At 39.0% G+C, this 1,017,964-nt stretch overlaps 4 protein-coding genes across 7 annotated transcripts; 3 read left to right on the plus strand and 1 right to left on the minus strand.

Moving 5' to 3' along the window:
* Positions 1-18,326: 18,326 nt before the first annotated feature.
* On the minus strand, positions 18,327-55,809 carry DYNC2I1 (dynein 2 intermediate chain 1). The gene is made up of 24 exons (XM_076331907.1): positions 55,751-55,809; positions 51,375-51,428; positions 49,356-49,788; positions 48,728-48,780; positions 47,803-48,129; positions 46,041-46,099; positions 44,165-44,222; positions 40,895-40,972; positions 39,503-39,698; positions 37,734-37,836; positions 34,831-34,960; positions 34,185-34,296; positions 33,161-33,255; positions 32,707-32,836; positions 31,637-31,809; positions 30,909-31,071; positions 25,819-25,932; positions 24,881-24,942; positions 23,748-23,799; positions 22,405-22,465; positions 22,055-22,151; positions 21,668-21,799; positions 19,901-20,124; positions 18,327-18,793 (listed from the first exon to the last, which is right to left on the minus strand). The coding sequence occupies exons 1-24, from the start codon at positions 55,763-55,765 to the stop codon at positions 18,622-18,624; spliced, it is 3,093 nt and encodes a 1,030-aa protein (XP_076188022.1). The 5' UTR covers positions 55,766-55,809; the 3' UTR covers positions 18,327-18,621.
* Positions 55,810-62,674: 6,865 nt separating this feature from the next.
* On the plus strand, positions 62,675-156,452 carry ESYT2 (extended synaptotagmin 2). 3 transcript variants are annotated; one of them, XM_076331908.1, is made up of 24 exons: positions 62,675-63,190; positions 94,682-94,723; positions 95,658-95,792; positions 97,659-97,735; positions 103,650-103,722; positions 104,537-104,626; positions 124,131-124,186; positions 129,143-129,263; positions 129,880-130,056; positions 130,467-130,549; positions 131,870-131,918; positions 132,589-132,678; positions 133,286-133,381; positions 136,299-136,400; positions 140,877-140,939; positions 142,938-143,012; positions 144,876-144,962; positions 145,827-145,976; positions 147,034-147,422; positions 149,702-149,800; positions 150,419-150,550; positions 151,964-152,069; positions 153,049-153,098; positions 153,225-156,452. In XM_076331908.1, the coding sequence occupies exons 1-24, from the start codon at positions 62,834-62,836 to the stop codon at positions 153,268-153,270; spliced, it is 2,745 nt and encodes a 914-aa protein (XP_076188023.1). In that variant the 5' UTR covers positions 62,675-62,833; the 3' UTR covers positions 153,271-156,452. The 3 variants fall into 3 exon arrangements, with proteins under 3 accessions (XP_076188023.1, XP_076188024.1, XP_076188025.1); XM_076331909.1 differs by lacking the exon at positions 136,299-136,400; XM_076331910.1 differs by lacking the exons at positions 136,299-136,400; positions 140,877-140,939.
* Positions 156,453-166,247: 9,795 nt separating this feature from the next.
* On the plus strand, positions 166,248-220,010 carry NCAPG2 (non-SMC condensin II complex subunit G2). Its single transcript, XM_076332364.1, has 30 exons — positions 166,248-166,392; positions 167,122-167,216; positions 170,544-170,735; positions 171,662-171,776; positions 172,292-172,449; positions 173,375-173,509; positions 183,199-183,293; positions 184,159-184,228; positions 184,929-185,015; positions 187,559-187,654; positions 192,475-192,600; positions 193,510-193,689; positions 194,759-194,911; positions 198,292-198,514; positions 199,743-199,876; positions 200,927-201,100; positions 202,886-202,956; positions 203,229-203,382; positions 203,561-203,737; positions 204,224-204,337; positions 204,447-204,549; positions 205,167-205,169; positions 205,639-205,679; positions 207,203-207,302; positions 207,966-208,150; positions 208,916-209,059; positions 210,953-211,056; positions 214,205-214,302; positions 214,686-214,788; positions 219,781-220,010. Exons 2-30 carry the CDS (start codon positions 167,142-167,144, stop codon positions 219,830-219,832), a joined length of 3,462 nt encoding a protein of 1,153 aa, XP_076188479.1. The 5' UTR covers positions 166,248-166,392; positions 167,122-167,141; the 3' UTR covers positions 219,833-220,010.
* A 16,985-nt stretch (positions 220,011-236,995) lies between these two features.
* On the plus strand, positions 236,996-927,372 carry PTPRN2 (protein tyrosine phosphatase receptor type N2). 2 transcript variants are annotated; one of them, XM_076331912.1, is made up of 23 exons: positions 236,996-237,128; positions 311,294-311,344; positions 413,130-413,243; positions 482,144-482,261; positions 487,227-487,389; positions 502,648-503,107; positions 510,383-510,637; positions 511,993-512,033; positions 513,816-514,189; positions 536,147-536,233; positions 552,096-552,175; positions 681,509-681,573; positions 817,815-818,027; positions 838,704-838,898; positions 862,642-862,789; positions 870,921-870,994; positions 879,227-879,304; positions 891,747-891,866; positions 893,006-893,172; positions 898,786-898,839; positions 900,923-900,987; positions 917,311-917,384; positions 922,803-927,372. In XM_076331912.1, exons 1-23 carry the CDS (start codon positions 237,011-237,013, stop codon positions 922,872-922,874), a joined length of 3,186 nt encoding a protein of 1,061 aa, XP_076188027.1. In that variant the 5' UTR covers positions 236,996-237,010; the 3' UTR covers positions 922,875-927,372. The 2 variants fall into 2 exon arrangements, with proteins under 2 accessions (XP_076188027.1, XP_076188028.1); XM_076331913.1 differs by lacking the exon at positions 817,815-818,027.
* Positions 927,373-1,017,964: the final 90,592 nt, after the last annotated feature.

Below are 1,017,964 nucleotides of genomic sequence, written 5' to 3' on the forward strand. Positions count from 1 at the left end.
TCAAATTCTCCTCCTAAGTCCTGACCCCTTCCTGTTCTATCCTAGATGGCAGACAAATGGTACTTACTTTGCTCTATTTAGTTATTTGGAGGAGCACTGCATTACAAAGTGCATGCATTATAAAGTGAACAGTAATTTTTCACTTATCAAAATATCAGTAACATAGATTTTAGAATATTACCCTTTATTTAATAATATTACCACTTATGCATGCATTTTTTCCTTTATTTATAGTAAGATCTTCAGACACAGCCCATATAATAGGCATTAATCTCCGGGATTGAGTTCACCTTGGCATACAATCTCTCCCCTCTGGTTATGATGCTCAGAGGAAAGTCCTGTACGCCTCAGTCTTTGGCATATAGGTAGAAAAGGCTGGTGCAGGGATGAGGTGGGTAAAGGAGAGAAGATCTCAAAATTCAGCCCTCCTAAGTGATACCATAAATCAAATACTATTTTTTCCTATTTTAGCACTGCTTGGGTTTGCAGGAGGGTGAGGGGTGCGTGGTGTCCCCCACCAAGCTTTGGGCCAAAGTGACTGCAGCTACTGGTGTTGAGCTGATGCCAGTGGACACTACGATCACTGTGATTCCTTCTCTTAGCAAACCTACAGCTATAATCTCCTTGTTTCAAATGCCAGACAGCTTTCACCATGAGATAGGTGCAGCCAAGACATGACACAGCAGCATTTTAGGTGCAAAAGTAAGTTTAATTAAAAGCTTTGAAAGCGACACTTGAAGAGAAACCAGAAGGAGTGAGTTGCATAGGTCCAGTAGAAAATACTGTTAGGTGACTTGTTGGTACCTTAACAGGTCTGCACACCTCTCGTGATCTTCTAAGCACCGGTGGCACTTTTAAAATGGCACAAAACTCACTGAAATGCTTTTGAAACTCCTACCTGCTTTCACTTACCCATCTCTTGTGCTTACCCATGCTCAAAGAAAATGCTTTCTCTGCCCCTCTCCAATTTATCACAAATTTTCTCGGTCCCAAGGTCATTAAATGAAAACTAGTTGTCCTAAATATTGAATTATAAACCTGTTCTGCTGGCTCTGTTGTGAGCTGCTGCTCCAGAGTGGCACTCAGCGCTCTTGCTAAAACAGAAATAGATGGCAATAATCCAATGAAAGTCACTGCAGAAGGCATCGCAGGAGCTGGCACCCATCTGCTCCCAGAGCACGGCTCCTCTGCCAGCAGGCATCGTGGTGGCCCCAGTGCCCTCCACTGCTTCGAAACACCTCCATTCTCAAACATTTGAAAAACATATAATGAACATTAATGTGTAAGTACTGTCAACCAGCTTCCTTCCACCTCAAGATTAGCTTGCACAGTATTGAAAATATTTTGAGGTAATTTTACCGTAAAAACATATTTAATTAGTTCAGCCATTTTGGTGTGTCAGTTTCAGCACAATTAATTGCTCTCCATTACTCATGACAGTGACACAATTTTTGGAGATAAAAGGTTCCCAATCACAGTTTATCAGGTAGGCAAGTGCAATCAAAGAGCAGCTGTCATCAGGAAAAATGAAGCACAAAGACTGCCCGGCTGGGAATGCAAATGAAGAAAGCCACACTTATGAAATACAGGCACCATCATATCAGACCATGAAATAGCCCCTCTCCACCTGTGTGTGCTGCTTCTCCCGCAGTGCTCAACCTGCAGAGGCTGGGAGGAAGACATCAGTGTGAGAGGAGCTTTCCTGCACGTGGCTCTTTCCCTGTGTGCTCTCTGATTATTGAACTGTTACTGGCCCCAGAAGCTAAGGACAGGTTTGCTGTGAGAGCAGATACAGGATAAAAGCATTCTTTAGCAATCTTGAAGTTAAAAGCAGGTCACAAGAGTACCAGGATAAGCCAGACCTGATGCATTGAATAGACGGTGCCCATTTCTTTGCTGAAGTCTCCCTCCTGACATTGCCCACGTGTGTGCAGGGAAGCAGTGCTCTTCAGCTTCCTCTGAGCTGCCTCCTTTTGTCCCTTCTTGTCTCCTTTCCAAGCACTTGCTGGGCACAGACTCTGTCTCTTACACCTTTGCAATAGTTGAGCCTGAGAAACTGCCCTCCACCCATAAGGACACACCCCCCCCACACGGTATGCACTTTTCCCACAATTCCAGCTTTCCCCTCACTGCATACTTACATATCATCTTTCCAGGAACCTTAATAGCTGGGACATACAAGCGCAAGCTATTTTTATGAGGGACTGTTAATTAGTCTTTCTTTACTCTTGATATCACAAGAAATGAATTGGATCCAAGCACACCCCCATGTGCCAGTTTTGATTTTCATTTCTTTAGTGCCTGTCGGGACTCAGGTTTTCCTGTGAAGGTTCATGTTCCCCCCCATTGAACTTGTTCATTATGTTTTTTACTGGAATATTTATCTTCCTCCACTCATGTCAGCTTTCTTTGACTGCTCCTATCTTCAGTAAGTGTCCATCTCCTCATAAAGACTACACATTTACTCTTTGATTATGGCTTTTCCCCTCTCTCACAGATAGAAAGCTGAGATGATTACCTCCGTTTGGCCGCTCTCTTTGCCCAAATAAACCTGGTCAACGAAAATGAAATGAAAATGCCTGTGACTGTCTCTTGTCCCTGAAAATCCCGCGGGGATACAGAAGAAAGGACGGTAAGGGAATTGGGGTCCAGTTAATACAAAAGGTATTTCCACCCCCTCCTCAGAAAGGGCACTACCCCGCAAAGCCTCACATCCTTTCCAGCAGCACAGACGTGCAGGCAAAGCTAGCATGGTCCGTCATCCAAGGATGCTCAGGTGGGTAATGTAATACCAGCGGGTACGTCTGTGCAGATTGAGCGGAGAAAGGTCAGCAAGATCTGCAGAACTGATAAGCCATTGGATTGTGGCACTTCATTACATTTTTACAGCTATCCCAATGCTTTTGATATTTTATTAGCATTTTAATAAATGGAAATGATGCAAACACAGGCAAATTCACAGGTGTTAGGCAGGACTTTTTTATCTGCACTCTTTTCTAGAACTAGCCCTTAATCCTGTGTCATCTATGTGATATCCATAACGTACGTATCTCCTGAGGCTGTAAGACTGAGCTGGCAACAGCAAGTCTTTTGCATGAGGTACGTATTGCTTACTATTTCCATTCAAGCTTGAAGTATCACAGCAGGAGCTTGCCTGTGGTAGAGCAGCAGCCTGTGCCAGCCTTCACTCAGCGCTGCTGGGCATTATTTAGGAGAAAATGAACAGGAGTATATTGTGAACTTCAAACAAAATTCATGTTCAGGCTTTGTTCAATGGCCCAGATGCAAAAGGCTACCACCATTGCTAGCCCATAGCTAAAGTTTCAGGCATGAGGCACAGCTAAATCATAGCAGATCTGAGGTGGGACATAGCTCTCATTCCAGAGCTGGGTGCTTGTGAGCTTGTGTGGATGCCTAAAAGTTAGATACCTGTAACCTCAGGGCAAAGCAAAAAGCTACTTAGGGCCCTAAAAGGTCAGCAGAGACTACGTGATATCAAACCCCAGGTGGAATGAAGGTGGGACTCAGATTCCAAATCTTTTTTTTTCTCCTAACATTTAGTAGGACTGGCTCTGTCTCTGGTTCCTAATGCATTGCAAAGTAAATCAGTGTCACAGCTAAACCTCAGAGAAACGAACGATCGCATGTGCTTTGCACAGCAAAAAAGCTTCCAGTTTCTGCTCCAACCTGCCTGCTTTCCACGCCAGCCTGTTACCCGAGGATTGCACCCTGTCATTCATCCTTCTATCATCACCACTTATTTCAAGATAAACAAGTGTCACTTTGGTGAACGGCACAATCCTTATCTTCATTACTTTTCTAACCACTGCCAACTGAATGTATCAGACTGTTACAGAGCTATCATTTATCGTACTATTACTCTTCTCTTAAGCTTTTTTTCAGCGATCTCGGCACAAATCTTTGTAGCCAATGTTTTTAGACTGAGCTCTAGTAAAATGCTGGAGATTTCAAGGTTTTGCAAACACTGCCTCTGCCAGACGTTATTTCTTTTTTTAGGAACTTATTCTCTTTAAGACTAAAACTGTATTTTACCACCTAATTTCAGGCAGATGTGATCATCCACCACCCTCTTCTTACTGGAATAAAGGGTGTTGTATTAGAGTGTGTCTTGTAGTAATTGCTAATGTCTCCATGGCTGGCATGTATTATTAGTTACATTATATCAGTGCTAAGAAGATTGTGAGATACTGTGTTTGGGGATGAGAAAGTGGCAGAAAACTGAAAATCTCAAAGAATTATTGGGCATCAACACTCTAATATTTAGAAAATTCTGGGTTTGCTAGTGATTCATAGTGAGACATGGACGTGTTATCTTTACAGTTGAGTATTGAAAAATACTGATGGCCTGTTACAGAATTCAGCAGCGGGCTGAAAGCACCAGCTTTTCATCGGGATGAAAAAACCAGAAATTGTCCATGTGCCATTTGCAAATCAGAATGGCAACTTCAGAAAGGGATTGCTTTATTTCTCCCTTTTTATATTGTCAGAAAGTATTTGCCTCACAAATATTGCATCATCCAAATTCTCAGGAACATTTTTACTGGTTTTGGACAAATTAAATTATTCATCTATTTATTTTTACTGAGGTCAGAGTAATAGGAATTGAAATAACCAAGATCCAAAATAGTGAGAGGATTGATTATTGTTACTGTAGCTCTATGGAAGAAGAGGACAGACCATATCTTAGAGGGTTGTTGGCCTCGTTTAGACAGACTGCTTGTGAGGATGCTTGGAGGATGCTGTGGAAAGACGACTGCCAGGTTTGGGCCAGCCTGACAGGTGGGATGCTGGTCACAACGTGCTGGTGCAGGGAGGTGGCCAAGGGAGTGAAAGGTGGGAAAAAGCCAAAAAAGGAGGCAAAACTGTGAGCATAAACAAAGAAAACTGCTGTCCAGTTGAGAGAATAATAGATACCAGCCCATAATGATATGCGGAGGAATTAGGCAGAAGAGCTGAATCCTGCCAAGCCCAGCACCCAGCTCCTCTCAGAGCTCATGTCCTTTCAAGGCCACCAACAATCATAGGTCCTGATCTGTCAGTGCCTTGCACCTTGTCTCATCCCTTGCATTCATGCAGAACTAGAGGAAGAGAGACTGGTAGAATTTTATGCTTATTTTCCACAGGTGCAATACTTAAATTTCTGGTGTACATCATTGCAGCAGCATAGCGGTATTGCTCTAACACCTGTGCTTAATTATTTTCACAGGCTCACAACTGGATGGTCATCGTGGAAAACTGGATTCAGTCAGCAGGGATGACTGCACTGTTCTATATAAAGTCTTTTAAGGCAGCTGTTTCCATGGTGTTTAAGCATTAAATACAGTAAGTGAGATTCCAGCAGCTCCTTGCAAGGCTGCTGGGCAGTCACTGCAGTTAGCGGTTGAAAACATATGAAGACTTTCATTCAGATGATGCTCAAAACTTCTTTATAAGGCAAATGGAAAACAAATGCTAGCAAATCCATGATGTTTTCATGCATGATCCAGCACTACAGTCTGTTTAGTCTATTTTAGACTACAGTCTGTTTAGTCAATACACATTTCACTAACCTCCAAAACTCCCTGTGGGCAACTTTTTACTTTTGGATATATCTGCCTATCCTTTAAGCAACCTGCATAAAGTATTTCCCCTTTCTTTCCTTCCTTCCATTGATGATTTTATTCTATGTTAGAAGCATTTTTTAACAAAATGTTAAGTGATGTTATTGCTACTATTGCAAATTGATACATGTGCTATAATGCAAACAGCCTGTGGGACAATCGCTGTGCTTTTGACTACATTTTAAAGGCGTCACAGTGATTGTGATTTTAAAGGCCTTACAGTGATTGTTAAGCAGGCCATTATGGATGTTCAAGTTTTTAAAATGTATTGATTTAAATTATGTATGTTAATGCACCTATCAACATTACAAATGTAGTTTGCAGCAAACTACTTATAATATATGAATGATAAGCCATAAATAATAAATATAGCTGTAAATTAAATTACTTGATTATGCTGCAAAGATGCACTCTAATTTGGAACAGAAAATTACTTTGAAGTGATTTCAGCAGCTGATAATGCTTTTAGAGTAGCAGAGCGTTATGAGCCATAGTCTTCTTTAAGTCAAGCATCAAACTTTCTGACGGATTTTACCTGCTAACCTGGTTTGTTGGGTATTGCTATGCCCTGAATGCAATGGATGTGACAGACTGACAAAATAACGAGTGAAGACATTTGTTAACCAAAATGTGGAAGCGCTTTAAATCAAAGACATGACTGCTCTTCTGATAGAAAGTGAACAACCTTGGGTTGGGTATCAGCGAGAGCTAAGCTCTTAGAAGGGCCTTAATTCTGAGAGACAACAGAGACCCATTGTCTCTAAAGGACTTACAGATACCTTGGAATTTTTGAACATGCACAAAGAAATAATGGTATTATAGAAAACCACCCTATAGCAGAATTTAATATGAGGCTCTGAAATACAAGCTGAGCAGAAATGCAATGCTTAAGCACTACTCCCATCATGTCTTACATTGCTGGTATAGTAGATTAGATTCTGGATGAATTTCAATAGATAGAATAACCAAAAATAACTTACCAAACATGGACTTCTGTACCCAAAAGCTGCTTTGATAGTTTGCATGTACCTAAATGGAAAGGGATGAGGTTGTGGGAAAGTACTGGAGAGCTTGATTCAAGGAGCAGTGAGCCTTTTCTGTGTGTCCCAAGTGAAGTACTGCACCTGCCTCAAAATCAGAGGGTGAAAACCTGGGATTGTTAAGGCACATGGTAACTACTCAAGGCTTACCTGGAGCTCAGGGCAGTGGTAGCACAGCTGTATATCCGTAAGGAGACTCCTTCTCAAACCTTCTTGGCCCTAAGGACTCCCTAGATACTTGCTGGGACATGTAGATCCCTTGGGGATTGTTACACAATGTGATAGTGGTTTTTCTAGTTTGTGAGCTTCTCCTTTAGAGTCACCATTAACACACACTAGGGAAGGGCAAAACAGCAATGATTCATCTGGGCTGGATGAGCAATCAGATTTCTCGTTACAAAGTGACGAGACACTAATAAACAAAACATAAAAATCCCACTTTAAGTCTAAGAACTGTGGGTATTTCTAGTTGTTTGGTGCATTTATTTTTTTTTATAATCCAGTATCTCTAAATGTCCCAGCTATTACAACTGGGGTTTGGGGGCCACCTTTTCCTTCTGAATTCTGCCGCTAGAACCAAACTTGTACATTTGTTGCTCTGAAGCCAACTACTAGGTACTTTGGGTGTAGGTTGGGTTTTTTTCCCCCTTTACTCTAGTAAATGCAAATGCTGGAAGATGGTGTGATCATGTATCACAAGATGTTGAAGCATTCAACAGTGTTTCGAGTAAATGGGACTTGTTTGTTTGATCTATCAGCATGATACTAAAAGTCATTCAAGAGCAAGATTTGGGTTTTTTAATTATATTTTGATTTCTCCTCTGCAGGATCTCCTTGGGCATCATTGGTTCTACAAAGGAACAAATCAGAAATTTGGAAAGCTTCATCAGTTAACCATTTGTGGGTTCTAGTTTGGGCAGTTAAGAGCAAATAGGCAAGATGCAGAAATGTCTGGTGTGAGAGGAGGGAATGTGCAGCATGAACTTATCCTCTCCATATAGCACTGGCTTGCCTTCCTGCTCCTTCCTCCTCACCAGCATGTGGGTGAGCTCCCCAGCTTCATGCCCATCCTCCTTCAGTGGCCGCTCCCCAGGGTTCTTCTACCCCATGAGGAGTGTAAGGAGGAGAAAGTCACTGCGATCCTGATCCCTTTCTACAGCAACACAGGCACCTTTCCTCTCGCTACCTCCTGCCATGCCATACGGAAGCTTTGGTCTTCACCTTCGCCATGGGATGAAAGAGATTAAGGAGGCAGAATGGATGCCTTAGGATACAACCTGTAGGTGTATCCCTGTTATACCGTTGGGGTCTTCATCTGCTTTCTCAGCAGCTATTGCAATTATATCACAGACACTGGTGGCCCCAGAAGCCAACCTGGCGTCCTGATATTCTCCTCAAAAAAGTAGTGGTATTTCAGGTAGCATTTTCAGAGGAGAACTTTGCCAGATGTCTGAACGGAGGTGTTCAGTCTCAACACTCCCAAGGTGCAGTCCACAGGTCACTGGTTAAAGTGTTTTCCCGTGCGATTCTTATGCAAACACCCCAAATCTGTGTTCATTTTTTATTCTGCTTCTGGCACCGCTTCCCTCCCCGTCATGCCCCGCAAAATCCATGTTTATTAATGCAGTCTGTCAGACTAATGATGGGGGTGAGGAAAATGAAGATTTCAAATCCACATTCACACAAAGGAAGGCATTTATGAAATATATGTACCTACTAATTTTGCCTCGCTGTTTCATTTCATTTGAATCATGTCACTTTTACTAGAAACTTTTCACAACCGTTCTTGGAGATCAGACATTCAGATCCTCTGGGAGAGCGTGTTCTAAGTCTCTCAGCTGCTGAATGATGCAAGTTATAGAAATATTGCAAATGACTCTAGTATCAACAGCCAGAGCTGTATAAGCATGACATTGCAGATTTTCCCTATGTCAGCTCTCAGCCTTTTAGATGCCCTATGGCCCATTTGCTATATATACCTATAGTACCTGCCCACGGGGATGGTATCAGCTTCAGCACAAGCTGGCTGAAAAGCAGAGCAGTGAACAGTTGCGTAGCCTTTTCTGAGGCAGTGCCAATTGCTCTACACTGCAATATTACATATTTTATCTCTAAGAAATGTGGTGCAGATAAACTACTAAAACAATGTTTCAGAAACTCTGGTTTCAGCAGCTTTCTGTGACGAAATTTTTATTGTGGAACTGGTGTCTTGCCTCTGTTGTTTGAGATCTGGAGGTAAATTATTGTGCTGGTTTTGGCTGGGATAGAGTTAATTTTCTTCATATATGAAGCTCATATGGGGCTGTGTTTTGGATTTGTGCTGAAAACAGTGTTGATAACACAGGGATGTTTTAGTTACTGCTGAGCAGTGCTTACACAGAGTCAAGGCCTTTTCTGCTCCTCACCCTACCCCACCAGTGAGGAGGCTGGGGGTGCACAAGAAGTTGGGAGGGGACACAGCCGGGACAGCTGACCCCAACTGACCAAAGGGATATTCCACAGCATATGACGTCATGCTCAGCATATAAAGCTGGGGGAAGAAGAAGGAAGGGGGGGGACATTTGGAGTGATGGCGTTTGTCTTCCCAAGTCACCGTTACGCGTGATGGAGCCCTGCTTTCCTGGAGATGGCTGAACACCTGCCTGCCCATGGGAAGGAGTGAATGAAATCCTTGTTTTGCTTTGCTTGCACACGCAGCTTTTGCTTTACCTGTTAAACTGTCTTTATCTCAACCCACGAGTTTTCTCACTTTTACTCTTCTGATTCTCTCCCCCATCCTGCCAGGGGGGAGTGAGCGAGCGGTTGTGTGGGGCTGAGTTGCCGGCTGGGGCTAAATCACAACAATTATATTGTTATAATGAAACCCCTACTCTGTCAGACTGATGATGGCTTGGGGAGAGTAGATTTCAGATCCATGTTGACATAGATGAAGACATTTATGAGATTTACAGTGACTAATATTGCCTCAGTCTCTCTTCATTTCATTTGAATCATGTCAATTGTACTGTGCCACAAAAACTCCAAGAAATGCCATGGAGGAACATTTTCTCCCTCTTTGAAATACATCACTCTAAAGACCATTATCTTGGGACATTCCAGGAACCAGAGAACACTGAATCCTAAATCTGGCTTGTTTTGCTGTTACACATAAGTGACACCTCTTGCCTGGCAGAGACACCAGTAGTGCCTGGCCCTGGCCCAGGATTGAGGTCCCTTGGGTAAGGGCAAGCTTGACTGTGAGAGGAGGTAATGGCCACACAGCAGGTGGTGTCTATGTTTACAAAGCAGCTTTTTAACCTAAATCTAAGCAGCTTTGTAATCTAAATTAGATCTCTAAATTACCCAAATCTAGATATCAGGTGTCTAAGTTTTAGATACAGAGAAATATATATACAAGTTTATATTATTTAATTAGCATTTATATTTAAAACTTCCATTAATATTTCCCATATTCCCTTCTCACGTCAATATTTTACTAGTGTATTTGAAAGTGTGCTTTAAAAACAAGATAACTATACTTTGTCTTTGGTTCTTTCTTAGGAATTGAATGATGTCACTGTTTTCCATGTCCTTTTGACTTCAAAAATCAATATTGATCAATACTGATCAACAAATTGTGTTTTTTTCCTACAATTGCCTACAAACTGGTTAAGAGCCAGTTTAATCCAATAGCTGTCAGCTGCTAATGTGTTACACCTGACTTATTCTGATAGTCTAATTTCCACCTGAAAAGATTCAAAATGGTAATATTATGGATAGAACAAATATTATTTACATTAAAAAGATGCCTACTGAGGCATGATTAAGAAAAGGAGAATTACTGTCTTCTATAAAGTCAAAGATAATGTGTTCCTTTCTAAATAATCACAGCTTTTCCACTGCATTATGCAGAGGACTCATTCCCCCCACAGACTCTACAAGCCTCCTATAACTAGCTCAGTCTTGGACATCCATTTGGTTTTATTTTTGCACTTTGAAATGGAACGTCTCTCTGGAGACACTGAAAACCAAAACACTAAAAGGACACACACGCTTATTGTTGTCAAAACGATAAATCTTTCTAACTGTCAGTCAAGCAGTCAGCACCTAAGACAGAGAGAGTCCATCCTTTCATAGATGAGGCTTATTGGATATATGTACAGCTACTCCTACGGCATTAGGAGTCACAAGAACCTGGAGTTTGTCTGTCCCTGAGCTGTGTGCGGATTTGGATCCTGTAACTTCGAGTTCACAAGCCCAAAGTTTCCACTGGATCACAAAGCATTTGTTCTTTGCCAGGTTCTTTGTCTAAGGATGGTAACCCCTCCACTCGCTTCAGCAGTCACTTGTCCTGCCCCAGCTGCAACGTTCCTTTCTGCTCTGCTTTGGAGAACTTCAATCTCAAAATGAAAGCTACCTTTCTCATTTCTCTGGGGGGATCAAACTGGTTGACCTACCACATCACTAGCCTTATTCTATGCCAAAATACGGATTCCTTATTTTAAAAAGTGATCACTTTAAGAGTAATGACGTATTCCATTACTGACCTTTACTGGAGTCAAATAGGCTACATCTACATTGTACAAGGGCTGAGGCTCCCAGGCTCTGTTTGAGGCTAATTTCAACACACATCTACTTTCCTTACCTAAACAAGTGTCCTTGGAGCAGGGTCTGACTCAATTTAATGGTATTCCCAGATGTGACTATTACAGAAAACACCTTTGTAGTTGAAAGTGAGACAACATTTGAGCCTAAATCGTGCTCTAAATGCAACTCACCTCAACATACAAACGATGAATATTTGGAAGAGTTTCTCTATGAGGAGTCATTAATAGACAGAGACAGTATGGGAAATAATAATTTCCCTATTTATTTCCCAGCTAAAGTTTCCCTTTTCAGATAATACAAGATCTAGGACATAGTTAATGAACTGATTAGCCAGTAGGCTTAAAACAGAAGTATTTATTTACACAGTGTAATTATTCAGTGGAATAGATTGCCACAAAATTTTTGGAGGCCAAAATAAAAATAGGTTTTAAAAGCTATTGGATGAATTAATGGGAAAAAATGCCTCTCTTTCTCTTAAACACTGTGATCTGCTACCATCTGAGTCAGAAAATTCCTATGCCACAGATTGCCAGAAGCTTGGAAGACATACCATACTTGGAAGAAAAGTATCATTGCATGCTCCCTGTGTTACTCTGTATTTCTTTCTTCAGCATTTGCTGTTGGCCCATGTGGATGGGATAAGATCGCCCTGTTGTCTGAATATGGCTATTTTCATGTATGGATAGATTTTTTAGAAAGACCTTAAACTTCAGGGATCAGTAAAGACACTAAAGAAGTGAAGTTTTTTGTTTTTAAAGACATGGATGCAAGGATATGAAATGCGGTATATTGTGAAATCCTTACCTTTGTAAAATATGAAAAGAATGCAAATCGGAGCTTAAACAAATGTAAACTACTCTTAATGTCTTTGAAGATTGTGGATAGGTAGTTTTCAGTTGTATCTGTACAGCATGGACCCCATGCAGCCACGACATAATTAGTATTTGCTTAATGAATTGACCTTGCTGAACTGCCAAAATGCTAAGTATTGAGCAAGTAAACTAAAAGCCTAAGGAAACTTAGGGAATCTACAGTAATGTACTGTCTTTCTGTAACCTCGGTTCTGTGTTCCAACCCCAACAACCCCAGTGAAGGAATTTCATTATACTCAATGTGAGTGTCATCATTTCGGATGAATTAATCTTTAAATGAAGCCGTTTGACACTGTCTTATAATGTGAAAAATAGTTGGATATCTAAAGTAACCTCAGTAATCATTAATTTTCTAAATGAAGGTTAGAAGGGCAGTTTCGGATCCATTTTTTTCTTTATCCTACTTTTCTGGTATTAATCAGCCTGTCCTTTGGCTCAACTGCATGGGCATTAAGAGTATCGTGTTACCATTGCAAATAAATGCAGCAATCAAGAAGAAATATTTTTTCCACCTACATCATATAAGCTCTGTGAGACAAAGACTCTTTTCTCGGTCACTTATTTCAACAGTGCAATAGAACTTGACTCCCAAATGGTTGTCAAAAATTATTCTAGATGAGGAAAGTTGATTACGTTTTTCTCTTAATTCTTTGCCCTTAAGATATGGCATTTGAAATCTGCAGTACTGAGTGCAGCCATGGTAATTCACATCTTTATGTAACTCATTGTAAGTGTTCACTGTTTGACTGCTATTTAAAAATGATAGCAAATACCCAATTATGAGCTATCCATTCTCTAAGCCTCTGGAAGAGTTTCTCCATGTCTCTAAACAACTCTATTTTACCCAGCTCTCCGTTCTTCTGTCTCCAAGAAGGACCAAGTGGATTAAAAATGTGGCTTTTAAAATATGTGTCTAACCAGCGGTTGTGTTATGTCTTTTTTTCTATAACTGAGAGAAAAAACATTGCAGTTTGAGTTAGAGGCAAGTTATGAAATCCCTGATGTGCAACAACTGCGGTCTAGACGAGTTGAATGGTTTTGCCTGGCCACAAGACAGACAACGTAAAAGAGGAATAGCAGTGAAATTATCAGCTGGTGAAGCAGAACTGTTAGCTAAGAGGAAAGACCTCTTAAAGAACACTGTAGCCATATCAAGGCTTGACTAAAAAACCTAATAATATATTGTAACTGCTTTTTATTTATTGTATTAAACCTATTCAGCAGCAACAGATTGTCTGACCTGTGCATGGGATTAGTTTCCAATGAAGCTGTTATATTTCAGACTCCTACAAGCAAAAACCACTTGACATCTGGGAGAAAAGGGCAACAAATCTATTATAAAATTTAATTAATCCAATAGAAGTAAGGGTTCAACTAAAGGTGAAAAATAATCATGTTATAAATGTCAATGGGTAGTATAGGCTATTACAATATTACTTCACTCCTGCTTTTACTAGGGTATCATCGCTGTTTTCAATTGGGTTGCACCAATGTGAAACTGGAAAACAGCGCTTAGGCTGCTTTAATTTATAATAGGATATAAATTATTTGGAGCTGAAATTCCATCAGTTTAATGGCACAGTGTCAAAAAGTTTAAGCTACATCCATGAAAAATATACATCTTTCTAACTATGTACAAGTGTCAGTGCTTTTATTTGAGTCTGTATTTGACAGTATGTCAATAACCAATGAGAAGAAAAAGGCACAGATTTCCTTGCGCTCAAAATCAAGCCCAGCAATGCTACCAAACAATCGGACTCTAGTCTACCTCCCTAAATCTGGTCTGATGCCCTCATGCCAGTTTAAGGTCAGTTTAACTCAGGACCACATTGCACTAAGCCACTGAGATTGATATCCACATTTTGTGAAGAAAATGTGTTTCTGATTACAAATGGAAAATGTGTACACAATGCAGCTCCTGGAGTGTCTGAACTAGCATCGTCACAGAGGACAAGAAGGCACAATTAAACCTGTATTTCACATGTTCCCTTCTTGTCCCAAAAGCAGATTTGATGGAAAGCAGGACACACTGAGCCGGCCTTGTCTCGCTGCAAATGCTCAGGCGCACCAAGGTTACACCGAATGGCAGCCAGGTAAGAGCAGCAGTGGATAACCTCTTCCCTGCCTGGCCAGGGAGGGCCAGTGCTCCCCATAACATGGGAAATTTTGAGAGGGATAGAAATCGAATCCAGATCTCGTACACCACTAGACTTCCTCATGCCTCATACTCACATAAGTATCCTAACAACACAGGTATGTGATAGTTTTCAGGATTTAGCATAAACCACGTTGCATCCAGAAGAGAGAAGGATCTCCAGAGTGCAGAGCTGGCACCTCAGTAAGGAGGCAGGGTGGCCAGGTCTGGCCACTGTTAGCAGCTGGAAATCGATCTCACACATACCTGAATTCTCCTCATTTTGTGCCATTCAATTCATTCTGAGCATTTTACTGGATTTAGAAATTACTTTCTTCAAGACTTATTCAAAGAATTTTTTCCACCTAAAACACCTTAAACTATTGAAAATAGATGGAGCGCTTTTACCTCTCTCAAGTCGCAGTTGTTAGCATCAAACCAATATTAATGTTGACCATCCAAGAGAAAACAACATAGTTTCTGAAAGCAAACTGAGAGAAAAGGGGGGGGGGCAGCAGGGGGACAACCAGTGCCTATAAATACATGTATATAAATACAGGAAAAATAAAGATCTGCAGCGAGAAATTTAATTCCTGTTACTTTTCACAGCCTGTATAGGAGAAATGCAAGATATACATGGAAACATTTCTGTTGATTTCAGTTGGCTTCAATTCGGTCTATGAGGTATAAAGAAATTATTTCATTATGGACTGGTTCACTATTGCACGCTGTCAGAGAAAGTCTGCATTGCTACTGCCAATGCAGTATCTGCTGTAGAGGTAAAAAATCTCCAGCTTCCAGTGCCAGCTATCAAAACACTTTAAACCGTTCAAGATCTCAGGTGATCTGATTAAGGGACATCTTTTCATCCCCAGTAGAGTGGTCTTGGTACCAGCGGCCGCAGAACATAAGAAGGAAAGGCTGAATGAATCACAGTGTTTGTAGGGAAAGGCTGTGGAAAATACTGCAAGGAGGAAAGGAAGCATCTCCTTCCTCCCAGCCATAGTCAACAGCTATTTGCATAATTGCATTTGGTGACTTCTTTAAAAATAGCTAATGCTGGGCATGGCTGATCTAAATAAAAAAATTATTAGTTTTACCACTAAGAGTATATGTAAACACTTCCCCCTTCATGCTAAGCTTTTGCAAAACATAATCAGAAGTGTAATTTCAATAATTGATATGATTGTCTTTTGCTTGGCTTGGTTTGTTGTCACTCTATTTCCATCTGTAAAATCCCATGGGATGTAACCATTACTGTGTCAAGTGAACTTTGCTTTGCTTTTAACAGCTTAAAGAATGGCAAATGCTGTGAACTACACTGCAATTGCTGAAGCATCAGACACTGACAATGTATTTTTCTTTCCCTTTGTGAAGAGGACATGGTTGGTAACTGGAAGGCTCGGGTGAGGATATTTTCAGTATCTCCTCACAGCAGCAAGCAGGTACCCCATTTATTAAATTTCAGAACAGTCTGAATAATGTCCAGCTTCGAGGACTGGGCAGCCCACATCTCTGCTCCACCTTTCGTGCCAATGATTAGCACGTGAAAGGTGAGCAGGAAAACTCTGCAGTGATGCTAAGAGGCTCTGAGCAAAAAACCAGTCCGAAATATAATCCATACTTAAATAGCTCCAGTGGGATATTTCATGTAGCATTAAAAAAAGGATAAATAATCCCACATGCTACTCAGTTTTCACAGAGCGGCACCTAAATCACCACTTCCTATGTTGTAACATCAAGATGTAGGCCCTCCTATAGCCATTTGAATAATGCATGAAAAGGCCTACATCAGAAATTAGGGTAAGAGATTTTCTAATGATATACTTTCCTTAACCTTCAGGAACTGCTAGTAAAAGTGAAGTTAGCTGATTTATTTTCAGGGGAGCTGTAAATGGAATTGCCGTCTTCCTTCTCACAGCCGAGGAGGCTCAGAAACACACAGACAAATGAGCATTTGTCTATAAATAGAATCCTGATAAGTCTGATTGAAAATTAAGCTAGCAATGAAAAAATATGGCTCATTAGCTGTTTTCCTTTCCCGGTATCTTCATAACTTTTCCTGGTTTGCACGTCACCAAGCATGCCACTGATAGCCAAATTCTGGTCACTTCCTAAGTGAATTTTACAGATAGGCCTATTCCAACAGTCCGTGTAATCCAACGACACTTTAGTATTTGCTTTAGTCCAACCAATTTCTACACCTAGAACAAACCTAGATGGGCTTTCTAACTCCATCAGGAAAAAAACATCTGTCGTTAAAAAGGATAACTATTTTTGATTTAACTGTGTTCTGCTAAAAATATTCCAGCTAGTAGAATATTCCCTCATTGCTATGGAAGCTACAATGCTCCTCTATCCTTCAACATGTCTTAACTAAATGACAGCAATGATTAATTAAGGCAAAATTGCATTGGGTAGGATGGTCACCTTCAGTAAAATTAAAAAGAAATGTTCTGGTACAAAAGAAGAATCATGCTATTCCTGTTCTCCCAAGCTCTCCTGCAAATATAGGCTGACAGGTTAATAAAAGCATTTCTAAACAGTTGTAAGAAATCAGCCATCTGATTCAAGAATTCTGTTCCTCGGTTAACTTGTTATTCAGCTACCGAAAACTGCATTTTCCCATCTGTGAGATGACAAAAACCAATGAAAACAGTATTAATATTTATGGTCTAAATAGAAAAGGCTTTCAAAGCACATTCATAAAGTGGAAAATAAAAGCAGAAGTTTATTCAAAACTTTCTGGCATTTTGCATATTTAAAATTTTTCAGCCTTGCTGCCAGGATTTGTTGGCTTAAGAGCAAGAGGTTATATTTTATAAAAACTCTATTAACATGGGTGGATAGTGATTCAACTTTTACATAATTTGAACGGTAAGTTTCTATTATATGGGTCAGTTAATTTTGACTACAGTTCATTCGGTTAAGAATACGGATTCCAAAATTGCCCACAGGTGGGAAAAAAAAAGATATTATTGGGGCGATTTTAAATGTTCCATGATAGTAGTGTTCACCTCCTATATAAAGAACATTCAGTAGAATATGTGTGCATATGCACACATATCAGAGCTACCCGTAAAAATGATAGGGATATGAAAATAATTGGGAATTAACAGTGAACTTTTTTCTATGGAACTAGGATAGTGAAAATGGTCTCTGAAATATGCATCCCTCCAAGAGTTCATCAGGCTCTCTGGATTGCAGTCGCTGCTTTTGAGGAAAGGATAACGTGCAATGGACTACAACAAATTCATTCCCAAAGTGGTGTATGTTGTTTATAGAAGGCACTCATTTTTTACTGCTGTGACTTGGCTCCATCATGTGGCCACTTTGAGTTTGCTCAATTTAAGTAACAATTTACACAGAAAAATGTTTGCAACAAATTAATTAGAATTTACAAATTGTTTCAGTCTACTTTAGAAGGAGATGGTACGTATCTTAAATATATGTTCACTATATTCTGAACACATTGTCTTCCAATTATCCTTTTCTTCCCTGAATCTGTGCTCGTTTAATCATGGTTTTCCTCATGATCTTTAAATCAGAAGTTGTTAGGCTACAAAGGTTAAAGACATTTTCTGCTGTTGGTCTTGGTCCAAACTTTACCAAGAGTGTACAAAAATTAGAATAATATTACAGACAGCTATCCTCTTCCTCACTACAAGAGCTTTGGGAATGATTTGCAGGACTAAACAGCTCAGTATTTTCTGTTTTACATCAGAAATCCCAAAGAATTTAGAATTTCAGTAAATCTCACAAGCATATTGTTTACATAGTTTGATCCAAACAGGTAGTGTACATATCAGGACCACTCGAGTTAGTCAGGTATTCCTTTTGCAAAGTTTCAGGGTCAAAACCAGAAGTAAGATATCATGCGATGTAAATTTGTATTCTGATATGTTTGCATAATGTTTTTAGGTGGATGTAAGAAAGTTTTACCAAGTCTCAGTGTGTAAAAGGCCCAGAGGTAGAAGTCTCCATACATTCAGGTTGTTTATACAGAGGCACAACTTTACGCTCACCAGACAAAGGATTGCTATCGTTTACTTCAGAGCAGAATAATGAGAAACAGCAGCGTAATTTATAGGAATATATTTTTAGTATTTTTTTGAAAATATATACATCTAGAGTACTTTCAGTAATGAAATACAGTTCATCATCTTTTTGAATACAATAATGCTAAATTTGGTTCTGCCATTTTTGTGATAAAATATATGGTTTCAGCTGAAATACTGTACTGCTATTCTTTAAAATATATACAAGTTATATACAAATACAAAATTACATTACAAATCTTTTAATTGCAGTCAGAAATAATCTAAATATTTTGCAATAGTTTGTACACCCAGACAGGTGTACTGTTTCTAAAAAGACTGCAATAAAAGCAAATGTAGTTTTTCAGATTCCTCAGGCTGAGGTAATGCCCACTTCTTCTTTACATATTGAATGTCTATCTGTCCAGATTCTTTGGCCAGCACAATGCCTAACAGTCCGTTTGTTTTTTCTGGTTCTCCCAGTAGAGCCATAGTTACAACACTGAAATCAAAAGAACGGGGGAATGTTTTTAATTGAGGCAAAATTAAGAGAAATAGGTGTTTTCAAGCGTGTTTTTAGCAGGTTACTTAGAGTAAACTCAATGATTCCTTTTTTCTGCTCATCACAACGTGATATTCCTCACTATTTCAAGTCCCGGTATGTTCTTTAGCTTTTCACCAGTTGCAATCATTTAATGTAAACATAACAGGCAATTCTTCCCCTGTTCACAGATTCCATCATCAATTTCTAATCATGACTTAAAAATTATTTCAAGCTTGTAAAAATGAACTATTTTTATGGTATTTTCCAGTACAGTGTAGCAACTTTAAAAATTATACTATTTTCTCCCAAAACTAGCAGCACTTTGCTATAGTTTACAAGGCTACAAGGAAAACTTCTAGTTAGAGGGATATTCACCAAGATTAACTTAAGCCTAGGGAAGACAGAGTCTCCCAGCAGGGCTCCCATCAGGAAGGAAAGAGAATCCTCAAGACTATAATTCAGAAAGGCTAAATTAAACTCCTTTTCTGCATCAATCTACAGGATACCCAGATCTCTACACGGACTACAGGAACAGCACTGTGAGTCTTGGTGAATACGTGCTAGCCAAAAATATTCCTGTTTACTCTGTGACAATAAACACAATATATTTCTTTATGTTGGTAACCATACTATATATAGGCATTTAAAAATGTTGTCCAACATCTTGTCTATTTTAGGGGTTGATCCTATTCCAGCAAAGCTATCTTTGAACTTAAGCAGTCCAGCGATTTTAGTGGGAACAAAATTTTTCTCTTCATGTAAACAGCAACTGCTCCATGTACAGATATCTGTCCCAACTGATAACACTATACCTAATTTTGATTTATACTAACATTATTTCTCCTTTATCCAACTGTATAAAATAATAATTAAATAAGTATAAACTAAAATTTAGCTCGCTGTAGTCTCTTTCCACACCTCCAACAGTTTAAAAAATACAGTTAGAAAAGCAAATTCTAATGAACATTTAATGTCAAGCAGAAAACCCCATCCAAACTCTAATCAAAATGAAGACGATAATAATATTAATATGTTGTTAAAAATAGAGTAATGTAATGTACTTACTTCTCTGATGGAATAGTCTGCTTTGCCACAGGCAACAAATCATTTTCCAGAAGATCCCAAATGTAAATATTAGATGATGCATCCAGGACAAAAAACACAGCGGGTCTTGTTAAGGCCCACTTCAGGGCAATAATTGGTTGGCCATTTGTGCTGTCGTTCCACTGCATGAGGGGATACTCTGATGTCATTTGGTGTAATCTAATACTTCCGTCTGAACAGCCAACCTATATCATAGTCAAAAAGAAAATATTTCCTGGGAATGAAATAAACTAAGCAGGATAAAAACTGCAATTCAGTTCTTGAGAATATCAAGCATATAAATAAAATTAGTTCTCTGACTCAAGTGGCACATCTCTCATATCTCACTCTATGGACTATCCAGATTTTAACTTTTAATGTAATTTTGAGTTCAAAAGCAGTAGCTTTGTACTGAGCATACAAGAGTAATCTAATCCACTAATCCTAGGATGAAGTCCTCATTTCCTATTTTAAAAAAGGTTCTCAAACTATCAACTTCACTAATACTATGACCCAGCACAACTTGACAGTAGTCTGAATCGGGGCGAGGTCAGAGCCTAGAGACCAATTCAGACAGCTACTCAGTGACACATGTAATCTGTAAAACCAAGAATAGCTTTCAGTAGGACAGGCTGTGCTTAACAGTTTAATGATATTAAAATGATTCATAATGAACAACTAAATTCAAAGACAGGCAGATATCACTGCTTCCAGATATTTTCTTATAACCTTTGTCTTGCTTAATATAACATTTACAGGTTTGCTCTAATCCAGGTACAAAAGAAACTATTCTATGAAAACAGAAAATAACATTCTTATGACCCTGGGCCACCTCTACATCAGGAAGCCTTCCTAGAATTTTCAAATTATGATGACTTTTTACAGTGACTCTGCAAATTGTGCTCACATTTAAAAGGACTCTGCAGATACAAACTTGTAGAAGTCAGTATCACTCTAAATAAACGCATTTGGGAAAAAGAACATCCATACTGGTAAAAGAAAGTTCTGACTGTGCAGTGGTGACACAAAATACGTACACTGTAGCCAAACACATTAATTTTATACCTTAGGCAATCCTAATGAAGTCATGTAAATCATGCAAATTTAGAAAGAAAGGATTTTTAAGAGAGGATCAAGTACAAATACACGCAAGGATAAGGAGATGGAAAATCCTACCAAAGTTAGGTTCAACTTGCATTGAATAAATCTCCACAAGGGAGACAAATAAAAACAGTGGGTGTGTCTCAACATGAACTGCTGAGGACAGATTTGAACACACCTGACCACATGGTACACTGCCAGGCACACCCCAAGGGTATGCCTGATGTGGAGAGGAAAGGAAAGCAGGGAATGCCCAGAGCTGCCCCACAGACCTTTATTTCACAGCAATACAGATATTTTGTCTCCAAAATGATTATGTCACTAAGAGATGTACGATAAGAGTGAGAAACAGCTGAGGCTTCATTAACAGCAGAAGACCTGCTTGCAATGCTGAATTTCAGTAAAAAGAAAGAGTAAGTTATAAGGCTGAAGTGAGACTGCCATTTGTTTCTGTGAGCCAGACAGTCGGCCTTTTACATAAGTAAAGTTCGAACATCAGAACACAAAATTTATTGTCACCCTTCACGGCAGATTGGAATTAGTGAGGTAAATCAACTATCACATCTAGTTAAATACATCAGATTAGAAATCCTCCCTCAGCAAGTAATTAAAAAATGAAACTTGTATTACATTAAAATGTTTTCATACCAAAAATAGTGGCTTTCCAAAAGGGAAGAAATCAATTGCGTTGATGCTTATTGATCTCAGTCCGCTCTCCTGGGGTCTGAATAGCTTTGGAAGAACTTTTAAATCATGTCTCGTACCATGGCCTACCAGCCCCTACAAACAATATAAAGAAAATGAATTGAACAAAACAAAATTTGCATTATCAATATTACAAGAAAAAGTTAAATAATTCACAGAGCTGCTACCTTAAAAGATCCTTAATAGCTCACAAATTTTAATAGCTAACAGATTTTAATAGTAGTCTCAAGTTATAAATTTTATATACAGTCTACTGGTAAAATTCCAAGTAAATGGGGCAGCTTCCAAAACAAAAAATAACAATGAGATGAATTTCAGCACATTACTCACAATGTTTGTTCCAACAATGAAATGATTAGGATTAGAAGACAGAAATTTAATATTCAGCGTCTGGGGCATTCTCTGGCGCACATCCTTTGGGAAAAGGCTAGGAAAAACATAAAGGTAAAAGATGACCTAAATACAGGTAGTTGTCTCCTACAGCTATGCAAGTACATACAGAAACTCTTGATCTAAAATGTCTATGACTAGCTCTAGGAAGAAGTGTATGTTAAAAACCCCCCGAACGACTAATGAAAATATTGTTAAATGTATCTTACATAACAGCAAATTAATAAAGTATAGGAAAAATTAGCTTTGTGAGATACACATGTAAAATCTAAATGTCCCTGTTTTCTTACCTGTTATTCAATTCCATAGTAGAGCTATGTACTAACTTCACTTTCCCTCCAGGAATTAAACCTAAAATTATATAAAATAATTATTTAAACTGATTTAAGCACTTTGCATTAGGAAAGTGCTATCATCAAATAAAAACCTAAGCTAATAAGTAAAAGGATACTTCATAATTAAATTGTTTATTGTAGATACAGCTTTTGATATGTAAAAATCTTACATCATTTAGAACTATTTACTTCAGAATTCAAATCTGAAGAGTTGTAATCTTTGACAGAAAACACAGAAAGAGGACAGAGAAAGGGAAACATGATTATATGTTTGTTTTAGTTTTACAGTATGCATATAACATCCTGTAATATCACTCTATAAAACCCAATTCTATCAATGGTGAAAATGCACATTTATGTCGTTTGGATCTTTGACAATGAATTATAGTAATGAGAGACTGTAATAATGTTTCCATAAAGTTGGTCTATGTTACTTGTTAGTAGAGAATAACATAAATAATTCAAATCCTTCAAACACAAGAATTTTTTGAAGAGGAAAAAAATGAATGCTGGTGGCAGTAAAACTGTGTCAACACACGACCATAGCTTTAAAAGGTACCTGTCCACAGACATAATACCCACCTTTAGTAGCTTAATATAGCCAGACATTGCACATGAGCTTATAAATTAGAAAATTGATCAAAAATTCTAGTTTGTTAGCATTACTTCATTGTTTATACATGTATTTTAAAATGTATCAGGATTTTAATCACAGCCTTTTCCAGTTAGGTAAGTATGTAAGTCTAAATTTGTTCAAAGAACAAAAAAGGTAATTTTCTTTATAACTTCATTACATTCACACAATTCAAAAAGGGCTGAATAGACTTTGTTCTTTACTTTTTTCATGGAAACTTTTTTCTCACACTAAATTAAGTACCTTACCCAAAAGAGACCTTTCAGGACAATTATCAAAATGGAGATATAGGCAACAACAAAAGCAGATTGGTTAAAACTAAAGAAAGAACAGGAGGACCGAGAAGGACATAAAATCTCATATTCTTTGGAAAAAAGCTGTTGAGGACACAGAAATCTGCTTTGACATTATAAGAAATGTGGTTGTCTGTGATAGCAATTACCAATACAGAATTAGCAGATGAGATTCAGATAGCAGTGAAAATAACTCATGATACCTAACCAATAACCCCAAATATCACATATATGTCCTATTCAGAATGAATCTTTTCTTCAGTAATTTTGCCTTCTTCTAAACTATTTTTTGTCATCACTGACTCTTCCTCTCTAACTTCATAATCTCAAAACTCAAGCACCTTATTCTACCTCTAATGTACAGTACTCACCTAAATCAGCTTGTGAACCAGCTAAATCCACTTTTTGTAATTCAACAACTACCTGAAAAGTCAATATTTAACATTAAAAAGCAATAAATATTTACCAGACTTCAAAGTTTTTTAACTAGTTGTAATAATGTATGACATAACTCTAAAGGAACGTTTAAATAGGTAGGTCTAACATTACAATGATTACAGGTAGATTCTCTATCCCCTGTTAACGTCTGCAATGCTAAAAATAGCTTCACATGCCTGCTGGATGTTCCCCGCTGGAAAGCAGAATATGGGAAGTCACATTCTACACTTAATCGCTAGTTGGCATCTTGCTGGTTTGGTCGATCACAAAAAACCCCCCACCCTAAACCCCAAAATAAGGAATTGTAATACATTTCCTGTGCTTTTCACTCTTCATGAAATAGAAAGGATAGATCATTTGGCCTGAATCTGTTGCTGCTAAAGTTACTTAGAGCTTTAAGGGACTTAATTAGTGATACTGAAGGGAAATACTTTTATCCCCTTATTATTCACTGAGCCATTCAGTTCCTCAGGCAAGATCAATTCAGTTGCAAACAACAGGTTCAGCAGCTGGGCCAAAGCTGCAGCAGAAAAAGACTGAAAACATCTGATAAAAGAAGAGTTGTCAGAACAGTAATTAAGAGCAACAGATCTGGTGCTTACCTGCCTGTCATATTTTAGGCAGGGTAATCTTATCCATAGATTTTCACATTTTGCCTCTTAAACATTTATTTTATATGAACTATGAATGTCATTTCCCACATCATTCAGTACAGTCTCTGGCACCACTGTGATTCAAATAAAATAAAGTAGGTGGGTGAAAGAGGACCGAGGTCTATTATTCAATTAATAGAAATATGTGAACATATTCCCACGAAGCAGAACTACTGATTGCCTGTTTTCATGAATTCATGTACCTGTTACTAGTTCTGCCTAAGGATAATATCATGGCATTAGGGAGTCAGGTCAAAAATTTTGAGAAGAATTCCAACAGAATGGCTAGTGTTGCCGTACTTTTCAGGGAGGAAATTCTCATCAGAAATCCTGGATTTGGGTTGCTATATTTGAAGAAGTATTTTATTATTCCAACACATAATACTCTCTCTTTTCATACATACATTACTCACCCACATATTGAGGATTCCATTTTCATCCATTGAAGCTATCTGAAATGGGGGGCCTGACATTTCTATGGAAGGAATAGTAACGATTTATATTCATACGCTGACCTTCATCCTGAACAATATCAAAGGATTTGTAACACTTCCTAGGTTAATACATTCTCTGAAACTTTTATGAACCTCTCAGCTCCATAAAAAGGGGAAGTGCCCGAATTCTACCAAAGAAGAAAAAGGCATGAAACTTGTATGTTCAGTTTGTCCTACCAGATAGGCAGATGTTCTCTGTTTTCATCTTTTGAAATGTCTGGATTCTGCATGGACTTTGGAACAGAACAGAAAGTGCAACAGATGAAATCTTGTAAAACGTGCAATATGCAGCACATTTCTTTGGACTACTATGGATTTCAAAGTGAAAATCTGCAATGGAAGTAATAATGTCTCCTCTAGCACACTACCTAAGAATTTGGGGGCATGAGGATTAAAGTTTCTTTGCAAAGGTTGGTCATAAAAAAATTAGGCAAAAGGCCCAGGAAGAACCATGAAGTACAGTCACATATTTTAAGTGCTTTCAGATATAACCAAGTTGCTCCACTTTTTTAGGTAGGGTTTTTTTTGGACATTATAGGAGCACTAAGATTTCTCTAAAGGCGTTTTTTGAGTGATAACTTGTTTTATCATGGAAGAACAAAATATTATCTTGAAAACAGACATTATAACAAGCATGCACCCACATCTGATGTGAAACTGCACTGAATGAACATTACATAAAAATGAGAGCAGAAAATAAACAGGAATGTTGTATGTAATTGATACTACAATTGATACTACACAGACAAGAGGCAGAATAGAATGATAAACTGGATTTTGGCTACGATATATTTGTTTCACTAGATACCTAAAGAAAGACTCAGATGTATCAATGCTTTGAAGATCAGCTTACATACCCTCCTGATAAGAGAGGCTTGAGAGCCCATAATTCTGATCAGTGTAGAGAGAGGTTGAGACAGGTTCCACTGCTAGTATAGAAGAGGTGTGGTTTACTGAGTTCAGAATACCATCTGTAATTAAGGATAATGAAAGGTAAACACTATATTATTTTCAACACAAACAACAACAAACCCCTAATCACTTTTCAGCTTATGGGAGAATGATGGTTACAAAGAAAGAATGGCAAATAATAACTTCATAAAGAATTACTTTGTAAAAGTCTCAAATACAATGCTGCAAACTGTTTCCTAAATTAACAAAATTACCATGAAAAGAATTATGTTAATTTCAAGCTCCATAAACAATAGAGGTAGAAGTAAATCACTGCTTACTATAGAAAAGACAAAATTGAAGAAAAATTACTGTTACAGAGTATTATTTAATAGAAAGTAACTATGCTGAAACAAACAATTCACCACAAGAAAATATGTATTTACCCTATTGCTGTTTACAAACAGAGAAGGATTGGTGGGAGATGTGGTGGTCGGAGGCCGTCTTGGGCTTAGCGACCATGAAATGGTAGAATTCTCCATTCTTGGTGAAGTAAGGAGGGGGGGCAGCAAAACCACAACCATGGACTTCTGGAGGGCGGACTTTGGCCTGTTCAAGACGTTGGTTGAGAGAGTCCCTTGGGAGACAGTCCTGAAGGGCAAAGGGGTCCAGGAAGGCTGGACGTTCTTCAAGAAGGAAGTCTTAAAGGCACAGGAGCAGGCTGTCCCTGTACGCCATAAGAAGAACGGGCAGGGAAGACGACCGGCCTGGCTGAACGGGGAGCTCTTGCTGGGACTCAGGAAAAAAAGGAGAGTTTACCGCTTGTGGAAGAAGGGGTAGGCGACTCAAGAAGAGTACAGGGATCTCGTTAGGTCGTGCAGAGAAGAAATGAGAAAGGCAAAAGCCCAGCTAGAACGCAATCTGGCCGCTGTCGTTAAAGACAACAAAAAAAGCTTTTACAAATATATTAATGACAAGAAGAGAGCCAAGGAAAATCTCCATCCTTTATTGGATGCGGGGGGGAACATTGTCACTGAGGATGAGGAAAAGGCTGAGGTACTCAATGCCTTCTTTGCCTCAGTCTTTAACAGGCAGACCAGTTATCCTCAGGGTACTTGGCCCCCCGAGCTGGAAGACAGGGACGGCGAGCAGGATAAACCCCCCATAATCCAAGAGGAAGCAGTCAATGACCTGCTATGCCACCTGGACACTCACAAGTCTATGGGGCCGGAGGGGATCCACCCGAGAGTGCTGAGGGATCTGGCGGAGGAGCTCGCCAAGCCACTCTCCATCATTTATCAGCAGTCCTGGTTAACGGGGGAGGTCCCGGACGACTGGAGGCTTGCCAATGTGACGCCCATCTACAAGAAGGGCTGGAAGGAGGATCTGGGGAACTACAGGCCTGTCAGCCTGACCTCGGTGCCGGGGAAGATGATGGAACGGTTCATCTTGAGGGCGCTCACAAGGCATGAGCGGGACAACCAGGGGATCAGGCCCAGCCAGCACGGGTTCATGAGAGGCAGGTCCTGCTTGACCAACCTGATCTCCTTCTATGACCAGGTGACCCGCCTAGTGGATGAGGGAAAGGCTGTGGATGTGGTCTACCTGGACTTCAGTAAGGCCTTTGACACCGTCTCCCACAGCATTCTCCTAGAGAAGCTGGCGGCTCACGGCTTAGACAGGTGTACTCTGTGCTGGGTCAAAAACTGGCTGGACGGCCGGGCCCAGAGAGTTGTGGTGAATGGAGTTACATCCAGTTGGCGGCCGGTCACAAGCGGTGTTCCCCAGGGCTCAGTTTTGGGGACGGTCTTGTTCAATATCTTTATCGATGATCTGGATGAGGGGATTGAGTGCACCCTCAGTAAGTTTGCAGACGACACCAAGTTGGGCAGGAGTGTTGATCTGCTCGAGGGTAGGAAGGCTCTGCAGAGGGACCTGGACAGGCTGGATCGATGGGCCCAGGCCAATTGTGTGAGGTTCAACAAGGCCAAGTGCCGGGTCCTGCACTTGGGCCACAACAACCCCATGCAGCGCTACAGGTTTGGGGAAGAGTGGCTGGAAAGCTGCCTGTCGGAAAAGGACCTGGGGGTGCTGGTCGACAGCCGGCTGAACATGAGCCGGCAGTGTGCCCAGGCGGCCAAGAAGGCCAATGGCATCCTGGCCTGTATCAGCAATAGTGTGGCCAGCAGGAGTAGGGAAGTGATCGTGCCCCTGTACTCGGCACTGGTGAGGCCACACCTCGAATACTGTGTTCGGTTTTGGGCCCCTCACTACAAGAAGGACGTTGAGGTGCTGGAGCATGTCCAGAGAAGGGCAACGAGGCTGGTGAGGGGTCTGGAGAACAAGTCTTATGAGGAGCGGCTGAGGGAACTGGGGTTGTTCAGCCTGGAGAAAAGGAGGCTGAGGGGAGACCTCATCGCTCTCTACAACTACCTGAAAGGAGGTTGTAGCGAGGTGGGGGTCGGTCTCTTCTCCCAAGTAACTAGTGATAGGACGAGAGGAAATGGCCTCAAGTTGCGCCAGGGGAGGTTTAGATTGGACGTGAGGAAAAATGTCTTTCCTGAAAGAGTGGTTAAACATTGGACCAGGCTGCCCAGGGAAGTGGTTGAGTCACCATCCCTGGAGGTATTTAAAAGACATGTAGATGAGGCGCTTAGGGACATGGTTTAGTGGGCACGGTGGTGTTGGGTTGACGGTTGGACTTGATGATCTTAGAGGTCTTTTCCAACCTTAATGATTCTATGATTCTATTCTATGATTCTACCCTTCAATAACATTTTAAAGTAAAGGTATATTTAGAGCAATTTCAATATGCACTCTTTGTCAGATACTCTTGATTTCTGGACTTGCTCTGTGCACTGAACTTAATCTCATTTAAGACTAAAGGCATAAAGCTTCGTAAGTATACAGCATTAAAAAGTGCTTGCTTATATAAGCAACTACATGAAACTGTATACATACATTTGGCTACCAGCCCATTGTGCAACACAAAACCAAGCATCTTTGATCTACTAAAAAAAAATAAAAGTCTATCAACAACCAACTAATGTTTACTTTAACATGGCTACTGCAATTAGATACACTTGTGAACAAAAGAGGATTTTGTGCATGTGTGGTGGATTTTTAGAAAAATAATAATACCTCAGTGTAAGTTACATGGTAGCACCTGCACACAAAATAAGGAAAAATACATGAAAGAGGACTTATTTTGCAGTAATGAAATTATTTTAAAAAATATTGCTATGTGTTGTTTTTCACTCTAGGGTACAATACAGTGCCAAGAAAAATGGCACCAATTTATAATTAAGATTGAGACAAAACGAGGGTCAACCTGCTGGTATGTACACCACATTCCCAACCTCTCAACATACAACTACATACACTGAAAACTTCAATAAGATTAATGACTTGCTCCTCCATTTACATTTGCAATGACAAACATTTGTAATAGGCATAAAGATCCATTCATTTCCATCAGATTCACAGAATTGTAAGAATCTCCTACACCAATTCAAATGCAGAGTGAAGTACTTTGGATTGCGTCTTCTAGTATGTCAGTAATATGCCCTAAATAAACTTCTGTAACTTTTGAATTTGTCATCCATGGATTATAAGAAAATTTACAAAAGCCTATGTTATTTTGATCATACACTAAGGGATCAGAAGTCTAGAAAAAAAGAGAAATGCAATGACAAGAAAATGTCAAAGGATGAAAGGAGGTCACTCACAAGCACTTTTGAAAAGTAAACTTTCTTCTGGCTTCCCAATACATGGGCAACACTAATTTAGGCCATATCTAAACAATGCAACAAATTAATTCCACATTATTTTTTGTAGCTGTGCTTCTCTGCCATTAAGAACCTGGAAGGAGCATGCTATAGCTCCCAACTGGCCCCAGTGCTAGCGATTTTGCTCATGTGACAAGCTGGATGACAGAAAAATGTATGTCCACATTTTGCTCCAACATGCAACTGATACATTTCTAGAGATATCAAACCAGAGAGCTTTTGGGTCCCAAAGTTTAGTCACAGCTTCAGAATCCCTTCAACAAAAGACTAGAAGTAACTGACTGCTGACTATGGAAGTTAGAATTCAACTTACTCCATTATATAGATCGCCTCTGACATTTAGCCTTCATACACTACTTGTTTCAAATGATGTGATCCCCAAAATTATTCATATATGCTGAACCAATAGTATCAGAAAGACAGTTGTATATATAATGAAAATATTAGAAATTCCTAGATCTTACATTACAACAATTGATAAATTGGCAATAAAAAAACCCACAAGCCTGACTCAACTTTTAGTGTATCTAGATAGAATCCAGAAGTGATAGTGTTACCTAAGTGGAATTTTAGAAATGCATAAGGGTGAGATTCAGACCAAAGATTAAGACACTTAAAATGGTATCTACATATAAGACAGCTGTATAATATCTGTAAGTGAACTAAATCTAATCAAAACAATCAATCCAGCTAACCATACAGAGATATCTACATGAGGATGAGATGAATAGCTCTCTAGATTCCAGAGTAGCACTGCACTGATTCTAACAGAGGTTATGCATGTATACACTTGGATACCTATCTTGCATGCAACCTTATAGAAACATGAAGACTATGGGGACAATTTGTACAGATTGCGAACTTTAAATGACGCTTGAAAAACTGTGGTTTAGAGTTTTAAATTACTTTGATTTTTTTAAAATACATCTTAATATGTGTGTTTAATGTAGGTTATATTAAGGGAGATAAGATGATGAAAATTGACTAAGTTAATGATTTCAGATGAGGTAGTAGTTGAGCAGTCCATTTTAATATTACAATGCTCCTTAGGTTCTATGTCTGGTCCACCTCTCTGTTCTCACTGCTTGATACATATCGAGCTGGCTTACATTTCTTTACAGCTATTACTGATCAGCAATTTTTACTAGACTAAATATAACCTCTGAACTGGCTAAACTAGACTACTGAGAAAGAGCGTTCTTAGCAGAATTAGTAGTGGAATTGTTTCACTGCCTATAAATGACTAATCAGAATGCATAGATACTAACCAGTGGAAAATGTTGGAACTCTAAATGTCCAGTCAGTTTCACTGATCGTCATATGAGGGTGCATTCTTGAGTCTTCTCGAAGATCCCACACCAACAATGAACCATCTATTGTTCCAGCAAAAACTAATGTTGTTTTATTGGGACTAAAGCAGCAACATTTCACCTGTTAAGCAGTAAAAATATGCATGGTTGGTATTACGATAAAGGCCAATGATTTGATAAGCCTGAAATATGTTTGTTCTCCCTAGGCACACAAATCCAGAAAAGACAGATTACAGGTGTTTGCGGCAGAAGGACAATTTATTTAAAATGGAAGTAGGATACAAGACTTTCAGTAGGCCTTCCCTTTTCAAGACAATTGTTGTGTAATCTGCATCTACTGCCAGAAAGCTGAAGGGGGTGATTCAACTGCATGATAGTGATGGGTAGAGAGAAGTCCTGACAACATCTGAACCAGCTGCTTTACTTCCATTCACTCTTCAACCACGAAATGGAGTCAAAATTAAAAAAAAACCAAAAAATAAAACCCCCAACACTATGACCATCACTACGTTCTAGTACTGGAGCACAAAATGGAATGAGAGTAGTGTTTTGCTCAGTAGGCTCAAACGTGTATCTCAAAAGATAACATATCTTGCAGCAAGACAAGAAAACAAAATACACATGATAAAGCCATTTATTCAATGTGCAACTATACAATGTTATTAAAACATGTTATTAAAACATACCTCTGAGTCACATGTTAAAACTTTCTGAGGACTGGAGGGCTGCCAGATGTTCCAAATGCATATGATGCTCTTTCTGTTCAGTAAAACACCACCTGCCTTTTCAGGTAATCCATGAACAGAAAGTAGCAACTGCCTCTGAACTTGAGAGACATAGAGGCAGGATATTTTTCGGTCTAAACCATTAAAAAAAAATCAAGAAAGAAAAGAAATAAATAAAAAAGTAAACTCACTGCAGATGAAAAAAGCATATTTAGCTGCTATAAGCAACAACCAAAGAAGCTAAGACGTAATTATGAAGAATATTTCTATTAACAGTGGGTGGCTTTTGATGCTATACAAGAAAAAAGGAGGAACTAGAGAAGGAATCAAAAAAATCAGAAGTAGAAAGCAAAAAGGAAGAGAGCCAGGAAGTTAATAGAATAATTATTCTGGGCATAAGCAAGCCAATCTGATCTGACATCAGTATATACACTGAAAATTAAGGTAAGTCTCAAACAGGAAACAGCCCAGGCCAGGCTCTTTCTGCTGCATCTCATGTGTTCATGAGATAGAATACATATGGTTTTATGTTACAATAGGTCTTCCTAACATCATTACAGATGTTTTATTTTTCATTTTTCTTCTCATCTGAACATCTACGGTTTATATGGGGAAGATATAACTGCAGTTCAAATATATCAGGCTATATTATCCCTGTTCAATAACCTTGCTTTATTTGCAGCTTTGGCTCCACTGTCAGCATAAAGAGCCTAAACGAAATGACACCTCTTGGGATGGCCTTTCAACAACAGGGGCAAGAAATTACATCCAGGGCACCCCTACATCATGCTAATCACTGGTGATATTTCTGGTTTCACAGCAGCTACGATGCTTTGACGTTCCCTATGTGAAACCAATCTGCACAGAGTTAGAGCAAGATTAGCACAATTAAAAGAAAAGTGGGCTTTACATCATCTATATATCCTGATATGTGCTGTTTGCACTTCAGTCATGACAAAGAGAATGGTATTTTTCATAAGGAAGAAGAGTTCACACTGTATACTAAAAGGTGTAGAATAAAATTCCCTTACCATGGAGGAATGGCTGATTAGTATTTAACTGGAAACAGCTATCACTAATAGACAGACTGGTTTGTCGAGATCTTAGTTTCCACCTGGGTTGTGTTGCAACTTGATCTTCCTCTAGCAAAACAGCAATCACCTTTCAAACATAATTACATTTATAGAAATAAAAGGGTCATCTTATCTTTCAGCTTTGCTATTTGTAGCTTTCTAAAGTATGTGGATTAATTTAATAAACCGTTATCAACTCTCTTGTTAATTTTATATTTTTGCGAATATGACTTTACAGACCTAAAAGTTGCACAGCTCTGGTTCCATTCCTTTGCAGAGAGATGAATCTCACTGATAATGAGTATTATTTAAGTAATGTATTTAAATTAGTCAGAACAAGTACTGTAAGTGAACTACCCCACTATATACTGATGCACACAACTCATAAGGGATATTAAGTACATAAGTGTACCTGGCAAGCAGACTGGAGGAAATTTGCTAATCTTTGTGAATCAATTTTAGGCGTTAGAGTTCCATTCACTGACATATCCTGGCTGTTTATGGGACCTAAGAAAAAACAAAACCCAAAACCAAACTTGAAGCTTCAAAAGGGAATCAATTAAGAAAACCATAAGAACAATGTAATTTTTAAGCAAAAGGAGAGTGGCAGGAATCGACTTCTCTTCAGCAGAAATAACAGTACTGAAGAACAAGATTTGATGGGGAATCATATCTGCTGCCAACAGAAACGGCAATCCAGAAGGAAGAAACTATTTCTGCCACTATTTCTCCACCCCCTTGTCCAGGTTTCGGCAGGGATAGAGTTAATTTCCTTCCTAGTAGCTGGTACAGTGCTGTGTTTTGGATTTAGGACAAGAACAATGTTGATAACACACCGATGTTTTAGTTGTTGCTAGGTAGTGCTTACACTAGTCAAGGACTTTTCAGTTTCCCGTGCTCTACCGACTGAGAAGGCTGGAGGTGCACAGGAAGCTGGGAGGGGGCACAGCCAAACTGGCCAAAGGGACATTCCATACCATGTGACGTCATGCTCAGTACATAAACTGGGGAAAGCTGGCCGGGGGGGCCGCTGCTCGGGGACTGGCTGGGCATCGGTCAGTGGGTGGTGAGCAACTGCACTGTGCATCACTTGCTTTGTGTATTACTAGTATTACTACTACTACATTATTATTATTATTATTTTATTTCAATTATTAAACTGTTTTTATCTCAACCCACGAGTTTTCTCACTTTCACTCTTCCAATTCTCTCCCCCATCCCACCGGGGGTGGGGGGGAGTGAGTGAGCGGCTGTGTGGTGCTCAGTTGCCAACTGAGGTTAAACCACAACACCCCTCCACAAGGGGATTCAGAGTGCCTATAGCAGTTTGCTATCGATACAGCCTGACACATTACAATTTCTGACAATTAACGGGTTCAAAAGAGAAAGTTTATATGCATACATCCATAAATGAGTAAGATTAAAATGTTCTTCACCTCCAGCTACAAGGGCACTTTCTCCTGGATGCTGTGTCCATTTCTCCAACGTCTCAACTTCCTCAGTCTGAATGTCTCTCTCAAGATTGTCCTCGTTACACTGAACATATGCCTAAAGTAGAAAGATAAAGTGATCAATAGGTCACACAGCTAAGAATGACAGCACATAACTGAATAGAACTTAAAACAGTCATTTTAAAACTGATGTGCTCAACCTCTTCTGTTTGTAAATTCAGACCTAAGCATACTGACACAGATAGTGTCACTATTTTGTGCATGTGCATTTCACCACATTTCGCACAAGAGTGCTAGACCTACTGCAGAAATACAGAATGTCTTACATTACACATAAACACTAAACCCAGCATACCTAGGACAGTGAGCCACAAACATATAGAAAGTCCTTTAGAATATGGGGAAGGAACATGCGAGAGTCCTCTCCTAACACAGAAAGGAAATGGCCTGTCTGGCCAAAAACTTTCGATATCATTGCTTTACGGTAATTAAGGCTTAGAGATGAAAAATATTCATTTATTACTTTACTGTCCTATTAGCTTTAGTAACTTTCTTTTGTAAGGAAAATTATTTTCCACAGCAAGAATCAGCACTTTCAGGATTTAAATATTATTACATATTTGTTACCTACCTGCTTAGTGTTCATTTTACCAAAATTCCTGATATACATGTCATACTCATTTACAGGAGGCAAATCCAGTAAAGAAAAACTAACTGAGAAGTCCAGATCAATTAGTGGCAGAAGTTCTGAACTCCGTTTTCTTTAGAATGAATTACAAAAGAGAAACAAAAAAAAAAGGTTAACACCAAGTGTTTGGTATTCCAAAAAAAAAACAACTTGATTTTGTACAGTATCAGAGATCTAACAATCCATTGATCTATGCAAATTGAAGCTGTACCAACATTAACTGGTAGATAAAAATATATCAATAGAAGTACATATAATACTGTTATGAATTCTCATTTAATGTTACACTGAGATAATTATCAGATTTGAAAATGCAATACTGGTTGCAAGTGGCAAATTTATGTGGTTTATTATAAAACAAACCCAAACTTTCAAAGCCTAGCACCACCATCTTGCCTAAGTATTCAAAAGCTGTTCTGTGAGGTAATAGATGAATGTCATTTTCTCCCTATAGTTAGGATGGTGGCTAATTGTCCTAAACTAATTTTATTAACTTACATCACCTGTATGTGTACATGCTTTATAAAGATCATCTATAATATCCTGGTTTTGTTAGACTTATTCAAATGTATTTTGAATTACCTCCATTGATAATAGACTGCCTGAATTTGTACCTCTTTATATCACCAGGGAAACAAATAAAAACAGCAGCAGTCCTAAAATGTATTTTAAATACATACATGAAATGAATTTATTGCTGATTCCTAACCTTTGGACGTGAATACTGACCTCTTCCCCAAAAAGTAGGCCGCCAAAAACCATCAGTTACTGGACTATTGCACTTGATCTAAATTGTATGAAAATGAGTACTCAGGACTGAGGTAGACTATGTGTTTTTCCACTTGTATTTTTTGTTTAGAATAAGATTAGCACATTGTACAGTATTTGAGATACCTGAATCTCTTTGTCCTATGAAATGCCAAATCTTTACATCTTCCTAAATTCCCTTTCTGGAACAACAAAAAAAAAAACTCAACTGCCTTATCCACCTTCCCTCAATCCTTTTACTTTCTGCCTACCTCAATTATTACTTTTTTCATCTTTGCTCCCAAATAAAACTATATTTTGATTTTTTATTTTTGTGATGTTGGTTATTATCATCAACTACAAAGAGATTCCTACCACTCCACTTGTATGGATGTGTGGATAATGAAAACACGGTTAATCTTTGTCACAGTTTACACAACTATCTATCTACTCGAATGTCATACAACTGTTAAGATTTTATTTTAAGAGTTAACTGCTTGAATTACATACAGATGTCCGTTTACAAGTTAATTCTGTGCTCTTGCTATCGCACAGATTTCTTGGCAACGAGAAAATTTTTTGTCATCTTTCCCCTTTCTCTCTCTTACACTTTCAGACTTTTTTAATATACTTAATATAAATACAGCCCAGATGTAATTATGGGTCTGTAGCAATTCCATATCTAAACAGTCTTCTAGATGCATATTCTAGCTGCAATTTCTTCTCAGTAAGATAGTCTTTGAAAAGGGAAAAAACTAGAGCAACATGAGTTGGAATTGCTCCTCAAATATTTTAGGCTAGATTTTTCTTTATGCATAGGGACAATTTTCACATCTCCTTTTTGCTACTTAATGACATCTATTGCATTTTCTTATCCACGTTTTTATTTTTACTTCTATTTCCTAATACACCACCTCTTCACAAACATTGTGGCACAGATTGCTGAGATCTAATTCAAATGCATGAAAGTTGTTTCCTCGTAACAAATCTTAACGATACACGCAGACAAATCCTTACAATAAACTAATAAGACTCATATTAATACTTACAACTCCAAAGGGCCACAGCTCATTTATGGGATGCTTTCAGTCTATTTACTGGTAGCAATATATTATCACAGCATTAAATTCCACAAACCCTTTCTCTTTCCATGAAAATGCTAGTTATCTTCACAGGCTATATATGTTGTTAGCATGTACACAAAGTTATATACATAGCCATAATCAGTCATAGTACATAATCAGTAGAGGCTGACAAACATTTCTGAAGGCAGTTCTTCAGAGAGATGCCTTCCTGAATTTCCTAATCTGTCTCCACTGTCTAGAGAGGAAGCCTAGACAATGAACTTGTGTAAAATTTGGGCATATCAATTCAGGCAAGGTGAATTAGACAGCCTAGACAATAAAATCTCCCTTATGTGAAGATTAGCCACTGATGTACAGCCACGAAGCAGTGGAATCTAGTATTATCAATAAAATTTAATATTCTTGCTTTATGCATCCAATTGATGTAACAGAAAATTGGAGATATATACAGTGCTTCAGATAAATCTGGAGCTTCTGGCAAGTTCAAGAAACAGGCATCAATTTGTTTCTTTAATACAGAGCTGTCTTAGATGTCTCAAATCTAGATCAATTTTAGATGAGTAATAACATGTTTTTACACCAACTGGTGTTATCCCTAAAAGGGAACATGCTATTTTGGCAACAGTATGTACCATATAGAATCTTGATTATTTCAAGAAATTACAGTTCTGCAGAGCCCTGAGAGCAGCTAAAAGGCTTGCTCTTCAGTACTGTAAGTCAATATCTAATTAAGTGACTGAAGAATCATACAAAGAAATTACAATCCTGGCAACTCATTCTGTAATAAAATGATACATGTAAACTGATATATAGATAAATTTCTGCTATAAAATGACATGTAGCAAAGCCTGTAAATTATATTTACTTAAGAACTAATTACTGTTAGCTTACAAAATAATATTTAACTCTAAAAGCCTCAAGTTTTTAAACTTCGCATACTTCAAATATAATGAAAAAAATTACATCTCACACAGTGAGTTGCCATTTTGTGTGGATTATTGAAAATACACTTACTTCTGCTTACTAGCCATACTTCGGCTACTTTGTCGTTGGTTTGCCATTTGAAAATCCATGAATATTCCACAAAAAGAGTTTCTGACAGAAGGGTATTGCCTTTCTGTGATATTATAAAACATTGTTAGTGTTATAATTCACACTTTATAGTGCATTAAAATGTAAAGCATTAAGTCTAAAAAGCAACAGATTTATTACGACACAGCTGCTAAAAGTTACCAGTTTGAACATTACACAACGTGCTCTAGCACAGTTATCAGTACAATAAGCTTCTTAACTTCAGTAATGGGCCAGCATTTTTCCCTTATTATGCTCCTTTACCAATCAATTCAAAATGACTGACGACTGTAATTCTTATTTTAGAAGATTATGATGCAGAAAGTGCCTCTTTCTTTCTTCTGCGATCAGCAGGTCCCTTGCTCCCCTGTGTACAGTAAAACGCTCTATGACCAATTCTAAAAATTGTACCAAATTCACGCAGACTACACTATCTGCATGCTACACCTCTAAATAAGAATTCATCGCTACAGCTAGTGGAGAACCTCATCAACACAAGCTTAACTGATGCACTTGGATGAATAAGCAAAACATTGAAAACTGTTGCTTTAAAAGCCACAGTTAATGGAACAACTACAATATCTGATGTCATGTCGATTTTACTCCCTTTCCTGGCTAGGTAGTAGCTAATCGACCTTAATCTCCAACTTCCAGTCAGGACCAATGGTGTTTCACTTCCTCAGAGGAAGACTGCCTTTTTAGATAATACTTGTAAAATGCTTTTAAACTTCTAAAAATCATTACCAGAATGATCAACAACCATTTTAACCAAATGAGATCAAAACTTCATCAAAAAAGTGTTGTGTATTCTTCAATAAAGCACTGCGTGCTACAATTCAGAATTTAAAAATCTGATTCTGTATTAGAATTCCATCCTGTTAGATCTATAGCATTAATGGAATTCTTTTATTAATTCCATATTGTTCGTTAGAAAAATAATAATAATTGCATAAATCTTCTGCATGAAGAAATTCATATTACAGTATACTGATTCTGACTTGCAATGACTACTTAACCGAATATCTATTGATACTGTAAAGACTAACAGAAACTCCATGCTATTCTTCCATGACTGTACTAACTTTGTACAAACTAGAGTAAAAAGCTGTTTAAGATTCTTTTGCACAATGAGTCTGTGCTGCCGTTCACACAAGTGGAGAGTGCAAAGGGGAACCACAGCTGTAGTTAGTTAAATAAGTTAAATAAGTAGATCTGGCACTCACAGGTATCAGATCGGAATACAAGACAACAATTCCATAGTCACATTTCAGAAAAAAACTGCATTTTAAAAGTGATATAGAACTATATATTTAAGTAGTATCTGTATTTCTCTCGCCTTTCCACCCAGAGCAGTGGCTTCAACTTTGCTTAAAAGAAAAAGGCAAATTAATGTCACCGGAAGACCCAAACTGTTCCAGCACTCCTCCAGTTTTCAAAATCCAGACTCTCATATCCTCCTCTTACCCAAAATAAGACATATTAAATGTCAGTCTGTAAATTTTTATACTTCACATTTTAAATGATTGGTAATGCCTCTGAATCATTCTCTAGCAATGTGAAAGTTACAGTACTTGCCCACAAACCTAACTGACTCATCCAGGGGACCAGATTTCTGCCTTTAGGCAGACTTCTAGAAAAGTGGCCTGTTTACTCCTAAGTTGTATGTGTTATTCATACATTTAATAAAAAAAGACAGGTGTCTAGTCACATACCCATGATTGGTTCCTTTTTTTCATTTTCAATTTTCTTTGGCAGTGAAGTACAAATTCTATCATTTTCTGCACTAATTGCTCTTTGAATTTCTTCAATTTCTGATGTTCTGGAAAATGGAATCTCTCTTAGGTTTTCTTCTCCATCTCTTTCTTCACCACTTTTGTCTTCATCATCATCAAAATCATCCTCATAATCCTTTAAAAGTAACAGGACTTTCAATAACTAATAAACATGGATTATAGACATGTTTTTCAAGACCTTTTTAAGAAATTATAAAATGCTGTCAAAATAAAAATAAAATTCTCATACAGATGGCTATAAACCCTCCGACTGAAAGGCATTTTAAAATAACTGATAGAAAGAAAATGGCATGTCTTGATTGTGCTGTAATTTTAATCAAGAGAAGGCAATCCCACAGTGTTGTTCTTCAGTGCCCAAAAAGATTCCTTTTAAAAAAAAAAATATTCTAAAGTAGGAACTACAAGTATAGGTGAATTATGTGTTCCTTAAAGAAATAAAATGACAGTGTTCAGTGGCATAAATGCTTCACAGATGTATAAAGTTGTTTATTTGATAGTTTTAATTCAAGCTGCCCTTCAATGGCAGGCTCAAATTTACTAAACTGCCGCACTATCTGTTTGCAAGTCCATACATAAGGCTCATACTTTAATAATTCTCTTAACTAAGACAAATCATCTCGTGCTAAAAAAATCACCTAACACAAATGATATGAACAAGTCTTAAACGTGCTCATTTCTCTCCACTGAATGGCAAAGGGCTACTATAGTGCATGTCTCAACAGTGGATATCACTCCTAACGTAAGTGAAGATGAATTCTAGCTTCGCTGAACAAAGAAGTAGCTGGTTCAGCTAGCAATGAAAGCATATTCAACACACTCTTCTATCTTAATAACTTTAAACAAAAAGAGAGCTAAAAGTAAGAGAGTTCAATTAAACAAATTAGTGAAGGGACTGCTGTGTGTCAATACTTTTTTCTACAATATTTTTGTAATGAAAAACAATGAGGCTTTCCTTTCCTCCTGAAATTGATTATTTGCTCCCATTATTTAAAAAATTCAGCATTTTTCACAGAAAATCATTTAAATAATTGAAATCCGGGAAGGCAGAAAGAGCATCTTGGGAAGACCTCAACTCAAAAGCAAAATTGGTTCCCAACTCCTGATGAAAACTAAGTAAATATATAGCAGAGTTTCTACATAACATTTTAGTTACTTATTATCTGCTGTTAGCCAAATTAAGGTCACTGTCACCAAAAAAGAGGATGTAAAAACCATGTAACAGCCTGTAATTTTTATTTCTGTGAATAAAGTTAATCACTATTTTGATACTTGAGAACTATTTCAAAAGGACAATTGTATGCTTTTACTTACTTCAAAATCATCTTCATAATTTGCTGAAAAGTGATCAAATCCTGTGTCTGAATTATACATGCATGTATCTTTCATTTCCTAAATGAGAAAAATAAATGAAACTCTTAAATAATCTTACAAAAAAATTAAATCTTTATCTGCCAAATCTTAGCATAAAGGTACATGAATAGTTGTTCTTCTCAGATATTTCTACATTTTCAAGCAAACATACAACAAATTCAGTTTAGAAATATAAATAAAAGTATATTAACAAGTGATAATTACTGACTTAAAATAAGACAAAACGGAATTTAACCCTATCTTGGGAAGACCAACTGTTTTACCACTAGTATTTTTACTGGGAAAGACATAAAAACTGCTGTGTTGCCTATAATTTCAATAGTATACAGTAGCTCTTATGATGGTATAACAACAAAATAAGACAGTTCTACTTTTTCAAGGATTAGACAAAATTATCCCTATACCTAGGTTATACTGGGGGACTCAATCTGTTAACAAAATAGTGCAGATGTTGGAACCAGGAAAACAGAGACATGGATACAACTGGAAAATAAGATATTTTTATACATAAATAATGTTGTTAACATTGAATCCTCTACTGTATTTACATGGGATAAGATTTATGGCATCCCTGAAATAACTTCAAGAAATTGCCTTTCTCTAGCTTACTGAACTTGATTAAAATAACGCCATTTAATTACCCCAACATGTACCTCAAACAAACACAAAGCTTAAAATGACACACACTGATCTATCCAGTCTTTAGTCAGCCTTTTCCTTCAATAGCCTCCTCAAACTCATAGACTAAATTATCCACGTGTAAGGGATTTCAGCAGATTTCAAAATGGAAATAAATGTGAGGTTTTATGAAAATTATCCAGCATAACAGCACACCTATTACCTGCTTCTACATTTACAACCAAAGGATAGCAGTTGGTTGTCAAACACCAAGTTAGGCACACTTTTGATCCTTTCATGACTCTTCAAGAGCTAGAGCCACCTAGTTTTCACAGCATGTAGTACTTTCAAAAGTATTAAGGACATTATATAGCAGTAAACAGCTTCTATGGATACCTTACTTTTCAGAGTCATCAGACTCCTAGAACTAGGACTACAGTACTCCAGTCTTTCTGGTTGCTGCTTTCTGTCATTTCTCAGATCAATCTTTGGATCAAGAATAAATTATATTAGTCAGGTTGTCCATCCAGGCAAAACTGGCCAAAACTGGGCAAAATTTCCCCAATTCGTTCTGCCTGTAAGGTTGCAGGTACCCAGCAGTAACTAATTCATATAGAATTTTTTTAAAATCCTTATTCCATTTAGTCAAAGGCACACGTAGTAATACACCCATAAAGACGGTTATAGACTTTATTACCTTACTATAATCATTTCTGAATATGCCTATAAAGCTGTCATTTTTATTAATAACACAGAGATGTTTATAACATTGCATCTGTTACACATATAGTTTTTACACACTAAAAACCTCTACCTGTCAGTAGTCGTCAAAATCTTACCGGCCTCATAAGAACCTCCTATATTCTCATAGGAAATCAGAATCATCCTATCACAGCTAGGTTCCTACTTTAAAGAATATATGGAGAATATATTGTCAATAAAAACCAGAATTAGGAAGTCATGTTGGAATACCTGAGTGACTGTAGCATATGGCGTAACAAATGTATGAAGAAATTCAACAGCATAAAGTGCAAACCCATGGAATTTGATTGAATTATACCTGTTGAGTCAGGTCTTAAGTAGGGATCTCACCCTCCTAGGTTGCCTTCTATTGCCAATGAAGACAGAGAAGATAATGGAAAAGGAGACCAAATATAAAAGGACTGAACTGCCTATTTCTCTCCACAAACTACAAGAGAAATTTAGGTCCTCACCACAGACAATTCACACCAAAAGGTGAGCTGAATCTGGGCCTTAAAGATTAGCATCAATGCCAGCTGCTACCTGGAACCTCAGCTGTTGGAATCAATAGAGGAAGAGAACAGTTTGAACATATTAGTTGATCCAGGATGACTGTTGGCCACAGTGGTAAGAGCTGTGCAGACTAAATCTAAGAATATGTCAGAAAGTTTCTTCTTTCAGGAACAGATAAGTATTTATGTCATGTACTGTACTACACAAGGCAGTGGTGAAAATTCACATTCAGTACTGTGTTCAACTCTGGTCTCCCATATTCAAGAAAAATTAATGCAAATTGAAACAGACAAAGAGACAGCTGCTAGAATGATGAGAAGAATGAAGAATTTGGCTTGCATAGGTCAGCAAAATTAAGTCAGAGAAGAGACAAACATGCTTTCTATAAGCTCATTAGGGGAAGAAAACCCTAAAAAAATATTTGAGCTAAACGCTAGCACTAAAGCAAGAATAATGGAAAGGTATTGGAAATTAGAAGAAAAGAATAACAGAGGTCTTAGAACATCCTTGAAAGAGAAGTATTTCTGGCATAAAAACAGCCAGGTTTTAATAGAAGTTAGTATGGTTTTGAAAGATACATGGCTGAAAGATAAATGAAAGATATATGGCTGCCCATAACATGAGAATATGGAAAAGGTTCTCTTCATTAGGTACTATTACTTCTTCCTAGATCAGGACCATAATCCTACAACATTCCAAAACAGAATTTGGATTTTGGGGGATGGTCACAAACAGTTGAAAATATGACAAAATATTTTAAAACTTTTTATGGTAAAGTTAGGCTGTATCTGCACAAACTGGTCCAAATGAACCCAAGTCTCTACAGCTTGCACTTCAGACTTGCTGAAAACTTGGTTCTGTCTGCACCTGTCCATTTAAACATATAAAAATACTTTCCTGTTTCTTACGGCAACTGTTCTAAGAGACGGATATGAATTACATTGCTAGCTGCATTTTACTTGGCTTACACTACATATTATTTGCTTTTGTCAGCTGTTTATAGAAAGAAATAATACACTTTAGGTATGTGTAGGTGATTTGTAGATTATTTGTATTACACATCTGAACTCTTCCACTTATTGAGAGTTATTTTTTCAAGCATAGAAGATACTGAAATACAGTTGAATAGACGGCTACCTTCAATGCTTAGCAAATTTATACAGAATAAACCAATTTTCTAATGCTGTATCCAGAAAGAGAGGTTAGGAGATACCTGGAGACCAATACACATAAATCTTATCTTATCTTAGAATGGCATCATATTGAAATACATATTGTAATTGTTATTAATCCCAAGAAAAACGCAACATTTTAAGTACCAAAACCAAGTATTTTTACCTCTTGTCTTGTGTCCCCTTCCTCTTTTTCAATGAGTTTTCCTTTATCTTTTACAGTCCTATTGAAAAAGAGAACATCAATTTTATTGATTAACTCAGAAGAAAGCACTAATTTTGTTTTGGTTTTGTTTTTGGGGGTGGGTGTGTGTTTTAGAAAAAATAGATCTTTTATCCTGAAAAGGAAAAAGTAGTTGAAAATTTCCAACAAACTGAAATATTTCTACAAAAACTTTTATAGATCTCCATTTGTGATACGAAATGATAATGAAACAGCCAAGCGATTAATCAGCTAAGAACTACAAAAACCTTGTCCAAATTTAATGCCTATAATTGCATAAAAATGGAAGAAAAATTAAGGAGAAAAAACCTATTAAACCAACACATCTATTAGTTGTATTAATATCTGCAGCAAACTGGAGGTCAAGATCAGGTTGGTGTAATGTGCTCTAAAGCTATAAATCATAGACTGACATTCAAACCTGGTCTTTCATTCAGGGGTTTTATTTATGAGGACAATACAGTCAGGGTCAGAGAGCAGGAGAAAATCAACAACCAGCTCTGCTCCTTAACAATCTATTTGATTATTTTATAAGTAGAGTATCAGACTTCAAGAAGAGAATGTTCTGACTTCTTAAGCAAGAGGGTGTTCATATATACTGCTGTTGGGACTGACGAACATAAGAAAAGGCAACAATAAAAATAAAAATTTGGCTGGATCCTCCCATAACCAATCAGAATGATTCAACGTTGACAGTGCTTGAGGCTGAACCCGGATTTTGGGACATCCCAATAAACCATACTGCCTTCCTTGCCATTCAGAAATGGCTAACTCCTCTTCCCCAGCTATGCACAAGCAATGACTCCCCCACAACACCCCATCAGCAACAGCTTCAAAATAGAACCTGTATATTCAGCACTGCTTGACACAGTTGAGTGCTGCTGCTAGGAAGCATCCCAACATACGTATTCTGAAATATTTCATTTTTTCCTTTTGTACAGGAATACGCTTCCACAATGACACATTCACTACGACTGAAGTGATCTGTTCCATGCTTAAGAAACAGTAGTAATACTTAGCCAATAGTGGTAGTGACTTCACTATCTCTGTCAGTGTCCCCAGAAGCCAGCATGCCAGTCTTCTATTTAGCTAGGAAGCTAAACTAGGGTTTAAGAATGAGAATTGTGACTGACAACATACCCAGAGAGTTATACTTCAGAATATCGTATAGGGATTTCACATGGCTGAAGCATTAAAGAATGCAAAGAGAACTAGAATATATAGAGAACTTCTGTAAGATTTTATATTTGCTAGTAATAAAACTTAGAAATATCATCCCGAAATTTTACTGATCCTACTGAGGATGATCTGGACCTTTCCCTTTCACATACAACAGTAAACTTGCTATATATATATCTCTAATGTTTTAGATACCATCCAGAGTAGGAACTAAGTAGAGATATTCAAATTAAAATAAACAATATAAGAGAGTCCTATGTAGTTCATCATGAACCTTACATGTGTCCACGTGATTGCACAGTGAATTTCCAGGTGGTACAATACAGCATTTCTGTCTCCCAAACTAAGTGCCCAGATTAATATACATGTAGTTTGCAAGGATTGCAAAATATCTCTTGCTATCCTGGGGTAGAAAAAAAAAATGGAATACAAATACATACATTTTTATATTAATCCTCTTAGAGGCAAAACACAGACTTTTTTTTTTTTAATTGCTATAGTATTGTACAAAGGGCCTATGAAAAAAATTATATTCACCCTAGATATTTGAGATCAAGAATTCATGCTTATTTGTTTTGGTGGTGACTGAATCTTAGTAGATACCATACAGTATATAATTATTTTAAATCTCTGAATTTACCTCACACGCTGATGGCTCATTTCTTCTTGAATCCTCTCCTCCTTTTTGTATTCACTGTTCTATAAAAGAAGTCACAATATTCGTGTGTCAGAAATGCTGGGAGGAAATATGTATATGAACCTGTATTAGTAATAGTGATATTAAACAGTAAGAAATTAATTAATTCTAATGAATTATTTCAATGACACATACTATTTTTTATCAGTCATTGCTTGTAAGAAGTTCTGTGTACTAACTAACGTCAGAATAATCTCCTCCTTACAGATATGGTAAGCAAAGAAAATAAACACCCATAAAAGATATGCTATGCACATAATATGAGCTTCTCCTGAAAATATTAAATACTCGGGACTGAAGTTTGTCTACATCCCCTTCTGCATTGAATTTCAGAAAGGAAACAACAAGGGATCTTGAGTCTTCTCCTTTGCTTAACAAAACCTTATAATGCTTTACCAGAGTAAATTCTGACTTTTTATAGGATATGTTCACGTTAGTATGTTAGTAACAATGGTTAAAAAATGCTCTGGGCCCAGTGTATACTGCTTAAATTGTAAGCCCAGAGCACTTTCCTAAATAACTCCTAGGCGTGGCTGAAAAACTGATAGGGACTAAGGGCTGACCTCAGTAGGCTGTGGCCAGCCTGTTTCAAAGAATGAGATTTTAACAATATGGACTGCAACAATTCACACCAGTTGGACCCAGGGACAGAGAACAGTCTCAGGCACTTTTAATTCCCAGTATGGGGACCTGACTCTTAAATTCTGTATTATGAAGGTTTGCTTAAGTTTGGAAATGTATTCAATAGGTTCTTTAACATAAAGGTGCTTTTTTCTATCCATGAACATCAGAAAAAGAAACATAACTCTGAGACAGAAGCATCAGCATCAGTGCGTATATTCTGTAACAGCTACTTGAGTAAATTTCCAAGGAAGTCAAACCTTGAGCAAGCTCCTGATAGACTTTTGAATTCTGCTGCAGAAAGTCAGTTACAGGAATCACTTGTGGTGGGCCCCTACACTGAAGATGCCTAGTATTTTCCCTAGAAAATGTATTTCTGAACTTTTCTTTGAGAAGCTTGTACATCTTCACTCTTTAGGCAGCAGAAGAAACTACCCTAGACCATCTGAATGGTTCTATGTTCCATAAAACTTACCTGATTTTAAGACTTACAAATTACTATATATTTCTTCTCTCATTCTTGTAGAATGAATACTTGTATTATAAAAAAACAGTAAAAAATGTCAAAGTTTTGATTAAGTCTCTAGGATATAACACCATATTAAAGATATTCTATGGCTTCAGAAGTAGAGGCAAAACCCATAAATATAAGGGATCTATACTCACGTGCCTACTTGTGAGTTACATGTCCATGCCCCCTTTATAGGCAACATCGAAAATAGCTTCTGTTAAAATCATATTTTTTTTCTATAAAGGCAGCCAATACATTTTAATGGACCTCTAGCCTAATCTCATCTCCACTTCAAAGTGTTAGTAAAAATTTCAAAAGTCATAGCAATAGAGTTTTATGAATAAAAGACGTTTCTAACGTATAGACAAGTTTCTAGTTTAAATTTCATGGAAGGAATCAGCTCTGGGTTAGGATACTTAAATGCAGATGTAGTATTTTAATCTACCAATTTAGCCTCAAATTTCAGAAACAGTTGACTTACAATCCTAGTATTTTTATTATTCACCTTACCAATGATGATATATCAACAAAGCGAGTTACAAGGTAATGTTTTAAAGTCTTAACAAAACTAACCCTTAGATCATGCTTCTTTCTTTCATTTTCTCTACTTTTTACTCTCTCATTAGCTTCTGCTGGTTGCCCTTCTCTGTCTCCATGGGAAGACCCCTCTTTAGATCTCTTTGATTTATGTTTTTCTTCCTCTTCCTTTTCATAACGTTTATGACTTCTCTCTTTTGAAAGCCTCTCTTTTCCTGGCCTAACAGAATATTCTTTTTTTACTCTGTGTCTTCTTTCTCCCTCTTTATCCAACTCTTGATCTTTCTGTAACTTGTGTACACGTTCACCTTCTTCAACTTTGTAGGCTAAAAATTTGTCAATGCTCTTTTTGGTATCAGGATCCTGGAAAGAGAAAAATAACATTAAAGAGTTAGAAAGTTCTCCAAGACTGTTTTATCCTCACAGGTCCATGCATTTTTGACCATTAGAATGATGTATTTGTAAGTACCTAATCTCCTTCTGCCACATGGATTTTCCAGCCATTTTTTTTAAATCTCCTACGATGGCAAGTTTCAAATTATCGTATCACTTGAGATTCTGATATTTCTTCTGGGACATCATGTACTTTGCTACAGAAAATTCTTTGGATTATGTATTGTTCACACAAAAATTTAATTCTTTGTTTACTAGGTGGTCTAACATAAAACAGGATGTATACTTACCAATATCCTTGTAATAAAGGCATAAACAGCAGATGGAAAATTTTGATGTAGTTGTACAAAAATAAAGCACTGTTTGCTATGCAAATTTTATTTTACTTTTACTTTAAAAAAAGAATGAAGTATGTCCTTAAAATAGTGTGTTTTGTACACTTGTGAGGACCTTACTATCTATGCATCTCTTGGATTTCTTGGGAACTGGAGTCCGATCCAGTTCTTTATTATTCTACAATTTTGTCTTATTCCATTATGAAACACGTCATTCCTTTCCCTTCCTTTACCTTCTTTTCTGTATGTCTTCTTTCTCGCTCTTCAATGCTTGTTTTCTCCTCCTCTAGAAAATATATGTATAAATTAATGAACAAATTTTATTATACTCAAACTCTGTACATAATTAACTCTAGCAAGTAGAAAATAGTATTTCAGTGACATGGGTTTTCTAAAACATAAGAGCTTTCTAAAAGTAACGCAATACTCTCTTGAAAGTCTCTCTCCAAAACTGGTTACTCCTTTTTCTTTCCTAATGAATCTCTTTGTTCTCAGTCGTCTTCTGTAATGGTAAGAGTAATGACACATGCTACTAACTTCAGCAATCACCCTGCAACTTGGGGATTCAAATGGATCACTAGAGAATGTCTAGGCAGGAAGGCACCTACTCTCTTCAGGTCAGCTGACCAACAAAAACAGTGACATTCGCCCTCTCTTCAGAGGAAGGGAAACAAGCATGAAAATTTTTAAAAGCACCAAAATAAAACTAGGTTACCACAAGATTCCATAAAGATATACATTTCAGTAGGTACTCACACCTGCCTGTCTTTATCCTCTATGTACAGATGGGGTATGGTTTCAGAGTATTTCTATCTAAATATCAAATATTTCAAAGTACAACAGCAACCCAAAGCAACTTACCCAAATGATGCCTGCTTTCTCTTCTTCTGTGATGTTCTTTATCTCTTCCTTCATATGATTTCAGATTATTTTGTATATCTGTTTGCTTTATCTCATGTCTTTTATGTTTTTTGTCTCTTTCTCTATCGCTCTCCCTGTCTTTATCTTTTGGTACCCTGTATCTTTCCTTCTCCAGACTTGACTCTTGAAGCTTATCCTTGTATCTCTCTCGGTCTCCTTCTCTCTGGTGCTCTTTTCCCCTTTCTCGCTCTCTCATTTTATCCCTGTCTCTGTCACCAGATTTAAATCTCTCTCGCTCTCTCGTTCTTTCCTTGCTTTTCCCTCTGTCTTTGCGTTCATGTTTATGAGTGTCTGTGTCATAAACAGACTTCTCTTTCTGCAGTTTCTTTTCTCTGTGCTTTTGGTCTTCATTTTGACTATCTGGTTGTGATGCCTGAAATAAAAAAAAAAATTAAAAATCTATTATTATAATTCAGCAATCTATTTTGATATAGTATATTCATGTGAAAAAAAATAATGGATTGCTAACTATGAATTTAATTTCCCAAACTGTATTAAAATGCTGATCTATTTCTAGGCTTACTTTGTAAAATTACTAACATTATGTCTGTACATATTGTAAAAAGAACTAATAAATGAAATAAATAATAAGCTGCATTTTCAATGTATTTGAAAAGAATTTGGTAAAAAAAAAGAAAATTTACTGTGGAACCATGCATTCTGTTTAGAGCTAGGTTGAAAAATTAACTAAGCATCTTAAAGCTGTTAGCTCATGTAGACAGAAACTGTGCCATCTTGTAAAATATGTTACAGATATAAACAATAATGATAGATAACTGGGCATCCTGCAGCTGCCTTTAGAAGAGAAGATTAGCTTTTACTTGAACAGAAAGCAGCATATAAAAACTGTGAAAGAAAGTTTTTGTCCTAGATCCCCTGAGGATGCAACTATTCTTATATTTTTTTAAAGTCATAAGAGACTATATATTCCTGAAGTAAGTAGCACAACTCCCACTGATTTCGCTACATCCATGATTTCAGCTATTTACTCAATGCAGAACAAACAGAACTTGCTTTGATTATAGTCAATGAGTAAAGTGAATTAAACTTTATCCATCTGTTTCACAGAAATGAAAGTCCAACCACACCACTTCTGTTGGAACCAAAGCATTTCAACTCAAATTTGTTTGCTTTAGCCCACGTGGAATTAGTGGAAATGTTACCAAATGTCTGAAAAATACAAAGCACTTATACTGTAGCACTGGCACTGAAATAACAGGGAGCTTTGAAATGTAATTGATAGAAACCTAGGTAATAGATTAACAAGTAGGATGCTTTAGTTTATCAAAAAACTAATGAAGATCTGCACAAGACATAGAAAAGAAGATACATATTAGAAAACAGCTTTTAAAAAAATATAGCACAAAACTAATATGAGTATCAGTGGTGTAACTGACTGGAGCCTGAATGCCTATTTGACAAGTGGATAAAGTAATTAACCAGTTTAAAAGTGCGTGACAAACATGATAGATGATGGTAACAAATACAATACATAATATAAATGTAGGAAAGTGAATCAGTATGTATAAAGCAGAGCTGTAACTTGGATTTGGGTGGCCAGCAAATCAGACCCCATTGTGTGCTGTGTGATTACCATAACAATGGTATTTTTTCCATTTACCTAATTAAGAAATCTGTAGAGTAATCTTATATGACTTGTGTAGCTAGAAACAGTTGAGTGGGCCAGCCTCTGGACACACTTGGACTAGACAGATTCCAGAACAGTCAGTTGTGGCAAGGAAGTTAGCAGCCACACATTAAAGATCTGTACTGTCTGTATTCAGTGATGCAGATTTGAAGTGTCTGATGTACCAAAAAGCTTTAAAGACCTATTATAGATCCCACAAGGCAGAGTGGTTAGTAGAACAAACAGTCAACCCTTTATGTTTAGACTGTCAATAAATTCCACTGCTGTAAGGTAACTTAACATCAAAACTAGTAGAAATAAAACAAAATCACCCTAAGATGTTTTCTAAGTTCTTCTGATTTCCAAGTATCTTCTTTGGTTCTTCTCTAGAACAGAAAAGACAGCAAAAGACTGAGTAAATAATTTGCAGAGAGAAGTAAATCATTTAACAACGAATAGTTTTTCAAAGGAAAGGATCAAGGTATATATGGCAAGTACCACTGAATTTTGTAATGTAAACATTAATTTGATTTAGCTCTAATGCATATACTTACAGCACACCTGATCTGACTGGACCTGGAAGAGGCCTGAAGCTCAGACTTCTACTGGGTTATCCAGCTCTGCACACACACGGTAACCAATTTTGAGGGCAGTGCCTATGGTGGGTAACAGTGCGGCCCTTCAAAGACGACTTAAAATTGGTCTTCCAATGATAGACCAAACTGGTACACACAGTCAGGCCACTTTTGGAAAGTTATCAATGTCATTAGGTTCAATCTCCTGCTCTGTTAGATCTAACTTCAAAGTCCTGGTCAGGGACTTATTTAGGTGAGGTTTTAATATGTCTGAAGTCGGAGGTTTTCTGGGCAACCTGGTTCTTGGGTTTGACCATGCAATTAAAAATGTTTTCCTTATACCGAGTCATAATTTCCCTTGCTGATAGTTAGGGCCACTACCTTCTGTCCTCTCACTGTACATCTCAGAGAAGAATTTGGCTCCATCTGTTCCACAGATCCTCTTTAGATACTTGAAGACAGCAGTTAGATCCCCTCTTAGTTTTCTTTTCTCTAGCCTGAACAGCTCCTTAGCCTCCTTCCCACATACATCAGGGCTCCAGCCCCATAGACATCTCAGTGCCTCACTCTAGAATCTCTTTAGTACTGGGGGCCTTAAAACCAGACATAGTACTGCAGACAGGGCCTCACAAGTGCTGAGCAAAGGAGAATAGTCTTCCCTACACCTGCTAGCTATGGTCTTCATGATACACGTAACCAGTATGTGGCTGACCATATCCAGTATGTGGTTAACCATAACCACCTGAAGAGCACCCTGATGACTTACGTTCAAGTTTCTGTCCACCAGGACCCCCAGATCCTTTTTCTGCAGAACCACTCACAGAACCCATTCACATGGCAAACAGTAAATACAGTGTTTTCCCCTTAGACAGATCATTTGAGCTGCCCCAAACTCAGCTGTAAGAACATTTCAGGGGATAAATAACATGGGCAAGCAATGAATCTAAAAATACCATGACAAATGTAATCTTTTTTTTTTTTTCATCAGCAGGGATCTGACACAGCCACAACACATTTTTGTTAGATTTTTAAACACTAAAAGTTAAAAATAGATTACTGTGCATTTGAAGTGAACCAAGGAAGCTTCTGGTTTAGTAATTGCATGCATCTCAAAAAATGCTGGCACTATTTTTCAATCAACTGTCACTTAATATTTTAAAATGGTTCAGACTACATGCGTAAGTTGACTGCCATATGAAATATTTGTATGTAGCATTGAAGAAAAAAGTAAAAAGATAATGAAAATAATCAGAGTATACATGGAGATTGTTTCACTAGGCTTCTCCCTAGTTAAACAGGTTATATTTCTTCTATCCTCATTTGCAGAGTTACTGCCCTTAACTGCCTGGCTGCTGCTAAATAGATTAAACTAAAAAAATCATATTGCTTGAGATCATTAAAGCAAATGAGGAATTTTAATCTATTGAAAATTTTTAACTAGTTCATTGAAGGATGATGGCTATAATCAAAGTGTCATTACCAGGCTACACTTATTCTCAAATTTAGACTTGGTAAAATTTACTGAAGATCAAGAAAATAATCACTGATAAATATTTGAATGATGAGCTGCACTGGTGGAAGAAAATAAACATATGGTGCCCATTTTTTGCTAATTGATTATATGGAAGCAGCATTTTAGCAGTATAATTTTTTTATTATTCTACATGAAAAAAATCGTGCCTTCTCAAACTTAGATTTTATAGAAGATTGTAGTGGACTGGTAAGCTTCATCTAAAGTTGATCAGAAGTACCAAGGTGGCAGCCTTTGTAACAAAAAGAAAATGCCCTTTAAGTTTTATTTTCTTCTGATCCTTAAAAAAGGCAAGGGAAGCACAAATATTTACTACTGCAGAAAGTCAGATGAGAAAGTAAAACCAAACGTGATCATTTTCTTGAGTGGAGTTTTAACAAAGCCTAAGAAACTCAACAGAACTTGTGTGAGGGTAAGATGGAAGGAAGGATATGGATGGGAAGAGAACAGAGTGCTGTATTATAGTCTCAAATAGTAACCTATTTAAAATCCCTAATATATATGATTATGTTTTGGTTTTAGACAATATTTAGGTACGTATCAGCAAACAAAGAAAGAATGTTAATGATGTTAATAGCCTAAAACCTGTATAACCAATAAACAGTATCAGATAAGGTAGTTTGAGATTTATTTCAAAGCTGAGGCAAAAAGCACGCAGCAAACATTTAGAGATGATTCTCTAGTGCCCAAAAAGGTGCATCTGCCACTTTCCTGGCGTCTGCAGTTTTCATGTCCCCACCACCACTAGAATCTGTTGCTTTTATATAAGATTTTCCACTTAATTCTCTGCTTTTGCAGGAGACTAACAAACAAATAGAAAGAGAGAGATCTTTTATAAAGCTTAAAGAAACTTAATACCTTTGAGACCACTGTCCCTCTGTATGTAGAGGAATCATTGTACACACAAAAAGAAATGTTTAAAACAAACTTTAAAAGGATTTATTGAAGTTTCTCACCCGTCTGCTAATTTAGAAGTCCTTATATACTCACTTAAATCCAGATTAAGATTAGTTATTTAAACCACACTGGGGTTTAACTTAATTCATCCCCCTGAGAGCATGGGGAGCTCAGCAGCTGACATAAAAAGCCACAGATTTACTGAACTCAAAAAGTGCTATGAAGATTTTTAACATTTAAGAATCTGTCCTTTAAACTAAACAATAAGTATGTTGCCTAATGAAGTTAGTGGAATAAGAGACCTCGCTACTTTAGATAAACTCTTCAAAAGACATCGAGGGGTTTCTTCACTCACAACCTAGAAAGATTGGAGGTTTTCAGGACTTAATATTAAGTTTGTAACTAAGTTAAGAACTCAGTTAACTATGATTCTAAAGAAAAAGAAACAGAAAAACAGTAAAATGTCTGTAGTTTTTAAGCCAGAGAAAAGCACTTTATTTTTGACATATAAGTATTTATCTTTCTTATTTCCAATATGAGTTGCCTACTTGAGAGCCCTCAAATAGGTAAACAGAACGAGTGATAGACTTGATTCACTAGAATAGAAGCGGCAAAAGGAGGCTTTCTCATACAGTGTGGCTGTTAGTACAACTGCCTCCAGGTCTTTGGCAGTCTTATACCAATGCACCTGAAAAATTTTAGATCAGTTTAACTTTCCATCACAATTAACTAACTCTCCTCTTTTCAGTAAAGGGGTTATTGGTGTACCACAGTTACTAAAATGATATCTGAACGGAAGTTTTGAGAGTGGTCCTAACATACTACTTCACATACCCTGCCCAGCCACTCTATTTCTTACTCCATTTTCTATTCAGCATGACCACAAATTAATTAGCTGTAAAATCCACATTCGCACAACAGTAATAAAAGTGATTTGATACTTCTGCTTTTTCAAGTGAATATGTAATACAATAATTGATGTTAACATGTCCATGTGGTTTTGTTTCCTTCATTTTGGAGCTCTACAAACTTTTTATAATTTAAAACTATCATGCAAAAGTTATGTGGGTTCCTCAAGAAGTAAACCCCAACAATTAGTGGTTACAGGAGTATCAATTATTAAACATACTTCATCTACAATCTGAAACATGAACAGCTTTGGATATTTTCATAAACCACCTATCCTCTTCTGCAGAAAGATCTGTAGCTGCTACGGTCTCATCCTTCTGCGAGAGGAGTAAGGACTTCCTCACTCCGCCACTTGGGTGGGTTTCACCGGCGTGCTGACAAAACAAGGAGACTTGACTTGTCCAAGGAGTGCCGTGGCCGTTCTCGGGGCCAGCAGAAGCAGCACTAGGGCCGTTTCCTGCCTTCGCCCCCACAGACGCCCTGGCTTATTCAACACCAGGGGACACGAGTGGCGGCAGGGAGACGCGGCCGGGTGAGGGGAAGACTTCGGCAGGCGCCAGGGCACCTAAGGCATAAAGGGCCGGGAGCAGGGGGAGGTCGAGCAGAACAAGCCGGGCCGGGCGGCGGCCGGGTCCCGCTGCCACCGCTCCCGGCACCTCCTCAGGGCTTTCCTGGAGGAGAGAAAGGGACGAGGCGGGACGGCCCCTCGCACGGTGTCCGCAGGAGTCGGGCCTGGGCGGCGCCGGCAGGCTCGCCGGCTCCCCGGAGCCCCGACCGCTTCCCAGCGGCCCCTCACCTTGTCACCCTCCATGCCGGGGGCAGGCGGGGCGCCGCGTCCCGTCGCCACCGGCCGCCTCCGAGCGAGCAGGAAACCACGGCAGCTGCGTCCGAGCCCGCCTAGCAACAGGCGGCGAGGGGGAAGCAGCCGATCGGCCGAGCGACGGATGAGTGCCGGGGCCCGCCGCGAGAACGGGAGGCTGCTGCTGCCGCCGCACAGGATTGTGGGAAGGGGAGAGGGCGCCCGGCAGTGACGGGGGACGTTTCATGGCATAGCTCGCTCCACTGCGGCGCGGCAGGATGGCGTCTGGCCATCTCCAGCCCTTTCTTAGCGAGAAGCGGCAGTTCGGGATGCCTACGTGGCTACGGGAAGGTTTTCCTCCTCGAGCCGGTGCCCAGCTGGGTTTCCTCAGGTGGAGGGGCCCCGGGGAGGGCTCGGACCTGCTGCGCACCACCCTGTGAGGTGGCGACAGGGCGCTCACCCAGGCAGCCTTTAAAGCACCCTTGTTTTCCTGTTCGCTGCTGACCTTTCATAGGCTAAGTATACCATGAAACCATTCCTTATCGTAGCTGATTCACTTTTAGTAAAGTCATGCACGATTACTGTGGAAAAAAACCGTTAAGGATAAGGGTGATATGCTTAACTTAATCTGTCGTTTACCCGGATGTTAGGTAGAGGCAGGTATGAAGAATACCTGTAGAAATAAAAATGTTAATAATATTCTCACAGTAACAAATACCGGAGCTGTTTTCTGCAACAAAGACCAAGTGGCAGCTTACCAAACACACGTGAAACAAACGACGTAAACGATGATTGCCTGCAGGAAAGGTGTGTGCTACTTTCACAGCAAATATTTACAACCTATTAATGTGCGATTTAAAAGAACGGGTGAAAATTCCTCTAGGCACTTTTAACTTTGTTGCCTATTTTTTCTTTTTAAGAGTAAAAAAAAAAAAAAACAATGTAACTGTTACTGCTAATATTAATGTTTGTAGAAAACTGACTACTGGGGGGGGGGGGGGGAGGTAAAGGAAGAGGCATTTTTGCAGTTGAGAAACATTCTTGCCATAGCTCAACAGGAGTTTGTCACACTGACTTAAAGGAGATAAAATTTAACCCCTTATACTTGACCTTAAATAGTCAATTGACAAATACATACAAAGCCTCGATATAGTTGCCTCTGATTCATGTTTCCAGGATAAATTAAAAATGCTGTAAAAGTTGCCTCACTGTCCGGACAATGAAATATTTTCCTTTATCATGTAGCAGAAAAGCAGAGGCAAATTAAGCAAGCGAGTAAGAGAGAAAAAAAAAACCAACTTGATATTTTATTAAAACCAAACAATAAACCACCATTAACTGTAAGTATGACCTTTAAGGGCTAAATTATATCCACTAAATATAAGCATCTATGGATACTAAACTATTTATAAACATTCTTATGAATTATTTAGCTGTCTTTGGCAGAGCAATAATAATCTATAAGCATTTTATATCTTCCCTGAACAAATAAAAATGCACTTAGAAGCCATCTTGGATTAACTCAAAGAGCTCTTCAGCCAAAGTGGTGACAGTGTTGTAAACACATGGAACTAGGCATCTGCTTAGTAAAGGATACTCTACAGAAATGCTGTCCTACATACAGAGGCTGAAGGACAAAAACTAACTTCAAGTACTCTAATTGAATTTTGTTTTTAACAACAATATAGCAAATACATACAACTAAAACTAAAAAATGTGACAGTGATACCAAAGACTGGACAGAAGAAAAAGCTTTTTTTCAAGTTCCGGTCCTACCATCTACTCTTTAGAATATGCATATGATTTCTTACAAAAAAAAAAAAAAAAAATCAGTTTTGGCTGCCAATAGCTTTTTCTTACCCCTATTAGAGTATACTAGTCAGGCAGCTTTATGGCAAGAGAAAAATTACAGATGTGGGAAGGCACCACTAGAGGGTTTGGAAAGAACTTTTCAAACCTTAAAGCCAGGGATCAAACTGAAGTTTAACTGCTACATGAGAACACAAGCTGGAATAACACCTTTGGAATAACAGAACTAAAAGTTGTGCATGTTTAAGTATTTCCACCATGTATTAAAATAAACTACAGTTTCTCACCAATGTAGCGGAAAAAATGAATACATCAGTAGTTTTACTGTTCTTGTAAAAATGGGTGTTACAATCATGTGAATACAGGCAATAAAATGGCACATATCTGTTGTATTACTAGACAGCATAAAAGGATGCCCTAGCTTTTCTTGGAAGGAAGAGTGTTGTAAACAAGGCTTTTGGTAGCCCTGGGAATTTTAATACAATTTTAGCTTCTACATGCTTTTCTCTTGTCTGGCTTGGTACACATTTCTTCTTCTTCACCTGCACTGTTATCTGAAAAACAGGAATATAAAATAACTCAGCTTTTTACATTCTGTAGTAATAAGCTATTTTTTGTCTTTGGATGTTCCTCTAATCCTGTGAAGCAATATTGCATTTTTCTTCACGTCTGTATGGAATGACACACCACAGCATTACACCAAAAAATTATGGAAATATCAACTTTCATAGGGACAACATGGCAACCTTCCACCATGCTTAAAAATGATGATTCTTTTATTACTTAAAAAAAAAATAATGCTTTTTTTGTATGAAGGAAGAGACTTGTTAGCATCTAGGCTTTGTAGCTGTATTTTTTGCCTTTTTTTAACCAATTTCTGCTGAGGCCTTATGAAGATGAGAAGAAAACTCAAATATTACTATCAATGGAAGTGCATAAATGACCTCTTGCAAAGTGTTCAAAATGCTTATGTTAGTCAGTCCTCCAGGTTCATAAATAGAAACAGCAAAAATGTGGATCTCTGAAGTAAACTTTGTGCCTTCAGTTTTGGACTATAAATTGTAAGAATCCCATTAGGGGAAAAAAAAAGATTATGATTATTGTGAAAACTTACTAAGAAACACATTTTAGTGGGAAGTATTTCTGTCTTCAGGAACAATAAATATTTGAGGATCTTATCATGAGAGTACAATTTATGCATTCAGTGAAACTGAAGCCAGATTGAGTGATACCAGGGATCAGGCATGTACAGTTTTGTTCCAGAAGCTCTGTATAGTGAACAGGTATGGTAGAGTCTTCTGACTCTTCTTTGTGCTGTATACTAGATAATTTGAAGCAGGCAGAAAATATTTGTGCTATATGCTAGATAATCTGAAGCAGGTTGAGGCAGCTGGATAAAATCAAACACAGAAGTAGTCAGTATTCCATCATGAGAATTTACTAGGATGAAACTTCTTGTAAACTGTGCTTCCATTAATAATTACAAATTTTTTAGGAAAAAACTCCTGAGTAAACATTCTCAGATTTCTACTCAATAAAGATTTCTATTTGATAGTTAAAAACCTGTAGAGCAAAGCATCAGACTGAAATAATGCTGTTGGGTAAAATAAGGTATAATATCAAATATTGTCCTTCAGGGAAGATTAACTGTTACTGAAAATGGTCAAGAAGCAACAATTACATTGCTTCCAAAACATGTTTTCTTGTGTGAAATCCAAAGAAGTTGGGGAAACTTTTCTTTTTCACCATATAAACTGAATTTTGCCAATTTTTCTCATCCTCAAAAATCCAGATGTATAAATAAGATCTTCTGGAAAGTTATTCTGAAGAACAGTGCTGGTACATACTGGAAAAAAAGCATCATGGCAAACTGATGTGATGCAAGGTAAAGATAAACATAGGAGGACACTACTTTGACTCCAATGGAAGCTACTGAGTTTGAAAAAGCAAAAAAAGAATCCAATAAAAAGGAGAAACAAACGCATATGGCTAAGAGTGGGTATAAAGGAATATTGCAAGCAAAAAGTATTAATTAAAAATCTAAGAAGGCAACAGACCTACAAGGCAGGATATGAAAAGAGTAAATATTATCTAAATGAGATAAATATAATCAGCTCTGTAGCTGGTACTAGAGGATACTTAAGAAAAAAACAGAGTAATCTCTGTGCCATAAGTGAGTATCTTCAAGAGTTCCTGATGCACTGAAGACTGCTATCGTAAGTATTAAAAAATAGGATCAGGAAATACATGAATTAACAATTCCAAGATTCTCGAGCAAATTATTAAACAATTTATCAGCACCAAAAAGATTAGAATAAACAAATAACTTGTGTTTATCCAGAACATTTTATGAAAAACTTTCTAATACAGTAACTGGCCCTAATTTATCCCCTAGCAGCAGAGTTTGTATCTTGATTTTAACAAGACTCTCTTGTCCCTATTATAATAGTGGCATGCTAATTTCATACCACCCAGTTTCTTCATCAAAATACGGTGTGGGGCCAAGTTAGTTATCTGCAGAAGTTCTAAGAAGCCAGCGGTGACCTCTTTATCAGAATGTTCTATTGATGTTACAGATAAATGCTATCAAATGAATGCTACAAGAGCTTGTTTCGGTTTTCTTATTTGATTGGCACAGTATCACCCACCTTTAGTTCTGATAAAACAAACTTCCGTATCAACTAATGAATTAATTACTCTGCCCAGGATCAGTGCTAGGCTGCCAAGCCTACAATTATGTGTTTGTCATCCTAAATGTTACTACAAGATTAATTATTTTTCTGATGTGCTTCTCCAGTGTATTAATACCGACTGTACAGGGTACTCTACAAATTCTACATCCAGCTCATTTGCAGAATACACACTGAGACATAAAGGAGAGCAGAATAAGATGCAGCATATGGTAAAGTGTTAGTTGGCAAACCTCATGTTAATTCAATCACTTTCTTTTTTCTCGTTTTGAATTTTCATTCTGGTTTGTGGTACAGTTGTCTTCTGCTTCAGACACTGTGAAGCCAGATAGGGAAGTAAAATGGAGCAACGGAGTCCAAGACTGAGAACAAAGGGCTTGAAAAAATGAGAAAATATTAACAGTATTGGTTGTAATGGAGGGAGCCAAGATAAAACATGGCCATTTGTCCTAGGTGTTACTGAAACTCAGAAGCGAGGAGTTAACGAGAAAGTCTATATAAGCAAACTAAGTAATTAGAAGAGGAATACAATAAATGCAAAAAATCACCCACATTTACTGTAGTTTGATATTATTGATATCCAAAGGGGTCACAGAGTCATACTTGATACCCCCAGTTTAAGGTAACAAACTTTTATAGGGTCTTATACTGCCCTTCAGTCCGCTCATGGTTACAGCCTGTAGGTGTTTTGAGTTCTCTAGAAGTCAAGACTCAAAGTAAGTAAATTGTCATTTCAAAGCTTGGATTACCATATAGTTGTAAATTGTTGATTTTGTTACTCCTTTTTGTATCATTTGGTCATTCTGAATTTTCATCCTGACTAACCTAGTTATACAGGCAGAGGACACACACCGTCAATGGTAAAGAGGGAGTGAAAAAGAGCGACGTGAGTCTACAGCCAGAAATGTTTTTTTGCTTAGAGTGGTTCATTGTGTCTGATTGCAGGCTTGGAGGGAATTTGGAAAGATGATACAACAGAACGGCACATTCAGTTGTCAAGATATGGATTCTTTTTCCAATTCTGCTGTGCAGTACTGAGCAAACAACTTTTCCTTTTGTGCCGTTGCCTTTCTGACTTTTTATTTCTCTGGATAATTGAGATGAGGTTGCCTTCACTTCTTAAGGAAATGAAGCTTATGCAGCTTTCCTATTTGTCCATTTGTATGTGTTTTCATAACTGCTCGGCCAATTCTCCCCTTTTCCCTGCCTGCAAATACTATCCTCATAAAGTCCTAAAATTTTGTGAAAACTGGCAGCTGAAGAGCAGAGAAAGGACCCTCATTCCCACTAAGCGAAAGGTTGGCTATTTAAAGCCAAAAGAAAAAAACCTCCTGGTAAATGCTGAGTTTAATCAGCAAGTGCATACCAACAAACTGATTAGCACACCACTAAGGACAAGCAACAGCTGCCTCTTCCAAAACTGGTGGTTACATAAAAATTACTGAAGAGATAATGGAATGGTAGGAGGAATGATGTGGGAACCAGGTGTTACTGTGAGAAAGGGATACAGGACGCAAGTCTGTAGAAAATCAGTTCAGTTCCACGGATCAGGACTCGTGTAATCCCACGAGCCTGGATCGTGGGTGCCATCCTAGGTACTCCCTCACATTAACAAGATGACAGAGGGGTCAGCTTTATCTGAGGATGTGTGAGCAAAGCTTCAGGAACACCTGTTCTAAGGAGCGGAGTGACTGGCCTCTGGTTCCTCCGACCTATTGATCAGTCAGTCCTTTAATAATATCGGTCAACAAAGAAAAATACGAAGCTTGTTACCGAAGGGTGTAACAGGTAGAAACCATTCAACCGCATAGGTGACTAAGGGGAGCGGGGAGATGGTGCGGTTTGCCCGTGAGGAAGCACACGCTAGCACGTTCGCGGCCCCTAACGCCTTGGCAAGCGGGTTCTGCTTCGTGCCACCCAGCAAGAGCCTGTTTCCTTGTTACGACTCCCTCTTCCCGCGGCACGTTGCCCCCCTCGTTCCTGAGAGGCCGGTGGCCGTTACGGGCGGGCGCTTGGGCTGGCTGCCCCCAGGCGAAGGCGGGCGGGGGATCCGAGGCGACGGGGGTCCCGGCGGCAGGAAGGAGAGCTCAGCGAGAGGCGGCGACGATCTCCTCCTGGCTCGGATCCCGTCGCGCAGGGCGAACCCGCGCTTCCTAGGACAGGCCTGGAAGGGAAGGATGAGAGAGAGTAACGCCGGCTCCGGCCCGGCAGAGGTGAAGGGGCCGCGGGACGCCCGGCTGCCCGGGGCGGGGGGAGGCGGCGGAGCAGCGAGGGCGTTCGTCTGGCCCGCCGGGCGCCAATAGCGGCGGGCGGGGACGAGGCGCCTCCTCGCGGTGGCACAACCCCCCCCCCCGCTGCACCACCCTCCCCGCGGCGACGGCGGTTTGGGCCGGGCCGCCCCGAACCCGGAAGCGGGCGGCGGTTGGTGTCGGTGCGCGGCGAGCGGGGCCGGGCGCAGGATGCGAGGCGCCGCCGCCGCCCTGCCCCCCTGCCCGCTCGCAGCCAGCGCCCGAGGAGGAGGAGGAGGAGCAGCAGCAGCGGGAGGAACGGCAGCAGTAGTAGGAACCGCCGCTGCCATAGCATGAGCGGGGCCGCGGCTAAGCAGTCCCCCGGCGCGGGGTCCGCCACGGATCCCGCCGCCGCGGAGAAGGCGGCGGCTGGGGACTCGGTGCCGGAGCCGCCGCCGCCGCTGCTGAGCGTGGACGTGACGGGTTTGGTGTCGCAGTTTGCGAGGAGCTTCGTGCTGATCTTCCCTGTGTATGTGCTGGGCTACCTGGGGCTGAGCTTCAGCTGGGTCCTCATCGCCCTGTGCGGGCTCTTCTGGATCCGCAGGCACCGCGGCGGCAAGACCTCCCGCCTGGGCCGGGCGCTGGCCTTCCTGGAGGACGAGGAGGAGGCGGTGCGGCTCAGCGTCTCCTCCGCAGATCTGCCTGCGTGGGTGAGTGGCCAACACCCTTCGGCGCTGCCGAGGGAGCGCCCCTGCCCGGCGGGCAGCGCAGCCGCCGGGCGGGCTGGGGGCCTGTCACCTCCCGGGGAGCTGCGTGACGCCCACCCCCGGGGCGGCCCCCTCCTCCCCGGGCTGCGGGGGAAGAGGCTCGCTACAGGCCGGAGCCCCAGAGCCGGCCTGGCGGGAGGGAGGGGCGGAGGAGACGGCATCTCCCGTGCCCCTATGCTACTCGTCCCGGTTTGCCAGCCTCTTTCGAGACGTGGCGTCCAGCGGCGGGAGCGGCGTTGTCGGACGTGGGCAGGCGGAGGGACCCTCTCTCCGCCGGGGTGGCCTGTCCCCGCGACCCGCCCGCCCGCCACGGCGCGGCCACCTGGTCCGTTAGCACCCGCGGCAGCTGAGGCGGCCGCGGCCGCGTCTGCCGTGTGGTGACAGCCCCGCGGCGCTGCCGTGCAGCACTGAACGTGTCCTGGCTGGGGTTTCCCTCGCAGAAATAAACTTTACTCCAGGGTTTGGGTTTTTTTTCCCCTCAGATGCCAGTGACGCACAGGTCTTGGATGTAGCGAGGGCTCTATGGCGCACAGATCCCGCGACTTGGGCAAGAACCTTTTCTTAAAAAGTTGAGATTAGAGGCAGACAAAATCGGTATCTTAACGGTTTTACGGTTTTCAGTAAAGCGTTACTTAATAGGGAGTGACAGAAAAATGAGGTGGTGTTTCTGGCTGGTTTCAGGGTTGTGACGTGAGGACTAAGGTAAAGGGGCTTTGGTGGCCTTATTTGTGTATTGCTGTGGTTGGTTTTAAAAGGTCTCTTCAAAAGTGGAGTCTTCCTTTGAAAGTTTCAGGCTTTCTAATAAGTTTTTAGAACTACCTTTTTTTTTTTTTCTTTTTCTTTTTTTTTAGCTGAAACTCATATTCAACGTTGAATACTTTTTCTTTGTAATTTTTACTTTGGAGGATTAACAATTTTTTAAATACGGCTGACAGCCAGCCACCTGACAGTGTCAGTGTTCATCCAGGCCTCTGCACGTCCTGGTCCGCCCCGGTGATCTGCTGTGCAGAGCTTGCTGCTCTCTTAGTCCCCATAGCTGAAGTCTTCTGAAGGTTTCTGCTAAATCCTTCCGTGTGATTTCCTTGTTGACTGCTCTCCGCTCCTCAGTAATAGCCGTCCACATCTCTGCTAGGTGTTCTTTGCAGTGACTGTGCATTGAGCGGTGTTGCGATCAGTATCCACGTAGCTGTTTCATGTGATCAAATTGTTGTACCTGATGTGACCTGTCCCAGCTCTACTAAGGAAGTTACGGCAGTTCCAGACAGCTGGAGAGAATATAGTGTGTAGGTGTGAAATGGGAGGCTTTTTCACTCCTGTTTCTTCGTATCTTTTACCCAAATTCTAGTGGAAGATCGTGGTACACTGGGGACAGTGTTTAAAAGAGATGAGGTGGTTTTACTGCTTGAAGCTGAGATGTGAGTCTTAATGTTAATAGCTCTTATGTTAGCTCTGTGTTGGGTCCGTCGTCCCCCCCCCCCCCCCGTAATCATGCAGCCATATAATGGAAGTGTTCTGGTTTGATGCATTTAAAATGAATTAATTGAAGCTAGATTTGTTGTGGAGGGTTGTATATAGTAACTATCTGCTGGTAACTAAGCAGTAGATATTCAAGCTTAGTGCTGTGTGTAAATTTATTTTAAGTCACAGTTTGTTACCTTTGATAAAATGGCAATTAATTCACGTGTGGAGTTGTCCAAGTAACTAAAGATTTAGAAAGGGGACTCTTGACTGAAGTCAGAGGCAAAAAATCATAGAGAGGAATGAGTGCTGGCTGCAAACACCTGCATATCCTATGGTATTATGAGAAAGCAACTGATCAATATGCAGGGTTTCCCCAAAAGTGTGACCTTCTGATACATTAGTTGGCAGACGTATTGTAAATCACTGTAGGGTTTTTTTGTGTTGTCCCCCCCCCCCCTCCCCCCATTTAGTCGTGTTCTTAAATTTTAAAGATCTTGGTTCTTTTCTTTCTGCTGACACATGCTATATTCTGGAAGTATCATGCTTCCAAATAAATGCAGCTTCCAGATGAAATGCAATCTGGAAAACAGAGGTCCTCTGAGGTGAACTGAAGGCCCACTTAAATCAAAAGTGGTCTTCGATGTCTGCTGTCATAGTCATTAAGCTTTATATGAGTCTTTTTGCTGCCTCTGTAATTTGTCTTGCAAAACTGCTATTCTCCTTCCTTCTGCTTTATGTGTGTTGTCTTGGAGATTCATTGATTTCGATCATATTTCACATAAGAGCTACTGGATGGTATATGGAGCCTGACATCTCTTTAATAGGTATCGAGTTTATCCATCTCAACGTGAACTCCAAACTGGAGTGTGTTCCCTTGGTTTCTGGTCAGGGAAATAAACTTTAAATTACTTGAGTAGGACAGCGCTGTGTTTTAAATATAGGAAATTTTTTACTCTTGTGGGACTGAAACTGAGATGTAATAAACCATTTTTCAACTAAAATTATGTAACGTTCCAAACATTTACTTGACATGCGGTATCTTTCTGGGCTCTTGATTGGAAAAGGACTTTATCTGAGCAGCAGTGTATGTAAGGTGTGGTTTCCTACCTTGGGATTGATTGCTGCTTTAGCAATTCATGTTAAGTATTCAGTAATACTGCATTGAGTTAGTTATTTTTAAGAAAGTGGTTATTGCAGGAGTAATGAATTAAGATTTTTCTGCTGGCAATATGCTCAGTTACGACTTGAAAGTGATACTGTTGTGCTATCACACTGCTGTCGCACTAAAGTTTATAATGTTAATTATTCATTCCCTAAATTAGATTTACTTCTCCCATAAGGAGGTGGTTATACAATGGAAATATTCTGTATTGTGCATGTAAAATGAATTAATTCAACATGAATACAAGTTATGTTATTTAAAATGTCAACACTGAATTACTTAGAAGAAATATGTATGTACTAAAAAATATTTCATTTACTGTCTTGAAAGAATAAGATCTGTACTCATAGACTTGCTAACATGTAGTTACAGCTCTGCTGCATGTTTGGAAGATGTCACTGATTATATGGGGTGGGAGGGAGCAGAGGTGGGTGCTTTTCCAAGTCATTTAAAACTAGGCAGCAGAATTTACAACGAGAAAGGATTGGAGATCAAAATGGTCTTTAAATAAAGTCAACATTTCCCCTTTCTTAGCAACATTTTTATACACTAGATGTATTTTATACTGGAATGAATGTCATTAAGATGCAAACATATATAAGGAAAGTGGCAATTTAAGTATCACTACTTAGAGGACAGAAGGTAGGAAACCAGGACTCTCAATTTTTAAAGGCCAGGTATCATGTTGCCTTTTATTTTTAAAACAGTAATGGAATTTCATAAGCTAAGTGGTGTAACAAATTTACTTTGCTCTTTCTCAGAACAACCCAAAAAGTTGATCTAATTTTGCCAATGTGGGGTTTTTAGTTGCTTAATGTGACTTTTATAACATGCCAACGTGTCATGTTCAGCATCTTTTTGGATAAGTGAAACTTTGACTCCTGTTTTCTTCAACATGCAGGTAAAAAGCCATGCTGAATTTTTTTCCCCAGATTAATTGTAAATTTGGTCTGGTACCAGGAGCTGTATCTGTGTGCAGTCTGTCAGCAATCAGCAGGAGACCAAAATAGGAGTAAATCTTAGCATTTTAAAATAATTGATTCTGAAAACAGATTTAGACAATTTTCTTTGTATCCCTAACCATTTATTATACAGAAACTGAACTACTGTACATCATTGTAGTAAAAGTAATGCCATACTAAAATGTTAATTACAAGTCTGCTGTAGCATTTTGGGTCCTACAGACTCGCTTGAGTTTCTGCTCTAGTTCGGAGTGATTTTTAGGGTTTTGGTTTTGCTTTGTTTTCTCATCTACTTAAGGTAAAAGGAAAAATCTGCCTAAATAGGTGTCTAGTCACCTTTTTAACTAAACTGATTTACAGTCCTATTGTAAAGAAATCTGGTAGATTTTCTTTCTCTTGGGAAGCTGTATGAAATTCTTGCAGATGGCGAATATAGTGAATTACCATTGAACTGCTATACCACTGCTACACCTATAGGGAGGAGATAATGTCAGCATGTAGCCTTTTTACCAGATGCTGAGGTATAGCTACAATAATCAGTAAAATAATTATCAACCCATGTTTTGCTGAGTGTTTTTGCAATAGTGATGGTCAATAAAGCATGACTTCAATGGTAGTTGCATATTTCTAAGTTGAATGTTGTACTGAATGTTGAACAAACTGCTAGTGTTTAAGGGATGAGGAACCATTCTGAGTAAAAGCAGACTTCAGAACACGTGTCTGAAAAAGGAAATCGTGATTTATAAGTATGAAATTATTTGTATTTAGTCTCATGTGTTAGAATAAGATATGCATGCATACTTTTTTTTTCCCGAAGCCCCTCCGTGAGCTTCTTGTCAAATAAGCCAATTATGTGGTTAGAGCAACAAAGACTTTGGTATTTACTGATATTAGGAAGGCAGACCCAGTACGTTTGTGGAAGAAAAATGGTTAGGTAGCTCTAACTGCAGGGTCACATCCTGTACTGAGCGACATCTGCAGAGAAGGTTGAAGTGGTTACGCTCTTATGTGTATTTGATATGAAGATTTCTTAATGCTGTAGAATCAAATGTGCTAACTGGATTTTTAGATTGATAGTTCAGGACAGGAATCTCCAAACAATCCCTGCTGATGGGTGTTAAGTATGTACTCGGTAAACCTGATAAACAAGTGGATTTCTGCAATGCAATGTTTGTTTTTAATTGCCACAGAACAAAAAAGATCTTCCTCTTAACTTCTAATTATACCTTTGGTTAATGCTGTTATTACTGTAGCTGTAGGAATTGTGGGTGGTTTTTTATACAACATACTAAAATACGAAAAGGAAGGCTGTGAGGCGTTGTGACACATTCTTCTGATCCTTTCTGCAAATGTTAGTTGAGCATGTTAGATTGAATTTACTGAGGAATGATTTATAAGAAAAATTACTTCCATGTACAGCTACTTAATGCGAAGCTGGATCTAATCAGTTTATATGGTTAGTACTGCAGATGGCCATATACTCTAGGCTGCCAGCCTGCATCTGGAAAGTATGAAGGGGTGTGAGTAAGAATAGAATAATAACTTCTGAGTACTTAAGAAGGACATGGACTTCAGTTGTTCTGCCTATTTTTTTTTTTTTTTTAAACTGCCTTCTGTTCTAGGTGCCTCATAGTGTATGTATTAATACATATGTGTATTGTGGGTTGTGTGTTTTTCTGTGGTTAGGTGGGTTTGTTTGTTTGTTTGTTTGTTTGTTTGTAAGGAAGAAGTTTAATTTGGTTCAGTATTACTTCTTGTAGTTAAGGTAACCTGGTGACTTTCTAAGAGTATGCCAGAGTTAAGAGACATGTGAATGATGGTTTTAGGAATGGAGAACAAGAGGGGAAAAAAGGCATTTATGTTGGACATTTGATCATATCTTCCTGTTTCTCAAATAAAGTTTTCAAATTTATTGTGTTAAAACGATGCTGAGATGATGTCTGTCACATAACGTGTTCTCTCACGTAGTAACGTGGTAAGCGTCACTATGTGATTCATATGTAAAGGTCCTTTTCCAGAATATTTATAGTAGAAAGCCACGTGATGAATGATGTTTATGAACATGATATCAAACTACTAAAGAAAAACATTAACCTGAAAGTATTAGTATGCTTCTTGAACTGTTTTTAGGTGCCACAGGCCTTCTAAATATGTATCTATAATACATTCTTTTTTCATACAACAAATTGATATTACATAACAGTTATTACTGACTTTTGGGACTACTGTAAATGTGTTCTTTAAATGTGCTTTAAAAAGCTAGCAGGGGCCAGCTTCTAAGTTTTATGTACCAAGCTTGACAGGCCAGCAGAATTTCGAATGTAGTGTATGTAGAGCTGCTTTTGCATGTTCAGGGGAAATACTGTACCACTTCAAAGAAGAAAATTAAATCCTTATCTTTGGCTGGTGTTTGTGAACACTTAGTGAAAATAAAGGATATACAGAGATGGAGTATTCAACATAGAATCAAATGTAAATAAGACCAGTGGGGAAATAGTATTTTGATAAGACGAAGGGAGAGTTTTTATTTTAAACAACTGTTTGAATTAAGTAAATTATGAAACTGAACTATTTAGGGAGGTTTGGCATTTTATCATTTGTATAACTTTTGGATCATATGGCACTTTGATATTTTCTGGGTAAGATTTGTTTCAGTTGCATAAGGAGAGAGTTCTGTAAAGTTTAGAAAGAAAATGCTGCATGGGGAATAAGAGGGAAGAATCAAATCAGGAATTTGCTAAAAGTCACCATGTGTGAAATGGTGGAAGCCAGTTGCCAGCTTGATGTGTTTGACAGAGTTTGTAGTTGTCCAAGATGGCATGAACTGACCCCAGACCCTTCTTCAGTCCCATCTGCCATGGACTAAATGCTTTTCTCATTTTTGCAGGAAAAGAAAGAGAGATCTGGACAGCACTTGCATTTCTTAGACAGTCTTAATACCTTTTTTGAGGAAGCCTTAACTTCTCACTGGATGAGACTAAAGTTCTGTTGGGGCAAGTAGGAAAAGCTGATAGTGTAATTGAAGATGTGTGTGTATTTTTTGAAAATAAAGAACCAGCTTAAATTTGTTTTCTTTCTGGCACTTGCCACCTTCTCTGTGTTTTGACTTCACAGATGTTTTTCCTTTTATTATGTGTTTAATGTAAGTTTTGTGACTTTTCTTAGCTGGCAATCAAAGAATAAGTCACAAATGGATCGTTGTCACGCCTGGAAAGTGAGGTTATACAGACTTGCCATGTCAGCTAATGGAGTAACTGATAGCAATAGTAGGTTTCTTCTCCATTGACTAGAATTAGTCTAGATTAAGCTTGCTTTATAAGGAATTTTCATTACAAAGGTGAGGTTTGAGATTCCTGAATCCTTTCCTGACTTTGGGGGCATGTGTTCAACAAGTATGCTGGCCTTGCTAAGTCCATTCCATTTACCTCAGCTTCTCAAGATACTTTGTTTTGATCCCTTGTTCCCTAACATAGTCCTGTATAGCCTCCATCTTTATGTCAGGGTTCAGGTGAGGAGCTGTGTCCCATCTCCCCTTGAATCCCATTGGTGTGGTGCCTGGGAAAGGGAGGAAGAGGAGTGCTCCTCAGCCTTCTTGCAGTCATTTGATCCCCATCCCCAACCTACTTCTGTTTTTTTATTCCCAATAGCTTCTACCAAGCTTCATGTACCAGTCTTTGTTAGACTGGGGGAGTTCTTATTCTCTTTGCAGTTTAAATGGTGCAGCCTATTTTTTGTTTGTTTGTTTTGTTCTCTGTATGTGCTTCCTGTGATATTGTTGGAAGTTAGAGGAGCAGTGAGAATTTTAAAGCTTCTTCCTAATAACGGTTCCTTATTCATAAGAATATGTATAAATAGCATCCCTAAATTTTATTCGTAGGCTTTTCTCTGCATTCAAATATGCTTATTGCAGAGAGAATCAGGGGGTTTAGTAGTTAAAGAGAATGATTCTGCCGTTTCAAAACAAAGTAAATGTGCACTCCTGACAAAAGGGGTGTTCTACATCCAGTTGCATTTTCCCATTGCTTTCTTGTGCCAGCATTAGAATTTACTTGGCCACCTAATTGTAAGTTTTTTGCCAGGTTTAGCATTCTGCGGGATCAGTTCCTTGAGTTAGTTTACTGTGCAACCATACAAGTGCTAGTGCCTACAAAAAGGAGGTTATGGAAGCCTGTGGTCAGGTGTAAAGTGGAATGGAACAATAACCTGCATGAAGAGGACCTTCTTAGAAAGAAGTGGCAAATAACACTGCTGAGGTGTCTTTGTGGGGAAGCAAAGTTTGAACTTGAACAGTTTATAATGTCAAGTTGTTTTATAACATTTCAACAGACTTGTTAACATGCTTAATCATCAAGCATATAAACTCTCAGTACTTTGATCCAGCTTAGAAGTTGGCCCTGTTTTTAGTGCGTGGTTGGATCAGATGAGCTCCAGAGGTCCCTTCCAACCTGAATTATTCTATGATTTTTGGTTTTGTTTTAAGTCGTCATTTAAATTAGCTTTCATTCTCTAATTGTGCCTTACAAATGGTAATAAACCTTTTCTGCATAAAATACTGGTATTTGCTTAACTATTAAGCGTACTAGGAAGAAGAAAAAAAAAGGCTATCTTTAGAGAGGTGTTTTGTGGGAGGTAGTGAGACTTCTTAAATCGTTCAGATGCCTGTCAGCTAAATAGCTAGTATTAAAATTCTGTGCAGCAAATTGCTAAAACACACAATTTTTCAAATGGAACTCCTGTTATATAAATAACCTTTGGAAGAGGAGCGTTCCCGTACAGTGAGTCATTGTGCAAGGTTTTGTCTGCTACACCCTGATGTGACTACAAAATTCTCCTTAGGAATTGAAAATTTGAAAGAGGGCTAATGGTTTTCAGCTGAAGCAGTCTAGAATTATGTACCGTGAAGTTGTTACTAGAAATACGAAACTAGTTTTACTTGGCTGAAAATAACTGTCATATGACAGACAAGCATTGCATTGTCATTTGGCTGTCCTTATCATATAGCAGCATGGGTCAAGTTTACATTAGTTCAATTGAAAGCACTTTCACCTAAGAGATTTATATTTGTGATGTAAATTGCATACCCTTTTGCAACTGTTTTAACGAAGACTTTAATTGAGAGAGTCTAGTACAGACTAGCACTGTTGTTTTCATAACCTTTGTTTGCATTCCTTTGGTTAGATACTGACTTACATGAATTATCCAAACTGACTGAAATAGTTTCCTTCAGGAATATTTTGAAAGATGTAACACCAAATGCAAAATTAAGTGTATTGACAATCCATTGTCTTGTATTCCATCACTGCCTACCTTAAAAGGAAGGTGGGAAGAAAGCGGGCGAATCTCTAAAAAGGCAGTGTCTTCCTGTTTCATTTGTAAAAGTAACCACAAGATATGTTGAAGCATGAAGGTAGCTAGAAAACCTTAATTGTTCTGATTTGAATTCATTGTGCAGTATTATGATCCACACTTCTGCTCTTAAAGTTTGTGAGTATTCATTTTTAAAATAGCTTACTAAAAAAAAAAATGGATTGTGGGGTGGAAAACATCGGGGGGGTAACTCAAATGGAACTTATCAGCTCAGGAAGCTCATAGTTTGCTTTATATTTAAGCATTATTACTGCTTCTTTGTAATACATGGTTCTTCATGCCTTATTTTAGGTCTGCATAGCTTGATATAAAAAAAAAAGTGTCTGTGCTTTCTCAGGTGCCCTTCTTCACATAGCATATTCTGTACCCTGTTAACTTGATCAGCTTTGAAAAACAATAGTGAATAAGTTTACAACTTTATATCCAAAAACTCGACAGGAACACTTGTGGCATTCTTCTGCAGGGAAGAGTATTATAAGACATGCTCTGAGCTGTTAGGTTTTTTGCAGGCTTATAGGGCAAACTCTCAGGACTTGCTGGTAGTTAGCAAGTTTGATCTGTCTGCATGTTTTAAGCAGACTGTTAATGTAGTGAATGTATGATGTTTCAAATGAGGAAATGTCTTTTCTTAATTTGTTAATGTTTCCTAGTACAGTAGGCTTGCTGGTCCAGAATTTTGAAAAATTGTAATTTGTGTTGTGGCAAGGCACTTCCCTCCTCCCCACCTTCTATTGATTCATCTTGTTAGTTGTTGAACTAGAATGTTAAATTCTCTTGTATGTGTGGCTAGGAAGTTGTCTTAGTCTAGTAATCAATTTTATGATGCAGACTAAATTTATATTTTGAAATGCTGTGTTCCTCACCCAATGACTTCCTCCTAAAATACTTGAACTAGAAAAAGAATGCTTTTCCACCCACCCACCCTCTGCCGCCAGTTAAATGTCAAGTAGCAGCCAGGAAATGATAAGAGAGTGTTTCACAGGGGGGAACAAAAAAACAAGCGTTCAGTCATTTGACTTGTATGTGTTGTAAGAATATTCAATAGTGATTGATGAATTAGTTTAAATTGTAGTAATTGCTTGTTCTCTATTTGTTCATGATAGTCTTTATTTTGGTTTATATTTTAGGGAAAATATTTGGGCTTTTGAAAGTGTTGGCTTTTTGGGTTTTTTTCTTTTTAGGGTGTGTTAGGTATGAGTACTGTGGTGATATCAATGTGCCTAAACTGTCCATGTTCCTTTGATAAAATCAGTTTTCTTATTTCTGTCTTGTTCAAATAAGTCTTTATCATGAGAATTAATTTTCTACTGTATCTGGCTATGTACAAAGCTTTTTAAAAAGTTGCATATAATATGTACTTGTGTTGTTTTTAGGTCTTAACATAGATGTATGATAGCAGAAAACATTTGCTGACAAAGAACATTTGCCAACAATTGTTTTTTTCAGTTCCGTTGTGTTTTGAAAATGTTGCAATTATAGTCTGAAGTTTCTTTCCTGTATGTGTCCGATCTTTCATGAGTTCTCTACAGTGAATAACAAAAATGTTACCAATCTGTTCATGTTGATTTATCAAAAAAAAACCCAATGAAGTTTTGGGCTTTTTTTTTCCTTTTTAGTTCATTAGAGTAATCCATTACACACAGAGCCATAGTAACAGCCTGAAAATAGATTTGACTTAAAAAAAAAATCACTTTTTTTACAAATGAATTTCTCATGTAAGAAAACAAACTTTAATTTTACTGTATGAAAGATGAGGAACTACGAATGTTCTTTTAAAACAGTAATTCAGGGTTAAGTGATTTGTTCAGCACACACACGTTGTTATTGGTGTACCTGCTTCCTTTATATTTTTTGGTTTTCTGGCATAGCTAGGAAGGAGGTCTGTTGTACTAGTAGCACCGTAACAATACTTCTGACAAAGCAGTCAGTGGAAGTACAAGTGCCTATACCTGAAATTAGGTATTTTTCCTCTTTTTTAATTTTTTTTTTTTTTTTTTTTCCCCTGGTGCTTATACCTCTGTTGGGTTTGGGGAGAGGGGTCTGCACAGTGTTGTTCTGGATATTACACAGGAGTGGGAGGGAATTGTGGTGGGCAGTTCTTGTTTGGGAATAAGTGATGATAGGACCATTAAGGCCTAATGGACAATTTTTGAAGATGTTCAAACATTTACCTGGGAAATGGGTATATGGGATACTGGGGGACAGTATGTGTTGGTTCTGGCTGAAGACATCCAAACTCATTTGAAGTGAAGATGTAGAATATTTGGCAGGTATTGTCTAAAACTTAGAGTAAGAATTCGAGGCATTTGTGCCTGAAGTGAAACACTGCTAAAGGCATGGAAGTGATTGTAGCTTTTACTTACAGTTGCTTTAAAGCATTTATCCTTCACTTAATAACATGGATTCACATCTGTGTCCTCAGGGTGCAAGCTGAAAAACTATAGAATATCATTTAAGCTTCAATTTATTGAAAAGCAATGGAAATGTATCACTTGCCAGAGCGAGGAGATTAGTTCATCAGTGTTCCTAAAATTAACGGGGTTTAAGCTCTGACAAATCACTTTGGAATTTCCTCTACTGTAAAGATCTGATTCTTGATTCCCGTGTAACACAAGCTTCTAGTTTAGATGTAACCTGTGAGAACTTATAAGGTCATTTGCTTTCTTGCTTGAGACTTGCGGTGCTTGGGGAAATGGTTTTTCTTTTTGTCAATCCCAGTTGTCTTGTGGATTTTCATTTGTTCTAGTTTCTTCTTCCAACAATCAAAGTGATGAGCTCCAGCTCTGCTTTCTGCTGCTGTGATTGTTTGCATTGCCAGGCACATGGAAAAAGCGTTCCTGTCTGTCATACTTGGTGAACGCAGTGTATAAGTAAAGCTGTTACATTGTGATCTCCCACTAAGTGAAATGGAAAAAACCTCTGATTTGGAGCAGCTCAGATTAGTCAATGATGTGGGATTTGCGATGTCACTACTTTAACAGAAAGTAACTATCTGAGCTCCTGAGGATAAAGGAGAATATTGAGAATGAGACATTGAAATACCTATCTCAGACTGTTTTAATTTTTTCCAACATAGTTTACAAGTTGACTTTTGATTGCAGACTTTTCCATAGGCAAATAGATCTTCAACTATTTAGTTAAAACAAAAGTCTTCAATTTATTTAGTTAAAAAAAAAAGTGTCATAGATGAATGTTAAGCTTGCTGTTTGATGTCCTAACAATTTTTCAAATACATTGAGCAGAGTCAGGATTGTATCAGATGCAGCAAATCATATATGGCAACAAGAATGGTGGATATGATTTCAACATCCCTTTGATAATGAAATTAAATAAAATCCTTGCTTTTTTCCGCAGAGGCTAGTTGTACATGGAAAAGCCTTTATCAAATTCTTGAAAACACTTTTTTCCGCTGGAATGATATAGTTGCAAATTAACTGCTATTTATGCAGATCTCTGAAAATAACTGTGGCATTTTACTCAGGGGGTTTGATTTCATTTTAACTGTCATCACTGCATTCTTCTAAACTCAAGTGATGTCTTTTGCAAGAAAGCTATTACATGTTATTAAGAGCTGCGTACAGATCTTAGACTGCTGAAAATATGTTAGTTGTACTGGGCCAGGATTCAGACCTAAAACAACACAATCAACAGTAAAAGCCATAAAAAAATAATCTATTGCCAATTAGCACACACAATGAAGTTTGCTGTAGCAAACTGAAATGTAGATTCATCCTACTGGACTCGGGCACCTCATTTCAGAGATGTGTCTTTCTGCCATCTGTCTTTAGTCAATGGGAAGGGATGAGCTTATTTTTTTGCAAGGGGTCCCTTTTCTCTGTATAATAAGAAACTAAAGTAATGAGGTCATAACTTCACTGCTACTTTTTACATGCCTAAATTTAGCAAGGAATAATGTGGGCCATAGCTGTTAGATTTTAATTAATACATGTAGTAAATAGTCTCTTATAGAACTTCTAAAAAAATTATTAGCACTGTGCAGCAGCATCTGTTGTAAAACCTGCTGAGAGTTTAGGAGCTAACAGTGACTTGGCTGCATATATTACTCCCTGCATGCGCACAAACATTAACCTCTCCAAGAGAAGTGCAGGCTAAGGAAGGTTCTGCTTACAAGCAATCAAATAAAGTGGCATAGTTATTCTGGCATTGCCATGTGAAACTGTATTTTAGGGAATTGATCGACTAGGTGGTTGATTATTCGCAGTTCAGGCAGTTGTCTTTAATTGACAGAGATTTCTTTCCACTCGTAGAATTAATACTCGGTTTGTTTTTAGGCACAAGGTGTTTGGTTTCCACTTAGAGCTAGAATTTGCTGAACCTAGATTTAGACATATACGTCTGAATTAATTTATGATCAATACAGACATCTTCAGAGGACTCTGACCATAGGAAAAATGTTTCAAGATGTCAGATATATCTCTCCAGAGGCCCTTATTTCTCTCTATTAATGATAAAGCAGGTATAGAGTGACTAAATTATTCTTGGACGTGTAAAAGATAGAATTTTGAAAATCAGAGAAGAAAAATTCAGCAATTGCAATTGCTTACTCATCACCAATATATGAATCTTTAAAATGGAAACCTTTGAAATTGCTGTGAAGCCGTATACAGGCAAAAAGGGTTGCTGAGATGTAAAAAGAGTCTTCCTGTTGTCGTAAACTGCAACCAAGACCTATTGGGTATGATCTGATTATCTCTGTTGCAGCTATACACTGTGCAGATATCCAAAGTGGGATAGTAGGTGTGGATTAAAATGCAGAAATGGTGAGCTTAAGAATCAGTTAGAAGCAACTCAGTCTTTAAAGACTCTATTGTGTGCTTAATGTTATGATTCAACTGTAGGCAGTATGCTTATAAAGTGACTTACTAGTGCTGTCATTAATTAGTAGTATTGATTTATGATGGCTATTTTTACTGCTAAATTTGGAAGTAGAAGAATATAGACCATTTGTAATGGTTGAGTTTGGGGTAAAGAATATTCAAGAGATCCCTGAATGTGCTTGGGTTATCTTTAACATTGATGATAATCAGTGATATGAGAGAAGAGGTGACAGCTCTGTGCTGCATTTATAAAAGGAAAAGTGTATCCAGCTCTTCTTTCTTCACTCTTGCTACCTCTCCATCCTGTCTATCAAATACCCAACAATTCTGGTAGTCTAACACTGGAACATTCCTCCTCTGTGTCCAAGAAAATACCGAATCTTAATCACTCAGCGGCTTGCTACCCATCATTTGTTTGAAGGGCAGTAACTGCCTTTATACAAGGGCTAGTTTCAGTTGTGGGTAAACATCTTCATGCGAGCACTTGCTGAGCATAAGCAATGGCTCTGTATATAGAAACAAGTTTTTGTGGTTCAGGTCAGCAACTATGCACACTTGATTTGGCATGCTACCTGGAAGTACATTGATGGTATTATTGAAAATCTTTGGTATATACTCAAGATGGTAGTTTTTCCACAGTTTACTTTCCACTTAAGGGCTGGTTTTGTAATTGCTTATGTAAAAACTACAGTATATTCTTTCAAAAAATATAGGAACTCCTCTCTAAACAAATGCAAATAAAATAAGTGAATTTACATTAAAAGCAGAGAAATTAGAATGGAGTATCATTTAAGACATATATGGCCAAACGTTAAACTTCCCAAACAACAGAGGAAGGCAGGTTCTTTAGTTTCCAGTATTGTTTTAAAAAATAGCTTAGTGTAGAAAGAGGATTTTATGTTTTTTAGAGTTTATGATGGCTTTCTTTTGCTGTTTTTTTGAGATGGAAAAACTCCAGATTTCCTACGTGTAGCGGTATTTTTTTTTTCCCTTGGCTTTGTTGATTTGTAAAGAGTTGCATAGACGGACAAGTGACTGAACAAATGTTGCTATGTACACAAGTCAAAGGATCAATAGGACTGTCAAATATCTAGGCGTGTTAGCTAAAATATTGCAACATAGAATCATAGAATCATTAAGGTTGGGAAAGACCTCTAAGATCATCGAGTCCAACCATCAACCCAACACCACCATGACCACTAAACCATGTCCCTAAGCGCCTCATCTACACGTCTTTTAAATACGTCCAGGGATGGGGACTCAACCACTTCCCTGGGCAGCCTGGTCCAATGTTTAACCACGCTTTCAGGAAAGACATTTTTCCTCATGTCCAATCTAAACCTCCCCTGGCGCAACTTGAGGCCATTTCCTCTCGTCCTATCACTAGTTACTTGGGAGAAGAGACCAACACCCACCTCGCTACAACCTCCTTTCAGGTAGTTGTAGAGAGCGATGAGGTCTCCCCTCAGCCTCCTTTTCTGCAGGCTAAACAACCCCATTTCCCTCAGCCGCTCCTCATAAGACTTGTTCTCCAGACCCCTCACCAGCCTCGTTGCCCTTCTTTGGACACGCTCCAGCACCTCAACGTCCTTCTTGTAGTGAGGGGCCCAAAACTGAACACAGTATTCGAGGTGTGGCCTCACCAGTGCCGAGTACAGGGGCACGATCACTTCCCTACTCCTGCTGGCCACACTATTTCTGATACAGGCCAGGATGCCATTGGCCTTCTTGGCCGCCTGGGCACACTGCCGGCTCATGTTCAGCCGGCTGTCGACCAGCACCCCTAGGTCCTTTTCCGCCAGGCAGCTTTCCAGCCACTCTTCCCCATGCCTGTAGCGCTGCATGGGGTTGTTGTGGCCAAAGTGCAGGACCTGGCACTTGGCCTTGTTGAATCTCAGACAGTTGGCCTGGGCCCATCGATCCAGCCTGTCCAGGTCCCTCTGCAGAGCCTTCCTACCCTCGAGCAGATCAACACTCCCACCCAACTTGGTGTCCTCTGCAAACTTACTGAGGGTGCACTCGATCCCCTCATCCAGATCATCGATAAAGATATTGAACAAGACCGGCCCCAAAACTGAGCCCTGGGGAACACCGCTCGTGACCAGCCGCCAACTGGATTTAATTCCATTCACCACCACATGTGGTAGTGTGTTGGAGAAAAGGTACTGCAAGCCCTTCAGTACTCATTTACTTATTTGCTTCAGTTCCACTTGAGGGGCTTCATTCTCCTATTTGCTAAGTGTGGACTTTATTATGTTGCAAACTCAGAGGTGCCTGCCAGGCAGTATTCATCTGTTTGTGAATGGTCATAAATCTTGCAGTGCTGTGGATGGTGTATTTTGGTATTGAGTTCACCTTCTGATGAAAATTATTGTACAGTTCTAAAGAGACACTGCAAGCATACTTTGTCCTCCTACTTGTTCTGTGTGTAGTCTAGAACAGCAACTCCGGTAAGTGTGAAATTCTGTTTATTTCAATTTTTTTACTATTTTTAATGAAAATTGAGTTCATCAGTGTCAATTTTAAGTCTCAGTGCTGGGCTGTCAATCTATTTTTAATGTTGTATTTGTCTTAGGCACTGTATCCACATTCCAGGCCAAAACTGTGTATGTTGTGTCCAGCTGCTGAAGGATTCTTCCTCTGAGCCTACTGAATTTATAGGAGTTTGGCAGCTGACTTTACTTGGACCAGGATTTTACCCACTTTTCTAATTCCAGAATAAAAAAAATAAAACTTTGCATTTATATATGAAAAACTCCTGCTTCTGACCTTCCCACAATATTTTTCTGTTGGTGACTGTGTGGCTGACAGAAAGCATTGGTCTTGCAGGAGATTTGCAACTTGCTGGATGTTCTACTGTACAGATGCCGTATGTGTCATTCCAGTAGCATAAGCATGCATGTTTTCCTCAGAGGATGCGGTTTCAGTAATGTCCTTTCCTTCTGCAGGTTTGATTTAAGTACACTTACTCTGCTTTTCTAAAATAGCTTCTTGGATAAGAGGTGCTAATCTCAGTCATGGAACAGATATTCCAGCTGAAAGACAGGCCATCGAAACAGGTCCACAATTTGGATGTATACAGGAATTACAAGCTGTGGGCGCAGATTGAAAACATGCTTGTAAAACCTTTTCAATATATAATGAAAATACCTTTTCTACTTCAAAACAGAGTGATATTACTGGGTGGGGATTTGGTGGGGATTTTTATTTGTGTTGAACATTATCTTCTGTCATTTGATGAAGATTTTTTTCCTCTAAAGTATCTTTTGTTGCTAACACGTAGGGTCAAAGTAGTAAGACTGATATTTAAGGATGAGGATAATAGTTAATTTAGTTGGGAGGCAGTCTGGGTTTTGGTTCCACCTTGTAACTCAAACATACAATGTAGCATACCTAAGTTTAGAAACTTGGTTTAGCAGGGAGCGCTTCAGTGTCTTTCCTTAGTAATCCAGCCTACCAAAAACATACTAGAGCTGCCCTTCCTGGACTGTACTGAGGAATGGTAGCAAACTCCATGGTTTTAAGGTGGAGTTTATAAACAGAAATAGGATAATGATGCCTGCAATTGCAGAGGATTGGAATTCAGTGGTCAGAGTGTTTTCTAGTTATGTATTTCACTGGTCTCATATTTTCAGCACGATCCTGCGTGAGGGCCTGTGTGAACCTCATGAGGTTCAACAAGGCCAAGGGCAAGGTCCTGCACCTGGGTCGGGGCAAGCCCTGGTATCAATACAGGCTGGGGGATGAAGGGATTGAGAGCAGCCCTGCCGAGAAGGACTTGGGGGTACTGGTGGATGAAAAGCTGGACATGAGCCAGCAATGTGCGCTCACAGCCCAGAAGGCCAACCGTATCCTGGGCTGCATCAAAAGCAGCGTGGCCAGCAGGTCGAGGGAGGTGATTCTGCCCCTCTACTCTGCTCTGGGGAGACCCCACCTGGAGTACTGTGTCCAGCTCTGGAGCCCTCAGCATAAGAAAGACACGGACCTGTTGGAGCGGGTCCAGAAGAGGGCCATGAAAATGATGAGGAGGATGGAACACCTCTCCTCTGAAGAAAGGCTGAGAGAGTTGGGGTTGTTCAGCCTAGAGAAGAGAAGGCTTTGGGGAGACCTTATTGCAGCCTATCAGTACTTCAAGGGGGCTTCTAAAAAAGATGGCGGCAAACTTTTTAGCAGGGCCTGTTGCAACAGGACAAGGGGGAATGGCTTTAAACTAAAAGGGGGGTAGATTTAGACTAGCTATAAGGAGGACATTTTTTACGCTGAGGGTGGTGAAGCACTGGCACAGGTTTCCCAGGGAGGTGGTGGATGCCCCATCCCTGGAAACATTCAAGGTCAGGTTGGACGGGACTCCGAGCAACCTGATGTAGTTGAAGATGTCCCTGCCCATGGCAGGGGGGTTGGACGAGATGACCTTTAGAGGTCCCTTCCAACCCAAACTATTCTATGATTCTAGGATAAGGGCTGCCCTAAAAATCCAGAGTATCAGTGTTGCCTTAAGTAAACTTACCTGATACGAGGGAATTTTTAAAATGGAATACATTTTTTGTGTTTTTTGTGTGTGTGTGTGTGTTTTGTTTTGTTTTGTTTTTGCAAGGGGCTGAGCATTTTTGGGGTAGAAGGGGTGAAGGAGGGTGACAACAGGTGCTAAGAGTTACAGCCAGCCTTTGCAGAGGCTGAGAGGATATTCAAAGAAGGATAACTCCATAGTACTACTTTGTTTTTTCTTTCCCTTAGACACCACTTCTGGTTGCTGTGTTAGCTGGACCTTTGATCTCTAGTGCAGAAGTTCCTATGTTATGTGTTGCCAATGAAATGTGTGATATATTTTGAGTATCTTTTTCTAACAAATAACACTATACTGTATTGTGTGCTGAAATAGAGTCTATTGGGGGGGACACAATTTGTTTTAGAGAGGATAGAGAACAAATGTTATGAATCTTAGAAATTTTAGTGTGCACCTGATTATTAGAAATACTGAGCTTTGTATGAGAACCTGGTTAAATGCTTGAATGGAAGAGCCAGAAAGAGTTACACATGTAAGCTGTTTGTCATCTGATACCTGATGCTATGGGGTTAACTAGGGCTTTCCTCCCCACCATTTGTTAACACTATGTTAACTAAGACCCAAATTAAACATTACCACTCTTTGATTTCACATTATTAGAATGTTCTACTTTCTGTTACTTTCTCGGCAGAGTTTTATAGTTTCAGAGAGAGTTTATCACTGAATATTTACAGGTTCAACAAAACTGCTGGACAGTCTGTCTATATACTTTCTGGATTTCATATAGTAAGTTTCTAGTGTTTCAGATAGAAATGATACAGGGGGATTTTAAAATGCCTGTTATATCTTGAATGATTTCTGATTATGTTTAAAAAATGTTTTAATACTAAGAATAAACTCTGGCTGGATAGTACTGGATGCAGTGCAGTATATAGAAGTTACACACTTTTGCTGGTGTTAGGAGTCAGATTCAGTCAAAACATGAGAGTGCATATATGTTCTTTTAGTGTAAGAACTAAGTAATAAGCACATAAGAGCTAAATAATGAGCATATTTTACAGACTTGTTTGACTTCTTAGGATGCAGGTTAACTCAGCTTGAATTTGCATGCTCTGATACTGTATTTTAGCTTGAATACCACAAAAAAATCAAGTTCTCCCTTTTGCTCTTTTGTATTTTCAAACACAAATTTGCAGGTTGCTCACCCCCAAACCAATAAAAAGTAAGTGAATGATATTTGTCTTGTCGGAGTTCACATAGATTTGTTTCAAATGTATTGTGAGTTATAGGTTACCTTAAAAAAAAAAAAAGGAAAGCAAAGAAAAAGGTTAACCTATAAAATTTGGGGTTCAGTAGATGGAGATTTTTCATGCTAAAATGTGCGCATTGAGCCATAGGAGATCATTTTACTCTTCAGTAATTAGCTGCTGGTAAGCCAGTTAAAGACAGGAAAGGACATTTAATCTGCCTGAGAAAGAGGACAGGCAGTCCTGCAGAAGGTGGCCAGTACTTCTTGAACACTTACCTTTCTTGAAAATTCATGTCCACTTTAGTCTATACAGAATGCCTGCCTGGTTCCCTTAGAGAGATTAGCTGCGTAATCTAGCAAGTGCTAACAGGAATAAGATCTCCCTGATGAAGGAACCTTAGTCCTAGTGAATCAGAGCTCCTGACTACAGGGCTTAGTAAAGCGGGTAGTGGGTCAGTGAAGTGAAAGGAAAAGAAACCTTCAATGTTTTTGTCTAGACAGCAACAACAAGGGTGGCTGACAATTTGGTGCAGAGCCCAGCACTTCTTTTCATAGCTGTAGACAATTCAAAGGGATAGTAAGTTGTGCTGCGATGCTGGTTGTATAAGCTATTTTGAAAGCTAATATTTAGCAATCCAGAGAGGAAAACTTCTCTTCTGTTGACCATCAAGAGAACAAGACTCTCTGGCATGCAGAGGAACATGTCTGGATTCTCGAGGGAACTGAAAAGGAATTTGTTATACAGGCTTAAAAATACAAAGGATGTCATGTTTTTGAAATGTGACAAATAGAAAATAAGGTGCTAACGCCGTTATAAAATTTTTAAAACCTGAAAGCTCGAATTTAACGTTATTAAGACTTTATTTGGGAAAGGAGGAGAAGGAGTGAAATTACTTTTGAGAATAAAAGTGTAAAGTTGATAACATGCCAAAAAGTAGTACTGTGCAACATTTTTCAAGTGGTAAAATTCAGTGAGTCCTTACAGCTATGGTTCATGCTATGCCTTTCCACAGTTTAAACATTTAAAATACGGGTCTCTGCATTCAGTAATGATTGCAGCGCTTGTGGGAATTTGGAGATCTGGTAATGTGGGCTGTCATGAAATGTTTTATTTTGTAAACATTGGTTGTACTAAGTGTCTATAACCTGGTGCGACAGCAAGACTTTAATCGGTATAAATCCAGTTCTTGATATTTCGCTTGTGTAGAGTGTTATGCTATTCAGGTTTTTTTTTTTTCTCCCTAACTCTGCTTGTCCTGGCCTTTCATTGGACATCAGCATTTAAAATATAATTGTTATTCCTGTGAATGCCCACTGAAGGTGAGATTGGAAAACGGCATCCTGCTGTCCTAACAGTTAGTAATGAATTCTGGTCTTCTGAATAAGGAAGTAGTGTAGATAACAGCACTATTGTAGATGTGGGTAGTAAGCGATCAAAATGTTAAACCTAAATTCTTATGTTGCCTCACTTTAAGAAGTGCTCAACATCACTTCTCTTCCAGCTGACAATTTAGAAGAATGGTAAATGGTTGGATGAAGAATGCCTTGAAATATTTCTGTTAGGAGTCTTCCAATCCCTGTAAACTTGAAGATTGCTATCTTTCAGTGAGTTTTTATTCTTGATGGGTTCTGAATGATGGATATGAACTCAAATGGTGTAATTTAAGGATTGGCTTTTGGCAGGTCTGCCAGCCAGCAGGTACTAGTCAGGTGCCAGGAAAATGCAAATACAGGTGACTTGTTAGGTCTCAGTGGACCTGTATGCTGAATGTAATGATGGTTTTAGTCCTTGCATTGCTTCATGATTCATGTGATTTCATGAGTGCTTTTAAATATAAATCCCTTTATATGAAATATAAAGGATTTTTTATTATTGTGTTAGAGATTTTTAAAATTAAAATAAAAAGCCTAGCCATCAAACTGTGCGAAGCATAACTTCATTTCTTCAGTCTATGTATTTATCGTGATGAATTTTCTTTTCTTGTAGAGAAAGATTAAGGCAAGATTAATCTTTTTATTTAGTGAAATTTAGTTCTAAAGGTTCTATTTCTTGTTTGGAGTAACTTGTTTTGAGTCTCCTAGGAACACTTCTTGTCAAATTTGGCATATTGCGCCACATTGCTGAAGTTACTTGTTGGAAATCTCCCACCCTGGGAAGCAGAGATCTTGTTTTAGACATGGTCCAGAAACCTTCATTAAATTCTAGAGAAAAAATACTATAGGTGTGAAAAATATGTCTCTCTCTGTGTCAGGATATCAGTCTTATGTCGGACGTTCTGCATGTGGATCTTGCAGAAAGTGGAAACCATTAAGGTTCCTGCAACTTAATGCCCTATATACCTTCTACTTTTTTTTTTTTACTGTCTTGTCCCAGTCCAAACTGATCACTGAAAACTTAAAATTCTTTTCCAGCTGGAAAGTAGAAAAGAAGTGTGAGTACAACGATTCAGGAAAAATTACAAGGTCTTCTTCAACTGCAGTGAGAATAAAGCAGTTTGGTTACAGAGTTGACTTCATCTATGTATTGAAGCGTGAGTTATGATATATAGTACTAGTATACTAATTCTGAAATTAGGCTGCGCTAGAAGATGAATCTGCAGTAGAAGACTGAAGGCTTAAAGGTTTCTGTTTAGAAAAAGGTAACAGACGAGCAAGGGAAAGCTACGTGGTTTCCTCTAGCAGACATAGTTTCTGTGTTTAGGATAGATTCTGCATCCAGATATGACAGAAACTCATGCCAATGTATTTCCAGATGTTTGGAAGGAAATTGTGTAACCATTAGTGGTAAAGCAAGGGATTTTTGTTTCATGTGTTGTTCTTCAGGTGATTAACTTCCAGAAGCATCCTGGCTTAAAGATGCTCAGTTTTTAATTTCTAGGCTGAACAGCTTTTCTTGAGTTGGGGTTGCAAAGGCTGAGTGTCAGGCTAGAAGTAAGATTTGCCGGTTCCCTTACTTACTAGCAAACTACTGTTCTGTCATTCTTCCAGCGCAGCTGTTTATAATGCCTTTCCCGGAGGACTTTGTTATGGCAAGCTGCTGCTAAGTAGGAGGTTTCTGGGTAACTTTGTATTGCAGCATGCTTGCTCCATCTCTGCAAAAATAGCAGCACTTAGGCAAATTTTATCTAGTTTTCATACTGGTGAGTCAAATTGCTGAAAAGTAATGCAGTTCTTGACGAGCCTCGCTGTCAGTATGAGTGAAGCATATTTAACAGATGTTGAAGTGAAAGATATGCATGGAGAAAATGAAACTGTTGTGCTTTGTAATGTCTCAGCATCCTTCATTTCTGAATTGCATGACTGGCTTCTGAGCTGCCGTTTCAGTTGTATCAGAGCTCTAGAGCCTCTTTTAGTCAGGGCTTTTCTTTTGCAGATACAGCATTATTTTGCATTGCCAAAACCATTGTTTGCCATAGAGGGTAGGGGGAATGTCCAGGTGAGAATATTCTGGTGGTATTGTAAGGCTGCAGAGGGATGGATTCTGAATCCACAGCTGCCACAACTTTAAGCTGATCAGATTTTTGCTAGGCTGCTAGCAAAAATTGGACTATTGTTAATTTTCTAAATGCTGTTCCAGTGAATTCTGTAATGAGAAGGAAAACAGAGGAACAACTTTCTCAATTACAGTCTTATATATGTATTTTATATATTTATATTTCTTTTTAAATCTAAGCAAAGTAGCATCTTTGTATTATTTAAATGAGAAACATAGGTACATTTATAGTCATTGGTAAAACTTTAAAAAGCATTAAGTATTTTGAATTTAATTTTATGTTTTAATTGTAGCACAGCAGAATGGATGGATGTGAGATCCCTCTGTGTAGTTTGGGCTTTAGTTAAGTTCAACTGTGTGTATGGGTAGCGGTGGCTCTTACAGTGCTCTACCATTTGCAGTGTTTCATGAAGACCTGTTTTATGCTAGTTTAACCTGACTTTACAAAAAACTGCCTGTGTGCTGCTAGTCATTTTCCTTGTCTCCCAGGTATGATATCTACAAATGTATGTTAGGAAATACATCCTTCAGGACATACCAGGATGCTGAAGTATCCTGTGTATGTGAGCTACTGTTTATTCCAGGTTTGAACTGGTCAGTAAATCAGGCCTTTCTTTAGACTTTAAGAAGGGGAGAGGAACAGAGGTAACAGAAGGCTGCAATGAAATAAAACTTTCTATACCATATAAAGAATCTCAGTTTTGTTACTTGAGGTATATTGATTTTATTATAGTAGCTTTCCTGTGTTAGTATTGAAATCTGGAGGTGTTGAAAAGCCATTTGTTTCAGACTTCCTATGAGTGCCAACTTGTTTTGTGTTCAATTGCCGTGTTGTTGAAAGAATTATTTTTCACCTTGATGTTCACACTGACTCTGAAGCAGATAGTTTGTGAGGCAGTGGAGAATACAGTAGAGATCACACTGGAAAACTTGTGCTGAATAGCTGTCTATAATTTGCTGTGGCAGCTCTTAGGACTTGCTGAACTGATAGTGGCAGTTCACATGGGATGACAATGTTTGTGCTGGTAGAATGTTTTAGGAACATTCGGTGGGATACCAAGTATGTGTTTCTAATACCAGTCTGGTCTCATAGGTGCAAATCTGACTCCAAGGGCATGTAATTCCTTGGGTTTTTTTTTTTTTTTTAAAGGTTTATTTTGTTTTCCAATGTGTTGTCCAAGCAATTCAATGGCTTATGTTCCAGTTTATAAATAAATACAATCCTTAACCTTGCCTGGCATTACAACTGTTTTTTCCGTTTAGATATGTTTCCACTTTTTCCAAAATTTCCATTTTACTTTCAGGTTTTATAGTGATCAGAGAGTCATGGCAATAACTCTAGGGCCCTTCCCCACCTCCTTTGTCTCTGTATCTTTCTTACTCTGTGTGTGTGTGTGTGTTTTTTTGTTTTGTTTTGTTTTCCTCCCCTCAATTTTCTGATGCTTATTTTTTGTTTTGTTTATAGAAATTACTATAAAAACCTGTACTGCTTATTTACCTAGCTTTTAATTTTAGGTTAGTCATACTGATTTATGCGGGTCCTTCTAACTACCACTTTGTGAAGTACCCTGTGGGCTTTGATAGTTAGTGTATTCGACAAAACTGATCTTCTATATTCAGCCTGCTTCCGGATCTTCCAGATGTTTCTGTTGAAAGACATTACATATGCAATACACCCCTAATGATTCTCAGTAAAACTGTTTCAAGAGTCCTTGTTTAATCCCCATACTGAAAACATACAGCGTTTGTAATACTGCATACGAATTTTGCTGTGCAAAGGCTAATCATTTTAATATATGTAAGACTGCAAACACAAAATCCATGCCAAAGCGTGCTAAACAGAAACAGAATCAGATTACCAAAAAATAATGGAAGTAGCAGTTGTTTGTTAATGTAGTAGCAAGTGCCTGTGGTTAATTGCAGCATTTTTGAGGAACCCTAATTATTAACAATTTAACCTTCTCTTTCAGGAATACTGAATCCTGCAGTTCTGCAACAGTAAATATTTAGTGTGTTTTTCCTTGTAATTCAGAAGATATGGGAACTACAGTATTTCTGGGGTTGGAGAAGTTCGGAAAATTGCTAGGATAACCCTGGAGGTGGATTATTGGAGTAACAGGAGACAGCCTGGCTACTCTGCTTTCCCTTCCAGCCCACCCCTTCTTTACCTCCTATTAGAAAGGAGCGGCTGTCCCCCCAGTCTGTGTTTGAGGGTAAGCCTCATCAGGCTGTGTCGAGTAGCAGAAGACTCTGCACCAATTCCTCTGTGGAAAGGAACAAATACTTCACCTACTGCTGCTCCTGGTTTTCTCCAGAGGGAGAGAGGGGATTGCTGGCTGGACTACATGGGATTAAGCCATTAGCCCTGCTCAGCTCTGTTGTACCTAAAATGTCTTTAGGCCAGCCTGCTTTACCTACTGGAAAACACTGGTGTGAATGGCTGTTAAATTGAGCTTGAATACTGCTCTATGATTGTTGTGGTTTAACCCCAGTTGGCAGCTAAACACCACACAGCTGCTCGCTTGCCCTTACCCCTGCCCGAAGTGGGATGGGGGAGAGAATTGGGGGAAAAAAAGTAAAACCCATGGGTTGAGATAAAGACAGTTTAATAGCACAGAAAAGGAAGGGAAAATAATAATAATGATAAAAGAATATACAAGACAAGTGGTGCACAATGCCATTGCTCACCACCTGCCGACCGATACCCAGCCAGTCCCTGAGCAGCGGCCCCCCCGGCCAGCTTTCCCCCAGTTTCTGTACTGAGCATGACGTCACATGGTATGGAATGTCCCTTTGGCCAGTTTGGCTGTGCCCCCTCCCAGCTTCTTGCTGGCAGGGTGTGGGAAGCTGAAAAGTCCTTGACTAGTGTAAGCACTGCTTAGCAACAACTAAAACATCGGTGTGTTATCAACTTTGTTCTGGTCCTAAATCCAAAACACAGCACTGTACCAGCTACTAGGAAGAAAATTAACTCCATCCCAGCTGAAACCAGGACAATGACACTCTTTATTCTATTCATGCTGGGATTCTTGTTAATTCTTTTACTAAATTTCTCTGGCCTTTTTGAGTTACAAGTGCCATGAGTTTAGACAAATTAATCTGGCAGTTATAATTCAAAGGATAATTTAATTTTAGTGTGTTTCTTTTTTGCCACACCACCTATCTTTTAGGCTTAGTAGTTAAATAACTGCTTATGCGGTGCGTTCAGAAGGTGATTTAGAGTGCCTAAGTTGGGCTTCTGTTCTGAATTTCCTTCTGTGGGATGCTCTCCCTCTCCACTGATGATGCATGAAGAGACTGTGAAGGCTAATTGCGATACCCTTTTATATTTTTTACATTTAAGCTAGACAAATGTGCTTTTAATAGAGAGGAGGATTTTTGTATGTAATTTTAGCTTTCCAAAGTAGGCAGAAGGGATCGATATCTAATATAAGAGATATTTGTGAAATAACTGGAAAACTGTTAAAGAATACTTAATTACATTGTAACTATATCAAGAAACTTGGTTATATTGTGTGACCTTATAATTAAACAAAAAGTTAACTGGTATAGTTTCAGGTTCTTATCTGGAGTAATTAAACAGTGCAAATAGAAGGAACTAGACATAAGCTAAGTCATGCTGACTCAGACAAGTATCTGTTAAACGTAGCTATTATTTTTGATGGAGTCTAAAACTGAATTCTTACCTTTAATCCTTGGGGGGGAATAGAAGGGGAAAAAAGCCAATACACAGTGGTGTGGAGGTTTTATTTGGTTTGGGTTTTTCTGGTTGTTTGTTTCTTTTTTTTTTTTAATCTAAACTGCTTTTATTGCTGCCTTTTCTTACTTTGCTGTAATACACAATTCATGAAAAAGTGATTGGTTTGTAGCAAAAAAAGTTTTCACTGTATGGAATACTCTGGTCAATAGCAGTAGTTTTGTACTTTCAATGTAGGTGCCATTTTTGTTGTTTCAGTTCATATAAATAATACTTAGGACCTATGTACTGTATTAATCATAATCATTAAATAGAAGTTAAATATAACAAGGGTTGACTGATAAATAGCTTTAAGGATGGAGAAGGCTACAAAGATAATTTTAAAATGAAGTGTTTTACAGTGAGAGGATTGGTGAATAATAACTACTGTGCAATTTATATTTTAAAGTAGATTATTAATAGCTGTAACTTGTGCTGAGAGCAATTCACCGTTACTTTCAGAAGGGTGTTGTAACTTCATTCTTTCTGATTTTTCTTGTCAGTGTTTACTTTTAGTGATGTTTCTGTAGATATGTGAAACCTCCCTTATGTGAACAAAGGATTATATTTAAGGCAGCAATATTATTATTTGTGCTTTGAAACTCATTTGATATAATTTGCTGATTACTGTTTGACTTTTCAAAATTTCCCACAAATCCTAAGTCCGTGGGGTGTGAGTTTAATTGTTACTGTCCTTTGTCTAGCCTTCTTTCCTTAGAAAGATGCAGATGACCATCTGGGCAGAAAACTGAGTTAATTTAGCCAACATGAAGAGTGTATATAGAGAGTTTGAATAATAAAATAATTGTGGGTAATAAATGTTTCTGCTGTTATTATGGAAATAGGAACTTGTTGGTGGTTTTCCTTTGTCCCTGTTTTGTTTTATTATCTTCCAGGATAGAACAAGGAACTGTATTCTTTGGGCTCTTTCTGGTATTTTATTGATGATTACAAAAAATAATGTGTTTGAATTGAGTTTTTGACAGTGCAGGATATGAGCACATCAGAAATAGGAAGTAAACGTGAGAGTTCTTTAGAGCTGAGCACAAGCAGTTGTGTGAGAAAGCTAAATCATATATTTTTTTTATGTGCAGAAACGCATCTTTTGAGCACTTCCAAGTATTTTGCAATATAACTTTTAATATTAGAACATTCCTGGAACATGCAGTATCATAATGTTTTTGGTGTTGAACATGGTTGTTAGGGTATTTCTTGCAACAGTTCTCTCTAGTTATACTTTCCTTTGAATAATAAATAACTACGCCAAGTGGTTGAAATGAGACAGTGCTTACTAAACCTGCATGAGCAATTTAATAACGGAAACCAAGTGGAAAACGCTTTTAGTCTTTGGCTGTCTTTGCTGAAACCTTGACTTCTGTCTCCTTCTGTCATGCTTGTCTAATAGATTTTGTACAGGAGTTAACAGATTTTGCACATCTGTTAGTCTGATTCCTGCTTCTGTTTCTGGCCATAAAATGTTTGTGCAGTTGCCTCAATACTCTTGTGTCAGTCCTGACTGATCCAGAGTACCAACTTCCATCCCATAGGCTTTCCCCAGTTGTCTTTGCCTAAGATTGTGTTTGATATCAAAACCTCTTAAAGTAAAATATAACGTTGCCATTAATATTGCAGTCTCGTATAGCAAGCTAAAAATGTATGGAATTAGTACATTGGTAAATGTTTATGCCTTGTTTTCAGGCTACCTGGTTGTGGAGCATCTAAAGATTAAATAAAGCTCAACTTTTGATTCAAGCTTAGCTGGATTAAAAATTTCAGAGTCTTGAAGATGGAAGATTGTATTCTCTTCTCTCTGTTTTTGATGTCAGAATAGACACTGAATACAACTGAATTACGTTAAAAGTGGAGCAAGTAGAAAAGCAAGGATGGAAAAGGGGCGAGAAACAGGAATGGAAGATGTAATTCGTTGTATTATTTTTTGCCTATTAACACATGCAACTGTAGAAGTAAACTAGGCTTATATAATTAAGGAGTTGACCTAGTACTAACTCAAATAACGGTAGGAGCATGATAGGTGTGGCACACTAAAGGACAAGTAATTATTGTATCTGTGGAAAAATTAAGAACCGTGTCCTGTTAAGCAAGGTCTTAATAAAGACTGTACAGTAGATAAAATTCAAAATTAATAAATTAGTGTATATGGCTAGATATTAGGTTGGGAAACAAGCAAGAGGCTACATATACTATCTCAAGTGATTCTGCATAATTTGGGACTGAATGTGAGGGGTGCTTGGATGGGTGCAAGAGAGAGATGCTACCTGTTTTGTTCCAGTCAGATGTATTGAATGTCAGCTGTGTGCATAGCTCAGGGAACGTAGCCTATGTCTTGGGGAGTTTATACCCTAAATCTGGGAAGTTGGATCACTCTATGAAGAAAGATGAATTTCATCTGGGCTGAGATTATGTTTAGGATGGGAAGTCTTTCTCAGTCTATCATGGCTCTCCTGTTGCTGTCAACTGGATACTTGTACAAGAGACTAAAAGTGAATTGTGAACATGGTAACTCTGTTATGTCTTGCATTACTCGCAGTAGACAGGTTTGCTTTTGGTATTTCCATGAATTTTCTTTTCCTCATCTGTGTGTTTAATTTGTTGTTTCTTTTTAGTTTAGTTTGTTGCTATTCATTCCAATGATGGTTGTTCATGTTCTCCCCTGTGTGGAACAGCTCTTGAGTTCCCATCCTGTGAACATCACTGATCACTCTCCTAAGCAAATCAGAATGAAATATTTATGTTGATCCAATATCATGCTTAAGAGATAAGTAATTATTGAGAATTGGCACATTTTCTGTCTGCAGATTCAGAAGGCAAATACTTTAGGAGAAAAATTAAAATGTTATTTATTAGCATTAGGTTTAACATAGCGCTCGTTCTTTTTGTTCCTTTAACTTTTTGACCACTGGAAGCAACTTGAGAACCCCCCAAGACAAAAATTGAGTGTAAGCTCTGTTCAGCTATAAATTCATGTACATACAGTAACTGCTTGTGTTGTTGCAAATGCAAAAAAATTAAGTAATTTTTGTTTTTAAGAAAGCAAAAAAACCCCCATCCAACCCTCTAAATACAGACTTCTGACATTCTACCCACCATAATTCTCTAGGAAATTAATTCTAAATAAATAAAATATAATAATATGGTTCTAAAACTGCTCCATCCATTATTAATAATTCTATTCTTTGAACTCACTAAGTAAAATAAATCCTATTGAATGTTTTTGTTACAGTCAAGCAGACATCGTCATTCTTGTGCCACTTGTAATGGTTTTGATAGATATGTGATATACTTGAAAAAAGTAATTTGAAAAAGATGCCAAGAGCCTCTCTTTTGACAGTGGAAGACAGCAATATTTGTAATTCTTTAAGAATCTGTAAAAATGTATGGCTTACCTTAGTTATGGACCTGGGAATATTGAGAGAGAAACAGACTGGAGAAATAACTGACAATATTGATTACGCTGTAGGGCCAATCCTCCAGCATAGCTAAAACATGGATGCTTAGATGAAATTAAGGACTGCTCTGAATATATTCAAGAATATGATAATGCTGATTGTTAATGCAAGAACTTAATAAAAACTAGACAAAGAAATCATTAACGGGCCTTGCTTTCAAATCCAACTTGTTGAAAATACAGTTAAAAAGTATGTATTTAACTGGCTGTTCACATTTGGGATATATGCATGATAAAAATAACCAGTAGGCACTGCTGTTAAAACCAGTGGTGCAATCTGTTATGCTATGAAGAGATTAAGACTTCACAATTCAGTTAAGTAGAGACATAGCTTCATGAAAGTCAGTATATGTAGGTCACAGTTTTTTAGTGTGTTCAAAGGCTCTTTGTGTTTCAGAAGTGTGATCTGCATCTCGCTGTAGGAAGCTGTTCTTTTCTAAAGAAATGTTTGTTAACTCTGCTTCTCCTGAACTGCTTCAAGTTTTTCTGTCTCTCTCTCTCTCTCTCTCTCTCTTTTTTTTTTTTTTTTGTGTGTGTGTGTGTTAAGATGTAAAGCTACTAACCGTGCTCTCCTTCTGTGTCTGGAAAACCGCGTCTGTTCTTCCAGCATTTAATTGTTGTTTTCCTGTTGTGATGGGTACTTTCCATCCCACGTATATACCGTCATCCTTCTGTCTCTTACCGATTTCTGCAGTTGTTTAAGGAAAGAAACCACTAGAAATGTCTTTTGAAGGGCTTTTGGCAAAACTTAAATCCATATTCCTGAGCTTCAGCTTCACTGATTAAATATTTCTAGCCATCATTTACTGATATTGCAAAAGATCTGGCATGAATGAAAGGAAGTAGAAGTGCAGTCAGGACTCTGGCAGTCATGTGTGTCATGTTAAAAACCCCTGAAACATAAGAGGTAAATTTGGTTGACACTAGCTGTGTCAGCTGTGCTTATTATTTTTTTTTCTTAGTTTGTTTATGGTGTTAAAGCAATACTTTATTCTAGATGCCATCATTAAATATATGCTTGTAGCTATCTATTCTAATATTCTTTCAAGAATGTTAACTGCTTAATATGTTGTTCACTGTATACATTGCTCATAGGGAGATTCCTAAGCTTTCCTGTATTATAGATGGACGTGATTAACTAAAAAGTGTTTTGTATTTGTATTAATTTTTTTGTTTGGTGGTTTGGTTTTTTTTAGGTCCATTTTCCAGACACAGAGAGGGCAGAATGGCTCAACAAGGTAAGGGTAGTCATTAGCATTGCTTCCAAATGGGAAGGGGGAGGAGGGAAATCTGAGATTAAAAAAAACGGTGAGGCAAGAGTCTGAGAACAGAGTAGTTTTAACTTTTTGTGCTCTTTATACACTTGAAGCTTCTGGTCGTTGATCCAGTTAGTCATGAGAAAGATTAAAACTATTTTCATGGTCTTGAAATTGTGAGTTTTGGAGAATGACTTTAAGTGGCATTAAAATAATGACAGCTATAATTGTGTGGAAGTCATAGCAGCTGTAAATACAGTCTTTTATGTTCTACTTGTCTGGAATACTTTCCAGTTACTGTAGATTCCTGACCTACAATCTAAAAATAAATCAATTTTGCAGTTTTGATTTGTATGTGTGATAATCTAAGATATAGATCTATGTAGCTTGGGTTTTTTAAAAATATCTTTCATTCAAAGAGCACAGAAGAACATGAGTTAATTAGAAAATAGAAAAATAAACAATATAGAATTTTCAGCTATGACAGTAAAATACTCTATTTTTTACATCTATAAACCTTATGCATGTACTTAAGAAATGCACTTGACCCATTTTTTCTTGTTCCTCTCTACATGCAAATAAACTTAACCCTCTTCACCCTTCTCCCCAACATTCAGCATCAGTGCTGAATGCATATGCATTCGTGGGATAAAAGAAGAAAATTCTCAGTGTTGTTTTTCTCCTCCTCCAGTGCTTCAGATTTGAGCAAATGTATAAAACACACAAACTGAGAATTCCGGAAAGCTTTCCTGTATGTAAAAAGGAACCAGTTCTTATGTCTGTAATGAACTGTATAGAAAACTTGTGCATTTAAAACTTTGTACAAAATTTCTTACATATGCCTTAAAGAATATTTTTTAGTTATGTGTAAAGTTGTGTTCCATGTAGATTTTTTTTTTTTTCCTCCCCCCCCTAGACTGTAAAACAGATGTGGCCTTTTATTTGCCAGTTTATTGAGAAACTCTTTCGGGAGACCATAGAGCCAGCAGTAAGAGGAGCAAACAACCACCTCAGTACCTTCAGTTTTACAAAGATTGATATCGGTCATCAGGTCAGTGTCTGGTGAAGTTTTTCTAAGAGGCTCTTGTCTTACATACCGTTTTCATGTAGCGTGTTTAAATCTACACAAAAATATTTCTCGGTGACACTTGGTGGTAAGCCTGATTCTGGTTTCTGTTGTTACATTAAAATAAAAACGTGTGGCTTGTTTAGCAGAGACTTCATTTTTATTTTTTTATTTTTTTCCTGGGGTCTCTGCTTCAGAAATTTGCCTGAGAATTGGGGAAGACTCAAAGTATAGTAACTCCTAGTCATGTAAAGAGCTCATAGCAACATGATTTTAATACTCTTCATGTAATGCTTTACATTACGTGAGCAGGGACCGTTACCCTTTTCTTGTCAGATGATCCAAGTGCAATTACCTTTCTTGTAAAAGATGAACTTTTAATCATGTTATATACGGAGTCCAATGACAAGGCTGCTGGCTCAGCTTTCCAAAGGACTGCACGTAACATAGTATCAAGGAGCAGATAGGTGTTTACTTTCTGTTTGGTCCCATGAAAGAAGGGGTCATAATACATAGCTCTTACATGCCTGCAAAAGAGCCTGTTTGACCAGTCCAAGCTAAGAATAAGTTACCTCTGCTTGCGATAAGTTCGGCACTAGTTACTCTTACTGCATCAACCAGAACTTTACTTCTGTTGAGATGTAGCTTAACAGCTTTTTTGTGAAGCTGTCTTTTGTGTTCCTCTTGCTTGTCATAAATGGGATTTTAAGTAAGGATTTAAAAATCTCCCCCCCTTCTCCTCTGAATGTTAGGAAAACTGAAGTTAAGTTTCAGGTGTGATAGAGGGGAATTATTTTTCTCTCTTTGTGACTCTATTTCATGTATATTACAGTTCATTATACTTTACTGCACCTTTTGTGTGGTGGGTTTTTTTGGTGGTTTTTTTTTTTTTAAAGTTGTAAATCCTTTTACACAGAGGCTCTGTCCTGCCCTAGATACACCTGTATTACAGACTGTAGAATAGCATTCCTTTTAAGCCATACTAATTTTAAGTAGGGTTTAAATTAGCTTTCACACCTCTCTATGCTTCTGCAGCTGGACTGTTATCTCGGACATGAGAAACAGCTATTCTTACTTTGTATTGCAGCCTTGATTGAGTTGCATCGTGTGAGCTGCACAGGCCCAAACAGTGGGAATCTGACAGCAGTGAGCTTTCCATTTTATTTAGATTACTAAACAGGTGTAAATAGAAATACGGCAATTTTTCCAGAAAGGAAAACCTCAAAATGTGACAGGAGGTGGTGCTAAGTAAGGTCATCCTCTCCCACCTAGTATTTGATGAACATTTGAGTCTTGGGAGTGTTTGATATGTGTTGTTTCTGTATGAGAAAGAGGGAGGGAAAGCGTGAGCACAGGGTTGAGAGAGAGAGAGAGCACAGAGTAGCTGACACAACTTTTTGTGGGGATTATGGATTATTTTCCATCCATTCCAACTAAATTCCACTTAAGGCAACTATATTTTTGTGAATTAAATTTAGCTTGTTGTATTGCACAGAAAAGAATGCTTTGTCTGGGAGTGTTAGACATGTACTAGTACAGAGAAATAAGACGTTTGTTGAGGGGGGAGGGAAAGCTTGATATTAAATCTCTGGTAAATCTTGAAATCTAGTGGTCTAAACCCAGGGTAATTGCCAGAAGGGTTGTGGTTGAGTGGATCCTAGTAAGGTAATTTTTACCCTTGAAATTTTGAGCTAAATTGATAGCTTTGCTTCACACCTTTTACTAATGTTTACAGTAAATTCTTAACTTCAGGCATGAATGTGCATATATTCACCTTTATTTCGAAGTTAAGAGTTTAATATGGTATAGTTCAGCAGAAGGATCCAACTTTTACTTCCTTCATTGTTTCAGCCTCTGCGGATAAATGGTGTAAAAGTGTACACTGAAAATGTGGACAAAAGGCAGATCATTTTGGATCTTCAAATCAGGTAAACGTTATTATCATATTACGATGGTGCCCATGCTTTACAATATGTGCTTTGTTTGATTTGGCAGTTATGTTGGCCTGAAAGGAGAAGAATTGCTTCATTATGCAAATGTAGTTAGTTCTAATTGTGTATGAATGGAGGAAGGAACTGTATGCTGTAAATAGCATTTATCTGAGGGAAATAGTATATCAAGTCAGTGTGACTGCATCATTAAAGTAATGTTGGTTAATAAAAAAATACTTTCCAAAGCTAAAGCGCTATCTTTGACTTTTTTTTCTAATGTATTAAAACTTTTCCATGAAGTTTAGTCTTGTCTAAAATTTAGGATATAAGAAGTTTGGGTTTTTTTGCTTTTCTCAGTTACTTAGATTTTTTATAAACACAGTATTAGAAAAAGAGAATGATAGCTATCGAAGTACTTGTGCTCATACCACTAACTGAAGTAAATCTATGTATTATATAATGCCAGAGCGACTGTGCTCCGCTGCTTCAGGTTTCTTTGCCCTTTCATCATGACCCCTTTTATACAGGTTTATAAATAGATCTATCCAACATTTGCCAAAGTCTTTCTCAACACAATCTGCAGTTATAGAGTTTTTTGAAAGTTCAGTCAGTGAACCCAGCAATGGTTTTATATTTGACCATCATAGATATGTGTTACAGTGACTACTTTTGCCTGTTTGTAGCTTGTGGAAAGGCCAGATTTGTCAGTCACTGACGATCCAGCGAAGAGCAGCCTTCTGGGTTTCTTGCTGCTTCCCTGGCAGTAACCAGAAGGGTAATCGGGCCTCTTGGCTTTTCTTTTTCAGAGTCACTTCCAAAGTTTGATCTTGGTTATTCTTAATTTTGAATTATTTATCTAAATCTCAGCTATGTTGAAGACTCTGCTGCTTTGTCAAAGCTGGGCCCCAGAGTGATAAGAGAAGATGCTGCTGCATCCTTTCCTGGGTTTCAGAGCGGGGCGAGGACTACGTCTGTGAGCAGGGCCCAATCTTTATTGAATTGAATCACTTCATTTCTGTAGGAAAAAGACAGCTATCCAAATCAGGGATTGGTGTTGCTGGACAAAATACAGCAGGATTGTCTTGAGAGCTTGTTTCACTGGATGGATGCTGTTAGCCCTAATGGAGAAATTTCCTTCAGTTTTCTCTTTGTTGCCACTTTTGATAGCAGCTGTGAGAACAGCCTCACCTCTTCAGACTTAAGCCCTCAGGAAAACAGACTTACCTGACCACTGTGGACACTGTGCAAAGAAATTTTTTTGAGAAGCTTTTTTTGAGGCATTTGAGGGACCAAGTCTCCCAAGACCACTTCTTCCCTTTAAAGCAGAATTATTCCTACAGGAGGAGAGGGTAAATCTAGTGTTTCTTTTTTTTTTTCTTTTTTTTTTTTTTTTTTTTCCTCCTGCTCATCTTCATGAGGTAGGTTGGGACAGATAAACGTAAAAAGGACAATAGGTTTGTACAAAAATTTCAGAAATAATATCCTATTACCTAGACCCGAAGGAAATCTTTACCCATATGTCTCATTGCATTACATTGCAACCTACTTAGAGAAGTGATAACAGCTGGAGTAGAATCCTATCTAAAAGGCTGAAATAAATTCCTTGAAGTGGTTTAAATAACAATAATAGTGCTGAGTCAGCTAGGTGCCCATTTACCCCAACAGCCTGTCCCTACTGCCAGTGGCATAGGTTTCCAGGAAGAAAATGGAAACAGGAGAGCTGTGGAGTGACTATCATAGCTTCTAGCAATTAAGGCTTAGACAAAACCACCATCAAAGGAAGTCCTGTGTCATACTGAAGACTTGTCCTTGACACCTTCTCATTGGGAAAGGGCTCTTTTTCAAAGGCTTTTGCTTATGCAAGTTTAAGACAGATGGCACCCCAGTATCAATTGTTACTGTTAGATTTTTTTTTTTTAAATTTTTTTTTTTTGTATGTTCTCTAAGGGTCCATCACTGGGATTGTTTTCAGTAGTAACAGGAAGGAAGAATAAGAGTCTCTGTAATAAATGTTCTTGGCATGTTTAGATACAAAGTTATGTACAGATACCAACGCTAAAGTATTTCTTAGGGAATCAACTTCAGTTCCGGTTTTGCAAGATTATAAAGAACAGCCATACTGCTGGAGAAAAGTCTGTCTTTCAGAGTATTTATCACTGTAGATTTTAATCTCCAGTTAAATTAGTTTGTTCTAATTTTAATTTATTTTTAACTTTAAAGTTAGGAGCTTTCTATAAACCCTTCATTCCCTAAACACAGTTGAGAAGGAAAACAATCTCTCTAAGCATTCGTAAGAATAGCTGTATGAAGCCAAGCCCTGTGGGGGGATGTGGCAGGGGGGAGGGAAGGAAAGATTTGATTTTATTTATATTTGTAATTTTTTTTTTTTTTTTTAGTACATTCATTCTCTTAATAATCTCCTTTTATCCTGCAGTTTCACCATTGTGGCTTCCTTTAGCCCTTTCTACTGTCAGTTGTTTGTGACGGGGTGTATGTATTTGCTTTGGACCTTCCATATAGTACTTTTAAGTAGTTTCAGTGTGTCTCCAAATCACTTCTTTAGTATTTTTTGCATCTTCCTTGAGGTTTTATTTGGTTTTTGCTTTTAAGTTTAATTGCAAAAGGAGTGTGTCTTCATTTAGTTTTTATTGTTTCTGCAAGGATATCGGGTGCATTATGATCATTGCTTCAGAGTGTTTTTGAAACAGGTCCTATGCATTGCTCAGGATCCAATTAAGAACTTTACTCTTGTAAGCAGCTCGACTAGCTAATCCACAAAGCAGTAATTGGAAAATGTATTTGAAGATTCAATTTCAGGACCACGTTTGCAAAGGGAACACTTTACCTTTCTCTTACTAACTGTGAGCTTTCTGTTAAAAAAATTGTCAAAACTCATGTTACAATTTAAAAGTCTAGTTTCTGGTGACAAAGATGTGTGAGGGAAAAATTTTAACTACTTAAGCGAATGAAGATAAAGTCTAAATAAATTTTTAATAAATAGAAATCTTACATTTGCTAAAGTGCATGGATGTAGTAAACACTTGGGGAAAATTAAAGGTTATGGATCAACAGAAAACAAGATAAACTCTGTCAAATTAAATATGAACTGTCGTAAAGAAAGCCAAAAAAGATGGAGAGATTGAGGAAATATTTGTTAACGGCATACAACTGAGTTTTTTTCACTGTCTCATGACACAAAAAATAAAGGCACTAAAAGAAAGTTTTAGGCTGCAGATTTAAACACATGAAAATATTTTTTTTTCATGTGGTATACTTGAATGGAGAAACTCGCTACCATTGTGCTGGCAGAAGACATGTCAAAATGGGGTCAAAAGACCTTGTAAAGACTTTCTAAAAAATAATGAAGGTAGTCCAAAGTACAGAATTGGAGATCATTGTAATCTGGGAAATATGTTTGTCCTATTCTTTGTTTGTTTGTTTTCCTTCTGGGTATCTTCTGTGGGCTACAATGACCACATATAGGATACTGTGCTTCTCATCTGATTCAGTACAGCTGCTGTTATATTCTTACAAGACCGTCCTCATTAAACTGTAATCTATCTCAGTGATCTGTACATTACAGGGGTCATAAATATTTCTGGGATATTATGATCTGAATGTATAGAATTTACTTACTAAATGAGCCTTCAAGTTGTGTGTTATGTTACAGTGGAATTCCGTACAGCATCGACTGTTAATGGACCCAGCCAAATATCTTAGGGGATAAAACCATGTTTAACTTTATTATAAGGTTAAAAGTTGTTGACTTATTACCCTCAAATGCAGTTTGTTACTATTTTTACTTCAGTTTGTCATCGTGTTATTATGGATTTTCAAACAAGCATACTGCATCCCAGTCTTCATAACACAAATAGTTCTGATGCTACAGAGTGCCCAGGTTGAGGTTTCAGTTGCAGGTTTTAATTGACGTTGCTTCTCTGTGTCATGTTGTTATGCAATTATGTGTGTGTGTGTATTTTTATATATATACACACACACTATCTCTCTATAGGTAAAAATAGAAATTACATAGTTTTAAATTGTGTATTAAAAATTATGTACCTATTTTTAAACTGTACAGTCACACTACATTCTTTCCAGGGAAAGCAATGGTCACCTTCCTTTCACATAGACCCCTGTCATGTTGTTGTCTTCCAGTTCCCCAAACTGGTCATTATACCAAAATCATTTTGCATAGTGTTACCTTTTGAATAGTTCAAAATAAATTCCAATGTTGGATGTTTACAAGAATGTCTTGGTACTATTGTTTATTTGTTTAAGGGATTGATAAGATTTGCATTTGCTTGAAATCCCATAGACAGCACCATCACACACAGAGCACAGGAGGCTACAGATGATTTGAATAATGGATATCCTGAATGCAGCAACTCTCACCTTCATTTTCTTTTGATAGTACCTTGTGGCCATCGGTTGTCGGGGGGAGGGGGCAGGGGTCCTGCTGTTCTGCTCTTACTGTGAGAGTAACGTATTTTATCTTGACTTGATCCTAAAATGGCCCCATGAGGAGAGCAACTCCATTTTCTTCATAATTTCCCAGATGTTTCTGTAAGAAGATTCCATCAGACTCAAACACAGCTGAACAGTTTTTCACTGTACAGGCTAGGTCTGAGGAACCTAATGTGATGAAGGCTGGGCTCTACTGCAGAATCTGGAATAGGATGCCCTGTAGAGGAAACAGATTTTTCCCCATCCCAGCAGTGTCTGGCTTTGTTTAAGCTGCCTTATCTCCTCCCCACTTAGTTCCTTTTTCCATTTTCTTTAACTGGGCAGTCTGTTCAGAAAGCTCTTCAGATTTCACTTGTCCTTTCATTATAATCCATATCTTCTTAGCCAGTCTCCTTGTCCAGCCAATCTCTCCCTAGCTATAGCTTGGTATTCAGTCTGTTGGTTTTTGGTTTTAGCTCTCATTCTGTAGAATCATTGACCAATTCCCTTGCTAAATCAGAGTCTCAAGCTTTCTTCCTAAATTCCTTGTTGAGTCTCAGAATTAATTTGTTTTCAGACCCAATGTGGCTCACAGCAGCAGCAGTTCTTGGAAAAGATCTGCTCAACTCTGCTGGTACATGTTTGACCTGCATTGAGCTTTAGGAAAAGCAGCTGCTAAAATCTGAGTCTGAAGTTGTGTGCAAATAATCTTTTGGCCTTGTAGTGTGGGCAAAATAGATGGGGCTTTTTTTACTGTCTTCTACAAATCTGTCTCTGAGATACAGGGCAGCACCTGCAAAATTTCAAGCCCTTGACCTTGCATCCCCCAAAATAGGATGCAAGAACTGCTCAGGGAAAAACTGACACCATTTTTAATATATTATTTTCTAATTTGCTTCCTGTCTCTTTTCTCCCTTCAGAAAGGGCTCAACTGTTTTTGGCTTAAACCTTGTTTAGTGGATCATCCAGCTCAGCATGCCCAGCTTATTAAACTTCTAAATATGACTGTTTTTGCAAGTCTCTGAATATTTCAGACAACTTTGATTTTTAGCAAAATAACAGTCTCTTGTCTAGTGCTTCTCATGATTATATTAGATGAGAGTGGATTTGGGTACATGTACTATCAATGAGACCTATGTAGAGCTTTCCTGAATTGGAGTATGAATTCTGTGTCCGTTATGTCCCAAAAGTAAGGCTACTTGCTTGTTTTCTCTTATGTATGCTTCTGGAGATGATAACATACCTCTGTATTAATTTGAGTGATTTTGGTGACAGTCATGATGTTTTGAAGGGGTTGTAATTTTTTTAACAGTCTTGACTTTGTTATATGTTGTAATGTTTTAACATGCTTTTTTTGTGTATAGACTGAGATACAAAATATATTGTCATGACAGTGCAAACAGAACTAACAGTGTATTGTAGTTTAGTCCATAAAAATGAAATGTATACTTTCTTTTTGTTTTAGTTTTGTTGGAAACTGTGAGATTGATTTGGAGATCAAGAGATACTTCTGCAGAGCTGGTGTGAAAAGTATACAGGTGAAATTAATTTTTTTTCTTTTGATTTTGGTATCAAGTCATCACTGAATCGTTATTTACTGATGAAATAGTTTATAAGAAAGAACCAGTAATTGTGTAGTTTTGTTGCTTACTATTTTTTTTCTCAGTTGCATAATATTGATATTGCATAATAATTTCAGAAACATGACTTAGCTGAAAGGGTAAATTCCTTTCAGTTGTAGAACTGTTTTAAATATATAACATTTTCTACTGGAAAAGATGGAGATAATTTCACATCAGGCCAATGCTCATGTGATGTGTAGGTTCATAAAGGGAACATGGAGCTTAAAATTTTGTTTTATTTAATATTTCAGTGTTAAATGCAATTATTAGTTTAGATGCAATTATTAGTAGTAGCCTTGCGATACTGTTTCTCAAGTTTCCTCAACTTTCTGATGAGAGATCTCTCTCTCTAATGAGGAAAAATAGTATGCTCTGTGTGTGTGTGTGCGCCTGTCTGTCTTGACATACCTATAAGCATTTACCTATATACTGTTTTGTGCCACATTTGTTTACATTGAGCTGTATAAATAATGTACTTCATATTTTTAGCAAAATTACCACTAACATGATATAGCATCATGTTGATGAATGTAATGAATTTGTAAGTCCAACTATTTAGTGCCTGTGTTAAATTTTTTGGGTTTGGATGACATGTAAAGCTATATATGTAAAATTCTTCCATAATCAAGAATTTAATGAATTAGAAGTGTGAGCATTGCCAGTGAATAAATTTTATTTAAAACCTGAACTAAAGTCAATTCCATTGCCCGTTTTTCCTTCCCTTCCACAGATCCATGGCACTATGAGGGTTATCCTGGAACCACTAATTGGAGACATGCCCCTAATTGGAGCACTATCCCTTTTTTTCCTTAGGAAACCTGTAAGTACTTTTATCTCTGTTTCTACTCCTTTTAGAGTGCTGATGACAGTAGTCAGAAAACGATGGAGCAAGAATGAAGCAGCAAAAGGAAAGAATTTGGGAAATTGCTACCATTTGGTTGAACTTTCCCAGAAAAACAGTGGACAAATTTTATGAATATTAGAAGAAACCAAGATGAATAATAATTACCTTGGAATTATGAAGTGTGTTTTGTCAAAGCTGTCAAATTTTTCTTACAAGTCTTTTGGATAAGGGAAGAGCAATAGATACCATCTAGGTTGTTTGTAAAAAAGCTTTTGTTGCTGTTTCTCATGATAGTCTGCAGGTGAGCATGGTCTAAGTTAAAATTCCACAAGATCTGTGCAAAGTTGTTTTGAAAACCATGCTGGTGTTAGCACAAATTAAAATCAGAATGGGTGTATTGAGATTATTGACTACAATGATTGAAGTTTTTTTCCTAGATAGCAGGTGGGCAATTTCCATTACAATTACCAATGACCCAAGTATGAGAATGGATGAAGCACAGAGTGAGATGGAATTGGAATTCAAAATGATCATGACAGTAGTAGAAGTTGGAGGGGGAGAGGGTGTCACGTAATTCGATTGGAATATGTGCTACGCCAAAGTGCACATTTGGGCAGGAATAATAGTGAAACAAAGGTAAGCCAACAAGGTCTTGCTGGTATGAAAATGATATAGCTAGACTGGCATGCGTAAACAAGAGGAGTTTTAGGTACAGCACTTCAACAAAGATACTGACCAGTTGGAGAGTGTCCAAAGTAGGAAGGTGAGAACAAACTTGACTCTCAAGGACAGACCAAAAGAATGCAAATTGTTTAGTTTAGAGAAGACTGAGGAGAACATGTTCTTCAAAAATGTGAGAGGCTCTTACAGAAAAAAAACACGCAATCTATTCTGCATATCCATGGCAGATAGGATAACAAATAATGGCAGCAAGGAAGATTCAGGCTGGACAAGGGGGATGAGGGAAGGCCTGAATGGTAGTGAAGTGCTGCAGTAGGCTGCCTGGAGACACTGTGAATCTCTGTCACTGATGTCTCTTAAGAACAGATTGGACCTGCATCCATTAGGATTGACGTAAGTATAGCTCTTCCAGAACCATTCACACAGACAGGCTCTTGAGGTTGTATCCAACCTAGTGAGTCTTGTAGAAGGTGAGATCCTGGGCATTCTAACTGGCATTACCTAGAAGGTTGACCATGACTTAATAAGAGTCAAAATACTTCTTAGTAATTAAAAAAGGTTTTAATTTTAAATGATATAATTATGTACAAACTGAAATTACTTTCAAGCTATTATAGCATTTGTATAGGATTCTACTCTGTTTTGCCACCTTTTTTGTAGAAGTAACTGATTTCTTTATCTAAATGAAACTGTGATATACTTCAGAAATCTTTCCTAGGGTTCCCTGTTCTTTAATACCCAAACAACAACGAAAGTGGCTGGGGATTTTTTGGTTTAGCCAATATCAATTTGTATCATGGAGTCTGGCACCAAAATGATGTGCATTCTTGCAGGATTCAGTAACATTGTAGTCATTCCAGGCATATTTAAATTCACTTGAATTAAGAGAAATAAAGAGAATGAAGCTTAGCTCACTGAAGAGGAAGAAAACTTCTGCATGTGAGTAATTCGAAGAAAATGAGTTAAGGAAAGTTTTCTGAGGCCACAAACTTTTCTGAATTGTGGCCTATCACAAATTACCTGATAGTTACTTTTATGAGAAGCTGTGTTTTATATGGCTGTCTTGCCTTTTCATGCTAAACTTAAATCTTTTTAAAATACAGTAAGTGCAAAGTTTGAAACTAATATGGTTAATATGGTTTTTGAAAGCTGGGAACCTGGGTGGTGTAGTCATACAATTTCAGTTCAACACTTTCCTCTACATTAAAATGATAGATGTATGTCATTGAAGTTTGCGCTATCATAAGGCACTATATATAGTGGATTGTTGCACCTTGGAGTGATTGTTTCACTTCAAAAGCTGTAGTCTGAATCTTGCAGTTAAGATTGGTAAGCACCAGTTATGTCTGTTGGTAACATACAGTCAAAGCTGTATGGTGCAGCATTGGTAGAAGAATAGAGGATAGATAGCAAATGTAATTTTCGGTGTCTGAAAATGAATAACAGATACTCTACAGTTTAATTGAATTAAATCTTATAAAATATGACAGTAATTCTAGTCTAGGTTTTACTACTTCCAGCAAATTTCTGTTTTAATCTACAGATGCATCAAGAAATGTTCACAGATGTTGCAAACTCCATACAACAACCTTATTTTAGAAAAATATAAAGAAGAACATAATACACATCGCACACTTGTTGGCGGATAATTCTTTGATGTTGTATATGTGTGTGTAAGGCAGTTTCAGCGATTTGAAGTTTGATACTGCTTTTAATAAGTATCAGTAAGAGCTTCATAGAAAATGTGAACATCATGGAAATTCTTATGCTACACAGATTTCTTTAAAGAAATTAATTGTTTCCATCTCTTACTTGGAAATATATTTTCCATTGGAAGCTTTTGTTTCTTGGATATGTTCTAAGTAAACAGCAAAACTTGTGTTGTCAAGATTTAACAGTTTCAGACTATGCTAGGTCATAAATTACAAGTATATGGGTTTAGGCACTTTGAAACAGCCTCAGATGATTATCTTGGTTTCCTCAGCAGTCTGCAACTCTAAAAAGTTGATCTAGTTTTCAAGGTTTGGAGGGTGGGAGTGAATTCTTTACTTCAACAGCTTTAGAAGGTATATTGTTATTTTATTGAATGAAATCACATTCTTGTAACACAATTCTTTTGAACAAATGTCCTGTGATAAATTTTAGCTAACTTGTTGAAAAGATAGATTTGTATGGGTGTTTAGGTATGGCCTAGGAAAAACTTACGGTGTCACTTGCGTCATTTATGTGGCTTGTTTCATCTGTCTAGAGAAACCGTGTGTGCTTGGGTAGAGGGGATGTAGACTTAAATCTTAGTAAAACATGCAAGAATTTGGAAGTATTTTGTGGATAATTTAGTGAGTTTTTTTTGTAAAAGTGAAATAGTTCGTGCAAAACTGATGAAACATCATTGCTCTTGTTTGGAAAGGGTTGGGGAAGTACACTGGGATGAACCAAATTTGGATTTCCACAGATTTCTTTGAAGCGAGTCTAAACATTGGGGGATGTCTGCTTAAGTTTCGTCTCATTTTTTACCCTCTGGCTGAGCAGTATGAGTGTAGGGCATCTGTTAAAGTTCTTGTTTATACTAACAAACTAAGCAGGGCCATGACAAGGGTTGAACACTGCCTTATGGTAGTCTGCACTGTGTAATTGTTAGCGTACTCTCTGATATTATTTTGCTATTTAGCGCTCTCCCAAACAATTTCCAGACTCAGTACAGTGCCCAGCTCATTACAGGGACCATCCAATAAACAAGTTAAATGCAAACACTCTGTTTTAGAGGAACAGGGAGAAGAGTTTTGCTGTGTGGACACAGGCTTTACATTTTTTTTCTACGGGAATGACCTTTCCTGATGTTGTAGATGTGGTTCGTGTCGTCTCTCTGTTTGGTTTTGTATTCGCTGCGGAAGAAACCAGCGTACAGTTCTTCTGCAGAAGCCATTCTGACACACTCGGTGCCAGAGCCATGGCCTGATGCAGTATGTCTGGACTGCTTTCCTGGGGTACCTCCTGCAGCTACTGCTTCTTTGTTGCTTTCTAGGGGAGAGGTGGGAAAGCTGGCAGGGGATAGGGAGGGAGAGATCAGCAGCAGGCATGCTGTAAGCGGGTCCTGGCACTTCCTCTATTTCCCACTCTCAGCATTGTGCTCTGGTAGCATTTGTCTGAACCTTTCATTTCTGGTACTCCCAGACACCTCTCCAGTCAGCTTTTAGCTCCAGTACCTGTGCCCAGTCCTTTCTGTCCCTTATCCACACTAAGTGCTGTGCATTTGCTAAGTGCTTAACTTAGACAACTTGGACCTGAGGTAGTAAACTGACAATATATCCAGTGAAACACCTCTCATTTGTGGTCAGTAGCTTTCTGAACATGTCACTTTGGGAACGACTTTGTCCAGAGTAATTTTGTCTTTACTCCTACCCCCATGCCACTTTACTAGGGGTCTGGTTGACTTAATGGCACAAAAAAGGATGGGAAGTAGACTGGAGTATGAAAATTAAAAAGTCAACCCCTCCCCAAAAGTATTCAGTTACAAAAATATTAAAAGTATTTTTCACCCTCCTTTCATTCAAAAACTAAGCTAGTGGTCAAGGTCCAAGCAAACTTAAGGGTAGATTGTTCAAAAAATGTATCGTTGGATCAAGTTATTCCATAATTTTGACAGTTGTAGAGGCATGTTTAGTTTTTTCCAAGCAGACTTTTCTCCCCACTGCAGTGTGTCTTCTTGGTGTTTATTTTTCTAACTTCTGTAGAAAAATGTAAAATAATGCTTATTATCACAATAACCAAATTCTGTCCTCTTACTAGAGAGCAAGTGGCTGCAGCCAAGGAAAGCTTTTCTTCAATATTTTTGTTAGAAGAGAAGAGAAATTAGTTGGCAGCTAGCATTAGATTTTGTTCTCATACTTTCCAGTCTAAAGTAACTGGCAACAATTCCTCTTGCTCTGTATCATCTGTTTGCTGGACTTAATGACTATATAAGGCAACGCTGCCTAAATTAATAGTTCCGAACATACTTGTTTAATGAGTTTACCAGTCTCTCATTTGTGAGTAGTACATGAACTTTTTGATGCTGCAAGAGTTCTTACTTTGTATGAAACTTTTAAAATACTGTATTTTGTTGTTATTATTGTGAAGAAAGTACTATACTGTTTCATCAGCTTATAAAATATGTCCAAATATGTAATATATTTCGAGAGAAATATGTGCATTCTAATGTTTTTGAAGTAGTCTTTTAAACCTCTGAGCTTCAATGCTAGAGAGAAGTTAGTACTGTGCAAATAGTCAGGATTCGTAAGGTTTTTTGCATTACTTATTATGTTAATGTTATGTATATTTACCATATATTCTGCTTCTCTAAGTGTAGTTATCTTTTACTTTTAGAACAAAATATTATGTAGTTAATTATTTTGATTTTTGGTTCAGTTATAGACATGTATATGGCTTATAGCTGTACTGCAAATTGGTAATTTTCAAAAGCTTGTTTAGGCATACTTAATATTGAAGGTGTGTCCTAACCCAACCCTTTTCTCTTTTTAAAAAAAAACAAACAACAAAACAGATACATGAAAATACCAATATTATTGTTCTAAAAAAAACACAGCTGGAAAACAGGATGCCTTCCAGGAAAAGTGGGCAACTCTTCCAAAGCTCTGATTCTTATATTCACACTTTAGCCCTCCAATTGCTGACTTGAGCACTGATCTCCCTCTACTCCCTTTACAGATTGGGTCTGTCCAGTAGTTTTGATTTATTTAATATTGATTTAGTTTCATTTAATATTGGCTGCCTTTGGAAAATTCAGTGCTGGATGTAATTTTCAAAATTATCAATACTGATGAAAATTAGACTCAGAAGGAGTGCTTGCACCAAGAATGTGCCCTAGTGAAATGGCTGGAAAAAACATGAAGTGGTTATGTAGAATGCAGAAGAATGTTGTTTTGGTTTGCTTTCAGTTGATCAAAAATGCCTTCATACCGTATGAGACTGTCAGTATCTTCGCTTCAAAACTTTTTAACATCTTTTAAAGGGGTTTGTGCAACACCTGGATAAATTCTGAAGCGTAGGTACTGCTATAATATTTAAGAATTAGTCTTGTTGCTTATAAAGTCAAAGTGATTTGCACTGTTACTTTGTATACTTATAATTTGCTATAACCTAAATTTTGTTGATTTTTATTTTGATAGTTTATGGAATGTTTTAAGGGCCATCACAGTTGGTGCTTGCACAATACCATATTCTTCTCTCCCTGTGCCCTCCCACTCAGTGTTACTGTCTCTCTTATACTGGGGTTGAAACTTCTGGTCCTGAAGGAAGCTGGTTAAGGGACATAAGCTGGCAGAATATTAAACACAACAAGAAGTGACTAGTTTCCTGTCCTTCAGATGTATTTTAGCATCTTGAGCTGGCTCACTAAGGAGTCAGGAGAGTGTCAGTACTAGTGTGAGGGTGTGAACAGAAATGCAAGACTGGTAGAAGGGTAGAAAGCAGTAGAAAGTAGAGGGAATCGGCTTGAACTGTAGCTTTGAGTAGTTGACACTATGGAGAATAGCAAGGTGGACTGGATTTTTGTAAGACCAACTGTGATCCTTCTTCTGGTCACCTTAACTCAAAAACTTGCCTGCTCTGTCTCTTACCCCACAACTAATACATTTTATCTCTGTAGCAATGGTCTCACTTAAATCTTTAGACAGTTATCACTGTAAAACTTACTACTGTTAAACACAGTTCCTGTGCAGAGATATGCTGCGTTTCCTATAGCAATGATGAAAAACGGTGTGATTTCTACTTTCTGTAGTATTGTATAGGCAAGCCTTGTTTGAGAGGCTGAGTTTATGATATGTTTACTGGGGAAATACAGTGGATAATGTTACTTATTAAATTATTATAATAATGTTTGCACTTTAGCATTGTAGTGGTAATGGGCTGCGCTCTACTAGTAGACAAGTTGTACTGAATTTCTAATGACTACTCACAAGTAACAGAAGAGAGCATGTTAGTCCCCTGCTTATAATAAATTTCTGATAAGAAACACAACTTATCTCATGGAATTGTATCATCGTGCCCTGTAGCAGACCTTAAATTTGTCCTGCAGAAATCTTATACTTCCATAACTTGATTAGCAGGAAGTTGTTCATCAGCATTTTAAAATACTTTGTGGCTTCTCTTCTGAGAATTAGTAGTGCTTATGGCAGCCAAATCAAGCCACGAGGTTGGCAGTGTTCAGAGGCTGCCTTTTGTGCTGCTATGAATTTCAGTAATGGCCCTGTATATTCTACATTCCAGTACATTCTTTTCCCTTTGTAAAGGCATCTAGGATATTGAGAACAAATATGTAAAAATGCTCATCACCTTTTAGCCTACTTTTTCTTATAGGCTGCAGGGATATATATGTTTGGTTTTTTTTTTTAAACTCTTTCAGTGTAACACAGAAGAAATCACAAAAGAATAAATTGTGAATATCATAAGAGAAATTAATTTTGGTGCAGAACTGAAGGCAGTAGTCAGTCCCACTTGCGTGCCATACAGCCAGTATAATTCCGTGACTGAACAGAATAGAAAAAAAGAACTGAGCTGTTACTGTCTCTCTTGAGAAGAGTAAAAGCTCAGTTACATGATTAACTTTTAAAAATGTCTCCTACTTGTCTGTTACCTTCAGTGGTGTGTTGTACCAGGAAGTTTTAAAGGATCCCTGCTTGCTGGACTTGTTTTTTTTCTATTGCACATAACAATAAATGGAAGTGTAAGTCACACCTTTACAATATTCTGTTTCTTGCATTCTAACCAAAGGTGAATAAGTCTGTCCTATCAATTCTGTCTAATTTGTATTCCTCATTTTTCCTCTTAGTTAAAATCCCAACTTCACAGGCTGTTGATCTTCACAGAGTTTTAGGAAGATTGTTCTATTACTGTTTGTTTAAACATATATGAACATCAGAATTATTCTTGTCTCTACTACTTATGCATACTGACACTTGTTCTGTGTTGCATCTAATTTATTCAGGGATTTATCAAACTCATTAATGTAGTAACAGATTGAAGTAGAGCTTTATATGTTTACTGTGACATCTGTCTGCATGGCTATTTCCCCAACAGTGAATTTGGATAATGTGTGTTTATTCATTTGCATTATTTTGCTTTGTCAACACTAGGATACACACTTTGCACATTAGATGCTTTTGACCTTTTTCATAGTCTCTTGATACAGAAAAAGCAGCATGGTAATTAGCAAATTCTTTTGTTTTGTTTTCCAATTCTCTTTACCATCACTTTTCCAGATGATTAATAAGCATTGCACATAACCAACTCTCTCCCTCTCTTACGTATAAAGAATATATGGGAACTTTCCATTTCTGTTTTCTGCAAGACTTGGAGATGTCCAATCGGGGCATCTTTTGGAAACTTTCCACTTTTCATGATGCTTCTGCCACTGTGTTATGTAGGTGAATTCCAGTGTTTGTGGGTTTGAGGGCTTTTTTTTAAGCATACTTGACAGTCTCAAATACTCCAAATAAAAGATGAAGGAAGGAAATAGCAAACACAGGAAAACTCAATAAATATTTAGAAGTCATAGCTTATGGTGGGATTTCCACCATATAACATGATATGCAATATGATTCTACATGATATCCGGTCTTGGTTGAATGTTTAACAAATTCCAAAATTACATTACCCTGTGATGAGACTTTAAGTCAGCGAGGGTTTTGAGGTACCCCAAAACACTTCTAATCACTGGGTTTTCTTAAAATGCAAAATAATAGAGTAGGTTTTAAAACAGATCTCAACTCTAGTATTTGAGTCAAAGTCAACTAGTAAAGTTTGAAAAATAGTTTTGAATATTTTTGCATGTGGAGTCCTTGCCCCCTTGCAAGAAAGGCTAGGAGGAGGTGTTACATCAGTGCCCCTGCTGCATTGCTGCTCGCACTGTCTCCCCCTCACTCTAAACGCTTCTCTGCTCAGTAGGTTCAGCTGCTCTCGGGAGAGATGTAATTTCTGGCTCTTAACTAGATGGTGCCCCGATCGGACATCCAGTAGTCCAGTACGGAGCAACCAGCAGCCTTTCATACCTTCATCTCCCCTGCCTACTGTGGACAGCTCACTGTGAACACAGCATATAAGTAGTCCTTTGTGTGTGTTAGTAGTTCCAAACTGTATTTAACTGTGCGTCCAGACTCCTGTGTCTGCCTCATCAGATCACAGCTCTCTGGCTACCTTTATCACTAGCTCAGGGCCTAAACCAGGAAGCCTAAGGCAGCCCATGAGCACGAGCTTTGGACCAAGTCTGTATTTGAATGGAGACGTGTTTTTTTAGTGGAATAGCAGGTGCAATAACAGAGTCACTGTACCCTATGAGTACAAAGACGTCTAATCAAATTTTAGCTATGAACAATGTTGGACAATCACTGATTCCCCACATAAAGATTTTATGTTCCTCTCCCTTTCCTCCAACTTACATAACAAAATGTTTACAGGAATAAGAAGGATTTGTGTCTTGGTATGAGTGCACTTTAGCATGTGTTGCATTAGTTCTCAGTACAGAGCCTTGATAAGACACAAATTTCTTGGTTTTCAGGGAGAAAGCATAACTTGTTTTCACTGCTCTGAGCAGAGGAAGAACTGAAAGAGCTTTGAGTAACACGGCACACATACTGCTTCATCGGAAAGTGTAACTGGTGTCTGAAATCTTGCTCTAGGCCAGTAAGCTGGCTGTTAACAGTCTCTGCAAGGCATATCACCTCTCTCGGTTGCGATGTGTTGTGGAAAGACACCACATCGTTTCTGGCTTCTGCCAGAGTTTCACTCGGTGACAAATCCTGAACGCAGTCTTTCCAGTGCCCTGTTAGTTCTGCCGCAGAGAACCAGCTGGCATTCCCTGAATTTAGCTAAACTTAGAGAATTATGCATTGCTGAAAGTGGTGACAGAGAAGGAAATGATATTGTTGAGCTATTTTGGAGATTTATAGGCCAAAACTTGTTTTTTAAGTATGGAATTTTATATGCAGTGCTTCAAAAAATGATTCATCAACTGGTAGTCTTTTGCTTGCTCCCTTTTTCTCCATAGGGCTCTTCAGTTTGCTAGGGTGGTGGCATTGCTTTAACTTACTGTCAGAACCACAAGTTTAGGGGTTCTTTCTCCTCTCCAGCAAGTCATGATATGGTAATGCCCAAAATGTAGAATGAAAATCTTTGTTATTTGACTGGACCGTGACTGGAGGGGCTCCCTCTTGTGTATCGAGCAATGTGTAGATTTGACTACTTTCTTCTCTCTCTACTGTGAGTTTGTCTGCTCTCAGTGCTATTTCCATACTACTGCCAAGTATAAGCTTTTTTGCCTGAACTTGGTGTTGCTTTTTGGAAAACTCTTCTTTTCTTAGGTTACAGAAGGTGTATCTTATGCTGAAGTCTGATTAAGTTTGGAAGCCGAAAGTGCAGACTGGAAACAACCTTACTGAGAGGAATGTGGGAGGTGGGGGGGAAGAACACCAAAGCCAAAAAAGCATGAAAAGAAAAAAGCATCTGTCACTAATATATGTAGACTAAGATTAGAGAGTGTGCTACTGCAGCGATATCGGTGTGCTTTGTTACTGCTGGGCTCTTCCGGTAGAACTGGACAGGAGGCACTGTGATGGGCAAATGTAGCAAATCTTGTCTGCAAGGAGAACCTACCTTCAAAGCCCAAGTAGTTAAAGCTTGATTTATGCCAGGGGCTTGAAGGCTGGTATTCGTTCCAAAACATTTCATGGCTTAAGATTTACTTGCAGAGCTCTTCTAATAATCCTGTAAATGCTTAGCCTTAGTAATGTTTTTTAATTTCTTAGCTCCAACTTGGAATTGAAAAGGATTTGTCTTTTACATTTCTGAAATTGACCTCTTTGTTATTTTTCCTGTACAATAGAAGGAATAGAAGTTTCCAATATTATATGTACTAATTGCATTTCTTGTCTAAATGGCCACTCTTAGTAGCACTATTTTTTTCAGTTTCTTTGTGTAATTATTTTTTACATGCTTCATGGTCTAAGGACTGATGACAGAATTAATTGGTAGCGTTTTTGAGAAGAGGTGTGTAATAATCAAAGTATTGATAGTGAGCTTGTACCGTAGGCACTGTATGTGTTTCATATGCTGTGTTGCAACCTTTTGAAGTGCTTTTTGGTCACATAAATTGAAAATCTTTCAGTTCTCAGTGGTGCCTCATAGGTTGTTCTTTGTTTTGTTTAGGGTTGTGGCAGTTAATACAGAAACCACTATGATATGTTTCAGTCTAGCGTAGGAGATGTTTCTCAATGCTGAATTTCAACATGCATTATGTTGCTCAATTCATTTACTTTGGTTAAGTCTATTTAGGAGAACACACAGGACTTTGCCGTGTTAACTGCTGTATGTAATATACTAAACAAAGCATGAAAAAATCAAAAGGAAATGCAAATATTTTCTCATTTTCTATTTATTCTGAAAACATCAGTATGTAAAACTGTTAAATATGGGATGCAGGTATGAACACCTTAGGACCATTTTTTTGAGGTATTTACGGTGTGTATTTGCCTTCTAATTTGCCTATGAATAATGAAAAAAGGAATAAATCGTGTAATAAACTGGGTTCTTTGTCTTAAAACAGTATAAAATTACTTATTCCAGAGCCTTGGTAGCCTACATAGATTTTTAAAGTATGACATAATGTAATGTCAAAACTTGCAATTAGAACATGAGAACCAGTCTGAAAGCACAAGTTGCGATTAGTCTTAGCAGCTCCTACCAAGCTACTTGTATGTTACATAACTTAAACGTTTGTGGATTTGCAGGATTGAGGAAGTAGTACAAAACTGAGGTTATTCATGTTAAGTTGGACTTTTCATCCCAGTTTAATTATTTATTTCTTAACTTTTTTCAGAGTTAAGATGAGCATGAGATTTGAGAACATATGCTAATAATTTGCACCATTAACTTTCAAAGAAGAATACACTGAAATTACCTTCAATTGTCTTAAATATGTTCTGTGTGTTCTAGCTCATAGTCTGTTATTGTAAAACTGTACAAGTAAAACTTACCTACCAATGTAAAATAACCCGTTTTACAACAAATTATTTCTAACAGTTTTTCTTTGCATTTGGAAATTAAAACCCTGATAGTTTTAAATTGATATTTATATAGAAAAGAAATCATAACACCTTAAAAAAAAAAAAAAACAAAACAAAACCAACAACAAAACAACAAGACTGTTCAGTGTACTGTATGAGTTTTAGGTAAGATCTTATCCACTTCTGGAAGGTATTACTGCCACTTAGCCTTGCTAACATTCTGTAAATAGATGTGCCTTAGCAAACTGAGCCTCCCACTTACCTGAAGAGAATCTTTTCCATCCAGTTGTTAACTGTGCATTCCCTTGCTGAAAATGTTAATTGCAAAACTGTTTTCCTAACGTCTGTGTTCATCTCTCGTGCACAACTTCTTGTAAGTGCTTGGCTGACAGCCTGATCTATAATTGATAGAGGCATTGTATGCTAATGGAAGATAAATTTGGAGGATGAAAGGCAGAGCTTTTGTGTAAACACTGTCTCTTGAGCAAACTGGACGAGTGGTTTTAACCTTCTTTTTGTCTGTTTGAAAATGAGCCTGATAACCTAAGTCTCTCAAAAGCATTTTCTAAAAATCAGTGTTTTCAGAAGTATAGGAAACTTTCACATGTACTAGTTGAACTCTCAGTATGTTTATTAGACTATGAATACATAGTCAAATAACAGTGTGGTAAGTGATGATGTGAATTCCACAGCACATCAGTTCCTCCATATTATGTGCTCAAGTACGTACTTTTTCTTGTATAAGGTAGGTTAGCCTTTTCTCACTAAAACAATCCTGCTAGTACTCTAGTGGAAAGTGGGCAAAACTAGTTTTAAATGAGAGATCTTTGAAAAAGACATTGAATACAAAATGGTACTGGAGCCAATGATACCTTCATGCTTTCACCTGAAGAATGATGAAAGTCACCAATCTCTGTACCGGGCTCTGTACAACTACTAATGGTAGTATTTTTCACTTTAGATTCTGTCCGTCTGGTTTCAAATAATAACAAATAATGACAAATGTATATGAACAAGTAGATGGCTTAGGCTGAATTTAGTTATCCCTACACATGCATCTAGTGTGATTCTCTGTAGAGGAGACACACCTGAAACAGGACCTCTGACCTTCTGGAGATACTACTGGATAGGATTCTCCCATGATGGGGAAAGCCGGAAGTTTTCCCGGCATAAGGAAGATGACTCCTACCCCACCTGCAGATTTGCAACTATGGAACAGATTGTATGGACCAGTGTAGCAGAGGAGGGCCTGGGAGCATCCGAGCCAGCAGAGCCTGGGCTACACTGAAGCACCAGGAGGAAGTGGCAAGTGAGCAACTCCCTGCTGCAGGGGACGGAGGCCCCCATCTGCCATTCTGACCTGTTGTCTCAGGAGGTTTGCTGCTTGCCTGGGTCTCAGATTCAGGATGTTGTTGACTGTTAAATCTTGTCTGGCCCTCAGACTATTACCCACTGCTGCTCTTCCATGTGGGCACCAACACCACTTCCAGGGGAGATCTGGAAAACATCAAGTGTGACTGCATGGCTCTGGGGACGAGTCAAGGGCACAGGGGCCCAAGCGGTGATCTCAATCCTGCTGGTAAGGGAGAAGGGACAAGAATGTGACTGGGAGTAGTCAGGAAGGATTTATGAATAGGAAATCATGGTTAACTAAGCGATAGCCCTCTATGATAAGAAGGCTGGCTTGGTGGATGAGGGGAGAGCAATGGATGCTGCTTATCTTAGCATCAAAAGCTTTACTGAAGTTATCTTCTGCAACATCCTCATAGGTAAATTGCTGAAGTACAGACTAGATAAGTGGAGAATGAGCTTGACTGAAAAGTGGCTGAACTCTTAGGGCTCAGTGGGTTGTGGTCAGTGACATGAAGTCTAGCTAGAGGACAGTCAGTAGTGGTATACCCCAGGGGTAAATATGGGAGCCAACACATCTTCATGGCTGTCCTGGATGGTGGGACAGAGTGCACCCTCAGCAAGTTAGTTTGCTTAAAACTGGAAGGATTGGTCGATGCACCAGATAGTTATGCTACTATTCAGAGGGACCTTGACAAGCTGGAGAAATGTGCCAAAAGGAATCTCATGAAGTTCAACAAAAGGAAGTGCAAAGTCCTGTGCCAGGGAAGGAATAACTATGTACCAGGACAGGCTGGGGGCTGACTGGCTGGAAAGCAGCTTTGCAGAGAAAGATCTGGGGTGTCCTGGTGGACAAAAAGGTGAACAGAAGTCAGCAATGTGTCCTGATGGCAAAGAAAGCCAACGGCGCCCTGGGCTGCATTAGGAAGTGCATTGTCAGTACGTTGAGGGAGGTGATCCTTCCTCTCTACACAGCACTGGTGAGGCACATCTGGAGTGCTGAGTCCAGTGCCGGTCTCCCCAGTACAAGAGACATGGACATGCTGGAGCGAGTCCAGTGAAGAGCCACAAGGATGATGAAGGGACTGGAGCATCTTTCATATGAGGAGAGGCTGCAAGAGCTGGGCTTGTTTTGCCTGGAAAAGAGAAGGTTCGGGGGGATCTTGCCTATAAATACCTGATGGGGCAAGTAAAGACCATGGAGACAGACTCTTCTCAATGGTTTCCAGTGACAGGACAAGAGGCAATGGGCACAAATTGAAATACAATAAATTCCTTTTAAACATAAAGAATTCTTTTTTTTTTTTTTTTTTTTTTTTTTTTTTAACTGCAAGGGTGACTGAACACTGGAGCAGGTTGCCTGGAGAGGTTGTGGAGTCTCTGCCTGTGGAGATGCTCAAAACCCAACTGGACACAGCCCTGAGCAACCTGCTTTAGCTGATTCTGCTTTGAGCAGGGGTGTTGGACTGGATGATCTCCAGAGATGTTTTCCAACCCCAGCTATTCTGTTTCTGTATCCTAATGGATCTCAAATGGAACTAGATGCCTGTGTGTGGTTAGTCAAAACACTATTTTTACTCTGAGATTTTAATTTTTACTCCCGGCATTCATCCCAATTGTGTTGACTTCAGAACTTCCTAAAAATTAATAAAAGTTTAAAAAAAACAAACAAACTTGAAATGCCACTAAGTTTTAGAAGAAAAAATTTGGATTGATATTGTATAACCAATTGCTGAAAGTAACCATGTGCTCACGATATCGGAGCCTGTAATCGTTTTATGGATGTTGAAGAAAACTGAGTGAAGTAGCACAGAGCCTCCCTTCAGATTGGCAAAGACAGTTTTTTGTATGTGTCTTCTGACAGAAAGGTCTATATTCCTATCTCAGAACCAAAATCATGTGTTTCTTGAGCAGAGGGTAAAAATGCTTTGGGGTATTTTGTGCAATGGAAACCAAAGCCTGGCTGTAAATTTTTCAGTTTCACAGTTGAGGGAAATCTCCACTTACGCAGAAATCAAGTGTGCTGTACATGACGTTAAGGGAAAAGTAAACTCAATTTGAAAAGTTTTCTGAAGGTGCTCATATCTAGAGCATTGTCTCACATTTTACCATTGCATTCATAATTTAGTTGGTGTTGTGTACCAGTTATTCAGGTAATTTATTGCACATTCATCCAGGGTTTGTATCACTTCATAAGTGGAAAACTAAAACCAAGCCTGTCAATATTTATTGCATATTTTAGAATGACTGTTGTTACAAGTAGCAAGAATATGATCTGCTTCATCATTATGAAATGTGCTTTAATTATTAATTTTTACCATGTTGTTCACTTAATGCTTTTGAGTGTTGTAAAAGCCCTTGTATATTTCAGAAAAAAATGCCATTCTGAGATGATGACACATTCTATGTTTTGAAGTTATTTTATAATGAGAGCAAATATCAATGTCACAGATACGAATAATTGCAGAGTAGCCATCTAACATTAATTGTTTCTACCATGTAAAAGAGCAAAGAGACCATAACTGTTTACCTTGTGTTTATAAAAGTTAGGATTTTAGAGGTATTCCAGCCTTTGGGTAAGGACACTTTTTCATTAAAATTTCTAGAGTCCAAAAATCAGTTATTTTATCACAGAACTTACTTTTGGAAAGCTATCTATTTCCACCTGTTTATGCAACTTGGTCACTAGAGCTACTATTACATTTGGAGAATATCTTTCCTAATAACATTATTTTGTTTACGTCCAATGTTGTGTGCATCTGGAAACATGAACTTGGAAATTCAGATTTATATGAAATAGTATCTGATGCTGTGTTTCATTTTGTCCTGCAAGATAATTTTAATACACATAATGAAGTAAATAAACGACTAAGAGGATGTCTTTGGAACACACTAGTTACAAAGACAAAATACCTTAATTGCGAAATGTAATTACCAGTAGACAAATAAAATTTTTCATTTTTAATTTATCCAGTGCTGCATTTCACCAATGATGAAAAGGCTAAAACAGAAGTGATACCAGCAACTAATGCAAGAAGTATTTTATCTTTGTTTCTTTATGCCCTAAACTGCAAAAAAAAATTATTGCTATTTAGTAAAAAGTTCAAAATTCTGTTACTTTTTTTCCTCCTCCGACATATTATTTTCAGCATCTGTTTGGGATATCGTGCTGAAAAGTAAATCAAAAGGAAAAATTAACTTTCTGATGAAACTTTCAAAATACAGTTTTAGAAATCTCTTAAAAATAAACCTAAGTTTTCACAGTAGCATCAATTCTTCAATATCTTACTAGAAAGCTCCTGTTATTTCTAAAGCCACAGAATTAAGCTTATAGGAAACACCTTACTCAGTTCAGCAGAGTGTCTCAAGCTTTACATTTCAGTTCTCTGTACTGCTGCTATTTTACTGTGGATACTTTGGGAAAGTGTTTTTTAAGGGTAGGAGCAGAACAATAAAAATGTTGGTTGGTTTTTTTTTTTTCTGGTATCATAGTTTCATCATTATTGTACCTGAGATATTTAATATAATTCCTGGGCAAAAATCACTATATGAAATGGATGGATAAAGGGAATACTCTGTAATTGTCAAGGGGAAAAGGGAGGATGCAAAGGCATAATTAAACATAATAAAATACATACAACTGGCAGAAATGTATTGTTTACTGCATTTTAGCTCACACAACATAACGGTATGTGAAGTAAGAAAATGAATTGAATAGAGCTAAACCATGAAGTTTAGCTGTTGTTCTGAGGGCTCTTCTCTTCTGTCTGATGCTGTAATGACGGAATGAAAATTTGTTTTGACTTTCTTTCATTCTTTCAGAGTCTGGGAAACATGAATATCCTGAAGGGTTTAGAAAATTGCATTTAGAGGAAGCAAACATAAACTGTAATGATCTGTATAAATTTATACTTACTTTGTTCTAAGTGTGTTGGTTTCTAAATGTTGAAATATGGCAGATCTCCATTGGATTCCTTTTAGTTGATGGAGGTAGAGAGAAAGCTTCTTTGAATCATCCACTGGAGTTTAAGTTAGATACTTATACTAGAGTCCCTATTTCTGTTTCTCTCCTGACTGTATGGCGATACAGGAGTGCAATATGGGAAAAGAAGGAGGCTAAGAAGAATCTTGCAGAAACTTTCTGAATGGGTATCAGCAGGGCAAGTGCTACATTTTAAGCATTCTATTGAAGTCTGTAGGTTTATTCACCCTTCTCAATGGCATAGTTAGGAAGACACTAATCTTACTCCCTGGATGGGACCAAATGTTTGTGTTCTGTTGTAAAATGCTCACAGACTCGTAGAATAGTTGAGGTTGGCAGGGACCTCTGGAAGTCATCTGGTCCAACTCCTCTCCTCAAGCAGGGCCACCTAGAACTGGTTGCCCAGGACCATGTCCAGATGGCTTTTGAGTATCTCCAAGGAATGGAGACTCCACAACCTCTCTGGGCAATGTGCTCCAGCACTCAGTCACCCTCACAGTAAAAAAGTGTTTCCTGATGTTCAGAGAGAACCTCCTGTGTTTCAGTTTGTGCCCATTGCCTCTGGTCCTGTCACTGGGCACCACTGAGAAGAGCCTGGTTCTCTCTTCTTTGCACCCTCCCTTCAGGTATTTATAGACATTAATAAAATCTCCCCGAGCCTTCTCTTCTCTGGGCTAAACAGCCCCAGCTCTATCAGCCTTTATTATAGGAGAGATGCTCCGGTTCCTAAATCATCTTCATGGTCCTATGGTCCTTTGTTGGACTCTCTCCAGTATGTCCATGTGCTGAGGAATCCAGTACTGGACCGAGCATTCCAGGTGTGGCCTCACCAGTGCTGAGTAGAGGGGAAGGATCACCTCCCTCAGCGTGCTGGCAATGTTTTGCCTAATGCAGCCCAGGATACCATTAGCCTTCTTTGTGGCATGTTGCTGGCTTGTGTAGATTCTTGCAGTACATCCCAGGATATGTCTTGCCTTTTGTTTTGGAATATTCAGTTATTAAATCTTACTACCTTTTCTGTTGAAGAAAGGATAATGATTTTTTTTTTTCTGCTTAATTGTTTGTTACAGGTAGGCTAGGTGCTTCATAGATAACATTGTTGAAATGTTTGGCCACCATTACAAAAGTATATTAAGTAACAGTGCTCCTTATGTAAGTAAATGTATTATGTGTTATCTTTAGTTGAAGTATTCACAAAGGAAAACACTAATTTAACTATTAATAGATCCTTTATAAAGAATAGTATGTGCTGGGTTTTTTAATAGAAAATGAACGTAGGGTGATTCTTCTTGCCTGTTTGTGGAAAGATGCAACATAGGTTCTTGTAGAGATTTTTTGTTTTGTGTCAGCATTTAACTGAACCACCACAATTAGTTTCTTAACTGAGGAAGCTCAAAATCCTTTTAACTTTTTTCATGCAGTTATCCTTAGATTGGGTTAGTTGGATTTGGAAGCACGGTGGTAGTTGGGTGTGTTTGGATTTGTTTGTTGCTTATATTCAGTTAACTTCTATGCAGTTAATTGAAAGTTTTTCCTGAGAAGGGGGATAAGGAAACTCAGTTCTATTAGTTTTGTTATCTAGAATGAGAAGATTATAGGATTGAAAAGGACATTAGAAATCAGTTGTTAATGCCAGCAGCCCTGAAACAGAATAATGTACCTTTATAGCATTTGTATGTCTAATATTCTGTAAAGATTTTCAGTGAAGGAAGTACATATAATCTAGCAATGAGTTATTCCTATTAATTATTTCTGAGGATTTTTCTCACTTTGATACCTAATTCTGTTGATACCTTTCTTCTTTACTGCATCAGTGGTAGAATGAATTTGTCTCTTTGTCATTGAAAACAGCCTCCTCTGTGTTTGCAAGCTGTTGTCACGTCCTCCTTCCACCTTCTTAATCCCAATCCTTCATTCTTTCCGTTGGTCATGTCTTCTAGATCTCTTATTTTCCTGGTCTCAAATGGGATTCTTCATCAGCTTATTATACTTTGCAAATTCATGTTGGGGTGACTGTTCATCTATAACAGTTCTACGGTGAATATTAAAATATTTCTCCAGAAAATAGGACCACATTTCATTATCTGATATTGGTTGTATGTAGTAGATATTATGTACGTGTATATATTAGGGTGTGCTTGTGTGTATTTATGTGTATGTGTGGAAGGGTGGGTAAGAGGATGGTGAGTTGTTTTTATAACTCTGTTTTAAAAACCATGGCTAAAAATTATTTAGCATGGAAGAGGTTTTGGTTTTCTGTTTAAGAAAATCCTGGAAACTGGTTATTAACCCTCCCCTGATCAGAATCTATAGTGATCAGGTTTATTTATTCAGTGTTGTGAATTCTAAGTCGCTTTTCTTTTTTTTTCTTTTTTTTTCTTTTTTTTTCCCCCCTTTTCTCTGTAATTCACAGCTTTTGGAAATTAACTGGACTGGACTGACCAATCTTCTGGATGTTCCGGGACTGAAGTGAGTATACGTAAAGCAGTGTTTGATATTCCTCCACCCCAGTAAACCCCAGAAAATCTGAAGACCATCAGCTAAACAATTTTAGGTTAAATGACTCTGAGCAGTTATCTCTTAATTTAGAATTATATGAAATTGTTCAATATATAGGAGGTAGTGATTTCACTACAAATGAAAGTACATCAAAAGTATATCTAGTAGGTCTTGTTAAAGACATTTTGAAAAGATCAATTTTAATCTGCTTTTTTTAGTGTTCTCAACCTTTCCAGATTTCCAGAATCTCGTGAATTTCCCATCTGCCCTCTCCTAGGACAGCAGAAAAAGAGCCTTATTTTTCACACCAGTGGGTTCACAGCATCTTGGCTTATGGTTTTATATGCTGATACATCTCTATTTGCTTGTGTAAAGGTAGTTAGAAATACCTTAAGACAGTAATTAAATTAAATAAACTTTCGAATTTCTTCAAGTACTTACTTTTAAAGCTTTCAGTTTGTTATGTGAAGATCAAATGGAGTAGCAAAAATATTGACCATATATAGCTAGAAAAAATGCTTGGCTTATTCAGAGCTTTTCAAAATAGTACGTAATAAAACCCCAAAGAAAAAAGCAGAAGCAGAGGTGAAAACCAAGCTGTTTTGAATCATTGCAGTCCTGATAAGGTTAAATCCATGAATATATTCATAATTATCAAGTTGTAATAGTTACCCAGGGGCTTTTTAATATTGAGACGAGGGCTAAGGGGATAATGGTGGATCTGCTACACATTTGGATTTTGTGACTAGTCCTTTTATTGGATCCCGTACTCTCAAGAGTTGGCTGACTCCAGAATTATTTTTACTGTTTAAAAACAAGAGTTTGAATTTAGGTATTAAATTAATCCTTTAGTGCTCAGATGCGTGACTGAAATGGATTTTGCTTTACGTAGACATGTGAAGCCATTGCATGGAATCCCAGTTGAACAGTTTGAAATTAGAACTTGCATTAAGTAGGTTAATGGCTGCAAGAATTGCTTATGTTTCAAGCCAGCTTAAGACTGCCTCTGAGGAAAAAGGTTTTCTTGAAGAGAGAGAAAATGGCTTCCAAAGTACAGCTCCTGAGTAATAATTTGCTATTTTGATATAACACTAATAAATTTATGTTTAGTACATAAGCTTACTAGGCTCTTGAGATTCATATCATGCTACATATTTGCCTGACTGCAAACACAAAACCTCAAATGTAAACAAGATCTCCCTAAGTATCTCAAGTTTATGGTTTCCAGAGCAACCAAGCTTGGCCACATATGCATATAATGGTGCCATCTAGATGTGGTATAGTTTCTATAGTAACTGTAACTGAGGTGAGTCATGCTCTGCCTTGCCAAGAGATTTCTTCAGTGCTGTATTTGTTTTTCTTATCTGTATAGATAGATTGTATATTTTGGTATGACAGCTTGACATATTGTAGTTGTTATGAACAATGATGAACAAGAGATTGCTGCTGCCATAGGTGCCTTTTTTGTCCTACGACTGTTGGCTGCACACTAAACTACTTATTTGTACTCTGTTTGCAAATGTCTTCTGCTAAATGAATTTCTGCATTTGCTGCTGGAAGCTTCCCTGTCAGCTGTTAACAACTTCCATTGTGCTTTGTACATGACTCGACAAGGAGAAGGACACAAAAGTAATTCATATTCCATCATTAGTATAGCTTACGGAGGAGCGGAATTAAAATCTTTATGTGAGGAGGAGCCAGGCTGTGAGAATACTCAAGTGCTGTCAGGAGGGAATGTGGATGATGGGAAGATGAATCCTGTTATGGTTGCTTGAGATACAGTAAAAATACTCTATGCAGTCAGAGATGTGCTGTCTCTGCAGTATGAATAAAGACGACGCAGCAAAAATACATAGCTGCTTAGTCTGTCACTAAAAATTAAGTAGAGCTAAATAGAGAGCAATACAACAGAGTAGGTAACTGCCACTTATTTTTCTGCAATGAAATTGAGCTTTTTAAGACATTTACTATAATAAACTATCTGAAGCATTTCACGCTTCTCTCATTTTTGTGAACTGAAAAAATAATTGTATTTAGAATCAGTGACTTCAAGTTTTACAGTCTTAAGCTGTTTATCAATGATGCATCAACGTAAGGGTTTAAATTGATAGATCTTTCTCTGTTGCTTGATCAGTGATCTGTCTCTGTTTTCCATAGATTAGACCGCTTAGTTTAAGTAACAAAAGAATAAAAAAGATTGTCATTTTTGCCTTGTATTCATGAAGAATACTTTCCAGCTGGGAGCATCCCAATTGGCTAATATTTGGTTAGATAAGTTTTAAACAGCTTGAAAGTGTCATGTTGTTTTAGAATTCATTTAATTCATTACTTAGTTATGATCTTTGGTATTCTTTTTCAGTGCCCTGCTTTTAAAGATGGGTTATCTGCTACCTCCTCTGAGTCTAGTTTCTCTGTGTAAAATTCTGTGAAATTCCATTAATGCTGGTTCATTTTTCATATTCATTTCCAAATGTTTCAGTGAAATTCAAGCACTTATGTTGGAATAATACTGTGAGACTGACCTTTGGAATCACAGAGTTGGGGTTTGGTCCTAGCATGAAGGATTGCAAATACTTCAAGTGACTGGGCTCTGTTGTGCTTCAGGCTGTTTCTTTCTCTTATTTCAGAAGATCTCCTGTAGCTCCATTTGAACATGAATCAGTCTCTGAACCTTTCGCTAGTCTAGGATAGGTTTATTTATGCCTATAGCTTATTTTGTAATGTATGTGATCTTAACTAAATAGAGAAGAGCACGATAACCTTTCTTTCAAGGCAGCTCTGGTACCGTTGCCTCTCTTGCTCTGCTCGTTTGCTTTCTCTGACCTAGGTCAGTTAGTTTTCTCCATTAATCATCTGTTCTTAAGGCATGCACTTTACTGAGCATAAAGGGAGAGCTTTCTCTTCTTGCCAGGTAGAGACGCTAACAAAAGCATGAACAAAACAAACTTACCTGATCTCTTTACTGGAGATTTGTCATCAAACTAGTATTTTGAAAAGTGCTATTGTTGCTTGTGTAGTTGCCATCACCTCAGCTTTTTTTTTTTTTTTTTCCTTTTAATGTTAAGACTGTTTGAGATGTTTATCTTAAATTTTTAAGTCAACTCTAACAAAATGGGTTCTATTTTCTTGGCTCATTTTAGAGAAAGTTTAGCATACATAAGTTGAAAACTTGATGTTTAGCAAAACGGAACTGAAAAAGTTTGAAAAGCAACATGTTACAATGATGACTAAAGGAAGCTACTTATTTTCAAATAACATAATTATCTTCTTGTAGTAGTTGCCTTAAGAATTACTGAAACTATAAATTTGTAGGGTTCAGTGTTCATGTAGAATGAAAATCTTTGTGAATATGATTGGATAAGCTCTGCAAGAAAGGAAGGGGAGTGAAGACTCCTCTTTAGGACAGACGTGAATTGACTCACAGAAGTTGAGAAGAAACTTCTCCTCTGAGCATTTCCTCTTAACGTTGTCCACTGTTGCTTCGTTCAGAGAATAAACAGAGGTCTGCATAGACCTGTCCATTGATCTTGATGCAGCCTTGAGTTTCTTCTGTTCCTATTGTACTGGATGCCATTAAAAAGTCAGCCATGTTCTATCATGTATCATAGTTCATCTGGATTTACAGTGGAAGTGGGCAGCCAAGGGGATGCAGGCTATACAGGTTGCAAATCTCTGGCATGAAAGATCGATGTGAATTTGAAATGAGCCAGATTGTATTTAATGGGTTAATTCTGTTACCCATCTCTACCATAATACGTTTATTGCTCACCACAAAATTTTCTTCCCAAATGAAGATGTAATACATATTACATTTCACTGCAGCTTTTGTGTTTTTATAAATATGGTAGCTGCTGAGTCAGAGCTACTCCCAACTGCAGATTCCGTCTTAGAAAAAACTTCACAAGGTGATTAAACACAAGTGCTTCATCTGAAAAATGTTCTAAGGAATCAAACACTACCTGCATCTTAATTTCATAAAGACTGTAAAAGGAGAATCATAAAGTGTGTTTAGGAGGAAAAAACGTTCATCTCTGAAGCAGCTCCACCAGCTTTAGCGAGAGTGCACCTGCAGTTCAGAATATCTGAAGCATTTTTATAATTTTCTCTCTGAACCTTTGTACATACCCCTGAAATCTTCCTGGATACTTGTCTTCCATGGTGAATTGTACCTCTCCAGTTCTGCCTTTTTGCCAGTGTAGGCAATGTGTGTAACCAATGGTGTTGGTCTGACAAGGTACTGATTTGTTGTCAGTTCAGACCCAAACTGGGCAAACTCGTAGCTTAGGAAATCTTCTTCTTTTCTGTGTGTGTGTGTGATGGGGTTGGGTTTTTTTAAATGATTCATTACCAGTGTGATTGTACTGCCACTCCCTTTTTGCCAGAACAAAACCTGTTTTGCTTCCTTAGGCTATATTTTACTCGGCCACAAGCATGTTTTCTTTGTGTTTCTGCTTTAAATGACAGTCCTCCCAGCTCAAGAGGACAACTTGTTTCATAACGCTACAGGAATGGTTAGCCAAACTTTCAGGGACAGTTAAATCATTATTGAAATACAAAAGTAGATTAACAGTTAACATCTGCTTGGTTATATGCAATGCAGGCAAGAAAACTTATGTAACAACCTTTTACCCTGGGTGGCTTTAAAAGGCGGGGGTGAGGGGGGGATCTTGGCGGTGGCAGGGAAATGAGAACTTTATATTCATCTCTGTGGTTTCTGCTGTTCAGTGTCAGCTGCTTCCACCTGGTGGCCATTTTGGCAAGAATCCTTTATTTAAAAAAGTGTTTAAAAAACAGATGTGTCTTCTACCTCCCCCGAAAAGGCAAATGTTTTCTCCATTTAGGTTGTTAAGCAGCAAAAAGAGTGTATTAGTGTGACATAACGTGTTTAATTGTCATGAAGTAACTGAGGATTATTTTCTCCAACAGTGGCTTATCAGATACAATAATACTGGATATAATATCCAACTACCTGGTCCTTCCAAATAGAATTACAGTCCCCCTTGTCAGTGAAGTGCAGATTGCTCAGTTGCGGTTTCCTATACCAAAGGTAAGTATGTTTCTGTTAATACTAATGATTTGGCATTTAGTTTTTTCTGTAGTAGTAACTGTTAAAGGTACGCACATCTGTGTGAATTTCTAAATATAGTTATTGCAGTAGTACAAGTTGTCGTGAATCCAGTCACTTATAATAGTTGATTTAATTTATAAATAATTTCTATGGAGTTAATGTTTCATAATAAAGCCAAGAAGGATTTTTTTTGTTTTGCTAGAATCTTAAACATACTATTTGTTAAAATATAGTTCAACTGTATAGACTAAAAATTAAGTAGTACATGATTTGTATTATCACTGCAAATTATTGTTAGTGTTCTTCACTTGAAAGTTGTTACTACTTATTGCTATTCACTTCCAGTAGCATGGCATTTCTTGATATAACTGGCATGTTTCTGATTGTTGATGACAGTTTTTCTTTTCAGTAATCTCTTGAGTGCTAGGTCTGCTGTGTATGTGGATCATCATTGATATCCCTTCATTTACAGTGTGTCCAAACTAAGTTTCATGTTAAGGAAATGGCAATGGAAATTATAAGACAGACACTGCATAAATTGTGATGACATGGAGGCTTTCAGATTACTACATAAACTCATCTTTTTCTTTTTCAGGGTGTTCTAAGGATACACTTTATTGAAGCTCAGGACCTGGAGGGGAAAGATACTTACCTAAAAGGGATTGTCAAGGGAAAGTCAGATCCTTATGGAATCATCCGTGTGGGCAACCAGATTTTCCAAAGCAAGGTCATCAAAGAAAATCTCAATCCAAAATGGAATGAAGTTTATGAGGTATAATAAATAAAAATACCTTGTTGTGCATTCTGTAAAGTTGTCTTCTAAAGTTTCTTTTGTTAAAGAAGGTACTCTAGGGGCTTCCTTGAGGAGCTTCTTGATGTCTCCCTCTAAAAGGCCGAAGTTCTGTAACAAAACAGAAATTCTCCATTGACGTATATACTACTTTTGTCTAGAGTAAGAATCAGTAATTCTGAAAAGTAGTCTAGTCTCTTAAAGCCAACATTAGCAAATTGCATCTGAAAAGCTCTTATACTTGCTCTACTCATTAAATTGCATCTTTTTTAAAGCATATTGATATGTTTTAATACACAAAGGCACTGCAGTTCAATGTTTTACTGTTACTATGCCATTTAACAAAGCTAGTTAGTTTTGCCATTGACAGTGCCATCTTACTGTACTTCTAGGCCTTAGTATATGAACATCCAGGACAGGAGCTAGAGATTGAGCTCTTTGATGAAGATCCAGATAAAGATGACTTCCTGGGAAGGTAAATGTTATGGACGATATGCTTGTAGGTATTGAAAAGAGATGAAATATTTTGATGTAATCTTTTTTTTCTTTTTGCATTTTATTGCAGTTGTAGTTCTGCTATATTACTATATGTATAAATTGATTATCTTTTCAAAATGGTGGCAGTAAGTAGTTCCCTAATTACTTCATATATGTAAATATGTGTATATAAAAATGTGCTTGTTGTGTACATACGCATCTATATGTTTATATATTTTTTTAAAAAATAAGGTAAGTATTGTGGGTACCCAGAAAAAAAAAGGGTTGTGGGGTTTTGTTTGTTTGTTTTTTTAGGAATTGTACCCTACCTGCTTTAATGTTCATAAGCTAGCACTAAGTCTTAATTATTTCTTCAGACAAAGTTAATATAGCTTTATAACCGTGTATCTTCTTCATCTTCATCATTTTTAAATGGCTAGCTCACAGTTTATTTTTCTCTAAGAGCTGATCTTAACTATTTGGTTAAAGAAAAAATTTTGCTGTAATGCTTTTGCAAACATTACTCACTCTTAGATTCTATAGGCCTACCTTTAGTGTTTACCCATAAACATTTCAGGGTTTTAGTCAGCTTCTTTCTCCAGTAATTTGTCACCTTTATTTCTTGCAGAGTTTGGAGCTTCCCATTGTTGCTTTCCATACAGAGTAGAACTCCCTTATCTTTGCAGCTCCTTCTCTCTTAACAGGAGCAACAGTACCTACTTCTCTTCTCATTAAAATAAAGAAGTAGGTAGTACAAAGGCTTCTTTTCTTTGCACTTCCCTAATCTTACACTGAAGTGGTGGGGGGGGAAAGTGGCATAATGTGTACATCAGTACTAATAAAATACAAAGCCACGACAAATGTTCATGCACTGGCATGCAGTTGTCTGCCCTGTTTAATTTTTAGCAGATTCCCTGGTACATTTTTAGCTTGTGTGAACTAGCACTCTCCCAGACAATGCCAAAGCATGAATTTGGTCATAGCATCTGTCCAGGGGCTATTTCCAGTGGGTAGTTTGGATGTGGTCACTGTTTTGAGAGTTTGTTCATACGTATGTGAGCCATATTGTGCCAGTTGCCCTCGTAGATAGAAAATGGGCTCTAGTATAGGCATATTTTCTGTTATCTTGCATTCATCTTTGTTCAGACATTTCATTCCCTACTTCTTCCTCTCTTAGGGGCTAAAAGAATAGTATTCTGCTCTTTTGATCTCAGTGGAAGCCTGGATACTCAGCAAGCACAGGGTGGGGTTAGAGTTCTGTATTAGATTTTTTGCTTCTTGGCTAAAATACAGAATTTTTTTTTTTTCTTTTTTCTAGTTTGATGATAGATTTAATTGAAGTTGAAAAGGAGCGTCTTCTAGATGAGGTAAGTGTTCATTAAGTTTTGGGTTAAAAAACCCCATCTGTTGCATATGTAGTTGTTCTTGTAATTTTTTTTTTCCCTGGGGATAGTTCCTGTATGTGCATGAATAACCTTAATGCTATAAGAGTAGATTCCCTGACAATCAATACAGTGGTTTAAGGGATATCTGAATTGGTGAGATCTGAAGAATACTGCCATTCTTCTGTCTTCGGGTTTTAAGATTACTGGTATGTAAATGCAAAAAACAGTAACTTATATATTTGGTGAGAGCTTTTTCTTGCAGGATAATAGTTAATTGCCTGGTTTAACTATTATTAGACCTAGCAGACTAATTTTTGTCCTATATGTAAGAGAGATTTTATAGTAATGTTACACAGGGTTTGTATTTCCAGAACGTCTTTACAGAACTTAAAGAATTCTCTTGATATTTTAAAAATACTTTTACTGTACAACAGAGAGGTTTGCGTGGCTGTTTTTGTTATTCTGTGTTGTAATATTTAGTGTGAAATAGGACATTTTAAACAATGAATCAGATCTTTTCTGGTTATGCAGACTTCAGCTCTACGAGTTTTCTAGTAGAGCTTGGCATTTCCTAAATGTTCTGAAGAGCCAATTGCAATCATGTGTGTGTTTGGTGTCAGATTTATTTCACATTACTTTGCTTAACTTTTAGTGGTTTACTTTGGATGAAGTGTCCAAAGGAAAATTGCATTTAAAACTGGAATGGCTCACATTGATGCCAACTGCTGAAAATCTAGACAAGGTATTAAAGGAACACATTACTTTTATCCTGATCTTAATTGTTGTGGGGTGTTTTTTGTTGTGTTGCGGGTGGTTTTTTTTTTTTTTTTTAAGTTATTTATGTAAGTTATGTTAAGTATGTTAAGTAATTTAATTAAGCTAAATATGTAAGTATGTAAGTAATTTAGTTCTCTAGCTGTTGTGAATTTGGATAAGCCTGTAACTTTATTCCAAGCTGTTTGTCTTTAGAAATCTCAAACCAGTCATAGCTGTCAGTGTACTCTTCTGGCATGGGATTTTAAAATGCTTTTGTCGTCCTCTTCTTTTCTTTTAATGTCGTGGTTTGAGAATATCAGCTAACATTTCATTAGCCTGGGAAATAAAGCTGGATATGATATTATAATCTGTCCAATCTAAAAAAAAATAATTCGGAAATGGGGTGCAAATTTCCATGAAAATGGGTTTGAAATATCTATGAGAGTCTCGAAAACTTACTTCCTATGTTTCATAGTGTGCGTTTGTGAATGTTTGCATTTTGGGAGATGTTTTTAAAATATTTTTCAGGAATGGTACAGAAATAATAGTATTATTTGATTTTCAGAAAGGCTTACAGTATGTTTTTGGTTTAGGTGCTAACAAGCATTAGAGCTGATAAAGACCAAGCCAATGATGGGCTTTCTTCTGCATTGCTTATTCTCTATTTGGACTCAGCAAGAAACCTGCCTGTAAGTTATATTCTGATGGATACCCTTTTGTCATGGGTATCTCTTGTGTACTTCCAGCATGTCTTGCTTGGTAGTATGGCACACTGCTTTACTAACGCACATTATGCCATGTTTTCTATACTTGTTTCAAAACGTGTAATGTAAGGTCCACATTTCTAGCAGTATAGTATTACAGATATATATTTAATAAAACATTACTCTTTAATCAGTGTGATTTTTCTTTAAAGAATGCTCCTTTCCTGGACTTGAAAGGCTGCATGTTTTTATTACATTGTGTTTTCCATAAATAGTATGGGATTGGCATGAGGAATTTTAAGGAACTAACTGGGAAAAGGCCCACTTCCTTGAGTTCAGGTAAACTTGCTTGCTTTGGTTTAGGGTATCTGTGGTAGATTTGAAGGTACTGAAGTCTTCATCATGAAATTAATACTGTGCAGTTGATGTTACAGTGGCAGAATACTTGTATGCGATTTCTGTCAGGTTGTCATTTGAAGTATTGTTTATTTGCTTGTGCAAAACATAAAAACAAAAAAATTAATGGTTCTCTCATTATATGGATTATACTATGGGACTGTGAAATAGCTTGTTTATGACAAGCACATGCTGGTAGTTTATTTCAGGTTAGTTCCGTTCCTGGTTGAAAATGATAGCAGTAATAAAGTAAACCCTACCATAAATAGATATGTGAAGCATAACACTGAGTTTTGCTGTTTTTCAGCATTGCTGTTAGATGAGAAATTCTGGAAGTGATGACTAAAATACTGATCAGAGAATAAAGTTTTCAAGCCTCAGATTTTTTTGCATGCATTTTGCAAATTTGTCCACTCATCTTAAATTTAAGCTAAAATGCTGCTTCAGAGTGGTAACAAATGAAAGCTTAGTAGCCTAAACAATTTACATCACTGCCTAGTGGTTTTATGTCTGTTCCAGGGTGTATAGAGCAGTGTTTGCAAGTAGTATTTATAGGTTATTTTAAAAGCTAAAAAGATGTAGCTCATTTGGAATAGAGCCCTGCATTATCTTTTTAACCTCACTGCATTGAATTCAGGGGAACTCTGTAACTTAACAGAAAAAGAGTAGAATTACTCTACTACAGAGTAAGCGGAAATAGAATAGAATTATGGTGTGCTTAACATCAGTTTCAGAATACTGCAACACACAGAAAAAGTCTGTCTGCCATCTGTTTTGTGCACTAGATTAAATTGAACCCATTTCTGTATTTTCTTGTTTGACTACTGGATTTTACTCAAACTGTTACAAGTTTAATATATCTGTTAAAATGCACTAAAGCCTCTTTCTTAAAATGAATAGTTTAAAGTTCTCTTATCCACAATTTCCAATTTGTTTCCATGCAACTCTGCTTCTGTATATTAGATTAGCTTCTCCAGCAAATACTCAGAGGCTTTGTCATAAGTTTAGTTTTTCCCTTCCTGTTTCAAAAAAACCATTCTGTAACATTGTCTCCCTCCTTCAGAAACATTAGGCTGCAAGTCTTGAGTTCTACCTGCTTTTGGGGACAGTATTTTAATTTCAGTGTCTTAATCAGTACTTCTAATCAGTAGATCTCTAACTGTAGGGCACAGAAAGGGGAAGTTCCTTGCACAAAGCTGACCAGTTAGGAAATTTGGGAACAGGATCTCAAATTTCTTATTGCTGTGTCTGATGTTCTGTCTACAGTACAAGATTGCCTGGGTGGGTTGAGAATAAGGATGGTCATAGTGTGGGACCTGTTTAACTCTTTTTTTTTTTTTTTTTTCCCCCTTGCTCTGCCAGCCCAGAAAAGCAGTTGCTACAAATTACTCAGTATTTAACTTCAAGTCATTTTCTTTCCAGAAATGAGTTATAAAGAATATGATAGAAAGTAACATTGAACACTTGAAAATTCCATTTACAAGTTTGCAACAATAAAATAATACAATACTGTGTTAAATTCAAGTTGTCCAAAACCAGATACAAAAAGACTTCACAGTTAGGTGGGGGGAAAAATATCATGGGAAGACTTCTTCATGCAGGAGAACTGAAAAGATTCCTATAGATTGTGTAAAGATAATGCTTAGATAATGTCATGGAGCTGCTAGACAAACTGCAGTGAATTACAGCGAATACAGCTTTTTTATGTCCATTTGATTCTAATATGGAACAACACTTACAAGACTAAACATGAAAGTCTGCTGGCTCCTCATGTTGTGTTCATATTCATTGATGGGGGTCATGTAGTGTAATAGCAAAATTAATCACACTTTTGGATTGCTTGTGTTTATGGGGAACAAAAAGTTCAAAGAGAATGAAGTGTTAAAATTACACTGAACCTTATTAATAGTTTTGAAGACTTTTGTCCACAGCTTTAATGTTACAGCTGAAATATTTTCTAGATGAATAAGTACTTTTTGTTACCTTCAAAATGAATTTCTTAAGTTAATGCTTATCACTGGTACATTTTAGATCTTGTTATCAGCCTTGTTTTGTTTGAGTTATAGTGGATAATTCCCAGCACAGGCATTTCTTTTGCACAGATGCATCATGGTTGTGGGCTTCTGAGACACTGGGATGATTTATCTGAAATATGTTTCAAGTGAAATAGAAACAGTGTAGAAGGCTGGTCTCTAAATTTACTTAGTTGGATCTGACATATAAATCTGAACTACCAAGAGTAAACTTGGAAAGTGGGTTAATATATTTGAGTAATTAATAAAAAATAAATATAAAAAAAAAATTCACCTTGCTGCACTACAGAAAGTAATTTAATAGATGAAACTACTTGTAATGACAAATATTTACTTACTTTTTGTTATCTGCTGTTTTCTCTGGAATCCTTTGACTGTTTTCCTTAACTTTTTTATGTAGTAAAGCTGCTTATGCATTCATTCTGCCACAATCCCATCACTCTGCTTTCTCCTTCCATTTCCATCTTCCTAAGAGTATCTACGAGGGAAACTTTGGGTGTGGATACTTAAAAGAGAGGAGAGCATCGGGACTAGTCTTTTGTGAAAACACTACCTCACTCTATAGAGCACTATTTGTGAGTTCTCTGGTATTATTTGTATTGTACCTTTTATCTGCCAGAGTGTGGATTAGTGCTACTAAAGCCACTCACTCTAGTGGAATGAGAGCATGCAATTTGTTTTGCTGCATGGTTTCAGCAAGTGTGCATTGTTTTTTGTGCTATTTTTATTGCATTTTAAAGGCTACTTAAATTTCATTGATCAGCATATCATTGGGTAAGTAATTAACTTGTTATGATAAAAACCCAAGATAAGTTGTTGTAAAAGCTCTTACATTTAACTTAAATTGCTGATTCATTGAGAAATAAAATGCATACTATACTAGCACACTGTGTGCTGGTGAATTGTTGGCTTCTATTGCAAAGAAATTAAACTAATTAATATTACAACCAACATCCCTGTAGTTTCTTTAAAAGGTGATGCACTCAATGTTTGTAAGAACGTGCAACCGCTCCACACTGGGTCAAGTATTGCTTTAAAAATGGGTGTGGTTCTTTGTGCTCCCCAAAATATAAATTCCCTTGTAAATTCTATTTCACTCCATGATGCTCCTTGTTTTGCAAATTCCCAAGCTCCTTTTCTTTTTTTCAAATTAGTCTGTAGTCAGGAAAATCCACACTAGGGAGAACCACCAATTAATATTTTTTGCTTGAATTTAATGTTACAAGATCATTACGAACTAACGAGCCTCTGAATATGTTACACTTAAATCTGTAAACACAACGTTGGTATCTTCAAAAAGAATGAGAATCTGTTGAGAATAAGAACTCTTTTGCCAGAGAGAGGTGGGTATGCCATTGTAGATTGTGCAGAAAAATTTGTTGCTGGCTGGCTAATTGTGGCTCTTGTCATACACCTTGATTTAAAAACACCTTCCCCCCACCCCCTCCAAATCCCAACAAAACCCTTTTCTATGGTCCTTTCAGTTAGTTTCTGTGTAGAAGTTAATTTTAAAGTATCAAAAAAGTTACATCCATTACCAAATCTTGTTAAAATTTAATGAATAAGAAATGCAGTTCATAAGCTATGGTTCAGTTATCTTGGAATTAAAACTGATAAGTAGTTGCTGTTTCTTTTAGTTATAAAAATACTAGATACATCCTAAAAATAATAATAATTAAAAAAAAAATCAAAATGCTTGATAAAGAGTGTAGCCCTGATGTTTTTGTTGATCTTAGGGTCTTTGCATTAGGACATGTTGTCTACATATAACAGCATCTATTCAGACATTGGACAAAACTTTCCAAATCCCCAAAGCGATTTGTGAGTTAGTATGGAACAGCAACCATTTTAAGATAGCCAGGACTGGATTTCCTTCAACAGGAGTGTTAACTGCCTTGTTCTGCAGTTGCATGGGTGCTAGTCTTGCAGCAAGCAAGAGGATGAGATTTATGGCTGGAGGCCAGGAGAGAGGAGAGGAGAGGACTGTAGTAGCCCAGAGATAACAACAGGCTTCAGCAGTCATAAAACTGCATCTTGTTTTCAGGGCATCTTTAAACACGAGGTATTATGCAAACACTCACACCTGTAAGTTCAGATATCTAACTGACATGTAACATGAGTTACGGGGGGGGGGAGGGGGGAGTGTTAAAAAGGGGGCTCACTTTATGTAGGGAGAGGAAAATCCAATGCCCTGAGTGCTCTTTGTTCCTTTCTAGACAGTTTTACTGACTAGGTTAATCTATTAACCTAGATTCATGACACCTAATTCAGACATGTACCCATCTAAATCTGATTTATCTGAAGTTAAGGAGTATGAATAGTGTTCTTAGTATAATTTCCAAAAGTGAGTAACACTAGTTTTAGGATACGTTATCATTAGTTCACAACAATTTTTCTTTCAGCTTGGTGTTTATATAACATATAAATTATCCATATTTTAAATCAGCTCTTACAGATCAGTGACTGTCTTCTGCTTATCAATTGAGGATGCACTCACAGATTTAGACACTTCTAAAGCCCCATTTTAACCACAAGCAAGACTTAGTGAGTCGACAGAAGTAATGAGTTGTACTCCAAAGCATATTGAATTAGGATCTGGCTTAAAAACAAAACAGCTTGTTAGTTGCAGTGTAATTTATGGGTTTGTTATTAGGATTTACTGCAAATATCACTGGCTGTTACAGAATGCTAGCCTGAAATCTGATTTATTTCACTGTGTCAGTTATCAGTATAGTTCTTGGATACCTGTCCCCTTTTCCTATAACTGCAGAGACACTCAGAACCATAGCAAGACAATTTTGTCACCCAAGGCAAGACCTTTTCTTGGCTTTTTATATTGAATACTCCCTTTTCTTCTCCTAGTCTCCTCCCGCCCAGCCTTTCAGCCACCATCCTCATGGACCTGCAGCTCCTTCCCTTGAAACCTGAAGTCTGGCTTAAACATATTTGCCCCAGCTGATGTCCCTCTTGGCCTATCCTTGCTATGATTCCAGAGGAATTGAGACATGTTCAATATCCAGGAATCATTGGTTGCCTGCCTTTATAATTGATCACATAGGTTTGTTTTTGACTTTTAAAATTCTTTGAAATAATATTATAGGGGGAAAAAAAGATGTGTACTGAATATGCAGGTGCAAATGTGAAGGACAGAGGGCCAGTAAGTTGAGGGGCAGTTTAGGATTCAAAATGATCTTGATGAATTGCAGATATGATCTGGAAAAATAAGGTACTTTTCCATAGAGGACAGTCATTGCACACATATAAATATGGGATGGAAATAGTTGTCTGATGGATAGCTCTACAGAAACAGATCTGTAGTCGTGCTGTATCATGCTGTTATGAAAGACAAACACCATGCTGTATATAGCAAGAGGAGTGTAGCCTGTAAGATGTATGGACTAATCCTTCTGTTCTACTTAGCCATTACTAAGGCCCTGATTTTGGCCGCAGCAAAGTAAGATCTGGAGGACACCAGTTATGATAATGAGAAAGCCAGTACACGTGACTAGCAGAGGAAGAGTAACTGGGATGAATTTAGCCTTAGGAAATAAAGATGGGGATGGAAATGATACAAGGCTGCTGCAAACAAAGTGCCTTTGTCATGTTTGTCAGAAAACAAGAAACAGTGCTTAAACTCCAGCAAGGAACATACCTGTTGGGCATTAAAAAAATTTCTGATGAAAAGGATGGTTAAACATTAGGATTGATATGTCTAGGAATATTGTGCAGTGTCTATCTTTGAAGGTCTTTAAGTACAATAGTAAGTCCCTAACGTATCAGATAAATAGCTGTGGAAGATTCCATAATTTTATTTTAAGAAAAATAATGATTAAAAAAATGCCACAAACCAGCCAAACCTTATTTCTGTTTTTCTCCAGTTTCATCATATTGTATATTCATTCTGAAATAGAAATTTTAAAGCTGAATGCCAGGAATCTCGTCATACGTATTGGCCAACTTCAGGATATGACATTCCAAAAGAAAATGTAAAAAAGTATTTCTGCACAAAGGTTAAATCTCTCTTCAAATTTTGGTCACTTCTGGATTTGAATTTCAGGAAGGCATTTCTTTTGGCAGAGTGTTAATAATATTGGTTCCTGTTCATAAATCAGCATGATTAAAAAGGCCATTATGCAATTTTTTTTTGTTGCCACACACTATAGCTTTTAAAGCAGAATTCTCCCTTGAAACAAAAATTTGTGCTTAAAGAAAAAGCCAGCCATAAGTATACTAACGAAGTCTCTTTCATTTCAAAATTGTATTTCCTGAAATTATTTCTTATGAGTTGAATGCAAATTTTCTGTAACATTTTTGTACTTTACATGTGTCACTTCAAGAACAACATATTACTCTTAAAAAAAAAATTAAAAATTTGCTTAATTAATGGAAAGTAGCAAGAGGTTTTGTCCTGCTAAATCAGTTCAAATTCCTATTGTTAGTGTATTTGCATGTCTTCATTCAACTGAGTAAATTAGTAGGCCTTCATTCTAGTTGACATGCAGTGTTTGTATCATTCATCTGCTGAAGAGGCTCAAATGACTTAGATTTTTGTAATGATCTAAGTCCTATCAATATTTAGCATAGTAATTTCTCCCGTAAAAGGACTCCTTCACATAATTACTTGATATATCATCAGAGAAGCTTCTATGTTGTGAAAATATACTTAACCAAACTTAAAAAAGGTTCTTTCAGAAGGCAGTCCATAGGACATCAGGCATTCAATAAAACCTATTTTGTGAAGTTTCTTCATTATGGTAAAAAAAACCTGGTGAGGCAAATATAAGTAGACTGAAAGTGAGTGTATTAGTTTTAAAGCAGAATACAAACATTCAGAGAGGACAAGAGGGGGGAAAAAAAGTTTTGTCAGACTTTTGTTGTTGTCGTGGTAGTTCCTTCCTTGTTTTGTTTGAAAGATTTTTTTGGGGTTTTTTAGGTTGTTTTTTTCCCCGCTTTGCCCTGTGTTGTCATGTCATAATTAATTAACCTAGTGAAATTGCTTCATTGCATGACTTATTAACCCTTCCTATGTTCATTCTCTCCTCACTTAAAAGCATAATCCATTAGAATTTAACCCTGATGGCTTGAAGAAGGCTGCTGTTCAGAAAGCCCTAAAGGTAAAATTAATATAGTTGTCCATTTAAGGTCACAAAAGTAATTGGAAATGCACAAATGCCTGCAACACTTCTCTTCCAACAGTGGATGGAATTTCTGTTGCCGGATATATATTTAGTGCAATTCCGTTTTACTTAAATTTAGTTTCAAGAAGCGGTAAAGACATTGGTGAAATACTTTGGTCTGTGGTAATTTGAATTTTAGATCAGTTGAGTGGAGTATAGACTGCTTTAGAAGACTGGGGGAAAAAATAGTCCTGAGAACTAATTTGAAGTAGTAACTAAAGAACAAAGCTGACATGAAAGCTAAAACATCTTTGACATACTGAGTGATACTTCATTGGTCAACTCTGAATGACTAACCAATAAAATCAATCTCTGACATGTTTTGAAATAATCTTGTTCCTGCTAGATGTTTTTAGAAGGCTTTACAACTTTTATATAAATGCTAAACAAATTTAGCCCAGCTTTTTGATATGGAAGACATAGAGTTGAGAGGCAAACTTGGAAGGCATAAGCCAAGTTCTCAGCTGGAGGAACTTGGACAAGAGGCAGTTTCTAATAGACTGTCAACAGCAAATCTGTCAGTGGCAGGTGTTAGAGGTGCGTTATATGTGTGTGTACATATTGCTACCTATTTAGCATGAATTAAAAATATTTATATTTACATATCAGCATAAGCAACAGGGTCTTTTTGTCAACTTCTGTAGTTTTATCATTTTATAAAGAAAAGGGAGTTTCAGGCACCTTTTTGTGGACAAAGAAAAAATGAAAAAAATTTCACCTACCATTTTTAAACACCATCAGTTGGAGCATAATCTGACTTTCTTTCTGTTCCTTAAACCTGTGTATTCTGTTGTCTTTGAGAGCTAAATATTTTCCATTAGAAATCATGAAAAAAAGAAATGCGGCATTCATCCAAGAAAGGAGTGCTTTCTTAACTTTTTTTCTAAAGGAAAATATGGTTATAAGCAGTGTGTCACATTAAAGTCAAGTAATATTAGTGGAAGTATGATGTCCAAAATGTAAGTTCAGATCCAAAAATACCTAAAACATGCACATTCTTAATTTAAGAATATAAAATATTTTAATCACTTGGTTGTAATTGTGACCTTACATGCATTAAGTAGATTTTAACTAACTTTATGTTTACATACCTGATCTGTACAATTTCCTACATGGTAGAATTCAAAGTATATTATTAACCGTGTATACTATATTTTCTAGGCCTTTTAAACTGCGTTAACATCTGCTTGAGATGATTAACTTTCATGTCTAACTTTTCTTTCTGACTTAAATTTTTGTTAGGTTAATTTATTGTGAAAGAAACATGTAGTTGGGAATGTTCCTTTGTGTAGATAATTTGTTTCTAAACTGATGTTTATTTTCAGTTTGTTGTAATGCTAAACACCTGGTGAGCAAGGCTCAGATATGGCAGATGGTTGATTCTCTAATAAAGAGTATTTGGTAAACTGTAGAAATATACATCAGGTACCTTATAGTGCATCTTCTTTCTCCCCAGACTGAAAAGGGGGGAATATCAATGTTCTGATATTACATCCAATTTAATAATACTACTGTAATGTAAATAAAGTAAGCTTCCTGAGTTTGTGCCTTCTCCATATCTCCCATCTGCATGCAATATTCATTTTGCGGTTTTAACTATGCTTCATTAGCTTTGGGGGTTGTAATGCTCATTAAAAGATAAGAATTTGTACCGTACCAATTTCATTTGAAGAAAACGGAAAGGAGACTAAAACTCCTCATTTGTAGCATTTTGCTTCAGCATATTTAGGGTAGTTGGGATGCCTTCATGTTAATGTGTTCACGAGTTGCGAGCCAGTCTGCCATTGAAGCCTGTTGAATAAAATACTGAGAATAATAGATAAGCATATAGTAGAATGCATATGAGTTGTTTTTTTAAGATGCAAACATAAAAGTTTCAGAGGAGAGAGGTTTTGCTTTGTACTGAAGGCAAAGTTTTTGCTTTTTCTTTACCAGTCAGGAAAGAAAATAAACAGCAATCCCAATCCACTTGTTTTGCTGTCAGTTGGACACAAGGCACAGGAAAGTAAGGTAAGTTCCTACTCTTCATACTTGGCTCTGTCTACAAACATTTGGTGGCTCTGTGTGCTTGGCATTGGCTATCGAGCCATTGAGTGTATCCACTGCCTTAAAAGTTACCACCAGAACTGAAATTCCAACAAGAAGCCAAGGACTGAATGGGAGCTTACTCAATTTAAACTGTTTGTGAGTAGACACCAGATTTTTAGCTATTTGTAGATGTCCTTCCACAGTAGATTCTGATCTGCAACTGGGATTCCTACAGTAGTGATTATATAAATAACAGTGTGGGTAAAGAGCAGGCTTCAAAATACTGATCAAGATTTGAAAATTTACAGAATCACAGAGTTATGGAAATGCCCAGGTCGAAAGGGACCATCTGCTTAAACCTTCTGTTTAAAGTAGGGCCCTAGATTAGCCAAAGCACTGTGTAGTTCTCAGGAGCTCGTAGTTTAGCCAGGCTACTTTGTTTTTATGTCTGCTGCTTTTTCTGCTTTGAGGTATGGACCACTTCTGTGGTTTCAGAAGGCTGTCCTCTAGCACTCCTGAGCTCCTCTGCCCTCCAAGGTAGACACTCATGGAATCCCTTCTAACAGTTCCTAGAGCAAGTTGAAATCTGCTTTTCTGAAGTCCAAGGCTTTTATTCTGTTACTTGTTTTCCTCATGCCCCTTAGGATCTTAAGCTCTGTGATCTTACAGTCACTGTAGCCAAGGCTGCTGTTGATAGTCACACGTGCAAACCAATATTCCTCATTTGTAAGTAGTAGATTCAGAAGAACACCACTCCTAGTCATCACATCCAATGATTGAGAACAACTGTAACGCAACAGTGTGTGTTTTTCTAGCACAAACTCTTAAACTGCTTGTGCACCACTGTGCTACTTTCCTAGAAAACATTAGAGTAGTTGAAGCTCTCAGAACCTGGTTCTGCAGACCTGAGACAGCTTTGAGTCATCTGAAGAAGGCGTCATCCATCTCTTTTTCTTAATCGGGTGGTCTGTAACAGATGCCTGTCATGAGGTTGATCTTGATGGTGATCCGTCTGATTTTGACCCAAGGCATTCAATGTACCTGGCATCTTGCCCATAACTAACATCTGTGCATTCAAACAGCTCTTTAAAATAAAATAGCAACAGTGAAGTGATACCTAGATAGGTAGATATATGTAATATGGGTGTGTTGTGGTTTTGTTTTGGTTTTGTTTTTTTTTAAAGTAAAAGTGTCAGTGAGCCAAAAGGAGAGGACATGTAATTTGGCTTCTTCATATCCTGTCCAAAATTGTCACAAAGCCTAAATCAGATCTTATATACAGTCTTAATTTTGATACCTATTAGAGAATGGAGATAGAAATTCAAGTCCTTTGTTCCTGGAGATAGCTTATTTTGTAAGCGCTTTTTTCTCCACCCCCCCCACCCCCCCCCCGCCCCCATTAATGGCTTGCTGAAAGTAGTGAGATTTGGCAGTGAAATCTTCCACATGGCTACTTGGTGATTAGAAGGAAAAATATTAGTTTCTAGGAGTTTCATTGAGCTGGTTCAACCCTTATAGAGAAGTATGAGAAGAGAGAGAATGTGCCAGTCTGAAGATCCTGCATTTGTTCATAGACTGGTGTGAAGTAAAGGGTCTTTAGCAGGAGTTTTACTTTGCATACAGCAACTTTAATGCAAAACATATTCTACTGCATGTCCTGTGTATAATTTTATATGTTATATTATATATGCCTTGGGTAGATCCCACTTGGCCTTTGTTTAAATATGTCAGGTTTCAGACATTAATTTTCCAAAGCCAAAATGAAAAATGTACTCAACTCTTGACACCGGCTTCATTAGATGGAAATGTTTTGTAATTTGTATGCTTCCTGTGCTCTAACTTCAGATTCGATACAAGACCAATGAACCAGTATGGGAGGAAAACTTTACTTTCTTTGTACACAATCCCAAAAGACAAGATCTTGAAGTTGAGGTATGTTGTCTCACTCTCTTTAGATACCTTTCTTTTCTAAGACATTTCAGTAGAAACATTCAGACATTACAGGTTGTTATGAAATGAGACTGAATATATTGTGAACACCATTAAAATTATACTTAAGGTGGTTTTTAAGACCAGGCTATGAAATGTTTATTTGCATTTACTACTAAAAGGAAGAAAGATTATAACCAATCTCTCACCAGAAGAATATAGTTGATGGTTGTCTTACTTAAGAAAAGAAAAAAAAAAGGGGGGAAAAAAACCATTTTTGATACCTGTTTCATAGAATCATTAAGGTTGGAAAAGACCTCTAAGATCATCGAGTCCAACCGTCAACCGTCCAACCGTTTCGAACCTTAACAGTCTTAGCTGCTAGCAGAAATTGCTGTTATGTATGGCTGATATGTTTCCTCTCTCATCCCAAGGACGTTTTTGCTTTATCTGAATACTGTATCCCTTTACACTGCTGATATGTCATTTACATAGTTCAAAGAGACTAAAGTGTAAATGAGTACTGTCCTAGTTACTATTCCTCTAACAGTTGTGGGAGTTCATTTTCACACAGACTGTTTGGAAACCATGTAGTTATTTTGATCAAGGGTCACGTAGATGTGATGGTTAGTTTTCTGTCTTGCTTTTGCTGGAGAAGATAGGGATGAAGAAACTAGTCATTGAGTATATTTGCTATTTCCTTCTGCAGTGTAAAGTAATCTTATGATCAGGGAAATTTGGTTTAAGAACAAACTACATTCAATATTGTTTGTTTTTTTTGTTTTTAAATAAAACTATTTCTTTTTCTTTCTCTCAATTCTAACAAAGCAGATGATACAAAATTACTTAGCTTCTGTGTTCCTTCAGGTGAGGGATGAACAGCACCAGTGTTCTTTGGGGAACTTCAAACTGCCTTTAAGCCAGTTGCTGGAGAGTGAAGATTTAACTATGCATCAGCGGTTCCACCTGAGCAACTCCGGTCCAAACAGCACTATAAACATGAAGATTGCACTCAGGGTACTCTAAAACTTTTCCCATTGTAAATGTCTGAAAGCATACTTAAGACTATCATGACTTCTGGTCTTCTAGCTTTATGAAGAAGATAGTACATTTCCTTGGGTGTCACAATGCCAGGTGTCCTTAGTTGTGGCAGTGCTATCAAGTACACAAAGATAACCTCTAATTTAAATACATTCTATTTCAAAAACAGAAAATTCTCCAAACAAAACAGTAATCGGCTGCATTAATTAAGACTGAGATTCCCTGTGGTTTTAGGTTCGGAAATCATGTTTGCAATTTAAATTCCTTCAAGTCTCTTATCATTCAGTAGGCTACAGATCAGTGAAATCACCCTTATCTTATAGAAATGGAACTGAGGTCATGATGGTTTAAAAAGAATAATGTTTATAGGGAAAGGAATTATATTCATAGTACTGGAAAAATTCAGACCAGCTTTCAAGCACATTGGAGTTTTGAAGACAAAACTTGCATACCTGAGATCTGGTTTGTCTTTTTCCCCAGCTAAATTAGTTGGTTTAATAGAGTAGTGTATCTCTTTGCAAACACTGTCAGACTTCTGTTAACTTCTGTTATTTGTTCTTTTCTAAAGCACTTTCTTGCTTACTTGTCATTAGTAAATGAAAATAACCTATAAAAGAGAAAGTAAGGCAATGAGTGAGAAGAACTTGTGATGTAGGATTAAATTTCAAAAGATTAGAAGAAAAAAATTATAGAATAGCTTTCCAGGTGGCTAGAGCTGCAAAGTAAATAGCACTTGCACCAGAAGCGCGTAGAGTATGGGAAGGGAATAATGAGGAGAATAAATCTAAATGAATGGAGAATTTCACATTGTTTTATAGTTACTGCATTTGCCACAAAGAAGATGAGGCTGTGTTTTGCTGTGCAAAAGGTTTCCTATTGTAGACTGAATGAGTATAAGTGTGAATATTTTTGGTCCTGCATTAGAGTCTGAACTTAACAACTTGTCACCAACCAGTACTCTTGTAGAAACAAATTTGTTCCTGTTTTTTATACTGGAAAACAGTCATATTATATGTATTTTTACTGTATCTAGGTCCTTTCTCTTGAAAAGCAAGCAAGATCTCCAGATCATCAACACTCGGCCCAAGTAAAAAGGCCATCTCTTTCCAAAGATGCAAGAAAATCATCTTTTAAGCCTCACGTTCCTCTCTCACCACCACCTGATTCAAACAAACCTGTTCCAGCTTCCCCAGCGACTGATAGTGATAAAAAGACTGATACAGCTGAAAAAAGTCAGCCTCCCAATGCCAGCCCTCAGTGGCCAACAGATCTCAGCCGAAGTTCCTCCAGTCTTCATGCCTCTAACTTCTCTTACTCTCCCAGCCACCTCTCGGTCAAAGAACCCACTCCTAGCATAGCCTCAGACATATCGCTGCCTATCGCCACACAGGAGCTACGGCAAAGACTACGACAGCTTGAAAAGTATGGTGTTAATTACTTGGTTTTGCAGTATATCTAAGTTGATTTATAAAAAAATGTCATCAGTGCAGCCAAAGAAAGAGTGCTTAGTTTGCATTTCAGTAATATTTTTTCCTCTTGCAGTTTGAGCCTGGCATTTGAAAATCAAGTCATTGTGATTTTCTGCTTCCTCCCAGTACCTCAGTTAGACAGATTCTGCAATTAGAAGTTACCTTACCATTGCGATGATCTGCAACGTAAAGTCCACCTTGTTCTCATAGCTACACTGTGTAGTGCTAAAAAGAGTGGGATGGCAAGAGGGAAGGATATTTTTCAATACAACATTAATCACTTTCATGGCAATAGTTGCCTGTTTCACCACTGAATCCTATTAGCATTAATATTAAGCCAATTAAGCTGAATATAGCTGGTCTTTTTAAATTACTCAGTTTATAATAAAGAATGTTAAATGAATAGTCAGTTACTATTCAATTAATGAGGATTGCTGGAGCCATGCTTTCTTAAATTCTCTAATTTTTTTTTACTTGCCTCAATGGGCAGCTATACTTACCAGTACAGATAGCTGAGCAGCCTATTCTGCTCTGAATAGGAGAATGGAAACCATTAATTCCCTATTCATGTAGCTTCTCTGTGAATCTAAGTAGGAAGGTTTTAATTTTTTATTTGTAAGGGATTGAACCAATTCATCTTTTTCTCTATCAGAGGTCATAGAATCAACAGAGTAATATAGGTTGGAAGAAACCGCTGGAGTTCAGTCAGCCCTCTGCTCAAAGCAAATCCCGCTTCAAAGTTAGGTCAGGTTTCCTGGGCCTTGTCCAAACAAGTTTTGAATAGCTCCAAGGATGGAGATTCTATAAACTTTCTCAGCAGTTCCGGTGTTTAATCACTCCACTGTGAAAATGTTTTTTCCTTATTTCCAATTGGAATTTATCTTGCTGCAACTTGACTGCGGCCTCTTGTTCTTTTACTGTGCACATCCACGAGGAGTCTGACTCAGTCTTCTCTATAATGTCTGTTTTAAGTAATGAAAGACTGCAATTGAATCTGCTATTGGCCTTCTCTTCCATTTATACAAACCCATTTCCTTCACCATCTGCTTATGTGCTCCAGACCCCCATTTATCTTTATGGTCCTCTGCTGTCTTGTCTTCAGTTTATCAGTCTCTCTTCTGGCCCAAAACTGGGTTAGACTTCGTTAATTATGGTAAATGTTGAAATACTACTCCTTATTTAATACACAAATTTCATACTTTCTCATTTGATAAGAGTGGTAAAGCTATGGCTAAGGAGGTCCTTTATTGCAGGCCCCATGTTCTTCAGTGCTCTGATTTTTTTTTTTTTTTTTTTTTATTTTAACTCAGAAAATACTGAATTGAAATGCTTCATTCTAGTTTTTAAAGTGAATGACTTGGGAATTTTAATGGAACATTCTGCAATCGCTTTGTAGTAGCTATTCACAAAAGAGGCACGCCTCTCCCTTAAGGTTAAGATACCCTTCAGGTGGTTGAGAAATGCCAAGCATGCCATATACTGTCCTGTGTGAAACGGAAAATACTCATAGTCAGTTTACACAAACTAAAATAGGCATTTTATAGACATGAGGGAACTCATGCAAATATTGGCCATTCTTTAAAACAGAAATTCTTAATCATGGTGCTTGCTTTTTATTTAAGCATGACCTGTATTTGTAAGTGTAAATTGATTCTAATACTATTTTCAATGTGGCATGAGCTACAGAAAAGTAAAATGGCTGTGTTTATACTGTGATTTGAGCTTTTAAGGCAGTAAGTGTGTTTAAAGTATCACTATTTTAAGCCAAGAATATTTATATTTCTACATTAGAGAATTTAGAAAAGAATGAGCTGGTCTTCTTATTGGTTCCTGGCCATAGGTAAGAGTGGCCCATCACTGAGGTTTTCATTGCAGTTTGCACCATTAAGCTTTCCAATTTCCTAGATACTGTTTTCATGTTTTTTTTAGGGTAAGCATGTTCTTTACTGATCATGGTTTTCAAAGTACTGAAGAGCAGCTGATCTCTAAACTGACAAGAATACCTAGATTATTTTGGAGAGTAGAGCTGTTGGAAAAGGAACTGAAGTACAAGAAACTGATGAAGATATGCTCACATGCTAACGTGTGCTCTCTTCTTTCACATTGGTCTAGTGAAAAGTTAAATGGATAATACGTGATTTCTGGGAAAACTACTCAGCATATATTTCAGTTAGGTCTTACTTTAAATATGTGTTTTAAAAACTAAGCATAGTGTTCTACTTTTTCCTGCAGTGGAACAACTCTGGGGCAGTCTCCATTAGGACAGATTCAGCTAACAATTCGTCATAGTTCACAAAGAAACAAACTGATTGTGGTAGTGCATTCCTGCAGGTGAGCATAAAATACCAAATTTCATTTCTGCACATATTTCTTTGTAAACTTTGTCATATCTTGACTTAGCCTCTTAATTTGGTTGTCTGGATGATCTTTGTTATTTTTAAAATAACATACTGATTGTAATTATGTGTAAATAAAAAACTATACAGAGCTATACTCAGAATCAGTAAAAAATTTGTTGAAGATTTTGCTGTGATTTTGTATTTGTCTTTTATGCCCCTGTCAGATTTTAAATGAAAACGGCATGTAGATTTTTATCAGCAGTGTCTGAAAGCTGTCTCTAAGAGACCGAATTTTTCATGGAATGACAAAACCGCATGATTTTTGGAAAGCCATATCTAAACTTTGAATTGGGATTTAAGAAACATCGTATTCCCACCTCTGCTGTCTGCTCAACATTTATCTGATCTTGTACAAGTCACTGCTTGGCATTTTTTTAGTTTTTCTTACCACTGCTATTAGCTATGTGCTGTATCCTGCACATCATACTTTGTACAGGATATCCCACAACTGATTCGTGTACTAAATTAAGTGATAGTAATGTAGACACTTATATTCAGCAATGTCTCGTTTATTTTCTAAGTGTTTTTCCTTGTTTTTCACTGGTCACAGAAATCTAATAGCGTTTTCAGAAGAAGGATCCGATCCATATGTGCGAATGTATTTATTGCCTGATAAGAGACGATCAGGAAGAAGAAAAACGCATGTATCAAAGAAGACATTAAACCCAGTGTTTGATCAAATGTATGTTCTAAACTACATGTAGTAGTTTTATATCATGTAATTACAAAGCTGTCAAATGAAGGTTTCTCAGCTTACCCGAATGGATGAGCTGTTGAAACTCCTAGTTGTCACCACCAGACTTGGTCATACCTTTCTCTTGTGCTGTAATAGCTCTTCCCATCCTTCTATTCCCTGTTATCACTATAGCCCTTCTTACTCTGTTACCAGCCACATCTCTCTTATTTTCTGCCTTATCCTATGTCAGTTACATCTCCTTTGTGCTGGTAGCTAAGAAGCAGTGTGCACTCTTCTGGCAGGTGGCCAGAACATGAGTGCCTTTTAGCTGGCCGATGCTGTTGGTATCCCTTCCTGCCAGGAAGCATGTCGATTCTGACTGGCCGATTGCCTGGCTGATAGATGCTGCCTCCTCGGTAGGACTAGCCAGCCAATGTCTACGCATGATCAGCTTGCTCAGTCAGTCTACTTGGTGGCACTTCTCAGCATCCAGGGAGTCGGGAAGTTTCCTCGTAGGTTATATCCTGGCCCATAGGTTGGAAGCTGTGCAAGCTTGTGCAACATTACATTGCATAAAAATCCTTATCTTTGCACTGTTTTTTGATGGTAGTTTCCCTTACGCATGTATCCCTTCTTTCCCCACCCATCGCTTATCAATAAAGAAGACCTTTCTCCACAGACAGAAACTTAATTTGGGGAAAATAACACCTCAGTCCATTCTGTCCAAGGGAAATCTGTAAATCATTAGTTAGAGGCTCTGGTAGGTTTTCCTGGTACTGCAGCTCTGTCCTGTTTATTCCAGGTAATAGATTTGTTTTACTGTGCCTTTCCAAGTAAAACGTATTGCAAAGCAATAAAGCTGTTTAAGAACTGTAGTGACAAATAGATGTAGATTGTGGTATAATCTTGCCCTCATTTTCTGTAAGATTCAGATCTAGCAAACAAAATGTGTTCTTCCTTAAAAGTTGATAGGTTGCCTTGGTGTGCCAGGAAAGAAAAGGAGCTCTGATTCTAGAGAACTGAGGATCAGTAAGACTGACCAGTCTTTCCCTTTTGGAGAATAGTGATACTGAGCTGTCAAGGTAGTAGGATTCCTCATTCTCTTCTCTGTAGAGTCAGCGGTTGACCCTTTCCTTGTTTTGTTTGGTTTGTTTTTTGTTTGTTTTGTTTTGTTCTACCAGTGGCTTCTAGAGACCAAAAGTAACAGAAGTCTCAAACATTTGATGTTTATATTGATCATAGTATTGAAGAAAAATTTTAGGGAAAACCTTGGGATTTTTCTCTTTATTTATCTCAGACCTCATTTTCTGTTTGGGGAGGGGGGTGGTTTGGTTATGATTTGAATTGTTGTTTAGCTGTAGGAACTGAACTTGCACTTCAGGTACAAAATTCTCTCTAAAACATCACTTTGCTTGTCAGATTTGATTTCAGTGTTTCCCTGCCTGAAGTACAGAGAAGAACACTAGATGTAGCAGTGAAGAACAGTGGTGGTTTCTTATCCAAAGATAAAGGCCTGCTTGGCAAAGTAAGTTGACAACAAGCAAATTCTGTTAATACAGCTTGTTATTATATAAGACTAAAATCCTCTTGTGATATGAGCTTGTTAGTGTTGACTGAAGCACCTGATTCAGGTATGAAGCTTTTAAAAAATTATAGATGGCTTAGATGACAAGCTTCAGTAAGGGAGGGAACAAGCTGCAGAGACAGACATCAAAAGATGAGGCAGTAATCTCTCTAGAGAATGGTAAGTTCTGAGGCTCACAGTAACAAAAGAAACGTGCATGTCAGACTTATTAATCATACAGTCAGAGAAAGAAAATAACTAGTAGAAAACAGGTGATATCTCAGAAAATGTTCAGACAAAACTAGAAGGACAAGCAAGAGTACTTAGAGAAGCACACAGAACAAATGTATGTTTAGTAATTAAAATTCCAGATCGTAAAATCCATGAGAAAGAACTGCTACTGGAGACGTTCCCAATGCCAAAACCGCTATTGTGTTTACAACTTCACTGTTCTACAGGCACTCATTAAATCACTCTATTTCCTACACATGTGATTTGGAGCATGCAAAAAGGAATAGTAAATTCCTACACCCTTGCAAATTGCCATGTTTGAGCTCTGTAAAGAGGATGAAAGATACCAGAATCGTGGTCAGTTCATGGTGAACGGTGTTCTTAATTTTCCTGTTTACCAGGAAGGCTGTTAGCATAAACACATCAGCTGATTGCCATTGCCAAGATATGCCATGTTCAGAATTTAAGCCTGTGAGGTGCTCTGGGACCATATCACTAAAGGGTATAGAATTTTAGGTCAAAAACAGCAACTTGAAACTTTACTACAAGTCGGGCAGATAGCAGATAGCTATGATGACAAGGATGTAAAATATATTGTTTATTAATGGTATTACTTATACTGTAGTTTACAGGATTGTCAGATTTGATCTTTAAGACATAGAATGAAAGGCACACATAATGCATTGATTGCTAATTTACCTGTTCACAGTTATTAATACCTCTGGCATCTGAAGAACTTGCTAAAGGCTGGACCCAGTGGTAAGTATAATATTTCCTTTATTAATAATAATACTACATACTAGTAACTGGTGTGTTAAGAATAGTTTTAATAATACATGCTAAATGTAAAAAAAAAAAAAAATCCTTTGTTTTTTTCATTTTCAGGTATGATTTAACAGAAGACGGTACAAGGCCACATGGTGCAAGTTAGGCCCATGGATACTGGGAATTCCCCATGCATACTTTTGCTGACCTTTATATATTTTTAAAGCGTTGTTCTCACAGATCTACCAATATTATTTTTATAGCTTTACTGATTTAGTTCTTAGACACATCCCAAATAATTTTATAACACTTGGTCATTTTATGTAGACATAGCCTTTCTCATTGTTAAACTTTGTATTTTAATTTGCTAAACAATTTTATGTATTACTGTAATGTGCAATAGTACAGTAAAGTAACCTTTTGTGTTTAAATTGATCTTTATGACGGCTGTACCTGTTAGAAAGTGAAAAGATTACGTTCTGCTGTTTTCCTGCCTTGTTTTATATCTCACCAAGGTATACCGTACCATGTAAATATATACTATTTTTTTATAATTCTTTCATGCTGGTTTGAATTCAGAAGAAAATTAGATAAAGGATATAGATATTTTCTTCTAAATGCATGTTAATTTCTTCAGATGAATCTCTTTTGTCTTTGCAGCACAATGGTCTTAATCATTTTGTGATATTCTTCAAAAACAAACTGCAGAAAAACATTTTTACTTGATTGTGTTTCTGGCCCAGTGTGGCTAGCTTAAATGTACAAAACATTAACGTTTTAATATTTATATATAAATGTATTATTGGAAAATCATGCTATAGAATATTATAAACAAAAATGAAAATTCTATAAATATTGTATAAATAGAGGTCCATGAATCACAGTTTCTAAATCTGAGTTTTCATTTAATGGAGTAAACATGACAAACAGTACAGTTTCATTATACAGGTTCACTTAGATTTTGTTATTTATTCCTGTACTCTACAGTACTAGACATGGGACCTTTTGAAGTTATGAGGACATGGATTTTTCTGTATTATAAACAAAAAATCTCTAACCACTTAGAACTGTCCTTACTGCCTTGTTTCACTGATTTAAAAGGTATACAAATCAGCTTGCGATATAAGTTCATATAGTAGGCATACGTACAAGACGTTATTTTTATTATACAATACTGTGCTAAATAGTATATTATGCTATACCTTCTGTAATACTAAAATGGAAAACCAATAGGTAAGAAAGTGTGAAACTGAGTTGAAACTGACTGTCTTTACAGTTGCTTCATTGCTACTTAGTGTGTTTGGTGCATGAAAAAAATGCACTTCCGTGGTCCACCCAGGTTTCTTGAGAAATAATGGCATTCTACTGAGGCATTGCCATAGTCTGCTGCAAGACTACAGCAGTGATACAATTAGCACAAACTGATAAAAGCAGACAGTTGAGAGTTGGAGGGAGAGTATCAGCCTAAAGAGCTGAGCTCATAACTCTAATTTTATGAATTACGGGGAATTTTTTTAGTATTCAGAACTGATTTTTCTTTTTCTGGTAGGTTTTCTCAGACTGTTATAAAAATGTGCATTAAGAATCCAAGAGAACCGTTCAGCTCTTTCAGAGCCAACGCCCTCATTCTTGGATAAGTATGCAATTAGACAGACAAAGTATATTATTTAGCTAGGATTCTAGAAAGATCTCTCAGCCAAGAAAGAATTTTAAAGAATATTTAAAAAAATAATAAACGCCTGAAATTAGCTTTATTGTAAGATTACTGACAAAACCTTAATTCTAGATGTAGAATATGCCTACATTACTAGATGTACCAAAGTGCCTACCATAGATGTAGCTTTTTGTCTTTTTCAAGTTTAAGAATTGACTCATTTCAGTTTGTCTAAATTCAGTTTAACATGAACATTTGTCACGGATGTGTGTGACGCGCACATACACCTCTATACAGTGACGGCCTTCTTATTGCCACATTTTATACAAGACAATTTTAGCAAACAAACTTACATTGTAAATTTTGCTGCTGTAACTTTCTGATGGGCTGGGCAATAGAGAGAGGTTCTTTGTAAGAAAACATTTCCATTTGAAGGCTTCACTCTATATTGGAATGTATGAGTATCTATATATATATACACACACACTCATCTGTTCATATAAAATGTAATATATTATGAAATATATATTTTCTTCGCTAGTTCTCCATTAAAATGTTAAGAATGGAAAGAGAGAATTACTGTTAATGCCATGAAAATGCAGAAAGCGAAAGCTGATCTAAATAAAGGAGGTTTAAGTGCAGCAGTTCAGCATAATTCTCTTTTGCCTTGGTTCAGCCCGAGGCAGAAGGACTTCTGCCTTACATCTTGGCCAGTGACTCCCCAGAGTTTGATCCTTAGCCAACAAATGGGCTGTTAGACTGATTCGGTGTTTCAAGTCTTAAGTGAAGTCTGGGGACAGATGTTAGAAGACTCTGTACTTAAACAAAAAAAGTGCACATTTTGTCTTCTGGAGTCTCGAGGGGGGGAAGAAATTCTGTGTTTGGGTAAATGTGAGATGATAGCACAAAGTGAGTAACTGAACAAAGTACATAGGGCAAGTCTCCAAAATAGCTTACAACCTAAAATTAGGGATAGGCTCTTAAGAGACCCCAGTTCCCGTTTAGGAATCTAAAATTAAGAGATTGAATTGTCATTGTAATTCAGTAACTTTAATTCCCATTGACTGTAATCAGTCCTGGATGCCAAAGTCTTTAGAAATGTTCTCCTGAGTGAATTTGGATCAGAATATGGCTGCCTAGATGAGACTGGTTCTTTTGATAGTGGAAACAAACCTCTGTATCATAGTTACCAAATTCTGATTGTTCCGTTTATGTGGAAGTAGGAAGGATGAACGTCATTTTTCCTCCGGGCAAAAATTGCACCTCATTATCAAGTCAATGTATTCAATATCAGCTAATAGCTTTTCATGTAGTTCTTGTTTATCCTGTGCCTTAAAATATGAACATATGAAGGTGTTTAAGAAATGGCTAAAAATAAGCTGTGTTGTCTGTATGTACCAACACATTCTCTACTGTTGAAACTGTTTTTAGAATTACTCTGCTTCACTGACAGGAAAACCGGCTTTCTTAATTATAGCAGTGGTATAACCCAAACTCAAATCAGCATGCGTATCACTAGGATTTGGATTAAAAGAATTTTCATTTTCTGTCTTGAATCCTTTATCAGAGCTGCAGCAAATGGTGAGAGTTGAAATGAGAACAAAGGGTAATCAATTCTGTACGGATTGCCTTTTTTGCTCATGTAATTCTACATTATGATGCATGTATTTATTCAATAAATGGTTCATATGGAAGTCAGTGTGTTGCTTCCCTCTACACACACACACTCCCTTTTCCCCTCTTTGCATGTCCCTGTCCTAATTAGTAATATGATGAGGTGAATTTTTAAAATAGTCATGTATGCTGACTACTCTAGCCTAGGTAGCCTGGCTGTAAGGTGTGTAGGCAGATTTTTGAGTTTTACATGAGAGAGAGTGGAGTGAGAAGTACAGGATACTTCACTGGGGGATTCCTTGCTTGTTGGTCTGGAACAGATTCACACATAAGAATTAGTAGGTCCTGCGTTCAACTTAAGTGTCTAAATTTTTTTCTCTTAAAATGATCGGTTGAACAAATGTCACGATTCTAGCACTTACTCATCAATTGTCATGAATTATGTTTTCAAAAGGACCTAGAACTGCATGTAATTGCCTTAGATTTAGAACCAGCAGATTTCTACGTGTGGCAATCTTCCCTGTCCTTCCACCTGCTTGTTAAGGCAGATATTGATAGAAAATACAACTACGTACTGCATAAATAAGAAAAGGGGTATTGGATCCTCTATCTAATACAGAAAAACCACCACAGAAATTATGCTGTTTGCATTAAACATTAATTCTTAATGAATTATAATACCATAATTAATTATGATACCTCTTCCCTTAAACAGCTACAACTTGTCTGAATTCTTAATAGTCAGCCAGTTTTCATCAGGCATAAATAAAAGTTGCAGAAGTTCATCACCCAGTCACTATTGCATTTAGAAGGGACCCCACTGGATAATCTTTATTGATACTAACTACAAAATTATGTTCAGGTTTTTGGTTTTTTTTTTTCTAGGGGAGATATCTTCCTTTTTTAGCAGAATAAAGGGCTTCTGCTAATCAATGGGAAGGCAGCTAAAGCCAAGTAAAAGCATGCCCATCTTCATAACTCCCTCATGGCAAGGTGTTTCTTTATGGCACGCTTCCTGACAGTGCCAGTACTGACCAGGTGTCTGCATTTTCCAGGCTTGGATCAAAATCAAACCTTCCATTCAGTCCTGCAAGACAGGTGGTAACTGGATCAGCACCTGCAAGAGAATGCTGCCTATGTATTCACAAGATCCTGTCAGAGAGCAGAAATAATTGTGCAAGACACTGCTCCAGATGGATTTGGTATTTATTTGATGGGCTCAGCCAAGCCTAGCCTTTTTCTTAATATTTGCTGTACTGTTTGAACTGTTTTGGGCCATCATTTAGTTCATCCAGTCTCCATCTAAGAGCACTGGTAATACAGTTACCAATATGGTTATTTTAGGTATTTTCTCAGCTAAGAGCTGAATACAAAATTGGTTTCCTATGAGGTTTCTGTTTTAATCAGTTTGTTTGTTTATATTCTCCTCCAAACAAACTCTGAACGTTGGATGGTACCTTTCGTATTTGGTAGAAAGAACCAAAACTTCAGATGGTCCCAGACCTATTTGTGGCTGTAGCTGGTTGCTGAAGGAGTCTGACTATTTAATCACAAATGGTGTTTTTATACATCTTAAAGTGTCTAACTTTATCATTGTATGCTCTCCTACTGATTTCTAAGGCTGTCAGGCTCTCAACAATATTCTCAGTCACCTTCTGAAATACATTATTTGAAAAATGCAAAGCAGCTAAAGTAAAAAAATCTACTGGTATTTCTTTCAGTGTTATGCAGTGAATTTAGCTGCCAGACTAGATGGTAGCTCTGGGAGAAAAGCTCTCTAATCTGTATTCATGCGGTAGAGGTGATGCTCTCTGTTCTCACCGTCTGCAGGGAATATTGCTTGCCAGTCACCTACAGTGGAATCCAATTTGAGCAGACTACCGCATATCTATTTCCTCAGTTGCTACCAAAGTGAAGCCAACCTGTCTTCCCCTGTTGTTTGTTTGAGTCCCTCAGCAGCCGTAAACTTTATCGCAACGGAATTAAGGGCTAATAGTGACCGTTCTTCCCCTTAAGATCCGTATAGAAAGAGGTTCAAGGACAGACAAAGCTAGTCAGGAGTCCAACCTTTCACACCCGGGCTGTGGTAGGGGTGGTTCTTGGCTTGGGGTCAGCGGGGTCCGTTCCTGCCAGGACTTGATAATCCAACTGCCCTCAGAGCTGGGCGTGTAGCACCTCGGCCTGAGTGCAAGAAATGACATACAGAAGAAAGTTGTGAAGTCCCAGCACCCTGGCTGTCCTGTGATTTCATTCATCAGGTGCGTAGTGAGAATCTGTTGTGTAACTGGCAATTTTATTTATTTATTTATTTTCTAAGCACAGTAGTTCCTTTCAGCAGGAGGTTGAACTCAATGACCTGCTGAGGTCCCTTCCAACCTGAATTCTTCTATGACTCTTGAGTACTTTTTTTTAGTGTTAAAATAAGGTCAGTAAACGTACTGGAGCTCTTGTGCAATCTTGGGTGCGTGCAGTAGGTCTTCCCAGGCATTTTGCCGCCTGGCCCCAAGCTCTCGGAGAGGGACATGTAGCAACTCTGGCTCAGCAAAAAAAGGGGGCACGTAGCAGGAAGTTGCAAGCTTTGTTAAGTCAGAATGCAAAAATCGTGTAGTAATTAAAAATACAACTTGAGTTGTAATGTAGATAATGCTAGCAAAGTCATAACTGTCTGTAGGTACTGAATGAAGTCATTAATTTTACTGGATAGCTGGGATGAGATCCCTAAAACAAAAAATGGTGCACGCATTTAATGGTGGTTGTTTCCAGCACAGAATTTCAAATAAGTTTTTTTTATTCTTCAGCTGGATTTGCAAGCTAATGTGTTATTCTACAAACTTGCAGAGACTGACAACTGGAACTTACCAAGCATTTCACAAAGATTAGTAATTTAATAAAGACTATTCTGCAAGACAGTTCCATGCAGACCTCAACATAGGAGAAATACTTCAACTGATAGGCTGAAGTCCCTGATGTATTTTGCATGGTTTTTCATTGCTATCTGGAAGTTTAGTTGAAGTTACCACGTTGCAATGTTTTCAGCCTAGAAATGATAAGACCCTTTACCTGTTTTTGGCATGAATCGTGAGATGTTCTCTGAGCTAAAGTAAGTATGATAACCACTGAAAGGGTGCTCTACTGTAACTTTCAGCTCAGAGCCCAGCTGGATGAATTTGACAAACTGTGACAACAGCATCCAAACGAAGAACGCGGATTGTCTCTAGACCTGTCCTTCATACAGGTGGTGAAAATGAAATGAAAGGTAATGAAAATGAGTTAATGGAAATGGCTGGTGGTGACTCGTAGATGGTATTTGTAGCAATGCTGGTTCTTCGTGTTTTATTAGGTAAACCATTAATGTGCATGTAAAACAAGTTGGATTTCAAGGTTTAAAATGCTAAGATGAGCTTTCTGAAAAGAAATGTAAATCTTAGAGTTTTAGGCAACTTTGTTCTAGGTCACTTTTTTTTTTAATTTAATATGCTTTTTCAAGTTCAGATTATTGGAAATGTAAAAAATGCTTCATTTTTAACATTTTTTATAAAGCATTTTAGTTTTGCTTATCTTGTCTTTCACAATGAGACTTGAAAGTTTTTGGATTTATACTCATTACTACACAATTTTTGTTTTCTGAAGACACCGTTCTCTTCCACTAGATGGTGGTGCAGACCCTGTTCTGAAAGGCCTTTTTTGCTGCCCGTGCACTTCGTTTCTTTTAGAATAATGAAGTGGTTTGGATTCTAGGCATCTTTGGGAGTGGAGCCTGAAAGTCATCCTAGCTTAAAAGCAGTGAAAAACAGGCATGGTCCCCACTGCACTCTGCTCTCCCCCTTTGCTCTGAGGCACAGGTGATACGAAAAGAATTGAGTTTCATAACGGGGGTTGTTAATATCTGGATTCAATTTGCCAAAATGTTTTTGTAAAAGCATTTAGTCATGAGGCACTGGGAAATAAAACAACTTGATTTTATTGAGGAAACATGAAGCTTCTCCTGGAAGATTAAGGTTCTAAGTTCACCATAAATTTAGCATGCCTCTGTTAGCAATTCGCTGTAGGTGCTTCTGCCTTAGGTACCTGGCCTAGACAATGAGATTTGATTATAGAACTCCCTCGAGTTGCTGGCACAACTTTAATAAGATTAAGTGCAAAAACTTGAAATTAATCAGAGGCAGGCAGAAGTGAAATTACAGTTTAAGACACGGAAAAGGGCCTTGACCAGCACATTTTTGAAACATCATCATGCTTTAAGTATTTATTTCTACTGTTGATTCAAGCATGAGGCTAGAAACTCAGGATATCTAACAACAGTGAAATCCATCATGGAGCAGTACAATAAACACGGGGGGGGAAAGGGGCAAAGACCAAATTCTACTAGAAAAAAAATCTTACAAAACAATTTTCCTTTGTTTAAGGACATGATCAGAAAATATTTGCCAAATCACATTGTCACCAGGTCTTGTGATACTGTTTGATGCACAGAACAGAATAATCGACAGGTATGTCTAAACAGTGAATGTGTGAGCACTTCCAAGTGCCTGACTCCAAACGTATCCCCCCAGCCTGATACTGCACGGAGCAAGTGCTACACTCGCTCAGTTCCCTGTTTGTTAGTTTTGCATGAAAGAAGCTGGACCATGCAAGAAAAGCACGGTGGGCTTTGGTTAGGTTCCTGGTCTGGATCAGGAACACGGGGAACACCCGTGTCTCAGCCTTGACAAAGCCAGCACTGATGTGGGCGACAAGTAAATGCTGATATATTCTCCAGCCAACGTAAAGTAGTCTGTCATTTGTTTGTATGCATGTACATACACATATATATATATAAAAAAACTAATATGGATGAGCAAATCATGTCCATTCTGATATTTATATAGTATTTTCATGTCCATTCTGATATTTATATAGTATTTTCATGTTTCATACTAGACAGATGGAACAGAGGTGGTGTCACATCTAGATGATGCATGTTTATCACAATGAAACCTCTAAGAGCACTTGTAAAATTAATAATAACAGTAGTTTTGTACTTTAGAAACAATTCTTCTCTTTATCCATGAAGTCTAAAATAGAATGAGAGCTGAAAGGAGACAGAACACTTACAAGACCTGTAAATCTCTAATAATTCAGAATGTTAAATTTAATAGGGTTAAAGTAATCTAGACATGGCAGATGTAACTGGAATGTTTTACCTCTGAAACAAATTAACTGACAAACTAGTATTGTACATTTACTCATTGATACATAATCTTCTGAAAGATGTTAATGACTTCATATTAGAAAGTGTTTGCTCTAGTTATCATGAAAAGTGATACTCTATATTTACAGTGGGATGGATTTAGCTATGCAAATTTTGTTGTTGTAATTTCTTTTTGTGAGCATTGCATAGCATTTCAGAAATCTTCCAATTTTCACGGGACTAATAGCAGAGTAAAATTACTGTGATTTGTAACACTGCCCATAAGGAAAGAGGGATAACACTAAGAGCATAATAATAAAGCAAATAATGATAAATAACTACTTTACAATAAACCGTAATAATAAACCAAAATAAATAAAGTTGCACTGTTTTCATGCCTTAAATCCACCTTGGTGTGAATAACCTGCAAGACACCCAGCAGTACCGGGGAGCTCCCACGGGGCGGCGGTTCAGTTCTTCAACAGCATCTACAGCGACTCGAGGGATCGGCTCTTCAGGAAAGCTTTCGCATTCCCTCTGCCCATTTTATTTCCTTATTTTTGTTCGAGTTAACAAGGATCATTTTTTTTCTTCTGTAGTGAATGGGGTTTTTTCCACTTAGTCTCTTAAACTCCAGAATTGTTTCGTGTTAGTATTAATAATTTAAGGGAAATAAGCAGTTTCACGGTCTAATCACACCACCATTGAAAACTGACAGTTGCCTCTGAATAAAGATGGCGTGATTGGCAGTATTACCTTCGGGCAAGGGGAGATCTGAAGAAGTGGAAGAGTGTGAAACTTCATCTCTCTCCCATGCTGTTCGGATTATTTATCAAAGTATGTGAAGATCAAAAAAAATCAAGGGAAATGAATGCATGTAAATTATTAACAGCCTGCCTCAGAGGATGAGCAGATTTTGTGGATACTGTATTAACTGTAACAAATTTTATAATATATTCAAATGAAAAGAAATAGGAGTAACAATTCTAACATGTTAGCAGATAACGTGTACAATAATCTCATCAGAAACTATTATCTAGAAAGTAACATTGTAAATATGAAAAAAAAATGTCAAGAAAGCATCTGACATTCAGGGAATTACTTGTTTATTTTTTACAAGTATTTATAATGAATCATACAGGTTAAAATAGAATACTTGCTATAGTCCAACCTACCATGTTCTTGTGAGAGACATTTGTAATTGAGATCTCTTACACAGGCCACCAACAAGAATAAAGACTAGTTTATGAAGCGGTAGCACAAAGGCAAATCTTTATTTGCTGTTGCTCAGCAACCATGTGTGGAAGGCCCATTTTTCATTTTTGCCTTAACTTGACTTGACAGGAAAATGATAATAAATATGAGATTATTATCACAGGGTATAGATTATTTTGAACAGATGAACAGATATGTCAAAAAGAGGCATGTAATTTGGTACTCTTGAAAGGGAGAACATTAGAGAAACTGAAAATAGAGCTGTAGCTTCATTACTACCTTGCAGTTCATGCAGAATTCTTGAAAAAACCTACTAAATGCTATTCTGCCTCTCTGGTTTCTCTATGTGGCCCTTTAAAATGAATCATTTGGTGTTACTCAGTCTTTTGTTATCTGTGTCAACTTTTAGTTTCAATACTATGAAAAAATCATTCCATGGTTGCTATGCAACACAAATTATAAGCGAAAATATGTTTTAGTTCATTTGCTAAATGGATATGTGCCCGACTAAATAAACAGTAACCAGGTGACTAATGTAGCATCTAATTAAAAGACTAATCAAGGTATTAATGAAATATTCAGTCCGCACGAGACGTGATAAATAAATCCATCAGTTCGGATCTAAAAAGGCAAAGATTTTTAATATATGCAGAAAGGGTAGACATTAGTACAATGTATAAATGTCAGTTTTCATACTTTTTAATTTGCTTTTACTATTCTACAAGTATGATGATTGCTCATACAACTTATTTCAAGCAAACTGTTCCACAGGCTCCTTGCACTTAGCTGAATACCTAACTTAAGAAATAGTCAGTTCCATAGGATCTGAAACAACGCTAATTCTTCATCCTTCTTTACTGTAGAGCAGCAAAATGCTCCCTTCTTTTGGTAGTCTGCTTCTGGAAGTCAACGCCTGCCGGCTGTCACAGTGTGGGGATTAGGGTTGGAGGACAGATGCTGTTTCAAGTGACCGTCCAGGGATCCGTCTCTCCTGGGACCCTTCTCTGTGGTTGCCGGCAGGTGGGTGTTGGTAATTCGCTGGGTTGCCCTTTCCACACTTCAAAGGAGACAGGCCTTTGTCTAGATGGAAATACGATGCGGGGAGGTATGTGTGTGTTTGGCCTCAGGTGGAGACAAGGAGTGGCACTGAGCTGCCGGTGTGCAGTTATGTTGCTCGAGAAGATGAGTTTTTTGGCTGCCGACTCCTTCTGCCATATTGTCCCTGCCTTGGGTACGCGACCATCTCAATTACAACTTGTAAGTAATGTAACCCGTTCTCCTACACTGCCTACAGTACTTGCTCTCTGGCACATATTTCTTTTAAAATCCACTTATTTCAGAAGTTTCACGTGCACTCAGTTGATGATTCAGGAATTGAAACAGTTTTTATCTTTGTTTTCAGTAACGTTAGTCATCTGTTACGTACATTTTTTAAGCAATACAGAATAGCATTATTTATATGGGATAAGCATATAATAAACTATTTTTCATCCTATAGTCTTCAAACTGTATAAAAAACAGGTAAATAGTTTACTCAAAAACTTTAAAAACATAAACCAGGAAAAGTCTGTAAGTCAAATATATATGGCAGAAAGTGTGACAAGTCTTAATTTTGAATATAAACTGATAATGTGAGAGGTAGGATGATTAAAGAAGATTCTATGTTAAAAATAAAAATATTAGCAGAAGACATAAATACTACTTTTTAAAAAGTATTTAATTTTTACATATAATACTAAATAAAATCTGAATTACATCATGTTCTTAAAAATTACAATCCAGAAAAGTCCAATCAGATGTGAGAACATTTAGGGAAATTGTTGGTTTTCTGTTTGCATAGTAAAGCAGCATATGCTGTACTGCTATTGCAGACTGAAAGTAAACGGTTTCAGTCAAGCACCTACCTCTTCTGAACAGCTAACAACACTGAGAAATATTGAGAAATATTATGCTACTGCAAATGCAAAATTGAAAGATATAAATTAAGCCCTTAACAAGACATAGCGACTGTTTTTGGTTTGCAGAAGAGCTCAAACAAATGGAACTGGGAATATTACAACATTTGAAAGCTGCTTAATTCAAGGAACCGAGTCCAACTATTTCCGAACGCTGCAAAATAAGTTTGAGAAGAAAGAGAAAGGAGCTATTTCCTATGTATTAAAAAAATCCTTAGTTATCAAAGTGTAAATATCATCTGGCCTACATAGTCTCCTATGAATTCTCGAGAGTAGCCTGTTTAGCTCTTCATCGCTTTGGACGAAGAGTGCATAATGCATGTACTGTTCACCACGACTAAGATTAAATGTGTAGCTGTCAACACCAGCAACAAAAACATTCTTGGAGAAGAAAGTCACCAGTGTAATCAAATGGATGATGCAGGCTTTGCGAGCTAGCAGAAATGTTTTTGTAAGAATAGTACGTCCGCGTTATCCAAGATGCATGGAAAAAGGCATACTGTTTCTTAAGCCTCTACATGAATTTAACTAAACATGTCTCATCCCCATTTCAAGGCATTGAGACTTAAGAGGTAGCTACAGGCAGGTAACAGTAAGCCGGTATGTAGATTTACTCCTTGTCAGCCACCTCTGAGTAACTGATTGGATGCTTCTCCAGGGAAAGATGTGTAAGCAAACCAGCCTTTATTACAAAGCGAAAGCAGCAGAGTAGCATTTCAGTGTAGCCAAATTTAAAGCCGAGAAGCACAGCCTGCACCGAGCTCCTTAGGAACGCCCGGGCTGCAGCTGTCCAGCCGTGCCATCATTGGGCCTGTCCTCCCCAGGGAGATTTACTACCCAGCGCGTCTCCTCCATCCCAACTCCCCCGGTCCGGCAGCGGCAGCCTGTTCTTCAGCCCCTTCCTCCATAAAAGGCGGCCCGGGGGATGGGGACAGCGGTGGCCTTGGCTGCAGGTCGTAGTGAGGAACCGAAGTCACCCAGGCGAACAGGCGGCACCTGACCGACAACAGCTTCCCCCCTTCGAACAAACAGGAAGCGCTAGAAGGCCGACACGTGGATTTCCAACGCGGTCCCGTGTAGGGGGTGCCGACCTAAGCCCCGCGTTCCCGGCTACACGCAGCCGGCGCCCGGGGCCGCCAGGCCCCGCCGGCTAACGGCCACGGCCGCGCGCGGGAGAGCGGGGCCCAGCCCTGCGGCGCGCGCCAGCGCCCCGGCCGGCCCGCCCTCAGTGGTGCTGCGCGCCGGGGGGGGTGCAGGAGTCGTGCTCTCGCGAGACGGGAGCTCCGCGGCGCGCGCCCGCCCGCCCGCCCGCGCTCAACGGCCGCCGCGGGAGAATTCGAAAGAGCCGGCAGCGCGCGCGGCGGCAGGGCCAGGCCTCGGCGCTGCGCGAGTGAGCGCGGACAGCGCGGGGACGGCCGGGAGCGGGGCGGAGGGGAGGGCTGTGCTGTGCTGTGCTCTCCCGTCCCGCCTCTGAGCGGCACCCGGGGTGGGCGCCTCTTCCGGCGGCGGGGCATTCGTGCGGACGGGTTTTTCCGTGGGCAGCGCTACGGAGGGGCGCGGGCTCCTCTGCGCGTCAGGCCGGGCGATCGCCGTTTTTGTTTCCCTCCTGTGCAGGCAGCTCCGCGTTATTGGAAACGTAACCCGTAGGTCTATGAGGATTTCTTTCCGAGGGAGCGCTAGGTAAGCGGCCCGTCTGTCTTACCACTTCCTCGTCTGTCGGGGGCGTACGGCGGCCGGTGGGGCCGGGCCGTGCCGGGCCGTGCCGCGGGCCTGGCGCCAGCCCGGCAAGCGGCCAGCCCCTGCCTGATCCGGGACAGTGCCCTGGACCGGCACCCGCCCCGTTCTGTGAGGTGGCTTCACAGACAGCAATGGCCGTGTAAGGCAGCCTCCCAACTGGTAGGGATGGGCAAAGCGCGTCAGGAATCACCTAGGATGGAGGGAATGCTTAGGAGCGTAAATTAAGCTCTTGGTGTCGAAAAGTGGCCTTGCCCGTTTCCCGTAGTCTTCACTTGGCAAGAGAGAAAAGGAGGGAATATTTTGCTGCCCATCAGTACTTCTCATACGAGTAAACGCTGTCGTCGGGAATGATGGCTAGCTAAACAGGGGGTATGTGCTGGATACACTGTTCTTTTTAAAAATAAAAGCATCCATAAAAAAGTCCTTCTTTTTTAAAACTTGTTTAGTAAAAAGAGGACTAAAAAGAATGCATGCAAATACTGCAGCGTAGTGCTGTTATGACTCTAAATGCTGATTCAGGTAACTGTGAAGTATGTTGGAGGGGGAAACATCTTTTATTTATAACTATGTGGATGAAGACTGTAAGTTCATACGTTCTTCACTGAGACCAAAAATGATCTTATTTTGAGATACAGTATTTTCTCTAACTTTTTTTCTGTTTTGTTTATAAAGCAAGGAAAAACAAGACCACAATGAAACGCGAAGCGTTTTTACAAGTTGTGTCTAAAGAGTCAGTTGAAGACTTCTTGCGTTATACTCAGAATCCTGTAAGTAAGCCATGATACGCGTGCATTGCTAATAAAATCTTGTCTGTTATCGGTGCAGAAATTTTGTGATGTAGGGACAGAAACTGTTTCTCTGGTACCTGCAGATGTGCTAGAATAATTGCTGTAGAAAATAAGTTCAAATGGCGCTCAAAGGAACATAGCTGAAAAAGTTGTAGAATCTGAAATTTTGCTATTTATAAACCAACTAATTTTTTAACATTTGGTTGTTGCATACACAGTTTACATTTTTTTTAAAATAAATTATTAGTATTGTGGTAATACTATAAAAAAGTACTCATTTGATGCTGATGAAGTACTGTTTTTTTAAATTTCAACCTATGAAAGAGTTTAGTGCTATGTAATGAATACGAGCTAATATACAAACATAGCAGAGGCATGTTTCACTAGTATTTGTTCATTCATTTGATAGTTTAGGCTGTCCACTTATTCTTTAGTCCGTGTGTAATTGTACTTGGTAGCTCTTTTTATCACTGAATGTCTTAGAGATGTGATAGATTACTGTCTCTAAATGCAGTGTGGAGAGAAGTGGGAGGAACAGCAAAACAAATCCACTGAAATCTACTAATTAAAAGTTAATTCTCACATTGTGTATGTGATAGTACATAGTAATCAGAAATAATAATTTGCATTGTGGTGTTTTCCACAAAGCTTCAATCTGTCTGGTATTAAGACATACACGATTTCTCCTAAACATCTTTTGCTAGCCTTAATAAATGGTATTGTCAGGTTAGTTTCTGAAGCTTTTAATCAGTATTTTCCTAATATTACCTCTATCAGGTTAAGGTAGGTGGATCAGTTGATGTTTATGTCCACAGAGGCACGAACTAATTTACTGATGTAGCAGATGTATTAAAGCTATGGTTTCTATGACAGGGATCATGTTCTGTGTAATAAGCTTAGGAATGTGTCTCCCAAACATCACCGAATCTCTTTTTCCAAGAAATTTGCTAGGTTTTTCATTTGCACTCCTGTATGTAATTATAGATGACAACTTTATTAACAGATTGCCTTTCCTTGAAGTCTCCTTTCCATTTTTCCCCAAATCTAAACACTTTAACAAGAAAGTATTCTGTTTAGGATAACGTACGGTACTTGCAGTGTTTCCTTTTCAATTAATTTGGTCGTGTTGTTTCTGCCATCTTCATCCAGTAATCTATCTTAACATATCTTGGTCTGTTTGGATTAAAAATTGTTTTTTCATCCTTTTATTTTTCATCACCAATTCACAAGAGTTGTCTTGCAGCAGTTTTCAGCTGTTGACAATATCTCTGGAAACTGTATATCACTGGCTATAATGAGTATAATGATTAAAACTGTCTTCATGCCTTCATAACATAAGGGAACGTGAATATCCAGATTAGTTTTTGCTTGTCCAAGAGACCTGAGTTATTTTATTTATTTCCTTTTGAAACCTTCAGTGATGAAGGGTGTTTGACCATGTCTTATCTTAGGATGAGGATTCTCGCTTTAGGGTCTCCCTTGAATAATTCTTCACTGCTTTTCTGGAGGAGGCTGTGGTAGTGTATTCTGTCCTTTAGAAGTGGATGTATAAATGTAGAAAGAAGAAGAAAGCGTGGTTAGAGCCTCACTGCTTTCCTTAGTTTTCATATTATATTTATGCTCTGCTTTTTCTACCTATTTTGTGCTCTAGCCTCAGAATTTGCCTTTTTAACTTTAAAAAAAAGTTCTGCTCTTAGCATCACTGCTTCTTCCAATGTCTCTCATTTCTACGCCCCCTTACCCGTCTTTAATTTTCCTTTTCCCTTCTTCTCAATGTTTTGTTTCATTCACATCATCTAAGATTCCAGGAGTTTACTAATTTTCCTTCAAGATTTGCCTTGGGCTTTTCACTTTTCTTTCTTTGTAATCTTTTAAAAATATTACTGTATTGTGGTGCTGTTCATTGAAGTCTTTGTCAGGTGCTGTTAAATTTTTCCACTAAATCCTGTTCCAATTCAAGAAAATACATTATTTCTTAGACAGGAAAATAGGAATCATGGATATGACTATAATTCAATGACATCCTTTTCCCTGATAGGTTTTGGAATCATTCTATCTCATATAATCCCAAAGAAAGATCAGAATGCTCTGGTCTTACTATGAATTCATTCTTTTTGCTCAAAACAGTACATCTTAATATCCTGGTTTTTGGGTTCGTTTGAAGTAGAGGGCTGCAGAACTCCCTGTGTGACCTTTGGTTTATTGTATTTGTTTCCAGCCATAGAATAGAATAGAAAGTCTGATATAAATATGTAACAGGATCTTTCTTCTCATACCCTTCTGGGAACCTTTTAATACTTACTGCTGCTTCTTTCATTATTTTCTATTTTTCTTTTTCCTTTCAACTTTTTTTTTTCTTTTTGATTCCTGTTTTTTAGCATATCTGCAAACTAAAAATATTTTTATTTCAAGATCATGGACATTCTCCCTCTTTCCTCTGAAGTGTTTTTAATCTGGTAGACAGTATTCAGTATTGCAAATTACAGCTCAAAAATTATCTGCACTTCCTCTTGGCTGCGTCTGTTTTTTCTTCTCATCTTTTCTCTGCATATTCCCTTTCCTAGCAGGTTGCCTACCCTTCTTTGACGCTAACAGGCTCTTTGCGTCTCTGAGGTAAATTCTTCTAGCAAGGTTCTTCTGAGGAAATAGTTTAGATCAGTCTCTTAGTGAAGTCTTTTATAGAGACTGGGAGTCGCTTCCCATTCAGCAGAGCTTAAGAGGGAAGTATAGAGTTAATGTGCTCAGGAGTTAGGTTTGATAGGAGGGGCTTTAAAATAGTGCAATGTACAGAGCGCTGTTCTATGCAGATTGTACTCCAAAACCTGTAGTGCTCTCCCTGTGGCTGTACTGACTGTTACATTTCTAGTCCTTGTGTAAGGATTTTCTTTTAACAGCCATCATCAATCTATATTTAAGATAGCAAAGATATGATCAGGGACTTTAATTCTGTGCAGTTGTGAGCTTCTTAGCTAAGGGTATGGAATTGTCTCCATTGGGAACGAAGTATTTAGAACACGAGAGACAGAAGTTGATGTTACGGGGACGTGATTTATGTTCAGTAGTGTTGCTATCAAGGGCTAAAGACTTTAGTCTTAAAAGAAGCACTCTTGTTTCACAATAAAGAGTTAAGCAGCAGGAATTTCTCGTGCTATTTTTTAAAGAAATACAACTTCTAGAAGGTTCTATAACTGCAGAGGAATGGAAATTAATCCTTAATGTAAAAAATGTTAATTTTAGGAAATATGATAATGAAATATAAGCCACTTCACTATGTGGAATTGTGTGATATCTTCTGACTATTCTCAGAAAAATACATTTGATCCTTTCGACTTGAATGAACTACTTCAAGAATTGCCAAAAAAGCAAAAAGAAGTACTATGGGAGAGACTGACGCAACTATTGACAGAAACTTTGATGGAGAACCCTGTGGAAACATGGCAGAGGATTGAAGATGAGAAAAGTAATGATGACATGGAAGTTGAGATAGTTCCACAAATGGTAAAAATCTTGTAAAATAAAAATATGATGCGTATTTCATATTTTCTGAGAAATGAAATATTTTCACAGCATCTGAAAACATGCAAGGGTTATCAAACAAGGTCAGTTCCAAACATCATCTCCCTGCTCCGTTCTTAATTGACTTCTTAACTATCATGCTTGGGTTAAGCTGAACTTATGATTGGTCTATACTGTAAAAGATTAGACCTGCTGATAATTTTAATTATGAAAGATTGGACTTAGTTTTTTCACTAAAGTTGAGTGGGCTTTTTGTGTGTCTTATTTCAGTAAACAAATGTTGATCTCTCAGATGTTCCTTGAGTATCTGGCATATACTATAAGAAATTCACTACCTGTTATGTCATTTCATTGAATGCAGATCATGAAATCTAGATTTGAACGCCCCTCCCACAAATTTAGCTTATGCAGAATTTCTCTGAGTCAGACCCTCATATACTGCCTTCTGCGCTGTAGTCCATGTAGTCTTGAGAATAGCGGGGGGAAAAGGTTATTTAATTTTGGAAAGAAAAAAGAAGTGCAGTGGGGAAATCATTAGGGAGACCTAGAGGCTTGTAGAAAATCCATCATACGTACAGAGGCCTACAGAATCAGGTACCTGGGTCTAAAGTCACCAGACGTCCACGTTTTTGGGTTGCACGAGACCCTGCTAGTTAGGGTCGTCTTAGTTCCGAAATGGATGTGTGTTTGAGTGGTTTTGTTGCAGATGAAGTTTTAATGGTGGAATGGATACACATGTACAGTCGCTGAATTATCTACTAGCTGGAGCTGAAAGGCATTTTCAAACTTTTTGAAATGGATGCACTTTAAAAGCTACGCTTTTGCCTTTCCTTATTTGATAGGTCATAATTATCTTCTGAGTATAAAATAAACCATAGAATTGTTTCCTTGACATTGCTTTCTTTCAGAAACAAACTGTAGCTGTGATCCAAGGAGTGACAGCTGTAGTTGCTGCTTCCATACCTGCAGTGGATGAGCCTGTAAAATACAAAGCTCTTCTAGAATGTGTTTTTATATTAAATGGTACGTACTTATCTGTTATAGAATACAGCTTTATACTGTTTTTTTAACAGATGAGTATACTAGGCTTTTTGTTTGACCTGACTGGCCTATGGAACAGAATTTACAGGAGAAAAGTTGGTACTGATGTGAGTTCTTATTTATGAGACAAAATTAAGGGAGCATTTACTTAAAAATCAGTTACACAGTCTAAAAGTTTGAACTTAAGTAGTTTTCCTTCTCCCAACTGTTCACCCAATGATAGGTAACTCTCCTTATTCTGCAGCTTATGGTATTTTTAAGGCAAAACTTAAGATCATTGTTAACTTTGGATCATTGTTACTGATCCAAAAACTTGGCCAAAACTGTAGAGTTAACAAAGCTGCCTAAATACCCACAGTGAGAAAAAGCCATTAAGATGTGTAAATGTGGCAAGAGCTGGTTCACACTGTGAGGTATAGTTAGTGTACTAACAGACTAATGTTTCATAGGAATAACTTGGTTCAGTGCAGTAAATAATTACTTTATTACTGTTGTAGGTATTCTTCCTGCATTACCTGAATGTGAAAAAATCCTACAGGGCGCTATCCAACGTGTGTGTGAAATGTGGTGGGAGAAAGGACTGGAAGGGAAGGAGCAGCTAGGGAAGAGTCTGTTTATCATTCTGCTAAGAAAAAGCCTGAATAAAGCTGCTACGGTATGCTGAAGCTATATTGACTTTTAGATTAATACTGAATATTCCAAGAAAGATTATCCCTCCAAAATACCTTTTATTTCAGGTTAACTTGTTTTCCATGTCCTAGTGCTTCTCAATTAATGAAACATAGGATACATGTTGGTTACAAAGTGTCTTTTTGGTGTCCCTTGCAGAAGCAACATATTAAAATGTTGCCTTCTCTAGAACAAACTTTAAAGATTTTTGGCATCAATTTCACAAGGGAACTGCTTTCCCCCACCTTTTTTCCTCCACCTTTTTTCCCCACTTTTTTTTTTTTGCTCCCCCCCCGCCTTCCTTCCCCCCCCTTTTCTTTATTTATTTTTATTCTTTTTTTTTATTTCTTCACTCATTTGTAAGTCCAGTGACTAAGGTTTAAATAGCAATTAACTCATTTAGTTAATTCAGGTTTTAAGGACTATGTTCAGCTACTCATAGAGACTTCTTATGTGGAAGCTTCTTTTTCTGTTACTCTGTATCTATCTACAAATCTTTTTTTTTAACCTGAGTTATTTAGAGTATTGTGGCATACATCTTTTGCACTAACCCAATAAATATCTCCTTTACTTATTTCTTTCTTTTCTTTTTCATTGTTAACGGCTTTCATTGTATAAAGTTTCAAAAGTGGAATAATACAGTTTTCATCTATTTTGCATGAAATAGCGGCTTTCTTTCTGTACTTGAGCATGTCTTCAGTTGTCGGAAGTCAGTACTTCTGCAGTTACACGTATTTTCGTAATTTTCCAAATGATGTGGTGAAAGTCAATTAATGTTCAAAATTTTACAATCTGAAAATCTTCCGTCTGTATCAATGCATTTCAAATTCATTATTTAAAATCCTTTAAATGCTTCTTCACATTAAAGCTATACCTACTTCACTATAATGTGGGCTTTTTTTTCCTGTCAGGGTGCAGATGTAGTTCGTCTATGGAATCTACATCAGACATTACTTTGTTTTGATTATGATTCAGAGGAAAGTAATGAAATCAAGGACTTGTTGCTTCAGTGTTTTATGAGTGTAAAACACATTAAAAAAGAAGAGGTAAGCAAACTTTTATCTTACTGTAATTTTATGTGAGTGGGCTTTGGTTACTTTTAATGGTTTTGCATTAAACCTTTTTTTACAGTACAATAGGTAGCAATACAAGACAAATCAGCTCTGACTCCAAGCTATAAACTGTTGATATTTATGTTTCATTTAGAAAACCCTTTATTCCTATTTCTGACTTAAATATAAAAGTGTATGTCTAAATCATCACTCCAGCTCTTGTATCCTGAGGTAATAAGAACCAAGTGCTTTGCCTCCAGTGCATGTCCCTCAATACTTAAAACCATTCCCTGGTACGCTTCTCTTCTTTTATAGCAGTTTTTATTTTATTAGAGACAGATAACTGTAGCAAAATAATTTCCCTTCTGAATGATTCCATTTAGAAGACTGCACTGCTATAGTCTGTGTTAAAAGTAGCATAAGAAGCAGCCAACTTTACAGCAAAATGAGAATTATTTTATTTGACTACCTATATTTCGCTCAGTCAAGAATTGCTGTATTGTAGCTTTTAGCGTGCACCAAGATAGTAGTATCCAAGCTTTTTTTCTGGTTAGGTGACAAGACATTGGCTCCTAAGTTCTAACTCCTCCTTGCCTGTTTAAAATACATAATGTTCCCTTTCATGGAATATATGAACTTCTGTCAAAAAATGAGCTCTGAGGTTGCTGCATAATTGTGGTACTAGGGGCATATGGGATTTTAAAAATGGTGGTAGGGTGTGAATTGGGTGAAATGTTTGATAGACCAGGTTTTGGATACCTGACACTAAGTTTGGGGGGGTTTTTTGTTACTTACACATTGTGTTTTAAGATGTCTTAATTTTGACTAAAATTGGGATGTACTAAGGCAATTGAGAGGAGGGAAAGGAAGGAGAGAAAACATGGGTGGAAAGAGAGAAGACAGGTAGGACTTTATTGACTGATTTTGTATTTGGTTTTATGTCCTTGGTATATTTCATTTTAGGTCATTTTTTGTCCTCTTGAAAAAGCGTGTACCTTTATGCGTTCTTTGTCACAGTACCTAAAATGCCTTAGCTGTATTTAATTCTGTATTAATCATTTTCTTCTGTTTTATTGAATCCACTGCATCACCTCAGTATTTCATATTCATGTAGGCACAGTAAATAATTGGGAATTATATATGTAAAATGAAACGGCTCTCTAGGCTTCAGAAGCAACTTCTTGTAGTTAATTTTTTCTTCCACATCTTGTGAGATTTTAAATATAACATGTTAATTACTACATATAAGGTTTTCTAAAGAAAGTTTGTACCTTGAATCTTTGGGTGAAACACAGCCTTCAGTATGAAACTTTTTTTTTAATTTTTGGGGAAAAAAGCGGTAATAATCAGACTTGGTTCCGAATCTTTCTCCTGGCATATCAAAACACATCCCCTTTGCGCCGCAAGAATGTGGAAGTTTGGTCACACTTTGCACATTTACTTTTCTGCCCAAGCTTTTGCTCTTCCTTCCTCCTCATGATTTCTGGTCTCTTGACATTTTGTCACGTTTTCTTTTTTGTATGCCTATCTTTTTCTAGGTAGATATAGAGAGAGCCTTGCTGCACTCTTTGCTCTGGCATATGATCATTAGTGGTTTAAATCCTTAATCCTGAATCCTTAGCTTTATGGCTAGAAGGATTGACTGAAAGTAGCAGCTCCCAGCTGGGAGTTGAATTTGCATTCTGTTAGTCCATCCATTCCTTTCTGATAAAGGTGGAAGATCTAAACCTCTGTTCACAAATACAGACTCTTATTGATTATGTCCAATCTTCTCATCAGTTCTTTCCACTGAATTACTAGTGTTGCCTGCCAGGCACCAATTCTGAGTGCTGAAAACTTTGAGTGGGCTTGGGGAGCTTTCTTAATTTCAGATAATACCTTTTTAATATTATTGAGGTCTGTTTATTAGCCTAAACCTATTTACAAAAAGCTACAAAGGCTGTCAGTGCAGCTGACAAGTCCATAATCACTGTTGCCAGATTCAGTTCTGGACCTGACCTGTTTATTAGATTATGATAGTGGGTAGAACTTGATAGGGTATCTCCCTTTTCAGGGCTTCCAGGACCTGAAAGAGCTTTAGGCTCTTCATCTTCAAGCCTGATAAGCTCTCACATGTAATCAAGGATGCTTCGGCCATTCTCAGACTTTTTGTTAATTTTAATCTGTACCTATTTAGGAATGTTCTGGGTTTGGTTTTGTTTTTGTTTTTTTTCCCCCAAAAAAAAAGTTTAACATGGGAGGGAGAGGAAATAATAGTTGCTCCTCCTAATTCTTCTTCTGATTATTCATAAGTAAGTAATGTTGCTGAGCATTAATGTTAGAGTTTGAAGTTGGAAGGGACCTCTGGAGATCACCTAGTCCAACACCCTCGCACAAAGCCAAGTAAGCTAGAGCAGGTTGCTCAGGGCTGTGTCCAGTTGGGTTTTGAATATCTCCAAGGATGGAGATTCCACAACCTCTCTGGGCAACCTGCTCCAGTGTTTAATCACCCCTACAGGGAAAATAAAATTAAAATAAAATTCAGAAAATATTCCTTACCTTTAAGAGGCATTTCTTGTATTTCAATTTGTGCCCATTGCCTTTTGTCCTCTCCCTGGAAACCACTGAGAAGAGTCTGTCTCCATGGCCTCTACTTCCCCCATCAGATATTTATATACATTGATAAGATCCCCCTGTGCCTTCTCTTTTTTGGGCTAAACAAGTCCAGCTCTTGCAGCCTCTCCTCATATGACAGATGCTTCAGTCCTTTAATCATCTTTGTGGTCCTTTGTTGGACTTGCTCCAGCATGTCCATATCTCTGTTGTGCTGGGGAGCCCAGCACTGGACTCAGCACTCCAGATGTGCCTCACCAGTGCTGTGCAGAGGGGAAGGATCACCTCCCCCAGCCTGCTGACAATGCTTTTCCTAGTGCAGCCGAGTATGCAGTTGGCCTTCTTTGCTGTAAGGGCACGTTGCTGATTTCTGTTCAATTTGTCAACCCCAGGACCTTTTCTACAAAGCTGCTTTCCAGCTGATCAGCCCCCAGCGTGTCCTAGAGCATGGGGTTATTCTTTTCCAGATGCAGGACTTTGCATTTCCCTTTGTTGAACTTCATGAGATTCCTGTTAGCACATTTCTCCAGCTTGTCAAGGTGCCTCTGAACAGCAGCACAACTATCTGGTGTATCTACAACTCCTCCTGATGTGTCTGCAAAATTGCATGTACTCTTGACTCATCATCTAGGTCATTAATGAAGATGTTAAACAGTGTTGGCTCCAGTATTTACCTCTGGGGTACACCACTACTGACTTGTTGACAGCTGGGCTTCATGTTCTGACCTAATGCTCAAACATTTGCAGAAGAGTGTGTGTCAACTTCTGAAAATGCTACTGCATTGTTGTCCCACTTTTCAAGAAGGTTAAGAAGGAAGACCCTGGTAATTACAGGCCTGTCAGTCTCACTACAGTGCCTGGTAAAATTATGGAGAAGGTTATCCTGGGAGTTATTGAAAAACATTTGAGAGACAATGTACTCATTGGTCATAGTCAACACAGGTTCATGAGGGGAAAGTCCTGCTTACCTAACTTAATTTCCTTTTATGACAAGGTCACCCATCTAGTTGACCAAGGAAAGCGAGTAGATGTGTTTTGTTTTGGTTTTTTTTTATTTTAGCAAAGCTTTTGCTACTGCCTCTCACAATATCCTTCTGGACAAAATGTCCAGCACACAGCTAGATGAGTCCATAGTACATTGGGTGAGCAATTGGCTGATGGGTCGGGCTCAAAGGGTTATAGTAAATGGAGTTACATCAGGCTGGTGGCCAGTCACCAGTGGGCTTCCCCAGGGCTCAATTTTAGGGCCAGTGCTCTTTAATGTTTTTATAAATGATCTGGATGTAGGATTCAAATGTACATTAAGTAAGTTTGCTGGTGATACTAAACTAGGAGGAGCTGTGGACTCCCTTGAGGGTAGAGAGGCCTTACAGAGAGATCTGGATAGACTGGAGAGCTGGGCAATCACGAACCATATGAAATTTAACAAGAGCAAGTGCCGGATTCTGCAACTGGGATGGGGTAATCCTGCTTATACATACAAACTGGGGGACGAGAGGCTGGAAAGCAGCCCCACGGAAAGACATCTGGGAGTTTGGGTTGATGGCAAGTTGAATATGAGTCAACAATGTGCCCTGGCACCCAAAAGGGACAACCATGTCCTGGGGTGCATCAAGCACAGCATAGCTAGCTGGTCGAGGGAGGTGATTGCCCCATTCTACACTGCACTGGTGCAGCCCCACCTCGAGCACTGTGTGCGGTTTTGGGCACCTCAATATAAGAACGACATCAAACTATTAGAGTGTATCCAGAGGAGGGCGACCAAGATGGTGAAAGTTCTTGAGGGCAAGACTTATGAGGAGCAGCTGAGGTCACTTGGTTTGTTCAGCTTTGAGAAGAGAAGGCTGAGGAGTGACCTCATCGCAGTCTACAACTTCCTCGGGGAGGGCAGTGGAAGGGGAGGTGCTGATGATCCTTATGGGTCCCTTCCAACCTGAGATATTCTGTGATTCTAAGTTACAGGTTTTTTTCTGTCCTCCTCTTCCATTTGGAAAATGTCTTGCTAACCTTAGTGCTATATTTGAGTATTGCTACAGTCAGGGAAACTTTTTGTATCATCCGACAAAGCTTTTTCAGTCAGTGCAGTATTCTGCTATCACTTAGTTCACCCTTGCAATTTCTTCAGTGATCTGTCTAATGGGAGTCTATTTGGGTAGGAAGTGAACTCTCTTATGCCTCTGTTAACCTGGCAAGTTGTTGTGGGTTGACCTTGGCTAACCATCAGGTGCCCACCAAGCAAAACAGACTTGACTTGGGGGAATTAATTTAATTTACTGCCAATTAACAACAGAGTAGATAATGAGAAATAAGAACAATCTTAAAACACCTTCCCTCCACCCCTCCCTTCTTCCCAGGCTCAACTTCACTTTGGACTTCTCTACCTCCTACCCCCGAGCGGCCCAGGAGGATGGGGAATGGGGGCTGAGGTCAGTTCATCACACGTTGTCTCTGCTGCTCCTTCCTCCTCATGCTCTTCCCCTGTTCCAGTGTGAGGTCCCACCCATGGGAGATAGTCCTTCATGAAATTCTCCAGCATGGGTCCTTCCCACGGGCTGCAGTTCATGAACTGCTCCAGCATGGATCCTCTCCATGGGGTGCAGTCCTTCAGGAATGGACTTCTCCAGCGTGGATCCCCTTTGGGGCCACATGTCTTGCCAGAAGACCTGTTCCAGCACGAGCTCTTCAGGGGGTCACAGCTTTCTTCAAGGCACATCCACCTCCTCTGGTGTGGGGTCCTCCACGGGCTGCAGGGTGGATATCTGCTCCACTGTGGACCTCCGTGGGCTGCAGGGTGGCAAACTGTGTCACCATGGTCTTCACCACAGGCTGCAGGGGCCTGCCCTGGTGCCTCCTCCCCCTCCTTCACTGACCTTCGTGTCTGCAGAGTTGTTTCTCTCACATATTCTCACTCTTCCGGCTGCTGTTGCTCAGCAGTTTTTACCCCTTCTTAAATATATCCCAGAGGAGCTACCAACCGTGGCTGATTGGCTCAGCCTTGGCCAGCGGCGGGTCCGTCTTGGAGCTGGCTGGCACTGGCTCTATCCGACAGGGGGGAAGCTTCTAGCAGCTTCTCACAGAAGCCACCCCTTTAGCCCCCCTGCTACCAAAACCTTGCCATGTAAACCCAATACATAAGGCACTTTACATCCTTGGGGAAACTAGTTCAAAAATTCTGGAAAGACCCCAAGATAGGGTTCAGTTAAATTAGGTGTCTGAAACCAATTTTGACATCTACATAGGAGCCTAATATGTACAGGTCCTGGGAAGGATTTAGTTGCTTAAGTATAAGTGAATGACCTGTGCTATGTTAAATGGCCTAAGTTGCTTCAGACAGCCACATGGGGCTGGCACACAAAACACAGGATCTGTCATAGATATCTGCCTTCTGGAAAACCGTCCGAGTGTTAAAAATTGCTCTATGCTTAGGTAGTGGCATACTGCCCCTAGTCAATGGAGTCAACAGAACAATTCAGCTTCATAAAGCAGTTATTAAACAGCTGATCACCTGAATCACTCTCTAGGCAATTAACATTCTAGGGAATTAAACATCCAAATTTAGATGTCTCAGTTTGTGAGCTGAAACACAACTTCAATATGTGAACTGCCAGTACAGATGCAGAATGATAACTGTCTGGGATTTTTCTAGCTCTGCAGACAGGATATTAAATGTCTTGAAATTCACAGTATTCAAACCATTTTCCTGTTGCTGTAAAACTATTGTGCTTCTGTTGCAAGTCCTTCTGTTTTGGGATTTTGCATCCTGATGGAGTTCAGTTTCAGTGACAACCTGCGTCATGTGTGTTCTCTAGTTTCCCTGCCTGGCTCATGTCGTTAATGGTAGGTTTCTTGTAGGTAGGTAGGTAGGTAGGTCTTGTAGGTAGGTCTTGTAGGTAGGTTCAACATGTCCCTAGTATCTCTGCTGGACCTTTTTCTTACATTCTGTGTCTATTTCTAAAATGCTAATAGTCATACCAAACATCAACATGATGTATGAATTGCCTTGAGATGAAACTGAGCTCCTATATATCAGGGCTAATATTCCCTTTATTGCCTGCAGGCTTGTTCTACAGTTCCTAAGAAAAGTATACCTGATACTTTTTAGAGTACGTCCCAGAGTGTAGCTCCGTAGCAGCTTAAGCTGATGTAACTCCAGGTTGCAATGATCCTGTGTTGCCATGGGCTAGCATTCCTATTTTCCTCTCCGCAGTATGAATGCTCAAGCAGCTACGTCATGGGTTGATTCAAGGAGGTAGCGGATCAGGTTTTTTCCTAGTAAGATTATTTTTCAGCCAGATTAACTACCTGGATTGATCATATGCAAGGATGATCATATGATCATATGATCATATGCAAGGATGAAGGGAAGGGTCAGGAATGTGGTATCCTGGTTCTAGATCAGATTAAACTGATACAGAATTGCACATTTATGCCTAACTGCAAGATCAGGGAGTTCAGTTTTTCTGCCTTCCCAGACTGTGCTAATCAACACAGAGTAATGTTTCTCAGAGGCTTATTTTCAGGCTGCATTAGTGGAGTGATCCTCTGAATTTATATCTCTGTGTGATTTATGAAAACGTTCTTGTTCAGGTGGGGTTTCCAGTCAAACAGCTGGAGAGCCCTGCAGAGCATGTATTATTATGTTTTAGAGGTAGGCCTGTTTTCCTCTCTTCCTTGCTAACCTTCTGTGTGTATACAACTGACAAAGTCAAGTGTACTATGTCCACAAGCACAGCAGTACAAGATGCTCAACATTCTGTTAATGCATTAACCCCAAAGATGACAAGTTTGCAATCTTAATCACCTATCACCAGTTTACCTCTCATGATACTGAGAATGTTGATAACAGTAATCATTTCAGATCCATCGATCACAAGCAGCAGATTAAATTAGAGGCACTTACTATCATTTTCAGGACCACGGTCAATCTGTTGAAATCTAAGGCAAAAAAGAATTGGTTGAACTGCTGAAAGCTACTTTGTGACTTTTCTTCATCTGTCTTGCTGCTGGGATTGTAGAAGATGAGATGAATTTGAGTTTGGCCTCATCTTTGCCGTGTTGAGGCAGGAGCTGTAGGTCAAGACTCCTTTGACCTTTTGGTTTGTCAGGGATGTTGATGGAAGAGTGCACCACTGGGACTCCAATTTATGTATTATACCACCAAAGCTAGAGATAAGTGACTTTTTTAATTAATTTTTTTTCTTTCTTGGTAGAAGAAGCTCTCATTGACAACAGGAAGGATTCCATCAGACCTGTAGACAAGGATCTTGACATTGTATTTAGCCTTTAGGTCTTGATTTTTATGATCTTCTGGATTACTTCTTGACCTGAAGGCATTTAAGCTATCAGTTCCACTAAAGGGCAGTTTCTGCCTATATGCTTCCTTCCCTCTACCCCTATTCTATGATATTCCAGCTCAAAGTGTGTCTGGCATTATCAGCCTTATTTTCTCTATTTTGTCATAGGTCTGAACATAAATGTTGGCCCAGCTTTCGACGGAAGTGCCTTTGAACTTCTGCTAATCATTCGGTGCACCTTTGAACTTCTGCCAGTGTGCTCTTTACTATTACACTTCCTTATTAATTTTCCTGATTTATTTTTGGCTAGAAAGCTGACAGGTACAAAGGACCCTTACAACTGGATGGCTCACCCTTATGTATGATCAAACTTTTCAAAGTCTCAGAAGCTGGATGCCTTCACTTCATCTGTAAGATGAGCCAGAGTGAGGCTGTCTGTACAGATACTGTGTGAGGTTCTAATTCCATGCGCAGATCTTACTGATTCTGGAAGAGCAAGGGCTTATTTCCTCCATCCACAGCCTTCCACTGCCTTTTCTTGCAAAAATTCTGTTGCTCATCAGGTTTGTCATCACCATTTCTTTCTTGCTAAAATGGAAGAAAACTAATTCAGGAAAAAAGCCGTATGATTTTTTTCTGTTTTCATGAATAAAAGCAGCTCCAGGAGGTTTGCAATATTACCTTTCATGAGGCAATAGAAAAGGAATTGTCCTTGCTAATCAGAACATTTATTTTCCTCAGTGGCCCAGCTGTTCTCTGTGGCTTTGTCCAAAAATGTTTCCATATCCAATGCTGACAGAGTTGTCATGCTATTTTATTTGTACCTTCACCGTCATTACAGTGTCGTCCTGGAATGACATTGCATGTGACAGAGCTCTGATGACGTGGCCTTGATGAGGGTCCTGAGTTGCACAGTCCCTTATCATTATAGAATACTACTTGAAGTCACCCCAAAACAGAATGGACATTGGAAAAAATGCAGGCAGATATGTAATCCACATGTTCATTTGTTCTGTGTTTTCTCTTCAGTATAGAATCATAGAATCATTAAGGTTAGAAAAGACCTCTAAGGTCATCGAGTCCAACCGTCAACCCAACACCACCATGCCCACTAAACCATGTCCCTAAGCGCCTCATCTACACGTCTTTTAAATACCTCCAGGGATGGGGACTCCACCACTTCCCTGGGCAGCCTGGTCCAATGTTTCACCACTCTTTCAGTAAAGACATTTTTCCTCACGTCCAATCTAAACCTCCCCTGGCGCAACTTGAGGCCATTTCCTCTCGTCCCATCGCTAGTTACTTGGGAGAAGAGACGGACCCCCACCTCGCTACAACCTCCTTTCAGGTAGTTGTAGAGAGTGATAAGGTCTCCCCTCAGCCTCCTCTTCTCCAGGCTAAACAACCCCATTTCCCTCAGACGCTCCTCATAAGACTTGTTCTCCAGACCCCTCACCAGCCTCGTTGCCCTTCTCTGGACACGCTCCAGCACCTCGACATCCTTCTTGTAGTGAGGGGTCCAAAACTGAACACAGTATTCGAGGTGCGGCCTCACCAGTGCCGAGTACAGGGGCACAATCACTTCCCTATAAATAAAAGTAATGCTTGAATTCTGTTTAAAAATTAAGACTCTTACTTTTTTTTCCTGCAACAATCTCATCTATGTTTTTTAAAATTAAAGGTATAATTTCTTTTGATGTTTAAACTCTGTATTTACTGATTTTTGAGGTGGCTTTTAAATTGGGTATTTCTCAGGGTTTGACTTCCCTTTTTTTTCCTCTTTTCCTTTCCCAATAGGGAAGAAGATTCTTGAGCTTTTTGTTCAGCTGGAATGTAAACTTCATTAAAATGATACATGGAACTGTTAAAAACCAATTACAATTTTTTCCCAGGTATGCATCACAGTTAGAGTTCTTAATGATCGTTAAGAGCTTGGCTAAGTTCTTGTTTGTCTCACACTCTGAAATACCTAGTATATTGATAAAATATATCAGAATCCAGACACCTTCAAATCTGCTGAATATAGCTACTGTATTGTTTCAGCAACTTGATTTAATAGTTGCTCTGCACGTGCTTATGTCTACAATTATAGGTGTAATAAAATGCTTATTTAGCATTAGCTAAAGCGAATGACTTTCATATAAACTCTGCTGCATTACTTGCAGTGTTTGTGTGAGACTTTCAGGTCCATTTCTGCTTCTGTAACATATTTTTATTTTTTTCTATGAGCAACCTCTAATTTTAATTTGGTAAGATTCTGTATAGAGACATTCTAATAAGAAGTGACTTGCAGGATCATAGCCTGAGAGCTTGACTGATGGATGAAAAACTTGGATTTTTTTTCCTTTGATTATTTAGTGAAATATTACAGAGGTAATTCTTGATATTAAAATCAGAGGCTTTCTAATGCTTTCAGTTAGAATAATGTATACCTGTACACCTTTATAAAGAATTTAAGGCATTCATTGTGAGACAAATGATAAAATATCTGTGCTAATGTTTTGACTTTCCCACTGTAAGAGATATTTCCTGTGTTTTTTAATAATGCTTGGGTTAATTAATTAACAATTAACTTTGTTTTTCTGTAATTATCAGTGTAGACTTTCAAGATATTTGCTTCTTCTAAAAATAATGTTGATGCACAGAATTAGGAATAATATTGGTACTTATCAAAAACTTCATGTTGTAACCTTTATGAATTGTACATAGATATGGTTAGGATGCTTGCTTGAAAGTGTTTCCCATATGTTAATACAGATCCCTGATGGAATACATTTCAGAAGTTTACTTCAGGGCCTGGAAGAAAGTGTCAGGAGAATTCTTAGAGGTAATACTATGCTTGAAATTTCATTTGGATAGTTTTGAATTTTAAGATGGAGAAGATACATGACTTTTCAACCTCAGAAAGGTTCCTAAGCAAGCCTTAAGGAATTGTTTCCCTAAGGAAAGGGCCTCTTCAGCATTGTCAAGGAGTAAGAGCATGTCATGCTTTGAATGTTTGCCCACTGCAATCAGCTTGGTTGCATTTAAACACCTTTAATTCTGCTGCTGAAATATGGATTCATGCAACTATGCATATATGCAGTGGTTTTTGTAAACACACTAGCTATCTGAGTTATGGAAGCTGTTATTCAGTATGTGTAAGTCTATATATTTGATAGCTTAAATATTTATCTAGTTTTTGTGGATTTCCATGGAGATGATCAAAAGCATAATTATAGCATCACAACAATGCTACAGCCAAAATTCTGATACCAAATAGTTCTTATTTACCATGTGGAGGTGCTTTTGAATTCCAAACTCGGTTCTAAGAATTGGATTAATTGTATATTCTGAAAATCAGTTTAAGCAGACAGAGGCCCCTGGCATGGAAAAATCTGGGCCTAGCAGAAGCCAAGTAAGAAATAATATCAAAGACTATTTTCAGTTCTTTGTTTTAGAGAAAAATATAAGTTGCTGCACAGCCTACAGTACTTATTATTGTTTTATTGTGTGTTAACAGTAGCATGCATGTGTTTTTACTGTAGATACTTGAACATAACTGCATTCAGGATTTCATGCATCATGGAATTCATCTTCCCAGAAGTTCTTCTGTTCATTCTAAAGTTAGAGAGGTAAGTTCCTGTAAAGCATGACATGGACTAGTAGCATCAAAATCAGATCAGTTACTATAAAGTAGAAAATTTCCGTTTTGTACTAAAATACTATACAAGGTCTGGCTGGAACAGAATTGCCGTTCTTCATAGCAGCCCATATGGTGCCGTGTTTTGGATTTGCTGACTAAAACAGCGTTGATAACACACCAATGTTCTGGCTGTTGCTGAGCAGTACTTGCATGGTGTCAAGGCTTTCTCTTCCCCACTCTGTTTCCCTAGCGGGTGGGCTGGGGATGAGCGAGAAGTCAGGAGAGGGTACGGCCAAGACAGCTGACCCAAACTGACTAAAGGGATATTACATGCCATATAACATCATGCTCAGCAATAAAAACTGAGGGAAAGTGGATTTTGGGGAGATAGCCATTGCTTGGAGACTGTCTGGGCATTGGTCTACTTGTGGGAGGTGGTGAGTGATAGCATTTGCATCACTTGTTTTGAGTTTTTTTGTCCTCTTTCCTTCACTTATTAAACTGTCTTTATTTCAACCCATGAGTTTTCTTGCTTTTCTCTTCCAATTCTCTTCCCTACCCCACTGGCAGGGGAGTGAGTGAGTGGCTGTGTGGTGCTTAGCTCGTGACTGGGGCCAACCCACCACAAATACTTATGTAAAAAAGAGCATATTCTGAGAAACAATATTTGAACAAATTTTAGGAGGAACCTGCTTATAGTGTTGCACCAGATTTGTCTTTGGTGCTCAGAAGCAGAAATATAAGGGGATCTTCCAGAGTGCCAGAAATAGTTTTTGCTGTCTGTTGTCTAAGTTTTTCTTTACCTAGAGAATTGACCTTTCCATAGCCAATCACAGGGACGAAAAGTCATAAGCCTCTTGAGGCAAATTTAGTAGATGGGTCTGCAATTAAACTTGTTTTTTCTTTTTGTTATATATGGAGGTTTTGTAGATATGTTTATAGGGACAAGCCTTGATTCAGTTACGGATTGTAGTTGTCTGTGGCTTTTATTCATGAGCAAAACATCTGAAGCAGAATGAGAAGTGCACAAAACTTTTTAAGACGAGGCATTTGTATTTGATCTATGTCCCTTCACCTCCCATGCTTTCCCCCAAATATATAGATGCTGGAGTGTATAGTGTGTGCAATATATAGCTTGATATACCAGTATACAATCCTATATTTTTTTGTTTGGTTGGTTTGGTTTTTTTGGATTTTGTTTTGTTTTTAATCAAATGTAAATAAATTCTCATATCTGTAGTGGACTCCCTTGTCCTCTGATTCCTGATTGATGGAGTAGGCTTTTGACAGGGCATCTCATGTTTTTCAGCCTCAGAAGCTTATGATCTTGAAAGAGGACAGTGATGTAAATAAATCTGTCTTTGAGTTGTGAGGGGAGTGGATCTCAGAATAAATTTGAATGATGCAGTTTTTTTCAGTATGCAAGAATTTGATTTAAAATGGTCCTTTAGAATCCAGAAGTTCCTGTAGCAATTAGGAGAGTAACCAACTACAGTCATTCACTTGAGCAAAGTTTGGGCTATTTTATTGAAAGAGTGAGGGGGGAGGGAAAAGCAACACATACAACTCTCCCTTCTGAATTCAAAGTTCTGATTATAAAACCTATGTCCATGTTCTAATGAAATCTGTTACAAAACAGTACAGATTTGCCATTAATCCTGGGTTAGATCCATCGTTCTTATGTAATAAGAAATAAGAGCTACATAGTCTCTTATAAATTATATCATGTCTTTACTTCAGTATATTTCAAAACTAGAGAAAAGGGATTCTTCCATGATAGCATTGTTTCTGTAGATGCTATTCACAGGCTTCCCTGTCTAGCTGTAGCTGTGAATATCTGAAGTACTCAGGTATTGAGTTGAGGGTCAACTTCTTTTCAAACTGTCCAGTGTTTTGGGTGGAGGAATTACTTCCTATCAAGTTACATGATGTCCTTTCTCATATTCTGCTCTGGTCTTCTACTTTCCTTTTTTGTTTGCATAGTTCAGATACAAAAATAAAAGGGGCTTTAGGTAACAAAGCACAATTCTGAGTCAAAAGGAGTGCTGATACTTGCTTTTCATCAGTGTGTACAAAATGTATTATGTTTGTAGATTTGTATTTGGATAACTCCAGTTATCAAATAATGTTCCTTTGTTCTTAACGGAGAAATGGGTTATTTGTCTGTAGTTGATAATGACATGGTTTCAAAGTTTTTCTGCTAGTTACTTTAAAAATAGAGTTTTTTACTGTTACAAAATATGACTGGTTGCTGTGAAACTGACTCTTTAGCCATGGTTTTATTTCTCAGTTGTAGATCTTTATATAGATTTACTGAATCTATAAAGTTATAAAATGTTATATTTATTAGATCTATTTTTTTATGATTTTTGAGACTTTAAAATAAAATATAGGGTCAATTAATATGTCTATTAGTATGGAAAACTCTTTGGTCTTATATAAATGATGAAATGAGATAACTCCTGCACGCTTCTTGAATGTAGAAAGTACTGTTAAAAATGGTTTTGGGATTGGTTTGTTTGTTTTTCTCAGATGCTGAGTTATTTTCATAAACAAAGTAAAGTTCGTCAAGGAGTTGAAGAAATGCTCTATAGATTGTATCAACCTATCCTTTGGAGAGCACTGAAGGTAACAATAGAATATAGGACTATCTTTCTCCAACTACTAAATTGTGGATCCCTCCCACGTGTTCTGTTTTTCATAATTGCTTTTAAAATAAAATGGCTATGGAAAAAAAAAATCAGTGTGTTTAGCATCTCAGCTGTAGCAGAGTAGCTTTGCAAGTTGTAATTAGGCATAGTTTGCACAACAATACTCTAATTTGTTAATATAATTACTTCCATACTTCAGTTTTGTTTACAGGTACACAGAGTGCTTTCCAGGATTGCAGTAGACAGTGAGACTAACACTAATTTTGGTCTTCTCATCATCTTCTCAGTTTGGGAATTTTGTGTAATCTTGTATTCTGTTTTCCAAGTTCTTTATGGAATGATCAGTGCTTTATTGATCAAAGCCAGAAACGTTCAGAGGATGATTTAATCTCACCTTCTGATTAATTACCAGCCTTAGAATACAGCTCAATTAATTTATTAGAGTATTATTTTAGGAAACCTTTTATTCTAGTTTGATTGTATGCACAGACATTCATGCTATATATGTGCTTTTAATCAAGCATTCAGAATGAAATTTCTGACTTCTAGTACTTTTAACGTAAGTGGGTATGTCTTCCTGTGGATTGCACGCACAGACTAAAGGGTACCTATTGCAGTTTACCTACTCAGTTACACTCTACAATTAAGATGAGCCAAGCTTCCTTCTTTGTGAACAGCTTTTATTTTGTCTGAGATTATGAAATTCCTTCAGTGAGAGCATACACATCCCATTTGTTACAGCCAAATTAAGTGCTGTTTAACATTTACTGGTTTCATTTACCGATTGGTCATACAGCATCTTCTCTAGCCATGAAAGAAGTATTTAAAAACTCTTAAAATTGAAAGTATTTAAAAACAACTTAAAAAGTTGTTTAAAATGGATTTTATGAGTTACAGGAAGGAGTTGAGAGCTGTTTGGTTTCAATAGAACCTTGTGGTAGAAGTGGGAAGGTGGACAGACTCATCGCTAGACCAGTATCTTGTTTGGTCTTACATTAAGGATTGGATCCCATCCCTTTATAATTAATATAAACAAGAATCCTTCTGGGTGAAACGTGTTCTCAGTGCAAGAGAGTAATAGCTACAAAGCATGGCTTTCTTTAATTTCTACATTTCTGTCTCTGAAAAGAATAGGGTTTTTAATTGATTTTTCATAGCATAGCAAAATTCCTGACTAGTGTCTCAGAAACAATTTCAGAGTGGTTAGCAAAACATGGTATTCCATTCTTAAGGGAGTTGCTATCTGTAAATGGAGGATAGTAATTCACTTTCCAAAGCCCAGGATTCAACTCAAATATAAGATCAGAGTACTTCGGAAGAACATTCTGTCAAACCTTACTAAATCTGCATAGATTTGTTTGGAGAAATGTAACAGAAAGGTTTGGCTTGAGGAAAAAAGGTTAATTACTGATTTGCAGCAAGACAAAAGGAGAAATCAGGAATTCCTGATTCCAGAAGTGGTTCAAATTTTTAACAGCTGCTATTTGTAATTTTCACATCACTAATGGTTCCATTGCTAGAACAAATCTGAATTTTAGGAAGTTTTTTGGGGTGTTTTTTAGTTGGTTGGGGGTTTTTGTTGATTTTGGGGGGTTTTTTTGGTTTTGTTTTTATCTTGACAGCTTCTACATATGTAGTTAAGCACTTCAAGCTTAGATGTTAACAGGCATATCAAATAGGTCATGGAGAATTTGTTTTAATACAGCAAAATAGTCCAACTGTTGTGAAAGTAGATTTCAGAATAGTGAAGGGAGGATTGTAAAAAATTGAATGCAGCAATTATGTGAATCACGTAATGATTCAGTGCAAGGAAAGATTCTGAATTCCAAATGATACAGTACCATATTTGTGATTGGTGAAAGAAAATGTGTGACTGAACATCAAAATTTGGCAATTTATTTTTGGATAGGCCACTGTCTTGCTGTGTTACTTTTGTATAGTTAATTTTTCTTTTGCATATAATACTGCTGAAGTATTTGGCATTTTTAAGATAACTGTTGCTGTGACTCAGAATCACCGGTAGTTTAAGATACAGAACTAAGAAGGGAAGCTTATAATTGTCCTTACTGGTATGGATTCTGCTCCAAAGTTTGAAATGTCAGTTTAATTTTAGATAACCAGTTTGATGCTCCTATTTTAGCCACCATACAAATTTAATATAGTGAAGAACAAATCTTGTTCTAGAATACTGGTTACAAAGCAGAAAGGGAACTCATAGAAGGACCTCTTTACCCCTCCTTCTTGCAGAAAGGGAAAATACTTCAGTTGTAAGAATACAAAGGATTCCAGAACCGTGCGTGTTGAAACTACTTGATTTCACCTCTAAAATCTTTAAACTGAGAATGCATATTTGTAATGCATAGTTCTCTGTTTCTTCTTTAATTGCTTGTTTTGCAAATACTTAGACCACACAAGCTTCCCTTGTGGCTTTTACCTACACATATTTTATAGGTCTTTATGCAACTTTAAGTTTTTGTCATATAAGCCCTTATGTAACTTCCTCATCTTTTTTCATGTCTTTATTATGAAAAGTAAGTCTCATGCAAACATAGCAGAGACAGTTGTGCAGTAATTGGTTATTAGTATAAGAAGCTATATAAATATGAAAATATGGATATTTATTGTGAGATAAGTAGTGATTAAGCTATTTCTTATCAAGCTCAAAAAGTCAAGAACCACTCCTCCAGGAATTCAAGCTGTTGAAGGAAGTCATTCCTTTAAAGTAGTGTGTTTGGGTTTGGGTTTTTTTTATCATCCCACACACTGGGGAAAAACAGTGTTTTAAATAATTGGAAGTGAATTCCAGGACCTGTAAGCCCAGATGAAACTTAAAAGAAAGCTCTGAAAATTAACTGAACAAAAAATTAAAATATTGTTTAAAAAGGTTCTGAAAGTTCCTCAGAACAGTACAGGCATAAAGGTAAAGAAACATTAGTCATTTAAATAACTGCAGGCTCCTCTGGCATGGAAAAGTCAGTGTGGAATAAAACAGGATATGAATCTGAAGTCCTAGGTTCTACCTCTGTGAAGACATTTACTCTGTTACGAGCTTGAATATACAAATACCTTTGGGATAAATTCCAATTAATCAAAGGCAGGAATTTAAACTGCAGGTACTCAGTTCAGAATTCAAGTGAGCTTAATGGAATTCAGTGTAATGCACTTAAAAAGTTTATGAAAATTAACTTTCTGGAATGGCCATGGTAGAGAAGGTTTAGGTTATTGCACAAAAACATACTTGAATTAATTTTCACATGAAATATTAGTGCAGAAGAGCTATTTCACCCTGAATTCACATATGCATTGTTATGCATTAATTCTTCAATATAGACAAGCTCAAAGTTAAAGGATTTTCTACAGCTTTGTAGGATTGAATTAATAATTATAATCTTTTCACTTTTAGACTGTTTGTATTATCCATGATAAATAAAGTAAAACACAAGTCCCTAACTGAAGAATGTATATATGGGCTTTATTTGCCTTCATAGTATTAAATTTGGAATTGCTATTAATTTTGTTGGCTTGAATTTGGAATTTTTTGGTTCTACCCAGAGATGCAACCTACCATATGAGGATCGGTCTGGAAGGGAAATAGAAAATAAATTGTAAATGAAGTAATTGTTGCTCATTTCTTTTGTGTTTTTCTGGGTTTTTTTGCCATTAGTTTATTTAGTTCTAAATATTACATGGTTATCCTTGTTTTTCCTGCCTTTGCTCTGAATGTCTCTTATGACAAAGGAAGAAGAAAATTGGATGATTAGAATAGTCAGGAGGTTCCCTGAACTATCTCTTATCTTGCTGTTAAAATTAAGCCTACTTCGCTTGTTTTATTAGACTGTATATCTGTAGTCTCATATATATACACACATTTGTTTGTTTTAACTTGGACTCAAAATCTGAACAAAATTCTTCCTTCCCTCTTCCTTCCAAGAGAAGTGAGCACAGGCTGTTATCATAGTACTGCTGTCTTTGATAAATAAAATGTAGTCTGATGGTTAGATTTCAGGTTTCTCCCTGAGATACCTTGAATTTCATCTTTTCTTCATTTCATTGCCTGCTCTCTTTTTCTATCCTTTTAAGAGTCCACAGAGCCAATTATTTTTCACTGACTGAGTGTCTAAATATACACTTTTTTCTTTTTTCTTTACATTTGGCGTTCTACAACCAGCGAAACATATAGTGTAACACACTGAAAACTATTACAAATGGTAAAATGTCTGAGGGTTATGAGGCTTGCCTTAGATTTTTTGATGAGCTGCATGGAGCTCACAACATGGTCCTGTTACTTCTGTGCATAGATGCAGAACTGAATATGTTTATGTTGGACTAAGTTACTCTCCAGGCTTGCTGATACTTAGTTTCTAAATACTGTTTTCTTGAAGAAATAGGCGTGAGCTTTTCAATTAAATCTGCTTGAATTCAAGATGCTTGTATTCTGAAGAGGAGCTTTAAGGTGACCAAGAGATATCCCAACTGCTTTTAATTTATTCAGCATTACAGAGAGCAGAAGGGCTCTGACTGTGACTCTTCAGGGTCATTGAAGTCAATATGCCTTGAAAGCTGATTGTACTAATAACTGAGGTTTTACTGAATGGGCAGAAATATAAGGTAAAAAAAAATAAAAGTCATGTTACTGTAAGTTCTTCCATAGATTTAAAAATTCATCTCTTCCATCTACTTAATTAACAATACTAACTCGCTAGAAGTGTTTGGAGAGCAGTATTTGACAGGATATGCCTTTTGATATTGAAAGTCGGTATTTACTGAAAACAATTTTTTCTTCCTTCATTGTAACAGGCCAGAAACTCAGAAGTTCGATCAAATGCAGCATTTTTGTTCGTTGATGCTTTTCCTGTTCGTGATCCCAGTTTTAACACTGAAGAGATGGACAGCGAAATTCAGAAACAGTTTGAAGAACTTTTCGTAAGTTTTAATGAAACTAAAATGTTAAAAATGAAACTTTCATCAAAACTAACTCAAAAATAAGCTGCTGATGCAATTAAAATTTTTGAAATTTCAGGATAGTATTCATAGGGAAATACAGGCCTGTGATGCAGAAAATACAAAAATAAACTAATACTTTAAATTTCTGTAGTATGTTGACAACAGATGGCATGCACCTTTTTCAGCTCTGGAAAGGAAATATTTGGGATTGTTATTCATTAATTTGTAAATGAAAGATGCTTTTGAAAGACTAGATGCATGAGTAATGGATCTTGATCCTTACTTAACCTAGTATTGGTGAAGAGAGCTTCACATTTAATATGTAAGCCTTCAATGGAAGTTTAGTACTGTATTACTAAATACTTCTGAAATGAAGTATAATGGAGATAAGAACCTAAAAAACTCTTTACCAGTCTAGATGGGTGAGAATGGGCATAGTATTTTCATTAAGAAAATGTTGGGGAAATCCTCAGTATGGTCTTTAAAAATGTAAACATCAGATAATTGAATGAATTTCAAAGTTTTTATATTGTTGCATAGGAACAGTGGACAGTGTAAACTCATGTAAATAGAGGTCTAAATACTCTTAATTAAGTCACAGAGGCAAGACTTCATGTGAGCTATTTTTTAAAAAACTATTTGAAAAGTCCAATTTTAAAAAATTGCCCAATATTCGTCTTAATTTTGCTTCTGATTTAAATTTCCTAGTTTGCTTCATAATAAAATGCATTGAGGGAATATTAATATTACATTTCTTTCATAGTGTGACTATTTGCATAATGATTAAAAGGTAATGGAATGCTATTTGTTTATGATAGGTTAATGTCAAACAGCAGTAGAGTCACAATAATGCATATACTCACATTATTATTCTTCTGTTTGTTTTAGAGTCTCTTAGAAGATCCTCATCCAGTTGTCCGCTCTACAGGGATACTCGGAGTTACTCAGATAACATCCAAATACTGGGAGATGATTCCTCCAACAATTCTTGCTGATCTTTTAAAAAAACTAACTGGAGAGCTGGCATGTGATATAACATCTGCTGATGTTCGATGCTCTGTTTTTAAAGTAAATCTTTTTTTCTAAATTTAAAATTATGATTGTCATTTTTATATTTTACTTGATGCACAGGTTTCTAGTATAGGCCACTTTAAGTCAAGGAAATTACTTATTCCCCAAAATGACTTATACAGTAAAGTTCCTAATACACGCAAGTTTTGCACACGTTTTATAAAAGGCACACATTTGGAATGAACAAATGCCTTTTAAAATAGTGACTGTTTGGCTTTGTGACTCTCAACCACTTTGCATTTCTAGTCTTATATACATTGTTTGGACCTGATAATTTAGTTATTTTAGCTATTAGAAGTTATGCTTAGACTTGAAAATGTATGCAGGCAGGTTCCAGTATGTTTCTATGTCACTGGTTTTAACCCATCCCTAGACATGCACAATTATGTTATGATTTTGTGCCCTTTGTACGCTTTGTGTTTCTGAGGTTTGGATGAATATAATTACATACTGTTTCTCTGGGAATGCCAGCCTCCCATGCATTGTTCAGTATGTTAGGATTAGTTCATCTACATCTTTCTGGCATCTGGTAAATAACTAATAGCTTGGACAGAAAAATTAACTCCCTAAGCAGTATTTTCACTTAAAAATTTTGTGTGTGTGTCAATTCAGCCTTAGTTTGGAGCTATCTTCATGTTAATCCTCACTTGCTCCACTACAGCTGCAAGGGGGTCTATACTGGAGAAGCAGAAAGTGTGGATTTAAAAATGAGTTGGCAAAAAAAGAGGTATTTTTAATCTAAAATCAGCAGAGTTTAGGGAGCTGATATTGCTACCCCAAAAAGTACTTGACACTGTGCCCTCAGGTAGAAGGCAAGACTGTGGCCTCAGTGTGTAGATCTGAAGCTGCTTCACCTGAAATGAGTTCACTGTTCACTGGAAATTTGAAATAACCGTAGCAATTTGTACTAAAGAATATTACAGGAAAAATATGCACGCACAGTGTCTGTCCCTACTTAATTTAACCTTAGAAGTGTCATGGTCCGGTTCAACAATTTTTAGCTACATCTTTTTGCAAATCTACTCTTTAAATTATTTTTTTTTAGCATAATCTTTTTTTCTTGCAGTGCCTACCGATAATTTTGGACAACAAACTAAGTCATCCATTACTGGAACAGCTCCTGCCAGCAGTCAAACACAGTCTTCATGACAATTCAGAGAAAGTACGAGTGGCTTTTGTTGATATGCTGCTGAAAGTTAAGGCTACTAAGGCTGCTAAGGTAGGATAAGTAACACTTGATAAGTAGTAAGAAGGAGGTAAAATCAAGGCATTTATTTAAAAAAAAAAAGTACCTTTTGAGACTACTGCAGTATACCTAAAAGGAAAAAAAATCATGCTTAATGTAGTAATACTCTTAATTTCAGTTTTTCCCCTCTTCATATGTTTAAGCATATATCCAGACTTGTGGATTCTGTCGCTGTTAGTCACGTCTGTTCATTTTAAAGGTTTTGATCCAAATGTAGGTAGCAGTATAGAAGTACTTCTTTCCAGTGATTTTGTGAATTCTACTGAAATCATGGTGTCCATGAAAAATCTTTTAAAATAAATAAATAAAGAAATTGTAACTAGTCCTGGTGAGCTTTCAGCCTTCCATAGCTGCTGTTTGCAGAAAAATTAACTACATGAGGTAGTACTGTGTCTGGATACTACTATGGCAGAGATTTTATAGACATGCTGGAAAGTTAGCTTTTTAGCTGAGTCAAGTACACTCTTCTCCTTTTCCTCTCCCCCATGTTTTTGACTAGTTCGGGATGATAGTAGGTCCGGTGGTGTCTCTGTGCTTGCCTCCTTTTTTCAGCGGCTGCTGGCGTCACAAACGCTCAGCAGACCTTTTTCTCAGCATGTTTCTGTCTTCCCTGCCCTCTCGTGGGCATGCCAGGGCAGAGCAGTCGGTACCACCACACTTCCAGCTGGCTAGCTCAAGTCAGGACTCTCTCACCTTCTAAATGCTTAATGTCTTTACCAAATTGCTTTTTTACTTTTATTTACCTATTTTTATAATTTCTATTTGTCTTTTGTGGCTATATCCTTCAGGATTTTGGTATCTTTTTATAGTGATTTTGAACGAGCTTTGTGTTCTGCTGTGGACTCTTATTTAGGGTGATACCGTCCAGCCTTGGGCATTATAGCATCTTTGAGCACTTTCTTCACTCTCTGCTGTTTTCTTTTAATCATGTTTTGTCTCTTGCTAAGCCTAATTATTAGGATATGCTTATCTTGTGCTAGGCACATACACTATCTGAAGTCAGAGGTATGTATCTCTGTTGTTCAGGAGAGAATTAAATAAATACTTGGTTTGTCAGATTTTTAAGGCTTCAGCGCTCAAGGAACATATCTATCCCTAACACGAGAATTACCTACTTGCCAAATGTGTGCATTCCAGCTTTGATGACAGGACCTCAAAGACATACATGGAGATTAGACCACCTCAGTGCCTTCCAAATTCCCCAAAATATGCTCAGAAGACAAGATAAATGGGAGGCAGTTTCGGAATTGAGAGCTTTTGGCTTCTTGCACACAGGTTCAGGATGAGGATTACAATAATGCAACAGCAGGTTTGGTACTTCCATTATACATACGTCAAAGCATTGATTAGGCAAGTCCACAGAAGATGTGAAATGGAGACAAACACTGCAAGTACAAGGTCATTCAGACTGTCAGCACAAAAAGTTTCCAGCAGGGTACTAGTAATGTTTGCAGATCTCCCGAGATTAACAATGTGCAGCTGTACCTTTACTTAGACAATTGATTCTGGTTGTTAAGATTATTGGAGATAACTGGAGGAGGCAATTCAGAGTTATAAATAAGTGGTAGTACTCTAAAAGATGCTTTTTTTCCTGAAGTTTCTGCTTCAGCAGGTTCTAAAGCCAGGCTTTACCAGGTCAAACTGAGGTAGAACGGCAGACATATCCCTGTGACACTGGACCTCAAACTGATGATGCCTATGTGTTAGGAGATGTATCACCTGGTTCACAGAGTCAGCAGAAACAACAGATCATGGAAGTGTTGTTCTGAAAGTGTTGGACTCTGAAATCTTAATCATGATTTCTGTCGTATTCTTGTGTTATTATTTATTATTCTAAAAATACTCAACAAGCATGTTCCCCTAATAATCTGGTTACGTGTCATTTTTATAATCTTCTTATGTATTTTTTAACATTCATTTCTACATCACTGTAACCTCACAAGCACTTGGCACTTCTTCTTGTGCTGAGTTTTAACTCTTCATAAGATATGATATACAAGTATGATTTAAAGGACGGGCACCTACGGTCATGATTTGATCCGTTAATATCGGTTATCTGTATAGTAAAATACAACCAAGCTTTTTTTAACTTGTATTCAATATCAACAATGCTTTAAATCTATTTTTTTAATGTTGTTACTTTGTGTACAGTCTTTTAAAAACAAAGTATTCCTGCTGCTGTTAAATGTATAAAAAATTCTTGTTTGAAAGTTACTTGTCATTCAGTATAAAAGTTCAAGCAAACAATCTTTTTGGCTTTCCTGAATTATTCTGAATTTGCTGCCATTAAAGACAGAGAAAAAGATAATTCTCAACTTCAGGGATTTTTTTTAGGTATTAATTTGTTCTTTAGGCATAATGGATATCTTCCATCCACTCTGTGCTTTATTTTTATGTAGTAAAAGATTCATATCTCCTAAAGGAAGGATCAGGTTTACATAAAAGAAAAAAAAAATTCCTGGTAAGTGTTAGATGTTTTGTCAGTAACTTCCTATTTATTTAAAAACTGTAATACGTATCTCTGGTAAGTCCTGGGATTACTTTAATGCTTACTCCAAGGACCTTCTTTTTATGGTAATTCTAGTAGAGATGCCCATAGTTTGAAATCACAGGGGAATTAGCTGCTGCAAATATTTCTAGTCAAGAATAAAATAATATTTTCCAATGCCAAGAAACCCTATTTTTTGGGGAGGTTTGTTGGGTTTTTTTAATCTGAAAGTGCACAGCATAATTAATGCAAGATCTTTTCACAAAAATTACAAACGTGCGTAGTATTACTGCTGGCATAACAAGCTGTTTATTCTTTCATAGCTTTCGAATACTGTGTTACAGGGAAGGTAGAGCTCTGCTAACGATGGGATGCCCTTATGGTTTGGGATGGTTTTGGAAAGGACCTTGTTCTATACAGGTTTTTAGGGCGTGTACCATACTTGTAGGTAGTTTGGTCCTACTTTGTCCTATGATGAGAATATGAAACCTGGCACATAATGACAAATCATTATATTTTGTGGTGATATCCTTGTAGAGTAAAGAATTCTTCCGTATACCTATGGAATTGTATTAGCATTGCAGGTATATTGAGCTGGAATTGCTTGAACCAGAATTTTACCGGTCGATCAGACATACCGGGAGATTTAGAGGTGTGTCAGAACAGTAAAGTAGCATTGTTGCAGCAATATGTGACCTCAAGTAAATGCTGGTATTTTGGTAAAAATTGAAAATGCTCATGCTTTTCTGGTAAATGCTATTTATATTTGTTGAGAGTTTTGATGTGGACAACATTTAATAAAGGTGATTGGTTTTTCCTCTTTATTTTTTTAACTCCTTTAATATCTTTTTCTCGCTTTAAAAAGTTCTGGAAAATCTGTCCCATGGAGCATCTTCTGACTCGTCTGGAAGTTGATTCACGGCCTGTGTCACGACGCATTGTGAATCTCTTATTCAACTCTTTCTTTCCTATTAACCAACCTGAGGAGGTGTGGTGTGAGCGCTGTGTTACCCTAATCCAGATGAATTCAGCAGCAGCTAGAAAGTTCTATCAATATGCTTATGAATATACTGCCCCCACCAATATAGGTAAAGTACAAAATCTTATGAGTCTTTGGAAATACTAGTATCACACCATGTAATTGCTTTTTAAATTTTTTCTCTAACAGTGGTACGTTGTTGCTAGATCCTTTGTTTATAGTATAATACTAATTTGTAGTTTCTGAAATTCTTGACACCAGCAATGAACCCTGGTGACAACAGTCATAAGCTTTTTCAACAATGAAGAGACCAAAGCTTTTCGTTTCTGCTCTTACATGCCGTACTATACTCTCTAGCTGGTGTTATCTGGTCTCTCTTCTCGCCTTTCTTGTCATATGTACCTTAAAACTATCTAAGTTGATACTTATTTATCATGCAGAAATAATGAAATAAAATACCGTGGTGTCTCAGGTGATTTGAGATCTTTATGTGGAAGATTCTATAGAAGCTGAAAAACATTTGTGTCTGATAATCTGATTATCTGGTATTTGTAGATCAGTAGTATTTTCAAGTTGCTCAGAGAAAATCTAAAAAGCCCTCCTTCCTATTAAAAGCTTCAGAAACTTTCAGTGAAAAGGGTGTGTACTGCACAGAGTATAGCTGCTTTTTATAAAAGTGCTATTGAACCAAGTAAAATCAGGAAAATTTTATTTCAGAGGAGTTCTGATACTATAAAAACAAAGTAGTCAGCATGGAGTGACTTGGGTAAAATACCCAAGCTGTTGCCCCTTGACTGATTACCTTGGTAACGTAGTTTTGAGATAACATGTGCCAGTGTATTTCAGCTAGTCATAGTTTTACCAGAGTGGACATAACCCTTTCACTTTTGTCTAGAGATGAGCTCCTCATTAAGGAGTGCAATGGTTAGGCTACTTCATCTTTCATAAATAATTGGAATTGACATTGGAGGGGATGTATTACTGAACATAGGTCATTAAATTAATAGCTCTGCAAGATGAATGTAGGAGCTGTGGGAGCTTCCTCTGATCCTGATTTGATAAGGTGGTGGTTGTTTGGTTTTTTTGAATAAACTTTTTTAACAATAAAATTATAGAACCTGGTGATAATGTGGCCATTTCTTCTTCATACTTGAGGATATAAAACATTTTCACATTTCTTCCATTTCCAGGAAATTTTATCTTTTCTTCCTAGTTATTTCTGGTTCTGTTGCCTGCTTTTCAGACTGGTTTCCCAGCATTACACCTAGAAGCATTTACTAGCAACATTCTTAACAAGTAGTAAATGTCTAATTTATTCTTATTATATTTAAATGTAGCTAAATTGATGCTTACTATTCGGCGCTGCTTGAATGCCTGCATCCGGAAAGCAATGAAAGAGACTCTTCATGATAGCAATGCTGATGATGCTGATGCTGATGATGCTGATGAAAGTGAAAAGGAGAATACAAGTGTAAGAAAGTCCACTTTATGATAAGTTCTGGTAACTTTTTTTCTGTGGTGCTTAATTTGAGACACAGGCAGTTAATGATATGACAGAAATTAAAGGAAAGCACTTGGGCATCTGTGGAATTAGAAGGGGAGAACTGCCATATTGGTGTTTTCATGCCCTGCAATAGCAGAAATTTGGTGAAGTAGCTAGAATAAGATAGAAGAAATATGAAGCATATTTTAAATGAATACTTGCCTAATTCCAGTACTAATTATAAATTGGTTTGGTTCTGTGTTGTGGTTTAACCTCAGTCGGCAACTGAGCATCACACAGCTGCTCGCTCACTCCCCTCCCCAGTGGGATGGGGGAGAGAGTCAGAAGAGTAAAAGTGAGAAAACTCGTGGGTTGAGATAAAAACAGTTTAATAATTGAAATAAAATAAAATACTACTACTAATAGTAATAATAATAATAGAAGAATATACAAAGCAAGTGATGCACAGAGCAATTGCTCACCACCCACCGACCGATGCCCAGCCAGTCCCCGAGCAGCGGCCCCCCCGGCCAGCTTTCCCCCAGTTTCTGTACTGAGCATGACGTCACATGGTATGGAATATCCCTTTGGCCAGTTTGGGTCAGCTGTCCTGGCTGTGCCCCCTCCCAGCTTCTTGTGCACCTCCAGCCTTCTCAGTCGGTAGAGCATGGGAAACTGAAAAGTCCTTGACTGGTGTAAGCATTACCTAGCAACAACTAAAACATCGGTGTGTTATCAACATTATTCTCATACTAAATCCAAAACACAGCACTGTACCAGCTACTAGGAAGGAAATTAAGTCTATCCCAGCTGAAACCAGGACATTCTGCAATTAAATTATTCAAAAAATTAATGTCGCAAGATGACTCAAGTTATATATATAGAGTAAAGGGTGAATTGTGGAGTTCATGTTCTACAACAAACAACGCCTTTGTGAAATTAATAGAAGGATTTTCAGGTTTTTTTGAAACCTTATTTTAACCTAAATTTATATTTGAGAATATAATAGGTAATATCATCTAAGAGTTTGTATTTCAGGTGTTGAATAATGTGTTGTCAATAAATGATGTGGCCAGCATGGCAAGTTTATTGGAGATTACTGTAATTCTCTGGAGAAGTATTCACAAAGCACTAGATCACAATGAAGATGCCAAAGATTATGCTATCAGAAAATTTGCTTCTGTACTTCCTGAATATTTCAAAGTATTTAAGGTAAAGAAAGCCTAGATTTTCCTGTAAGTGCTTAGTATTTTCTTCAGATGCTTTCATGTGTTAAGTGTTTTATCTATTTTTGTGGCATTAAGTATTCTTTTTCATTGTTGCTATAAATCATAAACAATAGCAAGTTTCTTGGAATTCCACAGATGGGTAGAAGCTATTCTCCAATTGCAATATCTGACTGATGAACCATTATCTAAATAGTCAACACAGAAATAGTTACACAATAAATTGCTCTCCTTGTAATGTTTTTATAGGATTCCATTCTTTTGAATATTTTTGGAACTTTTGGAAACCAGTAACTGAAAGTATGCCATTGCAGAATAAATACTCAGTGTAGATGAGAGTCCATGTGGTTTTCTACCTGCTCCCCCCGCAACCCTTCCACCACCACCACTTCTTATTATGATCCAGCTGCTGGAACAGACAGCTGAAGCAGCTGAGGCTCCTTTTTCATTTTCTTGTGTTTGGTTTCTGGTAATTTGATTCTACTCTCTAATGATCTTTTGCTGCACTAATTTATTGTTTGGGTTTGATATAAACAATTAATTAAAATCAGTAATTTTCATATTTTCAGTCTCCTTGATCTGTTTAATTGTTCTAGTGTTGTTCTTCAGGTTCCTATCTTTTGATAGTGGCTAATAGTATCTGCTGTGCCTTATAGTGCATTTGGAAGGATTATCTACTGGTTGTCTTTTTTTTTGTTGTTTATGGCTTTTATGCTGAAGTATATTGAGTTATGCTGGCTGTTATACTTAACAACATTCAAGTTTGCTTTAGATAATCAGGGAGTGGAAAGCAATTCATTGCTATATAATATTCTGCAGCACAGATATACCAAATGGTCCCTCTACCCTGAAAGCATTTGGAAGTTGTCAAAGACATTCCAAATCTTTTTTGGTAGAGGATGTACCATCCCTCCTGAAAGGTTCTGGTGAGCAGACAAGATATCCAGCTTTAGCAAGCAACCTCTTTGACTTTGATATTCTTACAGTGAGTAAGCAGCTTGGATCTAAAAAGACCTGTCATCAGAGGCTTAGTTTCTAAAAGACTACAGATTGAAGCAGCATGTCTCTTTCCTGAAAAGCTACAAATATATTTTTAAATGTTCTTTTAAAAATCATCTTTAAAAGGTTTTAGCTCTTCAAATGTCTTAAGTAGGTAATAATTTCATTTGATTGTATTCATGAAGCTTCGACATACAGATATATTGTTTTTGAAGAGTCTTTCACATAGATTGGTTTCTATATAATCCGAGTGAGACTGTGTCATGGTCTAGACCTTGTATGACGATGTGTTGTAACGACTTGTAGTGCATTTTACATTACCATTGTTATATAAGCACCCTTTCCTTTAGAGTATTTTTTGTAAATTTCTGATGTGAATGAATATTCATTTAAGGCACTAGTTACTTGAGAGGAGTTAGTGTCATGATTGTGCAATTAAATATTAGCTTCTACTAGAAAAAATGTGAGCTAGAGCTGTTATTTCTTTTGCAATAGTTATTAATCTAATAGACCCATAATTATTCATGGTAGTTGTTCTGGCAGTTTGTCAGAAAGCTGAATGATAAGATAATTGATAATTGACCTCTGAGAATAGGAATCTGAAGTTTCAGATTGCAAGCCACATGTTGTTATGAGCTTCTTTCAGTTCCATTTCTAGTGAAAAAAGGGAAATCCTTAATTTGAGATAATTTAATCATACTTTTTCAGTACTCTCTTTAGTTTTGTGTGCATCTGTACATGTACATCATATAGTGTACTTTTTTTATCCTAGGATGAGCGTTGCATGACTCCATTGGTTATTCTGGCATCCTTTATGCCCCCTGCTGCTATTCCTACATTCAGGTACTATTTTTAAATCCAAACTATGAATGACAAGAAATCTCTTGTTGACTGTATTTGTTAATTTTTCACAACTTGACATATTAAATGCCCATTTGGATACATTAATCCACTAAATAAATTCAGTAAGTTAGTAAAATCTCTGAGGTGCAAATATGCCTTTGAGCCATTGGTGAATCTTTTTTGGTATTATACTGGTTGATTTTTTTTGAATTTTTTCTGCACTGGATGTAAAGCTAATGGCATCTCTTATTTTTTGTTTGTTTTCTTTTAAGCTGTGGTGTGATCTCCAGACTCAGAAATATTGACAATGGAGCTGACCAAAGCAAATATTCTACCCTGATAGACTGCATCTGTCGCTGGGGTCAAGTGGGACATATTATGGAATTAGTCTGTGACTGGTTGTCTGACACACTAACCCCAAGAAAGGTCTGCATAAGCGTACGTCAAAGAATTAAGGAATTGCTAGATTACATAAAGGCATCGTGTTTGGTTTTTTTTTTTAACAGAAGCAGCCTCTTTAATGCCATGTTATTCTGCTTTGGAATTAGTTGTAAATTAAGATACTGACAGTATTGTAACGGTTTTGTGCTTTCTTCTCATTTAGAGTATTAAAACATCTGAACGACGAGTACGTATCCATGTAACACATGAATCGAAGCCAGAATTAGCAATTGATTACATTGAATATTTATTGACTAATCCTGTTAATCGTGGTTGCCTACTCTCTGTTCCTAAAAAGAAACTGCAGAAGCTTTTGAAAATTCTCGGTGCTGCAAAGGTAGTATTCTCCTTACCATAAACAGTGCTTATAAAAGTGCTTAACATCATATATTGCCTGAATCAAATTAAAGGCCCGCAAGAATAAATAAATAAGAGTCATGATCCCTTTTTCCCCTCTGTAAAAAGGTTTTCCTTTTGATTTGTACTTCAAACAAATACTCAAAACTAGAAGTGTATTAGTTCAGAATTGTTTATAAATGACAGATTGTAACCAGCTGGTCATTTTTAGGTGTCTCAAAATTTTTGTGATCTAGTGTTGAGCATTTTTAAGGGACCTGACTTTTGGAATGTACATGGAAGGAATAGTCTGCAAATCAGATATGGCATTGCAAAATGAAAGTAATTGAAAGTATGCCTGTTGTTTTTTTGGGGTTGGGGGAGAGGTTTGTGGGTTTTTTTTTCAATCTTTTGTTTAAAGCTGTTGAGAAAAGAAATATTTGAAAGGATGTTCTGGAAAATATAAATGTACACCTTGATATTTCAGGAGGTTCTTGGCTCAATTCTGAAAGCAAATGATGGAGGTTCTGGTAGCTGCAATCAAGCAACTGGCCTAAGAGCCTTCAGCCTGTTTTGCAGGTTGAGTATTCATCTTCAGAACAAGGTATCATTATACCTTTTCAGTATAAGCTGGAGTTACAGCTGACAGTATAAGGAAATTCCAGAAGAATTGGAAAGACAATTGGTAAACTTCTTCTAATTTTTTTTTCCAGTTTTCTGAAGAAGGAAAAGATTACCTCTCACTTCTGGAGGAGACAGGTGCTTGGATAGAAAGTCAAGTTGTACCTTTTATGCTAGCAAGTGATCAAGAGGATGGCATTTCAAAATACAGTAATGTTTCTGAATTAATTATCCAGGTTAGAGGTCTCTTATAACATAAATCAAACTGCTACCAATCTGAAAAGCCGTATATGTAGCAATTGTATACTGACAAACATAGTGCACTGGAGATTTTGGAGCCCAGCAAGTGAATGAGCTAATGAAATACAGTCCTGATTGTTCTGAGGTTACAGTTTTGTGCTTTTGCTATTCCTTTGATTGCTTAAAATCCCACACTTTTTTTTTAAATTGCTTTGAGATTAGTTATAAACTTTATATTTTATAAATATAAAAATATAATTGCGCAAACCCTAGCAATTAAATCAAGTAGTTGGAGTCAACAATACCTTGTTCTTATCTAGACTTTTTTCACCTACCAGTGCATAATATATATTCTCATCTTATCTGTTGAAGTGAAGATGGAACATGTTTTATGTTTCACACTTGTGAAAATGCCCACTCAAGAAGTTTCTAGCAGAGCAGGCGATGTAACCTGGGTGTCCCAAATTTTAGGTTTCTAACAAGTAATTCTTGTCCTCAGTCTCTCATCCCCCATATTAAATAAAGGTAACGCTTATGCTGTTTTATGGAAAGTGCATTAACATAAAGTTAAGATTGTCACTGAATCTCAGTTCTGAAAAGGAGAAGGAAATTAGTTGCTGAAAACAAGAGTATAGTTACGTGGTATGCTAGCACTTAACAGCCTGTTCTTCTGTAGCGTAGAAGGTCCCGGAAATGACATAGAATCACTGCAGCTGCATACATTGTGTTGAATAGCACAATAGAGGATGACTTCGAGGACCAGGAAGGTGGAGTAATGATGAGAGAGGATTTAGATCTAGTCATGTTTTCTTGCTTGCTTTCTTCCTTCCTTTCTTTCCTTTCTGCTTTCCCAAAAGAAATAGGTAAAATTATACCCTGAGGAATTCAGTATGCTTCATTCTAGTGCTGAGTCCCATAGAACATGTCTTTGGAAGTCAGCAGAGAGTCAGGGTGTGAGTTACCTGGGAATTTAATAATGAGGAGGTCAGTCTTGTACTAAATCCTGCTGCTGCAGCCAAATGGCTCTTTGAAAGATATAAAGAGATAGGAAACTCAAACGAGTGTTGTATTTGTTCATGGTACAGGTTTCTTGTGTGTTTTACACGCTATTGTCTTCTCTCTGAATGAAAAATTTGGTATGCATATCATAAATCTTTTATGGCTATTTTTCAAAAGTTTGGAGGCACAGAACTCAACCTTATAGAAAGACAAGACACAAAATAGGGAATCTTTACCAGCATTACCAGAATGTTTACTATCCATTTCCTAGGTTTGAGTACAAAATTAAAAGGAAACTTTATCAATAAGCAATAAGATAGGCAGTTGTCACCTGTAAACCCATCTGACATGTTACTTGACTAGCCAATAATGAAACACAATGATCTTTACTAGTAGATCTTAAAGTTCATTTGTATCATTATTTCCAGAGAAGAAACTGAGGTGTAAAGACTGAGGTGACTTGACTGGAAGTCAAGAAAAGAATCCAGGCCTCTTGCATCTCCTGTAATAAGCCACATGCTTGTTAAGCAGCTCCTATTCACTTCTCACTTTGTATACTGTTTTTTATTGGAATGAGGTATTGATTGTGATGTTTAATTGTTTGGAGTCTATATTTGGTAACAATGCTGGCATTAAAAGCGGACCTAGTTTGTCTCAAAATATCCATGTAATATACAATAATTACAGTTGCTTCTTTAATACTGTTGTATATGAGAGGGGACCGGGGTGTCTCTTTTTTCACTTACATTTCTCTATCACTTTCCCTGTGACATATCCCATTCTTTCCCATTTCACCCTTCCTTCTCTGCTTAGCCTGTTACTCAGTTTTGCACTTGCTGTTATGGGCAGGGATTCACTGGGGGACCGTTCTCTTTAGGCCACTGATTTGTTGAGAGGGGCTGGTAGGCCCTCTGACACACACTCCAGTGTCATCACTGCCAGTGTCCCTTACCCCTTATCTTCATTCGCCTTCACAGAAAGCATTTGATTATATAAGGGGGGGTGTGTGGTTAGTTTTGAATTGTCTCCTGTTGCATTCCCCTCACATATCACTTAACCCAAGGTGGATTTTAGCATTGAGCTATGGGTCCTTTCAGATTTTGGTCAAGTGAAAGATTTGGACTAACTTTAGTGACAGTCAGTGTCCTTGAACACCCCAGCTCGTGTATACATAGACTGGTTAAAAATTCTCTACTCTGTCTATACATTAGTATTATAATCTGTTTAGTATGTAACGTGTATGTCTCTAGAGAAAAGCTCTTTTTGTATGCTGTTTTTAATTTTGCTATTCAATATAGGTAGAGTTGTCATGTTCTGCCTCAGTAAGTGTTAGGTATCAATGCCTCTGATCTGAGCCTGAGTAAAAAAGATAGAGTATTTACTGCCTTTTGAGAAACTATGTTTACTGGAGGAAAGGGCAATGGAAGCATTTGGAGAACTGTTTGGAACTCCTGCTTTTCAAAGGTTGCGAACTGAGTAACTCCAAGTAGATGCACCAGCTTTCAAGGCAACTTGGCTAAGATTTCATGGTTTTGTTACTTTTAGGTTTTACTGAACCGTTACTTTATATAAATTTTGTTTCTCGTATACTTTTGCATCTCTTTTCTAGGCCTACCTGACGGTGTGTAAAGATGTCATAATGGTTGGCCTTGGAAATCTCACGTTTCAAGCACACCTTTTAGATATGGCTCTTTCAGTTATACAAACAGGTACAATATTTTATACTAACATCAACATCTCCATATATACTTGGCTGACTTTTCTTATATTAGCAGAACTGTTGCTTTTAGCATTTTGGAGTCTGTTTCTCAAAAAATGGTGTTTACTGCTTATGCTAGCTAGTACCAATAATATGGTCAAAAGTCACAGCAGCTTTTCAGAAAACTGAAAACAAGCAGAGAACCAACCCAGAACCATGTCACTGTTGATAACTAGTGTGTTCTTCCTTGCTCTTAGATTCCAGTTATTACTATATAATTCAGGGGTTTTTATATAAAAATATCTCTCTATATGTATCTCTCTCTATATATATTTCACTATGCCTTAGGAGGCAACATTGTAGCTCTATTTAAATTTGGCTCACATTTGGAAAGTTAATGTCTACAGTACAGACAGAATTAGAGTTCAGTTCCTGAAGAAATCTACAATTTTAATCCCTATACTTCAAGTATTGGAAGGAACACTGGACTTATACTTAAAATATTGATTGAACTGTATGAAAATTTCAGCTAAGGATGCTCAGAAGCTAAATATATCATCTACACTTGTAAACTATAGCTCTTTAGGTTGTATAACTGAGTTTCATTCTAAGCTTGTACCTGAAGAATATCTCATTACAATTTTTACATTGTGGTATTTATCTCTTTCTCTAGAAAGAGCTGGCTTTTGTGCTCCAGTGTTACTGTATGCTCTAAAAGAAATTATTGAAGCTTCTTTAACGCAGAATACTGAGACAGATGAAGTGGCAAATCTTTTCCATGCTGTACAGACCGTCTTCCAGAACGTTTTAGAATGTGTGGCACGTAGACTCAAGACACAGCAGGAAGAAGGGATTCAGGTATCATCTTACACTTGCAATTAGTACCTAATGTGTAGATGAATCCATACTTTTTATGAAAATGTGTTATACTTAGACACTTTGAGGTTGTTATTCGAGTCGACATCTGATTAAATTTTCAGTTAAGTTTTCTAAGTTTCCTCCTTACCAATGTTTTTTTTATCCATTGTTGGTCTCATCATGACACAAAAACTAGTAAATTGGAGAGCAATGCGTTCTGTTACCAATGATCCTGAACTACCCTAGTACTCATAGGTTACTACTCTTATCTGCAATTAAATGAACTTTCTCAATCCAGAGCAAAGAATTTGATTATATATATTATGATCTTGGGACGGAGGAGAAATTGTCGTTACTTTATTTATTTCTTTCAGCCTGAATTGTATCAGCTTCAAAATATGTACGATGTCCTAAAGTTCTTCAGAACCTCCTGTCTTCACAGAAAAGTTAGCTTCTTGTATTTTATAGCAGAGACTAGATAGTAGCGAGATGGGTGGATCACTCTGGAAAATTTGATGGTCTGCTTTTCAGGACTTCTGAAAAACATTCAGTTCTTTTTTGTTACAACCATTGTTTTGTTTGTTTCTCTCAAATTTATGAGTAGACTTCCCAAACATGTTGCTGATTTCCCCTCTGACCAGGTGATTAGAATACCTCAATAGCTTTCAAGGTGTGATCTGCGCTTCTTCACAGAGAAGCTTGCTGAAATATTTCAATTATAGTCAAGCAATCTGAAAAAACTGATCTGTTTTTCTTTGGGTTTAGTTGATTCACTCTATTCAAATACCTCTTGGAGAATTCGTGCATGCGGTCCAGTGCTGGCATTCATCTTGCCCAGCAGTTCACCAAGGTGTACTCTCTACTCTCCTGGCCGCAATAGTAGCAGAGATAAATCATGTGTTACAGAAGGTAAAGTTAATACTGACTTTTTTTTTTTCTTCACTTCCTGCTTTTTAAACGTCATGTTGGAACAATCGAGCTACGTTCAGAAAGTGTGATCTTTGTACTGCAGATCAAGATTTTGTGTGTGTTGGCATAGAACAAACAGGGAATCTTATTTGCCATAATTTAATATTACGGTGCATCTCTCAGATTTATGAATACAGCTGCGTAAGAACAGAGTTGTCCTGACACCTAGTTCACTATCTGCCTCTGACAGAAGAATTTAGAAATTTGGCAGAGTTGGAGATTAATGACATGGTTTTTGAGATGTTCTCTATGTATTTGTACTGGGTCTGGCTGGGAAGGAGTTAACTTTCTTCACAGCGGTCCCTATGGTGCTGTGGTTTGCATTTGTGGCTAAAACAGTGTTGAGGGCACACCAGTTAGTTTTGGCTGTTGCTGAACAGCGCTTGCAGAGTGTCAAGGCTTTCTCTCTTCCCTTCACCCCCTGCCCTAAAAAAGAGTAAGCAGGCTTCGAGTGGGCAAGAGGTTGAGAGGGGACACAGCCGAGACAGTTAACCCAAACTGACCAAAGGCATATTCCATACCATACAACGTTGTGCTCGGCAATAAAAGCTCAGGGAAGGGAGGTTGTTCCAGACCTACCTCACTTTGTCTCACCCAGCATTAGGGAACTTAAGAAGTGAACTACTGATCTCTGAAAGATTCCAGTGCCCTATTCTTGGAACTGTCCCATAAGGTTCTGTAATCCTGTTCCAAAGCAGGCTGATGTCTCGCTTGGCACTGATCACTTATGCATTCAATACAGATCCATTTTCATAGATCTTTTTTTTTTGTTCCGCTGGTTTTTGTTTAGAGGATTTCCAAATATCTGATTTCAGTTTCTTTGGAAAGTAAAGAAAGAAGCTCTAATACTGAAAAGAATATATAGACAGAGGTTATTGTATGTGCTAAAAGTCCAAGGAACCATTACTGTCCTTGAAGGAGAAGGGTAACGTTCCCAACACATGTTCCTAATGCATGTAGTGTTAGGAGCAAATATGGCTAGAAAGATTGAAAGCTTTGAGAACTAACAAGGAAAAGCAGAGGTTCTTTAGCAGAAACTGTACTCTTACTGTGGTTGCTAGATATGTCAGAGCAATAAATGGTTGCCAGAAAGTACCGAGTACAACAGAGCTGCTTCTAAGATTCTGTGTTACAGAAGGAACTGAAACAATACCAGAGATTTACCTGCAAATATTAATGTATCAGCTTGAGGGGCTGTAGGATGAGAGCGTGCTCTTTACAGGTGCTGCAGAGTAAAAGTTCATGGTCTTGAATGATACTGCAGATTCATACTCCTAGATTATGAATGTTCAGTGCAGCAAGTCATCTGAGCTGGGGTTTTCCCTGCCCCCAGGTTACTGCACTGGTAAATAAAAATTCAGTTCTGACTAAATACTTGCCATGCTATTCAGAACTTGATACCAAAAAGAGCTGACACAGGGAATCAGGAAATCGCTGTCCCCTAACTTATTTTTAGAAATCATGTGTGCACACTTAAACTTGGAGACACAAAGGATACTCATCTGTGTTTCATAGGCAGTGCCTTTATAAATAGTGACCAATAATGTAGTTAAATGAAACCTCTGTTCAGAACAACTGTGGAGAATATTTGCCTTGGTACAAATACTGTTTATTTGTTTTAGTTTTAGCCTTTCTAATTTAAATTTGTTTTGTTTATTTGGACACAACACAATTGGATTAAGGCTATTGAAGGAATGCAACATGAATGTTTCTTCTAATTATTTAAGGATAGGTCTTGGTTAGCGTAATTATTGCAATACGGATTTGCTTCGATGTTTTCTGCATACGTATATTTCTTGATCTACAGTAGTTGTTGACATTTTTCTTTTTTAGGCTTCCAGTGAAAAGGACTTAACTATACCAAAGACTATTGCAGACCTTCCTCCTCTTTCAAGCAGTTTAATGGCCATAATTATGAAGTCAGTTAATGTTGTCAGGTAAATGTTTCTACATTAATATGTCCAAGGTTGTTGCTAATGTAGAGCAGCTTATATGTTGTCAATAAAGTTTTAATTTCTAAACTCAAATAAATTTTGAGGAACTAGATGCTTACTAAATTTACCTGCACTACTTTATAATCCCTTTCCCTTGATACATTGCTTGTAGGTATTGACTGGGGGGTTGGTTCCATTTTTTTACTACTTCTAAGGGCACTTCTTATTTACAAGACTAGTAATTTACTAATTCATCTAAATTAGTTCTTTAATCCCACATCTTGGCTTGCTTTTTTCATAAGATACTTATAAACATTAGTCCCCTCAATATAGAGGTATTTAGATGAGATAAAATATTTACCAGAAGTAGCATTAATCCTTTAATTGAACATCTGCAATGAGGTGACAAATGTACTATAGCTGTATTAAAATCACAAAATTCAAAATAGTTTTAAAATATCTGAGTCCTAAAAGCCCCCAAATGTAGGGTTACATCTTTTTTTTTGTTGTTTAAGACTTAAACTGTTTTTTTTTAATTTGCTGTATTTAGTGGGTACCCTGAATATCTTCTAAAATTGTCACAAGTGAATTTCATTATCTTCCTGTGCTTAGTTTATTCATATTCAATTTTTATTTACATGACTATAAACACCAGAGTTATTTTGAATGATCAAGGGGCTAATGTGTATTCCTTAGAATTCCTTAGAAGTCCTATCATTCTCCATGACTTATCACAACTAACTCCTATTCTTAACTTCCTCATCTGACAGGCATTGAATATCCCTGTCTCTGCTGTCATGAGATTTTTTTTTTCTTCTCAATTGTTCTCTAGTTCTAGTTGAACCTGCAAAACAAAGGACTCCGGGAGTCCAGAAATAGGTTTCCTAATCCAAATCTTGTTCTTCTGTGAGGCAGCAGCTGTCTGTCAAGGTGCTCTCTTTTAGTGAAACACAATTATTTTACACACCTCTTTTGAAAAGAGGGGCAAAAATTCAATTAATTCCTCTGAAACTTTTTCTTGTAGTGGTCAAGGAGAATCTTGTCCATTCTTGACAGAGAAAACTGCTAGTTTGGACCAGACTGTTTCTATGAGTACTTTGATAAACATGTGTCTATCTTCTAGTATTTATCTTTTTGGTGCAAAGAAGATCTAAGTCAGGAGATAATTTACATCTGGTTCCACTGGTGCCTGAGGACTGAGACTGCTTTTAAGGCTGTTTTCTTTTATTCATCTGTATTGATAGGCCATAATCAGAGTCCAGTAGTAAATCATTCAATATCTCAGAAATTATCATCTTTCCACACCAATTCGAAAGCCTTTGACAATACAGAATCTGATGGGAGCTTCTGTTCTGTGAACACGCAATCATCTTGCACCAGGTTCTGCAGCATCTATTATATTTTCAGTTACTAATTACTCAATCTCTAGCACTGAATTTCAGTGCCCATACCAGTGATAATACTGAGTGACTTGGCAATATCTGACCAATTGTGTGAGTACCCTTTCCTTTAGCAGGGAACTATCTGTGTAGGAACCAATTACTCATCTCTCTTACTATACGTGTTTGTAAATAGCTTCTTGTTCTGTTCTATTTTAGCTTTGCCTGCAGGCTCATGTGATCCTTGTTGAGAGGGAGGTGGGGAGAGGCACCTGCATTGAGTCTGCAGTGAGTCTTATTACAGGTTAATAAAATTACAGTGTTCCTTCGTGGAACTAAAGAGTGTGCTTACTGACCTAAACAGTGATAACAATAAAGTCAAAACTCTGATCGGAATACTGTCAGTTAGCAATTTAAAAGCAATATGAAATGGAATCCATACTTGGTTAGATTAGTCCACAATGATATAATAAAACTAATGCAATGCATGAGTGACTTCCTAATACTTATTTCAGAACCCATAGAGGTTTCATCTTTCTCAGCTCTTTGAAGCAATATTTGAGCTTCTACAAAGCTTATTTACTGAATCACTAGTGGAGGTTGGTTCCTTTCTTAACTGCATACTTCATTTCGATATCTTAGCACAATAAAAGCCCGAAGAACAATTAAGTTTGGAACTGGGTATTTATGATGTTCAATTTTGGTAACAGATAATAATATTACCAAAGGTCTTTTGAAATATTTTAGGGAAAGTTATTGTAACATCTACTGCTCTCAGTTTCCCCTTTAGTTCTTCACAGAGCATTTAGTTTTGTGCTCTGAGGAGTATGAGGATTATAGATCTTGTCCATCTCCTGCTTTATCCCTCTTGTTCTTTTATTTTTCTGTGTTTTTGAGAATTGCTTCTGAGTTAAATTTATTATTTTTACCATTAACACTATAATGACTAATTAGTGGTTTCATTCTGTAGTATCGCCTTATTCCATACTGCAGTTTAGTTTGACTGATAGACCTCTTACTTCACACCCTTGTTTCATTTTTCTTAACTTAATATATGTCCCAAAACACCCCTAAAGTTTGCTGGTAATACTATAATCTCTTGCTAAAAGCGAGTCTCTTAAAATACGTATAGAGTTAGTATTTATCTCAGATTTTACAATAAACGGTTATTTTGATTCTATTAGTCCATCCCATACTTTCAATATCTAAACTGTAGTTTGGAAGTGTTTCGGGGCTATATTTAGTTATAAACGTTCTTCACTGTTTGGTAATTGGAAACCCATAATTTTTATGAGATATGCATTTTAGACCAAAGTGATAATTAAAGTCCAGTTTCTAATCAGGCTACAAGTAGTAATAGTTTTAATGGCATGAGGAGTTACTAACAAACTGTTGGAGTCATACAACATATTTTTTTAAACTTCAGTAGAAACTGAAGTTAGAAATTTCAATACAAATTCCGTGAGTTAGATTCCAGTAGAACCAGTAGTTTTTTCACAGATTGACTTTCCCAAAATAGTCCACGAGCTCTTCATTTCTCTTAACAGTTACTTATTCTGTGTACAAACTTCTTTATTTTTTTCCCAAGCAATTTACCATTCTGCTAACTCAGGTATTCTCACTTCCAGAAGCAGCATGCAGTCTTCAATTGCCCAACAACCACTGCTTTGTCCTGCATGGTAACTTTGAAGCTATAGTGGCAGGGTAGCATCATCACAAACTTGTTGTGTTCAGTTCTATTTTGAAAGAAACATGATTTATTTTTTCTTTAGGTCATTTTTAAATGAATTAATGGAATGCATTATCTCTGAAGAAGTTGAAGGGATTTTTAGTCTAACAGCTACTGTCTGCATTGTGATTATAATTAACGGTCAGTCAAACCATTTTTGTCCATTTTTTTTTTTCTTTTTTTTATGTGCTACATTTTGAAATCTGAGTTCTTGATAATTTACCATTTTTCTACAGGATTTAAGGTTATATCGCTTGTAAGTTATGTTTTTAAGCTTTGGACTTTCAATCTTTGTGTAGTGAGTTTAAAAATACAACTGTCTGCTAATTCATAGGGTCCATCACTATATTCTGATTTGCTGAAATACAGAGTGATTAATCCAGGATGGTGAAAATCTAATTTAATATCTAATCTTTCATTAAACAATCTTTTATGTTAAAAAATATTTGATGAAAATATGCAGGGTTTTTTTTGATAAATCATTATTTTTGTGCAACTTTTCAACATAATCTTATTTCAAACAGGTAAGCACAAAACTTCACTTCTAAAGGATATTGCACCTGCCATTCAAAGGAAGCTGATAACATGCAAGGATGCTGCCACAGAAGAATATAGCAGCACTGGAAGGTAAATGTGCTGTGGGAAATGAACACTAACCTCTCCTATACCCTCTCTGCAATAATTGGCTGTGTTTTGTACTTACATAATACAGTTAGAGCATTCTGAATGATTGCAAGGTTTAAAATAGCGGGTAAAAAAACTTGTGAGGTATTGAGCCCAGCACATATTAAATTTCCTGCCCATACATTTGCTGTGATTGCAATCCTTACATATTTAGTTTGGTTTCTTGCATTTAATTTGAATGTGTTATGACTTGATCCTGTATATTGCAGGATTCAGTTCTGAAATTCAGTTCTATTAGCAGCAGATGTAGAACAAAGCAAGTAGTCTATTTACTATTTCTTATTACTAGAAGATTTTTCTTTCACATTTTGGTATTAGGCATATGAATCCATACCTATGCAGATGGTAAAAATTTAACTGAATATAACAATGACTTTAAGACCTTTCCATAGGTGATTTTATTTTGCTCTTTTTTGGGATTTTGGTGTCATATCTGGTTGACTTTTGGATTTTTTGGGATAAGTTTCTTGAAGGTGATTGGCTACATTGTATTTGCAATCATTTATTTCAGACCTGCCTATAGATAGACAATCATGATGAATGCTTTAGCCTTAAGTGTCTCAAACTTGCTTAAGTCTAAAAATTTGTTAGCATTTGATTTCTGCCTAGTTAATGAACTGCCTCTGGAATTAGAAAACATGCAAAGTAGATATTAAAAAGCACAAACATAGAATATGAAGAAAACAGACTATGGTTATGAACATTCATCCAAAAATACTGAGAAAGTTATTAATGCACCACAGCGGCCAATCTGAAGATGCAGAGGCCCTTGCAATCTTTAACTCTTCAAATTGATGATCCTTACTATTCAGTCAAACAATGGATGTAGAGTAGACAGACTTTACATTAAAAAACAAAACAAAACAAAACCACTTCATTTTACTCAACAGTTTCTTGCATGGCCCTTCAGACCTAAGCACACTTCCACAGCACGCTCTTCTGGTGGATCACTAGCCTGAGGCGTGTTGTTCTCTGGCATTGTAATGACTAGACATAGACCTTTGGCGGCTGTGCTATGACTGAATTGGTGTCACTGGTTTAAAGCCAATACTAAAGTTATGAGATGCTACTGTATGAAAAATAAGATAGTTTGTCAAGGAGGCCGCATGGGCTATATCCCTTTCCTATTATGATACTTCAAATCCTTAGAGTTTGCACTTGAGTTGTATCAAGAAGCGCAACAGGTACACTAAGTGTTCTGGCAGTGGCAGAACTTTTAGAGGGCTGTGCAGTAAATGTCCATTTGGAATTGGTTCAGAAGTGCAGAAGGTAAATTGTATTTTTCCAGGAAAAAAAAAAAAAAGCCTGATATTCAGGACAATACAATAGAGTAGCTGTGTTGTTGCTGACAAAAGATGCATTCATTCATTTAAATCTGCTATTATATCGGAGCCAAGAAGGTATTATGTAACTCTCTCTAAAGAGTCATATAATCTTAAGAACTAGACCAGAAAGTTTTATGATACATACGAGCCACTTCAGTTATGTACCATCAAAAATGAGATTTCTTTTAAAAAAAAAAAAAGAAGGGAAAAAAAATCAAAACCAGCGCACCCTTCACTTCCATTTCCTGTCTGGCATAAATAAATAGAAAACAGAAATGTTGCTGTCAAGACTTTGGGTGGTTTCCACAGAGGAAGGTGTGCTCATGTAACATAAAATTGATAAAGAACCAAAAAATATCTTATTTAAAAAAAAAATCACTACATAATTGGACTTCTAAAACTCAGAGTGACTCTGCTTCCTGGGTAATTGTTTTAATTAGTTGCTCGGCTGTGAACAAATTTCTTTTGATTGGGACCTAGCTTAGAAACAAAATCAAACAAAAGTAAACAAAAAAACATTTTTTTTTCCCCATGAAATCATTTAACGTTGGGTTGCCAAGTGTTCTACTAGGATATTTTTAAAAATAATAATAATAATGATCTGGAAAAGAAAAGTGAGCAGCAGAGTGTCATGATTCAGTTTGCTCCTTTTAATCAGGACAGTAGAAAAGGCTGAGAAATTAAAGCAAATCTTAACATGATTAAATAAATAGGCACGTTAAAATGAATAATTGCTGCCACTTGAGTGCACTACTGACTATAATTCCAGTAAGAACACAGATTAATTGCTTTATGAATCTATATGATAATCTCTGCCCAGTGAACAGGGACAAATCAACCTAGAAGTTGGGGCAGATGAAGAGCATAAGATGCTACACAGTGTTTTAATTTCATGATATATGAATGGCTACCTTTGTATAATACAAAACCAGGAGATAGTTGCAGATAAAATTAAAAGATTAGGAATATGAACATGATGATGGGAAGTACTTTTAACAAGAATCAGAATTGCAATATGATAACAAAATTCAGAAGCTATCACACAGCTTTGCAGAATTTGGGAGGATTCATATTTGTACAGGTATGTTGGGGATTTTTTTATCTCCAGAAGGGTAAAAGAATTCATGCTGAAAAAAGGTTAGGAGGAAGTTCTTCACTGATTAGGTTTTGCTTGACTCATTTAAAGCGTGTTTGCACTTCCTCAGCTAGACATAATGTTGGACCAGGCCGGGCCTCTAGTGTCTTCTGACATGCCATTTGTAGTGCTCTGGTACTAGTGTGCTGACGTATAACTGAAGTGTCATTATATACGGTCTGAAATGCGCCCTGTTGTTTGTAAACTATTTTATCGTCCTACTCTGCTTACCAAACCACAAGATTTTAGTTACAGTATGCTGCAAGCTAGATCTCTGATCATTACTTTGAGCACAATCTTATAACACACAGTGCTGCACTTATGTGTGCTAAAATATATCACTGCTTTTTTAACTCATACTTAATAGTATTATTACTTTTTGCTTCTGAATGCATTATCTCATAATAACTCCTTGAGGGATTATTTTATTTAATACCCAGGTATAACAGGAAATAGTGACATTCTTTAATTTCCCAGGAGACTTGGCATTCTGTGCCAGCATCTTAAATGTAGACTTAGAAGTAATCTATTACATATTAGCAAAGAAAGAAAAAAGTAAAAATGCTGTCTGGTGTCGTAATTAAAGTGCTGCCCTTAAACAAACTAATTCAGAAGCAAAACTTTTCATTGTAATTTAGTCTTCCCTCTTCAGCTGAGTTAGCAGTTTAAGATGGCCCTGTGGGTCTATTATTCTAAAAATGCTGTTCAGTGCACTTAAAAATTCTGGACAACATATTGTATATTGAGAGAATTTCCTCAAGAGTAACGGCACACACATTAGTTTAGTTTATAAAATGCAAATATTTATGCCTAGCAAAAAAAATGTGAATAAAGCTGTCAATGCAGTGATTTGGAGGCTAGAGAAAAATGTTCCATGCTCTGTAAAAACAAATGTGCTATGGAATAACACCTTTGACTTAATATTTTCTATTTACTTTAATTAGCATTTTGATATACGGGTATTAGAATTTAAATTTAGCTAATGGCTCTGCTGAAAGATATTTCTTTAGTATTATCATTTAGCTAGCTTCCCAAACTCTTTACTGCACTCTCATTGCATCTGTAAATAACGATTCTTGAATTGTTTTGCAATATAACTTTGTGTGTGATTTGCCTGACGCCTATCTAAAAGTTCACTAGAAAGGTACCTGGTAGAACTGACTTAAATTTGTCTGTCTGGGGAGGCGTACAGTTATTCTGAATGACGGCTTATTGTCCAACGTGCCGCTGGTACATGGGCCAATGTTACAGATCTATTGTTTTATTAGCCTTAAATTCTAACAAAGTAAAATTTATACAAAGTAGCGTTGTGTCTGAAACCACAGTACTTCACTAATTATACTAATTTTATAGTACATTATAATACTAGCTTGTTTTGACAGTTGAGTTCCATCACGGCTTAAAGGATATAGCACTATAAAGAGGAGCATGTGACACACCCGCGGCGGTCTGAATTCAGGGAGCCCTAACATCCAGTATACTGCCATGAAAATGCAGAGTTGCCTCTTGTATTTCAGGTCTTGGTGTCTCTTAATGGATGCCCTAACTCATCGTAATTAATGACTAACTAACCTTGCTTATTTGGAGCATCAGTCTAGGACTATAATAATAAAAATATGGAGAAAAAAATGCTTGAGAAATACAGGTGACAGAATCTTTTACGAAAGATTCCTTCACAAAAACGTGAAGGATAAAGTTTATAGTAGTTAATGGTGAAATAATGTTTTGGACAGAAGACCAAAGTGCCCATTTTTGTCTTTTGAGGATATCTTAGAGCAGCGTTAGAAGAAGTTGTGTGAGAACGCAACTACGAAGGCTGGGTGAGTGACTGTGTCAGGGAATGCAGAAAATGAAAAGGGCCTGCCAAATGGAAATTTCAGAGCTGACCTTTGGGATTGTTTAGGGAGTAATGTGAGTCAAGAGAGTCAGAAAGGGACTAAGATGGGTGTATCTGCAGCCGAAGGAGGCAGCCGCTAATAAGGATAAGATAGAAAGCTCGGGCTTGGAAAAAAATTGCCACAGGGTGAGGAGAAAAATTATGAAGACGGAAGAACAAGGGCGAAAGGAAGAAAAGTAAAAGAATGAAAAGTGGCTTTAGTATGAACTATCATCAGTAAAGGATTTGACTATCTATGTTTGAAAAAAGATTAAAAATGCTGTGAAGAAAACGACTGGGTTCTTTAAATAGCTGATGAAATATTAGAAAACGTGCTCGAATTGACAGAGTAATTTAAACTGGCTTGCTGTAGATTACACTATATCTAGAGATGATCAGCAGAAAAATGGAAAAGTTGAAAGAAAAAAATGCAGCTATTTCAAAATTAATTTGTAAAGGCATATTTAATACTTAAACTAATATGGAGTAACTGGTCAAAGAAATCATGCAGTAGCTATACTCTGAGAATCAAATAGTCGAGGATTGATTTAGCATTGAGCATATCTAATCCTGTTACGCATTGTTTTATGCCGTTTCAGAATCGTCTGTGAATCATCTCTGAAAATTTTGGATGAATTTTTGAATCCTTGACCATGCGGAGGCTTTTGTCATGAAAATTAAAGGAAGGAAGATGTATTGTTTTTTAAAAAAGATTATCTTGTAAACTTATTAAGAGTTAAAGCTTGTTTTCTGTTATTCTGTACATTTGAAGCAGGCAAAATGTATAAAAGTGTGTATAGAAATCAGGTAATAGTAAAGATTTTTCAAACAGCTATAAAGAGGTTATTCTGTATAAAAATGTCTTATTTTGGGGGGAATGTAAAATCAGTATCTGTTTTTATAAAACAAACAATAATTGTATCTTATATACTTTGAGATTGAGGTAGCACGTAACCTCAGTCTCTGGGAAGACTATAGAGCATATTCCTGGAGGTTATGGAAATGAATTTCATTTCAAGACACGTGAAGGACAAACTGGTGATTGAGAATAGCCGTCATGAATTCACCGGGGGCAAACTCTGCCTAACCAACCTGATTTCCCTCCCTTTCGTGGAAGAAGAGAGAGCAGAGAATGTCATCTTTCCTGTCCTTAGCAAAGACTTTTACACAGGCTTATATAGTATCCTTATGGCCAAATTGGGGAGAGGTGGACCAGATGGGTGGACTTAGAAGGCGGGTGGGAAACTGGCTGGACCATCAGACTTGAAGAATAATGATGCTACAAAGTCAGACTGAAAGCTGGTTACTAGTGGCATTCCTCAGGGCAGATACTGTTGCCAATACTGCTTAACATTTTTATTAAAAGCTTGGGCGATGGGATGAAATGCAACCTCAGTCTGCTGGCAGATGGCACCAACTTGGGAGCAATGGTTGATACACCAAGGGTAGGGTTGTCCCAGTCAGTGGGATCCTGACAAGCTGGACTTAAGGATCAACAAATCTCACGATGTTCAACAAAGACACACGCTCTTCTACCCATAATGGACTAATCCTGCATACCAGCGTAGGCAAGTGCAGAGGGGCGATCTTAACGCTGTCTTCACCCACCTGGATGAGGATTAAGTCCTGGATGAGGACTTTTCTCAGAGGTACACATGAAGAGAATATGAGGCAACAGAAGCAACTTGCAGCAAGAGAAATTCTTATTGCACATGAGAAAAAGAATTTTCATCATGAGAGTGAATTGAAACTGGAAATGGAACAGGAAGAGGTTGCTCAGAAAGGCTGTGGAACGTCCGTCCTTGGAGCTGTGCAGAACTTGACTGACAAGGCCCTGACCATCGTGTCATAATTTTGAAGTTAGCCCTGCTTGAGCTGGGGATTGGACCAGATTATCTCCCGAGCTTCCTCCCAGCTTGAATATTCATGAGATTAGGTGACAAGTGTACTGAAGGGGAAATGCCCTAGCTATTAAACTTACACCTGATTAATACATAGGTTATATTGTTTTATATTTAGCTATTTTTATAAATTAATACTAATGATGCAGATAATGCAGACATATAAGCCACTTATTTAATTTTCTTAATGCAACCAGATGCTCTCCTAAGACTAGTAATAGAATGCTGATTGCAGAATGTTATTTTGCCTTAACTGAGACATCTGTAAATTAGATGTCTAAGCTCATGGTGTGGTTTAACCCCAGCCCTCGACTGAGCACCACACAGCTGCTCACTCACTCCCCCCACCCCCAGTGGGACGGGGGAAGAATTGTAAGGGTAAAAGTGAGAAAGAAACTCGTGGGTTGAGATAAAACTGGTTTAATAATTAAAAAGAAATAATAATTTTTAAAAATTGTAAGGCAAAGAGGAAAAAAAAAAACAGGGGAACATAAAACCCAAGAAAGACAAGTGATGCAAATGAAAACCATTGCTCACCACCAGCCGACCCATGTCCAGCCAGTCCCTGAGCAGCGGCCCCCCGGCCAACCTTCCCCCAGCTTTATATGCTGAGTATGACGTCATGTGATGTGGAATATCCCTTTGGTCAGTTGGGGTCAGCTGTCCCAGCTGTGTCCCCTCCCAACCTCTTGTGCACCCCCAGCCTGCTCGCTGGTGGGGTGGGGTGAGAAGCAGAAAAGGCCTTGACTCTGTGTAAGCACTGCTCAGCAGTAACTAAAACATCCCTGTGTTATCAACACTGTTTTCAGCACAAATCCAAAACATAGCCCCATATGAACTATTGTGAAGAAAATTAACTCTACCCCAGGCAAAACCAGCACAGCTCATAATGCTGTATTTTTGTCTGTTTTAGAAGGAGGTCTAACAGGAATCCCCAGAAAATGATTCAGCCACAGAGTAAAAGTAGCATAGTGTGACCAGCTGAGACCTGGATGTCTAACACTTACCTACAGTTAAGTGAAGTGATTCTCACTGCGCGTCTATGCAAATGGCTTATTGAAGTCTCCCATGTTACTGAGTGGCACTGAAACGGAAATTAACAAATTTAGCCAAATTAAGACAGACTCCTCATTCTTGATTAAGATTTGTGCACAGTGCTGTACCCCTATCTATCTAAACAGGCATCTACTGTGCTGTTTTTCTTTCTGTGGCAAGACATTTTAAGATTTTCTTCTAGTATCCACCCTGTCAAGTGCAATGAACTACCTTCATCCTGCTTTACATCAAATTCATACTTGACCGTAGCGCATGAAACTTCCCTACTGGATAAAAGATTATTTAGCTGGAATGTTGATATTTAAAAGTGATCAAATTCTTAATAAGCAACTCTCAGGCTTTGCGACAGGAAAAGTCAGTATGTGCACAGATTCGCAAATTCCAGAAGATTTACCTTACCCACAACAGTAGCCAGAGCCAAAAAGACTAATGCTGCCACAGCAGGTATCTGTAGATCTGCCAACTGTTTATCTATCAACATCTTTAGAAAAACTGTGTTCCTTGGCCTCCATCCTTCTACATCTGTTAACAGGCAGGTGTTCCAGTAATGACCTTTTAAATCTTTTGATTATACAAATTACTTAATGAATATGTAAATCGCAGTTTCTTTTTTCTGCTTCTCAGTCTTTCAGTATTTGCTCATATTATTAGATTAGAAGAGAGTCCAAATTTACTGCCTTGTTTTTCCTGAGTGTATAATATTGCTTTTTCAGTTTTCACTTTTCATGGAATACTTGTTACAGATGTAATATCCCTGAGCCTGAAAGAAATAAAGGTAATACCAACATGAGAAATACACAGATTTCTTCTGAAGAGCTCAGAGGTGATATCACAGGGAAAGGTAAGAAAATTTAAAGATAAACCTTCGTCCTCCTGGTGGCTGGTACTCAAGTTGTTCTCAAAGAGCGTTGAAATAATTTTGCATTAGTTGTGCAGCCAGCGTATAGATTTCAGCTCAATTTCTAGTCCAGGTCTACTATAACTGCTGTAACAGATGAAAAAACATTGGCTTTCTGCAACGCAAATAATGACGTCCTTAGGATGCCCGGAGCCAAGTCAGTGCTTTCTCCTTGGGTCTTTGTGGCAAATTTCACAAAAATATAAGAGTTCTAGGTGTTACTTGCTGTTCTCGTTGCAAACTAAGTCTTGCCAAAATGTTAAACCTTTACGTTGCCCTTCTGTTTCGAAGATATAAATAAATAGTATGTTTCTTAAGCTGAGTTATCTTTTGGAAACCTGTAAAACAGATTTGTTTCATCTTATTAATCGAAAGTGCTGTTGAAGTGCTACTGGGGGAGAGGGGTTGGTCTTTGTTTTTTGTCATGGAATAATCTTAGTATTCAGCCAGCCGCGCTATCCAAACTGTACATCTGACAACTTCCCATAATTTTAAGACAGACCCTTTGAGATCTGTTCAGCTTTTTCAAGAAGTAGAACTTGACTTTGATTAATAAAGTTGCTTGAAATATGAACAAGATAACCCCATTCTAAGGCATTCCTTTGAGCAACTTGCATTGGCAGTCACCGTTAATGTACAACTGCCCGAAGAACAAATTTTCTAGTCACAGTTGTACCTGTAAGTGACATGCCTATAGGTCTCCCCTTCATGTATATATATTCAGTATAAATATTACTGAAGAAAGCAATAGCTTTAAACTATTGCAGTAATCTTCTGTGTTTTAACTTTATTTGTGGGGACTTGGTCCCTTTTTTGATGATGATGTTCATTTGCTCTGTTGTCTGGCTGGGAAACAAGCCAGCAGTCCAGCAGTCTTCCATCTATCACAGCTTCAAATTATGAGCTAAAGAAAAACCAGGAGAAGCTCTCAAGCTTCTTCCTTAGCAAATAAATGTCTTCAGGTATGGATCCAAGCACACAGACTTGCCAAGGAAAGGAAAAAAATCCGCCTTGCACCTGCTGTTTACTCCCATGATAGCTGCAACTCACTTTGCATTTAAACTCACATGTGCTGCTGCTGTCAAGCGCTTTGAGGTCTTCTGACTTACGGAAGGAAATCGGAGAGACTGACTGTGATAAAGTCTTTCACCTCACTTGATGAATGCTTAGGGAAGAATACTTGTGATAATGACTGCGAGGTGAAATCACGAGACACCCCAGCTACCTTGTAGTATCATTTGCTGCTCTGCTCCAGTGAACCAGGACCGTTGTACAGTGTCCTGCCGTGTCTGTGCTAGGAGTACCTCTAGAGGTAGCTGCCCATTTCAGACAGAAGAGGCTGGCTTAGTACTTACGTCTTGACAATTAGCTGGTCAAGGGCAGCTTTCAGGAACAGCTGCAAAACTTTCCACAGGCAGCCAGCAGTTCTTCAGTTTCATTAAGCCATTGCAAATAGGCACAGATCTTGCCTAATCTACTTCAGATAAGACTTCTTAGTCCTGGGCTCTGTGTAGCTGTATTGCTGCTTGTCTGAGCATGACCCTAGGCTTGAAAAAGCTCTGTAATTTTAGCTTTAATTTGCTCAGCAATCATTGGGGTTTTTTTCACTGGGTTAGGTTGTTCGGCATAGATGTGTCCTTAGTCTTCTCTAACAGCAGTGGGTCATTTGTCTCTGTCCAGTTCCACATCATGGAAAAGAAAAGCTGCAGAAATTATATGCATCAGTACTGAGGAAACTTGAGCAGTGGAAATTCACTTTCTGCTCTATCTGTGAGCATTTTTTGAAAACAGTATCGTGGTAGGAGTTCTGTTACTATGATTTCCTTACTGCTTATGACTCCAGGAAGTAGAAGCTGTTACTGACCTTTTTCTCCTGTGCCTTTTTTTTTTTTAACCAAAGGACCACCTTCTTTTCAGCAAAATAACTTGGTTCTCAAACACATGACTTTACACTTATTTATTTCATGGTGCTTACATTACTTCAGACTTCACACTACTAAATTATTCCTATATAAAATTCTAGTCCTTTGTTTGATATTGCTGTCAACTTTGTCCCAGTTTCAAATATATGTTCAAATTTCATTAGTCTATGCTTATTTTTTCTACTGTCATTAATGAAAATATTAAATAAGGTGCCGTTCCAAAACATCATTAGTAATTCCTTTTCTGCTTAATCTGTTTTCCTCTTCCGTTCAATTAGTTCCTCCTATCTTACCATGCCTATAATAATCCTTGTCTGGGTTAATAATTTTTTTATATGCTGCAGTAACAGATGCATTGCTGTAAAGCCTTACATTTTAAGTAGGGACATTTTAGCAGTTCTTGCTGGAAAGGTGCGTGAATCCTGTACAGCCATATGCCTGCGTCAAAGGACATATAGGATAGAGCCAGCCCAGCCTCCTTTTGGGTTCTTTGCAACGTGTAATGACTCATGCTTCCTGCCTTTGGGGGCAATTATTAAACACATATAAACTGTTTGTGCTAGCTCAGCTTCCATGTGAATAAAGAATATTGATTTGGCAGGTTTTTTCTTTTGTTTCTTAATGTAACAGTCCTTACCTACCAATTGCCTAAAATGGTACCTGAGTACCAGCTTAATAGCAAGAAATGTCGGCTTCGTGCACTGACCTTTCTGAAATCTTGCCATGACTATTAAAAAAAGGCAGGTATTAGCAACTTTATTTTCTCAGAATAACATCTAAAGGAAAAATACAGCACCTGTAAGAGGCTACGAGTCCAATTAGACCAGTCTAAAAGAGTACTTAAAAAAACCCAAACCAAACCAGAAAAAAAGGTGAAGCTAGTTCCTGCTCTAGGCTATTTAATGACAGCGTGACTGAAGTTCTCCCACCACTCTGCTGAAGGAAAAGCTCTTTTTACTGAGGGAGCTCATTTTACTGATCATAATGGCAAAAGCTCTGTCCTTTCTTACACCGTTCTCTAAGATTGGACACTACTAATACACAGTATAAAGAAAAAAAATTTACTCTCAGTATTTTCCTAGTTCCACACAAAGAGAAGTTCTAAGGCTTGTCCTTTATTTAAAAGCGGTCCTTTATTAAAAGTGACCATCCTTCATGACAAAAAGAGTTACCTTTCTCTCATCCTCTGTCCCCAGATTCCCTCTCATGGACCATTGCTCCTGATCTGCAGGATGGCTGTTTTCACGTGGCTGTCCACCCACTACATGTAAAACACTTGTTTTACAGTGAAAACTGTTTCCTATCAAGTGCCTTAGCCAGTCACCAGGCTTAGCAGATGAATTTGCCCACGTACAAGAGCTGCTAGGGGAATGCGCAGTTTGATGACTACAACAGCCTATCTTCTTCAGATGTTTCAATGCACACTGGATTCCTGCAACAATATTCAAACTCAAGGATAGTAGCAAAACCATCTGAGACTTATACTGCATGGTGTACTATACATCTATGACCCAAGAATCTGATTTTTAAATGAAAAAAAAGTAAAGGTGGGGTTACTAACTTTCAGTGCTTATCTGATTTTTTTTTTTTTACTTTTTCAGATGTCTTCTATTGTCAGAACTTAAAAAGTTAAGGTTATGTTAAGACTGGAAAAGAAGAAATGTAGAACTAGTCCATCTGCAATGAAGCTGAGAACAGTTTGATGCAAGAAAATGAGAGAACTTATCAAGGGATCTGATTACAGCCTCCTGATTCCCTGATCTGATCTACGCTGGAATCGACACCAATATTTGGCTCCTGAGCCATCCACCACAGGTCAGCCAGCCTCTGGGGAATTCTTATCTTCCCAGTTAAGATCATAGAGCCTTAAACTGCCTGAGCAGCACGTAGAGATCAGGGAAATCCAGCTCACGGTTTTTAATTTATCAGTGTATCATGATCCATTGATTGAATGCTTAAAAGCAGACTTGTTTGAATGTGATCTAACATTAGAAAGCACTCTGTGCTATTTGATGAAAGACTCTCCTGTGCAGTTAGCACATGTGAAGAGGTGTGATGCTATTGGCTCTGGAAATACGTTGACTTTGTGGAAAAATCTATATATGGAAACAGTTTCATGTTTTTGAAATTATGGTGAGGGGGAAGAGGAGAATTCTTTTTTCACAAACCTATTGTGAAGACATTCTTCATCCCTTTAGCTCTCAACCTTCCTGTTGCAGTTCCAGTTTAGGACAGCTCTTTTACCTCTAATTTTATGCCACTTTTTCACCATGTTACTCCTTTTTTCATCGGTAATATAGGAGATTTAATGATAGAATACTAAATATCCATCATAAACCTCAAAGCCGGAACCTTGTTCATCTGTCTCATGAATCATCTGGAGAAATTCCCCTTTCACAAGGTGGAACTTCCACTCCTGTCAGTGGATCCTGACAGTGGGGCCCAGGCCAGGCCCAGGATCTAGATAGCTCCTAGTGAACTTGACAACCCCAGGTCTGACTGCCCTCCCTAGTCCTCGCTATGCTACTCCTGTGTGGCTGCTATCGCTCAGCCACCCTCGTCCCATCATTCAATGGGTGGGATGCCGGCATAGTATCTTTGCTTTCCCCCGTTCCCTTTTTTTTATTTTTTACAGGCCAGGGCCTGCCGACCTCATCATAATTTTCTCACACTGAAGAGGCTAGCTGTAGGTTAGGATGGCATAAGGAGATATGAATTTTTCAATAGTAAGATTTTTGCTATAGTGGCCTGCTTTTTGAAAGCTGGTAGTCATTCCTTGGCTTTACCAAGAGCAGTGCATCCACATTTATTAACACTGTCGCATAAGAAAATAATTCTCTATGACTCAACCCACTTAGTTGTATACAGTAGAAGCTCTATTATACAGAGCAGAAAAGTTCATGGAAAATGCTCAGCCTAGGAGGAAGATTCCCTTGAGAAGTCAAGTAAGTGTTTTTGTTTGGTCTTTGATGCTCTATTGGAACACTCTGAACTACAACAGAGAGCAAAGGGAAGGCTTTTTAAAGTAGTGATTCAGAACAGAAAAAGAGCATCCTGTCTCTTCTATCGCTCAATTTTTAATAGTTTCACCAAAACCTATGACTATTCTTAACATCATCTTGTACTTACAAAGACACATAATGTAATTTCAGTGTAGTCCAAACAATATTCCTTTCCCCAGCTGTCATTACCATGAGCTTTCCCTACTTTTTTTTTTTTTTTTCCCCCTGGTCACAGCATATCCCTCAGTAACCTTCCTTTAAAAGAAACACATCATAGGCAATGGTCCAAGCAATCTTGCACTCTGAGATATCAGAATGCCTTGAGACTATGTACTTGATTTCCTTTTTATCTTTTTGCTATTCAAAATAACCCATGTCAATAAGCATTAAGCTATAAAACTGAAGTGAAAATGATCCGAGCTCAGTTGTTCTTCCTCCATTCTGAGTTGCTATCAAATATATTGTTCAATTCTAGATTTTCTCCCAGTATATTTCTCAATGACACTCCAAGTTTATAGTCATACAACAGCTATAGCAAATATTCTAGCCTCTAGGTCACCGCCAGGTTTGCCTCTGTCTGTAACAGTAATAGAGAGGACAACAACATTTTCCAGACAGAACACAGAGGATGAGTGTAACCCAAAAGCATATTATGTCTTCAGCAATAAGCAGCCAAAGAGAGAGACATGCTGGAGAAGAGGTGGAGAGGAGCACAAGTGGCTTCTTGACTGTTTGCTGTCCCGCACTTCTCTCACCACCACAGCAACAGGCTGGAAAATGCAAGCATCCGCACTTCACGCTTTGTGAAACCAGATCCTCCCCAGAATGTAACACAGGAAAGCATGGTTCAAGAATACTAGAGCTGAAAAGTCAGGCACTCAAAAGCCAGGAAGTATCAAAATGAAGATGTGCATGGCTTTAACCTCACCTTTGATTATGTGTCGAGTGACAGGATATCTTTAATTACATTAAGACAAGTTCCTTATTCCACACAAACTGTTCCCTACTCAGTGCTCGGTCTGTATCTGGTCTATGGATGATTCAAAACCCTTGCTGTTGATAACAGCAAATATTCAGTGCTTTTTCTCCACTCATTGTTCAACATATAGCTCTACACTTAATCTGCTGCATGCTATTCACACCCAGCTCTGAGGACAAAACCGTCAACTTCCACAATGGCGTTACTATGGTACTATTCACTGCAGTCCCAGAATTTCACAATGATTCATGTATCTTTCCAACTCCCCGTAGGTTTTCTTATCGCCATTTTACAAACGTACAGTGAGACTAAGTTAAAAACTTTCTATGAATTTTGGGAACTCAGTGTGAGATGTCACATTGTATAGCACTTGTCACCTCAAAGCCCCTGTCTCCAGCTGCAGTTGTGGGTGCTTAGCACCTGAATCAGACTTCAGGTTCCTAAGTCAGACACAGAAAGTGAGGGACACGTAACCAGAGTGCCCCAGAGGCTTTAATCAACTACTGGGCCTATTCTTTCAGAATGACAAAGTGCAGTAATATCATTCATCCTTTAATTTAGCACAAGAGGAGTGGCTATCTCAGGGGATTAGTTATCGATTGTAAAATCCATTCACCAAGTGTCAAATTTTACAGATTAGCAAAGATGAATAAAACCAGATTTTTTAACTGTTTCTGAACTCTCTCCCATTAAAAGCACCCAACTAATTTAAAAATTTGGCTCCCCATTGACATTTCAAATAAATTTTGATCAATGGCAACCAAATCTAATTACTCATTGCACACCTAGGGGTTTCAACCTGGTTTTCGAAGAGCAAGAACCCATTCGCAAAAAACATTTACTAATGTCTAATCATTTAATCTGGATATACCATCTTGCTATGCTCAGACGGCAAGTTTTCAGTGACTTCAAGACAGGCAAGTCACAGTTTAGCCTCTATGTTGATCTGAGATGATGGTGGGCGTTAGCAAGAAATCAAGCCTTTCTCAGTTAAAAGGGGCCAGCTCTAGTGCACGTCAGTGACCTGTGCTTGTTCTCATAGAGGCCATCCCTCTCCCAGTGAAGCCCAGTTCCCTTTCATAGCCTGACACTAGATATAAAGATGTCAGAAGTGGCCTCAGAGTTTGGATTCATCAGTTATTGTATCCCCGTCTTGAGACACCGGAGGTCTGTTCTTCACAGGTTGTGAACATCCATACATTGTTACTCCCAGGTTGCTTCATGCCACCTTTTCCTTCTCTTCTACCAGTTTTACATCAAACACAGCTTCAGCACCCTGTTTAATGTAGGTATCACCATAAGTGGTATTTGAACAAGTCAGCTAGAATTTTAAATGAATCTCGAACAAATTTGGGTTCAATCCAGACCTGCAAATGCCTATCTTTACAGAAGCTGCTCTCTCCAGCATCTCTAGCAAACCAGCAGAAGCGATTATGGAAGTTTTCCTCACAAGCCCAAACCACCATGCACAGTGAAGTGGCTGGTCTGGTACCAAGGGTTCCTACAGCCTTAGAAGTCAGCTCAAAACACACTGCCCTAAGCACTTATATACACAGGCGTTTAGGTCTTCGGTTAATGTAAGTCACATTTATGGTTTTCAGTTAATATAAGTCACATCTCCTGCTATTCTCACAGGTAATTTTCTCTAGCTGCATTTCATCTCTTAGGCCCTGAACACTCCATTTTAGGCTCCTGTCCAACTGTTCTTTCCAGCAACACATGAAAATCATTATTCAGTTACAGCATAGGGAATAAAAGACCAGCTCACAGCTTACCAGTCATAACTAAAATCAACCTACTTTTTTTTCCTTTCCTGTTTTAAACTCTATCAATCAGTCATACAGTTGCACAGTTCTCAAGGATTTTTCTTTCTGGCTCCATGTTGAACTCCTGTTCCTCAGTGACGTAGAAATATGTAGAGTAAAACTTTTAGCATGCTCCAGAGTAAAGACATTTTCTAATACAATTTTGGAAACAAGAAGAAAAGCTTTAAATTAGCTGAAATCAACAGTACATGAAAACATTATTCCTAGATACAACTGAATTGCTGTGATATTAATAAAATTAATCCTACCACACTCTTCCATCAAGCAATCTGACATCTTCTAGACCCTGCAAATATTTATTTTCATGCTGAACTGAGTTCAGTATGAATTCATTTAAAAATCTCATAGGCTCTGCTAGTTTTATAGGTATGAAATAACTAATACTGAAAATGAGCAATTTCTGTATTGAATGCTAAAATCCTTTCAAGTACTTTTACTTATACTATGAAATGTTCAATAATTGAGAAAGACAGACCACAACCACTGCTGATATGACCTGGGGCTACACCTTTGTACACCGTTAAAGATTTCTCCCTTTAGGAACTCTCTATTCCTTTAATAAACTTAGTCCCTGAATGTAGAATACAACCACCAACTCGAAATTTAAGTGAGTATTTGTACTGCTATGGAGAGAGTTATATGACTTTAGCTCTCAGTAATCCAGACTTCTGTATAGCTTCTCATCCTCTAAACACTCTTAGTGTCTCAGGCACTGGATGGCTTTTTAGACATATTGCTTATCACTATTGCAGGATAAAGTCCTTCATTCTTAACTGCTTTAAAATATTAACTATTTTAATTCTATGTTTTAGAAAATGTGTACATGGAATAACTGATATGTTTTCTCTTAATGAAAGGGTTGAATATACAGAGCTACATAACAACGCATGTACTTTTTCAACATACATAAATAAAAGAAACTACTTGTAAGTGCATAGTGCAAAATTTCTGTTAACTTTTTTGATAGTTTTTAATCCCAAGAGCTATTGCAGCCTCTACAATACAGTTGCAATAACCCTCTCCCCTGTAATTTAAAAAGTCTTGTCACTTGAAACTTTCCATCAACAATAGTGAATAAATATAATCAAAAATATTCCAGGATATGAATGTGTGAACAGTTCTGCAGTCGCTGTTTGAAGAGTGTCTTTGCCAGATCCTCCTGAGGAGGGTCCAGTGCTCGTCAGCCTCCTAAAACAGAGTTTATGGCTCCTCACACCAGCAATATGCAAAGCAGCAATCAGTACTGTTCCTCTTGTAACCATGGTACTCCAAGGTGTGCCTCTAGAGATGGTTTTTCTAGCCTTATTTTTCACAGTCTTCTGAAAGAAGTCCTCAAATCACAAGCAAGGTGCAGGAGGATTACTGCTGCTCAACCGGCTCCTTCTGCCCTCAAAAAAGCGTGATGAAGGTTACATGTGCAGCACTGAGCCTCCAAAAGACTCCCTTTGTGTCTGTATATACATCTACAGGCTTTGAATATTTTGCCTATGTCCTCTAGAGCCAGAAAATGTAAATAATAAAATAGTCTAAATTCTGTCTTGTCTGGGCATGGATATAGCACAAACCTCTCTATCTCTTTCTCTCCTCTTTTGTCCCTATCCCCCTCCAATACATCTTAAAGCTCTGCCAAGATATCTAGGTAATCTTAGATAAACTGCCTGATAGATATTGTTCCCTGTGGATTTTGGACCCATTAACAGGACAAATGATCTGCAATTAATGTGCTCAGAAGCCTTGATTTGGAGAGGGGGGGCACGGGGGGGACAGGGGGATGAGAGGAAGAGAGAAGATGAAGAAGGTAATTTTCATGCTTTTTTTTTTTCTTAAGGGCATGTTTGCCTGTGCAGGTAGACTGTATTTAGCATAGCTGGAACTGACCTTTTGTTCAGGCTCTTCTTTATACTTGGAAAAACTGACAAATAGCTCTGTGATCCTTAGACGAAGCATGCAGTTCTATCCTGTACAAATATACATATACAATTTCTACAATCATGCAGGTGTACCTATGCTTGTATTTATAACTCCCATCTGTAATTAAAAAACAGACCTGCAAAGGCTTACAAACATGACCTCAGTAACTAAGTACACAGTAAAACTCAGATGCTACCTTTGTGTTTTATAGTCATATACTTAGCCTTTAACTATCACGTACTACTTTAATCCTGTTCACAACATTTTACTCATATCACTTAATTACTTATAAGTATATAACTATTAAGAGTATTTTTATGCCTAAATTATTCTTTGGCAATGTTCTACTTTAACTGAATCCCATGTTTATCTTCTTTTTTACGCATCCCCCCCAACTTTTGGTTCACATAATTTTGGCACCTTTTCTTCTTACATCTCTAAAAATTTTATCATTAACTCAATTCCCATCTTATTAATTCATTACTCCTACTATTTCATTCTAAACAGTATTAAATCAACAAAATAAATCCTATACTCATCTTCTTGCCTCCTCTATGCTAAACTACTTCTGCCCACCGATGCCTTTTCTAGCAGGGCTGTTTGCTTTTAATATAATCTTGAATGGCCCAGTGAAACTGAGAGAGAGAGGGAGGCTGACCTTATGTCCAATGGTTAGATCATGTCTTTGAATCAACCAGAGCAAAAATTTGAACCTTTAAAATCTCAGCCCATGCAGGTGTCCTGGCTACCCGGCAATTAGCCATTTTGGGATCATTTCTGGCCCTTTCTGGATCTTTTTCTGGCACTTACTAATGGGGTTTTGATTAAAACATGTATATTTCTCATGAAAAACCTTAAGGCAGACAACACAGCATTTTCAAACAGAAAAGTCTTTCCTTGAAAAACTCCTGTTCAGCTCTGGTTACCATGGATAAGGATGTAAATCTTTCATATGTATAAAACCATCTAGATTACCCAGCTCTTCTTTCACTTTGCCTAGCATGTTTGTCACACCTATATGGGTATCATATAAAGACTCAGCTCCAGCAATTAAGGACATGCTAAAATTCAATACGTTATTCACTGTGCTGAAATTTTCAGATCTATAATTTCCAATGTCATTCTTCCAAACAGCCTCACATTCACCTCCAGACACATTAGCAATGGAGAGCTGATATTCTACCCTCTTAGTGTCCAGTCAGTATCTTTACTAGTTTAGAAACCCTTACCAAAAAGGTTTAAATATGCCCTTACAGAAGTAACTTACTGATACCCTCTTCTATTCCTTTTTCAAAACTATCAAGTCCTAAAGTTTTGTTAGAGCCCCACAACATCCCTGACTTCAAGAATGGAGTCTCACTTTTCTAGTCTTTCTAGTAATTTTCACAAATGACTTATATCCTTTAGGATTTCTTTGTCCACAGTTCAGAAACTTATTGAAAACATGATAATAAAAACCACAATCAAAACAACCTCACAAGGTTGGTAGACCTAAACATTGATGCTTAATTTATTATACAAACTATTAAAAACCTTGGCACTGAGAAATGTCTTGAGAAAACGACTGTGAACCAGCAAGTAACCTGCATGTGTCACAACATGTTATTTACACTGTCATTCTGTTATTCATCACACAGACTCAAGTCTTGCAGTTTTTACACATCATTAACAAAATGCATTATACCTAATACCATTGGCTTCAACCTGCCTGTTCCTGGGGCTTTCAGACAGATCTGTGTATCTTTGCTAGGTGCAGCCTACTATAAAACTGTAAACCACAACCAGGTAGGGAATGCTTTACACTTTCCAGTCCTGAGAATTGCTACTTGAATTATCTGCAAATGCCCACTTCACCTACCAATTGACTCTTTACTCTTTCCTTGACACCTTACTCTTGTCTTTACTAACCTTGTGTACTGAAGGATTTCTTCCTGTCTTCGATGAATGCCCTTTCTCTCTTGATTTTTCTCATTGCTTCATACACATTTGAACAAATGTCATTATTGTCCTAATCCTCTGCACGGAGTGGCTATGAGAATTTTAATTTCCTTTTAAAATCTGCATAGTATTTGATCATAAATTCACAGGAGCTATGCAAATCATTCGTTGCAGAGCTGAAATGACTTCCAGTAATACCACTGCTATTTTGTATTTTGACAAACAACTTGTTCTCTCGCTGTGCCTGCCATTTGCCCCTTTCTTTCCTTCAGTTGCTTTGCAGTTCTTCGCTAATTCAGATGACCTTTTTCCTTGTTCCGACTACTAGCTTTTAAAGCCAGATGGTTTGCATAACCCATGAGAATATACTAATTTATGTTTCAGCACTTTCATTTCTTATCTTGTCCTTTCCATAGAATGCTTTTCCCTCCTTTTTTGTTTCTCCCCTTCCTATGCTCAGATTTCTTTCAGAGTCATCAAAATTGATTTTCCTGAGTTAAAGGGACCTTTGGGTTAGTGAAACCACCCCCCCACAAGATGTAAGCAACCATGTAACAGACCTCATGGACAGAGACGCTTGAAAAGACCATCCAACCCTTTTGCAAACTCCGGGCCAGCGAACACCACCTAGTATCAATATATTTTTTTGAAATTTCTGTTTTCTGAATCAAATATTGCCCTTTTTTTGCATCTGAGTCTCCAACCTTAACCACACAGGAAAGGAGGCGATTTTGCACCAGCTCTGGAAACCATGAGTCCTTTTCCCTGGCACAGAGGCTCACACTTTTCCCCCAGAGCAAAACTGGGAGAACAATAGAAGTCTGCAACTGTGCTTCAGGGCACCAAGAGCCGTAAGTGCCCCGTGTGCCCCCACCCAGTCCCCCTGCCCAGAGCCTGGGGCACAGCTCCGACCTGGGCCCCCAGGCTTGGCTGACCATCCCACGGCAGGTCCCAGCTGGTCCCAACATGGTGACTGGACTCCTTGTGTCCACCCTGGTCTGGACGTGTTGGCATTGTTCTCTCTGCCCCTCTTTGAGGTGAGCAAGGAGGAGCAGCTGCGCTTTTCCAGGGTTAGTTTGTTCTGTGGGCTTTCATTATTTAATTTTCTGGCCTATGGCAAAGCCACTTCATGTGTTACAACTTTTACTCCTTTTAAATACCTTGAGTGTGAGTCTGTCATGACTGTTCCTGGTTAAAGCCAGGGATGAAGCATGTCAGGGAGTATAGTTAGAGCTGTTTACCTCAAGTATGAAGAGGATTGGCAGAGTCTGAAACTTCAGGGAGGAATAAAGCAGATGTTGGGGTGACGGAGTGGGTTGGGACCAGCCATCACTCGCCATGGCACAGATCTGGCTGTCCCATTCAAAAACACATCCCCTGTCAGGAGGCATGGCAGCTGCGCTGTTTTACCTCAGTGACTGTGACTGCTGTGTTAAAGCTAAATACTGTTCTACCGAGTTTGTGAGAAAATGAGAGCCTGTGAACGAGGAGGGAGTCAATGGGTTCATGCCTGAGACTCCTGATCCCTCCTGGCAGCCCAGACTGAGCGCTCCCACTCACGTGGAGTGAATCGGGGACAGGAGGTGGAGGATAAACACGTCACCGGTGCGGACGTCTCCCAGGCAAACATGCACACCTCAGCTGTGGGAGGTGTTTACCTGAGGGCTCGTAAAATCCTTCAGGATGGCAAGTAATTTTATGTGGAAAAAATGGCAGTAAATAAACCACTGCTGAGGAGGCCACAGGGAGAGCCCACCCAGCTAGCGTGTTTTTCGGGACAAAACTTTGACAGGGGCTGAATTGGTTTTACATACAGGTGTGTGGAATAAGCACATTTAATAACTCCCTTCCCATTCTCAGCCATCTTTATGGGTGATTCAAGCGAACAGCCTTTCTGGCGGGAAGGCTCCCTCCTGTCCCTCGCCCGGCGGCGCAGGGGTCGGACAGTGCCCAGAGGCTCGCGGCCCGCCTGAGGCGGAGCCTCCGTCAGGGCCAGTGACGGTTTAGGGGCCGGGGGACAACCCCTGCCCTCACCCCGCCGGAGTGGGGGTCCGCTACCCCGCGATCCCGACAAGGAGGACAGGGCCGTCCACCGCGGCCGGGCGGGCGGGGAGCGGGAAGCGGGGAGCAGGGAGGCGGCGCCGTGGAGCGGGAGCGAGCTGCCCCCCCGCGCCTGCCGGGCGGGCGGGCCGGGCCGGGCCGGGGCGGGGCGGGGCCGGCTCGGGGGCGGGCAGGCGGCGCTGGTCGCTGTCCTGGGTGTTGAATCCGCTGCGGCTGCCGCTCACCGGAGCCGGGGAGCGGCTGCGGGAAGCAAAGGGCGGGCGGGCGGGAGGCATGGAGTGAGGGCTGGCGGCGGCGGGCAGGGGAGCGGGACAGCCGCCTGCGATGGGCCAGGCATGATGGGGGCGCTCGGCTCCGTCCTCCCGCTGCTGCTGCCGCCGCTGCTGCAGGTCCTCGCCGCCGCCCCGCGCAGCCAACCGTCCTCCGCCGGAGCCGCCGCCGAGGCGCGGATCGGTGAGTGGGGCGAGGGGCGGGAGGCGTGGGGCTGACGGGGAGCGGGGCCGCGCCGTCCCCTCGCTCCCTCCGCTGCTGCCCGGGAGCTTCCTCAGAGGCAGCTCGACAGGCCCCCGGCGGCCGCGCCGGCACGGCTGCCGGTGAGGGGCCCGTCCTCCGGCCCCTCGCGACCGGCTCCCGCTAAGGGGCCCTGTCCTCTGGTCCCTCACAACAGGCTCCCGCTGAGGGGCCCCGTCCTCCGGCTTCTTACGGCACGGCTGCCCGCTGAGGGTCCCTGTCCTCCGGCCCGTCACCACCTGCTCCCGGCCCCTCACACCTCCCGGGTCCTGCCTCTCCCCGCCGGTCCCTGGTCACCCCGAGGCTGGCCCAGGGCCCCAGCGGCGTGTCCCGGCGGGATCTCTGGGGACACCGCCGAGGAGCCCGTCTCACCAAGTCTCCCCACATGCTGAAAACTTCCACCGAGACAATCAAGAGGCCCCTAAAGTCGAGGTCTGCCAGTGGGGAGTCACCAAAAATGCATCCAGCCTCCACATATTTAACCCTCCTCCCAGTTTAGTGGATTGAGCCCAATAAACTGCCCTCATATTTGGAAACCACAGGAAATCCCCAGGCCACAAACCACCAGATGCAGCCCAGCCTTCACTGGTGTCCACCCCTAACTCATTCTGCTGGAGGTGAAGTCAGCACTGGCTCCTGGTTAAGGCTGGTTTAGAGGTGTCTAAAAATACCCAGTGCTGCCCAGTGAAGACCATTAAACAGCTTCCTCCTGTTGAGACATTCTCCAGCAAACCCCTTCCTCTTTTAGAAGATACCGTCTGCAATAAGCATCCCCACCTGCTAAAATGACCCACACTAACACAAAGGGAATCCTGAAAACAAACTCTGTGTGTTTCAGATCAATGCTCTTCTCCTCTGCCACTCTCTCGGCAGTCTTCTTGCATTGAGGCACTGATGACTGTATGCTCACCAGAATTTTCTCCAATGATATCAACTAATACAGTCAGTCTCATTTCACTTATAGTATCTTTCCGAAACTTGCTTTAAATCAAGAAGGTCATAACTTGGACAATTTTGTATTTTTTCCCAGTTTAATACCTACCTAGAGTGGTTGTGGAGATCAGAGCGTGAAAGCTAAACTAGCTGTCCCTAAGAAATCTTTTTCTAAGACAAAAAATGTAATGACTTTAAGAAACAAAGGAAGCCTCACACAGAAGTATCAGTGCAGTCTTCCTCATGTACATTCTGTTTATTAAGCAGGTATTAAAATCAACTGACCATGTTTTTAATGAGGCTTCAGTCAAGTGGCAATAAAAAATGAGCTATTAAATGCTTGTTATAGTGAAGGTAGTGATGCAAGGTTTTAAGGAGAAACGGTTTGGACTGGATATATCCCTCCCTCCTCTCTCCTGGTTGCTATAGATATAGACTGTTTCTCCTAATCTGCTGAGGAGAAAGCTTGCATAAAAATATTGAAAGTAATAGCTGTAATTTTTACCTTTAATAATGCAATAGGCTATACATTGTGCCTTCAAACTAGTCAGATTTTGATTCTCTCTCCCTAAACATAAACTGCAAATCAGTCTGGGTCACAAAATATTTTTCAGCGTGTTGTAGCTACAAAACAATGTTTGTGTGTTTGTCACTTCCCTGTAGCTTCCCTGTGCTTCTGCCTCAGCAAGGATGCCTGCCTGACAGTTAAGGCTGTGCTTGTGTGGAAGGGAATGGGGGAAGAGCAGGCTTGATTTTACATAGTGAATCCAGTGGTCTGCAAGGTATAATTCAGAGATATTTCAATAGCAGTAAAGCAAGTTAAGCCTTTCTACTTCTTCCTGGGATAGGGAACTAACTGATATCTCATGGATCTCTGTGAAAGATGGGAAAGGATTTATTGTGTTTGACAAGATGCAGGAAAATGTTTGCATTGCTGGAAGTGAAACAGTTTTATCTGTCTTTTCCCTTAGAGTTCCTTTATTTCTTTTATTGGCCAGTATTTCAGATCTCATTAATCTTGAGTTCAAACTATTTATTATAATAGAATCTGTTCAATTTTAGACTAGAATTTTTAGACAGAATCAGGAGATGCAACTGTGATTTTACAAGGTATCTGAGTTTTGGGATTTGTGGTTATAGGTGGAAGATACTAATTTGGTTTCTTCTTGTGCACAGTCCCATCTTCTTTAATTGAAAATTGAACACAGGTGCATCATGAAACCTCTATAATATGTGCTGGAAACTGCCTTAAAAGCCATGTAATTATAGAAACAGTTTTTTGTTAATTTGTTCCTATTAAGTGTTTCAGAAAGTCTTCCTAAAAGCTGGTTCAGAAGTAGAAGTTCATGACCTTTACCATTTCATAGGATGTTTTAATCCAATTTCATTCTTTTCCTCTTTTTTTTGGTCAACTTTTGTCTATGCTTTCCAATATAGTAATCACCTCCAAATTGTGACCTGTTTATTTTGCAACATACTTACAAACTTGTTTAAGAAATTGGAAGTTTTAAAGTTACGGTTAAATAAGGTATAATATTTGAATTTGTGCTGCTTCTGCCTATATAATTCATGAGGCTTTGTAGATTGTTCCTGTGAGAAGGTGTTTTTATAAGATGCTATTTTCAACAAAAGCACATATTCTTCCATTTCTCGACACTTATAGTAGCATTTTAAATGTGAACCAATGAGGAAAAGTATAACCCTTCCCCTCTCTCTGTCTCTTGCCCAGGTTTAGCCCAGGAGAGAGATTTGTATATTTTCTGCAGAAAAAAATCAGCTGAGTACATAGAAGTGTTCATTAGTCTTTGATGAAACACTGGGGCTGGGAGTTTAATATTCTAAATAAATCTTTATTTGTTTATAAGACACAGTCCATTTAAGATTCTGGAACTTCTTTTTAAGTGTTTTACAAAGTACTCATCTGTGAACAATATTTCCTGATCATGTTTGCTAAATTCCTCAGATTTGGGTTATTCTGCTCCTGTAGCGATGGTTGTATGGATTTTTTTTCAATGAGACATTTTCTTATTAGCAAATAATTATGCTGAGGAAGCAGTTAAACTTAAAATGCCTTCCAATAAACACTAAGCAGTTAGTTACTTCAGTAAAAATTGCAGCTCCAACAATTAAAGTATTTTCATGCAGTTGTACAGCTTTTTAAGTAGACTAATCTATTCAGGAAGTTGCAGTGGTATTTTATTTTCGTATTAGATAGGCTGGGTGAGGTAGACAACTTGGGAACAAAGTAAACTGTGAGCATTCTTAATCACATTATTTCATTAATCCTAAAATACCGATACTTTACAGCAGAAGTCATCCTCATATGTATTAGAAAAGAGAGTGTGTGCTTGCTGCAGTGCCTTCACATTGACCTCTAATGTGTAAAATGATGCTTATAACCTTCAGTGAATATGAGTATAATTTTGCAATATAATTTGATCTGTGCTGTGTGCAATCCCATTTTTCAGTCTGTATTTTCTTCTTAAATGAGTACATTCATATGCTGTGGAAATTTCTGGAAGCACTTGTTCCATACACCGTGTAAAAGTTCTCTCAAAGTTGTATTCAAATCACCATATGCAAAATTTTTGCAAGTCTGTGAATTTAGTTTTTAACTAACTAACAAAAAGACAAGTTGATCACATTTCAGCTTATAAACATGGAATATTCTTCTAAACCTGTAGCTGTGAGTTTCTGACACACGCAGTGAGCAAAGATAGTGTGTTACATTTCACTAGGGTTTAAATGTAATGGAGGATAGAAACTTTACTCAAAGACTTTTAAAAAATGTTGCATATTAATTGTAGGACTTTCACAAAGTATGATGTGCATGTTTAAGAGCTGAAAAAAAATTATTTTAAACATGGGTTAGGAGTTTTGAGTGATTAAAGTTGATCAGAAGTAAGAAATTACAAGAGCAGGGACTTCAGTCACCATTGGTGGAAAGCATTTCTCCAGTGTTGATTCTTAAACTACAAGAGAATGAAATAAAGAGTAGGACAGATGAAAAAATACAATTTTTTTGGCTTTTCAGTCAGTGCTTCAAATACCATCCAAAGGAAGTAGTAACAGAAAGCTTTTGTCTATGGGTGTTTCATGGGGAATAGCAAGAAAGTATATCTTGGTTTAGTTCTTGTTGGATAGATGTTACCATAACAAAATTAACATAAATGTTGTTCTCAGCCATCATTGTCAACTGTCTTGGGGATCCATGAGGACTGAAAATTTCCTTCTTTTGGCAATTCTGAGCTGAGCTGAAGCTCACCAAAGTCAATGTCAACCTTCCCGTTGACTTCAGTAGCATTTGGATCAAAATGCTGGTTGAGGCTTGTAGCAGACTGGCTGAGAAAGTAGGAGAATTACAGTGTTACCATCTGTTCAGTAGATAAAATTGCCTGACTTTCCAGTTACATTAATTTGGAACTTCTCATAGGCACTCAGGTATTTTGATATCATGTTGATTTGATATAATTATTCATGATGGAGTGTTATGATATAATGCTAGCAAATAAAAATATCAACAAAATAATTTAATTAAGACAATGCTATGTGCTCAGAACGTGAAAGATTCAGTGTAGGAAGCTGTACATTTTCCTTCGTCAAAAGTATGTTTGTATATTCTAGAAATGTTTCTTAAATAATCAGTTATGTTAGAAAGCAACTTGAAAGTAGCTTGGTATCAAGGCATGTCTATCTGTTAGTTCCATTGAATTAAAGGTAAGAATATGCATTAATGTTTTTGGCATCATGCTATGACTGTTCTACAATATCTTTTTACTATCTGACTTGTTTTTGTTGAAAGTTTCAAGTGGACAGGAAGTGAATTATTTCTCTATCAGTAAAAGGAAGTCATTGCAGGGTGCTCTAAAGGTTGTTCATAGGATGGGATTTCTAGGGAGATTTTCTTTTTGTTTGGTTTACTGATTGAGAGAAAACAGACAAGTTTTTTGAAATAAAAGCTCATTTCTGCTTCCTACCTGAGTGTACCCCAACATTTCTCTATATTTGGTGAAATAAAAGAGAATATTTCTACTTGCCTTCCTTCTTTATTTGCTACCAATGAATAATACCGGTCCCCAAAACTTCATCATACCACACCATCATCATACCATGCCTTCAGTCAGCCTACTGAGAGGAAATTAGGTTACTCCTAGTTGTTAGATCCTGGAATATTTGGGCAGTTCTGCTAAAATAGCAAAGGGTAGTTCATGTTGACACACTAATGATAAATAGCCAGTTGCCTGTGTACTTTGTTACAGTGAACAACAATGCTTATAAACGTCAGTGTGGAGAGACTGCCATTAGTAACAAAAGGGCAACTGCAGTCCCTGAAGGTAGTGGAGCCCACTGATAAGCAGGGAGTTGAGGTCTCCTTCATTGATCAGATTTCCATTGGCTGGAAAGAGAGCATAAGAACACGAGCTCAGATGTAGGTGATTACTGCCAGTCATATGTATCCAAATCCGTAAGATGACCTGTGGAAGCCAAAAGGCAGTGTATATTCCAACTTCCTGAAAACAATACATATTTTGGCCTCATCCCACTTACAGTGTAGCCTAGAATTTAGATAAAATCTCTGAAGTTATTCTTACAAAATCAGTATATATAATGTCTTGCTAAAATCTGTGTTGGTGTTTACAGGCAGATTTAGGAGGGCATTCAATAAAGACTGGAGGAAAGATCAATCTGGTTTTGGTGATAAAATTGGCAAAGGAGGGAAAGTATCCAAGAGGCAAAGTCCACTGCTAGTCTCTGTCAAAGACAGGATGCTGAGTTGGATGTCAATTTGGTTCGGCTCAGCATGGTCATTATTAATAAATCTAGGAAGGCAGTAAGTAATATTGTTGCTGGTCAGAGTTTTATGTTCGCAAATGAAGAATAAGCAGGTGAAGATGCAGATGAGGAAGAGCATGTTTGCAGGGAAACAGTCAGAAGATTCATTTATTAATTCATTCATTTAGGCCAAAGCTGTGGCAAAAATGAAGTCAGGAAATGCATGTAGACTATGAGAAACTGCTCTGGGAATAGAAATGATTTATTTCTCTTAATGTAACGGGTGGGATTCATCTAACTAAACGTAATTATTTGAGCTAATCACTCTAGGCTCCTTTTAACCCATATCTAGTTTATAAATTTCAATTAATTTTACCCAACTGTACATATCTAACATAGGTCGGATAAATGTTTCTCTAAATGCAGCTATTGCTTTCAACTTAGTATTGTCTTAATGTTTCCCAGACTAGGGTGAGTATCTGGCTGTAAATATCTATGTGGCAGGTACTGCACCTTAGCTATACAAAAATCAGATGCTCAGGTTAAACTTGGGGAGAGGCAAGCACATTTGGAAAGTGATTCACCTGTCTCTCCCCACTGAAGTGAGAGTAACAAAGTAGCTTAAACTAAAGTTAGGTTGATTGAGGATCACCTACTACATTACTTCAAAACCACAGGCATGCTTTTGAGATATATAGGTCTTGCAAGTAAGCAGTTTAGGAAGGTCCTGTGAGTAGTCAGGCAGGTTTGTCACATAAGGGACTGAAACAAGTGAGGTGGCTGAAAGATATTAGTAGTCCTGGAAAAAATTTCTCTGAGAAAATCAACCTCTGGTAATTGCAAACAAATGAAGGTGACCTCTGCATGACACAGAGAAGAAATGGGCATAATGGAATGAGCAAGTGAAGGGAAAAAAGCAGGTAAATGAACAGGAGGTCTGCAGGTAAGATAGACAAATGGAAGGGGGATCTGGTATGGGAGAGGTGAAGGAAGGGGACCATGAAGACTTACTAGTTTTGAACAGTCAAGAGAAAGCAGGAAGGGCATGGAGGTTAATGTGTACACAGGATTACTGAGTTTTCTTATGTGAGTTTTAGGGGCTTTACTTGTGAGGGAGGGTGGAAGGGCTCTATTTTTATCTCAACCATTTCATGGCATCAATACACTATAGTATTCCCAATAACAATATGCCATGCAGAACAGCTGTGCTCATCAAAAAATCAGGGAACTTTTTGCTGAAAAGATTAGAGGGGCTTAACTTTATAGAATTTATTCCTTTTGAGAAGGAATTTTTGAGAAGTAAAGTAGCTTAGTAAATTACTGCATCTTACTGTGTTTTTTCCTATAGTTTCTTTCAGTGAAACACAGTTAAATACTAAACATAGTTTGTTGATGCACAGTCTCTCTGAACAGAGAGTTAGCACTTAACATTGCGTACCTATTTTGCTTCAAACTAATCCGTTGATAAAACACACTATTTTAACATGTAAAATTCAGTAACTGGAAGTTTTATGGGAAGTACAGCTGGTTGTAGTGGGTGTGAGGTCTTTTCTTTCAGTCATAGCTTAACAGTGTGCAATGATGGTTACATAAGCTTGAAATCATAGCCAACAAGTACAAGGTCATGCACAGAGATATATGTGCCTCCCAAAATGTAAATACTTCCAGATGTCCTCATAATAAACAATGCAACTGAGACCAAACACACACTACATATTATAATAAACTTATGAAGTTCAACAAAAGTCAGGAAATATCCGGATACATGTAAAACCCCCATTTTTACTCCCTCCCCCCCCCAATTAATCTTTGATCTCTCAAGTTTGAACCTCAATAAATTCTACTCTCATTATTCTGCAGGAGAGGATTACCTGTCTGTTTGTTCCTGTCCTAAAAGGGCTAAAGGTATTATAACCTTCTCTTGTTAACTTTCTGCTCTGCACCAGGAGGGCTATCTTTTCTCTACAACTTTTTTAGTTGGTTAATACAATTCAGTTAAACTCAGGGCAGTTGTTTCAGACAACAGCTTCACTTCACCTGGAAGGTCATGCCTCATCTTCAGGCCTGAGGAAGAGTTTGTGTGTTAAGAAATTGACTATGTTTTTTCAACTATTAACAGGCTGCAGCTTTGCAGTATAGAATGTTTGGCAATAACAAAAGCTTATGGTATTCCTGCCAGTGGCTGCTTGATCTTGCCTTTGTAAAGGGTATTGGTTTGGCTGAAGCAAAAAAAAACTGGATCTAAATCACAGCCCTGCTCACAAGCAGTGAAAACAGTGTTGGTATTAGTGCTGGTATCCACGAAATGGCAACAGGGGGATGTGTTTGAGGATAGGATTAGTTTATGCCACTATTGCCCCAGAGCTCTCCATGGCATGGAACTTTGACTTGTGTCCTTATGAAAGATAGTCTCCTATTAACCTGACCTCTCTTACAGAATTGATTTGTAAGTTAGACATGAAATTCTATTTACTCTTCAGTGCTGAATTAAAAATGTGGCATCAAAGATTATAACCCTTGATTAATGCAGATAAATCACCACCAAAGAATGTGAATGTCTATTCTATTTTTTAAAGAATGTATATATTATGGTGTATTTCTCTTGGCAAAATGATTTGTTATAATTTTAGCTTAGATTGTGGAATACTTTATATACTTGCTGTTTATATTTCAGCTTTATTTGATATCTGATATGATAGATGTTAGGCTACCAAATATCTTCAGTGAGCTATTACTCATAAAATCTTTCCTTTTCTAGATTTTATCACAGCTCAGTATTCTCAGTATGTAGTCGGTGCAATGCCTTACTTACACTAGCAAAATATATACCCAACTTCTTCTGTGACCTGGCCTCACCTCTCATCCCAGCTTTTCAGTTAAACACTGTTTCTTACTTTCATGGTACGACCCTGTGGATTACAGCAACTCCTTCTATTTGTTGAAGGCTGTAGTCACCAGTGACTATCCCACTTCTTACTTATGTCCTAAAGGAAGAAAAAAAGGAGGGGAAAAGGGAAATTTGGGAATTATACATCTGTCATGACTTTCTGGAAATAGTGGGTATTAATGAAAACAAGATACCAAGGTAAATATCATCAAGCATTTAGGTAGGTGAACACATCTTGGAGTTAGTGACACGGTTGGCAGAGATACCCCCCCAATTCTTCAGCACAGGGTATTCCTTTTAGATTTTTTATTTTTGTTTGATCTATATTTAAGAAATGTCTGTTTTTTTTCTTTTTTACCCTTGAAATCTGGGGTCAGATTCTGCAATTTTCCCTTTCCTCAATTATGAAGTGAAATTTCGAAGTTGTTAAAATGTTCTTGCTATACTACCTATCTGGAGGTTTATTTTGGTTAACTAGGTCAGTTCATAATGACAATTTACCAACATACATTACATGCAGGGGATGGTTTCCCAGGACAAAGGGCAGCTGTAAAAATTGCATATTCAAAATAAATGCAATAATAGTAAAAACAGAAATTTTGAAGGAAAAAACAAAGTTAACTGATGCTATCTGGTGAATGTCCATCTTAAAAGCTGCAGAAGAATAAAACAATCATGTTCTTTGGGAGCAATCACTCACACTTAAACAGTATAAAATTTATAATGCTATAATCAAATAGCATTTAAAAGGCAGAATGGGAAGGTTGTTTTAGTACTATATCTGGCTGGTTTTATGCTGCCCAACAAGACAAAGACCTACAGTTGAGGGCTTTTTTTTTTTTCTGTCCATTTGCTTTTGTTTCTCTGAGTAACACCTGCTCTAAAGAGTTTATAATCTGAAAGTAAATAACTGAGAAGGGAGGAGGAAATGGACACAGCACACAGGCTTGAGAATAAACAGCTGTCAAATGGCTGACATTTTAGAAAGTAGAACACACAGCTTTTATGAAGGATCTGATTCAGTTTGAATGAAGGAGCTGATCACACCCGGTTGTCAAACTTTCCCAATTAAAGAATTACTTGAGAGAATTTTAGAACAGTACTTTATCATCTTCAGATTATGGAACTATTTTCATAGTTTAGCAGGTAGGGAAGAGCTCTGACATGATCAGCTACCCAGTGACAGGGTGGCTACGCAGGTTGTTAAAAGCAGCATGGTTGTGCTTCTTTCTCTTAACTTGCAGTTTAGGGAGGTTCATGCCAGAGAGACTAAATTAAATAGTGGTGCATGTAAAGGGGGGGATGAGCCTCACCTAAGCCTCTGCATGAAGCTGCCAGCATCTGAATTTGGGTGTACCTATGTTTGGCCACCTAACGCTCCTTTAACAATGTGGGCTTCTTGTCATTCATTATCTTTCTTTTTGTCCATCCAGTATTAGAATAATATTAACTTGCTTTCACATGGAAGTTCATCACTGCACAAGGAGACTCTGTTATCAACAGAAGTATATAAAATACAGCCTTTTATGAATAGCTTCACCAGTTTTCCTGAAGTTGTTTTTGTGTTTGGTGTAAATAAGAACGGTTGCAGGTTCAGTTCCTTCTGATGTCACTCATATTAGTCCAGGGTTCCTGGATTTAAGGCATCAAATATTTGAATAGGGCTTGCCTAGAGCTGGTTTTATAGAATATGTTTAGCTCTATTTAAGACAGAGTATTAGCAAATAAATATTTGAACATTTTCTTTCTAGTCAATTTCCCATTGTCTCTGTTGCAGTCTGGAAGATAGGCTTGGCTCAGGAGAGCCCATGTTTTCCTGCTACTTGGCAAAGGTACTCTGCTTAACTCTTCTCAATTGAGAGAATTATTCTTGCCGAAGGATGGGCTTTGGTGGTTTGGTGATGCATCATCTTGCAACCCTGATCCTGTAGCATGAGGTGTGAGCATTACTTTATTTGGGATTGTCACTCCCAGGAAAACAGAGGGTGTAGTGTTCTGTAGTTTGCCAGCCACACCTGAGTCACTCCTCAGTGTTAGACAATGTTCATGTACAAAGGAAAAGAAAGCAAGCATTCTACTCTATGCAGAGCTCAGTAAAGCAACTATTATATAAAGAAATAGGTGCAGAAAAAGATCACATAACATCCTTATACCTGTAATCCTGGTTTGGCTTCACCAGACTGTCAGATTAGCCTAATTGTCAGAATGCTTAATGAAATTTCCCAGAGACAGATTATTTTTGGTCAGCTTTCATCCTCCAAAATGGGTACTGACTTGAGGTGAAGAATCTACCTTTCTCCTGTGGTTTCTGTTGAGTGAAGACTCATTCATACCTGGGATTTTTTTCCACTTTCCAGTCCCTTCAGCTCTTGTCAGCTGTGCTAACAGAACTCTGTTTGATCAGCTTCACCATTGCCATGTAACCTTTGGAAAGTCCTTCCCAGTGGTGCAGATGTCAACTAAATACCAGTTTGTAAAAAAAACCAACCTCAAACCATTTGCAGACTGCAGATATGACACTTCCTGAATACATGTTAGATAAAATACATAACTTTCTTATAAGGGTTCAGAATTTAATTATACAAATGTGCATAAATGAAAGCAATGAATGCTGATAGAGATCAGATATGATGGCAAACACAAAAAAAGAAAAAAAAGGGGGAGAGAGAGTGTTAGGAATAAATAGCCTTTAAATGTGGCAAGCTGGAATTTAGCATACTATAATAATATCTGTTATGTTGGAGTCAGTGTACAACATCACTTTTCCCTAGTCTTTGCATGTAAAAAATCAGGGAACTGTCAGCTTTGTTGGAAATAGATTAATTTCATTATATAGTTTCTTAACACTAGTTCGTTCCACAGTATTTTACATTATATTTATTCATAATCTATTTTTAGTCACATTTCATTTGTGAATAATGTATATCAGGTATTACGATGATAGTTTTTTCATGTCATAAATCACAGGAGAGCTGTTTCTATAATAGTTTATTACCTGAAAGCTATGATTAAGTCTGTCTGTTTAATTTTGGTTCCCATTACCAATGCAAATACTTAGGCATGTGCCTCACTATAGGTATGTGCTATTGTCACTTAGTAAATGGGACTGTTCTCCCCTTTTGCTTTCAGCGTGGGAAAAAATAGGTCACAGCAGTTTTGAATATACCTTGTATTTTTGTAGAATCAGGACTTTTATTTCACTCATTTCTTTGGTAATTGAGCACTGTAACGACATCAAAATTTCACACACTAGAAAAGTTTGTAATAACAAACTTCATAGTACTGTCACCTGTGTACGTTTTTAGGGTTACTTAAAGAATTTTTGTCATTTCCAAATAAGATAATTAGAAGAGGTTTTTTAAAATGAAACTAGATAGGAATTCCTCAAATTACTTTGAATCTGCTATTTGGAGTGCCTTCTGCAATAATAATACTTTGTGTGTTTCATTTACTTTTTAAAAATTGATATGGCACACCACTTTAGGATGAGTTAGAAGCTTTGGTTTTCATTCTCCTCCGATGAGTAGGTATCTGGTGACATCTGGGAAGGACTGTAGAAACCTACATTTGAGATGATGCAAATTAACTGAACATTTTTCTGAAACCAGATTGGTGCCAAAAATCCACTAACTGATGCTTTACAACTGCATGAAAACTGAAAGAGGTTGTTCCTCCTTTTCCAAAGATGATCCCCAGTATGCATACTGCCAACTCTCCTCCAGAAGAATGACTTTAACTCTGGACCTTAGAGATCAGCGAGAGAACACCAGATATCATAGAGCAAATAAATATAAATTCCTGTTATAATCCCCAGGTGCCTCATGAATGATTTTTGTATTCACTCTGCAATTTCTCAGTTCATATATTATCTATGTGTAGTTATTCTCCATATGTGAGTAACTGGAAATAGATTTTTATTCTTGGTCTCATCTCAGGAGGTGCAAACTTATATCTGCAAATATATCTTTTTGCAAATCTAAGCTTTTTTTTTTTTTTAAATGAAGATGATATGTTGCTATAAGATAAAAAATTATTAGGAATTTTCCCTTAGAGGCAATTGAGAATTCTCTCCTCAGAAGAGAGACTACTGGGTGGCTAAGGGGAAAGAAAGTAGGACAGACCACAGCAAGTGAGAAGTCATTATGGAAGTAGCTAAAAACTTTAGTTCACCTTTTCCGTTGCATTCTTACCCATGCTGAATATAAACTTGATTCTTCTGAAGAGCTTGTCTGTGCTTTTTAACTTGACCTAGAACTCTCTTAAGACTCTTTAAATTTAAAGGGCTTATTAGGAAGACGTTACTGTAGCAACAGTAAAGTAATATTTTTCAGATTTCATAAAAAGCTTTAGTGTCCTTTTTGACTGAATCTTTTCCAGATTTCACAGTAAGAATTTCTTTCAATGTCATATATGGTGTTTGTGGAATGAGTTATCAAAAAATAGTCAAGTGGTGCAAAGAGGAAAAGGATGATTTCAGATAGTGACTTTTGTTTTTAAGAATCTTACCTACAATAATATTTTGCCATTCCATTATATGAGGCTTTAAAATATTAATAGAGTCATGATTCCCTCTTTCTGTGCATCTGCTGAGGGACACATCTCTGTTGGTGGATCAGCTCTCCAGGCTGGTGTGAAGCCTGACAGGTCTGAGGGTTGTCTTGATAGTGGCGGATGATTGGCAAATGGGAAGGCCATACCAAGGTGAGTGTCATGGTGTATTTCCCCATTCTTACCCTCTTTCACTCAGCAACTGCTGCTGATCACTGTCAGAGACAGATTCTGGTCTAATCTGATATGGCACTTTATATGGTTTGCTCCTAAGAAACTTTTGACTAGAGCAAACTGAGTAAGCACAGCTAGCATTCCCCTGAATAATGCCTATGTTTCCCTATAGACTGATGGGGACAAGAGACTCGCAGTCCTGAGGATGTTCTGACTAACAACAGAACAATTCTGAAGTGGACAAATATTCTAGATGCAGATATACACAAACTTTCCTCAAAAGAAAAAAAACTTATAGTCACAGTAATTGTGAATCAAAAATTATGCTAGTATTTGCTCATTAGGCCCTGAAACACTAGTATTTTATAAGAAACAAAGTGGATTTTTGCTAGTAAACTGCTAATACAGTGCTAAGCATTTCTTGCCACTGTGGGCAGAAAATACACTAGGTTAAATGTTTTTTTTTTAGACTTGTGTTCCAGCCAGAAGCCTCTAGTCTATATTAAAGTGCTCCCGCTGGGTTCCCATAGCCATGGAAAGTATATAACTGACTTTGGTAGCAGAAAAAACCCATGCCTTTGCATTATACTTCGGATTTCAGTACAGATGAGAAAGTGTGAATGGAAAGATATTACATCAAGACAGAAAGCACATTTCAAGTATTATGGGCTTTTGAGCTGGATCATTCTACCCACCTAAGCAATACAATCACTTCAGCGTTCTCCCTGTTGCAGAAGGCAGCAATTTAAGACTGCATAGCAGTTCTGTATGGTAGCATGTGAAAGCTATTGAAATCAAGTTACATGGACTTTTGAGTAAGTGAATCTAAGAGGGATTTGGGTATGCCCTTCAGCTAATTTCTTTGCTCTTGGCATTGGAAAGGAACAGGACTAAGATTTGTTTTATTTCTTGTTTTAAAGACTTGTTTTCAATAGTCAGTTACCCTTCTGTCTCATTTTGGAGCAATGGTCCAGTACTGTTCTAGAAGGATGTGTGCCATTCGTAGAATTGTGGTTTCTGTAACACTTGTGTAATGCGGAGGTTTTACGTGAGCGCTGGTGAGATCCATCACTATTCAGTTTATGAGAATTTGTGAGCTACTAATCTGTGGTATAGAGAACTATATATATAATTAACAGAAGAAAATGGATTTTTTTTCCTCAAATGTGTGTGAAATAATAAAAGTGCACCATCGTGCATGACATTTGTGTGAGAGGGAAGATTAAATTGCAAGCAAGCTGAATTTAAAGGGAAAATAGCTCTATAGTGCACTCAGAAAATATGTAATTGAATAAAGTAAAAGGAGGTGCAATAGGCATGTATTTTACTGATTTATCATGATCTTATACGAGATTGGTGGATATTGTAACCTCAGCTGAACCCATTTTTTCATTGCCTTGGTTTACTTTCACAAATGAACAAAGTCTTTAAAAATAGTCAGGTGTGGAGACAAGCAAACAAAAGATGATAATATTGATGAAAAAGGCAATACAGCTTCAGGAAGATCCATTAATATTTTGTAACCTTGAAGTCACTCAGTTTAAAGAAGCATAACTTTTGAAGGCTTCTTTAAAGGAAGAAGGTGAGAGTTTTTAACTAAAATCATAGAATCATAGAATAGTTTGGGTTGGAAGGGACCTCTAAAGGTCATCTAGTCCAACCCCCCTGCCGTGGGCAGGGACATCTCCAACTACATCAGGTTGCTCAGAGCCCCGTCCAACCTGACCTGGAATGTTTCCAGGGATGGGGCATCCACCACCTCTCTGGGCAACCTGTGCCAGTGTCTCACCACCCTCAGCATAAAAAATTTCTTCCTTATATCTAGTCTAAATCTACCCCGCTTTAGTTTAAAGCCATTCCCCCTTGTCCTGTTCCAACAGGCCCTGCTAAAAAGTTTGTCCCCATCTTTTTTATAAGCCCCTGTCGTGGTTTAACCTCAGCTGGCAACTAAGCACCACACAGCCGCTCACTCAGTCCCCCCCACTGGGATGGGGGAGAGAATCAGAAGAGTAAAAGTGAGAAAACTCATGGGTTGAGATAAAGACAGTTTAATAGGTAAAGCAAAAGCTGCGCATGCAAGCAAAGCAAAACAAGGAATTCATTCACTACTTCCCATCGGCAGGCAGGTTTTCAGCCATCTCCAGGAAAGCAGGGCTCCATCACGTGTAACGGTGCCTTGGGAAGACAAACGCCATCACTCCAAACATCCCCCCCTTCCTTCTTCTTCCCCCAGCTTTATATACTGAGCATGACGTCACATGGTATGGAATATCCCTTTGGCCAGTTTGGGTCAGCTGTCCCGGCTGTGTCCCCTCCCAGCTTCTTGTGCACCTCCAGCCTTCTCAGTTGGTAGAGCATGGGAAGCTGAAAAGTCCTTGACTATTGTAAGCATTACCTAGCAACAACTAAAACATTGGTGTGTTATCAACATTGTTCTCACCCTAAATCCAAAACACAGCACTGTACCAGCTACTAGGAAGGAAATTAACTCTATCCCTGCCGAAACCAGTACTGATAGGCTGCAATAAGGTCTCCCCAAAGCCTTCTCTTCTCCAGGCTGAACAACCCCAACTCTCTCAGCCTTTCTTCAGAGGAGAGGTGTTCCATCCCCCTCATCATTTTTGTGACCCTCCTCTGGACCTGCTCCAACAGGTCCGTGTCTTTCTTATGCTGAGGGCTCCAGAGCTGGACGCGGTACTCCAGGTGGGGTCTCCCCAGAGCAGAGTAGAGGGGCAGAACCACCTCCCTTGACCTGCTGGCCACGCTTCTTTTGATGCAGCCCAGGATACGATTGGCCTTCTGGGCTGCGAGCGCACAGTGCTGGCTCCTGTCCAGCTTTTCATCCACCAGTACCCCCAAGTCCTTCTCGGCAGGGCTGCTCTCAGTCCCTTCATCCCCCAGCCTGTATTGATACCGGGGCTTGCCCCGACCCAGGTGCAGGACCTTGCCCTTGGCCTTGTTGAACCTCATGAGGTTCACACAGGCCCACTTCTCGAGCTTGTCCAGGTCCCTCTGGATGGCATCCTGTCCCTCTGGTGTGTCAACTGCACCACTCAGCTTGGTGTCATCTGCAAACTTGCTGAGGGTGCCCTCGATCCCACTGTCTGTGTCTATTGATGAAGATATTAAACAGTACTGGTCCCAATACGGACCCCTGCGGGACGCCACTCGTCACCAATCTCCATCTGGACATTGAGCCGTTGACCACTACCCTCTGGATGTGACCATCTAACCAATTCCTCACCCACCAGACAGTCCACCCATCAAATCCATACCTCTCCAGTTTAGAGAGAAGGATGTTGTGGGGGACCGTGTCAAAGGCCTTACAGAGGTCCAGATAGACGACATCTGTAGCCCTTCCCATGTCCACTGATGTAGTCCCTCCATCATAGAAGGCCACTAGGTTAGTCAGGCAGGACTTGCCCTTGGTGAAGCCGTGCTGGCTGTCTCGAATCACCTCCCTGTCCTCCATGTGCCTTAGCATAGCTTCCAGGAGGATCTGTTCCATGATCTTCCCAGGCACAGAGGTGAGACTGACTGGCCTGTAGTTCCCCGGGTCTTCCTTTTTTCCCTTTTTAAAAATGGGGGTTATGTTTCCCCTTTTCCAGTCAGTGGGAACTTCACTGGACTGCCACGACTTCTCAAATACGATGGATAGTGGCTTAACAACTTCATCCACCAGTTCCTTCAGGACCCGCGGATGGATCTTATCAGGTCCCATGGACATGTGCACCTTCAGGTGCCTTCGATGGTCTCGAACCTGATGTTCTCCCACAGTGGGTGGCTCTTCATTCTCCCGGTCCCCGCCTTTGCCTTCTGCGGCTTGGGCGGTGAGGCTTGAGCACTTGCCGGTGAAGGCTGAGGCAAAAAAGTCATTGACTACCTCCGCCTTCTCCATGTCCCAGGTAACCAGGTCTCCCGTTTCATTCTGGAGAGGGCCCACATTTTCCCTCATCTTCCTTTTATCCCCGACGTACCTATAGAATCTTTTCTTGTTGCCCTTGACGTCTCTGGCCAGATTTATTTCTATCAGGGCTTTAGCTTTCCTAACCCGATCCCTGGCTGCTCGGACAATTTCTCTGTATTCCTCCCAGGCTACCTGTCCTTGCTTCCACCCTCTGTAGGCTTCCTTTTTGTGTTTGAGTTTGTCCGGGAGCTCCTTGTTCATCCATGCAGGCCTCCTGGCGTCTTTGCCTGACTTCCTCTTTGTTGGGATGCATCGCTCCTGAGCTTGGAGGAGGAGATCCTTGAATATTAACCAGCTTTCTTGGGCCCCTCTTCCCTCCAGGGCTTTGTCCCATGGCACTCTACCAAGCAGATCCCTGAAGAGACCAAAGTCTGCTCTCCTGAAGTCCAGGGGAGTGAGCTTGCTGTGCGCCCTCCTCGCTGCCCTAAGGATCTTGAACTCCACCATTTCGTGGTCACTATAGCCCAGGCTGCCCTTGAGCTTCACATTCCCCACCAGCCCCTCCTTGTTGGTGAGAACAAGGTGCAGCATAGCACCTCTCCTTGTTGGCTCCTCTACCACTTGGAGAAGGAAGTTATCATCGACGCATTCCAGGAACCTCCCGGATTGCTTATGCCCTGCCATGTTGTCCATCCAACAGATGTCGGGGTGGTTGAAGTCCCCCATGAGGACCAGGGCTTGTGAGCGTGAGGCTGCTCCTATCTGTCTATAGAGGGCCTCATCCGTTTGGTCTTCCTGGTCAGGTGGCCTGTAGCAGACCCCCACCGTAATGTCACCTGTCCCTGCCTTCCCTTTAATTCTGACCCATAAGCTCTCGGTCGGCTCCTCATCCATCCCCAGGCAGAGCTCCACGCACTCCAGCTGGTCATTGACATAGAGGGCGACACCCCCCTCCCCGTCTCCCCTGCCTGTTCTTCCTAAAAAGCCTGTATCCCTCCATCCCAACACTCCAATCATAGGAGCCATCCCACCACGTCTCCATGATGCCAATAAGGTCGTAGCCCTGCAGGCGTGCGCACGTCTCTAACTGCTCTTGTTTATTCCCCATGCTACATGTGTTTGCAAATGAAGCATCTTTGTTCCTTGTAATAGTACTTCTAGTTATCTGAATATGCAGTTTAAAACAGAACAGTTCCTTGAATCTTCCAGCTATCAGAACAGGTTTGTTCTTCTAAAATAAGCCTATAAATATATATTTATCACTTTCTTTAAAATAAATATAATGCAGGAGAATAAATACATTTAACTCTTCACCAACAATTACTACAGTGACAGAGAGGGGCTGTTTTTTCTCATCTTTGGCTGTTGTATATAGGTCATTTGAGCAATGATTGTGAGTTTTTGCTTGAAGAGTAAGAGATCTCAAATTGCTCCCAAGTGCAAAATGGCTACTAGATACCGTATAGCTGCTATTTTTAACTTCTTGAGCGTTTAGTTTTGTGTGATTATTGAATTAAAAATCTAAGTTCAGTACAGATACTAAAGTTATGTTTTACAGGAGCCAACAGAACAAGGAAATAAACAATATTTTGGGATGGTTCTGCCTCTATACTTTTTTTTTTTCTTTCACTCCTTAATTGCAGCAGAGAGTGTTCCTTGAAGAGGTTTTATTTTCTCTGTTCAACTTATAGAATTTTTTTCTTATGGGACCTTCTCATATTTCAACATTTGTTTTTGCTTGATATCAGGACAAAAATGAATAATGAGGATATTTTAATGGAATAAAACATTTTTAAAAAGATTATTTTTGGAGAAGGCAAAATACTGAAACATTAAAACTTTTTTTTTTTAAGGTACCACTGAACTTTGTCAGCCTGAACTGCCAGGTTTGTCAGCCTGAGAGCAGAGAGAAGGTTTTGCTACTCCTGATGCTAGAATTTGTATCTTCAGATCCTCGTATGCCCACGATGGGCAGGAGGGAAATTGCTGAGCTACTGCTGTGCATCAGAGGCCCCAGTCTTGTCACTGCGTCAAGCTGCCTTGTTCAACTCATCGATGAGGCATTGCCACACTTTAGAAGGAGGATTTGAAACACCTGAAATCAAAGTCCCACCATTCATATCTGGCTCAGATGCATTGCAGTGTTAAATTGACCCCAAATTAAATATTTTGATTCAATTACCTGGAATACTTTTTTACAGTTTATCCAGTGAAGTGTTTCATTAGAAGTATCCTGTAGAACCTTGTTTTTCTGAAAAGTACATTATCAATTGAAAGACCTGTTGACAGTCACCAAACAGCTTTAGTTTATATAAGGATCAGAATGTTCAGAGAAGTTAGTTGGTTGTTTTAAAAAAAACAAACTAAAGCAATCTTTTAATTTTGCTTACATAAGAGCAGAATGTGAGTGGAATTGTCATGGAAGTGGTATTTCTAAGCTTTTACTTCTCCTTCTTGAGGTATCAGCTGCCTGGTCTGTTTTTTTATAGCAGGAAAAAATGTCTGTTTTCCAACTGTCTTCAAAGAATATGCTGGTTTCAATAAAATTGGTGTGTTTTTATATACTTTGAAAAGCTCTAGCTTTTTCAAAGATCACAAAATGTGTAGATATCTGTCCTCTGGAGGGAATCACAGCAAAAATGTGTTCTGCTCAATTTTTCAATTATTTCCTAATCACAGACAGACTGGAAATTATACCTATTGACAAACACTATGAGAAATAGCAACAAATTCTTTTTGAGCTCTAGCAATTTTGTACTTTCTCAGCAATTAGACTGTATTAGATTAGATATTTAAAATAAATATTTATTTTGTTTAAATATCCTTTTGGTAAGAAACATTTCAACATTATTTTATTGAGAAAACTTTTGCAGGATAGTTAGTCGTGGGGTGTGGGATTCATCTCACTTCAGGTGTCTGTAGTTGGGTCAGTCACTCTGTGGCCCACATGCTCATTGAAGAGAAAAAGGCAATTATGGGATGTAATTGATCTGACCTATTTTACGTGTCTGCTTCAGAATGAGATGAATTGTACTCCAGGAACATTTGGCTAAACTGACTAGATTTCCATCAACTGCAGAAGCAGCATGGTGTGAACAGAGGCTGCATTACAGACAGAGAAGTGTAGAGGAGTGTAAACTCCCATCCAGACTTTCTAATGTATCTCCATGAACTTTTTAAACCTGAGATTTGCATCTTACCTTCAAATGGGATAGTTTCCAAATCCTCTAAGAGTACTTTTTCATGCTAAAGATTATCATCTTTAGCAGTGCCTTTGTTGTGCCTAAAAACCACATCGCATAAAAGGCAAATATATTCTCTGGTAAAGTTTTGAAAACTTAGAGAACCATAGTAATAGGAACTCCGTAGAATGATAGCGTGGTCTTCCCTCTCTTGAAGTACATTTTAGCTCTACAGCAATGGAGTATATTATAGTTAGGGATTAGATGATATTTTTGAAAAATCAATTCTTTTGAATTTTTTAAGTAATCTTCTTGATTTGTTTATAGATTTTTATTGTTTGAAATAAGCAATTAAAATATAAGAATTTCCCAGGTAAATTCTAAGTAATCATTAACTCTAAATTGAAAAGATGCAGTTAAATTCCAGTTTGTTTCTAATCTCAAAAAATTGTTGGCCATGAAAAATAATCATGCAAATGTACCAGCACAGACACACTTGACTGAAAATACATTCCTTCCTTCTTGTTCTACAGTATAACAGACTTCATGATTTTTGGTGATTATTTGCTTCACGATGCTTTGCTCATATTCAGCATATTCTTTTATTTTCTCAGAGTACTAACTTGTCTTGGTACTGTGAAAAGTGCAGAGATACTTTTTAGGGATTTTTCTTTCACCTGTGTTCATTAGAAAACAAACCTTGTCTTTACATCTGATGTAGACTACTTTATATATAGAAATACTGCTGTTTTTTCAAATTTCTGTAATGAACTATATAGTGCTTATTTATTTTGTGTTGCCATTCAGTGTGTTGGGACTTTTAAAGACCTTTGAAAAGATGTACTTCCAGCCTGAAGGGGTTGACGAATTAGGTAGACAATATAATAAATGCAAGGCTTTAGAAGTTGCATAAATGAATAGTAATATAAAGATGGTTAACAATATGCTGTTTACATTAACTGATTTTGAAGTTCTGACAGTGAATGCTTTTCTGTAGTAAGAAGAAAGATTTTTTAGCTCATTGGACTAAGAGTGATATGTAGTTATTGTGTGCTGGCAACCCAACTGCACTAGGCTAGAGGGGTTGAAAAGTTGTCTGTAGATATGGGTAAGGACTGAGAATTGGTTACACACAGGGACATCTTCTGTGATGGCCATGACAGTCATGAAGGACTGCGTTTTAAGCTAAGCATTAATAAATAAAGCAGAAGCTGTATCTTTGTTCAGAAAGGGAACTCCAAATATATTAGCAGCATGAAGGGAAACAGTGAACAAGAATAGAAGAAGTTGGAGGACTCAAGTTGTTTGAGAGTTGAAAGAGGAGAGGGTGACAGGAGAGGAGAGGAATATTAGGAAGCAGATTTTGAAGGGCTTTGAATGTCAAGTGGTCATAGAACAGGATTTGATTTCTATTTCCTGATATGTGACATTAGGCAAATCATGACATTTCTCTATTTTTTATGAGCAGAAAATGTGGATAATGCTTGCATACCAAGTAGAGAACTGTGGTGACAACTCTGGTCTTGGTGCAATATAAATGAGATATTTATACTAATTTAAAAAATTCTTGAATGAACATGGTGATATAAAAGCATCAGATTTACAATTTCCTTGACCTTACACTATATTTTTTAGTAGTACCCATTAACATATTTTGCTGCAATCAAGATTTCTGCAGAGCTTGATTTCTGTATACAAAGCTTTTTATTTATGGAAAGCAAGTTTCTGCGAGGTGATTTTCTTTCTAATCTCTAGCCTTATTGAATAGTTAATGAGGAAGAGTGCTTCTTTTTGGACTTCATGATCCTAAGCTTTTTCTTAAAATACATAGATAGGAGATTATACTGTATCACTAACTGTTAAATTTAGTGTCCCTATTCATTACATAAGAGAAACACGAAATAATATTGTCAGCTGCAGGAGCAATCCTTGCATCAATCGATGTATTGATTTTATTTTCCAAATAAGATCTTGCCACATAAGATATGCTTATAGTGGTACATTTTGTAAAAGCAAAATACAGTACAGTAGAGAAACTACATCGTTCTGGAGGAAACACTTGGTTTTACGTAGACCATTTTTATGTCAAATGAGGAATTTGTAATGATTCAGGTTTGCCAAAGGCAGGAGAAAATCAACTGTTTTCTTGATAAATTGCATAAAACCAATAGTTTACATATGGTCAGTCAACCTCCAGAATACAGCATTGAAAGAGGAAAATATTCAAACAGCTTAGGAAAACAATGAACTTTAATGATGCCCTTCTTACCTGTTTCTCATGTGCCATTTTGCATTGCTCTTAGGTACACTTTTTGAATTTATTTGGAAGATATGCTCACAGTTACATGAAATTCAAATTTGTACCACAGATAGATAGAGCCCATATATTGAAGGTGCATGGAGGAGTTTCAGCAAGAGGTTGCTGTTCCTTTTGTTGAACAATAATAGCTGGATTTGAAAATAGCAAAGAATTAATCTTTTTGAAGTTTGAGAACGGTTGTGAGGTCCCTGATGATTTCACTCAGTACTATCTCTAAGGATTCCCGTTTACCATGTCCAGCTGGTTAAAGTACTGTCTCATGCTGGTAGATGATGACTAGACCTGGATTTTACACACTTTCACTGCCCCACTGGATTTCAGTGGGGTAATACACTGCGGTTTAAAGTTATTGTTTCTTAATAAAGAGTAGGTAATACAGAACATAGCATTGTATGTATTCAGCAACACAGTCAGAGGTAAGTACATTTGAGTAGTTTTCTGATCTGAACACTAGTGTCCTACAGATCAAGCTCAAAGCCTATATCCTTGTTTACAAGACACTGACTAGCCAGATTCCTGATCCTCTAATAGTCCAAGATACCTAATGGTTCCATCAGAGATGTAGGATGAGGGCTGCTGATAAAAACGCTGCTTCTCAGAGACAAATCTTGTCTGCACAGTGGAGGGGGGTTTCTGAGTAGTTTTAGACTTACACAACAAACCTGAAGCAAGACTGAGAACCGACTGAGAACCATCTGAGACCTGTGTCACATATACTCATTATGTAGGGTGAACTTTTTTATATTCTGTCCGTTAATACAGATACACAGTACGTATGCTCATAATTTGTAAAAGACAAATAAGCAACCCTGCTCCAAAACGAATACCACTGGAAGTGAATGAGCAAGACCAGGAGAAATTCACAAAGAAAGAGAGAAACAGAGAGAAAACTTTTTCCAAAAGTTACGTATTAGTCATGTTACTTGACATGCACTGGAAAACAGTTGGACATGACAGCAATCCAAAAGCACATAATGATACAAAGTTCTTCATAAAAATAGGATGGAGCTCACGTTTCAAGATGGTAATAATTTCATTGACATTTGAAAATAACTTACTTTATCTTTTCTAAATATAACATTTTGTGCAAAATGAGTGAGAGATCTGGGGAAAACCTATATCTGAATGAATCAATTTGTGGGAGTGTTGGTGGCTTAGGTAAATTAAAATGTAAATAATTTTTCTTTCTGTTCTTATTTTGTTGTGTCTCTCATCTGTAGTAAACTACTTGCTGTTAATATTCCTGGTATTTTTATTAAAATTATACTTACTATTGATTATGACCCAAAACTTATTTATAAGATCCAATGCAATAAAACTCTTCTCTATATTTGTGCAAAAAGTAGATTTTGAAAGATGGGGGTTTGGACTGAGGAGAATTTGGAGAGTTTCCTTGATGGCAACTTTAGAGTTCTGTTAAAAGAAGGAAGTTGTTAAATTTGTCAAGAAAAAAACCCATAATGAGTGGCGGAAAATGAAAGCTGAAGCTGAATAAATTAATGCTAAAAGATGAGTATTTTTTAATCACTGGGATGACAAGCCATTGAACTGATTCAAATGGGGCATATGATGCAATACTTTTACTCAAACAGAAATTGTGGACGGATTGTGGCAACCACCTGATGATACTTGATGACATTCTCTGATGTTTTTAATGTAAAATGTGCTCACCATGATCTTTTCTGACCTTGAAATCTGTCAGTCACACTTCTGTTTATCTATCTCATACGTTAGAGTGCATTACATTACTGTGAAATGTATTCTGTATAGATTTTTGCTTCTTCACTGTTCCTGTACTGTTCATGCAGTGTGAATGGTGGTACCTATTAATTCCACAGTAAAATAATTTTATGGTGGTTTTATGATTAAAACAAAGCAATTTTTACTTATTCTAAATAATGGGGTCTAAGAAAATCTGGCCAATATTACCAGCATACAAAGAGAAGTTTATCAGCTTCAGTTAAAATCTATTTGATTGCAAAGTGTTGTTTTCTTTTAATGTATTTTGTAATGGGTTGACCTGTAGGGAGTTGGTATGGATTACTGTTTTGTATTCATAATTTTTACATTGATTGCTTGTAGTCATATAAGTAAGGGTATCTAAATGTTACTTACTATTTCTGTACAAATTGCAGAATGGAGGTCTGCATTCTATAATGAGTGCTAAACAGAAAATACTTTTTTTTTCCCTTTATACTATTTTTAAATTGATGTTTGAGGACTTGCTCCTAAAACACTCAAGTCAATAGGAACAAGGTCAAATCCTGAGGTAGTAAACCAGAGAAATAATTTCTTAAATAAACTGTCATCAGACTTCTTCCTAGTTCTTGCTTTTCATCTGGGCAAGTCTTGGAGAAGAGTGGATTCTTCCAAGGACAGCTTTTCCCTTGAGGACAGTGGTTTTCGTCTCCACCAGAACTTTAAACACTCTGCTAAAATCTTTCATTGTTGTTCTGTCTTAGTAATGTAGCAGCATTTCAAGCGGAGTTTCAACAAAACAAAAACAGTATGAGTTATTTATTATCAGGATAGTACTAAGATGAGAGCATCTAGTTGTTTTATGTTGAAAAACAGAAAGAAGGAGCATTGCTTTGTAGCACTCTCTTACGTGTCACTCGTAGTGCTCAGTCTAAGTTGCTATATTTTGGGATAGACAGTGAAATCCTCAACATGTAACAATTTTCCGTGTCCGCGTGTGTGTGTATATATATGTATATGTTATTAATACTGAAATCTAGTCCAGGGTTCTCATGCATTTATGTACTGGTTCAGTAGCGCTCACAGCTACTCACTGTTTTCTTAAATACTCACTGTGTTACAGATGCATGCACACTGAAGTCTTCTTCGGAGTTCTCTGTTGTGATTCACCACCAGTATTAGAAAGCATTAGAGCCACCACTGGATTCTTCTGCACTTGTCTGTTTAGTTCCCTCTGCAGTGTTTGTGGTCGAATAATCCAAATATGGCTGGCTGATTTTATGGTAACTGGGAATGAAGTTACACATAGAAAAATCTGACTAATCTGAATTTAAAATATAGCAGTAACAGCTTTTGACCCCAAAGCACTGAATTAATTTTTATTCTTTTGATGGAAAAGGGTTCATTACTCTTTTTGGCCTGGTATTTTGCCGCAGTGCAGCTTTCTATGCCTTCTTCTGCAGCTTTTTCTGGTGTGTTTCTCACTGAAGAAATAGACTGAGTCCTGTGACTTCAGGTCGGTACAGGATCACGCCCCGGTGGGCACTGTAACACTGGCTCATATAGACTCTTTAGTCTTCTTATTTATTGCCAAAATCTACATCAAAGAAAAGGAAGCCAGCAGGTGTTCCACATATAGCACAGAGAGAAATGTATTTGAGCTTCTGTCTTTTAGCTTTCTGGAACTGCTGCAGAGATTTTAGGGAATAAGCAGAGGCTGAAATATGGTCATCTTTCAAAAATGAACAGAAAGTTTATTCAGACACTACTTTGTCCACTACCCCTCTAATATTTTTTATGATTAGACAATAGAATTTTCTTATTTTTAGAAATGGCATCTAATGGCTCACCTCCTGCTGTTGTGTTTAAGTTTCATACAAATGACAGGAAAAATAACTGGTAGACAATACAGTAATAGTAAAAACAATAGCCATGACCATAGAAACACGAAAGGATCCCACCTCCCTTTGGTTTGTTTGAATTAGAATCTTATACGTAACAACAAAAGTATACCTAGGGGAAAAAAAAAGTGTGTTTTTTAAGACATTTTCCTTGAAAATAGATGTGCTGTGCTGTCAAGACAAATGGGATATGAGTCATTAGGAGGTGTGGTCTAATTTACATGCAGCTCATGTCATGTTTTTCAAGAATAGATTAAATGCTTTTCAGTAGCACTAAACTTTTCTTGTTGACAGCAGGAGCAATTGTGGTTTGCATAATAAAACTGGCAATATAAAACAATTTCACCATATTTTGCTTCCATTTTACAATGCAGGAATTTGTGTAACTGAAAATGTCAATAAGGAGATAAATTACTGGCTTTCACAGTGAAAAAATAATAGTATGATTTTCTCATGGCAAAAGATACAGCAGGTATCTGTGAAAAGTAAGACAAGAACAGCTATTTTTGAAGGAGCAGAGGTTTCTTTTATTCCATATTCTTGCACATATTTTTCCTAGCTATTGAAATGTTAAAAATTTTTTTTCCTAGCTATTGAAGTAATGAAGCTACTAAAATATTTCTGTCCTTTCAAAATTATTAAGAGATAGCTGTGATAGTTAGGGGGTACTTCAAAATAGTGTGCTGTTCTAGCACTTTGTCCTAAAGAAATGCGTGTCCTTATAGACTGAGAGTCTTAATGTATGGCCAGCTTCAGCTTGTTTGAGATAATGGTGCATAAGTGTCACAGCTGTTTTGCTAAATGACAAGAAATGTTGAAAATGAGCCAGAAAATGTTTAGACAGTGAAAGCAGCAAAGAAAGAATATATTCAGTGATCACTAAAGGCAGCTGCTAGCTGATATCTAGAAGTGCATGACTGAAGCTACAGAGAATGCTATTATATGTCTGGTGACAAATAGTATAGCTATTGGTGATGACCCACTTTGGCATCCAAATACTGACCTACCTCTGTTACTCTTGGTCAGACAACTTGCTTGTTGTTTTCTGGGAAGGATTTTTTATATCAGCTAGTAAGACTGATTCTTTCTTTTCTTTTTAAATATTTCTTTTATTAAATTTTACCAGCAACATAAGAAATGTCAACATTTAGAAATGATTGCATGCCTTTTAAAAGGTCTTATGTTTTAGAAACCTGATGGACACACCTCAGTGTGTCACACTTCTCAGAGTGCTTTGTGCAATACAGAATTATGAAGCCAGCTTCACTGGCAACTGTGTATTGATTCTGGATCTGAGAATTACTGAAATAGTGAGGGAATTGTCTCACTAGCAATGAGGTGATTCAAGACATGGGAAATTTCCCTTTAGAATCATGGGGTAGTTTTACTGAAATTTTATCTGACATAACGTACTGTCACAGTTCAACAATGAAGGCTAGAAACATGATTTAGGGCAGATTAGTCTAGGAAAAAAGAGAAAACAAGAATGTTTTTTAAAGTCTGAATTATGGAAAACCAAAATTATGGAGCATATATGTATGCTTCTATCTATATAATTATGGACACTTGAAAACTTTCCCTATCTAGCGGTTCTAGTCAACACTAGTGAATTAAATCCAAATTCTTACAAGATGTGCTTACCTATATCCAGAATAGAACTACCCTGGTGATGCATCTACCTGTGATGGAAAGCCCACGTTCTTGACAGGGGTGCCACTCATTTCTAGAGGAGAGGTTTCTGGTTCTAGTAGTCAAAAATTTGGGTAACTTAACATCACTCAAGACTACATCACCTTATGTAGAACACAAGATTACTGCAGATGCAAACCTAAGATTTAAAGGCAGGGCATTGTTAGACTAGAATCCTCTACCTACATTTGAGATAGAAAACTGCTTTAACTGAAGCGTAATAAAAGGCAGTGTGGCTAGAACATAAATTATTGGTGACTGAATTGTGACAAATTTATGTTGACCTGAAATTAAATTGTTTGATTTTTAAAGATGCTTTGTTAGATTTGTTTTTAGGAACAAATGCAAACATTTCATAAGTAAGAACAAAAGAAAAGTTGAAATGAAGAGCTGGACTACCAAGGGGATTTAGGCATAATTTCCAAAATGGTAGAGATGGTGCCTTCTGCCTCTCAGCAGGCTACTCAGCTGGTCCATTTTATTCTGAGCTCTAAAGATACTCAAAGATGAGTTGGTCCTGTTGAAGCTGTCCCATTCTGTATAAAAGTAATTAGGTATTAAGCAGGCCATAGGGACAGTTGGTGGTTTGGGTTGTCCACAGAAACTGGGGTGCAGGTCTTTTGTCTCAATGATGCTGCAAGGGCATTTTTGCTCAAATTCCTCACATTGTCTTTGATAGACCTAAATACTAAGGTGCAGCATAGCAGAAAGCACCAACCACATTGTGCTTTCTCCAGCAGGACTATTAGCAAAATTCAGCTCAAATTACTGAACTAGAGTTGGACTTACGAAGCTGAGATTGCCTTGAAGTTATATCTTCGGTGAATTAATCTTCAGTGAAAAAATTCACTAGGTCTAGTATTTAAGAACAAGTTTATTTTTTTTTTTTTTTTTTCACTTTTAAATCGAGTACGAAATCCCTGCTTTTCATGCAGACGCTATTTCTGCCATGCAGCACTAGGATGAGATTCTAGGCGTAAGGCCTAAGACTACTACTCAGATAAGACAGTGACAGTTCATTTTGTCCAGGAGGGAGAATTACAAGCAGCTATCATTACTAGAGGCAGATATTTCCATTTGTCACAGTAATAGTAACTATTTTTAATTGCTGACAGTTAACAGTTTCCTGGAAAATGGAAACACCTATAGCCAGTAATTACAGCCTCTTCTCACCCTTCAGCCCTGGAGGATTCTAGTCCCTGCCAACAACTACGAAATCTGGCATTCCTGGACCGTGCTGCATATTAGGTTAAATCTAAGTAGCTGTCAGGAAGGGGAGATATCATGCCCAAGACAGACAACCAAAAATTTTGAGAATTGCTGCTTTGCGCAGTCCTGGAGGCATAGATTGGAACGAGCTGTCAAATACAATTTTTCACAGACTATTTTTGAGTTTATATAACAAGGTGGAACCTACCTGCAGAACAGGATGAAGAAAGAGAAGATTAAAAGAGACATCGAGCTCTACTGGCTGAACTCTAGGACAGCAAGAAAAAAGCTGAATGAGATTTTTTATACACTTAGCTGAAAAGTCTGTATCTAGTTATTATACAGGCTGGAATAGTAAATGTCTGAGCTTTTGGGTTGGTTTTTTTTTTTTCCTTTTTCCAAAGCTTTATATGATAAAGTCAGAATCCTAATAATGGATTATTTCAGGTGGCCCTTAAGAACAAATTGCATCTTCTGCAGATACACACAGTTCACTGATGAGCTGGTAGCATGGACATATCAATTTGAGTATGATGATGACCAAGCTTGACGTTTAAGTAGATTTGCTTTATATTAAAGAGCAGGAATTTAATTGTATGAAAGTAACATATGCATTTTTTTCCAGTAAGTATGGCTTTTTTAGCTTCCGAGCAATATTTTGCTACTGTTACAGATCTACACTCATGCTTAGTTGCAATGCTAATAGTGGTTTACCATCCCTGGAAAACAGATGTCAATTTTCTAAGTGCAAAGAGCGCAGAAAGAGATACAAATGAAGGAGGCAAATAGGTGTACAGTGCCTAGCTGGAGGGGTTATATCAGGTTGAATGATCCCTGAAAATATACTGAAATAATTTAATACGTGGCAGTCTGAATCAGTGATTTGTAAGAGATGACAGATGTAGCCAGAAACACCTTGCTAGCTGAGGACTGAACATAGTGTTTCTGACCATCTGAAAGTGTTCTTATAAACGTCAACTACAGGCTATGTTTTCCTTCTGCTGCATATCTTTGTTCAGACAGTATGTACCTGTCAATTATTCTGATTTGGGTAAAATTACAAGTATCCATGTGCAATGTGGTTTCCTCTGCCTTCCTCTTCCTACAGGAAACATGCTCTTAATTAAATATTTCCTGTGTTCTTGGAGTGAGGGGTAGTGATAAGATGTAGAAAGCTAGAATTAGGAGTTCAGACTATCCGTTCTCTTTGTTTTGCTCAAGGAAGGACTTTACTAGGTGGATTTTGATGCAGATTTATGTTGATTTTGGTTTTGTTTGTTGTAGTTTTTTAAAGAATAGAAAAAAATGCAAAATACAGTCTGTTGAGGTGTGAGACCTAATACAAAAGCAATGTGAGACAGACTGTTTTGCATAGATTTTAGAATCTTACTTGACTGGCTAAAATCCCAAAAAAGTCTCCTGTGATTTAGTTTTAGCTAGTTGGCAGATGTTGAATGATCTCAGCAAATGTCTTTGTTGCTGTTCTGTAGTAAATATGTAGCAGGCTGACTGTTTATAATCTCTATAATAGGGCATTTGTCAGTCTTTCTTTATTACCTGTAAAATGGATTAGGAGAATAGTAAGATTGCACTGGTTGTCTTAGGAACCTAAGAGAGTTAGATGCCCATCCTCATTGGGGATTTTAATGAAAAATGTGTCTTCAGTGATTATTTTAAAAATATCAAGTCTACTGGCTCTGCTTCAGCCTTCTCTATTTCTCCTCATCCAACTAGATCATAGTACTCTCACAGTTTCCACCCTTTCTAAAATTACCGGGAAATTACATTCATCTTTGGACAGAAAGTGCCAAGCATCTTTCTTACTAGACCCAATTTATGATTTAAAGTCTGTTCTCAGTGATGCAGTAGTAATGAAGATGCAGATCTGGCTGGGCAGATAGAAAAGGTTTATTTTTCCACAGATGTGTGTTTTTCCATCTCTTATCTTTGCATGTTTTTTCTTTTCAAGCTTTATTAGAAATGAGTTGAAAAGATCAACACTGACACATGTGAAGTGTCTGTCATTCCAGACTGGGAACCATTTCTAGCTTCCTTGTTGTGGAAGCACAACACTGTTCAGCTGAAAAAAGCCTTCAAATAAGTCCAGTCAAATATAAAGCAGTTGCATGAGAAAATGTACTTTTTAATGAATTGATTTTAAAACATCACATAGCAACTGGGAAAAACCATACAATTTAAAATGAAAAAGAAAACCTACACAACAAAGAGCCATGAGGCATATCTGATCAGTTAAAATGTACATGTGTTGTGTTGGACCTAAAGTGTATACATGTAAAAAAAGTGTATACAGTAAAAATAAAGAACCTGATAGACCAGTGTAGATAAATCACATAGTTAATGGTAAAAGACACCCCCAAGATTCAGGTATTTATTTCATCAATGTGAATGAATCATCCTGTGGTTCTCTTTTGGAATCCAAAAGAGTTTGTCTTTCTTACCCACTGCTGCTAATAGGAAAAAATTGTGTGTGAGTTCATTTATATGGTATAGTAAGAGAACAGAAGACAGTCAAAATAATTTGTTAGAATGAATATAGTCTATTTTGCTCAGGAAACAGATAGCTCACAGTGAAACACCAGAGCAAAACCAGTGCTAAGACTGTCACGCGAGAAAGGACACCCTGATTAACTGTTTATCTGAAGAGGTATTCACAGTTTCAGCTCTTCCAAAGTAGCAGCTAAATATTATTGCTGATACATTGGTTCAGTGTTGTCTGGGAACACAGAAGATGGCTGACAGCCAATATGGAGTAGAAAGTAAAACTGTTTTATTTACTGAGGTATTAAGGAGACTTCAGCAATCATTGTTAATGCTTTGGATGATACCCAAGGCAGAAGACAGGAGTCCTGTTGGCCCAGGAGTATAAGGAAGCTTACTGAAAAATAGGAAGATTAATTAAAAGGCTACTTATCTTATATAGCAGAACTTGAGCAAAAGGCTAGAGCATCAGATAGAAGTTCAGCAGCCTTTTTCTGAGAGGTTCTTTTTTTCTGAGAGGTTCTGACTTCTTTTGGAATAAGACAGCATAGGATCGGGCTCAAACCTGTATATTTATACTTTAAAAATAGACAGGAACTTTTAAGTATGTTTGAATAGTTGTATAAAAATCAGTTCAAAATAGCCCTAAAAGACAAATATATCACAGACATATCTCCAACTTGGTCAACATTTTTATTATAGTTCAAGGTAAGTAAGACTTGATGAAAGGCAGGTAAAGGTTGTATCTGTAATAAAATGTGAGTGGCTGGAGGGTTTTGTCAGTAATTTTCCACTTAAAAAAAAAAAACCAACTGCAAAAGTAGTCAAGTTAGTGACCGAAACTCAGGTGAAAATCTTGGGAATCCCATACCTTTTCTGGGCAGCCTGGAATGCTTGGAGACTTTGAGGGAAAAGATAAGATTTATAGCTTTTAGGTGCCCTAAAGTTGCACAGGTCATTTAAACGATTTGTGCAAAACATTTATGTGTGAAAGCTGGATGGCAGGCAGCTCATGAAAACAATTTTGTTGCTAGTTCTCTTGATGAATACTTCTCTGAAGTGCTTCTGTACCACAGGGAAATCATATACCACTAATTTAACTTAAGGATGGTTCGAGGTGGATGAAATGAGCCCCATCCTTCCAGTAAAACTGGACTGGTTTAAAGTTTCATTTGGTTTTACCCAGGTCCCACAGAAATCTCTGAAATATGTTTATATTCTATTTAAATTAGTTGCCATCCACTTCAGTAAACAGAGCTCTACAAAATTCCTTTAGCTTACAGAGGTTCAAAACCAATAAATGCTACATGGTAAATTCTGAGATCTTTACAAAATAAATGTGTGTGAGGACTATGCTAGTCCTCACAGAACACAGTAATATCCACACTGCAAATTCCCAAAGGAACTTTCATCATACTCCTTTATTATTTTTAAGAACATTTTTGCTTGCTTTCCAGATGCTGTCATTCTGTTGCTTCTATTATATTACATTTGTTTTTCTGTTCAGTATTTCAGCAATGCTACCAGTTACAGATTTACTTGAAGGGATGAAGGAACTCTATAACCTCTACTAAATCTAGCCATTTCCATGTGATACCCATGTTGTGGTGGGCTGACCCTGGCTGGATACCAGGTGCCCACCAAAGCTGCTCTATCACTCCCCTCCTCAGCTGGACAGGGGAGAGAAAATATAACAAAAGGCTCGTGGGTCAAGATAAGGACAGGGAGAGATCACTCACCAATTACTGTCATGGGCAAAACAGACTCAACTTGGGGGAATTAGTTTCATTTCTTACCAATCAAATCAGAGTAGGATCATGAGAAATAAATCTTAAAACACCTTCCACCCACCCCTCCCTTCTTCCCGGGCTTAACTTTACTCCTGAATTCTCTACCTCCTCCACCTCAATGGCACAGGGGACAGGGAACGGGGGTTGTAGTCAGTTCATCACACGTTGTCTCTGCCACTCCTTCCTCCTCAGGGGGAGGACTCCTCACACTCTTCCCCTGCTCCAGTGTGGGGTCCCTCCCATGGGAGACAGTCCTCCATGAACTTCTCCAACATGAGTCCTTCCCACGGGCTGCAGCTCTTCATGAACTGCTCCAGCATGGGTCCCTTCCACGGGACACAGTCCTTCAGGAACAGACTTTTCCAGTGTGGGTAACCCCCATGGTCACAAGTCCTGCCAGCAAACTTGCTCCAGCGTGGGCTTCCCACGGGGTCACAGCCTCCTTTGGGCATCGACCTGCTCCGGCGTGGGGTCCTCCAGGGGCTGCACGTGGTTATCTGCTCCACTGTTGACCTCCATGGGCTGCAGGGGGACAGCCTTCCTCACCATGATCTTCACCACAGGCTGCAGGGTAATCTCTGCTCTGGGGCCTGGAGCTCCTCCTCCCTCTGCTTCTTCACTGACCTTGGTGTCTGCAGGATTGTTTCTCTCACATATTCTCACTCCTCTCTCTGGCTACAATTGCTGTTGTGCAGTTTTTCTCCCCCCTTCTTAAATATGCTATCACAGAGGCGCTAGCACCGTCGCTGATCAGCTCAACCTTGGCCAGCAGCAGGTCCGTCTTGGAGTTGACTGGCACTGGCTCTGTCTGACAAGGGGGAAACTTCTAGCAGCTTCTCACAGAAGCCACCCCTTTAGCCCCCCCGCTACCAAAACCTTGCCACGCAAACCCAATACACATATACAGATATGCAGCTTCCTCATTCAGATGGGCTGCATTTGTTCCTGAAGCTGAAAGGAATATTGTTCTCATATGTTGCTCTATTTCCTTTAAAAGTTTAATTTACACTAAAGGAAAACAGAAGTTTTTACCTGCAGTTTTTAATGTGGGTATTAGCTGTGATTTAGACTATTCTCCATATTTAGAGATATTAGAAGGTTAACTGGCAACTTTCTGCTAAGTTGCACGATATAGTTGCATACTATTGGCAGTTGGACTAGGTGATCATTGTCAGTCCCTTCCACTGAAATATTCTGTTCTATTCTATTCTGTTCTATTCTATTCTTATTGACTGCTGAACGTCTATTTCCAGAATGCTATAATCAACTTTAAGTAATGCAAATTTTAGAAGGACTGGTCAGAAAACGAAGAGAAAGAGCAAGCTCAGAACAGCAACAATACAATGAGGAGTGTGAAGGTAGAGGGAAAATAGTAGGATTGAAAACAATCTAGTAAAAAAAAGAAAGATTGTGATGATATTGGAAAAAAATTAGAAATATTTATAAGTATTTAAGAAGAGAAGAGAAATGTTGATGTATATTACCACATTTCATTAAAAATGATAAGGACTATTTTTGCCTATGTGTTACTTCCTGAAAAAAGTTTCCCTTTTTCTTTTTTAACAGTAGTAATATTACTGACACATTTCCTTCAGCTACACGAGATGCCATTTATTCGTAGCTGGAGGGCATAGTCATTTATTTTCTTTGACCATACTGCTCTATATGCAAGCTATCTCCTGAGCAAAATAAACAAGCTATTCTCAATCCACTAAAAATTAGCAAGGTATTTAATATTAAAACAGTTGTGGAAGTGAAGTAGGTGTCAAAAGAAGTGCCTTTCTATGACTGCAGTGAGAAGAAAGGAGCAATATAGCAGAAACTAAGGGTTAGCAGTAATTATCTGCTAATGATGAAATCCTGTGCAAAACCTGCAAGTGAATGGAGTTACAGAATCATCAATAAATAGGAAAGGTCTTCTGTAGCTCATTAAATAAAAAACTAAAAAGGAACTGAGAAACTGGTTCTCAAATATGTGGCAAAACATAGTGATTACAGTCTACACTAATAAACCAAATGTCTGACCCATTGTCTGACCCACAGTGACAGACTATAGACTTAAAACAGAATTTATTAATTTCTGTAATTCACACAAACTGCCATTCTCATTTTTGAAAGTAGCACAGATTGATCACTGCATTGTGGAACAAATCCAATATAAAATCAAACCCTGAATAATTCATAACAGTGCTTGTAAGCCTATATTAAAAAACTCTTCAAATACATAAGTCCTCCAAAGCCCAGAGAAAAGTAATGAGTTTATATTTGTCTTATTTGTGCAATGTAGACATATTCTTCAGTGTATAGTGAGAGACTATTCATGATTTGAAATCACAGAAATGACTTTTTTAAATACAAAATTGCTGAATCTCTATCTTTTTTACAACTTTCTTGTGAACTTTTTCCTGATTTTATCATAATGCTTGATTAAGACCAATGGTATTCCAGGTGGTTTCCTATTGTTATTGGCATATGTAGATTGAAAAAGACTGTTTAAATGAAAACTTTACCAAATCCACAAAAAAACCCCAATATAAGCAGAAGTATCTCCTCCTCCCACTAAATCTATGGTATCTAGATCTCATTCTAGAATGGGGAGTCTAGCTATATGGTAAGTTTCTAGTTATCTTACTGTCCAAATACAAAGAGCACAATGAAAAAAGGACATAATACTAATTGTACTGGTCAGATTAGCAGTACAGTTCTGATCCAGAATATATTTCACCAGTCGTTATCAGAAATGCACATCTGCCATTATGCTGATGAAATAAAACTATGTGAAGATGGCAGCATGAGCCATGATTCTCTTCATAATTGTCATCATGTGGTTTGCAGGTGATATCCATGGCTATTTATTTAAGACCTATTGAAAATATGAACCTTTTAGCAATAGATTTTATATTTTTCTCTGCCCTTGGAAAAAAATTACTTATTGTTCTGTCTTCTATTCTCTCCGCCACCTCCCACCCACAGTCAGTACAATTCTCCCATATTAAAAACTTCGAGAAGCTAATTCATCATAGTGATAAGGCTACTAATTCTCATGATGAACTTGGCTCTGTGCTTTGCTGTGAATTATTGACAAAATTAGGGGAATTTAGGAATGCTGCTTAGTTCTGCCCTGCTGAATTCTGAAGAACACAAAAAGCAATAAGAATATTAACAGTAACCCTGTTCCACTCCCCCAGGCCTGCTCCTGCTAATGAGACCCTCAAAATTTTGCTGCTGGTCTATCAAAATTTCTCCCAGTTCCTTCTCCCCTTATTGTATTCAGAAAACAATATATAATTTCTGCCTGGAGCTGACAAAGATGAGGAAACCCTTTCGGTGGGGATATTAAGGGTTGCCCTCCCTCGCCTTCCTTTGGTCTGTATTTAATATGCAGAACCTGGTACAAAGTTGAAGTATCAGAATAAGGAGGAAGAAAAAGGGTGGAAGATGAAAAGAAGATATTGCATTCTCTGTTACTTTTGCTTATCAAGAAAACCTCTAATTTATCACCTGCTTTATTCATTGCTCTGAAAAATAGATTAAGGCTTTCAATTAACATCCCCTTTGAATGTAATAATAATTCTGGTGTTAAAGATTAGATTTCCGTGATCATAAGACTAACTTTTTCTAAACTGGATCCCAATTGACTTTAGAAATTCCAGAAAACCTTAAATTTCTCATGTCATGTGTCACCCTATTGTTGAGTTCTGGAAGTTTGCTGCACTGCGCACATATATTTAATGTCTATTTTATGGTAATACATCTTATGAGCCAAAATGTAATACAGGCTGCTTAAATCCATTATTCAAAACTTACATTTCTGTCACTGCAGTAGATTTGTGGTGAGTAATTCCAGTATTTTGGAAAGTAGCCATCAGCTGAATGACTCAGAACAAAGGGTTTTACACAAATGCAGATCGTAACAGTATAAATTCTTTCATAAAAAGATTGAATCATTGACAGTAAATGTTCTCAATAAAGACATATTCCAAGGGCCCAATTAACAGGGTTTTTTTTAATGCAACCTTTGTGTCGTGAAAGAAAGAAATTCTGTTAAAAAATAAAGTTACAGGTACTTTCTAATTTAATCTCATTTTTGCATAAGTATTCTGCTTTCTCCGTAATAAACTTATGGAGAAGAATAATGTATTACTCTACATGAAAGGACAAGATGGGCTTTAGAGAACCATTGAAGCTTTCAGGTGAAGAAAACAGTTAGATGCTTGCATCTAATGTTTTCATTTTTACTTGCAATGTCTTTGATAAAAAATTAGATAAGAACAACAGAAGGGTATGGCAATGAAATAGCTTTTGCAACAAAACAAGTTGGTGACTGTTCAGTCTTTTGAAGGGCTGTTAAAAGGAAATAGGAGATGATGAAATAGAACTGAAATGGTGAAAATATGGAAAAATGTAGGAAGTAAGAGACAAAACAGTATTTCTAAAAGTATTAAAAGACTGAACAGTTCTTTCCAAGTCCAGATCTCATAGTACATCTTCAGATTTTAATTATAAGAGGAGTGCAGGTGGATAGAAAATAACTTTTAAGTAGTAGTAAAGAAAGGTGACAACTGAAGCAGACCAGGATTTTTCTAGTTTATATTTGTGTTCAATTATTTGTCTCTGTGGAGTCAATAGAATTAAACCAAGAAGAAGTAGTAAAGAAACTGGAGAAAAACTGGAAAGGCATGTTTTCAATTCAAGAACAGTAACTGTAGCTTTGAAGAAGAAAGCCTTTTTAGAAAAGGCATGTGAAAGAAGGAAAGCACTAGAAAGTGCTAAAAAGGAAATTGCTAGACTCTTGGGAGATGCCTATTAATAAAGGAAAGCGATTATAATCTCCATATTTCCTGAAAGAAAGCTAAGAGCGAAAAGATAAAAAAAAAATTGATAGTATGATTACAAAGCCAAAACCTACTTCTATCATAAAAGGTAAGATTGATACACAGCATCGAAATAAAGTAGTTATGAACAATAATGAAAGAAGCAAGAGCTGTTTGAATGTATTTGTCTCTCAGATGATAAAAGCCAAGTGCTATTTCAGCAGGACTAAAAGTCTGAATGAAAAATGGCTCAGAAAGAATCTGCCAGGGAACAGCAAAGGCAGTCTGCTCCCTAAAGGACAGTGAGCCAGAAGCTGAGGATGGTAACAAGGCTGGCAGAGGCAGCAGCCTCACTGACAAGGACCCAGTCCCACTGCACCTGAGCAAGGCAAGCAGGGCAGATCTGGTGACCTTAGCCAGGTTTAGCTGAGAGTCCAGGCCACTGAGCAAGCTCATAGTGATGAGAAAGGCCTGAGACCAGGCTGGGATATTAAGTCTGAAGGTCTGGGTCAGGGTCTGGATCAATAGGGTGCATGCCCAGGCATCGATATGGTGGCAACACAGCTGCAGTGCAGTTCAGGCTAGGGCCCAGGGTCTCAGCTTAACAGCAGCTCCCAAGAGACAGGGTGGGGAGCCCCCACTTCCAGCTCTTTTTTCATAACAGCTCCTATCAGTGAGCTGGCCTTGAGCTGCCTTGCTTCTAGGAGGAGAGGAGAGAACTCAGAGCCCTGAGAGCATCACAGTAAAATGGTGGTTTGCATAAGGAAGAACTCACATACAAAATACTTGATTTGCGTGTCTAGAAGAGGATTAGGTGAAGGATAAAATCAGAATATAATAAGGCAACACGTGATTTTTTTAATGTGTGGCAGAAGAGAGAGATAACAGACGTAAGACAAGGAAAACCATTCCCCCAGAAAAGTTACAGAAGAAAGAAATGAGGTGAAAGGGACGACATGAGGTAAAGGAACATGTTGTTTAAGGAACAACTGATGTTTTCAAAATGAGAGAACCGAAACCAGAGAAATATGAAAGGACTGAGAATGAGAATAGCATAGGAAATGTGGAACTTATATCTGAATTATGCAAGAAAAGGCATCAAAAATGTTGAGGACCAGACCCAAAGAAGAACTTGGTCACTGTTAGGACCACCTGTGCCAGCAATGCATTTAAATTAAGTGTTTGGCTAAGCAATTTTGGTTTAGGCAACAGAGTTTTCTGAACAAGGAACAGGAAGAGTTAAGCACCTGATAGAAATGGGGCTTTTAAGAGCATGGGCACCAAGACTGGAAATACACAGCAGTAATTGGGAGTGGAGAAGAAGCTACAGCCTAAACTCTCTCTCTTGTCTGGATTTGGGCACCTGTCTCAAAGTTGTAGTTTAACTTCCATGTAGTTGAGACTGTAGGTCTTCACCTTTTTACTTTGACACTTATACTGTGAAGGTGAATTAAATAGACACCTCTCAAAATATTTTTGTTAAGGGGTTTGTTAAAGCTGTCTTCTGAAACTCACACTGCCAACCCTTGTCAGAGAGAGCCCGCCACACTGAAGAGATGACTAAGTGATTTTTGAGTGATTTCTCCATTTTCAGAGAATGTCATTACGTCTTCAGGCTAAGAAAGGACAGAGAAAGCTACATTCCCAGGGAAGAATATAATTGCTTTGGGAAAAAAAATCTTCAGTGAAATGTACCCATCAAGAGGTCTACTTCTGTTACATTTCCAGACTAAAAAAATCCAACTGTCACCCAAACTGCATCATACTCTAGGAGCATGAAGTTACGTCTTTGTTAATAAACTAATCATGGACAGAATTTGGGCCTGAGCACAGATATATGATCATCCATACTGCTGAATTTCTAGCATGGTAATGTCCATGGCAGAGTTTGGAGTATTAAATAAGCACTTTTCCAGATAATACCCAGGCAAGGACTGGGGATATATTATGGGCCAAAGACCACTGCAAAGAGGCAGGTAGGATGCAGCTGTTCTGTTTTGGAGGGCAAGGATATAGGAGTAGAGTGAGAGAAGTCAGCCCAATGGAAGTGAGCCATGTTGTGCTAATCAATACCAGGGTCAGAGAACTGTTGCTGGCCCATTTCATTTATTTTTAGAAGCATCCTGAAAGAACGAGTACCAGCATCCCAGAGTTACCTTGACATTTGAAGTTATGTGTCAAGGAATCATAAGACTGGCTAGCGAGCTTGTACAGGCATCAGCTTTAGTTGTGGTCAGGTAAGTAGCTCCTCAATTTAAAAACAGTCCTTTAAACCGTGCTTCATGTCAGTGATTACCTGCTGTCTGTATTGAGTCAGAGTTGCAGAATGTGAAAGCTTATAGGAGTAAGATAAGGAGTTTCAAAGTTAAAAGCCCAGTTCTCAATGACTGCTAATGATTGCTGAGAAGTCTAATCCTTTGGGTCTCTTTGCAAATCCTATCTGAAAATAAAAATTGGACGAAGTGTGGGATTTATTGGTTCTGACTAAAAAAAAGAATAATAGCAGCAAGTTTTCAGACAAGCTGCAGACTGGAATAACAGAAGTGATATGAATTTTCTAACAAGACTTGTCAGTTCCCCTGTCCTTATTAAGAAGAACAGAACATCTGCAAATGGGGCAGACATGATCTTGAAAATAAGTCCTGAATCAATCAATCCAACAAAGAACAATCTGTACACATGATTTTCGTTTTGGCAAATCATCAAACAGCTATTAACTGGAAAGCTAAATGGGGTCAGCAATGAAAGCCTGGCTGTAAGATAATAAAATCATAAAAGCATTATAATATGCATTACTTAAATATGAATAGTCAAGGCACATTTGAATTATGTGTGGCAGGATTCAGCTACAGATTAAGACACCTATGTTTAGATGTCTCCATATAGGTGTCTATACATTAATTAGTTATCTATCTAAGCTCCCATTATGGTCAATATAATCTGTGAAGTCTAGAGAGCTTTTCAGCTGATCAAATGTGGGTAGTTAAGTTATAGTGAGCCGAATAGCTATTGGCTTTTGTGTCTACTGGTCACCTATCACAGCTACTTCATTCTTTGTGAAGAATATGCCTTTAGTCAAATTCGTCACAGGAAACTTCTGCAATGTTTGCATTACAAACAAAGAGTTTAGGATTATTTCCAAAATACCTTGGTCATTCTGTTGACTATTTCTTCAAATTAAAATATATATCCCTTCACTGCAATATCTGTATCCAGCTAAACTTCCATAACCATATGCTACAGAGAAATAATACCTGGAACTGAATATCACGTGGAACTTCTGTATCTATTTTTGGCTTCTATTTACTTCTGTGTAACCTTGGTCCTGTTTTTAACTGCAGAACATCACTACCTGCCAGTGAACCTGATAAGAGCTGTTCTAGGCCACACTCAGGATCCATACAGCCCCATACACTCTCTTTGCCCGTTGCCTGTAGCATTTACCTAAAAGAATACAAAAGAATAAGGCAAACATATAGTCACATTTCTCTGGTATACTTTGCCAGCCTTCAGAAATTTTCAGCTCAGGGAGTCCTAAATTAAAGATTGTATCACATTCTTGGGCACTAATTTCTAGAGTTTTATGAGTCATTTTGAAAAAAAGCGTGCTTATTGTGGTTGAAGGGATGGTGAACTTAGTTCTTCCTATTTACTCTTTCCATGCTACTTATGAATTTTTAAGCCTTCTGTCTTACTCCCTCCCTCAGCTGGGGAACAAGCTGAATCCTTTAGCTTTTTTTTCTGGATTTATTTATTTGACCATAACTGAGGACAGAGATAATGTTTTCATGGAACCTTGTATCATAAGTCTAAGATCTTGTTCCCTGGTCATAATAGTTAGTTAGAAGGAGAAATGAGTTCCTATTCATCTAACCTCTATGTTGGCAAACACCATTTACATCCTAAGTGTTGTTAATCTAATCTTAGGTTGCACTAATGCCAAATAAACTTCATAGGAAGCAGGTTAATAAAAGCAATTTTCCACAATAATTGTGGTTCTACCTTTTGGACTTTGCAAAATTGAGAAATATTTTGTAATCATACCTTTTCAAGGGAGAGGAAAATTAAGGATAACAAAGGTTCTCTAAATCAATAGGAAACAGATGTGGTTCCCTAGAAAACTCTTACATTCAAGTTTCTTTACTATTTTGTTCATAATGTTAAAGTAAATCAGCTCTAAAATAAATAGTACCGTGGGGCAGAGGATATCAATGAACTACCTGAGTTTGGAGGGCAGTTCTACCCAAGTACAATTTTATAGGCATCAAGAGGAGTAGAAAATTTCAACTTGTTTCAATAGTAGCAAGAAACCTGCAGTTTATTTGTCCTATAGCAATATATACTCCACTATGTATTTTCCTTTTTAAGACTATTTATACAAATTGAGAATGTTACTCTATGGTTTAGTTTTGGTTTTTGCTTAATTTCTATATTAGAGTAATAACAAAAGAGCAGTTGTTCATGAGATTACACATAGATACTAATCCTAACTAAAAAGCGATCAATGGGATATACTTTGAAAAATTAAATTAGAAATTAATGAAATGAGAAGATGCTGTTGCCTGAACTAGTGTGGTTCTAAAATCTCCAAATTATGCTGATAATTGGAAAAATTAGGAAACAGTAAGTGTGTGCTGTTCCAGTAGAATTATATTAATCGCTGTACCTCGGAAAAGCCTGACACAGACAGAATGGTTGAGGTAAAAGAGCTCGTATAACTTGTGAGGCTTTTGGATGGAAGTGAATGGGAATATAGCTGTGGCAAAATTTTGATCATAAATAAGCTAGCTTTTTAAGCGTAAAGAAACAATATCAGCATGAAAGTTATATTTTGCTTTGGAGATGCTAATTTTCTTTGTTCCATTATGTTTATGATAGTAGTTATTAATATGAATAATAAATTGTCAATAGTATTAATTGAAACTCGATTATAATTTTATGTTTATATTAAAAAATGTGACAAAATCTAGAAAAGTTTTAGACTAAAAATGTCAATCCTTTCCTTTTTTGATTGATTTGCCAGAATTTTTTACTTCTCTTTCCACTGTATGTTAGGCTTAATTCATCTTATTTTGCACATAGCCTGGAGCAAGGCTGGCAGTTTTGAAAATAAAGGTTTTAACTATGACGATATATACCAGTTGCTTCTGAAGTGAGGTCATCTGGGATTTTTTACCTCTCATTTTGAGCTCTGGATGAAGTTTGATCACCACAGAGAGCATCGCTATGGCAGGATGCCAGATGCTCTCTGTCCTCCTTACCTGTCCCATCCCAAAAGATTCAGCTTTCTGCCTCTGCGCTGTTACCTTTCAGCATCACAGGGCCTGAATTACTACTTTGATTTTCATTCTGCATAAAGTATGTTGTGATAGAATTCAGCCAGTAATATTTGTTTCCACTGAGCTACAATAGTAACCGTGCATTAGAGCTTAAGGAAAAAACTGCATTAATTACAAAGTAGTATAAATTTTATATTGAGAGACTTTTTTTCAAAGTGGAGATACATCACAGTGACAAGTAAGAGCAGCTGAGATGTAGTACTGTGGAATAACTGATTACTTACTGGCAGACAGAGCAGTGATTTACTGGTGAGAAAAATTCCTCCTCTGTTCCTCCGACAATCACCAATAAATTACTGTGTCTTTTCCCTAACTTTAAATATTTACAAGCAGTCCAGGAGAAAAATGTATTCTTCATTCTCTGTACATAGTTTCTGTGTCTTGTATTATCACTTACTAAAGGTATTATGACACAGTGCTATTTAGTATCTCTCAGAATCCACAGCTTTAAGACATCTCTGTCTTCTGTTCAGCTATATTACAAACAAGGTGACATGTTTCTGTTTCCTTTTAAATATGTCCTGTGGGTGTGTTAAATTTAGTTGTTGAATTTAATGGAAACCCAGAGATGAGTTAAACCCCTGACCTCCTGCAGCAAGCAGTTATCATTCATCTTGCAGTTTTGTGAATGTCACATTTGGTTACTGGCCCGCTTTTAAAGCAAACTGCTCTGGACTCTTCACTGATATGAATCAGAGTGGACAAAAAGTAATTTCTACTATCTAAACCCCGGAATTCTAGAGGTTTATAAATGTCCTAATACTGCCACTCTAACTTGATTACTCAGGTTTCTGGATTTGGAATAATTTTTAATTTTGACAGAAACCATGTGACCGTTTTAAAATTTAATTTAGCATTGTAGTCAAATTTGAGGCCTAGGTTGTAATTCATTCTGTCATTCCGTTTCATGCAATGCTTGTTCCTCTAATCTTGAATTCTTTTGTATGTTGCTGTAGTTTTTCCATGTCTGGTTACTTTTCCCATTGCTCATACATCTTTTAGTCTTTACATTGTAGAATGCCATTCAAATACAGTTTTTAAAACATGATCTATTTTTCTGTGAAATGATTTTTAATAAGCGTTTCCAAATAGAAATGGGGATAGAGACATGCCATAATATGTTAGGAATTTAGAAATTTCATTCTAATAAATACAAAATTAGAAATGATGTGACATCTTAAAAGATTTGAATAGTCACAGCAACTCAGTATTGCAAAAATTGGAAAAAATATGAGGTGCTTCCTAAAATCAGGATCCATTTTTTGTGTACTCTAGATCATGTTTTACAGCTTTCTTCTATAATCTTGAGCGGTGGAAGTTTATTGTCAAAACCCTATTTTATTTTATTTTATTTTATTTTATTTTATTTTATTGCTGGCAATAAAATCTGATGGGTGGGCTGCACTAGTAATCATTTTTTTGTCCTACCTAAACACCCTTGGATAACTGTGATTTTTGCCTGATTTCTATGGTGTATATAGGTGTTTCCAGAGACTGAAAGAAGGCATAGATAACATTCTACAACTTAAGAAAAAAAAATTAGAGGGAAAGCTTTTAATATTTTGGAACAGATATCTGTCTTATATCAAATTTGTGCATTCGCACAGAAGGGCTAAAAGTTAGTGTAACTTAGAAGATTTTTCTCTCTCAAAAAGTTTTCAGCTGTGAAACTTTTGACAAATTACTGTTTGAGCCAGGGAGTGTGCAGGGATTGCTAGACAATCTTTTTAAGAAACTGCAAGCCAGATTTGTCCTCACTTATTTCAGCAAAATTAATATTACTTTACAGAATATATGTATGTTGGCTTTAACGTGAATGCCTATGTGCTTTATATGTAGTAGCAAACTTGACAAAACTACACAGAGTAATGAAAATGCATGGGATTAGGTTTGTTTGATTACCCTTTTTGGACTGTCACTGTCCTGAAAGAGTAACAATGGCAGCTAAACTTATTCTAGACAAATATATCTGCTGCAAAGAATGACCTTGATTTGGAAATGATAGTTCATTCAGCATTCCTTGCTAGCAATAATTAAGCAAAAGAACTGGTTTGGAATAAGGGATCTTTCCATGGGAGCTAAGATCAGCCTGTGGCAAGCAGCAGGAACGCACAGGGCTTTCAGTAGAGATAAAGTAATTTGGAAGGAATACAGGTGCTGAGTTGGGTTTCAGTTTAGGTTTGGCCACAACCTCCAGTCAAGGACTTGGAATAGTACATCTGAATACTCTTCCTGCAGAATTCCAAGGTTTTTATAGGAAGTGGACTACAGAATAAAATAGTACTTTTCGATTCTGGCAACAATATAATAAGTATTAACAGTGTAGTTCCATGCGCATTTTAAGCTAGCACAAAGTTACCCTGCTGCCAAACAAGCTGTCCTGCTCATCTGCCTTGTGCTGAGCTGGCAATCATTTCCTGCTCCCACTATGCTGCCCTCGTACTCCCCCTTTCCTCTGCAGGTCGGGAGAACTAATCCCAGGTAGAACTAGCCAGAGGTGAAAGAGGCAGGAATGAATAGTCAGGGCTGTGATCAAGCCACTCTATGCCAGTATTAAGTGCTCAGGGAACTGTTATTTTCCAGAGTTGCTTTCCTTCTATCTCTGCAGATAATTATGTCCTCTTCTTCCCAAGACAGAGCCACGGTAAAATCTCCTCAAGGCTACTCATCATCAACCAGCTACTGTATTCTAGTGTCACAGAAAGATTTGCTTCAGGACAGGTATTTTTTCTTAGAAAATGAAAGTAGCTGGAGCTGGTAATGTGTTGCAAATGACTCAATTAACTTGTCAGGTGTCAGAAGTTCAAGATGGTTGTCAGATCTAGTCACAGTGAAATTTCTACCAGCTATGAGGATTTTCTGGCAACTGTGTGTTTTTAAAATCCTTAATTACATATTCTTATTGTCTAAAACTATCAGGATTATTTTTATTTTGTCCTCTGTCCTTTTATCTTTTTTTACTGCTTTATCCTGGTTAGGTTGCTGTGGTTTCTCACATCTACAAGGCTGTTTTCAGATATTTGTCAGATCAACAAATTGTTAGGATTTGTTAAAATTAACTCATAAAATTCATAAAACTAATTCAAATACTGTTTTTGACTAAAAGAAGGCAGAATGAAGAGAACAATCTAGCAAGCAGCACCAAGATTTTAGCAGAGGCTTATTTTACTTTAGCCCAGTGCCTACACCTAAGGGGCTTTAACAACACGGTATTTGACTTCAGAAGCAGGGACGCAGGGAAAATGGCAACACTACTCTGGCAGGAGAAAACTAAGAAAAACGGTGTTAAAGCAGCCTCCTAGTGAGAAACATTGAGTAAATGAACTTGGATATCTTCTAAAAGCATTTTTGTGTTGAAAGTGGAGCCATATACTCCTGATGAATCATGCTGCATCTGTAGTATATCCACGTCCCAGTGTGTCACATCAATAGGGGGATTCAAAGAGAATGACAAGTAAAAGCAAGGAGTAACAGTGTGATGGAATGTAAGTAACATTAGAGCATCTCTTTTTTTCCAACATGCTATTTAAGAGGTCTGTGCTTTGATGTATAATACAAAAGGGCACTAGTGGAGTGAAATGTGAAGGATGGGTAGGCGTTGGTGATGTGCAAAATAGCAAGCTTGCTTTTAAATGGTTTGGCAAAGACCTAGCTGTGAAAAGTAAGGCACTGTTGACAACCTGGAATCCCCCTAAGTGTGATGTCCCTTCTCCTTGAGTAGTCTTAAAATTGAAATAGTGATATGCTTTTAGTTATGTGCATTTGCCTTCTTGTTATTGAAAATGTTAGGAAAATTTTTATTAAGTTATATAAGGAAAAGCTGAAGGAATGCTTTCAACTTGAAAATTATGTTTCCATTTTTAAATAATGAAGGTATTTTATTTGCATATGTACCCATTTTAAATAAAAGAGGATAAATAAATAAATAAGGAGTATTTACTGTGATTTTGTTTTATTCTTGTTGCAACATTTTGTGACAAACCAGGTTAATGTCTTTGCTGATGATCTCTTGCACTTCCTGGCATGTAGCTTTCATGTTGTTTTAGCTTAAATTCTTGTATATAGTTTATAACTTCAGGCAGAAATTTTTTTTAATACATACATACCATCGTGTGCTACTCAGTATTTTTAAAATGAAAGTACTAAACTGCTCTTCTACCCCAATTTGTGGGATAAGTATCCTGATGTAGTTAGAAATCTGATTAAACTTTTAAATAGAAGGAAATGTTTTGTTATGTTTTGATCTGGAAGTGTTCTTCGCGCTTTTATCTCCCAAATGGAATAACACAATGAACCGCCCAAGTGTAACTGCACACCACCTTTGCAGAAATAACAGTCCTTGCAGAAGGAAAGCCTGAAATCTGTTAAAGTAGTATGAGGGGAAAGAATGGACTCCTGGAAATAAATTCCCAGCTCAAGGTCAGCTTGATGCAGTGCCAGTCTTGCAATCTTCTACTGCCTTTAAGAAAGCATATAGTCCTGTAGGTTAAGTGGTAAAGGCCTCTTCTACAGAGCAGACAGCTGCTGATGCACAGGATTTGCTACAGTTGCAGATAATAAGATTTTTTTTCCTTTAAAACAAAAGAGTAAAGAAAACACATCCCCAAAATATGAAAATATTACTTCTTAGAGTTTTTCTGCATGTGCACACATAAACAAGATAACCTGAATTATTAAAAGTGTGAATTTAAAGGGAATTTGTTGTGCCACATTTATTATACACCCACTCTGTGTGGGCACTCAGAAGTAAAGTGATTTTCTTTGAGTTCAGCTTAACTGGTGAGTTAGCTTTTTTCACAGAATCACAGAATAGTTGAGGTTGGCAGGGACCTCTGGAAGTCATCATGTCCAACCCACCTGCTCAGGCAGGGCCACCTAGAACCCAGGACCATGTCCAGTTGGCTTTTGAGTACCTCTAAGAGGGGGAGACGCCACAACCTCTCTGGGCAACCTGTGCCAGTGCTGCCATCCTCAGTAAAAAAGTGTTTCCCGTGTTTCAGTTTGTGCCCATTGCCTCCTGTCCTGTCACCGGGCACCACTGAGAAGAGCCCATCTCTGTCTTCTTTACACCCTCCCTTCAGATGTTTGTACACATTGATGAGATCCCCCTGAGCCTTCTCTTCTCCAGGCTGAGCAGTCCCAGCTCTCTCAGCCTTTCCTCATAGGAGACATGCTCCAGTCCCTTAATCATCTTAGTGGCCCTTTGTTGGAGTCTCTCCAGTATGTCCATATGCTGAGGAACCCAGTACTCCAGGTTTGGCCTCACCAGTGCTGAGCAGGGGGAAAGGATCACCCCTTCAACCTGCTGGCAACACTCCTCGAATGTAGCCCAGGATACCATTAGCCTTCTTTGTGGCAAGTTTATTATATGTGGCCAAGTCTTTGGCTGTAGCATTTGGCACTTTAAGCTGGAAACACCTGTTTTAAATTGCTCCCTTTGCACACATACACCATGATAGTTTTTAAATAATGTACTGAGAGACCATTTTTCCACAGATCTCTCTCAATCAATCTCTATTCAGCGAATAAGTCTTTATTTAAGATTACGTGGTCACATCTACCACACTTTAGCTTTCAGAAGTTTGATTTAATGAATACCTGGAACTTAAATTTACAGAAATGCTAATGTATAATTAAGGTGTATATTCTCTGAGGCATGCTTGGAAGGGGCTCACTGTTACTGGGTTTTTCTCTGTATTAGAACTCTTACATGTTACTTTAATGGAAATAATGATATGTTCTTCAAAAGGCTTCCTTTGTTCAAGTCCAACACCTCATTCTTTTCTGGCTTTGGGATTAGCCATCTGGTCTTCAGCCAAGTGCTGACTTCAGCCAGGCTGTGAGAACAGTAGGAGAATATGCCATTCATATCTGAACTGAAACAATTGCCGTTACCCGCATTGCTGATAATTCAGTGCAATTTATCTCTCTGGCTTTCCCAGATTGGTGTTCAGTAATATAATGTGGGGGGCTGAGATGTGTGGGCTCTGTAGGGCCTATGATCCTTTGGGTTCATTGTGCGAGGAAGCATCATTTCAGGTACTTCTATTTATCCCTGTAACCATGAACATCTGAGGAGACTACCCTTTCCTGTACTGCAGAGTAGCCCAATGGGATGAGCCTGGATGCATTTTCCTTGTTAGTGGAGCAGAAGAGGTTATTTGTCAGGGCAGTGGATGCTGTCTCAGAAATGCCCTGGCCTGAAGCCTGGTGGTTACAAAGTTGAGGCAGCTGACTAGCAGACAGCTTTTTTTACTAGTGTCTTAATTACTCTTCTTTTGTAAAAGAGTCACTAAAACGTGAGCTGTTGTTTGTGAGGTCTTTATTATTGAAGAAAATTGTCCTTACTGCTGACTTGTACATATTTATACAAATGTAGATGTTTTCTCTCCTAAAAGGAGGAGTGGATAGTCTTTGCAGAAGACATTGGTATACAGTCTACCATCACGTTATTGTCCAAGAAATGCAAGTGTAGGAGTCACAGGTGATTGTTCTGGTTACTTTGAATGGTGCCGTGACAACTCTGGGGCTTGCTGGTAGACAAAATTTCTTCCCTAATCCAACCAGACTGTCTATAATGTATTCAGCCCATACCTACTCCATTTCCTCTGTGCTCCGTCTTTTTGGGAGTTAACTATCTGTGGTAATTTAAATATTTTGAGTATTGTTCTCCACTTACTAGGGTGACTGGTGAAGGTTTATTTAGGGTGTAAATATTTTAAATAGCCTTGGATTCATTAAGCATTTCTTTCTCTAGCAGTAGCAGAGAACTTATCTCTTTATTTATAGAATAATTTTTGCTCTTGGCATGGAAAACTAATTGAATCTATGGTATTTATCTTCTTGCACACTAGAAAACTATACAGATTAATTAAATCAAGGTGAGCTTTAAATATTTCATTTACAAAAAAGACAACACTAGAAACTTTTTTCTTTCAAAACAGTCTCCTTTCATGCCAAGATGACTGGAAAATGTATAGTGCAAATTCAGTTTAAACATAGAAGCCTATGATAAGGCATTTTCTGATTTGTTCTCAAAGTATCTGTATTATTTGTCATCCTCAATGTTTTGTTTCTGCTATTCTTAGCATGTGGCTTTGTTTCATTCAAGTAGTATATTGTCTGGGAGGACTATTCAGGAGCAAACTGTACAAGGTAATGAAAATCTCTTTTATTTTAGAAATCAAACTTTGCATGAGAAAAATTCTAAGGTGCAAGGAATGCCCAATACAAAATTGCTTGCATTTTGGTTATGTATTTATGAAGAAAAGAATTGCTAGAAGGGTGAGTTCAGGTAAAAACTTCCATTTTTCTATTGTGTGTTTACCTCCATTTGCATAGATGTGTGCCATGGAATGCAACCAGTGTGCCAGAAAGTCTGAAGGTAATATAGCTGTAGGATGGAGACAAGACCATCAATACAGGTTTTTAACTGATAGTAAACTGAGTTTTGTCTATTTTTTTTCATTCACTAAGAATTAAAAGCAAATTCATTTTGTAAGCATTTCTTAAAAATCATAAAATAATCTGCTGTAGAGCACTTGAGCTTCTTACACATTGACAGTTTGATTCTTGGTTTCAAATTTCTGGGGGCTTATGCCTCTTCCAAAGCACTGAATAATACACTTACTTTAATTTAGCACTCCTCCAGACTCCATTTTTTTATCTGCTAATTTTGACTTTAGTACAATCTTTCCTACTTTGGCTTCTGATCACTTGGACACAGTTATTACAGGGAAGTTAAACATCAAATGTTTGTGTTCTGCTTTTTCTGTAAAGCAAGGTTCTCTCACGGTCTGTTTTGTTTTCTGTATTATGTCTGTCACCTTTAATTTGGTCACACTGTGTTTTCTGTTCCATTTCTTGTTTGTCGAGTGTCAGGAACTTGGCCTTTTTATCCTAGTGCGGATCTGTGCTGCTGATTAATAGTGCAAGTGGCTAAAAATAGGTGGAGATGAAGTAAGTTGCGTTTGCTGATAGTAAATTTTTATGCGTTTTATCCAGTGTTCTCAAATGTAATTCTAATCGGGTAACAAAATGACCACTAATACAAAATGAATGAACTGTTACATTGTTTTCTTAAAATCATCCTCTGCAGAATGAGAATTTCTTGTGTGTATAGTGGGGAAGGCACAAACACGTTAATCAGTTTAAATGTTATCCACTGTTATTTTTCTGCCATCAAGTGAGAGGTGCATGCTGAGGGAGGCTGTTGTGAGTATTGTGAAGGGCACCAGTTGCGAACACCTTTTATTCCTTTTCCAAAGTGGAAAACTTGCTTGCTTCTCTAATAAAATATAATGATTTTTAGTTTCATTTGCAATTCTGAATTCTATTGAGCAAATGTATGTCTAATGAAGACACCAGTCGTTATTTTGTTGCTTAGCTGCAAATATACATTCTGATAATTATTTGTGTTTTTTCTAAATCCATATGTAAATTGTAATTATTCTTGCAATGAAGTTTACAGTTATGGTTGTCATTAACTATCATGTGGAAAGCTGAATACAAGCAACTGCAGGCAACTATCATACCCCTTGGCATTTTTCTTCACCACTACTACAGTTAGATGCATTGTGTTGTTTTGTAGGATAAATTGTCTCTCCAAAAAGTGATAGACCTCTAGTGCACAATTATAAATATTACATGTTATGTTTTATATGTAAACTGCCAGTATTAATTAATCCTCGGACGTATTGAAAAGATTCTGCTCACATAACACTTGTGAAGCAATGCAGAAGCAAACAGAGCACTTTTATAGAAGAGCAGGTGGCACAGGTTATGTAGTGAGTATAAAAAGTTTTGGTTCTTGCCCCTTTTTATCACATGCTAATACATTTCCAAAAGTTACATCTCTAGGGCTTAAAGTCTGCAAATTTTGTTCTTCCCAGAAGATTCATGTGCTTGGGAAAACTGTGGCAAGTACTTTCAAATGTTTTAATTAGATGTATACGTTCATGTATTTGCCCACTGGAAAGGAAAACTCAGAAATTTTGCAGTAGATCAAAAAGCAGTAAAACTCTAATATATGAACCATAGCGTTTGTGTTTTCCTTTGGATACACATTACTGCTTGGATAAATGAAATAATAAAATTCTTTTTTTAAAACACTCAAGTTGAAAGTATTGTTCGGTGCATAAAGGAAGAAAATTTCATTAGCATGAAAAATGCTGTCAGTTGGGTATAATCTGGGCATGTTTGCATAACTTTCCTCATATGAACACAAAATGTCCTACCCTACCTAAATCTCCTTGGCATTTAGATCCCGGAAGTCTACCTCTGACTCTGTTGAAAGTACAAATTGCTGTTCAAAGGTAGAAAGATTAAGTACACTGAAACCTGAATTCCAGCCTAGCCTAAATTCCAGTATTTGAATCTTTTACACTTTAGAACTTATTTTATGACTGAGGAATAAGAAAATAATATTATCTTCACTTTACTGATGATCTAATTGGACTGTAATGAAGATGGTAATGCTTTCCGGCCTGTAAAGCAGTTTATCTTCTGCTGATGGCTTAAAAAAAAAAATTGTTTAACTATTATATGTGAGAAAGGTAATGTACTGGGAAGGTAAGAGAAAAACAGGGAAGCATTTTGGTCTAACAGTGTTGTATCAGATATTAGGAACCAGAAGGCCTAATGCATTAAAATAGAAGAAGAAAAAAACAGTGACCCACTCCTATATTAAAAAAAAAAAAATTAAAAAACCCAACAACAACAACTTTACCAAGTGTCAGGCTAGACACTTTTTCTGTTCTGCTGGAGTATTTTGTGCCATCTGTCTAGGCTGTAAGGTCTTTAAGGCAAAAAGAGATACACAAGTGGCACATAGACCACTGCTAGGACTGTCAATTGCTTACTTTTCACAACATCTGGCACACATTATATAACACATTTTCTTCTGCCTGTTAAAAGTAGATAATATTTATTTACCTGCCTGTCACAAGGGCTTTGAATAGCCTCATGGAAGCCAAAAGAATAAATGAGCTCTGAAGGGGAATTGATACTTCTCAGACATCACAGTCCAGATACAGCCTCTAACTCTAGGTTTTTAAATAGCGTGTTGCCTCACACTGGAAAGGTTTTCTGATGCTCCCTCCCTGAACATCTGCTGATGGCCAGTTTCAGAGCCAGAAACCAGGTCTGGACAGAGCTCCCCTGATGCAAATGGCCAGCCTGATGTTCTTAAAATTTGCATGCTATTGTGGGACGCATTAAGTTTCACACTGGTGATTTTATTGTACTATCGGTGCCACCTCAGTTGACCAAATGGCAGCTGTCATAAAAGGGAAAGAAAAACATTCCATCTTCTGTTGCCTGTGTTTCCTTCTGCTGAGCTGAGGAGATATAAAAGAGCCCTTGGAGTATGGAAATTGAAAATGTCTCGGCTGGAAATGGTCAACAGTGCTGCCTTCTACTGAGCAGAAGAACAGGAAACAAAATGGGAGCAAAAAGTTCACTGTGCAGGAGTAGCATATACAGAGTTAAGCTTGAACTGGGTCACATAACAGGAATTTATTCTTTGTTCCTTTCTCATTAAAAATGAAACTTCTTCAGTTAGTTGTCATAAATTAGTCATCCACCAATGTTTGAGGTATAGGCCCCAAGTGAACTAGCCTACTACAGTAAAGTGCAATTCAGATCCTGTGTAGCCTTTCTTTGTGACCTGGGCAAATGATCTTGGATGTGGTCTCTGTTTCTTTGTGCTTGGATTCCAGCTGCTGCAACTAGTTATGGAGGGCTCATACGTTGCTGTTCCCTATAAGGACCTTACTGTGGAAAGTAACCTGCTGGTGCTGTTCCTTACATCTTTCTGACTGCGTGAAACATCCAGATCCTATCTAGCCATATTTATCTGCATGAAGCTGCAGAAGTTATAAAGTCATCTCACTGTGTTTCAGCATATGTTGAAAAACGAAATACTGTCAAACTCCTACAGTACTTGAAATAGACTTGAAATAGCCTTACATTTTTGCTCCTTCACACTTTTTCTGTAGAGATCATTCAGGGATTCATATGCAGTGGGGCACAGAAATAGAGAATGAATCTCTCACTTGTCGAACTAAAAATTAACCTTCTGAACAAAGATAGTGTTAGATAACTAGAATCTCTAGTTTCATGCCTACTTTCTGTGTTACACAGTACTAGCGCTTCTTATTGTTCTGTGCAGAATGCATAATTCAATAAGTGATACCCAAGTTTATGTTTTGAAAAGAGAAATATCTAGAAATTTTGTATGGATGAGATCTCATAGTTTTTTAAGCTTGATTACTACCAGCATAGACGATGGTCTGAAAATATGCTATTTGTTATTCTATCATACCTATTCAGTGTGTCCGGCAATGAATTTTTACGTTCTGATCAGTAGTATAAATCTGCAGAATAACGTTCTTGGAGCGAGTTGCAACAAGTGGGAGTTTGCCATTAATTTTAAGCTGGCAAAATTTCACTGCTGTGTGTACAGTTAAAACAACTTTAGAGATGGGAGAAATACTGAATATCAGTGCCTCATCATAAACAATTATGAAGCCATCCATCCTGGTTTGAGGGTGGTGGGTGCTGCCCTGCTTGAATTTTGTAGTTTCATTATTTTATCTTTTGTGTGTACATATGTGTGTGTGCGTGTGTGCGTGCTTGATGACAGTCTTCTCTGCAGACTGGTTTATTACCCCATGATTTTACAGTGATTAAATAGTAATGCAAGGAAGATTGAAGTGTTAATTTCCTTTTTCCTACCGTTTTTAAGCAGCCAGCATAAAATAAGGTAAACCCCATTAAAACAATTTCAGCTCTAATATTGACTGCAGAAATACAGGATGAGATTCTACCTTCTCATTGAGATGACAGAAGAAAAAAACCCAACAAGCTAAAGTTTCTAAGTCATTGCCTTACTTCCACAGATGAACATTTTTAAGGTGGCAAATGAACGTTTCTAGAATAAAAAATCTTAGTGCTTCCAGAGGTGCTGTTTTGTTAGTTTTCTAAACTGCCTTTTAAATACTGTATAGGTATACATAACATACACAACAAAAAAAATATAATCCCAAATACATAGGCTAGAGACAGACCTGTGAGGAATGTTCTGGATTTTTTCATGTATGCAATGATTATTTAAAACCATTCCTGGCTATGTTCAGTGGATGATTTTTGTGCTGCAGCTGTCTTGCTGAATATTCATTATGAAATGCTTGTATTTAAAAATAAACCCATTAGATTTGTTTTCATCACACAAACTTGTCTTTCACTGTGTGCCAGTGACCTGGCATGGTGACTGCATCTCTGAGCCTTAGGTCTCCGTGGAAAATCTTCGTGTTTTAGTCTTCTTTTTCTAAGAATATTCACCAATATTTAGATAATTTCAAGTATTTTTAGGAATGGATCCTAAAAACGTAATGCAAAGTTATTTAGCTGTTTCCTACCTTCTCCTTTAAAAGCCAAGGTGGGCCTACTTTCTCTTGTGCTAGGCCTCCACCTCTACCATAATACTTCCAGGCAAAATTGTGTGCTTTTCAGTGTGGAGTTATTTCTGATTCACAGAGTTGCTTATAAATAACAGAAGGCATTCTGTGCAACTAAAGCAAAATATAGGGAAGGGAAAGCATATTTTTCTTTCTTTTTCAAGTAGAAAGAAAGGTTAATTCACTCTTCTGCTCCTGGTTTAGTTGAGGAAGAGTATCTCTTTTGTAATGCAGCAAGAGCACTTTTACAGTCTGCTTTAACCTCTATTCCTGTCCTGAACATTTAGGATCCAGACTTGTTATTTCAAAAATCAGTGAAGTTTTGTCAGTGCCTATACCAGGAACGAGATTATTCCCTTGGCGACTGTTGCACGCTATATTGTGGAAGTGTGACCACCTGCAACACTGGAAAATGAGGCACGTAGGAACAGGCAAGCCAAGTTTACAATGCCAACAGAACTAGTATCAAGTAGAGACATTCAACAAACCTTAAAAGCTCATGAAGAAGTTAAATAGAGTGTACAGTGCCTCCTTTTTAGTTCTTCCTTCCTCTTGAGTCCTTTTATCCTCTGAATCTGTATTTTTCAAAGGTACTCAGATGGTTGAGTCTCAACAAAATTACCAGTTTTGAAGAACTAGACTTTTGGGTTTTGACATCTCAAAGAAGACAGTAGAGGGGTCTCATCTCGGGTAGTTGTAGTGCTTGGACCGTTGACATTTACCTCTAAGATCACTACAGAGAAACCTGCAAGACCAATTGACAGAAATAGGACTTTTATGGCATGGCTCACCTAAATTATTTTAGAAGACAAGGCTGTATTCTGTTGCCTAAAGAAGGGCACCTTGTGTTGTTTCAGGTGCTGTGGGTATTCTGCCTAACCTACAGACAGGACTGAATCTTCCACAAGTCCTGCACCACATCTCTCAGTGCTGTGTGGGTATCTTAGTCTGTGGTATCTTGGATGGCACTAGATGCCAATGTTTTGGTAACAAATTTCATCCCTATTTTAGAATAATAATAATAATAATAATAATAGCAATAATAGTAATTCTTACATATATAATACATGTATAATTTATACCTGTTTAATAGATGTATATTCAAACGTGTAATAGATCTATATCTGTAGTTTTCAAAGACAAACGTTGATTCTGTTTTGCAAAGGGGATAACACTGACTGAAAGTGGGAGAACTAACGTAGCAGTTAGTAAGATTAGCAGTCATCTTTGATCTGTAATTGCAACTGTGTGGTTAGTGGTTTTTATCTGCCATGCCTCCTGCTGATACAGGTGGTACACACTCAGGAGTTTCTCAAGTGAAAACATAATGTACACTATTCTTCTTATAAAAAGGGAAAGTAGAAACTAAGCAGAAAATAACAAGAAACAAAAGCAAAGTACTTTTAGCTTCCCTTCATCATAAAGGAAAAAACACACAGGAGAAAAATAGCTTCCATATTTTTAGGCATTTGTGAGTCACCTTAAATCTCTTAGGATATTTTAGTAAAAATTATATTTAAAAAGCTTTTATGAAGTAATGAACTAGTAAGTTTTTCCTTCTGATATATTTCACTTACTTTTTTTTTTTAAAACTTCTTCAGGGTATAGAATCAGTTATCCATCTGGGAATGTAAATGTTGTGAAGTGAGCTATGTGGACTGTAAAGGAAAGAAGGCTGGGTAATCTTTTCTGAGGCTGGCTGTTAGCATTCTGTAGTTACACACTAGACTAGTAGTAGCAATAAAGGTGTTCACACATCTGGAAAGGTAGTGGCTGGGGGGATAATCCATAGCCTAAACTCACTGTCCTGCCCATAAGGTCCTTATTGGTAAGCTGTACAGTCTGTAAGATTAGGCAGGCTATGGAGGTGTGGTGGCGATCTCGGAAGAGAACAGTTTAGAGCAAAGTAATAGTGTTGTCAAAGAACAATGACAAGGAAATCACATCCCTAGAGAAGGTTTTATTGACAGTGCAGGTAAAGGCTTGGGAGTTCTGGAGTGATAAAAGGCTCTAGTACCCAGCTGCTGTTTTGAAAGTGTGCAAACACTTTCATATCTCTTTGTAAATAAAGCATTACAACTAAAAGCAACAGTAAATGTGTACTAATTATATTTTATATGTGTGTTCTACCTGTAACCCAGAGTTACATAAATTGTATGCTATTATATCATCAGATGTCAATGGACAGAGCTGCTGAGTATAAGGAAAGTAAAGATTTTCTGGGAGGTAGGGAGGATGCAGGTATGTTCACATACTGTAAGCCACGAGCAGCCCTCTTCCATTCCATCACAGTTGCGCCCTGTCCTTATGCTCTGTTTAAATTGGGAAGATGAAGGGCTGGGTTACTCTGATGTAACACTCCAGCAGACTTGGGCCACTCTGAGGACTGTTTTTTCATTGAACTTACACACATCAACTTCATGGTTTTAGTTATGTAAAATTGTTAAAACTGTTTGTGGTGATTACACAGAAAGTGGTGCAAAGCATTTTTTGTTTTAGTTGTTCTGACATTACATTAATAGCTAAAGGGAAGTTGAATTGATAGACAAAACCTCTTAGCTGTAAAAATCCTGAGGCTATCCTGAACCAAGTTCCAGCCAAGAGTCTGCCAGTGCATGTTTTTCAACAGCAGAATAACAATACAGCTCATATTCTATGAACTCCAATTTTTTTTTCCATGTGCCCTCCAGTGAAAACGTTCCAGGAAATTATACAAAAGGAAGAGAACTGTAGATACAGTGATTGTTGTTCTGGTCCTTGACCTGATACTTTTCAACTGTCTACAAGAAACTGAAGCCACCTTCTCAAAAAGGCTAGTACTTGATGAGAATTGATAGTTAAGCTTTATTCTCAGCAGAGCTAAAGGAAAAGAAGTAGCTGTGTATTGTTTCCTTGTACAGACTAGTGTGTAATAACACATCACTCTTCCATGTTTTGCATTTTTTGACATACCTTTTATGAAACAATTTCAGAGCTTTCAGACATTCTTGTTGCAATCTCATGTTGGTTTGAAAGAACACTTCAAAAGAGGTTGCACTGCAAAAAAAAAAAAATCATTTACTCATTTGGGCATGATTTTAGTATTCTTGTTCTTGTACTTCTGCTGCATGGTGTATAGTTTGTAGAACAGAGGATAAAGGTCACAAACCTTTGTTTTGTTTGGGTGATTTATTTGTTGGTTTTTTGGTGCTTTTTTTTTTTAAGTCTTATCATTAGAATTTTTTGTAAACACTATATTGATGTACAAAACATTGCATACACATTGTTCTTTGCTGTCTGCAGAGCATTAAATTCAGAAACAACACAAGATTAGATTTGTAAGATATTTATCAAATAGAAAGTCTCCAAGAATACTTTTAAAGATTATGGTTTAGTGATTTGGCTGAAGTTCAAATCCTGAAGGAAAAAAAAATATTTTTTTGAATAATACTGGTTCATTAAAATAATTTAAGAATTCTTAAGAAGGCTCCCATATGAGGTGCCAGACTGATTCTAAACCTCATTGAATATCATGTCTCTCAGAATTATGCAAATGCCAGTCAACTTACAGTCAACTGTAGACTGAAGACTCATGTCTGGAACTTCATGAAATATTATCATCAAGCATTTTTGGAGGAAAAAGAATAAAATCCAGTCTTGAATTAATGGAACTTTGGAGTAGGCTTGCAAACTATCAATGGGATTATTGTAAAACAAATTCTGTTCTCAGGATGCCTGCAAGAAATGAGAGAGCCTCCTTCTGCTGAACTCTCTGAAATCCCAAGGCAGCACTCCTGTAAAGTCAGTGTAACATGCTATCAGAAAAACTCAGGTCTGTTCTTATCTCTGCCACTGGCTTATCTCTGTACTTTGGACTTTTTATCACTTTTAACTCATCATGCATTACAGACATTTCTGTGAAGGTTATTCTCCTTCACTTCCTTTCTCAGACTCTCTTATTTTCTCCCATTTCCTCTTTTCTTGTACATTCTTTTTCTTCACGTATTGCATAGCGAAGTGTTTACTATTTCCTCTGTAAAACTGTGGTTCTCTCTCCAGTGTTTTATTCTAAATTTCTACCTTTTACTGTTTCCAAGTTTCTAAGTTTCCTCATCCATCTTCATTCTCTATATTAAAAAAAAAAAAAAAGAAGCCTCTGAAGTAAATTTTGGTAATCCCTTTGTGAAGTTAATATGCCCCTTTTTTTTTGTTGGGTAGGCTCTGGCCTAACTATCGTTACTAGTGAGAGGCTGGATTCAGCAGGCACAGCCAGCTCCGGAGTTCAGAGCAGCTTTGTGGGGCAGTGGAGGAAGCTGGGAGGACATGCTGTTATGATGAGATGTGTAGAAATTTAGTGAAGTACCTGCATATTTTTGTGGGATATGTTGCCTTCTGCATGGAATTTATTTTCAGCAAAGATGATTTGGAGACTTTGAGTGATGCTAAAGAAATGCAAATGTCCTTGACTTCAGTCTTCGGCATAAGTTTATATGGGAACACGAAAAATATGCAACACTAGCATTCACTTGTTCTCAGAAGTAGATTGTTATCCTCAGGTAGATCATGACACTGTACAACTCCAGTGTGCTACACATAACATGAATTGTGACTGCAGTGTGATCACGCTGACTGCAGTTCCTGCTCATCCAAAAGGAATATGATAGAGGATGGACAGAAGATTCAGATGTATTTTTTCCTTCCTTTATATATGCCTTATTTTCCCTTTCATTAAAATCAAACTGTTACATAAGTCAAACTCACAGTAGAAAGAAGCAATCTGAGATGAGACTTGAAGAACATCTATCACTTCATTAGAAGTATCTGTATAACAAGTCAAGAAAGAATGACAGATAGTGCTCCTGAAGCCATACAGAAATTGGTACAACTTGTCACCTGAGGCTTGGAGGTCTCCTTTCCTGCCTGATACTTGGCCACTTCAGGGTTCTAACTATAATTCGTATTTCCTGCCATACTTTTCAGTCCCCTGCCACCACCCCACCCTGCTTCTCAGGGAATATAAACTCAAAAGCTCATGTATCGTAGAGTTCAGTGGCAGGCAAGGAGCTGTTTCACATTATCTGCTGAAATCCCTGCACTTTTTGAGAAGAGGTAGAGGGCACTGGCTTTACGTAAATCGCCATTAAAAAACACTCTTCAGGAAATGCTTGTTTGCATTGTACTGAATGCTTCCCAGTACCTTTATGCAGCTACTTCCTTTTCTTTAAGGTTCAAAACATTCCTGTGAAATGTGAAGTTAAATAAAGGCATACAAAGGTTATTTGTATTACAATGATCATTAGCACTCCAAACTTGACCAGATCTTTGTTTTGCCAACCACTTATAAACATATGATAACAATCATAAATTTTAGCATTTAACTAGACAAGACACACAAAATACAGAGGGAAAGTCGTGGTGAAATGATTTGCCCAGGCCAGCAGCAAAAATCAGGGCCAAGACCAGAATTCCAGTCTGCTGGATTGTAGTCTGGTAACCTTGCTAGTAGGTCTGGTTTATAAGTAGCTTGGTATCTCCTCTTTATGATACTCAGATATTCAGGGGACATGCAACATCAACTGTTTGTTAACATCTTTTTCTTATCTGTTCAATAAAAGTTCTAAAAATTTTCCTCCTACTGCACAAGTTTCGCACAGACCTTGGAGGTTGTTATTTACAGGGGAAAAATAACAAAGATGATAAACGTGAACAGAAGAGTAGGCATTTGGGCCCTAAGTCACAAAGCTGCTCAGGCACTTCAATTCCATCAAAGTCAGTAGGAGTTAGATGCTAAGTTAATGAGAGCTGGTGACTGGCTATGCTATAGTAATGACACTTGGCTACTCTTAATGGTGAAAGGCACCCATGTAAACTCCTGAAGGCATCCAGGCTTCAGATTTTTTTTGCTAAATAAATGAGTTTTCTCAAGGGCAGTTTTTCCTTGTTGTTTAAAGGAGTTTAACAGTTAGATGAACTTCTAGAATCTGGGAGGTTTAGTTTTCTAATGGTCTTTTTTTTCTAGAGAGAGAAAAACTGTCTTTTGTATACTTTTTAGGAAGGAACCAGAATATGAATTCTGTTGCTACTCCGCATGCATCAAATTTGTCATGTTTCAGAATTATCTCTAATTTTCTTGGCTTCCTCCCCAAATTACTTTAATCATTAGTCTTTTTCTTAACTACTTCTCTGATATGTATCATTATGATGCCTGCCTCTCAGCAGCTAGCCTGGGGGAAAAAGCCATCTCACTGGCATCACGGGGTAGGCAGAGCTACTTCACGGAGACAACGGCATAATGTGTCTGGGACAGCTGGCTCTAATGCCAGCCTCAGATACATCAGGGTGAGTCAGGAGTAATTAGAGCACAATTAGTGGTCAAAATCAGGACCATTCACTCACAGTTCCAGATTTTCTTTGAAATCGGTGTAATTTCACAAAAGTAAGTAGAAGTAGATCATTTTACTCTGTAATGAATTGAAACTACCATCTGGAATGAATTTTGAATCAATACAGGACACATTTAATTCTTTATCAGCATAACAAAGTATTGTCCTAAGTCTGCCCCTCAACGTCAATCCCAGACAAGAAAGTGGAGTGATGCCTATGTACACTGTTACATACGCTACAAGTCCAACAGGACTTGAACAAAGCCACATGGTGCTGCACATTGATTATATATCAAGAGATAATTTGTATTGATTGGAACAGCTGAGTTCTTGGTAGCTTTAAAAAAATTTCTAGTACATAAACATTTACAAGATTCTTTCATTTTTCTGTGGAAAGGGAAAAGTTTTAGGCATCTTCACTAAGTACTGTTAACTTTGATGTGCTACCAGTATCCTTGTATGACCTATTTCTCATAACTCTGTCCCATACTAGAGAATGCTGCAGCTTCATTCGCAATTCAAATTCCCAGGGTAAATTATATAGATAAATCTTGGTGCCACAGTCCATTGAATTTTACCTAATATTATTATTTTTCTTTCAAGAACTTTAAGAGGCTATGACTTTCTGCATTGACTTTCATTATTTTTCTCCAACACGTGAATAATTAATGTGGATTACTCTGGACTGTTTAAACTCTTTATTAAAGAAATTACCAAGTGTATATAATAGTGTCTCTTTCATGAGATGAACTTAGGTGATTTCAGCACTCTAAATAAACATTATAATGTGATTCAAAATTGCACATGTTGTGGTTTAATCCGGCAGGCAGCTAAACACCACACAGCTGTTTGCTCACTCCCCCCCGCCCTCGGTGGGATGGAGGAGAGAATCGGGGAAAAAAGGTAAAATTCATAGGTTGAGATAAAGACAGTGTAACAGGACAGAAAAGGAAGGGAAAATAATAATAATAATAATAATAATAATAATGATAAAAGAATATACAAAACAAGTGATGCACAATGCAATTGCTCACCACCTGCTGACCGATGCCCAGCCAGTCCCCGAGCAGTGGTCATCTCTCCCCCGGCCAACTCCCCCCAGTTTATGTACTGAGCATGACGTCCCATGGTATGGAATATCCCTTTGGCCAGTTGGGGTCAGCTGTCCTGGCTGTGCCCCCTCCCGGCTTCTCGCTGGCAGGGTGTGGGAAGCTGAAAAGTCCTTGACTAGCGTAAGCACTGCTTAGCAACAACTAAAACATCGGTGTGTTACCAACATTGTTCTCATCCTAAATCCAAAACACAGCACTGTACCAGCTACTGGGAAGAAAATTAACTCTACCCAGCCAAAACGAGGACAGCACGATAAAGATACGAAGCTGTTTTTCCAAAGAGACTCCCAATGATAACAATTTTAAGTGGTTTCAATATCTGCAGGCCTGTCCTTGTTTTGGCAGAGATAGAGTTAATTTTCTTCCTAGTAGCTGGTACAGTGCTGTGTTTTGGATTTAGGGTGAGAACAATGTTGATAACACACCAATGTTTTAGTTGTTGCTAAGCAGTGCTTACACTAGTCAAGGACCTTTCAGCTTCCCATGCTCTACCGACTGAGAAGGCTGGAGGTGCACAAGAAGCTGGGAGGGGGCACAGCCAGGACAGCTGACCCAAACTGGCCAGAGGGACATTCCATACCATGGGACGTCATGCTCAGTACATAAACTGGGGAAAGCTGGCTGGCAGGGCCGCTGCTCGGGGACTGGCTGGGCATCGGTCAGTGGGTGGTGAGCAATTGTACTGTGCATCACTTGCTTTGTGTATTATTATTATTACATTATTATTATTATTGTTGCTATTATTTTATTTCAATTATTAAACTTTTAATCTCAACCCACGAGTTTTTCTCACTTCTACTCTTCCAATTCTCTCCCCCATCCCACCGGGGGGGTGGGGAGTGAGCGAGTGGCTGTGTGGTGCTCAGTTGCCAACTGAGGTTAAACCATGACAAGGCCTCAGTATGAATATGCAGAAATAAACAGGTTTGGAGTACTTGTTGGGTCCTGTCTCCCTGTTTGGAGCTCATCTGTTAAGTTTAGCTCCCAAACCTATGTGTGCTGTTGTCTAGATTAGAATTACTTTCCTGCAGTAAATGACTGTGGACTATCCCCTTGCACTTCAGACTCCACTGAGTTATATGATTCTTTTTTTCCTTCCCAAGTTGTTTTTGCCAAGTCCACATGATAATTTACCCAGCTCAAATTAACTGTGCAATAGAGATGGAACAAAAAGGAGAGTGATTTTCTAAGAAGAATGAGGAAGGGAAAAAAAAGAAGGGATCATATGTGAGAGGTAGTGGCCATACTACAGCTGTGGGCACAGGCATCATCAGTTAAAAGATGCTGTACTATTTTCTAAATAAAACAGAACAGAAAAGCCAGTCAGGCTTTCTTCCTCTTCCAAAGAGGTCATCTGCAAAAAATTGTTTCTGCCTTTGAAGTCTTCTCAAGACAGTGTTGGGAGAGGTGCATTACCCCTGAATATTGGGTAATTAATTACTTTTGGAGGCAATATAACTGGATGAGAATTGTTGTGAATTCCAGTTATGTTTTTTCAAGCACCAAGCAGATACTCATTAAGATTTTCTGACAAATAATGAAGACAAAATTTTGATGCTTGTTAGAGGAAAATAATAAACATATCTCTTTTCCTTTCTTTGATTATGAGAATAATGGGAGTGCAACTTTATAGAACTATTTTTTAAAAAACTGTCACTGAATGTGCATCTTTGAATGAGACCGGTTAGCTTCAGATGATGGGACATGAGCTTCTTTATCACGTAAGTGTTTTGGAAAATTTTATCTGAAAGAACTATCTTCCAAAGCACATAACCCCCAGACAGGTGGTTCCTATTTCGTCTAGTTAATGGTTCATTACTTCTTTGACCCAGCTTGTCTTAACCCTGACTGTGAAGAAGGCTAGAATTATGTTATAATTAGGACCTAGAATTCATTCCATTCTGCAATTTTGTAAAACAAGTATCCAGGAATAGACTGACAGTTACTGATGGGTAAAACGAGGTTGACAGATATAATGATGACAGTAGTTCTTTCACAGAATAAATATGACAGAGGCCGCTGAACTGCAGTGTTTGCTGGTCTGTGTGCGAGAATACCAAGGAAGGCTTTGCTGATAACATCATACTCTGCTGTATGTAAGCCTCAGTTTTTAATATCTTACGGCTATGAGAAATACTAGAAGGCCTTGCTGCCCACAGATTTTGTGGGGAAGGATATTGTACAGGCAATAGCAGGGGAAATATTTCAGGCTGCTTGTTGATGTATTTAAACAGGTGTCCTAGGTACTTGCCCATACTGTGCCCCACACCCTATTAACTCTATCCCAGCCAAAACCAGGACAACAGCAAAGTGGAATTATTCATTTAGAGTCAATGGTGTTCAGCCCTCAAATTCACTGCTAAGAGCAAAAAAAGTTTTGCTTAGGTCACAGTTGCGATTTTAGTGGGTGTTGGGTGATTTCAGTTTACTGCCCAGTAAGGAAATTAATTTTAGCAACTGGTGACCAGTAGAAGGTATTGAATTGAAGTTATTAAAGGCCTAGTCTGGATCTTAATGATATTTTTTATACAGCTTGTGAGCACTTCAGTTCACATTTTCTAATTTTGAAGGAATGAATCATACATTTTATATTGTAGAGATCCTAATTTTGTCCCAGTATGGGATATCAGCATGGCAAAGATCTTTTGTTTGGGGCTGAGTTACTTGAACAAAATCACATTTGACCCACCCTGCCACAGTTAACGGTGTGGGTAAAAGATTTTGGTCTTGATCCTAAGAAGTAATAATTTTAATGTTAGGTTTTAAATGATCTTCTATTTGTTCTCCAATAATGGGTTTATCTGCAAATTTTTTATTTAAATGGAGAGCATGTTAGTGTTCAATGTAACTAAGTATTAGTGGAGCTACTTGTTTGCCAGAAGTATTATATCTGTGCTCCCCATTTGCCAAAATTATCTGAGCTAGTGTTGGTCTCTGCTAAAGAGACAGAGTTGGGAAATGTAGCATTGAGAGAATTGTAATTTTTCAGGGGACAAAATGCAAGTTCTTTTAATATTCACTGTGAAAAATTGACAAAAAGGCACACCAAAACACACATTACCTGTATCAGCCCATGAAATGCCATGTTCTTTCTGAGCCCTGGGCAAATGGAAATGGTGTTTTGGAGCTTTTCCAGTGATGGCCTTTCCCTGTCTCTTTGCCTCATGAACTATTATTACTGCTCACATCTTCAATTATTCTTAGTAGTGACCCTTCCTCAGTGCTCCCCAGAAGAAAAGCCCTACATCATTGCAATCATGGCATTAGTAATCAGATAAGTTAATAACATTTTCACCACAAAGCAATTCCTTTCTTTAGTGGTGGACAGGCTCAGGACTAATTACATGCAAAAGAAAAGATGCAATAATTATTTTTTTTCTAAATGCAGAAAGGACAAAGTACCCCTCTTACACAGTGAGCAATAGTATTGTACATCACATAATTTTTGTACTATTTTGCCTATTTAGTACGTCAAGCCATACATGTTGAAGGGCAAGTGATATAAAGAAGGTAACTGAAGCACTAATATATACTGTCATTGAGGCTTCAGAGGCAAATCTTGGCTATAAGTTTAGTAATGCCATTTTCCTTTTTTGAATGAAAACTCTATTCCATGGTGAATTATTCTGGCTAGGCTCATATTTCAAGAGACAAATTCAGTCTGTATGAAGAATGATTGAACGAAGGAGTAATTCTGAGATGAGGAAGTGTTAACACCATATGGTAGCACTTATGGGAAATTTTTCCTTACTTTTCTTTGGAAACTTTTCATGTAAGAGATTGCACAGTCCTCCATTTAACCACTGCAGGGCTTTCTTTTGTCATTTTTATGACTGTTAATTTGGATTGCAATAAGGTCTGGATTCCTCACCAGAGATCAATGCTTCATTGTATTAGGCTTTGTACATGCACACAATGGGAAAAAAAAAACCCTGCTCTCAAGAGTTTACAGTATTACAAAAACATCAGGCACTTATTACATTCAAAAGGTGGAGTAAAGGAAGAAAATACAGGCTCAGTACTTACTATGCTGTCATATATTTTTCTCACTTTCTCTTTTGGGAGAAAGAGCTCCTGTAGTATTTACGTGCTCCTTTAATATTATTTTGGGTCAAACTGATTTACTTTTCTTTCATAGTTAAACTACTGTTTTAAGCAGTTGATAAACCATCACAGGTTCTAAAGTCTTGATAAAATGCCTTTCTCAATGAAGAACATTCAATATCCTAAGAACTCAAGGAGAAAGAGAGAACATGGCTGAACCTATTCCACTCCTGAAAAGCTCTGAATAGAGAGAGCAAGACAGAGAAAATTCTACCCCTCTCTTACCTCCTGTCTCTTTACCTCTCTCCTAGTCAACACACCAGAAGGGAGGTAGATGAGGAATGGTTGAGTGTGCTAGACGAAGGGAAGTGGAGGGCACCTGTGGAAAAGGGTGAGACTGGGGATCCAGAAATTGCCAGCAATCAATAATGATAAAAAGGCGACAGACATTCTGTTTACCTGCGTGAGTGAAAGGAGAGGGCATGGGTAGGAAGGGTAGTGCTTGAGTACGGCATGCATGTGCTTGGGAGGGACAGAAAGGGGCGACTGCATTCTGGTGGTGGAACAATGGTTTCTTGGAGAGTAGAAGAGAATGGGTAGGAGTTAGAAAAAATACTTCTCAGAACAAGAATGGAGAAGTTTGGAACAGAAAAAAAGCAAAGAAAAAAGGGGATAAAAATGAAAATTTAAAAACTAGGGCTAGGGAATATTCAAATTTATTATCAAAGTGAATGCTAAAATAAAACTAAAGAAACAGTAGTTGATTTTTCACATGCAATTCATAGGTTTTGAGTAATACTCACATTACACATGTATGTACACCTATGGCACCTATGTAAACACAGAGTAGGGAAACTGAGAGGAACTCAGCTTAAAACCCGTGATCAGCTTAAAGTACATTTTTCCCAGCCATATGTGTAATTTTGTGTAGTTCTAGACTTGTTAGGTATACCTATATGGCAGACAGATGAGGATGTGTTGGATAGATCACAGCTTTAGCAGACCAAACAAAATTTTCTCTCACCTCTATTAGTGAGAAGAATGTGTCTCTCTCAATCAGATGACTTCTCCATTCAGTTTTCTGCCTGAAAACTATGTTTGACTCTTCCTACCAATCAGTTCATGTTATCATTCCTTATTGCTGTTGTGCACTATCTTGATTTTTTCCAGTTAGCTAGAGCTATCCCAGTTGTGTGAGCTGAGCACTTTTAAAATGTCATTCTTGGACCATATTTCTTAATTTTACTCCAGGAGAATAAACATATTTAGAGTCATTCACAGGTGATGTTAGAGACCCAACGAGGCCCATCAGGCATGCCCAGTGTTGGCATACCCAGGTGTTTCCTTTTTTGTTTCTCTCATTAGAAGTGTTTAGCAGTACTTACCCTTCAAGGTCTCCTTACCAGGTAACAACTAAATCTGAAAGAAGCAGATGAATGTGGAGTGAGCTTTCATTCTAGACTATTAAAAATGCTAATGATCACTGGCATATTTTGATTAAAGAAACCCATACTGCCTAAAACCTTGTGATGAGGTGAGGTTGGTATGGTCTCTAAATGTGAAGAGACACTAGTTGGTCGCATGGCAATTGAATGAAGAGCATGAAAGGAAGAGGCAGAGAACCCTCAACAACAGGAAGGATTTAGGAGGTTTGTATTTTTCCAATTTCTGATTGATAAGTATAGGAAAAACTTAGTTGTTCTTGCCTATTATTTGTTTTCTTGTTTTGATGGTCATAAGACAGTTTTTGATAAAGAGGGGCTGTGGCCTGTTTTATCTTAGTTAATAAAAATGCTTACAGATTTTGGGCATTCTTAGATGAAATGTTTAATGTAAAATCATCATGGGTTGGTTAACTGGGGGGAAAAGACAGATAAACACAACAAAATCTGTCTGATCAGTGGATTTTTAAAAATTATTTTCCTGATAAATGAATTACTACAGCTGTTTCTAGATGAAGTTCAAGTGATTTCAGCTGGCACCTTGACAGTCATAACCTTCAGAGGCACCTCTTATAAATCTAAACAAACAGGATATTCCAGTGTGCTTTAAGCTTTCCTATTTTGTCTTTAGGAAAGCAGAACTGCTGTATACCTGATGAAATGAGGAAGGGAGTAGTTTCATTAGTGTCTCATGAGAAGAATAGCTTGAAGAAGAGATTTAAACTTCTAGATTCTGTACTTGCAACAGCATTTTGTGATTATGTTGTGCTGATGGTCTGAGAAACAGTACTGGAGATGTAGGGTAGAGGGAGAAGAAAGGGAGGTAGAAGATTTGAGAGGCCCTATGGAATCTACTTTCCTAGCTAGTAAACAAAGAGTATACCATGTAGATGGGTTGTAATATATAGCATAGATACCTGCCCTTATTTTAAGCAGTCAGAAAGTAAAAAACATCAAGAAAATGTGTGTATATATGAGTGGGTTCAATACAAATGGTCCTCGTACCTGATACAACTTAATTGAATTGGAGGCTACTAAAGTCTGTGTTTGGAAGAAGGGATAAAGTTAGGTATTTATTTATTTATTATTCTTGACCTCTCTCTGAGAGACCTACTTACCTTGGTGTATGGAAGTTCACTGTATTGGTTTATATTACACAGTCAGCCTGGGCTTTTCTGACCTGTAGTGAGCTTTACTCATGTAAACTCTTCTGGAATTCACTATGGTAAATTATTAAGAAGATAGTTTGTAAGTGTGTGATTTATGTCAGTAGAAGTTAATGGACATATACCACACCTTTGCAAACCTTTACATTTAAGAATGTGAAAAAAATATATAGTTATCCAAATACGTGGGATAATCCTTACTGCTATGCTAACCGGATTTTAAATAGCTCCAATGTGTGTCAGGGAATATCTCTATATTACGAGATGCACAGCATAGACTTGTGTGCCTTGGTTACATGGGGAGAGGATGATCAACTGAACTTCTTGTGGGTGCTGGTGCACCTGTGCACAAGTCATTGCTCCAACCTTCTTTGTCACTACTGAGATGTGGGGACCATACAAGTGTTAGCGAAGAGGTGAATCTTTAATGCAAGTTAAGTAAGAAGCCTGTGTTTAAATTCTAGATTAAGCAAAACAATATATGTGTACCTCTTCAGTTTTAGTCTCTGTCAGCTGGTTGAATAAGTTATATGGAGAATTTGTTATTTCAGGGCTGCCGTATGAAGCAAGATTGGGGTTTTTGTGGGGTTTGAAGGTATTGCATCAGCAGTTTATGTGTTTTGGCAAATGATCTCTGGTAGGGGGATTGGTTGATAGAAAATGAAATGTAATTTTGATCCCATAAGGCATGAACTGAACTAAGTGCTTTTTGGAGACAGTACTGCTTCACTCCTCAGTGGTGACTTATTACCACCGTTACTATTAGTAGGTAGATGATATTTAAAATGAAATATGATGCTGCTTAATGTCCCATCAAATAACAACAAAAGATAAATTAGTAGTTAAATTAGCGTATTGACTGGTTGGGTGAAATATGCCTAGCAATCAACTCTAGCAACAAGTAACTTGAAACAAAATATTTTTCAAGGAGTTTTGGAGGTCCTGGTCTATTTTAGAGTAATCATAGATGGATATAGTTTGCCATGCATTGACTTTATTAATTTGCTCTCCAAGACATGTTTCCAAGGCTAATTGCACCAGATGCCTTGCTGCAGTGAGCATCAAATAACCAACAATTATTAAAAGAGAAACTAAAACATGATAAAATCAATTTTCTTTTGTGCTTTTCATCGAAAATATATTAGGTGGTAAAGCAAAACGTATCGAGCAAAATCAGAGTGCATTTCAATCAGAGTTCTGTATGGAGGTAGCCTGGCTGTTTATTTCTTTGTACCTGAACATACTCATTTTGTTCATCTTGTATCTGGATTTTTCTGCTTCTGAGAATATTGGTATGTTATAGGATGGCCTACCTCTAGCAGGTGGCCATGGGCAGCAGGTGGCTGTGATCCCAGCTCCCAGGTGTTTCAAAATCAGCTGGGTCTGGGTGAACCAGTCACTATTTCTATGTGCGACTCCACTAGAAACATTCCTGGTTGAAACTTCTCATCTGACACCTTTTGGATCTACAGCACAGCCACTGCAGTATGGGAAATCAACTACAAAACTGCCTGTCTTCTCTCCATCACAGGACACCTCCTACAGCCTTTCATTGGACATGGCCATTTTAGGTTTCTGGTTTTAACCCTTTTGATCTCTCAGGAAAACAAGGCAGAGAGATTTAACCAGGGATTTTTCCTAACCATAAAAATTTTTCTTTTAGAAGAGATATACTTTAATATTTCTGTTTTCAGAAATCTGAAGTTACCTTTCATTTGTCTAGTTTATATTAGCACTTGAAGTCTTGAAAGACTGTTGTTTTTTTTTTTTCTGCAAGCATTCCTTTTTTTGAAGTGATCATTACTATGCTTTTAATTAGAGCTGTTCTTGTGCTGTATACCCTGTGCTAATGTATTTTGGCCACTGCCTGTCATCATTCTTGTCTTTTGTTCTTTATGAGTCAATACAAAGTTAAGGCATCTTTCTGCTTTGCTGGGTCAGCACCAAGGCTGCAACCAGATTTCTTTAGTGAGTTCTCAGACACTTTCAGGTCAAACGGCTGTTCCAGTAGACTTGTCTGGGGGAAAATTATACATATCACAAAAGATATGTCACAAACCAGGGTTTGTGGGTTGTGTAGACACACACTGTTCTGCCATACTCTGCTTGAAGAAGCCTTTCCTGGTCTGAAACTTCCTCTAACTTTCAAAAGCTACCAAATGTATATCCACAGTTTATTGGTGCATAGGTAAAAGGATGAGAGAACACTTTTATCGGTGTGCATATCGTAGGCTTTCATTATCTGCTTAAGGTTATGTGTATGTGGTCATTGCAGGCAGGTGTGGGATAGATAGAAGGGGCTCTGCTGATGGTCCAAATGACTTGAATTCATGTAGATGTGCTTGCTTAGCTCAGACCTAGCACTGTGCTAATAAATCCTGCTGAGAAACACAGTGTATTAGTTCAGGCTTAATGATGTGCTAATACAGTTACCTGCTAAAAGGCTATGCAGGCATACGTAAGTCACCCTATCCCCTTGAACTTTCTTTTAGCAGGGCTAGGACTCGGGTCTTGAGCCTTGCGGGTTTTTTTTTATAAGAATAGCCTACTTAATCCATTTGACTCTCTGATGAATAGAGATGCTTGTACTCTCTGTTTCCACAGAGATAGGCACAGCTGGGGAGAGAGGATTTGCTCCTGTCTTTAGATGCAGTGACATTCCTGGCTGTTTTTTGATGCATAGTGTGAAGATGTTCAAGACCGCTTAATTTCTATAACTCCCTGTGTCCATTTATAAACTTAAGGTACTTCCCAGAGAGGCTTAATTGTGACAATATGGCAGTTTCTGTATTCAAAATACAGTCTCATTCCTTAGAGTTTATCCAGTCCTAGCTTTTCATCTTTTTCAGAAAACATAATAAGGAAACTACTGGTTGGATTAACAGAGTGCATGCCCTTAACAATAACATGGTATTTCACGCTACTTCTGTACTTGGTCCTTGTGCCCATCCCCCAGTGTGGAGTGACCAGAGCAGAGGTGTATCCTGCTCACTTCTCTGCTGCCCTCACGAATATCAGCAGGAGTTCATTTTATTCGAAGATAAAGGAGCTAATAACTAGTGTCCCATTACCTGGTTAGGTGATACTAGCAATGGGAACAGAATACTTTACTTCATCCGTGAAGATGTGGATAAGCTGGGATTGCCAACCTGGATGCAGTTTCTAGGGTGAGGTGTGGGGCTGGCATAGCAGGGGCCCATAAAGCAGCATGTTCTGGTACAAATTTCCTGCTTTAAATGGAAAAAAAACCCCTAGGATATTTTTCGTCGACCTGTACTGATTTGTCAGCTGTCTGCGGAGGTATCACAGTGTTGGTATGGATGTCTTAATTTTTGAGCCTTTCTCCAAAGAGTTAGTGCTCTTGAGGATCTAGACATGGTCTGTGGTTGCAGTTACTAAATCCAAGCCTAATTTGAGCAATTTATACCTGATTCCTAGGCTTGTCTCATCACAGTAGAAATATCTTGAGGAAACTCCTGATTTCTTGGTGTATATTTTTGTAGTGTATTGCAGCATTACTGTGCTGTGGTATAACAACATATTCAAAATTGAGAGAACATAAAGTTTATCAAATTACTAAATGAGAGACAATGCATGGAGAAAACTGAACCCTCAGTAGAGGAATGAGGGGGAAGAAAAACATCAAAGGTTATTCTGGACATAACCAGTTAGTAAGATGTGCTGTCTGACCAGACCTGTTTCCATGTTCTTGAATTTCTGTACTGCCCAATTTAGACTCCTAAGGCCAACCAAATGTCTGACTCCTGCTGAGCATTTAATAGCCTGAGAGGTCTTCAGTCTGCACTAATCATCCACAGTTTGAAACCTGCATTAATTTTTGCCTTTCTATTGTGTTTTTAGGCTGCCTGTTTGAGGGTGACCTTTGCAAATCTTTTGAAATCTGTGTAAATGGTAAGTCTTGAACATTTTGTTTGCTGACTACTCTGTCCTCTGCTGTGTAATTGCTATGTGTTTGATTCAGTAAGCCAAATCTATATGTGAATGAGAAGGAGAGGAAGGGGGGGGGGGGGAAGAGCACCAGGTATGACTATTCTGCTCAGCAGTTAGGGGAAATTTAATAGATTTAAAAAAATATATGAATATTCTCTCAGCCTTGAACGACATAATCTCCTTTTATGAGAAATAGGTTGTAACTAAATTAAACACGCTGAAATATACTAAAATAAATGTCGTAATACAGGGTGAAAATAACTGTTTTGTTATTTTCAGGTTGTTCATCTTTTTAGAAGATGATGTTGAGTAATTATCAGTCTTGTTTTCTTCAAAACGTTGTTATTTGTTATAATAAGAAGCTCTCAAAGAAAGACTACCATTGTTCTTGATTATTCTGCTTCCTTTTTCTATGATTTTACTTGAACTATGCAAAAGCAGCTTTCTTCTGCTCTCCTTCAGAATTTCCTTTCAGTAAGTCAAAAAAGCCAGTTCAAATGTATGAATGAGTCTAATGGAATAGTAAGAATGACTTTTCTGAGAATAGTCAGATTGTTAATGTGCTATATGAAATCATTTAAGTCCTGGTGAAGGATGGACCATGTTTAGAGAGAGATCTTTTGAAGCAATTACTGTTGTAAAATATGTAGATTCATAATTAGGGATTTTTTTTTTAAATTAAGTATTATATATGAAATTTTTCTTCATGAATGTATGGCATAAGGAAGAAGTAGTTTTTTCCATCAAACATGGGAGCCAATAATATGGGTCTGTTAATAGATGAACTTTTATTAATATCCTAATTTAACAAACATTTAAGATGAAATGAGATTAAATTCCCAGTATTGTTGAATGTCAGACATATGCATGCAGGGGAGGGAATAAAAGACAGAAATATGGTTGAGGAGTTAAGAGGAACTAAAATAGGTAGAAGGTTAGAAACAGTTCCTTTATTAACATCTCCAAAGATAATTATTGAGTAAAATTGTTATTTGAAATGTTCCAATAATATGCAAAAATTCTGCATTGACAACTTGCATGATTGACACCAGGAAGGGTAGTGGCAGTCTTCTACAGTGGTGCATTTTGCTGACTACCAATGATCTTCAGTGCCTAGCTGTAGTCTTCCCCAATGCAAGTATATTTAATTGGGTTTTATGATAGGTCACCACTATATGTGGCAGATGGTGTAGAATGGGAGTTTATGCAACAGATGATAGTAAGGAAGTGTATGTACTTTAACTGACAGCAAAAAGTCTTCAATAAAGATGTTCCTATAAAGGTTTCTTTATAGCTTCTTGCTCTACCTTCTTAATTGAAGATGCAGTTTTTAAAAACTCAACATGACTTTCACTAGAGTGCAAAATTAAACTATGGAAATTGTGTCTTTGAATGGACCTCTTCTGTAGATCTACTCTTACCTTGGCATAAGTGTAACTTAAAGAAAGGTCAGTAATGAATAAGCCAGTTTGATCAATGATATTTCCTAATGACTGATCTTAATTAAAAACAACACATTCAGGGATTCTGTCGATGTGTTTAGGGTCACTGCAAAGTATTTAATTTGTTTTGCCCTAACTGGGCAAATGTTGTCTAGAGTGGATTTTAAACACTGCCCTTGATGCAAGTAAAAATACACCGTTCTTGGGAAAATTAATAGAATCTTTGGAAGATCATACTTTGAAGTAATGAAATACCATCAGAATTTACTTTTTTTTATGTATCAGAAAAGGGCTGCTTGTTTCTGAGCAGTCCTTCCCATTTTTCCTGTCCAAACTATGTCTAGTTCAACTGTATCTCTGAAGTTCTTCAGAAATCCTGATATATTAAAATGTGAGTGTTTTGCTGGATTGAAAGCTCAGGAACTTAAGTCTGTGTAGGTCACTATGCTCAGGAGCAGAGCTTACTTTGTGTATTGCAAGGTCATGGAAAGGTTTGCCTCCTTTGCTGTCACACAAGTGCATATTTCTGAAGTACAGCGTGAATGTGGGTAAGAAAAAGCGGCTACTTTTGGGTAGTATCTTTGAAGCATCTGTGACCTGTAGATCTGAGTCTAACTCCTACAGGAAGGCTGATAATTTTGATCTTTCTCTTGGGCTCCAGCAAAGGTAGCTAAACTGACCGCGTTTTCAAAAATGAAACTGGGTTTGCCTATTGAAGACGTAAGTCACAGTCTTTGCTATCTCATGTCATGTCATCAGCTGGAGACTTCAAGTACTTGTCATGCATCAGACTTGTAAAAGGATAACTAAAACACCAATAGCTGAGCTGTTTCATGCTGTTCTATAACTTCAAAATAAATGAGAAGGAAAGAATAGTATTTTTAAGAAGAGAATTTTAAGTGCCTGAAGGATTTTGATAAAAGTTCATTTGTATGAATAAAAAAGAGATGTTAAAATAAGCTTCTATTATTGTTAAAAGCAATGTAATCCAGTTGTAAGATCTGGTATAAACAGCATAACTGTATCAGTTGCATCACTTACATCTGTTTAGGTCGTATGCCATTTTCATAGGGCAAAGAACCTGCTGTAATAATGCTTGGTGACTTTTCTGCCACTTTCCCTCATCATATAAAGGTCCCTCTTGGCTTCAGTGATGGGTTCTCACTTATGTTTGTTTAATAACTCCAGCAGCATTCATGCAATATTAATTTATTTCCATAAACCTTTTATCAGTTTCCTGAGCTGCACTGACTCATCAAGTGGTTAAAAAGGAATATATTTTCATGTTTATTTTAATGGCATAAGGATAAGCCAGGCAAAAGGACAGAGTTACTTTTCCTGGACTCTTCCTTTACAAAGCCAGAACTTTGCGGGGTAAAGTCCCTTAGGTGTCATTTATTTTACTCTGGTAAATCATTATCTCTATTTTACAGTTGGAGGAACTGATATTTTCACCCATCTAAAATGCTTTGCTTGAAGCTTGAAAGTTTGCAGCTAAAAAACTTGATATGAAAGGTGAATATGCTTATGAGCTGCAGACCCTAATAGAAAATAATCTGGCATTCTATTAGCTTGGAAATGCTTGCTCCCCAATAAGTGCTGATAAGCTGCTACAGATGCCAAATAACAATGTTAAACAAGGTATATAGAACGGAAAAGAATAATACAAGGAATAGGATTTGAAATGAGGGTATGTGTAGCTGTGGGTAAAGAGGGATATGGCATTTACATGTTCACATAAGCAAATGAGTTTGCCTGTGTGTGTATTTTTATTTTCTTAACTGTTATGCCTAGAATGTGTTTGTATGGAAAGAAAAAGAAGCATCAAGAAGGAATTTTTAGACGATCTCTGAGACAGAGATCCTTCACTTATCCTTGGACACTCCTTGTATTTATATATTAAACCTAGTACAGTTGGATAAGTGGGAATATGTCAAGTTCTGTTTTGCATTTTAAGTGATAAGTAAAGCAGTTCATGTAAAACATCAGCTCACATAGCTTTCTCCTTGGAAGGTTTAAACAAACTGGCTCCTGAAAGCAGCAAAGCAAAGACTAGTTCTTATCCATATGAAATCACACAATTGAATTCTGGTAGTGCCACTGGGAAAGACACCATGTGGTGTAGATAAAAGCATTCATTTCAAAATAACCATCCCTTATTGTCCTCGCTCCTCCCTTTATTAAACTGTTTGAACTGCTCATTTAGAAGGATGACATTCTTTCCTTTAGGTTTAATCTCCAGATATTTTGCTTCAGAAAGAAGCTTTGTACTGTGTTTTATCCATGTGTGGGTACCATGATATCTTTGCTCCTTATCAAGAGAGCCTTTGTAAATCAGGGCAGTTTTATTTATGAAAGATGTTGTGGCTGCAAGCCTCCTTCCCGCATGAAATCATAACAAGGTTCATGCAGACAAGATGAGATTGTAGAAAACAGCTCTGTGAGGCCAACCAAAAAAGTTAATTAAATACAGTCATTGGCGCAGTGTGCATCATTAAGTCAAGTCTCACTGACAACCACTAAACCTCTCCTAGGAAGACACGGTCTAATGTCTGCAGTAGTGTTTGAAGATGCTGTGCTTCTGAAAGGCTGTATAAACAGCTATACACAGCTGAATCAATATTGCTTTATGTATGCAAACTGTGCTTGTTAGGAGGGACTTAGGTTAGTACGGTGTGTCAAAGGCGTCCAAGCGTTGCAGTACAAAGTCATGAGCCTTTCCAAGTTTGAATGTCTCCAGATAGTTCAGAATATTAATGTACTTTCTTCCTCAGCTACAGAGCTCCTTGAACATTTGGAATATAAGTGATTGCATGTGCTGGTGATGAGCCATAAATGGTAAACATGTGCTACAGATGATAAGGGAGAGGAGTCGGATCCCTGAAATGGTTTCTTGAACTTAATGTGTTACGCTTTGAGGTTTTCCAGATCATTGCCTAGTAGGATGGAATTACAGAGGGAGATGCACCTCAGCGTTGTTTAGCTAACAGATGTCTGCAGCTACATCTGCATTTGCAAGGCACTGCTCTTACAAAAGCGATCGAATTTTTATCAAATGACATTGTAAATCTGTGCCTAAGCTTTCCGAAGCTTTTCAGTCAGCATCAGCACTTGTTATAACTAAATTCAGACTTCTGAGGAGTAACGCTAAGTGGTACCTCTACATACTGCTGCTTTATTGTGTATACAGAGAATTTCTGTGCTTTCCAAGGATGTGGGAATTCTTCACAAATAACTGAAGTCCTAATACCACCCTATGAGGTAAACCTGATGATGTCATTTCTAACCTGAATTCTGAGGTAAATGGGAATACATGTATGTTTGGAGGGAAAAAAAAAAATCCGATCAATTATTTAAATGTAAGGATTTACTTTCAATGGTTCTTCCATACCAGTTCAAGGAGATCATGGGATTTTTTTTGTCAGAAACTCAATTTTTTTAAAATGTGCTTTGAATAAGTATGTCAGAATCTGGTGTGATACTCAAGGAGTAAACTAAAATCTACCATTGTATAATGGTATCCTGAAAACCCACATCTTCAGAAGTATTTACACACTTCATTCAACTGAAATCAAGGGTGAGTTAACACATTAAATACTCCTGAGAATCTGTGATTGTGAGGATGGTGCCTTAGTTATTAGGAATATCTTGCATTTCTTAAAGTGTTCATACACACCTTTTGAAATAATTACGTGGAAATAAACACCAAGATTAAAATTTCCTCACTTTTTTCCCCACGCTTGTTCTCCCTTAGGTTATGTGTCAGAGCCATGTAATAGGAGCAAGTAGATGATATAGAGTTTGTTTGGGAGGAAGACTCTGGTTTCCCTTTAGCCTGTGTACTCCCTCATGTTAGCTTTCACTTCCCCTTGTCTTATGAAGCTCTAAAGACACCGGTATTAATGACAGTGTCAGAGCTCCTCAGGATTACTGAGCGGAAGAGATGTTGCAACACAACTTCTGTTATGAATGGAGATAACACAACAAAAGGGAGCAGGTGATGCTGAGTGGAGGAATTTGAAGATTTGCTCTACTCCACCCCACCATGCTGCTGCTTTGCAAATAAATTGTACCAGTTCAGTTTCTAAACTAGGGGGGGGTCTGGTTTGCTACTGAGTATACACAGCATTCACTAACAGAAATGCTTTCAAAATTGATGCCGAATGTTTCTGAGCTATTTGAGGTAAAACCACTGTGAAAAAATAACATTTTAGTTTTACCACAAGGTTAAAAATGCCAGTACAGTGATGACTTCATCTGCTTTACATTGCAATAGAGTGTGGTGCTTTTTTTTCTCTTTGAAGAAAAGGTCCGTCTATCTTCCGAACTATCTATTTGTGTCTTGTGTTTGTCTCGGTGTGGTGTTAAAATAGCTACCTGTGTGATAGTCGGGTAGAAGTGCCTAGTACAACTGGCATCAAAACTCAAGTAGTGATCAAAGGTGAAGTTATAATCTTCTTCACAGGAAAAGATGCTCAGCATGATAATGCAACTATGGTTATCCACCATCCCAGCTGTCACTAAAAGCTTTATTGTGTTTTTTTTTTGTGGAGAATCTCAAGTTGTAGCTCCTGTAGGGCATCACTCAGACTTCACTGAGAGCCTGCTGTCCAGCACCAAGTGAGAGGCAAGTATGTGCAACCATAGAATTACCCCTAGCCGTAGGTAATCCTTTATATTTCTATGTCCTGTGCTAGTAAATAAGTCTTGAAGCTGCTGAATGTTGCACAGTTATTTCACGTGGACAGACCTCCTTTTTTTTTCTTACAGCTCGGGCAAGAACGCTCTTGTGTCGTCATATGGAAACTTTTGTTTCTATCTTAGTGTTGTGACTTGTGGTAGTGTATTTTCTTGCCCCAAATACCAGCATTGGGGTTTCACAGAACCAGGGCAAGAACTGCAAGTAAAATTGCTTAACCAGTGTATGTCTGAGTGATTTTGGGGGGATTGTAGGTTGGGGGAGGGGGGCAGGAGGGGCCTAGATCATTGGAGAGTAAACAATTATCTAGCATCTCTCTCTCTTTTACCCAAATTGTGTACTTGTGGTGATAATGTGGATGAGTGTCCAAAATCTAATGTAATGATCTGATATTAAGCAGGACTAAAGTTCTGGAATTTTTTTTATTTGCATTTTTTTTTAATATTCAGTATTTCTCCATTGAATATTTCAGTTGATATGAAGTCTTCACTCTTACAATGTGTGTTTGTTAGGAAAAAAACAACTAAATCCTATTTGTCTGCTGCTTTTTGGAACTTGTACTAGGCAGGATACATACAATTCAGGTAACTTTGAAAATGTATGTTACACTAGCATATTAAATGTTTCCTGAAAATGTATTTGGGTATTTGAGATACTGTCTGTATCATGTATCTTATTAGTGTGTGGTGGACCCCTTCATTAACTCTTTTTGGGTAAGCTATGTAGCAGCTGATGGCACATTTGTTGGACATGTTCAGAGATGTTCCCTATTTCATTATTTTATTACACTCTCACACACACACAAATTGTAACATTTGAGAGACCATGGAAAAGTACAGCCCGTTTGAAAAAAGGCATTAGGGAGTCTCAGTAAAATTTGTGCCTGATGAATCATGAAATACAAGAGCCTGAAAAGGACAGCATGGTCTGTAGAGAAGAAGAGAACACCAAGGGATAATGTTCTGGCAATGAGGTGGAAAGCAAATGAATCCTGATTTGGAGTGCCACTGCAGCAGTGTGCCTCTGCTGAAAATCCATCATACTTTCTCCCTTCCTTGTGTCAAGGGGCATTTGGAAGTGTTATGGTTTACTTTGTGATTAAGATGTTTGGATTGTGGCTTTTGAAAAAATAGCATGAGACACAGTTTTTTTTCTTTAAATTGTTCACCTCTACTAAAAAAAAAAACAAAAAACCCAAAACCCCTGCATAAACATACTTATGAAAAAAGAATAGCAATAAAAATTGTCAAAGTAAAGGAGACATTAAATCGGTGAGTTGGCAGTGACAGCTACACAGCCGTATTGCAATTATTGGGCAACTCCAGATTTGAATGAGATTATTTTTTTTGTTTGTTTTTTGTTCTGGTGTTAAAAGGATATCTTCTACTTATCATGTTGATTACTTACGTATGTGTAATTCCAAAAATGAAGTGCATAACTTTGGATCTACTTGATAACTCTGGATTTCACCTAATCTCTGTTAGATGTGAAACTGTGATATTTGCCTTTGTCCCCCTGAATATCAATAAGTGAATACTGTCTCAGTGCAGCAGTAGTTAACTGGGTCAAACAGCTCAATTATTATCATTAATTATCAAGGTACTTTGGTAATTAACAGAGGCATTGATGGGAATGTCTAAAAGAGGATAGACTAGAAAACTTTGAACAAATTTCCTGCCTGAGAAAATTATATGCTTTTTTTTAATAATCATGCCGCTTGTATCTTTCTTTTTGAAAATTTCAGTAATCTTGTCTAACAGTACATATGCTAAAAATACGGGATCATGAATTAGACTCAGGTCCCCTGAGTCGGAGGACTACGAGTGCGGGAGCAGTGACTTTCCATTTGTGGACACTGAAATTGTAAAGGACCAGCTGTATCAGCTGAATGTTCACAAGTCCATGGGGCCTGATGGGATTCACCCCAGAGTTCTGACAGAGCTAGCGGATGTTATGGCAGGACCCCTCTCGATCATCTGCCAAGGGTCTCGGGAGTCTGGGGAGGTCCCTGCTGACTGGAAGCTAGCCAGTGTTATTCCAGTCTACAAGAAGGGCTTGAGGGAAGACCCAGGGAACTACAGACCTGTTAGTCTAACCTCGGTTCCTGGACAAATTATGGAGAAGATTATACTGGGTACTGTTGAAAGGCATTTAAAGAATAATGCAATCATCAGGCACAGTCAACAGGAGTTCACAAAGGGAAAGTCCTGTTTAACTAATTTGATATCCTTCTATGATAAGGTCACCTGCCTAGTGGATGAAGGGAAGGTAGTGGATGTAGTTTTTCTGGATATTGGTAAGGCTTTTGATACTGTCCCTCACAGCATCCTTCCAGACAAGTTGCCCAACTGTGGGATGAGCAGGTTCACAGCACGCTGCGTGAAGAACTGGCTGAGGGGCAGAGCTCAAAGTGCTGTAGTGAATGGGGCTACCTCTGGCTGGTGACTGGTCACCAGTAGTGTTCCTCATTCCTCAGGGCTCAATTCTAGGGCTGGTCCTGTTCAATGTATTTATCAACGATCTGGATGCAGGAGTTGAATGTACCATTAGCAAGTTTGCTGATGATACCAAACCGGGAGGTGCTGTTGACTCTCTTGAGGGACAGGAGGCCTTGCAGAGGGATCTAGATAGACTGGAGCATTGATCAATAATTAATGGGATGAAATTTAACAAGTCCAAGTGCTGGATTCTGCACCTAGGATGGAGTAACACTGGGCACAAGTATAAACTGTGAGAGGAGTGGCTGGAGAGCAGCCCTGCAGAAAGGGATCTGGGAGTGCTGGTCGGCAGCAGGCTCAGTGTGAGTCAGCAGCGTGCCCTGGCAGCCAAGAGGGCAAACCGCATCCTGGGGTGCAAACACTGTATAACCAGCCAGTCAAAAGAGGTGATTATCCTGCTGTATTCAGCATTGGTGCAGCCTCACCTTGAGTACTGTGTGCAGTTCTGGGCACCACAATTTAAGAAGGATGTGAAGGTCCTTGAATGCATCCAGAGGAGGGCAACAGAGCTGGTGAAAGGGCTGGAAGGAATGTCCTATGAGGAACGGCTAAGGACTTCGGGCTTGTCTAGTTTGGAGAAAAGGAGGCTGAGGGGCGACCTCATTGCTCTCCACAGCTTCCTGAGGAGGGGAAGTGGAGAGGGAGGTGCTGATCTCTTCTCCCTGGCATCCCATGATAGGACGCGTGGGAATGGTTCAAAGCTGTGCCAGGGGAGGTTTAGAGTGGACATTAGGAAGCATTTCTTTACCGAGAGGGTGGTCAAACAGTGGAACAGGCTTCCTAGAGAGGTGGTCGATGCCCCAAGCCTGGCAGTAATTAAGAGGCATTTGGACAGTGCCCTTAAGTGGTCAGGCAGTTGGACTAGATGATCATTGTAGGTCTCTTCCAACTGAAATAGTCTATTCTATTCTATATATTTTCAAAATGTACCAATTAATGAATGGCCATTAACGAATGACTCTTGACTATTCATTCTGCATTTTCTTGGGTGCGTGGGAGGCAAAGCTGTATGTTTCTTAAACATCTCCTGAATAACATCCTTTTGGATGTTTCTTTCCAGTTACAAGTTTCTCCATGCTTAAGAAGCCATATCTTTTTTTCTTCTTTCTTTTTCCTTCAAAAGTTCTGTCAAAAATCCTTCTCCCTGTTTGCTGGTCAGACTGTGCATTGGTTGACTACTGTTGCATTACAATAATCATTTGATGAACACCTTTTTGTTGCTGACTTCATAGCATTTGACAAGCACAAATAGGTTTTTGACTCTCAATCTGCCTTTGGAAAGTAAACATAATAGGGAAAAAAAAAATTATGGTTTGCAGTGGGGAATGTTGTGGTCCTGGCTAAGTAACTTCTCAGAGAATATGAGAGAACTGAGTAGCAAAACCTTATGACTTGCATCACCTGAAAGCATATCTGCCTCAGCAGAGCAAAACTCACGTTACAGATTCTGCAAGACATCATAGTGACTTAATTGTCTGAAGATAGCTTGTCTGTGGAAAATATATTCAGTAATAAATAACATCCATGATGTCATGTAAGAACTAGCTAGGGAGGAGGGAATTGCTTTAATCTATAATATTCTAAATATGAGATGCATGTTCATGAAAAATAAATATATAATATATGAAAATAACTTTCAGTGTCTGACTGTTCTGAACAGATTAATTGAACAGATACAACATTTGTTTTTATTTTTAAATAGAGAATGTAGTTTTATCCCAAGTTGTGTACCTAGTACTGGAAGTCCTTAATTTGGGCTAGATTGGGTCCAAAGTAGAACATTCATCCGAAGAAAACTAGAAAATATATAACTTTTCTTTATTTTAATGCTTAGACTAAATGCTCTGTAATAAAGAACAGTGCCAGGCTTCTTTGTTCTATATCCTCATTTAATAAATAAGAACAATCTAAAAGTGAACTAATCGTAGTACTGTTGATTAACAGGTAAGGGCCTGTTAATGACAAGTCATTCTCCATTGTAAGCCGTTGGAAGCCTTTAATTTAAACAGTTTTCTTTCATGCCTTACAAACTCCATGGTAACAGCAACAAAAGTTGTGCTAGAGGTAGACGGAACAATAAATATGTTTTATGGTCCCAAACTATTTATCATAATTTAGTCCTTTACTTAAATAGCTTTGGCTGCTGCTCTGTGTATTTTGAGAAATATTTGGTTGCTTTTGCTGCTGTGTCAGTGTGTTCCTCTATTGGCCCTAAGGTAGGATCAGCATGATTCAAGAAGGTTGGTAACTACAGTGGATGTTAAGGGAGAGTAGGGGAATGCAACATTTAATGTTTGGTGTCTAAACTCCTCAAGGAAAGATGTCTATCAAAAAGAAAGTATTTTGTTTTTTAATGTAATGCAGCAAATATTTGAGTTAATATTGAATTTGCAATATTATGATAAGGTTGAAAATGTGTATGTAATTTATTCTATTTAATCTTAGCCCTTTTAAGATTGTATTTAGTCTTTCAACTGCATTATCTCCCTGACTCTTTCGAAGACTAGACTATACCATCATAGTTTTTTTCCTGGAAGTAACAGTATGATTGTGAACAGTTGCACACTATGTATTTTTTCAATGGCAAGAATGTATTTTGTTAGCTTTCTCTATCTGTTATTGAGCTGTAATTGATTCTTTCTCTATGGTGAACTCTAATAGATGAGAAAGAGGTGTATTATCCAGCCAGAAACTATATAATGTGCTGGTGGGGAAAAAATATTGAGGATAGAGTTGAAAACTAGTGAGACCTTCCTTCAGATTTTTTTCTTTGTCCTGTAGTCCTCTCTTTTGAGTCTACATCATGCTGCTCTATCTCTATTCCTGTAATATTCAGATAAAAGGGTATTAGGTGTAGATTGACAGTTAGATGGATGGACACTTGGATGGTATGATTGCCAATAGTTTCACAGCTTGTTGGACACTTATAGAAGACAACCTGCAATACTCAGTCACAGTGGAAGCAGTTTAAATGGATGGCTGACTTCCAAAATTAAATCAATTCATTTCCTTTGGAGGTGGAGTGGTTTTTGGAGTGGGGGTGGAGTGGTGGCCTTTTGTTTTGTTTTTAAAATTTAATTAATTTTCTAGCTTTAAGGAATAAACCTGACTGTCTCTTGTGTTTATTGTGACATAAAAAAAAAAAACCCAAATGTTTCCAAATTATAATAGTCTCCTGTTAGTCTTCTGATTTTCATCTCTCTCTCTAGGATGTTGTTTCACTTCCCTTCAATGTTTAACTTTCAAGTCTGAGATGTAAAGGTTTACTAGACTTCTACAATAATTAAGAGTTCCTACTTCTCTTTACTGACAGCCTGCCTTCATTTTAATGGAATCTTGCTGATGGCTTATGCTGGGTAATTTAATGGAACAAACTGTTCTTTCACTGACAGTAGCTATTAGAAAAGTTTCCTCTTTAATTTGTACCTGTAAGTTTGATTGCTTACATGTGTTTGGTGAATGACTGCATTCTAAATATTTGATTCTTAAATGAGGTAATAGCTCTTTTTTTTTTTTTTACCCTTTCACTTATTTTTTTCCTTAGTTCAAAAATTTCTGTGAATAATGGTTGGATAAAAATGGGCCAATATGTTCAACAAAACATGAGATAATGTAGCGCTGATACACAGTTAAGAAATATTAGTCCTATTCCATGTCTCAAAATTTTTATTTGCCTCAATTTTGTTATGGTAAATTTAACTTTAGATGCCAAAGTTCCATTCAATGTTTATGTTAAAAATGTTTGAAATTGAGTTTAATACTAAAATTTCCTTTTCTTTTAGTAGATTAGTCACTGTTTTAAATAGTCACTGCCTTTGCCTTGAAAGCCCGAGGAGTAGTCTTTCTGCTCCTCCAGTTAGAGCTCAGCCATACAAACATTTGAGTCAGAAATTATTATAACTGAAGAAATTAAAACCTCTGAAAAGTTTGGGCAAAAGAGAATCCCTGGTTTAGCATTGTTTCGTTGGAGAGTTGAGTGCTCAGTGGCAAAGGGTTGACGGGCATTTTTAACATTGCAACACAAATTATAAATCCATGTTCACTAAAAAGTTAATCAGCCAGTTAGTGCCCATTTCACATCCCTAGATGTAATGCATTGACAATTAGAAGTCACTCCTTCTTGCTGGGTTTTACTTAAAATCATCTAAAAAGATTTATACTAGCCCTCAACAGTGGTGTGGGTTGTTTTGTTTTTTTTTCTCTAATGAATTAGGTCATTGGGTAAAATTATTTTTTTATTTCATGAAATATTACTCTCCACAAATGATGCCAAAAAAAGATTTATGGGTTTCAATGTATTTTGTTGGCATGGTAATTGAAAATAAGTTATGACCAGAATAGAGGTTAACAACATATTTTAGAATGGAAGACATCTGCAGCTTCAAAAAGGTTATTTCACGTCAAAAATCTGTGGAAAGAATCAATCCACCACAAAGATCCTTTTTCTATACCCCAGATGTCTCTTGGCCAACACACATTAAGTAAAACTCTAAGTTCTGGAGACACCATACTTTCTGCGATGGCTTGTGAAGTTAAAGGGATTGTTCCTTCCTGCTTTGCTTAAACAAGTACCCCACAAATGCAGATCAGCTTGTTCAAATAATACCTTATGATTTCTCCCCAGTTATGGGGAGAATGACTACATTATTTCATCATAGACCAAAGGAAATGATAATTCAGAATTCTAGGGCTAAGGGTTTTTCATCATACATTTAATTTGCGTACAGTAGTACATGAGTAAATATTTCCCTTTCTTAATCTGAAAGTCTCTACATTAGATACAAATGGGAAATGGGCGTTTGTTAATTAAGCTGCAGTAAGTGCAAATTTCAGTGCCATTACACGCTGCTTTTTTAGAAACCATGACAATGACATTAAGCATTTGCTAAACAAAATCTGCTCCTGCATGTCATGCAGTTTGCATCCTGTTTACTATTAAGAAGTTGTTGGCAAAGGCAGAAGACATTTTGTTAAAAACAATAAATAAACAGTAATTTCTTGGTCTGAAATCAGCTGTTTTCAAAAGTGTATGTTTAGACAGAAAAAGAATAGGAGGCATAAATATCTTTTTTTCCTACCTGTTCATGCCTATTCTTTTATGAGCTGGTGCTTGTACATCAGCTTGTACATGATTTTATGGAGTTGCGGCTCTCCTTATTATGTGAACCTGCATCTTCAAGCAGAGAAATACTTTCTAACCATGCAAAAATACAAATCTGTTCCATCCTCACAAGGAAGGCTTTACAAGGAGCCATTTATAAAGGTCTCCTGCGGGACATGGGGGACCATGATTTCAGGTCCCTGTCTTCCTCACAGAGGTGGAAATGTTAGTTCTTGCTCCCAGAAGAGTGACCTGGGATAACCTCTGTGCTCCCCATGGCAGCTGGTTGCCTTGCAGTAACACGGGGAGGAATCATTCAGCCAGGAGAAGAGTAGGAACGGGTTTGGTCCTGTTGCATGGAGTTTGGGATGTTCACTTGGATGTCAGTACATATACTACAGAGAAAAATTTTGGATTAAAAAAATAAAATCCAGAGCTAATACCAAATCCCAAGGTTGAAAATTCTACAAAAGTAATTGGCTATGAACTGCCTCTTGTTTTCAAAGTGCTACAGAACTTAGTCCCATCCTCAGTTCATATCTCATAGACTGTTCTTTATGTTGTTTCAACTATGCAGGAATTGCTCTGCAGTCTGTGAACCCCAAACTGATTTTTTTTTTTTTGCTGGAAAAAATAGCACATTACGGCTGTATAATCAATGACATAGTCTAAAACCACTCCATTAAAGGAGAAAAAAATGCAAACAATGTAAGAAAACTCATCTATATCTGTCGCATAAAGAGATGATTATGATGTGAGGTTTTCTTGATGGAAAATACAAATTAATGCAGGTCGTTGACTTTAAAAAGCATTATCCTTTGCTAGACAAGGAGACTTTGTAGGCAGTCTAACATAATCGCAGAGGAGCAGAGCCATATGTCACTGCAGCAGGGTTGTCCTTTGGCTTGAATACAACGAGCATGTGAAAGATTTTATTGCTTTGGCTGTTAATAATGGTCATCATCAAGATGAAACGGAATTATCTACAATATCAGTGTGGGAGATACTGCAGTTCAAGTAACAACAATTTTATGGGGGCACAGACTGATTTATTTCTACTTGTTTACTGTCTGTGCCTGTGAGCCATGCTGGCTGCACGGCTGGCTCCGTGCTCTGCAGAGGTCTGTGAGCGTTGTGCACCGAGTGGCTAACTCTCCCCCTGTGAGCAGCTTCTTGGAAACATCTTACACAATTGCACTTGAAGAAACTGTGAATAGTATTGATTAGTGGCCATTTTTACGGAAGATGGAAGAGAATCTGAGTGGGATTTTAATAACTCATAACTTCATCTTTTGCTCTTAACAATATCTGAATCAACTTCAGACTGAACTGAAGAATGCAGCTTTTTCTGGCAAGGCTGAGAAGATGATGATGAGATATTCTGACTTCAGCTGCTCCTTACAGCAGCTTTGGTGCAGGGGACAGGGTCAGCAAAAGTAGTCGTTTGCTCTTCTTTCAGCTGGGTCGCAGTAAGCTCTGCTCTCGAGCTCCTCAGCTCAGTGTTGTTTTTCCACCTCTGGCCACGCTGTCCTCACTATATTGGAGCAGAGTCTGACTGTGACCTGACACCTGTACTCCTACTGCCATAGGCTGGGATGCCCTGTGTGAGCAGCGTTTTCGTGCTTGAGGGAAGGGAAGCTGATTTTTTTTTCAAATCAAGTGTGGGGATACTGAAAGGACACTGAATGGGGGAAGAGAGATGCTTCAGGACTGTGGAGGGAGCCTGGAGGCATGTAAGAGGGAGGAAAAAGTCAGGGAATCCCAAAGGTGGTAAAAGGCTGGAGACACCTTGGCTCCCCCCAGCCCTCCTTCCCATACACACCCTCACCCTGCCTACACACCCTCACCCTGCCTTCCCAGGGTGTCACCAAAAGTGAAATTCAGTTTTGCCTCCATGGCTGAGGGATCTCCTAGGCAATGAAAGGAGCCTCAGAGTCGGGTGAGAAGACATGACTGGGTATTTTTCTGAAAAGGACACCTATAGAGAAAGCATGATGGTGGAGAGGTGTGGAGCCAGTGCAAATAACTTTTATTTTGCTTCATCTGCACTGGGATAAAGAAGCCATTTCTGTTGGGCCAGGCTCTCGGATTAACTTGCAAATTGTCTTCTGCAGCAGTGAGTTGGGTCAAAAGCACAGGGATTGTTTAGCCTACCAGATCTCTACAGAGAAACCTTGGACGTTGTTTCCATTGACACTCTTATACCTCCACTTCCATCCCCAAATCTGATACTAACCCAAATTATGACTAATCTCAAATACTTGTTCTTTAAAGTCAAAAGAGCCCTCCACACATCTCACTGTGCTAGGTGTTGCCTTCTGAGTCAGGGTATATTAGTAGCTTAGGGGTTTTTAAAAGCTTGTATGAACCTGAGAGATGTGTAATGTTTTGGTAAAGCTACACCTCATCAGCAATTTCAAAGAGAAAACAGTAAAAAAAATAGTACTTAATGAAGGTTATTGTATATATTCAGAAATAACATATAAATGTGATTTTACTGTAGGCATGCTTTGACTTTTATATTTTATATTTGAATCAATCCATAATTTAGTATAGTTTAAAAAAAAGCAAATATTATTTTATTTTCATCTTTTAAAAAGATGAAATATAGCAAATATTTTGTTTTCATCTTTTTAAAAGAATATTTACTTTTAAAAGGGGAAACTTGCCTTTTTTATGGGGGAAAAGTACAGCACTCTTGGGAACAATAATTTATAGAGTTGGTCCCTAATTTTATTCCATGAGTCCCTGTTTGCTCCTTTGCATCAAAAGTGCTTGTGTGAGGAAAGGGCTAAAAGTCTTGGTTTACTTGAGGAATGAGTTAGCTTCAGTGCCAGAGGTCTGGAAGATCATATCCAAGATGGAGACACATAATGAAAGAAAACTTCTTTTCCTGAATCTTCCATATCCTTTTGAGGCCTTATTCTCAGAGAACATGAAGTATGAAATGATAGTAAATTAAATGCTTTGTCTAAAGTGAGAGCTTATGAAAGACTGTCAGAAAAGGCCGTAAGGCCAGAACACTTCTTGTTCTGTAGGTGTTGTGAGAGTTCAGCTGTTTGGCTTTTTGTTTGTTTGTTTTCCCTAGTCAGTCAAAAAAGCAAAAATTCTGTAATGGGCTGATGTGAATGTTTGTATTTTAATAACTCTCACCTGGTATTTCTGAGCAGGCGAGAGTCTGTTTGCCACCAGTGTTGAATAAAGCCAGTAGGCAGGCATAGTGGCTTAAGGTGTCTGGCTGTCTCTATTAATCACCATGCCTGTTTAAACAGGCTTAGTCTGTTTTCATTGTCTTGCCCTAACCAGCAGTGGTTCAACAGTAACTGGAAGAATTGCTAATCTCTAAATCCCATTATCATTTGTTTCGCCTGATGCGTTTGCTAGGTTGCTAAGGTAGGATGAAAGGTGCTAGCAATGTTAGAGCCATAAGCTGGACAGGCTCGACTGACAGCCCCATGATGTCAGGGTTATGATTGAAACTACTGCAAAGAGAAGCATAACTGGAGCAATATAATCTGTGGTTCTGCAAAAAATACCATTACTGAAGTAGTAATGTGATCTGTCATGGGTTGATGCCAATGTGGCATGTGGAGTTGTGGATGGGAGCCATAATGGCAGCTCCATCAATGTTATGGGAAATTCTGAATGAATGGGTAAAGCCAGATGCCAAGTTCTACTCCAGAACTACCTAATAGCCTTCTTTGTGTCCATTGTTATTTCAGTGGCAGACAACGTGAAACTGGTAAGCAAGAATGTTACAGAGGTAAATTCACTACTCTGACAAGTTTTAGTCTCTTAAAGATACTTCCTTACTCTGAGGTGAACTTGAGTAACAATAATGTGGTTTAGAAGTAGCTTTTAGTACTGGATTTCAAATACTTGATTTATGTTCTCTTTTTGTTCCTGTGAGATAATTGAATTATCAGATGCAGTGGCATTATGTATGATAGAAAGGAAATCCAAAGAAATTTTCTTGCCTGAGATTAGTCTGAGAGCTAGAAATGCTATTTAATTTGCCATATATTCAGCCATGTACCTTTCCATGTTAAAATCAGTTGTCAGAGAATGGAAGAGAACCAGGGAAATTGGTGTGCAGTAACAAGGAGTAATAACATAATGGGGTGTGGAAAGCTGGTGGATTCAGGACTGGTTTTGGTAATAGGCAATAGAGGTAGCAAAGAATTTCATAGCTGCAGAAGATTCTGAGAATTTGATAGAGCTGGCAGATACCAAAAAGACGAAAGAACAAAAATATCAAGACTTAGAAAAGTAATTACAGACGGCAAAGTTTTGTAGTATTTATGTGAACACTTGTAACTTTGCAAATCTTTGCTGTTTAGAAAGATTCAGCATCAGCCGCAAGTGGCAGCAGTGACTGATAACTTACCATTTGTTTAAAAATATTTGGGTTCTCTTAGTAAGGCCACTGTTATGTCAGGAAGAAGTTTAGAAGTTTTCTAATGTCTTAGAAGTAACTTGTTGACATGCAATTTTTTTTCTTTGCGGCATGCCACCTGTCTTACAACATTATGTTGCTTACAGGTACATGTAAAATATGGTCAAATGTGATGTGCAAAAAGTCTTAAAGAAAATTGGTATCGAGGTGTTCTCCTACTATACGAAAGAAAAGATAAAATTATGTTTGTGTTATCTATACCTGTGATATAGTTTCTACAGGTTTTGAAAACTGACGTGCTTAAAATAAGCTGTTACCGGAACAGTAATCAGATAATATGGTCTTGGGCATGGCCTCAGCAGATACAGCTTTCTCAAGTCTGCCTTGTGTGTGCTGTTGTGGCCAGGATGCCCATTCCAAATACTAAGCCTCTTTTGAGACTCTTGGCTGCTCTCCCCAGCTTCCAGACGCTCCTTCCCCATCCTCCCTGGCGTCTTCACAAGCAAAAGCAGGCAGTCTGACTGTTTGCATGAGTCTCTGCCTTTTTCCTTTCCCTTCTCTGGTCAGAAATATTGCTAATGTGAAAATAGCACTTGCTCTTTTCTGTTCCCTGACTGTTGTGGCTGGATCGTCTGGCTCAGTGTCTGTGGCTGCTGGCAAGGATGACGTGGGTTCCCTTTTCTACTTTGTACTCCACGAGGGTTGTGTCCTGTGTGGGCTGTGCAGTCCAGCGGTCATTAGGATGGAGAGGGTTGCCTGTTGGGCTGGATTTGGGCTAGACACACCTTATGAAAACCTGTCCGGCCCTTGGTGTGTGCCTCTTGCTTTCATCCCAGGAATACCCTGGGTCCAGCTGAAGTAATCTTGATGCATTCAGGAAGACCTGGGTATATGCCAGAAACGGTGTCCCCATTTTTGCTCCAGGGAAGATCCTTCTCTCCTCCTGACCAAGTAGAGGCCCAGACTCGCAGTCCATCATGGGGTATGGTAGTCTGATTGCCAGGTGGGCCAGAATTTGTGTTGGGGGTCTTGTGGCTGGAGGCATGAATTTGGCTAGTGAAGTTCCTCCAGGTTGTGCCTGAGGCTGTGCCGCTGGTGGGAGGCGTCTCACAGCCACGGGTGATCGTTGCCAGGCTGGCAGTGTGGCTTTGTGAAATCCTCCTGTGGCTGGAGATGTGCCCACAGCATGAGGCCGTTGTAGCTGCATGGATATTTCTCCAGGCCCTTTCAGGTAAGAACAGAGCAAAAGTGGTATTTTTCTTTTTTTTTTTTTTAAAAACCTGAAATAAAAAACCTCCAAAAAAGACTTTTGCTGAATGTGCTTTAGGAGCATAATTTGGACCATAACTCTACTGATAATCAGTCAATCATTATGTCCCTTTTGGGCGACAGTTCTGATCCTTCTTCCCTTCTCCTGTATGTACACAGGTCTATTTTGCTGTAATAATCACAGATACAGAAATAAGGAAGGTTCCATTTTCAGACAGTCCAGGGGTATGCAGTATTCACGTTCAAGGGTATGGCTTTAACAAACTAATTTATTTTTAAAGGAGAAATTACAGCAGTATTCGCTATCTGGAAAATGTACAGCTAAAATGACTTATTTTCTAATAAATATATATAGCATAGTGGTTATCTTGTATGTGATGAGAGTACTGTCTGGGGAGTAGTTGCAGCAGCAGAGCTATCCTGTTTGCTTTGCAGTTCTCTGACCTGCTTATTAGATGACGTTCTTATTAAACAGATGAATTTATATGAGAGCTGTTTAGGGGGACTGTTGTTGTTAAGGGTCTGTCAGCACTTTTGTTTTAAATGTTTTATGAGTATATGCAAACTGTATTTTAAGCAGCTGCTCATCCTTGGTCAGTAATAGGCAGAATACAGCCTTATATGATCAAAATGTTATGTTTTATTTGCAATTTTATGAGAAATAGTTGCAAATAAAAGTAGGGAAAACCTAAAACACTGTACTTCTCAATTATGCATCATTTTACAGTTTATATTTTTCTGGGGAGTAGTAGAGGGGAAATGAAATGTTTCAGCAAAATGCAATGTTTTGCATTATGACGATTATTTAGTGGGTTTTTATTTCATATTTTTTTATTATAAGAGGACTACTCTTGTTGAAAGGGAATTGGTGTAGCAGTACTGTTGTATTGGAAAAAAAAAACCATTTAATTTTGAGGGAAAATTCTTAACTTCCCATGAAATTTAAAATAGCAAACAGTCTGTTCTCCCCCAGAATGAATTGCTCTCTCCTCCTGTTCCCTTTCGTTAGTCCCTCCTTGAGTTCTGACCATTTATTTTCTTGCATTAATGCAGCTCTGTCTTTTGACTCCTCATCAACCTCTCTCTCTTGTACCCTGCTGAGGCAGGCATCCTTCAGAAGCAAGTGCAAGAGTGGATCATACAGAAGCCACAGCTAAGTATCCAAATATGCCCTGTGAGTGTCATTGAAGGGTGATGACAGGTAGGGCTGATCAGAAAGCTGAATTCATAGTCTGGCTGTTGTGGTAAATCCTGAAATTTCACAAGGAAAGAGAATTTTGAAACTCAAATTTTAAAAACGCAACGAACCAGCCCCCTCTCCCCACGACTAATACAGCATCTTGGTTCAGTTATTCAAGAGAAGACTGACAACTTCTCCTTTATTACTTTTTTTTTTTAATAGAAAAGCAACCTGTTAGAAGGCTGTGGAGCTGAGCTCTTAAAACTAGGATTGCTACAGCATAATGACAGTTTAACTAGCCTTAAGTGTTACGCTTCTATGGTAGCTTGAGCAAATGGTAGCTGGTAAATCCTTTTATTATATGATGTGGTTGGCAGTTACACATGCAGTATAGCTAGGGAAGCCTCTCAGTAATGCTTATACACCTTAGAAACTCTGTAGACAGTTTCATCTTAGTACTGATGTGTATTTATTGGTGAGTCAGCATGAATAGGTGTAAATTACTTTGATATAACGTTGTGCTGACCCTGCTTATATCATAGTTGAGCAGATGGCATGGAAAACATTTTGTACTTATGGCAGAGAAAGGCTACAAGACTGAAAAGTAAACTTTAGGGTGAGCTCACTGTTAACATCACTGGATGAATTGGCTGGAGAACAGCCCGGGCATTGCAACAGTGCAGCACCTTTCCTCGGGAGCAGCAAGTCCTGCAGAAGGCACCAGCTTACGGGCAAAGAACTGCCTTGCCAAAAGATTTGGAAAAACTGACAGTGAGCTGTGACTGGTATGTAACAGTGCGAGGAGATTGTTAATTACCTCCCTGTCAGTCAGTCATAAGTGCAAAAGCAGGAGTGGATTCAGGAGGGTTACAGGTCATTTTGGGCTTGCTCTTTTTTACCACTATTTTCCTTTTGTCTGCATACAGTTGGATTCGGGAAAGCCAGGGAATGTGCTGCTGAGCCGGGGAGGTTTGTTCATTTTGATGCTCTGGTGTGGTAATTGGGTTTTCAGGTTTTGGGGTAAGGATTCAAGTTGTTGCTTTTTGTTAGCAGTGTGCAGTGCTAGAGATCAAAATGTGGTTCTTCGACTAGCAGTCAGTTGCTAGGAGAGCAAAAATGTAATACAGAAATGGGTAATTTAATTCATAGTAGCACAAGTGTGTAATGGGTCAGGTTTCTGGAGTGCCTGTATATGTTTATCAAAAAATTGTTCAGGTGTATGTCAGCACAAAGTAGTACCAGGTATATGTCATATAAATCAGCAGAAATAGAGAGTGTGTCATAATCATTAGAGACCCAACTCAATCACATACAGAACTGCAGGAGAATATTTACTGCTAAGGCTATGGGAATTGTAACCCCAGCTTATACATGCTCATTTATGGCTGTATCTAGCTCTTTATCTTAGATGTTATAGTGGAAGTCCACAAGGAAATAATACTATTGAATTCACAGAAGTTTTGATTGAGCAAGAAATCAGTTCACGCCCTCTGCAACCACAGATTGAGATGCCTAGTGATGAGCCTTCAACTATACTATGAATGGGGAAAGAGTTCCATAGGGATAAAATACTCTGTGTCATAACATATAGGTACAAAGGACTGGGTTAAGGAGTGTAACCTATATAATATTTATTCTTTTTTAGGTGCTTGAGCTTGCACATACAATTTTTAGGTGCAATGTTGCGTTTCTGAGTGATGCTTTGAAAAGCAACAGCAGTCGGATTACTATTTATATAGTAAATGCTTTAATTTGCAATGCTTGCTCTTTCAGCAGAATAACACTTTTGAACTAAATGTAAATGCCTCACAGGTATTGTTTCCATCTTAGTTCCTGACTTGCTTCATAAATGTCCGTACATTTGTGGATTATAAATCAGTTAATCACCTAAGTATGTGGTTTCTGTTTACTGGAGAAGATGGGAAGGGGCATATTAATAAATGAAAACAGAGCTGTGTGGATCTCAAAATTCCTTAGTTTGCTGCTGAAAACACCTGTTGGAAAGGCAATTGTCACAGCTGCACAGTCTGTCTAAAAGTGGAGATGTTTTAAATATTGGTTTGGTTTGTAGCTGTTACTGGTTCACAATAAAAAAAGTGACACAGTAGCTGTGGAAATATGCCTTTCATGTGTCGTATATTGTCGATTTCTGATGCCATTGATTATGTAGTTTGAAAGACTTCTATGCAAATATCTTTCAGGCGATCTCACAGTGAAATAAAATGGATCTGTACACACAAAAATACAACATGATCTGTTGGATGTGGCACAGACTAACAGATGAACAGATTTATATATATTAGATATACATATATATAATGTATAAATGTATATATATAATATATATAAAATATGTATAATATATATAATATGTATAAATATAGATAATGTGTAAATATATACATTAAATACTTTTATTTAGATTTCTTGGTGTTCAGTTATATCCCTTTGGCCAGTTTGGGTCAGCTGTCCTGGCTGTGCCCCCTCCCAGCTTCTTGTGCACCTCCAGCCTTCTCAGTCGGTAGAGCATGGGAAGCTGAAAAGTCCTTGACTATTGTAAGCATTACCTAGCAACAACTAAAACATCGGTGTGTTATCAACATTGTTCTCACCCTAAATCCAAAACACAGCACTGTACCAGCTACTAGGAAGGAAATTAACTCTATCCCTGCTGAAACCAGGACAAGTTAGTGATGCAGTTTCCTTTCTGGAACTTGAATCTCCTTGACCTTATAATGGCTGTTCTGATTTGGGACAAATCTGCAGTAGTAACTGTAAAAATGAGTCCTCTTTTGCAGTGATTTGGCAATGTTTTTCTTCTCATTGTTCTCTTACCATCTAGACCTTAATGAGAAGTATGGCACTAATGACTGCTGAATGCTGCTCCAGATGTTCAGAGGCTCATAGTATGAAGCAAAAACAACTTCAAAAGCATGTCCTGCTGTAAATTTTTTATGAGAAATAGTGTACAGTGTTAGAAATTGATGTGGCATGGGATTATTGTATTGCATATGAAGAAGAAAACTGTAGAGCAGAAGGGAGGAAGTAGGTTGCACTTTTAGCATGAGTACCTTTATGAAGTCTGTTAAATACCTTTACTGAAATAAACATATTAGATCAATCCATCTGAATCCATCCATCTTAGTTTGAAATGAAGAATGAATTGTGCTAAGGATACAGCTACTTTTATGACAAATTCAGATGTTCATTGATTTTTTTTTTTTCTTAATGGGGAAGTTACTAATGATTTTCATAGAAGCATGTAAATGATGAATTGCCTGTCCATTTTATTTTATAAGAGGCACAAAAATTGACCTGAGGAAATAATACACAGTGCATGTGTGAAGGGGAAAGCTTTTTGTGAAGAAATTTCAGCAGACTCAGTTTAAGCACTTTGCCAGAATTCGGGAATACTGTGCTATGTCCACTAATGTCTGACTTTCCTTTAAATTTTACTATTTAGCTTTGCAAAGTAAACACACCAAGTTATGTCTGCAACACATGAAACTTTTTATTTTAATTTGTTTTGTAACAGAATGAGCATACAGGTCTTGAATCTGGAACCTGGACCCGCATAGTGTTGTGGTGTTGGACTTGACCTAAGTAGGCCTTCTCAGAGGTGAATTTTAGGGTGCAGTTTGCTATGGTTAAGCCAACCAGACCACCATCAGGGTGATTCCCATGTCTTCTCCCTCCCCAGCCACAAGCACCCACTGCTTTCCTTGTGCCAGAACTGGGTATTTCTCTGGTTGCAGAGCCCTTGTTTCAGATCTGCTTGGGTTTCAGAAAATATTCCTGGTGGATAAGTAACATGTCTGCATAATTACGCGAGGGACGGAGACAGGCATCCATAGCATCCTGTTGGGGGAGAGGGAACTGCTGTGTTTGCTGTCAGCAATTTTGACTTACCTATGATGCAAAGCAGCTTCCTTATTAGCTCAATTCGAGAACCAGAATTATTTTTTCTGCACTTCATGGGCATTTCTGTTTGTCTGGCCCTCGCTGCATATGGCTCTGTGCCATAGCCTCTGCTCCTATGATTCTGCAACCTAATTTGAAATAATGGAGTTTAATGAACTTACTTGTCATCTGCCTTGTGGTCCATGCATTGCTAGGGGAAGTGTGGTTTTTGAAGTAGTCTATTTTTCCCCTTCAGAAACTAAATAGTATAAATGAATAGAGGGTTAAAATCAAATTAATTTAATTCTAGCTTTTTCAGAGGGTGTGATTAAGAGAGACTTGAGCAATAAATCAAGTCTTTACCATCTTTTATTAAATGGGTTTGAGTCAGTAACCTGAAACAGAGTTTTAGTTGGGAACATGTGGAAAAGCACACCCTTATCTGTAGTAATGATGTATTTTAACTGGATTGCAGATTCTACACAGAGTAAGCTTGTCCTTTTAATAATAGCATTAGGGAATAAATAGTTGTGCTGTTAAAAAATAATAAGTCTAGCTATTTCCAATAAAAGGCGTGTTTTTCTAAACCTGATTTTATAAATTGAAACAGAATGCATAAAAATAAGCTCTGTTATGCAAGAGTTGAGCTTTTTGTTTACAAACAAGGTATTGGGTTAAACTGTATCTGTTGTGAGAGAATGTGGATATTTAATATTTGCTAGAAATAGATTTTTTTTTTTTTTTAAAGATTTGGATTTAGGTATCCAAAATGGAAGATACCTGCAATTCTTTTGAAATTCTTTACCTGGTAAGTCTTCCCAGTTCTAGAAGAAGACAAAACAATGTGTGCTATCCATGTAACAAGTGTTGGACTTGTGGCAATCCTTTGAAGGCTTTATGGGGCTTCCAGTCTCTAAAAGCACATCCTGATTTTAAAGAGATAATCCAAAAGTGTGATTAAATTACGTAATCATTTTGGTGTGGTTGACTCACTGTAAGGTGTGCTGTGTAGGAGGTATGCAGCTACTTAGCTGAATACTTTCATCTTGCGCTGAATAGGCTTGTAAAGGTGCAAGTTCAGGTTCAGAACTGGAACTCATAGGAAATGCAGCTCATCTGGAGTTCGAGCAAAGAAATGGCCCTGAAACTTTGGTGAAACTTCAGTAGTGTTGGAATAGGTAAACATATATTTTTAAACTGGTTTTTAAGTTTTCATTTGGATTCATAAGAAAGTTTCTGGGGCAGCTGATCAGAAAGGGTTCAGGCTACTTTGTAGAGTTCAGCTGAGTGCCTCATTCTGGGAATGAAAAGATAAATCAGTCTCTGTCCAGGCCTTCGCTGACCTCGCTGCTACCCACAACTGTATTCCAGCTGGGATTTTGACATACTATATGTAGGGGTTGGATGGTGCTCATCAGATCACTTTAACAATTCTAGCGTATGGCAAAGGTCTTTAAGCTCCAATACGATGATATTATGAAAAACTCAAAGTCTGGGTGTCCCGGTGTGGGAAGTGCCCAGCTATGCAATGTCTCAAACTCTCAATGTCTTCGGTAGGCTCTGGATCTCTTCATAATAGTATAAGACACCACTGCCAAAAAATAAATGTTAAATCTTGACAAGTATTTACAGGCCTGTAGTCATTAGGCTTCTTTGGAATTACTTGTGGTTTTCTGAAATTAACCTTGTCATAACTCAATAAAGAAATAAAAAAAAATCTTGCCAGTAATGCAGGGGGCAGCAATGCCAAGGCACAACCTTTCTGGAGTAAAGGGTCAGCATTTTCAGTCCTTGATATTTTTTTTTTTTTTTCTTCTTTTGGGGGGTGTGCTTCCTGGCAACAGAAAAGTGCAGGTGTACAATATCATAATTACATTTAGCAAGCTTTGCATATTGAATGACCAGCTGTGAGAAATTAGGAGGGAAAAAAGAAACCAAAAAACCCAAAACTCAACATATATATATATATATAAACGTATATGTATGTGTATATATAAAAAAGAAGAAATTTTCATTAAGGTACAGAAGCTCAGATTAAAAAAATCCTACTTCTTGATTTTTTCCTTCCTTTTTCAATGAATTAAGCTCCCATATTGTAGCTTTTTTCTTCCCAAAAGTATAGCAAAAAGCTCACGTTTATGCATAACTCAAGAGAGCAGGGATGACACTGAGTCAGAGCTTAGCTCTGCTTTATCGATAATAGAGCTAACAGTTAAGAGCAAACCTACAGAACGTAATTGCAAATCCTTTAACTAAGCAGCATGCTAAATATCTGCAATGGAATTGGCACCTAAATTAAAGTTAAGCATTAGTTTAAGTTCTCAGAAAGCAAATTAGGAAGCTAACTGGATCTGTAATTGCAACAGAGATTGTAATGAACACAGAGCTGGACTTGGGAATTCATTTGGTTTTTTAATTCAATAGTAAGCAATTGTAAACATGTACTCTTTGCTGGGTAAAAAAACTGGCTGGACGGCCGGGCCCAGAGAGTTGTGGTGAATGGAGTTACATCCAGTTGGCGGCTGGTCACGAGCGGTGTTCCCCAGGGCTCAGTTTTGGGGCCGGTCTTGTTCAATATCTTTATCGATGATCTGGATGAGGGGATCGAGTGCACCCTCAGTAAGTTTGCAGAGGACACCAAGTTGGGCAGGAGTGTTGATCTGCTGAAGGGTAGGAAGGCTCTGCAGAGGGACCTGGACAGGCTGGATCGATGGGCCCAGGCCAATTGTATGAGGTTCAACAAGGCCAAGTGCCGGGTCCTGCACTTGGGCCACAACAACCCCATGCAGCGCTACAGGCTTGGGGAAGAGTGGCTGGAAAGCTGCCTCACCGAAAAGGACCTGGGGGTGCTGGTCGACAGCCGGCTGAACATGAGCCGGCAGTGTGCCCAGGCGGCCAAGAAGGCCAATGGCATCCTGGCCTGTATCAGCAATAGTGTGGCCAGCAGGAGTAGGGAAGTGATCGTGCCCCTGTACTCGGCACTGGTGAGGCCGCACCTCGAATACTGTGTTCAGTTTTGGGCCCCTCACTGCAAGAAGGATGTTGAGGTGCTGGAGCGTGTCCAGAGAAGGGCAACGAGGCTGGTGAGGGGTCTGGAGAACAAGTCTTATGAGGAGCGGCTGAGGGAACTGGGGTTGTTTAGCCTGGAGAAAAGGAGGCTGAGGGGAGACCTCATCGCTCTCTACAACTCCTTGAAAGGAGGTTGTAGCGAGGTGGGTGTCGGTCTCTTCTCCCAAGTAACTAGCAATAGGATGAGAGGAAATGGCCTCAAGTTGCGGCAGGGGAGGTTTAGATTGGATGTTAAGAAAAATTTCTTCACCGAAAGGGTTGTCAAGCATTGGACCAGGCTGCCCAGGGAAGTGGTTGAGTCCCCATCCCTGGAGGTATTTAAAAGACGAGTAGATGCGGCACTTAAGGACAAGGTTTAGTGGTCATGGTGGTGTTGGGTTGATGGTTGGACTCTGTGATCACAGAGGTCTTTTCCAACCTTAATGATTCTATGAATTTGCAGGTATGGTATGTGTGTATGTAAATGAGTAATCAACATATTTTGCACATCTTGCACACTTGCATGTTTTCACTATTTATATAGCTACAGTAGCAAGGAGTTCTAGTCATGTAGTAGATGCAGTACAAACAGAAGAGAAATGAGCTTCCTTGCCTGCTTCCAGTGGACATAGAAAACAAAAGGAGACAGACAGGGACTGTGAGGATGTGGAAAGTATATACAAAACTAAACAACAATAATCTAATATTCAGTGTACTGAATACCTCGAATATATAATTGTATATACCTGAATATACAATTGTTAAAATCAGAATGCTGGTCTATACAGCTTTTGTTGATTTTTCTTAATTTCTGCTTCTTTAATATATTTAAATTAAATATGTTCATTTAATTAACTTAAATGAAAATACTAATTACAATATTTGAATATATTTATGAAGTTAAATATATTTTTCCAGTTGTGCAGAATATAATTATCCTCTCATGCTCTGTGCTCTGTTTTGACTTCCAAGATCTCTCATGAAGGGAAACAAAACCTATCTGTAATGTTACTGTTATTAAGGGAATAATAATTCCTTAAGAGGTTTAAGGGCATGAATCTGATATAACTATCAGAAGAAAATCTAGCTGTGGTATAAGTTTGTTAACAGACAAACATGTACGTCTATATTTTTTTTTTTAAATAATGGCATAAAGCCAAAAGATTTTGAAGTAGAGCTAGCAAAGAAGGTAGGAATATGGCTTGATTGATTTGGCCTTGTTCTCATCCAGAGTTGACCAGTTTTGAATTAGTCATGAACTGGATTTTAAATTAGGGTTCAGCTTTATTCAGTTTTACAAATGATTAGAAAGAAATCTATAATTTCTTTCCGAAAAATATATAATTGCAAATGACACAAGGAGTGGGCAGAAGGGCATGGCTGCTTTTGTGCTTCCAAGCAAAAAGTTTTGGTACACCCAAATGTAAAGATGTACTTCTAGAAGGGGGGAATGTGTGCTGTGCAAAACAGGGGAGGACAGTCTCCCAAGCAGTTCCTCAGTAATGGATATAGGTGGAAAACAGCGTGATATAGGTTTTTAGTCTGGTATCATGGCAAAAAACATTATAATTCATGATGTGAGAACAAAGAGTAACCTGGGGACATGGGGGGATTGGGTTTGATTTAACTTTCATCAAGTCTAATGGTAAGACCACTATGAGAATGTTGCATAAAACTGTCATGCTAGTGTTTAAAATTATTGTCAAAAATTGGAATGGAGACAGAAAAGAGTAGCTGAAATGATTTTAGGTTTGAGAAAATGTTAAGGCACGTGAGACTCAATGTGTTCGATTTCTCAAAGAATATTGTGAGATTGCATGACTGCTGTGTGATAGTATTTTAATGCTCAGCAAATACCATGCACTACTAGGACCTCTTCAAAGCAAGACAGTCTTAATGTGAACTGGTAGGCAAAACCTGAAAGTAGGTAAATAGATTATTTGTCGCTTGTCTGCAAATAAGCCTGATTGTCTCTTTTTTCTTTTTTTTAAATGTATTTTTATTTGAATGTGCTTTTCTGCAGCATTAGGTAGTTGATATGAACAGAGGAATGAAGCTGAAGGCTGAGAGGCATGAACAGTTTGGTTAATTGGCCAAATGATCTCTTCTGGCCTGAACTCAGGCTGTTGAATATTTATAAAGCAATGGAACAGTTTGGGTCACTTGCTATATCAGTGCATAGGAGCACACACAGACTGCAGTTCAGGAATAAAGGTTTCTGTAAATGCACTAAAAGACATTTGGAGTATAATTTGGGAACCAGAGAAATCATGCTCTGCGCTGTTTCTGGCTTGTTTCTGAACTACATGCTACTGTGGGGACACAGCTTGTCATGATGGAGTTCAAGCCATCACTAACATTTTTAACACGGCCTTAGTCAGATTTGACCACCTCAGATCTAAATAACCCAATTCCTAGGGCGAGAATTGTTGTATTAATCATAGCCTTGCCATTACTAGCAGAGCTGCACTTTATAATAACAGTGGTGGGGGAGGATTTTCATTAAAATGTCCTGAGCAGAGAAGGTTTGAGAGAGACTGAGATAATTTTATCCTGGTCACTTTCTAAATTAATTCTTACTTCACTGCTTGCTTTTTAGGGAACATTTCTTTCATGGCCAACAATCTAGTGCCTCACTTCTGGATGCATTCTAGTCAGGCTTCTTACTTAATCTTTTCTGCTTAAATTTTGTCTCAGAATAATTTATGGGATTACTTCAGCTTTCTTAGGGCAATCTGACATTCAAATTTGAAAAACATCTCTAACATTTAACAAAGTAGGTGTCTGTGTGTTTTAACTTCCTTTGCAAAACTAGTGATTGGCTTTTGAAATTTTTCATTAGATCTAATGGGTGAACTGTGCTCTCTTTTTTCCTTTGGGTACTGTATATGGATTTACATTTATGGTTGTACTGCAAATTTGTGATAAGTACTTGGACTGTTCTGATGATGACAGTTACTTCAATTTACTGTTTAAATTAGTGAGAGTTGACTAGGGAGTGAGAGACAGAAAGAGAGCCTCTAAGTTTATAAGGTTTGATCCAATGCTTATTGAAGTTAAAACCTACCCAAAGCACTATGAAATAACCCAGTGTATTTTTGGGATTGGTTTGTCATCTTCTTTGGCCCAAAGCAGGATTGTGGTCAGTATGTTCATATCAGCATATGGGAGGCCAAAGGATGAAGTCAGGAGAAAGCTCTTCCTCAGAGATATGTGGAGGGGGATTCATCAGGCTTAACCTTAGATATTTGCAGTTTGGATGTCAGTCTCTGAGCTGGTTGCCCAAAGTTTCCTATATAGCTGAGAGTAAAATGGGCATTTTTAGGTGAAGACTGATCTAACATGCTTTAGATCTTTTCTGTAAGAGGAGATGAACTGTTCCCTTGGCTATATCTCTGCAAAAGAAGTGGATAGGATGACTAGGTCTGCTCTGTACATGAGACCTACTTTTAACCACGTGAATCCCATCCATGCTGTCTTGGATAATGGCCAGTGTCTGGTACTGCCAGGCAAAACAAAAGAACTGGCAGGTACAAAGTACCTAATGCAGTCAGCACTCCCCAGGATAACCGCTGTCCCCTTCCTTTGATTGTCTGAAAGTGAAATTGAAAACCTACCCACTGTGAAGGAAACTTGTTCTAATTAGGTAAAGCCAAGGACCAGTCATGTTGGGCAGGTCAACAGCAAAACACGGTGTGGCCTCGGCCAAGGAATCTGATGCCACAAGAAGCCAAGGAGGATAGACTTTTGCCTGCACTAGTAGCTGTCGCCTTGCACCCTTCCTATCTCAAACCATGGTTGATTAGACATGCCAACAGTTTAAAAAGTGTCAGCAGGAACACCCACAAATATGGTCTAAGATCTTATTAACTTCTAGGGGCAGCACAATAATTACTAAGCTACAGACTGCACTGAGTGAAGACAGACTTTCCCTTTTGCTAAAGCCATTGTATAGAAAAGATGACAAGATTTGCAGAGCTAGAAAAAGAGGACAAGAGGGAACAGGATTGTACTCTCGTGGTTATGCTGTGATTGAGTCCTGTTCCCAAGATTATGTCAAATTTTCACTGAATAGCTACTTAATGTACAATGCATTAACAATCTTGGGAGCAGAAGCTGGAAATTATAATTGCGCTCTCTCCAGTCGAATATCCTATTAGGATGCAGAGTCATGCTCTTCCTTTTGCTCTCTTTCCGGCTCCATGCAGCTTTTCTATTCATTGGCATGGCTTCAGCAAAAAGGAGAGTTGTCCCAGCCCTTCTTAAAGCCTAATAGCTAGGGACTATCCTGTGACATGGCAAATAAGGGAGTGAACCCTCTTCAGCCTGAAGAACTTAGATTTCTCATTTCCTGAGCAGAAGTGCTAGTCAGTATATATGTGTGTATATTTTTTATATATATTTTTATTATATTATATATGTGTGTGTGTGTTTTTTATCTATATATGCATAAACGTAAATCCCTCACAGTTCCTACTAGCCAAGAGCTGCTTTTTAGAAAGATACTGAGTATACCCTCACTTCGTGTTTGGGTCCAGTTGGTGCTCTCAACGCACTGAGTACACTGGGCTCCTGGCTTGTCCAGAGGCACTTCCAGTTTGTTAACAAGAACGATGGGAGTGGGGATCATATTTTTTTAAAGCAGGAAAATACAGGGCTTTACTGGTATTTTCTGGGCATTGGCTGGACTTTCAGTTGCAGTCTGGCTCCCGGTGACTTAGTATTGAGGATTTATGCTAGCACACAGAAGCAGAACTGCAAGCACTCATAGAGTTCTTAGGTCAATCAGGGCGATACTTGTGCTGCGTTTATGTAAAGATGTATGTTGTGATTTTGATTATCTGGTTATTCCTATTGGGGTACGCTGTGATTCCCTCCCTGCCAAGATACAGAAAATAAATTTTATGCCTTTTTTTCTAGCATGCCCATGGGACGTGACTGTTTGGTTTGAGCATTGCTGGTACGCTGCAAGTCACTATTGTATTTTGGGATCTTAAGTATTTTGCAGCCTTTTGAAAGGTTTGGTTTTGTATCCCAGATTTGGACTGGAGTACGTGATTTTGGATCTATAGTGAGAATATTGTAAATAGTGATAGTGATGTGTAATACTGATTTCATTTTTTTTTTTAACTGAATGCAGGTTAAGAACAATTTAACAATTAACATAGTCCCCCTAAGAAGGAATGGCTTAGACTGTATGGTGGTAGGCTTTATTTATCCTGAGGTTATCAATATCTTTTGCAATGCACTTTACGTTTTAACATAAATACAACTAGATTTTTTTTTTCTGCTACTCTGTCCTGCCTCACACACAAGTACACAGTGCATCAGGTGATACTCTTTAAATGAACTATGTAAAGCTACATATATTTTCCTTTTAGTGACAACACACAATGTTTGTATGATGAAGTTTTCATTTGTTCCCAGGTGACTGTTACTGATCTAAAGTAAGTCTGAGGACACTTGATGGAACAAGGAGCTGTGTTCCACATACCATGCTAAAATTTATTCCTGAGCAGAGCAGTGCCTTATTTTGGGATTGCTTGGCAGACCGATTTGGATATTGGTGAATGTATATAGCTGATTCAAAAGTCTTTTCTTAGTTAAAGGGCAGCAATTAAGACACCTAGTAGCACATTTGTTTATGAATCATTGGGCTTTATCATCACTAAATACACTGGCATCAGTATCGTGGGAATTGCAGCTACTTGTAAGTGGGTTTGTTGAAAATTTGTTGTGCAAATACTGAAGTATTTTGTGGAAAGCTGTTTGATATTTCTGGCTGGCCGAAATCATCTCATATTTTGTAAGTGGCTGGATTTAACCTTAAGTACTGCAACAATTATCTGTAGAACTTGCTGTCATAACTCTCCATAGGTGTTTACCACAGCATTAACCAAAGCTGCTGTTTATTTTTGGTTTTTTCCTTCCCTCAACTACAATCTCCTACCCTTTTTCAGGGACTATAAAGTACTATTTCTAGTACCGCTGCTGCGGTTCATAAAATGCAACTTTATAAAACATTTCCCTTTGCCTTATCAGTAGTAATTAATAGAACGTCAGACTCCATTAAGTTCTGGGTTTATTGATTTAGATGAATGAGGTCTACTTTGTATTTTAAGGTGTCACTTTAGTTTCAGTTTGACACACCCCCCTCCAATACTTTGTACATTAGTAGTGCTCTTCCATCAGTGGTCTGAAAACACCTAAGAAACTGTATTACATGAAGGTCCAAATCATTGCTAGCCTCTCCTAGAATTTCAGCAAGCTTTCCGGGGTAAATCCAAGCAGGAGAGAACTGAGCTCTGCCACTTGTTTTCTTCTACTGAGAACCTGCTTCTCTGCCACATAAACACAAGAATTTTCTTGCCTATGAAATAGAGAAGTAAAGCAAAAATAGCCCTCACAACGAGAAAAACCTAAACTCTGTTACTGGAACAGTTCCATTAAAACTTGGTTGGCACTGTATTGGGATCTCTTCAGAAATCTCTGCCAGATCATGTTTAAAAAAAAAAAAAAAAAAAAAATCACTTCTAATGAATCTTTAGGCATTGCATTTTCTCCTTCATTTGCTGTAGTTGATAACGCTTTGGCTTGTAAACCACCTGAGAATGTGGCTGCTTTGAAGCCACTGAACACAAAACCACAATCTTGCACTTGGGACTTGAGTACAAGGCCAGGTGAGGCCATAAAATCTGGAATTGTACCAGGCTAAGATAGAGCCAGCTCTTGTATCTCAGGGATTGCAGGTGACCTTATACCTACACCCCTTAGGAAGGTGAGTGTAAGTAGTCACGGGTTATATTCATCTCCTAATAGAAGATAAATGGAAGCTCAACTACCCGCAGTTCAGTGACAGTTGTCATTTTAGCCAACACTAGAACTGGGAGCTGGTTGAGTGACACCCTGCAGCTGGGATTGATGAGCCAGTGTGTGTGGCTGGCTGTAATAAATTTGCATCCTTTTGCAGATATTTTACACAAGAAATGAGGGAAATCTTCTTTTAGTTTACTAAATTATAGTAAGGAATTGAAGTATGTGCTCAATAGTGGGTAACACACAAGGCTGTTTCTACATACAGTGGGAATATCTCTCAGATCTTAAGCTATATTTATGTATTAATTCAATTACTCGCTCTTTAAATTTTACATGAGCTTAATGTACTTACAAGTTAATTGAAAACGTATTGCCAAGTTGTCTTAAGTTACACTGGGGACAGTTAAATTATAAGTTGAGTTCTTCTTGTTAAAGGTGATCAGAACATCTTTTCTGACACAACCCGCCCCCTATATTTTCAGCTAGATTAGTTCTGTTACAAAGAACCTGTTTTCTACAAAAGGGTGCTCCATTAAAAAAACAACTGGCTAGGTTGTCAGCCAACAGAATAGGTTTCCGTTAAAAAAAAAAAAAGCAAGCCAGAAGTGGGATTCCAATTTATGCTGCTGCTGTTGATTGATATGCTTGTAACTGAAATATGATACATAGGAATATAATACTTCTGATAGAAAAAATGTAGTTGGAAGGTGGTTCAGTATGAGAACTTTTATCCAGCTAGCTGAAAAAAAATGAAGATCCAGAAGAAAGAACAAAAAACTTCTAGGCCAACTGATGTATTCTCTCAGATGTGGGGCATTTCTAGAAAACATTCAATTTAGCATCATTTGAATTTAGCATTTCACAGTCAGACTTCGCTTAATCTGGTTGTCATCAGAAGAGTAATGGGCCACTACAATTTGGATGCTTCCTGGCTGCAACAGTAGGAGCTTTGTTAAGAGCTTTTTTTTTTGCTATCATTCTTGTTGGCAAGCTGGGCTTTTCTGTTGGGATAAAGTTTCTCATGCTCAGCACAGCCAGCGTTTTACATGCGGTAGTCACTTTCATCAGGAATGAGCGTCATGGGCACTACTATTCAGGTACCAAATAGCAGTAATTTGAACATAGGTTTGTGTGCACGTCAGATGTCTTCAAGATTCTGTTGGGAAAAAAATACTTGTATACTGATGAATATTATGTATATTTTCTGTTACTTATTTCAGCTTGAGAATGAACGGTCTTAAATGTAGTTATGCAAATATTGCTGACCAAGTTACTTTCCTGAGAAAAAGGCTGGTTGCACAGCAGAGTGTGTCAAGTATACTTTACCCAAAGAGCTTTTATAAGCTCTGTAGGCTTACTTACGAGTAAGCTAAACAATGTGATATCAACCAGCAACTAACTGGGCTTCAGAGACCTAAACCGGAAATATTAAACTTTTTTCAGATACTGAATTTTTACACAAGGATTATTTTGTTTATTACTCCTGTTCTGCTGTATGTTTTACTTTATCTTGTATATAAAGCTTTCATTTTATATGTTTTAATTATTCTTAAAACTTTGATGTTTATTTTTTTCACTTTTTTTTTTTCCTTAGCTGGAATATCAATAAATTCACAAATGAGTTATTACTTGGTATTACATTTAATATCCCAGAAAGCATGCATATATCTCTTGTGATATTACCAACTTGTCAAATGTGCAAAGACTGCCTGATATGATTACTGTTATTAGTAAAGACCATAATATGAAATTGCGTGGACAAACACACAGTTTCCAAAGGGAAACCATTTAAATTGATGTTCAACATCCAGTATTTCAGTTACATTATGTATTTGCTGATAGCCAGCTTTCACATATTGACATACATTTTTATTTAACTTTACCTGGAAATGTCAGGAGGAGAGTTAAGGGAAAACAGAAGAGAGATTTTAATTAATATTGCTCACGGTGGGATGCAAGCATTGTTTCAGTTTCAAATTAGAGCCGTGCTCACTCAGGCATGCACTGTTAATATGTTATAATTAAGGACTTGTAGAGCAAGGAAAAATTAATGGACAGCATCTCTAATAATGATGCTGTACTGCACTCCTGAGTTGCATTACAGCAGAGGGAATCAATATGGCCTCAAGGTTCATCTATCGTTTGCCTTTGCTTCAGATTGCTCTCTCTGTCTGTGTGAGTGTGTATGATTAAAAGTCACCAAAGGCCAGAAGTTATAAAAGGTATAGAGAATTTCTGTGTGTGTATAGTCATTAAATAATCAAAAGGTGCTTTTAAAAGTCGAGATATGCTTTCGTTTGGTATTTTGCTGTAATAGGAAATTTACCACATTTATAAAGCTGTTGCCGTCTTATATCCCCAGGTATAATAACAGACTAAAATATTCCCCACAAAAGCCTTACTCTCTTAAAGAATGCTGAGCATTATAATTTCATAGGTAGACAGCTGGAAGAAATATTGGTTGTGAAAACTATTGATATGAGGAGGACTAGTTTTATCACTTTTGCCACTCCCCTTGGTCTATCATAAGTCAAAATCAAACTGTTACTTCACAGGTATATATGTAAAATTGTAATCATTAGCTACGTTACAGAAATAATAAAAATTTACTGTAGAGAAAATAATTCAGGTAAGGGACATTTCATGGAAGTCATAGAAATGTATTTATAAGCATGATAATTGTAACAACAAGAGGGTTCCACTTTGACTTGCTTGTCATACAGAAGATTATTTCAATCTTTGATCTCTTGGGTTTTGTTCAAATTTTTAAAATAACAGCTAACCGACTGGAAACATTTCTTCTTGTTTAAAAAGCTTCCTGTGAGAAGTATGCTCATGTTCTCTTTGCATTATGGATGTGAGCATGGCATTGCTGCTATGAAGGTGGGAAACTAAGTTTTGTATTTGGTTTGAGTTATCAACTGAGTATCTGAAATTGCTGCATCCAGATGGCTAGTAGCTCCTTCTCCATCTACTTGTGAAAAGAGATTGTCAGACCTTGTTTTGGTGATGATTCATCCCTGACTGATAGTTTTACATAATTATATGATTCTCTGCCTAACATGAACCTGATATTTTGTGTTGTGGAGTAAACACATCTTTCATGAAAAAAAATATAGTTCTTATAAACTTGCAGTTTAATTTCCACCCAAGGATTTCCAAACATTTTATAAACTTAAATACATTAGGACTCGTAACAATATCTCTTTTAAGGGAGGAAAAAAAAAAAAATCATGGAAAATGTAGCATTAAAAAACCACAAACAAAAACCCCAGAAAACTAATGGGCAAAATAAACTTGCTATGGAGTGAATTTATAGAACTTTCACTTCTAATGATCAGTTTTATGTATATAAAAAAAGAGGGTTAAAAATTTTTTTGCATGGCATTAGAGATGCATGGATTCCTTCTCACACCAATATAGTCTTAATCCTGTAAGTGGACCTATCTGAGTTCTAATGACTAGATTCAACTAGCATGTCAGGCCTAAAAGTTGTCATTTGATACGTCTGAAATAATCTGAGACACCCCTATTAAGCCATGTCAAAGCAGAATGAGATTCTTGCTGTTGGGTGTTCCTTAGCCATTTTGTATGGTGGTTACATGCAATAAAATGTGACTTTTTTTTGGGGGGGGGATGGGGGTGGGGGCGGGGGGACACGACACTTTTCTGGAAATAACAACTTTATGCACAACATATATCTTCATTGCAAGGTATCAAGTTCTCAGTTATTCTGAGAGAGTTGGCATAGTGCAAACACAATCCAAGTATCTGTTGACACTGTTTCTCTTCCACCTCACTCTACACAAAAGACACACCATGATAAAGCTGCCTCTTAAGAATGTGTATTACACAAAACCAGTATTTTGGCAGTACCTACCAAATCTTAAATGTAGCACAGTAGTAAATCTAGAGTGAAATCCTCAATTTTCTCAAATTGAAATGAACAGAGCTTGTACTAAGCATTGTGCAATTCACATCCCTGTTGTGAAAACTCAATAGTCTCCTACAGTTTGAGGCTTCACTTGAAGTGTTCAATTCTGCCTTGTAATTGGAACAAACTTTTAATCCTACCAACTTTGACTTTCATATTTACGTCATTTGTTTGTTTGTTTCATTGCCTGCATAAATGTGATGACATGGGGCTCATAGGAGACTTTTTTCCTAAGGATCTTGAAAATGCAGTGCACCAGCATTCCCTTATGCAACTTCTTTGATTCTCCAAATATAGACTAATTTTTTTTTAAATGACCATTTCATGGTAAGAGAATTCAAAGCTGTTTGTACGACTTTAGTATTATAATGCCTATTCTCTTTCCACTAAAGACAAGGTCTGATTTTTTTGATGCAAAACTTATTAAAGTCACCCAAGTTTGTAGACATTTATCTGTAAATATAGTCTAAAGCTTACTAAGTTATTTAAATTCCTTACCTTACTCTTAATGTATTTTTCCACATCATAACTCCAAATGAAATTGAAATTGTCTTCATTTATTTGACCTGTCCCAGTCGTGTGGCTAGCTTCAAGCCAGTTAGAAAGAATATAGTTGTTCCCTTTGCTGAAAAGGATTCCCAGATGAGAAGAGCTGCCCTTCTAAGCCCTCCATTATTCCCTAAAAGAATATCTCCTATGGAACATAAGTCTTTGAGAGCTGTCTCCCAGACTAATAACGTGACTGAGGTGCTTCAGGAATTTGATGCTAGGATAGTGGAGCAGAAAGCTCAGCCGGATTTCCACTCCATCTACTGTCTGCTGTTGAACTGGAACGTAAGCTTGTGTTTAGACTGTGTGGAGCCTTAGACACTGTGTATATTATTTTACTAAAACTTTGTAAGGGTATGATAATGTTGATTCATGTAAGTAACCATTACAATTCCAAAATTTCTCATCAGGAAGTGTTACCCAAGACAACTATTCTGTATCTTGTACAGCTGATTATTTCTACCTAGGTATACGTATAGTATCTCACATTTCTCCCTACTAAATAATGTCTTTTTTTTAAGCCATTTTTCCATTTTGTCAAGATGATTTTGATTCCAATCTTGTTCTCCAGGGGTTTGAAAGAAGCTGCAGGCCCTGTGTTGTCTGCAGACAAATGTCGCATTTAATAAGCATTCACTCTGTTCCATCATCTAAATGATTAATGAAATTACTGAATAAACACTACTAGACCCAGGACAGACCCTCTGCAGAATCCTACTTGATACATTCTTTTCTGACACCCTGTTTTGACAGTTATCCATTGATAGGTCTGAATATGGTTTTCAAAACAGTTTTACCCATTTTAAAGAGGGTTCATCTAGACTTGCTAATGAAAATGTCATGTGAGACAGTACCAAAAGCCCTGCTAAGGTGAACGTAAGACATCTACTGACTTTTCCCTTCACACAAGGGCTTTTATCCTGTAATGGAGGAAATCAACTTGATTTAGCAGTCTGTTCTTTAAAAAATCCATGTTGACAATACTTATGTAATCTGTCCTGTCTTCTAGGTGCTTTTTATTTGCTCCAGTGTTTTTCTGGGACTTCAGTTTACCCCGAGTAGTCCACATTTCCTAAACTTTTCAATTTTCTCTCATTTTGAAGATAGGTATTCTTGTTTACTCTTTCCAACGTTCTTGAGCCACACTTCTTTCCCATAAGTCTTCTTAAATAAGTACTAAGTGCTCTAAATTTCCTCTAATGTGCTTTCTAAGAATGAGTTTCATCAGGCCTGTGACCTGAAAATGTAGAACTTGGTCAAACGCTCACTTACCTCATTCTGGCTTCCATTTTCTTTTTCTTCTTGGTGTGTTGTGATTAATTGCCTGATCACTGTTCTCTTTCTAATGAAAAATGAAGCTAAAGTAATTTGAGTATTTTTGTTATGGTCATCTATTGATAATTCTCCTGAGTAACATGCAGTTGTTATTTTCAGTATACTTTTGTGGGGGAAAAAAAAACCTGGAAAAATCCATGCATTGCCTAATAATTTTAAAACAATCCATGTATTTTTCACACACTGTAACTACAATGGCTTTTATTTGTGGACCAACTGCAAGATTTTATTATCTTTTTCTTTCCTCCATTTTTTTTCTGCTAAATCCTGCAGAAAACTTTACAAAAATTTTCAAAGTGTATCTGGGTCTTTTTTTCTCACGTTTCTCTACTATTATGTATGAACCATCTTCTGAGGGACCACAGGTGATCTACCGACCATAGACAGAGAAACTGTGGAGGATTGAACCATCTATTTTCTGACTGTTTTCATACTATTTCTGTGTCTCTAGAGCATGTTCTTGAAGTTTACTGGAAGCAGTAAAAGGCCTTCTCCAATTTGATTTCTTCCTGCGATGGGATCACCACCTTTCTCTACAGATAAACCCATTTATCTGTACCTGTCTTAAGGTCTCTTCAGTACTTCAGTAGTGCAGTTGTGTAGCGTGCTAATGAGAAATTCCACCTACTATCTATATGTTTCTCCCAAGACATCTAGCAAATGTTGCTGAGGATGCTGAAGCTGCTAAACATTACTGCATTTCTTGGTTTTTTTTCTTCTCTAGGTGAAGGGAACTGCCTTAAGTATTCCATTTCCTTCCCACTCTTTCAGTGACATACAGAAGAGAAAATTAGAAAAAAATTCATTTAAATAAGGATGTCAAGGACAGAGAGACTTTATTCTACTTTCCGTTGATACTGCTTACCTATGGTATTTCTATTCATATAATCCCTGTGTATTAGCATTTGGATTTATGTGTATATCCTCTGCATCAGCTGCCAATTGCCCTGTTTGTATAGAATAAATGCATTTTTGCTGCGGCAAAGCCTCTTTTGGCTCCTTCATTTTATTTTCTTGCTGTCTTGAAGTTGAACACATTTCTGAAGTACCAGATGGCCAGGTATTAAATGCATAAAGTGCATTATTTCCTCCTTCCCTCCCCTGCAGCAGTCTGTTTCTGTTTAGCTATGCAAATAGGAGTGGTTGAGATTAAAAGCAGGAGTTGCAGCTGATGTAAACCCCAATAAAATGAGGTGGCATTGAGTATGTTTGAAAACTAACCAACTTTTAGCATTCTTAAGCTGCTTAGAATAGTGTTAAATAAAATTGTTGGCTGAAGAGACTATTTATTCATTGTGTGTTTCATGTTGACTACAGGGAGAGGGGAGTTTGCAGACAGAGCTCTTCTCTAGTTGGTAACAACATCCCTTACAAATGAGCTGGGGTGGTTCAAAGTCAATGTGATAGATTATGTGATAGAAGTCACTCTCAACTGTTAATGAGTTGAGGTGAATTTTGGCATGACAGTGAAGAATGTAGGGAGTTCAAATGGTTAACCATGCTGTTTTGGGCTTGACATCAGACAACAGAAACTGTTATTCCATTATGCTGATTTAAAAACCTTGTGAAATGCAGTTAAAACTGCTAAGTCCTCACTGCTCATCTTATCTAATATCTAGAGTTAAGCCTTATATAAATAGGGCATGTCTGAATGGCAGGTAGGTATAGGTAGCATATGGGTTTCTGGTGTTTTATAACTTAGTTCTCAAGTAAAAAGTAGTACAGTGTTTTTGCAGACATGCTTCAGTTAAGCTTGTCTCAGTAGGCAAAGTTGTATAATGTTCCAGCTTTGCCAGGTAATCTGTATCCTCAGACCCTTTTGCTTCTTTGGGTTAAAGTTGTAGATTGCCTTTTAGCTCTTAAGATTTTGCAAGTAAGACAATGTACTATAGAGAGAAAAATGAATATAATAAATTTTTAAGATATCTCGATCTTTCATAAGAAAATATGACATATGACTTTTTTATGACTTTATATCCAAATATCTGGTGTGAATTTCACAGCTTTTTGTATATTATTACTGTTTCCAAAGTATTTTAGTTCATCTCAGGGAAGTGTTCCTGTAAAATATGGTGCTTGCTATATATAGCCATGGAGGTTGTAGAATGGAGGACTACTGAAATTACTTGTGACCTTGCCTGTCATTTGTTAGTGAATGCAGCAGCAACATTAATCAAAATGTACTCATTGGAGAATTTTCATCTATAGCATACTGCTCCCATAACTCTTCCTGTGTTTTTCCTAGTGTCAGCAAGATCTGACGTTTTTAGAGCGGATGTGTAATTTCTGCAAATATTTGTAATTCACTTTACAGGGCATATATATCATGTAAGAGATGCTATGGATATTCAGGCTTTAACATGTACAACATTTTATGGTTCTTGTGGGCTTGACCTCAACTTATTTGCAAAATAATCTTTCAAATACTAGCACAGAAGCTTTATAATACGAAGTATTTAAGTCTCCCATACTAAGTTGAGTTGGTGATCTGTCATAAAATAGCAAACAATACATTTCAGTCCATGAAAATTACTCTGTGGAAATGCTGGAACACAGCACCTTGAATCAAGTCGTCACATAAATCCTACTGATTTCAACAAAGTCAAAATTTCACCTGTTGCGTCTCTTACCCTGGTGCCTGTCATGCTTGGCTGTGAGACCTCAAGCATCATTGTCTTTTTGAACACTGGTTCTGATGATGACGTGACCAGGCTGACGGCTCATTGCTTCTCATCCTATGTGTTTGTTCCAGCACCTCTTCTTTGTATACTAAAGTATGTGACAGAATTTCATTCTTATTTTCTGACAAAAGTAGGTCAAGAGTAGGTGCATCCCTGTTGTCATCCACAATTCACCCTGATGGAAGGAAATCTCTTAGCATCTCTCTAATACCTTGTTATTCTCACTTTTACCTCTTGCTCTCTTTTTTTGCAAAGAATGAGGTCTTAAATTTCTCATGTAGGGCTGTGTTTAGCAGGAATGTTAAAATCTGTTTCTTTGGGAGGTTATTCAGGAAAATAGGTGTGTTTGTTACTCTACAAGAAATCCTTGTGAGGATAGCCTTGTAATAAGAACGGTAGGAAATGTGAATGGAAAGCCATCTGGTCCGTGCCACTACCCCTGAGGATATGCCTGTGCAGACTGGAGTGACTGTTGTGGAAACAGCGTGTTCGTAACAGTTGTGCTGGGTTGTTCCTCCATGTACCCTACCTGTTCCTTGGCTGTAAGCCTGGGGTGCCTGGTGTGAAACAGTGCTGGGTACGTCACATCTTAGTGGTCATACTGCCAGTCAGTTCCTTTGAAATGTGAACAAACAAAAAAATTACTATAATGCCGAATTTATTGTTCTCTGCAGTCATGTATGTATGAATTGCATATGCCTCGAATCATACATTGTGAAAAAGGGTATTAGGTTAAAATATTATCTTGCACTCTCTTGTATAACCTCAGTTCTTCTCCCACAAGAGGGAGACATAAAATATGATTGAATCAAAGGAGGAAAGCATCTGGTATGAGGAGACCCTAATTAGCAAGCAACTTTACCATTCCTGAGGGAACGAAACTTGCAGAACGAGTAAATATCAATAGTGTGGGAACATTTGGTATGACAGAATGTTTTCTTGTAAAAGAGAGAGAAAGAGACTGTATAAATGTGATTATAGATTTTGAAGGAAGGAAAAATGTTTCTCAGCTAGATTCTGGCTGTGTTTATGTTTGCACATAATGTGGTGCAATTGGAGCAGACCCACCAAGCAAAACACTTGATTTGCAAACCTCACATCCAGGCTTGCACAGATTTCAGGAGGTGCTTTCCCTTGGGAGACCTCTAGTCCAGTCCTGGGACTGAATGCCACTAGTGCTCATTTCCCTCAAAAGGGTGAATGCATGTGAACCACTATGGAAACCAAAGTGTGTTCAGTGAGGGCAAAGCAGAGATTTGCTGCAAAAACATATGACTCACATGAAAGAAAACACTACTGTAAATACACCTTCCTCCTTCCATTTTTGTAAGTCTTCATGCCAAAGAATGTGTTTGACATGTGAAATTTCTTATGGAAACCCTGTCCAAACTCAGTTTTTTTTTGAAATGTGTTTCCTACTATGAAATCAAAGGATTTTCCTAGAGAGAAAAGCAATTAAGCCAGTAGTGTTATACTAACATCATCTTCCATTACTGAAATGCTTACCAGACTCTGAAATACAGAAATTAATATAAGACCCTTTTGTAGAAAAGGAGGGCAGAAGAGATGAAGTCTAGCTTGTTTGTTTGGGTACTTTTTTAAAATGATGCTTACATAGGGAGCAATGCTGACAATCTCCCCTAAAACAGAGCAGTCCTATCTATCCATTCATCTGTGGAGGTGCTCTCAAAACCAAGTTATTATTGATGGTCACTGCTACATTCCTCAGTTCCTGGGTTGTTGGTTCGGGTTTTTTTTCCGATATATTTTTCAGTGGTATTCCTCCTTCTCAGGATTATTGATCAGTTCCTGCAATCAGAGTGCTTTCAACACTGTCTTCAGCTTCTGATTCTGCCTGCTTTTTTTCTGCAGGTTTGTACACGAACAGCCTGATTTCACTTTAACCTTTATCTTCTTTTGTGAACAGCCTGTGCAGGCACTGCAGTAGCAGGGATCTGAGATTCTGGTAGATCATCCAGAGCTTTTTTTATTTATTTGTTTCCAACTTAAGGGCACTCTTTCTCATTAGGAATAAAAGCAAAACTCAACAAACAAACAAAACCTTCCAGTGCAATAAAATTGTGAATGATCTGAGAAAAATGAGATGAAATGAGAATATTTACTTCCTCTTCTTACTCCATCCGATGCTGCATGGACTAATGACAAAGTTGTTTTGCTACCCAATGGAAAGATAACAACAGAAGATTACTGGGAAGACGCAAGTGTTTTGTGTTTTGTTCTCCCTTCTTCAACACTATGTCTGTAAAAAAGATTAGCTCTGCATAGTTGACACAAGCAGCAGAGGAGTAACGACTCTTCTGGAACAAGAAAGAAGCAAAAGTCAGAAACCATTTAAGTGAGATGATTTGAGATCACCTCGCTCTATTTCCAGGTGCTTTGTAGTGAAATTTATTCAATCCAGTCTTAGAGCAGCAATCTTAGAGAAGTGATAGGTGGTGTGGGGAAAAATAAAGGGTAATGTAGAGCTAACTCAAAAAAGGAGGATGCAAGACAGGGAAAGGATGCATTGTCAGCTTTTTTTTCTGGGGAAAAAAGCTGGAGTATGTACTTCATCTGCCTGTTTATAGGCCTCTACCTTATTAAAAAAAAAAAAAAAACGACTGGTAAGTAACAGACAACATGGATTTGTCAAAAAAAAAAAAAAAGAAACCAAACAAAACCCCAAAAGGATTTCATATGACCTAATTTCATCCTTTGACAGGGTGACAAGCCACAGGGCTAAGCATGCACAGTAAACATGGTTAAATCATGACTTTAAGGATGTTTTTGACACTTACATTCTCTCAAGCAAGTTGTACAGCTACTGTCCATATGAAAGTCCCTAACCTGGTGCGTGCATCTCTAACGAAGCAAAACCCACTCCAGGAGGGGACCTGATACTGGTGGAGACCCCGTGGGCAGCTGGATCACCTGGTTTTGCCTGTGCAGAGTCCTTTCACCCTGTGACTCCAGTAAACACCTCCATGGGGGCAACTACTGACCAGCCGTGTCTGCTTGTTTGGAGATGCTTATCCGGTGCTTTTTAATGTTTTCATGATTTACACGATACAGCTGAGAGTGTGCTTATGAAATCTGCCGGTGATATACAAGCCAGGAGGGCCTGTCAACTTGAACAAGGACAGGCTTGAAATCCATAATGACTTAGGAAAAAAATTGGAGAAATGGCCTGAAATAAATGCAGTGCAATCCAGTAAAGTGTAAAGTGCCGCACTTATATGTAGTGTACCACATGTGGAAGGGGGAAGGCTAGCTAAGAAGCAGAAAACGCTCTGAGATATAAAGTGCATTGCAAGCTGTGCTTGAGTCGGTCCCATCAACACTGCACAAATATCAAGCATCCTACTGGTATGTTTAAGGGGGAATGTTATGTTGAACGTATGGGAGATAATCCTTCTATTCTGGTCAGCACTTTTGTGAGGCTTATTCTGGAGAAATGGCCAGTTTTGGTGCTGGAAGGGGTCTGTTCGGAGCAATGTAGGAGTGATGTGAGGAAAGACCTATGAAAGAATCGGTGTTCTGAAAAAGCCTGAGAGGGAATAAAAAAGTCTTCCTGTACTGAGAACAAAACCGTGTAGTTTAAGCTACATCATGGGATATCAAGAGAAAGCATGAGGAAAAATGTCCAAACCGTACAGCCAATGAGTACAGAAATAGATTCCTAGTGAGATACAGCCTATAGGAATGGTTTAGGGATTTTTGCTCCTGCCTGGAGATGGGTGATGGGCTGTCTGATCTCATGAGGTCTGAATGTACATCCCATTTTTCCTGTGATGCCAGCTTGCCTGGGTGAGACCTTAGAGAATCGAGAGCCAGAGGAACTGTGTGGAAGAGACAAAAAATGGAAGCAAAATATGTTCAGCTTCCCAGGACTTTAATCTTTGAGTAGAGAAAGACACAGGTGCAACCAAATGATAGGCAGTAACTGAAATGTGCCAGAGTACAAGGGTATGCTGCGCTCCACCATCTGTTATATTAGTTATGATTCTCATTGCAGCATCCTTCAGGCCTTACTCTTGCAAAGTATTTTGCCTGCCTACACACTCGTCTTGTATGCCAGCCTTAAGCTTTAAATTGTCTTTAAACTTTGAGACATGAAAGTTTTTTGTCACTTTGGTCTTTTATATTGCAAATCATTTGAGGTATCATATGGCTTGTGGGGAAGTATTCGGATGGTATAGAAACCTTCCAGATAAAGTGGTTCTTGTAGGATGCCTGTTGTTGTTGCAGCGTCTTCCTTGTCCGTTCTAAACTAATGTCTCAAGTAAGTACTGTAAATCTAATTTTCTAGTCACTGACATTTTTATTCACTGTTGTCACCACGGTTCTATTCAGTTGGATGCTCCAGCTTTGAATATGGGATTAATTTTGCCTAATTTTAGCAACTTTGAGGCTTAGGTTGTTAATCTAAACAACCACCTCTGGGCGGTGGATGGCAATAGGTGTCTTCAGACAAGGATTTAGTGGTTAATGTTGAAGGAAAGGACGTTGCATCTGGAAAGAAAGGGGAGTAAAGGCTTTGATTACAAAAGAATGGGAAAGTGACTTGTCTTTGATCTGGAAAGTGTCTATTTTTTATTAACTAGCTGTTAGGGTACTAAATTTTGTGGTGTATTGGTTTGTTAGTTTTGGAATATGTTTTGTTTAAAAAGATGAAAAACAACTGAGGAGCTCATAATTTTTTTTTTTACTTATACATATATTTTAAAGATATTATGACTTAAGACATAATTAGTCATTATTATTACTGTGATGTGAATGCGAGTGGAACTGCATTGAATAGAGTAGTTACTTGTATTTTGTTGTGGGATTATGTATACAACCTATGATTGAGTCATTACTGTGTAAATAAGCTGGGTGGAGGCTAAAGCAATGTAAAAAAATAGCTTTTTAGGTTCTCTCTACCCCAAGGTTCCTTATGACATCTGTAGTTTAATCTTTTTCTCTGCTATGTGAGAGTCTGGAAGAGCTTGTCTGACTTCTGTAGGTAGAAGTTACAGAAGATGAAGCCCATCCATGAAATTATGTTACTATTTGCATGCAGACGGTTTGCATATTATTTAAGGAGGAAAGTAAACTGTGCTAGGCCTTTACTTTGCATAGTGTATAGCATACTTAGCATAGTCTCAGGTAATCAGCACCGTTGAAGTTTACTAGGGATTAGTATGATCCAGCTTTGTAACTGAAATCTGGCTTTTGGCTGCTCCCCCGTAAATAGCAATATAGCCATAGATGTATAAAATTTGGCCATTTATAGGAAGAAGTATTTATTTAATTCATTTTTGTATGGTAAAGATGTGAACAGTTCTTGGATGATCTTACATATATGTATTAGCAAGTTGTACTTGTAAATTTTGATTGTGGAATAGTAATCTGTATTTTTGCCTTCAGAAGTAAAGCCTGTTGAGAAGTCATAGATGGAAATATGCAAAATATTTCCCATAAGCTACTTTTAATATGATTTTCTCTTAATGAAATACATCTTTGCCTCATATTTACTTTTTGGCTTTTATTCGTGATTTCTGTGATTAATCCATATGAAAAGGATGGTATAGTTTGGACTCTTGCAGTCCAAGACCTAATGTCGCTATGAAAAGATCCGTAATTGTTGGAAGTGGTTTGGGACAACTTCCTATTCCCTTTTGGAGGCTGCCATCTTGTGTTCTGAAGTCAAAATTTCCATTACCATTATCTCTCTTGCCACTGTAGTTAAGAAAATGGCTTTTAAATTGTGAACACAGTGCAGATAAATGCTGCAGTATTTACCCTAATGTGTAGATAGTCAGATATACTCACATATAGTTATTCTTTTGTCTTAAAGCAATGTGATCCTAGTAACCTTTGAAGGATGTTTACTCTGAAACCTATTGCTGGTCATTGAGAAGTCTACTGATACGAGGAGCTTTGCACTGGACTATTGGTTTTGATACTGAAAGATCATTTTCTTGTAGACTTTACATGAGATTGCTAGCAATATTTTTCTTGTAAAGTTCTTACTCGGAGTTAAGAGTTGAGGTATGCAGGATTTGAAATTAAAGAACATATTTTTGGGCTACCTCTCCCAACTTGCTCTGTGCAATTTTCTTCAAAAATGTTTAAATTAAAATTAAAAATTCAAATGCAGATTCAAATTTCACTAAGGTTCTTCTATTTTATTCTATTTTATTGTTTTAGACTTGCTTCTAGTTTTAGGCTAATTTTGTCTTCTGCAATATTTTCTTGTGTGAAAAGTTGAATGAGCAAACAGAAAAGTTATCTCATGTTTACTAGTAGATTATCAAATGATAGGACGAGAGGAAATGGCCTCAAGTTGCGGCAGGGGAGGTTTAGATTGGATGTAAGGAAAAATTTCTTTACTGAAAGAGTGGTGAAACATTGGAACAGGCTGCCCAGGGAAGTGGTGGAGTCCCCATCCCTGGAGGTATTTAAAAGACGTGTAGATGAGGCGCTTAGGGACATGGTTTAGTGGGCATGGTGGTGTTGGGTCGACGGTTGGACTCGATGATCTTAGAGGTCTTTTCCAACCTCAATGATTCTATTCTATTCTATTCTATTCTATTCTAAATTAGGATCTTTCAGAGCTTTGGGGGTCAGGGCGGACCTTAATGAGGCCCCAAATGTAAGAATGCAGTAGATTTGTATTTTCTGCTATTTAGTGGTAAAGGTGACAAGCAATCTTCTTTAATTTATAGCATGAAGTTACATTCAGAACAAATTTAACATCAGGGAAAATGTTTAGGGGAGTTTTCAGTGTCTCATATACACAAAAATGAAAGCTGGAGCTGGACTTTTGAAAGTTGATGTGAACAGGAAGGTTTTGGTTTTTTGCAGACATCAGAATTGATTGGCATTGTGCCTCTTTATAAAAGTAGTACATTTTTCCAATCTTTACAAAGTGAGTTAAGCAGAACTTTGCTGAAATGTCTACTGCCTATCTTTCTGAAATGAAATTCAAAGTGATATTTGGAAATTCACTTCAAAGTGATATTTTCCCCAGCCGTCAAGATGTAAGGACTTAGAATTATTTTTGATTCATGTATGAGGAAAAAAGAAAGTATATGTGATACACTCAGTGAAGAGGTGTTGCAATTGTTCTTGATTCATCCATGCTCACGATACTGTTATAATTTTAACATAGCTGCTCCATTGTATGATGTACTCTTATGATGCTTTGTTTATTACGTAAAGCCTTTCATGTTTATTTTTAGCACAAATTTACACTGGGCTAAACATGAAAACATATTTAATATTATGGTCTATATTCTCAATCGTTAAATAAATTAAACCTGCTTGAAGCAATCAATGGCAGGTAACAGAAAAGCAAGGCATCTCAATTGTGAAACCATTAGGAAGCATGTGAGACTGCTCGAATGCAAATTTAAACCGATCACTGAATTATGAATAAAACATAACTAAAAAGCAGTTAGAAAAGATACTGTTTCTAGGGCTAGTACATAGGCTCTACAGTTGCTTGTAGGGTAATCTGTGCAATTGCTAAGGTTCACTGAAGGAAAGAAGGAGAAAACAGTTCACAGTGCCAATTTGTGTACATCCATAATCCAGCAAAGCAAAACACAATTTTTTGAGAAAGTCAAGTAGAATGCACTACCATTTGTTAACGAAAAAATAAACAGGGGAATGAATGTCCCGTGTGGTTTGTTTTCTAGAAATGACTCTACCATCAGAGGTCTGCCCACTCCTGTGTAGCTGCAGATCCCAAAGGGCCAGCTGAAATCCAGGATGCATTTGTTTATCCAAATGTAGCAACTTTCAAGCCTAGTTAGATCAGAAAACTAGGGCTTGCAATGCTGAAAAATCAGTATCTTGTCAATGATGCTGCCTAAAATGAAGACGCAATTGTAGATACAAACACAGAGCAGTTTGAAATCTGGTACTTTCCTACCACACCGTCAAATATTGCTGTATGCGTTAAAGGTGCAAATCTGTTATCATCGAAAGTACCAGCAACAACAAAAAGTCCCCAGGCTTGCTGTTATGCTGGCAGTCCTAGCAGATGGAAGAAAATTGCAGTCATGTATCACTTTTAAAGACAATGCTAAAGGAGAAGCTGCCACAAGGTGTCATCTTCAGATGTCAGGGGAAGGGATGGATGACACTGTAATTAATTTGACTACTGTTGGGCTGCTTCAATTTGCTTAAGCTGGTGCCTTATTAAAGCAGAGAGCAGTCCGTGGTGCTTTCCAAGGAAGAAACAAGAGGAAATGAGTAGTAGTCTGGAAAAATAAAAGCTACTCTAGAGGCTGTTGGCTTCCATTAATTCCATTTGGATAAATCCAGAAATTAATTTTCTGCTGGGAAAAAGATTCTTACTACCAGCCGAACATATCTAGCAAGTCTATCACTAAATGACTGGAAATACATTACATTACAAATACTGCAGAAAGGACTAGACCCGGGGGTATGGTTAACATTCTTCTCAAGTTCAGTAGTAGAAACAACACTTGCAATTCTTTGGATTAGCTAAAATACAAGAATTGTTCAACTGACTGAACTCGCTGAATCCTTATCCTTGTCCAAAACCTAGAAAAAAGCTATTAGTTGTTCCTCTCATTATTCTGAAACTAATATAAGTTCTTTCTTTCAGTGAGTAGCGTTTTTTTCTCAGCCAAAGCAAAGAGATCTTGTCTGCAATATCAGTTACTTCTTTGTCTTTTTTCTTTCAGCAGGAAAGAGATATAGCAATTTAAATGTGAAAAGTTTTCAATTTCATAGGTAGAGAACAAGAGAAAAATGTAGAAACTAAACCTAATTCAGGCTATTACTTGATGCAGCAGGAAAGAGAGATGTGTTTCAACAGACATACTAAAATTACCTGGCCTAATAAAAAGAGTAGACTTCATGATTTCGGTGAGGATCAAAACCATGATATCTTGTAATATTTCTTTCCTGGGGGGGGGGGGGAAATGTGTCTAAAATCTCCCATAGGGTCTGTGATTAAGACTTTCTCTCCTCACCTTGCTACACCAAAAAGATTTAAGTATGATCCAGTAATCTTTGGTTAAAGAAACAAAGTTGTGGTTACTTTTTCTGAACATCAGAAGTTCAGAAATTTCCCACACACTTCCTTCCCAAATTTCCCCTCTGTGGAACATCAGGTTGCTCTGGCAGGAGCAAAAGGAGAGGGATGGAGACACAAGCTGCAGCATCCTGGAGTCTCTCCATCACAGTGCTGTAAGTAAGCAGAAGTGTGCTATAAATGAAGAGCTGGGTAAACTGATGAGCAGCCATTTCTGCTCGTTCCCAGGCTGTTGCTAATCCCGTGACTGCAGGAATAACATCCACATGCAAGGCTATGGGACCAAAGGCAGCCAATGTCCCATGTAAGCAAGCTCTTCTTTTAGGGCACACGTTGCCTCAGTTCAATTATTTATCAAGTGACTGTCTCCAGGTTACTCTGTATCTCTCGAATACCTGTTGGTGGTAGTAAACAGCTTGAAAAGAAAAGAAACAGCTTGAAATAAAATGCCTCCTGAGATGACTTTCTGTCTGAGGGCAAGAAGCATTCTTTGACGTGAGTACGCTGCTGGTTTGTCTCAGTTGCATCCTGATTTTCCTTTGCGTTGTGTACAGACAACACGTTCCTTGAACAGGAGGCCTGAAGGCTTGTCTGACGGAGCTTTCCATCTGTGGGGTTGTGTGCTCGGAGGCACATCACACTGTAATTTTGCTGTAAGATTGGCACAAGGGGATGTCCCACCTGCCATGAACTGACTGATAGTATGATTTAAAAATTCAACCGATTCTTTTTTTCCAACAAGGCATAAACTACAAGTATTTTTTGTAGCTCTTAAGAGATTATAACATGGAAATGAGTAGTACTAAAACTACTCATAATTTTTATAGTGTTTAAGGCTTTTCACAATGTTGTGTAAGCTTCTGCCAGTGAGACCCTGCATGTAATTGGCACTTGTTCTGCAAATGCAACAGAATGCGGGCAGCAGAGGGTTCAGCTGGTTATAGGTTTTCACCAGCATCTTGGGAATTTGCAAAGCCAGTGAAATTATCAGGTGTTCTTTCTGCCATCCTGTGGCGGTATTGATATACTGCAAAAGGCCGATCTTGTCAAGCTTTGCTTAAATGTGGACTATAGTGTGATGCTGGGGCTGTAATAAAACACACCCTGATTCTTGTTCTGAATGGAGCTGTTGTTATTCCTGGTGTATATCCATATGGCACAGGTACTCAAAGGTGTGATCTGAACAATATGGATTTTTCTTCCCATATATGCAATTTAGCATACACTGCAGCTAGCTGCAATTGTTATTTCTTAGCAAGCAAACGATATTTATTGTGCTTCGTACAAGAAAAATGCAAGGGGAATTTCTTCTGAATACTGCTCTTTGGATAATTCTATATTCTTGACATGTTTCTGAAATAAAAAGGAGTTATATCAACTATTAATGTTAAAATTAAAAAAAACCTAACCTGGTTACTACTAAATACACTTAGAAGTAATTCGTCTTTAAATTTTACTTTAAAAAGAATAATTTTAATGGAATTTTGGAGAGAAATTCTCTTTGGTTTTGTATTCCCAGATAAGCCAGCGTTATTGTTATTACAGCGTTTTCATCTTTCTGCCCTGGAATGGCTAATTTCTGTAAATGAACTTCATGACAGCTAGATAAAATTTGAATTTTTAATGAAATTTAGTGCATAATGACAATATGCCTTAAATTAGAACTTAAATTTCTTGACACCTCAGTGGAATAAACCCAAAACATATATAATGAAAACATGAGATGCAGGTGATTTTGTTCCTCAATTACTGTTTTCTTAAACACACTTCTATGAGTGGAAATTGTATGAGTGGAAGAGCCTGGGGCAGGGAGAAAGAGTTTGTGTCAGGCCCTACTAATATAAATTGAAGTAGATTAGTGAACTATCTGAATGCAAAAAAACTAATGCCTATCCTTAAAAACTAATTTTAACCTTTTTAAAAGCTGAAAATTATACCTCTGTTCATGGATAATAGTGTTTTATTCTGTGGCTATGCATGTACTTTAGTGCTCTCCTAGGAGAAGTGTTCAGCTTTCTGGGGGAGAGGGAGAGGTTGTGCACACTAAATATTAGAACAGATTTATGATATAAACTCAAAGAGGTCATTCCGTGTTCTTTGGCACAGAGACTCTGCAACACATATGGCACGTGGATGGCACATAGATGCCAATCCAGGAGTTCACGTACTGCAGGTTGGTCTGGTTTTACATGGGAGGGACAGGTCTTCATTGTGGTGTACTCGGCACAACTGTTTCAGTTTGTTCCAGATGTGATCTCCTAAATGCCTTTGGTTTTCCAAATCTTTTCATGTAGTTTGGATTACATAACTTCTAAATGGAAAATTTATCTGGAAATATATTTCCAGCCCATCAGAAATATTAAGCTTTTCAGTCTTGTTAACCACCTTACAGTTTGCTATAGAGGCATGATGAAGTTATAGAGACAGAGCAATTTTGAATGAAGGCAAATTCTGGGTATATAATAGAAGCAGTAAAACACAAACAAAACAAAACTATGGCTGAATTCATTACTTCATTCTGTATTCCTTATATTTAGATATTTGTATTTTGACATATCTATCTATGTCTTAACCGGGCATCTGAGCCTTTATTTTCTAACATTCACTGTAAATTGAACTAAATCATTTAGGAATGTTATAGTCTTTGAGGCCTGGGTACCTATATACACTTATACCTTAGTATGTTCATCCTGTTTGTTTGAACTAAGTCGCAAGTAACTTTATATTTGGTGGATACAAATGATATTTCGATTTTCAGCAAGGTCATGCAGAAAAACATCTGAAAGAGTGAATTGTCTGGTTTATGAAACCCATGACCTTTTCATAGTTTAAGTATGTATATATGTGCATTGGGCTTTATGTAACAGTGTAAATTGTACAGCAGAGGGAGTATTTTGTCAGGAATCAAGAAGGCTATTTGTCACTGTGTCACTGAGTACTTGGCACATCACCAGCTTTAGCAAGATATAGTATATCTTTTTATCAGAAACAATCAGGCACTAACATGTTAAACGGTATACAAGTGCAGAGGTTGGATGGGATAAGCTTTGTGTTACTAAAATCTTTCACTTCATCAGCTTGTGCAGAGTCGATATAGATATTTCTGAAAAATGGAGTGGAAAATGGATATGCGTGTTAAAGATGAAATATTCAGTTGCTATCGGTATTTCTCTTTTCTACAGACTGAGATTTTAAAATTTTCATTATGAATTAATTAGTTTTGAACAAAATTTCTCCTCTTTCTGTTCTCTAAATCAGTATTTCCAAATGTCTAAGGTTTTATGCTTTTTATGACTTTTATGCCTCTGTGTGTAAATTTGCAGTAGTGGACACCTAGTGGACTTCATGGCATTTGCCACTCTTCTGCTGGAGTTAAAATGCTGTATTTTGGGCATTGGTAGGGGTTCTAAACTGTGCGATGAGAGATGTTGGCAATGCTCTGAATGTTCTTCCATTCATGGTTTAAAAAAAAAAAAAAAAAAGATTTACGATGGACAGGTTGAGCAGCAGGAAGGAGTGGGACCAAATTAATCCCAATATTCTTGACTTATTTTATTACCATGTTGCCCACGATTTTGAACTTTGGACTAGTATATTTTTACAAGGTAGGTATTAAGTAAAACCCCAAAAGAACTCTTTGCTTATGTTATTACAGAAGAGGCGTTCATTTAGAGCCTAGTAACCACAAAGGTAAATTGACTTTAAATTGATGATGTCTTTCTGCGTTGTCCCTGTGCTCCCCTCATCAAAACTGATTGTTTAATTCTATTGGAATTCTAGGGAACAAGCTGTCATCACAGCTCTGGGGTTTTTTTTGGTGGTGTTTTGTTGGGGGTTTTTTTGTGTGGGGTTTTCCCACCCCCCATTTTCATTAAAGCTATTATTTGTACTTTCAAATCTTTATACTGGTAACCACTGCCAGTTAGAAAAAAAAGTGGATACAGTATGCTAATGCCTTAAATTGTTGGTTCACATTTCTGTAATTTCACATTTCCTATTAGAGTTTCTTTTGAAAACTAGATTTATTGTTACCTGGCATCACAACAAGAGCTGGACAAAAACACTGTCCTTAACGGAAGGCTCTTGGCAATTCAATCTTATCACAGAAGTGTGTGTCAGCAACGCAGGGCTCAAATCCTAGCGGAGTTTATTAAGTCGCCTTTCTTGTACGTTAGGCTGCTTGTTAGAGATGTCTCGAAACAAGATGCATTCAGTTCTGTAGTGATGCGAGAGACCTCACCTTGCCTTTTTATTTCAAAGTTGTTTTTTTTTTTTTTTTCATAAGAAGATAGCTGAATTAAAGATACAAAGAAAACTTCTCCACTGAATTAATAGGAAGCTTACTGGCTGCATCACACAAGACAATTTTGTTGACTCCTCTGTGTATATTTTATGTAAAAGTACTGGTTTTCCTTCTATACTGAATGTCAAACAGTTCCTTTTTCCAGATCCGGTGCAGATCACTCTATTGCATGGTTGAACCCACCTGGTGCACAAGTCTCATCTGCAACTGCACCCAGAGTTGGGACCTCACGTGCTTTCAGGGCAGCTAGCTCCGCTCCCAGCTCACTTGTCGTTTCTAGTTTGGGCTCTGTAAGGCCTCTTGCTGACACAGATTTGCTATCAGTTTTTGCATCTGAAACAACAAAGACAAACTCTCCTAAGCCTTAAAACTTGTGGTAAGACATCCTGAGGTTTCTCGGTTAACTGTGGCCAATACTCCATCACGGTTCAGGAACTCTGATTTACACTTTAACAGTTTGGGACCTGCCTTGCCAACAGAGTAAGAAACCTTTTGTTTTGCACTAGTTTTTACTCAAAGCTGGTCTTTAAGAAAAACAGCAGAAGTCTTGACCTTCTCTCTAGTCTTTACTTACCTTTTTTTTTTGTTGTTGTTTTGTTTCTAGGGCCTACCAAGTGTGGCATGTGCCTAGTGAGATGACTGTAGCCACCCTGGACTCCAGTCCTGGGATATTTGTTCCCCTCAGTCCAACTTTTCTCTCTAGCATCACTGTTGGTCTAGCTGTGGAATTTCCCATTTAAAACATGATCTCAGTGCGTAGGCATGTTAATCCTTCATTTTGATGTCCTTGATAGATGAAGTGAGACAGTGCAGTGCATCATGCTGCTATCTTAGAATAATACTTCCATTTCTCAAGATTTTGTTTACAATTTTGAATACAGCATGGGGCAGAGATCCCTGAGCTACTGCTGAATAATCTAGCTCCAGAACCCAGAAGCAGCAGAGTGATATCAGTATGGTGCTGTACTGGGAATAATTAGCCTTGCTTGAGAGGCAGGCCTAATTAGCCCATGCACAACATTGCTCTAACGAGGTTATATTCTCTCTGAGACCTCAGCTAATATCCCTGCATGGTGCTGTATAAATGTGCTAGTTTGGCTAGCTCTGACGTGGTGTTGCATCGCACTGGGTAAATATGCATTTGAAAGGGTAAATGGGGGTCCAGAAAGAACTTTTTCCTTTGTTGTTGTTGCTTATCATTTGCAAGGGTATTGTACGTATATCTGTGGGGCGCTACTCTGTCATCCTTATCCTTGCTCACTAGGAGCATCCTATGGAAATCAGTGGAGCCACTTGCTTACAATTCACTCAGAAGAGCTGTGTCATTCAAGATCTTAGAGTTTTAGACTTGCGAAAATGTTACTTCTCATAGAAATATTTATAAAAACTACTGGTTTATCATAATTCAAGTTATCAGATTTGTATTAACATGTCTCAGTGGCAGCAACAGACTTTACTTCTCTTTGTTAATTCTGTCAAAAAGTTAGACAGATGTGGTTTAGCCAATTAAGGAACTTCCATTATTTTTTCTTGTGCCAAGTTGAAAAGTATTGCTGATGACCTAGTCTCAGTGCAGCCTTTCTTTCATCATTGTTTTCAGTTTTTAGTCCTCTGGAGTCCTGCTGTTCTCCATAACTTTCTGGCACAGACTTGTAGAAAATACGTGTGCTTAAGTGCCTATTGATTATGGGATTAATTTGTCCTTCTTTTTCAGCATTGTTGAGGCCGATTTGGTTTCAACTTTGGTTTTGTAAATCTTTTCCCTCTGTTGCGAATACAAGTGTCTAAAATACTTAAAACTAGTCCCAAAGCACGTGAAATGAAGTGCCCTGAAAGATGTGATGACCCAAGTAATCCCCAGATATTTACCTTCTGAATTTCTAAAGCAGTAATTGGGCAAAGTGAGACATTTGGTACTGGAACGCTGTTATGCCCTAAGGCTGAAAACTTCCCATGCAGCAACCAGCACAGGCACGGCACCAGCCTGAGCGCTGGGCACCGTCCAGGTTGTGGGTGCTTAGCTTCCCACTAAGCTGTCCAGTGATTGCCACTCAGATAATTGACTCTGAGAATAATGCCAACAAAATGATTTCAGAAGGGTAGGGAGGAAGGTAATACTTTTCCATACCTTTGTCGAGCTCTGAATCCGCTTCATGGACAATATCATAAAACTTGTGACTTCCACAGCAATGCTGACTGCACTGGGCCGGGCCGGTCGCCTTCTCTCACCAGTGTGGAAGTGACACCGATGCTGGTCCCAGCACTAGGAGAACCGGGGGTCTTTTTTGACACTTGTAAAGAGTATCTCATTTCACGCGTGCACAGAGTAGTTGCATCCCTACAAAAGTTGGTCTTGTATGAAGAATGAACTTGGATTTTATGTGAGGAGGGCAGCTAGGACCATTAAGAAAAATGTGACAATACCTTAACATGGCAGCGTCTGAGATGTGGGGGCTGATTTTTTTTTTTTTTTTTTTTGTTATACTAGGCACTGCAAGTAGAATTAGGCAGTGTTTGCAATGAAGAATTGATGAATGATGGGAAGGTAAAGCACAAAGTGGAAGTGATCATGAAATAAGCCTCGTCCTGACTGTGATTCACCTTAGGAATTCTGAGTTTATCAATTAGGAATGCAGTAGTTTGTCAAATGGAATATTTTTTTTTTCCCCTGAATAATTTTTGTAAGGTCATCTGAGAAGAATTTTATAAACTAAAGTTTTAGACTGTAAAATGGAAACTCACCGTGACTGCATATTCCATGACTGAGATACAAATACTGAAGGCAAACTTACGCTGTGAGAATGGTTTTTAAAGAATATAGTACTCCAATATACAGTACTACTTATGCTGAATGATATGATCTCCTTGGTGGTTTATGAAAATGTTTACCTACTATTAAACTATTAGTAAGAAAAATTGATTCCATGTTCTCCACTGTAATTCTTGGTTTAATGTTGAAGGAATTTTATAAAACATCAGTATAAAATATTGTAATCCTTTGTGTCTAGATATAATAGGAAGGTATAAAATACCTCCTCACATAGTAAGCATAGTTGCAATCTTTGGGTTTCTCCTATTACATTTATTGCATATTTTGATGTTGCTCTTCCAGTGCCTATTTGTATGAATTCTTACTGGTTTCACTGGGGATCACTGAAAGGAAGAAACGTTGACTCTGAAGAACAAAAATATTTCTCCTGTTCAATATTTCTCTATTCTTATTCAAGTGTGGTGTTTTCCCCCCCCCCCCCCCCCTACATCCAAAGTTGTTTTATGTTTTTTATCTCAAATACTTAAACCCTTCTGAGATTTTCTTTCATTCTTTTCTTGGTCTATTTGATTATGTTTTATGTCTGTTTTCAAGGATAATTTTCATTTAAAAAAAGCCATGATGTCTTAGTATGAAACATGATTTATTTATTTTATTGTTGATAATATTGTTTGTGAATTCAGTCTCACACTGAGTGCACCTTGCTGGAATATTAATTTCCTACAAACATGAGAGCAAATAGCGAGACATACTGTACACTTTGATCATGAGGTTAAGCAAATTCAGCTCACTGCAGAATGGAATATTGCACCACAATTGTAATTTTGTTTCTTCCAGTCGATAACCATATTTAGATCTAGAAGGAAGCTTTTTACAGGAAAAAAGCTGAAGAAGGTATCAAAGAGAGATTTCAGGGTTGGGGGAAAGAGGGGAATTGCACAGTAACTTTCTTATGTGGGAACTAAGCATGTTAAATATTTCAATATTCACTTTTAAAGCAAATTAGATCAAACAAATCATTGTACTTTTGATCTGTTTCAAAGGCTTCAGGCATTTTTGTCATAGCGTTTTGGTCATTTCTGATGTTGTTGATGCCTCAACTTTTAACAGAAACAAAACAACCCCCCCAGACATTTCTATTTCTAAGCAGAATACATAACTGAAGACTATGGCTGTACTGACACCTATCCTGTGAAAGAAACAGATTTCCATTTGAAATAAAAGCAACCTAATTGATCCACACGATTACTGCATCTGCACTGCAAGGTTAACGTGGACTCTTATTCACTGAGTGTCCCAACGTATTAATTGTCCAGGTACTAAACCCTCTAAATTGAGTGTAAAGAGTTCTAAAATTTAAAGTTTAGTCTTGCTGGGGGGGTCCAGGTTAGCTTTCATATGGGATGTAAATGGACTAGGTTGCAGTGTACAATATATAGTGAGTCTGCACATAACTCCATTCCCACTGTATCTCCCAGCACCTGAACAGAAATATTACATTGCAAATCATTTTGATATCCTACCAGGTGATGAAAGGTTTGATGCTGGGTTTCCATGAGCACTCAGTGAGAACAGTAACTGGGAATGATATGGGTGTGTATCAGTGAACAGGGAGATGAAATTTACCCAGCAGAGTGCCATGCAAAGAGCTGTCATTACTAAAACAAGGGTCTACTGAGCTGTAGAAATCTGAGGTAGGTAAGTTCCAGATAAAAATATAACAATAACAAATTGTGGATCACCTGATTGTGCTCATCCTTAACTATGTCACCAAGAAGCAGGGACAGGCTCCTCATACAAATACTTGTATGATGCTGCTCACACAGAAGTTCTCAATCCACTGCAGGCATTGGGCATTTGTGGTCGTGCTCCAAAACTTCCAGGCTGTGCAGGACGTTATTCTTCTACAGGTGCACTCTATCAAATCACCATGGGTTATCCTTAGCAGAATACACTGTCCCTTTCTCAGAGAGGGAATGAATGTGCTCCTTGTGTGTCCAGCTCTAGAGAGGCCTCCTCTCAAAGGGACGCTTGTGTCAACGTCATTTTCTGCAAAAGATCATAATTCTCGGTGTCAAGCTAAAATTCAGCTCAGAGAAACATAGTAGCCAGAGACTGTTTCTAGACCATTTTAAGGTGGAAGTTAACTGGATTGGTGGGCAAAACTTTTGAATTGTAGTGAAGAAGATGAAACAAGATTTCCAGCAGTTGGCTGAGTTATATAGCTGGTGCCAGTAGCCTCAGGATAATTCAGGGAAGCCTTTGCATATTGGACAGTATGGTGTAGAACTGGAGTGGATATGAGCTGAGTGTAGATGTGCATTGTGGATGCTTTCACCAAGCTAAGACTAAACTGGATGTAGCTCTAAGGTTAGCCCTACAGTGAAAGCTCTACTTAAAAAAAAAAATCACGTATTAATTTGGTAATTGGAAGAGGAAAGGGAGTCAGCCCAGTATGTGGGAATCATGGAACTAGATTAAGAACTATAGTGATCAACTTTGAAACTCAACTAAATTATTATAGTTTGATCTCCCCTGCTTCCTCCTTTGTTTTTTCTCATTTTGCTTGTGCTTTTCGCTTTCGGAGCAGGCTCAAATGTGTCAAATTCATGGCAACACTGGTCTGGAGTATCTCAGCCAGCTGAAGGGAAGCATTTCCCCGAACTTGCATCTTGCTAAGCATTTTAAACAACTTCTGTTCTGGACATAGTAACAAGACTTCAGAAAGCTAGGAAAAAAAAACCCAAAACAACCACATCTTTTGAGTCTTGCTCAGGGGTTACCCTTTGGTTTTTGAACTGAGTTAATGATTTTTCCAATGTATGTCTCTTCTTTTCACATAGGAAACTTTTGTAAATAAGCAGTAAACACAAAAGAGTAATCATATGGAGAAAGCCTGTTCTTCGTGTCAGTCAGTATATGTTGCAATTTTTTAATAATTAAATTCTAAATGGTAATCTAAGTCAATCTTTCAGATCTTCAGTAGTTTTGGTATCTAGTCTTAAAAATCAGCTAAAGAAATTGAAGAAAACTAGCATTGGTTCTTTCAGGAACACTTTTAGCATTGTATATTCTTATTTTGAATTGATTTGCAGGAATATTTTATAAATAATATATGTATTACATAGATATAAAAATAGATAATTTTATAAAGTATATAGCCAGAAGGGTGGTCTGATGGTAGGATGAAAGAACGTCTCATAATTCAGCTCAAATTTGTGACCTGTCGCATTACTTAATATCTTAAAAATTTAAAAAGTTCCACAGTCTGGTGTTCTCCATTTTTCAGCCAGAGAATTAATTGAACTGACAAGGTATGAGGAAAGTATTATAAATCTTTTTCTAATGAACCTACATGTCTGAAGCTTAGACCAAAAGCTATAGGCAATTCTAATACAAGTTAGGTTTGACTTCATCTTCACAATGAAGTCACTAGTATTCTGCTGCAGCCACTTCTTTTAAAGTTGATATTTTGCACATAGTATCATATTTATGTGATATATATATTATATATATATTTTTTATATATATATATAAAAACGAAGATGACTATGCCATGCCAATCTTTCTTCTTTGTGCTCTGTACAGGAGTACAAAAAAAAGCAAGGTGGTAGAGCAAATCTTTGGCAGAATGGTTGGTTAGTAAAATTCCAACAAGAATTAATTTCCTTTCTTCTGCTAATGGTATTTTATGTACACTCACAGCAAATATTCAATCCTTTTTTTTTTCCTCCCCCTCTCCTCAAATTGGTGGTTTCAGTATTTTTACCTGTAAAGTTTAGACGTGTTTTGAAATAAAGCATCCCAGTCAGATGTGATCAATGTCTTTTCTTCTTTTCTGTGACTAGCAGATGTCATAAATTACTGGCCATACTTAAGTCAGTTACTATCAGTTTAACTAAGGCTATGTAGTTATATGAAAATGTTTGCAGCTACTGAATGAAACCAGCTTATTTTCTTACCATAAGTATTTTGAGGAAAATAGAGAAAGATAACTGTATCACTAGTAAGCTGTTGGCTTTGCATGGAATTAATTACTGCTTTTTAAATGTAAAATATTGCATTTTTATGCCAAAGTCCTCTGAATGCCAACAGTCAAAAAATTCTATTTATGATTCAAAAACTATGTTGTTTCACTGCTGATGCCTTCAAATCTCCTGGAAGCTATATCCCCACTTGAATTCAAGTGGTGAAATGGCAAATTTAATTTGTGTAAGAAAGAAAGTAGACACATTAGATTTTTACACCTGTCTGCAAAGGTTTTTTTTAACGGCATTATGTGAAATAAATAAAATTATGCTGAATGTACTATTTTATTTGGCATAGAGGAGGATGAAAGAAAAGTGATGGAAATTATTAAATATTCAGCAACACTATTTAGCTGTATGTTAAATTCTTGGTGAATTCTTGGCAGTGGAAGTCCATAGCTGTACAGCTATATTTAGTTTCAAAATCTAGGATTTTTCCTGAATGTTTTATTAAGTGTCTATAGAGGAATGAGTTATAGCATCCTGATTTTCATCCTGAGTCTTAATACAGATTTAGAGTTTTGAGAGCATATTCTGCTCAGTCCTGCCCACATTCCCTCTATCTTCCCTCTGTGGAAATACTCTGCAAGTGAAAGACTGCATAGGATTGTCTTCACCATGTTGTCTGCTCTGAGTGGCTGAAGAAATGAAGATGTGTTATCCCATATGCTTCATGAAACCATTAACAGCTAAGAAACCCCCAACCTGAATACGCTTTCCAAATAGCAATTTAAAGAATAGTCAGAGGAGAGCAGGATGATTAATTCAGGTGAAGATTCATATCTAGGATTGCAGAATATACAGGGTTATTTGGGGGGGGGGGGGGGGGGGGGCAGGAAATCTCAGTAGTATCACACCAATTTACTATCAGTAAAGAAAAGTCAGCAGTGAGATGTAACTTCATGGGCAAGAAAAGTCAAGGGCAAAATATAAAACTTATGTTCAGATCTTTTCTCTGACCACTTTCATTTTCTTTCTTACCTTAGAAAAGTTTTGAGATCACTGAAGCTATTTCTTCTATCTTTTTCATGACTCCTGAGCTAGCTTTTCTCAAGGTAGTTAGGCTGGTGTGATGAGAAGTGCTGCTTCTGCTCGGAAATATTTCATTTCTTTTGTGCATATTACTCTCTCAGTGCCTGTGCTTACCATTCCTTACTCTTTTATTTCTCATTCTGTTTTTCTTCCCATTCTTTTTTCTTGCCCTCACTGCTCACTGGGGGGAAAAATAGCAATAACAAAACCCTGTGCGCTTGTTTATTTTCTAGCTTATGAAATTATTTAATAATTGGAAATTAACAGTTGCCCAACATTGCCTATTGGAAAGTGAAGTGATTAATTCACTGACAGTGTAATAAACCCTTCCTGAGCAAGATGAAGAATATACAGGAAAAGAAGAGTTTCAGTAGTGTTTGGATTCATTTCCATTGAGTTACAATACTGACACTTTTCTCCTACTGCCATGCCTTTCACTAAGAGCAGTTTAAATTTAGAATTATTTTGATTGACAGAGAGCTCTCCTAATTAACAGAGCTTAATTCTGATAATTAAGGTTGAACTCATTAAAAAACCAAAAACAAACCTGAAAAAAAGAAAAAATGCAACTGGATACTCTGCTGCTTAAACTCAAAAACTTAGAATTTCCAAAATTATTCTATTTCATACCCATATGCAATGTCATGAAAGTTCATCACACTTCCTCTGTCCTTTCTCCCTGCTGATATAGTTTGGGGTGAACAGAACAATTTCTTTATTAAACTGTATAAAAAGCCAGTCTCTATCAAAGTGATTTTTGTATGCTGTGCTACTGTGACTAGCATCAAGACCAAAACCCAGAAACATTTCAGCACTGAGTATTGTTAGACTCTCACTCAGATCCCACAGTCACATCAAATGTGGCCACTACTCTTTTGTGAGTGAGTTTGGTTTGAGGGCTGGTACTATAACTTCTAGTTGTCAAGGTCTAAAATTCTCAGGAGAGGAAATTGCAATAAGAAATGTAAAGTCAAATAGATGCCCTGGGTGCTTTGCTGTAATGAATATCAAGAAGAAACATAGTTAAACAGTTCCCAAATCCACTTTATGCACTGGTGACCTGCTTTTTCCCTCGGAGATATTTACTTACTAGGCATACACCATGGTCCGAATCCATTTCCCTGCCAACATAAATAAAGCTGCAAAGTCTATTTAAATTAAATAGGTAACAATAATGATATTTCTTTGTTTCAAAACAACAGAGTTTTAGAAATTGAATTCTTATATTGCTGGCTTCCAAACCAGTTTAGTAGATCTATAATCTTAAATTTAAATTTTTTTTTTTTTTTTGCTTTCAAGTATTTATATGTTGTTGATGAAACCAAGGCATTTGTCCTTTTGAAAGATGATCAGGTGTGTAAATCTAGTTACCCAACACAAATGTTAGCAGATGTGTATGTTGATACCAGTTGGGCTGCAAGAAAATATCTTTCAGAGAGACAATTTTTCTGTTTAATATTAGAGTTCTGGTTTTCACATGAAGACATTTAGCATATTCCCATAGGTCATGTTTGTCCTCCATGTCTATTCATATAAATATAAATCGCTTCTTACCCTTTAGGATGATGTCACAAGTGATATTTATTATCTAACATTCAGAAGTGACTTATTTTGGGCATGTGTGGGAGAGAGAATTGCAGTTTTCTGCCCTGTGGTTTCATACCTGAAAGAGGTTGAGAATCAGTGGACCACATCCACAAAAGCACTTAGTCATGTGACCAGACCTGTGCTTATGCAAGTCCACATTTAAACAGCTATTTGAACGTAAGCATCTAAGGGTGTCTTTGTGCTCGATGAATAGTACCTCTTCCATATTTATTTTTATTTTCATCAGTCTGTGTATACCGCACATCATATCCACTCGGTATGCTGAATACATAATTATTAATTTACTCTTAAGTGTTTCAATGTCAGTCACTACTGTACTATTTACATTTTTCAACAAGATTAATGAGTTTACTCAATGGGGAAAAGTGATATTTCACCAATTGGGAAATTGGAGACCAGGGAGAATAAGGCTGAAACTGTCAACACTGAACATGTACAAACAATTTTTTTTTAACCCCTTAGGCTTATAGGTACATTACATGTGAGTGGGCTTCCACAAAATCAACTCTTGGAGTTGAGAATGATCATCTACTATATTCTAGTCTCTCCCCAAAATGTAGAATTATTGTATTTATTTTTTTAAAAAGTATTTTCATATGAGGATGCACAGGGAACTGAATTGCTAATTCAGCTGCTTGTGTGACAGTTTCCTTATACGGGGCTGCAAATGGACCTAGTAGTACTGCCAAAGATGGTATTGGACTGCACAATGATGACAGTGATGTGCCCCAGCGAGCATTCCCCAGCATGTGCTGGACCAGCCACCCTGTCACATCAGAAGGGAGCTCCAGATGGGAGGATTCAGCCATCCAGGTCTCAGGTTGTATAGACTGCCTGGTGCCTCTGCTGGGGCTAGGGCTGGCAATGATGTTGACCTTACCGGTGAGAGATGTGCTCTGGTTGAGACAGAGCGCCACGTAGCCATCACGCAAAGTAGCTGTAGGAGACAGTGCGGAGCCTATGGAGATGAGCAGGGTTTTTGCAGAGACTGTGCAGGGCAAAAGCCCAAACCCTACATTGCAGAGAAGGAGGGATGGCTAGAGGGACAGCTGCACCTTAATGAGCAGAGGCTGGAGACTCCTAAGATGGGAGAGGTTGGAAACTTGTGATTTTCAGGAGGAGAGACGCTCTTTATCAATTTGCAGAGGCGCCCTTATGGAATAGGTATCAGGCCGTGGTAACAGATGAAGGGGAACCAGTTCTCTCTGGGGAGACATCAGCTGAGCCTGAACCGCTTAGAAGCACCAATAGGAAATGAATCCCTTCTTGTCATCTCTAGGATCCTCAGAGGGTGGTTCGGTGAGCGTGGTGCTCGGATACCCATGCAGGCTGTGCACAGAGTCTGCAGGGGGCTGATAGTGTGTCTTCACTTGGGTTCAAAACCTTGCCTGTTTGCTCCCGCCTTGCTGTTGAGGACCATGTTAAAGGAGAAATGCTGCTTTAGCAAATGGAAAAGGTGTGGTCAAGAATCATCCTCGGACAGGTCACTTGACAGATCTGCTTCATTCAGTGTCTCTGTTTACTCCCCTTTTGTATGTAACCTGGACCTGTATGTTTTATGAGACTTTTGAAAACAAATGCCACATTTCTTCCTTAGAGTTCAGTTTGAACTGTACACACTTATGACAAAACATATAACAGAAAATTTGAAATGCCTGTAACTAACCTCATAACTGAGCTTTGTAATTATGTTGAGGTCCTTTCTTTTCCCTGTTGATTGCTTTTTGAACTATCTTTGAAGTATCAAGAGTTCGTTTGTCCATTTGTACTGATGTGTATCATTGTTCTCATCTTATTATTGATACTTATCTGAGATGTTTTCAGGCAGAAAAACAGATTCAATGTCCTTTATCCTGAAGAACAGGCAATATTTTCTCCAAAGGTTGCATGCATTCGTAAAGTATACTAACATTGCAGGACCAAACGACATCCTCTTAGAAAGTCATCTGTGGCAAGTGATTGTTTTATTTTTATTACACATGCACACTGTCCCAATTCCTAGATCCTGAAAACATTGGTTTTCCTTCTGTGTTGTCTTATACGTCTGTGTTTTGCCATTTCTTCTGACATCAGTGTTACTGCAAGCATTCTTTCTCATTTTTTGTTGCTGAATGAAATGTCACTGGGCAGTGAATCCATGCTTAAGTCATATACCGTGTTATAACTTAACAGCATTATTATGAACTAGTGCCCAACTCTAAAAGCTTTCTCATCGTGATATTAATTCTTACTAATTTGTTTTTGAGGGCCAACAGTTATATGTCTAGGCATAAACATTGCTGCAGTCTGGTTGAACTCAACCATTAACCTTCAGCTTATTTATCACATCTCCTGTCCAATGTCCAGCAAAAATAGTTTTATTATGTATAATCACCTATTGGTAACGCTTATGGGGGAGTCAGCATGGCTCCTCCTCTTAGTAACGTGGCCTGGATAACCACAGAGAGGAATGCAAGGGTAAACAGCGTGCGTTAATGGAATACCCAAAACTGCCTGAGAGTATGTTTGCCCAAAAACTGGTAGTCCTAAAGCAGAAATTAAAAAGAACAAAGTTTGCTTAACAGGACTGTCAGCTGGTTTAAATGGTAGCCAGGGAGTTACCCAGAGATTTTTGAGAGCTTAAAAAAAAAAAAAAAAAAAAAAAAAAGCTTGAAAAGAAGTGTGTAAAAGAAGCGTGAGAACTTGCTACGGTGGGGAGAGAGAAATGGGAACAGAGCAGCATCAAAATGGGGTATGCCAGTGCTGGAGGTTGCCCCACCAGCATCACAACATGCATCCAGGATCATGCATCCTCTCTGCCGGAGGTTGTGGGTATCCAGCACTGCTGGGACCCACCTTGGGTATTCGTACCTGGCTCTGGGAGATCGTGTTCACTGCCTGCAAATTATTCAACTGAAGAAAGCAGGACAGGGTATGAACAGAGCTGGAGCCCTCACATCTCCCAAAGGAGGTGGTTGTAAATGGGAACCTGCACCCCAGAAGAGGGAGATCCTGGTACACGGCTTGTGAGTAGGTTGTGCGTGTACAGGCAACTGTGTGAACATGGCCATGGGGATTAGAAATTTTTAGGGCTAGCAATGGAAGTGTGTTTAGAAAACTGTAAGCCTTTGCTATCACTTTGTAAGTGCCTGGTATTGTGGTTTAGCTGTTCTTTTGCTGATATTGATCCTGAATGTATAGCTCACTGATTGCTAGTTAATTGCTTACCATTCATAATCAATAAACCACTTCAACCCTGATTTCATTTAAACCATATGACTTGGCCAATTTTTTTTCCTGTGACAACACTGTATGTAAAATTAAGATAAAGGAAGATAATATTTCTAGAAAATACATAATAGGTGCCTACTTCATAGATGCCTACTTCCTTTAGCACATCAGTTTAAGTCATGTGGGTTTTTAGCATGGTGGCTCAGGACTAGCATGTTGTGAGAGCAACATGGGCTTTGTTCCTCAACTGATCCTGTTGTTTTGGTATGTGTGGCTGGCTCCAATAACTCCCTCAGTATGGCTATTTTCATAAAACCAATATAAAATAGCCATAATCTTTCTTTCCATGTAGAAGTTTTGTCATGGTTTAATCTCAGTCGGCAACTAAGCACCACGCAGCCGCTTGCTCACTCCCCCCCGGTGGGATGGGGGAGAGAATCGGAAGGGTAAAAGTGAGAAAAACTCGTGGGTTGAGATAAAGACAGTTTAATAGGTAAAGCAAAAACCACGCATGCAAGCAAAGCAAAACAAGGAATTAATTCACTACTTCCCATCGGCAGGCAGGTGTTCAGCCATCTCCAGGAAAGCAGGGCTCCATCACACGTAACAGTGACTTGGGAAGACAAATGCCATCACTCCAAACGTACCCCCCTTCCTTCTTCTTCCCCCAGCTTTATATACTAAGCATGACGTCCCATGGTATGGAATATCCCTTTGGCCAGTTTGGGTCAGCTGTCCTGGCTGTGCCCCCTCCCAGCTTCTTGTGCACCTCCAGCCTTCTCAGTTGGTAGAGCATGGGAAGCTGAAAAGTCCTTGACTAGTGTAAGCATTACCTAGCAACAACTAAAACATCGGTGTGTTATCAACATTGTTCTCACCCTAAATCCAAAACACAGCACTGTACCAGCTACTAGGAAGGAAATTAACTCTATCCCTGCTGAAACCAGGACAAGTTTTGATCAAAAGTATAATCTTTCATAGTATTTTAGCATTTGCTGTCTTGTGCTTCAACCAAATTTCCATTAAAACTTCAAGTGCCTCTTTGAATTGGAAAGGACACCTGGGAACATGCTATTCTGGTCACTCTATGTTGATAGCCATAATCACTTTCTGCAACATCTCAGTCTAAGCCATAGCTCTGGCAATCGCTGTCTATGTTTTGTCTGAAAGTGGCCAATTTAAAAAAAAAGAAAAAAAAATCTTATTGGTAGTTATAGTACCTGATGATAGACTTTGTGCTTTTGCTAGATGAATTACAGTGCTCCACACCCATCATGTCTATCTCTGTATCTAGTTTGCATATCATATGTTAATAAAATTGAAAAGTGTTTTGTCAGTCAAGGTTATATATAAAGGCCAAAGAACCAGGAAAGCATTCAAAAAGTATTTATTCTCTGAGTATATATGCTATTTTCAAATACCTAGGCTTAGAATAACAGAATTAATGGCTATTTTTAACTTTTACTGCTGTTAGTGGCATTGTGCTTTGTGTTTCAGCTGTGTTACTCTCATTGGTGCTGTGAACTTTTTCTCTGGTGGGGTGGTGTTCAGAGATCCCTCTGAGACAGTGTTGCGTAGAAAACTGCTTCATTAAATTTGTCAGTTTTGGCTCTAAATGAGTGCCTTGAAAATGAATTCTACTCTAGGATAAGAAAATGCTTTTAGATATGTGGTTCATAAAGACTGTTTCTGCAGGTGAGCTGAGCTAAAGGCATTGACACATGCTTGTTTTGCTGTCTCTAGCTAACGACTTGTAAAGGATGAGAATATGGGAATTCTAACATTCATTGCTAGTGACAAATTATACCCATTAAATAATTTCAATAAAGTGTTTCAACTTATGTAAAACCTCTCTCAGAAAATACCAGAATAATTTTTGGTTGATAAAAGGCTCATGTTGATCATCTGCAGACTGTGACTTCAAACTAAACTAACGTATTAGAGGGGCAAGATCTAGAAGAAGCAGGGTTCAATGCTTGTTAGAAATTTATATGAAAAAAAAAAAAAAGATATGCAGGCCTTGGGATGGTGGTTGTTTTGTTCTCTAAAACTGTTTCATTTAGAGTTAAAATATTATTCAGAAGTAAGCTGGAATTGTACCAACGCAGGTGCTGTCATTTTGCTTAATGTTTGCATTTCAGCTAGTGGAAGCTATCTTCCTAAAACAGTTGCAGGTTATTCTGAAAATTGAGAACAATACATGCAGGTGAAATTTTTGTCAGCAGGGCGCTTTTGCTTACTGCAAACCTTCAGACTTGATTTGATAGCAGTCTGCCCAGAAAATCAGCTTCACTCTGAACGGTGTAACATTGGCATGTACTAAGAAAGTCTGCCATGTTTAATTTTATGACCTCAACAGGCTATTGCTTGTGCATCAGCAGATTAATTTAATCAGGAGCATTTAAGTTCTTTCCATTATTGGGTGTTTTGTGACCACTGTGGTGACTGCTCCGTTCTCACACTCCACATCACAAATTCAGCATAACCTTTTATACTAATTGGCAAAATGATCCAGAGCTTCACAGGTTATGGAAGCAGAACTGCCCTTCAGTGACACTGGGAATAAATTCAGGCTCAAGGCAGGCTGGTGGATAGTTGTACAAAGAGGGCTTTCTTCAGCTCTGTAGAAAGCTGGAAGTTTGTAGTCAGGTCTGCCCAGTAATTTCTGAAACATTTCACAAAGTTGCAGCTTGTGTGCGCTGCCATGCGGACTTGGAAGATGGTTTCTGGGGACTGCACAGAGAAGCCCGAGTGTTGATAGATGTTGTATTCGCCTTGGCAGGAGCTATTCAAACTTAGTTATTTGTAGAAACTTTTTTGCATTTTCTGTAAAGCTAATAAACGGTTGTTATGGCCCAATGCAGATGGCATCAGTGCCTGGTTTTGGGCTTATGAAATGCATATATATATATAATTCCATAGGTAACATTTCTTAGAGTTTAACAAACTATTAGAAAGAGCGTTATGGAAGATTTGTATGCTGTGTACATATTTCTGAGACCTGAATTCTGCCCTTAGGGAACTGACACTGCTATTCCTCAAAAGAGAAGCTATCAAGGGAAAAAAAAACAGAAAATCCAAACACGAGCAAATAAGAGATGTTTTATTTCCCCTTCCCCCTTTTCCATTTGCAAAAGATTGGGAAATAACTGATATTGCAACCGTAGTGGCAGAAGGCACTGAGAAGAAAAAAGGGTCTGAGAAAAAGCAAATATTATTAGTGCTTTGCTTTGTATTATATCTTCATCCTAACCTGCTGGAATTACAGTTGTATCATGGCTCTGACAATGGCAGGGTTTTTTTTTCCTAGATTAATGTTATTTTTCTTTCAGTTGTTACAGTCTATAAATTGCATATGTTTGAAAAATTTTTTATAAGGTACTGCTAGAGCAACTGGAAACATATTTTTACATTGCATGTAATTGCTGTTATTTTGAATTTCCTCACCCTGTAACCTGAGTAGATTCTAGAACCCATATATGAATATTCCTTATATTTAGAGATTCTTTCTCACCATGTCCCTAGAAGATAGCCAAAGACCATGCAAGAGAAGAATAATTTATTCCATATTCAATTAGGTGAGAACTTTGAATTTTCATGACAATATTTCTCCCTGTTTCAAACAATGTATCAAAAGGCCTCAGTCCTGCGCGTTTGTCATTTGGTCAATACAGATTGTTTCCCATTCTGAATCTTTGTGTGTTGAGAATTCGTGTAATAAAATCCACAGATTTTTTTGATCATAATTAGTTGGTGGTTTGCAATATTAGAACAATGCGGTCAAAGTATATTTTTTTTTCCTGAGGTTCAGACATTGCCACAAGAGATGTACAATAAATGGATTTTGTGGCAGAACCTGGGCATTTCTTGTCGAATGTAGCAGTATATTATTGTGAGCCCTTAGTTACAGTTTGCTGCTCACCAATTTGGAATTAGTCAGCGCCTCATCAAAAGCCTTGATTCAGCAATCGCAAGTGGGAATCTGTATGATGTTTTGTTGGTTTTAAAGGGCTTTTGCACAAATTCAGGAGTTTATCAGCACAATCTGATTAGAAGATTTAGGGCATAAGAAGAAAGTCAGATGTCTGATATAGAAAGGAAATACCCAAGAAAAGGAACTATGATTGGGGTAATTTTAAAAACATATCTTATTGGTTTAGTTACAGAAAAGAAAACTTTTTTTTTCCTGGCAGCCTTGTCAGCTTCTGTGTTAAATAACCCTCCAGTACTCTGTTCCTATTGCACCCTGTAGATTGAAACCCAGCGTGAATAAATAAATGGCAAGTCAGATGATATCTGTTTTAATCCAGGGTGCTAGAAATAGAGACATGACTTTTAATGCAGGCACAGGCACAGCCCCTGGCCATAAAGGCTATATCAACTCCTGCTGCTTTTTTTCTCCCCCTGCCCCTCTTTCCCGTGAATAGAATCATGATGGAAATTGTGCCACAGCTACATCTTCACTTGGCTGATTTGTCCTCTTTTGGCTGTTACTGAGTAATTCTGGGATGCAGACAGAAAGCTCATTCCCAAATGAATGTTGCTAACCTATGTGTTACACCACATGCTCAGAAAACGACTGTTGCAAAATGTTACTAAAGAACTCACTTTCATTGTGGGCCTTAAAGTTATTGGAAATATAATAATAAATATTTAGTTACTATATATTCTACAGTCAAGGACTCAAAATCATTAAAATCTTTAAAAGTGCCTCAAATCTGTGTTTAAAAATATTACAACATGAAGATCTGGCATCTGTCATCTATACAGGTCAGTATCTCGTTTGAATGGTCGATAACTGCAGTGTCCAGTTTAGCGGGCCCACCAAGAAGCTGATTTAAAAGCTTTTAATTTTTACATGTAGGTAGTAGTTGCTGGTGCTGGACTGATATTTCCAAAACTGCTTTCATTTCAATGTTAGCCTGCATTATGGTAAAGGTATGTGGTATTTGTAGCTATGCTATTCTGTATATAGGCAATACATAATGTATGTTTGTACAGACAATATCATATCTCATTAATACATACATAAAATATTGTATGTGAACATTACTGTGGCAGATGTGTTGGAAAGGTTAAGCCTGCTTATAAGGCTTACATATAAATATTTTTATTCTGAATCTATCACAGTGATGCAGCGAGAGCATGCAGGGATCCAATGAGTGTGTGGAGCATGGCAGTATCCTTGCTAAAGTGTAAAATTCCTTCTTGAGATTTCTGGAACTTGTCGTGGTTTAACCTCAGTCGGCAACTGAGCACCACGCAGCCGCTCGCTCACTCCCCCCTCCCCCGGTGGGATGCGGGAGAAAATTGGAAGAGCACAAGTGAGAAAACTCGTGGGTTGAGATAAAAACAGTTTAATAATTGAAATAAAATAATAATAATAATGTAATAATAATAATAATAATACACAAAACAAGTGATGCACAGTGCAGTTGCTCACCACCCGCCGACCGATGCCCAGCCAGTCCCCGAGCAGCGGCCCCCCCGGCCAGCTTTCCCCAGTTTATGTACTGAGCATGACGTCCCATGGTATGGAATGTCCCTTTGGCCAGTTTGGCTGTGCCCCCTCCCAGCTTCTTGTGCACCTCCAGCCTTCTCGGTCGGTAGAGCATGGGAAGCTGAAAAGTCCTTGGCTAGTGTAAGCACTACCTAGCAACAACTAAAACATCGGTGGGTTTATCCACTTTGTTCTCATCCTAAATCCAAAACACAGCACTGTACCAGCTACTAGGAAGGAAATTAACTCAATCCCTGCCAAAACCTGGACAAACTGAAATAACAAGTCAGTATTTCTGAATGCCAAACAACTACACAAGAAACATCCAGAAGGCCAGACATTAGAAAATCCCTTTTATATGGGAAAACAACCTTCACTTCTTATAAGTCCTAGCTCACTGATGTTACTGCTAGTGGAAGCAGAGATGGAGCCGGACCACTGTTGAAAAACAGGTTTAAAGGACTCTAACGGGAAGAAAACAAAATGCTATCTTCCAGGGGGGCGATGGAGTATTTTCTTTTTCTGTTGCCCCTTTCCATTTTGTTTGCAGGTATGGAAATTGTTCAGGAATGGGTGGTAGCTGAGGTGAGTGCATGTGTTGATGTGCAAGGCACCATATCCTTTGCTTGACCATACTTGTGATCTGGCCTTGAGTCACAGCCAGTTTTCCAAGACCTTTCCTTTCCAAGGGCAATGGAGTCTGAATTCTCCACAGCACTGCTGTTCTGCTTTCACTGGCCCCTTGGCAGCAATGCTGTGCACATAATGAATTTAGGGTCAAATTGCGAACTCATTATTAAACTAGACTACACTTGTTGCATTGCATTGTGAGTAGTTAGCTGGAGAAAAAAGTTTTTATGAGCTCTTGCTTTAATATTTTCTTGTCTTGGTATGAGGTCCCAATCCTCACCCCAACTGCCAGTTTTCAGGTCCCAGTCTTTTTCTGCATTTTCGGATCTAAATCTGAGGAGCACACAGAGAAGCGCATACAGTATATTCACGTATCTGATGAAAATAGATTTTTAAGTTAATTAGCAGATGGCTTTTCAGTTCCTCTGGAGTGCCTGATTTAGCAACTTTGCATTCATGTGAGTGATCCCATTGACTTCAGTGGGAGTCTGTATGAAAGGCTGTATGCTCAGGAGCCTTTTGCCAGCAGCTGGCAGAACTTAGAAGGGTATTTCCTCCAGTCTTTTCTGCAGATATGAGAATAAAAAGATATCTGTATCCAGGAGGCAATGTGCTAGAAATCTCTGCACCTTCCTAAGCTCGGTGTCACTGTCAGCCTATTGTCTGTCATTAAGAATGAGGCTGCTGGCATTAGAGAAGCACAAAAAAGAAGCATAACACTTGTGGGCTCTGCCAGCGGTAGACCTGTGAATTAGGGCAGGATGTTGACTCTGGTATCTTTTTCTTTTTCCTCTTTAGAAGCCTCAGGCCCCCTTTGGGAGCGCTATCTATATGCTATTAAGCAGTAAAAGCATATGTTAATAGCATCTTACTTTTTGATCCTTGGAGAGATTGATAAGTTCCATCTGGCATACGCAGAAGTGCTATAGTGTGGGAGAAATTGGAAATAGAAAGGCAGGGGGAAGGGAACAACTTCTTTAGAGTTACAGTTCTTGCATCCCAAGACCTGCCAAAGTGGCTGTCTTGTTCTTCGTGGGCTCCAGCCTGAGAAGCATCTGCCCAAACTTACAGAATCGCTCCTCTCTTTCAACATCAGAGGCACAATGCTGCCTGTGTCAGAGCCGGAGGCAAACTTAAATAGCTGTAGATATATAAAGGAACAAAGTGAAGGAGTCTTTTGAAGCCCAGAAACCACTTTAAATAATTTAGGGATCTTCCTTATCATCGTACTGTTTTCATTGGCAGCTTAGATGTACAGATTCAGTAGCTTAGTTTGTCAGAAAGAAGGCAGAAGTTGGGTGAATGAAACAGCTCAAGTTTGGTTTTGTCTGTAGTTCATTATGCACAGCCTCTTTCTCCCCTGTTGGAAATAGCCAGCTTTTTCTGAAGACTTTAGGTATTTATGAATTATGAAGAGCACTTAACATGAAGGGTTTTTTTTTTTTTCCTGAATGTGTTTATTGTAATGGTGCTGAGCTCTCGGCAAGTAACTTTATGACTATAGATTTGCATTTTGCAGTTTCATGCAAATGTCTTATTTCTTGCAAAATACCTTTACTTACAGGGTGTATTTTTTACTTAAAATTAATAATCTGTCTTTTACTGAACAAAGTGAGAATGCTTTTGGAAAAAAGGTGCCCAGAGGTTTGAAATATTTATGAAGGTCTAAAAATTACTACTGACTTTTGTTTACTATAGATCGCATTGGCTTTCACGGAGATGAGAATTTGCTTTTAAAAGAGAAACTCAAATCCCTCTGAATGCCTCATTTTGGGAAGGAGGGGGAGAACCGACACTGTCTGATGATTTGTTTTCATGAGATGTCTGCATTAGCTCTCAAATTACAGAGCTGATTCGATGGAAAATTGCAAGAGGCTGCTCATTTGTGACTGACCCTGCCATCTAACAAGAAGATAGACCTTAGGCATAATTGGGTTGATGCTGATTTGATTGCACACAAAAAAAAGCTTAAAATAAGTCTTAGATCTGCAGAAGCAAGCAATGCTCCATGCTTAAATTGCCCCTTTTGTCGGTTGTCGCAGGATTTTGCTACACTGGATGACTGCTTATTGGAAACCATATGCCTTGTTCAGTGGATTGAGGATAAAGTTATTTTTATTGATGCTTTGTGCAACTATATTTTGTATACGTGTTTGGGAAAGTATTTGCCAAACATCTTACCCCAAGAAATGCCATGCAGCTTACACTGTGTAACTTGAGTGGAAGCAATAAATCCAGTGAGATTAGACTCCCTGAAAACTTGTCACCGACACGTTTTAAGTAGCCTTGCATTAACAACAGGTAAAATATCAGATTTGGCTAATGAAGGTAACATGAATCTTGAATAGTTTATGGGGAATTGATATTATGGCATTTGTTTCCCTTTTCACTGGACATCCAAGAATGCATAAGACCATGAACAGAGAGTTTGGGAAGGAAATGCAGTGCTTATTTTACTGTGTATCTGTATACATCTTGGGAGATAGATCTGGATATTCTATGCTACCGCACATATATGAAGATGGCCAGCATAATCTAGGGTGTCTGGAAGACTTGTGGGGGCAGGGCTGGTTTTATAAAGCAGAGAATGAGTAAGGACTGGGAATTTGTTAGATGTGTTAATTCGGCACCTCTCCAAGCTAGTCTTCACTGCTCCTGTGGAGTACGGCCAGCCAATTAAACTGCCTCCACTCAGCCACCGGGTCTTGCTCGGACGCCCATGTAGATGCAGAGGATTGTAATTTGCAACTGCCTATACAGGTGAAAATTTTATCCAAGCACCCTGCTGCTTGAGGACCTAGATTTCATGCTTCCAAAAAGGTTCTTAATTATTTGGGAGGCTCACTACTTGTGCTAATAATGGGCTTGCAGAAGGACATTTTGCATGAGGTTGAGAGTATTTTGCTCAGAGATGTGATTAGACATGTATACAAACAAAACATTCCTGTAAACGTAAACTGATATTTTAAACAGCTATTATTCTGAGTCCTTATATATTGCAATGGAGAAGATTTTTTAGGTTCATTCTAACAACATCCCCAATGATGCTGCAAATAAGTTTCAACTATATTTTAGCATAGTTGCAGCAAGCATTGCTGTGTTTGTGACAGACTCTTCCCTTTGATAAGGGAGTAAATTTGCATGGCTGCGTTAAGCCCTCTGAAAATAAGGGCTTACAATGAATAAAACACCAATGTACTGTACCCCTTTAATTACCATAGTTCTAAGACAGCATAGTTATAACATGTAATTAAATTTCATTGTATAAATGGAACATGGGCTGTGGTAGGCACATCTTTCATCTTTTGATGTATAATGACATTCAAAATATTCTCTAGTACTCAGTTGATAAACAACTTGAAGAGTCAGGGTCTACAGAGTAGCTTGTTTGATTTTAAATTTGTAAGATTGGCACGTGGTCTCTTTTGACGACACTGCATTCTGATGTGATCCATTTATCTAATGTCATTAACAGTACATGCTGAATGTACAATTAAGCTTGAAACTGTCAATGTCAGTGGCTGTTAAAAAAGGGTTGATAAAAATGAGAAGAGGAACCGCTGTTTTGTAATAAGCATCTGTGTTGCTTTTAAGTCAAGAAAAAAAAAAATCAATGAATTTCAATATATTGCTGTCTTCATTGCCAATGTAATTCAATAAATATGTTAATTCACTTTTCTGAACATTGAAGAGAGTTGAGAGCTTTTTGTGTCATTTATTTTTGTCAGTTCTGTTTTTCATGGGGTTTTTTTTGTTAGACTTCCAGCTTAAGTCTAGTAATAAAAATGCTATTAAATTGAAATAGAGAGAAAATATTCTATATCTCAGATTTTTAACAAACTGTGGGATTTTTTTCTGTTTGTTATCTTTGAAATAGCAAGCCAGCAAAGAATGAATGTATGCTTTTATCATTAACAATTCTCTTCCTGCTAGAACAAAAAAGGAGCACTTTGAGGTTCAACAAACAATACAATTTTCAGTCCAGATGCAAATTTCAGTGCAGAAATTTCTTCCTGACCACATTGCTGGTCCTTACCATGAAACATGATAGATAGCCTTCATATATTTTAGTCCTATTTAGGAATTTGCATGTTCTGTACTTACATGAATCAAATTTGAAACATTTCTTTAATAACTCTCTGATATAATACCATTATTTGGTAGCAAATTATATAAACTGATGTGAGGAATAACTGTATTTATATCTCTCTACAAGTGTTCTCTTGTTTTGTAATAGTTACATCTGTTTTCTAAAGAACGTATTAAAATATTGTTAAGTTCAACTTTCTAGGAAAGGCACAGAAATCATGCTAACTGCTGTAATAACCTTTGCTATCGTGGTTTCCAGAAAAACTAGTAGGTGTGCAAGTACTGGAAAGGAGATGCCTACCTGTGAGTGTGCAGAGCTGCAAGCTCCTGTGTGTCTTGCTTACAGCTCAGTTGCTGTATTTTGGAAAAGACTGGGAGGTGATTGCTGAGTGAGTATGAAAAGAGTGCCTGTGTTGGAAGCACAGAATGCTCTTAGGGACATCTACGTATCAGACTTTTCTTTTAGCCTGTGAAATCTGTTGAGAGACACCGTTGTTATTGCATCAGACCTCTTCCGATTCTTCTCCCTTAATGCTTTCCTGATTAATCTTCTAAATATAGAGCCAAGAAACTTAATATAATTATCAGACTACATACATATATATATTTTTTTTTTCTTTTGCCTAGTTAACAGCTGTGGCTGCTCAGACCATGTGTTACTAAAATATCTGTCTGGAAGTAGTTATTCAAAATGTGGCCTTGTAAATGGGCAGGAGAGACACAAACAAAGCTTCAGTGCATAAAAGTACCCCTCACCAGTTAATATTCCAGGTAATAAAGTAGCAACAGATTTACCAGCCGAACTACTTTCATGCCGATGAAAGTTTTCAAAGGAGACAATCCTATGGCTCTGTTAGTACTTTGCCTTGATTTTTATAAGATTGATGTTAACAGAGATCAGTAATCATTAGCAAAAATGGAAATTACTATAACTAAAGTAAAACCCAGTTAAGAGACTTGATGCTGAATAATATCCATCACAGTTTCCTGAAAGAACTGGCACACAAAACAGTGCATCTGGCAGCAAGTATTGTAAACACAGCAACAGAGAGTGGAGAAAAGATAGTATTGCTTATATTTGAAAGGCAGAGATTGTGAGTCAGGCAAATGCAAGCCTGTAAAACTGATCCAAGTTAAATGGGAAGAAGACAATATAAATCTACCCAAGATGCATCATACTGGTGGCCTGAAAAGGTTTTCTTTGTTTTGTCCTGTTGTACTTTTGAAGAACTAACTTTCTAGACAGGAAATGGTGCCAATGGCATCAAATGGACTTCAGTAAAGCACTTGGTTGGTCTGTGTAAGAAACTTCAGAGTACAGAGACTATGAAAGGAATTGTAAAGTGAATACAGTGTCTTAATAGAATATGGCAATGGGTAGTACTGATGAGAGAAATACTTGGACTGAACTTTGTAAACGAATTTCTGAAGAACTGATTTTGTGAAAGATCTCGCTTTATATTTTTATTAGTGACTTTAGGACAAATATTAAGATAGTGCTTACAGAAAACTGAGCTACTTTCTTGACAAACACAGAAGAGGAATATTACACTGAAAAGAACATGTAGCTCTGAGAAGTAGAATGATACAGATACATATGAACAGTACAAAGTTGAAAGGTCATACAGTCGAGGACTAAAAGCTCGACTATTAGAACATTCTCAGTTGGAAACAGCAGAAGAAGAGAAGGGCCTGAATGTATTTTTCAACTGTGGGATGATTGCGCATCCTTACCTTGATGTTACCATAAAAGACTATGGACAATTTTAGTATGCATCTATCTAGGCACATGGAAGCAGAGATAAACAAGTAGCGGTGTATATAGCTTTAACAAGAGATCGCCTGGAAAACTCATATGGACATTTTCTTTCAAATGTATTGAAGAAGATTTAGTTGAAACTGGAGCGTGTGCTGAAAAAAAGCTGGTAATAAGATTAGAGAATGAAGTCTCTCATCAGTGAGGAAACTAGAGGAGGACATCCTATTTAGTCTTGCAGATTAAGCTGGAGAGATGATACCTGATATGCAGATGTACCTGATGATGCAGCTGATATCTGTAAGTATGTTATTGATAAAATACCAGGGAGTGAAAAGAGCTAGCTAAGCTAAAGGCCAGTATTAGCATGAGAACAGATAGGTACTAATGACTCATGGGTAGCTTCAGAATCGGACTTAGAGGATCCTCTCAAGACTTTGGGCTCTGGAGCCTGCCTTTCAGGTAGGAACTTTGAAGGAAAAAGTGAGAAATGTCTTGAAGATGAAGTCTGATATATTTTTATCAGAGGAATTGTGTGATGTGTGACATATATTAGAGGAAGTTCCTTTCTTTCTTCTTATCCTATACTTGGCTTTGAATTCAGTTGCTATGCTGTCTGTGACACAAAATTGCACTTCTGTTAATGGTCTCAGATGCTTGTGAGATGCATAGGTGTCTCAAGAAAAAAAATCTTAAGAGAATCAATATCCGCTGCTGTTGATGCTGCATGCTTAAAAATACATGGCTATATGGGCTACAAAAATGATGAGGCCCACTGTCTGGCCCTGTATTTTAGCAGCATAGAGTGGTCCATCTCTGGTTGACAGGTGGACAGCTATGCACTGCCTCCTGTAAATGCACCTTGAAATGTTGTAGCTCATGAACTATTCATATGGTTAGTGTGGAAAAGTGTTAGTTGGGACAAAACCATGCCAAAGACCTTTCCAACATGTTACCGATGCAAGCCAAATGCCAGTGCCCAGGAGGGTTTTGTAGCGTGGTTTAATTTACCAGTGCATATGGAGCTGTTGGGCCCTCTTTTATACTGGGACTGTGGCTGGATGAGCACATGAAATATAGATTGTGTTACTTTGTTATCTCTGATGTAAAGCAATAGATCAAATATTAATCTACTGTAGAATAAAACAAGAATTTAAAAAAAAAATCTTGGTAAACTGCTAGTGAATAATAATTTCTTAGAAATCATGGATTTCTGAAAGGTTTTCGCTGTGCTTGATTCTACTTTACTGAACGAAAGAAAATCAATGATATACTGAACAGTAAGATTTTGTAAGAGTTTGCTAATTTGAAAAATATGGTTTTTTAATTTGAAATTTGGTAAAATACATAGAAAATTTAGAATCTCTGAGTTTAGACATGTAATTTGAGAACTTTTCTCATCTTGAATACAGGCTCAGAATGTATTAGGCTTATTTCTTATAAATAATACAGGTTTTAATTCCTTCTGTTTTACCAGTTACCTCAGTCTTTATCTTCTTTGTATTCATTTTCAAATAAGCACCTTTGCCCTTCTCCTTTATACCCCCCATGTTTGACAGAAGCTGTTTGTAACCATTCATAAGCCAACTTAAAGCTGTCCTTCAGATTCCTTCTTGACATTCTCCTCCGTGACGCATACAAAGTATGTTCAGGGAACTGGACTGTGTTTAGTAATGCTTGTCATTCTGGCTGGTATTGCCAAGCTCTTACTTGTGTATCCATATCTGAATGCCATAAATACACATTTACGAATGTAATCTCCTTGGGGGAGAGTTTTTAAATTACTATTTTATTTTCTATTTATAGATAATATTAAAATATAATATATATATGCACATATAAAATACAATTTATATGTAAATATATATATGGATGGATTTTTTGTTGTATGTTTGCATTTCAGACGTATTCCCTGAACAATTATTGAGGATGTTAGGCACTACTATGATATCAATAATTAAAACTACTGGTGTAAAAGACATGCTGGAAGACTTGCAGATCTCATAGCACGTGTTCCTTTCCTTTGGTTCTTGGTGCTATTTAATATATGCCTGGTACCTTAAAGGAAAACACTATACGCAAATTTTTGACTTTGCGTATAGTATGATCCATCTGTGACTTCTGCTTAGTTTTGATTTATTTCAACTCTGACTTTAACCACCATATTATGACATTTACCCATTCCCTGAAATGGATGCACTGATGGCCATTAAATAAGTCTCACGTTAAACAAAACTATGAAGCTCATATTTTTAGTTGTTATTTTTTTTCTATAACAGATTATAAATTTTTGCCATTGTCATTATCGCTTTTTACCAAAGTGATATGATTATTTGACGGAATGTCCTCATGTTCTGTATTTTACGTTCACTTATAGTATCAAATGCTCAGACCAATGGATCCTGTTAAATCAAGAATAAACACTTGATACATAAGTATAGTGCATCCAACTGATTCAGCTGTAGCAGGTACTTCTCCCTGAAGTGATTTAAAAATTAACTGTTAGAAATTGACTATGATATAAATCACAGAAAACCAGTTCTGTTTTTCTAAGAATAAAAATAAGACTTGAAAATGTATTTGAATACACTTAAATAACTATATTTAAGAACACCCTGCTTAATGCTAGGAAATTAACAGTCGTTTCATTCATTTGGAATAGAAATGCCTTCAACCTTTTAGGGAAAGCAGGAGCAAATTACAGCCAAATTTTCATTTCACAAGTCATCTTCATCCAGGATAAGCCAGGGCCCCAAGGTCAATTCTTCAATTTGGTATCCTATTTCCATAATGTTATTCTGCAGTGTACTTTCATTATTACTGGAGCAGTGCTCGCTTTCCTATTAGTTTTATAAATGGCTATGTTAATGCCTTTTTGCAGACAAAACCACCTTTTGTTAATATCCCAGTGGATTTCTCAAGGATTAAAATATATTTTTAAGCAGCCATTGGTTCTATTTATATTTTTTCATTGATGATTAGCCCTTGTCACCTACCCAAAAGTGGCATTGTTCAAACAGAGATCGAAGCAATTTTTAAGAAGATGGTATTGAGTGATTAGCTTGACTGACAGAAAAGAAATAATTAGAAGCTGAAAATTCTAAGAACCTTTGTAAAATTTAGCAATAGCTAAAGCAATGCAACAGTAGGGGGAAAAAAAAGGGGGTGGGGGAAAAAATGTATTCTGGCCAGGGAATAGCCTTTTGTTAAGGTGTGGAGTTCTACAGAAAAAACTGTTTTCTTTGTCTTTCCTGTGCTGTTAGTAGTGACAAGTTATCATCAGTTCAGCTCAGCTGGGGTACAGCTGTTACCCCTAAAAACTTGCCAGTTCTGTTTTAGATAATTAGATATTTACTTCTGCAGTTGTAATATATACATAAATTATTATATGTAATATCTTGCCCAAGAGAAAAATGGGTGGAAGATGTCTGCAGTGTTCAATAGTGTGCATCCTTGCTAGGAGGATTTGTTTACTGCACAGCCGCTGAAGTTCTCCTCAGACCTTAGATACAGTGGAAAATACTGGTTCTTAGGAGCCAGACTGATGAAATTTGTTTTTTCTGGGGTGTCTTTTGATAAGAGGATAAGTGATTTATATACATAAAATATAAATTTATTCAAGAAAGTATGGTGAAAGAAGCTATGGATTGATTACCTTATTTTTCCTTAGTCTACGTATCTTGTAGATACTGTACAAACATTTTAGTAAATATACAACAAAATCCTGTTCATGGTAGCATAGTATTCTGTTTTGCTTTGAAACTGAACCTTAGAATAGAATATTTCAGTGGGAAGGGACCTACAACAATCATCTAGTCCAACTGCCCGACCACTTCAGGGCTGACCAAGTTAATGCATGTTACTAAGGGCACTGTCCAAATGCCTCTTAATTACTGCTAGGCTTGGGGCATCGACCACCTCTCTAGGAAGCCTGTTCCACTGTTTGACCACCCTCTCGGTAAAGAAATGCTTCCTAATGTCCACTCTAAACCTCCCCTGGCACAGCTTTGAACCATTCCCATGCATTCTATCACTGGATGCCAGGGAGAAGAGATCAGCACCTCCCTCTCCACTTCCCCTCCTCAGGAAGCTGTGGAGAGCAATGAGGTCGCCCCTCAGCCTCCTTTTCTCCAAACTAGACAAGCCCAAAGTCCTTAGCCGTTCCTCATAGGACGTTCCTTCCAGCCCTTTCACCAGCTTTGTTGCCCTCCTCTGGATGCATTCAAGGACCTTCACATCCTTCTTAAATTGTGGTGCCCAGAACTGCACACAGTACTCAAGGTGAGGCTGCACCAATGCTGAATACAGCAGGATAATCACCTCTTTTGCCCAGCTGGTTGTGCTGTGTTAGGTCCAAGTTAAAACGTTTACGAAGTAGATTTTTGTAACAGAAGATATGTCTTATTAGGAACTTTATCTCCCTGAGAACAGCTATCCAAAAGACTATGTTTAATTTCTGAAATCAGAGCGATAAATGTTTGATACCTGACCCTGACCTGCTGCAGCTGGAACAAAAAGTGGGCTTAGTACCTTGAAGACAGTGGTCCTTTGGGTTTGTTCAGCATAGCTCCCTCTTGTGTTTTAATCAGGTTTTTTAAAAAAGAAAAACCTTTCTCAATGACTTTTTTGTACATCCTGACATATTTGTAGGTCTTGGAGATGCATGGTCTAGTAATTTGTCATGGAGCTCAAGCACCTCTGACATATTGCCTCTGATGAAGTTATTTAGGTTGAAATTTTCAAACTTGAATGCTTAAATATGAGTATATTTGACAACTTAATACTAATCTGCTGAGTACGGTTTGCTGTTGTGTCAATGGTAACTTGGGATAAGCAGACGCTTTAAAAAAAACCCAAAGCAAAACCAAAAGACAAAGAAGAGCATTTTTATTTTAGTACCTAATACTAATTCAGGTTTTCAAGGTATGCTATGATTTGGAGCAAAGTTCAGAGGTCCTTGAAGTGATGGAGACTTGAACTAGCGTCCCACACTGTACATATGGAACCAGTTTAGATCCTAAATATATTTGCATAGTCTCAGAAAGGCTTATTAACACATGTGAAGGAGAACACTATTGTAGTTAAATTGCTTCTAGGCCTCCTCTGCATGCATTTAGCTAACTCCAGTGCACCTGCTTTTTGGGCTTTTCCCAAGTGTCCTGTTCCTAATGAGGTGCTAGTGTGAGCACCTGCTGTTGGAGATATGCTCTAGGTTCACCTGACCTCAGTTTAGGCACGCTGCTGAGCGTGGGTAAAGAACTGACAGTCTCTCCAGAGTCAACGCAGAGAGGCGCTTTTGCAGTGTAATTCATCCTACCTAAAATTTGAAATATCTTCTAAATGTAGTCCCCTCTTCCTTTCTTTCTTGGGGAGTCTCCTCTTGGAGACATCCCCTGTAGTGTTCTTTATTTCTTCTAAAAATCTCCATAGGTCTTGTGGCTTCCAGTGTATACATGCTGTCTATTAGTTAAGGTACTTTATATTAAAAACTGTCAAAGAAAGCAAAGCAATTTCATACGGTTCCCAAATTAATGACAGTCTGCTTGCACATTGGTTGCTTTCTGTTGGCATCTGGGTCCTAGTACAGACTGCCATTCTTAATCATATTTTAATTTTCAAATAAATTGCTTTCATTATCCTTTCATTTACAATACCGTGTGTGCATTACTGCTCATTAATGTTTGTCATCTACTTTGCTGAGACGGGGTTTTTAAATAGCCATGGTTGCAATGCAGTAATTAAAGATGATCCATGTTGGTTTTGTAGAAATTATTCTGAAGCCTTCTTACAAATAAAAAAAAAAAATAAAAGGAAATCCAAATCAGAGTGCTGTTGAAATCAATTCTTTAAATGTATGGAAGCAGCTTAGCATAAGTGCTTTGCCTGTAGGTAAAAAGAGGGCACTTCTAATGGTTCTACTAGAAAGATGTCTAATGATGGGTCTGTATGGAAACTATATTTCTCTGTAATTACTGACAGGCCTGTTGTTTTTAAGTGTAAGATTTTATACTCAATATAAAGTAAGACTTTTTCATATTGTTTTGCAAAATTTTTATTCCAATGTCTGTTTAGCATTGTTAGCTTCTATTCAGCCAATTCCTTCCCCCTTTTTTCCGCTCCAGATAGCAAAAACATGAAGGGACTGAAACAACATGATGGGGATTTTAAAATTACAGTTTTGGAACAGAATCCCCATGGGACAGAAGTCAAAACAGTAGCAGTAACCTCTGCCCCAATTTTGGCCTAGCCGTCTTCCCTAGGTTGTACATCGCAATATGGAAATGCTTCCTGTTTCTGCACTTGCAGTTAGTATTTGCTTGCCTATGACACAGCCTGTATGACTGATTTTTATGCACAAGCAAAACTGTGGATCTCCATACCTGTGCCTATCTAATATTTTTATTCCTTTGCTCCTTAAGTGTACGTGCTTAGCTTTGAAAATCTGGCCCTTAGGGATCCTGATGTGAATGTTCAAAAGTAATGTCGCTACTGATATGGCACAGGAGTAAAGGGACAATTATACATTATTCAAAGAGAAATTTAAATGGATTTTTGAGATGTGATACTCTTTATGAACTGCCAGAGAATTAGTTGTTTTTCTTGTACTAATATTTTAAGAAGTAACTTCAGGTGATGGATACATCCTAACGTTAACAATGTTTGGCCCCAAGAGTTGGTGCACTCTTCTTGATGGGACTTGAAACTTGAGTCCTGCAATCACCTGCAGTGCTTCTGTGTCACACTGTGTGGTCATGGCTGAAGATGCCTCTCATTTCTATCAGGCTGCATTTGCTTCTGAGGTGAAAAGATGAAATACATTCTGCTTCTTTCAGTCTGTGCCATCATTGGCTCTTAATGAACCTTGTCACCTCTCCATGACTAAGATCTTAACACTCTCTCCCTGGCTTAGAGCAAAAACCAAAAGTCTTAAGAACCAAAATTACTGATGTTCCCAGTTTTTTTTCTACAGTTCATATATCTTCATGGAAGTGTAGTGAAAGGAATATATTTGGAAATACAGCTGTTGGGTTTTTTTTTTTGGTGTTGTCACACTCTGGTTAAAATAATAATCAATTATTCAAATAGTAATAATTTCAAATAGATTAAATTAGTGACAAATCAATAGATTCAAATGAGTAATAAATTTACTTATTTGAGTGATAGAAGAAAATTCAACACCTCTCTATTTGAACCTTCTCTTACTTTCTTATTGTACTTAAGTTGAAATAGGTGTAACACTGCCTTTTAGTGTTCATTAGCTGAAAATCCAAGCTGGGTGAAAACTGATAGTAGCACCTCAGCTAAGGTTGAATTCACAGATTTTTTTACAGTTTGTTCTTTTGTTATGGCTAATCCATTCATCAAAGCCTTGTGACTTTATTCATATCAAGGCACATATCTGTTCAATTTAATGATTTAGATTTTAGTTTAACCAAATCACCTTCAGCATGTGCCCCCCTCTCTTTGGTAGCTCTGGAGGAAACCTGTAGCAACTACACTCCTAATTTACCTGTCCAATCTCATATGCAAGGTTTGGTGGGCTGACTCAGATTTAAAAACACTTTTTCCTAAAACTCAGGCCATTTAATATGAAAAGAAACATTGCCTTTATTTGTTGTTAGAAATAATACTTTCTCTTATTTGAAATTTCTTTATTCTCATTAATGGTGAAAAATGGAAGGAGGTGAGTAGGTGGAGAAGTTGATAACCCTGCTCTAGGTCATCTGCATACATTGTCTAGATAAAACTGCAGGTTTACTAGTGAGAGTGTGCTGAGCTTTGGAGTATAGCTCAGAAGTTATTTTTCACTGAAAGAAGACCGACAATTATGCCTTTGTGCTAAGGTTGAAATGTTTTATGTGATCATGACACAGTGTGATATGGCTGCAGGCTCTCTTACATTTAGAATGGGATTGATGAATTCATTTCACAATCAGTACTTTGAAATCACATCTGCATAGGAAACTTCAGTGCAAAAGAAAGGTGTGTTTCTGCTTCAGTAGATGATATTCATCCTAGGGGCTCCATATTACAGCAAAGCTTTAAAATTTCCTGAAGGGTATGATATGGTACTTGCAACGTTTTGCAATTGCTTTTAATTTTTTCATTTTTTTCTAAATTTTTGGAAAAGCAAGATAGCCATGGAACACTGGGGCTGCAGTAGAGACAATTGCTTAAGCAAATAGTTATTTTTAAGCATGGAAATATTCCCAGTAGCATCTGGGAGACTTGCAATGAATGTAAATTTAGGGGTGTGCTTAACAGTAACTGAATGCATTGGAGTTTGTGTGGAAAGAGACAGGGTAACACGACATTCTTCAGAAGTACTTGCAACATCAGATGGTTATAAATATTTGCCTTAAATCCAAACCTGAACTTTGTGTGAACGACGGAGAATTCCATGAGTGTAAAATGTGTTGCAGGATACTCCTTTCATTTTCTGGGTGTGTGTGTATATATATATATATATATATCAAAGACAAAACTTTGAGGAGTCATAGCTCTCTGGATGTGGTGACTTGAGGATGGTTAGTCATTCTTTGGGGTGGAATAAAGGTAAACAAATTTCTTTTCTAATTTGGGTGGTGTATCATTAGGTTCTGTGATACAGTGAATGTCTCTAAGTATATTCTCTTACTTATTTACCACTTTTCCTGTGGTAATTCTGTATATGCTGATTATAACATGCAAATACAATGACAGTTACAATTCATCATAATTCTGGATGGCTCCAGATTTAAATTTTAGGAACCGGATAATCAGAAAAGGTGATTATACTAAAAATCATAATCAGAAGAATCATAATCAGACTAGCAATAAGGCTTTGCTACTCCTGTTCCAGTACATGAAGAGTATCAATATTTGAACAGAAAATCAGAATCTGTGCAGAGACGAAGACAGGAGAGAGAAGTGGTAATACTGTTAAAGAAATGCAATGTTGTCAGTTTTGCATAGATTGTCTTATTCTGGCCATGGTTATCAAGGTTTGAGGAATCTCCCACCTACTGTGAGAAGACATCCCTCAACGCATTGAAGCTGCTGCAGTAGCTTTAGAATAAGCAGCGAACGCTTGCTTTTCAGTAACGTAGTAGGGATCTGCGCAACCCTTGTCTCTCTGTATAAGAGGTATCAGTAATGTCAGTGAATTGCTGAGGACCTGCCAACAATGTTAAAAAAAATCTTGTTTATGTAGATATATTTTTCTGTTTGTTTTGTGATATTAAAATAAGCAGAGCAGAAAATGATAGATGGTGGTTTTTTTTCAGAGTAACAGTCACTGTCCAGATAAGGTGAGGGCTAAAAGATTTCTCTTCTTCATACCACATAATATGCCATTTTCATTTTGTGCTGCTTATAACCCTGAGTGTCACAGCTTTCTATTCTAGTCTGAATAGTCAATGAAACATTATGAAGCCGATAAGAAAAGCTGGTCCCCGTTACTTGGCAACGGCTGTTAAGCAGAGCTGAGTGCTGTTGATTGAGGAGATTAGCTGCAATAGATAAACCTCCTCTTTTTGCTGCCCTGCTGCTTATCTTTCCACCCATAACAAGTTGCACCAAATATGACAGCAGTCAGTGGTTTAGGCAGAATATGAACTTTGCGGCAAATGAAGTTTGTGCAAAAGACTTAGGGTGCAGCCTTTAAAATCTTGAAATTATTAAAATTTGCAGGTTGATTTCTGGACTGTCCTTTCTTGACTTCGGGGTGAATATTTTTGTTTGAAAGGGTGATGCTCCAGATGCGAGAGAAATGGAATGTTCTGCTCCTACGTTGTCCATTCATAAATACTGAAAATAGCAGCAAATATTTTTAACAGTTGTCTCTGGCTCCTGTTCTTAGTGACATTGAAGACATAAAGGAAATGCACTGTAAATTTACTGCGGTTACTAGATATGCAGAAGTTGGATTAAAAGATAAAAATTGACTATTTTTGTTGATGCCTTTGGGAGAAAACGCTATTGTAGATTAAACAAAAATGTCTGGATGCATCAAAAACTGTTTATATCTGTACATGGCTTGGAAATCTTTCTAGTTTCAGTACATCCAAATTACCTTTCATCAGAGAAGGATTTTGTTGACTGGCAAATTAGAGCTGAAATATGGCTAGGGATAGAAGGTGGTGGCTTTTTCAGGATTGTGATTTCTTTTTCCTCTCACATTTTTAAAATGTTGCTTTATCCTTTTGCTTTCATTAGTGATTGCACAGTTCTGTTTACATTTTGGCCTTTGGAGAGGTCTTTGCAAACCTTTCTGTTGGCCACAACAGGAGCGTAGGCTTGACTGGTTGAATAACTGGGGAATGGCAAAGCACCGGCAGAAGAGTGAAACTCTGAGGAAAGCACTCTTCATGCAGAGATCTGGGTGAATAGTTTTTCCTCTAATAAGTGTCATAAATTCAGCAATATTATTTAAATGTGTGTTGTTATTTTCAATAATCCAGCAGAAGCTTCAGAATAATAGATTATGTGTAGGGGCGTTTTCCTTCATTTAGGATTGCAACCCTTTTTGTTAGCTCTATCAAAACATACTAAAAAAAAAAAAGATCTTTTCTGCCTGGAAGAGCATTCAGCTGGGGTATAAGAAGAGACAACAAACAGATATACTATTTTCTGTGTAGTTTTATTATCCCAAGCAAGAATCTGGCACTTGGTAAGCAATATAGTATGAGGGAGAAATTTAGAAAGATACAGTATGGTGCTCATCGGTAAAATATTATTTCAGTGGGTTTTTTTGCTGATCCTGTAGTCCTGGCTTTCAAGTTTTTTTATTTTGCATCTTTGATGAACTGTTATTTCCTCCTTTTGTAGCATGAATACTTTGTTCAAAAGGATTCTTACTTATTCTGTCTTCTTTTAAGAAGTGTATATACTGAGTATACAACTTCTGTACTTAACCACTCAAATTGCAGGAGAATCCAAAGCTGTGAGCAGCTTAAATTCTGCCCCCAAACTCCAGTTAAATAATGGCTTTTAATTGTATAGAGTATTTTAGAAACCACATTAAAACTTATAAGTATGCTCAAATGTTAAATATTTCCTGTAAGTTGTATATATTCTGTGAATAAAATAGGAAGCAATTTGGGGTTGCATATTTCACATGCGTTGAGGGATCTCTGCACCCATTGCAAAAGCAGAAAAATCTTGCTTTTCAGATTCATTCTTACTGTAATTTCAGACACTTGCGAATCTTAAAAGTTGTTATGAACTGTAACACACAAAACTGAGGAGAATTAAATACTTCTGAAACTTCTCCCAGTCCTGTTCCAGATCTCTGTTCCCATATCATTTCATCTGTCTGCAGGCTTACTTATAGAGACAAAAGATCATCCTCTATTCTGAAGACTTCTGCGCTGGAAAAGGCATTTCACCATAGGGCTTTTTCCAGCCCGTAGATAATCTCTTTTGCTTCTCTCAGTGTCCTTTCCAAAATTTATCATTCATTTTAAAATTTGGACACCAGAACTCTGTATTCCCACACTGACCTCAACAATGCTGCATACTGTATGATGTCATCTCCTTATTCCAACTTTTATATCCACAAACCTTGTTAGTGCTTTTGCCCTGGTATTGTCTCAGACTGAGCACTGGGGTCTGAAGCAAGCAAGGAGGACTTGTAATGTCTCATGCCCCTCACCTACTGCCCTTAGCAAAGCTACAGGCGGTGCTCAGGCTCTGTCACAAGGCGGTGGGACAGCTGCGTCTGGACCTCTAATTCATTGTGATAGAAATAGCTTTTCCGAATGCAGCTTCTGATAGGTGGTCCTAGGTATGTAACATCATATTTAGCTATTTTAAAGCACAGTTTGCTTGAAAACTGTCAGATTTTTCATGCTCTCCAGACTGTTCAGCAGAAACTGTTAGCATCCCTTTGTCAAAGTTTGAGGTGTGAGGTTCTCGGCTGTTCCAGTGCCCATGCGTAAGCTTGAAGGTGCTGTGGCTTCTATAGGCGTGCTGATATTTCATACTTGAGCAAGGTGCAGAGATTTCTGAGATAGCTCTAAACAGTTTTAATCAGTCCACAGGGTGCAGCACTCTGTGAAGTTACCCTAGTTTAGAAGGGTTTCCCCTCCCCTTCATAAAGGAATGCATTTAAAATGTCTGCTGATGTGTTCAGGTTGGCATAACATAATTTTCCATAATTTTTGTAATACTTTGCAGCTAGGGAACAAGATGGAGGTCTTTATTACTATAATTTCATGCATGTCTGAAGTCAATTCCATTTAGGAATAAATTCAGTAGCTCAGATTACAAAAGTAATCTGCTGTCTCAATAAATATTTTCCTGCAAAGATCTAGAAAGCTTCAAGTTTGGCAAAGGTCAGAAATAAACCAAGTTTGCTCTAACTATTAGATACTGCATCTGATGAATATGAATGGAATGGTCATTAGTCATGTTTTCATGAGTACGGTGTCTCCTGCAAACCCGGAATAACTAACTCTTAAAATATAAGCTCTTGGCACTTAGCAGAAGTTAAAACTTTCACTACTTCGTTTTTAATACAAAATGAAAATTAATGCAGAAATCCATTTTGCTGAACATGTTTCCTTGCAGAGAGTTATTTTTGCCTTGGGAATACAGATGCAAGAGCAGCTACAGTCTGATCACACAGTGAAGACATTGCCAGCACCGAAGTAGTTCTTGGCACCAACTGAAAACATAATGGGGATCCTTGAAGTGACTGAAGTACATCTCAGTGATACTTGGAAAATTAGTGTGCATAAATAAGCATTAGTATATTTGCATCTCATTGCTTCCATAAATAAATTCTTAGTCCCTCCAGTAACCTCTGTTCATAAATGCATGTTGAGTAAAAGAAAGAATTGTTCATGTTTCATCATTCCCCATTGCTCTGGCTTAATTTTAAACAGTACAAGCAATAGGAGCTCCATTACTCTTCCAGGAGGGAGTTGAACAGCTTCAGAATAGTTTCTCCCTGCTTGAAACTTGTTCTGATTCAGATTGTTCATTTTTGTCTTTTCACTCCATTTCTCCCAATAATGTCATAAATAATTAATCAACCAGGTTGCATAAACTTTTAGTCTTTTCCCATAAAGAATCAGATAGTTCAGTGCTTAAGGATCTACGTGGCTACCTCCTTTCTTTCCTTTTTCTCTGAACTTCTCTAGTTTCCTCACATCTTTCTGGCAATTGTGTGGTCAGAATTTAGTATGGTATTCTGTCTTTCTTCTGGAAAAAAATAGCTTTTTCTAGATGGGGGGTGGTATATGGCTCAGATTTCTCTCCAATGAGATAGCAATTTAAAGTAGAAACTTCCATGTTAATCTTGCAGTCCAATGGCTAAATATGTTAAAGAAAAAGAGATAGCTTTATTATAAGATTACTAATACTTGTCTTATACTTGTATTTAAAGCATTTTTCCTCTTGGAGGAGGATTTATGTGTTTGTCTTTCCTCCCTTTTCTCTTTAGCACCAGTATTGACAAAAGAAAAGAGTTGCTGTTCAGCTTTTTTTGATTGCAAGCTCTTTTTCCTGAAAGACTTCATAGCTAATACTGAAGATGTAGTTTTGCTTAGAAAAGTCCTCTTAATATATTACAATTAGAGCTGCTTGGGTTTTTTCTTAAAGGTTTTCTCAAGTCTAGGTTGGTCTCTGTGATCAAAAGTAGAGGCAGATGGTTTCTGTGGCTTAAAGACTGCAGCGGTCATCCGGATGTGGAAGACGTTGATTCAGTCACTGCTTTCTCATCCTTTCTTGTCCTCATCACGGAGCCAAAAAGCACAGCTTTCATTCCACACAGTTACCTAGGCTGTGGAAAATTCAAGTTTGGTTCTCTAAGAAGTACCAAGTTATTCAAGCATTATTCAACTGGAACATTAGCTCTAGCAGCAAAAATTTAAGACTTGCTTTCTTTTCATCTCTACTTTTTCCTTTTCTTAAACTCCCTCCTGCCCTTTCCTCCCAAGGCATGGCCATTATTTCTGTGGCTGGGAGGCCTACATACGACCTGTTAAGGCTGAGGTTCATTTCTGTGCTCTGAATTGCAGAAAGTAGGCATTGAAATCTGGACCTCTCATTCTCTTAGCTGAATAACTTAACTTAGGGGCTTTTTGGAAGCGGGCAGCGTTTCTTTTCATGGTGAGCCTGCTCTCCTCTTGCTTTGTTAAACTGTAGCTAGCTTTTTCACAACCCTTTCCTTCCCTCCTTTTGCTGTACTCAAGAGAGAGCATGATTTTTTAGTTACTTTCTCTACAATTTACATATTCCTGTTGTAACTTAAAAAAACCCTCTCAAGTGAAAGTGTGCATAATATTTTGGGACTGTACAATCCACCACCTAACTTAGCTGGCTAGCACAGAAACAGTTCCTGAAATTGTATTTCCCCTTTGTTGAAGGTTATATCTTTTTTTGATGAAGGAATAAGAGAGTTCTCCAGAACTTGCTCTCAGAATTACTCCTTGAGACAAGGGGACTGTAAACCCCAGAGGAGCTATTCGCTCTCAGATGTGCCTCGGGATGATTTGGAGCTTTGTAAATCCCAGTCCTATCACAATGTTTGTACAACAGCTAACTAATGCTGCTGTTAATGTGAACTTTTATCTTTTAACATGAGCACTTTTGTAACCACTAACATGCCATCCAGTTCTTTCAATCAGCAGAAATATTCTGGGGTTTTAGGTTTTGGGTTTTTTTGGTTGAAAGCAGACTGGCCATCCACTTTTCTTCCTTAAATATCTGTGTCCAAAGAGGTGAGGAAAGGCATTAAATCTTGTTAGAGTCCTTTTAAAGGACTGTTAGGTGGTCTGGCTTTCAGCAGAATTGGCAAAGTTACCTTCGCCTTCCAGGCAGCAGTTTATTAGTAGCTGAGGAAGAGTGTATTTACTGGACTGTTAGTAAGAGTATCCACCGCATGGTATTTTCTTGTTGGATAAAAAAATTTTTCAAGTTTAGAACCTCTTCCGTTGTTGTTTTCTGCTTCTTATGGTGTTTCTATTAAATCTGCAACATAAATCTACAAAAAATATGCTTTGTGTTTTATTTACAGTTGAGGATTTACTTTTATTGCATAATGTTTTGTGCCTTACACACTAGCAAAAGCAGAATGCCACCACGTATGCTTTTTAAAACAATCTGTATGCACTTTGCTTGCCTGCCTTAATAATGCATGACTTCTAGAAACAAATCTTAGCTTTTTTTTTTATTATTATTATTGTATTGTCTTAATTTTAAATAACTGCCATAAAACTTCCACATGCCTATCAGCCATTAGGATAGGGAAGGATAGGGTGGAGCGAGGGTGGCTGTATCTGCATAGCTATGTATTCCAGATGAAGTCAAATGGATCTGAAAGCAGTAACTTTAGAAGGTGAATAGCGTGTGCTCCAGGACTGATCCTTGAGCACGAAACTGTCCACTAGATGCCACTATTACTGCTCTGAAACGGAAATAAGCAAGGACTACTGAGGCTGCACAGAGATAAGCAAAATAAAACGGTAAAAAGGTTTTAAAAGTTTGACACGGGGAGATTGCCTCCTAGGAAGGCTGCATTCTCCGTGGAGCGCTGCAGGTTTGCGATGCAGTTAACCGGGATTGCAAGCAGCAGCTTTTCTGATGAACTGCAGCAGTGAGACTTGTAAGCATTTGCTGTTTGAAAGCATTGGAGTAATATTTTCAAAACATTGCATGAGAAATGACACTGTAGAAGCCACTGTTGCTCTATCTGTATGATCTCTACCTCGCTTGTAAAGAGAATTTAAAAGTAGAGGTATAAATTATGAACAAATCTTTCTTGATAAATGGAATATTAAAAATATGCTGTTTGCTGAAGAGCTTACTTGTAAATGTTGAATGTGGGTTTGTGGACTATGTCTTCTGAAATAAGCCTCCTGGTATGCAACTTAATGTCCTCTTCAAGGAACTGTAAATTTTTTTTTTTTTTTTTTTTTTTTTGGAAAAGGATTTTGAAAACAAACACCGTGCTGGAGAGAAATAGCAGGGAGAGAAGACTGAAATACTTCAACAGTCTCCTTCAGACTTCCTAAAACATTTAACATCTGTGACCTTGAAGTCCAGTATCATGAGACTTTGAGATGCAAATATTATGCTTCCCATTGGAAAATGATTTAATCTTCCCAGTAGGCAACTTGGGCTCTAACCTTGGGTTATAAGACACCAAGAACTGGCCTTTTCATTAGTCCTAGACTACTCTTGGACCTTACAGCACCTTAAACCAATAGCTGGGGCAAGGAGTGTGAAGTAATGTCCATATTCAGTGAGAAGAAAGAATCCTTTTCGTACAGAAGGTTAAGTTGCTGAAGAACGATGCCCACTGAAAACTCCGCAGAAACATTAGAGGAAGGTCTCTGATTAACTGCAAGAGCATAAATGATACAGTCAAAAGTGGCAGCAGATGCCATTTGACACACTGCTGGGTCTGTGGACTTTCTTGTTTAGATTACGACACAGGAACAAAGCACTGCCTGCAATATGGGGCAAAACTTACATTTTATACAAAGCACTGCTTTATAATTTTTTAACAAATGTCAGGTAATTAGGGTAAGGAAGCTGAAACGTTGGTCGACCCATGTATGCAAATACTGTCACTGTCTAGAAAGCCGCTTGCTTTCTGGCTGCTTCACAAAGATTGAAGAGCAGAAGAACTGGGTGCTTCAAAGCATCTGCTTGAAGGCTCCTTTGCAAAGGTCACTTGTCAGTGCCATGTGAAAATTTCACTGCATGTAGATATCTAAACAATTAATTACTGCAGAACACAATCTTTTAATTTACATCTATTAAGCTTTCATCAGCCTGCAGACAACCTCCAGTGTCTCTACCAGTCCTCATAGCTTTGCTCAGTAGCAAAATACATTCAACAAGAATTCACTCTTTTGCTGGTATTATTCAAAACTGTGCCAAGTCTTGTATACCTCTTAGTTTCAGTTGTCAGATTAGCCATACTTGGTGGTTCCAGGATGGGATATGTTTCTCCAGCGAAGGACAATTTATTATACACTGTGGTTTTTTTTTTTTGTAGGAAACACTGCTTAAAATGAATTGAATGAATCAACTGCCCACAAATAGTCTTGGTTTCAAGGTGAAGGTGGTCACTCCGTGCAAGTTTCCAAAGACTTTTTAGTACCTGTTAAGCACCTGATGCCTGTCTACCTTACCAAGTGAACATGTTGATACAATCAACTTTCCAAAACTGTGTTTGACTATAGTTTTTCACGCTCTCCTTTTAAATAATTCAGTACCTAGATGTCACTCATGAATGCAACACGGTGCTTACTTCCTCAGTAGGTAACAGAGATCATAAATATCCACTAATTTATCACAAATGGGTGATAATAATGAATTAAGATGGGAATTTTCCATTTGCTTCTAACTCTCCTGCAGAAATCATCCTTCCAGAACGTGTGTTTTGACTTGTTCACTGTTTAATCTGTCAGTTGTATTTTTTCCACTAGAAGTTGATAAATATTCAGTGTAAATACATGTACCATGCTCCAGGGTGTTGTCTCTAATAAAAGAGGTTCATTTGCCACTATTTGAGATCTTTTTGGGCACCTGGGTTAAGTTAAATTTCTGTCTTTTAATATTAGCATCTAACTTTGTAATATCTATTTGTCAAAATTCAAGATTTTAAATAGCAGCTCTTAAAAATTTATGCTTGCATCCTTTCTCAAATATTAAACCTATTAATAAAATAGCCAAATACGTAAAGCATCATCTCACTGTCTCCTCGGGTATATTAATTCTTCTGTTTTAGTCTGCTCTTTGAAAACAAATGTAGAAGCCGTCTAAAAGTCAACATTACCATGCTGTTAACACAGATGTTTCCAGCTCTAAATATAACTTATAAGATATTACTATGGAAATTTCAGATACTACTTTTTGCTACCGGTTAGCAAATGATAGCACTTTAATAGCAACCATATGTGTATATTGATCGGTTGTATCAACCTTCCCTCATTCTGGGCATGTGTAAAGAGCAGATGTCTTTTGCATATTATGTTCCTTCTCAGAATACAATTTTAATCAAAGTTCAGAATGAACACACTCTTAATGGCTATAGGCATTCAGGGCTTTTCCTTGGATGGCAGTTATTAAAGCATCACTTATGCTTTGAACTTCCTCTGCCATATGACATTTACTGTAAGATCTGGGAGTTTTTCCATTTTCCTTCAGCTTTGGGCGATTCGCTCATTGGAGGCTGTTAGGAGTCAAACAGGTGCGTGACAGGGTGCTCGGACACCAACACACTGCAACAGCCCCCCATCACCCGGTGCCAGAGGTGGGTGCAGCTGGTCTGGAAAGATGCACCATGTATTTACTCACTGTAAAGATCACAGTGTTTTTGGATAGTCCATGGCAGACTAACCTGGACAGTTTTTAAACTTTAGCTGTAATTTAAGTGAAAATGAGGTTTGTGCTGGACCAAAGCCATTTCTCAATTTGCACCACATCTGCCAAATAGATTTCTTGGAAGGAAGAAGAGGGGGAACTTTTACAAATAATTTTTTGTAAAATAGCTCTCCCCTGCCTTTTTATCCCCACAATCTATGTAATTTTAAGAAGGTTTAATTAAAAGGTACCCTGAAAGTGGATGCTCAAACTCATTTTAAGTTTTTAGGTTTTAAATCTTGCCACAGAAACCTTGCAATCAAATAAAAAAAACCCAGACCAAAAAATAGAAAAACCTGGGAAAACTCCTACTTTTTTTTAAAAAAAGCTACCGAACTGAACTATGAAATCTACTATTTGCACAACTCCAGTCCAACTGTAATCCCCACTATAAAGACCCTCTGTATTTTAGAGATGGTATTTGCCAACCACTCCTTGGGGCATACTGCTCCTTCTCAACTCTCCTAGTATTGCATTTAGCAGGGCAGAGCGCTATTTGTGATTGCAGCCTCTTCAAAGCTTATTATGCCCATATTTCAAGTACAAAAGCCAAAATAACTTGCAGTTTCTCCCTAAGCAGTCCTAGTGTTTCTGCATAGATTGTATAATGCAGCTTGGACTCATGTGCTAATTGTTAATTTTAGAATTTAAATAGGTTTTGTTCTATTCAAAGGCAGTAGGCTAAAGGTTTCTGAAAACTCTGGTTTTAGAAAAAAAGGTTAGGTCTCAGAGTTTGTGAGTGAATTAGCTTTTGCATCCATTGAGATATCTTCAAATGATACTTAATACAAAAAACTTTAATTCATGCTGAATGTGTATGCTTTTCTGGACTCTAAAATAAGATTATAATTCTTTTTAAGGTACATTATCTTTAAAAAAAATAATGGAATATTAGCTGTCTATATAAACATAAGTTTTGTCCTAATTATTTGTAGCCAGTAATGGTGGTATTCCAAACTAGAGCTGCTTATTTCAAGTCATGTTTGATTTTGAACAATCTTGTTCTTAAACACTAAAATCTTCTATTCCTTTCTGAATCAGGACCTTATTTATTCCTATTATCCATCCATTTATGAGTGACTGATATTTATATACTTTGCTTATTTCCAACTGCAACAGGTTTTTAAACGGAGATGAATATTTTAATCTGCTGTTAGGCTGCTTTATACATTATATGGCAGAAAACCAAACCAGATCTGTCTGTGTGGTTTCTAAATTAAACCTAGTTTCAATAACAAAATTAGACTCAGAGGTAAGTTTTTAATTTGGATTAACTTAATTTGGCAGTTGCAAGTGACAGGAGGATTGGAAAGGCAAAGAAAGCAAAAGTTGGCTAATTTCAATGAGGTATTTGTGTTCAACAGTGAAGGTTAATAATGCTCTTTTTCTGCATCCTGGGTTGGTTTATTTTCTTTTATGCCATTATTGGCGTTTAGTGAACAGCTGGGCCAGTAGTTCCCATTTGTAGTCTTTTAGCTCTGTGAAGAAGCAGAGAAAGTAATGGATGTTTGCAAATTAATACTTACCGTTATTTTCTGCAATCTGATGTAGCTATCCTTTTCAAGCATAGATGTAATATCAGAGCAGAAGTAATTACTGAGTTAAAACTAGTACTGCAGTAGAATATTTTGCTAATTAAACTTGTTGCATTTAAATTGCTTCCTTTGGATCACTATATAGAAGAGAACTGTTTTGAACAATAGATGAAACCACTTTCTTTCTCGGAGGCCTAGAATTGCAGATGGTCAGATTGTATGTGAAGCACCTAGGCTCTGAATTAGTCTTTTGTATGAAAGAGAGAAAGGTAATTTGAATGTTTGAACTCTCTGTTCCTCCCACACATACACAGGAAGCTTGTCTCAAAATGAACAATTCTCTAAATAAAGACTAATAAGAAGCTAAATTAATTAGAAGGTGTGATTTGAAAAGACATTGATGAGAAGGGTCTGTCATTTTAGACAAATGGAATGGAGCTAAATAAATTAGGCCACATTAATATCTCATTGTTCTGTGAGCAGCTTTCTTTTATTGCATTCATTAGAGGGTACTTCTTGAAATGAGCCTTTACTAGCCATTACGGATTCAGTTCTCATTTACCAATGCCTAACACAGAGCTCCCGCATTAAAAATGTTTCAGCAAATCCTCATAGTTTCTGCAAATTAATATTTATATTTCTGGATGATGCACTTTTCATCTGCAACATAGTAGGCGCTGAACATTAAGTTTTTTTCCCACTGAATTGTCAGTAAAGAAGTCTTACATCAAAAGATTTGGGAGGCAGAAGCCTGAAATTACTTTATAAAATAAACTGTATGCATAACTTGTACAACAGAATCTTCCTCCAACTAATATTCCTTCCAGTATTTATTTATTTTGATAGAAAATACCCTGCCTCATGACTTCAGTAGTCCTTTGATAGCTTTTTAAAGTGTCTTTTAAAAGGTTTCTTCAGTATATAATTAGGATACATTGGAAATGCGCATCTCATCATGCATTTCTTCCTCTCAGAAAACAAAATGTATATTTTTCCTTTTCTTTTTCTCTCTCCTGCAGATGGAATATTTGGGAGATGTCAGCGAGTGCCAGTAATAGACATCTATAAATATGACATTTCACCCCCTGTTCTTCAGCGCCTAAGGGTCATCCTGGAGAAGCTCTCACACAGAGGTATAGTAAAAACTCTGGAGTAGGGTTAGTTGCACTGGGGGTTACAATTATTTTGCGCTCCCTCTGAGGTGACGTCTTCAGAAGTTTTTGAACGCAGTGTGTTTCAGGCCTGGTAGTGCAGATTATAAAAGTAAGAAGCCTTCTGACTCCCTGAATCTGCAACAAGGACTTGGTGAAACAGTTTCAGGAGAGGTACTTCCTCTCTACGTAGTGGATGTCTGTGACTGACACTCTGTACAATAAAATGTTAACATCTGTGAATGCTGGTGTCATATAAATAAATCAGCAGGAAAGAAAAATAATTTGCCATGTATACTTTTGCACCACAACATATTTCAGGGTGCACAGGCAGAAAACACACAATTTCTAGTTAGCTAGAAACAGTTCTTAACTTTCTAATGAATTCAGATAAGTAGAACTGCTCTGATTTCATTACAAGCTGCATCTACTCTGTTCCTTTTAATTTTTATTCAGCTATCTGAAGTTAATCTCTGTGCTCTTTCCAAAGCCGGAAAGGATGTTCTAGCTTCTGAATGGCATAACTTGAACTAACAAATAAAAACTTGGATAAAGTGAAAGCCAATAAGTTGAGCAAACGTTTTAGGTACTAATACATGAAATAAACCTCTGTTGTAGACAGCCGCAGGACCAAGAAATCTTTGTAATTTAAATTGTTCCAAGAGGATTGTTGGAATGGTTAATTTTGCACTTGCATCATCTCTGTGGCTTTTTGTTCCTAAATGTTTTCCAGTTACAATCTCAATTACAAACTAGAAATATTGTATTAGCATGATGCTAGTTTAATTATGAAAAAAAATGATTTCTTGGAAGTTCATGACTATGCTTAGAGGCTGGACTTCTAGTTTGGAAATCACTGATTTAGAGGATTCAAAAAAATTTCCAGGGATTTATTTCCTGTCCAGCAGCCCATCCAAATGAAGCAAACTCAGCAAAACTTGATTGTAGTAACTCCTGGCTGATTAACAGTTACATATGAATAGTACTTGTGGCTCTTTCACTTGTCATTTTCTAAAGGCTAAGTTATGCAAGCAAATTTATGAAAATACTATTTCATCAGGGCAACATTGTATGAGTGGAAAAGCTAGTATCTGCTCTCTGTTTGAATATAGTGAAGAAAGGGAGCAAATTCATTGCACTAAGACACCTAAATTGATATCTAAATTGATCATGCTCGCATGGACAGCCAGCACTCATTTACATTGCCTGAATATCAGTGATGAGTCCTAAGTAAAGATTCCTCCATGGGGATGTCAAAGGTGAGAGACCTGCAGGAGACCCATGCCCTTCTGGAGGGGCACATATAGAGGCTGATGGGATACCCCAGGCCATCTCAAAAGATGCTTACCTGTCTCCATCTCTCTGACTACCATAAGATTTTGGTTAGTTCAGCTGAATTGATGTGACCTTCCCCTACTAAGTGCTTCTCTGATCAATAAACCAACCCTTCCTAGAATCTCTGTTATCAGCAACTCACCTCCCTGGATGTATCTGTTGCAGTAAACCACATTATGCTTCTTTGAAGGAAACTTGAGAGTTGAAATTTGGACTTGTCTCATACTTTTTCATAGGAAGAGAATGACAAGGAACACACAGGTTGAAACTGTGGTGGAGAATGAAAGCACTTCTGCTTTTATCTTTTCTTACTCATGACATTTAGAGGTGCATACACAAATATGTATATACTTTGAACTGATATAAAACTTTTGGAAGCAGTTTTTGTGGCCTGTGGGTATCCCAGTGAAGAGAATCTTAAATATATCTGTAAAAGATAATAGAATGCTAGAATGCTTTTGTTCAAATGATTGATGTGATAAAATCACTTTTTTCTTTTTTTTTTTTACTCTCCGTATCCTTGGCAAATTCTGAAGTGTTTAGTGAGGACAGAAATATGGAAGGAGTAGAATCAATACGCACTATCAGATTAATGGATTACTGACATCAGGTTGCTCAGAGAAGACTCTGCTGTTTGCTAATGCTATCAGACGTAATACATCCAGCCCTTAGGCCATGTTTGCTGGCTGTGATGGTCACTTGTACAGTTAATGCTGTTCTCCTGCAAATTGTGTGCAGAACATCATGACCATTTCTGCAGTATAGATAAGCAAGACATTGTCAAGACCACACAAATGTTTCAGGTAACCTCAAGAAAAGGCTTCATTTTTTCAGAGGTCTTATTTCCTTTATCTATGTAATACCCCATTCTTCTTGCCCTCTCCAAAAGAGTACTGGCTAGCTCCACTTGGTGATGCCCGCCTTCCCTGGAAAGGATAGGGGACAGCATCTGTTCTCTCCTTTTTGTAAAGAGCAGGACAATATTCTCTGGGAAGACTATATAGTTGGCCCCATGATAAGCAAAACTTTTAATAATGTCTATATTGAACACTTTCTATTTTTATTAGATGTATATACAGTTAAGGACCAGATATTCTGGAGGTTATTAACTTGAGTGGTTTTCTAGGTTCTTATTTATTTATTTTTCTAATGTGACTTGGTTTTTCTTTTTTGTTTCCTTCCTGATGTCTTCTTGCAGTATTATTAATATCTTCTTTTTTCTAGCAATAATCTGTTGACATCTATTTCCATAGAACAATAAAAAAAATCCATAGAAAGCCTCATAAAATTTACATTGTCTTTCTTTCCTATCTGCTGATCACTTCTAAGTGATGCCTATATTTGAATCATGGTCCAAATGGAAGACTGTATGGTCAGGTGCTATAAAACAAAGGACAACATGATAGGAATAGCAAATATCATTTGTGATTCTGCCAGCTCAAAATGTTTACTACAATAGGGAAGCATATGATGGAGGCTTAGATGAGTGACACACCTGATGATAATCTGTTTAATAAAGGACTTTGACTAAAATTGAATTCAGGTTTCATAATGATATAGTTTCTATGTCTTCTTTACACATTGAGTCTATCTTTGTCTACACTATCTACTAGTAGATTGATGATAGAAATGAATGCCTTGGAATATCAGATAGTTTCCTACAAATAAATGATCTGTTAGCATTCAAATACCCTTGTTCGTCGCATTTTCACTCACACTGTCCTTGAGTCAGTCAAATCTTTCAAAATACCCTTCATGAAGAAGATTTTCTGAAGATTCAATTTTTATAAATGTGACTGACTATATGGGAAAAGCCTTTCTCACAGTTCCTGAAACATGATGAATCACTTTCTGAAGTTGGTAGTGCTATAATTTGTAATTTATGAGGAGTTGAAACATTTCTCATTGTCTGATAAACAGGACAATCAAGATAGGACTAAATCATTGGAAAAGGGAAATGAAGGAAGTATCAACATAGAGGGGTGAATGAGTAGTGCCTGAAGGAAGTGGAAATACTTATCCCTATGGTTGGTCTTCTGCATCCTCTTGTCCAGCTTGGGAGAAGATACTTCTTGGAACATACCGAGAATGAGAAATCATCTATGCACTTCCCTTTTTGAGCTAAAATACACAAAATACTTTTTTTACTTAAGTGGATTAAATAGATTATAAAATGGTTCGTTTTCTTCTTGTCCCAACAATATTATCGTGAAGGCAAAGTGATTGCACCACTAAGATTCTTAGCAAGATTGTGGAAAAAGTTTCAAACTGATGGTTGACCTATAAGACTAGAAGCATGGAAAATGAGATAGGGAGGACTAATCATGGTACATTATAACTCAAGCATGAATGCATAAATAGTACTTGAAATATCAGCATAAGCAATAATAAAAGACAACAGTAGTATTTCTCAACTTGCTTACTCCAAGAGGGATTTATATTTGTTTCATACAATAGTTTCTAACCAGTGATTCAGACTAGCTGATAACATGGTACTAATGGCAGTGCAGCTGCCATAGCAATGAGCATTACTTGACGAAAAAGCTCAGAGTTGGAGCCCGGAGGACACACTTCCTTAAAGACATCAGAACAAGGTTATTTGCTCAGGGTCAAATAAATGCCCATCTGACTTGGGATTCTGCCTCTGGGAGTGGCCACTGTGCCTGTTTAGGGAAAAAATGTAAGGTAAGTTCAAGCATACAGAAGCATTTCACAGTGTTCGTACCTTCTCAGCGTTATGTGCTTGGTGGCATATGGTTCTCCTGAGCTAGAAGTCATATTTTTGTGTTTGCTGTATGCCCTGTGGACACTGTTTCTAGCACAGTTTGACAGGACACTGTGTATTAGAAACAAAGCATGTTAGACTAATAATCGGTAGTTTAGCTTCTGTCTTCTGTTTTACTTAAATTTTAACTAAATTACCGCTGTTGTCACTTTACTGCAGGAACCATGCAGTATGACTATTTGAAAAACAAATCAGATAAATGTTTTTTGTTTTGTTTATGTAAGTTGGAGTCATTACTAAATGATTCCTGAGTATGCTTGTTGCTACTTAATTTTTGCTATAACACCTTCTTGTTCAAAACTTTACTTTCAAGGAAAGCAATTTCTTTCGCACTGTTATGAAGAAAGTCCTGCTTAAGATAGTAAAATATCAACAGTTTTATTAAGAGAACCAAAAAGAGTAGGATACACTTTTAAATTCATTTAGCTCAAGGCAGCAAGATAGTCTGGAGAGGCTCATGGGCTGTGGAAATAGGCAACAGATTTACAGACCATGTGAAAAAAAAATTGAACTTTTTTCCTCTTGTTTGTTTTCTTTGCAACCCAGGAAGCTCTTGACAGGGAGAAAAAAAAATCTGTGCTAAATTAATTCTAACCAGTTAAGTGTAAGGTGATTAATATAACTTTGTTAGAAATAATTTTATACTCTTACAGTAAGTTTGTTTTAAAAACTAAAATTATTTACAATCAGTTAACTTGAAAATTGAAATGAATGTGACTTGTCACATGCAGCTTATGAATTACGAAAGGGTTGCTAAATATATTAGTCAGGACTATTTTCCGAGGCAAAGTATCATTTGTTACTGCAACGAAGGCAACGGACTGAAAGTAAACCTTTATAAGCTCAGTTTTGAAATAAACTGAAAAGGAATAATGCAGTTCTTGTACATATTTGCAAGGTGATTATCACATCATTATGGAGCTATACAGAAAGCTGAAACCAGGAGAGGTAGGAGAAAGCAGGTTTTTCTTTAAATTCAAATATTGATATAAAGGAAGGAAAACTCTTCTTTTGGCCTTCGGAAAAAAAAAAAGGTTTTACTTGAAAAGAGCAGTGCATTTACATCAAATTTCCCGGGCATCGGCTTGCTCAGGACACCTGGGTACAGAGCAAATTCTTCTCCTAGATGGTTGCTGAAGCATAAACCCCATGACATGCTACACTGGAGGAACTCAGCTGGGACTGGACATATTTACCTTCTCCTGGTATCACTGTCACACTGCCTTAACTTTTTGGCTCAATGGGCAATAACGCACTGAAAAGGTTGCAAAAAAATTCTGTCCTTCGTTTAGTGTGAAAGCACCACTGATATTTTTTGGTCTTCAAAGACCTGAATAGAACTTCAGAAAACTAAGAATGAGGTTCAGAAAAAGCAAAAAGTTTTATTTATAAAGCAGCAGAAAGAATACACTTTGAAATCCTTTTTTGAACACCTATATGTTGCACAGCACAGAACAAAAAAATATAGATTTTTTTTTTTTTTTTTCTGTTTGGTTCCTTGTATGACTGCGCTGCTTACCAGACATAATCTGATATGGCATTGACTTGCTCTTTGCCACATAAGACGTTTGTGAAAAATGTTTTTTTCAGGAAATTGGTATTTATGAAGAATGTATTGGCGTTACAAAAATTTATTATAGGAGCAAAGCAGATTCTGTGTATTGTGGGAAAGAGATTAGAAAGTACAAAAGAAAACTTTTTTTAGACATATTTAGTTTTATCTGCATCCATAACACTGTTGTGTAAAGCTTTTTGATTTTGCATCATTTGAATATTGCTTTTTTGGAAGATATGTATGTCATCCCAATAGCATCATATTCCTTTTGTTTAAAGAGAATGATCAATCAGAGCTTTTACTTGTGTTTTTGATAAAATAACACATTAACTAATATGTTTGATAGAAAGGAGAAAAGGTCTGCATGTCTCCTTTGTGTCATGTTTCTGTCAACTAGCAGTAACAATTGCTGACTGGGATCAGGACGTATCATATTCTTTGTGGCCAAGGTAACTTTACAGCTCTTCTTCCAAAGGAAACATAGAAATTAGTGATAATACAATGCAAATATCAAAGGCTGTCGATCAATTCCTGCCTTGCCTCCTTTGTTCTGAAGATCTCTGTGGCACCTCATGGATTTTGACCTCTGCATTTTCCATCAAGCTCTCTGTCCTGGCTCTTCCAGTTTGTTCTCTTTCTGATCTTTGAAATTAGGAGACTGTCTCTGTTTCCCCCTTCTGTGGAAGAAACTAAAGATGTCTCTTCTTGTTCCCGTCGGACTTTGCTGAGCAAGCTCGCTAGGCTTCCTCTGGATGGCCTTGTTCTCAGGATTAGACTGAGCAACAGCCCAACAGCAGAAAGTCTTTGCATTTGGGTTATTCATTAACATGCTGCCCTGTTAATGATGTCACCTGCGGCTCTGAACTTCATTCTTATTCTCTTAGTTCATTCTTTAAAAAAATTAACACCTTCCACAGGACCATTGGACTGGGCATACACTGGGCTTGAAGTGATATGGGTACATAATATGTTTTTAAAACACACTCGAAAATGCAGCAATCAAATTGCAGTTCATTATCAGTTGTTCCCACACTTGGAATGTCAGCAAATATCAACTCAAGCATGAGATTACTTCTTTAGCTGCTGTATTCTCTAATAATGCTACTTTTGGAAACTGTGAATAACAGTATAGCATATCTAAATTAATTATGCCATTTTGCACCATTAATCTATAATTATAGCACATTTACATATTCAACATAAGACTTTTTTTTTATCATTGCACTACCAGTGCTTTTTTCCCTATTTGTCCATTACTAGGGAATTTGTTTTCCTTTTCTATTTCTATATTAATTGCATTTCTTTATCTACAGATTTTATCTATATCTAGATTGCCTCACGTTCTTTTAAGATATCAACTCTTAATGACACCTAGTGTTTGACATATTTTTAGCTTTATAATAGGTACTCTAAATTCTGAAACATTTAGGCTTACTTTTTCAAAATCATGATTTTAATCTTATTCATGCAAAACCTCAATAGGTAGATCATGTCCCTCACGGTACACCATGGTATGATTGAAGCTTTACCTTGTATTTGTAATCAGTATGAATTCTCACAAAAGTTCTTTTTTCCCTTTGCTATGCAGGAAAAAAAAAATAGTTTTTTCACTTAAGATGTTTTCATTCTTTATCTGACAGCTTTGGCAGAATGCTTCTGACAAATGTAGCAGTTTCCTGCAAAAGCTGGGTGATACTAAATCTCTTTTTTAATTCCACCTGTGGTTTTTTTGTGCTGATTCTTAGCATGTACTCACTGTATTTCACAAGTTTCTCCTTCTGTTTTGTTTTGCCTGTACATGTGTGCATGGTCATGGATAGACAGTGCGGTTCACAATAACAAAATCATACTGTCCCTCCAACACTTGTCCATTGCTCAGTTTCTCTTTTGCAGCTTCTCACAGTCTTAAAATTGCAAAAAGGACTTTCCCGCCATTTTGAGTCTTTTATTCCTATTGCTATCTGGTTTCTAATTAAGCATTGCACAGACCTGCACTGCATATTTAACTAAAGTGTCTCCAACCTTTTAGGAAAGCTTTGAATATTCTTCCTCTGTTTGACTTAGCATATGTCAAACATATAGATATTAAACTACTTTTTTTTTTTTTTTAACCCCATTTTGGGGTTTGTGTGGGTTTTTTTGAATGCAGTATTTTCACTTTTCTTTACCGTGGTCAGATAATTGATTTTCTTTATTTTACCTGTGAGCTATCCATCAACACAAAACCTCTGACTTGGAAAGAAAAGTGTAAGGCTGCTGAGCCTGCAGTTTTTTAGAAACTTACCTTTTTGTTCCTTTTAGTTTTTTGTAGCTCCACTTGCTTTTGTGAAGAGGCAAAATTCCTGCCTGAGCATCCTCTAGTTGTTTGATACATTCCTAGAAAGCTGTGTTGAGTCTTTAGATGCTCCTTCATATTCACTATTCTATTACTTTTTTTCTTTGTCTGATAAAAAAGTGCTGTTAGAGATGGAAGCACTCTCTGTCCATCTATCACGCTCCCTTCTAGTAGTTTTTCATATGTGTTCCCAGTTTCAACACTATTTGACCAGACTTGAGGTTTTCATGTGTAATAAATACCACAAAATGGTTTTCTTGAAAATCACTAGCTAGGTAGAGGAGCAAAAGGGTATTAGTCTAACTGCTGAGGTAAAATCAGCCGTTACCCATTTGTTTAGAAACAGCTGGCTCTCGTGTGCATATGTTACAACCAATATGTTATTTCTGTATTTTGTAGTTGGTCATACCCAGCCTGTGTTTCACCCAGTTGACAAGCCAAAAAGGCTATCTGGGACACACGGAGAGGAGCCACAGGTACTGCAGAAAAGTGCAGGGGGTGTGATATCAGGCAGGGGGAGAGCATGTGGTATAGGGGAAATAGTATAGGTGCTCTTCTGAGCTGAGAGGATTGTACTAGACACATGGGCTCAGGGTGCTGACAAACCTTTTTTATAACTGAAAAGGAATTGACTAAAAAGGAGATGGGTGGAGAGAGAGGGACTGTAGATTTTTTTTTTTCCCCCATCAGGCTCTAGCCAGCTGAAAAGCAGCAACTGATTTGAGTCAGAGTACCCCAGATGTGGCCCTTGAGAGTGCTACTTACCCTTATAGATAGCATCACACTGCCTGACTTAATTGATGGCACAATTAAAATGTTAAAAATATAAAATGATCCAAAAATGATAAAGATATGTTAGCCTTAGCCAAGAATTTAATACCATAATCACTGAGTTTTATTTAATCATGTTTTGTGTTATTTTTTTTCCTCACAGTGTTGTTAAGTGCCTGGTTGTTAACACATTGGAATATTTTTGCTGTACTTGAATGTTAAGAAACAACAGTGGCAAACAAAAGTCTGTGTTAGTTGTGGAAGTAAAGGAATGGAAGGAAGGTCACACATAGTCACAGATGAGACCCGTGCCTGTTTCTATATAAGCCCAATCACACAACTTGAAACTGACTGCAGCTTGTACGATGTCTTGGCTACTCAACTTTCTGAGTTTCCAGGCAGCTTGTGTTTGCTGAGCTATTCCACCTGATATATATTTCGCAGATTTTTTTCCTCTGTCTTCAAGGAGCTGTTGAGTTGCCATTTATTGCTATATTTGCAAGGTGAGATCTTTTGGCAGGGTATTTTTCACAAACTTATAATTCCACATTGGTCCTTATTGAGAGCTGTTAGTTTATGTCCTTCATGGTAAATGACCAATATGCAATATTACATATCTGTCCCTAGTGAAAAAGACTTTCTGAGAAATTACTAGGGTATGTTACTGTATAATTTCCTTTGGCCTTGTCCTTATGTGAAAGGTTTAACAACTACAAGTCAAATAATGTTAAATAAATGGAAGCGTTTGGAGGAATCACGGAAGTGTTGGTTAGATGGACCTCTGGAGGTTATCTAGCTTAGTTTCTGGCTAAAAACAGGATAACTGGAAACTATATCAGATTGTTTGCTTGAGTCTTGAAAACCTCGAGGGAAAGGGATTTTAAAACCCATTGGGTTTTACCCAAAATTTGACCTGTTTGGCTAGCCCTTGTGAGAAGAGGTTCTTGCCACATCTAACTTAAACCTCCCAAACTACAACTTGTGGCTTTTGCCCCTTGTTTTACTATCAGCCAAAAGTAGGAAGAATTTGACTATGTTGTCTTTTCAACTACCCTCCATGCTGCTGTAGGCTGCGTTGGTGGTGGCTAAGGTCCACCCTTAGCCACTTCTTCACAATACAAAAGCAGCTCCTGTGCCATCTCTTCTTACTGGTTATATGACTCAATCAGCTTGGTAACCCTCTGTTGGACTTTCTCCAGTGTCTCAATTTCTTTACTGAACCCCAGTTCAGGAAATTGGATCAAAAAATGGACACGTAATCTAGACGTGGCCACACTGCTGCTGAGTAGAGGGAGGTAATACCCTCCTTTGAACTGCTGTCTATTCTTCTAATGTAGCCCAATATGGACTATTAGAATCACTTCTATTTCACTATTTTGTTAGTATGTCAGGAGAGCAAGCCAAGAGGCACTCCTTGGGCCACATTACCTCTTTCATAAACTATTCTTTGAATTTAAGTAAGTACTGTTAGGCAGCATTATTTTTCTCCATTGTTCTGCGAGTTGCTTATGCATTTGGTACAGATGCTCTCTTCCCCCCTTTACCCCTTGCAGGAGCGTAGGCAAGTGAAAAGACTTTAGCACTCCAGCTCAGCTTTTTCAAACAGTTTGATGAGTTTCAGGTCTTTCTAGGTAGACTCTAACAGTACTACACTCATTTCTGATAATGTTATAGTTAGTAACATTCAATATAGTGTCAAACATTGAGCTTTTCAGTCCATTTATAGTTGTTAGGTTTTAGCAGGCATCCAGCTAATAGTCGCATTCAAGATGTTAGAGGGACTTAATATTAGCCAATACTGCAAAACAACGTAAAAAAAACCCTCCTAAATTGAAACTCTACGTGATCAAAAGGTAGGTTATTTTGTTCAGCCACATACCTTTTCTTTTTGTAACTCTTCATGAGATAGGTCTGTTCTCTGTAAAATTCCCGCTTTCCCATTTGAGCAGCAGTGTAAATATATAAGCAAGATATAATTCCAAAACAAAAAGACACCTTCTTTCACCTCTTACTTTCTCTGCCCCCCAAATGTTAGCTGGAAGCACAGCACTTCCCTGCCTCCGTGGGGCCTCCCTGCTGTTACCCCCTTGCCCTTGCCCCTGCACAGAAGCAGCACACAGAAAGTTTGTTCCTGTGCAGAGACCTGAGCTGGTCACTCGACATATGGAGCCCTCCTGAATCTCTGCTTCACTTTTCTCTGGGGTAGTTGCTAGACAGCATCCCCACTGTCAGACTCCCAACCCCTCCAGCTCCTCCAGGTTGCCTGCTGCTCCTACAAGCTCTTTTTCCATACAGCACGTTCATGCAGTTCCAGCAACCTCTTCTTATCTAGGAGGAGGGTTGGTGCAATATGCTTGTGCTAAGTGACCCCTTGGGCCTCTTCCCCTCAATCTCCTCCCGGTATCTCCTGTAGTTTTTCTTCTAAAAAAGGCAAAATTTCAAGGGTTTGGACTTTTCCTCTTGGAAGAATAATACTTAGACTCTTCAAACAATATTTGATATTCATCACCCATAAATTTCTAACCTGACAGGCTTATTATGTTTATCCTCATTTCAGAAAGAACTCTACATATGCTAACTTTAATGAGTATCACCATGCGTTGAAAGTATTTGCTAAGGTCAGTTCTATGTGACTTGGGCCAGTCACTCCCAGTGGAAAAAGAAACAGATTAAAAAATTCATTAAGTATAAAATTGTTCACCTAAACACTTCGTAAAATATTTATGAATAATGAATACTTTTACAGAAGTCAGAATTGAATTGGAAACAATTTATAAATAGAAGAAGGGTTAAACTCACCACCTAATGAAATCATAATGAATAAGTCCATCAGCCCTACATAGGAAGGAAAATGCATTATCTTATGTTTTGAGTTATAGCTCCGACATTACCACCAATCTTCATTTGAAAATCTCTGCAAGATTGGGCATTAACATGTGTTTGCATATATGTGGGAGAGACAATGATAAAATATTCTTCCCTTTCCTTCCATTGAAGTGAATCTTTGTTCGGACACTGCCTGCAGGCTTTAGCAGAGGGCAGTGAATGCTCAGAGAGGAATACACTGATTTAAAATTTAAAATTAAAACGTTCATCAACGCTGAAAACTTCTTAGTATTATCTTATTAACCCATGAGGTAATCCCACCAGTCAATAAATAAATATGGAGTGTGGCCCTCAGTGTGAGTTGCTTAAAATGGGAGAATTTTCTTTAAGCTGAGAATAACATTAGAAAGACTGGATACCAAATTCAATTCAGAAATGAGGAAAATACGCTTGAACCCATCTTGGCGGAACTCAGCTTTTTCTCCCTTGTGGGCAGTGCAAAACCTGTCTGCTTTTAAATTTTAATTAAAACTTAGATTAGTTATGATCATCTAATCTTTCCTTTGCACTGCAGTGTCTGATCACTATGTGTAAGTATCCAAAGTTTAATCTACTTCTGGTCCTCCTAGATTTGACAGTCTAATTAAGTGCTCAACTCTAGCACTTAGTATATAAGAAATCCCACTTCATGTTTCGGTAAGATTTTAGATAAAATTGGTCACTTACCTGTTCTGCTGATATCTTTCTGAATAATTTTATTGTTTCATCTTTACTACTGCATTCATCTGCTTTAGGAACCAACAGATTTCCTTCCTGCATTATGCTAAATTATTTATTTGAAGGCTCAGCCAAGCATTGATAGTAAAGCATTACTGACGTCGTATTGGGTTGTCTTAAAGACATACCTTCAGTATCAAAATTAGTATATAAAAATACATGAACTTACAAACATTGGCTCTAAAACTAGTGGCTCATTGTTTATAAAATCCACTCCATTTTTCTCCCTAGGGAGTGGTGACCTAACAACATGTGCAAATACCTCTTTGTTATTTCTCACATATGACCTTGCCCTTCTCCCCATTGGCCTCTTCTTCACTTTTCTTCTGTCTAGGACTCTGCCCTTCACCTCATCCCAGGTACCTTGTCACTAATTTTTCTCCTTTGAACTTTGGGAAGAGATGACATTCATCTCTTATTCTTATGCTAGCAGCTAATCATGACAGAAAGCTCTAGCACAAGTCTGCTGTCTCCTCTTAAAGAAGTAGATCTTTTTCCTTATGCCACTTGGCTCAGTGTGTACAGAGGCAGGTAATCCACGTTCTGGTAATGCCAGCATATGTTATATGGATGGAGATGTTATTTCAAGTGCTCTTAACAACTGTGTTGATAGTAGGCTTAAATTTGCTCTACAGGGGTCCATCTCAACTCTAAAAATTTTTAAGGGCTTGCAAATTTGAAAAATTGTTAATCCTCCACACCCCTCACTTACCCCCCATCCCATCACATCCCATTCTTAATGACAGAGAGTCCCAAGACGGTGCTTCGAACACTCTGCCACCCTGGGTTCACTCTGCTGTTACTGAACTGAAAATGTGTGCTCTGATTATGTGGATGGCATCCATCGTGTACAGCTGTGAGTCTACAGTCCCTGTCTACTGGGGCTCTCTTTATAAACAGTAGAGAAACAGGTGCTTTTAGGGTGTGATTTATCTGTGTAATTTTAGAGAACTGTAGGATGAAGTGAATCATATCCTAGATATCACTGACCGTATTGCTTAGCTCTCCATTGACTAGGGAGTCCATGGCTGATTACCTCTGCTGTTTTGTTTAGTCACATGAATTTTGTCCTTTGTGTCTCACTGTATGCAATATTTAAGTTCAGCCATGTTTCAGGCCCTGCAGAGAGTTATTTAGAGGAATTAAGTTGTACTTTAAGGATAAGTAGCTTCTGGTACAGCTTTAATTGTCTCATACAGACTGAACAGAACCTGAGAAACAATTTCAGATTCCCAGTGCCAGGGTCACTGAAAAAAACCCACCAAACCACCAACTTTGCCGCAGTTTCCCCTGGCCAATACTCTTGCAACATTTTAATTATTTCTCTGAAATCCTTTGGTTACTCATCAGTTATCCATGCAGCAGCATAAACTAATCAGTGCTCAAATTCTGACCTTTGTTGAATAGCAAGCACTCAGGCAATTTCTAATCCTGCTGTGGTTTTTTGGCATAAACTTTTTTTTTGCAACTCATGCCAGAATAGATCCTGGATTTGTCTTGAACTTGGGTTTGACAGGTCATGGTACAGGCCCTTTCCTGACAACTGATGGTATGAACTTATCTTGATTGGAAGGTAGTTCAGCTTTTAGTCTTGAGAATATTCTTGTGATCTTAAAATTTCTGTTATTTTATACTTCACCAGTTTTCTTTAAACTAGGGACAAGATAAACCTGTTTACATGTCTTTTATTTTCTAGTGACTCTATGTCACATAGTATTATTTTCCATTTTCCTTAAAACAATGCTTTAAAACTATGCAGTAGATCGACTTGGATCTTTCAGAATTTGTCATCTTTTGTGGGAAAAATAAAAACTATTGTATCTTTATAAATTTCAGAAATGCTGTGGTAACAGATCTGTTGGAATAGTGAAACTCCAATATTTTCCCTCTTACAAAGAAAGTAGGTCTGGAATGTCCTTATTTTATACTATTTCATTAATTTCAAAGTACAGCACCCATCTCTGTTTCTACGTTAGTCACTCTTTGCTAAGGCTACTGAAAGCATCAATTTTTATAATAAAACCTGCCATTTTAGAGGCTTTCACCTCCCTGCTGTTTTACTGAGCAAGTTGCTGCTGAGGGTGGGTGATGCTGAGAAGGAAATGGCATTGATTTTCTACATTTTGTCATACAGGAATACTTTGGGATATTTATCTTTATTTTAATTTTTCTTTTTCAAGGATTCAAAAAAATAGAAGAAAAATACTCAGAAGTACAAGTCTAGGACTGTGAAATCAAAGCATGCCTGAAAAAAACCGCAAATGTACTTATTGTCTGAAGGATTTGTGCTGATACATTGAAAGGCTTGGGTGAACTAGATTTTCCAGACTGAGTTTTACAACAGTACAACCATCTAGGGCTTGAGAGATCAAAGGGCAAGAATTAAGACTCTCTTGGTTTCCCACATGGATGACTGAGCAATAGGCCAACAAGCTCTTCCTTTAAAATGAAGCTGCTTGCAGAAGTGTAACAATATTCATTCTGGGAAGCAGCATATTATTAAATCAATATGACTTTATGTTATTATGCTACCAATGACTAATGGCATAGACAGTGTTTGCATTAAGAACAAGGTACAAGTGTAATAGCTTTTCTTTATTTTCACTGATATTATTTTATCTATTTTTTAAGATTATTTTTTTTTTACCTGATTTCTCTTTTAAGTTTTCCACCATCCTAAATAATTTCACAAATGTATCTACAGAAGGGTCTCATTAGCTGTCTGTATGTCCTCTGACAATGTATTTGGGTGAGTTGGTGAGTTGCTTTTACAGGTAATTCTAGGAATGACAATCAGGCATGATGTCAGAAACCAGGTGAAACTTTTTGTTAGAGTCAGAGCATTTATAACCTTTTATAAGAGTTTCCAAAACATCCAACATCACCCTGTGTAGATGTTTAGCGGTGCAATAAGAGCAAGCAGCAGGTGGAACATGCATATTGATTTTTGCACTGCAAGACATTGAATCCCACAAAGCAGAATTTAAACAAAATATGAGAACCCTGGGAGTGGTGTCACCAGTCCTGAGATGAGATGGGAGAAAATATCCTGAGGCTATTATCCCTGTTATAAATGGTAGTATGGACTTAGAATTTTCTTCCTGGTAGTGCTTGCTGTATTACTCAATACTTTGAATAATGAATCTTATATTTTCCATGTCCTCTTTCAATTCTTGGAGGATTCATCAGGTGTCTCTGTCTACTTTTGAAAGAAAAATTATTGATCTGGGGTTGAATCACAGATATATAATCAACAATCAGTCTCCTTACCTGCTTTGCTAGGACTCCGATTAATGGATTTAAGTTCAGTATTTCTAGGTTTAGCTCTCATATTAAGCACAGTCCATTGCTGCACAAGTGATGCTTGCATTCTTAGAGATTTGTGAAATGCAAACTACAGCTCCTATAAATAAGAGATTTAAGGAACTTAGATCGAATTAAAGTGGATCCTTCATCTCCAGACTGCAGAATCTCTCAGCTTTCTTTCGCTGAGTTAGTTAGGCAATAAAATGTCAGTCATTGCAGAGTATGTGTGTTTATAGGCTGTGGTGTTGAAGGAAGCTAATTTTTATTAGTGGGTTTACTGTTGGACCACGTACAGTGGGTGAGCTATGTGTATTCATTCCATCAGAATTCGTCTTATACTACACCAGTTAAGGTTACATGGCTATTTGTGCCAGTAATTATTTTGTAAGTCATAGCTTTAGAATTGTGAAAATTACATTATCAGCCTCAGTAATAATTTTCATTAACCTCTGTATCTATTTGCTTTGTTTACAAATTAAAGATGAAGGGCCATTGGGACTTTGGCTATTTTGGTAAGATACAGAGCCAGGTATAGAACAAGCTTTTCCCTTGTATGACTTCTGACACTCAGTGGTTTAGGGACTTCACAATTCTTGTATATTGCTAAAGAAAAACTATTTGTAATACGTAGAAGTAACTAAAATACTAATGTACAGCAAAGAAGCCATGACCTATGATGAAATAGGAGGAAAGATGAGCAATAATTGCAGCTAGTCAGTACAGTGTTCCCTTAAAAGTCCTTTGTAGATCAGTGAGATTCAGTCTCTCTCTCAAATTTAGTCTATGAATATTAGAAACATTTTTTTAGAATATTGTCTTTCCTCAAGCAAAAATTTCTTATTGTTCATAATGATTCTTGAGTTCTCTCAAGAAAATGATATAGCACGTTCCTGGGATAGCTGTCCTGTTTTTCATTAAAATAACTTCTACGATAGTTAATAGTTTCTTCTTTCGGCCAGGGCTTCCAAAGCTCTTTGTGAACACCTCTTGGCACCGCTCAAAGGTGCCTGAGTTATTCTGAAGTAGAGCCACAGTTGGAAAAAGTTCTGCATTTCCAAGGACAAACATTGCACTGGTGCCAGAGCCTAGGGAGAGCACGCCACTCCCCTGCCTGCTCCACCAGAGGACACTTTCTCCTTAATTCTAATTACTGCAGTACGGCGTAAAAGAAACCTGGACCTAGTATTTTTATCCCAATGTTTTTTGGTTTATCAGGAGTAAAGGTTGGTTTTCTTAATAAATGAAGCTAACTGGTTTCTTAAAGTCGGATTTGTAAGTGATGGTATGCATGCTAGTGATATGTTTTGTAGGAGGCTTGCTTTAGGTTTTCATAGTAACAGGCCATTGGGCCACTGTCCCGTCTTCACTTTTCAGGATATCACATGGACATTTTCACGGTATCTTCTGTTTTCTTACTTTGGCTGTATCACCACTGATTCTCATTATGAATTTTTCATACATCATGTGTTTGTACTTTTAATGGAAAAGGAAAACATCAGCACCTTCTGGTTTGGGTAGTGAAACAGATGGACTGATTTCACTGAAATGATGACGTTGTGGAAAAGTACAGGAAAGTTTAAGAGCAAAAACGAATCTGCCATGGATCCATTTCAAATCCTGTTTTGGCACTCCAAGATTAACTGTGATCCAGCTGTGAAAAAGACCCAATTATTTGCCCCTTAATCTTTTGCAAACTGAGTTCCTGGAAGCTGCCTTCCATCTGCCTTGAAATCTGTGTCTTGGCTTATTTTTCACTTAGAAATGCTACAGCCTCTAAAGATGGACAGCTTTGGGATTCAGAGTGACTATGCCATATGATACATCATTTGACTGTTAGACAAGCTGTTTCTTAACGGACAGTATACTTAGTAGATAATCTAAGAAGTCCATTTACCCTTTAATTTCTTACATTGCTGTTAATTAGTATCAAATTCTGGCTGCATTGAAATACTGCTGTTGGCCCCATCTCCCATTGCTATCTCTGGGATCAAGTTTCACTTTTGATGTTCTATGGTAAATTTTCATTATTATAGGAAAAAAAAGGATTTTTTACTACACCAAAAAAGAAGATTGGATTTATTTTTCTGTATGTTTTTTTTTTTCTTTCTGTATAGAAGCAGTGTCAAGGCTGGTGCTTAGGGAGAATTTTGTTGGAAGTCTAATATTAGCAGAAAAGCAGTGTTGTGATCCTGCCAGAAAAAGCATGCCAGTGTACTCTAGATGCTGCCCCAAAACAGTTTAGGCTTGGGCTTGCTGTGTCTTCCTTATATTCTGTTTGTGGTCATTGCTATCGGGTGTTATTTTGGACAAGATGCCTTTTTAAGACACTTTCGGGTTATCCACTAACTCTGTAGAAAGCTGGCTACCTGTAGTAAGCAGAAATTGAAACAGGTGTTCTTCTAAATGTATTTTCATCAGATTTTTGCCCTATGAATTTTTCAAGAAGCTGAGCTCACTGAAGAACAGGACTCGCTGCTGGCATACTCTGCCTTGACTCCGCTAAGAGAAATGATAGAGAAGGTGGCATCGATTCTCTTGATGCTGTCCACAGCACAGCATACACATCTTGATGGAAGATGGCTGGGTATCTCTTTGGGCTGAGGAGGAGCGTTAAGGGTCTCTCTCAGAGACCTCAAAAATGTTCCAGGATCTCCTAGAAACACATTGCCAGGCAAATAATGCGAAACTGAATTAGTTTGACTAGTTTGCTTCTGTGTTCCTGTTGAAGAATCAGGTTCATCTAAATGAGGCAGTATAAACATGAAACGGAGTGGTTGGGCTTATTGTTACAATTTATGAAAAAATCATAACTGTCAAAGACTTAAAAGGTTCAGCACCTGCTGTATCATATACTGCCTGCCTCTGTGGGGGGATTCAGGGCAGCATGTTCCAGAAAGCAGCAATAAGATAAAGGCACTACTGAAGTTAGAATGCTTCCTTTGCATCTGAGTAGATTTACACTTAAGACTAACAAACACATCACTGAGTCCATCTCTGTTTCCCCTGCTCCTCCGATTTTAAGGCTTTCTCCCATGTAAAATTTTTATTTTGTTTCTCTGTTACAGCGAAATCTGAGCGCCTTTTAATTTTCAGTATTTGTGTTCTCTATCTCTGGTAGATAAAGAACTAACGTGGTAGATAAAGAACTAATGTTATCCTCATTTTACAGATGGGACATGGAAGGACTAAAGGGTCAGGTTGACAGAGATATGTAAATGTTTATATTTCAATTGATTTCAGTGGCAAGTCTCCTAACTATATAAGATGCTTAAATATGGTTTTGGTCATGGAACTTAGTGATTAGCTGAGATTTTACAGGAAATCAGCACTGACACAGGGATCTGAACCCTTTAGTGTTCTTTGAGTTCATCTTTTTTTGTTGGGTGCTTGCTGGGATTATGTGAAGTCTAAGCCTTCCATTCTCACCAAGCTGGTTTTAGCACAATGGGACAGATGTGGAGAAAGCTGCTTTGATAGCTGTTTGCCTTGGGCATTATAAAACAGAATTGACTTTAAAAAGGCATTTACAAGTGACCTAGTGCTTGCTGAGAGATGGCCACTGCTGTTGGATCAAAAGCTAGGGAGATACAGCTTCAGGACAGAACTAAAATCTCTCTGTACTGTTAAAAGAAGCAGTATCAGAAGAATTGGAGGGGGGGTGAGGGGAAAGCACAGAGTGCAAGTGATAACTTCTGAATATTTATAACTTCTTTTGTGCTATTGCACAATTGAAAGCAAAGGAGGTGGAGCCTGTGTTCATAATTAAACTCTAATTCTCCAGGTCAGAGGGTAAGGTGACCCGTTTGTGCTATCTGCTTTTCAGGACAACATATGGTGTGATTGATATTGGCTCTAAAGAGCAGTCCTCATACAGCTGTAATGATGGGGATGTGAATATGATATCAATTCTCTAGGGAAAACTATAAATTCAACATTGGGGGATAAAGTGAATACAGTATCAATAAGAAGATATTGCTGCTATTTTTGTCACTTGTGTGCTGACACTCACAGTATTGGCAAAAACAGGCAGGTCAAAACACCTTCCAAAATGTGATGAAGAACTGTTACGCTATTCTTCAGTTTCACCAACTGGGAACACAGATCTGATTTTAAAATAAATAAATAAGGTCTCTTGCTTCCACTTTGATGTAAAGGCTGTTGATACGGTAGCAGAGGTTACTTGAATTAATTCTGGAAAGGAATGTAAATACCAAAATGTAGGATAACAGGATAAATACATTGATCATTACAGTAAGGGTATTTTCTTCCCCTGCATGAAACAAAATAGTCTTTTCTGTGTTAAATATAAAAAGAAAGAATAAAGGAAAGGCTGTTCAAAAAACAATATAGAAAAAACGGGGGGAAAAAATATAAAAAGCTGTCTGCCATCAAATATATGGTCTCTGAGTTCAAGAAGGTAATACATGATACAGAACTACTGATTTAGACTGAGGTTGGCTTGCTCCTCAGAACAGCAGGTTTTTTAGTCCTTTTTATCTTGAAGGATAAAGCTAATTACTTATTCAGTATCTATATCTTTATAGTACTTCCATTTCTGTGGTGAACACAGCTGGGAAAAGCAAAGCAGACTTTTCTGGTGTAGATGCAGATTAGGCAGATTCTTTTTTTTTTTAAGCGCAAAATTAAATAAATAAATTCCCAAAGATAGAATTGTCTTTGCAGGAGCCCTACAGATATGAGGAAAGGGTGATATGTCTTTGCATGAACAATTCATTCTGTCAAGACTTGAACATACAGCTTTAGGCAAGAATATTAGATACCTCAAGTCTGATACATACAAAGGCATTTTTCCCAGTTCAGTCGCTTCTGTACTTTCCAAGTGATTGGTGAAAGGAAATCAGTAGGTTATACCTGGGGTTTATGGCTGATTTTTCCTGCCATTGAAAGTCCAGGAGAAAACTGAGAACTTATCCGGGGATTTTAATGGTGAAAATTCAATACTGCAGCCTCATTACCGTTCTGTTATGGATTCCCTTCATCCAGTATCTTGATATTACCACTTATAGCAGTAAAATTGTTTCAGTTTATTAAACTAAGTGTTTAATAATGTTTAGTTGGAGAAAATCAGAAGTGCATGCTAATGTCACTGTTTTGACAACCCTTCATCCTCGCCCCTGAACTGCCTGTATTTATGTTACCATTCAACGGGAGGTTCTCTAAATGTTTGAGGCTGAAGCAGTAGTGAAGACATTTCTGTCAGGTCGCTGCTGCTTAATTAGACAAGGTTGCTTTCAACAGTTCTGCCCAATAGTTGTACTCTTTAAATAACAGGCTTTACCAGTGACTTGTGTATATTATGACTTGTGGAACATGGTCTCCTGTCTGAATATTTCTAAAAATTCAGTGTATAGATATTCAGAATGATTTTAAAAGTCATCTTTTCCATTTGGTTTGCCTAATTTTGTAACATGTTCGCACATATTTTTTAGATATAAAATTGGTATGTTGCTAACTAATTGGCTGAGGCTTGATTGACAGACCAAAATATTTTTACCTGCAAATCCTAAACCTAATTTAAATCTCATTTAATCTGTTCTAAAGAAGCTTGACTGATTAAAGGCATTTCGTTTCATTGCCACGCAATGGATATGATCTTAGTGCTGCCTTTTTTTAGCTGGCTTTTCAAGGCCAGCAGTGGAAGTGAAGCCGGTAGTCCTGAAGGGAGACAGAGATTTATATAGTCTTCTGAGTACAAAAGTTTATTGTCTCACCCACAAACAGCAATGACAAAAGTTGAAGAATAAGACAGCTTAGTGCTGGTGTCCTTTAAAAATGCACCTTGAAACTAACTAAATAAAAGTTATCATCATAAGAGTGAATGTCAAAATAACATCTATCAGAAGAACAAATGTTTTAGAGTGATGATAGTAAGAATGCAACTCTCTCATCTCTGGACTAACCAGCTGAGATTTACCACAGGTGATCTGAAGTCACTTATTGCCATATGATTTTGGCAGTATGAAAGAAGTTAAGTTAATATCGGTTGGAGTGATGTATGCTTTGGTGGAAGAGGTAATGTGATTTTTGTAACAGCTGATATACTTGGGAAAAAATGGACAAGTTTCTGACGTGTCAGCCTTTCTTCTGAAGTATAAAGGGCAGGGGTTGAACAGGCATAGGCGCTGAACTGATGTGCCCCTAGATGGAGGCATATTGTCAAGGCATTTAAGGAATTATGCTTTGCTATTTCCCATGCAGTAATTGTTTTGTGGGTGAGGTTTTAGCCTCTAATGTTGACAGTCTGGTAGAAGTCACATGAGTCTTTCTGGAGGAGAAGGAATAGCTCTGTGTAAATGTTAGGAAAAAAAGTTTCTGTACGTGGAATAATAATGCAAATTGCAAATGGATCAGAGAAATGTACTGGTCTATGTAAACCTGTGTACTTTGATTGTCCAGGAAGGTGGGAGAATACTTGAAGGGAGTTGGTATTTCTGCGGAGATGGAACATGTACCTGAAGGAATAAAAGCTTCAGGTATAAAGGAATAAATGAAGGAATAAATGGCTAAGAAGAGCCATTCCAATCTTTCTTCATAAACATGGTTTCTTTTTCTTTAATTATTCCCATTGTCTGGTGTTGAGCCTGTGTCGTGGTTTAACCTCAGTTGGCAACTAAGCACCACGCAGCTGCTCGCTCATTCCCCCCCACCCGGTGGGATGGGGGAGAGAATTGGAAGAGCACAAGTGAGAAAAACTCATGGGTTGAGATAAAAACAGTTTAATAATTGAAATAATATGATAATAATAATAATATGATAATAATAATAATAATACACAAAGCAAGTGATGCACAGTACAATTGTTCACCACCCACCAACCGATGCCCAGCCAGTCCCCGAGCAGCGGCCCCCCCGGCCAGCTTTCCCCAGTTTATGTACTGAGCATGACGTCCCATGGTATGGAATGTCCCTTTGGCCAGTTTGGCTGTGCCCCCTCCCAGCTTCTTGTGCACCTCCAGCCTTCTCAGTCGGTAGAGCATGGGAAGCTGAAAAGTCCTTGGCTAGTGTAAGCACTACCTAGCAACAACTAAAACACCGGTGTGTTATCAACTTTGTTCTCATCCTAAATCCAAAACACTGTACCAGCTACTAGAAAGGAAATTAACTCTATCCCTGCCGAAACCAGGACAGCCTGTTCTTCCTTTCTTTTTAGATAAGCAGGGCAAAACTGCTCAGAGTATTTTAGTGAGGGCATTCAGACATTTTAATGTTTTAGGACTGGTAAAGGCCTTTCTGTGCTCCTCAGCATTTTTTTACTGTCCGTAGTTGCACATAGCAAAGCTTTCCATTTATTTCTCGCCCTAAAAGAAGAGAATTAAATTGGTTCCAAGCAAAGTATAGACATAGGTTATTTTGTCCAATATATACAAATTTGCATTTTTCAGCAGTTAACTTTCTGTTGTCTTGGATTCCCACATGTTGTCAAGAACCTGATTCTTCACAATGTTCTCAGATTTTTCTTAATCTGAGGATATGTATTAGCCTGTGAATGTGTCCATACCACCTGTCATACCTCCTTTATAGACCATTATTAAATAATCCAAAGATCCTAAGGAACCTTATATGTAAGCAAGAACACTGAAATAGAATGATTATTCATATCATTGTAATTGCAGGAGGAAAAGGGAATTCTCCTTACTGCTATTTTTAAGTTAAATATCAACATTTTACATAACACAAATGCTTACTGGTAGCAAGTGAAAAATTTATTGATGGACATGTTTAAGATAAACAGCAGGGAGGAAATGCTTGCATGTGACTAAATGTGATTAGAATATTTTTGGTCAATAATTTCTTGAATTTACTCTCCGAAAATCAGTGTCGTCACTACCTATAGCCCAAGGAAAAAGATAGGCAGCAAGCGTGTGGCAGTCATAACTGAGTGCCTGCAAGAGGTGGTGGACACTCCTCCCTCTCCCCAGGCTGCCCAGTCCACCTTTTATTGCCTTTACTAAAATTGTCCTGCACGTGGAAACCTCCTGGAAATGGATATTGGCAGGAGTTTCCCGACCAGTACGACTGCAGCACAGATCCACTGTGCCAGCGGGAGAGGAGAATTTAACCCCTATTCATATAGCTCCTTTCTTACTAAATGAAGATGTGCTTTGAGAAATAGAATACTTTTGACACCGTATTTACCATTCATGTCTACTATGAACAGAATTATTTTATAGACAGACGTATTGTTCTCTCACGTATTAATTTTTTTAAATGCATTTCACTTCTGCTGACAAGCCATTAAAATTCAACATTTAAATGTCACACTTTGGCATGTAATTTGCTGTCATGAAAACAACTATGGATTTATTTTCTGGTGAGATTCTCAATAAGTATTGAGCAATATGTCAAAACCAAAAAGTGTCATGATTTCTTAAAGGGGGAAAAAGGAGAAATCCCAGAATGGTATGGAATATTAAAAATTGCCTGCACTGATAGGGAGAGATTTAACAGCATTGGTTATTTTTTTTTCAAGATGTAAAAGGCAATATAAATGTTCTGGTGGGTTGGAGTTTTGATATAATTCTGAATAGGTCAGACCAATAAAAATGTAAGAGTTAATTATTGAAGCTGAGTTCAGTCAATTCTTGAATGGGAGACCACCAGTAATAAACTGAAGATGCTATACAAAGCAGTTATTTTGTTGCTGTTCCTTTTTATCTTTTTCCTTCTTTCTGAGTCTGTTTAACATTAAACCAATAATCCAGCATGGCTGTAAAGAGGAGTGTGCTGTTTCAGGCACAGATACCACTGTGGAGTATAATGCCTTGATCCCCTCTGGATTTTAAAGATGATAGACACCTTTTGCAAGAAGAAGAATATCAATTTCAGTGACTGACACAAACTTAATTTGGACAATTTTCTTTCCTAAATTCCTCCCACACCCGTATAAAATCCATTATACTTATTTAATCGTTGTCCTTATCAGCTGTTCAGTTTTGCTTTATGCTATCAGGCAGGCACTGTATTCCAGCCCACATAGGGCAACATATTAATCTCAGCTGAAAAAAAAAAAAGCTATAATTTTCCAGTGCTTTCATACTAAAAGTTGTTGGTAACAGTAATAAAAATTATTTTATGCTTAATACTTTTTGATTTAGTAATATTTTGAAAGTCCAGCTAACAGCTTATTTTTCATTCCCACATTATCCATAGAAATTGCTTTATTCCTTTCATTTTCTTAACACTAAAATATATATGAAGTGAAACCAAATAGCATATTTGTTATTTCAAAATATTTTCACTGTAAACTATTTTCCATGATGTGCAATAACATATTTAATAACAGAGAATGTGATTACTTTCTTAGATAAATGTTATATTATCTTCCAGGCTTCTGTAAACTTCCCCCCCAAGTGATTTCTCTTTTTTTTCCCTCTTCTGTTTTTCATTTTTACTGGAAGCTGTAACAGTATGCATAGATTCAGTGTGGCTACGCAACAGATTTTCACATGAAAAGTACCTTGAAAGAATTTTACTAACATTTTCTTTCTGTCAGGTTACCCTTTCTTTCAAACAGCGCTTTTAGAAATTCTGTTAAAATGCGTGTCTAGTGTCGAGAGCGTCAGATACAGGCAGGGATGGGCAAGCATTCAAAATGACCTGTCATTGCGAGAGGGAAGTGGTAAAGAACATTATGCTGTTTTGAAAGAAACCTATCTGTGCTAAAGACTGTAAGAGGTCCTGTATGGAAAAATGGGGAGAAAAAAATGCACGTCTATAAAATTTTTAAATGCAATTGTGAATTTTATTTTGAATATAGAATATTTTTTAGAAATAAAATTAATACTATGGCAATGGTTGTTACAGAAAACTCCCAACCTGGATTTTTCTTTTAAAAGTCCTTCCACATTCTGTTACAGAAATCGAATATTAAACAGAGAACAAAACCTGTCTTGTGTAAGGAAAGATGCCTGCATTATACAGGCACATCAGCTGTCGGTTGAGATGGGGCCCAGGGATTCGGCACTGAGGGCACTAACCTCGTTACTGCAGGCAAAGAGGTAATCACGTAGCTCTACAAAGAACTTATAATTGTTAATGGGTTTAATGAACAAAGCTTCTTCCCAAGGCCTCATTGGCATCCTGGTTGCTTTTAGAACAAAATCGTGTTGCAGTTCTAGCAAAACTCATTCTTTGAGAGCCAAGACTGACTGAATGGAGACATAGATACATGAAGGGGAGAAAGTGTCATACTCTGCTTTTAACAAGGGAAGGGAAATATGATGAACTGAAAATGAGAGCTGGAAAGCACCTGATCCCCATCTTAATTAAACCTCTGGTTGAGGCAGGCTCACCTGGACAGGATGCTCTGCCTGGAGCAGTGACTAGGACAGGCGAGGTGAGAAGCAGCGGGGGGCTGTATGAAATCTCACGGTGATTGTGATAGGCAATTGGGCTGCGAGGTTTATGGGATGAATTCTGCTGTTGCACTTACTCCTGGTTGTCCTGCTCAAAGCAGATTAGGGTGCTTGCTTAAACCTGGGGGACTTAATGGAAAACTGACCTACATGATGGTCTCCATTTTAGAGCCTGTCAGATACCAAACCATGCTATGGCAAGTAGAAACAGCATAGTAAGAAATTACCTAATAGCATAAACAGCAAATAAAAGAGTACAATAAAGTAAATAGCTGTCATTAAGAGTATTCCAATTTACCTTCCCTTTTTCATTGTTCCTATTGAAGAAAGACCCAGTTCAGAGTTTTAATCTATTTCTTTTCCCTTCTGCTGTTTATCTGGGTTTTGGAAAAGGTGACATTAGAGCAGGAAAGAAAAATCCAGTACCTGCTTGTGCTTGCTATAAACTGTAAGTACCATTTAAGCAAAACTAGTGCTCAGAACACTCTAAATCAAGTCTCTATTCTCCTCCTACATCTTGTCCCTGATTTTCCTTCCCCTTACTGCCACAGAGATGAACACACAAATATTTTTATTAACAGGTCACCAGGTTCAGCTTTCAGCATGCTCAGCCACTTCAAGTGAGTGAATCTAGGTAGAAATTGTAATGTTAAAATAATTAGTTAAAATTTCCAAGATGTTTTTGTCTTTGTTAGAGAAGTAGAGTCTGCTTTTGTCTTTGCATCCTGGTTAGCACTGAACAAGAGAGCTTGGATAGGATTCAATATAACTGTGTCGGCATAGTGCTCTTCCTGGGTTAATTAGTCCTACTAAGCTCTGCAGTGTTTTGTTTTGTACACATTATAGCTTTGCCAGTGCCAACTTAAGTATCTCTTTATGTCAGTCCACTTGCTGTGTAGATATACTATTTACGGTCAATTTTAGAATCTCTCTTTTTTGGCTTTTTTTTGGCATTAAAAATGCCAAACCCTTACCTTAAACTTCTATCAGATTTTTCAGGTATCAGCTTTGTGCTTACCTTGTTTATTATATTTACTTAAGTTTTGCTTAATTTTAGTGGTTTCATCATTGCAAGTATTGTGGGTTGTGTATTATTGCTTAAATAGATTTCTGAACAAGTCCTATGTGTATAGACTTCCTGCTATAAACTAGCTTACAACGTAAAAGGCTTATCAAGTTTGCTGGTTTTCTTCTCTTTTCACAAAGGAAATATATTTAGTTTATTGATAATCTACCACGGGAATCTAACCACTTACGGTAAAATTTAGTCTGTATGCAAGGAACCCTTACAAGGCCGGTATCTTCAAATTCACTATATGCATCCGTTGTCTGGTACTTCTCCATGAGTATTTTTTCGTCTGCTGTGATAGTGTGTTTACATGCAAGAGCTTTATTTGCCTTTCATTCACTAGCAGTTTTGTAGGCTTTAAGATTTGTGATCCAGTTCCGTATGGACTGTCCAGTTTACAAAAACCTGCCTACCAAAATCTCTGCCTTTGCAGCTGGTTTCAGTAGAGAAGCCAGTGCATGAACAAGCCCAAGACTGAACAATGAACAGTTGAATTCAATGTTTTCCAAATTAGTGAATCGATGCTTTTGTATTCTGGCTGAAGTACATACCTCCTCCTCCATCTCTGGTGAGTAGATAATTCAAAGTTTAGATGCCCTTTACAACACCTCTTTTTGCCACTCCCAGCTATAAATGAATGGGCTAGCATTGGGTGCTTCCCCATGAATGCCCTTTAAATGGTAAATGAGGGGTAAATTAACCTTACATCACCTGTGCACAAGGAGGAATTTTACCTAGTAGATTTGGGAGCAATTAAACTGAGAGGAAAAGATAAAGTTTGGTGGTTTTTTTTAGAAGAGTGATGAAAAAGAAGTTTTGCCACTGATAAGTGTTCTTCTGTCTGTATCTCCAAGGACTATAACGTTATTACTAGATAATTGATCCAAGCCTTTGCACTGCCCATAGTGGATCTGAAGTGCTCACCAGGGAGATGATCTGATTAGAGGCATAGCCCTTTTACTTTTCACAGAACATTCTGCATCCCAAAACAACCTCTTTCCTCCCATTTACATGGCATAGACTGATAGTTAGTGCTGTCTAAATGCTGCAAGTGAGCTTCTTGCTACACTAACAGTTTCTAGGAGTCATAGATTATATTCCCAGGCCTAAAGCTGTTTACTGCATCCATCATCAATACTATTAAATGGTGGTTCATCTAATCTGCCTCAAGGGACACAAGTGAATTTTGTCGAGGTACTCTCAGACAAATGATTGTACAATATACGTTATTTCTCCACAACTATTTATAAATACATTTTAAGGAAAAAAAAAGTACTGTGGGAAAACCGATTTGCTTCACAAGAAGTAACAAATGAACATCGCATTAGCTGCAAAACATCACATTCATTCAACAGCTGTGCAAGCAATCAGGCACTGCCAACATGGATGTCATGTTCAAATTTTACTTCTACACCCATGTGTGTCTAAATGCATGCATGATAATGTCTCTAACTGCATGAGCACATGTAAATTTTACTATTTTATAGTCTTAACTCAGAACTAGACATTTATTTCCTCAGCTGAGAAGTTATGGCCGACTCAGATGACTGGGACTGAGCAAGACCTTGTTTCTGAAAGGCACGGGGTAACTCTAGTCAGAGCGAAGAACTGCAGCTCCCTTCAGACGCAGCTTGTCATTTTGCAGGAGGGAACCTCAATGCCTTACACTGAATTACAGAAATCTGTGTCAGGAAAAAAGGCTCTCTTCTCCCATGGGCATGGCAATAAAGTAAATATATCTAAACAAGTTCTTTGAAACATTCCACAGACTTTTCTGCAAGATCATACATTGTTAGATGAAAGAACTGCTCAATGCCAGGTTTTTTCAAAGATTTACTAGTAAGATCAAATCCAAAACCAAATTGCTTTCAATACAAGATAGTGTGATGGATCATTTTCTGGCTTATTTTCTATTTTCAGACCTCAATTTTTCAGCTTTAGTACTGTTCCAAAGAACGAAGCATGCATATAAAAGGAAAGGTGGGATTTTGACTTTCTGTTGAAATGCCAATTAGGATACTGAAATTCTTTTTAGGAAAGAAAAAGAGAATAATCTTAGAACGCCAAACCTAGAAAACATTATTCCAAAGGGAACTGGTATCCTGTGAAATGGGGATAGGGCAAAAGCCCAGAATAGAAATTATTATGTAAGAGTGTATGTGGTTCTGTTTCCTTCTGACTTTTTTTAACTGAGGCAAATTTTTGAGGGCTAAGCACATGGGAAGGAAGGGAAGAAATCCAGAGAAACATTAAGAGTCTGACAGGAATTTAAGCTTCACATTGGTCATTGTTTAAAATTGTCTTTGAAAGTATTTTCCCTGAAATGGATTGTGACTGTCGTATTTGAGTACCCTGTGCATTTACATTGTGATTCACTGGAAAGGCAGTTACAATTCCATTAATATGCTTGGCTGTTTTCTTAAATTTTGAGTAATGTGGCAAAATGTGCCACTTTTTTGTCTTACCTTGGAAGAAATGAATTAAGGAGTATCATAATAGCAGCACTGAGCCAGAGCAAATTGCAGGACAACGGATTTAGAGTAGAACTAATCAAATGTTAGAATTTCTCATAGATGAGAAATTCCGATATTTGAAAGACATTTTCTTGGGGGATATAGATTGATGTATGGAGGGAAATTTTGATCAATCCTAAATAAATTGTATATAACTCATTATTTTAGAACTCCTAGAGGCTTGAGAAGCACTATCTACTTGAAGTCCTCAGAGTTTCAGCTCCCTTGGATTGAAGAATTGCCAGGATTGCCTGGCGTTCTGCTGGCAGGCTGGAGCTCCCCAGGGTTTCTCGTATAGCTTTTCTTCCTAGGCGAATGGGTAGGAAAGCAGGTTGCTGTGAAATATTTTCCAGAATGTTTTCTAAACAGAGTCCCTGTCTCTGAAATGTTCCTAATACAAGATTTAAATCATGCCCCCTTTTGAGTAGTCACTGTTGTCTACTCAAAGCTAACAGCAGTACAATAAAGCTATGGGCTTTACTTTTCCAACTTTTTTTTTTTTTCACTATGTGGAATTGTCTCATTAGGCATCTTAAAGACCTAAAGCTGAAATATTCTCCAGTAGTGCTGAGGAATTACCCCAGGTATGTTATACCTCCCTGATAGAAAATCACTGCTTCAAATGAGATGGAAAGAGAGATTGTTGATGGAGTGGGGAGAGAAAGAATTTGTGTGAGGGAGCGTTAAACTCTAAATTGCATTAATATTGGTTAAACTATTTTCTCTGGAAATTGAGCAAAACAGATAATGTCCTGTATGGCTTGGGGATGTCATTAGAAAGAATGATTGTACTGTAGTATGGCCAGGATCATCTGGTGATTGCCCTTGTGATTTTCTGGTAAATTTGATGCAGTGCAATTAGATTTTCAGTGACCTGGGTGTCGGTCACGTCTCTGCGGTTATTTGCATCGTCAGAGTTACTCTTACACAGCAGTATTTGACAACAGTTAAACTAGTGCTATGAACTACTATGATTACTCTCTGCCTTTGATTAGCAGGAGGAATGTCTTCCTGTGAAAATATTCAGATATCTACCTGAAATTTAGCATCTTATGGTGATATTTTTCACCAGTAAAAAGATTTCATAATCCCCATTGAAACAATACTGATTCCAGAGTTTTGTTTCAGAATCTAAGATACTTAAAAAGAAAAAATGAAAAATCAGCTGTCATTATTCATTATGTAAAGTTGTCATGCAGGTACGTCAATGGAAAATATGTGATTGTGGATTTATTATTTTTTTGAAAGTCAGGAGAACAACAAGGCTAAATAAGATTAAAATCCTCCATTAATTTACAGTGATTCTTACCAGTCTTATCTATTTTCCTATTGAGATGGATAGGAAATGTCTTTGCAAAGAATACGATAAAATAAGCTTACTAGATGATGAAGGAAGCGGCAGCTTCTTTTCCATCGGTGGTTTAGCTGCTACTGTAAATTGTGTTAATCTTTGCATGAAGATGGGACCCCCTTGTGTTAAACATGGTACAAACACATAACGAGAAGATTGTTCCTCCCCCATTGACTGAATCTAAGAAAAACTATATAACAAATAATGGTAGAAGTCATAACAGTGATGTTCCAAAAGCCCCCAGATACTCAGTGGTGCTATCAGACACACTACCCAGGTCACTAATACCTGTTCAGTGAACAGCAGTGTCCCTCCTGTTAGGCCCTATTTGAGATCTCAATCAGATATTTCATAAAAAAACAGCCTGATCACAATCCTGGTTTTGTACTTTCTGCAAAGGTTATGTTCCCAGCTAATAATAGGATGTTCTTTTGATTCCCCAAAGGATAATTGTCATGAGTTCAAGTTGTCAAAACATATTATTGTTGGAGGAAGAATATAAAGCTTTGAATAATCATTAGGTGAAGCTGGCAAAGATACGTACATGGAGACACCTGTTTTAGTGCAGAAGGTGGGAGATGATGGAGAACAGTAGGACAGGACACTTGAGTAAGGCTGTTTGCTATATGCCCCTTTCTAAGGATGCTGTGAATCATCTTAGCACATAACGACCTCTGATCTTGTAACTCATCTCAGCTGTTGCTGTGTGCTGTTGGTGACTTCAGTGCAGTGTAGAGCCAGGCTGGATTACTGTGAGCGACTGAGTTACAAAGGGAACTACTTGATTCGGGTCAAGAATAATAAAAACATAGGAAGGCAAAGCTTCTTACCTGCAAATGGGACTTGGAGAGAAACACTGCTTTTGAATTGTTCAGTGGAAAGAATTAGGATTACGGTGGGTTGAATCGCTGTGAGTTTACCATTTGTATGACTAAGGTGGATTGCTTTGTACTGTCAGTGTGCAGAAGATGCTGCTGAACCTGAGACTGGCTAGGTGTTGCTGAATAGTTTACCTTTTGCAATCACTCTGGAATCAATGCACTCTTCAAGTATCGCTACATCCTTGAGTTTCAGTCAAACCATTGGTAATTATTACAGCTCCTCTTCTGATTATCAGCAGTTTTCTTCTGTTGTCTGTTTCCTTTTTGAATGAACTTCTCTGTAGCCATTGTACCAGTCAATACTGTGGAGACTTAAAAAAAGGGAAGAAGGACTGAACATAATGCCAGTAATCAGATGGGCTGTTGTATACAAAGGGGATGAAAAATAGGTCTTTCTCCATGATCCATGTGATAGAATCCTCCTTTGTGTTCCTCTGCTTTGATCTTACTATGAACTGGAGAGTTGGAGGTGAGAAGTTAGTGACAAGCATGCTGAGCTACCACACACTGTCCATTACCTTGGTGAAGGAAAAGAAAGCCAAAAAGGCTTTGACCCCAAACTGTAAGATACATTTTCAGACCTGCCAGGCTTTTCTGTTCTGTATTGTTGGGATCATTTCCTACTGAGGCAGATAAAGTCAGAGAAAAGAACAAATGTTTTCAAATATGTTACACTGCCTTTATTGCTTCTTCTATGCATTGAGGTGACTGCTTGGAAGAAATTGTTGATAACTTGAGAAACTTTTACTGGCCTCTTGCTGGGACACACAAAATTCAGTTCCCCTGATCTCTCTGGTTCAAGGCAGTCAGGAAAATAATGCAAAAAATATAGGGCTATTCAAAGGCACAGAGGGGTGACAACTTCAGAAAAGTAACTGAAGTGAACAAGACTATAGTCTAGATTTCATAGTGATAAGTCCTTATAGTATACACAGTTTACTATGTGCATCCTAGATGGTTACATAAAGGCCATCAGATTTACTCTGCAGGGTAAGCACTGTTTATCAAGAGAAAATATGAGCTACTTAGCACAGAAAAGTCATTGAGAATGAGGGAGATGGAGAAACAAAGCAGGGTCTAAAAGTTGTACCACTATGATTTGGAGCAGAATGGCTCTTTTGCGCAGAGTCGTGCCCCAAGCAGAGAATAAAGCAGGCTCTGAGAACAGCACTCTCTTGCACATCTATGAGAAGGAACCTTCAAGATAGGGTGAGGAGAAGACAGTAAAATTTCCTTTGACATGGGAACTGTGATGCGCATTTTGGGCTGAAGGTGTTGGGAAAGGGAGGGGACAGAAGGTTATTCTTTGGGAAACGTTCATTTAACTGGGAGTTAAATGAGAGCCTTATACAGAACCGACATCCTAACCAACCAAATTAAAGGCAATCTGTACATTAAAGAAGTCAAGAATATAAACAGGGGGGAGGGAGAGATAAGATATTTCAAACACTTTAACAATTACCCTGAAACTAGATTAGAGTGGAATCCAAAGAGAGATCTTTTATCCTCTGTGGAACAGTATGAGTAATTCTTGTTTTCATTAAAAGTTTTCATTTTTTTAATGATGTTACATTTACATTTTTTTTCCCCCTAAAAGATAAGGTTGATTAACAGTGCACTGAGTTTTACTTCTGTCTTCTTACCAAAGTTTGTTCTGGAAGTTTTATGGACTTGTCTCTTCTCTTCAGCCACGTTTGGCTGGTTCAAAGGCCAAGTGCTGTGTTCAGATTGAACAACGGGGAGAAGGATAAAGTGCTGAAGGTAATTCTGTGTCCTTATGTTTGTGCTGGCTGAGTATTTACATCTTCTTTTGTCTGTGGTGTAGCTTAGAGTAGCCTCAGAGCTGCCCCTATTTGTGTCAGCCGAGTGCTATCAACTCACTACACTGGTTTTGTATCTTTTTTCATTAATGTGTGCTATCTGAGAAATTTCTGCTAACTGAAAGGAGTCATAACGCAGAAGAGGATTTGTCAGAGAGTTTTAGATAGTTTTTGCATCAGACTGGATGAACCATCCAGTCTGTGCTTTTATTATCTTGTTAACCCACCATTAATTTACTATCTAAGCTGGGAAATAAGAAGGAACCAAACAGTTTTGATCTCCACCTTGCTTCCTTTCAACCTTTTTGACCCAATAGAAACCATTTGGAGTTTGAGAACAGACTGGATAACCTTGCTTGCAGCATTAGCAAATACATCAGCAAGTTGTTGTGACATTATATACTTTACTGTCCCTTCAGAAATCAAGTTCAAGTGAAACAAATGTTGGAAAAAGACATTTGGCTTATGGGGACAGGTTTACTCTCTAGTGAAAAGTAAAGTTCTTAAATGAGCAGTGCCCGCCAGTTGCAGAAAAGTTGGCAGGGATATGTTGGCACTGTATTTTTTTATTTATTATTTAAAAGGCCTTATGCAGGACTTCTGAATATGGCCTTAAAATCCTAGGCAGTGTACGAACATACAGGGCCAATGCACAAATTATGTATTGTGTTATGAGCAGGAAGAATATGATACTACAAAAAACCTCTCAGAAAAATCGGTAGATATAGTAATTAAAATATCTCACCTTAATAGATTAAAACCCCCTTTTTTAAAGATTAAAACTGTGTACGAGGAAAGAACTACTTGTCTAACCTTTTCTGAAGCTAAAGCAGAGAGCATTCCTTATTTTTCATGGTAGTTATTGCATAAAGTTTGTTGATTAGCAGGGAAAAACCAAACAAACAGGAAATTGAAATTTTTTATTTTCTTAGGAACTGTTGTCCTAAAAATCTAGAATAATTAAGTTAATTTTGGAACGGTTTTAAGAATCTTAGATTGGTAAAGAAATTCATCACATTTTCAAAGTATGATCTAGCTGCTAGTACAAAGGAATCCTGACATATATATGACAGCAGGTACTTCAATTAAGAATCTGGCTTATTGTTAACAAGAGTGGGATGTACGTATTTATCCCAGTGAGCTCTTACTTATCAAGATCCAAAATGCTTTCTGACTGATACACTTAAGTAATACTTGATTCTGCTGAATCTCTGGATAAAGCCGATAGAACAAAACCAAATATTCTTTCCAAAAATTAAATGGTTCTGTAGATATATACTCTCTACAATATTAATGGTATAATATGTTTAATATTTTTAACATAATAGTTCACTGAAACTACCATGTCTTCCTGGAAAGCAATTTTCAAGCAGGCAATAACCATAAGTAAAAGCACGGGGAGGCAACTCTGCATATGAAAGTTACAACTCGTATCCCACACAGAAACTTCCATTTGCAAGGCTACAGTGTATGTTCAGAACCACTGAGTGATCAAAAGCCAGGCCTGTAGTCGCCTACTGGGACATCCAGAACCACTCCGCTAGCATCAGGCCACAGGAGCTGAGGTGATTAAGTATAGTGATCTGAATATGGCTCTCATACTCTTTGAGAAAATGTTGCACTTTGTCTTTTATTTCAATTTGTTGCAAATACTAAACCCTGTATTTTTTTCCTCATATTCATTTGGCTGTATTTTAATCTCTGATAAGCTATTCCCTGATATTTTTGTACCTTGTGAAATATTTATTTTATTTATCATATTTTTATGCTAAAAGTTTTCCAGGAAAAAAAAAAAAGAATTTTAGTGCTGAGCTTCTGTGTAAAAATAACATGATCATACAGTTTGTAGTTTACTTTTAAACGTGTTGGAAAGGGTTGCCTTTGTACAGGGGAAGCTTCAGCTCTTTTGCAAAACCAGAGCCTTCACTTTCAGTGGAACAAAATGTATCAACACTGGAAGAAACCGAGTCCTATTTAAAGCTGAAAGCCTACTAGATGGGACAAAACCCTGCGTTTTTAAAGGGGGAAGGAGGGGGGAGAAAGCCATTCATGAGAAGTATAAAATGTAATTTTGTTTTAAAGCTCACTAAAAGCTATATAGGTCATGAAGACAATCAGTCTTTTATTCTTTGAAATAATTCACATTACAGCCCTATGTATTACCACCCTTATCACAGAAAAGCCTTTAGATTTGTGTTGGCAGATAATTACAAATTGATTTCTGGACCCTCATTTTGACAATGGTTTTGAAAACCTTTTCTTTTTTTTCCCCTTTTTAAAAGCCTCTTATGATTTCTCCTGCATCATACTGAAGAAGTACTGTCATGATGAGCTGGCCAGGTGTACTAACCATTTATACAAAAGACCCATGGAGTACAAGACCCAAAATATTCTGGAAATGAACTGTGAAATGCTGCAGGTAACTGCAGTATACTTAATTTAAGTCTGTCTTCATCTTTCATATCATTCAAACTTGAAATAATTTTACAAATAAATGGTAATTTAACAAATGGGTAACCTAAAATTTTACAGCCTGCAGCCTGCTCCTTTCACTAGCATACCAAATCCTGGTTTCCTTATGCTTTTTCAGCATTTAACACTGTCAAAAAATCTTCAGGAACCAAAGGCCTTAACACTTTATTGCTCATATTTACCCTTATAGAGTCAAGTCTGTCTCTGAAGATGCCATTGAGTGATTACCAAAGTCTTGGGCTGAAAACTTAGTTTGCAGTCTAAGACCTGTTCTACATGTAGTAACCAAGTTTAGAGTGATAGTCCCTGCCTTTAGGAGTCTACAGTTTAAAACTCAGCATGTTACAGCTGAAAAACACATTTAGGTAAAGTTGATGAGTAGGAAGGGAGATGAGTAACAAAAATAACTAGATATCTTGGCATAGATTTGCTGTGTGCACAATCTGCAGTCAATCGGTGACAGCGAGTGCAGTAATCACTACTCACCACCTGCTTAGCTGTGCTATTTTTAAAGTATAACTGAATGACAGCAGTAGTGGGGTTTTTTAATTGTTTATTCTTCCAGAGAATTAAATAGCGTTATCTCAGCATTTGGGATACATCTAAAGGATTCACAGCACTAAGAATATCATAGGCACGCAGGTACGTGAAGTAGCCTGTACAACATGCAGTAAACACTGACATAGAGTAACTGGAGGCTAAATTGAAATTTTTTAGTATTACAGATTTTATTGATTTGGTTTTAAGTTGTTTTCCTTTCTAACTCAGACTTTATGTATTATTAAAATGTTTGCAGAACGACAAGTATGATACCATTTTTCTTAGGTTTATTTTTCTTTCAGGGGAAAAAAATAATCTTTCAGATATGTGGGAATGGTGGCCATTAGCTTTAGCTAATAACCCACATGCATGCCTTTAAAGTACAATCTTTTTTTCTGCAACTCCCAGAAGGATGTGATTTGTAAACAGTATTAAGAAAAGCATATGAAGTGCCACTGTCTTCAATAATCTGTAACTCTCAAGGGAGGATACATTTTGATCACACTTCTTGTTGAGCTTGAACCTGAAACTGAATACTACAAAATTTACTTTTCTTTTGCTGTTCTTTATTTTTTTCCTGTGTATTTATAAGTCATTTCTTCCATTAACCATTTCACCTTCCTTTCACATTTCAACATTCTGTTTCTCTAGTCTCCTTTGGATAAAGAAAATGCTCCAATTTAAAACAAAACAGAAAAGAATTAATTCTTTGCAATGACCAGTGGAATACATGAAATTATATGAAATAAAAATAACAAACCCCGTAACTTTTTGTTACAGGGTTTAATTGCACTTTTTGTGTAATTAAAATAATTCAGGAAAGCAGGATGTGAGCAGGTTGAGAGGCACTTTTCATTTCTCAGGGGCAGATCCTTAACTGGAATTAATTATCAGAGTTTATTTCAATGGGCATTTAACAATTCACACAGCTTGGAATCTGCCTCCTCATTTCCTCCCTTTTTTTAAGAGTATCTGTCACTTTTGTCTGTCCTCCATTCTTTCCTGTGCCAGAACGTGTGTGTTTCTGTGTATGTTTATGTATGTATGAATGGTACTTGCTCTAAGCAGTCTTTATTTTTTCTAGACAAGACAGTTTAGGATTCTTCTGGAATATCACTAATTTGTCTCCACGAGGATGTTGCTGTCCTGTTGCCAACATGAACTGCTGCTATAGACATGCCAGTAAAAGTCAAGAATTTATGCCTGCATTTAGAGTATTTAAAATAGGGGAAAGAAATACGAGAGAATGATTGAGGAACGGGGGACAAAGCAATTAGGAATATGTTCTTCCCTTATCCTTCAAATGAGATCAGAAGAGAGATGTTGTAAGTGACGTGGCTTTTTTTAATTAAAGAATTCCATTTGAAATGAACAGGATTCACGTTTTCTGAACTCAATTGCGTGTGTTCTGCTGTGGACATGTATCAACAGAGGAGGGATTGTATATACCGCCTAATCCTGCTCAAGTCTCTCTGTCCCTCAGTCAGAAGGAAGAGAACAGTATAGCTCGGGCTGTGCAGAGTGATATTCTTTTGGATCAGTTTCTATGCTCTGGTGATGCAAATGCAAAGATTCATTTCTTCCCTGTAAAGCCAATGCTCAGACAATATTGCAGAACAAACCTTTCCTTACACAAAGGTTATTTTCTCTCTGGAGCATTCCCTTTTTTACTGAAAGGCATTGTAGACTAGAAATTCTCTGAGAGTTCATGACACCCTGAGAGCCTTCCTTTCAGAGACAAGCTGTATAATAATAATGCGGTGACAGAAAAATCGAGGAGAGATGGCTTTCTCTGATAGAGAATTTGCCTTTAATTCTACCCTGAAGAGATTGCAATGGAGCACCAACCTTTGTTCTTACTGTAGTGCTTCACTGCTATACCAACCATTTGTTAAATGGGAAGTAATTGAGGTTGAAAAAGAATTGAATGAATAAAGCTTTTGGCGGGGAAGGGGAGGAGGCAAAGTATGGGTTAAAGGTTATTCCTTGCAGAAATTTCATAAAATGAGAGGTAATGTGGCTTTTGAGTTAGAATTGTTGGTGCCTCTGGAGGGGGCTTGCAGAAGAGAGGGAGGAGAGCAGGTTACGGGGAGGGAGACCGACCCTGCGGAAGCACAATGAGAATAATAAACTAGCATCAAATATCCAGCTTTGTGGCATCTTATTGATTATATTACAAATTTCACCCTGAGTTGTGCAACTTTGGCCATCTCTCTTGGTGAGCGGAGAGCAAAGGAGGAGGAACTGAGGAGGAGTCAGGAGTAGTAATGCAGGCGCCCCTTAGAAACTTTCCTATCCAAGAAATATTTTAGCATTGCTGTAAGCTGCATTTGCTGCTTCCAGAGGAATGAATGGGCTGCACGTTTCAGTGCTTTCCTGAATTCTGGGGTTCTGGTAATTTGAAAAATAATGAAGATTTTTTTTTTTTTTTCCTGTTATGAACTTCTATCTGCTTTCAGACTTCCTCCTTCACACTGACAATTTTTTTTTTTTCCTTCTGCCTTCCTCCCCTCCCCAAAGAAAAAAAGTCTGTCATGAAAGTTAATCTTGTGCTATTTTGGGTCTGGGGATGGGCAGAAAGGATTTATATCCTTGTTAGAGCCCGTGTTGATGAATAAATATCACCATTATGGAAGCGTTAATGTACTTCCATCTAGTGTGCTTTCCATATTGTATTGCAGTTATTTGAAATTTTTTGTTAATTCTTGTCTTGTCATCCAAATGTGTATAAACATATGCATTCTTTATTTTGTACAGTATTATTTTGTTTTCTTCTAAAGCACATTGAATTGTGCAAAATACAAGGTCTAAGGATTTTTGCTCAAAAGAAATTGACTTTTAAGGACTGCTGGTTTTGATACGCGCATGTTATTTTCATACATGGCCTTTACATTTTCACATAATGAAGCCCATCATTTGCTATGCCTTGGAAAGTCTGGCTTTGCATATTTTTTAATATATGAATACTGCTCCTTATTTGGATAGAAGGATGCTTTCCACTCCCGAAATAATAATGAGACTTAAGTTAGATTGTTTTTAGTGAAATTCCTTAGGGATAGATGCTGGCTCAATTCTCATCCACAACTTTGTCAGTGAGTTGGAGATATACACATACTAGCTGCCAGTAAAAAAACTTCCAGAAGACTTATAGACTACTGGAATTGTGAATAGTAATTAAGTCCTACCAGAGAATTTAGGATGATTGCCAACATGGGCCATTCAAAAAAAACATATAAGGAGAATGCAGGCTGGGGGTTGCAATGAAAATATCTGTTCTGTTGAGGGCTTGTACTTGAGAAAGGTGTTAAGGTCATAGCAGACAAGCAGCTCTTTGGGGCTTTCTATGAGAGCTGGGGCAAAGAAGGCTAGTGGGGATCTTGGATATACAGATTAGAATAGTGACTTAGGGAGAGGGAAGTGATTTTCTCTATATATATTGCATTAGTCAGGCAGCTGCTGGAATATCTTGTTCGGTTTTGTGTCCACGTTTGTTTAAATTATGTTGGCGAATTGAAGAAGGTAAATGAATGGGCCAGAAAAATAATTGTGAGAGAATGCCTTATAGTGGGAAACTTAGAGCTCCATCTGTTCTGCTTTTCTCAAAGAGAGACGACTTGTTTACGGTGCAGAAGGGCCTTAATGTGTCAAAAATATTGCTTACCAGAAGCCTCTATAATCTAGCAGAGAAAGACAAGATTTGGCTGAAGTAGGCTGGAAGCTGAATCCAGATGAATTCAAATGGGAAAATAGAAACAAATAAACAACAAAAGAAGCAACCTCAATCATGGAGTAATACTTCATGAAAAATGAACGTCAAGATACTGATTTTTTTCCAGCTCAAATAAGGCAGCCCTCAGCACAGTATCACTATTGCCGAACTTGTTAAATAAATGGAGAACAGTGCAAAGGATTATTCTGTGTTGACAGAATATCATCACCAGAAAATTTTGGGAAGATCTAGACTCAAATTTTGAATCTTGTGATAATCAGTCATAATACCGGGCTAGCAGCCACTAGCACTGATAAATATGATACTTTCTTGTTTTGTACAAGCAGTATTATAACAACCAGAGTGGACAGGTTACTCCACGCTATTGGAGCTTTGCTGTTCTCTTAAGCAGGAGATGACCTTTGGATTTAACCACTTGGGACTGTTTGGGAAGGCTTATATTGTCCAGGAAAGGTGTCTGTATTCTTGCAATGGGGCTAGTGCTCCAGTTTGCGTCCAACACTACAGCTTCATCCAGGTAAACAAGAAAGTAATGGTTACTGCAATATCTGCAAGACACTGAACCTAAGATTACCTTAGTGTATCTTGGACTGTCAAAATATTTAATAGAAATATTTTCTTAACGTGTCATGTTCAGGAGTCCCTACATCACGTCACAGTCAGGTCTGAATGTGAACCTTTGCATGAGTCCAGATAGCTGGTTATGTGCCCACTTGAAAATGTTCCGTGCAGGGGCTTGAGCAGCCAAAGCCTGTCATTGCTTCCTGCTGCTTCTGGGAAGGCTGAACTCAGAGGAACTATTATTAAAAAAAAAAGTCACGAATCATTTGCAGCTGAAATAACTTTTAAAATTGGGGTTAGCAGATAGATATAAAAAGTGTTAATTCTGTACGTAATGTGTTACAATTAGAAATCATCATTATTTAAACACACTCATTTACAGAATGAGGTATTTTCTTTGTGGCATGTCTGGGTGTTCTCTTTACTTATATTTTTATTACTTGCAATTACAATTTATTACTTTCCATAAAAATTATAATTTTCAGGCATCCTAAGTTAAATGAATGATTCAATAATTTAAATCTGAGTATTTGTTATCTTTGAGGACTGCAAAAATGAATTGCACATTGTTGAATTTAAAATGCCAGTCTTGTGGATAAATCAGTCCCTGGGGAAGCTGTGAGCAGCACTGTCACAAAGATAGAAGGGGAGAAGTTGCAGGGTGCAGATATTTACTTCTCTTATATTTATGGCCCTATAGTCAGAGAGGCTGAGCGTTTGAAGATTCAACTGAAGTGAATCGAGTTGAAGGTGCTTCCTAAAAATCAAATCTTTATATATGTTTGCAGTTGACTGGAGGGAAAGAAAAGTTAAAGCAGAGAAATATGGGCAGGGAAAAGACTCAGTCATGAGAGGAGTCTGAGTTGCGTGAAGTTAAACGCGGGCTGATCGTTTGTATCTTGAGAGATGAGAGAGATTCCCTTTTTGTCTGAGTGGAAAATTTCATGTGGGTTTTGGAGAGAAACGATCTGCTGTCCTGGACCAAGGTCAGTGCCAGGAATGCTGTTTGACAGCCTGGATTCCACCCTGTTTGTATGGCTTTTACTCCTTAGGCAGGGGGTTTAGAGGCTTTAGCACCCTTGGGGGTGGCAGGCACTATATAAATGTAGGGTACTGTGTTATTAGCCCCAGTATCACTTCAATTACTCATTTGCAGGGATTGCCCTGCCATTCCTGACCACTTTGCTGATAATTTTAGGAGGTGGGTTAAACAGAGTGCATATAGCACATGGAGCCGTTATGCTGAATTCGGTGGAAACGGGATCAGTTCCTGTGTAATTTCTGCAAATTCATTTTGTCGTTGTCATTTTTTTTCTCAAACTCTTGAACTAACTCAAAACATTACAAATCAGATTCTTTGTCAATATGTTTCATGTAAAAATCAACAATCGTGTATCATATAGGCAATCTGAAGATGTTGTAGCATGATGATACACAAGCTATTAATTTCTGGTGATCTAAACACATGTGCACACATGTATTTAATCTGTGTTGTTTCTCAGTTCAGGATCACATATTCAAGAGTTTGATCTTTGGGAAAAAAGGAAAGCTGAGGCTTTTGGCAAGGGATGGGAAGGTAGCAAAACTAATTCAAGGGGCTTGAATATGAAAACTAGCCTTGTGTCTCCACCTTTGTCTAGAAGAGGAAGTGAGGAGATTTTATCATGCATGGATACTGTCGTCTCCTTTGTTGAAAACAGAATAAATATCCTGCCTAAATTCTTAAAAAAAAAAAAAAAAAAAAAATTACTTCAGCTTTATCTGAAAAATGTACTTTATTCCCTTTTCAAATTAGTCATTTCTGCTGTGCATGGCACCTCCTGCCATTCAGTACCTTAATTGAAACTGTAATAATTGATGCCACCTTTACATATTTATTTCCTGTAGAAATAGTTTATACAGAGTCACAGATTCAGTAGATAAAAATAGCATTCTGGTCATGGACTTCTCTCCTCGACTCACTGCAATGATAAAAGTGATTTCCTGTTAAACAGACAGACCAGGACCGCAATCACACGTGCATGAATCTTCTGATTTACAGGGGTGCTTAGCACCCTGAACTCCAGTTTAATTCAGTGGGAGCTTTAGCACCAATAAATTAAAGTCAAGTATGTGTTTGAACATATTTTATATACTGTGTGACAGGTTCTGATTACTTTCATTGTTGGATAAACTCAAGCCTGCATTTTTTTTCTCCTTACTAAGTACTTTATGGTGTTTCTCATGCTTATATAAACTATTAGAAAAAAACACAAAAGCAGTTCCCCTTCCCCCAAAGCTCCTGCTCTTCTTATTCGATAGGTGCTTTAGTCTTTGCTTTAACGCAAACAATAGCATAAGGTACAGAATATTGTTGAAACCGGTTCAGCAGTGTTTATCAGTGATGCACCATACTTAGCGAAGTGGCACAGGTTTATTGTATTGTGACCAAGCTCAGAAATTGCTTAGAAAGTGTCCTGGTTTCGGCTGGGATAGACTAAATTTTCTTCCTAGTAGCTGGCACAGTGCTGTGTTTTGGATTTAGGATGAGAACAATGTTTATAACACACTGATGTTTTAGTTGTTGCTAAGCAGTGTTTATACTAAGTCAAGGACTTTTCAGCTTCCCGTGCTCTGCCAGGTGCACAAGAAGCCGGGAGGGGGCACAGCCAGGACAGCTGACCCAAACTGGCCAAAGGGATATTCCATACCGTGTGACGTCATGCTCAGTACATAAACGGGGGGCAGTTGGCCGGGGGGCAGCAATTGCTGCTCAGGGACGGGCTGGGCATCAGTCAGCAGATGGTGAGCAATTGCATTGTGCATCCCTTGTTTTGTATATTCTTTTATCATTATTATTATTTTCTCTTCCTTTGCTGTCCTATTAAATTGTCTTTATCTCAACCCATGGGTTTTACTCCCCCACTCCTCCCCCCCCGATTCTCTCCCCCGTCCCACCAGGGGTGGGAGACAGTGAGCTGTGTGGTACTTAGTTGCTGACTGGGGTTAAACCATGACAGTCCTTTTTGTTGGTGCGCAAAGTGGGGCACGAAGGGTTGAAATAATGACAGATCTGACCAGAGTGTGTTAAAACAAATTTGTTGAAAGCATTCATTATATTAGTTTAGTAGTCACTGGTCACAACACTGATTTACTTGCTCTCAAAGTTGTATTTGTTCTGAGAGTTGTGTTATGTAACACCTTACTTGTCATATATACTGTTTATCAGTATTTATGTGCTGTTTATCACCTCTGGGAGGTGGATTAAGGTTATCGCTTTGCTGTACTGTGTAACACTGGCTTATGGTATGATAAAACTATTGGTTGTGAGACCAATCTGGTATTTGTACTTAGCATTGCCATCACCTCTGTACTTTGGGAGCCATCAATCAGAAATTATTAATAGTTACACGTTTTACTTTTTCTTCTCGGAGAGCTAACCTATGGGGGGACACCTTCCTCCATCTTCCCCTTCTCCTCCAGGCTAATTACAGTAGCTCTTGAGAATTTTGAATATCCTTGGGATGTTCAAACCAGCATGTTCTTATTGCTATGTCTCCTGAATGTGTGTCAGGTCTTGCTTGGGGTTAAACAACTATTTAAGAATGCTGTGGCTACTCAAATCCTGGCGACAGGCACTGCAGCTGAACCAGAGAAACAACCCATGATAGTATCAGTCGCCCCCATACACAAGAAGAAATCTTGGAAACAAAAGTCAGCTTGTTTAGTAAGGGATGAAGAAGTTCCTCCTAAGAGGCAGCAGGAGGAAGCAGCATAGTGCCCCTCCAGCAAGGAGGCAGACTACTCTAAAGCAGGGCCATCACAAGAACAGGAGGAGGAAGAGAAAGAATTCCCCGCTTCCCCCTGAGGAAGAACTCGGTGAGAAGGTTCCTCCTCTTCCTCAGGGGGAGGGAGAGGAAGAACTCATAAATGAGACGGTAACCACCCGATCCCTATCCCTGAGTAAGCTGCAAAATATGAGAAAGGATTTCAGCCATCGTCCAGGTGAGCACATTGTCACTTGGCTGTTCCGGTGCTGGGATAATGGCACCAGTAGCCTGGAATTAGAGGGTAAGGAAGCCAAGCAGCTGGGATTCCTTTCTAGGGAAGGGGGACATTGCCAAAGCGATTGGAAAAGAGGCACAAGTCCTCAGCCTCTCGAGGCGACTCCTATCAGGTGTGAAGGAAAGGTATCCCTTCAAGGAAGGTGTTATATGTCACCCAGGCAAGTGGACCATCATAGAATCATAGAATAGAATCATAGAATCATTGAGGTTGGAAAAGACCTCTAAGATCATCGAGTCCAACCGTCAACCCAACACCACCATGCCCACTAAACCATGTCCCTAAGCGCCTCATCTACACATCTTTTAAATACCTCCAGGGATGGGGACTCCACCACTTCCCTGGGCAGCCTGTTCCAATGTTTCACCACTCTTTCAGTAAAGAAATTTTTCCTTACATCCAATCTAAACCTCCCCTGGCGCAACCTGAGGCCATTTCCTCTCGTCCTATCGCTTGTTACTTCAGAGAAAAGACCAACACCCACCTCGCTACAACCTCCTGTCAGGTAGTTGTAGAGAGCGATGAGGTCTCCCCTCAGCCTCCTCTTCTCCAGGCTAAACAACCCCAGTTCCCTCAGCCGCTCCTCATAAGACTTGTTCTCCAGACCCCTCACCAGCCTCGTTGCCCTTCTCTGGACACGCTCCAGCACCTCAACGTCCTTCTTGGAGTGAGGGGCCCAAAACTGAACACAGTATTCGAGGTGCGGCCTCACCAGTGCCGCACCATCATGGAGAGAGGTATCCAGTACCTGAGGGAATTAGCCATGCTGGAGGTGATTTACGATGACCTGGACAACAAGCAGCTATCCAGAGTTCCAGATGAAGTCAAGTGCATGCAACCCACATGGCAGAAGTTTGTACAGAGCATGCCAGCATCGCATGCAAACTCATTGGCAGTAATGACCTGGAAAGACAGAGAGGAACAAATGGTGGATGAATTGTCTGGCCAACTCCAGGAATACAAAGAAAGTCTCTCTTCCTCCCTATGGTCCTGCACCTCAGCTGTGGATAAACTGTCCCGGGAGTTCCAGTGATTAAAAGAGGATATGTTCTACTTCCCATCTGTACGAACCAGTATCTCAGCTATTAGGACTCAGCGTTCCTCTGCTCAAGAGAGAGGATATAGAGGGTACACACCACGGGCCACCCTGTGGTTTTACCTACGTGACCACTTGGAGGAGGTGCAGTACACCTGGAACCGACTGCTCCAGGGCTGGAAACACAGCCCCACCATTTGCCATGGACTGATCCAGACTGCACTGGAACAGGGTGAGGCTCTGGAACACCTGCAATACATTGATGACATCATCGTGTGGGGCAACACAGCAGAAGGTTTTTGAGAAAGGGAAGGAAATAGTCCAAATCCTGCTGAAAGCTGGTTTTGCCATAAAACAAAGTAAGGTCAAGGGACCTGCACAGGAGATCCAGTTTTTAGGAATAAAATGGCAAGATGGATGTCGTCAGATCCCAATGGATGTGATCAACAAAATAACAGACATGTCTCCACCAACTAGCAAAAAGGAAACACAAGCTTTCTTAGGCGTCGTGGGTTTTTGGAGAATGCATATTCCAAAGTACAGTCTGATTGTAAGCCCTCTCTATCAAGTGACTCAGAAGAAGAATGATTTCAAATGGGGCCCTAAGCAACGACAAGCCTTTGAAAAATTAAATGGGAGATAGTTCATGCAGTAGCCCTGGGGCCAGTCCGGGCAGGGCAAGATGTAAAAAATGTGCTCTACACCGCAGCCGGGGAGAATGGCCCTACCTGGAGCCTCTGGCAGAAAGCACCAGGGGAGACTCGAGGTCGACCCCTAGAGTTTTGGAGTCGGGCATACAGAGGATCCGAGGCCCGCTATACTCCAAGTGGAAAAGAGACATTGGCAGCATATGAAGGGGTTTGAGCTGCTTCGGAAGTGATCGGCACTGAAGCACAGCTCCTCCTGGCACCCCGACTGCCAGTGCTGGGTTGGATGTTCAAAGGGAGGATCCCCTGTACACATCGTGCAACTGATGCTACATGGAGTAAGTGGGTCACACTGATCACACAACGGGCTCGAATAGGAAACCCAAATCGCCCAGGAACCTTGGAAGTGATCATGGACTGGCCAGAAGGCAAAGATTTTAGAATATCGCCAGAGGAGGAGGTGACACGTGCTGAAGAGGCCCCTCTGTATAATAAACTGCCAGAAAATGAGAAGCAATATGCCCTGTTCACTGCTGGGTCCTGTCGTCTTGTGGGAAAGCATCGGAGGTGGAAGGCTGCTGTGTGGAGCCCTATGTGACAAGTTGCAGAAACTGCTGAAGGAGAAGGTGAATCGAGTCAGTTTGCAGAGGTGAAAGGCATCCAGCTGGCTTTGGATATTGCTGAATGAGAAAAGTCGCTAGTGCTCTATCTCTATATGGACTCATGGCAAATGCCCTGTGGGGGTGGTTGCAGCAATGGAAGCAGAGCAACTGGCAGCACAGAGGCAAACCCATCTGGGCTGCCGCATTGTGGCAAGATATTGCTGCCCGGGTAGAGAACCTGGTTGTAAAAGTCCGTCACACAGATGCTCACATACCTAAGAGTCGGGCCACTGAAGACCATCAAAACAACCAGCAGGTGGATCAGGCTGCTAAGATTGAAGTGGCTCAGGTGGATCTGGACTGGCAACGTAAGGGTGAACTGTTTATAGCTTGGTGGCTCCATGACACCTCAGGCCATCAAGGAAGAGATGCAACATAGAGATGGGCTTGTGATCGAGGACTTGACCATGGACACTATTGCACAGGTCTCCTGGTTTCAGCAGGGATAGAGTTAATTTCCTTCCTAGTAGCTGGTACAGTGCTGTGTTTTGGATTTAGGACAAGAATAAAGTTGATAACGCACCAATGTTTTAGTTGTTGCTAGGTAATGCTTACACTAGTCAAGGACTTTTCAGTTTTGCCTGCTCTACCGACTGAGAAGGCTGGAGGTGCACAAGAAGCTGGGAGGGGGCACAGCCAAACTGGCCAAAGGGACATTCCATACCATGGGACGTCATGCGCAGTACATAAACTGGGGAAAGCTGGCCGGGGGGGCCGCTGCTCGGGGACTGGCTGGGCATCGGTTGGTGGGTGGTGAACAATTGTACTGTGCATCACTTGCTTTGTGTATTATTATTACTACTACTACTTTATTATTCTTATTGTTATTATTATTTTATTTCAATTATTAAACTGTTTTTATCTCAACCCACGAGTTTTTCTCACTTGTGCTCTTCCAATTCTCTCCCCCATCCCACTGGGGCAGAGGGAGTGAGCGAGCAGCTGTGTGGTACTTAGTTGCCGACTGAGGTTAAATCACAACAACAGGTTATCCGTGAATGTGAACCGTGCACTGCAATCAAGCAAGCCAAGCAGTTAAAGCCTCTTTGGTATGGAGGACGATGGCTGAAATATAAATATGGGGAGGCCTGGCAGATCGATTATATCACACTCCCACAAACCCGCCAAGGCAAGTGCCACGTGCTTACAATGGTGGAAGCAATGACCGGATGGCTGGAAACATATCCTGTGCCCCATGCCACTGCCCGGAACACTCTCCTGGGCCTTGAAAAGCAAGTCCTATGGTGACATGGCACCCCAGAAAGAATTGAGTCAGACAATGGGACTCATTTCCGAAACAACCTCATAGACACCTGGGCCAAAGAGCATGGCATTGAGTTGTTGTTGTTGTTGTTGTTGTTATTATTATTATTATTATTATTATTATCTTTTCCTTTGCTGTCCTATTAAACTGTCTTTATCTCAACCCATGGGTTTTACTTTTTTTTTCCCTGATTTTCTCCCCCATCCCACCGGCGGCGGAAAGGTGAGTGAGCGGCTGTGTGGTACTTAGCTGGCAACTGGGGTTAAACCACAACAGAGAGTTATGCCTATTTTCAGTAGCGCAGATCTTGGAGTCACAGAAAATTCTTGAAACATCAATGTTTATGATAATTAGGTTAAACAGTGTATGTGAGGCAATCAAGTGGTCATATGCATGAGTGAACTGATATACAGAAGATATAATATCATTAACCACTGGAATATCCATGTCCAAGTAAGAAAAATACCAGGACAATTAATGAGCAGGAGCTGCACATAAGAGGTCTCATTATTACCCAGTACTGTATCATATTCTCTGTGTGTGTTATACACAATAGTTATGATTAATAAAAATAATAATAATAAAAAAACCTCTTCTGAAGACTGCAAATCAAACGTTCAGGAGGTAGACAAATGTGATTCTGACATTTCCTGCACTGCCTTAATTCATCATCTTTATGCTTGTGTGTTACAGTGCAGTGTCTGATTATATGATTGCATGCTATTTTTTTCCACATAATCCCTGCATCGTTTAGTGTATGAGGAGAATCTATTCCTATTCTTTGGATCACCTGGGATCTGGAATAGCTCCATTTGCAAGCTGATAGTTTAAACTCCTAGCAACCCAGACATGCCTACATAACCACCAAGCTTATCTAAGGTCTTCTGTCTCAGGAAATAAATTAACTCATTCAATCCCAATAGCTAACCATGAAGAAGAAGAGAAACAAGTCACACATGATTTTTATTTTAAAGCATTGCAGTTATTGACTGTTTTTCTATAATTTGAAGTCTCATTAATCTCTTAAATATTTATTGGCAGTAGGGTGCAAGCATGAATGAGCAGGATGTCATCATAAACGGATTGCTGTCTTTTGTTTCCTTTGCGAATTGTATTTTATATTTATTGTTATGAAAAAGAAATAATTCCATGTCAGACTTGGACTGCTGTATGGAATACAGGAGCATGACCGCCTTTCTGGGAATGTGTTAAATCAAAGGGGGGGTATATTCCTGAATTGAGATTTTTAATAGGAAATTTAAGTGGTTTTGAAACCCTAGTTACTGTGAACGCTGGAGGGAAGGAATGTGTTACTGTATCTACTTCTGAGCTGTATTTTGAGAGAGAGTCTGCATGAGTCGTCAAAGGTGCCTGTGTGAGATGTGACCTTTTCAGTTCATATTTATTATGTCTTCCCAAATACACACTGTAGCTGTACAGTGCCTGTCAACAGTACATTTGGTGAAACTGGTTATCTGAAGGGAAGAGTTCTCTTTTAATCCTTAAATACTCCCTTTCTGAAGCTGGTCCTGAGAAAGAGAAATACACCTTGAAGAAAATTGTAAGGAGAGTAAGAAATACGTTTAAACCTTCTTCCCCCCCTTTCTTTTCCCAAATCCTTCCTCCTGTTATCTTGTACTTCTCCTTGTGATCTATTCTTTGTTATTTCGCTTTGTTCTTCTGAGGGCTTTTTTAATAAATGAAGCGCAAGTATCCCGTCTCCAATAAAACACCGTGCGTTTATACTATGTTGTATATACAGTGTGTAGTGCACCTCCTTTCCCAGAAGTGGCTCAGCCATAGCACCAGATTGTTGCTGCCTGTGCTGATCATGGAAGAAGGTATATAAAACATTTTCAGCTTTTCCAACACTTTTGGTGTCTCCTCCTAACTTGCAAGGCTCTAATTATAGCCCTTAAGCTCTCGCCAGGGTTAGGTGTCTACAGCACATTGAACATAGAAGGATCAGAGCCATGTACAAGAAATAATGAAATGTATATTAAACGCATTGAAAACATGGAAAATATTCTGTAGTATAACCCTAGCTACCTGATCAGTATGCCACCCTATTTCAACATTACGGGTGAAAACCCTTGTGACATACACTGGTTTGGTGAAGGCTTGTCTCAAAGCTGAATTCAATAGCTTTGTCCCTTCTGAATTAAATGGGGCATTCCCCACTCTATCTGCAATTTAAAAAAAACCCCAAACATTAAGAGTAAATACAGGATATAACATTCTGTGAAGTGAGTAGTTAGGATTGGATTGATTTCGATTCTGAACTGGAACATTTTGGAAACTAGCTTTTAACAAATGCTGGTCAGTAGCGTGAAAGCTTATTACATTTATCTGAATGCCTGAATGGGAATCATATCAGATGGTCTGATTTGTGTCATTGCTGTTTCTCAAATCTTTCAGTTACATCAGGCTATCAAAATCTTCAACAACTGTGCAGTTGGTCTTTATAGTAGTATGCCCTTCCTAAATCCCCACTGCGAAAACAGTTGTCCTTGGGTGGGCTGGATCTCATCTTGTCTAGAGCAACCTCATCTATCTTACTGCTTTGTGCTCCTGCAGGCAGGGTGGAACAGCTCTGAGAACAACTGGATTCTGATCAAGGCCTTTGGGCAATCCCATAATGTTTCCAATAAATCAAAACAAACTGGCCACCTGCTCTTTCAGTGTCCTCTCATTGTGCTGTATGTCTTGTTTGAAATGGGAGAAAGTCTTTTATGGATTGAGTATTTTGGCAGGGAAACAAAAATAGCCTCCAGACCCCTCAGGTAGCAAGTTTGGATAATGGGAAAACAGCTGGTAGGGATTAAGCTTGTGGGTGGCTGGGGGAGCTACGTGAGTGCTGGGGGAAGAAGGAATTGTAGAGGAACACAAGTTCTTGATCTTGTGATTGCACAGCACATCCTTTACAGTGTGGTGCCAACAGGAGGGCCAGAGCTACCTTTTGTTTTAAGGAACCCTTTTTGCTCTCCACAAACATCACCGGAGAGTGGGGAGACCAATGTACTGACTAGGATTTACAGCCTGCATGACTTTGGTCTTTTTATTTATCTTTTATTCATCCATGAAAGAGTGACAATTGACCACCTAAAACACCCTTCATAGTCCTCATGGGAGGGCTTCAAATGGGATGTTGGTTCAGATAGGTAAGCAGCAGCATCTGTACATTAAATGCTCTGTGGGCCTCATTGTTCTTTGCTTTGCATAGGCTTCACACTGTTGCAACTATATGGGGTGGAAATTAGACTGCTCTTATTTTCTCATGTATGAATCAGCAGATAATCCTATTTTTTGTCTCTCATTAAGCAACTGGAAAAAAATAAATAAGGTCAACAGTAAACATTCCCAAACTTCTTTTTTGTGTTCTGACTTTCTGCAAAAATTTCTGCAGGTCTAACAGCTGTATAATGTATAAATCATTATAAACAAGGCTTGAAAGGAACTTCACTGTTTATACTATAGCTTCCCTGCCCTTTAGCAGTGATGAAAACTGAAAATACCAGTGCATTTTGAATTCAACGGAGAAAAAAAATAGATGAGAGATCATAAAGGAGTAACGCGGTTCAGCTAGACTCAGCATTTGGAATATTAAGCAGATTTGACCCATGCTGAGAAGAGTCTGAAGAGCAAATTCTTCTCAGTACCATCTCTTATGTCAGGACCCTGATTAACAAAGACATTTAAATAATGTCACTGCATTTCATACAATTTGAGCCTATTTTCTCTTTTGTATAGCTTGTGCATATAGGGTTTTTTTTACTTGCCATATTTGACCTCTGTCTCCTAATAGTGGCAGGCAATGATACTTTGAATTATTATGCTGAATATAAATGTGAGCTTCAAAACTAACAAAGCTTTTGTTCCTTTCCTGATGAAAGCACAATTTTGCAGTTGCTTTAAATATTATAGCTCTAAGTCTGCCATTGCTACTTCTACTAAGGATTTCTCAGTGAATTCATTACAAGTGTCTGTTTTCATAGCCCAGCTTGTACAAATAAGAAGCAGGGATTTGAAAGTTCAGGGTATATCTTGCTGTGCTTGAGCTGCAGCGGTGTTACATATGCTGAACCTGTTTTTATGTTACTAGTGAGGAATAATGCAAGCTGAACTCTGAATTCCCTCATTAGAGGTTTAAGTCTCTAAGGCTAAAACTAAGGCTAAGTTTTGATATTTGTTAATAGAATCCTGTGTGAATTAATGTTTTCCAGGGGGCACACAGAATTTTGAAAGAACCGTTCTAGAAAGATAAAGGTAAGGAAAAGCCACATGTGTTTTCCAGGCATGTGAAAATAATTTCAAGGGTCAGTGGCTTCGCAGTTGGAATTAATAACGTGGTAACAGAAAGAGGAAGAGGAGAAGGCGACTGCAGTTCCATTTTTTTGTGTAATGCAGAGAACAGTGATGTTCAGAGAACGTCCCTAATGAAATAATGATGTTTTGAGAAATACTGGCTTTTTCTCTTCATTACACGGATTTTTTTTTTTTTTAAACCTTCTTAATTAGATCTCTTTCTAGATGGAGAAGGGATAGAGGAGAAATGAATGGACTAAACCTGTCAGGTCTATTTCAAGCTATATCTAGAGATTCAGGGTACAACAAACTTCCCATGACGATAATATCTTTCAAGTGGTTTTCTCTCTTTCTGGTTTTGGAAGAATGGAAATGAAACTACTGTTCATTTGATTGATATATCTGAAAATGGAAGTGATTTCAGTGAGAACCTGTTCTTCCCTTACTGACTATCTAAATCAGAGTTTGCCCAAAGCCTCTGTGCTATGTTTCGAGTTAGTCTGAACTGTAGTGAGTGACTGCCAACTGTCCAGATGGAAACTCTAAAGCAGGCAGCAGATGAATGTGGGATTGCCTCTGCAAAAAATAACATTTTTCAATTGTTTTGCAGATTAGGAACCTGTCATACTTCATCTCCATCATACAACCCTAAACATTTTGTAGGGAGATACAGGGAAGACAGTGAAGAATATGAGATGACTAAACACATTCTTATGTAACAGGAAATTGTATCTTATTTAGATTTCATTGTAATCCATACCATGAACAGGTTGTGTTTCTTCCCTCAAGCCTTATTCTAACTCATTAATTCATTGCATTTAGGGAACAGTAAAAATTCCCCCAAATTATTCCAAATCAAGGCTATCAGTTATAGTTGTATGGGATTAGAGCCACAAAGGCTGAAAAGATACTTATAGAGAACCATTTATTGCTTCCAACAGGTTCTCACTTCATTGTCACATAGCCAAAGAGAGTTGGTGAAAGGGCAGCTTTCCAGCATCTTGACACCTGGCTTTCAGTGGTTTTCAAACAGGGGGGCTGGAATCTTTCCTTTTATGAGTTGAGATATCTTCAGGGTTAGTGGTTGAAATGAAAGACTCTTTGATTACATGTTTGGAAATTTTGTACAATGTGTGACGCTTTTGCTGATATTTAGTGGCTGCCATGTAATCCACCTCTCCTGCAAAGATCCAAAATATCCTGCTATTGTTGCATTAAAATAACCATTTTAACAAAGCATACAGGAATTAGAGAAAAAGAAGTGGTATGTGCTTAATCATTTTTTATAATCTTTACAAATCACTGCATGCAGATATCAAACCCAAATCTAAATTGTAAGAGCAGTGGGTTTATCTTTTATTTAGAATAAAACAATGCAGTAATGTAATAATCACATTTTCTAAAGTCTCATGGAGCACAATAAACCTCTTCATACCAACCACAACATGCTGTCCCCAGGGATGTTACTAAGTACAGTAAAATTGCTAACAGGTTATTCATCGTACCTGTGTGTCTATCAAATATTACTATGAAGAATGGGAGAAGATTAGAACTACTTCCTTTTTTTTTTTTTTTTTTTTTTTGGTGAATGTGCTTTGTTTGACTTGGAAATAAAAAGTAACAAAGTATCTCATAATTTTTTTGTCTTCTGTTTTTCTGGATGTGTGCTTGAAAAGTCATTTTTTGCTCATCATCACCATTTAGGCTGTGGTTTTTTGTTTGCTTTTGAACTATTTCCATTTCAAAGCCAGTTCTCCATTCTGAGGCAATTAGCAGCCTGGCAGCCATCAATAGATGGAGACTAATTTTTTTTTTATTTTCTGTGATGACTTCTTCTAGTAATAAGCAGAAGGTCTTGATTTGAATAATTTTTTTTTTTCCATTTCACTTCATATTTTATCAACGAATATCTCCCCAAGATTTCATCTACCATTAAAATGTCATTTCTATGACAAGCTCTGCCAATTATTTTGTTTAATTAACATGTTCAACACCATTTGTGAGTGAAACAAGTGTAGGTTTTGCTAAAAAGAAAAGAAATGCTGGTTCTGGTTAGTGAGGGAGGTGCACTGAAGATAGGCGTGGGTCAAGTCAGGAGAACCACATGTCCAGTTTCTCCCCTGAAGAAAAGATCCTTATAAAAGGAGTGAGCGAGGGCTGCTGCGTCCCTGACTCTGTGGCTGGGAGGATATAAGCTGCTGTGGGGATTATAACTCTGAAGGAGACGGACTCTCCGTTGCTGGATCTCCATGGATTCTCTTTATCTGGTCTCTTTCCTTGCACTCTGCTGACAGCATTTCCCCTCAAGGAAATTCCCCTAACTGAGAAATCCACCATGGGCAAAAAGATGATATAGCTGCAGCTCTGCCATAGAAACATGTCATTATACTAAGCCAGTTGACATGCTCTTGAAGAACACTATTTGCTGTGTAATTCAGAGCCCTGAATAGACTAGTCCACACTCTTTTAAACCATGGCTGTTATAAAACCAGCTGGAAAATGAGGATGTTGCAATGCTTTCCTTGGAAAAGCATTTGGGTTGCACCATGCCAGGCATGGCAGCAAATCTGGTCTGTGCTGCTTAGCAGAGCAGCCCTGCTCTTTGGAGATGGGCATCCCACTGACACTGAGCAGACTGTTCCACAATGTAGAACCTGGTGGCGGCATTCAAGAAGTTAGAGGAGATACGAATTTGTTTACTGTGCTGCTCAGTTTTTGTATTTCATTTCTCTTTTAACTTGAAGATACAATAAAAATTCAGAATTATTGTTCAGTAAATGAAGGATACATACATAGGAAACACAAATAAATATACAGCACGTGATATTGCCTGATGTTATGCCAGAACAGTTTCAAAATTTTGTTAGGTAGAATTAGGTATCTTAAATTTATATTTTTACTTTATTTTATATTAATATTTATTTCAAAAGGTGTTTAATGGGATACTAAAAATATGTCAGAAGCAACTGATTGCTTTTGGGTAGCATATGGAAGACCACTGCAAAATATTCCAATGCAGAATGGAAGTAAGTTAATGGGCTTTGTAGTAGCGTCTTTCACAGAGCTTACAATGAAAGTCTAGAAAAACAATAGACAAGCTTTCCTGTTTGTATTTAACTTTTGCATTTAGAGTAACTTTTCCTTTCTTTCCTTGGTGCTTCTGGTACATTGCATGTGTGTTTACACTGCGTGTGTTTCTGAACAGGTTTTTAGAATTTGAACTCAGATCCAAACACATGAATTCTTCAAGGGCAAAGGCAGCATCACTTGTCATTGATTCTGCTGAGCATTTAAGAAGAAGTGACATTTACCAGGGCTTGTTTTGAAGATTTATAAATGCAGTATAGATTTGGCAAGAATAGCGGCTTCAATAAATGTTGTGCTGTAGCATGTAAGCATGGGCTTTACCACCAACGGATTCACTAGCACTTTGTCATCCAAGTAAAAATAAATATTCAATAAACAATTTATTAGGATGTGAGTTCACTTCTGCTTCATTCCACTTGGAAAGACTTGACATCTGTTGCCTACATAGTATTGTTAAGGACACAATGAAATGAAGACAAATTAATTGTGGAATTGTCAAAACTATGTCAGGGAAACTTTCCCTGGCTAACAAAACTAATGCAAAAAATAATAGGAAAAGGGATGTATCTCGGCTGTATACATGAGGGTGTTTGGTATAATAACTAGGGATAACTGAATCATAATACCTGACTAGAAGCTATTCTTTCATGGGCCCCACTTTTGTTTTGACAAAAGTGCTTTGCATTGCTCAGGTGGCATTTGAAGAACTTACACTAAAAGTAAATAGGATTTACAACCTTTAGGATCCTCATTTTGACTACCATATTTGTGTGACATGGCATTAATGTGAGTGATAACAGGATTAATAAAAAAATTACATACTGCTTCCTCTTCCTGTCAGCAATGCAAGGCCAGGTAGTGTGGGGAGAGTGGGAAAGGGTCTGTTGTAGCTTTGTCAGTACAATAGTTACGTGAGTTCCCATTCAGGAGAGTTTTCTTGCGCCCATAACCACATCCTGCAAATCCCCACACCACCAAAGGCTACACAAAGAATCTGAGCAAAACCTGGGCTGGGCAGCTGGCCTGCTAAACTTCATCAGTACTGATGGAGAGAAAGGTTTATTGTAGAGTGTTTATCCACACAGAATAGCCCCCACAAAATAACCTGCTCAGTCTCTAGGAGAACAATGGAAAATAAATAGCCCTGCTTCTGTGTCAGGTACCGCTGGGGGAATCCTGGATAGCATTTGCATCCCCTGACAGCAGTGCGGGAAGTGCTTTGGCAGCAGGGACGCCTGGTGACTGCGGCACGTCTTGCAGCGCTGGTGCTCGGGCAGCTGAAATCTGGTGCTGTTCCTATTTAGCCTCGGCTGTAATGCGGGATCACACAAAACACAAAACATCACACACACACAAAGTATATAAACATCACAGTCAACGTGACAGATTTTTTCCTAAATACAGAATGGATGAGGAAAGAGGGACTTAATTGTTTTTGACGATATATCAGTGGGGCATAGGAATGTCTTTGCTGTAACCCTGGAAATCTTCACCAATTTTAACGTTCTTTCAAGCAAACAGGACCATCAAAAACTATCCTTCTGAGAAACACTGAATCCATTTAGCTTTGAAAATGTAAAAGTTCCAAGGGCATACCTTGGCACTGCATATAGCAAAATGAATCAAACCTGACTAACTGCTAAATATAATGTAAAGTACAAAAGCTACAGTCTTATTTGGCTGTCAGGACAGACTTTTTCAGTTTTTATGTTCAAGCCTCTGACATTTAGTTAAGAAGTAACTGATAGAAGGAAATACTTTCTTTCATATGTCATATAAAGTAAGTAAAGTAAAATCTATATCTATAAATATAGTTTATCTTGAATATAGACATAGAAGTCAACGGTGAGTAGGAATAGCAAATTAACAATTAATCGTTGAATTTGCAACACCCCGTGTTTCTGTTTTATTTGTTGTAGTAAATAAAACAAGTTAATCCCAGGTTCTAGTCTACTCCTTGCAACAAATAGTCCTAAAGTGTAAAATAAAATTATAGTTTCTCTAGAAAAAAAGAGAATATTTTTCGTTTGAAAGTGCTAACACTGTGTGAGCTACTGTGAATAGGGAGCACCAGATGAAGGCCAGATTTGTAGCATGTAAATGGGTGAAGCACAACATTTTCAATTGTTTATTCACTCATTGCTCTTTCCTTTCCAAGATTTGTGCCTTTTGGGGCCGTGATAGCAAACATTTTCTAGGTAGATTACCTTGCTGGGCTACAGATTTGGGGAACCGAACCACGAGCGTTTTGGAGTGAGAAAAGGACAATTCTTTGTGTTTTCATCCTGATATTAGGAACAGCTAAGGAGGAGTGTATGGAGCTCTTGGACACCTTAGCTCTCGGATACATTTACAGTGACATTTGCTTATAATTTCATTACTAAGGAGCAGAAATCTGGTTAATGAAACAGAGATCTTACATTAAATAACGATATGCTTGTAAAATACATGTGATAGTCTGGCTTTTTAACTTTGTGTCTTTTGTTGTGAATTGGCTTAAATTGCTATCAGAGCAATCTGATTGATTGCTGCAGATTTCGTCTATCGTGACTGTTATAAACAGAGGGGTAACACTGCTGATAATTAAGGCTGCATTACGTTTTTCAGTATTATTTATATGTCTATTGGAGTAGTTTATAGATGAATAGAATAATCAATGTTCCCTTCTTATTACATTTATGCCTCTCTTAAAAAGAATTAATATGCAGGTTTTGTTTTCTTAACATGGGAGAAAAATGCCTGTGACATTTAATGAGGATACCCTGAGGAAGTGGAAAATAAGGCACATGAATGTTCCACCACATCAAAAGTATGGTAATAGGTAGCAGCTGATTTTCTAGAAATATACCACTATTTCTTAAAGCTGGCAACCACTGATCAGAAGAGTTATCGTCTGTAACAATACTAAGTGAAAGAGAGAAATATGAGCTACACCACCAATGTTTTTGAAATGCTTTAACGTTGTTGCTCGTTCACTTCAGTGTTTGCTCCAAAGGAGGTTTGTTGCTTTGTATGCCATTCAAAGTTGCTGATGGACAGATTTCTGGAATGAATGGTATTTTTGAAAATACATTCACTTCCTTGACATTAGTTGCTAATCCTTAAATAGTAGAAATACACTGAAGTTAAGAAAAAAAAGGCAACTACCTGCCACTTAGTTAATGACCCATTGCAGTAGCTCCTGGTGGACTCTGTTTTTGTCACTGTTTCTTGTTTATGCCAGGCCAGTTCTACAATATCTGAATGCCTCACAAAATGCAGTACAACTTTAACCCCTGAAACTGTGTTTTATTATATCCACGTTGCAGATAGAGAAGTGAATTACAGAGTTTGTGTCGCATTACAAGTTGAAGGGCAGATTCAAAAGAAGGCAAATGTGCTTTCGGACTCCCCTTCCGGTGCTCGCTCCCCAGCGGCTCAGCCTGCAGGTCCAGGCTACACCTCAAACCATGGTCTTTGCCCAGAGGAAGTTCTCTCTAGCTCATATCGAGCACAGTGGGTATAGCAGGTCTGCGCAGTTAATGTTGGACCTTGTTGGCATGAAGTTAGTGGGGCTATTTCAGAATATTCAGATTTTAGCAGAGCATAGAACACACAAAGGTAAAATTGCTCCCACGAATGATAGGAATTTCATATTCCCTCTGTATGTTTCATTTCAGTGTTATGTCATCATGACATGTTTTGAGGCATTTTGTTAATGTGAGAGTTTTCAGTAAATGACATTTAAACCTAGTATCTTTTGGTGATTATGAGCAAAAAATGATGGAGATTTTTGAATGAAGTGATGTGTTATGAATGGACATCAGCTGGAACTGTGCTCACAAAAACTCAAATTTCAGGGGCTTTCAGTTCATATCTGATTGTTCCAGACCTTCCAGTGTAAACTTTTTAATTCATCGACAATCTTGCTCAAAAACTCATTCAGAGATTCAAAATAAATCTGCTTTTTAGTAGCATTGTGATACATTGTGGTAAAATTGAATCACAGCTCATAGCATGGCATATTTTAAATATTTAGAGACATCAGCCCCAGAAGGCAGTAAAGAAGCTAGAAATAACTAGAAATCAGAGTGTGTGCAGCTGACAAAGCATCAATGGAAATCCGTGAATCAGCATTAAATGAATTGTCCCAAAAAGTTATTAAAGCTCACTGAGGTATTAACTCTGTGAAACAAGGGAGGGAATATGAACACCAGGTAGGAAGTCATGTCAATCAAAGCTTCTCTCACTAAATCCTTTTCATTGTTGGCTAAAATAAGTCAAATAATCTCATTTTTACCCATGGACACCAGCTAAATACATGGGCAGATACTGTACCTTAGCTGACATGTGGTACAGTAATTTGTTAATTGTAATTGGCTTGTAAATCAGAACCCTGAGGTGCAAAGACTAAAAATGCTTAAATGAAAAAATATCTGTCGTGCAATGTACAGTAAAGTGTATTGCATCCTCTGTTGCAGTTGTTGGAAGGTCAAAACCCAAAAAGTTTAGGTGCACAAGAGAATAGAAAAAAAGATAACTCAAATATTCCTCCAGCTGAGAATGCTACGTTGCCTTTCAGGTTGCACAAATCCACAATGTGTATTTTCTACACACGGGGTGAATTCAAAATGAAACCTGAGGAGCACTAATCAGCTTTTTGGGGGAGCAGCGTGACCTGCAGATTGTTCATCTTTGCTTCAGGCAAACTGACTTGGCTAACGTACTGCCCTGGAAAACTCCCGGCTTTCAGCCACCAAGATCTTTACGAGGTTCCTAAGGGAACCCTAACTTCTGCAACTGCTGTGTTTTTATTAATAATAATAGCAACAATAACGATTATTGTTATTGTTGTTGTTATTGCTGTAGAAAGAGACTGTACAAATGCATGCAATATATGGTCTCTTCCTGGAGGAATTTACAGTCCGAGAGAAGTGGCTTAAAAGTGGAAAATGGAGGTTATGGTTTCACACAAACTATATATAGAATTTCTGCCTATGATTTAAAATAAAAAAAATTACCTTTTTTTCTGCTTTAATTTGTATTGGGCTTGATGCAGGACACAGCACGGTGAGCAGGAGACCAAAGGCCCTTGCTAGAGAAAATGTTTCAAGTATGTCGGATTTCCCCATGTGATACGCTGTGACTGTCCTGCAGAAGCCTTTGCTCTGACTCATTCTAACGTTCCCTCTATACTGCTGGTGCAGTGGTCTGTACATCGGTCTTAAAGACTTACGGTCGGAACCAAATGCGGAGATGCATTTGCATCTGCAGCCTTTGCTGTACTGCCCAGTTTGGCACTCCTGTACATTGACTTTGCATGTGCAATTGAAAGCACTCCTCTGACAGCTGAAAACTGATTTTTCACAAACATCCATGAGAGTTCAGCAGTTACATAAACCAGGGTTGAGAACCACTCTGCGGAGCGGAAAGAACAGTTCTGCTTGTAAGCATTTAAAAATACACGAAGAACTGTAGATCTGAGATGAATTTGCTAGAATATGTATAACCTGTATATACACTTAATTTCCTATACTTATTCGAGTGCTAGGACATTTCTGACCAATTCTACCTTGTTACAGATGATGTTTTAACTCCCACACTGAAGGTGCTTCCGAAGTCCTTTCCCAGGAACTATATTTTTCATGACAATAAGGCTGTCATCCTACTGTTAGCATGAAATGAAATGGACAAAATAAAATGAGAAGGAAGACCTGCTGATTTTACATGCATTGTTAACTACTATTTGGACAATATCTCCATTCTTAGCATTGTACAGTCTAGCATTACAACCAATTTCTGCATATTGAAGAGATCCTGCATTATGAGACGAGTGAATGAAAGTTTAGAGTGGTGTAAGACATCTCAGAAAGGAATAATAAGATAGAAAAGGAAGGGGAAGGGAACAGAAAAATGAAAGATATTTTGACAGAAAACGAAAGATCGCCACTTCTTATTCTAAAAGGAGATCGCAGAGGATTATTGTAGTAGAGAGCTGTTTTGCAGTGTAGAACTAATGTCAGGCTTTTTGGGTTAAATCTGGAATAGTCACGTGCACTTTGATGTGATTGTCAGCTAACACAGGTGGGTACAAAGCTCAGTGAAACAAGCAAAGCAGTCTCTCATCTTTATTTTAGTATCACTATTTTGGGTGCATGTGAATATTTCCTCATGTTCATGAAAACTCCTTGGGCTGACAGCACTGAGGAAATGTCTGTGCATAGTCCAGGGTCAGAAGGAAATGGAGGAATAGAAGGTGCACTTTTACTCACCATATATTAGATTTGATTGCTTTTTGATAAGTATGTCACAGACTAGACACCACAGAGCGCCATGAATTAAATTAAGGTTGAACATTAATATAAAGTTGTAACCACGCAAGAAGCCCCCTTTTGCATATCTTCTTTCCTAAAAAGCATTTCTGTGAATGGAACCATCTGCTTTCAGATTGAGGGTCATCAATTTGTGAAAAAGATTATATGACATGGTGAATAGCATGGGATTTATCTCAAGGATTTGGGAAGCCTTTTTCTTGTATCCATTCTGTTCTAGTCTTTGGAAAGTAGCTTATTGTAGTTGGAAGTTAGATGATATATTTTACATTATCATATTATTCCCTTATTACTATCAGATCCAGTAGCAGAAAAATCTTAGGTAACGCTTAGAAGCTTTCTCTTGTATAAACCAATTATTTGTAGCTGTCTACAAGAGCTGAAATAAAGGTAAGGAAACATTGCATACTGAGTCCTCTGAGAGTATTTTATAATCTCCTTGGTAAATGAAGCACTCATTTGGTTTTTTCAAATAATAGAAATTCCAAAAAACTGAAGAGAAAAGCCTTCCCTCCACCTTCTGGGATAGTTACTTAGAGTAAATTAAAATCAGGGCTGTAAGAAGATCATGCTGGTAATTTAATTCTATGGAGATTATCACTTTTATGTATAATAAAACAATATATGAAAATTTGAAACTGTAATCCTTAGGCAGCCCTTTCATCTGTTCATTCAAATGGAAGCTCTTTGCCTGTGAGTGTGGGCGAATCGCGAATGCAGCGACTGAAATTCTTGCATAGTATAGAGAAGTTCCCACTAGATGCTCCAAAAGAGGGCAATAAACTCACCGATGCAAATCTGGTACTCGGCACTGCTGCCGGGGAATGCAGTGGAAAAGGGAAGGAAACAACAAAAGCTCCTGAGGACTTCCAGGAGAGGATGACCACAGTTCCTGCTGAAATGGATTGAACAAGAGTGGTGATGACTGCTTATAACTCCTAGTCATTTCTTCAAATACAGTCTGTACCAGATATTCTTTTCATCTAGAAGACAACACAATGTTTGACCAGAGCAAGCAAATTTAATTAGAGTAAGTTTTCACTGAAGTGTAGTACAAAACTGTCTTGGCAGTTTTTCCTCCAGTTTTGTAGAAACCATCTTTAGGCACAATTTTCAGAACGAATGAATATTCCAAGCCAAAGATACAGGGAAATTAAAAGGTTGTGGTTTAAGAGGTGGGTTTAACTTCTCTATTACTATTTTTGCCATTAACCTGCCATTGTGAGTTGTATTGCAAAACTGCTTTCGGAAGAAGTTCTAGTTTTCTTTTATTTTAAAAGGAAATGTCAGGATTTTATCTTTTGGCTGCATTCTTAGGTAGAAAATATAGCAATTTAAAGAACTATTTTTATTATACACACAGCAACCTCAGCATTAAAGCTGCAATTTTGACTTAGCCAGTACTGAAATATGTGAACATTATTTGGTATGTCCTTGAGCTCTGAAAATGGAGGTCTGGGATGAGAACAAGTGCAGCTCCTCTGGAGAATGTGGAAAGGCAGCCTGCAGAAAGGCATGTCTATACGTTGACCTGTCTGTTGTGAAAATAGGGAAGAAAGCCAATCATTCCCAATTCTGCAGACATTCTGACAGCTAAAGTAGGCATTAACAATTTGCAACACATGGCATGGGGGAAGAAAGTCTCTGAGCTCTACAACTGAGAGTTTCCTGGCTGAAATGAAGTAGCAGTTGAAGGTAGCTCAGAGAAAAAAAAAAAATTATCATCCACTGTGTAGGGACAAAATGGATAACATTACCAAAAACTGGGGAAAAAATAATGTCACAACTCAAAAATAGTAACATGTTCTGGCTTCAAGACGGAATACTTCTCAAGTTTTTTGGCCTTTATACAAGGATTTTCCTAACAAAGAAGGATCAAGTTTTAGTATAGAGGTTTCTGCCAATATATCTGCTGTCGCTTTGAATGGACTTGGTACATAAAAATAATTTTGTTGCTAATATATTGATGCAGAACTAACAATTTTGGATTTTGATTGGCACAAGAGCTGGAAGAGTCTCACGGCGTTATCCTGTCAGACACAGGTTTCGCTGGACTTGCCTGCAGAGCCCCGCGCAGCCTCAGCCAGGCTGGTTGGGAAAAGGGTCGGGAGTACGAGCAGGGAGATTTGCACAGCCAAATCTTCGGGTGGTGAGAACTGTTGTTTCTTTAAAGGACTTAAATTGGGCTCTACTGATTTACACCAGAACTCCTTTGCAAAGTTAAAAAGTTGTTTTTCTTGCTTAGGCCTTCAGAGGGAGTGAAGATTATTTGTATGAATAATTCTGAACTAGAATAAGTTGAGACGGGGAAGTAGTAGATGAATGTTTTCAACAGTTGCTAATATAATTTACATGCATTAAAGATGTGGTCAGGTATATTTGGAGAGGCATCAAGTTTCTCTAAGACGAAAAACAGAGACAAAACACAGGAAAGAATGCCATTACTTAGAAATCTGAACAGCCGAGAGAAGGAAATACATATTTGAATTTTGATTATTTTTCAATCATTCTGTGTAATTGGTATAACAGCAAAGCCAATTAAGCAGGTTAAAAGTGAAATTGTATGATAAATGTGAAAATAATTTTGACTTTAATTTTGGAGACAGAAGCTAATATTATCTTCACCACTGCGGATCTGTGAAACGGTTTTCTTCACTATTTACACTGCTTGCTTTTGATTTGATTTCAATTAATAAAATAATTCTTAGTCATATACTCTCTGTTGATATAGTCATTGCTAAGTGTTGAACATAATGGGGACCTAGACAATGATAATTTAATTATAATTTTGGTAGTTGTGGGTAATAATAATAATTAATTGTGCTGTGGAAAGAAAAGATCCAAGGAGATACCTGATGATAATAAGGAAAGACCGCATTGTATCTGCAGCACCTCCATTGGTTTTGATGTGCAGGTTGGGTTTATTAAAGGTATTAATGTCTTGTCTTCGCTGTCTCTACACTAGCATTCCCTTTTCACATACATTTAGGTTATGGAGTTTCAATTAAAATAAAAAAAGAATTAAACCTTGGGCTCTGACACCACTGAAAAGTGCTACTTTTTGGGTGGGAAATTTGTACCAATGGCTATTTTTCATTGGTCTCACTACTATCAATGCTCTTCAACTGAGAGCAATTTTATATCTGCTCCTGCTGCTGTTGTCATAGTGTTTGCATCACTCCAGTGTCTACCGGACTCCTCTCTTTCCTTGGCATTGTCCATCTGTGAGAATTCACGGTTGAGAGACGCAGGTCCTGGGCAGACCTGCAGCAGGGGGGATGGTTAATCAGGGGTTGGGTGTCCCCCTGTACCGTTCCCCGTTAGTGACATGGAAGTAATGTGTGTACAAGAGCACTGCTGTGATCCTGCTCAGCCAGTGGAGATAAATTGTTATAATTGGGTGGTGAGGCAGGAGCTGGCGCTAGGTGTGACGGCAGAGACAAAGGGAACGGGAAATCGCCATACGGCGTCATATGCTCCTTCTCAAACTTAATTTTGATTGCAGCTGTCAGCGTGGCATTATGGTTCTTGAATGTGCTGTTTTATTGAGCTCAGTGTGTGGGAGAGATTTTTTTGAAACTGAAACAATGCTGGAAAATGATTGGCATAAGGTTAGCTTTAGACACATTGCAGTTCCTGAGATAGCTGCATAAGAAACAGCAATATTAACTTATTGACGAGGGGATTTTTGAATTAGTTAAAATTTGCATTTTTCATCCATGTCTTGTTCTAACTCTTATGCGAGTTAGAAGTGCTAGGAGATACAGTTGAGAGGGCATATGCCGTTAACGCTCGTTTCTTAAGCTCTCTAACAAGTACTCTGTTTTTCTCTCATCTGTTTACTCTCCTTTAATGCCACAGTTGTGTTGTTTTACAGTATTAAGGAGTATATATATATTATTGAATATCATATATTAATATGAATATATGAATAATATGTGTATATATATACACATATATATATATTTACAGTATACCAGTATACTTGTACTGGTTTGAAATGCGTTAGGAGAAAATGTTAAAGTAGCGCTGCAGGAGAAAGAAAATATACTGAAGTTAACAAAAGATACACCATTATCATGACCAGTGAGAACGGGGATTGCAATGGTTTCCTATGCTCTTTTACCGAAAACATTGTTTTGTGGAGGCATAAAAACATTACTATTGACCCCTCTGTCTGCAGCCATATATATTGCTCAGGATTGAGAGGGATGAATGTCCTGCCTGTATGCAGGTACCACAGATGAACTCTTCTTGCTTTAATTTGAACAAAACTCTTCAGAGTAATTCTGTGTATTTTTCTTCAAAGTTTATGTTATTTATTGTGTATTCTTTAGCCATTAATAGGGCTAATATTGGCTTAGAGTTACAAAGTGAAACTGTAGTGATTTTGGACACATAGTTCATAAATTAGTAGTTTTATGGCTATGCTAATGATTTTAATATACAAGTATTTTAGCTGAACTTTTTTTGTTGCACATTCTACTAAACTTGAATGTTACCTTAGTTTTTTCTCTTGCATGAATTTATAAAACAAACAGAAATGTGTTGTGCTAGGCAACAGAGAAGTAAACTCGAACATACACATATATATAAAAACTTTCATGTAAAAATCATTTTAATAACACTACACCAAAATAATCAGAGGTGCATGGTGACTCATTTTTGAGTATTCAGATAAGAACATGCTCTGAGCAGCCTTAGATTGAGATTTGTGAAATTATTTGAATCCATCTACTTACACGGCACATTTGAAAAGGTGAGATTTGCATTTGAAAAGGATGAATCAGAACTAAAAATAGATTAGATATAGAGATTCTTCCCCGTCCCAATGGTCTGGAGTCATTTACTGTAGCCATTAACATCTAACATGATTTCAGGTGAAGTGTTTCCTCAATAAACTTCAGTAATATTTTTATTTAAGAAAAGGAGAAAGTAGGAGCAAAAGTGGAGTGTCAGAGAGGTGTCAGAGAGCTTTTTTGTTTGTTAAAGCCTTCATGCATACTTACACTGGTTCTAGATTGTTTATTATTATTATTATTATTTGCATTAATGAAAAAAAAAAAGTAGTTTGGGATGCAGTCCACCTAAATCTTGCCCAAATGGGGACTTTATTTCCTAAAACTTGTTTAAATCCCAGACAACAACAGCACAGTTTGAATACTTCCTAGGCCTGTCTAATCTTATTCCCAACTTTTGAAAGTATCTCCTCCTTAGGCTGAAAATTTGGTAACTATTAAAGTAATTTTTAGTTCTGCATGCTCAGAACTGTCTGCTTTCACAGAACGGTCAAATCTCCCATTTAGACTTCTTTTTTTAATTCTGGGCTTAAGTAAACAGACAATGAACCCCACTTCAATATGGTAGAAAAATCTGAAGAATACAGCCCTTTTTTTAATAGCCCACTGGATAAAGCACTCATCCAAGGAGTGAGGTGACCAAGTTCTGGGTTCTGCTGAGACTGATGATGCTTTAGCTGTATCCTCAGAGACTGCCTATACCAACGAATATGATGTTGACTGCAAATGGTGAAGTTTATAATGTGTGTATGAAATAGGGACTGAACCAGAAATCCCCCTTCCGAGGCTGATTCTAACAACAGATACGTCTCTTTCCATCTGGTGCTAGAGAGGATTTCTCTTTAGGTGGTTTCTTACAGGAAGATATTAGCAGGATAACCATATCTGGAACTTTTATCAGTATTCATTTGAGGGTTTTGTGGCGTTTTACTGTGCATGGCATAAAAGCAGAAATTCTCTTCAATTATGTGATATTTAGTTATTAGATAATTACAGATAATTGCATGGGCAAGTTCTATGAACTAAAGTGTTACTGTAACATCTAAAATCTACAAATCGGGTAACAATTATGTTTGGAGTTATATCATTATTGCAAGTATAATTACCATGAGATTGGCAGTGCATGTAATTAATGAGTAATCACTGGGATTTGCCTTCATAGTTGCACTTCCCCTTTTTGTAAAGTTCTTTGTCACAACATTTACGTATAAAGATAACGTAAATTGACCTCCACATGCGTTGTACTAAGGCTCAAAATACTTATTTCCACTACTGTACTAGCTCCTTAATGTCCTAAAAGTGTAGTTTCATGGAGAAAACAGAGAAGGGACAGTGTGCTGTGAATAGGGAAGAAGTGAAGCAACTTTTCAATAGATACCAGCTAGTGAGATAACTCTTTTCCATAGCTGTCCAAAGTAACCCTTTTTTATCTATTAAAGCTAGTTTGTAACCAGCTAAAATTCTGCTAAGAGTAAAGTCTTTCAAACTCTCCTCACATCATTTACTGTCTTCCTTCCATTGTAAGGAAAGTTTGATTAACAAAATTTCATACAGAAGAGCAGAATGTAGTTCACTCTTGGGTTCCAATTGAACAAAGCTTCTTTTGTCTTTTTTTTTAATATTGTTTATATAGGACACATTTTTGCCAAACTTTCAAGTTATTAAATAGTGGTTTTGCTTCTTTTTTGTTTGTTTGTTTGTTTGGTTTTTTCATTATTTATCAGGTTTTACCTGGCGAGATGATTATACACAGAATGTTATTGGTCAGGAACTCTCAACCATTCACAAAATCCACAACAGACGCCCTGATATATTTGCATCTGAAGGATCTGACACAGGAAGGTAAGTCTTCAATGGTGTTTTTGCCTGGTAAATTTTTGGGAGGTTTTGCAAATGATGAGAAATAGATTGGCACTGAAGCTGAATTAAACACATCACCAAAACCACTATCTATAAGGTAAAGGAAAATCAGTCGTACAACAGCACTGAAAACACCAGTAGGAAAACAGCAGACAGAATGAAAGAAAACCCTCAACCCTGTTCTTCTGATTATCATCAAGTTAAGAAAATATGCCTTCTATTGTTAATGTAGGTGTCAGAATTCAAAAGAACAGGTCTTTTATCCAGTTTATGCAGTGTCTAGTGTCAGTTCAGCCAGCTCTACTTATGACTGCCTTAAAAAGGCAGACTTATACAGTAGCTCATCCACAGGAGACATTTTGTTCTAGAATAAGCCAACAAAAAGAAACAAAAAGAAGTATCGAATTACATTCTGAGCAACTAATTACATTTTCAAACTCATATTCTTCCAAAACATAGCTGTAATTGATTTGAAGTCCATAGATTCTCAGCTTTAGTTGCAAAATTTGTCCAGGAAGGAGAGATTCATGCAAGTTCCCATGTCAGAGAACAATGTTGGGATGTTTCTATCTATTCTTTGCATTATAGAAGCCATTTTCCTCATGGCTTGAAAGATATTCACAGGTGACTTAGCTGTTATTGGTGGAAAGACACACAACATCTATAATTCTGTAGAGTGATATGAATGTAGGACCTGCAATTATATCATCTTCACATACAGATACACATATAAATATACTCTTTTACCTGGTCTATTCTGTCCTACAGGCTTTTAAGTGCTTTCCAACCACACAAACCCCAGAAGGAAATTTTAAAATGCATAAAATTTTAGGAATGTTAAAAATGGTAAATTTTGCTTTCTCCTACATGATTTTAAGAAATGTAATCTCAAAATTAGTTAAATTGAAAGAAAGTGCTTTTTGTTAGAAAACTTTCTTCATAGCAGGACAAAGCTTGACCTTCTAGCCTTGGTGGGCAAGATATTGAATGTTGGACTTTAGATCTTCATATACGGCAGTATGTGGTTTGCATATACTGCAGAACCATTTTTTTTCCTAGATTGCTCTTTTATGGAAGTAAGTGCTGTGTAATTGATACGGCCCAGTGGCTTCAGCTGTGTTTGCCTGATTGTTTTGGTTTAATTCATAGAATTTGACCCTCTATTTCACATATTTGCTGATTCAAAAGCATTCCTTAAAATCACAGCACCATACATTTCAGGAGTGCAGTAAGGTAGAAGCTTAACTTCTAAAGAAGATACTGATCTATAGATTATCATAAAGGTGATAACAACATGTGGTTGAATCCATAAACATTTTCACTGCTTAGATACACGAAATGCCATTACTGTGTGGATTATTCTCTGTACATGGTATCAGAAGTGATTTTGAATATCTTCTGGGGGATTTTTTTTTTTTTTGGAATGAGTGTATCTAAAACTTTTATTCATGAGACTAAGATAAAATAGGCCAGATGTCCATGAGATCAAGACTGTATTCTGCAGTGTTCCAGATTCATAGTTATATAAAAATAAAATGTATAAGAAGATATAAGAAATAATTTAGTTTTTAGACTGAGAACAGATGATCACTTTTAGGAGTTCCTGTTGTGATCAGGTTTGAGCTGTTTTGCATTTTTAACTAGAACTATATGGTAAAAAAAATAACCCATTTTGTGTATTGACACTTTAGGAACATCAGAATTTCAAATGTGTTCCACTTATAGCAGTTCCTATTGTGGATAGATTTTCTGAAGTTACCAAGCTGTGCTTCTGAAAGCATTATCTTATGTGCCAACAGTTTAAAGCATTAATTGATTTTTCTGCTTGTCCATTTGCAATATATTCTGTAGGTCAAAGAACAGTAGGAACTTTTTCTCTGGTGTCTTGTAAATTCTGATCAAGTTTGCTATGCGCTTAGTGTGCTCAATGCGCTTGCTAAAATCCTATCAGATAATAATTAAATAATTCAAAAAGCAACTTAGTGTAGGTATCTAATTATCAAAGAAACATTATGGCAGGAAGACCTTTTATTAAGGGTAACGTGTGTAATAAGACAATATGAAGTCATACTAATGAGTCATTAATCCCCACAGAGCTAGCGAGAGCAAGAAAATAGACTCAGACACTTGAAAGGTAAATTGACTTAGGCTAAATTAGTGCGTATGAAATCGGATGGAACAGAAGACATGGATTTCATCTTAAAAAAAATGCTGAAACTGGGAGCTTGATTTCAAGATGAAAGTTCTTTCTTTGGTGGCTAACTGGAGTGTACGTGGTATTTCCTGGGCCCTTATTAAATTTCAAAAAAACCCTACTCTTGAAAGAGGATCCAAGATAAAGGAAAAAAGTCCATTCTGCACACAGGGAATAAATGTCAGTTGTGTTCATTGGTGCAATTAGGCAAAACCACAAACGTTTCCAGCAAACTTCAATGTATGAAATGGGGTATAGCACTATTTCTGTAATAAAGCCATCATTAAGTCGGTAATAAGATTCTCACAGCATTTAAAAGGGAGAAACTTTATTCTAAAAAGTGCAGTATCTATTAATTGAGAACATTCTAGAAATATCTGAGGTACAGTGATTTAGATATTTCCACACAAAAGCTTCTAAAACGCTGTTTTTTGCAGGAAATATATAATTATTTCTGTGGATAAAAAATTATATATGTCATTGTCTTTATACCCTAAAGTTCATTGTATGTAAAGTCCTTTTTCAGAACAAATTAAAACTGAAAATACTTCCAAATAAGTGCACAACAAGAACTCAGCTGACAGTCATTTCTCCTACTCACCAGGTGCTTTTATATATTTGTCTTTCATCCATTTTCCAATATCACTTTGTCAAATTTAAAAGAAATATATTAATTCAGTTGCAATAATAGCTCATTTAATGTATTTTACTCTCTGTGTTAACAAGGTGAACAACAGTGGTATACTGGTGAACTACAAAATTTTAAAAAAGTCTTCCAGATGTATTAATAGGATTTTATTAAAGTTGTCATCAAATGAAATGTAATGCTTTGTTAGACTTTTACATTTTAATTGTTTAAAAGTTTATAGCATAAAATACTACACCTAATGTGGAATTTAAACACAATTTGAGTGCAATTACTGTCTCCATAAGAAAAATGAGAAATCTTAGACCCCAGATTTTGCTTCTATCACCAGTCTGAGTGATTATATACTGTAAGTAATGGCTTGAAAAGCTAACCTAAATACTGTCTTTTATCTGTTCATTCAGTTCCCATTAGCTCCAGTGGAAATCCTCGGGGCAGAATTTGGTCTGGTATTTCCATTTTCCCTTTCTTTTCAAAGTTAGTGAAGAAAGGAGAAGATAGGTGTTGGAATTAATTGATGAATGAAAGATGAGTGTTTGAAACTGGGATACCTTCTATGCTGTGAGCCTCTTTGGATTAGTTCATCTCTATTGAAGCAGAAAGCATACTGCCCAGCTCTTTCTAAAACAGCAGAACAGTTTTTGCTGGCTTCAAGTTGGAAAGGAGTAAATAATGTTACCTGCATGTTCACCCTCCATCATAAGGCAGAATTTAGAGCTCTGGAATAAGAGAAAAATACAAACAGCATGAGGAGGCAGCAAGACTTATGGTGAATTATATCAAGATCGCTATAGTGCTCTGTGCAGTAAACTTTTGTTTTCCTAGAGTTTGTGTGCCTGATGGGTAGCTGGTTGTTTTACACTGGGGAGAGGTGGAGGGTTTTTCTGGTACTTCAAAGTGAGCAACCCTGTGAGCACTATTGGTTGCAACACCACCACAGTAAATTAGATTATTAATTACGTTTATTGGTATTAAATTAGTCGGGACATGCATTTGATACAACTGTGAGCATGGAAGGAAGTCTGTTACTTTGTGCATAAAGTAACGTAATTAAACCCAAGATTTGGAAAACGACATAATGGTACTCTCTCAAGCTGTGCCCTACATAAGCACCATGACATGGGCGGGTAGAATAAAATTTTGCTTACAGTGGCGCGGAGATGTTGAAAGTCAAATGATGCCTCATCTCCCTGAGCTGGAAAGCTCTTCCGCCTGGAATTGTTCTTCACTGAAGAAGTGTGTGGCCATGTGGGTAGGAATTGGTGACCCCCAAAAGCTGATTTCCCTCAAAACAATGTGTCACTCACAGGGAAGGAAGCAGACTGGGAACCCTCTCTGTGCTTTCTTGCAGAAGGAATGAAATAGTTACTGGTGTTGACATTTAAATTATCATCATCATTGACATGTTGTTGAGATAGATGAGGAGAGCCGGTAATAATTCAGATTCATTGCACACAGCGCTCTGAATCCCATATAAACACCTCTACACTGCTGTTGTTTAATCACATTTTTAGCTTTTCTTTGCAAACGTCGCCAAGATCTGTCTAAAACAGTCAAGAAACACTGCTATTCTGTGAATCCCAGGCACATGAGATCAGAAGAGATACTTGTTCCATCTCATTATTCCCTTTTTAAGCCTTTTGCTGGAGCTGACTTGCTCGGTTATTTCTGCACATCCAGTAGTCTCACTGTATTCTGTAAATTGGTGCAGGGTCAAATTGATGTTGAATCTCATCATCATCCAGCAATTTTTTTAAATCTTAGAACCATCTCGTATTTCTTTGGGTTGCAATTTAATCATGCATATTTTCTTTTTACAAGCGTTTTCTTTTCTTCTGAATATGGCTTTGCCTTGATGTAGGCATTTTATTTGATTAACTGTTGGATCATTAACTTTGATTCATGCAATAAATTGTTAATAGTGCAAGATTTTTTGACTGCTTTTGCTGAAACATTGAATTTTCTATACTTTCATGGTTATTAAGCTTTTGAGTGACTTTTTTGTTATGTATGGAACTAACTTCAGTGGTTTGTAGTGCCTTTTTAGTCAGGCACTTTGTATGTTGCACAGGCTGGTAACTTTCTCTTCCTTGCTTTTGCTGTGCAGGACTTTGGGACAGAATGCAGATAATGAAAGAAATTACGATCTGGAAAATGATGTGAACTTGGCCAAGTCTCTTCAGCAATATCTTAAATATCTTGGTATTCTCTCCCAGTCTGCAGCTACAAATTTGCATCCAAGGAAGACGAATGATAAAGCTTCTGTCAAGGTAGTATTTTTAATGTGGTTCCTACATTCTGTGATTTTGACTTCCTTCTTCTCTGAATTCTCCTTATTTTTCAATTTTCCCTTCTGTTTCAAGACCATTGTTTCTTACTGCCTCCTCCAATTGATTATCATAACTGCACTAACCAAGTTCTCTCTAAATGAGTTGAGTCAGCTTCAGCATTGTAAATGATAGAGCTCTTCTAATCTGGAGCACTTTAACTTAATTAGGGACAGATTGTATGTGAGGAAAGAGGAAGAGTGGGATAAAGGTGGTAACATCTTCACTGGCTGATCTGAAACCCTTCTTATAGCATCTGAATAGCTCCTCTCCAAAAAGCTGGCTGAAATACCCTGTGAATTCTTGCTGGTGTTTATGGTGCTTAGAGTACAATTAATATAATCTTTGAGCAGATTTTGATACTGGATCTGATGAATTGTGCCTCAACATTTCCTACTTCTCGTTGATCATAAAGGAAGCCTATCGTGACCAATTAAAGTTCATATGTATACATTATAAATATATGGATAGCTAGGAAGATAAATAACAACCATTAAATCCTGAGTATTGGTTATGTTAAAAAAACACACAAATGCCTATTTGAGAACTAAAACAATTTTTTTCTTTCCTAGAGAAAATCTGTCTCGCTCTAAGGTGGAGCTTGATAAATTTATAAAAATGACTGGATGAAGGGGTTGCATATGACAGGCCCTTATAGCCCTATATCTTTTGCTCAAAAAATGTGTTTATCCAAAGCACTCTATTATTTTAAAGAAATAGGCTGCTATAATAGCAATCCTTTAAAAAAAATTGGTATGTGCTATTTGCATGAATTCAGTGTAAATGCAACAACCTTAGCTAAAAAATATACTGAAGTTTTAGGAAAAAAATCAGGTGAAGGAAAGTGTCAAAGCCAAACTGCTAGTTTTTTCCAGGAACTAACTCAGAGACACAGAACTGCTGCAGTGTATCTGCAAGAGGAACTCCCCACAACAGTATCAGTTGTATCAACTATTTAGTCATGGTATAACTGAAATGTTATTACTCTTGTCAGAAGCCGCAAGTTTCCAATTTCACTGATTGGCATATATAATACTTATGATTTGTGACGTATGTCATTAGGTATTAATCTGGGGTAAGAGAAGCTTGCAGGCAGTGGCAAGGCAGCTTTGGGAATGGATGGGTGACCATCTTCGTGGTACCTTTCCTCCACTCTCTACTCATGGGCGCTGACTGCAGTGAGGATGCCTTGCTTTGAAGCACTGCCTTTCAGAGACAAGAAAACTTGCTCAAGAAGTATTTCAGTGGGTCTGCTGCTGTCATGCAAGTTCATAAATAATCCATATGGCTGAGACCTTCTGTGGGGAAGCCTGCTGTGATAACACCACCCACCAACCTTATCGAGTGTTGCCATGGAGATGGGTACTCTGAAGCCTGGGGGAGTGAGGAGAAAATCTGGAAATGAAGCACGTATAGGAGCAAACTGTACACTTCTGTTTACTAAGGAGCATTTTAAAACAACAGACATTGAGTCAGATGCGTTACCTATAATTTAAAAGAAAAAAAAAAGGAAAATTATCTTAAAAATTAGTAATCAATCATGAATTTTAAATGATCCTGGAGACGGTTCCCTATCCTCTGCAAATCAAATGCAACTGCTATTCTTTATAAAGAAAGAAGAGGGACACTGTATTTGTACCATGATTCATTGAGTCATTAATGAAATAACATTTAAACAAAAGAGAAACCAGGATTTTTGCTATTTCAGGAAGCAGAAAAAACCATAAAATTTAATGATTTGAAAAGAGTAGGAGGGAAAGTAACTGCAAGAGCTGCATTTGATATGGTCATACCACTTGAAATTGAAAACAGCTATCTTACGCACTTTAATTGCATGCTTCAACAAAATCTTGGTACCTTATTTTTGTATTTAATATATGGATAAATTATGAACCCACATTAAATAATTGTAGCAAGATCTTATCTTTTTAACTTTCTTGTACTTTTCTGATTAAAAATAAGGGTAAGGCAGAGATACTTTACTTAAACTTAGAATTGCAGCTTTTGGGCCTTTGCCCTTCTTAAAAATAATTTTCTTTCAAGTATCTATTTACCTCTGTCACTTCATTCTTGCTGTCGGGGAGTAGGAGATGTAACACTAATCTGGTTGCTTTGATACCTTACCTGCTATGAAGTATAGCTGAATCTTGCAGAAATGTAGTGCTTCTAGGCAGATTTCCTGAGTGGATTCTGATTTGTTCCAAAACTGTCATCAGAGGACTCTGGCCAAGAACAAAACAAAGGAAGAAAGAAGACAAAGGGGCCTTAAAATATTTGTTATACTCCAAAAGTGTTATTTAGTATCTTAACATATATATTTTTAATCAAACTGGTTTACAAACTTTTGGTCTTTAGTTTTCCTATCTTCCACATGTATTACTAGAATAAAACTACAGAACTTCAACATTACCAGGTAGACAGCATACATACAGTTATGCATAAAGTTGTAAAATAAGACACGGCAAAACCTGAAGCAGGTAACTCTTTTCCTACTTCCCTTGTTCAAACTGTCAGCATGAGGCTTCATGCAACAGTGACAGAAATAACACTATTAAACTTAAATCATATGATGGACCAAAATTCCTATAATGTCTATCATTTATTGCAAGAGCTTCTTTGAGTGATTTTTGAAGCCCTTGAAGTTCATCACTAACTTAGAATTTTTTCTCAGTATTTAGACAGTATCTACTGCAGGCTGTAATCTAGCCAGTTGATAATGACTCTGCCAGTGGATAAATAGCAGTAAATCAGAAGATTTGGTGGGTCTGTTTCCTGAGGATTACAGTTGTAAAGAACATTTCACTTTAGTTCAGCTGAAAAGAGTTGTTCAGAAAATGGGCACTTGGTGGCATTTGTTACTTCAGAATTAGCTACTGGGTTTTTGTGTTTGGGTTTTTTTCCCCCACTTGGGCTTAATGAAGGTTTTACCATTCAAAAAATGCTGCATTATCGGTCTTTGTGATTCCTTTCTACCAAACCTGGACTTAGTATGGAAAATATCACATAGCCAGGCACAAACACATAATGAGAAAATTTGGTTTATCTTATCTACTGAGGCAAGAAATGCAGAGGCTTCAAATCATGTGTGAATTCCCGTGCTCTTCTACCCTCCAGTTAGAACAAACTCCTCTCATAGAAAAAAAAACCAAACCAAACCCAAAACCCTGAAAAAACCACTACACTGTTGACATTCTACAGAAACTGAGAAGCAGAGTTTTGTTGGGTTTGAAGGGACAGCACATAGCTGATATTACTAAAGCTAGTCAGCTGTAAAAGGCAAGCTTGCTTGCTTTGCTGTTGATGGCCCTGCTGGTGAGCTCTGTATGAGCGTTTGCATAGCAGGGCATGTGGGAAGCCTTGAGGAAATCTTTAAATAAAGGCAGTGGAAAAAGAAAAAAATAGCTATGTCCACAGCGGCTGTTACAACAAAGCAAAAAGAGAGGCAGCAAAAATGATCAGTATGGAAACAAATACTCCTGTTGTCTACTTTTCACCAGCCATTAGCCAAGGCAGTGAGGAATGATCTTACATTATAGTTTTTTAAAAAGTCCAAATGCCTGCAGTTGAATAGTTACAGGAGATTTCAATTATACTGCTTTCATCTGACTGAGAACAATTTGTTAGTCATCACAGAAAGAGAAAAGATTTGAAATGTGATCCAAATGTACTTAAAAGTCTCAAAGTCAGGACAAAAATAAAAATAACTCACCTGGAACTGCTTGTTTTTTCATTGAACGAGCTATCATTTTGCACTGGAACTGCTTGCTTTTTTCTTGCACTAGCTATCATTTTTACATATTCTCTTGCTTTCTGGTAGCCTGACTTGTGAATTTTTTAATGCCTCAAATGCTGGCAGAAGTGCACTGCTTTGGTAACATAGCACTGCGCTGGGCTTATTTCAGACGCAGTGGCTATAACAGGCAGCAATCGTGTCCACTGTGCCACATGGCCAGACAGCCTCTCCCTTGCACTTCTGATCTCCCAGCTCCACTCTGGGGCTGGACGCTCCATCGGCTCCTCTGGGAAACCTTCCGGACTGGATGTAGGGATAAGGAAGTTGCCTGCTACACTTATGCTAGTGCTGCATTCCTTGTTGCGGGGGTCTCTGGTTTATGCTTTAGGTTTTTAGGGCTGGAATATGCGTGTAATTGCTCTTATTCTTTCATCTTGACTTGCCTCTGAGGTTTTCGAACATGGGTGCTACCTGCTACTAAGGTCTTCCTCAGGCTGGTGTGCCTTCAGGCCCTAGTATCTAGTGTAGGGAGGAAGAGGGAAAAACTATTATCTCAGAGTCTTCAGGGAGTTTCATCCATTTTCTGCTTTTTCTGTTTCTCTGGGTTTTACTTACTTGCATTCATTTTTAAGGTAAACTTTATGTATAAATAGCGTGATTGCAGAAATCTCCAAGTCTCGGGTACTCTTATAAGTTTTAAAGCAGACTTTGGAAAAAAACAGAATCTTTACATCAAAGCAGTCTCTAATAATGTTAAAGGTCTTTGCAGAACCATGAAGAGAAAAAGAAACAGAGAAAGTGGCCGGTTAGTGGCAGAGGGGTATGGTTGGTTGTTAGATCAGCAGTACAATGGTGCTGAAAGGGGAGAAGGTGCAAATAAAACCTGTTGTGGCAGAGTCAGTTTGCTGGAATGTAGAAGGGTACGAAGGTTAGACAAGGCATTTGATAAAGCTTATATTTTAGTCCTCGACATAAGAGGGAACCTTCCACCTATTTTCCCCTTTCACATTCAGGGATGAGTATTCATAGCTTTGCTGGGTTGAAAATCGGTTGTTTGATGCTTTGTAATTGATCTCCTGAAAGAATTAGGATGTGTGATAATTATTAAAAAGGATTATTATTTATTGTAGAAAATCTGAGTGCACAAGTGCCCAAAGATGTACTCTGAACTTATCTGCAAATAATAATTACTGTGATTAACTAGTACGAAATTATGCCATCATTGCTCATTTTAATCTGGAGCTTCAATTCAAAAAGGGACCCTTATTTATCTAACACTGATTAAAATACAGTACTGAATGAAGATGATCAGAAATTGATTTGATGGCTGACTGCTGAAAAGTCAAAAACCTTTCTGCAATGTATACATTTAAATTCTGCTGATATAAATGTAAAATTTAATATTTCATATATGTGGGATTATGTATAAGTAAGAAAAATTTAATTCACCCTGTGCAAAAACACATTCATAAAAATATCAGGAATAATTGATACAGGAGTGTCTCCCTGACGCTACAGAATTGCCCGTCTATCAGCATATCTATACAACAACCAATAGAGTAATATCTGAACGTCTCACAAGTGTCAATGTATTTATTTACCTAATGCCATTATAAAGTAGGGAAGAACTAAGGTCCCTACTTCACAGACAGATTAGATAGCTTTTCTGAGGTCATGCAAGAATTTTTTGGTAGAGTGTAAGCTAAAAGTTAAGCCTCAAATCCCAGAGAAGTATTTCATCTTTTGGATCATTCTCCCCTCCATTGCTCTTTTCAGTAAAATAGAAACATTAAAGTCCTCTTAAAAAAATCCCAACCAACCAACCAACCAACCAACCAACCAACCTACCCTAAAAAACAGCGAAAAAACAAAACCCTGTAAGCACTGGAGCAGAATTCTTTGACAAAATACAGATGTTTGTATTGGTGCATGTCAGCCTAAACTCATTTTATGATCAGTGGAGAGAAAAAAGGAATTTCTAAGTTGTGATCCATCCATTCTAATTTAAATATATAAAATTAGACGTGGTAAATTCTATCCTGCATGAATCTGGTCTAGATAGCAATTTTCTTCTGGGAGGACTGGTACATTTGAAGATCTAACAGAATCATGGCTACAAAGCCTAGTAAAGTTACAATCAGTTTGTTTGCAGCATAAATACACAGTTTGGCAATCTAACGTGATCTGTGATTTAATTTTTGAGCTTAATAATTCTGCAAGTGAAGATTCTAGTGCCGGTATCGTGCTCTTCAAGTCTTAGACCTAACACCTACCTTTACCTACAACCTATCAGTTTATGTACAATGTAGTGACAGAATTTACACATCTTAACATAGGAATCATAATTTCCCTTATCACACAGCTTGTAAAGAATTGTAGTCTTGTAAAGATTAATTATTTGTACAATGATTTGAAGATACAAGTGCTGTAGAAATGATATTATAAAAGATGCGTGTAGGCCTGGAGGCTTATTTAAAAAGGCCAATTCATTAATTTGTAGTAATTTCCAGATGAAACATAGATTGATAGTTTTAAAATCTCAAATACTGACTGGACAATAAGATTTCCTTCTTTTTCAGATCACTCCCCACCCCTTCAAAATCAACTCTTTTTTGTCAAATGACGTGTGTTTGGAGTTTTTGTTTAATAATTCATAGAATCATAGAATCATTGAGGTTGGAAAAGACCTCTAAGATCATCAAGTCTAACCGTCAACCCAACACCACCACCCACTAAACCATGTCCCTAAGTGCCTCATCTACTCGTCTTTTAAATACCTCCAGGGATGGGGACTCAACCACCTCCCTGGGCAGCCTGGTCCAATGTTTCACCACTCTTTCAGTAAAGAAATTTTTCCTTACATCCAATCTAAACCTCCCCTGGCGCAACTTGAGGCCATTTCCTCTCCTTTCTGTCTTTTCTCCTGCAAGCTTGCTATTTGTCTCGCAAATATTTACTCACTGTACTTCAGTACACTGGGCTCAGTAAATAGAAGATGGTGGAGCTGGTACAAGTTTTAATGTGTATTCCATATTTATTTTTAGATCATACTTATCAAATGAGAGGAGAGAGTTCACAAAAATTTAAACTTATTTGATCTAACCTCTGTGTGAGTGCGCTGGTGTATACATTTCAGGACAATGCAACAACAAATTTTTTTTATGAGGGGAAAAAAACCCTTACCTTACCCCTAGCAGTTGTCCAGGAAATGATTGGTTGCTTTCAATGGGGTTGTAAAGCAATGTTATAGACGTGGATCCTGCAGATCTCTATCCACTTACATTTCTTTGGGTAAAAGCAGTCTCTAGATTCATATGTTAGAGTTATAAATACCTTGAATTGGTGCTAGTGTGCTCAACTTTTGGCAGATGAAGATCTTCATGTTTCTATGTAAATCATCTTTAGATAATGAGTTAGCTCAATATACCAGCATATGCCTACAGAAAATGTGTTTAAACATCATTCACTGAAACCTTAAGTAACAGACTTATTGACATATGAGCAAACTGTTCTCAGTCAAGGGAAGCTGATAAACCCTGGTATATCTATCAGCACTGAAGGCCATGCTGCACAATTTCTACCATCCACTGGGGGCTGACTGTCACTTTTTGGTCCCTATTAGTAATGTTAGGGAGCTGCTGAACCTGGTAGCCTGACGGAGGTGAAGCTGCTTCAGCTCCATGTCCTCACATGCCAGGACATGGAGCCAGCCAGTAGCCAGGTGGAGCAGGTACTGCCGATAGGCACCACGGGACCTGTGGTCTGACTCCGGTTGTTGGCACTCAGACCACCACACGCACACACGTACACACAGAATAGAGAGCTTCTCACCCAGAAAAATAGTTAGAAATGGAGTTTATTGAGAAGACAGGACAGACTGTGGTGATCAGACACAAGGCATGGTAAGACAAATATACTGGCCAGCCTGCTTACATGCTACCAGTCCCTTTTACTCCCTTTTCCCGCTGTTTACCACAGCTGTTTCCCAATCCACCTTGATCCTTCCCTCTCTGGTCCTTTCTCTAAACAACCTTGTATAATAATATGCCTTGTACAATGACAAGATGCTTTTCTTGGCATCCCATAAAGAGTCCCACACCCCTGCAGGCAGTAACCCCTTCAATCTGCAGGCTGATCCAGAGAGCTTCTCCCATTGACCCATCTGGTGGGTGGCACTCCTGGACATCATGGCTGATGGCTTGCTGTGATGGCCTGGGGAGGAGCCGGGGCAGGGGCCCCTTGGCCCTGATCAGTTTATTGGGTTTCATCCACCCATCATTCTTCTCTGCTCCTTTATGTGTGGAGACAAACCAGGTTATCATGTAGCTGGATGTGTAAAACTAACATTTCTGTTTGTGGTGAGCTAATGATGAATGCCAAGGAAAGACAATCCAGCACTCCTTTTACACCAAAGGAAATACTTTAGAAACTTTGTTTTAACCCATAGGATGGAGATTTGTCAGAAACAGAGAGGACAACTAGCAGTTAGTTATGAAGACTAAAGCTAGCGAGTTTCTCAGCAGTACAAGAAATGGCAACTAATGATAAAAATTATTCATGCAGGAGAGTCTGTTGGAGAAGGTTGAAGTATAGGCATGTAGCTAAGAGCATCCCAAGGGAGACCAAGAGTGGCTGGGCACATTTGAGGCTTAAAAGTGAATCTCTTAAATAGTAACTTACACATGAAGTAAACCAATGTATTTATCCTCTCTCTTTTTTCTTTTGTTTTGGAACGTTGTTTTGTTTAAGAGTGGTAGAATATGCTTCTCACAGTCAAATCTGTCAACTGAAATGACAGCAACATAGATTATTGCATGATATGCAGCCAGACCCCAGACAATCCTGTTACACTGCAGTTTCACAACCAGAATTAGGAAGCAAAGTCATCACTAGTTTTGATCAAAGGAGAGACTGAGGACCCCTTTTGCTTGATCAAGCTTTTGACACTGCAAACTACAGGGTGTTAATTAACAATCTTTGCCATCTTACTTCTCTGATGTAGTTCTTAAATGGTTTCAAAGCCGTTGTAATTCTCAGAAGGAAAATAGGAGATAGTTACAGAAAATTGTAAGTGAGATAATAGGTCAGATGAGATGACTGTAATGGTGCCTGTTGCCTTAAGCCTGTGAATCTGTCAAAAGACCATGGCCTGACACTATCCCATAGCTGCAGGAGGCACTGGTTTGGCCTCTTTACCAGTTTCTAGATTCTGAATTAGTTTTCCAAGTTCTTGTTTTTTATGCAGTGATTTCTTGCATGGTATAATATCATTATTTATAGTAAGTGAAAAGGTCATTATCAGCTGGTAGAAAAGGCTTTTGCTCCACTATTGCTCAGAAAATTGAATTCTTTCATTGGCTTTACCTATTATTTTCAGACAAACCTAACATTGAATTTGGTGCAGATTGTGTAACATCGTGTCTACAGCACACAGAGGTTGTAAAGAGGAGTTCCCCCCATTCAGCTAGCTTGAAGCTAGCTGGAAGCCTGCTAAGATATCCTCCTGACAGTGCAGCACTGTATGGGAATAGCAGCTCACAGGCTGAAAGAATTAAGGCTTTGTTAGCATAGGTCTGGCTACTTTAGCTGTGATGCTCTAAGGACACAGCTATACTGCTTACTCAGCTCCATCCCAGGGACTTTTGCACTATAATTCGCTCCACGACACCCATTCGGCCCTCAGGTTTCATTGTTGGCTGGACTTCTCTCAAGGTAAAGGTAAACCAAGGTGTAAAAATTCACAGTCCTCACTCCGATCTAGCAATCAGGCAGTGCCACTCGTGCTCCTGTTTAGATAGGGGTTCACATGAGCACATGGAATTTCCCATGTAGTGAGTTTACACAAGGCAAGTGTGTGTGGTTCGCAAAGGATCTAGACTGCTTCTGGTAGAAAAAGCTAAACTTCGTTCACTCTACACAGTGAGTTAAAGTATGAGATCTTTTAATTTTTCATAGCCTTTGGAAACTTTTATGTTATCCCACCATTGGTGAGGGAGGGCCTGGTTCCAGTGTTTGTTGTGTTTTTCTTTTCTAATTTTAGAGAGCATACTGCCACTATCTCAAATAGGCACAGTAAATTAAGCATTGTAGGTGGAATCATGGTCCAACCAAATTTAGGTGGTAGCAAACATGAATTAATATCTGAAAATGCATCAAACAGAAAAAGCTAAATGAAATTGAGGAAGGAAGATTTCTTCTTTATGCATTCCTAAGGGATTTTTTGTTAGCTCTATATGCCTTCAAGATTTAGCAAATGTATCCTCAAGAAAGGAATTATTTTCTCATAAATTTAATTCCATTCTTTCTGCACTTGGGCAAAATATTCAAATCAATCTACCCCTTAGTGGATAAATTGAACAGCATTTTTCTGTGCCTTGGGTTGTATGTATCTAATCCTGCCCCCTTTTTTAATTCTTTTTTTTTTAAAGAAAACATGTAGTTCATAGACTATTGCAGAGTGCATCTGCAGGGTGTAATTTAATGTGCCTTTCTATGAACTTTCATGCAGAAAATGTCAGTTACTTACATACCTAAACCATACAAGACATTGCCCTAACAATTCCGTCTTCAGAAAGGTTAGTGTGGGGGGGGGGTTTGATAATGTGTGAATTATTGAGATAGCTTATTTGAAAGGTGGTGAAGAAGAGGAAAATCTTGTGCAGATGGAGAAACCGGATTTTTTTAAACTGAGTTTTTTTAGCAATTCAGAGTACTTTTTGAAAATGGTGGCATGAGATAATTGAACAGTATCTTATGCATTAAAAAAATCATTCCTGATAGTAATAGGGACTTTTATTCTACCCCTATTCAGTATAAACCAGTTATATATTAACTAGAGTATTCTTTCTTAGTTCCACACATTTCATTTAATGTTTGTCTTTTTTTTTTTTGCAATTACTAGCAGTACTTTATAGAAATCCAGTTTAATCAATGTAGAAATTATTTTTCTTAAATTTTTCCTGCTCACTGTTTCCCTCTGCTTCTCCATAATATTAGCAGCTTCTCCAAAGGTACCAACAAAGGAATTTACAGATTCTTCTTTTCACTGACCATGGATTATGTCATTTAACTTTGAAGTAAGTCAAACTAACAATGCCCATGTTCAGGTTAGATTGCAAACACACTTCCAATAAGATTATCACAGTGCTCTGCAATTGTTATTAATAACTTAAGATGTAAATTGTCACTGGATTCTAAACTACATATAACAGATATTTTTCTCCTATGTTTTGCTGTAAAAAATATAAGTTTTTTTTCCCATGCCACTTAGCACAAACCCATAGTCTAGGGTTGTATTTATCCATGCTGCAATTTTACTTGGATTTCACCTTGCATATTTCAGTTGGCACATATACTTTTGGTGCTGTGTTTTGTTTGAGATCAGGTGGGAGGGCTGAGGAAGGGGATTTTTTCTCATCCACATTGAGGATTGCCATGCCATACAGCTGTGAGACCCCTTTAATTAAGTCAGACTAAGCTACATTAGATGGGCTGGTATCCGAGTGCACTGTGAAGACAGCTGAGCTGTTGGTGCTGTACTTTAATTAGAACTTTTAATATTTCATCCTTTACTACCCAAAGTGTGACCTGTCAAGCTGCTGAGATGCTGCCCCTTCTTGATAGAGATGCAGCTCTGAGCCCAGGACTGGCACTTACTTACATCCAATTTGTGTAAGATCACTAAGTGTTTTTGTTGTTTTCTTTCTTGATGTGTTTGTTGTCTGCAAGAGCAGGAAATCACAGATTTGTTGATGTTAAAGGATATTTGGACTTGTTAAGTAGCTCACCAAAAGCCAGCCCACATCTCCTGACTCGAATCTTTCACAAGTGGTTTGAGAGTGTCTAGCAGTTTTGCTCCCCCTAAGACTCAATTTATTAGTAAAGCTTTAGAGGCAAAAGAGGCAGCTGGATATAGGACAGAGATCCAAATTAGGTATAGTTACACAAGCTGGATTGAGCTGACTTAATGTCTTTCCATGGCTGAACAGGGAACGTCCTCTTCCCCCTGTCATGTTTCTCCCTTTCCCAGCTCCCTGTTCTTCCTGTCATTGTCCCCAGAAGGTCCTCCAAAAGGTGGCAAGGTAGGGAGTACAGGGGTGGGAAAGGCAGACGTCAGTTTATGTGAATTCTCTGTAAACTACTTGGTGTGTCTGGGACTGTTTTGTGTCATCCTCTGCAGTTCCTTCTAGGGAGTGAGTATCATTAAACAGTTAATTACCCCATGTAAAGACCCGTTGAAATTGAGAGATAAATACATACAACTAGTAGTTTTTCACATCTAGGATTTGCTATTAAGTATGTAAGCAGCGTTCAACTTGAATTTTGACAACTGGCTCCCCTCTTGATGTTGATCAGTGCAGTGCATACCCTGCAGCTGGTGCACTGAACCGCAGCTACATTGTTGTTGTTTGATACAGTTCCCAGGGGACATTAAAATATTTCATACACAAAGCTGCTTGATCTCTTGCTCTATATTCTTTGACACTGTCTTACTCTAGCCCAATTTCTTCGCATTAACAAAACGCGTTTCTATGTTAAAGACCACCTGCAGAAGCCAAAGGCCTTGCATTCTCCTCGAGAAGCTGGCAGCTCACGGCTTAGACAGGTGTACTCTGCGCTGGGTCAAAAACTGGCTGGACAGCCGGGCCCAGAGAGTTGTGGTGAATGGAGTTACATCCAGTTGGCGGCTGGTCACGAGCGGTGTTCCCCAGGGCTCAGTTTTGGGGCCGGTCTTGTTCAATATCTTTATCGATGATCTGGATGAGGGGATCGAGTGCACCCTCAGTAAGTTTGCAGAGGACACCAAGTTGGGCGGGAGTGTTGATCTGCTGAAGGGTAGGAAGGCTCTGCAGAGGGACCTGGACAGGCTGGATCGATGGGCCCAGGCCAATTGTGTGAGGTTCAACAAGGCCAAGTGCCGGGTCCTGCACTTGGGCCACAACAACCCCATGCAGCGCTACAGGCTTGGGGAAGAGTGGCTGGAAAGCTGCCCAGCAGAAAAGGACCTGGGGGTGCTGGTCGACAGCCGGCTGAACATGAGCCGGCAGTGTGCCCAGGCGGCCAAGAAGGCCAATGGCGTCCTGGCCTGTATCAGAAATAGTGTGGCCAGCAGGAGTAGGGAAGTGATCGTGCCCCTGTACTCGGCACTGGTGAGGCCGCACCTCGAATACTGTGTTCAGTTTTGGGCCCCTCACTACAAGAAGGACGTCGAGGTGCTGGAGCGTGTCCAGAGAAGGGCAACGAGGCTGGTGAGGGGTCTGGAGAACAAGTCTTATGAGGAGCGGCTGAGGGAACTGGGGTTGTTTAGCCTGGAGAAAAGGAGGCTGAGGGGAGACCTCATCGCTCTCTACAACTCCCTGAAAGGAGGTTGTAGCGAGGTGGGTGTCGGTCTCTTCTCCCAAGTAACAAGCGATAGGACGAGAGGAAATGGCCTCAAGTTGTGCCAGGGGAGGTTTAGATTGGATGTAAGGAAAAATTTCTTTACTGAAAGAGTGGTGAAACATTGGAACAGGCTGCCCAGGGAAGTGGTTGAGTCCCCATCCCTGGAGGTATTTAAAAGACGAGTAGATGAGGCGCTTAGGGACATGGTTTAGTGGTCATGGTGGTGTTGGGTTGACGGTTGGACTCGATGATCTTAGAGGTCTTTTCCAACCTCAGTGATTCTATGATTCTATGATTCTATGATTGGTGGATCACAAGCCAAAGAAGCCAAAGGGCCTTGTTTTCTGTAATGAAGTTGCATAAGCCATAAATCTAGAAATCATGATATGGAATCATGGAACGAACCTCTTCAATCATTCCTCAGAGGGAGGATAACCCTCTGGGAAAGCAAGGGTTATGAATATATATTATAAAATCCACTGACTTATCGGAAGAAATAAAATTGTTCAGATGGAGAGCAAAATTATTGTCCATAAATAAAGAACTAGATAAAATCTAAAAGTTTTTATTCACCTCTGGAATAGCTTATCAGCCTTATTTATTTTGCCTTTACCAAGTCCATTAGGAAATGTATAATTAATGATTTTTCTGGTCGAATTCTACCAATTGCTATCCTCTGGGGTGTATAGCCTCTGCACTCTGGGTGTATTTTGCAACTCTTTCTGTCCTAAACCATTCTGCTATCAGTGCACAGGGACAGTAGTGATCCACTATAATTCATAGCAGTGAGAGATGAAATAATCCCTGTCCTAAGTTTCCCACATTGCAATGTAGTTTGTATGACAGTTTAATCAAGAAACCGCAGCTGAGAAGCAGGACCCATTCTTCAACACACATACAACATGGGATGCAACTTCAGCAAAGTGTCCTGAAGGAATTATAAACAAAGAATCTAATTGGAATAATTCTGAATATAAGTAAATCTCTCAGTTCAAATTTGTATTTAGCAGGTAGTGGAGGAAAAGGCCTTTTTGAAATGATTTGGGAGGGTGGAACCAGTTTGTTAAAAACAAAAAATCCTGCCTTCAGGTTCTGATCATAACAAAAAATGTCTCTAGGATTAAATTATAGTAAATGTAATACTAATTAATGAGGGGGTGGTTTTTTATGTGCTAGATAGAGATTTAAAGTACTTAAGGGGAATTTAGAATTTTTCCTCAAATCTAAATTTCATCATAAAAAAAAAAAAAATCAATGAAAACATTGTCTTGCAATGCTAGATTCCCAACTGATACATCCTTGAACATCTGAAACTAAAAATAGCAAAACCTAGTGCCAGCCCAAATTTTCCACTTTTTTCCCCAGCAGTTTTTCAATGAAAACATGAAAAATGAAAACATGGTTTTAGCATGATTTAAACATTGTATACATTCTTGTTTAATTTGCTGAGTTGTTTTACCTAAAAATAATCAAGGAATTCAAAACCAATTTATTGGTTGTACATGCATTTCTTTATACTGTCAAAGGACATATGGATTAGAGATTTAATTTAGTGAAAAAATCGAAGATTAATGAAATGATTAATGAAATCTTTGATTTTTTAAATTAGAAAAAGTATTTTATATATACAAAAAAATTGTTTGGTTTTCTCAGTGTTCTTTAAAAAGTGGCATTTTTGTTTTGATGTGCCAGTTTTTGGTAAGTAACCTGAAAAAAAAAGGTATTCTTAAAAGTCTAGTAAAAAACAGAGGGAAAGTGGCTTTACTAAATTTTCTTTGTCCAACTGAATACAAATAGTACGTACATAGTTAACATCAAGTTTCAATTTTATCATTCTCTCTCTAATCTCCTTCTCTTTCTTTTTAATAATCTAATAAACTGTTTCACAAAATTTGTACTAAAGTGATAGCGCCTCTCTAAAGCCAATGTACCAGTTTGAGGTGTGCAGTCTACCCACGCATTACTGATTCTAATTATTGTTTTCCTGATTGGTAAAACACTAAGGGTTATGCCTGTGATTCCTGCATAACAAAATTGCAAAGCAATAATGATCCAGTCCTTTTTTCCCCACCTTCTACTCTCTCTAGAGCTACATCTATAATGATCCTATCACATACTACATGATGCAAAAACCCAAAGAGCGAGCACCTCCTTTGGCCCATGCATCAACATCCCATCAACAGCATGCTGAAAATCTCCGTGGGAGGACCTTCAGCCAGCCTCAGCCAGACAAGTTCTTGCCAGAGTCAGAAATGGGGCTTGACCAAAAAACTCTGATGGCTGCACTGCATACGTACATCACTCAGAACTTGTCAGCACAAAGCAATGATAAAAGCTCTCACAGCAGGACTAAAGAGTCTCGCATTTATACTTCCCAAGTCAGTCCTTTTGATGGAACTTTTGCCAAAGGAAAAGCAGAAGATTTTAAAATGAAGAAGCTGCTCCAGCCAAGGCCTGTGCCTGGGGTGCTGGGGCCAACCCCTGAAACGCTGAATCATAAATCTGCTTCCCGGGATCATCCAAAGGACCCTCTGAGTGTAGTGGATGGTAAAGTTGATATTTATTTATTTTAACTTATCTAAAGTTTCCCTCATGTTCATTGAGCATTTTTGAGAAAAAATAAAAATAAAAAAATAGACATTCTGATATATCTCCTACTATTGGCGTATTTATATCTACCATAATACTCACAATAATAATGTTCACCATTCTAACTACCCTTTCCCTGCAAACATCTACCCACATTCTTCAACCCACCTTCCATATGCATGCAGAAATATATGGCACTTAGTAAGACGTAGCATTTAACTTTTTATATTTCCAAAGCATTTTACAAACAACACGTAATTGTGGGTATATCTTTGCTGTCAAATCTGGTTTTGTGCATGCATCCCACACTATACATAGGTAATATAGAAATGCCTGGTTTTGTTCCATGTCTCTGTATTTAATTGGAAATTCAAAGACCATGGGTAAAATTCAAAGTTAGACACAGAAATTAACACTGAGATAAATTCTGGTGCAGAACACAGAGGGGGGAGGAGTCGTCAATTATGTGGATAGGTGGACACAGAGTAATACAAGAAGGTGGGGTTACAGCTACTTTTGGCTGGACATTCTATAACAAACAACCCATTTGCTGGATTTTCATCTTTTTTTACTAATGCTGCTTAACTGTGACTGGATCCTGATTTCTTTTGTATGTGATAGTTTGACAAATATTTAAATGAAGATGGAATGTAACCTCATGGGATACTGTGATACACTTTAAGCGCTGCTTTGTAAGACAAGATGGGTCTTCACGTCATGGCTGGGGATCAGGTAGAGTTTAGAAAATAATTCTCATTCATTTTGTTGTTTCTCTAAACTAACCTAACTATTGATGTCATTCCAGTGGTTCAGAATGCCTGAAAAATGAAAGAATTGATCCTCAGCCATTGCCAAGCAGTTACATCTGTTACACTGTAGTCACCACTATCCCAATGGATTTTGGTGATATGTAAGAGGGTTCCTTTGAATCCCTTCTGTAGTTATTATCATCCATAATGTTTGACGTTCTTTGATTTTTTTGTGGGTTTTTGTTTTTTAAAACAGAACACACAGAAATGTCAAAGTTGCAGCAGAGGAAAGATAATGCTTGCAATCTAAAGGATGCACAGAAGTGAAAGCATTCTTGGTATGGTGCCCAGAGATAATAGGTTTCAAGGAATGAAATATAATGTAAAATCAAATCCAGGTGGCACTGTAAGTCTCTTGCACAGGTTAGACAATTTTGTTGCTAGACTCAAAACAAACTAGGCACATGCTGGTTTCATTATCCTCCAGCTGTTCCACTTCACCTTTCCTGGTAGGAGCCAACCAGGAAAAAAATGCTTAACACTTAGAGGCAATAACATGTCTCACAATTCATTGCATTGTACTGCTTTGACTTCACATACATAATGTGCCCTGTAGGAACTTCTTCCATTGCATTAGCTTTTAAATGTTGCATAGACATAAAATTATGAATCATTTGAGTAGGAAATAATATGGTTTCCTTTGTATTTTTGAGCCACTAAATAGTCTCATAAGGAAGTGGTGAGGACAGACCCCAGCATATTCGTTGTTTAAAGTACTCTACGTTGGAGTGATGATGGTTTGGATTCAGATTTGCCAGGCTGACCGTGCCATCCCTTTCTGCTTTTAACCTTTCTCCAATCTCTCTGGTGCTTCGGGATTTTTGTATGCTTGTGGGTTGTTTCTCTCTTGCACTCTCTAAACCATAGAACTGTTCAAAAACTGGAAAGCATGGGGTGCAGTCACATGAGCTCAGTTCTCTGCTGCATCTGATACAGGATTAGACAAAGGACCTTGACCGGGATAACAATCCAGAAGGTACTGAGCAGGTTAGCACTGAGAATTGCTGCAAAACAGTGGCAGGTAAATTAGCTAACAAGGCACCTTGAGGGAGAGATACAAGAGAAGGAAATGAGGAGCTATTTTTCTATCAGATTTGGAAACTATTACCTCTAGGAGTAATAGTTTAGTGGGTAAACTAATAGTACCCACACATGATGTGCGTGGGTACTGCCTTTGTAGTCACTGTGCAATAGCGGAATCGTTAATCTGTCTTCTCCACCAGCCATATTTAGAATTTGGCTTAGTTTTAAGTGATTTGTTCTAGTCTACTCATTTTTGGTGTATTAAATATTACAGAATACATCTCTCCATTACTTTGGAAAGGTCACAAAATTAGTAATTCAGACGTCTTTTTTGAAAAAATAACAAACTTCCGTGTTTATAGAGAAAAGATATTTTCGTATGTCCTGTCTTGCAAAGCTGTGGTCACCAATCTGTATGGTGCTCAGCTGCTGAGGGTAGCTAATATGTGGTCAGTAGGGTGATGGGGTAGAAGAAGACAGACCACCCTGTGGGACTGCTCGCAAAGTTACTGCTGCCATACCATTCAGTTGTCAGGCAAGCTGGCTTTGGCAGTTGTGTCAATGGAGTATGGAGCATGATTTATGTGCTGTACAATAAAATGCTGTTTTCCCTTGCTAATTGTTATCTACTAGGGGAATTCTACTGGTGAAGCGGATATTAAAAATTGCATCATCTAAGATACATGTGCCTTTACTATCATTATGGTTCCAAGGCAACTATGAAAGGCAACTTGCCTTTTTCAGTTCAGAAGCTGGAGCTGAGGGAGAAATCTGGTTTGCAGTACAAGCCCTGTGAAACATGGCTGACCATTGCCGATTCTATTTAGAAGGGGTCATTGGGAGAGTATAAAGGCTGTGCACAGGTACATGCATGTTCGAGTACATGTGCTACGTAAGTGATGTGCCATTGCAGTATCCATCTGCTTTTTGGTCTTTCTCCAACAATATTTTCTGATTTTAATAAATTCATAATAATTTCTTTAAATTACGCAAAGGTGTTTGTAAGTAGATGCACTGATATGTAGTTGTGTATCAGCCTTATCCAATAATATGCAAATGATATACAAACATGGACAAGTGCCATGATAAGAAGTGGAAACATCCATATTTAGCATGGACATGTATTAACATCATATCAGTAACCTCATGAAGTTAGCAAGACTCTATGTCGACTTCCATTTCACCAGGCTGTTATAGACATTTCAATGACTGTTCCTGCGACTATACTGAACACATGGTGCTCCTCATACTTGCTAGCTTTGGTGATTGCCTTTGGTCCTTGACATTTTACATCACACTTGTAGTTGTTCAGTAAAGGTAGCATATAATAGCTAAGTTTTACTCACGTTGACACAAGTCTGTATTTAGGAGTTTGCTTGATAAACTGTGTCCAGGTGGCATTGACCAGGGCAGGAATAGCAGCATCACAGGAGCAGGAGGCTCCTCTATAACAGGTTTATTTAATGAACCAGGAGGACCTGCAGTGAGCCTGTTAGTGTTATCTGAAGTAAGGCCTGTGACCACCCATTTTCTCATGTGATTCCCCGCCCCGTTCCCCCATTTCCATTTTTTTTGAGAGTGAGACTGCTTTGTTATTAACTATGAACCTCTGGAAGTGGACTGGAGAGATAAGACTTGGCTAAGGTAATAGATACAAAGAAAAGTCAGTTTGGAAAAAAATTAAATGGAATGGAAATGACAAGGCTATACTGACTGCATGTTGTTGAGTAGCTCAGTAGTTGGTCTTGACAGCTGGCTGTGAAACAACTGAATAAACAAAAATCTAGTAGTGCTACATTAATATAGCTCTTTTAATTATATATGTCCTGAAATATAATTATCTTTTAAGATTTGTCTTCAAATATTGATATAATGGCCAGTAACTAGCTTAAATAAAATTTAACAGGCAAATGCAGATGCAAATTATTTTTCTGAGGCTCAAAACTTGCTTTCAGCTTGGAAACCTTAGGTTGCTGATTTTTCAAATCAGAATTTTGAGCTACCTTTGACTTGAATCTGCTGCTGAATTCCTGTAATTTGAACTAGCTTTTTATCATAAATAAATGAACGTTATTTGTACAACTTTTACTCAGTGATGCAATCGCTTTTATGCTGTTCCATTTGCTGGAATTTGCTTGAAACACCTCCCTATGCATTTTACTAAAAACTTCATAGTATTAATAACCACTCTTTTAAAGTATTTTAAGAATCTTGGTCCCATATTCAGAAAATAGATAAACTTTCAGGACTCTAAGTAACATTAGCACTGAGTAAGCTTGAGAATCTCAGAGTCTAAATTTTGAAAAAATAGTGCTACTAGGCATGTAAGTGTGTTTGAATTTTTTTCATCAATCCAATTTCTTGGTAAGATGTTTCCTAATAGCTTGAAAACCACGGTAACTGAATGACATTCTTCTCAAAGTGTTATGGCTACAAAGCAGGGGCTCTAAGTCAAGGGAAAAGAGATGTGGTTTCTGTTCTGAAGTTGAACAAATCAAAAATGCTTCAAAAGCATTGTAGGAAAGTGAGCGAGTGATCCTAAAGCAGCCAGTATCATTTAATAGCTAGGAAACTCATCTGGATTGTGGGAAACTCATGTTCAAGGCTCTAATCAGCTGGCTGCTCTAGGCATGTTCTCTCTTCTTTTGCCTAAAATTGAATGTTAATGAATGATGTTTGTGTGACTTAGAAACCTCTTATTCTTGACATAGATGTTTTCTAAGACTATTCCACGTTTACAAGGGGTTTAGAAATACAGAGGTGGATTCTTGATCTGCACTAAAAATTATTATGAAGATTTGTAAATATTATTCCACATGATTGCAAAAACCTTCAGAATCTCATTCACAGATTGTTAGCTGCTGCACGTCATGGGTTATTCATCTCAATGGATAAATGGCAAAAACTCTTGAAAAAGAGAGTCCCTGAAATCATCACAGTTTTCATTCTTTTGTAGATGCACTGATGTCAGGTAATCAAATGGTGTTCCAAGAACACTTTTTTCCTACTGTGATGTGCCTTGCAATGTGTCTTTTTACATTTAGTTGAAAAGTTTTAGTTTTGATTTGGAACTGACATATATTCTGTCTTTTCTTTGCTGACTTTATTAGCTCTGCTTCAATAATTTAGGTTTTTCTGTCAGGTTATTGTCTGATAGTTCTATAAAACATAAGAACAGAAATTATACTTAAGCAGACACAGGGCTTCTGTGGTAATCTGGCAGTGCTGGTATTTCCTACAGCTTAATTTCCTGCATTGCTGCTGTGTGTAACATCTTCTCCTAATGGCCGTCTTCCAGGTAGCTGTTGTGCTTCTTGAAAAAGTTTCTTGAACTCAGTTTGATCAAGTCTAGAGAAAACTTTTATTGCAGTTTGGATCAATTTGCTTTTGTAGATTACCTTCCTAAACAAAAGCATTTGGTCATGATGTTTTTACTGTATTCTTAAATTCATAACAGGAGATGGATACAACACAAGGAAATGTGGGAAGGAAAGTATTCAACATTTTCTGTGAAGTGTTACTTTCAAAATTTCACAGCATACAACCTCAGCTGAATCTTATAATGAAATCAGTAGAACTTGGTAATGTCATCATGGTGGATTATTGGAAAGATATATCCTTTTAACCTGGAAAAGAAAACACATCAAAGCACCGTCTTCCCCATGTGTCAAACCCCTCTTTGACTCACAGTAAATCTACTATTTAAACTGCTTAAGTTATCTTGGTTTATATTGACTAATTAGTTTAGGGAAAATGGCATTTGTTTAATTGGTGAATTATGGGGCAGGTTGGAGGAAATTAATCTCTGCCTTGAGATGGCATTAAGAAGCTGATGGTCAGCTGCAGGCTCTAACCTCTTCAGCTAACACTGTAGGGGCCAAAAAATGACAGATGTGTCCAAGGTCTTGGCCTCTTTTCCCAATGACAAATAATCCTTAATTCTTGTCTCCCTGCAAAATCACAGATGTTCTGCTGCCTCTTCCCTAGAGCAGAGGAGTCTCTAACTACTTCTTCTTTCCTAGTCTCTAACTACTTCTTCCTCCTTTGTTGCGAGAAGCAAAACCTTCTCTTTAACCCTTTTTCTAGCTGTGTTTTCCCCTTTGCACACCTACTTTTTAATTCACCTTTATGTAAGCCTGGAAGCTGACAGCATGGTCCCAAAGTCTTGTTTACAGATGATGATGAACATGTCCAACCACAGGGCTTAACAGGGAGAATGTTACTGTAAGAAAAAAGGTTGGATGTTGCCTTCAAACTGCTTATATATAAATTCATACATTCAACAGAGATTTAAAAGCAGTCCATATCTTCCTGTTCTTACACAATACTACTTATGTGAAAGAGTTTTCTTGCTTGCATGCATATGCATATGTATGCTAAATTCCTGATCAGCATGAATAAGCAGGACAGAGGCATGACTGAAAATGGTTTTGGTATGCTAGAGTAAGCCCTACATTTAGTGTGTCATACTCCAAGGGACATTAGGCTGAGTTTTGCAGAGTTATACAGAATGGTACTGAAGGACATACGCAGTCAGAAAAGTACCTTCCCTGAAGACCTATTATGCTACATCTTCTAACTCACCTTTAATATCCATTGTCCTTGAATTTCCTCATCTTCAAAACTTTTTTCACATCAAGGTTGGGTCCCCCGCTGCCTCCCCCCCCCCCCCCCCCCCCGCCTAAATAGAAGTCTTTTTGCTTTTCCTGGCCTGGAATGTCATCTCAACATTTCTTTCCTCAATATGACTGATAAAACTTTCACAGCTGACAAACCAAAACAGTAAAGTTCACTTTTGACAAATATATATTTTCCAAGAGAAATAAATAGAAGGTTTGTCCATTACATATCCATGTATGTAATGGACATATATTCATAGCCACTTCTAATTAAGAGGAGCTTTTTGACTGAAAGACAAAATATCTGACTCTTTTTTTTCCAGAACTCTATATAGCTATTTACGTTGCAAAAAAGAACTCACCAAAGAAAACTGATGTCTAATAAACAGTAGGGTTGTTTGTGCTATCTTAGTGCAGCTAAAAAACGTTAAGCTACCTTAACATTTGTCTTCAGTATTTTGAGTTGGTTTAGACTAGGAAACAATGCTCTTGTAAAGAAAAAGTGACAGTTTTATACCCCTCTCTCTAGAACAACTTGCTGGGTTGTAGTGGCATACATTCCCCAGTGCCTGGCACGGATTCACCTTGTCATAAACTCCATTTATAATACTGTGTTTTCTGTAAAGATGGCAACATGAATGTGTATGCACTGTTTTGGAAAACAGACGCTCTCCATGAAGGAAAAGCTGTCTTTTAGGAAACATGAAAGATACTTAGTGATACAAGCACATGTGCTTCATGTATGCAGCTAAATCTCGTGCTTATGTTGTTTTATGATCCAGAGACACTTATTAAAGATGTATTGAAGGACCTAGAGAAACACCAGGTGAATGTGGAGAATCTCAGCTCAACAGAACTGGATGAGATCGCTGATACTATCGCCGATGCAATTCAAACAGTTGGCATTCAGGAAGAAACGGAGGGTGGTGCTGGAAAAACTAGAGAAGACAAAACAGAAGCACAAATGAAAAAAGGAGGTGCTCAAGGAAGGGCAGAGATTCAGACTGGATTAATGGAAAACAGTGTTAACGTACCAGGTATTAATTCTAAGTGTTAAGTACAGCAAAATACAACTACCTTAATTTTCCTTTATTGTTTCACAGTAGTGCTAGACTATTTTTAATCAGTTTTAAGGAGGACAGGAGGGAAAGTTTCTTTATTTTTCCCTGAAGGCTGCACAATTTTAGCTTTGTTGTTTTCTTTTTACGGCAGATACTTTATTTATTGAAAATGCATCTTTTTTGTGAACCCTTGGTCTTCAAGCTTCACAAACAAGATAAACCTACACACCCAATTATATTGAAATACAAATTGCTTTATGCTGTGTGGTCTAATTTCCCTTTCTTGAAAATGAGATGTTTAAGCAAAACAATAATGAAAAATTATTATATTCCAATAATATATTTCAAAATATTTGGGGAAAAAAATTGTGTTTTACAGATAATTGTTCTTTAATGTACCACAATTACTTGCTGAAGAAAGTCTTAGACAGGTACAGGTAGAAAACTACTTGTTCCCTTTCGTGCTTAGGGAAATAAAAGAGTTATTATTGTTATTTGCTTCTGTCTGGACACATATTTTCCTGGTGATGCACATTCAGGAGCTGCAGTAATTGCCATTAATGAGTTGATACCACAGCGGCACATAAGTTACCACTTACCCGTTCTCTGTTTTAGGAGTGTTATGATATCTAGGACACCAAAAACATATGCTATAAGTGAAAAAGAGTTATTTTAATTTACTGTCTTTTTTCACGGTGAGATATTGAAATTCTTACTAGTTAGGGATATTCTGGTTATTTTAATTGCCAGTTCTTTTTGTAGATTAAAATGAGCAGACGAGGGTTTGTCCCGAATCATGCTAGGAAAGATGAATTAGACTCAGTTCATAAAATAAAAAGCCAACTTTATTTGACTGAGGTTAATGATGTGACTGCATATCATCACTGTAGTTAAACCATAACATGGTTTTGGTAGACGATATCTATTGAAATAAGTCATCTTCTTCCACCAAAATATGTATGAGGGATGTATATGTTTCCTTTTTCCTTAATAGAAATTTCCATTCAGCTAGTTAGAGCCATTTTATTTTTTTTTCTTAGATATTGATAAACTGATATGAAGATTGGACACTTAATTAGCAAAATAACACTATTACATTGGCTCTTGAAGTACCCTGTCTATTGATCTTGCATTAATTTCTTATTGAAGTGGGGTTAGAATAACAATACTGGATTATACAGTGCTCTTTACTCTGCCCTTTCAGCTTTGAAGTCTTAATGTTTAAATTGCATGAGAAGGCCACCACTAGAAAGCAGCCTATAAGCGGTGTTTGTATCATATATGATGTTTTCCCTTCGTAACTATGTATTTGTGCTTTTCATATCCTACAGATAATCGAGTGCATGAAGCCAGTGAGAGAACTGATAAAGAGGTAGAGTACCAGTATTTTAACAAAACGAGTATTCCACCTCAGAATATCAGGTTCATATACCATGAAGGTCAAAAACACACTTCTGAAATAAGACTTGTTTTGCGTCTTCTGTGGATATAATTCAATATCACAGCACAGGCATATTGTTGTTGATGCATTGAAATATTAAATGAACATTTATTTAAACCTTAACCAAAATGAGTTTTGCAGTTCAAAAAACCAAAATCAAGTCCTGTTATGCCTTTCTTTCATAGAATATTCATAACAGATCCCAAAGCTCAGACAAATTCAGGCTTTTTATTTAGTAAATTTTAAGTATTGAGGTGTTCTTGAAAACACCCTTCTTTCACCTGTCCTTTGGCTCTTAGTTTGGGGGAGTGTAAGCATCCTCGCTCAGATAATCTCTCTGGTTTTCAGAAGCAGAAGCACATGTTTGTGGGAGGGTTCAAAATTCCCCCTGCTTTCATGGGATCTGTCATTCTTCACTTTACCATTAATTCTTCCAACTCATTGAATGTCAGAGGTATTTAAAAAACTCTAGGCACTACATCTTGTACCTTAGGTGGTAACATCAAATTTGGGATTTTAATCCGGATTACTTTTACATATTCCTTATGAGCTTTGAATCATATCCTATAGACTTATGTACATATTCAGCCAGTTTTGAGATATATTAATCTTTCTTTTTCTGGGTTGCATGGAGCAGAAAAATCTCAAAGAAATATTTTTAAAAACTGCTGTGAAACTTCTCCTACTATATGCTCTATCAAAAGCTAACACTGCAAGACTCATAAATGGGCAAAGCCTCTTGTGTCCACAGTAAAATGTCTTTAGTAGCTGCCCTTCTACCAAGCAGGGAAAACACACAAGTGGACAATGTAGCAGGAGCTTTAACCACCCACATGAAATTCTTCAAGGAATGAAGCGCTGCATTCACAATAGGCTTACAGAGGATCCCACGTGTAGATTTCTTAGTGACAGTTTGAATAGGGGATGTGATAGGAAAGAATATATTGTGACACAGAGCACAAAGTGCCCATCAGCAGTCATTTCCTCCCAAATGCTTGGCTGCAATAAACTTATATAATGAAACTAGCTAACCAGTTGTTCCAAGCATGTGTTTTGACTTTTGCTCATTTGCTTATTGTTTCGATTTATTAGACAGATTTTTTCTGTGATCATACGTTTAGCTTAGTGGATCACTCACAAACAGTTTGTCACAATTTCTAGAGATGAATAAGTGACATATAATTCATCACATAATATCTGTTCCCTTTCCTGTGTTATGACTTGTGAGACCCAAGAGTTTTGGGTCCCAACACTTAGGCATATTGATGGATATTTCTACCATTTTTCCTTTTCATTAACTTATTTGAGAACAGAGTTTTATTCTCGTCAATACTTAAACAGACAGACACATGAAAATGAACACTATGAAAATACCATCAGCATTTTCTTCTAGCTGTTCAAGACGGAGGAAAGGCTATCTAGATTCTGTGCTATCTGAAGAAGAAAGTAACTGTTAGTTGTAGAATTTCTTTGCGCTTATTAAAACTATTGACAAATACAGCAGTATAATTTAATGCTCTTTTTGTTATTACTGAATAAACATTATGTTCTTACATAGTCTGGCAGCATGTAGAAATTAAGAAAATGACCATGCGACATTTGTATGAATAGACTCTACCATATCAGTAAGAGTTTGAAAGATTATATCTAGGTTTGGTTCAGTATAACATTCCTGTGTTTAGTTTTAAAAATAATAATATTCTTTTAATACAGGAGAGCACTGCAAAACTAGTTAACTTCTTGAATGAGAATGCATTACCTGAAAATATGCCTAAAGACCTTATACCTGAAGAATCTACCAAGACAGAAACCAAGAAATCTGAAGACACCGACTCTTCTTCCTCAGAAGAAATAAATGCTGGTGTGGAAAATGTAAAAAGTGAGACTTTCTCAAGGGAACTGACAGCTGCAAAGAATAGCGAATCTGACTCCAAAGACCAGAACGAGACCCACTACTGGATTAAGAATACTTTAATGCAGGATGGAAACTCCTATGATGAGCCTCCTGAAAATATGGGACAAGGCTTACAACTTGAAGTGAAGTCTTCCGAGGATAAAGAATACGGCTATATAGTGACAGTGAAAGAGTAAGTACAGCAGCCAATGGCATCTTTAACTGGAGAAAAGATAAAGTCATTGCACCTAATGAAATATGAATGTACAGGAGGAAAATGCCACAGGCCTGATTTTTAATACATCTGAAACTGTTTGGGACCTATTCAGTACTTTGATGAAAATACAAGAATACAGTTCCATTTTCTTACAGTTGCCTTTCCTCCAATGCGGAAGATATTTAGTTTGTAGATCTTTTGCTCAGACCTCTCTCTGTCTTCTCATGTTCCAGTGACCTTCCAATATGTCAGTAAGTGTGCTTATGGTTAGGATGTGGGCTTTAAATATTTGACTTGAAAGTAGCCTAAATATCAATGCCTGAGTCATTCTTTCAAAAAATGACACACAATAATAAAGCACAATATTTTCTCAGTGGTTTCATTTTGATCTGAATATAACACGTATTGGAATCCAAACATCACATATGCAGCTAGTTTAGAAAGAAACACCTAATGATTTCAGGTCATGTCACTAATGAATTTGACATTTAACACTATACTTTGAAAAGACAGCTTTTTTCCCTGGTGATACACAGTTTATTTTAGGAACATTTGGGAGTTTAGAACTGTGTGGGCACTTTTACATCCTTCCCCCCCTCCCCGTGAGAACAATGTTATATTTGGTTAACGATCCCGACTCATCTGTGAGAAATTAGGAATTTCTAGGATGGACTTACAAACCTCTGCATAGCATTATAGAGAAACTGAGACTGAAACTTCTGTAGCATGGATTGACTCTTTTGACTGTCTCAAACTTATTAATGGGATTGAAGCGGTAGGATTGTGGAGGATTCTTGTTTTTACCACGTTGTGTTGCTTTGAAATGCCTGTGGCTGGGTATGAGAGGACAGCTTCTTGTTTGCCTTCTCCCAGGGGCTACACTTGAGAAAGATAGGATCACAAAGAAAGAACGCCATTTGGGGGAAGAGATTTTATGTGATGCATGGAGGGACAGGCAGATGGGAGGAGAGTGAAAGCTGAGGTTCGGCAGCCTGCAAACATCAGAGACAGAGGCAGACAGAGACTTCTCAAAAAGTAGGGAATACCTACTCCTCAGAGATAATATATATTTCATAAGGACTCAGAGGTTACCCTGCAGAAAATAAAAGTTACTTAGTTACTAGAATGAGAGATGCTGAAGGAAAGGGCTCACCTTGTGAGAACATAGTGGGGATGAGAATTACGTTAACAGAACCTTGCATTGTTACCTTGTCTCATTCTGAGTTTTATTTTTACCATTTTAATGTTAAATTTTATTCACTTTATAAAGAAACCCAGCTCTAGAGTTTAGAAAAGATCTTTTGGGAGTTTTGGAGTACTTGCTTTAAGGAAAGTCCCAAATGATTTGAGGTGCTCATAGTTCTGTTAACATGTCTATGTGTCAATAACTACTGTTAATCATTATTTAATGACCAAGTGCTTTGGATTTAATTAATCAGTTTTAAACTGCTTTTGCAATTACAGTTGTTTTTGTTGACTGGTTCCTGTAGCAGGGTCACTATTCTCAAGAACCTGCTTCAGGAGAAAGCTAGTTATTAGAGTATTCTTCCATTTTTTTGTCTCAGTCATACCTTAGTCCTTCAGATAGGTTACATTTCTGTTTGCTTTTTGTCAAGGGGGCACTCAGGAGTCTCCTTCTGTGTTTTTGAAACCAGTCTACCAGAAATTGATGGTATAGCCTAGTTTAACCACACCTCTTGGTTCCTGCCTATGAATGCGATGTGAAGCAGTAGAAGCCAGTTTTCACCCAGCTCAGTCCTACTTCCCCCAGGGCTTTTAACTCACATCAGTCTGGAAGGCGGCTTTATATCCAACAGTATCTTAATGACACCATCTCCCTTGACCATCCAGACTTATTTGGCTCATAAATTCTCTAAAAGCTTAGAGCTTTCACAGCTCTATGTAAGGGGAGACGTTCTGACTTTCAGTCTTCAGAGCATGTAGATTCTTCACCGTGTCATCTTACCTGGTTTTCTTCCTGGCCAGTCCCCCACTGATGGGTTTTCCCCAAATTGTGTCTATTATTATTCAATGAAACTCACTGAAGAGGGTCGTTTGTCCACAGGTTCTTGGTCCTAGAGGACTCCATATACACAAATATATTAAGCATAGATTTGTTCAGCTTCTTTACCATTTTCAATACCAGAAAGACAAAAAGGACTTTTCTTATGCACTAGATTATTACAATCTTAGTAACTTTTGGGCAAGATGCTTTTAGATAAACATTGGGATGTTATTAAAAATACTCAGAAACGATGAAAAAAAATTTGCAATGAGTTAGATGAGACTACTTCAAATGGTTTGAATTCAAAAATATGTTTATCAAAACAATTTTAGCTTTTAATGGTAAACAGCTTATTACACAAAGCACATACTATTTGTATTCAGAAAACTTAACTGATAACTCCTCATTACATTCTTACCACTTCGAGTACAACTAGATGTCATCTTCTCCAAAGCCACTGCAGATAAAAAGAGAATAAGCTTTCATGTGGGTTTTTTTCAGTTCCTAATCTAGAATAAGTTAATTATTAAAGAGAATTAGCTGATTGAGTTGTCCTAAAGCAAAATTCCTTTTGTACCAGGATTATGTTGCATTCGATCTGCAGCAAACAGATTTTGGTTCAGGGTTCTTAGCCAGTGACTTATAACTCTTCAGTGATTTGACCCTCCTCAGCATTTCAAATCCAAAATATACTGGTTTAATTTTTCTCGTTGTTAAACTTGTTTGTTTTGAATAGGTCTATCTGAAATGTAAAAGTAAAATGGAAACCCCATATTTTGCAAAACAAAATTTATATATTCTGGAATTTTATAATAACAACAGAACCTGTTCAGGAAATTCCACATGCTAAAAATGGACTTGTCCACTCTGTAGGAACAGTGAAATACTTTCTACAGCAGTTGAGGGATCTGTTATGTACTAGTATTTCCCACAACCATTTCTTTAGTTCATAAAGTGGCCTTAGAGAGCAATTGGATCAGTGTAGCCGAGAGTTTCAGTAAGGACTTGGTTTCATGAATGTTGCTTTAATTGTATTTTTTCTTGGGGGAGAGAGGATAGAGAAAGGGATGTTTGTTAACTGTCACTGCACAGAAGAGAAATTTTAATGTCCATTTAAGGAACATTTCTTTAGTAAGCTTCCTGTATCATTAAGTATTTGTACTGAAAACCTTACTGGCTCTTTGCAGTAAATAAATAGTATTGATAAATGGCTTAGGTGTATGCTACACATTTATATATAACTGTACATGCATGTTATATTCATACAGTGAAGTAAAGGGTCTGGAACTATTCCTAGTCAGATCTTTAATCTTTGTCAGTCTAAAATCACTCCTGTTTGAGAGGTGATTGTATTCTGTAAATACTCAGGAAATGGATTTCACAACTGATCTTTGATATTTTGTGTTTAGATCTTTATGCTTTTTAAAAGTTCTCTATTTTAAATAGAGAGGAAGCTGGAGCTAAAGGTAGGCATGAAATTTATCTTTCTAACAGCCTGAGTGTTAGACAAATTCATATGTGAAGTATCTTTCTTGCAGCAATTGGCACATTTAAGATTATAAACGTAAAATTATGATTTAGGTGGGGCTTTTTAATCCACTCTTAACTTGTGCACACAAAATGAAATGCCAAGATATGCCATGAAAGGTACTTATTTATTTTCCAATACTACTATCTTAGTATATTTTTCTTCTTCCTCCACAAAGCAGTAGGTCATAGTTTCAATCCATCAATTTTTATTGGCCATGATTTTTTGGAGCAGCGAAGCTTCATTTTTACAGCTGAAACAGTGGTCTTTTGGTAAGAAAGGGAAGTAGTCCAATATATTTGTACACTGGAGGATATCTTGAATTCTTTTCACCTTCTGATCTCAAAATGGAACTGAAAAGATTATACTTGGTGGTATAGTCAACAGATGTCAGGGGTGATCCATTCACTATTAGATTCTCAGGCTTCCATGCCTTTGCAAGTGTGACCCAAGGAGATATTAAGACTCCTTCAGTGAACTCCTAAGATGCCAGCTTTTAATTGTGCTACAAAGCAAAGATAAACATTTCCATGTAATACTTGAAGAAAAGATTTGTGATAGTTTAAAGACTTGTCAAAACGGCCGTCTGATTGTCAATGGCAAGAACAATAGGTCGCTCCTGCTGTGTTTGTCGAGTGACCTTTCAGATGGTTGGAGCAGTGCAATCCATACCAATCCATAATATCCATCAGTGCTAAGCTTTGGAATGAATTGAGAGTTTCAGTGTAGAAAATTGTCCAGCAAATCCTCCACTGTGCTGCTTCAGCACTTTATTATGCTGAGAAACCAATCAAATTGGGTGATTTACTTCGTTTACTCTTTTCTCCTTCAAAAAATTGGCATTCTACCACTGTAGGATTTGTGTGAAAGAGGTTTGTTTCTTTCTCAGCGTAACTGTTTTGAACCGTTTCTACTAATTTTAGCTCTGAAATTCTAAAATAATCTTATAAAACAAAGTTATCTACAGGATGTTATTTTCATTTGTGTGCTACTTTGGCCATAGTTATAAAATGCCTCTCTGTTATAGTGGGGATACATCAATGTGAGCTCTCAAATCAGGGAAGTCCTTGCCTTTGGACAAAAGAATTCTTATTTTCTGAACTTCTAGTTCTTCAAGCATGGAAAACTTTTTTTTTTAATTTGGAAATAATGCCAACACTCCCATTTTTCTGGCAGGATATGGCCTAAGCTGAGGGCCTAAATCCCACAATCAAAGCGTTCAAACAGTGTTTAGCCTCCTGAGTCCCTCATGAGGAAACCCAAAGCCTGACTTTCCAGAACATGTAGCTCTTACCACCTCCAGTAAAACCAAATGCAAACTGCTGCATGCTCAGCAGTTTAAATAGTCAAGCTGGTGTGCAATTTCTTAAATACGAGATTGAGTAGTTATACTTAAATGCACTAAGAAAAATCCCAATTTGAGAGTAGAAAGTTCATCTCTTTTCATTGCTTATCATAGTTTTTCGACCTTCAAAGTCAAGTCATGCTTTTCTGAAGCCATGCTTGGACACCCAATGTGGAGGAACCTGTCCTGTTTTGTGATTTATCAACATGCATGTGCTTGAAGTTTTTTATATAAATACAAAATCACAGACAGCTCATGGCAGCTCTGTTAGCTTGTGAGCCAACTTCTGGCATTGTTGTATTAGTCAATTCCTGGATATTTCGCGTTTTGTCATATGTTAACTCTCAATTCCAGACTGTCTATGTAAAATTATATAGGCAGTAAATCTGTTCACAACATGTTAACTTAATTGGATCATATATGCATTTCGATGCATTTAGTTTGAGGTAGCTGGTATTCTGCTCAGATGCTGTGAAAAAGCTGAAAATGGATCTTGTGTTCATAGTATAAAATTTCTATGGAATATGATTAGTCTGACCCACTTAACATGCTGAAGGGTTAAGTTAATTCCAAATGCTTGATATTATTTCTTCACCTTTACAAAGGTGATAAATGATACTGCTTTGCATGTAATGATTACTTTCCACAGGATGGCGTTCAGGTTAGGACCCTGAAGCTGGGTTGTACAGAACTCTTGGTTTATTCCCCAAGTTTTCTGTTTTCCTAGGCAAGTCATTAAAGAATTGTATTCTTATGATCTTCATTATTTGTTTCCCCTACCAGGTTAAAATATTTAGCGCATTTTAATTGCATTTAAAAATGAAATTTAAAATAAACAGGAGAAAATGAATCACAATATCTACAGCAATGAAACAGGGCTGATAGATTTTTTTGTTCTTTGTTGTCTTGGTGTTTCTTGGAAGCTGAGCTTTTGTATTGCATGAGGCTTTTCAGCTATTTTTTAGAAAATAGTAACGAAAAGTTCTTGTCCTTTAATACTTATATACAAACAGAAACACTGATTTGACCTTCTCTGCATATCCCAATGTCCTCTGAAATTGTTATTCTACCTACAGGTTCACTTTATCAAGGGAAAAAGATTTGCGCATGTTCTTCACTTAACTTCTACAACTAGCTTTAAGAACTAAAATGAATTATAAACATACATAAAACAGAAAAGCTCTTGCTACTAAAGTCTGTTAAAAACAGCAAAGGATAGCATTGCTCCCATTAAAAAAAGAAGTTAAATATAAAATTTTTATCCCCCACTTTGTCACTTTCCCTAGCAGTCTCTACTCTTGTATAAACAAATTCCATAGACGTCCATCGTTGATTTTAAAGCCAAAAGTTTTGCTTCTGATAACATAGCTTGACCCCCTACCTAAATAATACAGATGGAAAATGTTTGCCTATGAAATTATCCAGTAGACACAATTCTGTCATTGTGTCTCAGCACCATAACTGGTGGAAAGACATAAATCTAGAATCTTCCTTGGCTAACTCTTCACATGTAATTATTCACACTCCCTAGAGTTTTCTAGACATAAAATCATTTTTCCCTCTTTAATCCTCCAGTTTCCTTGTGATACTTAGAAAGTGAGAGATCATATCCCCCACATTACTGCTTCACTGCCTTAATTCTGATATTATATATTCCCATAGGAAAATGATACTTCATCCTTCTTATTCATGCACAAGAAAATAACAGAAAAACAGCAGTTACCGTAGCTTTGCCATAGAGAGCAATAAATACTGGTGGGTTTTTTTCAATACGAGAGTTCAGCTTTGAATATTTTTAATTTCTTCTTATCTGTTGTATGTGCAGAGATAAGACGATAGTCTCCTACTTCTGTTGCCCTTAGCTTTTGTGTTTCCAAAATCTGTTGAAATATATTATCCCAGAACATGATTCTTACCTGCTGATGTAGATCACTTTACAAGACAAGAGTCCCTCCAAAGGTCCATCCTTCCCTCTTCTTAGGGTTTCACTTCCCCAGATGTTTTCCTCTGCTTTCTGTCCCGACCAGCTGTGCATTTTTACCTCTAGAGGAACATCCAGAGCAAAATTTTGAATCGATGTAGCTGGTGACCAGCCGATCTGTCACACTAGCAACAGTAAGGGCAAGGAATCACTCTGGTCCCTTGAGTCGATGAAAAGCACCGGGTAATTGTAGGAGTGCGCCTGGAGTTCCCAGTAGTGCCACAAGGACTAGCTCACATTTGTGTCTCTCCACTTAGCTGAACAGACATGGCTGTTGGCCTGGTTTCCCAGAACAGACATTCCCATTTCTGTCTTTCCATGCTTTCTGTGCCACGTTAGCATCCCTTGTTCGGGTATCAGGTGCCAGCTTTTTTGGGAGAGCAGCCGGTGCAGGTACTCCACAACCTCTCTGTGCGCGGGTTCAGGTTATTCTGCTGTCTCCAGGCTATAGACCTTTAATCACTGAGGCTGCACATCACACATCCCCTAACTAGGGATGGGGCTGTGAGCTGTGCTTGTTTTTATAAACAATGGTAGTCATTAAAACCCTGAGATGCCGCAATATCTCACAATACCATACGGTCAATACTTCTAGTGTATCACAGTGGTTTTGGGGTAATTCCCATGTAGTTCATTATAAAAGAGTTGATGAATTTTAAGCTTTTGAAATGAGTGAGAAAGAGAAAGCCCAGGATTCCTGGGAATGCTGCAAACTGAATCTATGATTCTGTGATTCTATAATGCAGTCTATTATCTACCGGTACTTTTTCATCAGTGCTGTTCTGCCCAATCCTGGGAAGTTCAGATATAAAAATGCAATAATTTAATTTTCATGCCTGAAAACTTTTTTGGAATTTCTTAACTCAGATAATGAGTACGCAGTGTAAACCCCTGTCCACTACAAATTAGAATGAAGTCATTTTAATCTCACTCTAGATCATTTTTATTTCATGCAAATGAAATTTCATAAGTAGAAAATAAGTGAGGACTAATTCAGAACACAGAGAATAAATCAGAACAGAGAAAATATTTTAATTTTTCTTTCAAGTAGATATTCTGGCTTTCCACTGGCACGTGTTTGAAGAAGGTATGCTACAATCTAATGACTAGGTATATCTGCTATAGAAATACATTTAGAGTTAATTTCTTAGTAGTATAGAGAATAATTTTTATAAAAAGTAATTTTAAAAATCTTTAAGGTTTGGATCTCTTACAGGAATTTTTGTGTTTCTTTAACTTCTTTTTTTTGACACTAGGTTGTTGGATATTCTCTGTCATTTGTAATTTGAACCATTTGCATTATAAATTGGTCCGGGCTTTAAGCTGCCTTGAAGGAAGAGGGAAGATATGAAGGAAGGGAAAGAATGAAAAGTCGGAAGTGCATTAAAATGTGTATCATCAGTTGTCCTCAGTCTCATTTATTAATTACTTATATGAAGGAGTAATTTGATATGAAAGAACAGTTTTGCATTTTCAAGGCTTTTTTGCATCAGGGATTCAGGGTCCATGACAAGTGGACTCCAGCGCTGTTTCTAACATTCAGCTTAAAATGCATTAGGGAGTACTTTGTTGGGGTCCATTTCAGTCTCAGAAAGAAGGATATCACAATTATGGCACAGATTATTGCCATTATTTCCATGCTTCTGCTAGCGACAAAGCATCTGTATGAACTTGTTGCTATTAACACAGCTGGAGGTAGTGCGCATTTGAAGTAATGCAAGTACAGGCTGGCACAGTGTCATACTTCCATTATAACTCTAGAGAGTTCATCCTTCTCAACTTCTCTATCACTCTCGCGTTTCCATGATGCCATTATCTCCTCTGACCTTCATAGCCTGACCACTGACATTGATTTTTACCAAGTGTCATCTGTGTTACAAATTGGTCTGGACTTGAATCTGTCTGTATTAAGAGGTTTAAATTCACACTTACTGGTGGTGGGAAAAGAGGGAAAAAATTACAGAAAGTGGGAATTTGCTGAGCGGTCAAAACAGAAGTAAGCTTGAAAAGGTTTTATGGCTAATAAAGGCTTTGAGGAAACAAACATAGAAAAAAGAAACTGCAGCCCAATGCAATAAAATTGCAGTGTCCTTAAAATGATTACGATAACAGTGTTGTGAAGTCAGGCAGCTCTCAAACAATCCCATGAGTAGCTCTGTGCTCAGAAGTTATTTGGTTGCTTTCATGAATCCTGAATAAATGTGAACCATTTACAAAATTAATCATTATTTAACTAAATTTAAGGCACAGACCACGTTCAAACCACATTAAATCCATTTAGTGCTGAAATACATTCCTTCTCTAAGTCTTTACTGGGGATGTGTGCTTCAAGATGTATGAAACTACACTGAAACACAGACGAAAGACTCAAACTCAGACAGACAAGGCAGGCTGTTGTAATGCCATGGACTTAAAGCATCAGTGCCCAGGACTTTCATTATAGATTATCAGATGAGTTACTCTCAGGGGCACTTCCAGACAAGAGAAATAAATACAATTTTTGCTGTCTAAATGGGTTTTTTTAGCCTTGGTAGGCTCAGAAAGAATTTAATGGCAACACTATAAATTATTTGATGTTAAAACACTTCCAGTAGTCCTTGCTGTGCCACTTACCTCCTCTGTGACCTGGAGCAAACCACTCTAATGTCTCAGTTTCTTCTCCATTGTATGGATAATATGCATCTTTTTTGTGATGAGTGAGACTTCCTTTGTCTAGAGAAAGAGAAGGAGGAGTTGAAGAAGGCTGGATTCAATAGCTTTATACCAGTGGTTGCCAACCTGATGAGAATGGGAGAGTCATGTCACTGTATTGCCATATATTCTCTGACACGTCATGTGCTACCTAAGGTGGCAGAAGCACTCAATCCTTCCATGGAGCATGTGTAGCTGACACCATACACCATTTATTCCCTCCTCAGGCAAATGTGACTTCTTTCCTCTGGATTGCAGGGCACGTGGCTCAGATGTTGGTAGCTAGCAGCTAAATGAGCCAGGTTTGGTAAGTGACCTTTCAGGTCAGAGAATAGTGGTGTTGGTGTGCTAGAAAGTGCCATGAAGCCAGTTCCCAGGAGATAGGAGTCAGTGGGAAGAGTGGAGTGAAAATCTCTTGAAGAACCTTGGTAAAGCTACATCTGTTTATTGTGATGGCATCAGCAGCTCTTCCATAGTTCAGTTACTACTGAAATTTGCACACAAAGAGGTTCACATCCTTCTATTTCATACTTCAGTAACTGAGTTTCCCATTATGTTGCTTGTTAAAATATTTACTAATCTTAGCAGAAAAAAAAGAAGGAAAAAAAACAGAAAAGAGAAAAGGAAAAAAATTTAACTGTGTCTGTAAAATAAAAGCTTTCCTAATATTGTTTTCAGCTTCTCTGAGGTGGAGAAGTGCTGTGATCACTGCCTCTGAGACCACATCAATGATAAGCTACTATTCACATTTTAAGTCTTGGCTATTTATATCTGAAGGCCACTGAGCCTCAGCCTCCAGGAGGCAGTGCCAGGGACCCTCTCTTCTCCTTCGCAGCAGCATCACACCTGGAAGCCCCTCAGGAGCGAAGCCCCTCAGTCTGGTGAGATATATCAGACTCTCCCAGGAGAAAACCTACTATTGCAGCAAAACCACAAGTTGTACCTACCCTTCAAATCAACAGGAGATAAATAGGATGCTCTTCATACTGACTTTAAGGAGAGTGAGTCACTAGAGCAAAGGCTAGGGTGTCACTGCAGATTAAGAGCTGGTTATGAGATAGGAGAGAAAGATTCGTCATGAACTGCTGCTTCTCAGCGTGTAGAGAGATTAGTGGTACCCCATGGGCAAATTGTCTCTGTTAGGAAGAACTATGGAGGATTTAGAAAAATTCCAGATGGATTTAAATACATTGAGGGATTAAAAAACACAATGGTAGATGAAATTCAGCTGGAATAAATGTGACAGTAATAGACATTAACAAAAATAGTCCTTTTGGAAAAAAAAAGAAAAAAGTATTCTTAAAACTCCTCATAGTCTGGGCTCTGAGGCTGTGGAAAACTTTGAAGAAAAGATTTGCTGTGTTTAGATACATGAATCCTGCTCTTGGTATGGTGGCACGTATTTTCAGACTTGAAAATTTAAAAGAAGGCGTGCAAATCCACTGAGGTCAAGAGTTTAGCAGATTTTTAAAAAAGAGAGAGATTTTTATAAGTAATGAGCATATACATGTTCACATTAACTAATTGTTTGTAGAATTATACCATAATCTTTTTAGAAGGAATACTCTTGCTGCAGGGTATAAGGCAAGAGGGACTGATTTCTGATCTCCGTCTGTTCTTTGCCTCGGCTGCAGTGCAGTGGGTGTGCATGGAAACAGAGTGCATGGCTGAGATTATCACCCCAATCTGGAAACACGAGGTCCATGTGTTTCATGAGGTTCATGTAAGGATAAAATGGCACCATTCTTGTATCTGATCACTGGAGTCAGATACTGAATCAGTTGGAATCTAGTCTTTTAATGTATAATATTCTCATTTATTTGGTCAGGTGTCCCTAGTACTCCTGGGATAGAATATGGGTGTTTTGCTAATTTTCGACTGGGCTTTGGGCAACTGCGTGAATACTGGCAATTTCATAGCAACCCCCACACCTTTGAAGTTTTTCCTCAGGGAATTGAGGCCAATGTTGAATACTGTTGCTGGACAACTTTTTTTAACATCTTTCTTTCTTGATTTTTAGCAGTGTGAACACAAGAATGCCCAAGAGAAAAAAAATCAAAGAATTAATGGTTTCTGTCTGTCACAACGTTGTTTTTCCCAGGGTAGAGAGCTCCTTAGGTAGTCCTTACAGAGATGTATCTCAGCTGACCACTTCTCTCACTCTCCTTCAGAACTTTTCCAGAATTATCTTGGACTTTATTTTATTTCTAGGTCTTATTTTTGGACTCTCCTGTATTTACTGCTGGCTTAAGAAAATCAGGCAGTTGCATGTCCAAGGTGGTTTAAAACAACCTCCAGTCTTGTGCTGGTGGCTGCTGCTGAGAACTGAGTCAAGGTCTGGGATTAGTATGTACTGCTGGGGATGTGCTCCCTTCAGCAATTGCTCTTCTCACTTCTTGATCCCAGCAGCAGGAACTGGAAATTGCTTTCCCCCTCTTTATCCTTTTCTCTTGACTGCTTTTAGCAGGCAGAGCAGTCATAGCTGGTATGCACCAGCCCCTTGCCCATGGAGATGCAGCACTCAAGTCCTGGCATTCTGGCTCCTCTGCTTCTCCTTACCAAGCAATGCACTGAGAGGTACGGGATGAAAGGAATCAGGCCTGATACTGGCCCATGAAGGCGGGTGGTTAAAAGCGCTGAAGCTACTGTCACCTGTTCAGATAGACCCCCTCTACTGGATTTAATCTTTTGTATTCGTTAGAGCAAATAATAAGCAAAGAGACAGTTCCTAGCATATCTGTAAGTCATTTTAAAGAATCTCTGAAATACCTCCATACACCTCAGTCTCATCCCTCAGCCTGAGCCCTGTGACCAATATACCTGCTCTTTTCCAGGCATGGAAGGAGGATGGCAGCTCGTGCTGGAGCTGGCTGGGCTGCTCCTCCCAGCTTCCTGTCAGCAGGGAGTTTGTCTGCAGCCTAGTCAATGCCCATGCTGCTGCCAAATGGTTTTAGCAACCACAGAAAACTAGTCCTCAACTTTATTCATCCTAAAGGTGGACTCTTTATTTGACTATCTAAAGCAGTCCATATGGTATTCCAGTCCCATATTTGTGAACTTTGATTTTTTTTTTAGGTTTAGTTTTCTATCTGCAGTACTAAGGAGATTCTCCTGCACATTAAGAAAGTGATACCATTGCCCTGTCAATGAGAGGAAGCCAATTTGATGACAATGCACAGAGACTTTTTTGAAAAATGGCCAGGTGGAACTTTCTTAAATAATTATTTTAAACTATGGAATGCATGTTTCTTAAAATTCAGTATTTAAAAAGTCTAGAGAAAGAAAAAATGTATCTAAGATCAGTACCAAAAAAAGAAAATCTTCAACATGAAAGATGCTCTTGTGTATGCCTACCAAGTGAACAACTGTTAAAAAATCTTAGATATAAACACTCAAAATAAATACAGAGGTAGGTGGGACCAACAAAATTAAGTTTGTCAGCTCAAGCCTCAGATTAGCTTCTAGAGTAAAGTACCACCACTAGAAGACACTGACCTTTGGTGAACCCATGCAGGCAATTGTCAGACTGTGTCTTCTGGTAGATTATTTTTGCTAACGTGAATCTGTGGAGTAAAGACCCAACTGAGAAAGAATCTTACAGGTCTAAACCAACACTTTCACCTGCAGGGCATAATCTGCATGTACCTCTCATTGTTTAATAAAAGTTGATTACTAAAATTAAATTCTTCAACGGATTTGGTCCATTCAGCTTCTGTTTTCAAGAGCGTTGGGTATCTGTCTTGTTATCCATGCCGTTAATACCCTTTTCCTTTAAGGCACATTTCTAGGTTTTAAGCCAAAATGCGGTTATTTCAGAATTTAGGGTGAAAACCAGACTACCTCATTTAGGTGCCAAACTTAGAGCTGCTGAATGCTGCACATCTTCCCCAAGGATGGGGATGTCATCCACTTAATTTGACATCATTGAGCTCCCCGAGAAACAAGGGAAGACATTCCCACACAGGGAGATTCAGGCACCTCCTTTCCTCCACTGATTAGAAAGGACTTTGGGAGACTCCAGAAGACAGCCCAGACTGCTAGGTATCTCCCTGTTTCACTGAGACATGCCAAACAAGCAGAATGTTCTGGGATCCAGTGCATCTAGTGCTCCTCTGCTGAAAGGCACTTTGTGTAGTGTCTTCTGCTTATTATTGCAAGGGTTAGAAAGTGAAGCAGGAGATGGAAGAGATCTTAAAGAAGTCTGAGCAGTTTTAACTCCCACATCCTAGGAGAGTGCTCTGTGTACCAGCCCTGAACAATAGCACTGTCCATCAACCTCTTGATGGCCCAATGGTTCATCTTCAGGCATAAAAGCAACAGAGGAAGATAGACAACATGCAAGAGGGAACATGACTCTTAACTTGCAGCACTCAGGAGGAAGGAAGACTGCTGGTCTAAACTTAGTTTTCAAGCATGTGTGCATTTTACAGTAGTAAATATTGAAAGTGTTTTTAAAGTAAACATTAGTCTAAATAAAAAATGTCTCCCCCAAAAACGTCCTAGGTGCTAGGTTCAGGTTCTAGTTTGCTCTGGTTGAGATGTGAATTCAATACTATTCAAGCTGAACACAGGTGTAGCCAAACTTTTGAACCTTCTCCAGAGGAAATAGGTGGAGCAGAGATGCCAGTGTACTTGAGTTTGTACAGCAAAAGAGAGGCTGGGTGTGGAAGTGGCACTTACCTCCCCAGAAAATGCTCTTTCTGATACTGCCAGGAGGACTGTAGTTAAGTACTCAGGCAGCTTTCAGGCTGTAGAGAAATGCCTTGCAATTCTAGCGTAGTGCTCAGCACTCTTAAAAATGGGCAAACTGGCCTTCATTGCCTGTGTCCCAATTTAAGCAAATTTTAGGTGTATTGAACCTTACCTTACTTAAGATTTCACTGGGGATTAGACCGACATTTAGGTTTAAGGAGTGCAATTCCCAATGTCAGGCCTATTTCTGTACTGTAGATTATTCTTCATCTTTGCAGAAAATGATTCAATTGAACTAATCTGACAGGGCTGACTGAATGTCCATTATAGTGCTGCATTACAATTGCTAAACAGAGTATTGGAAGGGCACTAGGTACAGTCTGGTAAAGACAATACATAATTTGAATGATGGCACTAAGGGAGCATTTCAGAGTTCAGTAAGTGGGTTTCCGAAGACACTTGGCAATTGGGAGGAGGAAAAGCAAATGAGAGCAACTGCTTGTGAGACTGACATAACCTCAGCGTAACATTGAGCTACATGTTGCTCTCCTTGGGCTGGGAGCAGGCTTGGCAAATGCTAGCAATCAAGCCATCTGTATAACTGGATCAGATTTTTCACTAACAAAATGGATCAATTTATGGGATTGTTTTGACAGGCATGTTGGGAAATACAGAACATATAGTTTTCATCATTGTTTACTTCTGTTTTTCCTCTTGTTCCCTTTGATATTGCCCACTGGCTTTTATTAGAGTTTGAACTCCGTTTAGCTCAGCATGCAGAGCTGGCCATGCTGCCAGTGTTGCTCCCCACAGAACCCCTTCTGTTCCTTCATTTACATGTTTCCTTCTTGTTCTTTAACCAGAAGAGGAAACTTTGAGCCTTGAATGCATAAATCATTAGGTCCAGGTCAAAAATAGACAATCCATTATTCAAAGTGGTTCTCATCAGATCTGTGGTTTATCTTGGGAATTTTTTGGAAACGTGGCATCCATTTGTAGCATTGTTTGGATAATTGCAGCATGAAGCTGAACTGGTCTTGAGAGCAGCATCCAATATACAGCACTACTCTTGTTAGAGTGGTCTAATTGGCCATTCGTGAGGCACGTCTGGCCCATGAGACTCTTGCCTCCTACTCCATTTGTCCACAGCAGGCATTTAGCAAGGCTACTAACTCACCAGTGAAGGAGAAGTTATCTTCACCTGGATCCAGGTGTTGTAAATATGCTCTAAAATCAGTCAGATGTGCTCTAAAACCAGTCAGATGCCCTGTGCTGAAAAAGTTTGGAACAAAATTTTTGGTAGGGGAATTAGGGAAGTTTTTATTATGACTAAAAGTTAATTTTCGGGTTACATGGTCTTTAATACTACATCTTCTCCATATTTGGTAGGGAAAAATATATATAGCCTTTAGGGACAGCCAATAGTGCTGCTCTTTCTATTCTTAGATCTAGAAGGGATGCAAGTCAAATAATAATAGTCTTTTATATAACAATATTAGGCATCTGATGAAGAAAGTCGGTATCATTGTCTTCATTTTACGGATGGTGAAATTGAGGGCCATGATAGGCCTCTTCCAGTTGAAGACATATTCTGTTCCTCATTCATAATTCATTCAGCAACAGATACTCTCTCATTTATGTATAAAACCGCTGAAGACAGTGGGATTGTATAAACAAGTTAAAAAAAAGGCTAGCAAATTCTATACATTTTGTAGCAGTGACTGAGAAGAAAATCACTTAATGTGATTGTTCTACGTTGTGCCAGCTTTCTGGAACCAGATTTTAGAAATGCGTCCTCGTCATTGTATTTTTCTTGTAAACTGAGCAAATGAAAAGTGAAATCTTTAATAGACAATAGCAGAGAAAGATTATAATCCAATGTTCTATTATTTAAATTACCTCTGTAAGTGGATTGTTCCTTAAAATATTTCTGTTTTCAGCTCCCTCACTGGGAGGGATTTAAATATTGGAAGATACAGAATATTATTTTCACCAGGCAGTCTAATTTTCCTGTGTTCAATGTCCAGTACACTTTGTGAAAATGATTTAACAAACAATTACATAAAGTTGGGCTCCTAAATCCACTCCTGAGCATTTAAATGGATTACACTAATTTTCAGAAGTGCTCAGCAGCTCACATTAAACTTAAGAGATTTATTCCTCTACTTTCATTTTGGATTAATCTCTAAATAAAATAGCTTTACAGCCTAGATCTGCTTTTTTTTTTTGTTAGACAAAACTCCTGATGAAGTTATAGGGAGCTGATTGGCTCAGAATTATTTTAGCTCAGACAAGTAGGTATGGATTGGATTATTTATTTTTCACATGGTTAAAATAGATAGGGAAGTTTTCATGGTTATGTCGTGATGTTAAATTATGACATCAGAGTCTTGCACTGAGCTGGGGAGTCATTTAATCTGAAGGGACAATGTAGTACTACCATATAACATTGGCTATTTTTAGCAGACGTGTAAGCCATATGCTCCAGCAGGTATAACCAGTGCAAAAGCTGTGCCTTAAAAGTGAGATTAAACAAAAACAGCAGTGAAAATATTTTGCAGACGACACTCTGCCAGACTTTAAAACTATATATATCTACATAAACTCCAAAGGAAATATTTATATTTCATTCCCCATTTATTTCTTCAGTGTTATTAACCTGTCAAACAAAGTATATTCTACAAATAATATGAGAGAGAGATTGGCATCTGAGCGAGACAGAGTTCTGCTACTCGTTCAGTAGGGTCTGAATCTGTCAACTGAAAAATAATATTTAGGCTAGCACTCACAGATAGACATGGCATTAGAAGATAAAGCAACGGAAGTTAGTTATTGTCATGGTTTAACCCCAGCGGCAACTCAGCCCCACACAGCCGCTCGCTCACTCCCTCCTGGTGGGATGGGGGAGAGAATCGGAAGGGCAAAGGTGAGAAAACTCATGGGTTGAGATAAAGACAGTTTAATAGGTAAAGCAAAAGCCGCATGCACAAGCAAAGCAAAACAAGGATTTCATTCACTCCTTCCCATGGGCAGGCAGGTGTTCAGCCGTCTCCAGGAAAGCAGGGCTCCATCACACCTAACGGTGACTTGGGAAGACAAATGCCATCACTCCGAATGTCCCCCCCTTCCTTCTTCTTCTTCCCCCAGCTTTATATGCTGAGCATGACGTCATGTGCTGTGGGATATCCCTTGGGTCAGTTGGGGTCAGCTGTCCCGGCTGTGTCCCCTCCCAACCTCTTGTGCACCCCCAGCCTGCTCGCTGGTGGGGTGGGGTGAGAAGCAGAAAAGGCTTTACTCTGTGTAAGCACTGCTCAGCAGTAACTAAAACATCCCTGTGTTATCAGCACTGTTTTCATCACAAATCCAAAACACAGCCCCATACGAGCTCCTATGAAGAAAATTAACTCTAGCCCAGCCAAAACCAGCACAGTTTTACATGAATTTTCTATACTTTCTAACTCTCTTTTCATCTTCCAAGCTGTAGAGAACTGGAGCTGGAAACCTAAAAAGGAATTCTCTTGAATTCTTTTAAACTGTGAGATGTATCACATTTTGTTTTAGCTGCTATTATAATATCCTAGCACAGTTAACTTGAAGGAAGATGCAAAGGAGAAATCTACAGCAAGTGAAATGAGAGCAAAGGGAGGAAACCCAAAGTAAGCGCTATCTCATCTATGTCATCTGCAAAAAGGTGCTATGCCATCCAAAAATTTATTCTTCCAAAGGCCAAAATCTAGATTGAAGGTGTTCAGCAACCTTCAAGGCAATCAAAAAATGGAGCGGTAAAATCAAGAAGGCCTGTTAAAGACACTGCAGGAGCCATTCATTTTCTTTGGCATAGAAAGTGTTAGCTAGCCTCAAGAGAACCTGCAAAGCATAAATAGCATCCATGGGTAGATCTTGTGCTGCTTTTTTTTTTTGCCAGTACATGCTTTGTATTTCTGAGGCCTATGTAAGTTGATATTTCTCTTTTAAGGGATCACCATTACTGGTGTAACTGAAATGTGTTATCACAGGCTCCCAAAAGAAAATGCATATGCGTTGGACCTGTATTGTAGCATGTCTGGAAACTGAGGGGCCGTAGCCCAGAGACTCACTCTGTGCCATGCTGCTCCGAGTGAATTGGAGCCATCAAGAACTGTCACCAGGAAGGGGGGACCCTCTCTCCACCCCCACTATAAGGAGCTGAAATGACCAAGTGGAAAGGGAGGTACTGATCTCTTCTCCCTGGCATCCAGTGATAGGATGCGTGGGAATGGTTCAAAGCTGTGCCAGGGAAGGATTAGACTGGACATTAGGAAGCATTTCTTTACCGAGAGGGTGGTCAAACAGTGGAACAGGCTTCCTAGAAAGGTGGTCGATGCCCCAAGCCTGGCAGTGTTTAAGAGGCATTTAGACAGTGCCCTTAACAACATGCTTTAACTTGGTCAGTCCTTAAGTGGTCGGGCAGTTGGACTAGATGATCATTGTGGGTCCCTTCCGGCTGAAATATTCTATTCTATTCTAGTCTAGTCTAGTCTAGTCTAGTCTAGTCTATTCTATTCTATTCTATTCTATTCTATTCTATTCTATTCTATTCTATTCTATTCTATTCTATTCTATTCTATCTTGGCAGTTCAAATAATGTAGTGAGAACCCTATCCCCACCCTTAGCTTTCCTCCAAGTCTTTGGCCTTGATAAAATAGTTTCATCATCAGGGTTGAGTCTAGAGAGTCTTCTTTCTACTGTTACAATTTGTCTGGAGTATCTCACTATTTGTTCCTTATCTGAAGAACTATTTTTTGTCTTTCTTGGTTTATGTAACAATTTCCTTTGAATTAATTCCATAGTAGTTGAACCCTCACAATCAATCGATGAATCATATTCATAAAAAAAAAAAAAAACCACCAGTCCATAATACGGCAACTTCTTCCCATGTAGGACTGAATCAAGCAAGCAGAAAACCAAGCATAGTACGTGAAAGATCATGAACAGGGGCTGTTCCACCAGTACTGTATACTTGCACTAGGGACATGCGGGAAGACCACGGGCAGGAGGATAGGTGATGTTTGCAAGTTGTCTTCTGGTAACAGTCCTTGTATAAACCTGAAATCAGATGGGTGATGTGGGCATATGGTGCTGTTGCAATGCAGCATGTAGTTTGCTTAACACTGTGCTGGTGGGAAGGGTGTACTCTCTCTGTGCAAACAAAGCTAAAGGCAATCACTGTACAAACCATGCAACACTGAGCAAAATGCAACACTAAACAAAAGCAAAGCAGAAATAGAGTGTGGAGAACGATGTTCTGGCATTTTTAGAGAAAGGTTTTGAATATTCAACTCTCCTACAATACAGCTGTCACAGAACAGTAATAAACAGCACTAGTATGTATCGATGTTAAGAAGTAGGAAAAATTGTATTGGAAAATATTGTGATACAAATTAATCATTCTTAATATGAATCCTCAAATGTATGATCTGTAATAGTACTGGTACCAAAGAGGACAATAGATAGCATCGTGCTTTTGAAAAGTACACAGGTACTGGTTCTGCAGCTTTCCTGTGCTGTTATGAATGACAATTTCTTGACTTAACAAACTGCATGCGAGTTTGTGAACCCATGTGTTTTAGTTTGTTATTGGATAAGAGTTACTAAGAGTAGTCCTGGATGCTCAGGCTTGCAAAAGAATGGCCTTCCAGACCATTTTATCTCCAATTTTCTCTCCAGCATTCTTGCTGGACTGTAGCATTCAAATGCTCTGAGTACGTCCCCCATTACTGTTACTACATTGGCTTGTAGCAGCATACCTTGGTTTTGAAGCTGGGGAATGCTTTTTCAGGGGAGGAGAGGTAAGCAGGGAGTAGGAGGTTGAGCTTTTAGAAATGAGACTCCCTTGGTAAAAGAATTACACCAATGTATGCAGCAGACTGCCTGCGCCGCTGCATAGACTTGCTATTACAGTAAAAGCCCACTTGCTGACACCAATCATTTCCATAAAACTTAAGCCAACATCTTTGGGAGAAAAGAGTTAATTAACACATAAGCCCCTGAGTCACTATGACAATCTGCTTTCATAGTGATGGGAATAATCACATTTCTATCCACTGTCAGTCCTTGAAATATAGGGGGTTTATGAATAATCTATAGTACATTTTTTTCCTTACAGAAACAGTCAGATTCTTTTGTTACTTTCACACAAGAACATTTTTGTCTTAGGCACCTAGAAAAACTCTAAATTTATCTGGTGCCTTGAGGGGCTACCTCTGCTTGTGTGACAGGAGGTCTCTAGAGCATTTTGGGTTAGTAGCATGAAGGGAGGCTGAGCAATTCCATCCTAACCGAGATCCACATGAGACATCCCATTATTTAAATAGAGGTGCCCTTAGGGCAGTGTATGCAGAACCCACTGCAATAAATAAATAAATAAATAAACAGTGCTCATTGCAGACAATAAATAAAATTGTGGCAATGGTTACCGTGATATAAAATTAGATTCAAAAACTTTCACTGTGAAGCAGAAATAATAACCTAGGTACAGAGCTTTGAAAAAATCTTTTTTTCCCCTTAGTCCAGTTGAAAAGATCATGTCTAATAGTACATACTTTTTTTGACACCTCCTTCTCCTACTTATTATAAATCCTTGAAGGAAAAAATACAGAACCTTTTTTCCCCTGGGGTAGTCTCATCAAACTTGTTTCTGATTTACTGTGGCATAAGTTAGACAAGTATCAAGCTTGTAGGGTTTAATTTTACGATCTTTGCGGCTTTAACAGTGTTGAGAATAATTCTATAATCACAATTTAGACAGAGAATGTTGTATGTGTTGTTCTCACTGGACACTGTTATATCATTTCCTTATCTTTTTTACTTTCTTAATACTTTTGTATTTGGTTCCACAGTACTGAACAACAACTAAACAAGGTATGATCTGTATATTAGGGACAGAATGTTCTTAATGCATCTTTAGAGTTGTAACAACTCTAATAACCTGAAATTTTTGCAAATATAAATTTTGCATCTAGATAAGTGCTTTTTTAAATTATAGCAGTCCTCTTGTGTTAGGCTTGATTGCAACCTGTTTTCTAAATTAAAAAATGTAAATGTGGCATTGACAAAGGTTAAAAAGATTTAAAGTGGGTTCTGTCAGCAGTGCATGCAGACACCAAACTAAATCCTGTGTATCTAATCAGTGTCCTCTGGACTGTGTGCCTTGCTCCATTGTTTACTCTCAAACTCATAATAATTTTGTATCCTTTCACTGGGCGGATTCATTTTAAAAACTAATGAATTTAAAAAAATGCTTTTCCCTTGTCCATTTGATGCTGAGCCTGCAATTTGACTTTCATTGTTTGTTTCCCTCCTTGTCTCGTCAATCCTTTTCTCTCTTTCTGTCCTTTTACTTTATTACATTTTTTATTGAGGACTGAGATGAACTGGTTGCTGCATCATGGGCCCATTACACTTCCTAACAATTCCATTTACACCTTATTGTTTGTCTTATTGCTGGAAAATTCAGGTGATTCATCATGCCTGAAGAAGCACCTGATCCCAATTCCCTTGATATCATGATCACTATGTGACAGGAATACAGTTAGTGGTGGCTTTCAGACTCTAAGAGGCCAAGGTGATAACTCTTTTGGGACTTTTAACCTCTCAAGTATTGATGAGTTCCATTTTCGTAATGGTCTGTTTTCTTGCTCCCTTTCAACAGCCCCCTGAGTGTGGAAAAGGGCTTGGACTTAATAAAGGAAGTGGCAGATCTCCTGAAGCTGCAGATGAGTGTCTTCGATGATGTCAAGTACGTACATGGAATTTGCCCCTTTTTATTTTATTGGATTTCTCATTATTTTTGAATAGTTTGTCTAACAAGGAAATATCTACTCTTTAATGCCAAAATTAATGAGACCGTGTTAGAGACAAAAAAGAATATTGTGATGATCTTTATAACGTCCCCTACACACAGTTAGGAGCAAATTATTTTAAAAAAATTATAAAGACTGAAATTTTCCTATGCTTCCGTAGGGAAAAATAGTCTGTTCAAAGTGCTGTAAAAATATTACCAACCTTATTTAACAGTGTCTAGGTAAGGAAAGTCTTGTGAAGTGTCATTATACCCAGCGTTGCTGAGGGGAAAATGACATCAGAGATGGATAAGAACTTGGGTCCCTGGCTTTGAGTCTGGCATGTGGCACACTAGGTCGTGCCGCTTGGTCAACTACTCATTTAACAAGTCACAGGGAGTTCAGCTATGCTGAGCTACTGTTTTTCTTCATATGATTCATACTGATGAATGCTCTGCATGTTAATCTCCTGAACGAGGAGGTTATGATCTGCTGTGTCCGGTAAAAATTTTTAGATTGGGGATTTTCTGAAATCATTTTTGGTAGGAACATTTACTTTACAAAACTTAATTCTTCCTTTGTAAAATAGAAAATAAAAATAGTTTGATAGAAAACTAATGGAAAAGAAGGGTCAGCTGTGGGAGGTTTTTGACAGCTTGCTGGAAACAAGTCACATCTTAGTGCACAGAAAATAGCTGATGTCTGGGTAGCATCCAGTTCCTGCCTATGTTTCAGAGGGTTTGGGGTGGCTTGTTTTGGCCCATGAGTCAGGTTGTTGAAGAGCAGCATCTTTCTCAGCCTACTTGTGCGGCCATCAGCTTTTGTTTAACCTTCAGTTCCAGTTAACGTAATTCGTCATTTAATACTGTGTTTTAAGCCATAGTCTGAAGATGTTTCATCTTTAGTGGAAGTGTTTATTATTATTTGGAAAAAAAAAAATCTACCCCTTCTATTACTGTATATGTGGGGAGAAATAGACTACTGGTGAGGAAATCTTTTTAGAAATCTGACAAATACCAGGCATATTGGTTTTGTTGTTTAGAAGGAAAATATTCCCATATTTTGTTTGCTAGAACAATTCTTTACATTGCCGAAAGTCTTTTTCCTTGTATTTTATGAAATGTATTTTTTATGAAAACTGAGTTTTGAAATTACAAAAAATGAGAATATTATATGGTCTTCCTTGTAAAGAGAAATTGCAACCTTGACTTTGAATACTAGCAGATAAAGTCTGCTGCACATTTAAAGGGGTAATCCCATGGAACAATTTCTCTGCTGGAATCAATGGGTTCTGCTTCATTAATGTCATTCATTTACGGTACAAGAGCACTTTCACCTACCTTTCTAATTGTTAGCATAAAGCCTTTTGGTTATTTTTTATCATTTGATATATCACAACAACATTGCAATTGGCAGGCTGTAGATTCATTCTCTAATGAAAAATATCCCTCCAGTGATATAGCTAGCTATGAACAACCTTTTCTTTTTTTTTTTAATGTGTGACATTAGGAAAGCTGGTTATTTTGTGTCCATTAATATGCAGTCATATGTCTCTACTGAAAGTACTTGTATTGTATGGTCAGTATTTTAAAAGTGCGTTCTGAATGATTGTAACTCCAAACAGGACCAAGTATTCTGTCTATTAACACAAACATGGTCTTTGCCTTTTTAAAAGATCTATAAATCTGTGAAATATTATCCCAAATCTCAAGTTAGAGAAGAATTAATCCATTATAAGTTTTCTTTACTCAAGAAAATGAGATGCTTTGACTCAGGTTAAACCCATGAAACGCTAAAGAAATCTGGAGCTGGCCAGTAGATATAGCAGTAGTAGAGGCTTTAGAAAAAGGCCTTACCAAGCAAAGAATTAATGCTTTTTGGATTTGTTCTTTTGTCATCTTTACACAGCCATTGTTGGAAAACTGTATGAATTTGAAGGCTCTGGTTGGCTTCTGAGTAGCATCATGGAGAGGGGTTTCAGGAAAGACTTGATGTCATGGTTATTCTTAATCCACCTTTGACATATCAGTGTGTGAGAATGAGGCATCTCAGAAAATATGCTTTCTACTTGGCCTAAGGCATCATGGGCAATATAAATTATTTTATTTTACTGGCAGCTAAAATTAGTCTTTTTCTTAGGGATTCAGTTTTTTAAAAAGTCTACTTTGAACGCCAACCTGAGTATTAGCTTGGTGTAAAATTCTCAATTCTCTCTTTTCCTTCCAAGCATTCTGAATGGTAAGAAAGTAACAGTGTAGGCCTGAATTTTTTAGACTATTGCAAAGATTTCAGAGTAAAGACATGTTACTGAGAATCAGGGTTAATTTGAGAGTATAGACAAAGCCATCACATTCAATAGGAATAGTGTAAGAAGAACTGAGGAGAGGGTGAGTGGTGAGTTCTTCTGAAGTTCTTTAAATTCTCAATTAAGAGTTTCTTGTCCTTTTCTCTGAAAAAAAATTAATTTTAAAGGGACTGCTTCACAAATACATTACTACCTTTAGTTAGTTTTGTCTGCAAATATCTTTCGTTCTTTCCTATATTTTTAGTTTTTTCCTGTGCTTTGGAGTTTGGCAAGTGAACAATTGCTTTTGCCGTGGATTCCTACTGATTCCTGGGTTAGTTCTTGATTAGTTGGTGCATGGTAGTAATCAGTTTATCTTATCTTCTCTCATTCACAATCCTGCCAACTTTAACCGATGGCCTGCAATTCACAGTATAGCCTCAGGCTTGGCTCCCAGAGCTTTCAGTCCACTTCTACAGTTGGTTTGTTGTCAAGTTTGCATTGACATAAACTTTGCTCGCCCTGTGAAGCAGATGAGTGGGAATAGATTTGGGGAATTCATAATTAGAAATATTTCAATGTGGAAGAAAAGATCCAACATGTTAGCTGTCACTTTTGGATACAGCCTGAATCTTTATGGAAGTAATAGTTATGCTTAATATGTTTTGTTAATGGTTATGTAGCTGTCAAATAAATTCCATTATTTCTTATTACATCATTAGAGACCATTAAAAGGATATTAGCATGCTGATGTAATTATGCAAGCAGACGTAAAATGACTATAGTTATGATTTTATAATCTAATTATGGGTGTCCAATGCCCCTGGTGATTGATTGTTGGACTGGTATCATGGATTGAAGTCAGATGGGTAGTAGTGTTAGGAGGGTTTGATTTTATTTAAAAAAAAATAATTTTACAACTCTGCAATCTGCAACATTGACCTTCTTCATGTAATTACAGTTCTTCACGTTATATAGTAAACTTACAAACATGAGAGATTATCAAGAAACATCCAAATATAACAAAAATACTAAAATCTGTAAGCTAAACTGTGAGGGTAGTGGAAAGGACACTCAGAATCTATAGTCAAAGCCACTGAATTAGAACATACATGACTTATTTGGTTTCTGATGAGAATACGAATTATTTCTGAATTTTTATTTAATGTTCTCATACTTGGGGTATTTACTGAGAACATTGCTAAAGGGGATTTTGAGCTCTAAGCTTAGCTGAATACCTTTGTATGGAAAGAAAACAGATTATTCTGATTTCATAGTATTTCAGACTGCATATCCTACCATTCTCAGCCTCCAGTCAAGAGTGAGATTTTCAGCTGAAAATTACATTCTCTGATGGATGCTGCAGTAGCACTGATTTTTTTCTTTTCCTTCTTGTTTCTCTCTTTAGCCTTATATGATTTTCCCTATTGCCATTGAAGATCTCTCTCTCTAGGTGTCTCTTTTTTCCCCATTTTTTTCTGCTGCTTTGGCTTCCTCCACCCATTCATCTTAATGGGCATCTTTGTCATTTTTGCCTTCTAACATACCTAAATTCAGTACTCAGAGAACTGTCCTTTCAGGAGACGTGGTAGCTTGACCAACAAGCGTGCCCATTTCCATATCTAATTTTTCAGTGGAAAACCTGTAGCAGTGCACTCTGTATTCATTCCATAAAATGACATTAATCTCTATCTGCTGCTGCTGTTTTGAAGTGTAACAATAATTGCCTATATAAGCATATAATCCATATATATAATGTTGGGGATGAACAGGATACTTATGCTAAATTTCAAATGCTAATATAAATAGATTTTTCAAGTTGAAAAAGCTGATTCTGCTTATCTAGTATAATGTCCTGGATTGCAAAGCCATAAAACTTAACCAATATTCCCTTATCATGTACGGTTTGTTGCATCTATGTTTTACATCCAAAGCTAAGTTAAAAGACCAAATCACTGATCTTTCAGAGTCTAAAGGTCAAACTCCCAGGCCTTGGGTTGGTTGTTCAGCTTTCACCTGACTCCTCTCCCTACCCACACTAAGATTAGAGGTGAATTCAGTGTTTTACTTGAATAGTTTATTATATGAAAAATGAAAATTCAGGTTAACTGAAGGTATGTATGGAAACTGTATGGAGACTTCAGCTGAAAAATACCTTTCAAAATTTGTAGCAGCCACAGCAGTGTGGTTTGACATTTTGAAAATAAAATATTGTAATTTTAAAATTCAAAGTAATGACTAGTTTCAAAATTTAACTGAGTTTGGCTTATAAGGAAAATGCTTTTATTTTGGTGATAAGAATAAACAAAAAATTGATTTTGGACTGAACACAAGCCATTTTTTTCCCTTTTTTTTTTTTTTTTTGTTCAGCTGACCAAAAATATCAATCTTTTGATAAAGACTAATTATGATATAGTCTTGAAATATTTGATCATATCTATGCATTTTTCTACAGCCCTCTGTCTTATTCCATATGCAGGAAATAAAATGTTCAGTGAATGAGCAGCTTTTCAATGTTTCATTTTATTCTCATTGTTCAGTGTGTGGCTTCGGGATCTATTTATTGCACATTATTCAAATCCTGCTTTGAGGTCAGAAAACCCATTTCCTCTTGTTTTGTTTTGTTGGGGTTTTTTTCCCTATGGTGCTCTTCACTACACTATCAAAATGCTCAACAAACATGAATTGGTATACTTAACTCACATGATGAGGTATTATTAGGACCATACAGAGCTGGAGTTATGCATGAAGAGATTAATATCAAAGCATTTGCTAAATATGGGGTGGCCAGTCTGATGTCTCAGAGTATACCTTATTCAACCTCTTCTGTAAAGAACTTCACTTATTGAGACAGAGATTTCATTGGCTTCAGTTACCATTCTGAGTGTTCAGCAGTCCCAGAAGTCAGCTCTCAGTTTAGACAGTGCCACTAGGTCTGTAAAAAAAATTGCCTGACTTGGCTTCAAATGACCTGAATCTGAATCTGAGGCAGAACTGGATGGTACCAGCAGAATTCAAAGTAACAGTAGGACCTTTACATTTTTATAGTTCCATACCTTATTTGCCATATACTTCCTGAGGTCTGATAAAAATGAAGTTGGGGGCCCCGAAAATATTGGTCTTCTCTACTGCTTGACCACCATTCATCCTTGGATGTCAGGCATCCTATTGAAAAAACACTTTGAAAAGAAAGACTGCATAGCTAGATATGAAGTAAGTCAAGATTGATTTTTCCTGTTATACTGTAGTAGGTCCTTAGTGTCAACTATGTTTTTTACATATTTTTATGTAAACAGTTATCTAACGAAAGCTTGAATTTGGAAGGCTTATCAAGAGGACAGCTACAAGCACATTCTTGCCATACTTCAAATCTCTGTTTTCAAGTAGTGGGTTTAGAGACACTTTCCACCTCCTTTTCAAAGAAAAGGCCTTACACAACCAGAAAATACCTACCATTATCCTTGTTATTAGGAAGGGTTGAAACGGTTGGGCTGGAAAAAATACAATTTGAAAAGCCAGCCAACCATCCCAGTGAAAAGAACTTGAATTGAGGAAGATCAAACCAAGTGGTTAAAGTTTGGAGAAGCTTTAAATGTGTTCAAATCGGATGTGTTGGGCAAGCAGACTGATGAGTGGAGCTCCCAGCCTCACCTATTATGAACACGTGCATTGGCTGTAGTGTCCTAATCATGCTATATAGGTTTTGTTCATTGTTTGTCATGTTATTTTTCTAACACCTGAAAAACTCAATCAGCCAGTTAATCATAGCCAGTCATCCAGAACCTAAACACTGGAACGATACTTGGTATTTTCACTTCATCATGCTGATGGATTATGACATGTGGTATATGTATTCTCTAAATGTGAACACCTCAGGAAATTATTGGTAGCTTGAGAGGCAGGATAGTGTGAGGGAGGATTATTTAACCACTGAGCAGTAGTGGGACAGGTAGCACAGTGTCTTGTTAGGTTTGTATCTGCAAACTTCCCTCTACTGTACAGATTCTGCATGATTCCTTTCTCCTTGATTCAGTGCGATTAATCTTTTCTTGTCTTGTATGTTGAACACCTGTGGACTAATATTCTTGCAAAGTTTTTTCTAGATTGCTAGGTTGGCAGATTCTGGATTCTGCCATCTATGCCATTTAGATTTACCGAGAGGAATGTTCTCATATTGTGCTTATGAAAAAACATATAGTCCACCCTGCTCTCCTTAAGGTGCTGTAGTACAAACTAGCAATAGATTGAATTTTTATTTCCATTCCAGTCATTGTCCAGAAATTAAACATCATTTTTATTTCAATTTGAACTGTGCTATGTTTGGTCTCAATAAAAAGATATACCTTTCAAAAAAGTTGAGCAATATTTGTCATCTGTTCTTTGATTTCAAATAGCAAACCAACAGACTAAGGCTATTTGGCATAATCTTGTTTAAAATGTTATAAAAGCATAATTCAGAAATAATGGAACCACTTTTATTCAAACTTGACTTCTTCCACAGATTTAATGAATCTGGAAAACAAATTGTCTGAAAAATGTACTGCTGTAACTCATTGCATGCAGGCTTTTATAAGAAATTGCATTGTGTTTTCTCGTACATATTGTCTTATTTGACAACTTATTTGTAATATAAAGATACATCAATTTTAAAGGAACGAGGATAAGGAAACAAAAATAAGGTGAAAGTTTCAAGTATGCATTCCTTTACTTAAAAATGAGTGATTTCTCAACCTTAGCATTACATTAGTCTTGTGGCTTTTTCCCCTGAGGTACAATATATTCTGTGTGCTTTTCTTTAATAAATGTGCATATAACCAAGATCATTTTGCCTTCTCCACTGTAACTTTTCTGCTAGAAAAATATAAAAATACATTAAAATAACAAGAAAGATTTTGGCCTGCAGCATTTTATGAATTCTAGGTGACAAAACAGAAAGACCATAAAAATCTACAGAGACTCTTATAAATAAAAATGTACGAAGTTTGGCTTTCCATTACAACATTTCATCTCAATAAATCAGGGGATTTGCACCTTTGTAATCAAAAGCACAATGAAATCCAGTGTTATAGATACATTTCCAGGTACTCATAGGTCCCTACTCAAGAGAAGGTTTTTACAGATAAGTAAGCTTCTGAAGTTTATCTATCTATTTATAATACTTCATATTTCTCTACTGCTCATCCCTCTGTGTGACTGAGAATGCCATCATATTCCTTTTTTAATAAAATTAAAGTTCATAACATTATAGGGTAGGCAGGATATACTCCTTTGTTTCAAACAAGTCACTGAATATGTGCCATTGCATTTAATTTATATAACATTTCACATATTATTAACAGGTAATCATTTCCATTCTACAGATGGGTAAATTGAAACTCAAAATAGTTAGCTTGATTTTCCCTAAGATGGTACAGAACTTGGTGACAGATATGAGAACAGAAACAGAGAACTGTGATTCTCACTCTTGAACTAAAGCTTGGTCCACAAATAGAATAACTAATAGTAGAAATGGAAGGAGATTATCATGTAGAGATTTGTTTAAAAGAATAGTCCCTTATAAGAAATATACAAAATTCATCTTATGCCTATGTCTTTCCTGCTTCTCCTGTCCTTGGCTACCTGATTCTCCTACGTACACAAACACACACTTTTTTTCTCTCTTTGTCACCTGGATTGATGGGTGGATGGATGGATGGACGGACGGATGGATTGCATGCATGTTACAGACCTGCTGACCCAGCTGAAAAAGATAATTCTCTGCACATTTTTTTTTACACCCTAGCCAGTAAATATTGCATATCCAGGCCTATGAGCTGCACCACGACCTTCCTGTGGAAGGGTTTGTATTCCTTAGGAGCCATAAAGGCAGTCAGAGCAAATATATATCTGTAGGTGCGACCGAAAGAGCCCAAATTCCACTTGCAGTGCCTTCTTTGTGAAGCAAATGCCTCTCCCTCACATCTGGCAGTGGAAGCTCAAGAACAAATCTCCTAGTTGGTCTCCTCAGAGCTAAAGGAGAAGCCAACAGGTTTTAAGAGGGCAAGCAGGAGGGCTCTGGCTGTAGCACTCAGAGTTTTGTAGCTTTTTGAATTGAGGCTGTAGCAAAGTGTGATTTTTTTGGTCTTTGGTTGTGCTGCCTAATCCTCATCAAAGCATTTTGTGTCCTATCTGGCTCCTGTCAAAGCTATGAGCATGCTGAACCTTTACCTCTGCAAAAGTCCTAACACGAGTCATGCTCTTCATTAAGTCACTTGTGCAAACTGAGCATAAGGTAACTATCATCCCAGTAGACAAATTTTACACATGATTTCAACAGACTCCATTAACAACACAGGTGTGCAGAGGGTAAGTAGACCCGAAGTCAGTAAAATGCATTGAATGCTTACTGGCTAAAAATTAAAACTGTCTGCTGTTTGTGTACCAGGCAGACTACTAAAAGGTGTAAAGAAGAAGAATGGAAATATGAATAGAATGCAATTATCTTTTTTTTTTTTTAAAATGACATAACTTTTTTATCCTTCAGCTTAATCTTTGGGGAATGAAAGAAAAATCACTGTGCATTTAAGCAGCATTTTGAGACCTCTTTCCCCTTCTCTCAGGGTCCAAACACTTTTGCTGTAAAAAGTTATAGCACTTGTATGGTTTGTTCTTTTAAATACTGTAATTAAGAACCTTATTTGCATGGCAGGCAAAGCTGGCAACTTTCATGTACTCAGCGTGGTGAAAATGTCAAGTTTCATGGCTTGTGACAGATTAATAGAAAAATTATTTTAAACCTGCAAATTATTCATAGATATTGAGTAATCATCAGAAGTTGCATTTTGTGAAGAATAAAAATAGGACAAACTGAGTGTAGCATCAATCTCTAAATTGAGCGCTGTCTGTTTTTTAAATCATTTAAATTGTAGGCTTAGCGAAATAATCTTCACCTGAGATGAAGTGAGTTGTAAAATCTTTAAAATACTCTTTCATTGTCTTTTGCACTGTAAATTAGTTATCAGTGTACTTAGCACAATTTTGAAGCATATAGATTAAATGATTAATATAAAATCATGTTTAATGTAAAATAATTAAAAGTCCATCATTTGGTATTGGTTGGTATCAGGGACCACCAAACATGGACTGCTGTTGTTGGAAAGCATCGCTTTCTGGGCCCGTCATCCCTTTTCTGTGACTTTACTCTTGAAATTATTCTAATGACAGTAGTGTGTCAGTCAGAATACATTTCATTATTTGGACACCTTGTAGTGCCCTCTTCTCTCCCCCTGAAATGATGCTCCATGATGTCACTCCGCAGCACTGATTGTTTCAGGGGGAGAGAAGAGGGCACTACAAGGTGTCCAAATAATTTCCTGATTTATGAAGGCTGTAGATGTAGCTTGCAGAGGTAAGTCTGAGTTGCAACCATCAAATCCGGACCTAAGCTTTGTTTCCATGTAGTTACATTTTCAAGATGTGATTGCTCTGAAACTGTCAATCTCTCTAATCTTTGTGGTCTATCTGTTACACCTCACCCAGCTGCATGGTGTAAACCACTCTAATGAAATGCAAGTGGTGATAGAAAATCAACCACTAACTGGTGAGCACTGCAATTAATGTCTTTCCCTTAGCAGGGATTTTGCTTTTTCATCTTTAGTACTTGGTCATTGTCAGAGATAAGGTGTGATGTTAGTACAACAAATCTTTGACTTTCTCTCTCCATGCTAGCTATATGTTTAGTACAGGACCACATTTCTGTAGACAATGTTGCAAACAAACAGTTCATGCTTAGTGTATATAAAAATATAAATATGAATAGATAATATATTTTCAGCTGTATTGCAGCATGTTGTGGAACAGTGTGTGTCATTCTGCAGTTTAAGGAGCATGTTAAGAGTTTCCGGAGAAGGGCTCAAGAAGCTCAATTTGCTAAAACAAAAGAAGATTTTTTAATTGATCACTGGCTGTAAGTACATACATGTCAATAGAAATGTGAGAATACATACAGCTCTACATTGACATTTGTTCAGTTCAGGTGCAAAATGAAGCAAATCTTTGAACAGTGAAGATATTAAAGAGTGAATGATGTGTGCCTTTTTAGCATTAAGTCTGGGTGATGATCAATATTCTCTACTCAACAGTTCAGGGAAGTTATTTTGTAGTAGGTCACCACAATACATCCTTCACAGGTTTCCTAAATCTTTGAAGTTTAGTCAGGTACGTGCTTATGTAATATAAATAAAGTAGGATGCAATGTTTCACAAAATAAATTTTGGTCAACATTTCTGGTCAAAAATTTTGGTGAAACCTGAATCAAGTGGTCAATGGATTTACAGCTGGTCTGAGTAACAGAAGGAGAACAAAATAGCCAGTGTACGCTTCTTAATCCATTTATGTATGGACATATATGGCAATGACCAGCTGCAATTTTCTGCCTTTGCTTTGTTCTGTAAATCATATCGTATAAACATACTATATTATAAAAATGCCTCTTTTAATCGTGTGTTTTTTCCCATTAATTTGTTTTGACATAAGTATGTTTATATACCTATATATATAATATATAACACATTTACAGCAGTATGAGCATTTTATTTTTTCCAAAATTGAGAAGGTGAAAAGGAGGCTTCAGTCCAATATAAACAATGGACTTATGCTTCAAATTCCTAAACACAGTAAGCACAGAAATGTGTACACATTGCAAGTCATTAGTTCAAGCCCACCAAACATTTCCTGAGACAATTACCTTCGCTGCTATAAAATTTACTTTGCACAATCCTCTGAAGCGTTACTAATTGCTTTTCTTAACCTCCAGAGATTAAAGGATTTTGAAATGAACATATAGACAAGTAGTGACTCTAATTTCAAATCTATGTTTTATTAAGGCAAGCTCTGTTTTACGAAATAGGGTCATTAAGAGAATGTTTGATGTTGGAAATATCCAATCCTAATCTCCTCATCTTCCTCCAATCTTGAGAAATTGCACTCTGCCTGTATTTTTTTTAAAATGCGGTGCAACCTCAACTCATTTCCATCTGGCATCAGCTCTATGTCTCATCTTCAAGAATACACATAACCATGTTGGCACTTGTTTCTCAAATCCTTTTCCACTAGGGGGTATGATAGACTGTGACTGTATTTCACAGTAAACCTTCTGTATGATATTGTAATACTGAAGTATACACACATGAGGGAGAAGAACAGGCATGCAAAGCTTGGTACATAATTTATGGAGATTTAAATCCTGTCATTCATAAATATAATTATAACCTACGGCTTGAAAGTGATATGGACCTTGCCATATTGATCATGCTCCAGCTCTGTTTATTCAGATCATTCATTTGTTGACAGGCAAAATATAATAAGAATATTGTTAGTCAGTAAAACAATTAATGAAAGGAAATACTTCTATTTTACACAAAGAATATTGTTTGTTTCTGTGCATGTTGTGCACCCTCCCGCCTTCAGATGGGAAATATAAACCCAAGGGGAGGGGATATTATTAAATCAGCAATCAACCTTCAAGTCATTTTGGTATAAACACTGTAATTACTTCATCTCTAGTAAACAGAATATAAGACAACAGCACATAAGGGTGACAATTTGCAATATGCTTTGAATGTCTTTGTTAAAGAAAAAAAAATTATGGCTGAAGGCAACATTATTGAAATTTTTTAAAAAAGCAGAAATTGTGACAGCCAACAGAGGGGGTAATTAGTCAGTAAATTTCAAGTAATAAATTTAGCAGGTCATTGCAACAGACATTACATTTTGCGTGGGGAGAAGTCACTGTTTATTAGCCTCAAAGCCAGACCTGCTTACCTTTATTCAAAAAAAAGCCATAACAAAGTATTAGAAAAAAATGATAAGTGCCATTATAATAGTGTAGTCCAGATGCCTTCTAAAACTCACAATCTTCTCTTATTTAGGTAGGTGTAGGTTCAGTTACGTCAGAAGGGTCAACTACAAATTTACGTAGGTGTAATTGTAGTAGCATACAGCTTGGGGGGGGGAAAATAGACAAAAAATCTGATATAAAAGATTGTCTTTCTAGATTAAAAGGGCTGCTACCTAACATTTTTAATTTCAGTTGCAGCAGATGCATGTCTTCGATGTAGGTTGTGTTTCAGCCTGGACATTGTGGTTTACATTTCTGATTGCTTTCACCTGCACAGCTGGCTGAGTGCTGCTGGCATGATGTAACCAGCCAGCCAGGAGGGATGCCTCTGCTAACCAGCAGCACCCTCCCTGATCTGTGGGAATGGTTTGTCTGCAATTCATCAGGTCATAAACAATCGTGTGCGCTTCAGTGAGCCTCCGTATTTAGAGCGATGTAAAGACAATTGCCATTAATATTAGCTAGGCTTCAGAGGGTTTGACAGCCGCACGAAAAAGCAGTCTCATCTATCTAATTTAAAGTTCCTGGTTAGGAAGTATCAGGGGTGCGTTTTATACATCTTAGAACCTTTTCTCAGGCTGGTTGCCTTCTTGTTAAAAAGACTTTTAAAAAATATTTTGCAGTCAAGTAATTACTGGTTTTGTTTAAATGTTCTCGTCCAACACATAATGAACAGCGAGGAATTCCCCAAAGGGCATCTATTGTTATTGAAATATTTATTTATCGAGTGCTTTTGCCAGAAGCCCCCCATGAGAAAAATCTCATTTTATGAGCTCCTGAAGCTGTCAGTTCCCAAAACATCGGGCAGAAATGCAATTTTGACCAAGTAATCTCAAGGTCTTTTGTTTGCTTTTAAATAAATAGCAGAATACCAATGTGTAAAAAGTTGTGACAAGAGCTGCTTTATTTTCTGTATTTTGTAAATATTCCTAGTGAAGCTGTGTTTATGTGGTGCTCAGGTGATTCCTTACATTCAAGCATTCAATTGCTACAGTACAGAAAAACAATATCCCATATAGCTATATATGAGTGGGTATTTTAAATGATTCTGAGATTTCTTCTTTCCTGCAAAAGAATAGTGTTAACCCAATACCATCCCACTTGCATAAGGAATTTTTCTCCCACGATGTTTTTTCCTCTTTATTTAGCTACATTTTCCCATCAGCGGCGAGGAGAAATGACAGTGCTTGTGGCAATGCATACATGGGCACGACTCGGATCCTGTCGTGTTCCTGGATTATCCAGGTGGAGTCACTAGAGAATAGTGCGATGGTCCCTGCCAGGCTTCACTCCTCTGAAATCGCTGCCTCTCACTGCCTGGGCTGGATCACTGAAATGATCCAGGTTTAATCTATATGATTTTAACGATGCCATGAGGCATGCATAGCTGCAGTGAGGGGGGCAGGAGGACAACGGAGCAAGGAGTGAGCTCTGGGCCAGAGGCAGAAGTAAAAGACTCAGGCAAGGGAAGCAGGAAAGGGAACTTTTTATGTCTTTGCTGATAAAGCCGAAGTGTAACTACACTGTGCTTGAAAGTTTGCATTGGTTCCTGGTTCTCAGCTGTAACGGACTATGCAGTGTAGATTTCGGGGCAATATCTAAAGTGGTTTTTTTTCCACCCTATCTTTGTCATGGGACAGCTATATGCTGGGTTGGTGCCTGCTTTTATTTAAAGCAGACTGTTAATTACACTGTAAACGTCTGAGCAGCCAGAGAGGAATCATCATTTCTCTTAGGCTGGCAATGCAGAAAGAAGGACAGTGCAAGATTAGTTATAGCCAGTGTATGGTGTCATGAAACTCCCAGGTGCCTTTTACGGTTGATTATCTCAGTGTTAGTGACAGAATTGGGGAATGGCCTGAATTTTTGTAAAGCAGTTGTCTCAAATAAAATCTACTTTGCAATTGTTGAGTATTATAAACTAAAATATTATTTAAATGATGTTGATAAATGCTTTATAATTACCTAACGTTATTAAAATACTTTTCTTGTACATTAATGACCTGGCATCTGGAGTGTCCTGTAGCAATAGAATTTCTCTGTTTTCTTTTTCTCCTCGCCCCCCCGAAGAGTATTTAGAGAAAAATGATTGATTAATGACAGTTCCTATTAACTCCAGAATAAAATGCGTGCACTGCATGCTTTGCTAGTAAAAGATTGAAAGGATGCTTCTTAGTCTTACTCTGATTCCCTTTGTGACCTCGAAGCAAAGTTTTACGGTTAATAATATTTTTTTTTCTTCCTGAAATGGAAAAAGTTTAAAGGTATTTCTGTCTAGGATATATGTGATGCAATTAAGCACACTTCATTAAGTGCTCTCCGCTGTATGAATGCAAAATATTAACATGTTAGTAAAAGAATAATTTAATACTTCATTTCAAGCCCTGCAACAAAAATATTTTTCGAGTTATTTCTTTTATGCAGCAATTTTTCAGATTTCATTCTCTCCTAAGCCACAGCTATAGGAGGTCAAAGCATGATACACGTATGGTTCCAGCCTATGTACTTCACCATTTAAGCAGGGTTGTTATTCATAGTATAAATGTAATTCTTCTCACTGGTTGTATGAATAATAAAAGCTTAAGAACTCACATACTACTTAGTATGTAAGTTAACTTTTATAATAGTGCCAATTTTCGCCTTTGTTGAGCCCTTGCGCTCTTTTCCTCTGTAAATTATTACATTATAGTTTCTACGGTCTCATGTTACCTAGAAATTTTCTTCAAAAATACATTTTCTGTATTTGTGTGTGTGTATTTTTCTTATGTTTTTCATATATATGTACTTTAGTAGAATTTTAAGGATATCAGAATGGAAATTTCTTTATTCCTTTTATCAGATGTGCATGTAAGTTGGATATTATTGGGATGGGTGGAGAATGAATGCAGCATTACATATACGGATTTATTTTTCTTTAAAAATGCTCAATGAACAATTTTTGTTAAACCCTGAATACTTTACTCTGCCGTTCTTCATCTGGCTAATCAGTACGTTCCTCTGTAAATGCCTCATAGATTTTAATGCCATAAAGGACCATCAGACTACACCCAAAAAGGTCACCATACGGTCAATCATTTTCCTTCATAAGTTATTCAAAGAGGTGATTACCTCTGGTGTTAAAAGATAAATACTTTGTGGTATCTTTCTGGTCAAAATCAGCCATTGGATCAGATACGTCCAAAATCTTTTCCCCACACATGTTCTTGCAGAATATGATCAAGATAAATATTCTGAGTTTCTTTATTGTCCCTCTGACTTACAGTCGTGACAACAGGACTAAGCTTGTATTGATGTTAGGCATATAAAATTTGAAACTACATGTAATCTTCTTTGGATGCTGATTTCCAGTGATGGTTTATGCTGTACTTGGGAGAATAACAATTTCAGTGCCTCCATTTTGCCATTTTCATAATAGGAATAGTATTTACAGGAGTGTTCTGAAGTTTAGCTAATGTCGTTGAAAATCTTTCAGACAGGCACAAGATACACACAAGAAACCACAAGAGGTATAAAAATGTATGCAAATGTAGCTAATGAAGCAAAAGGAAGAGGGCTAAATGGTGTCTTAATAGTTTCTCCTTAAAAATCTATTTTGATAAGCAATATTATGCCAAATCTCTTGATTATGAATCTTACATTTTTTAATAATCTCTTCCAGTGTGCTGGGACCCGCTGTGACCTTCAGAGTGCACTCAAACCTCCAAAACATTTCAACTGCAGATGTTGCCAAAGCAGCAGGTAAGAGTCTTTGTCCTCCATTCCCAACCTGTGACCTCCCAAGCATCTGTTTAGCGGGCAGTAGCACTACAACCAGCACAGAGACATCCCATTCTCCCAGGAAGATTGACATTTAAAGAGGGAGACAGTCGAGAGGTGAGTGGCACATATGGGAAACTGAAGTGTAACATCTCTGAGTCGATTAGAACTGCCTCAGACTTCCTTGCTTGTTGAGGAAATGGATTAAATAGAGACTTGTAGTCAAGGCCTAGCATGGTGAAAAAATCTTCGGTGTTGTCATGAACTCATAAAAACAGATTGGTTATTTGTAAATGAGGATGTAATACCTTCGCTTTTCCGATACTTTTTTTCAGGGAACAAAAAGGTTATTACATGTTAGCCTTAATTTCTGGATCAAAAGATGGTAGAAATATACCTTTGTTGGTGTGCTGTTTAGGCAATTTCAATGACAAGTTAATCTTGGGAATAAACATTGTATTTCTGGAGCTAAGCTGCTTCTCAATAAGTACCACTGTTCCAAGGACTCCCGTTGGCTTTTTGTCAACTTGGCTACTAACTGTATTATGGAGTTGTTGACTGCAAGAAATCATTTCTGCAAAGTAACTGAATTGATAACTGGTTTGCTTCCAAATTACCCAATTGACAGGTTTTAAAGATTATGAATGAGCAAGTTGCAATTTTGCTTGAAAATAGAAACAAAATTTTATTCAGACAAACACTGGGACCCCAAAACTGTCCATTAACTTCTTTTGCTTCACCATGGATGTATTTAGCTGTAGAAGGAACTGGGGTAGTTCCCATGCCAGAACTTTTCTTGTTGGAATGTGGAGGATTCCTCCAATGCAGGACCCACTGGAGGATTGTAAGTGTCTGTAAAAGAGATTATGAAAAACAGTCAAATGAACATTTAGCAGTCACCAGCACCATCTTGTATCCACTCTGAGTTTTAAGGAGCTTAAGAACAAGAAAGGTTAAGCATTATCAGTTGTGTGAAGCCTTTCACTTTAAGCTTTCTTGTTAACTGGTGATTAGAGAGTAGCAAATGGGATACCATTTTTCTTAAAAGGGTTTATCATATCAAAAAGCCATAGATGTGTACTGTCAAAATTAGGAAATTACAATAAAGTAATTATTGAATTATGGGACACTTGAATGTGTATGATTTACCTTGGAAAAATTAATATGGTTTTATAGCAATGCCCTGCCTTGTAAACCTGTTGAATCTCTCTGAAGGGAGCAACAGACATGATGCAGCTGGTAGAGCGTGCCTGGGTTGCCAAAGACTTTTGACAAGGTCTTTCACTAGAAGTTTTTAAGGAAACTAATTGTTTCTTAGAATGTGGAATATGGAACACAAAAATGGTGGATCAGTAATTAGTTAAGAGGCAAGAAACAGAGATTAGGAATAAATTATTAGTTTTCTCAAAGGCTAAAGACAGCAGAAAAGTGCAAGGATCTCTGCTGGGACTGTGGCATTCAACATACTTACAAATGAGCTGGAAAAGAGGGTGAGCAGTGTGATGAGAAAGCCTGTTAATAGTACTAAATTATTCACAGTATTAAAGGTGAAAGTTGGTCTTAGAAATGTATAAAAACCTTACCAGACTGAGTGCCCAGACCCAAAATGGCAGACAAAATTCATTGTAAATTAGTGTAAAAAAAAGTATATGGAGAAAAAAAAATAGCTTTACCTATGAAGTTCTAGGTGTAAATGGACCATTACTGGTCTGGAGTAAGAACTTAGTGTGGTAATAGGTAATTTAATGAAAATAACTTTTCAGTCTATATTATGAGTTGAACAAGGAAAGTGTTTTTAAGAATTATTTGGAAAGGAATAGAAAACAGAACAACATCATTTGTTCTCGCATAAATCTATCCCTTGCCTGTATTTAAATATGCCATACAGTTCTGCTTCTTATACCTCAGAGAAGTTGGAAACTCTGGTTGAAATGGAAAGATTCAGAGAAAGGCAGAAGGCATGACTGTAGGTATGGAATATATTCCATATAACAAATGGTGAAATAAGGCAGGAATTTTTATTTTGGAAAAAAAGATGAGTATGGTATGAGAAAGGTCTGTCAAGTCCAGAGTGGCACAGCAAATGTGGATGGGATTGTGCAGTGGCTCTAACAATGCAAGAACAGATGAAACTGGCAGAAGGCAGGTTCAAAATAAATCAGAATGCAGTTTGTAGCTACGCCTGTTGTGAATAATGAAGCTTACATGTGTTCAAACGTTTACAAGTTCATGGAATAGACATGCGCTGAAATTCAGCAAGTCCATAGAAACCTTGTCTAGTTCAGGAGGTTCCTGATGTGCCTTGGCCTGTTCCTAGCAAGTTACTCTGAAATGTATAAATGCTGTGACTAGTTTATTTCAGCAAAACTAAGCAGTAACATAAGGGTTTTTTCTTACCACTGGGATCAAATTAGTTGTTTTCAACTTCTTTAACTTAAATATTGCTGACAAAGTAGGGAGGTTCTGGGGACAAAAAAAGTGACCCCAGAGGAAGTTCTACAGATTCACCAGCTTAAATGAATCTTTTATATTGTAATTTTATATACTGTACATATTCATATCCCAGGCATTTCATAACTTCTGTTTGTTTAGTACATTAAAATTTTCAGGTTTTCATGGCTGTAGAAAGAGGTTTGTGGGAGTCTTACATCAGCTCCTCTCGGTATGTCACCATGGCCACAGTATTGTTATAACTAAACCTTGTGTTTGCCTTTTACAAAAAAACCTCTCACAATTCTATCCAGCCGTCAAACATTTTAAATTAAAAAAGTATCGCAGTTTTCTTTTCTAACCAGTAAATAAGGTTGCAGTAGCTTGTCAATGTACTTGCTAATCAGTTCATTTATTTTAAGCAAACTTCTTACTTGCAGATCTCTAAAACCAAAAATAAATCAGTTAAAAGATCAACAGCAGTATATACTTACATAAGAAGTTTTTTCAGTCTTTAGTTGTAATTAGAAATTTTAAAAGTCAACAGTGTCTTGAAGAAAAGCATTCCATAAACTTAATTTGCCAAAGGAAACCAAAGCAGAATAAATCTATGCATACTTCAAGGGCAGACACAGGTAAATGGGTTACTCCGTGGTGTACTGCTGTTACGTAACTTGACATCCATCCAGGAACTCTGAAAGCAGATCTTGTTTAAAGGAAATGAATAGACCAAACTGACAGAAGAATTTCACTGTCCATCACATCCTTAGAAATGAAAAGAATTTACAAACTGAGGTAATCGGATGCCATAGTAATTATGGGAATGTAAATTATCCAGATTTGCAAAAGGAATCTATTTCTGCAGCTGTTATGTACATGCACATCTCACTGAGATCCACAGGAACAGTTTCTGTGCAGCAGTTTGATTTTATTATTCATGTTGCATATATTTTTGTGACCAAAATGGATAAACTTTCCTTGCATTATTTAGGTTTAAATGTAGGGAACTATATTTAAAGTTTTCCACCCTCCCCTGGGGAGTTTGACAAATGTGCAGGTTAGAGAAGGCATGGGACTCTTTAGCAGCTATGCAAACAGATGATTGACTTGAATATCTACTAAAAAATAGAGATATGGAAGTATGATAATAAAAATTCTTTCCTATGTTTTCTTGGAGTTTGAGATCCATTCTTCTTGGTGTGCATGAGACCCAGCTTGAGGAGAGATAAAGTTCTCTAAAATCCTTCAGCCACGTTCTTGCTGATAAAGCTTGTTTTCTAGTAATCCACAGTTCCAATTCTATGTAAATGTTTTGATTACTTTTTTTGCAGTTTCTAGGGCTAATAATTATATGGGAAAGCTGACAACAAAGTAATTTAAAATTGTGTATAGCTTGCCTTCTCACATTAACAATACCTTTATTTGTTCTTTGACTACAGAGCAGGACAGCCAACGTTTTGCCAGCGTTGCATACTTTGACATTCATAATATAGAACGTATCTTGCATCAAGTAGCTGTCCTCTGGCCTATTTCTGTTTAATAAGCCAGGCTCAATGGTGCAGTGTAATTTCACCTCAACATTTTGAAGAAATAAACTTTCTCTAGACATAGATGACCTGCTTTAGAAGTAATTACACTTGGCACATGACATCATTTAGACAAATGAATGTGGATTTCATTTCTCTTCAGTTTAAGGGTTAGGAGAAATCTAGCGGAGAACAATTATCAGTAAGATAACTCTATTTATATAAAATTGCAATATAGTCAGTAGAGTAATGAGCAATGAGTTTTATTTCATACAGCTTTATAGGTACTCCAGAATCCCACCATTCATACAAAGACATGTAAAGTAGCAGTGATAATTAGAAAAGAGGAATCTTACGATATTCCCAAACATAGAATTTTAGCATCAGATGGCTGTAATGATCACATGTATACCGTGCACATGAAAAAGATGTAGGAGAGGAGTCTTGTGAACAGACACTCAGCGTTGCTGAAATGAAACAAGAGCATTTGCTTATGTGTAGCTTCAGCCTTTCACTGGTTAGAATCATGCTTATGTATTTTTGGTATTGTATTAAAATGCAACACTTTAGGTGTTGTAAAAAATGGGGACAGAAGAGCAAAGAGATATATGCATAATGTAGGCGTATTAGTGATAGGGGACAGGTAGCACAGCAAAAGGCAATGCATAACCAGATACTAGAGAATTAATAGATCTTGTGTGCAGGTTCTTATGTCTAAGATATATTGTGATATACACCATTATGGCAAGTCAGAAATCCTGATTTCATTTTTTAAAATATGAATTTTGAAGATATATTAGAATATCAAGAACAATTTTCAATTTTTTTTCAGTTCATCTAACTTTTAACTAAGCTATTGATTTGGTTTTGTTTTGGTTTTGGTTTTTGGTTGTTGGGGTTTTTTTACTTTTCTGTTGCCCTGCTGGTGAAACCTACATTTTCACAATGTGCATGGTTTGATAGGGACCATTAATCATAACTTAGACAGTAGGGTGTTGAATCGTATAACCTTCTTGTCTAAAAATTATTTCTCTGCCAGCTTTCTAATTCTGCAAAAAATGCATTGCAAAATTAATTTCACTGAAAAAACCCACAAATGCAAAAATACTATATTATCATTAAAATTTAACTGTATAACAAGCTCATTTGAATAAAGTTACTGCCTCAAAAGTATTGGAATAGATAAAAAAATGCACATAGAATTCTTTAGCAGTTTTAAACAACTGCAAATGGTTAAACTTGTAAGCTTACAGATTTTGAGATTTGACACCTACAAATTTCGGTCATCTCCCAGCTGTGATGAAATATCCATGGCAACAAATATTGCAACAGAACTTTTTGACATTGAAACTGAATATTTTTGCTAAAATTGGCAGCTCTAAACAGACAAAACATGATCCTTAGCTTTTAGCACTAAACAGTCCTATTAGATGAAAAGGATACTTCAAAACCCTTAGAGTTAACTTACCCTGTCTAGTGATTTAAGCTGATGGTGTCTTATTGGTTTGGAGTGGTCCAAGATGTCATAGTTTTAATCCTAATTAGGATGACTAAATGGCCAGTCATATTAGCGATCCTGGATTCAGTTGGTGAAGAAGGTATTTACGCCTTATTCAGCCTCCGATACGTTTCTTTTGCTAGGTAGGTCTGAGCAACCTTTTATAGGTGTCAGAACTTACTCTTCTAAATATGTAGGCTTAAGTGTCTAAATCAGTGGTCTAATTTCAGAGGCTTTTAGATCCCATCACACCCTACAAACCTTTAATGACCTTTGATAATTAGCAGGCTTGAAATACAGAATTTTCTGAAGAATGACTAAGAAATTTAAATTTCAAAGCCATGTCAGACAGTGAAGCACCCCACCTGCATTAGAAAAAATGATTCCAGGTTCTTCTTCAACTTTGGAAATACTGGTGAGGAGTCACTGCAGAAACCTGTCTATTGCTCCCATTTCTTAAGCATGTTCGGCAGAATCACAGTTTTGTCAGACATCCAATCTGGGCCCTGTTAAAAAGGGCTGAGACTCTGACATGAACATATTTTGATTTCCTTATAAATTCAGTGCTACAAATATCCAAATAAATTATGAATATAATTTAAAAAACCTAACTATGAAAGTACAAATGATCGGTTAAAACTATAACGCTTAGATGCAATGTTTAGCTGTTTGCAGCAATTGTTTGTATTAGCCTTCAGTATAATTGAAATATACATTTCAACTTTTAGCAAATCAGATGTAAGTCTAAAATATTCCAGATGATATATATGATTTTTCTTTTGTATTCATTTTAGTCATGACATGTAGTCCTCTTTTTATTGGTCAAAGGGGGTTATCTTTCCAGTTTACCGCATAATAGAAATACATACAATAAAAATCACATTTATGAAATACCTCTATAAAGCTTCCACACCTCTTAATTTCATGGTCTGAAATTTGGCAAAATGAGACACAGAAGGAAAATAATTTACTCAGCATTAGAGAATCAATTGATGAGGATCTGGTACACAACTTAAATTGACTGTTCATTTCTAGGAACGCTGCAGAGGCTCACTCTGCTCTTTAGCCAATAAGTATTGACCATACCAACATTGTTGACAGAAACATGGTAACTCTATATTATTATCCAGTATTAGCAAGAAAAGTTTTCTAGGAGGTTCTCAGGAGAACAAAAGAGAGAGAACTGTCTTCAGATTTACCATCATATAATATAACCCTCTATCTTCATATAATAAGGCTACGTGTAATGTGTATATGTAAAGAATGTATAAATGTAGAAAAGGGAGACTAGGAGAAGGAACAACAGAACAATGAGGAATAAATCATCAACTGCAAGAATAAGATTATGCAAAGTTTTATTTAGCTATCCATGTATTTAGTTAAAAGCATATTTAGAATAATTGATGTTACTGACTCATGTCTTATGAGCATTATGGTCTCATGGAGGAATTTGAGCGAAACCTGGGAAATGCCACTTAATGTAGTGAGTTCAGAATACTGTGATTTTCTCTCTCTGGTTATTTCAGCTTGTGATCAAACACTGTCTGGCCTTTGTTGCTTTTTAGACCACAGTTGCTTAATTCTAACAAGTTCTTTGCATAATATATTTCACTGAACTAAGTGTAATCTAGGAATTATTATTCCTTGTACTGCTTCTGCTGCTGACATAATGAAACTTGGCAACGTCCATTGCATTATTTTGTTAATGGCAACATCCATCTTCTTCATGGTGACCATCAGTGCAGGAGATGAGTTCTATATCATCAGAAGCAGGAAACTCCAATTTCTGGTTAAAAAGTCTTCCTCTTCTCTAAGAAGTCCTTGTTCTTTCTAAATGGCTATAACCAGCCTTTGTTGTCTTGTTGATTTTTGGGATAAGCTTTGCCCATCTTGTGAGAAGTCTCAGAAAGATTAACTCTGTTGCTTCAGTCACAAGCATGTCCATGCTGGCATACTGTCTTGGTTTCCTTTTTCTACCCCACAACTGTGAGCAATAATGGTTGTTTTGAAAATATTCATTGGCCAGTCATAGTCAGATTCGTAATTCAGCTGTGATGAAGTGAACAGAACAAGATGAAAGTCTAGAGCTGAATTCGTTCCCTCTATCTAGATTTTTGTAGACCATGCAATTAGATGCCTTTCTCTCTGAGACGATAACAAAGAGTGTGTCTATGAATAATTTGAAGTTCATCTTTGAAGTGAACTGACAGCTTCTGTGTCAGAAACTTTGAACAACGTAGCCAGGAGGCTGCGAGGTCTATCTGATTTCATTTGCTGTTGCCCTGGTTTAAGAAGGATTACAATTCTTTGGTCTATAATGTGAAACATAAAAGTTTGACAGCTCTTTTTCTGTTGCTAGCGCTCTTAAGTCTTTTGGTGCAAATCCTGATTTCTTCTACTCAAGCCTCCTTAGTTCACATTGTCCTTTTTCACCTCTTGACCCCTCTGTAGTAGATCAATTCCCTTTCACCTACTGTATCGTCTAATCTATCTGAAGTGTTTTCCTCAAATCCTTCCATTGCTGAGTAAAGGATGTCATTATATTTTTGAAGTATTATTCAGAATCTGAACTGTCTTCTGCACTACCAAATGTCTGATACAATGATTAATGAATTTTTGAGATGGCATTTCCTTCCTACCTTGTTCTTCTGTTGAAAAATGGAATGAGTTTTAGCAGTTGTGATGGGTGCTACCATTCGGTAAATGTGCCTCAATCCTGAAGAATAGCAAGCATCCTTGGTTATGACTCTTCTCCAGTGACTTCCTTCTAATTATGATATGCATCGCTGTGATTAGTAAGGATGGATTTTTTTTAACATACACCTCTCTCCTCTAAGAATAACTGTGAGGTATCTAATTTTAGAAAGAAATCTTTTTGCTTTAAAACCACTTCCTATTGTAACTGAAAACTTCAGAACTTCCTTCTGTTCACCTTATAAACTGATGTAATCTATTCCAGCATAAACCCCTAAATCAAGTTTAACTATTGGGAACTCTAATGCTAGTTAATCGTTTTCTAGAATTGGGGAGAAAAATAAGAGCTAAGTAGCATTATGTAGCCAATGTTCTTTGATTAAAGCAATGATGGTTCATGTCATTACATTCTGATGCCTCTTATTAAACACCCATTCATAGAAAACCATCAGCATGGTATTAAACTAAAATAAAGATAAGCATACCATTGGTGTATTATATACGATAATATTTTAGAATACAATAGTTGATACCTGAACCAGACGGTTCTATCAAAGGGTCAACGGAAAGACGAGAATTAACTCTTAGAAAAATATATAGCTGCAAAGATTGATTTGCAGCTACTCATATGTTTCCGTTAGTTGCTTTTTCTGAAATCTATAGGCAGGCCTATGAAGACAGGTAAAAATAAAACCTCTATTAAAGTAATTTATGTCATGGTTTAAAGGTTAATAGTGATTTTAAAGTTGACTTTTTTAAAGAGCCCTCTGGTAATATAACTAAATGCATTGTAATAGTGAGGGTAGAATTCATCTAACCTGGTTGCAGCTGTCTAAAGGTTAGGCATTTGTTCAAAACTAGTTGTCTAGATTGTGTCTACATTCAAAGAAAAAAGATATATTGTATGAACTGGCACTTATCATAGGTGACTAAAGGTAGGTGAGAGAAAGCCATCACTAATATCCACAGAAATGTATAGATATTGTTGATGATAGGACTGCCATACATAAATACTGCAAATAAATCCAGGGAGATTGGTTGAAGTCAGGATTGTAGATTTTAGTGCAGTGGAAAGCTTTCAGGATCTTCCTGTAGTCCCTGCTTGGTGACATATTCAAAAATATTTTTTCTGTTGCTAGATCTCTTAAAATCTTCTGGTGAAAATCCTGATTTCTTCTACTTAGGCCTCCTTCATTCACATTGTCCTTTGGTAACATATTCAAAGCTCTTTAAGAATTCAACATTAATTTAAGATTGAGTAAATACATAAAGATTTCAAGTTTGATAAATATTGCCATGTGTAATATTATTAAACAGCCAAATTCCTGCAGTCAGCTTGTTCACACCTACAGCTATACAAGATGAAACTGTCATGTAGTTGAAGTGCAAAGTGGTTTTCTTTCAAGTCCAAGAAATCTTCCAATGCATTTTTGACTGTGGAAGTGAAAAGTCTTTTTCCATATTAAACTTGCTACATATTTCCTTTCATAGATGTTTCAAACTGACCCGTACATTTTAAAAGGATTGTTTTCAGCTGACGTAAACCAACAAACAGCTGCACTGAAGTCCATAGCACTGAGAATGTGTGATTGGAACAAAACAGTATTATTTTTTGTATAGCAGCAGTACTGTGAGGTCCCACTGTGGACACAGTATCAAAAAGTCCCTATACTAAAATATTTGAGAACTAAATTTCATTCTAATTTAAAGCAAAGCAAGCAGAAATCCCCAAACCTAAGACAACCTGCTTAATGTCATATTTCATCATATTATTTATCAAAATTGCTGCTATTTAACATTTTTATGATAAGCAACAGATTTTCCAGGAAAATGCAAATATATATGCAATATGGCATATACAACCATAATACTTACAATTCCAGACATCTTTAAATGTTATAGTCCTTTAGTAAAGCTTTATATATTTTTGTGCAGTAGACTTAAGAGACTATCTCTGTTCACAGCAGATCCTAAGCATATTAAACCAAATTATTTAGGAATGCTACAGTAAGAAGAAATCTGGTAAGGCAGTTACATAAAAGGCAGAATAGGTAAGCTGATCTAATATTTTTTGGTGAGTATGTACCTTTTTAGGTAAGCATAAATAAGGGAATTAAAGAAACCCTAATTTAGGACAGATAGTATTGTAATCTAACCTTTACCTGGAAAAGAACAGCAAGTACATTTTTTTCCACCCATTAGACAGATTGATTATAACTTTTCAAAATATGGAACAACGAGATAAACCTAACAATTTTAAACTATGCATGCAAATAAACACTAGGCACCATGTGGAACAGGGGATAATGTTCTATTTTAGTTGGTACAAACAGGAAAATGTTCTTTATCTGATGTAACTAAATATCCTATTTTTAATATATGTAATTGGATGATTAGCAATCTTGTGATTGTAAGTGATAGCTTTCATATCAGCCAAATAATAAAAAATTGTGAGGGAGAGTGGTGCTACTTCAGGGATCTATGAAAAATAGCTGTTATTTAAAGCACAAGAAAAAACACAAAATCAATTACAGCCAGAATCGTCTTAGAATCAGACTGTCATCTCTTTTTGCTGGAGAAAAGAAATAACATGAAAAGGCTTCTCCAGAAGCACGGTGTTTTGGTAACAGTGTGTAGGGGCGGCTGACCCGAACCTGGTAGCAATCTGTTCTCTCAGTAGAACACAATTTATGGGATGACATCTTGGGAAGGAGGCACAAACATGATGTGGGATGAAAGGGCAGGTGGAGGGTTTTTGGCTGACAAAGGCTTAGGAGGTCCAGAGGATTCGTGTATCATCCGTCTTGAAAATAGCCACTTGCATGACCTTCTACTGCTGATAGCTCGTGGAGGAATGTATCTGAGACAGGAAATAATGAGCTCTTGACAGTGGGACAAGGAATTATTTGAGGGCTTTGGGAGAGTTTTTGAAGAGAAGTTTGTTGGCAGTACTCACATGGGCACACTTGTCAGCAGTATTCAGTCCTGTATTTTAACATTGCCTTCATTTTGAGCAGTCTTTCTCCTATGGATTGAAGGCTACTTCAGCAGCTGCTGCTGCTGCCCGATAGCCTGCACAATTGTTAGGGAATGTTGTGACTACAAGGCAAGTGATTTGATGTTTATGAATTTTGTTTTCTGGACTATCTATGGTCAAAGAAAGGTTTTTTTTTTCCCTGAGCTTTCCTGAACTCCAGATATCAGTTCTGATATGTAAGAAAAGATGGTCAGATTTATAGACCTTTGGTCCTGTTTTTCTTTGGAGATGATGTTTTCCATTGTCTGACAAAAATTGTATGCAGGATTTAGAGATTAATGACCGTTGCAATAATCTGCAAACACTTAATCTTTCTAGCATTATCTAGTCCTCAGGAAAACATGTTAAATCCCTTTGTTCTCTTTGGAAAATATTTTCTATGAATGCGAACATTCCAGATTAAGAGAGATTGTAGGGCTTTATGTTGGCTGAGGTCAAAAGACGTGCTAGATTTAATCTAGCCATAGATTTTCAAGAAGTACCTGTAAATACTCCGTGCCTCTGTTTTCTTAATTGTAAATCTGAAATATGAATAGGAAAAAGGCTTTTTATTAAAATAAAAAAGCATTATGTTATAGCTTTTTTTTTAAGATAATTTAGAGGATAGACAGTATGGTCTTCTGTAGCATAACTATTATCATTTGTTCCTGTGCTGCTTCTGCTGCTTTTTTAAATTTTTTTCCTGGTTGCATCAGTGCAACAAAATCAGGATGACAGCAATCGTAAAATCATTTTGGTTGAAAGATCCATCTAGTGGGTTATTTAGCCTGTCCCCCAGAATTGTGATAGGATTGGCTGGCAGGAGATCATATACCTAATATTTGATAGTCTGTTAAAAAAAAGAAAGACAGATGAGAAAAAAATGTGTATGCCAAAATCCAGAGGGTGCCTCTTGGCAAAGTTTTATAGACATTTTAGGTCAGTAACAAGAAAAGGTGGGTAGCTACACCCCATTACTCCATCCTAAACAGCCAGGTAATTACTTTTGGCATTTTGACAAGTGTTTGCTGGAGTGAAGGTCAAAGCTGTCAGCAGAGAAGATCTATGCTAATCTGCCCAGCTGGAGAAGACTCAGGTAGCTAATGTTTTGTAATTAGAAGTTGTGGAAACCAGTTTTCACTGTAGTTTTGTGCTGAGTATAAGTGAACTAATAATACAGAGTAATTTCATTTATCATAGTTTACAAAATTGGCTAAATGGATGCTTAGGAGTAAGCATACAATGTGAAATTGGAGAAATATGGGAAAACTGATATTGTGGTACAAATGAAATATATATTTATATGCACATATATGTATGTGCGGTATTATATATACATGCATATACATTATATGTGTATATTATATATGTGTGTATTTGGCTGTACACATACGCAGGATGAATAATGCTAATGCTTTTAATTTACATTGAAAAAACATTAATGATAAAAAGAAAATCAAAGAAAAGGAAAAGAAAACGTATTTATTTTCCTTGATAATGCTGCAAAATTTTGCTGGAAATTTCATTTGCAAAAATTCAATGCATGCAAAAACCTCCCATTTTTCTTGTGGGAGTTACCAATATCACTTCATCCAGCAATACTCTATGAATGGATTCCTATAATGGATTTTAAACTGATAAAGTACTTTAGCAAAATACAAGAAAATAAGCAACCCCCTCCCCCAAATAAATATATTAAAACAATTATGAAAACAATTAAGAGTTTTATAAAAAGTATCATTTGTTTTGTAACATTGCTTGCCTCTTCATGGCATTGTATTCTTGTTTTTATCTGCCTAAACTAAAAATGACTTTTCTCCCTTATTGTGCTATTCTTTGTGCTACAGAAAGTGTGCGCGTGTATATATATAAAAGACAGAAAGAGATAAACAGGGAATTTTTCAGAGGAACTCAAGGTGTTCAGCTACACTCCCAAACCCAAGCTAGGACCTCAAGTCTGCAGTGATTTCACACATATTTAACTGTTCATTCCCTCTGACTTTGCTTCTTGAACTGAAATACCTAATATAGGTATATGGTGACCATCAAATTCTTACCGTGCATGGAGAAAGAATGCAAACCTTCAAAAAGTAATAGTTTTGGACAGACTGGTATGTACCGTGGAAATGCAGGTCAGGATTTGATGGCCTAATCCTAGACCTAAACCTAATAAGATAAAGTGGCAGTGTTTCCATGGTTGCAGTTGGAGCTGGACTGGAACCCCATAGTAGCAGCAGTTAAAAAGGACGACTTTTTTGCTGAGTCGTTTTTAACCTTGATCAGCTCTGCCAGACAAACTGTTGAACTGTCACCAACAAAGAGCCACAGGGGTGCAGCACCGATGAAAATATTCCTCTAATTCTTTTTGACTTTACATGTAATGCAGAGCATATAGATAAACAGAAAAAAAAAAAAAGAGATAAAGCTTTAAATCTATGTCTGAAGAAGTAGCAGGTCCATCTGAAACATAGACTTTAATTGAGAAAAAGATGCTTTTTTTCTTCTGGATTTCATGACTGGGCTTTTATAGGAGGCTGTTAAGTCTTTTTCAATTGTTATATCGTTGCAGGGAACCCAGAACACGACTGATTTTGGAAAGACACCAGAAAGTGCTTTCTTTTTTTTCTTACCCCCATCCTTCCTTCTCTGAATGGATTGTGTGCATTATATTATTCTTCCTGACATTTCTTTCCTTGGCATTTTTCCTCTTCAGGGGAATCACCACATATTCATTCTCTTCTTTCACTGCCATTTAACAACTCAAGGGTATATTCTCTACCCATGTGCAGTGATATAGCTGTGAAAGTCACATTAACATTAATGGGAAATGTGCAGCTAAAATCAACCACACTGGGTGTAGTTACTACCCTTGGCTCTAAAATGGATTGGCATGTTCAAACAGGAATTATTTCCACTTAAGAACTCAGTATTCTACTGGGTTATTACATTATTTTATGTTAAATTAAAAGTATTTTAACATTAATTTTTAATGCATTTCAAATTGATAAATCCACCTGCTGTAGAACCTGTTATTTTGTGTTACAACGTAATGTTTGCAAAGTTAGGTAACATTTTAAAAAAGTAAGCTATCTTTCACTTGGCACCTCCCAGTACTCTGCTTTCTATCAGCCTTAGAAAAATATGTTAGCAATTATTATTTGATGGTAAGTTAATATTTTGTTAACTTAACTGTAAAGAATCTGATGCACCTCTCTGGTTTTCTGGTTTAAACATGGATGAATTTGAATGTTTGCGATGGTTTTCTCAGTCATCCTGCGATTCTGCTTTTCCGTTCTGGTCCCTTTTCCTCTCATATTCTATCCATAGCTCTTTTTCCTACTGGCAGCAGGATAACTAAACATCTGAAATCAGCAGAGTGGACAAAAAAGAACTGAAAGCTGGGAGACATGGAAAGCTGAGAATATCAGAGGTATAGGTAACTGTTTCCAGAAGTGACAGTATGGACGAGGAAGCTGATCCTCTTCTGTTGTTATTAAACTGGTGATGAGGCAGAGTTTGCATATTTATCACATTTTTTTCTACATGTTGCTTCAGTTTCTCTGACTCTCTGCCAGAGTGAATAAGTGCATCCATCTTTCACGTTATATTGGTTTCTTGGTGTGTTGCTTGTTGGTAAAGAGTACCAGAGAGTTTAAGAACTCTAATTCAGTGTTTTCTGTTATACTGTTATACTGATATCTGTTATATACTGATATCTGTTACACTGCAAGCAATCATAGATGTTAGAATTGCCATATATTTATGTGTAGAGGCATATGTATCAAAATGAATTGTAACTTGGCCTTAAGAGTTTTAAACAAACTTAGTGGAGTATTGCCATATAGTTAAATAAATCTTTGCTTTAGACAGAAGGCGGTAAGTATCTAAGACTCCTCGTTCCAAAAGATGTTTACATCTCAGATTTCTTCACTAAGAAAAAGAAAAAAGTGTAAATGGAAGCTATCAAGACAGAATGGTTAGTAACACAGCAGACAGTCCACAACGTGTTTTCACTACCACATGCATACTTTCAAGTTCAAATTCTGATACCCCTAGGAATAAGTTCAATTTGGTTCTTAGTGTACATCTAGTAATGGCTATCAGTTTTTCACAGAATGTACTGTTACTGCTGGTGAGCATCCTTCATCCCCCTAGTTCCTCTTCTGTATAAACACAAGCAATTCGCACGTGTTCATTAAACCACTGTTAGTGGTTGGTATCACAAGAGGTAAAACTGAGTTTGGGGTAGATCCCTGCAGAGATGTGAATGCTATTGTTGGCGAAGCCCTACCCTCATCCAGGCAATTACGTGGGAGAGGTTGTCTGTGTTGATACTTACACATATTAAAGTTAGATAGTACATTTATACCTTTTATGTTTACAGATACTCTGCACTCCTTTAATGCCTCTGTGTCATTAAAGAGGTAATACCTGGAAGGCAATGTACATATTAAAAAAAAAGAAAAGAAACCAGTTATATCTGATTTCCATAGTCTTTTCCTTTTGAACGCTGTTGGAGATACAATACATGGCTAAAGGAACCAGATATGGCCATTCATATAGAAACCAATTTCAGCAAAACATCACTTTTTACAGATTTTAAATGTACTATGTCTGTCTTTGTATAGTTCTCAAATTCTTTTTTTCATGTCTGAACTTCAGTCATAAGAAAATACAAGGAATTCCATCAGATTTCTGTTCTTCACTATTTTATTCAGAAACAGTTATTGTATCTGGTAGAAATGCAAAAAAGTCACATTGAAATGGTATGATCTTGACTGTTTTTATATTTGTAATAACTTTGTGCATTCTGCACTTTTAATGCACCTTCTATTCGTGTATCTTAAAGAGTTCTTGAATGTGTTCCAAAATGCGCAGACGGGTTCTGCCCTTGCGCTAAGTGAGATGGAGGTCATAGGTCTCCACCGGTGTGCCGTTGAGCCTAAGCTATTGTAGTGACTCTTTCAGCATCACTTTTTAGAGGCTCGTATTTATCATGATAAATCAAAATGTCTATGACTTATGGTGAAATAGTTGTTTTTAATTCTGAAAGTTGTCCAAATTACCTAAAATATTGGCATACAGAATCTCTAACTATAAAAGTGGTAGCACACAGAGGTAGATCATACCTGCTTAAAATACCTTCCATGTTTTATTTCTAAGGATGTTTAAACTTTCAAAATGCCATATATCTATGGGGCTGACAGTTATCTTTTCTCTAGGAAGATTTTTAGGAAGATTATATGAACAAAATTCACTTTAATATTTTAGATTTCTGATGAATCCTGAATGAGGATTGCCAAATTTAGTTATGACATTTATTTTGATTGTTAGCTTAATTCCTATGACAGGATTTTTGTGTGTAGAAATGAAAGAGTTTCTCTGCACTTGACATGTCATAAACCAATCAAACTTTTCATAAGTATGTTTGGTTAGTTCATCTTTTATCCTAACCCTGGAATATATCTTTTGAAAACATTGCAAGTGAAAACATGACATTCTAATTTCCTTTTTTATTAATGTTATTATTTTAGTTTATGAACATTCTTTGCTGCTTTCCAACATCTGCTCCATTTTTAATTTTTTAGGGCTTAATTTCCCACATTTTAATAGAAGACATTTCTTTTTATCTGTAATTAAATCTGTAACTTGTTATTCTCAGAAGGTTATTATGGATTGTGGCTTGACTGTTACAAAAAATTAATGACTTAAAGAGGCTCCTAATATCAATTTAGTATAAGGATTTAATTTATTATTCATTAATTTTGTATTCATTGTAATAGCAGTAATCATTATGAACTCATTGGGTAGGTATGAGAATGTCATGCACACTATATTTCCATAGGAATTCAGTTCGTTAGTCATCTTTAGCAACACATAAAATGCCATTCATGCATTAATGCTGTCACTTGTTTCTCTTTATAATTCTATGCCAGTTATTTTACATAAATATCTTCATATGTATAAGCTGTACTGGAATTTAAAAGTTTCAACACACGGATAAACTCCCTTGTCTGTCCTTATGGCAACAGAAATTTTGCTGGTTTAAATCAAGATAGCTTCACTCAACTTATGACAGTATACAGTCTAATTTCACTTTTTATTTTAAAGAAAAGCTTTTAAAATATTGTTGGTTTACATTGGCAAAATGTGTCAATTTTTTAATTCATACAGTCCTGCTTTTTAAAAAAAAAAATCAGTTTAGCAATGCAGAATTCTAATTTTTATTTCAACACTAATTAATGTGTTCATCAGAACATATGTAATTTCCCATTTTAAAATGGGAATTAATATTTCATATTAATTACTATTTTATATTTTAAAGTGTCCAGAATAGAATTGCAATGGTTTTTTTCCCTATAAATCCCTCAGATACATCATTCTTAACTGTCCCATATTTCTGAGACTGCATCCCTTGACTGGTAAACAGTTCTGCTCACATTAAAAATGAGTTGACTGAACACCTTAGAAAAAAAACAAGTTGTGTTTAGCATCGTGTCAACTAATTACAGTAGCTGCCTTGCAGCTCAATGTTGAATTGGAGTTGTCCTTCTGTGCGTGGACCCAATCAGTCATGGTTGGTATTCTGTCAGCTAACTCAATTCTTTGTAATCAAATTTAAATGTGAGAGTAGATTTAATCTCCTCTAACTCAGGTGTCTGTCTTTTAGATACTTTAGGTGTAAGCTAGTCAACCTCAGCTCCCTTTATAATCAGTTGAATGTAATAAGTGCTTCCAGAGGGTAATTCATTTCATCCCATGAGAGGTGTCTGTCTCATCTGTGTCTCCTATATCTCATCTGTTTCATACATGTCTATCACGCTCATGATTGGTGTCTAAGATAGGTTGAGTATATATCATTCCCTTGAGGATCCTGTAATTCTCCATTAACTACAATAGGAGTCTTGCTTAAATTTAGGGACAACCAAGATCTCCCAATAAAAGCAAATCCCTTCGATCTCTCTCAAGCACCTTTAGAGCACATTTCAGAATGAATGTGGGCATAGAAATCTGTTGCTGAGGGACAGGCAGCATGTTATGGAGCAAGGTATTTCTGCCTTCCCATGTGCAAAGAAGATGGGATACAGCTCACTAAACAGCGCGGTCTAGTAGAATTTTGGGCACTGAGCAATATACCCTGTGTGGCTGCCAAATGCTGCTTCAGAAAAGTGCTGTTTTCTCATGGCCCTGTGTCACCTCTGCCAGCCCCATGCTGATATCTTAGGTGCTTGGGTCACCTCAAAGGGCATGTGCTGCTGTATTTAGTCAACAGAATAAATAAGTGGGGGAAAAGGGGAAAGGGTAGCATTTTGTTGGCCGTGGCTTTTTGAAGTTATACCTGCTTCACCTGTACTTCTGTCTATGCACATGACATAAGGTCGAGGATGACTGTGAGGCAGTGTAAATGTTCTTCAATAGCTGTGTAGCCCTATTTATGACGTCAAATTTCTTAACATACGAAAGGGCTTGATCTCAGCTTGCTTGAATCTTAGGAGACTTCCAGCCCTACGTAGTTGAGCTGTGACTCTTTCCTTTCAACTGGGATGTTATTGAATTGTTAATGAAGTTCATAATTGCAAATTCCCTGAAAGACAGTGACTTTCTAAACACCACAACTGTGACATATGTTTTTAACTTTAAACTTAGTTTTTATTTATGGAAGCCCATACTCTTTATTAAGGAAATGTGGGATTCTTCCAGTCCTTTAAAAATTAAATTAAACAGTCTGAGGGTAGAAATAACAGACATAAGTACATACCTGGAAATGACTGTTGGTCATAGTCATAGTGTTCATCTGCATACATTTGCTTTTATGTTACATCATTAGAGTATTCCTTAGTTTTAATGGCTTTTTAATTCTGAGCACCCTGGATGTTCAATAGGAGATGCATGTAATGGTTTATTCTACTTCAGTGCACATCTAGCTTCTGCTAAGAGCAAATTCCATTCACTTAAAAATAAATAAGTAGTACACTTAATAACAGTTGTCCTTTCAAATTCTAAGAAAAAGCCAAACAAAAACTGAGCTATCCTTACAGAAATGACTGTTGCAGTTTCAGTGCTTCTGTAGCAGTCATTGGCTTTGACTCTACTCCAAGGAGGCTACCATTTTTTGGCAAGAAGTGACAGTATATGATGGAAGTAAAGTCACCAGTTTGCACATCAATGCATGAGAACAGCAGGCCTTTTTGAAAGATGTTTTCTGGTAGGTTGCAATTGATATTGAAATTAATTTCTTTTAAAGGCTAGCTTGGTTCTAATATAAACTGTCACTTCTTTTTACTTTTCTCCCGCACCCTGTCTTCCTCTCCACCTCTGTAGAAGCTCTTTGTATTATTGTGGCCTGGAGCATCTCCGAGTGTTCTTCCAGAAGCCACCGGTTTTATAAAATTGTCTAATATGGATAAATAATGCTGTTTCGTACACAAACTGCACTTGTATAACTAAATCTCTGTCTACCTTGCTGACAAGAACAGCAAAACACAACAATGAAACTTGAAATCCAAAACACATACGTTCCTAAAATTGTCCTCTCAACCTGCCTCTGATTGCTGGTAAAGGCTCTTGTGGTTTTCAAACAGAAACAATGCTTATTTTGTCCTTTCCTGACAATATTTATAGGAATAAAGCAAGGACATCCTTTCAGGGACTAACTAGACTGTAATTCGAGTCTCTGCTCGTCATCACACTGTAGCCTTCCCATCATGTTTGTTTGTCCTTTTAGAAGAAACTTTGGTTTGCCTATCTCCTTTCCTGGATATTGAAGAAAATTTGGGTACGAAGCATGCTGCCAAAGAAAACTGTTCTTACTTCATTACGAACGTGCTGGAGGAGTGTGTCTAGGCCAGCCTGTGTTAGGGAGACTTTCTGGAGGTCTCATGTAGGCACATGATGGCTAAAAAACCCTTGGAGGTATAATCATTTCAACATTTCCTGCACACAGCCCAGTCCATTTCACCTTGTATTATTAGATACGTGGTCAAATGTATTTTGGCACAAAACGAAGGGAACCATTAGCTTAGGCAAGGGGGAAAGTTCCAGCACATCTATTAACAGATTTCTAGTCTTTCTATTGCAAGATACAGTCAGGATGTGTAGCAGTGGAGCTGCTTGAAACAATCATCATTATTCCCTTGTAATTGATTAATTAATTTCTTCCTTGGGAAGCTTATATCCCTCATATGTTCATCTCTGTTAGAAGATTACCAACAGGTTTTAGCCTTGCCTTGCCTTTTGTTGAACCATTACCTCACTGCAGTTTGGACTTGGTAAAAAAAAAAAAAAAAAGAAAAAAAAATTATTAAATTTGGGGAGTGAGGGAAAGTTCTATTTCGAAGAGAATATTTCAGCATACGTAATTTTATCAACCATTAAACTTACACCATTAGCCTCCTCAAGCATGCAATCAATGTCTTCTCCTTTTTATTTGTGCCACTTCCTAATCAAATAATCTACTATGTTATTAACCAACCTTTTTCATTATTTTAAGAATAATTTCAATTTTAGTTGTGTTATGAATAAAAACTTCAAGAAATCCCATTTTGGACATATCTTAGTTAGCAGCTTTAAATGTCATTGCCTTTAAAAAATGAGGAAAAAACCATATGCTCCTAAATCACAGATGTGGTTTTTGTCACTTTTACTGAATGTGATTTTCAATTTTTCAGTATTTTCTTGTGATTTTTCTCAGCTTTAATAGGGACAATATTATATGCATTGTTTGTTGAATTGTGACTGAATCGTTTGTGACAGAGTCTGAAAGTCACCGGCTGAAAAATCTATACATTTTCTGAAAAGTACACAGTATGACTTTTATGGCACTGATTGTTAAGAGGAACAAATTAAACAGCTTTATTAACAAGTGAAAGATGTTTTTTCTCTAATGAAGGGGGTTTTTTTGGACATTGTCTTTTACATACAGTAAGCTAAATCTTGATTGTAGATAAACTGAAATGATATATTTTTAAGCCACAGGATATGCAATTTCACACTGCTTTGAAAAAAAATCCCCTCTTGAAAATTGTCTATGTATGCTTCTTTTTCACAGCATATATATGTATTCTTTTATTCTGTATAATAGTGGATTTTTTCTCTCAATAAACCAAAGCAAAATCTTTTTTCATGAAGTATAATTACTGATATATTCCACCATTTTTACAATACCTGATGATACAATCTAAGAGAAGATCAAATACCAACTTTCTCCTGAACAACTTGCATGGGACAAGTTACTTTATTTTCTCAGAATTTTCCATGTAATCACATCTGCTCTAGTTTATAATGTATGTGAATGGTCTCTGGAGCACTGTTTGGCTATCATTAGATGAAGTGTTTAGATGTAACAAATTTTTTTGTTGTGTGATATAATCTGAACAACCAGTTGTACTCAAAGCAACTGTCAACCAAAATGCTAATGATTTGAGAATGTTCTCCTGTCTTTAGACTTCTGTCTCTTCTTTCCACGGGCTTGATCCTGAAGTATCCTATGGGAGGAGAGGAGGGGGCATGTCATGCGGTACTTGGCTCAGAAAGATACATGCTTAGTTGAGGATGTATACATAGAAGTGCCTGCATTTGACCGATGTGTGTAAGCAGTCATTATAGTGATGGTGGGATTCATTTGCCTGACCGAGACATCTGGGGCCACTGGAGGTGCTGTAGCTGTCTAAGATACTTGCCTGGGACTTCACTTACGGGAGGTCCACAACTTTCTGGAGGCCAGGCAGGATAACCAACAGCACTTACAAGGGCACTAAACACTTAGGGATCTAAGTCTTGCTCCAGATTTCTCCTCAATCTGCAGTCAGTAGAGCTGAGAGAGCTATTCAGCTGGACAAGAGTAGGTGGCCAATTCAGGGAGATCTGAATAGCCCTCCTAACTCTATTAGCTTCAGCCTTTATTAACTACATTGGGAGCTTAGGCCACCAACTGATATGTAGGCATGTCTGTGCAGGCACTTAGGTTTAGGTGTCTTAATTTGAGAGCTGAATTCCGCCCATAGCTTACACTGAATTTGATGGCCTCGCACTCTTAATACTTCTCAGTTCTCAGCACCAAAAGAGCTGGCAATGTTTATTAAGTGTAGGTATTGCTTGACTTTTCTGCAGAAACTGTGTGAGACGCCCTTCAGATTGCAAGTTAGTCTTAAACAAAACTTGGACAAATAAAGGAATTCTTTTTGTTAAAATAAGAACTTGTCTATAGCTTTCTATTAATAATTAAAACATCAGTAGTTGCTTGGTGTTACTAATGATAAATTTTCATAAGGGGATATGCTTCATTTTTAGGAAGTAAAAAAGAAGTAAAAAGTTTCCTACGGATGATTTTTTTCTGTGATTGCCCAGTAACAATTTTTTGTACTTTTATTAAGCATCTGTACCTGGCTTCCAGCAAAGATAAAATAAATGGGTAGGCAGTTGATTTGAATTCACTAAAATAATAGTTTTCTCCTTGCTGTAGCATTTGAAAATTTTACATCACTTATCACTGTCAGTATTATAACATCATCCCTTTGACAGCAATTAGAGCTATAACAATAAATTTGTTTTCAATTTCTTTTAGAACATTCACAATTCAAATTGCTATTAATATAGACTGAAGGTTGTGATGTAGATTCAAACTTGTTAAAAACATTTCTTCACTTTTGGGACAAAAATTAAACTGCATTTAATTCTGCTGATATTAAATCTGGCAAAGAAACATTCTAAGTTGCTGATTTTAGATACTAGAAAATGCAGAAACCTGTTCTAAATTTTTTATATATTAAATGAAGTAACAGAACCAGTATATGGATTTAATAACAACCACTGATACATATCAATTATTTTAGATTGAATGAGATCTGTGCTTTTTTTAATGTTAATAACAAGATGTCATTTCATTGTCCTGATATTTCTATTATTTCACTATTTCAACATCCTAAATTTATTTTGAAATGCCCCTCAATAACATTTCTTATTTCAGACTCTTACTTGAATTATGTAGTTCATCTTTCTATGCTAGAATATACAGAAGATTGAGGCACTGCAATGATAATAAGCATATGCAATTTGATAGATTATCTCACCCTTAAGAGACACACCATTGCTCTGCAGAAAATATCTCCATGTTATGTATTGTTCCTTCCATTGCTCTTCTGGTTTGTGTGAAATCAGAAGCAGATGATATGGAGCAAATTAACTACATGTTTATTTACATGTGTGACATCATTAAAGTCGAGGCTGAGGTGGCCTCTTGTTTTTCTGCCGTGCTCAGTGGTAGCCTAATCCAATTTTCCATTGAAGTCATTGAAAAGGTTTGACTTCACCTGGAATTGTTTGCAACTGTCGAATGTATCTAGTCATATAGAGGGGGGTTAGTCTTTTGCTCTACAACTACTTGCTGCTTTCCTGACGTGTTGATTCCCTCTGGCTTGTACTACAAACCACAATGCAAATCTGTATAATGAGTCTTCCTGATTAATTTCTACAGATGAAAGCTCAGTTTCCTCTCAGAAATGCACTTGGTCAGGATGACGATATGAATTCAGTTTTCCTTAGGGAGTTTGAACCCATCTCCTCAATCACGATGCTGATAAAGTATTGGGAGGAGATTCTCAACCTTTCCTCTAGATGCTGTTACAGTTTGCATGGAATGATTGAACGTTCACTGACCTAGAGAGCACGAGAGCAGAAGGGAACGCTGCACTGCAGCCTAGTATGTGGGCACTCCACAGGAGTTTGGTGACTCGTCTCCAAGTCTTTCTTCATTGCATATTTACTGTAAATTAGTGAACTATTCGTTGGAGAAAGAATTGAAACTGGGGTCTTCCCTTTGCTGATTAAGAACATCCACTTTGTGAATCTAGTCCTTTATGATTGACCTCAATAATTTTTCCACTTTTGGGGGATTAATTCGGTCTAACAGTGTGATTTCTTCTACTGTTTCATAATGTGTGCTAGCATGAATGCGTCTTTAGAGGTTTTGGTTGGAACCACATCATCCATGCTTCACAGGGGGTGCACTTCGCTTGTTTGTTTTTCAGTTGCAAGGAAGGTCAAAAAGTAATGAATAAATGTCAAGAAAGATCACTTATGAGAAGCGGATGCTCTGCATAATAAACATTAGCACACGTTTAACAAAAAATTTCCTCCAGTAGAAGTCATTCCCATTTTAATTTAATCCTGCTGTCTAAGATAATACAATCTCTTTGAAACAGTCTCGATTCTTAGTGCATAGGGACCTTTTCTGGTTCAGAGGCCAAATTTCCATTACCTGATGAGCTAATCTGACGTGACAGCCTCATATGCAGATGGGGAATCTCTTGTCAATAGTTTTCTTCAGAGACAAAGAGAGACAAATGTCTATATTCATTCTCTCACTTCATGCATGAGTAACATTACCTTTCTGTCTCCCTTTCACTCTATCTTTATTCAGGTAGTCACTGAGAATTTAAATATGAGCTTTTGTGTTTCTGAGTTAGCTTATGCATGCAAAGCTGTTTACAGAAGACTGGCATCCTTGTCTGTTTGTTTAAGTACAGTATGTATTTTGACATGTAAATTTACATGAGGCATATTTAATCAGTCACAATGATATGCTAATTGGATTCCTGTATGAATGGCATAAAAACAGCATTTGAAAAAAAAAATTATGAAGGGAACTTATTACCAGCTGAGACACTTTCTAATCAGTATTATGCGTCATCAAAATGCACAAAGATAAAAGTGATAGGTTTTCAGGACTTTTGTAACCAATAAAGACAATATGAACTAAAGAAAATGTGAACCAAAAAAAAAGACTTTCTCCAAAGGAGCAGCCTGTAAGTTATAAAACAGCAACTGAAATCCATAAATTAGAATGCCAAAAATCTCTGAAATGCCTCTGCAGGTTTTGGATGTTGTTCACTGACATAATTTGTGTTCTGATAAGGTTATAGGTTGATCTTGTCTCCAAAAGAGCAGTGACATTTAGACTTCAGCTCTGTCTGCCCTGGGGATTTGCTCAAGTATTTTGAATTTAGTCTTTTTTAACATATTTTTATAAGCAAATCTCTAACTTGTTCAGGTACAAGTGGTTCACTCTCAAGCAAAAACAAACCATACCACTAAACCAGCTACCATAGATGCATATGTATAAACCTACAACACTCTCCCATTCGTGTTCTGGTTATTTACCACTGATGCCTGAATTTCCTGGTAATGAAAGTTTTAAAGTTGATAAGTCTTTATCCATTTTTTTTTAAATGTACTCTGGGATTTCTTCTCCGGTGATCACGTCGGACTACTTCTCATTCTAATTTCTCTTCTGTGGATGGCTATACTTACATATTTTCTAACATACCACAACATATGAATAAGTTTAGCACACTTAGGTTCCTTGACTGGTTCACTACTCATTTCAGGGCTTTACTGAAAATAATCTTAGTTTCTAATATTTTACTTAGATTTTGACTGCACAATAAACAGACAATTACAAACATAGGTAAGGCCATAGTGTCTCCAAATTAAGGGATTTACTCCCGAAGGGAAAGGTAAGCCTTTTCTCTGAATATAGTCAAAGCAGGGAGTGGGGAAGCAGTAAAAATTATGAGCTGGAAACCACCTATAGCTAACCAATGGGGAAAAATGGACAAATAGAGTATCTCAGTTTCCTGCCTCAGTAGCGTTTAGCTAACTGGATTGAGCTGAAAATTAGGTTTACTGAGGATCCTGGGAACAAGAGCTCTTTCTGGGGGTAAACAGAAGGGCAGAAGGAAGAAAACATATTGATTCTTCCCCAAGAAGTGGGTTTCTCGGAGTCCACACATATCACACCTCGGGGAGATTGGAAACCACAATTTTCCCAACCTTGAAGCTGACTCTGAAGAGCAGGCTACTGGGCATTTACAGGTGAAAAGAAGGGGAAAGGAAAAGGTCTTTCCTATCCCTGCTGTAGAAACCTGCCCCCACGTGTCAGAGCTGCACAGCGCTGGCTCTAGAAGTGAGCAGCCTGACAGCAACCAGATGCTGGCCCGGTGGTTGGGGCTCTGAGGGTAGAATAGGAAAGACTTCAGAAATTTGGTTATTGTATGTACTATTTTTTAATCTTTCAGTGATGATGGAGTGTAACAATATATAGAACTCTGGGAGGAAGGGATCTTTTTTCTCCACTGTTGGGTGTCCTAACTACTAAACTGGGAGGGAACATGAGATTTGAATGTACTTGTGGTTCCTCCCACATCCAGTCTTACATTCACATTGCAAGTAATTTATGTATGTGTATGTTGGAACAGACCTTAATATATATTTCAGTTCAGGTGAACGTATATGTAGCCTTTGTAGTAATGACCCAGTTATAATTGGAGGGACGTTAGGAAGAGCTTTTCCTTATATACTACTAAGAGAGAAGAAGGAAGAGAGTTGGTACATCTGTGCTTTTGTGGTTCAGGGAACCACACTTAATGCTTTCTGGCAATAACACTAATAGCTTGTGCTGATACAAGAATAAATATTTATGTGTATGTTGTAATTTTTCATCATAAAATTTTAATTTTCTTGTTGTTGCCTTAATTTACTTTTTACCCATACATGTGTTAGGAAAATGAAAGACTGTTTGAAATATAAAATAGGCAAGTAATCAGTTTAATTGGTCAAGATGAAGTATTTTAAAAGTTACCTAGTTAAGCTTGTGTGTGAATTGCTCTGTAGACACTATTATTTTGTTTACAGTAGCTCACTTGTTTGCTTTTTTTTGGCTGAGGCCAGACAAGCTGAGAGGACAATAAGTGTACAGTGATCTCCTTACAATCTTCCACACATTGAACTCAATCAGTTTGACACACACCTTTAATTTAACCAGTGCCATTTGTGTGACCTTAGTGAAGTCCCTTAGATCTTCCTTTAGGTGGGAAAAATAACAGAAGGCCTAACATAGAAAGTGTTCTGAGCTTTGATAAAGTTTGCAAAGAGCTGTGCGATCCTCAGAGGAGAAGAGTTCTGAAGCAGAAACCACGTAACACGTGGGGTGATGAAAAACACATCTCCGGTTGCACAGCTGCTTAATATTCACCAGTAATTGGCTTTTATTTCATATTTCTCACTGTCTGTGAGCGATGTTAGTAAATAGTTACATTTCTTTACTCACAGTAGTCTGTATGGTGCTCCTGTACCCTGTGTATCAACCTTCTTAGGAGGCAGGAAAGTATGCACTTCTGCAGGCCACAGAGTGTGAGGAAAGTTTACTGCACAATTTAATATTTTGTGGTGAAGATTCTGGATCTCCTTCAACACAGGCGAAGGCAGAACATGTGTGCATTTTTCCCTTGAAATGTAAGGATGCTTAAGGTGTGGAAAATTGCACAGCATGTGTGCATGTATAATGTATGGAAAATATATTTTACCATTTGGATCTTACTGTGATTTCCACAGCGTGGTAATAGCACAAAATTGCTCAGGCTTCTACGTATTCAACACCTCTGCTTTGACTTCTGCATATTTGTTGCTTGCCTGCAATCTTATTAAAATCTCTGTGTGTATCATGCTATAGTTTTCTGAACTGTAAATAGTATTTTTAATGTTTCCATTGGTGGGTTGTGTCTAGGTACATGGCATTGATATGTAACATAGTCTTTTAATGATGTTTGATGTTCTTACTATTCTGTAAATCAATTATTATGTTATCTATAAATGTTGCTCTGTAGAGTCTGCAGTGTCCTTTCACCAAAGGTAGTGATTCCCAATAGCTACACCTCCATGCTAGGTCATAGAGTGCACACAGAATGCTTTGAATTGCAGGCTGCTCCAAAAATGCATCACCAGTTCCCTTCCTTGTGCCTGTAGGAGGTCTATAGTTGGCTTGTGTACAGGCTCCTTGCAATTCGTATTTGCCCAAATGAGAAGCTGGCCTGAGCAGGAAGGCTTTGGGTCACCTAGTCTGGGTTGTCTGCAAGAGCAATGGGAATAGGTGGAATCCCAAGACTCATCCTCAATTTAAGTACAAGCCAGAGTACCTAACTGTTGACATAAGAAATATATTGCAAATTTGGAAGGAAAGCTGTATCAGGATACAAAATGTACAAAGAACAATGTGAGTCCCTTGGTGAATTTTGTGGAGTTTTTATATGTTAAAGAAAGCTGACAATCAAATCAGATTAGCACGTCATGTAAAGCCATGTCAGTGAGTTATGATTGAAATTCTGGTTCTACATAGGAAAAGGAATACAAAATACAGAATAAAACAAACAAACAAAAAAAGATATAAACAAGTAATAAAATATACAATAGGGTATGGGAAATATGATGATAGACTTACAATGGATACTCAGCATGTCAATGGACATGCTGAGTGAGACTAGAAAGGCTGTGTCCTCTCTGGATGAATTGCCACATCTATGTTTTTTGACCCCATTAACGACTGTTTGATGAAACCAGGCAGTCAGGGAACCTGTGAGAAGTAGCAGCTTGGTCCTGAGCACTGGTGAAAGACTTGATTGAAAATGTTTCTGTCAATGAACTGCTCTGTAACAGAAACCATGTCTTACTTAGATTCAGTGTCTCAGCAAATCCACTATTCCTGCGCTTAATTTCAAAAACAAAAAATGCATTTAGTGGGAAGAAATATAGTGTCGTGGTTTAAAATATACTAAAGGGACAGTGAAAAATGTTACATATGTTTGAGTTCTATGGAGATTATTTAAAGGCGTCATATTAGGAACTTAAGCCAAATTCATGCCATGTAGTAAAAAAACTGGAGAAAGACCAAAATCAAGCCAACATGGTAAAACAGAATGAGAATGGAAGTTACTAGAAGATATGTCAAGAAATCTGAGGTATGTTCAAGAGAGAAAAATAGAAAGGATGGTAATGGTAAGTTAAGTATAAAAATATGGTAAAGCAGGCAAAAAAGATTGGACATGCAACTTGCAAAATTTTTAAAAACTAATAATAAATAATTTTCAAATTAATTGGGGGCAGGAAGCCTTTCACAGAGTCTGTAGGATCAAAGATGTTGAACAGCTCTGAGAAAAGGACACCATAAGTGAAAAAAATAAGTTAATTTTATAAAGCTATGTTCACTATTCAATTATTTAGCAAGGTTTCTATGAAAAAATCCTTCTTTATGGAAACTCATCAGACAGTGTCTGAAAATGAATCTATGGAACAAATAGACAAAATGAAGATTAATAAATCACCATGGCCGGAGGATACTTGCACAAAATCATTCAAACAACTCTCCGGAATGAAATAGCTGTGGCAGTAGGTGTGATGGGAAAGCCTCATCCTAACAGACTGGAAGATGGTAAACGTAATACTGGTTTGTAGAAAAGGTCACAGAGAAGACTGACAGAAACAACAAATCACTAAACCCAATGTCTATAGTGGATAAATTGGTATAAATTATTCTAAATACTAAACTAGTGGACGCATCGGTATGTACGGCATATTAAGGATGGCTCAACTTTTGAAAAGGAAAGTCCTGCCTCCCAACTTCAGGCCCTTGAATTCAGTAACAAGCGGGCGTCGGAGGGAGATACCGTTGATATGGTTCCCATGGAATTCCAAAAGACTTTCAACAATATCTCTGAACAAAGCAGTTAAGTTGCTCTGGGATAAGAGAGAGGTCTTCACATGGATAAATAGTGAAAAGGGAGGCAGAAAAGGGTAGGAATAAATGTTCCATTTTCACAATGCAGAGGTGTCACCAGCTGAATTCCACAGAGGTTTGTGCTCTTCAATAGATTCATAAATGATCTGTAAAAAGGACAAAATAGCTTGCTGAGGATTTTGAGATATTCAAGATATTCAAGACAAGGGCTGACTGTGTAACATTGAAGAAGGACGTATGACTGGACAATAAATTAGCAGATGAAATTCAATTTTATAAATGTTATGTGATACTTAGGGGTGAAAAAACCCTCCGTCCTAATGTTACATATACAGTGATGGACACTGAGCTAACTGTAAGTATTCAGGAATGACATTTGAGGTTATAATATATAGTTCTATGAAAATGCCAGTTCAGTGCTCGATAGCAGCAATGAAAGCAAATTAGATGTTACGGAAGCAAAGAGAAAAAACCAGAAAACATCATTATGTCATTGTTACAAAACCATGTTGTGTCCATGTCCCTAAACACATGAAGCTCTGCTCCCCCTCTCAAAAGGTATATTATTATGGGCAAAGATATAGAGAGGTGTGACAAGGAAGATCAAAGGTATGGAACATCTGGTGTACAGGGAAAGTTCAAATAGAATAGGAGTCTGTTTAAAGTGATATGACTGACGGAAAGATATGATAGAGGTCTGTAAAATCATGACTGTCATGGAGAAGTTGTGTCGTATTTGAATATTTCTTCTGTCTTCTGAACAGGAACAAGGGGCCATCAATTCTATTATGTTTTATATAGCAAACAGTCCTTCTAACATTGCATATACAATGTCCTCAGTGCTAACTATTGGGAGGCAAGCTGACAACAAGCAGAAAAATGTGGCTTTCCAAATAATGCAGTATCAAACTGACAAAGTCCTTGCCAAAGTTTTTTGTGAATACTGAAGTTTATGTGGATTAAAAAAACCTGATGCACAAATTAGTCTAAGAAAAATCCGTTGATTGCTAAAACACAAAACACCACCTCTGGCTCAGAAATATCCTGACTTACTTTACAGCACTGTTCTGGAAAATACTTCCATGAGTCTCCCTTTCTGCATAGGCTTCCCTAAGTATTTAGGATTAGTTATTGTTTGAGACAGGGTTTTAGGCAAATTATTTGTGCCATCAATTGTTTCATCAGGTGGCAGACTTGCTGTATTCTGCCTTTTTTTAGCTTTTTACCACTGTATTATTGTGTTTAGGGCTCTGTATTTAAGGGATGTTTGCATTTGCAGCTTGGTATCATAATAACTATTTAGACTAATTAGTAAGTCCTTAAGTGCTCCTAACAGAATAACGTTATCTTGAACACTAGTGGTCCAGATTTATTTCTACTTGAATTTATCTGAAATCAATGAAGTAAAAATGATGGTAAAGTCTGCTTTAGCACTCCATTGGTTTCAAAGACCAAGATGTTACAGAGGTGTGAATGTCAAAGCTACATCAAACAGGGCACAAACACAAGGCAGTTATATATTTCCAAAACATCTGACAAGGCCATGTGACAGAGAAAGAGTATGTGCAGAGAACACATTGGAGGATAAACACCAGCGAGAATTGGAGAGGAAAGAATTTTGGAGCCTTTCAGTTTGTGCTCGCAGATGGGGCAGAACTTTTGTCTTAGGAGACAATAAAAAAATAGGCAATAAAATTATGCTGCTTTTCCTACTTAAGAGAAATCATATGTTTTCCAGGGAAAATATCATATGTTGAAGAAAAAGTAGAATAAATTAGTATTTGGATATATGTTTTTTATATGTGTGTTTCCTGGGTATGAAAATTTCATTTACCCTTCTTTAAAAGCATGATAAGGTTTCCTGAGTGCACCAGTCTCAGTCTCCTTAAATTAAAACTTCTTTTGGGCCATATGAAGTGTTTGGTTTAATTGGACCATCAACCAAGGTATTCAGAGAGAAGTGAGATGACAACTGAAAGCAATTGGATACTAGTTAAAGGGAGTAATAAAAAGCCCAAGGGTGTAGCTAGGGTTCTGTGACTCCAAAACTGTGAGTATTAATTGCTGCAATTTTATTTAAAAATAATATTTAGATTTATAATAGATTTATAAATTTTTGAGCTATCGATTATAGTTTTGTTAAGTCTAACACTTGATCTAGTCTGTTTTAAGTGTCGAAATTCTTTGATGCATATAGCTACTACAAATGAGAGGGTATGGGTGAAGAGCATTTTTTCTAAGATCTTTCCCAATTTAAAAAGTATAGAAAGATCACTGAAGGTCCTTTTACACTGGAAACGAAAGGTTTGTCCTGAAATCATTGGTGGAATACTCACTTCTGGACTATACTCTGTTGTCTGAGTGGTGGACAAAGAGGTCACATCTCTCCTTGACACTAAAAATTACAACTCACAAAAAAATTCTGTTCTTTGGCACTGACATAAGGGTGCAGAAAACAGTTGCCACAGGCAGTGGAAAGGTTACCCTAAAGCTGCTGAAGAAAAGCCACAAGAGGCTTCAAAGTAATGTGAAGTTACATGCCATTTTAACTTACTGAAGGAAGTCACAAACACAGAAAATCTTCCATAAAATCAGGAGTGCCAGAGCTCATGTCTTGGGACTTCCCCTAATGAAAACTGACTACCTCTTTAGACTCTAGAGATATGATTAGTGTTTGCATGAATCAGTGTACTAGCCATAATTATTAATAATATTTAGTATTCAGGCTTGAAGTGGAGTATACATGGATGTAAGAGAGAGTTTAATTAAGTATGATAAATATTAATTTTGGGGAAAGAAGACAACAGCGAGCATTCTTGTATAGTAAAGACTAAATCTTAGTTCAGTTTCTGTTTTTAGGTGTAGAACATTTGGGTTTTATTAACTTTCAGCTAGCTGATTTTATTTTTGCTTATCTTGAGTGAAATACAAACAAAATACACATTTTAGGTGTTTGAGGCACACACCTGTAGAAAACATTGATCCAGGAAAGACACCAGGGACAAGGCATCATCCCTTCACAGTCACATCCATACAAGAAGCAACAGCTCCTCGGTGCTAACTAATGCAGAGGGCCATGCCCAGGCTCCCTTGTTCTGAGAAGGGGCAAGCCAGGTCTTTCAGGTTTCGTTCTTGAGGCTTACCACAAGCAGAATTGTCCTGTCTAACCTGGCCTTCACATTTAATCCCTCTGTTGGTTCATTTTGTATGTTGGTTCCTGTCTGGACATGGATTAGAGGGCTCTTGGGAAGGTGTTCAAGACCCCGGAATTCAGGCCATCTAGTTCATATGGCTGAATTAGGAGGACAGTCTCCTTATGTAGATCTCAGACTGAGGGAAGATTCCCCAGAGGACAATTCAGAGCACCTAAGTTAAGATGTGGCTCTGAATCACCCTGTGTAGGAGGGTCTTTCTTTCCATTCTCTTATAGAGGTCTTTGGAAAATTAGCCTCTTCATATAGGCACCGCAAGTTAGATGCCTAAAAGTAATGAGTTTTCCAGTGGTGAAATGCAGGTTGTTGACACATGAGACAGCAGTTCCTTTCTTCTTTTGAATCTGTTTTTTGCTAATGGACACTCAAAACTATTAGCATCTGTTGGCTAATGTTATACAAGAAAATTTGAGGTCTTTATATTATTTCCAACAGATGCGTCCACATCCCTCCAATCATTAATACAATGCTGGCACTGCCAGCAAAGTTAGAGCAGTTAACCTGAGTGTGCTGTTTCTAGCCCATACGAGAGAGTTACAGAAGCACCTCAGCAGGGCAACACAGGATTTTGTGCTGCCCCTGCCTGGACTTATACCTATTCTGTGGTACTTCATTCCTAAGTCTTTGTAAAAGCAATCAATGAACAGACTTGTAAAACTTTTTTTTTTTCCTTTTTAACGTAAAGCTACTCTGACCGCATTAATGCAGTATTTCCTGAGTGCTGAAACTGGAAGGCTGCACATTCCCAGTGGTATTGTGTTGTGGCTGGGAACCTGACGTTCCTTCCTTTCATTTATTTTTAAATTAGAGGCAATGCGAGCCAGTTTATGTAAAAATGTTTTAATTAACAGGACCCAGATGCAGCATCAGAAGTTCTAGTGGAATTTTAAAAAATATACCTAGGATTTAGTCCTCTAAATAGTAGGTGGTTTACGGCTATCTAAATTCCTCTAGTGTAATGCAGGCTAGTCCTGTAGTTGCTGCCTTGCTGCCCTTTTTTTTTTTTTTCTTACAGTAAGTTATGCTGGGCCATGATAAAAGGATGCCAGCATTTCAATTTGAAACCATGGCAACTAGAAGTGGCGATTTGCATGTTTGCATGACAATGTGGTAGTATTATCTCTGGAGATAATGCACATAATATACATAGTGGAACGGCTCTACCTAAATCTATAAAGTGGGATGGAGGAAGGGGAAGGGGATCACCTCTGTTGCTGCAGGATTCATGTGTAAGATATGAAGTTATTTTTTCCCCTTGTGTGAATTGGAAGGTCAAGAAACCTATAAATGTACGTGAGTTTACCTTTTGATTCAATATATTCAAATACTGAACTCAACAACAGCTTCCATGGACATCATCAGGAAGTAAAAAACTACTCACACTCTTCTCTGGATTCTTCTGTCCTCACACATGAAGAAGGTACCACTAGAAAATGTTTCCTACTATTGATATAACTTTCTGCTAAAATGGTTGCCAGAGGATACTTGGAGACAAAATCAAGTAATTGAAGGTGAAACTGAAATTTTTAGTTTCAGTTTTAAAAGCATGTTTGAAACCAGCCCTGGCTTTAGCGTTGCTACCTTTGCCTCCATAGTATAACGGAAGCTGTACTAGGTGACTGCTTTGATTAATTTATGCTCAAGTCTGGCATATATTTGGCACATCTGACTGCAGAGTAACCTTCAGTTGATTAAATCAGCCTTCCCAAATAGGAACCAGAAACTCTCACGGCAGCAGTGAATCTCTCTGCTGTGAATTCTAAGGACAAATAGCAAGAGCAGGGTATGATTATTTTTTTTTTCCTCATTAATGGTGGAACAAACAGAAAAAGGTCCCTTGAAAGTTAAAGCTTAGCTACTGCAGAGTGTCCTCATGTATTATGAGTGAGAAACAAAGGAAACTGAGAAACTTCAAAGCTTCCTGTGGCATTCAGAGCTTTCCATCTTCAAAGCACCTCTCTCTTTTGTAGTTCTGCTCTGGGTTTAATTAATACATTTTAAATATTGTTACTGTAAACAGTGTCATCTTTGTTTTCTACCCAGTTCTTTTTCAGAGTAATTTAAATTATTTTATGAAGCTATCTGTCATCTTTATTTAGTGCCTCTTAACCTCTTTTCTTTTACAAATGAGTAGTCACCTCCAGTTGAGATTAAAACAACATTGGAAAGGGGTGTATGTGCATGTGAAGCAGTCCAGGAAAAAAATTGCTTTGCCTGCTTTTTATCTACATTCTCTAAAGTGAAAATAGACATAACCCTCTCAGTTCATGTATTAGCAATATTTTAATATTTTAAGATGGAAAAGAGAGATTTAGAAGTTATAATGTATCTTTTTTTCCTTTACAAAGCTAATTCTAGACAACTGCATGAGAAAAAAAAAAGTGTGAAAATTTCACATCTGCATACTTGGAGTCTTACTTTTTTACTCATGCTGTCATTAAATTTTTTCACATGTATTTTTGGGATTTGGAGATGGGGAGAAAAAGAAGAGAGGTAGACTAGAGAAAGCATAACATTTTGCATCTTATTAAGCTATTTTTGTCAGTGGAGTCTTAAAAACTTTTACCTATTAAAATCCTATATTTCTTCCCTTACAGTATTTTTTTCGTTCTTTCTTTAAAATATTTATTGATGAGAAAAGGTAGAATGTGATATTGAGGAAATGTCATTTCGCCCATTAGTCAAAATACCGCCTTGTAGTTAACATTACTTAGTTGTATGAGCCTAAACGAGTTGTTACTGTTTTATAGACATATCACAATACTCAGCATTTTAACATTTTTTTCTGTGCTATATTCACTAACAATAGAGAGAAGAGGGAAAAATAACTAGCGAGGTAACTTGAGGAAAAACATGAAAATATTTTTCAGCTCTGGTAAGTGATGTGAACGCAGTCGTGCTCTCAAGACCGGGAGGCTCAGTTTCCAGTCTTATTCCTGCCCCCAGTCAGGAATAAGATCATGCCACACTTGAGGCAGAGAAGAGGCATTTTTAATGCCTGTGTAGCATGATTTCAATCTCTCAGCTTTCCAAAACATAATCCTTCCTGCCCTCCAGAATGCTAAAAGAACTCGAGTCAGAAGGCATTGAAGCTAATGAAAGCTTTCCTTTTGACATCCTTGGCCCTCAGTTCAGGCTTAAAGCACACAATGATTGCTGCTACCTTTAATTCCTTTTTAAGTCCTCTTTTCAAATCATGACTCATCTCTTCCCTCTCCTATCTGAATATCCACCATTATGGCTTAATCTTGCTCCAACGCATGTAAATGGGAGGTTCCCCAGTGCCTGGAAAGGAGCAGGATCAAATTTTAAATGCAGTTTAAGGGTCAGTAGTCATCCCATTGCTGATAGAGGCTCACTGTTGTCTTCCCACGGCAATAATTCATATAATATTAATATTTGTAAAGTTGGGGGGTTTTTGTGTTGTGCAAAAAAGCAAACACTTTTGCATCTTGACTGTCTGTGTTTATACATGCATGTAGATATTGAATTTTAACTTTATGTCAACATTACTGCAAAGAATGGAAGAAACACATACCAAAAATGTAATGTATAAATATACAAAAATCAATCATTGTTCACCAGACTTGTGCCAGGCAAGCTGTTATTAGTCCTACCTGCTCCTGCAATGTTTTAGGGAAGATATAAATGGATACCACAAACTCAACACATGTTTCTATTACTAATGGAAAATAAAATAACACACGTATTCTAAGCTGGGCTTGCTTTGTGAATGTCATTTATTCACAATTTGATTATTTTGTCTGTCTAGTTACACAGCATCTGTTTTGTATTCATCTCTTGCGTCTTACTGCAAGTTTCATGCAGGCCTTATTCAGCCCTTCCATTTTAATTCTTCTTCTAAGTTAAGGGGCTTTTTCTTTTTTTTTTTTGTTTTAATATATGCTGCATTTGTGATGGATGCTCTATTTTCCTTTTTCCTTTCTCTTAAAAACTTCTTTCCTGTAAATCTTTTTCACCTCATTTCTATTTTTGTCTTATTTTCTGGTTCCCCAACTCCTTATTTTTGCTGATATTTTCTGGTCTTTCCTTTTTCGTAATCCATTTTTCCTTATCTTTATTTCTACTTCCCTGTCTCTTTATGACCCCTGTCCCCACTCTTTCCTCTCTTTGGATCTTGTTCTTGTTTTTGCTGGCTGACTGTCATTCAAAGTACTGCAGTAACATAACAAGAAGATCCCCTGAGACTCCATGAAAAATCCTGTGAAAGCAGCTGTTCTTGTGATGTTTTCAGCAGGAAAAGTGCACAGAAAAGACTGGCTGGACCTGGGCCCCAAATTATGATGCTGGTGAAATGTCCCTTGTAGTTGTTGCTCCAAGGTCTAAGGATGGGAAGGGATGTTCCTCCAGTCCTGACTTGCCCATCTCCCTAACTATTATTTAGGGCACTATGTTCAGGACTTTGGCTTGCTATCAGAAATATTCTCCCAGAAAATTTTTGCAACGATCTGGTCTGGGATTATTTGTGTGTGTGGCAGGGGGAAGGTTAGTTTGGTATCTTTTTAGACAAAATGTTATTTAAATAATATTTAAATAATAAAATATAGCTTCTTTCAAATTTTAAATGCCATTTTGAAGTTTTGCTTGATATCAGTTCATTAATTTAGCTAAGGCCTTCAGGGATTTCTAGATTAAAAAAAAGGATAATAGAAAAGAAGCCACTGTAGCAACATTTTTTGCATGCAATTCCAGGCAAAATATATGCTTTCTCTCTATTAGTGCACTTCTATGTTAGGTTATAAATAAAAACATCTCTAATAAAGAGAGAATCCTAACTTTAAAGATACAAATTTTAATGTGCCCAGAAGGATATCATGTTTCTAAGGTATCATCAGCATTATAAAATGCAATGGTTAGTATTAATTATAACTGGAACTTTTTGTTTTGATTAAATTATGCTTATCCTTATGCCATATGTAATTGGGGTACTGTATCCAGTAGAAAATAATAATAATTCCTATTGTTATCATGTTTACAAATAAATAATTGCCAGTGAAAAAAACAACCTGCCATTACATACATTTTTGGTGGAATTAGTATTGGGCTTTTTTTTTTACCATTCTACGAAATGTATATAATCTTTACATTTTTATATGAATGTATGTTATACAGTTGGTGATGATGCTTATGACAGGTGTAGTTGGGTTATTTTCACTTAAAAGAACAACTTACTTGTCAGGTGAACCTTAACCTAATTTTTAAAGTCTACTAAATCCTTATCTAATGTTTTGGTAGAAAGATACAAGAGGAAGCATTTCATTTGTTTATTTGAAAACGGCTCATGGTTGATAGAAGGTTTCAGCTCTCATAAGCTAGTGTGTAATAATCATCTGCTTGTGTGTGTTTGACTGGAAGTCAACGTTTCTGTGCTACTAAGTCAAATAAGTAAGTGTTTCCATGTGAATTTGGAAACACTTGAATTTATTTGCCAGCTTGTTATCAGAGATTGTGCAGTGTTTCAGTTTGGTCCGTAAGCTCTTATTCACACAATAATCTTTTTGATACTAATACTGTTAATTAAGAATATTTTTGAACAAATGGTTGGTAGATCAGAACCAGAATGATCAGATGAATGTAAGGATAATGGCTATCTTCTGAAACTTTTGCATTTGTCAGTCATTTCCACATCGCCCTATAATAGTACACGTTTGGTAAGAATTGCAAAATATGGTACTTTAAATAGCAAAATGCATTCAAAATATTTTTCAATGGCATCTGAGGGTCTCAGATCTTTCTCATGTTCGCTACTGCACATATAAAGTCACTCATAAGATATTGCATAAATTATTGTGATTTCATTCTCGGGTACAAGATTTGGCCCAAAAAGAAGGTTATCTTCATGATTTATGGTAGTTTTCTAAGGAAGTAGGGCTATGCAGAACAAATACGTTCATTTAAGTTGTTAAGTTTTGAGTCTAGGAACTACCCTTTGTCTGTCTCAGTTAAAGACATGTTAGGAAAATGTGGAAATAAAAACAAAACATTGGGACTTTAATCCAAGTTACTAATGTAAATGTTACGATCTCTTGTGACCTTTCCATTCTTTCCTACCTTTGTTAGCTGAATACATCTTCCTTGCATTCTTCTTTTCCCTTTGCCTCCCTTACTCTGTGAATTCTAGTATGTTTCAATATTAGAGAAATTCACAATTAGTTGTCTCAAATCAATCATTTGACATTCCTAGGTATTAGAATCAGTGGAATTTGCATGATAGATTTCTCTAGTGTACCTGTTTGGGAACCAAGCAGGTAAAACTCTATTTTTCTTTGTTTTTTGCAGTATGGTAGTTTTTCCAGGTATATTTTTCAAGTAGAAAAAAAAAAATAGATCATCACTAAAAGCTATTTTCTTGGTAGCTACAAGAACAAATAAGTCATATCGTCTATATCTCTTTGGTTCAGAAGTAATTTGATGTACCTGTATTGAACACAGTGATACCGATTCTATAATTTTATCTAAATAGGCACTAACTTCAGATGAAACTATGTAAGCTAAATAATGCATACACATCAGAAAGCACACTGTGCCCTTTCTATCTTCTCCAGCCCTCTGGTTTCTATCTAAATCAATATCAGTGTACTGCTGTGATGGCTCACAGCAAGATGTGCATTTGGCATACTGAAACTGTTACATGCTTTAAAGCACCATAGGATCTTTTGGAAAGGCACTTTTTCCCTCAGAATTCTACTGCCAATGAAGCCCCATACAAATGATCAATAACGACCAATTGCCTCCATTACACGTCACTGAAATGGAAAAGTAACCCATACAACAGAAAATAAACTGAAAGGAAATTTGTATTCTGGATCCATAGGAGGTTTTCTGTTTCACTAATCCAGAAAGCTTAACTTTGGTAATATATGCTCCTCTCTTTATCTGCATTTCTTTCTGGTCTTTATATCTGTTATTATATGATTTTTTTTCCACAACATACTGCATGCCTTCTAGAAATAAATGGATTTGGTCTGCTGAATTATTTTAGTCCTTGGCTTTTGGTTTTTGGTTTTTTGGTTGGTTTTTTTTTTCCTTTTTTGGTAATGTATTGGAGTAATATCCATATCCACAATGGCAATTTAATTTTGAGCCATCATTAAAAGTATAGTTACAGATCCATTCCTTTACCCAACAGCACTCCTGGAAATATAAGTGAGAAAATTTGAATTATTATATTCAGTACTAGAAATGAAAACAGGGAAATAAAATGTAATGACTGGTGACATGTCTTACAAGATGCTGCAACAGAAACATTAGCCAGTGTCTGAAATTCAGGGATTGATGAGGGCTTCCTAATTGATATGTGGTTATGTTTATTTCAGCCAGGGCTGAAAATGTATGGGAGACAGAACAAGTCTGAAAATGGCCCCTCTGGCAAAATACGATCGTTATATCACCGGGAGATGAAATGCTTCCTGGCTAGCAGCTTTGTAAAAGGTGAAATAGGTTTGTTTCCTCCTTTTTAAGTCTTCCTGGGGTGGATTAACAGGTAGCCATTAAATCTTGGAGCATTTCTCAATGACTCAACTGTTAAGATATTTCTCTACTTTTACAGGACATGTTTTTTTGTATATAACTTCGGATTCCAGGTACAAACTTGTGAATTAGAAGAACTTGTTTTCTGTGATCCAGATTTTGAATAATCTGTCCTGGCTATTCAAAAAGTATCCTGTTCTGACTGTGTCTCGAAGAGGACAAGTTTCATCTTTCAAACTTGGTCACAGCTGATGTGCAGCTCCAGTGCTCTGGGAACATACAATTTTCTTCTGCTCTAATTCCCCTGGGGAGGGCTGTGATCCCCACTTCTACCTGGGCTGGGATATAGTGGAACATGTGGGAGGTGATAATGTTTTTGCCAGTATGCGTTTCTTCCCAAATTATGGGAAGCTCTAGGAAACATCAAATTTCACCCATTTTGTGCTTACACTAGGGTAGCGGAACTGTAGGTTAGTCTTTATTATAGTCTTAAAAAGAAAATTGAGGTCTGTGAGTCCAAAGGTAGAAATGTTGCCTTAAACTTTCTTCTTGTAATTTGTGCTCACAAAGTGAAGGTATTTCTTTGTCGTATACAAAGGTCAATCAATACACTAAATGTACCATACATCTCTTTTGTTTCTATTTTCAAAATCTCAGGACCATTGCTAGAATATACATTTGCAACTCTTGAGCAACCACTCTAGCAATCATGACTGTACACCGTGCTGTTACTTGAGAAGGTATCTTTAAGAAGAATGAGAAAAAGGAAAGAAAATGGTCAAAGGGAATTGTTTGTCCTTTTGGCTTTCTTTTTATTTTCTACATCTGTTTTTAGTGTTATTTAAACATTATGCATTTCCATTCTTTCATCCCAATGATATTACTAATCTTTCACTGATAGCTTTGGGGAGACTAGAATGAAAAAATATTATTTGTTTGTATAATAAACATTACAGATTGCTAACTAGCGTAGTTCTGAATCTACACTAAGAATTCCCAGTTTATACGTCATACATTTCGCTCTTCTAAGTCCAAAGGTGTTATGTGATGTTATATATGCGCAGATTCAATAGCTACAATTATATTTAACCAATGTATTTTAATGAATCTATTATAAATTAGATTAAAATATCTAAAGATACCTTCTAAAATTAGGTCAAAGCTTTTCAATACAAATGTAAACCTTCAATACTAACACCTGAACAAATACATTTCCAACTTAATTATTGAGTTTATCTATGGTCCCTGTTGCAAAGCCTTGTTTTATTTTGCCTTTGTTATCTTACCTGATTGTTTCAGCCCAGTGAATTCATGTTTGCAGTTAGTCCACACAACCAAATCACCAGGCTTGTCACACGTGTTGGCAGACCCCTGTAGTGACCCTCAGGTTGGGCTTGGTGTGTCCTCTCCTGCTCAACGTTGGTTTGCTCCTAAATCTTCATGTTTGCAGGGGTGTCTGAGCTGGCTACTCCTTTCCTCTCAATCATCCCATAACTGCAGGTCAGCACTGTATCACTTTGTATACAGTTTTATGTACCTAGGATGGGAAATTAATGTCACACTCTAAAATGTTTCTGCCTTTCAGTCTCTTGATAAATGACATGGTCTTCATGTATCATGTGCATATCAGCTTACTTTTGACTTGATAACCATACCATTTGGAGTAGTGAAAAGCATAATAGTAATACAGATCTAGGAACACAGACTAAGGGATGTTCTTGCATCCTCTCTTTTCATTTACTTTTAATCCACAAGTGAAAATGTTCTTTTTCTCTCATTTCTGAGGGAAATAAGGCTTTTCTATCCAGTGGGTGAATGCTACAAACTCTACTTGTGGAAGCCTTGCAGGAATAAACCAGGGCTTTATTTTCCTGTATTACCTTACATCGGTGTAGAAGATTATTTTGTAAATCTAAGGAATACTTTACTGCTTTGTATTGTAAATTATATTATTTAGACTCATCCTGGACTTCGATTTATTCTCTGTGACGGTCTCAATAACCCGTAGAGAAAGAACTGTTCCTTTTTGCACTAGGATTATGAGAACTTTTTAGAGATACAAGTAGTACACGCATGTACACAATAACGGGTCAGATTAAAAATCTAAACACTTCCTGATTCAAAAAATATTTCTCAAGGTATACAGTCTTCAGGTCTTCTTTGCAATTTGATGTCCAGTAGTTTTTTGAAGGAGTTACATAACTTATCAAATTACTTGCTCTGACAGATATTGGACATAATCTTATAATTCAGAAAATGCAAATTTTACTCCATGTAAATCAGAATTTGGGAGAAGCAGAAGCAGTATGGCAATGGGATTCATCTTGGGCCAGCAGAGTGCCTAGGTATTTTACTTACTTGGTTTATCATGATTGTGCTATATTTTGTAACCTTAAGAGACTACAACCCCTAGAGCTACCATAGCATCTGGACTTTGAGTCAAGAGCAATTATGTCAACTGTGTGTAGAAGTCTCTTGAAATTGTCTCGGTTAGTAGAAGGACAGGTAGGATACTACTGACTCATGCTGATGTGGCTCCAGCTCTGTGATACTTGCATTTCAAATGCTTGTTGGCAAAATGACAGTGAGTTTTCTTTCCATACCATTTCCATCCAAATTTCAGTGATTTTATTGGCTGTGGATTGCAGAATACCACGTTCATATCTTCATTCATCTCTCTGTAGACAGTGCTTATTTTTAGTGTTGCAGTCGCCATGGTGCCTGGGAGGGAGAAAACAGTTCTGTATAATAATAGCTTGGAGAATTTCCCTGTTAACATAGTAAAGATTGTCATCTGTGATATCACATCTTAGCAACACTGAGTAGAAAATAATAAAAAAATCAACAATCCAGATTTCCAATATACTCAGAATGCATTTCTACTACCGGTTGTGTAAAAACCTACTTTATTATGATGGGATTGCAAACTCTGGAGCAAGATAAAGCAGCATCAGAGTTCCAGCAATAGAAAATACTAGTGTTATTTGATTTATCCATGTCCTAGATGTTATTGTAGCCACACCTTTCTCAGACTTATTTAGGAGGATGGGACATCTCTTCCTAAGTTGGGTCACTAAGGTGAATTATTTTCTGGTTTTGAATCCTTTCTATGACACCTGTAAAAGCCCGGCTAACTCATATCAAGAATGAGGAGCAGTATATCCCCAGCCAGGTGGAAAAGCCAAATGTGTTCAAGGATAATCAACAGTGTCACAAAACCTTGCTCAGTTATCATTTTAATGGTTTTCATGTTTTCATTCTCACTCCATTCTTTCTTGACTTTTTAATATCAAACAGTCTTCAAGGAAGAGATCATCTGTCCTTCTCTGTGTTTGTTGAGCACAAGTATATTCTGAATGTGGTGGTAACTGTTTATTTCTACATTATAAATTTTAAATGGCTGGATTTCTGTGGGTCTTGTGTGATGTGCAAACCAGCATTTTCACATTTGAAAAAAAACCAAAAGCAAAAAGCAACAAAAAACACGTCTGAAAAAAGGATCCATTTGAAAGATTCCAGTTTTAATCTCAGTGATCTTCTGGCCTAAACGGTTTCCTTGAGCTTATTAACCTGAGCATATCAGTTCTTCCCAGCTGGTCAATTAAGCCTTGGGAAATGTCCTGCATCTCGCTTATTATAACTGTAAACCGATAATTTGTAATACTTGCTTTATGTTCTAACCCTCATAGTTGCCTTCTGTTGCCAAGTAGTCTTATTCAAAAGTGGTGAGTTTCCTTATACCGTGATACTGGACTGCTGTTCATGAAATAATTTTCAAGTGATGTTTCTTTCTCAAGAACCAGAGGATTTGTTGCTCATCTATCTACAACTTCAGAGATACAAGGCAGATCATAATTCCATCATTCATTGCAAAGCTATCTTTTTCCTAATAGCCTCCACACTTCCAACAATTTCCAGCAATCTGATAGCTTGTTTGCAGAGATAATCAGTCAGATTTTTCAGTGCTTTATAATCTTCAGTAACAATTGTGTTTTGTTATCCTTTGTCATTATCTGTCTCGATTACTTTAATTTTTCTCTTTCTCTTTAAGCCCAAGATCCAAGGTCTTCAAATTTATACATTGCAACAATTGAAATCGAAATTATTTCTGGCGACTTTTGAATAGCTTCTAAGTTCTTGCAAAACAAATTTTACAAATCTGTATCTTTTAACATTATGGAAAATGAAAGTGAACAGACCTGCAGTAAATTCCTGATTAGAAGAAAACTCTGAAGAGAATTCAAATCTTTAGCTATCAGAGGTGTATATGCCAGAGCTATTGGATGTCTTTAGCGTCCTATGAATCAACCCAAGAATATGAAAAGCTCAAGTAAATAAATACACAAAAGAACAGAGAGAAGCATGTTGTTTAGATGCAGTTAATTTCTGACATGACCCATCTGTCTTCCAAGGCACATAAAAACTCGTCCCTTCTAATAACCATTTCATCAAGTCTGACAGAGTTTCTCTTGCTGTCTTAATGCTGTACTGATCTGGGCTAAGCACACTCTGGCAGCAGTTGCGATTCAAATTTGTATTTTGTCTTTTGCTGGAAAATAGATGATTGATTGCCAGTGCAGTTCAGAAACACATGGGCCATTCATTCCTGGCTAGTTTTCTTCATGCACTTTCCACAATTGTCACTGTTTCCCTCAGTTATTATTATAGAGCAAATCATTCCTTTGCCCCTCATCCTGCTGTGCATTCAAGGTTCCCAGCTGTCCTCATTTTCTCTATTCTTTTTGGAAAATCTCTTCAAGAATCTGCTCTTCAATGCCTTTTCCTAATTTTCTGTGGTTTTAGGATCTTGTAGTGCAAACCCACATGGGATATGGTCATTTGCATTATTCAACCCTATTATCTTATTACTTTAAGCCATGCCACTTTGAATTGGTCTAGTGTATTACTCTAGTTGTGGTTATTCTTTGCAGCATTTACTTTGATCCTCTTCTCTAAATGCAACATTTGAAACCCTCTCTGCCTGATGTTTTCTTCTTTTTCTAAGTGTCATGTACATGTGATTGCTAACCATAAAATACATTAGTTTAGCAAATATTTGTGCTCTCCAAATGTTTGTCGTGCTGCATGCTTTGTCTTCTAAAAGACAAAAGTACAGGCAGAGAGATAATTTTATGACAAATTAATTGATGACAGGAGATTTTGTATCTGTTTCTACTTCTATGTGATTGACACAATTAAGGAGAGGCACACAAATTATCTACAGAGTACAAAAGATCATACTTCTTTTTCTCATAAAGATTCAATGAAAAATTGATTAAAGTTTCTAGAGCACTTTGGGACTCTGGGTCCCAAAAGTACTGTGGTCTTTATCACACCTGAAGACAACTGAACCTACTTACTCAAATGTCCTTAGGACCTGGTTTTATTTGTCATCACTGTTTAATTTAATTTGTCACAGAAACAATTAGCTAAGTATACGCAATGTACTTCATACTTCCAAGTGGATGAGATAGTGGTAGTGTTAGTGGCAGTGTCTGTGGTTTAGTGGTAAAGTTAGTGGCAACATTTTTAGGTGTTCCTTCTGTCTAAATATTCACCAGGTGCATATCAGAAAAGTAATCTCATAGTTTTATCTAATGATTAAATGTCAATGTCTCATTTACAGGAGAAAAAGGTAGAAATTCATTTATTTTGTCTTTTTCCATACTGAGAAATCTTTGAGGAAAAAATAAAATTCAAATAAAATTTCACTGCCATACCATCAAAAACTTTATTGAAGGATTTCATTTAACTACTTTTTCTAAATATTTCTCATTAAGGGCTCCCCTAACTGAGGTGAGATTTACCTTTGGAGAAATAAGGCTTAACTTATGGGGAGGTCTAGATACAAAATCCATTTGCCTGCCCTTTCCTATACTGAATTATAATACTTGAAAATAAATAATATTTTAATTCTTTTTAAAAAAGATACTACACTTGGACCAGTTAGACGTAAGGTCCTCTTTGTAAGCTTATCTTCAGGCTAAAGTGTTCCCAAATCCTGTCAGCAGTCTGGGGTCTTACATATTGGACTCTCCTGCTGTTTGTAAAGTATCTGGTAAACCTCTCCATAGATATACATTATCCTATTTTCTTTAGGACTTTTGACCTAATCATTTTCCATCCTTATCCCCAGTCTTTCTTTGGACTGATTCACTCAGAAAACTTCCTACTCATTGACATCTTTACCAATCTATTTTACCAGGAGGATTTTCGTTTGAGCTGAATAGATTATACTTCTCTTTGTTTTGTAGCAAACACATATTTTCTTTTTTTTAAAAAAAAAAGTCACCGTTGCGTATTTATTAACAATAATTTGATTGCTTTCCTTGTTACCTAATTTCCCTGGTTGCTTATGCCCCCCAAAATTCAGAAGGGTGTACTAAGGTCTGCATTTTCTTTCGCTGTAAAAATTTATGGGCTATATTAATACAGATTAGTGAAAGTGTAATACCAAAGCACTGTAGGTGGTAAAACCCAGTTATCATTTGTATGATTAGTTTCACCTTGTAGCCGTGTCTCTGAAAAATGCAATTAACAGTTTCATATTCAGCATAGCTGGCTTTTATTCCTGCTGCATGGTGTGCAACATTTGCATCATAAAAAAAACCCTAATTGGTAAACACAGCCTTGCCAGATTCTCTGCAATTCACCCAATTCTCGTAACGTTAATTGGCTCAGCTTCAACACACATTGGATGGGTTTTCAAAGGCAGCCGCAGATTAGAGAGCTTGCAAGCACTTGTGTTTCACAGTACTGACTCCAAGGAGACTGAGGGAGGAAAAAAAAATATTTTAAATTAATGCTGAATGCAGGCGAGCTCTCTTGTCCAATGGTTGCCATGGAAACTGTTTTGTCTGCTAATCTGATAGCAGAGTGTATGTTTATTGGTACACATCTCTAATGACCTTCAGAGACTAAACTCAGCTGGAAAGTAGTATTCTACCACTGTGGTCAGAGACAGCAGCTAAGTGATTACATCCTAAACTCCATTATTGTAGCTTATACTGTTGTGGGTTTTTTTTCCCTTTGTTATTGTTGTTCCCTGCTATGTATTGCCCCAAAAATGACAATTTGCAGTGCTTAGATGCATATCTTTGGTAACAGATACAGTGTGTACAGTATGCAAAGTTTTTACGGTGAGGACTGTAAACTGCAAATTCTTGTATTGCTGAGCCGAGGGAATTTGTCACTTTTCTATCTCTCATAATGGGTTAATTCAATATATCTGTGATTCTAAAAAACCAAGCAAAAATAAAGAGAAATTGAATATGATGTGTTGTGCTGGAAAAATAGGGAAACCTGATATTCCTCTTCTTGATGAACAGACTCATTTAGACAAATCTTTAAAACTTGAACAATGTTGGTTTTCATACCATTAAAAAAGGTAATTCTCAAAATTCAGGTGTTATGCCTTTAAGTCAGAAACATTAATTATAGCTGCTTCACTGACAATTTTTAATTTTGTAATAATAGTATACAAACTTATTATTAGAACAATTTCTAGAAACATACAAAACCAAATTATATCCTAATTAACCAAGCAATCCTTCTTTAAATCTGGGGGAGTATAAGTGTTGACTCTGCCTTAATTACCAGCACTGCATGCACGGATGCCGTACGATAGCCAATTAATACAGGAACTGTCAGACTTGTACAGAGAAGGATTGTGGGTTTGTTTTCAAATCCTACAGACCAAATGACACCTCAGCCTTGCACAGAATGTTCATATCGACCTCTATCAGGTATAATTTTGGCCTTTATGAATTAAGCGTTAACTAGTAAAAATCCTTGGCTTTGAGGTATAGTAAGCGGGAAGGTGCCGCACGGGCATCGCCGAGGTGGTGCATGTCCTGGCTCCTGGGCACGAGGGCTGCACAGTGTGGGGCATACGGGAGAGTGCAAGATGCAGGAGAGAGGCTGGCTGCTGCCTCGGGCCATTGCTGGTCCCTGAGGTTTGCTGCTTTTTGCCTAGAGGAGAAGTGGGGAAGCTGCTGCCGCGCTTGTCCTCCTGCCCTGTGAGCGGTCCACGGGCAAGAGCTGCTCAGAGTGGCTCCTCACCTGCTCCTGGACTTCCCGTGGGGGGAGATGGGGTGTCCAAAGGTAGAGAGACCCAACAGAGAAACACCTGAGGAGTAAAGACAAGATAAAGAGTGAGAGTTAAGGGACCAAAGAGAAGACAAAAACAAGCAAGGAAAAGAAGCTGAGCTAGGAACCAAAAAATTACTCTGCAATAATTCGGAAGTGATTTAGCTACCTACATCCACCTCCAACATTTGAGTGAGTGTGAATGGTGAAGGCCACCGAAAAGAATGAAGGAAAGATCTTGAAACAGAGGAAAAAAATACAGGAGAGATTAAAAGGGAGCTGTTATTAAATAAGGGAACTATCTGAATTATTTTGCCTACCAGGATGTTCAAAGTTTGATTTCCTCACTTTAAAATCTTTGATTTGAAAGTTTTGATCCTTGTCATTCATGAGGAAATAAGATAGTTAGCATACTGGGGGCTATGTTCCTACTATCGTGAGTCCGTCTGTTCTTTTATTATTATTGTCAGCGCTTAGGACACATCAGAAACACCACAGATCTGCAAACCTTCCTAGCTGTCAGGACTTCAAATCTTTTGCAAATCTTACCAAGTGGCACCAGGCTAAACCTATGGTCCTGCAGGCACTCGTCTCCTGCTGCACCTCTCCCACGGGGCTGCAACACCAGCTTCCTGGGGAAAAGGGATGAAACCTGTCTCCGTACTAAGATATCAAGTGTTTCCTTAGCTGAGCTGCAGACATGTTTATGTCAGATCTTCAAACTGAGTTAGTGCAGAGAATTTATTTTAAAACCATTGCAGGAATGAGCTTTCAATCCCTCCTTGTCATTCCCCTCCTATTCTGCCTTGCCAAAATTTGGTCATCAATTGATATGGTATCAAATCACCTTGTCCTCAGAATGCTTCGTTTCTAGGCTTGACCCTCTCCCCATTCCAAGCTTCATTCTTTAAAATGAAATAAATTGGAGATTAATATAAATCCTTCTTTTATTTTCATCTGTATTAGCTGTTATTTTCTTTTGAAAATATCAATCCCTGCATTTTATGAATTTGATTTAAACCGTTGGCTGCAGCTGCTTCAGCCTGACAGAGTAGTGTGCTAACTTAGCAGTGGATGCAAGTCGAAGATGTTTATTTGTGCAAGGGCTTCAAGAAGAGACCCTGCTATGTGTTATTGGAACAAAACAGGCATTTTCATGCAGGAGTTTGATTCTTCTCTCAATGAGATAGAAAAATGCATAAAGTAAAGGCTAGACTGATTTTTTTTTTATCCTTTTGAAGTTCTAGTGACCTTCTTTACAAGAGTTACGTTCACAAATACTAAAATCTTCAAATCACTGTCGGGTACTTCTCTTTCACCAATTAAGATATTTATCTTTAAGTATATTTCAAAAAATAATGACAATGCTTTCTGTTCTCCTGTGTGAAGAGTATCTGAGACCCTTGGTTTATCCAGAAATTGATTTTCTTTTTTTTTTTTTAGTGGGAAGAAAGGCCGTTGCAATCTTATTCTTTCCTTTCTATCATTATTCCTTGAATACAGTCCTCCAGTCTGGTTCTGAAAGATGCTTGAGAACCCTGATTTTTTCCCCTAAATTACCAGGTTATTAATGATCAGCTTTGTATCTAAGTAAGGAGTGCACATAGGGCTACTTACTTAGTAGGCTGTTCAAAGCTAATTTCTACATCTCCTTTAGGGCCCCAGTCCCAATGCAAGTAAAGTCAATCAAAAATCTTCAGTGAGGAAGGACAAAGTTCTAAATTGTCCCATTTCTCTTAGTTATGGTTTGCTCTGAAAAGGCTCTTTTTTAAAAAACAATCCATTGGCCGTTTTCTGCTTGAAAAGCAGAATATATTTCCTATGGTTATAGGAAATATCTTATTTGAACTTTAAAAGAGATAAGGGAACAGAAATGGAAAGCTGAGTTTTGTCCCCTAAACTAGAAAACTATATAGGTGAATATTAGTGTTTTTTACAGTTTGCAAAAGTGCATATTATGTCTCAGTAACAAAATCTTTCCCTAGTATCCGACTCTAAAATATGTGTGTACCATGTCTGTATTGCTGTACATATTTATGCTAATGTTAATTGAACAGACCGCAGTTGAACATTTTTTAAATATAAGGATGCTTGCATCAAAATGCACTGAAAACATATTGAAGTTCCAGCCTTATATTTTTATAGAAGATAAACAAAATAGGTCAGAACGAAAGCATAATTAACTTTTTCATTTGATACAAAATATTTTATTAAGTCATTTTTACAGAGCATTCCAAACATTTTCAGTTTTCAGGCTGATTAGAAAAAAAAGCCATATTTCAAATTTCAGAATTCTTTTTTTTCCTATTGCATGTCTGATATACAAAAGCAAAGAAAAATTTCTGTGGAAGAATTTATGTCAAATTTGTTATTTATTCTTACTCTTGTGAATGTATGTATTGACACAACTGATTTCACTCTTCCAGAAGTTCAGGTTTTGTATAGAATTCTGTAATATCTGGGGAGGGAAAGAAAAAATGTTTTTCTAGTCTGCCTGAATAGTCTGTGCTGGATATTGCCTATCATCTTAGAAGTATATCAAAAATTTGATTTATTTTTTCTTATGTTCGTAGATTGATAGCCAACATTAAAACTGAGTCATCTGTTTGATTTGTCATTCGCTTTGGTTAGTGATGGTAATTATTTCTAGAAATCTAATTAGTGTAACCTTTCTATATCTAACTTTCAACCCAGTTTATCTATAGAGGCAAAAAAATAATCTGTAAAAGGGCATTAGATCTTCTTTTATATTTTATACACTGTTGGATTTTTTTTTTCACACAGAAGACCCAAAATAACATATCTTTTTTATTTTACCCATATTGAGTGAAAAGACATTATGACTGCTTCCTTCCAGGAGTACTCGAGTAGTTTTTTCGTCCCTCGCTACCTTGATAACTGCTTCTGTGGTAGTGAATCACTGTTGAGTCATCATCATCAGTTATAGAGTGCTTTACTGATTTTGTCCAACTAATGCATGGGTTTTCTGTTGCCTTTCTGTGCAAGGGTGAGTTAGGTAATCATTACAACACCCTCAGAATAGGTAAATACCACAGGTATCAACCTCATAATTGTTTCAGGAAAAAGTGAGATGTCCTGTGATAATTTAGGAGAGATGCAGAAGTTAAACTGAAGAGAAACTGTCTTAAGAATATCTCTGACCTCCAGCTGTGTTCTAACATGTCTGTTTAGTCTTCTACTTACTTACCCAAATTTTTGCAAATACCTTGCCAAAAATAATGGCCTGTGAAATAATAAATAAATAAACAATGCTCATCTGATTCCAGTTTTTTAGGATACTATTTAATGATATGGAGGGCTAAATTTCCCCAAAAATCTGTTCTTAAGCATGTGCTTAACTTCAGACTATTGAAGTAAATAGTGCATATCCATTGCTAAATACACACAGACTTTTGGACAATCCTGTTACAGAAAAAAAGGACAAGTAATTGTCTTATTTCACTTTTCTCCTCATGCAGCACTGCTATGCTCAGTACCTTCTCCATTACTCTGTAACGGTTTGTGTCAAACTGTGTCGATCTCCAGTTTGTGCTGATTCCTCTTTGCAATACAAAGGAATAGTTAAGGCTATATCAGTGTAGGATACATCTTCCAACAATTAAAGTGTAGTTTCAGGACTTGAATTGACTGCTGTAGAGAATTTCAAAAGGAACAAGCAGCACAAAGGAACTCCAGCCAGTGAGACAGCTTCAGCGGGGGCCCAACTTAAATGCCTCTATGCAAACGCACGTAGCATGGGGAATAAACAAGAGCAGTTAGAGACATGCGCACGCCTGCAGGGCTACGACCTTACTGGCATCATGGAGACGTGGTGGGATGGCTCCTATGATTGGAGTGTTGGGATGGAGGGATACAGGCTTTTTAGGAAGAACAGGCAGGGAAGACGGGGAGGGGGGTGTCGCCCTCTATGTCAATGACCAGCTGGAGTGCGTGGAGCTCTGCCTGGGGATGGATGAGGAGCCGACCAAGAGCTTGTGGGTCAGGATTAAAGGGAAGGCAGGGACAGGTGACATTACGGTGGGGGTCTGCTACAGGCCACCTGACCAGGAAGACCAAGCGGATGAGGCCCTCTATAGACAGATAGGAGCAGCCTCATGCTCACAAGCCCTGGTCCTCATGGGGGACTTCAACCACCCTGACATCTGCTGGAGGGACAACATGGCAGGACATAAGCAATCTGGGAGGTTCCTGGAATGCATCGATGATAACTTCCTTCTCCAAGTGGTAGAGGAGCCAACGAGGAGAGGTGCTATGCTGGACCTTGTTCTCACCAGCAAGGAGGGGCTGGTGGGGAATGTGAAGCTCAAGGGCAGCCTGGGCTGTAGTGACCATGAAATGGTGGAGTTCAAGATCCTTAGGGCAGCGAGGAGGGTGCACAGCAAGCTCACTCCCCTGGACTTCAGGAGAGCAGACTTTGGCCTCTTCAGGGATCTGCTTGGTAGAGTGCCATGGGACAAAGCCCTGGAGGGAAGAGGGGCCCAAGAAAGCTGGTTAATATTCAAGGATCACCTCCTTCAAGCTCAGGAGCGATGCATCCCAACAAAGAGGAAGTCAAGCAAAAACGCCAGGAGGCCTGCATGGGTGAACAAGGAGCTCCTGGACAAACTCAAACACAAAAAGGAAGCCTACAGAGGGTGGAAGCAAGGACAGGTAGCCTGGGAGGAATACAGAGAAATTGTCTGAGCAGCCAGGGATCAGGTTAGGAAAGCTAAAGCCCTGATAGAATTAAATCTGGCCAGGGATGTCAAGGGCAACAAGAAAAGATTCTATAGGTACGTCGGGGATAAAAGGATGACAAGGGAAAATGTGGGCCCTCTCCGGAAAGAAATGGGAGACCTGGTTACCTGGGACACGGCGAAGACGGAGGTAGTCAATGACTTTTTTGCCTCGGTCTTCACCGGCAAGTGCTCGAGCCTCACCGCCCAAACTGCAGAAGGCAAAGGCGGGGACCGGGAGAATGAAGAGCCACCCACTGTGGGAGAACATCAGGTTCGAGACCATCGAAGGCACCTGAAGGTGCACAAGTCCATGGGACCCGATTGGATCCATCTGCGGGTCCTGAAGGAACTGGCGGATGAAGTTGCTAAGCCACTATCCATCGTATTTGAGAAGTCACGGCAGTCCAGTGAAGTTCCCACTGACTGGAAAAGGGGAAACATAACCCCCATTTTTAAAAAGGGAAAAAAAGGAAGACCTGGGGAACTGCAGGCCAGTCAGTCTCACGTCTGTGCCTGGGAAGACCATGGAACAGATCCTCCTGGAAGCTATGCTAAGGCACATGGAGGACAGAGAGGTGATTCAAGACAGCCAGCACGGCTTCACCAAGGGCAAGTCCTGCCTGACTAACCTAGTGGCCTTCTATGATGGAGGGACTACACCAGTGGACATGGGAAGAGCTACAGATGTCGTCTATCTGGACCTCTGTAAGGCCTTTGACACGGTCCCCCACAACATCCTTCTCTCTAAACTGGAGAGGTATGGATTTGATGGGTGGACTGTCAGGTGGGTGAGGAACTGGTAAGATGGTCGCATCCAGAGGGTAATGGTCAACGGCTCAATGTCCAGATGGAGATTGGTGACGAGTGGCATCCCGCAGGGGTCCGTATTGGGACCGGTACTGTTTAATGTCTTCATCAATAGACATAGACAGTGGGACGAGTGTACCCTCAGCAAGTTTGCAGATGACACCAAGCTGAGTGGTGTGGTCGACACTCCAGAGGGACGGGATGCCATCCAGAGGGACCTGGACAAGCTAGAGAGGTGGGCCTGTGTGAACCTCATGAGGTTCAACAAGGCCAAGTGCAAGGTCCTGCACCTGGGTCGGGGCAAGCCCCAGTATCAATACAGGCTGGGGGATGAAGGGACTGAGAGCAGCCCTGCCGAGAAGGACTTGGGGGTACTGGTGGATGAAAAGCTGGACATGAGCCAGCACTGTGCGCTCACAGCCCAGAAGGCCAACCGTATCCTGGGCTGCATCCAAAGCAACGTGGCCAGCAGGTCGAGGGAGGGGATTCTGCCCCTCTACTCTGCTCTGGTGAGACCCCACCTGGAGTACTGCGTCCAGCTCTGGAGCCCTCAGCATAAGAAAGACATGGACCGGTTGGAGTGGGTCCAGAAGAGGACCATGAAAATGATCAGGGGGATGGAACACCTCTCCTGTGAAGAAAGGCTGAGAGAGTTGGGGTTGTCCAGCCTAGAGAAGAGAAGGCTTTGGTGAGACCTTATTGCAGCCTATCAGTACTTAAAGGGGGCTTATAAAAAAGATGGCGGCAGACTTTTTAGCAGGGCCTGTTGTGACAGGACAAGGGGGAATGGCTTTAAACTAAAGGGGGGTAGATTTAGACTAGATCTAAGGAAGAAATTTTTTACGCTGAGGGTGGTGAGACAATGGCACAGGTTGCCCAGAGAGGTGGTGGATGCCCCATCCCTGGAAACATTCCAGGTCAGGTTGGACGGGGCTCTGAGCAACCTGATCTAGTGGAAGATATCCCTGCCCATGGCAGGGGGGTTGGACTAGATGACCTTTAAAGGTCCCTTCCAACCCAAACTATTCTATGATTCTATGAACTCATTTCCAAATCATTCCACCTACATTTTCCTTGTTTTACAAAAACTCTTAAGATAAAAAGAAAATCTTTGTGTTTTCTTGACCTTTATCTAAACAAGGCAAAGCATTTGACATATATACTGAAATGAAAACGCAAATGAAACCTGAAATTCTTTTCTTCTCACTACACTCTATCTGGACATAACGTCATGTGTGGTTTCAACATAAAATTTGCTTGAGAAGCAAATTCAGACTCAAACCTTTGCCTATATATACATACATACACAAAAGAATAAGCTCAGCATGAGAAAAGGGTCTTACAGTTTAAAAATTCTATTTAAGTTTCCTTTCGTTAAAGATGTCATTCTCTGTAATAGAAAATGGATAAACTGGTGGTGCTTATTTCCAGTGCAACCTGGGTAATTATGTCCCTTAATTCTGTAATCTCTATTTTTAAAAATATGAACAAATGATCACGAGTCCAGCAGCACCAGCCATTACATAGAAAACTTCCATTGCTTTATGACTTCAAAATTTCTAAAATAGATTAACCTATCCCTTAACAGTGACAGGGCTGTTTCATGAAAATACTTACATGTTCTCCTTCATTCAAAACTTATTCTACCAAACAGCTCAATTCAACGATGTCACTGTTTGCACAGTTATCTTCAAAGCTGATCCTCCACTCAAACAAGGAGCCTATTTTGAATTTAAAGTATAAAATATTCCCATTAAAATTCATGGAATTTGGCTTATCTATATTGTTCTGAACATTTGGCATGTTAAATAATATAGTAACCTCCACAAAAGGCAAGACAGATGAAGAGTAATGCCAAAATGTCAAGATTATGCTGCTTCTTCCACTCTGTCATCACACTATACAAATACTGTAGACAAGTTGCTACAAAGCTAAAGGGCCACACAACATGAGAAAACCACAGAAATATAAATATATGCAATAATTCAGAATCTATGACATGCATATTCTGTTGATACCTATATGGAAATATCCATATAGAAACACAATTAGTTTCTTACTAATTTTTCTTAGTAAAATTTTACCTTTTATTCATGCTATTTCAGAAAGCCCCTGAAGCGAACCTCAGAGTGCATTTCTGGTTCTCAGTCCCCAGCTCTGTGTATTGAGATGGAAATACAAGTTTATCCTTCTCAGATCACCTCCTGACCGTACAGCTCCTAGATATCACCAGGGGTTTCCACAGTAGATCTCACTTATTTGCAAACCCTCCACTTGGAGACACTGGCAGCATGCAAATAATGACTTGAAAGCCATTTATAATTTGTTTAGGACAAGAACACGTCAGAGGAGAGAGACATAGTTTTAAACTTAGACTGCATCTAAGTTTTCCCCAACCTGGACCCAAGAATGAGCAGTGCCTTTGGACACGCTTTGCAGAGTCCTTGTCCCTTTGTCACTTTGCCAACCTGCCAATCTAAATTGCCTTCAACAGGGCTTCTCCTCTCATCTCAAAGTTCCTCTAATTCAGCAACTTCGCTATCCAAGCTTGACAATGCAAGTTTGTATCCTCCTTGGATATCTCTCAATTGATAATTTAGTACATCATGCTAGAGTCTCTTCTTGCCGTTGCATTGTCACCTTGCTTGCTTTTTCAATCACTTCCAGTATAGGCTTGGTCTACAAAACTCAATATACAGTAACTTCTTTCGCTGATCTGGACAAGTACAATTTTCATAAAATTGTCGCATCTAGCATTCATTACAGTACTAGATATCAGCTCTACTGTCACAGATGTATTCCTCAATAACGTGTTATGGTGCTCCAGCCTTGTACTTTAAAAAGCTTTATTCGGTTTGTAAATATTTATTTAGTGATCAAAGTCTGAAAGTAGCTTTCCTTTCTGATTTTGGGGTTATTTTTTCTCTGTCTAAAGAAGGTTTCACAGTGAAATGCCACTTCTAATCTGATTTTCTGTGTCTAGAGTATATTTTATTAACCCTTTTTTATTTTCTTCAGTGATAGATTAGTAAATTCCAAAGTAGCTTAGAAACATTGCTTAGTGACCTTTTTGTTCTTTGCATTTTTTGAGGAGAAATCAACAAAAGACAACAATAGTAACCTTTCCATATTCATTACCATAAGCTGCACTGACCTTAAGAAGCAGTCTTATGATTCCACGCTTGTATACAGGGTACGGCTGCTGTGCTGTGCAAGAACTTCACAATTTTTCTCTTCTTAGGGCTGTGAGGGACAAAGAAATTAGGTATATCATAATACCTGTGCGTTTGCACAGGATGGAATGACAGGTGAATCTCCCAAACCTTATATTGTAAGAGTAACTTTTTTGTAAATATTTCCTCAAAAATGAACTTCTAGGTGATATTAAGTATAAAAGTATAAAGGTGTCTGAGAAATCTGGTAAGAACAGGATCATTTTCATTATTGGTTTTGATTTATTTAAAAATAGGGTTATTGTGATTTGTATTTAATTTTTGAGAGAATGAAAATTAATTTTAAAAAAATATTCTTTTCTTTCCCTTCCCTGGAGCGGAGGTTAGGCCAAATGAGGAGTATTAATGTTTAAAGGGCAAAGGCAAAATAGAAAGTATGTGGAAGCTCAGCATTGATGAACCTACATTATTGGATTAAGCTTGATTTCTGGAGTTTCCTGATATTTGATCTTGATAGCTTAATTAATGTTGCTGCTAAACTCTACATTGTTTTCTGGGAGATTTTCTGAAAGAAAAAAGGAGAATAGAAAATAAAAAATAAAATTAATATGTGTAACTTGTAGGCTTATCTGGTGAAATCAAAATAATTTTTACTTCATAAAGAATTAAATGATGATAAAACTATTGTATTCTATATTGAGCAGCCCTGTGTTTAAGAATATATTAGTTGGTGATAACTTAAGACAAAATTGTCAAAAAAAGACAAACCTATATTCTGGCAAAACTCTGAACTCACTGTCCTCTCTGTCCTGAATAACCTGAAAAATCACTGTGTCTGTTTTGCTACCTACCAACACATGATCCCTTTCTAGATTATTAATGAATCTATTAAATAGCCGGGGACATAGAAAGTAACCACGAGATGCCCTGTCATTAACCTTTCGCCACAATAAAAATGCACCATTTAATCATATTCTTTGTTTTTTCTCTTCTGGCCATTCATTGGTCTGGGGCAGTGTTTTCCTCTTTACTTTATAACTCTTTACCTATACGCATCTCTTATAAGGGACTGTTGTGGTTTAACCCGGCAGGCAGCTAAACACCACACAGCCGTTTGCTCACTCCCCGCCCCACCAGTGGGACTGGGGAGAGAATCGGAGGAAAAAAAAAGTAAAATTCATGGGTTGAGATAAAGACAGTTTAATAGGACAGAAAAGGAAGGGAAAATAATAATGATAAAAAACCATACAAGGCAAGTGATACACAATGCAATTGCTCACCACCCGCCAACCGATGCCCAGCCAGTCCCTGAGCAGCGGTCACCTCCCCCCCGGCCAACTCCCCCCCAGTTTATGTACTGAGCATGACGTCCCATGGTATGGAATGTCCCTCTGGCCAGTTTGGGTCAGCTGTCCTGGCTGTGCCCCCTCCCAGCTTCTTGTGCACCTCCAGCCTTCTCAGTCGGTAGAGCATGGGAAGCTGAAAAGTCCTTGACTAGTGTAAGCACTACCTAGCAACAACTAAAACATCGGTGTGTTATCAACATTGTTCTCATCCTAAATCCAAAACACAGCACTGTACCAGCTACTAGGAAGAAAATTAACTCTATCCCTGCTGAAACCAGGACAGGGACCTTGAAAAATTGTTTTGGCAATCTGAATAAAATATGTAAAAAGATTCTTCTTTATTCACTATTTTATCAACATATCCTAAGGTTTCTAAGATTGTAGCTCTAAGACATGTTTTCTTCAGCACTAAACCAAACTTAAAGATCTTGCTTGGTTTTTTTGTTATGCCACTATCACTGCCTCCTCTGTAGTAAACACAAGTGTTTGTGGAGCTGGGTTATACGGTCTGATTTTAAAATATATGATATAATTTTTAAGGAATTTTATTTTACTTGTAATCTAATTTAGAGAATAATTCTCAAACAATTATAGTGGCACAATTGTTGTAAGGGCATTACAAAATATGTGAAGGGAGTGGAAACTCGGGGGGGCATTGAAGATGGCTTTTCTAGAAAATAAAACATAGCTATATGTCTCTTAGCTGTGGTCTAAGAGACAAGACATGGTGTTTCTTCACAGAAACAGCGCTGATTAGCCCCTCTATTATCATCATCTTCCAAGTGTTTTGTTTTTCTGATTTCAACTGTCATTTACATCCACTGGTCAGTAATTCCCTGGAGTGATTCTATAGCTCTGGATTGATTTTAAATACAGCTGCAGCGTGCTGCACGCATCAGGAGCAGCAGAGAGAGTGTATTTTATAAACATTTCACATAACTTGTAGATTAGTTTTTTCAGAAGCTTTGGATGCTTGCTATTTGTTCCAGATCACCTGGCACCTCTGTTTTGATAGTATTTCATCTTCATTACCGGAAAGGAGCAAGGGTCTCCTGTTCCACTGAGGCAAAGGATCGTTTGGTTTCTCGGATGGACTTTTCTCTTCCTTAACTGCTTCGTTAACTTTTTCTGGTCTTGAGCAAATTTTTCTCATTCTCCTCATTCTGATGTCCTCGAAGTATCTCTCATTTGGTTTTCACTTCAAAATCATTTTAGACTCTCAGATGTTCCTCTTTCAGAGTGTTGGCTGTAGCTTATACTTCCATTGGGGCTCTACCAAACACTTTAGTTCCAAATCTTAATTAATTTCCGTCTAACTTAACTGGCCTCTTGGGTCTGGCCATTAAGATTTTATTCTCATCTTCCTGCTTTCTCCATCATGCATTTTGATACCCTCTTAATTTTTCTCTGAGTAGCACCAATCCTTCCTAGAGATTTTATTTCATTTTTGTTTTTCAAATTCTTATTAACCTTTGGGCTATCATTCCTCAAAAAGTTCTCCTTTGGAAGTTTAATAACAGTTCTGGTACTTTTTTGGTAAAAATACTCTGCAGACTGTATCTAGAATGGGATTGTCCATGGTAGGACCACAGGAGCAGCAACCACACTATCATTCGCAGTGCTACATCTTTAATTTCTCAGACTTAATGAAATAAACTGTCCCTTGCTTTTTATGTTTTATGATGGGAGAAAAGGAAACAAAAATCTGTCAGAGAAATAATTTTAGTTTTAGAAGATTATTTTCCATTAAGAAGCAAAAGTGCAGAAAAATAATGCTAAGCCTTGGCTTCTGTTTGATTGAGGAAATCTTGTGTCCTACACCAGTTCCACTAAAACACAAACTTTTCTGCGTACCGGAGCAATATAAAGAGTCCCTCAGCACCAGAGGGTGTAATAACAGTGCTATCCCTTGAGGTACAGTTCATCTGAGTGAACACTAGTTAGAAATTAGTAGTCCCTCTGTAGTCAAAACAATGGAAGTACTTCCAAAGAACGATTCATATATTCTGTTTTACAATTCATATATTCTGCTTTACACATTTATTTTAAACACCACTTCTGGAGCTGCCTGCCTGCCTCCAGCAACTATAGAGAGCCTAAATAACAGACATGTAAGTGGCAAAGTTAGGTGTAATCAGTCCCGCCATGACTGTCATTTGGGGATTCAGTGAAACCTGTGACTCCCAGTACCACCACCGGCCCCTTGGGCAGTTCCTGCTGTGTCCGTGGCTTCTGTGGCAGACGGAAAGAGGGGCAGGATTTTCCCCTTAGATGTTTTATGCTATGTATCTAAAAAGGTCATGATGTTATATCTGTTTCTTAAATGTTTTTATGCTAGATATCTATAAAGGTCATGTTTCACCACAGCCTGAGGTGTCTATCCTAACCAGGGAACTGTGTTAGCCTGTTTCTATTCCCAATCTGTCATAAAATACATGCTAAAGCATAAGTAGTGTACTTAGTTATATAAATGTAAACTCTGCTGTTCTGAAAACTTTAATGCATCCAATTGTTTCCAAAATGTTGATAGGTATTCTGCATTCATAAAGTTTGGCTGGTGGCTTTCACTATTTTTGGGTTTTCTCACTTGGAGTCTTGTGGTTATGTGATAATTTCAGGTTTTTTTCGGGAAAAATGTCTCCAGTTATTGAGGCTTCTGTCAAAGAAACACTTGCAGCATTTTGCATTCCATAAATTTTAGATGCTGAGCCATCAGCTACGCCAAGATTTTGTCAAGATTCTGGGTTCAGAAAGGATAAAACCAAAATCTCTAGCCGAGGAGTGGGTCTCATTTTTCTGCCCTTCATAAAAACATTTAATGAATCTATGTCAATGGCACTTTTGGAAAGGCATCTGTAAGGCCTCATGTCTGCTCACATTCTGGTTCTTGAGAGGTCACCTCATGATACGTCTACAGGAGATGTGAGAAAACTTCTATTTTCTTCTTATCGTTGCCATCACGGAGGATGTTAGCTTTTGCTACGTCGAATTTCAAACTTTCCTTTTGTTTGGGTTTGTATGCATGGTGGAAATAGGAATGTAACCGTAACTTCTCAGATATACAGCCTAACTTCAACTTGAGAGGAAAAAAATCGTTATAATTACCCCCTAGTAATAATCCTATCATATTTTGTGGCATTGAGAATATACTTATAAAGCCTGATGAACTCTCACTGTAAAGGGCCAGTGCTGTAGTTCCACTAGCTGAATTTGATCAAATGCAAGAAGGAGCAGCAGCAAGCTCTGAGAGAGTAATTGCAAACAGTAGATCTTTCCCTTGATTTGATAGTATGGATTGGATAATTTTCCAAATCACTAATTCCTCAGTACAACGTACGGCACAGGTGGCTGCTGATAACTCAAGCCTGCAAAGAGTCACAAAGCTGACTTGTTCGCGGCATTGCTGCTGCTGCATATGTTGGTATAAAATACACAACAATGCTCCTAAGGAGGAGAAAGAATGTGAAATGATAACATTAAATCAATAATCTTTATTTGACTCCTTTTATCTTTGTTCAGCTCAGTAGCACAAGAAAATGAAAGCAATGGTTTTTGTGAGAAATTTGGATAGCAGAGAGCGCTCAGCCACCATAAAAGTAATTTCATATCTGGAGATGAGCTGTGAAAGCAGCTTTTCTGTTTATTTGAAGGATAGAGCAGAGAGGCCCAATATGACCAGGAGTGGTTTGAAAACAGCAGAAAGGAGTAGCTGCACGTTTCTCTCTAAGTGTCTTAAATCTCTTTCAGATTAGGAAACCGATCTCATGAGGAGGCATTAAATATGGCACACATCTTCAACCTGCTAAATGGCGGTAGCACTGCCATCATTAGCTACGAGTTTATTTTGGTAGCATGCAGAGATCAGATTGTATAATTACTGCACTGGCTCTTGCAATATGTTATTGGCTCAAACCTTGGCAGACACACAGTAGCTGAGCAGACTGATCAGGTTCGGTCCCAAATAGTCTGATTTTGCAGGATATGCAAGCCATATGACACAGAAAAAACAAGGGTTTTAAAACTTTTAACAAATATCAGATACAAAAGGAATGATTTTTTTTGCTCTCTCCCCCACCACGGCACCCTTCTCTCTTTGTTCATTGTAGACCAAATACCTGAGTATTACCACCCCCAGAACAAACATATTTTTAAATAGAATTTGGAGCTTACAGTCCAGCCACATTATTATCATTATCACTACGGTACGTTAAATGGATGACAGCAGTTTATGGGCTGGATGGGGAAATATTTACATGTGGATAAGGAATGCCTGTTGTACTTTTTGACCACTACTTAAAACCTTCCTGTTACAATATGGTCATGTATTAGTCTAAAGGGAAGTGGAAAAGGCCAAAGCAAAAACTCCTACCAGCTGAGACTATTTAACCTACCATCTGTTTCTGAACTGCCGAATAGCCTCTAGTTACCAAGGAAGCTGCCATCCAGTTAATCTTACTGAGCAGCGTATTTCTGGACTTGGACTAATGGAGGCAGAATAGGAAGAAATGCATAGATTTTAACTTCTGTGCTTCTTTTCATTGAGAGCTTGTAGCTAAGGAGTGCCCTTACGAAAGTAAAATCGCAGCAGCAGTACTTCTGAGGTTTTCTTGTGATGCTGCGTATTGTGGATTCTGTGCAAGTATTAAATGTGCCATATTACGATGTCAAGCATGTGGGAAGACTGTACATCCAAAGCAGGCTTGTTCTGAGCTGATAAGATTATTTCTTATAGCTGTAACGCTAGCAAATTTTTCAAACATCTCTTTTGTTTAGCAGCTTTGCTCTTACGTTACTTTGCTTTCCAGTTAATTTATTGGTTCCGAGAGCACAGCATCTTGGATTTGATCTCACCAGACAGTGCTAACTAAACATCATCATAGATGGTTTGCAGATGGAAAGGGGACCTAAAGTGTTGAAGGAAATGTTCCTAGTAATTCTGTAGGTGGCACTCTTTGCTTTGCATCAGTCTTAATCCAGGCCTTGATACAGTGTTAGTTGTTTTCTACACAAGATACCAGGACCGGTATCTTTGTTTACATCTAATTTCAGTAGGCAGAGTTTATGCAAATGATACTTTTAGAGTCAGCTATATAATCTCTACTTGCTGTCCTAGATTATCACACTGTATTGCTGTGTGCTTCTAAACACTTAATGGCTTGTGGTGGTGGCGATATTCATTACCACATTATTTCTTTTGTGATAAGGGATACACGCACAGTTTTACTGAACATGAAAATTGGTTGGTTAATTATTACTACTGTTATTATTATTAACAGGAGCTCTGGGTTGAGTTCTCCTATTTTGGCTCACACCGAGTGGTACCTGTAGCTGAAATAATCCTGTTGACATCAGTGAGGTAATTCAGAAAGGACAATTCAGCCTGGTGGGGAGCAAGGATGGCTGACTCTGCTCCAATGTTGGGAGGCTGTCAGCTCTGAGAAGTTAAATCTTGGACTGTTTGCACAGACTTGAGCAGTTTCCCAGGCCGAACAAGGAGTGGGATGTCTTTCCTCACAACTGAGCATTGTCAGACCATACATGACAGAGTAACAGCTGCATCGTGCTTGGTGTTTCCAAGAAAGAATAATCTTTTTAAAAAGTCTTACCTTTTCACCAACACCTTGCTCAGATGATGGGTAGAAAGAGGCTGGAGATCGCATTCCCTTTATAAAAAAAAAAAATAATAAATGAGTTGGGAATGAGAGAATTTCTCCCCCTGCTAACGGCTCAGTCCTCCTTGCAACACAAACCCCCTTGTTTGTGAAGTTCCTGGGGAGTGAATTCTGACATTTCAGCCCACTTACCACATCTGAGATACAAGACCTTAACTATCTAGCCTTAGTTGAAGGGAATGCCTGAAAGGAGAAACCATGGGTGTGTGCCTTCTTGAACTAGTAACAATTTTATCAACTCACTGACATCAAGAGATGTGAGACACTGATGCCACCTCAAAGGCTTCCAGCTTGTTAGCCTTTCACACTCCTATTAGTCTAGCTCATTGGGTAAATACAGTAATTGTCTTTAAGAGATGTATAGAAATCTGAAAGGTGGCTGTCAGCAGAGCATTAGAAGCTGCAGGCTGGTTAGTAAAAGGAGCAGAGGGGAGCTGAACAAAGTGAAACATTTACCTGCAGCCACAAACCTTTTAAAACGCCTCCCCTGTTTTGGGCAGCTTTTAAAGCATTTACTGTAATAATTATGTATACATACTAATGTAAAAGAACTTTCAGAATAGCTATTTCAGCCATAGGTGCAACAGAGATCTTTAGGAAAATCTGATAACTAAAATTAGATTGTATATTTCTAAAGAGATAGATGGGAAAACAGGTAAGGGCACGATATGCTGGCCCAAATTATACCTTCATGGAATTGCATTGTGGAGTGAAATAATCGTATCAAGGGCCTCTCACTCCGGAGGTGAATTAGATTAATAAGAAAGTAGGGGAAAAAAAATATCTTTTTTTAATTAAGCATCCAAATGATTAGCAAATATAGAAATTCAGAATGGAGATGTTGGAGATACTTGTACAGATCTAATTGGGGAAAATCTGCTTTTTTGGAAGATTTTAGAAGGTAGGAATTTCCTCTTTATCTTGACTGAGTAGAGTTTTCCTTCTTATGTTTTCTGCAAAGATGAAAATTAATGTATTGAAGTCTTATTTATGTTACATCTTCTAGTTTTCTGCTTTAAAGCCCTTCTGTAATTTGTACAGTATTTGGTTATATTTCAAATACAATAAAAGCAGAAAGCTCAGATGAAATTTACCTAATTGATTTTCTCTTTCTTAAATAAAGATAATAACAATATGCATAAAGCTCTAAAATAAAACACCTGACATTTTGTGGGTTTTGCCTAATACTACCTACTGGCCTGATTCAGCCAGTTCCTTTCACTCTTGTTGACATTATGTAGTATTTTGCTGCTTAAGAAATCATACTGAAACAGCTTCTACTTCTAGCTTCTACTTATTCCTGGAGGGGCAAGTTTTGGCCCCCGGTATTAAGTCTCAGCTAACCAAGGTCGCAGACATGGATTACTGGCTATATAACATCATTTATTTGATTGCTGATCATAGGTCCACTTGTATAAGGCAAATTCAACTTTAAATGAGCCTGAATAAGAGCTAGTGAATACAGGCTCCTGAATACATGCACTGAGATCGTTGACTGTCCTACTCCTCATAAATGTGCATCCACTTTTTGCATGGCGTGGTCTTGCCTTTAACGTAACATGAGATAGCTGGTTGTACTCGCAGTGCTGAGAAAATAATATATGAGTATAATGCTCACTGCCTCCACTAAGCGTAGAGATTTTAGAAAATTCCTCCTAAGGACCTGGAGAGCCTAGCCTATCTTTTAATCACAGGATTAAAGAACAACAAGGTTATTGGTAGACCAAATAAGAGCTAATGCAAAAGGTTTGGCTTGATATTGCTGGTTGATCTCCTCACCCTCCATTGCCTCTGGACCCCTGCAGGAAGAGTTTCTATGTGGAATGTGGGTGACCTTGTCCGCACCTGTCCCCAGTCTCCTTTGAGCCAGGCTTTGGAGGGGAGGTGGTCAGGATGCTTTTCTTCCTGGAGACGATTGCTCCACATAGCCCCTGGGGAGCTATTGTCAGCCTTCACAGCCATATGAACCACTGGCAACTTTTTTTCTCAGAGTGGCTCTCCTTTTCCCTCCCGAGTGCTCGGGAGCCCAGCTGTATGCCTGCCAAGACCCACCTGCATGGGGTTTTGGCTCCGCTGTTTGCAACTCAGCTAAGCTAGTTAAAACTCACGGCAAAAATTCATGCATTCTTCTTCATGCTTACTTCATAAGATGGCCAGGCATAAAAACTGTTCCCTTGAGCCTGTAAGCTGATTCTGGATATCGCGTCAGCATCAGTCTTTCATGTCTCCTCAATAAATCACAACGCAAATACTAAAAGTATTTTGGGATGAGCCAAGAGGCAGAAGTTTGCTGGACTGTTTTACCCTGGCCAAACAAGGAAATGGTGCAACACATGCAATTTGTTTTCAAGAGGAGTTTAAGAAACACTTCTGAACCAAAAGAAAGACCTATTAAAGCTTGGCTGACAATACTCATATCCTTACAGTATTCAAATCAGTTTGCTCATCTGGAGAAAGACATCTGTTAGGACTTGTGCACTGAGAAAATCTGAGCTTATCAGGCATGAAAAATAACATACAATTGGAAGGAGGACCAGATTTATGCAGTTGATAGGTTTTTGTTTACCAAACTACCGTGTTATGTACAAAGATTTTTTTTTAACTTGGTTCTGCGTGCTGTGTAATATAACGTGACATTTCTGTATATGACAGCAGAAGATTCAGCACTTGAACTTCTCACAGCATGACTCAACACCTCCTGACAACTCAGCAAATAACAACAAAAAAAAAATCTTTAATCAATTCCTTTACCCAGTAATCTCAGTTGCGATCATATAGAATTACCCATTAGTCTCAATTGGGATCACACAAAATCACTCCAAGTCTTTCATGACTTCATATTCAGCTTTTTCCACCAGAGAAAAAATATATGCAGCTAATGAAAAGGTAAACTCCCTGTGTACACATTGACATAAATGTCAAATTTTAATGATTGTCCTCTTTGAACTTCGTACAACTCATACATACTGTGGGATCCTGCATAGGAAACAGTAAATGTCATCAAGACAGTGCATGGGATGTAATATATTATAATAAAAGGCCAAATGACTTGAAAGTCAGGTTTTCTTGCATTTTTTATGAAAGAAAAATTGACCCATTTTTGTGAAAGATGTCACTAAGTCATAGTATAATTTTTGTTGCAAAATTGAAGTCAGTGACCGAGACTTGTGTTCCTCGAGACAGCTAGACACTTTTGGAAATGCTTCTCCTAATTAAAAGATACTGGCTGATTCAACCAAAAATGCTTTCATCTTTCATCCTGTAGAAATTGGTACATGGCCATGAAAAACTGATTTTTTTTTCCTCTTTCTCTCTGAGCTTTTTCAAACTTCAGCTGCAGTACGGAAACAGACTATATTTTTGGCTGAGCAGAGACCCTTCTGTTGAAAATAGCTTTGATGTCTAGGAAAGGATAGTGGATGCATCTTTGCATGTGACATTTTTCTTGAAATTAAATCAAAGAAAATCTTTATTTCACTGCCTCCAAATTATATATATATATATAAATATAAAGGTATGTATGAATTTGGCAAAGAATGAGGAACTAAAAGACAGAGATTCCTTTGAACTTTAACTTTTTCCTACCTTTAATGAGTATCATTAATGCTCTCTTGCAGAGCACCTCACTCTGAGAAAATACATGGTAATACTTAGTGTAAGCCAAGAAGCTAATCTAACATGCCGTTTATTTTACATTACTGTCATGGTTTAAACCCAGTCAGCAACCAAGTACCACACAGGTGCTCGCTCACCCTCCCCTCCATCCCCCCGGTGGGATGGGGGAGAGAATTGGAAGAGCAAAAGTAAGAAAACTCGTGGGTTGAGATAAAGACAGTTTAATATTTGAAATAATATAATAATAATAATAATTGTAATTGTAATTGTAATTGTAATTGTAATTGAAAGTAAGACAAGAGAAGGGGGGGGTGGACCCAACAGGAAAAGAAAAAAAAATTGATGCAACCACTCACCACCCACTGACCAACACCCTGTCAGTCCCCAAGCAGCGATCGCTGCCCCCTGGCCAACTCCCCCCAGTTTATATACTAAGCATGACGTCACATGGTATGGAATATCCCTTTGGCCAGTTGGGGTCAGCTGTCCTGCCTGTGCCCCCTCCCAGCTTCTTGTGCACCTCCTCACTTGCAGAGTATGGGAAGCTGAAAAGTCCTTGACTTAGTACAAACACTGCTTAGCAACAGCTAAAACATCAGTGTGTTATCACATTATTCTCCTCCTAAATCCAAAACACAGCACTGTACCAGCTACTAGGAAGAAAATTAACTCTATCCCAGACAAAACCAAGACAATTACCAAAAAGTTTAAAAATGGGAATGAAACATAAATAAATCTAAATTCTGCATTAGCTCAATCCCCAAACATGACTAAATACATTAATTGGTGTTTCTGTTGTAGTAGTATCAGTTCTCCTCCTAAAATTGTTGGGTTTTTTCTTGAAGTCAGCATTTTCATGAAGTCAGGGTTAATTTAATTTATGTAAAAATGCATAAGTAGTAAGATTTTGGAAATTGAGAACCCCCCCTTTGTTTCACATACTGTGAGTACACAAGCATCGGTGGGTACAAGGGAAAAAGGAGAAGGGTTCAAATGCAATATTAATACTTTCTGAATTCCTTGTCATGAAATTCACAGCAGAACGCAGCAAATTGGCCATGAACATTGGAAAATTGTGTGCAGGATGCTCATTTTTGGAGTTTGCCCTCTGTTTTAGAATGTAATATATATGAAATTGCTATGGAAAGAGAAGAAGAAAGAATGTGACACAGAACAGCAGGGAGCCTGTTTAAAAACACAGTTCAAGCCTCCCACGGTGGTACAGTTTAGTTGCGCAGGGAGAGGAAGCGGTCCTATAGCCTTTCCTCATGAATCCAAGCAACAAAAAGGGCATGACAGAACCGCAGGCTTGATTTCAGCGCCAAGGGCTCAGCCGACGCAGATCTCTTGGCTTGGCACCCTTCTCCTTGACAGGAGCAAATCGAGTTATCCTGACTTCCCTGCGGGGGAGACAAGCTCCAGAAGTGTACAGGCTGGTCTTGCAGCAGCAGCTGAGCACTTGGAGCAAATTAGGATGTCGAGTCGTACCAGTGACTTCCCGTCATGCTGCCAGCCCTGGTGGGGAGAGTGCCCAAAGGCAGGATGCTGGAAGAGGGGAGGTGGGGACGGAGCTTTTGAGGACCAAGCAGGCATGAAATGAAAGTAGGCAAGCCAAGATCTCCTCAAGGATGTCTCGATGTGTTATGATTTTCTTCAGCCTCTTGCCCCATTCCTTAAACGTAATTATTCTTCACCTGCCACTCTTTGATTGTTATTTGCTGCTATTGGTAGCATATGTGGAACTGGCAGCATATGTGGGACTGGACACAAAGGCACACCAGAGGTAGCTGTGCAGCGTATACAGTTCTCATAGGTATATACTGATACCCTGTATCATAGGCTCTGCTAATGTGCAAGTCAAACTTCACACTAAATAATGGTAAATGATTTTGACAGGAGTGGGAAAACAGATGCTGGTTTCAGAACCAACCCCTATGACTCGTTCCTTTATCATTTCGTATTGCTGAAAACTTTGCCACAGAACAAACTCCTATGGAAAGTAATGCTTGCAAAATTAAGAGAATTCTTCTTAATTTTTGTTCATTAAAGTTTTCTGGTAATAATTGCCTGTCCATATTATCTGGAAGTAAATTAGCTACCATCAGGCTTGACAAAGTGCTGTGGAATATCTGTAGGTTCATTCTGTTCATGTTCCTGTTCAGGGCCAGTTCAGTTCAGATGGTCTATACAGATGGTACCGTTTACTTTTTAAGAAACAGCCAACACAAAAGGAGAATGTTAAACAAATTCCAGAATTAAAAATCCTTGCACACATATTGTCATATGAGGCTACTCTGTTCGTATTCAGTTTGATAGTCGCACAGTTCTTTTACTGAAATTAAAAGCTTACATTTTGAATAGCTTTTGTTTCAAAATAACCCTTGCTCCCCAAAATATAGGAAATATAGTTAATCAAACACAGAAATATAGGCAAAGAATTTCAAAGATTCCTACGGTGGAGGGTAATAGGTATTTAGGAAGATACAGTTATCACGCCAGAATAGTTTAGTACTTTAGAGGAGGAATTAGGTGTGCAGAATGCAATAAACCAAATTGGTTCAGCAGAAATTCAGGGGACAAGGTCTCCAGTATTAGCAAAAAATACCCAGGGTCACTCATGACTACACAGTAATCAGGAGCTCTCATACCTTGTATGAAAGATGGCACTTCCATTGATGTACTCTTCATTAGCATCTTCCCGAGACATTGAATTCAGGGACAGTTATCTGTTATTTTTGGCAACATTTTATGTTTTTCTTTAAGATATACTACTCAGGGCTGCAGCCATGATGGGCCCAAGAGGTGCAGGTATATGGGATGATCATAGTCCTTGAATTCAGGAGCTTTTGTGTCTAACTAGAAAAGAGAAACAAGAAGCAGGCAAACAAACAAAAAAAAAAGTCCTCATTGTGCTGTTGGGAAGCAGAGTTATGTAAAGGCTGTATCCAGACTTCAAAGTAGTGCAGGCTGCTCTTGTCCCCCAGTTTTTCAGATTCAAGTTGTAGCCTGAATACGTGATAGCTCTTTTCTGCACCAGTTTTGTGGGTTTCCTTCCCTTGGAAACCAAGGCATTCCTTGTGGACTGATGAATACTCATGGCTCATTTTATCAAATGAAGTCAAATCTCCCTAGTGCAGTGTTTTCTCTTCACGTGTATCTAAAATAATGTGATGGCTTGTGTTAAGGAGCTTGGGCACTTGCACGTCAGGACTTTCCATATATCACTCCAGACATTTATCAGATTGTAGCACTATTGTAGGAAACATATCTTAAGAAATTGCTTTAATGAAAACAAAAATTAATTGCTTTACTGAGATAGGTTGATGATTTGCTGTGTCTGCAAGTACCTCTGCATGGTTTTACAAGTCAAGAAGTTGCCTAAAGGAATGGTTCACAGTATGTCTTTCTTAAGACTGACGTCCATATGCTGGAATTTTATATTTGCTCATTGCAAATACTACTTTGTTCCTTGTTGACTGGAATGGAAGTTTCCCAAATGCTTTCTGTCCTGCAGGTGGTAAGACTGAAGTCAGAGGTAGATGTGAGGGCCTTCAGCCTGCTCACCTCTGGGGGAACCACAAGTTCCCCTCCTTACTCCAAGAGAATAAGTAGCTCCTGTTGAAAGTGGTGAAGGGAGCAGCAAGAGCCAAGGCTCGGGAGCTCTGGCTCTGCCACTGTTATCTGTTTGTGTTGCAGTAGTGCACAGGTGTTAGGGCTCTGCTGTGCTGTGCAATGCATAAACGTGACACAGCAATGGCTCTGTTGAGTTGTATGGAAGTGCTCTCTCCCTTTTAAAACTAATTCAGTATGGGGGTGTGGGTCTCCCCTGCATTAAATGCTACTCTTGGTCCCCAAAGCATTCAGTGGTAGAAGACTTTTTTCATGTTATTTTTACCTACTATATCTGTGATGGACCCATACAAAACTATTCATCTGCATTAAAGCTGCTCTTGCTGTGCATTTACTGCCATAAGTAATTGTATCGTTTTCTCAGATTACCCTCTGCTTTTTCCTTTTCTCCCTTTCTTAAAATCTTCTTGTTGTGCCATGTGTTTTGTAAGGTGTTTGCCAAATCATCATCATCATTGTCATCATCATTCCTCTTCTACTCTATCAGGTGCATCAGGAAGAATCTTGACAGTATTGTGCAAAGAAATCTTGTGGTTTTCTATATTTCTACAACAATTATCAAAATGTAATCATAATGCTCGTTGAGGACTGTAGTCATTAAAATGATACAAACAGGTAACAGAAAACAACAAAGGACTTCAATAAGTAAAGTGAGTCTTTTTGGTCTAGTGAGAGCAAAAATATATAGGTATTAGAATTTTATTTCTAAATATATTTATACTCTGTCCAGGAATTTAAAATTGCTTTTTCTATCCCCAGACAAAAATTTTTGCATGAAAGAAACTTCCTGGTGTTTAGATCAAAAATCAAAGAAATCTGTTTATCTGGATCTGACTCTGTCAGTTAAATAGCTAGTTTGAATCCTGGAAGGAATTATACCTCTTGTTCATGGATCATTCATTGCTTGCAAGGTGATTGGCCAAATTAAAAATAGCCCATGTACTTCTGATTTCCTGATACTCAAACGGAATTGAGCGAGGAGGCTCTTTAAAATGTTTATTTGTAATCAAAATATTATTAAATATGTAATTGCTTTAGGAATTAACCTGTTGAATATTTAAAAACAGTTGTTTCCAAAATGTCTTGCTAGGGCTCTAAGATAGGAGGTGCCTAGTCGTTGTTCAGTTCCCTTACCATGTTTTGCTCTGCTCAGAGTTGTGCATGTATGTGCATCTACATGAGAATTAAGAGAAAGACTATCTACTTTTAAAGTGGGAATTGTATTTTCTTCCTAATATTAATCAGGTGCCTGGTGAGATACATACATCATATGTTGAGATACATACTTGGCTGAAGGGTTTCAGTTGACCGTTACACTGTTCAGTTTGTTGTCATACAACCTCAGTATTAAAATGCTGTTTTAATTGAGGGATGAACATCAGAGGGCTTCATTGGCTTGGGTAGAGGTAGCAGAGTACAGACCCATTAAACACTTTTTTTTTCCTCAGTATTGAATTGCTTTATGTAATGTCTTCCTGACAATCTATGAATATCATGTCTATGTTTACTTACTGGTTATTTAACATATATCTTTTGGTTTGGTGTGATCCAAAATAAATGCAGTCATAAACTACTACATAGAGGCAAGTAATGTGGGGCTGATTTTTCACGTAGTATAAACTACCACAACTCAAATGACTTCAATGGGTCTGTGACAATTTATGCCATCCAGCATTTGGAATGAGCAATTTGCACCCCTGCTTGGTCCAAGTTACGGTTTTTATTCTGCTCTGATCAGGAAAGCTTAGAATGAAGATGTGAAAGATTAGGAATGTTTAATTTATTCAGCATGTAGATTTATGGCTGGTAATTTTTATGAATAAATTCTTAAATATTTTTTCCTCTTCTGGTTAATCTTCTTTAGGCCAAACTCTGGGATTCATCGAGAGGATAGTTTTAATCTCTTGTTTGCTTTTCTTTTCTTCTCTTTTCATGCTCTAAGTAAAAGTTTCTTTTATTTCCCTTAGTGATTGAAATCATTTTCTTTGCTGTACTAAATTGGTTTTGTATTTCATAATTTGCATGCAAATCTAGTGAAAATACTTTGACAAAATATAAACCTTATGAATGAAACTGCTTTAAGCTTTAGAAAGCAGGCATGTTGTCCTGAAATTCTGAAGTTACATATTTGTGTTCTCACAGGCAATGAAATTTAAAACATACCTTAAAGCCTATCTTCTCTCCCAATTTAACTGCTGAACTTAATGCTGAAATGGGCTGGCTCAGTTCATTATAGGAAACTTGCATTTTAACTTGATTCCATTATTTGCTGATATATGATCTTCCATGTGGCCTGTAATATATTTTGGCAAAGTGAGTGTCAGCTATAGCACGTATCAGAAAATAGAAGGCTGCAAACCAGGGTGAACAGTAAAACAAGGCATTCAGCAGCAATCTTTCCCACAACTTAATATGCAGGTTTTATAAGCTAAGTCATGACCCCGTCACAATATTCATTTCTTTCATGGCTTTCATATAATAGGGAAGTTAGTAACAAGATAGGACTTCCCTGCATTGTGATTTCCTTATCATAACTTCAAGCAGTAGTGAATTGCCAAAGTATCCCGTTACTTTCTTCCTCCAGATGACCCTGTCTGTATTAATAGGAAGGAGCAGCTCTCCCCCTGTTTTTCAATTTGTGTGAGTACATGTGGGCAGCCTCAGTGCAGGTACAACAGCCAGCCAGGTGATAGCTCAGATTCACCTGGTCACACGTCCTGTCCCAGATTTGGCAGATATGGTGGTGGAGTTGACCAGCTCAGATAAGCAGTGAGGTAAAAGCCAAGCTCCAGGGCAGACCTCAGCCTGCCCAGCCCATCTCGTAGACCAGCTAAGTTTAATAGCCTCTGAGATCATGAACTGAGAAGTGGATGTCTGCTCCTGGCCTAGGGCATTGGCTGCTCAGCCGTGCTCTCCTGAATGAATGAGTGAGACAATGGGGTCCTGTCCCGATACCAAGCGGTTATCTTCTCCCTGCAGGAACATCTAGTTTTTGTAGAATGAGGTGAGAAAGGCCTGTTTCTGAGGACAAGCTTGGGTTCAGCCTTTCCAGACAGTGGAGCCACATCCATCTGGATGTTCATTCCAAGCCACATCAATCTGGACGTTCATTCCCAAATCCAAGGCATTAACCTTCATCAGATTCTACCTCTTCTACACCTGTATGAAACACAGGTTTAGATTCAAACTCCCTTTTGTCTGTGGCCTAGGTTAGAAATGGGAGAGGTGGCAGGTGCCTGGATTCTTCTCTTCTTCGCATAAAACCTACAATATACATTCAAATGCTTCTTAGAAGCAGACAACACAACTCCAAATCTACGTGAAAAGAAGAAAATCAAGCCTACACAGAAACTACATAATGCCAGGACTAAGGTTGCTTCTGCAAAACTTAATTTGGCCCCTTTGAGTGCAGGTACTCTGACATTCTTTTAAAAATGGATACTGTTTTTTCCACATGACCCTGCTTCATCGGCAGTTAGCTTGTGTTTTTTTCCCTCCTCTTCATGTATTATGTGGCCCCAGGGCTTTCCTTACCACACATCATTCAAAACCTGCACTGAATACAAAATTATTGGTTGCTTCATTGTTCTCACGGCTATCATATCTGAATGCTTCACACACAGTAATGAAATTACCTGCATAATACCCTGGCCATTCACGGTTTTGTTATCCTTACTTCACAGGTGATGGACAGAGGCACAGAGAGAGGAAGAACAAAATAGTTGACAATGTATCAGCTGATTTTGAAATAATATTTTTTTCATAGTCTTCATAATTTTAATCAATATTTATGTGTATATAAATACAGTTTTAATCTACATCAATTGCAGCTATAAGTGTTCAATAGCTCAGCTCAATTGTCTTGTATAGAGGCCAGAAAATGTGGAACATCAAATTAATGGTCATCTCTGGGAAATGTGATTTGTCCAATATCACATAGGAACTCTGTGGCAGAGCCAGAAATGGAATTCACTTCTTCAGTGGCAGCTGCCTTAACCATTAAATCTTATTTTCTCGTTCTGAAGTCCCTTGCTGGTTCATTATATACCTTCCAGTTCCTGAAACAAATGAGGCAGAGAGAAATGAAAGCCTCATTCACTACATAAACCTGATTCATTCCCAGAATACCATTTCTCAGAATACCATCCACAGTGCACACAAAAAGAGCTGCAGCTATGCCATGGAAAAATAGTCTGTGATCACATAATTGAAGATGGTTTCACAGCAGATATGTTCAAGAGGTCCAAATTGAGTTGCATAATGGAGTCCTTAGTAATTATTTCCAATACTTTGAAAAGAAATAGTAAAACAGAATTTCTGCTCTGTTGAACAATACTTACTTTAAGCTTAGATGATCAGAATTTATATCTTCATCTTTATAGTAGAGACAACTAACACCTGAACTCTTAAAGTAAATGTTATTCATAGATGGCTACTTAACTTGTGTGAGAATCAATCACTAGGGTGAAAACAAAGTGCACCTTCTTTTCACAAAAAAACCCATAAAGTACTAAATCTGTACCTTTACATAGATGTCTAGAGGGGACTTTCGTGTATACAGGGAAGACCTATCAATTCCTGTATGTCTAGGCTCTTCTTCTCTCTTTCTGTACCTGTTTATTCCTTCACCCTGCACATGTTGTGCCCCTTCTACATTGATTTTTTGCCATCACACACTTCAGAATAGAATATTTTTCTGTGGCTGGGTATATTTATTGGTTAGCAGGTTGAAAGAACTGATAAAAGGAGAGACAATAAAAGGAGCGCCCTATCTAGACACTACAAGTGATGACCATGTTTGGAGAATAGGAAGAGCACTGAATTGAGCTGAAGTGCTTTTAGGTTGTTGAGGACCTTCAGAAGGCTGGAATGCAGAGGAGAGCAGATGGAATTGGGCAAGCAGGTGGGGCTTCCCGCTATTATTCTTGCCAAAGGGATCCAGGGTCTCTATTTCTTGACCAGAAAATCAGAGATACTCACTGGGCAAATATCCCAGGCTACCTCAGTGTATTCTGAAGTTCAGCTCAAGGCAGTAACTCCAGGTGATGTACACAGCAGCCTGCTGCAACCTTGTACTCCCCATGGCACAGTGCTTCCTTCCATGCTTTGACTCTTGGCTTTTTGGAAACAGATGACATATACGTTGACAATTTTTTATGAGTGGGACAGAGTATATTGGTGGGTCAAATTTCTCTGTGAATTTGTTGTTCTTAAGTGAATCATGGCTGGGTGACGAAGCATACCCTCTTAGATCCAGATTTATCTGCCATGGTGCTCTGTGAGCAGTTCTAATGCTGCAGTGCGGAGGTTAAAAGTCAATAAGGAGTCAGGCATGGGCATGGATAAATCTATTACTTTCCTAAAGAATTTTGGCTTAGCTTTCTCACTTCGCTTGTTAGTACATTTTTCAGTTTCTGGTTTCTTGGTCAGGAGCCAGAATTTCCCCTCCTGTTACATGCTGCCGTAGGGGAAGGGTAATCCCTGTGGCTTTGGCAGGTGCCGATAACTTCTGAAGGGAAGTAGCTTTTGCGAAGGCGTATTGTGACAGGGAGCGTTGCTCCATAATTCATTCCTATCCCATTTGCCTATCGTAATTCAGCTGTGCAGGACCAGCTCATTTGAAATAGCCTCTCGTTTGTTAGCTATTAGTGCATGTCACATCGCAAAAGAAGCTATGGTTTGTTTGCATATTATATATTTTCCTTCAAACTTACCCAGATTTCTCAGTTTGACTACTGCAGATGTAGCTCACATGCAGAGAGGATTTCTTTTACATTTACTGGTAACACTTAATAACCTTATTGTTTTTTTTTAAACAGAGTTTCTCCTGATTTATGCTCAAGGATTAAAACCACATTGATCTTGATTTCTGCTGTGCTTTTGACACCTGTTTCTTTGGTTGTAATACACCCACATAAATTTTTAGAATGTAAAATAAAAATAGCAAAAATTTATTTTAAGCTTTAGTTTAAAAAAATACCATAGCTTCAAGCCTCTTTTAGGGCTTGGTTCTTTTCTAATTAGATTTTTTTTTTATTTTACTTTAGGATATGTACTATAAATTGCTTATAAATCATGAGGAAAATATATGGTTTGCATAGGAATTAATTCTGTCCCCAGGGAAGAGGTAACACTGATGTGAGAATAAGCCTCTGGCACAACCACTTTTGGCCACTCAAGTCCTATTTTGAGGATGCTGTGAAAAGTGGTAGATGATGTTCAGGTTGATTTTTCAGGAATAACATTAACCTTGTCTAGGAGCAGCATTTATCAATCTGAGTTCCACAGATTGCAAAAAAAGAAAGAAAAGAAAGCACACTTTTTCCCATGTGTAAGTAAAGAAAAAGTGAGGATAACTACAGATTCAATGTTTTGCCTAATCTTTTATTTGTTTGTAAATGAAAACCATTGTGATGATTCTGTACAGGACAAAACAAGATTCTTTCTTCAGAAATTGTTTGAACCATTTCTAAAGATATTTAATTGTATTTTAATTTCAAAAGATTATGAAATACAAGACTAGGGACAGCAGTTGGCCAGACAGGTCATGCAGACGTGTTATCATTAGATCTGCATGAGCCCATGCAGCTGACAAAAGAAGCAGTACAGTCAGCCTATTCCCTCGAGATCAGAATGTGGCCCTGAAAGGTCAACAACAGAAATTGCATTCGTCAGCTCCAAAATACTGAGCCTTCCCCTGTTTTTATTGTTATGCCTTTGTCTGGCTGGTACCCACGGTAAAACTTTTCCACCTTTACAGCAATGGTCACCTCAGAGCCTGGTCCTTCCATAAACTTTGTGCTAGTTTACCATGCTATTATTTATAAAGCCTGCAGTCCTTCCTGTTGGATTATTGCAGGTTCTAGCCATTGGTTCTCTGGAGGTTTGGTTAGTTTAGTTTGTCAGCATGTTCAAAACTGTGGGGAGCACACTGTCATGCAGAAGGTACATTGCTCAAGGCCAAATGCAAATGTTCTGGTTTGCATAATCTCCCAAAGGTTTTAATTGCTGGAGCAAGGCCTCACACTTAATAAACAAGTATTGGCAAAGCTCACATCTGGAATAGCTAGTTATGTTATTCTTTGTGAAAGAAAAAAAAAAATCAACCTTTTTGTTTTTATTTCCAAACTTTGGAAGAATTCCTTTGGTTGTTTGGAGCTATATTCCTATTTATTCAGTCCCAAAAGTAATCATAGCTGTTCTCTGTTGTATGCGACACATCTTGAGAGATTTTATAAGATGTTTTATATGCCATTAAAAAACTGTGGGAAACATTTCTCATGGACTAAGTTTTTGAAATCATAGAATCATAGAATCATTAAGGTTGGAAGAGACCTCTAAGATCATCGAGTCCAACTGTCAACCCAACACCCCCACCCACTAAACCATGTCCCTAAGCGCCTCATCTACTCGTCTTTTAAATACCTCCAGGAACGGTGACTCAACCACTTCCCTGGGCAGCCTGTTCCAATGTTTAACCACTCTTTCAGTGAAGACATTTTTCCTCACATCCAATCTAAGCCTCCCCTGCCGCAACTTGAGGCCATTTCCTCTCGTCCTATCACTAGTTACTTGGGAGAAGAGACCGACCCCCACCTCGCTACAACCTCCTTTCAGGGAGTTGTAGAGAGCGATGAGGTCTCCCCTCAGCCTCCTTTTCTCCAGGCTAAACAACCCCAGTTCCCTCAGCCGCTCCTCATAAGACTTGTTCTCCAGACCCCTCACCAGCCTCGTTGCCCTTCTCTGGACACGCTCCAGCACCTCAACGTCCTTCTTGGAGTGAGGGGCCCAAAACTGAACACAGTATTCAAGGTGCGGCCTCACCAGTGCCGAGTACAGGGGCACGATCACTTCCCTACTCCTGCTGGCCACACTATTGCTGATACAGGCCAGGATGCCATTGGCCTTCTTGGCCACCTGGGCACACTGCCGGCTCATGTTCAGCCGGCTGTCAACCAACACCCCCAGGTCCTTTTCCTTCCAAATTCCTATAATTTGAAATAATTCAATATTCATAATGAGGATGAGAAAGAAGAAATGGTTTAGTAAAATTCATAGAATCATAGAATAGTTTGGGTTGGAAGGGATCTTTAAAGGTCATCTAGTCCAACCCCCTACCGTGGGCAGGGACATCTTCAACTAGATCAAGTTGCTTATTAAAATTATTAAATTAAATAAAATTAAGAAATAATATAAAATTAATTATTAAATTAGTAGTATGCCGGGCTGTCCAAGGCTCTGTGCAAATCCAGGCTTCATGCCACCACTACTTTTCTTGAGTTTGTGGTCTCAAGAGACTAAGGATGGGAATGATTATTATCCAATGTTGCAGGCAGAGATACTGAGCTGTTAGCCCAAGGTTATGTGGTTCAATCTAGGGCAGAGCAGGGAATGAGACTCCTGAGAGCTTCTGAATCCAGGTCCACATTTTAACCACCACAGCTCCCTGATATGAAACCATGATTGTCTGATATATTTTGTCCTGCAATCAAAATGAAGGAATAATTACTCATTTAGAGACTGTTTCCTACAATGATGAACCAAATGAAATCAGAGACATGCAAAAATCCTTAATCCAAGTCTTGGGTTTGAGGAACTCTTTATTCAAGCCACGATGAGTTATGAAAATTAATCGGAAAGCTAATGATAATTATTATTTTTATTTGAGATAAAAAGCCAAAAGTAAATTTTGAACATTGCTTAGATGTGGTGTTCTGTTTATAGCCCTGGAAATTCCTTACCAATTAAAGGCGAGCCCAGAAGTGCACAGAGAAGCAAGACCTTCATTCTCAGCGTTCCATTAGGTTGTTAATTAGCCATAATGTTTATGACTTTCTAAAGCAAGTTGCTGGAACGGGCTTAGGGTAACATTCACGTTCTTTTGTGTCCTGGCAGTTTATAAATTGCATCTTACTGTAAGGTATATCAAAGTGTAAGACTTCACAGAAGAATGTAATGGATATAATTTGTTAAGGAAAAATTCAGATTTTAACATATGTGTTTCTTCTGTTAAATATACATGTGCCAAATAATTTTTTCTACTTGCAATTGAGTACAAAAGGACAGATTTCTGGTTAAATCTATGCAGGGACAGCTTCTGCTTATTGCTGGTATTTATGAAATGGTTTTATTTTTTGTCTCAGCTAACGCTGCATGTTGGGGGGCATTTTTTTGATTTCTCTTGTGACCTCTCCATATTTCTTAAATCACCCTTTTTTCTAGTTAAAGAAATACATGTAGGGAGGAGGGGGAGTGTGTGACTTTTTTTTACAAAAGCAAAGCAGTTCTTAGTCCTGATGTGATACATTTTACATTTTTGAAAGTAAAATTATTTTTTAAAATATTGAAGTGGAATAGATTTTTTTATTTGCACAGATTGCTCAAAAATTTTAACTTTTAAACATTGTTAAAAATATCTCTTTTAGTTTTTTACAATGTAAGACTTGGGAAAAACCTTATAGAACAAATTTTATTTAATAAATGAAGCAAGAGCTCCTAGAACAGCTATGTAGCTATTTTTGGTGATGTTTAGTGAAAGGGTGACAGCACTGACCTTTAGAGTGTTTGTCGAGTGCGAGCGAAGTGCTTGAACCATTCACTCTAGTGATGTAAAGCTGCCAAGAATATAACCTATGAGAATAGGTGCAAGTACAGTAATAATTCTTTATAGACCTAAGGTTTTGTTCTAGCATTTTTAATACTGTGAGTGTTTATCCTTTCTTTTCCTATCACATGTCTACTGATGGTAGAGTTCATGTGTGAGCTGCATTGTAGTATGCCAAAATAAAAGCCGAACTGCATGGCAGTACACTAATCTACAGCATGGAGTTGGGCTCATGTAATTTAAATTATGGCCAGAGGTAATAAAAATTTCTATTTCTAGTTTATAAGGGAACAACATGAACCCTAACAGCTGTAGAACTGTTCACAAGAGACAATTTACCCACAGTTGTACTGAGGCTGGTTTATAATGGCTGGTTTATAATGTATGATGAGCTGTCACAGGCTGGACTTCTCATTTTTAGATTGTCCTATTCTTTTATTATTAAAGTTAATAGTAGAATAGTACTGCCACTATTCCAGATAGGACTAATATATGTAGTAGGTACCAATCTGAAAATATATGGATAAAAATTATACATCTTGAGAAAAAAATAACCTATCAACATTATAGTTGAATGGAATATATATTTTTTTATATTCTGCAGTACTTTTAGCACTGAAAGGAATTTTACTCAAAGGGGAAATTTCTAAAATATGAGAAGCTTAAGAGAGATCATGTTTAGATTTGACTGAAAATCAAATAGTGGTCCTTCTGAACACAGTGATCAAAAATGTTGTCTTAGACTTCAGAGAGAAGGGGTTGACCATAAAAACATTTGTTTCAAGAAAACATGCAACCTGGACAGATGTCTGAATGGCAAAAAGGAGAACTAAAATACTTTGAAGAGAGGACGAAGAGGCTGGGTTGAAAAAATCACTTATACTGATCTTGGCTCAGTCAAGTATTTTAATCACTGTAAGGAGACAGGTAACTCAGAATCACATAGTCCTGCTTCAGCGTAGAGTTATCAAAGTACAAAGTGCATTGGAAAGAAATTAAGAATTCAACAGGACATCAATGGGCAGCATAATAGAAAATAATTAAACATAGATTTGCAGCATGAAAGATCAAGGTTTTGAAAGTGAGCTGTATATTTGAGTAATTGAGATGAAAATTATTTTTTTGTTTTCTGTTTGGTCTCATCTATGTTTTAAGCATTTCACAGAATTCTTTTAAGACCCCCTCTTCCCCCTCCCAAGTCTAGGTCAGTGTAAAAATGAATCATTTTCAGCAGCAAACCACCTGCAAAAGTCTGTAAAGAAAAAGGAAACATTAACATCTTGCTTTCATGTAACACCTTTCATCCTGTAGACTCCCCAAGTCTTTTTATGTTAAGATAAACCATTCTGTGATTCTATGATTCTAAGATGTCCTTTGACTCATCAGCTCTCAGGTGGAAAGCTACAGTGTTAAAAGTGCACAGCAATAACTGTCCAAATGTCCAGGCCAGAAACAGAAAGCAAATCCCCTTCCTTTTGCTTAGCAGTGAGAATTTTGGTAAGCAGAATGTAATTAGTCAAACTGGAATTTGGCCATAACATTTGGGATGATGCCCAATAATTTTGCTCTTATTCTGGGACACTGTTGCAAAAAGCATCTTGAGATCTTTGATAATGATAAATGGTGAGCACCTGGCTTTAAAGACCTTTTCTTCAGTCAAGGAAAATCAGCTAAGCCTTAGCATCTGGCACTAAATCTCATTCAAATTATTGTGCTTCAGGAGGTGTGTCCTGAAACTACTGAGGAACTTTGACTCTGTGAGGACTCACAGCAGGAGAATATTTATCAAGGATGGAAGTACATCCTTTGGGCAGCAAGTCCCAAAAGCCGGATTGACCCAGATCTTTCGTTACCGGGATGGAAAAAGCTGGGGGTGGGAACTGACAGTTGGCTGGACATTTTATTTCTTCTCACTAGGGTCTTTGCCAACCATGCTTTGCTTCTGGCTAGGAAGGTGCCGTCTTCTGAATTGTTGGTATCATTCCTTGCAGCTTATGGACTTAAAGAAGATCAGGCCAAAACTTGGCCTGATCTAACCATAACTTAAAATTGTGAAGAATGAAGCCATGTCTACAGTTAGGCAGTGACAAGAGCCTGCACCGATAAACACACAAAAAAATTGTCCAAGTTGGCCTGCTGCAACTGCAGTAAATATCTTTACACAACATGAGGGCGTCACTACCAAAAATTCAGCAATATTTTATGCAAGGTAGCTGGCCAGTGAGCATCGGCCTCTGAAGTATTCTTCATGAAAAGGTGTTGTCCCTTGTGAAGGAGAATTAACAAGTAGAAAAAGAATAAAGCCATAAAGGCAGTAGTGACAGATCGGGGGGGCAAATGAATCTTAAACACTATACATATTTCTTTTCCACCAAGGGATTCTTATGGTGTAACAGTATTTTTCATCTCTAATCACTGGTGCTGCGTGTCAGTATCTCTTATTCCTTTCCCGATTTGAGTGACACAGTGTGATATGTCTAATGACAACTAGAACAAATTTCAGTAATGAGGTCACCTTGGGCCTGTATTACTGTCTGACTGCTGTTTTCCATAGAAATTATTTGTGAAAGCAGACCACATGCTCTGCATAACTTCCTCTGCTTTACTGAGAGTGACGAAAGGGAGATATGTTAAAACTTGCAAGGTGCAGATGGTTTGCATTGATCTATTCGTGATTTTGAGCTGTAAATTGATATGTAATGAGAAAGCTGCCACTTTGGTCCTTAGAAAAAAAGTTTATGGGTTTGGTTGAATTGCTTAACTTTTCTTTATAAATGTAAAATCATGCAGATTCTAACTGACGATGGGCAAACATATGCCAGCAAGGAAAATAATAAGTGTTTGAAAGATGAGCCCAAATGAAAATCTAAAGTCAAAAACCTAACTTTGCCTCCAGCTCAAGTTGAACTGAGATTTTGGAAAATAGTGCAGGAAAGTAATGGTCCTGAGAGATCCTGGGAAACAGCAAGAGTCAAGTTAGAACTTCTCTAATTATAGTAAATTTCCACTGTTTGTTACAATACAATATGAAGCTTATTTAAAAAAAGGGAAGTATTTCTGCTACTAGTATGTCACAGGAAAGTGGTTGTTTAGAAATTCTGATCAGTGTTCCAACAGAGAGGAAAGAACTACTGTCAAATCTGCAGAGACTATGGTGGTCTCAGGACATCATTCTGTTGTCCACCACGCAGAAGTAAATCAGGAATACTCGGACAGCAATATCATCTAATTTAGACTGGATTAATTCCAAAGACTACAAGGGATTTGAATTACAGTGATGTAAGTGAGGTCAGAATACATCTACTGGATATGCACTATTTTTCATCCTATAAACATCAGCTGAGTAACTTTATTCACCCTAAGAACAGGATTCCTGTGAGACTACTTATAAAGATACCATCCTGTGCGCAAGATCAGGCTATAAGTAAGTTTTTTAACTAGATTCACAGGAATGTAAGGAATCATGAGTGGATAGGAATATAGATTCACTGCTTCAAAATAGCACTTTATTGAGGAAAGGTCCAATGAAGAGCAAATATGTATTTGAAAATATTTTTTGTGTTAATAGAATATTTTGGTGTGTACTTAGAGTCCAGTACAAAAGAACAATTTCAGCTCTTCTTTTGGCTTTGACAGGAATCCCCTGCAACCATATTTTCTTCCAGAGGTGGTGATAAATAGCAAACTCTTGTCCTTTACAATGCCACTGTTCTGTCATTATTAAATAAGATGGTGCTGAAGAAACAGACTATGTAATGTTTGTGCAAGATTCCCCACCAGAAAACCAGCCTAGCCATTTATCTTAAAATTCTGCCCCATCTCTCATGAATTGACTGATCATTGTTTTATTAGTTAATGGATTTCATTACATGTTCGTGTGCATTTCAAATTCACAATATATTTACAGAGCTACATAAAGATGATCACCAGGCCAGAAATCAAATTATAACAAAATCAATATATTGATCAGAAAGAACACTTCTAAATTAGCCCAATTAAGGTGTTTTTTCTAGTGCATGGGCTTATAAAAATCCATGCAAAGCTTAGACTGACTGCTTAGTGCCTTCCACAGAGATGTATAAAATATTCCCTAGACTGAAAGCTTTTTCCTGACAACTAAACTTGAGAGTTTTTCTGGCTCCTTGCAACAATCATGCTCATTGAGGCTCATTGGTACTATTTCTGTTCTCTGATTTACAGTTAGTCAGAAGGTTAAATTAATTGAAATCAATGCAGCTATACCACTACGAGATGTTCTGATCTCATATTAAATGCTGTGAAGGTAAAATCAAGTTCAGTGTTTTCTCATCTGTAATTCCATTAATTCAGAAAATCAGTGTTCTTTGAAATTTGTTACTGTTTTCACTAGTAATAAGACATTGAAGGGAAAGAGATGCTTTTTTTTACATGCCATACATTGTCACTGTACTCTTTCATTGTCTGTTTTCTGACTCTTGTATTTTAATGTCAATCACCGCTTTGGTTTTGAAAGATCTGTCAGATTTATTAATTCAGAGCCTCACCTGGTATAAAAAGACAGTGTCTTGCTGGCAGTTGGTATGGCCTTAGATTTCACTTGAACTATTTATACACTTTTTCCAAAGGATGACCCCTCAATATTTGCTGGAAAACTTGTGACCCAATCGTTGTATTTAACTTATGCAAAGTATATCCCAGAGCTGAGTTAAAAATTGAACAGCAAAATTAAAAATGTATTGAACTTCTCCTTCACTTGAATGTTGGCCTGTAACTTCTAGAGTAGACATATGTAGCTAAGGCATACTGCTGATGACAACATCATCTTCCCCATCAACTTGGGTGTCATTTTCAGTTCTTTTCCCTTGTTCTTTTTTCATATATAGGCTGTGCATAAGTTTTGCTGACTCTCCAACATTTTGTCTTTGCATCTGCTCTCAGTCCTGGCCAACTCAAACATAACTCCGACACACACCAAGTGTAGCTGTTAGGTTTATTATTGTAGTTTGTGATTTGACCATTTCACTCCTCTCTTTAAGTATGTCTACAGGCTTCCTTTGTTCCATTACAGATTTATAATTCTTGATCTTGTCTTCCCTATTTACCTGACTGTATTCTTTTTTCTCTCACGTAGTAATGTTATGTTGTATTCCCTACAACCTTCCTGATTTCTCTGGACTATATGCAGTCATGCTTTTCACTTCTTTACTTTAGAAATCTTCCAAGTAAGATTTCTAGTCTTCTTACTGTAAAGCTAAATGTCTAAAATTAAGCTTCCAAATCCACATTTAGGTCCACAACTAAAAAAATCTTTTCTTCTGAAGAGCTGTGTCCTTGTAGCACCTGAGGAAATCAAGACTGCAGAAGACAGGTTAACAATTTGTCTTGCTTCTTGCTAATTAGAAAGAAAGTTTTTCATTGTGGTAAAATTTACTTTCTTGAGAGTTAATTTTGTAGCATAATGCTAGATTAAGAATTGTTGGCAATATGACTTGTAATCAATGATTTGACTGTAGTGTTCTCAGAATCCCAAACATTATATGCTGTATAATCTACATTATGAAGATACAATCATTCTTTCCAGGGCCTAGTTTGTGTGAGAGAGAATTGGTGCCAACTAAGAAATTTCAGGTAAAGCTCTGACACTGTTGAAATCATTGTCAGAATATCTTTAACTTCAGTGGCATTAGACTGGATTTCAGACTGCATCCTTTAGTTCAGACATTTTCAGTCCTCTAATGATACATTCAGCGTATCTTTTGGAGGATTGCTCCATCCCTTGCAGAAAGATATGTTGCATGGAGACAACCTAAGTAGTTTATGCAGGTTATGTAGGCTCCTTATTTTGGGAGTCATGCCATCTTACTCCTATCAAATATTAAACATCTGATTTAAATTCTCATTGTGTTCCCATTATTGCGGGAAGGACTAAACTGCCCTCTGAAGGTGTCTCCCTCACTGACAGAATCCAGACAGCTGAGACTCAACTCCTCTCCCCACCCACAGCTGTCTGATGCCTTTTGAAATGGTACTTGATACTTACACATGAATTGTCAGGTATGACACAGGACATATAGAAGACCTGTGCCTTTCTGTAGTGATTGCAGGAGACCAGACAAAGTACCCAAGGGCATCTCAGATAGCACTAGATATCAATGAGTAAGCAGCTGAATTATGGTTTAGACTGGAGATGGAGTTCACCCTAGACATGCCTACATGTGAGATTGTTATTTGCATTCCTGCTACAGTCAATCCAGTCACTTGTATCAGCTGAACTTGCTGTAGGCATCTACCTTATATAAATGCAATAGCTCTTTAGACTCCCTTGGCCTTGTTGACTGGATCAGTATGAATCACTTTAGATATGCAGGTCACAGATAGACACCTATTTTTGGTTGTCTTAATCTGAGAGTTGACTCCCGTGCTGAAAGTAAACTTTCAGATTCCATCTTTGATGTCTACTTACCTGAAGAATTAAGTATTTCGTTATGACTTTACTTGCCCTATAGATTATCTAATTTTCTAACTGCCTTTGCCACACAGGAATCAGATAGGTTTGCCTGTACTGCCAGGTACATATCTTTTGTACTGCTGAATAAGACATAGAGAGCAGTCTTGACCAGTAGATCACCGACTGTTGGGATCACTGTATTGCTTATCTGCTAACATGATCCCATCCCAACTAGGATTTTTCCCCACTGCCTGAGCATGGCTCAAGGAACAGTGTATTCCAAGGACCATTACCTGCAGGTAACAAGACTGCACCAGGTTTTGCTTTCTTTATAATCCTCCAATACTATCCCTGAAGGCTTTATGGCATCAAATACCCTGTATATGCCCTCATAGCATACTCCAGGGAGATCAGCATACAGGGTTTTCATGCGATGGAAATATTTCTCTGCTAAGCTACAACACAGCCCTTATTTCAGACATCTTGAACCCCTTCCTGTAAACATTAAATAATTATGACTTAGGGTCACAGAGCAGTACGAGGGCCCAGAGAAAGCCCATGGCCAAGTATGGGGTAGAGTAGAAGGGGCCTCAAGACTAGAGCTCAGTCACTGGCCATGTTTTATTTAGCACTATTGGAGTAGCCATAGTTACGAGAACTGAAGGATTAGGTTTCTTAGGATTTGTAAGAGTATTATTGTTTGAAAAGAGATTTGATGGACAAGAGGTGGTAAATAGTAACTTTGACTTATAAATAGAGCATAGATGTTAAAATGCTAGGTGATACTGCGTGGGGAGTTGGTAAAGTGAGCCACTTAATGTAAAAATTTGATGAAGTGTAGACTGCAGGACAAAGTAAAAACAGGCAAGGGAGATTTTGTTGACTGTAGAAGATTGGGATAGAAAGCTTTCCTTTGTGAAGAAAAAGGTGGGAAGTTATCGACTGTTTTCCAGGTACAGTGAGGGAGGTCGGAACAATGGCAAATGTTGGCTGTTTTGACATTATAGTCTTGATGGAAGTGGAAGAGTTGGGGTCCCAGGAGGTCCACGTTAGTGCTGAATAGTCCCGGTAAAAATCAGAAGGCTAAAGAACATTGCTGATTCACTAAATCCCCAAAGTTGACTTCCCTTAGTAAAGTTATAGCCACACAGCTGAAGTACTGAATGATTCTTATATTTTCCCCTGATCAGTGAATACAACCAAGGAACATATGTGGGGTAATTATCTCTGATTTTTGTTCTAAGGCAGTAAAAAAGAAAACTTTTTGTCCTATATATTAAGAAAGAAAGCAGGCAAGCATAGATCCCTCTACTGGAATACAGTTCTTGTTTTGAAAAGCTCATGAAAATTCAGCATCATTAGGCTATTCTGAGACTATCAAAGAAAATTATATGATACATTTGTTGAGAAATTTGCTCATAGATACCAAATCCATGAATGATTAAAACCAAATCTGAACTAGAGGGAATGAACAAAAAAAATCTCATTTTATCCCTTAGTGAGAAATAATGTTATGGACAGTTTGAATGGCCATGAATGTTAAGGAATGATTTGAATATCAAGGGGAATTACAAACACTAACATATAATACTATCCTGTATTCCTAATGTTCTTAAAACATATTTACTACTCTTAGGCTCCACAGAAACAGGAGTTTTGCTTGCTGCTGTGTTCACAGGGGCTTATATTGTTCTTAAATGATTGAATAATCTTTGCTTGAAATTCAGGATTGGTTTGAAAACTTTTTTTTTTTTCCAGTGTGATTTAAAACATTCCTTGAGTTTCTGACTGTTCCTGCACTCAGGGAATAACTGAGGCCACACTATCTGAACCAGCAGCACCCATAGTACATTTTGTTGGTTGTTTTACAATTCACTAATCAACAGTGAAAGTCTAAGCTCCTTAGCACACTGATCAGGAGCAGGGGCTGCATGACATGTCCACATCTCATATCCTTCAAACCTAAAAAGGAATGGTCAGGGAGATCTAATTATAAATGTGTCATTCTGTATTTACTTTAAAAGAAAAGCTCATTGAAGGACTCTTAATGTAGATGACAAGTGAACAAACTGAAATGTACCCCAAGCTGATTGCTACCAGAGAGATTACAAGATTAAAAGAGCTGTGTTGCTTTTCTCATTGTCTCTTAAGAAAAAAATTCTTAAAAAAAATCCACCACGTAGTATATTTCTTTGGCATTTCACATTGTATTTCTAATGATAGAAAGGTATTTAATATTTAAGGGAAGCATCATAGTTTGTGTTAATGAACACAGATAACTCAAATCTTCCTCCTTTCCTTTATTATCTTGCTATTGTTACATTGTTAGCATTATTCATTTTGAGGGAAGCATAACTAGACACTAACTGCAGGATACATGTTCCCATATGTAGTGCATCTCCTCTGAATGGTTCAGTCTGGTGTGAGGAAGTCATTTTCATCCTTTTACTCTGCAATGCAGCTCTCTTTTTATTTTCTTAACTTAGGTCCTGGCTTTTTCCCAGGGGGAGAATTCTGAATGTTTTTTTCATCCTTGTTAAAGGTCTAAAAAATTACTCCTCATTTCCCCCTCTGATTTAACCCTTGCATAAAAATTGATAAGGTTTAATCAAAGATGCCATCTTCTTTTTAGCTACAGACACTGGCTTGGATTCTCTCTGGAGCCAGGATATACTATTTCTAAACTGGTTGAAAGAATCACTGCAGAGGAACGTGTGACAATTGTCCCCTATTCCAGGGCTTTGCTGCTGTTTGTGCATCATACCCCTTCTGGAGGGTTAAACACCCTGGAGGCCTTGAGTTCCTTTGCATGGTTTCCTTCTTTCCATACTGCCCCTCAGCTGCACACTGTCCCTGTGGGAATACTCAAGCCCTGTTTATTTGCATTTTCATGTCCTTGAATACTGGTCAGCAATGCAGTGTATCGCACATTGATTCTAGCTTTCATCTTTTCGAGTGTGGGTATTTGTTATATTTCAGGTGCCAGTATGAGTGATTGTCATCCACAGACAGATGTGCTTTTGAGGCAGCAAAAAAAAAAAGATTGACATGACTTTTGACATGATTTTTGTCAAGACTTTAGCATGCCATTTGCTGGAATACCTAGTCTAATGAATACCTTTTACTCCTCCGAGATGTGCAATCTAATGTTATGCTATCTTTTTTCCTCTTTGATATCTAAATGTCAATCATCAGTAGGAAAATTATGTTAGTGAATAGGTAGCATGCAATTTATCCCATAGAAATTAAATATCTATCTGGGTTAGTGAAAAGAGTCTTTTCCATACCCAAATGTAATTTCTGCATATAATTTTGTGCTTGCCAAAATCTCATTTGCACATATGGAACATTGTTTTTATAAGTCATCTTGGAGTGAGTGTCTAATACATGTGGTGTTATTTTAAAAATAATCTTGTACATGTGCTGCTAACAAAGGGAAAGTTACTGCCAGCAGTAGAATTCAGGCTTCTTGTTTCCCCAGGGAGTGCTCTGACCATTGAGTTAAACTAGTAGCTATTGTAGCCTGAGGCAAGAAAAGCTTTGCTGTTTCACCATAGACTTCCTTACAGCAATGCAACGCTTTTTTTTAAATTCACTTGGGGGTTGTGTCTTAATGCAGATGTGAAATGTACCGTCCCTCAGCTGATGTTAAAAATTCTGATACTTTACAGTCACTTAATGCTGAATTATGGTGGAAATACTATGGAGGTACTCATAAGGAACTCCTTATTTACCATAAATTATTTCATCAAGACTAATGCTATCATAAGAAATTCCAGAGAGCTAATTATGATTTTCATAACTTCAAAGTGCTATAAAAATAAATCTTTATTCCTTACTATATATGCTTAAAAATATCAACAACCATTTGTTCTATGTTGTCGTGGTTTAACCCCAGCCGGCAACGAAGCACGACACAGCCGCTCGCTCACTCCCTGGCCCCCGGTGGGATGGACAAGACAATGGGAAGGGTAAAAGTGGGAAAACTTGTGGGTTGAGATAAAGACAGTTTAATAGGTAAAGCAAAAGCTGCGCAAGCAAGCAAAACAGATCAAGGAATTCATTCACTGCTTCCCATCAGCAGGCAGGTGTTCAGCCATCTCCAGGAAAGCAGGGCTCCATCACACGTAACGGTTACTTGGGAAGACAAATGCCATCACTCCTAATGTCCCCCCCTTCCTTCTTCTTTCCCCTAGTTTATTGCTGAGCATGACGCCATACCGTATGGAATATCCCTTGGGTCAGTTGGGGTCAGCTGCCCCAGCTGTGTCCCCTCTCAACTTCTTGTGCACCCCCAGCCTGCTCGCTGGGTGGGGTGAGAAGCAGCAAAGTCCTTGACCCTGTGTAAGCACTGCTCAGCAATAGCTAAAACATCCCTATATTATCAACACTGTTTTCATCACAAATCCAAAACATAGCCCCATATGAGCTACTGTGAAGAAAATTAATTTTATCCCAGCCAAAACCAGCACATATGTTCTGCAGTATTTTGTCTTTTGTGCAAAAGAATTGGTGAAGCTTTTCAAATTAAATTTCTGCTCAGTTTGGAGAGTGTGAATGGCCACCAACTTTATCTGAGAAGCGTCAGAAAGAAGCTTTTAAAATTCATGGCTAGAGACATGTTGGGGCTGACCGATCCTTCTTTTTTTTTTCTTTTTAATTGAATTCCTAAGGATAAACAACATGAATTTTGGCTGAATAAAGACAGAAGAAAAATTGCCCCTCTGAAGGAGGGGAGGGTTCGGCTGTATATGTGTGGAGTTTTATGTTTCAAAGGCAAAGAAAAGGAGGTGACAGAGCTGTTTATGTTGTACCAACTAGGCCAGGAGACTGGGCCACAGCATGGTCGGTGGGTGTCTGAACCTTGGGAAAAGTGCGTGTGAAATGTGTAGCTTTCTCCAAACATTATCACTGTTTGCTACCGAAGATAAAACAAGAGTCTTCTGAGGAATTTACTATTTCCAGGCAAACAGTAAGGTCACATCCATTCATCATCTTGCCTACTTGACAACTTTTCACCTCTTCTGACCAGAGAATCCATCACAGTATAACTGGGCTATTTGACACTGTTATTGCAATATAAGCAGTGCCTAAGACTACCATAAAATTTCATATTAATGTAGAAATCACAAGAGACTAACTACCTTTGTGATTCAGTAAATGCAGCTGCTTTGGCTATAGCAGATCAATAATACTGGAAGAAATTTAGCTTCAGCTTCTAAAATATCACTTTGAGAGTCTATCTGGGAGGCTTTCTACAAGGGATTTACCTAAAGTTTTCTTAAGTCATCGCAATTCACGCCTCATTACATGAGGTATAAAACTGGGAAGGAACCATCCACTCTAGCAAGTAAATGTATAGCAAAAACCTCTTTTAACGATAGTGCCTGGGATGGGTGTGAACATTTATAGAGATATACACACAAATGCAAATATATGTGTTATAGCTTTAAATAATTTACTACAACGAGATGCAAATAGTTTCATTAAAAATTCCTTCTTTAAGCAAGAAAACCAATAATGTGTATAGACTGCAGGTAATTCATATCTGAACATGTGTTATGTGGAAGTTTTCCATGTGTTGTATGCATTCCAGAAGACATTGAACTACCTGTACCAAGAGAGAGAGAAAAAAAAAAACAACCACTATATGTAAAACTGTCTACATGAACTTGCCTACTTATATAGTTATTAGACATTTGATCAAAAAATAAAATTTCTTCTTCAGAGAAATACCAATATTTTAACTTCCTTTCAATCTGCATTGAATTAAAAAGTTGTAACTTAAAGACGAAATTCCAAGACAGAATTGTGAAGTAAATATATTTCTAAACATCTAGACCACTGTTACTGAAAATTTCATTTCAGCAATGGCAAAACAGTTCAGCCTGACAATCTCAGCACATTAGAATATAATATTGAATTATAGGAAACAATATTGCATTATTTAGAAATTAAGTTTTAAAACATGTGCAAATAGAAATAGAACAAGATTGTACCATCCAGACAAAATCAAGTAAGAAAGCCCAATGTTAGATTTTTATTTGAAGCATTTGAATTTTTCTGTCAAATACTATAAAAATCAACATGTTCACTTAAAACTTTCAATTTCAATGAAACAGCATTTCCTGATGGAGGATGGTTCTTTGGAAAAATGTTACCAGCTCTATCAGATAAATGCTTTGAGATAGGCACTCTTCTCTGAAAAGGACCATTAATTTTGAAGGTGACAATTTCTGCAGTAAAGGAATAAGGTAGACAAGGATTGACGTTACTTCGTCAAGAGGGAATCCAGATAGCTTCTTCCTTTTAAAAGAGAAAGAGGCCATACATTTGTTTGCTTCAATAAGTTGGCTGCAGCTTCATTTTGGGCTGGAGAGAAGAGAAAATTGGATCGAGTGAATGCATGTGAGAGATGGTGTGCGTGTATGTGTGTCTGTGTGTGTGTCTCTCAGTGGCCATAATAATGTTAGGGCAAGAGGGGGGTTGTGTGTTTTTCTGCTATTGTGCTATTGTCTTAATATTGTAGCAAAACAGGGGAGAAGGTTTTGAATGACTCATGCTCGGACACAAAGCTGCCTGGCAAACCCAGAAACCTAGTGTCTGCGTAATCAGTCCCTCTCTGAACGAAAGTAATCTCTTCCATATAGATTTTCCGTTCCCTATCCCATCCTGATGATGTAATTTCTGTAACTTTTCCCTGAACCTATAAAAGAAAAATGCTCAACATCCTTGTCATTTACCTCAGTTACAAGAGGAAAAACCCCCACTATTTCTCCATTCATAAAAACCTGTACCCCTGTAGGTGGACAAATCTTTTCATTCATGAACACGTGGAAAAGGAAAAGTACTTTGAAGGGAAAAGCTAATATGCATAAAACTCGTCTCCAGAGTATATTTTCGAAGAAGTGCTCAAATTCACACGCAACTTTGGTTAATGGAATTTCTGCACCTATCCCCCTGGGAGGGCTTTCAAAATGAACTCTATTTACGAGCAGCCAATTAAATGTGCTTTCTGGTATGCAGGTAATTAGTTGTTTTTAACAATTATTCAGGTGCTGTAAGTAAAAGGTAATGATGAATTGTAATTTTCAAATGTTGATTCTTTTCCCACACTGACATACGTATGCTGTATACTAAAAGGCAGCTGCCACCATCTTTCTAATTTGGCAGTCAAATAACCAAAAAAGAAAAATGCATTTCTATTTTTTGCAAGTGTCAACCTTAAGGCTGTGATCCATAATCCAGTGGATTTAGCAGACCCAGGTTTTGGATCAAAACTTGAGTTGTTATAATTGTAGACAATCAATTTAAAAAATATACATATATATGTATACCTGTGCATGCGCGTGCACACACACTCTCTCAGCTTGAACTTAATCAAGAAAAATGTTCTTTGGTTTATGACGTCAGATTAGATGATCACAGTGGTCCCATCTGGCTTTACAATCCATGAGGTTAATTTATTGATACAACTGAAAAATAATGAATAACTGTGCAAAATTAAATTTGATATATGAAGACTGATAGCTGCTAAATAGAAAAGGTAAATGAAATTTCATTAATAGTGACAGGAAGTCAGAGTTATTTGTTCTTTTAAATTTTATTTTCCTTATCACCAGAAAAAGCGTGTTCTCATGGTGATGGTTTGAGGCTTTTTTTTTTACCTTCCATTTACTTCATTTTCATAATGTTGTAGCTCTTGTTACTTCAGCGAAGCAACTCTTCATATTTTTCAGTCTTTACAAGGTCAGCATGTGCTCCAATAATTGTGAGGAATTTTGACAAATATAGAAAAAAAATTGTTTTGCCTAATTTGTGTTGTCATCTCATGTATCTCTAAAAAAGAATTAATACCATGTACACTGTGTAAATTAACATTTATGTAAAATAAACATTTGTGGTTTTGTCGGGGTTGCTGCACCATATTGTTCTGTAGAAGGCAAAGGCAAACTCAGTTTATCTCGTGGCTTAAATGGCACCGACGGATGCTTTGCTTCACCCTCACAGTGCAAAGTAGTCAGCATTTCTTGGCGATTCCATCCTATTACTCCAATTAGTGGTCTTTGTCCCATAATTACTGTCTATTTAAAATAATATTATTTAAGCCTATCTGTGGCTGAATGCCTTTCTACTTCTCCAAGAGCTGTATAGTATCTTCACATTCCATTTCAGACATAGTAATTCAAAATAGTCAAGCCTAGAGATGGCTAACACACAAGGCTCATATAGATGACTAATACCTTGTCTAGGATGAAGTGACAATCCTTGAAGGCTATAAGATTTTAAAATATATGTTTAGTGCAATCTAAAATTGCATTTTGGAGAGTGATGAGGTAAAACCCAAAGTTTTGCACAGCCCAGGGAAATGGAAGGTCTGCCTTCAGTGGAGGGTAGAGCCGAACACATCCTTAGCTCTTCAGAGCTGCTCTGTATCCATAAGCTGATTTTTGTTACCGATTCTTGTTGGCATTCTGGTATTATTATGGTGACAGTCAGTGAAGAACAAAATTTGCAATTGTCAGCAACTGCAGCTAGTCATTGACTGTATATCTTGCCTACGGTGGGGGCAGAAGAGACAGAAGTATGGCTTCCAACAGGTGAGGACTTTTGGTGAAGGAAAAGCAGTCCTGGAGAGCTCTTTCAGTTCTGGCGGAAAGGAACAATTGGAGCCACTGCAGCTTTGGGCCATTAACAGCTACATGGTGAAGTATTTTGAATCTAACCTCATCAAAGGCTTTACTAGGAGGACTGATGTTTACCTTGACATATTATCAGAGTTCCTCAATACCAGTGCTCATGAAAAGAAAAAGAGAAATATGAGTTTGTGTTTCAGAATGAAATGTAATTTTGTGCGATAGCATCATACTGCTGACTCATAGTCAAGTTTTTGATGTGTTTTTTTCTACACTGGTGCCATGAAGCAAGGCTTCTTGCTAGTGTCTCACAGATGTTGAAATTTGAAGGTATATCATGACCAACAGTTTGAAGGTACCTATTATTTCTAAGCATGTTCTCTTTTCTGGTGGTACTACACTTAAAAGGGAGAAACACATTTTTGCACGTCCACAAATCCATTTATTTTATCATAGAAGGCAGTGAGGTTGGTCAGGCATGTTTTACCTTTTGTGTATTCATCCTGACTGTTCCCAGTTACTTTCTTCTCCTTCATATGCCTAAAAATGTGTACCAAGAGGACTATTAAATTACAGTGTAATACTTTTCATACTGGAAGACTAACTCCTCTTTAGTTAATAGAAATATTTGGAGTATTTTTAACTTCGAAACACTGTATAAACATTTTTACATTGTACTTACCTGTGAGAAATAATGTCATAAACTGTAGAACATCTCACTCCAACATTGCTGAGTCTGAACCTTTCTTTCCTATTCTCTCCATCTTTCCTGACCTCATTCTGTTAGATCACAAATATATTTCTTAATTGATATGATTGCATAAAATTAAAAAAAACCTGCTTCCCCAGTTTAGGTTTCCAGATTTGTTTATCTTCTTCTTCTTTTGCATTGATGGCTGTTGCTATGATGTTTGTTACTTCTGGTTTTGTGACATACTTCACAGAGTGACTGAGTCCTCTGATGATCAAAAATTTTACAGAGCCACTTGCAAACAGACAGAAGTTCCTATTTACTCTTTGGTTAACTAAACCCAAGATTTACGGGGAAGAGAGCATCGCTGGGAAGGTTTTGCAAGTTATTGTAGAAATGGTGTATCATGTTTAATCTGTGAGGTCAGCTGAGCCTTGATGCCTCACACGTTTTCAAATCGATCCTAAGCACCTGTAAGATCTGTAAACCTATTCCTTTGAAGTACATTGCCATGAGAAAGAGCTATATTACTGTGACTTTGGGAGCGCCTTTACTCCCACTGCAGTGCAAAGGCTATCCACATGAATACTTAAGTGGGAGGTTGAAATTGGAATTGTATGGTTCACAGCATTTCACTTTAGAGGGACTAAAAAGCGTCCTTCTCTCTGTATAGTTTTTTTAATTTTCTTCTGCTGAGTATCACTTGGCCTTTAGTGAACCAAAGGCTTTTTAGGCTGCTGGAAATAAAATATCAAATTAGGTTCAAATAGCTGCCTTTTTATCCTGGCAGCTGCAGCTGGCTTCCTCTCACCTAGAACCTCTTTTAACTTGACACTAGGTAGAAAAAACTCTTCCCCCAAACCTCACATAATAACTTTTTCCACATTTATCTGCTTTTGTGTTCTGTGGGGGATGTCATCTCTAGGATGTGAGGTCAGGGGATGAGGCATGAAAATGTAAACTCTATTGGAGAGTGCAGAAAGTGCTGCTCCTTAGCACCCCTCAGTGCAAGGCACTGAAAAAGAGGTAGATGGCAGCCAGATGTTGGCGATGGGGGTATCCCATGGGCCACCAGCAACTGGCAGGGCACAGCCACCACTGCTGCATGTGGTCCCTGGAAGTGATTCCCACACCGCCACTGATCACTGCATTTCCAGGTTGCTGACTTTGCTCCCTGTCCAGGAAACGCTGAAGAACCTTTCTGTTGTCTTCTCCATTTTCCACAAACAGCTTTCTGTTCTGAAACAGATGAATTTATCCTCTAACTTTTCTTCAGTTTCCACTGGGAGCCAAAAAAGTCCACAACCCAGTATCTTCCATTTAAAGCAGGTTCAAAGAGTTTGTTCTGAATGTCACTACTTTTGTTTTTTGTACTCCTGTTTTTCTTACATATTGGATTTCTCACCAAAGTCTCAGCTGTTTTCTCTTGTCTTTTCTCTATGGTTTTACAATAAAGAAGCTGATGATGAAGCACGATCCTATCAGATGTGTGGCAATCAGCGCACAAGAACTGAAGTGCTGGTTCTCCAGTGTGCTTTACTGGCAAAGCCATTTCTTTCACTTTAATCAGTATTTTTATTGGCTTTTTCATCTGCACTGAAGCTTATTGGACTCTGCCGTTCTAACAAATGCAGGTTGTTTACAAGGGCATGCAGAAATGCATTGTTTTACGTGTCCCATAGGAAGAAATACAGGAGGGATTGCTCAGCTGATTGCAGAGATAGGGAAGTGGTGCATGACTATTCAAAGTGGACATTATGATTTGTCTGATTAACTCTGATGCCAGCTAAGATTGTAATGATAACTATAGGTGCACTCCCAGAAAGTCGACCTTCACTTGAGCCATTCCTGTAATGGACTTACAATATATTTTTGTCTTAAGACTTGGCTCAGTTTGAACTCTGCACTGATTGAATTACTTGATGAGGACCAGCAAACGCAATGATTCCTCTTAGGAGTTTGTGTTTGATAACACCCCAATCTCTAATTTACTGTGTGCATGTGCCAGAATCCAAATCATTCTCACAGAGTTGTACAATCAGTGTTTATCCTGACCTGTTATTTGAATAAGTACATTATGTAATGACTCTGATTTTATAATTTTCTACTTTTTATGAAAATAATAGCTCTTTTCCTTAGCTAAATTGAGACTTGGGGCTCCTAGAACTGACCTGATAGCCAGTGTTTTCTTCTTCAAATGACTTTTTAAAATGTATCTTGGCCATTGCACATCTTCTCTGCATGGTAATATTCTTATAGTTCTCATCCTTAAGGATGTGAGAGAAGGAAGAACTCTAATGATGAAAAGACTTTTTTTGGACCCACTGTTATAGCTTGAAAAAGCAAGAAAACTGTATAATCCATTGAATAAAAGCTGTTGCCTTCTTTTACAAATCTTGTCTCATAATATGTGTCAACATAAATCACTTACCAGTGGACAGGTTGGGGACAGATGAATATAGATGGTGTTTACAATTCTTCTTTTATAATAATAAAAAATAATGATGCGTATATTTGATTGTACTCTGCTCCATCCTTCTAAGTCACTTTTTTCTTTCACAGTATGGAATGCATTTATCTGCCGTAATCTAAACATCAAAAGTTAGACATGTAAGTGAGTTAGTCACTTTATATTCCCTTGTAGTCAGTACAGAGAGGTAGATACCTCTGTTTGCCTTATTTTCGGATAGGTATCCAGGATATGTCAGAGCTTTTCCTTCTGGATCTACCTATGCCTTTACACAGATGATAAATTGTGGGCTTGAACATCTAACTTTTGAACAGTGATTTATCATGAATCCATGATGCAGCTTTTCTAGTTAGGGATTTTTTTTTTTTTTGTCTTTGCATCACTTAGCACAACAGGGCATTGGATCTGAATGCAATAGAAATAGATGGTGGTGGCAATATCTTTTCTCTAAGAAAGAAATGAAACAGTCATTAGAAAAAATCCAAATTTAAAATGTCAGCCAGGTAATTATTAGTTAGGGCCAGTCTTCACATGTCCCTTTATGTCCTACTCCTTGGCATGAAACTTGCAACCTGCACGTAAATGTGCTTGCCTTGATCACTGCTAGCTTTCTCCTTTTGCCACTCCACACATGTTCTGTTCAGTGCCAAACATACTTATAACTCATGCAAAAGCTTGGATCAAAGGTGATCCATGGAAAGCAAAGAGACAGAGCCCTAAGCTCTGATGATTCAAAGTTCTGTTTGCATCTTCTTCTGAGCTTGGAAAGCACAATATGTTGGTACTAATAAGTGTGCATGCAAGCTAATACTAATAAGTGAAAGCACGCAACCTTATCATTTGAGGTGTAAAGCTTGATCTTTGGGGAAGCATTTAGAAATCCATAGCATTTATATTTTGATACCAGAATATTCTCTGAAGCAAAGAATTAAATACTGTGACAGATACAGATTAAATACTATTCCAGGAAATGTTGCACTTTGAGTTGAAGTAGTAGCAGTAAAATCACAAAAGCATTTAGGAAGTGTTAGAAGACCTATGAAGATATGTTTCATCCACATAACTGAAAAATGTGGACAAGTAAGCAGACTAGTAGGATTTCTAAAATAATGAACAGATACCAAAATAACCAGTAAGAAATAAGGCCAAATTTTTTCATGTGCTGAGTCACCTTGTTCTGACAAAGTGTTCAGCAACCCATTGTTTTGAGTTTATGATCTTCTGTGACTGTGAAAGTAGTTAACATTAATTTAAATCATAGAATCTTACAAGCTCCAACACTTTTTTAAAGGAATAAATAGTGATTATGACAAATGCGGAATGAAAGCAAAGAATTCTTGGGAAATTTAGCATAAGATCAGAACAGGACAACTTTACCATTCACGGCTATCTCTAATAACTTGTGTTTCTCTCCCAGCAGTATCAGACAGGATGCTTACATTTTAGATGGCTGAGGTTATGTCCTAGTGCCTCTTGCTTTCTTCTGTATTTTTACAATTAAAGATAGTATTTACTTTATTAACTGTATGTTTTAAGTTTAAAGTGAATTATTCAGAGCTATTGATATCTTTTCTCTTATGTATGTTCATCATTTACCTCACTGTGACTTCAAAATCATTTATGTCCAGCCTATTCTCTTATAATGCAATTAAATCACATTGATAGAAGGTGAATTAACTAAAAGATATTTGAGATTTTTATTCCATTTCTACAATATTTTTCTCCATTTGTTGGCCAACTTTCTGTGTAAATTTGAAAAATGCAGTGTGATAAGCCAAGAAAAACTAGCAATGGTGCTAAGGCCACAGTCATGTACCTGAAAATATATGACCTACGGATATTTTTAGAATAGCTCAAGTGGTTTCCTGGGATAAATAATTTATATACCCATGAAATGTATTCATAGAGCTTCTTGCATTACTTTGCCTTCATATAACCCTAAGATTTGAAAATAGGTTTGTCCTATCAAGAGGTTCATCCTAGTGATCTATTTCAAAAAGAATTATATTTTGGAGAGACTAAACACAATAGAAAATTAGTTTTTTATCTCTTTCTGTTCATTCCCATTACCTCACGTCCTTTGTCCCCTGGTCTGTGTGCTGATGACTTGGGATACATCACTAACTAATACCCCACAATTGCAGCACCCTGAACAGATACACAAGATAGCATTTAGTGAGCCAGCTCAGGTACAAGAAGCAGGTTGGTTACATTATGGTGTTTTAAACTGATTTACCCATCTTCTCTGCAGAGCTAATTAGCCCAGGCAATGTGCCAGGTTAAATGGTTCTGCTACCCAATGTAGCCTGTTAAGCGATACCTCACATACCTCTGCTTGCTGCCAAATTTGCTATGAGAAGTCATCTGGGCTACCAGCTACCAACAAAGTCCTGCTGGGGCCCTTTGAGCAGTCATAAAGAGCCAGGCTTGCAGACCGAGCTCAGCTATGCTGACGTGCTTGGCTATAGCACACTTATGGTTGACCAAAAGCCTCTCAGCTGCCCAGGGGTTGCATACTGGCTAATGTGACATTCCCTGTTCAAACAGATATGTGCTTTAAAACACCTGCTGGTTTTCAGCCCAATTTTATATGAAGTATCCTTTTGTATATGCACAGGGATGGTTTTTCCCTTAGAAATTATGCTACTAAAGTGTAGGCATTAGTATGCAACAATGATAAATATCTGTGTTTCTATATGTGTATATTTTTGTTGAATAAAAATTGTGTGTATGGGATATCCTTGTAGTTAGTAAAGGATATGAAGTGTTTGAAATACCAGTGTAGCAAAGTGGCCGTATCAGGGCAAGACACAGCAGTCAGTTTCCCATGGCAAATGTGTAATTTCTGTTGTCATTAGTGGCAGTTACGTATCTGCCATAAAAGGAAAATAGTTCCTTGAGAAATATATTCCGTGCAACGTAACGTTGCATATTCTGCACCAAATTACACCTCAGCACTTCAGGCATTCTTCCATTCAGGATAAATAAAACATTCAAATTGCTGAAGACAATTTCATTCTGATCTTTACTCTCTGAAGGAAGAAAAAACCCTCCAAACCTCTACAACATTATAAACACTACGCATTTTCTAATTCTTCTCTTCGCCATCTGTACAAAAAAAAAGCAATAAAACTGTTCCCACTGGTAAGCAAATAATAACTAGAAACATAGGATGGGTGATAAAGGGAATATTATATTTTGCTTTTCTAAACGTAAACTGCTTGACACGCATATATAGTAGCAATTTTTTTAAATGGAAATGCTTGCTGTTGACAGTGTAAACATACTTCCATGTGAAGCATTTGAATGATATAACCCAAACCATTCTGCTCTCACTAATTCCAGCAGGAGACTGTTCCACAATCTAATAGATCTCACCTTTAGGAATTTTTTTTTCTTGAATTTATCTTAATGCTTCTTATCTGAATTTCACCCCAGTACTGTGTAGAAATCTCTATGAACTTACTGATATAATTCCTCTTCTTAGTTATTTATATTCTTCAAATCACTAGCAAAGGTTCTCCTTTCCCAAACCTACCTCATGTTACCTTCATTTGCTGCTTCAGATAGGACCTTTTGCTTCTTCCTCCTCCGACTCATCCATTCAGGCACAGATTTGGCAGTCAGGAGGAAGATTTGGCAGTCAGGAGGACTATGGGGTGGAGGCAAGTTCTGAAGGGGACTGGTGTTTACAAAGGAAATGCAAAGCAGAAGATCAGCATGGAACAAATTCCTGCTTGGTCCATAAGGAGGGCTCCATATAGCTTCCTCTAGAACCAGTAATGCTTTGCATTCTGGAGATATACAGAATTCCCAACTGTTTATTTTACAGGCTTTTTAAAAAAAAAAAAAAAAAAAAGAAAAAGAAGTTATCTATCTATCTTGTCTTACAGGTCATTTACCTGTACTTTTTGAGCAGCTCCTTATATAACAGTTCTCAAAGTGTTTAGTCCTGACTGCCTAATGAAAAGGCTATGGGAACCACTAGAATATCAAGAGTCACATGCTGATAACTTTAATGACACATACATTTCTCAGAAATGCTTTAATGACCTCTTGGCAAACTTCAAGTAAAGAAAGACCAAAGGAGTAACACTTTTGCAGTTACTTGATGTCCTTAGAAGAAAAAATTAGTAGTTGTAATAAATAAATAAGCAGATAGAGTTATTTGAAATGAGAAACAGTCGCCTCACATTTTGACCCTGCATGTTCTAGTAATAAGGTCTATCAACAGAGAAGGAGTTACCAAATCTAAAGCCTTTAAGATTAAGGAAAGACTTAAAGAGTTGAAATAAAAACCCTGGAGCTTTGGTTCCCGAAGACTGAAAGATTTTTTAGATGGTCTGAATACTTGTTTGAAGACTTTGAAATGCTATGAGATGAGATAATGCTGTAAGACCACAAGAGCTCTGAGGCCTCAGACATCGTTGCCTTTGCATTTTTGGGTCATTTACCTGGATTAATTTAGAGTATGCTGCACTTAAAAAAATCTTAAAATCCTCCCAAGAAATATCTTTAGTTAGGAAGAATAAAGTCCATGATACCCAAAATATGGTGAACTACAAAAATTTATTTAAAGCTCTTCAGAAAGGCAAGATGGAAAAATGCTGAGAAGCAGTGAAACTTAGGGTGCAATTCTGAGTGCACCCCGACTCACCAGGATGAAAGAGATTTTCCAAAAGTTAGACAACAGCAGTCATGATAGCATTGCGTTTCATTGATTTGATTCTCTCCTGCCTCACATCTAATTTATAGCTGTGCAGCTGGTATGATTTAGAAGCAAATACCTTGCAGAAACTGTAAATGACACCATATGGTGCCAAGATATGGACTATTGCAATTTATGAGCCAGAACATTGAACCAAAGAGGAACTGCAGTCAGAATTAAGGAATATGTTCACAGGGAGGGTATTTTTAAGGCAAAAGGAGACTATCCCAGGCCAGTAGCCTTGTACAATGTAGATAAGTTACATAGGCAACCTGCCACTACAGCCTGATAGTTCTTCCTAGGCACAGGATTCTCTGAATGCAGTCCAAACACACTTATTTTGCATCTAGAATGAAAAGTGGAAATCCAGATAGAATGAGTTAAATCGGGTTTCTCTACTCATATCAACATATATAATTGTACTAAACATAAGCTAATTAGTGACCATGAAATAAGGGAGTTCAAGATTTTGAGGGGAATGAGGAAGATATGTACCAGGCCCTGGACTTCAGGAGATCAGACTTTGGCTTTTCAGGAAACTGGTAGGCAAGATCCTGTGAGAGGCAACTCTAAAGAAAAAAACAGCTCAGGAGAGCTGGCAGGTCTCTAGGAACAGAGAGCACAAGAATGCTCTTTCCTGGTACTCAGGAAAATGAGAGGTACCAGGAAACTGGCTTGGTAAGTGAGGACTGAGTTCCAATGCAAAAAGGGTATATACAGGAAGGACAGGCTACAGAGGAAGACTATAGAAAATATATAAAACCTGGGACGGAGCTAGGAAAGCCCATCTGCACTAGAGTTCAAACTGTCAAGGGACATCAAGGGCAACAAGAAGAGCTTCTACCACTGCATTAGAAGTAGAAGAAAAAAAAGAGGAAAATATGGGCCCACTACTGGATGGGGCCAGTGATTTAGTGACAGCAAATGCAGGTAGGCAGAATTGCTCAGTATCGTCTTTGTGACCTGCAGCAAAAAGGTCTCCCAAGCCTTTATATGCAGCGATAGTTTTCAAGGAGAGAAACTACAATCTACGGTAGTAGAAGACAATTGAGTTAAGGATCTCTTAAGAAATCTTGACACAGGAAAGTCCATGGGTCAAGATGGATGCATACGAGGACGCTCAGAAAGGTAGCTGATATCACAGAAAGGCCACTCTATCTTCCTTGAAAGTTGTGAATACTGGGGATTAAGGCTGGAGAAAAGCCAGTGTTGCACACATCTTCAGAAAGAGCAAGAAGGAATGCTCCAGGAAACTAGAGGCTGGTCAGCTTCACTTTGATCCCTGAGCAAATTATGGAGTGTGTTCTCTTGGAAGATATTACTGGGCACATGAAGGACAAGATGATGACTGGGACTAGCCAGCATGGATTAATCAAGGGTTAATCATGCCTGACCAACCTTATTGCCTTCTACAATGAAATGACAAACTCTGTGTATAAGCAGAGAACAGCGGTTGTTATCTACTTTGACCTAAACAAGACTTTTGACATGGTCTTCTGTAACATCCATGAATTCAAGTTCAGACATTTCAGTCTCAATGAGTGGATTAGTACAAGGGCGAAAAACTGCCTGAATTGTTGGAATCAAAGGGAACTAATTAATGGTTTGTACTCTGCCTGGAGGCTTGTTATGAGTGGAATACCATTGTGCAACTTGCAATATTTATTAGAAAAGCAGAAAATGTGACAGCCAGACAGTGTTGGAATTCATGACCAAGATGTACCCCTACGTCAGCGCATTGCCTGGCTGTCTAGATGTTTGCTCATATTTTAGATGACAAATCTGCTTCCTTTAAGAAAGAAACAGGAAATGAAGGTGGGAGACTTACTGCAACATTGAATCCTTTGTAGCATGCAGAGAGAGAAGTAAGGGGGTCTTAAATCTGCAGGTATGCCCAGACACTCTCAGCATAGTGACTCTGACTGGCGACTTCAAGCCTGTCCTGTGCGGATTCCTTAGGGAGCATATTAGGGTGAGGATGATAAGGGAGACACATTTCAGGGACAGGAGCAAAGTATGAGGTGATGTGGGGACTCCAGGAAGTGCTCCAAGACAGAGCCATCCTGGAGGAGGCTGAGGCATAGGAAAGCCATCAGACCACTGCAGAGTCTCCTAATATTTCACGGTTCCTAGAGGAGTTTAAAAGGAAAAGGCACAAAACCAATGCAGCATTATCCTATTTTTTTCCTTTTGGCAATATACTAAGGTTCACTTTAGGATGAACCTCTTAAATATGTATGAATTTCTTCTCAGAAATCTAAAAATTTTCTCTCCCACCACTCAACTCCATCATAATGACCTGTGGTATATAGGCTTTTATTATACCATTATCATCTTTCCTTGCTCAACAGAGCACAATTTGGAGTCTGTTGTAATAGGTCCTGTTTCAGATGATGAATGGTCCACAGCATTCATCCAAAAACTGTCACTACTTACAGGAAACATGTTTCTGAGTACACTGTTCCTACTGTCCATGGGCCAGGAGTCATGGTTGTAAGTCACATTCTCAGCCCTTAGCGTGTCTTCCTCAAATGTCAAAAAACAAAAAAAATCTCAGTTAAGTTTTGATCCCAGTGAAATCCATAGCAAAATTTCTGCTCTACATAATGATGGCAGGATTTTCCCTTCACATCTAGACATAAAAGATCATGAGAATGTCAATGTTTATAAGGGTTTAAACTACTGGGGGTGCTGCTAGCAGTTTAGCTGTGGAACCTTGGACCGGTGCCTCACATTGGCCTTCACACTGTTGTGGTGACACAGCAGGGCTGCCAAACTCCCTGGTTATCCCTGGCTTGGCTATGTTTGCACCACACTCCAGTTTTTTATACTGTCTCTGAAGTAACCATACCCATAAAGGAATATAAATATTTCCTATGTAATAGATTTTTGCTTTTTAATGACAATCTGTAAAGAAAATAAATAGAATTAAGAAAATAGGCAGAAAAGATACAGTTGAAGAATGAGTATGAAGCTATTTCCCTTGCTACAAGTCTTACTTCTACCTTGTGCTATGGCAGGAAAAGTTGAGAACCTGTAATTGTGCTCGCTGACAGGCTGTCTCGAGAAACAAGCATTTGATTGTGATCATCCTTGACAAAGATGTAGGGCACAAGCACCCATGGACATCTAATTTATGGATTTTTATCTTGCTTTATAAACTGTCTGTAGGGTTAAATTGCTGAATAGGAAATGCAAAGTGAGCTGGAGACAAGGTATTTGAAAAGCAGAACTCAAGGAAGACTAATAACGATAGACTGAGAAGATCAGAGAGCTAAAAGACTACTTCAGCTAAATAAACAAGGAAGCCTCTGACCTCTCTGAAATTCACTAAGATGGTTATCAGCCTAAGAAATAATGTTGCTTTATCAGCTCATTTTTAAATGGGCCCAAAGTACCAAGTACCATGAATTGTTAGATGTATTTATAATAAAGAACTCTTCAGTTAATCCATGATTTTATTGTGCACTGATTGCTGCTGTTTTCTCAAAGGTGGATTCTCCTTTTCCCAGAAGAATTTCCTTTACCTTTCTTCAGAAAAAAGGCAGTTAGTGGAGGGTAAAAAAAAATTGGGTATTTAGTCCAGCTGATTTCTTTAGCTCTATAATTTTATTTTATTTTTACTTCTTTCTTTTTATCCTGACCCCCCCATGGTAGTGTTTGATTACAAAATCCAGGCTGGGGTGAATACATTAAATTACCAGTATTTATAGAAATATTATATTTTTCACTGCTGAACCATGGGATGAAATGTAGCGTCACTGAGTTTGGCTTCAGGACAATGAGGAATTTCTATTTCTGGCAGTAGGCTGCTGGGTGACTCACGGCAAATCACTTTTATCTCACTGTTTCACAACTTTCCCATCTCGTATGGAAGACAGAGATTTTTACTGACGCAGGTATTACTGTATAAAGGGGATGTGCCTACATTATGCAATCTCCTTCCAATCATGAAACAGAAGCAGCTCAGTGTGACTTTTATGTCTAACTGAAATTGATGCACAGCAGTTATATGTTGAGTGAACTGAACTGAACATCTATGAAAATGTGACCCTAAAAAATCAACAGGGTAAGGTTACCATTTGACAGTGCCCATATGGAGCACGACAGTGAAATCGGTGAGGCACAAAACAGTTATGACCTCACACCAAGATTCAGCTCTGAATCAAATTCTGAATTATGACCTAAGAATTATGCACAGAATAGTATTCTTCAAATTATGTCTAACAAAGCCATAACACCAAGCTGTTTGGAGAGAACTTACAAACACGTAAAAGGATTTCATATAAATTAATATTTATATTTGTATACTATTATTATAACCAGAAATTATTCAGACACCTTTGCTTTCATCAGCCAGGTAACCAACACTGTGCCTAGTTAGCAAGTGTTCAAACAAAACCATGAAACAGGAAAAAATGCAAGCTCAGTAGGGAAAATATCCTCTTTTCCGAGTTGAATTCATAATAAAGTGAGATTAATTGGGCTGTGTTTAGATGCAGGGATGCATGGGGATTGCTTCAGGTATGGAACTCAGGCAGACGTGCTCTGATATCTGTAGCCGCAAAATGTGAAATGTTATGTATGGCTCCTACTCATTTGTTCTGCCAAGGGCTATCATTGCCATGGCAGATCAAAAGATTGGGGCATGTGTCCAGCCATCCCGTCACTGCCAGGCCCAGGGAGGGCAGAGCATGCCAAGATGCAGCATTTCACCTTGGCAGCTCAGACACAAACACATCTTCTGCTCTACAGTAGTAATTTCTGTGAAAGGAGTACCAGCCGCAACTATTATTAGCAACATCTTAGGTTCCCCCAAGTATGTGCTCTAGACTTCACCAGGGAGCTTGCCTGTCTGTAGATCAGGTGCTAATTACATGAACAATGGCAAGAATTGTATTAATTAGAAAAAGGTATTTTAAAATACATTTGAAGCAAAAGCTAATAATGGAAACAAAATGTACTTGTCTACTTGTTTTGATCTCACTTTTCATAAAACCACTTTCTCTGGTTCTCAAAAAAAAATTTGTTGAACATATGTGCAATGTTCCCTCCCATATTGGTGCAACCTCAGTTCATGCAAAAGAAGACAATTTTTTACAGTGTCTCCATTCCAGATAAAGAATCCTCCAAACAGATTCAGTGAAATCACCGAATCAAATTATATTTCCTTTATTATGATCCTAAACATGCTATGGAGATTTGGAAAGAGTTGTATGAAGAACTTTTTTGGGGGGTATTGTGTGTTGGTTTGGGTTTTTTTAATAACCAAAACAAAACAAACTTTAATTTGATTTGGGTAAATACGTAAAGAAGAATTTTCTATTTTCCTACATCTCCTTGCATTATTTCTATTTAAACTAAGTAATTGGTTTCAATTGTGCTTTCAGGTCTGTTCTGGCCTTTTCAGCAATTAGTTCTAGAAAAATTCAAAACAAATTATAATCAAACTAAAAATATTAAATGTTTTTCATGTCAAACAATGCATCTTGATTTTTTATTTTTTGGGTGTTTTTTCATTATGTTTAACCAAAATTGCTAGCTGGACTTAATTTGGAAAACTTAACCCAGTTGTAGTCTGGAACAAGAAGGCTCAGGGATATAACTAATACTGGGCTTGTGTAGAAGTATAGGTCACTGCAGGATGGTCATTTAGTAACTGTCCCAGTTGATCAGCTGTCCCTCTTCTTTGGATCAGTTACGGAGAGTGTTCATCACTAAAACATGAGAAATTGTTAATGGAAAATGTTTTTAAAATATATATGTTGCCAGATGTGTCTAACTCTATTTCCCCAGGCTTCATGGTTTTAGGTTTGTTGGCTCCTACTTGGTTTTGTCCTAACTGGATATAACATTTGAAATATACATTTATATGGAAAGGACTGTCCTAATGGCCACATGTCCAGATGTCATTTGGAGAAAGAAATCTGAATACCTCATACCACGCAGAGAATATTCTTGTTTTTCCTTTTCGCCATCTTCACATATGTTATTATCTAGCACTTAGGTTTAAAATGGGATCAGCATCCTGAATATGACAAGAAAGTCTTGATTTTACTACAAGTAATGAACATGGTCCTTTTGACAGTCAATATTAAGTAACAATTAAAATAAAAGGTGAATAAAATGAAAAGCTGCAAGTGTGAAAAAAGATCCAATACCAAATTTAAATCCAATAGTCAATCTAATTGTGTTGTAGTTTGTCTAAGGCTGAAAATGTTGTTTAATATTAGCCAGTAGAAAAAATAGGTTATTTAAGTATTTTAACTTAAATGATGCTAAAAAGCAACCTCTGCCTACTCTATAAAAGACATTTCCTAGTAGTTTCTTCTTCATAGTCTACCGAGCATTGTAAATACAAGTAATATTTATAGTTTTTATAATCTCTCTGATCCAAAAACCCAATGTGTCATATATCTGTCTCTGAATTACTACCCTGTTTGCTGATAACAAGCATGATGATAGAATAACTTGTATGTCCTTCTCAAATATTACATTTTAGTTAAAGCAGGATTTAAACTCATTGGGGTCAGTTCAAACTTTCATTGGATCTGCTAAATATTCAAGGTAAAGGAAGCCTTTGAAAATATGAAATCAATACATGCATTTTGTGGCATCAGATGGTTGGTCCTCCTTTGATGCTGCTCTGCTCTTCTATCCCAAGTACTTCATGTTCCACACCAAAGTTTACACTTCACTTTGAACAACTGGAGTTCAAACTGTGCACAGAAAACATATTTAGATACTCTGAGTGCTTTTCTCTTCAGATGTATTAGGCTTCATAAAAACGCTATTCTCGTTTAACTCTAACAGTACTGCTGCTGAAATAATAATTTTAAAATGCAGCATAGTGTATTTTAAGTACATAGTAAAATTGCACAAGTAACAATATGGTAGTTTAAAAGAATGAGGTAGATGCAGTAGTATGATCGATATGACAATGGAAATGTATTTATAAGTTGTAATTACCAAATAAGCAGTATATTTTGATTCCTTCTAATGAATTGTCAACAGTGCCTGCAGTTTGATTCAGATAGGCTTATGTCTTTAAAGTACTCTAACTACTAATATAATTTCCACAAAGTATTACAGTGCTATATTTAAAAGTTCATTTTATATTAATTATTATTTAAGTATTAATATCTTTGGATTTAATTTAAAGATTGTAATTGAATGCGAGGTTATAATGCATTATTAATGTCTATTATTTAATGTTATTTATAATATCAAACATCTTGTTGATATTTTAAATAAGAAAATAGATGGGTAGATCATTATACAGTATGAAATTAGGAAAATGAGAGATGCATCTTCTCCCTGTTATCTCTGTTTCTATTCCTTCCTTTATTGCATTTTGTTTCACAAGATATTGAAGATCTAATTAATATTCAAATATATGCAAATCCTATTCCAGCACCATACATCATACACACAAAACACATACACTTTACGTATAATGACATCCTACATATATCTCTATTTTACAAGACCTGGTGCTTTTATCTGTTATAGATGAGTTTTTGTAGGAATTGCATTGACCCAAAGAATTGTCCAGATACAAAATTACAGAACATCTAATTAAGTTGGCTATCAAAAACAAGAGATGCAACAACCTGTTAATTATCTTGCATTCATCTCCTCACTCATCCTACACGTGAAAAACAAGCCTCCTTTCTCCTTCATAGCTTCACTTGCAAGACAGCAGGACGTTCAGATTCTCATTCAAACTTTGGTGAAACTAACTGCTCAAAATTGCTCATTTTTTATATGTGGCACAATGTTACCTGAAGGAGCATCGACTTTTCCTGCTATGTGACAATGTAATATAGAGAGCTGCGCTCTTTTGCTGGTGCCTCCATTTATATGAATTCCCACAACAACCAAATCCTTTCAGGATAACCCTGGAGGCAGTTGTTCCTCCTGATAATTTGTCAAGTTTGTCTGTTCAGCAAACTTTTTTGGGGGAGGAAGTTTTTCGTAGACCTTATCAGAAATTAATCAAAGTTGATTCTTACAATACACAAAATTCTGCTTTTTTTTTTTTTAAATGAAAATATAAAAACTGTAACATTCAATTACTTTGAAAACAGGCTGGTGAGTACTGAATGAAATAATTCATCAAAGTATTTAATATAACATAATTGCAGCACAAAAAAAACAATTTAATGATTCAGGAAAAAAAAGATGCTATAGCATTTGTATCTAGTAAAAACTGTCCTTGATGTTTTAAAATTAATGAAATATTTTACAACTATCATTTTAACTCTTGTATTCTCTTGCTAGTTTAAGTCAATCTTATCACTCTGTCAGTATTACTCACTACTACATTATATCCTAGATTATATAAAATAATAAAAATATACAGATGGAGAAATAATACTGATTTTTTTTAAGAGAAAACCCAAAATTGATATTGAGTTTGAAACTACAGTCTCAGAATTATGGGAAAACACCACTGTAGAATTTTACCCTTCATGTTACAGTCTGGGTGACTAAGACTGTGGTTAGCAGAGGCATTCCCTCCTTTCCATCTTGATTTTTCACCCATTAATTCGGTATCCCCCTTCCTCATGAGATCACCTACTTATTTCTGTATCATGCAAATCTGTTCCTTGAATCTTTGCTGCAAACCCCCAACTGTTTTTGGCGTATCATGGCTGCACATCAAATGGATGGTGACATTTTATTTACATGTGAATGATGTCTTTCTGAGAGAGGATGAAGTGCTCTCTGGAAGCGCCTCTCTATCAGCTATAGGGAAAGTAGGCAAGAAGCTTTTAATAAATGCCTAATTTTCAGATGTCTAAAACTGCATTATGTATCCACCTTTGGAATACAGAGTGCAAAATTTGGGGAGTAGCCAAACCTAATCCGAAGTCCTGGGTAATTTTTCCTTTACCCTCATCCCTCTTTGTTTCCGTGGATGCGTCTTTCTTCCTCCTCTACCTTTGTGTCATCTGCCTCGTGCTTGGCAGCAGTAAAACTCAGTTGTGTCCTTTAGTCACCTGCAATTTATGCAGTGACATTATGCTGCTTCGGGAAGAGACCTTTTTTCATACTTGAACAACATTGCATATTATTCCTTTTCTTCTATTTATTTTTTGCCTGTTCTCTCTAAAAAACCTTTCCTTTTATTTTTTCATTATTCACATAATGTTCCATTTTCAGTCTTTTCAATCTCTCCAGTTTTGCTGCCATAACCTAGTTCAGCTCTGTTGCGATTACCATGCAGCCTTGTGTGCCACAAAAACTAAGCAATAAAGCCCAAATGTTAGTTTGTTTTGAATTTTCCCAAATTTCTGTGTTTCTCTTCTTCACTCCTCTCCAGTGCTTTTGGGCCATGATTTATCAGCTGAACATGTCTTGAAGTGCTTTGCTGCATAAGAACAAACTGAACCAGAAATAAAAATGCTTTGCTGAACCCCGGTCTGAGAGATGATGGTACTTGAGGACAGCAGCCTTTCCTCATGCAGTACCTATTTCAAGTAAGGGTTTATCAGTATTTCAGAAATGTCAGGATGGAATTATACAGTCTCTTGTGAAGAATCGCTGTCTTTAAAGATGTTATATATATTTTTATAATCATAGAAGAATTTAAGTCGGAAGGGATCTCTGGAGGTTGTCGGGTCCAACAACCATTGTAAAGCAGTGCCAAACCTGAAATTTGGCTTCTTGAGGCCCTGCTCCACCTGAATTATGGAAATCTCAAAGAAAAAAGATTCTACAGCCTCTCAGGGCAGCCTGTCCCAACGCTCAACCATCGCTTACTCACTAAGAAAATACTTTTTTGCTTCTGTCCAACCAGAATTTCCTTTGTAGCAATTTGCCTTGAGTCCTTTTGGTATAAGCCTCTGCAAAAGTCTGGCTCCATCTTTTTTATAATCCTGCCCAAGTAGCAGTCGGCAGCAGTTAAATCACCATTTAGACTTCTCTTCCCCAGGCTGAACAAACCCAGTGGTCTCAGCCTCTCCTTGAATTCATGCTCTTCGTGGGCCCTTCATGGCCCTTCTCTGGTGTTTCTCCAGTTTGCTGATGTCTTTGTTGTGCTGGAGACCTAGAACTGGACATAAAGAACCTGAAACTATTACATGAGTCAGTCACCAAGTAAAAAATCAGTAGCTGCAAAACACAGCATCTGGCTATATAAAGCAAAATGCTGGTAAAGTTCTGCAAAGACGAAGAAGAACGAGACAGAAGTGCTCTCCATCCCCACAGTGTACAGCAAAGCAACAGAAGGGCACCAGGGAAATTCAAATTATGAAACATTCTTGATGAAATATTAATAAAACCATACTATGGTCTTAATTGCTATAATTTAACACCCTGTATGGTATAAATATTTTAGAAACATGGTAAAATGGAACATTAAGAAGGGGTCAAGGGATAATAATATACATTAATCGTGATTGGCGGAGATGTATACCTCATACTTAATTTATGTTTATACTACTGTTCTGTATTCATTTTTGAAGAGTACTGGGTGGAATAAACTATATGTATGTATCTTATATTGAGACATACATGTTATGTGTGTATGTGTAGAATAGTGTAGGTATTTATAAAGTAAAGGGCTCTGGGATATGAGAGAGAGAGATAAAAAAAGGAATTTTAAAATGCTTTCACAAGAGCATCCTCTCCTTTAGAAATCAGTCACGGATCTAGCAGTCTACAAAAGCAAGGGGGTCAGGAAAGACGCAAAGCACTTTCTCACAAAATTCTTTCCTGAGGAAGTCATTATCTGTACTGCCCTTGTAATAACCACCTTTCTTTTTCAGTAGCAAATATGTCTTTTAAGGTTGGTTTCCATATATTTGCATCAAGGGGAAGCTCTGGAAACAAGGCTGCGCCGTGGCCACGCTGGCAGGGAGGGGAGAGCACTGCAAGGATGGCTTCATGTGCAGCCTTAGGTGTACTTTACAGCCTGCCTCGGTAGGAGAAAGTCTGCCTGCCAAATGGAGCAGTCAGAGAGAAGTCAGAAAACATTTCACCGAGCTTTTAACTCTCCTATAGATTTTCACCCCATAAGGAAGCTATTGTGCTAATTTTTGCAGAAAATAGCATGCAGAAATTGCTTGAAATTGCTGGCACTCTAATAGTGACCTATGCCCATGTATGCATAAAGCGGATAGGCATTTCATTTACATTTATCGTAAATTGTATGCAGTAATGATTTCTATGTGTTAAATTGCATAATCCATACAAGTCTGACAGTCTCATCAAGGCTGTGGGCCGATGTCCTCTTTTGAATGCATCAGTGCCAATGAAAGAGGTTATCGTACCCTTGACAGAGGTTACCGCTGTCTTGTATCTGCTGGTGGAACTGCTCCTGTGATCACTCTCTAAATTATGTCAGTCAAAACTTACCAGGTAAACTCAAATAGTCTAAATAGCTAAATAGATTTTTTTGCTAATGATGCATATTTTGCCAAAAAAGGATAAGGAGCTACTCACAAGAGTGCATAGCTGGCATTTTGATGGCCAGTAAACTCTTTTACCAGCCGGGCTAGCTCCTGATACACAGTATTAGTCCACAGCCTCACACTCTGTCAATTCATCTATCTTCTTTAGTTTTAATATTTCTGCAGTTGCTTATGATTGCTTAAAAAAAAAAACCAGCATGACAGAAATGCTTTTCTCTCTGAATGTAGGATTCTTCCACAAAGTTTACAGAGATCTGAGATACAGAACAGCATTTTGCCCAGTGAGAGGTTTGTAATCTGATTTATAATCCACTTGGATTGAACCAGCAGGGAGTGGGACAGTCCAGGTATCCTTTCTTACACTTTGTAGGGATGTCCTAAAAAATAGTGTTTCATTAACTTTGTTATGAAACACCTTTTCATAACAGTGTTAGAGGAGAGATGGTGCCAGCAGAAACTCATGCCAGTGAGTCCTGGGTTAAGCCTACTGCAGAGGAGAGCCCTCTCCATCACACCAATTACAGAAAAGGAAAGCTTTGCCTTTGCTTCCAGCACTTCTGGGAAAGCTGATCAGAGTGCCCTTTCCTGCCATTTCTCCTTATTTTAAACCCTGCCAACAAGTCTCTTCTGCTCCTCTAAACAGTGGAACAGTGAAAGTGCTGCAGCTTTTAAAGGATTTATAAGGCTTAGCTCATCACATCTCTTCCTGTGCCAAAAAAGAAGAGAAAGAATGTTGTGTGGATGCATGTTGATTTGATATTCTGTTGTCATGTTGCCTGGTATCAATTCCTCGTTATCTGTGCTCCTCTCTCTGTAGCCATTTACTGTTTCCAGTTGTTTGGTAGATATAAGCTCTTTTGCACAGGAACCACCTTTTAGTTGTGTGTTTGCACAGTGTCTTACCCATGAGGATCCTTGCCATGAGAAGAATTTGTAGGTAATGTAGTAATAACCATAATATTTTGAGTATGACTTCAGCAGTCCTGGCTGCCTAAAGTAAGGATGACTCTGGGGAAGGGAGAAAAAACATGTGGAAGCACTCACTGGGGTTTTGAATTTCTGGTAGCTACTGAACAAGCTCTGAAGAAAGGTCTTTCGATACCAGCAATAGGGACTTTAATCTTTCCCTGTAAAGCTGTCCCCAGGATCTGCAAAGTAGCCATTCTTCACACACTTAGATCTTTCCTGTTAAATCCTTCTTCTCCTCATTCCCATCCAGTGTGCATACCTGCACACGCACATGCACATCTAAATTCTGTAAATGCATTTAGAACCCAGTCATCCCTGAGGCAAGCATTTACCCTCCTTATTTGCACTTCACCCATCCAAAGATAAACATAATGCTTTTTTATGATATAAGTTTATTTTCTTTAAAAAATATTGGGCCTATATTTCTGAACTATGAGCAGGCTTCACTGAATCTTCAACTTTTTGCTGATTTTAAACAAATTCTTTTAAAGGTAGCAAAGTAGCCTTCAAAGTTTTCATTAAGGCAGAATTATGAAAAATTATTGTGAGAAATGGTGGGCAAGTTAACATCGTCCCTATTCACTCTCACCTGAAAGCTTTATTGTGACTCCTGTTACTAGTGGCATCCTTGGTAATAAATATTTTCATTTTATTCTGAGGGCACAGCAAATAGATTTTGTTAGTGAATGACCTTGTGCATTAGCTGTGTTATTCATGATTTAGTGAGCCAGTCAGTTGAAATATTGCTAATGTTTTCCCAACTCAGTCTTGTTACATTTGTGCTATGAGGATGACATTAAGTGTAGTTGTAGATGAATAACAAATAACATGGCTTGTAGTTGTGTTTTGGATCATTAAAGAAATGAGCCTACAGGGTACTGTTTTATTAACTGAGGAAATGACTGAAAAAAAATGATAGTTCTTGAATGTGTATTTATTAAAAATAACAACAGTTTGACATGCTGAGAATTAGTGGTAGTGCCTCTTAAATTTTTCATATACCAGTGCAAACACACTACAGTGTCCATCCAAAGATTTTGACAGATTTTAAATAAGAGTAAGAATTATTCATAGATTTCAGGCTGTTTATATGAGAAGACTCAAAGTGGTGCAAGCAGGAGAATGCTAAAAGAGTACAGCATAACTAAGATGAGGATTAATAATTAGAGGCCAATATGTGTATTTTTAAATATGATATATTATAATACCAAAGAGGGTCAGTGTACTTTCCAGGGAGACCCTCAGGAGGAGTGGTTTGCCTCTTTAAAAGTGCAACACCTGTTCTCGGTTTTCTTTTCCTGAGTCCTTTGGTTTGTTTTATGTTGAAAAACAATAGAAGCTATAGAAAAAGTAGCTGGTAGGCTTCTGGAGACATGATCTAGTCCTTTCCCTTACTCCAATAACACATCATCTATTCTAAAGAAACCACACAAGGTCAGTTAAATTCCAGATTACTAGGTTTCCTGAATTTCTACAAAGCTACAACCATAAGTAGCAACTTCTGGATCACTTCAATGGTTCTTTCTGCTTATAAACCACCCCAGTTAATATTGCTAGAAAAGTGAGAACAGGGGAGAAAATTGTATTTTAGATACTACTATTCCTGGACACTAGGTACATAAATATTTTTGTTCCAATTAGATGGAGATGGCCATAGAAGCTTATAATTTTTCTACTTTTTCTAAAGCATTAAAAGGACAAGGAATAGATCTTACCTAAAAGTTTATGTTTTTAAAGAGGACAGATGGTTCTTATTTAAAAATAATAAAACACAAAAAGGAGATGCAGTGGATATCCTGAGGGATCAAAATGAAGTATATGGAAGGAGAGAATATTCAAATAGAAGCAAAAAGCAGATACAAAGCTAGAATATATAGCTACCCTTGAAAAGCTGAGTAACTGCTATTATTTGTTTGATTTTTTTGGTAGTATTTTCATCACAAGAAAATTGAAGCAGTCTGTTGAATTCTTGACTATAAATAAAAGAAGGCAGCAAAACTGTTCTTTTATAATGCTATTCCAAAAAACCTGTCTATTTAAAAGGAAAAAAAAGAAGCTGTGACCTTAAGCTCATTTTATGGAGTGTTACTTTCCACAGTGAAGGTGAGGAGGCAAAGACTTCCCTGCACTAAGAAGGGCTGAGAGAGATCCAGCTGGTCCTTCTTACCCACCCATCCCCTGGGACAATGAATCTTGCTCTCTAATTTGTAAATGTTAAGATTAAACATACGATGGTGAACTTTAATGTGAAGCTAAATGGGACTTTAAAAAGTACAATTAAAAAGTTGATCTAGACATTAGCAACCAGCCCAGAAAGAACCTTGCTGAGAAAAATTGTCTGCGCTTGCACCGGTACTCATGTCATTTTCGTCTACTTGAATGTATTCTGCTCTAGCTTCAGCTCAACATACCGCAGGTTGTTTTATCTGAATTTTCCGTACAGAGCTGAAACTTGTCAAAGAATATTTATGTGAAAAAATTTTGATGTGAAAGGTGCAATGACACTTCTTTTTTCATTTTCTGCTAACACTGTCTGAATTGGTACACCTTTAGCTATAAATAATGGATAAGTGTTTTAAGTATGCAAGCAAATCGTTACACATGCATGTGCTGCACTCCATCAAGTAATGTGCAGCATTGAATTATCACTGTTAAAATGGTCAATAGTATTAGAAATTGTCACTGTTAAGAATTCATTGAAATATATTCTGTATTTGTAAAACATACATAGATGAAGCATGGTTATTTTTGTTATTAGTACTCAAAACTCTTCCACTCATGTACATCAACTTCCTTATTTAGGAGAATATTTTTGATAATGGGTTTCTGAAGATCTGCAAGAAAGTATTTAGAATAGATAAAGGTTTTTCATTTCTACAGTTCTAATTCATAAAAACTGGTTTTGGTCATGCTTCAAGAACAGAATCATCACATTGACACCACGCCTTGAAAGGTCTAGTGTTGGCCAGCAGTAGGAAGACAAAGATAAATTCAAATAAAGTTAATTCCTCTGTAGACGTGGCATTGTCAGTAGGACTTGTTTTAGAATCATAGTATCATAGAGTATCTCGCGTTAGAAGGGATCCGTAAGGATCATCGAGTCCAACTCCCTGCTCCTCACAGGACTGCCTAAAACTAAACCATACAACTAAGAGCATTGTCCAGATGCTCCTTGAACTCTGACAGGCTTGGTGCCGTGACCACTTCCCTTGGGAGCCTGTTCCAGTGACCAACCCCCCTCTCAGTGAAGAATCTTTTCCTAATGTCCAGTCTGAACTTCCCCCTCTGCTACCCGCCTTGAGGAAGTTGTAGACTGGACACACTCTAATATTTTGATGTCCTTCTTAGATTGGGGCACCCAAAACTGCACACAATACTTGAGGTGGGGCGGCACCAGTGCAGTGCAGAGTGGGTCACCTCCCTTGCCTGGCTAGCTATGCTGTGCTTTACTGCTAAAGTATTGTGGAGCTCGTATATGTCTGTTTCTTACAAAGGTTTGCCTGGGGGGGTGTGGAAATTTGATTGGTTGACCCAACGGGCCCTTCCAGGTCTATATTTATATATGATGAATAAATTATACCTATCTCAGGATGGGGTAAGTCAATCTCTGATTATACTTATTTACTTCTCTTGACTAGCGAGGGAACCTTGACTCATATCTTAGTTGAGACAGCAAAATTAGTAGAGATGGATCCTACCATTAATGTAAAAGCTCGAAAAAAATAAAAAAATGTTATTGCATATATCCCAAACTCCTTTATTACAATTTAAATATCACATTTTAGAATAACAGTGTGGTCATTTTAAAGGACAGTTAAGGGGAAACATACAATTGAGCAGCTATTTATTAAGTAAGTAAAAATAAATCAATGCAAGCAGTCAGGCAGAAATAATGTGTTTAAAATACATACCTAATCTATGCAAACTGTTAGTTACATGAGGTCCTGATGTATCAGGTCTTTCTGCTCTATCCTTGAATATTATCTGACCATGGGAAATTAGGGACGTGGGAGGTAGATGATTTAGAGAGGGGAATTGGTGACGATTTCTCACTCATGAATTGGCGGGGCTCATTGAGAGGGCTTTAAACTAAGTTCAAAGGGGGAAGGGGATAAAACCAGGCTCACTAGAGATGAGCCTAGGGGTGGCGTGCCGATGCTGGGGGCAAAATCAATAGCCCAGCTCAAGTGCATCTACACCAATGCATGCAGCATGGGCAGCAAACAGGAGGAGCTGGAAGCCATTGTGCAGCAGGATAGATATGACCTAGTTGCCATCACAGAAACATGGTGGGGTGACTCCCACAATTGGAGTGCTGCAATGGATGGCTATAAACTCTTCAGAAGGGACAGGCGAGGAAGGAGAGGCGGTGGGGTGGCTCTGTATGTTAGGGAGTGTTTTGATTGTCTAGAGCTCAGCGATTGTGAGGATGATACGGTCGAGTGTTTATGAGTAAGGATGAGGGGGAAGGCCAACGAGGCAGATATTCTGCTGGGAGTCTGTTATAGACCACCCAACCAGGATGAAGAGGCGGATGAAGCATTCTACAAGCAGCTGGCAGAAGTCTCACAATCGCTAGCCCTTGTTCTCATGGGGGACTTCAACTTCCCGGATGTCTGCTGGAAATACAACACGGCAGAGAGGAAGCAGTCTAGGAGGTTCCTGGAGTGTGTGGAAGACAACTTCCTGACACAGCTGGTAACTGAGCCTACCAGGGGAGGTGCCTCACTCGACCTGCTGTTTACAAACAGAGAAGGACTAGTGGGAGATGTGGTGGTCGGAGGCTGTCTTGGGCTTAGTGACCATGAAATGATAGAATTCTTGATTCTTGGTGAAGTAAGGAGGGGGGCCAGCAAAACCACAACCATGGACTTCTGGAGGGCAGACTTTGGCCTGTTCAGGACGCTGGTTGAGAGAGTCCCTTGGGAGACGGTCCTGAAGGGCAAAGGGGTCCAGGAAGGCTGGACGTTCTTCAAGAAGGAAGTCTTAAAGGCGCAGGAGCAGGCTGTCCCTGTACGCCGTAAGAAGAACGGGCGGGGAAGACGACCGGCCTGGCTGAATGGGAAGTTCTTGCTGGGACTCAGGAAAAAAAGGAGAGTTTACCACTTGTGGAAGAAGGGGCAGGCAACTCAAGAAGAGTACAGGGATCTCGTTAGGTCACGCAGAGAGGAAATGAGAAAGGCAAAAGCCCAGCTAGAATGCAATCTGGCCGCTGTCGTTAGAAAAAACAAAAAATGTTTTTACAAATATATTAATGACAAAAAGAGAGCCAAAGAGAATCTCCATCCTTTATTGGATGCGGGGGGGAACATTGTCACTGAGGATGAGGAAAAGGCTGAGGTACTCAATGCTTCAGTCTTTAACAGGCAGACCAGTTATCCTCAGGGTACTCGGCCCCCCGAGCTGGAAGACGGGGATGGCGAGCAGGATGAACCCCCCATAATCCAAGAGGAAGCAGTCAACGACCTGCTACGCCACCTGGATGCTCACAAGTCTATGGGGCCAGATGGGATCCACCCAAGAGTGCTGAGGGAGCTGGCGGAGGAGCTCGCCAAGCCACTCTCCATCATTTATCAGCAGTCCTGGTTAACGGGGGAGGTCCCAGACAACTGGAGGCTTGCCAATGTGATGCCCATCTACAAGAAGGGCCGGAAGGAGGATCCGGGGAACTACAGGCCTGTCAGCCTGACCTCGGTACCGGGGAAGATGATGGAGCGGTTCATCTTGAGGGCGCTCACAAGGCATGAGCGGGACAACCAGGGCATCAGGCCCAGCCAGCACGGGTTCATGAAAGGCAGGTCCTGCTTGACCAGCCTGATCTCCTTCTATGACCAGGTGACCCGCCTAGTGGATGGGGGAAAGGCTGTGGATGTGGTCTACCTGGACTTCAGCAAGGCCTTTGACACTGTTTCCCACAGCATTCTCCTAGAGAAGATGGCGGCTCACGGCTTAGACAGGTGTACCCTGTGCTGGGTAAAAAACTGGCTGGACGGCCAGGCCCAGAGAGTTGTGACGAATGGAGTTCAATCCAGCTGGGGGCTGGTCACGAGCGGTGTTCCCCAGGGCTCAGTTTTGGGGCCAGTCTTGTTTAATATCTTTATCAATGATCTGGATGAGGGGATCGAGTGCACCCTCAGTAAGTTTGCAGACGACACCAAGTTGGGCAGGAGTGTTGATCTGCTCGAGGGTAGGAAGGCTCTGCAGAGGGACCTGGACAGGCTGGATCGATGGGCCCAGGCCAACTGTATGAGGTTCAACAAGGCCAAGTGCCGGGTCCTGCACTTCGGCCACAACAACCCCATGCAGCGCTACAGGCTTGGGGAAGAGTGGCTGGAAAGCTGCCTGGCGGAAAAGGACCTGGGGGTGTTGGTCGACAGCCGGCTGAACATGAGCCGGCAGTGTGCCCAGGTGGCCAAGAAGGCCAATGGCATCCTGGCCTGTATCAGCAATAGTGTGGCCAGCAGCAGTAGGGAAGTGATCGTGCCCCTGTACTCAGCCCTGGTGAGGCCGCACCTCGAATACTGTGTTCAGTTTTGGGCCCCTCACTACAAGAAGGATGTTGAGGTGCTGGAGCGTGTCCAGAGAAGGGCAACGAGGCTGGTGAGGGGTCTGGAGCACAAGTCTTATGCGGAGCGTCTGAGGGAACTGGGGTTGTTTAGCCTGGAGAAAAGGAGGCTGAGGGGAGACCTCATCGCTCTCTACAACTCCTTGAAAGGAGGTTGTAGCGAGGTGGGTGTCTGTCTCTTCTCCCAAGTAACTAGCAATAGGACGAGAGGAAATGGCCTCAAGTTGCACCAGGGGAGGCTTACATTGAACGTGAGGAAAAATTTCTTTACTGAAAGAGTGGTGAAACATTGGAACAGGCTGCCCAGGGAAGTGGTGGAGTCCCCATCCCTGGAGGTATTTAAAAGATGTGTAGATGAGGCACTTAGGGACATGGTTTAGTGGGCCTGGTGGTGTTGGGTTGACGGTTGGACTCGATGATCTTAGAGGTCTTTTCCAACCTTAGTGATTCTATGATTCTACGATTCTACAAAAGTGACATTGTTTTAGTGAATGAGTCTAAAAAAATATACAGCTCTTGCCAGCTACTCAAGTGTGGGCCAATTTTTCTCTTACAGTAACATGCAGTGCTGCTATTTGCCTGACAAATGGGTTTTGTGTGTATTTTTTGAACAGAATTAAAGACAAACAGAGATGGAAAATTCCTTGATTGTGTGCATGGAGATTTGGCTGTCTTGTATCCAAAACTGTGAGAATGCAAAGGTGCACTGGGAGTGGTGAACATGGCCTGAATTTCCATCTGCAGGTTGTAAAGGATGTGTGCCCTCAAAATTGCTGGAGATGCAAACGATATTTTAAATTACTCCAGGCAGCAAGGTACTGCATCTGAACAGATTGAAAGCTGAAATGTTGATATCAGAAATTAAATTAATGCATGTGAGATTGAAACAATATCTAATTAAAATCATTTGAAAAATGACTTGAAAATTGAATATGACATAATATTTAGCAGGCTGTTGCTAGTACAGCTATGCGGCATTGACTTTTCTGCAATCATTTTCATTCCAGGCCTGGCTGCCAGTTAACTAGAAGTTACACGTGAAGCAACTATCTCACGTCATCACCCAGTAAAGGCTGGAAGACAAAATACCTTTTGCCCACATCCTGTGTACTTGTCCTTCACTAATTGAATTGTAGAATTTAGTAAAGGGATCCTTCTTCTCCATGTATCTGGCCACTTGAGTTAGTCGTTATTGTTTCAGGCTGGAGCATTTTGAATGCTCATGTTGTGGTTTTGACTTATTTACTTGTAGCCTGATGCTGCTCCTGCCCAGGGAGAGGAGTTACAGATTCACAGGCTGTAGCTCCTGGCAGGAGTGCCCAGGGCTGGGGGGAGCCTAGCACTGGGTCTCCACACACCACCCTGTAGACATACGCCAAAGTCAGGGAGAGTTTATCTTGTATTCCAGAAAGTCTATTCTTCTGAACATGGTGGTACCTAAGTATCTAATTCAAAGTTCATTAAAGTACTTTTAATGGAAGTAAATATACTTCCAACTAAGGAAAGTGAATGAGGTGGGAAAACCTACGTAACATCAGATTGTTCTGTAGGGAAAAGTCTAGAGAGTGCTGAACTGACAGCGTGGTTTTCCTCTGTCCCATTCTCATTTAATGGTGTGAATGCCTCAGCAGTTTCAGGACATGCATCGACTGTGCAAAGGCAGGTTTACTCTGGGACAGCAGGGAGAGACCCCAAATATTATGGGAATCCATTTCCATTGAATTGCAAGGGACCAAGGTTTTAGTATCTGCTACGTATATGCATGTCACAGTACCTGCGTCTGCCAAACATAAAGGCAGCCTTTCAGGTCCACCCTATGACATAGCTTTCCATATAATCTGGGAGTTCTTTGTAGGGGAGGAGAAGACAAAGACTAACTTGATGTAAATAAATACAACAGCTGCTTGTGTTAGATTTGGGAAAGTTGTTAAAAAGTTAAAAGCTCTAATAAACACTTACCATCTCTCTGGATTTCCCTTCCTCCTTTTCCCTTTCCTTTCCTCAAAGAGGGGAAAATAAATGAAATTCTCCTGAATGTGGCTCTGTGAAAGGAGCTTTGCAACAAGCTGTTGGGAAGACAGTTGTTGTAGAATTCATCTGACAGCCTACAGTAAATCTGAATTAATTGCCCTCCATCATTTCATTGACTGGAGGTCCAGACAATATAGTTAGTGAGTCTAGGGCATGAATTGGCTCATTCTAAAATGACCATGTAATAGAGGTCAGGGGAATCATATGCCTGTAAGTACTTTTTTTTCTATATTTAATTAAATATAGCACACCCTTAAAGTCAGATTCACAGCAGAAAAATAAGATTTCCTTGTAAGTGACACCATCTTCTCACAACTACTTTTCATATTTAAGGATGGTTTCTTCTCTGGAGCAGGTAAATCCTGCAGCAGTGCAGGAGATGGACCCAGGAAGCCGCCTACAGAAACCGTTCCCTCATCCCGCTTGTGCCAGTGTGCGCTCCCACAAGTAAGCCAGAGGGTGCGGTTGTGCTTGGCAACCTGCTTTATAGCAAAGCTTCGTAAACCACTCATTTTTCAAGGCTTCCTTCTTCCAGAGGTGCTATAATGAGACTGGAGGTCTGCTCGAAGCCCGGTATAACTTGCTTCTCCTAATAACTGATGGACTCTAAGGTTAAACCTGCCAACTATGAAACTAGATGCTCGAATTCCTGACTATGCCATTGACAGATAACTTTGCTAAAGGAAATAAATGTTAGCCCTCAGAAAACACATCAGACCTCCCTCAGGTTAGTGAAGACTATGAACAGTGACAATCCTTACACTTAAACACTCAGTAACACCCTCATCGTGCTCTCTAATAGAGCAAAGCCATTAAGTTGTCCCCATTGTAATTTAGATCACAGAAGCGACTTCCACAGATTCTTTCAGGTTAAAATAACTGGTATATAGAGAGTAGGCAAAATTATTCCACTGTAGCTACGTGCTTAATTATATGGAATACTGCATAAATTGTCAAGTGCAAAGAATTATTCTGATAAATTAAAATACTAATTAAATAGGCTATTGCAGAATTTTGAGAACATTATAGGGCTCCGCTTCTTCAGGTAATTTGCATATCCTTCATCTAGTGAATTTAATTTAAAGGCCTCCTTTTTTGTGTGTTTGGAAGCCCTTTTTGTTTCAGTGGAAGATTAAAAAATGGATTTATATATTGCTAACTGGGTTGGGATTTTTTTTTTTTTTTTTTTAATAGCTGTTTTTATTATGCCTCTTTGCTGATGAGTTTGTCAACTCTCCATTAGTATTTCAGGACTTTAAACTGTGGCCATAAAAAATCAACTTTGGTGGGATGTGCAATATACCATGTTAGCCAGAATTATCATTTCCAGTTCATAAAATTTGCAACAGAAACATCATCTGCTGTATGTTTGTATTAGCATAAAAGTGTACTAGCAGGTAGTACACTAAAATACTTTAAAAAGTATTTTCAAAATATTAGTCGCTTGTTCTTAAGATCTGAATTTATTTTCCCACCACTTCTTCCTCATCTATTTATAGGCTATTGACTATGTTTTTTTGTCTTAAATTCTCAATTATAGTTATAGATAGAAAAAATTAGGTAGTTATATTCACTCTTCAGCAGCTTGAAGCAGCTGCTTGATATGTAGTTGATGCTTCAGCTACAGCACCACTGTTTTTGACAGCATTTCTTGGCCTCCCTGAACTGCTTGTGGAGTTCAAGGTTAGCTAAAATATGCTCCTGTACATGCCTGGAGTGAACACGCCGGAGACTGTCTGCTGTGTCTCTCTCCGCAATCTGGCAGTGCCTGAGCTTGACCATTTTCAGGTTATGATTTAATCAATAACACGTCATGCCTTTGTGCCTCCTAATTTTGGCAGCGTTTATGTTAGCATGGCTGTTAGAGCTGTCCTTTGTGTTTTAGCCAATATCAAGGGGGGAAGGGGGTGTTAAGTAAACTTTTTTTTGTTTTTAATATCAAAGCTTCAATAATTAAAGTCTGCAGGAAACCTATAGAAAGGAGGTCAAATATGTAATAGTAATTATAAAATTCAGTGTTTCAGCAGAGCCAACATTTTCTATTAACTGTTCATGTGGTAGAAAATTACACGCTGGGATTTAAGCCTTGTTGTTTACTTATACCCTTTTATTTTGCAGCCACTCTGCTGTGCAGTTTTCTTTACCCTAAGCTACCAAAGGATCATTTGTTGGACCATTCAGTTTCTTTGAAGGAGGCTGTGGAGCTCTCTGGTTTTATAAATCTTCTAAATTTTTGCATTTTGTAGAAATTTGCCTTTAATGTGTATGCTGGGTGTGAGGTGGTCAGTGTGGTAGCGTGGCACACCTTTGCAACGAAATGGCACATCCAAAAGGGAGAATGGTGTTACATGACATGGCAGGTCATCAGCCATCAGTGAAGCAACATACTCCAGAGTCCATCTCAAGGCTAAAAATCAAGCTTGTGGGCAAAGATTTACTTGTTTTTTGGAAATTCATACTGCACAACATATATAACACAGTGAAAATGTAGCCTCAAATCGCACGGCCCGGGTGACGTTCCTTCTCATGTGGTCCCTGTGACTCTGGGTGGAATAAATATGTTTGCGAATGTGTAAAGCATGGCATCAGTATTAAGTACCTGAGTATTGTATGTGGTTTTTAGGCTGTCATCCAGCAAAACATGCGTTTAAGCTTTCTTAGCTTGGGACTCCGTGTTCCTATCTGCTTAATCAGTAGCATGTTAAAAAGAAGCAAAAATAAAGCTGTGTGGGTCTAAAGGGTGGGCAGAGCTTTCCTCTCCATTTAAATCACGGGCAATATTCATGCCTTGCTGAAGGTAGTCAGAAAAGTTTCTCCATATTAGAATTGCTTGACTCTTTGCACATACAAACTCTTACCAAAATCTTTCCACGTTTTGGATATATGAGGTGAGGTTGAGCCGTAACAGTACGACTTGCCTCTGAAATAAATGTGAGTCATTTGGACAAACTAAATAAAGTATCCATTCAGAATAATATTGTTTCTGAGAATTGTCTGCTGCAGTCTGAATTGTTCTGAATATGTTTCAAACGGCAACAATTAAAGAGTATTTTTCACAAATGAAAGAAAAACATATTAATTCCTTTCAGTATTTTTATGTAAATTTACAGTTTAAAATATGTTCTAGCACACTTCTTGTCCTTTCTGGTAGGAATGTTTCCTTTAGGCAGCTTAAATTGAGAAGCTGAGTCTATCCAAATTGTGTCCGTAATCAAAGGAAATAGATGGGTGCCTGCAGATGTGTGTAAGATATGTGGGATGACTCATCGTATTAAATGTCCATCCCTTTCCATTGACTGCAGAGAGAACCTAGGTGACTCACTTGGATTACATAGTCAATGACTAGACGGCTAAAGGGAGGAGAGTTGAACAAGGCTGCAAGGCTTCATTTCTACTCATAAATAAATCAAGCCAGGTGCCTGGGTTTTGGCCATGAGTCCAACTGACACAGTTTGCATCTAGAAGGTTAAAGTCTTCCCATCCAAAACTGGATGACCTTACCCATACCCCCAGCTGGGAATAATCTCATCCTTGTGCTGTCCCCAGAACTGTGACTGGACATTGTTTTGTGAGAATACTAGTAAGCAGAGACCAAAATCATGTGAAGACTATAGTAATGATTTAAAAGTATGGGCAATGGTAAGACAGTGCTCAAGTTCATGCCGTGGACATGTTTCGGTTACAAGTACAGATGTAGTCTTAGTGATTACTACCTCTATTTTGCATTTAGCTGTTTTATGCTTTATTTTATTTTATTTACTTTATATACTTCTACTGACATAGAAGCTGATAAATAGGGAATATCTAAATTTTTAAAAGGAAAATATTGTGCACTGCATCCTGATGTTGTGAGATAAACTATTTATCTTACCTGCTAGGTAACAGTCTGTCATTGGTTGCAAAATGTCCTACACAGTGACAGTGCTGTTGTAATGGTAAGGTGCTGCCCTGCTCTTCACTGCAAGGAAGACAGTGGGAAGTTTCCACTGAAGAGAACTTGCCAGACATATTGTGTATATGTGTTAAATGTGTGTAATACTGCGTATACAAGGGAACTAGAATTAGTTTGGCTTTCTTTTTCACATAATAATGAACAATTAATGGCATGCCTATGCGTTCAAAAAACTGACTAACAGAGTTGCTATCAGGGAAAGATATTCCACAGATGGCATAGGTAGGAACTGTCATGAATTTATTGATGGAGGAAAGAAGGTTGGTTATACTGTAAATGCTGCAAAATTGTGCATATTCCAGCTTTCCCGTAACTCTTTCAATCTCAATCTTCCTTACAGCCATAAACAAAGAGGAGCTTGAAAAAACAACTGGACTGAAAATTCTGCAGACTGGCGTGGGGGAGGTAAGTGGCTTAGGGGCATTTTACACTCCCAAAAACATTTTAATTGTTGTTTTTTTAAGAAATCCTGGAGCTCATGAACGTTTGTGAGCTACCAGTCTGATAGTGCTAAGGGCCTTTTTATGATACAGTTGCATCTGTCAAAATACAATCTGCTGCACAAATAGCACTATATCCCACAGAGAAAAAAATACCATCCTTATAAGAAAAGTGCAGCCGGCTTTAAGAAATGCAGTTTTTTGCTTTGTTGTATCACAGGAACAAAATCCCCAAAGATGAGCACAGCAACTGAAGTTGTCATATTATTCCCCTTGGTTTTGATGGAGTGCTATCTCATCTAGATCAATGAAAGTTTAAATTTGGGGTAAAGAGTCTTCAGATGTTAGAGAGAATCTGACAGTGAATGACTTGCTTATTTTGGATGTAACTTGAAACATGAATAAAACGTGTCTGTTATTATGGTGATATCACTAAGTAAAAATTCCACCAAGCAGTTGATCATTTATTAATAAAGATGATGCTATCCGCTAAGAACCTTGCATGAACTACAGTTGATTGCTAATTCTAGTGCTAATTTTGTGTACACAGTTATCTTTTTTTTTCCCTTTTCATTTAAGTAATTTTGCTAGTGGTGAATGCTCACAGGGCTAGACAAATGCCTTTTTCTTGTGATTACATTATTCTCAGTATTAAGAATAATGAATTACTAACTTGTAATATACTCAAGGAATTTACTTTTTTTTCTTTTTTTACTGATTTTCATTTTTTATATTTCTAATTTTTATCAGTTCAATGCTTAAGAACTTAACTTGCCAGGATTTCCGAGGTTCTTTGGTAACCTTATTCACATTATTAAAAGACTTGGTCCTGAAGAGGTACCAACACTGAGACCTGCTGAGATGCTCAGGGTCAAAGCTGTAAGAATTAGAACTTGGAAACAAACATAGGTGAAATCATCAGAAAATGAAAGCCAGCATCTCTCCTTAACTGGACCTGATTTAACTAGTTGAGGTTCTCAAGGGTGCATAACCTCAAGAGCTGGGAAGTGTATCCTGGAGCGTGGATGTGCACCTCAGGCTGTGTCCTGGCTTCAAGCCAGAGTGAAGCTTGCGTTTGGGCTATGCACAAGCCCTGGTATCTGCTAAATAACAGGACAACCAGGACTGTGGCACAGACTACGGAAGCCACATTCAGTAAAATTTTACCCAACAGTACTCCTCATGCTGATGAAATACGTCCATGTACTTTGTCCGATTCCAGTCATTGAATAGATTCCAGTTGACTTCAAAGTCAGCTGGAAAATGAAAGCCCACTTTACTTCATATGCCTACTGTTAAATGAATTGTTATCTTACATGTGGTCAATGGAGAAAGAAAGCACTTTTGGATATTTGAAATGCAAGAAGTTGTCACCTGTTAAATGCATCATTAATCCACATTGTAGTAATAAGGTTGTTGCAACCATGGTAGTCTAAGGATGTACTGGAGATACAGCCTCGAGGACTTCCTAGCTTTTTTTAAGACCAGCTAATAGAACTGGAAAAAATAGACAAGTTCTTAGGCTAGAGATCTCCCCAGTCTGGTTCTTGTGCTTGGTTTAGTAAAAGTCACTGCAGAACTCATCTCCCATATATTTAGGCTATCATAGCTTTTAAAAATTCTGGTGATACTACTTGGATTAATAAAGACTTTGACAGAAGGTTGTACTTTACACTTTGCCAAATATGTATTTTTAGAAGGCAAAAAGTGAAAATGAATTAACCAAAGGGAAGCAGACATTTCAGCCTAAATATATTCCAGGCTACATCTGAGATGTGGTGATCAACAACAAAAGAACCAAGTGGTTTGGAACATTAAGGTGATAGAAGAACATTTATTCAGCTGCTTATATATTTTGTTGGATGTGAATTCTCCCAGCTGTGTACATTCCCCTTTTTAAGTCTTATCAGATATGATTGTGTACATAATGAATACATTTGTGCAGTCTCACCTACATGAAAAATAATGGAGTGCTGTAACCAAGTTGTTTCTTTGTTGATAGGGTATCATCAGATTCAGGCTATTTCAGGTTAAATCTAACTATGTTAATCCAGTTTTGCAGTTTGTTTTTGATTCACCCTGGTGTTTAACAGTGTTAAATAATAGAAAGTACATATTTTAACATAATGAAGGAGCCTTTTGTTGAATAAGGATTTCTTTTTCTTCACACTGTAGGAATGGAGTTATATGTAATGGCGACTGTAAATCAAAGTCAAGATGCTCAAATCAAAAGTACTTAGAAAACACTCTTTAGTTTCAGAATGAGAAATGGCCTTTTTGTTTGGACAGTAGGTCAGATTCATGACAAAGTTAATGGATATATAATCTTCACTTGCAGGACTGTAAAATAAAAAGGATTGATTTTGCATGGCAAGTTTCATATCTGAAATAGCTCAAGAGAAATATAGCTGAGATACTAGTGACAAATGGAGCAGCTGTATAAACAAATGCAGGAGCTGTTCTAAGCTCAGCAATAATTCATGTGTTGCTCTGGACAGTGGAATCTGTTTTAGGTGTTGATCTATGATAGCAGGATTTGTGCCTCAGGAAGAAATGTGGAGACACCAATGACTACCCAGGCCTTGGGTGCAGTAGAAGGAAACCATCTCTTTCTCTGTGGAGAAGAGAAATGCTTCTCAGAGCTCCTCAATCTCTCTCTCTCTCTCTCTCTCTCTCTCTCTCAGCATTTCAAAAGCAACAACAGATTATAAAATTCACACCAAGCTTACTGAGCCGTTCAGTCAAGTCCTGGGAGGGCTGATGAATTCCTTTTATGCCACTGCATAAACATGTGCTATGTAGTCATTAACAACACGGGTCTGGAGTTTACCACAGCTACAATACAGTTCATCATCTTTATGTCATGTAAAAGATTTCCACAGCTTCAGTGAGTTTTTTGGATACAGCCGAGGTTAGCTGCATTGTGTCAGCTTAGGGCAGGCTCTGCTTTAGCAGGATTAAAAATGAGTTCCTTAGCTGCAATGTCAAAAGCTGCTCATGTGTCAGGACGTGGACTTAAAAGTTCTATACATTTCATGGGAAGGTTTGGATGATATAGTGGAAAGCATTGTCTGGACTGGGGGTAAGCAGAGCTTCTTTCAGGTCATTGTGGAACAACAGACCCTTACTGATACTTCCACAGCACATCCCCTTCAGCATCTAACATTTGCCAGCAGAATATTCAATGGCCCAGGTATCTAGGATAGATGGAGTTGGATTGGAGTTTGATGTGCTGTGTACCACTCTTAAAGTGCTAATTATTTTGGCACCTATCTTGTTTGTAAGAAGGCTGTTATACTAGAAAATGAGGAATAACTCTGCTACAGAGAGAACCAATGGCTGTACTGAAATCCTGAGGATGTGTGCATTGCTGTAGTACTGACTACCTCTGGAATTATATTTCCTAAGATGTTTATTTTCTATTTGGAGTTTTACAGCACCTATAACAGCTCTAAAACTCCTATACGGTAGCCCTCCAAGATTTGTTTGAGTCATTGTCATGCATGATGTTTGTGCTGCACAAATTCATCATGAGCTTTTCACACCTTCTTGGTTATTCAGATACGATGAAACTGCTGTTGTCTTTGAGGTTTTTTCTTTTGATCTCCCACACATGAAGTAAATCTCTGAAGTCCTAAGGTTGTCTTCAGAAGTTCAAGAACCTCCTATAGTTGAGTGCATGTGAGGGTATGAATGTAAGTGTTGTGTTATCTACGTGTATATTTGCGTAATACCATAAAAGGCATGGTACTGGTAAAAAGCCTGAAGAGCTAAACAGCATTTAAGTAGGACCCGTAACTCCATTCTCCTAGCTCCCAACTTGATGTGGACCATTGGGTTTTGCAGAAATAGGAGTTGAACTTATTGCTCTGCATAACTGAGCACCCCTAGAAGATCTCAGGGGCAGCTTTCGGTCTCAGATGAAGGGAAAGCCTCCTTACCGGCAGCATGGCCCCACCTAACTCCTGCTGAGTTGAGGATTCAGCAGGGTCGGGACCCCCAGTCCCATGCAAATGTTAGTCCAACTGGACTTGTGCCCAGGAGCTGGTCTCCAGCCCAAGGGAGATCAGCAGGCACCACGAACCACAGCCCCGCACAGAGGTCACTGGGTAACCTGGAATTCCTTCCACATCCTTTAGGAACTTAAGTACGTTTTTCTCTTCACGTAAGCCCTTTTGAATTATTATAAAAGTGCAGTGTTTTTCGGTTCAATTCCACGCTGAGCTAGGCTGTGACTGGAGTTTGTCTGGTTCAAGTCCAGATCCAGTTTACGAAAATTTCAAATAATGGTTCAAATGCAGTTACTATGGCATGGAAAAATAACTTTATCCAGCTTTTGGCTGAAATTTGTTTTCAACAACAATTTCAGTAAAATAGGTCAGGTTCTCCAGTGGCTCAAGGAAGTGTAATAATTCAAATCAGGTTTTGGAGGCTAAGAGTCCGTGATTTGAATAATAAATGGTCTGAATCAAATCCTGAAACAAACCAAGGAAATGGCACTGTTTCTGTGGGTGAAACAGCACCCACCCTGGAATACGTTATTTTAAATTAACTCCCCCAATTTCCCAGTAGGCCTGCACAAAATACACTCGTCACTGGAATTGTGTAACTTTATTTGTAGGATTTGAATCATGGTTCTCATATGGCAGACATAAGAATTAGAATAGTTTTCTAAACCAAATGGAAATAACCCAAAATATATGCGAAATGAACACTTTGTTGTACCTCTAGATGTTCTAAAATAGAGCAGTGATATTTTGACATGTTTCAGGATATTCTCATTTAGAGATATTTTGATAGGTGTAGAACTATGTTGATGTTGCATGAAGTGATGTTACTACAATAAAGAAAAGAAATCTGCATTTAAAAATCCTAGTGAAGCTAGAAGACACGATAAGACACACGTTCCAGTGATATGCAAGCCCCTCTGAGGCAGGAGTCAAATTTCTAACTTATTATCTTCCTTAATTTTGCCAAATCTTGTCATTAATGTCTGTGTATCCAGATTTGACCCAGAATGATATTGGAAATCCATAAAAAATTGGAGTGAGTGTAGAACTTGACAAATCATTTGCAATTGCTGAAGAATAAGGCATCACCTTTTTTCTGATCTCTGACTACTAGGTAGAATGCTAAGGGTTGGCTTTGGCTTTTGGCTTGTAAAGACCACATTAACCTGGGATCTACTCCAGCTGCCTTTCTTACAGTGACATCTTGGCAATCAGCAAATGCTCCTGATCTGGAGCAGATATTGCACCCAGAGGTACACTGGGAGAGAAAAGGGCGCTGTACCCAAGATCACTTAGCTAAGGTAGCTCTGATACTGACCACGGTGTAGGAACAGCAGCTGTGCATGCATAAATATTCAAGTTTTAGCCCAAGTCACAGGTAAGTTTTTCAACTTCCATTGAAACCCACCCTTCTCTTACTAGAACTAATTAGGCTGAAGCTGAGCACAGGTGCATACGAGGGAACACACCTCTGCATCACGGCATAAGCATTCCTAGACCAGGGGACACCAGGGAGGGCTTTTTCTGTGACCCTGCTTTCAGCATTTTTTCCTACAAAACCCATGGCTTAGAGATCAACAAATTCATTTTTTCCTGTTACTTGAGATCTGCTATTGGAGATCCTGCAGATAGCTCTCACTGTTGGCTTTTGCTGATCACTGTGGCTGTGTTGATTAGCAGCTGAACAGAGATTTCCAGGAGGACAGTGTTTTGGAGCAACATACATTGCTATGGGCAAGGCATGTGTCAGGTCACAGATGGGCTCTTCGCTTTGAGGCATGTAACTTTAAGGCTATATACACAAATAAGAAAAGTAATAATTAAATGAAAACTTTAAGGACTACAATCTTAGAATTGTTCTTGGTGAAGGCACAATGAGGAAGATTTACTTTATCCCACACACACAAATTATAGATTCTAAAGCTGTGTAACCCTTAAAAATTCATAGATTATATTTTACATAGAATGCTACCAGTAATATACTACTTTTATGGAGTCTTACTGACAGTGAATAATATCTCACTATTACAGTTTTGTGAGTATACATGTATAGTAAAGTGATGCTAATCAGAAGTTAGTCATCTAGTCGTGTTTAGAAGTAATGCTTCAAGAACTTTAAGGAATAAAGCTAAACAGAACATTAAATTTCTCCAAAGAGAATGATGGAGCTCTATGGCTCATTTATTTAAGATCTTGTATGTTTTTGCAAAATGCGTTTTAGCCAATATTTAGAAATAATGTTAATGCTATTTATTAACTATTCATTATGGTAGATAGCCCACTAGAGGGCTGCTTTTCAAATAAATTGCATCCAGAGTGTTAATAAATGGCAAAATAAAAACAAAAAATATGCAGCATGAATATGTATATTATTTTACCACATTTTGTCATATACCTTCTGTGACTGCATGTTATATACAGAACATACTAAAACAATATAAATCATGGCCCCAACTCTGCAAACATTTAGAATATGCTTAGCTTTAAGCATATAGTTAGACTTTCCTTTTAAGCTACTGATAAGTTTAGAGTTAAAGAGATGCCTGGACGCTACTGAGACTATCTTCTGTCACATATCACACCGTCTCTGGTTGTGGAGGGGCAAAGTTCCAATGTTTATACCCTGTATTTGATTTGAATATTGCATAGCAGAGGTATTTTGACATCTGAATGACAGGTCACAGCTTCAGTTTGGAAATCAGGTGTCAGTAGTAATTTCTTTTCTTGTGCTCTGATTATGACAACGCCCTCCACCTTCTTTACAAATTCGCAAAGAACACAACAAGGAAATGAGGAGATTATAATGTTAAGAAAAATACAACAAACCTGATTTTCAGGGACAACTATCAGTGTATATTGATTTATGTTTTCCTCCTGAAACAGTATAAAAAGCACAAGTATTCAAGTGTCATGTTGGTTCATGAATTCCTTTACAGTAGCACTGTGTGATTTAAAGGAGCAGAAGTGCCAAGTGATGTGGCAGTTGCCATGGCAACTACAGCAATTCAATTTTTATTCAGTATCATGTAAAATGAAACAAGATACGGTTTGCCTTGTGGCTTCAGGAACTTATGCATCCTACCAGCGTTGTTCCTTTTTGTCTTTTTTAACATTGTTCCATTAAAAAAGTAGCATATGTTTGTTTTAAGGATTTGTCTTGGTTTTAGGCCGTGTCATGCCATTGTTTTTAGAGCAGAGCTTCCCTTACAAATGATTATAGATATGTAGAGAAAAGAGATTTAGATACTAGCACCGACTACATAAAGCAAACTGCAGGGTAATTCTGCTTAAAAATCAATGTTATTATCTACCCTATGATTTTGCAGCCTGCATTTGATACATTCATAAAGAAGATACGTAGGATCTTTACATAGGAGAACGTGATTGTTTGTGCTAGATATCTTACTGATTCATAAAATTCAGCATCCTCCATCTACCAGCAGCCAGTTCATTATGACTTAAAGGAAAACAAAATCTTCAGTGGTGTAACGGGTTGGCTGGGGAAGCTGTAGATGAAGATTAAATTCTGTTTAGCTGTCTGAAGTTTGAGTGATAGAGCTGATCAGAAATTTTGAGAAGGGAGATTCTTCCACCTCCAGAGGCAAGAGCTTGATCCTGGCAGGAACACATGGATTTCAAGCAATCTTGAACACATTTAATTATTTGAGGAGAGGAAGAGGTGGCAGATCCTGATCCCTCAGCCCTTTCTCTAGCAGTTTCTGGGCAGCAGATGTTCCCCTCTGGGTCAACATGGAACGCCATTCACCAGGACCTCTGCTCTTGTTCTGTAGGCATAGGAAAGTGTCTTGGGCTAAGACTCAAGCTGTGAGACATCCAACCTTTCCACGTGAATGCCTGACATGAGAGGCCTTATAACTACGTCAGCATTAGTAAAATAAACAAGACCATGGCACAGAGCCTGTCATGGTCCCACATTTGCCTGTACTGTTAAATTGTTGGCATGGTCACTCACACTGCGCCCTGTGCCAACTAGTACTCTTCTAGGCTGTTCTTCTTCTAAGTCTAAGCATGATTCAGGCCAGGGACCATTTGTAGCAGGCAACGTCAGTGTGGTCTGCTTTGGAGCACATGTGTTAAGGCATGTGTTTTCCTTAGAATTAAAGCTTCAGCTGCAGGTAGTGACTCAGCCCTTTTTTTTTTTATATCTAGTTAGAAGAATTCCTGTGCCATTTATTGCAGGATTTTTAGTACTAGGCTGTAGAACTTCAGATCTGATCTGCTTTCTGGGAAGGTTGAAGGTTTGGTAGCACATTTTCATTCATCCTGCCCAGAATGGATTTGCACCTGAACATCATTAAGTTTCCACCCTTAGAGGCAACATTGCTGTAGTGCTGCTGCATGTCCATCACTTCAGCATCCTTCAGAATGCAAGGGTTTATGTACTATACATATAAAATCATATTTGAGTCAGAATATTTTCAACAAGTTTCTAAATTTAAGCGCAAGGATTCCTACTAAATTAATTTTGTTGAAGCTCAGTTTTGTTTCTTTTTTCCATGAATCGGCAAGATTTATAATGATGAGATAGTTTTAAGATTTAGTTAGGCAGATATTTGAGTTGCTTTGACTAAGCATAGTTTTGGTTTTGTATGTGTTTTGACTGGTATCAAAGGGAAATGTTTGTTATTAATAGAATTGTAAATCTACTGAGTTTGTAACTCAAATCTTCTGTAGAAACAGCATCGTAATGGCTCATGAACTACAGAATGTCACAGATAGGTCTCTACTTTCACTTCAGTACATGTAGGTGTCTCTAATTCGCATTGCTGGGCATTAGGCACAAGCATCAAGGAGATAACTGATCCTTTATAGCTATATACTGCAAGTCCAGCAAAATACCCATTTCAGTGAAGAATTATATGTACCTATGTGCTGCACGCCAAGAGCTGGATAGGATGTGAGCACAGCACTTTGGCATGCATGAAAACAGCTCCTGGGTTGGTATGACTGCTTTTAGTGCTATGGATGGATCTATCATAGAGCAATTTTTCAGTGTGAGCCGAGGATACCAAGTGTTTGAATATCAGAACCTGTGACAAGGAAAAGGGACATGATTCTGTGCCACGGAGAAATGACCTACTCCATTAATGCCCGAGGACCACTGCAGCTGGCAACAGTTCACTGTGCACTTTGCTCTCGCAAAGGGATGTCATTTTGCGAACTATTTATCCCTCTGGCTCTTCACCTTTAGCAGGTAGAGTAATGACTTAATTTTACAAACATCAGTGCTGTTTTTATGATACGGATTTCACTTGATTGTTAAACTGTTAATTTACAGATCTTTACTAAGTGAATGCAAACAAATTCTGGTCCTCAAAGCTCTGCTAATGCACAATGTTTGAATTTTAATTTCCAGTCCATCTTAGATTATGGTGATGAAAAACAATATTTAATCCCTCGTTAACACATGAATAAGCGGAAACTGTCATTTCCCACCAAACAATAACGGGATTATCTCAAGAACTGTCAGTTTATGTGAAAACATTATGTTGCCCAAATTTTCATAAAAATTAGCAGTGGGTAATATTCAAGATCAGAGCAATGGAAAGAGGGAAATCTGCATTCATGGTAATAAATATTCATATTTGTCTGCTCAGGAGATGAAAATCTAATCAAGGGGCTATTGATGCGCTGGCTTTTTTTTTTTTTTAAACCAAGATGTTTCATCTAAATTGGGTTTGATATGGAAATTAGTCTCACTCCAAGTCCTCCAGGCCATGAGCATGCTGGGATAACACTGGAGGTGTCCGGTACATCAGATGTTGCTGTTGGCATCTGCTTCTACAGACAACAAACACAATAAAATAAAATAAAAAATTGACAACATCTCAAGGGTCAAGCTCCCAGTGGCTTAGGGTGTTGTATTTTTTTTTCCCCCCTAAACATTTTAATTTTATCCCAGTTAAATCCTCAGTACTGCAGGGTTAAAATTGTCGGCATTTTTTGCTTTTGTTGACAATTACCATACATCAGAAGACACTCTGCATGAAGCTTAATGAAATATGTATGATCTAAAAATGGGAAGAAGATAAGTGCAGTATGTTGCTTTAGGGTTTTGTGTGTGTATCTATGTATCTGTGCGTGCATATGCACAACCTGAAGAGCTAACTTCTATTTTGTGTGCTGTACACTGAATGGAAGAGTCAGGCCGTTACCAGCTGGAGAACAAAAGAGGTTCTTTACAAAAAAAATAGATCACATGAATAAAATGTATCATAGTTTATCCAAAAAGTGAGAGTAGTATGTTTTCTATATCAGTTAATATGTTCAGTTAACACACTTGTCTGTTAAAACACTCTTGATACTGTTCTTGTCTACACTAGTGTGAAAATCTGGTCTTCTAGCATTGTCTCCTAAAAGAAGTGTTTGCCTTGACGTGCTTTTTTTTTGTTTTATTCTTATTGAACTCACTAGTTGTACATAATCTCTTGTCTATCCTTGTACTTCTTGGGGGTTTTATGACTTTTTTTTAATGAAATAAATCATGAAGGTCCTGATCTTACAAATAACCACATATATATATCTAAGCACATCCTTTCGTTGGAGTGTGTTGTGTTTTCTGAGATCTAGCTAGCAGAGTTGTGAGTGCTGCTGCATACTAGACAGTTTCACCTAGCTACTGCTCGCTGTGCATTCACAAGCAATGGGTGACTCAGTCCTTTTAAAACTCGAAGCACCATCAGTGAGTTTATTTAATTCCTGGAGAAATTGTCGTACAAAAGGTATCTTTTTTAGATTTGGAACTGGACAGAAGTCATATCAGCAGCATTCAGCTATATTGCCTGTAGCAGGGGAGAGCAGAAAGGAGAGATAAGCAGAGACTGCTCTGAAAGAAAGGATATTCTTACTGACCAAGAAAAGAGAATAGCTAGAATAAAATATATTGCTTGTTGAGGAGGTTGCATGCTTTCATTATCAAATCTATACCAAATAGAAATATGGAGATATGGCTTGTACTATTTGAGAATTCCAGTAATTTGTGCAATAAATCATTGAGAGGCAAGTGTAAGCAGCCTACAGAGTGTGGTGTGCATGTATTGGCAGAGCTGATATCTTTTACTGTACAATCTGTGCTGGCATCTTTGTCCAAAATGATTTTCAGAGACTTTATCTTCCTAATCAACTCCTTTGCCAAGCTTTAAAAAAAAGAAAAGAAATGCATGTGGCATATATAGCAGATGGGTGTTCAGCAGCGTACAGGTGTCTGGCACGCAGGTGCCAGAAAATGTAAGGTAGGTAGATATTTTCTGGGAAATCCAATTATTTGTTCCTAAAAGAAAGAGTTGCCCATTCTTCTAGTGCTACCTGTACTGGCAAGATGTACACCTGAGAGTATTAATAGCCCCTCTTAACTGATACCCGTTTGACCAGAGTGGTGCTTAGACCAGAGCTGCCTTTTTTCTCTTTGCCTTTCCGCAAGACGCTAAATTGACTCTGTGAAGTTCATCGTGTTCTGCAGCAGAACAGCAGCAGTCTGTGCTGAGGTTAGGCAGCAGTACTTGATCCAAGTTCTTCTTTATTCACTTCACCTTCTTACATGTTTTGTTATTAATTTTAGTGTAAATAATATCTGTTTCATCATGGAGAGAATTGGGAATTCTCCATATGTAACAAGTAACTTTGGCTACAATAGATGAATATTTAAGGAAAAAAGATCAAATCAGTTATAGTAGCTTCTACTGAAATGCTGATTTGAGTTTGTCTCAAGTAGAGACATGATGACGATGATCTACTGATTAGAGAAGCATTAAGCCATAATACATCTCAAGGTAGTATCTGGAGAAAAGCAGTGCAGTGCTACTTGTAAGCAATATATCCAACACTGTGAGTACTCACACCACTAACCTCTGCAACATATTTTAGCTGCTTAAAATACTTTGTATTAAGTAATGTCCTTGGTTTCTTGCCACAGGAAAGGAAGATACTTCAGGTGCTTCATGGCCCTCAGTTGTGGTCCTGGGTCCCATTTCCATCCACCTTCTTGCAGGGAGCTGCTGCTTCACACTACTGTAGTATCACAGGCAGCTTCAGGATGTGCGCTCTGATTTTCCCCACAAAATTAGCACGTATACACCTACCAGTGCTCAGCAGGATGTGGTTCTGTGTGCTGCAGACCTTTTTGATATTGTGGAGCATTTCTGTTTTCCATTTGGATTAAATCAAGTCTTTTCCTGGTTCTTCATGATAGAAGCACAATAACAGAGACCAAGAATAGAGTGGAGGTGTAGGTCCTCATGCAGAAGGAGGGAGACCCTGATTTTCTGCACTGCTCTTCTATGTGGACTAAACATCATTAGCTACACTAGGTAGTAGCCTCCTGGAATTGTTTCATTTTATGTAGATATTTTAATATTCCAGATATTTTATGAGAACCTGGGACAAGTAGGTGTTCAACATAGCTCCTGGTTCATACCAAGATCCTTTTTCTGAGTCAAGTGGGTGAAGGCTTGAACTTTGGTTTCTCATTGGAGTGCTCTGACATGAAACTGTAGATGGTGGTAAAGCTTTCTGTCACCTGAACTTTAACCAAAAATCATGTCTTTGACATGAAAAACTTCCCTATTCAGTTTCCCTAAAACTTGTGTGGATCTATGAAAAAATTCATTCTGTAGCAAATTGCTATTTCTTTGCATAAATCGTTTAATTGGAAAAAGGCTGAGTAGTTTTGATTAACAGGGGCATTACAGTAATGCTTTCTAGACAGGATTAGGATCTCACTGGGTACCTGCCCACACGTAGAGTGATAGGAAAACTGTGCCTTTGAGTGATTACAGATAATCACTCAAAGAGACAAGATCAGAAAAGAAAGGGAATAAAAATTACCATTTTTCTTATTTTACAAATAAGGATATGAATTGTAAAGATACTAAGTGAAATTGTCCAAATTTGAAAACAAGCCAGTGAGAAATTTGGGACTGGACCCAAAGCCCAATCCAGTGCCTGAACCAGACACTCACCTTTCCTGTCCATTAGTATGCAATTCCAGGAGCATCAGGACGAAAGCTTATCTTCAGACTTGACTTAACAAAATGTTTTAATAATCCTAGCTATGAAATGCTAGGAGCTGATCTTGGATTTTACAATAAGAGACAAAGCGGTTGTGATACAGTATGGTATGCAAATTATATGCAAAGTATATTGGCATGCAAATTTTCACGCTAAAAGAAAAATCATTCTTTTCTAAACCAAAGAGGAGAGTTTTTCACCCACAGAAGCCAGAATCTGCCAATAAAAATTTTAAACAAATTGACAGGATTTCATTACGTTTTAAAACATATTTGTCTTTTCATGCAAAATAATTTCATCTCTTTTCTGAACAAGCTCAATTTCTTTACTTTGCTGATAACAAGTAGGCAAAAATGCTAAAAGTCTCTAAATGCTAAAAGTCTCTCAGATAACTAAGAACTTATGAGGATGCCATAATAAAAAAAAAAAAAAAATTATTAATGTGTGAAATTTTGAAATGTCATTTGGTCTTTTGGTTTCAACAGTTGAAGCTTGGAGCAGATCCAGGTGTTGTCTGTGACCTTGTTGGTCAGTAACATCCACGGTGGCTAATACCATGTAGTTATTGCTGTTTTGTATGCGTTAGACAATGAAATATTCCTCTGTCTATTGCCATGGTGAACTTTGGAAACACTAATGGGCAGATATAGAATATTTCAGGAATAGGTTATATTCATAGGGCATGACTAGATACACCTGGTTGTCTCTCTGGCTCACGAATAACACAATGGTGCTATTAAGCATATTTTGTTAGCTGCGACAAGAGAAAGCAGAGCAATAGTAGCTGTGTCTGCTGTCTTTTCTCTGTTTTATCTTTTTCATTTTGAGCTTAGTTTTGTGCCAGACTAATAGCCCATTGCAATGGGCTGGGGAAATGAAACTTTCGCTAAGATTAGGGAATGTGCAGAAAACAATGTGTGAAATCCTGATTTGACAAGGATGAACAGACTGGTGAGGGCACAGAGACATTTTGTGAAGCAAAACCATATTTGTACCCAACGTGTCTAGAAAAAAACTGTAACAACTGAGGTGGCAAAAGATCCCACCCAGGAGACAATAGAATGACATCCTCATTATACCAGTCAGAGAATAAAGGAGGTGTGGAGTTTATTCTGCCCTTTTCAATTACTGGCAGCTTATATTAATTTACGGTAGTGGAGCGATGTGTGTGGTGGTGTGCTCTGGGGTGATTATCCTTGTGAGACTGTAAGTTCAACAGTTGTCATGCAATTTGGAGATGCAGACTGGCAATTTTCGTAATTGAATCTCAGGAAATAAACAAAATATGGCAACTTGATACATTTCAAGCAATTAAATTTCTGCTGAAATTTCTGCTTCATCCTGGGGACTCCCAAATTTGCTCAGCCAAATTCTGTCTCTGATTAGGAATGCAAATAACCTCCAAGAAATGGAAGAAGGCAACCATCTTTATTATATACAGTGGCACAACAATATATTGTATTGGCACCTGCCCTTAATTTAAAACATGGTCTTAGAAACCTGCCATCAGACCACAAGTCAGGAGAGCAGACTTTGAAAAATTGTGCCAGCTGTGGCTTTTCTGGCTCAGGAGAGGTGGAACCACAAATGGTGGAACCATTTTACCACTCTGTTGTAAAATGACTCATTTGCACGGTATGAATTCAGTGCTCCTACCCAGCCCATTCAGGCTGTAAAGTTTTCAGAGCAAGGTCTCTCCCTTGCTGCATGCCCCATGTCCAATACCTTTATTATTAATTACCATGATGTAGCAGGTACAGGGAACCACCAGGCTGGATTCCCTCATGCTAAATACCTGACAGATTAACAAATACTCAGAGGTTTGCTGGGTCAATTTCCTGAGAAGATGAATGATATATGCAAGTTATTTCTTCGGTGCAATCCTGTTCATTTACAGAAATTGTACACCAGCTCTGTTTCATGGGACACTGGAGGAGCAGGCAATTGCAGGCATACAGTTTCCAGGCTCCCAGTTCACAAGACTGGCTCTGGCTTTTCCCAGAGCCTTGAAAGACTGGCTCACAGTTTCCGAGGCTTCCCTGCACCCTTACCTGCTTGAGTGAGATGTAAGCCCACTGATTAGAAAAGTCTATTAGTAGCTAATGTTATCCACCCCTAACTTATTTGTACAGACACTTCACTGAATCATCTGTGATAGGAGTGTAGTTAACTGAGCTCTATAATCAGCAGAGTCCAGCTATGATTGGAATTGCCTTCTATTTCCCACCACTGATTACAGGGAAAGCCAAAGGCTAGGGCTGCATAGTTAAATGGGATTCAGTTTAAAAGCTAAGCTTGAATAGGTTGGATCTCCACTAGATCTGAGTTGTCAAGATGATTCTGTCATTTAAATAGGTAAATTTGAGATATCACAATCTATAGTGTTGGTTGAAGACGTGAATGGTACAAATAATGTTCACTGAACTCCATGTTGGTCTGATAAGTCTGTCCTAGGGACTCCCAAGTGTGATTTTTCAACCATTTGTGGCCATCCCTGACTGTCTGAGCACTGAGTGTGTTCACCGAGTGTGTGAGCACACTGAGCTTAAGCAGTCAGATAATCAAAGCCCAGCAGGTCTCCCAGCCCTTGTACACTTCTAAGAGGCCACAGGAGGCCGTCATTAGGACTGTCCTAGACTCTGTGTCCCCAAGACTAGGTTGAGGTGATTTCTTGAAATGGGGCTGCAAGGGCTCCTGTTGTTGTAAGGATTTCCCTGGGAAGAGGAGGTGAGACTGAGTGTGAGGGGAGATGGAAGCTGATTTCAGGCTGGACCATGTTATTCTGGGCAAGGCTGGACCTTGATCATTCAGTGGTTAACTTACCTTCCAGGGCAACCCTTTGAGACCTGCTGGCCTATGCAGTGAATAGTCTGTAGTCTACATTAGTTTCATAGTTGATCCCATCAGAGAAAGAGTCTTTCTAGTAGCCTGAAGCCCTCTCTTTACAGGCAACAAATTCCCTAACATTAACTTCTGAAAACAAAGACAATAAAGATTTCATTCTTTTTCAGCTGGTGTTGAAAAGTGGCATGAGGGTGGCCATGTGGACAGGGAACTTTGCAAGGAAAGAGGAAAGTGTCTACTTAACTAAAGGATGTTTCCTTCTTTTCTTTTCCTTTTTACTTTGTGTTAAAGATGTATGACTTCCCAGTCAGCGCAGCTTGCAGCGTGCCTTTGTTTTCCAAATTAGAAAAACAAAACAAGCTGTTTCTCAATATAGTTGTCGGGCAGTTTGTTGCATCAAGCTGTGAGCAATGTATGCCATGGAAAGAGCCCTGGCTGATGCCAGCAGAGGAGGTGTGTGATTGGGATACAAAAATAGTCATGCCACTTGGAAAGCATGCAAACAACTGTGTTTCTCTTCTGGTAGTGTAGAAACCCCTGGTGTGTCCCCTAACCTCAAAGCTAACTCAGAATTAAAATATATTATTATTGTCATCTCTTATTTTGTTCTTTCTTTGATTGCTTGCTCACCCCTTCCTAGGGGATGATCCATAGTCTCATAGTAGAGGACAGAGTGCTTACCATGAAGAAAATGTCCAGTTGCAAATCTGTACCTGTAGGTAGATGCTGCAGTCTCCATATAAACTCACACACATGAGAGAAGCTGACTGGGCTGTGCCCACACCAAACCTGGAGCCTCATGTGTTGAACAGCTGTAGGTCCCTTGGGTTGTCTGGATCAGCCAGAAGAGGGAGACAACTCACACACACTGTAAAAATCTTAAGTTTAGAAGGGTGAAATAGCTTTGAATTTATCTTAATTCCTTTTAAATATTTTGCTTGAGAGCGCCTGATTTTCCAGGGCAAGGAATGATATTAAGACTCATCGTTAGAGATATAGCAAGTCTTTTTGCTAAAAGTTTGCAGAGTATATATGCTATAATGAATGCTAGACAGTTGGGTAAAAAAAAATCAAACCTATTATTTTCTGCCAGCAGTTTCTATGCAGTTCTTCATATTGGGGATGTCTTTTTCTTCTCTGTTTTGTTTTTAGTCTTGTTTTTGTTTTTATTTTATTCAGAACAAGTGATCCAGTATAATATTTCCTCAAAAACTGTTTACTGAATTGGCTTAACATTCATTTTTATTTAATATTAACTTGGTGAACCAAAATAAAGAAAAAAAAAATGCTCAAATAGAATTGAATTTCAGGTTTCTATCAAACACATAACTGTGATAATGTGAAATAGAGAGTAAAAAATATTAAAAAATTGTAAAAGGGCAACACTGCTCAAATATGCCAGTAGGTATCTGTTCCTCATTGATTTTCAGAGTCAGCTGCCAGTCATCTGACTCTTCACATCTTACGAAATATAATGCAGTATATAAAAATAAATCAGTCGGAGAACTCAGGATCCCAGCATGCAGCGTTATGATGTCAAGGGTAAGTGAACCCATTGAAAAAGCAACAAATGCACTTCAGTGATTACAATTTTTTAGATTTTATCAACTAGCGTGCAGATTTCCTCTGTCTAAACACAATGTAGTCAGCATTTATCTCCTATAAAATCAGTCAAAACAGAAACTCCTATGTAATCAGTTTGACTCAGAGATGGTTTTGGAGGTGGTGGTGGTGGCGGAGGGAATCACTTTTCTCTAGTAATTCTCAGGCAGCCAATGCACACATCTTATCAGGGGTTACCTAGCAACTGTATGCTGCCCTTAGTTGAAGTATAGCGATTAGTTAATAGCCCATGACTTCACAGGTTACTTTTTTTGCAATTATATACAAGTATTTAGCATTTGATTTCTTCTGAAAGCCCCTTCTCATACAGAAATTAATATCAGGTCAGATCATGACTGGCACTTATCTCTTCAGTATACAGTTAGCAGTAAGTGCTTCCTTTCCTCCACTTTCCCCATCATATTTTATGTCTTCCAGCCGATTGTTACAACTTAAGCATGTTACCAAGAGAAAATTATGAAGTGTCAAAAAGAGATCAGTGCAATTTCTGGAACTTTGTTTATATTTTAAATTTTACCTGGGACTTGAATGAAGAACTGGCTGTTCACATCTCCCATGTCATATTAGGACCGGGCAAGAAGAAAGACATTTCAGATGCAGCAATGTCACAGGGGCACATTCATGACCACTATTTCAAGTTTTGCAATGTGGTATAAATGGGAGATGACTGCCACACGCTTAGCTCAAGTATTCAGCAGCACTTGAGTGTTTTGATGCAAGCCTTCACATAGTCTTTTTCCTCGGGTTATTTTTTTACCTTTTTTTTACCTTATGACTTTGTACTAAAAACATGCACTTTTTTTTTTACAGTAAGTGTTCTTGTTTGCAAAGATCTGTTAGCTTTGAGCATAAGGTTTTCATCTAATACCTAACAAATCCTCCCTCTCTTCTGCATGATGGCTTTCTGAAATTTGGAAGGGTGCATTCCCTAGCCTAGCAGGAAAAGCAGATGTTTGTACTCCCCAGGTGAACCAGACATCCATCAGATGTGCAGCATTTGGTTCTGTATGAAGCCCATAGCCCAAAAGAGGGACAGAAGCAAACTGCCAACTATGCCTTATTCTTCCTGCGGCCCAAATAACCATGACTGTAATGCCCATCCCTGGTGACCTGCGAGGTTGTTTCTGAGAAGCGTGGTCAAGTTTCCTCATACTGCTGTCATATTTCAAAGTCTGTTGCCTCCTGAAAGCATCTGGAAGATCAACAATAAAATCATGAAAATGTTGGCTGAAGGGACCCTAGAGTCACCTTGTCCCATCTCCTGCTCAAAGCAGGGTGGTTGCCAACACTGTATCAGGCAGACTTTCTTTCTATACTGGCAGTTTCAGCTCCAGTGTTAGAAAATAAGGACTAATTTTTGAAGGCAGAAGGACAAGGCTGGAACTACTACCTTACATGTAAGAAAATTTCATTCTTTGGATGCTCCCAGCACTAACTAGTTTGCGCAATCTGGCCTCATGCCTTTTCCAAGGACTTGTTTTCTATGCTCTTAGTCTTTTGCTGACTGCTGGTGATCTTGGTGTGTCCCTAGGACAACCATCCTGATCCTGGCATCACTGCCATCTGGCACATGATAAATAATAATGAGTTCTCTTTGTCTTTCTTCACCTGCTCAAAGTCCATGCTCAAAGCCATACATCAAAGGCTCTGCATGTAATAAATGTATCTGCCACAAATGTCTTTGGGGTGACAATCACCAATGATCACATAAAGCATCCTTTCTATTCCTACCAGGCTAGGGTGGTGGTGGCCTCGTAACCCTGTGCGGGGTGAGGAATGCCATCATTTTCATGGCTTTCTCTATACCTTGTGGACTGGCTGGTGTGACCTAGCTTGACAAACAAATTAAAAGTTCCCTGCAGCTATTTTCCCTCTGTGAATCACCAGGGGCTTTGGATGAGTGTGCTGCAGTCTTGTTTGGCCCTAGAGGAACTTTTAGAATTGACTGGAATTGTTCTGTACACAGTCGCTACCAGAGCTTATTCCCCTGTGCCTGCTTTCATCTCTGAAGAAGCTCAGGACCATGTGCCTACAACAGTTCTGATTCAAAATGCAGTGAAATCAATGGAAGAATTGCTTTGATTTAGGTCTCACACAAATGCATTAGGATCATTAGGATGCAAGATAAAGCATAGATAGTAGAGTCTGCTACACCCAACTGTCCCTGCATACAAGGGAAAGACAAGGAAAATGGGGAGCTTTTCCATAGTCCCCCACTCCCTTGGGTTCACTTTCCTGGCCTAATTCCAAGCCAAAAACACCACTGGGCAAATTTCCCAAAAGGAAGAGCACAGCCTTGCTCACCACCACACTACTCAATGGAGCTGGCCCCTTTGGAAAGCAGTGGTGTAGCTGTCCGTTGCATTGCCATGGTCTCTCCAGGGATCCCCCTGGGATTTTTCTAGTATGGACTCATTGAATACAACCTTAGTCTGACTTTTAAATACCCACCACATAGCCTTTGCTAGTCTTAAAAGCATGGATTATGTTTCATACAACTTGCTTCAGATTCAGGACTTTCTGAAAGCCAGAAGAAATTGTAGTTAGTATCTTACGGACCTTCATAAGCTACTCTTACAGGCACAGGGAAGAGAAGGCAGAGCTTTGTTCTGTTTGTATTTTTTAGTGGGACTTGCTCTGCTACTAACGGTGATGAGGACAATGTAAATTCATAAAGAGATAAATGTACAAAATTTATTTCTACTGTGAACTCAGGATAAAAGTATACAAGTTTTATATAAACTTTATGCTCCTATAGTAATACCTATTCCATGCACTACATATATCTATGCATCACATAAGCCACATTCATATCGACACATATAAGTTAGTTAAAGAAAAATCCATTTATAGTTTAGTAAAATTTGAAGTGCTTTATGGGTGTAAGGGTTGAATTTTGGTAATTGTAACGGAAAAATTACCATTGACTAGTATCTAGTCATTTTAAGCTTTGATCTCATTAATAAGGTCTGATTTTGTTACTGTTGGGAAGGACACTTTAAAAGACAGCTGCTGATTTCTGAATAGAGATCATAGAGGTTGGATTAGAATGTCACAATGATCTATGTGACTTCTGAGATATTTTATCATATAGTATTAAATATAAACTGCAGGTACAACAGATGGATTTTGCCATACAATCCATTTATGCTTCATTCTGTAATGTATGGTTATCACTGCACATCTACAAGATGTTTTGTCTTGCAGAAGAAGTTTTTCTAAAGGATTGCAGCAGGATTTGTGCTGTCATTTATTAAACAGCAACCCCAGACCACACAGTGGTGCTACACAGTGGCAGCTGCTGCTCTTCACAAAACCAGCATTTTTCATGCGACTGACTCTTTCTCTCAGTCAGCTCCACAGCAACTTTAAATCATTCATCTCTTTCTTTGTGTTTTGAGGGGGAAATGTAGCTGGAGATTGACTTAAAGACCATTTTAGCATGCTTGGGTCTCTCTTAAAGAAGTACGATGTTCATTTCTAAAGTGGTTGATCAGTCCAGTGAAAGGAGCTGTTGCTACATCCCTGCCTCATTAGGTTTTTAACTGACTGCATTGGGTGTGAGCCCTGCTTGAAAGTACAGGGAGGTGGTTTGCTTCTGGTCTCATCAAAAGCAGCTTTCAAGCAGCAGCATGAAGTTATGAGAAGTTATTTGTTAAATTAAGCTGATAAGAATGAGACCAAAATTGGGACCAAAGACTCCTGTCTCTCATTCCCGTGTTCAGATATCCTTTTTGATTCTTTCCTAATAAATGGTTTTAAAATCCTAGCAGGCAGATTAGGAGTTTCTAATGATATTTTGAATGGACCCTTCCTGTCATCCTCAGGAGAGTGCACACAGCCCTGGGACGCGTGCTGGAGAAGCACTGCCTTGTTATTTAAGTGACAACTTCACATGCATGGCTCTTTTGGCACTGGTCATATTATTTTTCAAATTGATGTGAGTATATTATTTAACACTGACTGCATTAAGGTTTTTTAGCAGCCAGAAGAGTATTTTACTGCATATTTGATTCTCTTTTATTGCCACATTTCACAGTCAACAAAAGCTTTGAACTGAGAGCCTCTGCATCCATTGGCATTGGGAAACAGCAGGTTTCATGCCCTTCTTTTAGACACCTGTTTTACCAACCTGCGCATCTAAGTGGATAATTCTGAGAACAGAGCCTACATATCCAAATCCCTCCAAAAACCAGGCCACGACACCTAGATACAAATGACAGATGAATAACGAGTGGTTTATCTCAAGTCTGTATCATGCACCTTGACACAAATGCTTGTCTAGCAGGCGTGAGCAGCATCTGCCCCTGACATCTACACCTCACATACACTGGTGAGCTCTCTGTGGTCTCCCTTTTGAAAATTGTATTCCCTGTGAAAGGACTTGTCTCACATTAAATTACTTGTGAGATCACTAACTCTGTCTCCATCCTAGTGTTAAATTCCTAACAATTTCTGTCAACCCTCAGTATCAGCAATGATGTCTAAAGAAAATCTTATAGTGTTAAAACTACATCGTCTTGGCATGGGTGATGATGAGTCAGAAGACAGCCCTGGACCATACCATTAACTTATCAAGTAAAGAAGTCCTACTGGAGACATCTCCAGTTGTAGAGTTTTTTACTTTTGCTTTCTCTTTATTTTTAATCCAAAGGAGTAAACTTTGGGATTTGTCCGAACTGATATTCCTGCTGAAGTGAAAGATGAGCGAGTTTGCACCCGGGTTTGGAGTTTATTTCTTACAGGGTTCTTACAGATCTTACAATAAGACCTTTTAAACTAGGCTTACATAAATAAATAATCTTATTTTGCAGTTCACAATACAAAGATTTTTCCTCTCATGGCATTTATTCTCACTGATAGTTTCATTCTGTTGTTGTGTAACTAAATCCATCATTTACATATGCCCAACTTGAAAAAGAGAGCTAGCTGCAACCACTACCAGTGTATTAAAAAACATTTTGTTTGACTAGAGGGAAAATGAATGAATACCCAAAAATCAAAATATACACCAGGAAATCAGGAAACTTCTGTGAGAAAATGGCCATTGTGATAAATCTACTTTCATAATTTATGAAGACATGACAGTGGATTCTACGTACCATTTTTAGGCATCTGCTTTCAGGCTTGCTCTACAGTATGTATTTAAACACTACATTTTGACCATCAAAATGCAAAAAACAGTACAAAACTGGCACATAGCCTAGCAAAAGACAGTGTCTCTATTCTCAGCTCCATGAATGTAACAGAGTAGAAGCTATTGGTTCATGGCAAAGTTACTCTGCAGAAACTAAGATTGAATTCTGGTCTGTGGAGCAGGTAGGAGAGAAAATTCTCAGTGTTTCTGCCTGGAAGGGATGCTGAGCAGCTGGCAAGCTATGCACAAGAGCTTTATGGTGCAGGTCTGTGAGCACAAAAGATCAAAATAAAAACTTCAAATGACCATTGCAAAACAGAGTTAAGCAAAGCTGCCTGCAGTCTCAGCAGTGACACTTCCCGAACTTCTAATGATGGGGCACCTCAGTGTACACTGACTCCAGCTCAGCCTCTGTTTTCACCCAACCTGCTAATGGAAGGAGCATGTTTGATTACTGACTCAGGGAGTAGATATTTGCCCTGCTTCCTGCAGTTCGGTAGTTAATGTTTAAAAACACGCTATTTTAATAATAATAATTAAAAAAAAGTATCCACTGGGAATAAACATTATCCTTTAATTTCAAAAAATAATTATAATATGCATCTTAAAATTCAGAAGAGTGTGGCTCATGAATAGGAATGTAATTTCATGATTTAAATGCTGATGGTACGGCTAGAAAGCAACTGAAGTACATTATACACCAACCTAAGATTCTCATATTTTTCTGTAATATTAATTCAGCATTAGCAACGCTAAGCCACCTGCTCTTTCCTTAATAGAGCATGAGTTATTAAGACCAATGTTTTAAATTATGTTTATGCTCTAATAGAAAAGATCTGGTTTCTTAATTTGAGGTGATTTAGTTTACCTGCTTTACTTGGCATATTAATTATTAAGTAATTGTCTGAGTGTCATTTAAGATTAAATCATGCTGAATTGCTTGTACCCATCTTTCCTGATTGTTTGTATTTTCCAAATCTGACAAAAGAAATCAGCATACACTAAACCAGATCATGACTTATGGGGGTAAGAATAGTCTGGTGGCCATGGTTGAGCATTTGTAGTTAGGGGACTCAGAAATTCTTTTGTGCCATGCTAAAATCTTTATTTTCGTCTCTTATGATGACTCTTACAACTACAGTCTCAGAAGCACTTTTTAATTTTGAATCGTTTGGATTTGGGGCTCAGTGTTTAACGTGTCACTGTGATTTGATTTTCAAAGCTAGTGTACACTCAAAGCTACAATTTGAATCAGGTGAGAGCCAGAATGTCAAACATTTTTGAAAATGAGGCTTTATTTTTGGAACTTTACAGCACAAATTACTGGCTCTGATTTTCAGGATTTCCTTATACAGTAAGCTGTGGGTTGAGGGTAGAAATTTCAGTAATCTATTTTTCCATCTCATGCATTACCTAGTCATAGGTAATTGTTTTTAAAACTTACTGAAAGTAAGCTGAAATGGTAACTTTTCTGATTATAAAATGTCAACTTGGAAATTTTGAGTATTTAATAAATTTTCTGAAAAGGAAAATTAATCAATCTGACTATTTCTGAGTGTTGTCAATGGCTGTGATGCCTAGAAAAGACTTGTGCTGAGAAATTTCCTGTTAGTTCTAGAAGTAGAATTTTCTTGATGTTGCATGTTTGGCAAGGCAAATTCATCAAGATGAGGGAGTTAATTTTTGTTGAATTTATGGATGTTCAGAGCAAAGTGTAAATCTATCAAATTTCTCAGATACCTTTGTGTCATGTTGCAGGATGTGGATAAGGAGACAACCACTGCAGAACTGCAGGAGCAATTGCTTTGTTGCTTTAGCCTTTCCTTACACTACTTTCTCATCTCAAGGGAATGCACAGTTGTTATGCTTGGGAATTAAATACGGAATTCAAGTTCCCCTTGATAAAGCATAGCAACCAAATCTCTACCCATACTATCATTAAAAAATTCAGATCTTCCTGGCCCTTTTATTAGGCAAGATCAAGGCCAACACATTACAACTTTCTGTACATCTTCTTAGTATCTTTAGCTTGAAAACAGTTAAGGTGGTTCTGGCTAGACTAGAGATTCCCAAGCTTCAGTATATGACGGCAATTTAAATGAGGTGCCTCTACAGTGTGAGTTGCAGTAATATGCATCTCCCTCTGCTCAGAGGCATGAATAGGTGCACTCACATCATGGGATACTAGAGCATGTTTCATGTCAGGTGGTGTCCACAGAAGAGCTCAAGAACCTTCAGCCTCCAAACTAAATCCCGCCACATTACAGAATGGAGACTGGGAGAGATCATCAGACGGCCAATGTGAGGAAGTTTCATGACTTGCTATTCTTATACGCTTCTCCACGTACCCACTAATGGCCGCTGCCACAAGCAGAGTGTTGAACTATGTGCATTTCTGGTCTAACTCGGTATGGTCACTCCTATGTTGTTAAAGACTGAGAAATCCACATCTCAAGTTTTATTTGGTAATTAAGAATAGTTTCCATTGCTGATCAGATTCCATTATTGTACATAGAAGCTTATATCATCTGTGCAAATGTAGGAAAAGACAATTATCCTGCAGAATGCAAAAGAGAAAACTGCTACAGAGAGAAAGGCAGAAACTGATCAACTGGCCTCCCCAGTATAACACAGAATTTCAGTGACAGGGTATCTTTCCCCAAATCCTGATAATAGGATTCCCAGAGATGTCTCCTTGAAAACCAACTTACGCATGATCCTTACCAAGCTGTTTATCACAGCCAGCAATACGGATATCACAGCAGGAGTAAGCCTGTCTTAATAATCCTGGTGCACTACCCAGTAGTGCTCTATTCCTGGATTTCTTCAGTTTACAAGCAGATCTAAAAATTTTAATATTTCTTTCTAAAAGTTATCTATGAGAGATACAGAGATGATCTTTCTTTGTGAGCTTCCCCCTTTCCAGCCAACCCTCTCCTCCAAAATGAGGCAACCCCCAGCATCAGCAGAACAGTGCCTCTTTTGAACTGCTGATTTCATCCTGGTTTTGGAATAAAACTCAGACATACTCTCTTCCAATGGCTAATCCCTCCAGTGCCATGTTTCATAGGTGGTTACTCACACTTATGCAAGGTGGGAATAGAGAATGGGAAATCCCGCTTGTGTATAGTGATACTGAATATTCATTTTTCATAACTACAAGCAATAGCAAACGGTGCAAGAAATCGTATCTCTGTGCATGCTCCACTGCATCAGTTTTTCATTTTTAAGACAGCTGATTTGGACCTGTCCAGTCATGTTTATATCTTTTGTTCAACTGCATTCTTTTTTGCAAAGGTGCAGCTGGTTTTGATAGAAATTGGAATGTCAGCTTTGCTTATCCCACTCGCTATTACAGCATAAAGTTATTCTCCTCTTCACATTATGCAAAACCAATTTCTGCATTGATACAATGAATTAAGGAAACTTTCCATTTATAGCCTATGCCAATTTGATGCAGGTCCTGCTGAAATATTTCCAGGAAAAATCTTGGATGCTTGAGCTGATTTTATGTCCTGAAAAGTGATTTAAAACTATGTCTTTCTTGTCTCCAAGTATCACCTCTGTCTGTGTCCAGCAGAGAGAGCAATAATAAATCTTATTTATGTGACCCAAACTGTGATTTCAAAGGACTGCAGAAGTCCAACTCTATGCAAAATCAGACAAGGTCATACATTTGCTCTCAGTGGTGAAGTTTAGTGAAGTCATTACTGTGTCAAATCAAAATATGATCCTGTCCAGCCCTTCCAGCAGCCTTGTGCCACTGACTTCACTGGGATGACAGGGCAGTTACTGTCTCACACAGTGGGTCACAGACCTCCAGCAACAGCAAAACAGAAAATAAGTGGTCTAGAAACATCTAAATTACTGTAAGACTCTCTACGTTCCACCAAAACCTGTCCCAAACTCACTGAAGGAAGAAAATGCACTGAAAAAAAAAAAAAAAAAATCACAGTTCTTCCTCTTCTGAAAAAATTTTAGATTCTCTCTGGGGCAAGTGGCAGCCTTTGGGGCCTCGACCCAAAGGTCCCATTCACTCTGGTGCCGCCCTGTCGATCGATGAGAATGAGGCTGCAGCAACCAGCGGAGGAAGGCTGGATTTAGGGGCTTTGGTGCTTATCAGATGTAAGTGGCTAGTTGATACGAAGTGGCTATTGTTACCCCGTCTCACTCCAGCTCTTAGCATACAGATATCTGCAAACACCATTTTCACGTGTGATACTAATTCTGCCTGTCTTATAGCCACCATCACTGCCACGGTGTGAGTGCTCCCAGCCATTAATGAAGGGATGCTGGGAACCCCTCTGAGGCGCAGCCAAGTATTATAATCACTCTTACAGCTGGGAGCTGGAGCGTAGAAATGAACTGTGAGCATCTAAGCCCACATAGAAAGTCAGCAACAGACTTGAGAATTGGCTTCATTTCTTCTCAGTCTCATTTCCGTACCTTCTTTTCTTTGTTCTGTCTTGTTCTTTTTCCTTACTTTTCTCCTTTCCCCAACTGAGAGCATTATCTGGGGGCTAAGGGAGGAGTTGAGCCGAGAGCTGAACTACCCATGAGCAGCTCAAGTCCTGGAGCACCGTGGCTCATAGACCTTGTGGGAACCCAGCCTCTGCCAAATTTCTCATAGAAAGGGCTTACATTTCTGACGGTGGCACATTTTGCAAGGACTCATTAATTTTTTAGTTTTAAAATCTCTAAATTGCTAGCCGTGCAATTTTTAAAGCTTCTCCCTGTGCTACTCACCTGTCTGTTCTTACTATAGCATCCAGCCACCTGGCAGTCTTGAAGGCATTTGCTTTCCTGAGAGTCCATCAAGGTAGGGAAGTAATGTGCATCCTTCAGTTACAAATGGAGAATTGAGTCAAGGAGAGGCTGTGTTAGCCCTGAGGATGCATTTGGTAGCCCAGGTCTCCCCAGTCCTAAGCCAGCTCCCTCACCACTGGGTCATCCTCTCAGCCCTTCCTTGAAGGTTGTTGAATTATGGGACTCCGCTGTCATAAAAAACCCCAATCCTTTCATCCATCCTTCCACCCGTCATGCACTGCTATCTCATCTAGCAGCAGATGCACACATTTGAACCATACGAGGGAAAAAAAAAAAGGAACAAAGACCAATGTTTACCATGGGATGGTTTGAAATCTTTGTAGTTGGCAACTAAATCAAAGGAATACTTATGTTTTGATGTACAGCAGTCTTAAATCATTTGTAATTTTCTATCACCTCCTTTTATCAACAAATTAACATCTTGATATACAAGATCATCAGTAAATTAGCAATCAGCACCAAAACACAAATTTATTTTTTAATGTGTGTACAAAACAAAGGACAATTGATAGTATGTGGTGTAGCACTTTACATTTTAAAGAGAAAATAAAAATATTTATGTATGTTAACATATTTGTTATTTTATTCCGGCACCTGCAATTGGTGAATTTCTCTAGGCTTTGTGTCATTTTGATGTATGTGCTGTCCAAACTCTTTCCTTTGCAAAGAGTCTTCTATTTTCATGAACAAGAGAGGAGGATGGGGAGCTATATGAAGGAAAAGGAAACACATCTGCGTCTCTCTCAAGGCAAACATTTTAAACTTAATATTAAAAACACACTAATTTCAAAAGTAAATTCTATGTGTAAGGTGAGGACATTTCTTGTAAACAAAGCAAAGTAATAGTTTAGCATGGATTTAAAGCTAACATATAAAATTGCAGATAAAATCCTCCTCCCCCCAACAATCATTAATTCATTAATCCTTGAAACCATCACTGCATTGTTTTCTGGTAATTATACACACCTCATATGCTGGCTTTTTAAGACATTAATTGCATGATTAGTTTTATGATTTCTTCTGATTACCAATTAAGTTACCTTTTTCTCTCTTTTTTGTATTTCATACATACCATTAGACTTTATAGTGCTTCTTTTTTAATTTCTCACCTAGCAGGGGTTCTCACACATTCGAAGACTGCATTATCCACTCAATAAACAGAGAGAGAGTTTAATTTTCTGTGTAAAGTATTGGTGTGGACTTGGAAGGATGATGTTTCAGATATTATGCTATCAAGAGTGACATTTAATTTTACAGGGAAAAAAATCTTGTTTTTCCCTGTCATAACAATGTTCACAGAGCATGATTTTAAGATGTGCAGAGACGAAATCAAGTGATTCTGTCTGTTGGCTTAGCTGAAGTTGTCACATCTTCCTTTTTTGCCCAACATGTATTGCCAGCTGGTCTTCGATTCTATTAGTGTAATTTCTTGTATAGAGTTCTCTGGGTCTGTGACTATATATAAAAGTAGCATCCCATATATCATAAATCAGATACACATACACGATGCGCTCAAAGACTCAGGAAAAAAAAATTGATCAGTGGGACTATAAGTTTGAGTAGAACTGAATTTCCAAATCCCCAATATAAGTGCATCCCAATTATCTTGTAGCCTGCATCCTTCAGGTGCTGAGAAATCTCAACTTTTTTAACACACATTTGACTTTCAGCAATTGAGACTCCTATCAACTGCAATGGCAATATGCTAATGTCTATACATATTAGGTGAAGCTCGTGGGTGTTTTTAGAGACTTATAGATGAGAATATTGCACAAAACACAGAAATACAAAACTAGATACAAAAAATATTTTTTACTCTCCATATTGCACATACTTCGACAAAGGCTGTGTATCTCAGTACATGTTTCTTTTTATAAACATATTTGTATGCTTGGTATATCAAACATTTACATGGGATTCATATACATATTCTGCATCATCTTTGCAGTGTAAAAGCAATTACATTTAATAATCAACACCAGAGAAGATGCCTAAATGGAAATTAATTGAGAAAGGCCTTTACGTAAAGGAAACATGGAACTGACTCATAGACCTTCTTGAAGAGAATAATACAGTCTATAGTATAGTGTGTGTGTGTGTGTGTGTGTGTGTGTTTTTAAGACAATCTGGTATTGATTTAAATGAGTACACCCGTCCACTTTCCTGACAGCTATGTCAGGTCAGAGAATAGAAAGACTCTGGGAGTTGCAAGGTAACTCTAGTTGGACCACCATAGAAAATATACTCCCAAGTTTTCTGTTGATCCTTAAAATGCTTGCTTGCCAAAGCTGTACTATGGTTCTCTAGTAGGAAAACAATGTCCATGGTGTACCATATGCTGTTCTACAAGCACCCTGCGGACAGCAAGTCAGCATGGAGAAATGTGCAAAACTGAAGGTGTTCCTGTAATTACAAGTAAGGACACCTCCAGCTCTATGAAAGCTGTAATTTTTTTATAAATTGTATGAAAAAAATATCAGGTTGTCTGATTAACCTTTATTTTTCTGTCATGGTTTTCCTTTTTAAGAGATCTTTTAAATCTATTTCATTCGGTCCTGCTTTGTATTGAATAATACATGAGGCAGCAGCAAAGTCTGTCAGTCCAGAAAACAGAAGACTCCAGGAGTACGGGCACTGGTTGTCACTGGCCTGACAAGGTCAGGAATGGATTTGGAGTGCCAAGAGCTTGCCATCGCCTTTAGTTACAACTGATAGTAACGTAAATATTTCACTAACCAGATGCCTTTATCTTTGATCTCTTTAGAAGTATTTTTAGGCATAATCTGGATATTTCACCCATCTTTTATATTGAATAACCAATATAAATTGTTTGAAATATTTTTCCAGCTTCCAAAAAGGTGAATGTGTATTTACGCCGCTTCTGTCTGCTTTCTAGGCTATATCAAACTCAATACTCTGATCAAAGCAGAAATATTTCCTTCTAATAGCTGCATTTTTTTTTGTAATTGCACTCTTCTGCTTTCAGCCATTCATAGAAAGTTATACTTACAGGAGGTAATGAGGTAAGACCACATGTTGTAGCTAACTTGAAAAAAGAAGAAAAGAAGTAGCATAGGTTTTCCTGTTTCTTCTTTCTCTTTGGCAAAAATAACTTGGCTGCTGTTTTTGAAGAAAGAAAATTTGTGAGAGATTTGGAGGAAAGGCAGAGGGGAAAAAAAAGCCAGAATTATGGCTTGCTCTTGTATAAGGCTTTTACTGGCAAGAAGGCAGACAGGATTCTCTTGAAGACACAGTCAACATTTTTCCCAAAAGATATTTTGAACTTATTTTTTTCTAATTCTGTTTTTTCTTTCCAAAAGTGTCCAAATCATCATCCGTCTTTCAGAAGGCTGAGGCCGTGACAAATACGTGTTTTCACTGTATGGAGGCAGTGCCTACAGGCTATCCCTCCTTCTCTTCTGGCACTCTGAGAAAAACTTATGCCTTCATTCCTAAATTAAGGTGTTTAGAAGTCAATAGATCTACTTTATTTATAGCATCTCGTGGTTTGAATCAAATATTATAGGATCAAATGGTGATGCCTCTTACACTTTTACAGCACTGTTGGCAGATATGTTCCTAGGCATCAAGAACCATCTCCAAATAAAAAAAAAACACCAAAACCCGATAGATAAATCAATACAATCAATAAAATAGATCAATAGCCAGTTTGGTTAATGTAGAAAAAAGACGTATTGTACATCCTTTCCTGTGACAGGCATTATCCCCAGTGGTTTTAAAATCAAAGCAACAGTGTATTTCAGAAAGAGTAATAATAAAAAAGGAAATTATTCTGCATGGTACCTGATGTCAGCTGGGTGATGATGGGCATCAAGGACTGTCCAAAGGCCTGTAACCTGTGAAGCATCTCTGTCTGCATCCACATATTTCCTATTCTTATTATGTCAGAAACAAAGTTGTTTGCAGCTCACAGAAGTGCTGCCCCACAGCGTGGCTGGGACGCTGTGGCAACACAGAAGTTTGCATTGTGCTGCCGCTGCTCAGAGCCACTACAACCCCGTCAGCCCTCGCTTTCTCCCTCGCTCACTCCATTCCCCAGTTTATGTGTGCTTATGAGCCTCCTGAGCAAATTCCTGTCTTTACCACTGACCCAATGTGTGCCCTTGGGTAGGTTGCCTAGGACCTCTTCTTCAGTAAACCAACTGTATATGTGGACAGTATCAGTAGGATGATATAGGCTAAGCAATAACAATAGTACTGTGCTGAATGTGTTTAGTGCTGAGAAAATGAGTTACTGCCCTCAGAGAATGCTATGAGTTTTAGAAGTTTCATTGGTATACCAGAGAAGGTGCTTCCAGAGCAATATAGCACATCCTTGAAACTAGAAAGTACAGACAAGCAGCATGGAAATACTGTCAACACACTCTCTGATAGCCTCCAGCCTTATTTTAATAGAAGTATGAATAAATGAACCAGTAACAATTCCAGATATTCCTTCATCTTGCAGACTGATGTAACCCAAAATTTTAACAGAAGTTTATTAATATTCAAATAGTTATTTGAACAATGTGTTTTCATCCTCTTGCACTTCCTGCATCTGTAGGTTTAGTTTTCACTGGATACATGAAGTGCTGAAAGTGTCATGAGAGGCTTTTCTCTTCCTAAGATCATTTGCAGTTGCACGTTGTGTAAGCCCGGGAGGTTTGGATAAACAAATGTGTGGGTCCTTTTCAAACCACACTGCACTTCCAGAATTTCAGTTTGCCCATCACTAATGTTCTTTCAAATCCATGTTTAAATTGGGAACAAAATTATCTCCAGTTTACAGAACTGTAGCCATCCATAGCAGCCCAGATGGATTAGGATTGCTGCATCAGAGAAGTCCGTTAGTGTCGTGCAAAGTACAGCTACAGTATAAGCCATTTCAAAAAGTACAGTTGCCTCTGATCAACGTAAAAAAAATCCTCTTACTTCTCAAAACACAATGTAAAAATGCACATCAGGATACAGGCCAGATACATCAAGTACATCTTTTAAAAGAGGAGCTTAACCCATAAGAGCCATCGTTCACTATTAATTTTCTGTTATTCTGCTATTCTTGATAGCAGCCCAATTTACATGGGTGCTGAATGCCACAATGCATGTCTCATCCACTTCTTTCCCTTGAAGCATCCAAGGAACTTGATATATTTTTGCTGACCTCATGTATCACGTACCGACCTCCCATCAATGAATTGCATACGAGCATGGCATGCAGCCGGCCAAGTCCAGGCATCAAATGGCAGGAACCAGAGGGTAGGCAATCCTGGACTATATTATACAATCATTATAATGGGGATGTCAGAATTAGAATACCAGTATGAAATTTCTATTTCTTTGATCTTGAGAAGGGGCAAACTGGCCAGCCTGCTTACTCTTGCAACGTACGCCTGTCTTTTTTTGCTGCCACGTTCTTACTTTTGTTGCAAGGGAAAGACCACTGAGGAAGTCACCCCAGCCTGAGTCGCATGGGTTTGCCAAGAAGGGCTGTTTGTCCTCAACGGTTTTCCTCCATTTTTCATACTCATCAGAGGATGAGATCCTAACCAGCACTGAGGAGCTGTGGGGTTGATGGGCAGGATCTAAGGCAGATATGCAGTAACACCTGGTTTCTGCCTGCATCAACATCCAAACCTAAAACCCCTGGTCCATGCCTGATCGTTCAAGCATAAATAAAAACGGTTTTCATTGCTGGTATTGGTGAGAATGGAAGGACATCATTGCATGGCATAAACCACTGTATCCTACAGCCTCTGTGGAAGTTGTGAACCCAAGATGTACAGCTCCCACCATGTATTCTGGAGCTGAAAGCAAAGTGGTTCTGTTTTGGAAAATACGGGTGCAGCTTTTAAAGTGGCAGGACTGAAATGCCGCACTAAGCTGCTCTAGCTGGGCATCTCATTTGGGATCCTTTGTCTCCTACCTTCATTTTCAATGAAGTAATCTTGAAAACTTGTTTCTGAAAACAGGATCCCTATTTATAGGGAAAGTTGTTGCTTTTTTACATTTTGCAGGAGCAATCTTTCATATCAACATTTGTTTGATATGGAAATACTGTATACTTGCTGCTTTTAAGCCCACCTACACGCACACCAAGTTTCTGAATTACCAGTAGAAATCTATAGGCTTTTGTGCACAAACTCAGCTTTTTAGTATGCACCTGTGTAAGAAATTTCTTTGAAAACAGCATACTTGGATTTTTGGTTTTTGCCTATAAATAGCCTTGCTTTGTAGAATGAAGTTTATTACAGGCTTTTTTAAATACATTTCTAAGAGGAAATATGTAGTTGTCCTTATTAAAAATGAATTATATACATCAAAATTAAAGTTGTTTGCAATAACACAACATTCTTCTGCATCTTGTGGTAACATCAGCACAATCAGTGGAAAACATAAAAGGAGATAGTCAATACACATTTGAAATGACAATTACAACGTCGAGCGAGGGTTCTTTTAAGTTTTTTCCTGAGAATTTCCCACAGACATCTGGCTCCAGCACATACCTCTAAATCAGTTTTGGAGCAGAAGGCTGCAGGAGGAGGAAGTCCTGCCTTACACATTGGGAGATACCATGAGGCTACCTAAAATTACAAGATATACTACAACTTTAAAAAAAAAAAAAATCTGTTAAATAATAATTATATCATTATCTTTGTATCACTTTCGAGACACAAAATACTTTTTCCTACTGGCATTAGATCTTTTAGCTTTTTTTAAAGTGTTTTGCAGCTAAAACTGACTCCTGGGGCTATTAAAATAACACTTTGTGAATATAGTTCATGTTTTGCTGCAGTCAATTGGGAATACATGTTCCAGGAGACTTTGATAGATCCATGCTACTTTTTTTAATTTCTCACAAAAATTATTTAGTTATAGACTGTTGTTTGGATAAGATCTGAAAAAGTTACGTAATGTGATGTTTGGGTTGTATTTTCATAATCGAGTAATTCTCTAGTAATCTAGTAATCTTGTAGCAATGATCCAGAGTTTTGGACTATTAGTCATTCAATTCACCTCATTTTCATGATACAAATGGTAGTCAATAGCTGACAGACTACTTAGCAACACTGATGTTTAAGGTTCATCTCTGTCTTTGAATGGGTGTTTGAGGTGTACATGGGCATCTCAGAAGAAGGCTTTTATGTAATATTATCTTATTGGGACCTTAGTATTTTTTTCCTTTAATGTTTTTCTCATTTCTAGACTGTCATTAAAATATTTCAGTTTCCCAGCAGTACTGGATAAGTAAGCCTATGATCTAGTGGTGATAGACACATCAAAGTTAACCACAACCTTAATTTAAAAAGAGATAACCCAGAAAGCAAAACAATAAATAGAAAGCAAGGTTTGCACCCATTTTGAACCAAAAATCATAAATCCATTATCATATTTATACTAAAGACCAGGCTGGTATCAGGGCCCTACAAAACTCATGAAGTCTCCTGTTTTATTTTGGGACTGACATAAGTACAGGTTGATGCTTACACATACTCTAGTCTTCCTTTAAGCTAGCTGTCTCTGCCAGCCCTGAGAGCTTAACAGAAAATTGACAACTGCATTTCCTAAATGAATTTACTTAAATATGAAACAATGCAGCACATGAGCTCAAAACTGTAGCCTGTGCACTTATATTGAGTATTTGCTCATTTTTTGAAGTTGTTTTTTAAACTTTTCTGCTTTTGGAAGCAGTACAGAGGATACATTTGTATGCTTTTTTTTTTCTCTTTGGAAGATAAAAGGTGCTTTTGATGGAGGTACAGACTGTCTTCATTCATGGTAACATTCAAGGTATAGTGAAAAGATGTTCCATATAGGCATACTGAAATTTCTGTCTTAGGTATTTTGTTTATAGCTTATACCTAGAGGCAGGTTGGACAGCATTACCAACCACTAAAGTTTCTTGGCACTTCCTGTTAGAAATTTCATCTGCAAACTTTAATAATTTGAAAATTTCTAGCATCTACTCTCTGCCTCTGGCTGAATTTTCTTAGGAAAATTACAACACAAACAACTCAGTCATTTCTGACACTGCACTGGGGAAAATGAACCTGAAACCAGTGTCAAAAAGTTATGGGGCTTTTTTCTTTCAACTGTCCCAGTGATCTGCCCCTGTTACCTCTGCTCAGTGCTGACGGGCAGTGGGAGCCATGAGACAAGGACTTGCCTTTTGCTCTTTTTTATGTAAGTCCAATAAATATTTTCCAAAGTAGTTATAAATCTGTGTATATTTGTGGTTTGCACATGCCCTAAAGAAACTTGCAGCATTTTAGTGTCTGAATTCACCAGGGAATCCACCCCCATGGATGGACAGATGGGAATGTACAGGATGGACAAAAAGCTGGTTGAGTGCTAGTGGATCATGATCCAGAGAGTTTGGTACAAACTGCACGATGAGGGTGAGAAGTGGAAGAGACCTTTTCTAAATAATTTAAGGAAATGTCTGTAACACAGACCTGGTTCATAGAGGGGACTTTAACCTCCCTGACATTTGCTGCATCAGCAATGCCACCGGACACAAGCAGTCAAGAAGATTTCGGGAGGGTGTCAGGGATGACTCCTTGGTACAGGTACTGTCTCCAGGGCCAACCAGGGGCAATAAGCACCTGCATCTCCAGAAGAAGTGGCTGGGGAAACTATGGCCAAGACAACTATGGAGAGAAACTTCCTAGCAGAGGGACTTCCAAGTCTGGGACTAGGTAGGTGAAGAACAAGGGGCTGGGAAAAAGATGGGTTCAAATTTGGAAGACAATAGTCACAAAAGTTTTGCATAGAGTACCTTCCTTCACAGCGTGGTCTGAAGTCACTGGTTTTTGTCTGAGTCCCCCTGCATCAGCACAGGGACATGGAAGCAATGGTAACACTTTTCCTCTCTTTCACTACTCTTACTTTATTCCAGTAACTGAAATGGTAGAGGTCTGAATGTTGGATATTAACTTCTGTGATGAGCTATATTGGTGCCAATATAAAAACAAATGCAAATTACAGAAGGGAGGGTTGGGGGGGTTTTAAATCAAAATCTTGTGGATGCCATTTTTTGTTCTGGAAAAATATTTTCTTTGTAAAAAATTGCAAAGTTAAGCCCTCAGAATTTAACGCCTCAATTATATTGTTTGCACACCCTTAATTTGTCCCAGTTTTCCACATGAATTAAGGTAGAATCTTTAATTACAGAATCCTGCTTCATTCTTATGCAGGAAGGGTCAGGTCTGGCAATGAACTAGGACTCTGTGGTAAAGCAAATGATTAAGAAGCCACTACCTCATTTGTTAAGTAAGCCAGAAAGCATAGAATGAATGAGACAGGATAGTCTCTTGCTTAAAACAGCACATTTTTTTTTGTTTTTACAAGAGACTCTTTATATGTAGTTGGGTAATTTTCTTATACCAGTTTTGTCAGAAATTATTTCTTTCTCGTTTTCTAGATAGACAAGACTCTCTGTGTAGGGCTTGGTCCATAGTTTTGGTGAGGACTTACAAATGTATGAACTGGAGAGTGTGTGTGAATCTATGAAATGCTACAGAATATAGAGACAGCTCAAACTGGGTACCCAAAATTAATGAGTACTTTTTGACATAAACCTCTCTCTGCATCAAATCTGCTTTTTAAAGAGGGAACAATACCCGCTCATGTCCTAGGCAGGATATGAAATTCATTACAATTTTGGATTGTTTGTATACTGCAATAATGAGTATCAAAGAAGGAAATTAAGATATTGTCGTGGTTTAACCTCAGTCGGCAACTGAGCACCACACAGCCGCTCGCTCACTCCCCCACCCCCACCCCGGTGGAATGGGGGAGAGAATTGGAAGAGCACAAGTGAGAAAAACTCGTGGGTTGAGGTAAAAATAGTTTAATAATTGAAATAAAATAATAATAATAATGTAATAATAATAATAATACACAAAGCAAGTGATGCACAGTGCAGTTGCTCACCACCCGCTGACCGATGCCCAGCCAGTCCCCGAGCAGCGGCCCCCCCGGCCAGCCTTCCCCAGTTTATGTACTGAGCATGACGTCCCATGGTATGGAATGTCCCTTTGGCCAGTTTGGCTGTGCTTCTTGTGCACCTCCAGCCTTCTCGGTCGGTAGAGCATGGGAAGCTGAAAAGTCCTTGGCTAGTGTAAGCATTACCTAGCAACAACTAAAACATCGGTGCATTATCAACTTTGTTCTCATCCTAAATCCAAAACACTGTACCAGCTACTAGAAAGGAAATTAACTCTATCCCTGCCGAAACCAGGACAGATATTGAAAATTATTAATCTGTCCTTACAGCTGATGTCTGTCATCACAGGAGGCTTTGTGTAATGTGAGGTAAATAAGGCCAATGGCCAAATGCGAATATAGACACAAAAACCACTGGCTACTCTGTGCCCTGACTGAAGAGGAATATTCTAGAAAAACACAAATTCAAAATACATGTAGAGGGCAAGATTGAGTTGAGTAGGCAACCTTAATCCTGGCTTTTCCTGACATCTAGAGTGCTCGGTTTTCTTGCCTCAGTCCAGTAATTAAAAAAGGCTTCCCAGCAACCATTTGCTCCTGCCAGCTGAGAGAGGCAGGTAAGTCCCACGAGACACTAAAAAACTCTTCCTTTGGGGCATACAAGTTGACCTAACCTGCACCCCAGACACAGGATGCAAAGTCAAATCTCTCCTCCCCGTTGCAGCTCTTGACCCACATACTTGGTCCCTCCGGGCTGTGCGCTGAACTGAATGCTGTCATGCCTTTGTTCCAGTGAATACTTCATAGAAAATACTTCAACATTCATCAGAGGAGAGATGGGAATCTCTCCCTGGGGACTGCCACAACGACTAAGCTACAGTGCGATGCTCACTCTCTGGCCCAATGAATATGTAATTGGGCCATGCAAAGAGGAAGAGTTTCAACAGAATGGACTGAGAGGGGCCTCAGTGGGAAACCCCAGCTCTGGTGGCTTCAGCCGTCCGGCAGGGGGGATGAGTCCTGATCCCTTAGGTGGAGGAGCTCTTTGATCAAGGTAGGGGCCCACATCATATAGACAGCTGTTCTAATTACTGAGCTACTAGATGAAAAGGGGCACTATCACCTTGCCCTTGTCCTTTGAAAAGACCAGACCTCCTTTGCTTATCTAAAGAAAGGGTTTAGCTATGTGAACCCTAAATGCAAATAAGTGTCTCTGTGCAAGTCAGTCCCTGAACGAGGCAGGGTTGAATCCATATCCAAGTATTTGGCATCTTCTGCTTGCTGGTCAGATCCAGTGAGGTGGTTGCTGTGAGCCCTTCAGTCTGGCCTTTTTCATACCCCAAAGTGCCTAATTCAGAGTTGGGAAAAGCCCTCAGCAGCAGGGTACCTGAGAGGTAGTTGTTGCAGTGACACTGCCTTGGGTTACTCTGGCCAAGGGAAAAAAAAAGGGATATTTAGGGATGGCAAGATGTAGTCCATGTTAGGTGACATCTGCAGGGAAATCTGCATAATCTCAGAGGAAAGCTTTTCATTAATGTAAAATACAAGGTTGCTCCTGAGAAACCTTTTCTGAAGTGTGTTTAAACTATGCACTTCAAAGCATGCTGGTGTTTCTGTGAGCCCTGGCTTCACAAGAAACTTTCCCATAGATACAAAGGAGAAGAAAATCTCCAAAGTAATATATGGAAATAAGAGGAAAGGCTGTTTGCTCCGTTTGCATGAATGCACCTGACTTTGACACAAGAAAGGAAACAGTAGACAGAAGAGGCTCAAAGCTCTCAGTTGCAGCCCTTTTATAGCAGTAATAAGATATGGTTTTTAGCCAAAACTAAACTTTCCCCATCAATTCAGTCTGCTGTTTTCTTACCCGTGACCTGTCCAGCTTGTATCCCAGAGCATCATACATGTCAGTGCTTTAAAATGCCATAGATGTACCCTTCTCAAGATAACTGAGTGCTAACAGTAGGTGGAGATACAATCCAATTGTTCTGCAGTGTTTCCAAACAATCTGAAGCCAGCCTGACTTGCTATTAATTTTAATTAAGCCTTGCAATAAAAACCAACAGAACAGTGAAAAGCGTGAGCAAAAATAAATGTATAGGTCATGCTTTTAGTTCCCTTTATGCAGTAATCTGATAGCTTGTTTTGGCATCGCAGGTGGAATACATAGACCTAAATTTAATCTCTGTTGTTTGTTTTTCTCTCAAAATTCATGCCTTCTGCATTTCGTCTGCCTCAGTGAAAGAAAATTTTAATAAAAGGAAGATGGTTCTGAGACCAGTTCAAGCACCAGAATACAAGCTGATTTAAAAAGTGTATCAGCTTATTCAAGGTTCCTAGTTTGTGCATCTTATTTTTTAAATGAAAGGCAATAGGAAATGCTGAAATTCTTTCAATTAAACTTTTACCATAGCTGGATTTGAAAGGATGTCTCTGATCTATGCTTCCTCAAAGTTGAAACAAAGCGGTGACTGTCTTTCTTTGTGGATCTAAATTTTGGAGAAAGAAGGGCACAACCAGTTTTTTGCTCATGCAGCTACACCTACTTTGCTCCCCAGCAGGAGGCAGTGAGTGTTGATGGGCACTAGCAAGAACTTTTAATCATGTTTTTAGAGTGCGTCCAGACCTGTAAAACTGTAGAAAGGGCAAAATGCCACCCCTGGTAACAGCACCCCTGAAGACCTTATGTCTGTTCATTTTGATTGTACCTGCTGCCCGGGTTTTCAGGTCTTTGCAAGCGTAATGTTTTAAAATTCACCTTCAATTTACAGCCTTTTCACTCACAATCGGTCTAATCCAGCTGGATATCAGCGAACAATAGGTTTCTTCTTTTAAAATCAGAATTTAATAAGATTTTTGCTACAGCACTGCCTCTCCTTCTGGAAGCCGCCAGAAATACAAGGCCAGGAAATCCAGCCAGCACTAGTCTGAGGGGTGGCAGAAAGACTAATGTGAATTAAGGTGCAAGGAAGGGCTTTTCTAGAAATAATTCTGTTTTCTGAAGGTAGCTGCCATTTTGCTTTGTGCTTTTATGCAATTTGTTGTACATAGCATTTATCCTGTACCCTTTTTCATGCTTATGAAATATCTGATGATAAATACAGCTTGGTTTATCCCTAGATTTCCAGCAGTGTTATAAAGAAGCTCTAACTAGAGGTAAACACATAAGGGAAATAAAGATATGAAGTTACTAGGCACACAGCGGACCAGGGAATATCTTATGGAGGTATCTGTAGGTCCTGGAAATTATTTTGTCCTCTCAGTAGCCTCTCCCAACTCACGATTCCTTATTCCCATGGCAAATGGTCAGATATGTCATAAAAGAGTATACTAAGATGACAAAAATGATAGTTAATGGAAAGCTATTAAAAAAACCCCTGTCTTTCATAGTGTTACTTTGATTAACTCGATTTTCAGAAGAAAACACCAAAACACCAGAAATTCACAGTGAACTTTAGGGAAGATGCTATTACCTCTCATGTGAAAAGTAAGTCACATACGTTTCACTGGTGTTTTTTAAATCTCATGTCAGATAATTGCTACTGCTGGAAAATACCAGTCTTTCAGTGCTGCATATCATGTTTATCCTACCAATAGGACCTTTTTCATTAATAATTGCATTAAAATATCACCCCACTCATGTTCTGAAGCAGCACTCAAAACTTAGCAAATACTGAATTTTTAATTACATGATTTTGTTATTTCTTCACTATCTTTAAGTTCTTTACTTATGCCCATGAAAACTAAGAGAAAAGAAATTAAGCATTGAATGAAAGAGCACATGGAGCTTGTGTGTAGATATTTGTCAGTGTCTGCCTTTCATATAACAAATTGAATCCTAAGTGAACAAAAAGAAAATGCGAAGAGACAGCCACATCTAGCCAACAGCAGGCTCCTAGAAATTTAATGGCATGGTCCGCCATAACCCAAAATCCTAGTAATGAGATATATTACTTCAACAACTATGTATTGGGTATTGCACGATGTGGTAGTACACCTTGATAGTAGAACCCCACACTTATGCAAACTGCCAGAGGTCCTTAGTGCCCCCCCCCGCAAAGCAAAAAGGAACCTGGTTTCAAGTGAATTCAATTGATCCTTGCTGTCTTATGTGATTGCCCATTTTCTAGCATTGTGTATATTACTGCGATGTAGCAAATAATGATAATTCATAGTACTTCTCTCACATCAATACAAACTCAGCTTACCTTAGGCTTTGTCTCTATATGAAAGTAGCTTTATAATCACATCGATATTTTCTATCCGTATGTTTGAAACAGCATGAGCCATTTCAGGATCCTTGAGTTCAGTTTTACTGGGTCTCAAGTTTGTTTCAACTTGCATGCAGGCAAATTCAGCTAAACCAAAAAACATTTAGAAGAGCATAAGGGTGTTCAACATGCAAATTTCATTAGCTTAATTCCCTCAGTCTAGATCTATGGAATAGGCCACAGAGGTTCAACTTTACTTTGTAGCTGATGTCTTATAAAGCAGAGGCTGTGGCTGTGCCGGGGGTCTGATCCCGCAGTCCCATAAGATCCGGTGCAGAGAGCAGTGAGCACCGACCCGTGTTTGTCACTTTGGTGAGTCTTTTTCCCTCCTTCATTTATTTTGCTGATATCCATCAATAATAGTTTCAGTGTACGCTGCCACTGTGTATCTACCTGTGCCCTGGGCTGCGGATGTGTTTATAAATTGAAAGATTTCTGACATGATAGATGGTATTTTAACAGTAATTAGAGCATATGGTAACGTCGATTCTTACTAGAAACAACTCTATTGCAAAGATTTCAGGCTCCCAGTAATGGAAATCTGACATTTATAGAGTCTTTGTGTTGTTTGAAGCTACTGGCCATTATAGCTGAATTGCTATGCTGCTCCACTCAGTCATTCTGTTTCCCAGAGGTGTTTCAAGAGCATGAAGCCATTTCTTTTCCTCTTTTTGTTTGTTTGTTTGTAAAGGGCCTAGTGAGTTATGTAGCTTTACCTGGGAAATAAAAAGACTTGCAAACGTAACACTTATTCCTCCCTGACATTTCAAATCTATGTGTTGGTGGTTAAACATTTAGTTACATAGCTATTTTTAATGAACTACCTTACTTAAAAATGAACTCTAAAATGCCAGTCTGCCTTAACAGCTATATTATGGTCAAATTCCCTGGTGAAGTATGTGTAACCTGCTGACTTCAGTGGGAGCAACATACACCTGAGGGCAAAATTTGTCTCTTATGGATCGACTGTCAGATGTTTGGTACTATGTGCCAGATATTCAAAGGCATTTAGCTCCCAGCAACTCTTGTAATGAGACCTCTGGCTGAATTTTCACAGTCTTTTTGTGAATCTCACATAAAATGTGTAAATAAAAATGGGCCTGAGTCCTTATGTTCAATGGAAGTAATTTATTCTCAGGAGCAGTCCCAATGTGTATCTAGATCCTATTGAGATGATTAAGTACTTATTAACATGAGTAAGAGTTACGGATTACAGCATTCTGTTGACTATTTAAAAAATCACGAGGCACGATTTATATTAAAGTCAATGGGCAGAGATAGGAGGAGGAGGAAGCATTCGTTAGAGACGTGGACTGCACCGGGGTCCCCCGGAGCCTGTGTTTGTTGAGCTTGAGGTGTGATTTTTAAATTGCATCTTTGGTTTTGTAGGTGTCACTTTACACTTGCAACAAATTGTGTCCACCATTTTGAACTGATGAGGTATCCCTCTTTCTCTCAGCTTTTTCTTGTGGGTGGTAAATAGCACTCACGGAATTAGAATGCAATTTAAGAGTAAATTTAAGAGAAAATATTGTTTTCCAAGCAGATTCTGTTGTCAAAACTTATTTTCTCTCTGGACTACCCCACTATCAGCAAGATATCTGCATTTTCCTTCCTCAGGTTTACAGTTTGGGGGATGCACCCCAGGGTACTTGGTACTGGTTTCCAGCTGCCTTTCGGGGTCACAGTTTCTGCCACGTTTCATGAGTGGTCTGAGGAGTGAGAGAACCCATGGCTGGAAAGCAGGGTTGTGATCCCCCCCACCAAGTGCTGGTGATGTTCTACAAGACTGAGCCCCAAGCCTGAGCTGTCTGCTTCAGATTTAGCCAAAGAACAGTATTCAGCCTCTGAGGTGTGAGCTGTGTTTTGAAAATGTTTCCATATACATTGAACATGTTTAACAGCTGTTTAGAGTAGACCCTTTAAAATATCTATCAGACCTACCACCCAAATTGCATAGCAGGGCATTTTTGACATTTTTGGCTTGTAAATTAACTTGCTTGCTTGATGGTGAACATTTATTACTTTTTTGTTGATAGAAAACCAGCACACATTAATCATTAGTTTCATTTTGAGTCTAGTCATCATCCATTTATCAAATGAGGTGTCACTTGTATGTTGGTTGATGGAGTCACGCAGATTTGTGAGCCAGACAGTCTTATACTAGAAGCAACTTACACAGAGAGAGTTTTTTTCCACAGTAGAAGTCATTCACACAATCTTATGAACAATCTCATTGATAATCTAAGAAAAACCTTATCTTGAACTAGTGATAATGTAATCAAAGCTTGCTGAACATAAGATCTTGAAGCTCAAAAGTTTTGGATTTATCTGAAGAATGTGTGTGTTTATGCACACATAATTATACAAGGGTACATTATATCCCATGACTTTAAGCTAAATACCTTGAATTGAGAAGGCATCTGACATTTGGGTATCTTTTTATCATGTCATATGTATATATACATGTATGTTGTAAAGAAATTCATAGACCTACAAATCTCGTGTCACACAATCACAGACCACATTATATCAGTCCCTTGTGAGTATGGCTCAGTTTATACCGGACATAAAGGGAAGGGCTTTTGAAAATCAAAAGAGTATCATGTGGTTGTTAGAAGACTTAAATTAGCCCATTCTAGACATACAGTCAGGGAGAAAGATGCATAGATCCGGCCAACAGCTGAGCATATTATTTCAGAGTTTAAGCATAACAAAAGAGGCCATCATGAAACCTTAGAGACCTAACTTCAAAACAAAATTATTAATAGCCAAGAGGGTAAAAGCTTTAGTGAAATTCGGAATCCAGTTCTAAATAGGATCTCCACTTCAAGAATGAATAATAGATGGAGTCCAACTGTTCTGTGGTTGAGCACAAATTAGTGATTCATTGATTGTAATCAAAAGCAGCTGCTTGTAATCAAAGCATAGGTTTTGATAGGTCATTATCAAATGATATGCTAATTTTCTATGTATATAAAGAGCAGAGATGGAGCTTGTCAAGAAAGGTCTTGATGATGCAAAAATACAGATTTTGTGAGAAGTTTACCTCGGTGCTTTCTTTCTTATCTGTCCTTTTTCCCACTCAGTATATTCTGTCTCCATAATTAGTTTGAGTTTTGTGGCAGCTTATTGGAAATGTCACCAACATCTGGGTTGGTGCAGCACAGCACAATAATACATTTGTAGGAAGAAAGCAGGTCTTAGCCCTTCCTTTTAGAGTTATCGTTACTAACTCACAATGAATATCCCTTTCTTTGGACATAAATTTGTGAGTCTGAATTTTGCTAAGTGTTTAGGCAAGTATTTTCAAATTCACATGTTTCGAGTTAAAAGACCTAAATACATGGCAATAGTTAGCCACCAATAGTTAATGAATAAGAATTACAGCTATTCAGAAACTAAAAATCAGATCACTATTTAACTGCTTAAATTTATACACATTTGGAAGTACCTTACCCTTAGGTCTCATAGTCTCAAAATTACCTGGGACAAAGCTCCATGCAAAATTAGTTCCCCTAGTGGCATCAAAGATCTCATATTTAATCACAAAACATCTTTAAAGTCCGAGATCTCCAAGGACATACTTCTACCCTTTGGGAAGAGATATTGTGTTCATTGCTAGGAAGGGATTGTTAGTGTCATCCCTTGGTAGGAGGTATCTGGCTATCTCCTTGCTAACTCTGAAGTAGCCCTATGAGCCAGAACGTCATTCTCTGGGTTTCAGCTTAGGCTGTGGAACTGAAACAGAGAAGGTTGGAAGGCCAAAAAGGACAGTTGTGATCCCTTAGTCTGATTTCACAACACAGTAGCCAATTCAGTGGAAATGAGGCCAAGCTCAGCGTATTTCAGAAGGAGACTGTAACTATCACTTTCTACCATACTTTTCATTTGCCATTGATCCTGGCATTTGCAATCTGTAGTTATTGTTCACTCCCTAGCTGCTTTTAGGTGTTCAAGAGGAATTTTCCATATCAATACAACAAGGATTTTTCCATTTCAGTACAGGCAGGAAAGTAACTTTTTTTAGCCTCAGACTTTGCTTCTATAAAACATTCCCTATGTCATTGCTAGACAGTCTTGCTGTGGTTGCTATTTAATTGATTTGGAAACTAAAGCTGCGATACCTCTGTAACAAAACTGTCAAGCTGAGCTAGTGACCACTGGATAAGTATTAGAATAATATTAATACGGTGGCAAACAGACAGCTCCCAGATGTGCTGTTGCCTCTCAGTCCAGCTCATAAAGTGTGTTGTTTGCAGAAGCACTGGCAACTTGGCACATTAAGTTGGGCTTCTACTTCTGTATCATGATTTTTTGTAACTGGTGTGATTTTTACTTTGGGGATGCTTTAATTTAAGCATTTCTGATATCAAGACATGACTGCAATGTGATGGCTGCTGTGAAGAGGAAATCCCACCTTGCACTGACATGTAGTTACATGGTGCACGTGTCTGACCTCTGAGACTAGACTTGCAGAGTAAATGGTTGAAAGGCTTAAGAGGGAAGTTCGGTCCTTCCAGTTGTAGGATTTTGCACCCAGGGTGTTGAAAGACCTGTCCCATAGTCACAATGGGGACCAGTGACTCAGGCATTGGTACTGTCATGTGAGGACCATACCAGCATCCCCCATTACCTACAGTAATCTACTGCCCCTTTCCAGCCCCACTGTGGCAGAATATGATCACAGCTAGTCTTCAGCACCTTCCTAGTGGGTAAACACCTCTTTAGTTCTGTTAGTAGTCCCAATAGTGTAACAAGCATTTCTAGCTTATCCTCAGCTTTTCCCCCGAAAACGTCCCAGGTCTTGGAACCATTCTCACCCGTTAGCATGCGCTTATAAAGCAAACATAGTTCAGATTATGCTGTGGTTTCTGAATGGAAAACCACAGGAAAACAGAGGATACTTTTCTCACTAATCATGGGTATTGTAAGAAAGACAGAAAAAGTGGACAAAAACACTGGAAGCTATTGCCATAGGCTAGGTGAGATTCTTTCATTTTCCCATTTAGAGAACAGGAGATAGTTTTATTCAGTGAGGCAATATGAGGTGACTCTGTTGCTAAATTGTGAATGTATTAAAATAATCCCCTCATTTAGACCATGTTTGAATTTGGTCCCCTATTTATAAATGTAGATGGACAGACAACAGCAATATCACAAAAATAAGTGAAATCTCAAAGAGCTTATTGTCTTTGCTTTTTGCTGAGCATGGTCTCTATCTTCACCAGAAATATGGCATGATCTAAAGGCCAGTTAATTGTTTCCATTTCTGCTAAGAGCTTAAAGATATCAGTAGGCAATTAATAATGTATTTTTAGAATGGCTGTTGTGTTTTTAATTTTTGGACAGTATGGCTGGGGACAGTCTTAGGTTAATTCAATATTTTATTTCCAGAATGAACCAGTAAACACAAAAAAAAAATTCAGTAAAATTTTTCAAAGTAGAAAAAAAGTTCAGTGTTATTATTCTCTCTTCTCACACTTGGCTCTCCACCGAATATTTCTCACTTTTTACTCTCTTATAGCAAGGTAGGGGTCTGATTGTCTAACCCTGTGAAAATTAGATAGTCTAGTCCCTTCTGTTGTGTGCTTCAGAGGTGAATATGGAGAAAACAGAACCATCATTGAGTCAAAACTTTAAGTGGTTCAGTCAAAACTGAAATTTTGCTTTTCCAGAGTTCACAGGACAGGCAAGGCATAGCAGAGGGATGGGGAGAGGGTGTGAAGCCCATGCTGCTGAGATGTGGGGGAACAGATATGGACACAGTGGCAATGGTGTACACCAACCTTCACCCTAGCAGGAGTCACATCCTAATTTTTTCCCTTCTGGACAGCTGTGGTGGCAGCCAGCCTGGATGGTCAGTGCTTTGGCATGGACAAAGTGGGCAGAGAAACCGAAGGACTTTTATTACCTCTAACAGTGGTTGACTTTCCTGGCTTTGTCTATATGTAAGACAAAAATGTATACTCCTATAAAGAATAAATAAGAAACATAAACTTGACTTAAAAAATAACATTATCTTTCTTTCTTACAAAGGTTTTCTTTGAAAGAAGAGAAAAAGATAAATGAGACCACCTCTCTTATTATTCTAGTCTTAGCCTTAAGCCATTATAATTGCTTGAGCGAAGGTGAACAGCAAGCCAAACCAAGCCATGCATTTTGACTTCCTGTTCTGCTGACTAATGTATTGTTATTTGAAGTGTTTCATACTTCATTATGTGCAGTTTAATAAAGTAGTGTTGTGGGCAGATCTGCAGTGCCCTCAGATCTATGGAGCAGGTTAAAAAGTGGACCAGCACTTAAAGGTTGTGAAGCAGAGAAAACGATCTGCAAAATTCACAGTGAATAAAAATACATGCCTTCCAACACTGTGTTGCCCCCCTGTTTTCTGCTCTTAACCACAGCCTAAACAGCCCATTCTCATTTTTTACTCCGTACATTTTCACCTTGGTGCATTTCTTCATCTGTTTGTGGGATTGTATTCAAATATTCACACTGGGACCACAAGGGTAAAATATCATTTTCATTTTCTAAGTGAAAATGTCTTTATAATAAACAGGGGAAGTTAAAATTTATGCCTAACTTCATAGAAGGAGTAAAATATTTCTTATCAAATTGGAATTTGATAAAAAGTATACTACATTTCTAGAACACAACATTTCTCTAGTTGTTAGAGAGGTTGTGGATGGAAAAAGAAGAAATTTTAACAATTTGCACAGAAGACTTCAAATAGAGTGATTTCATGTAAAGGCTGCAACAGAAAATTCAGAGCTTTCCACATCCTAAAAAGAAATGCTTTAAGAAAGTAGAACAAATAAGCCCAAGAGAATATTAGTTGATAGGATCCCATGTCTATTGCTGTTGTGGACATGCCAATTATCAGAAGACTAGTAGCGTGATCGGGTTTCCTGAAAGATGTTGATTGTGTCTCCTTGGCCACTTCAGTTATAAACTTTTCTCTCTGTATGTAATTCACTTTTACACCTTCTGCATGCACGAAGGTGCAGAAGGGGACAGGGACACTCCTGCAGCAGATCTCAGAAGCACTCAGATGCTCACAGCCTCTCTGTCCCCATGCACACATTGGCCCTCGCTGTAGGCTTTGACATCCCCTGCCAGTGGAAAGCATGCACTCGCGCCAGTGCTAGTTAGTATGGCAAACGAGCTGGAGCCTTGCAGACACACTCACCACGCAGTAAGCTCCAGCAAGTCCAGACATTTTCAGACTTTGGACCACCAAAACCTGTCTAAAAGGAACAAGTTCATACACGTTATGAACAAACCAAGTCTTTGAAACGTCGAAGGGTTTGTAGTTCACTGAAAATGTTTTAGGCATCCAGGTTGAAAAGTTTGAAACCACCAGTTGGATCCAGAAAATTAAAATGGGCAAAAGGGATATTGGAAGATGAGAGGAGGATTTGTGGAACAAATATGTAAAAAAGCTCTTAGCCATTCCTTTATTTACAGGAAGATGAGCCTTAGCTATCAACTTCTTGTTTGTCCTACAGGCCTCCTTTATGGAGAAAAAAATGGGTAAGGCATAGGCAATCAGTTAAACAGAACTAAATTAAAGTTGTTGACGAAAAATCATAACGTGCATTTGATTATTCAGCTTCGGTGAAACAAATATTTAGGGCAGAATTCAAGTTTTCATTGTTTTTATGACCAGTATGTTTGCTGCCATGAACTCAATCACAGCACAATAGGAGGTGAGACTAAATGGTTTGACACATAAAAAGTAATCATGATTAAAGAATTGACACTCTATGCAGTGCAGAGGCTGTTACATTTTTAAATGCAAAATTAATTTCAAGATTGATTGAAGTCTTCTTCCTTTCTTCTAGCAATGGAATTAGCGTATTATTGTGGGCCTTCTGTGGCTCTTTGTCTAGTGTACGGCATCTGCAGTGAGTTCAGCCGTGTTTAAAAATGCATTTAGATTTGAGCTCTAGAATAACCTTTGCAAGTACTTTACCCCCTTGAAACTTCACAATGAATTTAATATGGGAGATGGAGGAAGAAAAGGAGGAGGAGTTGGCATTAGAGCTTCAGAGGATACTAAAGGGTTCTGTTTATCCGGAGCCCAGGTAAATTGCTGGAGATTTAGCACACAGCGCATGCCATTTGACGGAACATGACCTTGAAAGGACACCTCCTTTCTGGTTTGAGGGGGGTAATTTTGTTTCATGCACTTGTCAATCTTGCAGCTGTTTCTTCAAAAGCAAGCAAGCATGCTGAATGAAATGTGTGACAGTGCTGAGGGGTGGCCCGCAAAAGTGTAAGGCTTGATTATTAATTAAGCTGAGACTGCATCCAAAGCTACAATGCTACAGTGCAAAATTATTTCTGTTATTTTTGTGGGAGCTTATGTTTGGTGGACTAGCACAGTTCAGATCTCACACACAGGGTTATGCACAAACAAAAGCAATCATCTATATATGGCAGTCCACACTTTTTTTTGCAACTCTTCTTGTTAAAGGCGCTGATGAATCCACTCTTGCTGGAGAGCTGTGTTGGAACAGATCTGTGCTAATCAAGATGATTTTTTGGCTCTTGGGTATTCCTGTGGTCTTAACTAAATCAGATTTGTAGGGCACACTTAATTGCTTTACTGCCTTCAATATGCAGCCATAAATGAAAATGGTCTGGCCTAATTCCTATGTTGAATATCAACAAGTTGTGAAGTGTTTGTGTGTGAGAGACCGAGCTGGCATTATCTGGATGGTCGGTGCTGGCAGGAGATTAGCTTGAGGCTGCAGGGGCACAGCGACAAGGGAAGTTTCCCCATCATTGTCTTTCGTATGCTAATGCTCTTGTTCATTACATTAACTCTAGCATTGCAATTAAAAATAAGAAGAAAGAGAGTAGCAATAAATAGTACAATGTTTAAAATACTGAGTTATAATACATCCTAAATCTGCTAACCCTTACCAGTGAAAACTCAGATTAGCCAAAATCTGTTAACGTTTACTCATACTGGGAGAACAATTTCTCTGGATTTCAATAATTTTCCCAAACTGGATATATTTCTTTGTACTTCAGTTGGACTATAACAGGGCTACACGGAGAATTAAGATCTTACCACTTCAATGATATGACCAACAGAAGTTATTCTGTAAGGTCTGTTCAGCTTAATTTTACCACAAGTCCCAAGAAATGAGCACTGGGAAGCCAAGAAATGAGCACTGGGAAGGCATGCTCTGGGCAGCTTAGGAAATCACCAGGTCCCCATCACCTCCTTCTGTCACAGGGTATAACCCGCACAGAGGAACCAGCAGGAGTAGATGTGCACCCACGTGTCTCCAGTGCAAGGCCAGAGGGCTAATACAAACCACTGCTCCTGGGCATTAAAGCCTTGGATTTAGCACTGAAGCAGCTGAGGTGCAGACACATTTCTTTCTGCCACTTCTGTCACAGCCAGGTAATCTCAGCAGGAGGACAGAAGAGACCCCCGGCAAGAGTTACATCTTCACCGCTTCAACCAAGTTTCCCTCACATTTCATATCACCCAGTTTAGCAGTAAAAAAAAGACTGTCAGGAGCTATATACCCTTATTGCAAGGAGTACTTCTTCTGGTAATTAAGATTCCTGTAGGGGTGATGCACAGTCAGGTGTGGCTTCTTCAGATGACTTCCCGTTTGCTAGGAGGCAAGATGTGGATGTAGAGATTCTTACTGCAGAACAAGTCCATGGCAGCTTGGCATGTTGGGAAGTGAGCTGAGGTCCCAGCCAGGCATTTCTGGATGTTTTACCCAAAATAAATAATAATTAAAATAAAATAAAATAAAATAAATTCAGTTATAAAACATTCAGAAATTTACTTTCCAAGCTCAGTAAAACCTAGGATTAGCACTTAGGTTTAAGCACCACATGAGGTACACTTTTTGGGACTAGACAAAAATTTTCCTTTTAAATTGTTTTAAAATATGTTTTTAAAAGATTTATAATGGAAGATAGTCAGTTTCAAAGAATTATTTGAATTCAAGTTTTTTAAAAAAATCAGCTTTGAAATGTTGAGATGCACACTTGGGCATGTGTTCATTACTGCACAACCATTTTTTTTCTGAAATTTTAAAAGAAGTCTATTTTAGAACTTAAAAATTGCCAAAATGTCAATGAATCGTAAATTATTTAAATAAAGTGTTTACAATGACTCAAATAATGTATTAAAATTTGCTATAGGGCAAAATTCAGATTGTTGTGTTTGGTCCAATGAGTACAATTCAATTTTTTAAATCCCTTAATTTTTCACAAGGCAAGAAAGACCGTTTCCAGCTCAGCTCTGCTGGTTTGTGTGTGATATAGCAAAGAATCAAGTACTGAAAAGAGTTAAAGCAATTTAGGGTGCTATCTTCTTTCTTACTAACGGCATCTTCACTGCAAATCAAGCCTGAACTTCATGCAAGTCCCCCTATTCCTAAATTTTCTTTAGAAATTCAGTAATGTGAATAAAGTGAAATCTGTACCTTTCTAACCACTTTAATGGAAGCAGTATTTTACCCTAACTGGGCCAGTGAGGCATTGGCATAATCAGTAGCTTATGCTTGGTTCAGCAATAATAATTCAATTATATATGGATAATTCTTTTGTATTCATGAAGACAGCTCTAAGCCTTCAAAATCAGGCAGTCTTTATTTACTAGTTTGAAGCTATTTCAATTTTATCTTTTACTTTTGAATTATTTTTATACAATTATCTCTCCCCATGAAAATTCTTTTCTGTGTTCATTGAACATTGAAGAGCAGTATGTTTCCATTTGAAAAGTCTTAGCATTCCAGATGAAAATAGATCCATTAATTACTGTTTTTTCCCCAAATTAATTTCATCTAACTGCCTCTATGTATATCTGTGCCTGTATTGTACCACTTGGATTTAATTGTAGGGAATAAATAAAAACAAAAGATTCAAGACCTTTAATGCATAGGGAGAAATGGCAGCACCATCTACCATCACGGTTGCCTAAAACTCCCACAATAAGATCATCTTTGCATTTTTCCATAAATAAAAAACCTTTAACTTCTTCAACCTGAACTCTTCCCTACAAAGAATTTTTCAGGCTGAATTTAATCAATAATCAGTGAATCTATTTGGGTGATCATAGAATCGTAGGCTCATAGAGCAGCCCAGGTTGGAAGGGACCTCGAAAGATCATCTGGTCCAACCTTTCATGGGAAAGGGAGCCTAGATGAGATTATCTGGCACCCTGTCCAATTGCATATTGAAAACCTCCAGTGATGGGGACTCCACCATGTCCCTGTAGAGGTTGTTCCAGTGAATGATTGTTCTTACTGTAAAAAATCTCTTTCTTATATTGAGATGAAACCTTTCCCACTGCAACTTGGACCATTGCCACTTGTCTTCTCCATGTGGCCTCTTGTGAAAAGAGAGCCTTCATCCTCTCTGTAGCCGCCCTTTAAGTACTGGAATACTGTGATGAGGTGCCCCCTGAGCCTTCTCTTCTCCAGAGAGAAAAGACCTTACTCCTTCAGTCTTTCCTCATGGGGCAGGTTCTCCAGTTCTTTCATCATCTTTGTGGCCCTCCTTTTGACCATCTCCAGTCTGTCCACGTCTTTCTTGAATTATGGGGACCACAACTGGACACAGTACTCCAGGAGTGGCATGACAATGCTGAGTAGAGTGAGATGATCATGTCTCTATCTCTGTTAGTAATGCCCGGGCGGATGCAGCCCAGGATCCGATTTGTCTTTGTTGCTGCAGCGGTGCCCTGCTGACTCATGTTCAGCTTGCTGTCCACCAGGACCTCCAAGTCCCCTTCAGCAAAGCTGCTCCCCAGTCACACAGATCCTAGCCTGCGCTGGGCTCTTTGGTTATTTCTTTCCAGGTGCAGGACTTTGCACTTGCCTTTGTTAAACTTCATATTGTTCTTGCTTGCCCACTCTTCCAGCCTGTCCAGGTCCCTCTGTAAGATGGCTCGCCCTTCTGACGTGTTCCATCTCACCACCTGGTTTGGTGTCATCAGCAAAGTTGGTGAGGGTGCTTTCAATCCCATCATCCAGATCATTTATGAAGATGTTGAACAGCATGGGGCCCAGTATTGATCCCTGGGGGACCCCACTTGTGACAGGTTGATACTTTCCAAGAATGCAATTAACTGGGTAGGTTACAGAAAAGTTACCACAACTGAGCAAACCGAAAGCACGTTCAGCTCCTTCACGGCAGTTGTTCCCATGAATACTCTGACTTCATGGATAATGCAGGTTACCTTCTCTCACTTTGTCCCTGAGGCTCAGGGCAAAAACTAAATAATGAAGATAAAATATTCAGCAGTTGCTCATTCAGGGAGCACCAGCTGAGGACTTTGTGAAAAAGTGGTTTGTGATCATGTAATTAATGACAGTAGCAAAATACATATTCATGACCTAGATGGATTCTGGTATTTCCTAATTTTTAAGCGCTTGTCACAGTAATCTTAGTATTTAAAACATTTCTTCTGAGTGTGTAGCATGTCAGTCAGGGTGGGCAACAGAAGGCACAACTGACTCCTAAACTTGCTGCTTCTGAGAGGTTTCCCTGGCTTCTGGGCACCAAGTAACAGCCAAAAGTGCCTTTTTGTCTCTCCAACAGGGAAGTCAATCCATGGGGACTATCCCTCCTGATGAAAAGCAACAGGAAGAGGTTTGGGATTTTTTTTCCTGTGATCCAATTCGCAGAAAAGTTTGGGTCTCTTTCCACTTGCATGCAAGTTATCTTACAGATATAGGTGACATTAAGAATTCAGAAATTAGAATTGAAAAGGACTATCTAAAGCATTTCAAAAACAAATTTAGGATGGCTGTCGGCAGATTTATTTCAATTGATAAACTGTGTGGCTTTAAATATCCAGTAAAGGTTGTCTCAGGTCCCAGTCATCCCCACTCCCTTTATTGAGGCTTGCATATTCTCTCCGCAATGGTTAGTTCAGTTGTAGTAAAGGCAGAGACAAAGTACTAGAAACAGGAAACATGCAAATAAAATTCCTGCACGTCCTTCAGAAACTGTCTGTGCAGCCTGTAATTTCTAGGGCAAAGGTTTGATGTCTGATGCTTCAAGTGAAGTTTGAAACTGAAAAAACCCTGGCTCCTGTGGAGAAGAAAATGTGTCGAGGAAGTTTGTCCTTTTTAATCCAAGCACCTAAGAAAAGGTGTTAGATCTAAAATATATAGGCTTTGTCAGAACAGGCTTCTATAAAAACCCAAGCCAGAGAAATATTTCTGTGTTTTTTTAATGATTTACATTGGAAAATAAGTTTTTAGAGGACTCTTTCTCAATGCTACCAACCTAGACAGAGCAGTAAAGGAACCAGGAAGCCAAGATGGCTTAGGTTTGACTAAAGAAAAAATATGATAGATTAACTTTTTAGCTGAAGATAAGAGAAATGCAGAAACACAATATGTACCAAAATAACTATTTTTAAAGTATTCTTATAAAAATATTTTGTTATTAAATAGTTTTATTACATTTTACTTAGAAACAGGGCCTGCCCTAGTTTCTGTGATTGTTTGTTACAGCACTTTCGACATCTCCATCCCTCTGTAAGATTATAGAAAAGAGGTCCAGGAAAAATTTTCAATAATTCCTAGAGGCAGGTCTCCAAACAGAGCATCCACCATCAAGTTGCTGTTCTATCATTGGTTCATTGGTTTGTTATGTTGAAATAAATATTGCAAGGGCTTTCTCAGTGGATTAAATCTTTTTAAGCAAGGACAATTTCAAGGCAATATCTTGTAATGTATATTAGGGCTTTCCCATACACACATGCTCAAGAGTGCACATGTGTGTGTGTAAATACATATATAAAGTCTTCTGGGAAGACAGCATCTCATTAATGCCCTTAAATCCAAGAGAGATGAGCACATGCTAGTGTTACAAATTTATCTAAAAGGAGAGGATTGACAGTGTTGTACCAAACTCTACAAAGAAAAGGATTAAGATCAGGGGCAGTAGCCATGGAAGTAAAAGTGAACCTTTCCATCAGATTCACTAAATGTCAGCTATGGCTGTCCCTAAGACAATATTATGCAATGATTGTATCATCTGTAAATTTTGGAAGACGTATGACATCATACAGAAACATAAAAAAAAAAAAAATCTTACCTGTGTATGAATATTTGATCTACGTCTTTGAGCTTCCTTGAACTCATGGCTGCTGAGAGTTAGTAATTTTGTAAGCAGTTTCGTTGTTTGATGCCTAAAGGTAGGCAATTACATTTTGTATTTGAGTTTCAAATATCCTCTGAAAATCAAGTTATTTATTTAAGTGCTTCACTGTGAACTTAGCCCAATTTCTGTTACTCATGCCGGAATATATTGGCTAGCATTCTTCAGAATTTTGTCTCAGAATTAATAGGCATATGCAAACATATTTTGATCTGCTCAGGTTTTGTGTTCTTGCTTCTTTTAATAGGTACTCAAACATCACATGCAACCTTTTGCCCATCTCCTTCTCCACAGGGCTATATTTATAAATGGTTTCGCCTTTAATATGGCCCTGCTTTCCTATTTTAGAGAACAGAAATGACTTATCAGCCTGGTAGCAGATCCTTATTTTGTCTGCCTCCCACAATCCATCAGGAGAGGGTTAAGAAAAGGACCGGTTATCTCATAGCAGTCAAATTCTTTGTACATCATTGAGTTTTACATTGAACATCTCTGTGTGCTGTCAGCTGCAGAGAAAGAAGATTACACTGTCTGTCTGCTACATGAATACCCTGTAAATACTGCTTCAGTGCAAAAGGCAGATTTCTAATCAGCTATGAAATAAACAGAAACTGCTAGTTATTTTATCATTCAAATAATCAAATTTGGTTGCTTTAATGCACAACAGCAATTTACTTAATGTATTAACAGACGTCTAATAGCACAACAGCCAAAATATCCAAAAGAGTAAAACAAACCCCACAAATGAGAGAGGTTATGAAAATATTTAACAAGAGCAGTCCTACACACTGGGCTGCTCACCAGCATCTACAGTGCAAGCAACTCTTTTTGAACCTATAATTGATTTTGAATCACCGATCCCCAAGTTGGTGGGGAATAAGGATAGTAGGGATGGGGAGATGCAAGATTGTTTGGGGTTTTATGTTTGGTTTTTTCCAAGACAGTCTTAAACACCATCTTTCCAGGCACCACCGAACACAGTGGAAACAAAAGCTTTTACCTAATTTGATAGGAAACGACTGCATAAAGGGAAAAGTGAAGATATACTTCAGATTTGATATTTTTAAAACATCAGGCTGCACCTTTGTAAGCATACGCATGTTGCAGGTCAGTTATTTATGGAAATGGCAATGGGGGATGCAATCAGTAACCAGTCTTGAATGTATCTTGTCACCTAAAACATGTCTGTATACAGGAATACATAAGGCTCTAGTAAATTACAGAGGAGAAAAAATCTGAATTAGAGCAGTGAAGGTTTCTTGTAGGATGATCTTGTATCTTTTGAGAAATGACAGGAATCTTTACAAAGTGATGCAACACTTGCAAAATCACAGCAAATGTGCAGATTGCTGATTCTGCTGCTGGTGGGGATCGTAATAGTATAGCCTGCATGGGGCTTTGTTTTCACAGTTAGACGCAGAAACAAATCCAAACTTCATAATTAAGGCATAAACCAAATCCCAGGCTTTTAAAAACCTCTATTTAACTCTGCTGTTCATGAAGTTTCCCTAAGGACTCAATACTGACCAATCGCTGAAATTTGAATGCTGGTGCTTTTACAAATAATGGCCCTTGTAGTGTCCATAGCACAACGAACAGCCTTGCTACCACAGATTTACTGCTTCGGAGATTCCTACCTCTGGAAGCCCCTTTCATGTGGCACATGTAAATATTATTGTTTAAAAATTAGTGTAGACCCTTAATAAGGTGCTATAAAGACACTGTTTTAAACTTCACAGAGAAAATATCAGCTTCTATATAAAATGATCAGGTTTTGCAAGTGATATGGCATAGCAGAGAGACACTATCATGATGGTTTTATGTCACTTCAGTTTAATACAAAGAAAATTCTGCACGTCAGTAGCTATTCTTTGACAGTTTTTTGTTATTTCTTCCATTTTCATTTCAATCCGGGGGAGTCTTCAAACTTTTTAGATATTTTGGTTGCCTCCATTTCTTATGCAACACTGGAAGCATTAAAAGGGTCTGCTTACAAATGGGAATGCCGTCCTGCCTAATGAATGTGATGCTCTGTTGGGGCACAGGGATATTTTTTCACTTCACAGCTCTGTTTCTGGCCTGCTTGTGACCACAGGTTAACTGTGCGGTCGCTGCATCCTTGGTGCAAACAATAGGTCTAGGTCAGTGCCTTTACATTAAATGGGTAGAAAATGCAGCTAAGTTAGTGTGGTTTAATTTTTGATCCACGTTCTTTAAAAAATACAAACTAGCAAATGCCAGGGACTCTGAAAAAATTGTTATTTTTCTTAGGTATCCAGTTTCTTCTACTGTTGCCAATTTGAATTCTACATGTACTTTAAAAATTGTACTTCTTCAAATCTTGGGCATGGCATTTTATTCCAGCCTAGCCTATAAGGAAAAAAAGGGCTTTGAACAGGACATTTTAAGAAGGAAAGAGGGGAAAAAATCTTTCATTCTTGAAATCTGGCATCCTTTATTTTTTGTCTGAGCTTTGAATTGCTGTTGTGGTTTTTTTTTGTTTCTCTTTTAATGAAAATGTTGGGGGGGGGGGGAAAAAGAGTCTCCTTTCTAGTATGTGACATAAAAGAAATAATAAATGAAACTGAAAATAGCTGGAAGAAATAAAAACTCTTTTGGTCTTAGCTTTCTCTTACTTCAGTTTTCCATCAGTGTAACTCTCTAGCCCAGCCTGGGCAATGGTAGTCACATTAGAATTAGCTTTTCCTAAATGCATTTGTGAAAACACTTGTTTCTTCAACTAGTATAGAATTAAACTACACTATTTTCTTCTGCACCTATTCATTTGTTTTCTTCTAGACCTATTTGTTAGAGACTGAGGTCCTAGATTTGCTAATCAAACCTTCTCTCAGACACAGATATACACTGGATCCAACAAAGGTCAGGGTTTACATGTGAAAGAAATTTACAATTTAGATACATTTACAATTATTTTTTATTTTCAGGGTAATAAAACCCATATATTTTAAATAATACATAACCTCTGATCACATGACTGACTTTGCAATGTACGCTGGCTCCATGCTTGGAGTCAGTTGCAGATCTGGAGCCTTGGTTTGTATTTTCAAAACAGTAAGCATCCCATTTCCCACAGTAGCATATAGGAACACTGGCTCCTCTGCTTTGGTCTGTTCAACCACAGATAAGCAAGTCATTTCAACTTTAAACTAATAAAAACTTGCATTGTTGCCAAAAGATGCGTTAAAAGTACAATAGCAAGTCTAAAAATCAAAATACATCATTCATCCCCTCTGGAATGGATTCCTGGTGCTCAAAGGCTTCATTTCAATCCCAAAGTAAATATGAGCAACTTTGAATAGCTGTGTACCATCTTTTGAAGGTTTGTTTTCTTTTTTAAAAACTTTTCTTACTATGCTGTATCCTCAAATCTCGTTAATCAATAAAGCCTTAAAGTGGCAAGTCAGTCACATCCTCCTGCTAGGGTAAATGATAGTTTAAACCCTGTCTAAAAATTGCTTCCTTTTTTCCTCTCTTCTCCATCATAACATTTGTTTTGTTACAGGCTGCAAATGTGCTTTTCTGACTGCATATGGTCACCCACAGATTCCACTGCACAGTGGGTGGAGAGCTGGAGATTTGTGTTCTGTTTTCATGCAGAGTTGTGCATTAAAAAATGTGCTGCTGCTGTTGTATTGTGAGCGGAACATCCTACCAAAACAGATTAATGATAGTCTTTCCAATCTAAATAAAACTAAATAAACCAACTTGATTACTTTCTATTCAGAAAATAAGAATACAAAGAAAAAAAAAAACAAAAAGCTTAAATCTGTGATGATTCCTATGCATGTGTATTTTTTTGTGGTTCCGTTTATAATAAACTGAAGTCTAGTCCTTTAATGGGGAGACAAGAGGCATCAGTGGTGCCCCTTGTTATTAGTTCAACTTTTTATTATGAGTAATTCTGACCTGGATAATGAAATCAGATTATGTGTGAAAAATGAAACAATGCTATACTGAAATGCAGTGTGAAGGTCAAATGTGGATTTTGTAGCTGTGGGAGAGTGAGAGACAACTCATTTTTTAATAGACCAAGGAAAATATTTCTGATTCTGTAATACAGTTCAGGAGGGAGATAAAAGGAAGAAGAAAAGAGAGGTGTGGCTTGAACACCCAAAAAGAGAACAAGGAACTGGGAAATATATTTTCCTAAGACAACCCCTGACACAGAGCTTGATTCCAGTCACTAACTCTCTTTCTTCTGTTTTGTTTTGTGTACACAGGGAATTATGATACTCATCAAGGGTCTGGGTCAGGCCCCTAGTGTTGTGAATGAAAATATATCCACTGCCTGTAGCAGTAGCTCAACATTCAGTGCTTCCAGAGATTCATGCTTATTTATAAACAGACTGCTACTGGATTAATTTTTATTATTTAGAGGTGGAAAATATCATACTGATGCTCAGGAAGTGAAATTATATGACAATATTGGCTCTGCATTTAAATGTTTAAATTCTGTGCGGCGCACTTTAAGTGAAATGTAAATGTTCTGAGAATGATTATGGCATTAATCAAATACCTTCAATGTGATTGGTATGGATTTAATACATTTAAAACACAGTTTTGTGATTTTTCTTTTTCTTTCTTTTCCGACATTTGAATTTTGCAAAAGTGCAAGGAACATTGAAAACCTCTGATTTTAATATTGTTGAATGTAGTTGAAAATAACAAAGCTGATAAAGAATAAAATATATTTCTAAATAATTATTTCAGGATGGAAATGGTTAAAATATGCAAGTGTTACCACAAATTATCTAGCTTGCTGTAACAAATACTCACCCTCTATGAAATTGATGCTTCTACTAAAAAAAAAACCCCAATCTAAATGTACTCGCAATAAAGACTGCAGATCTGTTTAAATTTAGAGAAAAGAATTATGTAGTTCAGAAATAATTCCAAAACAAGCAAGATACAAACTGGGTCTGGGAACCTGCAGCCTACAGACTGTGAGGAACAAGGTTTCAGGTACAAACCTATGTCCTGGACTGTCTTTTGTTCGTAAACCCCAGGAAAGGTAAATCCCCATTTTGGTCTTTGAAAGAGAAAAATAAGCCATATCTCTCTGCCAGCCCAGGCTTTGCTTCGATTCACCCTCTCTGGCCACAGCTGTCTTCACTTTGGAAAGATCTATAGGGCTGTCACTCTTCTCCCAAGTGCTACTCGTTACGGGCATAGGCTGGGGTATCGCAGTCTCAGTGGGAGAATACAGCCTCCATGTACATCCCGCAAAAGGTGGACGTTTTGTCTATTTTCTGTCTAAGTCAGAAGAATATGCCTCTTATAAGGGGATGTAAATTCTGGTTAGGCATCAATGACTGGATTATTTTATTTTTGCTTGTATTGATGTCTCAATTTATTTCATATTTTTCAACAGACTTTCTTAAATGCTTGCTTTGTGCTCTAGCAAATTCATCTTTTTCTGTTCATCAGTAGTTTATTACCTTTTGCAGAAGTAGGTACGAAACAACAAGACGATTTCATACTTAGTGTTGTGCGTTGTTAAAACAACGCTGACTTTCTGTGAGGAATTAGTGTTTGTCTCTCTAGTTTGCATATTAGTTTAAGTTTGTGAGGGTCTTTGAGATCTTGTAGATGACAGGAAATATATAAAAGTGAGTTTTATTAAGCAGATAAGCAGAATAGATCCTAAAAATGCTTTCACACAATCCCACACAATTTCATGTGTTAATATGAAGAACTTGTAAATTGTCAGCACTAACAAAATAATTTGCTGAGCTGCCTCTTTAGGACAGCTATGTATTACTGAGATATTCATTTTTGCTCTATAAATACAAGTCTATGTAAAGAAACATCTATGTCACTAGATATCGCTGCAGAAGTGACATTTCCCTATTGAAATTCTCAGTTTAAAAAGGTGTTCCAGTTTCTAATCTTAAATAAGATCAAAATTAAAAATGCAATAGAGAAATGACTACTACTGTTGATCATGTTTTAGTCTCCGAATTAAACCAAAACACAGTTTACTAGGGAAAGATGAATATCATGGATTTGAGGGTATTGGGAGTTTTGCCAGTTTCTTAATTAAAGTATGGGGAGTCGCACGCAAAGCTTCGGGAAACAGTGGGAGAAGAGGAGCGTAGGCTGCTCCATTTCATGCAGCTTACGCTCCTCCATGGGAGAACGCTGTTTTCCAGCAAAGACTTCATTTATGCAAAAGCTTGCCTTTCCTTGACCTGAGCTTGTCAGTTTGGTCTGAAATGGAAGACTCTTTATCAGAATGTCTGATTAATTGTGTATCATAATGTCTGATTCAGCTGTTGACTTTAGTTAGCTGTCACTTATCCAATCCTTTCTTATATTAGCTCAAAATTGAAATACTGTTCTAAAGAATGGATCTGAAGTTTGTCTCACTGTAGCAAAGATATAATTAACTAGTTTATTTGTTTACAGGCTACACGTGTTGTGTTGTATGCTTTACTAAAAAGAGCTGAATTGCAAGCCAGAGGGCTTCCTCTTGGCTCTAATCTCTCCAAGGAAGAGGGCTATTTCCCTTTCCCCTGGCAGAACTGAGGACACCAAACCTCAGAAAGCCTTTGGGTGAAGCATCCAGGGGTGAGGGACTGCAAATAGGAGCCTACGCTGCAAGGGTAGAGAAGGAGAGATGCTTGGGAAGAGCAGGAGGCCTGCCCACCGCAGGAGCAGTCAGCGTATAGAGACTTTCCTGTGTGTCCAGAGGTGCGTGTCAGGGTTGGTTTGACCCAGTAAGGCACTGAAAGTCACCCTTTCCAAAAATCTTAGTTTCATCATTGCTGGGTTTTCACTACATAATGAGTAGTTATTGCATTCAGGTTTAGTATTTTGTGCTGTCATAGAAATTAGTTGTGAAAAATGAGAACCTTTTGGTATCTCTGCTAGTCTCGGTGAAAAGGTGGTCCCTTTCCTCACAAGGCTCTGGCTGCCCAGGTGTCCCATCACGTTTACCTTTAGGATGAAGTTGTAAGTCAAAGCTACCTAGCTCAGAGGTGTAAAAGTCTTCCTTTTGCAGCAAAAGGGGACAAGCTAGCTCTGGGCAGGCTTATCCACATATTGTATTGTTGACCTTACTTCTGGTTCCACCTCCCAGGTTGGGCTGTTTGTGTGAATGGTTACGTGATGGAGGCTCCAGCCTACAAGGGCACAGGGATGTCACAGGGCTTTGAAGTCCTGGACTCTAGTTCAGGAACAGCAGATACAGCAAGTTAGAGGTTGATGTCTTGTCTTTGAGAACCAGGTGGTCCACACTGGAGCTGACTCTGAACTTAACATTACACTAGGCTTTCTCAAGTGTGATGGAATGTATACATATTTAGTACTGGGATTATTTCTTTTACAAGAACAGACTGAGAAACCCATGAAGATGGGTCCCGTTTGTCCAGAAAGTAGCCCAGACTTTTCCGTTTTATTGATTCATACTCAACAGTGCAAGGCCTACAGTTACCAAGTCTTGGCAGCGCTTGAAAAGACAGACCCATATTGTCATTTCCATAGCATTGGCTATCCTAATTGGCAAGGTTTATATGGTCCACCTAATCCTGCATTTTTGAGATTACTTAACTTCAGGACCATAGCTCTATGAAAGTTTCTGGGACTGAAAATTGCTGATCTTGTGTGACATGCTAGAGTATAATTGTTCTTTGTGAAGTCCTAATCCAGTGCTTCTTGTACAACGATCATAACAGAGTAGTGTTGGAGGAGGAAGAGGGCTCTAGAGTGAAGGCTCTGTTTTACTGTATGCAGAATCCTTATCTCAGAATTCACCTATTTCCCAAAGTCAGAAACCAGCAAAATGTTTCTCTCAGTTTTTCATCAGGCATCAGTTGGTGTTTAAATTATTATATGCATGTTATGAAAATTGATCTGTGCTCGACTTGCTTTATATTTGGAACTAAATTATTATTGATTTTATATTTTTGTATTAAATTTTATATCACGGCTTTAAAGTGCCAAATGCACGAATAAATAAAACCCATTTTTAAAGTGGGTTGTTACACATATTCTCCCAGAAGGTGGCAGCTGGGGAGCTCATACTACTACGTAGTACACTCAGACTACTACAGTGTGAACACTTTGTGTAGGGGAAATAAGATTATGACAGAGCAGAAAGGGGGAACTACACCTTCACACAACACCATTCATATAATTAGGCTTGAACTGGGTGTTGCATCAGAATGTTGTCCTGAACACATTTAATGGTATGAACATCTTTTTCCGGAGAAAAAAGATAAAATCAGAATTTTTAAGATATCTATCTATTCTTATACACACATATAAAATAAATATATATGAAGGAAGCAAAAAGTCTGCAGAGGGAAGAGATGGGAAGCCAAGGCAAAGCAGAGCAGGGTAGGTCTAGGTGGCCGAAATCCAAAGAGGACACCGATGTGGCTGTTAGGTCTGGGCTGAGAGTTTCCAGGGCAAGGTCGTAGAACTTGTGTCAGAGGGCAGAAAGATGCCTGGTGATCCAAAATGGTCAGAACAACCTGGGAGATAAACGTGGGGAGAGCGGGAGTCTGTGATGGTGGTAGATGCAAATTCCTGCAGAATTTTTAGAATGAGAGGTTTTTTTGGACTGACTCTTGAAACTAAAGGAAAGTTTGTTTGAAGTGCTGACACGGTACGTGTGAGAAGGTGGGCGGCAGCTCCCAAAAGGTGAAAAGCTGGGGCTCGCTGAGGTCAGAAAGAAAAATTTTGCAGCTGTTGACACTGCAGGCAGCTTGGTGATTATATAGTGGGGTAGTCCGGCTTTTCCTTCTTCTGTGCATATTTTGAGTCAGCCATGAAACACTTGCAGCTTTACAGGGATGGCTGTTCTTTCCTGGAGTAACACCTGATCATGTTTTCTTAAGAATGCCTTTGAAATATTGCATTTTCAATTTTTTAATTGTTTGTGGGGAAAAAAATTCTTATAACATAATAAGGGTTTTTTTAATTAAAAATAAAAACAAAAAGGTTGTTCTTTCTAAAGGTGTGAGCTATGTATTTAGCACTTTAGGTTAAACTTTCTCTATGTTAGATCAGTTTCTTGAACACTTAAAACTGTGAACAGTCGAAAGTGTGTCTGTTTCAGAAATAATTACAAAAGGTCCAGCAGAACGGTCTGTGCTTTGCATCAAAATAAGAAAAATACATTTCAATGGCCGTTTCCAGCCCCTTAATGCATGTGTTAGCTGGAGATATGAAATACCAAGTTTTGACAGAAATTTTGTAGTTAAATAAAAATATCATGCATTTTTGTGCACTGAAAATCAAAAAATAACCTTGCTTATGATGATCAGGTTTGGTGTTGCTGGAATATTAGAGTGAGTTTTGAGAACAGTTTTTATAAACAAAGCTTTATTAAAAGACCTGCTAAATCAGCAGCAATAGTTTCAAATTCTGGTTTCATTTGTGCTCCCTCTTTATTAAGAACAATTATAATTAACAGTTTCTGTGGGAGACTCTCAATTTTAGCTTTAAACCTTCACAGGAATCTCCAGAAGAGTACAACTGTTCTCTGTTCTACGAAATTTAATTGGCTTTAACACAGTTCCTGCTAATAAAATAGAAAAGTAATATATCAGTAGGTGTCCTCCCTTGTTGCTTTCTCCTATTACAGCAATCCCACAATGGACTGCGAGTGCAATTTGATTCGCAAGTAAATCAGGAACAGTTTCTTAAAGAGCGATTTGTGAGGCGCACCACTGCTGCAGAAAGTAGCTTTGATTAGTGAGTAGTTGACATCTTTCCCTGGAAAACCTCATGTTACAGGGAACGCTTTGCAGTACTTCAGGTGGAGAAATTAAAAGGCTATTGATCTCTTGTTCGTTAACAATCTTATTACACTTTTGCTAGACTGGCTGCCTAATGCCCTGTCAAAATTCACACTTGGCTGCCTGTCATACATCTGCATGCTTTCCAGCATCAGCCCTGTAGGATAATATGACATTTTTTACTTTCTGTCTCAAACTGTTGTGCAATCTTGTCCTGTGATATTTACACTAATCTAGAAGCAGTTGCATATCAGCACTTAGTGAGAGGCTCCCTAGACGCACTTGAGTCATACAAATGTTAAGGCCCCACACTTACAATAAATATTCTAACACTCATACAGTATTAATAATACAAATTCATAATATTTATAATACATCCCAGGGGATAGGAAGGGAGGTTCGCTTGAGTGTATTACACATCATTTCAAAAAGATTTGGAAACAGCTGCTTTCTTTCCTAGCTCGTGGCAGCTGATGGATGCTGCTGCCATTGGAGACGGTGCTGTCTGACATCAGGTAATATATGTGCTGCCAAGGAGTTACAGCATCCCTTGGGACACAGGGAGCCTCGTGGCATGGTCGTTCAGTGTGATCCAATACAAGTGCAACTCATTAGCACTGTAAGAATAGCAGTGTAGGAAACCCAGTACACCCATTGCCAAATCTGATGATAATTTCGCTTCTAAAAGTTCATTGGAAGAAAACAGTTAGTGAGTCACACCTGTTGGAAAATACTGTGTCAGTCTTATTTCCCCAAGGAAGACAAATTGCACTTCGATCAATGACAAATCAGAAACATCAGTCACTTTTGAGAGCAAAATCTTTGTGACCAGATGCCATATTTTTATTCTGAGTTCTATTAGACGAACCCAAACCTCAGCTCTGCTGCCTTTATATTTTAAAAATAGTAAAGATACAGTAACCAGTGAAATGTCACATCAAGCAATTAGGATTAGGGTTTATGGAAAAGATCCTAAACAGAGTTAGGGCTTCAATCCTTTGAAAATCCTATCCTAAGTCTACATGAGGTTTTAGCTTCCAAAGGACGATATGATCATAAGCATTCAGAGCATCTGCTAGGTGATTCAGGAGAAGACAGTGGTCTGTATAAGCACAAGTACAGAACAAATTCATGTGTTCTACCATTTCAAAATACCTGCCCCTCTCAGTTTCTAGGAAGGGTTTGTGTTCAGGATAGCAATATTCCTTCTGGCTTTCTCTATACTTTTGACTAAACAATCTAATTAAAATTGCTTTATTAAGTTCAAAAAGTATTTTAAAATAAAAGGTGTTCTGTTAACTACGCTCAAATTGGCTGCATGCTAGTTCTTGTCCTTGGGGCAGGCCATAACTCAAGGATGTCTTATTAAGTCCACCTGCAGGTAGTTTTAGACCTTTCATCTTTTTTATGTTGAGCACCTCATGTTCATCCTAATCCCCCCATTATGTGCTACTGTGTGCTTTCTAAGTAGGAAGAGTTGATGCTGCATTATTTTTAGCTAAACTAACAGGGTCTAGGTTAGGATTTTATTTGATAATGGTTAGGATGCAGCAACTGAGTGACTTTGTCAAAGAGGTACTTTAAAATCCACCAAAAAGCAGTCTGTGATATTTAATTACTTGAAAAAAATCCTAAACTATAGGAAACCCAGCAAAAGTAGCTGTAGCTCCTGGGATATCAATGAAATTGTAACCTGATTAATATATCATTGTGTATAAGCATCACAGGTAAGAACTAAACCAGTGCCTTCATAATACCTCGTGACTATGCTCACATGTGTTGCTCACATGAGGTGCATCACAGAGTTGCCATGGCTCAGTCTTCTATATTAAAATTGTAGTTGCATTTTGGTAGGGATTTAACGCGTATAAAATATATTTCTATATAACTCAATTATGTGTAGCTATTTGTCAGTAACCAGCAGCTAACTCTGAAGCAGAGTAGATCAATTTAGCTGTAGCTATTGTGGGGAGCTAGATTTCTTTGGGAACCACAATATGCGGCAATCTTCCCAAAATATCAGTGAATGTGCAGCCTACCAGCTGAATTGATTGAAGTTGAGCAGAGGGGTTAAGTTTGTTTGAGTTTGATGCAAAGGCTCTGCAAAGTTCTGTTTGCCCTCCCTCCTAAAAGAGTATAAACATGTATAAATGTTTATAAAATGTATATAAATCTTTTTAAAAGAGGATAAAGCATATAAATGTGGTCTTTTTCCATTTTGTGAAGGGGCGAGGGCTGATTCACTTATCCAGTTGGGTTTTCAGAGAGACTTTGGACAGGGGGAAGGAAAGGGGGGAAATAGTTTCCACTGGCGAAGAGGAGAATGTTGATGCTGCTTTTGCTGTTTTTACTATGTTGCAGAGTGGGAATTACTGATGTAGCTGGAAATAATCAAGAGACCAAGATAACATTCCTCCTGAAAATACATTAAAAAGCCCCGTTTCTTCTGTGTTTGAAGGACAGGTTTCAGAGAAAAGGTCTGAGCATTCTTTTTACCCAGACCATCATGACACAGTGGTCCATCACTGTGGAGACTGGGAACCTCCCATGCAAATCCACTGTCCAAATCCCAGAAGCAGGAGTGCAGCAGATGCTACTCCTGCAAGCAGCAACTTGGTTGTTCTTGTTTTTATTTCTGTGCTGGTGGGGGATGAGAAGATAAAGGTGATGAGATCATTTTAAAAAAAAAAAGAAATTCCAAACTGAACAAGTGTAGAAAGGTGATATTTTTTGTAACACCTACCATATGCATGTGTGCGTATGTGTGCCATCACAGGTCACCGAAAAGATTACTTAATCAGACAGTTGTGAAGGGAAAACCTGTACCTGGCTTTCATCATAGTGATGGTCCTGGAAGTGCCTTTATACGTCCTCAGATTTATCACAGGGAAAATCCCCTTGCTCTCATTTTGTGCTAGTCTCAGGGCTCACTTCTTAATGCAGCCCTATGAAAACACAAACCTGTAATACATGCCTGATTTCAGCTGTAAAAGGCTTTTGTTCCTACAGTGGCCTCCCTTTGCTGAAAATCTGCTCTGCGTGAGCTTTCTCAGTGTGTAATTACTTGAGGATCTATAGGTAAGACTTTTCAGTACTTAAATAACTAGTATATGAAAACTCCATGGTGAGGCCTTTCATAAATCAGAGGAGGCTTTGGTGCAATTGATTTGATGATGCAGTTCGCTCTAGGGGCTGTGGATGGTGGAGTCTAATGAAGAATATTGAAAAGGTTACAGAACTTTCTCCTGCTTTATGTGATTTTTGTCTTGAGGCTGATGCCTGAGTGGTAGAAACAGTCAAGTTATTAAAACCCATATCTTTCAGTTCTATTTAAAATACAAATCTCTTTAATTTTGTTTCAAAACACACATTTGTCCACGTTTTTTCTTTTGGCAGTGCAAAAATTATTCTTTCTGGCTAACCATTACTGGTTTCTGTTTCTCAGACTAACTAATGGTTTTTCTCATGCACTTACCACAAAAATCCAGTTTAGACCTGATCTGTACTAAAGGTATTCATGAAAGAACATACTCCTCGGAAATGCTTTGGCTGCTGTTACTTATTCATAATGTTTTCCTTCCATCTTCCCTCCCTTGCAAGGAGTTATCATGGCTTGCCCGAGTTCTGCATTGCATTGTAAGGGCAACATTTAAGCCCTGTCAAGGACGCATTGCATCACAATGACTGACAGTAAACAATTTTCAATATGGTATTTTAGCATGAAGGTCTCTGAAGGCCTCTGTTATTTCTCTGTTAAGAGAGAGCAAGCACAGTGTTATTCAGGATAGGGCCAGCGTTTCCACAAAATATCAGTGAAACCCTTTCTGTGGAGGACAGGGCATGTAACTCGGCAAGCCTGCAAGCAGCAAAGCTTTCCTCTAGTGCATGTGTTTCTGGTTTTTTCTGTGTGTCAGTCTTTCTGGAATTATATGTTTGGAATTAAGTAAAATATATAGTAATGTTAACTTGGATATCTTAATTTAGTCAAAAAGTCTCGTATTTCTTTCAGTCCTTCCTTTGTTGTTTTTGGGGTTTTTTTCCAAGATAGCAGAAAAGACTAAGGCTGTCTTATTCTGATTTGGTTAAAGAAATCTTTAGACAGTAGTGTTAAGCTTATGGCACAAAGTCAAATGCCATTGCAGTCTTGCTGCTTTTCTATAGCAATCACATTGTACCAGAAATAATAATCGCTTGGTAAGCTAATTTCAAAATGATGATAATGACATTGATCTCCTTTCTAAAGTGCTTTGAGATTTACTGATGAATGTCTCGATGCAAGAAATAGATATAAATTATCATCAAAAGCATTCATGTACAAAAATTCCAAAGAAAATTACCAGAAAATTTAGGTTCCAAAGTTTAGTACTGCTATGGAAATTCTCTGTTCTGCCATTACCATCAGTAAAGAGTGAAAATGAACGTGAAAATATGCAAGGCCAACAAAGTAACCCTATATGTGAGCCCCCCCTGCTGCCTGTGACTGCCATTACCTTGCAAGCCTGTTCCCAAGATCACTACAGAGCTTACTTATGAGGTTCAAGGCAAAGCAAAGAAGTTGTGGGAGACATAGTGGTTGGGATGAGGATTAAATTCACTCAAGACAGATGTCAAACTGGGAAGGGATACTTTGGGTTTTTTACCCCAAAACTCTAAAATATGTTTCTAAGAAAGGAAACATTTGACAAACTTTATTAAAGCTAATAATACTGTTTGCTTTCAAAGCTGTAACTATTCTTTTCAGAATTTCATCAAACATAAAATATTCAAAATATATAGGGCCCTTCGTATTTATGCAGCTTTAACAGAAAATTTTAATGTCACTGTCTTTAAGAATGATCTGTTCTCTGCTAAGATTTTAAATGCTATGTTTCCAATAGAAAAGACTTGGTAATGAAAATGCAGGTGTAAGGATTTATACTCTGCAGCCTTGCAGCTTCTTTGCTCATTTTCACCTGCTCAGCAGGAGAGGAGAGTGGGAGTGAGTGCTACAGCAAGAACTATAGCACATTATACCTTTTGTGCAAAAGTATCGATATCTAGGCAAGGCAGTGAAGGATTGGGTCCCCTGGGAGGTATCCAGGAAAACAGACTGCACCAAAAGTTGTGCTCCTTTAGCTGAAGTGGGAGGTGGGTTGCTCATGAAAATCATCTTTCAGACTAGATTTAAAATTTAGCATCTATGGCTAGAAATGAGACCATGACACATTTTGCAGTTCTTGGATGTGTCGTTTTATAACTGATGCCAATATGAGCCACAGTACGAGCGTAAATTCTCTGTTTTGGTAATTCTGCAGAAGTACTATTTGTTTATATTTTTTCTTTCCCAGTTTAATTCCCAATATACGCTGAAGAAAAGATAATTTCTCATTTTGATCAAGACATGAAGGAGATTGGAAGGAATCCCATATATAAGTACATCTGTGTGTGTGTCTGTCTGCTCTGGTATCTAACATCTATCCTCTGATTTGGTATGAATGAACTACTGTAGAAGAGCTACAAATGAATAGACATAGTTAGACGGGCAAAGAAATTATAAACCACTTACTCTATTTGAACAATGGAAAGCCAATGGAAGGAGGAAAATACAGAGCTAGGTTGCCCACTACTGCAACTAATGAACTGCAGTGTTAACAGTGTAGGGATAGTGATGGCAGATTTGGGGTAGGAAGATGAAACTGAGAAGACCATAGGAACTGAAGCAAACAAAACTGCAGCAAGCCAGCAGGCTGAAGGTGCTATCTTTCCTGGGAAGCCTGTCCTGAACTGCTGTGTCATTCCCTGGAGGCTGGAGACCTTACCTGGACTTTAGAGACTTTGGGATTCACTGAGAGAGCTGTGGGAGAACAAGGTAAAGCTTGTTCAGGGATTAGCTTTAAAATAATAAAAAAAAATAGGTCACACAAGGTTACATTCTCAGAGGGACTATATAGAGATTCAAGGCAAAACATATGCTGTTAAACTGTGAAAGTGATTACATTGTACCTACCTAAGATAACCCTGGAAATGCTGTTTTAAAGTAGACTTCACATTTGCTTCCAAAGAAATGTGTAGGTTTGCTCTAAATTGTTAAATAGTTGCTCTATATCAGTTTGAAAGCTGCTGAACTTCAACAGTGTATGAATGTGTGGAATGCTTACATAGACTTCAAGATAAAAAGGACATTATGGGTTTTATCTGAAAGTCAATGGTAATATTTGTCAAGACTTTTGTGGGCTTTGGCTTAGACTAAGCTGTTGTTTATAAGTAGTCAAAATGAGGAAATGAGTGCCATTGCTTGGCAAAATTTAGCACTCCTGTATGACTTGGGAAGCGCTTCATGGCCTAACTAACATAGGTACCAAAAATGATGTCAAGGTTCTATAATCTCCTTCAGATGTATCTGCTCTTAGCTGAAAGCCTTGAAATTTTTATGCTGTGAAACTTGTGGCAATAAAGTGTCAAGCTGTCTTACGTAAAACTTTCAGCAAATTGGGAATCCATCACAACTGCTTAAGAAAACTCTTTGAAGGCTACTGTTGACCTTGGATTTATAACTGTCATGTTTTTGACATTCCCTTTCTTATTTAAGGTGTATATTCACTTTGCACTGTCTTCATCACAAATACAAGCTGAGATTGATGAGACCCAGACATTAATTCCAGCTTTTTTTCATGGCATGACTTACACATCTCCTGGCCCATCTCCAGCCTGTGCTTTTCATATTAAGTAATAGACTGAACTTGCGTAAAAGCAGTTGGCTTGCAGAAATATGAGGGGAACTTGGTCTTTCTAGATAATATAGCTTAACCTCTTGATTTTTAATGTGATTCCTTTCAGGGTTGCAAAGTGATGATACTTCTATTTACGCGCTGAAAGTCATTGGAATTTGTGCTAAATTTAAGGTAGTGCGTAACCCCTTTGAAGGGCTGAGCTCGGGGTCTTCATTGCCCTGCCAGATTAAGTCTCCGGTAATCTGTGACTTGATTCCCATCCTGTTTTGCACCTAGATAATGGTATTGAGTTCAGCATTGTTATTCCTCTTCTAAACTTGTCTCAGGCATCTATCCTGAAGCCTCCGTAATTAGATAAGATAACCAAGCTGAAACAAGGGTCCTTCTTTTGTTGTACCTGCTGCAGGATGCACTGTAGTGTGTGCCCATAAGGAAGGTCTGGTTACTCCTGAATCTAGAAACAACACAAACAAGGGACACAATGCAAAGACCATAAAGAAAATAATATAGCAATCAAAAAGGCAATGTATCTTCCTTATTTTATCCAAATCCTGAAATAAAAAACATCATTTACTGACATCCTCTTAATCACACTGCAGAATCTGAAGGACACTTCTGGGGTAGGTTTAGTAAAGGATTACAGTTACAGTTGCTCTAGGACGTTCAATCTGCCATTTTTTGCTTTCTGACCTGTCAATAAATACTTTTTTGTAAAAGCTGCTGGGAAGCAACCACTGTGCTGTCAGTGAGCTAGACATGCTAATAGTGCCACAACCTGCTAGGCTGCTGGGCAAATAAAATGCTGGTTTTAGGAACGCGTTCTTTGCCTTTCTCTTAGGTGAAATAAGGAAATCCTGGCTGACCAGAGCACAAAGAAGGTGAGTGTAGGGAAATTGCTTTTATGTCACCTCAGTTCACCTATTTGATATTTTTCTGCAAATTGTTAAACAAGGCCTTTAGAGGAGGGAAAGGGGAAATGGAAGAAGGGAAATCAAGCACAGCCTGGAAGGGGTCACTGGTGACAACAAGAAGATTGCTATTAATTGGGGAAGGCCTCTAGCCTGGCTCTATCTAGCCTGGCAAATTGTAATCTTTCCAGTCTGAACCTATAATTGCATAAAACACTAAACCACATAAATGTCTGGGTAATGGCATGAGGTGGGGGCTTACGGAGCTGCCAGAAGTGGCCAGTCCTTAGCAAAAGAGACCCTGAGAGCATGCTGCAGTTTTGCATCTTGCAGATAGAAAACTATATGGAGGGTTAGGTGAAGAGAAACATACATATACACCTGTATTGTATTTACCCCCTTGACATGCTGTACACGGTTGGTGAGTAAATACTGCTCCATTCTCATCAATGTTGTTTGGTTTTTTTTGGATAGTTTTTTTTTACTCATCAAAGAGGTTTTAAAAACACTAGATAGAGCAGTAATCCATATTAACAGAACGCGGAGAGCTGGTAGCTGCTGCTCTGACAACCAGACTAGCCACTGGCTTTGGAAACCAGGCTGGTAAATGAGGACAAGCAAAAGAAGAGCTATCATATTGGGACAGTTTAGGTGGTTTTCTTTCCTAGGCATGTTCTTATGGACACTTAAGCTATATTTAACTTTAGGGAATCTCACAAGAATTTTTAACTTTTTTTAGAGGAAAAATGGATATTGTCCTCCCTTTGCCTCAGTTGCTACATAAACAAAAGATGTTTTACTCAGCAAAGGAGTGACTTTATAGATGCAATTAATTTTGTTTCTTAAAGCACGTTTTCCAGAGGTTTTGGACATCCTTGGGTAGTTTAAAAGGAAAGAAAGGAGATGGGTGGTGCAGTAAAGGGAGAATTAAGAGGAAAGTGTATACCCATTAAGCACATAATACCATAGTGTTAATCCTGCCATTGGATATTTGTGCAGGACCCAGGGTTTGTACCTGTTTAGAACCACAGGATAACGGTCAAAAAGTGTTGTGTTTGTAGACTGCACCTGAGAGATTTTTTTTTTCCTTCCCCCTAATTTGGACTCTTTATCTCAGGGCTGTTGGCTTTGGTAAGCCAGCCAAGCTCTGCCTGAGCTGAATGCTGGGTGTTGCATGTGTGCGTAAGCACGCAGCAAAAGCTTAGTTATTGTCTATATTATCTCTGTGCACTGGGCTGTGATTTTTTTTCATTTCGTAGCTCTGTCACAAATTGGTGTGCTTGAACTGATGACACAAAGGAAAGGATTTGGACACATATTGGCATGAGTTTCATTAGCCACTGCACTGCCCTGGTCTGAGCTGCTTTTACAGATAAATCCTGTATTCTTACCCCAGAAGTAAGCAACAAAATAATTCTTTAGGGGTGTATTTTGGGTAATCTCCATATGGGAACAGTCACATCTTATTTCATTTTACAACAGGCACTTTGTTCTGCTAAATGTTTTCCTTTCCAGGGAGGTAGGAAGGATGAAAATAGCTTTTCTTTGGTTTTTAACCTGTGCTGCATGTCTATGTCAAGTTACAGAATCACTAAATAGATTTGCAACCCTCAAACCCTGCTTTGGTTTAGCTGCAACTTCACTGGCCATTGTTTTGATGCCCTTCAGCTTCCACAATTTCAGTGAAAGAGAAGGGCTCCTAATACCTTGTAGGATTTTTGGGGATGGGCAAGTGAAAGGTTGATGTCACAAAAGGAGGTTTTCCAGTGTGGGGCAGGTCAGGGAAGCTGAACATCCTGATAGAAGGAGAAGAACACAGAAAAGGCATTATGAAATTATTGAGCTGCCTGCCCAGAATCTGAAGTGGTTTGGATGTTCATCACATCTCATCTCTCAGCTATTTTTATTCTCTCTGGTCATTATTATTTTTTTTAGCACAAAGGCCATATTTACTGTGTTTGTGCAGATATTAACACACTTCCAGAGACAGCACAAACTGGGAGCTCTGAGGCTGTGTTTCTGCGGACGTCGCTCTTGGCATCAAAGGCAGCATGAGCCGTTCCCGCTCTTCTCCTCTTCAACTCCATCTGTTTATTCCATTTATCTCCAACTGTTCACTCCAGGGGTGGCTCCTCAGTTGTGCCATTGTCACTTTTTGCAGGGCTACAGATGAACTGGTTGACCTCAGCTGAATTAAAAATATGCTCAGTCCTTTTTTTTTCAATTCTTTAACAGGATTAGTTGTGAGTTGAGTTTCTGAATCTAGTTCACCACAAGGCCGCACAGACAAACGGATCAGCAGGACTGAGGGACAAGGGCAGGAAGAAAGAACCACAACAGGCGTTGGCCTGTTTTGCATCACAGAAACGTGTCCTGAAGCTGTGACCTGAAGCACAGTCAAGTGTCAGGACCAAGACAGTCATTACGTGCCTTGTGCCTGAACCTTCGCTTCCCTTATCAGGATGATTAGAAATAATATGGGACCAAACGGTGCTTTCCGATGCGTTCTTAACACCTTCTCAGAACTGCGGAGAAGGTGAATGGGTATTTAAGGATGGAGCTTGGCTTATTGTTAGATTCAGCTTTTAAATTGCCTTCCACCCTTCTGTGCGATGTATTCTAATTCCTCTTTATTTATATCCAGTACTTTGTGAGGTTGCCTTTATCATCTGATCGTTATCCCTTTCCCAGCCGTGCAGGAACAAATTTTGGCTTTCTTTGCTGGCTCACCTTTTAACTTCTCTTGTTCCTGTGCTGTTTGTCTTTTTCACACTGAATGCTGATGAGGTACTATTTGGTCTGTGTTCGGCAGTCATTTTCTGGGTAATTTCTTTAAGCAGCAAACACTAATTCCTCCCACTCTTTAAAGTGCCATATGGGATCAGATTACCAGATTAAACATGAATCCATTTTTGGATGGCGTTTCTGTCCCATGCTAATTCTATTAAAATTATTGACTATCTGGCCGAAAATATTGCCTTCTAAAGACTGACACGCAGCTATTTTCAGGCCAGAACAAGAAGGGCAAAAAGCCATTTTCAAATGTTGTTTCTAACATCTTTATCACAAAGTTTGCCCTTATGTGAACATACTGCCAACTGGATTGCATTTGTTCATGTTAACAGGCACTGCTACAAATGCAAAAATATGTTTTTAGCAGTTACCCTCCTAAGAAGCATTTCCAATCCCAGCTGACACATGCAATAATATTGAAAGATCCTATGGGGGGCCTCAGCAAGAGAATGTGGCCCTAGAGATTATTGTCATCATTCAAACAGTAAAATTGCACACATCTTAGGAGCAGATGATAGTTCACAGGCTGATATTTGATAGCCTTAGCAGAGCTGGATGTTTGTTAAAAGAACTGGTATGAGGAACATGTTTAAAAGAATAACGCTGTTCTTCTGGATGAATATTTCTGATGCATTAATACATAGTGGGTGGACTGGGTTTGATAGTCAGGGAGGAACAGTCTGGTCGTAACTGGATACTTTGTGTTATTCTCTCTTGCCAGTTTTATGTTTATTTGGTGAGGCTGAGAAATGCATGGCTCAATGGCATGGTTCCTGCTCTGGAAAGAAAGAATGTACTATATTTAGTCTGTAGATGAAAGGCAGCTGCCTGATTTCCCTACCCAACCTATTGGTTCTCCTCTCCCCTTCCCAGTCGGCGTTATGGTGCAGTGTATGGGAATTCCTTCACGCTGGAGGCTTCTGGGGGACGAGGGACTACTCCATCAGCTGAAAATGGTATAAACGAGATTTAAAATCATTAGCATGGCTTCTGCCATTGCGCCCTCAGCAGACATTGTAAACTTGCAGGATTTGATTCATCATTTGCATTGGTGCAAAATTGGCCGTGACTGCCAAAAAACAATTGACTGTTCCTTCACAGCTGTTTTCTAATTACATTAGAATACTGCAGTGCCTAATGCAGCCGCTCAGCCATGGTGTGGACCTGCCTTCTCCCACAGGGACCTTTCCAGAGCAGGAACACTTGCTTTGAGATGAAATCTATAGCAGGGGTGGCTTGTACACAGGTAGTGGTGACTCTTTGGTCGTGGCCAATTTCTTTCTTTCCTGGGAAGCCATCCTGCAGGACGGCCGACTGCGGAGAAGTCAGAGTTTAGAAAAATAACACTGAAAACGTCAAGTCATCTCATGTCACGCTGGCACGCAGCCCAGAAGCTTGTAAAAATGCAACTTCATCAAACAAAAAGGAGTTACCGGAAAAGGAACGGAACAGAAAAGAAAATGCCTTCCTGGCTCTAAATTGTGATGTTCCTGTGTGTCGTATGCTATGTGCAGCTCTTGTTACCCTGTCTCCAGTGGGATGTGATGGAACTGGAAGAGCTGCAGAGAAGGTGACAGCCTGAATGGAGGAAATGAACAATTTCTCTACAAGCAGAGACTGAATGCACCAAACCTCTTCACCCTGGGGAAAAACGAGTCTCACAGTGCACACAATACTATGAACAACAAAGATGTAAAAAGGTGTACAAAATTATGAATAATCCAGAGGGTGCAGAGAGGAGATGATCATCCCCTGTAGAACAAGGAGTAGGTGCACCCTGAAATTGCCAGGGAGCAGAAAAGCATGTTTAAAGAGGTTTAAGAAATGGTTAGACAAATTCAAGACAGAAAGTTGCATCAAAGGTTATTAAATGCAATTGTCTGGATACAACTTCCAGTTCAGAAAAATGCAAAGTCTTCAAGTGACAGAAACTAGAAGACTATGTTAGGGAAATATCATCTTACAGCTTTGGACTAAATGAGGATGGATTAGTAAAAGGATCATTTTTCAGCTTTCTTCAGTTCTCTGGATATTTGACATGCTTTCTTTTCTGAGAATGAACCACTGAGACTCAGGCTTGGAGAATTGTATTACTTTAATACCTTTCCCAGCTTTCTGAAGAGAAGAGGTTCCCTTCTGGTAGCCTTCCCTCCACCCGCACCCTGCTTCAGTGTGTGGTCTTCTGGTAAACCTCAAGAAACACAAACTTGTTTTCCCTCTCCCCATCTTTATGGCTTCCCAGACAGCTGGTTTGGGTTTTCTTTCTATCAGGCTGCCTTGGACTTTTTCTGTTAGGCTGAGGCTTCTCAGAAGATGACTCGAGGCAGGAATAAGCACATCCTCAGGCAAGAGCTAAAAAGCAGTTAAACTGGCTCAAGTAGCAAACACCAAGGGGGACAACTCTAGAGTTGGTCATCTGTGAGGGAAGATTTATTTGTTCAATAGCCCAGCTGCCTTTTCCCTAGGGCAAAGGAGAAATGTCCATACAGTGTCATCTGACTTTTTTTTTCCCCCTTTTCTTTTTTCCTTTGCTTTTCCATGCCCCCGCCTTCCCTGCCTCCAGGCAAAGACAGAATAAAAACGTTAACCTATAGAGTTTTTTGTCTGCAGGTAGTGTTTGGTTATGTCCTGAGTTTCTATTTAAGTAACAAAGAAGTTGTCATCTTTTTATGGTTGAAAAGATAATGAGGAGGCAAATTAAGTGTAACCAACAAGACAAGACTGAGTCAGAAGATGGTCTAAAACAAGAGAGAAGCAGACTGCTTTCATCACAGTAATGAGTTACTCGATGTCCAGTTAGGATGATATTGCCTCTTTTACTGCTAAGGAAGACTTTAAAAGAGAGAGGTAGATTATATTAATATATAATATTTTAAACATATAGTATAACATAATGTATATAATACAACTGTCTGCTACCATCCACTGGTGTTTTAGCATAGCTGGGAAAGAGCAAAGCATGAAGATCCATACAAAAGTCATTCTCTGGCATCACTAAAGCTATTTTAAAACATATGCGTTACATCTCTTGCTATTTACTGAATCATATGAAGATACTAAACAGGGAGCCTAAAGATTGTTTGTGCATATTTCTTCTTTTTCTTGTCTGTAAATAACATATAAGAAAAATCAGATCTCCTCTTCTTATTTGAGGAACATGATTAAGAAGTTTAACAACATTTTCCAAAAAAAAAAAAAAAAAAATTTTGACAGAGCATGATTTAAAGAATTCTAGATATGCTTAATGATGTGATGGAAAGAGTAACCTGAGTTAGTTTTTCTAAAGGCTTTCAATATCCTCTGGGTTACGTTGACAAAGATGATTCATATACCCTACTAAAAATAATTTGAAATGGAAGGTGGGTGTTTGTTTTTCTTCCTGTCCTACAGAGATTATTGTAGAGGATGGCACAGTAGCTGTCATGTGACAAAACTAAATACTAGGGGCAGGTAAAATGGCTTGACTTAGTCCATCATTTCTACTGAAGTGATTAAACTGTTTAGAATTAAGGATATTTTTTTTTTTCACCTTCCCATTATATATATATATAAATACCCTAGAGTGTCTACTTAGAATAGTGCTTCAGTGCTTTCTTAAAGGTTTCAGGAAAGACAGTTCCTGCTCTTTGTCGTTCCTGTAGCTCGCTGGCTAAACATGGCCATCTGCTGAATTCGGGGGCCGCAGGCTGGCAGACTCACCAGTGCTTATAAGAAGTGAAAGTCTTATGCAAACCTCATTTTTGGAAACACAAAAATACGAGCAGCTGCAGCTAGTGACACCCCAAAAAGTGCCTCAGTGTGAATACTGAATATTGCCACGAGGATGGGAGGAAGACTGCTGGCATCCTTTTAAAGAGTTGCTGGTTGGTACAGAAGGGTTAAAAGGGAGAAGTACTATGCACAAGGGCTTTGGGTAACACAAAACAATTTGCATCTGGGCTTGTCAGTGCTGCATTTCCAAGTCTGCAGAGGTTCTGTACATCCATCTTGAGCTGTTATCGCCGCTAATGATGAAGATGACCCCATTTCTCTCTAGCAATGGAAGGTCCTTTGATGTTTCTCCTTCTCATTGACAAAAAGCAAAGCGAGGTCCTGACTCTGGAATTTTACCTGGTGAGGTAGAACTGGGTAACAGACACTTATGCCAGCTTTGACAGGATCCACACGACCCAGTGTGGTATAAATATCTAAACTGATAGCTAAAAACAGTGTCACTTAGGCATATGGGCTAGTAAAATGTGCTAGCCCTTCAAAGAAATAAAACTATAATTTTCAGAGAGAGAAAATGGGACAGATTGGCAAGATCTGGCATTTTTATGCCACTTCTAAATTTTTTCAGACCAACACTTTTTTATCCACTGTACATATGAATTACATCTGAATTTTCCAGCCCAGATACTTTACTTACTTAAAATGAGACCTGAACCTGACTGGTAAATTCATACTACAATTTTTGTGGTTTTTTTCTGTCCAAGACAACTGTGAATGTGAGTAGGGTCATCCCACCTTCTGGAGAAATTATTCAGTGGAAACAGCAGGTGTACACCTAACATTTTTCATATTTCTGAAATTATTTAGCCTATCAAACAAGAGAAAACCATAATTCAGATATGTTGTTGGCATTGTGTTAGAGATAAATAGTAATTTGTTTCACTTGTAATTTCATCAAGATAAGGTAAAAGTTACAAGCCGTCTTTGTTCTTTAATTATTATTATAGTGTATTATTATTTTTAGGGTTTCAAAGATATATCAATTCTCTTGTAATATAGGGGAAAAGCTGATCTTTTGCCTAGGTAACAGCATTTACTGCAACGCAGAAACTGGGATTCACAGTGGACATTGAGGAGGAGTTATATGAGAAGGATATATCCAGATGACCATGACATTTTTAAACGTCTTTGCTTTCTGTTGTTTCTTGCAGATGAGATAGACAGCATCAACCTTTGGAGAAAATTGCTATAATAAGGAAAGTGCCTGGGAGTAGAAGTAGGATGTTGTGCAGATACCACAGAAGGAACCTGTGAGAAAACACAGTGAGGGGAAAGAGGCTGCTTTCAGTGGTAGAGTAAGGAGGATGGGAGCAGTCACAAAGCAGTCAAAGGTCCGTGATAGGAAAAAGCACTGATGAAATTTGTTTTGCTGTATTGTGACTCAGAGTCATCTTTTTCAGCAGTAAAATTCTGGGAGGTAGGAGGAGGGAGGTGGTTCTCTGAATCTGGAAGATTATTCACTGAAAATCTCCTGTGTTGATCAATTTCCCCCATTATCCTGCACACACTTCATAATTTTACAGACAGCATAAGACATAGTAACAGCTTGACCCCTAGGGTCTACTGAATAACAACAAATAAATGTTGAGACATTGAACCTCATACAGTACTGTAAGAAAACCAAAGCAGGAGATTAGAAAATAATCATTTTTAAGTACTGGTGATATTATCCTAAAAATGGAACCGCGTTACAAAAAAAAATACAAGGGCCTTTGTCATTTTTAAATCATAGATTCAAAATGTAGGTGTTAAGTCTGAGAAGCAATTAGAATCACAGAATCATAGAATCATAGAATCATTAAGGTTGGAAAAGACCTCTAAGATCATCGAGTCCAACCATCGACCCAACACCACCATGACCACTAAACCATGTCCCTAAGCGCCTCATCTACACGTCTTTTAAATACCTCCAGGGATGGGGACTCCACCACTTCCCTGGGCAGCCTGTTCCAATGTTTAACCACTCTTTCAGTGAAGACATTTTTCCTCACGTCCAATCTAAACCTCCCCTGGCGCAACTTGAGGCCATTTCCTCTCGTCCTATCGCTTGTTACTTGGGAGAAGAGACCGACCCCCACCTCGCTACAACCTCCTTTCAGGTAGTTGTAGAGAGCGATGAGGTCTCCCCTGAGCCTCCTTTTCTCCAGGCTAAACAATCCCAGTTCCCTCAGCCGCTCCTCAGAAGACTTGTTCTCCAGACCCTTCACCAGCCTCATTGCCCTTTTCTGGACACGCTCCAGCACCTCAACGTCCTTCTTGGAGTGAGGGGCCCAAAACTGAACACAGTATTCGAGGTGCGGCCTCACCAGTGCCGAGTACAGGGGCACGATCACTTCCCTCCTCCTGCTGGCCACACTATTGCTGATACAGGCCAGGATGCCATTGGCCTTCTTGGCCGCCTGGGCACACTGCCGGCTCATGTTCAGCCGGCTGTCGACCAGCACCCCCAGGTCCTTTTCCACCAGGCAGCTTTCCAGCCACTCTTCCCCAAGCCTGTAGCGCTGCATGGGGTTGTGGTGACCCAAGTGCAGGACCCGGCACTTGGCCTTGTTGAACCTCACACAATTGGCCTCAGCCCATCGATCCAGCCTGTCCAGGTCCCTCTGCAGAGCCTTCCTACCCTTCAGCAGATCAACACTCCTGCCCAACTTGGTGTCGTCTGCAAACTTACTGAGGGTGCACTCGATCCCCTCATCCAGATCATTGATAAAGATATTAAACAAGACCGGCCCCAAAACTGAGCCCTGGGGAACACCGCTCGTGACCGGCCGCCAACTGGATTTAACTCCATTCACCACAACTCTCCGGGCCCGGCCATCCAGCCAGTTTTTTACCCAGCACAGGGTACACCTGTCTAAGCCGTGAGCCACCAGCTTCTCTAGGAGAATGCTGTGGGAAACAGTGTCAAAGGCCTTACTGAAGTCCAGGTAGACCACATCCACAGCCTTTCCCCCATCCACTAGGCGGGTCACCTGGTCATAGAAGGAGATCAGGCTGGTCAAGCAGGACCTGCCTCCCATGAACCCGTGCTGGCTGGGCCTGATGCCCTGGTTGTCCCGCTCATGCCTTGTGAGCGCCCTCAAGATGAACCATTCCATAATCTTCCCCGGCACCGAGGTCAGGTTGACAGGCCTGTAGTTCCCCGGATCCTCCTTCTGGCCCTTCTTGTAGATGGGCGTCACATTGCCAAGCCTCCAGTCGTCCGGGACCTCCCCCGTTAACCAGGACTGCTGATAAATGATGGAGAGTGGCTTGGCGAGCTCCTCCGCCAGCTCCCTCAGCACTCTCGGGTGGATCCCATCTGGCCCCATAGACTTCTGAGCATTCAGGTGGCATAGCAGGTCGTTGACTGCTTCCTTTTGGATTATGGAGGGTTCATCCTGCTCGCTGAATTTTTTACAGAATTCATGGTTTGATGAGTTTTAAGTGAACGATTAATGTTTTGTCCCTATATATGTTATTGTGCATTTAAGTAACAGCTAGAATTCCCACTGATGCCCAGACCTCTTATGGAGATACCTTTCAGGCCTCTTTGTTGTGTTTGGGTGGTATTACCCATTAAGCTGTTTTTCAACAGCGGTGAATATGCTTATCTTCCAGGGCTGTTTCAATAGATATTTAGATTCCTGTTCACTACTATGTGAATGTACTATATGTACTATGAAATGTCCAAATCAATCAATCGCATATCATCATTTAAAGAGGCTCCTGGTTTGGGGTACATCTAGCTTTTCACCCTCAAATGGCATGCCATCAAGGGCACTTGTTTTTAGAAGGTGCTTAGCACAACATGAAAATCATAGCAACATATGATACTACCTTTTGTAGTAGCTTTTTTTCTTTTTGAGCACACAGAAGTAATTATTCTGAAGAACAATTTTGAAGACTAGACTGAAAGATTATCCTTCGACTATTAAAGCAATTAAAACCCAAGAATATGCTTGCTTTTGTTTGATGTAGTAAGTTTTCAGCTTACCAGTGGAATTGTACGAATACTGCATACTTCCATTTATGCTCATGACTGCTAAAAGTGTATATGGCTCTACAGAACAATGTTTGGTAGCAACATTGTATGCCTTTTCACTTTCCGTTAGAGAATGGATAATTTAGGTCTGACTTGAAAGAGCACTTGGCTCCAATGATTCTGATAATTGAAATGTATGAGAATTCTGTTTAAATACAAATCTAATCAGGATATCGCTGGTTGCCCAAGTGGAATTCAGAGAGCTCTAATACTTTGATCTATGAAGGTCTTTTCTAACAGGAAGGGGAATTAGTCTTGGTTGCTAAACAAACCAAGTTTGCTTTCTTTTATTTTCCTTTGCTTCTGACGTTTGTTTCTTTTTGAAGGTCTCTCCAATTTTATTCATTTTGGTTTTCTCTCTTTGTGTTTGCTTCAAATGCCCTGTCTTCCAATTCTTCTGTGTGATTCCTCAGATCCCTTCTTTCCATGGCAGTGACCTGCTACTGCTGTCTCACTCCTGTCTTGCAAAAAACTCAGCAGCAACATTATTTTAGAATAATATATGGCAGCTACTTTATTATAACTGAAAAATTGAGCCAGTTCAAACTGTGCAAGAAGTGCAGTCTCAGCAGCACTGGGTCTGGCCACTTGATAGATTATTATCTGAGAAATTCTTTTTTGGGGGGAGAGTACCAGAATGTCAGACCCACAGCTAGCCAAAATTGATGACCTCCAAATTCACAACATCCAGAAGGCAATCAACTCAGATTTCTTGACAGTCTGTTCTTTGGTTTACATTGCTTCTATGTGACTAATGTGTCCCTGCATTATATTTTAGAAGTCTTTCTTCATCATTGTGTTTCTTTTGTCACAGGGTCCATCACACCACACTTCACTAAAATACCCTACATTTGTTAATGACATCTCTTACTTGATGCCTGTATCACTTCAGTGACAAAAAGGCTTTACACTTGTGCTAGCAGTTCCCATTTATGGGAAGAGAAGGACAATTCAATGGCTGTGATACTTTCCATTATTCAGAATGACATAAAATTAGTTCCCTGCTCTATTGCAGCTTTTCAGTGTAACTTACTCTCTTTGACCCAAATTTACAAGGCATCAATTTTGCCAAAATCCCCATGTCTGCTACTTACTCTTGACTGACAACTTCTTATCAACCTAGACCTTCTGATGGATAGTCAATAAAAGGGGAGAACCAAGTCAGAACTACAAATGAGAGTGGATATTTCCTTGCCTTCCATGTTGGGGTGCATCTATATGGACAACCCACTGCTATGTTAGACATAATCAGATTAGCTCAGAATGAGCTAATATAGGGGCTTAAGTGGAATTCAGGTCATTTGATTCTTATCTTAAAGTTGTATGTACATTCTTTTTTTATTATTATTTTAATAACAGTGTAAATAAGTCCTGTGCCACCTGCCTTCCTTCTCTTCCACCTGCTGTACTGATACGGTTTGTGGAGTTTTCCAGTGAACCAGATCAAGAAATTTAGCCTTATGTGGAAATGTCAGTTTTATTTACAGGCCTTGATCCTCCATATAACTATACCACATCAGTCTGGTGGCACCAGACTATGTTCTTGCCATATAGATACTTTCTAAGTTAGAATATAAAGGAATTGTAACTCTTTCATACACAGTTTGAATTTTGCAAGTCCCCGCTCTACATATTTTTTTTCACTTTACAGCAAGATTTCCCAGTTCCTCAGCCAGCTAAGGCAGATGAATATCGAGGAGGTGTACTAACGGAGACAAGTGAGATCTTAAACCTAGATTTTTCTTCTTTTTTTCCTTGTTATCACTTGTGCCTCATAGTTATACCATATTATTGTTATTACCAGCAGACTTCTAGCTCAGTTTACCTGAGCTGTTGTGGACAGGGGTTTTTTTGTGTAAGGTTTATGACATGGTTTGACTAGCGCCGTTTTAATGTCTGTGTCAACAGGGCCTTAATCATACTGAAATCTCTGGATCTCTCAGATTTACTAGGAGTTCTCCAAGGAAATCAGAATTGCAAAGGCTGGAGAAAGCCCCAGAGGCTTTCCAACTTAATTAGTAGTGAACTCCTTCCCTGTAAATGAAGTGGTTCTTTAAAATGACTTGGAGTCTCCGTTGGCATCTTCTGACAGTGCTATGATGAAGTACAAAATATTATTAGAATGATGTTCCCCTCTTGTGACACTCTCTCTCTCGTATATCTTATGGAAATAGCCATATTCTGTGAGTACCCATAGCATTATTTTTCTTATACTGAGACAGAGTAAAAAAGAAATAGGTAAAATAGGTTTACAAACACTGCAAAATAACAGATATTTGTAGCATCACAGTTTGGACTTTTCTGTTTTTAAATACGACATTGTGAATGTGAAACAATCATTGATAGAACAGCTCTTTAATGAATGGATGAGATAAAATGATTTATAATAGACTTAATCCTATAAAGTGTCACTGTCTTGCTATATTACACATTTAAATGACACTGCTGTAAAAAGCAAATGGTACATTATAATATTTACTGTTTTATTAAACACCTTTATCTGCAAAGAAGACGTGATTTTTCCACTCTGGTCAAGTATTCCTAGGTGCCCACAAAATTCTTAAACAGCTATTTTCCTTCAGTTTAACTGAGCAACACCAAATTTGAAATAATGACAGATAAACTTGAGACAAGCACAAGACAAGCAGTTCACAAAATTCTTCAAAATTTGCTGTAAAACCTCTTATTTATGGCTGATTTCTCTATCATTCTTCCTCCCATGTCATTTAACAAGCAAAATATTGCCTAACCTTCTATTTATATATCATAAGTCACACATAGTAGCACTGAAACACAGGTTTTTGCTTGATTCAAAATGGCTTACCAGAGTAAGGATGAAATAGCTATATGAAGGTTGCTGAAATATCTAGGATTTACACTGATGTTGGGGCTCTTGCTTCTAAAAAGTTACTTTCTGTTTGCAGAATCATTAAAGTGTAAAAGGTTTTGTACATTAATCAGATCATCACAGTAAAGTTTGGTTAATATTTTAAATAAAGGTTCTGCTCTGAGGAAGAAAAAGGCCAATGAAAATTTATCCGAAGGAACTCTTAACACAGCCAATGGATGTACAGAAAGGCAGATACAGGGCCGGATTCTTTTTATTTTCCTGGAGTTCTCCTGGTGTTTGGGCTGGTGCGACTGAGAGAAATCAGTCCTGAAGACCTTTTTCTATGCTTTTCTTCATCTATTTCAACAATAGAAGGGAAGCTCAAGAAAAGGGAAAATGTGCAAGTCCCTGCTGTTGGGTGGTGTTGACTGAGGGCACTGGTCATTTTGCAGGGTAGATTGTTATCCAGTTTTATAATTAATTCCTTTTACAATAAAGCCCTTTCTGAATATTCTAGGTTCTCTTTCACAGTGCTGTCACAGATATTTTCATTCGCTGCATAGTTTGGTGATGCCCAGCTGCAAAAATCAAGGAGGTCACCATCCCAAATTTGGCCCCAGTGTGCCACCATGGATGTTCTGCAGTCAAGCTAGTGATCCACTAATGAGTCTTTTCCAACTATTGATTCTTTTCTTGAATCAAAGCTGTTTGGAAACTAACATTAAACAGGGGTTTAAGTGCAAAATATAAAGGAATCTTATGGTCTGCTTCTGAAATAACACCAAATTTTACATGAGGCTCGTCTGTTCTTTCAATGCAGTTGTGCAGAGAAAGAGAAATTACTTGCTTATTTCAGGGCAGGGATGTTTTAATAAAAAGAGAAGAATGAAACAGGGTGAGTTTAGCCATTATTGCTTTGATTGCTGCTGGCTCATTAGCATTGGCCACGCTCCTTCAGATTAGCAGTAATTAAACTGTGAAATCAGACCGATTGCCTTAAGCTGAGACACCATACCAGGCTGTCAAGAGAAATCACAGGGGATAAATCAAGGGCCCTGTGCATCTCGGATCACCCTTGGCATGGGTGAGAGTGTGAGAAGCGGAATAATGAGGACATTCAGGTTTTTGTATCTGGTGAACTCTCGGCAGACAAGCTTTGGAAGCGTTGTCATGACGATGACAACAGCAAGGATAAACTCTTACTCCCACTAGCTGTGGTTAATGAAGATGATAATGAAAAATTATGCCAACATTACTGCAATTTTTTTATTCCGACTGGCACTTGTAACCTTACGCCTAATGACACAACACAATAGTGACAGTAATTGTGCACTGATAAATGGGGTAAAGATGCTGAAAAAATGTCTGACTCAAAGATATACAAGTTTAGTTAGCTGAGTAATTTCTTCCAATAAGCATTTGCTTTGTTCTTTGAACTCTCACTAGGTGGTTTTGGACTGTGCATGCCAAAAAACATCTCTAATCACTTTTCATTGTTTACTAAAGAATAGGCCCAGCAATTAAAGCAAAGAGCGCCTGTGTTTTATTTCTTCTAAGCAGAACAAATGCGATCAAGATAAATAACAGTAATAAAACAACAATACTTTTTACAAATTCTGAATGGGTTGACAAATTCAGTGTTTGTTTAACTGCTGGTTTCTGGGACATCCAGTTTGTCCCACTCAAAATGTAAAGCTTTGGTGGATAAATCTCCAATCACATTATGTAATGGCTGCCTCACCGCCACCCCCCCCGCCTTGCCCCTGCCTAAATGCCACCATTTATTCAGATTGCATTAGCACTTACGTAAGTGTCTTTCAACCACAGCTCCTAAAGCATTGCACAGGGGAAGGATTTATTTATAGATAGATAGATAGATAGATAGATAGATAAACTGAGGCTGTGGTTTAACAATATAGTTAAACCAGTGTAAAAACTTTCTTCTGTCCTACTCCAGCCATGTGGGTTTCTTGCATTTTCAGCCATTTCCTTTCTTGCACTAAACCTGTGATCAATCATGGTGAACCAGTTCAGGGTGCTAAATGGGCAAAAATCTGTTCACTTCGTATTTTTTATAGTCTTTTGCCAGTTCAGCTCCCTGATCCAGACGAAGGCTGGTGATGGGGTGAGAGAAGCAGCAAGAGCACATAGGCAAAAATGGCAGTGACAGCCAGCCTAACAAACAACTCAAGCCCCACCTTGAAGCACGAAGAGCACACATGACTTTGGGGAGGGATCTGCACTTGAAACTCACTGCCTTCCAGTTAAGCGCAATGGGACCAAAATCCTGAAGAGGCTTATGGAAGCTGTTCAAAAAGTGCTCACAACGAAAACAGTGGCAGCCACCAGTGCTTTTGCAAACACATCTCACAGTGATTCCCAAAGGGCCACGCAGCATGTCAGGAATCCCTCCTGCTCCCTGGGCCGCCCGCTTCCCACTGCTGAAAGGTTGATGTTGTTTCAACAAGCAAGCATGATACAGACAATACAGAACAGCAAACTCTTTCAATTTATGTAGTGGATTTCCAACTCTGCTGAAATCCAGCATCCACACTCCCACTTTAGAAGCCACAGCACTTGGCTTTAAAGAATAACCTGATTGAATGTGTGAGTATGCTGCAGCACAATAACCTCTCTGGGATTAGACAAATAAATGCAAATGAATCATTTAATGCAAACAAATCACTTAAAGGAGTAAGTGTTGTTTTATTTACTCCAAAACTACCTAAAAGAATAGCTCTTTTGATAGCTTTAGTAAAGTGTTTGGGTTTTTTTCTATGTAAAGTTCTACTGTTGCTCACCAATGGCCTCATTCCATCAAAGCTTTAGAAACCTAGATTGTCGGATGTGGGATTTTTTTGTTCAACCAGTGTTTGTTTTGGTTTGTTTGTTTTTAAGAAAAAAGATTAATCAGAGAGCATTTGGAGGTGTATCAGATATATGAGGGTTTCTCCTTGTCTAAATGGTATTTGTCTCTTCAGTTCTTGAAAGGCAGTATTAAGACAGCAGGGTAGTGTTTGTGATTCATGGTTGCAATTCTCTTTTTATTGCTGAACACCAGCAGTGAATAGGAGCTGCAGAAGGACACATTTCCAATTACTCTATCTCAGAGTTCTCCATTGCTTCTTAACAGAGACTTCTCTATCTCTGAAAGTGAGTGTAATGCAAAAGTTTATTAAAAAAAAAAATAGAGATCTATATATACACACACACATATACACCAGAGAAAGATTTCTTTGCTCTTTGGGCTATGTTCTGTCTTAGACTTGACTCAGTCTCTGCCGCCTTATTGCCACTCTTCCCACTAGATGAATAAAGACAATTTAACCATTAGAGAAAGGTATTACATGAAGCAGTGTCCAAAGAATATTGAATGTTGTTTGGGAAGAGATGACACGGCTCCTGAATCCTAAGTGGTGGTCTCCTTGCACAGCATGACAGAAATGGCTCATCAAAGCAAGATCATAATTCCCTCAGCATGCAATATGAGGGACGGGGGGGCTCCAAGTAGGAAATGGAGAGATTGATTTCTGCTTCCTGAAGAGGAATTTTTTCCTGGACTATGGTCTTTAGTCCTTGGTGAGTTTGGGCCCTTGTTCTGTAGTAGGATGGACCAAAGTCTGTTACCTGTGCAGGTGCAGAGCTTGATGCAACACAAATGGAATTTCTGGCCCATCAACAGTTACTTGACTATTTCTTCACATAATAGTGGGGGAGCGGAGAGGAAGAACAAAAGCCTCAATTACATTATCCTTGAGCATCTTTAACACTTATCAGCACCAATTTTAAGAGAGATATTTTTAAAAAGAGAGACAGGAAAAACATCAAAATATGCCATCTAAACATTAACACAGGGCACAGCTCCCAAACTGACAGAGAAATCAGTGCTGGGGAGAAGACTGGGATAAAGGATCAAAAGCAGACACACTCTGAAGAAAGGACGATAACAGTACAGAGCACCATGCACTGAGTGATTTTGATTTAAAGCATTTTAAAAGAAAACTCTGTTTACTTTAGAGACTGACAGAAGTTTATACATTCATGAATGAGTTCTTTATGTATTTAAAAGGAATAACAACAGGCAAAGGGAATATTTGATGAATGTTCAGGCAAGATTCTGAAAGTCAGAGATCATTGAGAGAGGACAGAAGGTTTTGGCTTTTTCTTACAAATAGCTGCATCTGTTTGGCACTTTGTGTTTCCATTCTGTGTGCTGGAATTGTGATAGAACCAGAAAAGGTATTTCAGAGCTGACTGAGGAACTTAAAAAATATAAAAGGTTTAGGAAAGCTATGTCTCACATCCTTTCATAACTTCCTTTTCATCTTGCTCTGTAATGGAGGACCCTAGCTAAAATTAGCAGCTAGCAGAGACAGGACAACTGTAGAGAAACAAGGCTGTGACTTGACTTCACTGGGACAAGAAGTGGGAGAGAAAACTGAGGTAGTTTTGATACATTTTTGTTTTCCCATCTTTTGTTTTTAAGGCTTTTGATGGAGACATTTCTTTCAACTCTGCCCTGTATCAGGGTCAACAAAAAAAGACTGGACTTCAAGGGCATCACTTTGCAGACTGATATCTCAGCAGTTTGAAGGGGCCGTGTGAGGTATGGGCCCACGTTTTAGTTTGCCCTTCTGTCCAGGGGCAGTAACTTTGGCAGAAGGATGGGAAAAATAACTGAGAGCAGTAAACATCTAAACCACCTCAGCAAAATTTGCTGGAGTTCATCTGTTACAACCCATCTTTTTCTGCTAAATCAGCAAATCTTGAGGTTTCAGAGAAAGTTCTTAATTATTTGATTCAATAGGACGAGAGGAAATGGCCTCAAGTTGCGCCAGGGGAGGTTTAGATTGGACGTGAGGAAAAATTTCTTTACTGAAAGAGTGGTTGAACATTGGAACAGGCTGCCCAGGGAAGTGGTGGAGTCCCCATCCCTGGAGGTATTTAAAAGACGTGTAGATGAGGCGCTTAGGGACATGGTTTAGTGGGCATGGTGGTGTTGGGTTGACGGTTGGACTCGATGATCTTAGAGGTCTTTTCCAACCTCAATGATTCTATGATGCTATGATTCTATATTACTGTGAAGTTTAGCTTGCAGAAGAATAGGAAACCATACAACAAATACTGCAGGTAGATTTTTAATATGATGATCAGTATTATAAGGTATTCAGATCCTCTCTTGGTGGATGAAGTGATAATTTCTTGTTTTAAAACATTCCTTATGACTTCAAATATACAGAAGGCAGAGTTGCTGGTGAATGAATTATGGTAATGAAGCATCATGGCACTGATGGGAGCAGGTTACCAGACCATAGGTAGCAGGTGTAGAGACCTCTAGGTCTCGCTCTACACCACACTGCACCAGTTCAGAATTGCTAAGAAATAAATAGATAATATTCCTGGCAGAACTGATGTCAGCAGACCTTATGCCAGTTTAAGTAATGTTTGCCTATGCCAGAGTTTTGCTGCATCTGTCGCAGGTTCCGCACAGGCCTTTTCTCCGGACCCACTTTCTGTTCTCACAATGTAATCCCTGGAGTCACTGCACAAGGATGATCTTGCCCCTCTTTCAATGCAAATTCAATGCAAGTCACTCCACATAGTGCAACAGCATCCCCTGGATGTTACACTACCTTTTTCAGTAATCTGAATAGGTGTTTTTTCTACACAATGCAGCAAAGCGCCAGTCTGTCATTGGCTTTTTCTGTCTTGGGCTAGCAAGAGTAGTTACACAACATGTCGGATACCTCCGAAATGAGGAAGATATGATTATCATGGCCTTCTACTTCGGCTTCTACTTTCTGTGGCGTGGACCTGTGCCTATTAACAGGGCAGATGATAGTCCTTGTGTCCCTTCGTGAGCCAGGACAATGGAGGGTAGGCAGAAGTCACAGTGCAGGAAAGGCACTGAGGTTGTAAAAGGCTTCACACAAGCTACATGTGGAGGAGGAGCCATGTCAGCAAGCTCCTACCAGTAGCCAAAATGGAAATCAGGAATACACCAACATCCTGTACCTTAGTGTCATGGTTTAACCCCAGTCAGCAACCAAGCACCACACAGCCACTCGCTCACCCTCCCCGCCCCGGTGGGGTGGGGGAGAGAATCAGAAGAGCAAAAGTAAGAAAACTCATGGGTTGAGATAAGAAGAGTTTAATAATTGAAATAAAACAATAATAATAATAAATTGTAATGAAAAGGAAAACAATGAAAGAGAGAGAGAGGAACAAAACCTACAAAAAACAAGTGATACAACCGCTCACCACCCGCAGACCAATGTCCAGCCAGTCCCTGAGCAGCAGTCACCACCCCCCAGCCAACTCCCCTCAGTTTATATACCGAGCATGACATCACATGGTATGGAATATCCCTTTGGCCAGTTTGGGTCAGCTGTCCTGCCTGTGCCCCCTCCCAGCTTCTTGTGCACCTCCTCACTTGCAGAGTATGGGAAGCTGAAAAGTCCTTGACTTAGTACAAACACTGCTTAGCAACAGCTAAAACATCGGTGTGTTACCACATTATTCTCATGCTAAATCCAAAACACAGCACTGTACCAGCTACTAGGAAGAAAATTAACTCTATCCCAGCCAAAACCAGGACACTTAGGCCTCAGTTGAGAGCATGAAATAACCCTAAGCCCCTCTGTGCTTGTCCATGGTATGTCAGGGGGAGGGATTACAGCAGAGGAGGATGTGCCCCTGTGCGCACTGTTCTAGAGCTTGAAAAAACACTCTGATCCTCACTATCTTTATCAGTCAAAGATCACAGGGGTGACGAACCTCACTCATGGCCGCTGTAACCTCCCCAGCTACAAAAAGTGACTGTTGCTTTGGCAAACGAAGACCTGTGCTCCTGCTGCTGCAAATGAGGTAGTTCAGGGCTGCTCTGACAGTGCCGAGATGCTGTTGCCAACATGGCAGCACCTCATCTCAGACACAGCGGGCAGAAGGAGCTGGGAGCCACTCAAAACAGCTCATGGCTGGCACCCGACGATCCGCAGGGAGGGCAAGCGGTGGCCAAGCTGGCAGGCAGTCTAGGATGTCAGCACCATGCCCGAGGCTCGTGCCACTGTGTAAAACCCTCCTGCGGATTTGCGCATTTGGCAATGACCGTGCAGAGTGTGACTGTGTTACCAGAGCCACGAGCTGTCTCTGGCCTCATCCCGTATCAGGCTGTTTGCCCACTGTCAGCGCTGACTTTGGACATAGGAGAACAAACAAAACAGTAACTTTCAACGAGACTTAAGCCTTGCTTATGTTTCAAAGTTTTTCATCTTAAAGTAAAAAGGCAGCTCCATAGGGCTTAGATGCATCTGTTTTGGTAGAAAGGTTTGGACAGGAATTGCTTACTCCTTCCCTTGTGATTCCAGGCTTCTTACCCCCCATTTCTTTCATCCATATCACTCACTGCATGTTATACCTAACATTTAGATATCTAACTCAATGCTTTTCTGATTATATAGTAATTCTTACTATTTAAGGTATATCTAATGTTCAGATTATTCTATTAATTTAACTTTCCAACACTCTCCATCATGTGACTTACATGACCCTTGTGAACTTTTATATCAAAACTTCTGTATCGGTGGATATGCCCAAACGAACATGGCAAGTTCCTGTCACCCCACAGAAATTGGACAACTGTGTTATGCTTCTGAAATGTAACTTTGAAGACAAACAAGAAGTCATGATGAAAATTATAGTTTATTGTTTTTATATTCATTGACCCCAATGATAATGCCTTTACAAAACTGATTTCATGTTTTCTCTTATCTCAAATCTCTTCCTCCTTCTTCCAGCAGAAATAGTTGTATAGAGAGATTACAATGACATATTGTTATTTTATATTCTGGAAACCACCTTAGATTTTTAGTTGTTATAAATGTTGACGGATTGAAGTTGTGAATCAATTCAAGTCAGCGACAGCTTTGCTGTTAACTTCACACATATCAGGATTTTGTCTAGCTTTTCCTAATGCATTTGAGTCAGATTTTCTGTATTATTTATGCTGTTACATATTAAAAAAAAAAAAGGAAAATTAAGTCATAACTTAACCTTGAGAAGGAAGTATACCAATACAAAAAGCACATGTTGTCCTCTCTGTTTTGTTTTCCCCTATTGAAACTGCCCCTTCCTTTGAGTAGAACTCAGCTGGTTTAGCGGAGGTTTCCAGCCAGTCCATTGTACTGCAGCATACAGGCCTTTGCCCATTGGTAGCCAACAACTTGTTTAAAAAGTCGTCTAGATCTGCCCTGTGGGACTATTTGTATGGCTAGAATTAAACAGGTGTACAAATGCGTGGACGGTTAGGTCTGTTGGGCCGGGTTTGCTCAGTTTTAGCTGTTTTGGTTGTTGTAATGTCCTCCCAGACTTCAGCCCCAGAGCTGAAATCTGACTTGGAGTTTCTTTTGTCAAGGAGTTCACTACTTTCTAAAGGGGGCAGCATGTTGCATAAAACAGCTACTTTCTAACACTAATAGTAGTTACCTATCAGGTGTCAGTGAAAAAAAAAGTATATATATTTGCAGCGTTGGTCAGTTGATCCTGTTGGCAGAAAATGATCAAAACTACACATTGCCTTGTAGCTTTCTGCCTCTGAATTAATCACTCCTGGCTTCCTTTACAGTCAGCAGAGAGAAATAGGCCCTTTTCAGATGTGATTCTTCTGGCCTATTTTAAATATCTAGTTTAGGACAAGATGAACTGCAGCCTAGAAGTGTCTATTTTTCATTGCTGATTATAAAAGTCTAGACATCTCCCAGAGAAGTAGGCAGCCAGATTGCAGATGTTTTTATTTGGCATTGTGTGTCTTCATGTGGCATGGGTGACTAAAAAGGCTTCTAAGCTCTATTTTGTTAGAATTATTCCAGTACAGTAAATTTAAGCCTCACTACTGAAAATGAGAGATCTTTTTATAGGTTATTATTTTGTAGATAGCAATTAACCACTCAGAAGAGCTGCTAGTTTTGCTATGCACACACTCAGCCACTTCATGCTTTAATGTTAAATTATATTTGACATTTAATTTAAGCTCATATTGCCTTCATTCAAAAATAAACCCTGCTGCATTAGTAGTGAGAAGGTGGAGGGATAATTCTTCTCCCCAAATTCACACTCAGTGAAATCTAAACTGATTCTTCGTGCTTAGTTTTTCAAGTATATTATGTGCATTCTTCTGAATATAAGTCTGTGCAATTGCTTCTCAGATGTGAGGGAAAGAAATCAATGTATCTATCTTAGTAAGCAATTACAACATAAAAATGTATTTTTAATAGGTGCTTTGAAGGCTGTACATACTGTGAGGTTTGTTGCCTCCTTGAACCCATTGTAATCAGAAGTGACATATACCGTTATTTGTTGGGCAAAGCAGCACTGATTTTGTGGTTATACCAGTGTGTAATGTGATCTCTTTAGCTCTTATAAATTAAGCAGGATGAAGACTTAGCTGACTGACACACATGTAATAGCAGGGTATGGGAGGAGGTTCTGCCTGGTGTCCTGCCAGTGATGCTTATCCTACCTCGGTGGGAACAGAGATCTGTCCCACCAGGTCTCTGCTACAAGGCTGGAACTGAAAGGAGGCCAAAGGGAGATTGCTTATTCCTTGGTATGGTCTGGCTGGTGTGAGCCATAACTTAGTCCTTTACTTTGCAGGCTCTGTTTCAATCCTTGGGTGCATCCCTCTTGCTCTTAAAAGAGCTAGGCCACTCTTTACATCTACCTTTTAATTCATAGCTATGCATGCCCCAAAAAATGTTGCCATTCCAGACAAAGAAGCAGAATCTCTTCCCTCTGGAGCACTGCAGTACTGCTGAGTGAAGTTTGAAGTTGGTATCCTGAACGCTGATTCTTGTGAAAGACCACATGGGACACTTAAGAGCACAGTTTATTGAGCCAAATTAGAACTAGACCATCTACATTCTCTTCATCATTTAGCCCTTCAGCCCATCTTGGCTGCTTCAGGCTTGCTGTGCACATCATGACCAAGACCTGTTGGGAAAACTGAAGTCTTCGGCAATGGTGGAACTATTACCAGCAAGGTTTGCAGTCATGGGAAGTGGGTGGTGATTTTCGAGGGAGCTAGTCATCCCTGAGTACGACTTTCCTCAAACATTTTCAATGATCATGAGTCTCTGGGTCTTCTAGACAGAAAAAAAAACAAAAAACCCCCACAAAAATTAGAACCTCCCAACATCAAATAAGCCAGTGCAACTGTAGCTCCTCTGCACATTCATCTTTGCTGTTAAATTGAGCGATTTATCCACCTTGCAAAAGACATTAGCATTAAGGGATATAGTCTTTCTCAGATGTAATTCATTATTAATCTTAATGGGATTATGCTTCAAAGAACACTAAATGCACATCTTCAAAGTACTTAAATTACTCCCTATTATTACTTCTGACAATAAAATAAATAAAGCTTAGTTAAATTCTACATGCTAAACCCAAATTACTTTTTTCTTTTCACTGTGCCAAACAAAGCAAAACAGACCATTCAAAAAAAAAAAACAAAACCAAAAAAACCCCAAACCCTCCACTCAAAACCTTAAGGTTTTAATGGATTGTGATTAACAAATAATCATAAAACCAGGTTGAAGACTTTTGAAAATGCATTTTTTGTTGTAAATGTATGCAGCATCAAAAGTATGATTACAGTGAGAGAAGAATAAATATTTAACATCAAACAAATTTCTTTATTAATATAATTACATGGTGCAAAATGCATTTCCTAATATTACTTTAAAATAAATTTTAAAAATTCATATTGCAAAGCTAGCATTATCAACAACAGAATCTAGATAATAGGTAAATAGCTCTTTGGGTGACATTTGCTTTAAAAACAGCAGCGAAAGCCAAAATTTCCATTTGTCTCTGTTTTCTAATGCAAATTCTTCATAAGCTTTGCACAGAATAAACATGTTCAAGCTGTGCCCTGGCTATATGGAGTTGTGTGACAGGGAGACATTTTCTGATGTTCGCGCTAATTGCATTGTATCTGGACTCTTCCTAGGGGTCCACTAGGTCGCTGCATGGATTCACAACGAGGGAGAAAAGAGAATATCTTGGACAAATGGTGTAGAACATTGCTGCAGACAGACTTGCCAGATGCTCGGGTTATCCCCAGACAGCCCTGGGCTGGGGTACGTGTCAGTCACCCGTGTTGCGGTGCCTCCTCACCTGCCTGCCCACGTGTCTGGGTCCCTTGGCACACTTCCTTCCTCAGTACTTGGGGCCTGAACTGAGGAGCGAGCATGTTCAGGGCATAAAAGAAACACATCTGCTTTCAGAAACAACAGGATTAGGGCTCAGGTTTTGTGGTACCTGAGCTCGAATCCTGTCCAATCTCATCCTTCTTTGCTACAAGCTGAAACAGGCTCCACTGCTCTGTCAGCGCACAGTCCAGCTCTGTATTTCACAGGTTGTTCAGAAACGGAGTGATCTTCTTTGGTCTTTTGGCAAGTCTCCACAACACATTATCTAATTCTGCACCCCCGCATTAGGGAAGCTTCAAGGAGTCACATCTCCTGACACTGGGGATACCATCTATCAGGAGGTTCACCTCTGCTGTGGCTTCAGTCCCCAGCTCAGAGACTGTTCTTTCAGGCCTCCTCTGCTTATGGAGGCCTTAAAACTTCAGCTTTCCCTCCATGCCTGGGGCACTGCTTGCTCTGTGGTTTCTCTAACCCATACAAAAGAAATGTACGCTGCTGGCTGGGGGTGGGGGGAGTGGTGTTGCAATCTGGCTGTCCCCTTTTCTCCCTCCTTCAGTTACACCAGTGGGCTCTGTGGGTCCCCTGTTGACTTCCCTCTCACAGAGTGATTGGGCTTACGTCCCTCTTCCCACTGCCATCATTCTCTCTCTGACTAGGAGGCAGGTCCTTTGGAAAGGCACTACCTTAAACTTTATGGGGAGACACTCATACAGGGATACTGTTGTTCTGGAAGATGTCCATTGGTGCCATCGGTCAGTTCTTTGACGTTCAGGCAATTGCAGAGGTACTTGAAGCAGTGGCTCTACTAAGCAGACGGTAGGAGTCCCGCCTTCAGTTTTCCAGATTCCCCCCCAATAAATACAGTTGATTATAAATGTTGATGATGATTTTCCCCTGGCTACCTGAGAACACAAAAACATCTTTCTTGGACCATATAAGTCTGCGTCCAACTGCAGGCAACAGCAGGATAGAGTAGGACCAGTGTGTAATGACACTTTGCTGATGTATTTCCCCAGCTTTTTGTGATTTGCAGTCCAGGGACTTCCTGAACCACAGATGGTATCTTTGTGTTTAATAGCCTTTGATACATTTTTCTTCCTTCAGCTTGCCTCCAACATTCCCCTTGAAATTGTGGAGGAAAGCAGATGTGCCATTCCCAAAATTCATCATGTTACATTCAATTAAAAAAATGACACCGAGCAGAGTGTAGAGCCTCCCAGTCTCAACAAGTTTCTTTTATTATACATTTACAGTAGTCAGGGCTCTCAAACTTGGTGGAAGCAGATGCAGCAAGCTGTAGTCTGATTCAGTTTGTCACGACTGGGACACAGGTGGTCCTGCCTGTTGGTTAAACTCTGTTGAATCAGAGTGAAAGAAGAAGTCAAGACAAATCCTGACAAACAAGACCAAGAACCAGAGAAATCATGAAAGAGTTAAACCAAGGGGCAAGGCAGGAGCCTGGTATGAGGTGAGGATTTCAGATACCAGCAAAATAAGATGAGGCCTGGGAACAAATGCAGGCAGTGCAGGAACAAACATGAGGATGACAGCATGGAAGACAGGACAAGATGTAAAAAACAAGGACAGATGAACAGGGCTACCCGCAAGAGGAAATATTAGGGTCTGAAGCTAGCAGTCAAGGCCTCATCAGGTTTCAAAGCAGGACACAAATTCCTAGGGTGATCTTCACACAGATACTTGTTTCATGTTTGTCTGCTAGTTTAAAATTGTGTTTGGGTGACATCCACTCTACCTAACTTGGTAGAGAGTGGCTGGCTGCCTGGAAAGATGTGTCAACCCCAGCTGGGCAATAGGTTGTTGCTCACTGTCCTTACACAGAGCCTTTATGTTTAAGTAAATCCCCGTTGATCTGGAGTGCAGTTTTGTCTTTAGGGCTGTGGCTTTGCCAAGCGTGGATAATAGGGTTTCCAGCTACAAGCCCACATTTGTAACTGTGGCAATCAAGTTAGGCAGCAAGGCTTGTATTTAAGTTTTAAAATAGGTATAATTCTCCAAGTGCTTATTACCCTATGCCTCAAGTTAGGATGGTTGCATGTGCGCACCAGCTCTTTAAATCAGGATAGTTGGGCACGTTTGTGTGAGTTTTGGTGCTGAGATCAGACGGTTGAGATTGAACAGTTTAAGTATGGCACATGAGGCTTGTCTCTGCTTCCACAGATTTTACCTGAACCAAGTGACTTAAAATGTTTTAGTAAATGTATTAAACCATCCAAGTGTATCTATTAGGAGCTGCTGTGCCAAGGTTGAATGGACGTATTTAAAATTTTCATGGGTACCTGTGCAGAATATGTCAAAGTGTGCCCAATATAAAGGACATTTGGGTTTTTTAAAAAATGCCTTACATTTCTACTTTGTAAAATTTAAGAAAATGTATTTTTATTGGACATTTATTTTTTATTTTGCAACGTTTTAGCTGCAGTATGAAAAAAAGAATTTTGGTCTGCTGTACCAGCTTTGGCGTTATACTATAAGTGATTCCTGGGAAGGAAGCAGGTCCCGATGCAAACATCAAAACTGGACTATTTTGTGTCAGGTCATCTAAAAATTTTCATTTTACAACAGAGAGAGAGTATAACTGAGATGTCAAAATCACAGAGTGAAAAATTGTTGTTAAAGAGCTTCAGTGAAAGTTTTGCATTTATTTTAGGCAAATGGAAATGTGCACAATGACTGCATAGAGCTGAACAGCTCTTGGACACAGGATTGTTAGCAAGTTTGAAAAAAACTGAATCATTAGGAAGACAAGAAGTAGGAAAGCAGGATCTAGCTTTCTTATTTCTGGATATTTATGGCTTGTATAAATGTCAGAGGCCAGATAACTGACTTTTATTGGTAATAGCCTGAACTGTATTACAATGTGTATAGGTAGTTGTTACAGCAATATATCAGCAAGCTGCCACATTAGGTTAGACCTGGTTATATGGATTATAATGGGGTAATATGCAGGCTCAGAAGTTCTCTTTGGATAGGACCCTTTGCGTCCTTTTCTTATAAAACATTTTTATATATATAGTCAACTGCTATAATGAGGAACCATAAAACATCTAATCCAGCAAGACACTTAGCATCTTCATTGCCAATGCAATCACTATTCAACAAATAGAAATTGAAAAAGAGACTTTTCTTCTGCAAAAATTTTATTTTCTGATACTTGCCTCATCTAAAGCATGTAATAGTGAGCCAACAGTGCAAGAATTTCATGGAGCTTAGTTAAAATCATGCCGTATTGTGGTCTATGCTGTAATTTTGCTGTTATTTCAAGGGTCAGGACAATTAAGATTACTTGCCTCTGTGTTTAAAGATTGCTCCTCTCCACTGTTAAAGACAGCCTACTCCAGTAAAGCCATCCATACACTGAAGTTTTCTATACTGATTCTTTCCACATTAATATTTTCAGTACACGCTTAAATATTTCTGATGAGAAAGTGCACATATACTTCTTAGTGCTTCAAAACCTATGGTAGTGGTGCAATTATTAGTATCTTAACACTGCATAACTTTGATTTGTTACTTCTACAACCTTCCACCGTGTAATGCCAGGGAGCCTTACCCACTGGAACTTGTAGTCTTTTCTTAGAAATGCTTTAAGAAACACAGACTCTCTCTTTGTACCTCAGTGTTTCATACTTTTGGGGTATAGTAGCTGAATACTTTAATTTTAAAAATGCCTATGTCTAAATGAGCAAGCTTTCAGATAAAATCAGTATAGAAAGCTACATGATCAGAAACACAGTTTCTACAGTATCTAGCAAAGCGAAAGAAATTCCACAGATGTATGGGAAGAGTGGGACGGTCAGTGCATTGGACCTATGGGTACGGTCACGAGTAGTTGATGTAATCTTTGGGCTTAGAGTTCAATACCACATCCTATTCAGGAGGAAAGGCTGAGAGAAAAGACTAGAGGCTATTAAAGGAGGAGAATGCCTCCATTTCTGTTTGTCTTGATATCTATAGAATTGAGGTTAGATCCAGCAGACCCAGTTGATGGATGATAGTACCTGAAAGAATTTGAGAAGCAAGCCATTTTATTATAAAGAAATATTTTGTCTCCAATGGTAAACCACACTCAATGCAACTGTTAGTCTTAAGGAAAATTTTACAGCTCCTGATCTAGAGCAATCTAGACTTCTCATATCTAATTATATATGTTCTAAGTACACTGTATCTATACAGTTTAAAATTAAGATAGATTTTAAATCTAAAAATAAAGATGAGGTTTTGAACAGTCTCAGAAAAGAACAAGTTATTTCCAGAGCTCATTCAACTTTTATGATCACTTCCATGTAATAAATGAAAGTTCTCCTAAAAATACTGATGTACCATTACCTAATTAAACTATTCCATGCAGTACAACCTTAGAAGCCTGGATGCTTCTAGATTTAATCTCTAGTAAATGTACCTTCCCACAGATAGAGCAGGGAGTTAGGAAAATACCTGATTTTAAAAAGAGCTGCAACTGAAATTATCATGTTTCTCATGTTAATACAGATCAGTCAGTATGGATGAAAATAGAAAAGGTCAACTCAAAAAAGAGGGGATTTGTCTTCTTGCCGCAGGCCTTCATTTGCATTCCAGTTGAACCTATTTTGAAGATTTTTTTGTGGATCTAATGAACTCTTGTATGGACCTGTGTAGAGCTGTGAATTTCAGAAATGTCCAGAGGGATCAGTGGAATGAGAACATCTTTCCTGGGGACAGGATTCAACCTTTCTTAAGGACTAGACAGAGTAGACTTGGTACCTGGTTATGTGGCACAAATCCCCATGTTTAACTTGTGCTTTGAATCAGGTTTCCTCTGTGATCCTATGGGCTGTTCACAGAAAGGATGGGTATGGGGCAAAAACTCTCCCAGAAAAAAATGGGCTGCACCTTGACGCAAGGGTTACTTGGCCAATTTCTGCTAAACTTTGCCCTCTCTTAGCCACAGACTCTCGAAAGGAGGTGTGAAGGCATCTGAGGAAAGCATCACTGTTCCTACCAAGCTGGCAAGGTGCTCACCAGCTTGCTTGCAGGTGACACGGCACAGTCCCGAGCCCCAGGTGGGACGTCACCCCGGGTGAGCTACCACGTCCAGCCACACCATGTGGTCCCTCCGGCCTCTCATGCACTGATCAGGAGGGACCAGGTCTGGCCCTTGGCACCTGCATACCTGAAAGAGAGGGTGTGCCTCCTAATCACAACCTGCAAGGATAGCGCTACAGTTCTTTTAATTTTAATTTATATTGTGTTTATAAGTAGTCAATGGCAGGCAAGGATTAACGCTCAAAACAGCATATGCTGGTTGATTGTTAGGAGTAATGCTATTAAAAATTGATAGTGCTCAAGCTATAAATGGATGCAATTTAATGGATAGTATTAGTAGCAGAGCTGTTCGGCTGAAGCCATGGCTAAAGGGACTCTGGTTTAATAACTTTCTAATTACATCTGTATAAGCTGGGTCACTTAGCAGTAAACTGACAGGTTTACATTTCCTTATATACTAGGTATTGCTCTGTGTATTAGCCCTACACTAGAATTGCAAACAGAAAATAATTGGGTTGCTTTTTAGCCTCCCCAAATGGTTTAAATTAATGGCAGTGCAGATCAACACAATGCCTTCGTGTGTGCGATTTTAACCTTCATTGATTTTCTCAGTTCCAGGGCAGCATGACATTGGCTAGAAAACCATGCTGATATGATGGCTGTAAAGCCGAGCAGTGAAAGGAGGTTTACGCAATATTAGATTAGTTCCTGGTATTCAAGAGCACACATTACAGAAAACTGAAGGCTCCGTTCTCCAAATTATAAGTGTTTGGTATTATTCCTTAGGCCAGAGAAATTTAGTATCATTCTGTTTATGAATGGCTGGCAGTGGCTTTGCACAAAGGTTCGAAATCTCTGAAGAAAGTGCCCGGCTGAGATGCATCCAGCGAGTTTTCAGACAGGATAAGCGGGAAGGTGGGAGTGGCTTTAAACAAACAGGCTCATGGAGGTTTCTACCTAACATCTTCCACATATAGCACACTTTAAATTTTATTAATTGCAGTCGTGCCTGTTACCATGACAGCTAGGTGCTGCAATTACCTCACCCGTCAGGGAATTTCATGCTTAGTACGGCATTTGGAGTCTAGTTCCTCATATTTTGTTTTTATTTTGCAACTTTTTTGTACTTTGGTGAAGTATTGTAAGAAGCAGAGATGTGCCGTGAAAGAAAAATGCATCTTTATAGTCCCAAGGCATCAGAAGCCCTATTTAGCCGTCGCCTGAGGAAACAGTAAAATGTAATGATCTCTGTGGGGATCAAAAGCAGTGACTGTGGCTGGTTTTTTCCTTTACAACTGCCCAGGATGGCCAAGACTCACTGAGAAGAGCTCCTCGGTGAGAGGAACATGCTGCACTGTAAAATGACTTTGACAACAAGCTTTACCAGGTGAAAGCCACAACACCCTCACCCAGAGGGATTAGCCTGGGGTCTAGCCATGAGCTTCTGTGTAATCTAGGCATTTCAGCTTTGGGGAAAGGCCACAGCAAAAAACTGTATTTATGAAGAATGTCCTTTTCCATTGGGATGCCTCTGAATTGGAGAGCTGGTTGCCATAACCAGGTGTGCCGGGCACGGGCGGTATCAGAGCAGGGCAGGGACCACAGTGCTGCAAATCCTGAGACAGAAGTGAAGGAGAAGGAAGGAGGCCCACACACAGTGCTGGAGAAAATACATCTGTTAATCCCTTCTTTAAGGTGTTAAGCAGGCTCAGCTGTCATGCAAGCCTTGTGCTGGTGATCCACTACAGCATACTTTTTCTAGAAGTAGTTGATTTGAAGCTCACTTAAGGTACGATATTACTTTGAAGAGTATTGTAAACAAAGAGATATAGGCTAGGCAACATCCCATGGGCAAACTTGAACCCTTTGGACTGAAGCTGTGGATTCAGACATTCACACCCAACCAGTAATAGTTCACGGATCAAGTTTCCCACCTGATGTAGCAGCAGTGCCATTTTATTTGAGTCTGTCAACATTGTCACATCATAAACCTCAATGTTGCGGTATATCTCAGCTGTTTCTAATCCCTGAGAGCTGAGACTTGGCATATAAATTGCTTGCCATATATTAATTTGAATAGAACAGGATAAAGCTATGTCTAAGTTATGCAGCAAATTCTATTGATTTTTATTTCAGTTACAGATGTGCTTTCTGCCAAACTCTTGTAAAATACGTTTTTCGCTACAAGGAATTGCATGTTCATTATGTTTTACATGAACTGGTATCTTTTGCATTGTTTTTAAATGCTTTTGAAATAGCTATTATGTTTACACCAAATAAGCTTTAGCTAATATTCTTTTTTGTACATCATTACTCCCTAATATTAGAATGGCATCTGTGAACGAAATGCAGGTTCTTTGGCTTTGATCTTGTTCTTAATTTATGTAAAGGTTTGCTAGAACTTTAGTTTGAATCTTAAAGCCATGTATTACAGTATTTGCTGACAAAAATGCACATCTCGGTGAGAGGCAGAAAGATTATTATTGTTCAAATGTCACAGCATTCAAATGTTGGAGAGATTTCTAACAGCATTAATAAAAATACGTTTATTTTAATCTTGGGTATTTACAGAAGAATGTTGGTTATGTTTTTGACCTTAATCCCGTTGCTGGTACAAATTTATTTACCTGTGTGCTGGGAGGGGACTCAATTGATTCTGTCTTTAAAAAGGGGGAAAAAAAATCCCTGGCAGATAGAAAATAACCTCCAGCAAAGAGAAATTATGTACCTAGGATATGCAAAACATAAGTGCACTCCATTCTCTGTGTAATACTGCACTCACATGATAGCTTGACAAAATCAAATTTACTTTACCTGCCTTCTAATGAATTTTGAGCATTCTAAAGAGATAGTGCTATTGTAGCTGGAGTGAATAACTTTTGGCATATTAGTATATACCGGTCCAGCAGTCAATGAGTTTTCTCATGACTAGGGAGTTTTTACTGAGATGTTAATTCAAACTTCAGAATTGTGAGACAAGTCTTATTCTCTGCTGATTTAAATCAACTCAGTGCTTTCTCTTCCCCCCTCAACCCCTACTGCCCAAATAGACTATCAAGAAATAGTGATGTTCAGCCAATAAAACACAAGTCAAAGTCTTTGGAGATGAGCTGTCGAGTAATTAGTGATCCTGAGCTCAGGGTACTGTTACTTAGCAACTTCTGAGAATGGATTAACCTTCTGTGGGCATCCCTTGCACTGCACGTATAACAAGACTGCTTCTTGTGCTCATTCGTATAGTCAGATATGTCTCCTACAAATCAATCAGAGATTTCCCTGAAAGAAATATATGCATTGCATTGCATCACATGTGCAGTGAGCTGGGTGCATTTGGGATAAACTGAGCAGCAGTATCAGCATAGCATAGTTGATCTGCCCGTGTGTAGTAATGCAGATGTGCATCAAACACCTTTTTCATGGATAGATCGACTATATAGTGCATAATCCAGGGTTTCACTATTATAATAATTCATAGTTCAATGTTTTAATATATGCTGTAATGTATTTGTTATAGCACATAAAATAGAAGAGGCTGGTACACGTGGTGACTTTTTCTCTGAGATTTCCAGGCAATGCTTTGGTCAATCTCACAGCTGTTTAAAAGTCCTCGACAATAAGCCAAATTCCCCTTTCTTCTCCTGCACAAAAGAGAGTAAGCTTTGGAAAGTCTAAATACTTGAGAAACTTTGTTAGACAATAGAGTGCAGTGTGGAGACTCCTTTTGAAATGAGACTCACCTGTAGGTGAGCATTGTCTATTATTTTGTGATCTGTTCTTCTGATGTGAATATAAAATCCCCATGAATATTAATGGTAGGTTCCTGTGAATTGTCTAAACAGGAAAGAACAGACACTATAAAAAACAATTCATTTGACGTGACTGGTAAAAGACCTTATGCTGTAGTAAATTGTCAGAACCATTCTTTATCCCTCTGAACAAAATTACTGCTTTCACAATTGCTATACTTTTTATTATCTTTTGTGTAAATAGTTATATTCACCATGTTAACTTTCATACTTAGCATTATATAGATTCACAGAAATGGTGATTGGAAGGGACATGAGCAAGTCTAGGCCAGCCTCCAGCTCAAACTATAGCTATCTCCAACACACTTTCAGGTCAGGCATGGTGTGGTCCTCCTGAGTCTGGAAAACCACCAAAGGTGGAGATTCCACAGCCTCTTTGGACTATTTTCATCTTCCAGGCCACAGCTGATGATCGTTGTCCTCGGTATGTCATCTAACACTGCCGCAAAGAGTTTGGCTCTGCCACCTTTGTAACTAACCCTTAGGTAGCTGAAGACTGCTATAGATTGCCCTCTCAACTCCTTTTCACCAGATGTACAATTAACTTAGAGTATGAGCATTTGCCTAATATGCTTTTTGTTCATGTGTTATTTCTAGCCTGACTGTTTGACTGCTGTGTATGCTCTACTCAAACCACTAAGGGGTAATTTTCTTTTAGTACAGCTTGTTCCCACAGTATCCTGCACTACATCTTTTCTGGTGCATGTGGGGACCAGAAGGCTAAAAGCATCTGTGCTATGAAAAAGTTCCTCCACCCTCTGATGACTGATTTCAGTCGGTGGAGATAAAGATTTCAATGATAGCAAAGGGCAAGACTGGGCCCAGGTTGTAAATGATCTGCAAATTAAGGCAACAACCGCAGTAATATTTTGCTCATCTGTTTTGGCACAGAAACAGTCAAGAAAGTTTAGGCTCAAAGGCTTCATCATTTATTTTTTTCCCCCGCTTTCATTAACCTGGGATGGCCAGCAGGTGATAGCAATTTATGCAAATCCTTCTCTCTATAAGACATTTTACCTTTCGACAATAGGCAACCAAGCAGATGATACAGCTACAGACAAGAGGGTTTTGAAGACCTGGTATAAAATCTGAGCTACCATATTTTTTTCAAAAGCTTTTCTAAGGATAAGAGTGTAATTGCTTAGTTTGGTGCAAATGTTTTAAGACTTTGTGTTTCTGAAATTCAATTTGAATTAATCTTGAACTTTAAAGCTGTTTATGTCTACTGAACCAAAAGAACCATGTGATGCATATAATAGAAAGTATTGTACAGTCTCTCTTTTTCTCCTCCCCTTCTGACACTGGCCTATAGTATTTGCCAAGAAAATCATCCAAAGGCAAAATGTCATCACTTTAGACAAAGAAAATGCTAGTCCCTTTGCAGCAAGGGACTTACAAAGCCTCCTTTTCCTTAGGCTTCTCTAGCCTTATAATTTATTAGGAACTCTTGCCACCAAATATACTTAGGATGGACTTGACATTGTGTGTGAAATTATTTTCGATAGCCTGTTGTATAAAGTGTTTCTTGATACTCATAATGGCTTGGACAAGTCTGCTGCATCTTTGGGAATCTGCATGCTGATATGACTTGTGAGAGGAGGGTACACCAGATAATGAGATGTTGACTTGCTTTCATTTCAAATCATGCATTATTTAAGAAATGAGAGGAAGAGGTTGGGCAAACTGTCATGAATTCCTTTGCTCCCAACATCAGCCTGCCTATACTTTTACCCAAAATAGTCATCTTTATCAATGTTTGCATACCTTCAGAATTTATCATCAATTCTTTTCAAAAGTCCTGATACTTTGGGCCTTGGAGTAGGTTACCTATTTGTGACTTAGATTATTCCTTTAGATACAACATAGTTTTAATGAGGTGTATCCTATTTTAACCTTAACTCACCAATGTGGTTGGAATAATGGGGACACGATTCATAAGGACTATTTCTGAAAGTAACTTTCTTCTACTCATTATTAGTTAAAAAACTCACTGTTATACCAACTAGTTTATTAACCAAGCCTATACGAGTTGGTGGGGAGTTTCGAAAGGACAAGGATGAATAGTCCTTTGGTTATGACAGTAGCACAGTAGTCACAAGGCTGAGATTCAAATGTTGCTCTGACTCAGGGAAGTCAGTTAAGGCTTACCCTATAAAATGACATAAGCATCCCATTCTGACAGGTTTAGTACCTGTGCTTCTGGGTGTATTGTTTGGGTGTCTACTGTCTCAGGGAAATGCGCCATGCAGGTTACCCATTCAGTGAGTAGGAGGGTTTGCGTGTATAATAGATCCTTCATAAAAACAGCATGCTGAGCAGGGAACTGCCTAGGGGGGGCAAAAAGGATTAAGCCACATATCTATCAGGAAATACAGCAAATCAGGAGATCTAGATGGGAATTAAAACCCTGAATCTTCTCCTGCTAGTAGCTTTTTATCCACCAGCCAGTTTTAAAGAAAAAGAAAACAACAGTAGTTGGAGACAATGACAATGGCCAATGCCTTATCTTCTGTCCTGTAGATCACCAAGATCATGGGACAACCAGATTCAATTTCCATGCTTTGAGAATTATACTGACATGTCCGGTCTCCTGTTAGATGTTGTAACTCACCAGCACATTCTCAGATGTGTTCTTTCAAGCTGTCCTATTAAAGTTGTTGCATCGTACATGGAATGATTAAATATTTGTTGGGCTAGAAGGGGGTAACATCATAAAATCATAGATTCATGGAATGGTTTGGGTTGGAAGGTACCTTTAAAGATCATCTGGTTCCAAACCCCCTGCCATGGGTAGGGACATCTTTCACTAGACCAGGTTGCTCAAAGCCCTAACCAACCTGACCTTGAACACTTCCAGGGATGGGGCATCCACAACTTCTCCGGGCAACCTGTTCCAGTGTCTCACCACCCTCATCATAAAGAATTTCTTCTTTATATCGAATCTAAATCTACCCTCTTTTAGTTTAAAACCATTACCCCTTGTCCTATCACTACAGTCCCTGGTAAAAAGTCTTTCTCTGTCTTTTTTAAATGCCCCCTTTAAGTATTGAAAGGCCACAGTAAAGTCTTCCTGAAGCTTTCTATTCTTCAGACTAAACAAACCCAACTCTCTCAGCTTTTCTTCATAGGAGAGGTGTTCCAGCCCCCTGATCTGTATGTGTCCATTGCTAAACAAGTATACAAAGGACTAGACCAGTATAAGGTATAAGGAAACTGGCAGCTATGCCTTTGGCAGCCTCAATAGTAGGATCTCCCTGAGTATTTACGTTGTTTTAAAGCAAATTTAATTTATTTTAGCATTAATGACAATGTAGACCCTATCCTAGGTTGCACTAAATCCCTTTTAAAAGGTGCAAAGATCCTCACGGCAGAGTACAATGAACACACCTGCTGTCTGCTTCTTACATCTGTAGGTGATGATTATATTCAAGGGCTAGTACCTGTTACAGCTATTTTGGATTAAACTGCAGAGATGACCTAAAAATGGTGGCTTAATGAAAGAGACACTTAAAGCAAATGGATAATCGACAAAGCTTTATTTACAGGGTATCAGGCCATTATATTAATGTTTTAAATATCTGGCTTTTTGTCTCATTCATCTGTGCCTGAGTGGGAAAAAATCCATAATAAGTGTAGCTTCCTAATGAAAATAATATGAACAAGAAAAATCTTCTTAGCTTTAAAAGTAAATGTCACGATTTATGTAAAAGTTAGTCTTTTGATACTGTTTGTAAGATCAACATCTTATTGAATTACCTTTGTGCTACTTTTCCACTCTCTAAACCCTACTCTTCAAAGCTTTATGGCTGCACATTGCTGTGTGAATAGGCTTATGGATGCTATGAACTCTTAACAAAAAATCCATTACAATGATACTTTGCTGTTTCAGGGATACTCACTGTATAACAATCCTAACGGTTCTGGTGAAGTAATAGGTATGGAAATGCTGGGTAGAAGATAGCTTCTCCCTACTTGAGTTGCTATATGAAAGGTTCTGGCTCTAGTTATCGACGATCTAACCACCTGCAGCACTTAAACTTGCTTTTTATTTTTGTCCCCAGCAGTAGTCCCATTGTATTCTGTAGGACTGCATACATGATTAATCTGATCAAGGTCTAATTAGTGAAAGAAGTGCAGCCCTCAGTGCTGTAGACAGTAGGCTATGCCCTGAGCCTGTCTTCCAGTCCCATTTTTAACCCCTGTACCCTCACCCATGCGCCGACACAGGCATGAGCTTGGATGTGTCTGCATACAGAATGTTGTTCTGAACAAGCATTTAAATCCAGATGTAAATTAGTTTCATATTTTGAGTCCTCTGGAGAACCAGACTAAAACTATCCATTTTGATTCTAGACTATTTCGGAGGCTTAATCAGGAACATTTGGTGAATGCAGAGATCCCTTTCCAGGGGAAAAGTAGCAAGTGAATATTTATTTGTCCTGCTTTTAAAACAACAGGAACAGCTTCAGTCAGCAGTTAAGGGCTCAATTTCTCCATGAAGTGATTAAAGAGCAAAGCTGCTCTGGCCCTGTGTGTAGTCACTGGGGAAAGAGCAAGATGTGTCTCCTCAAAACATTTCAGCCCACAGCCAGAATTGCCCTGTAGAGCAGACTCATTACTTTCTGTAGCCCAATAGCCTACAGAAACTAATTACCCAATTTAACCAGCCAAGGAAGGTGCCTCAGGTTGGATAATCTCAATCTTTCAGGTCTTCTGCTGCTGAGGTTCATTACAAATGCACGCTGATTGTAATGATTATTTGCAATATTTAGCAATGCATGTTTTGCAGAATAAAAAGCCATGATCGAGCTTTGGGGGTCTTTTTTTGTTAAGACAGCCACAGTCTGATGTGTCAAAAATGCCTTGTCACTTTTTCTAATGTGACAGGGTTACAAGAGGCATTTAAGTTCTTGGGGAATTATTGAATGAATACTTCAAAGGTATATTTTACTGTAAATGCTGGTATTGTTTAAAAAATAGTCCCACCCAAATTTTGGTCATAAAATTCCAAATCATCATGCAGATATTAATTAGTTGAAGTACGTAAGCACTGGGAGTAAACTGGAGAACTGGGTAATGGAACAACTGGGAAGTAGGCGAGTTGGCAGATGAAGTCAAACAGTACGAGTGTACATAACATGAATAAACGTACTGAGATTGACTCCACAAATCATGCTGTTCGTGAAAATGCTGGTGAGTCCTCAAAGCATTGTGAATTTTTGTGGGCACTGAAAAGTCATACTAAGTGAATATTCATCAGCCAGTGTTGACAGTGACTTTCTTTCCAACATTTGAAAAACTTCACTCATTCAGTCAGGATAAAGAAAATAATACGGTGTTAATTAAATGCCAAACTAAATGACACAAATAGCAAGTATGTAATAATTAAAAGGAAAAGTTCACATAATAGTTCAGATAAAATTTTTCAGATTCTGAATATTTGGCAAATATTTATGAATTATAAATGAACAGCTAGAAAATTAATTATTGACTTGTGAATTATTTACTAACCAGAACAGATGTTAAAGTTCTGCATTATTTATTATGATGCATTTATTTCAGTGCTGAATATAATCTATGAAGATAATAGTGATATTATAACTGTATTATTTAAACAGGTGGATCAGTTGTAATTATTATCTCTATTTAACAGGGAAGTCAACTAAAAACACAGGAAGGGAGATATTCAAAGGACCCAAGGGGTGGAGTTGCACAAGTCTAATGAAAATTAATGAGAGTTGCATTTCTGAATCCCTCTGGTGCCTATGAAAAATCTTTCACGGGGAGGTTAAATTGCATGCCCAAGAGAAGTCAAGAGCTATCAATATAGCCTGGGAGTTCTGGTTCCTACTTAAATTTGCTAGTGATTGTATGCAATGTCTCCTCTGTTTTGAGGGTGGGGTTTTTTTTCATGATGCTGGAATATGAGAGTCTCATTAGATACCAGGCTTTCCTAGCTAGAGCGAGCAGTTCATCCCTCTGACCAGCCTGCAGGTAACAAATTCATTGTCCAGATATTCATATATTTGGGGTTTGCCAACCAATTCATATCTATTTTTTCTTCTTTCTCCCCAAGACTACATTGAAACAAGAGGTTGTTTTTCTTGTTGTTGTTTAATGAAACTAACTATCCCTTAGCAGCCACCTCATTAAATGCTGTATTTTTCATGTCTTATGGATGGAGCTGAGATAGATTGTCTGACTTCCCATGTCCATGGCATATTACAAGATCCTAGGAAGATCATGAAATTGCAGTGTTGGCACTACAATGATATGAGTGAACTTTGAGCCGTTCTGAAGTCCAGTTAGAATTTTTTTTTTCCCCAAAAACACTGATTATTTTTTGTCCCTTATCGTTCTGGTTTTGGCATTTTTCACAAAGCCACCTTTGTTTATTCCTGCTTTATGGCACTTGTTACAGGAATCTGTCTGAACATCTGTCTATCAGCTGTGATATTTAAATTAACTGCATTGTGCCCCTCTTGCTTATTTTTAAGCCAGGATAAAAATAATTGGATGACTTGTTTAATTTAATTTTATTTTTTCAGTGCCTGGTCTGATTTTCAACTTCTTGTTAGCAGTATTGTATCAAAGTCCTGCAGCGAGCTCAGAGATCTGACCCCATAGTCAGTGAGTTCATGCTACTTCTGTTAGCTAGAAATCCACACAATCTGGAGGCAGCTATCTTTTGGTGGCCCCAAAAGTCACACCTTATTCAAAAAGGATGTGCCACTTGTGAATACCTACCTATAACTTTTCAACTTGGGCAATAAAGAAAAAGATAGAAAATGGCTATGGTAGCACAAGGAAACCTGTACACATGATTTTTTTTTCTTCTGGTTTGTATTCAGCTGTGTAGGGAAACAGATGTTACAAGCTTTGCAATTTATACAGCAACTTTTGGCTAAAAACTTGAATGCGTCTTATAAATTTTAATGACTTGAACTCTACAACAGCCTTGTGAGGGACTGAAGTTCTGCTATGCCCATTTTACAAATAAGAAAACTCAGGAACTGATAAATGTAATAACTTGCAAAAGATTATACCAAGTATCATGGACAGACATGGAAAGAAAACTAGAAACTCTATGCCCACTTATCACTTCACCTTCCCAAGGTCCAAAAATGTATGGAAAACTGTAGAGCAAAACACTTTGCTGTCATTGTTAGCTCTGGAAGGCTTTGTATGCTGTTCTGATGAGATCTGGCATGAGTCTGAAGATGGAGATCACCCTGTCCTCTTCCCACCCATCCTCTTATCTCTGTCGGCCCCTTCATATAACCCCAAAAGTACTGTAGTTTGAAAAGGAGAGTATTGTATGTTGAAAATACATTGTTTACTTTGGGGATGGGCACCTTGGAGGATTCAGAGGGGGCTGATAAGCCCTGTAGGTAGCATTGGGAATCTGCTGTTAAGGAAGCTTTTGGTTGTCCCCCTCACCTGGAGTCGGTGCAGTGATACCAACCCCAATTACGGATTTATTGGTCCAGCTTGTGAGATGGTTTTATGGCGATGTGATTTTCCTTGTGTGACCAGGCTGTAAGAGGATGAACAGGGTTTTCCATGAAGGTGTCTTGACCTGCCCCCAGACAGGCATCTTGATTTCTTCTCCTAATGGCCCAATCAGCCCATAAAATCCACAATCCTCCCCCCCCCCCCGCGTCTGCCCAAATCCTCCCAGCTAGCAGCTCTAGCCTATACATACCATTAAAAGCCTACGATACCAACTGTGTTAAAAATCCTCTGGGCTTTAAAACAAACCTTTTGCTGTTGTTGTTGTTGTGCTGACAATCTTATTAGGCAAATGTAAGGAAATAAATAAAATGTTTGCATCTTTTATTTTTCCAGAGGTCTCTGTAATCCTCTTTTACTTCAGTTGTTTAAAAAAAAAAATCCTGTCTTTCTTTTAAAATGAAATTAAGACCCATTCTTACTGAAATGAGATGCATAAATCAGTCTGCCAGGACAAGTTGTTCAGATCTGAGCATCACAGAAAATAATAATAATAATCTGGTATATAGAAATTAGTGTGAGCACACATTTTCTACTGTAAGGGGCAAAAAGTGATCTATAACAAGAAAAAATACTCTGCTGAGATCCTTTTTAATAAAGAAAAGCAGCAAGCCGCTGGAGAGGTGTTAAAGTCAAAGCACATCTTAGTCACAGAGTTTATAGCTAAATTTCAACAAAAGAGATGTTAAGGTACGCTTTGGTGTTCCTGTAAGTAAAATCTGCTGCACCGCACATACTTCATAACCATTTAGAGCTTTGCTGACAAATAGATTAATATTAATATTTCAAATTAATGTATAAGTAAGAATGCTTGATTTTCTTCAATGATAAATAATCCAACAGTTCTGTAGATGACGAATGTCCCTGCTCGTAGAAGCTTGTTGGCTGACACTCTGAGGAAAAATGCATAATGCAGATGCTGCCCCTGAAATCTGGGGCTAAATTCAGTACAGGCTTTAGGAGCCTGCAGTGAGAAGTGCCTGCATCCAAAATTGCAATCCAACTGCCCTCACTTCTCTCTCCTTCAGTTATTGCCTGCCGTTACACACATCTCTATGTGATTATGAAGGTCTTGTAGCACTTGGGGTTGGTTTCTTCAGCGGTCACCTGCAGATCTAGCCTGGTGAGGGCAGCCAGGTGCCTGGCTCCAGCCAGCGCTCAGGGACCTGGGCTTTGCCCCAGGACACACTGTGCTTTGGGAAAGCTTGTCTGCAGCAGCCAAGAGCACAGCATCCACTCTGAATCTGTGCATTTATAAGAAAATATCAACTTTTATAACTCCACCAGTTGCAATTATTTATGTCATCCACACCAGGTCTCTCTGCAAGTAAGCCTGGCTGGCCTGCTTGCCCCATGATGGTCATGCAATGTTTCTGCAAGGAGGAGGTGATGAGCTCCAGTGCTCAGGCGTGGCCACTTCTGTGTGTGAAAGCTTGCAGATGTACTAAGGCACAGGCTGGCTACCAGCTGGGCCCAAGCTCTCCACACTCCACCCTTACACTGTTTTGCAATGCATGAGCCTTAGCATGAGACAAAAAGTCAATTCTAGGTCTGAGCATGGGCTGAGAGCATCATTTAGAGGCACGGAGTATGGCACCGAGGTGATCCTTTGCTTCTCTGCTCCAAGTGCCTCAATATGCAGGGAGAAGGAGCGGGCTGGAGGCTGCAGACTCTGCCTTCACCTCTGCTGCCTCCCATGTTCCATACCATGTTAATCTCAGGTGTGCGAGTTCCTGGAAGTCGTGACCCCCCTCCCTCCAAGAAGCATCACGTCTGCTTCCAGCAACCTTCTCTCTCTCTCCTGCAAAAAGGCAGAGCTCGAATATCTAAGAAGCCCTCCCCCATCCAAACACCATAAGGGAATGGGAAGGAAGGAGTGCCCCCCAGCTCTGAGCACGCAGGAGGGGAGGCGCAGCATCGCTCTTCACACCTGCAATTAGCAGTGACCTGCTGATGCAGGGGAGTGACGGCAGCTGATGTACTGACGCTGTCGGTCCAGGCACATTTCCTTAGCATGCAGCTGAGGGACACGGTCGCTCAGACTATTTTCTCCATTTGGAGAGTTCAGTCTCGAAAATTATGATTTGTAATTGTAGCCCTAAACCATGCACTGTAACTGTGAAATAGTACAGTCACCTGCTTTCTTCTCCCATAAAAAGGTCTTTAGATTTATTCCTTTTCTCAGTCACTGGAAAGCAATTTATAGCATTCTTGTTCTCTAGCTCTTGATTACAATGAGGTCCAGCTCTCTGGCCAAACGTAGAGTTCATTTTGTTTAACATCCTTTTTGTTAAATGTGTTAACAAATTGCAATCAAAACCGTATTTTGTTAATACACTTTTAAGAAATTCTCTTCCCCTTCTTACCACATGTTATCAGTGACACTTACACAACCAGGACTAAAACCAAAGTTTTGGATCTCTTCATTTAGTGTTGTAATAGAGTGTAAAGCAACAGAGCCTTAGTCTCAGATCCATGGTCTTCTCCTTAAACTCAGTTCTACACAGCAACAGAGAGCAAAATTTGGGGCTCTGTGGGAAACCCACAGAAAGGAAGCAGCTTAAAAATAAATAATGATCTCGATGATGCCTTTTAAAATCCAAAGTGGTATGGAGGGGTTGTTTCAAAGATGTAAGTGGTGAGACAGAATGGGGACTGCAAAGAGAAATTAAAAACTGGTCTGATCTTAGGGTAAAAGAGACAGATCTTGTTCCTAAGCATCTCCCCTCTACTGCTCCATCAGCAGAAGGAACCTGGACTACAGAGTAAACACTTTGGCAGAACCAAAGTGCTGCCAAGGAAACTGGATAATATGCTGCATTTTAGCCCAACTGTGCATTTATTGCAGGCAACCAAGTGCAACAGGGAAATTTCTTGTAAAATAGCCCAATTTTAACTAGGAGTTCTATTGAAAAAAGTGCCAGATCAAATGGCTGGGATAAGAAGTAATTTTCAACCTTATTCCATCTCTCATTTCCATGTGGATGAATGCTCAAACTTGTGAAGAGTGTGCAGGACCCATGTGGGTTGTCGCACATGGATAAGACAGGAGAGCTTTCGTCGTCTTTCTGAGACATTTCCCCTTTAGAGGGACCACTCACCTAGCATCACCCTAATTAAAAGTGAAAGGGGGCTCTCTAAAAAGAAGCTTGATGTTCTTCTTTTAATGCACTTGTGTTGTATTCCTATCCTGAAGGAGTGGCCTTTCTGTAGAAGCTGGGAGGAATCAATACACAGCCACTCCTCTGCCTCTTTGATGCAGGAGTGTGCTTGGGGACCTGCCTACGCAAGCCCTGCAGTTGCCTAAAAACTGCAGAGTGTCACGAAGCAATTGGAGTGGGCCAAGATCCATCCCTCATCCATGTATGAGATAAACTGATGTAGAAAGATATCATTTTTCTTTGTCATACGTATCATAGTCATGTTTCCAAACCCTGCAATTTCAAAATTGTTTAATTTTCATATAATGTTAATCATAGTTATTACACTACTCTATGTTATGTCTAGGGGGAAAAATGAGTGGGAAATTTGTTCTGCATGAAACTACCAGACTGAAGTATAGAGCAGACACATGACTACATTAATTTACCCAGTGACTGCATCTTAAATTTCATATCTGTTCTATCATACTCTTAATTAAGCCCTAAGTAATTTAAAGCTTTGAGGTGGACTACTGTTTTATTTCTAGCTATGGTGCATGGAAGTGTGATTCATACGTGTGAATAAAAATACATGAGGACAGACCTTCCCCAGTGTAAACTGTTACAGCTCCAGCAACTTGTCTTTCGGAGCGAAGACCGGAGAAGTGGCATAGAGATTTTTGTCATGATTTTAGGGTGAGTTGTGTTACTCATACATGGCAAAGCTACAGGACGGTGCAGAAGGGGCTTCAGGGCTAAACCTCAGGCCTTTGTGTTGGTCCCATTTCATATCTGTTTCTATCTAAAGGCAGATGAATGATGAGGTGAATGTGGAGAAATTCTCACAATAGAGAAAGTAAATACATCCTGCTGAAGAAACAAGGTGAGGAGGTCTACTGAAGAAACTAGCACCTCCCTTTAGCAAATCTCACACTTCACATAAAAGCAGTCCATGCTCAGATGTGCGGTCAGCAGGGAGCTCTCTGCCAGGGCAGCTTCAGCGCATTAATCATCTACCTTTGATAACCAGATGCAAAGTCCAGCTCTCATGGGCACCATGTAATGTTATGGCACTGAGTCCATAAACCAATAAATGTGGTTTGCTGATCCAGACAACATTGAACAACTCAATTTTGAAACAAACAGACCTGTTTCTGCGTGAAACTCCTTCTGTGGCACCGGGTATAAACACAGTTACCAAAGATTTGAAATCAACTTCCAGCTGAAAACTTGCCACGATATGCCTGTGTTTCATATCTAAACCTTTCCCTGCACTCCTTGCTGGCAATGGTATGCTTTGCCTCTTGCTAGACGCCTGTTGAGCATAGCCTTTTATCAGCGTGGCTGGGGCACAGTTTGGGCTACATGTGGGAATATGATTCTTCATGAGATCAGTGCTGGTGAAAAATGATATCTAAATATTTCCAAAACCTGCTCTTTCTTTTTAGAAGTAGTAAGTATTTCTTAGTAAGTAAGAAGCAAGGTATCAAAGATACCTCAGTTACAGCTGTACTATGCCCTGCCCTTCCTGGTTTTAGGAGGCAAAATGCTACCGGTGTTTATCTTTCTGATTGGCAAGAAATTTATAATCAAAATCTAAAAGTTAATTTAAACTTTGGTGTCACTTCCAGAATATGTTTTTCTGTTGGTGTCTTCTACATACATCTGTCCTGATACCGCTCCTCTCCTCACCTTCACGTAATCTCGCTTTCATTCCTTGGGTTTATTCTTCTTTTTCCACGTCATTCAGTTGAAGTGGGAGCAGAAGACACCATTCTGACAGCAAAAAACTAAAGCTATATTGTAACCATCAAAGTATGATGATTATATAAATTAATAAGCGGCTAAAAAATTTAATAAAATTTTTGAGATTTCTCTTTAATATGGGAAATGTTTGCAGCATTTTTGACAAATTTAAATACTCAGCAGAAACTGATTATTGGAAGAAAGAAAAATAATTTTGTTTGGCATTTTTTTAAACTGGATTTATTGTTTTTCTTATATCTATCCTTCAATGTTTATTTCTCTCTCTGAGTAAGCGACAAACAGTAGGGGAAAATGGAGGAAGCAGGATAAAAAAGGAGGAAATAGGACTAAGCAGGAATGAGAGGACTTCTACCACTAAAAATTCAGAAGCAAATTTCTGAGACTCTTTGCATTAAGAAAATGAAAGAAATAAAACATTTCTATAAGAGCCTGCAGAACAAAAATCAGTTCAATTTTGTTGTTTTTCCTCATTTTCAGGTTGGCTCTACTACAAAGAAAATGAGAAAACTGTCTTTATTATCATTAATCTGGTTCCATTCAGCCATGCTATTTATCTACAGCAGAGCCAGTAATGCAAAGGGAACACACAATGCCTTTATATTATTATCTCCTCTAAATATGCAAAAGTTTATGAATAAACTATTTATCAGCTTTCTTTGTGACCAGTTCTGAATTTTCTTTAAATTTGCATTATTATTACTTACGGAGCACCTTCCACTTTGACTCCAGCATATTTTCTTCTGCTTCCATATGATCAAAGTGCCTTATGCAGATGGACCTTCTTCTACTCTGCTAAAATCTGTCAGAGTTTGCCAGCGATCCCACGGAAGAAGGATGGAGTAGAAAAGTATGTGAGACTAATGTTATACTACAGATTGGCACAAATAAGTGGAAATTAACTGATATAGAACAGTACCGTAGCCTCAATTAGTTTAAATTAAGAAATTTCTCAATTTAAAAAATTCTTATTTTAAGACACATTATTAAAATTCTCTCTGTGTGTGGAGAATGTCTGTACTATGTCTCATTTCAGACATTTTTCCTTCCATTCATCTTGTCTACTACCATGTAAATATGTATTCAAAGTTATTCTTCCTCTCTGACTAGCTTTTGCTGCTATTTCTCACATTCTGCGTGTTTTGTCACTCTTGATTTTTGTTCTCTCCTTCCTCAATCAGGTGTTTGAACAAGAGACAACAGTGTTCAAGTTTTCTCTGGGGATGTAAAACAGAACAAGATAACATCTAAAGTTGGGTCATGTCGTGATACGTATTTACTGAGACAAAAACATCTCTATCTTTGAAAGAGTGTATGTTTATGGATATATTTTTAAACTAATGACTCACTGGATATGTTGCAGTTTTTAATGGTGCATGAGTAATGCCTGGGAGTCCGTATTTAAATGTGAGGGAAATCTTGACATTTTTAAAGGGAATTCTCTGGTGTTGTTTCTATGGTAACTTTTCTAAAGAGATGATATTTGTTTCAGTTGATTTTTAATTGTAATCAACAGTAGAGTAATGAATATATTGAACATAGAAGAAAATAAATTATATTTGTTATGAGCCCTTTCAGAACAGCAGGAGACCAAGGGACCTGTTGCACCTCACTTAAGCCCTTAACTAGGGGCCTAAAGGACTTTCTGTGGTTCATGGACTTGACTTGGGTTTTTGGAAGCAAGAAAGAAAGGTGAAAGGCACAAGCATGTATCAGGGAACACAGATAGTGGGGTTACAGCAAAGTAGTCCCCAGTAGTGCCAGGTCAAATGTTTGGCTTAGTGAAACAGAAGACAGGATAATCAATCCCAAGGCTTAACTTAGGTAAAAGAAACAAACTATTAAAAATAATGAGTTAGACATAATGACGTAGGAAAATGTAGACCTTAAAGAATGCCTTCACACGTCCTTTTCTCAACAGCATCTTCTCCATTTGCTTGAAGAGCTGAACAGCAGCATGTTTCTATTAATCATAGATATAACTCAACTTTCAGTACATATACGTTTTAAACAATGCAATACTTTAAGGCATAGTTTCCTTTTTCCTGTGAAGTCAGCCCCTAGTGTGCTTTTGTCCTACAAGCAAGGCTAGGTAGTAGGAAAAGGTGTAAGCTTTGAGCGTGGTACTCATTTCCTGGCCTCTGAGATGCTGGGGGCAGAGTTACACTTTCATGCACAAAGCGATTGATGCAAGCGCCAAACCTGCAGCTCTTCCCTGGGTGTGCTTGAAGTCCATCCTGAGATCTCCAAGGTGCCTTCAGGAGCTCTGAGGACAGGATCAGAGGGAGGCTGGAAGGACTTCCAGAGGAAGTTTTTCCGTAAGTACTGTTTCTCACTTATTTCCTTGAATTCACAAGGAAATGTAACGCATAAAACTTAGGAGCAGTTATGTTGGAGAGTATCATCTAATTCATTGTGGAAAACTAAATTCTATACATAGTTTGGGACGGTGAACCCCTAAATTCTCCTGAGCTCTGCGTTTGAAAGGGCTGTATCATTAGCATTACTGACAATTTAAAATTTGATATTGAATTAAGAGAAATCTTTGAGATTTATTGAAAAACTTTTTGAGCAAAGTTATACACAGAGTGAGTGATTAAAAGGAGGGAAGAGGCAAGAAGGTCTATTCTTTCAAAAGCCTGAGAAAATCACAAAAAAAGTGATAAACAGAAGATCTTTTCAGAAGCTCTGACTTTCCCTCTGCAATTAGCTTTGCATGAGAGACTTGTCAGTGCGCGTCTTATCAAGCTCTGGCATGACCCCTTCATTCTTTGCCCTTCCAAAACTCTGACAAAGTTATGGGAATCCAGTGATAGGCATGTGGACGTGGCTCTTGGTGCCGCTTCTAGGGCCACTGTTCAAGGGTGAGAGCTTCTGTTCGTATAAATCAGCACTGTTGTTCTTCTTCTTCCATTTAAAAAAATGAGACTTCAGTGACAATTGCTTCAAACACCGAGCGTCTGAGTACAAGTAAAAGCTTACGGACCATACCTATATTTAGTGTAAATTGACATACCTGTGTCAGTAAAGCAGTGACTCTAAAGTCTTACTGGTTTAAATGGAATTTTAAATCTATATTTAGAAAAACTTTGTTTTGAAATTAATTAAAAAAATCTAATAAGTGTCTATACGCATGCTTCATTACATGCAAAATGCAAAACATAGGATAAGTACTTTTTCAACAATCTTTCTGATTTCATATGTAATCTGAAGGCATAAATTTAAAGCACGTATTTTTAAAGTGACTGTGTGATTTATTCATTTTAGCATGCTGTCACACGCAATAATTTATCTAGGTTTTATAGCTTGTGGTTGCATAAACCAATGTAGTCACCTTCCTGTTTCTGTAGCCAGAAAAGGCAAAATTTTTCAATGTTCTTGAATGCTTGTATGACTCAGAGAAGAAAAGGGACTTTCTGAAAGTTACCTAGTCTGTATCTTCCTTCCTATAAGTGTCTTCTTTCATTTTTGGTAAGCGTTCATACTTTCAGGAATCTAGTTATATTAAACATGCCACGCACAAAGTGCCTACTTGCTTTACTGACCAAGGGCCTGCTTCCAACCAAAGGGGCATTTTGTCGTTTCTTCAGCAGGAGGAGAAAAAGAAGAGGGGAACCCTGGCAAACTGCTTTCTAACATAAAGAACTGGGGTGGGAGTAGGGGTGGTGTCTTTATTAGATATAGTGAAAGTATAAGAAGGATTTTACTGTGTGTCTGGCATCTTTGCCAAATTATCAGTTAAAGCCTAGCTCCAGGACCAATATTACCGGTGGTATTGCTAATGCTGTTCAGACTTCCACCGTTTCTATGTGTCACAGCATAAAAGCAAGACCCTTATCAGGGACCCTGAAGCAATGGTAGCACCAACTAGAAATCTTAAATAAGGTGGAGTACTACTGGTGCATGAACTTTAGGTGGTCTGACAGTGCTCTGTAATTCTGACATTTGTTAAAACTTCATATACCGATTTAAAAGCCATCTTAATACGTTTTCATAAAAGGCATTGCTGTGTTTTCCACAAAGATGGTCTTTCTCTGCAGTCAGAAATGGAAGGTCGGTGTAAAAAGAAACTCAACGGGACTGTACGAAGCACATAAGAACTTTGTAAACCATCTGCTTTAGAACTATTTATAAAAGCATTTTGTTATTTTAATTTTATAATGCAAACAATTTAAAACTAATAAAAATGTTCTAACATCAGATTCAGGTAGGTTGGAAGTGAATTTCGATCAATACAGTGAAGGACAATTTTCTAACGCAATCTATGTTTGTCCTGAGGCTACCAGTATTAGAAGATAAGATAGAAAGAGCAATATTTGTGTCAAAGGCAGAAAAAACACATCTTGATTTCAGTTCTTATATGGATTTGCAGCACTGGCTACTATTCTGACAATACTTTTTCACATGTAAACTGCACTAGTTTGTTTTCATCTCAGGAAAGAAGAAATAAATACCCTTTTCATGACAATATTAAAATAGCACTTTAACAAAACTCATCTGCTGATGTTACAGTAGAGAAAACTGATGCCTAACAGTTCTCTGAATTCTTGGCACGTACAGTACTGATGCGTAAAATAAGTTCAGCATTTTAATGATAGCCACGTTTTGCTATAACAAGATCACAGTGTAAAATCATGCATTTCTCATAATGTTTTACCATTAAACAGGTTTTGAGTTGGCATTTTTATAGAAGCTTCTTAATCAGGCTTTCATAATAACAGTATTTAGTCTCATGTTAAAACTTAAATGATATTTTTATCTATATTCTGTGAATATAAACCTAATCACAATGCAATTAAGGTTTCAATATTGCAAGTATTTTTTGTGAAATACTGATTTACATAAAGCCTGACCCTGAAAACATTTCCTATTGTGTTCCGGCTGCTATTCTGATTAGTTCTGTTGATTTATAATGAATTTCTCAGGTTGAGGTGGTCAGGATTGGGCCCTAAATGACAAAGAGAATCAAACTATTCTGAAATGTGTAAAGGACATGTTTCAAAACACCTGCTGTAACTCCCAAGGTATTTAGAAATTTTTTCTTCAATATTTAGTTTTCCTTCAGCTGACGCTGCTGCTCAAATATTTGAAGGATAGAATTATTACTGAATTAGGTAGAATTGCACTTTTTTTGGACATAACTACTAACAAGACTGCCTCTGTCTTGTCCTGTGGTTTATCTCAAGAAAGAGGTTCACCTGCAAATCTAGAACATGCCAGCTTTAATTAAATTGAATATTAAAACCACAATTCATCCAGTTGTCTTGTAATATTTTGTCTGTGGATCAGTAAGCACCGCAGGCAAGTGGATCTGAGAGATCTAATAGTTTTTTTCTAATTTACCTGGAAAAATGTAATAAAAGAAAATCTTCATTTGTTTAAAAATATCTATAAAGGCATCCAGTTTTATATCACTGATTACCTTTATAAGCAATACGTTATCAGAATGCCACTTTTACAGGGCTGTATCAGCCTCCTAGAAGGCTGAGCTGACCTTTTCAGACAGCTGGACCTCATCTCACTAATGGGAACCCCCAAACATTTCTGCATCTCTTTCCTATTTAAAAATAAACAGTCAAAAGGGCCAATGTGAACAGAGAACTAATCAATAGAAAAATTTGCATTCAAGTTTGTTTGATTTGATGAAGCATAGAACTATTTTATTTATTGAAACTGTATTAATGTAATTAAAATAAATGGAAAATGCACTCTTTACTTAATTAATATTTTAAGCTGTCTCTGAAGAATAGTATGCAGCTTGAATTTAGTTATCATTTTTAAAATGCAAGACAGATTAATTAGATTCAAATCTTAGCCAGAATGAAATCATTTTCTTAATAAAGCTAAGAGCTCTAGAATTTACTTGGAAGTAGAAAGTGTCTGGTGTTGATCTTCTCAGATGAGCATAAGACAAGACATAAAACTCAGTGAAGTCTAGTGCTGAAAATACTGCTAAATCCATTTTCAAATTATGATCCTAGGTGTTGGTTTTATTTATAAGAAAGGTGTGGTGGTTTCAAGACATGGGGGCTCTGTCTCTTTCTTAATACATGTATTCCTAAAGTTAAGGTAATTTGAAAAAATGTGGAAAGGAGGTTAAGATTTGGAAAAGACTTGTTGTTCATAGGAGTGAAGGAAATTCAACTTTGATCTTAAGATCCTCGTGGACAGAAAATCTGTGGAAAATCCTCTGCAACGTACTTGGATTTGTATGCAAGGAGCAAGGCTCCAAAGGATGTTAGGTAACACTTTTAAACAAAACAACAAATGAGCTTAAATGGTGTTTTAGCTTTATCATACATCTTTTAACAGGATGAAAATCTGTTTCATGCTATACATTGTGCATGCATTTGCAGAAAGAAGTGACTAAACTTAAAATTGCAGTCAGATCTGTAGTCAGAAATCATGTCAAAAAGGTCAGTGTGGTTTTCAGCACCCGGTTGTGAAGAACAGATTTTAGGGAGTCCTGACAAACATTGCTGGTTCTCAGACAAGAGTTTTGTTCTGTGCAAACTGGAAATATGTTTCAGCATCATTCTCATTGCAACTGCAAGCTTCAGAATATTTTGAGTTTAGGTGTAGTTCAACTACAGCTCTTGAATATGGATGAATGTTAATGCGAATCTTCAAAATAGTGGGACTTTAGATGCGGTAGAACTAGAGAAGCTCTCTCAAAGTCATTTTCACTTTCGATTTCAAATGTTTTCCAAGAAAAAGACATGAAACTTTCTAGAAATTCTATAATTAAATGCTGCTGATGTCAGGGGTTTTTTGTTTTCCTATTTACAAATGCATTAAGTCATATGAGAAAATGTATTTAGATCACCTAAATGTAAGTTATTCAATTGAAAATGAGGTTTTATCAAGTACCAGTAAGTCGATTCACAAATAAGGGCTGTGACTAACAGTACTATGAAAACTTTAAAACCAGTTTTTAAGTTTTAAATTAGTAAACTATTGAAAATTATTTCTTCTATCTGGCAACACATCCTACATTTTTAACGAAGAGCACATTAAATCATCTATGTTTAAATAATTTCTTCCCTGTGACATAACCCTCAAAGATATTTGCCATCCCTTCAAAGGTTGTATTTAGTACGTGATAAAAGTAATGAAAAGTATATAAAAGTGAAAAGTATTTTAAATTTCACTACAAATTTCTCAACATTTCACTGTTAAAAAAATTTGTATTTTAAATCATTTTTTGCTGTCTCTTGATGCTTTTGGCCAGCCATTTTAATGTTCAACCACTTCAGCATTTGACAGTTCTGAAAGGATGCAATATTTGCCCAGGAAATCATAATTAATATGTTTGTAAATAAGAAATATAAACTACAGCGCTAATGGAAGTATTTATCAGTTTCAGACAGTTCATTAGAAGGATCAATATGCAAACACACGTGTCCTTTTAATGAAATCCCTTGGCGGGTTCATTTATCTTTCAACTTAAGTAATACAGGTTAGTGAGCAAATTATGTATGCTATGGCTCTCACCGGGGCAGGGTAATATTGGACGAAGAAGAGTGCTATCAGGCTGACAGACTGACAAAGTAATAAGGTGATACCATGCACTAAAACTGTAGCCGATTAAATGTTTGGAGAAGCCAAGTTTGTGTTAATCTGTGGGAACGTGAAGGATTTTCCGTGAGCAGAAGCCAGGTGGGAGCATGAGGAGTACCTCCTCTCCCTGGAAACCTTATTGTCAAGAATGGTGCTGATGTAAACAGCATCTTCCTCAGTCTGAAATGGGAAGGGTCGGTGTGGGTGGGTGCGTGGTTATCGGGGGGGGGAGCCTATGGCACAACTACTCTGCCCTTTCTGAATATGGCAGAACGACCCAGCACAGCGGATGGTGATGACACTTTTGGCGCTGTCCTATAGGTTTAAGTGAAGTGCCGCTCGGGGGGGGGGGGGGGGGCGGTGCTTTGGGGATACAGGCTGCCCTCGCCCCTCCTTGGCTTCCCGGACAGGCCCGTGTGCTTATCAAGGCGCCTGGCGGGGAGGCGGGGAGGGGCGGGAGGGGGGGGGGAGAAAAAAAAGAGGGGGAAAAAAGGAAAAGCTACGTGGGGTTGCTGCAGTGTCACCGGGAAAGCCGCGGGGAGCCCGAGCCGGGAAGGCAAGGGCCGCCGGGGCCGGGCGGGCTGCAGCGGGCCATGTCCCCGACGGCTGCCGGTGCGGCGGGGGTGTGGGGAAGGGGGCGGCCCGGCCCGCCCCGTCCATCCCATCCCACCCCCGCACGCCGCCCCCTCCGCACCGTCCCGCCGCCGCCGGGGCCGACCCGCGGCTGGAGGGGGGGGGGGGGGGGCGGGGGGGCGGCTCCCCCTCTCTGATTTGCGGCTCTCTCGGCTCAGGAGAGTTTTGCCCGGGGGGGGCGCGCAGGGGCTGCCGCCGCCCGAGCCGGGGGAGGCTGGGGCACAGCGGCGGCAGCAGGGGGGGCGGGCCGGCTGGGGGCGGAGGGGAAGGGGAAGGCGAAGAGGAAAGGGAAGGGAAAAGGAAAGGTGGGGTGCCCCCCCCCCCCCCCCCCCCCGCGGACAGAGGAGGGCCGGCTCTGCCTGCTATCCCCAGCCGCAATGGCAACAGGAAACAATGGGGAGAGGGAGCAGGAGGGCGCTTCATCGGGGAGGGGGGATGTCTGAAGGGGCCTCCCAAGGACCTGTCATCTGCACCCGGCAGCCCCCGCCTCGCTCCCCGCTCGCTCTTGTCCCGGTCCCGCAGCCGGGGCACTCCGCGGGCAGATGCTTCGGGGGTCCCCCCGCAGCGTGTTTGTCGGCGGCGTGCCGTAATTTGGGGGAGACGGGGGAAACTGTGGGGTCCGTTTCGTTGTAAGGGTCAGTGCTGCCCCGGGCACCTGCGCGGAAAAGCGGCTTTAACTCGGAGTTAGGGCTGTGCAGCGCCGGGCACAGCACGGCCCCGCTCGCCGGCACCGCACCCGCTCTCAGCAGTCCCTGCCGTGATTTATTTAACCGGGCCCCGCCACTGTCCCACGGTTGATCGCAGCACACTGCTTCTTCCTAATTTCGTGTGTTATTTGGAGAACCAGGACGGGAGGGGGAAAAGTTTGGACCTCTTTGCTTGGCACTGTGTGATGGGGTATTTTTTACGGAGGAAAGTCTTTTCAGGAAGAAACGTTGCGGGCTTCTTTGCTGTATTGTCATGCAAATGATCTTTAGGTTCTTCTCGCTGTCCTTGTTTGATTTTATTTTTGGCTTTCCATCATTGTTCTACCCTCCGCTTCCATCTTGCAAGAGTGGCACCAAAAAAAAAAAAAAAGAAAAGAAAAAAAAAGACGGGGGGGACGCGTAAAAAAAAAAAAAATAAACAACAAAAAAACCCCAACCGAAAAAGCCCCACACATCCACAACAGAAACCCCAAACAGCTTTTCCAAATGAGTGACACAGCCCGTGTCCATTCATCGCCTCACTCCGGCGAAGGGTTTCTGAACAGCCCAGACCTCCTTAGCCAATTGCTGCCAGCAACATGTGGAGGGGAGGCATCGCTATAGCAACCGGTGGATGGGCCATGTGCGGCAGCCGGCAGGGGCTGCGAGCGGCCCGATATAAAGAGGGCAGCGCCGGGGCGCGCCGGCATCCTCCACCCGCGCCCGCGCCCCGCGGGGACCGCCGGGCCGCCCGGGGACGCCGGCTCCCCCCGCCCCGCCGCGCCGCGCCGGGAGGCGGCAGCGGGCTGCGAGGAGCGGTTGTGCCTGCCGCCGCCTTTGTCTCCGCTGAGGAGGGGAGTGGGGAAGGGGGGGGAGAGGGGGAAGTTTTGGCACCGGAGGAGGATTGCTAGAGCCCGCCGAGGTGCGCTGAGCCCTCCCAGGGAGGAGCCCGTCCCGGCACGCCGGCTGCGGCGCCATGGCAGCAGGTAAATGTGGCGGAGGAACGGGGAAGGGGGGGGGGGGGAGCGCCGTGTTTCGAGGCGGCCCGGCCAGGGCTCGCGTGGGAGCCGTGTGCGCGGCGTGGGGCGGAGGAGCGGGGTGCGGGGGCGGGCGGGATGGCGGGCAGCCGCTGCCGCCGCCAGCTTCGTCGGGCCAGGTCTCCGCGAAGGAGCTTGGGCGGCAGGAGGGGCGGAGGGAGAGCCACTTCGCCTTCTCCCGGCCCCGCGGCCGCGGCTCCGAAAGCCCTGGGCGCCCCCGGCCGAGCGGTGCCCCGGGGATGCCCCTGGGCTCGGGGCCGTCGAACAAGAGAGGGGCGGAAGGGGGCAGCGGGCCCGGCGGGGCGCGGACGTGTCCTTCCCGCTCCCCTCGGCCCGCTCGCGGCTCGGTGCCCCGAGGACGGGGCCCCCCGCGGCGGGTGTGCGGAGGCGGCCGCCGGAGCCCCGTCCCCGGCCGGGGGCGGACTGGGAGCCGCGGGGCCCGGCCCGGCTCCCTGCGAGACGGGGCGTCTGCTCCGCTGACGGGGCCTCCCGCTCTGCCAGCGGGTTACCGAGAGACGGCTCGCTTGTTGGCACTCGGTTTTAAGGGCGTTTTATCTCATCTCTAAATTACGTGCCTTCAGCATCAGCATTAGATCAGCGCTGGCACTACGGCTTGTGTTTCTCTTGCTTGCTGAAGATATTTGATTAAGCTTGGCTATCGCTGACCGTCCTCTTGGCTCGGGCTCTGACACTTAGTGACTTGGACCTGCTGAGTCCCTCTATTTATCTGTTTCACTCTGGCTTACAAAGCCTGGGCTGAGGAGGAAACCTGCTTCCTGGTGCTCCCATTCTGCTGCTTTCCCCTAGTTGCTCCTGAGTCCTTAGAGATGGGAATCGAAGTTTCTTCACCGTGGTGCCTCCACACTCTCCTCTTCTTGCTGCCACCCCAGAGGCGTGCTGCGCGGCTTCGGGCAGGATGGGCCGTGCTTCTCCGTCTCCGGCTCACCTACCTCCTCCACAGGCATGGATGTGGCTGTCCGGTTTCCTGAGTCGTGCGTTATCCCTACAGTGTCTCAGTCATGCTGTAGGCTTTTGTACCGTACTCTTTAACTAAATGCCGACTTAAAAACATCCAGATCCTCAGGAAAATTTTGAAGCTTTTTAAATTTCCTCTTTCGCAACCTTATTCCTTCCACGCCACAAACTTCTTTGGGGTTCTTGGACATTTTGGCATTTCAGCATCGCCTTGTAGTGGGATTCAGGATAATAGCTATAATTTCTTGTAACTCTAACCAGAAACTTCACTTCTGTTTGCCTTTAGGAAGCCAGAAGAAAGTATCTACCATTGATCAAGGGATCTTTGAACTCGCTGAATTCTTGATTGTATTCAGTCATTGTTCGTGGTATTAATCCTACTAAAAGGTATAGAGACGCTCCAGAGTGCTTTGTGGTGTTGAAGGTTGCGGAAAGATCATTGTACCCCTACAGATGAATAGATCTGTGGCTCTTGCAATGACCTTTCTCAGTGATTTGAATAAGCTGCAGTTCCCAGAAATCCATCTGCCTTTTGTGTTTGTTGATTTGTCTAATCTTTCCAACCCCTAAAAGAAGCAAAAAGTACCTTCCCATCCGATTTCATCCTCCCAAGTAAAAGCGTTAAATTGACCTCATTTCAGGTGATGAACTGACATCTGCTGAAAGTGATCCTGGCATCAGGCGAGCTTTCGGGGGGGTGTGGTGAAGAGGGAGGCAGAGGCCAGCGGCCCCAGAAACCTCTTACTAACTCTAAAGATAGTACCTTAAAACACCAACAAGTAGCCCGGACCATACAGCTGAGGAGTGCAGTGCTGAACGCAAGAAGCGTTATATGCACTGAAGGTGAACATCCCCAGGCCCTGCTGCCCCAGTCTAACCTGGCTGGGAGTGCAAAGCAGGGGAGGAGAAGCAGGAACCAAAACCGAGGGAGATGCTGCTTTCCCTTCTGTTTGCTTTCTTATTTTACTAAAGGGAAAAAAACCCCAACTTATCTGTAGGTTTTCTGGGGACAGATTAGGGTAGCCAGGCTCCTCCTGATGTAAAGTGTTTCTCTGGTTTTCTGGTAACCTATCAAAACTTAACCAGCATAGTGTATCCCAACCTATGTGTCAGATAACCTTACAGAGGGGAAATTACTAGAAGTGAATTTAAGTTTAGATTTATTTAAGCGAGCAGACGTACACAGATGTGTATACATATATGAACACATATTATATATATATGAATACATATTTTTTATATATATCTTCATACACACCCACACACATCCCTTTCTTCATGCTTTCTGTATTAAGGAAATAATACACATATCCTTTATGGTTTGTTTTAATGACAGTGGCTGCAACTATTAGCAAAGGATCCTCTTAAAGAAAGCCCTGATGAACTAAAACTTATTTTAGTGAAGTTTATTTTTAAGAATAATTATTTTCTTGTAGAATTCTTTTCTTCTGCCTAGGCACTTTTTTCCCTCCTTGAATGGCAGATTTGCAAGTACAATTTCATCTGCACAGAGGAACAATAGCTTTCAGTTGCACAAAGGATTTCTCCCACCCTGAATCCAAACCACAATGCCTCTTGCTCTGATAATAGCTTCTGAAAAGATTTTGTAATGCACAGAATTAATACATGATTATTTCCGCCTCACTTCGCTCATTTATTAGATTCTATAGTGAATGCCAAATTAAAAATAGCACCTCTTGAGTTTTTTAACATTCTAATATTTTGAAGCAAATCATATTCTGAAGTTCGTCTTTTTGCCCATGTTTACTAAGAAATCTGCATTTTTTTTATTGCTCAGAAATGAAGCTGTCTAATATAAATGTAAAAATCAAGGCATGCAAAAATTGCAAAAAATTATAATGTCAAGTTGTTTTAAAATGAATCGTAGTGGTTTTTCCTTTGCAAACTGGAAGAGGGGTCAGGTGCAGTAACTGGCAAACTGGGTTTTAAATCAGGAATATCTTTTCAAATTTATGAAGCAAAACAAAACCTCAACTTCAGTTAAAGTTTTGCTTCAGCAAGGACCAGAATCAGGCCCTGTCCTAGAGGAAATAATGAAGTGTAATTGTGCTGAGGCATCTGGAAGGTGAGCTTTCACATCACTGCATGGGAGCTCCTCTCTGCTCTTACAAAGACTTTCTCCCACACTTCCAACATAGGTGTGAGAACTTATTTACATGAAAGCGTACGTTAAATATTTACTGACATTTGCCTGGAATTCGTTTGAAATGTCGGCTGTTCTGCTGCATCATGGGATGATACCGCAGAACGGGACGCTGCTCTTTGATTAGAACAGTGATTTGTGACTCCAGTGTTATGGCTGCTCTAGTTACTGACTCACGTTTGGGTGTATATAAAATGTGTTCTATCGAGGGACCGGGAAAGCCTGCATAAGATCAGATCCTAAGCATTTTTCTTCCCTCTTAAAGAAAACCAACGACCACAAACCCTCACAGAAGTGGTGTACTTCAAGCAAACACTGTTGAGTGTAAGTGGTAGGTGTAATGTTGTTCTGAGGCAGGGTAAATCTTTGCCTTCTAGCATTTAAGCTCAGGCCGGGCCGTTTCAAAGCAAGGAAAGACTGGCTGAACATCTCCAAAGCCTCCGTATTTAGAGTCACTTCCTAAGCCATCCATTTAGGAATTAGTTGTTTTTCCTTCACTGGGATTTTCCAAGGAGAAAATCATTCAGGGGAATGTCAATATATTCTGCTATATAAAGTTTAAAAAATGCATAGTTACATGTAGCTGAGTTTAATATTTAATTATGTGTAATTTATGTGGTCTATTTATTTGTTAAGCCTTGGGGGGGGGAAGGTGATTTGTTTTTCTTGTTATGCAACAGCTATTGTTCCACTGCCACCCCAGGCACACGCACCATGGCAGCCCCAACCAGCACAGGGAGAGGTGTTCTGCTTTAAAAGACATCCGACTGTAAATGTCAAATTCATAAATATTTAAACATTTTTCTTTCAATTTCAAGTCAAGTCTGACAGGATGCCTCTAATTAACCCTGGGATCCATTTCAGGCTGGGGCCTTATTGCAGGGAAGAATCAGGGGTTTAGGTGAGGTGGGGAAATCTGTGCTCCTGGCTGGAGCGGGGGGGGAGAGGGAGGGAGCTGGTAACTAACTCATCGGATTAATTTTTATCCGTTTCGTAATTTGATGTTTGGTCAGACATCAAGCAGGACGAAAGGGCAGCGGGTTTATCCAACTGAGTTGGGGGCAGTGGGGACTGTTTCCTGATGGGGCATGCCTGGGGGGGGCCGGGCCCCGCTGCCCTCTGCGGCGCCGGCTGGCCCCAGCCCGGGCCCCGGGAGAGCCGCCGGTGCGGGACCCGGAGCTGGAGCCGGAGCCGGGCGGTGGGGCTTCGCCGCCGGCTTTACCCGGCGGTTTATGTGGGGTCGCGCAGCCGGCAGCAGTCACCGATGTCAGGGTGTTTCCCGGGGGCGGCGTGGGGGCTGGCCGAGGTGGCCCTAAGCACCAACACCCCCCCCCGGAGGCAGGGAGGGAAGAGGGGAACCCTCCGGGCCCCGACGGCAGCGGCTCCGGAGGTGCTCCCCGTGAAGCGGCAGGGAGGAAGGAGCTGGGAGAAGGGCCGGCGGCCCCACGGCAGAGCCCCTCTCCCTTCCCCGCCAGCCGCTCCGACGTGGGGGAGCACCGCCGGGCGGCCGCGCAGGCGGAGAGCGGCGGGCAGCGGCCGTGCCCCTTCGCCCCTTCTTCGCCCCTTCTTCGCCCCTTCTTCGCCCCTTCCCTCCCGCTGCGGGGCCGGCATCCCCTTCCAGGGCGCGGAGGGTCGGGGCAGGCTCTGGCTCCGGTCCCCCCAGACGTGTAGGGTTTTTGCAAGCCCTCACCTGCCTGGAGCCCATCACTAGGGACGCGGCATCCCCACGGAAGATGCTTACCGAGGTGTAAACAACGCTAAACACCCCACGGAAGGTTTCAAACTCTTCCCCGTGTTTCACGTTCCCGGGTGCAGCCGTGCGCTGTGGACGTGCCGGGTGCCTCGGCGAGCACTTCTTTTGTTAAGAGCAGCCCCGGCTCTGCGGGGAAAACTGCCTGGCAAAGTTGGAAGCAACATCTAAAATCGCTATAACTACAGGGGGAGAAAGGCAGGCACGCTCTTTCCCTCCCCCGTGTTTACTCGGGGCATTTGGCAGCGCTTTGCTCCCATCATTTTCATTGTTTCTCCCGCATAGCCCTTTCCCCGGGTGCTTGTGCGGCTCTTTCACACGGCAACCGGAGAAGGAAAATCGTTTAAAACCGTGGTTGCGAAAGCAAAGAAGAGATTCAGGAGCGGTGCCCGAAACTGCCCGCCAGCTTCTTCCTCCCGGCGGCGGCGGCGGTGCCCCTGCGCGCTCCCGGGACCCGAGGCGGGGGCGGCGGCCCGAGCCGCCCGGGGAGCGGGGCCGGCCCGCGTGGCGTCCCGGAGGGGTGGGAGTGGGGGGCGCGGCTTGTCCCTGCTTCGCCGATGGGAGACCGAACACCGCGGAGAGGCGGATTAACGTCCCGGGGCGCAGCGCTCGGGGAGGGGGCGCCGGCACTTTTGCGGGAGCTGCCTATTTAGATGCAGATCGCGACCTCTGGCCCCGAGGGGACGGCGGCCTTTCACGGAGATGCTAATGGCAGAGCGCAGCAGCCCTTACCCCCCCCAGGCCCCCAGGGCCGAAGCGGCGGGAACTGCGAGCAGGCGGCGGCTGCCGTCGGTGCTGCCCCTCCCGGGTCTCCTTTGCGAGCCCCCCCTTCCCCCGCCCGGTGCGGAGGGCGGGCAGCGGTGCGGACCGAGGGGGCGCTCCCCCCGGTGCCACCGGGGCAGGTGCCCGGCTGGGGCCGCGGGCAAGGCGGCCCCGGAGCCCCCCAGGGCCGGGGCGGGGGGGGGGGGGGGGGGGGGGGCAGCCCCCTCCTCCTGGTGGCTGTTGGGATTTGGAGGAGGGGCCGGCTGCGGTTGAGGGGAGGGGAGGCAGGGAGGCGGCGGGTCCGGCGGGCGCGGCGGCGGCGGCGGCGGCGGGCGGCACATGCCCGGCCTCGGCGAGCCCTGCGCCCGCCCCCCCGCCGCCCGGGGTTTACAAACCCGGCAATCCTCCTCCGCTCGGCGCATCCAGGCAAGAAAATCCGGGAGTCTTATTGAACCTGCATTTCCATTAACTCAGCCTCGGCCCCGGCTAATCCGCAGCACTGAAGGCAAGGAGGCTAATTAATGACAAGCTTTTACAGTCAAGACCAGCGATAATTGCTTTGGTGGCCTTTATGATTACAAGATAAAAATGGACCGGGCCTGACATAAGAGCCACTGTGTACACTGCAAGACAGGAGGAAATTAAGAGCTGGCTAGCTGAATACGGAGCAGAAAATTACTAATAGAGGAGAGATAATGAATAGGCCGGCTAGGCATTCATGGGGAAAAATCCATTTTGTTACCACGCGAAATTAGGTGGTGGAAAGGAGTTTGCTAATTGTTCTCATCTTGTAGCAACCAGGACTGAGGCAGGGGCGTGCTTTTCAATTCATTTCCCTGGTAATTGTGAAAGGGGGAATGCAGGCCAAATGAGTCTTGCTGCAATTTGCGCGCCTGGTCTTTTCATTTTCATGTTGCGTTTTTAATTGTTGCTAATATAGCTTATAATGAAGCTAATGAGGGGAAATTATTGTACAACTTTTTAGCACATGGAGACAAGTGAAATGCACTAGAAGGATTCTCTCCTATTGCTGCAAAAATAATAGTAATCTGGAGGAGTTTGGAACTATCGGGCTTTTTTTATCCTTTTCCTTCTACAACAGACAAAAGGAAGGACCGCCACCTACTTTTTTTTTCTCTGTCGTTCCGTGTTTTATTTTTCACACCAAGAAACAAAAAAATCGGATTTTCCCTTGCTGCCCCCCTCGCAGCCCCTGGCCCTGGATGCGGTCCTGCGGGGCGGCGGAGGGGGCGCGGAGCCGCGGGGCGCGCCGCGGTGCTTGCGCGCAGCCAGCGCGCCCGCCTCCGCCTTTCGGTAGTTAAATGTGAGCCGCCGGGAGGGGAGGGGATGGAGGGGGGCATGTCAGCAGTGCTGTCCCTGCCCGCCCGTTTGCCTCCATCCGTGGCTGGAAGTTAGCGCTGCCGGCTGTTTTCCCCCGACGGGGTCCCCCTCCGCGCAGCTCCGCGCAGCTCCGCGACCGCGCAACTCAGGCGCTGCCTCTCTCTCCTCCCCTGCAGAAAAGCAACGTCCCGCCGCTCCCGCGGCGCGGGGAAGAGGCAGAGTCCGCCAAATTCCTCCTCCTCACCCTCCTCTCCCTCGCCTGCATCGCCGGGGTCCTGGCGGCGTCGGGGGTCGCCTACTGCCTCCGCCACCGCGCCCACCACCGGCTGAAGGAGAAGCTCTCGGCCCTGGGGGCCGACGCCGGCTCCGACGCCCCCGCTGCTTATCAGGTAAGGACCGAGCTTTCCTCCTCCGGCCCCGCTCCCCCGGGGTGCTCGGCAGACCCCGGGGGGACCCTTCACGTACTGGGAGCCGAGGGGATGGGTTTGTTACCGATGCTGCCCCCCCGCTCCGTTCATATTCCCGCGGATTCACTGTAGCAGCTTTTTACTGCTGGGTATTAATCTTGGCTATTCTGGTACTCGCTGTAAATTCGTGCCTAATTAGAAACATTAAAAAAAAAAAAAAAAAGAAAAAAGAATCCGTTGCCATTGAAATTCTCTGAAAAATAACATTAATATCCATAATCTGTCACCCCTGCCACTATTAATAACGAAAAATCTTTAACATTTATGAGGAATGGATTGCACGGTTATCTGAAGATGTCTCTCTTTTTGAGTAATCGACTTCTTCAGGGTCTGATATGAAAAGAGCCTTTGACCCGATCTGTTGCCACCTTCTGCCATTATTCAGATAAAATGAAATCTAATGCTGATAGATGGGGAGGTAAACCAGGACTGGTTCTGGGAGAACAATGGTAGCAGATGTGTACCCAGTAATACGGGAGGACTGCGCTCAGATTTCCTGAAATAAATCAGAAACCTCAGGCTTTCTCTTTCAATTTCGAAAGTATTGGGTGGAGAGACACTCTGCATCTTCCTGAAGTTTGTTTTAGATCATGGCACTTATTTCTTGGTGTGTTATTGGTGTGGTAATGCATGTGTTACGGTCATACACCACACTGCTCTGGTCTGCTATCCCAAAATATTTGGAGTGTGACCAGGAAAAAGAATCCAAGAATGTGTAAACATTGTTGCTGTAGTATCCGTGTCTGCTGTGCACCCACAGGGTCTCGCCAGTGGCACTCTTCTGTCAAGTTTTATTTTCCCTTCTTGTTCTGCTTAGGATCAGCCATTGTGGCCTTTCTGTATTCTGGAGCTGAGATAGATTCAGATTGGCAGCTGGGAGTCATACGGGAATAAACTCATATTTCCTCGCAAAGTTTGGATCTGCCTGTACCTCTTATATGTTAAAGATGTAATGTATTAAGTACGTCTCCACAGGCTGGGTCCAGGGAGATTTTAGTACCTAATGATAAATATGAATGTTCTGTAACAATTAGCATCTTCAGGAATGGTTTTCAGTTTAAATGGAATGTTTACTGCAAAAAAAAATATTTACATCTTTAATGACTTCCAAAGGAAGAGAGAGCGAGAGCAAGAGCTTTTCTAGTGGAAAAAAGGAGCGTCCTCCAGGATAAAGTGTGACCAAAACAGCAGTTTGTCAGATCAGTCAATTATCAGCCAATATTTATTGGCCATAAATATTTTTGTTTGGTTTTAATAGGGAACTTGCTGTTGACTTATTTAAAGCACAGAAGCAATAGGTAGTCTTTTTCTTCCATTAAGCGTGAATACAAGAATCCTTAATTTAAAAAAAAAGCCCTCCAGGTTCCAAAATCACACTTGAAACTGAATTTGTGATAATTAACAGGACAATCTTCCTACTGACAGTTCTAATTAATAGTATCTGTAATTAAAATCGTGCCCTTCCAGGAGGAAAATTGTTTGAATTTCTTGGAGTGACCTTTTTTGCCATTTCTCCTGGGACTATAGTGGTTAAGTTGATATTGATTTTATAATGAGCTCTGGTTTGTTTAATAAGAATCTGTAATCCAGACACTAAATGAAATGTGTGCTTCATTTCTTCTTCCCAGATTTATATATATTTTAAAATCTTCCTAGTTAGATCTGAGAGTGACATTTTGTGTTTAAAAACAACAACAACGCTTCGAGGATGCTGCTCAGTTTTTCAATAGCAAGACTGTATTAATATTCTCTGTTCCTGACCTTTGGGCCCAGTCCTAACCACCTGACTTCTTAAACATTTCCATTGGTTTTTCAGGGGAACTGTAGTCATGAGTGGGAGGAAAAATGTTTTTCCTTAAATACAAAGGTTTCTAAGGGTTTGGCTCTCCTCCCATGGAAATAAATGGGAATTTTGCCATTTGTTTCAATGGCAGCAGTAGGAGGCCCCAGTATAGGCAGACAAAATACTTGGGCAGTTTTGATGCTGCTAAGTAGCGTTTTATCAAAATGAATCACTGAGCCTGGTTCTGTATATAATAAACTATTCACGTGGATTTGAAGGGAAATAGGATTGAGCCCTACTCGCATTGTCAAAATCGCCTTATGTTGAGCTGTGTTAAATGTAATGGGTATCTGGTGTGATGCATGTTTTGGATAACATCAGTTTGGTCTCAGAAAAGCATCAATTATCTTTTTCCTCATCTTCTCTGAAACTCATAGGGGAATAATATAACCCGTATTAATACGGGAGAAGGAAAAAGCAGATAGCTTTGAAAATTGTACCTACTTTGTTCTCTTCTGTTAAATGTTTCCCAAGTATCTACTCAGTTAACTCAGTGTATTTTAAAAATATGCAGTATTTCAGCAGCTGCTGCCACTAGACTTCAAAGCACGATACTCCAATATGTTGCTGCTTACAGCTTAAGTGACAATTCAGATTTATTTTTACTAATTTGAAGGGGGAAAAATTGGTCGGTTTAGAAAGGCCTGGTGGCCCAATGTGATTCAGAGAGAACACTGAAATATCACTTCGATTCACATGCTTCTCAAAATGTCAGTGGTTTATATCTTCACATAAACAAGACTGACCTAAATTTTCAAGATTTAGCAGAAGCATTTTTCATGCTAACCCGGTTCAGCCAGGGGAGTTCATTTGGGGTTTTACTCCTTCCTTACTCACTCTGTGAACTTTGAAGAGTTTTTTCCCACAGCTGCTTTTTTTTTTTTCTTTTTAGTTTGCGCAGTGAAATACCAGCTTAAGAAGGGGAAAACAGACAAACCATATTGTCAGGGAAATAGCAGGTTGGCTGCTAAGTCTCCCCCCGCGCCGGTGGCGTAGCGCCTGTCATGCAACGTCACTCTCCCTTGGGCACTCACCTGCTAGCAGGAGCAGTTCTTGTGTGAGCCTACTTACCTACTAGCACGAGTATTTCTTGTGTAAGTGCGGGTAGAAGTGACCAGTCTTAGGCAGAGCAACCAATACCGTTTAAAAGTTGAAGCAGGCAAATAAAATCTCTGCGGTGCCCTTGATAAGCTGCCAAACAGCCTGATGCCACTTGAAGAGGCAGCGGTGTGAGTCTGGTTCTTCAGGCGTTTGGTAAGGCAAGCAGCTGGCCTTCCAAGTGTTAAAGCAAGGTCTGGGAGACTAAACCCTATTTAAAGACTAAGTAACACTAGGAAGGGTAGATGCACAATTGCAACTTCATTTATCTTCAAATCACTAAACAACAAAATTATAGGCTGGTTTAATTAGACAGTGGCTAAGGAGCTTTTCAAAATTAATGGAAATAGTGTATCTCGGAAAATGTCGCATGTGCATAAAACACGTTTTATACATAAAGGCAGACAATTTTTGCATACCTTTTAAACACGTCTCCTGTCCTTTCAAATCACACGTGTAATGATTAGATAAGTCAGCGTTAGCATTCAGGGATGACTAAAAAGAGGTTCTTACTGCCTCCGCGGTGCCCCTGCGCATGTGCACACCTGCACCCGTGTTTTTAATTGTTGCTCGTGTTACTTTGATCTTCTTTGAAAAGCAAGTTTAGCATTCTGCAAGCCCACTCTCTGGTCCGGGAGATTAGGGCCGAAGCGTTTTAGGAATTTTCAGCAGACACTCTTTGATTTATTTCACAACACTGAGCAGATTTTCTTCATGCCCTTTGAAGCCTTTAGAACATAACCCAGAGAAAAACAGGCATTCAGACATGGGGGGCGGGCTGCAAACAGGGCCACTAAGTGCACATCTAACTTGTCACTGCTCCCATTAGCGAGCAATTTATTAATGTAATGAGTGTATGTTAGTGACTGCTACTATTTAGGGATGGTCTGTTTGATTCAGGGAGATGTATTTGTGAGTCCAGCTGAACCCTGGCTTTTGACCCCCGTGTGGGGAACGCTGGGTTGTGCGAGGTGTTAAATCATCAGCATATTTTATACTTTGCACTGCAGAACTTTCCTATGAGCATAGTCTTCTGCATCACTGATAATGCTCTGCAAAACGTTGCCCATAATGGAATTTAAAGGCAAAAGTTAAAATGCACTAAAGCTGGCTTCAGAAAGCCTGCCTTTTAATATTTCATGTCAGTAACATTCTTTTTAATTTTCCTTCATCTCAGCCAAAAGAACTTCCTTTAAAAAGCGAGGGGGCAAAGACCAAGCTGTTTACAATGAAGTTCCTTCTTAAACTGCCTGAAGTATTCAAGGTTACATGAGCCGTGCACTGTCAGTGCAGCTGGATTACATCATCAGCTGTTTTAAAAACTTGTTCAAATAGCTTGGTTTGGCAGGCGCATAATTGTAAATTATATGTTAAATTCTACATTATTACATGTTTTATATTATATATAAATTATATATTCCTTTGTCAAGTACAGTCTTATTAATTACATGATCCTTCTGGATTCAAAGCCACTAAGAACTCCTCTGTGCTTTTAAAGATTTGATCCTGATGGTGGTTTTTATTAGAGATGTTAAGAACACAGTATTTACAACAATTACAATAAATATTTTGCTGCAAATTTTTTAAAAGGCTCCAACTGAAAGAATGCACTGGAAACATACTCTCTACTAAACCATCATGCCTGTTTTGTGGGTTTAAATACAGATAATTCATTACCTCTAATATGGCTTCATATTTTACACTCTAGACTGACTTTCGTAAGCAAACATGTTATTATAGTGTTAGACCTTAACGTTATAGTAATACTGTATATCAACTCTGTAGAAAATGGGATTTTGTGAAGGAAAATTTTGCTGTTCTTATTTATCAAGTTCTCAGTAATATTCAAATTACCATCGGTATTGGGACCAAAGTAAGCTGGCAAACTGGGGTTAATCAGTACCATGAAGTATTACCTCATAGCTATGTAAAACTGCTTCATTTTCAAGGACCCTCACTACACTTAAGCAAAAAAGATATCACTGAGGATGAGATGTATTCAGTACACGAGTATTCAGTAAACATTCAGTAAGCAATACCTTTAGTAAGGATTTTGGATAGATGAAAATTTTACCTTAAGGCTGAATACTACGAAGGACTCGCTTGTGTTTTCTTCTGGGAAAACAAAGGACATAATGCATTTTTAATCTTTTCTTTTCCTGTGTCCTTATTAAACGAGAAAAAAAAAAGATCATCTCATGTGACTATGTAAAGCAACAGAACAAACTGTAATTGTTTGTAATAAAACATACACGGGGAGGTATATGTATTAGAAGAGTTGTTCTTGTCCATTTAAGTCTGCTCATTGTGTATTTTGGGAACAATTTTCTCTATCTTTAATTAGAATTTTGTCTTAAAATAAGACAAAGGAACCTGCAAATACACTGTAATGGTGTTACATAAACCACTCTACTTCAAGGTGAGACAGTTTTCACAATGTACAAAATATATATTCTATACAATAGTCATGCATAGCAATCATGGGAGAGAGGAAAGAAGTGGGCAGTGTTTTTAGGTGATCAGAAGAGAGCTTACCTTATGTTTAAACACTTCACTGAAGTCAGACAGTGGATAGCCAAAGCAGAATGAGGCAAAACAGGAGGTGTACAAATATGGATTTAACTTTTAATCTGTTTTTTATCTGATTAGTGTTCAGAACAATCCACAATTCCTGTGGTGCAGTGGCCTATGTAATTCCCTAACCTTGCTTCCTGTGGTAGCCATAAAATTGAGTTAAATGGTAGTAATGTTCAAAATAGCATTTCAAAATACTGTATGAATTTATAAATCAGCAGAGATTTATGAAACATGCCTGTTTGATAAATTGGGGTATAAATAAATAGGGGTATGTTATCAATCATACCCCTAGCATTTAAAATCAACTTCAAAATAGCGCTTAATGAGAAATGCCCATTTTAAGTGCTGAAGCTCAGTGGCACAGATTTCAGAGGGCACTTCAGGAAATCTGTATTTGAGCTTGCCTTGTCCATCTGCGAGGAGCAGTGCTTTCCCATCGCCTCCTCCCCTGCTCGGCCCGGTGCTCCACCACGCACGGCCCCAGCAGTGGGGCAGCCCCAGGGGAACTGCGCTGGCTGTGTGAAAGAGGCTTATTGGGCTTGTTACGAATAGCTCTCCTCCAAGCTTTTCCTATTTAAGAAAGTAACTTTTGTAAATTACTCAGTGTTGGAGAAATGGACATGCCTTGACCAGAGAATGTTTTACCTTCGCAGCGCAGGTCCTGGGCTGCTGCAGCAGTGGCAGCGCAGCTACACTTTTGAGTAAAATACGCTTTACGTTAGAGCGGGCAGGTGGAGAGGGAGGGGTTTTGCAGGCATGAAAAGAAAATTAATATACATGCAACTCCTGGAGTGCTTGGATAAGAAGGTGCCATGTGGGTTTAGATTTGAGTAATATAAACCATCTTTTTCACGTAGTTGGCTGTTTATCTGCGTAGGACTAGTGCAAAGTGGCAGAGAGAAGGTGATGTCGACCCTCTCCCCTTACCCGACTTTGTTTATATTTCCCTGTCTAAAGAATATGGTGTTTGAGCTTGGTGTTTTGTGGAGCAAGGACAAAGGTGCTTCAAGCATCTTGCAGTATAATTTCTGTGAATTTAGGATGTAAGAAAATGCTAAGAAAAAAATAGTAGGAGGGGAAATTAAGTTAGTGACTCATTTTTAATTACTGGGAAATCCAGAGTCCTTACCCAAACAGGCATTTCTTAGAAATGTGCTGGCGGTGCTCTGGACTTCTAGGCTGCATCTCGCCTGGTAAATTAGACCAGTAAATTGTTCAAATGGCCCTGACACCATTTCAGGCCAAGCCACCCAACTTTCTCCCAAACAATTTCTCAGCACAGTTAGCACAGGCCAAGAAAAAGACATATATTCATTCACTGGGCAGTTTTTCTTAATAGTTTGGCTGTGGCCACCCTGTTTTAGAGGGTGAGAATTATTGTTGCTCTACCTGCCCTAACTCCCCGTCCTGGACCGCCGAGGTCTGGGCTCCCGCTCCCGAGCATCCCGCTCCTGCTTCAGAGCCCCTTCCGCCTGTCCCTGCCGTGCCGCGGGCTGTTTGCCAGCTGAGCGTGGGCTGGTTCTGGATAAGTACAATGGATTGTCTCCCTCTGGTAAATTGATTATGTCCCAGTGCCTGTACATTATAAAGAAGCCAAAGATAACCACAGACTTGCCTAATGGGCTGGAGAATATTTGATCTGCAGTCCCAGGCAGTACATCATCTCAAGTGTCCTGATTTCTTTCTGGAATAACTATACTGTCTTCGGTGGCATTTTTTTCTGATGTAATGTAGAGGATAATCAGGCCTGTCTTTCCTACACACTTCTGCCCTTTTTTCTGTTTTAGGATTTTCCCTTTTCTTTTGAAGCAGCTCTGTTATCATGTTTCAGGTTTGACACATTCTTCTATTGTATATTCTCTGAACGCTCAGCAGCTAACACTGTGATCTGGCTTGCTGAGCCTTTCATATTCCCTCAGAGTGCTGCACTAGAAGAAAAAAATATATTTTTAAAAGTTTTTAACTGGGAAGGTTTTTTATTTGTAGAACAAATCTTGTATCAGGGTCGTGTTCTCTGGAAGAGAGTAGAAGTTAATTTTGTGTACATAAGGAACTGTTGTAGATCATGTTTGTCGGTTCTTGTAGGACCATGTTGCCTGCGAGCAGGAACAGGTTGCAGTTTATTCTCTGAAGTCTGTAGCGTACATACAAAGCATTCTTCTTACTGCTTTCTTCTGGGTACATCTGCTCATCCTGCACATTGGTCTCACGCGGTGGGCAGTGAAAGGGAAGAGGAGTGTAGAATGCAGGGTCGCTTCCTTTCTCCTTCTCTACGTGGGCAGGGGAGATGTGCTGTGCTCGGCAGTGTGCTGGCAGAGCAGGTCCGCATCCTGCCCAAAGCCAGCAAGATCTCAGCTTCTGGGATCTCTTGTCCTTTCCGCACTGTGTGTTTGTGCTTAGCCTTAGGAAGGATTTGAAGCTGACCACAGCCACCTAAGGTTTTACGCTGGTAAACCCATACTGACTTGGCTGTTTTGAGGGACAGACGAACAAAAGTAGGTTTCGAATCCTCAGCTTTCCTCTGTCTGTAGCCCTGTTGTGCAGCTCTTGCAGGGATGTTGCAAAGTTGAATATTCTGGATGGACTGTGATGGTTTCGCTCATTTTATTGTGGTATAAACTATTAAGAGAAGAAGTTTGGGTAGAGCAGACTGGAGCTCTCCTGGGGTCATGCTGCTCAATTGCTCTGATCTTCCCAAAGGCACACACGAGAGGTGGTGTCTCAAACAGCCTCGGGAGCGTGCGTGACATATGAGGGCAGGGGGACCCATGGATGGCCTGTGTGCAGAACTACAAAGAGTTGGATGTTGAGGATGTGACTTGTGTTGACTGGACAAGAGGCCTCATTTCATTCTTCTCAACAGGGACAAAGCTATAGCTCCAGGGATGAGGACCTCCTATCCAAGATGTTTTCCTTTTCATATATTTACATGCACAACAGAGATCTAAATGCTTTCTAGCAGTTTAAGAAGCAGTAAAAGAAAATTTGATTGGGTTAATGCACAGCAGCAAGGTACAGTAAAGGACCGAGACAGCTCGGCTGATTTCTTTGTACTGTGATTTTTGCTATTGCAGGTTCTAAGCTCTCATAGCACCAGTGTATGTCACTGCAGCGTAAGTCAGCTGGGGCATTCCTGCAGCTCTTCATCTTCCAGTTCAGGTTCTCAGCTTTCAGCATGCAGATCCAGTTTTCATCACTTGTATTCTTACAAAACAACTAAACCAAGACTGAAGAAGGGGACTGTAAAAGAACACTCCTAGAAGTTAAATTCTTCAAAGAACCAAAATTAATTTGGAGGGGGATGGGAGAGAATAGCTTTTGAATTGGAGAAAATCAAATTTAGTGTAGGTGGCTTATCCAAAGCAGAAAATGCATGAGATTTTCTCTAAGCTTTGCTGACCAGTTTCTAGACTTTTTGCCAAAGACAAATGAGTGATGTTTTATTGATATTTGCTTGGGATGACTGCATTCTGAACCAGCACAGATTTTGATCAGGGCAATAGTTTGTTAAATTTTTAATATTTCATACTGATAAAATCCTATTCATTTTTGGTGCAGTTTTTATTTTTCTGTTTTCCTGTCTTGCTAACATAGTTGCAGGCTTCTTGATGATTCCTGCTTTTTCCTTCTACATAGGAGTGCTGCTGCTTTGCAGAACTCTGTTCTGGCAGCATCTCAGAGATCTCAGAAGTGGCTGATCTTGCTCTCCAAAGTGGGAACAGCTCATCATTATCATGATGAAACTCACTTTTGGTATTGAGTTTACAGGCTTACCTTGACTGATTAAAGCCACCCACTTTCCTCTCATCAAATGTTACCTAACATGGAGATATATGCATTTCATGCAGGTGGGAAGGCTTTTCCTTGGTCGTGCTGTCTGACAACAGCAGAAGTATATGGTTTGAAGTGGGCTGTAGTAGATCCATAACTACCAACCCTACCCATTTTCTAGTACTGCTGGTCTGAACATCCCCCTAATCTTCAAAAATGTATCAGGCAGAATATTCACATCGGAGAAATATTGATCTTTCCCACTATGAATAGAAGAAAGAGGGAAAGATGAAAAGGAAAAATTCAGTATGCTGCTGCTTCTCTGACAGTGTGGGGAAAAGAAACTTGGATTTGACCTTTTTCCAGCTTCTTAACTGGAGTTCATCCTGGCTTCCTGTGAAAGAAAAATGCCTCATGTGGAGTGAGATGGTGTGATTTGCTGGAAGAGGTTTTGCTGCAGTGGATCACAGTGACAGATGTCAGTGGCTGGCTATCCACGTAAGATCCGAGGAGAAATGTCATGGACCTGAATGTAGTTTTAGGAGCAAGAACAATCTACATATGTAAATTCATGTTATATGGTGAAATTATGTCATACAGCATCTCCCTCTGTACTCTGGGGAAATAATATATACAGTAAAATGGGAATGTGAGCATGTAAATTCCATATACTGTCACCCGCAAGAGTGAAATAAAGAGCTGCAATTCCTAATTAACCTCACTGGAAAGCTCCTGGGTGTGAAGTTAAAACATACAGAAGGGTTGCCTAGCAAGCTGTTCCAAATTTCAGCTTCTTTTTGAAGGTCTGGGTCAACCCAATGGCTCTCCAGGCATTGCTGACTAATAATTTTGTTTGCTTGTTTGAGGGCTTTAGAAGTTAATTAAGTATAAATCAATGCTTGAGGCTTCTGTGAGTGCTGGTCACTCCATCGCCGAAGGAACGCTGCAGAAATAGAAGAAGTGAGGAAAAGGTGACAAGAATGATTAAGGGCATGGAAAACTCATATGAAGAGAGATTGAAAAGACAGATTATTTCTTCCAAAACAGTAACAAGTGGCAGCGTAGAAAAGGAAAAAAGTATGTAAAATGAGGAACTGAAGAAAGAGTGAAACTCTTATTCTGTCTTCTGTCTAGCACCAGGGCAAAGACATTCAGTTATATTAAACATAAAATAAAAGACTAATAGAGGAAAAGCTATCTGCATAATACAACTGCAACACGCAACACTATTTCTGCAGAAAGTTGTTGATGCACAAGTTGTAAGCAGGAATCTCAAAAACCAAAGAAGCACGTGAGAAAAAATATTCTAGGTAATAAAATAGCTGATGATGTTTTAGAAGATGTCTGTAACTTCATGCCCCAGGTCTTAAAATAATCCAAAGTTCAGATGTGACCGTTTTAGGAGTGTGCCTGCCTTGTATGTGTTCTCCGGCAGCGTTCCCGTGGTGGTCCTTGCAGACAAACTGGTGCCTGCTGGAGAGGCCTGGGGTGGCATTAACAACCCCTGTGCCTGCGCGAGTTGGCAAAGGGGAACCCAGGAGCTTCAGCGATGGCCAAGGAAGTTATTTTCTTTGAAAGCAAACACACACATTAACTCCTTGCTGCTGCTGCAGGGTATTTACTGTAAGCGGTGCCATGGCAGGTCAAGGATGGCAGGGAGGTCTGCAGCTCTCCTCCAGGCGGGCAGTGCCTGTGATGCGGTTGAGAGCACAGTTGTACGGAGAGGCAGGGGAGAGCCCAAGAGAAACGTGCATTTTTGCTGTTGTTGCTGTTTTCTCCAAAATGTGAAGTCTCCCTGTATCTCTGACCATCAGTACTGAGTATAAAAACCCTCTCAGTTTTTCCAGTCTCTCCTGTAACTATAAAGTGAATGTCTAGAAATATTGGCCAACTTTTTTAATCCTTGAAGACTTTTGTGTGTGTGTCTGTTCTCAGAGACATGATGGAACTCATACATACTGTTTTTCTCCATAGTTTAGGAGAGTTTCTCTGCATTACCAAGTTTTTTGCTCATAATAACCTGCTCTGACTTACTAGCAGCTTTGTGCTTTATAGATCCTTTTCTTTTTACACTGTGTCCTCGTTCACAAAATTTGCATTTGTTCTTCCTAGCAGAATTAAAAGAGTGATTTCATTTTTATTTTCAGTGGGGAATGGGTGGAAAGCAATGACTTTAGTTTTTAAATCAGGAGAGGGTAATGACTGGCAATTTCGACTGTCATGATAGATGACGTTATGAAAAAAAATTTGTCGCTGATGGCCATCCTTGATAAATACTTCCTTATCCCAGCATCACTTCTTACGTGTTTAGCCACCTTCTAGGAAGAAAAAGTATTTGAGGTTTTTAGAAGGTTTTAGGACTTCTTTTTGTATTTCTCTGACTGTTTTTAGTACCTCTGTTACCATGAATACAGTTACACAGACTTAAGGAGAAGCAATAATAATCTTTGCAACGGAGTAAAATAACATTTTTAGACATAAACTTGTGGCTATATGTTTGTTTCTTTCCGAGGTAGAAGTGCATGCTGAGTCCTGCTGGTGAGCTGGGAATTCTTATTTCTAGCAGAAATGATCTCCCATTTTTAGTCCTGCCGGGCAATAAAATAGTGGACTACACAGCCTTAATGTATATCTTTCCTGAGAAACTACAGCTGGCTTGGGACTGCATTTTTTGCCTGCTTTGGGCCCCAGGCAACTATAAACGCTGGGAGTGGAAAAGGAAACATTTGTGGCAGTTATCTTTTAGAGCGCAGGCATCTGCTGGAAGCTGGTCGGGCTTTGGGTGGGTTAGACAAAGTCAAAATACATGATGAATTTGCACATGGTTCTGCGTGGCCTTTCAGGTTAATTCAATCATTACTATGGTTTATTTGTAACCCATACTGTGCTGTATGGCTCTCGCTGTGCTAGCGGTGAATTTACTGTGCAAATCCATATTAAGAAGCAGCTGTGCCCTCATGAGCCTGTATTTGAGTTAGTTAAGATGAACAAAATCTGGAAAAGGTGAAGTTTGTTTTACTCATTATCTTTCTCTGTCTAGTTACACCTTAAGAAATCTTTCCTCTCCCAGCTTCATACTTACCATATACTTGTAAAACGCTACATGCAACCACAGCTGAAATGTGGGAAATGCAATTTAGAAACCAACATTGGTTGAAACAACCAAAAAAATATATTCTTTTTTTTTCTTTTTTCTTTTTTTTTTTTTTTTGTGGCAGGTAGGTCAATCTCATATCGCGCTGCTTCCAGAATTACAGTTGTCTGAATTGCAAGACCAGTAATGCTCAGACACTGTCAGGGACACCCTGAGAAAAACCTGGGTGCTTTTACACGAGTAGATCTCAGGCAACTTCAGGTCTAGGGTTTGCAGATCTTTCCTATTAGAAATAGTCCCTGGTTTCCTTGGAGGCATCCAGGTAGTCTCTTTAAATCCTGAGAGAAACCACCATGATGTCATTATGACCATGATGTCATTATGCAGGGAAAATACCAGTTCAAATCAGTTTAAAGAAACATGAACTTTCTTCGTATGTCTTCTATCTGTAAACTCCAGCATACTGCAGTCATGTTAAGTCAGGCATCTGTTTCATAAAACTCTTCCTTCTTTTAGAAATCAAAGATATAACCTGTCGTATTCACTTACACAGTCCCAGTTAGAGTGGTCTCTTGTGTCTTTGTATAGGAAAAAAATCCCCAGTAGAGTAACCTAAACATGGTCTTCAAATTTCACTGATCCTCTGGAAAGCAGTATTATCCCCAAAGATGCCTGTGCTTTCCTGGCATGGATAGCAGGGAAAACACACTACCGTTATTTCAGGGAAATATCATTAGACCTATGCTGTCACGTCTTCCTTGGCAACACAAAAGACCTCTCCCTCCTCCAGGAGCTTCTGGGCTGTTTAGATGTCTACCTCATTGATGAGAGGTTACTGAAAGAATTAAAGTAAAAATATTTCCTTAAAGCTGTATTGCATAGTCAGTGTCTTCGGTTCTGTGCAAGCCAGGAATTTTCATGTCTACTGGACTTCTGGAGATGTGTACAAGACTCTGATGGCTTTTTGTTTGTTTGATTTAGTAGGATAAGACTGTGCAAATGCTTGAATTTAAAGAGAGGGAATAAAACAAATAAATACAAATAAAGGAAGAGTAATTTTCCATGTAAGATAGCCATGTTTTCTTTGCCTTTCCCCTCCTGCATGGCCTCTGCTTTCTTTGTGTACATGAAGAAAGGGGAATCGTAATTACGTGAGTCACCACCAGGAAACATTCAGAATGCTAAAATAATTGACATTTTTAATTTCACAGAGCATAATCAAAATTGGGGTTTTATTAGGAAAATGAGTCTCAAGCCTGTGTTTGACTGCAATGCTCTCAAAGAGAAACAGCAGCCCTGCCTTTTAGGTCATTTAAAAACCAAACAAAGCAAAACCCTACACTGAGACTCAGAGTTATATCCAGATAGACAGAGGGTGGTGCAGTACGAGAGGGCAGAGAGCAAACTGAACTGGACAGGCTAAGGCTGTATTGACAATCAAATAAATACATTTTACGTTCTTTTTTTTTTTTTTCCCCCTCCCAAGATATATCACATACAAGTCTAGATAAATATGAATTGTACAGAGTATGGATATGTAATGATAAGTTTGATGCTGTGTCTTTCAAAATATTACTCTCAAACATTGTTCCAATATCTCCCTTTGTTCCTCCTCTGAAGGCACACTGATCTCAGCAGTTGCCTTTTCTGGCAAGGATAGAAAATATATGTACAAATAGTCCACATATGTAAACAGCTCTTTTACTCCTGGACAAAAAGTATGTTAAAATGAAACTACAGCTTGCAAGTATGTTTCAATAACTCAAAAATAAATGGTAATAAAGCTGTAATTATCCCCAGAGCTATAAACACAGTAAATAAGTTAAAGTTAAATTTATAACACCTGCAAGCATATTAAGCATGCAAAGGCAAAACAAAGGCAGCCAAATGACTTTAGCTTCACCCTGTAGTAACACTAAGCAAATTTAGTTAGAGAATAATGATGTTTGTCGTCCTAGATTCATTTGTTTAAAAAAATGAGCTTACCTTATTTTTCCATTTTTTAAATCTCACTGTGTTATGACTGCATGCATAGGAGAACAGTTAAACCCATGCTGTACGTGCAGACCTCAGCTCATCCTGTGAATAATGCCTCCTTAATTTAAAGGAAAGTGAGGCTACTATTTAATGAAGTGTATTAAAGCTGAGAAGAAAAGCATTTTTAAAGATCTTATTCTTCCATACCTAGCATATAAAAGGTTACATACATTCTTAGTTTTCATTATATATTTTATTATAAAGTATAGCCTTGAATCCTTTAGAAATAATAGTTAGCATTTTTAATTTAAAATTTCTACAGAACAATTTTGTTTCACATGTAAAATGAATACACTGCTGTTGTGATCATGCCTGCTTAAGCAGATTTGTTTCTGATAGAATATTAGGCAGATCAGGTTGAAAGGGCTTGGTGTACGCTCAGCTATCACTTTTAATAAACAGTAATTTCTTTGTCTAATGTCTCTGCATTTTCTTAATAATTTTACCATGGAAGGGTTTATTCTCTCTTGTATTTTGTTAATTCTGAAAATAATTGTGCCACACTTGTTTCTGGACTAGCTCAGGTGATTTCCATTTGAATTTGTTAAGCTAAAGATTTTTAAAAGCGTGGAAACGTTAGGCCTATTCCCTGGACTTTATTTTTGGAATTACGTAAATTTGGGGATCAGTTACAAAAATAGATCACTTTCATTAAGATATAGTAATGAAATTGTATTTCTTTTTCTAAATAAACTGGAAAGTTGGAATTTCCCTCAGGTCTGAGGCTCCTATTAAGCAGATCTGAGGTGAATGTGACTGGGGAAGAAGAGCAGTATTTTAGATATGAAGCTATTTTCATTTACTTTGGACTGAACAACTTCATTTATAATGCCCCTGGAACCAGCTAGATGAGAATGATTCACGTGCAGTGGTCGGTGGCTGGACTCAGACTACCTGAAGATATTGCATAGTGCATTCGCACTAAGTAGTAATTTTAATAAACAGCAACATCCTCTCTGGAGGCAGCTTTGAGGTGGAGTGGCTCATCTTTAAGAGTCATGAGTGGAAAGCCAAGGTGCGCGTTGGCCGTCTCTTAACCGGGATGCTCAGGTCAGGTCTCCTGCTTGTAACGTGCCACCCTGAGGTTTTCAAATTCTATTTTTGCAAATAAAACAAGGGAAAAGATTCAATATTGACCATTCAAGCCTCAGTTCCAGCTGGTTTTAGTTCCATGCTTGCCTATACTCTTAGTCCTTACTAGGGCGTATACATAGATTTCTCTCCAAAACCAAACGTTTTAGTAAACTCTGTGGTCTTAATGGATTTTCCAGATACCTACTGTATTAGTTGAACTTGATGGAAGATAAAAATTTCTCCAAATTATTGTTTGCTGTCTTTCCCTTCTGTGACGCCAATGGCTGCTGTGCATCATGAAGCCAAGTGGCAGCAAATGCTGCTGCCGTCACTGGCTGGGGACGTCCGGAAGGGGTGGCCTAACACTTCTGGTGGTAAGCAGGTTGCATCTCTAAACCAGAACTGGGCAGTAACCGTGGGGTTCATTTCTGAACAGACTTGATGCCTCCTTGGTTGAGAGGAGAGTTTCTTACTCATCTCTTCAAGTTCAGAGACCCATCTAACAAAACATAGTGGTAATGCTGGCTCTCCATCCATGTGGGTTGTTGTCCATTAGGCGCAAGAAGTCTCTTAATGCCCTTCTTTAAATGTGGATAAAATAAATTTATGCCACAGTGTGGTTCATTCATAAGTGGACTGTATGGATTTGAAAATCCATTTGTTGTACCTGGGGAAATAATTGTTGCTTTGTGCTTCTCCCTGTCTCTCTGAGAACAACCAAGTATTAGGAACACTTTAAAACCTCATTGGAAGAGGTCCAGGGGTTTTCTGAGAACACTGTTTATGGTTTGTTTAAGGTTATCAATTATGTCTCAAATAAAAAGCTCTCTACAGATGATCATTGTGCTGTACTTTGAACTCATTTACAGAATATTTATCTTGGTTATGGCACTTTTTGTCACACAGCGATATTACTTTTCCATTATATACTGCATGTGACCACCACATAAGTTTGATAATAAATGTTGGGAAATAAAAAACAGAGTAAGTGCCTCAGTATGATAGCAATTCCCATGTGATGGGAAATAATGTCATAAACTTCAAATTACCTTTTAAATAAATGTTTACGTCCAACCCATCCATTAGATCGTAGCCCGAAGGGTCAGGAGGATCATTTCTTCATATTTCACTGTATGCATTATGATTGCTTTTTTAGGTGTAAATGATGTTTTTAAATGAAGAATGGCACTCGAACTGTACACAAACAACGGCTAGACATTACTGAGTCGCAGTATGGCAGAAATAGCCTCAGCCACTCGACTAAATATAGAAGTGCAGCAGTAAATTGAATTCATTCTTAGAGAATATTTTTAATGGTGTACGTGCTGAAATGATACAGAAATACAGCTCATGTCATTCTCACAGTTTGCAGCTTTGACATTTTAGTCAAGTTTAAATTCTAATTGTGGTTTGGTAGATGGCTGATTTGCTAAATGCTTATGAGAGTAAAGATTTTGGAGAGCGGAGAAGAGCATACCTGAGTGTGCAGAGTAGAGTACAGGTAACAGATATCATATTAATGAGGCTCTTAACCATCTAGGGCTTTGTGTGCTTATGAAGTGACGCCACCTCTGTAAGTGCCCAGGAATGGTGTTTACCTGAGAGCACCCAGTGTGAAACACCCCACACGTTGAGACCCCACTATGCCCAATGCCTTTCATAGGACGGGGACATTGCTGACCATCTCAAGGATGAAGCAAATCCAAATCCCACATTTAGACATTTCCCTGCTCTGAGCTGGACCTCCCTAGTCCATATGTCCTGGAGGAACCCATTTGGCTCCCAAAACGCCCCATGCATCAAAGCTTTTATACGTGGTGGTGTTAACTCTGTTATCCCTGCAGTGCTAGGCTAAAAACCCAGCCAGGAGTTGAAATGGTTTGGCTAACAGAGAGGTGGCTTTGAAAGAAGGAGAAGCTGTAGGTGTTCTGAGACGGCTGATGTGCACGTGGGGATGGGGCAGGTTCCTCAGCCTGGGCTGGGCTGGCTGGGAGTGGGGGAAGGAAGAGCTGTCAAGGGCCATTAGACCAATCTGGAAATAAATTCAAACAAAAAACTTCTGTTTACAGGCAGGGGAAAACCCATTGTCTTGGAGATTTAAAACACCAATCAAGAAATTCAGTGGTGTTTTTGCTACAACTATGATTTGACCTTCCTGTTTACATTAAACATTTTTTATAGCGGTGTGCAGTGACGTGGTTGCTTTGTTTAAGGTATTTGACAGTTACAGCAGTTCTGGGAATAATTGTTTTGGTTCTATATATGTCAGGAAAGAAATATGTTAATATTTGAGATCAGGTTACTTTTTTTTTTTAAACTCATTTATATTTGTTTTTGTGTTTCTCAACTTTACCTTCTTTCATGAGAACCTTGAACATGTTAAACTTAGTTTTAAAAGAACATTTCTTAGTAACATATTAAATACTTTATGTCCAAAACATTCTTTTTAGTTGGAGGTTAATCTACTCCAGAACCAGTTGGCTGTAATATTGCTTGTTTGTCATTATCATTTGCGTAAAAATGGTATATTAATTTGTTAGAGTTCACTTGATCCCAATTCTTTTTTGTTAGCAGAGGTCTATAATCCTTTCCACAGCAACCACTTGTAAAAGCAGAAGATTATGACTTGAGGCAGGATATGAGCAGCAGGAACAGATCAACTTAAAAACAAAGATCCTGTTTGAGTACAAATGCTATTGTTAGCACAGAGTTGGGGTGAGTCAAGTGGCAGGATGTCTATTAGAATATAATAAATTCGTATCTACGCCACGTGGCATGCTAGCCAGAAGACACATCCTTTTAGCAGTTATGTGATAGACTACATATTTTTATACCTTTACTTATTATACTTTTGCCTAGTCCAGTAAACCATTCCCTCTGAGAATGGCTGATATCTAAACATCTGAATAGCTTTTTGGTTTTCTGTAGATTTATTTTTCTGTCTAAAAAGTTTCCACACTGTTACACTTTTCCCAAAATCTGCTAAAAGCAGGGATTTGAAATTACACTACGTCAAGGTCATTCTGAGGTTAGTAATAGCCATTTTGGACTATTACTATCTTTTCTTATGACGTGTGTGATCCTTCAGAGAAATGAAGGAGATTTTTTTTTCTTTGTCCCTGTATTTAAAAAAAGGAAATACAATAACATTATTCCCTTTATTAAAAAGTCTTGTTTTTAATACTGATAGTTTAACTGACCTATCTAACACTAATATATGTGACTCAATTTCAAAATCTTTTTGAAGTTTAATTTTTTTTCCTAATATTTTTCCTGTTAAGGTCAGTAGGAAGTAACGAAGGTACCAAATGACAGAAAACATTCTAGTCAAGTGTGGAAAAAACCTTACTTTTTGTAAAAATCAAAAAAATTCTTACATGGCATGGATGAAATTAATAAATATACAAAATGCAGTGATGGAGTCAGGTAGAAGTTTCACTTGGGACAGTCTGTACAGTTATTCTAACAACTGACACCACATACAAGGAGTAATCTGTGCTTCCCAAACTTCTGTTGACTGTATTTTTGTAATGGACAACAAAATATATCCTGTTTATATATGATACGAATTTTGTCTCAGTGTATCTTAATTTGTACGTGCATATATATATATATAATGTATTACACGCCATAAAATAGTAAAATTCCACATAAGCATCTCTAATGGCAAGTCAAACAGAAGCTTTGGTAGAAGAAAATGTTTGGAGGGGTCTCTAATCGTTGCCATGTGGTGGCAAGAGGAGACTCAATATAATGGTTTTAGTGGGTTTGTTTGAATGCTTGCTACTGCATGGATTAGGATCCCTCTTCAGTGTCCTAAAGTTTGCAAGGTTAAAAAGAAAAAAACAATATAGTCTTAAAGTTATCTTTCTAACTCCTGTCTGAAAAGGAGATTTTATTGCCCTTGATATATGGAGGTTTTCAGATCATCCTACTGATGGCACTTGGGCTGCAACTATATTATCAATGAATAAGAAAACAGAAGCCATGGCATTTCAACAGTATGAATTCTTCAGACTGTATTATTTTGTTAGCCTGAGGCAAGAGACTGTGCTCTTAGTACTCGTCTGTGCAGAATGAGTAATCTGAGACAAATGTGTAACCACACCGCGTGTGCAATATGTCCAGATACTATGGACTAGCTGGTCTTGCTGTGCGCCACAGGCAGCCAAGTATCTCTCATGGACAATAGACATATGTTAAAAAATGATAATTTTATTATACTGTCTGGGATTTCACCCCACACAGCTGATTCTAAAAGCATTATAACAATGACGGTGTTAACTGTGGGTCTGTTTATCCCATTAGAGTCAGAATTTTGTACTGTAAGGAGTTGGTTTTACCAGCAGGATTTTCTGTTACCTAACCAGAATTCTGTATTTTTGCGTGAATTCTATGCAGGGCAGCAACTGAAAATACGTATTCCCAGTGCGATCTATTTCGGTGTTTTAACAGGGCTTGCATTAGCGTGTGTGATAGCTTGAATTTTCTTTCTTCGCCAAAGCTGCTTAAACAATACAATGACAGATTTCTGCTTTTATTCTTCGTTAACGTCATTCTTCATCCTCTCTGCCCCACATCAGGGAGGAAGTGTTGTGAGTTTGCTATTTTAATGAAGAGAAATGAGGCATCTATCAACCAGGATTTATACTGGAGAGCACATCAATTCAGTTGCCTTGAGCTTGCTGAGTTTGCATATCCAGGGCCAAGCAGCGCTCTCAATTACTCCCGTGCAACCCCATTAACTTCAGGAGGTTGTGCAATTCAAAAGTGGCTTCGCAGAACGCGGGGCGATATTAGGGGGGAAAAAGGCTATCTGTTAGAGAAGACAAGCTCCAAAATATTGTTTTTGGTTATCTAAAAGGAGATGTGCGTGCAGTCATAATAACACTTTTGAAAGGTTAGGGTAGTCATTGTATAGTAATTTCATTGAGTGTTTCTTTGTAGATGTGCCTAACAGAACAGACAGCCTCCAAAAAATCACTGCAGTGAGGGGGAAAACACTTCCAGCCCTGGAAACATATTGTAAATCATATGTCTTTAGTAGACTGTATCCTGTAATTACTGTTAACCGTAGGTTGTTTCTTCCTCTTTCTCTCTCTAGGAGCTATGCCGTCAGCGCATGGCAGTGAAAACATCTGATCGCCCGGAGCCCCTGCATGCTTCTCGAATAAATAGCGTTTCCTCACAATTTAGCGATGGGCCCATTCCCAGCCCCTCGGCCCGGAGCAGCACGTCGTCCTGGTGCGAGGAGCCAGTCCAGTCCAACATGGACATCTCCACCGGTCACATGATCTTGGTAAGGCATTTTTGTCTTCACGGCACAAGAAATTTTGTCAGAATTTAAGGTACCTGCTCAGCTTTTGGAAAGAGATAACTTTTAAAGAAAGGGAAGCTGTCTTTTCACAGGTAAAAAATATTCCTGAGCTTCGTTGGTAACCTTAGCTTTGTATAATTAAAACTAAAGGGATTTTTATTTCCATTTCTTTTTCATTATATTGGTTTTTTCCTCTCTGGAGAACATTCTTTTATCTTGGACATACGAATTGTTTGCATGCTTGCTTTAAAAAAGATAAGCCCTGTGTTGTTCTTTTGTCCTATTAATTTATGTTTACCTCAGCTTGAACAACTGAAGAAAACTGCTAAATTTCTGATCAGCTTGCTGTTTTTTCTCATGTACCTTCGGTGTGCGGAGGTATCTGAGCTGAGAAGGCAACAGAATATTAGTGATATGGAGCAATTTGTTTTCCATTATCCTTAGAAAAGGGATCTGAATTTTGAGCCTTGCCTGAATTTTGTTGTCCTTGGCTGAATTTCTTCCAAGCTGGATCTCTTCTATGTTTGAAATGATCCAAATATATTCTGTTGATGGGAGTCTGCATTGGAAAACTTGGGTTACTTCCAAACACGACTTGGCGACCAGTATCAGTGTAGAAGATGGACACGTGAATATCTGTGTGTATGTCAGAGTCAGAGTCCAGTGGTTGGGACTGGCTGCAGCTTGTTTCTGTCTCTCTCTGTTAGCGTCCTGCTGGGAGAGCTGTAGAGTAATCCCCCATTTTTTGTGCCTTATTTTCCTCCTTCTTTAAATATTTACTGTCTTTGTAGCGTGCATCGAAATTAGCTGAGAAGTTAGGTGAGGGTGAAGATGATGAGTCAGGTGTTATTTTGCTTTCTATATTTGATTTCTGCTATGTATTCGTATGGTTGATCTAAAGTAAGCACCCTTTCCAGTTGGTAGTGTTGTCGTGCTTTTGGAAACTTCCCTGTTGGTTTATTTACGCACCGCTGAGAAGACTCACCAGTGAGGTCTCTCAGAAGAAAACTTCTCTCCACCATGCCATACTTTTGGGTCATAATTTTTCAACTTCTTTCTCTCTTTTTCTGGGCTGATATTGGAAAGTACTATCTTCTCAGATATTTTTCAACTTCTTATAAGTCACCCCACGTAATGGAGAAAGGAATGAAGGCAGGCAAAACCCAAAGAGCTCATTTGACCTCAGCCAAGTTACTGACCTCCTTCAGCCTTCATCAGGTCAGCTATAAAACTGAGCAAAAGCAGGGCAGGATTGTAAACCAGATGCTTCATTGGAGTTTTTCATCCTAAGTAAATGCTTCTTCCCCTGCCCCTGCCAATTCCCCCCCAAAAAGGAGTTAATTAAGTATTATGTTAAAATCTTGTATACAAGTGCAGTTTGGAAGGGTTGCTCCCATGACAGAAAATCATTTGTTACAGTTTTTACTGTCCCACTTTTGCCTAACCAGAATTAAAATTCATGTGATTTCCTTTCATAGTTAACTAAAATGCTTTGGGGAAAAAAGAAGGTCTCCAATTGCCCAACCTCAAAATAAGTACAAATTCTTGTCGTAAGGTTCTAAGGCAATATATTTGTATGGAAATAAGAGCAAAATTTCCTATGTAGATGGAAATATGCATTTAACATTTCCAAACAGTTTCAACCACTTTAAATTGAGCAAAATTGTTTTCAGTTGTATTATTGGGAAAAATAAAAAAATCACCAAATCAAGCTTAAAGGAGAGAAAGTTGCATATGGGAACCACTTATTCTGGCTCTGGGAATTTCTGCAAAATTGCAAGAAAGAATTGTCTTCATATGGCAATAAATAAACTTTAAAAAACAGTCAGATTGGTCAAGATCACTGTTAACGGTGTTCAGTGTCCATAATTCAGTCAATCCTGTTTAACCCTGGATGAACTCATACATATGTTAGCTATCTAACAGCATATGTTATATCTTAGATGGTGAGGGTTCAAAGAAGGGTAAAAGAAATGCTATAGTGTCTTGAGAGTACCAACCACACAGAGAGAGTAAAAATAGTTGATTTGTTTAGTCTAAACTGAACAAACAAAAATCAGGGATTCAGGGGAGTCTGCTTATGTGCTTTGAAATACAGGATGGGGAAAAATTGTTCTTAATGGACGCAGATGATACAATTAGGAAGAAAATATGGGTTCGAATCGAAAGGACGCATTTAGCTTGGATATCAGGGCAAGCCTAATAGGAGGGTCAGGCAGGCAGTGGGATGTTTACTTAAGGGAAGTAGTTAAACCGTAAATTCAAGATTTGCTGCAGGCGAAGCTAGGTTAGGTTTACATGGGAAGATCAGCATCGCTCAGCTACAGCACTGAAGCAGATGATTGGACTTGGTCAGAAATGCTCGTGTTTTGTGTCACTGTGGGTCACACTGAAACCAGAGAGCTGACCCAATTTATGTTTTGCTCAAAAATAAATGCACATACCTGTAATACCTTATTTGCCTGAATTTCTCTCCCTCTGGAGATGCTGTGGCTTGTTGGACTTCAGCAATAGAAGAGGCTCGCCAGAGGTGAGCTTTCCCTCCCCTTGCCCTGCAGCTACCAGTGGAGGAGAGCGAGGGGCTACTTCGCAACTTTTATACCATTCAATACAAGAAGTTTTCTATTTCTCCCCATTTCCTGCTACCACAATCCTCTTATCTTTTAAATTTTGTAGATATTTTCTGTGAAAAAAATCTCAGTGCCTAAAAAAGCAATGAGAAATATTAGCAAGGGGCCTAGTAACAATCACAAATGCCATCTGCTTTGCAGGGTAAATGCACTTACCGGTCTGTAAATGTGTTTTTCAGCTCCACAGTGTGCAGCGAAGTAGCAGTTAGCTGAGCTAGGGCTCCTCAGTCTTTATTGTTCGTAGGTGCCAGGACCTCCCCAGAGAAAATAAAACAGTGGATTACTGTGTAAAGTGGCAGCAGGAAATATTTTATTTTGATTTATAAACAGAATAAATCTTTAATGAAAGTTGCTTAGAAGAAATGTGTCTGTGACTGCTGAATGACTCCATGTAATCTTGCTCAGAGGTATGTTGGTCAGAAACATTTCTGTAAAGCTGTTTAATTTGCTGGAAAATGCTAGCAGGTCATACCTGAAGTGATATCCAAGCCACCTCAGCTTTGGCTTTATTGGAGCTTGTGGTTGGCCACAGGTACGCTTTTCTTGGAGGATGTGCTACTTGTGGTTAGCCCATCATTTATAGTACTCGAGGTCTGGAGAAACCAGGAATCTTCCAAGGCCATGTGGCTGTGGGGCAGTCTCCTCACTTAGACTGAAACCAGAATTTCAAAGAGAAAAATCTTGCATTTCTGCCACTTTCTGTAGAGCAAAGACAGTGTCTCTGCACTGCTGACAGTAGCATGAGGTAGTTTGTACTGTTGGCAGGAGGAAGCAGGGAGGACTCCGGAGGCCCAGAAGGACAGCGATAACAACATTCAGAGCTTTTTTTCCTTTTTCACGTTCTTTTTCCTCACGTTTATAGCAGGAGGATGGCCCATATGGCACTTTCTGATTCTGTCTTTCTAAAAGATCCAAGCACTTTGGAAAGTGTAATTAGAGGAGCATGTTTTATGCAGTTGTGTTTGTGGCGCTGACTGGCTGGTTTCAGCATGAGCAACAACAAAGAAGTGCCCTCATTTCAGTCACCGTTGGCTTTGCAAGAAAACAAGTGGTTTTTGGAAGGTCACAGCAAGGAAAAGATAGGAACTCAGAAATAGATTTCCATCCATCCCCTTTATTCACATATGTACATCTATATTTCAAGCGCCAAGAGAAGTCCTAATAAAGTGCAACACTTCCCTTTTCAGTCCAGCAAGAAAACCAGGGGGGGGTTGAAGGTGTCCAGGAGAGATTTAGTCTCCCTGACTTGGACTCCTACCTTATACCTGCATTTTAGGCACTTAATGAAGTGGTGTTATTGACTTGAGTCCATAAATTCCCCTTCTAGCTGGTGAAGTGGGTGGGTGGCTATGAAGGTCTCCAGAGAGTTAGGCAGAGAGTGGACTTCTCTTGGGAGGCCTCCTGTTGTGCCTGCACCATCCCATTGATGTCTGCAGTTTAGATGAAAGAGTCTTTTTTGTTCGTGCTGAAGCACAAGTTCATCACGTGAGTTAGGTAGATTGGATCCCACATCTGCTTCGTATGTTACCACGCTTGTTTGGTTAAAATAATTATAATCTTTTATGAGTTTTTAAATGAAGAACAGTACTGCAAGAAGGGGGTGTATGCTTTTGATGATAACATTTTGAGGTTGTTACCTGAATACCGTATAGGAGAGGGAATTTGCAGAAGCAGAAGTGATTTTCCGTGTTTTGGGGTATTTTCCTTGTAAAGACAGACATGCAAAATTTGGAGCATTATACATAAATCAGAATTTCAGGAAGTGTGAATTTACAAAAGGTCCTCTTCAGTACTTGTTTAAGCTGGAAGTCTGAGGAGTCTTCTCCCTGAGGGTATGAAACTGCTATATGTATTGGAAATAATAATAGTCTGTGATAGTTTGTGCGTACTGTACTTTTCAGAAGGAGAAGAAAGTTTCATAAGTGGGCTGAACGAGGCAGTGGGAGCAAATGAACTAGAGACTGAAATCTAGGGCCTCGCATCTAGGAGGTGTAAGTCCGCATGATCCCCTTGTCTTTGGCAATATGCCTGCAAAACCAAAAGGACTTTCCCCATAGAGAAGTGAAGGATGGCCTTATATGAGAACTTTATGTCAAAAGAAAGTTCTGGGATAGGTTGTGTCCCAGAAGGTGACACAACCTGAACTGGGGGACATGGGACGGAGACCTGCTGCTGGGAAACCAGTCAAACCCAAGACGTTGAATTTTGCATCCACTTCAGTTTTGATGCTCAGTCAATGGCAGGATTGTTGTGCGACTGAGAAGGGTAACAAGGAAGGAATAGTTTCCACGGTTGAACCTGGGTTTTTTTGATAACATTGGTATCCTGTAGTCTCTGCATAGTAACTTTTTGATGGTTTGTAAGCAATTTTCCCTCACTCTTATTTTTTAAAATAAACTCTGTTTGAAATGAACTCTATGGAGTAGCTGCTATAGATTTTCTTCTAATTGAATATGGAAGAGTGTAGAACTGAGTGACAGAAGACACATTGCAACAAGAAAAAATATTTGTTAAATCCTGCACCACATTTTGCTGAAATTCCTTGATTTTATTCTTAAAGCTGCAATAAAAGCAGGAGCAAAAGGCATCTAAACACACTTGTCTAGATAGAGAGAAACTCCAGCATGTGAGGACCGATACTGTGCTAGATGCAGGTGTACTTTCCACCTTGAGCTTAATCCATATACACACAAAACACTTCCTGAGCGAAGGAGCGTGATGCACGGTGTGTGAGTGCAGTGCACTGCCCGGGGACACATGCCACAGAAGAGATTAATGCTAGCAGGGACAAAGGTGAGGAGTGCAGGTACAGAAAACACGGTCTTTGTCACAATTATGGTGTGTTTGATTATTTAGTGGGTTTTAAAATTTTTTTCTTTGTCCACCATTTCCTTCTACCACCATTAATTTCTCTTTAGTTCTTTATGAATTTCAAGATTATAAATACTCTGTTTAAAAAAGGCTTACAACTGAGAAAACAAAGAAAAAAAACCTCCTTCACATGGGAAGGGAAACAAGTCAGTGACAAAGTTTAGCTAAAAGCATAAACTCCTTACACATGTGCTAAGTGGATCTAAATCCCAACTTATCTTTCAGCTGCGCCAGTATAAATCGTTGTAGGAGTCTCATGAAATGTAAGTCCCAAGGCGGCTTTGGCCCTAAAGGCCATTTCATCATGAACAGTCAGATGAGAGGAGTCACAAGGGAAAAGGCTGTTGTGTATTACATTACTCAGTGACAAGATAGCCAATATCCCAAAAAGACATAAATACTGTGGATGGGAAAATCTTTACCCCTCTCTCCCTGAGTTGTCATGCTTTTAGGGACAGGTGGAGCTGGTTGCCTCATGAAAGATCTTCTGCTGATGAAATGGCATTTCTCCCTTCATTTTAGGTTTTTTTTCCTCCCTAAATGTTTAAGTTATTTTGAAATATTTGCCTCTGTTTGTTTAAAGCCAGGACTTGAGATATAGGAACAAAGAAAAGCTGCAAAGAAAAGTGCAAAAAATCTCATTGCATATGAAAACAGATATACTAATAGAGCCATAAATCTAATAAATGTATGTATGTACTACATAGATTTCATCAATAAAACTCAGAAAAAATATTCATGAACAAGTTACCCTTTGATTCTTCCATTTTTATTTGTTTCATGTTCAGTTGCCTCCCTTTTTCTATATTAATCTTGTTATGGGCCTTAGGAAATAACGACAATTACAGAGTCAGTATTAAATCAAGAAAAACATTCCTCTTGAACACGGTATGAAACTAATTTCAAAATCTTTTTTTTTTTCCTAAGTTCTTCCCTGTCGGTTGTTTTCTCCAAATGCATTCATGATTAGAAATAACTTGCCAAATTTCCGTGATGACATCTTGGTCCGTCATTTGACTGTGAGGTGTTTATTCCAGCTTTGTTTAAGCTCCTTTGGTTGAACACTTTTAGCCACCTTATATCATTCCCTAAGGCTTTTAGTAGGAAGATGAAGAAAACATTTCTATTAATATTCTAGAGCACTAATTTTAAAAGTGTTACATTGGGAGAAATATTTGACACAAAACTAGCTTATGCAACTATGTGCACAAAATAAAAAGAAAGGATCATTGCCATGGCTGAAACAAAACTTGGTGGCTATCTTAGCTTTTTTTCTGTTTCTCCCAGCTTTTTTCCATTTCTAGAGAACATCCAGGAAATGTCAAGGCAAGATAAGTACCGGTTGTAGCAAGTAGCAAGAGATGCTAGGAGGTCATTTAATGAAAAAGATCTGGGTTTTGATACTTCAGATTGAAGACAAGGGATGTTACTGGGTCCTCAGCTGCTTCTGAGAGTCTCATTAGTGGCAGAAACCAGAGATGAACTCTTGTCCAGGAGGCTACTGGTCTCGTCTTTTGGCTCCAAACGCATCCTCAGTAATGAAGTGCTCTTCTCCGTGTTTGTCCTATTGTGCGTGCTCACATCACGCATTAAGCTGTTGATAATTCATTGTAGCAGATGTAGCAGTTAATCATATTTTGGATCTAACAGGTGGAAATGCCTATTTAGAAGGAGAAGGGCACTAGAAAGAGGGTGGTTCAGAAGGACTTCTCAGGCAAGAGGCCAAGATGATAATACATGTTACAACGTCTCTCTCAGCTGGCGGCAGAGTTCAGACAGGGGAAGGAGGTGAGCTTTGACTGACTGTGGGATAAAGAAATGGCTCACGCAGGCTGCAAGACATGATGCACCGCTAAGATCAAATGACGTCTGGTAAATGGGACTACAACTTCAGAGCTTCTGAAAATACGTAACAGTCCAGGATGAAACTGGGACTTGCTTCATGGTACTTACAAAGAAGGGACATCATACTGGCACTGTGTTTTTGCACTGTTACACCAGTTGCCGTTTAAGATACCCAGGAGAACTCCAGCGGTATTTTGGAGAGCTCCTTCTCTTCACGAGGGCTATGTCAGCAGAAGTTATTGGAAGTGCTCTGGTTAAGATGCTACTGGCAATGGAGGCAGCTTAATCCCTCCATGGATTCAACAAAGTCTGTTTATTCTCATCTTCAGGGCAAGATAAAAAAATTTATACTTTGCTTTCTGCAACTCTTTCTGGGATTAGGCCTTAACTTGGCAGTGTTTTGTGAGTAAGGTATCAGAATTTGGGTGGTATTTGGAAAATTTAATGTGTAGGACACAGACAAAATGCTCCTGTGACGATCACATTTTACATACGCACCCACGACACAGCTGTGGAAACATTTTTAAATAAGGAGATAAACATTAAAATAATCTCTGAAGTTCGCTTGTGGATGACATAGTATTTGCTGTTCCATAAAGGAGGACTATGTTACTTTTTGGTCAAAACCAGATAAAGTCTACTACCCTCAAATATTCCACCCCCACATCCCCCATGTCTTTGTAAAAGACATACTTTTGCTACGAATTTCTGTCTTTTATATAACTCTTCCTTTGTTTCAGACTAGAGTAACATCTTTTCGTTTTTTCTAGCTGGTAGCTCTCCCTCAGTGCTGTCGTGTCTCCCTCATCCTCTTGTCCTAAACTCGTGTGCTAATGCGGCTTTACGTTGCCCAGCTGGCCAAGAAAACCCTATTCATAGCTGGGGAGAATTATGAGTTGCCTCATTTCTGGCTGCTTGCTGTACCATTGCATTGAACCAAGAATAGAAGGGAGGGGCGACAAACTGCTCACAAGCATCACCTCCTTCAAGCATGACCTGTTACTGCTCTGGGATTATGCTCTGCCCTTTTCTTTTTGGAGTGACTATGAGGGCTGGCATCCAGGTCCTAAAACGTTTCTGTCCTCAGTCTGGTTAGTAGTAAATCCATTAATGTCCGTTGAAGATGGTTGGTTTCTGGATTTGATGTGTCTTCAAAAAATATTTCTCAGACTACGTATCACAACTGCGTTATTTTTAAGATGAATTATGTGAAGGTTTGCCTCCTTCTGACCAGGCTGTTTGTACTATCTAAAATATTCCCGTGAACATCCAGTAACCCTACTGCACATAGCAACCAAGCTCTAGTAGCTGTCAGTGTAGTAAGTTGAAGCGCGTTTCTGTACTTCTTTTATTAAATGTGCACATGCAACACATTTCTTTAAAGAAAATAAACAAAAAATGACAATGTCTCCTTATTGGGTACATTATATTTATACTCCAAGCATTGAAGAGAGTCTGGTAATTATAAAGTTGTTTAAGCATTTTTGTTTTAAAATTAAAAAGGTACTGAACTTGAGAAAACAAATACAGTCAGTTATTTAGTACTGACTAGTTCTTACATTCTTTTCATATTTAATTTAAATGGACTTTAGCTGGTTGCAAAAAAAAATACTAAAGGACTAGCAATGCACACCATGATTTGCGTTCTTGCTGTCATCCAAATTCACAGAAAGAAGGAAACATATTAAAGAAATTTGATAAGACCAGGTGGTCTGAGTGAATAATTTCCTTTTCATTAACATATTCCCCTTATTAACTCTGTAATTAATTGTACATAGCTAAGGAAAGCTATGGAAATTGCATTTTGAGATGTATCAAAGCTGACTTTATGCTTCAGACTTCCATGCAATTTACTATTAATGAAGCAAGAGATGGAGGCCCCAAATCTATAATTATTACTTACTATTTGAATGACAAGCAAAGAATTTTATCAGCACAGTTTCAAATGAAAGGGGATTAGCAGCTAATGTTGAAATTGTTAATCTTTCTTATTAAAATAATTTTGACGAGAGTGTTTAGCCTGAAAGAGGTTTCTGGAACATCATTTACCATTAAAACAGCTATTTTCTGAAGCTCAGTATGAATTTGTCTAAGTTTGACAGCAGGGTGCAAATATTTTTTAAATGAATGAATATTTTATGGGAGCTAAGGCTGTTCATGTGTGAGCTGATGCCGAGCTGCTTGCTGTGTGCATATTCCTGGAATGTGTAGCAGGATAGTAGTTCAATATCCATCTTACCAAAGTGAAGATGTCTACTGAGATAACAAAAACTACTGAGAAAAAAAGCTACAGCAGAAAAGTCTGAGAACTGAAATTGCACCCAAGGCTGTATCTGCACACGACTGATTAGCAGGTGGGAGCCGGGTCAGAATTGGGCCCTAGATCTTGGTGATATTTTTATGCCACAGAAAAAGCCTGTAACTATGTTTGGTAGCAATGTTACTTTGTGTTTAGACAGGCCTTCTTGCCCCTTTAAATGGTGGTGTATTTTCAGTTTTCATATATTTTTATTAACATCATGTACCTTGAGATGAGTATTCAGTGGTGGGTGCTTTATACCCACATGTATGCTTGTGTACAAATACCACATACAGCAACGGTATCCTCATATAAGTATAGATAAATATTTGTGAGCAGACATATAATATACACGTCTTTTAAGTGTTAATGAAAAACTACTTGGCATTTTAAATTTTAAAACTTTTCCTTGCAATATTTGCAATTTTCATCTCTTACAGGAGTGTACAAATGAAGCTGACAAGGCTGTTTTCGCTCCTCAGGATGAGGAAATTGCGAATATATAGTGACATAAATGGTGAAAAGCAAAGCAGTGATAAATTACAAAATTTAATTTGCTGTGGTCTCAGCCACATAGGTACTGGAGGAGATGTATGTTAAAGAACACTTAATTTGCCCGTGTACCGTTATAGAAAAAAGCTAATGTAAGAGATGTGACATGTCTTTGCCAGTGACAAATCTTACCAGCAGAATCATTTCTGCTATATCTAGAGATCATTTAAATGCTTTGATAAAGACATAGTTTGAATGAGTAGATGGACTTTGTATAAAGATACTGTCAACACAACAAACCCCCATGTACCTGCTCTACCATGAGATTACTCCAAGCTTTACCTCTTTGTGGACCTGTGGAAACTTCATTGGGTTCACTCAGAAAACTACAGGTTACAGAACTGACCTTGTATCTGTAGTCCTACAAATGTTCCTTTGCAACAGTCTTGCAGACAGAGTGATATTGTAGCAGAAAATGCCATAGACTGTATGTTTGCTTCATTCATTCTGTAAGAGTAACAACCGACGTAGAACACAACAGTAAGAGACAGTCGCCACGCCAGTGTGGTAGGCTGGTGTAGTTAAGAGGTGGAATTTGTCAAGGATGAAACTAATGCAGAATCCAAAACTAAAGCTTTTCTAAATGCAGGAATATTTCTGATGCAGATTTTACCTACTGCTTTAGTAGGAAGGCGCCCAGAAGAGTTGGTTTGATTAACCACAGCAACCACACAGAAGCAGGAACGTAAAATCCCTAAGGCAGTACTGGCTCATAGCAGGACGGATGTCCTGCTGCTGCTCAGGTGGGCATGCGTGAAACTTGCCTGAGAAAAGTGCTTTCTTCTTTCCTCGTTGCCTCCTTTCACCTTTTGATGTCTTTCTTTGCATTAGACCAGTTTGACTGAAAGCATTATAATAGTGTCTAATTACTATTAACGTAGTGAATATACTAATGGTGCCTAATCTGTTATTTCTTCTGGAAGTCCAGAAATGACTTTCGTGTTATTTAAAGTTCTGCTGGAGTCAAGAAAACTCTGCAGTATCTGATGGTATGCACCAGCCTTTGACTTACCATATGTGTATCCTCACAACTGAATTTTGAGATGCTTTGTCCTTCAGGCAGGGTTCTGGGGCTTGATATAAGAAATTTTGATTAAAGTCACCGGGAGTCTTTCAACTCACTTCAGTAACCAAAATAATAATAAGCCAACTCTTACACAGCACTTTTGATCAGTAGGTTCAAAGCTCTTTTTAAAGGTCAATATCATTATCCTGTCTTTCTAGTCCAGGAAGCTCAGGCACAGACAAGGAACTGCCTTGACCAAGACTAACCTTAAGGTCAGAAGCAGAGCCAGGAGTAGATCTCCATTCTCTGGTGTCCCAGTGCTCTGCTCTCACAACTAATCATACTGGCTTTAATAGAAAAAGGATCGAATCGAAGGGTAATATTTTTGCCCTTTTTTGTCCCTCATTAGTCTTTTTTAAGACATGAAAGTATGACATGAAAGTATAAAGGAGTTCTGCACCTGGGTTTGTCAGATTTGATTCTGCGAGTTTAGTTTTGGCCTCATTATCTAAGAGCAAACTTTTCCCTATTTGGAGAGCTGGCTGAAAGATGTTAAATACACACTGGAAAAGCTTGTGAAAACCAAAATGAGGATGTGCAGTCTATAGTGACTAACTGGAAAAGGATGCCATCTACTCATTTTCTGAGTCTCTTCTGAATTGATAACAGTTTTCTTCAAGAATGTATTCCCAGTCTGCTAGATCCTTAGCCATCGCACATGTGCACATGCACACATGCACTGAATTTTAGGTTCTTTATTTTGCTTTTTCCTTCTGTTTAGCAGTAAGCTGTACTTGTACCGTCCACTCAAAGCTACTACTGTCATTCTCCCAATGTTTTCTCCTTGGTTCGGCATGTGAAGCGAAGCATTCCAAGGAAGAGAAACAGCACACGAGGAAATGTCGACAGTTAGCAGTTATGACCAAAATTCACTTAGAATCATAGAATCATAGAATCATAGAATCATTGAGGTTGGAAAAGACCTCTAAGATCATCGAGTCCAACCGTCAACCCAACACCACCATGGCCACTAAACCATGTCCCTAAGTGCCTCATCTACTCGTCTTTTAAATACTTCCAGGGATGGGGACTCCACCACTTCCCTGGGCAGCCTGTTCCAATGTTTAACCACTCTTTCAGTAAAGAAATTTTTCCTTACATCCAATCTAAACCTCCCCTGGCGCAACTTGAGGCCATTTCCTCTCGTCCTGTTACTTGCTACTTGGGAGAAGAGACCGACACCCACCTCACTACAACCTCCTTTCAGGTAGTTGTAGAGAGCGATGAGGTCTCCCCTCAGACTCCTCTTCTCCAGGCTGAACAACCCCAGTTCCCTCAGCCGCTCCTCATAAGACTTGTTCTCCAGACCCCTCACCAGCCTCGTTGCCCTTCTCTGGACACGCTCCAGCACCTCAACGTCCTTCTTGCAGTGAGGGGCCCAAAACTGAACACAATATTCGAGGTGCGGCCTCACCAGTGTCGAGTACAGGGGCACGATCACTTCCCTACTCCTGCTGGCCACACTAGTTCTGATACAGGCCAGGATGCCATTGGCCTTCTTGGCCGCCTGGGCACACTGCCGGCTCATGTTCAGCCGGCTGTCGACCAACACCCCCAGGTCCTTCTCTGCCGGGCAGCTTTCCAGCCACTTTTCCCCAAGCCTGTAGCGCTGCATGGGGTTGTTGTTCTTCCCATAGCATTTTCTTCATTTGCTGTGTTCTGGTTTTTGTTTTTCTGATTTTCTTTCTTTGCAGTACAGTGTCTCCTTTCATCATTTCACTTTCTTTTTGACCTCTACAGTCTGTTCTTGGCTTCTTTTTCTGTCCTCTTTCACATTGTCTTTCCCTTGTTCTTATTTTGCCCGCTGTCACTTTTAAATATTCTCATCTGTGGATTAGACCAGTGTTCCTCAAACTTCTTTAAGGTGTTATCCCTTACTGGCTTCCATGGAAACCCAAGAGTCCCAGGAGTCGTTAGGATGTCTTCAGCTTGCGCACTTCTAAAGCTTTTCTACCATCACTTCACAATCCGTTTTGAATGCTTTCATGAGAAAAATATTTGAGAACCACTGAGCTAGGCCAACCTCAGCTGAAAATCCCATGGAGCATAGATAAAAGGTTACCTAAAAAATGGGACACTTCCTGTAGATTTGGGAGCTGGGTAGTTGCCAGCTATATCTTTCTCATGGCCAGCATTGCTCAGTGTCCTGCTGCATGTTGGTTCAGTTGTGGCTGTGAGTGTGACATGGAAGCGATAGGGCAGAAGTCAGGCATGTCTTCTCCCACAGTCATCTCCATTAAGTCCTGAAAGTAATTCTGTGGAAAAAGGGTTTCTTCACTGCTTACTGTCCTCACTGACAGTTACTCTAATTGGGTTACTTCTCTGCATCCTAGGTCTGGGATGTGGTTCCAAAATGGTCTTGAGTGCTAGGATTTGACCATTGAAGATGTTTATGGAGATTGAAGTTTCCTGCCTCTGGCTGTTACGGGAGTTTTCTAAGGAAAAGGCTGATTATCCAGTCTGTGCTTTCCTTGCCTTTTCCTACAGGTGACCGTATGTTCACTTGTGCTTATGCATATTCTGCCACTAGGCTGTGGGTATAGCGTGGATTGCAAGACTTTTTGGATTTCATATTGCATATTCTCAATTTTCACACAAATCTGTGTGTGTGTTTGTGTACAGATTCTCACTATCAATTTTGATACCTTTTTCTCCCCAAAAAAAACACTGAAAAGCATAAGTGTTTTCCTTTATAAGTCATGATCTGCCCCTGGAGAAGCACCTTTTCACTTTCATTCACATAGTTAAGAAGAGTAGTAAGCATATTACTGCTTATCCCTTTGCTCTAGTAAGGATGTTATGTCTGTAGAAATATTTTCCTTTCTACCCTCAAGATGGCCACTGTCTAGCAGAGGCATAATTTGCCAGACTATCTATAAATCACATCATGTGCTGTATCACTTTGATGTACTTGGTCATGGTTGCCTGGGTTTTCCTAGTCTCATTATCTCTGAAGAACTTGACCACACTTGAAGACAAGATTGTTTTTAAACATGATGTTTTCAGAATTCTATATTTATCTCTTGGTAATTTTTATATATAGTAAATGAAGGTGACTGTACAAGTGCTCTGAAAAGAAACACAGACTTTAATTCATTAAAATCTAGATTTGCAAATACAGTACCCAACCGGGAACCCAAATTTAGATGCTTAATTGAGTTAGCAGGGCTTGGAGAGGAAGAAGGCAGGGAATTTGGTTTTGTGTTTTCAGCTAGGCAATTAGCGTGTGGTAATATATTTTTAAAGTTTTCATTTCAGACACACAACATCATTAGCAGGCATATAAATGAATCACAAATATGTCTTGGATTGTGGTATGATGTTCAAACCATTAGTAAAAAAAATAAAGTGAGAAGAAGGGATCATCTAAAAAATAGGTTTAATGTGTAAAAAGGAAAAAGCAATTTCCTGTGAGAATGGAATTGGGTGTCAATATTTATCACAAAGAGTTGAAGGACCTGATTTGGGGGGGGGGGGGGGGTGTTGCAGTTTTTCTGCTACTTTTTTATTCAGCTGTGTTAGCTTGCACTTTTGCTTTTTAACAAAACTACCAGAAGCGCTTCCCAAAATGTCTTAGCTGATGAATTCAGCTGACACTAACCTCGGCATAAGTTCCTATGCTGCAGAGTTGTCTTTAATGGAGAGGTTTGGGGTTTTTTGTTTTGGATTTATTTTTGTTTTTAAGAAATGTCACAACATATCCCGTGCTGTGAAATAGCAGTATTTGGCTAAGAGGTCTAGCCCCCCATTTTTTTGAAACAACATTCTTCCTTTATTTAAAGGCTATTATTTAAGATTTTTATTGTGAAATCTACCATAAGAAGTACAGAAAGCCTGGAAACTGATTTTGACTAATTCATCTTTTAAATCTTTATTATTTAGTTTGGCATGTCTTGTATAAACAGAATCTAACGTGCATAAATTGAATTCCTCTACTCATCAACCACTTAAACCCTGTACTTTTAAACAAAACCCCCAAACCGAAACCTGTTCTAATTCTATTAGAGTCAGAACATTTGGTATGCTCTAAAATGTTATCAGATATGGATTCGTGAACGTTGCACGACCTTAAGCCCTGTCTGTAAACACGATCATGGGAAAAGGAAAAAACAGCGGTCCATAAGACTGACTTCTGAATTTCCCTGCAAAATAAGTGTTTTAGGAGCATATTCTGTGACCCCAGGAAATTCACTTGGATGTTTCTGCCCTTTCATTTCCCATCTGTGAAACGGCAATAATACTTGCCTCCCCTGCAGAAGTAATGTGAGTACTTTCAGACAGTTGGACAGAAGGAGCTATAGAAATACAGAGATTGTAAGGGAGCAAATTATATTCCTTTTATGGTAATCATCTTCTCCTTTCTGTTGAGGTTTATTTAAAGCGAATTAATTGCAGGGGTGAAACTTCATAGGCATAATTTAGATTTCAAGAAAGGGGGTAAGGAGGAGGAGATGGGGGTGGTTGTATTTTAAGACGTAGAAGACACCATTAAGTAGCTGAAAATCCTTGAGAAGGGATTCTTTGTAGAGTGAATTTCTTTATCTTCTGCTATATTTAGAGAGCCAGGTAGAGTAAATATTTCATAATTAAGCATTCTGATTTTTTTTTAATGTTTAATTTCTTAGCTACGTTTCCTTTCAAAAGCATACCTGCCTCCATCATTCCTGATTCAAGCAACGTTTAGCAGAACATGTATTTTCCAAGATTTCCTCCAGAGCTGCATCAGTCCACACCAGGTTGTATCCAGCCATTTCACTGGGATTTCACTGAGCACCTTTGGCAGCTGGGAGCTGTAAGAAAAGGGATTAGCGAGTATTTGTCTGACACACACTGATCCCAGCACCTGCTGATTGGATTGAAGTAATCCTTTTACAAGTTACAAAACTCTATTATCAGAGCATTAAGAGAGGGGGAGGCAGTGATACACACTACATCAAGGGTATATTAATTTAGGTAAATGGAACATAGGTTGCCATTTAATGTACTTGTGAATTACAGTCATTCTTGCAAAAGTTGCACGATAGTCTAGTTTGACAGATAATGTCATACGCTGCTCATGCAAAGATGATACTTCTCTAGAAACCCAAGGACAATCGTTTAAAATTATTTAAATGGCATGCTTAAAACACGACTGTGCTCTCTGTGTACATGCTCAGTTGTTTACAATAATCTTTACATCTACAAATATAAAATTGAAACTATGGAATGTCATTTTTTATTGTTGGCTGACATCACTATGGAAGTTAATTTATTTCTGAATAATACAACCTATTTGAAACAATCTAGGGATATTATGTTCAATCAGGCAGAATAGTTGCTTTGTCATAGAATTGCCTCCCTCTGGTTTTTTTTTAGTTTTTCTTCATCACCTACCATGTTATCTATGATATTAGTAGTGTTTTATGCCAAATTACTAGTAAAGCTTCACAGTAGTTTTCAATACTTAATTGAAAAGGCTTCAAAACTACTCTTTTCACTGGTGTAATCAGGGACTGAGAAATGGGAGAAAAGTTAGATCAAAACACATTATGATAGTAATATGGCTGCAAACACCGAGGAGGAAAAATAATTTCTCGGTGTTTTTATAAAGGCAAAATACAAATTCCCAGGTTTTTATTTCCTAGATTTTTTCATTTGTGGTTGCCTTAGACAGTTCTCGCTGATAAAATCAGGATATCCAGGATGGCACAGGACAGGTTAGAAAAGAGAAAGGAGCCTTCAGCCTAAAACAACTGACTAATCAGATGATGAAATCCTGGCTCCAATGAAGTCAGGAGTGTTGCCATTGACAGTAGTGGATGCAGAACGCTCCCCAGGATTGAAAGTATGTAAGACTTTATAGACAGATGTTAATTTACTGAGATTTCTTCCAGATATGAGTTCTGTGAGATACTGACAATGAGTTGCCACAACAGAATTTTTGTTTTTAGATAGAGAGAGGTATATAGAGAGATATATATAAAAACTCAATGTAACTAGCCCAATAAAGTCACACTTCTCTACAGTTAACATTGAAAACTTGATTTGCCATGTTAGGGCTAAAGCTAGTGCTTTTAACAACAGTTATGGAGTGGCATTTCAGAGGTGGAGCTGGTCTTGGTAACAGCTATAGGCTCTGCATTACTGCGAGCCGGTTGGATCAGAGCATCAGAAATATCTATGGTGCTTCAACAGAACTATATAACTGTTGGAGAAAACTGTGATTTGCTTAACATGTTAGGTGATTGAAAGACTTCAATTGGTTGAGATCGTGCATCCACTCTTTATTTAAGGTCTGCTTTGTTAAGGAATAAAGGTAGGAATGGTAGGTATGGGCTCTGGTTTGGCTCTGCTCTCATGTTTTCTTCTACATGGGGCACCACTGAGAGCATTCTTCATGGAAACATGTGTGGTGAGCTCCCAGCCCTCGGTCTCTGCAAGAACACCACAGCAGCTCAGAGAGAAAGACCGACCTTCTGTAAACAAGGAAGAGCCCAAAGTAACTTCAGTACTACTATGAAACTGTTAGGTGATGTGAGAAATGCTTAGAAAATTTGAAGAAATATTGTGGTGCTCCGCGTGGTCTGAATATGGCTCAGGATTCTAATAGTGACTTATCTCGGGGAGCTTTATTTGAGCAGATCTGGACAAGTGTGGGTGCACCAAAATAGAAGAATAAAGTAATCATAATTTTATAAAAGAGGAGCGGGGAGAAGGAAAGAGGAGAAGAGAAATGAACCTTTCTGTTGCTATTCCCTGAGTCCAGACTCCAGCCCTAGAAAATAATGGAGCACATATTAAAAAAGAAATTGCTGATTATCTAGGGAGAGATTTTTCAAGGGCATAAAAGGGAGATAACTGTGAGGGTCTCATTTAAGAGGATGGGGAAGGCTGGAGTCTTTCCTTTGTGCATTTGCTAATCTCTCCATCCTTTCCATTGGATAGCTGCACAATGAGTAAGAATGTGCATAATTTTATAAAGAATAAATCTTGCCTGGACAAACTTGATTGCTTTTTATTTAACTAAAACTACAAACCCAGTAGATTAAGTGAAAACAACAGATGTAAAATATCCAGATTTTAATAAAGCCTTGAAACTGTCTCATGAATAGTTAATTGAAAAATTAACGTCAATTTTTTAGAAGACAATTATGTGGATTGAAATGTGGCTAAAGGATGATATACAAAAAGTAATGATCAAAAGCTATGTATGGGAGTGTCTGGCGGAGTACAGGAATTGCTGTTAGATCCAGTTATATTTAACTTTTTAAATCATGATCCGGAAGTGGATGAAAGTGACTTAATGACTTTTACAAGTGGTCTCACGGTGTAAAGTTCTGCACAGAAGTGATGACAGGAGTAATTCAAAAGTTTGAAAACCTTAGACCTGAAAACACATACAACAAATAAAGTTAAATTATCTTTGAAGAAAAGAGTCACAAGAAGAGACGTCTATAGTTTGCATAGATCCATTAATTCATGATCTGTGAAGACACTGAAATATATACAAGTGGAAATTATACAGAACAGCAGTATTCTGTATAAGCAGACTAGGATTGAAATAAATAGATTGGTGACAACAAGTAGCAAATTAAGTTTGCAATAGAAAAGCAATACTATTGGCATCCCTATGAAAAAGCCATCTCGAATGAGGGCTACTATTCCTTATTGAAAATATTTGAGTATTTCCAGGAATACAGTGTATAGTTCAGAACAGTTTGTGTCCCGAGCAATAGTCATGAACTGTGTTTTAGGCTTCTACTTTAGATACGGGGCACCTAAATGTTAGCAAAGTTTCTTAGTGAAGTACAAGACACAAGGCATTACTTGAAGGCCTGGAAATGAGTAGTCAGATAGGCTTCTTCTGTCTCTAACTTCTGTAGCACTTTGAGTAATATGAGTGGGAACAGAGAAAGTTACTGTGAAACCACTAATGATAAGGTATTAAGCCAGAAAAAGGAAGGAGAAAATCTTGTGCTGTGTTGAAAGTAAATTGGATTGACACAGAAAAGTTTTCCTCTTACATATAGTCAATGCAATATGTACTGAAGAAGACAAAGAAGTTTAAGCAGAGTAGCAAAAATGCTGGTGTGTCCTGTGCCGGAACAATGTAGCCTACAAGTTAGCAAGGAACAAAGGCAAAAAAAGCCTTTACTTAAGTCAATTGGAGAGAATAACAAAACAAATTGTTTCAAGTACGGTCGTTTAGTGCACAATTTGCTATATAATAGCTAAGGCCGATTCTCTCCTCTCCAAATTCCTTCTGAGGAACCCAGTGAAGCACCACGGCACTGCCTGGCCCTCTGCATCTCTGGAAAAAGTGGCAACAGTTTGAAAGCAGTGGCTCTCACACTGTTAGGTGGAAGGTGTGGATTTGAGTGGTCACAAGGATTAAGATAATGTCCCATCCACTTCATCAGCTGACATTTGAGATTCGATTAGACCTGTCAAGGTCTGTCAACTTAACAGTTGCCCATCTTTTCATTAAAAGAGACATCCTCAGTCATGAAAAGAGTGTCTAATCAAGTACCGTATTGGAAGGACGTTGTCAAAAATAATTGCTTTTTGTAATAGCTGAACATCAGCTAATAAAATAAGTGTTTTTAAAACAAATATCTTGACAGATGCAAACCATACTGTCTCTGAAGAAGGTATTTGGAGATTGACCAGACAATTAGAATTTAATTGTTACATTTGTTAACCTTAATTTCATCACAGAGCACGCACTGGATGCCACTCCTTGAGTAAAGAAAAACAAAGTAGTTTGACACCATATTACAGCATCAGCCGAGCACTCAGTGAGTTTTGCCAAAGCCAAGCCAGGCTGCTGTGCTCTGTCTTTGTGCCTGTGTTCAGGCACGCTGAATCTGTCTTAATATTTGCCGCTGGTGCTGGTTCTCTTGGCCAGACATTCATTGTCCCTGGCACACTTTTTCATCCTCTGGCTGAAAGTTCATCTTTTGCCTTACGACTGTCAAGTCTTACACAGTAATAATAGATTTTACAACACATCCCCCCTCTCCACATAACGTCGATGCATCCTCCTCATCCCCATAACATGTTTGGTAGCAAGAATATCTCATCTGTGCATGCAAGAGAAAGTATGAACTGGGCTACCAATTGTCCTTGCAGGTGAGGCCCTGGGGAAGGAAAATTAAGACTTAATGAAATTTAAGGTACATCAGGAGATCTGGCCAAGCAGACAGTGTTTGTTTAAATAATAGCATATACGTAGGATTAAGGACTTGTCTTGATGTGGACATATTGGTGAGACCAGACCTCTACCTTTTTCAGCAGGCTTTGGGGAGCATTGCACTAACAGTGGTGACGACCTCTGTTTATTTTACCTGCTGCTCCGAGACAAGGAAAATCATGTGCGTGTTTGACATGTTGGTAATGAATTTCTTCTGTACCAGGCAAACGCTGCAGAATGTCTCAGGAAAACATCCTAATTAAGAGGTGGATTTGAGTAGACATACAATCTCTAAAATATCAGAAGTTCCACTCAATTTAATGTACATCCAGCAGCTCCCAAGAGAGTGTTTCAAAATCACTAAGCTTCTGCTTAGCAAAATGGGGATGAGCACAGGGGCTCTGAAGGATTGTAAATGAAAGATTACTTAACTCTGAGGGAATTGTCTGACTTCTGAATGTTTTAAAGCAAGCTTCTTTCTTGGTAGCTTTTTTATTCGTGTGTAAAGCAGAAGTTCATATTGCACAGAGCCTTCCACGGGGCCGTTCAAATAGTCAAACACCTTTTCAAGATCTGTCAGGAAGTGCCCTGTGAATCTGATCCATGCGTTGCAGGCGTTGAGACTACACGAAAAGTGGTTTCCTGGTTAAAGTAAAGATTTCAGTGTGTTTTCATTTGGGCATTATTTCTCTTTACACTCAGGTTTCCCTGAAAAAGGAAGGTAAAAGTAAAAAGAGGATTCCTTTTTAAAGAGAGATAAGTTATTTAAAAATTCATGTGCACTAAAAGCAATCAAATTATCTTAACTGTGTCACATTTGACAATTTAAAAAGAAAACAAAATTTCTTTTTAAAATACAATCCTTGAAATCATCAAATAGACAAGTTGGAGGCGACGGGAAGCTCCTTGCTACGTACAGCTTTGCCTTAGGAATCAAATGTTCATGGCCCTTTTCCTCCAGCTTCGTGGATCTCACAGCATTTTGGAGAGATTCAATGTTGGCAGATCTGTATATCTGCATAAAATGTCCCTGAAGTCTATGGGACGTTGGTGACGGGCATGTCAAAATGAATCAGATTATAAAACTGTGGATTAAAATGGGAAGATGCTATGGGCTGGCCCTTGACTGCCTGATCTCTGCCTGCTGCATGCTAAACAGCTTCTCTGAAGCCAGGAGTCTTGGCTCAGTGTTATTGTAAGATTTTGCTAGTTTTTCCCTTTGCCTCATAAAAATTCTTATGTACCAACTATTCGCTTCTCAGGAGGGATTATCTTTTTTTTTATTATGTTCAGTATAGATGTCCAGGCACAGATTTACTAGGAGAAAAGAATGGGATCTCTAGCCTCCCTCCTTTCTCCAGTAGCAACAGCCTTTCGGCAAGGACAAGCAAACTGTCAGAGGATGGTTTCCTCTCATTAACTTGCAGGTTAAGGCTGGGAACATGTTAGCTGACGCACTCCCTAGCACACAACAGGGCCACGCAACTCTCCCAGCTCCCCATCCGTCAGGTCACAGCTCTGTCCACTGCGATGCTTTTTCCTTCGTTATAGAAAAGAAGCAATCACACAATAGGTGTTTTGATTGTATCTAGGCCACCACTATTTTTTACCTCCTTTAGAAACCTTTCTTCTAACGCGATATATTTCTATGTCCTTAAAGATATCCTTTCTGGAAGTGTTGCTTCTCAAATTGCTTTTCAGTAGCAGGTTTGATTTACAAATCTCGTACCTGACAAACCCTGCACAAAACAAAGCTGGAGTCAGGGGCTCTTTTGTAACCGAAAAAACATTCAAGCTGCAAGAGAGAGCAGTCTCCTGCCTCGCTGGTGGGGTGGGCAGCACGGTGGAGCGACAGCTTTAGCAGAGCTCCCATTTGGTGGAAGGCAAGCTGCAAGCTTTTTGCACCTTCTGTTAAACCTGCTGAGAGGGCATGTGAGCCTTTCTTCTTTAAAGCATGTTTGGGAAGAACTATTCAACATAACAGAGATTGTCTATGGGAAAGGTTTTCTAAGCAATTAAACTGCTTTTTGTACTTTTCAGTGAATCCTTTCCAGGAGCTTTTTCTAGACAAGGGTTGCTACAGATTGGGCTCTATTAGTGAGTGCTCCCCAGCAGGAACCACTTTGACTGATGGTTGGGCCAGAGGCGCCTACAGCTCTGCTCCCGACCCCCATCCAGACCCTGAGCCTGTCCCCTCAACAGTCTGTCCCTTTTTTAATCTGTTTAAGGATGTTAACTTCAACCTACCTTTAAGGGTAGTATGGAGTTTAATTTACAAATACGAACTGGGTGTAATGTGAGATTATTCTGTTGCTTACCGTAGAAGATGACAGGGTCTGAAAGGTAATTTGGCTGTATAAGTAGGCTTACAGTACCAGGTGATCACTTTCTTAATTTTCATGTCAAAGGGAGGGGAAGATTTCTGGTTTTCCTCACCCTTCCTCCTTTCTGCTCTCTTCCTGTCACCTACTTGGATGATTTTCAGGTCCATAGGGTGAAGGAATAGGGTTTTAGTTCACTTTTGGCAAACCTTTGGAACTGAATTCCCGATCCACTGCTGTACTGAATCTCTAGCCTTGGGAGATCTGCAAAAACATAGGACCTGCACCAATATACTCTGATGGGCCATCAGTCCTGCCACAGCCAGTTAATTTTCCTTTGGTGATGCTTCTCCTAACACTGTTGACTTTACTGAATGCCAGGTACAATCTTTAACAACATATATTAATATTAATTAACAGCACCTTCTCAGTTCAAGGCCCTGTCTGTGCCAGTCCATGTGCAGGATGAGTTCCTAATGACCTGGTACTTGAGCCATGACACTTCATCCTGGCAATTTTTTAATTCTCCTCAACAGTTCTATCATTGTTGTGACTTACATATGTGCTTGAACATATTTTTATGTTTTAAAAGCCTTCAGTGTGACGTGAGCTGTTGTTGTAGTAAGTAATTTTTATCAATGGACTTCTGTTTCTTTTTCATTGCCTGATGAAAGAGACATTTGGGCTTACATTTTCTAGCTACTGAAGAAGAAATAGTTTTCTCCTGAAGCTCAGTAGCTGGGGTTTTCAAGCATTTTTTCTCTGTTAGCACTGGTCCATGTTAGCATTCTCATTTTGTATAACACAAATAACCTTGAAGTTAACTCTCTTAAGTGTTAGCTATAAGACTGAGTGTGTTTTGTCCCCAAAGCTCAGGATTCCTGTGCTTTCCATCCTGAGGTACATCCTTTTAGCTTAGCTTGGAGCCTAGCTAAGTCAATGCTTAATACAGTATTCTTTTAATTCCAGTCCTACATGGAAGATCATCTGAAAAACAAGAATCGTCTGGAGAAAGAGTGGGAAGCTCTGTGTGCTTATCAGGCTGAACCCAATGCCACCACCATTGCACAGCAGGAGGAAAATATCCAGAAGAATCGCTCACGGGCTGTAGTACCATGTATGTATAGTTTAATTTGAATTATTGCATTTTAAGTTCTTGATACTTTTCTCAATATCCTTTGCACGGTGGTTTGAAAGCTACAGATGACAGGCAAACAGAATACAGAGTAGCTTATATGTGTACTAGAAAACTGTAGCTACAACTACGGGCTAGGTGCATGTCCTGTTATATCAGACACTGTTTATCCCCTTATAAGTTGCATATGTGTTACAAAAATGCACACCTGTCACATAGCACTGCCTCTGCAGCTGTGCTGTCTCATGAAATTCAATAGCCAGAGTGCTTCTCAATGCTGGAGTATACTTTCTGTACAAGAGTGGCATCTGTAGCCATTCAACAGAAAGAAGTTTGGCTTGTGTTTAGACAAGTTGGTATCATGTCCATCCAACAGTAATACCAGCAGTCTATAATCAGAGCTAGATCATCTCTTTATCAGACGCTCAGCTGTACTGAATGAGCCCCTTTAGGCTTCAGTCGATAAGCTTGCAAACTGGCTTCTCTCTCTGCTAGGCTTAGGATAAAAAGAGAAAAAGAAAAAAAACCAGCCAGTGTTTATATTCCTAGAATCTGCTCTTTCCTGTAAGCAGCCACCTCTCTGAGCTTGAAATAAAAGCAACATATTTTTCCTATGCAAATATATGTATCTCATAGATTACGTTGGTAATCTATGGCCACACATTTTATTAAGCAACCAATGAAACAAAGCTGAAACTGAGAATATATGCACAGTCCACAGCAACAAAAATGCTCTCAGTCAGCGTGCCCACAATCCAGCTGGGTAGCTTGGCAAACATATACAGCTATTTTAATTTTTAAAGTGCCCTGAAAACATTAATTTTCCGTATGAGAGCCTTGAGTAAGTACCATTCCTCCTTTAGAAATGGGGAAATGACAGGTAACACATTAAGTAAATGTCAGAGCCAGATTTAGAGTGAAGATTCTTTGGAAGTACATGATAATTTAACTGAGCCCATCAGTCCTTGCATATTTGCTTCACCAGGGTTTGGCTCTCTTGTTTATGTAGTGGATCTTTCTGCAATACTTTGCTGCTTAGGAGAGGAGTACGGTAGTTTGGTGATAGGAATTCTCCTGAGTAAATATGGTGCTGGTCAAAAGCCTTTTGGGGAAACAGCAACAGTTTGCTGATTTCCATGGGTTTTGGGATCAGGTCTGTTGAAAAGTTCTAAAGAAGTAACCATGAAAGTTAAAGAAGTGCAAGACTTCTGTGCTCTTTTCCATCCTGAAAAAATAGCATTTAACCAACATGACGGGAAGTGAAAATTGCTCCATGATAATGTGTATTGATCCAAATTGATCTTCCTGCTTAAAGTGTTCTTTTCCATGTGGACTTACAGTCAGAGCATCTTAAGCTGTTCCAAGTCTCTGCAATCCAAACAAGCCAGATTGTTTCTGGTTGCTGCCTTGGAGACAGCATGGGAGCTACAGATGTTGCCAGAAATTGATGCTGGTTATTCAGCTGATGTAGGAGGCGTGTCTGCATGATACAATGAGCAACAAGATAGGGACCCTCAGACTAGACCATTCTAGCTCTGAATCCAGAAGTAACATAGCTGCGGCAGTGCTAAAAAGCAGAGATGTTTAGCTTGGGTGTCATGCCACACTAGAGAGCTGAACTATTTTCAGAGCTAAGATAGTCTGTCTCTTTGCATCATATTGTACCACGTGAATGAATCAGCCTACACTGCTCAGCCTTCAGTCGACAAGTCTCTGCCCATTGCTTCTTCCACAGCATGTTGTTGTGCCTGTTCTTCCCATTGCTGAGTCTAGATTGAATCAGTACTACCTGGGAAGGTATTTGGACATGGGCAGGGTGGCTGCAATTTATCTGAAGCTTTAATTAGAAGTATTTTAGCACATTTAAAATCCCTTAGTACTTTGTTACAATGTGGAAACTTCTATTATAGCTGTTAGTGCACTGGGAACCTCCTTTTTTTGACTGAATTGCACAAAATTACCTGCCCTCACTTTCTGAAGTTGCTGTGCACTGGTAAACAGCTGTCATATTGTACCCTTAAAACTGCTTTGATGATGGGTGGAAAGTGTGGCATGGAGTTTAAACGATATTAAATTTTGATAAGGTGATGGTTATTGTAGACCCTAAGATTAGACTGAGACGAGAAAAAGCCCAGTTTGTCCACTTTTTTTTGACTACGTTTGACATTAAAACTATAGCAAAAAGTCACAGATTTGCTTCATAATAAATTAAGAAGCAAAGTTGATATGGTTTTGATACGCTACAAAGTTGTTATGCTATATTCAAAGTATTCTCACAGAGTAATGCCTTGTTAGCATTTCCTTACCCCTTTCATATTCATAATCACCTTGACAAGGTAGAACAAGATTGCCAGTTCATGTAAAAGATTTCATCTTAGGAAAGCTTCAAAGAAGCTTTAATATCATGTTGCATTTACTTCGTGTTTTCCTTTCTTAGCCAGTCTTAAAATAATATGATACTATTTTTTACATAACCGATGTAATTTCTAGATTAACATTATCTTTAATCTCACAATTTAATCATAGCTTACTCTTATACCTCTCTTCTCTATTTACAAACAGCTTTTAAAATACTTGGTAGCAGAACACCTTGACACTGCACTTAATTAATTAGTAGTTTAAAAAATTCTAACAATTGAAGTAACTTGGACCTTCTAGATTAACAAAACTGCATCCTTTTATCCAACCAACAAGCAGATTGCTATCATTTAGGGCAATGTGATACCTTTTTTTCTGTATGAATACGAGCAGCTCAATTTGTTGATGCCCCAAAAAAAGCTTTCCAGACTTTATTTTCTCTTCTTGCATCTCTGCAAAATAAAACCATCTCAGTAGGGTCGATACTGTATGTTGTTATTTATGTATACCATAGATATGTATAGGTATTTTAAACATTTGGCAAACAGCTTTTTGCAGCGAACATCTGTCAAAAGCTGTCTACCGTAGCTGTGTCCATGGGTCATGGTATATGTTAGAGCAACCTGCTTACCTCTGTGCTTTGATTTTCCTCCAAAGGAAAGCAAAGCATTTGGGGGCAGAGTGTGCACCCAGCACTGAGGCTTGTGTGCAGTCAGAGCACAGCCAGGGGATGTGCACCGAGGACGGGAACACCTGAGCAGAGGGTACTTGCTCTGGGTGTGTGCATTATCCGTATCAGTAATGCATGTACAAATAATGCTCTGGAATAAATGAACTTGATTTCAGTTCAGATCTAAGAAGAGTTCCATTTTGTGCAAATAACCTATGGGCAAAATAGTGATAATCAACAAATTATGATCCTTCACAGTCTTCAGACTGCTCCACTTCTGCTCCTCAGTAGTTCTTCACTTTCTTACTTCAGTGTAGTTCTGTATAGTGCTTTGTGTGGAAAAAAGAATATATAGAAGAGAATGATGATCCGGGCAGAAAGTGCCAGGTTGATTGTTGTGAGATTCACTCTGCTCTGTGATGCCTGGGATTCAGACAACCCAAAGTCGCCCATACTCCTTGTGTCCAGACTTTGTTTGTTGGTTCTGTTCCTTCAGAAGTATCTGACTAAAAGGAAACAGAAGACAGAGGGAATTAGGTAAGATGTGAGTCTTACTTTTCCAAGCTTTCAATCCCCATCTGAAAAACAATAAAACTAATAGATCTTCATTAAGTCACAGGGTGACTGTGAGGTAAATAGAAGACTGTGAGCTGGCATACTACTGTAGTATTGGTGACTGTTTAAATAATCCAGATAGATATGACATTTTGCACTCAACTCAGTTGTTTAAACACAGGAATCTAGTGCCATTTGAGACGCCTGAAGTATTCAAGGCACCCACACAGAGCTGTTAGGTATAACACAGGCTCTATGGGTACCCGTGCCCTCCTAGCTGCTAGCCTGAGTGTCCTTAGGGCACCTCAGATATCACTAGAAACCTACACTGAGGCATTGAATCAAGTTCTCTGGGCATGATTCTGTGATATCGTAGATTAAGATGCCTAAATTTAAGTGTCTCCATGTAGCTGCCTCCGTGTGAGCCAGGTGTCAGAGCACCCATTACAGCCAGTGAAGAGCTAGTCAGTGCAGTGGCATCAAGAGATCTGTGTAATGACCAAAAGTAAGTTTTTTATTTTCAGTGAAATGAATAGCTCTAGGATGCCCTCAGATACCTTGTGTGAGCTCCAGGTGCTGGTCCAATAGGACACAAGTCGTTAGGTCTTGTGTCATATCTGTTAACCTTGTGCGATGTCTCATCTACTCTACAGTTTCTCAAATGGTATGACATGTTCGTGTTTAGCCAACTAAATCAAGCCCCATTAACTGTAACCTAGTCCACATGGAGATATCTGTATGTAGACACCAAAACTTAGATTTCTGTCTATAAATTGAGTTTTTTATGCACTATAAACTCATGTGTGCTTGCTTTATATTTTATACTTTATCCTCTACCCTTTATAATTCATACTTTAATTTATATTTTATACTTTATATTTTACATGTATATAAAGTACAACATTGTGTTATATTTCTCCTCAGCTATAGGTTAGTACTAGCCTTCTTGTTTAGGAAGCCTCTCTCTGCCACACGTATCCATCTATACGTTTTGCTTTTCTTTCAGCTGTGGCTTGGCTGGAGCAATAGCAAATGCAAAGTAGTTCAGGATTCAGCAGTAGCTATTGTAGATATTTGAAATGATGACTAGTTGTAGCTTGGCCAGATTGCAGTAGCTAGTAACAGCATTTGTCTTTTCTCTCACTTCCTTATTACCATCCCTCTCCTCTCCTATTTCTTCATTCATCTTTCTTTCTTTCTCACTTTTTAGATTGATCTTATATATCTTCCTTTTCTGTCATCCCCTTCCTTCCTTTTATTTCCTGCTTCTTCTGCTTCTCTTTCCTTGCTTCTAACATAATCAATATGCAGTTTACAAAAAGAACTCTTGTACATTTGGCATTTTCCCCATAGTTGCTTATTGTTAACATAACAAACTGGTGTCCATGGCATTCTTTTTTTTTCTTCTTCTTTTTTTGCTTGTTTCTGAAGAGCTATTATGCTAGTTCCTAGAAGCTTTGAGGTGATAACAGGCATAGACAAGCACAATCTGTTCATTGTCAATATGAACGTTTGATGCTGCAACTGAAGCACACATGGGTGCAAACTCTTGATATATGCAGAAAACACATGTACAACCTTTTTTGCACACTTTTTTTTCTTTTTCTGAGCGCAAATACAAAGTCTCACCACCTTTTCACTACCAAAGCCTTAACATGTCTCACCCTCTGATAAACCCTCCAAGACAGCAGGATAATGATACGGTACACTAAATCGGAGGGTCTGGATAAAACATTATGTTTAAAAAAAAAGATCCTGAAGTTACTGATCTGACACTTGATTTTTATTGGAGAGTCACACTGACATCTGTTTGCTAAATACTGATGAATCACTGTCTGCTCTCTCTCCCTCATCCATTTGAAAACATTTCACACATTTTCTTTGGTGATTAGTTCAAGCACTTTTGCTATCCAATGAATGGGGCTTATCCTGAGTGCTTGCTTAGCTTAAGATACGTGAGAGACCACATTTAGTGCATGTAACCTGCATATCTCCTGCATAGCCAAAAGGTTTCAGAGCTGTAGTTCTTCAAGCACTCTGTGACAATGCTCATTGTAAACCTTTCTATACAAAATCTTGGGTAGCCCCAAGATCTCAGATGTCACAAGTTCATTTTTATGTTTCGGCGATGTATGTCGACCAACACCCCCAGGTCCTTTTCCGCCAGGCAGCTTTCCAGCCACTCTTCCCCAAGCCTGTAGCGCTGCATGGGGTTGTTGTGGCCGAAGTGCAGGACCCGGCACTTGGCCTTGTTGAACCTCACACAATTGGCCTCGGCCCATCGATCCAGCCTGTCCAGATCCCTCTGCAGAGCCTTCCTACCCTCGAGCAGATCAACACTCCTGCCCAACTTGGTGTCGTCTGCAAACTTACTGAGGGGACACTCGATCCCCTCATCCAGGTCATTGATAAAGATATTGAACAAGACCGGCCCCAGTACTGAGCCCTGGGGAACACCACTTGTGACCAGCCACCAACTGGATTTAATTCCATTCATCACAACTCCTTGGGCCTGGCCACCCAGCCAGTTTTTTACCCAGCAAAGCGTACGCCCATCCAAGCCATGAGCAGCCAGTTTCTCCAGGAGAATGCTGTGGGAAACAGTGTCAAAGGCTTTACTAAAGTCTAGGTAGACCACATCCACAGCCTTTCCCTCATCCACTAAGCAGGTCACCTGGTCATAGAAGGAGATCAGGTTAGTCAAGCAGGACCTGCCTTTCATGAACCCGTGCTGGCTGGGCCTGATCACCTGGTTGTCTTGTATGTGCTGTATGATGGCACTCAAGATGATCTGCTCCATAACCTTCCCTGGCACCGAGGTCAGGCTGACAGGCCTGTAGTTCCCCAGATCCTCCTTCCATCCCTTCTTGTAGATGGGCGTCACATTTGCTAACTTCCAGTCAACTGGAAAGAATGGCTCTTCATTCATTTGGCATGACTTGTTCACCTCTAATCTTATTCCATGAGAAGGTTGCTCACATTGGTGGGTTAAATTTTGCTGATGAGATTGAGTGACTATAAACAACACTCATACAAGCACACCTTTCTCTTGCTCACATATTGAACTGCCATGACATTACTGGTGAATAAACCTAAGCAGAGCCCAAACCCTCTGTCTCTACTTTCTTGTGTGGTGTTTACATTTATTGTTCCTCATTATTAAAATAATGATTGGTACTTAGTAGTTTAAAAAGCCAGCTTATAATTCTGCTGTTAAGAATGGTGTCACGGACCACTAGACAAGATAGAAAGGGGGACAGGGTGTATTCATGTATTCTTATTTTGTCTATTTGAATAATTGGTGGAAAGATCCTCTCAAAACATCAGTATCCATGTTCAGCTGTAGGGGATTACAGAAAGGGCAGCTCCACGACCTCTCACCACAATAGGGTACAGGGTAGGTTTGCTGAGAAGTATGAATTGTGCTGGTTATGTATCAGGTATAAGTTGTTTGAGATTCATATATAAAGACTTGGACATCTCTCGCATAAATTTTCTGCATGTGGTCTGGTCTTTCTTTCTTTAGTCAATGGAAAGAAACGGGCACTTCTCGAGTGCAATTTGGCCTGTTTGAGACAGCTACATTAGGATGAGATGATTCATGACATAGAAATACTTCTTTTCTCTTAGCAGAAGGTGAGTCTAGATGACTGGAACGGATGCAGACATCTGCATTGTCACTGTCTAAATACAGACAAATAAAACCCATCCATTACATATGTCCTGAAGTAAAAAAAAAGAACTGGAATTTGAGGTGTACCGGCTCTAAGCATACTTGAGCTAGTACCAGTAGAAATACAAGTTAAAGAGTGATAAAAGAATCTTGACGATGGGCAAACAACATGAGTAAGTCTATGTCCAGAGCTGCTGTTTTCTTTACTGGTGGTGTCTGAACTAGCTACGTTACCAGCAGTGTACGATGTCTATATGTGCTCCAGTCATACTTTTAGATGCAGTTGTTATCGGCATTTTCTCTCTCCCACAATCATCCCCAAGTCATATCGTCTCCCCACATCACTAGCATAGCGCCACACAGCACTTGTTCAGGACAGATTAACTTACTGTCCAGCTCTCAACTGTACTTCAATGTTCCTGCTGTTCATTTTATAGAGAAGCCAGATGGACGAAGTCCATCAGCTTACTTCTTCCATGACCCTGCAAACACAGGAGTGTTTTCTATAATACTAGTTTTTCCTAGCAATTTGCCTAGTTTAAATCTTAAACTCGCTGAGCAGTAGAGATTCCCCTTTTTCCTACAAGACGTTGTAACACATTATGGTGCATCTCATGAAGACATGCTTTCTGATACTCAGCCTCTGAAATATCCTAGAGCTTCATTCCTGAGTCAGGCTGTGACTCTGTGGCTGTATCAAGACTATGCGCGGTTAGGAGTCAGAAGGAAATATCCTTTCTGATATTTACCCTGTTTGCTTGTCTTGAAATGCACATTAATCTGACTTTGAATTGTTTAACTTAAAATGGGTAGAATACTTGTATAGAAACTTTCTTCTCTTTATTTCTCCTTTGCAGATGATCATTCCAGGATATGTCTGAAAGCTGAAAATAGCCACGACAATTCAGACTACATCAATGCTAGCCCAATTGTAAGTATGGTAATCTATGAGAAATAATCCAAATAGTCAGTCCCTGTCTTTCCTTGTTGTTAAAATATGCTTACTTGAGGCACCTCACTGCTCAGGTTGTGCAGCCTCAGGTTGTGAGCACCTCACAACGCTGATGTCCCAGGCTGTCCTTTCAAATTGAAGAGAAAGAAATCATCTACATGTGCATGCAATACCCTTGAAGTTTATGTACTAAGAAAAAGAAGTCACTAGATAGTTGTCGATCTACCTTGTAATACTGTCAAGGTTTTCTGTACTTGATATTATTAACTTACAGATTATACATTCAATTATACACCCTTAGTGGAGCTTTTCCTTCTCTGAGGAGGTAAAACTTGCTTGTTCTTTTTTGCTTTGTCTTACTAGCTACTGTTGTAGGAGGAGTGGTTTCTGTAGTTGTGGAGAGCTGAGCTCCACAGGCTTCTGAACTTCTGCAGCAGGAAGTGACGTTCCCTCTTACCTCTTTTCATCTGCCCTACAGAGGAATAGCTTTGTGTTTCTCTAGCTCTCCCAGTTCTTCTCTGAGCTTGCTGTTTTGAAAGCAAGAACGAGATTCTTTACCTATTCAAACTGCAAAATAGGTCAATCCAATTTTTGCCTCCAAATACTCTAGCGTGGCCCAGCTGCCTTTTCTCACCCTACATAAGCTGAATATGAGTCCTTTCTTGTCTGTGAAAGGTGATAGAGAGAAAAGGTCTCTATTTTTAGACACAAAACAGGTATGATAGAGCCAGTAGCATCGCCCTGTCATAGCATCTCAATGGGAGTGTCGTGATATCCATTTGAAGGGGGAAAAAGGCACTGTGTCCTTGATCTCCGTGAGACTGCTAGTATTGGAGTCACTTTTGCTCATGGTTCTTATTCACATTAATTAGGCACTAAAAGTTATTATAGGGAAACTATGAGAAAGAACCTAGGATGGAGAATTAGATCTCGCTGCAGTGGGCTGTGTATGCCATTACTGGCTCATTTTCCTGGGGAGTATCACTCCCCCAGTTAAATCACTTTGTGTGGGCAAGGCAGCTGACAATTTGCAACAGCATGAAATTACAGGCTGCTTCCTCCCAGTGTTGTTGACAATACTGTTTTTCCTTTAAAAAAAAACACAACTACATAGAAACTGTTCTCTGAGCTTTGTTTTTGTTACTTTCATCAGAGTTCAAAAGTTTCATTTCCTTGAACATACAAAAATGTTTTATTCAAAGAGTTAAAAGATACACAGAACCTAACAAACATCTTCAGGATGCTTTTGCCTTTGGCTTACGGTAGAGGGTAAACCAAAGCACCTGCATGCTTCAGGGATTGCCAGCTGCCATTTTAGAGAACAGAGGTAGATGCGCACAGATTAGAGCAGTTTTTGGACTACTTTTAAGTATGTCTCTGACTAGACCAAGCTCTAGCTGGCCCCAGGATCAGGAGATAGGAGTAACTTGGCACTCCCAAGGAATATGTATCCTGCTTGTAAAGTCATGCACAGAGGTCCAGCTCCAGGGCTTCAGTGCTCCGTTTGCCTGTCTTCAGGGCAGATTTAGTGATTTATGCTTGGTCAAGCCTTAATTTGATAGTAGAAGCTGAGAGGTTTTGTGGCAAGCACAGGAGTGGGAGGTGTTAACTGGAAGTGAGATACTGTATTCTTGTAAGAGCTTGGTTGTAATTCGCGTGACTACAACATGGTGCAGACATGGAATTACAGCATCTGTAGACAGTGCTAAGCCAGGTTCAGTGTTGGCAGCAGTGCGGGTGCTGTGTTTGTACCAAATAACCAAGATGGCCTTCTGCAACCTGCCCAAAAGTCTCTGTAGACACACCTTAACTGGTTTTAGTACCCAAATTTGGTTGGGGGAGGGATAAATTTTTGCATGTGTGTGTATGCCTGTTGCAATTGTAATGCTGGTAATTAAATACACTGATGAGAAAAGTATTAGATTAAGTAGCGTTGGGGGTGGAGAGGCAGGACCAAGGTATCCCATTGGCATAACTGGGAAGAGGTTTGCTTTGTCAGGATGCCTGAAGCTAATGCAGGCAGAGGGTCTCTGCTTCCACAGCTTTAACTCTCATGGTTTTACAGGGGGTTGTAATCTTGCTTTTCCATCTGGCACTTAAGGGTGTTTTCTTCTGGAAAGTTAGAAGGTATTTCTTTTTTGTAGCTTTCCCAGACTCAACAGTTTTGTCCAATAAAACAAATCACACTGATGAAGCAAAATTCTTATGGTTGTCTCTATATCTCTTACGGAAATATTTCTATGCCCAGAGATAAGTGGGTGCACAAGTGTTTCATTAAGCTGGGACAAGCACCCAGTGTCTTGCATAGCCATGGAAAACTGCCAAGAGAAACTCTTGAGTTCCTCTTCTTCCTGGTTGGATAGGGACCCTACTGTGTGGGAAGGAGTGCCACAGCCCACATTTGTGTAGACGACCTTTTATTCCAAGGAAAGAGATGCTCCAGATGGTTTTGTGAGTTTGTTTCACTAAGTCAATAGCCATTTTGCTATTTTGAAAGCAATAGATAAAATGTGTGTTTCCTGAAGGTGATGCAGTGGGAGGTTGGTAGGAGGAAATCACTACTTTGCAAGCCCATAGTTTGGAAAGATTCCCTGCAAACTGTTTCATTTCAAGACAAATTAAATATCTTCAGGTTAGCGTAAATGTATTTGTTAATCTGGTATTGCTTTTGTATAATGAGGTAGAATATAGGAGTGACCGAGACTTTCAGTCCTGCTTCCCACCTCAGAAGCCTACTGGAATATTATATTGGGCACTTGATTCTGCAGTATTTACTGTGGCTGTGCAGCCACTGCATCCTGAGCTGGACATACATGCTATTACTATTGCTGTTTATTTGAGACATTTAATCAACGTCTTTGTAAGTGTACGGTGGATGTGGAGTACCAGTAAGTCTGCCTTTATTCGCTCTTGCAAAAATCCTACCATTTCTTTCCTTCAGACTGCTGCCTTTCGACTTAAATAACTTCAGTAATTATCATGTCAATACAGTGATGTTTCTGGTGCATTTGCGCCTTGCAGCGCTTGGGCTAGGAGTAAGCACTGTAGTGAGCTGCAAGATGGGCGTTAACAGCACAGGATCAGTATGGTCTGAGCTGACTGGAGGAGGGGTTTTTCTCCCTGCGTGTGTGAGCTGTCTGGTGAGGGAATAGTGTAAAATAAAATCATTATATTTGAGCTTCGGAAAGCGAGGCTTCCAGTCATGTACATGTCACTGGGTATCTCCCGCTTCTGGGTCAGTGGTCCAGTCTCCAGCTGGGGCTCACTCAACCTTAACTTAAGTCTAAATGAGTGCAGCAGCACATCATAAAAAAATCCCCGTGCTAGACAATGAGCTGGCCACCTGCCCACATGTTTCTTCCTTCTAAAAAATGCTACCCCCCCTCAAGACCTCCTTTCCTTCCAATATATTGTAAAAACTGGGGTTAGATTGATGGCCTCACCATGGCTGAGAGTGGGTGAGGAGAATCAGCAGAGATTTAGTCCAAGTTCTTCCTGTAGGTATTTAATTTCACTGTAGCGTGAGGCCAGGGAAAATGAGTCCTTAGGAGAAATTTGCAGGGTAAAAGTGAGGTAGAAATCTGTTTCCCTCCTCTCTGAAATAACATAAAGTACTATGATAATAACTCTGCTATCGGCAGCTGAATGAAAGGCTTGCAATTACAGCACAAGGAGACCCTGACTGTGCAGAATAAAACTGTGATAATTACATCTGTCATATTTGTACTTAGTCCTCATTAAATTTCGGGAAAATCATCCAGTAGTAAATAATGTGCAATCTTTGCTTTTAAATCAGAGGTCATGAAAGTAAATGGGAATTCTGTTTTTCCTCATAGGGTGTCTGAGAGAGAAAAAATCCCATCAACTACATTTAAAAACTCAGTTTGCTTATTATTGAAGACACCAGACTGAGGAACGTCATTAGCATGACAGTTTGTTCAAACACAGCATACAAATTTCATCACCAAGAATAGACTCTGAAATTCATAATGGCATTCACAACCAGATTTACATCTTTTATTCCATTAGGGGTTTTAAAGGAAGAATTTAAAAATTGTTTTAAATTTTAATTCAAACATGAAGATGAGGACTAGTCTACCTTTTTAATTTTAATGCTGAGATGAATGTGATCACAAAGTTCATCTGCATTTGCTGAATGTGCTTTCTTTTACAAAAACAAATATACTTTTTTACTTTTAGAGACTGTCTATACTCTGTGTAATAAATACATGCATGAAAGTAGATTTTATTGCTATTATAAACACATTAAATCTGGAAACTACACAGTAGCTTGAATCCATACAAATTTTTAAGGTGTTAATTAGAGTTCAACTTTCTTTCTGTCATATTTGGTCTATGCTGGATCTCATTCTGATCTCGTATGATTTAGGAATATTTCAGCTGGACTCAGAGGATTTAGATCGGTGTGACTGAGACCACATCTCACACAGCATCTTTCTGTGTGGAAAGTGGAAAGTAAGGATCTGTCAAGCTCAGAGGGGAGGCAAAGGGCAGGAATGAATCAGTGTATCATTTACATGAGATTTCAAAATGGTCATTGATGCCTATTGACACTTTTACTTCAGTTTACAGTTTTAGAAGACTACTTAACAGGAATCTATATGTACCACTCTCAAGTCCAAATACAATAAATTTGATGATTTACTCCCAGAATGTATTGATTTTGCTGTATTTCATCTGCATTATCAGTGAAATCATGCAGCAGCACGATCTCTATCTAAAAACTCAACAAAATTCAGAGTTCTTCAGGGAATCCTTGCAAAGTCCTAGGATAAGGCAACTGGATAGCAGAACTCTTGCAGGAAAAACTGAAGGAGTAGCTTTTATTCTCTAGTAAAGCAAAGGTGGAATTGTGGTCTGATATTAATTTAGCAAAGATGCAACTAAATGTGATACTGTGTTCTTTATATATTTTCCTACTTTAAGATACTGTAAGTCAACTTTCATTACAAAGCCCGGTAGAAAACCACAAGTTGTGCCACTCACCTATCTAATATATAGGGACTTTTTCATTCAGTTCTCTATAGTATTTCTTTTCCAACAAGAAATCTGAATGCTTCTCCTTTTTGTTTCCGTTTGCTTTTGACATTGGTAGTGACGGAAATCGCCACATGGTGATTATAACTGCATGGTCAGTTATAGTAATCCTTGATCCCTTTCTTTCCCTAATACAAAATCATGGAAAAATAGATTGAAACATTGTCACCACCTTGCCTTGTTGTATTGCAGCAGAAAATGAGAATTCCACCATAGCAGAACATTTGTAATAATAGCAGCTTTTTCTTCCCAAAAATGGCTGTTCGATCCAGTTCTGATGTCTTGTGAACTTTGTGCTTTGATGGGGACATAGAGGGAAAAATCTTGTTCTTTTTGAACAATTATTATTAGGGTGGTTTCTGAAGGTTGTTCCAATGTAAAATGTTAGCAAACAGTCGATTTTTGTTTTAATACTTGATAGTATTGAGCCTGCTGTTCTCTATTCTTCTCTGGAGAATACAGTCTCTGTTTTATTTTCGTGAAGTGAGAAATCTGAGGGATTCTTGAAAGAAGATAATGACTACTGACATTAAAAAAAAGCCTTTTACTTGATCCTTGATTAGTTAGTTTAAAACCCATTACTGACTTTATTTCTTTATTCAAACTTTTGTTAACTTTGATAGAGTAAGATGCCCTTGGTGTTCTTGGTGACCTTGAGAGAATAAAAAAGAACAACAAAAACATTCAAGAACCATCCCTTGCAGTCACCTGCTCACGTTAAATCAAATGTGACCAGAGTAGTGATTTTTCACACTTTTCTTGAAATATGTGGCCTTTAAAACAGTACATAAAATAGAAAATTGATGAAACCAGGAATTTCATTTAATTAGTTTAATCTTTGCTTTTATTTTTGTTCAGTTAAAGATCATTTAATGGTGTGATAGGGCTTTCTGCCATCTTCTATTTGCTCCAAGCAAGAAGAGTTTGTGCTCATAATTGTTTTCTGTGCAACACAATGTGCTTGGAATGTAATAATTGTAATTGTCTCTTGAATTATTGTTAAACTGCTGATACACTTCACTACTCTGTGCTTATTGTAATGTTTGCCACGTTCCAACAGAACCTTTGTGACAGAGGTTGATTAATGCTGAAATGCCAAGATTGGCCTATTCCTGATTTATCAGCTGAACGTTGAGAAGTATTTCCTCCATGACAGCGCTATTTGCATCATCCTTGATTTCTTCTGCCTTTGTTTTCTGGCCTGTCTACATACAAAAGAATTTAGTTTAAGAAGAAATTCAAAGTAAATTATTATTTTTCTAAAATTTGGTGTATTCACTGTTGGTTACATTTCCAAGTCAGGCTCTCACCTGCTAGACAAGTGACATCATTTTCAAGTGGATGCAGCCTACAACAGTTTCCACTGGGAGTAGCAAGCCCTCCGTGGTGCAGGCTGATTTTTCTAACCTAAGATTTTTAGTTCCAGCATAGGAAAACATTTAAGCACATGATTAAATCCTATAGATCTCTGTGGGATTCAAAACAAAACAACAACAGAAATTATTTCAACCATAATGGAGCAAAAATAATCTTTAAGCCTGACTTTGCTTAATCGCATTTGCTGTTGTTTTCAGCTGTGTTTAGTTCAGTGTCTCAATTCTTACAAAAACAAAAAAAGTTGCCCATTTTGAAATGGTTCCTAAGGTTTTTTTGCTAATACTGCTTTCTGAAGAAATCTAGTTTTTCCCTGATCTCAAAATACCCACAGTAGTAAATATCCTGCTATCAGAATTGCTTTTGTAAAAAGGCAAAGAAAGCAAGGTTGAAATTTGTTGTGAGCAATTGCTTGTTGTGAAGAGTTATTTGCTGATAAAAGCATCTCAATGAAGCTCAGAATAAAATGATGGTATTATAGACATCCTGGTCAAGGTTTTTTATAACTATGGGTGGTGAATCAGAAGTAAGCTTTTATTCTAAATGGATTCAGTGACTTCATTCTACCTGTGTTGTGTTGTCATGGAGAATTTTAATATTAAGTCCGACTTAATTATACATCAGAAAATTAGAAACATAAAAGTGTTCTCTTCCTTTTTGCAACATTCATCATATTGTTGTTCTGTTAGAATAACTTACATCTGTTCTTTTATGGTTCTTCCCTCTTTTATGTTGCACATAATTATGAGGTGCCTTCTTTTACGCTGGCATGTACCATCACTGAAAATTTTGATAGGCGATGAATAAATTCAGTAGATGCCTCCTAATGCAAATGTGACTCACATTCATTCTTATTCAGATCTTTACTTATGGAACAGAATCGTATATTGCGACAAATTCTGCCTTCAGCTACATGGGTATAAGTTAACTCCCGCCGACACTGAGTGTGACACTGAGTCACACCCACACATCTGAGAGCTGAACTGGGTCTCTTTTCTTTATGTTCAAAGTTTTGTCTTGCCCAGTTCAGGGTTAGAATTAGTTTGTTTTTTAATCCCATCAGCAGATCTTCTTTTTCAGCAGAATGGGTCCTAAGATTTAGAACCAAGAAAACCACCCATCAGTTCGAAAACATTCATTGTAACACACTAATCCTATTTACTCTTGATGGCTTTGTTTCTTAGATTCTTTATTTTTTCTGCTCAGTGAATTTTCTGCTCCTTGAATTAAATGTAATAATGAAGGTCTTTAAGCAGAACTTCCTCTATTGAGGCCAAATCCATGCATTTAGATAAATCAGCTAACCAGAAAAAGCCAGAAACTGAATTTGTTCCCCATTTTTCCTGGTTTTTAGTTACATGTGCCCTTGACTGGCATGGTGGAAATGGAGAACATATTTAGATGTGTGGAGCATTCTTAACACTCAGTGTAGAAAAATGTTTCAAATGGCTCCTAGGTTGCTATGAAACCACGAGTACTCATCTCAAATCAATGCCTTTGTCAACCACCATAAATGATCTTATGCTGCATTTTGAGGACATAGGACATTGCTCATCATGTGTGCTGAAATTCATCTGATAACATCAGTCTTTTGTGGAAAAAGGTCTCCTCTGAGCTTATAAATAGAAATAAAATTCTTTGCTTGCCAATAAAGGATGGCGGGACATGACAGTCCTTTAGGAAGTCCCTTGTTTCTGCCCTCGCATACTTTCTGTCTCTAAAACAGCAAGGGATTTTCTTTTAAATAAAACCAGTCCGTGTTCTCTCTCCTTATTCCAGATGGACCATGACCCCCGAAACCCAGCATATATTGCCACCCAGGGCCCTCTCCCTGCTACTGTCGCTGACTTCTGGCAGGTAAGTTAAACATCTCTTTGTAAACTGAATTTTTGTTACAAGTCAAATGTTTTCCTGTGCTTCTAGAAATGTAAGGTGTAAAAAAATCTGTTGTGCTTGAGTCACAATAGGTGGAAAAACCTTAGTTCAAATGTGTTTTTAAAATCTAGTACATGGATATTGTACATTGGATATAGTACATTGGAACAGGCTGCCCAGGGAAGTGGTTGAGTCCCCATCCCTGGAGGTATTTAAAAGACGTGTAGATGAGGCGCTTAGGGACATGGTTTAGTGGGCATGGTGGTGTTGGGTCAATGGTTGGACTCGATGATCTTAGAGGTCTTTTCCAACCTCAATGATTCTATGATTCTATGATATTAAAGACATTGATGTATATGACAAGCCCTACTAAGAAATAGTTGATCTGGAAATTATATTGAAAACCTCAGGCCAAAGTATTCATATTTTAGTGCCAAACTTCAGGCCAGGTCTCGTAATTAAACTGCTGCCAAGGACTGGATGATTTTCAGAAGGCCTGACCTTCTGAAGAGTGTAGCCAGAATTCATTGTCATTCTCCAGATCAAAAAGGACCTAACACTATGTGCCGTGAATTTTTCCATTGAAACCTACTTCTCACATGCCCCAGTTCCCTAAAATGCTTAAATTCTTACGCATTTTCCCTACCACAGGTAGCTGAGTTAAAGGCTGAGTTAAGACCCTGCTGCATAAAGTTAAGTAGGTGCATAATTTTTTGCAGGATTGGGGCTAAAGGCAGTAGTTACTAATGCACAAATATGAGCTTACTTTGCATGCGGTTTTTTTACGTGCTCATGCAGCTGTCGGATTTGGACATACATACACTGCCAGGCTAGGTGTGTGCGATTGTGTGACGGATACACTATATTAGGTATTCCTTTGTAAGTGTAAAAGTGTGCCTGAAAGCTTACGGAAGCTGTTTGGGGAGGAGGTCAACTGGGGCTTACTATCAACACAGACATACGTTTTTATTTTTTGTTTTGCATTATGAATTTAGAAAATTTTGTTCTGAAGATAAAGAATATCTACATAAAAATTTCAGAAGTGCCATTGTATTTTAGGAGCTTGCATCAGTTGAAATCATCTTCTCTCTTCATCTGCATCGTTTGGTCTATTATTAGAAAGTGTTAACTGATCCCTATTAAAGACAGATTTCATGTAACAATTTCCTACTGTCTCTGATGAGGAAACGAGACATTTTCAAAAAGTTTGTTTGATTTTGGGTGCCTGGATATTTAAATGCTCAGTCTGAGATATTTTGGGCCTGGTTTTTAGAAGTCCAGAGCAAATTCTTTCTGCTTGAAGTCAGTTGAGCTCTGTTCTGGCTTAAATTTTCAAGTAACTTGCGATTTTTGTCTTCAGTATCTTTTTTCCTTTGGTGAGTGGATTCCTTATATCAGGCATGATACTTGAAAATGTGTTTCTTAAATTAAACATACAAAATCAAATACCATGTTAGCTATTCTGTAATGATATTTTATGATTCCTAAGGCCCAGGTTTTTTAGTTTTATATTTTTGCATATTTGTATATTTATATTTTGTATATTTTTACCTGTAACTGCACCTTTACATGTTGAAAAAATGTATGTTCTCATTTTTAAAGGAGGTATTTAAAGAACAAACTTTATAAGCACTGGTGCTGACACAGAAATCAGAATTAATCATACCGACATAGGATGAACGATGTATTTTGTTCTTCTTCCTGTCTAATTTGAACAGTTAGGCAACAGAGTGACACAGAGTGACTAGAACTGAAACGTTACTTCTTTGTTCTGTGATCCAATCTTCTTCATTCCAACTTTGTACTCAAAAGGTCTCTTTCTTGACTTTCTTTCTTCATGCTATTTGTGAGTGGAGAGTCTTCACTTTCCTTCACTTTCCTTCTGCTCTTTTTAGCTATTTCTCCTCCCAGTTATCCATCAGTGAAAGTTCACTCCATCTTCCCACCAGATTTGCTGTATACATCTCCACGGAAACCATTTGGCAACTGTGGTTCAGCTTTTGCTCAAGTGTGGCTATGTGTCCATTTTTGATGTGATATTCTGTTATTGTTTCTTCTATTAGGTTCCATAGAAAAGTTTGTTTCTTACATTTATTTTGATGATGTCTGTCACTTGAACATAACAATCTACCTATGTCAGATTGGTCCATCACCCACTTTTCTTAAATTTAAACTTCCCGCAGATCACATGTCAATGTGCTGGTTCCTGTCCCAAGCTTTTTAACGGCCCAGGGTATCAACCAGGTGTAATAAACAAGCCAGGAGAGATTAACTCCTTGCAGAACACTGCGTCCATAACTGCTGAAATGTAGTAGGTCCATTGTACAAGTCAAAAGCCTTGAAGTTTTTGCGGTTTATGTCCAGATGCAGGAACAAAGTTTACATCCATTTCTCACCTAATAGTACCTATTTTAAGTTAAAGCAGGGAAACCTGAACTTGCTATGGAAAATAGAGTATTAACTCCAGTTAGAGCAGAATCCTTTGATGTTTACTTGAATACACTTTTCTGTAGTTTATACAGACAGTGGTGCTGCCACCAGGGATTGTTTAAAGATTCAGTTATTCATTCCTGATACATCTTCTCAGTGGTTCTCCTCCCTCTCCCTCCTCCACTTAATACCAGCTGTTGCTGAGCTGTGTTGCTTTTTTTCCCCTTTTGTGTGCTCAGTGAAGCAGTTTTCTGACTGATAGTGATAAGAGTGACTGATTCTAGGGAGACTGGGCCTATTCTGCTGTTCCTTGTCTAAATGCACTATGTCATGCTTTAGCAAGTCCGACAGAAACTCTTGGAGCTTGGCATCACTTTCTATGGCGATATTTACTAGATGTATTGCTTCCTACTTTTGCAGAGACGTAGCTGCTAAGATTCCCAAGAGCCTGGTTGCATGGTGGGCATCAGCCACTCCATTTTATCTTGGCTGAAAGGCTACCCCAGCAAGAAACTGTTATAATCGTTTCCACTCCTGTAGGCATTTCAAGCTGATTTCTAGGAAACACTTGTCTACAAAGTGTTTGTTTTACAAGACAACTTTCTTGGCATTTACAGCACAGCTGATATCTGTAATGAAATCCTGATTTGTCCTGACTGTCTAGATTTCATGCTCAAATTCCAGAGAGGCAGTGTCTAAACCTAGTTTCCCTTAAACTTGCATTAGATTCTTCCACCCATCAGTGACCATGTCTGCATTAGCAAGCAGCGTGGCCCACTAGGAACAGATTTGTAGAGTGTCACGGTACTTACTTTGTAGGTTTTACTTTAGACCAACAGTTCAGTGGTCCAATGGACCAAATGCCTGTGGCGGGGAAGAAGGCTACAGATGCACCTGGAGGAAGCTTCTTCCAAAAAGAACCCAGTTTCTGAGCTCTGACACTGCTCTGCAGTGTCTGCTGCTCTTCATGCCTGTCATCTACATGATCATGTGGTCCCATCCATTATCTCTATTTAAGACCAAACAGATGATTTAGTTTTGGATAATCTCTTTTCCTAGTTTTATTGGCAGGTCCCTCTAAAACCTGTTGTGTTGATCCAGTGCCCAGTATTTTTGTGCAGGTGCTATTAGACACTCAGCAAATTCCCATTTACTGTTTTCAAGTTGCCCAGATCTGAACAAAGATCATGGTCAGCTCAGTGCCTTCTCTGTCCCAAACTAGGCAAAGCTTTTTCATAAAACATTGATGATGCTTTGTCCCAGCTCATCTTGTTTAGCATTCTTACTACTGGTGAGCAGATCCATGCCTAGGACCACTCTGGGACTGGATGGGGACCAGTTTCAATCATCTCACTTGCACTTCTTGGAAGATTATGTCCTTTTTGGTAAGGTGAGGAAGAAGGGCAGGTATTGTTCTTCAGTACCATCTAACTTGGGCTACTAGAGCTGGCCATTAGACTCAGCATTTTCTGTACACCTTCCTATTCATTTGGGTTTTCATATTGACCTGAGAGAGATTAGTTTGATGGAAGTTTTTCTTTCAAATACGCAGTTTTTGAGCTGGAGATAGTCCAAACTCCTGTATATTGGTCATTTTCAAATGGTGTTCAAACAAATTTTGTATATGTTGTAAAAATAATAATGGTAAAAAAGGCAAGAGTCTTAACTCTGGCTTTTCTAATGGTGTAAGGTCACTTCCAGGCATCAGCCTTCTGCAGTTGTCTCTGTCCCTCCAGTTTATTTCTCCAGCTCCTTATATTCTTGGCATAGCTCCTCTAAGTCAGCAAGTGCCAAGTTAGTTCCAACTTTCCTGGCTTACCTATTTCTTTGAAAACTTTCTAGCCTGCAGGAGCTGTGTTGTCAGTCGTCTCATTGATCTGTTTTGCCACAGGGCTTCCTAATCTGTCTGGATACTCTGTGTTTGTGGCTCAAGCAGAGATTTCAACTCTGCCTGCATGCCATCTCTTAGACCACCCTGGAAATTTTCCAGCTACTACTTTAATTAATTTGAAAAGCCTCCAGCTGATTTAAGTCTTCTTTTAATTTCATCTGGTCTTGTTTTCATCTCTTTTTACCAATTACTATTTCTGAGAGATACCTCCTTCATTGATTCTATTTTGGTTCAGTGGGAATTCCACCTCACGATTCCCTTTCTTGAAAACTGGATGCCTCCCCTCACATGGTATTAATCCATTTTTACCTGAGTGGTTAAACAATTTGCCAGGTCTGTGGGTTGTGTTCTTCTCAGCTGGAAGGACAATTCATCCTCAGGATAGGGCTTTGCTTTGATACAGTTCCATTTTATTTACAAAGAAAGTGCAGAGTTTTATTTCCTTGAACAAAGGCAGAATCAAATAACAGGCAATAACTTCTTTTTTCCAAACCTCATGCACCCAGTGTTTTACCCCCAGCCTCTCTTTCAGCTTTTCTTCTACCAGGATCACAATGCTAGTTTGTTGAGCTGTGCTGGTGGTTTCTTTATTCCTTTTACATATTTTTGCTGCTTATCTGGATTAATCATCTTGCCTTGATTAATGCGTCTCTCTGCATTAAGCATATCAGTTTCTAGAGAAACTCATGGGTCCATATGCTTCACGTTTCTCTTGTTTTTGATGATAACTTCTGTAATTTCAGTTATCAGGCTCCATAAAAGAGTTTGCTTGTTTCTTACATTTATCTGGAATGAAAGGTAATGATTTTGTCCAGCAGCTTCAGTGAGATTTCACTCAGCTCTTTCACATAACGCTATTAAAATTCAACATCTCTTTGAACATAATTCAAAAGAAAGAGGATGTAGAACATTTCTGATCTATAACAAGTTTTCGCAGTGGGAGTTCCATGTTGTGAATAATTCTGGAGGCATAAAATTTTATTATTTTCCGTATGTGCTGGGTTATAATTCCATGAAGTATTTGACATGAAGTACATGTCTTAACTTGCAAAGTATTCTAAGAAGCAAGGGATGATAATATGCAAGAAACCATTCCTAGGAGTTAGGATATTTAGAACCAACTGTCCTTGCACTGAAAAATTGTTCTTAATTATGCCAGTTTATAAATTGCATGTCTGCTAAGGTTCGTCGTCTCCAAATGGAGATTTCTGTAGGAGGCCATAATTTTTCCCTCTGGAAAATACCCCACATTATGCCTTGCTTTCATAAATCTACCCACGTTTGCCCTTCTTTCCCCTCCCCCTTTTTGGAGGGAAGTGCATTTTCATGTTTTTTTATTTTACCATATTAGGTGGAATAGAGGGAGGGACCAGGCAGTTCCTGCCAAGTGACCTAAGAGGATATGTTTTAGTTGCCTTAGAAAATGAAATTGCATATGATCTATATTTTTGTAAGTATTTGTTGTCTTTCTGTGATGTCCTCCCTCCATGACCAACATAATTAATAAGTATATGAACATTATATAACTTCTACAGAAGGAGTAGAAAAATACGGTTTTCCTCATTTTGCAGACGTTCAATAAGGTTCAAAGCACCTACAACAGTAAGTCATGAGATTAAATACAGTCAACACTTGTAGTTTGGACCAGAAAATTCCCTGGCTTTTGCCTGAATAGATCTGTAGCTCAGGCTAGATAGTTGCCCAGATGCCTTAGTCCCTGAAGGGCTCCGGTCTGGCAGGGATGACAGAGCAGATACCACTCATGAGCAGCACTGAGTCAGACACAGGACAAAGAAGGCAGACTTCAGGTGCTGCCCCTTTGTGATTAGGATGCTCCTCCAGAAAACGAGAAAGAGCTTCATCCTACATGTTCTGAATCAAACCTGTGCTTTTAATTACCCCATCTTTCCTCCACTATTTGCCAATACATGAAATACTCTTGAAATTGGGAATGCTCTTCGCCCTTCTTGTTAAAGCTGGGCATCTATTGCCAACATCAAAAAGAAAGCTCACTGGAGTAGAGGTTTACACTGTTGTGATTATGGGGAGTGGGGAGACCTCATCTCTGCTCCTTTGATTATTTTCTAGTTTTATTGCAAGACTATTAAATGTAAAGTGCAGAAAGAGTCCCAAGAGTAAAGACCAGAGCCCTGATCTGAGCCAGGGAGTTCAGTTGCCATTTGCTTTTCATTGTCCTCAATCCTGCATTTCTTAATCTAAAACTTTTTTTAGAATAATTTTTCTCTACCCATATTCAGGAGTATATTATCAGACTCAGTTCAAAAACTGACTATTGTTTTCCTCCCAGATCACACCAGCATGTTAAGAACCCCATTCCTGAGTTGCAGTATTCAGGACATGATAAATCTTTGCATGTCTGTTTGGCAGTACTTGCTTTTCTCTTCCAGTTTTTTAATTCAACAAAAGAAATACAAAATACTGTCAGTTGATTGTTTCCTGTGTAAAAAGGATTAGTCATCAGTGATCTCCAAGGGCAAATCCCGGTGGGCAGAAGACCACGTCCCTGTAGCTGAATGAGTCTCCCTGCTAAATCGGTGTTCCAAAGCCCATGGGCTGAGTAAGAACAACTGTACCAAACCCTCCCCTGCTCTAATTGCTGGTTTCTGTGCTCCCAGTTCAGCATGTTTTCTGAGTGCTGAAATTAATTTACAGACTAAATTATTTTTCTGCATTTTGTTCTTCTGTGCAGAACACAGTGCTTTCAAGCAGTCTTGATTCCCAAGTTTTATTTTCCTTGCCTGGAATGGGACTTCCTGCGTGTCTAATCAGTTCTCACCTTCAGAAAGAAGAGCAGATGAAAAGCGACACAAAGCAATTCAATGTGTAAAATATGCATGTTTTAATTTAATAAAAGAAAAACAGCAAGGGAGAGAGAGGCACAGAACAGTAGCCCCTAGAGCTCTAGTAACTTGTCAAACCATGTGAAATAAATATGGCATTAGGAATTCCATAGGCATTCAGTAAAGGAGTGTGCATTTACCATGCTCACTTCTAATTATGGCTCCGGTTGGACAGGGTACTTAGAAGTGGTCCTTTTAAATTTTCTGTCCCTTTATTGTTTAGGTTCCACCTTTCCAATACTGAAGTGAAAAGCTAATTACTGGTGATTCTGGTGTACTGTCCTTCCTTAATGTGGTTTTGTCAGCACTGCAATACTAAGTTGTGCTCGTATTTAAACTATTTAATAATAAGGCTTGAGTTAGGAGTCTACTGAGAAGAATAAGAGCAGTTTATGTCTCTCTGAGAAAGCCGAAGTTATTGCAACACATACAGTCATCTTGAGTTTGCCTTTCCCATTGACTTTCAAACAAGCGTTGCTGCAACAGCAGGGACATAACACATGGAGCCAGTCTGACGACCCCATGTTTATACATGGTCCTCTCTGAAGCCGTCTTTTCAACTGCAAGAGTCAGATAATTTTTTTAATTGAACATAGATTGTTGATCATTAATTTTTCAACCTACATATTTGCTTAGCTGTCTGACACTGCTATGACTTTGCAAATGGCAACTCTGCCAGATTTGACCCATTTCATATCAAAATTATAAGTCATTTTCAACCAAAAGGTTTCACAAAAAAGGTTGCTTTTTGACTGACATACATTGTGAAGTCCTAGTTGATAACAAAAACCTAAATTCCCCCCCTTTTTTTTTTTCAGTTAAAAGCTCCCCCCCTTTTTTTAACCCATTAAAACTTGGGGTTTGGGTTTAAAATATTCCAGAAAATACCATTTTCTGCCTGTCTCCATTCAATACAGTGTTTCCTATTTCCAATGGAGAACTCAAAAGAAGTCACAGTTGAGTTAATTACTTTCCAGATATGTAACGGGATGAATATCATCTGATCCAGCAAGGGTTAGTACCTTGCTTTGTTGTTGTTTTAGGAGTTGTGTTTATTCATGTTGAGTTTTGATTATCATTAGAAATTATTTGGGTTTTGTTTGCTTGTTTATCTGCTTTTCCAAATAATTGCATTTACCAACTATTTGGGAAGCCTAAAAGACTGAAAAAGTGAATTCTTTAGTTTACTGGAGATCTCTCCCAGAAAGCAGCTGGTGTGATTAGCCTGTTATTTTTAGTGAACAGGCTGGACTTAACTGATTATCCCATTGATTTTCTACTTTTAAATCAACACATTTTAGAAACTTCTCTACCAGTTCCTGTCAAAAGAAGAGTGTCTGGTTGGAGCACATGTCTTGTAATTTCCCCATCACTAAACTAAAGAAGAAAATGACTGAAAAAGGGGCTTAGGGTGGATCATTCATTATCAAAAGAAGCTTAGAAATTATGAAGTGTCTGAAAAAAATAAAGGGATTCATATTAACTATTTTATTTACAAGCTAGTAAACAAGGAATTTTTAAAATATAAGCTTTCAAAAACTTGTGGTTTATCAGATTCGTGGCAGTGTTGTGGCACTGATTCTCCTATTTGTGACTATTTTTCTCCTTACTTGAAAAACCAATTCTGTGCTCCTTTGCAAGTAATTCGTACTAAATATAATTCATGCCAATGAGGAAGTCCTTTGTATGGGACTGGCATGCTAGATAACCACAGCATGAGGTCTCTACACGTGGTGGATTTCATCAACAGGGAATCCTGCGGATGTCAAACGCACTGCTCATCTTTGGGTTGCAGGATTCAGCCTTTAATTTTCAATAAATGGAGAGGGATGGTGTTATTCTTGTCTAAGAAATGTTTTGAGAATGATGCATACAGCAGAACCTCATTAAAGATCATTAACACATTACTCTCTAGGCATATAGGCTGAAGGTAGACATGTCACACAAAATTATACACTGTCTTCCTTTTTCAGCAAAGCATGCGTTGCAGAGCTCTGTAGTGAGCTCCTATACGTAACTCAGACTTTATCACTTCCATTCAGAAGACTCCACTCAACATTTCTTCTTCTCCTGGAAGTATTACCGTAAATTACAAACACGAAACTGCCTGTGCTAAGTGATTTAAATAAGTTTAGTTTTATATATTATATATATTATATAATATATATATAAATAAATACTTTTTTATATGTTCAGCTTTTATAGACACTTAGAGTCTAAGGCTTAATTTTGCTGGGCTCTACCTAAAAAGAAAAAACTCTGCCCTGAGGACCTTGTATTTTCTTTATTCTTATATCACATGCATTGACTTACTTTCTATTGTGCAAACATACAAAGTTCAGAATTACATGAATTACTGTGGATTTGCAACTGAACCTGCTCCTTTATTCTCCAAGCCCAGCTGAAATGTCTCTTTGGTAACCAGAGACGCTTCTCCGAGGGCTGTATTGGGATTGTGCAGACCAGGTCTGTGCTACCTGTTCATTCATTAATTACAAAGACACACTCCTTGAGGCCACTTTCTAGCACACGGCCATGTCTGGACACCCTGAGCACAGCAAAGTGTTAGGTTTTGGGAGATGTGGCCTCTGAAAAACCCATCACCAAGTTAAAGATGGGGCGGTGAACAGGCAAGAGTATAAAACTCTGCGAACTGCCTTTGAATCATCCCGCTTCTGCGTTATTTGGAAAGAAATCCAGATAACAGCCTGATGGTCTAATATTTAAGTTATCAAGGAAACAAAGAAAATGCTGTAGTCCTCCAGTCACAAGCTGTGAGTCTTAGTGAAAATCCCATCTCAATGGTAAGCACATGAGATGCAGTGACAATTGCTTGTAACAGGGATGACGGCACTAGGTTGTATTGCCTTCTTGATTTGGTAGATTTGACTTCTACATTTTCACACAATGACCTAAAAGAATTATTATACCCCAGAGTAACTTTGAAATTGTTTGTTTAAATTAACTTTCATTTGGATTTATGCTTAATGAAATCTTCAGAGATGCAGACAGCCCCTCTCTAATGAAATGCTGTATCTTTGAACCAATGAACAGGGTTGCCAAACTGTAAGGATTCCTCTCTAAACGAGTGGGCTTTTATAATGTTACACTTGGGTGGCACAAGCAGAGTGCTAGATGATTAGTTTATGGTCTAGATCATTGTATTTTTATTACACTCATAAAAACTGTGTTTCTCCTCATTTTCGTAATGGCTTCAATGAGCTTCTATACCTTCTAGAGGCACATTAAATCGTTATGTGATGAAAGTACTGATTTAGTGGGGCTAGTTTTAAAGTAAGATGCATGTTTTGAATTCTTATCTTAGTCTGATCGCTGACTAAAAAAGGTGAAACTACGTTAGAATGAATGAAATCTGTATCATCTTCCTTACATACAAAGAAGGTTCCCAGCTGTAGCCTAAAACAAATGCAGTACAAAAAAGATACAAATGATAAATCTACATCTGTCTATAAAATAGTCTATCAACTTAAAGTATTTTTGCTGGTTTTGTGGCATTGTGAGTTTTTAACAGGAAGCTGAGTGGATTACAGATATTTTTAGTTAAAAAATCTTTTTAAGGGGAAAAAAAAAGAAGATAAGAAAGATTATTTTTATTTGCTACATTCAACTGTGATTTTTTCCCCCACTTCTGTTCAAAATTATGAATAACCCTATTCTGTGGAAACCCTAGATTCATTTCTCTAAATAATTCTAAGCTGGTTTTAAAAGTTGTTTTAATTATCTTGCAAAATGAAAAAAAAGGAAGAAAAATGTTATTTGTTTCTCTATATGCAAGCTATTCTTGAAAGAGAAGACAACATCATTATCCATGAATGGGAAACCTTTTTATTTGATATGTAATTAAAAAAAAATAATCCTTGAATTGAATGTATCATCTCATCTTTGCACAGTTTAGACAAAGGCCTTTTTTGTTTACAAAATTTACATGTCAATACAGTTGCTTATAAATATTTCTGTGAAATAAACATAACCCTTCACAAAAAGAGCAGTTTACTCTTCATTCAGTAATTTTATATGCTAGCAAAAAGACAATGAAAGTTGTATGCAAATATAACATCAATGTACAGCATAATAATAACAGTTTTTAGTGATTATGCTGCTTGGTATTAATTCATAGGAGCCTTTTTGTTCAGCCATGGGCTGTGTTTGGAACAGAGATATGCCAGACCACAGCATCTCTGCTTGTTCTGCTGTTTGTGGGAGACATCCACAAATCCTTTAGTTGAGGATGCACTGGATTCCTGTATCCTGCTCTGTAGCTGGTCTAAATTATTAAGCGATCATGCTGGTAATGAAGATACACTGTTTTCCTCTGTTCCTGCTGTACCTGTGCTCTGTGAGTGCACGGTCTGCAGCAGGAGTTGGACTTTCCTTCTACCCCCAGGAAAAAAAAAGGAAAGTAAAAGGAGAAAAGAGAGAGAGAAAAGAGAAGGGGGGAGAGGAGAGAAAGAATGAAAAAAATAAGGAAAGAAAATTAAAAGAAAAAAGAAAAGAAAAAAGGAAAAGGGAAAAAGAAAAAGATATGAAGAAAGACAATAAAAAAGAAAAAACGGAAGGAAAGAAAGAAAAAGGAAGAACAGAAGGAAGAAGAAAGAGAAAGTAACGCACATTTGCAACAAATCTTTGATAAATGTGCTTTTGGAGGGACGATTTCTCCATCTGAAATGTTTCTGGAAGAACAGATTGGGTTTGGGTTTTTCCTGCCTTTTCCTCATTACCATTGTTCAGATGTAACTTTTTTGATTGTTTCAGCAACGCAGCAGTTTAGTAGCTTTTGCTACATGGCGAACTGTAGAAAGAAATAGGGCTGAGGACACAAACAGGTTTCAGTACGTGCGACTTCAGTAGGTCCATGCTGCTTTAGTATTAAATATCAAACCCCAAATAGTTGTGTGTTCTGCAAGCATCGTTCAGTGTTCCCTTTGCGGGTCTAAAAGTAAAAGCAGCTGAACACGGTACCAGGAACGAGGAGAGATTTTTGTGGAAGACCTGAATTGAAATCGCTGGAAATTCTTTAATATTTCATGGACGCCTGCAAAATATGGTGCCAGTTTATTCAGGGATTTGAAAGCAGCTGCAGAGTAAAAGTGTCTAATGAAAATGAAATAAATTTCCTGTGAATGGAATAAATTTTGATTGTGTGTCTGAGTGCAGTAATTATACATGTCACGCAGTAATTAGGCAGTCACAATGTGGCCACGGTGTCTTTCTTTGTCTGCAGATGGTCTGGGAGAACGGCTGTGTCGTTATTGTCATGCTGACACCCCTCGCGGAAAACGGAGTCAAACAGTGCTACCACTATTGGCCAGACGAAGGGTCAAACCTCTACCACATCTATGAGGTACCTACACAAAATACCTGGTTGTAAACGTGACAGTAAGTGTACGGGTTGATTTCCTACGGGGCAAAATGGTGTTTAAGCCGATCTAACCTGGAGGTCGAGCTGAGGGCTCTTACTCTTCGTGTGCCTTCGAGTAGTTTTAGATTTGTGAAAAATTCAAGCACAGTTTTAACAGCAAGGTAGTTTCCGCTGAATAAAATCTAGTAAATAATGAGCCAAGTATTACAATGAAAAAAGGACAACAATTTTGGTTTTCAGACAGTTTTGCAAGTGGTTGAAATGTGAAACTGTATATTTATATTTTATAGGAAAATAGTATTTTTGGAACTAGTGAATTTTGCCTTAGGAAAACCATATGTATATCTTTGTAGAAAAGCCTCTATATAGCTTTAGTAATTAATGCTATCTATTTTTACCTCTTGCCTCAGTCACAACAACAAATATATATTTTTATTTTCTGCTTTACATTTCTAGCCCAAAATACATCACCAGTTTTGTCGCAATATAACATTGATAATGGCTGTCAGATTTTTCCAGTTGCCCAGCTGAGTAGAGGAAGAAAATAATACCACAATGCCAAATACCAAGAACAGGAAAATGTGAAGAAATACAGTTCTTTAAACCAAAATGTGAAGAAACTTTTTTTCTGAAAAGATGAACTCTGCAAATCAGCTGCATTTTTTATGCTTATTATTCTACATAGCAGAAGAAACTGACTTTTCACTTCTCATGTGAATTCAACTCTGAGATTTTTAAGACTTCTGAGAGTGGCCTGGGCAATGCATTGTAGACATTTCCAAGTAGAAAGCAACTGGCAGTCTAACGTATTTTCAGGCAGCGTCTTTTGTATTCACATAACGATACAAAGTTTCAATTTAGTGATTTTTTCCTTCTGCATTAAAACTCTCAAGAATTTTTTTTGTTTTCAGTACAATAGCTGTGGCAGCTAACCCCTTCCTGACAACTACACTGATTGCTAAATCAAAAAAAAAAAATTTCCCCAGCACTGGCCAACTTGCTAATAAAAATAAAACTTTCATGCAATTCCTTCATCCCAGACATCTTACACCTGCAATCCTGAAGATGTGGCTTGCAACCGAAATTGCTGATCTCCATTTGTTCCTTCCTGTGGGGTGTAGGTAAACCTTGTCTCTGAGCACATCTGGTGCGAGGATTTCCTCGTGAGGAGCTTCTACCTGAAGAACCTGCAGACGAACGAGACCCGCACAGTGACACAGTTCCACTTCCTCAGCTGGAACGATCAGAGGGTTCCTGCTTCCACAAGATCACTTCTGGATTTCCGCAGGTAAAGCACAAAGTATGGCAGTTCATTTAAGACGATACAGATCTGATGAACTAAACTAGTCATTTTAATCGTCCTTTAAATGTTTCTGGTTTGAAAGGGGGGTCCTCAGCCTGTGATGCCACAATGCTAAACTAACACAAAAATCTGCAGTAGGTTGATTCCTAGTCTTGTCTCACACATAGATGTTGCCTGGTTTTAAGACATGCTCATTTCCCATTTAGAGATCGATACCTTTCCTCCCTTTGTACAGCTCTTCAGTGCTTCTGTATTTCTTTGTTTTCCAAGCATTTATCCATTCTGCAACTTCCAGGCTTTTTGTGTGGCTCCCCTATGATCCTTATTGCAGGAATCTCACAAATAAATCATGTGGTATGAGCACGCTTGGAAAAAAAATCACAATGGAGTCATGTGGCAATAAAGGCATTCCCGTGGGAGCATTTGCTCGTAAGGATCAAACAGTGAGGACTCTAGATTTTCTTTGGCTGCAGGAAGGTGGAAATTTGAGAAAGCGGATGAAAATGTTGACAAAGCATACCCTCTGGACTTTTAAAGAAAGTCAACGTGGCTTTAAAATACAAATATACAGAGGCAAAACCTGTGGTCCTTGCCACCTTCTCTAACGTTTGCTGTGTCTATCTAAATTTTAATTTGAAAATTAAAGCCATGCATGATAAATACTGGAGTGAAATAATCTTCATTTGATTGCAAACCGTGCCCAGCGCATCGTGTGTAGGTGTTAGCGTGTGCCAGCTAATCCACAGCTATGCGCTTATGACTAATGAAAAGAATCTCCGGGAGGTTTGGGGAGTTGGTTCTCAATCCGCAAGCGGCCTGTGGGATCGCGTGTTTTCCTCTCTGTACTACAATATTATCTACAACCCCCAAAGTGATTATAAGGGGCTCAGTGCTCAAAAGGTCCAAACTTCTTTCTTTCAATAAGTGCTGGGAGCTCTGACTGATGCCAGTTGGAGTTACGCATCTGCACCTGAGGGGAGAAGCTGGCTTATATCCAACGGGAGCTCGTTGCACAGTTGTCTGTTGGCAAAATTTTACCCTTAAAAATTTAGGACTAAATGCCACCCTTCATCCATGGGTATTCTTGTACGTATTACAAGGCTTTTCAAAGCAGAGAGTCATCTCAAACAGTGCAGGTCAAGTAACAGAGTACAGCTGTACTGAGTCACTAGGAACTATGGCTAGGTAAGAATATAAGGATATGCTACAGAGTCACAACGCAAAAGCGATAGTGGAGGAAGGAAGCACGGCCATAGGAAGGAGTTGAAATTGTAATTGAATTTTCAAGGTTTTCTTGTCTGGGTTTCACTTTAATGTGGTTTTTATAGGTTGATTTCCCTTTGCTTGTGGTACTGTGCAAGTTGCCTGTAGTGAATTTCTGCAGTTAAAATTCTGAATTGGTTCCATTAAGTCGTGCGAGGCTACCGCGCGGAGCCAACACAGTCTCTGATTTTGCCCTTTTTGAAGTTAGTGGGAAATTTGCTAGCAATTGTAACTAGACTATAAATGAGCCTGTACAGCCAGGACGTCTGAAGTTCGGAGCACCTCGACTCCAACTTGCTTCAGTAAGAATTGAGGTCCCTGCGTGAACTGCAGGATTAGATCTACAGTAAGTCCCAGTTCGCATCGCCAAGAAAGCAGTGCTTAGAGTGACATTGTGTAAGGGTTAAATAGCCGTGTTGAAGAAGTGTTGTGCAATACTTCGAAAAAGAAAAATTATAACTAGATGAGAAAAGTAGTGGAGCTGCCATTCTTTGTATTTAAAGCCAGTATGGGAATGAACCTGTTAAGATTTAATTGAATTCTGAGTGTTCATTTAATATGTATTCACAGTCCAGTGTAGGGTACTGTAATCATTTGCTACGTGCAGATTTTGTACAATGAACTCATAATACTGAATGCATAGTAAAATTCCGCCTGAAAAGGAATTTTAGCATGCACAATAGCTGCTCTATGAATCTCAGTTTTCTTGGTCATCTGATGTTGCTGGTTTTTTAATGACAAAAAAACTAATGCACTATTGCTGAAATAATGTATTTGGAATTCATTTATACGATACATGTTTTGCACCTGAAGCTTCCTATTTAAAGCACAAACTCTGCTGGATTACGACAGCTGAGTCATAAAGCCCCCAGAATAAACGTCTGACAGCGCTACCATACTCGTAGTAGGGTAGTGCTAGGAAGGGGCTGCTCTCATTTCTTTTAATCTATGTTTTTATGTGCATTCAGTGTGTTTGTATATATATATGGATATGTGTGTATATTTATATATTCACATACATATATGAAATTAAGCATATACATAACCAACCCTCTATTTTTTATAATTCATCACCAAGAAAAATTGGATTCCCAAAATTACCTTGCCCAGAGTCTGTGGAAATATGGACCTTAAAATTTTTATTGAAGTAAATTTTTCAAGTCTCTTTGAAAACTGAAAGCTTACATTTCTCTTGCTATATATCAGACAGTGTTTTAGATGGTTTTGCATTTAGCAGATACATTAAACTTTGCGGAATAATCTATCATACTTTCATAATGTAGGTATAAATTGCTAAAAAGAGATTATTCTATATATTTAAAAAACCTGTGCAAAAGACAGTCCCTGAGAGGTGAGGCTGCTACAGAAACCACTGGTCAGTTTTAAATGCTTCTGGAGTCCTAATTTCATTTTGAACAATAGACCAATCATTATTGCTCTGGACTAGCTTGTTAGTCATGCACTGATATGTGTAATTAAATATTTCTTGAGCCCAGAGGGAGCACATTTACACTTTAAAGAGGGACTGCTAAGCTAAAAGATAATTAGCATCACATGTGAGGGCTTTGCTTAAAATATATATCTATTATGCTATCACTTCTCGCTGTGTGCAATGGCATTTACTAACACTGCTCACTTTAAAAATGGACAAATTCTTATTTTGCCAGCTAATTAGCGGTTGCCAGTGTCATTTTTGTGATGTTGCAGCTAGTAATATGAGCCCAGTTGCATAGTCACAAAAGTGATCATTGGAAACTGTGACTCTGCTGCAGGGACAATGTGGGAAACCCCTTTTCTGAGCCTCTAACGACCTCTGACCTTTGCTTGCTGATGGTTTGCATGATGATTTCTTTTTCACTCAATGAGCCAAGGGTTGGTTTGTATTACTAATCATTCTTTCTAAGTTAATTCTTCCTGTATATGTATATATTTATATATAATATATATTTCTTCAACATTCAAGAACTTTGCTTACTGATGAATTTTCAGCTCACTCTCATTAGCCAGAACTAAGAATGAAATGAGACGTTGCTGCACTTCTAAATATTTTCATAAACTATATATAGACAAAGCTATGAACCAGCTGGATTGAAACCCTTTGTTTTAATGTGTTTTCTGAAATGTGTGATAATGAAAATGTTTGAAACGCCTTCAATAAAACTGACAAACATAAGGTGTCTTTCCCTAACATGTGTCTCTGGCTGTCTGATTTACTGATAGGTCTGATTTACTGATAGGTTTAGATCAAGTTTGTCACTGAAATTATATTAGGACTTTGGTAGATGGCTAGTCACAACATGCAAATATCATATTAGTGGTGCCATACAAGGAACAAAGGAACCACACAAGCAGAAAAAGAAATGGTAAATATCCCTCTGTAGTTATTAGCTCTTATTTAGTACTTCAAATGCAGAAACGACTCTTTACTAATGCACATGATGGGGGGTGGGGGGAGGATGACCAGCTGCACGTAGGGGAATGCAGACTGACTGTATCAGATGTTGTTACAGACATTTCGAATATAATTTACTGTACAATACAAAAAAATAAATATCAGGCTTTATATTGTATAGAAGGAGTTGATCCTCAGATATGACCATCAAGAATTGAATGATTCATTCATGTGAAAACTCTGCTGCAGCTTAAGTCATTGAAGTTCTGCTTGGTAGCGCCTGCGTATATATGCATTCATGGACATATAAGTGGTCCATTTAACTTCAAAAGTCAGGTACTTCTCAATGACTTACCTCTTATTTCATAGAACGTTGTTCTACTGCATTAATTACTTACATCCAAGGAATATAAATAGAGACAGAATGTCTCTGCAAGTATGATTTACATCAGTAAGCAAAAGAGTAAGAATTGTGAAAAATTCCTGAATTCTAATGTTGAAAGGGAATCATTACAAGAACTTAATATTGTTACCAAGTTTGGTTAGATTCTTCAATAATAAAAAGCAGAATGTGAAAACACGGTTTCATGGGACATCTCCAACATCTCCATAGCCTGTTTGGGTTGAGTTCCAGGTATCCCGACTCCCTGTCAGATTTAGAAGTTTAGGCATCTTCAGGCTATACTGTAAGCAATGTTTAAAGATATATGCATGTTTTCACAGCACAGATGTTAGTGAATAGATGAACAGCCAAGAACTAAATGATTCAGTAGGTTAGTTATGCTTTAAAATTCATAATAACATTGTACCACAGTTGCCAAATTTCAGCAGCTCACTTCAGTTTAGCAGTCAGGATCCTATGTAACGCTTGTGCCGAGCTGGGGACTATTAGAGGGCCTGGGCACCCCTTGGAAGCTGCCCTGTGAAATGGTTTTGTAGGAGACCTTCTAGCTCCAGTAAACTCAAACATCTCATCAAGGAAATTGTATGAAAGGTTTTGATTTCTTGAAGCAATGCTTTCCCATTTTAGCCTTTATTCAGCTTGCCTTGTTAACATATGTGTGCATATTTTATGGGTTTTTGGGGCCTGTAACATACTTGACATGCAAAATATATCCTAAAGCAGAAGAGAAGGTTTGGGATTTTGGTTTTTGTAAAGCAATTTAAATAGATTTAAACCGATTTTGTGGGCTCTGTTCTTAGACTGAGTATCTGGCTTTGCCTCAGCACTAGTTAATTCCTTCATTGAGTTTACATATCAGCAGACCTGTTCTGTAGCTGTACTTTCATTGATTGACTTCACATATATTCTCTTGCCACTGAGAATGTTTAACCAGGGAGCTGTAGAAGGCAATAATGTGTAAATATTAAATATATAAGACTTCTGCTCTAGAACCAAAGCAGTAAAGCTTACTGATGGTTTTAGTTATTTTTACCACAATAGATTACATTTTAGAATTTTGTGAGAAGCTTTTCAGGAGATTTGGTATTTGCCTTTCTGGGGAGAACTGGTTTTACAAATCAGCACACATTGTACAAAATATACTGGAATAGCCATTTTTAATTTTGGATTCAGTGTGATGGCCCTCGATATTTCTTTGAGCAGGCTCATGAACTGAAAGTCGGCTTTAAAATTAAAGCATCTCAAGATAATCTTAGTTTTGGAGCTAAGACATGAGACATTTGAGAAAAGAGATCATTTATTTTGCCTAGCCAGCAGCAATAATGGGATGTTGTCTAGGATTTCTACAGCAGCAAAGCAGAAGGAAACTTTAAACAAGATTATGTATGTAACAACTGCTTGTTATATTAGGAAATTATCAACCTGACTGTTTCTTTAAAGACTGCAATATTTGCTTTCTCTTCTTGCTTATTTTTGACAGTTGGCTAAAGAAACAGTATGTAATATGCTTAATTAATTTTTTGTGTCTGTTTTATTTCAGAAAAGTAAACAAGTGCTACAGGGGTCGCTCTTGTCCAGTAGTTGTTCATTGCAGGCAAGTACAATTTCTAAAATAGCTTTAGAGAGATTTGTATGTGTAAGAATTTAATATAAACAAAATGGGCAAATTAAAGCTTTAGATGAATCACTAAACAGATAGTGAGGTAGGCTGAAGGTATTAAATACAATTCAACTGGTTTTTAGTGCTAATTAATACTTAGGATCTGTTTTCATAATAAAATTATCCTTTCCTATGATTTTGTAGATGTTGTGTCATGACTTAGCAATGTATGGCCACCCTTTCCAATATAACTAGCACTTCAATTTCATAAATCTCCTTGAAAATTATAGTGGTTCCTCGCGTTCCCTCCCCATGTAGTCATCTTTATTTTATTAACACTCAATTATGTTTTATTTCTTCTTTGCTTGCTTTTAGTGATCATGGTAAGAAGAGGGCAATGTCAGGGAGTGGAAACCTACCCAGAGATTGAGTAATCTTTTAAGCACAGATTATCTTTAGGCCTGACGGTCTGATAGATGCACACGAAAGCTATCGGGCAGGTCAATGGAAAACTTTACCATAATCACGTTAATGTTTGGTTTTGCCATTGGAGGTTCTGTGTTATAAGGAGAACGCTACGATTATTTATCGATGATATTCTTGTAGATAAGGAAGATAGAAAACCAGCCCTGCTAAGAGGCAGGTTGTTTGACATGTGGCACTCCACTTTGGGTGGGAGTGAGGAGGGAGGGTACGTGTTTCTCACTTGTGGCTCAGCAGAGTCACCTTCTACTGGATGCAAGGAGGCTCACTGCAGAGGTGAATGCTCTGGAACAGGCTTGTTTGCATTGCCTTCAGGAAGCCTGAGAAAAGAAACATTTGATGTAGAATGAAGAGCCTTCAAGTTTCTTGCTCTTTCCTTACTGTGATGAATGGAAATGTCTACCATCCGCTCAGTAGGTTTTGTTTTCATTGGGCCTGATCGCTGCTTTGTCTCTCATTATTCAGCTTAACTAATAAGATTGTGTCTCTGTTCCCTTCATAGGCATAGAAAAAAAAATTATTACCATTACCTCCTTTTCTCTAAGCAGTGATCTAGTAACTGAAAGAAAAAAACCTCTGTCTACAGAGACTTAACAAAAATTAAGTTTCATAGCCCGCCTGTAAACAGAATGTAATAACGCGCTTCACGCTGTTCTATTATTTTTCCTTTCATTAATTCTTGTACACAAATTGAGCTATCAATAAAAATAATGGCTTAATTAATAAAACTACATACCAGTCTAATTGGTCACACATGCACCTTTGTAAAAATTTTGGAGAGGGAAAGAAAAAAAGCTTTTACTTAAAGTCTTAATTATGTTTGCTAACAGCAGCTCTAAAAGAGCATCACGCTGGCAATTACACATTGCTCTCTGAAAGGGACACAAGCTGCATTCATATTAGGGAGCTTTCCCCCTCCCAAGGCTTGGTCTCACATCTCCGAGGAAGGGCTGATGATACACAAAAGTTAAAGCTGTTTCTTAGGAATTACATGGTAATATTTTTTCTGGTCGTCGCAACTAAGGAAGAATTAAAGGAAAAGGTAAAAAGAAAAAACAAATCCCTCATGATGTATAGTGAAGAAAGACTGCAGTCCCTCAGTGATCAAATATTTCAGTTCTCAGACAGGTCTCTGCATGCATTCCCTCTGACCCCTGTGTTCAAATGCAATCTGTGACATTTTGGGACCATTCAGGATAATACTCTGTTCTAGTTTATTCTGTGGTTCTTGATCTCATATACCAGTGACTATAAGCTCATTATATGTACACTGTTTGAACAGAAATGGTATCCTGTTTTAGGGTTACTGACTTCTTTACTGTTGTTTAAAATGCTTTTATAGCATAAACACAACTTGGCTTAAAAAATCAGAACAAAGCCCTGTTATCCATGCAGGCTAATCGTTAATTTTCCACGAACAGCTTGTGTTAATTCAGTGCAAGCTTTCTCTCCTCTCTCAGTACCCTACTTTAGCCCCTCGTTCTGTCCTCTCCCCCGACATGTAACAGTACAACATTAAGGGCAGGTACCGTCATGTTGCGTCTAGATGCACATTGATAGGCTTTATTTTTTCTTTTTCCCTTTCTGTTGGCAGCGATGGTGCAGGAAGAAGTGGAACCTACATTCTAATTGACATGGTTCTCAATAAAATGGCCAAAGGTGAGAATCGAAAGGCTTGTTACTTCCTCGGTACTGAAAGATGTGCTTGTGTTGCCATGACAACGCGGGGAGCAATATTCACAGAAAATCTGAGAATAAATTAGAGGCAAATTGTACTCTTTCCTGAATGTTCTTAAGTTTTATTTTCATAGCAATTTCAAACAACAAACCTGAACACAAATGCTTTGTGAATGAGCAGGTGGGGTTTGTGCTGTTGAGAAGTATTTGAATTTTTAACTTTATCATTTAAAATAGTTATTACAGTTTTTAGAAGAAGATACCGTGGGGCTGTACAATCCTTATTTAGTGGTTACGTAAGGTAGGACCTGGGCTGCTTCATGACCGTTGCCCAGTCCCCTGTTACCCAGCCACGAGGGTCAAACACCCAAACAAATAACTTCTTTTTGTAGCTGCCCGTTGCCACCGAAGCGCCTAGAAGAGCTGGTACCAGACAGGGCCCCATGTGCTGCACAAATTTGTCTCTTAGGAGGAAAAAGACTGTAGTGAACAGGACAGAGGACTGAAAATAAATCAGCTGATGCTCTGTTCCTAGCTCTGCCTGTTCAATAGTTCAAGACTGAACTGTCTGTTCAATATTGAACAATTTATTTAACTTTCCTGTTCCTTTGTTTCCTTATCTGTGAGATGTAATTTTATGAAGTGGGAAATCATCTGTCAACATAAATATATACTGTTGTTTGTTTAAAATGAAGTCTATAGATTCTCTAGAGATTGGGACCATTCCTTTACTTTTTATTGATTGGTAAATGGTTCGTGGTCGGAAGTACTTGAGATACCCTGAAATAAACTGTGTATGTTAGAACTAAACCAAATTTTTAATACTGATACTGTCTTCAAAAGGAAGGAGGGTAAAAATGGGCATGTACACCTGACCATGTGTTAAAAAGACAGCTTTATTTATATATTGTACCCCTTCCTCATGCCTTTGGCCGTGTTTGTATCACAGTTTCATAGACCTGCATTTTAAGAGGAAGAGAAATCTTGTGAGGTTGAAAATAAACAAAAAATAGTTATTTGCCTTTCTTAAGCTGAGTACTTAAGCTACCTTGATCTGGCATTATGCACATATGTATATTTAAAGAAAAAGGATTAATTGTAAAAACATATATTAATTTATATAGAGAAACAATATTTAGTTCTTTGAGTTCTAACCACTTTACAGTTGCCGTTTAAAATCTTCTAACGTAGACATATTTTTGTATGTAGTTTAAAAATGCACTCCATGTTTTGCAGTCATCTATTGCATCCTGCGTATCCCAGTCCTGTGGGACATAGTGGCATCCTGTCCCTTTAGAAAGAAGAGTTAAGCATTTTTTCCTCTCCGTATTCTGACTGTTAACATGTCTCGTCAAAGATGGACTTAACTTTCTGCCCACAAGCATCCTGTGGAACTTGCTGCTGATGTTAAAAGAAGTTGTGTGTTTGCCTTCTCCTTAGGACTGTACTGAAAATAATTTTTTCAATGGGATGAGATTATTTTTTCATGCTCATTGGAAAATAGGTTTTCACTCTGTGAAGGAATATTGAGATATTTCCAATGCTTGTTCCGTGCCACGTGACAACCTAGTCTTTAAAAATAGAAGCAATGGTACATCGTAAAATTAATGTAGACCTTTGTTAGGTATTTGTTCGGCTCATTTCAGTCATCAGCAATGAGAAGCTGTAATGAAAACTAGATTTAAAGTATATGCAATTTACTCGCATAAAGAAGTAAATGAGAAGTATTTTCTAGCTTGGGGCTTTCAGCCACTTAAGGGAGGGTTGACTTTGTTGTAAAAGCACTGAAGAATGCCATTTATTGACTCCATTGTACCATGTAATGTCAAATTCCATTTTAAGTGTGGGCTTAGCGCTTCACAATACCAGACAAGTCATGTGAAACTGGCCAGAGAAAGGCGTCACAGGGCTTTTTGGAGATCGGTCACCCCCATTTTGTTCTTGACCTGCTCCCCTCTGCCCACGGGGGTGTGCGACGCGAAATCCCCTGACCTGGTGCTTTGGCTGGGTTTTAAATGAAAGATCAAAGGGCAGAGCGGGCATCTCAGCCCTGCTGAGGTGGGCCTTTCCCAGGCTGTCACACTGTGCGGCCGCCAAAGGTTTTGTTCGGGCGGGAACCGAGGCCCAGCCTGTGCGGCCGGGGCCCTCTTTGTCTGGCCTGAGAAGCTGGAGGCCCAGGTTGAGGATCCAATGTTCATCAAATGATCAAAGGCCTGAAGCCCTGGACATGAAATCTTTCTTTCCATTTCCTTTTCTTAGAGAATGAATTGCACAAGTGGCAAAGAATGCCCTTTCCAAAGCTTTTATGTGGAGTGCGAGGGCTAACTTCAGAGTCCTTCAGCGCTAAACATAAAAATGTAAGTGCACTTTCAATCTGGGCCCAGCTGCAAGGCCAGCATCTAGTAACATTTCCTTCAAAAAGGCTTTTAAGGATTAAGGCCTTCAGCCTTTCAAAAAAAAAAAAAAAAAAAATGGACTTTTAAGAATAAACTTAGAATAATTTGAGTTTCTTGTTCCACTGTCTGGTTTATTAGAAAGTAGACAATAATGCATTTTTAAATCAAAGTAAATAGAGGAGTACTTAGTTTCGGCAGTGGGAAAGTAGAAAGCAATCAATAAATGCCTTGGCTCTTTAGTGGGGTTTTTAATAGGGTGGGTTGAGAAAAGGAGCTCCTTTTTCATGTAATGATTTACTTCCCTGCATTCTCTTAGACAGTTAACTGTAAATGCCTTTGTCATTTACAATTTCTTCTCCTACTGCTCATTGAATTAGCGCTAATACTTAGTCTGTTAAACACGTTATGAATTCGTATCTTCTACTATCTTGCCTGTTGCCGTCCCTCAGACGATTTTAGATGCTGAAAACCACGGGCAAGGGACCTGTTCCTAAAGCCTAAAGCAGGGGAAAAGAAACCAAGTTGGGGAGGATTTTGTGCTTGACACCCGCCACGTCAGTCTGACCGCCCCAAGCGATTCCAGAAACCAGGAATGAAATTTTAAAAAGAGGCAAAGCACCCTATTTTAGTGCGCTTGCAGAATGGTAAAAGTTAGTACTGAGGGTAGAAGTGCCCCCTTGGTGTACTTGGGGGCGGGGGGGAAGGTGAGCTGGCGGGAGGGCACGCGAGAGCTCGCACGGAGCTCGCGGGAGCCCTCGCTCAGCAAACACCTTCCCGGCCCCCAGCTGCCTTTGAGAGCCACGCAGCACCGGCCTGCGGGACTCCCTCCGGCTCTGCACAGCATCAGGAAGGGTTTCCTGTTGAGTTGGGGTTTTAATGAATTTCACTATCCTCTGTGCAGTAAATGTAATGACTGCATCTGTGCATTCACTCCAAACAGCCACATTAAATAATCTTATTAGGTACTGGAACAGTCAGAGAACAACAGTGTCTATTCAGTGCTATCATTCCTGTGTCATGACAGCGGAAAGTTTTAAATGCAAGTGTATCCTTTTGTTTAGTTGTTCCAGTAACTTAGTGCTGCTATTTATCATGTAGTTTATTACTATAATTATTTTTCTTGCTAGATTCATACGCAGAGCAGTTACAAGACCCTGATCCTATACCAACAAAGTAATAACAAAAAGGAAACAGTGTTGAATATGGCCTTACAGTAACACATTTAAATACTATTTAACATGATTTAACTATCATAACTATTTAACTATGATACTATTTCTACATGGGTGTTACAATTTTAAGACAGTCACCAAGTCACCTCTCATTTCCCCGACAGACAGCTTAGGACAATCTTTAGTGAGTGAGAAGTTGAGAAGTGATTTATTTCAACTCCATGTGCACTTCCGTGATTTAAATAAATACAGAAAGTGATAATGGATTGTTTTTGTAGATAACAAAGCTTGCTGGATTTTTGACAGACGCTGTTTTTCTGAGGCTGATTTCTGCTGAGAATTTCATTCTTGATGCATTTACAAGTTTATCCTTTGTTACTAGGGACGATAAACTGATTTAGCCTAGTCTACTTGATATTCCTTCCTCACCCCAAACTCATAGTAACTCTGACCTGATGAGGTTTTTTTCTTTTTGTGTCATCTAGAGAAAAGTTGAGAATTTTCTCATTTCTTGTCTTTCCTGCAGGCTTATTGTAGTGACTAAAAGTTTAATATATTGCAAGACATTTTTATTGAGTGTCTCTGGCATGAAAAAGAAAAAAAATGAGATTATGAGTCTTCCCACTTTAATTTTTCTGAACTGAGAGGCTTGGATAGTGTAGATAATAGTTTGATTTTTAGATATTAATCCAGCCAGCAGCTGCTTAGGGTTTGCTGACCATCCATTTTCTTGTGTTTGAACTAGCTGGAACGAGATGAGTCAAAGGGAAGGCGAATATGAATTTTAAAATCCTTTTAAAGTATTGATTTCCAAATTCTAAAACCCAGCAAAAAGATTCGATTTAGCAAAGCCAAACCAACGGTTTATTCCCTCACATTCAAAAGCTTGGATTATAATTGATGAGCACACACGCTCTGGCCTGGGCTGGCTGCGGAGGTTATCTCCCCAAGTCCTTTCCTTGCCCCCGCTACCCTATTGTCTGAGGGTCTTGTGAGTCAGCTCCTGAGCAGATGCAGTTTATACCGTGACATTTTAAGGCAAAACAAAAGATTCCTTAATTCGCTTTCTGACTCATCGTGATCAAATGATTTTGGCTAATCTGAACCCTTGCTGAGGTTTTGCTTATCTGCTGTGTGGATTTAACAATCATAATGAAGTTGTGGGGTTAGCTCCTCTCTGAAAGGATTTTATGAAAGAAAACGCTTGCCCATATTCATGTTAAAATGGATTCAATCTGCTTATTTTTGAGTCCTTATGCAAAGTCTGAGAAAATGCTATTGTTCGGTTGTGCTGATACAAGTCTAGAGCAGACTATTTCTGACATGCTTTTGGTGAACGAGGGAATATTTCTTCAGCCCAGGATCCAGCTTCTCCCATGAAAATAAAACAACATACTAAGTGTCATACAGTGGTTGAGAGAATATATAGTGTAAAAGAGAGATTACTTTTTTTTAAAGTGGTATTTAATGGTAAGAGGGCAAGAAGTGGGACTAGAACTAGGTGGTATTCTGGAGAAAAATTTATGGCAGAAAAATTCAGGACTTAAAAATGCAGTTGTTTTCATGTTCTAAGTTTGAGTCGATCACATTGCTGGTCTTTGAGATTTGGGTGAGCTAGGTTATTATCTCTAGGAAAAAGGAAAAAAATGCAGGCCGGCAAAGCCAAAAACTTAGGTTTTGCTTTGTGCACTATTGTACTATCCACAAGACTGCCTCGGTTCCCAGCAGCAATAATGCTAACCATGTAAATCTGAAATGTTGCTATTCCAATTTCTGAAGGAAGTTCTTAGTGTCCATGTAAACATATCATATGTTACAAGGCTGATTTTTCAAATGAGCTACATTTATGTATTGTAACTTTTACGTAATGAGTTACCCTGGAAACACAATTAGGCAAACAGCGCTCATTCTTGCAGCCTGTCCCAGTAGATAATTAATCACAATGAGAGCTGGGCCCCCAGCTACAGGCAAAAGTGTATAGGGAATGTATAGGACAGTTTTTTACGGTCCAGCCTGTGATGCTCAGGGAACTCTCACTATTTAGAACAAGCTGTTTAAAACAGTGTTTATTTCCTTTGCAAAACACATTTTGGCGTATAAATCTTTAAAGCTTTTGACACATTATTGACACTATGGAGTCATCGATGAATAGTTCATAAAATGAAGATAAAAAAGTAGCATGTTCTACAAGCTTCTGTTGTGAAATGAATTACTGACCACAGGGAAGGTGTTGTTGGTTGATGTTTCCTAGTGTATGTTGTATGGACTGCATTTTTAGATGGTTTCCTTTATGGCATATAGAGGTTTCAACCAAAAAGCAAACAAGTTATTGATGTAATTTCTTTGGCTTTTTTCTTTTTTATATAGTTTAGTGGTCAGGTATTACTCTAAAAGAGCCATATTTCTTCAGTTATTTGCTGTTGTGGGGATTTTATTGGGAAAGAATTGGGACTAGGAAAGTGTGGTAGAAAGCAATCCTAATTATTCAGGGTTTGGGGCAAAAGAATTGTGAAGAAAGACTGATCAGACATTGGCTATTCCTTGGGAAAGGGAGCACGAAGGGGGGTCCCCATAGAGCGTTAGAAGACCCTGAAAGGAATGTATTGATGTCAGTAAGCAGCTTGAGATAGTGACTAATTTGAAAACAAGAGGTCATTGACTGAAACTAAGGAGGAGACAAGCAGATAAGGAATTTGGGCGGCATTTTTTCACACAATGGGTAGGTTAGAATATGGAAAAGTGGAAAAGCTGGTCATAGAAGTACTGTGCTATCGGTTTGAAGAGCAGCTGGGCAAATGTTTGGAAAAGGAGGTTTATATACGGAGTGAAGAACTACTTTTTTTTGTAGCTAATCTCATGCAGCAGTCCATAGAAGGATTTGAAGAGAAGTGTTTAATTGACCAGATGGTAGTCTTCTGGCTGTAAAGGGTACAATGTATATTACCTAACTAAAGTGTAATTATTCCACAACTTCTTAGCTGGGCCAGTTTAGTCACTTTTAAGGATAAACTTCGTTAAAGAATGATCCATAATAGTTGCATCTTTTATTCAGGTCACTCCATGTACTGTCTTGTGAAAGCATTGCCACCTGCATGCAATGTAAAATGAAAGTAATGTAAAACGTAGTTCTTACAATTTAATCGATTCGTGTGGGTGAGCTACTTCTGTGTCCCCTGTAAAGAAAATTCAAATTTTCGAAGGGGATTCCAAGATTTTTAGGGCCAACTGAGGCGTGTTTTCAGAACTGTCATTTTTGCAATCAGCATCTTAACTTTGTTCATGTTTGATTCAGCACGTGGAGATGAACTGCCTTTCAGGTAATTCGCCGGCAGTTTCTGGAAGAGGTGCTAAAAGAAGCAAATTGTGTAGAACTCTATGGGATAGAGGGGAACACCTATAAGTAGCAGCACATCCACAATTCTTGCTCTCATTACCCTTTGCATGTGCATGTGTGTGTATGTGTGTTTGCCTGTGTAAGTTAAATTTACTTGTGTGCACTGGTATTTTCTAGAGTGACCATAGATGATTATGGGTTATCTTACCCTAAATGGAATGCAACTCATTAACTTCTATTTCTTGCATGTAGTAATTTAGGCATATTCCTTTTACTTTTAACTTCTGGGGAGGCTGGGGAAAATCTAGATGTAAAAGAGAAACAATTCCTATATGGTATAGAGTATGATGTGACATATTCTCATGCGCAGTGGAAGTGAGGAAGGATTGAGCTTCAAATTAGCATCCATTTGCATTCAGTTACAGTGAGTGGTTTCTGCATGTTTTTTCTGCGTTGACAAAGGATATTAGCTTAAACGCTGACATGTCAGTAGTGAATTTCTATCTCTGCAAGACTGTTGAAATCAGTGAAAGCTTAGAAGCATTATTTTCCTGTAGCAGTTTTTAAAATATTAGGCTGTTCCTACTTGTTCCATCTTCAGTATCACCTTCCTTTAGATTGTGTACTGACAAAGCCATATCACTTTCATACATTTATACATTTATAACATGCAGTTTTCAAGTATTAATATAAAATGTGTAAACAATAACACGTTATATAATTTATATTCTTTGTGTGTATGACTGTCGCAATAATTTTCATTACTTCACTTCTATTGCTTTAAGTACTCCCTCCTCCATTTATACGCTTGCTTTGCCCGTTGGGTTTTTTTGTTGTGGTTGTTTTGTTGTTTGGGTTTTTTTTTTTTAGTAAAGGTAGTGAAATTTTAATTTGGGTCATTTTTAGGTGTATAGAAGCCCTTATGTATTTTGTCTGAAATTACACACAGTTCACAGATTCAGGTATACATTGTGTCCATCCCTAACCATATACACGCATGCACACAGATTTTGTTCATCTCAGAGAAAGAATAAGCTTTTAGTGAAAATGCCAGCCTGAATACATTTATCTTTTTTGTTATCTTTAAAAGTGTGTCCCTCACTAGGTTTTTGCTGACGCTTTTCTCTTTCCATGAAAAGCATCGAATGATCCTCCTGGCCAATAGCAGAACTCCAGCAGCTACAGCAGCAGACATCTGGATAACTACAAATGAAAATTGCTTTTATTTTTGTAGGTTCTAGCTGTTGTTCAGCTCCCTTTTTCAACTCTAATATTTACAAGTGTTTTTATTTAATGGGCACTCAGACAATGCAAGTTGAAGGAAGAAAATACTCGTTTCTTTGCAGCAGAGCACTATACAAACAGCAGTTACTCTTACAATGCGTTTTTCACTTCCATGGCCTTCCCTGCACTATACTGCAACTGGTTTATCTTTTCATTGTGGTTCCATGTTGCTTTTCTTTTGCCATTTCCATCAAAATTGCCAAACTGGGGGGGGAGGGAACTGGGGAAGGCAAGAGACACAAAACACAGATCTCAAACACCGTTAGATTTGGCAGATTCTAGCATTCAGGAGCCCAAAACTGCAGTGCAGAAACTCAAGCCTTTTCAACCCAGGTTCATTCCAGCTAACTTTAGCCATATAAAGCACCTAGCGTTAAGCATCTCGCCTAACCTAGTTGTCTAGGTCTCCTCAGTCATCAATGGAGAATGATACGCACCTCTGGAGGATAATTCTCAGGCAAATGAATTGCCCATCAGAGCTTCCCCTCTCTCTCTTATCTGTTGGGAGAGGAGATGACTAACTCCGATTAGAACTTCAAGGATGGCTGGAGTAGATGAGATGAGGCTGGGCCTTTGAGACTAAGCTAGTTAGTAAATATTACCGGTATGCCATTAAAACTAATGGTCAGTGAAGAAGTGGTGTTACACTCCCCCTAGTTCTGACCCTTTCTTCTTTAATCAGATTGAGTTTGCCCCTCATATGGTGTGATTAAATGTTTCACTGCAACATTAAGTACTCAATGGGGCAAACACTCGCTGGAGCAGCTACAGGAGCTGTCCTTTAGAAGTTGTCAGTGGGAAGCTGGAGGCATCTAGGGCTTTAGGAGCATTGCAAATCTATAGCATATCTGTGCTACGTCCAGCTAGCTTGGGCATTGGAAACAGCATAGCTATGACAGTGTAATAGTCCATGAATGCTGATTTACCCTGCTAACTCCCCAGAGAGCCCACTTCTGTTTCTATACACTATCACAGCCAGCAGTATAGATGGGTCCTTTTTATGTATTAGGCTCCTGGCAGACCTGGATCTTGTTACTGTCTGCCCTTCTTCGGGAGGTTTCTGTTCTTGGGTCTCCACAGTTCATTGTCTGCCTCCTTGCTAAGGCAAAGCTGAACACAGAAGAGGGCCAGAAAATGTTGTACTAAACCCAGGAAAGCCTATTGGTCAGAGTCCTCACATGGGGAGGGAAGAAAGGCAGCATAAAGCCGCTGTGCACGAGTTTGCTTTGACCGTGAGGCATCACTTTTAGGCATGAGTCATGCAGTCATCACCCAAACACAAAAACCACTTGTATTGTTCCTGAACACAGACACGCTGTGATGAGACAGCTGATTGTCCTTGCTGACACTGTATTTTTGCCCTTATTTTCTTTCTCACATGTATTTTTGCTATTTCATAGTATTACAAGTTATTCTTCCACGGCGCTCCCGACTGCTTGCAAATACTGTGCTGTGCGTGACTCTGAGGCTAAAAGGCTGCCAATCAGCAGTATCTTGCAAATATTAATTGGATCTCTTTCAGCTTCTAGTAACAGCAGCGGAAAGAACTGTATTAGGGACTGTTCCATCAAGATTTTAACAAGCCAGTTTTTAATCTGACCTAACAAGTCCCTTTGCCCTTCAAGGCCTAATTCAAAATCTATACAATAGAATAAATATAAAAAGATGCATTAAGCAGGTAATATCTGACTAGAATGAAACTGAATACTTACGCTGCAAAAAGAAAGGCACTTGACAGGTCATTTCTGTATTCCCCTTAGTATGCCTTTTTTTTTCTGTTGGGATAAATGCTTATTCCCACACAGCTCATCATCACCTCCTTAAGGAGAAATGGTAACAGTGCTAATAATCCCACATTTACAACCACTCAGCATGACTCCTACATCATATATTCAGCTTTGTGATCTCTTTATGATCAAGGGGAACAGAAAGAGGTCTGAGAAAGGTGCAAAGGGTATTGGGAAAAAAACCAGAGTATCTATCCAGGCCCTCACCTCTCTAGTGTCCAAGTACCTTGTAATCATTAATGGATTTGCCTTCATAACAACTTATTAGGTAGGAAAAAGATGGTTCATTTTATAAGTGATGGTGTGAAACAAAGGGTGAATTTAATGATTTAACTGAAGTGGTGCAGGAAGTCAGAGTCTCAGTCTGGAAGAGAATTCAAATGTATCTAAACATAGGAACCTAATGACCAAGCCATCCTTTAGGACTCACAGTAACAAATTTATAGCCGTTCTGCAGAGTTATAATCCTATCTTTTTGAGGATATATGACGGTAGATCTGAAAGTTGTTCCCAGCTAGAAAAATCCTTTTTAATTTAATATTTATGAGCGATATGTATTTGTGAAACATCACAAAGAAAACTCTTCAGTTTGGGTTATTTAAAAAGAAACCCCCCACAAATAACTGCTTTGATGAAGTATTTAAGGATCATTTTATTTTTATAAATACACAGAAAATTCAGAGCATCTAGAATCTAAAATATTCCTTTTAATGCAGTCCTTTAATATAAAATTCTATCAGTCTCACAGAATCTACACTGCACTTTTCATTAGTAATAAATAAAATAGAACTTTTGACTTTGCTTTCAGTGCAAGTATGTTCAAGCCTATTACGTAAAAATAAAATCTCGACGCTTGCCTTAATTAAGCCAAAATTTTCATCCATTTCTGTAACAAATGCTGATTGTTCTCATAACTGAAAAAAAAAAAACCCAGCACGTTTTCAGGTGCACAAGCTCGGTAGTTTGCTGAACCTGAAAACTACTTCTTAATGATACGCCTTTGTTTTGTCTTCCCAGCTGGTGTATTAAAAGATGTTACGCTCTCGACAAACTTTGTCTGTCAAATTCCTGTACCATCACAGTGACAGCAATGCTGCTACCACGTGGAAGGGATTATCCTCCACAGAGTGTTTCTCATGTTTCTTGTGCTTATCAAAATGGGTCCCCCGCCATATTTAGGGGGACAAGAAGAGAGGGAAGATTTCATTATTATAGTCATAAAACTAACATTAGGTAATTCACGAAGATTTTAAATATTGCAAGCTGCTGCTTGTCACCTCATGGAGCCTACTGCAGCAGAATTTGTCTAGCTCGTTATTTATTGCAGGAGGAAAAGGGAATTCAACTTTTACCCATGGTTTTATGACATGCTGGATACTTCACTTATGCGACTATCTAAGGGCAAACACTTTAACCCCTTGAGACCTGCTAATCAGGAGCACCAGCTGCTAAGTGCCAGCGTGCATCCTGCATTGGTGCCTGCGGGGAGAGAAAGGGTTGCAAAGGATATGACCCTAAACTTCAGAAACCGCTTCTCTCCTTGGGGGCAAAATGTAATTCAGCTTGCATCTTCTCGTGTTTTCTTTTAGTTTATCCAGTTAATGTTCCTGATGTGGGTTGTTGGGCTCTCACTGTGAATGCTTCAAGCCTTTAGGAAGATGATAGTTAATTACTGAAGTTAAAATCTGCTTTGCACTGGTGTGGAAGTGCTTTTGGAGGTATTTACTCAGCTAGCTCACTGAGCTGCTTAAAGGCAGGGGGAAGGCTAGCAGTATCTGGCTCACAGTGAATTACTGCAAATGCATGTTCTGTTTAAAAAAGAACATGCATTGTTGCACATTGCACAGTCATTTCTCACAATACTGCTGGTACAACATTAGCTCAGTCTCACACTAAGTTACATTTTTACGTTCATTTAAAAAAAGCAATGAAATCCATTGTGAAAAAGGAACCTGTCACAAACAAACCAAATTTATTCCCTGCAGAGTAAAATACAGTCAAAAGGTGAAAAGGCTGTTCTTTATTCTTTAAATGCTTCCTCTTTTATCCCCCTCTTTATTTTCTGAAACCAGTAGCACTGTTAAGCAGACAGATATGTATTGGTGGGGAGAAAAGGTACAAAATATTGACTTTCTGGCACATTTTGTGTTCTCTTTTCCAATTGTCAGTGCTCTCCAGCCTAGTATTTTTAACCCTTCCTCTAGATTGTTTGTTGTATGACAATAAATTGCCATCTCCATCTATTACTGGACTTCATAGTTTAGTAGCCTGAGCAAAACACTTCCAGTAATGGGATATCCTTGGAATCAGAGGGGCAAGTTCTTCCAGCTTGTACTCTAAACCACTGCACCAAATTTAGTTTGAATGTGGGCTTTCCAGATAAGCAATGTTTAAAATACCTCAGCAGTGTGTGGATATTTCAGGGCCATCTCAGTAAGAGCATGATTTGACCCTAATGTCCTTAGAGGCAATATCCCTCTCTCCCAATGTCATGTAACATATGCTGTATTTTTTGTCACCTGAAATGGCTCAAAAGCATAAATAAAATGTTACTGGGTACTATAGAATGTTATGCCATACTGTTGTACTCTCAAATTAAAAAGACTCAGAGTGGCGAAGAAGATGTTGAATTCGTGTCAGATTTCAACAAAATAATTCCAAAGAGAGTTGAAAGCTCACACTGCAGTTAAACACTGAGCTCCTCTCACCTGTGAATGCAGGTTGGGTTCAGACCTCCCTTTGTGCCTTGAAAATCTCTTCCTTTGTCCATCTGTCACCAGAGAACTTTCTACAGACTATCGCACACATCAGTGGAAGTGAGCTGAATTTACATAACGTAACAGCAATCTAGTGTAAGTTTGAATAGAAAAAAAGCCCTCATCACAAAATGAGATTTAATAGTGGACTAGCAATATATATTGAAACTCATTTGTCTTAGGCACAATAAGGGAGTAGATGAAGAACTTGTAGTGGTGGATGCGGGGGAGGAAGAGAGGTTTACTCATGTAGAGAGAAAACAAGTCATGCTGGCTTTATCCTATGCCACTGGTTTCATCCTTCTTCCTGTGAATTTTCTTCTTCCGAGATATTTTTCTTCCAAAACAGCTGCCCATCTTTGCAACACTAAGTTTTGTTGATCAGCCTCTCTAGGCACTTAGGTAGTTCCCATCACCATAGTATCAGAGGCATTCAGAAATGAAAAAGAGGAGGTAGCAAACCAATCTCTGCCTCTGCTTTGCCTTGCCTCTAACCCCCCGGCCTCTGAACAAGACACGTGCTTTGGGCAAAAGCATGCTTTGCTCTCCTTTTCCTTTTAATTACCTATGGCTGAGGACACCAGAAGTGCTTGTGGGTGATGTGCTGATCACGGCCCATGGGCTGGGGGACACTGATCAGTAAAAACTGATGTTTCAGGGAGTTCTACTGACAGAACACTTCAAAACAAGCTTCCCATTAAGCACACTGGCCCACTAGGACTATTCTTATGTTCCAGTGCAAGCATATGCTTTGGTGTTTTGCTAAATCAGGATTTTATAAGCAGGTGTTGTTCATACCATTAGGCATGTCATTCCGTTAATGATGATAAAAAAGCAAGCATCAGTTCACTAGTAAATGCCTGCAATCTGCATCACAGGAATGGAGGAATTAACTCTTTCAAAGGTAGGCCGTTAAAAAGTGTTATTAGGTCTTGTCATGAACCTTTCCCCTGCACCTAATAAGTTACTGTGTTGGCCTGAGGCTAGACTATTTTCAAATAAAGACCATCCCTTACTGGAGGTGGTACATATACGTTTGCAGCCATGGGGAAGCTCACATGGCACTCGAGCCGGCCAGCTCCGCTGGGAGGATCTCCAGGTTCATCCTTGCAGCACACCTCAGAGGTTGGCTCAGGACTGTGGTTAACCTCATCCATGGATGTCAGTGTCTTAAATTTTTCTCATATCTTAATTTCTGAAAGAGAGAATTCCTCTTATGTTGAGCCAAGATGCTGCTGGGACATTTTAATTCCTGGTAATCTAATGAGGCCATAAGTAAGGCTGTAAGCGTGTGTGGTACTCGCACAACTCTGCTCCCACGGACATCTGTGGTGGAACAGGAAATTCCCACCTAATTGCACGTGCATGTGTGAGACTAAACACTGAAATGAGCTCCCGTGTTACACCAGTGCTAGGGTCTACAAAGAATGTACCTTTACTGATGCTTTCCAGATGAATTGCCACTGCAAAACCTGCAACAGTCTTAAGGTATAATTAATGTCACTGCTGTCAGACTTTACAGCGTATGTGAGTATGTATTGCTCTGCTCCATTGTAAGGAGGTTTGGGGGTTTTTTATTTTAAAACAAAACTTTACATTTTTTCCAAAGCTCAACCCTGTAAATTCCCTGTAAATTCCTGTACAATGCATGGGGGGGCGGGGGGAGGGGAAGCAAAAACCATACAATGCCCCAACCCATGGTAATTAGCAAAAATATCTGACAGATACCTTTTCTAAATTGTCACTGTTATATTTATTGAATGAATTCATTCCATTTCTGACACAGCTGAAGAACATATTTTCATCGATATGAAGAATGTATTGCAAATCAATTATTCTTCTCGAGCTGATGTTATTTTTAAATATCTTCTCATATCTTTTATCAAAGGAAACCAAATTAAATCATTCACTATTAGTTGCTTTTCTGAATTTTTTAAAAATGGTGCTGAGTTACGAAGTTGAGTTGGGTAAATGAGGGGGTGCATGATGTTTACATTGACATGAACCTACTTACAGTTAGATTTAAGCCCTTAAATTACAAGAGTTTTAGGAAGAGTGGTAAGCGTTGGGTCCAATCCTGCAAATCCAGTCCTGGGAACTAAACAAGTATATGTTCTGGATGTGTACAAGTGAGCTATTGCAGCAGCAACGCTTTATGTGCATGCCCCAAGTTAAGCACCGAGACCCCCATGAATAGTTGGGGAGTTTTAAATGTCTCCAGAAGGAAGTCCCAAATTGACACAGGCTGGGCCAGGAGATTCCTAGGGCCAGGGAAATGGTTGTCAAATTGCATATCGAAGGGCGACAGTCTTCTTCAGAGCACACCATTGAGTATCCTTCAAAATGGAGCAGATTTCAGAATGTAGGTGATCTCTGTCCTTGATAAACCATGTAATGATGAAAGTGTATGTACAAGACAGGGGAGACCTGAGGTCAGCATCTTCCTCAGCTGCAGAGGCTACAGACCCACATCTGCCCTAGAATGTGTGTACATCCAGAGCAGTAGGGGATAGGGAAGCAGAGATGGGGAAGTCACACTTGGTCCAGGGTGACCCATTGTCCATCTGCCTGATGCTTTGGCGCTGTGTGATATTCCTGCACGATGCAGAAGGGGACAGATGCAAGAGAGACAAACTGTAACCGAACTTCTCAGCTCGAAGGGTTTTCAGTTGGGGTTCTACTCTTGGAGTTCATACAGGGACTGACAGGAGGGACCAAAATCCCAATTTCCTCTCAGTGCCTTCAAAAACGTATCTGGTTAGGCACTTAAGGAAAATGAGGAGGGTGGTTTTGAAACATCTCAAACTGGAGGAAATTGAGTAGGAAATCAGCATCTCCCTGTCCCCTTTGGTTCTCTCGGCTCTGGGTTATTATAAGAAAGGTGAGAGGCACAAGGACTTGCTTTGGTCTCCACAGATCATGTTTGAAAAGAAAGCACCTCCATTTGCACGGAGGAAGGGAGCCAGTCCCCACAGTAGTCAGGCTCTGTGTGCCTATTTTCTGCATCCTGGTGCTGCCAATCACTACCCAGCAGCAGTGTCCAGACAGCCAAAGTATAATCTAAAGAAAATGCTGTAGATTTGCTGCCTGAAACAGTGATCATGTAGCAAGACGGTCTGGCAGGTCTTGAACTAGGAAGCCACAGACAGGTTTTCTGGATCTCAGCTGCAGGTCACAACAGTTCACCTAAATCTTGTTTTAACAGCATAAATCTTTTTATGGGTTGGGCCCTTAATTCAGCGCATACACTTAGAAGGGACAAAGGGGCACTCGGTGGCATTGCCACGATGGACCCTTAGGTTCTGCAAAATATATTCTGCTCTAGGTGCAGACGCATTTTTAAGAATTTGTTTTTCTCCGGCTTTTCTTGAATTAATGTTAATAAAAGCTGCCCCAACCTCTTATTTTTCTATATGAACACAAAAATTGCAGCTGCTTGCCAAGTCTGCTGAGAGATGGATGTAATAATTTTCAATTGGACTGTTAGCCCAAAGGGAACCCGAGAGCAAAAGATTGACAGATGCAGCATGGATTATCTTGTGCTCTGAACTCAGCCCAATTTGTGGTTTGTTGCAGGTGCTAAAGAGATTGATATTGCTGCTACCCTGGAGCACTTGAGGGACCAGAGACCAGGCATGGTCCAGACAAAGGTACTGTCAATAAATCCACTGGGATTTTAAATACATTAAAGGTCTTTCACAGTAGTTGTTTTCATGACAGAAGAGAGAGGGTATGACCTAATTTAACGCAGGTCGCTTGCTGATTACTCTGTTTGGCTCCCTACCAACTGAGGTTTATTTATGCTGAAGATTTATCTAGGCTACTTTCTTTGGTGTTTACTGCTCTTTCTTGTAACATCTCCAACATCTATCTTGATTACCATATATGAAGGGCAGTCAAGACACCAATCTATAGCCTACTAAAGAAAATGTGCATTTGAAAGAATGTTCTTGCTTTCATCCTGAAATATGGATTATTTTCTTAGAGTATCTGTGCTTAACTGTGCATGTAATAGTTTTTAAAAGCTTCAACTCATTAAAGAGAATGTAACTGCTGCACTTGATTTTTTTCCGGGGAAAAAAAAAATTTTGAATTAAAGGAAATTTTGTTTTGTAGGAAATTAAGTCATTTTTAATATCTTTGAATGGAAGAGCTTACATCGTGCCTAAAGCCATGTCCTTTATGGATGTAGCATGGTAACTATATTTGTACCCTTTGGTGAGGTGAACATCTTACTCTGTAATTCCTGTCAGTTGTAATAGTTTTGACATTCTTCCACAAAGATAGCTGATGGTGTGATTGTAGTTCCTTAAATTAGAAATGAAACTTTCTCTTATTAACAATTTCAGTGATGTATGGAATGATATTTTGGGGTATTTGCTACAAGTTAAGAGCTGCAAATATGACAACAAAGAAACTCGTTCGTGGCACGGAGACCAAATAAATCTGTATATGACATTGTAAAATATTGCATGAGAGTTATAGCCCCAAACTGAGTAGCAAGAGCAATGTGACAGCACTGTGTCTTGGCCAGGCCAGAACAGGAAAGGAGTTCCAGGCTGGAACTCTGTCTTGGCTGGCTGATAGGAAAGTCTGCAGCATTTAGGGAGTTGAAATTGATGAGGGACAAAGGTGAAATAAATGTATGTTGCAGGAATCATTGGTTCATAACTTCTCTTGAATCTCTTCCTAATCATTTTATCTTCCCACTAATACTAGGAGAAGTGGTGCTGGAGAACAGCTGGGGGGACGTAATTATTATTTACCAATTAAGTGAGTGCATGAAAAATAAAGATGAGCCAGTCAAAGCTAACTAATATTTATCTGCAAGTAAGACGTAAAATTGCACAAATCTTTCTTCTGCTTTGATTATTCGGACTGGAAGAAAAATGCATATAGCACACAGTATCCAATGTCACATATATTTACTCTGAGGGAAGATGCAAGCCCTGAACTACTCTGTAAATGCATCCAAAATATATGGCAGCTCTGTAGAAATATAGAGCTCAGATTCCAGTTTCCCTCTCAGGGCAGAGAAATTACAGCTTGTTGCCTTCAACAAAAGAAAAAACATAGCCCCAGAACCAAAGAATGAGGTTATGTGAACAACTTCTCTTAGCTCAGAAATAGTTACCCGAGTCCCATGAAAATCTCACTCAAGATGTGTTTTTCCCCTCCAAACATTTATCTGGAAGAGCTCCAAAAAATAAATGTATCCTGTGTTTTCATCCAGGATGAAAAATTTTCTCAGGATATTGCTTATCTCTCTTCTTGCTCCTTCTTCCATCATTGTCGTTTTCTCAAAACCACCCAAATCACTTATTCAAGCTAATGTCTTGCAAATTATAAATATCTGGTTACATGCTAGCAATGCACGATCCCCAGAGAATTTTTCTGATGGATTTAAACAAACCCCTGTGCTTTCCCAACTGAATACAAATGAGCAATATTAGACTCTTGGAGTAATTTAAAACAATGGATTAAAAGTCAGGTTAGAAATGCCAATTACAGAATATCCCTAGGCAAAATAAACACCAACTTACTTCAGCAATGTTATTGTGTTTCCAGCAGGCAGCGCTCCACATTTTCAATAAGCATGTGAAAGATTTGTTTGCAACATTTTGTCTTCTGGAAGGGATCTTTAATTCAAAAGCACTGTATATAATAAATGGTAATGAAATTATCGTAACGACATTCTGCATTTCTGAGAAGCATAATAGAGGGTTTGTGGTTTTGTTGGGTTTTTTGCAGGGGAATCATAAAATAGAATTGATATGCCACATGTGGGAGGAAAAAGTAATGAAGGAGGAATTATATTCTCTGTGATGGGAAAAATATATATTTCCTTTTTTTCTCGCTCCTTCTATATCTTTCCTCTCACAATCTCTAATATTTAGCTAAGGTTCTTTATTGTGTCATATATGCTATATGTACTCAGTTTGTTTTCCTGGGAAATTTTATTTGTAGACTTAATGAAACATAGCTTATTATTTTTTACTAAAAATATTCTTGTCACCTCTGCATTATAGGTGGACTGACACCACAAAATGCCTGTCCAGCTCTGTTTTCTAGGCAAAGCTAGATGATAAAATTCATCTCTAGTCAATCTTGGATATGCGAATAGCATATGTGAATGACTGTAGCTGTACAAAACAACAAACTGAGCTCCTTTAAAAATTACTGAAATTAATTTGCTCTAACTGTGGTTGTTCTCATGGAAAGGTGCAGAAGGTGTGTAAGGGCTTTTCTTTGGACGGTGGTGATACACATCAATGGAAGCTGCACTATCTGCATTTCGCCTGTGCGTATTATGCAAAAGGAAGGAGGGGGAAGAGCTCAGCTGCGCCATCCCAGAAAGACCACGTCCTCACACATCTCGTGTGTCTGCTCTACTGTCCCCTTTACTGCAGTGTTTCAGTCAGTTTTGAGCTCTGGCTGTAAAGATCATGCTTTGTAATTTGTTTTGCCTTAGTAATTTAGGGTCACACCTAATGTTAGCTGGTGGTCTCCACTGAACTTGTCTCCAAAATCCATGTCTGAATTTTGGAGTTCATGTTGATCAGTCCACGGCCCTTGGGTGAGACAGACACTTCTCCTCAGGCGGTGCAATGATGCCCTGTGCTCACGTGAGGGGTAACGGCACTCGCAGGTCAGATGGTCTCCAGCCTGACAGATCTTCACAGTAAGGTGAACACATCTCAGACCAACAAAGTTAAAGGGCAGATTTGCTCAGTGAATCACTTTAGAGTAATATAAGTTATTTTCAGCAATGGGACTAATATTAAAGCATTGTAGTCCCCGATCTTACAAGCTTTTCCTGACTGTACAATACTCAGATGAAGAGCACATTAGGTAGCGTCATTAACATGGGCGGCTTCCCTTCTTCCAAACTGACGCCCACATCTTGGAAAAGTCATCTGCACATCTCTGAAACTTGGCTGCATCATTGTGTCAACCCCATCGTGCTCAGATCAGCCTCTTCTGTTGCTGTGCTCCCTGTGCTCCAAGGACTGGCAGCGACGGGGACCGGCTGTCCCACTGACATCTGAGCATCGGCATCCTGGGAGCACCCGCTTTGCCCCTCTCCTGCCACCCCCGGCACGAGGGTCTCCCACCCCCACCCTGCCCAGGCTGCTCCGCAGGTCTCTCACCTTGCTGGGCTGCATCGATGGGGTCCAGCGGCTGCCAGCTCTTCCTGCCAAGGCTCTTTTGCCCGGAGGAGAGCACTTCTCATGCATCAGCCCAAATTTCCTGAAGCTTTTTGAGCCGGTACAAGCACCCGGTTTGGTTCTGGCACGGCGTGTCCAGATGAATGCCCTCTGCTTCCACTGCCCTCCAGCTCCTCTCACACATTCAGTGTGCTCCAGTTAAAATAGAACTGCTGCTCCTGGGTGGCCACCGGCATTTCCAGTCCTTTCTTTAATTGCAGAGACCTTGGGGGGGTGCGGGGAGGCACAGGCAGACATATACACCATTTTCTGTGCCTAATGAGGATGAGTCCTGCTCTTTAGGGTGAATTGATGTCTGATTAAAAACTATTGGCTGCAGTCCAGCAAATGTACAAGGATGCCACTTTGACAGCACCAAGCAGACAGCAAAATTCTTGAATGTCAGTGTCTCTGAGAAATTATTCTGAGTTTTGTTCTTCTTTTTCTGCTCAGGAACTGTGCCCATCATTGCTTCTCTCTGAGGCATCTCCACATGGGAGATGACTCTGCAGTGGGGTAAGACAAGGCAGAGAAGACTGGCACTGAATTGCAGCAATTAGAAGTCAGCTGTCTTTCTGAACTATGAGTTGCACATCTGTACTTTGTTCTTTAATCCTTTCTGCAGGTTTCCGCAGTAAAGTGAAACACTGTGGAAGGTGAATGCTATTAGTCCAGTAATCATCTTTGAGGGCTGGCTGTGGTCTGCAGCCATCCACCACTGCTGCATACATACCTGCAGCCATCCCGCACAGCCCCTGGCAGCGCAAACTGAGGGGCTGGAGGTACCTACCAGACCACCAATTTTCTAATCGGAGACACAGATAGTATCCCAGCAGTGATCTCAGTATGCTTTACACGGTGCATCTCAGACCTCCATTCTCAAAGTTGGTTCTTTATCAGCTTTTGACCCTGGCTGGCTTAAACCACTGGAGTACTTCTAGAAAATCCAGAAACTTCTCCACAGTCCTTGCCTAGTGTCCTTGATTTGCCTGTATTCTGAGTAAACTGCCCACATTTCTTTTTTCATCTGAAAAGTTGCGAACACCAAATCATCCTGTCAGATATTTCAGTAAGCTAAATTTCTGAGAAAAATTACTTGCTTAGAAAATACAACACCTGGTAACCTTAAGGAAGTAAAACTCCTTTCTCCTTCTGTAGGACTATGGTGGCCATTCATGGCTGTGACCTTTACGCCTCTGCCAACGGAGCGCAGATACCTGTTAGTAATTTTGGTTTTATGTTTACAGTAAATTAATAGCAGAGAAAACCTTCCCAAGTATTTCTTAAATAGGAGTGGTCTAAACATCATTGGGTAATTTGTGGGTGCAGAAAAACCGTTAAAAAGGGAGGCTGAAAAAGAACAATAACAGGTAAACCAAAAAGCAGATATTGTTCTATATAATAGATAGAAGGTGAGGAGATATTTATTCTAGCTGATTTCAACTAGAAACAGTCCTGAGAAAAGCCAAAGGCTCTGCTTTGCAGCATCTCACCTATTTCATATCTCAATTATGTTAACGAGTTTCCGTCTCTGTGTCAGAAGAAAATGGCTGGTGATCAACAACTCCCAAACCCTTCTGACCACGCAATTGCAATACATCATTGTGTCCCAATAGCTTAGTTTCTGCTACCAACATTCTTCTCCATTAAAATGACTCCGGCTTCAAGATGCTGTCAAACATGTTATATGGCATCAATAATCCCAGGATATTTTGTTCCTTTCCATTGCAGTGTGCAGTTCATCCTGCATATTCGTATTTTTAACAATGTCTTGAGGATGTTCGGCTGCAGAATCGTGCATCAGGCTTTTGGAAAGTGTTTTGTTTTATTATTCAGAGTATGCGTTTGTTCTCTCCGCAGGAGCAGTTTGAGTTTGCTTTGACAGCGGTTGCAGAGGAGGTGAATGCAATACTCAAGGCACTTCCCCAGTGAGCGGCTCAGTCTCCCGAAGCTTCCCGCAGGATCTGTCCCTTGTTTTTCTCATCCTCAGTCCCTGTGAATGTTCTTGGAAACCGTGACCTGACCTTAACTGTGTATCTTCTGTTGTAACCACATAGTGATAGGGTCCTTACAAACTCCTTTAGCTGGTAAAAGTTCGACAGTTAAAATGTGTATTCTGTTTCTTGGGGTTTTAAACAAATTTTTAAAAGTACATTGAAGTCTCGGATTAAGTGACAGAACAATCCATCTAATTCCTTTCACATCCTCAAAGCCCTGAATGTCACACTTTGAAAGCACACATTCATGTTCTTAATAGCAAATATACAGTATTGTGGGTAATTAGTGCAGTCAATATAGTCTCAGAAAACAGTGTTCTGTTATATTTTGTAACTTCCACAAGGCTGAATAAGGGGGGGGGCCTGAAGAGGATGGTGATTGTTCCTATACAATGCCAGGCAAGAGCGTGAAACAGTGCTGAGGGTGTGAGTAAACACAGGTCCAGGCTCTGGCAAAGAGAGCTTGCACCTTCTCGTGCTGGGCTTTGGCAAGCAAATGTTTTCTTAACTGTTGTTTACTTTTCAGCTTTGTGCCATGAATGGAAGAAAATCTGAACTATAAGTAAATAGGCCTGCACAGTTGTTGCAACTGGGGAGAACAAATTGGTCACATTAATGGGAACCCCGGGGGATAACGAGCACAACAACTCTGACCGTGTACCTACCCCTGGCAGCGCGGAAAAGGAGAGCGTAGACTCACCTCAGGTGATGGGGAAAGGCCCTGTCAGCAGTCAGGTAAATGACCAGAGCTGTTATGGAAACAGATTGTTGATTTTATAGGATTACTGCAGAAGAAAATGGGACTCTCCTCTTTATATTTTTGCATTTCCCTCTGTAAAACTCTGCTGTGCCATCCTTTTTAGCTGGGAAAATATATTTCTGTAAAAGCCTGGCTGAAGGAGAAATCTCCAGTCTGCATTTTATGATTCTCATCGAGTTTGTCTGATCCAGACGTTCATTGCATCTTTCTGCAGAGGCTCTGCTCACCCCTTGTTCTGAATGATACCTATTTTAACTAACCGTTAAGGGATAAAGAAGCACACGGGTTGAATTTCAGAGATTCTTGTGTTCTCAAAATCCTAATGCCTACTGTTGCAAAGTAATGCTAAAATATGTCTGTAAATGGTTTGGTTATGCAATCTTGCTTACCTGAATTCACAGGTTTAGTTGTGGTACTCTTCTGAAGGATTATAAATTATTGATAGAAAGTACTCTCATATGTTTGAATGAAGGGCCTGAGAATAAAAATATCAAAGGTATTTAAGTGATCTAGGCTCTTAATTTCTTTTTCAAAAGTGAATACTTGGATGCTTTTGCATATGTTATCCTACATCTCCATGATTTAAGAATTTTGGGGTGCTTTTTTCCAAAATCTTAACAGTGTTGTATGCTTGAAACCACATTAGGCTAATGTATGATTTCAGCACTGGAAAATATATCACTGAATTTAATTTGGGAAGGGGAAGCTTTTATAAACTTCTAACCGGTGAAATGTTAAAGAGAACAATATCATAGAGTTTTGCTGGCACAAAGGTAACAGGCATCTATCAAAATCAACCATGTTGCAATTTTGTGTTGTAGGTGTGGATATTGGTGAATTCTTCTTTTTAGCAATTAAAGACTTATTAAAAAAAAAAAAGGCAGAAGGCTTGTTACTTTTCGCCATACATTTTTGTATGCTTTACTTGGTATGTGCTGTTGCTTCATTTGTGCATCCCATTACTGTGGCAGTACAGAGCAGTTACTGCAGATGCCATCATCCTCTTAAGTACACATACTGTACATTAAGCCACATGTTTATTTTATGGCCTAAGCATTTTAGAGCTTTCCTAGCAATAACTAAAAAAACTAATGGAGTATGAATGAGAAAATTGCCTTTTTCATTTGATAATTTAGGTTTAACAGGATTCTTTTATTACTTTAGCTAACGCAAAATTGCAGATCAGGGCAGATGAGATCAGTTTGAGCAGTATCAGCAAGTGTTTGAAGTAGATTTACTGTGAGCCATGTACTGCAGCTTTCTGAAAATACAGGTAGTTATATCCAAGCTAACTGTCCAGAAAGTCCAAATTAGGGCATCCTAAGCCAAGCCCTCCGATTATCGGGTGGAATTGTTTTCCAGTGTAAGATGCTGTGCCATTACCTACTGCCAATGGGGTAATGGGGTTTTAGCACAGATTTCTGCCCTGGGATTCATTAGCGTTTGCCTTCTGACTGTCCCTCTGCATACCACAAACACGGCTGATGAGCCTTTCGTTTGCACTTCAGGAATATTTTTTAATTGTTCTTTTGCAAATATTTGCATTTCATAATAGCAATTTCAGGGTGATCCCTATTAATTCACAAGCAGCTGAGTGTAGGACTTAAATACTGATCTTCATGCTTCGGAGTTTATTTGGCGTAGATTAGAGGGCATTAATCTTCCCCAGGGCTAATGGGGCAGGGATGTATTGTTTTATTCATACTTGTAGACCAGTTTACACAACAGAAAGATGCAGTCTTACTCGGAGGGTTAGAGTATCTCTCACTGAATGTCATTGACAATCCTGTTATTTCAGCTGTCTTTTGTACAGTTCTTCCACAAAAAGGTGCCGGGCTTATTATGTTGACTGTAAACTATCACGCAGAGTATTTCGTCTGCGCAGGTAGCATACTGTTCACACCTCTCAATAAACGCCCTGCTTCTGGGGGTGATAATCTGCTGCAGGATCTATTAGTGATATGCAGGTTTCAGTTGCACCAGGGCAATCCGGAGGGGTTTGACAATCCATTTCCCAGGAAGATGCCAAAGCCATGGATGAAGCCACAGAGATGGATTTCTTATGCAGGGCAGGAATTTCTTTACCCTTTTCACTGAAGTTAGCTTAATCCTTGTGATTTGGCGAAGGATGTTGTTCAGGCCGCTCCCTGTGTTTAATATTATAATTAGCATGTGTTTAATATTAACCAACCTCTTGTTCTTGATAAAGACAAATTGAATCTACAGGTGATGTTTGTGTGGTTGAATCTTTAAATGACATTTAAGGGGGGGAGCTGCAGGAGGGCAGTTTAACCCCAGTGCTCACAGTTTCCTTCCTCGCTGGTCAAAGCCTGCGGCAGAGGGAGAAAACCCTGTTTTCCCACAGGCACAGCAGCGAGCACGGCTGCTGGCCCCGAGCAGGGCAGTGACCTGACCAGACCCCATGCTTACGTAGTCGCAGTGCGTGCAGGTATGAGGGACGGAGAGGTGGTTGTCACCAGCGTTGATAGTTCATAGGAGTAACAGCACAGTTGCTCTCTCCAGCCTTCACCCTTCCCATGACATGGGCTGGGATTTAGAGGGATGGAGGGGCAGGACAGCACCTTTCCCCAAAGCCCAGATCCTTGACATTCAGCCCTAGCCACGGGGAAAACACTGTAGGGTTTGCTGTTGGCTTCACGTTTTTCAGGTGTGAGCTCTATCCATTGCTCTTGACCATCATCTGTGGGACCTGCTGCAGGCCAGGTAACATCCAGTGGAAGTCCTTGGCAATTGTGAGGGCCAAGAATGAATTTCAGCAGAAAATCCCATATCCAAATCTCAATCCAGTAGCAAAACAAGCAAGATTATTTTTATAGATGCTACTAAACGTTTAAAACATTTTAAAATATTTTTAAAATCTACGCCAATGACTAAACCTTGTTCCTGTCTCTAGCATGCATGCAGAACCAATCTCCATCCATCCCCAGGGGAATGACAGCTATAGTACCTGTAAGGAGTTCATGCTTTATTAGTCAAGTGGAACATTAATAAAACCCAGCCCACTTCATAATTTCCAGAGTAGTCATTAATTAAAAAAACTGTTTATTGGAATAGAAAACAAGTATTTGATTAGCTTTGTTACAGAACAATAGCTCTCCTAATTTTTATTCTGCATATTTTATTCTTTGTTTAGAAAATTCTCTTAAGAAGCAGTTGAGATAATTCGCTTTTTAAAACTGTACAGTTTCTATGGTTTTGCTTTTTAAATGAGAGTACACTTTGTAGATTTGATAATTATATTTTTCTGTTAAGATTACATTGGGCATTACAAAAGCATTCCCCACCACAGTGAAAAGAAAGCTATCCTGTTGGTTTATTGTAAAAGAAAAAAAAAATTAAAATTGCAGAGCTGTGGCATACTCAATCCAATTAGAGCATGACTCTTTACTACTCTTCATTTACCACATTAGAAATAAAATAAAGTTACACCAGCAAGATTTCATTTGAAGCTGTTCTTGCATGCTGTTTGTACTGCATTTGATGGCATAATATTGTTTTGTTTACAACCTTTTCTTTCTTGTCATTCTGTTATATTCTTTATATGTATATAGTTTAAAAAAAAAATTATACAAAATATTTTGTTCTACCTCTGTAAAAATCATATTTGTGAATAAAGTCACATTGTCTGTGGAGTACGGTATTGTGAATACAGCATTAACAGCTGGTGCTTTGCTTTTATTTGGGGGGTGGGAGCGGTACCTCCACCCGTTGCTGGAGAGCTGGATTCTGAATATCCCAGGTGGGTGCACGGGGCTGACAGAGAGGGGCACAAACGTCCTGCTGACGGCTTAGAGGGGCACGTTTAATCTGCTCTGAGCAGAAGAGATTGCAGCCACCTCCGGCTTGGGTGTGCGGCCTGTAATATTGCAGCTTCCAACGTTTTGATCAAGGCAGACTCCTGTGCTCAGACCAGAAAGTGAAGCAGGCAAAAAAATGACTAAATTACAGCGACCCTCCTTGTACAACCGGCAAGTGAAAAAATCTGGCCTATAGTGTGTGTCACAGAGTGTGTAAGTTAACAAACGGAATAAATGATACCGTCTTTCAGGAAAATTAAAGGCAGGAAAATGTTTTTGGGGTGGGAAGGCTGGTGGATCAGAGCATCACATAATGGGTGGTACGGGCTGCCCAAGGATTTATAGTTTTAAAATAGTAGCAGGATTCACAGAAGGATTTGAACGGGTAATGGAAAATACTCAGTTATATTAAATAAGGTTAAGAGGACTGAAGTCTAAGGTTCCTACATAAGCACAGCATAAAATAAGCAGTCTTTTCCCCAGGGGATAGGAAGTAATTTTCCCATAAGCACTGTCCATTATATGAAGGATTGTATCTTTCCATGAAATATCTATTGTTAGCTGTTACCAGAGGCAGCGGTGAGGATTAGACAGTCCTGGTATGGCAATTTTCATGGTCCTTTATTGTGTGTTAAAATTTCACTTGTGTTTTGAAGAAGACTTAAAATAGTTTGCTGCTTACCTGGAAATAACTAGAAAAATGTAAATAGAAAGGTAGAAACTGTCCTGGTCCAGCTCACTCCCTTCCCATCAGAAGAATCACATTTTACATTCTTTAACCTTGTTTATGAAGTTGCGTGTTTTAATATCTATGCCTTTCTCAGTGTAAGAAGGTGACTTTCATCTGGGAAGCAAAATATATGCACCATTATAGCTATTTTCCTGGTGGTGTAATTTAGGAGGTCTTTCATCTCCAAGATAGCTTTCTGAAGCCTCTGGTAACATCAGATGGAGGACAAAAAGAGAAATACATTTAACTATATAACTACTGGAGCATTATGTATTTTCTAGGCAAACACGAAAGCCATCAGTTGCATATACATTGATTCACGCAGCCAGTGCTTGCTTTTGCTTCGTGCTACACAGATACATGGAGCCTTGCCCTCTCCAGTGCTCTGACTGTAGGGTAGTGCCTCAGCTGCTGCCAAGGGGCATTGCTTTGTTTGTTGCTGTTATCCTTGGTTTTGTATTTATGGCTGTAGCTCATTAACAGTACGGCAGACCGGGTATTGGCTTCCGACAGGGCTCAGGAAAGAGCTGGGTTTGAGTACCAGCCTGGAGCATCCCCAGCACACCCGAATACTCTTGTTGCACGGCCCATGCTGTGGTAACACACCTCCTCTGAGCCTGAGCTGTTCCCGCTTTTGGGGAAGCAGGAGGACACAGCACTCAGCAAACTGGAGGAGAAGAGGAAAGAGCTGCCCATCTGCTGCCCTGCTTGGTGCCAGCGCGAAAGGGACAGACTTGCTTCTGCTCCCAGCTGAACTGCTGCAGTCCCTCATACAGTATAAAAACCAGGAACTTTTCAAGTTGTCCAAAGTTCCTCGGGGTTTTGTTTATAGGACTTGTTGTAAAACTTCAATGCTGACAGGATTGGTATTTCTGTTTTGCATGCTGAACAAAGAACTACGTACCCACAGGGAGGGGTAACCGGTAGGCTGTGTTTATTCTTGGTTTAGTGATAGGACCGGCACATTGTGCACTGGAAACAACTGAATCCTTGGGGAAATTCTTCTTCCTGCAGTGGAGTTAAGCCAAAAATTAATTTCTTCCCTTGAGAATGCACCAGTTAACCCCCACACACAGGTAAATCAGCAATACAGAAAAAAGACTCTACATGGATGACCATCCCGGCAGATACAGACTTAAACTAGGTTTTGGGCTATATGACTGACACAGTTGCCCTGCACCAGATTTTTTCCTACAGGAGCTTTGGCCACAGCTCTCAAAGATACAGGAATGTGTTACTCCATTTCCAGCAGAGGTTAGAGGTGGGATTCATTTAACCAACTTCTGAGTAGCTTTTGCATGGACTTCTACGGACGAGCAACTCATCATAAGTTTCCTTTGCAGTCAATGAAGGAAAATAGGCATTTTTAGGGTGTGATTTATCTGATCTGGTTTGGATGTCTACTTTACCATAAGGTGAATCATCCTATTCGTTCAATACCCTGAAACAGGGAGTTCCAAAGTTTAACTATGTATTAGGTAGAAAAGCATTTCCTTTTGATACTGTAAACCTATTCCCTCATAACTGCATTGCATCACTTGTGAGAAAAAGGGACGCAATTTCTGATTTTGTTGACCATGAACTTACAGACATCCTTATCCTATTCCTCCTCAGTTTTACTGTTTCACACCGCAGACTCATTTCTCCACTTACAGAAGTTGTCCCGTGCCTTTGATCACCCTTACTGCCCCTCGCCTTACCTTGTCCATTTCTGTTTCTACTTGGCTTGCTCTCAGGTGCATGGGGCCCCAGCTGCGGTGCACTGTCACGTAGTGATGTTTTTCTCTTTTTTCTTTCCTTTGGAATTTCTAACACTCTGTTGCCCTCCTCCACTGCTGAGCACTGAGCTGGTGCTCGCAGACCACCCTCACTCACAGCAATACCAAACTTCCTTTTCTTCAGGGCAATAGCTCGCCCAGAGGTCATCATTATGTCTTTATTGTTAGGGATGTATTTCATGATGTGCATTACTTTATGTTTATCATTAGTGATTTCATCTGCCATCTTCACACAGACACACATTATCACAAGATATCTCCATGACACTTCACAGTTCCTTTTGTTTTTACGACCCTAGATAGTATGTCATCCACACTCTGCCACCTCACTATCACCTCCTCCTTTTTCACATTGTTTATATTGGCGAATCACCACCACTGCAAAAATTGTCCCTTCCTTCCCAACCTGTTTCTTATCTTTTAACCACTCACTAATCCACAAAAGAACTTCCCCCTAATTCCACAGCAGCTCAGTTTCTGTAAGAACCTTTCATGAGACAGCCTTTGCCAAACACTTTTAGGAAAGCCAAATGCACAATATCAGGTAAATCACCCACATCAACACGCTCACTGATTCCTTCAAAGCCTCTCAGTAGGCTTTTGAGACACGACTTCCCCCTGCAAAAGCCATGTTGCTTCTCCCTCCCCTTTACGCCATCAGTTGTGTAGGATCTAGACACGAGGGGGTGGATGCAGCTTATAGAGTAAGACACCTACTAAAATAGCTTTGGTATCCTTTTGGAGTCAGTGGAGAGCTACTGAATGGACTTTAAAATGGAGCTCTGCAGCGCAGCTAGTGCAACCCCCCACTCAAAGCAGCACTCAGAGCACATTGCTCAGGGTTATTTCCAGATGAGTTTTGAGTATCTCCAGAGACGCAGATTCCTCTGGGTCCTTTTGTGAAAAGTATCTTTTCAAGACCTAATTGAAATTTCTCTTGATGCAGATTGATTGCTAACCAGCTCCCCAAAAGGAGATGCCTACACTTGGACAGCCAAATCCCTCTCTAGGCTCCACCAACAAGGTTGTCATTTACTGTAGTAGACACTCAGGCATGCAGCACACATGGAGGCATTTATATTTAAGTGTCTTAATCCATGAGCTGAATCCCACCCTCTGGGCAGGATTCAGTGCTTGTTTGTAAGTGTTCAATGTCACTGCAGATGCTGCGGGTATCCATCCTGCCCAGCCTCCAGCGCTCATGCCAAATGGCTGAGGGTCTGAAGTTTTGTGTTTTGTTTGCCAGCCCTGTGCTGGTGGCTTAAATCTCCTGAGGTGCCTCAAATGACGTTGGATATCTAAAACCCACATCATGTGTCTACCAGTTGTATTCTGTAATTTCTACCAAAACACAAGGTACAGGAGGGAATTTCACAGGACAGTAGTTTCCCAGATATAACACACCACTCCCAAACTGGCAGCAGCTTTTGAAAACCCTCATTATGCCTATTTGAACATCCATCAGTACTGGATTCAAGGTAGAGCTATGACTTCAGCAGCAGGCAGCACTGCTTGAGCATATGCCAAGCCTGGGCACAAGGTGCTGCGATGACCGCAGCAGGGCACAACTGGAGAGTAGCCTTTATGCACGGTAGTCCTTAATGGCTTTGTGTACCTCACAGCCAGTGACAGCGTCGTGTGGGAGCATAGGCACTGTTGCTTTCCAGCACAAGAGGGGAAAAAAGGGAAAAGTGGCCAAAAACATGGTATTTAGACTTTTGAGTTCATGTAAAAAAACTAGTGAACAGCAGTGTTCTAGTAGCACTTGTTTCTAAATGTGGCATCCATTTCCTTCACGCAGGAAATCTGCTCCTTTTCCAGCAGATTTCATTTCTGTTGTCCAAGTTAGAAATGTTTGTTCCTGCATACGGATATTATGATAGAGAGTGAGCATGAGCAAGACCAGTTCTTGCAGTGTTACTGATGCTACACTTAATCTGTTGGGCAGAAGCCAAAGTGGACCCACAGCTTTGTGATCCTGATAAAAGCACTGCTGAGCCTGAAAGGAAACCAGTGCTCTCATGAGTGGCTGAAGGGGAAAAACAAACCACCACGTTTTCCAGAATTACCTTTTGATTATTTATAGATTTGTTTCCATGAGCAGGAATACACATCTCTTTTTGAAAAGGGAGATTAATTTAACATCTGGTGTGTGCAGCCATGCATGGTTGAAGAAGCTGGGTAAGCGACCTGACTCAATGAGATGTTCTCTGCAGAACAGAAGGTCTTTAGCATTGACTTTTTTATCTGTTCTACTGTTCATTCTAAGTAGAGCCCGCAATTTTATTTTATTTTTTTAAACAAGGTATTATAGAAGCTGAAGTAACAAGTTGGGATCTATTAGGATTCATCTGAAATGAATTACAGTTCTGCCCATCCCATATACTTCCATTGCAAAGACCAACAAGACAGGCAACCAAGCCAAATTGTCTTCCTAAGCAGTCAGGTAGGACTTGGCCTTCCTTGCAGTTTTAGCACTAAACGTTGAGCCTTTTGGAGAAACCCTTAGGTTATGTCTGTTACATTAAATCACCGTCTTTATTTTTCTCTGAGGTTGAGGGAGTAAAGACACTATAACAACATGATAAGATAATGCGATGACTTGGGAAAGAAAAGATGTTTGATGCGCTGCTGGCTCATACACTTTCAGCATTTTTGTTCTCAAAGATTTTGTTATAGCTGTGTTTGCTGAACCTGACTCTATACCACATCTTGCTTGGAATCTCCATTATGCCAAATACCTGCCCTGCTCAACTTCCACCTCCCTTATCCCCCATGGCCGAGATGCCAAATGGAGATGGACACGGTTTGTAGGCTGGTGCCCCTCTGACATGAGGGTGTAAGGCATAAGAATAGAAATCTTGAAGATAAGACTGCTGTTAACGTGCTCTCTGCAGGAAAAATGTGGGTCCTTGCTCTACAGCAGTAACCCCATATCATCACATTCGCCGAGGGACGGGGTGGATGGACACCTTTGTAGTGATCTCCAGTGTTGTCATCTCACTGCCTGGGCACGTTCCAGTCTCTAATAATCTTATTCTTCTCAGTAAGAAAAAAGAACAGTTTCTTTGTCGGTGTTGTAGGTATTTACCGTGGGAGACCTTCACAGCTCTTCCTGTGCTGCCTTCACCCAAACTTGCTTTTCTGTAAGTTGCTAACACAACATCTAACTTGCACAAAACCACATAAAAGTCCACAAAGCTCCTTCTTAGCAGAACACTGGCTTGTAAAAGCTTTTGTAATTTTCCTTGGTGAATTCCAGTCCTGTAAAAGCAAGACTCATGTAAATGACAGGCACAAACAGCCCTGCCGTACATAACCAATGCTATTCTCCCCATCCTAAAGCAGACTCCTGCAGCTATATATACAAGCCTAACTGGGTCTGACCAGCATGAGTCACTGAGACCATCACATTTTAAAGGTTTGTTCTGAATAGATGGCTGATGCTGCATGTGTTACACTATTTCTAATGTATGTCAATTAATTAACAATTTAATGCTGGCTGAAAATGCCACTATAGCTTTTACTTTTGGCATCTGTGAAAGCTCATTTAATATTATTAAGTTTTTTAAGTCAGGGAAAATTAATTTAATTAGTTGTCTGAGTTTCCCTTTAACGTACAGTGAGATATGGAGGGTTGGACAAGAGGGAAAGGAAGCACCAGGACCTTGATAAACTCCTCCTGCCCATACCCAGGATTGAGGAATGCCTGGTGCCTCTGTGCAGGTTAGACCATCCAGGAGATGACAGATAACAGCACAGCAGTGTACCACTAACAGATCTTTTTATAAACACGTTAATAAGTATTCATTTACACACACACACACACACACACACACTCTTTCCTCGCCCCATCCCATCTGCTCTCCAACCCTTCAGTCTGTAATGTAGGCATAGAGGGTGGGATTTGCTTCCCCTAATACAGCCAGCTAAAAATTAAGTGGTAGTCTCCGCAATCCTTTTGGCTTCCTCCCAAATCAGCAGAGTGAGATAAGCAGTGGTAAGTTATTTAGCCCAGAATTGTTTGGGGGTTGAAAGTGGAAAATTACTGTTCCCAGTGGAAAATACAGGCTGGGTGTTAGGTAGGCAGGACGGTACTGAAATAGCCTCTCTTGCAGAAGGAAAGCATCACAAGATGTGGAAGGACTCCCACCTGGCTATGGGCTTTAGGTCTCCCCTGAAAGTTGCCGTTCCCCAGCGTGCCCAGGGTTCTGATCAGGGAAACTGCATCTCTTACGGGAGCGTTGCACTGCCAACAGGCAACTGCTAGACCCAGCTCCCACAAACCCTCCCTGATGTTGCCCGCGTGTAGGCTAAGTTTGTGCGAGGATTATGAATGATAGACATTTTGAAGTTGCATAGGAAAAAACCATGACTTCTGTTTTTCTTTTTTAGCCAGAGACTATAAAAACAATACCAGATGGTGTTCCAGCTCTTAGGGATGTCCCATGTGCTGTGACACAGGTTTGCCCTTCTGCCATCTACAAACTTAAGTTTGCCAGATATTCATGATGGGAGTGCAGGTGGTGGGCAGCACCTCTGGGGTCCTGAACCAGAGCTGAGAAGCTGCCCTGGCATGGTGTGAAATGGCTCAGTAGTAGATGGGCATGGAAGACATCCTGTCTTTAACAAAGTTCGAAGCCACCTGAGTGATGTTGCAGCCATATGGGTTAGTACCCTGTCCACACCAGAGACGCAGAATCACCTCCTGGCACAACTGCAACCAAAGTCCAGCCTTCTTTTGACCACATTTTGGCCAAAATGTCACCCTTGTTCAACCTTTAGGTGCAGGATGTGGCGTGTTGGGTCATAGGGGAGCCTATTCCACTCGGTTTGAACCCAAGTTGAATCAACGGAGGAGCTTTTTGCACTGTATCAGAGTAAGCAGCTCCTGATCTGAGAAAGGACAAAGGTGTGGGGTTTTTTCATAGCACACCGTGGTCCCTCCTGACCTCAAAGACTGTGAGACGGGCCAGCAGCCCTTGAGCAGAGCAACGTCAGAGCTAAGTGATGACCTGCCCTCTTACAGCACCGAGCACAGGAGGAAGGAAAGACCAGCACCAACGAAGCTGAGCAGGGATTCCTTTCCCTGCCTTGCTTCGGCATGAGATATGCTGATAACATTTTGTGAATGACAAGATCGTCTGCCCCTAGAGAGAGGGGCATAAATTCATTAGCCAAATGAAGGGCTTGGAGGTGAATCATTACAGGCCTGGTAATGTGATAAAAAGGAATGTTTCCTTGTTAAAATACAAATGGAAAGCTTTATTATTGTTATTTAAAAACCCCGCCTTCCCCACTGAAAGGCCAGCAGATCAAGGACATGGTACAGATCACTTTTGTTGGGTCTGGGAAAAAGTGAGCTATGGAAAGGAGAGGACAAGACAGGTTTGCACTTTTTACCTGGCTGGTCTGGAGACTTTATTGCTCCTATTCCTTATGTCTTTTCTACTTCCTGTCCACCAGGCTACTATAATCTGGTCTACTTTCCTTCAGTATTTGATTTAACATAAATAGCTCCACTGTCCCTGACACCTTCTGGCACTTGAAGGGCAACAAAATGAGTTTCCAGTGCCTTGTTAACTTTCTTCCTGATATTTTATTTTTTTTAAGCTTTACTTACTTTTGAAAATGCATTTTGTTGGACAGTTGCAACTAGTAGGACTGTGCCTGTGACTTTTGACTGCAAATTTATGTTAATTTCTCTGCTAACACAGTGGGTTTTTCCCACTGTGGACCATACCTTGCCTACAGATATTTATCTGCACAACTGTCTCTGGAGCGGTGACATATATATATCACAGAGCTATATATACATAAACAACAACAACAGAAAAAAAAAGAAGAAATAAGAGCACAGCTATGTGGATAGCCAACAGATGGATAAGTGTACCTCCAGACATTTGTGCTGGATAAAATAGCGTCACAGCACTCCTACCAGGCACATGTTCACTTACTCACGGTTGGGCATCTATAGCTTTTGGTGTAGGAGACGTCCACCCCTTCGCTACCATCTTGGCTCTGCAAGGAGCTAGGAGTCATTTTGCCTGTTCTGGTGTCCCTGCACCTGGTTGGCAGCAGTGCCTTTCCCACCAGTTCCCTCCACTGGCTCCACCAACGCAAGGTGGTTCTAACTGGTAGGAAACTGCAAACGCAATAGCCTCCCAGTAAGCTCTCTCTCATTGTAGCTGTGGGTTTGGATGTGTTTAAATTAATAAAAGGGAGGTGGTTAGGGACAAAGTTCTAAAGAGGAAGACAGTAAATTTGGTTTCCTAATGGGACTGCGAGGATAAACAAATACTTTCATTGCACCACATATAAAATAGGGATGGTGACGCTCATTTTTTCCAAGTACTGGGAGGTGCATGTAGGCAGTGGCACAATCCGGTTGATTCCTCTCTCTCCCTTGTGTGGCTATACAGAGTGGGTCAGGGTGAAAAATATGAAGTCGAGATACCTGAGTTGCTGTAAGGATTCCTGGAGCTAATTTAAGAAATAATTGGAAAATTTTAAATTGGATTTTTTTGAAAGAAAATGAAGATGTCCACTTTCCAACTAGCTTGAGAGTCAGCTGCAAAACTGACAGATTTCTATTGAAAAAAACAATATTTGGTGAAAAAATTGATGGAAAAAGTTTCACTGAAAATCTGTTCTTCAGGACCTTCTGGTTCAAAGGACCCTTTCCTGAGGCTTGGCTACCCCAGTCTGAGACTTTAGCCCAGTCCCCACAGCTTCTGGTCTAAGAAACTCTCCTTTTTTTTTTTTCATTGCATAAAAATTCAGGCTGGATTCTGTGCATTTGCCACCTGCTGGGTTCTGAGGGAAAAAAATTACCACTTACCATGTCCAGAAACATTTAATCACCAAATCATCCCAGCCTTTGAGAAGCTTCATGGCTGCATAGTCACAAATACTTTGCCTTACATTAGCCTTAATACATTAGCCTCAAAGACAAAAATTAGAAGGTAATTCAGAACTCAAATGAGTGTTCAAAAGGTTGTGACTGATGTCATTTTAAGCATCCTCATCCTCGGGGCTTCAGTCCTAATGGTTCCATGCCTGGGGGTTGACATATGTCCTTGGGTTTCCTGTCCCACATCTGAGAATCTTGTGTCACCTGCCATGTCCCAACAGGACAGGCCAGCAGTGGGCATTAAACACACCGATGAGTTGCTCACATCCGTAGCTGGCTGCCAGGAGGACCATACCCCAAGCAGGGCCTGCATGAGTTTTTCTCGTTGCCTCCTCTCCAGGCAGGTCCTGGGGACGTTGGCTCTGCCATGAGCACGATGAGGCCAGGGCTGTGTCTGTCCCTCCGGATGTCCCACTCTGAAGGGGCTTGTGCATCCCGGTGCTGCTGGTGTGCTAATGCTTCACTGTGAACACAACAGGCAGTGGGGGGTACTCCTTACACTTTGCCTGTCAGATGCATTTACTGCTTATTTCCTTCTTTTTCTGAATGTTTAAGAGAGGGTTTAGGATTCACTACAGTACTCGCTGCTTTCGGAGCAGGCAGGATGAAAAGCTTTATTACTCCGGATCCAATCCTGACACCACCTAGTCCTGCAGAAAGGACATTAAGTGTCCTGTTCCTACCCAGCCATACTGCACAAGAGGGCTGGCCTCTGCCCCCACGCAGGTTTGGGATATTGGACTCTTCTGTCTCGCTAGCCTCTGCCTGACCTGGCTGCCTGCCAAAAGCCCAAATACTGAAGCCCTGCCTGTGTAGGTAGGGTAATCCTTCCCCTCGCTCATCAGGACAGCGTGTGCTTGCACATGCTAATTCCTTTGCAGTCACTGCTTGGAAAGTCGCCCCTGCCGGCTCCAGGGACTGAAGTCCTTCATCTGCAGCACAGGGACGGGAGCACTTTTAATAAGGCTAAAAGGAGACTGCCCTGCCTTTGAAGGCAATCCACTCTCCTTCAGCCCTCACCCGGGCGTTGCTGATGGCTAATACTGCAGGCACCGTGGGAGGTATTCACACCAGCCTCTTCATGTGTCTAAATTACAGGCCTAAATTAGCAGCCTGAAGTTATTAGCTCATCAGTGGTTGGAGGTAAATGCTCTGGCTGGACCCCGTGGCTAAGCAAACCTACTCCCATTGCCGCAGAGGGAGCTGAGATCTCACCTGTGGCGTTCAACCGAGACACCGAATTTTGTGTGAACGCTGCTCCTCTCTCAGAGGGAGGTGAGCCTTGGCACGTCCCTGCCAGTCCCCTGACCAGGTCACATTGGCTTTGCCATCCCCAGGGAGCACATGGGCAAGGCAAGCTGCACCGCTGGGTTATTAGAGTGGGAGAATGAATAATTTTCACAGATTCAGTTAGGAGCTTTCAGACAAATTGCTAAGACATATCAAATGTACGTCACAGAAGACAGAAAGGTGAAACTCTGAAAACGTAAAATTATTCTTGCTCTTAGCTCCCCCCGGCCTTATCCAGCAAATGTTTGACTTGGCTTTTCCATATAGCGTTACTGGTTTCAGGAATAATGTTCACAGCGTGTTGTATAGAATTGGGTCCTTATTTTATCCATCTGCATTTCTGCTCTAATTTATTGACTTCTCCAGTTCTGATGATTAGGTCAGGCAGTGTCACATGCTTCAAGTACCAAGGCCAATTAACACTCTTTCTGGGTGACCAGGATTGCTGATCGATTAAGCTGCTCCATCCCACTGAGATTCCTTGCTGTTGCAAAGGCAGACGTGCAGTCATATGAAATACATTGAAACAGAATTAATGAAAAGGCAGGCCTGAATGACAGCTGAAATGTTTTTTTATTTCTGGAAGGAACCCAAGGAGGGGTTTATTGGACTCCTCTTCCCAGCACTTGGAAAGAAATAACAGCTGTTATTAAAAAGAAAGCCTTTTGGGGTGGGGGGAGGAATTCAGTTCAGCAAAATGGATAGAACCAGCTAAAATAACTTCTGAACCAAATATCCCTCTCCCTTCCAGAAAATGTTGAAAGTGGGAAATCATAGCAATAATAAAATTGAGGCTTCTTCTAAAGGGTATCTACATTTTTACATACTCCCATCTACCTGGGAAAGATGTATTTTTAAACAATATTCCAAAGCTGTACAGCTCACGCTCCTCAATTTTTCAGCACCCAAATTAAGATGAAATTAACTGAATATAAGCATGTACATGACCCTGAAGAGTTGCACTGACAATAGTTCCTTCTGGAAATCCAACCCACATTCCAGCTTGCATGATGCTACGGGGGACAAGAGTCTGCTGGATACCCTTGTAATGGGTAATGGGGGTGGTGGAGAAATGGAGAGGGGGTTTTGTCTGCTGGAGAAGGTGACGTTCAGCCCACGTGGTGCTGTACCTTTTTGAGAGTAGATCAGACCAGCCTGACCTAGCAGCAGAGACATCTTGGAAATCGATCCAGGTTTTCTCACTCCCAGCCAGAATAGCTAAAAAGCAATCCACATCATTGCCTAAAAAGCAAACTCACAGCATTGTCCTGACTAAATACATCTTCAAAAGAGCACTGGGCAGTTGAAAAGTCAACAAACACTTCAACGCAAGTGAAACTTGGGTGAATAGCCCCGCCAACTTCTAGTTCGCATCAGAAACAGAGTTCATGTGTGTTGTGAGTCGCCCATGCAGAGCAGGGCCAGAGCCATGGTAGAGAGGGGAGCTGAATCACCAGATGACAGCAGCTTTTATCAGCTTTTTCAGGTAGCTGGAGCCTCAAGCCTCTCAGAGAAGCTCAGCATAGGCACTCTACCACATTTCACATTAAATAATGCTCGACTTTCCATTTTCTCTTTTGTAAACTGCCAAGAGATACTTCTCTGACACTAAAGCGAGCTGAGCTGACACTGATGTTTACAGCCTCTGAAAAAAAATAATCGGTGAGAGTGCAGTCAGAAGTGGGGCTTGGGAAAGGCAGAGCAAAGCCAGCATGAAAGGCAGGCAGAGGGTCCTTCCTCCAGAGCAGGGGTCCGGGAGCACCAGGGTGGATGAACACCACACACAAGACATTTGCATTTTTCCTTTCAGTTGAAAACTGTTATTTACCCAAGGGCACCCATAATGTCCCCAGCTCAGATTAGCACCCTCTCTACCAGGCACAAACCCACCACAAGGGTCTGCTCCAAAGGCTGAAGCCTAACTGCACAAGACAGATGAAAGTTAAGGATGGAAGGAGCCGAATGATTGATTTAGCTGACGGTAATGTAGAAAACCTGAAGACGTTCCCAGTCTGATAGGCTGGGCTTGCTTGGCGGAACATCTTTCCATGGGACAAGGTCCTGTTCCTAGTCTTGACTCCTCATCCTGGGATTTGTACGCACAGCAAATCCAGTCTCAACCTGGCTGAAGATCTGACAGGGCTCTGTCTATGCGAAGTATCCTGTTAGCACCACTAAAGATTTGGATATAACAGCCCCACACAGGACACTGTGAAAACAGGATTGTGTTATCTCCAAACTTTCTCTTGGGTATGCAGATGATTTATTTCCCTTGTGATCTACACCTTCTGGCTCCTTGGCTTGGACGGCCTTTAATGCCAGTCATTTCATCAGCTTTCTGCAAAAAGAGAGTAATTTTGGAAAGCTGAAACATGGTCTTAATTAACATGCTATTGTGGTTAATCTGTTTTACCAATCCCTTAATACAGAGAATCAATACTTACAGACATCAAAGTTGATGAGTTCCCTCACAGGAAAAGAAAAATCTATAAAACATAGATGGTTACACTTCTGAAAGCTGCAAATTAAAAACAATGAGTTCCACTAAACCTTAACCCAAGGTGAAAATTGCTGGTGTTTTAACCCCGTGTACAGCTGGCTCCTGGGCCAAAATTGTTACACAGACCTTTGAGCAGCAGGAGGATAGTGACAACTGCCTTCATAACCGTCCTAGCTTGAATGGCACCATAACTTGGTGGATTTGCAAAAGTAGTATTTTTCTTAGTACAGACCATCCAAATGTAGGTGGCTGTGGCAGTTATCTAAATACAATAGCAGAAACATTTAGCCTTGCAGACTTGTTGAGAAAATTTACCAGGCACAGTAAATTTTGTGGCCTGGCAAAACTGGCCTTACCTGACTTTTACTGTGATTGATGAAAGTAAAATGTGAATCATAAGATAGTAGTTACCTGTCAAAAAATTCTCTGCCATGAAGTATAATATTTTTCAATTCCAAAGTATGCAAGAAAGATTTATCCCCGCAATAATTTGGTGACTTCTTTAAAATTCTACAGACTGAAAAAATTGAGACCTGGCCAACTTCTGCCTGCCTTGGTGGAGTGGGAACCCAGCCACTGGGGGTAGGAGCTTCATCCATCTTTGCAGTTGGTTGTTATGGTCTAACTCAAGTAGCTCTTGAGTTGGTCATCTGTATAGGGGTTGCTCCTTCCCCTCTGATAGACATATGAGAGAAAATGGCCGCATCACTCAGTAAAATGTTCTTAAATGTTTTCTTATAGCAGATTATATGCATGGCTATTCCTGATATTGCTAGTGGGTAGGATAACTTCAGAAGAGCTAACTCACACGCCATACTGATAGGATCCATAGGAATATTAGACACAATGGAATGGCCAAGCTACTAGGGAAGGTCTTTTCAGATATGGAGCCTAAAACAAATCTCAACTGATACCTCCTTAGATGTTGGTGCAAGAGGTATACATTAGCCTCAAAATAGCATTCAAACAAAACCTATGTTTTTTCATAGCTACCAGCTGACTTTGCATCAGAGAAATGACTACCTTGTTCTTGTGTGGAGGGTACTATAATGTGACACACACATGGAGACAAGTTGAACTGCCAACACTTGTGAGTTCAAGCTGCGAATCCTTCAGTTCCTTCAGGGCATAGCTGTACAACATATGTCAGTGAGGCACGCAGCTGGACGCAGCCAACAGGATAGCTTTAGGGTGTAAGGGAGGAAAAGGACTTCTCCCAGCCTGCAGGGAATATGCAGGAATTGAGGCTTACTGCCTGTGTCTAATCACAATTTATTTTACACTTACAATTTATTTTATGATTCTTTTCTCTACAGGTCTGCTACAAAAGGCTAACAAAATACTCATACTTCTAAGATAATCTGAATATTGGAGCATTTACTGTGGGGGACAGTTGGAGTTCTGGCTCTGGGAAGACAAACAACCATTGACCAGCAACTTGCAGTTTCAGTGCCAAAGTCTTACTTCAGTCCTTGTAGCCTCCCTGTGCTAAAAGCCATTTCCATGAGGTACTTACAGCTCCCAGAAAAGAGGACTTGATCAGGCAAGTTCATTTATGGGCCATCCAATGGGACACAAGGAATCTGATGGTACCTTTCCTTGGACATTGGCATTGGCATGATCCCTTTGGGTGTGAAATGACCAGATCAGAGCACAATTTACCATCAAGGTCTAAGTTGTAGCAAGCACAGGTTCTCCCTTACGTTTGATATGTCTTATATAGTGTGGCCAGCAGGAGTAGGGAAGTGATCGTGCCCCTGTACTCGGCACTGGTGAGGCCGCACCTCGAATACTGTGTTCAGTTTTGGGCCCCTCACTCCAAGAAGGACGTTGAGGTGCTGGAGCGTGTCCAGAGAAGGGCAACGAGGCTGGTGAGGGGTCTGGAGAACAAGTCTTATGAGGAGCGGCTGAGGGAACTGGGGTTGTTTAGCCTGCAGAAAAGGAGGCTCAGGGGAGACCTCATCGCTCTCTACAACTCCCTGAAAGGAGGTTGTAGCGAGGTGGGGGTCGGTCTCTTCTCCCAAGTAACAAGCGATAGGACGAGAGGAAATGGCCTCAAGTTGCGCCAGGGGAGGTTTAGATTGGATGTAAGGAAAAATTTCTTTCCTGAAAGAGTGGTGAAACATTGGAACAGGCTGCCCAGGGAAGTGGTTGAGTCCCCATCCCTGGAGGTATTTAAAAGACGTGTGGATGAGGCACTTAGGGACATGGTTTAGTGGGCATGGTGGTGTTGGGTTGACAGTTGGACTCGATGATCTTAGAGGTCTTTTCCAACCTCAATAATTCTATGATTCTATGATTCTATGATATAGGAATATTGCAATTTTCTAGCCTTTAAGGTTTTCATATTTGGGTCAGTGTAGTAGTCAATCCCTGCTCAGAAGAGCTTTTACAATCTCAAAATGATTGTTTAAGCCTTTATTTATAGCTATAGCTGTCTGAACATGGCTTTCAGTCAGGAAGCTGAGCAAACAAATACCTCTTCTGTAAAGGAAAAGCAGTCTTTGGGGTCTCAGGGCCTCTGAGCAAATAGTTGAGTTCATGGTTGGGATTCTTGCTGCTGCACACGGGGCATCCGAGTGACGTAGCTTTTGCTGCACATCTGCCTGCCTGCCTCAGGGGGACACACAGGGCGGGTAAGGTGCACCACTGTGAATCCAGTTATCAAAGTAGACCCTTCGCTGTACATCTGTTCTCGTAACTTCTGTGTCAGTAACGTTCTCTTCCAATTTTCTGATAAATCCTGACTGCTGCCGGCCTGAGTTACTGATGTGACTTTTCACCTTTTGAGTAGGTCCTTCCCAAAGTGATCTATTTTACTGGACTTGTATAAAGATTCTGGTTTTAGTGAAACTTCAGTACTGTGTGCCTTGATCCACAATGTTATTTCCTGTGCTCCTACAAAGACCGATGTCATCGTGACAGCGTCTGAACAGGGAGTCCCAAACGGTCTAGCTCAGGGGACTCTGTTGTCACTGGGGGAATCATAGATGTCCAAAGTGAAAAAAAAAGAAAAAAAAAGAGTTAAGCACCATTCCTCCTGGCACTAAGCAACCAAATTCCCAAAGGATTTTTGAAAAGCATCCCCCATAATATCTGTTTCTCCATCTGATTAAAGTCTCTTCTTTGTTTAAAAATAAGTCTCCCATTCTTTCAGTTTTCTAAAAATAGCTTCTCACTTCTAGCTGAGATGCTGCTAATTGGTGACATCTTTGTATTCTGAGCCTTACTCATTCCTCACCAAATAGAAGAGTCAGGCTTCACTGATTCTTTGTGTTGGTGTTAAAAGGTTTATGCACTGGATATACCTTCCCCGTCTTATGAAAAACAGAGCTTGTATTTTTTTTTCTCTTAACGTGCATGAGATTTTGAAGGTTATTTCCTGCTAGGGCTCCTGACCTGCCTTATTACTGTTTTCATATGTTTCTGTTTTCTTTCTATGGCATCCTCTTTACAACAACTGAGAGAAGAAGCTGCGTATTTTAAAGGTCTGCTGGTGAAACAAAGTCACATCCATGAATAACTGGGCCCCAGTCCAGTGCTGTAATCTATGTGGGCAGGATGCAGATCCATTAATTCCATTAGGAATCTGTGTGTAGGATAAAGCTGTGAATAAACCCAGGGAAATCAATGAATTCTGGTGAGTTAAATTCATTGACAAGAACAAGACTTGCATATGGGATGGGAGTGACAGCACATATAGGATGAATCCTGGCCCCGTCCATGTGAGGGATGGGCGTTTTGAGTCAGTAGTTCAGATTCCACTCATGGTTTGTTGTTTTCTTCCCTCCAGGTTTTAAAGACATGCAACTATTTGCACCAGCGGAACAGGACCGGCAAATTCAATAAGGCAAGTTTTTGTAAAGGTCTTTTGCTAATTTAGTACCAGACTTGGGGAAAAAAAATATATAGCCTTAGGTTATTGAGATTAATGAAGTGCATTTTGGAGGTGTCCTGAACTGGATGCATTAGCAAATGTAAGCAAAGAAAGCACCAGCAGACAGATCAAGCAAGATGCTTGACTTAGGCACTATCCAGCAACTGAAGAGGACACTGAGAGTCAGAAGTAAATAAAGCCACAGTGCAATAGGGATGCAATGGGCTGCTAATTGCTGTGGGTTGAGCAGATACAGATCACCCTACCTGGAAAGAGAAAGAAAATGGGAAATCCCTCCAGAAGGTGCCAGGCTGACATTGCCTCTGTACAGTAGAGCATGGATGAGCAAGCCACCTCTCATTATCACTTCCATCTCTCATGCTGGGTTTTGTAGTGTGATAAAGAATTAGGTTTAGCAAATTAGGTAAGGGAAAGGGAATTTGGAAATGACACCCCCGATGATTGATGACACTAATAAGTATTGTGCCAAGGAGATCCCCTTCCCCCATCAAACAGGGCACATGCACGTACAGCCTTGCACACTGTCTGAACATAAACATCACTGTATACAACATATATTGAGGTATTTAGAGAGGGGAAATAAAAAACGTACACAACAACCTTTATTAACGCAATATCTGTACAATGCTGCTAAATATACACACACTATTCATCTAAGTAGAAGCATGCAAAGAAGTACACAATTTATATGCACAGAAATATGTATATTTTTAAAATCCCCCTGCACACATATCTCCCTTTGCAAAAAGATAACAGAACCAAACCATGACAGATGATTGTTAATCTTGTGCTGCAGGAAACTCTAGCTCAGTTCCCTCTTTTTTGCTTCATTTGAGGCAAAATTCGAACCTTTCCCCTGGGGGGGAGTTCTGCAGAGGAAATTTTTTTGCTTCAGCCTGTTCATTCAAACAGGAAGAACTCGAAGTAGGATGTGGGAGAAGGAGGTCTACTTCTCGGCTTCAAATGATTCAGAGTAAAATTTGAACCTGTCTGTCACACATCAGTGCTTTAACCACCAAGCTGTGTGGGGCTGCCAGGATGGCAAGACTGGCAGGTATAGAAATGAATATATGGACATACTTGTCCCTCGGCTGTCCACCGGGTGAGCCACAGCTCATTTAATCATCTTCCCAGTGTGTTTCCAAGGCACTGGAGAGTCAAGTGGGGAAATTCTCAATTTGAGGATCTGTCTTCAGGTCCTGTTTTGGCTTGAGCTAGAGCCCTTAGCAGCTTCTCAGCTATAGGCAGCATCTGTACTCAGGCACCTTGGACGCACACAGGAGTGTGTGGAAGCTTAATAAGCTTTTTGTGACTGCAGTAGCACCCAGCTGGTAGATTTGGGTGCTGAAGGATATCTAAATACCCTTTGAAGAGCTGGACCTTTGTTGCTATGGTGATGAGAACTGTATAAAAAGCTACATGGAATGGAATAAAATAATGTATTTAGATAGATCCGTGGAGATCTACAAGTTTATTTCTTTTTTAGGTTTCATATCCATGCACACTGATGTGTGCCTGCCACAGCTTCAATCTGCTTCTTTGGTTTGATACACGGGATTAGGCGAAATGGCAGTGCACTATTTGCTCTTCGTGCAGCAGCCAGCCCATACGGTCAAAGACTTGTCGTACAGTGAAAACTGGAAATGCTACTTTTGCCCACTCATCAGGAATGTGTTAATCACATAGGAAGTAACTGGTGAGCAGTGCTAGAAGGTATTTGAAAGATGGTGTAGATGTGTGTGTGTGTGTGTGTGTGTTGACAGCAAACTTCTTTGTTGCAGACTAAATTAGGGGCTATTGCTACATGGGTGACTGCGAGCTTGAGACTTCGGTATTACTCACTCCCAAATCCCAGTAACAATAAAATTAATGCTGACTTCTTTCCTCAGGGTATTTCCTTCTCTCTTCCTAACATTTTAATCCAGAGCACTACCACTGTCAAGAGCTGGATGGGGCTCCCCACACACAATAGCTCCTCGGTCTCTATAAGAATCATTTTAGAGCATAAAAAGACTTTGTTCTGCTCTCAGCTGAGAGGCAGCTTTTCACCACTTTAGCATGCCGAGTCTCCTTCCAGCAGGTTCCTTCTGAAGTTATCCCCAGCTCTTTGTACCATGACAGGAGATTCACAGTCAGTCCATTCATATGTAATGGCGAACATGCAGCTCTTCATTTTATACCAGCATATGGAGAAAATTCTTCCAGTCTTCTGGTGCATTGGTTTTTAGAGCAAAACTTTTGCTCTCAGATTTTTTTTGTTGTAGTCTCCTGGTCTCACTCAGTCTCGTTTCAGAAGCCTGGAACTGCATTTGTGCTACAGATAACAGCTACAAAAATGCCCAGAATTGTCTAAATCACAGAATCACAGAAATGTTGGTTGGAATGGACATCTAGAGGTCTCTAGTCTCCATCTTCCTACTCAGCTGGACTATCACCCACATGGGACCAGGTCCATGGCTTTGTGCAGCTGAGATTTGCAAACCTCAAAAGATGGAGGTTGCATGACACTTCTGGTGAGCTCTTCCACTGCTGCGCCCTCCTGCTGAAACACGTTTTCTTAATGTCCAAATTGAAATCCCAAATCGCATTTTATAGTCTTTGTCTTTCTTATAGTGCCTGGCACTATCAAGAAGGATCTAGGTCTTCCACCTTTGTAGCTGCCCATCAAGCCATTTTAGTTGCAAGTTTGTCCCTTAGCCTTCTCTCCACAAAGGCAGAACAGGTACAACTCCCTTAGCCTCTCCTTATGAGCCATGAGCTCCCAGCCTCATGCCATTTTGGTAGCCCTCCATTAGACCTGCTGCAGTTTCTTCCTATCCCTCTTCAGCTGGGGGCCCAAACCAGACACAATACCACAGATGGGATGTCACCATAGCCCAGTACTCTGCTCATTGCTGGCCACCAGCCGGACATCAAGTCATTGATTACTCCCCTTTGAGAAGCGTCAATAAAACCATTTTCCTGAACTGCAATAAGGAGCCTGTGAAACTCTGCCACTGTCATACCTGAGTACTCCTACTCTAGCTGGGGAGAGCTTCAGGACAGAAAGCATCAACACCATGGTCAGCTTTATCATAGAACCGTATCCTGGGCTGAATAAAAAGCAGCGTGGCCAGCAGGTCAAGGGCGGTGATTCTGCCCCTCTACTCTGCTCTGGGGAGACCCCACCTGGAGTACTGTGTCCAGCTCTGGAGTCCTAAGTACAAGAAAGACACGGACCTGTTGTAGAAGGTCCAGAGAAGGACCACAAAAATGATCAGAGGGATGGAACACCTCTCCTGTGAGGAAAGACTGAGAGAGTTGGGGGTTGTTTAGCCTGGAGAAGAGAAGGCTTCGGGGAGACCTTGTTGCAGCCTTTCAGTATTTAAAGGGGGCTTATAAAGAAGATGGGGACAAACTTTTTAGCAGGGCCTGTAGCAATAGGACAAGGGGTAATGGTTTTAAACTAAAAGAGGGTAGATTTAGACCAGATATAAGGAAGAAATTTTTTACAATGAGATTGGTGAATCCCTGGAACAGGTTGCCCAGAGAGGTGGTAGATGCCCCATACCAGGAAACATTCAAGGTCAGGTTGGACGGGGGTCTGAGCAACCTGATCTAGTTGAAGATGTCCCTGCTGATTGCAAGGGGCAATCAGATGACCCCATCTGGACTAGATGACCTTTAAAGGACCCTTCCAACCCAAACTATTCTATGATTTTATGATAGAAAAACATGAGGGTAGGATTAGGAAAGGTTTTGTATATTATCACTGAGTGAACAATGAGTATATAGGCTGCTATGGCCACTTTGGAATCACTTACTTCTGTGCTAACCAAAGGGTAATGCATTTATGCTTTCCTCCACTGAAAGGGAGTAAAGGGCTTTGCCTTGGTATGGCACTGGTGCAGCCTTGCACCCAAGCACTGTGCCACACAAAGGAATGGCCACCCCCAAGTCAGACATCTCAGCTCCCCATACGACACCCAGGAGCAGCAGGAGCCCGAACGCTGTATCCCTGTAACCCACCACCCACCCCAAATGGGGAGCCAGCAAAACTGCAGAGCTGGCAAGGTGGAGGTGATTCCCTGTGAGCTGCACAGAAATATCAAGGACTTAGCGGCCCACAGCACAACTAAATTTTTTTAAGGCTTAAGGACCAAAAAGGTGGTACCCCCAAAACCATTCCTTCATGAAACCTGGTGGCACCTAAAAATCTGCGAGCATCATGGCCTCGAGCACCAGTTTTCCTGAGGCAACTAATGTTGTATTTTCAGACGTGCCCAGAAGTTTCTCAGTTTTAACAGGTCTGAGCAGTTCAACATCTATTTTGGACATGACTCCCGTTGGTATCCACAAATTAGGCATCTGTCTTGCATGCGGGGGAGCCTAAGCTAGTAATTCAGGGGCAAAAGACCAGATGATGCACAGAGAGAAAGACAGCAAATAACTAGTGAAGTCTACTGTGACAACTCACTGCCAGTCCCCTGTCAGTGTCCCTGCAGATCTTCTCTTTTTCAGGATATTGGCTGCCTGTGACATTTTTTCTTCATCCAACATTCAAATTAGAGTGATCAGAGGCTGACCCGCAGAGTCTAGTTCATCATGAATTTTTTCCTACTGATTACATAAATAATCACAGGAAGGAAAGCGCCTTTTACATTAATACACAACTGCACAAGCTTTGTTAAGAACATAAGGAGAAGTATGTTGAGTTGTAAAGCCATGCTTGAATTGTCTTATTTATCTTGTGAGTCTAAAGGCCTGTCATCTGCAAAGTGACAAAGCTGTCTGTTTAACCTAAACTCATCTCCATTTTGTAACCTATTAATGTATTTGGAGTGCATGGGTAAACAACAGTATTTAGCACTGATGTTCCTTGTGATACTCGTCTCTCTGGGTTCTGGGAGAGTCTGTACATTTTGTACCCTTCTTTTTTTGTGAGGAATTAATGGCAGAATCATGGGCAAATTCAAGGGATTAGGATAGGATTCTTTGTTAAACAAAAGAAATGTGCAAAAGCAAAGGAGTAGGCAACCTGCCATGCAAATCAAAACTATGGGGTCAAGTAGAAAATAGACCTGGAATTGCCTAGAGGAATATAATGAACAGGGGCCCAGATCTGTGAAAACATAGCAAGGGTAACGTTATTGGCTTATTGCATTCAAGAAAATATGGAGACTGTAGTGTAAGGTCAGAACAATTTAAGACTGAAGAATCTGCCTTTTGGGTGACCCACCTCATCTTTGGTCTTCAAGGAGAGATGGGCAAATGCAGCACAGAAGTTTCTTCACCTCAGTTAGTGAAATTTCTGAAATAAACTCTCCCAATTTCATCCTAATGACATGACTTTCCAACAGATGATTGAAGGTCATAGGAAAGAAGATTGGAACCTCTGTGTTTGGTTGTGCAATTGGGGTAGCAAATAGAGAAAATGAGTCACAAGCTCTAATATTAAACATAGACGTCTTTACATTTCCCAGAAATTAGTCTCTATACCTAGGCTCTGCAGCCACTCAGCCAGCTGGCACAAGAGCCCGAGCACCTTTTGAGCACTCTTTCATGTCACCGTGGCAGAAGTTTCCTCTGTTCCCTTCTTTTCTGGCACAGTTACGGAGCCTGCTTGTGGCTGGCCAGAGTCTCTTCAAGCTTCAGATCTGTGTTCAGCATCACAGCTGGGTCCTGCTGCTACCAGAGCTAATTACAGTCCTGCAGGTCACTGCCTTCATGAAGATGTTTTTGTTGTTCTGGTACTGAGTATCCTGTTCCTTTGCTACTGGCACTTATCCTGCTTTCAGCACAGAGCCCTAAAGCTCCAAGACACCAGTGAAGACAGACTCTCAGTAAAATAATTAGGCTCAAACACAGAAGGAAAGCAGTCCATTTTCTCCTGCCACAGCTAGCATCACTTCTTAGGTCCTCTCTCTCTCCCACGCCAGATTGCTTTGTGGTACGTGCAATGGTAGCATGCTCTAATTAAGGCATTTGGGTCTAGTTTGTTGCATCCATGCTAGATAGGGAGCTCTGCTGGAAGGCTTGGGGGGTGGATCACACAGAGGAATGACATCTATTCACCTCTAAGGGTGAAGTTTCACAGGCAGATGGGGCAAGCTCACAGCTCACTGCTCTGGGGGGCAGCCCCCATCCCTGCGCCTCCCCCTGCTGCTGGCAGTGCTGCCCCATCGTGTCCCTTGCATTGGCTCAGCTAGGAATACAGTGAGACAGCTCAGCTCACTAACCTAAACTTCCATTTCTTCTTTTCTTTCCCCACATTAATCTTTTTTCTCTTTAATGATACAGACTGGTTGCTAAGAGGTCCAAAGAGCTGAGTGAATGCAAGGGAAACAGTTAGACGATGGGATCTGTAGTGGGGACATTACACTTTTGCAGACTATGAGCTTTAAGGCTGAGCTGTCTCACGAAATCTGATCCTAAGAAGTACCCAGGCTGTCACTCGTTGGGGGCTCACAAAGGAAAATGGACTCTGGTCTTAACATCTTCTTGAGCACATTTAACATTAAAAACCTGCATGCACTAAGCAAAGATCCAGCCCAAAAGGGAGATGTTGTACCCTTCCATACAGTATTTGTGGTATTCTGTTAAGGATGTTACACTTACCTGCCATATCTAATGTCAGGAAAATGAACACTGACTATTGCGTCCTGAGCACAGGTAAAATCAGCCAAAGACTGGCAAGGAAAGAGAAGCTCTCTATTTTCTGTGTAAATTGTGGAGCCTTTAGATATGCAGTGAATGTCCAAAGAGGAAATGTTACGGCAACGGTAAAACAAGAGAGATACTTTCTTCTGCAGGCGTATGGATTAGTCTGACGACAACACTATTATCTGGTTAGGTAAAGAACAAATCCCATTCTCAAAGAGGCATATGTGAAACGCTGTTTTGCTGATCGGCTTTAGTGATACTTATCAAGAGTTACATCAGTGCAGCATCTCGAATTAGGCCCTTTGTGCTTAATTTTCAGGGAAGGTAAAAACCTTTCTGAATAATCAAAATATGTGAATATGGATTGCATATTGTGCTGGAGCCTCTGGAACTAGATTCACTGGGGTGTCGGAGGTGTCTAACTGCTGTTTCATGCGCTAACTTCCAAAACAGCTATCCTCCAGACCTCCTTGGTGCCTAAATTACATAGATACCAGGGCTCCCCCCTCCTCTACAGAAATCCCCACAGCACCTGAATTTCAGCTACTGCTGCTCCCTATCTCAGGCTCACAAATCATTCCCCTGCTTGCTGTGCTCATGGGACCTGAGCTATTCCATGCTGCAATAAAGACATAAATATTCATTAAGTCACAGGGAACAAGAAGCCGTAAAGAGTTGATTCTGCAGCCTTGGGGGTTGGATCCTTACCTGCACTGGGGGAGAGGCAGGGCTGGGTCCCTTAGTCTGGAATACTGAATTGCAGATGTGAAGGAAATTGGAAATAACTGTTACAGGATTGGTGGAGACAAGTACATCCTATCTCACTCAGTACCCCACTGGGTAGAGAGTCTCCAGAAAGAGGGGAGATCTGGCTGTGAGTTTCTGTCCCAAAACAGGCAGAGCAGGGATTTGATCTCAAGGATTATCAGAAGAAGAACTCGTGTGGAGGGGGGAGGAGTGTTTGGCTGCGTTTTGTGTGAAGAAGCAGGGAGGTGGGGGGAAAGCCGGCTCCAAGTGTGGCTGCAGGATCCCCTTCCCCCGGAAAGAGCAACAATTTATCAGTGAGACAGATGTCAAGCAACTCAGAGTCATCAAACTGCAAGTGAAGGTCTATCTGTTCAAGCCCAGTGCCATGGCACCTGGCAAACTTTACCAGTGGAAACTTTGGTATTTGGGGAATTAAATGTTCCTGTGAGGGGAGAGGCGAGAGTTAGAAAATTTACATTTGGGCTTAGAACATAAAATGCCTGTTAGTATCCTGAGCTGTCCTTGCAAATCCAGCCCCAAGGCTGTTGCTCATTTTTTATTCTAAGTTAGTGTTTCTAACCACTTGCTACTTCTTTCCAGGATTTTCTAAAAATAGTAAGAATAATAATACGGGGGAAAAAACACAAGATCCAAACACCCTATGGGGCAGAGCCAGCAGCACACAAACGATCACTCTCCCCCCCGACTGTACGGCAGGCAGTTATCAATGTCAGTCTAATTCCCCGTCTCAGCTCTTGTGATATCAGCTAAACAAAAGGGGCCAAGCAGATCCCCGGAGTCACTCCAAGGAAGTTGCTTGAGCTACCTCAGGCGTGGGTTTGTCCAGCCCATGTACCAGTGCAGTATGTGCTAATGCGCGGGCATCTCCCCGGCTGGATCTGCATCTGGTCTATGGTCTAGACCAAGTATTTGTCTGTCACCGCATTTCTCTACTTGTCTTTTGGATTCCTATGAAATATATTCTTGCCTCTTTTGTCTAACCTTTGTCTTCCAGTTTTTGTCTGCCTTGTGAATTCTGCCTAATTAGGAACCTTTCAAATTCCCTTGTGGCCTCGAGTTTTCTCATGCAGAATTTGGAATTAGTGCATTTTTGTGGCTAGTTTTCAGGGCCAGGTTCATGCTTTTAAAGTGCTAAAATAACAATTAACAATACTTTGCACTTCCATAATTTTTTTTTTCCTCTGCGGATCTCAAAGCACTTTATAAGTGGCAATTAATTAAGATTCAACATTGTGAGGGGAGGAATGTATAGGGACACATTTCTTTTCCACTGTAGGAATGCATCCATCTCTGGGGCAGACAGTAATAACTGGTTTAAGAGAGTTACTACAACGTATTGAATACCAGACGGCAGGTTTTAGGCTGGAAAGTAAAAAACAATACAATACACAGTTGAATATGCAAAAGAGATTTATAGAATCAGAATGAAATTACACAAATGAATTTTAACTATAATGCCAAGGTCAGTCCTCCTCCCACCCGAGGCCAGAAACGCAGCTTCACATCATGTTCAGAAACAACCAGCCCCGATAATGGACTTAAACACAGCACCTCGGCCGTACAGCTCCCCACACATCGTGCTGGGACTCGGCTTTGGTCCTAAATCAAGAGGAAATAGTGCCACCTACTGAACCAGCAGCCCCACCAACGACCAGTGCTCAGGGGCGATTTCCCAGCCAGACGCAGAACCCATGCCTAGCATGTAAAATCCAGCACGTTTTCTAAGTTATGTATATACAACACATATACAGAGAGAGAGACAGACAACGGAAGGGTCAGTATGCCAGAAAAGATGTAAATTTGGGCTTGCTTAATGATACCACTGTTTTATTATGGTGACGAGAAAAGACCTGAGCACAGATCGAAGCACCAGCTGTATTTTGAGGCCCCACGGTACCTAGCAGTCATGTCTTGCCTTTGCTCCCATAGTTCTCAGAATATTAATGAAGGAAAGAGTGTTTATTATTTTCAACACTCCTTCTCCCTACAAGGATAGTATTAATGATGTAAGGAAGTAAACAATTCACTGAGCCACAGAGCTCTAACAGTTATTAATTTCCAAGGAACTATCCTCACACCAATCTAGGAACTGGAACATTGGAGAATGGTGTGAATAAATATGAACACAGACACACTCTGGTTTACAAATATCAGACATTGGTCCAGTTCATCAAAACTGTTCCTTTTCAACAATCACGTATTTGGACATTGACAGCTAAATCCATGCAGGTTTAGCCTGAACGTTGCCCAGGCTCTTTGCTGCAGTTCCTGGTGCAGGTGGCATGGTTGGGGCCACCGATCCTAAAGCAATCCAAGTGTAGGCAAACAGGTACCTATACCCTGCCTCAGTTTCCAGGAGATGTCAGGACTTCTCCTGATACCACCAAGGCGGTGTGGTCATTTCCCTCTTGCTGTTATGGCTGCAGCATGCTGGGGCATCTCTGCTGTTCATGCATTCAGCATGGCTGGATGAAAAACAGGAGAAAGCCATGGCAAAACCCAGCACTGCTCTTGCATGCCCAGTGAGTGCCTGGCTGCTGGCTGCTGCCCGGCTCCCTCCTGCTTGCTGTCTCTTCCATCCTGACAGCCTGGCTCTACCATGGCTTGGCTTGAAAAGAAGAGTTGGCGACTGCTCTTGTTCAGGATACAGGGTGGTTTGCTGATCAGGGCACTCTGGAGATCTGGGAAATGGGAGAACATTTCTACCTCCATCGGAGGAAAGCTGAGAGCAAGATATTCCCCATCCTAAGTCAGTGCTCTAACTACTGCCACATAGTTCAAAACATAAGAAATGGCACCATCCAGTACTAGATTCCTGCCTTTAGGAAACGGTGATGAAGCAGATTTCAAAGGCATGAAGACAACTAACATTTCCAGTGGTTCCCCGCTACTTTCCTTACACCTCACAACTAAGGGAGACAGGAGCAACCTCTGCAAGTCTTTATAGTTGCTTATGCCTTTGCATTGACTGGCAGAGATTTAGGTAGCTGTATCCCTCTCTTTTTCCTTCTCCCCAGGCCCCTAAAATTTCAGCCATGCGTGCAAATTAGACCAACTGGGTTCAGGTCACTGGCAGTAGTCCTCATTACCCCTTTGTAGTAACCCATCAGGTCTTTTTGTGCAGTGACAGGAGGACCAGACCTCAGAGAGCTCTGCAAAATCCAGGCAGAAAGGTGCATTTTGGGATCAGCTCTCAGCAGAGCTTAAGAGCACAATGCCAGCTGAAGGTTGACCCTTACTATAGGTAAAATTCAATTCTGCAAAAGCAAAGAAGAGATTTAGAGGAAGGGTGTAGGAAAAGCTGGGAAACACCAGATTGCTTTTCTGAGTTCTCTCTGGGCTACTGGATCATCTGCCCGAACGCTTCGTGAGTGGGGAACGGGAGAGGCTGGATCAGGTGAGAGAGGGAAGGGACAGACCTGGGAAGGAGAACCAGACTTGCTTCTGTAGTTGCGGCTGAGGAGGAGGAAAGGGGGGAGCTGACACCCAGAATAGTAATCGTTGTCTCCTACAATCTCTGCCAGCAGCTGTGCAGATAGAGACTGGCCAGACTGGGGACTGGGCAGTGCTATGCCACAGACCTTGTCCAAGCGTGGCAGGCTGCCAGCCCCTGCTATTGCAGGGAACCACCAACTGTGCCTGTCTGTAAAGGCGGCCCTGGAGGAATGAAGACGGAGGGGCAAGTTTCTGGAGCCTGATGGAGCTATGGGACCTTCCTAAGGAAGCCCCACTGCGCACCGTGGCAGCTATCCTTTTCAACCACCACCGTCTGAGCTCGCATTATCGACCTGTGGGAAGGGAATTAAATTTTTCTGAAAGGGAATGGCTGGTTTCATTTTCTTATATATGAATCCACATTCGATTGCAAGCTGTTTGTACATGGTACTGAGCACAGAGGCCCTAATCCTCACCAAAGCCCCTGGGTGTGCCTTCACTACAGGAACAAATAAAAATAGTGATTGCATTAGGTATCCATTCATCAAACCCGGGTGCCGTCTAAGGATGCTGCTTCTTACTGTCCCTCTGTAGTGCATTATCTTCCAAAACAAAAATAATTTCAAGGAATAATTTAAGTTTCAGGTTGCTCAAAGCTAGGCACTCATAAGGGCAGGCTGTCAGGTTTCGAGCACCAATTAATGTATTGATAAAGCTTTTGTAGTAGTGACATAAACAGCATCTTTTTACAAAGATACCTGCAGGTAATATCAACGCAATTACTATTGAATCTGAGGTGGGGGAACTGGTGAGCCTACCTTAACAGAATTACCGAGATACATTGAATTATTTCTGCCGATATGGAAACTTATATAAGAGCGAAGCACTGAGTGAGACATATTTGTCTTTGTTGAGCAAAGCTGAAGCACAGATGTTCCCCAGGCCATTCTGGCCCATGTTGGTGATATATTCAGAGCTCTGGATGTTTCAGTACATCCTTAGCCACACTCCCTCTGCTGTCCCTACTGATTTTGATTAAAGGAGCAGACCCTTGAAGCAAAGAGATACCCACCACCAGAAAGATGATTTATATCTGAGACACCACAGCCAGGGAGGAGGCTTAGCACCAAGGTGGGACATCAAAAGAAGATACTTTTACCAAGGTATGGATTGGCACAAAGCCTTCATCCACTTTTACCGCTGTAGCAAAACCCAGTGGCCAAACCAGTGTTTAACATCCTTTGGACTTACTCCAGTCAACTCAGAGCTGCTAGCTTCAGGGTGAGAATGGGGAATGTGATCATACAGGAACAGTCACCGGGCATTTCAGTGTAAACAAAAGGAAAGGATGCTGGATGAGAGAAATTTGGGACATGTCCATCTTAGCCCTATGTGGCAAATGCTTCTACTTTCTCAAAATTTGAGTGCTCCCTTTAAACAGAGCTTTTAAAAGCCTAATGTGCCCCAAGCATGCTCTGTCACTTTTTCACGTAACCCATATATATATACACACACATATATGTATGTATGTTCATATATAAATACATAATTTTTATTATTAAGTGACCTATTAAAGAAACAAAGGAGCAAACAACACACAGGGTGAACAATCCTACTGAGAGACATTGCTTTCACTGTTTCACTTGCTGGTGATTGTTATATTGTGCAGTGATATCTTCTCACTGTTTTCTCTTAATTATCTTTAATTCTATTAAACAGACAAACATCAACTGCAAATAATGCATGCTTAATTATGCAGTGTTGGTGGTTGATACTGTATTAGCATCAGCTTTTCTTTTAATATTTTGGCAGCACACAAATGAAACTGCTACAATATGCTTAAATAGCCTCTATCAGAGTAATGGTCATGAAGTGACTCTATCAGAGTGCGGTCATCGCCCGCACAGTCTTCTCACCTCTGCTCATAGATGGTGAAAGGGAGCAGCTCCCAACCCACATGAGCTTCCAGATGCCCTTGCTTGATATGGATCTGATGGCAGGAGGCTAGGAAATGGTTGTGACCCTGGAGATAGGCAGGAAGCACCCTCATGCAACACAAAACAATCATTTTCAAAATAAAGCAAAAATTCTCTGGGTGTTGTCATTATTATTATTTGTAATCACTTTTGAGGATGGAGAAGGCTTGTCAGACTGGATGGGACCAGCATATATAATGAATGACACAACACTTGCACAGGAACCAGAAGTAGCTAAAAGCAATAGGAGCCCAGGACTGTCACTATTGCATTAGTAACAAACAGATCCACAGGGAAGTCTGTAAAAGATGCAGCCATTTTCACAGAGACACTGCAAAGATGCCATATGGTGGACAGCATTTTTCACCTGCAAACACAAAAAATCTGGCATAATCTCGTATAGCGACCACTGGAGCCACTCTTTACCTGTGCCACGGTAGACTTGGTCTGGTCCTCCAAGGGTCTAGGATCTTCTTGAGTTTGGCTTCGTATGCCATATTGGCCACAGAGTCTGTGATTAAAACCAGAATCTTGTTTTATGTTGACTATTTCCAGGAACAGATCTAGGTGTAAAAAACTTTGTGAGATGGGATTTATTTTGCTAGGTGCTTTACTTTGCTTTATTGTCTTTTCCATCTCCATACTGCCTGTGCAGAAGTGGTACATTTTCCTGCCATTACACAACAGCCAAAATAGATCCATGAGCCATGTCCCCATTTCAGAGGCCACAAAACACCTCAGAATGGCCCTGTGCTTCAGCCTTGCCCTTGGCAACCTCCCATCATTTACCAGCGTCCAGGCAATGAACATATTCCTAGGCTGGATGGTAGCAGGCCCAAAGGATGGTTGGGAAGTAACTAGATAGGACAAGGTTTTTACAGTGAATTGCTCAAACTGTTCCAAGCAGATTTGTCTTTGTGCTAATTTACAGGATTAAATACCTCTTGGAGACATGGCATTTGCTCAGAATGAGACTATGAAGAGAATTTGGCCCTTAACCCATGGAGTATATACCATACCAAACATAACATGCCAGATACAATATACCTTATCAAACATGCCAGATACAGTTCTTCCAGACCCATCCAAAATACTTTAAATGGGTTGGGCAAAATAAGTCTCAAGCCAGTGCTGGCCCTTCTTGGAGTGGAGGTTTGGACTAGATGGTCTCCCAAGCCTCTTTTCATTGTGAATGATGCTAGGATGGTGCAGCGATGAGGAAGAAGCCCATTCAGAGGTCTTGAAGCATCCTAAAGCTCATATTGCCAAAAGTGCAGAAGTAGAGACACCCTTCTTTGCCACCTTCATACAGTGGCCACTAACCGAATTGGTTAAGAGCTTAAAACAGCTTCATGGTGCAGAAGCAGCTCCCTGCATTAACATGGCTGAGTCACACAGGCCAGAGACTGCCTTCCGCTAACGCGGGACTAGCACAAAAGCTGAATAATGAAGGGAAGCTTACGCTGCTGCTGCTGCTGCCTTTACTCCAGGACTCGTTTTGTTCTTGCAAGCTCTCAGGCAGTCACCATTCATGCACAGGTGCAACCATAAAGGGGCCAAATGTGGAAGGCAGGGTGTGACTAAGCCCAAAAATGAGCGACACAAATGCATTATTCATGCAGAAAGCTTACAATGCTCTGCGATTCCTTTCTTCAGAGCAGATCACTCCGCTATCACCATCAGCTACACGATTCTTTATTCTGACACCTGCCTTTGTTTCTTTTCTACCTCGGAAGTGAGGTGACCTGGGTATTTGCATGAAATGTTTGCTCCGGCCAAATTTCCCAGCAGTGCTGGATAACTCCCTGGGACTGTAAGGGAGTAGCAGTGACACAAGTGGCGATGGGGCCCAGCTGTCTTATGCTGTCTGCCCCTCTGAGCACAGGAGTCGGTGCGTTGTCAGGAACTTTGCTAGAGAAATGTATTAGAGGAAAAGAAGGGTTGGAAAAAGAGCGAGGAAGAGGAGAACAGAGAAAGCGAAAAGGGAAGGTAAGGATGGGAGGAGAGAGGAACTTCCAATCAACATAAAAAAGCTGGAAGCTTGACTTCGTTGTTGAAAATAATAGGGTTTTTAACAGTTAAAAGGTTTTAAAAGGTCATTATGCATTTAGCAGCAAAAGAGCAATATGAATTTCTAAGCAGCAACATCTGGAAGATCAAAAGAAATCATACTTCAATCAACATGAAAATCTCTGCTCATTACACGCAATCATATTTAGTTATTAATAGACACCGGCTAGACACTGACATTTTACACATTTCATCCTATGATGCGCCAGGGACACTTCTGGCATTTAGTTTATCATTTTCATCAGTGTCATGGAAAGAGTGACCGATATGACCCCAAAAAATCTCACACTGTCAGTCATCGTAAGTGAATTTATCAACACATACGAAATCAGAATCCACATGAGAGTTTTAACTGTTTGCATACTAAATTACTTCATTCTTCACGCTTCAAAAAAAAATCAGTTTTGCATAATAAATAATGATAAGGGCCAGCAGACAATTATATAGGTGGAAACAGTATGCAAAATACTTAGAATTCAAATTTGTTGTGTGAATATATCCAGAAGTTGCTTAAGTAATCAGCTCGGAGGCTGTATTACCCGTTGTTAGAGCTTAATACAGAAGCTCTTCAGCTTATATTAAAAGCAGCCCAACTTAAACTGCAGTTGGCACGTTAGTATTTTCCTTTTATTAGATAGCTTCCAACTGATCCATATGCGCAATTAGGTCAATATTAAAATTAAATGGTCTGTTGTTTTAATTCAGAAAATTAAGAGGTCTTTGGAAGGAAGGAGTCAGTCCAAAAATACCATTGACTCCAACATGAGCACAAAAGGAAAGTGTTGTAATCCAGCAGCCCTAGCCTAAACCTCTACATTGTGGTGTGAGAGGGAAGGCTCTTAACTGAGAATGGTTTGCTAAACTGGCATATTCGATTTCATGACTGATTTTTGTGTGTAATAATTGTATTAAAAAAATAATGAGAGTGGGTTTCTTTCTAGTTTTACCAATCACTATGGCAAACATGCTGAGACGCTTCAGACAGAAATGTGATTTTACTTCTAATGACAATTATTTTTGGACTGAATTGTAATTTAGTTCATTAATTAGATCTGTCAGTGCATTTTCTAACTCGGTTATTGCATCCTTTGATGATTTTACCAGAATTATACTTCTATTTCTGCCACTTTGCGTTCTATGCTTTAATAATTCTTCAGACAAATATGCTAGGCAGTTGATTACATTTTGTGGCAGCAGTAATGTAAACCCTCTCCTGTGTTACATTGATTCAAAAATCATACTGATCACTGAACCAACAAGCTAGGCCGATACCGCTCTGAACGAGTGAACTACTCAGAGGAATTCAGCCAGGGACAGATTGTGGACATGCTTTTTTAGTTATTAAATGGACATCAACAGTTACAAGCAATCATAAATGAAAACAAGATTTTAAAAAACCCACCTTGAATGTTCTAAAATTCATTTAGTTATCAGCAAAGTGAGATCTTATCTGCTAAATTATTTCAAGGCAAGTTGGCATGGGATTGTTATATATTAATGAGCTGACAGATTTTTAAAGATCTTGCCATTTTGACAACTTTAAAAATTAGATTGTTTTTATGTGAGTTATGGCTTTTTTGCTGACCCAGAACTGTGGATGTAGTTAGAAACTCACTTTTGGAATAAAGACAATATGATCAAAATAGTCACGTCAAAAAAATCTCCAGCGCTTCCAAGCTACCGATTCCTCCAAGCCTCGCTGTGTATCCAGACATCTGCCAGTCAGGTGCTGTGTGACGTGGATTACAACACAAAATCCTGATTCTGAAAATACCCACTACTAAACATAGCTGTTATGGCAGTGAGCAAGCCCACCAGGCTACGCTGGGTTGTAATTTCACTGTCTGCCCTGAACAGGCAATGGCTTGTAGCTGCCCTGCAGCAGGGGCAGAACAGGGAATGATCACAGTTGCCCTCCCCTCTTTTGTTTAAGAGCATTTTCATGTTTATTGTAGTGTTGGATTTTTTCAAAGTAACTGTGCAGTGTCCTAGGAAGATATCCTGTGACCCAGCATTTGGCCATTTGGCTCTGGGGATGCTATGAATTTCCTAGTAGTTCACTACAGGACTTCCAGGACACAGGGACCAGCTAATCACTTCCCAATTGTCTTCCTCCTGCATTTCATTTAATTCGTCCAAGTGGGCTCAATTTTCAACCCACTAACCAACAGCACAGGGTAGAAATATTCGTAATTATAATAGTTCTGCTCAGATTTGTAATTATTTCTTAATCTCCATGGATTTCCTTTCTGTAAGTGGATGCTTTCTTGAAATGCTGGGCTGCAAAACAGAAATGGATATTGCTTTAAAAGGCTCTAAAAGACCTGGAAATGGAGCAATGCTGATGTACCAGACTAGCGCTCGGAAAGGCCTTGCTGGGGTAGGAAGGAAAAACTGAATGAACACTGCCCCACGAGGAGGGGGGCAGGCACTGAAACTGAGCACTAGTTCTCTTTGTTTAAAGCCTCTCCCATATGTTTTTCAATCATAAAAGTGCACTTCCAAATAACTAGACTTTATAATAATAGATTTGAATCTGAATTGTTAAAAATTCCAAGGATCTGACTAAAAACAGCCAAGAATTCCTTGTAATGGTGCTTTCCAGACTGAGGCATGCCCCCCAAGCAGGAAATACTGGTGCGGATGAGCTCATGAGCTTGGAAGTGGAGTTGCAAGAGAGGATCTCTGGGAATTTCTGCCTTATCGTCTCCACGGATTTTTGTAATGTTGTCATGGTTTAATTTTGGCAATTTACCTCCTCTACTATAAATGTAGTTAAAAAACTAAGAAAGTGTTCACTCATGTTTTTTTGAACCAGGGTTTTTCTACCCTGGTAAACATGCCATGTAAAATACTGATACTTTAATGTCTACTGTGCTCTGTGAAGAGAAGAGAGAGGTAAAAAGGAGAAGAGTGGTTAAACAGGCAAGACAGATAAAGTTAAAGCACATGGACATGTGGAAAAGGTGGGGCATTTGGCCAATTATTGCAAAATTAGACATTTTGAACAAAACAAAGCTTTTAAAAGTACAAAGCTGTAGGAGCACCATATGAGCAGGGCAGGACGGGGGTGGGTTTGAAGGGAAACAGCAAAAAAAAGAATCACTGATCCTGTAACGACCACTATTTATACCCACTTATAACTTTGCAAAATCAGGTGCAGAACTTTAGGCAGAGGGAGCAGTAAGAGAGCTCCCTTGTACTGCAGTAATGCCACCCTACATCCTTAGATGTAGTAGGGTGCTGGCCCTTGTCCCCACAACTGCTTTCCTCCTGCATGCTCTGCCCCAGACACTGGTAGGTCACAGCAACGCACTGACTAATTCTGTGAGGACTGGACATGCTCTTTGCCTGGGAGAGAAAAAAGCCTTGAGAAATCCTGGGGCACTGCATCCCCACTGGGTCAGTAATTGAGTGGAAGAGGGGAGGAGGGGGAAAGGAGCAAGAGGGGGGTTAGGCAAGCAGAAAAGCAAAGGAGCGAAAGCGGTTGCCTCTCGGCACGAAAACTGCCCTGTGACATCTGGTCAGGATGCTTGTAGAGCAGTAGGGTTCATGCAGTCAAAAAAACCCAGACTGATAGGGGCCTGAAGCAAGGCAAGGCGGGCTAGCTGTGGGAGGACTGTCAGAAGGGATGTAGTCACTCTGAAATAGAGATGCCTCCGCACAAAACTTGTACCAGTGCAACTCATTCCAAAACAGAGTCATGCTGCTTCCAAAGTGGTTTAATTAAAGCAGAATCAAAATGTCAGCTTAAAAAAGAAAAAGAAAAAGAAAAGAAAAGAACTTTTGTATGAGGACACAAGGCAGCTGATGCCAAAAAACAAAAGTTACAGGGGAGGCTAAAAAAAAAATCCGAACATTTCCATGTTGCCAAAGACCTTTCCCACTGGAGGGAATTTCAGTTAAATAGTTGCCACTGCCAGCAGCTGGAGTTGCGAACTGAGCAGGGGAGCAGCAGGGTTCTCATTCTCTCGCCTTGCTGACCGAGGGCTCTGACAATCCAGCTCATTATTTTCAAAGGCACAGCTCAAAGCAGTAGACCCAGTGCTTGCTGGGCCCACATTAGTCCATTTACAGCATTTTTACCAGCCAGTGACCGGGATTCTGGCAGGGACCAAGATAAAAACCATCTCGGAAAGGAGGTTTGGCGAATGGCAGTGCTGAAAAGCACTTCTGTTTTCGCCATGCCAGGGGAATTTGACAAGAAATCCAGCACAGGGCTGCACCCAGCTGCAGTTATGGAGGGGCAGTGCAAGGGGTGGAAGGAGAGAGTTCTACCCCGAGAGGAGAAGCCATACGTTCCCTTCTTCCACTGAACGCTAGCAGCAGGTTTACGGACATCCACATGCACTTTGGAAGGGGGATTGAGGAAACCAAACTTGTGATTGCTGCTTTTGCCCCAGACTGGCTTGGGCATCCAGTTCCTCAGCTGCAAAGCAGTACCCGCCTTTATTCGCCCTCATGCACACCGCAGACAAAAATCCAGGTAGCAGCTCAGGAGCTGGTTCTGGAAATGGCACCTCAATGACAGGCTGGGCCAAGTCAGTTCATGACAATAAGAAACTCAGAAAACCTGCAACAAAGGCAGTTATTTTTGTTAGATGTTGTTACAGCTTTTCTAGTCTAAAAACAACAGTAAATAAAATCTAGCAAAATTTCCTCTAAATGAGAAATTTCACCATGGAGCAAATTTTCATGCCTGAATTATAAACCCAATGAATTAACAATGCTACAATGAAAATGGTAGTAAAATCCACACTACAATAGTGCTATTGGGAATGTCTAATTCTGGTAGATGTTCTTCCCTTTGTCTTGTTACGGCTCTTTTCTTCCCAAGCTAGAAATAAATATAGAAGTTAAAGGGAATAAAAATGCCCACCTAATTGTGCAGATGCATAGTTAATTAATCACTTAATTTAACCCACTTAGATTCAATAGGAAAGAAATGTAATCTGACAGTCAAGGCAGCAATATTTTTCCGTTCAATCTAGTGTTTGAAAACATCTAAATTTTTTAAATAGCGCCTGCATTCAATGGATTGATGCTAATGTTTTTGCTTAATTTAGTTTTAGAAAGGTTGTATAACATTTAATAGGTAAAGCATGCACCCTGGGTAAGAATAACAGTGCCATTATGTGTCTGGTAAATATTAACAAATTTTATTAAAAACAAATATATATATTTGTGGATAGATAGATTAGAGAGTTACTTAGCTGAGAAAATTTGCTTTGGGCTGAAACTTGATCAAAAAAATTATGTGCTTATGACTCCAGAGTACACACTGCTACAAAACATTGAATTGTGTGGTTCGTTATATTTTAAATCTAAGATTCCCATGTTAATGGCTCTCCGGTATGCATTAACATAATGCAGCATTAAACAAGCTATGCTACACTGCCTCCACAATGAGTTTCTGTCCATCCGTGGGGAGCTGGGCACGGGGGACCTGATCTGTAGCTCTGTGCCGCCAAAGGCTGATCTGCTTGTTTTCACTTGCTTTCCAGTCACCTACAGAATGAGGTGGCACCTGCGCCCCCACGGAGTGCTCACGTTAAGAACCACTGAGCAGGCTGTGCTGGTCTTGCTGCCCCTCTTGCTCAACACACGCTATCCATCTATAAAGGCAAAGGCAGCTCAATCTCACTCGGGGGCAGGCAAAACTGAGATTTTGCCTTGAGGATGAAGGATCAGGGCCGGGTTGCTGGATCCGTGCCCACTGCAGAAGGCTTGGAGCTGAATTTACCAATCCTGATATTGCCAGAGATGGCAGTAAGCACACCTTCTCCAAGTGCTGTCTCCCTCTCACCCCGAGTAGTAGCTAAAGTCCTCAACACCTTATACGCTATCAACAGCAGTGGCAGATCTGCTCTCCAAGGCATCTGGACCATGACTCTCATACAGCATGCTACAGCCCCGCTTATTATCTCTGCTCTTAGAAGTGGCCCTGTTTGAGGGAACCAAAGAAAAGCTGGGATCCAAATACTTAGCACATAGAGCACACAAGCCTAAGCTGCATACACACACATCGCATCGTGGTGGTTTCCAAAACAGAAGAAAATGAGGGTTATTGGGGACTAGTAAAAGGGTTAGTAACAAAATCCCACACTGTATATTCATGGAAGACTTTTGGGAAAGACTTAAGGAAAACATTCAAGCAAAGCTCAGTGCAATTACTGATATACTCAAATATAAGGGCAACGAGGCTGGTGAGGGGTCTGGAGAACAAGTCTTATGAGGAGCGGCTGAGGGAACTGGGGTTGTTTAGCCTGGAGAAAAGGAGGCTCAGGGGAGACTTCATCGCGCTCTACAACTACCTGAAAGGAGGCTGTAGCGAGGTGGGTGTTGGTCTCTTCTCCCAAGTAACTAGTGATAGGACGAGAGGAAATGGCCTCGAGTTGCACCAGGGGAGGTTTAGATTGGACGTGAGGAAAAATGTCTGTACTGAAAGAGTGGTTCAACATTGGAACAGGCTGCCCAGGGAAGTGGTTGAGTCCCCATCCCTGGAAGTATTTAAAAGACGTGTAGATGCAGCGCTTAGGGACATGGTTTAGTGGGCATGGTGGTGGTGGGTCAACAGTTGGACTCGATGATCTTAGAGGTCTTTTCCAAACTTAATGATTCTATGATTCTATAAGTATGTGCTTAAATCTTGGACTGGGTCCAAAGCTGTAAAGAAATAATATCCGTAATAATGTAGGCTGCATGCCTCTCCATAAGCTATATTGAGCTACTATATTTGAGGGCAAAACTGCTATGGCATAATGTTCTTGTTTACAGATATACACTCACATACACACACACACACACACACACATATATATAAACACACACACACACACACACACATACATCAAAAGAAGCGTGGCCAGCAGGTTGAGGGAGGTGATTCTCCCGCTCTACTCCACTCTCGTGAGATCCCACCTGGAGTACTGCGTTCAGCTCTGTTGCCCCCAACATAAGAAGGACACGGACCTGTTGGAGCAAGTCCAGAGGAGGGCCACAAATATGATCAGAGGGCTGGAGCACCTCTCCTGTGAAGACAGGCTGAGAGAGTTGGGGTTGTTCAGCCTGGAGAAGAGAAGGCTCCGGGGAGACCTTATAGCAGCCTTCCAGTACCTGAAGGGCGCCTACAAGAAAGCTGGAGAGGGACTTTTTACAAGGGCATGTAGTGATAGGACAAGGGGTAATGGCTTTAAACTGAAAGAGAGTAGATTTAGATTAGATATAAGGAAGAAATTCTTCACTATGAGGGTGGTCAGGCACTGGAACAGGTTGCCCAGGGAAGCTGTGGATGCCCCATCCCTAGAAGTGTTCAAGGCCAGGTTGGACGGGGCTTTGAGCAACCTGGTCTAGTGGAAGCAGGGTTGGAACTAGATGATCTTTAAGGTCCCTTCCAACCCAAACCATTCCATGATTCTATGATCCTATGATCCTATGATATATATGCTCTCTCTCTAAGTGCACAGCATCTACCATCTAAAGATCATAAGATGCTTTCAACATAATATTCATGACTTAGACTGTCTGCTCTGAGCTTTACAGATAATGGATTTTTATCTCACTAGTAGCTTTGGAAAAATGTCATTGAAATAACTGTGCCTCATTCCAAACTGGTGTGTTAGTTATCAGCAAACAGAGAAATATTTTTAAAATTATTGTATCAGGTAAAACAAAATGCTTCATGTACCAAAATAATTTATTTTCCTTTTGATGTTAAGAATTTAAAACTTTTTTAAAATAAATTTTCGTGTCATTTCTAGTTGAAATGTACTTTCCAATAAAAAGATAGAATATACCACCCTGACAGTATTAAAAAGAAGCATACTTTCTATGAAATCAGAAAAAAAATTCTCAGTGAGATAAAATTTGTTTTGAAGTAAATATTTAGTATCATGGAATCTTCCTGGTTCATCAGAAATTTTACATAAAATAGTCTATCCAGCTCTGTCTTTTGGGCCCAGCATCTGGTTCCTGTTGCAATTTTGAAGTTGTAGACAGACTGGAAGAAGTTTAAGGTATGTCCCTAATCCCCCAGTCTTTTTTGTGCAATTACATATTTTGTGCTGTTGGGGTAGGAGACAATAGGGGAGGAAATACATAGGTAATAAATGGTACTTGGGCTGCATTAGTACTGGGAAATGAAATATTTATTTTGGCAATGAATGTATTAACAATAGGAAAAAAGTGAAAGGGGAGTCGTTACTTGTCCAGAGTGTAGCAAACTATTTTGCTGAGCGTGGTTCTGACATGCATCACGGCCAACAAGTCCCTGCGGGTTTTCTCTATCCAGCTTTGCCTTCGTCCAGAAGACAACTCGGCAAACCCAGCAGGTGAGCACGTCCTCCTGCCTCCGTCCACGGCCATGGCAAAGAGGCTGTTACCTGCACGCTGCCACACCAGTGCTGGGAGGGGAGGGATAACCTGATGTGGCCCAGCTCTCCCTGGGATGCTGCCCCTGCATCTGGCTCTTCTCCTCCCACCTTCACTGAGCAGCAAGGGAAAAGGGAAGAGTAGAAAAGGAAGAAGCTCAAAATCAAGATCCACTGCTGTGGCTACCGTGACCTACAAAAAGCTGTTTATCTCCTGCCTCACACATACTGATGTCACGTTTGTCAGAGGCATCCTTCTCCTAGGACAAAAATTGGGGTCCATGGTTAGTCCTGGCACTGCTGGGGTCTCCAGCTGCCTGCAGCTGATGGAGTCTGACAGTCCCGTGCCCAGGGAGCTGAGAAGGAAAATGGTTTTCAGGAGCTGGAGACAGGTGGAGGAAATCAAAGAAAGCCTAAAAATTGTTATTGCCTAAACGCACAGCAATAGAATTTAATGAATATCCAGCTGAAAAGATAAGCATGAGCATGTGGAAGAAACCTTGAGCAGTAAATAACAAGAAAAGAAAGGCCAGGCTATGCTATGATTTGTTTAATCAGAAATATAATGGATGACGGTGAAGGAAAAGGTCTTGCCAGTAACGCAGTATAGCTGGATCCTTAGTGAGGCATAAGGTTTACTCTCAGAAAGTCTTTCTTGAAAAATAAATTCATATTGGCTTGAATACAGGCATTGTCACACAGAGTGACAACTGGCTGAGTGGCTGTAAACAAAAGGTAATGATAAATGACACTGCATCAGGTCGGTGTGTCTGTGTGGAAGTGACGGCCAACAAGATACCATCAAGAAGAGGCTGGAGCTGTCACAGAGCTAGCCCGGTTTTATTTAACATCTTTGCTAATGATCTGGAAAAGGAAGGAGAAATGCACAGTATTTACTTCATTTGATTTTCAAAAAAAGAGGCAAGACTCTCACCTGCTCCTGGGAGACCCCTAGTATCAAAGCACTGTTATCCTACTGTCTGCAGAGAGATGGATTGCTTCGAGGCTGCGCAGGCAATTGTTTGAGAAAGCGCCCGATGGTGGAGGTGGTGGCAGCAATACAAAAGAATATGTAGCAATTATCTGCCTGGCGAGGGGGCTGTACAGGAGCAATCCAGCTCTTGACGTAAGCAAAATGCAGTAAAGCAGATAAATAAATATGTCTGTGTTGAGGCGGGAGTGTTTTCAATAAACCTGCAGGGATTTTTGCTCCAAATTATTTTAAGTATCTGTGATATTTCCGTGGGAAATTTCTTATCTCCTCCTTCCATTGTCAGCGGGTGCATTCACCTCGCAGACATATGAGTAAAGAGAAAGAGGTGAGATGGCATTCATCACCTGGATGTTGAGGTTTTACATGACAAGGGGGGAAAAGAGTAGCAAGAGGAACGTTTGAGTGGGCAGACCAAAGGAGGAACAGGGGAGGAGAAAGAGAGTGGTGCGGGTCAGGCAGAGATCCCACAAAATATGCTAAAGCCAAAGGGAAAAGGACTGTTTTCTTTCTGCCTTTTAGATGAAGGCAGGCCTGGCTCTGCTCTGTCCTGCACACCTTGCTGCCAAAAACAGAGCAACACTGTTTAAATCAGAGTGGGAAAACCTCAAGACAGGGAAAATAGAGTAAATGGCAGACAAAAAGAAGAAGTCACAAATAATCCTTCATGCTGGGGGAAGGGGTAATCCTTCCACACCACATCAGGCCGAGGGGATTGAGATTGCTTTGGTCCACTCCTGTGGCTAGAGGATAGAGGGGGGGGAAAAGCAAGCAAGCTCTGTTGGATTTCTCCTACGCTGCATCTGACTTCTCTCATTCATACAGAAGATGGCTCTTAGCAATCTGCTCAAGAAGCAGATCACCTAACCACCCCCTTTATTTCTTGATCATTTCTGCTGTATTGCGTAGGTGGTGCTATTGTCAGATGCCGAAAGCCATCAGGATTTGAGGAAGAAAGCGACAGAGCAAGGCAAGGAAAACGAAAACAAATTATTAGTAATTTCTTCAGGAATTCAGCAAGTGACTCTAGAAAATAGTGCAGGTCTGCACTTCTGTCGAGGATTTGGCAAACTGAGTGTACTGTTCCCTTTTCTCAATTTTGTCTTATTTTCCTAAAGGTATTTTTAAAAGTGCTTTTTCCTTTACTGCTCTGCTATAAACCAGGGAGTAATATCCCCATACACAGGAGAGTCCTGCCATTTCATTGTAATGTGCAGGGGGCAGTATGTTGTTGCTGAAGATCAGTATGCTTGCAATACCTTGGATATTGAAGCTGAGAGGTGGGGCGATGTTCCCAACAGCCTGAGTCACATCCTCAGGTTGTACGAGTAGAGCAACAGCTGAGGTGAACTGACACTGTTTGATGGAAGTCAGTCTTGCTGTTCTCACATCTGCCCTGAAAGCTGGAAATGATGGATTTTCAAGTAATGTCACTCTGTACGTTTGGACAAGATACATGAATTCATAGGTGCTGTTGGAGTACAAATAATAAAGATGACCAAGAGTGTGTCGACTAACTGCTTCAGCCATGGAATATGCATTCGTATGCAATGGCCTTTTAAACAAATCTTTTCACATTGCCATCATAAAATAAAATTGGCCCTTGACTCTTTAAAAGGTTATTTCCCTCAGCTCTGAGTGGTATAAATACAATATGATTTCATTACTTTAGACATGTGGTACTGTCCAGAGCAGGCTGTTCTGTATCACCGAGATGCCAAAATTTGGCTAGCAGAAGTGGAAACACAGCAGGTAACAACCCAGCAGAGGCAGGCTGATGAAACTATTTTATACTGTTCTGCGCTGTGACCCATGTTACAACAGAAAAATATATCAGATTGCTGTTCTCTCCTTGTGAGCCAAAAAGAAGGGAGAGTTGTCGTGCCTCCCTGAGACACAGTCATGACCCCAGGTCAAGAATTACTGACACGATGGTCTAATAAAACTCTTCTCTTTGACTACGGCAATCAGATCATGCTGGGAAACTTCCACCTCTCTTGTCATAAGAGATTCAACAGTCAGAATTCAATCCTATTCCTATTCAAGGGCAAAGATGCCACTGGCATCAATAGGAGCAGCACTGGTATGAAAGAGTTCAAATGTCAAGTGTGTATTTGCAGAAACTGATTCCACTAAAGACTATGCAGAAATTATTATGCTGCTCTCTTCCCCATTGCTCTCCTTTTATTTTATCTAAGGCAGAGTGCCCACAGAGGACACAGATGCACTCTATTAGATGTAGAGTGAGTATAGTTAAAAATATCCTCTCTAATACCAACTACATATTTACTCCTTTGTAACCTCATCAACTGTGACACTATGTAATTACAGATTGTTCAAGAGTCTTGTCTGCCCACTCGGTGCCAGAATGAAAAACAACTAAAGAAAACATAAAAAGCAAAACAGACAACTGAGCATGAGCCCTCCACCATGTTCCCAAGAGGCTCAGTAACCGAATAGACACTCCACATCTCAGGGGAGATAACGCCCATCTACAGCATTCTCCTCCTCAGCGAGACGCTTTTACTACACTAAAGTTGCTAACAGAAGAAAACAGCAACATGTGGGAAAGTAAAGGTTAGACAGAATCAACATGGATGAGTCACTTTTAATTTCTTATTTCTGTTGCACAAGCTTTCAAAAAAAGTCTGGTTTTTTTCTGGGTAGTGATCTCTTCTCTCATGTTGTGTTGGTGCACCCAGTGCTATGCCAGGACTCCGCCTAAATGCCCTGAGAAGTGCTGTCCCTGCTGCACAAACCTCAGTCCTTGTCCTGTAATCAGCCCCGCATGGGCAGAGCATCGGTACACGCAGAGCTCTGCTGAGTTTTGGGAGCTTTTCATGGATGAGACAATCTTCCCACGCAGATCAAGGATCGAGAGTGGGGCTTAAGAGAGAAAATAACAAACAAAAGGATAAAACCCACTGTGAAATACTGGGTAATTTTTTAAAATGTAATTTAGCAGGTGTTTAGTTATTACCCTGAAAAAAAGGCACGAACGTTTTCATGACTCATGTTTGTGCTTTAGTTAAATTCTCTCTTCCATGCTATAGTTGTAATTTAAAACATTTGCTTCATCCTGAGAGAAAAAAATGAAGATGTTGGAAATAAATCACTGCTGCAGAACTTACCCCCGTAGGGTACGCACAGAAACTACACCACTGGCAAATGTTGAATTCTGATCAAGGTTCCTCCTTGGGCAAGAGCTGTACTCACCTTCTTATTTTGGATGGCTGGTTCCTTCTACACTAAGTGCTTTGATCTGGTCAGCTAGAAATAGCTTATGTTACAGTCCCACAAGCTTGCTGGGATAGGGACTGCATTACATTTTTGTCCTAATCTAGCGATGTCCTAGACTGGCAGGTCTATCTCGATGTTTTCATAATGTAAAAGTTAAGTGCTAATTAAATATATGAATAAATGGATGGGCAGGCTGAGAAACTAGACTTCTCGACAGAAGGTTGGTAGTGAAATTGTTACTGTTCGTTTATGTTTAATATGGACTTGCTCAGTTAAGTGGTTGGGGTTTTCTATGATTTCACTGTGACTCCGCTCCCCACCCAAGGTTTGGAGGGCCCTGTATTTTTACTGACGGTAGGAGAATTAAGGACACAGAGCACCATACAGGATGCTACAGGCTATCACTGCTTTAGCCAATGTTCCTTAACATCCACATGCCTCTTTGTAAAGCACTTTCTACATCCTCAAATGATATAAAGTGCAATAGCTTCACTGGCAGGAACTGACCTCACTGGAGCTTGACTGATTTATGTCAGGTATGGTCCAGGACAGGGCACTGCTTTGCAAACATTTAGTATCAGTGTTGTAGAAATGAGCTGACAGCCTGTTTGGGGGTAGGCTGGGAATGTTTAGCAGAGATTTGCTTTTCAAGAGAAAATGTCTCTTCCAAATACACAAACAGTGATCAATCATCAAGCAATTCCTTTTGAACCTCTCCTCTTTCTTCCTTAGATAATTTCTTCCTCTTTCTTCATCGCTTGCTAAAAGACAGTGTTGGTTTCTGACCATGCAGCATATAGAAGAAAGGAAGCTCTGTCAGGGAGATGTGGGGAGAGCAGGAGTTGGGAAGTGCTTTTTAAAGGCAGAACTTTAGGTAAGTTATAGAATTACTTTATCAGTTTATACAGGTATTTACTGGTGGAAAAGATACCTAATAAAGGGCTTTCAATCTTGTTGACAAAAGCTTGAACAAGATTGAATGGTTGAAAGTTGAAGGTAGACAAATTCAACCTTGAAACAAGATGTAATTTTCTTGCAGACAGGGTAATTAAACACTAAGATTATCAGTGAAGGTGAGGGTCTCACTATTGGCTGGAGGTTTCAAGGCAATACCAGATACCTTCCTAAAAGACAGGGTTTAATACAACCTCAGAGCAAGGCAGGGGAGGAAGGATTCCCTCTCCCTCTCACGCACAGCTGGCCAGATGGACATGACTGGGGGTTTGGTGATTGGGATTTTCTGTTTATTTGCCTGTTTGAGGGGGTTTTTTTGCACAATTACAGACTTGCCATAACTGACAAGAAGACACCAAACAAACTATACCTGTGTTCTGAACAGATAGACAAATGTTCCTAAATACTACGTTTGTATTTCTGGCTTACATTGATTGGCAGATTTAAGATTGGAAAGAATTTCTCAGGTCAAATTGGAAAGAAATGAGTTAAAAGATGGGAGAAGGTATTACTTTCACTAATTGTGATCAATTAGGCATGTCCCATTTAATAAACTCTCCATCATCACTGGGGCCTCACACATACTTGGCACTATAGCATGTTCTTTCTGTAACAATGCAACTGTTACCCCTGAAGACATATATGCTTTAATCTAACTGAAATCATCATGCTGGAAATACATATGAATTGCACGAAACTGAATAGACTGTTATACAGGAGATCAAACTAGATGATCTTATGGTGCTTTCTTACCTTAGAGGAAATTACTCTTAAGAAACCAAGGCTCAATGTTGTTTCCATTGATCACAATATGAGTTTTGATACCATTGCCAATAAAATTCCTATAAATTCAAAGCTAGCATAGGCAGATTCAAACATGCCAACTTTGCTAAGAGCTGTGAGTTCAAGACCTTCTTGAAAAGCTCAAACAATACACAATGCAGCAGCCCAATGTGTTACACACAGTTTGCCGAAGGGGAATTGGAGCTTTTGCTCACAAATAAGCTAAGTAACATTAACTATTATACATTAACTATCCATGCTACTTTTATTCACACAGCCAGCTACCATATCAATGTTTCAGCAACATGGGCACTTACTCCTTATGAAATATCTATAATTCTGGTATCGTGGTCCTTTCTCCAGAAAGATCCTACCCATTATGGGACTGTTTTTTCCCAGGCCATACACGATAGAAGCTATTTGCAATCCAGTAGAATTATGGTATATGGGATCCACATCCAAAGTCCCATTATTCCTCTGATGTCATTGTCTTATCCCAGTTTTGGATAAATGGCAACATTTTGACCTATTCTATTTGACCACAGAACATGGACAAAACAGTGTGCTGTGTCACTATGGTAATCACTGCAAATACACAGTGGTTTCTGGAGATGTATTAGAAATCTCACTGCCGGCTGGCTTCAGCTTCCCAAGCCAGCTGCCAGCTGACTTGGAAAGCTGAAGCAGCTACCAAGCTGCTTTTAAAACAATTTCTGTGGCTACACTTGCAGTGATCCTACCAACAGCTGCTGCGTGAGGAATGGGAAGGGAAGGCCAGTGACCAGTTGCTTTGAAGTAACTGATATTGGCTCATTCAGAAAAAGGCTCTTTCCGGGCTCAGAAGCAAGTTGTGTGTGGAAGAGGATTGTGCAGCAGACAGCAAAGACCAACATGGCTGAGACATTTCAACACGATACAGAGCTCTTCTGAAGGAGACATAAAGTGAGTTTCCTGAAGACCCTGGATCACCACAACCCGTCGTGATGACATACTGTTTTGGGCCTTGTGATCCCAACACACATACTTCCAGGTTATGGGTTTGTCTCAACCTAAGGAAGACAGAACTAAATAGATTAAATGAATTACATGCAAAAAGGGCCTGTTTATCTCCAATGCTGGGCTCACTAGATCTGTTGTAGTGAGATTTACAGTCTCTTCTGTAAATGTCTAACATATGATGAGATAAATCCCTTCTCTGTGAAGGTGAAGGTTTGGATCCCTAGTAGATGGCATCATGTTGGCTGTTCTTTCATCATTTTGAAGGACGATTACTCTGCAAACGGGACCAAAGCTGAAACACTACCTTGCTCTAAGAAGCAAAAACGTCTGTGGCACCAGCAGGGTCTGAGTCACTCAGCTCTCTCTTCCCAATCTATTGCTCCTAATATCCACTATTCAAACAATAAAACTGTGACGACATACTGGTATATTATGAAAACTTTTTAATGAGTAAGCCTCATCAGTTTGAACAATGCCCTGGCTGAGCTTACAGACTTTGTACTAAAGAAGTTTGTTTCCTAGTGCCATATCATAAAAATGTATAAGCCATATCCCACTGCATATTACCAGTATGCATGTTAGGAAGTACATTATGCAGTGTTATATTAGAATTTTTCCTCTGGTACAAAACATAGCATTCAAGGACTAAATATGCATTTAGGGGATCCCTGAAAATTCATAGAGGTGGTAAAAACATCAGTAAGGAAAGAGTCAAACCATGCTGTTAACCTGCAAAATTTTGAACAATTATTGCAAAATTCCTTGTATTTCACAGCGGATTTGGTGCATATCTACAGGACATCTACAGGAAATTCAGGTACAGAAAGTGCCTATTATGGCTCTAAAGTTACAGGGCCAAGTTGCTTTGCTGTTCATTCCAGAGGGGATGTCAACACTTCTGATTTTGCAGCACCTTGCTGGGGACATTTCGTCAAGCTGTATCAGCACGTATCATGTTAGTTCTCCCAAACCAGATCCTCTGCTTCCTAGTCACACGAAATAGTGCCCCATCCTCCATGAAAGGGCTACCTATAGAAAGGTTCATCAAGCTGTTAACCTGCCCACACTCTAGTCCTATTTTTTCAGGAGTTTCACCTGCCAATTTAGTGTTGTAGCAAGAGGTACAACTCCCTTAACTAGTGATAAACAAGGTACACTCACCACCCACCATCTAAATGCTCCAGAATAGCACACCAAAGTGCTCGAAGGCAAAGGTGTGCAAGACAGAAATGGGCTTGACACAGGTACTATTAAATGCTATGGCAGAAAAACAAGGCGTGAAGAAAGATCCTCGCTGTCATGGAAAGTTAAAAAAGAGCAGTTGCCCACTATTTTCTGCACTTTCAAGGCCTGGCATGGAGCCCACATGTCTCCTAGGAGCAGGATTTTCACTGAAATCACAGCCTTTAGTGAACCTGATGGGGAACATTAGAAAGACCAAAGAGGGTATGTTTTGAAAAACTCCCAGCAATCCCACAGAGGTGAGCCCAAATGGCACGGATTCGTGTCTGGGAAGCTAGAAGGAGGCCCAGGGATAGATTAAAAAGGACTCACCATATCCCTGTTCATACTAATAACAAGAGCTGCCTGTCTTAGGGTTTGCTAACAGAGTGTTCCCAGTGCCCTTGACCTGAAACTCACTTTACTTTTGACATTTCCTGAGCAGCTGGCATTAAACAGTGGGTTTCTTTATCTGGGCAGCGATACTCTACTTTATCCTTTGTTGATTCTCATCAGCTTCATCACACTATACAATGTTTGTGGATTAATGTAAACTCTATGAAGATTACTGATAGCATAAACTGGTTGAAATTACTTCAGCAGAAAATGTTTTAAATTATAGAAGGATTTTTGTGAAGAATATGTTTGTGCTAAAGCACTATTTTAAAACTATTATTGTTAAAAATGCAAAACCTTTTTGTTTATACAGTCCTTAATAGAAATGGAGCCTTAGAAAGTTTTCATTCTTTTTAAGTAAATTGAAAGAAGCTCTTTGTTTCTAAAAGAAAGTAACTTCTACTGAAACAATAACATCAAAAATTTGAAAAAAGAAAAATACAACTTTGATATTTTCTGTGGAAATAGATTAGATTTTTTTTTCAATCAGATGCTACAGATATAAAGAAAAAAAATAGAATTTACTTCCTCTCCTTCCTTTCTCATAACCACTCCTGCTTTCTGAAGATCACCTCCCACTCCACTCTGGCCACACACCAACCTCCCACTCATCATGCACCAAAAAGTTCCCTTTCCTCATTCAGCTCTTTCCTTAAGAGCTGCTGCTTTTGTGAAAGCTTCCTGCATCATTTTTCTCCCTGTTGATGGCTCCGGACCTTCTCGCACTTGAACTATTGTCCAGTATATATTGTATCTGTTTGAGTCATGTTGTTAGGTCCATACCATAAAGGCCTCCAGCCCCTCCTTCACCCCTCAGCACACAAACACAGCAAAGGGAATTATAAAATCTTAATCAGGTAAACTCCGCAAGGTTCCTCCTGAGGACCTGCCTACAAAATGTCCTGGGGGAGACGCAAAGCTTGCTGGAGTTGAGGTCTCTCTGCCCTGCAGGTTCAAGCACTCTTTTAGTGAAGTTAGGACCAATGCCTGAGGGCAAAAGCTATGCTGCAGACATCGTTACGATGCCCAGCTCTACTAAGACTTTTCCACAACCTGACAGCATAGCTACAGAAAGAGCTAGGCCACTGCTGGTTGAATTTGTTGTGCCTCCTCAATAGAAAACATGGAGAGATACTGAGGCCATTTATAGCACTGGAAATATGTATTTGTTTAAATTGTATACGTGCTTAAGTCACTTGCTGCCTCTTTGCTGACTATTTAAGCTATTCCAAATCTCACGGGGCACGCTATATTAATATAGGTGTGGGAATAATTGTCTTCCAACGGGTTAGGCATAGAGTATTATATAAAAAAATAAAGATCAATAAATGAAAAGTTTAAAACACAATTATTTGGTTCACAAAAACATAACCTACATTTCCTGCAAGTACAAACTGTTAACATATTTTTCATTTTAATATAAGTTGCACAGAACCACTGTCACAAAAAAAAAACAAATTTAACACATCCATATACACAAATGTTGATACTGTGTTTTCAGCAAACTGCATCTCAGACATTTCTGAGCTTTAAGCATCATTGGGTCTCTAATGACACATCTATAGCCTGGATTTTTTTTTTTAATGGAATTTGATAAATGTTCTGTCAGGAATGGGTGGGATAGGCAATACAGTTTTGCCTTAACCATGTTCTTCAATAGAAAACATTTTAATAATAGAAAATAATAAAACATAAGGGCCATTGCAGCTGAAGCTCTTAGGGACTGCCTGATGGCCAGAGTTGAGCCTAAGTGTTTTCTACTCCTGCATGCAGCGTTTCACAGATTTTCTTTTTTTTTTTTTTCAGTGCTCATTGGTTTTTATACAACAGAACATTTTGTTTAATAATCCTAGAAATAAGGTATCATTCTACTCTGAATCACAGGAGTGTCAGATATATTTCATCTTCATCTCGGAGCTCTTGGTTAAGTCATTTACTTCCCCCTGAGGAAGAGCCATGAACCAGAGTTGAGGTGTAAAAGCATAAATTCCATGATACAAAATCTGTAGAAATTCATCTAATTGTTCAGTCATTTCCTTGCTAAGTAAATCGCTCAGTGTGCAGTTGCCTTAAAAACAGGGCTTTGTGGAGGAACAGGGCTGTCTCATCCCTCACATCTGTCATGAACCTTCAAGGTACCAAGAGACCTCCGCTGTGGTCAATATTTGGACAGCTGAGGATGCCCACACTTGGCTGACTCTGGCCAAAATTACACAAACTTAAATCTGACTCAAAATAAGGATCAGGTTCATTATTTTCTCTCAAATTGATAATTTTTCAATTCACATCTGTTCACAGAGGCTTGACAGAGAGGATTGAAATAATTTGTCACCAGTATGAAAAAACCCCAAAACTAAACTCTGCATGAGCACAAGAGAGGTGTCTCTTCTGACATCAGTATTCATTAGGTATAGGAAAATATTATAATTTCTGTAGCATAACATCCACTGTACTTCTTAATAGATGAAGATTAGGGAAATTACATGAATTGTAGCAACCTGTTTATTCAGGTATGCAGCATCAGAGGCTTTGTTCGTGTGGGGGGGTTCCAGATGGGGAGTTATCTGTGGGTAACAACATCCAGTTTTGCACTTGAGTGAAGTGGGCATGTCATAGATGCGGCAGTCACAGGGAACCCCTCTTCAGCCAAAGGCTATTGAAACCATTAATGAGGGCCTGACCACAGGCCTCTTGGTCCACCTCTACGCCGACAGAAGGTCTTAGGTCATATTTGGGCAAAGACATCTTTTATGAGGTGAGAAAAGCCAGCGCGCTGGCCGGCCTCACTGCTGGATTCCTCCAGCTCCATCGTGGTCCAAGGGGACAATTTCCTCTCCAACTGTTAGAAAATACCACTTCTGCTGTTTGTATCCTATTTTGTCTCTGAACCAAAGAGGGGGGAAAAAATAATACCCCAACGGGTCACAGAGTTCAGTGAAAATCCTACCAGCTTTTCCTGAACAAATAACAGATAGTGACCTCTGGCCCTGTCTTTGCATAAGAATTAACATCAGTATTCAGAAGTCACTGCTGTGACTGGGGACGACGCAAATGCCAGATTCTGATTTAAAACTCAGATTTTTTTTTTTCTTTATTTTTTTTTAATATTTTTTTTTAAGAACCCAGAAGAAAAGGGGGGCCTTGCAGCTCATCTGCATTACAGATCAGGCCTCTTTGAGAAAATCAACCATCCATAATTCATTACATGTTTCCTGCAGGGCCTGGAGACGGCCGAGGCCCTAGCAACACAGTCATGGCAACCGCAGCCCGCCCCAGCCAATCGGCGGCCGGCTTTCTGACGCCCCTTAGCCAATCCGGCGGGGCGGCAGAGACCGAGGCGCCCTCGCCCAACGGGCAGCGCTGCCCGGCGCGCAGCCGGCCGCGAGCCTGCGCGGGGCGGCGCCGTTAACGGCTGCACCGGCGGCAGGGCGGGCGGACGGCGGGCTCGGGGCTGTGCGGGGGAGGCGGCCGAATTTGTTTTGTGGGAATTAGGTAATTTTGACAGTCTGTCCAGCCAAACCGTAACGATGTGTGTTGACGCCGGAAGACGCGGTGGGTTTTGATCAGTAGGAAGTGGAATAATGATCCCCCCCCCCCCCCCCCGGCAGGCAAGCGTATGTATTTTAAAACACTTGAGCCTCGAGGAGGACTTTCCTGAGAAAAAAATGCCTTGTACCTGCCGAGCACAAAACCTACGTAATTTTTTTCCCCCTAATAAAGATTGTTAACTACAAATAGCTGCATAATTCGAAAAACAGTATTTTATATTCTGCTGCTCTTCATGAAGCAGAAATACTCTGCAACAACTCGCTGTAACACTCCGTAAATGAGAGATCACTTTTTAAAGAATCGGCTTAAAAAGGAGATTTTTTTTTTCCTCAGTTGCACCCTACAACAATAATTACTGTTTTGTGACTTTGCCTTCCATGCCAATAGCTTGGCTTACCTCCTATGACACTGTCATTGTTCTCAAATGACATACGGGAGAACAAAGCAAAAATGCAGGAAGTGTGGAAACAGAATAGTTGCGAAAACAACCCAAAAATCTGTAGTAGAAGCTGTACTTGGAAACAAAAGTGCAGAAAGTGTTGGGCCTTCCCGCATGCAATTCTGTTGTGAAGTTTTGTTAACTCTTGTAAAGTCATAGTACTGCTACCCACACAAAAATGTGTAATTTCCTTTCTTTGAGGGGGAAGAAAGGTATTGAGCTTTGTTCAGACTAAATAAGAATAGCGAAGCTAGAAAAGCTCATTGATCACTAAAGGCTTACGATGGTGGCTTACTGCAACCGTCATGTTCTGTAAAATAGTACCATTTTTCTCAGAATGGCATAAGGAAATACTTGCTTTTGCAATATTTGTATTTAACGTACATTTTAAAAGAAATACTTGATGTCCACGTATATGTGGGTACAGAGGTCTATAAATCCTAGTATAAAACTGTATCTTTCATCGTTTATCTTTGGGGAAAATGAAAAGCAATCATTTATCCGAACCTGAACATTACACTTGAAGCTGAGATACCGTAGGTTATCTAAGTAAGCGTTTCACCCCTTAACCTAAAAGCCGATCCCAAATTCCATCCTAATGCATACGTTGCTCAGATAGTGAAAGCGGAGATTAGAAGATTTGCTATGGATGCCTCGAAGTACATTTTGGGACCCAGTGCCCCGTATTGAACTTTAACAGATGATGCATAAATTGACTAAAGCCGTGAAGACTGCCAGGGGAAGATTGAAAAATACATTCCAATCTCCCCTCATATATTTTATAAAATATTGCAAACCACCTGCTTTGTCAAGGCCATGCCTTCTGAGATTCCACAGAGGAAAAAATACCATATCACTAACTTTCTTGATCTGACAAATGGCTGAGAACTCTGCTTTGTCATTCATTTCTTTCAACAAATTAGTAGGACTAATTACTATGTTTTCTGTTTAGAAGTGGCAGTTTTTCCCTTGTTTGAAGAGAAGTCATGTTAAGATTTTTACAGCAGTATTTTGCAGCAGTTAAACCTGAAATGAGAATGTTTATTTTACCTTAAAAAAAACCCCAATACAACAACAATTAGTCAAAATTAATCTGAAAACATAATTACTGACCGTGAATTAAAATTTGTATTTTTTTTCTTGGCAAGAAAGATCAATTTAGCAATTTCATATTTTGCTTGCAATTAGACACAAATGAAGGTTTGAATGTCAGGCCTGTGACTGTTCATTAGAATCATTTCATGAACCCTGTGGTCCGCATAGTTAAAAATAAGAAATTGCCTTCCAAGATGGTTAAGTTGTCCCATACCTTTATCCTTAACTTTGACAGATTCCACCTAGGGCTGGAGGCATGCTCACTCTGAAAGGCACAGTGCTCTCTAATGAGCTGTTACAATCACACAACTTAAGCTAATGAATTTCTTATCCTCTTATGCGGACAGAAGTTTCTGTTAGGAGTCAAAAGATCTCTGCTTTTTAAGTGGATTTGTACTTTGCATTTGGGGAGGGAGGGGAGGAAAGGATACTACAATGACTGAAGTTGACTGTGGTGTTCTTAACAAGAAGCGCTGCGTGGCAATAACGAAATCATCACATTTAATAAAGAATCCTCGTATGCTCGGTTTCAAGTGTGGAACACTCCAAGGCAGACCCACAGATCCGCAGGCACGGGTGGAAATAGGAGCTCACGCTTGAATGAGCCAAGCGAGTCTGTGCAGGAGAGCGGATCCTGTTCCCCCTCACATCCTTGCATGACTCTGGGCGTGGGCAGACAGGCTCGGTGCTGTCCACCTACAGTGCGTCCCACCTACGTGCAACCCAGTATGTAGAATAATGTCATTTCTATTTGCAAAGGCTAAATCCCTCATTTGTAAGGGGGGGTCATCTGAAGCACTGATGAACAGCATCAGTCCTGAACTCCACAGTGGTGGGGTGCTGTAGAACAACAATATTGCACACTTACACAGGGCTCTCAAAGCGTTTTGTAGCCATTTACCACCCAAGCCTCACAGCGTCATGGAGGTATATTTCACCTAGTGCATAAAAGCTATGTTGTTCCACATTTAAGTGCTACTGCTTCTATAGAAACAATGCGTTATCTCAAGAGCTGGATGGGAAAGTCCTGAATTATTTCAGCGTGCTGAAATGTGGAGACTGCAATCCCAGTACCAGGGGTCAACATCTGCCTTAAGAGACATTCTGACTTTGCAGAGGAAGTGGGGAGGAGGAGAAAAGAAAGAAAGAAGTCTTGACTACAATTTGTTCTCCTGTAAATGGTCTTGGAGTGTGTCAAAAGGAGCTTTGAATCTTCCTAAGGAGTTCATGTGGAGGTTCTGGGTACATGTTAATTTATGCTGCCGAATTAGTTGCTCTACTCAGCCAGTCTTACGAGTACATAGAAAGCCTGCACATCTTTTTTGAGCAGCTTGCTGTTCCTGTCATTTAAAATAGTGAAGGCTGAAATTGTAGGATGCCTTTACAATGTAAAAGTGTGTTTTCTGCTTTAATCTTAGGGCCAAATACTTGTTTCAAGGTGAGCAGCTACACAATGCTTATTTCCCTTGTCTGTGCTTTGGAGGTGGCAAAGACTAGCTCGTTGACTTCAGTGGGAACTGGAAACCCCTATCTCTGAACAAAATTTGGCCCCAAGACTCGAAAGAATCAGAAGACCATCTGTGAAAAGGTAGCTCTTGACAAGGACTCTTAATTCCACATTAGCTCCTTAAAGATCTTCCCAGAGACTAATGTAAAGACGGAAGCCTGGTCGTGGCCTGACCCAAAGCACATAAAATTCAGCCAGAACACTTGCATTATTTTAAAGGATTCAGATCAGGCCCTAAAGGAGTCACCTGCAACAGTTCAAACCCCAAACAACAAGCAGGATAGGTGTTTTTATTGATTGTTTCCTGTCTTGATAACACAGAACCTGAATTTTCCAGTGTATTTCACTTGATTCTTGCTTTCTTACAGTGCTTCACAGGAGCTTAGTGTTTTCTCCAAATTCAGGGCTGATGTGTACCCAGAGGTCAGTAGAAATTTCGCCATGGATTTGCAGCGGTGCTGGGCAGTGTCACCAAAACCTCCAAGTGGCTCAAAACCCATACTTTATTTGGATTTTAAAGCTTTGCCCAGCTAATTCTGCTATGCCCCAGCAGCCTCCCTGAAAAATCTTCAGAAAAAAACCCCTAGGAACTGCCCTTTTGTTATTGTCTCTTTCTGAAAGGGGCCCAGGTAGTGACTTGTGAGTTCCCTCTGTACAAAGCAGAGAGAGGAAAAAAGAACTAATCTCCCCTGCCCCCCGTGTGCAAGAGAAAGCAAGCGCGCAGGAGAGTGTGTGCGTCCGCAGCGAGAGCAGGGCTGGGGCAGGGAATGACCTCCGGCTGCCTATCCACCACAAAAGGGACCGTGGCATTGACACAGCCTAACTGCTCTCCTTCGGAGGGGACAGATTGAGAGGAAGTGACCCTTGGTGCCCCCCTTCTGTGGGGGACCTTGTGAAATAACTGTTGCTCTTCTCTTCCTTCCTTCCTCAGGCAGGTCAAAGAAATTAACGATGAGAAATCTCTCTCTTTTACTTCGTCATTCAGAGAGCAAGAAAAAAGAGACTTTTTCCTTGAAAGGGATGAGGAGGAAATGTAGAGGTGCTAACCTTGACTATTTACTTCTGTCTTGGGAAATGCAGAGTGGTTCCAAAACTGGTCCACGGGGTTCATGGATGACAGAGAGCAGCGGGCAGCAGCAGCAGGAGCTCTGGGTGAGGCTGTGTGAGCCTATCTGGGTTTGTTTTCTAAGGGGACTCATAAAATGATCCCTGCAGCTCCGTTCCCAAGAACCAGGAACATTGGGAGGTTCAGAGCTGTTCGACACCACTCCCTAATGTCATCTGGTTAATTCCTAGTGAAATCCAGATCTGGGAGGAGAAGGAGGATCCCAGGGACTGTGGGAAGGAGAAGGATGATTTGGGGAATAGAAAAGGAAGCAGAAGTGGTTAGGCCCACTTCACAGCTGTGTGAGCAATCTCTGCCCATCCCTACTGAAGTTCACAAAGTGCCAAACCTTGAACCCAAGGCCAGGCCTGAGTAGGTTTGAGCATCAAGGTAAACGTTTCATGCACAGCCCTGGTTCACATCTCTTGGCTCTTGTGCAGTAGGTAAAGCACATGGACTCGGTTTCTCCCCTCCCTCTTCAAAGGAGTTTTAAATGTCTCTTAGACGCACTTGGGGTGAGTTGGGGAGGGAGGGAATGACCTTTGGATTCTCCCTCCAGAGGGAACCTGAGAAAATGACCTTTTGGCCCTTAGCTCCACGGGGGCTCGGGAGAGGTCGGGAGGAATGACTCCTCGTCCAATCTTGCTCTCCACAGGGGCTAGGGGGGGGAAAAAGAGAAAGAACTCCAGGAATATGTGATCACGGGAATTTTTGTCTTCTTCTGAAAAAGGGGCATGTTTACTTCATAGCCCCTGTAAGAAAAATAACCTGCCACTGAGAAACAAGCAAGTCCATTTAAAGCAAGAAAGAGCCTCAACTCAGTGACCTAAAAATCAAGGCAGAAAGTAAAAGCTAATAAATAAATAAATAAATAAGTAAATAAAATAATCAGGGATGTCGTGCAAAATCAAGGGGTGCCCTCTGAAGAGGTGTAATCAAGGCTCTGAGCCATCACTTATAATGGTTTTGATTAAAGAAGGCTGTGCAGAAGTAATCTATTTTATTTTTAAATGGCCTGATTTTCCCTCGCTAGTCTCTTGGAGGTTGAACCTAGAACAACTTGAAGGAGGACATGAAATGTTCAGCACAAAAAGGCAAGTGAAAAGGCATGCATTTAATAAAAAAGAAAACCCGCATCTATTTAAGTTACTTTTGGGTTTTGATGGCACACATTAAAATTGGCTGAAAATAGCAATGCTTTAGTAAAATAAAAACATGAAAGACCTTCCAAATCCTGGCTGATCAAGCCACACTGTTCTGCACTTCTTCCACAAAACCTGCAATATAATTGTAGGAGCAGTTGTCACACTGAGCTGAGGATGGTGTGTACCTAGAAGCACGAGGGGTTTTATTTATTCTGTGTATTCTTCACAGTGTAAAAAAACTTGAAATGAAAACTTCCTTCCTACAAACTTCATATTTATTCACAATTTTGAACTTCTTCACTTGTTTCCATTATAGCTGAGAGCTTCTTTAAGTCTGAAAGTCTTCCGTTCTTATATAGGGTCAAACATATTGTCTTTGCTTGATAAATAAAGACAAATAGTAGAAAAGAACCTCAAAAGAATCACAGCTGGGGTGGGAGGGGAAGGGAGGTTTACATTTTCTTCCTCAAGAAGGTCAGATGTTTATTCAAACCTATGCAAGCCTTTTGAACAGAGCATGGGCTGTGCTGGAAATCTCATGAGAACAGCGTTTCTTGGAGAATGGAGGGGATAGCTGTCTTCAGAATAGCCGGCTGCGGAGTGTTCTGCTGGTTTTAGAGTCTGACAATGCCGAAGGTGCACTGAAAATACGAGGTGCAGAAATGTAGCCTGTTTCCAAAATGGTTATTTGAATAAAGCGAGCTGAGTTCTTGTAACAACCTGCATTGTGGCAGCAAGAATAAAGCGTGCATTGTTTCCTGCCAGTTATGCTCTGCCCGGCACAGAGAATTCCTCCCGGATGACTTACATGTTGGAAATGGGGGAGGCTGTGCCCATACCTAGTGTTTTGCGGGTCAACATTTTTAGTCACAGTGGTTTTTAGGATAACTTTGAAACATTATTATCAGTGCTCAGCTCTTTCCCATTTTTTTTTAATTATTTAAAATAAACTGCATAAAATATTAGAGCCTGGAAAAGCAAAGGGAAGCCAAAACTTCTACTAAGTGTGCAACTTTGGTAAGTTACATGTTTCAGTGGATCCAGTTGCTGCTGAAAACCAGGTCTCATCTTCGCTTGCCTCTGGTCAAATTTTTGGGGGGATAAAGCAACTGTTTGCGGTTGGTTTTATTTTGACACCTCTTGATGCTTCAGGCTCATGACTGCGTTATTTTCACAGTCCAAGCTTGACGTACAGACTAATATACATGGAAAGAGGTATGTTTTCATGGAAGAAAAAAAAACCACTTTGTGTAATTTGGCCTATAAAAGCATCAACAGCACATTTACAGCACGGCAGAGCTGTTTAAAGGTGAACATCTTAACACTGATTCATGGAGGATGGCTGTGAACATGAGCACAGGCAAGGTGCTGATGTCCTCTTCGCAAAGGTAGGCAACAGCATTAGACAATGCCTGCGGCCACAGCTTCCTCTGCAAGGACTAGCAGCTGGAATTGCTGCTCTCCTGATAAAATACAAGAATCCAAACAGACCTGCAAAGTACGATTTTTATAGAGGCTTGGAAATTATCTTTGGCCACAATGAATGGGCAAAAGCTTATTGTGTCCTCCAATCCCAACTCATAATTAACATTTGATTTCTAAAAGCGTGGCAATCCTGTATGTTCTTTTCAGTAACAGCATGTGTTCTCTATTCATAGGAAATCAAAGTTGTATGATGTTTACATTTCAGCAGTGTGCTTCAGAGAACAAATTTAGCCATTCAAAGCAGAGCTACTTTTAAATAATATTAAGATAACAAGAAAGTGATGGAACAGAGGACCAAATGAAGTTACATTCCTCACCTGCTAAAATTACTTTCTTAATACGCCATCTGTTGCCTTAGCTTCTAAGGTCTGGAGGTAAAATAAGCAACAGTCTAAAATAAAGCTGCTTAACCCATTTGTGAGGAATAATGTAATGGCAGTCATGGCCTTGCCTGTATCCGGACCATCCCTTTCCCAACGTGAGACTCGCCCTCCCCAGCTATCTGGGAGCATTCTACCCAGCAGCCATGTGGCACTTTTTCTGCTGGGAGAAAATTTTTTTTCAAAAAGCTTTTTACAAGATCCTTATGCATTGATATGCTGCCCATTCCGAGTGAGTTACGGGAAAGCACCCCAGGGGTCATTTATAAGGCCTGTGGTACCCTAAGGTACTTTGGTTATCTCTGCATAATGCTGAACCATGCTGTGTAGGTACATCTTTGTGTTGCTCTTCAGGAGAAAATCTACTCCTTTAACCACGAGGAGAAGCTGGGCAAAATTTGATTTATCCAGAAATAGTGTCTTTTTTTTGTCCTCTTCAGGTAGCAGTTGTTTAGGTAGTAGCAAGAGACATCTTTTGCAAGGTGTACAAAGAAGGAAAAAAATAGTCAGCTGTAAGATACAGTCACTTTAAACAAAGTGGAATTCACCACCTAATTTCTCACATCAATGTGGTGTACAAAGGCACTGGACAAATCCCTGTGTTTATTAAGGATGGAGAGGTTGCTTGGTGTGTCACCTAGAAAGCTAGGACCTGGCTTCAGCTGATGGTTCTCCTCTTGGTTTGTGTCCCAGCCTTGGTCAGTTCGTGTGAACTCTTTACAAGTCACGCAGGGATCCCTGGAGCTCACGTTCCATGTAGATGAAATGTAAATCCACTGAGTTTTTGCCACTGACAATTGAAAAATGTGTTGAGTACGTTACTATTAAGTGAGAAAAGGCAATGCGTGACTGAAATCCATGCCTTTGAAATGAGTGAAGTTCTTTCTGTTAATATTGGTGAGCCATGGTTGTAAGTATATATGCATTTGTGTGAACAAGATGGAAAATAATCAGAAAGATGACTGTAATCACAGTAGTGTAGGGATACAAATACAGCCACAACTGTTGTACAAGGATTGGTTGCCATGCCCTTGGCATGTGTTTTTTGTGAAAATACCGCTGAGCAATGCATGTTTGCTGGGTATATGTTATAGCACATACTAACACAAAAAGGGGAGGGGGCATTCAGTGACACATTCTGATTAATTGGTTAACAGGAGCTTCCTCATACTCATTACAACTATTCAGCCATATCACTTTCTAAATCTGAAGACACAATTTTATCTGAGAGTCCATATGGCTTATCAGGAAACTGTGCATATAGAAAACTACCACAATCCTGAACCACGATAATATTTATCTAATAGACCGTAACAGCTCGGAAAGAGTCAATATGGTCTCTCATTTGAGCATGCATTTTGATATGCATTCTACCTATCCAAACACAAATCATTTACATTGCAAGCTATCTGCCTGGTAAATCCATGTTTAGGTAATTCTTATGACGGTGGATATTTTTTTTACAAGAGAGATTATAAAGATCACTTGAATGTATTGTAGTCCATGGACTAATTTGGGATACTGAGTATTTGCCTGATAGATTGTAATGGACTCTGATGAAGCTGTTGGCTTTTATCAGCTAAACCCATATTTTGATATGTAAGCAAATTTGAAAAAGCAAAATATTTGCAGAATAATCAACCGGGCTGCTGTGTCTGACTTGCAGCATCCTGCCTGCTTTGAGTCACCAGGTTGATGAAAGGAACGCAGTATCTGCTACCAGGGCCCAGATCGGGCAGAAATGAGCCATTACGGTAAATTCTCTCTTATCCCTTCAACTCAGAGAAGCCCAGGAGTATGAAGAGCAGATTGCTGGGGGTTAATGCCTGAGCAGAAAGTGGAGAGGTAACCCTGCTCACCTAATCCCCTACAACTCTGCAGAGAATATCCTGTGGTGAAGCCATACTTGCTCTGGGAGTCCTGAGTGGGTCCCTGGCTGTGTGCTCAGAGAGCCTGTAACAGTGTAGTTAAATAGGCTTATTCTTCCTCTCTCTCTGTATTTTCTGTTCTGGTTTCCCTCTGTTGGAAAAGCAAAGGAAAATAAAGAGAAAAATGGAGAGAAAGCAGGGAGCATTGGAATATGGAAAAAGAAGATTAGCAGCAAGACATTGTTTAGGTTTTATTTCAGTGTTTGGATACTGTTCAAAGTGAAAGATCAGAAAATTTTCAAGGAACACAGGTTTTTGTGAAAAAAATACTTAAAGAGAATCTTTTTGTCAGGTTTGGGGTTTTTTTTTAAGGCAACATTTTTGGCAAACTACAGCCAAGGAAAAGTAAGTCTTCCTGAGGAGGGACTGTCCAAAATCACAGTGGCCCCTCAGCATAAGCTCTCAGAGCCCACAGTAAGAGGGATGAAGGTGTCTCTCCACTGAATGTAGAGGGACCCCACGTGGCTGGTGTAGACTATGTGCCTGCTTCCTAAATGACTCAAGTTAGGGGAGACGAAACCTACTCAAATTCTGCTTTTTCACCAAATCCTCTCGTTGAAGAAAAATGGAAAAGCAGCCGGGCAGTACTGGCCTTTCCAGCAATTTTCCATAAGTCATCAAAGCAAATCTCCCCATATATCAAGGTTCACAATCCTTTTAAGTAAATTGATTTCAATTATGTGTTTATACCATCTCCAAGTCATTTGGTGGCATTTCCAGAAGAGACGTGAGGTGCTGACACTGAGTGGAACAGAGAGTTATTCTGTGTTGGAACCACGCAGAGAGCAAGTGACCTTGTATGCTAGAGTTTTGGTAGGTCTTAATGCAAGAGTGCATAGAGTTGCAGTTATTATCGTTATGAGACATTTATGACATCAGCCACAGCATACTAAAATTAAAATTCTGATAAATAATGTAAACTGAAATGCAAATTTTTATCAGATCTCACTTTTCTGGAGGAGTATCAGTAAGACGGCAATTGACATAGTGCCAATAAGATAGTGTAATGAAAGGTAGTATTTAATTTCATTGAAAATTAATTTAGATTTGATTATTGAGTGTCTGTTGTCAGCTGTTAAGCTGCTAGAACAGGCATCAAGACCTAATAGAATGACTACATTACCCACCTTCTTACTAGCTAAACAGATATAATCCATATTCCATTGAAGCTATTGAAGAAGCAAGTTGCTGTGTGGCAGAAATGAAGGTGGTATGAAGAAATGAAGATTCTGACCATAGAGCTTGCACTAATCACTGCAGCTCTGCCTTAGTTTTTAAGAAGAGCATTAGAAAGGAATATACTGAAAAGAAATGGGCCGATTTCTGCCCCGCTATGTCTTGCCCAACTTGCAAAGTGAATAAGGGGAGAAAATGAGCCTTTCCCCAGTATCCGCTGCTTATGTTGATGTAGTATAAGGGTATTTAGGAAGCCCCGAGCTTGTTACTGCGTATTCTGCATGGTAAGTAAGCGTGCTACATTTAATTTCCATTGAAACAGCAACACAGATTCAACAGTGCCTCTCTCTGAGGCTTCCTAGATACCTTCGTATCTTGTCCATCACCTACCAGCCTCAGTCCTTGCTCTTCCTCACTTCCTACTGCCATCAAACCAGTGATAGTTGTGCCTGATATTCTCAACAGTACTCCTATCCCAAGCCCATCTCTGACCATCTCCTGTTGTGGTCTTCAGCAATAAGCGTAGCTTTTGTCTCAGCAAAGTAAACATATGCATATTTCTAACCATAGAATAATTCTAAGCGTAGCCATCACATTATCCCTGTTTTAAGGAGGAGGGATTTGAGACAAACATAGAATCATAGAATCATTAAGGTTGGAAAAGACCTCTAAGATCATTGAGTCCAACCGTCGACCCAACACCACCATGCTCACTAAACCATGTCCCTAAGTGCCTCATCTACACATCTTTTAAATACTTACAGTTACTAAAAGTTCAGGAAAGCAGTGTTTGCCTTCAGTGAGGACGGTCCATGTTTGAAGCATATATTTAAGTGCTTTGCAGAATCAGAGCCCAAATCACCTACATGCCTCAGTTTCCCCATTATCACTGGGGGAGATGCCATTTACCCAAATTACTGTTGTGCGGTGAGCTCCCACTGATTGTATGCTCATGATGCACTTGGAGAAATGCCATTAGCTTTTCCAAAGGTCTGAATTGCCTCTCTTTAATTTTAACTGCTTTCATTTATGACCTCCAACGTTCTTTCCCTGTAGATTGCGTCTGTGCGTGATTTCTTTATCGGTAAAATTAAAATGCATCAGGAAAGTTCCTGAATCGCAAAATACAGCACTCCAGCCTCCTGGAGTTTAATTATATTTGTATGCCCACTCCTGCTTCAGTGATTCTTTCAGAGGTTCCCACTCACAGCTGCAGCTAAGTGGGCATGTCTTAAGGTGACAGATTGAGAATATATGTTCAAGTACATATATAAGCGTATATATAGATTTCCATTCCTCTTTTGTTTCTCCCTCCCGCTCACTGATGTTAAAATCACACACTTGCAATTTAAACCCCAACATACATGGTTGCTTTGAAAAAAATAAAAGTATTGCTCACCTTCATCCCCCACCTTTCACAGAATTTCACACATTATTTTCCTGCTTGCTCACCCTCATTCCTGGTTTGACAAGGGACTCTCATAAAGCTAGTGATCCTCTTCTTTGACCATCTCCTTGTCATCCCAGCAGAAATATTTCCCGCACCACAGCGTTCCCATCTAGGTCTAAGCTGACAGTTGACTAGGAAAGCTTCAGATCCGAATCAGACTTTGTGACACAACCGATACGTTCCTCATAAGACTCTGTGGAGTCTCATGGCTTGTATCGCATTATATTTAGCTGAAAAAATCAGATTCTGGTCAGTACTACAAAGCTCTCAAAGTTTAAGGCACTCGCACTGGCGGGGCAGGGGAAGCCATGATTCTGGGCTTACATTTTTAAATCTGTTTGCTTCAGCCACACTTGTGCTGCTTTTGTGTTCACTTTCTTTGAATATTCATGTGATTGAATCCTGTGTCCTTTAACAGCCACAGAAAGTGAACCTGAGCTGCACATGTATTTGCAGAAGCAGCGGTTTACATTTGCACACTTAGGTATTCATAGCTAAAAGCACTCACATGAGGAACAAAATCGCTGCCATTTAGCCTGCCAGACCCATGCAAAACTGTTTATTACCCACAAAGAGCTGATTTTTGATCCTGCTATAGAAATTTTTTGCTTGCTTATAGAAAAAAAATGTGTATTTAAATAATCCAAGGAAATCACTACTTTCCATAGATTTGTGCAAGTAGAAGAAAAGCTTAGACAGATTATGTATTATAAAGTATTTGTTCAGAATTTGGATCCTCCTGCCACAAAAGCGTGACCTCTTGTAGATGTTAGCGGTATAGAAACTATGACACACAGCTGAGCAGCTACAGGCTTTTCAGCAGAGATGTTACACATCCACCTGACACAGTTAATTAAAATGTCACTTCTATAGGAGTAAAGGGAGATGAATGTGAGCCAAACAGCTGAGCAGAGAATTTTGTTTTGCCTTTGAGCAATTCACTGTAATTTTGTTTAAACACACGGTCATTTTTTTCCCATTGTATTGATCAATATAAAGCTACAAAATTTACCCTAAAAAACCACTGGCATATTCAAACCATTTTCTTCACAACTTACACTTATAGATCTTAAACTTTTCAGCCTATTTGGTGTGGTGGCCTGGCACGCTAACATCAGTGCAAAGACCCCTTTTGATTTCAGCGGGAGTTATAACAATCTTGCCAGCAGGGTGTTTAGCATCAAATGCTGTACTAAGTGACGACTTGGGGTTAAGTCATCCTCCGTCGGGGTATATGAAGTAGCATGTGGTTTGTTGAAAATGTAGCCTAAATGTGAACGCTAAATTGGCACAAATGTCAGGAGCTTATTGATGATGTGTGTTGATGGCACAAAGCCGGGAGGTGTTCCCAAACAGAGAAGAACTGGTATGTTGTACAGAAGGAATTGCATGGCACTTTGGACTGAAATAATGGAAACGGGGTGAAATACATTCACGGTGCAAAATACTAACTGATACATCCGGAACTAACACCCGAGACACCTCCTGTAAGATGGGAGCTTATCATTGGGAAATGACTGAGAGGTCATGAGTTGATTGTAGGGCACCTGGGAGCCACCAGCCTGGGGCACTTGTGAGAAGGCTGTCTTCAGTTATACCAGGAGTAATATTTCTAGGAGAGCTAAGGATGTATTAAGCTAAGTATCATGATCTCGTGGGCTGATCTAATGGCTTGCTACTGCCATAAAAATGGAGACATGAGTCTTGTGCCCTTTCCCTACACTCAGCTGCATGCTCCCACTGTCTCCTGTGCACCATCTCTGGTTTCCTCAGACTCTTCTCGTGGTCTCCTGCTGCCTGTCAGTCCTGTCTTCTGTAATTTTTGGTAACCAAGGAAGAAAAAAGTTTTTTGCTGAGTTAATGAGCTGCATCCATTTGCAGCGTGATCCAGAGAGACCCAGACCTGCCACATGGTAAATGACAAGAGCGTGTAGCAGGGAGCAGAGATGGGGGAAGGGGAAAGGAGTAGGACCTTCTTCTACTGGGAGGTGGCTGTTAGGTCAGTGCATCCCATTTTGGGAAAACTGCTGCCATAGCGTCTTTCAGTAAGGCTTTGTCTGGGTAGGGGCTCATCTGAAGCATTGCATACGCTATAGTGGTGACACAGGGATGGATCTTTTGGTGGTATCTTCGCAGAGCAGCCAGAGAAAGGGTGTTCAGACCGCCTCGTGGCCCTACAGAGATGCTCCTGGGGAAGTCAGAGGTTGTGACTTGCTTGCCAGCTGAAAAATGTATACTGCCAGGTGGCAGCCTCTCTGAGAGACTTATTCCTAGATCTCTAGTCTGTGATAGCAACTCATCAACCAGAAGCAGACAATGCCCTACCTCCAGGGAAGTCTCAGACGCCCCAGAATCTGGCATGCCAGCACATAAGTGCTGCAAGCACCATTATATGGTCCTTTTTGTAAACCTATTAGGGGTTTTTTTCCCCTCTACTGGAAACCTGGTCCAGAACCCGATTCTTCTACTCAGTAAAAATCTACTGATTTTCAGCTAAGTGTATTTAAGACCAGTGTACAGAGGGGATCAAGTAAACTCAATGGCAAAACAAGAGAGGAGGCAATTAGTAAGATATATGGCCACATTGAAAGCAAATGGTCACAAGGAAACAAATATAAAAGGCAAATCTACTCAGGGATGGCAACCAACCTCCAACACCTAGACTCCCCAAGAGCCTTTTCAGCTGCCAGACCTGGGAATCAAGAGCTCCTGGAGACACCCTGCCTTCCAAATGACTCCCCTGTTTCCACTTCTACTCGTATTCCTGGTGTTGTACCAGCTTCAGGAGCTGGTGACCTGGTTTTCATCCAATAACCCCTCCCTGGGCATCCCTTCAGCATCAGGATCTTTCACGCTACAGCCACTTTACCCATCTTTGTTAGAGGGGCTTTGGCAGATGTTACACAAATGTAAGCAATCTTGATGACTCTCTCAGGACCCAAATCTGGAGTAGTGAGCGGGTCTCAGCATCCTTTAAGTGATGCCTAAAGGGATACAGCATAGTGATGAGGAGTGCAAGAGACCATGTCCGACCAGTGTAGTGCTGCTCAAGAGAGCCAGGAGCATGAGGAGGCTGGGCAAAACATGAAGGACAAGGTGTTTTGTCTTTCAGAAAAAGAACAGGGAAATAGGTCTGGAAAACAGAGCTGGAGGTATAAGGAGGGGTGTGAGAACCGGATGATTTATGTGTATGTACACATGAGAGAATGAGAAGCAAAGTTTCAAACTGGTAATTGGCTTGGGGTTTTTATTGATTATAAATTGAAACTCCAAGCTATAATTAATAACCTGGGTCTCTGTTATACAGTGTTGCTAACACATCTCTATAAAATGTCTTGCAAGGCAGTAGCCAGACATAAATTCTGTGAAGCTTATGATTTCCAGCATCTTACCAACTTTCTGTAAAGACGGTCCATTGTTATAAAACGTGGCAGCAGACATGGCCATGAAATGCTGCTTGGAAACATCTTTTCCAGCAACTGTTTTCACTTTTTTGCGTAACCTTTTTAAGATTCCTGTGGCCCATTTCTCCCACCTCCCCCTTTGTTCTTGAGTAAAATAAATGGAATAGTCATATGTGGAAGAATGTTCAAAGACCATTAATGCTTTTTTAATTTCTGTGTTTATGTCATAATTCAGTCTTTTTGCTTTGGAGTCAGTGATTTATACCCATGGCTGAAAATTCAGATTTGGGCTTGGGGCTGTGTGATTTGGGCTGAGTTGGCATTGCCGTGTTTTGACTTTGTGGATGGGCTTTTTTTATACAAAATTCTTTTGACTTGACAGGCCTAAAAAGGGGGCAAAAGCACCCAAATGCTTTTATCTCTTCTCGTACACGACTTCAACAATAATATAATAATTTTCATTTTAAAGTGCACTAATGCCATTTTAATCATTTATTGAGCAACTAACATAATACAAAGGAAAGGATGAAATGGAATATTTGTGGCTGCAGAGGCAGATATCATTATTCAAGGGTAGAAGCATGTGAAAGGGTAAAGGGGGTTTAAAGAGATACTCTTTTGTTGTACTTAACACTGATAAATGACATACAAGTCAGGATAACAGGGCAGAGCTCCTGTCAGGGAGACAATGATAAATGTGGAGGCTGGGACAGAAAGGTCCACTAAACAGAAATCTGGATATGACACGTTGTACATTTGATAGACTTGTCTGCATGGTCTGACTAATCCACAAAGCGTTCCTCTTGCTCAAATTATGGCCCTCGAGCACATCTTATCCAGTCACTGAGCTCATGTTTGTTTTCCCATTTTCATATGGCAGCAAAGATCAATTCCCCTTAATCAGTGCAACACAAAGGGCTAAAAACAGTGAGGAAAAATGTTCTTATACAAATATAATTGATATCTCTTTCAGGCTAATCATTGTATAATATGAAACAAAAACAGACAGACCTTTTTATTATTCCTGCTGTCTCAAAAAAAAAAAATCCTTTTAAAAAAAATGCCCAGCATCAGCCTGTTAATCAAAAGATTTGTTTAAGATAAAATAAAATCCCCAATTATTTCTTCTTTATGAATAAAACAGAATGTCTGTGATTTGTGCGTTAAGCTTCCTAGATCCGATGCTCCCATGCAACATGACCAGTACTTCTCAAATGTCCTCAGCGTCAAAGACGAAGACAGAGAAGCGGAGATAGCCAGAAAAGGCATTCATGTCCTCAAGAAGCAATTTTAACAGTTCACAAAGAAAAAAAAAAAAATCCAAGAATACACTCATGTAACATTCACTGTACCTTCTTAACAGATGACTAGGGCTTGCACTTTCAATAGGAGGAACGTGCATGAAGGGATAAGTGTGATATCAGGTAAGAACACAAAGGAAGATTGAATGAAAGTAATTCAGCAAGATTGGTGGAAGATTAGAGGCTGATGGTCAGTCCCTTTTGGATTCCTTTAAGCACACAGACATTTTTACTGGCATATACTGCCAGTTTCACTGAGCACTGCAAGTCTGATGGTGTAGTAGAGAATTGCCATGTTCTAGGTGGAAACACTTTCTCCGTTACAGCAGGTTATGAACATAGTGAATATCATCTCATACCTTAGGTGAAGCTACCATACATATGCCTGTGGGTACAAATATGTGCTGACACAGTCCAACAAAGGTGAGTCACAAGGGCAGCATTGAAACCCGAATTTCAAAGCTATTCAGCTTCATATCTACAAGTGCTGGTGCCTGAGCATCAGTTCAGAGCCACCTACAGTACACCGGCCTCTTGTGTCCCTTCCCATCTCTAGTACAGTCCCAGGGAGCGACGTACCAAGTGCAGAGGCACATCTGCTCTCCAAGCCACGATCGCTTCTCTCTCAGTGAATGTAGGACTGGGAAAGCAGATGGGGCAGACCCTAGCCCCACTCTCCAGCACTGTGCAAAGGAGACAAAGAGAGACAGCAGCACAGGAATGTATGTTCACTTTTCTGCTGAAAACTCCCTTCTTCCAAAGTCCACTGGGACTGTGGGAGCAATGGGGTTGTCAAAAATGTTCTATAGGGGAAAAATGTTGGAGGCTTTCCACACAGGTGGCTTCGCTTCCAAGCACTCACTAAGTTCAGGAATGGGTTCTCCAACCTGTTCTGCAGAGGGGAGGGGGTAGAGACCATCTCTACGACCATGCAACTGAGGAGGAATCCCAGGGAAGGGTCCCTGAGAGGGTGGCCAACCCCAAGCCCCTCCTATCAGTTATCAGTGCGGGAAGTGTAAGACCCACAGATTTTAACAGAGTGAAGCCAGGTAGCTGGGTGCCCACAGAAAAGCTGCAGATTTGGGGGGGGGGGGGAGGGGGGGGATATCTTAAAAAGAAACAAGCCCTTTAAATAAATTCTGGTGTGTTTGGGACCACTGCTTTATAGAAGCTATGTTTAACATTAATATAATACAACCTCAACACTGTGCTGACATACTAACTGCCTCTGCTACTATCCACTCGTGTCCTTTGCCTCTGGATCTGGTACGTCCTCCGTACACTAGAAGCAGTGGGAGGAAAGTGTGTACTTGTTTTTAATGTGACTTTCCTCCCCACTGCAGCTCAGTAACACTAGCTCTTGCAGCGAGAAGGGCTTGTTTACTCGCCTGTCTTTGCACGTGCATGCTGGCATGTTCTGCATTGTGTCAGTACTGCAAAGTCAGTAAGCTACCAGGGTCCGTACGTCCCCAAAATGGCTTATAAAATACCCTGGCAATTGGAGGGGAGCCCCTTCAAAGCATCCCTTTTAATAATGTGTTGCCTTGACACTGCAGCTAGAATTGGGTCAGCTTAAACAGATTGATTTGGGGAGGAAAGAGGGAGAAGGGAGGAAAAAAACATGCTATCATCTCCCACATGCTGCTTTCTGTCTTAATTTGTTACCTTTTGTAATGCGGCTGACAGCATCCTGATACAGAAATCTCCTGCGAGTCCGTGGAACCAAATAGTGCATTAAACTAACAGACCTCACATTCATGATGTTAAAAGTGTATTACAAGAGTTTCTCCAACTAAAATGCATTTCTACTACTGAGTTTAAATATTGATTTCAGGCTAGAAAAGTTGACACTTTAGGATGGAACGAGTGAAAAATATGCTGCATTTTCCTTTTTTTCACTATTACAGTACCTTTTTTGGAATTAAAATAGTAAAAAGGGAAGAATTTATTAAATGTTAGCTGCTTGTTATGTTTACCTTGTTTTTTCCACTTTATTCCTATAAATTTTTGACAAGAAAAGAACTGAAATGAACTCTAGGAGGATTTTTTGAAGAAGAAAAGTCTATTCAATAGTAATGTAAAATGCAAATTAAATATTTGTTCAGTGTTTAGTCATTCCCCAGACACTAAAAGAAATTTTTCGTCACGACCTCTACGCTGACCTTCACATCAAATTAGAAAGTTTTAGTGTTTATGTGGAACCATATACATTGTCCCTATAAGCGATTGTAAAAAAGAAATGAATATTTTACAGCGATTACCATTTGTTTCAAGGATCGTTTTGTGAGATATCTGCTCACTGAAGACTACAATTTACCTTTTTACAATTTCATTTAATGATATGACATTTGAGACACTTCCTAATTAATTCTGTCTCTCCCTAAGCCAGATGTGATAAATATAACCTGTGCATACAGGATTACACTGTCGCTTTTCGACAATGCATCCAATAAGAAAAGGTGAAGCTTTCACGATAGGATGTTCATATCAACTGTATCGTAAACGATGAAACTGTTATTGTTAATCTGGAGTAGCTGCTGTACTAAGGAGCTAGCATGAAAGGCTGCACCAAGTAAGGGTGGGAGCACAGACTGTTTAATTCTTTGCAGGACATTTTTCATGGTAAAAGTTGGTTTTTAGCACACAAAAACAGTTATTTCAGTTTGGTATTTGTAGAATGCTTGTTTATAAAAAGCTTGCTAACCAAAATAGTTCCCATATTGAGCACATCTGCACGGCAGTGGTCAATGCGAGGCAATCCGGCAGGAATTGTAATCCCCTTCATAAACCAGAGGGAACCGTCCAGGCAAGGAGAGAGCGTGGGCTGCAGCTCATCGCTGGGTCGACCAGGGGATGCTGTGGTTAAAGAAGTCACGCTACAAAAATGGTCTCCTGCAAATCAGTGAAGAGTTCATTTTTAAAATGGCTTTGTAAGCAGTAGCTGTGACAACTGTTGACATGATTTGGAGAGACCACTGGACCACCAGGCAGAGCAGACTCTTCGTTAACTGTGTATAGTTAGCCATGGAGCTTGCTTATTAATCAGCAAATAAAAAAGCATTTTTAAATCTGACAAACACTGCTGGCTACTCCCCTAAAATTATGCACTGCAAGTTCAAACTTTTTCCTTGCATCTTCCAGGTAAATATTCCAAGTTTTTTCTCTTTCTGTTCAGTAAATTAAAGCAGGGATGTGAAAGGGCAGTTTTACATGCCACGAAAGTTGGGGTTTTTTCCATCAAAGAGCAAAAATCTCTAGAATAAAATTATAACAGATCTTGAGCTGTTCATTATTTGCTGTATAACAGATCATGCTGTGGAGGAAATAGTAATTGTAACAACTGGAATAATTCTAATACTTCTAAATTTCTGTTTCTATGGTGACTTTAATAAATATTCCTTTCAAGATAAATTTAGATACTCAGGAACATAAATGTTTCCTGCCTTCTGTTTCAGACAAAAATAGAGATGTATTTGCATGGAGATATGTTTTAGACACATTTGGCATGTCTTCCCCAGATTGCCACTTTCTCGGTGGCTATTATTTTTTACAGAAAAGTAGTGGATGGCCGTAAATATTAGTTTATTTAGCTTAGAAAAATTGTGGTTTGGCAAGAGTCAGCTTGTAATAACAGGAGTAGACTTGATGTGGAAAAGGGAAATTCTGCAGCTCCCAGGGACCCGGTATGAGATGATTTCAGCTTTGCTACGGCCATCACTCCTGAAAACCCTCAGCAGCAAGAGGAACAGCCTGGCCATCAGAGATGACTTGATTGCCTAAATGTGGCTGGTGGCTGCAGACTTGTGCTACGGCTGTTCCTGGCCGGTCTTGCAGGCTTTGCTTGTGTGAGCCGGCCTCACTTCAGCACAGGGCGCCCTGCAAGCTGGGCTTCACGGGAGCAGGCCTTCTGGCATCCCCCCATGAAGTTTTGAGCTTTAACGCTGGTCCAAAGTGACATGGGCATTTTTTCCTTTCTTTCTTTTCCTCCTGTGTCTATAGAACTAATAACTTTAGGTCATGTTCGATCTTTGATTTTAAAACAGAAATAGTTTGTAACCAGCAAAATAACACCTGTGATTGGAGTCTTCCACCGGAGAGGGAGCAGGAGCGGACGAGGCTGGAAGCGCTGGAGCAGGTTGTGGCTGGTTTTAGTTTTGTAGTGGAGGTGTCCCTCCAGTGGCTTCTCCAAAAAATGCAGCATTGAAGAAGCAGCTGGTGTTTTCTACTGCTGACTGAAATGAAGTGCTCTCACGTCTCTCAAAACTAACAGCAAGCCTTATTACCTTAGAAAAAATGGCAATGAATTAGGCAAACTGATGTCAACACTCACAGATCCTAATGGAGTTCACAACATTCGACCAATAGGAAATTTAAGCATGTCCTTCTTTTTAATGAAAAAGAGTTAGTACCCTCCATATTTATCCTTATGATGTATTTATGTCTTCTCAGTTCTTGGAGTCCTAATAAGAAACCCTGAATGCAATTTTTACCCCAAAGAGCTTATAATCAAAGTGTAAGAAAAAATATAAAGGAAATATAGAAAATCATTAACAAATATATTATTTAGTATAATATACTCTTGTAGTCTGTGTAACATCAAAGGTGGTTTTTTTCTTAAGCCTTATGGCAAAGCAGAATTTAAATAAGAGCTTTGAAGGCAGGTAATGATGTAGCTTTGCGGCTGTTTGCAAAATGTCTCTCCCAAGCCCGAGGGCCTGATGGAAGAAAATATAAGGGTGCTTGCTGGAAATTTTAACAAGGGGATGATGGCACCCAGGCAGGGAGTAACCGCCTTGACAGGCAACGAAAGCTGATGCAGAAGGTAAGGAACCGGCCAAGCTGCACCCTGAGAGCCAAAGCAAGCAGCTGATGTTCAGTGTATTTGAGAAAAAACTGTCAGCGTGGAAGAAGAAAGGTGAGAGGCAGTCCAGGCTAGAGAGTGACCTTTGATAGCCCGTGGGTAGGAGCAGGGTAGGATTGAATTTCTCAAGGGCAATGGAAAGGAACCCGCAAGGATTTAGGTGTGAAACACTGGGTGTCTGGAGGAGAGATTTACCTGCGTGCATTGCTAGGAAGGATTGGCTGTTAGAGAAGTCAGCAATCAAGAAGCACTGAGATTTCAGTAATCACAGTTTGGCTAAATCTCAGCTAATATGCTGTCCAGGTTGGGAGCCTGAGTGGCAGGCAGAATAGGGTTATCACCTGCCATCGTTAGGAAAGGATGTAGAAAGAAGGAAACATCAGGAGGAAAGATTAAAAACTGAACCAAAACCAATGGCTGGGCACTCACAAAGATGTGCCGGGGTTTTAGTCTGGACAGCAAAGGTAGGATTCAGCTTCTGCTCAGGACACAGAAGTCGAGGTGTCTGCAAGGGTGGCTGGTGTGTAGGGCCCCATTACAGGCAGTGTCAGTCTGACCGCTGGAGCCCAGAGGGCAAGTCAGCTGGCCAAGGGTAGGCCAGTACTTTAGGATGAGCTCAAATATTCCTGAGAGTCAATGGATTGCATCGACTAGAGCTCCACTGACTGCAGTAGGTGCTTAGACAGCAGGCTCCATGGAGACACCTCCCTATGGGTGCTTGCCACCCAAGGAATCCAGTAATTCAGAGAGTTGTCGGCACTGAGAGAATACTGGACCTGGGGATCAAGGCCAATGATGCCCCAGAGAGGGATGGAAAGAGAGCTGAGAAAGGAGCAAATGGACATATAAGAGGAGAATCAGTAGAGGACAGTGTCTTGCATGGAGCAGGACGAATTTTGTATTTAAGTATTTGGTTCTAGTTCAGCAGAGCTTTAGCTATCAGAGATATTGAATACTTATTTACTTTTATAATTTTATGTAGCCTGAATGAGGATTTTTGGAGTCCTAGGTAGACTTCTTTGAAAGGTAGCTTTTTTCTTTGTTTATCTATGTGTTAGATTTAAAACAGACACTTTAAGCCAGAGACACTGTGTTCTCATCACAGCATGACCCATCACTGGCCAGGTGAGAGAAATTTCTCCACGGTTTAGCAAAGCACATATTGTATATGTAACTTAAAGATTAGTCCCCCCTAAAGCTGGGAAAAAATTCACACACTTAAATGCATCTAAACACTTAACTTGTTTTTAGCCAGAATCACAGAAAATTACTCATTTAAATACTACCAAGGATCATTAGTCTCTTCCCCAGTCTCACTGACTTTTACAGCACTTGAATTTTTACCATTTAGCATTAAAATATAAGTGTTATGATCTTTATTTTTGGATGTGGTTTTACTTTGCTATAGAGCTGCTTAATTCTGTGCCATATCTGGAATGACATTTGCCGTGGATGTCAGCCAATAAGTTTGTGAAAGTTTTTCTGGTTCCCTGGAAACCTTCCCTAACATCCCACCCTGCCCAAAGTTTAGACAATGACACATCTCAGCGTTACATACTTCCCATGCCTCAGTTCTGAAAGGATTTTTCCCCTTTGCATACGAAGAAGAGCTGACATAGCCTAGATCGGCTTTTGAGACATTCTTGGAATAGTCAAGATGCTCCGTGTTTAAGAGAAATATTTATTATACAGTTCACAGCCAAGGGCAGCTGGCCTGGCTCAGAACCCATTGACTCCACCGGGAATTGGCGCAGGCGGATAGGAGCTGCTCTCAGCCAGCCAACACATACATGACCGACCGAAAGTGTAAACCTGAGAACTAGCGGAATTGTGCTACCAGCTAATAAAAAAAAATGAGCTTATATAGATAACACAAAGTGAATGATGTTTGGCCTGCAATTTTAAGAGGATTTACCTTCGCCCAAGCCTTAAACGGTTTAGAGAGCCACTGAAATGCAGATCTGGGCCCCAGTCCAGCGCTCCCTGGGAACAGAAGGAGAGACACATATCAGTATCATCAGGTACCAGACTCCAACCTAAGAGACCCAAGCAGCGGATAAGCAACCCCTGTGGCAACACTTCCAAAGGGAGAGCACTCGAAACGAAAGGAATTAAAATCAGAATACAAGTTGGTTTACTGTAAAAAAAAACCCACCGCAGTATAATAACTACTCCATAATAATATTCTTCAGGCTCTTTCTCCATATAGACAAGTCCTCCAGCGCTTCCTCAGGCTATCAGAGAGATTTCCAGCAGATTTCCCCATTTCCAGGCTTTTTGCACTGTCTTCTGTTTGCAGAGCATCTGTTTCTTCCAAAATAAGCGGGACTTACTCCTGCTGGCATTATCCCTTTTACACATAAAATAACATGGGTAGAACAATAACAAACAGATGTGATATATGATATATCGTAAACTGTAACAGCAACATCTCTCTCCAGCCCAGGAGGGTTATTTAATTCATCAGGTTTAACGAGCCTTCAAGCAGTTTATGGCACGTACTGATTCATGCAATCTAAATGCAGCTATGTCATTAATATCAGATAAATCTTTCTAAGCAAGAATCAATGCTTTCACACAAAAAATCTGTGCTACACCAAGGGCTCATGTTTTGGCAAATAAATTCGTTTGGGATTTAGGCTAGTGGTTTTAAATAAAATTATCCTACACTAACAGTGAGTTTAACACTTTCTAATACTAGTTCTGCTGCTGTGCTGGGTCAGTAGGAAGGTGCTGAGGTCGTGCAAAGAGTAACTAGCTCCCATGAGAAGCCTAGCAGACAGATTGGTATTTGGGGGTGTCATGCTAACAGTGTGATTTTATTCCCAGTTTCTGAAATCTGTAACCCATACTTAGTAATAAAGCCTACACAGAACACGTATTACAAGTAAAGAGAAGAGACAACGTGAGACTTGAATTAATAATATAGTGGTTTCCAGCCAAGGGTCAAGGTCAAAGAGCATTTTGATAGCAAAATCAGCAGCCGTTATTTTCATGTGCCTATGTCTTGTCCGCAGCCATACGTTATGCTGAGAAAGCCATGTATACATCACCAACAGACTGATGAGAGCTTCTGGCAACGCTCCAAAAGTAGGCTATAAGGAGCAAATGACAGTTGGGAACTGGGAAATTCCTGTTTTTCTTCTAAGTCTTTAAAATATGAATGGATTTTCCGGGGGATGAGGGAGGTACCAGTAAAATATTTCCCTGGCATCAGAATTATTAATCTGAAATAATTCAAGGAAGGCAGTACTGGTCTACAAAATCCCGTTTAGAAGAATTTTTAAAACAGGAAAACTAGGCAGAGTAGGGATTATGGTCACTTTGCTTACAATATAGAACAATACACGTATGTTTATTTTGAAATTTTATCATTGGCACCAGTCGTAATAAAATGCCTGAAGCTAAATGTATAAACTTGTAAAGATATGGAATCCGTTTTAACCACATATTAGGCAATGAATTCTTTACTGCAGCTAGCCTTGATGCAGCCCTATGTAGATTGACAGCATCCTTGAATCCTGTTTGATAATATAATGTTCATATACCGAGGCAATCCTATTTAGAAGTCTTGAGGTTAAAAAGGGGTGATGTAAATTTATTATATATATTATATCAGATTTAACCAAAGGTGTAAATGTTTCACACTGTGCAAAGCAGAGCAGTTTTATAATTGTTAAAGCTGATGGACCTAGAAAGAGGATGTAGGCACTGGTCCTGCTGGAAAGACATTACCTTAGGGACTGTAATGTGTATATTTTTTTCTTCCAATCTTTGCCACAGCTGGAAATGGGAAAAAAACAAACCCAGAACCCCACCACTTTCTGTTTAAGTTTCTGTAAAAATGCATGCTTTGATAGGAGATGGCCTAATCCTCTTCTTGCTTGAGTGGTCTCTCCAATTTCTGCCGTAGAGCTGACAAGTCCCTTTGGGTTTATGGTGAGGGATTTTTTTAGACTTTTTTTTATTTCTTTTGCTCTACTGATTTTACCTCAGGGGAAATCACTGAGATTTTTTTCCATAAGCAATAGCTTCTTATTTATTTAGCTAAGATATCTAATTCCATTAAAGGTAGCTGTTTTGGGGGCCTTTTTAAATGTTCCTCCTTTTGCTCTGGATTCTTGAGATCTTACAGCATCTTTTTACCACACTAGTTGGCTTGGATAGTTAGGGTTACATTAGGTTTGTCTAACAAGTGGGAAAATATATTTAAACCCCTCACAGAGGGCAGTTACAGGGTCTGTTCCACTCCAGTGGTACTCACGTCCAGCGTGCTGGGGACAGAGCTGAGGGAAAGCCAGAAGAGAACCAGTTACACGGCTTCTGCACTAACCCGTGGCCTGGCAATGTGAGTACCTACAAAAATGTATGTTACAAATGCAGAAGATAAATAATTGAAGGAGTTGAATAACTTTTCCTGTGATGGATGTGCTGAAATTTTCCTCTAAATCGAGACGCTATCTTCTATAGCCCTGGTCTGTGTCACATCCCGGAGCAGTGGACGTCATAGCACAGGAACGGCTGGATAAAGAGTTAAAGGCTGAATTATGCCAAAGGGCAGGAATGTGTTGTTCCTCCAAATACCATTTAAGCTGTTCAGTTTTGTTTTCTCTTGACAAACATGGGATAAACTAATTACATTATTTTGCAGATAGCTCTGGATGGAAGTGAAATAAAACGCCTTATCTCTGGGAAAGCCCTCGGATATGGCTGTGGTTGTACAAATACTTGCACTGCAAATACAATTAGGCAGAATGAGAGGGGATGCAACGAGAGCCACCGGCAGAAGGGTGGAGCGGGGCACTTAGCAGACCTCACCCATCTCCATCTCTGGTGTGTCTAGATTTCAGGGAGAGGGAGAAATGTGTTGTCTCGGTATTGGTAGTAAGGGGGAGTACTCTGTAGGGTTGAATTTCATTTTTATAAGCTACAAGACTGTTTAATGTGCATTGCTCCACATTCTTTCTCTGTGTGCTTGCCTTGTGAAACAGCGTGATTGAGTTCCTGGTCTGAAGAATTAATAAGCTAAATGGATAGAATGAAGTGCAGGAGAAAGGGATTAAATTACCTTATTTTATACACGGGGAACAGAGAGATAGGCTGACTGGTAACCGTTTTAAGATTGACTCAAGATGGCAGGAGTGGAGTCAAGAACTGCATGCAGATCCTTTAAGTCCCAGGCTCCTCTCTTAACCATGAAAGCCGCTTTCTCAAGTACAGAGTTATGTTTGTGATGTGGCCATGCACCATACATCAAACGACTTTCTGCCTCCAGCCCACCCTCACTCCAGCAAATTTCCAACTTTGAGCTTCATATCTGTAAGGGCTAATTCCTCCAGCAAAAATTGACCTTCCAGATTAATACACTTTGCAAATGCTCAGGAATTGCAGAAGACCAGAAGGACTTTAAAGAAGAAATCGTAACAGATTTTTTTACAAAGCTGATAAATATTAGGCTAATGTGCTGGGAAATTCAGCTGTATCAAAAATGAGGATGAGGTAGCTTACAAAGTAGAAAGCTCTTGGCTGATACCAAAAAGCTGTTTTAGTAATGGTTTCAATTTGATGAGAGAGTCAGGAACACAACAGCCTCTTCCTAGGGGGAAAGCAGAGCACTGCTTTATTTATGAAGTCAGGAACCTGACGGGAGTACATTAAACTTTGTGGAGCAAAGCTCCTTCTAGGCTCATAAATGATAGCAGGATTTGGGGGTTTACTATGTAAGTATTGGAGTTAACTCATCGCAGTAAGGTGCTCCATGTTTTGAGCAATACAAATTTGTTGGCGAAGGCTGCTTTAAGGTAATGTGAGTTGATGGGATTTCTTCACCACTGCACGTGGAAGGATGCAGCATGATTTAATTCACTGATTATCAGTATACATTAGTGCAAATAGCACAGCAACTGCCAGGGCTAAATTAAGGAATGGTTAGTTCCATTCAGAAAAGCACTGTGCACTCCACAAGGTTTAATTTAAATAGGAAGACCTTTTCAGGATCTTTTATGGACAGACTTTTTAGTAGGGCCCGTTGCGATAGGACAAGGCGTAATGGTTTTAAACTAAAAGAGGGTAGATTCAGACTAGATATAAGGAAGAAATCTTTTACGATGAGGGTGGAGAAACACTGAACAGGTTGCCCAGAGAGATGGTGGATGCTCCATCCCTGGAAACGTTCAAGGTCAGGTTGGACGGGGCTCTGAGCAACCTGATCTAGTTGAAGATGTCTCTGCTGATTGCAGGGGGGCTGGACTAGATGACCTTTAGAGGTCCCTTCCAACCCAAACTATTCTATGATTCTGTGAATCTCTGATTCTATGATAATGTCATCAAATTATGACCAGATTCTGAGGTAGCAACATGGTCCTTCTGTTACTTGACTATTCTGTTTCCTTTAAGAGTGAGATTCAGTGTAATGATACACATAGCAATAGCTTATTTATGTTACATATGTGAAGCCTTAAATAAATCCAGAATTTATCTCAGACTATCTGTGTTGGTATAATTAATGTATAACACCTCTTCAAGTTCATGTGTCATTATCCCAGTAAAGGTACTTATCACTAGAAATACAGTGCTAAAACATACAGTGCTAAATCCTGCACCAGCAGCCAGGTAAACACATACAAATATGTCCTCTCCAAAGTGGGACAGCAGGAAAAGCTGCACCTGCAATAAGTACATCCACGTGACAAAAATCCCAGACAGAAGGAAAGAGTCTGATATGAAAAGTATGGTGTTTATTTTAAATTAATCTTCAAAGTGCAAGAATACAGCCATGTCCTGGAGCTCTAATTTCAGATAAGGAAACAAAACTGTGGACTCCCTTTGACAGCTCTCTATCTCTATCCAACTCTTGCAAGTCAAAGAAATAAACTACACCAACATCCCTTTAACAACAGTGTAATTATATTTATCAAAGCCTGTATAATTATAGCTACCCTGGCAGCTGTATGTATGCTATTTTACACACTGCAACCCATTCCTTGTAGCTAACCCAGCACAAACCCTATGTGTAGTCTGGGCCAGAGACGGTAAAGGCACTGCAGCCAGACAGGCAGTTGCTTGGAAGAAGCTGCTGTTTGAGGAGCTGAGTAAACTGAAGTACCTTCTATAAGGAGTGATGCCTATAAGAGATAATTATTCCAGTTGTGGCTGGGTGTTTCTCTATGAGAAACACTCTGGGTTTGCCATGAGATCATAACTTCAATGCAGGCGTCATTAAGGGAACCTATATGGCCCAATGTAATGTAGCAGATCAGATTTTCATAATAAAGCCCTCTTGACCATAAAACAAAGAAGTTCCACTGAGGAGACCCAAATCAGGGTTAGATCATCCCAGTGTTTGGCACTACCTGAACATAAACACAGAGGCCTGAAAAATACAGGCTCTGCACGAAGATTTGGTCGACAGCCGGCTGAACATGAGCCGGCAGTGTGCCCAGGCGGCCAAGAAGGCCAATGGCATCCTGGCCTGTATCAGAACTAGTGTGGCCAGCAGGAGTAGGGAAGTGATCGTGCCCCTGTACTCGGCACTGGTGAGGCCGCACCTCGAATACTGTGTTCAGTTTTGGGCCCCTCACTACAAGAAGGACGTTGAGGTGCTGGAGCGTGTCCAGAGAAGGGCAACGAGGCTGGTGAGGGGTCTGGAGAACAAGTCTTATGAGGAGCGGCTGAGGGAACTGGGGTTGTTTAGCCTGGAGAAAAGGAGGCTGAGGGGAGACCTCATCGCTCTCTACAACTCCCTGAAAGGAGGTTGTAGCGAGGTGGGGGTCGGTCTCTTCTCCCAAGTAACTAGTGATAGGACGAGAGGAAATGGCCTCAAGTTGCGCCAGGGGAGGTTTAGATTGGACGTGAAGAAAAATGTCTTTACTGAAAGAGTGGTTAAACATTGGACCAGGCTGCCCAGGGAAGTGGTGGAGTCCCCATCCCTGGAGGTATTTAAAAGACGAGTAGATGAGGCGCTTAGGGACATGGTTTAGTGGGCATGGTGGTGTTGGGTTGACGGTTGGACTCTATGATCTTAGAGGTCTTTTCCAACCTCAATGATTCTTTATTCAGAAAACTGCTGATTCCACTGTTTTAAGACTGATAAAGGCAATTCCATTTTGCTTCATCCTCCTAGCTGCTAGTACAGTATCCATTCTCTTGGCCTAAGAAAAGTAGTTGAAATAACCAGAAGAGTACTTACGGTACATATGAATGTGTGTATGTTTGCAGGCATATTTATTTCGAAGAGGAAAAAAAAACTTTCAGGTGTTCACTTCAGCTTGACCAGAAATCAGCCCCAAAGCAGAGCAAGAAGGCTAGCAGGAAGGGGTAGTAAAACATCTCCAAAAGAAAACTGTACCTGACAGAAAATTGTCTTTTTAAAATTAATGATCAACCTCTTCACATCTGATGTACCTGCTTCCTAAGGGAACATTCATCTTTGTCAAAATACCTTAATGAAAATCTCTCAGTTAACTATTTTTCTGAGAAGATTGGTTCTATACAGAGAAATAATTTGGGCCCTGTATCTTTGGCCTTTCATCCAGCAGTAATAGGTGTATATTCAATGTTCATCCTTTCCTGTGCAAACATACAGATGTGCCTTTTTGGACACTGGGCTTCTTTCACCAGTAATTTCACAAAAAGCGTGGCCCCTTAGGCTGCACGTGGTTGGACAGAATCATTTGCTGAGGTTAAATTTGATTCCTAGGAAGTGAAAATTTCCGCCCTGGACTGGAATCACTTGGGCAGCTCTCCAACATCTAGGGGTTTGGGGCATCGCAGCTCTCCCACAGCATCCTTCCTTGGAGGTGTGGGGTCCCTGTGCCCAGTTGAGGTCACCCTCAGCTCTGCTGCCCTGGGGACCGTGTCCACTCTTCCTTGACATGGGAGATGCAATTATGGGGAAGAGCTCAGGGTTTGGCTTCAACTGTAATTGCTTGCAGAGGTGCTGATATATGCACTCAGCCAGACAACCTCCTCTCTCTATGTAAATACACCAGAACTGCAGTTTAAAACACTGTTAAGACTGGAATAAGCCAAAGAGTTGAGGGGAATTGGAGACCATGTCTATTTTTAATTAAAACAAAAAAAAATCCAAAGCAATAAGGAGCTCCCTTAGTTCCTTTGCCTTAGGAGGGGCACAAAAAGTGTTCCCAAATAGGTAAGCTCTTTATTTACAAGTTCTTCAAGAAGCGCAAGACATTCTCAGCACGGGCATTAGAGGAAGAGGACCCACACCTGCGCTGTCTGGGAGCAGAGTTTGCCCCCAACAGATAAAGCCAACTCATAGGCAGCAAAGAGATTGCTGCAAAAGAACAGGAGTGAACCGAAAAAAATTACCCCAGACATCTCTAGGTAATGTCTTGCACAGCTATCAGGTGAAGCAGTTCTGCTTCCCTGCAGTTAAATTGGTCCATTTTTTGCTATCAATCAGCATTGTCAGTTTTTAATAATAAATCCTCGGTGTTGACCATCATCTCTCTAGTGAGTGAAGGGAAGCAATAGCAGGTGTTTGGTGGTCGGCTTTCCCCTTCCTCCTCCTCCCTCCAGCATCTCCAACGTCCACAACATGTCCTTCCCTGCCAGCACGCTTAACTTCACACCTACTCCACTGCTTTCCACATAGGCATCAAACCCTTAAAAAGAGAACAGATGTTTTCTTTATCATCATCTTTAAAAAAATTCTTTAAAAAAGCTGAGATTAAGAAATATATATTATAAATTGCTCCACAGCACTAGACAGCCAGCCTTCACACTCCAAGGTAGAAGACTTATTTCGAGAAAGCAAACACTCTGACGGCAAGACGCAGGCCACTATCGATTGCTGCTCCCATAAATCACATTTATTTTCCAAATAATAGGAAGATTCATTGTTTTCTGCCAAGCAGTGTCACCTGGTAATAGGAGCCAGTCAAAGCAACAGTAATTTTTGCACCATAAAAACAGTATCAAGCCTGTTCACTGAGTAGGATGAATACTATTGATCGGGGGGGGCGGGAACTATAAAAACAGGAGACAAAGGCAAAGAAATTAAGTAATGATGTATCGGGTCTGTAATGAAAGGTCTGTTAACATTTCCATTATTCAGCTCCCAGATGCCTCCTCTGAAGCATTTACAGCCCCGCTACAAAACCCTCTCCTCAAACCAGGGCTGCAAGGGGTTAATGGTGCGAGATGGACACTTAGAGAAGGGGAGTTCAAACCATAGCATAAAAATGAAGGGAAAGGTCCTACTCTGGTCTCTGTTCATTGACACGACAAAAGCCCCAGAGCATTTCACTGAATTGACTTTTTCTGCTGCAGAGAGACGTAGGGTAAAGGGACGGGGACCGATGAAGAGTCACAGTCAGGAGAAGCCACAGAGCTGTGGGAGAGGAGACACATATACCTGCCCCGAATCTGTCCCCTACGTGAGGGGCTAGAAACTGCAGCCCCCCGCTGAGTTCACTCACATTCAAAATAAATAGCACGGCAAGAGAAGTTGAACATACAAATCCTAAACCTCAAAATTTACCTAAACTTTTTAAAAAAAAAAAAACTTCACCCACCATCACCGTAGCAGATCGTGTACACCGGATACTTGCAAACTGCCCAGCTGAGTGGCTGTTGGCTTGTGCAGCCCTGGCAAATCCACAGGTGTTTTGGCAGGAGGCGAAGCAGTTGGCTGAAGGTCTCACCAGACCTGTGGTGGAGAGGGACTGAGACCCATTGGCCTCCACTAATTCCGTCACCCATGTCCCACAGACACAATTTCATACCCGGGGCTGATGTGACGTCCTGAAGGGTCCTGCGTGCTTCTTCTTAATGACCACCATCAATGCAGCCAGGAGTAATGGAAACGAAAAGCCTACCTTGAAAACCCTTTGAGTTTTTCTGTCTGTGTCTGGGCATCTGTCCCTCTCTGGATTAAATTGAGACATATAGGACCAGTCTCTAACCTCCCGACTTTCCAAATCATGCCTTCATATTCTCAGTTCTACAGCAGCAACGGGTGATGGCATCATCACCCTCTTCTACTCAATGCCAGCAGAAAGTAGCCCTAAAATAAAGACAATCTCACAACCTTTCCCCTCTGCTGGGAGAGACAGTCTCATCCTGATGACTGGAGTTTTTGAGCAAAGTTAACCCTTTCTAACAAGAGACTGATGACTTTTCTGGAGGGAAAATAGATTCTGAGGCAGCTCATTGTTAGCAACTGACTTAAACAAAACATTGCTAAACCATGGACCTAAACCTATCTGCTAACTAGCCTAGGAAAAACTTAGTAATCTCTGCATGAACCAGCGGTTGTTTCGTAATTGGGCTGGTAGAAACACCTATAGCTCTTTAGCTTTCTCAGCTGACACATCACAATAAAACATGATATGAGGTGACTCATTACCATCATGTTCCATCATATCCCATCTCCTAATGCAATCTGAGACTTGCATTACACATGAGCTGAATAATATTTTCCTAAATATTCATGATAGAAAAATCTATGGTTCCAAGGAAAGTCATTCTGTTGATTAAAAAAAACACCAAACCTGAGTCCTGCTGAGAAAGAGGCGGCCATGGGCTCAGGTACACCCTAAAAAACCCTTCCTGCAAACCACAGCAGGGCTATCTGCTGGAGCAGAGGTTACGTGTCACCGGGCCTGTGTCTGCACTCAGATGGAAAACCTATTGGGCAAAATTTTATTTAAAGTGGAGATGGAGCTGAACCTCAACTGCAGAGCCAGACACACTCTAAGCTTTGACAGATCCTGACACAACCTTTTTGGGGGGTTGGATCAATGGGCCGGTTTTGACTTTGCACTTTAAGAATCAGTGTTTGATGTCCTGCACCCTCCCATCTCTCTGGATCCCCCCTACCGTCACTGATGTTTCCACATAACTGACTCCCCAGCCTTTTAAGATTTTGGTGACCTTAAAACCCAGTAAGTGAACACTTGCACACAGCTGTCCCTGCACAAAGGATGCCATGGGGAATAGGGAAAGTCACAACCCGGGTTGCTACAGATGGGAAATACCGTCTGCATATTAGATAAAAAGGGGTTAGAAGTGGAAAAGCTGTTGTGCTGCCAGAGGCAGCGCTGCAGAAATCAGGGACGTGTGGAGTCGCACTGCCCACGTCTCCAGGCGCTGCCTGCAGGGATGTGTCACACCAGGAGCAAGGTGTCTTCCCAAGGTTACCGGACACATCTCCCTGGTTGTCAGGGATCATACAGCCAGCGCCGGTTTTCCGTGGGAGCAGGCAAACTGGCATTGGCAGCACCTGGCGCTTCTTACAATAAAGCACTTACTCCGCAGTCTGTGTGCTGCCAGCCTGCCAGCCAAGCAGAGTTAACGACAGTTAACGCTTGCAGCCTGAGGAACAATGAGCGGCGGCAGGAGCTGCGCCTGAGTCAGGAGGTGCGCGTCCCATCAGCCGCCAAGGAATGCCCCGTGATGTGATTTCGTCTGAGGGGGTGGGAATTAGGGTGAAGGTGCGTGGGACCACGCTCTGGAGATACCATCGCTGCCATGAGCTCATGCGTTCTCATTCCAGAGCCCGTGAGAGCCTGGCGAGACTGAGGGCATCAGAGCCGGGTCTCCAGCGTTCGTCTGCTCTTCCTGCGTCCCAGGCTTTGCACGGCCTTTTTCTCTTTCTGTCAGACTGATAACGGGGTATTAGCAAGTTGCTAAAATGCTAGTCATGCTCATCCGGAAGGTCATCACAATTTATGGAGCTGAGCAACAGCCACTGTTTAACGAGCTTTCCTAACCTAACTGAGAGGGTGATCAAAGGTAGGAAGAGGCTTTTCTGTGAGGAATGGTTCAATATGCCAGACCTCTTGAGCCATAAAAGACTTAATCAAAGGCTGGCATGAATGAAATGTGTAAAGTCATGAGTGGCATGGAAAAGGTGAATGAGGATGTGGTGTTCAGTGTCTCTTCCAATGTCGGGATGGACGAGGGGAGGAAACCAAAGGAAGCTGTAGGAGAGAGGTTTAAAACACAGGGGCTATCTCATGACCCAACAGTGTCAGATGAGGAATCCCTTGCCATACGACACTCGTATTGAGCAGTTTTCTAGGTTAAGAGGCAATTGAACAAGTCAATGGAAAAAAATACCAGGCAACAGAAAGACCATTTCTGGATCCAGGAGCCTCTGACCCACAGAGAGCCGCAGCTGGGAAAACATTTTGGTGAGGTATAATTACATGCTTAGCCTGTTCCTGTGCTCTCCCCTAGGCATCCACCATTAGTCACTATCAAAGACAGGACAGTGGGCCAGGTAGCTGACAGATCATTTTTATGGGTATAAAGCATGACTCACAGCACTGGGAAGGCTCTAGTGCTGGTTACCTCCTGGTCTTGAATCCTGAAGCGGTAAAACCCATGTTGTCACAACGCTACCAGTATGGCAGGTTGTGGCTTGCACCTGCTGCCAGGATAAAGTCATGCACCTTTGGTGAGTGTTCCTTCCAGGTGCCGTGGGAGGTGTCTGCTTAGTGCTCCTTAATGTCACCTTAAAGCTCCTTCCCTTCCTCAGGTCTGAGCATGCAGTCTATTAAAGGAGCTTCAACCTATCTCGTGGTCTCACATAGCAATATGCAACCAGCACTGCTCAGCTTAACATATTAAAGCATCCAAAGGTGTCACACATTGGGACCCCAAAAATCAGGCAGAAACATATATTTCATAAGTTTTAACCTAATACATTTAAGAGGTGTATTTGCCTACTGGCTTTGGAGTCATCTACCATTTTGCACTGTTAGCTTTCATCTTAAAAACCATGCAGTAAACTTTGCTTTTTAAGTTAAAGAAATTTTCCCAACTGCAAACCTCTAATATTGAGATAATGTAAAAATAACATCTGCCGTATCATAAGACTTCATTAAATTGCAACCACCATCAGCCTAAAGAACAAGCAAGCCGCTCTGCATTGACCAAAGGATGAGCACTTCCCAAACAAGGGATGGAAAAAATTGTGTGTGCTATTTAAGTAGAAAGGTGTATGTGCATGCCAATGGAAACAGGCGTTGAAGAGATGCAATTAAACATCAGCCAGTGCAGTGAGGTCCCGTTCCCTCCTTGGAGACATCCTAGAAAATCAGTGATCACTTCCAGGCAGACATGGAGGTGTTTCCCTGAAATCAAAGCATTCAGACTCGTTATGAGAGCATGTGTTTTGACCTTCCTCTTGCACTCACTTCTTGCTTTTTGGGCTGGTTTTGCAGTGACAACATGAGGCCTTCTGGAAGAGGCAGAAGGAAAGTCTGGGATACTTGACACTGTAGTTCAAGATGTGCCAAATGACACGAGCAGTTTCTGCTTGTTGTGATGAGAGCAACCTACCCCATGCTTGGAAACGTCATCTCGGGCAGCTCAACCGCTTTGGAAATGCTTCTCCTGCTGTCAGTTAACAGCTGGTGGCTAAGAGGGCACCGACAAGGTACTTAACAAACCTGACACGTCCCAACACCCCACCTAATCCTTTTTGGCTAGAAAAATGGTGAGAAGCCAAAGTGTGCAACATAGGGAGGGCAGCTGAATCAATCATAGCTTCAAATATGAACATTTATTAAAACTGAGATCTGTATATGGCTTTAAGTGCCCTGTTTTAATTCTCATCAGTGGAGAAGAAAATTGCCTTGCCTTGCCTAGAGTTTTCAGTGCTACAGGTAGCAATGAGCAAAGTCTTGCAAATAGTGATAAAAAGTCTCTTAAGACCAGATTCCAACTTGCTCATTGGGAAGAGGAGAATTAAATATACCTAATCGTGGGCAATTGTACCACCCGCCTCCCCATCAATATGTGAGTTACAGGGGAGTAAGATGCTCCCCAAGCAAGGTAATGTGAGAGAAGACTAAAATGTGAGCTCAGTCTAGACATAAAGGAGCAGGACTGCACGTGAGGGAAGATAACTGAGATCTGAAATGCAGGAAGGACTAACCTGTGCATCCCAGGAATAAACAGTCCAGTGCAACTGGCACACAAAATGAATGAAAAAAAAATGGAAATTAATACATTTCTGTATAGGCAGAATAAAACAATGAAATTCGATATAGTAACAAGCTAATCCCACCAGTTGTTAGGCACCAGTTTGGTGGCACATATCTAGAAACATTCCTGAAGAACAAATGGGTACGAGTCACACATTTCAGATGTGATTGGGAAAACAGGCAGTTTAGTGCTTCTCTAATGATGATTATACATTTTGTGGGTATCTGGCTCTCTTCTTTTCAAAAGAAGCATCTTTTCAGTGTGGTATTTCAACAAATACATACAAAGTATCATGAGATGGTTCTGAAATTTGGGAAAAAAAGCAAGTATCTCTAATGGCAGCTGAGCTGACAGAGAAAACCTGAGGTTTGAGTTATCTCTAGAAGTAGGGTTTACAGGTCCGAAAGCTGCCCACAGAGGTAGGCAGCAGCACTGAGCAGAGACTGGGCAAAAACTTGAAAAATACATTATCATTTTGACACCTACACTCTCTGAGATCATTTATTTAGGATCAAAGTCTGGCCAAACCTTAGTTCAAAGACCAGACTGTGCAGATCTCTAAAAGGTGTGGAAAAACAACTGAATTTAAACCGTTTTCATAGTGGCAGCTTCCAAGTGAGGAGCAGGAACTCTTATCTGCCCATATTTTGCTTGTTTGTGATTGTGTCCCACTATCTTAAGAGAAAATTGTTTTGTTTTCAGTGTATCATTTTAATTATGCTGTTACTCAACTTACTGTGTGTTCTCTACCCCAATAATTTAATTTTCCTATGGGATACTAAAAGGGATTGAAAACACTGTGGTCTCTGAGCCCAGGTATCTGCTCTGTAAAGAAACATTTTGCAATATATTTCATAAATCATGTCAGATCTGTATTTAAACTAGCTCTGTTTCTGTCCTCAGCTCTTCCACAGAAGTGTTGTAGGATGGTCAGGAATCTCTTTCCAACTTTCACAAGACATTTATTCACAGCCATTCTTGGGCCAGCATCATCTGTTATCAGTTGTGGTGTCTCACGCCCACCTGCATTTTTCCTGCCCCAACACATACTTTAAGTAACCGTATCATCATGCAGCCTTTACCTTTGGCAGATGGATGCACTGGGATACGAGACCCACATACATGCCTGCTCATACGTACGTGGCAGACGTGGCACCACGTCCAGGCTGTCCTGCAAGCAGCATAGCCACGTGAGCACAGGCTGACAACCCTGCTTCACGGTGCTCAGTTAAGCCGTTACCCTGCAGTTAAAATCCAGAAATAATCAGGCTGAGAAGGAAGGAATTAGGCTCAATGGCCATGGGCCCACATGTCTTAATTTCTGGGCAAGTTTGGGCAGACTCTAGGTAGTTATAGGAAAGATTATGCCTGTGGTTCCCTCCTCTGGGGACTCTGTTTCTCAGGAGTTTCTCCCCGCGGGAGGCACAGGGTGCAGCAGCACAGCTGCAAGCACGGCAGCACCTTTCCAGTGGGATAAGGATGCCCTTGGTCAGACAGGCTTCCTGACTAATTTAGAGCCTACCTTCAGGTCTCCTAACTAATTAATGCTCTATCCTCCTCCTTCAAGCCTAACACAGGAATCAGAGTCAAGAAGATACTTATGTACCAAATCCCAGTCTGCTCTAACTCTTCAAGGCACGTTCTTGATCCGGAGCCTCTCTGCCTTATGACGTGAGGCTGCTCACAGCACAGGGACAGCCCGGGGGAG

The sequence above is a fragment of the Aptenodytes patagonicus genome, chromosome 2, assembly GCF_965638725.1.
Source record: "Aptenodytes patagonicus chromosome 2, bAptPat1.pri.cur, whole genome shotgun sequence".
NCBI classification, from domain to species: domain Eukaryota; kingdom Metazoa; phylum Chordata; class Aves; order Sphenisciformes; family Spheniscidae; genus Aptenodytes; species Aptenodytes patagonicus.

Excerpts from the sequence above, each read along its gene's own strand:
- NCAPG2 (XM_076332364.1), top strand. The coding sequence starts at position 167,142 with ATGAAACGCGAAGCGTTTTTACAAGTTGTGTCTAAAGAGTCAGTTGAA. Across the intron at positions 199,877-200,926 it reads GTGAAAAGGAGAATACAAGT|GTGTTGAATAATGTGTTGTC; the intron begins GTAAGAAAGTCC and ends TTTGTATTTCAG. Across the intron at positions 204,338-204,446 it reads GTATTCATCTTCAGAACAAG|TTTTCTGAAGAAGGAAAAGA; the intron begins GTATCATTATAC and ends TTTTTTTTCCAG.
- DYNC2I1 (XM_076331907.1), bottom strand. Across the intron at positions 44,223-46,040 it reads ATGAGCCATCAGCGTGTGAG|GACTGTAAAAGATAAAGGAA; the intron begins GTAAATTCAGAG and ends CTTTTTCAATAG. Across the intron at positions 39,699-40,894 it reads ATTATGAAGATGATTTTGAA|GATTATGAGGATGATTTTGA; the intron begins GTAAGTAAAAGC and ends TTACTTTTAAAG.
- ESYT2 (XM_076331908.1), top strand. The coding sequence starts at position 62,834 with ATGAGCGGGGCCGCGGCTAAGCAGTCCCCCGGCGCGGGGTCCGCCACG. Across the intron at positions 131,919-132,588 it reads AGGAGCGTCTTCTAGATGAG|TGGTTTACTTTGGATGAAGT; the intron begins GTAAGTGTTCAT and ends CTTAACTTTTAG. Across the intron at positions 140,940-142,937 it reads CTGTTCAGAAAGCCCTAAAG|TCAGGAAAGAAAATAAACAG; the intron begins GTAAAATTAATA and ends TTTCTTTACCAG.
- PTPRN2 (XM_076331912.1), top strand. The coding sequence starts at position 237,011 with ATGATGGGGGCGCTCGGCTCCGTCCTCCCGCTGCTGCTGCCGCCGCTG. Across the intron at positions 482,262-487,226 it reads GAAGGATCTGACACAGGAAG|GACTTTGGGACAGAATGCAG; the intron begins GTAAGTCTTCAA and ends TTTGCTGTGCAG. Across the intron at positions 900,988-917,310 it reads TCTCAATAAAATGGCCAAAG|GTGCTAAAGAGATTGATATT; the intron begins GTGAGAATCGAA and ends GGTTTGTTGCAG.